This window comes from Podarcis tiliguerta (genome assembly GCF_965153285.1).
Source record: "Podarcis tiliguerta genome assembly, chromosome: 9".
Taxonomy (NCBI): domain Eukaryota; kingdom Metazoa; phylum Chordata; class Lepidosauria; order Squamata; family Lacertidae; genus Podarcis; species Podarcis tiliguerta.
The window spans coordinates 53,901,177-55,014,023 of NC_139542.1; the positions used below are offsets into that span (position 1 = coordinate 53,901,177).

Sequence of the window (1,112,847 nt, forward strand, 5' to 3'; positions counted from 1 at the left end):
CCCATATCCCCATCTCCCATCTATGCTATGAGTCACTGAAGATACGGTGGCTAAAGTGAATGGCCCACACCTGGATGGATACAAACCTTCCTTGAGAGAGGCTGTGTGCTCACCGTACAATTTAAAGCACCTGACTTCCCCTCAAAGAATCCTGGGAACTGTGGTTTGTTAAGGATGCTAGGAACTGTAGCTCTGTAAGGGTAAACTGCACTTCCAAGGATTCTTTGGAAGAATCATGTGCTTTAGATGTAGGGTATGTGGGCGACACTGTTTTGCCATGGTTCCTCTCATACATCAGCAGGAAAATTCCACAAGGTGAAGCTGGGGAGCTACTCTTCTTCCCTGTTAGACGGGGTAGCCGATGTGCTGCAATCTTGTTGGACTACAACTCCCATCAGCCACAGCCAGGCATGACTGATACCCTGAGCCATGCAGTGAGTCATGCAGCCATTAGGCTAGCCAGCTCATACCCTCCAGGTTTCCCGGTTTTCCAGGGACTGTCCCAGAATCACGAAAGCCATCCTGGCTTCTGATTTGACCCCGGAATGTCCTTATTTTCCCCGACAGTGCTGCTGCCATTGAGGAGGATGAGCTGACGTTTCTCCCAAGTGCTGGTGGCAGTGATGGAGCATCCCGTTGCCTCTTCATGGCCGCTGCCACCGGCCTCCTCCCTTGGGCAGCTCATAGTGGCTGCTGGAGAGCAGGCGAGTAGGAAGAGAGGCTTCAGGATTGAGGGTCCTCTCAGGATGTGCTGTGGCCTGTTGGTTTAGTGGTGGCAGCTCTCACCGCCTTCTGATAGGACATGCTGGGAGGGACACAAAAATGGGGAGTCGGGGAGGGTCAGTTGTGGGGAGTGAGAAATGTCCCTATTTTCATTTGAGGAATGTTGGAGGGTACTCCAGCTGTAAGAGTCAACTGTCAGTCTGGGAGAAGTCTGGGAGATTTCTGCTGCATGGAACAGGCAGGTACCATCTTAGGTGTAGATAGTAGAAAGTCTCAGCTCTAGTAAGCTTTTACTACCTAATAAACTCATTGGGCTCAGCATGAGAGGAAACAGAATACATGAAAGGCTTCATACTTCACTAGAGAAGCCAGGCCACTGGTGATTTTTCCTCCTCCAAGCCAGACTTACGATCATCAAGTATTGAGATGTCTCCTACAGCGTGTATGTTTATTCCAATGATGAATTGACGTATTGGCAGATCAGAATAATGGGCTATTTAAGCAGAGACAGTGTTTCACCTCTGCAAGAGACTGCAAAATATTTCAACATGGGAATGCATAAGAAGAAATTGCAAAGATCCTGCAGGTGTTTTTAATGGAGAGCAAAATCCTATTATGGGGATCAGTGGAGAATATTTATGGAAGCTCTTGAGTTTAAAATCGAATGCTAAAGTGTCTTGTAGACATATTGATCCTTGAAAAACAGATGCATTAGCTGTGGAGTTAATTTTTCATTTTCAAGAATGCAATTTGAATACGGCAGCTTTCAGGGTCACACAGTCCTCATTTGTCAAATACAAAAAGGCAGGCTATGTAAGAGGAAAAACAAACTAGGTGGGATGGGGAGGAGGGGAGGCATTCATAGATTTCCCCACACAAATAAGATTTATGCTCACTAATGACAATATGTTTTCTATATTGTCAGTAGTTGGGACAAGTAAATCTCCTTTGCCCTTCACTCTATAGGCTGCAGAACAGTGGGAGAGATGCAAAGCAGGGCTATTCAATAGCCCCTGCCTGAGGCACCAACTGCTTTTGACTCTCCCTCAAGTGTCACCTACTGGCAGCCATTTCAGTGAACAATCAGTGAAATCAGTGCCTGAACAATTGTGTGTGTGTGTGTGTGTGTGTGTGTGTGATCACTTAATATAATAAAAGTCTCTCGGCAGCTTATGGGAGTGGGGAATCCAATAATATTCCCTTAAAAGTAGATAAAAACCAGAAAACAAACAAAATGAAGGTGTTTCCATCCCTACTGGCCATGGTAAGAAATGGAACTTTAAGAAATGATTCTTGAGCTTTTGCTTCTTCTCCTCTCTCCTCTTTCTCATTTTCTTGTGTGTCATAACTTTTAGACTGCAAGTCTGATGGCAGGGAATGTTTTACTACAGTAAGCTGCTCTGGGAGACATTTTGGCTAAAGACTGGGGTAATAATGCTTCCGATTACTAACAAAATAAATTCTATACGGAACCCAAGGCCAACATGTCAAAGGGGTGAGAGATGTTCTTTTTACTTTAGCCCCACTGTAACCCCTGATACTTTCAGAAAAAATATCCTCTTAATATTATCATGTACCGTGGTACCTTGGGTTAAGTACTTAATTCGTTCTGGAGGTCCGTTCTTCACCTGAAACTGTTCTTAACCTGAGGTACCACTTTAGCTAATGGGGCCTCCTGCTGCTGCGTGATTTCTGTTCTCATCCTGAAGCAAAGTTCTTAACCCGAGGTACTATTTCTGGATTAGCGGAGTCTGTAACCTGAAGCGTCTGTAACCTGAGCATCTGTAACCCGAGGTAGCACTGTATAGCCTAAGGGGCACATGGAGTGATGTTCTTGGTAGCTGTTAATCAATAAGGAATTGTTGATTGTGGGTCTCCAAAGAGGCACAGACTTGTCCTAGTCCCTACATGGATTTGTGTGTGTGTGTTCCTTCTGCCTTCCAAAGAGGTTCTGTCTGCTTCTTATACAACCTGACACTCCTAAGTCTTGCTCGCCTGATCATTGTGTGGTCCTGGGTGTGGATGTTCATGGGACAACCACCTTTCTGTGGGACACTTTCTCATACCTAGTTCCCTGTTGTACCCACATGGGCACAGACTAGGGAGCCCTACCAGTCTAGTTCAGCAGCAACTACATGTGTGTGTGTGTGTTTTGGTGAGGGAGGGGGGAGGAGAGAACGGGACTCATAGCTGGTCTCATGTCCAGGAGCCAAAAAATCTGGAGCCTATTGAAACCTGCAGCTTGGTGAAATCATAATGCTTCATCTGATAACATACTACGTTTGCGGACCATTGAGAAGAATGAGCTATTTATTAATCACAGAAGTGCCTCCTTCTTGATAGGGAAACAAACGGCATAATTGTATGCCTTTGTCTGTATTTCATCTATGGCTGAGTAAGCCCATAGGCTGAATGAACGAGTGGTTAATAAAATAAAGACAAAATGCCTGGCTGGCAGAGTTCCCAAGAGATCAGAAGCAATTGCAGGTCTGATAGGAAAATGTATGAGTATGGGCAAGCTTCACAAACAATTTGTATTACCCAAGCAAGAACAGACTATCCAAACAATTGCACTGAAAGATTTGATATGAACCCACACTAAACAAAAGGCATCGCAGGTGAATTTTGCCAAATTCTCTGTAGGAGAGAAGTCCTTGCCAAGCCCAGCAGATTTGCCACTGACATTGTTTCTGTTTCTTTGTATGGGAAAAAGAAATAAGAAAAAAAAAGGATATTAAGACTCGCCTCATCAATATTTTCTCTCTCTGCTGTGATATGCAAGGTGTGTTCGAAATAGGCAAGATGTAATTGAAAACAAGTCCAGGGGCTGTTCATGGAGGGCAGAAAGTGTTGTAGACCCCTCACACCATACCACAACTTATTCATCTTGCTAGAATAAATAAATAAATAAATAAATAAATAAATTTTATTTATATCCCGCCCTCCCCAGCCGAAGCCGGGCTCAGGGCGGCTAACAACAATAAAACAGCACAAACAACACTTTAAAATCATTCATTATAAAATTAATTAATTCAAGCCACTGGCAACCATTGGGCCAGAGCTCTGCGAAGATTGCCAATGGAGGGAGTCAGGCTGTGCCCTGGCCAAAGGCCTGGTGGAACAGTTCTGTCTTGCAGGCCCTGCGGAAAGATGTTAAGTCCCGCAGGGCCCTGGTCTCTTGTGACAGAGTGTTCCACCAGATCGGAGCCACGGCCGAAAGAAAATACTTCTTTCATGTCAGGGACTGGACTAAGGAGGATGGGTGTGGGCTACTGCCCCCTCTTCCTGCACCTTCCCAAGAAGAGGAGGACAATATAGATTTAGAACAGTGGTTTGCAGAAGGTCATAGTTCAGAGGCTGCAGATGGGAGAAGCTGGGAAAGATTGGGAGAGGAACAGCAGGAAGAAGAAGCACCAGGGGAGAGACAGCTGACAGACTCAGTGTCTGTAGAAAGCATTCCTGACCCCCCCCCCCCCAGGACCAAGCGTGCATTGAGAGTAGTAGAACAGAAAGCTCAGAGGCAGAAAGCACAGATCAGCCAGGGCAGGGATGATGTAGAATAGGAGAGACGGAGGGGCTGGGACTTTACTTGGAGCAACTCCATTATCTAAGGGAGACCTTCTTCTCTCTCTGTGAATATTGAATAAACTGCTTGGTAAGATCTCCTCCTTGTTTATCTGCTTCTTGGCTGCCTGTGTGGAAGCGACAGGATTCCCTGAAGCCTGACCTTTCAAGACTCATTTCAGCTGGAGGGATGGGACCCTCTGGACACCTGGGAAGGCCTCTGTTGGGGGTAGCCATGGGTTAAGGGCCTGTGCATAGGGAATTATCTGGTAAACCACACAATCACTTTGGGCATTACTTCAATCACGTCTTTCAAGGAGAGGTGGTCAAAGGACTCTGTGTACAATTTGTAATGCTTTCAGAAGAAAAAAGTGATCAAACCTCCTGCAATACTTTTGAAAGAATGGAAATACAGAAAATTGGGGGGGGGGGATTCTAATTGACAAGGGTGGAAGACCATGGCAACAGGAAATGGCATTAGCAGAGACGGATATGCCTTTCTTGGTGTGATTTAATGCCTAAATAATTTGTAATCGATAATGGATATTGTCTTATTATAAATACAGTTAAGAAATTCATGGGGAACAAAGAATAAGGACTGGATAAGGTTGTCTTAAATCTGGAGGTAAAGTTATGAGGTTGGGCTGAGGAATATTATGGCTGGTTTTTATAGATAATAATTGCAGAAACCCCTTTGGACTTCTTGGATGGAAAGGAAAGGAAATGAACCTGTGATGCCTGGATTGATCATTGGGAAAAACATCAGCTAGCAGGGGGAGGAATAACTGGATACTACTCTTGATTGAAAATTGGACTATTATGAGGGACTCTTGCAAGCACAACTGACAGGTGGATAGTTGGAAGTCACTTTTATTTTTCTCTCTCTCAGTTGTTATTCTTATCTCTTTGCTTGTTTGCTTTTTCTGCATTTTCTTTCTTATTTCTTCTCTCATTTCTATGTTGAAAAGTTTTAATAAAACTATTTTATAAAAAAGTCACTGCACCTTTCCACAGAAAGGTGTACTAGGAATTGATTTAACAACGCATATGAGGCTCAGTGCAATCCTATGAAGGTTTATCACATAGTGAGCCCCACTGAGTTCAATGAGAATTACTCCCAGGGTAATACAAGCAAAGGGGGTGTTGCGCCACAAATAATGGTCTCTAGTTAGATCTCTGAGTCTCCCTTACACTTCACTGCTATATTGTTCAGAGTCTTATTTCTGATGTTTTTGGCCACCAAAGCAAAAAGGGTGACTTTATGAATCACTGAAGCGTAAAGTGGGACATGATTTTCTGAGTTAACAGGGTTTCCACCCCCTGGAAACAACACAGAAATGAGTGCTGGACTTCCACCAGATACCCAGAAATGGCTTTTACATTGTGCATAAGATAATTCCAAATGCAAAAAGGAACAGGGAACCAAACATGGTGAAGATTGAATAAAGTGCAATCTGAATGCAGCAATCCGAATGGATGGAAGTGGGGGAAAGTCCTTGGAGCTGGGAGATTTAGGTTAAAGGATCAGTTCTGCTGTGGAATCTTGATTCTGTGCCCTTGGACAAATCACAGCTTCTTTGCAACCATGGTTCAACTGCAAATTGGGAACAATAGCAATCTACCTTGCAAGGTTGTAATGAGGGCAAAACAGTTGTGATTGCAAAACTGAAAATTGAGGCGATGATACAGGCAAAGGGATGCACTTCTAAGCTCAGTTGATTTCTGTGACATAGTTAAGTACCGTGGTACCTTGGTTCTCAAATTTAATCCATTCCGGGAGTCCGTTCAACTCCCCAAATGGTTTGAAAACCAAGGTGTGGCTTCCAATTGGCTGCAGGTGCTTAATGCACTCATTCAGAAGCCGCAGAAGCCATGTCGGACGTTCGGCTTCCAAAAAATGTTCACAAATCAGAAGCCAATTTGTTCAGGACCAAAGCCGTTCGACTACCAAGGTACCACTGTATGTGCCTAAATTTCTTCATTGAAATCAATGAGAAGTACTTACGTTTGGGTGGATCCTGTCCTGAAAGCGTTGCATAAATTGTGAGTAGCAGGAATGCCAGTTTCAATGGAAATAGTGTTCATTGGGTCAAGGGCTTATATAAAAATGTATTTCTCCATACATTTCCTCAAAATTCATGGTTTAACACCATTTTTTAAATAAGAAAAACCACCCCTAATTTTCTGGCTCTTATTGTCAGTTTATTTATACTGAAAGGGTGATATTCTGTCACACAGTTTATGAGAAATAATGATGATCAAAGAGCTGTTTTTAAACAGCAGTTTCCCTGAACTGAATTTTCTGGTGCAAATAATCTAATGTTTGTTATTATTTCCAGGATAACAAAAATAGCTTCCAATTTCAGGGTACTTGAGAGCTGTAGATTATGGTGGATAAAATCTGTTTTACTTTGAGAAACAAGCAGATGCCAAAAGCTTCAAGCATACTGTGAAAGTTAATGATTTGAGAAAGAAAGTGCCTAGAAGGAAAAACAGGGAGATTAAAGACTGACATCAGGGCAACACATCTGTACTAAAGTCATCTAATTCACTGATAACTGGGATTGCTATTTTGCTATCGGACCCCAGACAATTGCACTTAAATATAGGTGCCTTGAAATCAAACAACAACAAAAAGGGACTATAACTGCCTGCCATAAAAACCCTATAAACATGCACACACATTTAAATCTATTAGTAGGATAACACTGTTAACATAATGATCTTCCATAAATTGTAGATGTGATTCAGTTACTGACAGGGCTGAAGCCAGGATTTTCTGATTCCATTATGCTGTTAGTATACAGGCCTTCCCCAGCATATCAATATGTACTGAATGCAGATTGTTAGACAACGAATTCCAAGAACTTAGTAGCCAAATCAGGAATAGTGTATGTGCAAGTCTGGGTATGGTACAAGGCGGGCAGTCAATGGTGTCTCCCCCATTTGACCGCCCTGAATAAATTATTCTGTTAGTGAACTTGCAAGAACCTTCACTTTCAGCCAATAGAAGACCTTTAGAGATATAAACTCGCAAGGACTAATCTATAATCCATTAAATGACTACCTATTGTTCAACTCTTTAACCTCAAAGGCAATGGGATTATTGTCCAGTCTACTGCTTTAAAGAACCGAAGACTAATTAGGCCGTGGTGTAAAAAAAAGGCCCAATAATAGATAAGCCAGGTGAGCACGCCGCAGTTGAAATGGACCCTTATATTGGGAATTGGGGTATAATTATCTTAGCTATCTATGTAACTTTTATAAAGTCTGCCAACATTAGGCCCGTTAAGAGTCCATTTCACAAAGTGGTGAATGGCAGTAGAAGATGAACATTCACAGTGTGAAAGAATCACAAAAAAGTTTGGATTAACCATCCAGTTTCATCTAAACAATTGATAGCTGATTGCGAGCAACATTCACATGCATAGAATGCATGCATATTTTAAGCTAGCGTTTTCAAGTTAACTCAAAGTATTTCCCAAAAGCTGTGTCTGAAGAAATAAACAAAAAATGGAGGTGTACATAAAACATTTTTAAGTGTTTAGTTTGTGACCGACTACATCATAGTGTCGCCATCTCTTTTCCGCGCGGTGAATTTTTTTGAGGTGCTGAAGATAGCAGAAAGAGACCATTTCCCATTTTTTGTTACAATCTACCCCCTGTTAGAATGTTTTTCCCCACCAGAGTTAACAATTGCTTCCAGAGAGCTCATGGGTGCAAAAAGACTAAAATGGTCATTGAGACTAAGTGACAATATCCAAAAGACACCAGCCTCTGAATATCTGATGCATCTACATAAATCCCCTGAAAACAACTAGTCCATCCCAGTGGAGATTTACCAACAAATAACAGCAGAAATCAAACTGAGCTGCATTTTCAAGCTATGCCCTCCATCTCCCTAGAGGGATGATATAACAGGATACCATACGAAGACAGACTTTGTATATGTGGGCAACCGCATGTGGAAGACATCTTTCATTATTTACTATATAGTCGACTATACATTGGACCTAGGAGGCGATTTCTCACCTTACCATCCATACAGGAAAGATGTCTCTCCCTGGCAGAGTAGATCCTGGATTCTTAGCAATTCTTAGGGTGATTCATAAAGTCACCCTTTTTGCTTTGGCAGCCAAAAAGTTCAGAAATAAGACTCTGAACAATATAGCAGCGAACTGCAAGGGAGACACAGAGATCTAAATAGAGGCAATTGTTTGTGGCGCAACACCCCTTTTGCTTGTATTTAGTTTTTATTCAGATTTGTCATGGCCAGTGGCTAGTACAATAAAGTTATTTGGATTGGTTTAGTTTGTAGCGTGCTTTTGAAAAGTAAAGGGTTTTTTCTTTTGTTGCACTGTCATTTTCTAACTGTGCTGGTAGTTTCGCAACCACATTCAGCTATTTTTCTTTCAGCACACTGAGGGTCTCCATCCTTTGTCTCATTCTTCCAAGACGGTCTTTGCAACAGGGATGGGGAACCTGTGCCCCTCTAAGATGTGGTTGGACTTCAACTCCCAGAAGTCCCAGCTAAGATAGACCATTGGCAAGAAGGATGGGAGTTGTATTCTAGCAACATCTGGAGGGCCACAGGTTCCCCACTCTGGCTCTACAATGCCTCAAACATCCTTCCACCTCTTTCATAGCACACTTTCCCCTTCAAGTCCCATCTTCCTTTGACATAATGTTCTCTCTTTTTTAAAAACATTTCCAGTAAACAGTATTTTCTTTCCAATTGGTAAATACATTGTGAAACCTTGAGACTGGCCATATAGATACCCTTGCCTGGTCAACAGACCAGAACTGCCTATTTGCCCTCATAGTCTTTTCTAATCCCTGTAGGTTTGCAGAGTGTAAATTTTTGGTCTGATACAGGCCTGAGGTAATAACTATATTCCACTGATTTGACAGTTACATGCTGACCAAGCCAGTGTTTTAATGTCCAGGCTCTATTTTTCTATATTTTTATTCCTTGTAGTCATTTGTAAACCTCCCCCCCCCCCAAAAAAAAACCCCTCCAAAACAAAAGGTGGCAACCTCAGTAGAAAAACATTTTTGGTATTTCTTTTTTATCTCTCTTTTTATATGGGATACATTACATTAAAGGAGGATTTTATTACCTATTGGATGGTCAGCCAGACATTAGTATACTCTGTAAGAGCCATAAAATGTGTCTGGGTTCTATAAAATGTAGCAGTGCCTCACCATTTAAACTGAATTACATTACTATGAAAATTTCCCATCCTCACAAAAATACATTTTTATGCTTCTAAAGAAGCAAATCAACCCAACGTTTTTTTTAAGAGTTACATCACTCTAAAATTTTTCTTAATAAAACGATCACCATTATTATTATTATTCTAATTATAGCCATCAGACGTTGTGCAGGTTTCTCAGCAATATGGTCATTACTATACTGTAGATAAAGTTTTCATCTGCTAATCTAAAATAAATGAGTAAAATATTCTATGCACCAAGTCCTCAAATGCCTTCTGGCTATTTGCAATGTTTTGGAAATTGAGCCCCTTTTAGCATTAAGGTACTTGCAGTCTAGGCAAGTATAAAGATGCCTGAAATTCGCAATGAATGTCAGTCTTCTGATTACTTTCTTAGACTATCTGCATTATAGAGCACACTTCTCTGATAGGGTAAGGAAAGAAGAGACCATCCTCTGTAACCCCCCCAGATGTCAGACAGGAAACAATTCTTAAAATTAAGGATCAACATAATGATGCATTTTTGTGAGAATATATATCTCACATTAATGGGAATGAACACTCCCTCCCTCTGGCTGACATAATGCTTTTTTTAGAAGTTATGAATAATATGTTAATGTTCATTTGGATTAAATTCACTTAGATGGGGTTAGGAACTTGTGGCGGTTCAGAAGTTGCTATTTTAGAACTCCCATCATCCTTGTCTATTGTCTGTGCTGGCTGGAGCTGATGGGACTTGGAGTTCAGTGGCATCCATAATGTCACAAGTTCCACACCACTGAGACAGACAACCCACAGTACAGCTTCCACTACTAGATCAGGCCTCCACAACTTGTGATGCATCAGGCCAAACTCAGCCACACAGTTTAATTCATAGTTGCTCCCCAGTAGTCATAGAATCATAGAATCATAGAGTCATAGAATCATAGAATCACAGAGTTGGAAGAGACCACAAGGGCCATCGAGTCCAACCCCCTGCCAAGCAGGAAACACCATCAGAGCACTCCTGACATATGGTTGTCAAGCCTCTGCTTAAAGACCTCCAAAGAAGGAGACTCCACCACACTCCTTGGCAGCAAATTCCACTGTTGAACAGCTCTTACTGTCAGGCAGTTCTTCCTAATGTTTAGGTGGAATCTTCTTTCTTGTAGTTCGGATCCATTGTTCCGTGTCCGCTTCTCTGGAGCAGCAGAAAACAACCTTTCTCCCTCCTCTATGTGACATCCTTTTATATATTTGAACATGGCTATCATATCATAGTCTCAGAAACCTCCAATTTTTTGCTTCCTGCTTGGAGGTACCGGAATCTGGGGTTGCAAAACACTCTAGTAAGGTAGAAAAAAAAAAAAGCAGAAAGGAATCTAGGAAACAATTAAGTAGATAGGCATGGAACAGTTCATTGGGGGATAACTCAATTAAAAAGAGTCTAAAATATAAATATCCTGCATTAGTTCCTTACCAAAACAAGGGAGAAGAACCTATGGCCCTCCAGTTGTTGTCAGATTCCAGATCCCATCAGCTCCAGGCACCATGGCCAGTGGTCAAGGATTATGAAAGCAACATCAGGAGGTCCACAGGTTCCCCGCTCCTAAAGTAAGGCCATTAAGTGATGATGCAAGGCATACTTTCAATAAGTATTGTGATTTGTACATGGAATAAATGAATGGTCCATCAAACTCACTAAAGGTTTATTAATTTTTGAGGATGCAAAAGCTTTTGTCCTACTTAGAATTTCTAACTGAATTAGTTTCATTCAAATTGTTTTGAACTGTCATGCTGATTTTGATTGGGGTTGAACAAAGAGAGTCTTACTTTTGGGGATACATTGCTGCAGTTCAGACTGTAAAAATTATCTTTTCAAAACAGAGCATTAGATAAGATTGCCACTTTGTGATAAGACTTCAAACACTGCAGATTGAATTTGTGACTTCCAATTCTGCTTCCTGATGAATTCAAATCATTTGGCACAAATGTTGTCGTATATTTGATCTTTCCAGTCTTCTGAAACTTATTTTAATTTAACTAATATATATTCAGAGAGAACTTGAAAATTTACTTTAAAAAAGAAACTCAACGAAAAAGTTGACTCTAAAAAAATAATAATGAAGGGCATTAGTGTTAAAGTGAATGAATGTATATGTAGATCAGTCAATAGTATCATGACTATCAAATAGGTAGGTGAGTTTTCCTCTAGCCTTATTTTTAACTATTTGCTAATCGTGGGGGCATAGTAGCTGCGTGTTCCATTAATGAGCATTGAAGGGTGATGGCTACTAACTCTGGCTTCTCCCTAGTCACTTGGAAGTAGGGCATGTAGCTGCATGTCAAGGTCCCCAAACACCCCCCAAATAACACACACATCACACAGAATTTTTGTTTAAGGTTTTTAGCATAATTTTGGCCACAACGTTATTAACATACATGGATGTGAATGGTTGCTTAGGCATTGGTTATGACTATCTGTCCCCCCGCCTGGGGACAGAACTGACTTCCGGATTCCAGCGAAAGTCAGTGAGGGGAAAAAATATTGGGTAGAAAGTGGAGCTGCACCACAGGCCCTCACCTTCTCCCCACATGCTCCCAGGGGCTTACGCGACCCAAACCCGATTCCAGGGGTTTGGACGAAAGCATGGCAAGCCCCTGAATTCCTTTAACGGACTTCCCTTGCAGCAGCACCATTGGAGGGGCAGGCCCAGCCAATCCTTACCCCTCCTCCAACAAATTATTTAACCAATGCCTAACCGCAACCTTACAAGTTGTGACAATTTGCTACGCAGTAGGCAAAAACCAAATGGCGCCAGCCAATCAGCCAAATGGACAAAATTCCTACCAGGCCCCTGCCCCAATGGCAGACGACCCCATGACAGGCATAGCAAGGTCAACCCAATAACCAAATAAGGGAGGGCAGGTGATCCGTTGCACGCAGCAAAAGTGAAGGCTCTCAGGCTGTGTTCATTGCTTAAAAAAACCTTTGTTCCCTCCCCCTAAATGGCAACATCAATTTTACCCCAGCAACACCAACAACCAATCCCTGCTAGAGGCCATCTATCCTAACCCGCCCGGCAACAGAGGGGGTGGCTTGGCTGGCCCCAACTGCAACAAGTGCTCTCTTTTAATGAGAACACGCTCATGCTCAAGCAAAGGAGACAGAAATCCGAGATTTGTAGCTAACCTGACCTTTAGAAGACATCTGAAGGCAGCCCTGTTTAGGGAAGTTTTTTATGTTTGAAGTTCCCTGTTTAATATTCTGTTGGGAGCCGCCCAGAGTGGCCGGGGAAACACAGCCAGATTGGCGGGGTTTATTTAATAATAATAATAATAATAATAATAATAATAATAATTTATTACTAACTGGAAGAAGCAGAACTTTATTTGTGTGCTTGGTAATGCATGCTGCTTTGTTTGGGTGGACATTCCTGTTGTCCTTCATTATTATCATTTTATTATTAATTAGATTTGTTTACCGCCCTTCATCAAATGATCTCAGGGTGGTTCACCCTTTGCCTAATTTATATCTCTGCAGATAAGCAGGTATTGAGAAGGCAACGCAAGAATCGACAGTAGCGTCAGCTCATAGAGAAACTGACTCTGGAAAAAGTGGGGGAACTTTCTACCCCCAAGGACCACTTTCAGAATAATAATTAACTTTCCATTCTAGGCAACCTTCTGAGGCCCAAATGCCACAGGGGAACCAAAACCAGGCAGAGCAACAAATACATTTCTTTAAACTTTTGTATGGTTCTTCATACCCATTTTTTATCCTCCATCTAAGCACACAAGAAGCAGAGTTCAAGGACATGTTCCAACCACACAAAAATATTCAAGGAGGGTGCAAACCAGGACTGATGAAGGAAGTGGCTCAGAAGAGTATTCTCCACCCATTCACTAGAATTTCCTCCCCCCCTCCATTTTATTTATTTATTAACATTCTTATATTACATTGGTAAACATTGTCATATTACATTACTCTAATTTCCAACATGTATACAAAAATTACCATATTTTTCACTCTATAAGACGCACCAGACCACAAGATGCACCTAGTTTTTGGAGGAGGAAAACAAGAAAAAAAATATTCTGAATCTCAGAAGCCAGCACAGCAAGAGGGATCGCTGTGCAGTGAAAGCAGCAATCCCTCTTGCTGTTCTGGCTTATGGGATAGCTGCGCAGCCTGCATTCACTCCATAAGACGCACACACATTTCCCCTTACTCTTTAGGAGGGAAAAAGTGAGTCTTATAGAGCAGAAAATACGGTATATACAAATTTTATATACCTAAAAAGAAAATGAAACAAAAAAAAGAACAAAGAAGAAAAACCAAAAACAACTTTTTCCAAAAATCATATACATACCAACACACTAGACTTCCTGTCTTTCCCATTGTATATTCCTTTTTTACAAATGAATGTACTCTTATTATTGTATATTTCTTTACATATTATCTAATACATTCCTATATCAATATGTGCTCTTGGTCTTATTTCTCAACACAGTCTCACTAGAATTTCCAAGAGTTCAGGAAGTGGGGAAGTGTGAACAGGCCCCATGTCAGTACAAGGTGCTGAAGCTGTAGATATTTGCTGTGAAAACTATCTGCTTTCCTCTTAATCAGATTGATGGGCATCTCACATCAATGTGCTGTTAAGTACCTTTCACATAATCAGTCTTATTCCAGGTTAATAAATACCAATCCCAGATTCATTCTTACTCTCCTTCTCACAATCGATTAGACAAGTCACAGAAACACTTCACACTTTAGAGCATATATTCAGGATTAGTTACTGCTAATTAATCCTTTAAACTCTTGTCTTGACTGCACAGAGTGGGAAAATAGGAGCAAAGAGACCTGAGCCTTGCTCTTCCACACTGGGTACACATTTTAATTGAGGTATATCTTATGACTCCAAGGTCTCACTCCTGCTCTGTTACTTCCAGCTCAGACCCTGTGTACGTGAAATTGAGATCCCCCCCCCCCCCCAAGGAGGCATCACTTTACACTTGCTTACATTGAATTGCATTTGCCATTTTAGGAACCAGATCAGTGCTATCTATATGCTTGTTGACACGCTTAAAGGGTTGTAATAGGTATGTGAGGCAGGACTTTGCCTTGCAGAAGCCATGCTGCCTTTGCTTCAGCAGGGCTTGTTCTTCTGTGTGCTTAGTTATTCATAAGCTGTCTGAAGCAACTAACACAGGGATCAGCAACCTTTTTCAGCCATGAGCCGGTCCACTGTCCCTCAGACCATGTGGTGGGCCGGACTATATTTTGAAAAAAAAAATATGAACAAATTCCCATGGCCCATGAATAACCCAGAGATGCATTTTAAATAAAAGCACACTTTTCTACTCATGCAAAAACACCTGGCAGGCCCCACAAATAACCCAGAGATGCATTTTAAGGACACATTCTACTCATGACACGCTGATTCCCGGACTCTCTGCGGGGTGGATTGAGAAGGTGATTGGGCTGGATCTGGCCCCCAGGCCTTAATTTGCCTACCCATGAACTAACAGATGTTGCTTCGTATATGGCGAAAGAAAGAGCATTCACAGTCATAGAATCATAGAATAGAATCATAGAATCATAGAGTTGGAAGAGACCACAAGGGCCATCGAGTCCAACCCCCTGCCAAGCAGGAAACACCATCAGAGCACTCCTGACATATGGTTGTCAAGCCTCTGCTTAAAGACCTCCAAAGAAGGAGACTCCACCACACTCCTTGGCAGCAAATTCCACTGTCGAACGGCTCTTACTGTCAGGAAGTTCTTCCTAATGTTTAGGTGGAATCTTCTTTCTTGTAGTTTGGATCCATTGTTCCGTGTCCGCTTCTCTGGAGCAGCAGAAAACAACCTTTCTCCCTCCTCTATGTGACATCCTTTTATATATTTGAACATGGCTATCATATCACCCCTTAACCTCCTCTTCTCCAGGCTAAACATGCCCAGCTCCCTTAGCCGTTCCTCATAAGGCATCGTTTCCAGGCCTTTGACCATTTTGGTTGCCCTCCTCTGGACACGTTCCAGTTTGTCAGTGTCCTTCTTGAACTGTGGTGCCCAGAACTGGACACAGTACTCCAGGTGAGGTCTGACCAGAGCAGACCTCTGGACTATAGTAGTCCAAGGACTATAGCACAAAATGCCAATTTTCAGGTAACTGCTCATGAGTAAATTTTCCCCAGATTATCCAGGTGATCTTACAGGTCTATATGGGGACAGGCGATCTTACAAGTAACCAGGCCCCAAGCACAAGTACAGGAAATGCCTGTATGACCCTCTTTTTCCTGCCACACTTTTCATGAGGAGACCGGCCAGAAATTGTGCAGCGCTTAGTACATTGATGCTGACACAAAAATACAGCACAAATGAGAAGCCATTTCTCATTTTCACATTTGCCACCAAGGGGTTAATGAGCCTTCTGCTGAGAAACAGCACACCAGCTAAAAGATGAGCATCTATCTGCGTAAGGATATTCCCTCCACCTTTCATTTACTGGTCTCTGTGGTACAACCTATTGTCTTTGATAGGGGATAAAGAATAGCATTTTTTCCTCTTTTGCTGGCTTTATCAGAAGGGAGAACTAGAAAAGAGCTTAGTGTGTCAGCAACTTTCTGACATTTGGCAGCTATTAAGGCCTTAACTAGGCCAGCTGTGGCTAATTTAAGGAGTCGCAGGTGCTACAACAGCAAGAACAAATGCAGCCGGTTGGAGGACCCACGTCACGGAGTTATAGTCTCTATATTTTCAGGAAATGGTGAAGCTCAGTAGACCTGTGGTGGATTACTTTAAAGAGGAATTTGCAGACTGGGTTTCTTTTGAGTTAGGGGAAAATACAACAGCAATGCTTGCTTTGTTATGCCAGTTTATTATTATTTTTTAAACAAAGTATTATGCATCTTTAAAAAAAAACCAAAACAAGAAGCAACCACTTGTCTCAAATCATCATCTTGCACCCTTGCCTGGGATGGTCAGCAGCACTTTGTGTAAGCATTCCCTGCATTTTTTTTTTCAGGGAACAGTAACAGGCAGGATTCCGCAAATGAGTTTTAAAAGGTATTGTCCATTCACCATTTAAGCTTGTGCAGTGCGGAGTTTCTCTGGCGCTTCTACAATTTAAGCAGCCCGGGGTTTATATAATAGAATTTTGCTTTGTGTTTATTGCAGTACAGCTTTGCGCTTTATTGCTCACCCCTCCCAACTTTTGCTTTCCTTACAACCTTTCATCTAGGGTAGCGCTTCAGCAGCTGACAAGCATCAGCCTTTTCTGTGTTTTGTACCTGTGTTGTCCGGTGCTGACTCTCTGTGGAACATAATTGTAAGCAGCATGAAACCTTTTTCTTTCCTTGTTACACTGAACATGGCTTGCTAAATTCTTTACCTTGTGAGAGGCTTTCAAGTCTGTCTGACACCTTATTCTAGTTCCTGACCGGCGATATATAGAAACCTTTCTTTTATCGCTCATGAGCCTGACATTTAATCCTTCCATTGTGTACCTTCTATTGACAACCTACTAAATGCACATCTAGCTATGACCAAATCAAGCTAGCACAGCCATATCAAAGCTGAAACCTACATTATTTGTATTTAGAAGCTGTGAAGTGACAGTGGTAAACTATTTGGAAAGAATAGATACATAGATGTACTTGGTTACAATGCATGCCTCCTCTGACATCTCTCTCAATAACAACCACTCACAAGCACCACACAAGGTTTATAGCAGGTGTGGGGAATGTTTGGCCCTCCAGATGTTTCTGAACTAAAACTCTCATCAGCCCCAGCCAGCTCCCGTAGATGATGGAACTTTTTGTTCAGCAACATCTGACCAGGTCCACGTAATACGGTAAATGAGTTCACATCTCCAAGGCCTGAGGAATTGCACCCAAGGGTATTTAAGGAGCTTGCAGGTGTAATCTCAGAGCTTCTGTCTATAATCCTTGAGAACAGGTGAGGTTCCTGTGGACTGGGGGTAAACAAATGCTACACCAAACTGGGAAGGTTAGCTAATGCCGCAGAAGATGACCTTAACACAATGTTTTGCAACCGGGGGCCATATGGCCCCCTAGGGGCACCAGGATAGGTGAAAACTGTGTAAATGGGGGACCACGGCATGCGGTTAGGGGGCCACAGAGGGAAGTGAGAAGTGAAGAAAAAAATCATTTTAAAAATGAAAATCCTGATTGGCTGTCTATCCACTTGGCCAGTGGTCAGCAAACTTTTTCAGCAGGGGGCAGGTCCACTGTCCATCAGACCTCGTGGGGGTCCGGACTATATTTTGGAAAAAATAATAATGAACGAATTCCTATGCCCCACAAATAACCCAGAGATGCATTTTAAATAAAAAGACATATTCTACTCATGTAAAATATGCTGATTCCTGGACTGTCCGTGGGCTGGATTGAGAAGGGTACTGGACCGGATCCGGCCCCTGGGCCTTAGTTTGCCTACCCATGTGCTTGGCCAATCACAAATGGGTAAGGGCCTAACGCTGCTTTTTGCCACATGTGTTTTCTTCTAGCAGCCCTGGTATGTTTCCAGTGGGAGAGGGTGATCACTGAGGGTACCATTTTGACCAGTAGAGCCTGTGATCTAGAACCCCCGGGTCAGGTAAGAGCAGTGGAGGGATGGCAATGGGTAGGGCTGGGCGAGATGGAGCTGCTTGCTGCCGCCGCCAGTGCTGGGCCAGGTGGCAAGATGAAGGGTGATCAGGTCTAGGGGATCAGGGCCTTCAGATGTTGCCAAGGGGCACAGGGTCTGTCGGCAGTGTTGGCCCGGCACTGCAAGGCGTGGGGTGAATTCCACCCCAGAGCCTAGCTGAGTGGGGTCATCTTGTGCTGCTGACTTGCATCTAGTAAATAACCAAGTGTCTACTCAGTTCAGTGAGCCTTACTCCCAGGTAAGGGTATGTGGGGCTATAGTGTTTTATCTAGGCAGCCAGGGCTCCTCCAGATGTCAAGATTTTTTTGCACCAAGTCAGTGAGGACTACTTGCCTTTAAAATTCTCCTATATATATACAGAACTCCCTGTGCACCTTTTGGACTGCGTCTGTAGGTTTCCCCCTCTGTGTCAAATAACTGGGGTCAAATAAGTGTTGTTTACTTTTTATAATACGTGGAAGATGGATCTCTCTTGGGAAGTTCTGGACTTTCCTTCCTTGGAGGTTTCTAAGCAGAGGTTGGATGGTCATTTGTCATGGATGCTTTAGCTGAGTCTCTTACATTGCACGGGGTTCCACTCGAATGATGACTGTTGGGGTCCCTTCCAGCTCTATGATTCTATGTTTTTCTGCTTCAACAATATTTCATCACGTTCCTATCATTTCATGTAATTGTATTTTGTATAAATTATAAAAAATATAAATAAAACATATTCTATTTGCAAAAAACACACACATTTAAATAGCCAGTAGGACAGGGTGTATGTGCATTGGCCTAGCCAGGATTTTTTTAGGGGTCAGGCTTTTTTGGGGGGGGCAGAACATCAGATTTGTATTGATTTGTATTGATTTTTTTCTTATTTGGGTTGCAGCTGCCCCCCTGCGGCTACATCGGTGGGGGCCGGGGGAAGCACAGGAAGGAAACAAGGTCAGAAGGGGTCTACACAGTCAGAAACAAGTTGGGAAACATTGCCTTAAGAGATTGGAAAATTGGGCCAAAACTAAAAGAATAAATAAATTTCAAGAGAGATAAATGTAAGGTTTTACACTTACGCAGGAATAACCAGCGGCAAACATAGAAGATGGGGGACACCTGGTTTTCCAGTAGTACATGTGAAAAGGATCTAGGGGTCTTAGTAAACCACAACTTTACCAGAATGAGTGGTGTGGGGGGGGGCAGGAAAACAGTGAAGGGTTGGCCTCACACATTTTGAAACAAGTCTACACAATAAACTTCATCAACAGACGAGTGAGGCTCCCATAAGACCATCAAGTTCAGACTCTAAAATTACCAGACTGCTTGAAAACCTTCAGAGCTCAGCTCTGGTTAACTGACATCATTTCTACTAAGCACTAAATTGCATTCAACTGCGCTTTACAGGGTTGGAAAAGAACATCTATGCAACGTGAACTAAAACAAAAGCTTTTCAGCTCAGAATAGTGGCATACCTGAAGTCAGTGTCTGAATGGCAAGAGGTTCTTTTATTGAACTACAGTAACATCATCTCTAGCAGATTGATGGGTCTCTGAATAAAGTAAAACTTCCATTAACAATAATTAAAGTTTTTAGCCTTTTGGGGATTCAAAGGAAATCTCTAACAATCTGACCTCAAGGGTTATGATGTCTAATGGTTTCTGAGAATGCAATGTGAAATAATAGCTTTGAGACAGTTCTGAGTGACCTTATCATTTCATCAGGGCATTAGTGAGAAAAAGACTAATTGGGAGTATTTACATGGTTCCATTAACTGCTTCACAGCTTCCCACATTGTTACTAAATCCAACCACAGTACGAGGAGATCATTTCAGTCTCCTTCTGAACTCTTAAACTATCATACCTAGTCCAGTTGACTTGGCTGGGTGACAAGATGCAGGAAAGGGCAGACTTCCTGTACATTTCATAGTTGTGTAGAAGGAGGAAATCCAGCAGCTTTTCTTACTCCTTCATGACAAGGTGCCCAAAACAGGTTTCTCCTACAGCTTCCACCATCTCTGATTGCTGGTCATCCTGGCTGGGGCTGATGGAAGCTGGAGTCCAGTATTATCTGGAGGATACCATGTTGACTTCTCTGTGGTCTCGAGCCAGTTCAGATCTACCCAGTAAAGACCTGGTTGCAGGGGCAGAGGAAGGGGTGTGTGGTGGGCTGCCCCGGGTTTCACCACTGAGGGGGTGACAAAATGCCGGGTGGCACTCACCAAGGGGCCTGTAGTGCGCGTGAGCCAAGTGTCTCTCCTGGGTGAGACACGGTGGCTTGGGCATTCGCAGGCTCCATGCTATCCAAACAGTCCACCTGCTGCCTCCCCCCAGCTGTAGGGCGGCTGAGTGGGAGGAGGCAGGCAGACTCCAGAGGCCTCGCCTATGTTTGCACCAATGGCACAGCTAGCTGCTCGGTGCCCTACATTGGCTCCCAGTATGTTTCCAAGCACAATTCAAAGTGCTTTTGTTGACCTTTAAAGCCCTAAATGTCCTTGGCGCAGTAAACCTGAAGGAGCGTCTCCACCCCCATCATCCACTAGAGAGCCAGTGTGGTGTAGTGGTTAAGAGCGGTAGTCTCGTAATCTGGGGAACCAGGTTCGCGTCTCCGCTCCTCCACATGCAGCTGCTGGGTGACCTTGGGCCAGTCACACTTCTTTGAAGTCTCTCAGCCCCACTCACCTCACAGAGTGTTTGTTGTGGGGGAGGAAGGGAAAGGAGAATGTTAGCCGCTTTGAGACTCCTTAAAGGGAGTGAAAGGCGGGATATCAAATCCAAACTCTTCTTCATTCTGGGGCCAAGGGCCTTCTGGCGGTTCCCTCACTGCAAGAAGCTAAGCTACACGGAACCAGGCAGAGGGCCTTCTCGGTAGTGGCTCCCGCCCTGTGGAACGCCCTCCCATCGGATGTCAGAGAGATAAACAACTACCTGACATTTAGAAGACATCTGAAGGCAGCCCTGTTCAGGGAAGTTTTTAATGTGTGACATTTTAATGTATTTTTAATCTTTGTTGGAAGCCGCCCAGAGTGGCTGGGGAATCCCAGCCAGATGAGCGGGGTACAAATAATAAATTGCTACAGTGGTGCCTCGCAAGACGAAAAGAATCCATTCCGCGAGTCTTTTCGTCTTGCGGTTTTTTCGTCTTGCGAAGCAACCCCATTAGCGGAGTAGCGCTATTAGCACTATTGGCAGTTTAAGGGCTAAAAACGGCTTTTTAAGGCTTAAGGGATTAGCGGTCTTGCTGCTAAAAGCATTTTAGCGCTTCAGGAAAAGGGGTTTTGGAGCAAAAAAAACCTCAAAAATTTTCGCCAATTTTCGTCTTGCAAAGCGCCTCTGCAAACGGAAAACCCTTTCGTCTTGCGGGTTTTCCGTCTTGCGAGGCATTCGTCTTGTGGGGCACCACTGTATTACTATTACCTGGGGGCAAAGTGAGCCGCTCCTGGGGGCGGGCCAGGGCAGGGCGCACTGTACAAAGCCTCTCTGCTGCCTCCCCCTCAGCTGTAGGGCAGCTGAGGGAGGGGCGGTGGGCAGACGCAAGCCCCATGCTGCCGTTTCTGGCAGTGCAGAGCCTGTAGGCGCCCAAGCCACCATGTTACTCCCAGGAGAGACCCGTGGCTTGGGTACGCTGTAGGCCCTGTGGTAAGTGCCAGCGCACGCGGTGTGGCGCCCAGTGCCAGCCGTGTTTTCTTGTGTTTGTAGACTGAACTAAAAAGTTTCATGGGCCCAATTTTTATTATTATTTTAAAACTCATATTTTTGACATTTTGACATCCCCTCAGTGATGACACCTGGAGCGGCCCGCACCCCCCTTCCTATACCACTGGTTTGAACAGTATGAGTAAAGAAAGGAGTGACCTTTCTCTCTCTCTTTCTGAGCAAGCTGGGTGCTTTCACCTATTCATATTGCCAGGCAGCAACTTTACTTGTTGGCTAATGGAGGGACATGGCTTTGATTCTTCCAGCCATGCTTCCCCCAGCAGGAGAATTGAGTCGTGCCAGCAGACTCCTAGCAGCTATCTCTTTGTTGGTATAGATTAGGGATAGCCAATGTGATGCCCTCCATATGTTATTGGACTCCAGCTCCCATCAGTCTCAGCCAGCATAACCAATGGTCAGAGATTGTGGGATGTGTAGTCCAGCAACCTCTGGAGGGCACCACACTGGCTACTTTTGCTGTAAGTAAATAACTAATTTTTTGCAGAACAGCACCTGCTTAGCTTTTGCCTAACATGCAGTTCTAAAAACCACAGGAACCCTTTAAAAACTGATACGCTCGGGTCAGGGTGCAAGACTTGGGGGAGATTAAAAATACTACATAGATTCATCCCCGAAGGAACTCTCTAAAGGCACAGTTAAGATTATGCACAGGTGAAACAGATTTCCATGCTCTGTCATTTTTACCTCTTGGAGGACACTTTGCTAACCCTCTGCAAAGGGCATGATATTTAGAGAGAACAGCAGATAATTAGGGACATTAAGCCCCTGCCCAACTAATTTTGTTCCGAACAGAGAATTAATTTAGTATGTGTGTCAGAGATTCAAGATCTATATAGCTCAAACAATTTGAGCAAATCGGAAACCAAACAGCAATGAATTCATCTTAAACCTATTTAAGATCTGTTTGTTCATTTCACCTTACAAAAACACAGTTTAGCAGGGATATCTGCTACCTCGCTAAATGAGAAAATATAGATAGGCATCAGGAACGGCACAGTATAGCGCTAGAAAGAGAATTCACAAACATGTGATCCCAAGGCCAATGAAAGATTTGAAACGAGGGCCCAATGTCACCAAAGAGCAAGAGAGTTAGATGCTTTCGGTGACCTCAATAAAGTGTGTTAATTAAAAAGCTTATTTGAACAGTGGCAGGAGTTTGTTAGCTATGAAAAACACCCAGCTGAGATGGTTTCTGTTGATTATATTTTGTTTCGTCTTCAAGAGTAATCACGGAGCTGCAACCCCCCAGCCACTTCTGAGGGAAATAAAAGGCCCAATTCTCCCCTTCGTCAGAATATTGTAAATCAGGAATAATGCAGCTTAAGGCAACAGGTGATAACAGGTGAAGAGTCTCATGAAAGAAACTTCAGGACTCTTTTCTAAACAGATTATTTACCTTTGCTTTGCTACAGCACACTTAGCATCTGTACATTCTTTTTAAAGATGTAGGTTCTCATGAGGTTATTATATTATATTACCATTTAAAGCAGAGGCAGGGAATCTTTTTGAATCTGAGGGCCACATTCCCTTTTGGGAGCCACATACTGGGGTGGGGTGGGCCTAGATGCAAAAGTAGACAGAGCAATGAAAGCGACATCCGAGCTATGCAGAAGTCAGGTTCCTACACACACACATCCCATTCTCCTCCCAGGCAAGCAAGAGGCAGTCACAGTTCAAGCACCTATTCCAGCCAGGTGAGCACACTCAAGGAAGATGTGACCTGGCCAAGGATGTGCCTGCTGACAGTCCAGAAGGCCAGAGAGGCTCCCCCCCCCACATTTCCCCCCTGGACATCTGAGTCAGAAGAGGCCATGCAGGTTCTTGATTGGTGCCTGGACACAGCTGTGGGCTTGGTGAGGGCCAATAAACCGAGGATAAGTTCTGTTAAATGAGAGGTTCTGTGGTTGGGTATTTCCCAGATCTCAGAACTGGGTAGGTTGCTCAGTCCAGATGGGGTTGCACTCCCTCTACAGAAATGAATGCATAGTTTGCGAGCTCCTGGATCCAGGACCTCCAACTGTTGTTGGAGGAGCACCTATTGCCCTTTTTGGTTGGTATGCCAACTATGGCCGTTCATGGACAGGAAGTGTCTGTGTAGTCAAGATTTGTTGTTGTTGTTTAGTTGTTTAGTCGTGTCCGACTCTTCATGACCTCATGGACCAGAGCATGCCAGGCACTCCTGTCTTCCACTGCCTCCCACAGTTTGGTCAAACTCATGTTGGTAGCTTTGAGAACACTGTCCAACCATCTTGTCCTCTGTTGTCCCCTTCTCCTTGTGCCCTCAATCTTTGCCAACATCAGGGCCTTTTCCAGGGAGGTGGCCAAAGTATTGGAGCCTCAGCTTCAGGATCTGTCCTTCCAGTGAGCACTCAGGGCTGATTTCCTTCAGAATGGATGCGTTTGATCTTCTTGCAGTCCATGGGACTCTCAAGAGTCTCCTCCAGCACCATAAGATTGGACTACCAGAATGTATTCTATTTTAGGCTGCTTTGGAGGCTGTTGTGGTATTTGTGTTTGGTGGGACAGCTGCTGGAATCATATTAGTCCTGTGTTGAAAGAACGGGACAGGTTGCCTATTTGCTACTATGCCAGATTTACATATTTATGTACAAATCCCAAAACATCTTGGGACCTACAGTAGAGACAGCACATCCCATACAGACCTGCCCATACTTTAGGATCTGCTGGATATGTTCTCTTCTGAAATTTGGTATGTTACTATGGGAAAGAGGGTATTCTAAGTTCAAATGCCCCAATAAATGGAATTCCCTCTCAATGAAAACAGGTATCAATGATTAAGTGTTTTCAGTAGTGGTTAAAGACCCACCTGTTCAGCCAGCCTTTGGATGAGTTGTGTTAGTGCTAATTTGTCCTGATGAGTTTTGGGGCTTTAACTGCTGTTTACTTTTAGGGTTTATTATGTTTATGCTTCAAAGAAGTAATGTTGTAACCTGATCTGGGATACCTTTTTGGTAGTAGTAGTAATAATGATGATGATGATGATGATGATGAATAGTATTATTATTAATAATAATAATAATAATAATAATAATAATAATAATATCATCATCATCATCATCATCATCATCATTATTATTATTTATACCCTGCCCATCTGGCTGGCTTGCTTTCCCACTCTGGGTGACTTACAGCACATAAAAAAATTGCAAAACATTAGGCATTTATGTTGCATGTAGATGTCTTTTAAAAGTCAAATAGTTGTTTATGGTAATGAAGAATGAGGTTGTCAATATTTTAAATACATAAATAAAAGTCTAAGTCTGTTATATTCTTTAATATTGAGGAGCATTGTACACTCCAAAGATGAAAGGATTTGCTGCCACTAAATAAATAACCTTGTCTGTCACCACTATCTTACTAAAATCTGATTAAATTCTATTCTCAGAGGATAAAAGACTTATAATGGCCCATTTAAAATCTGAAAGATTTTTATCACTCTGTGTGGCAAAAAAATAATATTTAAAGTAACTCTTTCTAAAATGCATGGAAGTGTATTTACATTTGTCTAACCAAGATTTATATGTTCTGCCTGGAAGCCTGGAAGGCGTATGTTCATAATCGCTCCTTCAGATTCTGCTGGAAGCAAGCCATATAAACATCCATATAGAATACACAAGTCAAGGCCATAGCTTAATACTGCCACACAACAATCTTAAGAGCAGCCTAGGGGTTTTATAAGAAATTCTGAAAAAGGTAATAAAAAAAAGAGAACCTAGTGTGGCTTTGATTCCCCCATGAAATGTATTTCTACTTCAGTTCCCCCAGAACCAAAGAACTTGTCCTCTAGATCTGTGCTGAAATGTGTCACATTCAGTTCTACACATGAATATTTTGAGCCTATGTGCAGCATGGAGTCTTTAGGGGATCAGAACTGAATCGCTGCAGCACATGCATAGAATCGAGAGGTGGACAGAACACTCAATTTAGCACGGATGGAGGAATTAGTCCAGTCTGGTCCCATTTCTGTTTTTAATCTGTGCATAAACATTTCCAATTAAATATTTTAAATATGTACATTAAGGTGGAGATCCTATATGCATTGACATGGGAGTAAGTCCAGCTGAGCTCAGTGGGACTAATGTCTAAGCCAGTGATGGCCAAACTTGGCCTTCCAGCTGTTTTTGGGACTACAATTCCCATCATCCCTGACCACTGGTCCTGCTAGCTAGGGATGATGGGAGTTGTAGTCCCAAAACAGCTGAAGGGCCAAGTTTGGCCATCACCGGTCTAAGCAAATATTCATAGGATTGCACTGTAAATGCATTTCTTCTTTAGAAAAAGCATTTCTGAACATAATTCTCTCCTAAAATATGTATTTTACACTGATTTTGCTACTTTTTGAGTAGCATCTTTGGAAGTTAAATGTTGGTGTAAACTACAGCAGAGAAGGACTGGGTTAAACCCCCTCCTTGCCCACCTGCTATCATTTTGATAATTATCATCCCTAACTTGCCCCACCCCCGGGTTTAAAAACACACAAAAATTAACTATGTAGATGCATTGAACATTGTGTCTAGTTTGGCCCTTTGACTAAAACAAAATATGAAGACAGGATTAACTGTTGTTTATAGAGCACAACTTTATATTCAACATGCTAAGGGTCTTGGCCAAACTGCTATCCAGTTGCTCCTGTCTAAGTCTCTTAAAATAAAATGCTGCGCTGCAGCAAAGCTGAGGAAGAGCCCATCAAGATATAAATGTAATAAATTAAGCTGATGGCAAGGCAAGCAATAATATATGTTTGTAAGATCTACTAGTAGGGCAGTTCAGGAGGGCTTGTTCCTGTTGACAGGGTGTTGCCAGTTTGAGTGGGAAAAGCTCTTTTCTTCAATTCCTGGCTCGCAATTGCTCTTCCATGAGCATGAAACTTTCATGTGACAACTACAATCCCTGTACAACAAACCCAATAGTGTGAATTGGCTTGGATTCTTCTCCGTGGGAAGGATCAACCCCTTGTTTGGAGTTGCAACCCTGACAGTCCTATTGTCTCACTGTGATGTTGTCACATGTCTGTAGGTAACAATATAGCCTACTTGAGGCAACACACCACAGGATCTCGAACCTGAAAGCCTACTTCCAACTTCTCTGTAGTTTCTACAAATGTGTTGCTTTTCTTATGCCTGCAGAGCTCTAGATAATTTTTTCCACCAGTTTTCATATTTTTATTTCTCTTTAACCTGACACTGGCTTGAACTGTCAAGAATTAGTTGTCTTTTGAGGTCTGGGGGGCTCCCACAGGACTATTCCTTGAAGAGTAGAAAGCAGTTTGAAGGTGACCTTTGGGCCCTGTCTTCATTTTTCTGCTTGTTAGCACGTAGTGCCAAGATTTTGATGTTAGAAGCCTCTGTTGTAGCAGATATATTTTTTGTGGCAGGTTTTTTCCCTTCCATTTTCTCTTCAGAATATTGCACTCTGTTTCACCCACCCTAAGAAGTGGAGAAGCATTCAGCACACAACCTGATTATTTATCTCAGCTGCGTTATAAAAAGGATGGGCCTAGTTCTTACAGGACTCAACTGTCAGCTAAAACCCTTCTGGTTTCAGCCTCTGTAAACCTGACCCCAAACTCCTCTGCACCTTTTTCTTGGCGGAGCTTAAGAAAAGGCTGAAAGCCAAACAGCAGGATAGCTGGATATGTACAGTCATATCCAGGCTGGACACAGCAATCCCTTTTGATTGGGGCTCTGATATGTATTTCCATATCCAAGGCCTCGTTCTCACTGAGGTGGCACATCTTTCATGGAGGTGACATATCTTTGCCCAGGCTTGCCCTACCTTTATAAATTCTTGTTTTCATCCTCCTGCATTTATTATGCTGTTCTGCTGTTTTTATTAAATCACTGTATTTTTAAAATTATTTTTGTACAACTTATTTTTGAATATTAAGCATTTTAAATATAAATAAAACTCTTAACTGGGGTATGCAAATATGGACTCGCACAGAGTGCACCCATCTCCATTAAAAATATATATACAGTGGTACCTCGGAAGTTGAACGGAATCCGTTCTGGAAATCCGTTCGACTTCCAAAACGTTCGGAAACCAAGGCATGGCTTCCAATTGGTTGCAGGAAGCTCCTGCAGCCAATCGGAAGCTGCGTAAGACGTTTGGCTTCGGGAGCCAAAATGTTTGAGTCGCAAGGTGTTCATCAACCAACAATGTAAGAGTCAAAGGCTCTGTTCTAACCTTCTTCCTGATGTACTAGGTTCTATGTGTACACCTTTCCCTTCAGGTTTACCACTTAAAAAAAAAAGAAAAAAAACTAGGCCCAATTTGGGACAAAGGTATGATCATCATATCTTTTAAAGATGGCAGTGGTCAAAGCCAACAGCATATAAATCACTTCACATGGTAGCTGACACCAGAGTCTTTCATGTACACAACATAATGTATCAAAATGTTGATTGGGAAGCTTTCTTTTCATTACCCCCCGACCTTTTCTCCCTTTGACTATTTGTGAAGGAAGGTGCTTGATATACGTAAAGGTACTTTGGCTTATAAACACTGTCTGATAATGAACCTACTACCCACAGACCAACAAGGTGGTTGAGATCATTTCAGCTGAGAAAAAAATCTAAGATTGCAATCAAGATACCATCTGAAAAGCTTCCCTGAAAGCTTCACCAGACACACAGTTCATCTCAATGAGGCCGAAATCATTTTAAGAGCGAAGTGTGGTGAAACGTGGGACATGGTGTTTCTTTAAAAATTAACAAACAATGCACATTTAAAAAGTCTGTATAAGGCAGGCAAGCACATCTTCAACAGGTATCAAACCTTCTTTTTTGGTTTTCTGCATGGCTTCCTTATAAAGCTCAAAGGAAACCATTGCTAGCTTTTTCTGTCAATTTGCTGTATGGAATCAACAGCAGGCAATGGAGCATAGATATTTTATGTCTCTGAACAAATTTGCACTGGAAGTATTGTAGCCTTCTCTGAAATAGTTTTGGATTATTAAATAACTGGAAATAAATTAAAAATTTCATGTTGTTTGCTTAGCAACCCCAATGTTGGACTACTGTACATCGAACAAACTGAACTATCTCAAGAAAAGAAATATGTCGTAATACACTGTTGTGTGTCTATTTCTCCCCCTTCGCACCATATATGTAAAAATAAAAATAAAAATGCTTTCCCATAGCAATACTGCATAAGTGATACAAGCTTCAACATGGTATTATGCATAGTACATATGCACCCAATATACACCTTTTGAATTTGAAATGCATATAGAGAGAGATGAGAAAGATTTTCTTTTATCTCGGCTTTACTGTATTTTACTCATTTATAGTTTTACCTCAGGCATATTTAAAAAAAATGCATGTGATATAACAAAATGAAACACCTTTAAATCCGACTGATTTCAGGGTTCTGAATGATTAAGGCTGTAATCCTATGCACACTTTCCTGGAAGGAAACCCTCATAGCATAATATAACTCATTGCATTGCATATGTCTCCTATTGAAATCAGCCGGGCTCAAAAGTGTTGCTTTTTGGCTAGATCATACCACAGCAAACATTAAGTATTAGGGGTGTCCATAATATTTTGTTCAGACCATGATTCAGGACTCTGGAAAACAGGCCACCTCCATCAAAAGAACTTAATAGGCCACTTTGACTTGGAATCCATCTGATCTGCTGTATTCCCTCCTCATAACTAACTAAAAACAAACAAACAAACTTGACTAGTACTTTTTTTTTTTTTGACAGAAGTGGATTAAATTTGTGGGCACAGTAGTCTCTTCAGGGCAGATAAAGTTTGCCAGGTTACAGGCAAATAGGTCCAGAGGTATTTGTTCTGAGCACTTTTGTTTTATTTTTTAAAGGAAATGTCTACTTATTACTATTATCATTATTTTTGAGCAAAAGTGGATGAAATTGTAGACAAGTGCATCCTTTCTCAGGGCATAGATCTTGTTAAATTTCAAGTTATCTGCACTGGTTTTCCTGCAAGTGCAACTTTATAGTTTTTGTGTGGGTGAAAATATAATAATCTCTCTCTCTCTCTTAAGGCAAATTGTTCTGAAAATTGCAGACAGGTGAGAAATGCCTGTGGACAGGAAACTTGCCAAATTGGAGACGAATAAATCTAGGGGCTTCTGAACCAGGTCCCATTAAAATTGATTTTAAGGAAAGGTAAAACAAGTAGGGTTCTGTTTTCAAAGTAAAACCATCCCCTCTGATTATCAGCTCAGCTTTCTTCCCACACTAGTGTTTCTTCTCTCTTCCCCTATCACCCCACCCTGATGTTCTCCATAAGAAATTTTATTTTGCTTTACCAGATTTTGTCTGCAACAGTGTGTGTGTGTGTGTGTGAGAGAGAGAGAGAGAGAGAGAGAGAGAGAGAGATCTGGATCACAAAGGCATAATGAAGCACTTCGGGTACATTTTTATCCATTTTGGCTCATGTCACTGTATACATTACTTTTTTAAGTCCAAGATCCCCTTGAGGCACCCCACTTCAGTGTGGGATTTATGTAAATTCAATATATACCCTTTTACATTAACACCCCCTAAAAAAGCCCTACCAACTCCAATTAAAACCAACATAGTAATACATAAATGAACATAGTTGTAAAAACCACACACACTTAATATGTTTTCTAATAAGTATTACTATCTTAGGCTACAGTCCTAGATTTGCTCCATTTGTCTCCTATGAGATTTTCTAATCAGTATCACAACTTCATTTATCACAGCTGCTGGGGTTGCAGTTTCATTCAGTGCTTCGTTTTGTGAGCTAGCAAACAGTTTTAATGACAAGGTGAAAATTCTATTGATCGGTAGGAAAGCTAATCCTGGGTCAGTGATACAGCCTGTTTGGGATGGAGTGGCGTTCTCTCTGAACGGCCAGGTAGTAATCTGGGAATGCTCTTGGACCCAGTTTTGATCCTGGATGGTTAGGTCCTGTGGTTAAGAACGTCTCTGCTGGTCTTCAGCTAGTGTTCTTTGACCATTGGTCAAAAAAGAAGGGTTTGGTCAACATCACACATGCCTTGATCACATCCCCTTTAGATGACTGCAAGACACCTTGTGCGCTGCTATCTGTGAAAAGTGCTTGGAGACTGAAGCTGATGGAACAAACTGCTCATGGGGACCTATTATAGCAGGGGTGTCCAACTTCCAAGAGAGACTGCAATCTACTCCCACTTGGGGGGGGGATCAATGGGACAGCCCGCGATTGACCGACAGATTATGATTGACCGGTTGGACAGGCCTGTATTATAGCATGTGCTTCTATTGTTATTCATTCTGCCTCAATCTGGGCTCAAATCAAAGACTCTCTCCTCCAAAGCCTTAAACAGTTTGGGCCTGGATACTTAAAGGACTGCCTACTGCCATATGTTCCCGCCTGCCGTGTCAGGTTTCCCAGGGGAGTCCTGTTCCACATTCCATCATCATCAACTGAAGTATGACTGGCATAGGATTTCTTCTTATTTTCAAGGTTTGGAATTATCTCCCATGGGACACCCACCTAGACTCTTCCCTTTTCTTTTCCAAAGACTTGTAATGAACATTTTATTCAGGCGAGGCTTCCATTTGGAGTCATTTGTATTTGTTTGCCAGTTAAAAATTTGTATCTGGCTCCCTTTGGTATCTTGCTCTGCTCTGCTGGTGTTCTTATTTTATATAATATGAGGAAATCCATATTTTTATGTCTTTTATTAGGCTAACCCAAATATCACAAAACAGGGTACAAGCTTTTGCATTTCAAAATCTTGCGTAGTATTTTGTGATATTTTGCTTGGCCTAATAAAGGTATTGTCCTACTTTGGTTTATCTTTTCTTCTTCTTCATGAGTGTGTGTGTGTGTGTATGTGTGTGTGTGTGTGTGTATAGATAGATAGATAGATAGATAGATAGATGATAGATATATTTTTCATTATATTTTGCTATTTTATCATGAACTGCTTCAGGGGCTTTCCTTAAATGATGCAAAAATAAATTAACTAGAACAACAACAAATATGAGAATGATCTGAATACAAAATACCCATGTCTTGGATCATTTGACAAGTAGAGATCTCTTAATTGAAAAGTAAGCAGAGAGGCCTCATAAATGTGATATAATTTCTGAGGTACATTACCTGAAGGCATGGAGAAGAACATGGCATTCTGAGGCTTTTTTGTTGTTGTTACACTCTGGGTGTATTGACCTGTGCTGTTTACCTCAAAGCTATAATATTTGATTTTGCATAAATTGTTATAGTATTACAGCTTTGGAATGCTCTTTATTTGAAATGAGCAAGTTACAGGGCTTTTCACATGCCACCTGGTTAAATTCTAGGTGTAGTGAAAGGTGATATCAAACAGGCTTTTAGTGGACAACAGAATTTAACATTATTTTTGCAGAGAAGAAAGGCTCCATCAATCTTTCAAAAATGCCTACAAGTTCATGTTACAACAAGATTATACAGTGGCCTTCCCCAGAAGTTATTGAACTACACCTCTTGTTAAGTCCAGACAGCATGCCCAATGGTCAAGGATGATGGGAGTTGTAGTCTAACAACATTTGGAGACCACAGGTTCCCTATTCCTAATATACAGTGGTGCCTCAAAGATGAAATTAATTTGTTCTGCGAGTTTTTTCATCTTGTGAATTTTTCGTCTTGCGAAGCAACTCCCATAGGAAATGCATTGACGGTTTCCCATAGGAATGCATTGAAAAAGGCGCAAGACGTTTTTGTCTTGCGAAGCAAGCCCATAGGGAAATTCGTCTTGCGAAGCAACTCAAAAAACAAAAAACTCTTTCGTCTTGCGAGTTTTTTGTCTTGCGAGGCTTTCGTCTTGCGAGGTACCACTGTACAGTCACACCTTGGGTTACAGATGCTTCAGGTTGCGTGTTTTCGGGTTGAGCACCGCGCCGAACCTGGAAGTACCGGAATGTACCGGAATGGGTTACTTCCAGGTTTCGGCGCTTGTGCATGCGCAGAAGCGCTAAATCACGCTTTGCGAAGAAGAAGAAAAAGAAGAAGAAGAAGAAGAGTTTGGATTTGATATCCCGCTTTATCACTACCTGAAGGAGTCTCAAAGCGGCTAACATTCTCCTTTCTCTTTCTCCCCCACAACAAATACTCTATGAGGTGAGTGGGGCTGAGAGACTTCAGAGAAGTGTGATTAGCCCAAGGTCACCCAGCAGCTGCGTGTGGAGGAGCGGAGACGTGAACCTGGTTCACCAGATTACATGTCTACCGCTCTTAACCACTACACCACACTGGCTGAATCGCGACCCGCGTGTGTGCAGACGCGGTGCTGCAGGTCACGAACGTGCCTCCTGCCCGGAACATGTTCGCAAACCTAGCGTCCACTGTAATATAATATCATACTGCATGCAGGAAGCATAGTTTCAAGTGGACACCAGAAAAGGAACCCATCTGAATTACATAATAATATATTGATCACAATTCCCCTTTCTAAAACTAAGCAGTCTGAACTAAAATGCAGAACAAGAACCAGCAAAAAGGCAAGTGCCTGAAATAGGTGATTTCTGTATAGAGGTTCTATACAGAGAGTTATATAGGTGGTGAGTGAACAAGAAATGAATTTCCACTCATTCCCCAAGCTTATAGGAGGGAGGTGCTGGCCAGTTAAGAAAAGTATAATGGAAAGTAGAAAAAAAGGTAATATTGGGAACAAGAAAATATATTCTTTGAAAGGAAAATATGATTTTTAAAAAAATGTTTTCTAATTTTCAGGATGCACAAGTTGTGTTTTTTCAATAGCTGCAATGCTTCTGACTGGGTCGCAACTTTACAGCTATGATCAATTTGATTGCCATTGCATTTTACAGACTGAAAGCCATATGTGCTCTGCTGAGAGGAACAAAAAAACAAAAACAAATCACAGTATTTTCAGGTTAACTATAATGTACTTTATGATGAAAAATTGGTTTTGTAGGCAGTAACTGTAACAAATTTCCATTCCGCCTTATTGATCTCAAAGCATAATGTTTAGCAGCTTCTGTAACAGAGAAGAAAAAAGGACAGGGATTCTCATTCTGTTATAATATGGAATTTGTCAGCATATTTTCCTGTAACTTCTTCAGTCTAAGGCTCGTATTCAGAACCCATCAGGCCAGGAGAAGCTATTTAAAAATCAAAGTGAGAGTGAATCAGTTAATGCAGAAAGTACAATTTTAAAGATGCTCTCAACTCCAGCAATCTACTCTTTTTCAAGGACTCTTTCAGCCACCATATGGCATATAAATTTCCACAAAACCCACAGCATAATTCTAGACACCACTGTAAGAGCCTGTGTGCCCAGTGTCGGATTTACATATAAGCTAAACAAGCTATAACTTAGGGCCTCACTCTCTTGGCATAGCTGTCAATGTTTCCCTTTTTTAAAGGGAAATTCCCTTATTCCTCACAAGAAAAGGGAAAAGTTGACAGCTATGTCTCTTGCCCCACCCCCCAAATTAAAGGAAATAAACTGGATGTACATTTCCAAATATAAGATAAAAAACAAATAAAATAAACTTACATACAGCAACAGTGTTTTGAGTTGTGTAGGCTCCTATGATGTAAGTAATGGGCCCCACCTGCTAGCCTGCCCCCTAAAATATCACTGGTTTGCTCATTTCTATATATAAGGTGCCTACATTCTGCATGGACTGGCTGCATGTCAACACGTGCAAATGGCTTTAGATACCTGTTAGGTGCATAAATTACCATATAGCATATATTCAACACAAAAAACAGTGACAATTTGTTGTTGACAAAGGACAGCTGAACATATGAAGGGCCCCATTACCTTTGGTAGCTTAGGGCCTCATCAAACCTAAATCCGGCCCTGTGTGTGGCATACCTTCATATAAACTGCTCATGTCTTTGACCTATCCTTGAAGAACAAAAAGCTGGGGAAATGAGTGTGATGGCTCGTTCGTTACATGGTGCCAGCAGCAAGAATGGATGATGTTCACATGTGTATGGCCCTTCGCTTATGGCACAATAGGAAGTCTGTTTCTAAGGCTTCTGTATGTTGACCACTGGCATGCGGTGAATTTTTTCACAGGGGAACAATTAGGGCCAGAGGCACCAGTTTGCGAGGGCGAGGGGTGCGGGGAAAATGACATTGCAATAGCCTGACGATGCACTCATGAGCATCGTGCCCCCTCCCTGAGCCGGGCAGAAGCTTCCCAGGCTTTGGGAAGGAGGCACCATGGGAACATTTAGGGGACTAGCCTAGTCTCCCTGATCCACTGACTACACACCACTGGTGTTGACTGTGGGTGGGACCAAAGCCAGAAGTGGGTGGGGCCACAGCTAGCTGTGTACAGGTCACCCCATCTCTCTCCTCTCCCTTTTCCCTCTTTCTGACACCTGGTTATCCCCTTCCCACCTCTGCCCTGCTTTTTCCCCTGCCCAGTGATGGATGGATAGATCATTCTTGCCTGAATGGATTACAGTCATACCCTGGGTTACAGGCGCTTCAGGTTGTGTTTTTTTGGGTTACGGACACACCAAAACATGGAAGTACCGGAACGAGTTACTTACGGGTTTTGGCATTTGCGCATGCGCAGAAGTGCTAAATCATGCTTTGTGCATGAGCGCTGAATCACAACCCACGTGTGCACAGACATGGCGCTGTGGGTTGCGAATGCTGCGGGTTGCGAACGTGGCTCCCGCACGGATCACGTTCGCAACCTGAGCATCCGCTGTACTTGTAGATAGCTTTTAAAAATTGGGACAAAGGTTGCCCATCCCTAAATAAAAACGTTCTGGTTCGACTTATAGCTAAATAGCTAGTCCCTGTTTGAGTGAATCCAGGCAAATAGTATATTTTTGCGATCAAATGTTAATCTCTCTGTGTGTGTGTTTTAAATACCAACATTTCATTTGACTTACTGGGTTTTGATTTGATTTGCCATGCAGTGGCTCAATATAGCCAGTTCACCCCACACTAATTTTATACTATTTATTCTTTCATCTGTTTTCAGTAGGACAGCAGCAGCCAATAGTGGGCTGTAAATTTAGATCATTCCGCACAACTCGGTCATCTGGCTATCGATATCATGCTTTGTCCGCTGGGGCAAATAAAGTGATCCTAATTTCCCATTATTCATATAAAAATGAAGTGTTGTCGCTGCCGTCCTTCAACTTTCTAGATATTTAGGGAGACGGTAGCAATGGACTGAAAATGTTTTAATTACTTCTGCTGTCACTTGACAAAACTGATTCTTATCGAGGGAAATTAAGGTCTCCAAAAAGCAATGCAGGAAAAGAGAAACTGGTGAGGTCACACGCACTCTGTATCGCGGAAGACGGAGCACTTGACTTATCCAGAAAAGTGAAATGGGTGGAGGAGGGAGGAAGTCATTACGATCCTTTAATAACGGATTGTGTATGCATATATCCGGCAGATTGCCTGCTTGATTGACGCCACACAAGTGAGACAATCCCATTTCAGTCTTTTTCTTACCTAATTATAGGATATCTGAGTATCAACCCACCAACTCAAATCAAATCATCATTACATCCTAGAATTCATTATGCCACTCAAGTCAGCAACAAAAGAAGCCACAGTGGAGCCGAGTTTCAAGTTCATTTTAAAAGCATTAGCCTGGGCTAAAGTAATTTAGATAGCTCCTTCAGGCTTAGGACCCAAATTCATGAAAATAAATCCCGCCACCGGAATTCGATAAAGAAGTATTTAGCAATTACAAAGGGAGTATGTATGAAGGAGGGAGGGAGGGAGGGAGAGAGAGTGAGGGAGAGAGAAACCAAATTTATTAAGACTAGTTCTTCTCTGAGTGCACAAGGGACACTCAAATTTGCCATGAAGCTGCTCTAAAGGATTCGCAACATCAGCAGCACACTCAGCATCTGAATGGAGATGGAGGACCTATGGAACTGCATAGATTATCGGCTCCACCTGCATGACCACTGGTCAGGAATGATGGGAGTTTTAGCCCAACAGCCTCTGGATTGCCACCATTTCAAAATACTGTAGGCTACAAATTAAAGAGAACAATTAAGCTAGAAACATACTGTAGTTATGTAATAAGATGAGAACACATCATGAACTATAGCCCAGTCCCTTTTAACTATAGGCATTGGGTTAACATTTGAATTCGAAGGGAAATGAGCAAAAATATGGATTCTATAATTATGTGTGTTTGTGGGAGGGGGAATTAGTTGGGGGGAGGACACCCCAAATCTGCTTCCTGAAGCAGCTGCTTCATTCTGCCTAATAGGTCCTGCTGATATGTGGCAGTGCTAGTGGCATATTCCACAAACAACAAGAACCATGCCACTTCCGATTCACGCTGGTGGTTCATTTCCCAGCAGCTCTGTGAGGTGAATTTGTTTTCCTTGAGCAATGTTTGTGTGTGGAATAAGAAGAGAAAGCATCAATGCAGCTTAGGAGCATAGGAAGCTGCCTCATAGTGAATGAGACCATTGATCCATCCAGTTTATCATTGTCTGCATTGATCAGCAGGGACTCTACAGGTTTTCAGCCCCACTGAGAGATGCCAAGGACTGAATCACAGAATTGTAGAGTTGGAAGGGACCCCCAAGAACCTGTGACCTTTTGCATGCAATGCTACCCCCCCCCCACACACACTGAGCTTGAACCATGCCTCTCTGCACACAAACATCAGCCAAGATCCTAGTTTTGATTACTTCAGAAATTTCAGTAGAAATGGTGGAATCTGTTCATCCCTTTGGAGGTGCGTTAGGGTTCACTCTGATTCTAACACCCCAGTTTTTACAAACTGTATTAATTTCTTGTGGTGTTGGTTTGGTGCAGGAAAAGAGAGATTGCAAAATTCTCTGGTGTTTGACTTTGAAGTGGAAGGAAGTAGCTGATAAGATAGTGTGTTAAAAATACACACACACACACACATCCTTGAATAAGTGTTTTGTTAAGAGAGAGCACACCTTCAGTAACACAGAAATGCTCTACTATAGAATAAAAATACTATACCATTTTCATATCACTGGAGTTGTGACAGATTACCTCTCATTTCAGGCTTCTAAAGGATATTTTCTTTGGCAAGCTTGTACTCAGTGACATCACCAACAATTGTAAAGCCAGCTTTTTTCCAAGCTCTTTGTCCCCCCCCCTCCACCACCATTATATTTGAGGACCTGTAGCTTTCTTAGTACAGTGGCACCTCGGGTTAAATATGCTTCAGGTTACAGACTCCACTAACTCAAAAATAGTACCTCGGGTTAAGAACTTTGCTTCAGGATGAGAACAGAAATTGTGCGGTGGCGGTGGGAGGCCCCATTAGCTAAAGTGTTACCTCAGGTTAAGAACAGTTTCACGTTCAGAACGGACCTCCAGAACAAATTAAGTTCTTAACCACAGGTACCACTGTAGTGGCATTTTGGAGTCATCTGCAGATTGGATGAACATCCCCTCAGTACCTTCATCCAAGTTTTTTATAAAGATGCTGAACCACAACGTGCATAGGACAGAACTCTGTGGCACCCCACTTTTTCCAGGATGACAAGGAACCCTTTCTGAGCACTCTTTAGGTTCAGTCAGTCAACCAGCTACAAATGCACCTAACAGTTATCTCCTCCAGCCCACATCTTACCAGCTTCTTCACAAAAGCCATACTTTCTTAAAAGCCATACTGATACACTGCATCCACTGCATTCCCCTGATCCACCAGACTTATAACTCTATGAAAAAATAAAGAAATGAGATTCCTCTGGCATGACTTGTTTTTGAGAAACCTATGCTGGGTTTTAGTGATCACAGCATCCTTTTCTACGTGTGCACATACCCACTGTTTAATTATCTGTTCTTGGACTTTTCCTGGTATTGATGCAAGCTCACCAGACAGTAGTTACTTGGGTCCCCTTTCCCCCCCTTACTGAAGATGGGGAGAACATTCTCCCACTTCCAGCCCACAGGAACCCATTCTTAAAGAATTCTCAAATATTATAGACAGAGGCTCTGACTCCTTTGTCAATGCATCTCTGGTCATCTAATGCAACATAAAGTTCTTCAGCCTACAGAGACACTTCTGTCACAACTGGCTTTGCTATTTTTCCCTTCAGCACACGTTTTAATATATGTTCTTTTTTTGGTTTGTCTCTCACAGAATTTTCATCTCCCTGTCATCTCTTATCACCTTCATTCCCTGACAAAGTCTTTCTCTGGTAGCTTTTTCCTCTGGAATAAGCAGCTATACAAATCCTATGATTTGGACAGCCCCATTTCCTCACAAAACCAACTTCTATTTACAGAACTCGCTCCTTCTTCTTGGTACAGAAATCTTTTCTCCCAAGTTTTCTTTATATATATATTTTCAGTGGTGGAGTATTTTTAGAGTTTGCAGTTCTTAGTTTGTGAATTTAGGTCACCTTATGATCTCAGTCTCTGCCAGAAGACAGACAAGTACCTCTTTTCCCCCCTAATGCTTTGGCATATTACTAATAAAATGTTACATTTGCTTTCTGCAATATTTGCACTGAAGGTGAGGGGGGACCCCCCTCACAACCTACCCAACTGCCCCCAATTTTGAATAAAGCAAAATGCGTTTTGCAAAAGCAGCATTGTGATTTGAAAGGGAACAAATACAACACGCCAGAATTATTTTAGGTCCCTCCCCTCTTAGGGCTCCAATACAAATAAAATTACTCGTGACTAGGGGTGCTGGAGGGCTGTGATGTTTGCAGATTTCCATACAAAACACCCTGATCCACACCCAAGGACTAATGCACAGAACATAGCTATCCAGTAGATTTCACACTGCTCTGAATGTTGTTCGACATAGTTTGCAGCTGCTTGAAGGTATCAAACCATGGATTAAAGTATGTAGTGCAGGATATTTATTTTCAGAGAAAATCTGCATCTATTAAATACATATGTTGTGAGCACTTAAAAATTGTAGATTAAACTGAAAATGGATTAGAATGGAATCCATGGACTGGAAATCCCTACTTAATTACTAACACCCCTACTTAATTACTAACTCTCACTATGGCGGGTGGGGAAAGGACTTAACTTGGGGCGTATCTACACTCAAGGTCTACAAAGTTAAGGAAGGATCAAAGAATGATTTTCATGATGTTATGGACATATTACGTTTTGCTTGTAACGTTAATAATGCGTTATTAAAATATGACACTAGAGGACGCTGCAGAGGAAACTGTGTTATTATGGAGGAAACAGGTAAGGAATGTTTTTATTTTACCAGTATGCCCTGTGACATTTTAGAACGATATATATATCTAAACATTCTAATAATGTTTAAAAGGTCAGTGTAGATCCAGCCTTGCTCTGTTTGTTCCAATGACTCTTAGGTTCAACTAATTTAAGCTATGGATGTCCAGATCTGTCTATTTCTAGTCCATGCCAGTTTCACATGTGATGATGATGATGATAATTTATTTGTACCCTTCCGAAGTTTCTCTTGAAACTCCTTATGTTTTACCTGAGCAAGAGCCTGCAAATTTTGCTTTGTTCAGCATTTCTTTTAGCTTTGTCACTTTTTCTTAGTGTTGGATGTATTATATATGTAACATTGTCTCATTTTACTGTATTGTACAGTTTTTATCTGTGTGCTATAAGTCACTCTTGAGTACAATCATGCAATGGTGGTGTATAAATAATAATTATTATGAATGCCACCATCTCAAATTTCCCAATTTCCCCTCAGAAACATCTTCTAACAACCATTTGTCTTATTACTTTCCCAACTATCTTTCCCACTGGTCATGGGCTGTTTATAAACCCAGACTATCAGAGTTCCACACAGAGGCTCATAATGGATATTGTTGGGCAATTAACTGTCCGTATTAGTAGCCAAATCATAACTCTGAGAAAAAGCTTAGTGACATTTATATCCCCCTTTTGAAGTCTGGAATTTCCCTTCATTTCAAATTATATCGCTTCCCCTCTTCAGAACACAGAGTGCTTCTTGCCCACTAATTAGTATATTTTTATATATAAAAATAATCATTGTGCCTGAATGTTCAGTACAAACTGCAGCCTGGCATTCTCTTCTGCCCTTTCCTTTAGAAACCTTTCCCTTAACTTCTTTGCATCTTAACTTTCAAAGGAGCTGTGGCAGCTGACAGGATTTTTGCCTCCACACAGGAGGGTTTTAAGTTACCATCAACTATTCATTAGAACCCACAGACTAGGGATCAATTAAGAAGCAGAAATGGCCAACGGATGCTTCCAAAAAGACACACACTTCTGGATTGCAGTTCATGGTGAAACTGGCTCAGGAGACGCAGGCAGCAATCTTCTGCCAAGTGGTAACAGCCAACCTAGGAGCTGTCAACCTGCTGTTTTGCCTTTAACAGCAGTCTATCATGCAGAAGATTAAGCATGAAGCTTTTTATAGCACAGCAAGACAGTGACTGGGGAAAAAAATGCATCATTATTATTATTTATTTCCATTTACATCCCAGCTTTCCTCCTGAAGGAACCCAGGGTGGCAAACACACCAATACTAATTTTTGTGTGTTTGTTTTTTTAGCAGTCCAAAAACAGTTAAAACATTCTTGGGTAACTGAGACTGTTTTGAAATTCCTGCTAAATGTCAGAACCAAAGCACAGTTCCGGCACCTCTTGGTTGGGCACCATTGCGGACCGGGGCTCTCCTCCTAATTCCTTCTTGCCTTTACCTACTTTTGAGAAGCCCAAAGTGAACATTTCAAGTCAAAATGGAAGCTGGCCAGCAGATGCAACTCTACACGTTGTTTTTAAAAAAATAGATCTATGACACTATCTAGCTTCTCCTAGCCACGATTGGTCAAGCAATGGGGCAGGGCCAATTCATATGTTCTTTTCTTCAATCTGTCTTTCATTTGTTGCGTCAGGCTTCAGATTTTCCAGCCAGGCCTCTACCATTGCACACACTTGCATTTGGCTGCCCTAGCCATCTGCTTGAATCTAAGAAAACAAGGGAGCCAGGGGCTCATTTATTTGGTCTGCACCAGAACACAGGGCAACCCCGAAACCAACTAGGAAGACAACTTGCCATAGTTTTTAGCACTTCCATGGGCAGTGAACATGGCTATTGTCAAACCAACATTTGTTCAGGGCTGCTGCTAGTCACCTGTAGGGCTGGGCGATATATGGTTTTCAAATCATGATATATCACCACCTGAATATCACAATGTCATGATGCTCGCAGACTGTCTTGCCAGAGTGCTGCATGCTCTAGTTATCTCTCACTTGGACTACTGCAAGGCACTCTATGTGGGGCTACCTTTGAAGGTGACCCAGAAACTACAACTAATCCAGAATGCGGCAGCTAAAATGGTGACTGGGAGCGGCGCCGAAACCACATAACACTGGTCTTAAAAGACCTACACTGGCTCCCAGTATGTTTCCGAGCACAATTCAACATGTTGGTGCTGACCTTTAAAGCCCTAAATGGCCTTGGTACCTGAAGGAGCGTCTCAACCCCCATCGTTCTGCCCGGACACTGAGGTCCAGCGCCGAGGGCCTTTTGGCGGTTCCCTCACTGTGAGAATCCAAGTTACAGGGAACCAGGCAGAGGGCCTTCTCGGTAGTGGCGCCCGCCCTGTGGAATGCCCTCCCACCGGATGTCAAAGAGAAAAACAACTACCAGACTTTTAGAAGACATCTGAAGGCAGCCCTGTTTAGGGAAGCTTTTAATGTTTAATATATTCTTGTATTTTAATATTCTGTTGGAAGCTGCCCAGAGTGGCTGGGGAAACCCAGCCAGATGGGTGGGGTAATAATAATAATAATAATAATAATAATAATAATCTGTTGCAGCAGAGGGTCTCTCTGGACCTCCCCACCGTGACAGAAGGTGCACCATTCTTCCCTGCAGCAGTAGAGGGTCTTGCCATGTCTCCCTGTGGTGGTGGAAGGTATGCCATGCTTCGCAACAGCAGAGGGCTTTCTCATGCCTCCCTGCAGCGACAGAGGGTCCTGTTGTACCTCCCCACAGTGGTGGAGGGTGTGCCGCGCTTCTCTGCAGCAGAGAGCCTTGCTGTGCCTCCCTCTGCTTACTCAATAGACCAAAGTACCCGAAGCCATGAGATGGTTGATGCTTGGTTGTAAATCATTGATTCAGCTTGGTCCTTCCTTATTCAGTGCAACATCTGGAATTAACACAGTAAATAGGCAGAGAAAAAAATAGACAGGTATGGAAGTCTTATGCTTGCTGCATTGATCTCAGAGAAAAATACTCCCCAAAGCTAACTAGTTATTCTATTTTTGTTTTAGCTTTTTAGTTTGCTTACAGTTGACACAGATATCATTAACATACAATCTGGGTAGTTAGACAGTCTGAAGGTTTGTGGGCATGAATGGAAAATAATTTCAAACAGTATTGGATGCACTAGTGATATATGAACTTATTATATTCTTGGTCTGGACATGGAAAAAAATATATTCACCAGTTTGAAGGGCAATCAGTTTACCCTGGAGAAATAGTACAAAAAGAAGACTTTAAAGAACAAAAGAGGTGGTTTGTTTGCCTCCAACTTCCTTGTTTTGGATGTATTATAGGACTTAATTGGAGCTCCTGGTCTTATTCGAAACTATTTTTGTCAACAGTTTGACAAAACAGTCAGCAAAGAGGTGTGTGAGCAAGAGATAAAAGTCTTCTGTGCCCAGTAAGTTTCTGTGTTAATCCAAAGGGAGCCAGCCAACAACCACTGTGCCGGCTTCAGCAAGGTTTGTTTTCCTGCAGCTTGTTGCCAGCCCTAAGTTGCCGTGCAAAAGGGGCCTGTCTGGTACAAAGGTTCCCTTCCAGGTTCCATTAGTTTTTTAAGCAGCTCCCTATGGGGTGCCTCACAGCAGTGCTCCTCCACAAACCAGAGATGTCATGCGGGGTGGAATCAGAACAAAGGAGAAGGAGGCCTGTAAAGGAGTCTGACAGAGAAGGCATCTGCAGTAAAACAGGAAAGATGTTGTCCCTTTTTTATTCTACTTGAACTCCCTCATCAGTTAACTGGGGATGGACTATTTTGTCAGTGCTAGTACCTCTTCAGCCTTCATTTTTCCAGACTTAAGTTTAGTTCACACCATTTCAGTATCGGTGTGCAATTAAAAAGAAGTCCACATGAAAACAGGTGCACATTTCTCTTGTTTGTATGCAGTTTTGCTTAATGTGCATGTTTTCACAGGCAACCCCCCCCCCCAAATATAATGCATTTTGTAACCAATATATGCATGTCTGTGTAAAATTTTACCTAATATACACTTTCTAAAAGATACTTTTCTGGGGTGTAGGGGGGAGTGGAAAAATAAACTACAAAATTCAGGGAAGTGTAGATTTCAAAGGTAAGCTGTATTTTGGTTTGGAATTAGATAGGTCCACGCTGAATGCAACCCAAATGAATTTTGCTCCATCTTTGCCATCAACACAGAGGAAATTCCTGTCATGGAGCCCCTATTTTCCCCTCATTTCTAAGGTGTTCCTTATCTTTACTCCAGGCCAGTTTACTCTGAAATCTGTTTTGCTGGCAAAGAGAGTATGCCATGTAATGATGAAGAGAGCTCCTTTAGCAAGTGTCTCTTAAGCTTGACTACTTTTGGTTAAAACTAGGGCTCTGACCTCTTAAGTATACTAAGGGGCATAGAAAAAAACAATTTCTTTCCCCCACCCACCCAAATTAACTTTTATTCATTGTAAAATTCTCTTCAGAGAACCATGCAAATGTAGATAGGTGCCCAAGGCAGAGTATAATTTTCCTAAAACAACCTCAATACCAACCAATATTTAAGAGTGAGGCTGCCTGGTGAGCTGATGCATGTTCTGGCTGTGTAGAGAGAAGAAGGAGCTCTGTGTAAAGCCTAAGTTCAAAGTTTTTCTAAATGTTGTTATGTTAGAACTGATGATGATGACAATTTGGGCAGAGTTATTAATATTCCATGTAACAACTGGGAAGCACACTTTCTAAAACAAAGCGGTCTAATCTAGCGATGGGTAAAGTAAAGGTAAAAGGACCCCTGACCATTAGGTCCAGTCGTGACCGACTCTGGGGTTGCGGTGCTCATCTCACTTTATTGGCCGAGGGAGCTGGCGTACAGCTTCCGGGTCATGTGGCCAGCATGACTAAGCCACTTCTGGCGAACCAGAACAGCGCATGGAAACGCTGTTTACCTTCCCGCTGGAGCAGTACCTATTATCTACTTGCACTTTGACATGCTTTCGAACTGCTAGGTTGACAGGAGCAGGGACCAAGCAATGGGAGCTCACCCTGTGGTGGGGATTCAAACCACCGACTTTCTGATCAGCAAGTCCTAGGCTCTGTGGTTTAACCCACAGCGCCACTCGTATCCCCTAGCAATGGGTACACACCATATATTTAAAACACATTCAAAGCATCCCTCCCAAAGAATGCCGGGAACTCCAGTTTGTTAAGGATGCTAGGAACTGATGCTCTATAAGTATTCTTTTTGGGTTGGATGTGTGTTTTAAACATATGTGTACACAGCCAAAGTTTCCATGAGAGCTTTCGCAAAAATCAAAGGTTGAGATGGAATGGATTGGTGAGGGAAATGTATTTTTACCCACATTTTTGTCATTGCCTGAATGACATCAGTGAAGACACTGCAATTATATAATTTTTTGTGCATGCTTTTCTTTGACCCATTGTTCAAATGTATACGAATCTCTGTTGTAATGTGGATTTGGCCAGTGCTCCCATGTGCACTGTTGTTCAGGATGCAAACGCCCAAATCTCACCAAATGTAGATGTTGGTGCTGCTGCAAGTAATGTGCAATATAGCAGCCACACACATCTAAGTCTGGATTTGGCCCGACATATTCAGCCGAGCCCTTGCGCTGAAGAGCATGCCCAGGGTTAATCCCTATATAGAACTTTTTCTGTCGGATTAGATACAAGTTTGCGTCGAAGAAAGTCACGATTGCATCAATGAGAGCCCTTCGAGAGTTTCTGAAGAATGTTTAATTACCCTGGGGCCTTACACACTGAAATGCCTTCAGGCATGTTCGGAAGAATCTAGGATGGTTAAGAATGATTCTCTGTGTACAGCCAGAAGTGTGTTTTTAAATTAGGAATAAGCCATAGATGCTGCTAGGGCTTTGGCGAGAGTATAAAGGACTGGAGTTCTTCTCAGTCCACATCATTGCTATAGGCTGCTGTTCCTGCTGACTACTCCCTGTTGAGAGTCCACAGGAGAGATTTTCCTACACAGAGGGCTCCATATTCTCAGGCAACCTTCAATCACTGTTTCCCAGGAGCTTCCCAGGGGGAACTCTCAACATTTCCCATGGACCTTCTTGAGCTTCTTGCCTAGGGAGAAGATATTAATTTGTAATGTATGGGAATTCACAGACGCAACTTTTCGAATAACAAATCATGTGTGCGCTGTATACAGTATATATTTATTCATCTTCACAAGTTACTGTAGAGCATCTAGCAATTGCTCATTGGTGGGAAAGAGAGAAAGTGATTAGAAAGATTTTTGCAATAAGAAGACTTTGAATGCAATGAATTTTGCAATGAGGGGGCTTTGGATTCAGAAAATGTGTTGGCCCTGAAATCAGTAGGATTGTTGATTGAGTATCCACAGGTTGAGCCTGGTATCGCTGTTAAGTCTGGGATTCACTAGTTTTATGACGTTGTTTACGATAAAACAAACTTAAAACCTTAAACATCTGACCCCTTATCTAGCTGAATGTAAAGGTAACAGCCTGTTCTTCACACACATGTCCCAGTCAAATCCCTGGCAACCACCAGGTTATCAGGGAGTGGACCATGATAAAGAAGACACCTCTGAGCATTCATAGAGTTCATGGTGCTCCCCATAAAGAAAGTACAATCAGCATATCCTGCACTAATTATGAGTTCAGTTTTTCCCCTCCCTTCTTAATTTATATCTACAGCTCAGCTTAGTGAGGCACTTCTATGATTAGGCCTCCTCATTAGTCTTTTCTCCACAAAGCAAGGAGCTGCTAACCACAAATAGGCAGGCATAGCTAAAACCTTCCACCTTATCATTATTTTGGACCTGGCATATTCTTCCCAATCCCTGTCTGAAGGTCATGTAAATAATTGGAATTCATATAAAGGAACTTCAGCCTTGAAAGCCAGAATATTACATGACTGCAGGGTGCCATGAAAGATGAAACAAAATCTTTGTATGAGATTCAGTGGAGTGTGTGACTTAATTAAGGTGGAATTTCTCACACACCTACATATCTAAAATGTTTGTGGATCACCTGCTTGCTTGTGTAACTAGAGGAAAAGTTTGGTTTATGATTCTTTAGGAACCTTTCTTTTATCTCTTGCAGGTGGGAGTCCTCATTGCGGGCAATGAGGAGCTCTGGAAGGTCCCAGTCTTGGTCAAACACACAACTTAAGGCCTCTCCTTTTGATTATACACCAATCTGTCCTTGATCCAGGGACAATCAGATTCCTAATGTCTCCAGTTCTAATGCCAACATTGTGCTTGTTGACTCCTTTACTTGTCAGGTGAGGCACTGACAGATGCTGAGGTTTGTACAGATCAGTATCTAACCGAACTCTCAGTACAAAGCAATAAAAAGAAATCTCATCTTTTTAAAATATAAAGATGCAACGTGCTGTTACAAGTAAATCAGCAGCTAGCTGACGGTAGGAACTGCTGAAAGCCTGGCTGTGATGTCAAAATACAACTGACAGACAGGGACGATAACAGCATATTTGTACATCTGATGTGGCATTTAACATCTGTCACAGCGTATTTTGGAGACCCTCAATTGGAAAGAGCTTGGGAGGTCAAAGGGAGGGCAAGCAGGGATCAAGTCAGGGAAATGTTGGTGGAATAACAACTTAATAAGGGGCTTAACCTTTTGGGATAAAAAGAAAGCATCAGAAAATAAGTTGTTTCCTAAACTGGTACTAATTCCTTCCTTCCTACCTACTTTTACGAACTTAAGAAGATCCCTGCTGCATCTGCCAAGGCTCATCTTGCCTAGCACTTTGTTCTCACAGTCAACAACCAGATGATTGTGGGAAAACCCACAAGCAGAACCTGCAGGCAAGAGCAGCCAACTTCCAGTTCACACTGAACATTGTATCTGAACACGTTCCAGATATTTTGTGCCAGATGTCCAACTTCAATAAGCTTACCACGAACACTTCATTTCAAGTATGCCCCACTCAGTTCCTCTGGTTATCTGCCACTATTCAATAGTCCCATTTTTTCATTTGCTTAGAGCTATCACTTGAATATAGGGGACGTGGGTGGCGCTGTGGATTAAACCACAGAGCCTAGGACTTGCTGATCAAAAGGTCGGCAGTTCGAATCCCCGTGACGGGGTGAGCTCCCGTTGCTCGGTCCCTGCTCCTGCCAACCTAGCAGTTCGAAAGCATGTGAAAGTGCAAGTAGATAAATAGGTACCACACCAGTGGGAAGGTAAATGGCATTTCCGTGCACTGCTCTGGTTCACCAGAAGCAGCTTAGTCATGCAGGCCACATGATGCGGAAGCTGTACGCCAGCTCCCTCGGCCAATAAAGCAAGATGAGCGCCGCAACCCCAGAGTCGGTCACGACTAGACCTAATGGTCAGGGGTCTCTTTACCTTTGCTATCGCTTGAATATGGGCCGTCGTTTTTGCTTTTCATATGCAGGCTGTCTGCTGCCACAAGGGATAGTCTCTTATTCATTTTTGCTTTCTTTGAGAATCCTTGAATTTTTGGCCCAAGAAGAAACCCACAGATTCACCTGAACATTTTACTCGGGTGGTGGTGGGGAGAGTGTTTTTTCAGCCAGAATGCCACATTCCCTTGTGGGAAGTCTTCCCGGGTCCAGATGTTGGTGGTGGGTGGAGCCAGAAGGAGTAGCTGAGTCCTTTGAACAGTAGTCTACTTTCCAACCATACAACACCAACACCCCCCCCTTCCAGGCACCCAAGAGGCATTACTACAACTTAAGGACATGTTTACAGAAGTGCTTGTTCAGGGCTGGTGAGGGGTGTGGCCTGAGGAGAGGCCTGAGGGCCACATAGAAATGCTATTTCTGGCCCTTGATTCCCCATCTCTGCTCTAGGCAAACTTCAGTGGCAGCTCTAATCCTCGGCATTACCAGTGTTGGCCACTGCATGCAGAGTTTCTGCACAGCCTTGGGTGCCAAATGACTTATTCATCAACAATAAGAACCTGATGATATCCCACCACATAAATTGCCCAACAATAAGTTTTCCTCTGCTTTCTGTGTTTTTGTGTGCTGGTAAACTTCTATGGATTTTTATAGGCATCTCTGGCTGTTGCTGTGTTGCTTTGGAGTCCCTCCCCTGACTTGGTTTTTTATTTTCTGTGCTTTGCATTGAGCTATTGATTTTTGTGTGTTGTTTTAATGACTTGTTGTTTAGCTCCCTTGGGTTATTGTATGACAAAGTCAGGATATAATTTTAAAGAAATAAAATAATCTCATAAGCAGACCCTTAAATTGGCTGTGTCTGCTTATCCAGCCCCTGTCATCTTCAAACCAGGGGCACAAAAGAGGTGGTTAATGCACTGGGTTTGGAGTACCCTGGGCAAAGTACCCTCTGCTCCCTCAAAGTGCCCAGCTCAGAGCCTCCTGGGCAGGCTTAGCAGGTGATGGCAGTGGATAGAGGCAGGGACATCCTGCTGTGGCCTTCCCCCAGCTCTGTGATATTCTGGGTGCACAACTGCTGCCCCAGCTGCCTCCAGTGCCCAGTAAGCTTGACAACTGGGCTCACAGAATGGCATAGGGTAGGAGACAGGGCAAGCTGTTGGTGCTGGTAGGCTGAGTTAATACACTTGGCATAACTCGCCTTCCCTTTTTCTTTTAAGGGCCTATGACTTTGAGAAGCATCGGACTGAGTCACTGCTGCGGCCACTGCCTTCTTTCCTCCAAACGCTTCTGAACCTGCAGAGAGATGTTTCATTACAGTTGAAACATCTCATGGGCATCATTCCAGGGGCAACATCCCAGTGGTGGTGGGGCCAGAGGCTAAAGAAGTGAGTGGAAAAACCGTGAGTCTTACCTTTGTTCAGTAGGCTACATCCATTTACACTAAAGTAAGAGGTTTCAACACCCACCAAAGAGATCCAGGCAAGCAAAGGGTCTTCTTAGAGTTCAAGGACACATTCCAACCAGGAAAGAGCACCCAAGGAGGCTGCAAAACAGGGCCATTGAGAGGTGTGGCTTAGGGAGAGCGTTGTGGCCTGAGGGTGATCCATGAAACCCAGAGGGCCAAGTCTACATTCAGCCCCTAGGCCTGTCCCCCATCCTTGCTACAAACAGATTAGTCAAAATGTTAGAAAGTGCAGCAGCTTGGAAAGGAAAACCATGTCTTTGGAAAGGGAAACCATGTCCTTTCATGTGACTTGAAAAGTCTCTGGCACAATTTCTTCACCACCTGATGTCATAATTAGATGCTTCTCTCAAAGGATTATCAGACACGAGCACCATAGTTCACAGGAAGGTTCACATTTAACAACCGTATATATTAAAGATTTTTATTTACATATATTTAAAAACTGATATAACATAGCTCTTCATACTTCACAACATGATAATACATTGATATACTTTTTCATCAATTCTAGTAATAAACAATTCTTTTGTTTTCCTAAAAGGGAATAATACACCATTTAGAAATTTTGCGTTGGAATGTAAATACTTTATCACAAGAGTCTAACCCAAGTAAAACTTGTTAGACAGACTGTACAGTATCAAATTTAGTTTATATTGGCTTGTATAGAGGCTTTTCTAGGAAGAATGAAATTATACTGTCCTGCAAAATGAGGCATCATGATTCCAATGTATTTTTCCCTTTCAGTTATCAGAAATATATGGCCACTAGTAAATTTCTGTTGTTTAGATATATAATTTTTAACCTTCTAAAAAGTATATAATGTACTAGACTGAAAAACTAATCTTTCCCCCTCCCTCAAAAATCTAACATGTTAAATCCATGCAAGGTTTTGGAAACTGGAGATAATGTAATGAATATGTTTTAGGAGAGACCCCAATACATTTTCTTACCATGTGATACTGAGCCTGTAAGAGGCTGCTATTGTGTGCAGGTGGTTTGCTGTATCACTAAAAATCGTAGGCACTGGAAAAGAAGCCATTCTGTTGGTTCATACCCAGCTGAAATATCTATGTGAAATACATTTAGATTTCTAAGTTTCTCCCGCAGGCTTTGCACCAGTGCATCAGTCATTTGTTTCATAATACTTGCTCCGTATTGAACGTAGTTGTCGCTTTAGATGCCGATTAAAAAAATTACTAGGATCAACTTCCATTAGTTGGCTTGATATACATGCATACAACAGGTAAGCTGTAAAATGAGCAACTGATTCTAGAAGAAAGTGTGATTAATTACTTAGACCAGGATCCAAAGACCACCACTATGCGGTGTCACAAATTGACTGCAAAAGTTGCTTCACGGTTAGTCATGTGTGATGTGAGGAAGTCTGCTGTTTAGGAAATGGAAGCAGAAAACTTCCTGGAGGGCAGCTGATTATTGGTGTGGTTGGTTAGATCCCAGTCAAAGTAATTTGACAGGGTTAAGATGGTAGGGTTTTGAACCAGAGGTGCAGGCCATGAAACCCAGGAAACTTGGCCCCAAACCCTGTTCACGTTTTCTGTATTGGGGATATGTGGGGGCACCAATTTCCCTCCATGAATTAGACAGCAAACTTATAAAGTGGGGAGCATATATATATATATATATATATATATATGCTTTCGTAGATTTTCACGGGTACAGGAATGCAGGTTTTGGTGTCCTCGGGTGTCTTCCCGTGTAAAAGTTGGGGTGTCTAGGCGACGTTTCGACGAGGTCTCACTCGTCATCTTCAGGCTGGTGCTTTCGGCTTCTTGTTACTGGAACAGAGCAGGATCTCAGTGTTTGAGTTCCTATAAATACTGTTGAGGAGGTGTGGTGTATAGCCTCCAATGTTCTGGGCAGAGAGGAGGTTCCCAGGCTAGTGTGCCTTTTCTTCTTTTGTTCCTTAATTACTTGAGGGATATCTTGGGTGATTTCTTGAGTGATTTCCTGAATCCCACTTAGGTGGGTCATTAGGTGTGGATTAGTTGCTAAAGCCTTCGTGTCTTGAACTCTTGAACTTTGTGAAGAGTTTTTCTGAGAAGATGGCTGTACTGCACTTGGTTGTGCTCTGGCTTGGCTTCGTGTATAGGGGCGAGCTGTGGTTTTGTGGCCTGTGCCAGCCAGATCTGTGTAGGGATTGCAGGGGGGTGCAGCATCCGGAGGTGCCACCCTGGTTTGGCTACTGGATGGTGTCTGTAATTTATCTGTGGAGAGGGTCTGGGTTTGGGTCTGGTGTGGTTGATTGGTGATGGCGTTCTGTGTGCCTCTGGATCTGGTGTCAGATTTTGTGGGGAGGGCTAATTTCCAGATGTCTGGCAAGCGGGATGTGTCGTCACGCTTGTTCATGTTGTGAGGGTGTTTCTCTATCTCGATGGCTTCCATGATTATTCTCTTGTGGTGATGTTCCATGTTAAAGAGCAATTTGGAATCTGCAAAATTAATTTCGTGTCCTGTTTCTTTCATGTGTTGGAAAAGGGAGGAAGTTTTTTCTTCTTTTTTGACGGCATTCTTGTGTTCTGCGATCCGTGCATTTATTCGTCTGTTTGTTTGTCCAATGTACGTGGCTGGGCAGACTTTGCAGGGTATTTCATAGACCCCTTGGTTTTCCAACTGAATTTTATCCTTGGGGTTTCTGAGGATATTGGCTATTTTTTGGTTGGTGCAAAAGGCTGTTTTGATATTGTGTTTATGGAGGATTTTGCTAATTTTATCTGTAGTGCCCTTGATATAAGGAAGGAGGGCTATGCCATTGTTTTCTTCTGTGTCTTGGTTTTTGGGGGGTGTTTCTTTTTGGATTAGCTTCGTAACCCTGTTTTGCTGGTATCCATTGGCAATTAACACATTTGAGAGATTCTGTAACTCAGTTGTCAAGTGGTCTTCGTCAGCCAGGCGTTTGGTTCTGGAGATGAGAGTCTTGGCTACGGAGTTTATTTGTGCAGGGTGGTGGTGTGATTGTGCATGTAAGTAGCGGTTGGTGTGTGTTTTTTTTTTCGGTAGATAGTGTGTCCTAGGGAGCCATCAGGTTTTTTGTAGATTAGGACGTCAAGGAAGGGAAGTTGGTTGTTGGCTTCTATTTCCATAGTGAATTGTATTTTGGGGTGTAGGCTGTTGAGATGTGTGAGGAAGCTATCCAGTTTTTCCTTCCCGTGTGGCCAAATTACAAAGGTGTCGTCAACATATCTGAGCCAAAGTTTGGGTTTGTGTTCTGACTTGTCTAAAGCATTGGTTTCAAAGTGTTCCATGTACAGGTTAGCGATGACCGGTGAGAGGGGTGATCCCATAGGTGCTCCTTCTATCTGTTTGTATCTTTGTCCATTGTGGATGAAGTACGTGTTGGTTAGGCAGTGGTTGGTCAGGTCCAAGATGTATTCGGGGGGATTGTATTTGTTTTGAATGGCTGTCAAGGCTTCATTAATGGGCACTTGTGTGAAGAGAGATACAACATCGAAGCTCACAAGTAGGTCATTGGGTTGTAGGTTTTGCTTCTTTATTGTTTCTATGAACTGGAAGGAGTTTGGAACGTGTGAAGAGATGGATTCTGCATAGGGCTGAAGTTGCTTGGCGAGAAATTTAGCGAGATTTTGTAGAGGTGAGCCTATGGAGCTGACTATTGGTCTGAGTGGTGTTCTTGACAGCCTTGACAGCCATTCAAAACAAATACAATCCCCCCGAATACATCTTGGACCTGACCAACCACTGCCTAACCAACACGTACTTCATCCACAATGGACAAAGATACAAACAGATAGAAGGAGCACCTATGGGATCACCCCTCTCACCGGTCATCGCTAACCTGTACATGGAACACTTTGAAACCAATGCTTTAGACAAGTCAGAACACAAACCCAAACTTTGGCTCAGATATGTTGACGACACCTTTGTAATTTGGCCACACGGGAAGGAAAAACTGGATAGCTTCCTCACACATCTCAACAGCCTACACCCCAAAATACAATTCACTATGGAAATAGAAGCCAACAACCAACTTCCCTTCCTTGACGTCCTAATCTACAAAAAACCTGATGGCTCCCTAGGACACACTATCTACCGAAAAAAAACACACACCAACCGCTACTTACATGCACAATCACACCACCACCCTGCACAAATAAACTCCGTAGCCAAGACTCTCATCTCCAGAACCAAACGCCTGGCTGACGAAGACCACTTGACAACTGAGTTACAGAATCTCTCAAATGTGTTAATTGCCAATGGATACCAGCAAAACAGGGTTACGAAGCTAATCCAAAAAGAAACACCCCCCAAAAACCAAGACACAGAAGAAAACAATGGCATAGCCCTCCTTCCTTATATCAAGGGCACTACAGATAAAATTAGCAAAATCCTCCATAAACACAATATCAAAACAGCCTTTTGCACCAACCAAAAAATAGCCAATATCCTCAGAAACCCCAAGGATAAAATTCAGTTGGAAAACCAAGGGGTCTATGAAATACCCTGCAAAGTCTGCCCAGCCACGTACATTGGACAAACAAACAGACGAATAAATGCACGGATCGCAGAACACAAGAATGCCGTCAAAAAAGAAGAAAAAACTTCCTCCCTTTTCCAACACATGAAAGAAACAGGACACGAAATTAATTTTGCAGATTCCAAATTGCTCTTTAACATGGAACATCACCACAAGAGAATAATCATGGAAGCCATCGAGATAGAGAAACACCCTCACAACATGAACAAGCGTGACGACACATCCCGCTTGCCAGACATCTGGAAATTAGCCCTCCCCACAAAATCTGACACCAGATCCAGAGGCACACAGAACGCCATCACCAATCAACCACACCAGACCCAAACCCAGACCCTCTCCACAGATAAATTACAGACACCATCCAGTAGCCAAACCAGGGTGGCACCTCCGGATGCTGCACCCCCCTGCAATCCCTACACAGATCTGGCTGGCACAGGCCACAAAACCACAGCTCGCCCCTATACACGAAGCCAAGCCAGAGCACAACCAAGTGCAGTACAGCCATCTTCTCAGAAAAACTCTTCACAAAGTTCAAGAGTTCAAGACACGAAGGCTTTAGCAACTAATCCACACCTAATGACCCACCTAAGTGGGATTCAGGAAATCACTCAAGAAATCACCCAAGATATCCCTCAAGTAATTAAGGAACAAAAGAAGAAAAGGCACACTAGCCTGGGAACCTCCTCTCTGCCCAGAACATTGGAGGCTATACACCACACCTCCTCAACAGTATTTATAGGAACTCAAACACTGAGATCCTGCTCTGTTCCAGTAACAAGAAGCCGAAAGCACCAGCCTGAAGATGACGAGTGAGACCTCGTCGAAACGTCGCCTAGACACCCCAACTTTTACACGGGAAGACACCCGAGGACACCAAAACCTGCATATATATATATATATATATACACACTTGTGGAGCTTCCCTGTGGTTTTCCATGATTCTAAAACATGAGGGGAGCCTCCACAAAGAACAGAAGCTCCCATCTTCATGTGTTTGCCTTCCAAATCCTAAAAAGGTGGTTGAAATGGCAACGAGGGGTTGAGCTTGTGCACTCTTCCTACTGCCCCCGCTTTGAGTGCCACCATCATTTACATACTGCTTTTTTCCAGGACTTAGCCCCAAGGAAGGTGGAAGAAGGCTTCTGTGCAATTACAGCAGCATTTTGTAAGATGTAGTTGTGGACCTGCTAACCTCATTGCATTTGGACAGTTCTGCACCTATTAGTTAAAGGGCTGCTAGGCGACACAAGAACCTAGCAGAGTTCCATCTTGTCTTTTAAAGCCTCATGCTGTGGCCAGGCTGTCCTTAATCTAAGCAAATTGTGTCCTGAAGTGAGCACCAGAGCACTCTCAGACTGTCTCTGCCTTCTTGCCTGCTCAGAGCACCAGCCCTGGCAGACAGTTAATTGTTTGTCATGGGTAGAATTTAGATGCTTATCTTTTTCTTTTCGGCACCATCTGGAAGATCTAATCCCAAATATAAAGTGAATGGAGAAAATACAAAAAAAAAAATAGTATCAAATGAGTTGAAAGTTCCTCTTTTCTGATAAGAACAGGTCCCCGTTTCCAAAACCTTGCTGTAATTTAGTTTAAAATAAACTACTACTGCAACAACAAAATCCAAGATATTCATATACTGCGTGTGAATTAATAGGTTATCTACAGTTTATAAGACAATCAATTCATTTAAATAGAAAAAAGTCTTGTTTCACATAAAGCAAGAGAGAGTACAAAAGCACAGCTTTTGTAATTTGGTAATATTGCAATTTTACAAACATATTGCATAGAGTGTGTAAGAAAATAGTTCCGTCTTTTTATATATTTATTTACAGAAGAACAACATTGACATGAAAGTAGCAAAAGGAGAAAAAGGGAAAGAAAAAGTTAGTACACCCTGTAAAACACAACAAAACCATTGGACATTTGAACTTGAGAGAGTATTTTGCAATTATGTCAGAGTGAATGAACTGGCACTTACAAACCAGGGTTGTCTATATGTTTGATTTATTTGATTGACATTTAAATGAATGATAAAGGAACTCCCAAAGAAACCAATCACTTGTCATTACAGCTGTTTGTTGGTCATTTTCTTTCATCCTCTACTTGTATAATCCAGTCAGATCAGTGGAGAAATAAATAAATATAGGCTTAGGGCCTGACAGTGCTATCCACAGTGGCGGAGGAAGGGGGGTGCAGTGGGTGTGGGCAGCCCCAGGTGTCATCACTGGGGGGGAGGTGACAAAATGACAAAAATATGAGTTAAATAAAATAAATTGGGCTCACAAAACTTTTTAGTTCAGTCAACAAACGCAATGAAACACGGCTGGCACTGGGCGCCACACCACAGGGGCCGACACTTACCACGGGGCCTGCAGTGTGCCCGAGCCACATGTCTCTCCTGGGAGTGACTTGGGGACTTGAGTGCCTGCAGGCTCAGCGCTGCCTGAAATGGCAGCGTGGAGCTTGCGTCTGCCCACTGCCTCTCCCTCAGCCACCCTACAGCTGAGGGGGAGGCTGCGGAGAGGCTCCCTCCACCCCCGGCTGCAGGATGCGCACGCTGTACCGGGCACCCGAATGGCTAGCTATGCCGCTGGCTATCCGAACTACGTTTATTCAGTAAGTCCTATTCAATTCATTGGGAGTTACTCCCAGGTAAGTGGGTAGGGACTGCAGCCTTAGTTTTCCCTCTCGAAACTGAAAGAGCTTCTGTTTGTGGACAGTAATTCATTCATTTTTTTCAGTATTAGCATTTCACTCATGGAGGGTTCATCCATGAAATCAACTTTCCTTCCAGGAGCAGAAGCTCATTCCATGCATGGAGGAGAAACTTAGAACCCGGACCTTACTCTGAAAATTCAACCGAGGAAGAAGAAAAACCCAACAAAACACCCCCCACCCCACTTTTTGGCACATTTTCAGTATACATTCCCTTTTTTTGATTAGTGAAATATAGATCTTATGCATGAAGAAGAAAATAATTCAACAACCCAAACTCACTTTCCCTTCGAAATGAATGAAAAGAAGAAGAAGAAGAAGAGTTTGGATTTGATATCCCGCCTTTCACTCCCTTTAAGGAGTCTCAAAGCGGCTAACATTCTCCTTTCCCTTCCTCCCCCGCAACAAACACTCTGTGAGGTGATTGGGGCTGAGAGACTTCAAAGAAGTGAGACTAGCCCAAGGTCACCCAGCAGCTGCATGTGGAGGAGCGGAGACGCGAACCCGGTTACCCAGATTACGTGACTACCGCTCTTAACCACTACACCACAAAGGCAAATATTGAAAGCACAGAATACTTCACAGATCTAAAGCATGTTACTGTCTTGTGTAGCAAGAACAATGCATCATTCTCTTCATTCCAACAGAGAGGAGCTGAAGGTGCAGAGTCGTGTTAGATATAACAGAAGTATCAGTCTTTGGTCTTTAATATTAAACCAATACATGAACTGCCGTTTAATAAAAGAACAGAACCAACCCAACATACAAGGAACAGTGTTCAAAGAGGTCATTGTATACTTTTATTTAAAAACAAATAAATAAACAAGAGACAGTATCCACTAACCTTGTAGCAGGGATCCCCCCATTTTTGTGGTATTTGCTACGTAATATATAGTCATACAAAGAGTGGAGAATTGTCTAGTTATATACTAGACTCCATTGTATATGATGCAGTAGGGATAATTCTGAGGAGACCGGAAAATCTGGAAAAGTGAGGTACCAATTTCCTTGGGATACAAACTGAGAGGGCAATATTTGAAAAAGTGGCCTGATTTGAGGGAGGGGGTCATAGCACCAGTCTTTTAAACTTACATTTCCTCCTCTTGAAAAAACTTTCCAGGTAAAAGGAAGAACATTATTATGTTATTGGTATTTGGCATGATCCAAGAAGAATCATATTGGAGAAGGAGGGTTGTACCTGGTTTAGCAGTTCACGTGGCTCCCCATTCAACTCTGCTGGAGGCCTGATCTTGCCTTCTCCTTGGACTACTGGTAAGTGGCTACTGAATGGCAGGCTGCCATACTTCAGGGATGCTCTTTAAGAATATGGACCTAGCTCAGGGGTACAGGACGTGCATGGAATATGGAAAGTCCCATGTTTAATTCCTGCCACCTACAGCTCTCATGTAGCAGGGTTGCGGAAGGACTATGCTTGAGCCCTTAAAAATTCCTTGCCAGTTAGGCGGAAGCAGCTGCTGAGGTGTGGCAGTGCCATGGAGTCACCCTCCCGACATGGGCATCAATGCTGCTCACTTGGGTGGTGCAGGTGTGGGGCAAAGGTGAGGCCAGGGCTTTGTGGGGACACTGTGGCAGGAGACCAGGATTGGCTCCACCAGTATATCGACACAGCCCCAGACCTTGATGTCATCTTGCCCTGCCTCGTCCAGGTAAGCAGCTCTGCAACACCACCTCAGTATGCCAACCACTCCAGCAACTTGGTTATAGACAGCTCTGGGATAGATGGGTCATTGACCTGAAGGAGCTTCCTACAGATTATTGCATGTAACAGCTTTATAAACTTATGAGTGCTGGACTTGCTGTAATTTGTGATGGGCTTTTGCAATCCTCTGGCCCATGAATTACCTATTAAATGAGGAGCTCATACCTTATCCTCCCCATCAGTCACTCTGAAATTTTCACATGTTCAGGTTCTTTGACCTGGACAGAATGCAACTAGGCCTGACAGAAAATATTTATCCAATATTTTCCTTAGTTTCAGTGTAAAGTTCCCAACTTGTGGCTCTACACTACTAGGCATGGGCCTTCCATGAATAGGATGGATATCCAGGCAATTGGAAGAGAAACCCATGAATAAAGTGGTACCAGTTTTTAAGCAAGCATGCAGTTCCAGGTCAAGGCTAATGTGTGGGCACCCAAGTGACATCGTCAGCTGTGATGCTGTTTATCAAAAGATTCAGGAATCTCTCCCTATTTCAAAAACATTAAAACATAAATACTACCACCTACTCTTGTGATCCAAGCTCTGAGATCCTAAATGGGCATCTATCTCATGCTATGTCAAAGGGTTTCTCTTGAATGCTGTGCCCACGATTATTCAACACTAACACAAGCAGAACTTGGAAGCAGTAAAAGAAGAATTCATTGCAACCTCCTGCCATTTCTAAACAAAATGCATGGGGACGCCATTTAGAAAGGATGGATTATGACAATCTCTCCTGTATTTCAGACCACAGATGCAGGAATGATACATCTGGTTATTGTGGGCTGTAAAAAGGGGAAACCAATACAAAATGTTTGCAAATTACACTGCTTTTCTTTTTAAGGCAGTCTGATATTTAATATTTTAAAGAGCAGACTTGAACCTAGCTGTCAACCTTCCCCAATCCTGATTTAACTTGTAACCTGAAGTTTGCTTCCAACTCCTGCGGTGTTTGAACTTGATAACCTGTTTTATCCATTCTTCATTTGCAGAACATAAATTCAGTCATACAGCCAAGCCACATCAAAATGAAGGCAGAATAAAAAAAGTGTTTGTTCAACCAAGCTGCATCAAAAGTTAAAATACTACATGTCTCAAGTGACCAGCTAGCCGGTCAAAAAGATCAAGAGAATTTCTAACAGCCCTGCTACTCCCACTTCTTCCTGTAATTTCTATTGTATTTCACTCGCACCCTACGAAGGTAAGGGTGGAATATATTACTATCCTTTACCAATAGGATGCTATTGTTATGTTATTCCATTATGGTGATGCTATGCTGGATGGAGGAATCCATGTAGTGAGCACTTAAAACAGGGGTGAGGAACCTGTGGCCTTGCAGATATTGATGGACTTCAACTGCCATCATTTCTGACCATTGGACCTGCTGGCTGGAGCTGATGAGAATTTGGGTTCAACAGCTGGAGGGATACAGGCTCCCTATTCCTTGTTAAAATATTACTATACCTGACTGTTGTAACCTCATGGAGAGGTGGGAACATACTGTGTTTACCGCATTTTTCACTCTATAAGACGCACCAGACCACAAGGCACACCTAGTTTTTGGAGGAGGAAAACAAGAAAAAAATATTCTGAATCTCAGAAGCCAGAACAGCAAGAGGGATCGCTGTGCAGTGAAAGCAGCAATCCCTCTTGCTGTTCTGGCTTCTGTGATAGCTGCGCAGCCTGCATTCGCTCCATAAGACGCACACACATTTCCCCTTACTTTTTAGGAGGGAAAAAGTGAGTCTTACAGAGCAAAAAATACGGTAATTATGCAGCTAACTTTACCTCCTTAGATGTTTGACTGATTGTGGGAACACAGACATTGAGATGGGTGTATCCAATGACAAGGAGGCTATGAATAATGCCCAGGCAGTTGGGAGGCTGCTTCCCTACCAGATTTAGTGAAATCCTTAGCTGCCTGTCATTCTTTGAATTTGGTGAATTGGTAACACTGCTGTGACGGGCATGTCTTATTCTGAAGGGTTTGATTGTTTGCTTTTGGGCTCATACAAAAGCAAGCTTTTTCCCAATTTCAACTGGCCCCTTTCAATTCTCCCTTGTTATTTGGACTCATCTGGTTTTGCCTGACACTCATTTGCACTGCCTCATTCAACAGGGAGAGACTTTCAAAGGGGGCAGGAGTTAACTAGGGAGTGCTGGTGGGCTGGCTGTACAACCCAGAAACCTTTGGGTAAGCCCCTAGAACTGGTCTCTTGGTCCAGTTGCCAAGCCAGATGTTTTCCTAAACATCTGGTTCATGTAGGGAGGTGCGGTTGCTCTGAGAGCAGAACAGAGAAAGGAGGCTCAGTTCTGGTTACGGCCACACTTGCTCTGATTGCCTGGGACAAGAGTCTTTTCACACTCATGCATTATCTTGAGGTGCCCATTTTCCAGCTTAAAATTAACAGTGTGGCATTTCAACTAACAAACAAACACATAAATGTCAAAAGAGAAATTCATCTAGTTGGAGATCATTTTAGAGCTCAGTTATAAAGCCTTCAAATCCTCTGTCCTCTCTTTCATTTTATATGGTTATAAATCTATGGCTACACATAATATAGGGGAGAGTCTTTACTTCCAGGGAACCAAACAGTCTCTGAAAGTTCATACTGTAATTCAACCATGAACTGAATGCTTCCAGTTTCACACTTTGCCTTCTTGTTCTGCTAACTAAATGACTACACCATCTTACTGTTCATTGTCTCCTATGACTTCATAGGATTTTTATTTATTTATTTATTTGGTTCATCTGGAAATTTTTTAGCCAGCCTGTTTCCCTCTAGCTGTTGTTAGGCTCTGGAAAACCTGCACCATCTAACATGGGTAATGGAGAGGGATGATGGGAAATAGCTAATATAACAAATATTACTTTAAAATACATTTGAATTTATATGGGTCCCAGTTGATATTTTGACAAAATATTCAACCCAGCTCAGATGCAAGAAGAAGCCACAGTTTCTGCTGTGGGAACAAAGCATAATGAGCCTCAAGTTGGTGCATTGCCTTCTCCTCTGACTTGCCTGTGAGAAGATTGAAAATTTTTGCTTTCCGTTTAAAACAAACCACAGTTTCCCATGGCATTTGAACTGTGATTTGTTGAAGCTATGGTTAAGAAGAACAAGCCAGGATCAGATGATGATTTCAAACCCTGGCTTGTTCTGAAACAATAGTTTAAACAAACCATGGTTCTTCCAGTTCAGAAGTCACAGAGAATGCTGATTGATTCAAAACTAGAGGTAGTTGCTTCTGATCTCCTTTAGGAGTGGGGGAGCATGGGATTTTCAGGCTTGCCATAGCTTGTTCATGTAATAGGAAACCATAGATTCCTACTGTGGCAGAATTGTGCTGCTATCCAGTCAGAGACCTGATTTACATGTTCCTCCAAGTAGCTTAGCTGCCACTGAAATTTATTTATTGCCTTTTATTTTATTTTTAAATGCTCAACGTGATTTACGATAATTAATTTGGATGATAAAACAATATCAATAACAGAAAATAACTTCGTAGTGGTTTCTCCCATTGTGATTCCAGTATTGTGCACAGCTGTGAAGTTTGGGAAGTTGTGCACATTGCTGGAGGAGTGAGGGAGAAACCTGAGAGGTGGCAGCAAGCACACTAAAGTAACAAGCAAACCAGCCTTGGCAATCAGTCAACTATTTGAAACACAGGCTGCTTCAAGAGGATAGATACTGATTTAGTGAGTCTTGCCTGAATTCTGCAAGCTGCAAGATACATTTCTGCGGTGGCTCCCTGTTTGTGAAATGCTCTACCCAGGGAAGTTTGCCCAACACCTTTTTTACATATATCTTTAGATGCCAGATGAAAACATTTTCTTAATCAGCCAAAAGCTCAAGTATAGAGATTCTATGTCATTTTAAACATGTTTGTAGGAAGGAGAGAGATTGGTTTGTTTTTATTATGTATTTTGTGTTCTCATCTTTTATTTTTATGTTGTAGGAAAGCGCTTCTGGTTTTTATGCCTTGCCAACTGTCCAGGCAGACATGCAGCCTATGGCTTTTCAGCCAGCAAGGTATGCCCCACCCCTGAGAAGGCCACTCATTGGACAATTTTGAACTGCAGCAGCTGATGGGAACTTGAGCCACCTACCTACGTGGCCAAGGGGAATTCCCTCAATGGCTGCCTGACCATGTGCGTTCTGTTTTACTGCCCTGGGATGGCGACCAAGCGTTAGGATCTGCAACAATCGCCCGTCCGATGGAAGGGGTGAGTGTCCATTTTGTGTTTTTATTTTGTGAACTGCCCTGTGATCTTCGGGTGAAGGGCTGTATACAAATTTAATAATGATGATGATAATAAAGGGACCCCTGACCATTAGGTCCAGTCGTGGCCGACTCTGGGGTTGCGGTGCTCATCTCGCTTTATTGGCCGAGAGGGCCAGTGTACAGCTTCCGGGTCATGTGGCCAGCATGACTAAGCCGCTTCTGGTGAACCAGAGCAGCACACCGAAACGCCATTTACCTTCTCTCCAGAGCTCTTTATCTACTTGCACTTTGACGTGCTTTTGAACTGCTAGGAACCGAGCAATGGGAGCTCACCCCGTCGCGGGGATTTGAACCGCCAACCTTCTGATTGGCAAGTCCTAGGCTCTGTGGTTTAACCCACAGTGCCACCCGCGTCCCTTAATAATGATAATTATCCTGAAAACAAGCTAAGCAAGTTCACAGAAAAAAGGTTGCCTGTCCCCTCCTCCATCCTTGAAGCCATATGCACATTCACTCAAAATACGGAACTGGAGCTCCTGGGGTGAGGGCAGATAACAAATTGCCCCAAATTGGTCCAACAGGCAGTACCCCAGTGCCCCATTTCCACATAGTTCAGGAGGGTTTCCCTATCCCTTTTAGGGGTGCATATGGCTGCCAGGGTGACCAAGGGCCAAACATTTCCCCCCATGAACTTTAATTTATTTCAGAATCCTAGTCATTATATTTTGAAATTGCACGGGAAGATCTGATAATAGCTGCTAACAAGAGAAAACGTCACTGCACTTCTTCACCATGATAGTAATTCCAATGCACTAAATTCAGATGGCTTTGTTTAGCTGCAGCTATTATGCTCCAAACCTGCCACTGTTTTGGGGTTGTATAGTGCTTTCCTCCAGTTCATTTCAATGGACGAAGCAGGTCTATGGGCATTTTCATGTGCGTGCATGCATTTGCTTTCTCCACTGTAATGGATGAGGAAACCCACACATGTGAGAACTCAATGTACACCTGTGGGGCTCCAGTTCAAGGCATGGCTCTTTTTTCCATTATAAACTTCTAAAACTTTAGAAAAATATTTATTTGGTCATCCATTTATCCATCACATCATCATGGGAATTTCTTCAGTGGTATATTCTCCCCCGACCCAGACCATTCGTTGACCCCAGAATGCTACTGTTTAAAGAAATTGCTTTGTATATAATCACTATGTAATCACCGAAGTGCTGAACAAAACTAAAATTGGGTCTTGTTTTCAACATGAATAGGTTATATTGCTAAGTGCGTCCAAAGAATTTTTCCTACAAAACCCCAGCTGTAGGAGATAAACAGTAACAACGGATTGGCAATCGGGGAGGGATTCTGTCTCTTGCTGCTTAAAATGTGAATTGAATTTTAATTGTTTAGCAAAGCAAGCATCATACAATGCTCCAAAAGTTTTAAAAATCAGGGATAAAAGTTTACATCCAAAAGTGATGGGCATATGAAAATTGTGCTTTCAGACAGTAGAATTATTTATTATACCAATTCATCTCGCCTTTTGATTCTGGGAAAATTTGTATAGCATTATATCTATATCTATCTATATATATTTATGTATTATATATATATATATATATTTATATATATGTGCAGATTCTCATTTACAGTTCCTGCAAAAATCTAAAACAATGTGCTTCACTTCATATATAGCAAAGGCACCTGTGTTAATCTCCCTTTTGGACAAAAGGTGATACTAAGATCCAGGTTTCCTGATGAAGACAACCGTTTTTGTTCCCCCTTCTTTCTTCCAGTCGTTTACGTCCACGAGCCAGACAAAAAGGCCACATTGTCTTCCTGCTTACACCGGAAGAGGATGCTCTGTGGGCTGTTTCGGAGCTTCATGATGGGACGAAGGAAACCGGGCAGAACTGTGAAGCAGAGGGACAGTAACAAAAAGGCTATTCTGGTGTGAGGAGGGGTCGGGAGTCTTTTCAGCTCCACAAGCAGATGTTGCTACTGGACTGACACGTGGAGCCTGCTCCTGCCGGGGAAAGGTACAGTTTACCATTGGGACAAACGCAGAGCTCATAGATAGTCTGTCGAGCTGCTGATGAGCTCGGCGGGGAGGAGGAAGAGGAAAAAGTACCCACTGGTAGATTTCCTAATCGGATTGAGTCCGCGTTCAAAAATATCTAGGAGGAAAAGAGAAGAGAAGAGAATGTAAAGCTCTTTTCATGGTGTGTATCAGGCAATGTCCAACCGGTCGATAGCAGTCGATTGTGTGATCCAGATCAATTGCTGCCCCCCCCCCCCGAAAGCTCAACAACTTTGGCTCCCCAGAAGAAGCTCAACAGCTTTGGTCAATCTAATGGGTAGGTCTCTGCCAGTTTTTTTTATAGTGGGTGTAGATTGCAGTCTTTTGGGAGCTGGACATGCCTGGTGTATATGATAGATGCCTCCCTATCATGTGTGGATGGTGCCATTTTGGCTGCAAAAGCAACCACACTCACCTACGGATATCAGGCATAGAGGGAATGATAAATACATGGGGCCTGGTTGAACATTCTCTGTCCGCTAGCACAGGAGTTGTTTAAAGGTTGTGCAACAAAGGAAACCCAGCGCAATACAGTGGACACTTGGTTTGCGAATGTGATCTGTGCGGGTTGCGATTTGGTGCGTCTGCACAAAGCACAATTTAGCGCTTCTGTGCGTGTGTGACTGCCGAAACCTGGAAGTAACCCGTTCCAGTACTTCCGGGTTTTGGCAGTCCGCAACCTGAAAAAACGTAAGCTGAAGCATCTGCAGCCTCAGGTATGACTGCAGTTGCACAACAGCTGACTCGTGTTGTGGAGGGAGACAAAGGAAAGGGAGCAGCTTCTTTCCTCTTGTGCCAGCATTGCTACGCCTATGACTGCCACCTGACAGGGAAGGGAAAGGGAAGAGTTTGGGAGGTGTCATTTGGGGACAGTGAAGCTTTGAAAATCAAACCAATGTCTTTTTGGTGAAAGCTGTATCAATTCCAAGGTAATTATTGGAAGCTGCCCAGAGTGGCTCAGGAAACCCCGCCAGATGGGCAGGGTATAATAATAATAATAATAATAATAATAATAATAATAATAATAAGTATTATTAGTATTAATTGGAGGACAGCATTGGGGGACTCGCCCATTTCCAGTAAGGATAAATTGGATGCAGTTTGCTATGGAGTATGGCAGGAATTCACTTCTTTTTATAACTTACCTCTAGGGTTACCACAGATATAAGCAAAAAGCTCACGTCCAGTTGGCATATGGAGCTGCCATTGGCCAGGCAAGCATCCTGAAATGGCTGGCTGCTCACTGGCAGAAACTCCAATGGAGGGCTGTAGACTGACAGCCCTCAGAACCAACAGAATGGGTTGTATTCTTACAACTGCTGTTAGCTTTTTACTGATGCCTTTTACGATCTTCAGAGTGGCAACAATGGTGTAAAAGCATGACGGCAGTATTTTAAAAGCTCTTGAGCTTAAATACTGATACAAGGCTGAGGCTTTAAGTATTTCCTGCATTATAGCAGCTGCCGAGGGACACATTAGTGTGACTCAAGCTCAAGCCTATGGAAAGCAATGGGGCTCCATGGCAGTGTAATGGCTACCTATAAATTACTTCTTGGAGCAATTCAAACCATCGTTATTTTCATGCCATGTGTGGTTTAGACCGATAGTTAAATATGAATATAAAACTGAAAGCTGGGATATAATAGCATGCAAGTCATGAAAGTTTTCAAAGCACCTTGAAAACATTTTAACACTTCTTCCTTTTGGTGATCTTGATTTAACTGTGGCCCGTTTATCAGTACCGCTAAGTGGAAGGAGCAGGTAAGCTATGCATTTTTCATCACTAATGTAGCAATTATATTTGTATGTTAGTGTATCAAAATAATGAAGTTTGAAAAGAGCAGTGAAAGTGAAAAATAACTGTATAATTCACAGCACACTGAAATATTTAGAATTTGCTGTTCATTTAAATATCCCCTAGTCATCAGTGCCACGTAGGAAAGGAAGCATGATGTTTGTGCAATTTTCAGTCATTTATTATGACAGCTGTGCATGACTTGTGACCTGCAAAGCTGAATGTGGACCATCAGGCATTTACTGCCTGTATTCTGCCAACGTCTGCCTCCTGCTTTCACAACAGTGCCTCCTTTGCAGACAACAAAATTGCTTCCCCTTGAAAAGTCACAAACATGGCCATCATGCCGTGTGACATGTGGGAATAGCTCTGAGACATGCCACACAAGACAGAAGCGACAGAAAAAGCAACATGGATTGGGTTATGATTAGGAAGGACTCCTCAGTAGGAATGCCTTGCCCAGTGTGGAATTTCTGAGGTGAGCTTGATGACTCCAATGCTGCTCACATCTGCTCTTAAGTCACTCTTATACCATTTTAACAAACCACCGCTTCACCTAAAGAATTCTGGGGTCTGTAGTTTGTTAAGGACGCTGAAAGGTCTTAGGACATCATAGAGTTACTTGGACCCTGCCCATCTGACTGGGATGCCTCAGCCCATTGGGAAAAGCCATGACTGTCAACGTGGCAGCAGAGTGTTTTAAATGTATGATGTGGATATGATCACTATCGATGCATACTGTACACATTGGGAATGGAGGTACGAATCTCATGTAATGTGTCATTGAGCTGTGTATATGCCCTTTAAAATCACATCTCTTTCCTGACTTAATACGGTATTTTTCGCCCTAATAGGACGCACCGTTTCCCCTCCAAAAATGAAGGGGAAATGTGTGTGCGTCCTATGGGGCAAATGCAGGCTTTCGCTGAAGCCCGGAGAGCGAGAGGGGTCGGTGCGCACTGACCCCTCTCGCTCTCCAGGCTGCAGGAAGCTATCCGCAAGTCTTGCAAGCCCGACGGGAGGTCCCATGGGCTCGCAAGGGTTGCGGGCAGCAGCCTGCAGCCCAAAAGCTCGGGGGACAGCGGGGAGGCGCAGCGCCACCACCCCGCTATTCCCCGACCTGATCTGGGGCTGGCGGGGGTTGGAGAAACAAGCTTGCTTCTCCCCCCTGCCAGCCCCACAAGCTCGGGGGATAGCGGAGAGGCGGAGGGCCGCCACCCCACTATTCCCCGACCTGATCTGGAGGCTGGTGGGGGTTGGAGAAGCAAGCTTGCTTCTCCCCCCTGCCAGCCCCACAAGCTCGGGGGATAGCGGGGAGGCGGAGCGCCGCCACCCCGCTATTCCGCGACCTGATCTGGAGGCTGGTGGGGGTTGGAGAAGCAAGCCTGCATCTCCCCCCTGCCAGCCCCACAAGCTCGGGGGATAGCGGGGAGGCGGAGCGCCGCCACCCCACTATTCCCCGACCTGATCTGGAGGCTGGTGGGGGTTGGAGAAGCAAGCTGGCTTCTCCCCCCTGCCAGCCCCCAAGCTTGGGGGATAGCGGGGAGGCAGAGCGCCGCCACCCGGCTATTCCCCGACCTGATCTGGAGGCTGGTGGGGGTTGGAGAAGCAAGCTTGCTTCTCCCCCCTGCCAGCCCCACAAGCTCGGGGGACAGCGGGGAAGCCGCTGCCCCACGGAGGCTAGAGAGGCTGTCCCTGAAGGCAGAAGAGGGAGACAGAGCACTCCGTCTCCCTCTTCTAGCTTGGGGATGGCTGCGCAAACCTGGGGGGGAAATAAATTTTTTCCCCTTGATTTCCCCCCCAAAAAACTAGGTGCGTCCTATAGGGCGAAAAATACGGTAATTTAATGCATTTCTAGACCACCTCTCCACCATAATGGCCCACAAGGTGGTTTGCAATTTGAAAATGAAAGCAATTCAATTCTGAAAAGGAAATCCAGAAACTAAACCATGACTGTTTAACTTTGGGTATCTTCTGATGGTAAAAGGATGGGTTGTCAGCCACCTGCAGTCTCTTCCAGAGTCAACTAGGAAAGCTTGCTTGTACTATCTGAAGCTTTTTGCGTTTGAGCCACACTTGCCATCAATTGTATTGACAACTTTGAGCTGCTCTGTTAAATGCTACGATTCCCGGTGTAATCTTTTCATGCTGACACAAGTATGTGGTAGGGACGATCTGGCTAACAGAGCACCATTTGAGTTGTGTTTCCCACGTGTCTGTTTTGTGTCATGGTGCTCCTATCAGACTTACCTCCCCTTCTGTGGACTGCAAGTGTAGTTCTTTTCTACAGGTAGCTTTCAAGTCCCCTGCAGCTGCACTCACTTGTATTCCCTTGGGAGCTTCCATTATCAAAGATCTAGTTGGCGATTCGAGCCTGAAAGTGTGTTTTTGAAAAAAGGAGAGAGAGGGGGAAAGGGGGGAAAGTCTTAAATGATTATGCTTTGCACATATCACCCAACAGCATAGGTAAAATATTTTCCCTAAGACAATGTAAAAATAAAACTTCCACTGACTCCCCTGCTTTTTGGAAAATTTCATTTTCAAGATGAAAGATGCCAGTTCTTACAATATTCATATTCCTTTAGATCTCAGTTCAGAGCTGTTTTTGGAACACACGGCATTTACTTCTGGAACCACATATTTCTATATGCACATAAATACACGTACATGCATACACATCTTAGTGTTATAGATAACAAATTATTACACTGAAAAGGGGTTATTGTCTCATGTAAGAGCCTGGTTTTATGACCACCATGTGGTGGGTTGCTTTCTGCTTGTGCCAAGGAGGCGAGGAGTGATAGCACACGACAAATCTACACTCAAATATTTGTACTGCATCTTTTCAAAGTTAATTCTACCACCCTACCCAGAAGTGCTAATGATTTATGCCTGCAGCCTATCATATGATTGTTTCACTGTCACCATGACTGGTGGCTGTCATGCTAGGAGGGTCTTAAATATGTGATTCTGTAAAAGAAGGCAAATGAAAACCATCAACAAACAATATGTACAGCCTGGAGTCTGACAATATGGCTTTAGCTTCCTACAGCCCGTGGTGGCCTGTCTATCAAGACTTTGTATGGATTCACATCTTGCATTATTTGCACGGTCATTACAATTCTTCCACCATGACTGGAAGCTCAGAATTTACAGTTTATTACTCTTTATTTTTTTCTGAGGAGTTCAGAGAGGCTCTGAAATGGTCTTCCATCCAGTTAGTTTACAAAGCTAGACTTGCACACCTTCTGCAAGGGATCATGAGATGCATGTGCTTTTGTTAACCGACAGCAGGACTCACCTGAAGACGTCAAGCTCAGAATTTGTAACTACTTTGATGTTTCGTCTGCTCTTTATGAACTTTCCCCTTAGCTTAAGGACATGAGCATTAGAACAACAAAAACCCCAGCCCTGCTGGATCAAGCCAAAGGCTTATCTAGTTCAGCATGCTGTTTTCACAGTGCACAACTGTGGGAAGGCTGCAAGCAGGCTTGGTTGAATCTATGTTGTGAGGTGCATAGCAAAAGCTCTCTCACCTTATGAAGTTGACACGTAAGAAGCTTCTCATATGTTCATCTCACAGGAAAATGTTTATATCTACATCTATGCGTAAGCAAATTTCAAGTAACTGGACTACATGTTTCTGCAAGGCCTTTGCACTTGGATAAAACCTATGGCCATTCCCCCCCCCCCTTCAAATTCAGCAATATGACCTTCTTAACTTCATTTTTATGCGTAATCAGCACAGTCAGAAAAATAATCCTTTTTCAGTGTCTTGTCCCCAGAACAAATTTTGCTGCCTCATTATCTACCGGTGGGACTCTCCCCCCGGCCCAGGTTTTATTTTATTAATTTTGTTTTAGATATTTCTATGCTGCCCTTCAGTAAGAATTCCCAGGGTGGTTTATAGAAAAAGAAAGTACCATCTCCCAGTTCTCAGACTACCAGTGAACATAACAAATAAATAAAACAAATGGTGGACAATAAGAGAATGCAAGAACTACAACAGCAGCGAGACCTTAAAAGCCAGATAAAAGCAAATAGCATGAGTTAAATTGTGTCTAAAAGGCCTAGGGAAATGGAAATGTTTTTTTTCCTGAAACCAAAAGAACAGCAAAGTATTCATCAGTTAGGCCACTCTGGTAAGAGCATTCTAAAATTTTGAGACAAACAAGAATTTCGCTGCTCATATTTTGTTTTGAAACAACCATTACAAGTCCCCAAAACTGGTTCCCAGGTCTTCATATGGAAAAACTAATAATCTCAAGCCAAAAGTGAAGTACTTTCAAATCTATTGGTTTCACATGTAACCCCTCTCATTAAAATCAGTGGAACTTCAGAAATATTTGCTATATGCTTTCTAAAAGTGCAGCATTTTCCATGGAGCTACTACAGCATTCTCTTTTAGATATCCTTGTCTCTAAAGAAAAGGGCATGGTTTAAATTCCAGGAAAGTTCTCTTTTGAACAGTCTGAGAACCTGCTTTCCTTTCAGAGAATAAATTCCTTGCCATAACGACACTTACTTCACTGCTACCAATGCAGCGTTTTATTCCCAGCCCTCCCTTTAGGCAACAGGAAGGTATGCAACTGTATGATAAAATGGGCTAAAATTTCTACATGCTGCTCTACTGTACAGGAAATTTAAAATAAGTGTGTTTTGACTTTTTTTTTAAAAAAAAATACTACTTGCCGTGGAGGCAAAATAGCTTCTCTGTAAAAAGATTTCATTTCAGACACCACCACTAAGTTAAAAGCATGGTTAAAAATAATGGGCACCATCTACCCAAAGTTAAGGACATTTAAGATCCTTTGGTTGCAGACAAAGAGATGTTAAAAGGTGCTTAACCTCACCCCTGAAATCACAGGGACTGGAAAGTACTTAAATTTGATGGGGACATGCCTGGAATATATACTACAATCCTAAACTTGCTATAAGAGACTAAGGTTTCTTATCGCCTATTGTGTCAACACAATGAACCAGTATAAATGTTTACCACTAGGAACTTTCATTGGTTGTGGATCAGGAGAAAAGACTTGCAGCTGCACCTACAAAGAAACCTCTCTGAGGTTTGCTAATCATATTCCGCTTGCCTTCCCAGGCCTACTTGAGAGAGGTGTGGGCGTGTGTGGGCGTGCATGCACAGAAGCACAAGTCAAACCACCCTAAGATCAAGGAAAATGTCTGTGGAAGAAGATTGGAAGAAATTTAAAGACGATTTACAGAACTATTATAAGATCAATGAATGTTAGAATGACATCGGATGGAGCATAAAAGGTTATTAGCGACAAAGTGGTGAAGGAGTATAGAAAACTCGAAGGTTAAAAGGTGTAAAATCAAAAGGCTTAACATATTAAGATATTAAGAAAAGACCAAGATATAGTAAGATATTAAGATTAAGATAAAAATTAAGTTAAGATAGAGGGAAGGGATTTGCTGACTAAATATATGAACTGGAATACAGTGAGGGGAGGTGTGGGGAAGTCTGGGAAATAAGTAAACGCAAGGAATACTATGAAAATGGAATTGGTTTTTTTGTGTTGTTGTTTTTGTCTTTTTGTATTTCTGTATTTTTGTATTTTTCTGTTGTTTCTTCTTTTTATGTAAAAATCTTAATAAAAATATTATTTTAAAAAAAAAAAAAGATCAAGGAAAATGTCACCAACAACCCGTGCTAAATTTCTAGAAAAAGAGGCACAGAACTCACCATGAACGTCTCCCTTGTTCTCTTATAATGGCAATGATGCCCACCTGAGAGCCAGAACTCAGTTCCAGCGAGTTCCAGCTGGGGAAAAAGCCCAGCTGTTGAGAAAAACTAAAACGGTACTTGGAACTGAGTGAGTTCAACTCAAGCCAGGACTCTCAAGAGGCAGAAGACAATTGATCTAAGATGGTTTACTCAGCATTCAAAAGCAAGTAAAGAAGGCTTGGCCATAATTATTCAGAAAGAGAATGAAGGTACTTTCAGGGTTTTTTTTTTTGTTCTTATAGCCTTAGAACTGAATTAAAAGGAGATAGATCACTAGCATGGTGTGATAAGGGTTTGGAAATTTAGGAAGTGGAGTTTTGCTTTGCTGGGCAATCTTGCTTTGCCTGAACCTACAAGGCAACTATACCCAGATTCTATGTTTCAGTATGGTGGGGTTCAAAGATTCTGCTAGCTTGCATGCAGGTGAGTTAGGGAATCTGCCCAGTTCAAAGAGTTCTGAGGTTTCAGGTGGTGGGACCAGCAGCCCTCCACAACTCACAAACCAGCAAAGGGGTCAGTGGGGTCAGTAAGATTCCTTAACAAAGAGGGGGAGATTGCTCTACCTCTGGCACTATAAAGAGATGGAGGTGGCGGTGAACACTTTCATATCTCTGGGTAAAGCATAAATGTGCCAAAACATTGTACACAGGAAAAGGGGTCTCAGTGGCAACTACATAGGATGTAGATTGGCCCTGGTTTGGGTTCATTACTGCAAAAAGAAAAAAGGTAGCATTAAAATGAACACTCAAAGGGAAAGACCAGGGCATGAGTAAGTCATTCATTTCTGAGCTTCGGGTATCTAATGAGTGGGGAAAGGTGTTTCGGTTTCCCTCATTTATTGCATTTCTCCTGCAACATCTGGTCCCCTCCCCTCCATGAAACTGGGTTTCTTGGATATGGATTTCTCAAATGCAGCTAGTGGAAAAGCAGCTATGGTCAAGGCATGCAGGGGAGAATCAATGGGGAGGAATCAGGGTAAAGCAAACATCCTGAACTGCTGTCTCTCCCCTCCAAATTGCACTGCCTCTCCCATGCATCTTTTCAACTGTTTGGCTCTTAAACCAGGAAAGATCATTACAGCCCCAGCTCCAATTCAGAAATACGGCAATATCGAATTTATGACTTAACTTCATATTATTTCATGCAGAGCATGTCAGTTACCTTATTATCAATCCTAAAGCTCTCATTAATTCCTAGACATCTCCTAGCTAGACTCTAATTGAACGGAACATTCCATTATTTTTGGCATAGCTAGTTTTCCTTATTCTACCAGGAATCATAGGAAATAATTGACTACTTTGATGTTAACAAGTCTAGAAAGACAGGTGAAGTGTGTGCGCATTAAGCAACAGTGTCTGGAGTTACAATGTAGTTTGTTGCCAAGGAGGGAGTGAAATCTAAAGATAAAATGACATCTCAAGAGCCTTTGAAAATGTCGTTGTTATGTATTGTAAGTTAAGGAGAGGTTTTGTAGTGATAACACTGGGGTGGGGAGAGATCAGAGGAGAAAGGTAGCAGAATTAAGTGAAGGGCAGTTTGAAAACTTGTGACACATAGAACAGATGTGTTATATATGAACAGAAGCGGAATCAATTGTTTGAGGAGGAACCAGGGGAGGAGAGGAAGAAGATCACGGTGACCTGCAACAAATCCTTCATGCACAGAGAACCTACATTGGACGTGGTTGAATAAGATACTCTCCTGGGAACAATGCAACCCAGAACAGGGATACTGCCACATCATTCTCCATTATCTATGTATGTTGGCGTTCTGAGTGACCCCTCTTGTTGTTTCAAAAGTGGAATGGATGTACTGGGAATTATCCACTGTGCTGATTTTTTATTTCAGAATTTTGAGCATAGCACTGGGCGTGTGCGCTTTGCTACAGCCTCCAGTTATTACACGTTTTTCCTCTCTTCTGCATCAGTGCATGATCCCCCCTGTTACTCTGCACATGGGGTACATGAGTGGGTGGCAGGGGTGAGATAGGGATGCAGGGACCAGCAACATCTGCATGCCATGGGTATGAGAGAAGGCTTCACTGAATGGAGGTCAAATAGATAGGAGACCCAGGAGTTTATTTTATTTTATTTTATAAAAAATAATCTGTAAACTTGATTGGCCTGGGGAAAGTATGGGGTTTTTTGCCTACACGATACTGTGATGATCCTAGATTGGCCTGACTGGTGTTAGTTTAAATAGATGGTTGTAAATGACAGTGTAGTATGCGGATGGATTTAACAGCAAACAGAGGTTAGGGTAACAGCGGCTTACTACTTTGGATCCTCAGAGCTATAGGGAAATGATCCCTTCCAAGGTTTGTTTTGATGAGACACTTAAAGCTATGATCACTGGCGGAGGAATGGTAGGGTGCGTAGGGTGCCATTGCAGTGGCCCCTCCACGCACCGGGCGTCATGCCCCCACAGGTGGCACACCACGCCCCCAGGATGCGCACTACACACCTGCAGGCGGTATGCCACACCCCTGGGATGCTCGTCACATCCCTGGGGGGTGCCAGCCATGCCCCCACCTGCTCTCCGCCCCCGGTAGTACAGCATGCAGCTTCGCCAGTGGCTGTGATCTGGAAGGAGTTTTCTCAGCTCTGGACTGGACAGGTGAGGTCTGCAGGGTTGGAAATAAATGATGCAGTACCTCTGGCCCAGAGTTAGGAACAAGTTGTCCAGATAATTTTGAGGGGAGGGGGATATGGGCAGACATCTCCTGCTCTCGCCTAATCTCACTCTGTTCAGTTTTCCACACATCTCTTGATTAATAAATTAAGCAAACTTTTAAAACATATGAAATAACAAAATAAACTGCATTCCTTTTTAATAAAGGACATTGCATTCAAAAGTTATACAAGGGCAGATAATTTTTCCTTGCAATTCTCATTTGTGGGTCCAGGGTTCTCCTGTGCCTGTCATGTTTCAAGATAGTCAAGCAGTGTTTGTGACCAAACTCCTATCTACAAATCTTCTCGATCCACCAGGTCCCATTTCCTATGGATAATGACTTAAAGGTTTGCACATGTCTATGCCTCAGAGACATCACCTTGCCAACAAAGGTCCGTATAGTTAAAGCCATGGTTTTCCCAGTAGTGATATATGGAAGTGAGAGCTGGACCATAAAGAAGGCTGATCGCCAAAGAATTGATGCTTTTGAATTATGGTGCTGGAGGAGACTCTTGAGAGTCCCATGGACTGCAAGAAGATCAAACCTATCCATTCTTAACGAAATCAGTCCTGAGTGCTCACTGGAAGGACAGATCGTGAAGCTGAGGCTCCAGTATTTTGGCCACCTCATGAGAAGAGAAGACTCCCTGGAAAAGACCCTGATGTTGGGAAAGATTGAGGGCACAAGGAGAAGGGGGCGACAGAGAATGAGATGGTTGGATAGTGTTCTCAAAGCTACCAGCATGAGTTTGACCAAACTGCGGGAGGCAGTGGAAGACAGGAGTGCCTGGCATGCTCTGGTCCATGGGGTCATGAAGAGTCAGACACGACTAAATGACTAAGCAACAACAACATGCCTCTCTAATGGGGATATTAGCTGTAGGACCCAAATGCCTTATTCTCTAGCAACCGTGAGAGTTTGGTTGACTTGCTTCCTGAGGACAGGGATTTCAGTTACCATTTCCACAGGAGTAAGGTGACTCCAAGGGCCACCAAAGCTCTGCAAAGTTTCTAATTATGGCCTGCCTCTATGGAACCTCAGGGATGTGAATACAGCCTTCCAGGCCTCCAGGCCTCTTCCAAGATCAACCCTCCTTCCCAGCCCCATGCTCCATTGGCTCTGAGTTGCATCCCCCTTGAGTGTTTTTGCCTGGTTACAGCATGTCATGGTCACAATGCGGTGAAATCAAAATTAGTTGGTCCCCTTACTTTTGCCTCCAGCCTCACTTACTGCTAAGCCTATGGTGCTCATGCTGAAAAAGGTTCCCTGCCCCTGCTCTATGGTTTTAGCTGATCTTAGGCCACCTGGCCATCACCTGGCCACTTACCTGCCTCTAAACCATCAGCCCCAACAGACACTTCCTGTTTGGTGCACTGTTCTTGGTGCTGCTGTTGCTGAGTATGTTGCCATTTAGAAGCTCCCTTATTCACATTAACATATAAAAGCACAAATGCACCAAGATCTACCCTATATAATTTATGTTGATGGCTGCTTTGTGAGGTTTCCTCCTGCCCTGAAAGTAGATCACATTAACATGTGCTTTCATAGCTTCAAATCAAATCTTTTAAAGTTCTGTATCTGTTTAAGGGCAGCGGGGGGAAATTGCGTTTGGCCTCTTTGTGGCTCAAGCTTTTAATGAAAGGATGTCCTGCTATGTTAGTGCTTTTCTCTTACTCCCTCTGTCTTTTCCGAGAACTGCTCCTGCTGATGCCATGCGGTTGCAGCTTTGTAGAAAACACAAAACTATTGTGCAGGATTTGTGGGTCTTCAATACAGATCAGAATTAAAAGGGGATCCTACTATCCTTGTCGGCTCCTTGTCGTTTGATCAATTTTCCATCTCATTATGCCCAGTGTTGGCTTTCAGGATTAGCTTATAGTCAATCTTACTGTAGCCTTGATGATAAAAGGGGGAAGGAAGCTATTAAATTTGATTTTCGAGTTCTCCCCAGAGGTGCAGGACAACAACAAAGCAATTTGCCCCCCTTATTAAGAAGTTGATTGAGGGCATAGATTTCTGCAGATAACCACAGTGGTCTTTTATTGTGTATAGAAGCTGTTTGTTTCTTAATGACTACCTGGACAAACTGCGTTGCTGTCATATTTAAAATAAATATTTTGGGGTTTATACTCTCCTTGGTTTAGCTGGGCTCTTTCTGACAAAACGTGGCAACTGGAGTCTGACAAATAAATTATACAGGTGTAATTCAGTTTTACAGATGTAATTCATTTTACTGTTTGTAAAATATGATCCTCTTATCCTGCTTGTTCCTGCTAATGAGTCTCAGGTTCAGCTAAGCTTTCTTGGGCCAGGGATCATGTAACAGGGTTTATAAACTCTCAAAAATGGCTACAGGCAGCAAAATCTTGCTAGCAAAAGATTAACTTGGGTAGATTTTATCTTGTCTGAGCTGAATGGTTGACTAGCAAGGGAATCTAAAGATGATTTAGAAGGAACAAAATGTAAACATCCCAAATTATGGGGGAATGTTCAGAGTATGAGAAGCATGTTCATAAATGTTTAGGATATGATTTTTATTTTCCAGATTAGATTTGGTCATTGATGCTGCTATCATTTATTGAGGCAGCTGAATTAATTTCCTAAATCTGAAAAATGCTTAAGAATAAGAATAAAGTTATTTATGTGGGTAATAAAAAATAGCATACCTGTTTAAATAAAATTTTACACATGGAAGTTGCAATCCAAACCTACTTATCTGGGAGTAAACACCAGTGAACTCCATGGGACACATACAGGACTGTACTGTAAACCTCTCAAAAATTTTAAATTTTATATTATTAAATGTACAAGATATAACTTTATGCAAGTAAAATAAGACAAACAGATTTGTTTGTTTAAAAAACCATTTCAAGATATGATGGAGAGGCTCAAAAGTGAGGTGCAAAAAGGGATGCAAAATTAATAGGGCTCAACTGAAATTGATCCAAAAATCAATCTTTCTTTCTTTCTTTCTTTCTTTCTTTCTTTCTTTCTTTCTTTCTTTCTTTCTCCTCCTGAACTGTTGGAGAATTTCAGACCTCCCCTATTTGGTGAAACATCCTACCCCATTTTGCCATTCATGAATTCTGGATGCAACTTATAATAATAAAAGAATAAAAATATTATTTTATTTAAAAATCATATTCAAAAACAGCCTTAGTTTATGATGACCAGACACTGGCACAGGCTCTGCCTACAGTGATGGACCTTGGTGTCTCAAATTTCAGCGGCACCTTGTGCAGTGCCAAAGTTCTGTACCACCTGCCTCTGACCTTCCATTCTACTTCATAGTTGAGGTGTCTCCTGCAGGGAGTGCAACCAAACTGGTCAAGCTCCCCCAAAGCCACCTCTGCTGCCTGTCCTCCTCTGAGAAAGTGGAGTAGATCTGGGTGCCATCAGTATGCTGGTGATGGCTGATTCCATACTTCCAGATGACCTCATGTAGTGGCTTCATACAGATGTTGACTAGAGGTCTAAGACTGACCCCTGTGGAATCCCACAGCTGAACTGCCATGGAGTCAAGCAAATGTTCCTCAGTGCAACCCTCTGAAACTTAGCCTCAGGTAGAGCAGGACCACCATAACACTGTGCCCTTTACTCCAACCAGCAAAGTTGGTCTAATAAGATTTCATGGCTGATGGTATTGAGGAGTGGCAAAATATCTGCCTTCCTCCTGTTACCACAACCAGTCTGCTACTGGTTGTTTTAGGTGCTTCTCTCCTTATATCTTTTCTAGGGTTTCCTCACACACACCCCTCTTGACTTCTGGACAGGAAGCAGGAAGTGGTGCTCCATCGGAGTCAGGAGATGTTGCCCCATCACAGCTAGAGTTATGCTTTAGGGCAAGTTTCCTCAACCTCAGCCCTCCAGATGTTTTGAGACTACAATTCCCATCACCCCTGTCCACTGGTCCTGCTAGCTTGGGATCAGCTTGGGAGTTGTAGGCCAAAAACATCTGGAGGGCAGAGGTTGAGGAAGCCTGCTTTAGGGCAACGTGTTCAACAAGTGATCTCATCTGATTTCTGCCCAAGTTAAAATGCTCATTTTACAATGGTTGACGACTGCACTCCCTTGTTGAAGTACTTGAGTCCATCTCTTGAGTCTAATGTGCATGAAACACCCAAATCTGCTTTGGAAAGAGAAGGGGACATCAGCCTTACCACAACCTCTGTGACACGTGCTGAGATGGAAACGATCCCAAAAAACAGAAGAAGAAAGAACCTTATACTGAACCACAACTGTTTGTTTTAGGCTTACATTTAATCTCTTTGCCTTTTCAGAAAAATATTGATCAGGGCTCAGCAGCACAGCCACATCTAAACATATCTAAGGCTTCAACAGGGAAGTCATTGTCATTAAAAAATAAATAAATCTTAGTTTGACTTACAGACTCCCTGGAAGTTTTAGGATTCAATCTTTTTTACAAAAAAATATCTCTCTGATATTTGGGGAAAAGACAAAAACCACAAGAGTGACTGGCCGGCAAATGCAGTATTGCTTCACTGACATCAGGAGTGAGTGGGTTTTTTTTGTTTGTTTGTTTGGATTGCAGCCTTTGAATAACCTTGGAAGGATAGATTCATAGGAAAGTGAAGGACAAATATGGCTCAAGAGAGAGAGAGAGAAAATGAGCAAAAGGCAAACATAGTTTTCAAGGTCAAACCACAGCATGCCAACCCTTCACTGACATTTGTGGCTTGCACATCCCAAAAGAGTTCATAATAAGAACAAAAACTCAGTTTTCAGAGGGACAGGAGTGCTCTACAAAACCCATTTAACAATGAATGAATCCTGACCCATCACAGCTTCAGACAACTTTGAGACAAGGCACAAATACATGTCAAAAGGAAAATGCTTTTGTGAAAAGGTCTATGATTAATTCTGATTCTTCATTTGTAGGCGAATTACTTGAAAGTTTTGTTTATGGGCGAGGAGTACACAAATGCTATAGTCATATGAATGAACAATATAACTTACTTTAAAAGCGTTTTAAAGCATAGCTGGTCTATTGATAACTTGCCAAATAAAACTGAAATCAATGCTTTCGAAACACCTACTTGAGGTCTTGGGAAGGATCTGCTCTGATATGGGGAGTCTCCACAGAGTGCTCAAATACAGCCCCTTCTGTGCCTAAAATAAATACATAAATAGGATACAGGATGGTTATATTCTATGTGAAGATCACAGTTTCAATGTATTACATTCCTCAAACAAAAGCATTTCATTGAACTGATTTGTTTAATGTTTCAGCACGTTACTGTTGGTGAGGTTTCTTCAAATTAGACAGGCTCCAGGAGAATGCTTCCAGTGCTATTTTCCCCCCCTAGAAAAAGAGGTGCCAGAATTCACCATGAACACCTTCCTCATTCTCCCACCTGGGAGGTGCCAGAAGTAAGTTTTGGTGAGCTGCGGCTGCAAAATTAAAGCCCTGCTGGACTCATCATCATCCCTGACCGTTGGTTAAGCTGGCTGGGTATGATGGGTAGTGCAACAATATCTCGGGGCCCATAGCTGAGGAGCACTGCTCTAGAAGGGTTTCATGTTTTAATGAAAATGTGATATATGAAAAAGATTTGATTGGTGGCACTGGAAGCAAAGGTCCTGATCTTCAGGCTGGGGTACTGCTGCTGCCTCATTTATATCTACAGTTTATATGCTTAAAGGAGTGTGCTTATGCATCTGCCTTGTCCAGAAAAGGAAATGGACCAGCACTTGTGTAAAGAGGAGTGCGTCTTCTGTCAAGCAGAGCTTCCATACAAAAATGCCAAATTTCCACTATTGACCGATTTATGTTTCCCCTCTCCAGATGCATATGAGTATAATATCCGAGATCTTAGACAGCCACCTCTAGTCTAGATCTCCAGTATCTTATGCAATGCTTCAGGATATAATGAACTATACAAGATGATAATATATTTTTTATAAATTATTTTATTCTATATGGTCAAAGTGGATCCCTCCAAAGGCTACTGGATTCCAGCTCCCATTCCCTCATTTCAAGGTAACGTTCAGATTTGTGTCTGGTTTCATGATTATTTTTATTGTTTTATTCTCTGTACAGTTTATTTTATTTTATTTTTGGTACATGGCTTAGAAATACTAACCATTAAATGATATACACATGCCTTAAATAAATAATAATTAGCTAAAAACTGGTCAACATTTGAAAACAAAGCTTTTTGGGGGTTTTTTTTGACAAAACAAGATCACAAGTCATAGAAGGGGAGTGACAACAGCTATTTATTAGTTCAAACTCTCAGCTTTCAATATTGGGCAGCAATGTGTTAACTAGAGGACCAGTGATGTACTCTCTTAAACAGCATAATCATGGACATGGAGGGATCATCCGTAAAGAAATTAGAGATTACAGCAGACCGAGCGTGGAAAATCTTCTAGGAGGTATCATTTAAATAAGGCAAGAAACCCACAAGATACATGGCCATTTTATAAATGACAAGATTCTCAGAAATATTTCTCTGACACAGAGCTCAGCATACATCATATCCATCCTAATTCAGTACAAGCCACAGCTAGTCATGCATTCGCAAATTGTACTCCCCTGAAACTATGGAAACTGAAAATTTAGTACTCTCAGAGACTGGCTGGTGTAAACTACTTATTTCTGCTCGATTTACCAGTTACTGATATTCGGCCTTTGGAAAATGACAATGAAGATGGTTTCAATAATACCACTGGAAGCATATATTACAAATTACAGAGCTGAAAGTTTGGCAATAGATCATGTTACCCTTGCATCCACAGAATGAGCACAATGAGTGGGTACTTGTTATATAAACAGCAAAACAAGGGTTTTCTCCATGCACTGTCTTGCTCTCAAAAAGAAAATGGCAGCACATTCAGCACAACACCAAATAAAGGCTAAATTGTGCCATTTTATTGGGAGTTCTCTAGATGCAAAACCGCCACCACCCTTTAATTCAATCATACATCTAGGGTCACAATAAAATGAAAGCAAACTCAATGTTGCATGTACTGTTCATTTCAACAAAGGGACCAAATGCCAAGGGGTTGCTTTAGTACATTGTTGGTGTGGCTGACCAAAGTTGCCATGGTTTCAAAAGCCTCGGTGCTTCTACAGCTGGGTAAGCAAATGAGAGGGATGTTATTCCTGTAGATACTTGGACCCTGACTTCTCAAATCACAGATGTGAGGAACCTCAGTTGTGCCTGTCTTTGTCAACAGGTGCCCGTCATTGTGGTGATGTAGGATTTACAGTTGGATACAGGATATCAGTTAAATGCTACTGGTAAAAGATTTGCAAGTCATTGTGTTAGAATGAGAAACAATGTGCAACATTTAACAGCTGTATCATAAAACAGAATCTCGGTGGGCATTTGGCTTGAAGTGTTACTTGGCAACATTGGAATATGTGCAGCCAACACCAGTTCTTGGACTAGTACAGCATTTGAATTAATAATATACAGTGGAACCTCGGTTTTCAAGTGTCTCAGAAGCTGAACACCGAAAACTTAAAAAGTAATTGCTTCCGTTTTCGAACGAGCCTCAAAGGTCGAGCGGCTTCCACTGCGTGTTTTTCTTTTTTACCAATGGATTTTGCCGACCATCCATTGCTCCTCAATTTTCGAACATTTCGGAAGTCGAACAGTCTTCCGGAACACATTATGTTAAAAAACTGAGGTTCCGCTGTATTTAAATTATGACAGATTGAAACTAGAGGCTTGACACTGCCATTTAGATTATGTGAATGTGTGTACACAAACAAGTACACCAATCCCAGCATAAGTCGCCTTAGCCACTCTTCCAGGTCATAAAAATCTAAGAAGAGTCATACTGGATGAGACCAAAATTTATCTAGTCCATCTTTTGCTATCCACAGTAGCCAACTGGACACCTTTTGGAAGCCTACAAGTAGTGTATGAGGACAATAACCGCTTTGCTGTTCCTTCCCAACAAATTCCCAGTAAGAGGACACAGCTATCACAAGGAATAAAAGTAACCATTTACACCATTTTTCTCCATGAAATCTATATAGGCTAGTGACTATCACATCTTGTGGCAATGAATCCCACAAGTTAACTCCCTCCTTGCTCCACCTCTCCTCCTTCCAATCTGCCCCAGCTTCACTTCCATGGCCACCTGCTTTCTCCTAAATCCCCTGCCCAATTCATCCATTCACTCATTCATTTCACCCCTTCTATGATGGTTGAGCAGCTCACTGACATTGGTCTAAGGTATCCCAGGCACAAACAAAAATGAGGTGGTGGGAAAATAATAATAATAATAATAATAATAATAATAATAATAATAATTTAATTTTTTATACACCACCCATCTGGCTGGGTTTTTCCAGCCACTCTGGGCGGCTTTCAAAGGTACTTTGAAGCCCTGTAGAGGAGTGAGCAGAAGATAAGGTGAAACTCGGAAAATTTGAATATCGTGGAAAAGTTCATTTATTTCAGTAATTCAACTTAAAAGGTGAAACTAAATCTCTTTTCTGATGAGAGCAGCTTTTGCATCTCATTTGAAAACCAAGGACCCAGAGTCTGGAGGAAGAATGGGGAGGCACACAATGCCAGACACTTGAAGTCCAGTGTGAAGTCTCCACAGTCTGTGTTGATTTGGGGAGCCATGTCATCAGCTGGTGTTGGTCCACTGTGCTTCATTAAGTCCAGGGTCAATGCAGCCGTCTACCAGGAGATTTTGGAGCACTTCCTGCTTCCTTCCACAAACGAGCTTTAAGGGGATGCTGACTTCATTTTCCAGCAGGACTTTGGCACCTGCCCACACAGCCAAAAGAACCAAAACCTGGTTCAATGCTCATGGGATTACTGTGCTTGATTGGCCAGCAAACTCGCCTGACCTGAACCCCATAGAGAATCTATGGGGCATTGCCAAGAGACAGAAAAGAGACATGAGACCGAGCAATGCAGAAGAGCTGAAGGCTGCTATTGAAGCATCCTGGTCTTCCATAACACCTCAGCAGTGCCACAGGCTGATAGCATCCATGCCACGCCGCACTGAGGTAGTAATTGATGCAAAAGGGGCCCAAACCAAGTACTGAGTACATATGCATGCTTCTACTTCTCAGAGGTCCAATATTGCTCTGTTTGCAGTCTTTGTTTTGCTTATTTCATTTAATATTCTAATTTTCTAAGGTTGTTAATTTGGGGTTTTCATCAGCTGCAAGCTATGATCATCACCATTATAACAAATAAAGGCTTGACATCTCTCACTTTGCATGTCATGAGTCTATCTCGTATATTAGTTTCACCTTTTAAGTTGAATTACTGAAATAAATGAGTTTCACCAGTTGAATTACTGAAATAAATGAGTTTCACCAGTAGATCAGGATCTACTGGGAGATTTCCCACGTGATCTTCAGTAGATGCTGCGTAGTATACTGCTTTGCATGAATGGCTTGCTACTTGATAACAGCCACCATGTGGAGTGCTTTATGGCTTCCTTCCATGCGTGAACAGAAAATAATAGTACTATAGATTGCTAAAAAGCACAGTGCATCATTCGTAAGATGGAACAGATTAAAGCCATAATATGCACTTTTTAAAAAGGTTATTCAGAAGGTTCTATTTTGATCTTGCCGTTAGTGTTCCTGATTATTACCTATATAATGACTTGCTGGCCATTTGGTCTCCAAAGCATCCTACCTTTTCTCTGTACCACGGAGCTGAATAACAGATGTAGAAGGCAAAAACCACCTGTCATTACCACAAAGCAAAAGAGAAATGATTTATTGAGATATGCCCTTCACCATGGTTCAAGTGGGAAATTCTACAGGCAATAAGAGAGGGAGAGGGACTTGGGCACTTATATGCCCTTCTTTAGATCAGCAGAGAGGCAAAGTACGGTTCTTAATTTAGCAGTATGGGGAAAGAGGTGTACTGCAAAGCAATTGACAAGAAGGCTTGGGAATCTGACACAACCATACCAATAGGAGGAGGGGGCATGTGGGGATACATATGACAGTCAATGAGCCATTCACTACAATAGCCTCAGACACACATTGTAGCACTGTTTTTCGCTGCAGGACATTGCAGTAAACAGTGAAAGTTGAAAGCAGCTAATACTTTAAGAGACATCATTGATCAGTGATAAAATTCTCCCTTTGTACTTTTCAACAGGGTTCCTGGGTTAGAGATTTGCTCTGCGTACACTAAAGGCAGGAGACAAACAGTAGTAGATTTTCCATGTATGAAGGCAAGGGGTATCGAACTTGCTATGGGACCCAGTGTCACAGAGCATGCCGGTCAGTAAATTACACCAGGCATAGGCAAACTCCGGCCCTCCAGATGTTTGGGACTTCAATTCCCATCATCCCTGACCACTGGTCCTGTTAGCTAGGGATGATGGGAGTTGTAGTCCCAAACATCTGGAGGGCCGGAGTTTGCCTATGCCTGAATTACACAGTCCAAAGTTGGAGTTTACTCTTTCTTAGCAAAAAGATGATCTCTACAGACTTAGCTGAGTGTCAGGCTCCATGAGATCAGTTCCCATGACTAAAGCTCCCTGTCTCCCCACAGCTGTCTAGGTCTCCTCCTCTCCAGGGCTTTCCCCAAGCAATCAGACTGTGCCCGCATGCCCCCTATCTCTTGATTCTGGGAGACAGGGGGTGGCGAGGACCTTACCTCAGCAAGAGGGGGAGACTGACTCATCTCTGCCTCTTTGCTTCCCTCCCAGTTGCCAAGCTTCAGCTTCTGATTCTTGACCTGCCACAGACTCTCCCATCTCACTAAGCTTTCAAATACAGGGAGGGCTCAGATTCAATTCCAAACACACGTACACGAATTTAAGTCCTGTTCATTTAATGCAACCAGACCCCTAGTGTTAAACAAAGCATGAGATGTTGAGAAACGGTGTCACACTAACAAAACTGAAAAGGCATCAAGTATTTCATGACAAGCTCTGAAGTTCATCCACGCAGGGCAGGAGTGGGGAACATTTGACCCTCCAGACATTGCTGAACTTCATCTTCCATCAGCCCTAGCAAGCATGGCCAATGGCCAGGAATGATGGGAGTATTAGTTCAGCAACACCTGGAGGGTCAAAGGTTCACCACACTTGATGTAAAGCATTTGACACACATTACAAAGGCTAAAATCTTCATGTTCTTAACTATGTGAAGGCTGTGTAATCCAGATATTGGAGAGCTGCTGCCTCTTAGAGAAGTCATTCAGCAGCTACAGTGGTGCCTCGCAAGACGAAAAGAATCCGTTCCGTGAGTCTCTTCGTCTAGCGGTTTTTTCGTCTTGTGAAGCAAGCGCATTAGCGGATTAGCGGATTAGCGCTATTAGCAGTTTAGCGGCTATTAGCGGCTATTAAAGGCTTAAGGGATTAGCGGATTAGCTGCTAAAAGGCTATTAGCAGCTTAGTGCCTTAGAAAAAGGGGGTGGGGAGCATAAAAAAACCCCCAGGAATCGCAAGACATTTTCGTCTTGCGAAGCAAGCCCATAGAGAAATTCGTCCTGCGAAGCACCTCCAAAACGGAAAACCCTTTCGTCTAGCGGGTTTTCCGTCTTGCGAGGCATTCGTCTTGCGGGGCACCACTGTATTGGGGGAAAAGGGAAGTTCCCTTAGATGGGATGTCATTCATGCTACAATTGGACAAACCAGGAGGAAGGAAAGTTAGGAAATAGGACACCACATGCACAGTGTTCATGGTAATATGGCCAGTATTTGTTTGTTTCTCTAGCAGAATAATTACTCTGTGCCAATATACCTCAAAGATTTTTGGGGCACCTTAAAGACAAATAAATTATATTATGGCATAAGCTTTCGTGGACTAGAGCCCACTAAACAGATGCATGGAGTGTAAGCATCAGTTGTTGGGCATATGCCATAGAAGAAATGTTACGCTTTAAGGTGCCACAATACACTTTGTTGCTGCAACAGACCAGCACAGCTCTCACTCCGGAATCTGTGGCCAAGTTCCAGGAGAAGGATTGCAGCATTTGTTTCCTTTGGTTGAGAGAGCACTGGAGACTTAATGGTGCATTTGGACTATTTGCTTTATTTAACAAATGCACAAGCAGAGCAAAGGTGGAGGCAAACAGGCACTCCTGCAGAAGGCAGACAGATTCCCAGATAACTATTTATGTGGACCTACAAAACTGTACTCCCCGCTCCAGCTAATTCCACATAGCTATTAGGACAGCAGCTATTAGGAAATATCTCTCTGTTCTATCATTGCCCATTCAAAGCTGCTAGCTACTATTTCACATACGCATCCTGCAAAGCACACGTCGGAGACCCTATACAAAGCACAGGTCTGCAAAGCACAGGTCTGAGACCTCTCTAGCACTGCAGGAGAGAATTACCCATTGAAGGGACCATCCCTGGTCATTAAGAGGCATTAACATGCCTCTGTCAGATCCCAGATTTACAGAGATTGAGCCAGCCAAACTCACAGCTGTATTTTCCCTTGATCCTAGTCTGTTCATACAGGCACTCAATTAGTCATATCCTTTGCTGTTTTATTTAATCTCCCTTCTCTGTTGTCACCATGTCCTGATTATCCCCTGTGCCTTTTGATGCCCTCTGTTTAATACTTCTAATGAGCTACAGTAGGCTTAAAATATTATATAACACCCTAAGAGAAACCAAGCTAAGTTAAAATAAAAACAATGGAATAAATTCTGGCTCCCTTGAAATTGGCGTCAGTGACTGCTAACCATCACCAAATGACTGTTAGAAAGCAACAATCTTCATGCTTTTTCTGTAGCTTGGATATCACTGCTAACTTCTGAAAAATTAGTGCAGACCTTTGGGATCAAGTGAAACTGAAACAACCTTCACCAAATCATCTTGAATCAAATTATGGTTCCACATTTAAAATTCCCACCAACTAAAATCAAAGCTCTTTCCCCAAACGTCCTTATTACTTATAATACACTATTAATGGATCCACAATTGTACTGTTTGGCAGGTGGATCAAGCTACATACCTGTTGCAATATCTGGTAAGCAAAGCTTACTATCAGTAGATAAAGGTGGCAGAGTTCTGTGTGATTTGGACGGGCTCTAAGAGGTTTCCTTCCCATTTGGTGTGCTCCCCACCATAGAGTGATGAGATTGTATGAAAAAGGCCACATCACACCAAAACACATTCATATGTTGTGTTAAGCCATGGCTAGCTGAGAATGTGTTAAGCCATGGTTTGTGAGAATGGGCCTCAGAGAAGACTGGGAAATGCTACTGGGTTACAAAGGGAAGGTGAACTACTCAATACCTTCTTTGCATCTGTCTTCACCCAAAAGGAAAGCAGTCTCCAACTTGGTGACAACAAGAATAAATGATGCAAGTGGGGAGCTGGGTCCCAAGATAAGAGAAGAGGTGGTAACTTAGCTACTTTAAAGGAATTCACATCTCCAGGACCTGAGGAGCTGCACTCAAGGGTATTAAAGGAGCTTGCAGATGCTGCAAATGTTGTCCCCATCTTCAAAAAGGGGGGAAAGAAGAAGAGCCAGGTAACTACTGACCAGTCAGCTTTACATTGATACCAGAAAAGATGCTTAAACAGATGCTTAACAGATACTTAAACGGTCGGTCTGTGAGCACTTAGAAGAGCCAGCATGGGCTTCTCAAAAGCAAGTCATGCCAGATGGATTCCATTTGGTGGATCAGGAGAATGCTGTGGACATAGCATAGCTTGGTTTCAGTAAGGCTTTTGACAAAGTCCCCTGTGGTATTCTTGTGAGGAAGCTGGCAAAATGTGGGTGAACCAGGTAACTGTTAGGTGGATTTGTAGCTGGTTGACTGACCGAACCCAAAGAGTCCTCACTAACAGTTCTTCAACATATCCACTTCCGAGCTAGGGAGGAGGTGGGGTTGCAGGCTTCACGCCCCTCCCCACACTCGCGGGGGCTGGCTCCAGCCCCACGTGATAGCAGGGAATCCTTGGACACGTCATACCCTGAGCCAGCCAATCAGCTGGCGCAGGGGGCGTGGCCTCACCTACTTCGGTCTGGTGCGGCCGAGGGTCTCCCTCTTTGCCGCGCCACAGCTGACCTGGTTTTGACCTGGGTTTTTGCTTCGCCGTCCGTCCATGGATCTCTCCTGTTCTGGACCCCTCTCAGCCTCGTGCGCCGGAGCAACCATCGACAATGGTCTTTGGGCTGCCCGAAGAGCTGCTGCATTGGGAGCCTTACTTTGAGAATAGAGCTGAAATCACTGGGGGGATTTTGAGTGGGGAAAAGTGACAAGTGGGGTGCCATAGTTTCTGAGCAGGACCTGTTGTTGTTCAACATCTTTACAAAGGACTTGGTTGCAGGTATTGAGGAGATGCTCATCCTATTTGCAAATGACACCAAACTGGTAGCCAGTGCCTCTGAAGACAGAATTGGGATACAATATGACCTTAACAGATTAGAGAACTGGACCAAAGCTAACAAAATGAATTTCAATAGGAACAAATGTACTACACTTAGGCAGGAAGAACCAGCTGCACAAATATAAGATGGGGGTCACCTGGCTTGCCAGTACAATGTGTGGAAAGGATCTAGGGGTCTTAGTAGATCACAAACTTAACACGAGTCAACAATAAATAATAATTGTGATGCTGATGCAAAAAAGGCTAATGCTACTTTAGGCTGCATTAACAGAAGTATAGTGTCCAGATCAAGGGAAGTAATAGTACTGCTCTATTCTGCCTTGGTTAGACCATACCTGGAGTACTGTGTCTACTTCCAGGCACCACAATTTAAGAATACTGAAAAGCTGGAATGCATGCAGAGAAGAGCAACCAAAATGATCATAGGTTTGCAAACCAAGCCTTATGAACTGGGTATGTTTAGCCCGGTAAAGAGGAGACTGAGAGGAGATATCATAGCCATCTTTAAATATCTAAAGGGCTGTTACATGGATTATGAAGCAGGTTTGTTTTCTCCCGATCTGGAGGCCAGGACCTGAACCAATGGCTTCAAGTTACAAGAAAGGAGATTCTGACTAAACATCAGGAAGAACTTTCTGACAGCAAGAGCTGTTGACAGTGGAGTAGACTCTCCCAGGCGGTTGTGGACTTTCCTTCCTTAGAGGTTTTTAAGCAGAGGTTGGATGGCTATCTGTTATGTATGATCCAGTTGAGATTCTTATATTGTGGGGTTTGGACTAGATGACCCACAGAGTCTCTTCCAACTATACAATTCTATGATTTATGAATCTTGTTTCTAAAAGTCTGCCAAGCTTATCTCAAGTGTCTGTTTATTTCAAATTGCTCACTACCCAATTATCTTTACAATGCTCTTTTACGATGTCATTATTTCTCAACCTTTTATTTAGAATATATATAGAGAGAGTGCCTTTGCTGCTTTCCAGAGTAACTGAGCAATCTGAAATTTTCCATTCATCAATCCCTTAATATAGCAGCATATAGTATTTCCAAATTAGTAGATGCCCCTTAAAGACAAATAGAGGATGCCTCTTCGGTTTAAATTTACTGAAAGCAGCATATGTCAATCCTGAGAATTCCTAATTGAAGCAAACCTGCTGAGTCCCAAATGAGGGAAGAGTTGCAGCTGAACTTTGGTGTGTGTGTGTGTGTGAGTGAGTGAGAGAGAGAGAGAGAGAGAGAGAGAGAGAAATGACATAAAATAGACTGCTGGGTGAGGTGTGAGCAGTTGCTAGAACTTAGCCAGAAGTTGTCAACTGAAAACATCCAACTCAACTCAAAGTAGCTTGAAATTAGGAGTGAAATTTAGAAGGCATGATCCTGATGCAGGAGGGCTTACTGTGTATTGGTGGTTGTAGTGGCTGTTTGTTTTCCCTCTCTTTCATTCTCCTCTCAACACGTCCATTTGCCCTCAACAATCTATGGTCTTTTCAGTGTGTTTGTGGGAGGTGGGATTATTGGCTTATCTCTTTGTTTGTCTTTGTCATGTTTTGTATTTTATATTTTTATGCTTGTATATTTTTATGCTGGGATCTTTGGATGAAGGGCGGTATATACATTTAATTGATTGATTGATTGATTGATTGATTGATAATAGGGATGTCAGAGAATTCTGATGACAATGGAAATGGGAGCAGAAATTGCTGGTGCTCACTTATTTGTCCCCTGTCTGGAATGGAAATCAATCCAGTGAACACAACAATATGCTGTTGTTGATTTTCGTCCACAAACATATGCTGTTGATTAAGTTTTTGTCTACACCGCCGCATCTGCATTGCATTTCCTTCATGTTGAAGTGAATAGGTTGGAATAGCATAATGCCAATGTGTTTTATATAATTAATTATGTAAATTGTGTCAAGTTGCTTGATTTTAGCACAGCGGACAGTGAGAAGAAGAACATAAGTTTTGGCAGAAGATGACCAATATATGGAATGCACAACAATGTCTTCTTACAACCCAATCAATGCCTCTTTGAATGACACTACATTATTATGCAATAGCCTGGCATTTCCAGCTTCCTCGATCCATCCCCCAAACACCGGATGTAACCTTTGAGTTAGTACCACATTATATCAAGAAACATATTCTCTTTGAAATGTGCTCCTAGCCTTTATTTTTCTCTCTTTTTTACTTAATTCAATCCAAGAGTTAGCTCTTTTCCCAGAAACTAATCCTTAAGTGGCCATATATTCTGCGGTGAGAGCCAAGGCTCCTGACAAGTCATGCCCACACCTTTACAGCCCTCATTTACAATCCAGACATGAAAAATAAAAACATATATATTATGTGCTTAAAAACAAAGCAAAAGAAGACCATTGTTATGCTCGAATACCTAGGTACTGAATTTACTGATGTCAGCCTGAAAAACAGGAACCCATCATTGTCCTCTATCAAGGGAGAAATTCAACTTCACAGTGCTGCAAAATAAATAAATAACCAATATACTGAGCCACATTTGGGTGTATGATTTCTACACTTCACTCCCTTTGGGCTAGGCTGTCTGTGGGTGAAAGCATTCTGAGTGAATAGCAGTTGCCTAAATAATATTCAGGTTGCATGATACAAGGGTGAGGTGTAATTATGTAACTTTAAAATTCTTTACTAGACCTATATCTGCTTGTGAGTGGAGAAGAAGGAAAGTTGCTGGTATAGACCTGGAAATGTCTTCTTGATGGATCTGTGAGTCTTCAAGTGATAATTGCCATGGATTTACATATTAATGTAAACAGTCACAAAAATTCCTGAGACAAAGTAAGGCAAACTAGGGTTTGCTACTTCCGTTTCTTAGTCATAGTGTCAGAAGTATCTGAGGACTACTTCTGATGTTATAGTTCTTGTGTGTGTTATGAAATAGAATTAGGAATAAGACTGAATAGATCAATTCCACTACCTCTGTGAAACTGGAATTTTAGCCCTGTTCACATGGTCAAAATTCAGGAATTCTGGGCAGCAAATCTTTTTGCATTCAAGGCTCCAAATCTTCATTTGTTTATGCATTTTGTTATATATGGAACAAACATGGGTACAAGTTACACACAGTGAGAGAGAGAGAGAGAGAAAGGAAGGAAGGAAGGAAGGAAGGAAGGAAGGAAGGAAGGAAGGAAGGATCTGTTTACAAAGGTCCCATGAACATGCGAAGTTCAGGAGTGCAAACACGAAGTGCGAAAGCTTGTATGTGTGAATGAAAAATCACAGGTGGTACACCATAGGTAGAACTTTCATACCAAAACACATTATCAGTCTGCACATTCAGCCGAAAGGTATCAAATGTTGAATAACTAAGGGATGGTAAATTATGCCGTTTAGAAGCTGGGTGAATGAAATACACAAATTGTGGTTTGAGGGCCCGACCCCCGCGCCGTAGAAAAGAATACACAAGGACACGTGATATATGGTTTATGGGCGTGAAAAGGCCACAACTTTATTGGTTACAGCAGTGAAAAGTTATTGGCTTAGGCATTGGATGTCCACCACAGGGGTTGAATCACCAGTGGGCGGAGCCTGTTGATGCTAATACAACTATAAGCTCTCCCCTGATGTCACCGAGGGTCGTGCCATGGCCTCCCGCCAAGCAGGCATCGGACAGAATACACGACCGCCAGATTCCTTTAACGGAATACCCAAAATTGAAGGCTTAGGCGATGGCCACACCTAGCCTTCCAACACACCACAACGCAATAATCCAATGCCTAACCTACCCACCAATACCACAAAGTTGTGACGATTGCTACGAGGTAGGCAAAAAAACCTCATGGCCTACTGCCATGCGGAAAAACTCCTACCAGGCCCCCCGACTAACCAGGGCGACCAACCTAAGGTCCATAGCAAGGCCAAGACCCTGAGCTAAAGGGAGTGGAGGGTGGGTGACTCTCGACGAGACGAAGAGGAAAGAGGCCGGGGGAAGGCTGGCGCTCTGAGTTAAGGTTAGAAGAACACGCCCCCCGGCGGCACCTGATTGGGTGCCGGCCGGTGGGCGGGGCGCCAGCCAGGTGAACTAGGAAGGCAGGGGTCGGTTGCCCCCTGCTAGGGGCGGTGCTCGGGCTCCCGCCCACAACCACTCCCCTCTCTTCCAGGGAGGAGAGTCCTTGTGGATATGGTACTGGCTTCTCTGGGCCAATTGGACCTTAGAATGGAAGCAGGATTGAAGATACCAACACTGATTGTGCTTCTAAACCCTAATGTTTGCAAGCATTTACAAAACTGCAAACATTCCTTGAAATAACTTAAGATATCTACCCAGACAAAACCTTATTGTCGCCCCAGAAATTCTGACACAGGTAAATTTGGTGGCTACTTGTCCTCATATACAGCTTGCATCTTGACTGCTATACTTGAGATTTTAGGTCTCCACCTGTTTGCTACACATGTCTACCCAACTGTCCTCAGAATTTTGACCATACCCATCCATATTCAGTAATGCCGTGATTGCAAACGCTGCTTAATTCAGTGAGTCAGCCAGGTGTATATTATTGCTTTTTCTTCCCACCTTTCTTCCATTGATTGTAACATATCAAGCTTGAATTATGACCTGTCTATAGAGCATGAAAAGTGTGAGAAAGACTTCGCCCATTGACAATCAAATGGCCAGTCAGCCACTGAAGGCAAATATATACCATATACTCTCATACAAACATGAATCGTATCATCATTTACTTTCTCTACATCACTGAGCTTTTTCTAAATGGTTTATTTATATTCTTCTAACCTAATTTGTAATTCACACATATCCCTCATTTCCTTGTTATTCTGTCATATTTCCTTTTTATGGCCCCAAACAATATTTCTACTTTATCATCCCATTTTAACTGTTATTGTGGTGCTCTGTATATTGCTTCCAATTACCTGCACATTTATCCAGTCTTAAAAGCAAATCTAGTATGTTTATGTTCTCCTATACATGTTAAAATCGTGTGGCTATTATAATACAATAATGGAGTGTCTCATTATTTCTTTCTACTGTGTGGCTGTGCTAGATTCTATTGAATTCATAATATTTTTCTCCACATCAAAAGAAGCATGGCTAGACCCAAGTCAGAAGAATATTAAATTTGTTTCAATACATTCATCAACTCTTAACACATTTTTCTTTCTTGTTTGTTTCACATGAAACTCAAGTGGAATGTCTTTTATTTTTGCAAATTCATTCAAGATATGTGCAGTTCTAGCAGCGTGTAACTGGTGATTTATCTGAACATTTGCATTAAAACTCTCCTTAATCTTCCTGATAAATGAGATTACAGTGGTACCTCGGGTTAAGTACTTAATTCGTTCCGGAGGTCTGTACTTAACCTGAAACTGTTCTTAACCTGAAGCACTACTTTAGCTAATGGGGCCTCCTGCTGCCGCCGTGCCGCCAGAGCACAATTTCTGTTCTCATCCTGAAGCAAAGTTCTTAACCTGAAGCACTATTTCTGGGTTAGCGGAGCCTGTAACCTGAAGCGTATGTAACCTGAAGGGTATGTAACCCGAGGTACCACTGTATATTTCTCATCTAACCTTTTGACATCTATTTCTCACACTGCTACTAGTTAAGGTACTTAATTAAGTCTGGTTTCATATCTTATAAAGTGGTACCTTGGATTAAGTACTTAAATCGTTCCAGAGGTCCTTTCTTAACCTGAAACTGTTCTTAACATGAAACACCACTTTAGCTAATGGGGCCTCCTCCTGCCGCCATGCCGCCAGAACCCGATTTCTGTTTTTATCCTGAAGCAAAGTTCTTAACCTGAAGCACTATTTCTGGTTAGCGGAGTGTGTAACCTGAAGTATATGTAACCTGAAGCGTATGTAACCCGAGGTCCCACTGTATCTGCTTTGTATGCCTGCATATTATTGGAGAAATAAATAAATGCAAAGCTGCAATTGTAGTTGAGATTCTTTGGTATTGGGTTAACCTAAGAATTTTGATTCAGTCTCAGAAGATATGAAAATGACCTGCCCTCCAAATGGGTGCTTGTGATTTCCTAGCTGTGCAAGGCCACACTGGGGCTTTGCTCATTTCTACACGGGAGTCCCCCACAAAGTGGGAGTCCAGGTGATGCAAGGACATGCAGCTTGGACCTCAGTTCTTACCAAAGAGTCATTTGTCATCTATTTCTGGTGGTTTCCCTCTCTTTTTCCTTTGGCGCACATGTGACACCCTTTCCTCCATGAATAACTTTGAAATTCATCCTGAGATATTCATTAACTGGCTTTGTATAGCCCTGTTAATTTTACAGCAACACATTGAGGATTTTCATCACTAATGGCTATGTGGAGTTACAGACCTCTCCCAAATCTTGAGGGGACTTTCTGCTTCTAAAAGTAAAAAAAAACAACCTACTGTAAATATAGCTTTCAAGGTCAATGGTGCCCTAATACATATGGGTTTGAATTATATAGGCAGTGACAAGCTAACTCAAAAGACACAGAGAAATGAAAGTTTATTACTTGCACTTGCTTATGAGGCCACTGATAGTTCTGGAGTCCGACAAGAATCAGTGTATCACATCTGAACTCTGCTTGTGAATATTGTTATCCCGGGTGCTATTTGCTTGAGATCATTATGCAATTCTGCTTGGCATGTGGCCTCAGTTTAGTTCAGGGGTCCTCTTGGATGGTGGCCAGAGTCAAGAGAGCAGAAATAAATAGCCCCTTTCAAATTTGGAAATCAGATGAGAATATTAGTTTAGTTTACATGATTGATAGAATCTGAAAGTTACGCCATCTAATTCTATGTCATTTGCTGAAACCAAATGTCCCTGGGGAAATGGTGTTTTGGTTCTAATAGCTGCTGCTAACATGTGCTGTCGACACACAAGCATAAAGCATTGAAGAGCGCAAGCCAGATGGTAGCAGTGCCAACTGCAAATGACTCAACTCTCTATCTTCTTTTCAAGGAAGGATAATACTCAGTTCTGAGACTGTCAACATTTTGGGCAAAGAGTATGTATACTTTGCTGAGCAACTTCAGTGCTTTACTTTAGAACCTGTGGCACTTTAGATGTTGCTGGAATACAATTGCCATCATGCCTAACCACTGACTGTGTTGATTGGGGCTGATGGGAGCTGGAGTCCAACAAAATCTAAGGGGCCACAAACTGCTCATTCTTGACATTTTTTATTTATTTATGTAGACCATATCTATCCCAAGAGACGCGGGTGGTGCTGTGGTCTAAACCACAGAGCCTAGGACTTGCCATTCAGAAGGTCGGCAGTTCGAATCCCCGCGACAGGGTGAGCTCCCGTTGCTCAGTCCCAGCTCCTGCCAACCTAGCAGTTCGAAAGCCTGAAGTGCAAGTAGATAAATAGGTACCGCTCCAGCGGGAAGCTAAATGGCATTTCCGTGCGCTGCTCTGGTTCGCCAGAAGCGGCTTAGTCATGCTGGCCACGTGACCCAGAAGCCGTACGCCAGCTCCCTTGGCCAATAAAGCGAGATGAGCGCCGCAACCCCAGAGCTTTTTGTGTCCATTCCAAAACAGGTTGCTGTATAATATACAGACAAAACCAAGACATAAATTATTCTGTCTTTAATATACAAAGCCCTGAACAACTCGGGTCCAGAATATATTACTGCTTCGCTGAGGCCTGAGATGATCTTAAGGAGCACGGCTAGCTGCCTCCCACTTTACAGGGCCCCTCCTGGCTTCAGGTCTTTAGCATTCTTGCTGCTAATTTCCAGGCACCTGTAGCAGACATTTTTTTATGCCAACAGCCCTATTCCAATGTTTAAACCTTTTCAAGGTGAAACGGTCATTGTTGCCATTTCTTTTATAGTGTTTTATGTTTTACTGTACTTGCATATTTTGCTGTATACCGCCTTGGTCTTTTATGTGAGCCCTAAGAATATTTCTCCTAAAACTGAAACTAAAACCAGCATAAAACAAAACCAGCATTAAAAAGAAAGGATAACCAAGGCAGATAAATGGCAAGCGAGGGGGACTCCAATCTGGCTTTGCACTCCAGCAAAGGATGAAGAAACAGGCCTTTATCTGGTTGCAAAAGCTCAGCAATGTTTGTATCTCAGAGGGGAGAAAGTTCCAAAGCTGAAAATGTATGAGCTTTGGAACTTTCTCCATTGAAAAGATTATTGTTTGTGCCACCACCATTCGAACCTCTGTGACAGATGGCATCACCAGGCGAGCAATATGCAAGCTGGTCTTAGGGGAGCAGGAATTCTCTCAAGTGAACTTAGCTGTTTAGGGCTCTGGGTACCAATACTAAAACTTTGACTCGTTCTTGGCAGCATATATAAAAGGTAAAGGTAAAAGGACCGCTGGACGGTTAAGCCCAGTCAAAGGTGACTATGGGGTGTGGTGCTCATCTCACTTCAGGCCGAGGGAGCTGGCGTTTGTCCACAGACAATGATGAAAATGCTTCTGGCACAATGGGACGCTGTGATTAGTGCCAGAGTGCATGTAAATGCACAGAAACATTGGCAGCATATTGGTAGCCAGTGCAGTCCTTTTAAAACTGCTGTTATGTGCTCATGGTAGGCTACCCCTGACAGGAGCTTAGTCACATCATTCTGTACCAGCTGAAGCTAAGTGCATTCTCAAGGGCATTCTCACATATGCCCTTGAGTAATCCAACCTTTAGGTTTCCAGTGTGTACATACCACAAACGTATACCACACATCATAAAAATAGATATTCTCTGCCTATTGAGCATATGGTTCCCCATATGCAATGCTCTTGTGTGGGTTTTTAAAAAGATTAGGTTGAGAATTGCTCAGTTGCTCAGGGAAACTCTGGATAAACAAAAAAGTTTAAGTTTACTCTTCCCTTCCCTGGAGACCATTCTTTGAAGCACCCCTCCTTTCTTTTATGAGTTAAGTTTTAAAATAAAAATTGAAGATGCAGAGCTTTAAAAATGTTTAAAGGACACAAGTTCTTGAATCTAAAAACCTTTTTGCCTTTGAGCACAGGGGGAAAAAATCATAATAACCTAATTCAAAGACAAGCATAGAGAAGCTTTAGAGACAGAACAATTTTCTAAATTATATCTGGGAAAGAACAATGCTAATACCATTAAGGTCAGAAGGAAAACTCTTGCAATCTTTAACAGTTGCCGTGAAGCTTGTACAGTTAAGACACTCAAGCTTTAAACTTTTGCATTTGTGCAACATTCGTGACTGAATTGGGTCCCCCGTATGGTGGTTTGTCAAGATCACACAGTTACTTTTCTTGGCTACAGAAGAGCCACAGTTCAAATGCCTACTCAGCTACAACACACACACACATTTTTTCATGTGCATGTTTTCTTTGTTAGATAATGAACATTTCCAATGAAACATTTATAGGCAAGCCTGTTCTGTATTTATGTTTTGCTAGTCTTGAATGCATGAACCCATTTATTCACATCATGCCTCAGGGACAAACTGCATTCTATGTTAAACATATAGCTTGGCATTCCATTTTGTTTTGTTTTTCAAAGTTTAAATAGCAGACACCTGGGATGCCCAGATAGGATAAAAAATGTGGTGAGGGCAGATGGCTATGCTCTTCAATCCTTTCCAGTGTACCATGATATCAATGAAAATACATATCCTTGCTCAGAAACTACTATTTCCATTGGGAGGGAAGCTGCCACTGGCTGTTACACAACCAGCAACTGGCCCAAGAAAAAAAAAATAAGCTGTTGTTTGTTTCTGATTGTCTGGCGACTCTAGCCGATAAAGGTTGTTCCCAGTGACAATCAATAATATTTGCCTTTTAGACTCATCTCTTTTTGTCTAGCAATAATGAAATTAAAAAGCTGAACATCAGAAGAAAATACTTTTTAAAGCGGATCATGGGATCTAGGGTCAGGTGCCGTTAGTGGAAGCCAGATGGAGACCTGTCAATCTAATAAATTGTATGCCTCCTTTATTCCATTGTATTTCTCATTTCCAAGATATCTGGTAGACTTGCCAAATCTCAAAATGAGGGTGGCCTTTACACAGGGAAGATTAAATGTTCTCCCACTAGCAGATTGGATGGGCCGGCATAAAGGAATTCCTAAGAAAGACAGAGTCTGTGGCTGCAACTCAGTATGAGTAGGAAATGCAACTCATGTGCTCCCTTTCTATAATGAACTTAGAAACAATTATATTCACCCACTGTTAAGAGCGCAGAAGGGAAGGCCACCCCTTGGTAAAGACCTGATTCTTGCTGTCTGATGCAGAGAAATACATATCTTTCAGAATATCTAAATTTCTTGTTAAGACTCTATAGATCTGTGCTACAAAATTCAAAGGGCATATGGGTAATGATGTATGCTTTAAAGGTTAAGGAGTAGAAATGCAAATTACTATTTTCGTTGTTTTCTGTTTAATATGTGTATATAGCAGTCACAAAATTAAAAGACGCCTGCTTCTTGGGATAAAAGCGATGACAAACCTAGACTGCATCTTAAAAAGCAGAGACATCACCTTGCCGACAAAGGTTTGTATAGTTAAAGCTATGGTTTTCCCAGTAGTGATGTATGGAAGTGAGAGCTGGACCATAGAGAAGGCTGATCGCTTTTGAATTATGGTGCTGAGGAGACTCTTGAGAGTTCCATGGACTGCAAGAAGATCAAACCTATCCATTCTGAAGGAAATCAGCCCTGAGTGCTCACTGGAAGGACAGATTGTGAAGCTGAGGCTCCAATATTTTGGCCACCTCATGAGAAGAGAAGAATCCCTGGAAGAGACCCTGATGTTGGGAAAGAAGGAGAGCACAAGAAGAAGGGGACAACAGAGGACGAGATGGTTGGACAGTGTTCTCGAAGCTACCAGCATGAGCTTGACCAAACTGGGGGAGGCAGGAGTGCCTGGCGTGCTCTGGTCCATGGGGTCACGAAGAGTCAGACACGACTAAACGACTAAACCACAACAAACATTTTATATGTGTATATATGTATAAAATGCAATAAACTGACTGACTGAAGCCAGTACAAAGACTGCTGCTAGCACTCATTCCAACACCTCTACCATAACTCTTTATATATTCTCTGTATACATAGTTTGAACAGTTCATCACTATTCCTTTTTTGTGATGGAGTAGTGTTGCTTCCTGTCTACAAAACAAAAATTATCAAAGGCCTCACAGCTGCGATCAAGCCTTATATGACAGAGACATGTGCATGAAGTTTAGTTCAATGCAACTTGATAAAAGAATGTCAAATGTATGTGTATGTGAGACAGTGTGTGTGTGTGTGTGTGTGTGAGAGAGAGAGAGAGAGAGAGAGAGAGAGAGAGAGAGAAAGAAACAGGAATGGACACATCAATTTAAATTTTTCTCACTTATTCCCCATCTTCTGACATTCAGAAGACATCTTAAGGCAGCCCTGTTCAGGGAAGTTTTTAATGTGTGACATTTTAGTGTATTTTTGGTCTCTGTGGAAGCCGCCCAGAGTGGCTGGGGAAACCCAGCCAGATGGGCAGGCTACAAATAATTAATTAATTTATTATTATTATTATTATTATTATTATTATTATTATTATTATTATTATTTCCAGATCGCCCCATTTGCATATCAGTTTGTGATTTTATATTTTTATATTTTTAAAAGTTCACATAAAAAAATTGTGCGCATTTCTGTACACATTTCCCCTCACCTTTTCGTATGCAACGTTGCCTAAAAGAGGAATGCTTGCAAGCAATTCCCCTTAATAAACATTTTTGTCTGTTATTTCTATATTATATTCATTAATACAAGTAGTTTTGTGCACAATTTCCTACTGTGGACTCCCCCCCCCCACCTTTCTCCCATTTTGGAGCATGCGTTATAGAGAGCTTAATTGCAAAATTCGTAGAAGTGTAAATTCTGAAAGATACCTGCGTAACAGTACGGGAACTGCGAATTAGGCAGGTTCATGTCAAAATGTCAACCAGATGACTTGCATCCCTATCTCTGGATCAACTTCAGAATTTCTTTTGGACCTTTGACCCATCGCAGTCTTTTAAGGAACTCGGGGCCAAGCACCTTAAGGGGGTACAAGTAACCAGAGCAACTGTGATGCTGTAGGGGACGGAAAGTAGGCTTGGAGTACTGGTGTGATCTCCCCTTTTCAGGGAGTGTACTGCCTTATTCTGCAACATCGGCAGCTTTCTAGTAGTCATCAAGGGCAGCCGCATGTCATCTAGCCTCGAGGTGACGAAGGAATGAATGATGGTTGCGAGGTACAACTAGAACACTGCCAAAAGGCATTATATTCCCCAAGCTAGGAACACAGAGATAACTTTCTCCTTGTAGTTGCCTTTGAGTTCTGACCCCCAAATTGTGTTGCTTTTAAATTTTTCAGCAAACATGTGCAAGTCCCCACGGTTTGCATCAGTCGGCTTATATTACGTCCTGTGACATGATATAACTGATGAAATATGGCAGGGCGCTGGAGTGCCAAGTGTCACAAAGAGATTTTCAAAGGCTTTTCCCACCTTCAGATACACATTCAATAAGTACCTTACCTTGAAGTGCTTGACACAGTAAAAGAAGACGTTAGGTACTTAGTTTAGACCAGGCATGGCTAACTGATGGCTTGTGGGCAGGACCCTGTGAAATGTGAGTCAAGATGTGGTAAGACAACAACAGAAATGTTGTCCCCCCCTTTTTTACTTGTAATGAAAAGTGAAACCTCCATGTTCCATTTCTACTTTAGATGCCATGAAAATGTATGGCCGAAATCAACCAACTGGTCCTGCTAGTGGTAACCTGTTAGTACAATTGTGATTTCCCCCCCTATTTGCACCCTGCGCCCCCCAAATTAGCTCAAGGGGAAACCCCAGAACAGTGTGCAGAGGGAGGTGATTCTGTTGGATAAGCAGAAATGCTTGCATTAACATAATGTTTGCAACAGTGTGGTGTTGAATTCCCTCGAAAGTAATTATATTTTATGTGCAATGCTGAACATACGGGTTCCATAATTGTGACGCCCTTACTACTAGATGGTGTCGTTATTATTACAGAAATATCTGTGTTGAATGTTTTGGTATTATGAAACATGGAGCAAGTACTACAACACAACTGCATTTCATTGGATAAAATACTTGGGTAGAAGTTTGCAGATATGGTCTCTCTCCCATCCCATACTGTCCACGTGGAGGATTCTGGGTTTGATTTCTAGCATTCAACAAAGCAGGAAAATCTCTCTCTACTTGAGGCCAAGAAAGCTAACTCAATACAAGTACTTTTCATATGTTTAAATATTCATTTGTACAGTTTTAAAAATAGTGAAGCAAGTTTGAACTATTTCTCCTAGTCTTTGTGGAGAAAGGTTTTAAAACAACAACCCACAATCCAAAAAGAGGTTTTGTGTGATAGTAAGCAAAGAGCCTAGGAATTGCCGATCAGAAGGTTGGCGGTTTGAATCCCCGTGACAGGGTGAGCTCCCGTTGCTCAGTCCCTACTCCTGCCAACCTAGCAGTTCGAAAGCACGTCAAAGTGCAAGTAGATAAATAGGTACCGCTCCAGCGGGAAGGTAAACGGCGTTTCTGTGCGCTGCTCTGGTTCGCCAGAAGCGGCTTAGTCATGCTGGCCACATGACCCGGAAGCTGTACACCGACTCCCTCGGCCAATAAAGCGAGATGAGCGCCACAACCCCAGAGTCAGTCATGACTGGACCTAATGGTCAGGGGTCCCTTTACCTTTACCTTTAAGCAAAGAGGATTGAATTCAACTAATGAGTCCTGTCAGTGGAGGTCTGCACAAGAATTTCCCTTTGTACAAGGGGTCTTTCCCCATGTGCCCCCCCCCAAAAAAAATGGCTGGGGAGGGGTCAGGAGAATTCCCAGAACAATGCCTGGAGGGAAGGGGTTGTTTTATATGGGAAGCTGAAAAGCTTGCCCTGACATATCAACATTGACTGATATGAGATAATTTGTTATAAGTATGGATAAAAATACAGGCCTCAGTGTAACTGGTCTCTAATGCCAACTGACACAATGGAAAATCCCACAAGCCATATGATCACCTCTCCAAAATCCCTAGAAACTGTATCAGCCTAGCTGTTCCCTGGCAAACTAATAATGTCTCCCAGGCCCCAGCTAGAAATAAACTGCCAGTCACTCCATACAATTAACTATTTAGGGGCTGAAAAGTTTATTGTAGCAGAACAACATTCACATATGTAACTTTACCTTTCTCCACACAGGCTATTATTTTTCATACCAGTTGCAACTTAGCTGTTTTATATTCATTTGAGGAAACTTTAAACATCTGTTTTGAAAGCTTGTGTCAATTATTTGCTTAAGACTGAGCTTCAGAACATTTAGCGATCTGAGATTTTTATCTGCCAGCAGGATTCTTTCAGTTTTTATATTTAGCTTTATTCTTGTATTTTTCAAGTTTCGTTTCCTTCCTTGCTAAGGCAAACATCTTGAAAATGACTGCCTCTCAAGATTTGCTTTAGATAAAAGAACCAGATATTTATTCTCCTTTGGCTTTTGAAGTCTAGCAAACAGACAAAATTAGCAGTAGTTCACTGGTCACAAGACAACTGCCAATTAGTCTGCTAAGACAAATGCTAGATTTTAAAGACTTATGCTAAAAGAGAAAGTTATAAAATATCAGCATCAATGGCCTTTTTGTGTGTGGGGGGGAAGTATTTTTAGAATACAAGAAATGTTCACTGTTCCCTTGAACAACTGACATAGGGAAAATATTTTATTCTCAAAAACCAGCCACACTGGTCGTTATCTTTGATAAATCAGGAATAGTAAAAAGTAAGGATGCTGTGATGATCAGCCAAGTTTGATTTCCAATATGTATATAGTAGTTCCACTGGTGCAGACAAGTATACCAGATTTTCCTGTTACCTGATTCTACTTTATTTCTGAGGTGGCGTAAATTATTGCGTGGCAATACCTGCCCCCTCCCACAGGTGAAGAAATAAAGACTCAGACACAAGAAATAAGGTTAATGGGCGTAAATGGCCACAACTTTATTGATTACAGGTAAGAGAGGTATTGGCTTTAGGCATTGGCCCTAACATTCAAACCGGTCTAACCGGGAAGGGTTAAGCACCAACAGGGGGAGCCCCCGAGATGCACATCCGTAGGCGCCCCCCCAGGGGTTACCGCTCGGGGGCGCGCTTTAGGCCCTAGCCTCCGTAGGTTTCGGACGAGGCGACGCCCCTCGGAGTCCTTTAACGAACTACCCTTCGTGATGTGGGGGAGGTGATGGCGCTCCTCCCCCCCGTCCTCATCTGCATAACAATACCCCTGCCAATGCCTAACCGCCAAAACCAGGGAGTTGTGACGTTTTGCTACGAGGTAGGCGAAAAAACCAAGAGGCTCCAAATCACAGCCAATTAGCCAAATGGAAAAATTGCTACCAGGCCCCTTGCGGCGACCAGCCGAAGCCCATAGCAAAGTCCAAGGCAAGCCTAAAGGGAGGGTGGGCGGGAAAAACAACCCGGAGCCGGTGAGAGGAGGAAAAGGGGCGAGCCAGGGCAGCCCTGACCTTAAATTGCCCTGGCAGGCCCGCCCCTCTCGCCAGCCGATTGGCTGGCTCAGGGGAGGTGCATGATAAAGAGCCTGGGGAATCCCTGACTCCCGCGGGGCTTCCAAGCCCCGCGAGACTGTAGTCGCGGGACGAGAGCCCGCAACCCCACCCCCTCTCGAGATCGGGAGTGGCTTTGCCAATGGAATGCACAAACTCCTGTGCATGGTTATTGGGGAGGGGGTATATATCTAGTTGGCTTTACAATGAAGAGGTGTTTTTTGCTCAAAACTTCTAAACTACTTACAAACTGAGTGTTCATTATTTACATTGCATACATACAGAATGTTTATTGGGGTGGGGTATATGGGAATTGTTTGTTGGTGCATTGTTATAAACTGGAAAATAAATATTAAAAAAATGTTTTTGTGCTAGCCTGGGAACTGTGTGTACAGATTTGTGTTCAGATGAAAGCCTCTGTGAACATACAAATAGGAGAATGTGCACGTAGGGAGGATAGGGAGACAAAAAAGGATGCAGCTGAAATCAACCATATGAGAGATTTTTGTTGCTGGCTGGCATTCTGCAGGCTTGGGGACCTGGCTCCGGCTTTGGAACATTCGTGATACTTTCAAAACTAGAACTTTTGGTCTGGAGGCCAGGGAACTCTTCCTTGCTCAACTTAAGGTAAAAGGTACCCCTGCCCGTACGGGCCAGTCTTGCCAGACTCTAGGGTTGTGCGCTCATCTCACTCTATAGGCCGGGAGCCAGCGCTGTCCGCAGACACTTCTGGGTCACGTGGCCAGCGTGACAAGCTGCATCAGGCGAGCCAGCGCAGCACACGGAACACCGTTTACCTTCCCGCTGGTAAGCGGTCCCTATTTATCTACTTGCACCCGGGGGTGCTTTCGAACTGCTAGGTTGGCAGGCGCTGGGACCGAATGACGGGAGCTCACCCCACCGCGGGGATTCGAACCGCCGACCATGCGATCGGCAAGTCCTAGGCGCTTAGGTTTTACCCACAGCGCCACCCGCGTCCCCTATACATACAAGTTGCTCAACTTGTATGTTTGCAAATAGAGACTCCACAAAAAATTCTGGTAGTCTCTCATCATAAGGAAACTGATTTGGTAATGATTGTCGCCGAAACTTCCTAACACTTGGGCATGTGGAGATCACTTCACATTATAGAGTTGTTCTATGCATTACTCTCGAATCAATTTGTAGATTTTGGGATGCAGCATTTCAAATTGCAGATGGGGTATCACATTTTTAATTGTTTTCAAAGTTAAAAAAAAGAGAGAGTTCCTGACATGTAGAAAACTAGAACAACAAAGGAGAAATAGCATAGCTCTTTCCCCCATTTTATAGTTTACCACACTAGGGGTTTATTTTTTGTTTATTTTTTTACATAGGGAAGCATTCAAAAAATGATACCCAAAATGTTAAGCGGTGGGTCAGCCTCTCATTCTGCATAATGTGTCAAATAAATCTTGGACAATCAATCTCATGATTTTAGTTGTATGATTCATCCTTTCCAAGTCAAATAATAATGCGGAACATTTTAAAGTGTGCTAAAGATTGCTATCTGCACCGATATAATTATACAATTTGCAGTAACAAGAGTCAGCTTGTAACGTTGGATTGAATCAGCAACCTCTTGCTTCTGGCACATTGCAATAGAACATGGGAATAAAGTATAAACCAAGGCAATGTTAAATGTAACCACCACTATCGGTTTGTCAGAGCACATGCCAATGCAGTCAAAATAGTCTCTGGAAATTTTGGTGAAATGTAGTCTTTCACTGGAGAATAACTGACACGCTGAGGGAAAGCCATTCCTCAGTATTCCTATCGATGGAGTTGTCCTATAGTAAGAAATAGGTTTCGACTCCCCCAGTTCAAGGTGAACTGTCTTGAAGCACTCTTTATAGAGTACTTTTAAGTACGTACCCTTAAGTCACAGAGAAATTAGAGCTGACATTTTGAGTACAGGCGACTATTAACACGCTGGGTAATGGCAGCTTTTATGACTATTGGGGGTGGGGGTGGCGTTACCTAAGTAAACCTCTCAAAATGGCAAAAGCGCAATAAATTAATGCCGCATTAATGATGGCATGTGAAACAGAACTGCAGGTAGAGAGTCTAATTCTACAGCAGGAGAATATCCATCTACGTTATTGCTGTGTCTGGACAGCAACAAAAGGGGAGGGGAGAACTCAGCATCACAGCGATCCAGATCTTCCACTTTGGTTTCCCAGATAACAGAGCCAGAAAGGTAGATGCAACTCAACAACTTGCATGTTTATTTTTATTTTTTAAAAAGCAGACATAAAAACAAACTCAAGGTGAGGTTAGACCAGGCGAATGCCCCCCCCCCCACTCTTTGCCAGCCTCACTTTCAAGGCCCTGAGTTGGACCTTCCATGGAAGTATAGTGGTACCTCGGGTTAAGTACTTAACCTGAAACTGTTCTTAACCTGAGCACCACTTTAGCTAACGGGGCCTTTTGCTGCTGCCATGCCGCCGGAGCACGATTTCTGTTCTCATCCTGAAGCAAAGTTCTTAACCTGAAGCACTATTTCTGGGTTAGCGGAGTCTGTAACCTGAAGCGTATGTAACCTGAGGTACCACTGTATGTTGCTACTCAGGACTTTATCTGTTGCCACTCATCTTGCTGCTCTCTCTTTCTCCTGGCTTCCCAGTCAGGATGAGGTTGCAGCAGCCTATGTCCACTCTGTCCCTGGCTCTGTTTTTGGCCCCAGCAGGCCACCATTTTGGTACTTTGGTGCCCACCATGCCACTCCCTAGCACGAGGCAGTGCCTCTCACTCCTCAGTTTCTTGGTTTCACCAAGCTTCTTCCTCCTCAAACATTCCTGACTCCTTCCTTTGCTCCTCCCTTTTTCCTTTATGCAGTATCCACCAAGTCTACCCACTTCCAGTTTACTCATCCTTCAGCCCTTTGTCTGGTCACAACCCCCTTCCTATCTACCTTAGGCTTTCCTTTCCTTTGCCTAAGATAAGGATATTTCTTGAGCGCTGGTCCTTGGGTAGCCAAAATTATCCACACATGAGAGGAAGGCATCCCTGTATAGGAAAGTTTTTAATGTTTGATGTTTTATTGTGGTTTTATATTTGTTGGAAGCTGCCCGGAGTGGCTGGGGCAACCCAGCCAGATGGGAGGGGTACAATTATTATTATTGTGGGGAACCACAAAATTTGTATAAGGGCAAAAAAGATTTAGCGAAAACCCTTAGAGAGGAACCCCCCAAAAACCCCAGATTGAGCATGCTCAGTGCACGCGGAATACTGACTGTTGAGCAGCAGGGGAGGTGAGAACAGAAAGCTGGGGTAGGGAGCGGAATGGACTAGGATTTCTGGAATGATGAACAGGAGCATTCCACACCACCATATTTGGTTGCAGGTTCTATTTCCGCACCCTTAATTCAGAACAACGTGTGGTATATCTGTTGGTAGAGTGCATGAACATGCATTAGAAAAATGTGCATAAATGATGGAGAGCAAGTCTTCTTCCTCATTTAAAATAAACTGTGATAGGCTTATGAAAACCTTATGGACGTATCACCATCAATACCATTAGCACTTTTAAATAAATAAAAAAAGGATGCCGCTGTTCTTCCCTACCTGTGACTTTCAGTCTGTCTGCTCCAATGACGATCTCTTCTTCGTCAGCCGAGAAGAGCACCCTTCCATCTTCACTGGAGCTCACTTCAAATCTCTTACACTGGGCTTCTACAGCGTCAGCACCTAAGGAGAGAAAACAAAGCTTTGAGGCAGAGGCCACCAATTACACGATGAGCTCCAGCATTTCACTCCCACCACTGCAACTTTCACCATTTCCAAAAGGTAGCTAGGGGTGGCCACCTAGTTTTCTTGGCAGGGGGGTTCCAGAACTGTCAAAATGGGCTGGGATGTAAGGTGGGTATTTTGATCGCCAATTAATGTCTCAGTGAAAGGCACAATTCTTTTAATCACACCCTGCGGATATTTTTGGAAGCATATATGCAAATTAAATGCCTAACTGATGTATCCCCGCAGCCCGTTAAAGGGGAAATCTGCAAAAAATTCAACCCCCCCCCCAGACACACTTCCCCTGATTACTTTGGAACTAGGCAAGACTAGGTAGTTGACTATTGTTTAAGTGCCCTTTATACTTGTTGACTTTGTTGCCCTAATCACAAACAATTTTTGTTGTGTGTGACATCAACACACATAGGTGGGATTCCCTTAAAAAAATATTTTACATGGGACAAGTTTCAGACATGGCCTTTACATTAGAAGGATTTTTAAGGATTGAGAAGGCCTACTTGTATGCATATGAATTGCATTTGCAGTAGCTCTTGAGTTCAGTTTAGAGCGCCACATGAAGCTAAAGACTAATTGAGACTACTCAGCCTGACTCTCATGTCAATGAAAAAGAATGCATGTTTTGATATATGCTTATGTATCACAGGCATTTTAATAAGAGAGCAAGGAATGGCTGCAGCCCCCGCCCCATCAAATTTGCTTGAGAATCCACATTTGCCACAATTCATTGTGTGGAATTTCTTTAGTGTGGACATCCCTGTGTGAAGATGGCTTATACCCCTTGAGTCTTGCTGCTGAAGGGGTCAGGATCATAATAATTTATTATTTATACCCTGCCCATCTGGCTGGGTTTCCCCAGCCACTCTGGGCGGCTTCCAACAAAAGAGTTAAAATACATTAAAACATTAGTCATTAAAAACTACCCTAAGCACTGGGCCTCAGTGTCCTGGCTGAACGATGAGGGTGGAGATGCTCCTTCAGGTATACTGGGCAGAGGCCATTTAGGGCTTTAAAGGTCAGCACCAACACTTTGAATTGTGCTCGGAAACGGACTGGGAGCCCATGTAGGTCTTTCAGAACCGGTGTTATATGGTCTCGGCGGCCACTCCCAGTCACCAGTCTAGCTGCCACATTCTGGATTAGTTGTAGTTTCTGGGTCACCTTCAAAGGTAGCCCCAAGTAGAGTGCATTGCAGCAGTTCAAGCAGGAGATAACCAGAGCAAGCGTTCATCATAACTTATCTGCACCCAGGATAGCTTTCATGCATTACTTATACAAATATCAGCTTACGTCCAATTGGTCCCATCGGTCCACCTTCCAACGAAGGCATATGTGGCAAGCCTCCAAGTCTTACAGATAGCTTTCCTCTCTAGGTCAGTTAACCAAGCACACCAAGCCCACAGATAAGTGTAGCATCAGAGCAAGCCAATTAGCATATATCAAAGCAAGTGAATAAACATATATGAGCTCATTCTTTCAGCAACTACCAATTAATCCTGGGGTTATCTTGATGATCAAGATAACCCTTTTACAGGCCTCCCGGAACATTGCCACCTTTTGGTTTTATATAGTTTAGTAGTGTGATTGCCGTAGACTTTAATTGTTAGTAACATACAAATACTGTACAATTTAAATAATACAGTTCTTGTTAAGTTTTGTGTTAACAGACAAATCTTTATTATGGTGTGAATGTTTTACAGAAAGCTTATGAATTTCCTGTGGTACAAAATAAAAAGCTTTCTTTTAATGGTGCTTTTGAGAATTAACCCCAAATATGAACAACTTGAAAAAGACCTGGGTTATATCCAGAATTCTCAGATAGATGAATGGGCATGATGTCTTTATTGTGTTTTTAATATTCTGTTGGGAGCCGCCCAGAGTGGCTGGGGAAACTCAGCCAGATGGGTGGGGTATAAATAAATATATTATTATTATTATTATTATTATTATTATTATTATTATTATTATTACTTTTAGATGACCAAAGCAAAATAGCTAGTTTATTCTCAGTAGGTTGTAGTCAGATTAATCATGCTTAGAGTACACCCACTGAAAGCAGACACTTCACTTTGTGACTATTTTGCATGTTCAGACCTTTAAACCTTCCCCTTAAATAAATTCAGACGAGACTCAAAATTTTGGTTTGGTTTTTGGCAGAATTTAGGCCACAACTTTATTGATTACAGCAAGTGAGTGGTTTAATGGGCTCTAATTTGACTAGCTCCCTGCACCGTTGCAGGTAGCGCTGGCCCAGGGCACCAGCATAGGTCAGCCTAGGGTGAACACCCGGATAGGTGGAAAGCCGGAAACAGGCTATGTCCACCACCCAGATGTCCCCCTGGACTTAGGCATGGGCACAACCCCCTCACAGGGTTGACCAAACCATTGAGTCCCTGGATTCCTTTAACAGAATACCCTTCACATAGGGATGGCGAGAGCGTTCCCCCATCCCTATCACCTGAACCAGAGCCTATCCACAACCTTACAAGTTGTGACGATTTGCTACGTGGCAGGCAAAACCCAAATGGCACCAGCCAATCAGCCAAGTGGGGAAAATTCCTGCCGTGCCCCTGTCCCAAGACAGACGACTGACGACAGCATAGCAAGGTCAAGCGTGCAAGCTCTAAATATAGGGAGAGGTGGGCGGGTGTGCACACACCGAAGCTCTGGGTCATGTGTATAGGTATATATAGGTCCCTTGATCTGTTTAGCTTGCATCCCATTGATCTGATTAAACCCTGCATCAAGGAATCTACCAACTGGGTGTTGTGGCTATCCAAACGTACCCACCCACAACACAGGGTTTGGTTGCCAGGTCTCACCGCAACACATGCTCTCTTTAAGGGAGGACCCGATTAAGCATGATGGGGGCGCCAGCATAATAGACTTAAGAGTTCACTCATCCAGCTGGGAGTAGAGCAATGGGTCAGCCACTCTGCCACCTGAAATTTTGCCAAATCACACCAGATGTGATGGAAGGCGGAGGCTGTGTCAGCTACAGGCTAGTGAGGCTTAGGATCGGGCACACTGACGTGACTCTGCTTTGCCCTTGCAACACCCTGTTTCAAAGCCCTGTGCTGGCTACCATCAGTGGAAACATCCCCAGTGGTAGAGCTTGACTCACAACCATAGGCGGAGGAAGCCACTCGGGCGCCTGGGGCGGGGCGAGCCGCTCATAGGGGCGGAGCAAAGGCAGGGCGAGTCGCCCATGGGGGCGGGGCATACCACGGGGCCTCCAGAGTCTGCCTGCCTCCTCCCACTCAGCTGCCATACACCTGGGGGTAGGGTGGCAGCAGGCGGATTGTTTGGGCAGCGCAGAGCCTGCGCATGCCCGAGCCACTGCGTCTCTCCCAGGTCCTGCGGTGAGTGCCGCCCAGCATTTTGTCATCCCCCTTCGTCCACCCCTGCTCACAACACAGCTGCAGTGGCAGCCTTCAAGGCAGCAGAGCCTCCCACATGGGCAGATAAACACCTTCACAAAATTTGCATGTATGTTTGTGGTCTGTATGTGTCAGTATGTTTCCAAGCACAATTCAAAGTGTTGGTGCTGACCTTTAAAGTCCTAAACGGTCTCGGCCCAGTATAAGTGAAGGAGCGTCTCCACCCCCATTGTTCTACCCGGACACTGAGGTCCAGCTCCGAGGGCCTTCTGGCGGTTCCCTCACTGCAAGAAGCTAAGCTACGGGGAACCAGGCAGAAGGCCTTCTCAGTAGTGGCGCCCACTCTGTGGAATGCCCTTCCATCAGATGTCAAAGAGATAAACAGCTATCTGACTTTTAGAAGATATCTGAAGGCAGCTCTGTTTAGGGAAGTTTTTAATGTTTGATGCTTTATTGCTTTTTTATTATTATATTCTGTTGGGAGCCGCCCAGAGTGGCTGGGGAAACCCAGCCAGATGGGTGGGGTATAAGACAATAACATATTTCATTCTGGATCAATGAGAACATAGTCAAGTCAATGAAAATGTATGATATACAGTACTCTGCATGCTACTGGAACCCACCCACAAATATGTTTTCGTGTTTACACCCTTTTGAACAATTCATATTACAAATTTCAAAGTCCTTTAATATTCTCAGGGTCCTAATAACCTCTGATGTGGATAACTGAAAGTTCTAGGGAAAGATCTGGGTAAATTACAGATACTAATCTTGTTTGGTGCATCCATCGACTATTTCAAGCAGCTAATTTAATAAAGACTAAAAAAGCAAGAAATGGGAGCAAGCACAGGGGTTTGAAGGCTGAATCATTTTTTGCTGAGACAAAATGCTAACTGAAAATATTTTCTGAACAGCTTGGTGCTTTAAAATGTTCTTAAACATAATGAGAAAATGGGGTGTCTGTGTGCCTGCAACAAAGGAGAGGCAATGATCAATATTAGAAGGTCTGGAGGGTGGAAAAGGGAAGGCCAGTAAATAAAGAAACCTGTTGACATGACAGAGGAGAAAAAGATTATTGTGAACAGTCTCAAGCAACATGCAATGTCTGGTTTAAGTCTGAATTCCTTCGAACATTTAGCAAACTAGCAGAAGAAACAGAAGAAATGAGCAGTTAGGTACTAAAATGCAAGAAATGAACCAGAATTAAAAGAAACAGAGTTAAACTTAGGAGGTGCATAAGGAAAAATAAGAGAGACAGGCTCACAGCACACAAGGTGCAATTTCTTTTCACAGCTTTATATATCAATACTGAGCTCTGGAGTGGATGCAGAGTGTGTCACCCTCAATCTCATTTTGAGCCATGCCAAGAACTCCTACAAAATACCTGGAGCATAAAAGGCCCATCCCCACTTGTCCCAGCACCAGTCTTTCCTTCTGCCAACACTCTTTCTTCCCCCTTTCCCTAAGATTATAACCAGGGGAATGAGTGGGGAGGAGAAGGAATTTTGACAAGCGAATGCTTAAGGAGAAAAATCTACCACTGACATGGATCCTGGGAACGAGAGCCCATTTTGAGCACAGAGTCACTGGAAACTCCATTTCCCCAGTTCCCTGGAAGCTGTAGAAATTCCTGGCCAAGCAAGCACCACCCAGGTCTTAAAAATGAGCCTTCCACCAATGCTGTAAACCGGGGGTCTGCAAACTTTTTCAGCAGGGGGCTGGTGAGATGAGCCAGGGGGAGCACACCCATCACTTTTTCTAAGGAACAGCAGAGAATCACAGAATCATAATGAGAATAATCTAGTACATGATCTGCATAACCTGAATATGCAGCTCTCCCATATGGGGATTGAACCTGCAACACTGGAATCATCAGCACCATGCTGTAACCAACTGAGCTATTCTGTGCTGTCCCCTTTGGAATGTAAAGACCAGTAGGTTGGTTCAAGACATCTTGCTCATCAGGATCCCTTGAATTGGGGGCAATTAAGCAACACTGCCAATTCTTCAAATAAAAGTCTCGTAGGCTGATCACCAGTATAAATTTCCTTTCATGCTCCACAAACTGGAGCAAGCTTAGGACATTTCCCTAAACTCTAGTTTTGTAATATTAAGCCTAAACCTTTTCATTATATCTTATGCTTAGAAACTAGTTCCAGCAGAACATTCATTTTCTCTATCAAGCCAAAGACTGACAGTTCTCAACCTCTCAACATAACCACTAATCCTCACAGTAATTGTTTCACAAGTGTTTTACAATGCTACTGAGCTTTCTTTTGAATTGATTCCTTAGCTCTTTCCCCATTTAGATTTGCTGACTGCAAACCATGGCTGAAAGCAAAGTAATGGATAAGGGCATTTAGAATAATTTATTTTATAGCTCAATATAATATGCTGCTCTCTATGTTAAGTCCACAACCTTCTTGATTCTGAAGTGGAAATCCATGACTGATGATAGGCTATTATCTGCATATTGAATCAGTTTAGGTTCTATAGATTCCACTGTGGTGTTGTTGTTGTTGTTGTTGTTGTTGTTGTCCATGCTAGTATTATCTCTTATTGATATCTCCAAGGAGCTAATGAGAAGATGAAAAGCAACACATTCTCACTTACAAAGTCCAGCAACTGGAGGAACGTGTAGCTACGCTCCAAAGAATTAGAGAGCTGGAGCTCTTCTTGGAAGCAACAGAGCACACCGTCTCCACCAAGGAGGAGACAGGGGACTCCCCTGAGAAGGAGGCTAGTTCACCAACACAGGAGCCCGATATGTGGAGAAACGTGACTCAAAGAAGTAGGAGGCCCAGGGTTCGCTCTGATTGTCTAGAAATACACAATCGCTTTGAGGTCCTCTCCCCTAGCATGGAAGACGAAGAGCAGACTCCATTTGAGGATCTCTCCCTCATTACAGTCGATCACGTATATGAAGATGAGCAGCAAAGTCAGTCCTCAGGGAATGTGCAGGCAACCTTGGAACGGACCGCTCACGGAAGAACCCTGACCAAACCTAAGAGAAGGCGTGTAGTGGTGATAGGGGATTCCTTACTGAGGGGAACAGAAGCAGTGATCTGTGGGCCTGACAAGATGTCTCGGGAAGTGTGCTGTCTCCCCGGGGCTAAGATCCAAGATGTAACTGATCGACTGCAAGGAATCATAAAACCCACTGACAAATACCCCTTCCTCTTGGTTCATGTGGGAACCAATGACACTGCAAGCAATAGCCTCCAGAAGATCAAAAGAGACTACGAGGCTCTGGGCAGGAAATTGAAGCAATTAAATGCACAAATCGTCATCTCATCTGTCCTCCCAGTTGAACGACGTGGCCCAGGGAGAGAGAGGAAAATAGTGGAAGTAAACAGCTGGCTTCGCAAATGGTGTAAACAGGAACGGTTTGGATTCTTAGATCACGGACTGCAGTTTCTTGAGGATGGACTTCTGGCAAGCGATGGGCTGCACCTCACAACGGTTGGGAGGAATGTTTTTTGCCAAAAAACTAAGAAACCTCATCAGGAGGGCTTTAAACTGACTAATGTGGGGGAGGGAGACAGTGCTCCTGAAGGTAGGAGCCTATTAATTGATGAAGATGATCATCCAAATGTCATAGACCAAATGGAGCAAACAGCAAGCAGACCTAGTGGTGGGAGGAAAAAATCCTTAAATAAGAGACACGGGGGAATGACTAATGGACTTCAATGTCTGTACACTAATGCACAAAGCATGGGAAATAAACAAGATGAGCTTGAGCTCTTGGTACAGCAAACTAAATATGACATAATAGGCATCACTGAAACCTGGTGGGATAAGTCCCACGATTGGAATGTAAAAATGGAGGGATACAATCTATTTCAGAGAAACAGACCAGACAAGAAAGGAGGAGGAGTGGCGTTATATGTCAGGGATGTGTATACCTGTGAAGAGATCCAAGATTTAGAACCTCAAAGCCAAAGTGAGAGCATTTGGGTCAAAATTAAGGGAGAGAAGAATAACAGTGACCTCATTGTGGGAGTTTACTATAGATCCCCAAGCCAAACGGAGGACATAGATGATGCCTTCCTGGAACAGATGGCCAAGCATGCAAAAGGAAGGGAGATAGTAGTAATGGGGGACTTCAATTACCCAGATATTTGTTGGATGTCAAACTCAGCCAAGAGCATAAGGTCAAACAGATTCCTCACTGGCCTTGCAGACAACTTCATTGTCCAGAAAGTGGGAGAAGCAACAAGAGGAACAGCCATTTTAGATCTGGTCCTAACCAATGTCGATGACCTGGTTAATGGGGTAGAAGTGGAAGGATCATTAGGCGCAAGTGATCATGCTCTTCTGAAGTTTACTATACAACGGAAAGGAGCAGCCAAGCATACTAGGACTCAATTTCTTGACTTTAAGAAAGCCGACTTCATAAAACTTAGGGAAGTGCTGGGTGAGATCCCATGGACAGTAATACTAAAAGGAAAGGGAGTTCATGATGGCTGGGAGTTTGTTAAGAGGGAGATAGTAAAAGCACAACTTCAGGCAATACCAATGAGACGGAAACATGGAAGGTGCCTAAAGAAGCCAGGGTGGCTATCTAAAGAACTTTTAACTGAGTTAAGATTAAAAAAGGATGTGTACAAAAAATGGAAAAGGGGCGAAACCACCAAAGAGGAATTCAAACAAATAGCCAGCACGTCTAGACACAAAGTCAGAAAAGCTAAAGCACAGAATGAACTCAGGCTTGCTAGAGAGGTTAAAAGCAACAAAAAAGGCTTCTATGGGTATGTTCGTAGCAAAAGGAAGAACAAAGAAACAGTGGGGTCACTCAGAGGAGAAGATGGTGAAATGCAAACAGGGGACACAGAAAGGGCTGAACTCCTCAATGCCTTCTTTGCCTCAGTCTTCTCCGATAAAGAAAACAATGCCCGACCTGAAGAATTTGGAGGAAATGATTCAGCAGAGGAAACACAGCCCAGAATAACTAAGGAGATAGTACAAGAATACTTGGCTAGTTTAGATGTATTCAAGTCTCCAGGGCCAGATGAACTGCATCCAAGAGTATTAAAAGAACTGGCAGATGTGATCTCAGAACCACTGGCAGTCATCTTTGAGAATTCCTGGAGAACAGGCGAAGTCCCGGCAGACTGGAGGAGGGCAAATGTTGTCCCTATTTTCAAAAAGGGGAAAAGAGAGGACCCAAATAATTACCGCCCAGTCAGTCTAACATCAATACCAGGGAAGATTCTGGAGCAGATCATTAAGCAAACAATCTGTGAGCACCTAGAAAGGAATGCTGTGATCACCAATAGTCAGCATGGATTTCTGAAAAATAAGTCATGTCAGACTAACCTGATCTCATTTTTTGACAGAATTACAAGCCTGGTAGATGAAGGGAACGCAGTGGATGTAGTCTACCTTGATTTCAGCAAGGCATTTGACAAGGTGCCCCATGATATTCTTGTAAAGAAGCTGGTAAAATGCGGTCTTGACTATGCTACCACTCAGTGGATTTGTAACTGGCTGACTGACCGGACCCAAAGGGTGATCATCAATGGTTCCTCTTCATCCTGGAGAAGAGTGACTAGTGGGGTGCCACAGGGTTCTGTCTTGGGCCCGGTCTTATTCAACATCTTTATCAATGACTTGGATGATGGACTCAAGGGCATCCTGATCAAATTTGCAGATGACACCAAACTGGGAGGGGTGGCTAACACCCCAGAAGACAGGATCACACTTCAAAACGACCTTGACAGATTAGAGAACTGGGCCAAAACAAACAAGATGAATTTTAACAGGGAGAAATGTAAAGTATTGCACTTGGGCAAAAAAAATGAGAGGCACAAATACAAGATGGGTGACACCTGGCTTGAGAGCAGTACATGTGAAAAGGATCTAGGAGTCTTGGTTGACCACAAACTTAACATGAGCCAACAGTGTGACGCGGCAGCTAAAAAAGCCAATGCAATTCTGGGCTGCATCAATAGGAGTATAGCATCTAGATCAAGGGAAGTTATAGTGCCACTGTATTCTGCTCTGGTCAGACCTCACCTGGAGTACTGTGTCCAGTTCTGGGCACCACAGTTCAAGAAGGACACTGACAAACTAGAACGTGTCCAGAGGAGGGCAACCAAAATGGTCAAAGGCCTGGAAACAATGCCTTATGAGGATCGGCTAAGGGAGCTGGGCATGTTTAGCCTGGAGAAGAGGAGGTTAAGGGGTGATATGATAGCCATGTTCAAATATATAAAAGGATGTCACATAGAGGAGGGAGAAAGGTTGTTTTCTGCTGCTCCAGAGAAGCGGACACGGAGCAATGGATACAAACTACAAGAAAGAAGATTCCACCTAAACATTAGGAAGAACTTCCTGACAGTAAGAGCTGTTCGACAGTGGAATTTGCTGCCAAGGAGTGTGGTGGAGTCTCCTTCTTTGGAGGTCTTTAAGCAGAGGCTTGACAACCATATGTCAGGAGTGCTCTGATGGTGTTTCCTGCTTGGCAGGGGGTTGGACTCGATGACCCTTGTGGTCTCTTCCAACTCTATGATTCTATGATTCTATGATTCTATTCTACACGAATACTGTGAATCTCTTAGTGCCACTTGATAGAACTTCAATAGAAAAAATATATATGGTATTGTGGATATTCATTTGATGCCAGATCTCTCACTTCACAATTTCTATAGTTACCATCTCTTAACACCAACAGCAAACTATGCAGTTATATGTGAGAATTCTTGCCAGTTTGAATGACTTGTTACTTATCCCACAGCCAACCACTTACCGGTTTCTGTACAGGATGCATAAGGTAAAGGTAAAGGTACCCCTGCCCGTACGGGCCAGTCTTGACAGACTCTAGGGTTGTGCGCTCATCTCACTTAAGAGGCCGGGGGCCAGCGCTGTCCGGAGACACTTCCGGGTCACGTGGCCAGCGTGACATCGCTGCTCTGGTGAGCCAGAGCTGCACACGGAAACACCGTTTACCTTCCCGCTAGTAAGCGGCCCCTATTTATCTACTTGCACCCGAGAGTGCTTTCAAACTGCTAGGTTGGCAGGCGCTGGGACCGAACAACGGGAGCACACCCCGCCGCGGGGATTCGAACCGCCGACCTTTCAATCGGCAAGCCCTAGGCGCTGAGGCTTTAACCCACAGCGCCACCCCCGTCCCTGTACAGGATGCATAGATCTTTCCAAATCAGTTCCCAAACATGGATATAGCTTTTTAAAGAAAACTTGCACAAACACACAAAAGGTGAAATGTGTGGATCAGTGCAGTCAGAGCATGGCACGTTCAAACAACAAATATTATTAATATCCCACTATAATATCAACCATAGTGACATAACAGATATGAAACATGGATGGAAATCCCTCTCCAATGTCTCAAACAGGCTTGCTGTCTGCTTTCTTTCAGTTAGAGGTGCTAAACTAAGACCTTATGTATTCAAAACCTGGGCTCTACTACTAGATGTGTTTAAGGCACTGTGGACATCCTTTCAACAGTGGCAAAAACAGACTATAGGAGCAAATCAGGCTCAGACAGTAGCAATAATAGGAAGACAATACTCTTAGTCTCATGATTATTATTATTATTATTAGTGGAAGTGAGGCTGAAAAGGGGCCTTTACCTGAAGAAAGTTGAAAAGCTTATCTGAAAGAATCAGGGAACAGCCATAGATCAGTGACAGAGCACATGCTTTGAATGCAAAAGATCCCAGCCTCATTTCTCACATCTTCAGGCCAGGCTGGAAAATATCCCTACACTGCCAGTCAATGTAGATGAAACTAATTTAGTTGGACCAGTGGTCTGATGTACAGGAATAGACCCATGGGTTGGGTGATAACTGTGAGTTACCTGTCTTCCAATCCATATCACTGGTGGGTACCAGCAAAGTGGTGGACCAAGGAAAGTCTTTTACGGTAAAGTTAACATATAGACCAGTTCTAAGAGTGTACACTGTGTACATCATCAGCTGCAACCGCCTATGGCTCACCAGCACATATGCAAGGAATGTGTTGGGTGTGTTGGAAATAAATTCATGCAGCTATATGAGCCAGCAAAACTGGTTAATCTGTAATTTATGAAACCACCAAGCCACATGTTGTGTTTTAAGGAATTTTGCCTGGAAATATTTGAAAACAGCTGACTTTGATGGGGTGGAATGCCTCTGATTACAAATGTCATGTGGGAAAACATCCATTTATCCAGAAAGCACTGCAAATATTTAGGTAGATAAGAAACTATACAACTTGTTATTGACACTGTAGATTACATTACAGTTGTGTATAAGTTTGTTAGAAGTTCTGCTTGCTGTCATACAAACATCTGCAAAATGCCTCTTCTTTGATGCTGGCATCTTTCAAGAGAATTGGTCTGATTGGTGTGAGAGACTGAAAGATGGGGCACCAACTGTTAAGTGTTGTGTAATGTACATTGAGATGGAAAATAACCCTGCATTGTTCTGTATGTATGCTGTGAAGCATGACATGGAAATTTCCAATGGAGCTGAAGAGAGAGACTAACAAATTAATGATTAAGTAGGACTGTATCTTTGTGGCTCAGCCACAAAAAGATATACTATTACAAGTCTCTGCATATGCTAATCTGTAGCCATCCTTTTTTGGATGTTGGGGTTCTTTGTTCTCAAGCTGCTGAACAGAATGAACATGCTAATCTCTCTCCAGGAAAACACCTTCAAGCTAATGGAGGCTGGCATGGAGGAGAGACAGCTTTGATTTTTAGCTTAGGGTATGCATAATACCTATATTGGGATCAGTATTAGAAATTATGTATCTAACCGAATGTAACTTTATTTGTTTTAAGTTGATTGGAGTTTGAATTCTGTAAGTAAAGCTTCTGAATCATCATTTTGAACTGGAGAATTTTTATTTCAAAGAAGAGTCAGTTTTTTATTCATCCAAATTGCTTCCATATGCACAATATTAATAACCTCAATACAAGAAGTGCTGCAACCCTCATAGGACTAGCACGTCATTGGAACCATTTAATTCTGGCACTATTTTAACTATGAGACCCATCTCATGGGGCACCCACATGTGTAAGTTTGGGGGTTTTGCTGACCTCCACCCAGCTACTGCTGTCACACTTAAATTGACCCTGACATTAAGGCATGGAAAACTGGTGATTCATGGGATGAATCACAAGAGATCTTGCCTATCCAGACAGACATATTTGACTATAAAACAGAAAGGAGTGCTAATAATTGAAGCCATCTTAAGAGACAGTGAGCAGCTTAGAAAGACGAAGAGCTGCCAGTCAGATTTAGAAGCAACATGTACTAGGTTGAGTGGAAACATTCTACATTCTCTACATCAGAAAATAGTTCTTTAAGAGCCATCAACTCACATGGTTAAAAAAAATGGGAGTTTACTATGAACCCGCAGTACGGAGCCAGTGTGGTGTAGTGGTTAAGAGTGGTAGTCTCGTAATCTGGTGAACCGGGTTTGCGTCCCCGCTCCTCCACCTGCAGCTGCTGGGTGACCTTGGGTCAGTCACACTTCTTGAAGTCTCTCAGCCTCACTCACCTCACAGGGTGTTTGTTGTGGGGGAGGAAGGGAAAGCAGAATGTTAGCTGCTTTGAGACTCCTTTGGGTAGTGATAAAGCAGGATATCAAATCCAAACTACTCTTCTTCTTCTTCTTCTTCTTCTTCTTCTTCTTCTTCTTCGGCCTCTTTGATACTTTGAATGTATCTCGACTGGAGTCTGAAGCAAGCAATGCCAGGAAAGATTTTATCCTGTGTACCATCATTCCATTCTGCAATGGAAGGAATGGCATGAACACCATCCTTTTAAGAGTGGCTCATGTGATATTCCCTGGTCAGGCTTGCTCATTGGTATGGGCAAGATAGTAATTCTGCTTCTGCATCCAGTGGTGTTATGAGGGCAAGACTTTGGGGCTGGAAGTTGGGGCCGCATTCAGCAGAATGAACCAGATAGCCAAATGGAGAAGGGCTGGTACTGCACATTTCGAAGTGAAGAAATACATGCCACCATCTAAAGAACCATTACTAAGTCCAGAATCATTACTAAGTCCAGAACCTAACTGGGCCACCATCTGTATTCTCTGTGAGAAACTAACTTTGCCCTCAACAATTCCAACTTGAGAGAACATGATTCTTGGGGGACTTGCAGCTGAGAGGAGCTTCAGAATCTGGATTTGCTGGTTTTCAGTAAATGTAAAGAATGTGCTGTCTCTTTGGATTTATATTACTGGGTAGATGCAAGCATTACCCATCCACCACTGGGATACTTACTACAATTCTATATTTATTTGCAGCTCCAGCATAGAAAGCTGTTCAAGCAGATGAGCTTTCCTCACCCAAGGAGGTAGCTGTAAGTAAATTACTGAGATTTGATAATGCCAAAACAAATGAGATTTGCATATGCCAAAGCGAATTACACACTAATTAAATAATCTTTTGGATTGCTTTTTGTTTGTTTGCTTAATTGTGTATGAAATAAGGAATAATTCCAATGATATTAGGAAAAAACTGTCTTTTGAAATGTATTGATTCTCAGGGACGGGAGGAATCACAGAGATAGCATGTGTTTTAATAATGAGGTAATCCTTGGCAGAACCTAAGCTCAATCTTTAAAATTATAATGTCAAATATATCTTCAAAGATGCAGGATTTGGGGTTAATATTGATGAAGCTTCAAGTATGATTGGCCACCAGTGGGCTTTGCCATTTTTTGAAATATGAAAGCATGAGACACACTGCGTTAACTGAATATAAGTGTGTGGAATTTTAAGTAATTTCACTGGCACATTAGAAACATCTACGTAAGCTACTGCTAAGGGCCTTCAGTTTAAGATGTAGATTGGGGACACCCTAGAATATTGAATCAAAATCATGTTAAGCCCCTATGATTGAATACAAATGTATAGGCACTAGAGGATTCAGATGTATTTGGAATTAGCTTTTGATCACAAGGGGAAACAAAGACTGCTTCTTAGAATAGCTACACTTTATTCTCAGCTGAAGTTCTAAGATTTATGTCACACTATTCAGCTATTTATAAATCATGGCCTTGTGGGTACCAGGCCCCAAACCAGCCCCATCCAAAAAATTCCCATCAAAACTATGACTGTGTATGTAAAAAAACACCAAAATCCTATCTGCAACAAGAATGCAAAATATGTACAAAACTGTATAAAACCTTCTGTGGCGATCACACAGGGTCCCCGGACGTTTCACTGTCTATGGATCCCTGTGCCACCACTTTATTTCTCGCTGCCACCACCCAGGCCCTACCTGGGACAATACTGAGTCCAGTCAGGGTTAAATTGAAACATAAACTTTTGTTTATGTATTGCAGTTTAACAAGCGTGTGGTTTTATATACAGTATCAGTCAATTACGTTGATGGGGTGCCTATCCAGTCCTATAACTTTCGCTACCTGCTCTCACTCACTAAACCACCTCTCCGATATTTACTTATCTGCCTAGCCCCTAACTGTTCCTGACTCAGCCTATTTCGTTACACTAACTGAACCTACCCACAACTCTAGCCCAATTCACTCCCACTCCAACCAACCACCCAACTCCCAATGAACTCCCTCTTTTGCCCCTCCCAGAGCTGGTTTTATAGCCCCACTGACTCCACCCCCCTGGGTCCTGACTGGGCAACCTGTTTAACTATTTCACCTCCAGCGCTTTCTTATATGTTAACGTCATACCTTAAGGCCAATATGTTGATTCATCAATGGGCACATCACTTACAGGGGAAAACAAGAACCTTAAAAGATATCTCGTCCACCTGCTGCTAATGCAGGAAACCCATCTACTGCAGCATCCTTGATAGACAGCTTAAAAACCTTAACAAAGGACATCCTACCATTTTTCAAGGCAATGTGTACCACTGGCAAACAGCTCACATTGGCAGGAACGTCTTCCTAGTGTTTAGTCTGAATCCCTTTTGTTTTCATTTGAACCTATTGAGTTCAGGTTCTGCCCTCTGGAACAGCGCCTATTAAGAAGGCTCTCTTTCATAGCACTTTCCATAGTCTTCCCCCCAGGCTACACGTACCAAACTCCTTCAACCTTCCTCACAGAACAATCTGTAGCCCCATGAACATCTTTTGCCCTCTGAAATGGTCTGTGGTGCTCAGAACAGGTCACATTACTGTAGGTGACGCCTGTCCAAAACAGAAAGAATGGTACCATTGCTTCTCACAATCTGGATACTATACATCTGTTGACAATACACAGAATTGCCTTAGCCTTTTTTGTTGCTGCAACACTCCACTGACTCAAGTTTAGTCAGTAGCACTAAATGGTGGCAAATACTCACTAGAACAGAGTTTGCAAGGTACCCCAAAACATGAAAACTGAAAACTAGTGGGATAAATAGGTACTGGTATATAATGCCTCTGCCCTATCAGTTTCAGCTCAGGATGGGGGTGGGGAGACTATTATCTGTACTGAACCATCACTTTTAAGAAAGAATAAACAGGAAACAGAGGAAAAATGTATCTCAGATTCATATCACCATCTGCAAACCATTAAAATGACCTTATGATTGATGCAACCCAATCTGTCCTTGAATGTCTGGTTCTCCTTTCTAACATTTATTTTGTAGATACATACTAAAATGAATTTCGAATGTGGCACTTATAATAACAGGGGCATGACTACGGAATGGGAAATTCAAACAAGATTTCTGAATGACTCAACTGGATTCCACTTGTACTTTGGCCCCATCTGCTCTCTCTCTCTCTTTATATATACATATAAAGCAGTATCAACGTCATGTGCCCCCTCCCCCCCAAAATCCTGGGAACTGTAGTTTGTTAAGGGTGCTGAGAGATGTTGGGACACCCTTATTCCCCTCAGAGAAATACGATTCCCACAATTACCTGGGAAGATGGATTGATTGCTATACCACATTGGAAATTGTGGTAGCCATGACTATGTAGAGTGGCATGATATTGCTTTAAATGTACACTGCAGACACCTTATTAAATTCCAAATACACAGCGTATGTGCTGCATTTCCTGTATACGTTCTTGATCTTGATCTGATTCTCATTCAGTGCAATTAGATTTTTCTCATAGGCTTCAATAGATGTTAGTCTCATTCCGCTGCTGGCTCAGCAACAGCACCACAGAAGCAAAGCTTGCTTCAGTGAAATTGCTTCAGATTAATAGATTAAGAACACACTCAGTAAAATAATCTAGTTATGCTAGGTTCGTAACTGATGTTTTATTCACCATTTTGGGGGAGATAAAAAGTTTATTTGCATGCCTTTAGAAAGGAAAGAAAGTGATGAGGAAAGAAGAATTATAAGATCAGCAACAAAGGTCCATACACTTAGGTTTATATAAGTTTGGAGAGGTGGATGGTGATAGATAGATAGAGAGATAGATAGATGATAGATAAATACATAGATATAGACACATAGGTATAAGCTTCTATAATTGTAAGAGAGGGGGGGGGGCGGTTATTAGCTAGGCCCAGAACGTCAGATCTGATTAAATTAATATATGCCTTAGTTACCGTACTTTTCTGTGTATAAGACTAGGTTTTTTCCCCTTAAAAATCATGCTAAAAAGTGGGGGTCGTCTTATATATGGGTAGTGCATAGGGTGGACATTTGATTGGTTTCTGCCGTGGCTGTCAGCAGCTATAGTGCGTGTTATTGGTTGCTGCGTCAATGGGTGGTGTTGATTGGCCGACGCTGCAGCAATTGTGCGGCGGTTGGCAGCTTCTGCCAGCAGGGGGACAGACAGGAGATGGATTTTGCGATGCGTGTGGGTGAGCAATTTTTGGCATTCCCCCCTTAAAAAAACTCAACAACCCTCGGTAATCCCCCCCCAAAAAGCTCAAGAACTCTGGGCAACCCCCCCAAAAAACCTCAACAGCTTTTTGCCAACTCCCCCCCTTTTCTGAAATTTCAGTCCCCCAAAATAGGGGCATCTTATAGACGAAAAAATACGGTACATTGAAATTGAAGCAATGCAATGCCCTCTACATGTGGCTTCTTTTGAGGTACCTTTGGAAGCTTGCAGATGGTCCATAATGCAATAAGAAGGATGCCAACTAGTACACACTCATGGAGCCATGTTACAACTATCCTGGCAATGGTTGCCATTTGGGCACAATTCGAAGTGTTGCTGGTTTGGTCCAGAGATCCCCTACTCCCAAACCACCCTGCCAGCTTCCTAACATAAGAAGGACACCCCTTCACGGTTTCTAGGAATGGTGGAGACATTTACTACAACCTGGCTGGGCACGAAACTTCCCCCAAGTTTGCTGGAAAGTGCGTTTCTGTGGATTTTCATGATATCAAATCATTATTACTTTAGAATTTTGTGAATATGATAATCTCTTTATTAAATATGATTAGTCAGCTGCCATCACCATCAGTCATATGCACCCCTTCACTTATCCCTGTTCTCTGTCTATCCCTCGCTCTTTCCACCCACTCTCTGATTATCTCCCATGGACTACCTTGATCTTGAGCAATTTGGAATGAAAATTAGATTGGCTGGAAAACTTAGAAAGAACAGAGCAAATGCCGCAGATCTCTGTGTAATGATTTGCCTCTGTGGGCCAGATCAATGTGCCCTTGGAGGCAGCTACTTCCTTAAAGGTACGAGCACAAAATAATCTTTAATTTAAAATCTTCGCAGTATTATACAAAGCCAGAGTCTCACCCATACCCAAATACTTGATTGGAAACACAGGAAATCTTTTCAGGATTCATTACAGCAGTCATTCTTCAACAGAGCCTAGTCACATTGTCTTACTGTTGTTCATCTTGTTTTCCTCTAGGTGCATTGCTTACTGATTGACTGCTCTATTAGTTACTCTCAAAATTTGCCAGGTGTTAAATTAAACTTACTTGAATGTAATCCCCGGATCCTTGTTTTTCGCCCCTTTCTTTCTTATTAAAAATAGGCATGGAGTTTGACCTGCTGCAGCCCTCAGAGACCTTACCTGTCATCCCTGAGTTCTCAAAAATAATTGCTAATAGTGGTGCCAATCCCTTCCCTGCTAGCTGCTCTAACACTGTAAGGTGAATTCCACTACAAGGCTCGAGGTTTTGAAATATGCTTGCATTAAGCATTCCTTAACCTTTTCTGTTCTGATTCCATCACTTGACTGCTCCAGTCTTGCAATCAACATCAAGCTTCAGAAAGCTTTCAATGGGTGTGTGTGTGTGTGTGTGTGTGTGTGTACACATATGGGTTTTTTTTTGAAACAAAACCTGATAAACTTAAAATTCAGCAACCAAGGAACCAGCTAGAAGAAGCTAGTAAAATGCAGCGAGCAGTCAGTATCATTCATTTCACAGCTGGTTGTGTCTCAAAGCCCCATGACCCTGCAGTTCCCTAGGTGATGAAGAAACAGGTAAGATAGCAGCATACAGTTTTGGGGTTCAAATAGGCCACAACTTTATTGGTTACAGATGTGAATGGTTTGGCATAGGCATTGCGTGAAGCCATTTGTTCCACTCCAGCCCAACTCCTGGGAGTGCATCTAAGGGTAAACCACATATGGGGGCAGGGACTATGACCTACATCAAATAGGGGTACCACTCTGATGGGTCCCTGTTGGAGGAGTGCTATGGTCCTAGCCCCTGCCTGGGCATTGGACAGAAGCCACTCCTCATGGATCTCTTTAATGGGACACCCTTAACTGGGGAGGCTACAACCTCTGCTCCAGCCAAGACTAAGGCTTATTCAATGCCTAGCCACACAAAGTTGTGATGATTGCTATGAGATTGGCAAAAACCGAATGGCCAGTGCCAATTTTTTGGGAGGAGTCGCTGTTGGTGCTTCCTCGTGGCTTGGATGCATAACACACAGGTGCTGTGCGTTCAGTATTGCGGGTCTGGGACGTGGGTGGCATTGTGGTCTAAACTACTGAGCCTCTTGGGCTTCCCGATCAGAAGGTCAGTGGTTCGAATCCCTGCGACAGGGCGAGCTCCAGTTGCTCTGTCCCAGCTTCTGCCAACCTAGCAGTTTGAAAGCACGCCAGTGCAAGTAGATAAATAGGTGGGAAGGTAAAAAGCGTTTCTGTGTGCTCTGGTTTCCGTCACGGTGTCCCGTTGCACCAGAAGCGGTTTAGTCATGCTGGCCACATGACCCGGAAAGCTGTCGGTGGACAAACGCTGACTCCCTTGGCCTGAAAGCGAGATGAGCGCCGCAACCCCATAGTCACCTTTGACTGGACTTAACTGTCATGGAGTCCTTTGCCTTTTAAAATTTATTGCGGGTCCAGCTTCCTTCCAGCTGAGGCCTGATAGATCCCTTCCCCATTGAACTTTTGGTGCCTGATGAAGACTATTGTCTTCCAGCAGGCATTTCACTGAATGATGATTTTAGAGTATTAACCCATTCTTCTCTCTTTGGTGTTGTATTTGTTCTACACTGTTTAGAGATGGTTTTAGTTGAGCAACATATCCACTGTTTAAATAAAACAAATTGATACATGTCCACTCAGAAGTAAGCCCTGTTGAGTTCAGTGGTACTTAAAGGTAAAGGTACCCCTGCCCGTACGGGCCAGTCTTGCCAGACTCTAGGGTTGTGCGTTCATCTCACTCTATAGGCCGGGAGCCAGCACGGTCCGCAGACACTTCCGGGTCACGTGGTCAGTGTGACAAGCTGCATCTGGTGAGCCAGCGCAGCACACGGAACGCTGTTTACCTTCCCGCTGGTAAGCGGTCCCTATTTATCTACTTGCACCCGGGGGTGCTTTCAAACTGCTAGGTTGGCAGGCGCTGGGACCGAACGACGGGAGAGCACCCCACCGTGGGGATTCGAACCGCCGACCATGCGATCGGCAAGTCCTAGGTGCTGAGGTTTTACCCACAGCGCCACCCGCGTCCCTCAGTGGTACTTACTCTGAGACAAACAGACATCGGGCTGTTGCATATATAGTATCTGACCGCTCTTATCTAGCCCCCCATGCATTAAACTTAGAATCATAGAATTACAGAGCTGGAAAGGAACACAAAGGTCATCTAGGCCAACCCCCTGCAATGCAAGGATCTTTTGAACGACATGGGGTCATGCTCTACCAACTGAGCTACCCCATTATATTTTTCCCTGTTGTGTGTTGCTGTAACTTCTGGGTGAATTGTAGGACATAAATCTTAAAGACAATCTGTCAATAAACCATTCCCTCCCTCCACCCACCGCAGCCCAATTCTATTTCTGTGGTAAAGTTTTGTTTTAAAGGTAGGTAAAATGGAATCCACATTATTGCATGTAAAGGATCAACTGTACACAAACTATCTTGATTTATATATAAGGTATCAACAGGAAGATCAGCAGGTGGCAGACTGGCTGTATAACTGCCATTTCACATGATCTTGAAACAAAGACAACACTGAGAGTGAGGTTGTGCTTTTATATCAGGGGTCAGCAAACTTTTTCAGCAGGGGGCCGGTCCACTGTCCCTCAGACCTTGGGGGGGGGGCAGACTACATTTTGAAAAAAGGAGAAGAACGAATTCCTATGCCCCACAAATAACCCAGAGATGCATTTTAAATAAAAGGACACATTCTACTCATGTAAAAACATGCTGATTCCCAGACCTCCCGCGGGCTGGATTAAGAAGGTGATTGGGCCTGATCCGGCCCCTGGGCCTTAGTTTGCCTACCCATCCTTTATATAAAGACAGAGGGAAGAACTGAATCTCTCAGAGCTACTTTCTTAAAGAAACATAGTGATGCAGCACAACTATTCTGAGTTATAGAAACAGAAACCAACATATATCAGCATCACCAGCTGCTTTATATTAGTAGCTGCTTAAAATAAAACACAATTCACATTGTTTTTCACTGCAAAGTGGAGACTGAGTTTTGCACCAAGCTCATCCATAGCTATTGGTGGATGAACTGAGCTATACAACTGAGTTTGCATTTAGATACAAGGTGACTGCAGTAAAAAGAAGTAGAAGATCTTAGACTAAAGTAGGGAAAACAAAACATGGTGTGAGATCAATGTCTCCGGAATAAGAAACTTGTGGCCTTGGATAATTTCTTTTGAGGAAGTGGATTCTATTTTTTAAAATAAATAAATGGTGTGGAGCATATTTGTTTCTCTGTATTCACCACACAGAGAAACAAATATGGAAGCACTGTCCTTTTGTGGCAGGAAAGCTAGATAGTGAAGGGTAGCCAATATGGTGCGCTCCCAATGGTGTTGGACTCCAACACAACTCCCATGATCTCCAGCGAGCATAGACATTGCTCAAGGATGATGACTGTTTTAGTACAGCTACTTCTGGAATGTCGCAAATTCCTCCCATCCCCTAACCAGAAAGATGCACGGACAGATTGAATAAATGCAATCCTTTTACAGCGATCCATATCCATTTGCTACCATCATAACATCCCACAGAGCTGTTTGCCAACGACAGTTTAAAGGTTAAGTCAGAGACATGTGGGAATGACAACATGTTCTCCAGATATAATGTTAAGTTATAGCGTGGCACTAAATGTACTTGCCCTCTTTAACGGCTTTCTCCAGTTTGCATGCAGGATATATAGTTTTGCCAAAATTAATGAGATGTCTGAATGTCAGAAGGGGCGGAGAGAGAGCAAAAATAAAAATTTAATATCCTGTCGGAGACTTGTTGTAGAGCCAGATGCTGGAAATAATTTAACTGTACTTAACGCCCGGCAGCAGCTTTCTGAATGTCATGACAGTCACATAGCATCTGTCCTAGTAGCTAAGCATTAGCAGTTAATATATAGGAAACAAGCCATTTAAATGGAAGATCTTTGGAAGAGGTGTATTAAATCACCCCAAACAGATTCAGTGCTACCTGAATAATATTTGTTTTCTCGTTTGGAGGGGGTCTCAGAAGTTAGAAAAATAAGTACTTATCCTCATTAAACCTTTTTCTGGCAGTGGCTTACTATCTGTGCTTAAGAGGACTCCAATAGTAGAGCAGATGCCGATTTTTTAACCGTCCAATATTGTTCTCAAACTCAACCAGGATTGACCCCCCTCCCCATGCTTTCAAGGTGGTTTTCCTAAACCCTAATTGATCTGCAACTCCTCTCTCCTAATGCACGAAGTGCAGGTTCCCCTATAAAAGTATCAGCTATGTTAAACAATATATATGAGTTCGTGAAGCAAGGAGCAGCAGTGCTGTAAAACAATGCTAATGTGGCTCGGACGAGGTTGTGAAATTTCAATGTAATGGGTGCGGAATACATGCCAGAGTGATCACAATATATAGAAGAGCTTTAGGTTTCCTTTACCACTCCCTTCTTTCTGATAGATCTCACCTGTAGATGTATGTCTTCTGGAGTGTCCAGAAATAGGATGTTCTGAACATCACTTTAAGCACCTCTTACGGAATGTCATAGTCTGCTGTGAGATAGGTCTTTTAATTTCGGTGGGCCAACTGAATAATGTAAAAGGAAAAGCATGCACAGCATTAGGATTCTCTCTCCCCCCCCCCTTCATTCTGAGCACAACGCCGCCGCCACCAAATGATCAATGCCTTGCTGGCATTGTTATGCTAAGCCAGTCCTCTGTGCCCATTCCGCTCAGTCACTGGAACTAATCTCTGCATTATTGTGACTTTTATAACAGACCTATAAACTAAAGCCAGGCTTTCATTACACAAAATGAAGGCTTCTTAACATACTTCTCAATGCGTTTATTGCTAACATCCACGCAAACATCACATATCCTTTTCCACATTATGCACCTGGGTGTTCCTCCCTCCACACACACACACACACACACACACACACCACCCCGGATTCAACATAGCCCAGCCAAAGGAACAAGCGCAGAGAGAAGCTACACCTGCATTTTCACGGTGATAACATCAGGACAACTCGTACTAGATAGTAATTGCCGGCAGAGCTTTGCTGTTATTAAGAAGAAGAAAAATACCCAAAGCCATCGATTCACATTGCGCCATTTACATAACAGGCAGCCTGTTCCTCAAAACAACACATCACCCCACCCTGAAATGAGTGAAGGAAGAACAGGGTATGAGAATAGTAATCAAATATTTAGTCCCATACATTTTAAATTCTTTTTCTGCTTTTCTGTTCTTATCTATTGAAACGAATTTGATTCCACATTTTCCAGTGCTCATGGTGGTCTACATTTAAGAATTAAAATGTAATTCTAAGATTAAAAAAAACTTTAACTTAAGAGAAGAGTTAAGTCATACAAGCACCAAAAAGCACAAAAGTTTTAAGTGAAGGCACTAGCTTTAATTTCTGTTCTGTGCCATGTAAACAGTAGCCTTTGGGAGTCTCACACAATGCGCCCACTTACAACTTAGCCTCCATGTATCTACACTTTTTTCACCTTGGTCTTTCAGCCCCAATCTTCTCCAGGTTCTGTTGCTTCTGTTGATACTACATCCATCTACCACATCCACGTTTGACAAAACATCGGTTTCTAAATTCTAAAAGCTTACTTCCAATCGCCAACCTCTTGGGCACCTTATCTTAAGCTGCAGAACACAGAACTGTGGACCACAACTTGGTCTGGTGTGGCTACCCATAATGATGGCTGTGTACTACTATCAGATCTCTCTCTGAATACCAATTGCTGGGTAAGCTCATGGCTTACTTGTGGGGTCCCCATAAGCATCTGGTTGGCCACTGGACTAATTACTAGACCATTGGTCTGATCCAGCAGGGCTCTTATTATGTTTTTATGTCTTATGTCTCACCTTATTATGACAGTCAACCAGCACCAATGCCCATCTGACCCTGTCTTGTATCAACATTTACGCAGCATCTTTCTACACACACTGTCAAACTGCTCTTACCATCAAGTTGCTTTCCTTATGATTGGCTGAAATCTACTGTTCTTCATTCATACGATTGCACTTATTTCATACAATGCACTCATAAGAAACAGAATTAACTCCTGATAGATGTAGTAAGGGCCACAGCCTTAGATGGCTTTCCAAGAGAATGAGGCAGACTCAAGGAGGATGATAGCACAATCTCACACATGTCCACTTAGAAGTTCTACTGAGTTCAATGGGAGTTACTCCCAGAGAGGTGAGTCTAGGGTTGCAGTGTATCAATGGCTTTTTGCATGGATAGCAAAACGGAATCTCCCATATTCAGAGAAAATATACTTCAGAAAATCAGTTCCTAGAAGCGAACAGTTTTTTTAATAATAATAATAATAATAATAGCTCTTCTTGTGAGCTTCCTAGATGCTACTACTGGAGAAAGAAGGCTGGACCAGAAAGGACTTTTGAAATCAGCTAGGGATTTTTGCAAAAATGTCCTTATGGATTTTTTCCTTCCAATTTCTGTTATCTTTATTTAGCAGCGAAATGTTATACAGAAGAAAAGAATAGTTCATCTATATTCATTGACGATAGCTACAGAGCCACAGATTATATAAAGCACCAGATATAGAAAGGATCTGCTATGCTATTAGTGAAGTTATTCTCTGAATGTGGATCCTTATGTATCGCAAACAGCATCATCCATGTGGGAGGCATGGGGGAACAAAAATATATTAAGAACACACCTCCTCCCCAAAACCCCCAGCCCAGTGATGACTGAAAATGTTCAGTGGGCACAGTAAGTTGACTGGCGGGAGGTGGGGCAGGACAACAGAAAATAGGGTGGGGAGAGAATGGAATGGGGCATCCATACAGAATACACGACTGGCTGGATCACATACTGAACAAGTGTATGTCTCACTGCACTGTTTTGGTGCAGGTCCTCTTGTGACTTAGTACATGCACTATACAAAGTGCTCTGAACATTCCCAACGTGCTGTGGAAATTGCAGGTGTTACTATGTGCAGGTATGTCCTCACTTAGCTGTGTTCAACTCGTGCACAACTGTGCATATGTGTGGCACCAGGGGAAAATTAAATAAATTGATTTAAACTGAAAAATAATGTGAAAAGTGCAAAACAACAGCAACAACAGTCCAGCACCCAAAAGAGCAGGAAAACTACAAAATGGTGCAAAACCAGCAAGAAATCCTAGGAGCCTTTGCAACTGCAATCTGATTGCACTGAGTTTTAGAGGGTGTCTACAGATGCCTGCATAAGGGACGCGGGTGGCGCTGTGGGTTAAACCACAGAGCCTAGGACTTGCCGATCAGAAGGTCAGCGGTTCGAATCCCCGCAACGGGGTGAGCTCCCGTTGCTCCTGCCAACCTAGCAGTTTGAAAGCACGTCAAGTGCAAGTAGATAAATAGGTACCACTCTGTTGGGAAGGTAAATGGCGTTTCCATGCGCTGCTCTGGTTCGCCAGAAGCGGCTTAGTCATGCTGGCCACATGACCCGGAAGCTGTACGACAGCTCCCTTGGCCAATAGAGCGAGATGAGCGCCGCAACCCCAGAGTCGGTCATGACTGGACCTAATGCTCAGGGATACCTTTACCTTTATCTTTACCTTTACAGATGCCTGCACACCTCTCCACAGCCAGATTGCACTGATGACTGAGATAACTTTGAGGGCTTGATACTATTGAAAAGTAAACTGACCCTGCAGAGATTTCACCAGAACCAGAAAGTGAAACATAACTATGATACATTTTAATCAGTAGACTCCTCCGACAATCTGCACCAACTGCGATGGCTAATTAAATAGTTCACAGGTGTTTGCAGTAATAACTAACAAGAGAACATGTGTTGCTTTAAAGCATCTGAACTATTTAGAGGATTAAGTGCAGACACTGTATTGTCAAGCTGACTGGACGGTGCTCTATTTAGTCACACCTAAAGGTTAAAACTCAACAAATTGCCATTCCTTTAATCTGAGTTTCAGATTGCTTCCCTACATTGAATTCAACGGAGTGTCAGAAGAAACCTAACTTTAAATACCGCTAGAGCTAAATGTTTAAATAATGTATTTACCAGAAGCAGCGAGTGCAAAATGGCTAGGAAAGGTGCTGGCTTAATTTGCATCCATTTGTATCTGCCACCATGCCTGGCTGCCTTTGACACAACCGTTTAGGGCAATCATCACAGATGCTGTGTCTTTGCATATTACACTGCCATGCCTCAGGTAGAATAACTATATGAACGAAACAACAATCCCTTCATCAAATGAAGGGGGGAAAGCTCAGCAATTCATTTCTAAAAAAGAGGTAGCAGGCTCCAGACCTCCTACCCGAGAAGGCCTTTCCCCCTTAATCTTAAATGTATATTATATGTACATTTTGTTGTTGTTGTTTATATGTACTCAAAAAGGCTTTTGCAGAAAACAAGATAATGAACAGTGAGAGACACACACCCCTCAATAAAAAACCCTCCTTGGAAAAGAAAGGGATAATCAAGAGAGTAGGATTAAGGTCTTGCTACAGTCCTATAGTATACTGGCATTTTTTCAAGGTAGGGTCTTAAGTCATTCTCTTAAGTGGCCATGGGAAGATCTGAAGGAAAAGAGGTTTATAAACACCCTCCCCTGGACCTCTTATGTCTGGCAGCAGGAGTCAAAAGCTAACAGAGATGATCAGAGAAACTAAGATGTTTACTTGTGTAGCCTTTCAAAAGTGGGCAGTGTCTTCTCTGCTCATTAATTGGCTAAGGTTTTTGGATTTAGGAGATCACTTATAGAACATGATTATATGTTGTAATTTTCAAAACTCACCAGTCAAAAACCATCAGTCTAGTGACGGATCTTTTGGTATCAATTAAATTTGCTGCTTTAGAAATGTTAGTTGATATAAGTTTCAATCAATTAACTCATCCATTAAATCTGCAGGTGTTTCCATACAAACAAAATAATAATTCTGAAGAACAGGGGGGAAAGGGCACTGTCGTTGCTTTTAAGGTGATGAACACAAATGTTGCACTTGGCTTCTAAGTTTATACCTACCACTTGAAGTTTTTTTACAAGTACTTGTATTAAAGAAGAGAAGAAGAAGAGTTTGGATTTGATATCCCACTTTATCACTACCCGAAGGAGTCTCAAAGCGGCTAACATTCTCCTTTCCCTTCCTCCCCCACAACAAACACTCTGTGAGGTGAGTGGGGCTGAGAGACTTCAGAGAAGTGTGACTGGCCCAAGGTCACCCAGCAGCTGCATGTGGAGGAGCGGGGAATCGAACTCGGTTCACCAGATTACGAGACTACCGCTCTTAACCACAAATAGTTGACATTATTTGAAACACACAGAAATGTATTGCCTCTTAAGAGATTTTAGTTGATTAATCTAACAGATTAATCAACTAAATATTGCAATCCTTTTAATATGTAAAGTGACCACTAAAAAATATTCGAGATGGCATTACAATAAAGCCACTGCAATGATAGCAACTGAATTGGGACAACTGGGGACGACAGAATTGTAAAGAAGAACAGTACCCTGACATCAGAGGATGATTTATGATAGAAATCATTCTGAACCATAGAAATTCTCCCTGAACATTAATAAAAACCTAACATACTGCATGGCATATGCTCACAAGAGACGTCATTATTTAAATATGCAGTAAAGGTTTTCTATGTGTTTTTCTGCAGAATTGAAAGATTCTTCTTACTAAAAAAAATCTGTATCTCTTTTTTCTTTTTCTTTTTTTGGGGGGGAGACCTGTTCAAGTACCATACTAACTCAGCATTATAAAATGTAACTGTAAATGAAGAAGAACAAAGAGCACTCCAAACCAACAGAGGATAATGAGGCATATTGACATAGGCACAAGCATCACCTGATATCTGATCATTTGATGATTTGTCGTCTTCAGCCACTAATATATCCCAAAAGTGACAGAACCACTGTTAGAGTGACACTGTGGCTCTCATCTCCAGTGCTGTGCTAATTATTTTGGCTATAATTAATAAAATTGGAGGGGGAAACAAGCTTTCTGATTTGGAAATCCTGTTATTACACACCCACATATATTTACATGCACACTCTGCAATACAACACATGATGTCTAAAAGTAAATGCTTAGATTTCTGAACAACATTCCCACTATATGTGGAAATACATTCCAAAGGCTTCCTATCCTCCCCTGTATCTTACTGAGACTGTGTTCAGAATGTTTTCCCTCTTTCTTGAAGAGGCCATGAGTTTGGTGTTCATAATCATAAAAGAAAATCCTCTGATATCAGCAAATAATTCCCACACATTTAGTACCATTGCTGTTGCATGAAAATTATAACTCGCTTTACTAAAAGGCTAGAAGAATTCTAGATTAATCTGCCTGCGAAAAGGTTGAAGTGCAATAAGATTTTCTAATAGGGTTAATCCTCATTTTATCCGATCAATTATTTGTTGGGATAGATTATCTTTTTTTTATCGAATTACCATTGCAGAGCTAAATTCTGCTAAAATTGCAGCTAAGGACATTTAGAGTGCACTGAACTTGGATAATCCTTTCCTGCATCCTTCCTGCTGCACACTATATTTAAAAGAAATGGTGTCTGCAATGTTAACATGATCCACAAAAGCTTCATTAGAGAATAAGACTTACCTACAGTCAGCTGTCCCGTTAACTGTCCCATGTGGTTTCTTGCATTCACTGTTACATTCCTGTCAGACTGTAAGACCAGAGGGCTATCCTGGGAAACATGTATAAGATAAGGAAATGAGAGGGAAAAATATAGCAGAGTCAAGCTACAACGACTGACACACAAGTATGCTGGTAAGGTCTAGTCAAAACAGCACAGTCTTGCTGATATCAGCTATAACCATGGAGTACCATTCAAATTCTGTTGGACTACAACCAGGTCTGGCCCAAGACATTTTAGCACCTGAGGCAGGCCGCAAAATGGGGCCTCCCCTCTCCTCCAGGGAAGAATGGGTGAGTGAAGATCTACATCGGGAACAAGGCGGGGAATAAAGATCTGCATTGGGATCGGATGTCCTTGTGCATCCTGCCGCCTGAGGTGGTTGCCTCAACTTGCCTCATAGGTGGGCCGGCCCTGACTGCAACACTCATTAGCTGTCTCCAAGATGGCTAATGCTTAGGGATTATAAGGAACTGTAGTCCAACCACTTCTGAAGGTCGCCAGGTTGGCTGCCCCCGAGCTAGAATCACATGAAATTGAAGACGCATAATTTGATTTCTGAGCTATTCCAAGGTTTTTAAAATTCTGAAATGGCTCCCTTACGTAACTGCATTCAGCATCAGAGACACAGGCCTACAAAGTGACTCATCGTTCAGTGCCAAGCATTTGATGCCATTGCGTTTATATGCCCACTTGAAAAGCTGCAATTTGGGTTTGTATCAGCAACCAAAGCCGCTATTTTCTGGTATATTTCTGACACTAAAGGCAATGCTACTGCTAAGAGAATGGTCATTAAGTGATCCTTAGTATGAAAAGGGGTGTGGCATTGGCTGCTGATGTCTGAAAACCTGGCATTCTGGTTGCATGGGATGGTATACTATTCAAAACAGCAGAACGTGGGCTGAATAAAGATCGTTTGGGGAGGCTACCTCCAGTTGATCCAGCTGGAAGCATAAGAAATTATGACACAGCTTGCTTTACTGGGGTGACCAAGTGAATGGCGAACATGGTGGCCTTTTTGCCAGGCTTTCAGAGAGGCTTGGGCTTCCTGCATTCTTTCTTATGCCGCTACTAGGTTTGAGTTGGAATCTGCTTCCACTTTACACAGCTGCTTTTGCAGTGGCTGAAACACTGCTCAGAGGCATTTGGGCAAGAAAAAAGACAAGTGGTAGCAAGCTGAATGGAGGCCATGTGAGTGCCTGTAAATATTTACCACAAAATGTTTACTCTGCCCCTAGAAAATACAAAAAAAAGTAATTATCACCTTCTCTGCCCCACCTCCTCTCAAAATCATTCAAAAATTCTAATACAACCAGTTTTGGGTTAGCTCTAACTTATATTGTTAGTAGATCTCATTTTGCTTTTGTGATCAAAGTAGTTTTTTCGTTTCATTTTTTAGAAATGCAGCATATCATTTTAAACATAATAAATAAATGGTAGAGATGTCTACACTTTTTCTTTTATCTTTTATTTCTTTTATTTATGTTCAAATTGCAAAGGTGTTCAATTTAGAAACCATATACCTTATTTTTTGGGGAAAGATCACATTTAGGGAGGACAGGTTAAACCATTTTCTCTACCCCTACCTAACAGAAAGAGCTGCCAGCCAGCCAGCCAGAAATAAATTAGCCTGGTTTGCCCCTGTGCCTTTAAGATAGGTTTGGTATATTGAAAAGAGCAGGCAATTTTTTTAATGACATGGAGCTATACATTATTACCTGTTTAATTGCTGCAGATCAACTTGCTGTTTAAGAGATAGCTACGGGCACTGGATGAAAGTTGGCTCCTCTAGATTCAGAACATGTGTGGCTATTCCTCAGCAAGCATGCATTGCTGTGCAAGCAATGCTTGGGTCTGATGATGGCTACATGGTTAACACACTGTACAAATCTCAGGAAAACCCATTACTGATTCTGTCTTCGATTGGGATATGGGATAAGTTGGAGATGGACAAAATTGTAGCTAATTTGCTTTAATGATTTCTGGAACTGTCCTAGCACCACACCATAATAGAAATTAGTTATGAGAAACATTAGGGAAGCGATTGGTTATGATACAGCATTCAATCCAGCCTCTGGTTGTATTTGGAGATCTAAAACACATAGCTGCTTCTGATGCTTTGGAGACGACTGTTCATCTTTTGACAGCAGCCAAAGGGCAACCACTCAAAGATGGTGGAAAAACGAGAACAGGCCTATCACGTTCAGTAGAAAGACTGTTTAGAGTGCAGGAGGCAAGTTTCTCTGACTGAATTGACGGACACTGTATAAGTTAGAGAAAGATGACAGGTGGACAACAAAGTTGTCTATACTCCAAATCTCTGGAAATGTCAAAATACAAGGCAATTGTTGAGGCTATCATGAACAGTTGCTTTAAAAAGCTTTAATCCATCTATTTAAATGATAACATAGTTTTAGAATAGAATAAAAATATTGCTGAGTCACTGGTTCCACATTGTGGAATCACTCAATGAAATGAAATAAGTCTCTGTATTAGGAATGTGTAGTAAAGACACACATATCTCTGCTTCAAGAAAAGGAGGAGAGGTGACAGAGCTGAGCTGATAGCACTGACATCATTATTATGAGGTAACAAGTAATCACAGCAAAAGTACAGTATGCTGGCTTTTGTTATTGTTTGTCATTTAAACTTGAATGCATCCATGCCCTGGCTCTCTCTTGGTAGATATGTAAGATTTACATGACTGGACCCATAACACCTCTGAGATATTTTACGTTGTAATTGTAACACCGGATAACACCATAGCTGTCAACATTTTCCCTTTTTTAAAAAAGGGAAATTCCCTTATTCCGAATAGGATTCCTCACAAGAAAAGGGAAGAGTTGACAGCTATGGATAAAACCAGTGCAGGAAGGATTCATTCAGCTTGGTGTGTCTATGTGAATTGGACCACACATAAACTCCATGCAGTCAAAAATCCCATGATATACACAGATGCACATCGGAGGTTTTAAAGTAGAGGTTGGATGGCCATCTGTCATGGATGCTTTAGTTGAGATCCCTGCATTGCAGGGGGTTGAACTAGATGACCTGCACGGTCCCTTTCAACTCTACAATTCTGTGATTAAAAAAATAGCAGAACCATGTGTAGGACCTCGCTTTTTGTCACAGCTTTGAGATTGCTCAAGTCATAGGAAGAGGCAGCCATGCACTTTCTCTCCGCTTCAACCAGAGAAGCAACTGTGATGCTTGTTAAATGGCCCTGTCTGTTTCTAGAGTCAAACAGCTGCCACAGAAATTGGGGGAAGGTGGGGAGAGCTTGGGGGAAAGGACTGCATGCTGATGAGAGTGTAGCCATAAGCCTGATTAGAACTTATTGATATGGAGAATAAGTTCTCCATAGTCCAGGCTTATGACTACCCTTGAATCAGCATGGAGCTGATTGATATGGAGCTCTTGGTAAATCAATTAGGCTTGTTAAATCTCTCACCTCCCAATACGCACAAACATTTTAAGCACCCTGCTGACAGCTAGCAAAAAATGAGACGGGAATATTTTGGCACCAGGCAGGAAATGAGTTAAGTTTAAAAGATACAGGGAAGGGGGTTTAGCAGTGGTGGGGCCGCAAGCAGCACCCCCTTTCAATGGTCATCAACTGATAACTGGTGGTGTATGTTTCAGAAGGGAGGATGGCACTGGTCCCCCAAAACCCACCTTGTGTAACTCCACATCGCTAGACAGAGCAATAGTGCCATTTTGCTACCCTCCACAAGGCAGCCAAATGCAAACATAATGAAGTAATTTCCCACTTCCCAAATGTGGCTGAAAGATCTCCTTGGGGAACGTTCAGCCTAGGACTCAAATGAATAAACATTCTTGCTAATGAGCATTTAGTAATCTAAGCTGCTGGGAGGAGCAGAGAGAGAAGAAACACCGTGGTGTACCTGTAACAGCAAAACCAGGTACCTTCACCTGCCCCAGCTGCAATAAAACATGTCTCTCCTGTATTGGTCTCTACTGCCACAGCAGGCGCTGTAACTCTCCAGCAGTTTGACTTTACCCCCTGGATAGCACACATGATGACCATTGTCTCTCAAGACAATGCCAGCATTAGTAATCTCTCCCCAACTGCTTTCCCACTGAATGAGGCACAGAACAGTGTGCAGTTGCTATGACAGCTTAGCAAATAAAAATATTTTCTAGGTCATGGACACACACATACTTATAATAATCTTTTAGAGGAAATAAAATATCAACTTCATAAAAGCTTTCAGAAATGAGTACATGGAAACAGTTTTTAACGAAGTACAGGTAAGGAAATTAGTAGCTGTTTTTAAGCCTGCAATGGAATCTATCAGCTTTGTTATTTACTGCAGTCTCATCAGTGGTTTGTTATTTTAGCATTAATCCTCAGAATGGATAGAAATCTGGTGTATTATAAAGAGCACAGAAGACCACCTGTCCTCGCTAACATCTGTTAGCTATATACAAATGCCTGGACAAATTTTAAATGTTATCAGTTAAGTTCAGATATTCTCCTGCTAATCAGGCTACCTCACAGCTTCTTTTTAATTTGGTAATACTTTCTTTAAAAAAACCCTAATTGTTTTATTTCTCTTCTAAAATCAGCTACAATGGCAATTCTTTAACAGGAGAAAAGAAATACAGATCATCAAGTCAAACCAATCTTTTACAACTTCTAAAGGAAAGAATAGGAAAAACTTCACATAAAAATAGTCACTAAAATTCAAATCTAACTACTTCATTTGGCTTATTTTTGTAATATCAGGAGAGATGAAAAGCTTCAAACTTATTTAACTACTTTGCTGTGTGTGTGTTGATTTCTGCAAAGGTAATAAACCATCCCCATGATAACATAAAAAGTTGATTTTTCCCTGTCCATTTGCTACCTTTGCTTGGTGTCATAGTTCTCATTCTTTATTTGGCAATTGAGATTGCTTTCTGGGGTCTTCTCTCACCTACTCCGTATCTATACCTGCTGAAACAATTAAAATCTCTTCCTCCATGGTGGTAAAAACAACACACCAAATTTTTCTTCCATATAATTTGTTTAAAAAGGAATCTTCTATAGCTCAACAACTGAAGGCATTTAAAGCATGTCTCACACACTGCAATTTAGACACAAGGGCTGAATTGTTGCATGTGTTATGTCTGAAACATCTTGTTGCAGAGGTTTGGATTCTGAAGCAGTCCTTCCAACCCCATGACTTTTAACTGCTTTTGGAAAATAGCTTAGTCCAAGTGAAGGACATATTTGGTTGGTGATTTAAAACAATTTAATGCCATCTGGCCTTTTCCATGGACACTTTCCATTTTTCTAATCTGAAAAAAGAGCAAAGCATTGCTCCTGATTTTCCTTTTGTCATGCTACTGAGGACTAATGAAGAAATAATTATGGACCTGTAAAAGGGTACAATCCATAATGACTGAAAAAATCATTTAAAAATGATTGGAAAAAACACCAGAGCCCTGAGGTCCAGCTCTGAGGACCTTCTGGTGGTTCCCTAACTGCGAAAAGTGAGAACACAGGGAACCAGGCAGAGGGCCTTCTCGGTAGTGGTGCCCGCCCTGTGGAACGCCCTCCCATCAGATGTCAAGGAAATAAACAACTATCCGACTTTTAGAAGACAGCTAAAGGCAGCCCTGTTTAGGGAAGTTTTTAATGTCTGATGCTTTATCATATTTTTAATATCCTGTTTAAAGCCGCCCAGAGTGGCTGGGGAGGCCCAGCAAGTTGGGTGGGGTAAAATGTATTATTATTATTATTATTATTATTATTATTATTATTATTATTTCAGATGGAAATACCCAGGTATTAAAAAAATGTTATTTCTGTATGCTACTACTGCAGCCTGTGTTTTGTTAGCCCCAAAATGGAAAATGAGTGAGATCCAAAAGAAAGAAGAGTGGCAACTTAAGCTGATAGAATGTGCACAGCTTGCAGACTTAGCATATAGAATAAGAGAACAAGAACATACATTTAGAGAAGATTGGAAAATGTTTATTGAATATATGGGGGGAGGTAATTGTATACACTTGAAAACACTGGCAGCATTAAGATAAATTCAACAGTGTAAATAAGTTTTGATGGATGTAATGGTTTAGTTTGTGTAAAATATGCAGGGATTTATGGTATGCACAATTAACAATGGAAAGAGAGGAAGGGAAGTCATTGATATTTTAATGTTTAAATGAGTATTCAAAATTGTAAAATGGTGTGTGTGTGTGTATGAAGAAATAATTTAGGTTACAATCCTATATGTGATTACCTGTTAAGTCCTGTTGAAACTAATGGGGTTTGTATCTGTGTAGGCATGTATAGGCCTGGCTTGGTATACTTAGGGATGGGGTAGAAATTTGATTCAGTTCACAGCTAAGTGTGAACCTCCCTAATTTGCACTTTTCAAACTAATGTGTGACCCAAAACTGTTGTTCTTTGAATTTTGCACTTCTCCGAATTTTGCAATGAAATTCTCCAGCCAAGTAAAGTGTTTCAAAAGCGTACATTCTAGGACAAAGTCTGCATACAAATTCATGATTATTCAAGAATACATTAAATTAGGGGACACTGCTTTGCAAAAATGTGTATTTTAGAGGAAAATGCATACAAAAATGTGCATTTTAGGAGAAATTGAGCTAAAATGCTGATGAATTTCCATGAGGACTTTTTTTTTTTAAAGACTGACTTGGAAATGTGGAGAACTGACTTAAATTTTGTAACAATGAAAAGCTGAAATTGACCATTTCACCTTTCCTCAAGAATGCTTACTGGAAGTAAGCCTCATATCTCCGTTCTGAGTAAACAAAGTAAGTTAAGTTCAACAAAATGTTGGATAATGGCTAGACGTTACTCTTGACTCACCAACATGGAGCCTTCTTCCCAGAGGAAAGGCTTCTAGGCTGTTTCCATCAGTTCATTAACTTGCAAATAGGAACGTGTGAAGTCATGGTGAGCTCCTTCCTAGGATGTCAAGTGCATTGTATGTTCTCCTCTTCCTCCCCTCTGCAGTTGATTTATTTAATAGTTTGTCAAACAGCTTACCCTCCTGCAGCTTAGCAGATGGAGGGGGCTTTTTGGCTTGTCCATCTTTCCAGCTGCACAGCCATGACTGTTTGGGAGCGTCCGTGCCCAAAGCAATCATTTGGGCTGAGAATATGAACATTGCCCAGGGACTTGATGGCAACCAAAGCAGCTGCTAGGGATATTTTTCCTAAGTAGTGATTATTATTTTTTTCATGCCCCTTATGGACTTTTTGAAGTCTGTTAGCCCCAGTGACTGCTGGTCTGGCAAAAGAGTATGCAGTAATAAATGACTTAATGGCTGAGGTATCAAAATACATTGTCAGAAAACCACTTTGTTGTTTATAGCACTTAGCTGTGGGGGGGGGGGGACCCTCCCACCCACTACCAAAGAACAACACGTGAGAGTCATATTTCCAGTTTCTATCTCTCCGTTATTTGATTGTTATTAATGCATTTTTCATTAAACTGCAGGGGTACGGATTCTCTTTGATTTCAACTTGACCTTGCCTGAATGAATCCATTGTTCCTAACTGGAATTTAGAAGCACATTAAAATAAACAGAGCTTATTTGAATACATTATATGCTCATTAATCTAATGAAAAAAAAAAGGGTGTCTCTTCCATTCCCCCTGGCTAAGAATGTGAGGTGCCTTTCCACAAGGCAGCTGAGAATTAGGTGTACTTAAGACCTTTGGTCCCAATGGGCTTAAGCGTTCTTTACCTTGTGCTGGACTGTGACATCTGTTCTTTAAGAAGTCTCCGTTTCATCTTTGTGAAAATAGAAATTAATTAGTATGGTGTATTATGTAGCCTAATATTTATTTTGGGATGGTCCTGCAGGCTCCTATCACTGACTTCCTTATATCCTCTAGGCTCTTTGCATTCACTTGATGAGAGGAATTCAAAATTAGTCACGCTACTTCTATGACAGTTTTATTTCAATGAAGTCATTATGAGTTAGATTTTGAGCACTAGGGTAAGTGCTCAGTTTTTAGATTACTTGGATATTAAGGGTGATGTCCAACTATGTCATACCCAGTGTAAACTCGTTGAAATCAATATATTTATGTTCCTGACAACAATGAATTTCAAGAGTTTACTGTGAACATGTCCAACATGTTCACCCTAAGTGAAGCGAATTCCTTGTAGGTCTTCAGTCTCTGGGTATTATGTATACTTATTTATATTGTAACCCTATAAACATTTACTCAACGGTACTTACGTCCAGGCTAATGCGTATAGGTTTACAGTCCTAGACAATTTATCTAGTTCAAAATGTATTTTTCTTATTTCTTTTGAAATGCTTGCTTAATTTATCATCCAGTATTAATGGATTTTCAGTTTCACTGCTTTCTTTTTCTTGTCTTCTCAATAAGTTTTTATAAGGTTAGAAAGATCATATCTATTAATCAAATCAGTTGTGTTTGGAAGATCAACAAAGCAGGTTAAATGCTAGATAGTGGAGATAAACTCGAAGAAATATCAGATAGCTCTGGATTTGTTGTGGGCTTGTTCTGTTCCCTTATCATGTCATCCAGATAGCTAAAGAAAATAATCTACTGAAACCCTATTTCACATCGAGATTCAATATCAAGGTCTAACTTTCTCCTGTTTAATTTACTATCCAATAAATTGTCAACTGAGAGCATTGTAATCTCCAGACCATTTTTAAAATAGCAAGTGCTGGTTATTTTTATATAGGCAAAGCATTTTTACACTGGCATTTAATGAAAGGACTGATTTATAAACATTATCTGGAATCTTGGAGCTAGGAAAGGTTTTCCTACAATTACGTTGCTGAGCAAGATCCAGGCAAGAAAGATAGAATGTTATAGCTTGGATGAAAATGTGCTTTTCACACACTGAACAGGACATGTGAAAACGGCATCTACACATGCAGGTAATCAACACAAACCACCACTCATTCGGGGGTCCCGATCTCCCTCTCTACCACTGTTGGCCTGTATCACTTAAGTTGCTCACCTTTGCTATGATTGCTTTGTTTTTTCTTCAGATTTACCATATTTTTCACTCTATAAGACGCACCAGAACATAAGATGCACCTAGTTTTTGGAGGAGGAAAAGAAGAAAAAAAAAATTCTGGATCTCAGAAGCCAGAACAGCAAGAGGGATTGCTGCACAGCGAAAGCAGTGATCCCTCTTCCTGTTCTGGCTTCTGGGATAGCTGTGCAGCCTGCATTCGCTCCATAAGACGCACACACATTTCCCCTTACTTTTTAGGAGGGAAAAAGTGAGTCTTACAAAGCAAAAAATACAGTATACGCTCACCTCTTCCATCAGGTTTCCTAAACTATATACTTAGCAATTCAACTCCAAATGAGCCAAATTAATAGATGAAACCAGAGTTTACTTTCATTGCAGGTTAGCCAATGTAATTAGCAAACAGAAGTTAATTAAGATAGGTGGGTTGTTGTTTTTTTGCAAACTATTAGAATGTACAAATGGAACAGAAAAAGAATAGGCTTTAATCTCCATCTGAGGGTTTGTGCAACGATAAGAAGTGTGAAAGGAACTTCCAGATAACAGTGACTTCTACTAAAGTGGGAGGAAGAGGAAGGTAGTTTAGCTGCAGGCATAACAACTAGGTTGCATTACAGTTGTTATTTCAACTTTGCCATTTGTGTTGGTGCCTCCCGCTAATCTGTTTGGATCAGCAAGGAATTGGCATGGCCCAACAGAGACCGTAGTTCACAGGCAAGTAGATACCAACCAGGACACAGGTGGTGCTGTTGGTTAAACCACAGAGCCTAGCACTTGCCGATCAGAAGGTCGGCGGTTCGAATCCCCATGATGGAGTGAGCTCCCATTGCTCGGTCCCTGCTCCTGCCAACCTAGCAATTCGAAAGCACATCAAAGTGCAAGTAGATAAGTAGGTACCGCTCTGGTGGGAAGGTAAACGGCGTTTCTGTGTGCTGCTGCTCTGGTTCACCAGAAGTGGCTTAGTCATGCTGGCCACATGACCCGGAAGCTGTGCGCTGGCTCCCTCGGCCAATAAAGCAAGATGAGAGCCGCAACCCCAGAGTTGGTAATGACTGGACCTAATGGTCAGGGGTCCCTTTACCTTTACCTTTAGATACCAACTAGGCAGGTATTGAGTTGAGCAGCTGAGCAGCTAGCAAATTAAGCCAATCAGCAGTAATATGCTATCTGAAAGCTGTACCTAGGAATGTAAGTTGCCTTATACTGGTCCATGCAGTTCAGTATTGTCCATACCAAGGGTGGGGAACAAGATGTCTCTGGGCCACAATTCCCATAATCCCTGACTGCTTGCTATGCTAGCTTGTCTGATGGGAGTTCAGCAACATCTGGAAGGCCATAGGTTTCCCACTCCTGGTCTACACCGTCTGAAAGAAGTCCTCCATAATTTCAGATGGGCAACGGGTCTCTCCCAGTGAACCCAGGACCTTCACGAGTGAAGTATGTGCTGTACCACTGAGCCATATCCCTTCCCAAGTAATTACTTGTTCAAACTGGCCACAGTCAAGAAGTTTTATATTACCAGGTCAGAACTGATTGGATGTGTGTAATGCCTGACCACTGCTCAATTGGTAGCAGCAACCATACCCACCACCTTCTAGCCATGCACAGAGATATTACTGAAACACAGTGGAGAGAAGACTCAACTGCTGTTCTGACAAACTAACAGTGGAAACAAAGAGAAAGGTGTATTGTTTTCACTGCCAAAGTCCTGGCTCTGACATCTCCAGAACAATGTCTAGACCCAGAGAAGGGGTCCCAAATGTCTGGAGCATCGCTGGATTTATCTGGACGGATTTCAACTAGTTAGTTTGCTCAAATTCAAAGGGATAGGGAGGCAAACTAGATGTGACAACACCCTTTATGTAAATGTTTCTTTAGAATGCAAATAGCAGGTGCAGGGGGGCCAATAAGGATTGAAACTCTGTTTGGAGGGTAGTTGGTTTTTTAATGTTTTGCCAGCCAGCATAGGAATAAAGCAGATTAATCTGGATTAATGCTATACTAGAACAACTGGTTAATATTTGGGCTGATAGCACAACCGCAAGGTCTACAGCCTCACGTATATTTCAGGGTGTTGGGAGATAACAAAAGCTGCATCCTTGAAAAACCGCTGTCCACACTCTCTACAGCTATAAAGATTTATGATTAAAATGCTGCAGACAGTGCAGTGTATAAGCTTTCATTTCAAATTGCCTACATTTATGAAGTATGGAAGCAGCAGCACAAAGCTTGTGAAACCCCTTTAAGTGGAACAAGTCATGACAACCACATGAAGATTTCATTTGTATTCCCTTTCTGCATGCCTAGGGCAGCCAATCACTTTAGCATGGTATGTTCTCCTCTCAGGTGAATCACCCACTTAACAGCTTTAAAAAGATTTAAGGAGTGGATTGCAGCAGGCGAAATTATCTGGGCTTTTATTTCCTCTTGAAAGTACTTCAGGATCCAAATAATTTAACAGGTAAAAGCTGTGAGGCTATGGAAATAAAACGCACAATCTACAGATTCTAGGCTCTGGAAAATTATTATTCTTAAATTAAATCTATGAGCCGGTCAAACTTGCAGAGACATAATTTAATATGGAAATGATTTATTCTACAAGATACAACTGGCAATGTCCCGCACTTTTCCCGATTCAAGAAAACCTTGAAGGATTCTGCTGTGTATATATCCAAGACCTCAAGAATGATCCAATTTTCACATGCTATGTGCGGGTCTAACCACCGCCAGCAACAAACATCAGAGCAAAGTCAAAATGTCACTTTCTCAAAATAAATATTGGTTGGGAAATAGGTTTTCCTATTTGTGCTTTACACAAACGTAAGATGTTCACCGAGGACATGTCAGTGGGTTTCAAACTTCACCCCAAATACACCATTTTGCAAATGATTTCCTATATCCTTCATGAGCTGATCTGTCACTCCTCTGCCCCCTCCTCCACATCCGTGTAAAATATTAAGTATGGGACCTCTACTTTCACATTTGTAACTCAAAGTAGGGCTGAACTGTATATGCCCATTCCCCATTTATAGGCTGGATGGTGGGGCATTTGGGCTCCCCCCACCCCCCAAAAAGCAGAAGAAAACGTATTTTCAGAAATGGGGGCGGGTTACTTTCCACCCCCACCCCGTTGCTTCTTCCATTTCTCCATTTTCATAGGAAAGGACTGCTGCCCATCTTCATTAATCACCACTAACATGGTCCAGTTGCCATTCCTTTGCTGGAATGCAGTCTGTGTTTCCCAGGAACCTGTGAGGAACCAATCTACACCTTCTACACCAATGGCGTTGCTGAGGGGCACCCATCTCCCAGTTTCTCACCAATCACAAGCCACAGTACTTCCTCAAATCAACAAATAACTAGCTAAGCCAACTGAGCAAGAACACACAGAACTTGGTAGTAAAGGTTGTTGTTGTTGTTGTTTAGTCGTTCAGTCGTGTCCGACTCTTCGTGACCCCATGGACCAGAGCACGCCAGGCACTCCTGTCTTCCACTGCCACCCGCAGTTTGGTCAGATTCATGTTTGTAGCTTCGAGAACACTGTCTAACCATCTCGTCCTCTGTCGTCCCCTTCTCCTTGTGCCCTCCATCTTTCCCAACATCAGGGTCTTTTCCAGGGAGCCTTCTCTTCTCATGAGGTGGCCAAAGTATTGGAGCCTCAGCTTCATGATCTGTCCTTCCAGTGAGCACTCAGGGCTGATTTCCTTAAGAATGGATGCATTTGATCTTCTTGCAGTCCATGGGACTCTCAAGAGTTTCCTCCAGCACCATAATTCAAAAGCGTCAATTCTTTGGCGATCAGCCTTCTTTATGGTCCAGCTCTCACTTCCATACATCACTACTGGGAAAACCATAGCTTTTACTATACGGACCTTTGTTGGCAAGTAAAGGTTATCCCCAGTTAACTAATGCATGGGGCAATTATCTCACCTGCCCAGTAGACGGGGACAAGTTTGGCCTCCCACCCCTATTGTGTCTATACTTCTTGCTCTACTTGAGGTGATACCTTTAGTATTCAGGCCAGAGAGTGGGGAGAAGAATCCTCCATCGCTCCTCATTTGTTGCACGCTTAGCTGCTGTGGTACATCACGCCCAGTGATGCTTTGAAGGTCAAGCCCCTCATTTGCTGCTGAGCAATTCAAACAGAGACTAGACTTTCAAACCTCTAATTATTATTAAAAAGTATATTTTAAAGTGTTGGTTTTATCTAACAATGGATTTCATTTCAGTGACATTTGCCTGTGGCTTTTCTTTGTCTATCTGTTGTAAGCAGCTGCTGCCAAAGCTGCACAGAAAATTCTGGCAGCCAGCAGGTCTCCAAAAGAGGTTTACTCTTTTGAGTGCGTGATTTGAAAACAGTTGAGATAATCGCCAATAATCCAGCTGCCTCGGAGGGTGAATTTGAAGTCTGGCAGTGCTTAGCGCTGGGTGGTGATGTACCACTTTGTCTCAACCCACCTACAGCCCCATATTCTCCTTTTGGCCCTTCAGTGTTTCCTCAATAATATCCATCACATAAAATAAAAAGGTCTGGAAAGAGAATTTTAAAAAGACTGCCCTTATTTTAACGGCAATTTTAACCTCCACCCTATTGCTGTTGTGGCTTATGCAAATTGAAGCAACACTGATAAAATACAGAAGGCTAAAAACATATGAAAGATCATATTTTAATTACTTTTTAACTATGATCTTTTATATGTTTTTAGCCTTCTATATTCTGTCGGTGTTGCTTTAATTTGCATAAGGCAATTATGCAAAACTATAATAGAATGAAAGTAATATAAAAACTGATCTATTAAATTACAGAGAGCAGAAACATCACTGCACTATTTGAAAGCCCTTCCATTTTTTTATTTTTTTATTTTTAAAGACAGTGGTGTCAGCAGGTGATACATGCCTTGGAGGCCAGATCTGCTGCCCTTGTGAATACTGCTGCCTGAGTTGTCTCACCTTGCCTCATAAGTGGGCCAGCCCGCATATTATTATAAAAAGGTTTCCTAGCTGGTGTAGCTGATCTCCTTACAGTTACAGTTGTACCTTGGTTGTCAAACACCCTGGAACTCAGACGTTTTGGCTCCTGAACGCTGCAAACCTGGAAGTCGTCGTTCCAGTTTGCGAACATTCTTTTGGAACCTGAATGTCCAACAGAGCTTCCTGCAGCCAATCGGAAGCTGTGATTTGGTTTTTGAACGTTTTGTAAGTCGAACAGACTTCCGGAACAGATTCCGTTCAGTTTCCAAGGTACGACTGTATTTTCTTGGTGCACAGAAATAGGTTGCAGTTAGGGATGAGTGAATCACCAGTTTCACTTTCTCACACTTTCTCCTTTCCCCCCCACTCCTAAATTCAATTCTTCACATTTCCACATCAGTTTGCAATTTTGGTTAAGAAAAAAAAAATCCTCATGAAAATTCATCAGCATTTTTGTGTGAACACGATTTACCTCAAAATAATGCATTCTTAATTGTTTGCATGCAATGCTTGGATGAAGAACTGCTCTGCAAAATGTGAAGTGCAAAGTTTGAAGGGTGACTCTGTTTCAGCCCCTATATGACTTTGGAAAGCTGCAAACTAGGTAGCTTCGCTTTTAAATGCATATTGAATCAAGTTTGTCCTCCACCCCGAGCTGTAATGCACTTGCTAAATCCCCCCTTGGCAACCTCAGTATCACTTGTTCACCTCATTATATTCTCCATTCTATTGTGATAAGAAATTCTTCTGTCGTCATAACATTGCTACCTTGATGTGTAGCACACGTAGCGGTTGATTCTGATGACAGTTCTAACCCCAGCCATGCCAGAGTTAAATTTCCCACAGTCACACCCCCTACCAGCACTGATTGGCCAGAGGGGCCCTGCCCAGCGCCAGTGACGTGGCCTGGATGGCACAAGGGGGGGGGCATCAACCTCCAGGTCACTGCAAGGGTCCGGGTGCCTGGCTGCAACACCGCTCACCAAAAAAAGTGAGCAGACTTCTAAAACAATATGATTCCAGAAAGCTGCGACTTGCCAAAACAGTTAATAATTAGTCTAATTCATTGTCTCGGAAGGAGGTAAGATGACAAGTATCATATCACAGACGCCTTTGAGCTGCCTTTGTGCCAATTGTCCTATATGCCTATGTGCACTTGGCTTTTGAAAGGTCAACACATAATCAGCTGGCATACTGACAGTTCATATTTATTCTAATTGCTATAATCTAGTAGAAAATTACCTTGGCCAATAAATCATTTGCAAGCATTCCTGCATAAAGTAAAGCTTGCTTTTATCCAAGTGCCAGCTGCCAAGGGTTGTGCTCTTTGTTTCTTTGTTTTTTACCCCTGTTTTTGACAACACAAAACTTTGGATACAAAACCTATAAATTTAACCATCAATACTGGCATTATTAAGGAAAATTAAACCAGCTATGCCTCTTTTCTATAACCCATTTCTACCTTTCATTAGGAAAAAGATGTATGAAAAGAAATCTTACTTAGCTACTCTTAGTATCAATTTCAAATTTGCTATTACAATACATTCTTCAGGCAATCTCCTGCCGTAGTTATTAGCATAAGAAAATAGTATTTCGATGTTCAATGGATGTATACATAAGGAAATATGGATCAGAATCATGTGGTGTGTTTGGGATCCAAATAACTGAACAACTAGGGACGCTTGAAGAAATTGATCTCTGTGAATTCCAAAATCAATTGATCTGATCTGCTTCTCCTGGACTGATGTGTGAATTGGAACAAACCCATTATTGGGATATTATACTTTTCAGAATTTTGCAATACAGATTTTTTAAAATAGAAAATGCATCAAAATGCCTATTTTGAGAGGAAATCCATTCTAGAAATGCCTATTTCTAGTGAAAGCATGCCTAATTTTCATATGCAAACACTTTTTAAAAAACCCAACAACCTGCAGTTTAACGTGGAAAGCAGGACAAAATGGGAAAACGTATGACACGTGAAGTGTCACATACAAAAATTACTGCTCCATATATCCTTATTCACAAAGTGTGTTCTCCCTAACAGAAAGCACATGTTGCGGTGGGGGCCAGCAGGCCACCCCACTGTTGCTGGGCAGATACGTTTGGATGTCCACAGGCAGTGAATGGGTAACTCAAGTCTCTGGGGAGATTTCGTTGTTGCCAATTTGGAGGAGGTTTTAAATACTGGACACGCAGCTTTGGGCGTCCTCTTGGGCTGTGTGCATTGGATCACCCGCCCACCCTCCCTGAATTGGGTTGTTTATTTCTTTGACCTTGCTATGCCTGTCATGGGGTCACCTGCTGTTGGGGCAGGGGCCTAGTAGGAATTTTGTCCATTTGGCTGATTTTTTGTTGTTGTTTAGTCATTTAGTCATGTCCGACTCTTCGTGTCCCCATGGACCAGAGCACGCCAGGCACTTCTGTCTTCCACTGCCTCCCGCAGTTTGGTCAGACTCATGTTTGTAGCTTCGAGAACACTGTCCAACCATCTTGTCCTCTGTCATCCCCTTCTCCTTGTGCCCTCCATCTTTCCCAACATCAGGGTCTTTTCCAGGGAGTTTTCTCTTCTCATGAGGTGGCCAAAGTATTGGAGCCTCAGCTTCACAATCTGTCCTTCCAGTGAGCACTCAGGGCTGATTTCCTTAAGAATGGAGAGATTTGATCTTCTTGCAGTCCATGGGACTCTCAAGAGTCTCCTCCAGCAACATAATTCAAAAGCATCAATTCTTCGGTAATCAGCCTTCTTTATGGTCCAGCTCTCACTTCCATACATCACTACTGGGAAAACCATAGCTTTAACTATTTGGCTGATTGGCTGGTGCCATTTGTTTTTTGCCTACTGCGTAGCAAATCATCACAACTTGTAAGGTTGGCAGTTAGGCATTGGTTAAAATTGGTAGGTGGAGGGGTAAGTGCCTACCCCTCCAGTGGTGGTGCGGAAAGGAAATTCTGTTAAAGGAATCCAGGGGCTTGCTATCCTTTCGTCCAAGTCCCTGGCATCGGGCTTGGGCCATGCAAGCCCCCGGGAGCATGTGGGTGAGAAGTGAGGACCTTATGCCCAGCCTCATTTTCCCCCAATATTGTTTTCCCTGACTGGCTTCCACTGGAATCTGGAAATCAGTTCTGTCCCTGGGGCAAGGACAGATAGTCGTAACCAATGCCTAAGCAACCACTCACATGTGTGTATTTAAATAAAGTTGTGGCCAAAATCATGGCAAAAACCTTAAACAAAAATTGATGCATGAAGTGTGAGTTTATTTCGGGTGGCTTGGGGACCTCGACACGCAACTAACTTCATGTGTTCAGGGGGTCTTGGTTTTCTCAGTACCACCCGTCAGCTGCATAGTAAAGAGCTTTTGAAAGTAAGTACACTTTTCAAAACAGATTGTGATATGGGATTGGAAGCCTGCTGTCCAAAGGAGAATACATTTTTGAAAATGCAGATTTTGGCATCCATAAAGTACATTTTGGAACCCTAGCCTATCTCCCAGCTATGCCCCAAACATACGTCTACTTTCAACGTATGGCATTTTTCAGTAGTATTTGTTCATTTATCATATTTCTTAAATCAGGACTGGATTTCCATTCATTCATTTTGTATACTATCCTTCATCCGAAGATCACAGGCCAGTTCACAACATAAAAATAGAAAATAGGATCACAAAATGCATGATAAAACAAACCAAAAAAACAAGCAAACCAATGACAGCCCCCCCCCCCCCCCATTTAAAAGGTCATAGAATTTCAATCAACCAAAATCCTGGTTATACAGAAATGTTGCTGTTTGGTGCCTAAAGATACGTAATGAAGGTGCCAGGCAAGTCTCCCTAGGGAGAACATTCCACGAAGCGGGAGACACTGCATAAAAGGCCCATTTTCGTGGGTTTCAGCTGAAAAAGGGGGGTTTCTTCTGGTGAGGATGGAGGAAGGCATGCGTCTTCCTGTTTCCTGAACCTCTCTGAAACTTTCTAACAGTGGCCCTGACCTCAGAATTGTACTTGTCAAGAGGGAGAAGGGGCCCATTTGCAAAGGTGAAAAGAGGTGACATTGCCCCCCCCTTTCTGCTCTCACCAGCATGTTGGTATATCTCACATCACCACCTGCTGGTTAATTCAGTAATGATTCAGTAATTCTCAGTAAGTTTATGAAGATGGTAACTGTGGTGTTTGCCCTCCTAGGTGGGTCATAAGGAAAGGGTTAAATGAGTGTGTATTGATTGGCCAGTGGAAACCCAAGGGGAGGAGTTAGAGTTAGAGTTGGAGTTGTTGGGAAGTCAGTTGGGAGTTGGAGAAGGAAGAGGGAGGATAAGTTTGTGGGTTGGTCGAGTTGTGTTGTGAGAGAGTGAGAGAAACTGTTAGGAGGAGTCAGATAGGCAGTTGGGATCATCAGTTAGAAGTCATTTGGAAGGTATAGGCCGGTAAAGAAACAAAGATTAAGAAACTGACAAGAAAAATTATCTGAAACCATAAACTTGTTAATGCTTATAAAATAAACTTGCTTATTTGATTTAATGTTAACAATTGTTTGGACTCTGTGTGTACCCGAGAGAAACGGGTTGGTGGCAGCGGGGAAGCAATCACAGTGGTGGCACAGGGATCAATAGACTGCCGAACGTCCGGGGACCCTGTGTGATCGCCACAGTAACATTTTAAGACTGATTTTTTTATATATATAATGAAACAGTTTGAGACATGAGTGGTTAACCCAGGCATAGGCAAACTCTGGCCCTCCAGATGTTTGCGACTACAATTCCCACCATCCCTAGCTAACATGGCCAGTGGTCAGGGATGGTGGGAATTGTAGTCCCAAACATCTGGAGGGCCGGAGTTTGCCTATGCTTGGGTTAACCCATAGCAGTTAAGTCATATTCAGTCCCCACTCAAGCAATTCCTGGTGCTTCCAGAAGCCCCTCAACCATCTGGCTTCTTCTTAAAATAAGAAAATAATAAATTTTAAAAGAAGTCAAATGAGTTAGCACCCATGTCTTAAACTGTTCTGATATTTTTAATATGACCATCCTTAAAATGTTACTATCTTTGTAAAATCGCTGTCAAAGCATGACCATAGTTCAATGGAAGAGTGGTGAAATCTAACTTTGCACCTTCAACGTATTTTAATAATTTGGTAATTGTGTTTGGCCACATATGGCCTCCTGGGATTTATAATTAGGAATTCACAGATGATTAAACACAGCTGGCTCACATGATTACATCATTCCAACTAATTATAAATAGGTCATTTCCTTCAAATATCCAATATATTTACTGTGGCAAAGGTTTTGGGGAGGGAGAGTTTAGCGGATAAAAAATATCCAGTGGAATTTCGATAAATGTTGGTTGGATGAAAGGCAAAATGAAAAGCATCTTTCAACTGTATGACATTTATAACATGAGAAAATAACCTCTTTGAAGAAGAAATCCAGTATGAAGTTATGCTAAATGGGGTACAAATATTATTTATGTAGTAGGTGTGCACGCTTTCTTAAGTCAATTGGCTTGACATTTTTCAAACACCCGTTTTTGATGCTGTCAGCCAATTCTGATTTCTACTTAAATCACGCAAAGTATAATAAGCATTAGCTTTCTTTAAAAAAGGTTTTAAAAAGCATTTCATTGGTTTTTAACAACAGACCAGCCGCAAGGAACTATTTTTAATATTTGACAGCGCCTATAATTCCTCTGCAGCATTCATCAGTCATATATGCTCATCAGGCATTCATAAACGAAACGGACAACATGCAGGAATTGAACTGAGATGGCTCTAAGCCAGAAATCGCCCTAGACATTTGGGTGCCTGAGGCAGAAAACCCAAATGGTCCCTGCAATTGTGGGTGTCTTTGAAATGTGAAAACTAGATAACCGGCCATTTGATAACCTTCCATTGTACCTCAAAATCTGCTGTCTGAAGGTGGCAGCCTCATTCTGCGTAAATGATAGGGCTGGCTTCAATTCTAATTTCATGGAGTCATAGAACTGTAGAGTTGGAAGGTACCCAGAGGGTCATCTCGTCCCACCCCTGCAATTTATAGGTTAGCAGTTCACCTTGGGTACCATTTCGCATCTTAGTGGTGCTTATTGTGTTGATGTTAAAGGCCACCCTTTATGAATCACTGCTCTCGAAACTGAAGACCAGTTCAAGAGGCTGCTGGACTAAGACTCTCATCAGCCCCAGACGGCATAGCTGGTGTCGGCTATCCCTGTTGTAGACCATCTGAGGCTTCTCTACAAAAGTATATGTGCTAAACCTGTACCTTACTGTTCTGATGTTACTACACTTGCTCTCTTCCATGCTTGCATCTTAAAAGCAAATGTGGGAGTCCTGTTAGAACTGGTCCACAGAAGTGTAATGTAAAAAGTGTTTCAATTCAGAAGGCAACTTGACCTTCTTGACCCTTGTTATCTATTTATTTACATCTATCCTCTAAACCAGGGTTTCCCAAACTTGGGTCTTCAGCTGCTTTTGGACTACAATTCCCATCATCCCTGACCACTGGTCTTTCTTAGCTGGGGATGATGGGAGTTGTAGTCTAAAAACAGCTGGAGACCAAGTTTGGGAAACCCTGCTCTAAACCTACTCCTTTAATAGTAATAGTAATTTATTATTTGTACCGCGCCCATCTTGCTGGGTTTCCCCAGCCACTCTGGGTGGCTTCCAACAAAGATTAAAAATACATTAAAATGTCACACATTAAAAACTTCCCTGAACAGGGCTGCCTTCAGTTGTCTTCTAAATGTCAGGTAGTTGTTTATCTCTTCCCACAATCACTTTGAATCTACCATGAGGGGATGTTTCCCCAGTTACCGTAATTTTCGCCCTATAGGATGCACTTTTCCCCCTCCAAAAATGAAGGGGAAATGTGTGTGCGTCCTATGGGGCGAATGCAGGCTTTCGCTGAAGCCTGGAGAGCGAGATGGGTCGGTGCACACCGACCCCTCTCGCTCTCCAGGCTTCAGGAAGCTCTCCGCTAGCCGTGGGAGAGCTGCGAGACTTCGCGCAGCTCTCCCACGGCTAGCGGAGAGCTTGCCTGCACCCAGAAGCTTGGGGTGCGCTGAGCTCAGCACGCCCCAGGCTTCCGGCTTCGTGCAGCTCTCCCACAGCTTGCCAATAGCAGCCTGTTCTGGGGGTGGTGGAAGCTCGGGCTTCCCCTGCCCCAGCCCCGCACCTGGGGGGGGGGATAATTTTCCCCCCTTTATTTCATCCCCAAAAAACTAGGTGCGTCCTATGGGCTGGTGCATCCTATGGGCGAAAAATACGGTACTTAATATAAATATATACAGTGGTGCCCCGCAAGACGAATGCCTCGCAAGACGGAAAACCCGCTAGACGAAAGGGTTTTCCGTTTTGGAGGTGCTTCGCAAAATGAATTTGCTATGGGCTTGCTTCACAAGACGAAAATGTCTTGCGAGTTCTGCGGGTTTTTTTCCCCTCCCCCCCTTTTTCCCCAGCCCCTAAGCCGCTTAACAGCTGTTCTCTAAGCCGCTTGACAGCTGATCTAAGCCGCTTATCAGCTGATCCACTAAGCCGCTAATAGCCTTTTAGCAGCTAATCCGCTAATCCCTTAATAGCTGTTAATCCCTTAATAGCCTCTAATCCCTTAATAGCCGCTAATCCCTTAATAGCCGCTAATCCCTTAATAGCCGCTAATAGCCACTAAACCGCTAATAGCGCTAATAGCGCTAATCCGCTAATGGGCTTGCTTCGCAAGACGAAAAAACCGCTAGACAAAGAGACTCGCGGAATGGATTCTTTTCGTCTTGCGAGGCACCACTGTACTGGCCAGGATCAAATGAGACCTATGTACAGAGGCAAAGTATGGATGGGTTGCTGATTTTCCCTCAGTGTTGTAGCCCTTCACACCCAATGCAATGCTGAGGTAAGTGGCCCCTTGATGGTTAGGGACAATTTGGGATTGGGGCATGTGACACACCATAAGGATGGGGTGACTGAAAAGGCCATACATGGTGCTTAGGATCTTGAGAACTATATATGTATATATATATATCCATGTTATTGGTAGCAATATGGATCTGTAGTCCACTGCAAGCTAAATGGTTGGTGCAATCTGGCTCTGAAAAGGAAAATGAATACTCACTGTTGAGTTTCCTTTCTGTGCTCTCCAGATGCAGACAGTCCAACAAGTGATTGGGTAGTGGGTAGTGCCCTCCCTCTTGGACTGAAGGCAGGATCCTGACTGGACAATGGCCTCTGGTCCTAGGGAGGAGTACACATATGCCTTACCCAGACCTAAGGTCTGAACAATTAACTAAACTAAGAACCCCTCACATAAAATAATGGTATACCATCAAACCATTTTTAAGTGATTGGGTCACAAGATTTTAAAAAGTAAATAGCTAATTATTACCTTAGATCCATAAGCGAGAATCTAAAATTGGAAGCACAGTATTTTTGCTTCAAGGACATAAAGGTGAAAAGCTCAAGTCTGATGCTTTCCTGTCCTTACTGTCCAGAGGAAAATGTGCTGCCATGTTACAGTGGACTCACCAAGCTAAAGAGAATCTTTCAGCCATGTATGATGGCGCATGGGGAATTGATAAAACTCCTGCCTGCCTGGGATTGCAAAGATGAGGGGGAAAGTGTTGTCAGCAAGCCATAATATGTGGCTGGTGGACAGCATTTGGCTCAGCCAACTGTCACACTGGCGTCAACTATGGCTTGGTTTGGCTTTGGTTTCTCTATATGAATGATCCTTGCAATATTGGCCAGCCCAAACAGTCACCTCAAAGTTTCCACCCCATTCTGGTAAATGTACAGAACCTCAAGTAGTTGCCTGATGGCTTAGAATCACTGATGAAACTATTACTCTTATCAAAGTGAATCACTGATGAAACTATTACTCTTATCAAAGTGACTTCCACAGGAGATACTTGCAGTGCTTCTTTGCAGTGCATTCTCATAACCCACCATTTTACAACAGACCTCTTTGCCTCATATCCCTCCCCTAGCCAGTTCACAAAAATGGCCCCACCGCTAAATTCCTTCCATGTGGCTCACAGAGCGACTAAAATGGGTCCTGGTAGGATTGTGGCAGCTTTACAGCCTGATCTGGATTGATATGAGTTTACCTGAGAGCAAGTATAATAGGATTATTGCAACTTTTCAGTTGGTTTATTCAGAAGTAAAATTGCAATCCTAATCCCACATTCCTGGGAGTAAGCCCCATTGAATTCAGCAGGACTTCCTTCTGAGTAGACATGGTTAGGGTTGCTCATTCTTGCAATTTACTCAGAAGTAAAGTCAATTTGTTTAAATGGGAATAGTTTAGGACAGCAGCAAACAACTACTGTCTAGATAAGGTTCTGAGGATACTGATACTTTTTCAGATTTATTTTCTGTACATTTGATTTCAGGCAAGTTGATACAAGGCGAGAGCAGATAGATGAGTCGTTGTGACAGAGGCAGAAAAAAGTTGACAAAAAAGGGTGGAATGCAGGAAAGGAAGAGGAGACTTGGGTCCCCAGGGAAGGAGATGCTTAGTTAAAGTTAATTAAATTAATATGCAAATCCTATGCATCTCTACTCAGAAGAAAGGTCCATTTATTTTAATGGGACTTACTCTCAAATAAGTATTCAACTTTAATATGGGTTGATTTGGAATGAAAATTAGTTTTATTTAGTTGCTTGTAAAAAAAATGAAATAGGAAATGGCAAGATTTTGCAAAGTAAAAGAAAAAACACATTTTGTTTGGGAAGTATAACTGGACATTGTTTTAGTGTGGGAGAAGCTATCATCCAACAGGGGCAACGAAGAACAACTGCCATCTATATTAGGTTCTGGGGGTGATGAACCTTCCCCAGAAATCCTGTTCCTTTTTATTTCAGGCAAGTTGACATTAGCAAGGAGCAAGGGCAACCAAAAGGTGAATTTAAAGATGGCAGAAAAGGTGACACAAGGTGGAAGAAAGTGAGCAAAAGGGAAAGGGAAATGAGAGAGGAAAGAAATATCAAGAAGGTGAAATGGAGTAGAAGAAAGAAAGTATAGAAGTTTGAGAAGGTAAAGAGAATGCAGAAGGTGACAAGAGCAGAGAGAAAGAGGAAACAGGCAGACTTGTGAAAGAAGAAGAGCCGAGGATATGTGGCAACTGAGAAAGAACTGAGAAAGTGCAGGGAAGAAGCAAAGGTGGAAGGTGAAAGAACAAAGGCAAGACCAGTGATGGAGGAAAAAGGCAGCAGAAAGAAAGAAAGCAGTGAAAAGTTATAGAAAGTGGTCCAAAAGCTTTTTTGGGTACCAAAACACAAGCATAAATGGTTGTGATTATGTATTTATTTCATAAATTTTCTCCGTGGCTTGATTGTTAAAAACTTCAAAACAGTTTACAGAAAGAAAAAACCGAGGAAAATTCACGACCATATTTTCAAACGTACAAAAGTTAAAATCTGAAACAGATTAAAACAAATTGCCCTCTTGCTCAGCATCAACCACAGGCTTAACTGAAGGGGGGATGGAAGCCAAAGGGAGGATACAACTACTAAGAGGGTTCAAAAGTTTCACGGCCAATACCTGAACTAATGGAAAAAATAGTATGCCAAAAGAAAAGCGAAAATGAGGAGGTAGTTCCCATGTTCCTGGCCGAGAGTCTAAAATGGATCTTTGGTCTGGATTAGACTAGAAGCGACTCTGAGATGTCAATCAGGGTTTTCTCCCAGCCTTACCTGGTGATGCCAGGAGTTGAATTTGGGACCTCTTCACATAAACCAGATGTTCAACCACCAAGTGATGGCATAATAGTTGCCAGTAAAAAATTGCTCCCCACTCACATGATTGCTGCAGCGTACGTAATCTGTTTCCCAAGCCTGGATTGCTCATAGTTTTCAGTTAACCTTTCAGTTCAGCCACAGTGTTCAAGTGCCAACTTGAACCAATGGGAAGTCGGTTACATATGTTGCAGCATGCATGGTCAGATGATTCCCCCGAACATGTAAGACTTCTCAGTGACAATAACATTGCCACCTTAATGTATGAAGCTGACCAAGCAATGAAAAGAAAAGACAGAGCAAGCTGTCCTTTTTTTTCTACGGGACCTTATAATCTTGAAATAATTACATTTATTATAAATGAACAAACTTCTAAAATTTAAAAATCGCATTACTCTTTATTGTTAGGAGGCACGCAAAGTTACTCCTAGGAGATACATTAACCAAACTGGTGGGATTTCTGAGAGATGTGTTAGTCGATATGCTTTAGCTGAACATTCTGCAGCCGTAACTCACATTCAACATTCCTAGTTGCTATCCCTTGCTTCTTGGTCATCAAAGTAAACTGACACTGCTATGAAGTGTCTAGGCAAATGAGTAATGATCAGAACTCTAGGGTGCTTCTCAAAGTCTCTTCAAACACAAGCAAAAAGGCCCTGAAAGGATAAGCACATTATCTGTCAAGAAAACAACAACAAAACCTCTTCCCCATGATCTTTAAAGGTATCGAAACATCAGCCAGGGTTGACTTGAAAATGCTCTCTGAAGTAGCTGTCTCATTATTTTTGTGGTGACGAATCAAAATATTGACAGTCTGAGGTGTTTTATATATTTTGGTATCAACTTTTAGGCCAATTTGGAGGTGGCTTTAAATGGGTCTTTGCATTGAACATGTAAGTTTTTTTTAATTATTTTTAATTATTTTTAAATGCAAGCAACGTCTGCTGCTGTGGGGTGCTGTGGGATTGGGGCCGATAATTGTTGGGATTCTCACCCTTTGGTGGTCCTGTATAAACCCCCACCTGCTATTTGTATTGGGAAGAAACTGCAATACAGTGGTACCTCGGTTTTCAAACGTAATCTGTTCCAGAAGTCTGAGTTCTGAAACATTCGAAAACTGAAAACTCAACAGCCAGCAGCTAGGCCTCAGGATCTTGCACTCAGCGGAAGCCACATGGCATGTTCAAATTCTGAGGCGTGTTTGAAAACAGAAGCATTTACTTCTTGGTTTATGGCGTTCGAAAACCGAAATGTTCGTCAACGGAGACATTTGAAAACCGAGGTACCACTATACAGAAAAACGCAAAATACTCTCACACGCAGTTTGGCCCTCTGACAAGGTAAGAGGAAGCAGGCATCTGCCCCTTGGCACTATGGACAAGAATGTGAAGTGGATTAAAAATAAATAAATTCTAAGAATCAATACAACTGTTTGCATTGAACATTCAGATAGCATCATCTTAATTGCCTTTCAGGTGGAGAGTTTCTACAACATATTTATTACAGTTAAAAATCAATAACCCTTGTATAAAACCACTACTTAAGAGCCGAAAAAATGTGTGTTCATAGCATAAATAAATGCATTCAGAATATTTCTGTTTTTCTAAAGGGCTTGGAGAAGCTGACGGGCAAGATCACCAATGATCTGACCGGTGTACTGCTGTCTTGACTACTGGATGGGATTTTGCAGCCTTGAGGCAGCTTGCACCACTGCATCATGCTGCCAAGGGGTGAAGGAGAAATGTTATCATTTCCCTTCTTCCTCAGAATTCTAACCAGGTGCAGAAGTATGATAAAGGACTCTGCGCCACACAGCAGAACGATACAGACAAATGGCTTATAAAGTACTTGCATGCACAGTTTGGTTAAGTTCCTACTTGTTCATGAAACTCCCTTTATTTGCAAGCATGCTGGCTGTGTCGGATTCGAGGATAGACATAAATGATGCATTAAGGATGTATGTGTTGCAACCGGTGGAGGGGGGTCCGTTATGGCAAACAGGGGCTGCCACACCAACCCCAATCTGCCCTCAGGCATCCCCCACTGTCCCAACCAGTCCAGGGGTCAGTATGGCTGTCAGCTGCTGCCTCCTCCTTAGTGCCAGTGTGCCCTGTGCAGAACTCAATGAGGAGGAGGATAGTGACAAAACTAGAATATGTTGGCTCTGCCAGTCATTGGCTCTGGCCCCTGCCTACTGTTGGTTTCTATGCTTTCTGACCCATCAATCTCAATGGGTACCAACCATCACCAGCTATAGCTTCAATGTAGATGGCATGCCTAAACCTACCATTAGGAAGAGTGAGGTGGCTGCCTCAGAAGGCAGGAGCTGGGCTGAGTTGAGTGTGGGTTTCATGCTCTTTATTCAGCTCATAGTTTTGAGGAATGCCAGTTCCCCCAAAGTGTCTGCTTTATATACATTATTTACAAAATGGGCCCCACGTGATTGGCTAATTCCGGGATTCTCCTGTAGGCCAATCAGGTTGCGGATTCACTTCCACCTGGAGCTGGATTGAGTGGCTCCTGCGGACCAATCAGACTGCTGCTTCTGGATCCTATTGTCCTATTGAGGTTTTACCCACAGCGCCACCCACGTCCCTTCCACTTCCAGGTTGTCGGCGTTCAAAACCCGAAACCTTCAACTTTCTAAGTGTGCGACAGTCAAGGTTCCACTGTATAGGAGTAGCCAAGGAAAGGCAGTGGTGGAGCTCCTTACAGAAGCTCCCACTCTTCTTTCCCATAATGCCTCTGGATCAATGCTACATCAAGTCCAACTGGGAGCCACCACTTTCCTCCCAGCAATCTTCCTTCAAGTGATGCTACAATTTGGCATTGCTTTGATTCCAGGGTCATCCAAGGAGAGACCTGGGGGGGGGGGGCGTTAGACAGAAGAAGAAGCCTCCATGTCACCCATCTGCCAATGCTAAGTATTGTCCTGAACAACTTTGGAAAGCTCTGTCTCCCTGAAACCTATCTCACTCCCCATTTTAGTTGCCTTTTTCAGTGCCACATCAATTTTAGTTCATCACTTATTATTCTTCAATCTAAACACACACATGCACCATACTGTATATATGGGTTTGTTTTATAGTCTATGGCTCAAATTCACTCTGAGTGCTGTTTATTTGTTCCCATTTTTGGTTTATGGCACAGTTTGGATGGTCTTGATCCCACATACCCTCCAACATTTCACCAATGAAAATAGGGACACCCTATTCCTCCATCATCATCACCACCATCATCATCATTTTACCATTTATACTCCACCCATTTGGCTGTGTTGCCCAGCCAATCTGAGTGGCTTTCAGCATATATAAAACATAATAGAACATGAAACATTAATAAACTTCCCCATACAAACTTCCGCCTTTAGATGGTTTGGAGGTTGGATAATGCCATACCCTCCAACATTTCTCCACTGAAAATAGGGATGTCCCCAGGAAAAGTGGGACATTCCAGGATCAAATCAGAAACCAGGATTGCTTCTGTAAATCCAGGAATGTCACTGGAAAATAGGGACATTTGGGGAGTCTGTAGGCATATTCCCTGAGCCGACTGACTCCCATCCCAGTCCATAAGTATGATGATAATTTTATTAGTGAAATTTTGTCATGGACATGATCTTAAAGAACTAATCAAATCTTCTACCTCCAGGTGATTGGTAACAGAGTGCAATGTGGACCAGCAGGGCAACTTTCTAATCTTATATCTTTCATTGTCCATTTATTTATATGAGGAGTAGTGCAGCAGCTTTCTGTGAAAAGTAAAAGCTGTTTCTTATTATAAGTGCCCTTTGACAAAATAAAAAAATAAAAAAGTTAATTAGATTAGGATTCAATTTAGTCTGAGGGAGTAATAGTGAGCAGGGTATTCAATATGCTGCCCCATAATATTATAACAAAAGAGGTCACATAGGGCTAATTAAATCCCCCTTTTCACAGTGAGAAGCAGACTTCCATTTAAAACATACATCTTAAACTAGGAACCCATTTCATTTTGTTTGCAAGCTTATCCACAAGATACATTTGTTACAAAATCACTACCACTTTGCAGCCCTTGAATAATGCTAGGACACTGGATAATTACAGATATCCTACTTCGACACTCATTTGGTAAGCTTAGGAATCATAGAATCATAGAGTTGGAAGAGACCCACAAGGGCCATCGAGTCCAACCCCCTGCCAAGCAGGAAACACCATCAGAGCACTCCTGACATATGGTTGTCAAGCCTCTGCTTAAAGACCTCCAAAGAAGGAGATTCCACCACACTCCTTCGCAGCAAATTCCACTGTCGAACAGCTCTTACTGTCAGGAAGTTCTTCCTAATGTTTAGGTGGAATCTTCTTTCTTGTAGTTTGGATCCATTGCTCCGTGTCCGCTTCTCTGGAGCAGCAGAAAACAACCTTTCTCCCTCCTCTATGTGACATCCTTTTATATATTTGAACATGGCTATCATATCACCCCTTAACCTCCTCTTCTCCAGGCTAAACATGCCCAGCTCCCTTAGCTGTTCCTCATAAGGCATCGTTTCCAGGCCTTTGACCATTTTGGTTGCCCTCCTCTGGACACGTTCCAGTTTGTCAGTGTCCTTGAACTGTGGTGCCCAGAACTGGACACAGTACTCCAGGTGAGGACAAAGATCTGTACCATCTGAGGTATATGCTTGCTGTTACTAACCCTCCACCACTTCCATTTTTTCCAGGAGTTTCCAGAATTTATCCATGGGCCAACTGAACCCAAGTCTCGAGTCTTACGCCTAGTTCACATGGCTGAATGTTTCTGTATGGCAAAGGTGGGAAAGCCTCCAGGCGTCTCTATGTGTCCTTTGGACTCCCCCCCTCTGACTTTTCCATAGTTGGATGTAGCCTACTGACATCTAGCTTTCAACATACAGATTCATTTTTATTTTTATATAGAGGAATACTTATTTACATGAGCTCCTGTCTACTGTCTGAAATGGTGAAGCCCAAAGACTGGTCTGCCACCTCCATGAGAAAAACTAGGCCTAAAAGTGTGAGAGAAATATTCTTGTATGCTACAGTAGCTGCAAGAATATTAATCGCCACAAATTGGAAAGGGGAGAGAACCCTGACAAAGCTAGAGTGGCAAAGTAAATTGCTGGAATACGCCAAATTGGCAAAAATTACAGAAAAACTGAGAGGCCATACTGATCAAACATTTATTAGGAAATGGGACATGTGCGAAAAATACCTTAAGGATTACTGTAATAACATGACGTCAGTGGCAGGGCTTTGAATGATTTCTGTGGTATGAAAAGCATAAGAGAATATAATATTGATGAAAATTAATAAAAGAAAATGAAAATACATAGTACGCTAGATAGATTAAGTGGTAGTTGTATGATGGGGTGACAGGACGTTGTTAGAAATTCAAGGAGAACGTACAGCGGTACCTCGGGTTAAGAACTTAATTCATTCTGGAGGTCCGTTCTTAACCCGAAACTGTTCTTAACCTGAAGCACCAATTTAGCTAATGGAGCCTCCCGCTGCTGCTGCGCTGCTGCCACACGATTTCTGTTCTCATCATGAAGCAAAGTTCTTAACCTGAGGTACTATTTCTGGATTAGCGGAGTCTGTAACCTGAAGCGTCTGTAATCCAAGGTACCACTGTATTGTGATATGATGTAACAAATTTCACTACATTCTTTCTTTTGGTTAACCTTCTTGTTTGTTACTTCTTTTTAATCTCAATAAAGCATATATAAAAAAGACGGAGAGGAGAACTAGGACTTATCTGAAGTGAATAATAAAGACCTACATTTTATCCCCGTGTGTGTATGCTCCCCCCCCCCCCAATCCCCATTCTTATTTTTGAGTCTCTTGATTGTAGAGGCTTTCATTCTAGGTCTACTTTTGCTCCACATGAACTCATCAACTAATTTCCGCTAGATTCTCAAAGACTCTGGAGGCATGTATATTTTCACGCTAATTAACAGGAAGCCCCAGAAACGAACATTCGTAACACCTATACCTTTATATTCAAATGAGAAACAGTATCAGCTGCGCATTTCAATAGGCACTTTGAGAGAAGCATTAATTCATATTAGTATAGTTCCGTAATATCAAATAAAGCAGAAGACAGAAAATATATCAGCACAATAACACCCCACCTAAACCTCAATATTAAAAGTGGCCTGTCCATAGGAGTTGCGTAACAAAGCCCACAAAGAGGGGAAAGGGCATCAGCCAACCTGTTTTACTTCCACCATAAGTCTTTAAACATATGTGGCCTCCAAATTTGCCCTAGATGACTTGCCCACAAATTCCTTTGAGATGCATTCATTTTGTACATTAGATGCACATATTCCTGACAGGAAATACTTGTGAGTAAGGAATGTGTTGGCAGAAATGCTAAGAGATGGCAGGTGCACACCACAGATTGAAAACCAAAATAAAATCCAAACAGTTTATTCACTTCTCTCTCTCCCGCCCATTTTATAATCTGCTAATTGCACTCTGTTGTCTTTGTCCATGGAGTTTTATTGGCAGGGATACTGGAGTGGCTTGCCGGTTCCTGCTCCAGGTGGATCATGTTTGGTCAAAACTCTCCACTATGACCTGTCTGTCTTGGGTGGCCCTGCACAGCATAGCTCATAGCTTCTCTGAGTTATTCAAGCCCCTTTGCCATGACAAGGCAGTGATTGGGAAAGATTGAGGGCACAAGGAGAAGGGGATGACAGAAGACAAGATGGTTGGACAGTGTTCTCGAAGCTGCCAACTTGAGTTTGACCAAGCTGCAGGAGGCAGTGGAAGACAGGAGTGCCTGGCGTGCTCTTGTCCATGGGGTCACGAAGAGTCGGACACGACTAAACAACTAAACAACAAATTGCACTCTAGTTGATCTTTTCTAGGGATTAAACAACGGATTCACTTGAGTATTTTTAACAAGCAGTCCATAAAGACAACCAACCCACCCTGATGGAATTTGCTCACCAAGGAGTAACTGGATCACATGAGTGGATAAGGGAAGCCATTATACCAAATGGTCTGCCATGTATTTTGCAACACATTAATGAGTGATGCATGGTAAAATTCTCCTTACTATCAGGCAAGATGATGCAGGGGATCAAGGGTCCCTCCAGACATCTGCATTTATCCAGTGCCAGGTCAATTCAGCATCTTTTCCCAATATACTTTTGATTATTGCCATTTTCTCCTTAATTCTGTATCCACAACAAGCAGATAAGGGTTGTCTCTGCCATTCAGATATGAGCTGCAATGCCAGAGTTGTTCTGAGGGGAGTTTGATTGGCATGGCATCCAATAAAGAAAACAAGGTTTTTCCTCTGTGTATTTTTATTTCTTTAATGCTGCCTGCCAGCAAGCAAAATGCTAAGACTTAAGTATTAAGTAGTTAATTATATGTACAAAATGGCTTACAATCCCAGAGCTTGCTTTTCAGGAACACCCAACTCATGGCACTGTAGCTGAAATGAGCAAATATTGTGGATAGCAACAGCAGCTCTGAATACAGTGGTACCTCAGGTTAAGAACTTAATTTGTTCTGGATGTCTGTTCTTACCCCGAAACTGTTCTTAACCTGAGGTACCACTTTAGCCACACAATTTCTGTTCTCATCCTGAAGCAAAATTCTTAACCTGAGGTACTATTTCTGGGTTAGTAGAGTCTGTAACCTGAAGTGTATGTAACCTGAAGTGTATGTAACCCGAGGTACCACTGTAGTTGGCAAGCTGTCTTTCTTTTCCTCGGTTATTCAAAGTGCTGCTAAGAGGCTACTTAAAATTGCTCAAACATCTAGCATGAATTCACTCACCAACATGAATGCAGACTTTAAAGACTCAAATTGCCTTAAGCTACACATATACATAAAACAAGTACAGTGGTGCCTCGCAAGACGAAAAGAATCCGTTCCGCCAGTCTCTTCGTCTTGCGGTTTTTTTCGTCTTGCGAAGCAAGCCCATTAGCGGATTAGCGCTATTAGCGCTATTAGCGGTTTAGCGGCTATTAGCGGCTATTAAAGGCTTAAGGGATTAGCGGATTAGCTGCTAAAAGGCTATTAGCGGCTATTAAAGGCTTAAGGGATTAGCGGATTAGCTGCTAAAAGGCTATTAGCGGCTATTAAAGGCTTAAGGGATTAGCAGATTAGCTGCTAAAAGGCTATTAGCGGCTTAGATCAGCTGATAAGCGGCTTAGATCAGCTGTTAGGCGGCTTAGCCATCAGCTGTCAAGTGGCTTAGCTAACAGCTGTTAAGCGGCTTAGGGGCTTGGGGAAAAGGGGGGGGGAGGGGAAAAAAACACCCAGGAATCGCAATACATTTTCGTCTTGCGAAGCAAGCCCATAGCAAATTCGTTTTGCGAAGCACCTCCAAAACGGAAAACCCTTTCGTCTAGCGGGTTTTCCGTCTTGCGAGGCATTCGTCTTGCGGGGCACTACTGTATCTCTGGTTTGTCTGAGTTACCTAAGCCTGTGGCTAAGATGGGTTGTTGTTGTTGTGGTTGTTGTTGTTGTTTTGGGGGGAATCCTGTCCATTAAGAACAGGCAGACCCTGCTCTTCCCTCATGTGCACCTATTATCTTCTGCTTTTGATTTTTAACATTTGAAAGTGTAACCAATCTGCATGTACGTCAAGGGAACAAGAAGCTTCTGCAGGCAGTTGATACGCTTGATTTGCCTGGAAGGAGATCTTGGGGGTGGGACAATGAATGGAGAATTATTGACTGGCAATCCAGACCAGTTTTAGACTGACTTTAGACTTACAATATTGAGCAGTAGACTGCATTCCAAGGCTGCTGCAAGCTACTCATTCTTAGCAAACCCCTCTCTTCCTGCTACAGATAATACTACTTAGTCTCCAGAGTCTGAGACTCATAATCTCAGCCTTGAGCCCCACGTTGGGTGAAGTATTCCTTAATTGCAGGGGGTTGGACATCATAATCCTCGTGGTCCCTTCCAACTCTGGAATTCTATACTTCACTGCAAAGCCATTGTATACAGTGGTACCTCGCAAGACGAATGCCTCACAAGGCGAAAAACTCGCAAGACGAAAGAGTTTTTTGTTTTTTGAGTTGCTTCGCAAGACGAATTTCCCTATGGGCTTGCTTCGCAAGACGAAGACGTCTTGCGCCTTTTTCTTAAAACTGTCAATGCATTTCCTATGGGAAACCGTGCTTCGCAAGACGAAAAATTCACAAGATGAAAAAACTCGCAGAACAAATTAATTTCGTCTTGCGAGGCACCACTCTCTCAAGTCAACCTGCAATGTGGAGATAAAAGCAATGGGCAACACTGCAAGGTTGTCATCATCTCTCAGCTTCAACCCAACCCTCAACTTCACAGCCTAGGACCCTCGTACCTACGGGACCGCCTCTCCTGGTATGCCCCACGGAGGACCTTAAGGTCCATAAATAGCAACACCTTAGAGGTCCCAGGCCCTAAGGAAGTTAGATTAGCCTCAACCAGAGCCAGGGCCTTTTCAACATTGGCTCTGGCCTGGAGGAACGCTCTGTCTCATGAGACCAGGGCCCTGCAGGATCTGATTTCTTTCCGCAGGGCCTGTAAGACAGAGTTGTTCCACCTGGCCTTTGGCTTGGAATCAATTTGATTCCCTCCCCCTCTTTCTTTTTTCCTTTCTCCTCCTGTGATGAGGCTGCATTTTAATGTTTTAATGTTGTATTTTAATCTTGTTTTTTTAAGTTGCATTTCAATCAATTTGTTTTTATTATTGGTTGTTAGCCACCCTGAGCTCGGTCTTGGCTGAGGAGGGCGGGGTATAAATAAAATTTATTATTATTTATTATTAATACTACTGGGTAGTGCCGGCTGGTTTCCATTAGATCTGGCTGCTAAGGATTCATGTGGGCATGGCCAATGAGGTCACAGGGGTGTTTTCTCCTTACCCTTCTCCCCCTACAAAATACCATGGACACTTAACACCTTGCCACAATTTCATTTGTGGGTTGGTGCCAAAGACACCATACATTAGGGCTTGCACCCTAATATGTATAGGATTGCGACCACATAAATTTCCAGGCCTACTGGAAAATATTATTCCCTTCCCTCAGCTTATTAACTGCTGTCTTCTTTCCCCAAATGTGGAATAAGGTGGAGATATATTAATTGGACTAGGACCCAGGAGATATGGGCTAAATCCTGGGTAATGAAGGTCACAGTGTAAACTGTGTGCCACTGTGCTGGACAGGCCTTGTAAGAACAGATAATTCAAAGGTACAGTGTGTACACAGCCTTAACAGTTTTTTTTTTTTTTAATGGCATATTAGTGCCCATAATTTAGGAAGCAGGGCAATAGCCCCAAATGTAAATTAAAGGAGAGACCATAACACCCAACTCAATTATCTATGTGGCAAGCCTTATGTAGCTAAAATAGCATTGCAGGAAAAATGAGGAGGCTTGAGGGAACCCAGGGGTGGCCAGAGGCATTTTGGAATGTTTCCCTTCTCACTGAATAGGCAGGAGGGGAAGTATTCAGCAGAGCTTTGCCACCAGTCCTTCTCTGCCCCTAAGGACTGGGGAGACCAGGAGGAAAGCTGGGTGGTGGAACTGGGGTGATGCGCCTTGGGGGGGATGTTGCCTGAGGTGGCTGCCTCACCCAGCCTAATGGGAGGGTGGGCTCTGAGGGAACCCCAAGAAAGAAAGAACGAAAGAAAGAAAAGAGGGAGTGAAGGAAGGAAGGGTTAAGTGTAGAAACCCACTCAAAAGCAGCCCAGCGAGGCCTAAACATACTCTGTTGCTGACTATAAAATCAGGGAGACAGAGAAATTGGATGGAAAGACTGGAAACAAATAGGACATGGTCTCAAATCACTCTTTACTTTTCATTACTTTTTAAAAGTATAGTTTTCAAAGCAGATTTATTTCTTTTGGAAAATGCTTAACTGCTCAGTAAAGCCATAGCTTCCAGGGATGCCAGCTCAATAGAGAAATGTTGATTAAGTGAGTGTCATTTTTTCCCCGTCTCAGTTCATCAGGTTAGCTAATTAACAGTCCAGAATGTCCATGCCTCTTTTTGTTTTGTTTTTTAAGGTGATGACACAAGTTCTAGGAACTCCTTTCTTCCCCCCCTTTAACGTTTGGTACTTAATTGGACTCTGCAGAAATCTGTACACCTAAATGGTATATCCTTGATGCTTAAGGAGAGATTTAACTCATTTGGCACCAGGAGCGGCGTCAAGAAAATAGATACAACCAATCTCAGTGGTATTGATTTAATGTTTGTTCCACATCTAGAAAAATTATTTGTTCCAGCTATACATCAAAAGCAGAGACGGCACTCTCCCCCCTGCCTTTGCAATTTAAAAGTAGGGATGCTTATGAAATTCTCCCAATATAAATTTATTGCAGGTATTTGGGGATTCCAAATGTGGAGCAGCACCAATGCACTAGCAAGCCGCCATTCTTCCATTTTTTATTTCTGAACTGAACTGTCTTCAGATGCTTACATGCACTAGTGTCAATTCGTGACCAGCAGGGAAGAAAGATGTGAACTGAAAACTGCTATAAATGAAGGGTGCATCAGTTCTGAAAGGAAATATAGAAAGTTAAAGCAGAATGCAGGGGAGAATGGAATGTGCAGTTGATCCAAGCCATGGGACAGCAATGAAATGGAACACTGGACATGAACACATTTCCTAATTCAAACACCAAGATGTTAAATGTTCCTGAAACTATGTAATGCTTTCGTCTAGTGATATATCATTTTTTGAATGGGCAAAAGGAATATAGAGTCAATAGCAGGGATTTCTGTGATTGTATTGAACGTTATAAGAACATGTTTTCTATTTTTTTTAGCTGTTCTTATTTTATCTGTAAGCCACCTTGAGTCCCTGTCAGGGAAAAAGGTGGCTAATAATAATAATAATAGAAAACAAACATATTGTGCAAATGATCCCCAAAATGGCTGCTGTTTTTTAAAAGTATTTAGCAATTGCAAGTTTAGCAATCTTTAATTCCTATGTCACCCTTTCTTCCCTTTCCTTCCTTATGTATATATTTAAAGTGCTGGTGAAATATCCTTTTATAAAATACACAGGATACAATAATGCTGTTTTCTTCAGGATTTTGGCATTATAGTGGTATCTTGGGTTAAGTACTTAATTTGTTCCGGAGGTCCGTACTTAGCCTGAAACTGTTCTGAACCTGAAGCACCACTTTAGCCGCTGCCGCCGCACCACTGGAGCATGATTTCTGTTCTCATCCTGAAGCAAAGTTCTTAACCCGAGGTACTATTTCTGGGTTAGCAGAGTCTGTAACCTGAAGTGTATGTAAGCTGAAGCGTGTGTAACCTGAAGCGTATGTAACCCGAGGTACCACTGTAGTTAAGTCTGGAGTACATCTAGTAAGTATGGATTAGTTGCAGCCTCATGTCAAAAGAAAATATGCCCTACATATTCCCAACGTGGCATGTCAAATCTTGGTTGCATTCTGAACCTGTCCTGTTAGGTTAGGGGTTGCTAATATTTTTGGACCATGTGCACATTTGCAAACAGGAGAAACTGTAGCGGGCACCACACACACAACACAAGCAATCATACACTTCAATCAATTAAAGTGATTGCAATAGAATGCACTTTTACATTTTTATGAAATATAGAACCGTTAGCATAATGGCTTAAATAAACATTAAGAAATGGTTTTATGTCACTTCACAACTTGGAAAAGGGGTTTTCACAACCCCTTGCTTCTACCTTAGTTATTCTGTTCTTCCATCCACTATAGAAAATGATAGCAGATCCCTGATAATTACCCTGGAGGTTTTTCAGTTCAAATGAACTTCTTGGGTAATAATATCCCATCATTTCCAGTAAAATACTCAGACATCTGTGCAAAGGACCAATGACTCTGAACTCATAAAATGAGTGACACCGTGACACACACAAAAAATGATGTGCTCAAAAGGTATAGTTTTGCAAATGGATGACCTCAGAAAAGCTGCAGTGAAGTACAGAAAATCAAGGGCAACGTCATGAATCATCAAGATCTGTGGAGCTCAGCCAACTTAATTTCATGGCAGATATGATACAGGCTCCAGTAAAAGTATGAATGAGTGGTCCCCACTGGCAGAGCCTGTGATTAAGACAACATTATATAGTGTTCATTGACAATGAACCAACTCATTACAGTGGTGCCCTATCAAGTTGAGAGATAGAATAGTATGGGATAGATGACTTTGTTTTTTACAGCATTAATAAAATCCTGAAGGCTAACCAGAAGGAAAAAAAAATAGGTTGACTGATATGGATTTTATGGACAAAGGTCCAATTTAATCACAGAACCAGAAAAGCACACCGAGGCATCATTAGGTGATATGATTTGATTCGCTTATTAGGAATTATGTTGAGGAACAGTAATTTAGAAAAGATGTGTGTGTATGGAACTACTCAGTGATACCTCCTAAAACTAAATAAAACCATACAATTCAAAGGGGGGGGGGGCTTACTTAGTAGCTATTGCTACTTTTTGTGGGAACAAGTTCTGTAATTTATGCACTGTGTGAAGCAATCATTTTGTTAATCTGTCCTGAGTCTTTCAACATTCAGCTTCATTGGATCTCCATGAGTTCTAGTGTTATGAGAGGAGAAAAACTTCTCTCTCTCTCAATGCGTTATTTTATAGAGATGCATGCCTAGACAATCTCCTTTTTTGTTTTCTTCCTTCAGCAGGACAGAGTGTTCTTTTCAGGCCTCAAGATGTTGGGAAGATCTAATCTTGCCGAGGCAACTCAAATACCAAAGTAATAAGGCAAACATTCTAAACTGATATTCAAAATATTTGAATTTTAAATATTTACCAGGACATGTAATAAATGAATTGACTATACATCATTGGCTCATGTATTGATCTTTCTAACTTTTGTGGTGAATATTTGTTTTAGGTCTAGATTTTTGCAGCACAGGAAGCCCTCTGAACACTCGAATGGAGATAATGGTCTTTGAACTTTATAGGTGAAGGGAATGCATTTTCTGAGGCCACCAGAGGAATCAATAAGTTCACTCCACCCTATTAAAAAAAAGAAGAAGTGCAGGAAAGCTAAATAAAAGTTCTTTTGTTATAGACTCTAACATGGATGGAAGGTGCTGTTGGTCTGTTTGAGATGTACTAGAAAAATAAGAGGCCTCATTTCCTCCACTCTTGTTATCCACAAAAGACCCATCCAAAGCCACTCTATCATTGATTTTACACTACACATGAATTATCCAACTATCTCACAAGATTGCCTGAAGTGCACATGATATTATTATGCCTCACTTTCTGTGCATAAAAGATGTAAGTACAGGATGAGAACGCAGAGAGTCTGCTAAATTGTTCAAGACCAATGATCTCAGGTACTGCCTGAGCATATGAGTGCTGCTGATAAGAGTGAGAATTTAGCAGGAAGTGCATTTCTAGTTTGCCTCTCAAGCTGAGGACTCCGACCATTTGAAGTACACCCAACAATATTACATTTATTTATTGGCAGCATTTGTACATCACCCTTCACCAGCGCAGAAATTCACAATGCAAATTGGTAACAGAGCTTCCATTTCCTCTCCTTCTCTCCCCCCCCCCCCGCCACCCAAGAAAACAAAACAAAACCCCAGTCCTCCAGAGCTGATTTTGAGGGTGGAAGGGTGCTGCTGGGGGAAAATTGGAGGGGAAGAGGAAGTTCCGTTGTATGCAAGGAAGTCTGTTGTGGCAGCAGAGCCTCCACATTTCCTCAGATCTAAAACATCCATTTCATTTAAGAAGAAGAAGAAGAAGAAGAAGAAGAAGAAGAAGAGGAGTTTGGATTTGATATCCCGCCTTTCACTCCCTTTTAAGGAGTCTCAAAGCGGCTAACATTCTCCTTTCCCTTCCTCCCCCACAACAAACACTCTGTGGGGTGAGTGGGGCTGAGAGACTTCAAAGAAGTGTGACTGGCCCAAGGTCACCCAGCAGCTGCATGTGGAGGAGCGGAGACGCGAACCCGGTTCCCCAGATTACGAGACTACCGCTCTTAACCACCACACCACACTGGCTTAAAAGACTTAAGAGAATTTAAAATTGGCTTTGAGGACAAGGATGCCAGATAAATACCCCCAAGCAACAAATTCGACAATTGGCACTGCCAATGAAAAAGTCTTTCTCTTGCTGCCACTTGCTAGACCTGCGCAAGAGCAGAATCTGTCTCCCAGAATATTGTATTGCCGTCTTACGGAAGACTTTTGTTCTATTAAGGAGGAGAAGAAGAAGAGTTTGGATTTGATATCCTGCTTTATCACTACCTCAAGGAGTCTCAAAGCGGCTAACATTCTTCTTTCCCTTTCTCCCCCACAACAAACACTCTGTGAGGTAAGTGGGGTTGAGAGACTTCAAAGAAGTGTGACTAGCCCAAGGTCACCCAGCAGCTGCATGTGGAGGAGCGGAGATGCGAACCTGGTTCCCCAGATTACGAGACTACCGCTCTTAACCACTACACCACACTGGCTCTCATTGAGAGAAGTGTGGGGCTCAGCAATTGCTCTTCTAAATGATAGAAATACCTTGGGCCTTGGTATTTAAGAGGCTAATTCTGTTTATTCCCTAGTTAGTTCTCACATCTAGTTTTGTTGAGATGTCACTGCGTGAGAATGGCTTTTGGAGTAAGGAGGGCTCCTTGGAAGTTATCTGTGCTGACTACCTGCCAAGTACTAGCTAGTCTTTCGTTCTGATGGGAAACTGATATGTCAAGCGAACACCAGCTGTGGCTTATGTAGCTGCAAGAGTCACTTTGATGGGAATAAGAACCAATAACACATCTGTTCATGAGAACCTCTGCACAGGCCGGACCGCAGAAAGTGGCGTGTGCAGATCACAGCTCCATCTCCATCTTCAGGGATCACAGCTGCTGTTGGCAGGATTCTCATCAACTTTAGACCATAAGGGAGTAAGATAAAGCCAATGCTTTCAAACTTTCTCTTGCTATTTAATAAAATCTTTAGCCTTCATCCCACTTGTGTGTTCTGAATCTTAAAAGCAGCACTGTCCCCTTGGCAACAACAAAACGTGCATTAAAAATGGGCACATGAACATAAAATCAAACAACACATTCAATCAAACAACCCTACTGATGTAACCCTAGGTATCAACAAAAAAACCCCACTAGGATCAGTGTGTGTGTGTGTGTGTGTATGTGTGTGTGTAGTTATGAGTTTGGTGTGTCTTAAACTGGATGCCAGACCCCTCTAACGCCTGGATCCAACAGGTGCTAAAAAATAAGCCAGGCTAGCTTCCTGATGAGGTGATCGCCTGGGTGATGGGCCATTAAGGGAAGCAAAGCAAAGCAAAGCAAAGCAAAGCAAAGGGAGGCTGTGTGTGAGATGGCAAATGGGTGGGGCCCTTCCTCCAACTCTCAGATCATTAGAAGGGCAAAGCCAGAGTCTAGAGTTGAGTTTGCAGTGGATGTGAGCTAGAAGCAAAGCAGCAAGCAGAGAGAGAGAGAGAGAGAGAGAGAGATGCCGGATTTCTGCTTGAAAGCTCATGGAACCCCTTGACTCTCAAACTGCTCAGAGATTGGGGTGGCATGTATAATATCTGCCTGCCCTTGCAAATACAGTGTACACAAAGCAAATACTTTGTCAGTATAGTGGAAGCACCCTGAATGATGAGATAAAGCTAATTAAGATGGATTTCCTGAGCATTAGAAGCATATTCTGGACACCTTCCAAACATCTTCTTTACAATCAGTGAACAAAGCAACTCCTCTCATTATACTATTACAATACAAATTGCTGTTGATAAGCCAGATTGGAAAGATTCCATTTTTCAGTTATATGTAATTTAAGTGATATATTTTCCCTACGCAAGCAATAAATCTTCGGGTGGGGGTGGGGAATCGGTTTCATCAATCATTGTACTATTGTATAATCAAAGGAACAAAGTAAACAGATGAATGCAAAAAAAGAGATAAGCAATAAAGTCTTATTTTTAGCACTGCTTTGGGATTTTTGCATTTGGATGTGTCAGAGAATAATTTTCTGATACATTACTTTCGCTAGTCAAACTCAAGTCACTACTAAAATTAGCAAGAGTTGTGCATATGCTAATTCATATAGGAGACACAACAGGATGCCATGCCAAAATTTCACAGCATCTTTCTTTTTTTTCCCTTTAGATTGGCTAGTTTTACTTGAGCCGACTGACTTTAAACAGGCCACTGAGCTTTGCAGGGTTTCAAATAGGGAGAATTCAGGTGCTTATAGCAAAACAGTGTCTAAGCCATGTTTTGTCAAATAGTATATATGCCACAATGAATATCCAAGTTGTAGAAAATGCTGAATGCTGACATTTACACATGGAGGATTATTGCCTAAGCCCCCACCCTCTGTGCCAAAACACAAAACAGCTTATGTAGTGCCCAGAGGGGTGCCAAGAAACTACTATGTGAAACACCTTTCCCCAGTTTGCTTCATGACCTCCTGTGTGTGTTTTAACTAGGTGGTTTCAAAACAGGATTTCTCAGGCGCATTTTTAGAAACAATGTTGGAAAATGAAAGTCACAATCATTTGCGTGTCGAGGTCCCCAAGACACCCCCCAATAAAACACAAGTGACACATTATTTTTGTTTAAGGTTTTTTGGCATAATTTTGGACACAACTTTATTAAATTACAAGCAATGTGAGTGGTTGCTTAGGCATTGGTTGCGACTATCTGACCCCGCATGGGGACAGTCTGACATTTGCACGCTTGCGAAGTCAGAAAAGGGTAAGACACCCGGGGAGAAAGACGGGACTCGGAACCATGCCTCACCTCTCCCCAAATGCTCCCAGGGGCTCTTGCATGGCCCTAACCCCTTGACAGGGTTCGGACAAAAGCATGGCGAGCCCCTGGGTTCCTTTAACAGAAAACCCTTGCAGCTGCAGCACTTTTGGAGGGGCAGGCACAGCCAAATCCATACCCCTCCATCAACCAATTCCCAAACCAATGCCTAACCGCAACCTTACAAGTTTTTTTTTTTTTTATAATATTTTTTATTGCGTTTCTTTCCAAATTTTGTACATTGCAAACAACATACCTACAAATTTACAAGAAACCATTTTTTTTTTTTTTTTTTAATATAACAAAACAATATAAATCAAAACAAAAAAGAGTCCTAACTTGGACTTCCCCACCCCTTCCGATTCTGCATTCTTTGTATTAACAATGTCAGCAATTTGTTACCTTATATCATACCTTATTGTAACTTTCACATGTTATGTATCCAAATTCAATATATTATGTCACCATTTTTATACCTTTGAAAATAAACGTAACATGTTCAATTCATATTGTCTCCTTTTCTCTTTGCTCACTTAATTTACTGTTTACTTAATCATAGTTGCTAAAGCATATCCTTTCCAAATCATGCACAATCTTAAGATTCATACAGCTTATAATACTTTTGCAAATAATCTTTAAATTTTTTCCAGTCCACCTCAATTGTTTCTACATCCACATCTCGGATTCTGCCGGTTAATTCAGCTATCTCCATGTAATCCATCAACTGCGTCTGCCATTCCTCCAGCGTGGGTAGATCTTGTGTCTTCCAGTTCTTAGCGATGAGTATTCTTGCTGCTGTACTAGCATACATAAACAAAATTCTGTCCTTCTTTAACACTCTCTGGTCCACCATGCCCAACAGGAAGGCCTCTGGTTTCTTGGGAAAGGTATACCTAAATACCTTTTTCAACTCATTATAAATCATTTCCCAAAAGGTCTTAACCCTTGGGCAAGTCCACCAGAGGTGAAAGAAAGTCCCCTCTGCTTCTTTACACTTCCAACATTTATTGTCAGACAGGTGATGTATCTTAGCTAACTTGACTGGGGTCATGTACCACCGGTATATCATTTTCATAATGTTTTCCTTCAAGGCAGTACTTGCCGTGAATTTCATTCCGGTGTTCCATAACCTTTCCCAGTCTTCAAACATAATGTTGTGTCCAACATCCTGTGCCCATTTAATCATAGCAGATTTAACTATCTCATCCTGTGTATTCCACATAAGCAGCAAGTTATACATTCTAGATAACAGCTTTGTCTTTGGTTCTAACAATTCTGTCTCTAGTTTCGACTTTTCCACCTGGAATCCAACTTTTTTATCCATTTTGAAAACCTCTTGAATTTGAGCATAATGTAACCAATCTCGCACCTTGTTTTTTAATTTCTCCTGGCTCTGCAGCTTCCAATTGTCTCCAATTTTTTCAATTAGTTCCCAATATTTCGGCCAGTAGGCCTCCATATTGGGTCTTTTTCGGGCCTTGGCCTCCATTGGTGATAACCACCTCGGAGTTTTACTCTCTAGTAGGTCTTTATATTTCATCCAGACTGCAAAAATTGCTTTTCTGACAATGTGGCTTTTAAACAATTTATGTACTTTAACCTTGTCGTACCATAGGTATGCGTGCCAACCAAAAGCATTATCAAATCCTTCCAGATCTAGGACATCGGTGTTTTCCAACAAAAACCAATCTTTCAGCCAGCAGAAGGCTGCAGCCTCATAATACAACCTCAAGTCCGGCAGGGCAAACCCCCCTCTTTCTTTTGAATCTGTTAATATTTTAAACTTTATTCGGGGCTTTTTGCCCTGCCAGATAAATCTAGATATGTCCTTCTGCCATTTTCCAAAACAGTCCACTCTGTCCACGATCTGCAAGGTTTGAAACAAAAATAACATTTTCGGCAACACATTCATTTTTATAGCTGCGATTCTTCCCAACAAGGAAAGTTTCAATCTTGACCAAATTTCTAAATCCCTTTTAACTTCCAACCAACATTTCTCATAATTGTCCTTAAATAAATTCAAATTTTTGGAGGACAAATAGATCCCTAGGTATTTCACTTTTTTTACCACATTCAATTCTGTTTCTCTCTGAAACCCCTCTGTTTCTGTAATTGTCAAATTCTTGGTCAACACCTTAGTTTTTTGTTTATTTAACTTAAATCCCGCCACCCGACCAAATTCAGATATAAGTTCAAGAACTCTTTTTGTACTGGGTTCTGGCTCCTGCAATGTCAAAACTAGGTCATCTGCAAATGCTTTCAGTTTATATTGTTTCACTCCGACCTCTATCCCTTGTACCAACCGGTCCTCTCTGATCATGTTCAATAGCACCTCCAGGACTGAAATAAATAACAGAGGGGATAGGGGGCACCCTTGTCGTGTCCCTTTCTCGATTCTAAATTCCTCCGTCACCACATTGTTCACTATTAATTTAGCCTTTTGTTCTGAATAGATTGCTTGTAATCCATTCTCAATCCCCCGTCCCACTCCCATCCCTTCCAAGTTCTTCTTCATAAACATCCAAGATATGTTGTCAAATGCTTTCTCCGCATCAATAAAGATTAACACCGCCCTTGTGTTCCTATTAGTCTGCAAAAGTTCCAAAATGTCAATGATGTTTCTGGTATTTTCATATAAGTGTCTACCAGGGAGAAAGCCTGCTTGGTCCTTATGAATTACTTCATTTAATACTTTTTTAAGTCTACTTGCCAAAATGTCTGCAAATATCTTGTAATCCACATTTAGGAGTGAGATGGGACGGTAGTTCTTGAGCTGAGTCTTTTCAGATTCTGACTTGGGTATCAATGTGATGAAGGCTTCTTTCCACGTTTCTGGTGCCCTCTTCCCCTCCATGATCTGATTGCATACCTCCAACAAGGGTTGTATCAAATAGTCCTTCAAAGTCTTGTAATATTTGGAGGTAAGCCCATCCGGGCCTGGAGATTTGCCTAGTTGCATATTCTGAATGGCACCTTCAATTTCCTGTGGAGTTATTGTAGAGTTCAAGATTAATTTTTTATCTTGAGTTATCTTTGATAATCCATTTGTCTTTAAAAATTGATCTATCTCTGATTCTTTCTGAGGCCCCTGTGCATACAGTTCTTTAAAATATCTGTGGAAGCACTTCCTGATTTCTTCTGGTTTCTGAATCATCCTTCCTTCAATCTCTAGATTTGTAACCGTGTTTAACTTTTGTCTTTTTTTCAGCTGCCATGCTAGCAGCTTTCCACATTTATTCGCTGATTCAAAGGATCTTTGCTTCATCTGTTTTATTTTCCATTCAATCTCCTGATTAATCAATTTTGAATATTCTGCTTGATGGAATTTAATTTCTCTCAGCACCTCCTTTGACTTTGGTTTAGTTCTCAATTTTTTCTCTCCTTGGTGTATTTTCTCCAATATTTTATCTTTCTTTCCATTCCAGAATTTTTTCTTGATTGTATTCTGCTGTATCAGAAACCCTCTCATAACGGCTTTGCTTGCATCCCAGATCGTTCTTTTTTCTACTGTAGTATTCAAATTTATCTCAAAGTAGTCCTTTAGTGTTTTTTGGGCCTTTTTCACAATCTCTTGATCTCTTAATAATGTGTCATTCATTCTCCATCTGAAGGAACCGGATTGAGTTAGTCTAAATTCTATTTTCAAGGCGTTGTGGTCGGAGCATGTTTTTGGGCAGATTTCCACCTTTTTAGTCTTTGGTGCCAGCCCCCTGGAGGTCCAAATTTGGTCGATCCTTGACCAGGACAGATGGGCCTCAGAGAAGAAAGTTCCTTCTTTACCTAGGGGGTTCTTTGTCCTCCATATGTCAATCAAATCCAGATTGTCAGTCAGTTCAAAAAAAGTTTTAGGCAGTCTGCCATCTGATGTTAAATTCTGATTATAAGACTTATCCATGTGTGTAGACACCACTCCATTCATGTCTCCCACCAATATGATGTTAGCATAATCCAGATAGTCCAGCAGCGTCTCATGCAGCTTCTTGAAAAATTCTGATTTCCCGTCGTTTGGAGCATAAATTCCTAATATCAATATTCTTTCTCCTTGAGCTTGAATTTCAATTGCCAAAATTCTACCTTGTTCATCCTTGAATAAAAATTTAGGTGTCAGGCTCTCTTTAGCATAAATCACCACTCCTCTCTTCTTTACTTTGTCCGACGATATAAATTCTTGGCCTAATCTTTTATTAACTAAAACCTTTCTATGGAGCCTGGTCACATGAGTTTCTTGTAGGCAAATAATGTCCAATTGTTCTTTCTTCAATATGTGAAATAACCTCCTTCTTTTCTCCGGGGAATTTCCGCCATTAATATTCCAACTAAGTAGCCGCAGAGACATCCTGAACTATTCTGTCACACCTAGAGCGGTGTGTCTTCTTTCTCCTCTGGTTCCGAAGGTGCAGGCGTTGGTCCACCTGGGTTGGGTAAAGGCCAATTAGCTGCTGCTTGTTTTTGGAGATCTTCTCCGTGGTCGTGCAGGAACTTTTGCAAGTCCTCTGGTGATCTTATTTTAGCCTTCTTCTGTTTGTAAGTAAATGATAGTCCTTGTGGGAACTCCCACCTGTAAGGAATTATGTTAAGTCTCAACAATTTAGCCAATTCTGAATAGGTGGCTCTCAAATCCAATAACTGTTTGGGAATGTCTCGGTAAATTTCCACCCTTTTCTCTTGTATCACAATTGAGTTTTTAAAGTGTAGGCCTAGTATTTTGTCTCTCTCTTCCCTTGATCTCAAAGCTATTAAGCAGTCTCTGGATCTATCTTTTCTTACCAATCTTCCCAACCGAAAAGCCGATACAATTTTAAAGTCACTTTCTTCTTTTAGATCCCAGAACTTTGTAAACTCTGTTGTCAAGAGTCCAATCAAATCTTCTTGCTCAATTTCTGGGACTGCCCTCAGCCTGAGGTTAGTCTCCCGATTTTTCAATTCCACCAATGAGAGATAGGTTTGTTGGTCACCTATCTGTTTGTGTAGAGGTTTGACTTCCGCTTTAACTTCCTCAACCTCTTTTTTAGCCGATATTGCAATTTGAGCGGCTTCCCCTGCCAGTTTACGATTCTCTTCTGATGCTCCTTGCAATTTTTCAATTGCTAGGTTATGTAGGGAAACTTGCTCTGTCAACTTCTGGATTGAGGATGTTGATTGATCAATTTTTATTGATTGATTATCAATTTTTTGATTTATCACTGCCAATTGTTCCAGAACTTGTTTCAGTACACCCTCAGCTCCTCCTGTTGCCATATCTCCCTCTTCTGATTTTTCAGGCTTTTCGGTTTCTACTTTTTGTGTCGCAAGCACAGCTGGAACTGATAATCTGCGTCCCTGAGTTAAAGTTGTTTGGACAAGCTGTGCCTGCTTTTTTGCTTTCTCTTTCTCCTTAGCTTCTTTAGCTTTGGCTGCTCTTGTCTTTCCTGCGCCACTCATCAGTCAATGTTCAAGGTCAAATGTTATAATCCCATGGGAAAGACAAGCTCAAATTTAAAAACAGTCCATTGAGAGAGGATAAACAGAAAACTTTTCCCTGGCCTCTATATTGCCAATATCCTCTAGGGGGAGTGCCACCAAAATTTTAGTGAGAAGAAGGTAACTTTCCGCCATTAAAGTCCCTTTGTTCCAACTTTGAAAGCACCTTTAAAGGCGAATTAGTTCCAACGCACTAAGAAAAGAGTCCTGCAGAGCACTTTTAAACATGTAACAAAGTTCCAGCAAGGTGCCTGCAAATGTATCCACTTCAGCTAAATAAGCTCAAAATTACACTTTCCAGTTACAAAAGTATCTGGAGGTTTGCAACAGTTCCGCAGTTTATACAACTTTGCCCGGCCACCCGGGAATATGGAGTTAGAGTCTTCCCTTGCCCCTTGGGGGACCACTTCAGGTCCAATTTATGCTGTATTTATTCTTAAAAGGAAAGTTTCCAATGTGCACGAAAGTCCCAATTTAAAGCTTGAAAGCTTCTCTACTCACAGCGCTTTCCGCTCTTTAGATCATCTGCTTTGATCTTGCAAGCAGTGCCGGAAGACGGACTTCCTCTTTCTCGTCTCCCGTTTTCAGCCAAATTTTCCGAATTAATTTGTAGGATCTTAGGTCCTTACTCACGGGTTTGATGTTTCAGCCCGATGTTTCTTGGAAGAAGGATCAGCGCTCATCCGTGACAGCCGCGCGGCTTCGCCTCCGCAGAAAGAGCGATGAACCCACAGCACCGCTCCCCCTCCTTCACTCCGGAGCCCCTTACGGGGTTCCTTTCGTGATTTCGGGGTCGCTCCAGGTGCCCGCCGGGTCCCACGGCCACGGACTCACTCTGCCCGTGGTTTCTCTTGATGGGTTGTCGCTGCGCCGTCGCGAGCAACCCTTTTCTGCGGTGCCCCTCTTCAGAACTCGAAGAGGTCCGCCATCACGGTTTCGCGCCGCCCCCGGAAGTCCTAACCGCAACCTTACAAGTTGTGACGATTTGCTACGCAGTAGGCAAAAATCAAATGGCACCAGCCAATCAGCCAATCAGCCAAATGGACAAAATTCCTACCGGGTAAAAGGTAAAGGTACCCCTGCCCATACGGGCCAGTCTTGACAGACTCTAGGGTTGTGCGCCCATCTCACTCAAGAGGCCAGGGGCCAGCGCTGTCCGCAGACACTTCCGGGTCACGGGGCCAGCGTGACATCGCTGCTCTGGCGAGCCAGAGCCACACACGGAAACGCCGTTTACCTTCCCGCTAGTAAGCGGTCCCTATTTATCTACTTGCACCTGGGAGTGCTTTCGAACTGCTAGGTTGGCAGGTGCTGGGACCGAACAACAGGAGCTCACCCCGTTGCGGGGATTCAAACCATGACCTTCTGAATGGCAAGCCCTAGGCGCTGAGGCTTTAGCCCACAGCGCCACCCTACCGGGTACCTGCCCCAAAAGCAGACGACCCCATGACAGGCATAGCAAGGTCAAGCAAACAGCCTAAAATAGGGAGGGAGGGTGGGTGATCAAAAAATTAAAAAATGGCAACATATAAGTCTCCCCAGCAACAGCCAGCCCTCTGCTAATGGTGGCCAAACTCTTTTCCACCCAGCAACAGCGGGGTGTCTTGCTAGCCCCCACTGCAACACATGCTCTCCATGAAGGAGAACACGCTTTGTGCCACATTAATTAAATGGAGTTTTGCTTTGGCTTCTTGGGCTAGTGTTTTTATTCCACGGCCTTAGCAGATAGGGACATGCAATATACCGCACTGCGAGCCCTTTGGTGATATAAATGGGACTTTCAGAATAACATCATTCTAATTCACGGCATGCAAGGAGACAAACACAAGCTTAACACAGACTGAAGCGCCTCCAAGTTCACAGGCTTCTAATAATAGGAAGCTCCTGTAGAAAAGACTCACAATAAATTTTCTTTCTACTAGATCATGTGTTGCGCTAGGAAAGCTTTGGGTATACTAGAAGGTACTGTATTTCATAAAGTCCCAGGTGTATGGAATTAGTTAAAGAAGCTGGAGGGGAGAGGAAATAGGTAAAAATAATAGCAGCAAGAATGACAGTAGGCCCCAAATGTCTTTAAAAAAAAAAAAAAAAAAAGGTTATGAAGCCATCGTAGACTAAGCCCAAGAGGATGAGGAACTACATTATTACCGACTGACACTTTTGTACTTTATAATCCATATATTTGTTTTCAGATTATAGAGAGAAAATTATGTGATCCATGGCCTTCAGAGAAATTTATTCCTGCGGTTTACCAAGGCCGGTGCATCCCATGAAAACCTATGAAAAGGCTATTGAGCAACTCATGAATCATTATCTCTTGAGCAACACCTTTCTATCAAAGGGGAGCTAAGTAGTCCATTATTGTGCAGAAGGGCAGTTATTTATAAAGAAACAAGGTACCACGTATTTTTCTTTCACTGAGTGATAGCTCCCACCCAAGAAAAAAAGTGAGTGGACCTATATCCTATTTTAAAATATGTCAGTGTCCATTTAAAAGGTAACTCCAGTTGCCTTCAGTAGGGCTGAAAGCCAGGAGTGCAGAACTTAGTTCACAGAAGTTGCTAAGCTACTTCCAATCCTCCCACCCCGCAAATAGCTTGCATACTAATTCATATATGGTTTAACAAAAAAATTACTCTAGCTTTAAGGTAAAAGTCAAGGGACCCCGACCATTAGGTCCAGTCGTGGCCGACTCTGGGGTTGTGGCGCTCATCTCGCTTTATTGGCCGAGGGAGCTGGCATACAGCTTCTGGGTCATGTGGCCAGCATGACTGGCAAACCAGAACAGCGCACAGAAACGCCATTCACCTTCCCGCCAGAGTGGTACCTATTTATCTACTTGCACTTTGACATGCTTTTGAACTAGTAGGTTGGCAGGAACTCTAGTTTAGAATCATGAAAATGCAACCTGAAAAACACTTTTCTGGGAATACAAAATCTAAGAAGGCAAAAATACGGTTATATGTGAGCATATTCTTTCTTTCCTTTTTTAGCTTGATGTGACTTCAAAGGAGTGCAGAAGATGACATAGAAAATGTATGACCACAGTTGCAAAATAGCATATTATATATATATATATATATATATATATATGCTCCCTTCACAGATTTTTAGCTGACCAAAGACAAATATATATATACCCTGGTAGCTTGCTTTAAGAACAGCTTAGTTTAGGAACAACTTGGATTAAGAATTCTGCAAACCCAGAAGTAGGTGTTTTGGTTTGTGAACTTTGCCTTGGAATAAGAACATGTTTTGCTTCCTGTTGAGTGTGTTCCATTTGTAAATTGAGTCCTCCATAGGTATGGTAAAACATACCTTGGTTTAAGAAAGCTGTGGTTTAACAACAGACTTCCGGAACGGATTAAGTTCGTAAACCAAGGTACCACTGTATGTTATTTTTACCTATAGTGGCACCTATTTATAATGAAGCGCTGGAGATAAACATAAATCACTTCTCTTTCCTGTTGCACCACAATCACCTTTATTTAAGTCTGGGTTTGGCTGAATTCAGGGCAGAACTTGTTTTTACTTCCAGGGCTCATGGGGGTGGGAAGAGTAAGGAATGTAGCTTGATGTTGGAGCACATGCTTTGCATGCAGAAGGTCCTAGATTCAATTCTTAACAAACCCCTGAGAACTGTCGACAACAAAGCAAACTGTTGTGTGACAACAGTCTTACTTTTTTCTTATATGCGATAGTTGTGACCCTATTGTTAAAAGTGAGACAAGTAAATCACATTCCGTCAAAGTAATGGTTCTACAGCTTATACTTTGAAAATGGCTAAACAGATTGATTTGAAAGCTGGCAGAGAAAGATTTGAGTGTGGTCCATGATGAATATGGGGTAGAAGGGGTTTTAAAAATGTTTCATTTTAAATTAGTTAAATCTCCAACAGGCATTGTACATTTGTATTACATTAATTTTGCTGGGGCGGTTTTTCCAGAAAGATTTCACTCTTTGTATTGTGTGTTCTGGAGAACACATTGCTGATCTAGGTCAAGGAGAATATCTGGTAGGTGTTTCTGCCCATGAGACATATTACATGTTTGTAGTATTTATTTTATTTTATTCTATTTTATTAAAAATGCATTTTTCTAACCAAGGTTTGTCAATGGACTTGCTTATCCAGGCAACACTTCTGGCCAATCTTTGCCAATATAGAAGCATTCTGTGGCTAGGCTAGATTCTCACCCACCAGGCCACAGACTTTACAGTTCAGGTAGACCAAGAGGCTAGAAGTTAAGATATGAATGGAGACAGCAGAAAAAAAACACAGGCAATGAGTATAAATAGTTTGAGAGGCGTGAAGGAGAGGGAAAAATATCTCTGAGGTGCACAGCAGATGGCTCTCTAATGGGCAGCTGTTGAAGGCACAAGAGAACCTTGGGGGAGGGGGGAAAGCAGGACATTAGGGAGCAACTCTGTGTGCTTTTTCTGTTTAATATCCTTTCCCCTTGCAACCTTTAAAGGTTAGGGTTGTCAATTGACCTGAAAAGTCCCAAACAGGCCTGCTCCCAAGAGACCACAATTCAAATCCCCATCCCCAGACATAACACTTGCCCGGTGATCTTGGGCCAATCACAATCTCTCAGCCTAAACTAACTCACAGGGTTGTTTGTGGGGATTAAATAAGGAGGGGGAGAACCAAGTATACCATCTTGAACTCCTAACTGTAAACCACTCTCTGATCCTCGAGTGGAGGGCAATAGAGAAATTTAATAAATCTGTTAAATAAATAGAACCTGAAGCCTCACACCAAACTTCAGCACTGGCAGAAGTCTGGCAGAAGACTGAGTTGAGCAGGCAAGCAAAGAAGATCTTACTCCTAGTATTTATGCCAGTCATAGTGAGCCCAGAATCACTATTTTTTTTTACTGTTGACCAAATGCAGTAGAAGCTGGAGAGACACTCATTCCAATCTCTCCTGGAAGAATTGAGCCCTCAGTGCATGTAGGAGCTTGCTTCAGCATCAGACCATGATTAAACACCCAGAGGCTCTGGCTAAAATACTGGAGCTATGCTGCTTAGGAGGAGATTACATGGAACAGGCATTTTCAGCTTCCAAATTGTAAATTAGAGTATACACATGCTAGCCTGTGGAAATTTCGTGACAGTTGTGTGGTTCTAAAATTCAGCCTCTTCACCCTTCTGCACACCTTTTGACCTACAGGGCACAACTCCTTTCAGTACTTCACCTCTGTTCCATCAAATAATATGTGAAGTTGTAGTCAAATTATTTAAAAGGTTGTATGCCTTATGATAGTGGCACACTTTTCTGAGCCGTAATTTAATTTCCACTTTGATTTACACTCATGGGGTTGCATTTCACATTAAAATGTATTTTCTCTTTTTATAAAAAAAGAAATCTAATTACACAGAGGTTCATTTATGTAACCATAATATGAAATAAATTATATAGAGGTCATTTATGCAACCATAAACTTTTGATTGTGCAAAGTACTACATCAGAGGTTAGGTATTTGCATTTTCTCTACACTGAAGCAACCTCATTACTGACGATTTACTTAAAAATTATGATTAGCTAGTCCCCCCCCCCCATTTTAATCATCTATGTCCTAATAGTTTCTTTTTTTCACCGTCAGAACTAATAGGAAACATCAACCTGTCTGCTGTTAATTGATGCTATCTTTTATGTTTCTTTCGTACATAAATAGTGTAAATATATATTGTACATAAATATTGTGCAAAATATTGTAAATAAAATATATTTTTTAGAAGTGTAAGAAAACATTATGCATCATTATCTATTTACTAAGGTCCTAATCCAATCATGCCAGCACATCAGCATGTACTGGTGTGTATGAGAGCATATAACAATTCCAGCCCCTAAGATGCAATTGGATTCTTAATGAGTATGATTAAAAAGTTTAACAAATTTATTGTAAGCATCTTTCCCCTGTCTGTCTCCTACACATATATTAGGTCCCATATCTACCAACCCTGCTACAACATACAATGTTGCCAGGTTGAATGAATGAAATTTTATTTGCGTCCGCCATAGCAACACAAGAACATTACGAGACACACAGAACAAAATAGGAAGCCGACTATATAAAACACGGTTCTGCATAGCAGTGGTCAAAATTCATCGGCTGATGACCTGCACCACAAACTAGTTTTAATGAACACCCATATCAGAGTGCTTTGTAAATTGATGCTCTTCCACATCCATTTAATGTTCTTTTATATTCTTATAGTCTTTTATATGTATACCTTCTGTTTTAATAATTGTAGCTTTCTAAAACGTTTTACAGATTTTAAATTATTGTACACCACCCTACTTATGCTGGTCTATGACCGTAATAAAGATTTGATTGATTGATAGGTCCCATATGCACTATACATTTAAAGCATTCTTACAGAACTTTTAGATATGGCTTCCTCCAAAGGGATTCGTTACGGGTGCTGAGAGATGTTGGGAGGCTCCTATTGTCCTCACAAATTTCCAGAGTTCCCTGGAAAGAGGGATTCACGGTTAAGCCGCTCAGAGAATTGTCAGTCATACTGTGAGGGAAGTCGTCTCCTAACAAATCTTATCACTCTTAACAAATTACAGTTCCCAGGATTCTTTGGGGACACCATGGATGTTAAAGTGAGAAGAGGGCTTTGACTGTATGGTGCAGTTGTGATCATATACAGATGTTCCATCAGACACTTTAGAATTTTGAATGGAAAGAGATTGCCACTCAGTCATTTTCCCCCCCATTGCTTTCTATCAGTGCCTTGAAATAAAGTAAAACCAAAACTTTCAAACAGATGCAGTGTCACATAAATACATTAAGAATCAATAATAAAACACTAAAGGAGATCATCGGCTAATAATAACTAATGTATAATGATACCCTTTCCACACATGACACAAGGTTAATCACCAACGATTCCAGCTAAAATAGCCACAATAACAACAACTGTATTATTCAAGTGCCATGTATGGTTCTGTGCCTGTGCAGACCAACTGGAACATTCTAGATCTCGGACCAGGAAGCTGGTATTTGTGCCTCCTCCCCTCAAGGTGAGGTATCTGACCAGTTGCTTATTCTTCAAAAGGTGGGGCAAGCCCTCTTCTGCCGAGTTCCTTTATAGCCACACCCCAAAACAAAATCTAGAGGGACATTAGAAACAGGGGAAGGCTGGGAGATTATACAGATGACCACTTGAAGAGCATACGTTACATGTAGCAAACATATTTTTTTTGTCTCTGTGCATGGTTCACCAACCCGCTTGCTTGGGAGGGCACTGATGTCCTCAAGAAAAATAAAGTTGAAAAGCAAATGAAAAGGGATGGATTTGGACTGGCAGAAAAAGTTGCTGAAGGTTGACATTGGAGCAGTCAGAATGAACAGCATGGGAGAGGGTGGAGTTGCTAATAGCCTATTAGGTTGGTAACAGATTTATTAGCGGTAGGTTTCTGTGAAGAAATCAGAAAGCTGATGCTTAAGAGTAGGCTTTTCCTAGTCTCCATCCCTGAGCCAGCACAAACGTCAGAGTGGAATTATCAGCTTGGGGAATAGCACAAACCGTTTAATTAGTGTCTACTACTCAAATCATTATGACGCTGGAAGATGAGCCCCTCAGGTCGGAAGGCGTCCAACATGCTACTGGGGAAGAGCGGAGGACAAGTACAAGTAGATCCAGAGCTGATGAAGCGGCTGGGCCAAAGCCGAAAGGACGCTCAGTTGCGGATATGCATGGAAGCAAAAGGAAAGTCCAATGCTGTAAAGAAAAATATTGCATAGGAACCTGGAATGTAAGAACCATGAACCTGGGTAAGTTGGATGTGGTCAAAAATGAGATGGCAAGAATAAATATTGACATCCTGGGCATCAGTGAACTAAAATGGATGGGAATGGGCGAATTCAGTTCGGGTGACCATCATATCTACTACTGTGGGCAAGAAACCCGCAAAAGAAATGGAGTGGCCCTCATAGTCAACAAAAGAGTGGCGAAAGCTGTACTGGGATGCAATCTCAAAAATGATAGAATGATCTCGATACGAATCCAAGGCAGACCTTTTAACATAACAATAATCCAAGTTTATGCACCAACTACTGGTGCTGAAGAAACTGAAATTGACCAATTCTATGAAGACTTACAACACCTTATAGAAGTGACACCAAAGAAGGATGTTCTTCTCATTATAGGGGATTGGAATGCTAAAGTAGGGAATCAAGAGATAAAAGGAACAACTGGCAAATTTGGTCTTGGAATTCAAAACGAAGCAGGGCATAGGCTAATAGAGTTCTGTCAAGAGAACAAGCTGGTCATCACAAACACACTTTTCCAACAACACAAGAGACGACTCTACACATGGACATCACCAGATGGGCAGCATCAAAATCAGATTGATTATATTCTCTGCAGCCAAAGATGGAGAAGCTCTATACAGTCAGCAAAAACAAGACCTGGAGCTGACTGTGACTCAGATCATCAGCTTCTTATAGCAAAATTCAAGCTTAAACTGAAGAAAGTAGGAAAAACCACTGGGCCGGTAAGATACAATCTAAACCAAATCCCGTATGAATACACAGTGGAAGTGAGGAACAGGTTTAAGGATTTAGATTTGGTGGACAGAGTGCCTGAAGAACTATGGATGGAGGCTCGAAACATTATACAGGAGGCAGCAACGAAAACCATCCCAATGAAAAGGAAATGCAAGAAAGCAAAGTGGCTGTCCAATGAGGCCTTACAAATAGCGGGGGAGAGAAGGCAAGCAAAATGCGAGGGAGATAGAGAAAGATACAGGAAATTGAATGCAGAATTCCAAAAAATAGCAAGGAGAGACAAGAAGGCCTTCTTAAATGAGCAATGCAAAGAAATAGAGGAAAACAACAGAATGGGAAGAACCAGAGATCTGTTCAAGAAAACTGGAGATATGAAAGGAACATTTCGTTCAAAGATTACCATAATAAAGGACAAAAGCGGTAAGGACCTAACAGAAGCAGAAGACATCAAGAAGAGGTGGCAAGAATACACAGAGGAATTATACCAGAAAGATATGGATGCCTCGTACACCCCAGGTAGTGTGGTTGCTGACCTTGAGCCAGACATCCTGGAGAGTGAAGTCAAATGGGCCTTAGAAAGCATTGCAAATAACAAGGCCAGTGGAAGTGATGATATTCCAGCTGAACTATTTAAAATTTTAAAATATGATGCTGTTAAGGTGCTACACTCAATATGCCAGCAAGTGTGGAAAACTCAGCAGTGGCCAGAGGATTGGAGAAGGTCAGTCTACATCCCAATCCCAAAGAAGGGCAGTGCTAAAGACTGTTCCAACTACCGCACAATTGCACTCATTTCACACGCTAGCAAGGTTATGCTTAAAATTCTTCAAGGAAGGCTCAAGCAGTATGTGGACCGAGAACTCCCAGAAGTGCAAGCTGGATTTAGAAGAGGCAGAGGAAGCAGAGACCAAATTGCAAACATGCGCTGGATTATGGAAAAAGCTAGAGAGTTCCAGAAAGACATCTACTTCTGTTTCATTGACTATGCAAAAGCCTTTGACTGTGTCGATCACAGCAAACTATGGCAAGTTCTTAAAGAAATGGGAGTGCCTGATCACCTCATCTGTCTCCTGAGAAATCTCTATGTGGGACAAGAAGCTACAGTTAGAACTGGATATGGAACAACTGATTGGTTCAAAATTGGGAAAGGAGTACGACAAGGCTGTATTTTGTCTCCCTGCTTATTTAACTTATATGCAGAATTCATCATGCGAAAGGCTGGGCTGGATGAATCCCTAGCCGGAATTAAGATTGCTGGAAGAAATATCAACAACCTCAGATATGCAGATGACACAACCTTGATGGCAGAAAGTGAGGAGGAATTAAAGAACCTTTTATTGAGGGTGAAAGAGGAGAGCGCAAAATATGGTCTGAAGCTCAACATCAAAAAAACGAAGATCATGGCCACTGGTCCCATCACCTCCTGGCAAATAGAAGGGGAAGAAATGGAGGCAGTGAGAGATTTTACTTTTTTGGGCTCCATGATCACTGCAGATGGTGACAGCAGCCACGAAATTAAGAGACGCCTGCTTCTTGGGAGGAAAGCGATGGCAAACCTAAACAGCATTTTAGAAAGTAGAGACATCACATTGCCAACAAAGGTCCGTATAGTAAAAGCTATGGTTTTCCCAGTAGTGATGTATGGAAGTGAGAGCTGGACCATAAAGAAGGCTGATCGCCAAAGAATTGACGCTTTTGAATTATGGTGCTGGAGGAGACTCTTGAGAGTCCCATGGACTGCAAGAAGATCAAACGCATCCATTCTTAAGGAAATCAGCCCTGAGTGCTCACTGGAGGGACAGATCGTGAAGCTGAGGTTCCAATACTTTGGCCACCTCATGAGAAGAGAAAACTCACTGGAAAAGACCCTGATGTTGGGAAAGATGGAGGGCACAAGGAGAAGGGGACGACAGAGGACGAGATGGTTAGACAGTGTTCTCGAAGCTACAAACATGAATCTGACCAAACTGCGGGAGGCAGTGGAAGACAGGAGTGCCTGGCGTACTCTGGTCCATGGGGTCACGAAGAGTCGGACACGACTGAACGACTAAACAACAACACTCAAATCATTTGGGACACAGGTGGCACTGCGGTCTAAACCACAGACTCTAGGGCTTGCTCATCAGAAGGTTGGCGGTTCGAATCCCCGTGATGGGGTGAGCTCCCGTTGCTCAGTCCCTGCTCCTGCCAACCTAGCAGTACGTCAAAGTACAAGTAGATAAATAGGTATCACTCCGGCGGGAAGGTAAACGGCGTTTCCGTGTGCTGCTCTGGTTTGCCAGAAGTGGCTTAGTCATGCTGGCCACATGACCCAGAAGCTGTACGCCAGCTCCCTCGGCCAATAAAGCGAGATGAGCGCCGCAACCCCGGAGTCGGCCATGACTGGACCTAATGGTCAGGGGTCCCTTTACCTTTACCTTTACTCAAATCATATTTATGATTTCAGTGACCCTGGTCTTAGCATCTTAGAGGAGTGGCAGTATGTGCCGAATTTAGTTGGCATAAGGTGCTTTGTTGATGGTGCAAACCAAAATGAAGCAGGGAGAACCTGCTATGATGAGAAAGTGGCAGCATCCTCAAATCCTTCCTTTCTGTGAATGACACACAACCACAAAGATGTCCGATGCCACACTGTGGACTTGGGGAGGAACTGCAGCCTGTCCAGTATAGGTTCAGGCATTGTCACTTCTGGAGAAACCTCCACCGAGACAGGAAGCTGTATTTCTGGGTATGGGAATCACTGTAGGTGGAATTGTTTGCATAGGTGCCAAAACACAATGAGCAACAGAAACAACCTCAGCAGCAGAAGGTTGTTGATGTCACTCCTTGGCCACTCATACATTGCCTTCTTTGAGGAAGGTTTAGAAATTAACACAGGTCCAGGGGCAAGGAGAAATAGGGGATGTAGAAATGGACACCTTAGGAGTTAAAGAATGGTGCTGGGCAACTATTTCTGTCTGCCCTCAAAATGAGGCTACAAAGATGGTTATTGTGATACCTGCTGCTCTTTGCCACAACAATGCCCTCCGATTACAAAAGTCTGCTGAGTAAATTTCAGGAAATGTCAAATTCGGTTCACGCTCTTCTCCCAAATTATCACGTCACAGGTGATTTCAGGTCAATGCCCAACTAAACATCAAGATATTTACATTCCTTAGTGAGCCTGTGGGCACCAGTTGCCAGCTAGATCTCTAGAATGTTCCCAGGGATGCTAGCACAGAGACCACAAAGAAGAATAAATTTGCCACACTGTCCCCCTTACATTCTCCTTGGCTAACGTGAATTGCTATAGAGAATAGTGAAGCTCTACACTGGTGAGGAGGGGGAAGGACAGAGAGCTAGAAAGATTGAGAGCGGGGAGGGGAGAAGCTTCTTAAATATTTGGACAGTCAGTGCCAGCGTGTGCAGAGGAAAGTAAGACAACATGAGAGTAGAGCCACTTAAGGAATTCAATTTCTGTACAATTCTGATGCCGATTTATCTGATCTAGACAAAATAGTTCAAATCTGAAAATAATTAGTCTTAGGATTTTGCACTTCTTCAAATTTTGCAATTTTTTTTTTTTGCTTCTGCACACACACACACACTCACTTAGATATGCATGAACTGAAACAAAAAAAATCTAAATTCATATTTTGTGCTAGAATATGTATCTAAATTTGGTATTTATTATAAACATATGCATCTAATAAGAGTTTTGTATAATTTTCAAAAATTGTTGATTAATATGTAAACCAGATGGGATGGATTTATTAATACGAATCCATGATTAAGTGAAATTGGCACAGGCCTGAAACAGATTGAGCTATCCATCCAAACGTGAGCAGGGAATGGGAGAGGGAAGGAAAGAAAGCAAGAGAAATGCTTTCAGAAGGGGGTATTAGTAGTAGTAGTAGTGAAGATTTGTGTTGTGAAGAGATAGAGTGGAAAGGAATGAGACAAGAGGATGGAGGCCCTCCTTCATCCCAGTCTCTAAGCCATGAAATTTCCATTTTATCTATTTCCTATGGGATTTCTATCCCATCTTTGAAACCAATTCCCCAAGTGGCTTACAAAAAATCCATAGCTGTCAAGTGTCCCTTATTTGAAGGGACAGTCCCTTATTCCAGCACCATGTCCCGCTGCCGTCCCTTATTGATGGATGTCCCTTAAATGATGTCCCTTAAATTTCAAAGGAAGCAGCTCCTCTCCCTCCCTCCCTGCCGGCCAGGGAGGAGGGAGGCTCCAACTGTGTTGCTTGGCTGTGTTGCTCACCCAATAAGAAGTCTAAGAACGACTGGGGGGGTGGAGTATGCATGCCTTGTGCTGATCAAATTGGCTGCATTGCCTGGGGACTCGCCTTTGCTCAGTGCTTCCCAATGGAGAGGTGATGGTGGTTTTCCTTGAGGCTTCGTTTGGCTGCTGGCTGGGCTTTCTGCCTTTGGCTCAGAGGGGCTCAGAATCGGACGGATACGTCATCGAAGGCCCACTCACCCTTGCCGGTGAAAAAGTCTGTCTGGAGCGGGGGTACATGGTGGGGGGAAAGGAAAGGAGATCTCGTGGGGGGGAGGCTGAGGGGGTTTTTGAATGCTGGACGCCATTTTGTTGCACGTGCTGCTGCAAACTTTGCCGTGCAAAGCCAGTGCCGGGGAGCCATCTTACGCTGAGGCTGCATAGGCCTTGTGGTACATGTGATTCAGATTCTATTCAGTTGAACCTCTGGTTACAAAGTTGGTTGGACAGTGTTCTCGAAGCTACCAGCATGAGTTTGACCAGACTGCAGGAGGACAGGAAGACTGGAGTGCTTGGAACAGGTGAGACTGCAGGTCCCTTATGTTGGCTGCTGGTCCCTTATTTTCATGGCTGCTGGTCCCTTATTTTCAAATCTAAGTTGACAGCTATGAAAATCCGACCTATATCAGTTCTCAATATTCCAGCCCACCCAATGGGGCATGGCAGTGAAATCTGAATCAGGATTGATTCAGAGCGGATGGGGCAGGCAGTGGACTGCTTATTACACTGGCGACACAATTCTAATAAACTGTTCCTGTTCAAGTCACACGTCAAGAAACATGGCCCCGAATGAGGAAACGGCAGACTTCCCAGCATACCGTTAGATGGGGGCAGATGTCAGGGTCTGGCAGGGCTCTGATGGGTACGTGACAGAGGCGGGAAGCCTGGGGATTGACTTTCGAGAGCAGGGCAGTGATTTATGGAATTTGGCACAGGCTGTGAGGTTCAGTGGAAGAGGAATGGCCAGAGCTGGGAGATGGGTGTGCAGGATGTGTCATAGGAAGAGGCTGTTCAGGCGAGGGACAGGCCGGTTGAATCCACACCACCCCCTGCCCTAGTGTCTACTGGAACCAGGAGGGGCTTGAAGAAAGAAGGGCAGTGATAGCTTCCATGTAGGAAAAGACAAGCTGGGTTTGTGTGGTCCCATTGTTGCTGCAAGCGCTCTGCAGGACGAAGACCTGGGAACAGCTGCTTGGGACCTAGAAGTAGGGGGGAGGGACTGTGGGAATTTCTGTGTACTTTTGTCAGTTAAAAAGGAACTTTCAGACATGTGCCTTCCCTGGCTGGTGCCTAGGACAGCAGCTTATAAAATGTACACAACTTCAGCGGGCGTTTAAATCAGTGCTTATTGTAGCCTTTCTTGGGACTGACAAGTTTTTAAATAGCTCTTCATTCCTGACAACTTTGGAGCAGCAATGTATATTAAATTTCCTTACACTTCATTGACTCAAAACATTTTTGCTTCACTCCTTGATTACTGGTTAGCATTGGCATGCTAGAAAGAACTCCTGAACCGAAGAAAGCAAAACACAAGATCTTCTAAAAATATATCTTTAAGAACTCCGTTGCCACATGACAGAATTGTAATAGCTGGCTTGCTTTGCAGAATTTATAATGTCTCTTGTTTTTCTGTAATGGCCTACTTTAAGCAGTAAAACAATTACATACTAAACAATAATGTGATGGGCTGCTTTAGCTAATGTACTTTTTGGATGAGATACTTCTCATATTAGAACATTCCCAGCCTCTGTTTTATTATAAAGCTGTTCACTAGTGGACACACACCAGTGCGTGCTTAGGCCTGTTGGTTTCAATAGGCTTAAGCATGTTTACATCTACGCTAAATTATGGCCTAAGGATGCAAGCATGAATACTTAATTGGAAATAAATTCTTTGGGAAAAGGCCAAGCATATGCTCCAAATGTACCAATCTGCTCATGATGTCTACTAGATAATTCTTAAAAGTTGAATGTTGAATGATACATTCCCAATATATATCTACCGGTAGTTCACTGCTATAGTATTAGCTTTCTTTCTTTTTTATTTTCTTTTTTTGAGTAAATACATAGTCATTTGACTTAGAGGAGTCCTGATGGGACAGGCCAGCCACAAGCAAGACATGAAGGCAATAGCTTCCCTCACATTGTAGGTTCCTAGCAGCTTGTATTGACTGGTGATGTGTCTCCGAACCTCTGGTTGCATTCAAGAGTAGAATCTGTATGAAATTTGTAAAATCCCCAATTTCTTTTTATAGCGGTGGCAGCAGAAAAACACAATTTGAAGTTAAGGTTTCTAAAATTCATTGGGCCATTTCACACATCAGCTACCTATGTCATAACTGTCTGTGTCACTCTGAGGAACTACGCTTTCACACAGAATAAGCAAGCACAACCAATATTCATCTTAGAAATGTTGCAAGGTATAGTCAAGTGAAAATTTATCATTGAGGTAGATTAGCCTTTAAGTTCCCTATGTGCCTCTACACTGAAGGCTCAGAAGGAAACGCATCTGGAATCCTCACCTAAATGTCAATTTAAAGGTATCTTAGAAATCCAATACTTTCAGTGAAAATAACGAAAGCAAAAAAAAGAGAAAAGCCTTAAACTTGTTATTTATTTAAGCAAAGCAACCTACCTTTCGAGAATGGATTTCTTTCACATACAATGGAAGTAGAAATTCAGATATACCTTCAAGTCGAATTCCTTTTTTGGTGACTCTCAGATTCCCCATTCCATCCTAGAAGCAATAATATACAAATGTGTGTATATGCCGTTGAGTTGGGCAGCTAATCACTATATACAATGCATTACTTACTCCCATCAAACCTCAGGTTTAGAAGGTTAATGCTAAAAGCAATGTAAGTGCAGGGGGAAGTGAGTATGCCTGTCTGATTATGAGATGATTCATGACATGAATGCACATCTGTCACTGCTTTTGATAGGCACATTGCCTACTGGCAACATACTTTAAAAACTTCAAGACATATTTCTTTGACATGTACCTTTCTATAGTTTGAGCTACCTAGTTCATAAAACTCTAGGTTGTCCTCCTTTATAAGAGTAATATGGATTGGGCCCATGTTTATCTGGAAATGTAGAGCTACCAGGAGGGAAGCCATCTGTAGCCTGAAGATTCGAACTTGAAAGTATGTGAAAAGCTTGTGATCAACAGGAATAGCATACTACTCCAGAGTTCGTATGAGATTTCAAATTTAACGTTTTACATAAAATCATAGAATTATAGAGTTGGAAGAAACCCCGAGGGTCATATAGTCAAAACACCCTGGAGTACAGTGGTACCTCGGGTTACAGACTCTGCTAACCCAGTAGTAGTACCTCGGGTTAAGAACTTTACCTCAGGATGAGAACGGAAATCATGCGCCGGTGGCGTGGTGGCGGCAGAAGGCCCCATTAGCTAAAGTGGTACCTCAGGTTAAGAACGGTTTCAGGTTAAGAATGGACGTCCGGAACGACTTAAGTTCGTAACCAGAGGTACCACTGTACAGGAATCTCGACTAATTCATATGTTGACAGGTGGCCATCCAACCTCTGCTTAAAAATCTCCAAGGAAGGAGAGTCCACCACCTCCCAAGAGAGACCATTCCACTGTCCAACAGCTCTATACAAATGTCAAAAGATTCTCTTAGATTCCCAATCAATAATGAGGTTCCTGGCCACTTCACTCAGAAAATGGATTTGCCACAATTACTTTGGAGCACACCAAGCATAGTAAATGCAGATAGACCCATGTTCATGGACATATACTGGAGAATTCCTGGTACATATTCTGAGGGGTTGTTTTTTAAAAAAACAACATGGAAATCTTTTTCACTATTTGTGTTTTCACTGTGGGAAAACTCAGTGTAACCACCATATAAACTGTGAAGTTGCAGAGTGTTCTTTGGGGGATAAAACAGCGTGATTCCATGCATGTTGTCTTGAGCTCCTTGGAGCATGCTAGATAAACATGCTAGATAAATAAGAGCCTATGGAAGGACAATGGTATTTTATACAGTGTGGCTCCCTCAACTTGCCTATACAAGGCAAGATTATAAGGCAGAGGAAATATGCATTTTTTTAATGGTGAATGTCTTGCTTTTGCCAGGCAGGGGGTTACAACACATAAGAAGTGTTGCTTTTAGACACCCCGACTTCGTCCTGTATGAAATGCTGGCAGATGTCAATCATTACATCTCCAACTGTTCATCAAATGTTCTCTTACTGTTAAATATTATTCCATAACTGGCACAAAATATTGTTAAATGTGACACAGCAGAATTTTCGAAACTGCTTTCCAGGAAGATATTGGGCATGCACTCTCAGTTCACAATGGATGATAGTGAGATGCAACACACCGCCATGTAATTTGAACGATGGAGATCCACTCATGGGAACTGGGAGACCAACATCTAGAGGGTCACGGGTTTTACATCCCTGCCCTACAACATGTTCTCCAAATTCCTATGCAATGCCCTGAAATTCTTTGTCAAACATGTAGAGGTTCCTTGGTAGATTTTGTAAGGTAAATGTTCCCAGAAGGTGAAGGTAGGAAGTCTGAAACAACATTGCAATTTACTACTGCATGTCAGCTATCTATACTGTTAAGTACTGAACACCATTGCATGCCTATATTAAATACTGTTGGATGCCAATATTCAGACAAGTGTAACATAGATATACTGAGCACACAAACAATATGTGGGAAATTGTCAACATCAAAACTGCTTTTTGTCGAGAATCACTGGTAAGTACATTGATTTCAACTTTAAAATATACAGCTTCTCAGCAATGATTCATCCTGCATTCTCCACTAACGCCTGCCTATTGAGACTGAAGAGTTACATTATGAGGGCAATTTCTCCAAAGCACATCACACCAACTGAAATAATGAAATGTTTTCTAGAATAAAATATTAGCGCAGAGCTTCAAATGCAAAATATTTAAAATTTAATAGGATGAATGAATTGGAGCTCGGTTTAAACATGAGAAGAAAAATGCAACTCTCTCCCTTTTGAAAATAACATTTTCCTGTGTTTGTGAACAGCAGAACTTTAGGTACATCTAATACAAGTAGAGCAGTAGCTAGTCACATTGAAATAATAAAGGTCCAGCGCCGAGAGCCTTCTGGCGGTTCCCTCACTGCAAGAAGCCAAGTTACAGGGAACCATGCACAGGGCCTTCTCGGTAGTGGTGCCCACCCTGTGGAACACCCTCCCACCAGATGTCAAAGCGAAGAACAACTACCAGACTTTTAGAAGACATCTGAAGGCAGCCCTCTTTAGGCAAGCTTTTAATGTTTAACAGACCACTGTATTTTAATACTTTGTTGGAAGTTGCCTAGGGTGGCTGGGGAGACCCAGCCAGATGGGCAGGGTATAAATAATAAATATTATTAATTATTATTATTATATGATTTTATACCAGACAGTGGCATAGCGTGGGGGGTGCAGGGGGGGCTGGCCGCACCAGGCGCAACATCGGTGGGGGGCGCGCTCGCACTCACAGCTCTCTGCCCCTACCTGGCTCACTCTCTCTCTCTCTCACTGCAGTGCTGGCTGTGCGAATCTGATACGAGCCGCTGGGTTGCCGCCCACTGTGGAGGGGGGGTGCCAGGCGTGCGGTGCAGTGCAGTGCGGAGAGAGAGCGAGGGACTATCTGGGGGAGGGACAGTGCAGCGGAGGGCCCTTGAATTACTTGCCTTGCCCCGGGTTAGGGGGCACAAATTACTTGCCTTGCCCCGGGTGCTGACAACCCACGCTATGCCACTGCTACCAGACATCATGCTGATCTTCCAACATGGGTAGGAGGCATGGAATAGCTGCCTTGCCTCTTACAATGGCTAACTGGGTTGTCAACTCTCTATGGCTACAGGTAAATCTTAAGCTTGAGGTGATCAGGCTGCTGATGAAGCCAAGGCTAATGACAAAAGGAGAAGTAGTGCAACTATAGAACCCATAAACTGATTACAGCACCTTGCATTCCATGCCCTGAGAGCTTAGATGTGGAGGGAGCCAAGACAAGCTAAACAGAGCCACAATGTTAGGAGAGAAAAAGACAGTCATCCACACCATACATTTAAAGCATGTTTAGCACCCATGAATTGACTCATAGAATTGTAGAGTTGGAAGGGGCCTCCAGGGTCATTAAGCCCAACTCCCTGCAATGCAGGAATCTCAGCTAACATATCCATGACAGAAGACTGTACCAACCTCTACTTAAAGGAAAGAGAGCCCACCACCTCCTGAGGAAGTCTATTCCACTGTCAAACAGCTCTTGGTGTCAGAAAGTTCTTCCTGATGTTTACGTTGGAATCTCCTTTCTTGTAACTTGAAGCCATTGGTTCAAGTCCTACCCTCCTGAGCAGGAGAAAACTAGCTTGTTCTCCCTTCCATGTGGCAACCCATGACTTCCCTCAGAATCTGGCTGCGAGGGCAGCGCTCAGTGGAGGGAGAAGCCAGCCAACCAGCCAAGTCTCAGGGGGGTACCTGCCTGGAGGCAGACTCCATATACAAGGTCCAGTCCAGTCCTAAGGTCAGGAGCATCTCAGTTCACATAGTCAGATGATCTGGGGCTCAAGAAAGCCGAGGGTCTAAGGTCACAAGAAACAAGAATCAGCAAGGTCTGGTTAGGAACAACCAGGGTTGTTTCCAGCAACTGACCGAGGCTGGAATCCCTGCTTAAGAAAGCTGGAGCCAGCTGGTTCTCATCAGGAACAAGAAGGCTGATCAGCAGCAGGTGGAGTCACTTTGCCTTCTACTCCTTCAGGCTGCTGCTCAGCAGGTGAAGCAGAGTGTGCTGGTCCTGGGGGGGGGGGTATCGTGCGGCGTGGTCCGTGTCTGGTCCGAGGCTGAAGCGGGGTCCAAGGCAGGGAGTCGGGCATGGTCAGGAACTCTGGCAAAAGCAGGACAGGGTGCCAGCAGGAACAGGTAACCAACAATGTTGCTCCCAAACCTGGGACTGGGCTGGCTGGCTTTTATCTGCCGTGAGGCATAGGGCAGCCCCTGTCCACAGGTGACTTGCCTCTTCTGGCCTGGAGGCGAGCACTCCTCCTGCGAGAACTTAGTTCCCTCTGCCTCTCTGCCCTGAGCCTCTGCAGCTCAGGAGAGGCTGGAGGGTTACTGGACCCGGAGGCAACCTCACCTTCCCCTGACGGGGCTGAGAGAGGTGCACCTGCAGGCAATGGGTCCTCGATCACCTCCGGAGCCAGAGCGGATTCAGCTGGTGTCTGCTCCTGAGGATCCGGCACAAGTGAGGCCCCTTCAGGTTCAAGCCCCTGCCCCGGGTCAGCTGGCCCTGGAGGCAGGGACTCCTGTGCAGGCTGGGATTCCTCAGGTCCAGCCTCTGAATCAGATTCCCAGGCCATCACACCGAGTCCTAACCCATGACAGAATCTTGGGGACCCATTTGAATGGGTGTTAGATGTGCTTTAAATATACAGTGCAGGTGTTATTCATAAACTGTGTCCTTTCGGTACAGTTGGGATCCCTTGTGAATTTCATTTTTAGTGTAATATTGTGTATATAGTGTAATAATCACCTTAAGCACCTACCCATGTTAAAAACACTTCCTGGGTCTTTGATCCCAAGTAACTAGTTCCTTAACCTACTGCCACCAGACTGTTAGAATTTCTGATCTATGATTGCAGTCATGGGATTTTTGTCTATCACACGACGGTGTATGTTTTGACTCCACAGAGTGGGAAGTGATGAAGACAGGATGTTTGTGTAACTGTGTTCCGTGAATTGGGACTATTGTCCTTTGTTTTGCCCCTCTTTGCTGTCTGATGCTAGAGAGAGAGGGAGCCATGTTGCAGTGCTCCATGTGTGTTTATATGTAAATAAAGTAGATTAGCCAAAATGCTGAGTTGCTGAGGTCTGTCACGCAAGGTGCGCATACTCTACAGATCTCTAAGTGTGCCGGTGTCGGTTGGCATCGGTCGCTGTGATGTTCGGGCTGAAGAAAGCTTATGAAGCTCCCAAACGATCGACCAGGAAGGAGGGAACATGCCAGTCGGGCATGTGTCTCTGCCAGGGTCCTACTCGAGTGTAGGCTGAACTCCTGACACAGACAAGTATGGAGGTCTCTTGCTTGGGCAGGGTGGAAGAGCATCTCTTTTGCTTTCACCATTCCCAAGGATAGCTTGATTGAATCTCCATCATTTGAGCCTGTGTGCTACTGGGGGAACAAGACAGTTTAATAAAGGAAAGGCTGAGGACAGGAGAACAGACACTGGGAAGGACTGTAGGTTTGCCCACAGAAGGCTTTATTCTAAAAAGGTGTTAAAAGGACAATGCTAATTGAATTGTTCTCCATTTGATGACTGTTCAAGTCAGAATAGCATCAGGTCCAAGGCTTTCATAATTATAAATGGTTAGAAAGGAAAGATACCCTGTTAGGGATTTAGTAAATGTATTAAATCCAGCAGGATTTAGAGTTATTTAATCTATAGGGATACACCAAGATCCTTAAGAAAGCTATTTCCTCTCTCGTGAGAAAGAGATCAATTATGGCATGAGAATGCAACAAAGTGAAAAATAATGAGGTTCATGGAATTCAATCATGCTACTCATGCTAACACCAGGGAACATTTAAGCTATTGGGTCTGGGGGAAAAGGGAAATGATAAGCACTTTAAGGACCCATCAGATGGATGTAATATATAAAACTGCAAATGTGAAATGAACATGGGATATTTTTAAAGAAGCAGAAGATTATTTTGGCGTGGGGCAGACAGGAGGAGGACAGGTTTAATTCTTTTTAGTCAGCACATTGAAAATCCCTTCAAGCAACAAAGGTATGTGGAATGCCTTAAAAATGTCACTTTTCTTTATCCTTTAAAACGTCACTTTTCTTTATCCAGTAACCCTATCTGAATGAAGTAGTATTTTATACACACCATTAGACAGAGCTGATAGACAATCTAGGGGCAGATGAGCCTTGATGGGAACTCTACGCAAGCCACACACTACATCCCTCTGTGTTTTCTGGGTTGGAACATGTCTTCAGACTATGATAATACCTCTTTTATTTTTTTGCCAAGATGGAGGATGGAGTGGAAAGAGCTGCATTAGTGGCTCCATGCACTCTTGCCTATGGCACAGTCCACCAATGACATCATGAAGCCCTTGGAAGTTGACCAATCAGGGAATATTGCCCTCAGGATGAAAATGTCCCTGTTCCCCACACCTGATTCTTTGTAATGTCTGGTTTGAGGATGGCCCTACTTAAGGCTACTGAACCCCAAATCATATGCTCTGCACACTCCACAATTTTGTCATGGTTGTTAAAGAAAACTAGAAAAATAGTATTTCTGAAAACAATTTTAACATGAAAACAACACAGAGGCGTTAACAGGGATGAAATGTTATAAAACGTAGAGCTGAGCTGCCACTTGGAAGATAACAGGAATCAGGGAATAAATGCACTATTATTACGGTAAAACAAAACTACTGGCCCGACACGCTCCAAGAAAATGCAAATAACAACAACTTGGGAAACAGCATCTATTTGTTTCTTAGGAAACCAAAAGTTTCAACAGGCAAATGCGAAGAGTATGGATTCTAATGTTAAACTGTGGACCTGATACGAATGGCTGAAGAACAAATAGCTTACACATGGTTAATAGGCACAAATCATGTACACTAGAGATAGCCAGCTGTTTTCCCATAGACTCAATGCTGTTCCCAAAGTGTGTGTGTGTGTGTGTGTGTGTGTGTGTGTGTGTATATACACACACACACCCACACACCCACACCCACTGTTTCTCTTGCAATGTTTTCCAGTGCTTTCCAGTTGTATTAAATAGCGACCTTCCACGCTGGAATATTCTGTGACCTACAAATAATGTAAAATAAATGATACTGTGTTTGTGTACACATGCTCCATAAGTGGGAAGCAGTTACTGTAGGATGGTGCCTGCAGTGTGAAAATACACTTCTGAAGAATACTGGAAGTGCCTATTCCTCATCAACACTGTTCTTTCTCTCCCCGCCCCCCATTTCTTGTGAAATCCTGGGCATCTCAGGAACTGCCTCAGGATCAGGCAGACTGGCAAAGAATTGCACAATTGCTTATTTGGTGTCTGACAGACCTTGATACCAGAATGCTAGCTTCCCCCTCCCCCCCCCCCCCAAAAAAAATCAATACTGCAAAATTATTTGATGCTGGGTAACATGAATTATTGCTTTTGTGTTTTTGTGTAATCACAATACCTTTGGAAATGAAATTATCTTTCACACACCGCCCATAGTTGGTAAGGTGCCAAAGCCAAGGCTTAAAGTTCTCATTATAACTTGAGAATTCATAAAGTAAAAAAGATAGATAAAAGCAAGCATGAGCCAAAAAGCGGGATGGGGGATTAACCACCTCTAGCATTATGAGACCCCTGGAGTTTTAACTAACAGAACCTTGAAGACTAGAAACCAGCTCTGGCCTAGTAGATTTTAATAGTTCCAGAGTGCCAGTTTTCAAAATGTACTCGTGTGATTTTGAACCTATACATGCTGAACCTACACATATCAGGGTTAGTGGAGACAGACAGGAAAGAACATTTGCAGAAGTAAAACACCACACTGTACTTGTCAGGAAATTGTACCTGTGTGTATTTCGGAACATTGTAAAATACAAGATATTAAAAAGGTTCTAATAATGCCTTCTGCCCTTAGATCACATCATCCTAGAAACAATATTCTAAGTGGGTACATGGCATTGATGCACATGAGAGACTTATGTACAGGCTCATAGATAGCAATAATCTTCTGCCATGTTGAGGGCATGTTAAAAGGAGGCCACTGGACAATGTTCTGAGTTTGTCCCCTCTTCCCCATTGAAATAATACCTCAGATTGTCGTTCTGAATCTTTGAAGGGCAGATGGCCCTTTCAAAATGCATGAATGCACCTAGGGTGATGATGGGCGAATACTTCATAAAAGTGCAGAAATATATTACAATTGTAGGTCTTAATTTATGGCCTTAGCTTTGCATTTCAGACAATTCAACTCTCTTCTTTGATATCCCAGACTACCATTGCATTGGGGCTAAGGACAGGGATGTGCCTGAATCTTGCATCTTCAAAACTAGACCCGGATTTTCTCCTCCCTTTTGAAGTGTCAGTCTGGAGATGCACAGTACACAAAATATTCCTAAAGTTAGGTGTCAAGGCATTCTTCCTTGGAAATTGATTCCATGGAATTAAAACAGAACCTACTTCCAAGCAAAGGTGTTTAGCCCTAAGCTACACAAAAACATACATCACCATCTAGTGAATTACTGGATGATGAATTGTTTGCAAGTTAAAAATAAGGCATTCTGGGTCTTCCAAAGAGTGAGAAACAAGTATAATAAAACACACCTGTTATCTCAATCTACTAAATACGAGCAAGTAAGTCCTTCCACTTTCTCCAGTATTGATAATTGCTAGGAGAGTATTATTTATTTTGGGGATTATCCAGGCACAGTTAAATACACTTAAGGGCCTAACAATAGCCCTATTTGGGTGCTCAAGCAACATGTGTGGAAGTGTATGGGCTCATGTGCTGGCCCCACCTTCTGTATCATGAAACCATGTGACCTCCCCAACCTTCTGCCACTGAGCAGGTAGACCCAAAGGGGACTTCTAATTGTGTTCAGATGAATGTGCTTATCAGCCTCTGTATATTTTATTTTTGTGCATTACATATGCAATGTTAATTCTGCCATAATTCCTACTGAGTCCAATGGAATTTAAGTAAGTGCTTACCATTCAAGTCCCATTCAAATCAATGGGACTTTGAAGGATCAACAACAATGCAAATTTACCTTACCTTACAGAATATGATAAAAGCTTCATACAACTCCCTTTACCAAAACAATCTTAGCTTAACTTTGAATATATCAGGGCTTTGGGTGAATGAGCAGACTGACTTTCAGTGGCTGCACTGGGGTTTTGAGGAATGCCAGTTAATTTAATGACACATTAAACTGATTAAACTCTTCTCGAGAAGTAAAAATTTGCATTTGTCAAGTTTGATATAACATTCTCTCCCAACTCAGAAGTAATCAGTTAAAATAATCACTTTCCATTGTGACATTATTAAGATTAAGCATTTGTTACTAATGTTTGTCTTGAAAGTTGATGACGCTAATGCTTTTTCACAAAAGTGTAGGTGATTTATTAAATCAAGGAAATGGCGTTGGATCTACCACACTATAACATTTGCATTTCATCCCGAAAGAAACAAAACTTGAGATCTATACAGTGGGCTCACTTACTGAAAGAAGAAGAATAAGCAGAGAATAAATTGAGGATTCTTGATGGGTGGAATCATATCCAGAATGAGTCCATGGATTTCAAGGGGTCTGCTCTGAGTATAGAATTGGGTATCACCCAATGGAGCCAACACAGGGAACATACATAGGCTCATAGAATTATAGAATTTGAATGGACCATAAGGAATCATCTAGTCCAGGCATAGGCAAACTCCGGCCCTGCAGATGTTTGGGACTACAATTCCCATCATCCCTGACCACTGGTCCTGTTAGCTAGGGATGATGGGAATTGTAGTCCCAAACAACTGGAGGGCCGGAGTTTGCCTATGCCTGATCTAGTCCTGCAATGCAGGAATCTTTCGCCTAGAGGCTTCGTAGTTTTCAGAATTCAAGAGGGACTGACGCAACCATACTGGATGTATTTATCACTTTATGCCCCTTGGGATGGGGAGAGAGATGGAGGCAACATTGATCCTCTCTCTTTCTGCCTGTATACAAGCAACAGGAGAGGACAAACTTGTTTGATATTAATTGAAAAGCAAGCTCGGCTGTTCTGAATAGTGAGGCTTGGTTTCATGTAACTTCTTATTCTGATGTAAAAAAATATATAAGTGACATCATTCATCTTCACAAGTCTTTCCTTGGCCATGCTAAATGAGGTGTTACATTATGTATGTTTGTTTGTTCATTGTGTTAATTGTATGAAAAATTCTTATCACAGCAGAGCTCCCTACAAAATGAAATGAGAATCTTTCCAAATATAACCTTGTATAAATCAAAGCTAGACATGTCTTTCTACCTTACCAATTCCCACCATGCTTCAAACAGATAAGGAAAAGTTAGAAGAGTGTCAATGAAGAAGGATTTTAGGAGGGTTTATAGATAAGTTCTCCCAAATCAATTTTTAGTCTCTGTCCTTTTCACTGCTGTAAGCATCACAGTTTGTCCTAACCGTCCTTGAATCCAAATATCTTATCATTGGGTTTAATTTATGATGTCAACTTTCCCGACATTTATTGCGCATTTTATTGATCAGCAAAAAGTATGTATACTTTGTCGGTTCATAACCACAAACAGATGTTTTGCTATAATTGTGTCATGAATATGACAAAATTTACGACATTCTATCAGCAGTGAAACAGAAGCAAAAACTTTATTGGAATGGAAGAACTCAAAGCCTTTATTCCTAGCTTTTATGGCTTGAATATAATCTATATTTTTATTGCTGGGTACACACACAGAGTGCTTTGAACGAACCTTATTTATTATTATAGGACATGAAAAGTGAAGGGCTTGGGGGACAACTGTTGAAAAAACAGCCTTAAGGCATTTGTATACCAGAGATACATGCTGTTTGCTGTTTTAAATTCCTCCTATAAATTATTCTAGGAGACTTTTAGCTGTTTGCGGGTGTAGCCCTCAACATACTTAATGGAAGCAAGAATAATGAAAATCAATGTTGTTACATATGAGTCAACTTGGTTAGGCTTGGGCTAACCAGCACCAGTGCTAAGAAGGCTGAGGTTCTGGCATGTAGAAGACCCAAGAATGATGAGATACTGACTTGCAAGTTTCAGTTATGGGAAAAGGCAATTTCCATTGCTTTAAAAGTAAAGTTTCTTTTATCAGAATCTGACAGAGAAGAACATATGATTAGGAACATTTTAGAATGAAGAAGGAATTTCCCTGTTACACTAGGAAAGAAATCAGAAATCAGAAATATAACCGTGCTCATCCCTCCAGTCACTTCCTTAACCGTTTGTAATACAGAGTTTGTATTTCACTGCCACAAAACACTGAAAGCTGACATTGTCAGTGAACTTTCCACTATGGTTTTAGTTCTGGGTAGCCCTTTGATCTCATCAACTTATCTTAAAAAGAGAGTTTCTCACATCTCCCATTTTGTTGTTTTTCACCTCGGTTAAAGAGAACCTTTTGGAGCCCTTTGCCCTATTGATTTGCAACATCAACCTTATGAATAACATGTTGCAAATTGCAGTGTTGTCTCTCTCATTTTGGAAGCAAACCAAAAGTTGTCTTTTGGTATGACTTTTGTTATGCATTCTGACAAAGTCTCAAAGCAACTTTCTTCCAACCCATTGTAAAACACACAAACACGTGTGTGTGTGTGTGTTTGTGTGTATCTAGGCCAGTCGTGGGGAACGTCTGGCCTGTGCGCCTAATGAGGCACACTAAAAACTCATTTAGCCCACAAGGTCATTTTGGCCATGTTCTCCTCGCCTCCCTTACACCTGACTTCACATATGGCGTTAGTTAGTGCTATTTTTCTAGAAAAAGAGGTGCCAGAACTCACCACGAACGCCTCCCTTGTTCTCACCTACCTGAGAGGTGACAGAACTGAGTTTCCACTGAAAAAGAGCCCTGTGGGGCAGATAAAGACACAGCTGTGCCACAAACAGGTTTTCAGGTGCTAGGAAACCCCTATACATAGCACCCTATGTAGCGCTTTGTAAGCCCTGATTGTTGGTGTTTCTAGAGGGCTGAGTTTGGTGCTTTGCAACCCCGATGATCATGACCACCCCTTCTCTCTTTTTCTGTTACCCCCTTATTTCTCTCTCTTCTCCCTTTTACTATTGCAATCAAACCCAGTTACATAGAATTCACAATGTGTGAGGGGAGAGCATTAATAAAAGTTTGTTGTTGGCTTTGCTTGAATTCCACCTTTCCTCCACACAACAATGATTTAGTAACAGCATATCTCCTCCCAGTTCTATGTGCATCTAGCTTACATATTACCTGCAGGTATCCTATCTAATGACAATCTGCCCAGCTTTTTTAAGACAACATGATAGAAAATATCATAGCTTGCCTGAGCAGTTGGGTAGCTGTTTGACCCTGACTTGTGGCTTCATCCCTCAACTCCTGGCTCACCTCAGACTGCTGTTTTCTCTTCTACAAATGACTATTTAAAGTGTGAGGAAGAGTCATCTTTGCTGAATTAGCTGTTTCAGGCAAAATACAAGTTGTTAGGTTTGGTATGTATATTTTATTGAAGGCTCTTTTTAAAAAAAACTGAAACAAAGGTGAAAGTATATGGGCTGAAATCTTGCAGTCACCTAGTATGGAGTGAGTGGTTTAAGGGTTGCAGACTTAAATAGTGTTATTTGTACTTCCAGCTTTATGCCATTGTACATTCTGAGAGTCACCCTATGGTGATGATTATATGACATGCAAGACTTTTCTCTTTCTAGCCATTTCCTCATCTGCAGGCTTTGCCTGATGGATTACTGCATTAAAGGTCTGTTTGATTATGTGCTTTTTAGCAAATGGCTTAAGCAAAGTCCTGCAGAGTGAAGAACTGGCTGATGGTGTGTTAGCAGTGCATCTACTCCAAAAATTAAGATAGCAGCTGTTGGAGAAAAACACAACAGACAGTGGGCATGTAGTGAGATTATTAAAGGGCATTATGATCATGTCATAGGGTGGGTTAATCCAACTGCCAACAAAGAAACAAGCTACATACAATTTGTAGTGTGTGTGTGTGTCACCATGTGACATAATTCACAATTGTAATACAAAACTTTATTAGGAAACGTAAAATACTTTTCAGAAAAAAAGAAGATATTTGGTTAAAAAGTGGTAATTGAGAGTTTAAGGGCTTAGCCCAAAAAATACTTTAAGGAGCATGTTATGGAAGCGTGAACTGGGACCTGCCAACCTGCAAGGGTTGTGGAAAAGATTACGGATGAAGCTAAATTATGTCTCCTTTGTGTATGAGTTCATGATCCAAAACACACCTCCCATTTTTGCCAGTTTGGGTGAACTTGTTGCAAGCACTTTCTGAAATTGATTTTAAATTTCAAGTAACAAAACCTGCTCATACAAGGAAAACAGAGCTTAGTAGTTATACAGAGAAACACCAGCTGATGGTTGTAGTTTTAGACATTCCAAGAAAGGCAATCAAATGAAAGCGTCTATCCATGAGTCAATGAAGGGTGAAAACCATGCTTGATTGTCTTAACTAAATAAATAAAAGGATAACATGTCATGTAGAAGATTTGAGTCTTTCCCTTTCCAGATCAATATTCATTTTGTGAAATGGTTAATTTGTCCAGAAGCAAAATGTTCCATACTTGTGAAGTTTTCCATTTATTTTATTATTTTATTTGCAATCACTGATCTAGCTGCAGTTAATAAATGGAGGATGAGGTCTTTATTGGTTATGTTCTTACACCGAGAATTAAAATAAAATAGTGGGGCTAATTTGGGGTCTGATTAATTGTTTCATAACCTTTTTGAGTTTTGGGGGGAATCACCACGTGTACTTGAGAGCCAGGAAAATTGCATTCCTGCCATCAAAGTTTGGATGTGTTAGGATTAATTCCGCATGATCTGGTTGGGCCCATGTACCAATGATGTGCTATGTTTAAAGCATCTTCTCATGTTCTAATTGAGATGGATGCAAATGGTAGATTATTCCAAATTATTCCCCAGAGTTGTTCCTCTAGTTCTTCTCCAAAATCTTTCCCCCATTTTAAGTCTTAATAAAGTGAGAGGAAGGATAGCTAATTGTGTGAGAATTTTAGATAGTTGGGAGATTATTCCTTTCCCCAGTGAGTTAGTTGAGTTGAGTAGTTGCCTAAAACTATTTACACTGCGTAGTGCTTGAGTCCTTATATTGGGCTTATTTAGAAAATGTAAAATCAGGTGTATCTCTAACCAGCCACATGGTATATCCCAATATAAAATTTATTTCTGGTGCTACAAGGGGCTTGTGTTTAGTTTAGAAGTAAAATCAAAATGATATTCTGTAAGTGAGCAGAGTCTTTATACCATTTTAGGTTTGGTATCACTCTACCTCATTGTTTCTTGGGTTTTATGAGATAGCCAAGGTCTCTTGTTGGCATGAATAAAATTTAGTAGCTTTTTGGTAATTATTAACTTGAGAGATGGGTATGCTTATTGGTAAGACTCTGAATAAGTAAAGAAGGTATGATAATAGCATCATTTTTGTTTTAGACACTCTGACTAACTATGAGTATGTTAGTTTTGACCAATTTTTGAATTTAGTTGTTAAATCTTTTATCAGGGGATTAAGGTTCAATTTTTCTAGTTTAGATAGATTCTAAGGTATATTCACTCTGTTATTTAAAGGAGGTATTACAGTGTTTTAGGCCAGTTGTTTTGTGTCAATGCAGTTGTAATTTTAGAGGGGTGAATCAACCCACATTTGCTGAAGTTAATGGTAAACCCAGATATCTTGCCAGATATAACAAGTTGATGCATAACAGCAGATAATGAGGTTTCAGGGTCAGGAAGGAATAGATCAACATCATATTGCTAAAATGTTTTTTCCCCAAATAATTCAGAACATTTTAAATCATGTTTTTAAAAATATCCAATAGAAAGGTTTAGGCGATAACAGGGGCATGGCCCAAGATATTAAGACGACCAACTTCTGAGTTGTGAATAATAATACAAACTGGCATAATTTTTGTACCTTGCTGACATATGTGTATGGTTTATTAGTTCTGTATTGGCTAAGCACCAAGCATGAAAGTAATTGTGTTAATGTAATATGTTGTATAGGGATGCTTTAAAAGTGGGTGGTTTGCGTGGGTTTTGCAACAGGTGAGATGTTCTGCTTCTATCAAAATAATCATTAAGCACAAGATTAAAGTTACCACTTATCACCACTTCGCCTTGTTTAAATGAGTGCAGTGATGTAAAAGCTTCATCTAGAAATTGTTCTTGTTGGGTATTAGGTACATAAACAGAGCATAATGTCAGCCAGGAGTTATCTAACAGTCCTTTGAGGAAGATAAATCTTTCATTAGGGTCACTCAGTGCATCTTTTAATTGAAAATCAAGTTTAGGAGAAATCCAGGTTGCTGACTCCCTACTTTTGCAAGTACCTTGTGAGGTCTACCAATCTCCACCTTGATTCAGGAGGAAGGGGTATGTATCAGTGCTGTGTTTCTTCTTCTTTTATTTAAAAAGTAAGGTCTGGGTTATCTGGGTAGACCGTACCCTTCGTATTTTAAGTTTGATATCAATTTTAATTGGAGTACTCATTTACGTTCCAAGTTAGTGCAGATAAGATTAATTTAAACATGCAGCATACACCAGGCAATAGATCTATTATGCACCATAGTAATTTCAGCATTATTATCATATTCCATCAGAATAAAGATGCTCGAAATTCGTAAAGGGATTAACTGTCCCTCCCGCACTACCTGGTCCTTTCAGCCTTCCCTACAGAATAATCCCTACACCTGCAGATGAGAGTGGAATAGTCCATCTCTTCATGAGCCAAATGCTCATGAGCTAAAGTGAAATTAGGAGGCTCACACATTAACCCCTCTTCCCCAGTGGCGTAGCGTGGGTTGTCAGCACCCGGGGCAAGGCAAGTAATTTGCGCCCCCCCCCCGCTGCACTGTCCCTCCCCCAGATAGTCCCTCGCTCTCTCTCCGCACCGCACCGCACACCTGGCACCCCTCCTCTCCACAGTGGGCGCGACCCGGCAGCTCGGATCGGATTCGCACAGCCAGCACTGCAGTGAGAGAGAGTGAGTGAGCCAGGTAGGGGCAGAGAGCTGTGAGTGCGAGCGCCCCCCCCCCCCAGATGTTGCGCCCGGTGTGGCCACCCCCCCTACACCCCCCATGCTACGCTACTGCTCCTCCCTCCTTCCATGCAGAAGCAGAAAATGTTTTACATGGTTATATTGCAAACAAAAATAAGGGAATAATAGTCCAATTCTTGCCTGTTTTGGTTATAGAGGTCATAGCTCTTGGCCAAACTTACTAGTTGGTAGCTTGATTTGGGAGGCAACAACATTATTTACTTTCAAGCCTTTACATTTAATTAACAGGGCTTGTTTTCCACAAAGGAAAAGAAATCAGTCAGATTCATTTTCTCTTGTTTTCCTATGTAGGTTTCACTGGTTCTATACATTTGTGTTGTGATTTTTATGTTCTGTTTTCATTGGGTTAAATTGTGTGTGTGCATGTGTGTTTGAAATGAGAATCAACTTTGCCTTTGCCTTGGGGGCAGAAAAAAATCTTTCAAAACAGATAAATAAATAAAAGTCCTCTGCTATAAGGATTGACAAATCAACTGAGGAAAGAGCTTTTGTAGATGGTAGACAATGGAGATGACACTTTAATGTTAGCATTCAATAGTTTTGCAATAAAAATCCAGACAGCTAAATAAAATACATACTTGGAAAATAAGAGTTCTCAAGCATCTTCTTTCTCAAAAATTCAACCCTGCAATACACTTTGGGAAGATTCACTAATGATGCATCACTCAAGAACTTCACTCAGATAAGAAGTGCTTTGGGAGGTGTTGTAACCCTTAATCAACAGGTTCAGTTATTGCTAAACTTGTATCAATGATGCTGTATTCGTACTGAGTGACAGAGGATTTCAGGGCAAACTTATTCCTCGCTTTCTGTCTCAGTAGCTCAGGGTACCATATCTGAAACTTATTTCTCCTGATTTATTCTTATTAGAATAATGTAAGTAAGTAAGTTGAGGTTGCTCACTATCAAACACCATTGTGAAATCTCTGTTCAAACACAGGTCTCCTTGTTCCAAGTCCAACACCAAGGCTATTGGTTCCCTGTATTGCTGGAGAGAGAAAAGGCAGTTCTAAGAGGGAAAAGAGAGCTAATGGTCTCGCGTAAAGGTAAAGGTACTCCTGACCGTTAGGTCCAGTCACAGATGACTCTGGGGTTGGGTGATTATCTTGCTATATAGGCCGAGGGAGTCGGCGTTTGTCTGCAGACAGCTTCTGGGTCATGTGGCCAGCATGACTAAGCCACTTCTGACAAACCAGAGCAGCTCACGGAAACACCGTTTACCTTCCTGCCAGAGCAGTACCTATTTATCTACTTGCACTGATGTGCTTTTGAACTGCTAGGTGGGCAGGAACAATGGGAGTTAACTTTGTCGCAGGGATTTGAACCGCTGACCTTCTGATCGGTAAGCCCTAGGCTCTGTGGTTTAGACCACAGCACCACCCGTGTCCCAATAATGGTCTCACATATGGTCCTCTTAAAATGTCCTTCCTGAAACATCTAAAACAGGATTTCTGTTTACTCCTAACAAAACCGGGTGTTTGAAAGCATATGAAAATACACCTATATTCTAAATCAAACTTCTCACTCAGCTCTTTATTGCCACTGTCATTTCCCTCTGCCTTCTCCCCTGAATTAAAACAGTTGGCTCTTCAATGTTGGAAGAAAATCTCCATTTGTAGATGGCTGTGGAAGGATGCAGTGCTTTGGCAGAGCAGAACTTTCCTTTCTGCTCACCTGAGAGAAGTGTTTCTTAAGGGGCTGGCTAGCTGCAGCATCACAGCTTGATGCTGTTGAGGAAATAGCTCTCTGAGCTTACAAGTAGTGCCTGGAAAGGAAGGGGGTCTATAAAAGAGCACAGCCATGTGGTGACAAAAAGAATGGGGAAAAGCCTAGGGGCAGGCAGGTGCCCTGTGGTTCGCAACAGTAATGGCCAGTGCGATGGAGGTGGAGCTGCTCTCCTGATACCAGGAATGCTGCAACCTACCTGGCTGGGGATGGGAAGGGGCTTGGCTCCCACTGCAGTGATCTGCTCTGACCTCAGCCAAATGCTCAGTTCAAGAAAGAGCCAAGCAGCGCTGTTTTTCTAGAAAAATAGGTGCCGGAACTCACCACGAATTGTTCTCTTATTATGGCAATGGCACCCACCTGAGAGGTGCTGGAACTAAGTTTCAGCAAGTTCCAGCTGGGAGGAAAAAGCCCTGAAGCCAAGGCATCTGTGTGATGGTAGCTTGTGGTTTGATTCTTCATCAGTCAATCAAATGATGCTTCTTCTCCTCTCTTTGACTAAAAGTATGCTTGGCTCCCAAAAAGCAATGCATTATTACTGCCAAGTGCCATTCATCATCTGGGTTCTTAAATGCTTTGTGGTATTAATTATTTATGGGGCAAAGCCAACTCAGCATTTGATATGTTAAAAAATGGATACAAAGCTGCTTTTGATTTATACATTTCAAAATGTAAAGTGTCACGAGTCTTCAAAGCCAGCTCGTTTCTGCAGCTTACAGCCTTCAAATCAAATAAAGCTTATCAGAAAGGGGTATGGACACTACCTTGTTTGGTTTTGTTGAAGTAATCTACTTAGAGAGCAGCTTCAAATGGAACAAAGATGCGTGGAGGGTAAAGGTGCAATGAAATTCCCCTTCTCTTTTCCTCGCTTCCGCTTTAGCGTCTAGAGTTGGCCTCAAGCTTTCCGGGGGCCCCTAGATTTCTGGAACTCAATGTGGGTAAGCTCTGCAAATCAATTTGGACTAGTGATGATCCAAATCTTCTTGTTGTTGTTAGTCCCTTTCTCCAAATTTGTTTTGGGTAAAGGTAAAGGTAAAGGGACCCCTGACCAAAACCTGGCAAAACCACAAGCCACCTTCAGGAGAGAATAACATGGACTCTTGGGAGTGGGAGAGAAGCCTAGTGTAAATGACATCGCTTTTTTCCAACCAGGTTCTGGCATGATGGTACATCACAATGTAGCATTGTTCCCTAAGTGGTTGGGGGAAACCAATGTTGCATCTTGTAAGCAGAGGCGGGAGAAAGTAAACTTCAAAACACAAGGGGGAAAAAGGCATTTTGGCTACTACTTTCAGTAAGCCTCCATCTTGTACAGTTAAGTAGCACTTACAGTGCCAGCCCTACAGATGTGTCTGCAAAATGGAGAGGGCTCTTCTCTATTTGCTGAGCTTTATTTTAGACTTTATACTATAAGTGGGCAAAGATGAAACATGAGACTGTTGTTCCTATGATTTCCCCTTGTTACATTGTAATGTTTTCATTGGGTGATTCATGACTGATTCTCACATCTGCCTCGACTGTAGCAGCCACTGGTTGGGCTGGTTTGTAATGCCTGAAGTCTAGAACAGTCACATGTGAGGCATCAACACATCCTGAACTTAGCACATGTTAACAGTCTTTGTCGACTGTCACAGCAAATGTATGCACAGTTCCATCCATGCCATTGGATAGCGTCCAACTGCCTCTGTGTGCAACGTTCATGGTGATAAAGTGAAAAGCTCCATGGGAAGTTATCAAATCTGACTTGCACTAGACTTATGGTGCTAGAGGCAGTGGTGAAAAATGATCCTCTCAGCAGGTAAATATGCATGCTTCTATTCCATGCATTTATATTGCTTCCAATGGATGTCTTAATCAAATGCATAATATTTTAAAATATTATCAAATCTGTCTTTCATTGTATTGATCTGAGGGCAAGTTGCGACGAAAGGAGGACCTAACCCAGCAGGCCAGCACTACATAACAACAACAACAACAACAAAAACAAGAGGAGGTGTTTGGACTTGATATCCCGCCTTTCATTCCCCTTAAGGAGTCTCAAAGCAGCTAACAATCTCCTTTCCCTTCCTCCCCCACAACAAACACTCTGTGAGGTGAGTGAGAATGAGAGACTTCAGAGAAGTGTGACTAGCCCAAGGTCACCCAGCAGCTGCATGTGGAGGAGCGGGGAAGCGAACCTGGTTCACCAGATTACGAGTCCACTGCTCTTAACCACTACACCACACTGGCGCTCAAGTAAAACATACCCATGAACTCTAAAAGTGATAATTTATTAAATAACAAGTGACATGGTAGCAGAAGCTAGCTACAACTAAAAGGTAAAGGTAAAGGACCCCTGACAGTTAAGTCCAGTTGCAAATGACTCTGGGGTGAATGACCTGAGACTCACAGGTGAAAGCTGAGTGCAGGGTGGGGACCAAAGGAGGATAAACTACCTCAGAAGGAGCATGACATGTCCCCCACCAGAGGTACCATCCCTTCCCTAACACCCCATCAGGGCTGGATTTAGGTTTGATGAGGCCCTAAGCTACTGAAGGTAATGGAGCCCCTTTTATGTTCAGTTGTCTTTTGTCAACAACAAATTGTCGCTGTTTTTTGTGTTGAATATATGCTATATATGGGGCCATAGCTGTCAACTTTTCTCTTTTCTTGCGAGGAATCCTATTTGGAATAAAGGAATTTCCCTTAAAAAAAGGGAAACATTGACAGCTATGTGTAGGGCCCATTACTTACATCATAGGAGCCTACACAACACAACACAACACAACACACTGTTGCTGTATGTAGGTTTCATTTTATTTTATTTGTTTTTTATCTTATATTTTGGAAATGTACAGCCAGGTTTTTTTCCTTTAATTTTTTTGGGGGCCCCCAAGAGAGTGGGGTCCTAAGCTAAAGCTTGTTTAGCTTATACGTAAATCCAGCACTGTACCCCATACACCCATAATAATATTATATGATTTATGCTGTACTTGTGTTTTTTTGTGTTAATGCTACTTGTTGTTTGTAACCTGCTTTGGGATTCTTCTGAATGGATACAGCAGCATAGAATACAATCAATCAAGGTACGAGGTAAGAGAATTCCTGAGATGCCATGAGATTCAAGTGGCCAGTTGTACCACACCATGCTCAGTTGTACTCTACCGCTCATCCTTGCCTTGGTTGTCACAGAGTCACTACATCCCTTTTGACTGCAGGTAGCAGTGAAGGATGCTGGAGGAGACTCTTGAGAGTCCCATGGACTGCAAGAAGATCAAACCGATCCATTCTGAAGGAAATCAGCCCTGAGTGCTCACTGGAAGGAAAGATCGTGAAGCTGAGGCTCCAATACTTTGGCCACCTCATGAGAAGAGAAGACTCCCTGGAAAAGACCCTGATGTTGGGGAAGATGAATGGTACAAGGAGAAGGGGACGACAGAGGACGAAATGGTTGGACAGTGTTCTCGAAGCTACCAGCATGAGTTTGACCAAACTGCGGGAGGCAGTGGAAGACAGAAGTGCCTGGCATGCTTTGGTCCATGAGGTCACGAAGAGTCGGACACGACTAAATGACTAAACAACAACAACAAGCAGTGAAGGAAGACAGAAAGGCATGCCAGTTGGAGAATATAGCGAAGAAGAGCCACACTGACCTAACTAGCTGAGACTCAGTTGCTCCACATCTAAATTTTCTTGCATCTGCAAATCGTGGATTCTGATTGTCCATGGTTACAGAATACCTGTAAGGTGTGCATTTTAAGTTCACGCTTTGTGATTTTGACCTAGCTGGAGTGTTATTAAATTAATTGAAGTTACTAAAACCATTTCACCTTTCAAGGGTTGGCAACCTAATTTGGTCAGATACAGCACACTAGAAAAGGTTCATGGAAAACCCTGGGCATGCAACTGGAAGCTCTGGGCCCCTCTAGTGTATGGCAGCAATGTACGGCTCCATATATAAGTAAGGATTTCCAGATGGCCTGTTTACTATAGTTCAAGGTTGCAGAGTAATGCAAACTAGCAAACAAGCAAATAAATGTCCTGCCTATACATGCATATCAAATCATGCTCCTGAATCTCTACTGCAATAAACCCTGAGTAGCTTGCAAAATTGAGTTCAAATTTATGGTTATATTTTCATCTCCTAACATCATATACTGCATCCTTGCTGTTGTATAAATCAACTGCACTAAGAACTGGGTCTCATCTAACAGGTGAGACTTACAGATTCCAATTTGTTTCCAATACCTTTAAGCATCTACAGGTACTCATTCATGGAATGGGTGCTCCAGTGTTCTGTCAGCTCCAAGAAGAAAATATACAACATCATCAATTCGCCCTCTTGCTGCTGAGTAGAATTCAAGATGCAGCAGCAGTAATGCCTATCTCTTAATTTGCCTATTATGTATTCAATAATTCAGTACATAAAGGAAAAGGTAACAACTCCCATGAAAAAGGAGAAAGAAAAAATGGTTGGAATCATTAAAAATACACAATTTGTCATAAAGTAGGTACAGTATTTAAATAACAATTTCCATGAGGACTTTTTAAACCTAAAATTCAGTGTGACATCTAAGAAAAATGTGCATACTATAATCAATTATATTTGATCCTGTAAGCATGTTGTGCCTTATAACTAGGGAAAGATCAATCAGTATATATCTTGCATGTGTCAATTTGCACACTCATAACTATGTTCTGTCATGTTTTTTGTATTATCTGCATTTTTTTTTAAATTGCACAATTCTTTTTACATAAAAACTTATCTTATTACACATTACGTATGTACATGTTTTATTTCGACGTACTCATTAACAAACATACTCCATCCTAAACTTGCCAAGAACTGCAAGACTAATTTTGGAGAAATGTGAAATCTGAAGTTTAATTACACTCCAATCTGTACATTGCCCTGGGAGGTGTGGATTAGGTCAGTATGCACTGGAATTCACAGGAATCAATTTCCTCAAGTATCCAAAATATGTCACAGTATTGTCTGCCACAACCCTTTCTCAGTAAATAAGGCAAAGGGCTGCAATTCATGCATCTTTCCAGTCACACATAAAGAGGTGGAGGAGCTCTTATTTCAACAGTAAAATAAATACCTGAGATGGATTCTGAACCTTCCCTCATTTCATGCCTCACCACCTCAGATTTGGTTCTTCCTGGGTTTCTAACACTTCCCAGCCCCATTATCAAAAGTGAGCCAGAAAGAGAAGGAAGTGCTTAGAACCTTGGACTGAGGGGAGGTAATATGGTGGGATGGGGACAGAGATACAGAAAGCGTGTTCTCCTTCATGGAGAGCATGGGTTGTGGTGGGGGCCGACAAGACACTCCAAAATTGTGGGGTGGGCTAATTGATCATTGGCCACTGTTGTGATTGGGCTTCCCTTGTTGTTGGGAAGAAGTTAACGTTGCCATTTTGTGATTGACAGCTTGAAACCTTAAAACTCCCTGCACGAGGCTAGGGCTTCCTCTTTTCGCTCTGGCCATCGGATTGCCTGTCCCCCTCCCTATATTTAGGGTTGTTCGCATTAACCTTGCTATGCCTGTCATGGGGTCATCTGCTTTTGGGGCAGGGGCCAGGTAGGAATTTTGTCCATCTGGCTGATTGGCTGGTGCCATTTGATTTTTGCCTACTGCGTAGCAAATTGTCACAACTTGTAAGGTTGTGGTTAGGCATTGGTTTTTGGTTTGGTTGGTTGAGGGGCATGGATTGGCTGTGTCTCCCCCTCTAATGCTGCTGTTGCAAGGGTATTCCGTTAAAGGAATACAGGGGCTCACCATTGCTTTTGTCTGAACTCTGTCAAGGGGCTAGGGCCAGGCAAGAGCCCCTGCTTGCTTTTGGGGAGGGCTGAGGGCAAGTTCCCTGCTCCATTGCTATCCCCAAAATGTATTCCCCTTTTCTGGCTTTCGCAGGTTTGCGGAATGTCAGTCTGTCCCCACCAAGGACAGATAGTGGCAACCAATGCCTAAGCAACCACTCACATTTTTTTGTATTTAAATAAAGTTGTGGCCAAAAATTATACCAAAAAAAACCTTAAACAAAAATTTCTGTGTGAGGTGTGAGTTATTTGGGGTGGCTTGGGGACCTCGACGCGCAACCTTCATTTTGCATGTTCCATTTTGTGTTAAAACAAGCTCTGCCCCACCATTCAAATTTTATATATGGACAGGTCAGGCACTAAAAGAAAGTCACATTTCTCACCATCACTTGTAGTTTTGGGCCTGTGTTAAGAAAGAGTGTGTCCGCAGAATATACAAAGTTTGAAAAATATTGACTTGAGTGAATATGTTACCAATCTAGCATGACTTAGCCAATGCAAGGATCTGGTTCTCTCCAGCCTCCTGGAAGCTAAGTAACACATGAGCTGACACACTTAACAAGCTACAGTGCACCAATGAGTCACCGAACACCACAGTAATTGGTGTCATAAAGGCTGCCCCTGAGCCACTCTACTTATTAGAAAATCATCACCTCTGCTGGCTGTGCTGCAGGGTTGTTGCAAGCGCTTTCCTAATCAATCCCTCAAGGAAGTTTTCACAGAACACAGCAAATGGTTCTGATTTTTATTTGGCTACAGGTGCACTTCCTGGCTGACCTAGTAATTTTTAACTATTACGGGCACTTGTTGCATAGTGCTTGGCTTCATTTTAAGGTGCCCCCCATGATATTAGTAGTATATTCGTGGGATGGAGACCTTCCCAGGCTGCTAGTTCAGCAAGTCAGGCAACATTCAGTCAAACACACAAGGCACACGATGTACATGCTGGTCCAAATAAAGCCTAAGGCGTGTGACAGACAAGGAAATGTTACCTGAGCAGTGCCATTATGAAAATGAATTCATTTACACCCAGTAAAGACCATCAAGAGTATTGTGGAAAGAGCAAGGCCTACCGCCTTAGACATTAGTTCTGTATGAGGCATAATTTATGAGAGGAATGTGTTTTTTGTACATTAATATATATCAGAACACACACCCAACCTTTTTTTGTGGGTGGATGACCTTGTATGGGTGCAATTAAGTGGAATGAGGCATATTTGACAGCCAACGTTCTGTAGTATAGCAAACTCTTAGGGACGCGTGTGATACAAACCAGCCAGGATATCCCCATCATCATCAATTTATTTAGGAATCACCTTCCATATATGTCACAAGGTGATTGCAAAATGGGATTTAAAACAGCTTAAAAAGTGAAGAAAAAACACAGAATATAACAGATTTTTTTTAAAAAAACCAGTAACAATTAGACACCCACGGCAGAGACCTCTTCGTTCAGCAGGGCAAGCCCTCCCCTGCTAACTTATGGTTATAAAACTGAACTGAAAATATGAAGCTATACCTAAATATATCCACAACTCAAATCTTCAAGTACACATGGCTGTGTGTCTTCCTTCGATTATGAGCCTGCAGACCAGGAATCTTCCTAATTGCTCTAGATCAGGCTTCCCACTTTCAGACAACAGTTGGAGTTTAAAACCGTACGATCGGGTGCCTTACTAGATGCATACCATGACATCAGAAAAGCAATCACACTTTAGAAAATGGCCTTGAAGATTTCTAACACAGAAAGACTGGAACTCTAAATATAAGCAATTGGGTGAACTTCTGTTGTTTTTTTATTAGATGCTCTTGTTATTTTTATTAGATGTTATTTCTGTGATTGTACTTTTTGCAAGTGCGAACTTTTTTTGGGGGGGGGGAGGAATGTTCTTAATATTGTAATTTAAATTGTTTTGACCAGCCCTGGGACCTTAGAGTGAAGGGCAGGTAATAAACTATAATTTATTACCCTGAGACCTCTGGGTATAGGGCGCTATATAAATTCAATAAATAATCATAATATCCCAGATGGGCAGGATATAAATAATAAATTATGTTGTTGTTGTTGTTGTTGTTGTTATGTCAGAACAAAAAAAGTCTTGCATTTTTTTCCAAATAGTACAGAAGGGTGGTGCCCATCATATCTCAACAGGAATGTTGTTTCACAGGGCAAAACCCTTCTCAGAGTCACTCTGAAGATCTTTGGAACTTGAAGGACAAAGTCTCCCACAGATCACAATGACCTACTGGGTATATATGGGTATATATGTATCCTTGATACATCATATAGCTGATTGTCCTTTGCACCCTCGAACCACCTAGCCATGGACTGACTCCTTGCCTAGAGAGTTGTGGCCAAATAATTCATTTGTGTGACCAAAAGGGTACAAGAGGATTCTAGACTTCAGTTTCATCAGTTGGAATAAGGAATGGCAGGGGGAGCTTAGAATAGAAATGTTAAAAACTACTGCTGTCAACAGAGATCTAGCTTAATAAAGGAAGAGAAATTTGCAGCTGGTTCAGGTAAATATTTAATATGCTTTCAATCAGTAAGATGTATTAGCGTGTACCCTCATAATTGCACTTTTATCGTTGTTTTGGAAAATGAAAAGTATATTTCTCTTCAATAACTTTAATAACGAAACAGTCATTTGTATTTCTGAAGTTTAAAAGGAGTAATAAATCTGTTTTATTGCGACATATTTAAACTCTGATGCCATGGAAGATGAAGATTGGCAGGTTTTTTCAGTTTATTCTGCAGGCTGAAACAAATGAGTTCTAGGAAATATTGAATGATGCTAATATTACTGTTTAAGACATCATCTTTAATCAGGCTAGTCTGATGAAGAGTAACGTTAAGCATAATAAGCAGGCACTGGATGCAAAACTTGAGGCGGCAGTCCACTACACACTGAATTGGAGGGAAGTTAACAGAACTTAGTAGAACCATACATAGGATCATTCTGAAATGGTATGGTGCTCTTGCTACAGAGATGTCATGGGTTTCACTGTTTATTTGTTTGTTTAAGATTGTGTGTTCTTCTCTTCTTCAGAATTTATCATTCTGAAAAATCCATACTTGTTGGGGGACTGTTTGGTACCCCATTTTGGCACCGCTGATTCATCTCCTCAGCAGACAATGGTCTTCATAAACAGGGTTGTGTGGGTTTATACAACCAATCCGGAAGCACATATGAGAGCAAGTCATTCAGTTCAAAACAGTTCAAAGACCTGCTAAACAAAACACTTCAAAAGGGAAACACAACAACAGCCAAAAGAAGTGGGTCAGCTTTTTTTTTGGGGGGGGGGGGGACCAAAGCTGAATATGAGAGGGCAGGTGCAGGCAGAGGTGGCAGGTTGCCCCCAAGACTGAGGGAGCCAAACTCGAATGGCACACGTTACACACGTTGTACATTGCGCGTGTGATGTCACACATGCGCAACACACAGGGTTGCCTCATTTTGGGGGGCAGCCCAGCCCCCTTAAAACAAATATTGAGGGGGCTGAGGTGCCTTCACCCCCCCAGAGTTGGCGCACCTGGCCGCAGGACAGCCATAATTGGAATCAAGGTCCTCAAATATGAAGTATGAGTTCATAAGGACCCCACCTCTGTGTTGCTGTACAGGAGTGCCTACTTGAATAAAATATGGGGCAGGTAAACTTCGCCGTGTATAATTGATCACATGACCTGGTACATGCACATCATTTGAATGGCAGTGCCCATCAACTGGGGGGGGGGGTTGTTGGGGGTATTGGTCATTTGTTTTCAGAAAACTGGAAGCCTGGTTGGAAGCGTCCCGGGCAAATCTGTTTCATGGCAGCCTTCACACCATTAACAGTCAGAGGGAGGTCCCCTCAAATATTTTACTGGGGCACCGAAGACCCCTTGGCCCCTAGGAGTTGGTTACTATGTTACTGTACCACGCTGGTCCCATTCTGCTCCCCACTTAGGGGCGGAGGAAGGGGCATGCAGTGGGGGGCGGGCCACACCTGGTGTCACCACTGGGGGGGATGACAAAATGTTGGGCGGCACTCACTGTGGGGCCTGCAGAGCACCCAAGCCACATGTCTCTCCTGGGAGTCACGAGGTGGCTTGGGCGCCCGCAGGTTCCATGCTGCCCCCAAACGGTCTGCCCACCTCCTCTCTCTCAGCTGTAGGGCAGCTGAGTGGGAGGAGGCAGGCAGACTCCTCAGAGGCCCTGCTGAGCATCCTGTCCTGGCTTGCCATGCCCCATGGGCGGCTGGTCCCACCCCTGGGCACAGGGCATGCAAACTCCCCAGGTGTCCAATCGGCTTGCTCCACTGCTGTCCCCACCAGCATAGCTGTTCAAAGGAGGTCTGACTTTTTACCATATGTGGTGGAATTGCAGTAAAATCAAAATATTCTGGGAAATGATATATAATGAGCTAAAGAAAATGTTCCATTTAACATTTATGAATAAGCCTGAAGCTTTGTTATTACGGATAGTGGGAAAAGACCTGCCAAAGAAATTTAAAAATATTTTTATGTATGTGACAACGGCGGCAAGAGTCTTAATAGCACAAGGATGGAAGAATGAGGAAATCCCGACGAAAGAACTGTGGCAAGAAAAACGGATGGACTATGCGGAATTGGCAAAACTGACACACAAACTATGTGATAAGGATAACTGTGACTTCAAAGACGAATGGGAACCTTTTATGAAATATTTGAAGAAGCAACAAAACGAACTGGACTCTATGGCAGGTTTTGAATAAACATTCACAAACCTTTTATTGTAATATATAGATAGACAACTTGAGGATCTTTACAATTTTATAACATGCAGATAGAAATATGTGTTGAGAAACCAGAGAAAGGAGCTGAGGGAAGTCCGGGGGTGGGTGGGAGGTTGGGATTTTTGTTTGGGGGGAGGGACGGGAAAAATGGATGGAAAAATAATAATAATGTGGATGATGTATTTTTGATAAAACCATTGTGTTGAAATTTCCAATAAAAATTTATTTTTAAAAAAGGAGGTCTGAAAAAAGACACCTACATGTGTACATCTATATACACACAGGCATTCTGTATGATCAGCAGCATAGATGGTGTTTGATGCCCTATGACTGGGATTCAAGAAGACATCAACAACTCGCTTCTTGCTCCATAGAGGTTTGCTTCACTACTAGAGAAGTAATGGACATTACAGAAATCATGCTGTATGGTGTAAGCATTAGTAGCTACTCAGTTTCCCATTTAGGTTGTGCAGCTAGTAATTGTACCACAGTGAGTACTAATCTAAACCTTGACATATCACTGAGGCAACTTCCTGCAAACAAGCATGTTGGGGTGTTAAGAAGTTGACCTGGTATTTTCAGTTTTATATTACACAGAGATGAAACGTATCCTCATTAATGACTGTGAATTTCATTAAGGTTAAAAGTGGAATGGCAAGTTGGCCAATTAAAAAGATATTAATATTCCTCTAATGCCCTGTGCATGGTTTTTTTTTTTTAAATTTTAAAAAGCAACCACAAAACACCAAATAGAAAATATTATAGCTAGAATCCAATTACTTCCAAAAGTTTGCTGCGTGTTGTCATCCTAACTTGCCCACAGAAATGAGCATTAATGCCTTAATTTGCCTTCTAAAGTTCCCTTTAAGGAAAATGTTAATTTTTAATAAAAATGCAAAAGATAAGATTCTAAAGTAGCAGTTAAGAAACCAAGATTATATCAGAAGTAAGTAAATATATATCCATAACGTTTGCTCAATATTTATATAACTGCAAGCCAAATATGCAAAATATATCTATTTCTTTTAAGTCAATCTGAAGTATACAGTACTTGGATGGCAGTAGTTCCTATTGAAACAAACAGGTCTTACTTCTGTGGCAATACCACCATGGGAATTGGTTACGTCGTGGGCAGCAAATATTGCTGTGCCCCTAGGCTTTTAATGGGATATAATTTTGACCTTGGTGCTGTTTTAAATTGCTGCTGTTTTTGTTTTATGTTGTTTTCACAGTTATTTTCATTTTGGGGATTACTTGGTTTTTATTGTGAATTTTTATTATGGATTATGAATTGGTGTTACCTTTTGGAAAACTGTGTGCAACTTGAGAAGGGTCATATCTTAATGTCGTGCCTGTGGGGTTCCCAGAGGTCTTTGGCTGGGCACTGTAGGAAACCAGATGGAGGAGTACACAGACCCTTGTTCTAACTGAGCATAACTCTCCATTCCCTCTTTAAAAGTTACTGGTATTCAGAGGTAGACTGCCTCTGAACATGCAGGTTCCATTGAATCATGCTTGGCCCATCTCTTTCTGGATATCCATATGGCGCTCAGAGGTGTGCCCCAGAAAATTCTGAACTGATTGGTGAAATTTATACGCTTTCAGAGCAGCTTGAAAGATGAGATAGCTGAGATTTGGTTTATTTATGTACGTATGCATTTATTTTTACACTAGTAAAATAATTAGGTCCAGTCGTGACCGACTCTGGGGTTGCGGCGCTCATCTCACTTTATTGGCTGAGGGAGATGGTGTACAGCTTCCGGGTCATGTGGCCAGCATGACTAAGCCGCTTCTAGCGAACCAGAGCAGCACATGGAAACGCCGTTTACCTTCCCGCTGGAGCGGTACCTATTTATCTACTTGCGCTTTGACGTGCTTTTGAACTGCTAGGTTGGCAGGAGCAGGGACCAAGCAATGGGAGCTCACCCCGTCGCGGGGATTCGAAACACTGACCTTCTGATCGGCAAATCCTAGGCTCTGTTTGAAAATAATTGGTTGATGCTGGCAAGACTCTCCCAAGGATTCCTACTTCATGTCACTTCCCTGTCTCAGCCACTTCCCCTTAAACAGAGCACCACATTACATATCATTGCTTCCATGAGGAATCATACCAGGAAAACTCAGGAGTGTATTACCAGTGTCTAGTGAGACAGTAAGTTAGCTGACACCCCTAAAATTCTAAAAGAAAGATATGATACCTTGCCTCCAAAGCCAACCCAAATGCCTCCAAATTTTGACTGTGGAGAACACACAACTTGTACCATGAAAACGGGGAGGGAATGACTCACCATCCAAGGACCTTCAATGTGTAGCTGAGGTCAAGGGTCAGACTAGTTCCTTGGCTGGGGTGGGGAGACCAAGCTATATCTTATTGGGGACGCCATCCTATCTACACCCTCTGGTTCAAAGAGCACATCCCCTACAGTGCCTGCTTCCCTAGTCTCTCAGAAACCAAAGGCTACAAAATAAGGTGAGAGCCATCAGCCAGCCAGATCCTCCAGGGATGCAGAGCCTGCCACACTTGAGGCCTGGTCAGTTGGCTCTAGCTTTCAACAGAGGCAACATCTTCGCTTGCTGCCTTAGCAGGGATGTGTGGAGCTGTCCATGGTACTGCACATTCACTGCTTACTACTTGAACTTGTAACACAAGCCTCAAGAGCCCACAAAAGTGGGTAACCATTATACAAGCACCCTCTAACCACTTTGTTTAAACCTTTTTAAAGCCAGCTAAGAAGGTTGCCATCACCCTATGCCACACTAGTGAATTCTGGTTAATTATACATATGTTTATAAACATATTATGATATGTTGTGGGGAGGGGCAACTCCAGCATTTTAAAATGAGCATTGTGCGTAGACATAAACAGATCTGCCAGAAGGTGTGGAAGTGCATAGTATTGCTGCTTCGGATTATAACTGCTCCATTCCATTTACTGTTAAGTTCCTGTCGGGCCTTTAGCTAGCCAATATTCTATGACTATTGAGCGTACTCCGTCCTCATCGGGCTGTTATCTCCATCCTGTGGTTTTCCCCTTAAAGTTTCTTCTTCTTCTGCAAACTGTTATGTTTCCCTCAGACCTGATGGTACTGCTCTCCTCTTGTGCATGGAGGCTGCACTTTTGGCTATCTACATAAGCAACAATATATCGTCGTCTCTTCTAGAAAAAGCTACGGGCCCCAAGATCTCAGTAGCTTTCTCGCTGAGGCTGTTAGCACAGTGAAGGGACTTACATGCTGTCTCCAGGGATATTCCAGCACTATGAAGAACTGCAAGAACAACTCCCTCTGTCTGCCTGCACCACACACACACACACACACACACACACACAACTCCCCTGTAATGATGGAGAATTATTTCTGAAGGTGAAATGACTGCCTAATTTAAACAGCACCATGTTCTAGGGAGGTTGATTCAGGGTATTTTCTGCTAGGAGCTTTCACTGATTTGGCTACTAATCCTGAAGCCTGTCAGGAAAAACAAAACTTCTCAGCTACATTTATGCTTGGTTAGTTCCCAAGGGCATTTTTAATACCTCCCCTAATTAAAGGGATGCTTTACTAGTGTTCCTGCAGTTGCAGGTAATTGGCAATCACCAACTGCAGGGGTTTGATGAGGGGGTTTGTTAAACAAAAAACCAAAAAAAAATGATGGAAAAGGAAAAAGGGGGAAACAGTTCTCATCTGCCCCCATTATGTAGTTTAAATCCTTTAAAACTGATCTCATGTCTGTAAGAAATTCTTACTTGGGAAAGATTCGAGCAGACGAAGCAATCCATGAATCACTTGCACTGAAAAATTCAAGGCTTTGATTTCCCAAAGGCTAGAAATTGTAAAGCTTAATCCCAGCAACATTACTCTAGGGAAAGTTAGTCTTAGGGTATTTAGTCTATTTGCTTTATAAATGCTGACAACACAGGCAGCAGAGAGACAGCAAAGCGGATTACAACGAGAAAGAAAACAACTTCATTTTGCTCCAAGCATGAAGGCCAAATTCAAGTTCTTACTGGCTTTTAATGCAAATTGGTTTTCATATATATATATATATATATGCTTTCGTAGATTTTCACGGGTACAGGAATGCAGGTTTTGGTGTCCTCGGGTGTCTTCCCGTGTAAAAGTTGGGGTGTCTAGGCGACGTTTCGACGAGGTCTCACTCGTCATCTTCAGGCTGGTGCTTTCGGCTTCTTGTTACTGGAACAGAGCAGGATCTCAGTGTTTGAGTTCCTATAAATACTGTTGAGGAGGTGTGGTGTATAGCCTCCAATGTTCTGGGCAGAGAGGAGGTTCCCAGGCTAGTGTGCCTTTTCTTCTTTTGTTCCTTAATTACTTGAGGGATATCTTGAGTGATTTCTTGAGTGATTTCCTGAATCCCACTTAGGTGGGTCATTAGGTGTGGATTAGTTGCTAAAGCCTTCGTGTCTTGAACTCTTGAACTTTGTGAAGAGTTTTTCTGAGAAGATGGCTGTACTGCACTTGGCTGTGCTCTGGCTTGGCTTCGTGTATAGGGGCGAGCTGTGGTTTTGTGGCCTGTGCCAGCCAGATCTGTGTAGGGATTGCAGGGGGGTGCAGCATCCGGAGGTGCCACCCTGGTTTGGCTACTGGATGGTGTCTGTAATTTATCTGTGGAGAGGGTCTGGGTTTGGGTCTGGTGTGGTTGATTGGTGATGGCGTTCTGTGTGCCTCTGGATCTGGTGTCAGATTTTGTGGGGAGGGCTAATTTCCAGATGTCTGGCAAGCGGGATGTGTCGTCACGCTTGTTCATGTTGTGGGGGTGTTTCTCTATCTCGATGACCTTTGTAATTTGGCCACACGGGAAGGAAAAACTGGATAGCTTCCTCACACATCTCAACAGCCTACACCCCAAAATACAATTCACTATGGAAATAGAAGCCAACAACCAACTTCCCTTCCTTGACGTCCTAATCTACAAAAAACCTGATGGCTCCCTAGGACACACTATCTACCGGAAAAAAACACACACCAACCGCTACTTACATGCACAATCACACCACCACCCTGCACAAATAAACTCCGTAGCCAAGACTCTCATCTCCAGAACCAAACGCCTGGCTGACGAAGACCACTTGACAACTGAGTTACAGAATCTCTCAAATGTGTTAATTGCCAATGGATACCAGCAAAACAGGGTTACGAAGCTAATCCAAAAAGAAACACCCCCCAAAAACCAAGACACAGAAGAAAACAATGGCATAGCCCTCCTTCCTTATATCAAGGGCACTACAGATAAAATTAGCAAAATCCTCCATAAACACAATATCAAAACAGCCTTTTGCACCAACCAAAAAATAGCCAATATCCTCAGAAACCCCAAGGATAAAATTCAGTTGGAAAACCAAGGGGTCTATGAAATACCCTGCAAAGTCTGCCCAGCCACGTACATTGGACAAACAAACAGACGAATAAATGCACGGATCGCAGAACACAAGAATGCCGTCAAAAAAGAAGAAAAAACTTCCTCTCTTTTCCAACACATGAAAGAAACAGGACACGAAATTAATTTTGCAGATTCCAAATTGCTCTTTAACATGGAACATCACCACAAGAGAATAATCATGGAAGCCATCGAGATAGAGAAACACCCCCACAACATGAACAAGCGTGACGACACATCCCGCTTGCCAGACATCTGGAAATTAGCCCTCCCCACAAAATCTGACACCAGATCCAGAGGCACACAGAACGCCATCACCAATCAACCACACCAGACCCAAACCCAGACCCTCTCCACAGATAAATTACAGACACCATCCAGTAGCCAAACCAGGGTGGCACCTCCGGATGCTGCACCCCCCTGCAATCCCTACACAGATCTGGCTGGCACAGGCCACAAAACCACAGCTCGCCCCTATACACGAAGCCAAGCCAGAGCACAGCCAAGTGCAGTACAGCCATCTTCTCAGAAAAACTCTTCACAAAGTTCAAGAGTTCAAGACACGAAGGCTTTAGCAACTAATCCACACCTAATGACCCACCTAAGTGGGATTCAGGAAATCACTCAAGAAATCACTCAAGATATCCCTCAAGTAATTAAGGAACAAAAGAAGAAAAGGCACACTAGCCTGGGAACCTCCTCTCTGCCCAGAACATTGGAGGCTATACACCACACCTCCTCAACAGTATTTATAGGAACTCAAACACTGAGATCCTGCTCTGTTCCAGTAACAAGAAGCCGAAAGCACCAGCCTGAAGATGACGAGTGAGACCTCGTCGAAACGTCGCCTAGACACCCCAACTTTTACACGGGAAGACACCCGAGGACACCAAAACCTGCATATATATATATATATATATATATATATATATATATGCATGCACACTATTATCCTATATCAAGATCTTTATTGGAAAGTCTGAGGTTAATTGTACTCTGAACTACAATACCAAGTGCTTTTACCACTTGGTAATTTCATTGCATCACCTTCCTGTGCTTTTTTTAGTGAACAGTCTAAAATACTAATTTACTCCCTTGTTTGGACCAGTATTTTGTTGTTGTTGTTGAAGTACTATGGAAAATAAAGGACGTGGGTGGCGCTGTGGTCTAAACCACTGAGCCTCTTTGTCTTGCTGATCAGAAGGTCAGCGGTTCAAATCCCTGCGACGGAGTGAGCTTCTGTTGGTCTGTCCCAGCTCCTGCCAACCTAGCTGGGAAAGCATGCCAGTTCAAGTAGATAAATAGGTACTGCTGCAGTGGGAAGGTAAATGGCATTTCTGTGTGCTCTGGCTTCTGTCACAGTATTCCATTGCACCAGAAGCTGTTTAGTCATGCTGGCCACATGAGCCGGAAAGCTGTCTGTGGACAAACACCGGCTCCCTTGGCCTGAAAGCGAGATGAGCACCACAGCCCCATAGTCGCCTTTGACTGGACTTAACCGCCCAGAGGTTCTTTACATTTTTGCGTGTTTTTTTACTATGGATAATACTTAGTTCTTTTTAGACACACCTTAACTGGAACAGAATATACATATCTATTGCATCTCTACTACACAGAGATTCAGAAATACTTGAATACATTTTATTTATTTATTCAAGCATTTATATATCACTTTTCAGGTATTGCCATCTCCAAATAAGGATGCTTGAAGAATTCAATCTTTGCAATTTAAATATGAAATGACCTGATCTATGCCTTCTAGATTAATGCAAAAATTGAATATTATAGTTATTCCACAGTATTCTTTCCTAGCCTTCCAATACTGCTCTTGGCTCAAGAAATGTATCAAAATACATTTAGAATGGCATGTTTTGAGAGAAAGGATTATTATGGGTTTTGTTTGGTTTTAAAGCACAGATTTATGTAGAAATAATACAGACTTATGGGAGAAAACCTGTGACTGTGGGATAGATTGCGAATCTCTGCTTCCAAAAAAAGAGAGGTGAAAGCCACATACACCACACACACATATTGGGAAAATATCAGGAGGTTGCTTGAATGTTGCCACTGAAGGAAATTTGAATTTTTGCAGCTGACTGAAAATAAGTCACCAAGAAGCAGAACAAATTGTCCTTGGTGTTCAACATATTTATGTAAACATACACTGCAAAAATATGTCTCTAGTGCTTGCTCCTTATCTTGTAAAAGGCTAGCCCTGGACCTTCCTCCTGGTTACAAGAAGTGGAGAATGCAAACTAATAGGGACTCTAATTACTCTGTGGTTGCTCCCATAAACCAAACAATAAAAAAAGGTATGGAAATTGAAGCAAACCCTTACACTGGCAATCCTAGCCTTATTTACTTGAGAGTAAGCCCCAGTGAGTGGGACACAGGTGGCGCTGTGGGTTAAACCACAGAGCCTAGGACTTGCCAATCAGAAGGTTGGCGGTTCGAATCCCTGCGACAGGGTGAGCTCCCGTTGCTCGGTCCCTGCTCCTGCCAACCTAGCAGTTCGAAAACATGTCAAAGTGCAAGTAGATTAATAGGTACCGCTCCAGCGAGAAGGTAAACGGCACTTCCGTGCGCTGCTCTGGTTCGCCAGAAGCAGCTTAGTCATGCTGGCCACATGACCCGGAAGCTGTATGCCGGCTCCCTCAGCCAATAAAGCGAGATGAGCGCTGCAACCCCAGAGTTGGTCATGACTGGACGTAATGGTCAGGGTTCCCTTTTTCCTTTACTAAGCCCCAGTGAATTCAATAGGACTTCTGAGAAGGCATGGTTAGGATTGCACTGTGTGTCAATAACTGCATAGATTCATGACAGCCCATCCACTTTCTCAAATCAAAAAGCACCACACAGAACCACATGCCCATATCTCCAGAAACTCAACAGTTTTGCCCAAGTCCGTCTTGTTCTAATGAAGCTCTTTGCTCTGTCTAGTTGCCAAATCTACCTCCCCCCCTCTAGTTAAAATGCAGGTGATTGAAATGAAAACAGAAGTGACATGGGATGATCAAAACCACCAATGACATGTCATAAAGTTTGGTGCCAACAAGTATCTAATTATGGTGGAATTTACTTCAGGCAATAGGCTGGAAGGTCTCACCTGCTAAACAGGAAGACATTTGGGAAACCATACTGTCCCATGTATATTGAAAGCTGCCATCAATCTGAAAGTGGGTCATTTATTATGAAGAACAGCATTTTAAATAATGCTGTCTTTACCACTTAGCAGCTACCGTACATTCATGCTTCTGTGGTTTAGGTAAGCATTTTAAATTAGCAGCCATCATTGACTACAGCTCTCCAAGGGCTTCTCCCCCCACCACCTAATTTTTATTTAATTTTATTCTGGTTTTCAGAGGACAGTGGAACACTTAATAGCATTGCAGTGTCAATTTATAAGAGCAAGGAACATTAGTTTGTAGTAATTTAAGTGACTCTCTAGTGCTTTGTGTAAGGGCCACGTAGAACGGAAAAATAAATGGGAAAATAAATGCTGACGGAAGAATTTCTTAACTCAGCTCAACCCACTGGAATCAATTAGAGCCTCAGGGGGAAAAATTACTGTGAAATCCAATATTAATGCGAACTCCTTTCCGGTTTTCTCATAGAATGCAGAATAATGCAAGCTTGCACTGCAACAAAGCACTTGATTAGAAGCAAAATAATTTGTCTTATGCGTTAATTGAAATGTGATACGGGACTTTCCCCCCACCAAAAAATAACACATTGAAGACCTAGCCTTTTAGATGGAAAACGAAGTTCAGTAAATCTACAAACCTAAGAAACTGCAATTTGCTTTAGGCTTCCATTTGCACCTGTTCATAATGTAAAATTACACATAGGCTCACAAAAGAGATTGCCCCGTGTATAAGAAATGGAGTGCATTATGTAAATATACAGAGCGAAAGTTTGGGCAATATTGTATTATATTTCAAGTGATATTTCTGGTGCTTGAAACAGCCCATTTTTTTCTTGAGTCACTCAGTGCATTGTGGGTACGTGCTTTGTATTTGTTTATATTTACATTTAGTTTTAGTGGGTGAAGTCTCACTTTCAATTTATATGAAATCCATGTGACCATTTTACAATTTGTGCAAGCCAATAATATTAGCTGGCTGTGCAAGTTAATTGAAAGAGATGTGTTTGAATTGAGCTTGGGAAGCAAATTCTTTATTCTGGCTCTGTACTGGGATACGCTAGCAGATTAGTTATGCATTTGCTGAAATCTCAATGATTTCTGAAATGTCAAGTTCCTTAACAAAATGCACTCCCCCCCCCCCCCGTTTAGAAATATGACTCAGTTTTTCTAGAATATTCTTGTTGTGGTAGAAAGCATTAATTGCAATTTTAAGTCCTCATCTGCTCTATACTTTTAAAGCAGTATCATACCATTTCAAAACAGTCATGGCTTCCTAGGAAGTGTGATTTGTGAAAGGCTCTGAGAGTTGCTAGGAGACCCCTATTCCCAGAGTGGTTTAAAAATTAATGCCACTTACTGGCGAACTCTGGGAAAATGCCCAATATTTAATTTCCAGGTTCCTCACAATTCCTGTTTTTGGTCTTGAGGCTGTGGGGATCTCAGAAACAGGGAACTGTTACATTTAAGCTTCCTTAAATGCATCTAGTCCAACCCCAGCATGAATCTGAGCTAAAGCATCCATGGCAGATGGCCATCCAACCTCTGCTTTAAAACCTCCAAAGAAAGAGAGTCCACAACCTCTCGTGGGAGTCTGTTCCACTGTCAAACAGCTCCTACTGCCAGAATGTTTTTCCAAATTCTTAGTGAGAATCCCCTTTCTTGTAACTTCTTGTAACATTGGTTTGAGTCTTACCCTCCAGAGAAGAGAAAACAAGCATGCTCCCTCTTCCATGTGGAAAGCCCCTAAGAAATTTGAAGATGGCTGTAATATCTCCTCTCAGTCTCCTCTTTTCCAGGCTAAATATACCCAGCTGCTTCAAGTGCTCCTCATAAGGCTTAGTTTCCAGACCCTTGATCATCTTGGTTGCCCTCCTCTGCACATGTTCCACATTGTCAACATCCTTCTTAACTTGTGGTGTCCAGAACTGGAAATGGTGTTCCAGGTGTAGTCTGACTAAGGCAGAATAGAGTGGTACTATTACTTCCCTTGATCTGGACACTATACTTCTGTTGATGCAGCCTAGAATAGCGTTAGCTTTTTTTTGCTGCTGCATCACACCGTTGACTCATGTTAAGCTTGTGGACCACCAAGACCCCTAGATCCTTTTCACATGTACTGCTAGTAAGCCAGATGTCCTCCATCCTATATCTGTGCACCTGGCTCTTCCTGCCTAAGTGCAGAACCTTAAATTTGTCAGTATTGGAAATATGATAAGCATCCCCTCAATTCCTCCAACCAAGTCATTTATAAAGACATTGAACAACAGGCCCAGGACAGAACCCTGCAGCACCCCACTTGTCACTTTTTTTCCAGCATAATGAGGAACCATTAATGAGTACTCTTTGGGTTCATTCAGTCAACCAGCTACAAATCCACAGAACAGTTACCTCATTCAATCCATATTTTACCAGCTTCCTCACAAGAATATGATGGGGTACTTAGTCAAAAGCCTTACAGAAATCAAGATATACTATGTCCACATTTCCCTCATCCACCAAGTTTGTAATTCCATCAAAAGAAGAAATCAGATTGGTCTGGCATGATTTATTTCTGAGAAACCCATGTTGGGTCTTAGTAATCACAGCATCCTTTTCTAAATGCTCACAGACCAACTGTTGAATTATCTGTTTTAGGACCTTCCCTGATATTGATGTCAAGCTCACTGGTTGGTAGTTACCTGGGTCTTCCTTTTCCCCTTTTTGAAGATGGGGACAATATTGGTCCACCTCCAGTCTGTAGGGACCTCATCTGTTCTCCAACAATTCTCAAAGATAATAGACAAAGGGTCTGAAATTACATCTACAAGTTCCTTCAGTATCCTTGGATGCAGCTCATCAGGCCTGGAGATTTGAATTCATTTAAAGTAGTTAGGTGTTTCCTTACTACCTTTTCCCTATCTTGGGCTACAGCTCCCTCCTTACCTCATTTATTCTGTTATCATCAGGTTGGGCATCAATTTACTTTTGGGTGAAGACAGAGGCAAAGTAAGTGTTGAGTAGTTCCACCTTTTCTCTGTCACCCAATAGTATTTCTCTATCTTCCCCACACAGAAAACCTACCACTTGCTTGTTCTTCCTCTTACTTTGGACATAGCCGAAGAAACCTTTATTATTTTTAACCTCTCTTGCAAGCCTGAGCTCATTCTGAGCTTTAGCCAGCCTGACTTTCTCCCTGCAAATGTAGGCTACTTGTGTATATTCCTCCTTTGTGGTTTACCCTTTCTTCCATTTCTTATATGTGTCCTTCTTTACTCTCAGCTCATCTGTAAGCTTCTTTATGCAGCCACACTGGTTTGCTCCAACTTTTCTTTCTTGTTGATATTGTCTGCATTAGGGTCTTCAATGTTTCTCCTTTTAGAAACTCCCAATCATTTTGGACTCCCTTCTCTTTGAGTATTTCTGACCATGGGATCACACCCAGTAGGTCTTTAAGCTTTTTTAAATTGGCCTTCTTAAAGTCCAGAGTGCATGTCTGACTACGCTCAGTTTTCCCTTGCCTCTTTATCCTGAAACCCAGGAGAACATGATCACTTCCTCCTCAGTTTCCAAGTACTTTCACTTCATCGATCAGATCCTCCCTATTGGTGAGGACCAGATCCGAGATCGATGACCCCCTTGTTAGTTCTTTTAACTTCTGGGAAATGAAATTGCCAGTGAGGCAATGGAGGAATTTGTCAGACCTTACACTCTTGGCAGAGTTTGAGTTCCAACAGATATCAAGGAAGTTGAAGTCCATGATTATTATCTCTCTCTCTTTTGAATGTATGAGCAAGGCAGATCCAAATATCCTTTAAAATAATAATGATGAAATAGAGAAAGGGTGGCTACATTCCAAAATAAAGATAAAAAGCAGTAACTGATTAGATAATCCATGCACTTAGATCCTAAAGTCATTTTTCAATACACTACAGGTAGTATTATCTTGCTTGCCCCTAAAATCCTGGGTGGAAAGGGGCAGAGGTCCCCTTGGCCAAAGAAAGGGAGTGCTAAATGTATATACATCTATAATCAATAATGTTGGCTACAGCTGTATGCCTCATCTCTGTTATGCATTGCTCTCACTTAGACCAGGAATAGGCAAACCCGGCTCTCCAGATAATAATAATAATAATAATAATAATAATAATAATAAATTATTTTATTTATATCCCGCCCTCCCCAGCCAAAGCCAGGCTCAGGGCGGCTAACAACAATCAAACAGTACAAAAGTACAGCGCACAAACAACACTCTAAAATCATTCATTATAAAATTAATTAATTCAAGCCACTGGCAACCATTGGGCCAGAGCTCTGCGAAGATAACTGAGGGAGGGAGTCAGGCTGTGCCCAGGCCAAAGGCCTGGTGGAACAGTTCTGTCTTGCAGGCCCTGCGGAAAGATGTCAAGTCCCGCAGGGCCCTGGTCTCTTGTGACAGAGTGTTCCACCAGATCGGAGCCACGGCCGAAAAAGCCCTGGCTCTAGTTGAGGCCAGCCTAACTTCTCTGTGGCCTGGGACCTTCAAGATGTTTTTATTTGAAGACCGTAAGTTTCTCTGTGGGGCATACCAGGAGAGGCGGTCCCGTAGGTACGAGGGTCCTAGGCCGTATAGGGCTTTAAAGGTTAAAACCAGCACCTTAAACCTGATCCTGTACTCCACCGGGAGCCAGTGCAGCTGGTATAGCACCGGGTGAATGTGATCTCGCAGCAAAGACCCCAGATGTTTTGGGATTATAACTCCCATCATCCCTAGCTAAGAGGACCAGTGGTTGAGTTTGCATATGCCTGACTTAGACCTTAGAAGTATTTCTTAACATAAATTTCATAGCTTAGCTATGTGGCTTATCTGAAATCTAGGGCAAGTGTTTCCAAAAGTCGGTAAGAACAGAAGTCAAGATGAGGCAAACATCTTACTAGGCGCCTTTGTGATTTGTACCAGACTGTTTATTATGGTAAGGCATCAGAGCAAACAATGCAAAAACATTCTGCTTTTGCTGGGCACAAAGATCTTCCTGATCTTGCAAGGTGCAAGAACAAGGACTTGAAAACAAATGGCACAGGCAAAATGCAGGCAGAGAACATGCCCTCGGTGACAAAAGCCTATCCTGAAGCCTACAGTATGTAAAGTATGTAACTCAAGGTGAAGACAGTCAGAATAATGACACATAATGTATACATGTTGAGGTCCTCTATCTCGAAGTACCTGTTGTGAACATCTTTTCTGTAGCATTTCTTTTCTGTGGCAAAGATATCTTGTTTTTCCCCAGCAAAGTTTCATAATCATCACTGTTGCACTGATTGATTCACTAGAAGATAACTACCAAGCTTAAAACTTCAGACATGGAGTGGAAGATAGAAGCAGATCCCTCTTGACTAGTGCTTAATTAACAGGCACAACATTTCAAGACACAACATTATATGCAAAATACCCTATTTTTTGTGGTGACGTGTGTGTGTATGGGGGAGAGAGGTTCTTACATTTTGCATAAATAGTAATATCCATTGATGCTATTTCTTTTCCTCTCAGACATTCTATGTAGGATCTGGCCACTTTGTGTAAAGATGGCCCACCTGAGCAGGGCTTTTTTTCAGGGGGAACTCACAGGAACTCAGTTCCGGCACCTCTCAGGCGGGTGCCATTTCCATTCTACTAGAAAGAGGGAGGCGTTCATAGTGGTTCTGGCACCTCTTTTTCTAGAAAAATGGCACTGCGCTTGGGGATTGTAGGTGGCGGCAGTGTTTTGGCAGAGATCTGGATTTCTGAAGGAAAAGGCAGGTTGGCTTTTCTGCTACCGAGAATAACTAGAAAGAGAAACCTGAATAAGTTCACAAATTTAGAATTCAAATCCCCAAACCCCAATATATATACTGTGGCAAAAAGGAAACTGTTGTATGTCCCTGTGCCTTGGTTTTCCTAAGTTACATATGTTTTACCACTGAGATATTCAACAGATTGAAAGAATCTTCTTACAGAGATTATTTTACTGCTTCATTTACATTTCTAACAGGATCTTTATCCTAAATTATGCTGATTGAGAACTGTAGAATCTAAAATGGAGATATATATATATCACAAGTACAGTGTCTTACATACTAAGATGCTAGTTTCCAGGCCCACAAATGAGATTTGTTTGTAGATGCTAATATAATAAGATTAATAAATTTAAAACCCACATATGTTTAATGATAGAAGAGGTTCTGACATATTTAAGAATGAGCTTTTCATCACATCCATGAATCTCTGACATCTTTATACTTTTTATTGTCTTTGAGTAAACAATTACCTACATCGTACTTAATCAGTTCAGTCCCACTATTGATAGAATTTAACCCTCTACCCCACAAGTTATAAACAAAGCCAAAAATCCCTTAACTACAATACATCTATCTGTTGACAAGGTGTAATGGGTATTAGAGAATAACAGATGGGCTTGGTGATCCAAGAAGTCTGTACACTACTGCTTAAGACAGGAATCCAGGCTCCCAATCTGTTGCACTAGAGCAGGCATCCCCAAACTCGGTCCTCCAGATGTTTTGGGACTACAACTCCCATCATCCCTAGCTAACAAGACCAGTGGTCAGGGATGATGGGAACTGTGGTCTCAAAATATTTGGAGGGCCAAGTTTCGGGATGCCTGCACTAGAGGGAGGTTTGATGAGGCAAAGGCATTGCTCCAGCCAGTTCTACCTGAGTATGTCTTGCTGTGACGGCAAGGAATCTCAGCTGGAATTGAGGTTCTTACTCTGACCCCCCAAAAGCAAGGGTTGGCAAAAGTTTCTGCTTGAGATAGTCCAGAACAAGGAGGGGCTGAGCTGATTCAATCCTGTGTAACACTGGGCAAGTCACCATTTCTGAAGTGCATTTGAGCAGGTCTACTGCAACAACTTGTTAAAAAAAAAACCCCACAATCCTCACATTATGTAGGATTGTGCAATAAATGTTCAAAATGCCCACTAAAACTTTGCCCTGAGAAAAGAGTAACCTGTCTTGGTTTTCTTGGTTCTTTTTATTTATTTATTTTTAAAAAATATGTCATGGAAAATATCAAAGCAGTTCAAAGTAATATCAACGTATAATAAAAACACATAAAAATTTAAAACCAGAAACCATCAGCTAACAAATACGGAAAGCTGTTTTCTTAATTGCCTGCAGAAGCCTGGCAGCACAAGACTGATTTTGCTCTGTTTTGTTTTTGAGCAACGAATGTTTCAGCAGAAGTACTCTGAATGTGAATGTTGAAGGTCACACTTGAAGCAACAGTGGGATGCAACAGTGGGAGATTCGTTTATTTGGTTTTAATGGCACAGAAGGGCGGGGCCTGACAGCAAAAGCAGCTCATAAGCAGAGGGTGCAAAAATCTTCCTACATAGCAACCGGGGAGGGATATTTGGATCGATGCCAGACCACAGAGAAAAAGGATTAGACACTTCTACTTTGCACAATGGCCTGAATGGAAACTGAGGGACTCTGAAGCATATAAAAGGAGATCCAAATGTTATCCTCCAACATTGCGTCTACTTAGGCCTTCGGACTTATATAATGAGCTATAAAGAAGATTATTGTTGTTGTTGACATCTCTCTTGGAAGGCAATGTAAGATAAAAGGCCAGATTTTATCCAATGAATGAGAGCCTTGACATAATTGCTAAAGAATGGCTTGAAATTGCTTTATAAACTCTTGTACTTCAGGAGTTCATCTACTGTTTCTATAGCAAATCCGCTCAGTAAATGTTTCAGTGTTTTTTCCCTTCAGATCTACCTTATAGGATACTTATGTTTTTCCAAATTACTAGCAAGGGGCGAAAAGTGCATGGTGTATTTGAACCAGCTACTGCTGTGACACAGAAAATGGAAGGAATTTGACAGTGACTCCCTTCTTTTTTCTTTTCCTCTGCAGAAACCATTTCATTTCTGCAAAGTTCTTACTTCCCTAGTCTTGATGTCAGGAGAAAAATAAAATAAAATAATGACTACTCTAGACATACTTGCACACAGTAGTCCAGGCAAGGATGAAAATGTCATCTGTGCCTTATATGCAAAATATTGGAGGCAAACAAAGATTGTAAGTATGAAAAAACGGTTTAGCAAAATGTGGCCCTGGTGCCTAAAATAATAAATTAGGGTTACAAGAAAAAGTAGCTACAGATTTATTAGCAACTGCAATTGGATGCAGATACAATACACTGATTTGCACCAAAACCTAAACACATGGGCTTTCTCTTGCTAGAATCACTGCAACATCTTTTTTGTCATGAGACTGAAATTAACAAAGATCCAGATTCTTGTTCAAGGCAATGTGCTGAAACAAAACTATGCAATTTCCTATACAAATGTACAATTATCCGGTGTTTTGAGCATTATGGAACTAATTTAAAGGGATTTAAATTCACAAGTCTTTTTTGTTAAATAGCAACTTATTGTTCTGGGACTTGCAACCACGCAGCGCTCTGAAGTACCTATAAACTAGAATTTAATTCACTAGAATTTTGACTTAGGGTAACAAGCCACACTGTTCCCCCTAAAGAATGGTACAAGATGTACAAATGAAGAATAATGGATCGATTTAAATAAAGGAGAGGGTGTTTGATTTGCCGGAAAATATATTCTGAATGCTGAAATCAGTTAGATTAAGGGAGAGTCTGCTGAGGAGGTGCCACCACCAAGACAATTTTTAGAGACAGTCTGTTTCAACTCATTTTAAAGCAGCCATTATCATTTCATGTGCTAATTATTTAGATGTCTACAAAGTCCCTTTGAAATATTTAAATCACAGTTTGAGAAAGAAAGAAAAAACCTTTTCAAACTGAATCTGTTAGTCTATGTTCCAGAGTGACCCTCCTAACTAGTGTGTGAATTTGAAGTCAAAATAACTTTGCAGGTTTTGCTAAACAAGGATATGAAGGGGTTAAGAATCACAGAGTTCCTGATTACTAGAGAGGGCACTGTGTGATGTCACTTCTCTTGAGTTCCCTGGCAGGGAAAAGACAAAAAGATTTAACCCTTTATACAACCCTACCTCAGAACTCAAGTCTCTTTTCCACCATGCTTCTCAGGCAGATGGACTTCAGGCAGAGAGACTTCAATTTGAACTCAAATATGTATTTGATAATCTAGAAATAAATGTTGCCAGCCTTCTTTTTGCTACTGTTACTGCCGGAATCAAGTGCAATACTTTATGTAAGTAAACACTATTTTTATGCTTAATCTACAGTCTGTCGCATGATTCTTTTAATTAAGAGGGAAGGGGGCGGGGAGAAATCCAGTCAATTACCGTAGTCTGGATAAATTGCAACAAGGCTACACAGCCTAGTCCCAAAGTTTCCACTTTAATGATGCAAGGGCTGGTGTTTTAAACTCTGCTATCTAATCGTTTTAAGTTTAAACATTCTGTTCACGCACATGAGTAATGGGGGAGATAAATTGTAAAGCATATCCTATTCTGCCTATAAAATCCATACAAGAACTTGAGTAGTCTGATCGTCCCAACATATCCCCATAATGAAACAGAGAGAAATCCTCATTCCAGACCACCTCAGTCATGCCCTGCCCCCAGGACAGTCATGTTTTGTGACATCAGTTGGAGAATGAAACCAGTGATTGATGTGGCAAGCTTTCAACCAGAAACTGCATCCACTCCATTTAATTCACTTGATACCAATTCAGCTCTCCTCTTGGAACTCACATGAAGATTCATGGGACTGTAACATTTGAGCCTTCGGTTATTTATTTATTTTAACCTTACTCCATGAATTGTCTTCAGTTCCATCACCACTGAACCTGTTGACCCATTGATATTAATTCTTTGTACTTATGGAAAGATGTTGTTGTCAGTGACCACAGCTATCTAAAATATATTTCACTTTCAGAATTAATCCAACATTGTGTCCCATATAGACATGCCACATTTCATGTCACTGCAAAATTCATACATCCCCCCCCCCCTTTATTCCATAAATATACCTGGACTGTATTTTAAATTGAAAGCACAGCTTAAATGACAAAGCTTGTACATGAAGTGAACCTGGAGTGAGACAGAACTTTTCATTTTTCAGTTCAAAGAAAGGCTAATGGCAATACAGTTAAAGTCCTGAATATTTCATTTCCCCTTTTATGACCTTTTTTCTTTTTTCTTTACAACAAATGATTTGATGATTTCCAACTTTAAAGAAGGAAAACATTTTACTGTGACTGGCTTAATTCACTAAAAGGTAAGATTTGTTCAAGCAGTTACAATTCAGAAAATGAGAAGCAAATATGCTTCTGCAAAACAGAAGCTGAACTTTCTTTTATTCTGGATTTAAGACATGGCTTCCTGGCAGGTAGGGCTCTTTTTAAACTTAATGCAAAGCTATGAACATTTAATTGGGAGTAAATCACACTGAATTCAAGGTGATATGTTTATGTACATATGTTTTGGGTTGTTCTGAAATTCCCCAAACAGTTACTCGTGGGCTTGGCTAGGAGCAATGAAGGAAGTGTTGTGTTGGAAATATCTTCTGCATTTTTTCAAACATCCTCCATCAATTAATGAGGGGAAAAATTAGGTTTGGAATTTATCAATTGAGAGCAAGAATTTTGGTGAAATTCTCATGGTTCAGAAGCAGAGGCTTTGATGCTCTTACTTTACTTTTGATGTGGCCAGGGTATTTTGAGATAGTCCTTTCTTTCCTTCTATAAATCATCTCACCCATAGTCTGCATTCTGCAGCTTATGCAGGTACCCATGGATCAGTCAAAGCCCAGGGAAAGACATAATGTAACATCTCCCATGCACCTTATTCCAGATCAGGATGTGTGGGTAACCAAGGATTTTGCAGAGTGCTGGAGAAAAAAAAATACACATTTTTCACTCTATAAGACCATAAGGCGCACCTAGTTTTTGGAGGAGGAAAACGAAAAAAAATATATTCTAAATCCTAGAAGCCAGAACAGCAAGAGGGATCACTGCACAGCGAAAGCAGCGATCCCTCTTGCTGTTCTGGCTTCTGGGATAGCTGCACAGCCTGCATTCGCTCCATAAGACGCACACACATTTCCCCTTACTTTTTAGGAGGGAAAAAGTGAGTCTTATAGAGCAAAAAATACTGTAATGGAAAATAAAAATGTAAACACACCTGGCCACTTCACAATAATACAGTAAACTCAAAGCTCCCACACCTACTGAAATTATAGTAAGTTCTAAAGTGCCCTGAGAATGAGACAGAAAAAAAGACGCTTCTGTTTTTGTAGGGGAAAGAGAATTTCTCAAGCAATTTGGGGAACTGGAGGGCAGATCTTGGCAAAGCACTTCAAGTGCTGCAACAATCTTAAGATACCACTGAAAGTTGACTTGGCCTTCTGACTCTTCTAGCCTGCTCTGCCCCCAGTCATAATCATCTGCACCAGTCTCACACCAACATCATTTGCAGGATCCCATAATGCAGAATCTTGCACTATGGTAGCTGATTATTCAGCCCAGTTTAGCAAATCTGAAAGTCGAATAAGGTGACTGTCAATACAGAGTTGGTAAGTTACCAGCGAAGCATGTGGCAAATGGCTTGTTGATATTCCTTCAAGTCTTACTACCCACGGCTAGAGATGCTTTCTCTTTCAGCAAGAGATGTCAAATATCTAGATAACTCAGAGTGAGTGATGGCTGAATCTTTCAGTGCTTCTTAATGAAACCGTAGAACATTCACAGATGACTAAATGCAATCTTATTTCTTTCAAAAAGTAGAAATGTGTAGAAGCTGTGAATTTTCATTTTCGGTTACCAATTTTCTGAGATAAGCCCCCCCCCCAAAGTCTGACTACCAGACTTTCAGCATATTTAATATTTCATAGTTCAGCATTAGTTGAACATATTTCATAGTTTCAGCATTCCCATTCATTTATTGATATCAGTTCTTTACTTTTAGGGGAGGTCCTCAAATGCTTGCTCATTTCTTCCCTTCCCCCATACAAGTTTTCAGCTGCAGTCACATACTATAAGGCTGTAGCTTTAAGGCTGAATAGTGTCTGGCTGTTCACACACAAAATGGTTAATATATTGCAAGACAAAACATGATTTGGCACAGAGTAAAAATACTTGCAAGAATACAGACGCAGCACCAACAGGAAAAAAGAGAGAGCTTCAAAATCAAAGAACATTGTGAATGTATACTGAAAGCTAATTCTCCCAAGCAGAACCCATAAATGGATTTGTAGAAAGCATAACAGAAGCCAGAATAGCTGCCAAAATTTTCAAATTGGAAGTTGAAAGTAGAAGAAGCAGCGTTCTTCTTTTTCTGCATATTTTCGCAGCCAGGCTAATAAAATGCTATAGGAAAGGCTCTGCTGCCATGCAGTTAACTTCTTAAAAACTATGTTGTTTTGTCAGATTTTACTATTTTATATAATGTGTGATTTTCTGTTGCTTTTATTCATTAAGGAACTGTCTTATGCTAACAGGTTCATCTGGCTCAGTGGTGTCAATACGGACTATGGCTCTCTGGGGTTTTAGAGATGGAAATGTCAAGAATTGAACCCAGAACCTTTTACAAGCACAGTATGCTGTTTACCACTGAGCTTCATACCTTCTCTTCATTAAATACGGCACCTTGGAAATTTTATATTGCAGAATGAAATGATTGTAAAATAGTTGTACTAGAAAATAGTCATAGTGGCAACTTCATCTTTACTTAAATAATACGTAGCAGGCTATATATAGCGTAGCTGATCTAGCATTCGGAAAAAGAGAAAAGCAAACTTCAATATTAATGCCATACATATTCATTAACTAATGATGTTCACTTAACAAGACTGACAGAGAATCAAACGTAGGAAAATACTATTTCGGAGTGCTTTAGCTCTGTGTAGGACCTGAAGAATAAGCTGAATTAGGATGATTCGGAGTACAGTGGTACCTTGGTTGCCGAACTTAATCTGTTCCAGGAGTCCGTTTGACTCCAGGAACCGTTCAAAAACCAAGGCGTGGCTTCTGATTAGCTGCAGGACCTTCCTGCACTCAGTCGGAAGCCGTAGAAACCGTGTTAGATGTCCGGCTTCCCTAAAAAAGTTCACAAACCGGAATGTTTACCTCCGGGTTTTTGGCGTTGATTTGTTTGGGATCCAAGCCATTGTGCACTCCACCAGCAGGGGTAGGTCTGCTACCAAGGTGCCGCTGTATTCCTTCCTGCTCACACACATCAGCAACACCCCAAATCAAACCAGGGCCACTCCCAAAGCTTCATGTAACTTTGCTTCTATGCCATATGCCAAGTTCCATGAGTTTTGCAAGAAGTGAGGCTGCCCAACCGTAAGACACAGAAGAACTCTGGTTTGTTTTTGTTAAAGCTACTGGAAAATAACGCCCATTGCAGTGTAATGGATTGGAGCCTGAGAAGAGGTAGTAGAACTTTGGGGAAGATCCATAGCTCAGTGGTAAAACATCTGCTTTGCTTACAGAAGGTCAAAGGTTCAATCCCTGGCATCTCCAGGTGAGGAGAGGCTGCTTTGTGAAACCCCTGAGAGTCATGTCCTGCTAGATGGACCAGTGGTCTGATTCACTATTTGTATGTTTCATATGTTACTATGGTCATGGAGGAAGGTTTTCCTGGCCTCTTCCCTTTCCACTGCAGACTCCGGTAATACATTCATACCTGTTTGCGCAAGACACCTTTGCATACCAGCAATGGCTATCAGTTTCACTAGTAATTTAGACTTAGGAAGGACAAGTTTATTTTATTTTTTGAGGGGAAACCCTGAATACTAGCAACTGCTTTGGGGCTTTTCTCTCTGACCCCAGGTTTAAAAGACTTCCCAATAGAGTTATGAAAATAGTGTGCAATAAATAACAGCTTGATGCTTCTCAATAGGAAAAATGAACAGAAAATGAAAGAATGAACAGCTTGTAGAAAACAAGTAAACAAACCATAGATACACGCAGCTTTGGTTTAAATTCCAAGGAGCTTTAAATATAAGGCATTGGCGACTGAGAATTCAGTGATTCGCTGTTGGCACTTTTTTTTCTTTTTTGAGAAAGCACATTTAACACAGTGTTGATACTGAAGAATGTGATAATTATGCTTCAAATGCAAATACTTTGTTGGCCTGCTTTTATAAAATCCACTTTGTCACACTCTCCCTCAGAGTTAATCTTCTTAACAGAAGCTACAAGCTTCTGTTTAGAACAAAAAAGAAAAAAAAGAGAAAAAATTACGCTTTCAGTTCTATTGTTTAGGAAGCAGTTCTTGGTTTTTTAAATTATCTCAGAAAATGGATGTTTTTTAAAAAATTAAATAAAAAATAGACCATGTACTGTGAGTTCAGTGACCTAACTGTATTTAAAATATTTTTTACAACTACTTCTTTACATTTTTATTTGCTTCAATTTATTTCTTTATCTGAATATGAATTATTTACCATTCATTCTCCACAATGAGGAAAGCAAGCTGCAGTAAATTGTTGCTTTAGGTGAAAACTTGTAAAAACTACAATGTAAATGCAAATAAATCCCACATAATAAAAAATGTGAAGCTTTTATAAACTTCAGGTAATTTCCAGCAAAACATCTTTGTTTGCTTGCTTCTATTTAGCAAACCAATAAATTAATGCAGCGTTGAGGTGGCTTCTTTCTTTTTTAAAAAGAACATTATTTTATCAAGATGCTTTCATCTAAAAACTGACGAAATTCAGCAGTTTAGATCTAAAGTGTTCCCTCTGTGAATGGAAATGATCTTTTCAGGTGAGGAAGGAACTGAAATCAAGGGGAAAAAATCAAGGAAAAGAGCATTGTCAGGATGGGATTGTCTTGGCAGAGCCCAATGGAGGTGGAGGAGGAACAGACGTGAGGGGCCTGATCAGGGCCGGATTTAGGTTTGATGAGGCCCTAAGCTACTGAAGGTAATGGGGCCCTTTATATGTCCAGCTGTCCTTTGTCAACAACAAATTGTCGCTGTTTTTTGTGTTAAATATATGCTATACGGTAATTTATAGACCAAAGAGATATCTAAAGGCATTTGCACATGCAGAATATAGGCACCCTATACATAGAAATGAGCAAACCAGTGATATTTTAGGGAGCAGGCTAGCAGGCGGGGCCCATTATTTACATCATAGGAGCCTACATAACACAAAACACTGTTGCTGCATGTAGGTTTTATTCTACAAGTGGTACCTCGGGTTAAGTACTTAATTTGTTCCGGAGGTCCGTTCTTAACCTGAAACTGTTCTTAACCTGAAGCACCACTTTAGCTAATGGGGCCTCCCGCTGCCGCCGCGCCGCCGGAGCACGATTTCTGTTCTCATCCTGGGGCAAAGTTCTCAACTCAAGGTAACTCTTCCAGATTAGCGGAGTTTGTAACCTGAAGCGTTTGTAACCTGAGGCGGGTGTAACTCGAGGTACCACTGTATTTTGGAAATGTACATCCAGCTCTTAACCTGAGGTACTATTTCTGAGTTAGCGGAGTCTGTAACCTGAAGCGTATGTAACCTGAAGCGTATGTAACCTGAGGTACCACTGTATTTGTTTTTTATCTTATACATTGGTACCTCTAGTTAGGAACTTAATTCGTTCCGGAGGGCCATTCTTAACCTGAAACTGTTCTTAACTAGAGAGGTGCTTTCGCTAATGGGTCCTCTTGCTGCTGCTGTACACAATTTCCGTTCTCATCCTGGGGCAAAGTTCTCAACTCAAGGTAACTCTTCCAGATTAGCGGAGTTTGTAACCTGAAGCGTTTGTAACCTGAGGCGGGTGTAACTCGAGGTACCACTGTATTTTGGAAATGTACATCCAGCTGTTTTTTCTCCTTGAATTTTTTTGGGGCCCCCCAAGAGAATGGGGCCCTAAGCTATATCTTGTTTATCTTATACGTAAATCCGGCACTGGGCCTGATTAGTGGGAACCGGGGTCAGAGGAGGAGGATTTCCCCCATCCTGCCCTGACTTCAGACACTTTGGAATGGGGAAGAAGGATGATGGCTCCTCCCCTCAACCCATCGGTAAAGGAGAAACATTCAGTGGAGGCTGTGAAGGGCTGTGGGCAGCTGAATGGGGAGGCAAGTCAGGAGGCGGCAGCAACTGATCAGGAGGGTGCTGTATGTTGCCTAGAACAAGAGGGTGCTGTATGTTGCCTAGAAACAGGTAGCATCTGCACAAATGGGAGCAGACCCTGTCGGAATCTCCGCTACGACCGAGCTACTCCTCCGGTTGAGCCTTCAGAATCTCCTCCGACGATGGTTAATGACCTGAGCCTTTGATAAGGCTCCAGGCACGTTCCCCATTCAGCAGAGTATCCAAAACAGCAGAAGGAGCCGAGAAATATGAGCTACATTGCTATGCTGTATTTTTCTAATGATGCAGACAGTAAGAATTTACATCCTTTCTCTGTGAAAAGCAGAGAGCAACTGAAACAAAGGAACAGGAAACCAGTAACGTCACATCCGTCTCCCATTTTCTGTGAAACTTCCAACAGTCTGGAATGTCTGGAATGCAAAACAGTCTTGTGGCTCCAAGTACTGCACAGTGGCAACACACAGAAACCTAACAGACCCACCCCTGCTAGAGGAGTGCACATTTGCAATGCTCACTTTCCCACAAAGGCAGTGAGTATCATGATTGAGCGCTTTACAGGCTTGGTGTGCAGGACTGGGCAACTGTTGGGACATCCCCATTGCTTCTGTTCATTTCCGAATGCCCTGCTTGATTCCCAAACTCCTGTTCTTAAGAGAAATTTGTAACAAAGTACAAAATGCCTAATTATCTGGTGGCTTAATTGGAGAAGGATGAACCCGATCTGTCCTCTGAGAGAGAAAAAAGGGAGGGCTGGTCTTGTGTGATTATTTTGCCAAACAAGCAGCAGCATTCCTGACAAGCAGATGAAGCAATGCTGGTTTAAAATACCGAAGATAACTATGTAAAGAATGTTACCGATAGGCAGCCATGCACACTTAAAGAAATAAATAATTGGTTCCAAAGAAAGACCAAGTTCCTATCACATTTCAGTTTAGGTTTCCATGTTTGAGAATTCATATTTTATTGGGTAGCTTGCAAATACGTGCTATCAGTGACATCTGCAAAATTAAGTTTCCGCTTTTAGTGATGGTTTTCAAAGCACTATAAATAAAACCACTGTGGCCTGATGGGATAGAATCTGAACTGTGTTGCTCTCATACCTGTTCTGAATAATTTCTTTTTTATGTTAGGAGTTTCTGTTCACCACGTATTTTGATTGAAAATCCTACCAGTAAACTTACAATGTTCAGCCATTAAGAATATAGCTGTACATCTTCATTAGTGTAATTAGAAACACAGTGGCATTGCAACGGCTAAAATGATAAGCTGTTTCTCTGTATTACTTCAAACGTCTGTATAAAAAAGTCTGTACATTCTGCAGACAGAGTGGAGTGCACGAGCTTCTCCTTTTCTAAATACCTTTAGAAATTTAGAAATACCTCCTTTTAAATATGGCAGTTCCAGATGGACTAGAAGGTTGCAGTACATTGGTACAGCAAAAATCTGCCAGCTTTTGGATTTTGATGAATAGTTTCCTCAAGGCTAGACCAGAAATATTTATTTTTTTCAATTGTTCACTATGCATGAATAATAAAATGAATAAAATTGGCTGACAGAGCCTATTAAGTAGGACACACTGTATTTGAAGTCCCAAACCCCAAACATTTATGAAAAAGGTAGGAATAGCTTGCTCCACCTCAATCTTTGGATTATCTAGTAAAGGTAAAGGGACCCCTGACAATTAAGTCCAGTTGTGAATAACTCTGGGGTTGCAGCACTCATCTCGCTTTAAAGGCCGAGGGAGCCGGCATTTGTCTTCTTCCACAGACAGTTTTTCCGGGTCATGTGGCCAGCATGACTAAGGCACTTCTGGTGAAACCAGAGCAGCACATAGAAACACCGTTTACCTTCCTGCTGGAGCAGTACCTATTTATCTACTTGCACTTTGACATGCTTTCAAATTGGAAGGTTAGCAGGAGCTGAGACCGAACAATGGGAGCTCACCCTGTCGCGGGGATTCGAACTGCCGACCTTTCGATTGGCAAGCCCAAGTGGAACAATGGTTTAACCCACAGCGCCACCCGTGTCTACCAATGCATTATTAGTGACAGTGTCACATCAAGAGTGTATTTACTCTACAAAGAATAAGTGTGTGTGATTTTGTCATTCCTAGAACAGGTGGGAATACTACCAGAAAATACTAGGGTTTGAAAAAATAATCATTCACCTGTTTTAAATTTAAATATAATATAATTATGGGAAAACATGTTCATCTGTTTATAGGAACATTTATTAATTACTTAGAATATCCTGTCCTTCCTTTAATAACAGAGACTGGCCCATGGTTCATCATCTTTGCTATTTCATTTCCAACTGTAGTTAGTCATGTTGGTTAGAGCATGGTGCTGACAACAGCAAGGTTCCAGGTTCAATCACTTTAAGGGACAGCTGCATATTCTTGCTGCATTGCAGCAGGCTGGACTAATAATAATAATAATAATAATAATAATAATAATAATAAATTATTTATACCCCACCCTCCCCAGCCAAGACCAGGCTCAGTGCGGCTAACACCAGGTATAAAAACAATTGCTTGAAATACAACTTAAAAACAAGATTAAAATACAACATTAAAATGCAGCCTTATTTCAGTAGGAACTCAAATCAAAAACTTTTTGGGGGATGAAAATGTCAAGTCTTCACCAAGGCCAACTATCCAGACTGGTCCTACGTGGGCCAGAAAAAGCCAAGGAAGTCCCCAAACAGGAGTTCCATCACAGAAGGAGAAAGGAAAAAGAAAAGAGGGGGAGGGGATCGAGTTGATTCCAAGCCAAAGGCCAGGCGGAACAACTCTGTCTTGCAGGCCTGCGGACTAGATGATCCTCAGGATCCCTTCCAACTCTATGATTCTATGTGCCTCTAGATGAGGGTGAGCACGGCCAACAAGGAAGATGGAATGACATTTGGAGGACTAATGGTTTCCTATGCCTGCTCCAGAAGTTCAAAAACAGGACCTGAATGTGACCACCAATCTCCAGCTTGTCCCAAGCATTTTGTACTCAGAGGTAAACTGCTCTTGAACACAGAGGTTGTATTAAGCTAGCATGGCTTAATATAAGCTAGCGTGGCTTAATAGGCATACCTAGCCTTTGTGGATTTGTCTACTTTAGTGCATCTATGCAAGTTTTAAAAGAGGATTAGACAAATCCACGGGGGATAAGATCAATGAGTAGTGGTCATGATGGCTATGTTCTAACTTCCTGTGTTTCAGGGGGTTGGACTAGATCAGGCTTCCTCAAACTCAGCCCTTCAGATATTTTGAGACTACATTTCCCATCATCCCTGACCACTGGTCCTGCTAGCTAGGGATCATGGGAGTTGTAGGCCAAAAACATCTGGAGGGCTGAGATTGAGGAAGCCCGGACTAGATATTCTCAGGGTCCTTTCCAACTCCACAATTCTATGCTTCTTTGTCACAGGCCGTATGCTAGTTTCTGGGAATCACAGCTATAGTGCTCAGGTTATGCTTATGGGCTTCCTATCTTGCCGGCCACTGTGAGAACAGAATGAAGAAGAAGATGATTTTGGATTTGATATCCTGCCTTTCACTCCCTTCAAGGAGTCTCAAAGTGGCTAACATTCTCCTTTCCCTTCCTCCCCCACAACAAACACTCTGTGAGGTGAGTGGGGCTGAGAGACTTCAGAGAAGTATGACTGGCCCAAGGTCACCCAGCAGCTGCATGTGGAGGAGCAGAGACGTGAACCCGGATCCCCAGATTACGCGACTACCACTCTTAACCACTACACCACACTGGCTCTCAATGCTGGTTCTCAATGCTGGACTAGATGGGCCTTTGTTCTGATCCAGCAGAACTGTTAGGATGACCATCACGTTTTGCGGTAGAGAACTCTGGTATGTATAAAATGGATCGTTTCAATTCTCCTATGAACAGTTATAGTCAATTTCACCGGCTGACATCCTAAATGCTACTCTTTATGGGAACAGGAGGAGAAATCTGCCCACTCTCTCCACACCATTTATAATTATTCTATCATCCTCTACCCTTTCCATATATCTCCAGCCTCCACAAACTGAAAAGCCCTGAACGCTTTTCCTCTTAAGCAAAGGTGCTCCAACTTCCAATATTTCAGCTGGCCTTTCCTGACTGGAGCAATGGAGCATCTGTCTTCATTTCATCAAACAAGCTAGCTTCAGAATCCTTCTAACAGCAGCAAGAAAGGGGCCCTGCTGTAATTCAGAAGTGAGAACACTGTATCAGGGAGACTATCAAAGAATGCCTTACAAAGAGCACTAGGCAGAACTGTAAAATGACCCCAACAGAGTTCTTCACTCTTGCCCCAATCCTTCTCATCTGCATTTATCAGAGCTGTAGGACCACAGTCTCCAATTTGTGTTCCTGCACTGTTCGAAATGAGATCACCCTGGATTTCAGGTAGACCATACAGTAGTGCCCAAGCAGTTCTTTGCTTGACCTAAGAATTGCCCTAGAGTACGCCCAGTGTCTCTGCAACATGCAGTCATTTCATTACAAATGTGCAGAAGTTTCCACAGCAGACAATTACATAAAGAAAGGATTAGCTGAGAGTTAAGTCTTCTTCCCCAGAAGACAGGAAAATGGTGATGAATCATACTTGCCTCAAACTTCTTATATTTTAAGAAAGAGGGTTGTAACAGAGTGCAGATGTCAAATTTGACAAATGTGTTCCATTACAGAAATCTATGTGGGAGTTTGGGGCCCCTTCACTACTGACACTCTCAACATGAAAGGAGAAAAATATGTGAGAAAGCTTCTCTTTCACTTCATGGGCTCAGAACCCCACTTTCCCACTGTATGGCTCAAAGGCATGTTTTACTGGAGGTGTTCAGTAGGTCAGAGACCAAAGATTTATTGACAGCAGGGAAGTTGCTGAAGTAAATCAGGGATAGCCAGTGTTGCTCCAGTATAAGCCCCATAATCTCTGGTCACCAGCCACACTGGAGCCCAACAACATCTGGAAGGAACATGGCTGTTCCTGAGCTATGGGATCAATGAGCTGTGAAAGGTGAGGTGTAGTAAAATCAACTGTAGCTGCTCCTGAGGCTCCACCCCTTTCTGAAGCCCCACCTCTCCCTGCGGTATCAGCAGAGGCCTGAGCCTGAACATGTGTTGAATCTGGTGTTTCTCCTCCAAAATAGGATTCGGGGACATGAGGACCTGTGTTGCCAGATGGGCACCATACCCTTGGGTCTTGGATTCTGTTCATTTACTGTGCTTAAGGGTCCAAGGAAGAGTTTTCATGCTTGGTGGGAATGCAAAACTGTTTCTGTATTTTGGTGTGCAATATTTTCTCCAAAACTGTTAAACAACCTCTCTCGCTGAACCCAGCCTTAGCTCTGCTTTCACTAAACCCAGATTCCAATCCTACTACTCAGCATAAAGATTTAATTCTTTTTTTTACCGCCACATGTCTAGTGGTATCACTGGCAATCCCAGGTTCAATAATATTTGGGATATAGCTAGTTCAGAATGATTAACTGGGGGTTATAAAGCAAAAGACCTTTGATGAAACCTGGTCTCCCTTCTTTTCATACATAAGGGGAAAAGAAAGCCAGTGTCTCCCACCAGCCTCACAAACCTGTTATGTGGAGAACCTGTATGGAATGACAATGTTTAAGACCATGTAAAATGATGCCATAAACTTAATGTTATGTTCTTTTCCCTGTGGAGACTGTATTGTTATATATATGCATCCCACAAATCAGATCTGATCCAGGAAATCTGAACCAATCAGGGTTCATTGCATCCCCTGAGTCTACAGCTTGTAAAAGCAGGGCACCTTCCCACCCAGGTAACAGTCTTGGGAGAAGGCACTTGATAGTTGACTCTCCTTGAATCCTATATATGAAGGGGCCCTCCTGATGCTGCTGAATAACAACACCCACAATCTCTTATTGCTAGCTATGCTGGCGGGGGGCGATGGGCTCTGGAGGTCAACCACATCTGGAGGGCACCATCACTGGAGAAGGAAGGAGGGTGCGGTGGGTGCGGCCCACCCTGGGTGTCATCCCTGAGGAGGGTGACATTGCCGCACCCCCCTGGGATGCTTGCTGCTCGCAAGCAATTCAGCTGAAATTAAGTGTGTTCGATTCCAAACAATTTCAGTGGAAGAAACTTAAACCCTGGTTTCCACTGATTAAATTTGCTTAAATTTAGCAGTACTGTTCTCCCACAGTCAAAACTTTCTCTGAGTATATATCAGGCTACTGTTATTGCTTTGCTTACAAAGCCACAATTGAGATAAAAGACAATACAATTAGGTGCTATTCAAAAAGAATTCAGACCACCTTTGGTGAACACAGCGTTCTCCAGCAAGGACTTTTATGTGCTGATTAGCTGCTGTAAGAGACAGGTTCTCTTGACATTTGTTCAAAATTTACTTCCTTTTAGCTCCACTGGGTAACTATTTGCCTGTATGTGAAAAGGGCTTAATTACTTTAAACTATGTCTAACATTTGTCATTTTCTCAATTATAAGCCATTCTAACTTCCCTTCCCTTCCATGATAAATGACTGCACCTTTCTCAGGCCCTCCTGAATCCTTCAGATCACTAACCTCTGTTTTGTCCTTTTGCAAATGTTTTAAGTCTGTGGTGTATTTTAAAGCTATGAAAGGTGACAAAGTTGATGCTGAGTTTTAGAAGTGTCATTATGCCTCCTCCTCCTCCTCCTCCCCCTTCTTCCTCAGAATAACGCCCACAAACAACAACGACTTCTTAAAAGTCTTTACCATGCTAAGTTGATCCTATGATTTACTTGTGAGTAAGCATGCAGTGAGTAAGAAGGCTGATCGCCGAAGAATTGATGCTTTTGAATTATGGTGCTGGAGGAGACTCTTGAGAGTCCCATGGACTGCAAGAAGATCAAACCTATCCATTCTTAAGGAAATCAGCCCTGAGTGCTCACTGGAAGGACAGATCCTGAAGCTGAGGCTCCAATACTTTGACCACCTCATGAGAAGAGAAGACTCCCTGGAAAAGACCCTGATGTTGGGAAAGATTGAGGGCACAAGAAGAAGGGGGCGACAGAGGACGAGATGGTTGGACAGTGTTCTCAAAGCTACAAACATGAGTCTGACCAAACTGCGGGAGACAGTGGAAGACAGGAGTGCCTGGTGTGCTCTGATCCATGGGGTCACGAAGAGTCGGACACGACTAAACGACTAAACAACAACAAAGCATGCAGACAATCAGGCCGCATGGGCAACAACAGAGATCTTGATAATGGCTGCTTACTCGATTCCAGGTGGGGCAAATGGCTAATCCACATGTCATTAAGCTAAACGTGGTACGTTCGCAGTGATCTGGTGTAACTTAAGCTGACATAAATAATCCTGGCTACCCATCTTTAGGATTGATCCTTTAGCCTGAGCTGTTGTGGAGTAATCCATTTGCTATGTTATCTGAGATCTAGACATTTCCCCAGCAGGCCCTAGTACGAATACTAGTTTATTAATTTCAGACCTTTCTTTGTTACAGACTGCAATGAACTCAGTTTAACCTACTCATTCCTTACAATTCTTCTCTCTCAACACCGCTTTTCAATGTATCATTATGCTGACTGGAGACAGTTTTATTGCAAGTAATAAATATTTCCTGCACTGTTTATGCATCCGGCAATTGTATTTATTTTCTGTCACCGTCACATCATGAACAATCATAACTGTTTGAGTCCAAAAGGAGTTCTATATTAATATAAAATTTATAGGCACTCATTAATTGGACAGGGTAATAAAGGATGAGCTAATGAATGGCTTTTGAGTATTCAAGTCATACATAGCACATTTAAATATTTAAAATTACACTTCAATCATAGGAGAAAAACAGTCATTATATCCTTCGGTTTCCCATCCATGAAATGTGACTAAGCCTGTATTGTTAAACGGAATGGAGGGGTTCTTGAGGAATTCAGTCTATACAAAATTCCTATCAAAATTGGTCTGATCCTCAGCCCTTGGATCAGAACTCATCTATCAGATTTCACACTTCTCCAAACTTCACTGATCAATAGGAAGCCTAAGATAACAAGAAACAAAAAGTAAGCAGCTCAGATATGAATTCAGTTGATGGTCTGTTGTAATACAACACAATTTTGCATGTGAAACCTGTAAATTCCTTGGAAGGAGATTCAGCTCAGAACAGGGTAATGCAGCATGATTTCTGTTAATTCCATACTTGACCCAAGATCATAGGAGTGCATGATGAAATTTGAAAGGGAAGGGGTTGGGGACAAGCTGTACAGGAATCAGACAAGATTCGTCTGCTACAAGGATTAGGGGTGGATAAGTTTAAAACTGATTTATACACTGATTTAATGGGGTAGTTCTGAGCTGATGGAGCTTTTCCTGCATTGGGCCACCTCTTGCATCAAGCACCTGCTTATGACTGAAGCACACATGCAATTTTTACAAAAGACCAGCTAATTATATGCAAAATTGCATGGAAAATATTATAACGTAGCTCTACAATTCTATGATCTCTTTCTCTTGCTATTCACTACGATCCCTTCCTCCAGAACATCCATGCATCCATGTCAATGCCAAAGCATCTGAGGTGCTGTGCTTCTCATTCCTAGAGTTCTACATGCATATAGTTCTCCCGGTATGCCCCACGGAGAGCCTCAAGGTCCATAAATAGCAACACCCTAGTGGTCCCAGGCCCTAAGGAAGTTAGATTGGCTTCAACCAGAGCCAGGGCCTTTTCAACTATGGCTCCGGCCTTGTGGAACGCTCTGCCTCATGAGACCAGGGCCCTGCAGGATCTGATTTCTTTCCGCAGGGCCTGTAAGACAGAGTTGTTCCGCCTGGCCTTTGGCTTGGAGCCAATTTGATTCCCTCCCTCTCTCTCTTTCTTTTTTCTTTTCCTTCTCCTCCTGCAATGAGGCTACATTTTAATATTTTAATGTTCCATTATTTTAATGTTGTGTTTTACTTTTGTTTTTAAGTTGTAATCATTCATCTTGTTTTTATTATTGCTTGTAAGCCGCTCTGAGCCCGGCCTTGGCTGGGGAGGGCAGGGTATAAATAAAAAATAATAATAATTATTATTATTATTATTATTATTATTATTATTATTATTATTATTATTATATTCTGCATTTGGAGATGAGGACCATTCCAGGTACTTCTACTACATGTGAAGCCTCTCATCAGTTTGAGAACAGATGTCTTGGACCCTTATCTACTTGTTTATGTATTACAGTCCCTGACCTATATTTGAGGAGTTCTTGTGTGAATCTGACCAAATATTACATTCTTGTTCTTAGTGTAATGGATACTCAATTCCTTACAATGGCAATGAAGTATGTATGAGTGCCACTAAATTTTGCGAAATAATGATGTTATTGTCTGAACATACTAAGAGATTTATCATATTGACAACCCATCCCCACCCCTAGCTAAAATCAGGTCTGAATAGGGATGGGATTATTTGTCTATGATGGAGAGAAATTGGCCACTCTTAAGATATGTGTGTGTGTGCTTAAAAAAAAAAAGATTTTCCCGATAAAAGTCCAGGTAATGGGGAAAGTAATGCATCCTCCATTAGTCTTGGATCAAATTCTAAACCATATTTAGTCTAATGGGCAGACTTCAAATTATAGAGTCCTTGAGTCAATGCCTTAAAATTCAAACTTCAGCCAAGATTTTTTCATGGTTTATAGGGTTGAACATCATTTTAAAAACAATTAGAGGAAGAGCAGAACATCTTAAATGACTGCATCTGAATCAAATATGGTTGGGTTTTTTCTTTTAATGAACCAGTTTTAGATCTATCTATTAGTATGTTTTTCTTCTTTTACTAATTTATTGCCATATGCCAATTTCCCAGTTTTAGCAACAGATGCTATCCAGCCCTGAGTTGGGTGGAACAGATATGCTAAGAATTCTAGAGCTGTGGTCATGGTTTGCTGTCAACGCCAACAAGAGAAATCAGTCCTTGATTCCATGATGGTAGATATTTCTCAGGCTCTGCCCCCTTCCTAAGGAGTGGAGAGTCTTAAAGTGGTAGTTCCCTGAATTTGAATTTAGTACCTCTGTCTGTTCTTATTGGTTTTGCTGACTTCACTGGCGTGCTGAGGTCAATGACTGAGATACACTTGATGTTGCGAGTGTAAAATCCATAGGGGATTTGGATCATGGTTCTCTTGGTTTATATATAAGCACTTACTTGACTCCTCCACCTCACCCACTTAGGATCACATGCTCCTAACTTTTAGGCAATTTACAGTTCTTTGTGTTTATGCACATTCCCCGTTAAACACACATTAATCACACTCTATAGAAATGCTTGTAGAGGTCAAAGACTTTTAAAGCAAAGTTAATAACAAAAACATTTAATACCCTATAATATATATAAAGTTTCTTTTTAACTTTCTTTCCACCGTCGCTATATGAAAACTAATAACTGTGTTTTTTTTATAATCTTAAATTCTGTGGACTACTTTAAACTTATTAAAAAGCACACACTTAAAAAAATAAATCATCATCATCATGTTCTCACCTTGACCCACAAAGAGTGTCCTTAAAGTATAAAGGGGTAAGTTAGCTACACTAATGGAAAGAGACATTAGAACATCCTTTTTGTTTTCATAGCTGTTAAAACTGCTGTGGGGGAAATTGTCAAACAAGTGGTACATTCCAGAATGATTGTAAGTCTTATGGAAAGCTCTTGTCAACTCCAGCACACTTTGTGCAAGCAACACATCAGCCCAATACCTGTACAATGGACAGTGATTGATTTCTTCAGCAACAAGGCCCTTCCAGAATATATTTTCCATCACTTTCTGTGACAGGGAATTGTTTCCATTTTGCCGGTAATGGTAACCGTTTTGAACATTTTATTGTTTTTGCACTTGATTACTGTCACTTTTGTCAGCCGAGTCAAAAAGTCAATAGAAGACAAGCAAGCAGTTTGTATTTATCCCCTCTGCTGCCCCAAACTCCCAATTTTGTGCCTCTCTGGTGCCACCGCCTTCCTTCTAACCAGTACAGCCTGTTGCAACATAATAGTCCTTTAACTCTATGGTAAACAAACACCAGACCAACAACCCATTTGACTTCCAGAGTCTTGTTCAGCCTTTCCGACCCATTTGAAGCTGTTTTTCAGCAAGTAATTAGTTAGTAGAAACATTAGCTTTAAATACAGTCCCCCATACTTAAACCTATTGAACAAAACAAAACTTCAAAACAGGTAAGCTATTATGCAATAGCTCCGATGGCTTTGGTGTTCGTTAAATCCGTCAGTTCTGCTTTTCAGAACTTATCACCAAGTCCTTTGGTGCATTTGTTTGCTAGCTTGGCAATAGTACACATGCTAGATTATTCTGATATTTTGAAGAGTTCCATCAACTGGAATCTAGTCCTACCCTCAGCTTGAGATTGCATTCTGATTAGCTCTGACAAGTTTCAGGAGGCAACTGATGTACTTCTTTTTCTTGAAACAAAAATAAAGGGATCATAAGGAGGGTCCACAACAAAATGTTGCAGGCCAAGGACCTACTCAGTAGTAGCGCCCACCCTGTGGAACACCCTCCCATCAGATGTCAAGGAAATAAACAGCTATCTGACTTTTAGAAGACATCTGAAGGCTGCCCTGTTTAGGGAAGTTCTTAATGTTTGATGTTTTATCGCTTTATTATTATTATTATTATTCTGTTGGAGCCGTCCAGAGTGTCTGGGGAAACCCAGCCAGATGGGCAGGGTATAAATAATAAAATTAATTTAATAATAATAATAATAATAATAATAATAATAATAATAAGCATATGGTATGATTTACACTCTAGCTACTATGGCTTGAGGTCCACAATTAAAACTGAAACAAAGTTATGGTGCCCTTTCGGCACTGAGTTTAAATATTTTTCAGGAATTAAAACTCCTTTCTTCTCAAGAATACAGCTGCTAACATCATCAAGCTACAGTATTTGGGTAAAAACAATGACTGGGACTGCAAAATGAAAGAGGAGGACACAGTTCAGCAGACATCATGACCTACAGTAGCTGGCCAGTTAAACAGTTATTTTCAGGGCTTTTTTCCAGCCAAAACTCACTGGAACTCAGTTCCGGCACCTCTCAGGTGGGCACCATTGCCATTAACAAAGGAGGTGCCCATGGTGAGTTCCAGCACCTCTTTTTCTATAAAAATAGCACGGGTTATTTTTCCTATGGTCATATCTAGCACCTGAAGATTAGCTTTGCCCTGCCAAGTTATAAGGTAAAGGACCACTGAATAGTTAAATCCAGTCAAAGGTAACTGGGGTTGTGGCGCTCATCTTGATTTCAGGCTGAGGGAGCCAGCGTTTGCCCACAGACAGCTTTCCAGGTCATGTGACCAGCATGACTAAACCACTTCTGGCACAACGTGACACCATGGCGGAATGACATGAAATTGTTCCATGGGGAATAAGCTCACAGATTTGTATCTAGGGAGGGGTGGACGGGCTTCCCTTAAGTGACATCTAACCCATTTCTGTCTGATTCTTTGCTTCTGAAACTTTTACCACAGACCCTGATCAGCTTTGCTAGCGCTTGTCTTCCTTGTCTCTTTGTCTTACTCTCATCCTGCCAAGATCACCATTGCCCTCGTAAGGTAAAGAGAGACAGCAGGATTCCTATGAAAAGCAATAAAATGTTCAGTTCCTTTATAATTCCTTTTCTATACTAATTTGTTCACTGTGCATACAGTGGTGCCTCGCAAGACGAAATTAATTCGTTCTGCGAGTTTTTTCGTCTTGTGAATTTTTCATCTTGCGAAGCACGGATATGCATTGACGGTTTTAAGAAAAAGGCGCAAGACGTTTTCGTCTTGCGAAGCAAGCCCATAGGGAAATTCGTCTTGCGAAGCAACTCAAAAAACAAAAGACTCTTTCGTCTTGCGAGGCATTCGTCTTGCAAGGTACCACTGTATATCTCTTCGTACAGCTGGTTTATTTTACTGACGCCCCTCTAACCACAACGGCACAGAACAAAAGTTCCCACAAAGCCAGACACTCCCTTACTTAAGATAGGATCATAGCACATGAGAACACTATTCTAATTGTTTTCAGAGGAATTCACAACAGGTTGATAAATAAAATCTGTTTCCCAATGCAATTATCAAGCCATCAATACAGAATTTACAAAAAGGTTCACTCTGCGTTGCTAATGGAATGCACTCCATGATGTAGCAATTAATATTTGAGGAAGTCTTTTCATTTTTGTTAATAACCAGCTGTATTTTATAGGCTTATTATCAACCTTTTGAAATACTACCCCAGCCAAAATGTTCAGATAAGTAGGGCACACTATTGTGAAATATTTATAGGCCTTGATTGCTTAAATTGCCTTTTGCCATCCCATTTACTCCTCTTTGCAATCCCGTTCCTAGACATACTAATAATGTGGTGGGCTATATCTGCTGAGATTAGCTTTTCATGAAACATTCTGTAATTCATGCTCACTTTCATTTTATGAAACGAAGCAATGAGTGAGGAAATGTCCTTAAACGCTTTCCCTTTTACAAACCCATTCCAATAAAATCATTTTCAGGGCATGTTCCTTTTGTACAGCTGATTTATTTAACGGACTCGCTTCTAAACTGAACTGTAGGCACCTGAAGTAATTATCACTCATACACACTATGAATCTGAAATCTCTCATTATTTCCCTTAGAAATGTTTTCACATTCTACCAACAAAATCTTTATCTGGTGCAGTTTTATTTCCTTGAAAAGCAAATGTTGTGTCAGAGGCAATAGTTAATTCTTTTTTAAAATTAAAGAAATCAATAAACGCTAGTTCGCACAAGTTTAAGAGGGAGTCCAAAACACCTCGAAAGACAATTTAATTACAGCATATTTCTCTACGGACCAAGCTAGTCACCAAAGTAATACTCTTTTTGAGACTACAGGGCAATGCCAGAGAGGATTTGATCCCAACGGAGCACATAGTTTTACAACCATTAGGCACTGCAGATACAGAAAACTCTCGCCCCTTGAATTGCTGAATTCCAGACTCACACTAACTCCTTGCCAGTTTCCATGAAAGAAATAGAAGAAGTGGAAAATCACAGAGCTACAGATGTTCATTTACCTAAAAATGTGAAATGCTGGCCCTGCTGTGCTTCGGGTGCCTGAGCTGATCTGCTCTTATGCCCTGGTGACAACATTGGGCACTAATGTATGGTTAAATGACTTGCACTTCTACTTATGCCTGTTTGACCTGAGATGGGTTTAACCGCCTGCCGATCACAAGAGATTAAAACCTGCTGCCAGTGATGCTGATGCTGTGAAGGAGGCAGATGAAGGGGTTCTGGGAGCTAACTCACCCAGCCCATGGAACCCCTAGTAAAAATGAATTGATGCTTCGCACTTCTCCACCTGATTTTTGTTTAGTCTGAGGGGTCATACTGAACAGTCACACGACAAAGTTTATTCAGAAGCGGGGAGAGGCAGCAGCGGTGCAGACTTTTGCCTCCATAGCAAAATTTGTAGATCCAGCACTGCCCTGAGCTGCTATTTATCTGTCCCAGAATATGCTACAAGAGTCAGGGGGATTTGGCAGGAAACCAGCACATGGGCCTTAAAGGTAAAGGGACCCCTGACCATTAGGTCCAGTCGTGGCCAACTCTGGGGTTGTGGCGCTCATCTCACTTTATTGGCCGAGGCGTACAGCTTCCGGGTCATGTGGCCAGCATGACTAAGCTGCTTCTGGCGAACGAGAGCAGCACACGGAAATGCCGTTTACCTTCCCACTGGAGTGGTACCTATTTATCTACTTGCACTTTGACGTGCTTTTGAACTGCTAGGTTGGCAGGAGCAGGGACCAAGCAACCGGAGCTCACCCCGTCGCGGGGATTCGAACCGCCAACCTTCTGATAGGCAAGTCCTAGGCTCTGTGGTTTAACCCACAGTGCCACCCGCGTCCCCCGTGTGCCTTAGTGCTTTAGAAGAATGGAAATAGGGCCCTACTATCATACCATTGTAAACAGCTATGGCTTCCTCCAGAGAAACTTGGGACGTGTAGTTTGTTTGCTCTGAGAGTTGTTAGAAAAACACTGTTTCCTTCACACAGCTACAGTTCCCTGGAAAGAGGGGCTGGCTGTTAAACCACTCTGAGGATTGTAGCTCCGGGAAAGGAACAGAGGTATCCTAACAACTCTCAACATCCTTAACAAACCACAGTTTCTAGTTAAACCACACCTGTTTAAAGTGTTATGGTGCTGTTTTCAATATACACTGCAGATGTGGCCTGGCTCAGGAAAACATTCTGGATCAGGGCCCCCTGTAGTCTCTCTCCCATCAAAATAAGAGCAGCTAGTTTAAGCATGCTTTTTAATATACAGTGGTACCTTGGGTTACAAACGGTTACAAACTCTGTTAACCTGGAAGAAGTACCTTGGGTTGAGAACTTTGCCCCAGGATGAGAATGGAAATCGCGTGTGGGCAGCACGGCAGCAGCAGGAGGCCCCATTAGCAAAAGCATGCCTGTAGTTAAGAACAGTTTCGGGTTAAGAACGGACCTCCGGAACGAATTAAGTTCGTAACCCGAGGTAGCACTGTACAGCAAATAACCTAATATGTTGTTTAGCCTGCAGAAAGCCAAAATGCTCACCTCCCATAATGTGTTCAGTGATGTAGATAAAAATATATGTCCCTTCCCCTTGTATTAGATCAGGACTCTGGTGTGGGGATGATCACTGATGCACACAGGTGGAGCAGGTGGCTATTACATCACCCCCATCCTTTCCTACTTGATCTCTCCGAGATCAGACTGCCTAAGCTTACCATTTAAGGTTTGCCACTTAAGACAGAAAACACCAGTTAGTAACATTAATTGAAACTGATCACAAACGAACACCAAACCAGGCACCCTGTCACCTCACAATTATTTAATTCATGGAGAACCTGTGCATATATAAAACCCGCGTTCTGCCTATCTCCTCCATCCCCCGACAACCGTATGAACCGGAATGCAAAACGGAGCTTCGCTAAATGGCACGGAATCAAAAGCTAAATTTTCAAATGCACATGAGTTAGTAGAACAGACCTCAGAATGACAAGGTGACAGATGCCCTTGGGGAAAGGATAGTGTTTCAAGAGCTCCTCTTTCCAGCAAACAACAGAGGTCTGGATGTAATAACATGTGTCAGCACAATGACTAGAGGAAAAACAAGACAAAAAGAGCTGAAGTTAGAGGTTAATTGTTCTTGCTACTCAAAGGATTAATAAATACATGAAGATGTGAGGAAAAGAGGCAGAATTTTATCTGGCAGATTCTTTCTGCAACGATGAATGTATAGACATTCCCACCCCCAAAAAACCCTGCAGAACCCTTATTTAGAAAGTCCCCCCCCCCAATAATACAATCCTGTTCTTGCCTACTTGGCTGGTAAATCTCATTGTTTTCACTGGAACTTATTCACTGGTTAGTGTGTATTGTATTGTATTGTATTGTATTGTATTGTATTGTATTGTATTGTATTGTATTGTAAGTGCATGATATAACCTTATAGTCACTCTCCATTTAAGAAAAAAAGGGACTACTACCTCACTCTGCAAAGTTCCTGATAAAAGTTCCTCCTTCAACACAAGAGGGAGGAGCTATTCAAAGAATTCTGTCGTTAGGGCATATGTCTTCTCCTATGCATTTTGGTAATATCCTGACAAGCCTGATCCAAGGCAAAGCCCAACCTACTAAATCTTAAAGCAGTCTCTCTCTTCTCTTCCAGAACCTGTTACCTAGCATCCCCTGCTGAACAGGCTTATCTTACTATATAATATAATTGTACATCTGTTGCCATGCTGCTGCAGTTCAGGTGGCTGCCAATAGCTGCAGTGGCAACAACAGAACAGTAGACAGGCAAGCGGGGGGGGGGGCAGGTGGCCCTGGTGAATATCGCTGGCATGGGTTTGGTCAGGTGTAAAAGGAAGTATGGGATGGCCATACTTGATGGATGGGGGGGGGGGGTTTGATGAGTGGAGTGAGCAGGAGCAGGAGCCCCTAGTAACATTATAATAATACAAGGCCTTGTGGCAATCACAGACATCAGAGAACGTATCTTCCTTTTAAACACAAAGCTAACCAAATTTATATAATGTCCCCACATTTTCCTTCCCTTAATATCTTTAAAACCCCTTTCCACCCCATGTGTATACTCAGAAAGCCATAATGACTAGACCAGGAGTGGGCAACCATTTTTCTGTCAAGAACCACATTCCCTTGAGGTTAACCTGTCAGTGGTCAAAAGCTGGTGGTGGGTAGAGACAGAGACAAAACTGTTCTGGATTAACTAATTCAGAATAAATACCACTCTTTTTAAATCTTCACCATGGCTACCTCAGATTAGAATTTCCTACCCTATGTAGCTCTAGTCAGAAGTAAGCATGACTGTGTCTGATTACTGTGGTACCTCGGGTTAAGTACTTAATTTGTTCTGGATGTCTGTTCTTAACCTGAAACTGTTCTTAACCTGAAGCACCACTTTAGCTAATGGGGCCTCCTGCTGCTGCCGCGCCACCACCGTGCGATTTCTGTTCTCATCCTGAAGCAAAGTTCTTAACCCGAGGTACTATTTCTGGGTTAGTGGAGTCTGTAACCTGAAGCGTATGTAACCCGAGGTACCACTGTACTCTCAAATAAGTATTCAGAGCTTCCACCTCCCAGTTCAACAAACCACAGCTACTGCTCTGGAAAGGAAGTGAGAGTAATTCCTTTCTGACTTCAGTCAAAGACCACATGTGGCTCCTGGGCCACAGGTTGCCCATCTGTGACCTAGAGTCGCTTCACACCCAAAGAAGTATAAGAGATATTACTGAACGGTGAGCTTTCCTTAGCTGGATTCAGGACTAGTTCATACTGACAAGCCCTCAGTGAGAATTCTGAAAAGCTCACCACCAGTTCCCTCACTTGGAGTGCTGATATGTGCACATTGATGGTGTCACGGAAATGCTCATTATCATACTGATCCCTGAGAAATGTAGTTTGGCTTCTCTTGCCCAGCAAGGAAGCAAAATAAATAAAATAAACAATGCATAATTTCATAAAATTCTATCGTGTCCCCCTTTAAATTCACCTTTAAAAAGTCCCAAATGCTGCAACCTTTCCTCATAGTGGTTGCCCTTTTCTGAACCTTTTCCAATTCTACAATATCCTTTCTGAGGTGAGGTGGCCAAAAATGTACACAGAGTTCCAGATGCAGCCACGCCACAGATTTGTGTAATACCATTGTGATATATACTGACCCAGGTAATTATAAACTTCAGCAACATTAGTAGCCGGTACACAGTTACACAATTGTGGTAAACATATAAGACAGGAAAGGGAGTCACACAAATGACTTCCACCCAATTTCAGTTGTTCTGTGTGTGTTCACTGTGAGTTCCAATTTGTTAATGTGTTTTCCTTTTGCACGTTATAGGCTTATATCCTGGTTAAATATTGCTTCAACCGCAGGACATCCATGGCGCCACATGCAGCATGAACTGGGTCCCTGCAGCTAAACTTCCTAACAAATTCTAGCATGTCGCTTGTTTCCTCAGTAATTTACCAGGCTGAATAACCATCCCTTCCTGAGCTGAATATTAAATTAAAGCAAATGAAAGCCAGGCAATGCAGCAAAGATAACAATGTAATAGTTGCAATACCTGCCACTTTACAAAAATAAATATTCTTAATCAAGTGGAAACACCTGCTAAGACAATACGAACACCAAGGCATTTGATAACAAAATAAACACAGTCCGATTTTGTCAGCGTGAGCCTAAGGGTGCTTTTGCAGAGAGGAGATGAAATCAGAAGCACAGATGAGTTGTGTTTCCAAGGCAATGTGCAGTGAGTTGAGCCTCTCCCTCTCTCCATCTGCCCCTCGTTCTCCATGGTGTCTACACATTTGGGATATATGCAATACCCTCATCACCCAGTCCCCCACAGCTTTGCCAGGCTGCTGCCCTCAGGGATGCAAAAGCAACAGCCCGCATGAATTATAATAACTGTAATAGAAACAGTGCTCATTCCAAAGTCAAACCTGCTTAGCCTGGCCTCCTGCACGGCATGCAGTGAGCAGCACTGCCTCTTGGTGTCTGCAAATCCAGTACAGACATCTGCACAAGGGAAGCCCTTGCTTACCCAGCTGATAAGTCATAGTCAACGTTTGACTGTTAGGACAGGCTTGGGCAGGACTGGAACTTAGAGGGGAGGGGTGTTATGTACTGAGTTGAATAGGATTCAGAATGCAGCAGTCTGATTGGTCCTAGAACAATAGGATTCAGAATGCAGCAGTCTGATTGGTCCTAGAACAATGGAGCAGTATGATTGGTCCGCAGGAGCCGCCCAATCCAGCTCCAGGTGAAAGTGATCCGCAACCTGATTGGCCTATAGGAGAATCCCAGAATTAGCCAATCACGTGCGGCCCACTTTGTAAATAATGTATATAGAGAGCATGAAATCCACACTCGACTCCGAGTATATTTCAGTATGTGTGAAGATTGAATTTTTAAAATCCATCTCTGCGAGGCTTCTACAGAATCTACAAACTCCTATCTGTAACAATGTCAACTTCAGAAAACAGAGAAAAGCACACAGAATATGGGAACCTGTGCTTTTAGTATCTCTCTTTAGTATCCTTCCTGGCATCCACACCTGAACAAATTTTCTATGTAAAGTTCATTGCATGGCTGTGTCCCCTGTTTTGAAACATTATTCATTACTGTCCTGTAATGAAAATCTAAGTGTGGGCTGATTGTGCCTTCCAGTGGCTGTGATTCTTCAGCCAAAATACTTGACTGGTTTTTTTAACATGTTTGCTGAAGTGCTGGAGCAGGAAGAGCCATGGGCACCTATAGTAGCAGGGGGAGGAGTAAAGAGTAAGCAGATTTACATTTTCAGAGAGGCTGCCCAGTCATTGGACTCTTGGCTGGATGGCAAGTAAACCTGAGGGAAAGTATCTAGTATGCATATTAATTGGCACCACTCTATCCAAAGAGATGACCATGAGTCCAAAATGCATGCTCACTATGAAAGTCTACAAATCCCAATCAGGAAAACCAAAACAGTTGCCAAGCCTCTGTTTACTTAGAGCAGGCATGGCCAAACTTGGCCCTCCAGATGTTTGGGGGCTACAACTCCCATCATTCCTAGCTAACAGAACCAGTCGTCAGGGATGATGGGAATTGTAGTCCCAAAACATCTGGAGGGCCAAGTTTGGCCATGCCTGACTTAGATCGAAGCTAATAACCAGTTAGAAAAGTGCTTTGAATACACACACAGGGAGAGCGTCTCTGAAGCAATGCAAAGTACTAAATGCCAATTAATATTTTTAAAGAGATTGCTTTGTGCCCAGTAATTTTTAATACCCTTGATCAACACTGGCTGAAGTATTGAGACCAATACTAGATACAATACAACTGGCAACATATGCCAAACATATTGGGAGCCAACTGATGGTATGATCCTCCCTCTATTGTGTGGGCAGGGTGGTCCCTCCCCCTACCTGGCCTGATCACCTTGGCAACGCCTCCCCAGGCGGCATTGGGCAACTGGCTGAGGTAGGCGGAGACCTCCAAGTATCCCACCTGGGGAGGGCGAAGCCAAGCCTGTGCTAATGGTGCCACATAGAGTCCAGGGGGCTGTGCCTGACCACGCAAAGGGCGCTCCCCATTTAATGTGGGGAGCGGTCATTGTTTATTCAAAAAGTCGATTAAAGAGACTTTGATGCAAAGGGAAAGTTGGCATTCTGGCAAACTTCCAAATCACAGGGTCAAGTTGGCATTTTCTTTTCAAGCATTGTTATTTAGAGTTTTTCAGCCTGAAATGTGGTGGAAGGTATTCTCCTTTTTCTAGCGCTTGTCCAATGACAATAAGTTTACATTTCCTTTGCGGTGAAGGATAACACCAAATGGAATAAGATCTGACGCTTTCTCTTTTCATCTAGATGGTGGCATTTCTGAGTCTTGCAGACTCTGGGAGAGCTACAGAAACACATTGTACTTGATTCATCTGTGAGGATTTGATGGACATGGACTGCAAATAACAACAATTGAGGCACAGCAGACACAATGCAATGATGTAATTCCATTAGCATTTTGAAAGGAAAATTCAGGTAATTCTATTAAAATATAATACAACAGCATACTACCATTAACGTATACACTGAAGAGGGAAACCATTAAGTGAATGTCATATACCAGAACAGATTAGTGTGTCCTCAATCCCACCATGTCCACGTACCCTTTATAAATTATACTCCTCCTGCACTGCACCATTAAGAGGAGCCACAATTTTTTTTGTACCTAATCCCCATTTTGAAACAAAGAAGTCTGGCAATACGACTATGAGCTCTGAAACAGAATGGGTAGCAAGGTCTATGCCAAAGGCAAATTTAAAGCATACTCACTGATATAAAATGATTTAAGTAAGTCATGTCTAAGTTTTCAGTTCATGGTTTCAATGGGCCTACTCTTGAGTATGGCTTAGCTGGATACACACCAATATATTTAGAATTACCCACAGATTTCAGGAAATAGGGGATTGGTCCACCTCACTGGCAATTGCGGGTATGGAAGAACCTAGCCACAATGGGAATGGGGAGAGTTGGTCCTTTTTTACACAAATGTTTTCTGCCAAAGGTAGATAGTCACTTTCATCAAAAAGACCCTGCCCAGATCATCACCATCGTTCATGGATATTCAAGAAAAACATATGACACTGTGATACCACACGTCTCTAAATTAGTGCTTAATGGATAGTTTCATTTGGTTAAAATTAAATTCTTGCTGCCTCAATAGCCTACCCAGTAATCTTTATTTCACAGTTGGGTTGTTGCCTATTGTGGAAATATTAAAAGAAAGGATGAAAATATGTATTATATTCACCCGCGTATTAAACTAGAGCTACCTTTGCTTTTTTCGCCTTTTTCCTTTTCAACCTGTGGATTCCTCTTAAGCTCAGTGTTTCCTAATCAGTATCTGCCAGGTATCTGTTCATCTGTGTTCTACTTGCTATCTCCAGAAGACCAAAGAAAAACCTCTAATGGACTTAGGAGGAAAGAACTTGGCTAAGCCAAGTATCTCTTGTTAACACGACAAGTGGAACAAGTAATTAATTATTATTATTTGAGCTTCAAAGCAGTTATACTTGAGGGTCGCAGGTAGAGAACTGAACCAGAAGTCAAGTATTTTCTTTTGAACATTTATGGAAGCTCATTGTTTAGGAAAATGCTGACATGTAGGTGGTAAAACTGGACTTCAAAGAGTTCATTATTTAAAAGTGATTATATATATATATATATATATATATAGTGCTTTTTTATTTAAAAATGTTTAGGGGTACTCTCATTTTGACTCAAGAAAATCACCATTTTATAATTTAAGTTGGGAAAAATAAATACAGTAAATAGACAAAAGTACAAAGATTCACAAAATGTTTAGGGGTATGTGTAGCCCTGTGTCCCCCCCCCCCGAAAAGCACTCTCTCTCTCTCTCTCTCTCTCTCTCTCTCTGAGTGTGTGTGTATAAAGATTATTGCTGATCTATATGCATTTATAAATCTCAGTCCCTCACATCATCACAGCCTCATGTCCTCTCCTCTATTTGGACAAGTTCAGATATATCATTTGGTTAACACTTTTTAATGAAAAGGTAGCCCTTCAGAATTCTTTTAAAAAACTTTTGAGAAGGAAGGAGGGAGGGAGGGGGGCAGAGCTGCTTGTGGCACCCCTGAACATCATTCAAGCCACCCCAGGTACCACGACACACTGGTTGAAAACCTAGGGTGCAGAGAGAGTTAAGAGGTAAACAGCAGTAAGCTGTGGGCTGGAGAGAAAGGGGTCAGAGAGCAATGTTAGAGAGCAATGTGGGTCTACTTAAATCCAAGGATGCTGGGGCTATGGAAGAAGCCTCTTGGAGTATGAAATGTGCCTGTTCATTGTAGGCTCAAGTTGTATATATGTGTAAATAAAGACACCACAGCCTCCACTGTGCCTCATTTCTTAAAAGGAAACACAGAACCTAAGTAGGCATCCGGTACCCCTGGAATCTCTCACTGCCGTGTAAAACTATTATGTATTCCTCTATATGAAGAACAAAAGTTACTCATCTCACATAAAGTATAAATTCTGGAAAGGACAATCTGATAGCTCCTGTATAGTAATAAACCGCCCCCCCCAAACCATCCTGTCAATCTTCCTGAGAACAGAACCATCTGAAAACAACACGTTCAGCTTGTTCAAACATAAAATGTTAACAAGTATGAATCCACACTTGAGGGATAGCAAAGAGCAATAATGAAAGTGAGATCTAATTGTGGCAGATCAATAAGGTTCCCCGAACAATTTACACTTTTCTTTTCTTGCTTTTTAATATCACTCTTAATTTATTTTCCTTCAGTGCTTTCTACAGCTCCTTTCTGAATAGGGACGGAAAGATGCTGGTTCATTCTCACAGAGTAACAAAGGAGGATTAAAGATTAATTTTCACTTGTCAACTGTGTACAATCTAATTGGATTTAGAACTGAAGGGGCAGTTAAAATCCACATTAGCTAAGTGATTTCTTGAAATTCCATAGCCAGTACAGTCATGAAAGACTGGATTTAGGTATAAAGTGCATTAGACTTCAAATGTTATCTTTGGAAATCGTTAAGCCTCCATTTGTATAATTACTGTAGCCACATGCATACAACTTAAACGAGTGAAGCAAAGACCTCAATCCTCTAGTCTGCAGGCAGGGAAGGAAGTCAACTCATCACCTTGTACGCTAAATATGAAATATGATTCTAAAATATGCTATAGGAAGCAAACTTTCCAGCAAGACTTCTGCACCCGGAGCTGTGTTTTGAAGTGCTGTTCCTAAATAGCCCTGTCTACAGTGCTTTCCATATTCAAATTGTTTGAATGCAAAGCCAAGTACCATCACCCCACCCAAATTATCCTCCATAGAATGCAATTCAAATGAGAAACATACTCTTTTAAGATTTGCAGTTTACAAGCTCCTTTCCCACATCAGAGGTGGTTGTGGGGTGATCTGAAGACACCTGAAGGTGGCCCTGTTCACGGACGTTTTTAATGGTTGATGTTTTATTGTGGTTTCGTTATATTTTGTTGAGAGCCTCCCAGAAACTTATTACCCCTAGAATGTCCTTGTAGTTTTGATTGACAGGCAGCCACCATTTTCACTTGCCAAGAATGTATGTTGCAAGGGATCATTCTGAGGAAAAGAAAGAATTGGCATCCTTCTCTTCTTGTCATCTTTCTGGGGGAATCTGATTGGCCATTGTCAGGAGACACAATAGATTCAATGAGAACCATCAATTTAACAAGAATTTTATTGTTCTTATGATGATACTAATGAAATATTTGAAGTCACCTGCATATGTTTGGGTTTTTGATATAAGTGTCTGCTTTATAGGGTTTGCGCCTATAGAGGTTTGTAAAGAAACCTTCAGAGACTGAGGATGAGGACATAGGATTTTGGGTGAAGGGGAACCTCACTGGAATGTTCTCACAGCTCTGATAGCCTGGCAGCTGCCATTTTCTTTTTAGCTGTCATATTTGAGCACTCCTCTCAATATCCAGCTGTAAAGGGATATTTACAGACCTCTCTTCTGTGGTCTCCTAAGCATTTTAAAACTTAAGCTAAAGACCTTCCCCACAAAAGAAAAATGAAAATTATACAGGCATGAAGTCAGACATTATATTTGTCTCCAGCCTATTGCCCACTAGCTTCACTGAATAAAGATGTAACTTTCTACTGTTGTGGAAATGTAAAGGATTCTTCAGCCCCACTTTTGAAAGGGAGACAGTATGTCACTGTGGTCAGTTTACAGAGTCCTCATTGCTTTGATACCTATCGTTGCAATACATTCCATTTGATACAACCAACTGTGCATCAAAATCCAGAAATGGCCAGATTAAGAAAATGTTTAAAATACAGGCAAGAAACATTTAAATGTATCATGACAAAGGACACGATTGCTTTCGCTGTATTTTTAGCTGGCTCTGAATTTGATCGTTTCTGTACTCTTGGTTTCCCCCCACCCCCCATACATAGGAATAATTCTTAACTGAGCAAGATCACTGAATCATCTTAGCACAGTCATTACACCCCTAATTTTAATACATAAACAAGACAATGTAGATCTATAGAGATGAGGAAGACACTACATTTCAAAATAAAAATTATTGTGCCCATAATATACCCTGATATACGTATGAATAATAAAACCAAGGGATTGTCAAAGTGTATATTCCATAGATTTGTATGATAAAAACATATAAAAAGAACACACCTCTCTAAGGCAAAATAATACTCTATCAAACAAAAACCAAGGGGAAGACAGTGCATCTCCTTTTTAAAATTACACAATAAATCTGCAGTGCTTTATGATTTGGTATCAATGTGCTATTCATTCCATAGTAGACATAATTTCTGAATAGCAGGGGAACTGAATTAGAACAGTGGGGAGGGGGCCAAGAATTAATCACCCACCCTCTGTTTCAGGACCTCATGATTATTCCTCAGGAACAGTCATGTTTCTGGCCAGCTTTATGGTTCTGCACACCCAGGGACTACTTGTCTATGCAAAATGATGATGGAATCATTCCACTGTAACAGAGAATCAGAGGAGAATGAAAAGCTGCCACAAATCATTGTAGGCATGGAAGGTAAAAAACACCAACACCTCACCAGACTGGAGACCTAAGTGATGTGAAGAGGACATGGAAGGGTCTAAGCATAGGGATGAGGAACCTCTCAGCTTCCAGATGTTGTTGGACTACAATTCCCATCATCCCTAGCCATTGGACAGGCATACTGGGGCAAGATGGGAGTTGGAGCCATTAAATTCTCCACTCCTGGATTAGAATAATGTTGTAAGAATGTAGGCACAACTGAATGCTCTTAAAACAAGACTAGTTTTGTTGGACTCCATCTTGAAGAGCTAATCGTTAAACTATGCTGTGGGTTTCCACCTCCCAGTCTCCCCCCCCCCCCGTATCCCTTTGTCCTCCCCACTGAAAACTGAAATGGTGCACCTGCTAAAAAAAGTAATTTGCCATCCAACTAATAAACAGAGGTCCCTGAAATCTAACACCAAAGGACCGCCATGTATATACACACACAAAAAAACAAATCTTAGTGTTACTTACCACTGTGAAATTCATTACTTTCAGTATCCATATCGTCATTGCTAAGTTAACAATCATGGTAACCAATAGCAAGAGGACAAAGAAGTATAGGCACCTCTTTCGCCAACCATAAATTCCTACTGGATAAAGCTGAGTGTTTTCTGTTCTGGGCAGATTGTTTTGCTGTGTTGCCAGTATATACTGTTCTCGTGTCATCTATTAAAATAAAATAAAAATAAAAATATCATTAAGTATTTATCTGAATATTCAATCAAATATACCATTTAAATAGGACTATGTCTACAACAATTGTCCCAGGTTTCAACTAATGAACTCCCAAAGGAGTTCTCTCTCTTGTTGGATGGGGTGATTAATTGATTTTCAAGTTTTCACAATCAAATCAAATACACTAGGAAAATAACACACCAGGTTTCCCCCCCTTTAACCATCAATGTTTGCCCCCCTCCCCCACTTTAGCTATATAACACAGGCATAAAGTTTCAGAGAGTTAACACGCATAATGAGAATTAAAGAAGAAACCACACAAAAGAGGATCAAAACTGCAGACATATCTGAATTAATATTTCACACACACACACAGACCCCGAAGCACTTTACAAGTGTTCTGCTTCCGGAAACACTTTCCACGTGGAACTGTCTGCAAAATATCCCTTCCCCAGTCTTCAGATTTATCATTTCATCAAATGATGGTGATAATCTGCACGGATCAGCTGAGAAGGGGGCCATGTGTCCTGTAGGTGGCATCCACAGCTACTCACTTTGACCACACCCACAACCTAGAGGGTTGGTCAAGGGTGAATGCAGCTGTCAGGCCATAAACTATATTAATGGACCTATCCAATGTATTTTAAGAGTTTCTTCAAAAAGCTCCTCTCTTAGAGTCCACATGCCAGGAGAACAAGTTTGCTTTTGTATAAGAAGTAGGGCCTTCTTGGTAGTTGTGCCAAACCTGTGGAATGCCCTCCCTTCAAATGTCAAAGAGATAAATAATGACATAACCTTCTGTAGACATCTGAAGGCAGCCCTGTATTAGGACACTTTTCATGTGTGATGTTCTGTTGTTGTTGTTGTTGTTGTTGTGTTTTTATATATTATGTTGGAAGCTGCCAAGAGTGGCTGCAGCAACCCAGCCATATGGGTGGAGTATAATCATCATCAACACCATCCTACAATTTTTTATCACCATGGTAAACAATACAATAGTGCAGGTATCCCCAAACTCAGCCCCCCAGCTGTTTTGGGACTACAACTCCCATGATCCCTAGCTAACAGGACTAGTGGTCAGGGATGATGGGAATTGTAGTCCCAAAACAGCTGGAGGGCCAAGTTTGGGGATGCCTGCAATAGTGCATTATGGCTGCAATCCTAGACACAGTTACTCAGGAGTAAGTCAATAGAACAGAATGGGATTTGCTTCTGATTAGATATGCATAGGATTTTGCTGCAAGGGCATCGTATTTGATTTGCATTAATTTCCACCCATTTGGCAAGCATTTTACAGTGTTGTACCGCTTCCCTGTTCCCACTAGGAGTATCTTTCTCCCTCCCATCATTGGTTGTAATTATACAATACAAATGTGTGTGTGTGTCGTATGTATATATCAGAGCCATATTACAAAGCTGAAAGGAGGGAAGCTAAATTAAAAAGACAAAATAAGATGAATAAATGAAATCTTGGATCCATTAAACTCAATAGGAATCTCAGTGCCTACTTCAGCTCAGACTTCGTTTTACCATATATAATGTTAATGAAAACTTCTGCGTTGCCTTCGAGTGCAAAATAAATGGTTTCCAAAACATCATTTTGCATGAAGAAGTGAAAAACAAGGGAAGAAGTATGTATGAATACGGATGAATTAAATACTCAAGTACTTGCTATACATTTGGCTGGTGTTCAAACACCGCGAAAAACCCTAGTCTGTGTAGATAATCAAGTTCACCTCAATGCACTCTTCTTTTCCCTCCTGCATTGCTCCCATGTGAAAGATTACAATACCACCAACACTCCCTTTTCCCAAGAGCATAATAAGAGCCCTGCCAGATCAGACCAAATCCCCTTTTAACTAACATCCTGTGCTCACTGTGGCCAACCTGATGTGCTGCTGATAAGCTCAGCAGCAGGACCTGAATGCAACACAGTGTTCCCCCAGCCGCAGAAACATAGGGCACTGCCTCACGCTGAGTCAGACCATTCGCTCCTCTGTCTGTTGCAGAGCTGGTTCTTTGCCTCACCTCACAGAAGACACGGCTATAAGCTTAAACAGGATCTTTTTCTTAACAACGTCAGTCATAGCTTGTTAAAGAAGAAGCAAGAAGGAAAGATGAAAGAGAAACCAAAACATGGGTGGTACCAGAGATGAGGCAAATGCTCCCCCAAACAAGCAGCTCATCCCCCTTTCCCCTCCATTGCTAGACTTCTGTCATTAACATATATTGCATACCCTGCAACATTTCTCTTATGAAAATAGGGATGTCCTATTTAATTAAATAATAATAATAATAATAATAATAATAATAATAATAATAATAATAATAATAATACACCACCCATAGGATCCACGGGCTACTTTGGGTCATCTCTCTAAGGTAGTCTATTTTAAAGTTTTTATGTGTTTATGTGTTTATATGCCTATCACACTTTTAAACTTAAAACTTGCTGTATATTGTTTTAAATGTTTGTTTTGCTATTGGGATTGTAGTTCCATTTGTGTTTCTCAAGCTGGTCTCTGACCGTAATAAATTTCATGTGCCCCACCCATTTGACTCGGTTGCCCCAGCCACTCTGGGCAGCTTCCAACATATAGAAACATAATAAAACATTAAACCTTTTTTTAAAAAAACCTTTCCTATACTGGGCTGCCTACAGGTGTCTTCTAAAGGCTGTATAGTTACTTATCTCCTTGGGTCAGGGGTCTCATAACTCCATAGCCTCCAATATTCCTCGGATGAAAACAGGTGTTATGTACTGAAGTTCTCACCCTGGGCCAGCAGGGGGATACTGTAGATAGTTTTCACTCAGGTCCACATATGCAAATAAGGAATTGAAAGTGACGTTCAGTGACTGGATAGTTATAGAAAGTTGTTACTGTTGCATTGTTGTGGTGCTCTATATAAGCAGGCTGGCTGAACCCTTCAGTTCAGTTCTGTTCTGGGCTGTGAATAAACAAGAGCTATCTGAAGAATTGCTGTGTCATCTGATATGTTCACCCACAACTTAACAACAGGGATGTCCTAAGGATTAGCAGGACATTACAGGATCAAGACAGAAGAAACCAGAACGGCTTCTGTAAATCCAGGACTGTCCCTGGAAAATAGGGACACTTGGAGGGTCTGATATTGCTATTTTTTTCTTTCAGACATATTAACAGCTGGGAGGGACGCAACTCACTGGACTTTAGCTTCCATCTTCGCCAACTACCACCTCCAGTTCCTGCAACTGATGGCAATGCCATTTCTTGCATAAAGGGGCATCCTGTGAATAAAATGGTTGTGGGGTTGCATCCTGGCCCCATCTCAGATGTCCAAGCTGCATTTCTTCCAGAATGGGGCCAGAGCCTTTCATTCCTCAATTAGCCTGGGATGCAAGGCCTTAGCTGGGCTCTCTAACATTTACATTGCTCAGAGCTGGCTCTGAATAAAGGTTAATAGTTGAAGCAACTGGGACCAGAAGCAAAGAAATGATGGACTCAGCTACTGGTCCTTTCACTCTCCTCCAGACTCAGGAGGGGGAAAGCAAATGACGCAGATTAAATCTCATGGGGAAAATAGTTCACTGTTCTCAATTAAAACAATTCTAGTCTTCATTTCAAGCTAGTCTCAATACATGGTAATTTAGAAAGTTAATAACTGAGAATGTCAGGGCACATGTATTCACTAGATTGCTAATCTTCTGGTATTTAGCAAAAATTGCTTTAATGATTTCTGGATTAACTTTTACGGTATCCCTTCATTTCCGCATCCTTTTATTCTAACAAAAATTTATGATCTGTTCAGTATGCACACCTGCATTTTTTCCTCGTACAAAAATGGTTCAATATTAATGACCGGCAAAAATGAAATGAAAGACTTCTGTTGTTTTAGAGCCATTTTCCTCATTAACAAGACACGATACAATTAATGTTTTCGACCTTTCAATGTAAGAAACGATGTCTCAAATTTAAGGAACAAACCAATAAGCATATGCTCTCTCTCTCCAAAGTGCTAACACATGCTGTTTATGTATCAAACATTTGCCGTATTTCCAAACAAGTCCACCCAAACAGGAAATGTTATCCTTTCTGCAACAAGCAAGATGTATTCAATTACTGTATCGGTTAAAAGGCAATTGGGGCAGAGAAAGGAGCCATGGTGGGAATGGAATTTTCTTTTAGCAATGATGCTTGGAGCCACTGAAGCTGGTAAGGCAGAAGTAGAGGGACCAAAAGTAGGCGGAGCCAATGTCCAGGGGAGCCACCACCTGACTGGCTGCGAGTTACGGTATACACCTGCAGGTGGGGTCTGGCTTGAGGAAAGGTTTGAGGGTGGTGGGGCAGTCAGTGCCCCATTCATCCCAATGGACCAGCTTCTACCTTTGAGAGATTGTCATAAAACAATTAGGAAAATGCAAGCTGCGATGAGGCCGGCACACAAAGCCCTTTCTCAAGAGAATATAAGGAAGGGCAGAGTGAATACTGCATTACTTCAGGGGAAATTGCTTTGCAATAATATTAATATTATGCGACTGCACACAAACTGGAAATTTTCAATTAAACAATGACAGATTTTCATGAGAGAAAGAGAGAGAGAGAGAGAGAGAGAGAGAGAGAGAGAGATTGTTGCAGAAAGCGTGTTCTCCCTGAGAGAGAGCACGTGTTGCGGTGGGGGCCAGCCAGTGGCGTAGCGTGGGTTGTCAGCACCCGGGGCAAGGCAAGTAATTTGCGCCCCCTAACCTGTGGATTTGCGGCCCCTAACCCGTGGATTTGCGCCCCCTAACCCTCAGATGTTGCGCCCGGTGCGGCCGGCACCCCCTGCACCCCCCACGCTACGCCACTGGGGCCAGCAGGCCACCCCACTGTTGCTGGGCAGATACGTTTGGATGGCCACAGGCAGTGATTGGGTAATTCGAGTCTCTGGGGAGATTTTGAAGTTACCAATTTGGAGGAGGGGTCAAAGGTTTTAAATACTGGACACGCAGCTTTGGGTGTCCTCTTGGGCTGCGTGCACCGGATCACCCGCCCACCCTCCCTGAATTGGGGGGGGTTCTTTGCTTGACCTTGCTATGCCTGTCATGGGGTCGCCTGCTGTTGGGGCAGGGGCCTGGTAGGAATTTTGTCCATTTGGCTGATGACATTTGGTTTTTGCCTACTGTGTAGCAAATCGTCACAACTTGTAAGGTTGGCGGTTAGGCATTGGTTAAAATTGGTTGGTGGAGGGGTAAGTGCCTACCCCTCCAATGGTGGTGCTGCAAGGGAATTCCGTTAAAGGAATCCAGGGACTTGCCATCCTTTTGTCCAAGTCCCTGGCATCGGGCTTGGGCCATGCAAGCCCCCAGGAGCATGCAGGTGAGAAGTGAGGGTCTGATGCCCTGCTTCATTTCTCCCCAATATTGTTTTCCCTGACTGGCTTCCGCTGGAATCTGGAAGTCAGTTCTGTCCCTGGGGCAAGGACAGATAGTCGTAACCAATGCCTAAGCAACCACTCACGTGTGTGTATTTAAATAAAGTTGTGGCCAAAGTCATGCTAAAAACCTTAAACAAAAATTTATGTGTGAAGTGTGAGTTTGTTTGGGGTGGCTTGGGGACCTCGACACGCAACTGTGGAGAACTAGATTTAAGATTGGAGAAATGAGAAACTTGAGGTACCAAAATTAATAGGTTTCTCTATCCTTGGCTGCCATGCTTCCACTGCCACTCCATCATTTTCCTCAGGTGCTATAATAATTTCTGCAGTGCTGTAAGTGACTTCTCAAACACAAGTTGGACCAGCTGAATTTTTGCTATGAGGTGAATTTCCAGTTGGGGAGAGTTCAGAACTGTGAACTTCCTCCCCACTCCTTCAAAAAAGCTCACCCCTTTTAAAGTTGGGCCCAATAACTTTTAGGTTTGGGTCCAGTCACTAGCCATCCCTTCCCTGCCAGTTAACTTGCTTCTTAAGCAAAAGTTTTTGCTTTTACTAACTAACAGGTATAACCACCAGCAGGTCATGCTTGTGAAATACAGAAGAGAGCTTATGGCCTGGAACAAGGGGCTGCAAACAATAGTTATGAGCATGCCTAAAAGGGGATCATGAGGGTTTCTCTTAATTGCACTAAGAGCTTATAAAGTCCTTTGAAGGGTCTACCACTAGTACCTATCATTTGTAATTTCAAAATCCAGATTTCAAATTTGGGGGAGCTGAAGAACAACTTGGAACCTGAAAATCTGAAATGGAGCTTGAGCACAACTTTCATTTAATTTAAAATATGCTCAGATTTGGTTGATGGTTTGACAGTGCTAAGCAGTGGTGCAGCTGTCTTTCAAGAAACCACATAGCATTCTTATATAATAAATTAATAATAATAATAATAATAATAATAATAATAATAATAATAATAATAATAATTTATACCCCGCCCATCTGGCTGGGTTTCCCCAGCCACTCTGGGCGGCTTCCAACAAAACACTAAAATGCAATAACCTATTAAACATTAAAAGCTTCCCTAAACAGGGCTGCCTTCAGATGTCTTCTAAAAGTCTGGTAGTTGTTGATCTCTTTGACATCTGGTGGGAGGGCGTTCCACAGGGCGGGTGCCACTACCGAGAAGGCCCTCTGCCTGGGTCCCTGTAACTTGGCTTCTCGCAGCGAGGGAACCACCAGAAGGCCCTTGGCACTGGATCTCAGTGTCCGGACAGAACAATGGGGGTGGAGACGCTCCTTCGGGTATACTGGACCCAGGCCGTGTGACATTCTATGGCTTCGTATGATTTATATTTCCACAAAACATCCGATAAAGACTTGCCGCCACTTGTGCTGCTTCTACCCATCTGTCTCAACTACCAGCTGTCAGCACCTGATGCGTGGCAAAAGCAGGGGAAAGTTCTCCTGACCACTTGGCAGGATGATACAGATCCCTGGTTATCCAAGCACACGGTGGCAAGTGCTCATCGATACCCAGGCAGAGATAAGCCAATAAACATTCCCTTGTATCTTCCTTTCCCGGATAATTTATTCTCAACAAAAATATGATGTTGGGACGAGGACACGTGACTCAACCTCCATCCGTATATAGATCAGATTATTATTTTGTGCTTGCGTGGAGACTCTGAGCCATGTGAGCTGTGAAAGTCGTCACAATAGCTTGGGGAGAAGCCTTTTAAAATAGACACTCTAAGCTAAAAGTGCGCGCATCAGCATTTAGAGTGAATAAGAAAAGAGAAAGGGAAAGGGGGGGGGAAATCCACAATCTGCTGCTAACCAGCCACAGAAGCTAGGGAGAACTCTTTCAAAACCTTAGACAGGTAATTTACCAGAACCAGCTGGCTTCCTTTACTCCCCCTGACAGTAACATGCCCTCTAGCTATGCAGTCCATGCTGTGGCCACCTCTCTTCTCTCTTCAACATGCCAGCAAGTCACTCACCCTGCTTCTGGTTTGTGCAGCATGGGGCGTTAATTAAACTTACAGATGAAGCATTATTTCACATTTCCTTCGTGCTGTTTGGCTGGCTGGCATCCTACCATATGTAGGGTAATATGTATCACACAGTGTAGCTGATGGCGCATAACAGCACTGGAGTCATCATTTCTCCGGCTGCAAACTCATAAATACATACATTATGTATTAAAAAATGGCACCGTATTTCAGGCGTGATAGATAAAAATTGGACTTTTACAATTTAACTATATATAATGGCCAGTTATTCTTCCCGCTATGGATTGATTTGTAAAAGAAAGACTCCACGAGTCAGACAAATAGATTTACCATGGAAGCTCTTTTCAAAGGCAAGCGGCTTAAATATACCTAGTCTAGTCATTTTTATTTTTTTTTATTTTTAAGAAACAGATAATGCTGCTCAAACTGATTTATTCTGACTTATCTCCTACAGCTAGGCCTTATTTCCTACAGCTAAGCTCTACAACTTTTTAAAAAGAGTAAATATAATTCTGTGTTCATAACCTATATCACTTTTCCTTCACAGGGTATCTATTGGATATTTAGGAGCTGGGCTATTGTTTAGGGGGTCTTGTTGGGACAGGCTGTTGATGTTATTGATATTTTTTGTATCTTCATTTTAGATCTTGTGATTTATGTAGAAATTGTTCCATTTGGCTGTGTATTTTGGATGTTTATTTTTGATTACTACTTTTCTTACATTGCAATTATGCATCTTTTTCATGTCGTAAGCCACCCTGAGCATGGTTTGAACTATGGAAAGGCAGCATACAAATATAATTATGTATGTATGTATGTATGTATGTATGTGTGAATTGTGCATGTAATGAGCACTAAATTACCTGGCTGGATTTGTTGTTAGACACACCAAAGCTTTTGCCCCAAAAGTCTATCCCAAGTCTAGCTTTGGTCTATCCCAAGCCCAACTAAAAACCAAATTATCCCCATCATGACCTCAAAATAACGTTATCTTGAGGGGTTCTGATCCATCATGGAATGTTCCCTCCTCAATCTCCCAACCACTCCCTCTCACACTTACACAACCCTCATGAGTCTCCAAGGCCCGTCAACCTCCAAACCCTTTCCCTCCCAATGGCAATGTGAGTAAAGAAGGAAGCCATTATCCCTTCCTCACCTCAGTAGCACTATAAAGCAAACTGAGATCAGTAGATGGATAACCACAGCCTTCGGTGTTTTATCTTTTATCTACCTGGAGGAAGTATTTTACTGCAATAGCACCAACACTTAACAGCCCTTCCCTCAACAAGACATAGGCAGGATACTCCATCTTTTTGCCACATGAATAAAATATATTTGTTCATACAGTCAGTTCCTGACAATGTTGCCTGCACACAAAGAGCCACCAGAATGGGATGTATATAAAATGCTGTGAAGGGCTACAGGAAAAGTTTATCAGGGACTGAAGGGAAGAGTGTCCAGAGAAAAAGCCCAAAGAGGCTGGGATTTGCACCGTTGAAGGACTGTCTTTCTCTCTGTGTGTGTACACCATGCTACTCCATATCTACAAGCTACATGAAGTTAGGCCTGGAACCAAAAGTCCTCCCACCACTGAGAATTATGTAACCCACCAGTCCATGTAATCCACCTTAATTGACTTGCATGTACAAATTAAGAATTTTGTTCTTTCAGAGAAATGTGGCGCTCCAAACAATGGTGGAGCCATTAGGGAGATGTTTCTTAATAAGCATAGGAGGTTTCTCACCACCCATTCTTCTGCAAACCCATGTTCAAAACCTAAAGACAGGAGATTTCACTCAACTCAGGAGCCACAGTCAATTCCTTCCACCCTTTATGCATACAGTGGTCATGCTCATCCAGCCTACCTACTTTCATGCCACTCAGACAGGGTTATTTGCTTTTCACACCAAGGCCACACAGGCATTTACTGCTAGATTGGATTGGCATATGTTGCCCTTCTCAGACTGCTCACGACTCAAAGACAATGGCTGCCCAGCAGCTTTCTGTTCAAGATGAAGGTAGTCTTCCCTTATCATTTATGACCTCATTGCTCTGCTAAGGCATAGCTTTACACTTAAGAGTTCACCATGGGAGTTTCTCTGTAGGCATCAATACTCAAATCCTTCCTTCTTTTCAAACCATGTTCCAGGGAATCCAAGAAAGATTTTGAGGGCTTCTTCAATAATGACCTAGCTTCCTTAAAACAAATCTTCCCTTGAAGTCCTGGATGTGTTCTAGGCACACTCAATGTTCACATGGATTAGTAGTGACACATTAAGGTCTTGATTCCTGCCCTTATGTGAATGGATTTGTTTCCTGCTTGGCAGGGGGTTGGACTCGATGACCCTTGTGGTCTCTTCCAACTCTATGATTCTACGTAGAATATGTTACAGAAGCCTCACCAATGCATATCTGGTTCTTCAGTAGACAGGTCATTGTGGAAACATGGTTAGTGTTCTCTGAACATTAGCGATGATTGGAGAGTCTACATGAAAAAGACTAGAAAGTCTATTTATTTTCAGATTATCTGTTTATTGAGCACTGCCATTTGTTTGCAGTAAGGTTAGACAAACTGATTTGGTTGGCTGTCTATTGAGCTTTCATTCTGACTTATTGCCTTATTCTTTCTGACATCTCCCACACTTTACAATAGATTTCCCCGTCGCTTTTCTTGTCAAAAAATGTCCAATCTTTTCAGGGAGTGAGTTGGCAAGAGCTCCAAACCAGCTTTAATTGTGCAACCGGAATTTGCCAGGATGTGACTGAATGCCACATGACCATGGAAGCGACCATCGAAAGCTTGGGCCAAAACGTCTGTCTAGACAGAAAAAAAAATCTATAGAATAAAGTCAAATTATTTGTTTAAAAAATTACTAAATTCAGAGGAACCTAATTGTTTCATACCCTCTCCTCTCTAGGAGGGGTCCAGGGAAGAACACTTTTACTTGACATCGGTGTCTATGGGGTTTATGTCAGCATGTGTCTTCTGATACTGCAATTTGCTTGCCTGTACACTGTCAATGAGAATTCCACTTTCCTGCTAAGTCAATACAATTAGATTACTACCGAGACTTCATTACAGCCACAAGCAGGACAGCCGCTGAGGTATACAATTTTCACCCTATGATCCCAGAACTACTAAACAGTTATTGGAACAATTGTCTATAAAAGGACAATAAATGCCTCTATCTTAAATATTGTTTTCCAATGCCATTTTCCCACTGAAAGGGAAAGGGAGTTAAATGGGGGGAACGATTGTAAGCTAGATACTGCTATTAGCATTACCGCTTAGTGAGAACATTTGCTGGTGCTCTGTATTTAACATATTTAATTATAATGCATGTCATGCAATCACATTCGCGGCATGCACTCAGGAAGAATAATCCTATGATGAACAGTTTCCATATTTTCAGAGATTTGGGAGGAGGATATGGATGCCTTCCAGCGCAAAAGGTTAAGAAGGCGGGGGGGGGGGGAGGTGCATTTATTTATGTAGGCAGAAAAGTGGTGCATATAACAACATTATCAATGAAACACAGGTAAAATTAGCAACACTGGTAAAAAGCAGGTATACTAAACATTATCAATAAAATGCAGAAATCACCAATAGTATACAGTGGTACCTCAGGTTACATACGCTTCAGGTTACATACACTTCAGGTTACAGACTCCGCTAACCCAGAAATAGTGCTTCAGGTTAAGAACTTTGCTTCAGAATAAGAACAGAAATTGTGCTCCGGTGGCACAGCAGCAGCAGGAGGCCCCATTAGCTAAAGTGGTGCTTCAGGTTAAGAACAGTTTCAGGTTAAGAACGGACCTCCGGAACGAACTAAGTACTTAACCTGAGGTACCACTGTGTGTGTGTGTGTGTGTGTGTGTGTGTGTGTGCGTGTGTGTGTGTGTGTGTGTGTGTCCCTAAGTAGCTTTGGTTGGGGGTGGGGCGGGGAGGAAGTAGCTCAGTTGGTTTAGAGTGTGGTGCTGATAACACAAAGGTTGCAGGTTTGAGCCCTGTTTGTGACAGCTGCATATTCCTGCTTTGCAGGGGGTTGGACGAGATAATTGTCAGGGTCCGTTCTAGCTCTAAAATTCTATGATTCTAAGTTTTCAGCAAGTGTTTAATCAATACAGAGAAGGCACCTGCCTAATGCCAATATGACATTTCAAAACCATAAGTGCGGCTAAAAGATTGTCTCCAACCAACATGATATAGCACCTGTAAACGTTTTAAGTTCTGCATACCAAAATGCTTGAATATATGCAAAGGGATTACTAAAGTAAACTGATTCCATGCTGTTAAGGGCATTATGTAGCCATAATAAAACCTTGAACTTAGTCCTGAAACAAACTTGGCAGCTAGTACAGATCTTTAAGCGCAGGTATAGGATGCTCATCGAATTTCACTCCTGTCAGCAGTTGTGCTGAAGCATTCTGCACTAATTCAGCCTCAAGGGAAGTCCCACATAGAGTGCATTGCAGTAACTCATAAAGACATTTTTTTAAAACAACAAAAAACACTGTTTTATATTAGTTGTGCTTATTGTATAACTTTTGGTTTTGGAAAAGCGGATGCAAAAGTTAAAATAAATAACCAACAAAGGAATGCACCCATATTTGTTCAGTGGCCTACCTTGCAGATTCAGAATTTGCTACTTTATTAAAAAAAAATTGCAGGGAGCTACACTAATAGCAACAGAAAACAAATATGGACCAAGGCACCACTGAGAATCTTGAGGCTGTAATTCTATCAAGCAATTCAGATACTATTATAAACCCACCGAGAAAGCACTTAGGCATGTTTCTGTTACCCCATCAAGTCTCCAAAAAGAAATTATTCAAAATCTGCATCCCTACCCCTCCATTTTATGAGACATGCAGCTTCAATTTCCCATTTTCCTCTCTTGTGTTGTTTTCTATCATTATACATATAGAGGTATTTAAAAACATGCTGCTTCACTTATCAGGAACGCTAGTGATTCTTCATTTAACATTTTTGGCCATACATTCGAGATGGGAACTTCTTTCCCAGATACCAAACTGCACAACAATCTTGATGAACCTCCCCATTCCGTAAGCCTTGAAACTTCCCAGTACAGTGGTACCTCGGGTTAAGTACTTAATTCGTTCTGGAGGTCTGTTCTTAACCTGAAACTGTTCTTTACCTGAAGCACCACTTTAGTTAATGGGGCCTCCTGCTGCTGCTGCTGCACCACCGCTGCAAGATTTCTGTTCTCATCCTGAAGCAAAGTTCTTAACCCGAGGTAATATTTCTGGGTTAGCAGAGTCTGTAGCCTGAAGCGTATGTAACCTGAAGCATATGTAACCCAAGATACCACTGTAATGTATAAAATCTGTAATTGCCTGGATAACTCTTTTATTCTGTCCTTCACTACTGAATTTCAAAACAGTGCTAGGAAGAGAATGGAATTCTCTTGCCGCTTGGACCCTTTAGATTTCTAAAAATATTTTGTATTTGTATTTTGTATGTTCTAGAATGATATGACACTATAAACCTAATGCATCTTTTCTTTTTAAGGGACATCACTGGTTTCCTTTTCTAATACAGTGGGTAAAATCTAAAGCCTGGGGGTTGCACCTAGTCCATTTCAGCCTCACCTCACTTTGCATCCCATCTACATTTATTACTTGGAAGACTGCAAACCATGGTACAAATTTGGGCAGTTTACATTCAGCTCATAGGCTGTATGTGACCAGCACCTGCTCAGTAGGGTCATTTTATTTCTTTTTCAAGTATTACGGAAAGCATAATTTATTGCCTTTCCATTACGGCCCCATCATCTGCTTTCTGAACTTTCTTGTCTGCCTGAAACCCATTATTCAATAGCACTAGTAGGCGGGAGACAATGTGCTGATTTCAAAATGTAATCCTGGCATTTCTAAAAGGTCCGAATCTGGGAGAAGGGAAGAGGATATCTGTGCTCACCTCAGGCATATTGGTAAGCTCAGGATGAAGCCTTATCAAGCAAGAGATGTTTAGGGGATGTTAGAGTCTGCTGAGCTGAGGCTCACTAAAAGATTAGACATGGACAGATCCTGAAGCTGAGGCTCCAATACTTTGGCCACCTCATGAGAAGAGAAGACTCCCTGGAAAAGACCCTGATGCTGGGAAAGATGGAGGGCACAAGGAGAAGGGGACGACAGAGGACGAGATGGTTGGACAGTGTTCTCGAAGCTACCAGCATGAGCTTGACCAAACTGAGGGAGGCAGTGGAAGACATGAGTGCCTGGCGTGCTCTGGTCCATGGGGTCACAAAGAGTCGGACACGACTAAAAGACTAAACAACATTTCATGGATTTTACATTGAGGGCTGACCAAATCACTTATTAAAAAATATTTCTTTAGCTTTTTAAAAAATAAGGATTGGTATTGAAAGTTTTCAACATAAAATACAAATCAAACTAATCTAAATAACAAAATTTATAAGAAACCAAGAAATGAAAAAAGGAGACAAAAGAAAAGAGAGAGAGAGACAAAAAGAGATAAAGGAGGGAGGAAGTAACTATAAGGGCCCTTTATCACATTTATATCATATCATATCATCTCTCCATAAAGGTAGACCCTCGCATCTCCCATCTGGGAGCCTACTTCTTCTCCCAGTCTCCTACTCTGAAAGAACATTTCTACCCTGCCTTTCTTGCAGGGATCATCTCCCTCCAACTATCCCCTTCCTATGTGTGCCCTCCTCAATCCAAAATAAAGGACTTCTAATAGAGAAAATAAAATAACACAACATAAGAGGTACTTCCACCTTTCTACCAATTACATAATTACCAATAATTCAAAGTATTTAATATACACACCCCAGAGTAATTCTTGCTGTACTTAATATCCAGCCTTCCTTTCCCATTCTGCAAGATAGCATTTTCCCCAAACTTCTTTCCCCAGGCCCAATATTTAATTAATCAGAAGTTCCAATATGAGTCTTCATATTTTTATGAGGCCCCGGCACCGGGGTTCCCTCACTGTGAGAAGTGAGGTTATAGGGAACCAGGCAGAGGGCCTTCTCGGTAGTGGCACCCGCCCTCTGGAACGCCCTCCCAGCAGATGTCAAGGCAATAAGCAACTCTTTTACTTTTAAAAGACAACTGAAGGCAGCCCTGTTTAGGGAAGTTTTTAATGTTTGATGCTGTATTGTTTTTAATATTTGGTTGGAAGCCACCCAGAGTGGCTGGGGAAACCCAGCCAGATGGGTGGGGTATAAATTTATCATCATCATCATCATCATCCCTTTTAATGGGTTTTTTTAAGTTTCTTCAAGTTTTTTTCTAAAACAACAGCAGCAGCTACTACTGTACAACATGTGATTAGTAATATATTTGTGTTTGACAGGGATGGTTGCAAATAATGTGCCTGTAAAGCACCCCCCCCCATCATCATCCAAACAGATTGTTCCATAGTATGCAATGTGTGATGAGAAGCGCTACAGTTTCATTAGGTCTTTTGACTAGTTAAGCTATGTTGTTCATCCACTCTTCACACAGCCAGTGCTACCATAACAAAAGCAAATGGGTATGTGGCTAACATCTCTGTGACACTTACTTTCCCTAACAAATGTTCATGATAATCTGGAGTATGAAGCAAATATACCATATGTTTTGCTTTATTGTGAAATTTTTACCCTCTAAATAGGAAGAAGAGTTTGGTTGGTAAATTTGCAGCATAGCCAACAACAACAACAACACACTTCAATTTAATGTACTACATTAGTTTCTTGGATGAACGACAGTGGCACCTAAACCTCAACAGATTGCCTGTTGAGAGAAATGAATCAACACATTTGGCTGAAATGATTTCCCCATTAACGAACTTTAACTGAGTTAGGAACAATCCCTCATCATGCTTCCGATTGCCAGTTGTGGTTACAAGGATATGTTGATTAAAATATTCGCCCAGCATATTTATTCCAAGATGCCCAATTTTCTGCACATTCAAACATTAAATATCGACGCCTCTGCTTGTAATCTTAAATAATGTATGAGGTCTGCCACAGCCTAGTTCATATCTGCATATTTAAAAGCATTTTCTGGGGATCACATTGGCATGCCTTGCATGCTTTCTATGGATTTTCAGGCTAATGGATTTTCTCGTGTGTCGGTGAAACTGATTTAATAACTTTTGTTTATTGAAGATCATGGGTAGCATGAATTACTAGAGGCGCGCCACAGTTATTCAAAACCCAGCGAACGATCACCGTGAATTTAACCTTTGTGCCTTTCTAAGCAGACTGTGATTAGCATCAGTAGGCTTGGAGAGTATGATTATTTACATATCAGCTGCAATGTGTTCAAATCATTATAGGTAAAATTAAAAGATAGGCCTTGCCTGGAGGAAATTGTGATGTGTTGCAGCCCCTTTTCATGGGTTCATTTATCCATCACATGGAGGAGGAAGTGAGAATGAGCACACTCACCCTGCCCTATCCAATGCCATCCCCATCATCCTCAACTAGTTGGGCGATGTTCATCTGCAATGAGGAGTCTGTTCTACTCAGGTAGGCTCCCCTTATGGTTTAGCATTGGGGAAAATCAGTTTTCTAAAATGTACAGGGAACCTTTCTGCGTGGGAAAAGCCCACACTGATGGCCACCCTCCAGTTTGTGGACTACAGTGGGGACGAACAAGGAGCAAGCATGCTCATTCCTGCTTCCTGCTCCATGGGATGCTAATTGCTTGGAGACATGAATACTTGAAAAGGACATGCTTGCATTCAAGTATATGGCAAATGTACCACCAGACATGTACAGCGAAGGAGGTATTCATTTTAAAGAGATTTATTACATTGGGGGGGGGTTGAGTTGCTCAAACTTATATTGAATGCCTTCTTCTTATTCATTTAATTTCCATACTGCCCTATACCCAAAGGTCTCAGGGTGGTTCACATAAAATATCAAATACATAAAATTAAAACAAAACTAACAACCCAATAAAAAAAAAAACCAACCCCAAAGATGTAGATTAAGTCAGGCAACAGTCTGGTTGAAAAGGAACGTTTTTGCCTGGCGCCTCTTTTGTCCAAACTGCTTGTTGTTGTTTATTTTTTAAAAAAGAAGTTTGACTAATTATATCCCAAATTATATGCAAAATATAGGTCCATTACATGTATCTATTATATATTTTTGGAAAGCTGTTGTTTCACTATGAGGTTTAATATATTGTAACCAGCACAATGGCTCCTGAGATCAAGCAAGGCCGCTCCTCTTCCCAGTGGGGAGGGGTTGCAAGCAGACTTCGCATTCCCACGCTTAGCAGGGGGTGTGACTAGGCCCTCTGTGTCACAGGGAGTCCCTGGCCAATCCGGCTGGTTGGGGGGGGGGCGTGGTTTACAGCATTTAAGCGGCCGCGGGACTGGGACTCTTTGTTTGCTTCCTGCTCGCTTCCCGCTCGCACGGATCTCACAGTTCTTTTACTCTGCTCGTGGCTCCCGAGATCAAGCAACAGGTTTTCGTCTCTGTTTCACTACAGTTGGACACTAATTTGGGCACAAAGTTGCACTGCCAACAAAATGTCACTGAGTGACTGTGTTAAAAATCCAGAAGCTTTTCTATTAGGAATCATAGGTACAGACATTTCAGAGGAGCAGAAAATACTTTTTATGTATGTGACAACAGCTGCGCGGATGCTACCAGCCCAGAGATGGAAAAAAGGAGGAGTCCCTGCCAGAGAGGAATGGCAAACTAAATTGTTGGACTACGGCAAAATGGCAAAGCTGACCAAAAAGCTCAGGAACCAAGAGGACAAAAACTTCAAGAAATAATGGGGGGAAATTATAATTTATCTAGGAGACCACTGTAAGCAGATGGAAAAAATGGCAGGTTTTTAATCTCACGGATATGGATAGATATAAAATATAAAATATGATTATGGTATCATATGCAGTTGAAAACGTTGACATTAGGACCCACAGAGGGAATGGGGGGAAGTCACGAAATTCTCTAATGTATTGGGTTTTGTTATAAATCTGTATTTCAAAAATCAAATAAAAATTATTACAAAAAAAAGAGACGGGATATAAGTAAGAAGGTCAGCACACAGAGGCTGGCTAAGGGCAAACGGAGTTTGGTGGAGCACTGCCCCATTTGTCCTAATCAACCAGCCTCCATTGCAGGGTGTTTAGAGTGTATTTATGCTGATTTATTTTCAGTAATACAAATAGCAATTTTCTTCTGCAGGTATGAATTCAAACCATTCATTTTGACTGGATGAAATGGAACCAACAGTGCCACTGCCTACACATTTGCTCAGAAGGAAGCACTACTGAACTCGGGCATATGGGACTGCTGCTTTAAAAAGGTCTTGTGGTGCTGCCTTCGGCTACTGTCATTGCAACTGCTACAACAATCTCTATCCCTGCTCTGATTCTCAGTTTGGGGTCCATGAACCAACAAGATGCAGTGGCAATTGCTTCCAATGAAACTGTATTTCCGAGGTTTGTTACAAGTGACAAAGCTGTCAAATAATATTGATCCTGTAGCATCAAAAGAAGATTTCTAGTTGGCTTGTTACACAGTGGAAGCAAAATCAAAGTCAGGTATATTTGGCTTATGGCAAGTGCTGCCAAGTGTTTTTACTCCATAGTCCTTTTCTAAAAAATCATATTTCGTAAGTATTTTCTGTATTTCCAAAAATAAGTTTTCAAAGTTGCAAAGAACATGAAGATAACATGACTTTGTGGCTCTCTGCTGACATTAAAAGACTTAAATCTCCCCTGATGTGGCTATTTTGTTTTTTAGGATTCTTTTATTGTTTTACTGGATTTGTGTTTTAAATTGTGTTTAAGCTGGGTTATCACCCAGAGAACTTGGGTTATAGTATGATTAATAAATGGTCTCAGACAGAGACAGAGTGGCGGGGAAAATCCAGTCAGATGTGTGGCGTATAATTATTTTATTATTTTCCAGCACTCTTACCAGATATCCTTTTAACTAGATTCCAAGGACTGAAGGACAATCTTACAAACAAAATGTATGCTCTCAGCCACTGAGCAATACACCCTTCCTTCAAAATCTAATCGGCGCTACAGAGCACATTGCGATTCCAAGGTTGCTCTTCAATAGAAAGGAATCATGCCACAGTAAGCATCACACTCCCTGTTTATCGGGGAGTGGAAATGCTTAGAGGATCTGTCTCTTTCCAAATACCAGTCATAGATGCTTTAGGAGTTGATCTCTTGCCTTAGTGTGGAGTCTGAGGTCTCCTTTGACGTTTCTTCCAATGATATAATTCTAAGAATCCCACCCTTCTGCTGAGCAATACTAGTAATGTTTGCAGCTTTTCATCATCTAAGCTGGCACAGCAATGGCACTGTCAGCCTGGTGCCAGCAGGCTCTTTGGGGGGGGGGGGTGTTTTCAATGGGCGGTGGTATCCTGAACCTGTAGGATCCTACAGCCAGCTCAGAAACAGGGACACAGCCTGGGATCCACAGGCTTCTAAGTGGGCCTATCTGTCATCATGTGATGTCATAGGGTATGATCTGAGTCCAATCAATGTACCACCTCCGGGCTGGCACAATCTGCCTGCCTGCCTTCTGCACCCATGTGGAGAAGAACTGTGGAGGTGGTGAACTCTAAAGTCTGCTAGACTGCATACATATGGGGAGTGGGGAGTTAGGATTTCTCCCTTAACTCCAGGAAGTGCAAATCAGACCAGTTCGCCTAAAAATGTGAACCACATGAAATCCCCAAGCACCCTTACAACTGGTTTTACTACTTGGAGGCAGAACGGCCAGAGTGTTCTCAACGACACATCAAAATATAAGTTCAGGGGACATAGATTTATCGCTGTCATCAGACACAAGAAATCATGATCTCCCTGGTCTGTTGGGCTATAGACCCTGCTGGCAAGCAACAACCTTTCAAACAGTACACTAATGGTTCCCCCGCCCCCCCCCAAAAGACAGGTTAAATTTGTCTGGCAGGATTCCTCATCTAAATTGGGCATGTCCCGAGCTTGCTTGAATGACAGTTCTCTTCAGGCAGTCAGCACCACTCATAACTGGCACTAGCTAAGTCGAAAAGGCTGGGTGTTTTGTCTTTTATCTCAAGTCTATTCACAGAGCCAAGTATAAAAAGCTTCAAAGAATAGAAAATTGGAGGCTGGAGTTACAGGAAATAAAAGAGTTCTTCTGAGGAGGTAGAAGCAGCAGTAAGGGACACTGAAACTTTTGAACATTGCAGTGGAAGTTATCAAGCGCCTGTTCGCATATTCAGGTGAACCCCTTGCGTTATAGGATTTAGCTGCAAGTTCCAACACATGGTTCCTTTACTAGGGACGGAGGAGGAACCTGCCTTAAATGGAATGAGACGCAGATTTTGGCAGTTCTGGACAGACAGAACCTGTTTGCATTGAGCTGCCTGTTGCATTGAGGCACTGGTCTTTTTTTTGTTTGCTTTACAAAAGCCCAACTAATTAGATGCTAATTTTTCCTATACAGGAAACCTCGGGTTACATACACTTCAGGTTACATACGCTTCAGGTTACAGACTCTCCTAACCCAGAAATAGTACCTTGGGTTAAGAACTTTGCTTCAGAATGAGAACAGAAATCGTGCGGGGCAGCGGCAGTGGGAGGCCCCATTAGCTAAAGTGGTGCTTCAGGTTAAGAACAGTTTCAGGTTAAGAACGGACCTCTGGAACGAATTAAGTACTGTCAGAGCTGGCTCCAGGTCCCAGCTCACAGAGGACCAACGCTAGCCGGTAGTAATGTACAAAGGTCTTTATTGAAGTACAGTTTCCATTTTCAAGCCGGAGCGCCCCAGCTCTACGTCTAGGGTTTAGATCGGCGAAGCTCCATCTGAATCTCCGCCCCCTGTACACCAGTTTAAGATTCTAGCCTTACTCCACCTCTTCCGTCTCTCCTTTCTCCTCTGGGTCCTGCTACCCCCCGGGGTCCCTTCCTTCCTGGATTCTTCTGATGCTGACGTTGACCCCCCTGACTCCTCCCGCTCTTTTCGGCGGGCTTTGGGACCTGGCTCCCTATCCGGGCTGCCAACTGTGCCGCCCTCCTGTATATTTGAACTTGGCGCGCGCGCCCAGCCTTCAACCTTCCTCTCGACCGTTTCCTCGCTCCCCGATGGAGGCGTGGCCAATCCTGACTCATGTCCTCCCGCTGGCAGTGCGCCGCCTGATCCCGATGCCTGGGACTCCTCCCCCCTACTGCACTCTGGTGTGGACGCTGGTCCTGATTTCCAACTGCTGCTCTCTGAGTCCCCTCTGGCCCCTTCTTCCTGGGGTGTCCCCCTAGGCACCCCCCTTGCCCTGACCATGGGAGCCCCTTTCTGTGAATCTTCCGATTCGCTGGAAAGACTCAGAGACCTCGGACCGCTGTCATCGCTAACATTTCCTTCGGACTCCTCCCCCTCGCTCTCTATTTCCTCCCTTTCCTGTGCCTCTGCTCCCGAACCCCTGACAAGTACGTAACCAGAGGTACCACTGTACCATGTGTATGCCTTGTATGTATATAATGTACCATACTATATTTCTGCTGTATAATTTTATAAGTATAGTAAAATATACATACCGGTAAATTATGACATTATATGCATTGGTATATTTGCTTATTTCTTTACACATGAATACTATGTGTATGATCTGTTGGGGATTCCATTCCACCCTTTGCTGCAGATATGTGGATTGTTGCATGTTCCGTGTCTGTTTACATAAATATTTATATATTTATTATGTGAACTTTCATAATAACTCAAGAATCAGGTATGGAGAACCATTGGCTTCTGAGTTGTTCTTGAACTGCAGCGCCCATCATCCCTGACCAACGTCCATACTGGCCAAGAGTGATGAGAGTTGGGAGTCCAAGAACATTTTGAAGCCCCTAAGCTCCCCCATCTCTGGTATAAATAATTTGTATAATATGTGTGAATTGCTTGTACATTTAACAGAACCAGGCTGGAGTCAGGGAAGAACTTAACTGAGATTAAGGAGCAAGATGGAGTTAGAAAAAACTGTGCAGATAAGCCTAGCATCAAGTTTTTCCAGTAACCCCAACTCTATCCTTCATCCAACCCTGGCCCCCCCAACTTCACTTTTACTTACAGAGCGGCTGAGGGAAATAAAAAAATTGCAAAGAGAAAGGTGTGTGTATGAGTGGATTAGAAACATGTGGAGTATGGATCTTGCTCTTATATTTCTTCACAGCGTACTCAGTGAAGTTGAGGGCTTCAGCTAAGGGAACTTGAGGTTATTATAATTTAGGAAGAAAGAGGCATTCTTTGTTTACTATCTGGGAATTGATGTTTCCACATTCCTTGCTCTACTCTCCAGGCTTAGGAGCCTTCATTGTCTGTGGGGACACTTATACCATAATTTTTTTTTGGGGGGGGGGGACGGCGACCTAAGGTTAAGTGACCTATTGTTAAACTTTATGCTCTCTTAAATTCCTGATATAATTTAAATGAACCCTTGTCGAACTTGTTAGCACTGTATTGCAGTAGCATTATATTTATGATTATGGTTTGTTGTACTATTGTATTTCGACCATTTATTTTCTGCACAGCACTTTGATCCCAAAGTTATCTGTGGGAAAATGTGGTGGATAGATAAAACCCGCTATGACTACTAATGTTGTAGAGTCCCCATGACGCGGTGTGAGGCTGCTAATTTTTGCAATGGATAAGTTAATACAAGAGTGTCAGCATGACACATTTCCCTTCTGTTCTTTGTCTGACAAGACATACGGTCTTATATTGAGGCAGGACATCGATCCACTCCTAGCCTAATATTGTGTACTCTAACTGACAGGGACTCTCCAGGGTCTGAAGCAGCAGTCTTCCCCAGCCCTGTAACTGAACCTGAGTCGTTCTGTATTCAAAACATGTGCTTTGCTATGGCAGTTGCTCAGCTACACTCCGATTATTGCAATAGACAGACTGAGCTGACTGTTGGTTGTGGTGTTTCCTGTTAGTTTCTCTGTCACCATCTCCCATTAGTGTCTTATGAAGCTACAGACACTTTGCCTTTGACCAGAAACTTTCCACAGTTTCTCTTTAAAAAATAAAACGTGTAGTCTAAAAGGGATCGCTAGGCATCTAGAAGGCTCGCAGACTGGATTGTGGACTTTAGTTTACCGTATCTTACTGTCCCCCCAAAGTTCATTCAAGGTGGTAGACATGGCTAATGCTTTTCAAACAACGTTTCGTGAAAGATCATGTCAAAAAAAATATGGCTTAGTTGTAGTGAGCAGTAAGAATGCTGAATTTTGGAAGGGGAGGGAGTCATAGTGGCCAACCCAAAGGTTTGCCTTCATGAGCTGAGCTCGCAGCTGCACACAAAAAATGCAAGCTAGGGCCATAACTGGCTCACCATCAGTCAATCTTGCTTCTTTGTCCCCCTGCCCCCAGCCAAGTTAACCTTCTGAGGAAAACGGAAGAACTATCCATGGAGAAGGAAAGCTAGTGGAATCACAGGGCCTTGTAGGTGTCATCCGTCTGAACATCCCTGAGCATGCTCAAGCTTTTTTAGCATCACTGGGATGAGTAGAAGTGGAGGGTTCCAATTCCTCCTGGAACAATTCATTGAATTGGGAGCACTGGAAACTACAATTGCCCTGCATCCTAGCAGGTTTGGGATTCAGACCTTAAGAATGGGACCTATTGGACCTCCACAATTACCCTACAGTTCTCCTCTCTGCTGGCTCCTCACACTCTGCTCAAGGCTAGTTTTTGATGGGCGAGATCTAGCAAGGAGCTCCCTCAGGTACACCAACAATCTGAGCATTCTCAGAGGCCTCTTGGTGAAAGGTTTTTTCTAATAAAGATTGGGAAAAGCTAATCTAATTATTTGAATAGCTGGAGTTCACCCATTACTCGAGGCAAATGCAACGAGGTCCTAATCCATTCTAATTCAGAATAATACAAATCCTTTAAAAAAAGGTTGGGAGAAAGCACAGATGAAGATGAAGGCAGCTACCAAGAAAGTTTTAGTAACCAGTTATCACTTTTAACTGTTAGAAAACTAATGATAAGCAAACTGCTTTTTACTGTGCATGTGGGTCCTCCAGTGATTTGCTGGGCTAAGGTTGATGTATACATTACTATGTTTACTTTTATTTATATTAGGTGTGTAAGAAAAACCATTTCTGTTCTGACCTTTACTTATCACAATCAGCACTGTTTCCATTCCACTGAAGTTCAGTTTCTGCCAGATACTACATTATTCCTCTCCCTGCCATCTATTTAATATTTGTTCTATAACTTACATCCATTCATTTCAATGTAAACATCAAAGCAATGTAAATAAAATATCATTAATTACCTGTCGTTTAGAAACTTAGTAGTAATTAACCCAGCGAATGAATACCAATCATATTCACTTGGGCTGAACCAATACCTGCCTTTATCAGGATTCTTGGAGATCTCTAATTTGATATTTAAATGTTTGAAATTGTAGACCAAACTAAAGTCGTAGATCATTAATTTGCCATTTTGAATTTCACTCCCTCTGATTTCACCCAGTTAAGTGACTCATTTTCAAACAGAGATGCTTTAGGGGGAAACGAAGTATCAGCAGTAGCAACAGAAGATTGCCACCCCAGAACAGTAGCCTGGGAAGTTCACCCCCCCCCTCCACAACATTTAAAACAACTTACACAAGATTGTAAGTTAATGCTACATTAATGTTGTACCCTCGAAGATCTAACAGCATGAAAGAATTTCCATTTTCAGTCTGATTAGCTATAGTAGCCTTTAACTTGAATAGCATCATCTGTGTTGCTAGAGTAGAAGCGTGCGCACACACAGTCAAATTTGATTAAAATCATATTTTTACAAAATAGTAGTTGAGCAGAATAGCCTGTGCCAAGATATATCTCAACATGAATGATTACCGATGGCTTTTAATTCCAGATGCTAATGTAGAAATGAAAATCTGATAGAACCCATCATTATAAAACCATCACCGTACTTAAAGGTAGGCATTAGGTGAAGAAGAAGAAAAAACCCAGAGAATTTAGGAAGCCAGCAATTTAATAGGAAATTGGTCCAAGGAACATTGTCTGTGCTTCATAGAAGCTGTCAGTTAAATGTCAGCTTTAACTTTGTCTGTTACATAATGGAATATCAGGAGGTAAGGAAGAGAAACTCAAGCTCAGAAAGCGCTACTTCAGCTACTGATTTGATCCAAATTAGAAATGTCTACTCCTAACAGTGTTATGTCTTAAGACAAAGAAGAAGAAGAAGAAGAAGAAGCCGCCGCCTACATTCAACAATTCAAGGAAATCTCTCTAATTGAAATGGCTAGTCTTTAAGACAAAAGCAGAAAGTAACCAACAAACAGGGGCAGATTCTTATAACTATCGAATGTAGCAATCTGTGTAAGCAATTTATTGGATATATTTTCCTGCACAAAACCTTTTTTTAAAAAAACGGGGCGGGGGGACTTTGCTGTTACTTCGACAGGTGTATTGTTTGGCATTTCACTCAGAAGCTTGTGAATTTGTGCAACACACAGCTTATGGGTCAAGGAAACAGTATCCCAGTGAGGACACCCCATATGGGGAAACAGAGGAATATGCGTGTGTCCCGGGCAGCTGGTGTCCATTGTGACTCATAGGGCAGAAGGCAAGGAGACAAACATTGTTGTTGTTGTTTAGTCGTTTAGTCGTGTCCGACTCTTTGTGACCCCATGGACCAGAGCACGCCAGGCACTCCTGTCTTCCACTGCCTCCCGCAGTTTGGTCAAACTCATGCTGATAGCTTCGAGAACACTGTCCAACCATCTTGCCCTCTGTTGTCCCCTTCTCCTTGTGCCCTCCATCTTTCCCAACATCAGGTTCTTTTCCAGGGAGTCTTCTCTTCTCATGAGATGGCCAAAGTATTGGAGCCTCAGCTTCAGGATCTGTCCTTCCAGTGAGCACTCAGGGCTGATTTCCTTCAGAATGGAGAGGTTTGATCTTCTTGCAGTCCATGGGACTCTCAAGAGTCTCCTCCAGCACCATAATTCAAAAGCATCAATTCTTCAGCGACCAGCCTTCTTTATGGTCCAGCTCTCACTTCCATACATCACTACTGGGACCCACCTAATTCAAGTTTTGCCTCCATCCTGAGCTCTATGAGGGCACTACCAAGACTAAGGAGGAAGATGCCAACAGGCAGTGCCACCCCTGGATTGGTTGTGAGTAAGCAGGTGGGCTTAGCTGAGTGCAGACTGAAATTGGTGAGGCAGGATGCCATTTGCTCTAATGGACCAGCCTCCTCCGGTATTCGTGGGTCCTCTACCTGGAATTATTAGCAAAATCGTTCATTAAGAGCACACAGCACAGTGAGACAGCTACAGAGGTTTATGCACATCTCCAAAAAGCCTTTTCCTCTGTTTGAGCCATGGAAAAAATATTCTGAGGTGAACCGCCTGTCATGAGCTAGAATCGCATAATAAACATTAAACCAGATAAAATATTATCCCAAAGCTTAAGCTGGTGCAGAATATTTGTAGCCCACCTATTAATGAGCCGTATGGAGCATGTTTCATCCACCTCCTCTGCTATTCATCCAAGGAGAGACTGCTGGCTGCCGAAAGCATCCAAAAGGAACTCACCTATTACCTTGTGATCTGGAAATCTCCAAAGGAGCAAAGCCCAGGGGGAAGGGGAGGCACCTCACAGAGAGATTATGAGGGAGATGAAAAGAGACTGAGGAGCCATGCACTTAAACTCAGAAGCAGACTTCCAGTGATTCAAAATCCGTGTGTGTGTGTTTTGGGGTGTGTGATTTTTGATGTAAGTAGAGAGGATGAGCTAGTCTTACCATCTCAGCCCTGAGGAAAGGTGTTGATGGTTTGCCAGCATAGAAGCTCAACGAAAAGTACTCTCAACTTGCTCAGACAGACACACTGCATTATTTCACAGTGTTTCTGAACAGCTACTGAGAAAGTACAGGCAAAAGGGGGGCGAGGAAGCAAATATTTATTCATCTTCCAATGCTAAAATGTACTCTGGAATAATGACTTGGGTGCCTTCTTTTTATGAAGAGAGGAGTTTCAGGATTCCAATTCAAGTACGTTGCACCAAAAATGTTATGAAACTGAACACAGAGTTACATTTCTTGACTCACATCCCTAGGAGATCACTGTGTGCTAATGAGACCTTCGTTACAAGTGAAAGATAGAGGACAGGACTGTTGCGAGACATTTTGCTGCCTAAAATAAAGGGCAGAATGGGAACTTTCCCCATCCCTTTTCCAACCAGATCAGCAACTGAATTTTACATCAGCCATGATAACAGGACTGTAGCCTAGAGTACATGTGTAAGTAAGCAGGCTGACGCACACAGCTCTGTCCTCTGGCTGCACTCCCAGTCCACCTCAGCATCTGCTGCCTGAAGCAGCTGTCTCACTCTGCCTAATGGCAGAGCCAGCACTCACCGCTCATTACATAGAAGCAAACCTGGTTTTGCCAATGAATATACACTTGACAGGCAGGCACAGCCAACCCCGGCTTTCTTATTCGTGCGCCTATAAAATGCATGTCTTTTCAAACCCTGTTTCAATGGGCATTTAAAATATCCAATAGAAAAATGAGGACTAACAAGTTACCAAAGGGAAAACAGGACTATTGCCTAACAACAAACCTGTGTCTGGGCTGAACCACTTCATATAGTGCTGTAGTTCAGCCCAAACACAGGTTCATTATTAGGAATGCTCTTTCATACAAACATATCCTCCGCAGAAAAATAGGAAACAAAATTAAACTGGAACCATTCTCCCCAACATGCAGATTTTGGGGTGTGCAGGTCTTGAGCCCCCTGAGCCCCTATATACAGCCTGAAGTGGTCCAATCCAGATAAAGAACTAAGCTTTGATCTCTATCCAAGAAAAGAGGATAACCGTCTTCCCACCCTCTTCAATGAAAGTGCACATCATTGTGTTATTAACCCAATATTTAATTTTACTTATTTAAGGCATCTGCATGCCACCCATTTTTGTATCATCTATGTCAGGGAATATACTGACACTGGAAATGGCTGCAGCCCAGGAAATCAGTTCTTGAATACAAGGGTATTCCCAGTCCTCTCAGCTGCTTTCCCCCCAGAAGCTCTCTCTCTGTCTCTCTCCATGCCTAAAATGGCTCTTGTTGATTTCATTAAAGGCCCCCTAGCTTTGCCCCCATAATCTGAGTACTACAAGAAATGGGAGATCTGGCGAATTTGGGTTGACCAGGTTAGCACCCCCCATGCAGAAATGGTAGGCTAGTGACTGGATCATTAATATTCCTTCAAAACACTACTGCTTGTAATGACTTTCAATGATGCATAAATGATAGAACAAGTTGCTGAAGAACTCCTCCCAACACCAGAAGGTTTTGTGATGATTTCTGTATAGAGGTAGTTAAAAGAGAGGATCGTATCCCCCTGCTTCCATCAATTCACTAGATAGACAGGTCTGTGAACCATGCATCAATCTTGCAGAATGGCAAATCCATTGTACATCTGCAGCTGTCATACCTGTTCCACAATTAGCATGCACAAGAGGCAAGCAAAAATACATGGCTCTTTCAAGGCAGTTCCTGGGATTTCATCCTAGCAATTTGCTATATGCGTACAACTAAAATCCCCTTCCCTGAGACTCTGTAGGAGGCTGTTTCTGTCGGTGTCATTTTTCAGCCTCTCAGAAAAATACTTTTAAAAAGGAACGCCATGTGCACAATAGCATTCATCTACAACTCACAACAGAATGGGCCTTGGGTGCTCTTGTGACATGGATGAATTGTTAAAATACCTTTGCATGCTCTTTGCTCAGTCTGGAGCTTCTGAGCTTTACAGCCTGTTGTCAGCCTTTCTTCCAAGCACTACGGCTGGGCAATTTAAATAAAAAACCCTATTCATTCTACCAGCTCAGACCCATCCTTCCACACAACTCAAGCATGAATGGATCACTCAGTCATTGCCACCCTACGGTTGACACCTCTGAATGAAACAGCAAAGAACCTGGTGGCATTTTAAAGAGTAACATAGATTATAATGTATATTTTGTGGATTGCAGTCCAATTGATCCGAGTTACATGTGAATACAAATACGTGCATCTAATGGGCTTTTGCTGGGTGGAGCCAATCCTGGTGCCAACTACCTCTGATGTATATCATTTTAGGGCATAGGATTCCACACTCACACATCTTAAACAGATTTCAAGTAATCAACAGGGAACAATGAGAATTGTTCCAACACCTCAAACACTGCAACTTCGCAAATTGCCTCTCACCACATAAGAAATGAACAATTGCTCCTTTGCAGTAGGATGCAGGTCTATACACAGAACCAGATGAAAATAAAGCATTCCCAGCCCCCAGCCCTAGATACAAGTAATTTCAAAATAAGGAGGAGCAAAAAGCCTGTTGTTTTTTAAGGTGCTACAAAAGCAAAAGCTTGTGTGGTGTACACCTTTGAATAGTTTACTGGGTAAAGGTAATTTTAAATCCTCTCCTAATGGCCTTGCTGTTGTTTTGAGTCCTGGGGCTGCTTAATGAGCTTTCAAAACTAAAGCTTTTGCTTCCCTCCCCTCCCCCTTCTTTCATAAAAAGCTTACAGTTCAAGCTTAACTGTAAATAGATCAGGAATTCATGAATGCAAAATGAACCAAGGCCAGGACTGAAAACATTTCCCACTACTTACAAACATTTGCAGCCTTCATTGACTGGGTGCCACATATCATTACAATGATGTTCTTCATTGGCTGGGTAATAATTATTCATTTGGTATCTTTTTCATGTGATTCCGAGCTCTGTCTGAAGTAACAGTTGGGGAGTCTTAAAGGCAGTGCTTTTCTCTTGGGGGGGGGGGATGCAGGGGTACGCATGCCCCTAAACATTTTATGAATCTTTGTACTTTTGTCCATTTACTGTATTTATTTCCCCCAATTTGAACTATAAAATGGTGATTTTCTTGCGTCAAAATGAGAGTCCCCCTAAACATTTTTTTTTAGAAAAATCACTACTTAAAGGCAAAGGACCCTTTGTACCCTAACTCTGAATTTTCTGCACTGATTTAAAAGAAGTATTTCTTGAGTATCCTGATCTTATGCTTCTTGTTTTCTGGAGGGTGTTTACTATGACCTCAAGCACAACAGAGCCCTATGTAACAGACCACTGTTCTTCAATCTTAATCCCTTGGACAATGTTTAAGAAGGAACTGTTGACAGTGGCGTAGCGTGGGGGGTGCAGGGGGGGCCGGCCGCACCGGGCGCAACATCTGGGGAGGGGGCGCGCTCGCACTCGCAGCTCTCTGCCCCTACCTGGCTCACTCACTCTCTCTCACTGCAGTGCTGGCTGTGCGAATCCGATCCGAGCCGCCAGGTTGCCGCCCACTGTGGAGGGGAGGGTGCCAGGCGTGCGGTACGGTGCGGTGCGGAGAGAGAGCGAGGGACTATCTGGGGGAGGGACAGTGCAGCGTGGGGGGCGCTGACAACCCACGCTACGCCACTGACTGTTGACTTGGAAGATGAGTTGCATAATTTGGGGGCTCAGGACCAAACTCCAGTGCTGCAGGGCATACTGCAGTTGAGACATTTCCTTGGGAGCCAATCGGTGGTGCCAGATGATTCTAGGGAGCTGGGCTTAGGCGTGGACTGGAAGGGCAACCTCTTCCTCCTGGTGCTCTGCTTCTTTTAAAATAAATTAGGAGAATGGCCCAGGCTTTTGTATCACTGGGGCATCAGTTTTTCTGGATTAGAGCCCACTTTGTCAGATGCAGTTTACTGAGTCCATATCTTGCTCTTTGACATGTCATTGTTATTTTCGGTCTTTCGATGGTCACAGAAACAGGCCATGGCAACAGAAGAAACTGCACTGTGCCAGATAATCTCTTAAAATAACTCTGAGTAATAGCTACTTCCAAGAATAAGCAGGTTGTTGCAAACAAACCTTGCTGGAAAGGGAGAGAGTGGCAGATCTAGGCAACTTATTTGCAAATCTCCTCTTGAACTTGCTTTTCAGAATTGCAAATATAGCCCCGCCCCAGAGACATTTGTCATTTGTATTTAGCCCCGCTCTGTTTCACACCCCCAAGGAACCAGGAAGTTATCCTAAAAAGAAAGTAAAGTTGATGCATACATGGACTGTTTTATTTTGCATTTCATATACAGCAACACTCTCATCCATCCCTATATAAGTCACCAGTAGGGATGGATGAGAGGAGGAGATTCAGGGGTGACTATGTCAACAGCCCAAGCCAAAGGTCAGTCAGGGCTGCTTCACTCGCACACCATATGTCCCCTTTCCTAGAACTGACTGTATTACCTCTGCTCTTCCCAGCTCCTATCTTCCCAGACACATCCTGCATCCCTTAATTGAAACACAACAAAACAATTTAAACCCAACAAAACCCTGAAATATTAAATTTTAGAACACACATGTTAAAAGCACTTTGCAATTTAAAACATTAACAAAACCATTTATAAACAGCAACAGGCTCCTTTCCATCAACAAAATCCCCTAAACAATATCAGGTGGAAAAGGCCTGCAAAGAAGCAAGCAACGTCCTCCAGGACTCGCGGCAAGATGGGCGGCAACCTGGACATGCATAATTCAGGGTTGGCGTCAAGACCTTGTAGGCAAAAGGAAAAACAAAACCACAATTTATGTAGCTTGGCATGACAAGAAGGGAATGAAATATTGAAGAGGTGTAATGTACTTTAGCACATGTCAATGAACCTGGCCAGCAAGAGAACTCCCTCTTTCCCAAGGCACCATGAGACTCTGAATGGATGCCTTTGATTTCATGCAAATATCACCCACTCAGAACCAAAGGGGTTTCTAATGGTTTCAGCTCCTGCTATTTATGATACTTAAAAACTTGCTGACTGTTGTTTTTTAAACCAGCATTCAACATGGTTGTCTTTACTTTGAGAAGGGAGTGCTCTACAGGTGCTGTCATCCCAGAACCACTGAAGAGGAAAATCCCTGGTGTCACCAGGTAGAAACTCTGCCAGTCCATGTAGACAACACTAAGCAAGATGGCTCAATGGTTTGACATGGCATGGTATAAGGCAGCTTTCTATGACGGAGGAATAGGTCATAAATGATGCTTGGGGGAGTTTGCCAGTTGAGGGCTTGATATCAATTTGAGGCAGAAAGGACTAGATGACTTCTGAGTCCTCCTAGATATCTACAAGGTTTTCTAGGAAAGTTCAGTATATAATGAAAACATCCCTAATTTCTTTCCCTGAGCTCCATGTAAGAGATGTATGTGGAATCACTCATACTTGTGAGCCTAGGCAGAAATTGGTGAGAATATAGTAGAAACCCAATTTTGCCCCAGGAATCGCAGTGGGTGACATTTTCCTGCAAATACGAAGTTTTTGAAGGACTATGAATTATTATTATTAATTCATTTGCACTACTTTTATTAGTTTTTCTTGTTTGACAGTGAAAATTGATAATAATAAAGTACTGAACTTGACTATTCCTGCACTAAACTTGGAATATGGAAGCAGTTAGGAGTCAGAAAGAAGACAAACCTGATTAATGATTGAGAGCGCAGATGCTAACAAGCCTTGACAATGTAGTAGTAGACAAGGGTTGCACAAAGGAAGAGCTAATTCAAGAATCAAGGCAATACTAAAGATGTTACAAGAGGACAGAATGTAACAGATAAAAACAGTGCACCAAGAGAAATGGACTCCAACAGAAAAGGTTGGTTGCTTGGATTGTTAGAAGCATTTGTGATGGATGATGAATGGGCCAAACTCATCGTGTTCCTGCTTGCAGATGCAAAACTTCTAAAACGTGGAGAAACATTGGGGAGTCCCTGACTCACACCAAGTCGATGCCGCATAACTCCATGTCCAGGGAGGAGTGCTGGAAGAGGGCCTTGGGGCACCGGAAGCACTTACTGCCAATGGTGATCACCTGCCTGTCAGGCAGCTCATAGCTTTTCTCCAGAGAGAACGACAAGGAGGCCGTGGCCGTAATCCGCTTGAAGTCCAGGGCCTTTTGATGACCTACCATCTCAGTTGTGGTAGTGAAGCAATAGCCCACTTGGTCAGGATATTCATGATGTGGCCAGTCAGGACACAAAAGGCCAGGTCAAGGCACAGGATGGCATGTGGCAGAGAGTACCTTTTATAGATGAGCACCATGTGGGACACCTACATGAGTGGTGGTGTAGCCAGAGGTGTATTGCAACCGCACAGCCTAGATGACCACTTACATGGCCAGCATGTTGAAGGTCTCAAAGAATGATCTGCATCATCTTTTCCCAGTTGGCCTTCAGGTTCAGGAGGGCTTCAGTTAGCAAGACTGGGTATTCCTTGGCAGCCGCCCACAACTCGTAGAAGGTGGGGTGATCTTCTCCCTGTCATCTCACTTGGTGATGATGCCATGTTCAATAGGGTACTTTAAGGTGAGGAAATCCCTCTTGTTCTGTGCTTTGTCCTTCTGGCTCATCCCCACCATGATCCTCTGGTGCCTGAGCCATCTCATAATGGTGAAGACTGCCTGGGAATTGTCATATTCCTCACATCTCACTTTGCACATTCCATAGCCATTGTCCATGACCAGAGTGGCAACTTTGCCACCGGCCATTTTGAATTGATCTTAAGTTCAACCTGCGGAGACCATGCCTTGAATGACCAGGGAACAGCTAAGCATGAATTGGGCCCGAATTGAATACTTTTGATATTTGAGAAGGAAAACGTGATTCAGGAATTATAACGTCAACAGAAGGGGTTGTAAATGTAGTTAAATGTAGAAGTAAATACAGCAGATTGGAAGAGTGGAACAATTAAAAGGGGAAAGCTCTATAAAGATAAATTATATGCGAAGAGCAGATGGGAGAGAAAGGACATTGGAACAGATGTAAACATTATTCTAAAGTAGGAAAGATTTATCAAGACAGCAAACAATACTGAAGAGTTTATTTTTGTCCATTGCTAACAGTGCTGAGCTTTGGCCCCAAGAGAGGTAACAGAGGAATATCCTTCCTTGATCACCAGCCTGGGGAGTAAGCGAGGGATGGTCACAAGCCAACTGCCGTGCCATCACAAACTTATGCATGCTGTTGCTTCATGCGGTTTCTTTCATATCAAGCGCTGGATTCCTGCTAGGCTTCTTAAAGGACTGAATAATACAGAAATAAAAGGCAGCTTAAAAATAAATCTGAATGGCGATGAATGAAAGGCACAGTCAATTTTTCCCCTCACAATTCTGAAATAGGTGTAAAAGTATTAGACTGGAAGAGGAAAATGCAGGAATTAAAACCAATGGATACCAAAGTGCTTATGCTAAGTTGTGACAAACTGTCCCAACATGTTTTAAACAGAGCAATATTTCCTCCAGGGGAAAAGATATGAAAGTAGCATTAGGAAGGCAGATCTGAGGGTTAAATGTATAACCTGCATGTGTGTTCTTTAACCATTTAAAAATACATGTACTAGGAGCTGTAACATGGCAGTGTTTGGGGGATGGAATAGGGTTGATCAACACAGATACACACACACACACACACACACACACACTGTATGAAGAATTCAGAACTCTCCATTTTCCTATCCTCATTTTCAACTTCAGTACAAAAGCTGTTAGCTACTGTTCTTTTTAAAAACAGCAACGAAGTTTTCTATTTCTATACATATAGCCATATTGTAATGGAAGAAGAACTGGAGAAGTGATAACGTAAGGAGAATGAAGATTCAAATTAAATTTGATGTGCTTTGGGCCATTACATACCCTAGTGAAGTAAATAAGATGCTTTATAAGGGTTTTGGAACACAACAGGAGAGATGGAAAATCAGCTTGGGGCAAGCTACCTTTCCCTGGCAAGATCCCATTGTACAAACCATCTCCAACATCTCACCCATTTCCCCCAATCCCAGAAGTGTAAACTGTGCTTTACAATCAGAATTCTGCACCATCAATGAACGCATTTGTTAAATCAGGTGTTATTCAGCTGATACCAAGGGGGAATGGCTAGTACGACTACTAAAACTAGTGCAGGGCATCATGGGGTGCTTGTGAGGATCGTTCAGTGTTCAACTCTCTGCAGCTCCCCTGGGTGACTATAAAGCCCAGGGTAGGTTATATTGAGGTAACTCCTCCCATGGGGGTTCTTTAGATTAGGAATTACAGAGAACATGCGAATCTGCAAAGCACTGGACAACTGTTTGCTAGGAAGAAAAATGCATGCAGATCATTCTGGGCCACCTTACAGTGATAAGGCAAGCTCAAAATCCTGCACCAACCAGAATCCTAAAGAAATTCTCAAGGCCCTGAGAATAAGGGAGAAAATTGAAATCCTTTTTTCAGAGGAAGATATTTTTGAGGAACTGAAGCACAAGTTTCAGCACAACACAACTAAGAAACAGAAGCACTAGGATGCTGGGGAAGTGAGAGCACAACGACAAAATGAGTTTGGTAATAAATTCACCAATTTAAACCCACTGAAGTGAAATCCCAAGGAGGAGGAAATTCCAGAGGTGCATCTGGAATTCTCCAAAGTCTGATAATATATAGCAAAGCAAAATATATGGGAAAATGTCATTTCCTTTGTTCTGAGTAAGGAAGGCATGTACACAAATGACAGAAATAGATTTTCAATTCTAAGCATACCGATTTCTAAATAATTAATCCACAGCGGTCTTTATTTGCATAATTAAAAGCTAGCAAGTCTTCATTCACTGCTCATTTCCTTTACCTTCTTGAGTTATCCACTTTTCTCAGTGTACATAATTAAAAAGAAAATTTAGAGTTTATAAATTAATGAGACTAATTAACAAGTACCCACAGATGTAATGAATCACTGTGCCTTTGGGAGTGCTTCTCAAAGTAGCCACACTAAGATAAGATGGATCTAGAGCTGGTTCACATATAATGCCAAACTATGGCTTTGTATTACTGCAGCAAGCCTCAGATGCACATGCTACTTCCTCCTTCTCCCACGCAGAAATCCACTGTCTTCCTGTCTAGTACAAACCATAGATTGCTGTTACACTGACATATGTTGGCTATTTGGACAGAATGGCTTATACTAAACAGCAGGATGCAAGCCAGAATATGAGGAAGTTACGAAGAGCATGCATGAGACTGAGAGTCATTTGTCACAGGATTGGTGTGAACTGTCAAATTCTGTTCTAGAATGAGTTTTATGAAGCTGTATTCCAGAGGTCAGCAAACTTTTTCAGCAGGGGGCTGGTCCACTGTCCCTCAGACCTTGTGGGGAGACTATATTTTGAGGAGGGGGAATGAAGCAAGCCCCTGCGGCTGTTTACCTGTGTCTTGCAAGCGGCAAGGGCTAGCGGCAGCAGTGGCGGTGGAGGGACGATGAGCAGTACGCGAAAGGGCTCTGGAGAAGGGGTTGCTTAAAATGGCGGCTGCTTGAGCACTGCTGTTGCTTCTGGCACCAACAGCCCCCTTCCTCCTCTAGGCAGGGTGGGGAGAAGCCAGGAGGAGGGAGGGAGGCGGCGCCGCAGCCGTGTGAGGGAGAGGGAAAAAATGTGTGTGCTGGCAATCCACACGGTGATTCCCAGACCGTCCACGGGCTAGATCCAGAAGGCAATTGGGCCTGATCCGACCCACGGACCTTAGTTTGCCTACCCATGCTCTATTCTGAATGCAAAAATCTCTATTTACTTAGTGCAAGCTACAATAATTTGTTCTGGGCACTAATTAATTTATATTAATCTGCAAAGAGCTTCCCAAACCATCATCTTGACAGTGTCACACACTGTCCTTTCATCACCAGCATCTTTCTCCATTCTCTCAACTATAACTTTCATCCTGAGGAAATTTTCTGTGAAATTCAAATGCTAGCTCTCTACATTTTGATTTTGGTTTAACTCAACAAAGCTATTATATTGTTGTCCAAATAAAGTTTCAGCTGATAAGAGTTTTAATTTATATATATATATCCATATAACAGTTGATTGGTAACATTGGTAACCCAAGAACTTTTGCTAGCTTTTCATCAAATTGCTCAGAATTGTCGCTATTTTTTTTAAAAAAAATTATTGATCTTTGAAAATACAGCTGTAAAAAGTCAATAGAATTCCCAGTTTCTTTTGGGCAAAACTTGGTGGCAAGTGATTATGGACTGACATAGACTCCTCTGAGAAAAGTCTATTTTGTATATGTCTTGACATTCTAGGTCACATATAGTTTGACCACAAGTCCTCTGTAGAAGTTATCTGTAGGCTAGACCTACCCTGATGTAACTGCAGCCTTCCAGACTTGGATCATGCCCATTTAATCAAAGCACTCATTTTCCAATGCATATAGGATATACCTAAAATATATACCTACTAACATATACTGCATATACCTAAAACAGAAGAAAGTCAGACTGTCACAATTCTTGAAGGAGATACGCCCGGACAAATGGAACAATCACCTGACTACCATAGGAGGATTGAGATGGGGTCACATCAGGATAAAGACAGAAAGAAGAATACAGCTCTTCAAAGAGGTACAAGGCTTAGGGAACACTTCAAAATTCCCAACCACCCTGATTCTGGTCACTGATTTCAATAGTGTCATTGAATCCTAAGTACACTTTGTATTGTAACCTAAATGTGTCATATACTGCAAAAAGATAGCAAGTGCACTACAATACTTACTCCCTCCTGCTCTGAAAGCATTCTTCAAGCAACATTTATTTTCTGTACAGCAGATAACAGCTTAATTGTTGAAGAGGTAACTCCAAATGTAAACTGATATCAAGACAGACCTGCAAGCATGCTAACTTTTGTCAAATTATATGTTTGTTCCTAGAAGTAGCACTAGCATATTTTAATAACTCATTTTAATTCACATTATATTCGGCTGAAAGGAATGAAGGCCCCTCAAACTCATTTTCAACTTTTAGCTGCTGCACATTTCTATGTAAATCAGAATAATTTTCCTCTATCCATCATGTCAGAATACCTCTCTAAATAAGCACATGCATTAGAATTTTATGTATACATGGTGCACAATTTATCAGTGCTGACGCACAATTTTTGTTGGAGTACTTCTGTCTACAGCAGTATCCCTGTAGTTATAATAATCGACTGCTCGTCCATTGTAATAAAAATCCGGTAAAAGTTTGTGATGCTCATGGCAATACCTATGGCGACTGCTTGTTCCATCTGTTTCTCATAAAGAGTGGAATGAGTTCATGCTAATGTCACAAACTTGAATAATAATTGTGCAGTACATGTCAACAAAGATTACGAAGAAATCATTTATCATTTAGGTCGTACTTTGGTCAACACAGCCATAACACAATTATCTACCATCATAAATCTGTGGCAAGATGCTAAACCCAGGAGACTGAAGAATTTGACCACCAATACAGAGCTACCTTCACAGCATTAATTTTAGTTAAAGTTGGAAAGATACAAACAACAATTATGGATAAAAAAATTAGAACACTTGTACCTAGCTGGCATCACACACCAAGTAGCCAGCACTAAGTGGTGTGTTGTTTGCTTCCCATTTTGAGCTTCTTCCACAATATTTGAGATGGAGTGCATGCTTCTCTCTCAAGGGAAGGCACACATTCACTGTGTCATTTTGGCATTGTCCAATACAGTGATACCTCTGGTTATGAACTTAATTCGTTCCAGAGGTCTGTTCTTAACCTGAAGCCCTTCTTAACCTGAGGTACCACTTTAGCTAATAGGGCCTCCCACTGCCGCTGTGCTGCCACTGCGCAATTTCTGTTCTGATCCTGAGGTAAAGTTCTTAGCCCAAGGTACTACAGTGATATCTCGGGTTACAAAGTTCTTAACACAAGGAAGTAGTACAGCGGTACCTCAGGTTAAGAACAGTTTCAGGTTAAGAACGGACCTCCAGAAAGAATTAAGTTCTTAATCAGAGGTACCACTGTACTTCCGGGTTAGCGGAGTCTGTAACCCGAAGTGTTTGTAACCTGAGGTACCACTGTATATAAAATAAGTTCCAAAGGGTGTGCCTCCTTTTAAAAATGCCACTACAGCAGTAATGCAATAGAAAGATACAAGATGTAATATATATCTATGTGATCCAATAGCCCTCCACTCCACTCCCCACTTCAAACTGCTTTTAGAGCATGCAGGTGTACGCCATGGATTAAGTCATTTAATAGTCATAAGATCTTGAAAAGAAAGAGTTAGCTATAAAAGAAACATACAATATTGAATGGAAAATGCATAGATCAACACACAGACACAAACAGATAATAAAAAAGTCTATAAAAGTGCCACACTGCCGCAGGATTTTGTCATTTCCTCTTCAATATTCCCAGACAACGATCTTTCTGGACTTCATGACTGACATTGAGAAAATACATTTCATACGCCAGCATTAAGGCCCAGAGGCCAGACTTTCAAATGCATACAGTCTGTGTTCATTATGAAAGTTAAGAGTTTGAGTTGAAGTTAGGTTCTGTAAATACATGCATCAATCCAAAATACCCAGTATTGCCTGAACCTTAATATTCTGGGTTATTAAAGACCTCAGATATCATTCCAATATAGTTTGCAGCCCTATACTGTAAACTAGGTAATGACTAACCTGTGACCCTCTGTTACTGTACTACAAATCCCATCACTCTAAGCCACATGCTCAATGGCCAATGGTGAAAGGAGGAGTAGGTTAGCATTATCAGGAGGACCAAGGATTAGGCACTCTTGATATGAACCATGAGAAATAATGTACTTTCAATTTTGTTACATTTAATTATGGTTCTTAAAAGTCACAATCTGTTCCCCTGCGTAGAAAATATCGCATGAGAAGCAGCTGACAGAACTGTGCATTTCATTGAGATATTTAGCTAAATTTGGTCTGTATGCTCAGATGTGCAACCATAATTCCACGTACTGACTGGAGTTGCACAGTGCTTCTTAGAAATCACTGACAAGAATGGCAAGACATTGTAATACTCATTGATTGACTGCACTTCAAAATGGCACAGGATTGCCCCATAAGCATTTTAAGCACATGCTGATTAACTCTTGAAAAGTCTATATCGCACACATAAAAGAGCTCCAACAACCATTATGGAGTTATCCATATTCCCTGTTAATTATCCTGATGTTGTTTTATAGGAAGTGATTCACATCCAGAAAAAGGGCTAGAAATACTGCACACTATAAATCCCATGTTTTATTTCACTTGGGTCACAAATCTCCATCACTCAGAATATGTAATTGTAAACTAGAAAACACAACAGGTTTTACTATCGTCAGCAATATGAATGCATATGTCCTATGGCCACTACTTTAATAAGCAACATGGGATTGGTTCACCAGTATCACCTGATTACCACTGGAGCTCAGAATCCTGATTTTATCAGTGGCACAGCTTGAACTGCTTATTGTTCCCTCCTCTAACTAGCAGCTCAGAGGGTGGCACAGGAAAAGGAAACCTCAATATGATTTTAAAGGCTCTCAGATTGACTGACCGCCACAACTCCTGACACACTTACCACACATGTGGGTGAAAGACAACTGATCCCAACACAGAAACGTCTTTTCAAAATGATCAAAACCCCAATAATTTTGACTCCACCATTCCCTTTTTGCATGTGTCAAAAGGTAAATAGTGATAGTACTGAACAAAGTGAGACCTGCAGTAAAATGTTGCAGCATAGCGTGCTGTGGTTCAGGGTTCTAGCCTTTGTATTCCTTTCCACCACTCAACTGTCAGATAGCATTTTGTAGCCACTGGGAATGCTCAGATCTCTCTCAGATGTTTCTACAGGTGCCCCTCCCTTAGTGTGTTTTTCATAAAGATGTTGTGTTTCCCCAAGACTGTTCATGTCTACCTTTTTTGCATGCATGTGTGTCCAATGTCATTGTTTAAACTACATTACCAGCGGCAGTCACAACTTAATCAAAAAACTGGTGTCCTGCCAGTTCATGACATTGAAACTTAACTCAGAGTACGCCGGGGTTTAGGACAGCAGACATCGTGTTTTGAATCAACTTCGTGTCACTCCAAAATTCTTAACTGCTATCTATTTTGTTGGTCAACCATATAACTAGTTCTGTCTTCACATAAAGCCACAGCAACAGTGAATTTATCATCTCCCCATTCTCACTGATCTGCCAATGTATGGAAGATGGAAGCTGAGCACCGTCTGCCCGCTGGATAAGTAAGCCCTGCCAACAGCATCTCAGATATAACTAAAGTATGTTTGGTCTGTTCTACAAAGCGTGTTCTCCCTAACAGAGAGCACGTGTTGCGGTTGGGAAGAAGCAAGCCACCCTGTTTTTTCTATTGGGCAGATTTTGGAGGAAACCCAAGCCATTAAGTGGTTAATGGTGTTGCTGGGGATTTTTGGTTGTTGCCAATTTTGGAGGAGGAGCCAGAGTTTTTAAATACAGGTCGCTCAGCACGAGGCGACCTCTTGGCTTTTGCATCGGATCAACTCACGGTTGTATTGAGCTTTTCAAACCTTGTTCGATTCCCCCTTTTCTTAAAACCTGATTCTACCTTATTTTCCTTTTCTCTCACTCTTACCCCTTCTGTTCTTGAGCTTTCCCTTTCAGCCTTTCTCTTTACTTTTGATATTCTACTTAATTTATTTAATTGGGGTGGGAAAAGGGGACGTTTGAGCCTTGAGGGTGGGATCCCCCCCCCCCAAAGGCTCGGGAGAGGCCCCTTCTGGGCTGAGGCCCAGGGGAGTTGCCGGCCGGCACTCCTAGCAGGCCGCGCGGCTGCCCTGCTCCCCGCGGGGCACCCGCTTCCTTAGGCGCCCCACCCCCACCCCTTGCTTTGAGTTCGGCCCTCTTTCGGGCCTAGGCCAGGGAACGGGGCCGGTGGAGCGCTTTCGGAAAGCCGCCGGCGCCACGTAGGCGCCGGCTGAGCTCTCGCGCTCCACTGCGGCATTCGTTGGGAGGCCCCCACCCCCCCCCACCTTACCGGTAGGCCGCGGCGTCACCCCGCAGTCGTTCGGCCCTTGAGGGCCTGAGAGGGCCTCGGCCCGGGGAACTAGGCCGCGGGGCGCTGTTGAAGGCCGCGGGCGCCGCGCAGGCGCCGGGCGAGCTCCCGCCCCCCCCCCCCAGCCGCGGCGTTTGGCGAAACCCCCCCCCCCCGCCCGCCGCCCTCCTACCGAGCTCCTGCGTGCTGCCGCAGCGTGCGGCGGGCGGCTACCACCCCCCACCACCTTACCTTCGGGCCGCGGAGCTCCTCCCCCCTCCGGTTCCGCGGTTGTTCGGCCCCGTTTCGGGCCTCGGCACGAGGACTAGGCCGCGGGGCGCTTTTTGAGGCCGCGGGCGCCGCGCAGGCGCCGGGCGAGCTCCCGCCCCCTGCCGCAGCGTTCGGCGGAACCCCCCCCCGCCCTCCCGCCCTACCAAGGCCGCGAGCCTTTTTCCGTCCGCATGGTCGATTCCGCCCAAGTTGGGCATTATTAGGTAGGGAGGGGTCACCTCCCAATACCTGCAGCCCAGGCGCCACTTTGGCCGCGCATTTGGGCGGCTATATTCGCTTCGGCCCTAGTCTGGCCATTACCCGGCCAGGCTTCGGGCCTCCCGGGAGCCCCGCGCGCCTCTAGGCTGCGGACGGGGCCTCCTGAATCCGGGCAGGGCCTGTGTGACGTTGCGCCCGCCATTTTGAGGCATTATCCTTGGGCGGTTTCTCTGTTGGCCCTCTAGTGGCCGCTTGTATTATTTCTCCTATTTTCTTAGGAGCCTGGGTTCTCCTCCCTCCCAGTGATTCAGCATTTTTGTAGCCCATTTAATCGCTGTGCCCCACGCCAGGTGACCCCTGCTGGCTGCCCGGGGGAGGGCAAGCAGGAATTTTCTTGTGTGCTTGGAGTCTGATGGTCAGATAGACAGTTAGATAGATAGAGAGCCTGCTTAATAAAACGGTCAGTCGCTATAAAACCTGCCCTTTCCTATCTTCAGGGCTAATTTTAAATCACGGTTGGTGAAGTTATTCATTTCTTGTATCTTAATTCCTTAGAAGGCGACGTTGGAGGAGGAAGTTTATTGGGTGCAGGGGCGGCTGACCCAGGCGGGGGCCATTTCTCAGTAGGACATTTGGGTAGCTTGTTATTCACAGCAACATCGGTGTGGCCCTTCCTTAATTGTGACCTAATTTAATTAGCCGTTATGGCTCCGAAGAAAGCTGCGCGTAGTGCGGCCCTTTCCACTGGCTCAAAGCGGCCTATTAGAGGCCCTTCGCAGGCTCTTCGCTCACCCACTCCAGGGCAACCAATGGGTAGGGTGCAATCTTTAGTGTCTAGTATGGCCGGTGATCCTGCAGCCTTGTCCCGTTTTGCAGCAGATATGGATGGCTTCCTTCAACACTGCTCATCCCAGCCCTCGACGTCGGGAGGGCATCCTCGCACAGCAAGGGCGATGTCTCCGGCTTCACCTTCTTCTAGCGAAGATGCAGGAGAAGGGCCGTCAACGAGAGGGTTGATCGTGAACCCCCAAGTACCTCAAACCCCCGCTTTACCCGCTGTGGCGGGCCGCTCACAGAGGGCTGGCCGTACCTCAAGGAGGGCCATGGGAAGGAGGGGCCCTTCAATGTCCTCAGGTCTCCGTGGTGCGCTTGCCCAGCCAACTGCCGACTTGTCGCCAGGTTTGGTTTTTTCACGTGTGGTCTCTCCGCAGCCAGTCCCGGGTGCATCACAGCTAAGCCAGGACTCCGAGTCTTCTATCGAAGATAGCCTCCCAGTTCCTGCCAGGAAGTCCTCAGGCGGAAAACGTCGCCGCAAGAGAGCTTCCAGGAAGCGCGCCAAGAAGAGGAGGGATGACTCTTCTTCCTCTTATTCCGGTACGTCCTCTTCAAGCTCTGATGAGGGGGGCTCTTCTAAGGAGCTTTATTGGGGTTTTGGCGAATCGGTGTCAGGACTCCCGCGGTGGGCTTGGGAGCGCAGGGCCAACTCGCACCGTGCACAATACGGGGCCGTCCAGGAATGTAGGGACGGAGTGCTGTTACCAGACACGAAAGTATCCACCAACTCCGCCAGAGATATTATTCCAGGCGCGCATTTGCCTAAGAAGCTGCGGGCCAGAATCTTGAATGGCCGCTATGTGGACATTTTTAAATTGGCCCCCCCTTCGGAAGACCGAGAGAAAGGGAACCCTTCACACAAAAAACGATATGGTGTGGCCTCTGCGGATAGGTCGTTTGAGCAGTGGCTCGACTGTTTCCAAGTCTTTGCTGGCGTGGTTGCAGCTGCTTATCCGCGGAGATCTCTCCATTTGATAGTTTATCTGTCTATTGTTCGCTCAGCCTTCACCAAAGCTGGTGGAAAAGCTGCGATCAAGTATGATGAGAACTTTAGGCGCCGTGCTGCTAGGATACCTTCGGCCCGCTGGGATCGGAAGGATCTTGATGTGTGGACCACCTATGTGGCCCCGCTTATTGAGAACAAAGTTCCGGAACAACAGAGGTTGAGGACTTCTGCCTTCAGAGCTGGCCGTCGCCTTCTTTGCTGGGATTTCAACAAGGGCTCTTGTCAACGCCTGCCGTGCAAATTCGCCCACATGTGCGAAAAATGTAGCGGCTTGCATCCAGCCACCTCGTGTTTTGGTGGCAGGCGGCCCTTTCGAGGTGGGAGAGGGGGTGCTCAGCAATCCCCCAAGACAGCCCCCACCCCCTCTTCCTCTGGAACAGGGAAGTAGCGTCTTGACCTCCTTAGCCTATACTCCTGTCCGTTTGCCAGCCCTTCAAGTTTGGTTGCAGTTATACCCCAATCGGGTGGCTGCTGGTTATTTGAGCGATGGTTTTGCTTTGGGTTTTCGGATTCCGGTAGCCATGCCTCCCGTGGCACGGAATCCTTCCAATCAAAAGTCTGTGCGTGACCTACCTGAGGTCGCCCGGAAAAAGATTAAGAAAGAGGTGGCCTTGCAACGCATGGCTGGTCCTTTTGATGCCCCTCCTTTTCCTAATTTACATATATCCCCTTTGGGTATAGTACCAAAAAAGGCCCCAGGTGAATTTCGTTTAATTCATAATTTATCACACCCCAAGGGCACCTCAGTCAATGATGTCATTCCTCCGGAGCTTTGCTCAGTAAGGTATGCCTCTCTGGATCATGCGATCAAGATGATTCGCAAGTTCGGCCCGGCTGCCTTGCTGGCAAAATGCGATATTGAATCGGCATTTCGTTTGCTGCCCATTCATCCGGAGGATTTTTGGCTGCTGGGTTTCCAGTTTGAAGAAAAATTTTATTTTGATAAGGCCATGCCTATGGGCTGCTCGATAGCATGCGCCGCTTTTGAATCCTTCAGCACGTTTTTGGAGTGGGCACTCCGTTTTCAAACGGGACTGGGCGGAGTCACCCATTATTTGGATGATTTTTTATTAGCATCGGCCTGCGACACCGGCAATTGCGCGGTGCTGCTGCGAGCCTTTGCCGCCCTTACGGAGGAACTGGGTGTTCCTTTGGCTGCGGATAAGACGGAGGGACCTTCAACTCGGCTTACTTACCTTGGCATTCTTTTGGATACGGTGTCTCAAACTTCCAGTTTGCCTAAAGATAAACTGGTTGCTTTGAAGAAGGTCATCGAGGAGTTGCTCCCTTTGAAGAAAGTGACGTTGAGGCAACTTCAATCGCTATTGGGGCACCTGAATTTCGCGTGCAGAGTGGTGGCTCCTGGGCGACCATTCTGTTCGCGACTGGCTCGTCTCACGGTGGGTTTGAGGGCTCCGCATCATAGAGTTCGCCTTTCTGCTGGGGTGAAGGCGGACCTTCGCATCTGGCTGGAATTCCTGGAGGAATTCAATGGAGTGTCATTATGGCAGGACACGCTGAACTTGCATAATGACTTCCAGGTTCAATCGGATGCTGCAGGCTCCCTGGGTTTTGGGTTATACTGGAAGGGAAGATGGTGTGCCATGCGCTGGCCGCCTGCTTGGCAGGGTGGAGCGATTACGCGGGACCTAACTTTTCTTGAGTTCTTTCCCATTGCAGTGGCAGTGCACTTGTGGGTCGAGGAGTTCAGGAACCGTCGTGTTTGCTTCTGGACCGATAACCAGGCGGTGGTGACGGTGCTGGCCAAGCTGTCGTCGCGATCCCCCAGGGTCGCTTCTCTTTTGCGGGCCTTTGTATTACACTGCTTACGTTATAATATCGTGTTTTCAGCTCGTTTTATTCCCGGGGTATCTAACGAAATTGCTGATGCTCTGTCCCGTTTTCAGATGGAGCGGTTCAGACTCCTGGTTCCAGAGGCTCGGAAGCGTCCGGAATATTTCCCGGATCATCTCTGGAACCTTGGCAGCAATTAGTTTTGCAGGGAGTAGCGGCTTCTATTTCTCCTTCCACCCTCCGTTCGTACACTAAGGCTTGGACTGATTTTTTGGCTTTTACACATCAGTCAGCCAGTGGGAATGGCGGGTCACCGCCCTCCACCTCCCAGGTGTTAAGGTACCTGGCGCACTTGTTCCAGTTGGGACGTGCGGCTAAGTCACTTAGGATTCAATCAGCGGGTATAGCATTCTTCTGTAAAGCATTTTTTGGAAAAGATCCCTGCGCGAAGTTTATCGTGCGCAAGGCGCTGGAAGGTTGGAGCAGACTTTGCCCTCCCCGTCCCGCGGCTCGACGTCCTATTTCATTTGACTTGCTAGGTAAAATGCGCAAAAAGTTGCGGAGCGTGTGCTGGTCAAGGTACGAGGCACGCCTGTTTTCGGCGGCATTTTCTATTGCATTTTTCGGAGCTCTGAGAGTCGGCGAGCTTGTTCTGGAGGTGCACAGGGGCGGTAGAACCAGGGGCCTGCTGCTTCAGGATGTGCAGTTGCTACCCACGGAGCTGAGGCTTTCAATTCGGAACTCAAAAACGGATCAGACGGGCAGGGGAGCTCTTATTCGTCTTCCCGCTACATGTGAGGCCGGCCCTTGCCCGGTAAAAGACGTAAGGAAGTACCTAGCGGTTCGCCCACCAGGGGATGGTCCCCTCTTGATTCATGAAAATGGGTTACCATTGGCTAGGCAACAATTTGCCAAGTTAATGCGTAAAGCGATTGTGGCGTGTGGAGACACGGCCTATGGTTTTGCCCCCCACTCGTTTAGGATTGGGGCAGCCACGACGGCAGCTCACTGGGGCCTTTCAGCCGCCAGAATACAGGAGTTGGGTCGCTGGAAATCAAAGGCGTTCAGAGGTTATGTTCGCTAATAATTGGTTCTTACATGTTTTGTCTGTTTGTTCTATTGTAGGAAAAGCAGCTGTCCGCATCTGGATGGTGGGGCACAGCATTATGCATTGGGCTGGCATCAGGGCACGGCAGTCCGGCTTGGGTCCAGGTCTCGGCCTTCCTCCACATGTACAGATATCTTGGTTATCCAGAAGGGGCATGCGTTGGGCTGAATTCCTGCCATTGATCCGGCGGCAGGTGGAACTGGAAGGGCCGCCCACGGCTGTTGTGGTTCAGCTGGGTGAGAACGACCTGATTTCCATGGACTGTTTTTCATTCACGTGCCGCAATTTTGAGTGACTTGGTGGAGCTGCGGTTTTTGGTGCCGTCAGCAAAAATATTTTGGTCAAAGCTTTTGCAACGACGTATTTGGAGAGGGAGTCGTTGCCCGGCCGCCACGGAGAGGGCGAGGAAACGTATTAATTCGGCTGTGGCAAAACGCATTTTTGGGCTGGGTGGAGATGTGATATCTCACCCTGAAATTCTTTTTAAGACGGAATCCTTTTTCAGAGACGATGGTGTGCACCTTTCTTTTTTAGGAAATGATGTTTGGCTGGGCGCAGTGGTGGCTAAGCTGAGGGCTTGGCTGGGTTTGTGAGTGGTTTGGCGGGGAGCTTAGGGCTCCATGGCGGTTAGGCATTGGTTAAATTGGTGGTGGAGGGGTAAGTGCCTACCCCTCCAATGGTCGTGCGAAAAGGGAATTCCGTTAAAGGAATCCAGGGGCTTGCCATTCTTTTCGTCCTGTCCCGGGCAGCGGATTTGGGCCGTGCAAGCCCCACAGGAACATGAGGGTGAGGAGTGAGGGACTGTTGCCCAGCTTCACTTCCTCACCCAATACTTGTTTCCCAAGCTGGCTTCCGTTGGAGTACGGAAGTCAGTTCTGTCCATGGGCAAGGACAGATAGTCATAACCAATGCCTAAGCAACCACTCACATTTTTTGTATTTTGAATAAAGTTGTGGCCAAAATCATGCCAAAAAACCTAAACAAAAATTTTGTGTGATGTGTGAATTTTTTGGGGGGTGGCCTTGTGGGACTCAACACGCAAAGCGTGTTCTCCCTAACAGAGAGCACGTGTTGCGGTTGGGAAGAAGCAAGCCACCCTGTTTTTTCTATTGGGCAGATTTTGGAGGAAACCCAAGCCATTAAGTGGTTAATGGTGTTGCTGGGGATTTTTGGTTGTTGCCAATTTTGGAGGAGGAGCCAGAGTTTTTAAATACAGGTCGCTCAGCACGAGGCGACCTCTTGGCTTTTGCATCGGATCACCCGCCCACCCTCCCTTTATTTAAGGGGGGGTTTTTTCTTTTCTTGACCTTGCTATTGCCTGTTATGGGAGTCGTCTGCTTTGTAGCAGGGGCTCAGTAGGAATTTTGCCATCTGGCTGATTGGCTGGTGCCATTTGGTTTTTGCCTACTGCGTAGCAAATCGTCACAACTTGTAAGGTTGGCGGTTAGGCATTGGTTAAATTGGTGGTGGAGGGGTAAGTGCCTACCCCTCCAATGGTCGTGCGAAAAGGGAATTCCGTTAAAGGAATCCAGGGGCTTGCCATTCTTTTCGTCCTGTCCCGGGCAGCGGATTTGGGCCGTGCAAGCCCCACAGGAACATGAGGGTGAGGAGTGAGGGACTGTTGCCCAGCTTCACTTCCTCACCCAATACTTGTTTCCCAAGCTGGCTTCCGTTGGAGTACGGAAGTCAGTTCTGTCCATGGGCAAGGACAGATAGTCATAACCAATGCCTAAGCAACCACTCACATTTTTTGTATTTTGAATAAAGTTGTGGCCAAAATCATGCCAAAAAACCTAAACAAAAATTTTGTGTGATGTGTGAATTTTTTGGGGGGTGGCCTTGTGGGACTCAACACGCAACATATGTCTTCCAAGTCTCTTTCCCTAATTGATTTGGGAAAGCCGAGTCAATGTGAGCGCAGCCTTGATTGCTCTGTCTTTTCTTTCACAAACCAACAGATGCTGGGATTTACGTTTGCCAACCTTGACAAAAGGCTTTCAATCTCAACAAAGTAAAGACAGATTCACCTGTCCTTTAGTCTATGTACTAAATCCTGTTTTCTTGGTGAAACAAATGGAGCTCACCACTACCAGACAGCCACAGTAAGGGATACTTCCTGTGCTGATGGGAGGGAAAGCCTACCAAGGCAATTTTCCACCAAATTTCAATGAGTCATTCTTGGAACCACCATTCTGTTCTCTGCTACCGAACATATCCAAGAGCGCATCAAAGAACAATGCTTTTGGTATGTTGCCCAGCGCTGCTTTAAAGAAAGAGGCTTTAAGCATGCCAGTTTTTAAAGCCATATCACTATTGGCTGCAGCTGTAGAGGAAGGATAACAAAAGTCTTCGGCGAGCTAGAAAGGGCAGTCAGTGCCATTTCCAGTCACAGTAAATAGTCAGACCAGGGCCAACACCCTCCCATATGCAACTAGCTTTCACGATCTAGCTAGTGTGGCAACAGCAATAACTTCTCTTTGGCAACAGATGGCATGCTTGGCTCTGGTCCGTCTTGCAAATGTAAAATAAATCAGAACCTCGTTACAGCAAGAAGGTTTCCGTCCCTCACAGCTTTCGTGCATTATCCTTATTAACTTTAATACAAGTGCGGTTATGTAAGGACATACGGTACCTTTCTGGTGCTAAACGACACGACCTGTGAAAATGCCAAGCTCTGCAATAAATGCTTGCCAAGGAATTCCATTGGCTTGGACCAATAGAGATGACTCGCAGAACAGAGAAAGTATGGAGATGTTTCTATTAAGATGCTAGTCTTTGTGGGGGTAGGATAGAGAGAGGATCAGGAAGGAGACTTCCACATATCCACTCCCTTGTATTGTGAGGCTAAAAGACTGAGTTAGAAATGTTTGCACCTGCCAAAATCAATAGGCTTAGCTACACCTAATGATCCATAGGATTTTGCGGCAGGAGCAGGTGGAGGTGGGCAGGAGAGAGAAAGATCGCATTGTAGTTGCTAAATTAGGCTGCCAGAAAAACCTGGATTTCTTCTAGCTTAGTGTTAAAATGTCCTTCTGTTACACTAGCATTTCCCAGCCATGATTGCTTTGGATGGTGGAAGTTGTAGTCCTAAGCATCTGGAGGGAACCAGGTTCGGAAGGGCTGTTCTGGCACAAGTGACAATCTCTATTGGTGGGCTGGATCCACAGAATCAAGGGTCTGCCTAGGGCAATACTTAGGGGTTGGGACGTTGGAGAATCCAGATAAACAACCCCTCCCCATCTAGGAGCTTTGGTGCTAATGGTTGTCTATGGACTTTATAAGCCCATCCTTCATCAAATGGTCCCAGAATAAAATCATTCACAAAAATATTTTCTTTAAAACTTATTAAAAAGGCAGGAAAACAGCAGGAAATAAAACCCATAACACATGACATGACGACCCCAAAAGCCTGGGCCCAAACATAAGCAACATCAGTGTCAGACATTCTTCAGAGGGGAGATGGCTCCAGAGATGGGGGTGTCACCACTTAGTAGACCCTTTCTTATGCCACTGCCCCACATACTTTTCCTGAAGATACGACAATCAGAAATGCTTCCACTACTGACCTTAATACATGGGCAAGCACATATAGGGAGAAATGTTCCTTCAGATATGTGAAGCTCAAGCCATTTTGTCCTTAAGGCTTCTATCTATGGGAGTGGGGCCCAGTCATGCTGAGGAAGAGATAAGCCAGCCATCTCCATCCCTATATGGATTGCCCACCTGTGTGCTTAGAATTCAAAAAGAAAAGGCAAGAAGGAAGCTACATGTGAATATCTAGCCGGGCCCCAAGAGGCTTGTTTCCTTTTCAGAAGCCCCTGTCTTCTAAATGTATGATATTTGCAGAGACCTCAAACATGCCTGGTAGCAAAAGGAAGCTAATTCCTATATGGCTCTTTAGCCCTTTTATTCTCCTTGCTAAAGGTCATTTCAAACATTATTCGTTTTGTTGCCTGAGGCAAAGGATAAGATGGTGCCACTCTCCATTCCATGTTAAAAAGCCAGGCAGACATGCAGCTGAACTTTACTTAAACGCTGTGAATGAGGCAGTGCATCTGAGGGCAGTAGGTTAGGGTAGGGCAGCCGGAATGGTATAAACAGCTCAGTCCAGCACACTGTGCGGAAGGTCCAGTTTTAAAAGGGAACAAGTTCCAATTCATTCTGTCAAAAGTGAAATTATTTTCAGTTCCACTTTATCCTCTTCTAAGGGAAACTAGTTCAGCTCAAATCAATCCAAATGAACATTTTAGTTCATAAAAAGTTCATCCTTGGCAAAAAATAAAATCCAGTTACAAGCTGCTGTGCACAAGAAAATCAGAGGCTACACACAAGTAAGATGTCTGACAGACAGAATGCCAACAGGTGAAGCTTTCCACACGATTAGGGATGGATGGATCTGCCAATTTCCATTCTCATTTTTCCAATCTTAAATTCAGTTATTTCTGCAGCAATTTGCATTTTTAAAAAATCATGAAAATTAATACCATTTTAGTGTAACTATCTACCCAGTTTTATATGCAGCTTTGACTAAAATAGACATTTTTGCAAGCAGTTTCCCCCTAATATAATGCACTTTTGTAAGTTATCTTCACTAATACAGTGGTACCTCTGGTTACGAACTTAATTCGTTCCGAAGGTCTGTTCTTAACCTGAAACCGTTCTTAACCTGAGGCGTGCTTTCACTAATAGGGCCTCCTGCTGCCACCGTGCCGCTAGCACACAATTTCTGTTCTCATCCTGAGGTAAAATTCTTAACCCAAGGTACTACTTCTGGGTTAGCGGAGTCTGTAGCCCGAAGTGTTTGTAACCTGAAGTGTTTGTAACCTGTATCTTCATTTTGTGCACACTTCCCCCCTAATATATGTACTTCTGTAAATCTTGTTTGCTTGGAAAAGTACCCTGCAAAATTATGATATGTGCAAATTTTGAAGGCTAGCTGTGTTTTGGTTAACATTGTTTCAGAAAGTGCAAATTTGATTGATTTGGCTTTACGTGTGTACTGAATTGAATTTCTCCTCCATCCCCACCCATAATGGCATCCCCATACTAGAAAAGGCTTACCCTGTTGTATTTGTGCAAGTCGCATACCTGTTAAAAGCAAATGCATCTTTTGCTTTGTTCTTGTCCTTCTTTATGCAAGCTGCTCCTCTTGGAAGAGAGCAAATCTCTTCAGTGGGGAAAAGCGACAGGAAATGCCTCACATTCCTTCCTTCCGACTGCTTAGCAACAGTGATTAAGCATCCTTAGCAACAGAAGTGCCTCCACACCTGCCCAACAATCCTTAGAATGTTGCCTTCATGTTGGCTGCCTCACACTGCTGAATGGTAGAGCTGTTTCTGGGAGTGGCATCAGATCAGTGCCAGATTTACGTATAAGCTAAACAAGCTGTAGCTTAGAGCCCCACTCTCTTGGGGGCCCCCAAAAAATGTAAAGGAAAAAACTTGATGTACATTTCCAAAATATAAGGAGGAAAAAACAAAACAAAACCTACATAAGCAACAGTGTTTTGAGTTGTGTAGGCTCCTATGATGTAAGTAATGGGTCCCACCTGCTAGCCTGCTCCCTAAAATATCACTGGTTGGCTCATATCTATATATAGGGTGCCTACATTCTGCATGTGGAAATGGCTTTAGATACCTTTTAGGTCCATAAATTACCATATATCATATATCCAACACAAACAGGGACAATTTGCTGTTGACAAAGGACAGCTGGACATATAAAGGGCCCCATTACCTTCAGTAGCTTAGGGCCTCATCACACCTAAATCCAGCCCTGCATCGGATGCAGCAGACACAAGCCATAATAAACTTGTTCATCTATGTGGTGACACAATATGCTTCATTGCTTTTGCTGCAGCTAATATTGTTTTCTCAGACTAGCACGGCTACCCCCGTGGAAGTAGCTCATGAATTAAGTCAAATATATCCTTTAAATGGTAATCTGCATTTTCATTATAAAACTAATATTACAATCATTAATGGCATCTGTTTATTTCGCTTTGGTGCCTCTTTGCAAAGCTCAAGGGCAGCACACAATAAAATAGATTAAAAAAACACACGTAAGACATAATAAAATATTAAAAGTAGCCATAGCAGGATAAAAAGTTATATACTTCAGCCACAGGCTTTGATAAATGAGAACGTTTTTTTGCCCTCACGAACTGCACTGAGGGAAAAGGCAGCTATGGTAAAGGTTCACTCTTCCTTTTTTTTTCACTATGCATACTGAATGAGCTCAAACCAGGGTCCAGCCTGCATAATACCAGTGGTCTGGTATTCAATGGCAGCTAAACAACAAAACCACCTCAATGAGATTGGAGTTAAATAGAAAGAAATGTGGTTACTCCGGAGCATGGGTATTGCTGAATTGAACTTGTGTTTCTACAACTCCAGTTCTTGGTTAATACCCATTCAAGCCAGGTTTTGAAGCGAGGAAGAAATCAGATATCACTTAGCAATTCACTAAGTGTGGAAGTTCTGATAATGGGTCCTGTTATTGCGCGTGTAGGTCCCCAGGCCACCCCTCAAATAACTTCACACATAACACGTAATTTAGTTTTGGTTTTTGGGCACTATTTTGGCCACAACTTTATTAAAATACAAAATCAGTGAGTGGTTGTTTAGACATTGGTTATGACTATCTGTCCCCCCGCCTGGGACAGAACTGGCATCCCGAGGTCCGATCGGTAGCCAGTAGAAGAGAAAGTCAAACTGGGGGGTCACCTGAGCTAAGCGTCGGACCCACGCCGCTCTCCCCAGCAGCTCCCCGAAAGCTTGCCATAATCCTATGACAAGGATTGCCCGGTCCTATGACAAGGATTCCCATGACAGGGATTGGGCGGCCCTGGTCCCATGACAGGGATTGGACGAAAACATGGCAAGCCCCAGGATTCCTTTAACAGAATTCCCTTCAGCGCAGTAGGAGGGGCAGGCACCGCCTGTTCAGACCCCTCCACCACCAGCATATTATAACCAATGCCTAACCGCAACCTTACAAGTTGTGACGAATTGCAGAGTAGTAGGCAAAAACCAAATGGCACAGCCAATCACCAAATGGCAAAATTCCTACTAGGCCCCTGCGCCAAGGCAGACGACCCCCATGACAGGCAAAGCAAGGTCAACTGGAAAAGAGGGCGGGTGGGCGGGTGATCCGATGCACTCTGCAAAGAGAAAGAGAAACCAGAGTGCACCAATATTTAAAGACTATGGTCCCACCCACCCAATTTGCAACATATAATTTGCCCCAGCAACCCGGGTTTCCAATCACAAATGCCAGGCAATAACTATTAACCAGCCTGGCAACAAGAGGCCTGGCCCGGTGGCCCACACCGCAACACGTGCTCTCATTTATTGGAGAACACGCTTTGCCCTCAGGCTCCTCCTCCACCTCAATTGGGCTTTAGAAATGGCTTTTATCTTTTGATCTTTTACATTTTGTTAGTGAGTTATTTAGAAGATGGGGGGGAACCACAGCAAAATACAAAAAGGATCAGTATGGCAAGCCACAACATGTGTACTTGAATAAAAAGAGAAGTTTGGAAAATTACCAATTATCCCATCACCAATTTATTGTAAACAAACTAGAATATGCAAATCTCATTTAAAAATTGAAGTTCTGAACACACCAACACAATGGATATGTACTTTGCAAGCCCTTTGAATAATACAAGAACCATTATTCAACACATACTTGTTAAAATGCCTCAATGTGTACATCTGTCATGCATATTTCATATTAATTACTATTGCAAACCCTTTTTAAATCTTCTGATGCAAGACAACTACTGTGTCACTTTCAGGGAGAAATGCAATGAAAAATAAATAGAGCTGCTTTTTTATCAAGATGGCTGCTATATTAAGAATACTGTTCGACTATGTTGATTTTGAATTCATTACACACTGGATGCCGTAATTCAATTAATTAATTATGAAACAAGGCCAACCAATTCTGCCCCATTCTGTTCTATTTTTATTTTAATCCCTACCACCCAACCAATTTGAGATGGTCCTTTCAATACCTTATATTTTTTGCACTCCTAAAAATACAAAGTAAATGTATGGGTTTTAAAAATAACCCTCAAACACCATTGATTCTGCCTTCAGATTGGCAAAATTTAGCCACTGATACAAAAATTCTTAAATACAGAGGCACAGTGAGCCAGACACAGAAGGTCATATTCACACCATACATTTAAAGTGGTATACCACTTTAAGTAGTCATAGTATCCTTTAAATAATTCTGGGATCTGTAGTTTGTCAAAGGTGCTGAGTTGTTAAGAGACCCTTGTTCTCCCAGTGGTGTCACGAGTGATTTAAATGTATGGTGTAAATGTGGCCCAAGTAATAAGTTCATAAATTACTAGTTTTATTTCTGTTTTCACCACCACAAAGCACCACATGATTATTTCATGTCTTTTTTTGCTTACCTCAGAATTCCAACTACCACAAAACAAAAACAAAGCAATTATTTGCATAGTGTCAATCATGTTACTTACGCTGAAGAGATATTTCCACCATCATAGGTGACCTAATTAAGGCAGGAAAATAGCTTTCCCCGCCAAGGATTTTTTGATAGAAAAGCTTCACCGTCAGTTTGCAGCCAGTGTTTTACAGTGGCTTGCCTATATTTGGGGAGACTAAAAATGAGCCTGTTTTGTGTGTGTGGTACAATTATAATTAACATATTCCTAAATAAATTGCTTGGAGGACTGAGTAAATTTAGAAAGACAAGACAGATCATAATAACAGATTTTTAAAAAGAATATAAATATAATTATTTTTGACAAAATAAAGTTGTACTACTACTTGTGGCATACATCAACTTCTTCTAATTTTGAAATATAATTCAAATTTATACAGTCCAGTAAAATACCATATATATACACACACATACTGTATACAGTGGTACCTTCGTTTATCAACCTAATTTGTTCTGGAAGTCCGTTCTTACACCAAAAATGTTCTTAAACCGAGGTGTGCTTTCCCCAATGAGGCTTCCCGCTGCCGGTGCCCTTCCACCCGTCAGCTTTCATTCGTTTTCCGGGGCAAAGTTCGCTAGCCGGTTTTGCAAAGTGCATTGCCCAAATTGTTCATTAACAGGACTGTTCTTATATGCATATTAGAACTATATGCATATACCTACACACTGACACAGTGAGGTTCTCTCCTTTGGATAAGTTGGTATCAAGTGACTTTTAGATCCTCCCTTTCAGTGGATGTCTACACTGTTAGAACCTAGCAGTTCTTCATACATGGGCTTCCTAATAATCATGCAGAATGCCATTCACACAATATTTGGAATGTGAAATTGCTTCCTTTCCTATTTCCTCCCTGATCATCTTTGCCTCATGTCTCTTAGATTAAAAGCCATTATAACAAACCAGCTTAACTTGTTTGGGAGAAATGCAATATAGAAACGAAGGGATGTATCCAACTAAGCTATACAAAGACCAGACCCACTGAAAGTAATGGACCCAAGTTAGTTGTGTCCACTTATTTCAATTGGTCTATGAGTAGGACTAATGTTGGATTCAATCTATAGCAAATAAATATTAAATTAATTGCATGTATTAATTAATTGCGTGTGACACTCCAGACTCTACCTGGAACCAAATAAAAGAGAATGCTGTGCTTCTAATCCTGACAAACCTACCAATGGGGAAGACCTATCAGTCCAAAACAACTTTGCTGCTAGAACGTCCTATGAAAATGGAGCTCTGGGATACAGCTATGCCTCCATTTTCTCTACCTGAACAGGTAACCATGCCCTGCCTCTAACCCTTTACCCCCAAGCCACCTGAAGCTCAGGAGAGTTCCTTCTCCCAACATGCCATGCCCATTGATGTTGTAGCTCTGTGCTGCCAACCACAGCAGAGCTCAATGGAGGAAGAAGCCAGCCAGCCAGCTGAGTCTCAGGGGGGTACTTGCCTGGAGGCAGAGTCTGTATACCAGGTCCAGTCCAGTCCTAAGGTCAGGAATATCTCAGTTCACAATCTGGGGGTCAAGAAAGCTGAGGGTCCAAGGGCATGAGAAGCAAGAAGCAGCAAGGTTTGGCCAGGAACAACAAATGTTGTTTCCAGCAACTGACTGAGGCTGGAATCCCTACTTAAGAAAGCTGGAGCCAGCTGGTTCTCATCAGGAGCAAGAAGGCTGATGAGCAGCAGGTGGAGTCACTTTGCCTTCTGCTCCTTCAGGCTGCTGCTCAGCAGGTGAAGCCCATGATATTAGGCAGTAGAATGCTTTCCAACCCAACCAGATCGGTTGGGTCATTATAGAGCATGATCTCTTTAGGTCCAAGCAGATTTTTCTCTAAAGTGGTAGAAGCTGAGAGCCATCTGTTAAGCCTGAAGTTGGCTCAGGACTATTGGTGAAGCAACACAGCTAAGCACATTGCTTGTTGTTCTCTTTGCAGAGAGCTTGATTTGTAACCAGCTGCCAGAGTGAGCTATCCAAGGTCCTGAAAGCCTGCATCAAATCCTGGACCAGGCATCCTCAAACTCAGCCCTCCCGATGTTTTGGGACTACAACTCCCATCATCCCTAGCTAACAGGACCAGTGGTCAGGGCCAAGCTTGGGGATGCCTGTCCTGGACTATTGCACTGCTTGGCTAAGACTTATTTTAAGATGTATCTTAATGCAGAGGGTTAGTTCACACATGCATTTTTATCCCTTGGTATCTGTGGCATCAAATGGTCACTTCCATATGTGAATGAGTCATTCTCGGTCTGACACTTTCCTACGACTTGATGACATCTTAAACAGAAAAAAAAACTGCTTATTTACTGTGTCAGTGCACACACTCAATTGTAAGTCATCAAGCGAGGCATGAGACTTTCACATTATGTTGAATCCACCTACTCTAGTTTGCAATAGTGCTGAAAATAGTGCTTTTGATGTGAAAAGCTGCCTATTTTCTGAAAGACTGTGTGTGCATGCACACTATTAGTAGCAACAACTTACCAGTTGTGATAGAGCCATTGTAGTTGCTGGGGACAGGGTATGACACCACCCCATTTAACAAACCCACCAGGAAGGAAATTAATGAATTGAAGACTAGTTCATTAAAGTAAGAAACAGAAAGGAACACATCGGTTGGCATCGATTGGCACAGAGAACCTTCAGATAATGGGATGATCCTCAGTCACCTCCAAGTCCTCATGCTCTCACCTATTCAGTTCAATACTTGCCACATGTGACACGAGGATGGCAATAACAATGAGGTTCGCCGTGCCTCTCTGCATGGCCCTTGAGACTTTCACTAGGTCAGGCTTCTCTCTGCACCCTCCTCAAGGGCTTTTTGTCAGGCTGCAATGTATCCTTGAGCTGTGATAATGTATCTTGCTTGCCTGAATGGAGGATGCTTGTGTGTGTAGAAACCTCTCACAGCCGTGCAGGTTGGAATGTAGGCGACAGTATAAAGGTAAGAGCCACATGAATTGCTCCATGCACTTTCCCCTTTGGGCACGTGCACCACTGCCATGCAGCAGCCCCCCCCACAAGATGAACATGAGACAGTGAAGCAGGAATGCACTTCCTCTTTCCAGCTATCTACCAGCTCTCTGGTAGCTATCTACCAGCTCCACCTGGTACGCAGGCTGAGACCCTACCTGCCTGCGGACTGTCTCGACAGAGTAGTGCATGCTCTAGTTATCTCCCGCTTGGACTAATGCAACGTGCTCTACATGGGGCTACCTTTGAAGGTGACCCGGAAACTGCAATTAATCCAGAATGCGGCAGCTAGACTGGTGACTGGGAGTGGCCGTCAGGACCACATAACACCAGTTCTGAGAGATCTGCATTGGCTCCCAGTACGTTTCCAAGCACAATTCAAAGTGTTGGTGCTGACCTTTAAAGCCCCAAATGGCCTCGGTCCTGTATACCTGAAGGAGTGCCTCCACCCCCATCGTTCAGCCCGGACACTGAGATCCAGCGCCGAGGGCCTTCTGGCAGTTCCCTCATTGCACGAAGTGAGGTTATAGGGAACCAGACAGAGGGCCTTCTTGGTAGTGGCACCTGCCCTGTGGAACACCCTCCCTTCAGATGTGAAGGAAATAAGCAGCTATCCTATCTTTAAAAGACATCTGAAGGCAGCCCTGTTCAGAGAAGTTTTAAATATTTAACGCTGTACTGTTTTTAACACTTGATTGGGAGCTGTCCAGAGTGGCTGGGGAAACTCAGCCAGATGGGCGGGGTATAAATTATTATTATTATTATTATTATTATTATTATTATTATTATTATTATTATTATTTCCTATTTAGAGGGAGGGCAATGATAGGGTTCTGATGTCCTCAGCCACATAGCACCCCTAAGTTCTTCATGGTATGGGTGGTAGTGCAGGGAGGAGAAATCATCAAAATTATCCTTTCCCGGCAACCTTCAGAAGCAAAAGTGGATGTCACAAAATAAAATAAAATTGTGCAGCACCTGTTTTCATTGCTTCAACATTCTCATGCCTTTGTTATTTGGATTCCGTTTTGCCACAACAAATACCAGCCCACCAAACTCAGTTCCATCTTCAGAACTGAATGTGCTCATGCGCCTAGTTCAGGGAAGTCACATCCCATCCCTTTTGCATCACCCATTTTCTCATGCAGTATAAGAAGACAAGACATCTCCCACAATCTGCTAGGAAAAAAAGGAGGCAAATGTCTCAGAACGGAAATGAGAATTACTAATTTGTCTAGAAATTCTGATCATTGATAGAAAACGGTTAGTGGATGCAATATGCCAGCATACATTTTGAAGGGGAAAGGAACCACAGATAGCAGATCTGCAAATATCTCTGGTGAATAACATTTTTGTGATCACGCAATCAAGTTCATTTATGGTCCGCAGGTCAGCATTTAATGGAAATGCACAGCATAGGCAAACAATATCAGGGTTCACTTTGGGGTATGTAGCGTAACAAATACACAAATTTGTAAACGACCTGTGGAGTGGGGAGTGTACACCTGCATAAAGAACAGGGAATGCTGGCAAATGACTGGGCCTAGAGATATCTATTTTAATATGTGGTGGCATTGTAAACATAATTAGAGGTTTAATTGCATACCTAAATATAATTGGTGCATTGACATGTGAAATTAATGAAGATTTATATTTGTTCAAATCCGTTTCATGCAGCTTCTTTTTCAACAATTAAAATTACTGTGCAAGATTACAAAATCACATCAATTCTTCCTTAACTTCTTTGAATACAGTAAAACCAATGTAATTTTGCCTTCAGGTAATATGAATGTAGAGTTCTATCCCCATCGGACATAGTTATCCTAAGACATAAGTGTATTAAAGACACATATAAACATATATACATACATACAAGTTATGCTGGGCGGGGGGGGGGGGGAGAGACCAGCAGAAATGAATAAGATCTAATTATCATTTTCAACTAGTCTCAAGTTAAATGTGACTTTAACCTACAGTTAATTTTATTTTAGCTACAGAGATCAAGGTTTCTGTGATTTATAGGAGAACTGCTTTAGAAGTTGCCTAATCAGTACTGATGAGCACGATGATAAGAAGGGACAATTATGTTGATGAATACAAGGGCACAAAAATGGCTCCCTTCATTTTTTTTAAAAAGATGATATTTTCAAAATGTTGTTGATCCAGTCATAAGTGGGGAGGCCTCAGTCCTGCAAAAACTTGTTTACCGTTTATGTTTCACCAAAAGCTGAGAACTTTAGGCTCAAGTCGCTCATGGGTTCTTCCGATATGAACTTCTTTTAAATCAAAGGAGAGCCCGGGTCTTAAAAATTGCAAGGGCCATATGCGGAAAAATACTGCACAGCCTCTAATGTGCCACAACCCCTATCATTTGAGAGAGGTGAACAATTTATTCCTCTGCCATCACAGTCATCCTCTGCAACGTGGAGCCGGTGATATTGCAGGATAGAAAAGTCCACTATTTTCAGCCAACGTTGAAAGAAGTTTTCAGTTGCCATTTTCTGGTGGAATGTTCCCAGACATAATTTTGTGCATTCCAGCCAGCTCTAGCAGGTGTCTCCTTTGTCCCATACTGTGACATGCTCAACCTCCTTCCATCTGGCCCTTCACCCCATTTTGGTGTAGCCAGAAGAAACCTCATCTGCCAAGTCCATTACTGCCTGCCTGCCCATCAGTGGTGAGTGCCTCCTTCATCCATTGGTAAAGGTAAAGGTAAAGGTAAAGGTACCCCTGCTCATACGGGCCAGTCCGACTCTAGGGTTGTGCGCCCATCTCACTTAAGAGGCCGGGGGCCAGCGCTGTCCGGAGACACTTCCGGGTCACGTGGCCAGCGTGACAAAGCTGCTCTGGCGAGCCAGCACCAGCGCAGCACACAGAAACACCGTTTACCTTCCCGCTATAAAGTGGTACCTATTTATCCACTTGCACTTAAGGGTGCTTTCGAACTGCTAGGTGGGCAGGAGCTGGGACCGAAAGACGGGAGCTCACCCGGCCGCAGGGATTCGAACCGCCGACCATGCGATCGGCAAGCCCTAGGCACTGAGGTTTTACCCACAGCGCCACCTGCGTCCCTCATCCATTGGTAGGGCTTGCTTAAAAACAAAAAGGTTGGGAAGCAAAGAGCAAGCATGGATATTCCAGCACACTCTGGTTAGCTTTTCTGTAGGTGCAAAGCTCTCTTCTGCTGGGGAGTTTTTAATTAATTCCTTCCCCCGCCAATAGTTGCTTCCCTCCAACATCAATTTGCATTCTGGGAGATTACTTAAGTCTGCCTCTGTCCTCTTCTCCCCATCGTCCAGTAAAAATGGATTCTGGCTTATGCCACATTGTCCCCATAACTCCTGAGTCTCCTCTTTTGCTCGTTAGTTGCCAGCTCTCTCCCACCCACCCATTTTGTGATTTCAGTAGAAGTTTGATCAGGTGAGACTTTTCCTGTCCACTCAGAAGCAAATTCCACTGAGTTCAATGAGGTTACTCCAGTCTCAGGTAATCTGCATAAGATTGTACCCTCTGTCTTTGCGGGAGGTGCCTTCTAAGATTCTGCTTGTTATGTATGTTAAGTTATTGCATAAAATAATTTTGCTAACAATGGGGAGCAAAAGAGCAGGAGTTCACACACGTTAGTCCCAACCAAGGTATGGGAGGGGAAAATCTGAACCTTCATGAAGGGATCAATAGGATCTGTTTCAAGGGGGGAATCAAATTTGTCTTAAAAATAATAATCAAGGATTTGAAAAAAAGTTCAGGTCTGTTATGGCCCTATTGGGTTATATGGGATTCATAGCTGTCAACTTTTCCCTTTTCTTGCAAGGAATCCTATTCAGAATAAGGGAATTTCCCTTTAAAAAAGGAAAACATTGACAGCTATGATAGGATTGTAAATTGTAGGATCATGGTATTACACTTATATGGTATTTCTTCTTTCCTTTCTTTCTCCTCTAAGCAAGTTTTTATTTTCTACCCCTATGAAATTATTACTGTTTGAAACAAAGCTTTTAAATCATGCCCCTTCCTCCTGCACAAACAATTTCTCTGCTCCTATGTAGGGTGGCGAAATTCAAGGGACCACCTTGTGCACAGCTCTACTTCTAACATCTTAATGGTCCTGTTATTTGATTTTCATCCACTCTGATATACGATTCTTCTGTCGCTTTCTGCCTTGTCCCATCCTTTAATGCCTTCCTGTCACTAACAGAATACTTTGCTGTTTGGAGCTAATGCATCATTCCTTTTACACAAATGCTATTTCCCCTTATAAAGGAAATCATCATCTCAGTAAAAAGGAAAAGCCCATTCGCAATCAGTTATGCTTTCGTATCATTTCTTTTTATTTGGCATAGAAGCACAGAGGTGTGTTGAAGATTTCTCAATGGAGAGAATTTGCCTGGGTTTACCAAACTATACCCCTTCATGGATCACTGCCTTGTCATGGCGAAGGGGCTTGAATAGCCCCAATAAGCCACCCAAGACAGATAGCTGAGAGTTTAGACTAAATGTGATCCACCTGGAGAAGGAACTGGCAACCACTCCAGTATTTTTGCCATGAAAACTCCATGCACATTAAAAAGGAGAAGCTTTGAGAAGAAATTTCCAAGGCATGCTCTGGTTCATGGGGTCACAGAGAGTCGGACACGATTAAGATGACTAAACGATGACCATACTATAGCTGTGAATGGCCTTTGGCTCCTGGGCCTAAAATATGTGGCATCAGGTGGAGGGCAGGACAGATGTGGCTGCCAAGGAACAGTCAGGAGCTTAAAGTGTGCAAGTGGAGTTCAATGCCAGTGCTGATCAGCTGACTGGCATGGACAGTGAGCCCCTTTGATGTTGTCACCTGGAATCATAATGAAGTCAGACAACTGACAGGTAGCCCCAACAAATACCAGCCCCAACCATGTGCCAAAAATGGCTCAGGGTAGGTGAGCCCAGTTCTTGATCTGGTCCTCAGATTGAAAAAGACATCCCACCCCTGCTGTGCTATGACCACTATGATATTATTATTATTATTGTTGTTGTTGTTGTTCTTAGGTTTATACCCCTCCCACCTGGCTGGGTTTCCCCAGCCATTCTGGGTGACTTACAGCATATATAAAAACATAATAAAAATAGCATACACCAGATAGACCATGAGCAGAAGGAACGTACTATTTCCCTACTTTCCACCATGATTAAGAGCCATTTCCTCCTTTTAACAAGAGATTTTTCAGGGCTGGGCTTTGAATCTACATAAGAAGGTATATTGCTTCCTTCCTGATCAGTGTGTTTCTTGAGCCTCAGGTTGGAGTCCTGTGCCCCATTACCTGGGAGTAAGCTCCATTGAACTCAGGGAGACTTACACTCATAGGAGCACTCTCATAGGTGTGAACAGTGAGGAAATATCCATGGTGTTTGTTTGCTGATCAACACATCCAAGTCACTATTTGCAGACATCAACGGAGGAACATGCACGTGTGTCTTTAGGTCTCTGTCTGTCCAGGAGTCTTTTCAAGTGATTTGCAGTTTGAAGTTTGGCTAAGCACAATGAGGGGAAGGCACTAACCTATAGGGTCTTTATGGTCCTTGACTGACTGAGGACATCCTTGTGGTATTGATCTATGAATTTCAAAGTTTCACTGTTGAATAGCATTTATCTATCTATGACTAGATATTTCTTCAAGGAGGGAAGCATACCATGAATACAAGTAATAGCTAGAATGACCCAATGGATAATTCTGGGCTAAATGCACCACTTGCACATGTGATTATAGATCACCTTTAGGACAAAAACAGCAGATTAAGAACAGGCCTATATTTTCAAATGGAAAGCCATATAAACACAATGCAATCTGGATTTAAACACACACACACACAGCCTGCACAAATATCTGAGAGTGGTTTGTGCCTTGAAGGCTTTATTTCCCCAAGTAATCACTACCAAGTTTATCATTCTCCCTTCAAATAAAATAATTGTTATAGTTTAATGGGCAGTTAACAAATGCACTGTTGTAATCCTCTCTAACAACATCTGAAGTCTGGGAATAATAGAGCTGGGAGGAGGAGATCATTCTTCCTCTCTGAACTCTGGTTCTGAGAGGTCAGTGGCGCACTCTTGACAGCATAGGCCAGTCAATTTAATTAGGCTAAAATAACACACACGATGTTGCTACAAATCTTTGGCATGAATTGCTAATCTGTCATATGCAAATTTAAGACATATTCTCACATCTCTGCACTTCCTCTTCAGTAGTATGGATTACTTTACAGAATCACATGAAAGCTCTGCATGGGAGTTAAGGGATCCTAGAGGTAGTGCAAACATTCCCTTACTGGAAATTCTGTTATTGTGAGAAGACACTGGAATTGTAGGTCAGCCCCTCTATGTAGTACATGAATTGAGACATATGAGCATACATCTGTACATATGTGTGCGTGTTCCTTCTCTGCGGTCCATTTTTGAGTGGAAATATATGTGTGGATTTAGGCATATGCAGACTTGTGCACATAAGTCTTAGAACATAGATCACATTCTTTTTATAGTCCTGCTGGCAAGACTATGTGTTTTTGTACAGCACCTACTATAGCAGCAGGCTCAGTATAAATAAAAATAAATTATAATGACAACAGTGATTCAACATCTGCATGGAGAGAACACAATCTCAGCATACCACAATGAATACAGAACCTCCAACTGGCAATTTTGTGAATGAGCCATCACAATTTGATCTTTTTTAAACAAACAAACAAATAAACAGGACTAGTATACAGGGATGAAACTACTTATTTGCGTTCAGCAACAAAACATTTCATCACATAATTCCACCCAACAGCAAACTTAACTGCAAATCAACTCTTTCAGCTTAATCTAGCACAATACCAAACTCAACCATCCCCTCCTCTGATTCTTGAGGGGGTTTCTATGGCAGTTACCATATTACTCTGTTCCAAAAGCTGGTATTTTTGGCTTAAAAAATTATTTCACTCCCACCCCCAATTACATTAACTTCTGCTCCTTGAACGTGTCGGGAAAGGGGTATGTGAAATTTCTACGGGTGGCCAACACATTCTCGATAGTTTTCATATTTAATAGCATTCCACTGCTTTGTCCTTACCCAATAGGATATAATCAACTACCATATTTATCTCCTCTCTAGTTTCTGTCATAACATGGAAAACAAATCCCACTTATTCTCATCATTACTGTATGGTGGTAGCATACCAAGTGAAGTTAAGAGTTTCTGTTTTCGACTAGTGCATAGGTCATAATTTTAGGCCCGTGTAATTTTGAGAAAGTACCATGGGTGCCAGTCACAAGATGGCTGCTGAGGAGGATTAGAATAACACAAAATCCCTGCCACAACTCAAAGAGCAGCCACCACATTTTGAAAGGCAGGAGTCTTTCTGGTGACAGCAGAAGGATTAGAATAACACAAAATCCCTGCCACAACTCAAAGAGCAGCCACCACATTTCGAAAGGCAGGCGTCTTTCTGGTGACAGCAGCAGGTGAAGGGGAGAACAACTTGGCCCTTCCATGACAGTAGTGGAGCTGGCAATGGAGGGGCATGTGAATGCCTGCCTGGGACACCCACCTGGCTGCCTGCTGTGCTGGATCATTTATCCATTCACTCACTCACTCACTTGCTCAGCCAGGCTGCCTATTCAGTCACTCAGACCCTGGGCTTTCCTGGCTCTGTTGTGCATCCACACACTCAAGCCAGCAGGTGGGTGGTGGCAGCAATGATGATGACATGGGAGACATGGGAAGGCCCACCTGGCCCACCCACCTGCCCATGTACTCACTCACTGCACTGGCCTGCTCACGAACACCATTGGCTGGCCTGCTTCCTTCACTCACTTTACCTGTTGTTGTCACCATACAAACTGCAGCAAAGGCCATACAAACTGCAGCATGATGACTTACTTTCTTACAAATACAGTGGTAACTCCATACCGGAGGACCATTTGCAACATGAGCAGAACGCTGCGCGTCTCGTCTGCAGGTTGTGATTGCCGCTTCTGCGCATGCGTGTGATGTCATTTTGTGCATCTGCGCATGCGCAAGCTGCAAAACCCGGAAGTAACCCTTCCGGTACTTCCAGATTGCCGCAGGACACAACCTGAATAATGTTTCATGAAGTAAATGCATCACAAGGTATGACTGTATATTATATAGTAAGGAAGCAAAAAACGATAGCAAGGAAATTGAAATGGAAGATTCAGACACAGCTAATAGAAAAATAACCTCTCTCTCTATATATGTATATACACACACACACACACACACACACACACACTCTCCCCCCCCCCTCTCTCTGTGTATTGATATGTTTTATGAATATACCATGGAACTATGTATGGAACTCATGTTTTCCAAGAAGCTTTTAGATCACACACCACATTGGTTAATTCTTATTGTAAATTAAAGTATTTGTAAGTGAAATAATAGAATATTCTTCCCTTGCCTAACTATGCATCCATTTCTCCCGCTTTCTCAGTTGTTTCCCTGGATCTGTTTTAGATTGTTAAAGGTAAAGGCAAAGTACCCCTGGATGGTTAAGTCCAGTCAAAGGCGACTATGGGGTTGTGGCACTCATCTTGCTCCAGGCTGAGGGAGCCGACATTTGTCCACAGACAGCCTTCTGGGTCATGTGGTGAGCATGACTAAACCATTCTGGCATAACGCGACACTGTGATGGAAACCAGAGCGCACAGAAACACCGTTTACCTTCCCGCCGCAGCGGTACCTATTTATCTACTACCACTGGCATGCTTTCAAACTGTTAGGTTGGTAGGAGCTGGGACAGAGCAATGGGTGCTCACCCCATCGCGGGGATTCGAACCACCAACCTTCTGATCAGCAGGCCCAAGAGGTTCTGTGGTTTGTAATATGTGGTTTGCCACATATATATATGGGGGGGGGGGGAGAGAGGGGGGAATTAAACATGTTGGAGTGTTCTCAAGAAGCATGTCTAAATCTACACAGTCTCTCATTTTATCAAGGTAATTAAATAGAGGCAAGGTGGTGCTAAATGTGTTACAGAAATCAAGCATCATCCCAATTAAAGGAGGATTCTAGCAGATGAATCTATGATTTATAAAGACCAAATGTCCTCCAAATCCCTCATTTAATGCAGTTCAGAGAACGTCTCTCTATGCCAGGATATCTCATTGTTCAGCCTGTGTTTTGGACTACCAACCACGGAATGGGTGCCATACAGCGAGGCCACTAACGTCTACACTGGGGGAAAACAGCATGCTTGCCAGGTTCTTCCATTGTTCTCCTTGCACTTTCCTTATCTTATATTGGTCCTGGCTATAAAATCCAGATTTGGCATCATTTTTTCACCAGTGTGTATAAAGGTTGGAAATACAAATGTAATGCGATTCTCATTCAGAAAAGGACATTAGATGACACCATTATGCAATGCCAATGGCAACGTTTTCCTCACGATGGCTTGGATCCATAGGAAACAGAGTGGCTATGAACATGACTGAATGCTGGAGAACAGCAAGCACCAGCGGCTTGTGTTTTCTATTTTCTGTGCTTCTTCGCAATGTCCAAGATGCTGAATGGAAGTTCAAGATGTGGAAGTAGCCTGTGAAACTCAGGCAATTTGTACTGTTGGAAATGAACCATGTCCATTCTGTGGCAGAAGTTACAAAGAAGAACCAATAAGGGCAAGTCTGAGCTACCTGCACTTCCCGTCTCCTTCTCAGTCTGATAACAGGCAAAGTATGTTATCACAAACACCATTTAGGCTAAGCCCCCTTTCCACATCTTTAACCATGTTGATACTGTGACTCCATGTGCCTTATGCCAGACTCTTTACATACACACACACACACACACACACACACACACACACGAGCTTTCTACAACCACAGAGTAATCTACACCAGCCTCTCCCAACCTCCTGCCCTCTGGGTTTTGTTAAATTATAACTCCCATAATCCCTGACCATTAGAATAGGCTTGGGTTGGTTAGTATGCATTACCTTGGTGACCTATAGTATGATGCTTCAGGGGATGGGAATCCATACGAACATCAAATGCATAGAAAAGCTTCCATTTTGCAAATAATTTAGCTCCATTCAGGACTTAATTAAAACATTAGTTTCTGAAGAGCTCATCGTTGGGTTTTCTTTATAAAAAATAGAATCAAGAGTCTGGCATAAATTTCCTCTGAGGAGAAAAATAAATAGTGACTCAAGTTCCCAATCTCACAAATGCACTTAAGGTTAAGATTGAGGAACTTTCTCTAAAATAGCAGTGTAAAATTCCAGCAGTATGAATATTCTCCTTAGAGGAAAGTTGTCTAATATTGTTAAATCAGATTCACAACCATGCAAATGTTCTAGTCTGGCACAACACGGTTTTACAGAATCTTCAGCTGCCGTTTCTAGTTTTCTTAATATTGGACCTTAAGCTTAAATTCAGATTCTGAACCGACTAGAGTGTGATCCCTAAAACAGGTCAAAGAGAAGTCAAATCGGTTCCTCCAAGGTAGAATACCAAGATGACCCTGGACTGTGCTGATGCTCCATCATATATGCTTTTTAAAAGGCTGTCTTCTGACATTAAATTTTCAGCTAGGAGTTAATAACCTAATCATCATCCCTGAGACTGGGCTTAGACCTACATTCAGTTTCAACTGCACAAATGGAAGACATTAGGAATTTAACATGCTTATCCCTGCATTCCCTCTACCGGTGCCACTCTTGTGGTGAAGTAAAATGCCCAAAGCAGGCTACTAAGTGCTACAAAACTAAGAAGCACTGCTGGGGGTATAAATAAAGGTCCTCACTGTCTGATCCAAACAAATCAGTGTTTCTAACCTTGACAGGTTGATACTTCTGGGTTCATGTTGCTGGAGGAACTGCTCTACACTATTTAAAGATGTAAAAACTGAGTGCCATGGGTGAAACTACTGCCTGAAAGTGTACTCTCTGAAAGATTTGTCCTTATTTAGTCAGCTTTGTTCAAGAGGAATTAAGATCAAGGTTAAGGCTCAAGACTCTGTTAAGCACTTTCAAAATACCATAAGGAGTGCTCAGTACCATAGAAGTACCAGCATCAGTATGAAATCTGTGTACAAGATTGCTTTTGAATAAGGTGGTGTATCATGCCCCCATATCTCAGTGCCATCTAGAAGCTTTTAGACTAGCCCTGCACATGAGTAGCGTTTTGTGGTAGAGAACAGGGCCAAGCATGAGCCTGTCCATTTTCACTACAGAGGGTGAACTGAAACAGAAAGAGGCTTCTTTACTCGTGGAGACACACTACACTAGGGTTACGAGATGTCCCCGTTTCCCGGGGACAGTCCCTGGATTTGCAAATAAGTCCCCGGACAAATTTCACACCTGGAATGTCACCAAATTTCGTCTAATGTCCCCGGAAAACACAGCAGCGCCAGTCTCAGCAGCCCAGAGCAGTTGGCTCTGGCTGGCTTCAGGAGCTGCTTGGAAGTCCCCATATGATGGTTGTGCAGGGGCTTTAAGATGCAGCTTCTGGGCTGCCTCCACCTTCCCTGACCCCAGCAACTAAGCTGTGAAGGCGCTGCCTATCAGAGCTTGTGTGCAAGCAGGAGGGGGCAGGGATCTCTGTTAGGCAACAGGAAGCCTCTCTTCCCAGCTGAGGGATCCCCACCCCCTCCTGCTTGCATGCAAGTAGTAATGGGATTGGGGCTGCTCCAATGGGGAGGGAGGCATTGTGCTGCCCAAGCCTCACCGCCGATCTCGGCCCTCCTTCTCCACCTTCCATGCCTGACCTATCGTGCACCGCTTCCCCACCACCACCACCAAAGAACCAACAACTCAAGGGCTGACCAGGCTCATGGAGAAAGGAGATAGAAGCCTCGGAGGAAGGGGAAACATGGCGGTTGAGGTCAAGGTGGCGGCCACCCCTCTGCCACCGCCATCGCTGCAGCATCAAGGTCCCGAAAATGTAGTAATTAATTAATTAATGTGTCCCCGGATTCGCGGGGGAAAATCTGGTAACCTTACACTACACCAAAGGTTACCAACATGGTGCTCTCCAGATATTGTTGGACTTCAGTTCCCATCAGCCCCAGCCAGAATGGGCAATGGTTGCTAGCAATGGGAGCTGTAGTCAAACAACATGTAGTCCACGTTGGTTACCCCTGCACTGCGCAATATAGAACCCTGCAAGATCAAGATTCCAAATTATATGGGGAGCCTCCACAAGTATAAAAGAGCTCTTTGCTTCAGACATTCACTCTCCAACTCATGGAGGATGACAGGGACAGTAACAGAGGAGCTTTGCATGTTCATCCCTGCTTTCCCTCACACCGTGCTATTCTTGTGGTGAAGTACAATGCCTGGAGAGGGCTACTAAATGCTACAAACCAAGCAGCACTGCTGGAGGTATAAATAAAGGTCCTCACTGTCTGATCCAAACAAATCAGTGCCTGTCTCCTTGACAGGCTGATACTTCTGGGTTCGTGTTGCTAGAGGAACTGCTCTACACTATTTAGAGATTAAAGAAGTGAGTGCCATAGGTGAAGCGCTGCCCGGAAGTGTACTCTCTGACAACCCTATTTAGTCAGCTATATTCAAGACGAATTAAGATCAAGGTAAAGGCTCAAGACTCTTTTAAGCACTTTAGAAGTCCCATAAAAATTCTTGCTGCTGCTTTTTTTTCTCCTTCAGAAAATGAATATTGACTCTTATCCTAAATGATTGGACAAGCTGATAAAAAAGCTTTGCAAGCTGTATTAAAAAAACCTCTACGCTGCAGATGCTGATGGCATTTTGAATGTGAGCAATAATTATTTATGGTGATATATTACTGATGGATAGTTGATGTACTGTCATTATAAATACTTTATTGAGTTTTTAAAGAAATAGATAGGTTCCAACTTCTAAGCCAGGCTTCTAAGCTAGGTTTCCCAAACCATGCTACCTCTAGATATTTTGGGCTCCAATTCTTGTCTCAACATGGAAATGAATGCTAAACTTCCACTAGATTTCCAGAAGTGTTTTTATACCATGTGAAAGATCACATAAAACACAGAAATTACCAGGTAAAGAAACACCAGGGAAACGTAATAAAGTTTGTCTGAATGCCACCTTGGTAGGCAGAAAGGAGTGGATTTAGGTCTGTTCATCCCTTTCCATTTAAGCTACCATAAATCTGGATTTCCTTATGCCCAGATTTAGGATACCTGGGCATGAGCTCATCTTGCCTGGGTGTTGGTGGCGAGTGGCCTTTTACAACAACACATGAGATCTAGGGGATGTGGCACATTGTAGCAGGAACAGGAAGGAGGAAGGCAAATCTGTGTGGACTTTGTAGTCCTCTCTCCAGCTTCAAATACAGCACAGCGCTCTTATCCTCAAATTGAGAAGAGCCCGCAAAAAACCTCTTCATGCAGACTTCTGAGATGGCTGCTTTTGTCTCCCCAAGATCAAAGGCAGGCTCACTCCAGAGCTGCCTGCCATTCCAGTGTGTTACTTTGATGAATCTGCAAAGTCTTCCTCTTGTTTCCAACTCTTTGCCCCCTCTGAAGCCATCAATAAATTCCTCCTCTGCTATAAACAAAGAGGCTGCCCTGCTAGATGTCTTTCAGCTACAATTGTTGGCTTTTTCCTCTGTCTTCCAGCTTTTGATATAAAACCTAGCATTAGAATCTCCACAACTTCACTAAGATTCAGCTTCTCTTTGCTCTCTAGACCATTATCCACTCCTCGAGAATATATCATATGTATTTTTTGTTAACTACTACACAAAACATCCCTCAGCATCTCTTGTTATTGCTGCAACTTGTTATTTCTGAAACAAGTTTCCACTGGAATTCACTTCAAATTTCAGTCATTTTAGGAAGAATCATGAGCATCAATACATTGATGAGCCATGTTTTTCTTTTAAAAATCTGTATTTTGTCTGTTTCTGTGTAACCACAGTAATGCCTTTACAACAACTCTTAAAGGAAGCAGATACCTTTGTTCCATCTTTGACAGCCCAGAAGATCCAGGCTGCTTTGAAGCCTGATACAGTAAAAACAAAATACTTCAAAGTTGCATCCTGGATTCTCCAACTTAGGTTGGAACCAAAATTGGGAACTAGGGGATTTCAAATCAAACTTTCCTAGTCTGGAAAACATTAGAAGGAAAAGAGGGTCCAACTACAGAGAAGCCTGTTGTGGAAGGCTTCTGGAGCTCCGTAAGTCTAACTGTAGATGCCTGGTTGTCCCTGGATAATTCTGTTTTTATTTAGAAGAGTCTATTGCATATATCCCCAGATGAAGTTTTCATGTTCTCTCCCTTTTGCCCCTCAGTTTGATTCATTAAGCAGAGGGGCACTGGGAACATCAATTTCCTAGGCTCCCTGGAAGCAATTGAATTTTTGAACATGCTCAAAAAGAACATGATCGAAAGACTGGATGATCTGCTGAAGCAATCCACAAAAGCCTGCTTTGTCTAGGGATGCTTAGGAATGCGTTCTTTCTTAATTCTACTAGGAACAGACCTCACTCATACTTCCCAAGCTGGTTTGTGGATTGGAATGTAGTTATACTTTGGATTTCATGCTTCTCCAAAATTTGTGGTGCTTTTTTTTGGGGGGGGGGTGTCAATAAACAAACCTAAATGTGTATTTAAATGCATGTTTTAGAATTAAAGAATACATTGAGAGAAAATATATATAGACAGGGCCGGATTTAGGTTTGGTGAGGCCCTAAGCTATTGAAGGCCCTTTATATGTCCAGCTCTCCTTTGTCAACAACAAATTGTTGCTGTTGTTTGTGTTGAATATATGCTATATGGTAATTTATGGACCTAATAGGTATCTAAAGCCATTTGCACCTAAGAAAATATTTATTTTATCAAAGTAATTGTTGAACTGAAATACAATTAAGAAGAAGTATATTAATAATGAAATACAATTAAGAAGAAGTATATTTTTGGGGGCCCCCAAGAGAGAGGGGCCCTAAGCTATAGCTTGTTTAGCTTATACGTAAATCCAGCACTATACGTAGATATAGAAAAATGCATTTTTAAATACAACAGGTTGTCTTTTTGTTTTTTGTTTTTTAAAAAAATGCAGGTTAATGTGGAAATGGCAAGTAAAGAATGAATGAACAAATGAATGAATGAATTTATGAATGTGGAACTAAAATGAAGTGGAAATCCATTAGTCCGACCATCCCTATTCCTGCTTACATCACCCTTGACAGAGTTGAGTTTTAGGAAAGTGGGGAATCACTGGGTAGAACTGAGAGCAATCTCACCCTTGTGTGTGCTTTCCAATAATTCACTGAAAAATCTCAGAAATTAACAGCCTTTTGGGACAAATTGTCTGAACAAGTGCTTGCATCTGGTGAACAAACACAACTGAACAGAATATTGATAAATGGTTTATGCTTATTTCTTATATAAACAACAATTATTCACTACAGCCTTTCTTAAGTCAACACAGATGGCTTGGGAAGGATGTGATTTCTGTGCAATTTTTGTATGGTTAGTGCTATGAAGAGGGACCTTTACTGATAACAAGGTTCAGTTATTTATAATGTGTGTAATGCATTTTTCTAGCCTTCTTTGGATTCATGTTTTCATTTTATTAAACCAGTAAAATGTTATTTAAAAGGAAAAGGAAACCAGAACTAATTGCAAGCTGCAGGGAGCTCACCCATCACTCCTTTCAAATAAGTGAATTTAGGAAGTTCCATTGATGTCAGTGTAGCTATTTTCAAGTACGTGTATTTAGAATCACACGTCTAATTTGACCCTTGACATGTTTATGTAGAAAAATAGCCCTTCTGATTTTCAAGAGATGATGGGAAGTTTTGCTTCTGCACATGAGTTTGGCACACCACTCTGAGCTGAAGCATTCCGTGCTCACCCACCCTAGAATGTTCAGTTATGAAACATTGTACCCTGACCTGTTCTTAATGCGTGGTTGACCACATCTATGAATACAATAGTTATGCCCTTTTAAGGTTTGCTATATCAATCACTAGTTTTCATACCTGTCCAACTGTGTTCCTTTCCCAACCTTTGTTGTATTGATGATTAATGCCTATATGCAACCCTTGCTTTGTCTTTGTGTTATCCAATCTGCAACAAGCACATACATGGCAATGCTGTAATATTCAATAAAAGGGACTCTCTGAGACATGCTCGAGAGATGCCTCCCGTATGACACTTGTCATTCGTCTGTCGTTTATTTCAACCCAACAAAGAACAGGTAAGGTTATTAGAGGAATGAAATTCAGTTGCAAGTCCAAAGCCAGGAGTGGGAAACCTGTTGAGATGTTCTTGGGCTCCAACTATTTGCCTTAGCTAGCATGTGCAGTTAGGGATGATGGGATTTGTAGTCTAGCAATATCTGGAAGATCACAGGTTCCCCACCCCGGTCCTAAATATTGAAGTCCAAATAGTCTGACAGAAATTATCTACCACTAGAATAAGAAAAATATCATCTGTATCAACTAAAATAGTGAATTACAATCACTATCCCATTTTCAGTCTTTCATCTCTGGTGCAGCTCAATATAACAGAACAGAGCATCAAAAGACACTATTCCCTTTTGAGATCCTTCAGAAACATTGTGAATAACAAATCATTCATTTTTGTTACACTCTTTTCCATGGTGGGGGCCAATGCATTTGGAAGTTTTTGGCACACCGAGGTTCTTTGTTATTGCTGGCATAATTAAATTATAGGTTTACTAAATTATATTACAAAAAAGTAGCTACACCTCTTTGCCAGTGGGAGTAATTTGCCCTACAGAAATCTGTTATAACATTTAAATGAAATTGTTAATCAGGGACTATTTACAACAGCACCTGCTCTCATTTGTTACATTAGACTATGTAATCACTGTCAGTTTCTTGCAGATTCAACCCACTTAATACAACAGAAGCATAGTTAAAATAGAATTCTCATCTGCAGAATTAACCTGGGTTTCCAATGGGAAATAGGGAACAGGGTTGCAAAGGGCAGGAAGAAAAGCACCAATGGTTTTCCCGCTTGAAATTTGTTTGGCAGTGTGAGATCTTCAGAAAGGGAAGATGGCTCCTTTCATTCTCTTTTGCTGGGATGCATTGCATGCAAAGCTATAGCAGATCAAACCTGCTGCAAAGGTAAAGCAAATAGACAATTGCTTCATTAAAGGAGAAAAACAGAAGGTACACATGCCAGCTCATTGTTTGAAAGTTGCAGAGCTAATCTTGGACATTCCATATGTGTATAAAGAGCATTGCAAACCCATTCATATGTCTTTTTAGGAGTGTGAAGAGCTGCACAGTTCCTGGAGCCATCTCACAATGTTCACCCAACACAGCTCTTTCACGTAAAGAAGAATTACTCTAAGATTTTTTTTAAATGAAGTGAGAGAGTTTGTTTGTTTGTTTTAATGACAGCTATAATTATTATTATTATTATTATTATTATTATTATTATTATTATTATTATTATTATTTATCCCATTCTGGGAGGCTTCGAGCAGAATATTAAAATGCAATATTCATCAAATATTAAAGGCTTCCCTAAACAGGGCTGCCTTCAGATGTCTTCTAAAAGTTACAGCTATGGACAATACTTTCTAGTTCTCTGTGTTCACTAGACAACACGTTATAGTTCACTGTATTTTAAACCATCTGATTAAGTAACCGGATAAATGTCTCTAGCTTCTGGGATTGCATACTTTAATTAGGATGTGTCATGTCCAGTCCCCATGCTCTATTCCATGGATAGATAATGTGATGCTTTCTGGATGTTGTCTGGAGACCAGCATGACCACTGGTCAGGGATAAATAAGTGCTAGCTATAGTTCAACAACATCTGGAGGACATTGCATTGGGTGCTCCTACAACTTTGAATTCCTCAGCCTCACAGACTTCAGAGATCTGCCCCAAAGGCATTTTCTTCAGCCTACAGGAAGCAATAACTACAGGTTTATGGAGCCCACAGGAAGTCACAACATATGCCTGGTGGACCATGTTTGCTTGCTTGCTGATTTACAAGTTTTGTAGACTTCTTCTCCTCAGTAGTCAAAGTCAGTGTAATACAGTTTAACCTTATATTTTGATGGGGTTTTCAAACCAGGTGCTTCTCTTAACCGTGCACTAAAATCTTTTCAAAAGTAAAATGGCAGGCATCCCTCAACTGAGATTAATATGAATAGCCATTATATATATATATATATATATATATATATATATATATATGCCTTCAAAGCATATCAAATTAATTTCAAAACACCCTGAGATTACTTGACTACAGTTGGATGTCAAAATCTGAGGAGTAAATTCTGTTGTTTGCTTCGACCAGCCATCAATCCCTTTATAGACGTCTGTGCAAGACACATCGAGTGGCTTTTATCATAAAAACATTATACTGCTGAGCCTTCCCCTCACCCTTATACAGAATACAATAGCACCGTTGTCCTTAAAATGGGAATGGTTTTACAGCTTATACATGCAAGAGTGTCAGGTATAAAACAGAGAATTTAGTTATCTGCCCATGTGAAAACAACAATGTATTCCATAATCAATAGGCTTTTATGAGCACTATCTATCTTACGTCTATTGACTACATGTCTCTGGTAGACAGTTGTACTGCATCACTAGTTTTGAAATCCCCAAATGAATGACACCAACCAGGTCCATAATATATAATTAATCCTAGTCAGCCTGCAATAGACATCGAGTGGCTTATTTTGTTATTTAATTTGATGGGGCTGAAAAAGCTGGACTTCAAAACTATAATGATGGATTTTAAATCTTTTTTTATTTTATTGATAGTGAACGATCAAGGGAAAACACATTCATAATGGCAGATAGGAGAGCAATACTGGTCTGGCTCCAGTACCTGCCAAACTAATTATCCTTCAGAAATGGCTGGACTGTACATGTCCCCCATATGTACACATATGGGGCATATGTACACACTAGTGATGCTTTCATGAGTGGATGGAAGTGGATGGAAAAATTGAGCATCTGCACACTCAAACATAAATGGGTATGTCCAGAATCCCACCAATGGATCTGTCCATATCACACACTGATAGAAAATTCAGAATTCAGAATTGGATGTTTATTATTTGTCCATTTATCTGCAACTTATAAACCAGCTCTCAATTCAGTTCATTAGTATGATTTAAACTATGTCTTTACAGTTCCTAAAATTATGACCAAATGTGTAAGCTACTCTGTAGCCTTGAGATCTTTGGATGAAGGGCAGTACATAAATTTAATATAACAACAACAACCTCAGATACTGAAGGCATTTCTTCCCAATCATACTTGAAAAGGCTGAAGCTTGGAGTATGACCCAAGAAGTTTCAGAGGAGTGTGAAAAACTCAATATCAGTCAGAAATCATGGGAGGAAGTTTGTGCTATGTCAAATCCATATATTCCCTTTACTATTAAAATAAATCAATTTCAAGATTTTGGTATGGTGTGGCTCTCAGCCAAGAAACCCCAGATACTGAAGTGCTGTAAACAGACCAGGGAGGACCCAGAGAATTCTCATCATTCTTTGAGAGAAGTCGTGACAGCTGAATCACTGCCCAACCAGATATGCAGTGCAATTGTATGCATGTCTACTCAAAAGTAAGCTTTAGTGATGTCAATGGGACTTACCTCATCATAAGCATGTATAGAATTATAGTCCAAATGTGTAGCATACGTGTGAGTTAAAACAATCCTAGCTATAGGAAATCAAACTCAAGTTTGATCTGGGAATCTGATTCCTTATACTGTTTTAGGGCATTGCAGATGCATGGTGCATTATGTATCAGTAACAGGGCATTCTTGTGCAGTTATATAAATGCATAACTGTGTGTCATTATCCATTTCCAGGTAGGGACTGATGGATCTGTCCATTTCAGTTCCCTCAGTTTCTGATTATTTGAATCTTAAATTCAGCTCTCCACATTTTGCAGCCATTTACAATTAAAAAAACAAAATCCTCATGAAAATTCATCAGCTCCCCCCCCCCAGTAAACAATTTTTATATAAAAGTTTGTCTAGTGTGTACATTTTTGCAAGCAATCTGAAACAATACATTTTTGTATTGATAGCTTATGTTTAAGGCATACTTCCCCCTACAATATGCATTTCCAGGGGCGGCGGCGGAGAGTTGGGTTGGAGAATTGCATTGCAAATTCAAATAAATATGAATTTCAAAGCACAGCTGTGTTTTCATTCGCATATTGTTTCAGATAGTGAAAACTTGGTAGATTTGGCTTTAAATGCATGCTGAGTTGAATTTCTCCTCCAGGTATATTTTATATCATTTCTCACAAATAATAGGAGTAGCAAATTTCCCAAAAAGGGAAATTGCATGCACTCAGTCAAAACAAACTATTATTTATCAATTGTGTCATGAGGATTTCGGGTTGTTGCCAACAAAATCATTCCATTCACAAAAAAGATTTCTGCTAGTGCAACAGAACTTTCTCTTTCTCTCCTTCCTCTGTGTGGCCCCCCAATTTGATCTTGATTCCCCCCCCCAACACCCTAGAACAAATTTGGTGGGGTCAGGATGGGCGACATATGGGCACAGGAGAGGGAAGGAAACTTGTTTTGCACACGTCCCTGAACAAACACGATGACTTCATGGAATACATTGCTTTGTTTTTCTGCCCAAATCTGCTCAGTTAAATACAGCCGCAATTACAAGTTAAAATCAGATGGATTGTGGTTTTCAGTGACAAGAGTAGTTAACAAAAAGTTTCAAGACAAAACCTACAATTAAAAAATAAACTACAAGTCAATAATAAATGTTACCACAATAAGCAACTTACCCTGCATTTTAGAGGTAACTTGAAATTTGATCTATTAATGATTGGTATGGAGTGGGGATAATGAACAGTCATGGGTCTATGAAAAGGTATAATTGTGATTTAGCATTTTGTCAGTGAATAGCCTCGAATTAAACATTTTGATCATGTATTCAGAAGTTTTAGAAGCTTTCAGTTCTGTAACTTATATGCACTTCAGATCAGAATAGCTACATTTTGTGGAAATAGAACCTTGCAGAGGTTTTTAAAGATTTAATGATAGGGCTTGGGAGGCATGCCAGAATGAGAGCTGATGAAATGAGTAGGAAGGCAGGTATGCTATAATTACTTTAATTGCTCATGAGGAGGACAGTAAAAAAAAGGGGGGGGGAATCCATTAGAAACTCACAAGCTTGAAAAGTCGCTTCCATTGGTAGAAGCAAAGGCACTTTAGAGACCAGAGTATTTTGGAAATATGATGTTTGTTGTTCTTATTGTTAAAAATCTAATATTTTTTTTTAAAAAAAAAGAGAAAAAAGAATCAAGAGCATTTATTGATAATATATCGACTTCTTAAGGGGGTGTCGCTATTATTGGGTGGTGTTCAATCATGTGCCATCAGATTCAGGTTGTACAATTAACACCAATTTGACTCTCGTATTCAACCTAAATTGAATGTTTTGCAGTAAAGAAAGTTACGAGAAAACGCACTGAAAGATGTGGGATAACTCTTGATTGAGACAATAGTCTAACCTCCCCAGAAACAAATTGGAATGAATGGTCAATAAATGGTGGACGTCATCCAGCCTCACTGCAAACATTGTGAAATCAAAATGAATGCTCATGTACAGGCCATATGGAAACAATCTGTGTCAGGTTCAGATATCTTAGAATCATATAGTTGGAAGGGACCATGAGGGTCATCTAGTCCAACCCCTTGCAGTGCTGGAATCTCTTGTCAATATGGGGCTCAAACCCATGAGCCTGAGACTAAGAGTCTCCTGCTCTTCTGGTTGAGCTATAGTGAGTCTGTTCTGTTCCATTTCTACATTAATCTGCATTTTTTATAATAAAAAAAATCTGCACAAAAAATTACATTCAGAAGGTCGGCGGTTCGAATCCCCGCGACGGTATATGAGCTCCTGTTGCTCGGTCCCTGCTCCTGCCAACCTAGCAGTTTGAAAGCACGTCAAAGTGCAAGTAGATAAATAGGTACCGCTTCGGCGGGAAGGTAAACAGTGTTTCCATGCACTGCTCTGGTTTGTCAGAAGCGACTTAGTCATGCTGGCCACATAACCCGGAAGCTGTACGCTGGCTCCCTCGGCCAATAAAGCGAGATGAGCGCTGCAACCCCAGAGTCGTCCGTGACTGGACCTAATGGTCAGGGTTCCCCTTACCTTTATGTATTTAAATACACATTTCTGAATGATTTTTTCTCTCAACATCCCCCCCCCCACCGCTGATGTATCTTGAGTCAAGAACTGCATCAGGACAGCCAGCGAGTCTGAAAACAAATGAGTCACTATGTTCCAATCACCACCACATTCATCTAAGAGGTGTCAATCAGGTTAGCTCAAGTTCTGGAATTTCCAAAGAGAAAATTCTGGAAGCACCTCTACTTTTGCAACCTGGAAACTAGTGACACGAAGAGGTGAAACTGATACAAAGAATGATCAGAGTGGGAGCAGGAAAGAGATAGAAATAAATTTGCATGGCATGGCTATCTAAAAATACAAAATCAAATGTATAGTTTTAACACTAACAGTGCAGTCCATGCACATTCACTTGGGAACAAGCCACACTAAATTCAGCAGGACTTACTTGTGAACAGGGGTACCAATCTGAATAAAATGTTGGTGGGGGAAGGTAAGTCCTGCTCCACAAGACACGGCACATGCACACCATTTGAATGGCAATGCCCATCAACTTTGGAGAGGCGTTGGCCCCTAGAAGCTGGCTCCTATGCTTCAGAGTATACATGCATAGGATTGTTCTGTGACAATCTGGATTGCTTCTTAAAACAGATTCAGCCATTAGCCTGAGGATAAAGCTATTCCTGAACCCCAAGCCAGTATCTATTTTCTACAGTCTACAGTTATTCAAAAGTCATCCAGACACAGCTTTGTGGGTGCTGATGCGCCATTAACTGCTAACTTTACTTCATATTGGACTCCAGGTGGAAACAAATTGGGATGTTAAATTAACTGGGAGATAGGGTCCACCAAAAAGAGAGAAGAAAAGTTTATTACAATGCCTTGAAGTGTACCCTACAGGCCCACAAAGATCAATTATGAACAGCCTACTTTCTTTAAAAGCTTGCAATAAATGGAATCGCTTTACAGAAATTCGCCAGTGGTTTTCAGATTTTCTCTCTTCAAAAGACCCTTTCTGCACCAACTTTTCTGTGGATAAACTTCTGGGTGCTCCAGAGGATACTGGGGTATGCGGTCCTCATGGGATGACTTGAAAGCCCTGCTGTCAATAACTGGTGGGATTTGTTAGTAGCTGCCCCATGTCACTGAAAAGCTTCTCAATAGGCCATGTACTGACTCTGCCTATTGAGGATGGTCATTGGATCATAGTGGACAATATGGAGTCTAAGAGGGCTTCCTGTTTCAGTTGAGTCTTGACTGAGAGACAAGGCCTTCCTGAGTTATGGTGTGTTCCTACCACTCTATTTGTCCTTCAGTCCTGACTTCTTACTTGATCTTTGCCCCTACATCCTGATGTCTTATTTAGTTCCAACTTACTCTTTGGCCTTGACTGCTGCATGTCTCATGGCTCGCGATGGACAACCCACCTCAGGCTGGGGCACGTGACCCAGGCTGCACCACTAGGCCTCTCCATGTCAACAAAATGCATAGCTCTCCCCCCATATATCTCTTAAGGCTGACAGTTAAGGGCAAGTTGGGTTCTTCTGAGGAAAGCAGGTGCACCATAATGGAACTCCAGAATGCAGTTTTAATAACACTCAGTCCTGATGCACTGAAAGAAGGAAAAATAAAACTGTACTTACTATCAAAATTCCAGTGAAAATGGAACTCCCGTCTCCCGTAGTGCCTTTTGATCAGATGAATTCTGCATGATTCTGTACTGCTAATTAGTTCCTTCCTCACTTGCAGTGCTCTCAGGCATGCTCACAAAATATTATTTTCTTGCTGTCTTGATGTGCCATTGGGCCACTCATTGTTATCACTGTTAGTGTAGCATACTATTGTGTATCTTCATACGCCTAGCACCTTCCATTCTCACATTGGGAGTGGTTTAATATTGGATCTTCTTTGACCCAGTTTGTGGGTTATGCAAGCACCTTTTCTTCTTCTTCTTTGAAATTGGGATTCCTTTTTAATCTAACAAATCTCTAAACTGTGTGATTTAATTAACAGATAATTAAGTGCTCAATGATGGAACACATCAGGGAATTGCATATTATTAAGGCAGCAGAAGAGGTGTTCGTACTTAAAGAAAGATAATCTTGACTGGCTGATGGGGACTAGAGACAGTAGAAAAGTTCCTAGATCTAAAAAAGGCGGCTGACTGCTGTAATTACTGTACTACACCCAATGTATTTATAGTCATCACCGTTATAGTGGCAATGAAATTACATTTTGTAATTGCAATGTATGGGGCAGTGGCTGTGTGTCAGGGAAGGTTAGATGGCAAGGAGTGGTGGGAGATCCCAGAGAAGGCAGGCTCAGAGCCTGGGGATTGGTGGCGGGACATTGAGGAGAGGTCATAGAAAGAAGATTGGGAGGAAGGGCTGGATACTGACGGGGCAACAGGGTTTAGTGAACAGGAGGAACCTGTGACAGGGAGCAGTTCAGATGCTGAGGCTGAAGCAGAGGAGGGTAAGGGGTCAAGAGATTGCTGGAGCATCCTGGGAGTCTCCCTCTCAGGCTGCAACCAGCTCCCCCATCTCCAAGAATGCACGGGATAATGAGGAGGGCAATGCAGAGACCAGAGGTGTGCAGGTGCAGTTTGAGACTGCTTGGGAAACATTGAGGAGAGGAGGAGTCTTTAAAAGGGTGGAAGGTGGAGGCCTTTATTCCTGGCAACTGCTCTATAGGGCCAAGACCTGTTGGGAAGTGTTGCTGAGTTGTATGCCATTTCATTGAATAGTTACCTTCACTGACAACTGGCTGTCTCTTTGTTCTGACCTGCGTCTGACTCCAGCCTTGGCAGTGTATCTTCTTTCTTAGAGTTCACTCTCATAGCATGTTTTATTCACTTTACTGGTATATAAACTGGGATATTAAGGATTTTTCCATTTTTTCGGACTCCATCAATATATGTGTGAAGTTAGTGTGTGCATCGCTCTGCAGTTATTTATGCTGCATTTCTGTTTGGATACCTTACCAGTCAGGTCAGAGAGGTCAATTTGAAGCTTTCCACTGCTCCGCAGGTTTTACACCACCATAAATAATTTGATGGCACCTGCAAGGCTGGCCTTCCCTGTTCACCCCTAATTTGAGTTCATTTATGAAGTAACTGGACAGCAGCAATACCAATACAGATATTGGGAGGACCCTACTTCTCCCCTTGCTAATTTCTTCCTGTCCTCTTTTTTCTGTTGCTAAAACAGTTGTTAATCCATAATAATATGTTCATTCTGTCCTCTTATCCCATAAATGCTTAAATTAGGAGTCGTTGGGAACACACTTTTTATGTGAGTCATACATGGAAATAATACGCTAGAAACGGTTATGCATAGCATAAATAAGTTGAAGGTGAATCCTGCAAAGACAAGGCTGTTATGTGTTCTGACTTCTTAAGTCTAGGAGGTGAGAAGACAGCCTGCTCTGAAACCTGCTCCATTGGAAGAAGCAAGTCTGTAGTTTGTGGTGCTCCTGGATCCAGCACTGTCATTGGGGGTTTAAGTGGCTAGGAGTGCCTGTGCCCAACTATGTCTGATTCATTATTGCTTACATGGTGGTAGACTGATATTTTCAAGCAAGCTGTTTTTCATTCCCAGGGTGGCAGCAGGAAAAAATATGTTCCCTCTCAAATTGGCATGAGGATAGGAGAATCCCCCCTTTTTTTTTTTTTTGAAAGGAGAGGTTACCTTAATAAGAAGGTTGCAAGGTTGACCAAGGAGGTGATCTTCCTTTAAAAATAAACTGGTTGGTCCTTCACCATCATGCTGCTTTCTGGTGCCTCCTTGCCAACATGTTTTCTGAAATACCCATGGGAAGGTGTTATCATCCTTCAGTGGGGATTTTAGCTGGTATGGGGCCTGCCTATGGAGACACTGGCACAAGGCCAGTGTATGTTTCCGAGCACAATTCAAAGTGTTGGTGCTGACCTTTAATGCCCTAAACGGCCTCAGCCCAGTATACCGAAAGGAGTGTCTTCACCCCCATCATTCAGCCCGGACACTGAGGTCCAGCTCCAAGGGCCTTCTGGTGGTTCCCTCACTGTGAGAAGTGAGGTTACAGGGAACCAGGCAGAGGGCCTTCTCGGTAGTGGCGCCCTGTGGAACGCCCTCCCGTCAGATGTCAAGGAAATAAACAACTATCTGCCTTTTAGAAGACATCTGAAGGCAGCCCTGTTTAGGGAAGTTTGTAATGTTTGATGTTTTATCGTGTTTTTAATATTCTGTTGGGAGCCCCCCAGAGTGGCTGGGGAAACCCATGGTGGGCATGGTGTAAATAAATATTGTTATTATTATTATTAAATAAATATTGTTATTATTATTATACACATTTTTAAGTGAAAAGAGCTTCTTGTGCCAGAAAAATCCTTGCAGCATCTTTGCAGAGTTAGCTGACTTTCAAAGCACCTCTGCTTTCCCAGCTGGGTTGAGGGTGGAGCTGCCTCTTTTGCTAAAACAGTGTCCTGTTAGTTGCTTAACATAGGAAGCTGTCGCAGATTCGCACTACAAAGAACTCATAAACCATCTGCTCTCAGCAGCCAGAAACATCATAACTAGACACCAGAGGGACCTGTCAAGAGTGAACATGGACCGCTGGTACCAAAGCATATGGGAAACAACCCTACTGGAAAAGCTAACTAACAAATTGAAACAAAATAAAAAAAAAAATCCTTCCAGTAGCACCTTAGAGACCAGCTAAACTAAGTTGGTCTCTAAGGTGCTACTGGAAGGAATTTTTTTTTATTTTGTGTCGACTACGGCAGACCAACACAGCTACCTACCTGTAACAAATTAAAACTAGCACGGGGACAAACAAAAGAGGACATCTTCACTGGTGTATGACTCCCCTTTATTACATATGCAGCCCAACAAGACAAAGACAAGAACCCACCGTCAGCATATGAACTGATATGGCTAACTTGACCTGACAGCCCCTCTCCCTCACACACGCAAATGAAACACACTCCAGTCAGCTGAAGGCAACCAACCATGCCCTGGGAGCCCCAACCTCTCTCATTGCCAAAGAAAACTAATAAATGAACAGAAAGAGAACCTAGCCATGTGACGCTGACGCAAAAACCTTGCACGTACACTATGTGAAAGAGCAAAAGTTTACTACACCCTTTCTCTCTCCCTCGGTCTTTCTTGAGAGCCAGTGTGGTGTAGTGGTTAAGAGCGGTAGTCTCGTAATCTGGGGAACCGGGTTCGCGTCTCCGCTCCTCCACATGCAGCTGCTGGGTGACCTTGGGCCAGTCACACTTCTTTGAAGTCTCTCAGCCCCACTCACCTCACAGAGTGTTTGTTGTGGGGGAAGAAGGGAAAGGAGAATGTTAGCCGCTTTGAGACTCCTGAAGGGGAGTGAAAGGCGGAATATCAAATCCAAACTCTTCTTCTTCTTCTTCTCCCCCAACCTTATACTGTCAGTGTCTCGCATTGAATAGAACTGATCTGTAGAAAGGACTCTATGAACTGAAAGCAGAGATGTTGCACTTTTGCAACACAATAAAATCTTAATATATTTTTTTAAAAGCATAGGAAGCTGTCACCTATTGAGTTGGAGCACTAGCCCATCTACCTCAGTGTTGCCCACAATGACTGGCTGAGGCTCTCAAGGGTTCCAGGCAGGTTTTTATTTGTTTTGGTGTGTGTTTTTCCTCATTTCCTACCTGAGGGAAACCAGGGATGGATTCCAGGATATTTTTTTCATGTAAGGCAGGTGTTGCCACCCTGACCCACAGTCCTTCTACCAAAGAATGCCTCTGAGAGCCATGTGATGTTTTGACATTTTATTATTCCCTGAGACATTCTGGGCCAGCTCTCAGGAAACACAGCCTCAGGTTATGGTGCTATGAGTAGCTGCAAGGCTTTTAAAAAAATAAATAAATTAAGAAGTATTGTGGGGAAGGAATCCTTGGCCATCCTATATAGTTCATCAACATAACCACAGGCAAACTTCCCTCCACCTTGAAAAATTCATGGAAAATTATTTCTCCACTCAAAAAATAGTAATAGCAAAAAACTGAACCCCTTTCCTGCAGGCGTAAATGAACCCATGAAAGTAGGGGGATAATTTGGATCAATCTCTGAAGGTCCCACCTGAACGAGACCATGTTAAAGAATATTTAAAGGCAGGTATATAGTAAATAGGCACAGAGCAAGACAAGAGGAAGCTTTGCTGAAAATGAAGTCTCGTCATTATATAGAAGAACTATAAACTACAACTCTGGTGATTCTGTTCAAATGTTTACTACCTCACTTACACAAATCACCACAGAGAGTGGGGGGAAGTAATTGGAAGAGTGTGTCCTGACCTTTCTTTGACTTCATTCATTAGATGATTTAGGGTCAGTCTAGGCAGGAACTCAATTCTGCTAGTCAGTGTGAACAGCAGCGATAGCATCTGTTCACCAGTCAATTTCCCTTGTCCTTGGTCCTTCCTCTCATTTAGAAACTATGTCAGTTGCAATCCAGCTGTGTCCAACCATATGCTGCTTAGACCACTGGCTTGGGGGACTTCAAAGAAACTTAAATCAGTTAGTGTCTTCATGATCTTTCCAGTAAGAAAGGCAAGCGCCGGGTTATTTTTTTCAGATAATCATTAATAAAATTCTCCTTTTGAAGTTGACTTGCAAAAATGTAAATACTGCTAATTCAACTGTTCTAATGACATTTGAGTCACTGGTCTTATACAGAAATGGAACCATTCAATTAAGCAAATTGCAAACCACTTTGGGGATTTTCCTTTTTTTATGGTCAAGCAGATTGGTGCAATAAGTGGCAAAAAAAAAAAAAGCCACTTCACTCTGTATCTGCCCAACTTAGGGAAAACACATTTAAAATCGTACATAGGTGGCATTTGAATTCACAAAAATATAACTGGGTCAATGCTCAAGGGTCGCCACTGTGATGGAGGGACTGTGGATGTTTGGGGATGATGTACCATATGTGGTTGACTTGTACTTTGGTTAATACATTTTGAACTGCAATCCTTCAGGAAAGAAGTTTCCTCAAAAAACAGTCAGTTCATTGGTTAGCAAGTGGCTTTATTAACCGTACTCTGGCTATCATGGATAGCCATGTTCAAATATATAAAAGGATGTCACATAGAGGAGGGAGAAAGGTTGTTTTCTGCTGCTCCAGAGAAGCGGACACGGAGCAATGGATCCAAACTACAAAAAAGAAGATTCCACCTAAACATTAGGAAGAACTTCCTGACAGTAAGAGCTGTTCGACAGTGGAATTTGCTGCCAAGGAGTGTGGTGGAGTCTCCTTCTTTGGAGGTCTTTAAGCAGAGGCTTGACAACCATATGTCAGGAGTGCTCTGATGGTGTTTCCTGCTTGGCAGGGGGTTGGACTCGATGGCCCTTGTGGTCTCTTCCAACTCTATGATTCTATGATTCATTGGGGGGGAAATGAACAGAAGGACGTTCTCCACAAAGAATTGAACACAGTCTTTTGATTGCTTCAAACTGGAAGGATTTGGATAATTTGCAGTTGTCTGCTTGGGACAAAAGGTTTGTACTCTGGCTATCATGGAAAAGCTGACCATTAAAAGTACTGAACGGACAACAAACAAAATGATTTTGTGGAAACAGGGCATGCCTCTATGACATATATATGACATGTATTTGGCTGATATCTACCTTGTTCTCATGATGGGAAGGGGTTTATGTTTTTAGTGTGTGTTGTTATATTAGAAAAAACTAAATGAAATCATTTATTTAATAAAGCAATATAAAATATTTAAATTTAAGAAATAATCTGCTGTGGGGGAAAACTTCTCTGCTTATTTATACCAATATCGGAGAAGTATACTTTTTGTTTAGTGTCCTGCTCCTCCAGAATTTATTTGGGGCATATGTGACAATTCAAAACAATTGCTCTTTTCCATTGGAACTCATGGGGAAACCATGAAAGGAGGAGAAGGCATCAACAAGCGCTGTTCTAAATCATCACTAGTTGAAGGAAGTGCACTCAGCTATATGTTTTCCTGCTGCTGAAACATGCAAAAATAGATTAAGCCCACCTTAAATTTTTGAACCTACACTTATGTCCCTTGAACGTAAAACTGATTTCAGTAACAATTCAAGCTGGATAATTGTCAGCAGCGAACATCTCCTTCAGCTTTGCTTCATTACATTTAGCTTGCCTTGAACGAGGAGTGGTGCAATTTTCTTCCTGGGAGGAAAAAAATGCCACTTCTGAGATTGTAGGATGTGCTCTGACTTTACAAGTGCTAAGAACTAATTAGCAGCTAGACCAGGAGTTCAGAGTCCACAGCTATCTACATTTAAGCAGCAGCATGTCGAAATGACAAATGTATTTTGTTGATGTGCCATTGTGCAGCTCTCAAGTTGCTCATTTTGACTAAGGAAAGGAAAGGAAAAAAGTAATCAACTATGCACAATAGTTTCTAACCTATTAAGCTATTTTCATGGGAATCTAAATAAACTTACTATAATTAGAACTAATGAAATCTCCGTGTGTGCTGGGTTCAATTAAAAAAAAAAACCACACAGATTCATGTGCCTTTGCTTTTAGTACACTGGAATGTCAGCACTCAAGAGTCATTACTGTTCCCAGGCAAATAAAATTCTACTGCAAATAAAATCTACAAGAAAGCAGAACTTTTTCTGCCACATTCTGTTCCAATGGGTGGTGAAAGCAAGAAGAACTATCCATTTTTCATGGGCTTTCAAAGCAGGTTCCATGATTTACATCCCTGAGCTCCAGAGGAAATCCAGCAGCAATCCTGATTTTGTTATCAAACTTGTTTGCTTGAGAAATACACATAAAACATGGCTGGAGAACACTGCCCCAGTGGAAAGTTAGTGGGGACATGTCACTTAGGCTTATTTATGCATCTTTTCTGCATTCTCTCCTAGCTCCTATTTCATATTCACGCAGAACTCTATAGAACAGTACAGTAGGTGCTTAGAGACAAGAGTTTGTCTTCATTTAGGAAGCGATACTAAAACAAAAACACTCATAGCTCTCTTCATGTGACCCAGGCCTGAACTATGTGGTCAAATATTTATGCAACTGTTCAGCTTCTTGGTTCCAAACTTTGGAAACCAGAGCTACCCACGATGACAACAATGGAGACTGCAATAGATGTACAAGGCTGTCACCTCATCCAATGTGTGAACCAGAGACAACATTTTTTTGATTAGGCAGTTCATACACAATAAGAGACTTCCTCCCTCTCTGTGTCTCTGTATCTCTCAATTTATCCTTGCTGATCCTGACATATGTTTTTTCAGTGTCTGCCAGCCTCACCTTGGGGTTCAGATCTCTTAAGGAGGAAATAAGTGGGAACTCTTACCTCAAAACTCAGCAAATAACTCACAAGTTGAAAGAACTTTTTTTAAAAGAAAGATAATGTCTATCAGGAGTCAATTGAGGGGTTTGGGGGTTTTTTTTTAAGGAGCACAGATGCTACAGGAAGTCACCTCTATCTACACTGTAACAGGAAAAAAATAATTGTCAGTAGGATTTCCCTTAAAAAGTCCTTTATTAAAGGAACCGGAAGATGCAGTGGTGAGGTATACCGTGTGCATCAACCCTCAAGCAGTATATGTGGCACAATTTAAGTAAAGCCAGTCCAAACAAAAGAATTTTTCTTTGGGTATGGCTATTGTTCAAGAAGAATGTCCAAAACGCCATTCAATAGTTGAGTGCATTGAGAAGGACATGGTTAAAGAAAAAGGAATGAGAGATTTTTAGGAGTCCATATTCATTCATAACTTGCAGAAGCATGGTGGCTACACATTCTGTTTTTTACATGGTCAGCCAGCTCAGGTAGTTCCCCCCATGAAAAAGAGAGGTAGCATTAGGAGCACATCAAGGATGTTTTTGTTTTCTGCCCTAGATGCAAGTGAGGCAGAAGCAGAAAAGTATTCAAAGTCTGTGTCCTAGAACTTTGACATGAGCTGTGGCATTGCCCATGAATATGAGGCACACTCTCTGCTTGCATGGGAAGTGAACATGCCAGAAGCAGATTCAACATTTCGTCCAACATAAGGGAAGTCCCTTGAATTGCACCATTCCCCTACATATATAAGAGCTGGGAGGAACTGTCCAGAGCCACATGCCAATAGAGGGTGGGCTGAAGACAATGGTGGGTGGGGCTGGATCTAAAAGTGGGTGGGATGCCTCTTCCTTTTTTGCCACCCCTTCTCTCATCCAACACCTGCTTCTTTCCCTGCCTCGCCTCCCTCTTCCTCCCTGCCCTTCATGGAAGGACGGATTGCTCTTGCCAGATATGTGAACTAACCACTTGCAGGAGATTTCACCTCTTCTTCTTCCATCACTGCATTCATTTTATCTCTGACCCCCAATTCCTGTCCTCAACCTCCTTTTCTCCCTTCTGGGTTCCCACCACTTGCCTGAAATTAGAAACGAGACTGGAAGCTGAGGGCCATTGTCTGGGCAATCTATCTGGAAGATAACTGTATTTCGAGGAGATAATGCTCTAACGTGGTTATCATTCTTGCTCCTGTTTGCTTCTCCCCTCTAAGCTCTTTGATGGCTGAAGAACAGCCTTTAATGCCCTAATCTGTTGAAAGGGAAGGAAGTGATATTGCTGGGTACCTTGTTTTGATGCCAGACATGGTTTGAAGAAAGTGAGGCATTGGGAGAGGTGGCTAATGAATCTGCATGTAGCTAGTAGCACATAGCCAGTCAGGCAAGTCACGCAGGCTAAAAGGTTAACTATCTATAAATCAGATATTTTGGGCTGAGTTCTGAGAAGCTTGTGCACAAACTGACGGCCACAGGGCTGGTGAAGTGACAGCTACAGGGCTGGTGAAGTGACCTGGGGAGTCACTTCACCACTTCTTGAGGGCTTTCCAAGTGGCAGATCGGAGTGCTTGCTTGGTAATGTACATAACGTTTGCTGTTTAGAATAAAATCTTTAATCTTCTCACTCACTTGTGTTTGTATTGCCTCTGAATCTCATTTCCAAAGAACCACCTTGCATTTGGCAAGACAGCCATATGCAGCCCAAAGGCTTTAGACTGCCCACCTCTAATTATATAGTCAGCTCAACCCCCAGCAGCATAATCCTCAACCAAGAATAAAATAATCTCAGAATGGTATGCATATGGACACAGGAAGCTGCCTTTGGTCCATCAGCTTTGGCCCATCAACTCAGCTGTTGTCTACATTGACAGGCATCTTACAGGAGTTGCTGGAGGCTGAAGGGGAGGCATTCTACAAAGCATGCATTCCATCACTGAGTAAAACCTTTAATTGGCTGTCTGTGTATAAGGAACCATACATCCAAACTGGTATAATCCATTTCAATGAATTCAGAGCAATTCCATGATTACTTCACATTAATTTTCCAGCACCACGATAAGAGGTAAAATAATGAGAACACCAGTATTGATTAGAGTTACTGAGGAAAAGCCTACTAGATAAACACTATATTATTAGAAGCTTCTCGCTTCGCTAAAAGATACATCAGGCTGTTGACACTTTAAGATGTGAGTTTTTCAAAACACTGAGAATTAAGTGCATTTTTGTCTCCTTGGAAGAAACAGTAACACGTAGAATGTGAGGGATGCAATTTCAAAGGCTGTTACTGTAGAGAAGAATAAGTTGCGTTCCCAAGTCAGCTATCTGAAAATAGGTACTTACATTGATAATGAGAATCGATGGATACAGAAGAAATATTTTAACGTACACAAAACTGTTAGCAGATATTTTCAGCATATTTTATAAATCTTTATCAAAAGGAACTGGTCAGGCTTTGTGTGGATTGTGTGTGTGTGTGTGTGAGTGAGAGAGAGAGAGAGATGTACACACACACACATACAAGCCCCTATATCAGTTGATTTCAGGGTAGTTTACAGGTGCTGTGGATAGTATTCAATGTTAGCCGTACACAGAGTAGACCCATTGACTAACTTAGGTTCATTGAGTCCAATGTGTCTACTCTGAAGGCTACTTAGTGGAATTTAATATGGTGCTATTAAGAATGCCCCATCTGCAGCTTGCCAGATGGAACTATTCCCCTCGCCTATTTCAGAGGGCATGAGGGGAGGACAGTGGGGAAAGCCCCATAGCACAAGTGGAAGTCCTTGAGTAGGGCTTCTGCAGGTAGGGCACCTTAGGAGAATTCCACCCACAGTGTTCGATCTTAAAGGAAATTAAGAGTTGCATCAGCAGCTAGAAATACCATAACTAGACACGCGAAGGACCTATCAGGAGTGAACATAGACCACTGGTACCAAAATGAATGGGAAGCCGCCCTCCTAGAAAAACGAACCAACAAACTTTAAGTAGCACAGGGACAAGCAAAGGAGGACAGGAAGGGAACCACATTAGCTGTCTTGCTTCTGAAAGATTTGAGATAAAGAGGTAGAGAAAGAAGACGACCTCACTGCACACATCATTGAACCCTGTTATTTATAATATAGCACTACTTTCATATACATCCCGTTGTTTCACTCAAAGTTCTTCACGAAGGAATAGCAAAAACAAAACAAAACACCCACAATGCAAATCTTCCTCCCAGGTAATGCACACACAGAAAATCAATATTTGGGAAGAAGCTGTAATAAATCCAGTTTTCAGTGTGCCGTCTCTGCCTATTTTAATATGTATGAAAACCTATAATGTAATTGTGAGCTAGGATACTAGTGTTTCCTTCCTTTCCCTTCCACTGTTTGAAAACGGATCACGCTTTATCTTGCTTCATGATTGACAAAAGTTTCCATTCAAATGTTAATGTCCTACATTGCAGGTGATAGCTGAGGAATGGGTGAGAAAGATAAATGATACATCTTAGTATTCTTTCCTCTAAAATTACATTAGCCTTCTGAGACGCTGCATAGGATGAAGCTGAAGAGCCTAAGATCATTACGCCACTTATTACCCTGCGTATTTATCTTCTTTGCCACAAAAAGCTTTACAGAAAATCTATTTTGTTTAAGGCTGCATTAGCATTGTATCCACCACTTTGGGGAAGCTAGGGTGCATTCCAGCCAAATGTGTCGAAGGATGAGCTGGGGGTAAGGGGGTGGGGTCTTGTAAAACTTGAAAGTTTGCACATTATATGTTGCGATCTTGTTGATGGGGGTGTTGCTTTTAATATTGGTACCCTGTATGGAGATGTATTGTGTTTTTATGTTGTAAACCACCCTGTGATACTTGGATGAAGGGCAGTATAGAAATGTTGTTGTTGTTTAGTCGTTTAGTCGTGTCCGACTTTTCGTGACCCCATGGACCAGAGCACGCCAGGCTTCTTATTATGTTATAGAAATATAATAAATAATAAAATAAGATAGATACTAGGGATGGGTCTTCCAGGAAAGACTCTCCTCCCTGGAAGAGAGGGGAGTGGTTGTGGGCGGGAGCCCGAGCACCGCCCCTAGCAGGGGGCGTTAGCCCCCTGCCTCCCCCACTCACCTGGCTGGCACCCACGCCCACCGGCAGGCAACCAGCCAGGTGCTGCCGAGGGGGGCGTGTACAGCAGCCTATATGCTGCAGCACCAGCCCCTTCTCGGCCTCACTCTCCGTCGTCCCGTCGCGAGTCACCCACCCTCCACTCCCTTTTAGCTCAGGGTCTAAGTTTTTTCCTTGGCTTTGCTATGGACCTTAGGTTGGTCGCCCTGGTTGTCCGGGGGCCTGGTAGGAATTTTTCCATTTGGCATTAGGCTTTTTGGTTTTTTCGCCTACCTAGTAGCAATCGTCACAACTTTCGTGGTATTGGTGGGTAGGTTAGGCATTGGAATAATGTGTTGTGGTGTGTCGAAGGGCTAGGTGTGGCCATCGCCTACGCCTTCAATTTTGGTTATTCAGTTAAAGGAATCCGGCGGTCGTGGATCCTGTCCGATGCCTGTGTGGCGGGGGGCCATGGCACGACCCTCGGTGACATCAGGGGAGAGCCTATAGTTGGATTAGCATCAACAGGCTGCACCTACTGGTGAATAAACCCCCCTTGTTTTGGACATCCAATGCCTAAGCCAATACCTTTTCACTGCTGTAATCAATAAAGTTGTGGCCTTTTCTTGCCCATTAACCTTATATCATGTGTCCTTGTGTATTCATTCCACATTGTGGGGGTGGGTCGGGTCCTCGAACCACAACATGGTCTTAACAGTGTGTCTGTAGGTGACCATGGAGGGCAATTGTAGATCCACACATCCTTCCACAGTGGGGACATAGGTTTCCGGGCAGGAGCTGATCATAGTGAGGGTTTGCCGAGCGTGCCTTCCTCTTAGCATGTTTCTCCCTTTTGCCCTGAGTTCGAGCATCTTCAAAGTCCATTACACCTTTGGTAAAGGCTGTTTTCTAACTGGAGCTTTCGTAGGACAGGGTTTCCCAGTTGTCGGTGTTTATACTACTTTTTTCCCCCAGATTTGTCTTGAGAGAGTCTTTAAACCTCTTTTGTTGATCACTAGCATTACGCTGGACTATGGACATGCCTGGCTTAATATGCCCGGCAAGAGAATTTTTTTATTTATCTTTTTTTCTCTCAGAAAGGAGAAATCCAGATTAAACAGGAGATGGGATATGAGCTGGCATTTTGATGTTAATAATATTATGTAGGTGCTTAAAAAATATGCATACATGAGAAACACTCTTCCCAAAGCAAGCACCCATCTGGAAGGCTCCTGTGTTTTGAAGCAGCACACCTATTACTCATGAAAACAATGTGATGCCTTGAGAAAGATTTTCCGTGAACTTTCCTTAAATGTCTATTGTTTTCCTCCCACCACCACCACCCCCGACTCAACAACTTAGCTGCTTAAAACCCAGAACATCACACAATTGCAACTGAAAATGTATCATGGGTCAAAAGTTGGTTCATGAAAAGCTACTATGCTAGCAAGACATTCCTTCATTAACAGCTTAGCTCTATGAATAAAGGTAGCAAAAGAGAATAATTTATAAAAAGGGAGTTCCTTTTTTGAAATAAAAGAATACCTTTAGAATATAGTTTGGTCTTAGAAGAATTAAAAATGAACCTCACAACTGCATTAGGAGGAAGTGCACGTGCACGTATCATTACAACACTTAGAAATGTTTTATAACGTTAAGTAGATTATCAGTTGCTGGCATCCGTCTGCCTTAAGAGACGATGGAGTGTGCCTCTGGGGGTGAAGTCAAACCCCTGCATTAGCAGACGCGGGTGGCGCTGTGGATTAAACCACAGAGCCTAGGGCTTGCCAATCAGAAGGTCATGGTTCGAATCCCTGCAACGGGGTGAGCTCCTGTTGCACGGTCCCTGCTCCTGCCAACCTAGCAGTTCCAAAGCACTTCGAAGTGCAAGTAGATAAATAGGTACTGCTCCAGCAGGAAGGTAAATGGCGTTTCCGTGCGTTATTCTGGTTCGCCAGAAGCGGCTTAGTCATGCTGGCCACATGACCCGGAAGCTGTATGCCAGCTTCCTGGGCCAATAAAGCGAGATGAGCGCCACAACCCCAGAGTCGTCCGCGACTGGACCTAATGGTCAGGGGTCCCTTTACCTTTACCTTTAGAAACCTACCCAGGGCAGAAGCTTGGTCAGTGTGTATGGAGGTTGTAGGCTGCCCAGACAACAAGACCCTACACTTAGCCTTGCTGATGTGGTCCAAAGGAAATCAGAGCAATACTGCCGAAGTTGCCAGAAGGAGGCGTACAAGGCACCATCCAACCATTTTAGAGACTTTACTCCAGATTTGTGTTGGGTTTACTGCTGAGCTTTTTCAGAAGATACTGAAGATATCCCACAAACAGTGGAGGTTTAGGATTAGAGTTTTCCTTCTCCTAGATGGGCTACTTTCCCAGGTTGATGAACCCTATCTGTCCCTCATTTCCCCCTACAGCATGTACAGAAACCGCCTTCTTGACCTTCGGACCCTCTATTGATCTTATCTGCTCAATCCTCCGGAGCCTGTTTCACAAGTCACCAAGGGTTTAGGATCCATTGACTACCCTCACCTGGTTTAGCCAGCCACTTGAAGCCGTTCCCAAGGTGTTTAAGATAAATAAATATTAACCAAATGCATGGAAATGCTGCCTGAAGGCTATACCAGGAACAATGAGAGGCAAATGGAACTAATTAATTGTGCTATATATTTGGTTTTCCATGTACAAATCACAAAACATACATAAAATAATTATAGAGGGACCCCTGACCATTAGGTCCAGTCGCGGACGACTCTGGGGTTGCGGCGCTCATCTCGCTTTATTGGCCGAGGGAGCTGGCGTACAGCTTCCGGGTCATGTGGCCAGCATGACTAAGCCGCTTCTGGCGAACCAGAGCAGTGCACGGAAACGCCGTTTACCTCCCCGCCAGAGCGGTACCTATTTATCTACTTGCACTTTGACGCGCTTTTGAACTGCTAGGTTGGCAGGAGCAGGGACCGAGCAACAGGAGCTCACCCCGTTGCGGGGATTCAAACCGCCAACCTTCTGATTAGCAAGTCCTAGGCTCTGTGGTTTAACCCTCAGCACCACCCTCCATGTCAAAACACACACATGGCCATATTAGTTCAACAGTTGAAAACAAAAAGAGAACTCAGTGGGTTGGTGCCATACTGCAGTTCTGCTCATATAACAAATCACTGCTTTTGCCGTGAAACTTGCCCCTTCTCTCCTCTCCCCTGCAGCCCTCGCAGCCCCCTCCAAAACTGCTCCAGACATTGGGTGACCCTCTGGAGCAGGTTTGGGAAGAAGAGAAAGAGGAGAGGAGAGGAAGGGCAAGTTCCACTGTGTGAGTAGAACACCATCCATGTAGCATTGAGTACAACCCAATGTCCACAAGCCAGGAAATACAGAAAGCGGTCTGCAAAAGCACCCCACGTCAGTGGTCACCTGGTGGGGCTCATTCCACAAAACAGAAAATGCCCTCTTTTTCACCCCAGTCAACCAAATGCCAGTCGATTGTGGCATAGTCAGGAAATTCAACAAAGAATTCTGATGAAGCAAATGCTAAGAAACAGCTTGTTATTTCAGAACTATTCCAGCAACATATTTAGGACATCGTGTTGACTACCTTCTAAAAATACCCCTGCTGCTGACCCTTCACAGCCACAGAGCATGGTGCCGATAATGCCAAGGTTGCGGGTTCGATCTCCATATAGGACAGCTGCATATTCCTGCCTTCAGGGGGCTGGAATTCTACAATTCTATGTTAGATGGACAAATGCTATCATTTTGTATAAGGCAGATCCCCACATTCTTTTGCAAAAGCTGTCTCAGCCCATTAACATGTATCTTGTAATATAAGATGCAGCAATTAGAGCTGAGAAAATTATCTGTGAAAAGCAGGTGCAAATAATGGTTTACTGGCATGTATAGGATTTTTAGTCCATTCTTCCTTACTTTTGGAAGGGACGGCCAAAGACTTCATCTAAACAGAACTACAGAATGAAACAGAAGAGAATATATTGTTGCCTGCCAATATGTGGGCAGGATTTCAATAGAAGTATACTTGAGAGTGAATTCAAAATGCAAGGACTGTAGAATTACATCTCGGGATTAAATAAAATGACAATGGCTGTCCTTGCACAATATGTTTTCTACCTGGTAATTCCATCTGCCTTGGATAGAAGCGTCCCACTTTGCAATTTTTCATTAGAAATCAACCTTGAGAATCTACTCCCACTGCTCAGAAATCCAACATGGTACAAGTTTTGTATAATCAGCTTCTAAAGTCATGAAAGAATCATCATTTCACCACAATGAAAATATATTTCACAGAGAGTCAAAATTAGGCAAACATACCGATTTCAGCACTGACTTAACCTGCCGTTTACTGGATGTGTTCTAATGCCAAGAGATCTTGGCAATATTTTTATATATAAATATCAATGATATTTTGCAATATGCTGTTCCCCTTAACCCCATCAAATATTAATATTTAAAAGATAGGGGACCAAGTAGTAAGGGAAGAAAACCTCTTTTAAATATATAATACAGACTGTGGTTCTTTTTAAGGATTGGAAAAGAAGGAAAATACCTCAACTGAAAGAATATTAAACTACGAGATATATAATCTTTGAGAAACTTATGTGGTTTCTTCGGGTGAAGCTAGGAAGTTATAAAACAAATCAATCTGAGCAAGAATAGTAATCTTTAAAAATAAATAAATACTAGAATGATAGGCAACGTATGTTAGGCAGTAATCCATTTCTGATACAGTAAAATTGAAAGGATGTATCCTTATCAAGTAGACCCATAGAAATTATTCAGCTCAATAACTGTATATTATTAGTCACATTCATTAACTCCTAGGGGCTGAGATCCCTTTGGTCCCCCAATAAAATATTTCAGGGGGCTGCCTCCCCAAAATTGATGGGGATTGCAATTCTAATGAGGTGTGTGCACCGTGGCTTGTGATCGCTTATGCAGAGAGGGGTTACTTGTCCCCCCCCCCCCCAGTATTTTATTTAAGTTGGCACCCCTGGCTTTGAGTATTACTAACCCTGGAGACCGTTTCCGGTTCTTCTAGCCTAAATATTGCTATTATAAGTGTGTGTGTGTGTGTGTGTGTGTGGCAGTGGGTTCTGTGATCATTTGTGTGTGTTTCCTTACATTAATGCTGGGGAGGAGAACCTTTGACCCTCCAAATGTTGCTGAACTACATGCACCATCTACATGCAGCATGGCCAATAGTCAAGGCTGATGGGAATTGCAGTCCAACATATGGAGGGCCAAAGATCCCCTATTCCAGTCTGGAGACGCTCCAAATCATATTCACAGTAAAAAGGTAAAGGGACCCTGACCATTAGGTCCAGTCGTGACCGACTCTGGGGTTGCAGCGCTCATCTCGCTTTATTGGCCGAGGGAGCCGGCGTACAGCTTCCAGGTCATGTGGCCAGCATGACTAAGCTACTTCTGGCGAACCAGAGCAGCGCACGGAAACGCTGTTTACCTTCCTGCCAGACTGGTACCTATTTATCTACTTGAACTTTGACATGCTTTCGAACTGCTAGGTTGGCAGGAGCAGGGACCTAGCAACGGGAGCTCACCCCGTTGTGGGGATTCGAACCGCCGACCTTCTGATTGGCAAGTCCTAGGCTCTGTGGTTTAACCCACAGCGCCACCCATGTCCCTACTATCTACTCACAGTAGATCTATTGAAATCAGTGGACTTGACTTAGTCATGCCTATTAATTTCAGTCAGTCTACTCAGTGAGCATGGGATGCAACACTGTGTGGGTTTCATTTCCATTTCTTGCATGGCCAATTTTGCAAACAGGAAAGTACACATAAAATATTTCTCTTCCATGCTACTTTCACCTTCCACTCTCTAACAAAGTTGTCAACACTTTCAGAATTAATTTCTATAAACCACACATTTTTCTTACATACTTCCTGCCGGTTTATCTCTATTACACACTAATTATAGGCTCGCTTTATAGCTCCCTTTTCATACAATGGTTCAGATATATTTTTCTTCTACCAAAGTCAAACTCAGCAGGCTGTGCTTCCCAGGATACGCTGAGCTGCTCTGAAAAAAGGTAAGCTTCTTTTTATAAATTCTCCTCTTGTGCCATCATTATTAATATTACAAAGCTGTTAATGAGGGATTGCCTCACCAGCATAGCAACTTGGCGCTTTTAACATATTATTTAGCACATTTTATTTTGTCACGTCTCTGCAGCGATACATCTTCAAACAGCTGAAGGTAATTTATCTAGCTGTTTAGGGGAGACTTGCAAAAAAACAAACAAACCTACAGTGCTCAGAATAATTAAAATCCAATACAAAAAAGATTTAGAAGACATACTGATGGAACTCAGCTCTGCTTCCCTACCACAAAACTTTTCCCTTCCAATTGAAATTGAAATACTTTATTGTCACTTGTAGAACTTGCATACAATGAGATTACACGAGCACCCCCCACTCAGCTCTCTTAGTCTTAATTCCCCTCATTTACTGACGCACACCCACCAAACCCCAAAGTCAGTTGCCCTGTTGTTATCTTTTCATTCAGCAGCCTAACAGCCCACGGATAGAAGCTGTTCTTTACCCTGTTGGTGCGACTAATCATGCTTCTATATCTTCTGCCTCAGGGCAGGAGATCAAGAAAGTGCCAGCCAGAGTGTGAATCATCCCTGAGAATTTTCCTCACTCTCCTGAGGCAACGTTCTTCCACTATTTCATCCAGCAGATTCACGGGACAGCCCATAATATCTTGTGCTGTATTCACCATCCTCTGTAGGCATTTCCTATCAGTTGATGTCAAACCAGCGTACCACACCGTGATGCAGTATGAAAGGACACTTTCAATTGTTGACCGGTAGAAGGAGATCATCAAATGTTGATTGACATCGTTCTTCCGCAATACTCTGAGGAGATGGAGTCTCTGTTGGGCTTTCTTAACCACCTGGGTTGTATTTATTTTCCAAGTAAGGTCTTCACTGAGATAAACTCCTAGGAATTTAAAGGAAGAGACTCTCTCCACACAAGCAAGAACAATAAACAGGGTGGAGCAATTCTGCTAAGAAGAGAGGTGGTGACACTTAGGGCTTTTTAGATGACCAAAAAGGTGAGTAAGTATATAGAGGTATATAAAACCAGGCAGGGTGTCGAGAAAGTTGGACCCAGAGAAATTTATCTCCCATAATACTAAAACCAGGGGTCCTCCAATGAAACTGAGACAGAAGACAGACAAAGGACCATCTTCACACACAGCAGATGGTTAAACTATTTATTTATATCCCACCTTTTTCTCCAGGGAGGCCAAGGTGGTCTACATGGCTCTTTCCCTCATGCATCTACTCTCCGCAACAACCTTGTAAGCAGTGCTTTTTTCTGAGGGGACGCAAGGGTACACATACCCCTAAACATTTCGTGAATCCTTGTACTTTTGTCCATTTACTGTATTGATTTCCCCCGGTTTGAACTATAAAATGTTGCTTTTCTTGAGTCAAAATGAGAGTACCCCTAAACATTTTTTTAAAAGGAAAAAAGAGACCTGCAATGTGAGCTAGGCTGGGCTGAGAAGCGTTGACTGGCCAAGTGGGGATTTGAACCATGTTCTGACAGGTCCGAGTCCAACACTCGAACCATTAAATCACAGAATTGTAGAACTGAAGAGTTTGAGGGTTATCTAGTTCAACCTCCTGCAATGCAGGAATCCCAGTTAAAGCATACATGATAAACCACCTAGCAAGATACAAAATTACAGCACAGCATCCTAAAGCACAAAGGGAAGAGGCCAGCTTTAGGAAGTAAAGTTAAGCAAAGAAAAACACAGGTCATGTCATTAACATGGTATGTCATTTGGCCCTTAGACTGTAAGCTCCTCAGGACAGTGACCTGTCCTCCTGTATAAAGTACCATGTATATGGTACTGTATAAAGTACCATGCACACTGAAATAATAATAAATCGCACTTCAGGTGGAATTTGGCAGCAACTCTGCTTAACGTCTTTGATTTACCTTACCCTTTTTTTATCATTCCTTGCTATTCATCAATTCTTCAGAAGACACAATAATCTCCTGGAACACTCGTCTTTTTGGGGGGAGGGGGAGTTTTCCTTTTCATTGCTTTTATGGTCATTCACTACAAAAATGCATTGAAGAGTACCATTCAGTCTCCTTCCTTACTACACCAGCTATGCTCAAATCCTCTTTTTCCCTCTCCTGTATTTATAATTCACAAAGGCCACCTATTCAAGTTCTCAGTGGTTGAGAGTTGACCTTCCACTATGACCTCTTGTGTGCTGACTTGCATTCAAGTATCTAAGCACACACGCCACTGAAAGCAATGTCATGTGGTTAGAGGTGAATTACAATCTGTTTGAATATAATTCGCTTCCAATTCACCTCTATCATTCTGTCGCATTTCAGTAATTTGCTTGGTGTCAAAAGTTCTTTTCCATTGCCAGGCTTTCGAGATCACTCTTAGCTTCTCGGAATGGATTATAGATATTTTTTAACTTTTCATTAGGGGTGCCATTTAGAAAGGGCATGGGGGGGGCAGCTCCCTCCACCACTGCCCCCCCCCCCCCCGCATTTCAGATCACATGTATTTATAGCTCAGAATATTTTAGCCAGCTCACTAGGTCTAAACACACCAAGGGCCAAGCTAAGCACAGCATTAATTACGTGAATGCAATTAATGTGCACATGTATTTTGAAAATAGCAACCACAGGGGGGCTTGAGCAATCGCAGCTTCCCTTCCAGAGCAAACAGCAGCTTAGGTGGGAGGGCTATTTTGGCAGAGACCACAGCAGGTTCTTGCCAACAAAGGTCCATATAATTAAAGTTATGGTTTTCCCAGTAGTGATGTATGGAAGTGAGAGCTGGACCATAAAGAAGGCTGATCGCCGAAGAATTGATGCTTTTGAATTATGGTGCTGGAGGAGACTCTTGAGAGTCCCATGGACTGCAAGAAGATCAGACCTCTCCATTCTTAAGGAAATCAGCCCTGAGTGCTCACTGGAAGGACAGATCGTGAAGCTGAGGCTCCAAGACTTTGGCCACCTCATGAGAAGAGAAGACTCCCTGGAAAAGACCCTGATGCTGGGAAAGATGGAGGGTACAAGGAGAAGGGGATGACAGAGGATGAGATGGTTGGATAGTGTTCTCGAAGCTACCAACATGAGTTTGGCCAAACTGCGGGAGGCAGTGGAAGACAGGAGTGCCTGGCATGCTCTGGTCCATGGGGTCACAAAGAGTCGGACACGACTAAACAACTAAACAACAACAACAGCAGGAAGTACAGGGTTAAGCTTCCCCTCCCCAGCGCTCGCGGGACCAATGCTGCTTTAGGCTCCCCTTGGGGCTGCTATTTGCATCAACAAAATCACGCATGTTGATTACATTCATGCAAGACACCCTGCATTCCAGCTGGTCCCGAATGAATGCTATGTAAGAATTAAACAGACCTGTTTAATTGCAAACCGAAAAGTGTGCAGACCAGAGATAAAACTTTAAGAGAGACATGTTTTTCTTTCACGCACATCTCACTTTCTGCTGCCCCTCCCATAATGCTTCATTGGCCCAGTACAACCAAGGAAATCTGTGTATTGAAGCAGCGTTCAAGATGCACGGCACATTCTGGATCAGAAACTGCATGAGCACGTCAGATCTACAATTCATTGCTTTCAATTCTTTCTGATAACATATTATTACAGTGGTACCATGGTTTGCATACATCTTGGTTTGCATACATTTTGGATTACTAACACGTCAAACCCGGAAGTGCGTTTCCCGGTTTGCAACCTTTTTTTGGGGGGGGGGGGATTTCATCCCATTTTGGGGGGATTACACACAATTTTTGGGGGGGAGACCCCATTGGCAAAAGCATGCCTTTGGTTACAACCTGCTTTGGTTTACAAACGGACCTCCGGAACGGATTATGGTTGTAAACCAAGCTACCACTGTATTATTAAAGCTTTTTTGTACAATAAAAAACAAATTAATCTCAATGAAAACAAAAAGAAATAAAGGAAAAGGAAAGGAAATGCAAAGCAGTGTCTCAAAGGTAGATCTTAACCCTTGTCTCATACAGAAAGGGGTGGACCCTCCCAGGTCTCACCTGGGAGCTTCCCTTTCTTTTCCCAGCATCCCACCCTGGGGACCATTCCTTTCCCTGCCTCTCATACAGCGTCCTTTGCCAACCATCTATCACCTTCATGTGTGTTTAATCCCCATATTGATCCAGTGTAGAGGATACCACCACCAACAGCAACACTGCCTTGCTTTCAAAAGGGACATGGATTCCCTTCTGTTTGAGACCAAGGCAGTGCAGACAGAAGTGGTTGATACTCAGGACGGGCATTCAGATCTACATCCAATTTATGCTTCTGATTCCTAATCCAGAATGTGATGTCTGAAATGCATTTTCTTGGTTGGGACAACTCCTCTTGGGTCAGCCAGCACCGCTGTTGCCCCTTTACGTGATTCTAGCTGGAAAGTCACCAGCTACAGCAGCAGATACCCAGAACTAGTGGTGGTTTTGTAAGTGAAAAGTTCTTAGAGAACTAGAGAAATGGGAGGGCTTCATAGGTGATCTGTCCAACTAGTGTTTGGAATGAACAAGCTCAGCTTAATGAGGTTCACTGAATTAGTCCCAAAATCTCCGAACTACAACTGGAAGTAGTTCCCATAACTGAACGTGAATTAAGTTGGTTTTGGAGGTAGAACTCTGAACGATTTCTAGTTCAAGTTCATTCACTTACATGTCTTGCTTGGGGCCTTTAAAGAACATGATTACTAGGCAAATAAATAAATTCAGAATCAAAGGTGTGTGTGTGTTCATGTTTGATTAAACTTCTTAGGTATATTTTACACTTCAGAGAAAGTGACCCTAACGGTGCATCTCTAAGCCCAGCACCACCACATCTAGGGTTTGGGCTGAAAATATCCACAGCTTAACTTTTAGCACTGATCAGCTAAGAGCAGGGTCACCTCTATAATTAGGCAGAGGGAGGCAGCCGCCTCAGGCAAGAGATGCCAGGAGTCTGGGAGAAGGCTGTGGTGGCCCCCTTGGGTATTCTTCACACAGTCAGAGCTGCATGTGCTGTGCAGCCTGCCCTGTCCCCTTTAAGCTGCCTTGATGGAGGATGATATTCTATTGCCAATGTTGAAGCCAGGTGTCTGTTTAACCAGCCAACGCTAGAAGACAGGATGGGTGATTGGGGGCACCACCTTGTCCTTTGACAATGATAATTGTCTTCCTCTACATTAGACACACAATGGTAGAAAATACTGTAATAGCTCAGCTGTCATGCTTTTTTTAGTTATGTCAGGCCTTCTCTCCAGTCTGGAGTTTTATTTGTTTATTGGTGGATCTGCTTAATAATAATAATAATAATAATAATAATAATAATAATAATATCATCCCACCCATCTGGCTGGGTTATCCCAGTCACTCTGGGCAGCTTGCAACACATATAACTGATCACAATTCTCAATAAAAGAATTTTTTAAAATACTCTTTTAAATACAGTGGTGCCTCGCAAGACGAAAAGAATCCGTTCCGTGAGTCTCTTCGTCTAGCGGTTTTTTCGTCTTGCGAAGCAACCGCATTAGCGGATTAGCGCTATTAGCAGTTTAGCGGCGATTAGCGGCTATTAAAGGCTTAAGGGATTAGCGGATTAGCTGCTAAAAGGCTATTAGCAGCTTAGTGCCTTAGAAAAAGGGGGTGGGGAGCGAAAAAAATTTGCAGGAACTTGAAAGACATTTTCGTCTTGCGAAGCAAGCCCATAGGAAATTCATTTTGCGAAGCACCTCCAAAACGGAAAACCCTTTCGTCTAGCGGGTTTTCCGTCTTGCGAGGCATTCGTCTTGCGGGGCACCACTGTAATTTGATTCTATATCTGCTTTAAAACTGTTGCTCCCCCATATGCCTTCCTTAGAATTCTGAAGTGATACTTTATTCTTTTTGTGCTATAGGCATCATTATTTGTCATCTATCAGGGAAACCATAATTGCATCAAGCACTGCAAATCCTGCATTGAGGAGGTGGGCTAAGTTTGGACCAAGTGACCTCTTAGATCCCTTCCAATTCCACAGTTCAGAATTGCACTATGCTCATTATCTAGCAGTATGCTTTAAACTCACCATCATTTTCTCCCTTGCATTTGCTACAGGAGAAACATTTTCATGGTTGTTGTTTTTTTTAAAAAAAAAATCTATGAAATATAAAGTTTCAACAGCTTTTTCACAGCTCTTGATTATAAACATTCCATCAAAACCCTCATCAGTTTTACGTGATTGCACTCGGTTTGCTAATTTCCATTTTTTTAAAAAAAAGGAATGAAGGATTTCAGCATTAACATTAGAAGCAGTAGTTCAAAACAAAATAAAAGAAATAAGTTCCCTCTGGTGTAAATTTTACATTGTAAAATGGATACAAGATCTGGACGGACTTTTTTTCAGATGTCTGCTGATGTCTTGCTGCAGACAGGGTACTTAAAAATGGTAAGCATAATGCTGGTGGTCAACAAAAGAGGCTTAAAGTCTCTCTCAAGGCAAATCTAAAAAAAAAGTAGTATAAACACCGACAACTGGGAAATACTGGCCTGCGAGTGCTCCAATTGGAGAACAAACTTTACCAAAGGTGTCGTGGGTATTGAAGACACTCAAACTCAGGACAAAAGGGAGAACTGCGTTAAGAGGAAGGCACGCTTGGCAAACCCTCACCATGATCAACCTGTGTCCCCACTGTGGAAGGACATGGGGATCCAGAATTGGCCTCCACAGTCACTTACAGAGTCACTTTTAAAACCGTGTTTATGGAAGACAATCTTACTTGGCTATGAGTGATCGCCAAAGAAGAAGCCTTCTGTGAAATGTGAGGACAGATTTTGGCATACTTTCTAGAAAAAGAGGTGCTGGAACTCACCATGAACTCCTGCCTCATTCTCTTAGAATGGCAACGGTGCTCACCTGAGAGGTGCTGGAACTGAGTTCCTGTGAGCTCCCCATAAAAAAAGCCCTGGAAACTACATAAGAGCATGCCTGATCAGGCCAATGGTCCAGCATCCTGTTATCACAGTGGCCAATGGGGTTCATGGGCAATCGAAGTCCCAGCAGGAGATGTCAGGACTGGGGGCAAGATGGCGGGGTGAAGCAGGAACGGGGGTCCAGAAGCCAGGAAGCCAAGAGTCCGAGGGTCAGAGAGCAAGAAGTCACGAAGTCAGGGGTCCGAGGATCAAGAAGCAGGGAGTCAAGAAGCCAAGGATCAGGAAGCCAAACGCAGGAAGAGCATTGATGTGGCAAAGAGCCGAAGGGAAATGCTGACCTTATATCCCTTCCCAGCTCTTGCCACCTGGTGCTGTGATTTACCAATCAACCTCACGTGTGAGGCCGCGCCTTGCCTCTTCAGGTCAAACTTAGGAAGGGCCCAGTTCTGCAAAGTCCTATTGGTCACAGGGCCTGGCTTCTGCATGCACACCTGACAATGGGAAACTCTCAGGCAGAACTCTCAAGCACACTCGGCTCCTGTGGTTTCCAGCACCTGCTATTCATATGCAATACTATCTCTGACTGTGGAGGCAGAGTACAGCTATCATGGCTAGTAGGCATTGATAGCCTTATCCTTCATTTATTTGCCCAAATCTCTTTCAAAGCTATCCAAGATGGTGGTCATCTCTTACCTCCTGTGCGAGAGAGTTTCATAGTTTAACTGTGTGAAGAAGTACAGTGGTGCCTCGCAAGACAAAAAGAATCCGTTCCGTGAGTCTCTTCATCTAGCGGTTTTTTCGTCTTGCGAAGCAAGCCCATTAGCGGATTAGCGCTATTAGCGGTTTAGCGGCTATTAGCGGCTATTAAAGGCTTAAGGGGTTAGCGGATTAGCTGCTAAAAGGCTATTAGCAACTTAGTGCCTTAGAAAAAGGGGGTGGGGAACGAAAAAAAACCCCCAGGAATCGCAAGACATTTTCGTCTTGGGAAGCAAGCCCATAGCAAATTCGTCCTGCGAAGCACCTCCAAAACGGAAAACCCTTTCGTCTAGCGGGTTTTCCGTCGTGCGAGGCATTCGTCTTGCGGGGCACCACTGTAGTTTATTTAATTTGCCTTGAATCTTCCAACATTCAGTTTCATTGAATGTCCATGGATTCTAGCGTTATGAGGGAGAATTTTTTTTATCTGCCCACTTTCTCCATGTCATACATAGTTTTATAAACTCCTCTAATATCACCTCTCACCTGCCTTTTCTTTAAGCTAAGTCCCAGGCGCTGCAACATTTCCTCCATTTTTGTTGCCGCATCACATACCTCTTTAGGATTAGGCATTCTGGAACTAAGTTAACACCTGAGCTCTAAAGCCCAGACATAGCAGAAGTAAATCTATTTTAAGCAACTGTGTTCCACTTGGTGTTCTGGAGAACTGTGGGGTTCCTCAGAAACTTACTCAGGGGTCCTAAATAAAAAAAATCAGTAATTACGACCTATAGTCCCTGGCTGGCAGCTTGCCCCTCACTCAGGGTCTTCCCTTATAATGTGCCTCTCCAAAAGTGTGATGGTCATTTCCCAGGAATCAAAAGGGGGGAAATTGCTGACTTTAGCTATGTTTCTTCTGATAATTCTTGCTTGCTAATGTCAATCTTTTTCCTCCCTTAAAGAGGGAGGAGTGAAGTTTGTACATACAAACTAAAGCATTTTTTGAGAAGAAAAATACAAAAGCAACCAAACATGATAACATGGTTATTCTAATTCATTTTAAGCAAAGCTTTTAGGGCTTCTCAGCTCTTCAAGCATTTGAAGAAACAGCTTATTACAGGATATATCCAGAGGGAACAAGTGCCTCTTTAGATAATATTAAAGTAAGAGAATAAAGCTTTCACAGCAATAAGTGAAAATAAATTACGGTTTAAAAACGAGGGAGTGACTCAATCCTGTATTTTCACACATTAAAAACACAATACCCTGCAATCTTAGGAAATCAATACAGAGCTTTGAAGCTTCATTGTACTGTCGACCTAAACTCATACCTTGTGCAATAAAGACTAAACTAAGATACAACACAAGCATGGCTGGTTCTCAGTAACGGTAGCCCATTCAACAATGGTTATGATGTATGGTTATGGGAGCTGGGAACTCATGCTCCAGCACTGGACTTCAAGCTGGCTCTCAGCCACTATGATATCCTAGCTCTTGATCAAGAAATACATGCCAATGAGCAATATAAAGAGCCATTTCTACCATACGAGCCAACTGATTAACCAAAGAATGACTTTTATCTAGGTAAGGGGAACCAACTAACCATGATAACAAGCTGTGATATTGCTTGATAAAGCAAACACATTTATTTAGGAAACAATAAAAATGACTAATTTAAAAAATCCCCAAGCCCCTCCACTTGAATATCAGAGTGCACTTTCAGATAACACTGCTTTAGCTGACACAGTTCTGTCATTAGATGAAACATTGCTATGATGGATCCAATATACTTTGTGCACTCTTCTCTAATAATACACAGATACACCATTCCAGATACTTTATTTCCTAAACGTCAGATATATTAAAAACAAAGCTGAGCTTGCCATTAGATAGTTTAAAGAAAAGAAGAAGAAAAAGACAGACAGAGCCATGGAGTTCTCTCTCTCTTCTGCATTATTTACAACATCCTACATGGTTTTGAAACTCAGCAACTTGACTTTTCAGCTAATACCAGCACTTCAAAGGGAAAATAATTTAACGACAAGCTGATATTCATTAGAAATAATTTGCATGCCCTTTATGTTGTTATTTCCCACTCCCCATAAGTTATGATGAATAAGCAGGCTGAAGTATTTTATTTGTGAATTGCATTTTCTTCTTTTCCTTAACACTTTACAATAACCACACCCTAGTGCAGATTCTAGATTGGGGCAGACAACCTGTAGCACAAGGCCTAATTACAAAAGTCCTCTGTAAGCCAGGGATGTGTTCAAAGATCTGGCAAGAGCAATCTGTCTCTTCCCCAAAAGCCTGATTGGAAGGGGAGAAAAAGACGGGGGCAGTAGAAGAGGGAAATGTGGTGGACAGAAAGAGAGTGACTCCATCAACTGTTGGCTTTGGTCTTTGATTTTTGGCTTTTGGTCTATGAATAGGACTCTTGGCCAGAGGTGAGGAGGTTCACGACCTCTGTTCTAGCCAAAGATGGTGAGTTTCTTTTTACAGTGGTACCTCTGATTGCAAACGGGCTCTGTTCCGGAGCACCATTCGCAACCTGAAAGGAACGCAACCCGCATCTGCGCGTCTGCGCACATGTGGATCACGATTCGCCGCTTCTGCACATGCGTGTGACGTCATTTTGTGTGTCTGTGCATGCGTGAGCAGCAAAACCCAGAAGTAACCCTTTCTGGTACTTCCGGGTCGCCGCAGGATGCAACCTGAAAAGACGTAACTTGAACCAAATGTAACAAGAGGTATAAGGAAAACATCTCCAGCACATAATACCAGTGCTCAAAAATGTGCATTTGATTTCTGTGCACTGCTGCCCATATGTTACTGGGCAAGGTTCAAGGTTCTTCCATTCAATTACAAAGCCCTTAACAATCTGAGACCGGGGTTCCTCAAAGACTACCTGATTTGCTATATCCCCACTCAATCACTGATAACCTGGGGGTTAGGAGCCCCTGTTAGTTGCCTCTTGTGACTCACATGTATGGCTTATACCCACCAGGAGCTGTCCAGTATTGTGGTTCCAATTTTATGGAACTCTCTACCAACTGAGATCAGAATGTCATGCTTCCTGTTGAACCTCTGGCACACTCCGAAGGACCTTTTGGGGAAAATATCCAGCAGGCATATTAACCAGGCATGGGGCTGGTGCGGGGGAAGCCCGAGCTTCCCCCGACCCCAGCCCCGAGAACAGCCTGCTATCCACAAGCCTAGGGAGCCCGGCAGGAAGTTGTGCCGGTCTCCCGAGGGTTGTGCAGAGCTTCCTGAAGCCTGGAGAGCGAGAGGGGTCAGTGCGCACCGACCCCTCTCATTCTCCAGGCTTCAGCGAAAGCCTGCATTCGCCCCATAGGACGCACACACATTTCCCCTTCATTTTTGGAGGGGGAAAAGTGCGTCCTATAAGGCAAAAAATACGGTATGTATTGTTCTAAGTAACGATTTCATTTTCTGAAAGTAATTTGCATTCTAATCTCCAGCACTGCTGGGGAGCTTAAAGGTAGATTTCAGTGAAGCTGACCAAATATACGCCCACAAATATACTTTGACATAATGGAAGCAGAAGCTATAACAATGAAAGTTCAACCCGATCAAAAAATAACGTGCCATTTGACAAAAGATATGTACACAGAATGGCGGGGGAAGCATCTAAATGCCTTAGAAGGCAATCAAACCAGTATACTTTATCCTTAATAATCACAATCTTTTAAAAGAGTATTTGAGAGGGGGAAACGCCCCACACATATGTGACAAATTGAAATGATCATACCCTTTTTCCTCTTATCTAAAAATAAAAATGAAATAGAGATGTAGAAGAAAGAGGCCTTTCAGGAACGAACACACACAAACGCACACACACATACGATTCCTAAGTAAGAAAGATAAGGAATGAAAAACCCTGTGGAATTCCATTCAGAGGTCACTAAATTGCTGTATTCAACTATTTGGGTTCAAGTGAAACTTCCATTCACACACAGAAAACAGATTAACCAGGAAAGAGGAAGTAGTATATTTATTTAAAATCATTTGTTAACCGCTTAATATTTAACATATTTAGCAGGTACAGAACTAATTTTAAAATAGCCTCTAGCATGGGGTAAATGTACAGTGAGGTGACCACTTCGGGAAACTAATTTTGTATATCATGGAAGAGCAGCCTTTTTTTAAAAAAAAGTTATTTAATGCATGAAAGTGCAACCTAAATCCAAGAGCTGCTGGGATGAGTGAATTCGGATCTGGTGAGGCCTGGGGTTTTTTCTGGCTCAACCTGCGCTCCACAAACTCCACAGAATCAACAGAAGAAGAGCACATGAAAAAGCCCTTATGTGCCCTTTAGATGTGGGCAAACGTGCTCATGCACAGCCTTGGATACTCCCATTGTTCCAGTCGCATTTTGCCACTGGCAAACCCGCCTTTTGCGACTGAATGGAGACGTCTGGAAGCCTCCGTTGCGCCTAGGTATCTCCACGCCTGCCGGGCTGCAGTCCGCTGGTGTGCAGGGCACAGCGGCAGCAAAAGAAGTGCGTCTTTTGCTAATGCTCTACTCCGCAAAACACCTGATTCGCCCAGCAGTAAAAGACGCGTCTTTTTCTTCTTCTGCCATGCTGCTGGGCGAATCAGGTGTTTGGGGTGGGGTGTGAAGACAGGCGCAGGGAGAACGGCTTGAAATCGGTGTGCATGCATGTGTGAAGGAAGGCGCAGGAGAATCGGGTTGGGATGGGTGTGTGTGTGTAAAGGAAGCATCTGCCCGCATTTTGGCACCAGTTCCAAAGATCCCTCCTTTCCCCCTCTCGCCCCACAAGGCAGCAGCAGGAGAGCTGCTGCCGCCTCCGCCTTTGCCTCCTCCTCTTCTCCCTCGCTCCGTCAAGCTAAGCTCCCTTCCTCCCTACCCATCTTCTCCTTCTCCTTTTCGGAGCAGCGAACTGGCCTCTGCATGGCCGGGCAGGGAAGCAGAGCCTCGCCTCTCTCGCTGCCGCTTTGTGTTCCATGAGGATTCCCTCTGCTCCGGGCTCAGCTTAGACTCTTTCTCTCTCCCTCTCCCTCTCTCTTTCTCTCCTTCATTTGCCTGTCCTCTCCCCGGCTGCGCCGGTCAGGTGATTCACAGGCAGCCCTCTTTTACAACTCCCAGAAGCTTCTGAGAAGTTTCTCTCCACTCTTGATCTTTAGTCAGACAGCAGCGCAAATCTACATAACCACTTTGTGCTTTCTGCGCAGGGAGAAGACTCATTCCTGTTACCTGTAATAACTGTGCCATGCAAAGAAACGCAAGCCTGCTCTGTAGATTTCAATTTGCTGAGCATACCAATTGTCTGCGTTGTGGAAACTTTAGGAGCAATTTATTGGATGAAGCATGTGCACTGACCATGTTGGTTAATAGGATCTGTCAGACAATACCTTCATTTAATTATTTTCAAAGCGGTATGAGGTCTAATAAACGCCTGGAAAGAATGGTAACTTTCATTGCCATTATTTAAATACAAGACCAAACTATGTCAGTTATTTCTTTTCAGGGTGAACCATGTTGATAAGTGTGTGAGTTCAGGGACAGAGGAAAATTACTACAAGTTAGTTTCTTTATAAAATTTGCTATTAACTTTGTGTCCCTCTATTTTAGATAAAGTAATAGCACACAAACGCATACACAAACAGTGCATATGTTTACCTTTTTAAAAAAATTCCTGCCCAAAGTTTGTGTGTATTTCCTTAGGCTTGGTGTTTCTGCTTTTGGAATAATTCAGAGATGTATAATTGTTACTAGAAATCAGTGGTTCTTTGCTTTGAGTGTGTTGTTTTTTGTTGTTGAAATGTTGTTGAAAAGGCAGCCCTGTTCAGGGAAGTTTTTAATATGTGACATTTTAGTGTATTTTTCATCTTTGTTGGAAGCCGCCCAGAGTGGCTGAGGAAACCCAGCCAGATGGGCAGGGTACAAATAATAAATTATTATTAAGATGATGATGATGATGATTACTATTACTAGATGTAAAGATAATATTTTTTTACAATGCACTTAGTATTTCAAAATATAACCAAATTACTACACAAGGTAATAATAGAAGCTCCCTTTTATGTTTATTTCTGTGCTAAGAGCTGCATATATTATATAGGATGTTGTTAGGAGAGAGATAGCTTATGCTTTTCAATGGAGGGGAATATTATTACTGATCATGAGTTTCAGAATTCCTGTGTTCATTGTAAGCTAGGGCATTTCCAAATGTTCAGCGTGATGGTGATGTCTATTGGTACTTCCATCCCTTTCTCCCTAATTTATACCAATTTGTATAAAATATTATTAGCTGATGATCTTAGAATGCTAAGTCATCACACTTGATTTTAAAAACAGGTTGTACTGGATTATTTTTTGTTCACTTTAAATAAAAAGATAAAGTTTAAATCACCCACCTTTCTTAAATGACCTGACTTGAACCCCTAGCTGTGCCTTCAAAATGTTTCCTCGAGGGTCTTACCTGCACCTACTTCCTTGTCCCTTTATAATGTGGCTGGGGATATCAGACTGCCTTCAAAGAGGACCTGCAAAAACACCAGGAAGCATCAGTGCTTTGTGCTTCCTGTTATATCATTTTCCCCACCTCACCTCATCACTGTTTGCAAGGAATCTTTTGCATCTCCCCTAGCAGTCTCTCTCCCACAAATATTCCTGTAGGGAAATTGGTGGATAGACTGTTTACTGTTGAAAATGACAGAGCTTTCATTATGGGATTCCCACCCCCGTTGCTCTTGCCAGGTAGCTATGACACTCACATAGTTGTATTAAAAATCCCTGCTAAACTCTTATTATTTTCATGCTATTAAACATGCCTGGATTAAATTTGTGCCAAAATCTGGTTTTCAAAATGGAAAACCTGTAGTGTCTTTAAAAAAAGAAATCCCTATATAAATTTTAAAAAGTGGTGACTATACATTCTGTTTTTGCACCTACAATCAAAGTCCCAGGAGCAATGAGGCTCCTAGGTTTTGTTATGCCAGTTTCTAACACTGCACATGCATATATCTCTGTCCGTGTCTGCATGTATGTGTGCACATGCTTGTTTATGTGTGAAAATACATATTTGCTTTCTGCTGTCCTGGCCTCTTGCATTTCTTTGATGCATTTCCTTGAAGCTCCCTCTTCCCAACAACATCACATCAAAAGGCCATTCACATAGCAGAAGGGACGGCTCTGGAAATGAATCTGACAGCTCAAAGTGCACCGAGGGCACCATCAGCGAGCATTAGTTCACATGCATGTTTCAGACCAAAAAAGAAGCTTTGGATGTGCTGCCGCAGCACAGCTTCTAACTCACCAAGTGAAAGAGCAGTTTTAGGTTTAATACCTTGCGCAAATTAAAAGTATAATACCAGGATTTATTGCTTTCACCTTTGCAACAGCCCAATTCTCTTGTGTAATTATTCCACTCCCCTCAGTGCATTAGATGCTCATTTGTATTAGGGCGAGCGTAAAGCTAACAAGGAAGAGCAAAACAATAACAGTTCCACAGCACAATGGCGTGCGCATAATGCTAGGCCAACGTTTTATTGTCCAAATGCAATATTCGTACCAATTTCCTTGCACCTGACTGCTTGAGGTGATGACAAGAAACCACATTAGTACTCAACTCGGTTTTACTCAGAGTAGAACCACTGTAATTAATGAGCATGGATAAGCAGCTTATGTGGTGGCTGAGTGATGTGTATTGTTGTTTGCACATTAAAAAACAACAACTCTGCAGCTTCACATCAAGCTTTCCATTTCAGTCTTGTTGGTTTCCTCTGGTGGGTCTTAAGGGGTCTCTGGGAAGCCTTATAGTGTGAGACTGTCCACAAAGTTGCCTTCAGTTTTGAAGAGTTTTGGGTTGTTTCCTGAAGGGGAAGATGGTTGTCACTGTCAAAGCAGAGTAACGTAGGATTTCAATAAAACTTAATGGAAGTGCTTAACTTCTTAAAATCAAATCCTCCACTGTTTTTTAAAAACAAAATCATTGGATGCTCAAAAGCTAGTGTGGTGTAGTGGTTAAGAGAGGTAGACTCGTAATCTGGTGAAGCGGGTTCACGTCTCCCCCTTTCCACATGCAGCTGCTGGGTGACCTTGGGCCAGTCACACTTCTTTGAAGTCTCTCAGCCCCACTCACCTCACAGAGTGCTTGTTGTGGGGGAGGAAGGGAAAGGAGAATGTTAGCCGCTTTGAGACTCCTTAGGGTAGTGATAAAGCGGGAAATCAAATCCAAACTACTCTTTAACCACCACCACAAAACCCGGAGCTCCTCAATGTTCTGTCGGCAACATTTCGGGCAGCTTCACTTCTTGCAAAGCCCAGGGAAAAACACAGAGCTAAAGGAAAACTCAGAGCTGTAAGTCACAGAAAGGAAAGAAACAACAGATGTGGCTTTGTGGAAACCCTGATTTGTGTCAGATGGGTTTAATGACATTGCCCTTTGATTCTGGATTGTAGGGTGGGGAAAACTGCCTGAATCACCACAATTCTCCCATTATCCAGCCCCCACACAGAGCTGATGCACTCCCCACTCAACACAGTCCCCCAGCCATGCATTTGGGCCTGCCAAGTGCTTAATAATAAAGGCCTAAGTGAAATGCACGTAAGTGGGAAACCCATTGCAGTAAATACAGTTTCCTATCCAATAGTGAGAGCTCTCGCACGCCATTTTGGAGCCCTTGGAGTCTTCTGGACTTTGGGCTCTGGGGAGGGTCTCCTCATGAGCCATGAAGACTTTCCACCTCTCTCCTGCCATTTCAGGTTAGTATTGAATTATTTTCCAGTGTCACACATATATGTACAGTGGTACCTCGGTTTTCAAACAGCTTAATTCATGAACAACTTGGAACCCGATTGCTGCAAAATCGGAAGTAGGTGTTCCAGTTTTCAAACTTTTTTCAGAAGCCAAACATGCTCCGTTTTGAGTCCCCCTGTGTTCCCTGTTGCCCTGCTAATTTGCGCCCCCCCCCAATTGTAATTCAAGCCTTCCATTTCTGATTGCAGTGTTCTGAGGTGATATTTGGAGCTTATATTTGGCGCTTTTGTTTTTGGGGGGACCTTTTTCAGTTAATTTGTTTTTGTGACACTGTGGATCCCAGTTCAGCTACTGATTGATTGATTGATTGATTAATTGATTGATTGTGTGACTGCGGAAATGGATAAAAGCCCCCCATCAAACAATGACTATCATCAGTGCAGGTAAGAAAAAACATTAATTTTATTTTTTATCATCTACAATACTGTTTTATTTATTTTATAGGACAGTACATTGATTATTGCTTTCATTTTATGGCTCAATGGTCTCATTAGATAGTAAATTTCATGTTAAATTGCTGTTTTAGAGGTTGCTTTTAAAAGTCTGGAACGGATTAATCCATTTTGCATTACTTTCTATGGGAAAGCTTGCCTTGGTTTTGGAATGTTTTGGTTTTGGAACAGACTTCCGGAATGGATTAAGTTTGAGAACCAAGGTACCACTGTAGTTACACACAAGTGAGCCTGTAAGCCCATTTTTTTGCATACCTGATAGGCAGCAAAACCAAGTTGTTTATTGAACACTTGGTTCCACTATACATGACTAGCAAGCTGTGCTTAGCTTGGTTGAGCACAAGCTGCAAAGAGGATGCAAAGTCCTTGTACACCATCAACAAATCAGTCCAGACATAGGAACAAGGGACATTGCTTTCAGGTCCAAGAGTGTGGCTTATTCAAGCCTGGTTTAGTCCAATGATGAATTGCTGGTTGCCAATGAAGCGGAGAAGAGCGTAAACATAATGTCGCAGTGGTAACATCAATGCAAAGAGCCCATGTTTTGGAATGTCAAAGGTGAGGATGCTAATGCTTTACAAAGCCTGCTCAAGCCATTTGCAAGCATTTTGTTGGGTAATCTGGGTGTCGTAAATGTAACGTCTTACAACCTGCTATAATTGAAATGGCTGACAGTTCAGGAGAAGCTGGACTTCAAAAATGTCAATTGTGAAGGGCAGGATGAGGCTGGTACAGGAGTTCAAGCCGACGTAATTGCTGGTATTGACCTCCACTTCATTTGCAAGAGAAACAAAAAGGAGCCTTTGTTTGTTTGCTTTTGTGATCATGGCAGCTCTTTGAAAGCTGGTCAGAGGCTTGGAGCTTACATTAACAACACATTCCCCTCTCAATAATTGCCTTCTCCTGTAACATCATTAATCATGTGATCACATGTGCCACATTGGAGTTAATAATGTGCACAGGATATATGCACAGTTGTCCTGCAAAGTTTTACTGTACTTGTACCAAGTACGTTTCCGAGCACAATTCAAAGTGTTGGTGCTGACCTTTAAAACCCTAAATGGCCTTGGCCCAGTATACCCAAAGGAGCGTCTCCACCTCTATCATTCTGCCTGGACACTGAGGTCCAGCGCAGAGGGCCTTCTGGCAGGTCCCTCACTGCGAGAAGCCAAGTTACAGGGAACCAGGCAGAGGGCCTTCTCGGTAGTGGCACCCGCCCTGTGGAACGCCCTCCCACCAGATGTCAAAGAGAAAAATAACTACCAGACCTATAGAAGACATCTGAAGGCAGCCCTGTTTAGGGAAGCTTTTAATGCTTAATAGGTTATTGTATTTTAGTGTTTTGTTGGAAGCTCCCCAGAGTGGCTGGGGAAACCCAGCCAGATAGGTGGGCTATAAATAATAAATTATTATTATTATTATTATTATTATTATTATTATTATTATGCATAGCAAAGTGTACAGGTGATCTATGTGAATTCCAATGCTAGCTGACTTGATCTATTCTAGACTAATGTTTGGCTTGGAAGTCAGCTGTCTGCTGGATTTCATACTTCTTTGGATTGTGGCAGGTTTTGTCTTAAATGTCATATCGAAAAACATCGAGAACTAAATATTTTAGGGGGGGATACATTCTGTAATTTACATGTCATTTCCTTGCTGATGGATAGAAAGTAAGTTAATGTGGAAATGGGATAGGATGGATCACATATGTGATGACCACCTGCCCTCTCCAGCCACCTTGGGTCCCTTCATTGGCTTCCAGTACCTTTCTGAGCACATTCAAAGGCCTAAACGGCCTTGGCCCAGTATACTTGAAGGAGCATCTCCAACCACATCATTCATCCTGGACACTGAGGTCCAGTTCCAAGGGCCTTCTGGTGGTTCCCTCACTGTGAGAAGTGTGGTTGCAGGGAACCAAGCAGAGGGCTTTCTTGGTAGTGGTGCCTGCCCTGTGGAATGCCCTCCCATCAGATGTCAAGGAAATAAGCAGCTATCTGACTTTTATAAGATATCTGAAGGCAGCCCTGTTCAGGGAAGTTTTTAATGTTTGATGTTTTATCGTGTTTTTAATATTCTGTTGGGAACAGCCCAGAGTGACTGGGGAGGCCCGGCCAGGTGGGGAGGGTTTAAGTATTATTATTATTATTATTATTATTATTATTATTATTATTATTATTACCATCTGAGGAAAGGGAGCTCATGGCTAACAGGGAGTAAACCATAACAGGATTTTGAAACAAAATGTTTACTATGATACATTTTAAGAAAAGAAAAATTATACTGCAAGGAAAAGTTACAGAAAACTAGCATAACCCCATAAAGCAAAACACAAAGAGTTAAACGCAATCCTCTAGCCCTAACGCTAAGTATATTCCCTGAATTTAGAATCATACATTGTCCAATGCACAGTCCCAGCCCATTCTTACTAGCACCCTTCTCTCCCAGGTGTACAAAAGCCTTTTATGTCACAGGCATTGCACTAAACACCTACAAGCTTGCAACCTGTAAATACAACCTTTGTCTACCTCATATTTTATATGGTTCAATACTATTTTGCTGTCGCCAGTGATCAAAAAACATCTCCATTATATTCTGAATGAGTTACCAAATGAAACAATTCACACCTATGTGTTCATCTCTTAGCATGCTGTAGTTCAATAATGTGCCATTGCAAATCAAGCACCACATTTGAACGTCACTCTACATCACCCCCAACACACACACACACACAAAGACTTTTCAGTGTGACGCCCATTCACACAATCAGCTGCATCTTGCCAATGGTTGGGTTCTTTCTTTCTTTCTTTCTTTCTTTCTTTCTTTCTTTCTTTCTTTCTTTCATCAAACATACAAAGCAGTATTACACATACAACCGCAAACAGAAAGACAAACAAAAAAGGTAAAGGAAAAAAAGAAAAAATACATAAAATAGGTACTACAGCCTCGTGACTTCCCTCCACCAGTGCTCGTCATCTTTTATTCATTAAATTTCTTTCTTACATTGCATTTTATATATCTCAACCTTACTTTTCTTGTTAAACTATTCGTTTTTTTCTAGATCAGCTTTGCAGACTTAATCTAAACATATCAAGGTATTATCTTTAGACCAGTGTTTGCTCATATACTTTTCAAACCATATCCATTGTGACCTTAATTTCTGATTTGTTTGATATCTTATTGCTGCGGGTATTTTCGCCAATTCTATAAATTCGGATAATGGTTGGGTTCTTATCATGGTGATTTCACAAAAAGCACATCAAGTGGTCCATACGCTCCCAATGCTCTGAGTATCTAACAGAAAATTGTGCAGCGGTGGAGCATTCAATAAGAGAATAAAAAAGCGAAAGTGCTTGTCCATCTCTATCTGGTACTGTAAAGTATTAACTTGGAAATAATGTCCAACAAGATGGCTATGGAAAGGAGTCACATAAAAGCAAGCCAAGCTGCAAGACGGCTTTGCTGGATGAACCGCATCACCTCATTAACCTGAGGCTATTTCTCTGACTTGTGATCTGTCAGAGATGGAATTTGCCTCCTGGGAAATAAAAGGAACAGGAGCAGAATAACCACCAGAAATACCTGGGCAACTGCCCAATGCATTCTCCTCACCATCCTTTTCTTCTTCCCTTCACACAGCAGTTGACCACAGTAAGAATGAATCAAAGCAGTACCTCCTCCCCCAGCTTGTTGGCCCTTAAAGGAGTAACGATATAGAGTGCTTCAAAGTACTTTTGGGCAGTTCAGTAAACATTCATGCACTTGGAAGGACTCCACAGGGACTGCTGAGTGTTGTATGAGCGAGATTAACACCTTCTGCAGAAGTTCATAATGGCCGCTGAAGGATCTAACATGCACTGTAACACAATGGATAAGAAAGCAGGGCACTGGGTTCATCCGGGCCTTAGAAATACAGACATAGGCTTTTCAAGCGAAAATTTGCTTTAATCAACTTCTATTCATTATCAGCATGAAGTCATGATCAACAATGGTCTGGCGCTGTTCCTGCCTGCTAAGGTTACATGTATTTTAAAAAATGTCTGGATTGTGGAAACGTAGTTACGGTTATTGAAAACAGTATCCCCCCTACCCATAGCAGAATAGTTTCTTGAAGGGGTTCCTTGGATTATAGCTACATTGGGTGTTGCAGTTGTCAACAATACTCCTAGGTGTTTCCATGCATATGAGTCTTCAAGCAACTGTGACTAACAGAAACATATTGACTCATCAATACTATCCTAAAGATGTCAATACTGCCTCAGTATCCTGGGCTGTCTCCATATGAATATTTCCGAGACTATGAAGCAAGGATCTAAATTTAAACATAGCAGCCTACTAGGAGGTATGCAGATATAATATGACATCTGCAGTCGAACTAATAGAGGATCCATCTGCTACATCTGCAGAGGTGTAATGCTCATCAGCTGTTCATTTTGAAAAGTTAAATGCCTATTACTTTCCACAAAATTGCAAATGGTTTAATTTCACTAATATAATGCCACTGCACACTTATGGCTTTAGAAATTTAATTTGGTATAGGATACATTTTGAGCTAGACAAAAATATTTTTCTTTTACCATTTCTGTATAGAAAAGCATGCACTCCTGTGATTAAATTGGAGTCTTTTAGACCTTGCTTCTTCCTCTTTTAACTTAGAATTCCCGGTGAAATAGATAAGAGTGGAGATGGTGACATATTATCTTATCCGCATGGAATGAGAATACTTTTGCCTGCCTCCTTCCTGCTTTGCTGCAGTCATGTATAAACTGGGCAAAAATCCCCTGTGTGGTGATGATGATTTATTGTTATATCCTGCTGTTCCTCCTGAAGGAACAATAACAACCACACAAATAAAATCAGCTGGGAGGAAAACCAACAATAAAAACCCTAACACTAAACAATAAGACTCAAAACAGTAGACAATTGGACTCTCCTTTAGCTATGTGGTCAAAAGCCCAGACAAACATATAGCTAAGTAATCACTTAATGGAAAGCAGTGTAGGGAGACCCACAGATCTCTAACAGGTGAGAGGTCCAAAACCAGACACTACCACTGAGAAGGTCCTATGCATCACCACTCTCCAGGCTATGGACATGAAGGGGGTGGGACCATGAGGAGCATTTGGCACAGAGACAAGACAAACAGTATTTTCCAAGCAAACACCACAAGCAGAACTAATTTGAAAAGAAAAAGGTGATACAGTACTTAAAGCACTGTGATTGGAGAGGCCTGCCAAAATATTATTTTCTGATTAGAGGCTATACCTGTCCATCACAAACGAGTTGTCCCTCTCCACCCTGGCATTTTTCTTATATGGCACAAAGCATAAGAGATTTTTTAAATTATTTTTTATTTGCAGATGCACTGCAATGCTTTTCAAACATCTGAATCTCTAGTGCTTCAGAGGTCGCCTCTTCAATTTGGGTCACATTGGAGAGATCTTACTTTGGCTCAGACAAATTTGTATGAAGTGGTCCCTTGCCAATTCTTCTGAATCTTTTGCACACTCCTAATTCGAAAACTTTTTTTTCTTTGGCTTTTTGTGTGGGGATGACAAAATGTAGGCGGCAAATATTAGAAGTCTGATGGCCTTCATCCCTCTTGCCCTCCCTGGTGGTCCCATGATGGAAGTTAGAAGACGTGAAGTGGCATTAAGACCACTGTTGTGGATTACGTATCGGGGAGAGCACCTCTAATCAAGTTAGATGCATTTCACTAACTCTAGAAAAATCAGTCTCATTGAAACCCAGAAGAGATTTACAAGATGTATTTTCTCTAAGTGCCTATTCAAGTCTATGATTTGCCAACAAAAATAGTCCACACCCCTTTCCTCTCTTCTCCTCTGCACATGAATAGGACACATTATGCTTAATTGAAAACTGCAGTCAGGAAAGCAATCAGGCTGACACGGCTAATAACAGGCGTGCCTATTAAAGTATCATTATAGGCTAAATTAAAATTGCATTCCTTTTCTAAATATGAAAGCTGCTATTGTTATAGGATGCGAGTTGTTTCTCAATGGGAATTTAGGCAGGGAGAAAGGAAAGAATCAGGGCTTTTGTAGACCGTTCTTGCTTGTGCCTTACACCTAATGGAAATGTTTCAGATTTATTATTGTTGTTATAGCTTTTATTTCCCTTTAAATCAGCAGCACAAAGTTAAGATGGAACCATAGCTAAAGCTTTTCCCCCTTCCTGCTTCCGGCAGTGTACTTGAGATCAGACAGTGATAAACTTTCCTTCACAAATCAGGTGCTGAGTTCTCCCAAATGCAGCTCCAGCATCTCTTTTGTTGACAACAGAGTGGTTTGCTCCTGTGCATTCTGGCCATAAGGAACAAGCCATCACTCAGTAGCAGAACAAGTGGTTTGTGTAGAAGGAGGTCCCTTAGTTCATAGGTGATTAGGTAGAAAGGTTGTCTTCTTGCATTTACTGTGTATTAGTGGCATTCTAAAGGCAAGGGATAGGGACGCTGGTGGTGCTGCGGGTTAAACCACAGAGACTAGGGCTTGCCAATTGGAAGGTTGGTGGTTCGAATCCCCACGACGGAGTGAGCTCCCATTGCTCAGTCCCAGCTCCTGTCCCCCTAGCAGTTTGAAATCACGTCAAAGTGCAAGTAGATAAATATGTATCGCTCCGGCGGGAAGGTAAACAGCATTTCCATGCACTGCTCTGGTTTCACCAGAAGTGGCTTAGTCATGCTGGCCACATGACCTGGAAGCTGTCTGAAGACAAACACCGGCTCCCTCGGCCTATTGAGCGAAATGAGCGCCGCAACCCCAGAGTCGTCCATGACCTGACCTAATGGTCAGGGGTACCTTTACCTTTAAAGGCAAGGGAGGTGCAGAGTGAACTCTGCAAGTATATCCATTCATTCAGTTTCTTCCAGTCAGTATAAGACCAGAAGCTCCAACCCTCCAATCATCTCCAATCCTCCTGAGCAATGCTCAGGAATCAATGACATAAACCAGTCCATTTTCACAAGGGTTATAGCTTGGAATGAGTCCAAATATATCTAACTCCCCTTTCCTCCTTGATCCACTTGTGCTCAGATGGAGGATGAAAAGGAACATGGAAGGTTTAGCTATATCTTTATATACTCGAAGGGTTGTTCTTATGGCAATGCTCAGGGTGAAGAAATAAGAACCAATATAGTTGAAATGCAATTATTGAAATGTGTCCACAGTACATCAATGACTGCTAAGGGTCATAGATGTCCACTATATCCAAGCAGCACCATCAACTAGAGTTGGAAGAGGAGTTTGTTCAGCATGCTTTTCCTAGTTGTTGTTGTTTAGTCGTGTCCGACTCTTCGTGAACCCATGGACCAGAGCACACCCGGCATAGTGGACCAACCCAAATCAAAACTGCAGATTGTACTTGCAGATTGGAATGAAATCCCAGTCAGATTATGTGGATTTTGTGGTGCACTTCCACCACACAAAAAGCTTTGTTATGTAAGAAATGAGTCCAAAGCACATATTTGATGGGGAAATGTATTAAAATGCAAATTTTATGTAGTAAGCAAGTACCAAAAAGTAGAAGAACGGAGATTCTGACTAAACATCAGAAAGAATTTTATGTTAGTAAGAATGGACTCCCTCAGGAGAAAATGGACTCTCCTTCCTAGGAGGTTTTTAAGCAACGGTTGGATGGCCATCTGTCATGGATGCTTTAGCTGAGATTCCTGTATTCCAGGGGGTTGGACCTTGGGGTACCTTCCAACTCTGCAATTCTGTAAATGTATGATTCTATGAAAATGTATAACAAATGTGGAGAATGCAAATGCCGAGTGTTCGTGTATTCTTTCAAAACATCTGCAGAAAATGGGAAGGAACAGACCTTCATTTTGAGTGCCAGCAAAACTGAAATAGCAAAGAATTAGGCTGCTCAGTCCGCCTTATTGTTAATAGGACACAGTGTTCGTAGGCAGCATTCAAGCACAAAGAGGGAAAGGTACCACAGGTTTAGAAGAAAGAAGCTATTAACAAAATGCAATTAAATCTGCACATGGAAAAAGGCATCTAAAACGCTACATAAAATCCCATAGCAACTGTGAAGAAATCTTGAAAAGACAGGAAATAAGGTCACAGTGTATGGTTCATTTTGGGAGAAGACGGTTGGCAGAATAGGATGGCCATAGTATATAACAAAGGGCATAGCTTACATAACAGTTGAAGTAAATCATAATATTCCTTCACAACATGCAGAAAACTGTATCCATCTCTTTTGAAGACTTCTGTGCAACCTACACTGGGGAAATAAGACAACAACCAGCACTGAACTGGATTAGCCAATCCCTGATTTGGCATTACTTGATGACCACAAGTGTCATTGTGCTATCAGGCACAGAATGTCCAGAGTGAAGAATTAACACTTTATTGTCAAAAGGGCACTTACAAGTTAGGGAAAGGCATGTCCCTCAGCCCTACGTCTCTCAGCTACTCCTAGGTGTGCACAAAATGAGGCAGTTGCCACAACAAAGAGACCCAACCCCCCAACCTCATCTTATGCATCTCCTTCACCTGAGTGGCACTCAAAAGCAAATGAAGATAAAGATATAAACATTTGAGCTAAAGTGTCACATCTCAGCAGCATATTTACAGTTTTACATACGGAATAAGGAATTATTCTGGAGTGCTGGCATTAATTCTAAACATTTGTAATGGCATATCTACCTGCAATGCCAGGTAATGACTGCACAATCCTGGCATGATGTATCACATGTTAACCAGCATTGTATCTTTGATGTTTCTGTGATACCAGAGAGGATTTATTATGGGCCTAATTTTGCCACAGCTATCTCATCTTACACAGACCACGTGGTTAAGCAGCCAGAACTTTTATTTTAAATAAAATATCCCTGCCTCTAAAGCTGATGCTATTGTTAAAACATTTAACAGCTTAAACTTGTCAAATGAAACATTTAAACACTCTTTTTCAAATAGTTAATTCAAACACACCCTCTTCAGTTACTAGCTATATTTGATTCTTTATTCACTTCCATTAATCGTATCCTTTTACAGAGGGGTGGGGAACCTCAGGCCCTGAGACTGAATGTGGATTCTCTATTGGGTCCTCAGGACTCTTCCCAGGCCAGATTCCCCATCTCAGACCTGTTCTGTGACCTCCTCAAATGCTTATCCCTGGAAGGGGAAGGGGTTGGTGGGTTGGGAGTACTGTGTGAGCAGCGGCAGTAAATCACCACCATCATCATCATCCATCAGGGTAACAGTTCTGTTTGCATAAAAAAATTATATGACTTTCCGAAGACATTTGAAGGCATCCCTGTATCAGGAAGCTGTCAATGTATCATGTATTCTTTATATTTTCTTGGAAGCCACCCAGAATGGCTGGGGCAACCCAGTCAGATGTGCAGGGGACAGGTAATATATCATCATCATCATCATCATCATCATCATGGCCAGAGACATACATAGGAAGAGCAATGAATGCAACTCTTACCATTTTACAGGAGGCCTCATCCTAGCTTTGCAAAATTCAGGGATTGCGATACTCATACCCACACATACATTTCCCTGTAGGGACGCGGGTGGTGATACTGTGCTCAAAACCACTGAGCCTCTTGGGCTTGCCAATTGGAAGGTCGCTGGTTTGAATCCCTGGGACGGAGCGCGCTCCTGTTGCTCTGTCCCAGTTCCTTCCTACCTAGCAGTTTGAAACCACGCCAGTGCGAGCAGATAAATAGGTGGCGGGGACATAAACAGTGTTTCAGTTCACTCTAGCTTCCATCACAGTGTCCCATTGCACCAGAAGTGGTTTAGTCATGCTGGCCACATGACCCGGAAAGCTGTCTGTGGACAAACACCGTCTACCTCAGCCTGAAAGCAAGATGAGAACTGCAACCCCATAGTTGCCTTTGACTGAACTTAACAGTCCAGGGGTCCTTTACCGTTTTAACTTATATTTCCCTATCCTCAAGCAAGCAAGAAGAATTGCCACAGTTCAAGGACACATTCCAGCCAGGCAAAAGCACTCAATGAGAGCTTGTAGTAGGTGAGGCTGTGGGCTAGGGAGAGGGGTGTGGCCTAAGGAGGAGAAATGAGCTAAGGAGAGTCTCTCAGGACAGATGCAGAGGCCGTTTTTTGTTCCCAAAGCCCGTGGTTCCCCAACCCTGATCTAAATACAGTGGTACCTCGGATTAAGAACTTAATTCGTTCTGGAGGTCTGTTCTTAACCTCAAACTGTTCTTAACCTGAAGCACCACTTTAGCTAATGGGGCCTCCCGCTGCCACTGCGCCGCCACTGCACAATTTCTGTTCTCATCCTGAAGCAAAGTTCTTAACCCGAGGTAATATAGCAGAGTCTGTAACCTGAAGCGTATGTAACCTGAAGCGTATGTTACCCAAGGTACCACTGTAGTTTAGAATACAAATATATCAATTTGTACCTTTTTCACCCCCCAAAAAAGTGAAAAGTGTGATCAGTGACATTTGCCAGTATACATGTTTACCACATGTTTTTGTCATTTCCTGCTTAGATTTTTTTCCAAGTTATTCGCATGCATGGAGAGTCTATTATGAGACTTGATTATCTTATGCATCAAAGTGACAGATCTACAGCCTTGGTGACAGCATTACAGCTCACCAGCACTAAGGGGCAATTAATCCCTTATGAATCAGAGGAGAGTTACCAGATCATGACAGGCCTTGGAAGTCTGTCAACTCCTCTTGAATGAGGCCACTAGACTGTTAAGAGAAGCACTGGTGTGCATTATAAGTGGCGGCAAACTGTAAATCAAGCAGAGGTTTGGGGGAGAAATGAAAATAAAATGGCCAAAAGGAATATGTCACAATGATTAACTTCACATTTGGAGACTACTCGAAGACAGCAGAAGAAGAGCCCGTCCATTCCATTAATGGAAACTTTCTTCATTCTGCAAAATTGCAATTCATAAATTAATGTGAAGTATTTGAGAGCCACTTCCCACCCGAATGAGTGACTTTGGGCCTATCAGTGTATCTAACCTTTGGGTCCCCAATTATAAAGTGAAAGTTATAATGCCCTTTGGCAAAGAAGGACTTTTAGCAGCCCTCTTAGCAGCCCTACCAAGTTTTAGGTTGCAATCCTAAAAGCACTTAGCTAGGAGTCAGTTCCATCGAAGGCAACAGGGTTGATATCTTTTGCTAATTTTACATTTCAAACTGCTTTTCTCAGTTGTGTTCAATTGGTTTTATTGTAGTACTGTTTTGTTGTTTACTGCCCTGGAATCATGATGAAAGGCAGACTAGAATTTGACTTATGCTTGCCAGCGCACACAAATGAACCCAAAATGCACAACTTGACGGTGGCAAGATCCATTTTACCCTGGTCGGTCTGACAATCCCAAGGACAACATGTAGGTTTCCCTAGTGTACATACATAAAAAAATGCACTTCCTCTGACACCAATAATTTTTGATCAGGATAATTTCCCCCCTGAATGTGTTCTGAGGGCAAACAGCTCAAGGAGAAATGAATCTGTCAGGTTTGATTTCTCGTTTCCCCCTTCCTTAAATTAAGTTCCTTCCATTTCTACAGCAGTTTGTAATTCTTTTTGAAAAAATTCTCATGAAAATTCATCAGCATTTATTTTAGTGCAAATTTCTCCTAATACACACATTTGTGCGCAGTTTTGACTAATCATAGAATCATAGAGTTGGAATAGACCACAAGGGCCATCGAGTCCAAGCAGGAAACACCAATGTACACAATTTTTGCAAGCAAATTTTCTAAACAGAACGCATTTTTGTATGTTATATAGATTCTTATGCATACACACACACCCATGCATTGTCTGTATTATTTGGTTTTAGAAATGTATTGCAAAATTCACAATGGGTACTTTCAGTTCGCTTATTGGTTTGAGTTGTGCCAATTGAGTAGTTACTCATTAAAATGAAAACAAAATACCCACCCCCATTCCCAGACAATTCTTATAAAGAAAGGAAATACAGTGGGGAGTGGGTGGAGAAGACCATTCACCTTAGCAACAATAGGAGGAACTTGGGTATGAATTCAGAAAGAAAATACATGGTTGCAGTGGTGTTCTTGTTTTCACCCATAAAATGTTAGAGACCAAGCAGGCATAAACCCCCCCAGCTTTTGGTATTCATAGGCATGCCACATTTTTCCAACATGGATGGTTCACTTCTCTAGAATGGTACATGGAACATAAACCCAAATCTACAGATGTTAGATTTCCTGAACGTCTGGATCAAATCAAAATAGAATGAACGCATGCTGCTTTTAGACTTCTAAATAAATTAAGGAAATAAACTAGAACTTCCAACAGGGTGTATGGCAGGAAAAGAACAAAGGAAGCACCCAAGTATTTTTAGGACCATGCTCAACCATCCATATACCTAGAAGCCAAAGATTTCTGTAAGATGGCAGTCCTATAGGCTCTTATCCAGGTGTAAGTCCCGTTGAACCCCCTGGAGTTTATATCTGTTTAGTCATGCATAAAGTAAAGGTAAAGGGACCCCTGACCATTAGGTCTAGTCGTGGCTGACCCTGGGGTTGCGGCGCTCATCTCACTTTATTGGCTGAGGGAGCCGGTGTACAGCTTCTGGGTCATGTGGCCAGCATGGCTAAGCTGCTTCTGGTGAACCAGAGCAGTGCACAGAAATGCCGTTTACCTTCCCGCTGGAGTGGTACCTATTTATCTACTTGCACTTTGACGTGCTTTCGAACTGCTAGGTTGGGTGGATTAGTCATGCACAGGATTACATTAATATGGCTGTGCTCCTACAAACACTTTCCTCTTAGTAAGCCCATTGAACACAATGGTTGCTCTGAGTAGATATGTATAGGATTGCAAGTGACGAATTTCTTCAACAATGATTTTAGGACTTTCCCGATTCACCTGCAGGTACCATTCACAATAACAGAAATCTTTCCCCATAAATTTTAAGTAAAATGTTCAGTCCTTAGGGGATATAATGACGTCTCTCGCTCTGTTTCCTTCTGGAGGGAAAATTCTTTGAATTCTTCTGTGGGGGACACTGAGACATCTGGCTAATCTTCTTGCAGATGTTGCTCAACTGTTTTAAGTTCCACTTGCCTTCTTTGCATATGGAATCTCTTGGAAACAGAGCGTGAACCTTTCAAGCTGTTGTCCATGATATCGGAATAAATTCACAACAGAGCAAACAAAGTTTGCCTGTCCTTGTGCGTGAGGTATTATCTTGTTAAAATTATTGTAATTTTTTTTCTCTCTTCAAATGACCGTTGTCCACTTTCAGGGAGTAATTATTGTCATTACATCTAATCACATAATCAGTGTGAATTCAAGTAACCACCAAATTAGAATGTGCAATTATGTGATTTTGTTTGGCTGGAAAGCATGAGAGACTAATCAAGCTGGTAGGAAATGAAGCTTCTCCAAAGCATTTGACAATGCCATGTTGAAACCAGCAGAATCCATATATATAACAGATGCTTAAGTGTGCTACTCAATAGCGGATGGCCTGATGGGCCAGTGGCACTTTCCTCCCAAGAATGGGAAGGAGAGGGAAGAGCAGTTAAGTGGCAGGGAGGTCAACGTGGCAGACAGCAGTGATTCGCTATCAGGAGGTGAAGTGGATGGCAACTCCCCAACACCCTTGTCTTCTGCTGGTGCTACTACAGTGGTACCTCGGGTTACATACGCTTCAGGTTACATACGCTTCAGGTTACAGACTCTGCTAACCAAGAAATAGTGCTTCAGGTTAAGAACTTTGCTTCAGGATGAGAACAGAAATCGTGCTCTGGTGGCGCGGCAGCAGCAGGATTAGCTAAAGTGGTGCTTCAGGTTAAGAACAGTTTCAGGTTAAGTACGGACTTCTGGAAAGAATTAAGTACTTAACCCGAGGTACCACTGTAATTGATTTTCCTCCATCGGGCTACACTTACAGAAATCCAACTGCTGTACAGTGGTACCTCAGGTTACAAATGCTTCAGGTTACAGATGCTTCAGGTTACAGATTCCGCTAACCTAGAAATAGTACCGCGAGTTAAAAACTTTGCTTCAGGATGAGAACAGAAATCGCGTGGGGGCGGCACGAGGCGCCATTAGCTAAAGTGGTACCTCAGGTTAAGAACAGTTTCAGGTTAAGTACGGACCTCTGGAACAAATTAAGTTTTTAACCTGAGGTACCACTGTATTTTTTAGAGGTTTTATTCCGGCAAGGTTCCCAAACTCCATTCCACGGGAGGAAACATTGTCAGATGAAAAACAGTGGCCACAATCCAGCATGACGCGAGTACACTGATGCTTAATGGAATCAATTTACAGTGGTACCTCGGGTTACAGATGCTTCAGGTTACAGACGCTTCAGGTTACAGATTCCTCAGGTACCTCAGTACCTCAGGTTAAGAACTTTGCTTCAGGATGAGAACAGAAATTGTGTGGCAGCAGCGGGAGGCCCCATCAGCTAAAGTGGCACCTCAGGTTAAGAACAGTTTCAAGTTAAGAAAGGACCTCCAGAATGAATTAAGTTCTTAACCCGAGATACCACTGTTTCTTTGTGGATTGTGCCCAAGTATGTTAAGAGGAAGAGCAAAGGGATTATAAGTAAGGTGGGTTTTCTACAAGGATTAAGGCTCATGGATTTATTTGATATTTAACCACAAAATAGGTGGTTTTAGTCACCATTCCTTGATTTAAACAGAGAACACAAGGGTGTCTGTTTCGTGCTGAAGCTTGTGGTATTCCCAGTCCTAGGTGGGAAAACATACAAACATACAGGCATACATATTTTTATTTGTATGTTGCCTTTCCAGTGTGGTGTAGTGGTTAAGTCACGTAATCTGGGGAACCGGGTTCACGTCTCTGCTCCTCCACATGCAGCTGCTGGGTGACCTTGGGCCAGTCACACTTCTCTGAAGTCTCTCAGCCCCACTCACCTCACAGAGTGTTTGTTGTGGGGGAGGAAGGGAAAGGAGAATGTTAGCTGCTTTGAGACTCCTTAAAAAGGGAGTGAAAGGCGGGATATCAAATCCAAACTCTTCTTCTTCTCCTTCTTCCATTGCTAAAATCATCAAAGGGTATTCCCTTTTTATTTGACTAACTGTTCTGCCTTGCATTGTCCTCCAGGCTGTTTCCAAGCTTATACCAGATTTGGTGGCAGCTTGTCAGGTAGTACAGGGCAGGGATGGAGCAGAAATTCAAATGTGTTATCACTGCCATGCAAAACTACCCAATTTGCACCTAGTGAAACCACACAAGAATTGAAATTCAACCATCTTTCAAAATCCACACCTCTCCAGATGATGGAACTCAGCTCTCTAACCAAAACATGAGGGAAATTACTGAAAAATGTGTATATTAGGCAAAAATGCATACAGAAATATTAGGAGCAACACATGAGGACTATGCTGTTGGCCTAACTACTGCCTATTTTTTCCACCCTGCAGACACCTAAACGCTAAAACCCAGTCCTACCTTTTCTTCTTTCTCCTTGTCATTGCCAAAAGAACTTCAGGACACATTTCTTCATTAGCTTTCCTCTTGTAAGGTGGTAGGAACTAGTGTAACACCCTCCCCAGGCACAGCTTCATTAACATGTCAATTACAGCCACACACTGTGAGTTCACTGATATTATGAAGGCTACTGTGCTGTGCGGAACATAGGGAGGCTGGTAGAGAATACCTAATTAAATCCATCGCATAAAGAAATAAAGGGGGCGAAATAAAGACAAAGAACACTGTAGGCAGCTTTCATTCACACCCACTCTGCGTGTCCAGTCTCCTACTCAGGTGTACACAGCTATCGCTACAGAAATTTGGATTCATAGCTAGCTGCCTCAAGTGACGATAAATCAAATTTACAGGGATGGAATGAGGGTCTGTAATTTTCCCCACCTACATTTAAAAAAACCCTGTCTTTTTGCTGTTGTGAATAACAGTAGACCTCTATATCTGTCTACTCAGAAGTAAGTACCATTAAGGGATATTGAACATACCCGAGATATGGGACTTCAGACCAATTGCCTTAAGCAAGCAAATTATTTCCAGATTTGTAGGAGAGAAAACCACAATTCCATATGCAACATATTTGAGTGGGGAACATGGCATCCATTCCTCATTAATGTTGTTGTTGTTGTATTTACCTGTAAATTGGAATCTCCCATATGCACCCCAGGTTAATGTGTCAGGTTTGTGAAAGATAAAAAGCAGGCTAGCAATAGAATGTAAAATAATAATAATAAAGTGTGGGTTTGCTCTTGATATCTAGGCATGATATATTTTGCCTGGAGTTGAGCTGAAATTTCTCGGAAGACATTTATTTAAGGAAATGCCTGATTTATTTATTTTGCCTATAGAAAAAGTGTGCTATATTGATCTACTGATTTGACATGATGGGTTTGGAATGGTATTGAACTGCTTTATTCAAGTTTAAATATCAATTATCATTTTGTATGGATTGTAATTTTGATTTCCCCTACCCCCCAATGTGCACATATGCAATATACTAACTGAGCAGTGACCAAGCTTCCATTTCTTGCATTGACCATGTCGTACTTATTGTCCGTGACTTTAGCCTTCCCTTTGGGTGGAAAAGCAGGGAGATGAATGCAGAAACTGCTTAGGATAGAACTTCTCTAACCAAAGTTGAAAATTAGACACTGCTGCTGAGGCTGCATGCTCAGCATTCAGACTAAGAAGTCTATTATATTTTTTAAAAATTAACCTTGGCGAGCAGCATGATGATATTTGATGCTTCATGCTCTTTGATGCTGTCGTGCTAATTTTTCCTCTCACTTCAAAAAGCTTGAGTTATTGCTACTCTTGCTCTGTCCCTGACCCCACATACTTAGAGACTAGGAATCCTCTGCAGTAGTTCAGTAATATCCTGCATTTTTCAAGATTTCCCACCTACCACAGGACATGAAATACTTAAATGATCTAGTCAAGTGGTAAGTGCCACAGCACTTCCAATTTCAAGCCAAGGGGTGTGTATGTCAAGTCCCTGCAGCAGCTGAGTTCACACCCAGTGTTGGGACCGATCGGCAGCTCAGGCAGCTGGCTGGCATTGTTAAATATGTTCCCCTTTGATTTAAGATATTAAACTGGAGGTCGGTGCCAAAAAGGCCATTACATTAGAACTCAAATGCCACTAGGGCTTCCTGGAAAGTTAAGCTGTATATTAAAGTCAATGTGTACATCGTTGCCTGGAAAACAACAACATCACAGATGTGTAGGAATGATTTGCTCCAGGCCCATTAAACTGAGTGTTCATTGGCTTCCTTCATTTTTCCATCATGCTACTGTTGGTGGAAAATTGCCTATAGGGTAATTGCCTATTAGGGTTATTCGATATTCATCAGAATTCTTACTTTGCGTTCCCCTCTGATTACAACACAGTACTATTTTCTTAAGGGACGCGGGTGGCGCTGTGGGTTAAACCACAGAGCCTAGGGCTTGCCGATCAGAAGGTCAGCGGTTCAAATCCCCGTGACGGGGTGAGCTCCCGTTGCTCGGTCCCTGCTCCTGCCAACCTTCAGTTCGAAAGCACGTCAAAGTGCAAGTAGATAAATAGGTACCGCTCCGGCAGAAAGGTAAACGGTGTTTCTGTGCTCTGCTCTGGTTTGCCAGAAGCAGCTTAGTCATGCTGGCCACATGACCCGGAAGCTGTACGCCGGCTCCCTCGGCCAATAAAGCGAGATGAGCGCCGCAACCCCAGAGTTGGCCATGACTGGACCTAATGGCCAGGGGTCCCTTTACCTTTACTTACTATTTTCTTAGGATGGAGGTGTGTACATGTGGCCATCCATATCTCTTTCTATCCCATTTTTCCTAACAAGGGTGGGTGTTGCTTGCCCTGCCTGACTGCCCCCTACCTGACTGTCCCTTCTTGTAACTAGCAGCAGACCCAGAGGGAGAGCAGCATATGGAGGGGCAGAGAAGGTCTAGCGCACAATCCACAGTCACCTTTCAGACAGCTTCTGCTTGGCATTAAGCTTGCTGGGGATTTACGGTTTGCCCATCTGACATATTGCATAGCTACTACCTACTCTGAAATCCTTTGGATTAGGCAAACCTTAATCTCGATAAATAAAAGTCAGCCTCATACCGTAGGAGCCATCTCCTGATCTTCTTTGCCTGGCTTGTCCCTCGTTGGAAGTCTAAGGACTCCGGGCTGCAAGCTGATCAGCACGAGATTGTAAACTCTTAGCATGAAAGGCTCATGCTCTCTTCCTTCAAATCCCACTTCAAAGCCCACACTTTCCCTGGCACTGAAAATATAACTACATCTGCTCATTTTCACCTTTACTATCACCTCTTTCACCTCTCCATTTCCTCTGTTCTCTGTCAAGAACCTGAGAGCCGTATAGTGTAGTCATTGGACTAAAGCTGGAGAGAATCCAGCCCCCTCTGCACTTTACAGTTAAAGCGGTATCATACCACTTTAAACAGTCATGGCTCCCATCAAAGAATCCTGGAAATTGTAGTTTCTTAAAGGTACTGAAAGTTGTTTGGAGGCCCCCTAGTCCACATGCAGAGCTACAATTCCCAGAGCGGTTTAACAATCAATCCCTCTTCCTAGGGAATTCTGGGAGTGGTAGCTCTGTGAGGAGAATAGGTGTCTCCTAACAACTTTCAACACTCTTAACGAATTACAGTGTTATGATATTTCTTTAAATGTGTGGGGTAGATGGGGCCTTGGGTTCAAATATCTTGTTATACTAATGAACTGAGTCGTGTCCATTAATGTCAATGGGTTTATTCCGAGTGGGACTAGTGTTGACTGCAACTAGCTAGGTGACATTGGGCCAGTCACTACTTTTTGGGTGGTTGTGAGGAGAAAATGGGAGAGTTGGGGGAAGAAACATGCATGCCATCTTAAGCTCCTTCAGTGAAAGGTAAAAAGGTAAAGGGACCCCTGACCATTAGGTCCAGTCGTGACCGACTCTGGGGTTGCGGTGCTCATCTCGCTTTATTGGCCGAGGGAGCCGGCGTACAGCTTCCGGGTTATGTGGCCAGCATGATTAAGCTGCTTCTGGCGAACCAGAGCAGCGCACGGAAATGCCGTTTACCTTCCCACCGGAGCAGTACCTATTTATCTACCTGCACTTTGACGTGCTTTCAAACTGCTAGGTTGGCAGGAGCAGGGACCGAGCAACGGGAGCTCACCCCGTCGTGGGGATTTGAACTGCCGAACTTCTGATCGGCAAGTCCTAGGCTCTGTGGTTTAACCCACAGTGCCACCCACGTCCCTTTTCCTTCAATGAAAACCAGGATATAAATCCAATAAATAAATAAATCAGATATTGGAATGGAAGATCCTTGGGGCAAAGCCCTGTCATTTTTAATGCTGTCATGTACATGCAGACATGGATGACTCCGAAAACAAGACTGTTATGTTAGAGCAGTGATACTGCAAGGAGACACTGATGCAGTTTGGCTCCCTGCCTGTGCTAGCTCTGGAAGTGAGCCCAGATGAACTGCAGGAGTGGGGAGGCAGGGATACAGAGGCGTGAGGCAAGCAAGAGGGGCCTTTTTCACGTTGGAAGAAGCAAAGAATCCTGAGGAGGAGGAGGGAGAGGAGGAGGAGGACTTATAGGACAGAGGGAGAGGGCGAGGGAGGAAAAACGGCAGCAAGAACACCAGATAAGGAGGAAGACTCTAGCAACTGTTAGCCAGTTTGCAACAGGGAGGGTTGACCCAAGATATTTTGCTGCCTGAGAAGAAGAGATTGTGGGGATGGCCCCTCAGATGAGAGAGCTTTCCCTATGATGAGCTGAGGTTCCTGGGTCCAAGAGCAGAGACCAGGACTGATTCCAAGCCCTGTCCTCTTATATAAGTGCGGGTTCAGAATTCTCCACATAGCTTCAGGAAAGACCAGAATATCCCCTAGTCAGGCCCAACTGCATTTTGAAAGGGGCGTTTACACATTACATTCAATCTGCTGGGATAGCTCTGTCGGTAAAGCATGGGTCTTGGGTTCGAGCCCCACATTGGGCAAAAGATTCCGGCATTGAGGGTCGTTGGACTAGATAACCCTTGTGGTCCCTTCCGACTCTACAATTCTATGATTCTGTGTAAGGTAAAAAGGTAAAAGACCCCTGGAAGGTTAAGTCCAGTCAAAGGCAACTATGGGGTTGCGGCGCTCATCTCTCTTTCAATCCAAGGGAATCGGCATTTGTCCACAGCTTTCCAGATCATGTGGTCAGCATTACTAAACCGCTTCTGGAGCAACAGAACACTGTGACGGAAACCAGAACACATGGAAATGCCGTTTACCTTCCCACCACAGCGGTAACTATTTATCTACTTGCACTGACATGCTTTCGAACTGCTAGGTTGGCAGGAGCCAGGACAGAGCAATGAGAGCTCACCCCATTATGGAGATTCGAACCACCGACCTTCTGATCGACAAGCCCAAGAGGCTCAGTGGTTTAGACCACAGCACCACCCACCCTGATATACCCATGTATACAAATGATTGACTTGTACACACGTACCGTTATTCACATGTAACATTCACTGAATGTACAGTCTGTGTATCTGTGTACACATAAGTTGAGCCGTACAAATCAACATGTGTACACTCTTTCACACAAACACTTGCACCTGTGTTTGTAACATATGAACAAGTCATAAGCTAATTGCCAGTCTCCATTTTCAAAAGAGGTTTTCCCTTACCTATCCCATAATTCTGACCCAGCCGCTTATTTCCCTTTCTCGGGGCCCTCTGGTAAGGACACCAAGCACACATTGCCTACCCAAGAAGCTTTGTAGCCAGATTCTTTACACAAGAAAACAAAAGAAGGGAGGTGAGATCGGCTGGCACAAACCAGGCCTTCTGCAGCTCATCCTTCTCAGCTGCAATCCAGGCACTCTGTAACCCGTAAAGAAAGAGCACAAAGCAAACTGACAGCACCAAACAATGTTTACTCTGATGCATCTGGGAAACCTTTTGCAATCTGCTACATCAATATGATTTAAAAGGTGCAAAGATGGACAGTTCACTTGTTCTTCACTCCCGGGGAGAAATATAAATGATTAAGGGGCTGCCCCTGCTGCACAGTCAGGAGGATTTTCTCTTTGGCTTTACTAAGTTATCCCTCACATTGTGAAGGCATCTTCCACATGAGGCTCCTTCATTCATAGCTGCTCTCCACGCTACCCCACAGACAAGGATGGAGATTTTTCCTTTTTTTAGCACCATTCCTCTTCAGCAGTAAGAAAGCCATGCTGCGGAAACTTCTCCAAATATCCTACGTATTTTGTGTGGGTCGTGACCTCCATACCTGTCCCACACACACACACACACACATGCTCCCAAACCATGCTAGATATGGGATGTTACAGAGCACCAGTAGAGGAATCTGTTCCCTCAACCCCGCCATATTTTGTTGGACTGTGGCACCCATCATCTTTGACAACTGGTCTCACTGGGGGTATGATAACTGTAGCTCAACTGCATATGAAGGCCCACAGATTCCTCAGCGCCCATCATCCGTAGCTAGCATGACCAGTGGTCAGGGATGATGGGAATTGTAGCCCAAAAACAGCTGGAGACCCAGGTTTGGGAAACACTGGCTTAGTGGTAAACTGCAAGCCGAATATCCAGATTTCAGTCCCTGGTATCTCAAAGTATGGGTGGGAGAGACGCCTGTCTAAACCCTGGAAACTGTTTCCAGTCATTTTAGCCAATGCCAAGCTAGATGGACCAATAGTATGACTCTGTGCAGGGTAGTTTCCTATGCTCCTAAGGGCATCTGTTTTCTTTCATGGCCAACCTTTCTAGGGCTAGTAAAAGCAACAACACACACATAACATCTTTCCACTCAAGCCATTTTCATCTCAGTTACATTGCACAACACTTACGCCTACATGAGGATCTTGAGAACTGTAATGACACATAATGGGCTATAACAGCACATTACCGGGATGCCAAGGATACAGAAATGGGCGCATCATGCAGGGCACATGCATCCCCGATGCAGCATGGCCCACAGCAAAGCACAGGTGCTTCACATTTTAACACTGTGGAATATTTCAGCTCTGCACTTTAATTGCGCAAAGGAATAAATGCATTTAAAGGTCATGGGATATCTTTAATCCTAGTTAAAAAGTCATCATATATTTAATGAAGGAGCCCAGCGTGGTAGCAAGGTAGACAGAAATGCCACAGGAATTAGCTGACAAGTCTCTAGTATTTGCTTGCTAGCTCCTACTGCAGTGGCAACAAGACTGACCATTTAATTCCTCCTCAAGACAAATGACTGGCTTGTTAAGCAGGATTTGGTAGCAGGGGGAAAGAGGATCAGACAAACAGTGAGATCTACAAAATATGGTCTTATTGGTGCTTTGGAGAATGTTATGTGTGACTTGTATAAGAGCTTTCAAAGCAGCATCCACAAAGATCCGAGATCTCATCTCCTACACCAGTATAGATGATGAAGAAGATGATGATGATAGTTTATTACTTACACCCCACCCATCTGGCCGGGCCTTCCCAGCCACTCTGGGCAGCTCCCAACAGAATATTAAAAACATGACAAAACATCAAACATTAAAAACTTCCCTAAACAGGGCTGCCTTCAGGTGACTTCTAAGAGTCAGGTAGTTGTTTTGTTTCCTTGACATCTGGTGGGAGAGCGTTCCACAGGGCGGGCGCCACTACCGGGAAGGCCCTCTGCCTGGTTCCCTGTAACCTTACTTCTCACAGTGAGGGAACCGCCAGAAGGCCCTCGGAGCTGGACCTAAGTGTGGACCTAAGATGGGGGTGGAGACACTCCTTCAGGTATACCGGGCAGAGGCTGTTTAGGGCTTTAAAGATCAGCACCAACACTTTGAATTGTGCTTGGAAATGTACTGGGAGCCAATGAAGGCCTTTCACGACCAGTCTTATGTGGTCACGGCGGTCACTCCCAGTCACCACTCTAGCTGCCGCATTCTGGATTAATTGTAGTTTCAGGTCACCTTCAAAGGTAGCCCCACGTAGAGATCTTTATGGTGGCACAAGCGACTGTGGTAAAGGATGGAATAGTGAAACAAAACAGGGGCTGGAATTGTGCAGAGCTATGTAAGTGAGGCAACCAGCATAATTTGCATGCTAAGGCAAGTCTGAATAGTAATGGTGCAGTACAAAAATCTGAAGCGCACAAGTGCATTGTGACAGACGCCATAGCTATGTCCCCAAGGAAAGACTAAAGGCAATTGTGTTTATCTATTCTCCTTCCACCACTCTCTTTCACACACAGGAACACCAATGCATAGCATAATACTCAGCTTATTAGAATCAGCAATCCTATGAAGTTTTCAGGAATTAAACTCTTCCATTTAACTCAGTGGTACCTACATCTGACTGCATAGGCTTGACTTGTAAAACACACCCTTTAGCTTTTAAATTAGAAATGCTAACCATCTTGCAAATAAGTGTTGGCATTTACCGTATTTTTCGCTCTATAGGACACACTTTTTCCCCTCCAAAAATTAAGGGGAAATGTGTGTGCGTCCTTTGGAGCGAATGGAGGCTCCTTGGCTTCAGTGATAGCAATGCGAAGCCTCCAAAGCACAGATGGAGAGCTCCCCCCGTGCTCTGGTGGCTTTGCGTTGCTTTCGCTGAAGCCGCCTGAAGCTCCCTCTCTGCGCAGCGCCCCTTCAGCAAAGCGGGAGGAGAAATGGAAGGGGCTCTGTTTCTCCTGCCGCTTCGCTGAAGGGGTGCTGAGCAGAGAGAGGGATCATTCCCCCCCCCCCCGTTCTCCCCCTCCTATGATCCGGTGCGTCCTATAGAGCGAACAATATGGTAAATTATTCGTGTGACCCCCACCAATGAAAATTCAAAATGGGTCCATTCTGTTACTTGACAATATTCATCATTCTTTGACTTCCTCTATGTTGACAAACAAACTTCAGAGCTTCATTAACACCATTACCTAAACAAGTAGGGTCTGTCAATTACTGGGTGGTCCAGCAGATTTCATTATTATTCTGAAGAACACCCTGGAGCTGTATCTCTCTGCATTATCGCTCCACTAAACCACTACTGAAGAGGCAATAACGTCGTTGTTTTTTTAAGGTGAAGCATTCCATAACATTAATTATCCATTCAACCTCCCAACATTTCATCATCAAAACAAGCTACGAGGATACAAGGCATATGCCATATTACTTATGAGAGCTGAAGAATCCAGAACAGCTGGTAATATTTGTATCGTTCCAAAAAGCCACCTGCAACCTGGTTTTAAGAGACGGATTGAGATGTGGAGCATGACATACTGAAAATTGCTAGAGTGGAAGATTAATATCATCACCAAACATAAGCAAAGAATTCGTTTTACGTGTATCAACAACAACTGGGAGGCAAATGCCACCACTGAAATCTGTACACTTAATATATGCAAACTGAAACAACAAAGTACAGAGAAAGGCATGATCACCTCTTGTACTAAACCATCTGTGGTACCCTTTTCACAAACTTGTTCCTTTACTTAAGCCAGCTTTCAGGAAGAGACTCTTATTCCTGGGAGAGAAGCAACTGACTGCAGAAGAAAAAGTGTTTACTACCAATGGAGTAAAGAGGGAAAATAATTTATAACCACTTTTTCCTATACCATATCTAACTTTATAAACTTCTACCATGTCCCCTGTCCCAGATGTGAAATGTTTTATTATGTTTTTATATATGTTAGAAGCCACCCAGAATGGCTGGAGCAACCCAGTCAGATGGGTGCAGTACAAATAATAAAATTATGTTATTGTTGCTGCTGCTGCTGCTGCTGCCCCCCTGCTATCAAAATCCATGTATCTATTAGTCTTCCGTCTTAGGAAAAGTGCTCCTACCCCCTGGATATTTTGGTTGCCCTTTTCTGTGCTCTCCTTAGTAAAGGTAAAGGGACCCCTGACTGTTAGGTCCAGTTGCAGACGACTCTGTGGTTGTGGCGCTCATCTCGCTTTATTGGCCAAGGGAGCCGGCGTACAGCTTCCGGGTCATGTGGCCAGCATGACTAAGCCGTTTCTGGTAAACCAGAGCAGCACACAGAAACGCTGTTTACCTTCCCGCCAGAGCGGTACCTATTTATCTACTTGCACTTCATGTTTTCAAACTGCTAGGTGGGCAGGAGCAGGGACCGAGCAATGGGAGCTCACCCCATTGTGGGGATTCGAACCGCTGACCTTCTGATCAGCAAGCCCTAGGCTCTGTGGTTTAACGCAGAGCGCCACCCGCATCCCATATGCTCTCCTTAAACCTAGCTAACAGGACCAGTGGTCAGGGACGATGGGAGTTGTAGTTCCAAAACATCTGGAGGGCTGAGTTTGCCTATGCCTGATAAAGACCAACTGTGCTGGGTGTCGATTCCCACATTCCTGGAGCCACAAGGAACAGTATCAGAGAATGGTGACCATACTGCTCCCATAACTGAAGACCCCTATGCGACGGATATTAAGGCTACTCCTCTTGAGCAAGATGCATCAAGGCTGAGGGCAATGTAAATTCCTGCCTTTACTAACACAAACGATACGGTGATGTCATTCATCTTATGTAAAAAGCAGCATCACTGGTGCACTATAAATGAACTGCACAATGGAGGGAAGTGGTAGAATTCTTTAAAGCAGAGGTGAGCGACCTTTGGTCCTCCTGGTGTGGTTGAACTACAATTTCCACCAGCCGAAGCAAGCATGGCGAATGGTTACGGATGATGGGAGTTGTAGTTTAAAGCACTCCTGCTTTAAATGTTCATCTAAACCAGTGGTTCTCAACCTGTGGGTCCCCAGATGTTGCTGGACTACAACTCCCATCATCCCTGAGCTCTCTGGCCTTGCTAGCTAGGGGTGATGGGAGTTGTAGTTCAACAACATCTGGGGACCCAGAGGTTGAGAAAGGTTGATCTAGACACTTTTGAGAGCCGAACTTAAAGAAAGTGTATATGCAGGTACCACACACACACACACACACACACACAGTAGTGCTGGTCCTGTAAATTAGTATTACTGAGGTAGAAAATCCAAATGCTTTCCTAACCACGGCAATCTGAATCCCTTTAATGGTATCCAAAATCTGCTGAATGAATTGATGGTTGGGACTGACAAGTTAATCCCCTTTAACGGTGTTCCAAATCTGCTGCCTGAGCCTGCCAACTATTTTGCTCTGCTTCATCACAGAGCCTGCCCTGGTAGACTTTTTCAATGCCACATTGTTACTATTCACTAAATAAGCCATTTTAAAAAGGCAAATCCATACTGCCAATTTGGGACAGCATTTGATATCTCCTTATGTCAGTTTCTTCTACACAGCCAATCATATTTACTGGCTGGCTGTGTGGGTTGTTGTTGTTTTTTAAAGGACTTCTACTACTTGCTGACCTTTACGGCTACATTTCAGAATTTAAATACACCTTGCAAATGCTTAGGACATATTTGAAGACATGGCTGTTAGGCAAGTATTCCCCTGAAAATGAACTTCCTGATCTATTTGGTTTAATTGCTCTTTTAACTCTTTTAAGTATTCTGTAAGTAAATTTACATTACAGATGTTTTAATGGTACTGTTTTATTTATGTATCTCTGTGTTCTATAACTGATTTAATACTTGTAAATTGCTTTGAACCCATTTTTGGCACACAAGCAGGACATAAATGAGATGCTGATGATTGCTGATCACTGCTTGATACCCCATTGTAGCTCTTCATATATGAGTTTGACAATGCTGATCACAGGGCACTGATTAAAAGCCAAAGATTGCCTACGTAGAACACCAAATGAGTTTGGAATGCCTCCCAAAACTCTTTTATCTGTTCTTGGCTGTCTGAGAACTACTATGATACGTACCAGTGGAATGAGAATTTACAGGGAGTCTGAGAAAAGAAGAAAACGGTGGTCTATAATTCACCTCCGGCATTAAAAACAATGAATAAAACTCATAAAGAAACTAATAAACTTTGTGACAGATTTACAAGACATTAATTGTTTTTGTTCTGACTACAGGCCTATTTCATAAAACATACATGAACATATAGTTTATTAATCTTAGCTCATCTGTTGCATGAGAAAGTGTTTAATGTATTCTGGCTGAGTTGCAATCTACATTCATATTTTTAGTTAAGGGGATTTTAGCCCAGTTCTTTTACCCATAAAAAATATACCCTGTAAAATGGAATCCATTACTTCAGTACAGCTAGAAAGTTAAATGTCAAGGATGGAGAGAGAAAGAGGAGGTGGGGGAAAGAGAGAACAGGTATTTAGGCTGAAATTTACAGCTCACTTACCCCCAGAGTTGTCCCAGAGCAGTTCTATTGACTCCAGTACTTCAAGGTAAGTAGGTTATGTGAATTGCATCTCGGGTCACAATATGCATTTAGAGTAACTAAATATCATGTCATCTTTTACGGCACAATAAAGAGAGAGATTTACCACACTTCAAATACTGAATAGAAATGGAGCATTTCTGCTGAAGCACTCTCATGATACAGCATCAATAAAGACTCCATTGTTAATGCAGTCACCAAGGATGGCACCTCTACATTGTACCACTCCTAGACTGTGGTGTTAGAACATCTCCTTATCAAAGAAACTTAGCTTGCAAAGCACGGGCAGTGGGTTGCAGTCTCTCTCATGACATGCTAGGATGCCAAGATTTCCAAGGGTTGTATCCAGGGCAGTCTTAAGTATATCCGGCACCGTGGAGCAAAGATCCTTCCGGTGCCCCACCCCCATTTCCCAGAGATGCTGACCTTTTTACGGTGTGGCAAGCAGCTTTGTGGGGCTGGAGGAGGTGGGCAGAGGCTGGAGGGCAGCTCCTCTGGCGGGGAAGAGGCAGAGGCTCCAGGCGTGGTGCTGCTTCAGCGAGGCAGGCGAGGGCGCAAGCTGATGCTGGGAGGTGCCACGCCCAGTCTCGGCCTCTTCCCTGGAGCCTGTGCCATGGTGGCCATGGCAGGCGGAGGCTCCTGGAGTGGCGCTGCATCAGCATGGCATGGTGGAGGCGGGTGAGGGCAGCAAGCTGATATCATAATAATAATTTATTATGTATATCTCACCCATCTGGCTGGGTTTCCCCAGCCACTCTGGGCAGCTTCCAAGAAAGTACTAAAATACAGTAGTCTATTAAACATTAAAAGCTTCCCTAAAGAGGGCTGCCTTCAGATGTCTTCTCAAAGTCTGGTAGTTGTTCTTTTCTTTGACATCTGGTGGGAGGGCGTTCCACAGGGTGGGTGCCACTACCAAGAAGGCCCTCTGCCTGGTTCTCTGTAACTTGGCTTCTCGCAGTGAGGGAACCGCCAGAAGGCCCTCGGCGCTGGACCTCAGTGTCCGGGCAGAACAATGGGGGTGGAGATGCTCCTTCAGGTATACTGGACCGAGGCCGTTTAGGGCTTTAAAGGTCAGCACCAACACTTTAAATTGTGCTCGGAAATGTACTGGGAGGCAATGTAGGTCTTTCAAGACCGGTGTTATGTGGTCTTGGCGGTCGCTCCCAGTGTCCAGCATCCGCCTCTTCCCTGACACCCTCCAGAACTTGGCGCCCTGGCACCCCACGCCACTTGCCTCTATGGGCAAGATGCCCCTGGTTGTAGCGTCTTATAAATTCACTGATAATACTTGTTACTGTAATGAAAAGAAAATCCCACCATTGAAGCATGCAGTGATTCAGTCCTTGGAAAAATGAATATTTTTAGGTCCTGTTGCTTAATGCAGCAGGAAACTCAGCACACAAACCCTACAACCATTCCTGGACTGGGGCAGTTTGATCTCAGTGGTTCAGACATCGGTAGCTTCAAGAATGGACTACTGCCATGAACTCTACTTGGGGCTTCCCTTGGTCCAGAAACTGTCATTAGTGTAGAATGCTGCAGCATGATTGCTTACAGAAGTGAAAGTCTGTTAGCATATTGCAGCTGGGCTCAAAGATCTGCACTGGCTTCCGGTTCGCCAGTGAGATGAGTTCAAGGTGCTACCAAGCCCTTAATGGCTTGGGACCAGTTTACTAACCCCATGTATGCTGATTCGGTCACTTTGATCTGCAGAACTTGCACTCTTTCATGTGCCATGCCATGCCCATTCTGCATTTGTCAGGAGTTGTACTTTCAGTGTGGTAGCATTTGCCAATGTCTTACCTGGCCCTATCCATAGCACATTTCAGAGTTTTAGAGCAAAGGAAAAGGCAGGTTTGCCATTGAACTTTTCATGAATGTTCACATCACAACTTGCAAAAATCTTGAGGCTCTGTGCTTCATCGGGAATGCTTACAAAGACTTGGCTCTTTTCTCCATGGGAAAACTGAGATGCTGACATCAATGTCGCCCACCCAGCCACAGAATCTGAATAGGCTTCCTGTTTGTGTGAGGGCTGGTATCACCTGGGCAAACAATCAAAGTGCCTCTTCCTATAGCCCAGTTCTGACATTCCAAAATACATCCCATGCACAGACATTGTCCTCACCCTATGAACATTCATTGATTACCAGAGCACAGTCTCATGCAGTGGCTTCGATGAATGAACGCAGGTTATGGGGTGGAGCATGATTCCTCCTCCAGTGAATGCACTTTTGAATGCTCAAACAGGACTCATGGTAGACTAAAGAACCATAATTAAAAATCACAGGACTCTGCCTGCAGGCTACAATTGCAGCAACAGAAACAGTGCTCAGACTGTTACCGTAATGTATGACCTGTCTCCAAGACTCTGATACTATATTAAAGTGACTAGTCCATTTGTATGGCAGCAGCTGTTTTGAAGGAAATCTGGGTTGTAATGCAATGTAACGGAGAGCATGCCATAACGAAGTAAACAAGCCCAATTAAAACAACCCCCCTAAAGTATAATACTTTTCAGAAACATGATCATCCATCTAATTTTTAATCAAATCTCTTGCTCATATGCTATCTATCTTCCTTGCCATTATTTCAACCCTGCTGCTAGAATTATTTTAGGAGTCTGATGCTGAAGCCCTATGCAAATCAATACACATCCCAAAAGAACAAACAGCTATCCATGAGAAAATGGTACTGCAGACAGCATGGAAACCAAAGACAAATAACCCAGCCAGATACATTTTTCAACCAGAACTCAGGATCTTAAGGCACACACACTCACAAACTTTAAAACAAACAGTCTTAATCTGTTGGAACTGATTACCCCAGAGATCAGAAATGTGAAGATGTTTTATTTTCATAGCCTCTCCAGGCTATGATGGGTGTACCAATGGATCATACATTTGAAATCTGTAAGATATACAGTGTTCCATTCAGAGACGTTCTTGGGAAGCCAAGATTTTGTTGACCTTTTGAGCTTTTCATCTAAAGTGGAATTTTAAACTAAGCGGGAGCGTTAGGTACTATACCTCCAGTTATTATAAGATATGTCGTTGAAATGAGTGTTTAAACAGCATGTGGCCAATAAAGAGTGAGAAAAGCGCCTCTCCAGTCACGAAATGTGTCAACAATATGGTTGATTAAAGCCATTCTAAAAAGAGATATCCTTATTAGTTTTCTCATTTATTATGTAATTATAGCTCCCCAACATTTGATCACACTCTAGCATGAACATGAAACAGGATCGCTGGGAACAAACTATGCAGTAGAGAGAATTGGGCTGTGCAACTGGAAGCAGGTTTCATTGACCAGGGTCACCAGAGGCAAGGAGCAGGATTAGCCCCCATCCTATGGTTCCCCAATGAAATGTACCTCCATAATTTCTCCCACAGGAGCAACTTTGTGCTGTTCACTTCAGTAGGAAAAGCAACGTACTGATTATGAGAACACCATTGTACTGAGAGCAAAACCTATCTGCTGTTTTTGACACTGGGTGGTTTCCTCACTGGCACGGTAGAGGGTACCTGTGTTTACAATATGCCCGGTTTTACAAAACGCAACTAGATGCACAGCACACCTCAGCGCAGGAGTGGGAAACCTTTCTGAACTCAAGAAGAAGAAGCAGAAGAGGAGGAGGAGGAGGAGTTTGAACTTGATATCCCTCTTTTCACTCCCCTTAAGGAGTCTCAAATCGGCTAACAATCTCCTTTCCCTTCCTCCCCCACAACAAACACTCTGTGAGGTGAGGCTGAGAGACTTCAGAGAAGTGTGACTAGCCCAAGGTCACCCAGCAGCTGCATGTGGAGGAGCGGGGAAGCGAACCCGGTTCACCAGATTACAAGTCCACCGCTCTTAACCACTACACCATGCTGGCTCTCAAGGGCCACATTCCCTTCTGGGCAATATTCTGGGGGCTACATCCCTACGGTCATTGGAGCAATAAGCAAAAGTGTGTGGAACAATGTACCTTTAAACTAGTTCACATTACAAACACCCCCTCTATAGCCTCCACAGTTTCTACACATGCAGCTCTCTGTCCTCCATACTGACAAGCAAGAGGTATTATCCGAGTCAAGGGACACATTTTAGCCAGGCGGAAACACTGAGAGAGGGTATGAAGAAGAGCCAGAGAGTGGTGTGGCCTAAGGACTGTTCTGATGGCCAGGCAGGGAGGCCTGCAGGCCATGCCAGAGGTTCCCAACCAGGGGTCTCTGCCTGCCCATCACAACCTTTAAGGTCCTACACCTGCTTTAGCCAATCACATTCATTTTGCAAGCCTAACCACCAAGAATAATGCTGCTGTCAAAGCAGAAATGGAAAACCATCTATTGTTTTGAACATTTATCATCACAACCTGTCAAACTGTGACAACAGAAGCAGTAGGAAAATACACTGGAGCTATGGTCCGCAAATATCACATTGTTGTATATGATGAGAATAAGCAGATAACTTCTTTTTTTTAATGCAGTGCACTGAAATGTCTATTGACTTCTTTTATATTAAAAAATAATAATGAATGAGTGTTTTCAAGACCTCTCTCCCTCCTAACCTGTTTGTCATTCCCAATAATGAATGACATCTCTGAGAGGGAGCAGTGATTACTACAACTATAACCGCTTTAGACTACATCTGTAACCATCAGAGCTGTGAGATATGTGGCCAGTTTTCATCTTCAGGCAGATCTACCCTCAGCTTATGGCATGGCTGTCACCTGTCCTTGCCCAGAGGCCAAGAACCAGGTCAACAGTCAGGAGCTGCTGGAATCGATGTGTGGCTGCCCCATGTGGTGAATCATTGAATTGCAGGAGCGACCTCCCCTGTGAAGAGCCTTCTGAACTGACTCTGCTTACCAAGGAACTTTCTAGGCAGGGAGTGGTATAATGTGCCAGCTGAGCTTTAATCAAGGAAGGTCTACTTGAGCTCTAAAATATCTTATGCTTCTGGTCTTGCTTGTTAGCTCTGACTCCTGACTTGTCTCCTGATTCCCAGTTCTGGCTCTCTGAAGACCACTGCTCATGGTCTAGCCCTGATGCCAGACTCTCCATGGTCCTATTGCTTTCCAGTGGTATTGTGTCTGGCTGCACTCAGACACAAGCATTGGTACTGACCCTTTAAGATATCTGCCATCTTGAGGTCCAATGAAGGACACTGTTCCCTCACCAGTTTTAAAGTAAGATTCAGCTGCTGGTCCAGCTGAGTTCTGCACATGGCTGCCATCTTGTCCTTCCCTTTAAGCCAGGGGTGGGGAATTGTTAAGGATAATTGTTTAATTTCCTGAAATGGGAATTATATTAAATTACTGCGTATTTTCTGCACAGGGTTTTTCCTTTGGTAGTAGCTCTCATGTGATTGGAGGACTGTGAGTCACATGAGAAAGGCATTCCATTGTGTTGTGACTGTTATTCAAGTAACTGTCGTTTTTAACTGCTTTCTGCTTCTTGCTCGGTGTGTGAGGAGAATGGCTGCTGAGAGAGACTTCTTAGGATACTGCTGTGGACACTGCATGTCAGTGTGATCTATCTGAATCACATCAAGAATCTCAGGCCCAGGGGCTGAATGGAGCCCTTCAGATCTCTCTACCTGGCCCCTGGAATTCTCCCCAAGCCACACCCTTTCTTCTCAGCCACACCCCTCTCTGGCCCTACTTTGCATGCCAAACATGTTTTTGTCTGGCTGGAATACACAATCAGCCTATCCATGAGGCAGACTAAGGCAGCTGTCAAGGGTGGTGGAATCCCAAGGGGTGGCACCCCCACAGGTACCCCTCCTGCTGCTGCCAGAGAAGCAAGAAGAAGAAACAGCTGCTTCCAGTGAGATATCATTAGATCTCATGAGGTCTCACAGAACTCTCACAAGATCTCACCGCCACTGCTTCCCCTCACCCTGCCATCACCACTGCTGCCAGAGAAGCGGCTGTGGCTTCCAGGTTCTGGAAAAATCTCACAGGCTTATCCCAAGGTCTTGCTGGAACACGGAAGCTGCAGACACAGCTGCACAACAGTGGTAAGAGAAGAAGAAGAGGAGTTTGGATTTGATATCCCGCTTTATCACTACCTCAAGGAGTCTCAAAGCGGCTAACATTCTCCTTTCCCTTTCTCCCCCACAACAAACACTCTGTGAGGTGAGTGGGGCTGAGAGACTTCAAAGAAGTGTGACTAGCCCAAGGTCACCCAGCAGCTGCATGTGGAGGAGCGGAGACGCGAACCTGGTTCCCCAGATTATGAGTCCACCGCTCTTAACCACTACACCACACTGGCTCCAGAAGAGAGGCTTCAGAAGAAGGGCACCTTCACATTTTGCCTCAGGTGGTGAAACGGGATGGGCTGCCTCTGCTGGAACATGTCCTTAGCCTCACCCACCACTGCATGTGGCCCTCAGAAGATTGGCAGGAATAGAGTGTGGCCCTCAGTTTGAAAAAGGTTCCCCACTGAGTGCTCCATGAAAAATCATCATCATTGAATTATGAATTTATTATTTTATATACCACTTAATTGCCAAAGTGGTTTCTAAGCAGTTTACAAGTGTAAAACCTATCTATCTATCTATCTATCCACACACACACACACAATTAAAATCCACAATAAAGCAATGACATAAAAATATTAAAATAAGCACCTGCAATTAAAATATGCAACAAATCCCATTAAAGTAGCACAACAAAATAACATTTAAAACAAGATGTTCAGGTCAAGAGATCAGAAAAATCTCATATTGTCTGATTGTGTTTACTTAACTTTCCCTCAGCTGCACATCCATATTTATATTTCTCATGTGCATAATGAGGAATTATCTTTTTCTGAGGTTACACATTTCCAGAAGTTGTCTTCTTCATTGTCATGCCTTGGTTTGAAATTTCCCTCTGATATTTCGCTATTTGAACTGCAAAGTCCCATTTGACACAATAGTTACTTGTGGAGGGGGGGGTAATCGCTTCAGTTTGATTGGGTCCTTATACATGAATGCTAAATGAAAGGCTCGGGAACAAATTGTGTTTCCCCTTGATGGTTGCTGCAAGAGATAAGCAGGATGCCGCATTTACTTCTGGGTAGCTGCAAGTCTATATCTAAACACTGAATACGGATAACTGACTAAGAAAGGGATAATTTGAAAGGGGATCCACAAGGACTATGACGTTTTCTATTTGCAATCCATATCAACGGTGCTTGCTGGCAGAGACATAGAAACTGACTATGTAGCAATGCACAGTGTTGCAAAAGCTTGTGATATGTAACTAAGTGAGGATTTTGCTGCAAAGATCTTCATCCCCATGGTGGCATTGCTTTGTGAGCAAGAGGAAGAGCCATGCACTTGGGTTGCTGTCTTGAGTAGGAATTCCAAGCACGTATGGATGCAGTTTGCTTGCAGTCAGGTACAGACATGCTCTTCTCAAAGTTCTGTAGAGGTTAATGGCAATCACTTAAGTTAACTACTCCATAAAGGTAAAGGTAAAGGGACCCCTGACCATTAGGTCCAGTCATGGCTGACTCTGGAGCGCTCATCTCGCTTTATTGGCCGAGGGAGCCGGCGTACAGCTTCCAGGTCATGTGGCCAGCATGACTAAGCTGCTTCTGGAGAACCAGGGCAGCGCACGGAAATGCAGTTTACCTTCCCGCCAGAGCAGTGCTTTCAAACTGCTAGGTCGGCAGGAGCAGGGACTGAGCAACGGGAGCTCACCCCGTCACGGGGATTCGAACCGCCGACCTTCTGATCGGCAAGTCCAAGGCTCTGTGGTTTAACCCACAGTGCCACCCGCGTCCCAACTAATCCATAGCTGGGGAGGAAAGCATAGCTACTTTTAGAAGAAGGAGATCATATGGGACTCCCACACAGCATCTTAGGCCTGGAACTTGCATTTCAGATTATACAAAAACTTCCTGACCCACTTTAGATCTTGTGGGACTCAGATTTGACAGAACACGCTCTACTCATAGGACCCATAGGAACTAGAGTGTGAAGGGGTTCAGTACATTTTTTATATAAGATTTGGGCATAATGAGGTTCTATGTGGCAGATCCATGTGAAGTTCTTCTTCTAGAAGTAGCTATGGGGAAAACTAACTCCTTTGTCTCTGGGAGGAATGGGATGTTATCATGTCCTATCATTCCCTGTGCATTCGCGCTTACTGAACCATCTGTTCAAAAGATTTCTTTTCCAAAGGCAAACCTTGGACCACTTTCCAAATTCATCACAGCACAGATTCTGAAGGAGAACTACATTCAGTTCCTCCCTTCCCACTAGTCCAGGAGGTGTGATAAGGTTAAATTTACTGTGGGATTTGGGCTCAGCAACTTCCTAGATCATCCTAGTTAAAGAGGCAATGCCATGGGGACCGTGGAGTGTCATGTGCGAGAGCAGAAGGGATTCTCATGCTGGCCCATGATGGAAGACAGTTTGTCTCCCTCTTTGCTGTTCTACCTCACCTGCTGTCATCCTCTCCTGTGCATCACCATGTGCAATCCTATATGCCCGAGAGCAGAGATGGGCAGACATGTCAACTTAATAATAATAATAATCATCATCATCATTTTTTATTTATATTCCACCTTCCCTGGCCAACACCGGGCTCAGAGCGGCTAACAACAGTAAAAATAGCACAATTTACATAAAATCACAGTCAATTAATTAAAATACATTCAAAAATCAATTCAGAATCAAATTAATGGCAACCATTGGGCTAGAGTTCTATGAGGATTACAGACGGAGAGAGGGGGTCAGACTGTGCCTTGGCCAAAGGCCTGGTGGAACAGCTCCATCTTGCAGGCCCTGCAGAAAGATGTCAAGTCCCGCAGGGCCCTAGTCTCTTGTGACAGAGCGTTCCACCAGATCGGGGCCACGGCCGAAAAAGCCCTGGCTCTGGTTGAGGCCAGCATAACCTCCCTGTGGCCCGGGATCTCCAAGATGTTTTTATTTGAAGACCGTAAGGTCCTCCGTGGGGCATACCAGGAGAGGCGGTCCCATAGGTACGAGGGTCCTAGGCCATATAGGGCTTTAAAGGTTAAAACCAGCACCTTAAACCTGATCCTGTACTTCACTGGGAGCCAGTGCAGCTGGTATAGCACCGGATGAGTGTGATCTCGCAGCGAGGACCCCATGAGAAGTCTCGCCGCAGCATTCTGCACCCGCTGGAATTTCTCAGTCAGTCTCAAGGACAGCCCCATGTAGAGTGGCTCATTCTAATTTTTCCAGTTTTTATATACAAGAGGGTTGGAATCTTTCTTCAGCCAGAGGGGCACATTCCCTTCTGGGCAACTTTCCAAGGGCAAGGCTGAAGGCAAAAGTGGGCATAACAACAAATGCAAACTTTACCTTCGTACAGTAGACTCAGTGTCAGATTTAGGGCAGTGCTAGTGGTTTTGCCACACATGGCACCGAGCAGAGGTTGCACTAAATTGAGAAGATCCATAATTGAGAAGATCCATTTGGGGTTGCCAAATTTTGGCCTCACTCAGAACACCATAATACCATAGATTACAAAGTCCACCCCGGTGGACCCATTTCTGTGCACAAAAATCCTCCACCCAGATAAGCAAGAGACATTATGAAACTTAAAGAGAACATTCCATCCAAGCAGACACAAGACCAGCGAGGAGTCTGGTCTGGGGGCTGGGGAGTTCTGGGAAGAGTTCTGAGGACCAGATAGAAGGACCCAAAGGATGGCATTTGACCCCCAGGCTTGAGATTCCTCATCCCTGATGCACAATGACACACCACACTTGTACACTAAGTTCAGTCCTCACTATTTCCATGTCAGTTTGTGATTTATAAAAAATTAAAAGTTTACATGAAAAATGTGTATGCATTCTGCCTAACCTACAACATTTTGCAGGTTACTTCCCTTAATATAATGTGCTTATTTTCACGGACAGAAAGATACTTGCGGGCATTTTTGATTGGAGAACTGCGCTGCAAAATTCAGAAAAGTTTTTTAAAATATCAATGTTTTTAAAGGAATTTAAAGCGTTAGATACGTTAAAAGGCCCAGAAAGATTTTTTTTTAAACAACAACAACGCCACCACATTTTCCTCACATCACTGTGAGCTGCAATCAGAGACTTCCCATATAGTCTGGCCCGATTCAATGCCTGGTTTCAGACCAAATTCTTTCTTCTGAAGGCCAAAACAAAGGAACTCTGACTCAGTTTAATTTATCTAAATTACATCTGCAAAGCAAACGCCATCTAAACGTTCTGCTTTCCCGAGTGTAATACATCACCAGTCTTCTGCTGTTGATAAATTGTTCTGGATTCTAAAGCCTGCTGGCACATTTCCTATTCCAAGACAGCACTATATGTGCAAGCTTGAAAATGGGGGCACTTATCCCTTTTTATTGCTACATGAAATCATCCTTTGCTATTCTTCTCCTTAAGAAATGACATAAATCTCAAGGCATTGTATTTTATTTATTGTGAGAACAACATTGGTTTGTTTTTTTAAAGAAGAAGTATAATTTCAATCTCAGCAGTCCAATATTGTTCCTCTTAGCTTTTTCACAATCAGCTATTTCACCAAGGGATTATTCTCTCTATTTATGGCATGTGTATGCCACCTCACTAAAATAAAGTACTCTGGAGTCCTTCATGAATTAGATCTAAATGCCTAGTTCATGCCTTATCATTGTACTAATACAGTGGTGCCTCGCAAGATGAAAAGAATCCGTTCCGCGAGTCTCTTCGTCTTGCAGTTTTTTCGTCTTGCGAAGCAAGCCCATTAGCGGATTAGCGCTATTAGCGCTATTAGTGGTTTAGCGGCTATTAGCGGCTATTAAAGCCTTAAGGGATTAGCGGATTAGCTGCTAAAAGGCTATTAGCAGCTTAGATCAGCTGATAAGCGGCTTAGTGAACAGCTGATAAGCGGCTTAGCGAACAGCTGTTAAGCGGCTTAGGGGCTTGGGGAAAAGGCTGGGAGGGGGGGAAAAAACCCAGGAATCGCAAGGCATTTTCGTCTAGTGGGTTTTCCGTCTTGCGAGGCATTCGTCTTGCGGGGCACCACTGTACTCTGGAGTCCTTCATGAATTAGATCTAAATGCCTAGTTCATGCAGGGATGCCTTTTCATTGTACTAATACAGGGTTCTGGTGAGGTACTTGGCAGGCACGTCCAAAGTTCATTTCGGGAGCCTAATCCGGCCCGTCGGTTGGTTTAATGCGGCCCCTGTAGCAGTTTCAGTTCTACCAAAAGCTCAACAACTTTGGTTGGCCCTTTGGTTGGCCCTCAAGGCCCTTCACTTCATCAAATTTGGCCCTCTTTGAAAAAAGTTTGGACACCACTGATATGGAGTAAGGAAAACCACCACAGTAGGGCTTTGCAAGTGGTGGCTCACAAACTAAATATGACCCATTGAGGGGCATGATCTCTCTACCCATTCCAAGATGTCTCCAGTGTCCACCACCACTTACTCCTTCCACATTCCCAGGTGGTGGCTGTTGGAACTGGTAGTTTTGAAGGCAAGGAGACCAACAGCGAGTGGTGTCAGAGTCAATGACAGGCAGAGTCACCCGCCAACTGGTTCTAAGAAAGTTTGCAGGTCGGGGCAAACTAAGGGAAGACCAAGGTTGGTGGGGCAGAGCCATAGCAGATCAGCTTCCACTGCTATTTGGGATAATTAAGGTCAAGGAATGTGACCCCCTCCTCCACAATTTTTAAGTTTTATGGGATTCTGCTCTCTTAACAGCAAAATTAATTCATCTGTGTATGTATGTAAGTTATTTGCCACCCTAATTCCCTCAAAGCTTTTTTTATATTCATCTTTTACTGAGAATATTTCAATTGAACCTAATAAAACAGAAGTGAAAAATGAAAAAAAAAAAGAAATACAATGGGGAAAATGAAATAAATGTATATTATATCTATATATGCTGACAACTACAATTCCACATATGCTCATATAGTATTATTATCCAGATACATATATTGCTATTTATAACCTACTATATATTTTTTTATAAATGCAACAAAGTTCGCAGCAACCTGCTTGTGCATTTTCTTGTGCAACAACATTCTCCTGTCACAAAATATTTGCCAAAAGACTAAGTATATCACTAGGTGACTTCAACTTGATGCTACATTAGATACAACCCTTACTCTTGATCCAAACAATGTTCCAATCAAATTCACTTAAGATATTTCGTTTCTGGGCCATTGTCCCATGGGAGCTGTACTGCCCTGAGATAAACTTCCAGAAATTCCAAACAAGTTTACTGTTCCTAAGAAAACTTTTTCAGAGAATTTGTGGCATTAAAGTGTTTATAAAACTGACATTCACTTGTGCTGTAGATGATGTGAAGCTAGAACAATAACGTATTGTACACATCACCAGGCTTCAAATCATCAGTGGTATTTGAATACAGAGAACAGAGTTACCAGATCAGGTAAGGAGATAGAGATAGAGAGATTCTGCAAAAAAATAAAAAAATGATATATTAGTGCTATTGTGAGCCACTGCATAATGAAATGCAACTCCCAGTCAACAGAAGATTAAATACTGCCCTGGGACATCTTCTTAAAGGTTGTGTCATGTTAACGTGATAATAGTATATAATCCTAGCCAGGCAGCGATAAAATGCCCTGGATCAACCCCACAAAACGACGAGTGCAATCTTCTAAACATAATAGTATAAAATGCATAAAACATTCCAAATGAGCCGCCAGATGAATCATAAATGAATCATATTTACACTGAAAACACTGGTTGATTCTAAAAAATGAAGCAAATAACCAGAGACATCAGAAGGGAGGCAGGGAAAAGATAGAAGTATTTACTTGTTTGTACTTACAAGTCAGTAGGTAGTTCAGTCAACATGTTAATGCCATGAAACTTAACTTTCTTTTTACCCCATTGCACAATCTGTACTAGAAAAATGGGAAGATTTACAGATCTTGCAAACTTTCAGGATCTATTTTGAAAAGCAATTGGGATTATTATTATCATTTCCCTTTTTTTTACAAAAGTGACTCAAAGCGACTGACAAAAGAAAATTTAAAAACAAGTATAAAAATAAGAGTAAAAACAACCTAAAAGGCTCCTCAAGAATAGGTATAAAAGAACAGATGTAACTCAACTCAACCCCAAAGGAAAAAAGCAAAAGATGAGGCCAGGGTGGCGCTGTGGTCTAAACCACTGAGCCTCTTGGGCTTGCCAATCAGAAGGTCGGCGGTTCGAATTCCCGCGATGGGGTGAGCTCCCGTTGCTCTGTCCCTGCTCCTGCCAACCTAGCAGTTCGAAAGCACGCCAAAAAGTGCAAGTAGATAAATAGGTACTGCTCCAGCGGGAATGTAAATGGCATTTCTGTGCGCTGCTCACCCCCAGGGAAAAAAGCACAAGATGAGGCCAGATAGCTAAGTACCTTCCAAATTAAGGGCCAAAACCTGGGTGGGGGAAAATATCGATAGTGATGGTGCCAGGTGTGCCTCCTTGGGGAAAGCATTTAGCAAATGGGGAGCCACTTCACAAATGCCCCGCCCACACCTCCCTCTGATAAAGGTCCCACAGATGGCAAGTGTGAGGTCCTCTAATTCTCAGGGAATCTATAACTCACACATAATCAGCAAATCATATGGCTCCCTCCTCTGCCCACAGACAGGTGACACCAATGTAGGATAAACGTTTGTCCAACCTATGCAATTTCTCTTTATGTACTTTACTAGAGGAAGACGTGGCCCAGTGGCTGAGCTCTCATTATATATATATTTCTCCTGGTGCTTTCATTATATATATTTTAGGCACCAAGCAAAAATGTTCCTCTTCAGCCAGGCCTTTAGCTGATTAATACCCTACAGCCTTTTAAATGTGTCTGGGGTGGGGCATTTTTTCCCTCTGTTTCGTTCAGATTATTTACTTGTTTTGATCTTGTTGTTTATTTTGCGAACCGCCCTGAGGTGGGCTGGGGGCGACCCCTGCCTCAAACCTGAGAGAGCTGCTGAAGGTCAGTTTGGACCACAATGAACTGGGTGGAGCAATGGTTTGATTCAGTGTGATGTCATTTCCTGTGTTCCTTTCTCACTCTCACTCATCCTTATTCCCCAGGTGTACCTAGGCTCAACATTTTGTTTTGACCTTCCACACCACAATGGGTGGCATAGTGTGTCAAGCCACTCCTAAGTTCCCTAAGTGGAACATCCATGGGAAAATATGCTGCCTCGCAGACATAGGCTGCATTCCCCAAAGTTTCCCTAACTACTAATTATATTTGAGCTTTTGCATGACATAAAAGCGGCCTCAAGAGTGGAAATTTCAAGAATGTACGTATTTCCAGATGTTGTGGACCTGTAAAATGGTAAAAAAGTATTGGGAAATAATTTATAATGAATTGAAGAAAATGTTTAAAAGCACCTTTCCAAAAAGGAGTCCATTTTGTTGGGGTTAATTCAGACGGAAATTCCCAGATGTCAAAAAATGTTATGTATTTTTGTGTATTTATGTATGCCACTACCACGGCCCACGTTTTGTTAGTCCCAAAATCGAAAATGAGCAAGGTCCCAACAAAAGAAGAATGGCAACTTAAACTGATGGAATATGCACAGCTTGCGGACCTAACATATAGAATAAGAGACAAGAAGAACATTCATTTAAAGAAGATTGGAAAATGTTTATTGAATATATGGGGGGAATTGTGAACACTTGAAAACGTTGGCAACATTAAGATAAATTCAACAGTGTAAATAAGTTTTGATGGATGCAATAATGGAATACTGAATGGGTTAGCTTATGTAAAATAAGCAGGGATTTAGGTTATGCAAAATGAACCATGGAAAGAGAAGAAGGGAAGTCATTGATATTTTAAGGTGGTTTCAATGAATATCCTAAACTGTAAAACAGAAAATTTAATAAAAAATTATTGGAGAGTGGAAAGTTCATTTCCATGCTAACTGTTTCCCGGGGGATAACTGTTTGCAATTTCATTAAACCAGAAAATCAGGGGGATAAACTGACCATATTTGGTATACCAGCAATCCATTATTTCCTGCCATTTTCTGGGATGAATCAAGCAAAAGCACCCATGTGCAGAAAGGCCCAGGAATAGCAATGCTGGGCCTTTGACTGCTCCCAGACTCTGAAACACCCTCCCCAAAGAGACAAAATCCCTCCTTGTTGACCTTCTGCTGGCAGGGGAAGACCTCCTTGTTCCAACAGACTTTGGGGAATTGACTAATTTTAATGAAAACACCATGCTGTTTTACTGTAATTATTTGTATGTTTTAAAGAGATTTTAGATATGTATATAGTTTTAATTCTATTAACGTTCAATTGTTTTTCTATGTTTTCAGCGATTCTTGTTTTTAATCTGTAAGTGTTGTCAGGGAAAAAGGTGGGGTATAAATGTATCAAAAACAACAACAACATATATAACAGCAACAACAATGTCGTGCAATGACATTTGTTGTTGTGTTACACCACACCCACTGGTGTGAATGAAATTGAGTGAGACATGCCAGCATATCAGTCAAAAAGACACAGTAGGCTCACTCTGAAACTCACCTACAGGTGGTACCTAACACCAAGAAAACTAGCGTTATTACACCCAGGAATCTCACCAAAATGCTGGAAAGGGTGCACCTCCACAGGCACATACCTCCACATGTGGTGGGAGTGCCCCAAAATCCAACTATTCTGGACAACAGCCATATGAGAAATATGTAAAATAACTAAGCAAGTATTAGACACCACCCCAGAATTGGCCCTACTAAACATCTTCCAAGACAACAATGCCCATTTACACCACAAAGAACTCATAACCCACCTACTTTCAGCAGCCAGAAACACCGTAACCAGACACTGGAGAGACCTGTCAGGAGTAAGTATGCACCAATGGTACCAAATAGTTTGGGAAACAGCCCTACTAGAAAAATTAACCAATAAACTGAAACTGACATGGGGACAAACAGAAGAAGACGCCTTTACCCCGGTATGGCTCCCCTTTATCACATACACAGCCCAACAAGACAATGACAATAATCCACCAACAGCATACAAATCAATATGGCTAACCTGATCCAAAACACACCCCCACCCCACTCACACACGAAAACAAAGACCACCACAGCCAACCACAAATGAACAGCCACACCCTAGGCCAACCCCAACGAAACACAACCAAAGAAACACAAATGAACAGCACGAGCAACGCTGACACCAAACCCTACATACATTAAGCAAAATAGAAACATCGCCACCCGACCCCACCCACACCCATCTTTCCCCCCCTTCCCCCCTAATGTCTCAACAAATGAAACTGATTTGTAAAAATGTTACATGGAAAAAAATATGAGAGACATTACACATACTTCTGTAAAACAAGAAAGTCTTGAAGAAGAAGAAGAAGAAGAAGAAGAAGAAGAAGAAGAAGAAGAAGAAGAAGAAGGAAAAAAAAAGAGAAGAAGACACAGCAGGCAACAAGTACCTCAGTGTGGTGTGAAAGGTATGTTAGAAAATGGAAGACACTAGCATTATATCATCATTAAAACTTACACAATATTTTTTCCACATCTTAGTGAGGCATTAGGAGGATAGGCAGCTTAGCTAGGCTGCAATAACCGGGTCTGCCCAATCTCACTGCGATATGAGTAGGTCACAGATATATTAAAGACAGTACACTTTTCCAAATCAGAGCCAAGCTTTGAAAAGCAAGTCCTGAGGAATCTTGTTAGGAGCTAAATGCCAAGGAAAAAAGAACCACAGAGCCTGAATGTTACTCATTCTGCAGATAAATACTACTTAGGACCCATGAGTGCCTTATAAGCATAAATAAATCAGAAAAGCATATTATTGTGCTAGGAAACTAATATGCTCATGACCCAGAAATAAAAGTTTATGTTTAGCTAGAACATGTAGGATATAGTTATGGAAATACTTTTCATATCTCTAAATTCACCTGTTCACATTAATTACCGATACCGTTACTGATACCAGATGCTGACTGCAAGGCAAGGGAGGTTGTATAAAAGTGTATATGTGTTTGCATGTATAATTATTTCTGACATTATACTAATGCAGCAAGTAACATCTCTATAAATATAATGGCATACTAATGAGCTTTGCCCACAATTTGCAAAAAAAAAAAAAAAAGTTTTGAAATAATCATTTAATTTTTAAAATGAAGCCATTCTGCTTTGTTTTGTAATGCTGATTGGGTTATTTAGCCAATTCAAGGAAGATGGGGAAGGGCAGAAATGTTCTCCTACATTCTCAAGAAAAATCAATGTGAGGGTAGGTGTGCCAGAAACCAAGCTTCAGAGCCAGTCAAGTTATGGATATTACGTGCAACATTTTCCATTGCCTTCTATCTTGCCTTGCTACCGACACAGTTGTTCTATTAACGCAATGAAACTTCAGAGTTTCATCACACAGGGACCCAAGCTCTCTCCCTCTCCTCTCCCTTTTTCTGTTCCCCTGTTCTATTATGGGAGTTCCCTAATCCTCAAGAACAGATCTGAGGAAAGTGCAGGGGTACATGAGGAGAGGAAGTGGGTGCTGGATGCTGCACAACAGGATCTGCAAAAAAAAAGTTGCAACAGCCATTTTACAGCTTTATGCCCACTTCTTGTTTTGTTATTTAGCATTTCAAATTTATAAGCCACCTTTAGGGCAGCTCACAATAAGAAAATGATATAAAAACAAATATTAAAGCAACACTATAACATACTGCAGGTAGCATTTAAAACCAACACAGCTGCTTATTAATTGATCATCACTTTTATCTATACAGAGCCACTACTATGCAAGACATTTTGCAGCATGAAGTTTGGGCAGAGTGCTACAAAATTTTGGGTTGGGGGCTCAAGACTCAAACAACAAATTATTCTAGTTCACCCCCAAGCTCACAGCCCAGCAAAGGGTAGAGATGGTCAAAGTGGGCAAAGTAATCCTCCACCATTAATCTCTTTCTCCTCAGCCCTCTTAACAGACACTTGGGCATGAGGTGAGAAGTAAGAAGTGGGCATGAGGTGAGAGCTTGAGGCAGCCTGGATCTCATGCACCCAATCCTCTTCAAGGAAGCATGGCCTTTACAAGGTGGCATTTTCCACCAGCAGATTTGGAAATACTTGTCTTAAAAATATTCTTTTTTTAAAAGCCACCCAACTCTTTGTGATCCTCTGACAACTAGACAAAGAGTGAGAAAAAGGCATTGGGGAAAAGTCTGATAGAATCAACATCCCCTCTTCCAAGCACTTTGACTGGAGAGTTTTGTGGGTGGTTCTAGCCCTTTATTGGAAGGGCTCTCAATGAACAAACTTTGGCTCCCTTACTCTCTCCCTCTCTCCACCCTGGCATTTCCCTTGTATGGTTTTGTTTTATGTATTTATAGCATTTTGGAGACGGGCCGTCTAACATCAACTCTGAATAACTCCAGATAGTTCCGAGTGGTGGGACTAAATACACTTTGGAGCAGTTGGAAAGAAGGCACACTTTGGAAGGGCAGCATTTCAGTCCAAATATACCTGCCTCAGTATTTGGAATTTAGACTAAGCACCACACAGAGCTGGCAGAAATTACCAGACATCTCAATTCCCCCATGCACAGGGAGAACCCAATTAAGTACAAACAGGCTTTTGCATGCAGATTTTCCCACTTTACTTGTGCATAGGATTGGAGAGAGGTTTCTGTACAGTGTCCAAAAGCAGTGTAAGCGACCCTCACCATTTTAACATGGCTCCAATACAGAGATGAAAACTTGCTTAGTCAAGGTGTTTGTATCACCATACAGACAAAGAGGAAGAGGAAAGAAGATTATTTCCTACCACCTGACTTTTGATATGCCATTCCAGTTCCACAGCAAGTCTGCAGAATTTCCTCCACGTTCTAAATACATTCACATGGTTTGCAAACTTGAAAGATTTCTTGTCCCATAAGATTTCTACTGCGAGAGAATTGATCACAGACTGACTCATTCTATAAGCGTTCACTGAAAGTGACTCTATTATGCGTTTGATTACTTAGCATGACTGACTGTTTCAAGGTGCTATACTTGCCGTAAGTTACTGGCCTGCTATAATCTACATATTGTTGCAGGGGGAAATCTTGCCCTCTATTAAAATCTGAACTGCAAAAGGAAATATAATGGAATGGATACAGAATAAACCGCAACTTTAGAGTCTGATGGGACCTTGAAGGATGTTATCTAGTCCAACCCCCTGCTAGTGACAGGAGAGATATCTGACTAAGTTTACATTTAAAGATGAACATACCAAATCTGCACTTTCTGAAACAATACATGGGCCAAAACACAATTATCCTTCAAAATTTGCACCTTGCCAATTATTATTATTATTATTATTATTATTATTATTATTATTATTATTTACATGCCCATCTGACTGGGTGGCACCAGCAATGCAAAAACTCTCCACCCAAGCAATGTGTACAAAATGGATCAGCCAGGACTCAAATACATATATTGGTGGGGGGGAAATACAAAAAAAATCATTCTGTCATGGATTTTGTGTGTGTGTGTAAAAATGTACTAATTGGGCAAAATTCACATTGAAATAATATTTTCCATTGCTGTGGGTATTTGTCCCTGTTCAAGGGGCCAGAATAAATGCAGGCATAAGGTTTGACTATAGGCACTGGATGGTGTGGCAAACTCAAAATAAATGCAATTGTGTAGCCGTGTTTAAATTTGAGCTGGTTTCTGGTATAAGGCAGTGGCAGTGTTTATATAGCTGTCGTGTCCAAAAAGTTGACCTGGCGCATGGATTGTGACAGGTTTAGGGTAATGGAGGAGGGAAATCACTGCAGTCCCAGAGGAACTTTCCAGCACACTCTTTGAATGTTGTAGCAACTTGCCTGCTATTGGGGAAAATGTTTTCATGGTTCAGTTCTTCACTGTAAATAAGATTCATCTGTATTCACTGACATTTCCCATGCTACAAGCGGGATGATAAATTAACATTACAAAATGCTGCATTGAAGGAAATGCAGGGCATCCTGTTGATTATTCTCAGAAGACAGAATCAACATAGCCGTATCCGACCATTCTGCTTCTCCATTTAATCAAACGCTTGGGGCGAGAAGGTTAGAATGGGCACAGTGGCTTCATGAGCTGAAGGAATCACTTCTGCACTGGGAGCCTTTTCTACTCTTTTAGGCTCCCTTTAAATCCTTCATTTTTTCCAGGGTTCTCAATCACATGTAGTAGTGCAGGCTCCCTGCATCAGGTGTTATCCAACTTGTCAAAGGCAGAGGGGCAGCAGAGTTAGCATGCTCATGTGCTCCCTGGCTGTGACACAAATGTCCCCACCACTACAATCAGGGTTCTTTGAGGTACAATATAAGACTTCTTTGAAGCCTGGTTACAAAGGAGCAGGGGTGGTTGGGGGGGGGGGAGTGAAGTTACTCCTTCCCTCTGCATTTTTGATCCCTGAAAACACTCCACACCACTGCAATTAGGCTTGAAATAAGCTTTCTGTTGGCTGTGATAGAAGGCTTTTCTCATGCCTAATTATTGTCAGGGAGCTGCAGTAATAATAATAATAATAATAATAATAATAATAATAATAATAATAATTTTTATTTATACCTCACCCTCCCCAGCCAAGACCGGGCTCAGGGCGGCTAACACCAAGTATAAAATAATTGATTAAAATACAACTGAAAAACAAGATTAAAAGACAACATTAAAATGCAGCCTCATTTCAGTAGAAACTCAAATCAAAAACATTTTGGGGATTAAAACGTCAAATCTTCACCAAGGCCAACTATCCAGACTGGTCCTACGTGGGCCAGAAAAAAGCCAGGGAAGTCCCCAAATAGGAGTTCCTTCACAGAAGGAAAAAGGAGGGGGGAGAGGGGGAGGGGATCAAGTTGAATCCAAGCCAAAGGCCAGGCGGAACAACTCTGTCTTACAGGCCTGCGGAAAGAACTCAGATCCTGCAGGGCAGGAAAGCTACATATAGACAGGAAAGCTACATATACTGTAACATTTGTTTCAGTCTTAGCTACCTTTGAAAGGGGATTAACGTTAGCTAAGTGTCGTTGTTTAGTCGTGTCCGACTCTTTGTGACTCCATGGACCTGAGCACGCCAGGCACTCCTGTCTTCCACTGCCTCCCGCAGTTTGGTCAAACTCATGCTGGTAGCTTTGAGAACACTATCCAACCATCTCTTCCTCTGTCGTCCCCTTCTCCTTGTGCCCTCAATCTTTCCCAACATCAGGGTCTTTTCCAGGGAGTCTTCTCTTCTCATGAGGTGGCCAAAGTATTGGAGCCTCAGCTTCATGATCTGTCCTTCCAGTGAGCACTCAGGGCTGATTTCCTTAAGAATGGAGAGGTCTGATCTTCTTGCAGTCCATGGGACTCTCAAGAGTCTCCTCCGGCACCATAATTCAAAAGCATCAATTCTTTGGCGATCAGCCTTCTTTATGGTCCAGCTCTCACTACCATACATCACTACTGGGAAAACCATAGCTTTAACTATATACAGAACTTTGTCGGCAAGGTGATGTCTCTGCTTTTTAAGATGCTGTCTAGGTTTGTCATTGCTTTTCTCCCAAGAAGCAGGTGTCTTTTAATTTCGTGACTGCTGTCACCATCTGCAGTGATCATGGAGCCCAAGTGTAATGCCTGTGTTTATCAGCAGTGGTCCTATGAATACTAGGTGGCAGTGGGCAAATGGTGAGGGAGGACTACTGTGTTTACATCCTTATGGGGGGGGGGGGCTGAACATTGTGGAAAACTGGATGCTGGAATAGGAAACAGGAAGCTTATACTGAAACAGACCATTTAGTTTGCAGACTTCAGTATTGTCGACACTGGCTGGCAGCAGCTCTCCAGTCAGAGGTTTCTTCCAGCTATACCCAGAAATGCTAGGAATTGAACCTGAGATGCTCTACTACTCAACTGCAACCCTTTCCCTGTGTGTAGCCTACAGCGGAAAGTCAAAACTCACAGATGCTTCATTTGTAGAGCCTTCCTGGTGGCGGGTTTATGAAGATGATACGTTGGTACTGTGAACTTTAGAGCAGGTTTGTGAGGTTTAGAGACAGGCACCTTTTGTTCTACTGTGTACTGTTTACTTTTTCAGTATTTTATTGTATACCTTTGATATTCAATATACCTTCAGCAACCTTTGTTTGTGAAGTTGTTTAGGACTCTGCCAATAAGAAATATAAGGAGAAATTGCACTGATAAGGAGCTAAATTTGAGAGGAGAGGAATCCGGACTGGGAATTGTTGTGGGCCACCTGCTGGACAGAAGAGGCAGATTTTGTTCAGCAGAGCAGCACTTCCGCTCGACAGCCTCCTGAGGAAACTGCCACACTGGCATTCTGAGACCATTTTGGAAAGAAGCCCAAATGCACCATCTGGGCTGCGTGAGACATCATCTCCCAGATGACATGCTTGTGGCTTCAGCCTGAAATATGCAGCCGGAAGTCTGGAATGACATATTTTGAAGCTACCTGTTGTTAAGCTTTTGCTCTAAGCTGCAAAACGACCATATAAAGCAAAGAAGCCACAACAATGTGTGCTTATACATTGGTGGGGCAGAAGGTTGCTCCATCTAGTGCAGCCATAGCTCACTCACTTCCTTTGCCTACTTGAAGAACCCTTCTCTTCCCAGACTTGTTGTTAGCTGAGGTGCCCAAGGTTAGCTCCAGTGGACCTTAAAGGTACATGCTATATGACAAGGGAATGATTTCCTTATACTCTAGGCATTTTGTCTATCCCTAGGGAATCAATGAGCAGATAATTCCAGCTTGCTTCAGTCACTGTTCCTTCCTACTGTATCCCATTGCATGCCATTGCATCCTATTCCATCCCATTGTACACATTTTGTGCACACTTCTGAAATGTAAAATATGCACATTGTGCATAAAATATACAACTCTCAGTGCTTTTCAATGACTTCACCAGTGAAATGTGCATTTCTGTGTGTGCACAATTTTGAGCATCAAAAATGCATTACTGATCTGCAAGTTTGGGGGCGTCGGATCAGGTCACTTGGGTGCAAAAGTTGGAAATATTCTGTGCGCATGATGCCTTAAAGAAATAGAAAGAGGAAATAAAACCCAGCTACATTACAATATAAATGAGTGACTAGAGGGGGGAAAGGGGATAATAAACTGTTTCTGCATATTCACACATCTCTTGTGATTTAAAGCTTCTCTTACAGGGATTTAATGATCAAACTTAGCCGCCTCTTTTATCATTAGAGTTTGGAGTCAATCACAGTCACTTAAATATAAGCTACAATTATCAGGCTTGCTTATTGAAGTCTGAGGGTAACATGGCACCTTACAAATCGGTAGATGCAAGAGCTGTTAAGGAAAGAACTCCTGCCAAAAGTGTTTTGCTATACAATCACCTACAAACCTTTCAAGATATACATGCCTTTTTCTCATTTCCGCACAAGAGCTCCTGATATTTGGGATGGCGCTACAAATGTCACAAGCTGAAGATTGTCAAGATTCACTGGAATAGCCACGGAAACTGTGTTGACAATGTCAGATATTAAATACCTGTGTTATGAAAACGGCAGGCTCGCCTCATTAACCTAACTACCATGACAAGTAGACGGTGTGTCACTGCTGTAAATGTGTAGGGCAGATGGAGCCTGAGGCAGGAACCAGGCACTAGGTGCAAAAATGGAACCCTCCCAGTCCAGTATTTGACAATGATGTACAAAAACAAGGATAATTAGCAAGGAGGAAGCTGTTGATCTCTACCCCTGAATAGCTTTCCCCTCAATCCTTCTCTGGCTGCTTCTTTTACTCTGCAAGCTCTTTCCTCAAATCACTTCCCCATCAGATTCTGGATTTACTGGTCAACTGGGGAAAGCAAACAAGGAAACACAGTGGCCAGGAAAAAGGATTAAAAACTTTTCCTGCAAATCCACCCCGCCCCCCTTTCTGGCTCCTGATTTCCATGTCAAATGCAAACATGGGGTTGGGAACCATTAAATTATGACCTGCATGTGTAGATGAGAAATCAGATAGTACGTTTCCGAGAACAATTCGAAGTGTTGGTGCTGACCTTTAAAGCCCTTAAAAGGCCTCGGCCCAGTATACCTGAAGAAGCGCCTCCAGCCCCATCATTCAGCCCAGACACCGAGGCCTAGGGCCTTCTGACGGTTCCCTCACTGTGAGAAGTGAGGTTACAGGAACCAGGCAGAGGGCCTTCTCGGTAGTGGCACCCGCCCTGTGGAATGCCCTCCAATCAGATGTCAAGGAAATCAACAACTACCTGACTTTTAGAAGACATCTGAAGGCAACCCTGTTTAGGGAAGTTTTTTAAAATATATATATATAATTTTTATTAACAGGCCAATCAAATCACATTAATTCCAAATCACATTAAATCCAAATTATACAGCCGGATTTTTAATTTTTTTGTTGGGGGTACCCATACTTCAAGTTCCGAAAGGGGTCAAAACATCACTCTTGCTGCTGCCTTGATCAAACAGTTCTATCCAGTTCTGTCCAGATGGGTGGAGTATCAATAAACAACAACAACAACGTTATCATAACACCAGTGCATAGCTGTCAACTTTCCCCCTTTTTTTAAGGGAAATTCCCTTATTCCGAATAGGATTCCTTGCGTGTCGAGGTCCCCAATCCACCCCCCAAATAACTCACAACAGACACGTAATTTTTGTTTACGATTTTTGGCATGATTTTGGCCACAACTTTATTCAAATCCAAACCGTGAGTGGTTGTTTAGGCATTGGTTAAGACTATCTGTCCCCCCCGCCTGGGGACAGAACTGACTTCCGGGCACCACCGAAAGACAGTGCGGGGGAAAGCAAGTCGGGGAGGAATTGGAGCTGAGACACAGACCCTCAACTCTCACCTGCCTGCTCCCCGAAGGCTTGCCGGCCCTAGTCCCATTCCAGGGATTGAACGAAAAGATGGCAAGCCCCAGGATTCCTTTAACGGAATTCCCTTTCCGTAGCAACCATGGAGGGGCAGGCACAGCCTATCCTAACCCCTCCTCCACCAATTTATAACCAATGCCTAACCACAACCTTACAAGTTGTGACGATTTGCTACGCAGTAGGCAAAAACCACCCAGCCAGCCAATTTGCCAGGTGGAAAAATTCCTACCAGGCCCCTGCTCAAAGGCAGACGACCCCATGACAGACATAGCAAGGTCAACGCAACAACCCCTTACTCCAGGGCGGGTGATCTGTTGCACGCAGCAAAAGAGAAAGTACAAGGCTGCGTGCAGAGTATTTAAACCTTTTACCCCTCCCACCAAAATTGCAACATAACTTTTACCCCAGCAACCCAGTGAACCAATCACTGCCCCAGGCCATCTTTAGAGACCCTGCCTGGTAACAGAGGGGTGGCTCAGTAGACCCCACCGCAACACTGCTCTCCCTGAAGGAGAACACGCTTTGTGAGAAAAGGGGAAAGTTGACAGCTATGCACCAGTGTGGTGTGGTGCTTAGATTGTTGAACTAGGGCCTGGAAGACCAGGGTTCAAATCCCTACTTGGACATGAAGCCCACTGCATACATGGACTGGTTGGACACAGAGGAATGGGGGGAGAAATCAGCTGGGGAACCCCAAAAGGGAAGCAGAGCCCAGGGAGTGTTGGTGGGATAATGATGAGTGGTCTGAGGGAGAAAACTGGGGGGAGAGGTGTCAGAAGCTGAAGGGGTAACAGAGTTAGTGAGCAGGGAGAGTGTGTGCCAGAGAGAAGTTCAGAATCAGAATCAGGGGAGGAGGAAGACCAAGAGGCAGAGATGAGCCCTGCTTCTGAAGAGTCACAGGTGTCTCCCCACCCCACCCCCGCTGCGACAAGCTTGCCTCCCCTGTTGCGAGTTGTCTGAGGATCCTCAAGCAGTGCACATGTGTGTGTGTGTGAATCAGCCCTGAGAGTGTTCAGGGAGAAACAACAAATATTATCCCCTCTTGATCGCTCACTTATGAAAGGAAGGTGTGTTCTCTGTTTTGGTACTTGTCATTTATTCTGGCTCTGTTTCCCCAATCTGTTCTCTCTTCCACATTCCCATTTTTAATTTAAAAGGGACACGTTTCCTTGCTGTTTCTCAGCGTGAGGCATCGTGTTTGGCAGCAGAACAATCGAAAATGAAGAAAAGTTCATTAAGGCCGGAAATTTACCCTCACTGAAATGAGCCTGGATAATGGGGCTTCATGCGGGGAACTCTATGGGGAATAGCATGATGGAATTCACCCTGAAAGCTACTGGGCCAGCCACAGTTTGGGTGCAGGGCTTTGTATTATAAAATGTGTTGGTTGAAAAACACCATACCATCAAGATTTCAGGATTTAAGGCAAAAGCTTGGTGATTAATGGATTTCTATAGGCACCCTCTTATGAAGGAGTTAGTTATTCTTTGGTACACACAAAAAGATTCTTCAGGAATACCTATACCTATGGGGTGGGGTGGGGGTGACACAGATATGATTTCTGCATAACCAGAAACTTGTGTGTTTTGCTTAAGGCACAAGACAGATCTGGGTATCAGCCAGGCTTTGTTTTTCTCCCCCCAAAATGGGGATCAGCTATTGCTGCTTCTTGTCAGAATATCAGGTGTAAACTGATACCTGCAAATACACTATGTGATCTCCATCTTCAGACTGAGTCTAAATGCAAACATCAAGGTGTCCAGCTTAATTTTCTTTTTAAATAAAACACCTGAGGATGTTTCTCCAATTCCTCTCAATTTCTGCTTTGAGTAACATCTTGCCTGTTGAATTGATCTGGAGAACGCAAAGCCTGCACTCTTTTCATCATTTTGTGTGGTCCTAATAAAGTTATTTACAACTGTGATGCACCACATACAGAAAGGGAGGGTTATTCAGAGGTACAAAAATAACCACAGCAAAGATTCTTAATATAACCTGGCTGTTTCCCTACAGGCACTGGAATCTTAAATAGCATCCCTGAGCTGAACACCAAAGTATTGGAAAATTGCATAGTTTGCTTACTGAAGATTTGAGGGTAGGAAATGATGTCAAAGAAACATAGAACTGGAGAGTTGGAAGAGACCATCTAGTCCAACCACCTGAAATGCAGGAATGTCAACACACCGTCTCCCACCCAGTTTGGAACCATACCGGACCCTGCTTAGCTTTGCAAATGTGTTAGCGGTTTTATTGCTGCTCCAAAAATCATTTAGTGACTATTGGAGGGACTTCACATGATCTAAACTTTTGTACATCAAAGCACTGGTGATTTCATTCAAATCTCATGAGCAGCTTCTACCCAAAATGGTGTCCTCCAGATCTTTTAGACTACAACCTCATTTTCTCTGACCATTGGCCATTGTTTGGGGTTAATGGGAGTTCAAAATATCTGCAGGACACCAAGTTAGGGAAAGTGCCCTAAACGGTGTCGACAGATTGCTGTTATTAACACAGCTATGACACAGAGAGAATCAAAAGGCATGAAGCCATTTTAGTCACAATGTTTATTGATCTTACTGTAGATGCTAGCTCTGCACAGGGGCGGAATGAGATTTTGGCTAACAACCACAGGAAGAGATTAAGGAAACCGTATAGAGGAACATTATTTATAACAGAATTTGCAAAAGTCACTAAACATTGATAAACATTTATTTCCAGGTTTCCACAAGCTGGCATTTACCAGACATCCAACCTCAAATCAATACAATTCTTATAAAACAGGCTGCATTAAGACTCCCTCCATGAAATTCCTGTAACAAAGCAATGCACAGCTACAACATGTGCAGAGATAGTATAAACGATAGATGTAAATATGGCAAGTCTCAGTCACTCTTATAAGCAGGGATCCAAAACTACTTTGCAAATGTTTAAAGGATCTGAATATAAGCAAATGGCATTTCTGACCCTTCTTTTTGAATGACAGTCTTGAGCTTTTTGAAACGCCCTTGACTTGCAAAGGCAATTTTGCACATGTTTTTTTTTGAGGGGGACACAAATTAAATCCAAAGCTTCCTTGGACTCATGGGAGTGGGCACGTGGTTCTTAGGAATGAAAGCAAGCACTTTGCAACAGTGCTTTGAATGTGCCAATCAAGTGCAGCCACTATATTATTTTTGAAATTCAAAGCCTGAAAAATAATATTGCCTGATTTGCTCCACTTTGTTGCTGATTTGAAAGGTCAGCTATAGCAAAACCTTGATTAGGGCTCAGGGTTAAGTACTCTGTTTTATTTGGTACTATACCATGTAAGAGTGCTGGCTGAATATTTGTTCAGTCATAGGATAATCCTATGCATATCAAAAGTAAGCCCTATTGAGTTCAATGTAGCTTAATCCTGTGTGTAAGATTGCAGTCTTAGTGTTCAGCAGAGTGCTCTCAACAATGAGACTGGTCAGGCTTATTATTCCTCATCAGTGATATAAATCTCTACTAATCAAGGCAGTGTGTGTCCCAAGGTCATTCATAAAGTTATTGGACAACAAACAAACACAATCAAATACTAAAATTGATTCATATATGGTATCCGATATCACAGAGGTAAAAAAGCAACACCTGCATAAAAATGCCTCTAGGCCATGGGTAGGCAAACTAAGGCCCGGGGGCCGGATCCGGCCCAATCACCTTCTAAATCCGGCCCATGGATGGTCCGGGAATCAGCGTCTTTTTACATGAGTAGAATGTGTGCTTTTATTTAAAATGCATCTCTGGGTTATTTGTGGGGCCTGCCTGGTGTTTTTACATGAGTAGAATGTATGCTTTTATTTAAATTGCATCTCTGGGTTATTCATTCATCATCATTTTTTTTTTTTAAAATATAGTCCAGCCCCCCACAAGGTCTGGGGGACAGTGGACCGGCCCCCTGCTGAAAAAGTTTGCTGACCCCTGCTCTAGGCATTAGGGATTGAAACAAACTGAATGAGTTTCAGCCAAGCCTTTCTCAGTGGGGGGAAAAGCAGGTACTATTATTTCTAGTCTTTAGCACTGGGAGCAGAGCAAGTGGGCATCTTCTTTGAATTTAATGACTCCACCAACCTATGCAGCATGGATGAGAAAGCTGTGACCCTCCAGGTGCTGCTAGATTATAGTTCCCATCAGCCCTGACCCTGCTGGCTTTCCTGCTTGGTCATCTGTGATGTAAGCAACTTCTACCCATCACAGGCAGGTGACTCTGTATAAGCTTGCATTGGGATTTGTGTCAGCAGTGCTCAGTACGGCATGTGTGGCAGGGAAGTCTGATGATTTCATTTGGACTTTTGCTTCAAATGAAGACAGCCTCAATTGTTCACAGAAAAGGAGTGAGATGGCATCACACCTCACTCTAATGCATTGTGCATTAGATATTGTATTCCGGCACTATTGATAAGCTAAGAGCATTAGGAAAAGCAAAATAAGCAGGATGCAGAATTATTTGCTGTTCTGTGCATGCACGGTGTAATTCACCCAGAGTTCTGCTACTGATAATAAAAAAAGACAAGACACCTCCTCCCGTATCCAACAAGGCTACATTACTTATTGTAATACTTTCTGCTCAACTATTAGGTGATGCAAACAACTAGGGAGACATTAAAGTCAATCTAGTTTTATTCATGGCAGATAAGCACACTGTCTTAACAAAACAAAGCAATGTGTTACCTTGGGGGATTTTCATTTGCGATGTGGTTTGAAAACTGCAAGTCAAGCCAATGCTTACCTGCCAACAACTCGAGCAATTGACTCCAGGATCCTCATGACCATTAATCGTTCCTTACATTTGGTTTTGCTTTTTTGATTCTCACACGGGGAGGTGACCACCAAAACCATTAGGTTGTAAGCTATGCTCCATGAGAACCAAGGTCTCAACGTGGCAAAAGGCTAGTACACTTGCTCTTTCTGACCAGGCAGTGCTGTGGCTGTTTAATATCAAACCAAAGCCACAATCACCTTCTGATCTGAGGAGCAGGTGACTTGAGCGTTCTCCTGGGTCCAGATACTTAGGTGCTGGTTCATTGGTAGACGAGGTGGAACACAAGGTATGGCATATTCCAGTCACCAAAGAATTCATTACCTTCATATATCAGCATACATCACAAAGTGTTTTGAACATGAATAAATGTATACACACACTTCTGTCACACCATTCATTTTGAGAGGACTTCCCCATGCATTGCTGCTGTAACTGCTTTTTAAGAAACCAAACAATTAATAATAGTAAATTTAGTGATTGATATTTGGTTGCAACCTGAAATGAAATATTGTCATCTAGACTGCTCCTGTTCGGTATTTCAGCCAGCATACAGCTCCATTTTGCCCATTCCCTACCCCACAAAGTAATCCAGCCCCCTCTCCAAACACTCAGCATTTGCTGGCCACTGAGCATGCTCTGTCATCATCACTGGGCTGTTCCTGTTCTTGTTGATTTTGGCTGCAACCCTGTCTGCACTCACCATCCAAGTCTGCTATTGTAGAGTTTGATGCTTTGTTGTTTATTTATTTTTTAATATTGCCGGGAAAATATCCCACTTTTTACCACATAGGTCTCAAAGCAGCTTACGGCGATAAAATATATAATATACCAATTTTGAAACGTTAGGTAAACCTACAAAATTTTAAAATTTCAAGAACTTTAAATCTCAAAAAAACAAAAACAAAAAAAAACCAGGAGAGGACAAATCAAATGTCGTTAAGAACAAAGGCACAAAAAGAATGAGAACTTCCTGCACGTTGGAAGGCACAGTAGCACAATTCAAGTACAATCTATTTAGGAAGCACTGTTCCAAAAGCTTGATGACTGGAACAAAGATTTTTCTGAATTCAGATGGGAGAAGCAACTCACTTATGTATCTCAGTCAGTTGCCAGTACTGTATAATGAACAAGTTTTCTCCTATCAGCTACAAGATAGTCGACCCTACCATCTCCAGTTCTTCAGAGCTCAGAGACAGCATAGCAGATTATTGCCAATGGTAATACTTCTACGGTTTGCATGCAAAGATCCCAGGTTCAATATCCACCATCTTCTTGTAAAGCTGGGAGGCAATTCTGCCTGAAATATCAAAGAGCAGGACATTGCAGACTAGTGGTGGTGAACCTGTGGACCTCCAGATGTTGGTAGAAACACAACTTCCATCATTCTTGACTATTGGCCACGCTGGTTGGGGCTGATTGAAGCTGGAACCCAACAGCATCCAGAGGGCTAATGGTTCCCCACTCCTGGAATAGACAGCTAGATGGACCAGTGGTCTGACTGAGTATAAAGCAACTTCCTATGTTCCATAGGATTTCCCCATGCTGTCAGCCAAAGGAAAGGAATCTCATAGTGAAATCTTCAATGCATCCTTGCACTTCTCCAAAGGATGGAGTCCCTGTCCATATAATGGCAGAAAGAGGTACCATCAGTGCTGATTTCTGAACTCCCTTGTTCTTTTGGTATTGAGTGATGGGTATTTTGAGTGATGTTGTTGTTGGCATCTGTCTTTCTTGAGAAACAATGGTGTGTGCTTCAAGGGGTGAGGTCAAACTGTTGCATTAGCAGCACTGAAGTTACCTTCCTTGGGTACAAGCTTGGGCAGTGCATATGGAGGTCCTGGGCTACCCAAACGACAGGATCCCCCCCTCAGCCTTGCTGAATTTTCAAGGTGTGGATTAATGCCACACATGTCCCCCAGTATGTGTCTAAGAATAATGGATTTAGGACTACAGCAGAAAAATGGAAAGGAACTAAAGTGTGGCCAATGCCTCACATTGTAACTAAAATAAATAAAAGGAAATACTTGGGAAGGGAGAGATTTCATCTGTGTCACACAGGTAGCCCTATAGGATCAAAAGATTTCTCAGATTTCAGGCTTGATCAAACTAGACAATGACCCAACTCCGCTGAAAGCTCAGAAATTGCTGTGGTTGGAAATGAACAAAGAAACGAGAATGATCAGGGCATGTTTTTCTTGCACCAAGACAGAACTTGGCATGCCAGGATGAGCTCTGCGATAGCTTAAAATAAACCCTGGTTGGAAAGTGAACTTATGGCCTTTCACTCTCAAGGTACTAGCTACTAGGCACAGAGCATTAAAAAAAAATCAGCCTAAACAAATGGAAGCCAACTTTAAGAAGTTATAAAAAAATGTTGGGGAGGAATACACGGCCGGGGTTATTGCAGGAGTCTACAGGGGCCTCAGCCTCAGGAATTCTTCTCTGATATATATTTCCCCTTCTGGTGTTGAAAGGTTTCAGACAGATTCTGCCAAGTGCTACAAAAGTCATGCAGAAATTCAAAAGGGACCTGATGAAAGAAGTTGTAACTCCTCATGTACATCCTCTGTATTGTAAGCGCTTCCATTAGCCCTTGAATATCTGAGGTTACCTCTTTGAGCATGGTAGCATAGCCTTCTGTTTAATTCAATAAGAAATTGTGCAATAGATAAGTCTGTGCAGCTACTACAGAGGGCTGGCTCAAGCTTTACTTTACTAACATTTTTTTTGCAGGACAGGAGAAAGGGCATAGTTGTTTGAGTGCATGCATCCAACATCACACAAATGAAGTTGCAAGAAGCAAAAAGATAGGCTGGCAGACAACCATCTCAGCACCTGCAAGCCTGTGGCCCAGCCACTCTCCTACAGGTGGAAAATCTTAATGTCATTAGCCCATTTGGGCTGCTCTTTCATTTTTTGTGAGTATTTATTTCAGTAGCTAATTCCCCGGAATTAGGTTGTTCTCAACAATTAACCCAAAATGAATTTCGTCTTGTTGCCAAATGTTGCTGATTTTATTATAGATTAAACTACTATTGATTTAGAGGAGCATCATGATCATTCACTGAAACACACTGAACAGATTTAAATGCAGCTTTTATAGAATAATATAATTGTAGAGTTGGAAGGTACCACAAGGGTCATCTAGTCCAACCCCCTGCAACAAATGAATCTTTTGCCCAACATGGGGCTCAAACCCACGGCGCTGAGATTAAGAGTCTCATACTCTACCGACTAAGCTATCAGAGGCTCCTTGCACAGCTGGGATCAAAAAGAGACTGTGCTGCAAAGAAAGCAAAGGAGCTGGCCTTATGGAGTCTGTGCTATTTCGAGCTGTAGCTTTGACATAAGTACTGTCAAATTGCAATAGAAATCACTGTGCAATAAAGATAATGGAAGTCAAACTGATCTTATTGGTTAAGGCTTTAGAGAGGAGATCAATGTGTGGAATAACTTGAAAAATCAGAACCTCCAATCAAAGTAGCAATTCAGCAATAAAGCAAAATTTCCCAATAAAATAATCTCTAAGGGCACATTCTCTATGCCCCAAAACCGAAGCCTCACTTATTAGAGTCCACCTTACTGTCAGGTTTTATTGTTTAATTGGGCATAATGATTTACTCAGACCTGCTAGCCAATTGTCCAGTAGCAACTATGCTGAACAGTGTGTGTATCCTAATTGATCTCTAGCCTTTTCTGCTAGCACATCCTTGTAGATCATTTTTAATTGCCATTTCTGTGAAGGAAATTTGTCATACAGTTGACTAAGTTCTTTTGAAAGTGTGGAGTTTTAGCAGACATAAATTCAGATTTAATCATCGGACTCCAAAAACTGAATTTGTACCAGCAGATTAAGTGTATCCATTAAAAAGTTAAAATTTCAGCGTGGCCATTGTAGTTTGTATCTCCTAGGACTGAACCAAACATTTTGTGTGTGTACCTGCACGGGGAGGGGGCATTGCAAACATTTTTGGAAGAACTGAAAAACACCTGCCTTTCAGTAACCTTTCAGTAATTGCATCAAAAGGAAGGACAAAACATTCACTGATACAGAATGAGGACAACTGGTTATCCAATTGGCTAAGATTTCCATGTTACTGATGCAGGAAAAATTGTCCCCACTCTCAGTTGGTTTTGTGTGCCCTCTGTGTAGCCATAGCTATCAGTTGCATAGCACGGGGGGGGGGGGGGTATCACATTTGTCATGCTTCATCCTTGAGTGGCTGAGATAACTCTAAGAAGACAAAAATAAACTTGTAAAAAACGGCAGTGAAGCAGCGGAGAAGAAGAAAAAACAATGGCAGTAGGAATGGGAGAACAAAGGGAATATAAATATCAAGGATTTATTTGTCAAGTCCCCACCTTCCTCAACAAATCTATTTTCATCTCTCCCCCCCCCCCATATAAATAGGCAAACTTTTGGCATAGCCGTAGTTACTTCACATATTCTAATACAACTCAAAAGCTACAGGTGTGGTGGACCTACATTTGGGGGACCCTGAAACTCGAACTGTTATGGGGGCCCCTTCACAACCAGCGACAGGGTCTGGGTAACAACTGTTATCTTCTCCAATGGGGTTTCCCCCCAACAGTGGCCAGTCTCCATTAGGCCACTAAGGCTGGTGTCATCCTCTGCCCTGTGGGGCAGTGTGAGGAGACAGTTCTCTTTGGAGAACAGCTTGGAGACCAGGGCCAGCAGCAGCGGCTGCCCAGAGCACTCCCAAGGAGAAGGGAGAGGAGAGGAGCCTGAAGGAACACTCCAAAAGGGAGAGTGTTCAAAAAGGGGTGAGAGGCTGCTAGCTTTGCAGGAAAGGCGTGATGTAATTGAGCTCCTGAGCCCCACAGGGGTGCCACAGAAAGAAGGTACTGTAGCTGGTCAAGGGAGCCGTGGACTCAGAAAGGTTGAAAACCTCTGCATTAAGCATTTAGAAGCTTTAATCATCTTTCTTTTCTTTTTTAAAGGAAGATTGTCCTCTGGGAGCCCCTTGCAAAGGGCAAAGCGTTAACATCGTATAGCCCCTGAAGAAAGTGTTCTTCAACACATACTCAGTTTAATCTGATCGATTCCTCTAGATAAGCCTCTCTGTAAAGTCATAATAAATCTTGAAGCTTCTGGCATTCTCACTCTCTGATAATCCTTTAAGCTGTTAAGCAAGTCAGTGTTGTGGTCTTCGGTTAGAGGTCAATCCTCTTCCACAAGATCCCACAGGATTCTCTTGCTGCTGTTCAAAATCCTGTTCTCTTGCTCGTTAAAAAGTGTCCTACATGCCTCAAATTCCATAGCCACCACCTCAAATCCACTTAATAGGTGTCTAGGCACCTTCCTTCTGCTCTGGACACACAAGATCTCCTTGGATTATCCTGAGATAACCCTCTAAAATACTTGCAAGTCTCGTGTTCTCAGCCTTAATCAGAGGGAGAAAGCAAAACAGAAAACAGTAAACAGACTCTGTGTCCTGATTCCCATCAGTTTTGCCGTGGCAAACTGAAAAGATGTGATCTTTGGAAGCGAGCCATGGATGGTGTTTTTCTTTCAAACAGCAAAGTTTGCTGATAGTTAAGGCTGCAATCCTCCCCCCATTTACCTGGGACAAGTCCCATTGAATTCAATAGGACTTACTTCAGGGTAAGCTTGTTTAGAATTGTGCAGTAAGCTACTGGTCTCTGAATCCGCACAACTTTGTGAACCCCTTAGTACTAAAGTCCAGTTTTTAAAAGACTTTTTAATCCACAAGCAGTTTTACTAGACTACGTATCCAGAGGAAGATATTTGTGACACTTTCGAGAGCCTTAGGAAAGAAAAATGGACTTCCTGATGGACAGGTGCTTTCTCTTTTTTACTTAACACATCTGACACTGACAGGTGAGTAGGTGAACAATTTTTATACATCTGACACCAACTTCAACAACGTCTATTGCTACCATCACCGTTACTTGTCACACATACAGATCTATGATCTCTTACTGGAATGTATAAACTTGCAGTTGACTTTCAGTCAGTAAAAACACGTATCTGATAGGGAGCTTGGCATTAGAAATTTGGTGCTTGGGTCACTGGATCTGCTACACCAAATGTTGCAAAGTTAACCCATATAGACCTGGACTTCTTAAGCTCCATTTTAAGTTTTGCCTGAATTTGAGGATGGGTGGAGAGCTTAAGAGAGTGTGAGGTGGCACGAAGCAATTTATACCATTTCAGGAGGGGCTTACCATGACAGAGGTGGTTTCCTCATTTTTCTGGCTCTTTAAAAGCTGTCTACTGTAAAGCATTTTTTCCCTTTTTTTAAAAAAAGCGTAAGCTGCTGTGGGAGACTTGGTAGTTAAAGGGTTCTGTCACAAAAGTCTATCAAACAATAATCATGAAGCTAAATCAGAGTGACAGCAGGAAGGATTGCCTTCACTCAGGTGACTTCTGGGCTGGGTGGGTAATATAAAATGATGTCCCGAAGCACCGGGGAACACTGTCCTGCTGTAACCAGGACCAGGAATGGATGACAGCAGAGGGGGGGGGGGCTTGTGTACTTAATCTTTTCACACACATAGCCCAGAACCATTACTCAGCCTGCTAAGTTTGTATGAGAACTTTCAAGTCAACATTTGCGGAGGCTCTCCTGTTCCGCTTGGGCTTGAGACTCACAGGGGAAGTGCAAGCAGTAAATAGGTCAAGCACATCAAGGCAAATCCAGGCAAAAAGTCAAGTTAAGTTTCTCTAAACAGATTCAGCACCCTGGACAACTCCCATTGGCCCCTGCTGGCTGAACTTTGAAAGCTGTTGTCTCAAGGCTTATCCAGACTTTCTCCGCTGTTTTCAGGCACAGTCCACATTTGAAAACTCCATGTCCGAGCGCTCTTTCTTTTCCTTTCTTTTTTTGATCTGGAGCTTTCCCTACAAAAGCTGAATTGGAAAAAAGGGACAATCCGTAGAAAACCTGAATTGCTGTTTGTTGTGCTTCAGCTTTAAAGAGCGGGTTTTCGCAGGGGAGACAAAAAAAGAGTGTTCAGACATATAGCTTTAAGGCCTAGACCTGTGCTTGCAAAGACCAGGGCAAAAGGTATGTGAGGATAAGCCCTCAGCCAAGAGCTGGGGTTATCTGAAGCCTTATGTAGGCAGACAAAGTCTGTACTGGCACCACCTCGTTTGAGGAAATATTCATTGGAGTCAAAACATTTTATTCAGTGCTTTGGGGTTCAACTTTTCTTGTTTGTCATAAGTAAGTGCCATAAAACATAGTGGGGCTTCCTTTTGAGAGAAGATGCATAGAACTGCAGTGTCAAAATAAACATACGAGTGCCTCCAAGTTAATCCAGAAAGAAAAGAGTCTCACAAATTTCAGAAGTTTGAGAAACACTGCTGTATTGAATCTGAACACAAGAAAATTCTATAAAAACTCAAGCAACTGCCACTGAGATCAATGAAGCCTTCATTATGTTACAGCAGAAATGACTCTGATCCAAACCTTCAATGGTTTGGTTTATTGCAGTACAGCCAACATGCGGCTAACCTAAATATTACCTCCAATTTTTAGTACTTCAGCAAATTGAACTGTAGATTTTGCCTGCACTGTTTTTGTAACAAGTACCAACGAAATGTTCAAATATATTTTGTTCCTTAAGGAACAATGTTTGCGGCTTTCTGTCATTCCTTAATAGGCCCAAAAGCACAGATTTTGCTTTCTCCTCGGATGTCAGATCATTAGTACTTCATGAAATCATAACAGTGTTTCAGTATTTGTTTGGGGGGGGGGGAATACACTTCACACATGACAGAAGGACAAAGTGAGAGAGAAGGTGAGGCTGCAGAAGGCAGTTTGGGATGATATGGCAGCAATATGTTCATGATTTGTACAGGAGGGTGAATCACCATTGCATAATACTATACAGATGACGAAGCGGGAAAACAATTTGTGCCTATTTTTTCCTATAGACCAGGCATGAGGAAGCTTTTCTTTATCTCAAGGACCACATTCCATTCTGTGAAATTGTCCAGAGTCCACACAGGGGCAGAGGAAGGGGGTGCGGTGGGGGCGGACTGCCCCAAGTGTCTTCACGGAGGGGGGTGACATTTGGTGCGCCGAATGTCTGCCATCAGTGGCTCACTGAGCCCCCACGGGCAGCTCACTCTGCCCCTGGCTGCAGGGCGCATGGGGCGTTCCATGCACCTGAGTGGCTATCCTGCACCTGGGAGGGTACCCTCTGCAGCCCAGCCCCCTCAGGAGCACGCTCCACCCCCCTGGGGAGTGTGCTTCGCCCCCCTCAGGAACGCGCCCGACCTGGCCAGCACGGGCATATTCTCTACTGCTGAGTCCACATACCATGTGAGGCCAGTGGCAAGAATGGGTGGAGCACTGCATGTAAATTTTACCTATATACAGTAGACTAGTTCATATTGCATCCCCTCTCTATGCTTCATGTAGGCAAGCAAGAAGCATGGACAGAGTTCAAGGACAGCCAGGTGGGTGCAAAAAGGGTGCAAAGCAGGATGAGTGGGGATGTGGCTGGGGAGCCTGGTGAAGGTCCGAAAGGCCTGGCAGAGAGATCTTGAGGGTCACATTTGCCCTCAAGGCCTGAGGCTCCCCACCACTGCTACATTCCCTTGCAGAGACAAATCAAACCCACCATTTTTGAAAATGGGGAAGACAAAACTGTTCCTAACTACAGGAGGAACAGTTGGAATTTCCAAGCACACAAGGCAAGATCACACATAATAATAATAATAATAATAATAATAATAATAATAATAATAATAATTTATTATTTATACCCTACCCATCTGGCTGGGTTTCCCCAGCCACTCTAGGCAGCTTCCAACAGAATATTAAAATACAATAATCTATTAACCATTAAAAGCTTTCCTAAACAGGTCTGCCTTCAGATGTCTTCTAAAAGTCAGATAGTTGTTTATTTCCTTGACATCTGAAGGGAGGGCATTCCACAAGGTAGGCGCCACTACCGAGAAGGCCCTCTGCCTGGTTCCTGTAACCTCTCACAGTGAGGGGACCACCAGAAGGCCCTCAGCACTGGACCTCCGTGTCCGGGCTGAACGATGGGGGTGGAGACTCTCTTTCAGGTATACTGGGAGGCCATTGAGGGCTTTAAAGGTCAGCACCAACACTTTGAATTGTGCTCGGAAACACACCCTAATTTCCCACGTGTCTGGGGAAAAGCAAACAGATAACTGAACGGTTGTTTTTTGTTGTTGTTGTTTTAAATATCCTATCCAGTTTGGGTTGTCATAATTAAAGTTAAACACAAATCTTAAATATGAATTCAAAGATAGCAGCTGTGTTGTCAATGCAGGTTCACATGCACACACAATGCATGTGATCTAGCTGAGTGTTCAGCACTTTTATATCATAATGGTTTAAAGGGGGAGCAATGCTTTAACCCTGCCCCATTAAACTCCATGAGACAATAGCTTTGCAAGATTACCTGGTGACGCACAGTGGCATCTGTTGCGTGGCAGAGCCATTTATTGAGCACTGAAAAATATGTCAAACGGTTTTGCCGTAACATTCAAAATACATTTCTGAAACCAGGAAGGGTAAGTGATAAGAGCATGGGTCTCGAAAGTTAAATTGCTTTTTATTCCTGATTCCAATGGCCAGTAAAGCACAGGGCCCACTGGTCTGTTATAATGATAAGCACCTAGAAAATGATTGTGAATGCAAGGTTTGGCGTCACTCTGGAATGCTTATTTTGACTATAAAAATTAACAAGTTGATTAAATGAGGGGCGTGGCAACAGACATTGAGGATGTGTGGTTTTTTGTTTTGTTTTTAAAATCAAGAAGTATATAAATTTTATGAAATAAATAAAATAAATGTAACTGGTACCCTTTGTCAAAAATCAGGCATTTTCTCTCTTCATGCCTAGGACCTCAGCTGTATTGCACAGAGCTAATTAGCTTATACAAACCCGAGATCTGTTGGCAAAGTATTTTCCGTTGATTTAGAAAGCTCAGCTCTTCGACAGCCTTAATTGCCAATAGCACTGCTTAGGAAATGTCAGTAAGAGTGAAGCTGACCTGAACAAAAGCAAAGGCAGTACAGTGGTACCTCGGGTTAAGAACTTACTGTATTTTTTGCTCCATAAGGCGCACCTGACCATAAGGTGCACCTACTTTTTTGGGGGGGGGAATTAAAGGAAAAAAAATATGCGGCCCTTGGGGGCTTTTGCGGGAGGTGGGGGAAGTGAGAGAGCCCCCCCCCAAGCCCCAGGGACCACACATTCGCTCCATAAGACGCACAGACATTTCCCCTCAGATTTTAAGAGGAAAAAAGTGTATCTTATGGGGCAAAAAATACGGTAATTCATTCCGGAGGTCCGTTCTTAACCTGAAACTGTTCTTAACCTGAAGCACCACTTTAGCTAACGAGACCTCCTGCTGCCACCGCGCCGCCGGACCACGATATCTGTTCTCATCCTGAAGCAAAGTTCTTATCCCAAGGTACTATTTCTGGGTTAGCGGAGTCTGTAACCTGAAGCGTCTGTAACCCGAGGTACCGGGGGGGATTCACCCTTAAGGGAGTCTCCTACTTAAATCCAGTTCTCTTGTCATGGACATCATGTGGGAGTCTTGAGATACATGCATCCACATGGCAGCCATAATATGAATCTCCATTCAACACGTGGAGTGCCCCAATAGCTTGGAATGTCTGCTACATGCCACAGCCACATACGGAGGTCACTGGTTTGGTGACTTTCTACTTAACCACACAGCTGACCCATGTGGTAAACATCTCTCACACATTATACTGGCTGCAGGTTGCTTAGGGAGGAGAATTGCAATGAAATTGGGAGAATAAACTGTCTATGTTCACTTATGCATCCCAGAATGGAAATCAATCCAGTGAATGCTATCAGTATGTGTTGTTGTTGCCTTGATTCCGCAAATGAAACATTATTTATTGCTCCCTGCCCACAATATACATTGCATTTCCTTTGCATTGAAATGAATGGAGTGGAATACAGTGGTACCTCGGGTTACAAACACCTTGGGTTACAAACACTTCGGGTTACAGACTCCGCTAACCCGGAAGTAGTACCTCGGGTTAAGAACTTTGCCCTAGGATAAGAACAGAAATCGTGCCGTGGCGGCAGTGGGAGGCCCCATTAGCTAAATTGGTACCTCAGGTTAAGAACGGTTTCAGGTTAAGAATGGACTACCAGAATGAATTAAGTTCGTAACCAAATGTACCACTGTACCTTAATGATAATGTAATTTACACAATCAATTACATAAATATTCTGAATTCATCACAACAGCCAGTCAAACAAATAATGTAATTCTGGGTGGAACACGAACTGCAGTGGAACGGAAGCAGTGCGGCATGTGATGAATGGGATGGAATGGGTGAAACAGAAAACTATGCCTTATTGCATCCCTAGTGGTGCTAAAGCTATGTAGAAGACTTTTCCACTAGCCTTCGATGTCATGGTTATAATGTAAGAGCTAGCCTAGATGTTACTTCCATTGCAATTACCTGCACTATGCATTCCCCTTGTCCTGAGGGCATATAATGAAACAAAAGCACAGTCCCAGTTGTATCCATCACACCGTGGGTTTCTTTGTCCCCAAATCACATCAAAGGCTGCACTTATAGGGTGGGGAAATTTGCAATGTGAGAATCCCCTACCAACATAGAAAATTCTGTTTCAATATACAGCTATGTGCACAAACAAACATTGCCACAAGGATGCCAATCTCAATGGTAAAAAGTTACAGCTGCACGTGTTCCAGTGATTTATCCTTGCGGTGTAAGAATTGACAGCTCTGTGGTTATAGATTTTCCCCTCTCTCATTCTCTTTTCCCACTTTTATTGGAGGTATATATGAGAGAAAGAGGGAAAAAGTCAATGTTTACGATCCAGCTAAGGTGAAGTTAACAAGGGGGATTTAGCAGAATGGGCCAGTTGCTTTGAAGCTCTGCACAGCAACTAAGAAAATCCATGCATAAACATAGGATGTGTACGAAATGTGTGCCATCGCTCACATCCGAGTTGCGTTTCTGTAAGAGCACCATATCCAGATGCATTGTGATTTCAAAGGGAAACACTGCGGGAGTTGTTTAATAAAACGTTGGCCACCTTTTAACGAAATCAATTTTCCTCTCATCACTTCTTTCAGTTGTCTTTTGAAGTGAATGCTTTTTAAGTCGATGCATTCAACTTTGGAAATTTAATTCCCGGGTTTGAAAAGATAATTGACTGTCAATAATATAGCCTCAAAGAAAAAGTCTCAGTTTCTCTCTGTGTACAACTGCTACTACTGCCACCATAACCATATGGGGATAGAAGAGCATTTTGACCGTTCTTTCCTGAGAGTTTCATAAATAAATGGGCTGTGATTTTTCCAGGTTTTTTCCCCACCAAGAATCTTTGCATCAGGTCATAGTCAACATGGTTGCATGGTGTCAGAAGCAATCTGGGTCTCTCGCATTAAGGCTTCTGTCCATTTTACATTCCCTCCGGGAGTGCTTATTGATCTTACCAGGGCACTCGTGCCTTAAAATTCCCTGATGAATTATAAACAAGCTTTTAAAGTGTATCAGAAGTGAGGATTTCAGTATCTTGCTCTGGGTTCGCCCCCCTCCTCATTCTTCTTCACCAGTCACTGAAGCTAAAACGCAACCGAGGGAGAATGCATTTCTTCCATCATAAATAAAATATTGTGTTTTTTCCTGCAACAACTGCTATCTTTGCTCCCCTGTGTTTAGTCTTAACTACACTGACTCGGTATCAGGAGAGCTTCTTGGAAGATGACGAAAGATGACAGCCCAGCACAGTGGGAACAATCTGAGTGAACCGGGATGGGAAAGACAGTTTAACCTTTGAATCATGAAGTAAACTGCATATTCTTAGCCTTGGGAATAGAATAAACTATAATTGCATTATGCCGTTGCCCCATCTCTCTCTTCTGGGGATGAATTTGGCCTACTCTGTGCAAGCAGGAAGTCGCAGGAAGTCTAGAGAGGATTTTTCCTGGAGGGAGACAAGAGAACCGGAGTTTTCAGCCCTAACAGACCAATCAGAAAAACGCTGGCACCAGCCTATAATGGCTGATGTTGCCCCAAGGCGCTTCTTCTTTGTCTGCTATGAACAGCAAAGTCAGTTATCCTCCTAGGGCTCAACTGGCAACTGAGCACCATTTTTTCACTTATTCCATCCTGCCCCTCTCACCCGCTAAGTGCCGGCAAACTCAAAAGCATTTGATTAAAACCTCCTCCTGGCTCTGCTTTCTTGCACAGCAACCAATGCAATCACAGTGGATGTGAAAGTTGGTCAGGTGGACAGAAGACCAGGTCTGAACACGCAATCAGCCGGTTCAAATTATTCAGCTATGAAGATCACTCACTGACCTTTGGGGAAAGGATTTTCAGGACTCTCTCTCTTTAAAAAAATAGGAATAATAATTCAAGGTGGGGAGGTGTCCAGCTGGGAGCAGCTGATGCTGTAGTATAGTTGGAGTGGGGAATCTGTGGTTCTCCCGTTGTTGCAACTCTCATCATCCCTGATTGCTGGTCATGATGGGGTTCCTGCAATATCTGGAGGGTCACTGACCCCTTAGCCTTGATTTAAGCTAAATAGAAGGTGTTTGGGATCCTCGCTTATCTTATCTCACTTATCAGTACAGGAACAAAATTTGTTCCTCAAAGGTATTATATTACTTCTGTGCCATTGCTGATGGGCTTGGGAAGTTGCTTCTTCTGGTGCTCTTGGAGCCTGGTGTATGTCCCTGCTGAATGCTAGTCCACAAGGTTGGTCCACTGCTTCCCTATATGAGAAACCAGAAATCATTTGCTCTCATCACTTGCTTAACAGTGCAAGGGCCAAAGTAGGTTGGTTTTGCCCAGGATACTGGAGATATAGGCTTTCCCCTTCTCTCTGTGCAGTTTCTATCTGCCTGGATTAACTTGGTTTTTGTTACAGATCCTCATAAGAACTCAAGAAGAACCAGCTGGATCAGGCCAATGACCCCTTTAGTCCAGCATCTTGTTGCCACAGATGCCTATGGGAAAATTCATAAGCAGAACCCAAGTACAATAGCACTTTCCCTTCCTGAGATTTCCAGCAATTGATATTTAGATGCATTACTGTTTCTGGCCATAGAGTATAGCCATCTTGTCAAGTAGCCACCAATAGCCTTAGTCTCCACGAGAATCCTCTTTTAAAAGTCATCCTCAAGTTAAACTGATTCAATTATAACTGTATTCCTTAACCTTGGCTCTCAAGTCTTTAGTACAAGTATGTGGGCAACCTACTCAATCAGATGAGTCTATGATTCGATTTCTCAGAAGAGTTCTAGGCAGGTTTTCTGGTCCATTTCCTTATTCCCAATGGCAAAGATGTCCTGGGAGGAGATGCTAATGAATTTTCACCACCCTGAGCACATATTTGTGGCATGTAGAATTCTACAGTAAAATGCAGTGACCTCAGAATGATCCAGATAATTAGCAAGAAAGTTAGGGTGATATGTATTATGTCAAGATAACAGCACTGAAAATAAACTGTGAATCTTGGACTGTGGACAGACCTACAGTGTGATGTAACCCAGGTTGACACTATGACCCAAGCAGACTTGGAGACTGTAGACCTAGAATCATAGAACTATTGAGTTCGAATGGACTCCAAGGGCCATCTAGACCAATGCCCTGCAATGAAGGAATCTCAACTAAAGCATCCAAGACAGATGGGGAAAAATATTTTAAAATGAGGCATGGTTGATAGGTTTTTACATAAGTTTCAGATTCTGTGGCCATCTTCCACAGAATATAAAAACATGAGCACAGAATACTCTGTCTAAAGATGTGGAAAAAAGTTTTCAGGCCAGATCTTCCTTAGTTAGGCACTATGTTACAGACCCAATCATTGTCACTATTGCCACAAAGCATTATGGTTCCTGATCTTTGTTTACTAGAAAAACTAGTACACTTTAATATTCACCCAGAGGAGATATTTTCAGTTACTTAATCCCCACCACAGCTGATGTCCAAACCAAAAATATATGCTACTCATACATATTCTGGACCGTGATATTCTTAAATAATACCTGCATTCTTTAAGCAACAAAACGAAAGGGGAAAAAGTACAGTGGTACCTCGGGTTACATACGCTTCAGGTTACATACGCTTCAGGTTACAGACTCCGCTAGCCCAGAAATAGTGCTTCAGGATGAGAACAGAAATTGTGCTCTGGCAGCGCAGCGGCAGCAGGAGGCCCCATTAGCTAAAGTGGTGCTTCAGGTTAAGAACAGTTTCAGGTTAAGTACGGACCTCCGGAATGAATTAAGTACTTAACTAGAGGTTCCACTGTTGTTACATTGAGATCAACCATATGGCTACTGAGAGTGAACTTACTCTTCTTCATGCATTCATTGATCACCTGTAAGTGCTTACCATATGATTCCACTCAAGCAGTTGATCCATTGCACTTCAGCAATGCAACACTGGGGAGGGGAATAACTACTACATGATGGAGCCAAACACATATAAACTAGCAAATAATACAGCAGAGATGGAAGACTTTGCCATGGATATGTTGTATTTGGGGGCACTCCTGCAGCCCTCCAAGTCTTTCTTTCCTCTCTGGAGTACTGACAGTTTTGACTTAATCCGACCTATAGTCCCATTCAATTGTCTGCTGTGTTCAGTTGTAGGCGGAAGTCCTTGCTTTTTTTTTATTGCAACACTGAGAAAAGTGGAATGGATGAGTAGGCACTTAAAACTACCAAGTTCAGCATAAATGGAACAAGCCTAAATGGCCAGTCATCTAACGTCTGTAGGATTACCTTTTGTCAAGTGATTTGATGGAGCAATTATATGACTACACTGAGACTGTCCCAGATCAGTCTCTGGAATGTGCTGATGTTTCAGAAACACCGAAAGACCTTTTATTGTCTTGAAAGAAGCTTTTAAGAATTAGCTCATTTAGAAAAAGAGAACTATCCGGGCTCCTTAAATCAAGAATGTGCCTTCAATAGCCATAAAGCTTTCCCTGGCTGTATACATGCACCTTGGTGATGAAGCTGCATACTCAAAGAGAAAGTGAATGAGATTGTGGAAGTTCTCAAGAAAATTGGGGTACAATAGCTCTATCTCTTCTCCTGGGAGGAGACAGGTAGTTAACTTTTCTTTCTGAAGTTCCTATCTAATTGAATCTATAAGACAGGGGTGGGGGGAACCTGTGGCTTTCCAGATATCATTAAATTGCATCAGTCCCAGTCGGCAAAGGCCAATGATCAGGGATGATAGGAGCTATAGTCTAGCAATATTCATCCATGCCACCTTTCTATGGTTAAAACCATGCTCAAGGCTGCTTACAAAGAGGAATGAGACATTCATTTCCACACACAATACGATACGATACGATATGATAATCTTTATTGTCATTGTCCCATACAGAACAACGGGATTGAAAAATCTACATAAAACATTAAAAACCTAACAAGCCTGCTATCCCAGCTATCCTAACCTGGTTAGGCCCCTAAAAACTCTGATACCCCATTTTTAAATACAATATACTCCCATAGAGACTCCTTACACTGTGTTTAAAACCAAAATCACATCTTGGTAGAAACTGTTTCTCAGGAGGCTAGTTCTGGTCTTTATAACCCTGTACCTTCTTCCAGAAGGCAGAAGCTGAAAGAGATCATTTCCGGGGTGCGCACTATCCTGTGCTATCTCTGCAGCTTTCTTATAGCACCTGGAAGCATAGATCCAAGGTGGGAAGAGTGCACCCAATTATTCTCTCTACAGTCTTTACAACCCTGGACAGGATTGTTTTTCCCCTGACTGTGCAGAATTTCCCCACTTGTATGATTGGTTGTTGCCATTTGGGTTTCGCCTGCCGCGTAGCAAATTGTCACAACTTGTAAGGTTGTGGATAGGCTCTGGTTCATGTGATAGGGATGGGAGAACGGTCTCGCCATTCCTATGTGAAGGAATGGTGTTAAAGGAATCCAGGGACTCAACTGGTTTGGTCAACCAGTGAGAGGGGGTTGTGCCCGTACCTGAGTCCAGGGGGGGGGGGGGCATCTGGGTGGTGAACAGAGTCTGTACCTGGCTTTTCACCTTCCTAGGTGTTCACCCTTGGCTGACTTATCCTGGTGCCCTGGGTTAGCGCTGCTTGCAAGAGTGCAGGGAGCTAGTTGAACCAGAGCCTATGCAACCACTCACCTTCTGCAATCAATAAAGTTGTGGCCTAAATTCTGTCAAAAACCAAAACTAAAATTTGAGTCATGTGTGAATTGATTTAGTGGGGAGGTCTCTGGGTCTGAACACGCAAATGGAACTCACACTCAAATACCTCTTTCCCTAACCAGGCACAGCAGAGCACTTGAAAGTTTGCAATCTGAACAAAAGCAGCTGGAGATCTGTTGCATTGCTGTGAGTAGATAAACGCCAACACTCTCATCTCATTCTATGTAATTCCAGTCCTTGCATTTCACATATGTATGGATGGATCTGACAAGCTGCAGGTTGCAACAGGCAGCAAGAAAGAAACCTCTCTAGTATTTCCTTTGACATCTCTGACATTTATCATGACCCAGGAGTCAGTTCTGATTATCATTTCCGCTCTCTTTGTTGTTCGTTGTAGCTTATTACCCAATAGAAACTTACATTTCCTTAAACCATTTTTGAATGACATGTCAGCTACGATTATTCATACCACCAATGGAGGAACGGAGAAGTTTGCCTGACTGCATTCATGTAGTCAGAGATAGTCCGGCTTCATATGTCACTCCAAGCAGGAAATGCTGAGATAGCATTCCAAGAGCAGGCCCTATTAATATAAGTCAAAACTGCAGACAAGCTAATGTATGTCAAGAATATTAAGTGTCATTTCTTTAAGAACAAATGACAGAATTTGATCTCTCCCTCATTCCCAACACTCACATTTGTTCTTTTTATTAAAGCTCTGTAAGATATTTCAGCTGCCAGGGAAAAACACACACGCACATATAGCTCATTTTAACTGGTGTGCAAACATAGGAAAGCATTTTTCATTTATTTTTTTTAGTTGGGGGAGGGAATCACAAAAACTCATTCCACCATGAAAAGAGAAACATTTCTCTGTGAAATTGGCAAATTCCCACCTGGGGCAATTTCCAATACATCAGCATTGCAAGACGGGCAACCTCAAGTGTTAATATCTTTTTAGAAAATCTTGCAACCAAGATTAAGGGGTTTGTGCTTGATAGGAAGGTTTTAGTGCCACAGAAACATCAGCCCATGTTACCTTATGATCTGCTTCTTTGCGATAACATTCCCATCAGATTGATTTATGCCAGGAAGTTGGAGGGTTGGTTAAAAAAGAAAAAAAAATCAACAACACAGTCTTAGAGACTAAGAAGGATTTCTGAAATGTGTCCCTAGGTAAGAATCGGAGAATTGAGCTGTACGGGAAATGTACCGTATCATCTTGCTGCCAAGCTGTAACTGACTCCAAACTTCAGGAGCAAACTTTTTGGTTCAATACACAGAGATTTAAAACACACAAACAGCTAACTTATGGCCAGAAATCGGACCCTTATCTTCTGCCTGACCACTCTGAAGCCTCTGAAGCCGGATATATAGCCGGAAAGGGATACTGAGGCAGGAGTTCTGGGCCTGCAAAGCACAGAGTAACCAGCCAATGTAATGAAGTACAAACCTATCTATCCAAAGTTTCTGGGAATCAGTCAAAATATTCAGGCTGTGCTCACACTAGGCTCAAACTCTTGCTCTCGCTTGAACCAGATTCATTGTTGCCTACAATCCTGCACATCTGAGGTAAAAATATATTGAGGCTTCAATTGAAACTCACTGCTGTTGGGTCTCTCTCCCACTTATTGGTGGTCATGGTGGAAGACGAGAATGGCAAGACTTGTGCCAGGTTCAGGCTGGTGAAGCACTGAAGCATGAATCAGGGCCAATACTGGCTGGTGATAGCTGTGGGAATGTCTCGGGATTCCAGGCCAGCTGTGCCCTGCCCCTTCCCGACCCTCAGAATGTCCCATTTCAAGGTGTTTTGATGGCACCTGCTGAGGAACTGCCAGCCAGCCTCCTGCCAACTTATTCACTGGCCAGCCAAGCTCCTCTGCTCAATCTACCTCTACCCATCCAAATATACTAATCTGTAAGTATACTCTATTGAACACAACACAGTTAACTTTTGAGCACACAGATACAGGATTGTACTGTAAGAAAATGCATGCAGGTGGCTTCCCTGTGGGATTCAGATGTTTCTGGGAACTCTTTTGCACACACACACTCCCATAAAAACCTCATGAGTGATGACAGGCTTAATAAAACTTCCAAGTACTTCAGCCTCCTACACAGGGCACAGTTTTGGCTCATATTAGTTTCAGAAGTCAATCTCTTTTGCATGACAAGATTTTACAGATGGTGAGCTATTTGCCATCAGAAAGACCCGAAATTTGGGCAAAAAAAATGTGAGGGAAACCTAGAATTCCCCTCAGGAAATTTCACCAGTTTTATCAATAAGCTCCCAATATTTCTAAGAAGTTTCACACACACACAAAAAATCACACACCATTTATTAATATTTTACAAAACCGAATATCTTTTTAAGCAGTATGTCAGTAGCAGCTCTTAGCTAGCCCCCTTTCACCACACACACTCCCCTAGCTAGCACATTGGCAGTGGGGAAATCTCATTTTCCAGGCACTCAAAGTGCTAATTTTGAGATGCTGGGGAAATGAAAGTTCACCCCTGGCAGCACAGCAATCCTATTTGCAAATGCTGCAGGGACAGAGCGAGCTTCGCAAGTGCCCATTGGGTAGTGCCTATCACATCCCTGAAATAAGCAGTAGATGTCCTTGCTTGACTCCCCACCTTTCTTCTAAATTGTTTAGGCATTGGGTGCTCTAGACTCTTCATTTCCACTACTTTTGCATAAATCCCAAGCCTCCCTCTCCACTATATATATAAATAAGAGGGGCTACAGCATCAGTGCCCTTTCACTTTAAAAAGTTTGGATTTATTTGCTTTTTCAAAAGGTTCCTTGAAGGACCTTGGTTCTCTCTTCTGAAGCCCCGAAGGGGCTCATCTTCATACAACCACTTGCTGGTAAGAAGACAGCCAACAGAGTAACCCATCTGAGGGTACTACTGGGTCAAGGTCATGTAAGGAAATGGAACCCTTTCAGCTCAGTGGAAAATTTATTCCTGCGCAACCCTCCAGGGGTGGACAGAGCCAGAGGAAAAAGTAGACGAAGCAACAGATGTGATGCTTACCTTTGTTCTGCAGGCTACATTCCAGCCACACAAAAGTTTGTGGTTTCTACACACACACATCACACCTTCCTCCACCTGACAAGCAAGAGACATTATCACCCCTCAAGCACCAGTTCTGACCAGAAAAAAGCAGTTAATGAGGTACAAAGCAGAGCAAGTGAGGACTATGGCCTGGAGAGAGTCCAGAAACCCAGTTAGAGAAGACTGGAGGGCCACATTTGTCCCCAAGGTCTGCAGTTGCCAACCCTGTATGATATGCAGAGAAGGAATCTAGCCACAGTTAATCACTTTAAAGTCCCACTGATAAACGTAATAGGAGGGGTCTAGCATGAAATCCAGTTCCTCCCATTGAAACTGACAGGATTTTAAAATGCTCCAGCTTGACTGGATCCACAGCCCGATTTTTCAAGCAGAATTCAAGGAACCTGTACCACCACTTTCCTTCAATTGTTCCCCGCTTGTTGAACCATTAAACAAAATGTCTAAGTAACAAGCCTTAAAGTGAACTCAATTTAAGGTTCTTTTTCTGCCTTCTTTGCATGCATTTTTTAAAAAACCACAAGCCATTATGTTTGATTTCTCTACAGAGCAAGCAAACATTGTCGATTGCAAAGGAAAACTTGAGAGGACTTCATGCCCCCCCCCCCCATGTTCATTGCGTCTCTGTGAATCCTACCCTTCCATTAGGAGCCAATTGCCAACCCTGGAAATTCGACCTGGGATTTGAGAACAAAGGCCATCAAGCCCAGTAACAAAGGGATGAGAGGCCAAATTGGGCCCTCAGCTTCAGCTGTACAATCCCATTGTCTCCAAGGGCATCATTTAAGACAACCACGCAGCTCTGATGCTATCAGCATCTTACTTAGAGCAACTTGGTAAATGAGTCCATTAGTACATGGAAAGAAACAGCGTCTCTTTCCCTCCCTCCCTACCCCCCCCCCGCACTTTTTATTTATAAATGCGATGTCTCAGCAGGGATAAGAAAACGTGAAAAGCAACAAAAGCTCGTTTTCATTATGCAAGTCAGCAGCTCAAAGTACATGCAAAAACAAAGACCACAGCAAGGATCATGGCTTTCTTCTCTTTTTTTTCAGGCAATCACTTTTGAATGATCACCGTTGCGCTAAAAACAAAAGGAACAAACAGTTGAGACGGATACAAAGCTTATTCTGAATTGAAAACTGTTGTGTGTGTGTTTTTTTTTCAAATCACTTTACTCTCTTCAACCCAACCCCTGAGATGTGCCTTGATTCATGGTGATGATGAGGCCAAGTTTGCAGGTTCAGTCCCTATATGGGCAGCTGCACATTCCTACACTGCAGTGGATTGGACTACATCAGTGTTTCTCAACATTGGGTCTTCTACTGTTTCTGGACTACAACTCCCATCATCCCTAGCTAGCAAGCCCAGTGGTCAGGGATGATGGGATTTGTAGTCTGAAAACAGCTGGAGCCCCAAGGTTGGGAAATGGCTGGACTAGATGATCCTCAGGGCTCCTTCCAACTCTACGATCCTATGATTCTGTGCTATGTTTTCCACCTCTGAATGTCCACTTGCTCTCACCCACTAAGTGCCGGCAAACTCAAAAGCATTTGATTAAAACCTCCTCCCGGCTCTGCTTTCTTGCACAGCAACCAATGCAAGCACAGTGGATGTGAAAGTTGGTCAGGTGAAGTGGACAGAAGACCAGGTCTGAACACGCGATCAGCCGGTTCAAATTATTCAGCTATGAAGATCACTCACTGACCTTTGGGGAAAGGATTTTCAGGACTCTCTCTCTTTAAAAAAATAGGAATAATAATTCAAGGTGAGGAGTTGTCCAGCTGGGAGCAGCTGATGCTGTAGTATAGTTGGAGTGGGGAATCTGGTTCTCCCGTTGTTGCAACTCTCATCATCCCTGATCGCTGGTCATGATGGGGTTCCTGCAATATCTGTAGGGTCACTGACCCCTTAGCCTTGACTTAAGCTAAATAGAAGGTGTTTGGGATCCTCGCTTATCTTATCTCACTTATCAGTACAGGAACAAATTTTGTTCCTTAAAGGTATTATATTACTTCTGTGCCATACAGACACCTTCTATATCCCCAACCCAAAAATTGGTGAACAGGAAATCTACCCACAATGCACTGTTGGCGAGACAGTGTAGGGATGGAGGAAAAATCAAGTTTGGAAGACACAAACTGAAATGCAGCCATCCTTTGAGATTCGTCCCTTTTCCAAATTTTGTGATGCATAAATGTACATTAGCAGGAAGTGTGTACACAACAGGCCCACATTAGGGGAAATGGTGGACTTAATTTATGGCGGGGAAATGAGAAGGTAAGAGAAACCAAAACTGACAGATTCATCTCTCCATCCTTAGGACAGAGTATAGTTGTGTTACTGATGCTAGTAAAATTCTAAAGAAATGCATGTGGGTTCCCTCTGCCATCCAGAAAGGCCTTTAAGACACAAATTGCCATTGAAAACAACATCAGAAAGAAAGGAATCCCAATGAGATAATAAAAAGAGCACAGAATAAATATGTCCTTTCCTGCCCTTCCAGGAAGACTGACTCTCACAGGATAATATCTGCACTCGCTGATGGAGTTAATATCAAGCAACCTTAACATATAAAGAGATGCTTATTGATACTATATCCACACATGCCTGCTGTGCGGGCCCATAAAATAAGTGTCTACTCTTTATTATTCTTTTAAGACCGCAAGCGACGTGGTCAAGGTTTCCCTGTCAACGTTGTAACAAGTGAGGCTCGTTTGAAATTCAGCACAACACCGAGAAGCTGTGAGGCTCGGCCAAGCATCAATATCACAATAAAGAAGCAGCCTTGACATGCGAGACATCCAAACAGATGAATTGAACAAACTTTATGAATATTTTTTATGACTGCCGGTTCCAAAGCAGTGGGCACCCAAGCAAAAATTCAAAACACGTGCAGCTGCTTTCATTTTTCCTGCTTGCAAGTTTGGAACGAAAGCATGGCTGAAAAGTAGAAAAGGATGGTGCCATATATATATATATATATACACACACACACACACGTGTGTGTATATATATATATATATATTTGCTTTCGTAGATTTTCACGGGTACAGGAATGCAGGTTTTGGTGTCCTCGGGTGTCTTCCCGTGTAAAAGTTGGGGTGTCTAGGCGACGTTTCGACGAGGTCTCACTCGTCATCTTCAGGCTGGTGCTTTCGGCTTCTTGTTACTGGAACAGAGCAGGATCTCAGTGTTTGAGTTCCTATAAATACCGTTGAGGAGGTGTGGTGTATAGCCTCCAATGTTCTGGGCAGAGAGGAGGTTCCCAGGCTAGTGTGCCTTTTCTTCTTTTGTTCCTTAATTACTTGAGGGATATCTTGAGTGATTTCTTGAGTGATTTCCTGAATCCCACTTAGGTGGGTCATTAGGTGTGGATTAGTTGCTAAAGCCTTCGTGTCTTGAACTCTTGAACTTTGTGAAGAGTTTTTCTGAGAAGATGGCTGTACTGCACTTGGTTGTGCTCTGGCTTGGCTTCGTGTATAGGGGCGAGCTGTGGTTTTGTGGTCTGTGCCAGCCAGATCTGTGTAGGGATTGCAGGGGGGTGCAGCATCCGGAGGTGCCACCCTGGTTTGGCTACTGGATGGTGTCTGTAATTTATCTGTGGAGAGGGTCTGGGTTTGGGTCTGGTGTGGTTGATTGGTGATGGCGTTCTGTGTGCCTCTGGATCTGGTGTCAGATTTTGTGGGGAGGGCTAATTTCCAGATGTCTGGCAAGCGGGATGTGTCGTCACGCTTGTTCATGTTGTGAGGGTGTTTCTCTATCTCGATGGCTTCCATGATTATTCTCTTGTGGTGATGTTCCATGTTAAAGAGCAATTTGGAATCTGCAAAATTAATTTCGTGTCCTGTTTCTTTCATGTGTTGGAAAAGAGAGGAAGTTTTTTCTTCTTTTTTGACGGCATTCTTGTGTTCTGCGATACGTGCATTTATTCGTCTGTTTGTTTGTCCAATGTACGTGGCTGGGCAGACTTTGCAGGGTATTTCATAGACCCCTTGGTTTTCCAACTGAATTTTATCCTTGGGGTTTCTGAGGATATTGGCTATTTTTTGGTTGGTGCAAAAGGCTGTTTTGATATTGTGTTTATGGAGGATTTTGCTAATTTTATCTGTAGTGCCCTTGATATAAGGAAGGAGGGCTATGCCATTGTTTTCTTCTGTGTCTTGGTTTTTGGGGGGTGTTTCTTTTTGGATTAGCTTCGTAACCCTGTTTTGCTGGTATCCATTGGCAATTAACACATTTGAGAGATTCTGTAACTCAGTTGTCAAGTGGTCTTCGTCAGCCAGGCGTTTGGTTCTGGAGATGAGAGTCTTGGCTACGGAGTTTATTTGTGCAGGGTGGTGGTGTGATTGTGCATGTAAGTAGCGGTTGGTGTGTGTTTTTTTCCGGTAGATAGTGTGTCCTAGGGAGCCATCAGGTTTTTTGTAGATTAGGACGTCAAGGAAGGGAAGTTGGTTGTTGGCTTCTATTTCCATAGTGAATTGTATTTTGGGGTGTAGGCTGTTGAGATGTGTGAGGAAGCTATCCAGTTTTTCCTTCCCGTGTGGCCAAATTACAAAGGTGTCGTCAACATATCTGAGCCAAAGTTTGGGTTTGTGTACTGACTTGTCTAAAGCATTGGTTTCAAAGTGTTCCATGTACAGGTTAGCGATGACCGGTGAGAGGGGTGATCCCATAGGTGCTCCTTCTATCTGTTTGTATCTTTGTCCATTGTGGATGAAGTACGTGTTGGTTAGGCAGTGGTTGGTCAGGTCCAAGATGTATTCGGGGGGATTGTATTTGTTTTGAATGGCTGTCAAGGCTTCATTAATGGGCACTTGTGTGAAGAGAGATACAACATCGAAGCTCACAAGTAGGTCATTGGGTTGTAGGTTTTGCTTCTTTATTGTTTCTATGAACTGGAAGGAGTTTGGAACGTGTGAAGATATGGATTCTGCATAGGGCTGAAGTTGCTTGGCGAGAAATTTAGCGAGATTTTGTAGAGGTGAGCCTATGGAGCTGACTATTGGTCTGAGTGGTGTTCCTTCTTTGTGTATCTTGGGGAGGCCGTAGAGTTTGGGGCATCTGGATGATTTTTCTCTGGGGATGATTCTTAGCTGGATTTCTTCACTGATAGGAGAGGCTTTTATTTTGGATTTGGTGGTTTTTTCCAGATAGGTGGTGGGATCTGTTTTTATAGGTTGGTAGGTAGGGTCTTGGAGTAGATTTGATAGTTTTGCTTGGTAGTCCGATGTGTTCATCACAACAGTGGCATAAAACAGTGGCATAAAAACAGATCCCACCACCTATCTGGAAAAAACCACCAAATCCAAAATAAAAGCCTCTCCTATCAGTGAAGAAATCCAGCTAAGAATCATCCCCAGAGAAAAATCATCCAGATGCCCCAAACTCTACGGCCTCCCCAAGATACACAAAGAAGGAACACCACTCAGACCAATAGTCAGCTCCATAGGCTCACCTCTACAAAATCTCGCTAAATTTCTCGCCAAGCAACTTCAGCCCTATGCAGAATCCATATCTTCACACGTTCCAAACTCCTTCCAGTTCATAGAAACAATAAAGAAGCAAAACCTACAACCCAATGACCTACTTGTGAGCTTCGATGTTGTATCTCTCTTCACACAAGTGCCCATTAATGAAGCCTTGACAGCCATTCAAAACAAATACAATCCCCCCGAATACATCTTGGACCTGACCAACCACTGCCTAACCAACACGTACTTCATCCACAATGGACAAAGATACAAACAGATAGAAGGAGCACCTATGGGATCACCCCTCTCACCGGTCATCGCTAACCTGTACATGGAACACTTTGAAACCAATGCTTTAGACAAGTCAGTACACAAACCCAAACTTTGGCTCAGATATGTTGACGACACCTTTGTAATTTGGCCACACGGGAAGGAAAAACTGGATAGCTTCCTCACACATCTCAACAGCCTACACCCCAAAATACAATTCACTATGGAAATAGAAGCCAACAACCAACTTCCCTTCCTTGACGTCCTAATCTACAAAAAACCTGATGGCTCCCTAGGACACACTATCTACCGGAAAAAAACACACACCAACCGCTACTTACATGCACAATCACACCACCACCCTGCACAAATAAACTCCGTAGCCAAGACTCTCATCTCCAGAACCAAACGCCTGGCTGACGAAGACCACTTGACAACTGAGTTACAGAATCTCTCAAATGTGTTAATTGCCAATGGATACCAGCAAAACAGGGTTACGAAGCTAATCCAAAAAGAAACACCCCCCAAAAACCAAGACACAGAAGAAAACAATGGCATAGCCCTCCTTCCTTATATCAAGGGCACTACAGATAAAATTAGCAAAATCCTCCATAAACACAATATCAAAACAGCCTTTTGCACCAACCAAAAAATAGCCAATATCCTCAGAAACCCCAAGGATAAAATTCAGTTGGAAAACCAAGGGGTCTATGAAATACCCTGCAAAGTCTGCCCAGCCACGTACATTGGACAAACAAACAGACGAATAAATGCACGTATCGCAGAACACAAGAATGCCGTCAAAAAAGAAGAAAAAACTTCCTCTCTTTTCCAACACATGAAAGAAACAGGACACGAAATTAATTTTGCAGATTCCAAATTGCTCTTTAACATGGAACATCACCACAAGAGAATAATCATGGAAGCCATCGAGATAGAGAAACACCCTCACAACATGAACAAGCGTGACGACACATCCCGCTTGCCAGACATCTGGAAATTAGCCCTCCCCACAAAATCTGACACCAGATCCAGAGGCACACAGAACGCCATCACCAATCAACCACACCAGACCCAAACCCAGACCCTCTCCACAGATAAATTACAGACACCATCCAGTAGCCAAACCAGGGTGGCACCTCCGGATGCTGCACCCCCCTGCAATCCCTACACAGATCTGGCTGGCACAGACCACAAAACCACAGCTCGCCCCTATACACGAAGCCAAGCCAGAGCACAACCAAGTGCAGTACAGCCATCTTCTCAGAAAAACTCTTCACAAAGTTCAAGAGTTCAAGACACGAAGGCTTTAGCAACTAATCCACACCTAATGACCCACCTAAGTGGGATTCAGGAAATCACTCAAGAAATCACTCAAGATATCCCTCAAGTAATTAAGGAACAAAAGAAGAAAAGGCACACTAGCCTGGGAACCTCCTCTCTGCCCAGAACATTGGAGGCTATACACCACACCTCCTCAACGGTATTTATAGGAACTCAAACACTGAGATCCTGCTCTGTTCCAGTAACAAGAAGCCGAAAGCACCAGCCTGAAGATGACGAGTGAGACCTCGTCGAAACGTCGCCTAGACACCCCAACTTTTACACGGGAAGACACCCGAGGACACCAAAACCTGCATATATATATATATATATACACACACACATACATATCTATCTATCTATCTATCTATCTATCTATCTATCTATCTATCATCACACTTTGCCCAATCCTGAAATAATAAGTTTCACTGTCGTTTTATTGTGGCAGCTTTTATTCTTATATTTTGTTACATGCTGGTATACCAATAATTTAATATAAATACACATTGGAGATATCTCCAATTCAGGAGATCTGCAGTTCTCAAGCCCAGAGGACAAATACTTCCCTACAGATATGTGCTCAGGACTCTCCTCAGATCACACCCACTTCTCCTCCAGATATGCGCTCAGGACTCTCCTCAGATCACACCCTCAGATCACAGGCCCACTTTCACACCCACCTTGAGTGCTCTGGCCTGGTTGGAATGTGTCTTTGAACTCCAATGATGCTTTGCCTTAATGGAGGCCAGAGAGGGATGTGTAAATGCATCTAGAAACCATCCACCTGAGCAAAGGTAGAATTCCCATTCATTGCTTTGTCCACTTTTCTTTCTGGTCCTACCAACCACCGTCATGTGGCCCCTGGAAGTTTGCCCAAAAATGAATGTGGCTCTCATGTTGAAAAACGGTTCCTGATTCCTGAGCTAATTCCTTGGACTATATGGGCAACACTCTGCACTTGAAGTCTAAATTCCATACCCCAATGGATTTTTATTATTATTATTATTTACCACCACTCTCCATCCTCTCCATTTTCCTTCTGTCAGGGCGTTTGCAGTGCAATCATAGGTTTGTGAGGTGCCTGAACTCCCCTTCAGGGGAGCTAGTGTGGTGTAGTGGTTAACAGTGATGGACTCGTAATCTGGTGAACTGGGTTTGATTCCCTGCTCCTCCACATGCAGCTGCTGGGTGACCTTGGGCTAGTCACACTTCTTTGAAGTCTCTCAGCCCCACTCACCTCACAGAGTGTTTGTTGTGGGGGAGGAAGGGAAAGGAGAATGTTAGCTGCTTTGAGACTCCTTCGGGTAGTGATAAAGCGGGATATCAAATCCAAACTCCTCCTCCTCCTCTTCTTCTTCTTCTTCTTCTTCTTCTTCTTCTTCTTCTTCTTCTTCTTCAAATTCCTGGGTGGAACGCACTGAATTTAACATGTTACAAATACAAGCCAGGAGCCAGCCTGGTGATGGCCACTAAAGAAGGGTCGTTCACTGGAACAAAGGGAGTGACTCTGTGCCAGAGGGCAAATGGGAGGGCTCCCTCTCTCAACTCAGAATTAGTTAGAAAGACAAGCGCCATGAAGTTTTAGAATTTTGCTGTGATGGGAGCTGGGGGGAAGAAAGGGCCAGTATGCAAAATACTCCCAGCTGCAGTGGGTCAGAGAACCATGGCATATTTATTTTTGAATCCAAGGCTGAGCTTATAGAGGAAGCAAGATCCCGCTTGCAGTGGAATGCTTTGAGCCCCTCCATTGTAGGTAGGTTCAGGTTGTATGTATATACAAATAAACCATACATCCGAAGGACACCACAGTCTATGGCGTGCCTCATTTCCAAAGGAAATAAACACAATGCAGTGCAAAGGAATACACAGAGATAAAGAAACACAGGTGTGTTTCATTTCCAAAGGAAACACAAACCCTGGGTGGGCACCTGGGCCTCTGGAATCATAGAGTTGTAGAATTAGAAGTGATCCCGGGGGTCATTAGGAATCTCAACTAGATCATACATGACATGACGGCTGTGAAAATTGGGGTGGGTGTAACCAGAGCTACTTTTCTACAGAAAGAGGTGCCGGAACTCACCACAAATGCTTCCCTTGTTCTCTTATAACGGCAATGGCGCCCACCTGAGAGGTGCCAGAACTGAGTTCCAGCGAGTTCCGACTGGAAAAAAAAGTGCTGCGTGTAACAATATGCATTTCTACTCAAGAGTAAGCCTCGGTGAATTCAATGTAACTTACTCCTAGGTTTGTGTGTAGACTCCATCATGTAGGTGTGCTTGTGTTTGTATTGTTTGTATTGTTCTAAAACAAAACAATGCTAATAAGCTGTAAGTATAAAGACACCCACACTCAGACATTAGTGCCAAGTCTCAAATTGTGGATACTTCAAATGCACTGTTAATTTTCCTCAATATTTTCCACTTTCAAATGGCTCTTCAGAGTCTGGCAGATTTATACAATGTTGGCTGAAAAAGAGAGGAACCTTGAGAACTGAAAGGCTGGATGCACATTTTCCAAGTCCCCAAGCAATGGGCAGATAAAAATAGTCTAACCATCCAAGTTCCCTGTTATTTGAGTCATGTTTTTCTCTATAACGAGTAGAAACAGTGCTAGACTTATGTCTGTGTTTTCCCCTGCTACAATATACATAGAGACACTCTAACCATGTTTCTGAACCTTCCGAAGCATGAAGGAACAGGTGGTTAAAAGTTGTTGCAACCCAGTCCTTATTTAGTGATATTGACTATGCTTTTTGAAGATGTTAGCCATTCCTTTCCAGTCCTCTGTGGTCTGAATTGGAAGGGACACTGAGGGACACCTAGTCCAACCCCTTGCAATGAAGGAATCTTTGCCCAAGCTGGGGTTCAAACCCATGATCCTGAAATTAAGAGTTTATGTCATTCGTTAGTATACTCCATCCTACTACCATTTCTGCATTAATCTGCATATTTTCATATTTTGGTTAATCCACATGAAAAGTTGTACTTAATCATATATTTGAATACAGTGGTACCTCAGGTTAAGTACTTAATTCGTTCCAGAGGTCCGTTCTTAACCTGAAACTGTTCTTAACCTGAAGCACCACTTTAGCTAATGGGGCCTCCTGCTGCTGTTGTGCCGCCAGGGCACAATTTCTGTTCTCATCCTGAAGCAAAGTTCTTAACCTGAAGCACTATTTCTGGGTTAGCAGAGTCTGTAACCTGAAATGTATGTAACCCGAGGTACCACTGTACATATTTTATCCTAAAGCATGTATATTACCCTTAAATATCAATTATATTTTATTTCTTTGAGCCAAGAACTGAATTTCAAATTTCATATGGTAGTGAAATCTGAAGGATAAGGACATTCCAACCTCCATAGATGTTTGGAAGGTTCTGATCAGGTTAGTTCACAGCAGAATTCACAGGAATCCCGATGCATCCCTATCACCTGGGAACAGAAATCAAGCTGAACTTGGAAGCATATAAGGATTCAACAAAATGACTGCAGTCACTATGTTTTCAGCCAACCTTCTTCGTCACTTCTCCCAGACAACATGCTACGAGTTCCAACAGTTGCTTTATCCAAGCCTCCTTTAATTGAATGGACTGAATCTGAGCTTCACACTGCTTGGTGGCGCTTCATTCCTCCATCAATATGAAAACATGCATTATTGGACAGGGACCATGGCTCCGGGCATTTGGTTTCAAATCAGTCTGCTGCCCTCCTGTAGATTGCTGCATTCCTTTGTTGATAATGTTAGACTTTCTGAATGGAAACTATATCAACCAAGCCAAGACTACTCTGTGAATAATATTAACACAGAGAGAAATATTTATCATGTATTAAGAGAATGCAGAACGACACTTCCCAGAACTGTACTCTCAATACGCATTGTCTTGGATAGAGCCTGCATCACTGAAATGGTACCCTTTCCTTATAAATTATGCCATTTGGGCTATCAAATGTTCCCTATTACTCACCATCAAACCACTTAACTGCCACAAGTTGCAGGAAGGAGCAGATCCCAGCACCGTGCAGCAACGCATTTTGTGCTGCCCTACTTCACATCTCAGGCACTGGTGCCATTTCCATTAAAGCCACATGCTGGGAAATCCCAACTGGCCACATAAAGTGGCGCAGATTGATTTGAGACTGGAGCATTTGTTTACCACCTAGAAAGCAAAACAATAGCTCTCTTCTCATTTCAAGCAGGAAAGGAAAAACAATGCAAGACCAGGATGGAGAAACGAAAGGAAAAGAGAGCCCTTTTACCAGCCCAAGAGCAAAATGCTTTCATTAATGATTTCCAGCGGTTTAATGTAGTCCCAAGATCTTCTGTAAATCCCCACATTTACCCAGGCAGATATGCGATCAGCGCTGCATTTTTGGTACCAATCTTGCTCAAAGCATCACTAACTGTTAAAATACAAGTGTCTCCCAGAATGCTACACAGTTCACAGCCCAGCTTGATCAGAAGATGATAGAAAGTGGGAAAGCATCCTTCTACTTCCCTTCCAAACCCAACCCTTGGGCTTCTAGAGCTAAGTACTGTCATATACCTTAGCAGCAGCGCTATTACATCTGTATCATTTGATAGTACATTCGTACCTTGGTTCTCAAATGGAAATCCATTCCAGAAGTCCGTTCGACTTCCAAAAACATTCGACAACCAAGGCGCGGCTTCCAATTGGCTGCAGGAGCTTCCTGCACTCAATTGGAAGCCACGGAAGCAGCGTCAGACATTTGGGTTCCAAAGAACGGTCACACACCGGAACACTCACTTCCAGGTTTGCGGTGTTCAGGAGCCAAAATGTTCGAGTCACAAGGCGTTTGACAACCAAGGCATGACTGTACTACAAAAGGCTGGGCAAAATCTTGCTGAAATGCACAGTTCAAAACAGTGCAAGATTAACCAACAAGCAGAGTAGGCACTGGCCTAGGGCCCTACACCTTTTAGGGGCCCCACGAGAACAGATAAAAATAATATTGTTTTGATCTTGAAAGAAAATTACCATCAAGCTTTCTTAATTCAATGTTATCCCACTAGTCTGCACACGAGAGAGACCCCAAGATTTCTAGGGGTGCCTCCACAGGGTTTAATCCGGCACTGGTTCAAAATGACCCCATGCACATTAAGTCAATCCATATGAATTCACTCAGACCCCAATCTTCCCTGGGAAGATCTGTAGCAGGCATAGGCCCTCCAGATGTTATGGGACTACAACTCCCATCATCCCTGACCACTGGTCCTGTTAGCTAGGGATGATGGGAGTTGTAGTCGTAAAACGTCTGGAGGGCCGAGTTTGCCTATGCCTGATCTGTAGGGTTGTTTTTGTTTTGTTTTTAACTTGCAATCATTCAAATGCAAGTAGATTGCCCCACATGACTAGAATCCCACCTTATGGGATGTCTTCTACTCACATTGACATGAAGATGAAATCTCCTCACACGCTCAACATGAAGAAAGCCAGCCAGCAGAGAGCCACAGGGCATGCACATGTGCTATGAACTACATGTGCTTAAATTTCAGAGTCCTCTTTAGGAAAAGAATGGGCACCCCAGGCTGGAAAACGCACCTTCTAGGACTATTTTCCCCAGGCTGGAAAATGCACCTTCTAGGACTATTTTTGGATACAGACTCCCATAGCCGTGGCCTGGCCTTGTCTGGAATCTACAGAAAAGCCCTAGTAATGTGTGTGGCCCTGTGCTTCCAGCTGCTTTCCCCAGTGCACAATTTAAGGGAAAGGATGATCAGACCAATAGCAAGAAGGAGTTGAAATGGAAACCAACTAAGGAAATGTTCTTCTCATAATTATTTCATTTAACGCCTGCTATAGTTTCATACCTGTCCCAAATAATCAAATTCCACTCTGTATCAAGGCAGAAATCCTAACGGGCTTCAGAAACCTTTCTAAACTCTCCCAGCACAATCTCAGAGAAGGCTGTAGGGAAAATGTCACTGCCAGTTAACAGCAGCTAAAAACAGGGAAAGAACTCCATGGATATTTATTCCTTTGTTGTAGTAATAGTGGTGGAGGTAGTGGTGGTGGTCGGGATGCTAAATTTGGTCCAAAAGATTATTTTCAGGTGGAGTGTAATTCAAGCCAACAAAGAACCGACACAGTACAAATTATCCTGCAATGGTAATCTACAGGCAGGGCAACTTTTTCCCACTCGCCTCTCCAGTGAGAATGTTGGCTGTACTTGAAAGCCCCTGAGAAAATCTATTACATGAGAAGATAATGCATGCACTTAAAGTGCTTTTCGACAAAAGATTACACAAAAGCATTGAATATCTGTTTCCTTATAGGATACAGTTTTGCATTCACAATTCTAGCCCCATGCCTTTCTCTTCAGAGTATCGTCCTTTAAAATGGGGTGGGGGAGGGGGGGAGAGAGCAGGAAGCAATTTTGTGGTGCAGAAAGCCATATTTTAAATAGATTCCTTAAAATTAAATCTGGTGGGAGGAAATGGGTCTCTGTGAACTTTTGGTCCCCATTTAAGCATCATATTTTGGATTATAATACTTGACATAAAACAAACTACAAATGCCTATTTGTCATTCTCTGTATGAAGACGATACAGGAAGAACTTTTGCATTCAAAGTAGCCTTAACCGTGGAGGGAAGTTCTTATAAGGAATACACAGGATGACTAGAATTTTCCCTGTCTTGGGGGTGGGGTAAGGTACTATACAGTGGTGCCCCGCAAGACGAATGCCTCGCAAGACTGAAAACCCGCTAGACGAAAGGGTTTTCCGTTTTGGAGGTGCTTCGCAAAACGAATTTGCTATGGGCTTGCTTCGCAAGACGAAAATGTCTTGCGAGTTCCTGCGGGGTTTTTTTCCCTCCCCCCCCTTTTCCCCAAGCCGCTAAGCCGCTTAACAGCTGATCCGCTAAGCCGCTTATGAGCTGATCCACTAAGCCGCTTATCAGCTGATCCGCTAAGCCCGCTAAGCCACTAATAGCGCTAAGCCGCTAATGGGCTTGCTTCGCAAGACGAAAAAAACCACAAGACGAAGAGACTCGCGGAACAGATTCTTTTCGTCTTGCGAGGCACCACTGTATATGGTTTTTGGACAGCCAAATGAAAAAGAAAGTCACTGGACTAGCTGCCCCTCGGATCATGAACTGGCTCAGAATTCTGGTCAAAAAACAGGTAAGTTGGGCTTTGAGGCATGGAATTTCAGGAGACATTTCTGAACACTGAAAATGTTCATCAGCAAATATTTGGTGCACTCCCTGGCGCACTCAAATATACAAATACAGAAAATCCTTAAAAGGCCCTTCTGACCTCTTTAGAGAATTTTTTTTTAAAAAAAAACTTATTCAAAAAATACATTGTTCTGCTTTTAAAAAACCAGTATAGAACTCTGTAGATTTTAAAACACATTTTAAAAGGTATCTGAGGATACAACTGAGCATCTAGGAAGTTGGTAAGAAGTTGTTGGGTTTTTTTAATTTAAAAAAAGAACAAAAACTGTTTAGCCAACTCATTTATTTTAAGTTAAGAGAGAGCAAGAAACAAACCCCTGGTCCCCATTTTCATAAGGGATTTCAGAGAAAATGGAATCCCTTTTATTTCCCTCACAAAAAGTCTGTTGACCTATTTGTCTGTCATTTGGCACATTTAATTCTCTCTGAAGGTTCTCCTGTGCCTGAATATTTCATCTGGCCTCAATTATAATTAACTTTAGATTCCCCATTATAGTGAATGGGGAACACAAGAGCTTCATTCTGTACAGAGCATTACACTTATAACATTTGTTCAATAACATCTGTACACCAGATGTTATTGAACAAATGACAATGATTTGTATAGAAATAACAAATAAAATTATGTATGTATGTATAAGCTTAAAATTATCATAACAGAACATTTATTGGGATCTGTTCCACTAAAGGAGATTTGTTGGCATCCGTCTATCTTGGGAGACAGTGGAAGAGTGCACCTTTAGGAGTGAAGTCAAATCACTGGAAAGTTACAGCTCCTGCCGTGGCTGTAGAGACAGATACGGATGAGACATGTTTTGTTGCAGAAGGATCAGATGAAGGCGTCTTCTTGTGTTGCTACAGATGCACCATGGCATTTCTTCTCTCAGTGCTCCTCCCAGGGTTCATTCCTCCTTTGGTCACTGTTATGAATGCCTTTATGGCAGAAATTATTCTTGGGCGCCTTGAGCAAATGGGATTAGCCACCGAGAATTTGTGTGATCAAGGTTATGATAGTGGGAGTTGAAAGGCAAAGAAAATGGCATACAAGAGAGAGTCCTGGACATAAACTCATCACCTTTTTTGTCCTGTGCAATAAACACTCTTTAAACTTGGTAGACAACTTGGTTCAACAGACCTATCACTATTTCTATGCATTGACTTGGCATCGACAAATTCTAACTAGCCATGCATCAGTCTTAGACATAACTGTTAAGCCTTTGAGCAAAACAAGATGGGAGAACCAGATTGATGCTTTGAAACCACTGGCAGTATGTATGATGCTTTAATAGAAACCTTTGATGAAACAAGCCTAAAAGGTTTATCTGGAAATACTTCCCGAATTGAAGCTAAGGCTCTTGCTGATGCAATTTGTAAGTTCAAGTTTGTGGTATTCCTTGTTACATGGTACAACATCCTTTTTGAAGTCAATCTTATAAACAAGCTATTACAAAGTAAGGGACCTGATTTAAATTCAGCTACAAGCCAATTGCAAGTGACCAAGAATTGCCTTGTGAGCTATAGAGGTGATGAGGGTTTTCAACAAGTTTTGATAGAGTCTACAGAGATTGCAAAGGAGCTAGAAATGCTACCAAACTTTGAGACAGAGTAAGTTAGAAAAAGGAGAAAGAAGAAAAGTAGAAGAGTTTGGATTTGATATCCCACTTTGACTTTGGCAAGCCCACCTGCCATTGCACCCAATGTGTTTTGACTATTTGCAATTTTGGCTTTACACACTATCTCAGTAACATAAATCCCATGTAAATAAGAAGTCACCTGTATACCAATTGAACAGGCCCAAGCATCAATATTTGACCTGAAGGAACTGGTGACATCATTTTCAAAGGAAAAAGCATGTAAAGTGAGATATTGTACCTGAAAGTGAAACTTTCAGGAGACCTGAACTTCAACACTGCAATTCACAGGATTATTCGAAATGATTTGTGTGCTAAAACATTTCCTTTTGTGTTTGCGAAAGATAATCCAAGATTGTTGCATTACTTATTTAGCAGTTTCAAGTTTTGTGCTTTTCATTTTCTATAAAACATCCATTTTTGAAAACTGAAGTTAGCAATTTTTTCGGTGGGGAGGGTGCAAGTAGTTAGCCTTGCTTAGGGCTCAAAATAGCCTGGCACAGGCACTGGGTAAAGATTTACCCATTCAGATATCCAGGCAAATGGAAAAGCTTCACCAGCTAAATTTCTCTGTCTAAGGCTGCTTTGAAAGACACAGAAGCAAGGCCAGTGAAAAAGACAAAATAAAAAGGTACCACAACTACACAACATGCTTTGATATTAAAGATGTACAACATGCATCATACATGTTTCACTTCAGAAGCTGAACTGTAGGACCCTGAGCTCATTCAACCTAATTCCACAGAGTTACAGTAAGCTTTGGGTTGTTTACTTAAAGATTATTAAACTGTTCTTTTATATTCAACAGCGGACTTGTATCCTCAGACATTTTTCACGAGCCAAGTTGTCAGTGGAACGCAGAACCAAGCCTTTAAAATAAAATAAAAAACCGTGTTTCAATCCCCATAATCTCTGTTTTTACAGCTTTAATCCAAATAGAATTTTGGTCCGCTCTACTCTTTTGGGGACTGGCTGAGCTACAGATAAGCAAACTCCACTAGGGAACACTGAAGGAATTAAAAAGAGGCTACTTCTTTAGGTAAGCTACGCTTCCTTGTGGCCGCATAAATTACAATCGTTCAACTTGCTCATGGTATTTGCAGGACGTACATTAGCCACAACTTTTAACTTCACAAACAGGTTTTTTTAAAAAATAAAAAATCTCTGAAGCATAAAAATGGACTGTGATTTAACACTAACACTAGATTGACAATGTCACCCAGCACAGAATAATGATTTCACAAGCAGATCTAAAACCAAGAGCTTTAAAATAGACCAATATATTGAACTGGAAACAGCAACAAGCTTTAATTTCTCTATAGTAGACAATCCATAAGCAAAACTCGATTTAGACCTATAAATTCCTATTGGGGAAAGTTTGATTAGCATCAGCGTAAATTTTTATGATAATCAGGCAAAGCATGTTACACACAAGATTGTTCTAATGACAGCTGCAGATCAATCTGCGCATAATTAATTTATACTGTGGAGAATAAAAAGTCTACCAAACAGCGTAACTGCACGGCACAGAAAAGAGTCAGTCAAAATGTGCAATCATTACCTACATTTCTGAAACAGAAAATTAACTTTGCCCCAATTATCCGATGGCTTCTCACCACAGTGTAATTATGTGAGTAGAACGGTAATCCTATTAAACCAAATCAAGTCTATGCCTTGTTAGACCAAAAAGCACATCGATGCTGAGGGCTCATGCACACTTCCGTTGGTCCCATTTACTGATGAAATGTCAATCGGGTTTTCCGCGAATTAATGTTTTGTTCTGATTCAGCAGTAAACAGTGGGTTTTTCCAGAGAAAGCTGTGGGGCAGGAGAACAATCTCTTGGCCCCGTGCCTACAAATGATGGGACAAACAGATGTGTTGCTGAACTCCCATCTGGACCTCATTCCCAACCTAGGTTCAGAAGTCTTTGGTGGTGCAGAGGAACTTCATTTCTGAGGCCTTTTTCACAGGAAACATTGTGTGGTGTCGTAAAACTCTTCCTGGGATATACCACTGTGGGTAGTAGGTAGATCGCCAGACTGAATACTTCTCAATGAAAATAAGTTCCTCACACATGCACTACCTGTTGGGAAACTGTGTACGTGCAGCTACTCACACAGAGTCAATTAAAGTTTGGCAGACAGCCAGAAGGCCATCTGAAGGAGTAGGTCTGCCTGGTGATAACAGAGACATGGAGACCTCTCCCTGATTGGTCAAGCTTTCTCAAGGGAGTGATAATTAATGACCTACTAAGTAGAATGTGTTAGTTCAGAGTTCAGAGGTTCAGAGTTCTGTGTCATTGTAGGAGTTGTGAGTCTTATCAGAGAGAGCTAGCAAAAGATCTGTATTCTCTTCCTGTAAATAGTCCACTGTATATAATAAACACCTAACTACAAGTTCCTAGTTCCTGCTCCGTCTATCCTGTCTGCAGCCAAGTCTCCAATTGCTTCCGTGGATTCTGCATGTACTCTGCTAGGTCTGGCTAAGGTCCTGCAACTGGTCAGAAAGTTGTGAAACACCAAATAGGTTTTGCCAATACTACCTTCAAGGAGAAGGTTGTTTGTTTATTATTCATTTCCTAAAATAAGTTAGCCAAGATCTTTTAATGTTTAATTTCTAGAAACATAGTGGTATAGTTTAGGTACCTCATAGTGGCACAGTCCAGAAATTATTATTTTTTAATACATCATCAGTTTGGGCAAGCTAGACTTCATCACAAGGGTTGCCAGGTTGACTACACAACCTTAGGTCTTGCACAGAGAGGATTCATAGTCAATGCTAGAGATTTCCAATTCTGTCTTTCAAGTCTTGCAAAAGATGCAATTTAAGTTTTCCGAGGGCAAGCAAAGCCACATCTCCATGAGGGGAAAAGCTAGATGTGGAATTTCTGTGTGTTTACCACTAATAAAGGTGCAGAGTCTCCTTTAAAAGCAAGCAAGGAATCTGTCGGTTGTAATCCCATTAAGACAGACTTAGAAAATCACATGTGCGTTTATAGTGCTATAATTAATCTTCCCCCACTTTAAACAATGAGCATTAACTCTGTTCACAAACAGTGAAATTTCCTCTTTAAAAATCAGTGCAATTGGTCTAGCTCGTGCAAGGCGCAATACTGAAGCACCTCTCTTTCTCAGAGGTTCTTCTATAATTCCCTGATGAAGTCCTAGTTCAAGAGAATGTGTGACACCTGTTGCCCTCTAGATATTGCTGGTCAGCAGCTCCCATCATCCCTAGCGACTGGCCATTCTAGGTGGGACCAATGGGAGTTGGAGTCCAATGACATCTGGAAGATCATTGTTTAGCCATCCTTCTTCTAAAGATATTCTCCTTGGCCTCACTGTTTCCTTCACTGCCCCTTCCTAGCTATTATCTCCAGTGAAGGAGGTCAGGGAGAACAGTTTCACCAATTGCTTCTATAATATAAATATATTCTGTGTGCACATTTACACACAAACCCTTTATTCCTTTTTCTGAACAGCAGCAGTTATAGGGGCAAAGAAAAGGAGCGGAAGCTGTGAAGTTTCCACAAAGAAACTGATTTTTTAAAAAAAAAAAAATTGTCAGCCTCAGAGTTAATTAATACAACACAGAGTTGGGAACAGTGAAGAAAATCAGCATCAGAGAAGGATAACAGTGAAAATGGGGAGGCTTTTTCTCTCTCTCCTTTCACATACACTTTCATAGAAGAATGAAGTTATTTTTATATATGTAGATAAAGGTAAAAGTAAAGGTCCCCCTGACCGTTAGGTCCAGTCGTGGATGACTCTGGGGTTGCAGCGCTCATCTCGCTTTATAGGCCAAGGGAGCCTGCGTTTGTCCGCAGACAGTTTTTCTGGGTCATGTGGCCAGCACGACTAAGCCGCTTCTGGCAAACCAGAGCAGCGCACGGAAACACCGTTTACCTTCCCACCACAGGGGTACCTATTTATCTGCTTGCACTTTGACGTGCTTCCAAACTGCTAGGTGGGCAGGAGCAGGGACCGAGCAACAGGAACTCACCCTGTTGCAGGGATTCAAACTGCCGATTGGCAAGCCCTAGGCTCTGTGGTTTACACCACAGCGCCACCCGCATCCTTGTATATATGTATATAAAAAAAATCTAATCCCAAAAATGTGCAACTCTCTGGAAAAGGTCCTGACTAGATGGCTCAGAATGCACATCAGACCAAATGGTTTGCAAGTGGCACAAAATCTACACAAAGGTTGACATGAGCATACAAATCCATCTTCCTGCATGTTTGTTCGCATTAGTTTGAAAACCTGGCACAAACACATTTAAGCTTGCATTTCTGTCTTGTATGCATGCACACCAGCAGTGGGAGAGATGCTGAAAAGCACTGGCATTTCTGTTACGTTTTCACTTCTTTAGCTAAGAGTAGCTGCAGGAGAAGGATATGAATAGAAGGCATGGTGTGTGTGTAAGCCCCTGTTTCCCCACCCCCGCCCCATTAATTCCCTGATCAAAACTGGGACCTCCGCGTCTGCTTCTAGCAGCAGAAACATCAACAACTACAAATGCCAGAGATCACACATTTCCCCGAGGACATATGGATTGTGTTTGATTGCATATACTAGAAAGAAAGAAAGAAAAAGCTAAGCCTCCAACAGAGGTTCTAGAACTAGCAAAGAGAACAGTATGTTTTATTACTGATTTCCACATTTGTTTGCTGGAGGTCAAATTCTCAGCATACCCACAGAGATCAGATCCATAATACAGTGCTAAAGCAAAAGCAGTATCTGAGGAGTTTACATATTATACTTCCACAGCAGACCATGCCTCTGGCCACTTGCAGACTGCCTCCAAAGAAAAAACCATTAACAACCACAATAACTCTGCAAAGTTTTGAAAGGAAGTAAAGCAGAGAAATTCCAAAGGGGGGGGGGTGTAACCAAGCCAAGGAGAAGAGTGTCTGTCTGTCTGTCTGTCTGCCTATATTGAGAAATTGTAGAAAGGTGGGAATCAAAGGGTCAAAGCCACAGGCAAGTAGGAAAAAACAAATAAAATTGAGAAGTCAAAGAACTAAGGGCCGGAAGGGCACAAAATAAGAGGTCAAGGTCCCGGTGTAAAAGAAAAACCAGCTGAATTACCAAAAGCCATTTATAGCCAATTATGAAGGATATTTCTATTGGGCATCGAGACATGTCACAAAGTGCATGCAGAGTGGACCACACAGATAGAAAGAGATGCAAAGATATATTTGCAAGGTTTAATAATAACTTCTTAAACATACATCTTACATAGTGTCTGTAATCATCACCCATCTAGAGACATCACCTTGCCAACAAAGGTCAGTATAGTTAAAGCTATTGTTTTCCCAGTAGTGATGTATGGAAGTGAGAGCTGGACCATAAAGAAGGCTGATCGCTGAAGAATTGATGCTTTTGAATTATGGTGCTGGAGGAGACTCTTGAGAGTCCCATGGACTGCAAGAAGATCAAACCTCTCCATTCTGAAGGAAATCAGCCCTGAGTGCTCACTGGAAGGACAGATCCTGAAGCTGAGGCTCCAATACTTTGGCCACCTCATGAGAAGAGAAGACTCCCTGGAAAAGACCCTGATGCTGGGAAAGATGGAGGGCCCAAGGAGAAGGGGACGACAGAGGATGAGATGGTTGGATAGTGTTCTTGAAGCTACCAGCATGAGTTTGACCAGACTGTGGGAGGCAGTGGAAGACAGGAGTGCCTGGCATGCTCTGATCCATGGGGTCACGAAGAGTCGGACACGACTAAACGACTAAACAACAACACCCATCCACCAGGGTGGCAGAGTACGGTGCATACTGTATATGATATATCATTCACAGTTGCTGGCACAGCTAATTACAGTGACTTATCAGCACCTGCTACACCGCTGTAAAAACTAGGGCAGGATATGCACCCTGGCTTTTAAAATGGTACACATCCTGTGAAACAATAACCCTAACATTTAAACAAACTATTCCACAATTTCTCCACATGTGGAGTTATCCTGCCACAACAAATAAAGCCGGGTTCCTTTTTGCTGGCTAACTCAACTGGGAGGCCAGAAGAAAATTCATAAGAAGGGGGACTGAGGGCTTTTACTCCTTTCCTCCATTCTGTGTTGCACTACCCAAAGCTTAATGTTTTATTTGTTGAATGTCCCCTCCACATACCTATCCATTCTCCTTTTTGCAACAGCAACAAAAATCTCTCCACGGTTATAAATGATTGAGAAATCGAGCCTTTATTGTCATCGGCCCAGTCCTGGGCAACACATTGCCAATAGAGATTCAGCTGGCAACTTCAGTGACCACTGAAAAATTTCCCATTTTGCCAAGTCTATGCAGCCACTTAAGAGTATATCCTACCTGATCCATACTCATGTTTACGCTGTGTAAAGCACACAGTCTTCAACTGGGCTTACTCCCTGGTAGGGATAGGAAAGAAATACAGTTCAGCTTTAAAGGCAAACTTACTCAACTCACGCTTTCTGAAACAACATGAGACATAGCCAGCCTTTGAGATTCGCACTTCTCCAAAATGTATTTCTCCAGCAAATAATATTTATAAAATTGCACACCCCAGGGTAAAATGTGCATTAAACAAATTTCTTCGTGTTAATCACATAACGCAAATGCTTTATATATGAGGGGAAAGTGATTTGCAAAAACATGAATATTTGTCACAGCTGTGTAGAAAAATGTGTTTCTCAAGAGAAAATTGTGTGGAGATGCTGATGAATTTTCATGAGCAATTTTTTAAATGGAGAAATGTGAACAACTGAATTTAAAATTCAAAAAATATGCAACTGAAAGAACCATAATTGGCATTATTCCCTCAGACAAACCTGGCCAAGCTCTGAGAACTTCAGTGGAAGCCCTTCGCTCAGTCCCACCACCTTTAAAGGCTCAGGACGTGAGGGGGGCCCTCCTGGCTCCCTCCCTTCTGCCAGCAGGTGAAGACTTTCTTATTTAAACAGGTTTTTGGAGCTTAGTGTTCTTAAGGAAAGAGCTGGTGCTGTTATGTTTTTATTGTAATGATCTATATGGCTGAGCTCATCATGCGAAAGGCTGGGCTGGATGAATCCGAAGCCGGAATTAAGATTGCTGGAAGAAATATCAACAACCTCAGATATGCAGATGACACAACCTTGATGGCAGAAAGTGAGGAGAAATTAAAAAACCTTTTATTGAGGGTGAAAGAGGAGAGCGCAAAATATGGTCTGAAGCTCAACATCAAAAAAACGAAGATCATGGCCACTGGTCCCATCACCTCCTGGCAAATAGAAGGGGAGGAAATGGAGGCAGTGAGAGATTTTACTTTCTTGGGCTCCATGATCACTGCAGATGGTGACAGCAGCCACGAAATTAAGAGACGCCTGCTTCTTGGGAGGAAAGCAATGACAAACCTAGACAGCATTTTAAAAAGTAGAGACATCACCTTGCCAACAAAGTCCGTATAGTAAAAGCTATGGTTTTCCCAGTAGTGATGTATGGAAGTGAGAGCTGGACCATAAAGAAGGCTGATCGCCGAAGAATTGACGCTTTTTGGAGGAAACTCTTGAGAGTCCCATGGACTGCAAGAAGATCAAATGCATCCATTCTTAAGGAAATCAGCCCTGAGTGCTCACTGGAAGGACAGATTGTGAAGCTGAGGCTCCAATACTTTGGCCACCTCATGAGAAGAGAAGACTCACTGGAAAAGACCCTGATGTTGGGAAAGATGGAGGGCACAAGGAGAAGGGGACGACAGAGGACAAGATGGTTAGACAGTGTTCTCGAAGCTACAAACATGAATCTGACCAAACTGCGGGTGGCAGTGGAAGACAGGAGTGCCTGGCGTGCTCTGGTCCATGGGGTCACGAAGAGTCGGACACGACTGAACGACTAAACAACAAAACATATGGCTGAGGCAACCCAGTTAGATTGGCGGGGTACAAATAATAAAATTAGTAGTAGTACTAGTACTACTACAGTGGTACCTCAGGTTAAGAACTTAATTCGTTCTGGAGGTCTGTTCTTAACCTGAAACTGTTCTTAACCTGAGGCACCACTTTAGCTAATGGGACCTCCTGCTGCTGCTGTGCCGCTGGAGCACGAATTCTGTTCTCATCCTGAAACAATGTTCTTATGCCGAGGTACTATTTCTGGGTTAGCGGAGTCTGTAACCTGAAATGTATGTAACCTGAAGCGTATGTAACCCAAGGTACCACTGTAGTAGTATGCAATACTAAATGCTTTTAATGTTGCACACCATCCTGAAATCTTTTGATGAAGAGTGGTTAATAATAATAATAATAATAATAATAATTTATTTGTTTTTTAACTATTTAACTACACCCCTGTGTTTTAGCTGTCTATTTTATTTGGAAGCCACTTTGAGTCCCTGAGGAAAAGATGGGACATAGATAAATGTAATATAATAATAAATGTAATACACCTGCTTGTCTTAGATTGCAATATTTTTACATAAAAAAAACCACAGGCGATACAGATACAAGATTGTGCACACTTACATGGAAGTAACCCCAGTTGGGCTTTGTATGAAGTGATTTGTATGAGAAAACATGCATGGATCTGGAACGAACAGGCCTTTGCTACCTGTTGTACACCTAAGAAAATAAACAATTAACAAATAGGCTCTCAACAATCCTGTCTTGTTTCTGTTGAAGACGCCCTTTGGCCCAAGTAACACTCATCAATTTCTATGGCATCTGTCCTTTGTGGCATGTGTCCAGTGTGGTGTAGTGGTTAAGAGCGGTAGTCACGTAATCTGGGTAACCGGGTTCGCGTCTCCGCTCCTCCACATGCAGCTGCTGGGTGACCTTGGGCCAGTCACACTTCCTTGAAGTCTCTCAGCCCCACTCACCTCACAGAGTGTTTGTTGTGGGGGAGGAAGGGAAAGGAGAATGTTAGCCGCTTTGAGACTCCTTAAAGGGAGTGAAAGGCGGGATATCAAATCCAAACTCTTCTTCTTCTTCTTCTTCCTTTCTTCAGACTTTTCCCTCCTCCTCCTCTTCTCTGCTCCACTTTAAAGCCATTTTGTCCACTGTCAATTCTTCAGGGAAGCAAGCATAGAAATGAGACATGCTTGGGGATGACAGGAAGAAAAAGTGTTTAACCTTCCTTGCTTGCCTAGGATAACTGTCGTAGCATAGAATGCAACAGATGCTGACATTAATATTTAAGCGAATGTGAAACATACAAACTCTGCAATAAACATTACCAAGCCAAACACACACACACACATTTTGCTTTTATTACCAGAAAAGATGAATAGTTTTCCATTATGCTATTTAAGCTACATTAAGCAACTGCTGAGGACAGACTCCTTAGGACTTAAAAGATCTTTAATTCTCCATTTTTAATTCAGTGCTGCGATTCAGCTCCTGTCACTTTGGCAAATGGACTCGCGGCAACTACAGCTTGCTGTTAAAGGATGCCGGGCTTCTCCTCTCCCTTTTGCCATCACAACCAGTGAAGCTTCCAGAATAGCAAAGCCAGGCCTACCAAAGGCATCTACAGCCCCAAATCTAGGAGACCACACTCTCCAATTCAGAGTTCCTAAATTCAGTGAAAAAACCAGAGGTTCCAGCGAGGAGCCCGGGGAGAACCGAATTCCCTCTGAAAATTGAGGGGGCCCACCCCCTCAAAAAATGCATGGGGGGGGGGCAAAACTGCCTCAGCCTCTAGGAGTCAACACCAAAGACTAGAACCTGAAGGGAGATGCATGTCTTGTGCTTTTAAGAAATGGGTCCCTGAATTGTATATAAAAAATAAAAGAAGTACTGTTCTGTAAGACTCACTTTTTCCCTCCTAAAAAGTAAGGGGAAATGTGTGTGCGTCTTATGGAGTGAATGCAGGCTGTGCAGCTATCCCAGAAGCCAGAACAGCAAGAGGGATTGCTGCTTTCACTGCGCAGCGATCCCTCTTGCTGTTCTGGCTTCTGAGATTCAGAATAATTTTTTTCTTGTTTTCCTCCTCCAAAAATTAGGTGCGTCTTGTGGTCTGGTGCGTCTTATAGAGCGAAAAATACGGTAACTGTGTGTGGCATGGTAATGGACTTCTGAGTTGGGGCCTGTATATCATATTCAAAGGCAGCATTGCATGAGCAAGGAGTCCTTACATTCAGAATCAAGAATATGTGGAGGTATCATACTTCATAAAGGGATTTTGCACAAGGTAATGACATGAGATGAAGCAGCTGACCATCAGGTACAATGAAGGTAGGGAGGCGGATGGTGCTGTGGTCTAAACCACTGAGCCTCTTGGGCTTGCTGAAAAGAAGGTTGGTGGTTCGAATACCAATAATGGGGCGAGCTCCCATTGCTCTGTCCCAGCTTCTGCCAACCTAGCAGTTTGAAAGCACGCCGGTGCAAGTAGATCTCTGTGAAGAGATCCAAGATTTAGAACCTCAAAGCCAAAGTGAGAGCATTTGGGTCAAAATTAAGGGAGAGAAGAATAATAGTGACCTCATTGTGGGAGTTTACTATAGATCCCCAAGCCAAACGGAGGACATAGATGATGCCTTCCTGGAACAGATGGCCAAGCATGCAAAAGGAAGGGAGATAGTAGTAATGGGGGACTTCAATTACCCAGATATTTGTTGGAGGTCAAACTCAGCCAAGAGCATAAGGTCAAACAGATTCCTCACTGGCCTTGCAGACAACTTCATTGTCCAGAAAGTGGGAGAAGCAACAAGAGGAACAGCCATTTTAGATCTGGTCCTAACCAATGTCGATGACCTGGTTAATGGGGTAGAAGTGGAAGGATCATTAGGCGCAAGTGATCATGCTCTTCTGAAGTTTACTATACAACGGAAAGGAGCAGCCAAGCATACTACGACTCAATTTCTTGACTTTAAGAAAGCCGACTTCATAAAACTTAGGGAAGTGCTGGGTGAGATCCCATGGACAGTAATACTAAAAGGAAAGGGAGTTCATGATGGCTGGGAGTTTGTTAAGAGGGAGATAGTAAAAGCACAACTTCAGGCAATACCAATGAGACGGAAACATGGAAGGTGCCTAAAGAAGCCAGGGTGGCTATCTAAAGAACTTTTAACTGAGTTAAGATTAAAAAAGGATGTGTACAAAAAATGGAAAAGGGGGGAAACCACCAAAGAGGAATTCAAACAAATAGCCAGCACGTGTAGACACAAAGTCAGAAAAGCTAAAGCACAGAATGAACTCAGGCTTGCTAGAGAGGTTAAAAGCAACAAAAAAGGCTTCTATGGGTATGTTCGTAGCAAAAGGAAGAACAAAGAAACAGTGGGGTCACTCAGAGGAGAAGATGGTGAAATGCAAACAGGGGACACAGAAAGGGCTGAACTCCTCAATGCCTTCTTTGCCTCAGTCTTCTCCGATAAAGAAAACAATGCCCGACCTGAAGAATTTGGAGGAAATGATTCAGCAGAGGAAACACAGCCCAGAATAACTAAGGAGATAGTACAAGAATACTTGGCTAGTTTAGATGTATTCAAGTCTCCAGGGCCAGATGAACTGCATCCAAGAGTATTAAAAGAACTGGCAGATGTGATCTCAGAACCACTGGCAGTCATCTTTGAGAATTCCTGGAGAACAGGCGAAGTCCCGGCAGACTGGAGGAGGGCAAATGTTGTCCCTATTTTCAAAAAGGGGAAAAGAGAGGACCCAAATAATTACCGCCCAGTCAGTCTAACATCAATACCAGGGAAGATTCTGGAGCAGATCATTAAGCAAACAATCTGTGAGCACCTAGAAAGGAATGCTGTGATCACCAATAGTCAGCATGGATTTCTGAAAAATAAGTCATGTCAGACTAACCTGATCTCATTTTTTGACAGAATTACAAGCCTGGTAGATGAAGGGAACGCAGTGGATGTAGTCTACCTTGATTTCAGCAAGGCATTTGACAAGGTGCCCCATGATATTCTTGTAAAGAAGCTGGTAAAATGCGGTCTTGACTATGCTACCACTCAGTGGATTTGTAACTGGCTGACTGACCGGACCCAAAGGGTGCTCATCAATGGTTCCTCTTCATCCTGGAGAAGAGTGACTAGTGGGGTGCCACAGGGTTCTGTCTTGGGCCCGGTCTTATTCAACATCTTTATCAACGACTTGGATGATGGACTCAAGGGCATCCTGATCAAATTTGCAGATGACACCAAACTGGGAGGGGTGGCTAACACCCCAGAAGACAGGATCACACTTCAAAACGACCTTGACAGATTAGAGAACTGGGCCAAAACAAACAAGATGAATTTTAACAGGGAGAAATGTAAAGTATTGCACTTGGGCAAAAAAAATGAGAGGCACAAATACAAGATGGGTGACACCTGGCTTGAGAGCAGTACATGTGAAAAGGATCTAGGAGTCTTGGTTGACCACAAACTTAACATGAGCCAACAGTGTGACGCGGCAGCTAAAAAAGCCAATGCAATTCTGGGCTGCATCAATAGGAGTATAGCATCTAGATCAAGGGAAGTTATAGTGCCACTGTATTCTGCTCTGGTCAGACCTCACCTGGAGTACTGTGTCCAGTTCTGGGCACCACAGTTCAAGAAGGACACTGACAAACTAGAACGTGTACAGAGGAGGGCAACCAAAATGGTCAAAGGCCTGGAAACAATGCCTTATGAGGATCGGCTAAGGGAGCTGGGCATGTTTAGCCTGGAGAAGAGGAGGTTAAGGGGTGATATGATAGCCATGTTCAAATATATAAAAGGATGTCACATAGAGGAGGGAGAAAGGTTGTTTTCTGCTGCTCCAGAGAAGCGGACACGGAGCAATGGATACAAACTACAAGAAAGAAGATTCCACCTAAACATTAGGAAGAACTTCCTGACAGTAAGAGCTGTTCGACAGTGGAATTTGCTGCCAAGGAGTGTGGTGGAGTCTCCTTCTTTGGAGGTCTTTAAGCAGAGGCTTGACAACCATATGTCAGGAGTGCTCTGATGGTGTTTCCTGCTTGGCAGGGGGTTGGACTCGATGGCCCTTGTGGTCTCTTCCAACTCTATGATTCTATGATTCTATGATTCTAAATAGGTATGGAAGGGAAACGGCGTTTCTGTGCGCTCTGGTTTCCGTCACGGTGTTCTGTTACACCAAAATTCATGTTGGCCACATGACCCGAAAAGGTGTCTGTGGACAAACGCTGGCTCCCTTGGCCTGAAAGCGAGATGAGCGCCACAACCTATTAGTCGCCTTTGACTGGACTTAACTGTCCAGGGATCCTTTACCTTTTTACCTTTTACAGTGAAGGCAACTACTGTACAGGGATGACATTCTGAAATGCAAGCTTGGTGTTGTGTTTTTTACAATCACGTGTCAATTCAGCATTAACTAAACTTGATAAGATGGAATCTTGCTTGTTTGTCAGGGTGTGAAATTACCAGATATCCTTATATCTCATTCCCAACTCGGGAAAATATTTTGTTATTTCCTCTAAGAATCTTCTGTCCCCTGTCCTGTTCCCTCAAAAAAATTATTTCTTTATTGAAATTCAGAGGAAAGATGAGTAAGAGGCATCTTAAGGCTGGAAAAGAACTCTCTATCCTGCTGAAGGAAGAAAAAAGGAGATTGACTAGGCATTTGCGTCTATAAAATTATGCATTGCATAGAGAAAGTGATAAGCGAAATGCTTTTCTCCTCTCATAACACTGGAATTCGTGGTCATCCCATGAAGCTGAATTGCTGGAATGTTCAGGGCAGACTAAAGAAAGAAGGCAGTGGAAGACAGGAGTGCCTGGTGTGCTCTGGTCCATGGGGTCACGAAGAGTGGGACACAACTAAACGACAACAAAAGAAAGGACTTCTTCACACAACATATACTGTATTTTTCCATGTATAAGACTAGGTTTTTTCCCTAAAAAATAATGTCAAAAATTAGGGGGGATCTTATACACAGATACATCTCCCCCCATTTTCTTAAATCTGAGTCTCCCAAAATAGGGGTCATCTTATACATGGGGGTGTCTTATGGGTGGAAAAATACGGTATTTGAACAATGGAACTTGCTTGCATAGGAGGCAGGAATGGCCACTGACTTCTATGGCTTTAAAAGTTGACTGGACAAATTCATGGAAGGTAAGGCTAGCAATGGCTTCTAAATGTACAGTGGTATCTCGGGTTACATATGCTTCAGGTTACAGACGCTTCAGGTTACAGACTCCGCTAACCCAGAAATATTACCTCGGGTTAAGAACTTTGCTTCAGGATGAGAACAGAAATCGTGCTCTGGTGGTGTGGCAGCAGCAGGAGGCCCCATTAGCTAAAGTGGTGCTTCAGGTTAAGAACAGTTTCAGGTTAAGAATGGACCTCCGGAACAAATTAAGTACTTAACCCGAGGTACCACTGTAATAGCTATGTTCTACCTCCACTGCCAGAGGTGCTACGCCTATGAATGCCAATTGCTGGGAATTGCAGGGCAAAGTGCTGTTGCACTCGGGTCCTGATTGCTTCTTATGGGCATTTGGTCGGCCACTGTGAAATTGGTGTGCTGGACTAGATGGGCCTGATCCAGCCTGATCCAGCAGGATCATCTCCTGTTCTTATGTTTTGAGCAATTTTCCGTTATAAAAAGGCACAAGGTGCTATGAATGTTCATTCAAGAGATAAAACAAATGCACGCTTGGGAATATTACAATGGCCATCCATTTTATCACCTACGTAATGCAATTTTATGTGTGTTGTAAAACAAAACATTTTGCGCAATTTTATATTATTGCGGCGCAGTAAATTTTAACTGAAATTATGGCATGCATCTAATGAGGCTTAAACACAGTGAGCCATGATTATGGGAGCGGCAATTCGAGGAAGTCCCATTCATGCAGTTGGTCATTGAAAGTGAGATTATTTGATTGGCATAATTGGGGCTATGCTGGTTTTTGCCAACATCTAAACAAATCCAATCAAACAATCTTCAAAATGGATCAAACTATTACTAATATATGTTATTAAAAGAAAGACCGTCAGTGGTCCAAGACCATCCCACAGACTAAACAGAAAGCACCTCAGCTGAAATTAATTTGAAATATTGGGGGGGGGGGGGTCCTGAAGTTGTCCCTGACTCACTGAGCTCCACTATGAACCCACCAAGAACTTCCGGCATTTTCCAGCCCCACCATTGGGCCTGCTCTTGGCTCTGTCTCCAGAGTGAACAGGGCCTACTGAAATACCAAAAATGTTTTGGTTCAAGAGTTGGCAACCCAATCTGCATTCATAGTCAGACAAGCCGGTTTAATCATAACAACGCATCACAATTAATTTAGCAAAGATTTAGCAGTCAGGGAAACCGGAGTAAATTCTGAGAGCAGAAGGGGAAAAGATGAAAAGGAGCTCTAATGATACAAATAGGACTCTTCAAACCTGAGTGGATCTATGGTGTTAAAGATGCCATATGGTTCTCTGAACTTAGGCCATCTAAAAATAAAAATAAACTAAAAAAATAGATTTTGGAATAATTTGATAGCCCATGTTTCTATACAGCTGGGAGGATAATTTATGATTTATTTATAGGCCTTGCTACATCATTCATTACCAGGTTGCCTGGATGTCTCAATTCTGAATATTTTTAAAACAGAATTTGAAAGGAGAGGGACATCAGTGAATGAATAATTAGTCTTTCTGCAGGAAGATATTAAAAGAAATAAAGCACCCTGGTGATTACAGAAACAGTAATCAGCAGAACTCCAAACAATTGACAAGTGTGAATTGCCTGCACTTGTTATGCAATGGCTCATAAATATGTACCCAAACAGCTAGCAGAACCCTGTTTAAATGCTGTTGTTCCGCATTAGAAGAACTCTAAAGCTGATAACATGTAAAAGCGAAAACAAATACAGAGCAAAGTGTTGACTATTGCTCAGAAATCAGATGGAATATAAAAGAGGGAACTTGCAGAATGGGTAACAGTTGCCAAACACACAACGGAAAGATGAATCGGGCTGAGGGTAATTGAAACAAATCACAAAATAATACCATTTATCAAAGATCTTTCTTGGAAAAGGGAGAGGAAAACACCAGCTACAAATGCGAAAAATTGATTGTGATACACTGACAAAAGGATCAATAACCAGAGGAGAAAACACTGCTATTGCTGAGAGAGGGACTTGCAGTCCTAGGCACGTGAACCTCAGAAAAAGTCCCACAGAACATGGTTCCAACTAAGTACACACAGAATTGGATTGCGAGGCTACAATCCTATGAACACCTTACTTATTGAACTCAGTTGGACTTAACTTCTGAGGAAGTATGGATGGTGCTGGGTCACACTGAAGCAGGTGCAGAAGAGTTGCTCGGGTGCCAGCTATGAGCATGAAACACCCAAGTTCAAATCTCTGCTTAGCCACGAAGCTTGTCACAAGGCTGTAAGGCTTCTTGGAGGAAAGGTGAGATGTAAATAAAATAGTATTATTATTATTAAAAACCTATCACTGATATCCTTGTAGTGGTTAGACTGCTGCACCAGGACCTGGGAGACCAAAGCTCAAATGAAGCTCACTTGGGTGACCTTGGGCCATCCACTATCTCTTAGCTTAACCTACCTCACAGGTTAAGCTGTGGGGATAAAGAGGAGGAGAGCTGGCTATGCTACTTGAACTCCTTTGGAGAAAAGCTGGGATATCGATGGACAGTCATACCTCTTGTTACATTTGGTTCAGGTTACGTTCTTTCAGCATATGTCCCGCGGTGACTCAGAAGTAATGGAATGGGTTACTTCCGGGTTTCACCACTCGCGCATGCGCAGATGCTCAAAATGACATCACGTGCATGCGCAGAAGTGGTAAATCGAGCCCCATGCACGCGCAGACGTGGGTTGCATTCTGCTCATGTTGCGAACGGGGCTCTGGAATGGATCCCGTTCGCAACCAGAGGTACCACTGTATTTAATAATAGGCAGAGGTGCCAACTTGAATAAAATATTGGGGGGGGGGGTCCAAGTTAGCACTGCCTTGCAGAATCAGTCAAAAGACTTGGAGCACATACACCATTTGAATGGCAAGGCCCATCAACTTTGGGGGGGGGGCAGACTGGCCCCTTAAAGTATTTTATTGGGGGGGGTGGCTCCTATGATAATAAGTTTGTGTGACTTGCCACTAGTGGTCTACAGCCTAGGCTAAATAGAAGCCTAGAGTTCCTCACAAAAGACCAGGAGTGTGGAAACACAGGGACTCAAAGTCCCTAGGACACCCCCCCCCCAAAAAAAAAAACCCCATTCCTAGTGCCAACATAATTTTCTGCTGACCTGAAGGAGTGTGGGCAGCAACAGCTTTTGCATATACTCTGGGAACATAACACGTTGGATATGGACATATGCTATGTCATAGTCTGTGTGGGGCTGGGCTTGGCAGAGCTATTCTAGAGAATTCAGGATGGCATCTCTCAGTAGCTGCACAGTTCTGGCATTTGGGAAAGGTATAGTGGGTGACCACCCACAATCCAGAGGCTAGGATGTAAATAGTCACCAGACAGTTCTAGATTTAGAAACAGGAAACGCTGACATCCCAGTGTTGCACATGTCTTGTTCAGTGAAGGGGCTTTAGCTCAGTGGTAGAGCATTAATGGATGGTCTCAGATTCAATCTCCAGCATCTCCAGGTGAGTCAACATACTGAGCTATGTGAACCAATGCCCTGCCTCAGTATAAAGCAACTTCATGTGTTTATATTGAATTCATAAATTGTGGCCATAGTGTATTCATACTCTTGTGCAGGCATAGGCAAACTCGGCCCTCCAGATGTTTTGGGACTACAACTCCCATCACCCCTAGCTAATAGGACCAGTGGTCAGGCATGATGGGAGTTGTAGTCCCAAAACATCTGGAGGGCCGAGTTTGCCTACGCCTGCTCTTGTGTATCATCTCAATCGGCTGCATAAGATATAACAGCATTGGAAAACATGTTGGCCTATGCATCATTTGTGGGTGTGTAACTCTCCACAGTCAACAGCTAAAAGATCCTGTTGTTTCTTTTCCTAATAGAAAACATCAAGAACAGGTGTCACATGAAAAGATGAGGAAGAGAGCTTGCAAGGTGGCTGCCGAAGTGACTAATTGGTTTCAATTGTCCTCTATCACCACCGTTCTGTCGAGGGAATGTCAGCTTTAATTGATTGGTTGGTTAGCCCAACCAATCATGAATCTCCCTCAAAGCCTTTCCGTTGCATGGTTGGCAATGTTATTTCAATAATGCTTCATTCTTCTGCCATGGCTGATGTAAAAACAGCCCCATAGCAACACATACACAATCGAGAAAAAGCAAGACTGGGAAAAGGAAGGATTGATTTGAAAATGAGAGATGAAGGGAAAGCCAAAATATTCCGTTCAAGTGAGATTTCTCCTTGCTTTTATTATTCTAGTGACATGATGTGGTTGGACCACAGCTCCCATCATCCCTGAACTTTTGCCATGCTGGCTGGATCTAATGGGCTTTGGAGTCCAGCTGAATCCCCATCCTTGTTCTGGCTCTATGAGGACATTAGCCCTCTGCACGGTGGGATAATATGAAGAGGGGGAAATATGATGTCTTATGCCAGGTCTTCCCAATGTCCCTGGTCCCACCCAATCTGTCAATTTGACCTCCATACATTCAATGATTGGGAGTCATGTACATGGAGGGAACTTGTCAACTTCTGTTCTAGGTAACTGCAAAGCGCAAGGACTTCCATGGTATGTAGGACTTGGCACCATCGTCTCAAGATACAAGGCCTCTGAATTATTACTGCAAGCCTTGATTCCTCTCACCAGAACCACACAGTGCTTCAAGCACTACATATACTACACAGTGGTACCTCGGGTTATATACGCTTCAGGTTACATACGCTTCAGGTTACAGACTCCGCTAACCAAGAAATATTACCTCGGGTTAAGAACTTTGCTTCAGGATGGGAACAGAAATCGTGCAGGAGCAGCAAGAGGTCCCATTAGCTGAAGTGGTGCTTCAGGTTAAGAACAGACCTCCAGAGCGAATTAAGTTCTTAACCAGAGGTACCATTGTACTCATAATGCCACCTGGGATTTTGAGGAGAAACAAGGGCAGGTGAAGGGCAAATCACCTTCCTGCTGTTTGTGCTTCTCCATCTTCCCTGAAATGCATTCATCACTGTGGAGATCTTGGATGGCTTAAAAAGTGGATTAGACAAATTCATGGAGGACAGGACTACCAATGGCTGCTACTCACAATGTACACATTCTACAGTACTCATGTCCAGCTTACAGGCTTCCCACAGGCATGTGGTTGGCCACAGAGAGAACAGGATGCTGGACTAGATAGGCCCTTGGCCTGGTCCAGTAGGCTTGCCTTATTTTCTTATGCTCTTATGAGACATCACATGCAAACATTCCTCACACCTCCTGTTCATTGCCTGTCCTCCTCCCTCCCTCTCCCTCTTTTTGGTCCCATCTGGAATCACTCCAAGCAGCCATATTGTTTCTAAGTACCTCTGAACTTCTGCACCTTGAGCAAGATTTCCCCTGTGAACACCACTGCCCTTCTTCCTTTTTTCCGCCTTCTGAGGTTCTGCATAGCTTAAAAGAAGAGCTTCATCCACAAGTGTTAACAGGCCATTAACCTTCATAACCACGGAAATTTGTTGAAATATAAATCAGACTAGGGCCATTACCTGTATATTTAGCTCTCTTTTTTATGAAGAATGCTTCATGCTACAATTAGGTAATTCCCTTCTTTGATAGCTTTGCAAAACCCCATAAAGGGCTTGCTCCTCATAATGCTAATTAAACAAGGAGAGGTATAGCCCAGCTTGATTTTTTCCCTTGACAGCGCCTCAAGGATTCTCTTCTTCAAATTACAGTGACCTATTTCTACACAACTGCTATGAGGCAGATGCTTTTCACGAGGTGAGGGTCTTATAAATATTTTCTAGACTTTCAAAAAAGAAGTACAGATTTCAGTTACAATAAAAGTCGAAATGCGTCTTAGGTCACACGCACACCATATATTTAAAGCACCATGATGCCAGCAGAGACAGTTTTAGGGCAGCACAACCAGTTTGGCTGCACTTGGGACCAGCACTATGGGGGGACAGCAACAATGATGTAGGATGGAGCACAAGAGGTGGGTGTTAGCGTTGCACACAGTGCCACTGAAAATTGGGAGCCCAAAGTGCTCCACAGATGCCCATTTCAACAGGTGTGGCTTCCCTCAAAGAATCCTGGGAGGAGTCTCCTATTCCCCTCCCAGAGTTCTCCCCTCTCAGCACTCTTTTAAAAAAGTATAAAAATAAAAATATTGTGTTGATTTTTTTCAAAATAACCTGAAACAGCAATCCCCTCTCCCAACCAATATTAGTCTCTTCTCACTCCAAATGTAGGTTCCTGATAGGAAACGATTGTTCCAAAGTGTCAGGGGCATGTCCAGTGGGTGCCATTGTGAGTGGTGTTGTTGTTGTTTAGTTGTTTAGTCGTGTCCGACTCTTTGTGACCCCATGGACCAGAGCACGCCAGGCACTCCTGTCTTCCACTGCCTCCCGCAGTTTGGTCAAACTCATGTTGGTAGCTTCAAGAACACTGTCCAACCATCTCATCCTCTGTTGTCCCCTTCTCCTTGTGCCCTCCATCTTTCCCAACATCAGGGTCTTTTCCAGGGAGTCTTCTCTTCTCATGAGGTAGCCAAAGTATTGGAGCCTCAGCTTCATGATCTGTCCTTCCAGTGAGCACTCAGGGCTGATTTCCTTCAGAATGGATAGGTTTGATCTTCTTACAGTCCATGGGACTCTCAAGAGTCTCCTCCAGCACCATAATCCAAAAGCATCAATTCTTCGGCGATCAGCCTTCTTTATGGTCCAGCTCTCACTTCCATACATCACTACTGGGAAAACTATAGCTTTAACTATACGGACCTTTGTTGGCAAGGTGATGTCTCTGCTTTTTAAGATGCTGTCTAGGTTTGCCATCACTAGCTTAAGCAAAATTGTATACGTCATGTGAATGAGAAGAAATGCACATGATGAATGAATATTTATCAGGGTTTTTGTTTTTTTAAAAAAATGCTAACTACTGCAAACGTGAGGCATAATGAACGGAAGACTGGAAAAATGAAAAACTGCGAGGAACTGAAACTGACAAATACATCCATCCCTAGGCATGAGAGGATGCAATCCAAAAAGCATTGGGGCTGCGCTACCCCCTCCCAATTGGGGCCGTCATATGTTTGTTTTACAGTTTTTGCCTTCTGTTTGCACATACCTTCAGTCCTAGGTACAGCACTGACATTTGTCTTTCTTCCTCTTCAGGAGACATAGGGAAACTTTTTAACGTTCTAACAAACTACCTTGCTGCTTATTAATCATTAGCAAAGGAAGTTTATAATTAGGTAGTCTGTTGCCATTTTTCTGATGAATGGCACCAATCTCTAAAAGCGACACATGGGAAGGGCACCGCAAATGCCCTGGTGCAAATGCATTGAAGGAGAAGCTTTCCAAACCGACATTCCTGAAGCGTCCTTGCTGCTGCTTTCACATATTACAGCATGCATGCGCAGTGTGTGTCGAGGGAAATGTGCAATCTTTTCCCCTGGGCGATTTTGCCATTCATGTTGGCAGCAAGTGGAATGCAAAACCAATTTCCAATATTCTACCAAGAGGAAAAGTTCTTTGAACACATCTGAATTAACACCTATTGCTAAAGCTCGTGAATGGGCCACAGAGGTCTTTATTTTAAAAGCAGTTTCCCTGCTTCTTCATTCATTGTTTACAGAGAGCTAAACGCCATAAAACCTTGAATCTAGTGAATTGTGAACAATCCTTTATTTCTTCCCAGGAAACTGACAATAATAATGAAGGGTTATTTTTAATAAAAAACCAAGACAACCCACGGTGACATGCACTTCATTACAATAAATGATAATAATGCCTATGTCTCCTCTTAAAAGATTCCATTACATTCCTCTTTGGCTCTCTTGTTACAATGACTCTAGCGATTATGCTATTGGAACAGCTTTTCTTTGATCTCTATAAATATGATAATGTAATTATGCATCCCTCTCTGGATTCCTTTTTCAGGGCACCAAGGCATTCTTTGGGCTTTCTATGTGGGGGGTTTTCAGCTACAAGTACTGAAGGAAAACATGCTCAGGCCAAGCATTTGGCTGAACTGGGACCAAATAAGTAGCCCACTCCGATGTGTGCCTACTCAGAAGTAAGTCACCCTGAATTCAATGACACTTGCTCCCAGTTAAAAGTGTGCAGAACTGAAGCCTCAACCATACATCTCAATGCAGCGCCAGGGACTTAAATAAGTAGAAAAACTGATAAACTACTTTTTGTGCTATAGAAGCCTTTACCTTCCAGATGTTTTGGACTACAAGTCCCAGCAGCCTCAGCAAGCATGGCTGTGTTTGCTGGTGTTAAGTGGACTTGTAATCCAAACGCCTGAGGGGCTTGGCTAGCAAAGACTATACTAGAGTATTCCCATATAAAGCTATCTTTTCTATGGAATCTATTGAGGAAGCCTGGCTGTGCTTGCCATTTAAACACAGCATGACTTACTAGGACACAGGGCAGGGCCTTCATGGTTGCAGCTCCTATTTTGGTCAGGGACAAACCTCCTAGCAAAGCCTGTCTTGCAATTATGATTTCCCCACATTCATTCACTTTTTATTGGGCAGGTGAAATTTTGTTGTCAGTATTTTGCTGCGATCGTGCATTCTTGTAAAACCATTCAAACCCACTGTCTTTATTGCAAGTTGGAAAAGTGGCCAAATGTTAAGTAGCCAAAAGCAAAATAGCTTTTAAAAAAAATCTTATTGAACATATGCATGCAGCTGTGTATTGCCCTGAACTAATGCCAGAAAGGCACCTTAAGAAACAGACACAGGATGCAGATGAAAGGGGTAAGAATGATAATTAGTTATTATTGTTACTATTTCAGATTTCAAATCATTATGGAACCACAGAGACAAGTAAACAATACCAAAAAGTCAGTAATATGTCCAACTTAAGGCAGGAAATACAAAACCTAAAGATATTAAGTCATTACACCCAATCTAAAATCATGGCAACCATATAGATGGTAACGGGAGAGATACCGGTAAATCTGAAACTAAATCATAGGAAATAAAATCCCACCATACTGTATATAAATGATCAGGATCTCCCTGTGCCTTAGAGCCCCCTAGTTATTATGATTCATGAATTATGACACAGAGTCCATGTTCATAACATTAGTATGCGGTATGAGCTTCTAAGCCCCCTTTTACACACAAGCTGATAGGGAGCTGATAGGCAGTTTGTGCAACACAATTGCTGCGTCTGTTTCATCTCATGGCAATCATGAATGCAACAGAGATGCTGCAGCAGGGCTTTGAAATGCTGCCCATATCAGTGCTTTAATAAATCCACAATTGTACAAATGCCTAGAGAGTAATTTGCCGGAGTAATCCGATTTCAGCGCATTTCCTATAGGGCTCTCTACATGTTAACTGATTTTACCTTCCCCATTATCAATCGCATCAGTGTTAGACTGATGGGAAAAGTAGCCCTTGATTAAAGAGAGAAAAGGTTGAATGACTACTTTGATTAGCACTCACTGTGCAGCAAAATAAATATTTTCCCATCGTATCAGCATAGCAGAGACCAAGGTGGAAGATTAAGAAATGGGACAGCTGGAGGTATAATGTAGATAGCACAGGAGTGGGGAGGGGGCATTCAAATTCCAAATATCCCCTCATATTCTTATTGCATTGCTCAATCATTGGGTAATTATATGCAACAACAGCTTTCACCTTTCACTCACTTTATTATATTAGGGTGTATCCAGACTGGATTACAATGGGTTTACTCTAAAAAGGTAAAGGTAAAGGACCCTTGATGGGACGCGGGTGTATCCAGACTGGATTACAATGGGTTTACTCTAAAAAGGTAGAGGTAAAGGACCCCTGATGGGACGCGGGTGGCGCTGTGGGTAAAAGCCTCAGCGCCTAGGGCTTGCCGATCGAAAGGTCGGCGGTTCGAATCCCCGCGGCGGGGTGCGCTCCCGTTGCTCGGTCCCAGCGCCTGCCAACCTAGCAGTTCGAAAGCACCCCTGGGGGCAAGTAGATAAATAGGGACCGCTTACTAGTGGGAAGGTAAACGGTGCTCCATGTGTGGCTCTGGCTCACCAGAACATTGATGTCACACTGGCCACGTGACCCGGAAGTGTCTCCGGACAGCGCTAGCCTCCGGCCTCTTGAGTGAGATGGGTGCACAACCCTAGAGTCTGTCAAGACTGGCCCGTACGGGCAGGGGTACCTTTACCTTTACCTTAAAGGACCCCTGACAGTTAAGTCCAGTCGCAGACGACTCTGGAGTTGTGGCGCTCAGCTCGCTTTACTGGCTGAGGGAGCCGACATTTGTCTGCAGACAGTTTTTCCAGGTCACGTGGCCAGCATAAGCTGCTTCTGGCGCAACGGAACACCGAGACCAGAGCAGCGCATGGAAACGCTGTTTACCTTCCCACGGCAGCGGTACCTATTTATCTACTTGCACTTTGGGGCAAGCTTTCAAACTGTTAGGTTGGCTGGAGCTGGGACCAAGCAACAGGAGCTCACCCGTCATGGGGATTCGAACCACCAGCCTTCTGATCAGCAAGCCCAAGAGGCTCAGTGGTTGAGACCACAGCACCAACCGCGTCCGGGTTTACTCTAGGTATGGCTAAATGAGCAATCCTAAATATGAAAAGGCAGTATAATTTAGATGACTTAAATCAAGCTTGTGTAGAATACACCAGATCCAAACCAGTTCAACTTAGACCACCCTTGAGAAGCAGCGATGGTAGAAGAAGAAGAAGAGTTTGGATTTGATATCCCGCCTTTCACTCCCTTTAAGGAGTCTCAAAGCGGCTAACATTCTCCTTTCCCTTCCTCCCCCACAACAAACACTCTGTGAGGTGAGTGGGGCTGAGAGACTGTGACTGGCCCAAGGTCACCCAGCAGCTGCATGTGGAGGAGCGGAGACGCGAACCCGGTTACCCAGATTACGTGACTACCGCTCTTAACCACTACACCACACTGGCTCTCTGACTGTACCATGCCGCTCCAACTGTACCATGCCGCCAAAAGACGATAAGAAGGGGAACACGGGCAAGTCGGCGAAGGACAAGGACACCATCAACACGTCCAGTGGAAAAGCCAAGAAGAAGAAGTGGCCCCAAAGGGAAAGTAAGAGACAAGTTGAATAACCTTGTTCTGTTTGACAAAGCTACTTATGACAAGCAGTGCAAGGAGGTGCCAAACTACAAACTCATCACACCTGCTGTGGTCTCTGAAAGACTGAAGATTTGAGGCTCCTTGGCTAGAATCGCACTCCAGGAGCTTCTCAGCAAAGGCCTAATCAAACTGGTATCCAAGCACAGAGCCCAGGTCATCTACACCCGAAACACCAAGGGGAGTGATGCACCAGCTGCTGGGGAGGACGTGTAAAAGGTTCTTGGGAGGTTTTTAGACTCTGTAAATCACAAAAATAACATAATTTGAACTCCTGGGGGAGGAAAAAAAACTTAGACCACCCTTTTCACCAGCATAAGTTGCCAAGTCATGTGACTGATCTGAACAGAGTTAGGATCCAGCATAAGTCCTCTCCCTGGTCCTGCTCTCAACACTTCCCTGCCACCTCCCCAGATTGCCAGTTTTTCAGAGCTTATGCCAGTATAAGATCTGCCAGTCTCAGGTCAGCTTTATGACCTGGCTGAGCCAGGATGAAGGTGTTATGATAGCATAGCCCTAGCTGAGCTGCAAATCAGTCAGCAGAGCCAGAGATCTGGCAGAACTTGCTCAGCTGGGAGGATCTTGGGCTTGGATTGCTTCCTTACTCTGGATCCAACCCACTGAAGTTAACATGGCTGAATAGGAATGGCAATGAGGTTCTGTATTCTTGTAAATGTTAACTTCCACGGTTAACAAATGTCAACTTTTCCTAAAATTCAAAAAAACACTGCAAGTAATTGCATTCATGGTAGGTTTTCTCAGAAACATTAAAAAAATAATCGTGTATGAAAATGTGTGCAGATGTGTGCATCATCTAGTTTGGTAAACATGTCACAGAAGAATGGCTTCCCCAGAATATTACATTGACATCTGCAAGTCAAACAAACCACAATCCAATAGTGGAATATTTGCTCTTGATATGGCATATTCATGAATTTATTCAGAGAAGCCTGTCATCTTGATATTTATAAACAAATGAAAACTTCAAAATCAGCTCTTCTACTTTTTAGATTGGGCAATGACTGACCCAAGGTCACCCAAGGGAGTTTAATGGCCTTGGTGTTCCAAGTCAAGATTTCTCTAACTTCATTGCATTCACTTTCATGTGTGTGTCCAAAAACCTCTTTGTGATAGCCAGGATTTGGGTCATCAAAAGATTTCCTTAAATCTACCATAAATGTCAACATAATCTCTATGTAAAATGGACAGTATAGTTAAGACCTGTGTAACAGAGTCGGCCTCTGTGTGGTCCCACAATAACATAACATCTACAACCAGAGGAAGGCATAAAATCTTTCTTGCATCAGTACAGAGGGTAACGCACTGTACCTAGCTAATGTGAAAGCACAACTATATTTAGAAAGGTTTAACACTTCTAAATATTTGGACACTTTAATCCCATAATGAGTATTCACACCCACAAATAGCGGGGAATGGCTTTTGTTTGTTAGAGAGCACATATTTTAGGTGTTTTAAATTCCCTATTCTCAGAGGCAGTAAATGTTTCTCAAAATCTCACCAGGAAAACCTATTGCATATACCTTACTTTAAAGAGGTCCCTAAATCCAGACTATGCAGAAGAGGTCTTGCACAGCAACTAGTTTCTTTAGAAGGCGATTCATATTTCCATCCACATCAATTTGAAATGCCACTCTTCTAACTCAATGTAGCCCAGAGTAGAGCCCTGATTCTGATGCACTTCCAGGAGTACATTCACATTAGATCGGCATTCAGAAGTCTTCTTATGCACACTGAGATCCCTTGCTAAATTACAGCAATCAGGTTGCCTGCAGCAACGTGAGTCATAATAATTCTGTTTATAATGCTGCATTTATTTATTTTCATTTATTTTCTGACTCAGCTGCAGAATCATGACAAGAGAGAGAGGTAGCTGGTAGGTCTTTGTCTTCCAGCCTTCATCCAGGTTGGCATGACTGTGATCCCTTTAAAGTTGTTCCACCATTCAAGTTTTGAAGATCTTGTGGGAGGGGAGTTAGCAAACGCATCTGGGGTTTAGAATTGTGCTCTCTGATGGTCTCTCTTAAAGGGGGGGGGATAATGAGGTCAATGTCAGTAGCGAACAAAAGCACGGACTCTTATGTACTTCCTTTTGCAAGCAGGACTTCCTCCTCTTCTGGTTTAGCACCTAAATGTCAAAGCAGCAACATGGAAGGCTCCTTTATTAGAATTGCACCAAGTGAACTTTCAAGGATATGATACTTAAAGCTAAATATGGGTATCTGGCTTCCTCTCTCCCCACTTCACTATAGTCAGATATACAGTGGTACCTCAGGTTAAGTACTTAATTCATTCCGGAGGTCTGTACTTAACCTGAAACTGTTCTTAACCTGAAGCACCACTTTAGCTAATGGGGCCTGCTGCTGCTGCCACACCGCCGGAGCACGATTTCTGTTCTCATTCTGAAGCAAAGTTCTTAACCTGAAGCACTATTTCTGGGTTAGCGGAGTCTGTAACCTGAAGCGTATGTAACCTGAGGTACCACTGTACTGGAGCAGTTTTTCCCACCCAACAGTTTTTCTGAGGAACACTTTGCTCAATGCAAATTGTAGGTGAGCTTCATGTTTATAGCCAAACAGGCTGCCTTCGTGCTCATGTAAGAATACCAACCCTTTGAAGGAGGTAAGCCCAGAGCAACAACTCGTACAGAGATTCAATGAGTATCCTCCACTGAAGGTGTTTCATTTAGCTGCATTCTGCATGAAGACGGACTGAATCATCCTATCTCACTCAATTTAACCTTGCAGCAGACTTATCGTATGCAACTATCCTCAGCAGAGGTTGGCTGGTGGCAGGAAACCTAAGGTTACCAGACGTCCCAGTTTCCCAGGACAGTCCTCGGATTTACAAATCAGTCTCCTAACTAAATCAATTGAAGTTGAAAAGTGTCCCCAGATTCATTGAAAAAAATCTGGTAACCTTAGCAGAACCCCATGCACAGATGTAGCAAGAAACCTTCCCTGTGGGTTGGGGACTTTGAGTTCATAGGCGCTTTTAATGAATGAATGAATGAATTTCTTGCAGAACAGTTCTCTCATAGCACACAGTTTGGCAACTAATACATTAGAGCTTTCTTGTCTAGCCAAGGAAGACCTGGAAGGTGCATCTTTTGAGCAGAGTACAGTATGATTGCTTTGAAATGTGTCCTAATGATATCACCTGATCTTAATTCTACAAATCCTTCTGAAGCAAATATAGATTGTATTTTGTTGTGACTGCTACAAGCAAGCACTGATCTTGATTAGAAAATAACATTTGTAGTAAAGCTTTTCTGCCTGCATTAGTTTTTCCCTGTTATACTTTTTTCTTTCCTTAACAAGAATAACCATGTTTTCCTAGCTGCCTACGGTAAAGAATAACAGAATCATAGAATTGCAGAGTTGGAAGGGGCCACGAGTTTCATGTAGTCCAGGAATGTAATCATGTGGGGCTCAAACCCACAACCCTGGGGCTCAACGTGGGGCTCAAACCCACAACCCTGAGATTCAGGGATCTTATGCTCTATCAGTTGAGCTATCTGAATGAGCCCCACTACTTTAGTCCTTTGCTGTGCTATATAGGTAGTTATATTTCACACCCCCATACACCCATAGATGATTATTTCTGGAATTATAATTTTTTATTACATGGTAATTGTAGACAAATACTTCTAGTTTAATTGTACATCTGTGCTCCATGTTGGATTTTGCTGCAAAAACAAGCTATGGCTATATCTATTTTTCCCCCTTTTAACTGTGAAGTCATTATCAGAAATCTACTACTAAAGCGGATTGTTCTTTCTTATCACATTCAAGCCTGCCTCTCCCTTGTTAGATGATGGGCGGATATGATAAGATAGAGCATTGCATGATAACTGATCTGTGATAATGGCTTCAAGCAACAAAACGATCTGATAAGAGCTGCAGTTTATCACATGGGAAGAAACCAATTCCTATCATATTCAGTGATCTTGTGAATTAGTCTCCTCCATAGCTATCCAATTCCTTCCCTCCAGAGATCAAGGGGTTTACTTGTACATCATGGCAAGGTCACCCATATGTAAACAAACAAGAAAATGTGGATTCCTTCTTTTCTTTTTCTTTTTTTACAGTGATGCTGGCTGGATTAGTGTCCAGGATTTGGTTTTTATCATTTGGGAGAACTATTTGGCTATGCACACATTAGTAGCTTGAAACACAACAAGGTTCTTTCCCCCTACTGAGTTTCTTAAAAGCAAATAAATAAAGAAATGCCCCAAAGAATAAAGCAATTGAATACATTTTCCAGCTCTACAAAAGAAATGCATGAACAGAACATATGTGCAAGCAGGCAAACATAGAATATATTAGGTATGCACATTAAGCAGACAGGGGCGAAAGTCCAGTGAAAGCAAGTTAACATAATAGTTTTGACCACTGGGCATTGCACTGTATAAACAGCTAGTTGTCCCAAACGCTTACTAATACATATAGATCATCAAACTCAGCATAAATATGTTCTGTTAAGAAAACTTTGTGTGGCAAAGTTACATCACAGGAGTCCTGTCTTCTCCTGTCTCAAATATAAAAAGCACAGCTCTTAAAATTTAAATTCCTGCTTTGCTCCTTTACAGAATTCCTTGGGTGAGCAAAACAAAGCAATTTATTGCCTGGTTAATTTTTTTATGCAATGTGGTTGATTATAGGCCTCGTTTGTTCATATATAGTGCTGCTCTTAGGCAGGGAGGCATGCAAGCCAAGCCTCAGCGCAGGCGGCCTCCCCTTGGCACCTCTCTCTCTGGCGCCCTTGCCACCGCCGCTTTTCCTTCCAAGATTCCGGCGGGAAATAATGGGTGTCGCACCTCCCCCTCCTCCTTCCAGTGGCCAAATCAGAGGCTCCCCCCAAATCAAGCCAGCAGCCACCCATCGCGCGGGCACCTCACAACACCTGCCATGAATGGGAGAAGGCAGGCAGGCGGCATGAGATCAGCCATGTCAAAGGTGCCGCTGACTTCGCTGCCACATACAATATGGTTAGGTGGCTTCAGCAGTAGCTGGCCCCCAGAATTTGGTGCCAGGGTGCCCTGCACCCCTTGCGCCCCAGGGTAAAGACGGCCCTGATGACAAGACCCACAAGTACTAAACCTTGCAACAAGGAGTGCAGTACGTACACAAGAGTGATCCTTTTTCTAACTGTGACAGATTGGGGGGTCTTTCATAGTTGATAATGCATTAACCCTTCAGTAAGATTCAAAGCAACATTCCCCTGATTTCTCATTGTCCCACAGGTTCATGAACCTACTAGATTGGAGATCCACTTCACTTGAAAGATCAGACTCTCCGATTCCACCATGCTCGGAATGTGGCACAATCGAGGTCCATATGTGCCAAGTCCCTTCTCAATTATTCTTGCACATTATTTTCCCTCCCCTTCTCAAAAGCAGCAAAAGAATATTACACAAACTGGGAGTGTGTACATACTAACGTCCAAGTGGAGCACTTCATTTGCACGTTAGGTTTAAGGTATGGTAATAGGGAATGTTTCTCCACTCTGTGAAGAGAAATGCCAGCTTGTTAATGAGCCACAGATTCCAGTTTAGCTTCATAATGAAAGCTGTGGGCCATATGCAGTGGCAAAATTCAGCTGTTGCAATGGATGTCTGTGTGATCAATGGAGATTCCTGCTTCCCTCTTGTCCCCTAAGGTCCCCCCCCCCTGGTGCAACCTTAAAATCAGTTCTGGGTGATTTTGGGACCTTCTGGAGCAAATTTGGGGGAGGAGAGGAAACAGAAGTTGTGCAGTTACCAGCAGAACTATGTATGCAGAGCACTGGAGACAAGCCCATGTGTAGTTATGATGCCCTTTGCAAATTATGGTTATGATGATCTACAACCACATAGATTGAGATATTTATTGGCATCTGTCACCAGCCATTGCAAACCACATCTTCATAATGCTCTTGGTCTCTCTCTCTCTCCCTCTCTCCCTCTCTCTCTCTTTCCCTCTCTCTCTGCATATGTATCTATACAGTGGTACCTCGGGTTAAGTACTTAATTCGTACCGGAGGTCCATTCTTAACCTGAAACTGTTCTTAACCTGAAGCACCACTTTAGCTAATGGGACCTCCTGCTGCTACCGCAACGCCGAAGCATGATTTCTGTTCTTATCCTGAAGCAAAGTTCTTAACCTGAGGTACTGTTTCTGGGTTAGCGGAGTCTGTAACCTGAAGCGTATGTAACCCGAGATACCACTGTATATTTTTATTCTTCAGACATTGGCACCAAGGTGAAGTGAATGAGAAAGTCCCCTACTTGCCTGCAGCTCCCAGTACACATGGAGAACTTTGGATTAGGGCAAAGATTATGATGGCGTGATGTTATGCAATGAAAATACAAAACCACGGTCTTAAAACTCGCCTGACTTTGAGTTGACATTTTGACAACACGGCTACAGCATCAATTAACTCATCTAATATTAATTAGTATTTCATAAGCATGGCAATCTCGATGCTTTAAGTTACTTTATCTGTTAAATCAATGCTTTAATAGCCCATTCGTGTTAATTAAGAAACAATTTAGTTTTCAGTGGAAGAGTTTAATCATTATCGTTATTAATTGTTTCAAGTGCTGGCGATGGGAAGGAATCCTTGGCTCTAGTGGACTTTTGCTTAACTATGCAAGAGATAGCCCGCAGGGAGGGCAATCTCAGCTCCAGAGTCTCTGTGCCATTTAAATGCAAATCATTGCAATCAGCATGCCACAGGTATACTTACACCACAGCAGAAAGGAGCAAGCAGGCATGGGGTGCTGTGTCAAGGCTTTCTGGGCTGTTTTCGCCAGAGTGGTTTTGATGGATGTTCGTACAAGCCATGGTTTTAAAAAGTGGCTTCATTCACTTTATGTTTGCTCGACGACAAAACTCCCGGCTGCATATGTGGATCCTTTTTTGTTGTATAAACAACAATAAAAAATACTTTCCCTATTAGATAGCATAATCTGAGCATTGTAGCCAATGTTAGTCTCACTCAGAGTAGACCCATTGAAAGTATTGGCTACGATATGGTTACCAGATTTTTTTCAATGAATCTGGTGGACATTTTTTTTCCTTTAAAGCTGAGTAGCAACAGGGAGTCAGTAGTGTAGATGGTGAGGCAAAAGACCCTGAGTCCAAGCACACATGCATATTGTATAAAGGTGCAAAGCCCTTTTTTCGCAGCAGCCCCTCTGTATTTGCTTTCCTTCTTTATGCCTGTAGAGGGCTAAAAATTTTGGGCTTCTATAAAGAGAATTACTGTTGCAATTTCCCTCCCTTTTTGAAATTGATTTACTCTTGCCTTGATGGAATTTAACATTCTGTTATGACAATCCATTGCATCATTGAGAGTCTAAGGTAATTTTTACACAAATCCATTTAGTGCCTTTCCGCTAAACACCAGATTCATATATTTTTTTGCGGGAGAGGGGGAGAATGCATTTTGGGAGCAACACCATCTACATCATGAGGTTTATGATACGTCAGGAGCTTCTGAGAATATGCAGATGCAATTGAGGCAGATGGAATTGCTCTTTTTTTTCTGCTGGAAAAGGACTCTCAGAAGAATCTCATTTACTTTTATTCTGACAGATGCAATTAGATGCCTGCACCTGGCATTGGTGGAGAATTAGTGACTCTTTAATTAAAGCATCTATGGATGGAGCTTTTCAAGTAGGAATCCATTTATCACAAACTAGTTTGTCATTCTTAATCTCTTTCACCTTGCTTTCTATGTTTTCCCTGTCAATGCCATTTATCTGCTTATTTCCATATTATGTGCTGTTGCTTTTGTTCCTTCTCTTATTATCCACTTACAGAGCAACCCTGAGACTGTTTACCTGGAAGTGAGCCTGCAGTCCCAAACACACTTAGTGGGACCTACTTCCTAGGAAACACAGTGGTCAAATAGCTCAGTTGATTGGAGCGCGGTGCTGATTATGCCAAGGTTGCAGGTTTGATCCCCATATGGGACAACTGTATATTCTTGAATTCCAGGGTGTTGGACAATGACTCTCAGGGTCTCTAATCCTATGATTCTATGAATTCTCTGCACAGGATTGCTCTGTATGACTGTTACTGTTCCAGGCAGAAGAAGAAACAGAAGAGGAGAGGACATAATAGAATCGTTTACCTATATAAGGACCTTTCTCTGAGTTAGTGGATATTCAGTGCTTCTTCACTCATTCCTACTAATGCTTCTCATTGCGATAATTATTCTCACTTTCTTTTCAAGTTGTCCTGGAAATAACTCAGATACTGGGCAAAATGTTCCTTATGTTTGCATTCCATGATGTATGACATCAATCATGCAGTCTTGGCACAAACACTCTTCAAGCCCAAGTTCACTCTGTGTCAAGTCAAGGATGAACTGCCCCAGTGTCTCCCTGAATTCATCTCAAATTAAATAGGGAAGCATGGCATTCTGTATTTGTTTGCAAACTGTATTCCAAGAAAAGCAAGTATGTGTTTGCACATGTTTTCACGGGTGTAATAAAGGCATTCAGTTGCACACTGCATCAAGAAACACAGATTTAGAAAGTGGTCGGAGTGTTCACTCTCCTAATATTTGCCAAATCCTTTACATCTGTTATCACTTTTGCCAGGGCGTCGCCCCCAATCTCCAATTGAAAATGAAAGCCTACCAGTTACCATTTCAGCAAACCTACTATTAACAGGCTTTAAAAATAGACGAGAAATGCTTCCAGGGGTATTATAAAAATCGGCAGCCCATTTCAGCAAACATGTTTATTGCTTCTAATGGGAAGAGAAAGATTAGCATGCAGGTCGTATTTTTATGGAGCAGACATTTGCACAAAGATCATGTAATCCAGCTGAAAAGCTTCAAATGAAAGTCAATTAGATGTTATTAATAAGGGACAGTGTCAAGCAGCAGTGTTATATTATCTTTTTGGATTCGCTGAATTGTTAGGTATCAATATTTTTCTAGGAAAGAGCCTGTTAAATACAAGGATTGATATGCCAAAACCAGTCAAAATAGTAGGAATGGAAAGAAACAAAATAATTTTATTTGATGAAAGAATTATTCTAGTTCAGAGTATATTATTATTATTATTATTATTATTATTATTATTATTATTATTATTATGCTGCCTGTCTGAATGGGTTGCCCCAGCCACTCTGGCCAGATTCCAGCAAAATATGAAAAACACTAAAATATCAAACATTAAAAACTTCCCTATACAGGGCTGCCTTCAGAAATCCTCTCAAGTCATACTGGTTTATTTATTTGACATCCAATGGGAGGGTGTTCCACAGGGTGGGCATGGCTACCCAGAAGACCCTCTGCTTTGTTCCCTGTAACTTCACTTCTCACAGTGAGGGAACCGCCAGAAGGCCCTCGGCACTGGATCTCAGTGTCCGGGCTGAACGATGAGGGTGGAGACACTCCTTCAGGGCTGAGGCCATTTAGACCATATGTGTGTGTTTGTGTGTCTCACATATTTGATTGAAATATGCAGCACAATAAAATTAATATTAGTTAACCAGGGATATGTGTCGCCCTACTAATAGGCCTCCAATTCAAGCCATGCTTAAGTTTCAGAGATGTAACAGTTGACCTTGCCTGAAGGAGCTGCTGGTGAGTCTGTCCCTCACATGTGACTGGATAATTTAATCACAGCAAAATCATTGGCCCTCATAGGAGTCTGGTTGTGGGGGGAAGGAGAGAAGCACACCCTGAAAGTTCACAGTATCCTTTGAGGATTGAATTTGTTAATTGCTTGTGGCACACGAGTGGCTCTTTTATATCCCACTGCTGTGCTCCAGCACACAGTTTGTGCATGACTGCCCTAGCCCATGATCCAATGGGACCATTGATCAGTCTAGCTCAGTATTCTCTGTGCTGACTGGAAGGAGCTCTCCAGGGTGCTGAACTGGAGCTTTTCCAGCTGTACCTAGAGCTGCTGGGAACTGAACATGGGACCTTCAGCATGCAAACCATATGCTCTACCACTGGACTACGGTTCTTCCCCATAAGTTAACAGCAGAGGACCAGCTTTTCCCATGTGCCTGTTTTTCTCCATAAGATGCAACTTTCGTTACAAAGAGAATATACATGTTCTTGGAAAGCCAATGAGTCTAAGAGCAATTAGGTCACAGCTGTTAGCTTTTCCATCAAATAAATGTTATAGTAGGCAATAAGAAATGCTACTTATGGAAGAAGGTTACACAATAAAGTTAATTACTGTCTGCTGTAGATTTCAAAATCTCTTCATCAGAATGAAAACTTATTCAATAGTGAAGGGGGGGGAATCACCCACAATAATGTTATGCACATATAAATTAGTGTCCGTTTAGATTAGGCATACAAAAATGAAGATACAGATCACTTTCTTATTTACAACTGTGTTGCCTGGGGGTCCTGCTGGTAAGGCTGAGGTCCTGTTGTGCTTGCCTATAATAAATTCTGCGGGAATTATCTATCTCTCCTTAGCCTGACGAGTGCTATTGTTTTTGTATAAACATAGCAGGGCACAGTTCACAAATGTTAGTTGCAACTTAGGGTTGACTGACAAGATACATGTTCAAATGATGGCTTGTATTTATGAATGAGCCATCGAGATCAAACCCCCACAGATACAATGCTTACAGTAATTTATTTTTTTAAAGTGTCAGCTCCTACATTCATCAGGTGCCTTTGCAAAATCATGAGCGTGGTTGTGCGGAACAAGTCTAGATTCCATTAGTTTCAAGGGGATTTGGGTACAGTTATCACGTGCAAACTACCTAATAATATTATTTGCAATATTTCCATATATCTTTCCCAATCAGTTCACTGTAAATACAATCAAAGGGCCAGCAAGGAAGAGAGGCTTTTAAACATTTTCTCTGCAAGCTGTTTGCTTCCGTTAGTCCTTTCCTACAAGCAGGAGTGGGGGTAGCTCTGAGGAAGCAGCAAGGAAAGGGTTAAGCAATCATGTGTTCCCCTGACACACACACACCCTACGAGTCCTACATTCAATCTGGAAGCAACTTACAGCTGCTTTGCATTTATTAAAAAGTGTCTAGAGAATCCTGGAACTAACACACACATACACACACAGAAAGAGAGAGGGGGGGGGGATTTCACTTAATAGTTTGGCTTTCACTGGGGTGATAAGCCTGTGTCTGGGCTGCTCCAGCCCAGATTGCAGGTGTGAGTGCTTGCATGGCTGAATAAAAATCCCCTGAAAATACAAAACTTAGCATCAAGAATATGAACCATGTCCAGTCTTCTCCCTCACCTGCTGGTAGTTTTTGTGCAGTGAACTATTATGTACAAAACCTGTTCAGTCATAAGAGTTTACACTTGCAGTGTGAAATGCTATGGCCCAAACCTCCCTGCGAGAACTAAGACTTAATAATCCCCCCTTGAGCCTCAGTGAGAATTTGGCCTTAACCCTCTTCCCTCAATTCTGCCTGCCCAGTGCATTTGGAGGAGAATCTACAGCTTCATTTGCAATGTGGTACGATATATAGGGCAGATGTAGAGCCAATTTACCTAACCCCAAATTGACCTTGAGCATGTGGCAAATTCAGATTGTGTTACTGCTGATTGCTCTGTTTGTGGCCTGATCAATTTTCAGTGCGTGATGAGTTGACTAGAAAATAAAAATAATGAGCCTCAACAGGTGCCGAAAACCTAGCTGGCCATAAAATGGAACAGCTGGGGAAGTGCTTCATCAGAAGTCTGGCTATGTCATGCTTTTAATACAACATTGTACTCGGGAGTGAATTTGGGATGATTTGAGTCAACCAGGAGAGAAACCTAAACAAGGACTATAGGGGGAAAAATTAGGTTCTGAGTGCATCACAAAGCAGTTACTCAGATGTGCCCTTGATTTCCCTACCCCCCCCCCCACAGTTTCCTTTTCAGAAGCTGCCTGCATGGAACTCTGCATTGCTCTTTAAACTCTATTCAGAAAGCACTGGAGAGGAGATTGGGCACCAGAGAAGGTTAATGGGAAGCGTTGGAAGGAATGCAACAACACACTGGCATTTCCCATTTATTCTGCTGGACTGGAGTTTGTATTGTACATTTGCTACCTATTTTTAACTTCTATTCCTGATGTCTCCCTGTGTGTCTGCTTTTTCGTTCCTTGTTTGTTCGTAATGGCCTATAGCTAGAACAAATAAAGAATTCCATCGTAGTTCTCTAACTTTATACAGCACTGGCACCAAACCAGTGTTTCATGTGCACTAGCCTGAGTTCAAAGGAAAGGCAAAGGAAAGCGAGTTACTTCCCCCCAAATATGGTGCAGAACAAAGGATAACAGGAGATCCTTAAGACTGAAGTCTTCCTTCCCAATGCAGTTTTTACTATCAAGATGGTTACAAACGTTACGCAGGCATGACCAAATGGATGTGACAATTATGACACCCAACTATCTTGACTCACTACATTTACTTCCTTTCTTGACTGTATTTAATGGCAACATATTTAAGGAAGATAGTAGGAGATGTAATGATATGGAATGGATGGCCTTGATGTTCAATATCAGGCATGATTAGCTAGTGTAGTTCCAAACAAGTGGGTGGAAATGAGAGCTTTCTTTTTTTAAAAAATGTCTGCCCCCACCTGTTGCAAAAAGTGGCCTGAAAACACAGGGCACATTCCAGACGAAGTTAAAGAGGGTCAAGCCTCATAGCACTAAACATGCTGAGACAATTACAAAGCAGATCAATGAACAAACTGGTGCTGTCTACTATTTTGCATGCCTGGAAGCTGAATGACACAGGAAGAGATCAACATTCTATTCAATTGCTAATTAAGCATCAGCACTGCTAAATTACTTCCATCTGGACAAATATATATATATATATATATATATATATATATATATATATATATAAAATAACATTGGAATATTCAATTATTCTTAAATTTTGTTTGCTTGAGACCACTATTCTCTTTTTCTTTTTCTTTAAGGGCCACCATATTTTAATCTGTGATTCTTTGAAAGGAAGTTTCGAAGTTAAATTCAAGAGGTGGGAGTTATCTAAGTATCCCTATCAGCAGAAGCCCAAAGAAAAGACCTCTGCTTGCACAAAGGGATTTCCCCCTTTTCTCTTCCCTCTGCAAAATTGGCTCAGCCATGTGGGAGTGCCCCAAGAACGGCTTTCAAGTGGTTTTTGAAGTCTGTTTTTATTGTAGTAGTCTAAGCAAAAACTGAATGTGAAGGGGGGAAAGGAATGGGAGGTAGCAACTGATATTGCCAGGCATATACATACTCTGTGTCACTGAACCATAGTAGCTGTAATGTGATAATCAGCTCCAAACAGTTATGTCTCGTCAACAAATAATTTCATTGGCATCTCACCATGCAAATACAATGCATTCAATTCAGCTGTACTGGAGTGCTGAAAGAGTCTCATCAGTTTGTTCTGAAGAAAGAAACCTTCAGCATTCATCCAATTGTTTTGGTCATGATCTGATGGACCACTTGAAAGCACAATGGAGATAATTGGTGGTGCATGAACCATAGTCTAAGAATCAGTGGTATGTCTATTGACTCACTGGATAAGTGAAATGGATGTGATAAGCTAACAGATGTAACAGCACAACTTTAGAAGACCCAGCATTTATGGTTGTAGCATTATATTGACAGGAGACATACATTTTGCATCACATTGCCCAAGCTATTTCATACTACATAGCCTATTTGAAGATAACTTAAATATGGAAACAAGTGTGTGTTTGTATATGGAGAGAGAGAGAGCGCAAGCAAGTGAAAATTAGTATGCTATTTCTTTTGTGTAGCATCGACCCTGTTTATATTATACTATATTATGTTGTCCACCATGTATGTTCCCTCTTCTTTGGCGATCACTCATAGCCAAGTAAGATTGTCTTCCATAAACATGGTTTTAACAATGAGTAAATGACTGTGGAGGCCAATTCTGAATCCACACATCCTTCCACTGTGGGGACATTGGTTTCTGGGGGGGGGGGGGAGTTGATCATCGTGTGGATTTGCCAAGCGTGACTTCATCATAGCACGTTTCTCCCTTGAGTCATGAGTTCGAGTGTATTCAAAGCCCACAACACCATTGGTAAAGGCTGGTTTCCAATTGGAGTGCTCTCAGGCTAGTATTTCTCAATTGTAGGTGTTTATACTACATTTTTTAAAATTGGCCTTGAGACAGTCTTTGAACCTCTTTTGTTGATCGCCAGCATTACGCTTTCTATTTTTAAGTTGGGAATAGAGTAGTTGCTTTGGAAGACGATGATCAGGCATCTGCACAACATGACCGGTCCAATGAAGTGATCAACATTTTCCAGTGAAGGCCTGGCTGGGATGGTCTTCCTGTTATATACTCTGGGCTTCACGAGTTTTTAGAAGGCTTTACGAGGCATCTGACCCTCACCTGAGCCTACTCCAGCTCAGGCACCACACACCTGCTTCTCAAGCCATCAAGCCCCACCTGGGCTATTTCACTTTTCAGGTCAACTTTACAAGGTTTCATTTCCATTCCTCTCATCAAACCATTTTTTGGCAAGTCTGCTATAATCCTGATAGGGGAGCAAAGCACCCCCCCCCCCCAAAGATCCAAAGCATGCTGCTTTCTATTTTGTTAGCCACCATGAATATAGTTTTTTAAAATAAAAAACAAACAAACAAAGTAACACTGAAAGAGTTGATCACAAATTCTTCGCAATAAAGCAGACTCCCTGTTCAGCTTCCTCCTCATGGCTCCAAATGCAGCAATCTGAAAAGTTCATCATGACAACCGCTTTCAAAAGTCCCCAATTCATTGCTCGTTTCTGAAATAGATTTCATTGTTCCAAATGCTTGGAGGTTAAAACGATAGGTTTGCAATGCTTCACAGAAGCCTGGGTCTACTCTAAATTCAAATAAATTATATATTAACGGAGGCTTTTTAACAACAGCAGCAATGGCAAGGAACACTGCTAAAGTGGTCTCTCATTAAAGAAACAAATAGTTGTTGCTTAGCAACAGAGGAAATGTTTGCCTTAGCACAGATAATGTTAAGAAAGAAATTGTCCTTGAAAACCCACACTGGGTTTTAGAAGGGGGTGGGGAGGCAAAAAAAGAGATAAACATTTTTTTTCTACAGGCAACATAAAAAAGGATATATTAGAAGGAAAGCCTCAGTGGCTAGAACTAATTTTCTTTCATTCTTCTCAGTTTCAATTTTTGTTATTTTTATCTATTAAGACTTTCTGTGATTGATGAGTCATAACATGAATTTTAATGGGTGCTATATGAGTGCTGTGTAATTTGCTGCTTCTTTGAACAGAAGCTGTAATAAAACCAGGCATTATTTCAATATGTTTTACCATCAAAGTTAGTTCTTTGCATAACTGCAGGGGGGGACGACCCCAAAATGGGTTATCTAGAAGGAGGACCTGCAGCAGAGATGAAAATTATGAACTTGATTATTTCCCACCACTGCCCCTTGCTGCTGAGATGGGTCAATATCAACGTGCCCATTTGGGTGAGGGGGAAATGTAGGGGAAAGGAGCCTTACTTCCTCGGTGTGTCTAATATAACGCCTGTAATATGTGGAGCTGTGCCCCAATGTCTCAGATGATATTTCTCTGAGAAAAACTGGTGAGATTTAGTTTTATCCCACCGCCACAGAAATTCTTTGCAGAATTTTCTCAGATATCCTCTACCACACATTTAAAGCCCTCTTATTCAACTTTAACAGTTGGAGCTTCCCTCAAAGTATCATGGGAACTGTAGTTTGTTAAGGGTTGTTGACGGTTGTTAGGAGAGCCATATTCCCCTCACGTATTCCCCATGCATATTCAGAACTGGATGCCTTCATTTGCCCTAAGCTAGCTGCGGGTGGCGCTGTGGGTAAAATATCAGCGCCTAGGACTTGCCGATCGCATGGTCGGCGGTTCGAATCCCCGCGGCGGGGTGCGCTCCCGTCGTTCGGTCCCAGCGTCTGCCAACCTAGCAGTTCGAAAGCACCCCTGGGTGCAAGTAGATAAATAGGGACCGCTTACCAGCGGGAAGGTAAACGGTGTTCCGTGTGCTGCGCTGGCTCGCCAGATGCAGCTTCGTCACGCTGGCCACGTGACCCGGAAGTGTCTGCGGACAGCGCTGGCTCCCGGCCTATAGAGTGAGATGAGCACACAACCCTAGAGTCTGGCAAGACTGGCCCGTACGGGCAGGGGTACCTTTACCTTTACTAGCTGCAATATAACATGTACAGTGGTACCTCAGGTTACAGACGCTTCAGGTTACAGAGGCTTCAGGTTACAGACTCTGCTAACACAGAAATAGTACCTCAGGTTAAGAATTTTGCTTCAGGATGAGAAATCGCGCGGTAGCAGCGGAAGGCCCCATTAGCTAAAGTGGTACCTCAGGTTAAGAACAGTTTCAGGTTAAGAATGGACCTCCAGAACGAATTACTTTTTTAACCTGAGGTACCACTGTACAGTTTTTCCCACACAGCCACAGCAGGCGTTGTAACTCTCCATCTATGAATTCACCACTGAAGGCACATCGTCTCCTGAGACAGACAGATGCCAACCATCTGATTCCCCTACAGTTCTTAAGAGTTCCCTGAGAAGAGGGAAAGATTGTTAAACCATTCTGGAAATTGTATCTCTGTGAGGGGCATATGTTTTCGCAGAGCAGATCTGAATCAGTATTGCACATAATGGTTGATTCATCTAACCATCCCTGCCAGATGATTTTCAAGGATTTCCACATTCACAACAGAGCTTTTTTGCATCTCTCCTTCCTCCAAGCCCCCTGCAATTGGCTCTGAGGGGGTGTCAGGAGATACCCCATGCTAAACAGTATACATGGGGAAAGAGATTAGAAATCATTCCATCTGGCAAGCTGCAATGCTTGCACAGACAGAACAACCGGAAGAACATGGTTTTGAATTCAACCAAATGCCCACATTTGTGTGCCATGTTCCCCATTCAAAAGCACAGATAATTGTATGGATCCAACAGTGCACTCCTGTTCAGTTTTACACAGATGTAACCTTCTAAATGCTCAGTGGGACTTACTTCCAGGAAAGTGTGCATGAAACTAAATCCTTGCAGGCACATTGCATGCATTATTGGATTAAATCTCATCACATTTTCCATTCAACAGTGCAGAGCATAGTTTAAATGAAGCCAGAGCTATATCATAGTTGTACAATCAAACTGCTGCTTTTTCCACAGGTCTAAAAGTATATTTGCAAACCAGCAGTCTCTACAGATCACTTACCCACAATAGCAAATATGCCTTTTTTAAGAATAGAAAATCGTGGATATTCATTGCATCAATGGCTGGGGAACCATCCAGTGGGAATCTGGAGGACCTCATGTTCCCATCCTTGGTCTACAGTATTCATCTTTTATCCTGTGGGATGGAGGGCCACACAGCAATTTGAGCCTCAGTAAGCAGTAGCACCACCTCCATTTTGTTTCATTTTTAAAGAGAAGCAACACAGAAAAAGGTAGAACTGACACAGAAATGAAAGAGAAGATGTAGAAAAGGCATTCTTACTGTGAATAGGCATATGAAAGAAGGGATTTCACAGTGTTCAGCTTTTTCATACTAAATTGCACATACCGGAAGTCCCTCTTGTATATAGCCATTCAAGGCAAGACTCCAAAATTATCTAATCTAAAGGTAAAGGACTCCTGGATGGTTAAGTCCAATAGAATTTGACTATGGGGTGCAGCACTCATCTCCACTTTCAGGCCAAGGGAGCCAACATTTGTCTGCAGACAGCCTTTTCTGGGTCATGTGGTCAGCATGGCTAAACTGCTTCTGGTGCACAGAACACTGTGACAAAGGCCAGAGTGCATGGAAATGCCATTTACCTTCCCGCTGCAGTGGCACCTATTTATCTACTTGTGCTGGTATACTTTTGAACTGCTAGATTGGCAGGAGCTGAGACGAAGCAACGGGAGCTCATACCTTATGATCGGCAAGCCCAAGAGGCTCAGTGGTTTACCTAATATTATCTACACTGAAATAACACTGAAAGCAGAAGAGTGTTATTCATTTCAGCTGCAATCCTAGAACATGGAAGGGGAAACAGCAGTCTTGCAGGTGCTAATAGACTCCAGCTCCCATCAGCCGCGGCCATTGTCCTTGCTGGCTGGGAGTTCGAATTGAAAATCTGGAGGGTCACAGTTTTCCCAACCTTGCTCTAGAGAGAAAAGTAAAAGAACAAAAACTTTTCTTTTTTTAGAAAAAAAAAGTAGGTCCAGTGATGCAGATTGGAATTAAAACTGGGCTTTGGGTCTGAAAAGGTTGGAGGTTACAGCTACCTAGGGTAAAATTAATGGGTTGTGGCTTGATATATACTTAAGGATGAGGACTTGCTTGCTGCAGAAAGCTTTGAGTGAGAAAACTTAAAAACAACATGTACTAGCAGGCAACCTTGCCAAAGTACATTTGGGATTGAGATAGCTTCAGATAAATGACACTGGGGACTAATTCAAACTTTTCTCATTGTGTTCCCAGTAATAGCAACCATTTACGATCTTTGTTCAGCCTTCTTAGTTTCTCCCACAAGGACTTCACACAAATTCAATCTGAGGCTGCTTTTACGCTGACAAAAGCCACAAATAGCCCCAGTTGGCTGGAAGGGGCATGAAATATTGGTGAACTGAATGTTTTAGGAAAAAATAATTATCCACTGTTGAGAGGCCCGCTCTAATTCCTGCTTGTTCTTCACCAAAGACTCCACTGGTTAATAGCTCGTGTATCCAATTTGTCTAGGGGATAGTTGGCACAGAATTTACTTCCCATATCTGAAATATAGATTGGTTGATAATTGTGGCCGCTCTCTAATATAGGAATTATTATTCCAGAGCAGGAGCTGGAGCAACCAACCCTGACTCATTAATAGAAGTAAACAGTCTCGCGAGGATGACTGACCACCAGTCAATAATATCGATATAAACTTCAGGAGGAATACAATCGTCAGCTGGTGCTTTATTGACCGCCCAAAGGATGGGAAGAGATTCTAGCTTTGCTGGGCAAATGTTCAGTGAGCACACTAAACATACCCAAAACGCATGCTGATCTATTAACAATGGGTATTGTGCTGAGATATTATAACAGCAGGATTGACTTTTCAGACCCAAGACATGATCAATACACAGAGAAGTTAGGAGCTGGTTCCCTACATACCTGCAGGGATGCTCTCACCAATTGTTATGCCTCTTGAGGCCTTTCCAAATCTGAGTGCTTGGAATCTCTTTCTCTCTCTCTCTCTCTCCTATTCATGCAAGTACACAGCTTAAGTATGTACAATATGCAGAACTCCAGGTCATCTACTTAGGTTGTGTTTTTTGGGGTCAAACTGCTTTCTTCAATTCCCCACGAACACATTGGTCAAGCAACTCTTAATTCTCTTCAAACTTTTGTGCTGCAGGTAGAACTCCATGACCGATTAGAGTCCAGCAAATGAGTCCTTTACCACAAAAGAAATTGTATCACTATTTTTGTTGCCCTTTCTGTTGCACATGTTTTGGTTACATAACTGAAACAAACAGGTTGCTGTAATGTATGAGCAGGTGCCATAGCTGGTGAACCATCCACAGTTGGAAGTAGGTGCTCCTGAGCCACCTGAGCTTTCTGAGACAATGTTGGATCCAGGAATACAAGGCCAAGCTACAGACCTACACCATTCAAAACATTTTTCTGGCATGCCAACTTTCCATGAGCAGGCAATGTTTTCCTCTGGAAGAACATTACTTCATGAAATTGCCCATCTCCACTATGACTTGTCCAACAGCCCCAGAAGAGTTATACCAAATGGTTTTTTTATTGTTGCCATCATATTATTATTATTATTATTATTATTATTATTATTATTTCTACCCCAGCCACTCTGAGTGGCTTTGAACAGAACATTAAAAACAGACATTAAAAACAAACAAAATTTCCCTAAACAGGGATGCCGGGATGCCTTCAGAAGTCTTCTAAAAGTCGGATAGTTGTTTATTCTCTTGACATCTGATGGGAGGGCGTTCCACAGGGTGGGTGCCACTACCAAGAAGGCCCTCTGCCTGGTTCCCTGTAACCTCACTTCTCGCAGTAAAGGAACCACCAGAAGGCCCTCGAAGCTGGACTTCAGTGCCTGAGCAGAACGATGGGGGTGGAGACACTCCTTCAATAGTCATTGCTATTGTTTTTGAGGATATGATGATGGTGATGGACTTATTAGTTGCCTTCTGCACCATTATGTCAAGGAGATGCACAGAAAAAAACCAGTTAAAAACTATGGCAGTGTAAAGTAATAAAAGCATTCTTGGAAATGATATATAATGAACTGGGGAGGGGGATGTTTAAAATAACATTTATTTTTTAAAAAACCCCGAAGCTTTTTTATTAGGAATTGTAGGTACTGATATTGCAAAGGAACAGAAAAGACTTTTTATGTACCGTATTTTTTGCTCTATGAGCCTCACTTTTTCCCTCCTAAAAAGTAAGGGGAAATGTGTGTGCGTCTTATGGAGTGAATACAGGCTGTGCAGCCATCCCAGAAGCCAGAACAGCAAGAGGGATCGCTGCTTTCACTGCGCAGCGATCTCTCTTGCTGTTCTGGCTTCTGAGATTCAGAATATTTTTTTTCTTGTTTTCCTCCTCCAAAAACTATGTGCGTCTTACAGTCTGCTGCGTCTTATAGAGCGAAAAATACGGTATGTGACAACAGCCGCACAGATGCTACTAGCCAAGAGACGGAAAGAAGACAAGGCCGTGACCAGAGAGGAATGGCAAACCAAGCTGATGGAATATGCCAAAATACCAAAACTGACTGGAAACCTCAGAAACCAAGAAGACAAAAACTTTAAGAAAGAATGGGGAAAATTTATAATTTATCTAGGCGACCACTGTAAGCAAGTGAAAATATTAGCAGGATTTTAATAACACTTGTAATGTAACCATCACTATAGATAATATGGACAGATACAAAATATGGACTATGAAATAATATGGAGTGGAAAATGTTGGCAATAAGACCCACGGAGGAGGAGGTGGTGGGAAGTTCTGGAGATTCTGCGAATTCTCTAAATGTGGATATTTTCTTGGTATTGTTAAAACACTACACTTGTAAAATCAAATGAAAATTATTATTATTATTATTATTATTTAAAAACCCACAAAAAGCAGATACATTTAAAACAATAGACACATATGGCAAAGACCCATTCATTCACTGGGAAGGCTGAGAAAGCCTGATGGATTTAAAAAAAACGTATTTTTTGCTCTATAAGACTCACTTTTTCCCTCCTAAAAGGTAAGGGGAAATGTGTGTGCATCTTATGGAGTAAATGCAGGCTGCGCAGCTATCCCAGAAGCCAGAACAGCGAGAGGGATCACTGTTTTTGCTGCGCAGCGATCCTTCTTGCTGTTCTGGCTTCTGGGATTCAGAATATTTTTTTCTTGTTTTCTTCCTCCAAAAACTAGGTGCGTCTTATAGTCTGGGGCGTCTTATAGAGCAAAAAATACGGTACATTCAGTGGTTTCCAGAAAATGCAGATAGTAGGCACATACCATACATTGACAGGAATGCTATTCCACAAAACAGGGGCAGCCATACTGAAAGTCCTGCTCCAAGTTACCGCAGTTCAGGCTTCAGAGATCATTGGCTTCTGATGCCTTTTCTGATGGTATAGCTTGGAGTTCTGAGGTAATAAGATACAAAGGCATTTCACCCAGACTTAGTGAACGCTGCCTTCTCTATTCAGCATACAACATCACTAAGGGAGAAAGGGAACAAACCTGCTAATACGTTTATTCACGTCAGAATTTGTGGGATGTTGAGCATTGCAGTGGCAATCAAAACAATTTTTACTACCTTAGGGTCCATGTAACCATATTCTTACATAGATCCCGGAATCATAGATATGAAGATTTGTAGCACTTCCCTCAAAATAATCAAAGAATGGGTCTCACTGTTGTAAGCCAGCAAAAAATGAATAATGTCCCTGAGAACTGTGTATTCAACCTGTTCAGTCAATAGGAACTCCAGAATATACTTGGCAACTTTTTCTACTGTCCGGTTACTTCTATAATCACAATCATTGCTCCTATTATTTTCTTTGCGGTAGGTTAAGCCTATTGATTTTTGTCCTGTCCCCAGTGGCAAAATGGAAGAATTACTTCTTCTCTAGGTTTACAGTTCAACTTCTGTCTTCTTAATATGTCGGGTTCTGTACTTTCCATCTTTCTTAGTAGGATTTGCTCTCTTAGACCTTAAATCATCTTAGCTGTCTTCATCTAAAACTTCTGTAATTTTCGACCTCTTTGATTATTTACATTTGAGCCTGAAGCATTTTTGGATGTTTCGGTTTAAGCTTGCAACAATTAAACCACTTACTCTAGGAAACGACTTTTTGAAATGGTAATGATCTTTGACAGTCATTTCCTCAAACTGAATATGCTACAAGGGCATTTTTGAGTCAGTGGGACTCTTTTGGTAGCAAATTGATTAGAGGTCCAAGAACCTTATTATCAGTGTGTGTGTGTGTGTGTGTGTGTGTGATCAACCATGAGATAAACCCTCAAACTTCAACAGGTATCTTTTGACAACATATGATTGGTATAATGTATTATAAAATAGTCAAATCATAATTGATGATTTTATATTTTTCAATGGTAACAGTGTTCCCCCTCTATTTGAGCCCTAGAGGGGCAAGGGGTTGCATGGGCAAGCACTGTATCCATTATTGGAAGCAGACTTGAATCCCCTAATGTAACTTGAAGGATAAATTCAATTCAGTAAAATTTAAAGGTAAACCTACGTATTTTACACTTTCTGAAACAATAAGTGAAGCGGCCTTTAAAATCTGCACTTCCCTGAATTTTGCAATGCAGATCTCCAGACAACTAATGTGTACAAAAATGCATGAAAACTCATTTATTTGTGAGAATAGCATATGCAAATGTGTGTTTTATGTGAAAATGCAGAGAAATTTCACACTAACGAGAAATTTCACATTAACATGCTAGTGAATTCTCATGAGGACTTAAAAAATAATCACAAACTGATTTGGAAATGTGGAGAGTTGAACATATGACTCAAGAAAAGACAAAATGAACAGATGCATACATTCCTAGTTTGATTGATCCTAGCTGGAGGGATTTTTCATATACGCTACACTGGGCTTGAGTGGGAATAAAGGAAGTTAGAATCATAGAATGGTAGAGTTGGAAAGGACCCCGAGAATCAATAAATGTCTGTGAAGCAGTATGAATATTCGTTCAAAGGGTTAGCCATTGTTGAGCACCCTGAGGTACCTTTAGAGTCCACGAGGATTCCCATGATGCGTCCTAAAGTTATTTATTTATTTATTACCTTTTCAGGAAGATTTAAGCAGGTTCAATGCTGTGGGGGAGTTCTTTTGGCTAGTCTTCTTTCTTTCAAGCACTAGCAAAAATTCCTCAAACTGTTGCAAGAACTTCAAGGAAATGCTCACCAAACCACAATCAGATTAGAGATAAGCACAGAGAGGTTTGTGCAATCCACCCCCAATGCTTTAGGTTGTAGATGGGTCCATTGCTTGTCCCCAAAATACAGAGGTCAGAAGTCTTTACAATGCGTCAGATGTATCACAGAGTCTAGGGTTGCCATATCTTGAAGAGCAAAAAAGAGGACAGCCCGAGCCACTGATAGCCTGAGCCCGAGCCCGAAAAAACCCAGACATTTCTTTTAAAATGTGAAAATCTGCCAGGATGGGCATGTTGTCCCCCAAAAGAGGACATGTCCAGGTTTTCGCGGACGTATGTCAACCCTACTATAGGAGGCAAGATATTGGTAGATGGGTATCAGAGCTAGTAAGAGGATTTCCCCCTCCCAAATAGGATTCGCCCCACTGATCAATAAGGCATCTGACTATTTGATCATTGTCACTTATCATTTTCTTTGGCCTGGTGTAACACATTGTAATGATTCTTGATAAATGCTGTAACCTGCTACTGTGATTGTAGCCATATTTGACAATGCCCTTGGGCCAGATTCTTAACTGGTATGAACAGATTTCAGTACAGGATTAAAATCGGCATTGCCAAGCCACCGTACACATACATCATGCAGTACCAGCGCAAGCTGGAATCAGATCAGGATGGGTGTGTGTAATGGAACATTGTGCTACATGCTATTTTTCAGAATTGATGGAATTGATGGATCCTGTCTAAAACAATGATTTCCGAGCTACTCAAGAATGACATTTACAATTACCTTCAAATGAGGGTTCGGTTTCTTGGCAAAGGATCATATTCTAAAAAGCCAGAGCAGCTAAAATGTTGCTTCCATATATTGATTTTCTCAATCTAGCAATGCTTCAGGGGACTGGCTGGATAGATAGATTACCACAAGATCTATTTCTAGGCTGCAGCTCCAAAAGCCATTATATCTGGACGATGCATTGATGAGTCCAAACCTTTAATGATATCAATAAAACAGTTAAATATGATTATCACCTTGCATTACTTGTGACTGCTCTTAATCTGCACCTCTTTACTGAGTACACTTGTAGGATTGAAGGAGAACCAGCTCTGTTTTCAATGATGCCAAGAAAATTGCTGGAAGAACAGAATGAGGGAGGGGGGAGTGTTTTTGCCTCAAATACGTCATACTTACTAGGGACATGTGCCTATACTGGACAGAAACTAGCAGGCATTTGCCATCAATGGCAATGGCCCCAGACTACTACTAGATTGAGAAAATCAGTATATGGAAGCAACATTTTAGAATAAGATTCTAAAATGCCAGAGCAGCTAAAATGTGCAATAAACCTAACCAAAACAGTACAATAAACTTAACCATTTTGAGTTGTCTCTTAACTTACAGGTGAATCTAATATAAATCAGCATCTTAGGTGGTGGCTGAATCTTTGCATTAGGTATGCAAGATGCCAGAAGAAACCTAGCCAAACTTCTGCTGAGCTTGCTGGATCCAGGCCCTTCTTTGATTCTGAACTAGGTCCCACATTCTTGTACAGTGGTACCTCAGGTTACATACGCTTCAGGTTACAGACTCCGCTAACCCAGAAATAGTACCTCGGGTTAAGAACTTTGCTTCAGGATGAGAACAGAAATTGGGCTCCGGCGGCGTGGCGGCAGCAGGAGGCCCCATTAGCTAAAGTGGTGCTTCAGGTTAAGAACAGTTTCAGGTTAAGAACAGACCTCCGGAATGAATTTAGTACATAAATTGTGCCTAGGTCTAGACTCTAGCCTGTACTCTGTCCTTTTCTGTACTTCCACTCCATCTTTCCCCAATTAAAGGGTCCTCAAGACACACATTTCTTGAAGAGTCTTAATTTAAAATAGTGCTTTCCCTACATCTGATAGTGTCATTGTATTACCTAATTAGAGTGTGAATTATCTGGAGCACACACTTAGGAACGCAGCAAGACACCATCCTCCTTTCGGCTTGGGGCATAACCACACCATAGGTATGATTACTGTTGGCAATAATGCAAATAGCATATTTGGGTTAAAGTGATGAATTGGAGCTAAATTAATAAGAATGAGAACTTAGATTTTTCTGCAAGTCTCTGATGCAGTGGTTTTCTTGGAAAAGATATTCTCTCTTATTTAATTGTGAAAGCATGCCTCAAAAAAAATCTAGGGCATCTCCTTCCCCCTCCCCACCCCAGAGCGAATGATTCCGACATAGCAGTTACTATGGAGAGTTTGGATGGGTTTGTGACATGCAATTCTCAGCCAGTAATGAATCTCACAACGTCCTCATCTGCTTCCTCTTTCCACATTACTGTATTGCTAGATTAATTATTGACAGCTTGTTCTTCTGCTTTTCAACTTAGTTGGAAGGGAATCACAAAACAGATTTTGTCCTGGCTAGAAAGCAAAAGCGATATTGCACATTCAAATGGTAAAGATAATGTTGCATAGGCCATTTTAAGTTGACTGCACTTTTTACTACCATGCAAATGGCTCTATTAGCATTTGTCGGCAAAACCTAAGCTGTGGAAATGAGCCTATTTGGGCCAGTTAAAACTACATGAAATATGTATCGGCAGATTCCGCGCTGGTTCGGCATGCAAGCGCTGTGTGCTATATAACGCACCCTCATTTGCACAACAAGCAAATTGCTCTCATCTCTGACATATTTTGCTTCTGTCCACAATGGCATCTCTTGGGTTATAGGCATAGCTGTCAACTTTCAGATTTGAAAATAAGGGATCAGCAGCCTCGAAAATAAGGGATCAGCAGCCTCACCTGTCCCGGGGACAGTCTACGGGATATCTAACAATCCAGGATAGCAACGGGAAACGGCACTGGAATAAGGGAACTTCCCGCAAAAAAAGGGAAGGTTGACAGCTATGGTTATAGGCAGCATAGCTCGGTTGCTTAGAGTGTGGTGTTGATAACCCCAAGGTTGCAGGTAAGGGACAGCTGCATATTCCTGAAACAGAGGTGTGAAGCAACAGGCTCTCAAGACCCGTTTATATGCATATACAGAGAATCATAGAAAGGACCACAGGAAAGGACCACAAAGATAATCTAATCCAACCCCCTGTAATGCAACTTCAGGGAGTTGGACTAGATGATCCTCAGGGTCCCTCTATGAGTTCTGTGGGTTTTATGAATGACTGGTGGGATGATGTAGGTGGGGCTGCATTGCTCTCCTGTTGCCTGCACTCAAACTGAATGGCAGTGGCATAGCATGGGGGGTGCAGGGGGGGCCGGCCGCACCGGGCACAACATCTGGGGGGGGCGCACTCGCACTCGCAGCTCTCTGCCCCTACCTGGCTCACTCACTCTCTCTCACTGCAGTGCTGGCTGTGCGAATCTGATCCGAGCCGCCGTGTCACCGCCCACTGTGGAGGGGAGGGTGCCAGGCGTGCGGTGCGTAGAGAGAGTGAGGGACTATCTGGGGGAGGGACAGTGCAGCGGGGGGGGGGCGCAAATTACTTGCCTTGCCCCGGGTGCTGACAACCCACGCTACGCCACTGCTGAATGGTGCAGCTTTGTTGCTAGATTGTGCACTCTTCAATCATTACCAAAAAAAAAAAAAAATGAAGTTATGTAATTTTTATCAACAACCAAGAGCAGAAGATTGCAGCCCAGTGTACAAAATGGAACCCTTTGATATGTTCGAGGGCAGAATGAAAACAAAAGCTTTTCTTCTTTTTATCATTAAAAGTGCTGCCAGAAATCCCTCTTATTTCAGGGAAAGTGGAAGCTTGGGATGGGGAGGGCCCCTGCGTCGAGAGTTAAAGATTAAAAGGGGTGGGGAAAAGAGAAGGCTCTGAGTTGTCTGCAGAGAGACCAAATGGACTTTATCAAGAACCCCATGCTGGCAGCCCTTTGCTGTCAGCGTCTGTTTTCAATCACATATTGCATTCTGTTGTTTTGATGTTCAAATCCATTCCATCCAGTGCTTGTCTGCAAACACCGCAGCTCGCATACTGATGAGGGTACATTCGAATCGCGTCTGCTGTCCAATTAGTTTGCCTCGGAAAAAAAGAGAGAGAGGAGCAAGATCTGAAGCTTTCTAACCAGTCATTCGTGCACCAGTTAGGTAACCGGGGGGTGTATATACTGTAATGGAAATTGTCCCCCTGCCTCAGCCATTTTAGACACATCCAGAAGAGCAAGAAGGCATGGCTCAGAAGCTAAGGGAGGAAAGAGCAAGTCCTTTCTGCAGTTGCTACAATTTTTTAAAGAAAGCACACAGGGCATTCAGCCTTGCTCAGGACACGGATTTAGAGCATTGCTGAATCTGGGATGTGATACAGAGCTGAAATTTTATCAGATCTGATGTGGTTAAGGAGTAGTTCCTCACAGAATCTTAGCACCACTTTCCACGGAGGCTATGGATCACAGAAGGCCAGGCCCTTAGGATATGCTACCATGAGTCAAATGCAGTTCACACACACCATTTTAATTGAAATGGCCATCAAATATTTTATTGTGGGGGCCAAAGCCCCCACAGTCACTAGGAGTTGGCTCCTTTGGGCTTCAAGGCAGTGGAATAGGATGGAGCTTGAGTACCACAGAAGATGATTCTGTTCTATTGACCAAGCAAGAGACAGAGGCTCTGGTTTTTAGCAAATGTGTAAGTACATGTGCAAGGGATGTGGGTGGCACTGTGGGTTAAACCACAGAGCCTAGGACATGCCGATCAGAAGGTCAGCGGTTCGAATCCCCGCGACGGGGTGAGCTCCTGTTGCTTGGGCCCTGCTCCTCCCAACCTAGCAGTTTGAAATCACGTCAAAGTGCAAGTAGATAAATACGTCCTCTGGCAGGAAGGTAAACGGCGTTTCCGTGCGCTGCTCTGGTTCACCAGAAGCGGCTTAGTCATGCTGGCCACATGACCCGGAAGCTGTATGCCAGCTCCCTCGGCCAGTAAAGCAAGATGAGCACCGTAACCCCAGAGTCGGTCACGACTGGACCTAATGGTCAGGGGTCCCTTTACCTTTTAAGTACATGTGCACAGAATGACTCAACTGTTAGAGCATGAGCCTCTTAATATCAGGGCCGTGGGTTTGAGTCCCACATTGGGCAAAAAGATTCCTGCATTCCAGGGGGTTGGATTAGATTATCTTTGTGGTCCTTTCCTGTTCTACAATTCTACAATTCTTTGTATATGTCTATAAACGGGTCTTGAGAGTCTGTTGCTTCACATCTCTGTTTCATTCTAGGCCTAGAGAAGCTCCTTGCCTGAACCCACAGAACCCTGGCCATTTTCTCTTGACCTTATCATTCACTGGAGAATATATTGCCATACAGTTCTTTAGGATTCCCATCAGAAACATCTACATCTTTTCATGCATGGCTAAGTTACTCCCTTCGAAACAACAACAAAAACATGATTGTATGAAACTAACCTAGAATTTCCCCATCATACAATTACTTACATAGCTACTCAAAAAAGTATTAGGGAAAACCAGTACTAAAATTTCAATAAAGCCTGCAACATTTTCAATTAAAAACCTCTATTTTAATGTCCTTCACCTTCCAGAAAGGGCCAAAGATAAAATTAAAAATTGAACATTTTTATATCACATCTGTTTATTGCAACGAGGAAGAGAGATTTAAGTGCATGCTTAACTCTCCAACTGAAACCAAAGACATAGTACTGGCTGGATTGCCCCCATTATTTTTATACCCCATTATACTGAGAACTTACAGTGCAAAGAGGAAACGTGCAAAGGAGCTTAATCTTAACAACTTGCTTAACCGTATGGAAAATAAATGAATATGCTGTAACTGCCTATTTTAACAACTATGAACACAGAGTTGTTAAAAAGCCGTGGCTTCCCCCAAATAAAGTGTAGTTTATTAAGGGTGCTGCAAGTTGTTACAAAAGTCCCTATTCTCCTCACAGTTCTCAGAGTAGTGTAACAATCAATCCCTCTTCCTAGGAAACTCCAGGAACTGTAGCTCTGTGTGGCGAATAGGGGCTTCTGAACAACTCTCAACACCTTTGGCAAACTACACTTCCCAGGGTTCTTTGGGGGAAGCCGAGACTCTTTAACATGGTATGATACTGCTTTAAACCTATAGTGCATTTGGAGCCACAGTCCATCGAATGCCAATGCAATATAAACATGATCGGCAATGGCATTAATTACCGTATTTTTCGCTCCATAAGACACACTTTTTCCCTCCTAAACAGTTAGGAGAAATGTCTGTGCATCTTATGGAGCGAATGTGTGGTCGATCGCTGGCTCCCTTTCTGGCCCCGCCCCCTTGCCCAGGCCTCCATTGTTGAATGTTCTGCAGAAGGAGGCCGTTTGTTTCCCCAGCGACATGGCTGATTAGATTATCTGTCTGGAAACTGTAGAAAGGCTTTCCCCCTTTCCTCCTCTAAAAACTAGGTGCGTCTTATGGCCAGGTGCGTTTTATGGAGCGAAAAATACAGCACCTAATATCCACAGCTCTGGAATACAGTGTCAACAAATGCTAGTTAAGGCTTAACCACACTTTCTTTTTCTCCACTCTTTAGAGCTCTGTGCCCAAGCACCCTTTTTTGACGTTTTCTCCGATTCAGCTTTAAAAAGCGGGTTTCGTGGGGAGAGGTCAGGGGTGGGGTGGGGAACACAGAGCATTAAAGTGTGGAACTCTGCCTGGAAAGAGCAGAGCAAAAGGTATGCATAAGCCCTTACATTCGCAGGAAGTAAACCTGGTCTTGACAATGAGTGAATATGTACCCAGCTGTAATTTCTGTAATTTTGCATCTTCTGCATTTTTTAAAAAATATTGAAATGAAAATTTGGGGGTGAAAATTCTCCGACATTCCTAGTCTGGATCCAATCCAAAGTTCTCCGTTAAAACTACGCCTTGCTTATATTTGTAAGAGAAGCAAAACACACACAAAGTTTTTATTCCCCTTCCCTCCTCAAAAAAAGAGAGGCTTTGCTGTTGTCAATTTACTAACACACCCTGTTTCAGAAGCCATTTAAGGACAGGCTTTTAATGAATAACGCAGACAGCCATGGTCCTTAATGTGAGAATAGGGGCGTTGCAAGAACACGAGAGAAGGTCCCTAAGAATATTGGAGGGTATGTGGCACATACTGAACATTCGCCAACTCATTTATTCCTTTCCCAAGTTGGTCAAAGCTTAATTGTGTTATGTGGAGCTAATGAGGAGGAAAAACATCCCAGGGACTCGGAGGTAGCAAATGAGCAATAAATGAGGTTCACACTAACATGGAAATGAACCTTATATTAACCTATTGAACAGCTTAAAATATGCCTAGATTGTAGGGGGAGGGAATGTCACCATTACTGATTTGCCCAAATATCCTAGACCACTCTGTACGACCTTCTCATCTGCTTTGGCTTGGGAGGGAAGGGAAGATATCCACAGATCGTTTAGACGAAGCAAATCACGCTGCTCTGTGGTACAGCTGTTGGAGATGATGAAATTCAGCTGCCTTCTGCGTGTAATAGATGGGATTGCAGTTTTGAAGACACACAACAAATCTGACCTACAGCACAGAGCAACTGAGCACTTTGTAAATCTACTCTGTCAAGGAATCACCACCACTGAGCATATGACATATCCAGGGAGGGCCTATATGTCAGAAAAGTGCAAAGGATTCACATTCCAGATGTTTAAAGGGCGAACTTTCCATTACGAAAGAAGAGATGCTTAAATAAATGACCTTCCTTGACTATAGGACCAGCCTATCCAGATATCTAGAATGCTAGTGTGTGTTTTAATCTGTTTCCAGTTTGTTGCTGATTTTAATTTTCTGAAAACTGCTGTTTTTACTGTTTTCTTTTTCTTTTTTTACAAGCAAGTGGTGCATAAATTTTATGAAATAAATAAAATACTGCCATGCAAATGTGTCCCAGTTATTTTCATGTGTATTCTCACATCGTTGAAAAGCTACATTGCAAAGTTAGAGTACTTACCTGCAAAAAAAACCACCTCAGGTATGCAACATAGACTTGAACAGTGCTTTCCCATTTGTTATTAAGCACATTATTTCAGGTTAGTGTTCCTGGATCCTCCCATTCATTTTTTTAAGGCACAAAGAGGCACAACTTTGTGTATACAACTTTGGCTGGAGAACCGAGTCACAAAACTCCAATGTCCATTTTTGGTCCACGGACTGTTTTGAGAGTTTTGCAAATTCAGTAGGTTCGTTTTTAAATGCATGCCAAACTGAATTTCTCCTTCATGGCTACTCCCAGCTTGCCATAAACTAAAAGAAGTGATGGAAAGAGGTGCAGCTCTCCGGATTTCTGCCGGAATAAAGCTGGGAATAAAGACCCAAAGCCCTAGCAAGACAAAAAGTAGCAAAATTCACATCATCTGCAATTGTTGGAAACATGATGGCCAAACATCTGATGCCAAAATGATTTCAGTAAGCCTACTGAAATTTCTGTACTTTCCTAAGCAGAGTGTACTAAAATGAAACTGTCTGGTCCACTTTATTCTGTCTGGTCCACAACAAGCCAGCTAAGCTGAAAGCCCCCAAATATTTATTTATAAAAGTCACTTATCACATAAGAGGAGCAGACCAACTGGCCCATCTCTAGCCCAGCATCTGGTTATCTCAGTGTTCAGCTAGATGCCCATGAGAAGCCCACAGACAGGACATGAGCACAGCATCGCCCTCACCACTTCAATTCCAAGCAACTGCCATTCAGAGGCATGCTACCTTTCTGCCCAAGATACTCGAGACAAGGGAAATACATAGAGCACACACAACAGTAATACAAAACCAAACAGTGTGAGGTATCAACTGCAGCAGAGAGATAAAATAATGGCAGACGAACTCTGGCTCCTGTATCAATAAACAAGTTTTATTGGTCTACCTAAAATTAAGTCCAGCAAGGGGGAAGCTCCCAAAATCAACATGGCACAAGAGCAAGCCGTAAGTGGCTGCAGAAACAGATGCATTCAAAGTGCAAATTAACCAGACTCCCCTATTTATTCACAGCTGACGTTTCCTTCAAATGCACACACACTTTTTTCCAGCGAAGGCCCGTGGCCTAAAACGAGCTTCATGAGCTGAAATTATCTGCTAACTTAATAAATTTTTGAGTGAATCACTTTCTGTGCCCATTCATGAAATGCTCTTGCACTGTGCCAAAAACTGACGACAAGCTTCCTTAAGGAGACTAATCTGAAATAGCAGTGCCACTGCATACATATCTGTGCGTAGGACCAGGAAATCTTGCTACTTGGAATGAGGCTAGCCAAAACTGGGTCCCCAGGAAATTCATTCTCTTGCAATCTGAGTATGTCATGTGGGCGATTTGCAACTGTAGTCACAGCCCATTGAAATCAGTGGATTTAAGTCTTGGATTTCAGATGCTCAAGTCTGAATATGACCACCACTGGACAGTACTCTGTAAATCTATCCCCCGCTGTCAGCCTTACTGAAAACACTTTCCCAAAAACTTTTACTGAACCTTAAGTGTTATTACACACACACACACACACACACACACACACACACACACACACCAGCATTTGAGTATGGAAAGAATATTGAAAGAATTGTGCATTTTCTTTCCTGTCCTTAAAAGAATATTTTAATCAGCTTTTCTGGCAACTGTTTCTCTTTATCCTTACTTAAAATAAAATAAAAAATACCCAGCACACACGCCATCCTTAAAAGAGTGTAAGATTTCACGGGTGGTTTTGTTCCATGCCTTTTCACATCTCGCTTGAAGTTGTCGAGCGTTTGTCCTTTCAAACCATCTCTATCTTGGAAACGTTTGAAAAAAAGATTACACTGTAATAGGACTATCATTTTTTACTTACCAATGGGCACCAGCAATCTTTAAGTTTATGCATCGTATACTCTGAAATCAGTCCAAACACAGCCATCGCTCTCTAGCTTCCAGTTATCTTTCCCATAAACACACATTCTCGCTTTTCTAAAAAGAAATAAACAGGTTCCTCCCACCCCTGCTATGAGTTATGGTGGCACGGAACGGTTTGATGTTTATGGCAAACAAACGTTACTGAGTAATATTCTGCATTGCAGAAGAGTTACTTACTTCGCAATGGGAGCTATAATCCACTGCTAGCAATTTCAAACGTAAAGAGAAAACTTCTAAGGAGAAAACTTAAAAGGTGTGGTTGCATTTGCATCTAATTGCTGTTGCTTTTTACTGAATCCCATTAGCACAACGGATGACAGAAGGCACCCATTGTTTTGTTTCTGATTTTCTCCAAACTGGAAGAGGCAGCGCTGATCCAGCTGTGGAAAATCAACCTAGGATGTAGCCTGGAGTGCCAACATTCATTCATTCATTCATTCATTCATTCATTCATTCATTCATTGCTTACATTTATATCTTGCTCTGGAGGCAGAACAATTCTGGACTTGGTAATGCCAACTCCATTTGAAAGCCAACGCTATCATCCTAATGCTGTAACTGTTTTTCCAGTGGGAAGATTTGCAACCCAAACTGGGCCTAAAGTGATACCTGTGGCACAGGGGGAAATGAGTTGAGCCAAGATGGCCATTTTACTTAAACCACATCAGGATCTGCGAGGGACAATGTGTCATGAGTTAGCCTACACTTGAGTAGGACCCTGGCAGGGACACATGCCCGATTCACATGTTTCCTCCCTCCTGGAAGTGTGTCCAGGAGCTTCAAAAGCTTTCTTCTGCCCAAACATCACAGCGCCCAATGCCAACCAACACAGGCACACTTAGGGATCACAGAATTTGTGCATCATGCTTGACAGACCTCAGCAACTCAGCATTTTGGCTAATCTACTTTATTTACATATAAACACACATGGAGCACTGCAACATGGCTCCCTCTATCTCTAGCATCAGACAGCAAAGAGAGAGAGGACAATAGTCCCACTTCACGGAATACAGCAATACAAACATCCTGTCTCTGTCACATCCCACTCTGTGGAGTCAAAACATATACCGTCATGTGAAAGACAAAAATCCCATGACTGCAGTCATGGAGCAGGAATTCTAACACAATGGCGGTGCAGGAAACTAATAACTTAGAAGTACCTGCCACCAGGTGAGTCAGCCCCTACCCAGGGAGTGTGGTGTGCAGAAGTGGCTCACCAAGTGGGGTAGAGTCACTATGCTAGCTTTTTGGCAGGTGGACCACTGTTCTTTACCAGCAGGGGTAGATAGAGGTGAGGCAGTGAGCAGGTCAGCAGCAGGAGCACAGGATTGTCTTCGCCAGTGCATTTCCACAGTGCCAGTCTCCCTGCCACCTCACCTGTCCCACTAAGCAGCAGTGGGAAGCCAGCTTAGCAGCCCCACCCAGTGTGCTGCTTCTAGTGACATGAGTTGCCATTTCTTATCCTTGCAAGCCACACCCATGAAGGTGAGTAGATAGGTATTCCTGATGCATCCCTTCCTAGGGCCTCACAGCAGACGCAGATTTAGGAGATTACGACTGGTTCAGTGGGACTGGGTCCTCGGGGACTCCGCAGGGGTTGTCACATCTGTTGGTGTAGAATGGAAGGCGAGAGGCAGGGTGGGTGCTGAATTTTGGTGCCGCTGAAATGTGAGACCCCAAGGTCCACCGCTGCTCACAGCTCCAGTCAGGTGTGATGGAATGTCCACTGGGTGTGAAGCACACTTCCGCCCACAGATAAGCCACAGCTGTCTGAACGCCATGCCCTCTATCTAACCTTTGGCTTTCTCAGTGGTCTGCCGTGCCCTGTCTGTGACCTTTGTCTCCTTGGTTTTAATATCCCTCTTTATCACTACCCGAAGGAGTCTCAAAGTGGCTAACATTCTCCTTTCCCTTCCTCCCCCACAACAAACACTCTGTGGGGTGAGTGGGGCTGAGAGACTTCAGAGAAGTGTGACTAGCCTAAGGTCACCCAGCAGCTGCATGTGGAGGAGCGGGGAATCGAACCCAGTTCACCAGATTACGAGTCCATCGCTCTTAACCACTACACCACACTGGCAGAACATCATGTGGCCATCTACATTATGAAAACCTTTCCTTAACCCTTCCTTAATGTTAATGTAGATCTGCCCCTAATTTCACCCCTATCCGATCAATTTCCTCACACCTTCCTGCTTCCAAAGTGACCAAATAACCCAATTAATGGCACACTCATATCACATGCATGCCCGCCCACCCCCAAAAATCAGGCATATGGTGCAGCGGAAGTGAAAAACTTGCCCACAGGGCCAAGACTCAGGCAGGCAACAAATTCCTTAGGTCTGCACAATAGCACAGAATGGGAGTAGGTGGATGGGTACCAGTCCTGTCTTTCCTCCATCCTGGCTGCAACACGCACTCCTTGCTACAAGCTGCAGGATCAGGCAGCAGAGCAGCATTCTGCACAGCCATGCCAACAAATGGCTGACTTATACAAAAGGGAAATTTAACAATGCTGGAATATAAAGAGAGTTAAGAGCAGATCAAAACAGGGCTGCCTGTATAGATATCCATAAGCCTTTCATTTCCTATTCTCTTTCACTCTTGGTTGCTGTCACTCTGGGAAACTCCCGGTCTGCAGGCAATGAAAAGGGCATGAAAGGTTATTTTCTGCAAATTGTGCAGGAAGTGATTTTGCCTATTTTTACTTAAAATGGAAGAAAAGGCCCTCTCCTCCCCCCCCCCCCGCCATCCCTGATTTTGTACCAAGGTGGCAAATGATCCGAATTATGAGCAAAGGCCAAAACTAACTATATGTTGGGCAGTGCAAGCAAATCTCTGCCTGCCGTTCTCTTCAATCCCAGAGGAGCATTAAGACTTATTTGATAAGACTACCTACAAATCGCTGGAAGGAAGTCAGGTTGCTACATGCTGGGCTTAACTAGACTACAACTTTATTTGAGCATAGAAATTGCAGAGTATAAATGGAAAGCCCAGCCCACACAGTGATCTCTATATTACCTCCAATGCTCCCATAGGCATTAGATATGGACTGTATCTGGGGTGGGGGTGGTCTCCTGTAGGTCATACAAACTGTTGGGCTTCTGTGTCCAGGATCCAAAGAACTACTCTGCATGTGCCATGGGGGCTGGGCAATATTCAGTGGGATTTTAACAAATTCTCCCTCCCCCTTTCCAACAGCAGACTCTGCCCCACCACAGGGACCATGTCAAAAATACGGTATACAGTGGTGCCTCGCAAGACGAAAAGAATCCATTCCGTGAGTCTCTTCGTCTAGAGGTTTTTTCGTCTTGCGAAGCAACCCCATTAGCGGATTAGCGGATTAGCGCTATTAGCGGTTTAGCGGCTATTAGCGGCTATTAAAGGCTTAAGGGATTTGCGGATTAGCTGCTAAAAGGCTATTAGCAGCTTAGTGCCTTAGAAAAAGGGGGTAGGGAGCAGGAAAAAATCGCAGCAACTCGCAAGACATTTTCGTCTTGCGAAGCAAGCCCATAGGAAATTCATTTTGCGAAGCACCTCCAAAACGGAAAACCCTTTCGTCTAGCGGATTTTCCATCTTGCGAGGCATTCGTCTTGCGGGGCACCACTGTATTTTGAAAGCCCCCTCGGTTTCATATCCAGTTTGTGATGTGAAAGGGATGGATATTTCAGCTGCTTTTCCTTGTATTTATCCTTTGTTACTTGCTGTTCCTAACATGTGGGATTCTCTTTCATGTGAGCTATGTTCTGCTCTCCCCTCCCTTCAGGAAGCTTCTCAAAACTCATCTTTACAACTTTCTCCTATTATTCCTACTTTTAAATGGCTTAGCGATTGAGAACCAGTTGTTTTCATTCCCTATTCTCAGGACCTACAACAGAAATTTGGAATATGCAGTTCTCCGGATGGTGGTGGTGCCAACTATTAGCTGAAAATGAAACACACCTCAAACTCTTTTTCCTTCATCATAGCTTCCTAACACCTGAACCTATGCTTCTGAAACATTGCAGGGAACTTACCATTGGGCATGTCTGCAAAGGATGAAATGTTCATTGGAATTGGCCTCAGCCAATATTATTATTATTATTATTATTATTATTATTACTAATAATATCAAAGATTTATGGCTCCCTTTGCAAAACAAAAACAGCTCTGCATTTACCTGTCTTAAATGTGGGAGAATTCATCTACTCAGAATGATGGACTGCCATAATTGCAGAGACCGCCCTGCTCTGCTAAGAAGTTAGGGGTACTCTCCTTTTAAAATCTACAAATGTTAAAGGCTCCACCTAGAAACCCTTGCATCTGTTTATCTGAAATCTGGCAGGCACTTCTCTATCTAAACAAGCAACTAGACCTGCAAATTCCATCCATTTCTGTAATACAGGAACAAATAGAGCAACTTCTTGAGCGCCTCATTATTGTAACTGAGAAAACATACGAAGGATTGGAAGGGAGGTTCTTTGTAGGATCTGAGGTGAAACAAGATACCCATGAAAAGTGCTGTATTGAGTCCCATAATGAAAGAAACATGGGATATAAATGAAAAAAATAAATGCAATATTGGACAGTAAGGGTGGAGCTGTGTGTGTGCTAGAAATAGGGTGGTATAATTGGAGTGGGGACAAAGGTTGGGGTCAGCTGTTAATGTTCAGCAAATGTCATTCTAAGGAAAACAAGAGGAATTTTGTTGTCTTTCATGACTGAAGAAAGCTTTTACTCTCTTGAATATACCTCTAAAATAACCCACAATCATGTCTCATCTTAAAAGTGTTTGAGGCTCCCACCAAAAGATCTAATAGTGTAATTAAAAAAAGATTGCCAGTAATAACATGCATTGTAACTGCTCTCCGCAGAAGGCATAAACCCTTGAAACTACCTTGAATGGGATGCTCAGAGCTATTCTACAATAATGTGTGTAGAATGGGAATAAATGCTAAATGACAGAATAAAGCTTTAAGTCTAAGTGTGCAAAATGTCATTTAGGAACGACTCAGAAATTGCTGGCTGTCATGTATGACAAACGCATGCTTTTAGCATTAGACTCCATGCCAAGAATTTTGCAGTATTGCTTTAATAAAGGGTGCATAAGAACCCAGAGGTTCAGAGCTGTAGCCTGGACTCTTGTTGGCAACGGAACAAAATAGATTTCAAATGAAGTTGGGGGTTCCCTTCACAGTGTTTAAAATTTCCATGAAATCTACCTAATGTCAGCCTATTTCCCCACTTTTAAGATGCAATTCCTAAGCATGACACGTTTACTTTGGGGGCAAAGTGCCATGAAATATACAAACTTAACCATGAAATTGGTAATTGCTTGGTATAAAGAAATATGAAGCTCCATAAATCTAATCCAAATTCAAATTACAGGCAATCAGTGAATCATCTTACCTGGGGGAAAGCCTAGTTCCCTATGAGCAGACCAATATACTTATGGTTAATAATCCATTTTCCTTGGTTTAGGCCAGTTCCTTCCCCTGCAAAGACCTCAAAAATCGAGAAGCCAAATGAACACCACTCATAATAGATCTAAAGGCTTCCATGGAAAAGAAAATTTCTTGTTCTATTGTGATCCATTAGAAATATATATAAAAAAAGACTTCTACAACTTATTATTAATAGGGTCGCTAACTGATCAATATTTTTTCAATTGGCTAAACCAACTTAGTTTAAACCAATTATGTTTAAATATAGCTGCATATCACACAAACCTCAATATATATGCCTTTTGAATTATTGAAGCATAGATAGGTATTTGGTGCTGGAGGAGACTCTTGGTACTGGAGGAGACTCTTGAGAGTCCCATGGACTGCAAGAAGAACAAACCTATCCATTCTTAAGGAAATCAGCCCTGAGTGCTCACTGGAAGGACAGATTGTGAAGCTGAGGCTCCAATACTTTGGCCACCTCATGAGAAGAGAAGACTCCCTGGAAAAGACCCTGATGTTGGGAAAGATGGAGGGCACAAGGAGAAGGGGACGACAGAGGACGAGATGGTTGGACAGTGTTCTCGAAGCTACCAGCATGAGTTTGACCAAACTGCGGGAGGCAGTGGAAGACAGGAGTGCCTGGCATGCTCTGGTCCATGGGGTCATGAAGAGTCGGACACGACTAAACGACTAAACAACAACAACAAGATAGGTATTTACAATGCTCATTATTTAGCTTCCGTTGCAAGAAAAGACTGCATTTCATGTTTTCTTTTTCAGTCTTCGTTACAATAGCACACGGAAACTGAAACAGGACACTTGTGCCCTTAACATGCACCTAAAGAGATTTAAATTGACTTGAATTCAAATAACCAACTGATGAATCTCTAGCTGATTGATCTATTGATTCAACTGTTTAAAGCTCGCAGCCCCAATTAACAGCTTCTATGGGTAGATGTGGATAGTGGGGAAGTCCCTTCCGAATCCAAGTGCTAACAATTCACTGTTGTGACCATTGGCAATGCAGCCCAGCACAAGCACCATCGCCATCATGTAATCGGTATTATAATCACTGATGTATTTTGGGCTGTCCACTTGGACAGAAATGCTTGTTAAACTGACTATGCACGAGGGCAAGCAGGGATGTAATCTTGTACTTTGCATGATGAACTCTCAATTTGGCATCTTCAAATGCCGAGGCTGGAATGAAGCATGCAAAAGAAGGCAATGATGCATAGCAATGCTTAATCTACATGCTTTGTCTTGTGTACCTTTTTTTTGGTCAAGCTGGACAAGGTGAGCTGGATTTGCAATAATGAACGAGACTGAGGGGAGGGAAGGAGGAGGAACTAGAGATGGTGATGGATGAAGCGGCTCTATCCTTACGATGAGAAGAAGCTGTCCATTTACCCCCAGGTTTTTCTCTATATCTGTTGGGCTTATAAGTCTTCTTTTTAAAAAAGAAATATTAAAATAAATATAGGCTAAAAGTCCAAGTAAGGTAAAAGAAAAGAAAATCCATCCTAGAGGCCATGTTCCAATATGATCAGGTTAAGCAAATTCCCAGTTCAGGTCTTCCTGTGCAAAGTCAGAATAATTGCTGAATAATTGCATTTTGGGTATCTTATATTTGGGTATCTTATATTGTAGGGTTGCCATATGTCTGTATTCTCCTGGACATATCTAGGATTCCAGTGATGGGGGGAATTTGGGGAAATCGTCAAAATTTCCAGGTCTTTGAAACTTTCCCCCAAAACAACTTCATTTGGGCAATTCCCCCCAAAAAAGCTCAACAACTTTCAACTTTGTGTTTTCGGATTTTTACTTCTTGAAATATGGCAACCTTATTATATGGACAGAAGCTGCTTTGAATAGAGATGGTATAGATCATTAAAGAAAGGCTAAAGAGTTAACCTTATAACTCTAGAGAGCCAGTGTGGTGTAGTGGTTCAGAGCAGTAGACTTGTAATCTGGTGAACCGGGTTTGCGTCTCCGCTCCTCCACATGCAGCTGCTGGGTGACCTTGGGCTAGTCACACTTCTCTGAAGTCTCTCAGCCCTACTCACCTCACAGAGTTTTTGTTGTGCTGGAGGAAGGGAAAAGAGAATGTTAGCCACTTTGAGACTCCTTTGGGTAGTGATAAAGCAGGATATCAAATCCAAACTCCTCCTCCTCCTCTTCTTCTTCTTCTTCTTCTTCTTCCTCTTCCTCTTCCTCTTCCTCTTCCTCTTCCCCTTCCCCTTCCTCTTCCTCTTCCTCTTCTTCTACAGATCCAGAGTGCAGTACCTAAGATGGTTGGGTGGTGCCTAGTGCACCTCCTTCCAGCAACTCCTGCAGCCAAGCTGGTGCCAAGCATACTGCTCTGCTTTCCTTTGGACCGCATGAGTGAGACTGAGAGAGGGGCAGGTCTTGTTGTCTGGGAGGCCCAAGACCTCCATGCACACTGCCACGGCTTGCGCCCTAGGGAGGTAACTTTGGTGCTCTTAACTCAGTGGTTTGAGTTCACCCCATTGTCTCTCAAGAAATACGGATGCAAACAAAATATTTATTGTCCAATAAGTACCATATATTCCTTTCACGAAGAAGTGCAGCAACCAAAATTAGCAGCAACCAAAATGCCACAAGATTATTTGAGGATGTAGCCAGTACCTGCTTACAGGTAACTCCGAATGCCCTGGATTCTAACATATATTTATGCAGTAATTGTAATTGTATCCATTCTATCATTCATTCAAGCCCCGGTGAGCTAGGAGGGGACTCAGAGTCTTCAAACATATGGACCAAAGTTGCAAAATCTGGTGAAAACCTTGGAAGCCTAAGTGCCACTGCTGACAATATTCACGATGTTCTAGTCTGCATATTCAATTTTCCCCTCCATATAAAGTACTTACTTGGCTACGGACCACAATTCTTACCCAAACAATTGTATTGCATGACACTGACCCCATGGTACTGGCAACTGAAAGCAGTAGGAAAGGCACAAGTGCCAGGAGACACTTTGCAAATGGAGAATACTCTCTCTTCCTGCACTTAGCCAAAATTGCTATTCTCTCCTGAAGAAAAATCCAGCAAGCCAAGGGCTCCCTTTGATGGGCAATTCAATCAAGCTTTTGTTTTCCTCCTCAAAGCAGCCATCAGCCTCAAAAGTATTAGCAAAAAAACGGTTTGGGGTCTAGGCATAACTCTGAGTGTCTTCACACAGAATGGCAATCAAGGAGCTCGCAACCGAAATGAAATGGAAACTTTTGTCGGTAAATTCAAAAGCCACCTTGAAATATGCTTTCAAAGGATGCTTAGCTTAGAAATACATTCCACTGGTACTTATTTCCGCATAAATGCATTGAGGGTTGATTTGGAAGTAAGCACTCTTGAAATTAAAGAGGCACAGCCTTATCTTAGACACTGCTAAATACTACAGTGGTTTTGGGGGGGGCAGCATAGGCCAGGGACGGGTTGCTCACCTGTCTTCCCAATGCTGAGTTCCGATCCCAGTTACTGAGAGGTAAAGCACAGGAAGCTCATTGCAGTGCATCTGTGGCAGCAGAGCCAATCCAATGTTCCCGCCACTGTGCACACACACCGCTGAACTTCCAGCACCTCATACCTCCCCCTCTCAAGAACTGACAGGGATGCTCAGCGCTTGGGGAAGCATGTGAGCAACCTGACCCTGCCTGCACCAACCTACTGACTGCTATTGTCTACAAATGAGAGCATCACCTGCTCCAGTGGTTGCCAGATGTGCTCACAGAGGCCTTTCCTAGATTGCGGGTAGGGAGTGTCTTGTTTTGATTGTGTGTAGGTCATTCTGGGAGCCTTTTTGGCTGAAGAGCAGGGTACAATTTCGCTATTCCACCTGGGCTTTAATTTGAATTCAGCCTGATCTTTTACTTCCCTTCTCTTCCCTCCCCCTCCCCTTTTATGAAGATCACCCATTCTGAGACCCCACAGCTAATTCTCCCCTGGCCTCCTCACTGGCCCAAGTAGGACCAGCTAGCCCTGGGGATTATCTAATGCTTATTTCCACTAAACTGATTTTTGATTTTTATTGTTATTCATGTTTTTATACTGTATTTTATGCTGCATTTATAATTAAGTGTTTTAAATTTGTTGCTAGCCACCCTGAGCCTGGTTTTTGAACCGGGAAGGGCGGGGTATAAATAAAAAAAATATTATTATTATTATTTAGTTATTATTACAAATGCTCAAAACAAACAAACAAATACATTTTCCCCTCCACTATCTTTCTAGGTATCCCCCTGTCCCCACTAACCCTAACCCCCAACAGCCACCATCCATTTCCCCTTCTGCAATGCCTCAAGAGTGATTCTGCATTACTGCACCCAACCATTTCCATTTGTGTGTGTGCCAATATTTTCCCACTTCTCTCATTTTTCTTTTCCTTCCTTAGCCGGTAGCTCTGTTTGTGGATTTCTTTTAATTATATGCCTTCTTTTAAGGCTTAGTCCTTTAATTTCCTTTGATGTAATTTCGCAGTGTGTTGGTGCTTTTTTACACGTCGTATTTTGGTGGAAGATGTAAATAAATAGCTAAAGTGCAAATTGACCACTATCTCCCTAAATACGCAGCCTGAACAATCAGTGCTATTCACAAAGTTGCCTATTACATTCTAAAGCCTGAATTTGGACCTGTGCCAGTTGACAGGCAGTTCCCAAAATGTTCTCCTCTCTGCAGAATTAGGTATTCATATTGGATCAGAAGGTAGGAAAGAGATTTTCTCATCACCTAAGAAACAGAGTAATCAAAGTGACTCTTCTTCCTGCCCACCTCCTTCTCCTCTTTCTCCTAAGTAGGCAGGCAGTGGTGGCTGGTGCCCCCTGGAACTGGTAGGATAAAAGGCAGGGACCCCAACCGTAGGTGGTACCAGAGCGAATGGCAGGCAGAACTGTCCCCATCTTCCTCCCTGCTGATTTCTGCAGGCAAGTGGAGACTGGCTGAGAACAGACTGAGAATGTTAGGGCTTTGCCCCCTTTTCCCAAATAGAACAGGCTCCACTCCAAGCTTTGGTAGCATCCATGAATGTTTATGCTATGGACAAATCCATGTCGATAAAGTTTATAATGACAACTTACCAGTTGGGCAGGAATGTAAAGTCCACTCTGGGTATATCTAGGCTGATTCTGAGATATTAATTTCCCAGCCATGGTGGCGCACAGAACCAAGTGACCTTCACTGAGGATCAAGGCTCTACTCAAACAAGGAGCAGGGCTGGACCAAGGCTTTTAGCTGCCTGAGACAAATGACAAGATGGCCGCCTCCATTCCATATACATACAAACACACCCTGTACTTATTCAGTTCAGCCTTGTCTACAATGACTCGCAGTGGCTTGCGTTGAGCTTCAGGTAAAATACATTTCCAGCTGGAAGTTGAACCTGGCACCGCCTGAGTGCAAAACAGATACTGTATTACCACTGAGCTGTGACCCTTCTCTCAGAAGATGATTGGACTGGCAGATGAATTTTACTTCGACCCTGGTGAGAGGACAATGTCCTCCACTGTACCTGAGTACCACTGTACTGCAGGTCAGGTAGCACAGCACACACAACTTACTGTCACCTCCTTCCCTCAAACACCTGCTGCCTAAGGCAGCTACCTCACTCTGACAATGACAGGGCTAGAATTTGGATCCGTTGAGAGGGGAAATGGTTCAGTTTGGTACAAATGTTTTGATCATACCTATCCATCAGTACGTGTATACATTACACACACACACACACACACAGAGAGAGAGAGAGAGAGAGAGAGAGCACTCTTAACTCTATTTTCCTTCCGCAATCCTGCAAAGTGTCATGAATAATGGAAGCTAATGGATATAACAACACTGCTCAACCTTCCATCGAGTTCATTTCGGGCATACGGCTGTATCGTGACATGGGCAATTCGGAGATGCTTAAGCCTCATTGGGCTCGACAGGGTGAAGGCAAAGGAGGCTGCTATGATTCCTACTTGCTGGAAACCACAGGAAGGGAGAATGCCACGTTAATATAAGAAAACCTGGATGTGTGCTCCAGAGAATGCCTTCACATTTTCTGCAGTGACCTAGGATTTCATAGGAGATGAACGGATGTGGAGTAAGGCACTAGAAAGTTTGAACTGCAGTAACTACTTAAAGCTAAGATAGACTGATATCCTACTAAACTGGGTGAAGCTACACAAGTGTAAATGTCTGATGTAGGCAATGTCTAAAGTACATACGATCATTTAAAAGAATAAACCTTTGGGGCTTTATTTCTATACGTGAGAGACTATCCTTCAAGAAAGTTCTGTCTCGCGGTTGTTTTTCTTACCTGTTGCTACACTGCTAGCTTTAAAGATTAGACAGTTTTGGGGGCAACACAGAAGATATTTGAATGAGATGGGAAACTGACATTGGGACTCTGATAAGTGAAAAAGCATGGGAATCCATATGGTGAAATCCGTCTCTGAAAACAATTTCGGCTTGCCTCCAGGAAATTTCCCTTCTTTCGATTATCTTTCGGTGGCACTGGAGCCCCACATGCCTTGCAAAAAAAAATTCTTCAAGCTCACCATTAGGTTGGAAAGGCTGTGAAGAATGAGGTTCCTATTTTCAAGTATGGTGGGAGTGTACTGTGGTCCATGCCTTTATGGAAAAGTATTTTATCTGACCTCTGAAATCACTAAACAATCTCTCTCTCCTAATTTGACACTTGCCTTACTATCACTAGATTTGACCCCAAATTTTACCCTTAAATCTAAAGAATTAATTTCCTTCCTGTTCTCAGCAGCTAGGCTAGTTACTGCCCAACTATGGAAGGAAACATCTAATAGAGGCATGGCTTAATAACATCTGGAGCATTGCTCTATCAGAACGCCTCACATACCATCAGTGACTAATCAAAGGCATCTCCCAAAAAGATACATATGACATGATTTGGTCTCCTTTTTTCTCTTTTATTGAAGAAGGGCAGGATATTTTAATGCCAGCATCATCACAGAGGTGTCTGTAGAAGGGATATATTAACTGAAAATCAGATCTGTAGTTGGGTCCCTTTTTAAGGTATTGGGTGAGCCAACATGACAATGGTGAGGGATTTAGGATTGGAGTGATCATTTTGTGATACTATGACGCGGGTGGCATGGTAGTCTAAACTACTGAACCTCTTGGGCTTGCCGATCTGAAGGTTGGTTGTTCAAATCCACACAATGGGGGGAGCTCCTGTTGCTCTGTCCCAGCTTCTGCCAACTTAGCAATTTGAAAGCATGCTAGTGCAAGTAGATAAATAGTTACCGCTGCAGTGGGAAGGTAAACAGTGTTTCTGTGCACTCTTGCTTCTGTCATAGTGCCCCATTGTGCCAGAAGCAGTTTCTCATGCTGGCCACATGACCTGGAAAGCTGTCTGTGGACAAACGCCGGCTCCCTCGGCCTGAAAAGTGAGATGAGCGCCACACACTATAGTTGCCTTTGACTGGACTTAACTGTCCAGGGGTCCTTTACCTTTTTACCTTATGATGGCAGTGGACACAGCTGTCTTGTAACTTTTGAATAAATGTGCTTTAATAATAAAAGAAGAAGAAGAAGAAGATTGCGGGGAAAGGAAGCTCTGAGCCCTGACTTGAGCAGTCCTGCTGTGAAAGTCTACAGCCTCTTCTCCTCTGCATAAAGATTTCTGCATTAGAAGAAGCAGCCTGCATTTTTCTCATTTCGCTGCTCTTTGACTGGGAAGCACCCTGTTGGAAAATTACACTGAAATAAATTATGCTCTGAAACCTTGGCCAGAAATGCATTTTCTCATTCACCTCCTCATTCACCAACAGACTTGCATAAAGTCAAAGGAAGCCATTTTTGTCTCTCAGTGAATGGGGAGGGGAAACCCTTCTTAATTCACAACTCACAAGCATTAGGCTTGGTAAACAGATTCAAATGTGCGTGGGTGATGGAGGGGGGACAATGTGCTCAGTTTGCATACTTAGAAGAAACCGCCCAAACTATATTGAAACACTTTGTTTTTGGTGGAATCTCCTTTTCTGCACCTTCATCTTCGAGCAGGGAATACTTTATTGCTTCCTTTTTGTGTGCCTGTCAGTTGCTGAGCGAAGGCAGATTCGTAAATAAATCATCACTGTATAATAGATAAGAGCTACTGACGCCAATGAGAAGCCACCACTGATACAGGGTGTGAGCAAGAACAAAAGCACACTTTGTGTTTGTTTGTCTTATTTTTAGCGTGGGGTGTCTGATGGAGAATTTGTGCAGTTATAACATCTGCTTTTTAGATGAAGAAAAAATATGTTTCCAGGTAACATTGCCACCAGGCATCCCAAGTCACATGGGAGTGATGCAATATACCACCAAAACTTCACAGAATCCATTCTAGACAACAAGGGGTGTTATTTCTCCAGAAGACAAATTGGTGCCCGATATGAATAGCATTATTTCTGTGAAAATGTTGCCACTTGCTATATTATTCCCATCAAAGTCCTTTGTATGTGGTGAATTCAGGGGTGAGGGGGTGGAATCTAGCTGCAAAGTTGGCAATACAGGCCTTTCCCCAGAATTTTGAAAGCTGTTCACTAGGCATTTGCACACTTCTTGCGATACAATCCAATTTTGCACAATGGTTCGTAAAAACAAGGATAAGATTTGAATACAGTTGGATGCCATTTTCAATCAAGTGTTAGAATTCCTGATCCATGATTGCAGCCATGGGATTGTTGTCTATCACATGACGGTGTATGTTTTGACTCCACAGAGTGGGAAGTGACAGAAACAGGATGTTTGTGTTACTTTTTTCCGTGAAGTGGGACTATTGTCCTTTGTCTTTTTCTCTTTGCTGTCTGATGCTAGAGAGAGAGAGGGAGCCATGTTGCAGTGCTCCGTGTGTGTTTATATGTAAATAAAGTAGATTAGCCAAAATGCTAATCTGTCCCCTCTTGCTGAGATCTGTTATGCAACTGCGCAAACTCTGCAGATCCCTAAGTGTGCTGGTGTTGGTTGGCATCGGCCGCTGTGATGTTTGGGCTGAAGAAAGCTTATGAAGCTCCCGAACGATCGAACAGGAGGGAGGGAACATGCCAGTCGGGCATGTGCCAGGGTCCTACTTGAGTGTAGGCCGAACTCCTGACATCAAGATGGTAGTCTGAAATTTCAGAACTGCGCTGATTTTTTTGGTTTCTTAGAATTCCCAAGAAATGTCAAGTGCAAGGCTGCTAGTACATCACATCGTGCCCTTGCCAGAGACCTTTCATCTCTACCCCACCTTCCTCTGTTTCTTATTCCTTTGTCCCTGTTCCAACATTCTGCTTTTTCTCTACTAACTTTAATGTACTCACATAGCAAATCTCTTCTCTTTCTTCCTACTTAGCCCTCCCGACAAAAGATTACCAAGGCAAGGAAAATAGTGGGAGCTCCGATTACAGAAGCTCCCACTGTTATATCTGTGATTATTACATTAAAGAAAATGCCCATGAAAGGAAATTCGTACATCACAGAGGACATTTATATGCAGAAACGAAGGCTACATACAACCTTGTGATGAGTTCTCAGTCTTGCTTGTGTCTAATTTAAAGCTTTGCATTTTCAAAGACTTAGTAGCCCAATGGTCACTTGATAGATTCCAAATGGATTTGCTGGGCTTTTAAAAGTTTGTTGATTTTGAAATGTAGGGAGGAATAACAAAATATTCTGATTATGCCATCCAGTACATTACTGGATTCTATCAGTAAGCAATCTGTCAGCCTCGTGTGATAATTTCCTGCATATCCTGTTAGAAAAATGCAGTATTTTTCCATGTATAATTGGGGGTTGACTTAAACGCGGATGTTCATTGCATGGGGGGTTTTTTGTATTTTTTAAAATGATAATTATCTTCCCATGGCTGCTGCAAAGAAGCTGCCGGAACCGCCAATCTCCCACAAAAAGTTCTTTGGCAATCTCCCTCAAAAAAGCTCAACACGCTTGGTGGGGCACACTCTGTTTAAAATATTGATTTCTTAATTTTTGGTTCAATAGGGGTCGTCTTATACATGGGGGTGTATTATACAGTGGTGCCTCGCAAGACGAAAAGAATCCGTTCCGTGAGTCTCTTCGTCTAGCGGTTTTTCCGTCTTGCGAAGCAAGCCCATTAGCGGATTAGCGCTATTAGCGGTTTAGCGGCTATTAGCGGCTATTAAAGGCTTAAGGGATTAGCGGATTAGCTGCTAAAAAGCTATTAGCAGCTTAGTGCCTTAGAAAAAGGGGGTGGGGAGCAGAAAAAAATTGCAGGAACTCACAAGACATTTTCGTCTTGCGAAGCAAGCCCATAGGAAATTCGTTTTGCGAAGCACCTCCAAAACGGAAAACCCTTTCGTCTAGCGGGTTTTCCGTCTTGCGAGGCATTCGTCTTGCGGGGCACCACTGTACACATAAAAATATGTCATTTTGTGTTTTTTAATGAGTAACAGTACATCACAATGACTCTGCATGTTTGTTAATTCTTTACTTCCTGTGAATCTGGTAGCAGCTGAGGATTCCAGAATATGCTAGGGGTATGCATTGAATTTGTACAAGGTGGCAAGAGTGGAAACAGGAACCCCCAAAATGCTTCATGGTTTCTCAGTGCTCAGACATTTAAAAAAATGCTGCGGACAAGCAAACGCTAAAAAGCAAAAGTAAGGACTCTAAGATTAACACACCATCTTACTCCGAGGGTGGGGGAGACGGAAATCAAAACCCCGAGTGGATAAAGGACAGAAAGAGAGAGATCCATTGTGTGACTAACAGGTCATGCTTGTAATCTGAGGGACGGATTTTACCCAGAAAGCAAATCCCTTTTCATTCTTTTAACATTTAATGGCATCTAGCACAAAAGCTCCTGATCTATTTGTCTGCAATTTAGCAAGCTTCATCCCAGGTCTGCAATTTTCAGACCAATCGCCCACAAGACATGAGGGGAGATTAAGAGATTCCTTTTCACTCACCCTAAAAAAACAAAAAGCAGCTGCTCTTATAGGAAAATTGCTGCAGCTATCCTTCTAGATTCATGCCCTCATAGGAGGTGACCTTGCCTGAAAGTTCCATTTAATTCCATCCCAAAATTTAAAAGGTTACAGGGTTTCCTAGCCAGCACCAGCTGCTGTGAGCTCCCCAGGACTCATAAGTCCAGTAATTGTTGTTGTTGTTGTTCAAAGCTGTCTGTCTCATGAGACAATGGAGTGTGCTTCTGGGGGTGAAGTCAAACTGCTGGAAAATCACAGCACCTACTGCGGCTGCAGAGACCGGTAACTTGTAACTGCTGCCTCCTGTGTTGGTTCTGCTGTGTTAGCAGCGCCAACATGGTCAGACCACACCTGGAATACTGTGTCCAATTCTGGGCACCACAATTTAAGAAGGATGTTGACAAGCTGGAATGTGCACAGAGGAAGGCAACCAAGATGATCAAGGGTCTGGAAACTCAGCCTTATGAGAAGCGCTTGAAGGAGCTGGCTATGTTTAGTCTGGAAAAGAGGAGACTGAGAGGAGATATAATATCCTAAGGACTGTCAAATGGAAGAGGGAGTGTGCTTGTTTTCTCCTGTCCTTGAGGGTAGGACTTCAGGCAATGGCGTCAAGTTACAAGAAAGGAGATTCCAGCTAAACATTTGGAAGAACTTTCTGACACTAAGAGCTGTTTGGCTGTGGAACAGACTCCCACAAGAGGTGGTAGACTCTCCTTCCTTGGAGTTTTTAAGCAGAGGTTGGATGGCCACCTGTCATGGATGCTTACGTGAGATTCCTGCATTGCGGGGGTGTGGGACTAGAGGATCCTTGGGTCCCTTCCAACTCTTAGATTTTATGATTCTGTGATCTCTTTGGGCCCAAGCCTGGGCAGTGTATATGAAGCTCTTGTGTTGCCAAGCTTACCAAATCACAAGCAAATGGGTTCAGTGGCTTTTGTGATGGGCACTTTAATTTTGTTTGGCTTGTTGTTTTTAAACAAGCATCCTCCAACAACCAGCAGAGATTAATGGGGTGTTAGTGGGGCACACAGGGCATTGCACAGGCCAAAGATCTTCACTAATGGAATTACATTATTGGATAGCATCCTGGGTAGGGCTTTGTTTTGCTTTTGTTCCTGTTCTTGCTATGTATTTTGTGTTTCTATTTTGCATCTTTATGCATCCTTGGGATCTTCAGATGAAGGGTGGTATACAAATTTCATAAATAAAATAATAATAATACTCTTTCTCAATGTGCCGGTCCCCTCTCCTTTCCTGCAAGTTAGCTGCTCTCTCTTTGATTACTTTGTTGTGTCCATTTCCGCTCATCACATTTTCAGTGCAGTACTATTGAGTCCAATGAGATTTACACCCACAGAGCTGCAAACAGCATTGTCGCCTTAGTTTCCTTTTGGAGATGTGTTCAATAAGAGTCCTCAGGTAACTTGGCTAGAGCTAACCATGCACTTGGTGAAATAAAGCAGGCTATCCCTTCCAGACCAAGTTAGCCTTCACCGTCCTGAGAATATGTGATGAGCAGTTTGTTGGTGGACACAGGACAATAAGAGGGGAAACTTTCTTGACACATTGAGGCCCAGCAGCTGGATATTTTTAAATTTGCAGATTTATTTTCAATTGCACTGGCCAAAATCAATATTTAGTCACTCTTCCAGAACTGCACACCAAATTTTAATAATAGTTTAGCTTTATAACTCCCACTCGCTAGGCATTTGGCAGGAGACAGCAAAGCAGCAGGAAGGGTGTCCCTCTGTATTTTGTTTTCACTCCATCTCACTGTTTTGGAGGCATTAGAATCCATTGCAAACATCCCTCCTAAAACAATCTAATTATTCAGTTGAGTCAAACAGCAGTCGTCGTCCCCAGCCCTAGCTATCCTTTAACTGGAGATGCAAGGGATTGAGTTTGGAGTCTTCAGCATGCAAAACATGAGCCCTCCGTTTGAAGGATCAGGTCTCTGCTATAGTTTCCAGCATGAACGAAAGTGGATGGCATCCAAGGTGCGCTGTGTCTAGGTTATTAAACAGTGTGATGAAATGAACCTAGCAGCAAATCCCCATAGCGATATTCAGTTGTATGAATAATCTAAATCTGCTTTCCCCATATGATGCCCTGCAGAAATTGTTGGGCTATAGCTCCCATTATCCCTGATCTCTGACTATGCTGGCTGATAGGAGTTGTTGTTCAAAACAGTATCAGTATCAAACTTGATTTCGGTCACAGACCAGCATAAGATAAAGCATATGGATAAACTGAACACATAAGATTTAAAACAGGTAAGGGATAAAAACTAGTACAGTGGTACCTCGGTTTAAGAACAGCCCTTTTTACGAACGATTCGGTTTACGAACTCCACAAAACAGGAAGTAGTGTCCCAGTTTGTGAACTTTACCTCGGTCTAAGAACGGAATCCAAATGGTGGAAGGGCACCAGCGGCGGGAGGCCTCATTAGGGAAAGTGCACCTCGGTTTAAGAACGGCTTCGGTTTAAGAACGGACGTCCGGAACAGATTAAGTTTGTAAACCGATATACCACTATAATTAAAAGGTGATTATATCATATGTACTTAAAAAGATAGAAACAAGGACAAACGGTTAAAAGTGACTATAAGGGAATGAGCACCAGATTGACCAATATTTACCCTTAGGGTAATTTTTTTTTCACAGGAAGCAACTGCTTTGCTTATGTAGAGCACAATCCTGTACTGAAGAAATACTGGCAGAAGGGAACTTGCACCAGAGCAATGTGCATCTTCTTGGCTATCCCAGTAAAAAATGTTGCTGGGTGTGAACAAGTTGGGGTACAGATACACATGAGAGGCAGGTGGCACAGGGGAGTAGCATTCTTACTACAAATCCTATACCCACTCAGACTCTGCCCATGCCCCCATCAACTGACCATGGAACTTGTGCAAGGAATTCTCTCTGAATTCAGTGGCAAGGAGAAAATAAACAAAACTTTGCACACATGCGCCCAATGACAACCTTCCTGTTCACATCACCATGATGGAGAGGACAAGAACCTAAAGAATATATAAAGACAACAACTCAGATGACAGGGTGCACATAATTGGGTTATATCTAGGGTTGCCGTATTTCAAACAGTGAAAATCCAAACAGAAAAGTTGTTGGCAAATTTCTGAGCTATTTTAAAGGAAAACTGCCGACATGGGTTGCCATATGTCCGGATTTTCCCAGACATTCTTAGCAATTTCTGCCGGGACACTGCTTCTGACTGCAGTATTCTGGATTTGTCCAGGAAATTCTGGGTGTATGGCAACCCTATTATATACCCATGGATCTCACAAGGGGGGAGTCTGGTGATAAGAAAAGGGGAGTCAGGGTTCTTTGCATAACACAGTTTCATCACATATGCACGTGCAAACTTTCCTTCCATTGATTTAGAAGGGAGGATGCTCCTGAATTTAATCTGCATTTCTCTTGCTCAGAGAAAACAATTTCAGTGGGGTGAAAGTAACGAAAATGTTCCAGTTTGTCATATTCAAACGCAAACGCAATGTATCTGTGCTCATTTTATGGCAAGCTGGTAGCCGATACCATGGCTGTAATCTCAAAGCGCCATCCTTCGTTGGAAGCCTACAGAAGTTAATCAATTATTCCTAAGTGAGTTGCACTTTGCAAGCCGTGGGGTGCTTTCAGATATCCACTTTTGAATATTTTAAAGATTGAACCATCTGGGCTTATGCATCCGAGATTTCAGCCTGAGATGTCATTGCTGAGGACTGGCTGGTGGGACTGAAGAGTGTTTGCTTCCTAGCAAATCAGATACGTTATAAAACTTGATGTCTACTAGTTTAAATGGCTCTTAAAGGGGATTAAGGAAAACACATGGAGGAAAAGGATATACCATATATCAGTGGTTATTAGCTATGATAACTAAATTAAATATCCATGTTAAGAGGCAGTATGTATCGCTAATGGATAGTTACGGTAGGAGAGGACCACATGCTCATTTCATGGGGCTTTCATGCTATCCTGATGGTCCTCCTGAAAGCATCTAATGGACCACTGTAGAAATGAGCTGAGCTAGATGGACTTTTGCCTTATCCAACAGGGCTCCCCATTGTACCTTTGTGAATGCCAGCTGGCTTCTCAAAACAGATGGCATCTTCTGTTCAGTCAGTCACTGGAACCAACGCTATCCTTGCGTGGTGGATGAGCAAGCTTACCCCTTCCCCTCTGCACACAAATAAAACCACATACTTTCAAATTGTTCAGCAGAAATGACAGATGATATGGAATCCTGGCTGTACAATCCACCACCCATACTATTTTGAGGGGCTGTGTGCAAATCAGAGGAGACATAGCCCAGAGGCAGAGTACCTGCACTCCATCCCTCACATTTCCAGGTAGGGCTAGGAAGGAAGCCTGTCAAAAATCCTGTGGAGTCACTATCAGTCAGTGTAGAGAATATCAGGAAGGCCAAACACCCACCATCCATTACTCAGTGACCTGAAGATTTTACTGGACTTTTCATGTTTGAATGCCTGGTTTATAATCATCAATCTTCTTTAGATACTTATGGACTGCATAGCATATGTTAATCTGTTTCTTTGTTATTTAACTTCATATTTATTTATTTATACTTTTCAAGTTTATACATTTCACTAATTTTATACATTTTACCAATTTTATACATTTCACTAATTTTACAATCATTTTGACATTTCGAAACTTCACTCCCTTCCCCCACTTTCTGCGGTTCCTTAAATTTATTTCCTTAAATTTCTTCTGCATATCCAAATTAACTTAATTTACTCATTTATTTATCTTCTTTAAATTTATACTCTTATAAAATTGCAGGTTGTTACCTTAATCCTGCCAATGTTTTTATCTGTTTATACTTTATCTGTAAATATTCAATAAACCATTTCCCTTCTTTTGTGTGTGTGTTTTTAAAAAGTTATCTTGATTTCTTATTCTTCCAGTAAGTTTCACTATTTCTGCGTACTCCATAAGTTTTTGTATCCATTCTTCCTTTGCTGGGACTTCTGCTTCTTTCCATTTTTGGGCAAGCAACATTCTTGCCACTGTAGTAGCATACATGAATAAGTTTCTATACATTTTAGGTAGTTCTGCCTCTATAATTCCCAAAAGAAAAGCTTCTGGTTTTGGTTTTGGTTTTACAAAGGTTATTCTAAACAACCTTTTCATTTCAATATATATCATTTCCTGGTAAGCTTTAACCTTACATATGTTAATCTGTATGTTTAAATTAGGATTGATGGAATATTCTTATTTTTAATGTCAGCTGGCAGTCCCCTTCCTTCCCTCGCTCCCTCCTTCGCTCCCTTCCTTTCTCTCTCTCTCTCTCTCTCTCTCTCTCTCTCTCTCTCTCTCTCTCTCTTTCTCTCTCTCTCCCCCCTTCTATTGAAGAAGAAGAGTTAACAGTACCAAGCTGGACCAATCAATGATTTGACTCAGTATATGGCAGCTTCCTGTGCTTCTATGTGACTGATATGTTTGTTGGATTCCAGCTCTCATAAGCCCCAGCCAACATGGCCAATAAACAGGGCTGGTGGCAGCTGCAGTTCAGCAACATCTGGTTGTCCACAGGTTGCCCATCCCTGCTCTACAAGGTCAGCTATTTATGTGGAGCTCCCAGCTCACTCAACATGACATCTACACCTTGGAGGGAAGGAGGGAGAATCCATCTTGTAATGATGGTGTCACTGCCAGTGAATGTATGAAATTAACAATCTTTGTTTATTTTTATTTTTTTGCAAGTCTTTTCCTACCATTTTCTTCTCTGCTCATCAGCCTTTGCTAACGAAAGGCAAATGAGGCTTATCTAGCAAATCAGTAAATATGTTGTCATGGCAATTAATTTGGGTTTTCTCCCTTTATGATCCACATGGCTTCCCGGGCTGAAAAGCAATTTGCTAGGCAAAGATATACTTCCAACCAACTGAAAAACAGCAAGAGTGATGGAATTCGCTAATCTGCACCAGCTCTGTTCATTATCCACATCACCGAGGGCCAGACACATGCTTGTGCCACAAAGACAGTCATGTAGCTGCCATTAGTGTGTGTCTAGGAGAACATCTTGTGAAGAATAAATGATGCTTTGGTAGTTTTGTACTTTCAGCGGAAAAAAGAGAGAGCTGCTGGTGCTTTTTGTTTTGCTATTTTTAATGACGGGAGATTAACTAATATCCTTCTATGAGTGGGGAGGGGGGGGACTTTGATGTTAAAAGATCACAGAGAAGCCTTTTTGCATTGTTGAGTTATAGAACACCTTCCAGACAACCACCAGGCTAAATGGGAATCAAATTCCGTCTGTGATGTGGAGCTGACACTTCTCAAAGGCTCGGTTCTGCGGTTACTGATGATATAAGCAGTTCAGAGGTTTTCTCTATCAGGGGAAACAAAGGCCAAAAGCTTGATTCTCAGATGTAAATTTTGTTGACTGTGGCCCATCCTCTTTTATACATGCAGATCACAAAGGAATGAGAGGGATGTGGAAGAGAGAGGCAATGCCCATTGATTTCAAAGTATCTATCCTTAGGATAGCGGGTAGCACTGTGGGTTAAACCACAGAGCCTAGGACTTGCCGATCAGAAGGTTGGCGGTTCGAATCTCCGCGATGGGGTGAGCTCTCGTTGCTCGGTCCCTGCTCCTGCCAACCTAGCAGTTCGAAAGCACGTCAAAGTGCAAGTAGATAAATAGGTACCGCTCCGGCGGGAAGGTAAACGGCGTTTCCGTGCGCTGCTCTGGTTCGCCAGAAGCATCTTAGTCATGCTGGCCACATGACCCAGAAGCTGTATGCCGGCTCTCTCAGCCAGTAAAGTGAGATGAGCACCGCAACCTCAGAGTCAGCCACGACTGGACCTAATGGCCAGGGGTCCCTTTACCTTTATCCTTAGGGTTACAGCCACTCCAACAGCCTAGGAATTACAAGTTCATTACCTGTTCTTCTTACAACATTCCCCACCCCCACCCCTTTACAAGGTGATCAAACTCAGCTTCCCTTGGTTAGCATAATAGTATCTTATCCCAGGAAATAATGTCCTTTGCTACAGACACAGCACAGTGGCACTGTCCAAAAGCAGATGCACATTAAGTCTTGGTCATGCCCCATGCAAGTCTATGAACCTTTAAACCAGGGTTGGGTCACATGGTGCCTTGCAGTTGCAGAGCCATCCTGTAATAGTCACACCTCTCCAAATCTTGCAATGCACTTCTCCAGCCGAGTGGCATGCACAAAAATGCATATATTATGGGACAGTGCTCATAAACATGCATATATTCATGAAAGTCACATAACCCCCTGTGGCGATCACACAGGGTCCCCAGACGTTTCACCATCTATTGATCCCTGTGCCACCACTTTATTTCTCACTGCCACCATCCAGGCCCTACCTGGTACAATACAGTGGTACCTCGGGTTAAGTACTTAATTCATTCCGGAGGTCGGAGGTCCGTTCTTAACCTGAAACTGTTTTTAACCTGAAGCACCACTTTAGCTAATGGGGCCTCCTGCTGCCGCCGCGCTGCCTCCACACGATTTCTGTTCACATCCTGAAGCAAAGTTCTTAACCCGAGGTACTATTTCTGGGTTAGCGGAGTCTGTAACCTGACACATATGTAACCTGAAGCGTATGTATCCTGAGGTACCACTGTACTGAGTCCAGGTTACTGAGTCCACTGTACTGAGTCGGGGTTAAATTGGAACATAAACTTCTGTTTATTTATTGCAGTTTAACAAGCATGTGGTTTCATAAACGATATCGGTCAATTACATTCATGGGGTGCCTATCCAGACCTATAACTTCCGCTACCTGCTCTCACTCACTAAACCACCTCTCAGATATTTGCTTGTCTTCCTAGCCCCTAATTGTTCCTGACTCAGCTTATTTTGCTACACTAACTCGACCTACCCACAGACTGTATCTCAATTCACTCCCACTCCAACCAACCACCCAATTCCCAACAAACTCCTCCCTTCGGCCCTCCCAGAGCTGGTTTTATAGTCCCTCTGACTCCACCCCCCTGGGTTCTGATTGGGTAACCTCTTTAACTATTTCACCTCCAGCACTCTCATTTGTTAATGTCACATCACACACACACCAACAAAAGCACATATGGGGACATGTGTATATATTGCGCAAAATTGCATAGGAGAATGTGTTTAACAGGAGAAATTTACACCACAATGCTGAAGAATTTTCACGAGGAGTTTTCTAAGAGGGGGGAGGGAGAAGTGATCTGATGCAGGTATGTACAAAAGCAAACCATAAACGGGAAGCAGAGAGAAACCAAATGACAAAAGTGCCCATTGCTGCACTCAAGAGTGAGAAGGGTGAGTTACCACCAGACACTTTATTACAGGAGAGTACATGGAGTATGAAAGTGCTAGAGTTACATGTTATTTTCCATTCCTTCAGAGTGACTTGTGACCCTCGCAAGCATTATGGGTTGTAGCATTCAAAGAGACCTATCACCTCAGAGGAATATAAAGAGAAAAGTGGTTCGTTAAAACGTCTCATTTTTCTTCCCCACATCAACTCAGAATGACAGACCCATCAGTCTTGGAAGCAGAAAGTGGTGGTGGTGGTGGAACAAAGGCTGGGGATTATTTCTGCCATCTTTTTGAGGACAACACCATTTTGCATTTTTTCATGAATTAGGCAAGGCAAGTTTGATATCGCCTTGTAGCTCATCTAGTTCTGTTTAATAGAAACTCGTTGGAGCATCGGTGGAAAACCGTATAAATGAATAGGAAAGCAAGAGAAGACCGGACTGTGCGATTGCAAGCTCTAGTTTCTTATCTGTTCTTAGTATATTAAAATGAGATATATATATGAATTTTTTTAAGAAATCGATTATAAAATTTCACATTTCCGTTACATGCATGTGATCTGTTACTGGTGGCGCAGAGGCCCCATACATTATGGATTAGCAAAGGGGCATCTTAAATACAACAGAATCCCATTGGGCAAACCCTCTGTTATCTGAGCCAGTGTGTATGACATTCTGCCACTTATGCGATGTAGTGAGATTAATGTAGCACAGCTGAAGGAACAAGCAAACCATCCCCCCCCCCCTACAAAATGTTCACAGGCCTTTCCAGTAAGAAAACAAAACAAAACCCAAATGTGGTAATTAATTAATGTAAACAGAAACAAGTCATGGTGTTCCTGGAAATTGATTTTGCTGCAGAGATTGTCAGTGCGGTGAACACTGTGATGTTTGAAGAGTGGAGAGTTCACTCATCAACACTGCATTGCATTTGCATCTGGGAGCAGTAGCTGTTGGCAGGGTACGCTTTTTACCTGCCTCTCCAGCACAGGTGGCGCTGTGGGTTAAACCACAGAGCCTAGGACTTGCCGATCAGAAGGTTGGCGGTTCGAATCCCTGCGACGGGATGAGCTCCTGTTGCTCGTTCCCTGCTCCTGCCCACCTAGCAGTTTGAAAGCACGTCAAGTGCAAGTAGATAAATAGGTACCGCTCCGGCGGGAAGGTAAACAGCGTTTGCGTGCGCTGCTCTGGTTTGCCAGAAACGGCTTAGTCATGCTGGCCACATGACCCGGAAGCTGTACGCCGGCTCCCTCGGCCAGTAAAGCGAGGTGAGCACCGCAACCACAGAGTCGGCCACGACTGGACATAATGGTCAGGGGTCCCTTTACCTTTACCAAGTGCTGTGTGTCGTTGCTGGTTCCTAAGAGAGAGAGTAAAGGTGTTTGGGGCAGGGGGCTAGGTGAGGTGTTGCTGCAGCAACGGAGCCAATCTGGCAATCCTGCCACCATGCCCACCCCACACTGAGCTCCCCAGGCCTCACCCACTCATGAATCATGAGCAATGCTAAGTTGGCAGATGAGCAACCCTGGCTGCCCCACCACCTATCTAGGAGAGAGAGAGGTCACTTCCAGACTGAGAGCTTTTAATACTTCCCACTCATTGTCCAACTTTAAACCACATCACCTTCCATGCTACAGCAGGTGAACCCCCCTGCCTTGTCTCTCACCATGCCAATTTTCAGTACCTTTCTATAGGACAGAGAGTGAGGGTTCCATATTCCATACCCGCCAACATTTCCATCCCCATAATCAGGGTGCCAGAAGGGGCACTTCGCCTGGTGCTCTGGTGATTGTCAGCAGGGTCATGCCAGAGTGCTGGGATAGAAAGCCCAGAGAGAATTTGTTTGGTCCAGTGCTCTGGACTCACGCCAGAGTGCTGGATGAAAGAAAATGGGACATCCCAGGATCCAAACAGAAGTCGGGATTTGCTTCTGCGATCCAGTATGTCCCACTTAAAATGGGACAGCTGTGGGCAATGATTTATTCATACATACATACATACATACATACATACATACATACATATCCCGCCCATCTGGCTGAGTTTCCCCAGCCACTCTGGGCGGCTCCCAATCGAGTGTTAAGAACAATACAGCATTAAATACTAAAAACTTCCCTAAACAGGGCTGCCTTCAGATGTCTTTTAAAAATAAGATAGCTGCTTAGTTCCTTGACATCTGATGCGAGGGCGTTCCACAGTGCAGGCGCCACTACCGAGAAGGCCCTCTGTCTGGTTCCCTGTAACCTCACTTCTCACAATGAGGGAACCGCCAGAAGGCCCTCGGCGCTGGATCTCAGTGTCCGGGCCGAACAATGGCGGTGGAGACGCTCCTTCAGGTATTGAGGTATAAAGCAGTTTAGGGCTTTAAAGGTCAGCACCAACACTTTGAATTAAAATACCTGGTGTGGAACAGGGGCATCATTTGGCAGGGGGTGTTGAGGGCAGCCCCCCTCAATATTCTGTGGCGACTGTGCACACGTTGTGTGGCATGCACACAGGATATCAGCACGCCGTGCGGTATGTGCGCACAGTGCAAGCATGTCGTTTGGCGCGCACTCATGACACCAGCTCATTCCGCGTCCCGCATGGATGATGTCAGCATGCACAGCGTCCACACGTCACATGGCGCCGCCCCCCTCAATTGCAGGGGCAAGCCAGCATGCTTCGTGTGGACGTACCCCAGTAGCGTAGCGTGGGTTGTCAGTACCCGGGGCAAGGCAAGTAATTTGCGCCCCCTAACCCGTGGATTTGCGCCCCCTAACCCTAACCCCCAGATGTTGCGCCCGGTGCGGCCGGCCCCCCCTGCACCCCCCACGCTACGCCACTGACGTACCCAGAGATGACCATGCCTCATATATTCCCCCTCTTCATGGATGCATGGTCGTGGCATACGTTCTCTTGTTTTTGCATCTCCAGTATCTTCCAAATTTCCATCCTTGTTTCTTTTTTGTGATTTACCCCTCCCTTCCTATGCCATCAGTTGTAGTAAACTCTTCAAACCACGGAATCTTTCTGCTTCCCCTCTGCACCCCTCCCCATATCATTTCAGGTAAATGTTATTACATAGTGCCGGTTCTGTGTGAAATATGAGAATAATGCTCCCCCCCCCCAACCACACGTCTCTCATAGACATTTCACAGATCACCTAACTAGCTTTTAAAATGTAAACACAGAATCAGGAAACCATTTCTCCAAATGATCCGCTTTCTACTCATTTCGCAGTGGATATTTCCTTTGCTTGTGGGATGATGAGTACACAGAAGGTCCCTACAGCCTCCGTGGTCCGAGCCACAGACAACCGCAGCCAACAGCTGTAGCTCCAGAAAGATGTTGCTTTCTGTGTTTAGAAAGCAGCTTGTGTGATAAATATGCCAATTAATTGCAGAAACCTGCAAGCTAATCTTGGTACTGATAACCAAGCATTGCCCATTATTGTTTAATAGTGCTTTGACTCAGATAAGGTGCTTGAAAATGTGTCCCGTCCCCCCTTAGAAATGAGTATATGGTATTAAGTGCTTCACTTGGAACAGGCTGACTGGAGTGCCACAAGCGCCCTCCTCTGGGTATTTGACGCTACTGCAGCATAGGCAGGGCGAAAGTATTCACATACAGGGTTATCTTGTTTGCAGTTTGGGGGGAGGAGGACTGCAGATGTCAGGAGTTAAATTGCCTTCTATCCAGAGGGGAAACGGAGAAGGCTTGCAGAATCCGATGTTTACAACGGCAGACTAGACAGACTAAAACCAATGGGCAATTAATGCACTGGTCACTTAGTTAGGCGTTACAGCTGCTTTCCTTAATCTCCAGTTTTGCTGATGCTACATAACACATTGATCTTGAAGCTGACTTTTGAGTATGGTTCTTATGCTTAAGGGTGTAGCCCCTTTTTTGTTTTCCTAAATTAGAGAAGCACACTTTCAGCTGCTTTGGCTTATAACATAGTAAATGCAGCCAACCTACAAAGGGAAAACGGAACTGAAGCAGGTGAATTTCTGAAGACAAATGCCCGGTTCTAGCTCAGGAGGTCCAAGCATGAAAGAAGCCTTTCTCTTGCGCAGTCACAAAAGCACATCTGGGTGTGCATCCCTATATACTCAGTAATGTCCATCAGAACCATTTCATTGGTTAGATTTATTTTATTTTATTTTATTTTATTTTATTTTTTATTTTTTATTTTATTTTATTTTATAGGAGGATGGACATCTGGGGAATAACAGTTGTATTTCCCACAGACAGAGCTGAACAGGGGCCAGAAATTGCATTAGGGGAAATGTTTGATCGATTGCAAATGGGATCTGACCTGGGAGTAAATTCCCCCATGGCCCATGGGGCTTATTTTCGGGAAAGTGTGCCTAGGCCTGAAGACTTTGTTTGTTTGTTTCTTTGTTTGTTTATGCAAATAATTATCTACCACTATGTCGTAAAAAAATATATCAAAGCGGATTAAAGCAATAAAACATAAAACCCTACAATAAGAACCGTAAAAAATTAAAAGCACATATCAGTTAGCCAGTGTGAAGGGATGGATTCTTAACTGCCAGCACAGGCCTGCCAGAATGGAAGAGTTTTCAGCAGTCATTTAAAAGGAACCTGTTGAATTACTTTCCACAGGACTGGGAAATGAGCCTCACTTAAAGGTAAAGGTAAAGGTACCCCTGACCATTAGGTCCAGTCACGGACAACTCTGGGGTTGCGCGCTCATCTTGGTCTATAGGCTGAGAGAGCTGGTGTTTGTCCGCAGACAGCTTCCGGGCCATGTAGCCAGCAGGACTAAGCCGCTTCTGGCAAACCAGAGCAGCGCACGGAAACGCTGTTTACCTTCCTGCCAGCGTGGTACATATTTATCTACTTGGACTTGACATGCTTTCAAACTACTAGGTGGGCAGGAGCTGGGACCAAACAACGGGAGCTCATCCCATTGCAGAGATTTGAACCGCTGACCTTCTGATCAGCAAGCCCTAGGCTCTGTGGTTTAGACCACAGTGCCACCCTCGTCCCCACTTATGGCCTTTTAAAAGAGGACTGGTTTTAAGATACACTAGCAGGTTAACTGGGCAATCCTACTAACATCTACTGAGAATTAAGCCCCACTGAGTCCCTACAGAAGGTTGTTGACTAGGGTTGCCATACATCCAGAATTTCCCGGACATAGCCGGAATACAACATTAGGAAACAGTGTCTGGGTTGGAAATTGCTTAAATATCTGGGAAAATCCAGGCGTATGGCAACCCATGTCAGAAGTCTATATTTTGGCAATTTTCCTTAAAAATATCTCAAAAACTTCATTTATTTATTTATTTGCAAAATTATAAAGCTCAACAACTTTGTCGGGGAAAAAAAATGCTCAACAACTTTTGTGTCCGGATTTTCACTTTTTGGAATAGGGCAACCCTATTGTTGACCCATGGGAAAAGTCAGTGGGGCAGATGGCAGCCAGAGGCAGAGCTGGGAGTAGGTGGAGCTAGTACCCAAAGTGGGTGGAGTTTGCAGTATTGTTCATCTCTTTCTCTCCTTCTCTGTAAAGGTAAAGGGTAAAGGGACCCCTAACCATTAGGTCCAGTCGTGGCCAACTCTGGGGTTGCGGTGCTCATCTCGCTTTATTGGCCGAGGGAGCCGGCGTACAGCTTCCGGGTCATGTGGCCAGCATGACTAAGCCACTTCTGGCGAACCAAAGCAGCGCACAGAAACGCCATTTACCTTCCCGCTGCAGTGGTACCTATTTATCTACTTGCACTTTGACGTGCTTTCGAACTGATAGGTTGGCAGGAGCAGGGACCGAGCAACGGGAGCTCACCCCGCCGCGGGGATTCGAACCGCCAACCTTCTGATCAGCAAGTCCCAGGCTCTGTGGTTTAACCCACAGCGCCACCCGCGTCCCTCTCCTTCTCTGTTGGCTACCTAAAATTAGAGCCGCTCGAGATTAAGCCTCAGGTTACCCATCCCAGGTATGCAGGACCACAACCTGAGACTTAAGTGAAAGAAAGAAGAGGATGTATTTATTTTATTTTTTTCCAGATCATGGCAGGTACCTATTGCTTTGAATATAGAATATAGAATGAAAGGTCTGGCCAGGATCTTAGACCTACAACTGACATATGGAATTAAACCCAGTTATGGAATTAATGCAGTAGGTTTGCAAGTTAATCTTATTGATCACAGTGGGATTTATCATCCTTTCTGTGGTCCTGACCTGGCACCCTCAGTCTGCGCCGGGGTGTTCTGAGGCACATGTAGGATTAATCATATGGTTTTGATTAATCAATTACATCTACATAAATCTGCATTTAAGTAACTGTGCTGCGGGAAGGGAGGGATCCTCATTTTAGATAAAATTATGCATGCATATGTTGCAGCAGGCACCATCATAGATGGCTGCAAGAGGTGGAGGACAGCCTCTGTTAAAATAGCTGCTGTCACACATATTGCACACAACACACACACACACAGAGCCGGATTTAATGTATAAGCTAAACAAGCTATAGCTTAGGGCCCCACTCTCTTGGGGCCCCCCAAAAAATCTATAGGGGGGGAAACTGGTTGTACATTTCCAAAATATAAGATATAAAAACAAATAAAATAAAACATACAGCAACAGTGTAGGCTCCTATGATGTAAGTAATGGGCCCCGCCTGCTAGTCTGCTTCCTAAAATATCACTGGTTTGCTCATTTTTATATATAGGGTGCCTACATTCCACATGTGTAAATGGCTTTAGATACCTATTAGGTCCATAAATTACAGTGGTACCTTGGGTTACAGACGCTTCAGGTTACAGACTCCGCTAACCCAGTAGTAGTACCTCGGGTTAAGAACTTTACTTCAGGATGAGAACAGAAATCACACGGCACTGGCAGCGGGAGGCCCCATTAGTTAAAGTGGTACCTCAGGTTAAGAACAGTTTCAGGTTAAGAACGGACCTCCAGAACGAATTAAGTTCTTAACCCGAGGTACCACTGTACCATATAGCATATATTCAACACACACAAAACAGCGACAATTTGTTGTTGACAAAGGACAGCTGGACATATAAAGGGCCCCATTACCTTCAGTAGCTTAGGGCCTCATCAAACCTAAATTTGGCCCTGCACACACACATGATGAAATGGTAGGGTACAGTCCTATTCTCGTCTACTCAGAAGTAAGCCTCATTTAGTTGAGTGGGACTCACTCCCTAGTACAGGATTGTAGCTTACTTGAAAGTAAGCATGTATATTATTGCTTTTGTAAGTGTTGTACCCTGGTGCTATATATATAATATAGTGCTGTTTATAATCTCTCTCTCTCTCTCTCTCTCTCTCTCTCTCTCTCACACACACACACACACACACACACACACACAGAGGACCAAGCAATAATTGGAAACCGAATGGGAGACAGTGGCAAATGTACAGTATACTGAGCATTAGTGCGATTGGTGTTGTATTAAATTTATTCCGAGCAGAGTGGCTGACTGAAAGGATGATAATGGATTTAACACTTGCCCATTTTACCAAAGCATGCCAGCAAGAATAGAATGATACAATGCATTCGGTTTGCTTGAGATCTTTTCTTCAATCTAGATAAAATGACAGGTAGAAAACAATAACTGAAGCATTCTTCATATAAAAGTCAGCAGCCCTCCATTGCTCAAATAAATCTAAGCCAGTTAGAATTCCCATTGGAGTGTGACACTGGTTAAGAGCATTCAGACATAATGAAGAAAAACAAGACTACTCTAATAGATATATTTTGTACCTCTAGTGTTTATCTTGTTTTGGTCTTTAATCTTGTTTACATTGCTTTCTTCCATGGCAGGCTTTGTGAAGCATTTTTCTACTCAAACGAGTTTTGTTGCTTTGAAAAAACACACAACACATTTCTAAACTGCGTTTCTTCCTCCAAGGTGGCACATAGGTCACTCACAGAAACCTGTGTGGTGGATTAGGCAGGAAGAAATGTAGATAGTGGCAGGGCTGGTGTCCTGTGTAGAAGGGAGCCTGGGAGAAGACCAATCAAAGAGCTCAGATAGAGCAGGCAGAACAGCAACAGCAGGTTTATGGGACAAGAAGGAAGCCTATTGGCCTCTTCTGTCACCTGACCCCTGTTGAGCCCCTAATATTGGCACTCAAGTGCAGCAAGAGCATGTCAAAAGCTCCTTTCTCTGACAGGACATCCCAATAGCACAGAATGTGTGATGTCTGCGTCTCAGTATTAGGTCTGTGGCATCTTAAAGATTGTCATCATACGGCTTGTATGTCTTGAGTGTGGATTTGAGCTCAAATGCAGAAGTTACCTACACTGGCTCACATGGTGCTGTCCACGTAAGGTAAAGGTAAAGGGACCCCTGACCGTTAGGTCCAGTCACAGACAACTCTGGGGTCGTGGCACTCATCTCGCTTTACTGGCCAAGGGAGCTGGCATACAGCTTCTGGGTCATGTGGCCAGCATGACTCAGCCACTTCTGGAGAACCAGAGCAGCGCATGGAAACGCCGTTTACCTTCCCGCCGCGGTGGTACCTATTTATCTACTTGCACTTTGTGCTTTTGAACTGCTAGGTGGGCAGGAGCAGGGACCGAGCAACGGAAGCTCACCCCATCGCAGGGATTCGAACTGCCAACCTTATGATCAGCAAGCCCTAGGCTCTGTGGATTAACCCACAGTGCCACCCGCTGTCCAAGTAGTTATATTTAAATGCAGAGATCAGCCCTTACTCTTATGTCTCACCAGTGGTGTATTGGGGGGGGCACAGGGGCAGTTACCCCAGGCCCAAAATTTGTTAGGGGCTCAAAATTTCAACACCCGGTGCCGACTCAATACAGTTGTGTGCTTCCTTCACTGGGCTCTGTTGAAAACAGCTTCTCTGTGTGAACCAGGAACTGACGGCTCCAGACAACAGAACGACTCTTCTCTTCTTATCTCTGTGGCTGTGATCTCCTGGGTGATGCAAAGACCTTAGGCAGTTGAATGCACGTGTGTACTCTGTCTGTTTCCCTTCCACACCCCAACCCTCCACACGGCCCCGGGTACAGGCAACCCACGCTACGTCACTGCGTCTCATTGCTCAGATTTAAAGGCATAGCAGATAAGATACCAACACAACTGATCTGCATCGTGCAAAGGAACTCCTCACCCTCTTTGCCAAAGTTGCATCTGGCTACTGTGTTACTCATTTCTCTAGAACTGAAGCATTGTCTGTTGGGTCAAGTGCGCCATTGCCACACTTTGCAAGGTAGCATCATCTGAATGTCGTTAACGGCTCATTTGCTGATCATTAATGAAGACGTTGAATAAGACCCGACATCAAATTGATTGCTGTGGCACCCAGCAATGCTTCTCCTTTGGCCCGTCTTACCGCAACTCAATAACCTGCTCTTTATCGTTACTGTTTGTTTTGCGCTCCTTCTGCCAGGTTTGAGATCGCACAGGAGCACTGACATCTAAGCCAATTTCAATTAATTTTTCAGCTCGGCCTTGTGGAATGCACTCTCTCGCTGTGTTTCTGCTGAGCTCCATTTTTCACACGGGCAGCAGCTTAACTGTGCTTACACAGAAGTAAGTCCCTTGGCACACCATAGCAGGTAAACGTGCAAAGGGCTGCAATCTTAGGGCAAGCTCTTTTACTACCCCCTCCAAGGTTTTCCAAAAGTACATCTGCCAACTGCTGTTTTTTTTTTAAAGAAAAGATTTCTGGATATTTGAGGGACGCGGGTGGCACTGTGGGTAAAAGCCTCAGCGCCTAGGGCTTGCTGATCGAAAGGTCGGCAGTTCGAATCCCTGTGGCAGGGTGCGCTCCCGTTGCTCGGTCCCAGCGCCTGCCAACCTAGCAGTTCGAAAGCACCCCCGGGTGCAAGTAGATAAACAGGGACCGCTTACTGGCGGGAAGGTAAACGGCGTTTCCGTGTGCGGCTCTGGCTCGCCAGAGCAGCGATGTCACGCTGGCCACGTGACCCGGAAGTGTCTTCGGACAGCGCTGGCCCTTGGCCTCTTTGAGTGAGATGGGCGCATAACCCTAGAGTCTGTCAAGACTGGCCCGTACGGGCAGGGGTACCTTTACCTTTTACCTTCTGGATATTTCTACCCAATATAAAGATACATTCCTTTTCTGATCATGATGACAGACAGGAATAATGATCAATGCAGTAATTGCTAGGATTTGATTTTCTGAAGAAGAAAAAGTCAGGAAAAGGCTTATTGCAATTTGCTGCACCCAAGAACTTCAACCCTCTTTAGAAAGTTTCATCACAGTCTTCTTTTTTAAGACCCATTTTGTTCATGTGGTTTTCTTTATTGCCGCTAAATTGTCATGTTATACAACCCAGTTGCTTCCTGCTTTATTAAACAAATAAGTTAACCACAAGTTCAATAGTTCCTCCATTGCCAGCAGCATCCTTTCTCGTTTGGCACCCTCACTTATTAATAAATACATTCATCAACAAATGCTATATTTTTCAGGGATGTGCTTATAGCAGTCCCTTCAACAAGCATGAAAAACCCTCTAATTTATATGAATAAAACCAATCAAAGGTGTATGTTGTGCTTTGAAATAGGCTACCACTACAAACATCTTAGTGAAAAGCCCAAACCTAGATATTTTCTTTTGGAAGTGTTATGGTCTTCATTGTAGCTGAATCCCAGGCCAGTCAAAGTCATAGGATTTTAGCAACCTCAATTATTACAGCATGGGCTTTTATAGACTGGAATCTATTTTGTCAGATGCATGAGTGAAAGACCCTCCCGTTATTATTGTCATGATGTGCTCTTGTTAAATACCTGCAATGTTTGAAACTGTGCATACTGAGAGAGCGACAAAGGTTCTACCAGTGGGGCCTATTACCTATTGGGACTGTAGGGGATTGGTCAGGAAGACCAACAGTAGGTGGCGCCAGTACGATTGACAGAGTCAGCTAATTCTACCTTGTCCCCATCCTTCTCCCTACAGGGACTAAGGAGGAAGAAGTGACAGCCAATGGCAACCCTGTACTGGTTGTAACAAAGAACATAAATGGTGGCAGGGTGGGGGGCTGTTTCAAGGCAGAGTGAGGTTGGTGTGGCAGTGCCTTACTCACCTTAATAGAGCAGATTCAGTTTGATCTTCTCCATGGACTAACAATCTTATAGCAGAGGCCCCTGCTCCAGGGGGCTGAGCCCCCTATATTTTTGGGTTGGGGCCAAGACCCCTCCCCAAGGTTCATAAAGCACAGAGGTGAAGGGTGGGGCTGACCATGATAATAATAATAATAATAATAATAATAATAATAATAATAATAATAATAATAATTTATTATACCCAGCCCATCTGGCTGGGTTTCCCCAACCACTCTGGGCAGCTCCCAACAGAATATTAAAAACATGATAAAACATCAAACTTTAAAAACTTCCCTAAACAGGGTTGCCTTCAGATGTCTTCTAAAAGTCAGATAGTTGTTTATTTCCTTGATATCTGATGGGAGGGCATTCCACAGGGTGCCACTACCAAGAAGGCCCTCTGCCTGGTTCCCTGTAACCTCACTTTTCACAGTGAGGGAACTGCCAGAAGGCCCTCGGCGCTGGACCTCAGTGTCTTGGTTGAACGATGGGGGTGGAGATGCTCCATCAGGTATACTGAGCCAAGGCCGTTTAGGGCTTTAAAGTTCAACACCAACCCTTTGGTGCTGGTTCCTCCTCCTCCTGTCACAGCAGAGAAGGAGGGTTGAAGCATCATCATTGTGATTTATAGCATCATTGTGGATTTTAAATGTTATAAATCTGCCTCGGTAATGTCACTGAACAAAAAGCTGGGAGGTATATGTTTTAATAAATAAATGTGGGAGAGACTCAGTCACCATTAAACCATCCTGAGGTTTTTCACCCATGTTATACTTAAGAACAAGCATTTTCTCCAAAACTCCCTAAATTAGACAACATGAATGCAGGGCAATCCTATGCATATTTATTCAGAAGCATGCTCCTCCTTTTCGTTATTAAAAAAAAAAAAAAAGGTTATTCCCAGAGAAATGTGCGTAGGATTGCAACCATAGTTACATAGCCAGAGTCTTACCTGATAGATTATTAGTGTGCTTTCCCTAAAGAAATGTCAGTGTCTCCAGTGATCTGTATCAGCGAGCGAATGGGTGGAGAAGGTTGCTGTTTTCAGCATTATGAAAGGGCTTGGTGTGAGTGGAAGTGAGAAACTTGCTGGGTGCCTTATTCTGGGATACTGAATAAAAAGGGTGCTAAATTAGGGCTGCCATACATCCAAATTTTCCCAGATATTACCGGGATTTCAAAGGCAGAATTGACATCGGAGGGGGATTTCCTAAAGGTGGTGCTTTGGATCTTAGGCAAGTCAATTGAAAAATTGTGTTTTTTGGTCATTTTTGCACCTGAGAATGATTATTTATTTTGCTTTTAGCAGGGCTAATTTGCAATCAGCTTTATGTGACCTTAGATGTTTTGATGGTATCAAGTTAATGGTCATCACTTAATAGTTGCCAATAGTCTGATCTGTGAGAGGTTAGGAAGGCAGGCTGCTCCTATCAGCTGGTGGGCAGTGTTTATTTTAGGGCCTGTGGCCCTCTAGATGCCAACAAAGGTCCGTATAGTAAAAGCTATGGTTTTCCCAGTAGTGATGTATGGAAGTGAGAGCTGGACCATAAAGAAGGCTGATCGCCGAAGAATTGACGCTTTTGAATTATGGTGCTGGAGGAGACTCTTGAGAGTCCCATGGACTGCAAGAAGATCAAATGCATCCATTCTTAAGGAAATCAGCCCTGAGTGCTCACTGGAAGGACAGATCGTGAAGCTGAGGCTCCAATACTTTGGCCACCTCATGAGAAGAGAAGACTCACTGGAAAAGACCCTGATGTTGGGAAAGATGGAGGGCACAAGGAGAAGGGGACGACAGAGGACAAGATGGTTAGACAGTGTTCTCGAAGCTACAAACATGAATCTGACCAAACTGCGGGTGGCAGTGGAAGACAGAAGTGCCTGGCGTGCTCTGGTCCATGGGGTCATGAAGAGTCGGACACGACTGAACGACTAAACAACAACAACGGCCCTCTAGATGTTGCTGGACTGCCCCAGATAATGTGGCTAGTGGCCAAGGATGATGGGAGTTGTAGTACTTTAGGTCCTCCACCAGCTTATTGAGAAAGAAATCCAGTCAACCACTTCACTGTGATGTTGACAACAAATCTGATCTCAGTCTAAAAGGCCTTTTGATAACGCTTACTCCTCATTTTAACTTTGGGAAGAAGAATGAGCAGATTCTGAATTCTCCCAGTCAATCTGATCAAGTAGGTGACAACTGAAACATGCACTATCAACATCCTCCACAAACAGTGGCATAGCATGGGAGCCCACAGGGGTGGTTGCCCCAGGTGCAAAATTCTTAGGGAGCCCAAAATGTCACCACCCGATGCTGCCTCAATACAGCTGCATACTTCCCTCCCTGGGCTCCACTGAAAACAGCTTCTCCATGCGAATCAGGAAGTGACCTCTCCAGACAACAAAATGACTCTTCTTTTCTTATCTCTGCAATCTTCTGAGTGAATGGGCATGCATGCTCCATCTGATTCCCTCCCTCCAAGTGGCCCTGGGTGCTGGCAACCCATGCTACACCACTGTCCACAAACACATGTGGATAGGTGGATCTGAACTGCAGGCAACACATGAGATTCATTTCACAAGTAGAATTTCTACATATACTCCACCATTCACAACAGAAGCATTACTTCCAGCAGGGGGGCTTGCTGACTTCCCTTCATAGCCTAGACCAGACATGCAATGTGGGCACTTGATTACTGAAGCATCGTGTGATGACTGGCATGTGGGAATATCCCAAAGAGCTAACATTGCAGCAGAATATTTCTATAACTTCAAGTACTATGTTGTTTGGCAGACGTGCTACACACATTTCTCAGTCAAGTAGATCTGTATATTTTAAACCATGATGCTACAATTTCAATCTCCCATGAAACTTCCAGACTGTATGTGCTTAAAACATAGCCACCTTAGTGCCAAAGACTGCTGGATTAAGCAGAGAGCGGCACTCACCCCCTGAAAAAAAATTCAAGAAAAATGTTGCAGCTGGATAGGCAGCCCAGAAGAAACAAGAGCAGTTTTGAAGCTCATCAGCTTTAGTCGGAAAAGCTGTTCCACTTTCAGGACTAAGAAGCTTGTTGCAGATTCTTTGTTCTGCGCAGCATCTTAGAGCCCTGCTGCAGTCCAGGATTTTAACTTTGCTCTGCATATTTTGTAATATGATTAAGAGCTCCTTTCAGATTCAGGAGTTTCAGCTGGCCAGGTGATTAATGGAGATGACCTATTATTTTTCAGCACACTGTTTTTTAATCAGAAGCCTTCTCCTCTACCTGTTGTCCAAAAGAATAGAAGTTTGTTCCTTAGGATGGTGCCATTCAAATTTGGCATGTCAGTCTTACATGGTCCTCTTTATTGATTGTGCAATTAGAATTCCATTCTCGCCCTATTTCCCAACTCTCTCCAGCGCTGCACTTATGAATTTAATACTTTTAGATCAGAGGCTGCAACTACAGCTTAGCAGACATTTGACAGCTGATTTTCTTTTGAACAGAACCGAGTGCATCCCTTCTCCTGGGCCACTATACAATGCTTTCTGTTTCCAGATTTAGCTATATCTGGAACATTGCCTTGGGCATCAGCATGTAAAGTGAAACCTATGATCGCAGGCAGAGACCTACCCAAGAGAAATGCTGCATTCAGGTGTCAGTGTTGCTTTGGAGTGCTAGAGGATGCAGGAGTGTACAATAATGGCCCCTGTGCTTGTTAGGTTCTGTGCAGTCTCTAGACTGGCTAAGTGTGGTAGAAGCACCAGGAACCTGGCCTCCTGGCTTTGTCTGCTCAAGAGAACAATACTTTTTACTTGCTTCACCTGCAAGGAACATAGGAAACTGCCCTATATTGAGTCAGACCATTGGTCCATCTCCCTCAGTATTGTCCGCACTGACTGGCAGTGGCTCTCCAGGAGTTCGGATGGGGGTCTCTTTTAGCCCACCCTGAAGCTGCCGGGGATTGAAAGCTGGGACCTTCTCCGTGCAGATCCAATGCTTCACCACTGAACACACCCTGTGAGTCCAGATTGTGAGCTGTCCGTCCCATGAATCAATGGCTGGATCTAGATGCACCAAATAAGCGTTTCAGGGAAACACGTTGTAAACCTCAAAGTGGGAAATCACAACGGAGAAAGACAGAACTCCCAGACAAATGGCCTGTTTGAAAATATAATCAAGCAGAACGTATAACATGGAAACATAGCTGTCAACGTTTCCCTTTTTTTAAGGGAAATCCCCTTATTCCGAATAGGATTCCTCGCAAGAAAAGGGAAAAGTTGACAGCTATGCATGGAAACACTGTTAATTTCTTTGTAATCCCATCTATAGAAAGGTTTTGAACGAAGGACTATGATTGCATCTTCCATGCACAGAAGATCTCTCCCCTAAGAACACTCTCTGGACAGTAGATAAATCGGTCAATAACATTGTGCCTATTGTTTAGGGATTAGAGCAGGAGTGGAAAGTCTATGGTGCTCCAGATGTTCTTGGACTCCAACTCCCATCAGCCCCAGCCCGTTGTCAACATGCAGAGGGGAGGCCAGCTGGAAAGCCCAGCTCAGACGTCTCCTTCCATCGGCCTGTGCTCCAACGTAAATCAGCGACCCAAACTTCAAAAGCCAGGGCACACAATTAGCAGAGTGTGGTATGCACACAGAAGTAGGCGTGAGGCATAAGCCATGCTACAGCTACAGATTTATTAAATATAAATCAGAACAAAGAAACATGTCGTCTCTCTTTCATGTCGTCTCGGAGAGAACAGTAAAAGCAAAAGCTATACACAAATGGAAGTTCCCAGCAAGCCCAGAAGCCTTTTTGTTAGGAATGGTTGGAAATGAAATAAATAGGAAGGATCATAAATTATTTTTATATGCAGTAACAGCGGCAAGGATACTACTGGCCCAAAAATGGAAGCAGGAAGAATTACCATCGATAGAAGAATGGAGAATGAAACTGATGGACTACGCAGAATTAGACAAATTAACAGGAAAGGTTCGAAACCGACGAGATCACAAGTTTACCGAGGACTGGAGTAAATTTGTAGACTATATGAAAAGCATATGTGATGTACAAATAACGTTTGAGGGTTTACAGGAAGCTTTGTGAAGAAATAAGTACTAGAAAGGTTGTAAAAAAGGGAACAAGGGAATAGGTTTATTTAAAATAAAAGGCAATGTTAAATTTAGAATTGCGGATAGAAGATTAGAAAACGGAAGATTCGCGGATGAGCTGAAGGAAGTCAAAAATATGTATCTGTGACAACATTGAAAATGTATGTTTAAATTTTATATTGGAACTTGAATAAAAATATTTTTTTTTTATTTTTTTTTAAAGGAAGTTCCCAGCAAGCTGTGCTGGAATGTAAACAGACATGTGACACGCAACAATCTCATGCCTGTTCCTTAAGGTGGAATGGAAAATGTCAACACCTGCATGTCCTGTGGTCCAAGAGGAGTCCAGCACCATTTGTGAGGCCATGGTTCTCCCATTCCTGGAACAGAGCCTGTAAGGCTCTTTGTGAGGATGCCACCTGTGATATTGTAGCTTCACTGATTTGTTCCAAACCAACAATTTGATGGGGTGGGGTGGGTATAGGAGGGAGCCCCCAAAATCTCAAGGTGTTCCCTCTTTGTTTCGGTGGAGACATCACATCCCTATTTGTATCTTCAAAGAGGAAATGCTCAGAAGTGCTCCATTCCTGGACTGAAGCAACAAGCATAAGCAAATATTGGCTTCAAAGGACCATTCAGAGATCAGCCTCTTCTGCTGGCATGTGAAACTAGCTGCAGGGCAATATTACTTCACGCGGCTCAATTTACAATAACTTTCGCAAGCTGATCAGGCCATTTCCTTTCAAACTGCTCTCAGCATTTGAAAGCTATTCCACCCAGCGTTTCACTGGATCTGGAAGGTGTCCTTTCAGGACAAATGCTCCCATTACTTAAACGAGTTAAAGCTACTGAGATGCCCCTTATAGGATGGGCATGCTGATCTACCAAAGAATTACTCAACCAGAATTGCAGACATGGCAATAGGGGGGAAGGGCAAGGAAGAGAATGAGTCTCCTAGCCACTGACTTGCTGAATTGGTTAGTTACCTCTGTATGGCAAAGGCAATGCAGCATTAGCAAAAGCTTCCTCTCAAGCAAAAGGTCACAGGTTCCCCATATAGCCTCCCCTCCCCACCTGCTTTATGTTTTATCTGACAGCCCCTTTCCTGCCTGCACCAAAGAAGGAGCTGAGTTGTAAGAGGTGGAGGGGATTGCTCCATTCACAGATCTCCTTGACATTGTTGCATTATAGCAAAAATACAGCAAAGAATCCTAGCAACAAACAAAGACATTACAATGCCACATTGAATACACAATCACCTTTAGCATCCCTTTTCTCAACCATCCCATGAGCAAATGCTATATGGGGAACTGAGGCAGAAAAGTTGGTGCCCTATACATTTTCCTGATGGAACTGGAATTGGAGTTCATGGTGCTACAAGACTGATTTAGGTCTACTACTGCATTATTTTAAATACATGGGCCAAAAAATCCCCCCCCCCCTTTCATTAAAGTGATAAAATATCACCACTCTATGTTGATTGGGGCTTCTCAGATCCTTAAAATCAGCACTTGCAATGTATGTAGATCTGGGCTCTTTCCATGTTATGAAGAATTCTTCAATGTGGAAAACCATCGATATTCCATCAGTATTCACCCTGTCTGATTCCAGGGCATTTGTGCTTAATGCATAACACCCACATATTGTGTCACTTTCTTTTTCAAATAATAGAATTCACCTCGTGTGACCTCTCCTGTGACGAAAGGATTTGTCTAACAATTATAATTTTATAAAAGGCATTAAGATGCACACATGTAATGCTATTTGTTTAGAAAGTGCATCATGTGATTTCATTCCCCCGCCAATGCTGATATGTAGAGCAAACAAAAACATTCATTTGATACTGGGGAGAATATGAGGCAGCGCTCATTTTTGCTCTTTCAAAACCTAGGGAAGCTGCATTTTATCTCTCCTCCTGCAGTGCCGATTCCCCCCGCTCCTTATCCCACATTTAAGCAGCAAATTCCAATTACATAGTCTATATCTTTTGTGGAAGCCTATTGTGTTCAAACTGCCTAATTCTCTCCAGTATATTAATGAGTAAATAGGAACTCTAATTATTATAGACTCAGTAGGTTCCATCCCACAGTCCCTTTTCTTGCAAAACTCCTGTTGGGGGATCGAGCCCTTTCCCAGTGTTCAATTTCAGCAGCTTGGGGAGAGGGGGAAACCAGAGATAAGGAGAACTCATTGCTCTGTATATCTTCACAGAGTATAGTCTGAAGTAGGGGTGCACAGAGGTTTTATATGACAGGATGAACTGGGGTGCCTTGGAGTGTTTGAGGTGCGTCTCACACAGTGGCGTAGCGTGGGTTGTCAGCACCCGGGGCAAGGCAAGTAATTTGCGCCCCCTAACCAGGTAGGGGCAGAGAGCTGCGAGTGCGAGCGCACCCCCCCCCCAGATGTTGCGCCCGGTGCGGCCGGGCCCCCCTGCACCCCCCACGCTACGCCACTGGTCTCACACAAAGAGAGAGAGAGAGAGAGAGAGAGAGAGAGAGAGAGAGAGAGAGAGACTGCAGAAAGTTTGTTGTTGGTGCTACACAAAATGAACACACTTGTAGGAAACCCATATCTCCCAAGTGCCCTGGAAAAACCCCAGGACATCCTGTTTTTTCACACAAGATCTCAGTGGGTGCTGCTCTCTTGTGCAACACTCTTGCGAGATCTTGCCCATTGCCCCAAGCAACTATCTGACCTAATTCCAACCCTTCTAATGAGCCTGGAATCTTTGAGGGAATATTCTAGTCAATTGAAACCAGGGAATTATGGGGAACATTTTTACTCTTTTCCCCAGCACCCATCATTGTATTCTGTGTGGTTTGAAAGAGCCCTTCCTTCACAGCTTCCGTTGCTTTTACAAAGAGAAAAAATAAGACCACATGCAGTGTATCTGTCAACAACCACCTCACGCCATGCCCATTCATTTTAATGGTCCTTGCATGGGGGGGGGCAACATTTAGTGGATTACTCCCCAAGGCTCTAATGCAGTTGATTGCACAATGTTCATTTGTCTGCAATTTTAAAGTCACACTGATAAACCACATGTTGTAGATATTCTTCAGACGTTTAAGGGGGAGCCCTGATTACTTTTCCACTACAATGCCTTAAAAATAAAGTCCATTATATTTCAAGTATTGAAGGCCTGCAAGTTCAATGAAATATTGTAATGAACTGCAGGATGGCATCCTTTGAATAAATCAACTAAGTCTTAGGTGTTGTTGTTGTTTGAAAATAAAATAACCAATTAGTGCCAATTGCCCCTATAGATAGCAATGTTTCCAAACAGCTCGTGGGTTGTTTCTTTTAATTAATTTTCTTTTATCTCCCTTGTAATTAACCAGCCTCATCCCCCAAATTCCATTTCCTTTTGTACCTTTCCAATATATGACCCAACCTCCTTGGTTTCGCCACCAACAGTTCAGCCACATTATTATCCTTTTAGAATAATCATACATCCAAGCATTGCCAACACAATTGGAGCCCGGCTTCAAATCAAATTTGTCTCTTTTGATGTGAACCTCTGCTACGTGCCGTGTATAGGAAGGAGTCCTTGGAGTTAGCGGGGATGTACTAGAATTTTAACAAGTTGTTTCCAAGCCAGGCAAAGTTTTAAATATATGTGCTATGACTCACAAGTGACAAGAGGCAGGCCCTCCCTTCTGTTGTAACCGTTACAGAAAATAACTCCAAGAGAAAGACGTTAACCGCCACAGGCGAAAGGTTAGGAGCACTTGACGTACTCTAGATGTTTTACAAAGGGGTTGGGGGCTCTGGAGCTTGAACTGGAAACCTCACAGCTGAGCAGAAGGCCCAGCCTAGTAAGCTGGCTAGGACTCAATGTCTTCAAACTTCAGAGCCCTAGGGCATGACACAGCACACACCCTTCCAGTGAAAATGTAGCAGGATGAATTCTCTGGATTTACTGGGTCATGAATAAATGCTGGCGGTCCCGGTCCTTGCCTAATCAACAAAGCAGTACAGTGGTACCTCGTGTTACAGATGCTTCAGGTTACAGACTCCGCTAACCCAGAAATAGTACCTCGGGTTAAGAACTTTGCTTCAGGATGAGAGCAGAAATCGCGTGGTGGCGGCGTGGCGGCAGCAGAAGGCCCTATTAGCTAAAGTGGTACCTCAGGTTAAGAACAGTTTCAGGTTAAGAACGGACCTCCAGAACGAATTAAGTTCTTAACCTGAGATACCACTGTATCTTCTAGGGGGCGTGAGAACATGGTATCCCCAAAGCTCCCAAATAAAACTCCCCTCCACCAAGGTGCCAATAAAAGAAACAAATAAAAATAAAATAAGGGATTTGTTAAGTGTTTAGATTTTGGAATAGCAAAAAAACAACAAACAAAAAAACAGTTCTCTAACCATTTTCCAGAAAATTACTGTGCTTTTCCATGAATAAGAAGAGCTTTTTTTACTCTAAAATAAGGTAAAACAATGGGAGTTGTCCTATACACGGATAGTGCATGGTGGGGACATGTGATTGGTTGCAGCCACAAGCAGGAGCTTGTCAGCGGTGATTTTGTGGGTGATTGGTGGCTGTGTCAAGTGCTGCTCTGGATTGGCTGCTGCTGCGGTAATTGTGTGGGTGATTGGTTGCTGCAGCAAGGGTTGCTTTGGATTGGCTGATGCTTCGGGAATTGGGCGTGCGATTGCCGTCTGCTGTTGGTGAGCGGTCAGACGCATGTTGGATGTGGTGTCCGAGTTTGTTAGTCGGGTTAGTGATTTTCTGAATCCAACCCCCCCCCCCCAAAAAAGGCTCACCAACTTTGGGCCATCTCCCCCCATTTTCTTAAATTTGAGTCCCCCAAAATAGAGTGCATCTTATATATGGGGGCGTGTTATACATGGAAAAATACGGTATCTTCTGATCCATTTTGGCTCCGTCAATAATGAATGAAGATGTATCATTCATTCAGTCTAGTGGATGGCAGGAAGCAATGGGCCAAGTTATGAGAACTGGAAGGAGTAGGGGACATAGCCATTGCTTGCTTTCAACAATGTCGCAATGATATAAAAACAAAAATCAAAACTGCAATGGGAGTTGCACCGCTTTATTGATGGGCAGAAAAGTTTGGAGGAGTGGTATTTCACATAATATTTGGAAGGGGGCTGGGAGAATTGGGGAGGGGGGGACAAAATCAAGAAAGATGTGAAAGAAATAAAAATCAGCCCAGTCCTATAGATTTCTACCCAACATGGGTTTCCAGCCTTTGCTACAACCCTATGTTCCATCTCGCTAGATTGCCCTCCACAGTCCTGCGTTGGAAAAGGTACTCCAGCTATTGATATCCACATGTCCAGCACCAATGTTCTATTTTTTTGTACCACGTTTAGAAATAACCCAGTATCAAAATTAGAATTCAGTCATAGCTTCCTTATTTTTCATCCCCATCACACTCCTCTTCAAAAGAGATATGTGAAACAACTTCACTGTCTTTCTATTTAGAGTCATCTGAATGACACGCCTTCTGAATAGTTTCTATCCAAGAGCTCTGATTGCACTAAATAATGATCTCAGGGCCAGTTGTAAGAAATAGCAAGCAGGGAGTAGGAAGGAATGAGATAGGGTTTAGGTTATGTTATGCTTTTAATAGGTCATGTTATATTCTGGATTATGTATGTTTTATAGATTATGTCTGAATGGGATGAGAGTGTTGGAGGTACGTGCAAATGTGTATGTGAAGCCGGTCTTTGGGTGGGTGTTTGATTTTCGTTGTTGTGTATACTGTGTATATACGGACAATGACAAATAAATAATCTATATCATGGGGCTGAACGATACTGACCTAACCAAAACCAACTAGTTAGTTCGTTGCCAAGTGGTGATTTAACCTTCTGTCTTCCAGGTCCAACATGGTATATACTAGGCTACATTTATCCCCAGAGTTTCCATTTTCAGCAACAATTTTGTATGCATCTCAGTGAAGAAGACACGCTTAGCGTAAGTGGAAACATTGTTTCACGCTGCATGGATGGTGGCAGTGCATTAATAATTGTAATGATATTTCTTTCTCCTACAAAATCATGGCATTTCACAATTGCCAGAATACAAAAATACCATCACCTTGTTGACAAAAAAGGAAAATCACAAAGGCAGCTATCTCAAATTTAGCACCAGACCTCCAATTAAATAAATTCATGAAATGCCGTTTATAGCACTTTCCGAAAAACTGGGAAACCCAGGTTTGGATGGGCCTCCTGAGGGAAGAAATTCACAGTACACCAGGAGCAAGCCCATCGCCATGAAGGAAGCCCCATTTCTATTCAGATCTATGTCATGTATCATCTGAAGGCACATGAAGCCACCACCTTGCTGAAGCTAAGCAGGTCTGGATCTGGTCAGTGCCTGGATGGGATAATGGCCTGGGAGCTATTTGGGGCTCCATGATGGAAGAAAGTCAACATATAAATATAAGAAAAATAAAAATAACCAGGAGTAGAGTTGTATCCTAACTCCTGATGATAACAACAATAGGCAAGAGGTCTGAAATAGGGAGCGATGCTGGATCCAGGTCTTTATAGCAAATATAACATCACAAATGGCATAACCAGCAAGCTGCAGTTTGAATGCAGCCGCTGCTCTCTAAGAAACAGGCTCTGTGTGACCTACTAGGAATTGTGATGGGTCCTTCTGTGCACTGTGTGTTGAAAAGGTCAACAGCTGTTCTGCTAATTCAAGTCACAGATGCCGCAGCGGCTTGAAAGGTCTAAAGAGGAAAGATTCGAGGCTGGTTTATGTAAGGGGGGGGAATGCTGTTTGAACTCATGGTTCTACATCTCAATTATATGCTTTTAAAAGAAATCACTCTTCAACACACACACACACATCTCTTGGGTAGAACTGCCAATTCTAGAACTACACTGAAATGATTATTTTGCCATTAAAACATGCATCAAAGGTGCTATTTTTTTCTTGTGGTGACAGCACTGTAATGGGCACAGAACATGGCATTTTATGATGTCATAGAATCATAGAATTGTAGAGTTGGAAGGGACCGGGGGGGTCATCTAGTACAACCCCCTGCAATGCAGGAATCTTTGGCCCAACATGGGGCTCAAACCCACGATTCTGAGATGAAGAGTCTCATGGGCTGGAACTAGACACATCCAAGACGTGATTCAGTTAAACACGTTGTAAACTCATACAGGGAAATCCGGTAGGGAAAGACGGGACTCTCCAGTGCCATCTGGTGTCACAGTGTTATACTGCATATACAACGCATATAAAACACCTTTTCTTTACCAATCTAGCTGAGTCCATGCTCTACCAACTGAGCTATAGCCAGCCCAGGAGCCAGTCCCTAGACACCTGAGCCTCGCAGTCTTACCTGTGGCTTTATGTGACTTTAGTACAAGTGGGGCTGCCAAAGTAGATTCTGCAATGCCTCTTTTCGATTCTAAAATGCACTGTGTACTTGATACTCCAGATATCTAGAGATTTTGAAGCCATTTACGAAGTACAACATAAGCATAAAACTTGCCCATTAGAAACACAATGCCCATCAGGATGTCTATAACACCTGCTTGAATGTTGAAAAAGTCTTTACAGTACTAAGGTAAAGGGACCCCTGACCATTAGGGCCAGTCGTGGCCGACTCTGGGGTTGCGGCACTCATCTTGCTTTATTGGCCGAGGGAGCCGGCGTACAGCTTCCGGGTCATATGGCCAGCATGACTAAGCCGCTTCTGGAGAACCAGAGCAGCGCACAGAAACGCCGTTTACCTTCCCACCAGAGCGGTACCTATTTATCTACTTGCACTTTGATGTGCTTTCGAACTGCTAGGTGGGCAGGAGCCTTTACAGTACTAGGTGCCTAAAAATAATGAAGCTGGGTGGGGGAGATTCTGAAATCAGAGTGTCATGGCCAAAAAAAATTCCTGTTTCATTAAAACATACCTCATCTCTGAAAGAGAGAAAAGATGACCAGCTGATGTGCATCTTAACATGCAGACAGATTGGTATGGGTGAAGCCATTATCTCAGACACTTGGCTCTTAACTCATTTAGAGCTTAAAAGCACCAGCACTTTGAATTGGCCCAGAAGCCAACAGGGAACCAGTGGATTTCTTCCAGATAAAACTCTGGCTTCCTCATTCTGCACCAAACAAAGCTTCCAAGCCATTGCCAAAGGCTATGGCTAAACTATCAGCGTGTGGATTAATAAAGAGATTAGTCCAGAGCATCCACACATTTAGAACTTATTTGATGAATGATGAGCAATCAAGGAAGAAGTTATAATGCAAAGACTGAGTGCAAGAATTAAAATCCATTATGCGGCATACAAGATTCATGTTTTCTCCCACAATTTACAAATGCAGTTAAAACCACCGACAGTGCTTTTTGACCTTGAGCTATTCTCTATCTATATCTGTGAGTGGGCTGCAATATTTATTTGCCTCTGAATGCTGACTTACCAAATGTACTCCAGGATTTCTTTCCAGGAGATGTCCAAATGTCAGCATCTCATCCATTCCAGTTTCATTCTCCGGTTTTATTTGTCCTATATTATGCTGTATCCCAAGGCTGTCTAACCTTTGGTTAGTATATAACCAGAGACTCCCCTACACCCAGAATGAAGACTTGACAAAGCATGAATTGGTAAAATATATCTCTTAAAATATAGCAAGGAGCAGGTTGTGTCGATCTCGTATAACAAGTGCAGGCAGGCATAATCTGCACAGGCAGGTAGAAAATTTCCTGCCTGCCGTTCAGGGCCAAAAGACCCCGGAAAAACTTCATCACCCAAGCTGGTGTGATGCGAGGGAAACATCAGCTTCCCATAAAGCAAAGCCGTGGGCAGGCGACCTGACTGGTGACCTGAGTGAGGAGCTGTACCATTTCTCAAATCTGCGCATGTATTGCAAAGCCAATGTTTTGTCTTCCCTTTGACCTCCCCCCCCCCCATACTTTAGAAATACAGTGAGGGGGGGGAGGTATTTGAGCACCTGCTAAATTTGCCGGTTTGCCCTCTGACCAGTCTATAATTTTAATGGTAGGTTTATTGTAGTTGTGAGAGACAGAATAACAACAGGAAAAACCCCAGAAACCCAGAAAAGTAAAGAGGATTGGGACAAAATACCTCCTGAGATGTGTGCAAACCCGGTGGCCACCTACAAGAAACGTCTGGCCTCTGTAATTGCCAACAAGGGTTTTGCCACCAGGTACTAAGTCATCTTTTGCAAAGGGGTCAAATACTTATTTCCCTCATTATAATGCACATCAATCTCTGACTTTTGACTTCTGGGTCTCTGGGGGCTTTCCTGTTGTCATTCTGTCTCTCACAGCTACAATAAAGCTACCATTAAAATTATGGACTGGTCATTTCTTTGTCAGAGGGCAAACGGGCAAATTTAGAAGGGGATCAAATACTCCCCCCCCCCTCACTGTATACCCAATGACACCTAAACAGCTACATTGTGAACCAGATTCCCTTATTGTTGACCAACTCCTCTACAGTTTAGTAGCTTTTCTAGTATTAAGCCTTTGTTGTCTCCCGCAAGATGTAGCCATGACCACAAACCTGAATTACAGGAAAAGACGTTATCAATGGCTAACCCACAAGAGCAATGCTGGAACTCCCCTCACAATTCTAGATGCTGGAAATAACCAATGGGGAGAGCACTGTTGCATTCAAGTCCTGTCAGGAGAGGCTGGTCCATTAGAGGCTGGAGGACTGTATTATTATTATTATTATTATTATTATTATTATTATTATTATTATTTGTATACCACTCTATAGCCATAGATCTTAGAGTGGTTCACAACATAAAATCACAATGTAGAAAACACAAAATAAAAACAAAAACAACCCAATAATCCACACTCCCACAAGGGCACTAGAGGTCCACCAGCCAAAGGCCTGGTTAAAGAGGAACATTTTCACCTGGCACCTGAAGGTGTGTAATGAAGGCACCAGCCAAACATCCCTGGGGAGAGCATTCCATAAATGGGAACCACTGGAGAAAAGACCTGTTCTTCTGTTGGCAGCCTCTGGACCTCTCGTGGAGGAGGCACGTGAAGAAGGGCCTCAGAAGATGATTGAAGGGTCTGGGTAGGTTCACATGGAGATAGGCAGTCCTTGAAGTATTGTGCTCCTGAGCCCTTTAAGGCTTTACAGGTCAAAACCAGCACTTTGAATTGGGCCCTGGCATAGAACTCACCAGGAAGGAGGATGGGGACAAAACTAGAATTAGTTTTGGATGTGGAACCACTTACTGCTGGCCTTCTGTCCCAAGGTGCACCAGCCACCACTGAGCCCTGCTTGTGGACTTCTGATAGGCACCTGGTTGGCCACTGCTGGAACAGGGTGCTAGACTAGAACCTGACCCAGAGGGGGTCTTCATGGGTTCTAATGTAGCAGCTTTTGAGAACGCAAGCAATGTCCTAGTTGAAGCACACCCTTTTGTATTCTGTTTCACACAGAAGCCCTCCAAGCGCAACTGTCACAGATATGAAGAATGAAAATCTGCAACACAGCTTTTTTTTGGTGTGTGATGCCCCAGATGGAGGAAACTCACAAATTATACTGCAGTGCTGGAAATAGTAATAACCGCCCAAGTCAATTGTCAGGTCCAAGAGTCTAATCTAATGTGTGCAATCAACTAAAAGCTTTTCAGTCTCTGGGCCAGGGCAATTAAAGTCTAAAATGCAGCCAGTGAACTAGAAGTATATGCATTTGTATAAACATCAGAAGGGTAGTGCCATGGTGGTCACTTTTAAATAGTAATGCCAAGTATCTATCTGCCAGTTCCCAACATTCTGTAGCACTCCCAACAACTCATCACGCTCAGCATGACCAAGAGACAGAACCCAGGATGGGGCTAAGCAAAGAGGCACAGGCTCAATAATTAATAGTCAGGTAACTAGGGGTAAGGAGCATGTTTAACCCCAATCATTTTCTTTCTGCACTCAGTACTACTGGGTGCCACACATTAATTCCAGGAAGGAAATAAAAAGCTGCTCTTTTGGAACGCAGTGCAGTGGTACCCAAACCTGACATTGCATCTTCTGTAGCATTTTGGGTAGGAATAAGTGATCTCAACCTCCATTTGTCCCCATGGGATGCTACAGAATAATACATTAGGAGCATTCTGGGAAAATAAAATGGTGCCATTTAGGAAATGGCAACACTGAGAAAAGTCACTGCTGTTGGAGAAAGGTAAGTCCCCCCTCTCATTTATCCCTCAAGAAAATTTAAGCTTTTCGGATCAGGTCAGTCAGAAAAGTGGACCAAATTCTTCCTCCATCCCTAGTCATGAAGCTTGATATATAATATCTGCAACCGGAGAGAGGAAAGAAACTGGCCTATTCCTGGAAAAAGAATTCAATTTACAGCAGCTGATCACACTTTAAACCACCTGGTGAATTACACGTCCACAGCCAAAGGAAGCACAAAGAGTGCATGAAAATTAGCTGGCAGATCAATCCATTTATCAAGAAAGCAGCGTTTCCATGGCTGAAGATGTCAGGCCTGGTACACAGTCATTCTCCAATCACCTGAGGTAGCCATTCCTAATGTGGTGAATGGTGTGCTGGACTGAACCTTTGAGTCTTACATAAAGAGTGAACCACTTTCAACCAAGACTACAATCAGAGGTTCTATGTGACAGACGCACAGGGGCCTTTTTCAGACAAGCTGCAGGTAGAAAATCTGAAAACCGCTGTTATGTAGAGAGGCACCTCCATGCCGCAGATTTTTTCTGTCCACACATCGCAATCCTTTTCTCCCATGGATATTCTGAATGAAAGCATCAAAACAGGCCAAACAACAACAACAAATGGTTGTTTTTCTTTTTAGCTCAAGGTCAGGTTCTGAGAGTAAAAACCCTTGTTGAAATTACAGCATTCACACTGTAATTTATAATCACATTTTAATCAGGAAGCAAGAAGACTCTTCCCGGCTTCAAGTTCAGGTTAGTCTTTTTAAGCAGCACACCTGACATGATGGATTAACTTTTTTTGTTGTTTATTGCTCTGGTTCAATTATGCCATCCCCCAGAATCCTCCTGAGGACGTTTACCCAAATAATCAACATTGCAGTCAATAATGAAAAGAATGCATAATTGTTTTAATTGCAGGATAAGTTAAAATCTTCAGCTTCCCCTCCCATTTTGTATCTCAGTGAAAGACAAGAACTCCAAAGCCCCAGATTTTGTTTCTAAAATAGACAAACACCGCCTCGATTTCTCCATTGTGACCTTTCCAAAAACTTGCCACAGCTTCATGAAGCTTTGACTTGATTCACCAGTGTGTTACTGAGGCGAGGAAGGCCTGAGTTGAGTTCAAATCTTCCTTCAGCCTTCTTATTAACTGGACTTGTGCAAGTCATTGTATCTCGCTTACATACCTCATAGAGTTGTCATAAGGAAACATCTGGTATTTGTACTGGATTTGAATTGATTCGATGTATATGCTGTTGTTTTACATTGTGTCTGTGTGTGCCTGTATGTAGTTCTTTTAAAAAAAGAATGTTCTCATATGTACTATTGGTTTCTGTTTTTATATATTTAAGTGTTTTATTTATGTTTTATTAAATTGTAAATTTGCTTTGGGATGCCTCATGGGAAGGAATTCACACATGAAAAAAGTAGATAAGAATAGCTAATAATAACCACATGCCATCCTCCACTCCCTTGACAAGATCAAAAGTGATACAATAAATAATACAAATATAGCTGCCCTACAGATGTTGAAGGACTGTGGCTTCCATCTTCCCTGAGCATTGTTCATCCTTGCTGGAGTTGGTGGGAATATTCCAACAACAGCTGTTCCTGAAATAAGTCTCTGGAACATATTGTTTTTCTGATGGGCGCATGATGTGACAGAAGACTGAGTTTTAGACCAATGGCTGCTGACCACAGTGACATTGCATTTCTATGTTCAGTCACCATTTCTTATTTATAAACAGCTTTAGGGTAGTTTTTTCTGGATTGGGGGTTGGGAGACATCGTGTTACTAAAGCTCTGATTCAGCAACGTTTTCCAGACAAGTGATTTCCATGATTATGACACATGATGGACATGTGCTGCGCTTAGTGCCTAGTGACCCATTGGATTTCAACTAAGATCTGGGGGGGAGGAGCACAGACCATTCGGCTGCCAGTGTGCAAATCCAATGTGCTCTAATTGTATAGCTTCAATAGTGGGGATCTCTCGTGAAAATTATCTCACTTCGGGGAAGTATATGTGCATTAGCACCAGTGCTCCCAAGAGGAAACATGACCTGGGAGCAGACTCAAACTCTGAGCAATATCAGCGTGATTTGCACCATGCTCCTTCCACCACAAGTTAGTCTCTTCTTGATCAGAGCTGGCCCAGCTATGTAATAAAGTGTGGTGGCCACCTTCCTTTACAGAGCACCATGGAGGTGGTATAGGTGAAAGTGGGGGTTGGTATCTGAATGGGGTAATAAGACTTAAACAGAGAAGTGAGGAACCAGAGGAACCAGCTCTTGAAATTCTTGGACTCCAACTCCCACAAACCCCAACTAGCCCAATGATGGGAGTTGCAGTTTAACACCAGCTGAAGGCTACAGGACCACTACCCTGATTTAAAGCTGTAGCATGGAGGTGTCCTTTGGGCACCATCAAAATATATTGGGCTGACACTGTTCCTGGTACAGAGCTGATCTGCAGGAAGTGAAGGATGCCTTTGGTAAAGCTCATGGAACTAATCTAAGTTCCAGAACTGATATCAGATCAATAAGAACCTGCTGGATGCATCTCTTGCTTCCTGTTGATCAGCCTCCGAGCTGACCAGGAAAGGAAAACAGTTGGCAGATATGAGGAGATAAGAGAAGTACTCTCTTCTGAACTGTTTCTTGACCTTTATTTTCTCTCACTCAAGTTGCTGGAACTCTCCGTTGGCAAAGTAACTACACAGGAAATGAGATCACTTTAGGTAGGTAGAGAAACAGGACTCTAATGTATGCAATTCACATCCTGACGCATATTTTAGATGTATACTGATTGACTTCTCTTGAGATTTAAAATTAAGTTCCTTCTAAGGCAGTCAAAGCTTTTTCGAAAACTACTGATGGCGATATTATTAACCTTAGCTATTGAAATTCTGTTAGTGCCACCTGATTTATCTGTGGTACATCGTATCAGCATCTCATTCTTATCCCCAGTCTCTGGAATTTACAACTTTAGGGTTTCTTCTGTTTGTTTTTCAGATGAAGGCATCAATAAAAGCAAACTGTGCTTTAAACTTCTTCTGATACAGATTGCACATAAGGGATGCATTGCCATTTTTATCTCTGCTTTCTTTTTTAAGAAGATGTATATTTTCTTTTTCTTTGCTTAAAAAAGGGGCAAGCACTCTCTCTCTCATCTCTCTCTCTCTTTCTCCATGCACAAATGTGATGTCACAATCTTCAAGAATGAACATAAAAGGCCCTTTAAATGGAATTGAGGAAACCATATCCCTGCAAGAACAAAACAAATGTTTCCATACGGACTGTATGATAAAATCCCACACCTACACAAAGAAAAGGAAACCGCACCTTATACCAGCCTCTCTCAACCTGGGGTACCCAGATGTTGTTGGACTACAACTCCCATTGATGACTGATCAAGAACTCACCATGAACTCCTCCCTTGTTCTCTTATAATGGCAATCGCGTCAACCTGAGAGGTGCTGGAACTGAGTTCTGGTGAGTTCCGGCTGGAAAAAAAAGTCCTGTTTACATGAATGTATGCGTTCGTTCGTTTGTTCATTCATTCAGACTTCTGGGTCACTTTTCTATGAATTAAACTACTCAAGCACAATAAGACAATATAAAAACTACAATCCACTGTAAAGCAACGTAAGATGAGCAGCAAGGCTTCGGGTACCAGAATCTGTGAGACAGAGCCAGTAGTCAGACCTCCAGCTCCAAAATGGGAGTCATTTCTGCTGGCCCATTAGAAACTATCAGTTTTGGCCCTACTGCACTCTAATGCTTCATTGTAACTCAGCCCAGGCCACTTGGTTTACAATGATACTGACCACTACCACCACCCCATTAATGGTCCTCTGTCCAGGGTGCTTTGGTGGGAGTAACCAAAGAGAATAACTTCCACTGTTTTTGTTTCAGAAATGACATCAGGAGAATACCGCAGCTTGATGTATGTCCACATTGTCTCTTGATAAATGTAACATCTGAAAGCAGCCTTCCAAAGTTATGCTGCCATTGACTTAGCAGCTCACACTGGATTTTACAAGAACACATTTGACTTTTTACAGTTTCCTGCAGTAGTAAACTTTATCCCTTCTGACAGCAGAAGTAATTGCTGTGTGCAGAATAAAATTGATTGTTTAAATAGTTGAACTCCGTTTTCTTGCTTTTTTTTTTACAGTTTAAGGCTGGGGTCCTTTTTCTGTTCCTTTCCCCATCAGTGGATGGATCCTGGCTAACTCTGAGGAAAAACAAATAATTGTGACATCCGGTGGCAACATATGGAGAAGGGCCAGACTCACCTGTCAAATTTGAAGACAGGACAAATTTAGGCAAGGGTGATACTGTGTGAAACCTGCCCTGCTTTCACCAGCAGAACTTTAACTTCTCCCCTTAAGAATGAAAGGAAGCTTGACAAAACAACCCTCTGAAACTGCTGGATCTTTCTGCATCTGTGATATTTTGCAGCCTCTGTCTTGGAACAGTGTGTTCCAAGACAGAGGCTTCCATCAGAAGCCTCTAGAGTATTTATGCAGCTCAGTAGGTGGACAGAGGAGGACATGTCTTCTTTCCAAGTTGTGCTTCAATTTAGCTTTGCAGCTCAGTCCAGATCCCACATGTGCCAAGATGTGTACACGGAGCTCTTGGGTATGCATGCTGTCCCACTCTTTTAATAATAATAATAATAATAATAATAATAATAATAATAATAATATCTTTATTGTCATTGCCCCCTTCGGCGACAACGAAATTACTTGACTGCTCCATAAAAACACTAATTAAACAATACAGTATACTACAGCAAGGGAGATTTGATGACTTTCAAAGTCCGGGCTTCCCATTCAGGGCCGAGATCGCTCTGGAGAAGAAGCTGTTCTTAAGACGGCTCGTTCTTGTCTTCATCGTCCTGTATCTCCGTCCCGACGGCAAGAGCCCGAAGAGACAGTGAACAGGATGTGATGGATCTTTTACTATGTCCAGTGCCTTCCTATGGCACCTTGTGGCATAAATCTGCTCTAAGGTGGGGAGTGGGCAGCCAACAATGCTCTCTGCTGCCTTAACAACCCTGCACAACCCCATCCGATCCTGGGTAGTACAGCTTCCGTACCACACACATAAGCCATAAGTGAGCACGCTCTCAATGGCACAGTGATAGAAGGCAAGCAGCAGTTTCTGCTGCTTTCCATAGAAGCAGTGGATCCTCACATCCAAAGACATATGTAGGGCACTTAGTGCTACTGCTAGAGATGATATTTACCTCCAAGTGTATATGCAGGAAAAAGTAAAGGCAAAGGACCCTCAGACGGTTAAGTCCAGTCAAAGGTAACTATGTGGCTGTGGTGTGCATCTCACTTTCAGGCCGAGGAAGCCAGCGTTTGTCTGCAGACAGCTTTCGGGGTCATGTGGCCAGCATGACTAAACTGATTATAGTGGAACGGAACACCATGATAGAAACCAGAGCACACAGAAATGCTGTTTACCTTCCTGCCACAGTGGTACCTATTTATCTACTTGCACTGGCATGCTTTCGAATTGCTAGGTTGGCAGAAACTGGGATAGAGCAACAGGAGCTCACCCCATCACGGGGTTTCAAACTGGTGACCTTCTGACTGGCAAGCCCAAGAGGCTCAGTAGTTTAGACTACAGTGCCACCTGCATCCCTAAGTGTATATGCAATGGACACAGTGCCCACCCCAAAAGAAATCACTGGATTAGGCTTTTAACTATTCACCAGTGGACTGGTCTGCACACGTATATTCATCATTTGGTGACTTCAGCCTTGAATGATGCTTTCATGTGAGCATGAACCATCAGTGTTCAAATGCCACAATGAAAGTTTAGAACTGGAACCGACTCACATAGTTCCTGCAGCATCAAGTGATAGCATCTTTACATGTGTGAGGAGACAGCCGGAGATCTAATAACATAGGCATAATTTTCATAATCTGTCCAGTACTTCTTACAGGCATCTGAGGACATGTTCAGCTGCCAGTCATCACAGGTAGAGTGAACAAGTGTACAAAAATCAACAGCGTGATGTACATGTGTTGGTGATCTGGCCATTAGGAATGGAGACATGTGGAGTCCACAACTGTCATGTTATATTATGCCCAGGCAGGTGAGGAGCCGCCCAGCTGTTCAGAGCTGTACAGGTTGCCTATAATTAGGATTGTGGGATGTGCTTCCTGCCTTGAGCCACAGCTTTTGACTGATGCTGCAGGTAGCTCTATAAACAGATGCTTGAACCAAATAGAGCATATAAACCTCCCAGCTTCTCAGTGCTTTGACTGTCTGATTTAAAAACCACCATGGATCAATTTTATCACCAGTCAGATCAAACCTCAAAAGCTAATCAATTTTTATATTTTCATTTGGGTGGCGGGGGGGGGGGGGGAAATTACATATTAAAACAATTAATCTGGAAGCGGTGGCAATTCCTGACTGAGAACAACTGTAGCCTGGTGACTTAAGGCAACTGAACTCTGAATCAGGAAAGCCCTTATTCAATTCTTACCTTTGCTATGATCGTATTAGGTGGCTATAAGGAAGCTCCTGTTCTTTTATAGGAAGTGTAACAGCAGAGACCATTCGACAAGTGACCCAAGGGTTAATGCTGTTTACAGCAAAAAGGGAGGTGTTGCCTAGAAACCAGTCAGATTGGCATGATCTTTGCTGAGTGTCAGGGACTGGACAGAGGGGGAATGATGGAGACCGCCTGTTCAGCCTGACCCTTCCAGAGAAGAATAACACAGTTCCAAATTACAACAGGGGTTTGAGGGAGGTCACAGCTCAGAGGAAGATGAGGGGGAAAGTTGGGAAATAATGGGAGAGGAGGAGGAGGCAGAGCTGCAGCAGCTGGCTGACATGTTATCACTAGAAAGCATTCCAGAATCACCATCTCCCAGAACCCAGCAAGCCTTAAAAGTAGGAGAGCAAAGGCTCAGAGACAGATGGCCCTAAGCTGAAACCATAAAGGGGGGGTGTTGTTGTTGACAAATGAGGAAGTGGGAGAGAAAGGGGTTGGAGATTTACTCGGAGCAACTCCATTTTCCCAAGAGGCTGCATTTCTAAGCCTCTCTGTGTGAACGTTGAATAAAAATCAGTTGGTAAGAACTGTCCTTGTCTTATCCGTTCCCGGCAACCTACGGTGGGGGTTGGATCCTCTGACACCTGACGCTGAGGTAACCCAGCCAACATGGCCAATGCTTAGAGATTGTAGGGAAAGATCTGCCAAAAAAGCTGAAAAACATCTTCATGTATGCGACAACGGCTGCGAGAGTTTTAATAGCACAAGGATGGAAGACTGAAGAAACCCCAACTAAAGAATCATGGCAAGAAAAATTGATGACTATGCAGAACTGGCAAAACTGACATACAAGCTACAGGACAAGGATAACTGTGACTTTAAAGATGAATGGGAACCCTTTGCAAAGTATTTGAAGACACAACAAAGCGAACTGGACTCCTTGGCTGGTTTTGAATAAACATTCACAAATTTTTTATTGATAATAATCAGCTAAATAGTTTGAGGATTTATACAACTGTGTAACATGCAGAAAACAGCATTTTTAGAGAAATCAAAGACTGGAACTGAGGGAAGTCGGGGGTGGGGATGGGTGGGTTTTGTAGGGGGAGGGAAGGGAGGGAGGGAAAATGGGGGGGAAAGAAGAATGATATGTTTCTGGATAATATGTTTTGTTTTAATTTTGAATAAAAAGTTATTTTTTTAAAAAAAGAGAGAGAGATTAGTGGGAGCTGAACAACATCTGGGGGGGGTCATAAGTTCCCCACCCATCAGCCGAGTCTGGACCACTAGGGTGTGTGGGGCACTGCCTCACCAACAGCAGTCTGCCCCCACCCAGCCTCCAGCTGCCTGCCGTCTTACTTATATGTAGCCCAGTGGGTAGCCCATTCTGTCAGCATCTTAGCATTGCCCTTGTAAAACTCAGCAGGGGAGAGGACGGGGTCTAACTCTGCCTTTCAATGGCATCTGTCTTCTACCCTACCTCCAAAGGGCACCTGCCACCATTGCTGTCCATGCTCAAAGGTACTATGCGATACTGATGATTTGCAGCCCTGGAGTTTACGATCGCTGTGAAAAGATACTCAGAAAGTTCCATTCTGTACTTAATGCACCATAATAACACCAAGTCAAACAATGTTTTCCTTTTCCTGTGAATTATTATTACAACATTTCTCCGATGAGAATAGGGATGCCCTACTCAATAATACTAATAGTGATAATAAGAATAGTAATAATAATAATTTTATTATTTACACCCCACCCATCTGACTGGGTTGCTTCAGCCACTCTGGGTGGCTTCCAGCTTATATAAAACATTAAACATCAAAACCTTCCCTGTGCAGGTCTGCCCTCAGATGTAATCTAAAGATTGTACAGTTACTTATCTCCTTGACTCATGTAACTCCATACCCTCCAACATTTCTCCGATGAAAATAGGGACATCCTAAGGAAAAGCCGGCTATTCCAGGATCAAATCAGAAACTGGGATGGCTTCTGTAAATCCAAGATTGTCTCTGGGAAATGAGGACATTTGGAGGGTCTGTTATTACTTCACTCAATTATTTCACTTAGGCCCAGCTTGTTTGAGAAGCTTGACAAATGGCTCCTATGTGGCTGTGTAGCTTAGAACTGTTTATTTCTGTTCTGCCTGTGCCTTTCTCCCTGCCCCACCCAGTCAGTCCTCAAATCCTTACAATTTACTTCTCTCCTTGGAAAATGGAGCTTGCTGGGTTGTGTATCACAAAGGAGCTCAACTTGAGTGCACCATGCACCCGCGTAAAGTAAATTTTGGCCAATATAATCTATAATCCCTGACATGCCAGGTGCTCAGCTTCAATCCGCCCAAACTCTGTCTTCTTGCTCTGTTTATCATTATGCTGCAGTTTTACTGCCTGGTAGATACTGTTCATTGATCAAGGCCTAGAAAAAGTCCCAAGTTCAATAGGACAGGCGGCACTTTGGCAGAGAGAAGCTTTTGTTTTATGACTGTCAGCACTATGATGGAAATTTTATCATGGGACGCGGCGACACCACTCATATCCCCATAATTTTATTAAGCAATAGTGCAAGTGGTCTCGGTAGACTGAGTAGATGACATATTTACATGAACAGCAAATATTATCCGCCTCATCTAAATTAATACGGAATGAAATAGGGAGCTTAACTAGGCAGGCCCGAGCTGGGCAAATAGATCATGCGTTTGCTGAGGAGGAAAGGAAGGAAGAGAACATTAAGAGGCTTGTACAGTTGTTGCCTGAGCAATTTTCACAACTCGGAGAGGGAGGACGCAAAGGGACATTCCACACATTACATTGTTTAAGCGTTTGCCTCATGCTCAGAGACACCAATTTCTGAGGAAGGTGGTGATTCAGGGATGAAGCAAGGGCAGAATTAGGAGGGTGTGGGTGAAGCCATTATGAAATCTCATAGATTATCAATAGAACCTGTAGAATTTGCTGATAGTGGAAGGATTACCAAGTCAACAAAGGTATGTCTTTAGTTGATGGAGGCTGGTCCATCAGGGTGAATGGACTACTGCCCCACCAACATCAACCAGTCCCTACTTCCTTATTTACAGCTAGTCCATGGGGTGACACTGGCTTTCAACTTCTTCCTACTTTACCTTTCTAAAACAGGCATAGGCAAACTGGGCCCTCCAGATGTTTTGGGACTACAACTCCCATGACCCCTAGCTAACAGGACCAGTGGTCAGGGATGATGGGAATTGTAGTCCCAAAACATCTGGAGGGCCGAGTTTGCCTATGCCTGTTCTAGAACTTAGAAGGGAGGAGAATGAAGCTCCACCTACTGCTGGCCTCCTACTTTGCACCACACCAGTCCCCAATGGAGCCAGCCACCATTGCCTTTAGTAGGGCTGTGCACCAGATTTTGGCCAAGTCCTCAGCAAAGTCTGGCATATCTGGAAGTACTTAGGCACTGGATGAGTTGGACAAAGACAGCCACAGATTGCAACACATCAGGTTGGATGGCCAAGAGTAAGGTTTCCCAAACTTGGGTCTCCAGCTGTTTTTGGATGGCAACTCCCATCATCCCTAGCTAGCAGGACCCCTGGTGGGATGATGGGAATTGTAGTCCAAAGTTGGAGACCCAAGTTTGGGAAACCCTGGCACAGAGCAATGTGGCGGTTGGGAAGGCCACTGGGAAGGAAGCAGAGACAGGCACAGAGCAGGAAAACCCTGCGAAAAGACCTAGACCTACCCTCACTGCCAGGAGGAGCTAGCAGGGTTGCCATATTTCAAAATGTAAAAACCAGGACACCCAAAAGTGGTTGAGCTTTTTTCAGACAAACCCCAAAGTTCTTGAGTTGTTGAAACACAAATTTTCTATTGACTTGATCCAGGAGTGCTGCCTTTCAGAAATCCCCACACACACACACACCAGACGTCAATTCCACCACTGAATCCTGGTAATGCCCAGGGTGGCAGCCCTAGGAGCTAGGAACTTGCCACCTGACTCTCCTTCCTGAAAGAAGCTGGACAGCTGAGAAGCAGTTTTCAAAGGGACACTATGGACCAGGCAGGACAGCTGTGTGTGAAATGGACATCAAAGGTCATGCAAGTTTGCTGCTGAAGCCATCTATAGAAATGGACAAGGGTTTGTCTCCACTGTCTTATATCAGCGGTTCTCAACCTGTGGGTCCCCAGATGTTGTTGGACAACAACTCCCATCATCCCTGAGCTCTGGCCTTGCTAGCTAGGGGTGATGGGAGTTGTAGTTCAACAACATCTGGGGACCCACAGGTTGAGAAAGGCTGCTCTATATGCTAGCATGGAACCTCCCGAAACCATAAACGCTCCCACATAATGATAACGTTTCTATATCAGATGATTATATCTCATGTAGAATATTCTCGACTAAGGTGGGCAACCCTCACCTCATTTACTTGGGACTGGGCCCCATTGAATAGGACTCAATTCTTAGTAGACATGGTAAGGCTCGTGCAGTAATTAGAGATTCCACCAAAAGGCTCATAGCACGGAAGTGTATGGGTTCTTGTGAAGACACCTTCAGTATAAGTCCTCTTTTGCTTTCAGACCATTATAGGTGAGGCAGCTTGTTGCCTGAAATATTAAACTGACTTTTGCCTTTTGTCACTGCCAGCGATCAACACAGAAGCTCCTATTGATTTTCGGCATCTTTAGTTTTTATTGCTGAATGTATGCCGGCAATTCATAAAATCCATGCTTTACAGTCTTTAAGATGAGTGAAAGTGACGCCATATCCAATTAGAGTTAATTTGTGTGGTGGGATGTGAGGTTCATGGAAGGGAAATTTTTGTGTGTGGCAAAGCAAGGATCATCTGCATATGGGCCTGCTATCTTTCCGGAACGCAACAAACACTATAAATCTGGGCTGTTTTACCTACAAATGGAAGGGAGTAATGTGTGCGTAGATCTCTGTGAAGTAAACTATATAGCATCACTTTGAAATGGTGCTGTGAATACTAAATCCCTCATATCAAGCTCTGCGTGCTTAAAATCAATTTCGCATTTACCGTCTTGATTGATTCATACTAAAAATGTCTCATAATAATTTTGTACACCGGAGAACTTTTGCACAAATATTTCTGAAATGCAATCAACATCAAAACTCTACTGCATGCAAAAAAAAATAAAAAATAAAAAATCATGGGCATACTAAAATATATGACGGCGCTTCGAAGATGCATATGGAATATCAGACGATGGGACCTCATGCAGAATATTTTATAGTAAATGGAGTTGCCATTAAATTATCCCTAAGGTGGGATTCAAGGTTGACAGCAGTGGTGGCCTTCCTTTTTAGCAGGTGTGCCCTGGGTCCAATTCAAAGTATATGGGATACACAGCCTGCCATGTTTGGCTTTAGGTTTATGATTCAGGAAAAAGATATCAGTACAACCCTGGAGAGGCAGGCAGGGACATACAGACCAGACTATATGCTGTACATGGGCACATCTGTCCTACTCAGTTGACATACCATGTAGCACAGGCTTCCTCAACCTCGGCCCTCCAGATGTTTTGGGACTACAATTCCCATCATCCCTGACCACTGGTCCTGCTAGCTAGGGATCATGGGAGTTGTAGGCCAAAAACATCTGGAGGGCCGAGGTTGTAGAAGCCTGATGTAGCACCTCTACTGTAGCATGGTCCACCATGGTTTAGATTGCTATAGAGAACATGTCAGTTTACAGATGTTGCTGGACTCCAAATCCCACCAAGCCCAGCCAGTATGGCCAATGGTCAGGGATGATGAGAGTTGTAGTACAGCAACATTTGAAGGTTCACAGGTCCTCCAACCCTGATTTAAAGGGTCTAGCTCAAAGCCATTCATCCAGCAGCATTCAGAAAACGTTTTGCGTGTTCCACCTCCTGTGATATCAGAGCACCCCTGCTGATCACTGGAGCCACTGACAACGTATCTATTCACACATTACAGTGCAGATCTACAGATGGAACAGAATGCATGATGTTTGCTGTCCAAATACTTCAAGAGCGACAAGATAAGCCCAAAGTGGAGAATGGCTAAAATCGCCCCATCTAACTTCTGGAGGACTGGAGACAGAGAAAACCAACTTGCTGTCCTCTAGGAAGCAGAGAATGAAAAAAAGATGTTCCCCACCAAAAGGGAAGCATGGGACTTTTTGAGTCCCATGGCACCCCTAATGATTCTACCTAGAATTGTCATGGAATTAAGGTAAATCCCATTGTGCCTGGCACCCCTGGGATCTCATTAAAAGTTTTCAGTGTCAAGGGCATTGTGGGTGCTTGGCACAATCCTTCTAATTCAACCTTTAGGATAATCTGGAGTAGGCTTTGCATTTGGTGTGTGTGTTTAGTACTGGTTGGGGAAATCAATGTAACGATCAATACTTTTTGCACAATGTGATAAGTTCTTGAGAGGACAGATATAGTGTATATAAAAAGCCACGAATAAGTACAAGTTAGAAGGATTTTCGTTTTAACCAAGTGTAGATATATTTTCATCTTGAAACGTAGTGAGCTTAGCAAACCTCTATATTAATACAAGACTGAAGTGTTCAGGCAGAGTAACTGCAAACTCTTAATAATGAAAGAAGGAAGAGAAGATTTATTTACTGAGGTCACCGACTGCAATTCGCTTCACCTGTTTTTATTTGGGGGCAACCCTGTTCTACACTTACCTAAGATGATCCAGCCTTGTTACTCACTCAGTGCTCACTTAAATGATGCATTTCCCATGCCTACATCTGTTTACCTGTAGGAAAATATTATGTGGCTGTCTTCTGTACATCCACGCCTTACTCCCTATCACATTAATACCTGAAGATAAAATATGCTACAAAATGTATATTTAGTGACGGAAAGCATTCCAAAATATGACAGACATTTTCAGGCAGATCAAAAATGCAGATTAATCTGGAAACTGTAGCAATCAGATCTATGAATGGACACGTGTAGAACTGACATGGTCTAGAAACAGATTGGTCCCTGGCTGAAAGCATTTCTGGTTCTGATCCAGCACCTGTTGCCAGAAATGAACCTGCATATTCATGTATCAGTCTGAAAGAGGCACCTGCTCTTGCATGACTGTGTGTCCATGTTTATAAAATTGTCACCTGGAAAATAGGCCTTCCTTAGGCATGCTTTGCTTGAGCTCATGATATTTCCAAGGGAAAGGTAATCAGTCTCCCCACTGATCTTTTGACTAAAACGTGTGTGATGAACGTGAACTGGCCCTTTTCAGAATGATGGCACCGCCTCATCCTGTCCTAAGCAAGAAGAGAATTTTGCCAAGTGTTACTTTGTTCCTGCTTGACCTTTAATTAGGTAGAGCTTGAAGACTGGATATTCTGAAGGTGAATTGCAAAGGTTAATTGTCTTTTATCTAATGTTGATGATGACAGGCTTTGTGAAAATGATGGGATTTGGGGTGGCAAATGAGGGAAGGGAGGACAAAAGAAAGAAGAGACGTTTGTTTATCAGGCACGTCAGATAACTCTAACCAGAGCTTGCTCTCTTGTCTCCAGCCTCAGCGATGAATATATAGCATGCATTGCACTAAAAATATGTCAGTTGCTACAGAGTAGTATTTTGCATTAGGGAATGACTAACGTGTAACAGAAATAAAGCCACCTACTTAGCTTTGCCCATCAAAAATCCTCCCACGCTGCACAAAGCCTGACTTAACTTGGGGAAACTGTGAAACTGGCTTCCAAGCTGGCTTGGTTTAGGACCACAGAACTGCTGAATCAACCTCTTGAGGGCTCCCTCATTTCACATTCCTTATGCCATATGCTGTAATTCTGAAACATCATCAATCTACCATGTGCTGGAGGACAGCATTGTTTAAAGCTCTCCATCTGCGGCTAGTTTTGTAATCGACTGGTCTGAATAATGTAGCCATATTTCATCTGGAAATGGAAACCGGACCAAGCGGTTCTCAAGTATGTTACAACCCCCCAGCACCTATTGATACATCAATGCAACACCAGGAATAAAGACCCCCTCCTCCTTCTCTTCCTCTTCCACACCCCTTGATCACCTTACAGCAGCCTCTTCTGGTTTTTTGAGTGAACTGCCTTACTTCTTCTTGCTCCGTGTTGCCCTGACACAAACTACCTGCCTAAAGTGACAGGCTTGATTTACCAGTTTGTCTTCACAGTGCCCTGAACAGGCTGCTACATGACCTAGATACATTTTAGTATATACAGTTGTACCTTGGTTCTCAAACGGAATCCGTTCCGGAAGTCCGTCCAACTTCCAAAAACGTTCGAAAACCAAGGCATGGCCTCTGATTGGCTGTAGGAGCTTCCTGCAGCCAACCAGAAACCATGGAAGTCCCGTGCGAACGTTCAGCTTCCAAAGAATGTTCGCAAACCAGAATACTCCCTTCTGGGTTTGGGAGCCAAAACGTTCGAATCACAGGCCATTCGACAACCAAGGTACAACTGTAAGAGTGAGATAAGAAGGACAAAAACTGATCAGCAGGGAGTGTACATCCACATGAAAGTAAGCCCTAGCAGACAGGAGGGTGGTCAGAGATAGGTCCAATGGAAGAGACAATTAGTTCTGGGTTCTGGGTGTTAAAGGAGTCCCTGTATCAGGAGTGAGGGACCTTTGCCCCTCCAGATGTTGTTATACGGCAATCCCCACCATCCTGGAGCATGTCTATGTTTTCAAAAGGCAGACATCTATCTCCATATTAATTTCACTGTGCCATGCTCTGTTAGCCTCTGTGCTAAACTGCTATAACCCATATATATGGGGCTGCCTCTGAAGAGCATTCGGAAACTGCTGTTGGTTAACCATGCAGCTGCTGGACAGCTAACTGGGACCGGGAGTGATGAAGATGTCATGCTAGCACTTCATCAGCTGCACTGCCTCTTGATCTGTTTCCAGGCCCAATTCACAGGGAACTTTAAAGCTCATCATGGCTAGAGGATGGGGTACTGGAATAATCCCTTGCCTCCACGTGTGGCTGCCCATACATGGAGATCACATCACTTCGTAGGAGTGCTTTCACCAATAGCTTCACCAGCAGTCAACCATTAACATGCTTGCAAGACCAAACCTACCACCAAAAACTAAAACTAGCATATTTGTAATCCTACATTCCATTTCCTTGAACTCAAAGGGATTGGCCTTTAAGTAAACGTGCATAGGATCGATCTGTTAGAACTTGCTGTTCCTTCTTAGAATTGTCACTTTCAGGTGGAAACGCTGCTTTTCACTGGTGTTGTTAATTACCTCAAGTTAATAATATCACCTGAAAGATTCTTTTTTTATAGGTTTGCATAGTCTATTCATCCAGAAAAAAATGTCAAGATGATGTTTTACACACCCTATAAAGCACAATCACCTGCCATCTGAGACCGATAGACATATTTCAATGATTGCAAATGGGAGAGGAATGGAAATAAAAGATGCTGCAAGAGTTGTGCCATAAAGAGTGGAAAATGCAAACGAGAGATTTATAGCAATAGAAGCAGGATCAGTGTGGGGCAAGGCAATTCAGTGCACACGCTTCACATGTGAAAGCTTCTCTTCCATTGCCTTCAGATCCCAAACTTGCTGCCTTTGTGTCAATATTTAAGGAGTGGTTCAAAGTCAGTTCATGCCTTTGCAGTGAGCCAAAGCACATAGGCGTACAAGCCTTCAAAAAGCAGCTCATCCAATTGTCAGCTAAATATCTCAAACTATACAGTGAACATTTGTGTAAGCATATTTCCATGGGCACATATGCACATATGCAAGATCACTTGGAGTTGTTCTCTTGGAGCAAGGTTAGCCAGTGGAGTCCTCTCCAGGTGGCATTGAACTACAACTCCCATCATCCGTGGCTATGCTGACTGAACTGAAGGGAGCTGGATCCCAGCAACATCTGCAGGGAACCATTTTGGGTCTCCCCGACTTGGTATGGCTACTCTGTTGCACTTCACAATCACGAGGTACGATCCAGTCAAAAGTTAAGTCCATTTAAATTGTGCTGATTTCAGCAGGGGAGTTACACTGCAACCCTAATCATGTCTACTCAAAAGTAAGCCTCATAAAATTCACATGAGTCTGCACTCTTACACACACTTTGACGCTTTTTGAGAGCTTGCTTAGGGGGGATATGTGAATTTTAACTTATGCTAGTGATTATGAACCAGAAAGTAGTAGGTAATATTTTAGTTTAATTAGGCAAGATTTTAAGGATGTGCTCCTGGGCATGTATGCAAAACATGCACCGTGCTTAGCTGTTCACAGAAGAAATGCCTGGGCATATAGGGACACACATTTAAAAATTGCAAAGTGGTTTTGCTAATGCAAAGGGCTGCACTGCAAAGGATTTGGCGGAGACACATTCAACATGCATCCCGGTGTTACGCATACTTACTCAGGAGGAAGTCCCACTGTGTTTCACTGGGGCTGTCTTCCAGGTAAGCGCAATACAGCCCTAGTTAATTTTTATGATGGTGCTCCTTTGAAACAAAACACCACGGATTTGTGAATTAAAAGTATGAAAGTTCACATATGCATTGGAGACGGAAGCTGGGAGATCAAAGCAAAAGCACATCAGTCCCCAGATCTCTGGATGAAAACTTGCTTTCCGTCTCTCTCATTTTTGTTCTGATCTGTTTCATCGCAAATTCGTGCAGAGACTAGCAAGGTGAAGCACCTCCCCTTGCTAGTTCTCAGTTTTGTATCAAGTGACCTTTCAAATGTGCCCAGCACCTTTGAAAATATCACAACACACATTCAAAGAGACACTCAGCAGTGAGCTTTATTACGGTTCCTCTGTAGCTAAGTGCTTAATGAAACTCTAACTTTTAAATGGACTCAGAAAAGGGGCTTAACATAAGCTTTATGCTTACAAATAAAAATCCATAATGCTCTTAGCAAATGAAAAGCTTATTGCCAAACTACCCAGAAAATTAGATGGCAGGTCCTGTTACAGTGTCTCCAATAACCTGGGATCAACAAACGGTTGCTAGAGGAGTGAGATTTTGCTCCAGGCCATAGATAACCAGGGATAACCAACTTCTCTATTCTTGGGGGCTAGTGTACGACACAAGTCCCAGATCAATCTGGCTTCTTCATGGATGATCAAGACTTTAGTAAGGCAGGTATTACTTTGCATTAAAGGCTTCAGGTATGGAGCACAATGCACTCAGATCGTAGCACGAGGTCATTGATTGTGGGGAATGAAGAATGAAAGTGCTACCTGAAAGATCTCCCCAAGAGGCAAATAGTTCTTTGCTTTTTTCTACTGTGGTTGCAGAGCAGCCTCTCCCCTAACAAGAGGACTCCTGTTCAGGATTTTAGCCAGCTATTCTTTTCAAAGAGGGCATTCTATCCATTCAGACCCGTTTTCAGTTCCTCCTTTCCAGCTGACTCAATATTTTGCATCTATTCAGTCCTTACTGCATGGTTCTGGTTTTGTCTGCCATTTCCTTGTGTTTATTTTTGGTACATATTATAGATATATACACTTTTGTAAACTGTGGTATTCCCCCTAAGAATGCTGGCACATCCTTCTTTCTCTGTTTCGTTTCCCTGCTTTCTGCATTTGTGGGAGTAAGACGTATAAAATTTGCAGCATCTTGTTGCTTCTTTAAAGTGAAATTTTAAGCAGCATTTTTTTTCGCCCTGCCTCGGTTTCATTTGGCAAGGCAACCAAACCACATCAGGAATCACTAGCTGATCTTTCCAAAGCCTGGCCGTACTGTGCTTTCGTAAACAAGAGAGATAGATTTCAGATGGAGAAGTATTTGTGCTGCTAGCGGGTTCGTTGCTGTTTTGATCCAAGTATTCTTTCTAAAGCCAGAAGCAATTTCTCATAATAAAATAGTAGGTCCCCCACACAAATAAGATTTTAGAAACCTTTTTTAAAAGATAGTGTTACACTGCTAGGCCGAGTCTGCTGCATTTCGGATAGATGTTTGGAGGAGACACTATTTTAATCAGGTTTCAGGCAGGCCTTTGTGAGAAGACATAAGCTCCATAAAAGGTTTCCATAAATGAGCTGAAGTCAGAAGGAAATGGCCAACTTTGCAAAGAGCAACACATTATCCAAGGAGGGATCTCTCCAAACTGAGGGGAACGGTGGGGGATAGGAATAGTACTAATATGGCAAATTAAGCTCAGTAGTATGACTGCAAAATTATGTGCGTTCCTCCCCTGCTTGCCCAATAATCTTAACTTCACAAATACAATGATGGGATCAGAGCCAACTAGGTCTAATCAGGAAAGAGATATCGGAGGCATGGCTGGTAACTTAATAAAAATGTCAACTCAGTGTATGGCAACTGGAGAGTCAGGAAGCAAAATCCTTGCAAGAGATTAAGAAGTGGAAACCAAGAGAACCTGTTTCAAAATGCCTTCATATAAAACTGCAGCAGCTGCATTTAGAATAGTCTGAACAGATCTTACCAGCTCATCTCAAGAAAGGTATCACAGAGCACTCTATGGCACTGCAAAGGGCAAACAAACAGAAAATTAGAGGTTGGGGACATTTTCCTCAAGAGTAAGTGAGGAGGTTTGGAGACTTTTTGGTTCAGAAAACCCAACAACAAAGAGAGTCGTGATACCAGTTTACAAAATTATGCACGTTCTGGAAAAAGTGGGTCAAATGGGCTTCCTCCCCCATCTTCCTCTTCTGTACAATGAGAACTTGGTCTAGGAATCATCCAGAGATGCGGGTTGCCAGGAGAATCAGGACAGACAACAGAAGGTCCTTCACATAGGATAGAATTAATTTGTGAGATGGGCCACTGGATGAGGTGAAGGCTTTCTAAGGAGATTAGGCAAAATCAAGGAGAATATGTCTATTAGACATGGTGGCTAACAGTGGTGCAGTTACGTAATTTCAGATCCTTGTAATCATATTGTCTATTGCCCTATTTGCTTCAAAATGTGGTACGCCAGCCCTGTTGCATTTGGAGGTCTTTCTGGCATCTGCCCCAAAGTTATGCCCTGGTGGCAAAAATGAGAGCTAACAGAATCTCCAGGTTTAGAGCCAGCAAAACTTCTGGATACCATATATATATGTGGTCAACAAAATATAGGTATTATGAACATTAAGGCCACAATCCTAACCATGTTGGCTCAGAATTAAGTCTCACTGAATTCAGCAGGGCTTACTCCCAGGTAAGTGAGTTTAGTGTTGAAGGTACATCAGGAAATGGCATGGTCCACTGGTGGAGCCACAGCAAATTTCTAGTTTCTGGGGTGCTTGCAAAGATTGCTGAGATAAGTCGGCTTTGGTTTGACCCAGCCAAAGCAGTTCTGCAATTGTAAAACACAGAAGCAGAGCACAGGCGGGTTCTAGGGTGAAAAATGTAGACTACGCAAAACCCATCGGGTCTGTCCTCACCTGAGCTAATCAGTAAATCAAGTGTTCATCTTTGAGACCTTGACATGACCACCTACTTCTGCTGCTGTTGTTAATATTATTTAACCATTAGCATTAGTTTTAGTCACACACACACGCACACCCCATGCTCTACAAATTAACAGAAGCAGCCCCTGCCCAAAAAGGAGCTTAGAACCTTAGACTTCAATCTTATGCCTGCATACCTGGAAGTAAGTCCCATCAAGCTTAGTAGGACTTACTTCTGAGTAGACACACCTCGATTTGTCCTGCAGATATGATCAGTGTAGGGGACAGATCAGTGACTACAGTTCATTTGCTTCTTTGCAACTTAAAGCAGCCTCTGAGCTTCTTCTTTTTTGCTGTGCTTTCCTGATTCTCGCAGCTGAAGCCCAAATGCATCATGCTCACAAGCCCTCTACACCCCAAAAATGCAATGCGTTCAGCCTCATGTGCAGAAGGAAGAGGGGTCTGATTCTAATAATACCAGCAACTTTAAGTTGGCATTGCATCACTAGCAGGGGTGCCAACAAAGCTTAGTAGTTAAGAGAAGGAAAGTGTTGGCTGTCCCTTATATTTATTTATTACACGTTTAATCCACCCTGGAGCAAATGCTTAAAAAATAGCTGATAATACGGAATATACTGTGTGTACAAACACCCACACGCACACCCCAAACTCATCACCTGCTTCTTTTTAGGCTTGTTCAATAAAATGGTATCTTGCATACACACCACCCCCTACTGGTGATTAATAGAATGCAGCAGACCAATTATCAAAAAGTATTAGCTGTCTATCCAAAAAGGCTGAGTTCTAACAGGCTCCTAAAAGCAGCCAGTTGAAGGCACAGGAGATATTGTGGCACATGAGAGCAAGCATGCATGGGAAACAGTGCTCTTGGAACAGCCCTGAGGACCATCTGACGGAAAAGTGCTACCTACCTAGATAGGTAGGTAGATAGCACAGGGCCTATAGTCATACATGTCCAGCATTTAGACAGGCAGGAGTCCAGCTAGGTCTGAAACCCAGGTGCATGTGCACCACATGAATCAGCGGCACCTGCATGAGCATATCGGATCTCACAGATCAGCACCACGGCGACATGTCCTGAACATGCAGATGTGCTCCACTCTAAGCCAACGACATGTGGGTTTCTATCGCTCCTCTGTCTCCTGTGCGAGGATAAAGTTCCCCTTGAGAAGCCCTGCTGCTTTCTCTCAGGTACCCAAGGCAAAGAATGGAGACAGGGGGCATTGGGAGTCCCCTTTCATCCTGGCTGCTCTCCTCAAGGTCGCCCACTGTCTCCCAGCCCCTGCAAGAGTGGCCTTAATTGCAGAGCTGCTCGAGGGAAGATTAATGGGAGCACATCTCCCTCTCCCTCAAACCATGGTCTGCAGAAAGACCACATGCAGCGGAGAAGTATCTGCCAGTCCCCAAGTGATGGAGAGACGTGTGAGACGTAGCCCAGTTTAGGATTTCCACAGAACTTTGAAAGCAGGGAGCCATTTCCCTGCGGGGAAGTGCCCTTATGCCGTCCTCAAAGAAAACTTTGTTCACAAGCCTACGTTACGTACCACAGCTCCCTGGGAAGAGGGAAAGGCGGCAAACTGCGAGGGGATCTCAGTTCATTGAGGGATGGCATTGCACCAGGTTGGAAACTCAGCTCAAAACAGTCTGGTCTTGGCTCTTGCATTGCGTTCAACACAATAACGATCACCAAAAATGATCATCTCAACAGAGCTGGCATTAAAATGCCATATTCTTTAAGCTCTTGAAATTCAGCAGCTGAAGTAGGGGGAGGGTTGCCATTTTTTCATGCATGCTTTCTTGGAGGTAACTCCCAGGGAATTCGGGAGGGGGGGTTCCTTCTGAGGCGACTGCGCATAGAAGCATCAAGCTGTAAAAGTTTATGTGGGGAAATGCCTCCTCAACAACAGGAAGCAATGAATCACAGTTTTGGGGCACGAAATGTCCACCACCGGCACCCCAATTTCAAAGTTCCCACACCACACATTTCAATATTTGAGGAAATGAAGCAACTCCTCCAAATGAATAAATAGCATGCCTGCCTGCCACATGTAAGGACATGATAATCCTTTCTGAAAGGTTTTATAAGGAAAGGGCTGTGAGACAACTATTCCTCTTTCACCCAAATTATCTGATTCACAGTGCAGTGATTTTTTTTAATTAAAAAAATACATAAATTGTTTTTTCTTTTTCTAACGACCTTCTTCTCATCCTCTTTTGATCCTCTGCTACCCTTATATTTGCATTATTTCACCTTAGCCCCCCCCCCCCATTTTTCATTTCCCCTTCAGTACTACACCTCTCCCCATGCATCCCACTCCCCCTTCTCTCGCCATTGCCTCCTTACTCTGCCTTTTCCCCGATTTCACCGCCTGCTTTGCTTCCTAGGAAGCCCTCTCCCCTTTTGCAGGGAACAGGTTCTAAACCAGCAAGACGGGGTGGGCAGCTTCATGGCGCATGCTCCCAGCAACCAAGCATGCTCCTTAAGAAGGAGGGAGCCTAAAAGAAGGCAAAATCGGATGGGGAAGTTTCCTTGTTTAAAAACCCTCCGCTCCGCGATTCCAATGCAAAGTTTCCTCAGCTCCCCTCCCCCCAGCAAAGTACGTGGCTGCGTCCGCATCCTTGGAAAATCCCGGATAGTTGCCTTGCGTGGCTTGTAGTCCTGAAATGTTGAGCCTTGGGCTTCTGGAGTGTGTGTGAAGCGGGCGGGAGAGACTTTAGACTAGAGTGAGGAGATCCGCAGAGGGCAGGGAACCCCATTGATCAAGAGCAGTGCAAGACAAGGAGGAAGATTCTCCCAACAGGCTATATAGGCTGGAAATCGGGAAGGAGGGAGCTCTGAGAGGGAAGTTTTGCTGAGGAAGGAACAGCGGCGGCGTGAGATGGGAAGCCACCTTTCAGCTCTTCCTCCGGCGGCCGATGATTAACAGACCCGGCGCGCCGCTGTCCGAAGTGCTGATGCAACTGACGCGAGGAAGCAGCGCTTTATCATTAGGATCATGATTAGGAAGGCGCAGCAGAGGGAGGGAGAGGGGGAGGGAAGAGGAGAAGCGCAGCCGGGCTTTTGCCATCTAATCTCCAGCGCCCGTCGTCGTCCTCCTCCTTCCCCCTCCCCTTCTCCCCACTACCAGAGCCTCCTCCTCCCCCCACCCCTTCTTCTTCTTTCCTTCTTCTTCTCCTCCTGTAGGGGCCGGCGGACGGGGCTGCGCTCCTCCATGCCCACCCTTCTCTTCCCATACCCCCACACCCGGCATCTCCGCGCACCGGCAACAGAAAGCGCCTCCAACTCCTTCGGGCTGAGCCTGAGCAAAAGACACCAACACTACGAGAGGCATTTATCTTTCTCCCCCTTTTCACAATCGCTCACACACGCTCTCCCATCTCTCTCAACATGGGGGGAGGAGGGGGAGAGACGATCACACGTACCTTGAGCTCTTCAATGTCCAGATCGGGTGCTCTTTCCATAGACCGAAAGTGAACGCCACGGAGGTGGGGAAAGAGGCGAGGTGGAGGGAGGAGGAGGAGGAGAAGAAGAAGAAGAAAAAGAGGTGGCGGAGGAAGAGGAAAACACCAGAGAAGTTGTGCCAATTTCTTCCTCTCTCTTCGGAGCGAGAGCGAGCCAGCCAGTCATCGGTTCTCGGCGCTCCGTTTCCAACGCGAAGTCAGCCTTGCCCTGGCAATCCGGGCGGCTCGAGTCAATGGCATCCTCCGCCAAGCGCGCCGCCTCCCAGGCTTCCCAAAAGCAACAAATAAATGTGGAAAGGGGAATCAGATGCCCCGGCCCTTCCTCTCAATCTTTCCTTTTGGGGTGGGGTGGGGAGGAGGGCGAAACCACACACACCTCCCTTAGCGATCGGGGTGGGGGGAGGAAGCGACAGGTGATCTTGGGAGCCCCCGGATCTTGTCCTGTGCCGAGGCGAAGGAATCGAGGGGGGCGGGGAGAAGAAGATGGGTTTCCCGTCGGGGTGGGACGCCGAGGAGAATCCTCTCCGCCAAAGCTTTCCTCCCCGGCCGCCGCCTCAGCAGCCGGCAGCGGCGCCTCGCTGGCAGCCGAGGCGAACAGCGGCGCCTGCCTTTCCCCCGGACGGCACCAATGCAGCAAAACGGCGAGCGAGCGTCTCCTGGTGCTGCGCCTCCTTCGCCCAGCCGGAGAAGGCAGCGAGCGCCCGGCAAGAGCAGCGGCGCAGCGCGGGGCTGCCCGGCATGCTTACCCCGGCCAGCTCCCCGCGGGCGCCCGGGAGAGCGAGCGAGCGCCGGGCATCCGCCGCCGTCCCTTCTCGAGCTTTCACCGCTTAGTCCTGCATATAGACGCCCCAATTGTTGTGCGGAGGCTCTGGCGGGAAGGGAGCTGGAGGAGGGAGGGAGGGAGGAAGGGAGGAAGGGGAGAAGGAGAAGAGAAAGTCTGCGGGGGAGATATAGAGACGCTCTCCCTCCCTCCCCCTCTCTCTCTCCTGAAGGTTAGGCTAAACAGAGTTAAAACCGGGTTGATTGGGGAAGGGGGGTGGGAAAAAGAGAGAAGGATCTCTCGCAGGGAGAGGAAGAGAAGAGTAGGGGAGGGGGGAGATTTCTCTCTCTCTCTCTCTCTCTCTCTCTCTCTCTCTCGCCCCCCTCTCTCCTGTTTTACTGTCCTTCACCGCCAGGTGACTGACTTCACTTCTCTCTTCTCACAGCCAGCACTGAGGGGATTTCTCTCCTCTGTCAAAAAGCAACATTTCCTTTCCCGGCCCAGGCTGCGGGCCCCGGGTCCTAGCGCACGCTTGGTCTTGGCACCACTGCTGCTTCGGAGCGAGCAGTCGCGGGCACGCACGGAAAGGCAGACGCTTCTGGTTGGAGATTGGGGGGGCTGAGGGGTGCTATGGCTGAGTGAAGCTCCGGCTGCAATCTTCGGAGTTTCCCTACATATCACATTCACCCCACCCTTGATTTCCTGCCTTATTGCACTCCCACGACGTGCTGCCCCAACAAATATTAGGGATGTTTTTGAAAGGCGTTTTTATGTCCTTCCTGTCGTAGCTGTCAGCATCAATCTACACACAAACACCTGATCAATTCAAAGGTTTGTGGTAATACAGAGAGATAATTCGGAGTGCCTCTTGATTTATAAAAATGTCCCCTTCTAATCTAAGTCGGCTAAAGTTCCCATTGATTTGCAGAGTTTCTTCCCCTCTCCATGCAGCTCAAACAACTTCCTAAGAGTCTCCCACCAGCATATATATTTTAAAAAGAAAAATACACTTTCCCAGTGTTTGTTATAAATTCATCTGCGCTACAGATCCTGTTCCACTGTCCTGTTGTCTACGACTCTTCACCCAAGCATCCATTCTGCATCTAAGCTTATATAACCTAAACATATTTACATCTAAGCATAAGGTATTTTCATAGACTCCTTAGGCAGTTTTTGCCACATTAATACAAGTGCTGTCTATCAGCATCCTGTCCCCAAGACTTCCCCCTCAACCCCTAGAACAAGAATGAAGCACGCATGGACCTCCAAATGTTGCTCTTCTGCATCTCTTATCAGCCCCAGGCAGCGTCAGGAATGGCCAGAGATGGTCTGTATAGTTTACAAACGTTCAACGTTCCTACAAGCCACAAAATCCAACTTTTATTTCCGAATTTCCTTAGCTTAGAATTGACTTGGGAGAATTACCTTGCCACCAGTGTTCGAAACTCTCATTGTTCCAGGCGCATTTTGCAACCGGGAATTTCATTAGCAGGAGCAGTTTCTGAGCTCCGGGCTCAGTACTGCGCCTAAGATTTCAGATTAAAACGGCAGAGTGGGAGGAAAGGAGGACCTTTTTCTGCCTCCCCACTTCCAGCTGCTCTCTGAAGACTGGAGAAGAGACCCTCTTAAGAATATTACGGGGATGGGCAGGGGAAGGACTAGCCCATGTGAAAAATGAACATAATATTTTAGCTGCAGCTCATTCATTTTCAGCTTTGTATTCTTGTTATAAAAAAGCACACCTAGACATTCCGTTGTTGCACCCATAACCCTTTGCCAACTGGCTCCTCACTTTCATACCTGTTCCTAACACTGCTTACCACTGAATGTTGATCTCTTGGAGCACGCAATACACCTGGCCCTGGCTTGAGAATAAAGTTCCTTTAAAGTTAATTAAGCACATTTATTTGGCAGAGCTGGGAAAAGGGCAGAATTCCCCAATGCAATGGAAGCTTGGAGCTTTCCTGCCCAAAATGGTTGGTTGCTCCATTGATTCTCGCTTGAGTTCCATTCTCTTTTCAGTCTATCTGCATGGTATTTGTTTAGGGCGTAAGAAGTCCAGGATTCGATCCTGATCACGCATTTTGGGGTGGGGGAAGGGATATGTTTCTATTTGATGGGAGAAGCTATAGATCAGTAGTAGAATATATACATCATGTTCCATCCCTGGTATCTCTTGGTAGGGCTGATAAAGACCGCAATCTGAAGCTCTGTTGCCAGTGAATGTGGACGAATGGGGGACAACCTGCATTAAGATCAGCTTCAGAGACTCTGCCTGTAAGCCTGCTGATAAGATCAATTAGGTTAGCAGGCACAAGTGACTGCTGCTACTTGGTGGAGACCCTCTGGCTATGAACTGCCTTCCAAGTGAATTGTGTATGGTCCCCACAATATAGGCTGTCAAGCAGACCTTGAAAACTCACCATGAGGCTTTGCACTGCAGACTTTGGAAATGATGAGCAATTTCAATGACAAGAATTTCCATGCACCCTTGTTTCCTTCATATTAAAGGAGAGGTTTTATCAAGAACTGAATTGACCCACCCTTTTCTTCTCATATTTAACAACTGGATGTAGCATTGCATATTAAGTAGTTTCCTGGTGTTTTACCCCCTTCTCTGTATCTGTGTCTTATTTTTCTACTTTTACATTTATTTTTATTTGCCATACCCATCTTTTTTATTTATTCTGTATGTGTTTATGCCAATAAACTTTTAATTAACCAAAAACAAAACAACAACAAAAAAACAACTGATGTAAGAATCGGATAAGAAGAGCCTGAATAGATCAGCCTGATTATAATAGTAATAATAGTAATATTTTTATTTATTTATACCATGCTCATCTGGCTGGATTTCCACACCCACTCTGGGCGGCTTTCAACAGAGCATTAAAAATACGGTAAAACATCAAGCATTAAAAACTTCCCTAAACAGGGTGGCCCTCAGGTGTCTTCTAAAAGTCAGATAGTTGTTTATTTCCTTGACATCTGATGGAAGGGTGTTCCACAGGGCAGGCGCCACTACCGAGAAGGCCTTCTGCGTGGTTCCCTGTAACCTCCCTTCTTGCAGGGAGGGAACGACCAGAAGGCCCTCGGTGCTGGACCTCAATGTCTAGGTTGGACGATGGAGTGGAAAAACTCCTTTGGGTATATTGGGCCAAGACTGTTTAGGGCTTTAAAGGTCAACGCCAACACTTTGAATTGTGCTCGGAAATGTACTGGGAGCTAATGTAGGTCTTTCAGGACTGGTGTTATATGGTCTTGGCGGCTGCTCCCAGTCACCAATCTAGCTGCCGCATTCTGGATTAATTGAAGCCTTTTGAGTGTTCTGAGCAACAACTCCTATCACCCCCAGCATCAACCCTAGTCAAGGATGATGGACATTTTAGTCCAAAGCTTCCAGGACCTTTAAGTCCAGGGTATCTGGTTGCAGAATGTGGCATTAAACCAAAGCTAAATCTAGTGCCAGAGTGGCAGACTAGCTGGCAAAAAGCTTCTAAGTACAGAGCTCACAAAGAGTGCGTTCTCAGAAATAAGCAGTTTGCATTTGCACATTATTATTATTTTAAGGACTTAACTTTTGGTCAGGCTCCTTCCTCAGTTTGGAGAAACCTTTGAGAAGCAAAAAAAATCACTGCAAGGATCTGGCAAATGCTTTGCCTTTTAGCAGAAGAAGGATCTCAGAGGAACAACAGTTCGTCATGGAAGCTGCTGCTAGCCCTTCACATGCATAAATTATTTCTCTGTTCGGTGCTACAGATATCTGAGGGCATAATCAAGTCTTAGTGCTGGAGGGAGATACTTTTGTTCTAAGAAACGGAGCCTGGAACGGAGCCATTTTGCTTAATCTCTGTGAGACAGTCTGCTGTAACTTTTATAAAAAGAGAGCTGCAATACAGCTTCTGAGTGCCTCTTCGATTCTTGCCCACACTGAGGATTTCTTTAAATACCTCGAGGCAGGCAAATGTTCACGCAGACACTTTCAGCTTTTGCTAATTTCCATTCAAACACATAGCGCCAGAGTGAACTAGATTGTTCGGGGAGGGGAGGGGTGGCGGAATTACCAGGACGTGGACTCAGTATGAATGCCACAGATTGTTCGCGGAGCTCATGGGAAATGTACAGCTAGGCTCGCTTAATTTCCTCTGGAGCACATGTCTTGGCTTCAGTTGCCAGACTGCCTACACCTGTACATGTGCGAAGGGAGCAGAAGAGGCTCAGCTGCCACACTTCCCCTGCTCTCATTTCTTTGCAGCCCTACGCCACCCACTTGTGTGGGGCAAAGCTAGAGCAGCCCCCCTCCATCTTTAAGCCCCTTGGTATGTTTGGGGTTTTGAGTGAGTGCCATGGGCTCCACCTTCTCTGGTCACTTCTCTCCCCCAACCCAAACTCCCAGAGACAGAAAGAGAGAAAATGCATGCGCTTTTTCCAAGGGATCTGGGTAGAAGAGTAATTCTTCTCTTCTCCAGGGATCTGACTCCAGAGTAATTCCTCTACCTCTTGCAAAAAGAAGCGGGGGAAAGCACCAGTCTTCCAGCTTCTTCCTTCAGAAATACAGTTCAACCTCGGAAGTCGAACAGAATCTGTTCTGGAAGTCCGTTCAACTTCGAAAACCTTCGGAAACCAAGGCGTGGCTCCCGATTGCTGCAGGAAGCTCCTGCAGCCAATTGGAAGCCGCAGAAGCCACGATGGACATTCCAAAGGATGTTCGCAAACTGGAACAATCACGTCCAGGTTTGCGGCGTTCGGGAGCCAAAACATTCGATTTGCAATCTGTTCGACTTTCAAGGTACGACTGTATGCAGTTTTCAGTGGAGCAGAATGTAACCACCATTGACTTCTTCAAGACAAATGAGGCATGGAGTGAGCAGGTGTGTCTGAGTTGGGAGGGAGGCTTAGAGGATTCCCGGGCATGAAGGGAAATCTCATCCTTTGGCATATCAGTGCTGCTGGAAATCTCCAAAATAACCAAACAGGTAATAGAAGCAACTCCAGAATTAGCCTTATCAAATACGGTATCTTCCAGGATAACAAAGCATACACACACATGACAAGGAACTCATAAATCACTTACTCTCAGCAGCTAGAAACATCACAACTAGACACTGGAAGGACCTATCAGGAGTGAACATAGACCACTAGGACCACAATGGATGGGAAACCACCCTACTGGAACTTAAGTTAGCACAGGGACAAGCAAGGAAGGATGCCTTCGCCTCAGTATAGTTCCCCTTATCACATACACATCACAACAGTACAAAGACCTATCCCCACCCCAAACAGCATACAAATCAATATGGCTAACCAGACCCAACAACCTACCCCCAACACATGCAAACAAGTCACATTGCAAACAACTAAATGCAATCAACCAAGCTCTGGACCCCCTAAACTCTTACAATGTCAGTAATACACACACACACACACACACACACGACCTATCCATGTGACACTGACACAAATCCCTACACTAGGAAACAGAATGAAAGAACACTCCCATTTTTCTGCTTCCCTCTCTCTCCTCTCTTGTACTTCCCCGATGCTTATTTGTCTGTTATGTAACACAGGGAAATCTTTAACAGAAACCAGTTAAAAAGGGGGAGGCACCATTACACTGATGGGGGCCAAAATGGCAGCTTGAGAGCTTGCTAGCTACAGCAGGTATAGGAAAAGGGATTGGCAAAGAGAAATGGGTGAAGATGGATGAGCAGGCAGGAAAAGCAACCGGCACAGTATCTAATACTGCATCAGTGCTTTGAAATATCCGCACGGTGATCAGGCAACCCTAATCTCAACACAGGGCATCACACTGACAGTATAACATCAGAATGGGATTTAGGAAGAGACCAAAAGAGCAGAAATGTACATTGCTCAGCAGAATGAACACATACAGCTCCCTTATTGGGTGGGTTCTTCCAGATGTTAATGACAAGCGTATTGGTGTCGCCTGTTTAGCATATTCACAGGCAATCACGTCAACTGCAACTAACTACAGCAGAAGATGCCTCAGCTTCCAGCATCAGTTTACAAATAAGGCATATGAATGACCCATTCTAATTAAGTCTGTACACACACACACACACACACACACACACAGGGAACTGCAGTAATTATTCCAGGAGCTATCATAGGGAGGGGTGAAACACAAGGTTTTGCGTTATGGGCATACAGTAGTGAGTCAAATATTCTGTGGTGGTGAAGAAGGCTAACTTCAGAACTGCAAATGATTTCTCCGTTCTCAAGGTGCTGGTAAGATTTCTTAGGGGTCCTGGTCCAGAAACAAATAAGCAAAGTGTTTGATTCAGCAAGAGTGCTGAGTGTCTGCAGCTCACAGAGTCACAAAAACAGAGATTTATTGCAAAAGCGTTGTTTTTATTCCACTACTTCAATTTTTTTTTGTTCTTTGATTTAAGTAGGGGATGAGGGAATAACTAATGAATATCAGTAATTAAGAGAACATTAAAAAAGGAGAGAATACGGAGAAAGCAAATGAGCTGACTTTTAGAGAAAGGACCCTTCTTTTTTAAAAAAAATATCACTTATTTGTGTATCTTCATGACCCATGCATGTGGTATTTAATATGAACAACCCAATCTAACCTGTTTGTCCAAAGTAAATTTATTTCAGCAGGACTTACCTCCAAGTTACTGTGTTTAGGGTTTCAGGAGAATTTAAGAGGAAGCAATGTTTTTTAAACTGTGTTCCAGGGAACGCTGGAGTGATTCGCCGCTGTTGTTTATGGAACTTATCAGGGGTTTGTCACTGAGAACATCAGCAATGGTGGACCTTCATCTCTTGAAGAGCGATTGCTAGGCCGGTACTCTTCTGCCACTGTAATAGGAAGCCACAAGAAAATGTTGGCTGTAATAGGGTGTACATGCTTTCTTTTTTTACATGGGCTAAAGGAGGAGTCCTTTCTAGCATGGCCACCACCTTGAATGAACTAAAAGTATGCATTTGAGAATTTTCCCCCATCCCTTGAATCCTTTGCAGGAGTACCATGGCAGATGTTCCTGGTATCCTTGGCAGACACATCAGTGAAGAATGGGTTCTCTGAAAGCACAGAGTTTGAAAACTACTAGACTGAAGGTGACCTACATACATTCTTGATAGATGTGGGCATTAATTTTAAGGGGAACCACACAGGCTCTACGAAGCAGGACAAACCCAGAGGCGATATGGACACTCATTCCCAGCTACTAAGGAGCATCCTGATCTGCAACAGCCTTCTGTCTGTAACCTTAGTTTCTCCCAGCAACCTTTTTCATGTAAAGGAGCCTTGAAACACACTGAATTCAACTGGATTGTGTGTGGGGGGTGGTGTGTGCTTATATGTACACACATCCTTTCCCTGCCAGCTGTTTCCCCAAGCAAAATCACCTTCCTCCAAGCAGCATTTCCCCCCCCCCCCGAGGAAAAAAGAAAGTGGTACCTAGGGATAGGTGAATGTGTCAATTTTTGTTTCTCGTTTTAAAAATCTTAAGTTTGGGTCTCCACATTTCTGCATCAGTTTGTGGTTTTGTCTAAAGTGCTCACAAAAAGATCATTGATTCATTTATCCTAAAATGTGCACTTTCCTATGCAGTTATGTTTCATATACACATTTTTGCAAGGCAATTTCCCCTAATATAATGCATTTTGATCTTATTTGCACTGACACGTGCATTTATAAGTACACTTTACCCCAGTATATGCATTTTTGTACACATCACCTGGCTGGAGAACTGTACTGAAAAATTCAGAGAAGCACAGGTTTTGAAGGATGGCTGAATTTTGATTTGTGTGTTGTTTTGGGAAGTGTGTATTAGGGAGGTTCTACTTTAAATACAAAATGAATTGAATTCCCCAACAACAGCAACAAACCTGGTTGTTTCCGTCACAGAGGGAAAAGTTGATGGAGTAGCCAGCAAGGAAAGGGTTTAGCACACCCACCCACTCATCATTCAGATCTTGTCATGTTCCTGATGGCATCATTGGTAGGTCTATGGACTCCAAATTCTGAATTGGCATGGGGGGGGGGGACATTTCCTGATTGTTTGTTGGAAAAGAGCTCAGTCTGCTGAGCCCAGTTCTGAACTGAGCCAAGGGGAGCTCACCTATCAATGTTGCAGAGTCTGACTGGGACAAACGAAGGAGGACCATGAAGCATATGCCACACGCCAGCATGCTTTTCAAGGTCCTAGAATGTCCTTAAAGATTTCGTTTATTCCTTTTCGTCAGTGTTGCCTTCTCACAGTTGCGCCGTCAGAGCACAGATGTAACCCCAGAATCTCATTTGTATTATACGCAGTTGAATTCCACAGAATGACAATTGCAAAGTTTCATAACTGTACTGAGTATGCAGACACCTACTAAAATTATTAATAGATTGCATATCACCAGCAGGGTGCTAGGGGAACAAAGTAAGCAATGCTGTTGTGTCTGTCTGCTGTATTCATTAAGCCAGTGCAGGTGTCACTTAATTTGTGAGAAATAGGACGGACTATGGCAGGGATAGCCAATGTGGTGCTGTCCCGGTGTTGTGAAGCAGAAGTTGTTGTTGTTGTTGTTGTTGTATTTATTTATACCCCACCCTTCCCCCTGATAGGACACAAGGCGGCTTCCACATAAAACCAGAATTGGTAAAAACGGGGGGGGGGGGTTAAAAAGCAATTAAAAAGTAATAGAATTGACACTATATATATACAATTTGTTGAAAACATACAAATAATTGCAACGAAAACAGCACAGCACCAGCCTTTTCATTATAAGCAGTCAGTTTCCCCAAAGCCTATTAGAACAAGGAGGTCTTCACCTGCCAGCAGAAGGACAACAAGGAGGGAGCCAGTCTTGCCTCCCCAAGGAGTGACCTTCTAGAGTCTGGGATCGTTGACCATGATGGCTTGGAATGGTGGGAGCTGCAGTCCACAATATCGGGAGGACACAATGTTGCCTGGTTCAGAAGGATGTTATCAGCCTAACTTATCTTGTAAGTGGAACATCTGGTCCACTGAGGATTTGGGTAGCTGGACAGTCTAAAGTCTAAAGAAGTTACAAACATGTAGGTGTAAGAAGCAGACCTCCGATTACAGAACAAAACCAACTATATAAATACAGTGGTACCTCGGGTTACATATGCTTCAGGTTACATACGCTTCAGGTTACAGACTCCGCTAACCCAGAAATAGTACCTCGGGTTAAGAACTTTGCTTCAGGATGAGAACAGAAATCGCGTGGCAGCAGTGGGAGGCCCCATTAGCTAAAGTGGTGCTTCAGGTTAAGAACAGTTTCAGGTTAAGAACGGACCTCCGGAATGAATTAAGTATGTAACCAGAGGTACTACTGTATATATATTTGAGGAAAGGCTGTAGCTTAGTGGAAGAGGACCTGCTTTGAACACGAAACTTCTGAGATTGAATCCCTGGCATCTCCAGGTAGAACTGGGGGTGTCCCCTCTGAAAACCTGGAGATCAATGGACCAGTGTGCTCTGAGAATTCTAAAGAATCTTCCTATGTCTCTGCCATACTTCCTCCAATCCCAAATAAACCCTGAGATCAGCTAATCTACAGCTGCTATTATGTCAGCAATTGAGGAATGAGTTCTTACAAACCACTCGAATCCTGCCTGGAGACTTCTACCATTGTGAATTTCTGGGTTGACCCCCCCAGCTTCTCTAAACCATCCATGCTCTTTAAAGCCTTTGTTGCCCTGATATTTTATGTTTAGCAGCCTAGTTTGAGGAGTCAGGGTTTGGAGTTTGGCAGCCTCGACAACTTTCTTTGACACTCAGCATGAAAGATAAGACTCTAAATAGATCATTTGCATTTCAGAAGGCCTCCTTGCCTTATCCGAAGACATGAGGAACATACATGTTTGCCACGTTAATGGCATTTCAGCAAGGGTTTTTCGGGATTAGATTTGAAAAATAGCAGCTCTCTTAAGTCGTGACTGACAATGAAAGCAAATTATGCTTTAAGATGATGGTGGCTGTGTGAAGTGAGCAGATGCCCGCTAGGGACTCGACTGAGTAGCTTCCTCTTAATCTTTGCATCCTAAAAAAAAAAAAAAAAAGCATGCCAAATGCATGTTGATTCGGGCAGAGACTTTGCCGATGCATTAATGAAATACCAGTCCATAACTTCATATTTCCAGATACGCTGCATCCTGTGATTCTTTATAAAATGAGCTCTGAGCACTGATTTGAAACGTTAGGTTACTTGAAGTAACAGGATTTTTCACAGCTGTCAATGGACTTGAACTCTTCCTGAGCCCATGCACTCCTTTTTCACTCACACACTTAGGCAATGTTTCCAAACTTTGGATAACTTCAGTACATACACACATCACCAGCATAATAATAATAATAATAATAATAATAATAATAATAATAATTTATTTATACCCCACCCACCTGGCTGTGTTTCCCTAGCCACTCTTGGCGGCTTCCAACAAAACACTAAAATACAATAACCTATTAAACATTAAAAGCTTCCCTAAACAGGGCTGCCTTCAGATGTCTTCTAAAAGTCTGGTAGTTGTTTTTCTCTTTGACATCTGGTGGGAGGATCTACCGAGAAGGCGCTCTGCCTGGTTCCCTGTAACTTGGCTTCTTGCAGTGAGGGAACCGCCAGAAGGCCCTCGGCACTGGACCTCAGTGTCCGGGCAGAACGATGGAGGTGGAGACGCTCCTTCAGGTATATTGGACTGAGACCGTTTAGGGCTTTAAATACATCTACAAAGCCAATGGTAAGGAGTCATTTCTCATGCTCTTTCTTACGAGGTCTGTGTGGTGCCCAGTAGCTTCTAATAAGAATGGTTTCTTCCGTTGCACAAACGAGATTTAAATTTATGATAGAAGACCTAATATTACATAGAGTGCTTCTGTTCTGACCTTTACAGGACAGGTTGTTTTAACTCTCTTTTCCACCTCTCAATATTTGTGTGTCAGGTTTGAAATGGCTGGATTACTGCTTATATTGAAGGGTGTAGCTGCAAGCATCATGAATAGATTGTTTAGGTCATTTAATTTCCCCTTCCTTGCCTTCCCCCACCCCCCTTGATAACAAATATCAAAATACCAAAAACAGGTGGCCACTTTTTACTCAATTAATACTGGAGACAAACTTCACTCTTAGGATCAAAATTAGTGCTTGACAAAGATACACTTATCAACATAAATGAAAATAGGAGCACTCTTTTGTGCTTTCTGTACCACTATGATCACACTCATTATCAGTGCCTGGGTGTACCCCAGTCAGTCTACAGTTCTGAAAGGATTTGCCCACCTACAGTTTCTTTATTTAGACCTCATTTGCACTACACACTGAGGTCCAGCTCCAAGGGCCTTCTGGCAGTTCCCTCACTGTGAGAAGTGAAGTTACAGGGAACCAGGCACAGGGCCTTCTTGGTAGTGGCACCCACCCTGTGGAACACCCTCCCATTAGATGTCAAGGAAATAAACAACTATCTGACTTTTAGAAGACATCTGAAGGCAGCCCTGTTTAGGGAAGTTTTTAATGTTTGATGTTTTATCATGTTTTTAATATTCTGTTGGGTGTAAATAAACTCTTGCTACTACTACCACTACTACTATTAGCTTTACACCACTATAAACAGTCATAGCTTTCCCCAAAGAATTTCCCTCATGGAGGTACAATTCCCAGAGTTCCCTGAGAAGAGGTATTGATTGTTAAACCACTCTGAGAACTGTGAGGGGAATTGTTCTCCTAAGAACCCTCAGCACTCTCAACAAACTGCACTTCCCATGATTCTTTGGGGGAAGCCATGACCATTTAAAGTGTTACGATACTGCTTAAAAAATATAATGCAGATGAGGCAATGTAAGAGCCACTTGCTACTTAAGGAAGTGTGTTACTGAGCTCACTATATATAACTGTGTCATTTGGGTTAGATTTAGATTTGACAGGTTGACACCGGTAGGACCTATATTAATAATAACCTGCTTAGGTTCCATTGGTTTACTCTGAGTATCACAAAGATTGGAACTAATCCTTTTCGATCCTCCCAGGGCAGGTATGGGGTACCTATAGCCCCCCCCCCCCCCAGATATTGCCAGCCCTCCAGATATTATCAACCTCCCACTGCAAATAAATTGGATCAGTTTATATTTGAATTTACAAAGACCAAATTCCTCAAGCAACAGCGAATTGCAGTTTAAACTTAGGTGTGTTGTGTGTGTATATCAGACCCATTTAAAGTGATCCTTGGGAATATCAGATTTGCATTCCTTTTTTTTATGAGGCATTCTTCTAGAAAGCTTGTTCAGTAAGTGGATTGAGCTAGAAATTGTCATTGTCACTCTCCCCTAGTAGAGGTTACGTGCTGATGGAGGAAGCATGGGAACTGGCAGGCCCTTGGCTCCAGCTGTCAGCTCTGAGCTACAGGCACTTTTCTTCATCTGTAGGGCAATCAGTCTAGGAATACCTGAAACTGGGCCATGACGGATTGTTTTCATACATTTTGCTAAGAAGTTTCTTTGAGAGCTACTTATTTTTGTTTTGTTTTTGTTGTTTTAAAAAGCAACCAAAAGGCAATACTGGGGAGGTTTGGAAGGAAAAGCTCCAGATTTCTCCAGCTTCTGACCTGCCTCCTGATATCCTCCTCTCCCCTCCCTTTTCTGGCCACATTCACAGTATTTAACATAGTATCATACTACTTTCAAGAGACATGCCAAGAATGGTTTGTTAAGGATGTTGATCATAAGCCTCAGCTCCAAAGGGCCAAGGCACTGTGGGCCTCCTCAATGTTTTGTTTTGTTTTGTTTAGCTCCCATCCCAATTGTTGGAGCCAGGAACTACAATTCTATGATTCGATGAAATCTAAATGGCCTCGGTCCTGTATACCTGAAGGAGCGTCTCCACCCCCATCGTTCAGCCTGGACACTGAGATCCAGCGCCGAGGGTCTTCTGGCAGTTCCCTCCCTGTGAGAAGTGAAGTTACAGGGAATCAGACAGAGGGCCTTCTCGGTAGTGGCGCCCGCCCTGTGGAACACCCTCCCTTCAGATGTGAAGGAAATAAGCAGCTATCCGATCTTTAAAAGACATCTGAAGGCAGCCCTGTTTAGGGAAGTTTTTAATATTTAATGCTGTATTGTTTTTAATACTCGATTGGGAGCTGCCTAGAGTGGCTGGGGAAACTCAGCCAGATGGGCGGGGTATAAATAATAAATTATTATTATTATTATTATTAACCTTTGCGTCCTCTCAACCTGGTGAGTTAACTGTTCTCCGAGAAGGCTTACTCCCTGCAGAGATGGATTTAGGGGAGCATGACTGGTTATGTTACACTGGGTGCAGAGCCTTGTGGGTGCTGCAGAGGGTTCTGCAACTATATATTTATTATTATGGATATCTACATTTTCATGCTTGTGCAATTGGGCTTTTATATTTGCAAACGACTTGGAAACTTATTTTAGCATTAAGCTGCATATAAATTAATAATACGATGGTAACATAAGCAATGACAATAATAATAATAATAATAATAATAATAATAATAATAATAATAATAATAATATGATGGTGATGAAGATGATGATGATGTGATGATGTTTGGCTTTGTTAGACATCTGGAGTTTCCTCTGAAAATTAGATACCAATGTTTTAAAATTAAAAAATGCCTATTTACATGTAAATATAAGTGCAACTGTTTAGTGAAATGGTAATTTTGAGAGTGTTTGGGAGGAGGATTCTCCTAATTTGCCACAACTATGGTCCAGTTCCTAACACAGATATTTCCCAAATAATTTATAGCTCATCTGAATAATTTATCACACAGCAACCTCTCCAGGGGGCTGAAAAAAGCAGAATTAACTGAATGCTCATATTCTTTTTCCTTTGTAAAATAAGTGGAAGTAAAACAAAACAAAACAATCTAAATCAAACACATCCTTTTCTTGAAGCTACTCGTGTATCTGCTGAACGCGGTAACAACTCATTATTGTTTGCATTTATTCCGAAGCCAAGAAATGACTGAAATAAAATATGCATGCTAGAAAACAGAAACGGCTGCAGATGCAGCACACTGTGCAGGGGCTTTCTGAACTGGAACAGAAGTTGCAGGTCTCAGAATAATAATAATTATCATGTACCTATTTTTTCTAGGAAGCCACAGTTAGAGTCTTTGCTTCTGTACTAGCCTCCATGTGGCACATAGGGTTCAGGTTTTGGTCTGGGGTAAGGATGGCCAACATAGTCACCTCCAGATGTTGGTGGACAGCAACAGCTGTAACCCCTGGCCACCAGCACTGTTGGCTGGGGCAGATGGGAGTTGAAGTCCATCATGTTGGCTCCCCAGTCTAATGGGAGTTTGGAGGTTGGGTTCAAGGAAGGTACACGTGATCTGCCTAAGGCCACCTAGTGAGCTCATGGCTAAGGTCAGATTGGAGCCATCAGCTTCCCTAGTTCCACTCATGCGACATCCCACTGAGTCCCTACTAAATGCGCTTAGGACTGATGTCTTACACTACTACACCATGCTAGGCCATCTGTTGCAGAGCAAAGCAGATGGTTGATAGGGCTGATCAACCACTTGTTTTACCGGGGACCACATTAGGCAGGGGGAGGGATGATAGTGGACACAGGTTTCCATATGTACTTCTGGTAGGCTGGATGAATATGCCAATTTCAGTTTCTCTGAGTTTCTAATTTTTCCCTTTAAAGCTAGTCAACATGATAATTGCTCAGCATTTTAGTGCACTTGCTTCCGATGAATATATTATTGTATGCCTAAAATTTTTTTTTTTGCAGAAGGTTAACAACAGAAAGAATTAGATGAACCATCAGAAGTGACTATGAAAAGCAGTAGAAGTATGAGATGATCAGAACCCTCCGAACTTGAAGCATGGGAAGTCCTATTAAAAAATTATAATTTGGCAGAAGATTCAGATTATTTTATATGTATAGGTATAATTTGGAATATTTAATGTGATTTGATTGGATTGTTAAAGTGGAAAATTTAATAAAAATGAATTTTTTTAAAAAAAAATTGCAAGCAATTTTCCTATTGTAAGGCAATTTTTGAATTTATTTTCATGGATACATCAATTTTATGCACACCATTCCAGAACACATGCATGATTAGAGAACTGCATTGCAGAATTCAGAGAAGTGGGAATTTTTATGGATTGTTGCGTTTTTATTTGTGCATGGTTTTGGAAAGAATGAATTCAGTAGGTTCACGTTAAAATGTGAACAACCCCAAATGCCTTGAAGTGAGGAGAGTTTTTTTTCTAAAAAAAAAAAAAAAAAGAACGAAAGAAAAAACACTCACATGCACACTTTTAGGGCAGCAAGTTTTGTAATTACTTTAAATAGGTTTAAAAGCATTTGTTTTGACAGATAATTTACTGATCTCATTATATAAGGACTAGCCCATCCCTCACAGAGCTTTCTTTTCAAAACAGTAGGAAATGAGGCTCTGAAACAGTGCACCCAGCATTTGTCCTCCTTAAACGTATTCAGAGATTAATGAAATAATTTACATTAAGCTAATGCAAGGTGATTTGCTTCCCACAATAATATCCTCTTTGAAGTCTGTAAAATAAGGATAATATGTTGAAAAGAGTAAGCATTTGTTTCTGCTTTATTCATCCCCTCAGCTCCTGCGGATTGTTAAACGGCTGCCACACACACTGACGTGGAGAAGACAGACCTTTAGATGTGATTTGGCAGCTCTTGAAAAATGTGAAATGCACATTTGGTCCAAACCATCTAAAGAGCTCAGGATGGGCAAGAATGCTTCAGAACAGGATTATTATTATTAAGAACAACTCATACAGAGTTGAAATTCATGTGATCAGACCACCCAATCACAGGTAAAGAAGGCAAGGTGAGACTACAGATTCCAGTTCACCTTGGAAGCTCTTAAGTGTTCTTTATATTCATTTATATACTCCCTGATATAATGCACAACTAAGGAAGGAATAGCGTGGGGCTGCTGGGTGTCTGAGCTTTGCTTTCGAGGAGACCAAATTAACCTTAAAAAGTGGCTGGGGGAGAAGAAGAGACTCCTGCCTGATAAGCAGTAAGGCAGAAATGAGCCAGGGTGGAGCCATGTGAAGAGAGGGAGAGGAGTTTTAGCCCTTTCCCTCTGCTGTGGTCCCAATCTCAGTCTTCCCCACCTTGCTTGCAATTTGAGAGGGAGAGAGAGAAAGAGAGAGAGAGAGAGAGAGAGAGAGAGAGAGAGAGAGAGAGAGATGTGCAATTGAACCAGCTAGGCTCTTCTTGGCAATGGAAATAGCAGGACCACAGCAAGATCAAAGGGTTAAATCCTACTCTACTAGGGTCTAATACCTGCAATTTCAATTGGAAAAAAGAGGACCCCCAAAGGCCCCCCCCCAATCAGGGAGCATACTTAGGAGGGCTGCACTGAGGAAGAATGGTGGGAGCCTGATCCTGATCCTGAATCTTCCCAGGAGCAGGACAACAGCATAGATTTGGAACAGTGGTTTGCAGAGGGGCATAGTTCAGAAGGCAGAAGCTGGGAAATTCTGGATGGGGAACAGCTAGCAGAAGAAACACTGGAAGAGAGAGGGTTAACAGATTCACAGTGTCTGGACAACATTCACCCCTCTTCACCAAAGTCTTGGAGAGCTCAGAAAGTGTCAGAACAGAAATCACAGAGGGTACGAGATCAGATTACAAAACGTAGGAGTGACGTAGATTAATAGGGACGGAGGGGGGAGTGTCCCTTACCTGAGAGCACCGCCATTTCTGAGAGATGTGTTCTTTGTTCTCTCGCTGTGATTATTAAAGATTCTAACTGCTAAGGCGTTCCATTCATTTGATCTCTTATCTACTGCCACGGGGGGAAGAAGCTGATTCCCCAAAGCCTGACACCCCCAAAGTTTTGCCATTGAAGAAAGACCTGGCTGGCTGGCTGTCTCGCCAGGAGCACTCCACACCACTTTTATTACAGGTCTACACCTAGTCACACCAAATAGCCCTTGGTAGAAAGAACTTTCATGAATGGATGCAGCAGATAGCCATTTTCATATTATGGAAGCTGCCAAAGGTGACACCATAATCACAAGAAGAGTTGGGGGTTTGCTGCGTTCCTAACCTAATTCACACTGAGCTTCCTCTGGGCAGTTCCCAACATGGGAGAGGATGTCTGGAGAAATAAAGGGCTGGTGCTGGTGAGGGCCTGGCCTGATTTACAGACTTAAACCAGCCCACCAAGATCTGACATCTTTTATCAATCCCCCATTCCAGCAAATACTGCAGAGGCGGATCTTTGGGTAAATTGCTTCCATGACCATAGGAATAATCTGCTTTGTGAATCCTACAGCTAGGGTTTAGTGACAGCTTCTGCAGCTTTCAGGAGAATCCTATTTTATGCCCATGTCTCACAGTTCTCCATTTTAAAACTTGGTGTGTGTGTGAGAGAGAGAAAATTTCAGTTTGAATATTCACTGTTTTAATATGCTTTAAAGTCAGGATTTGTGGGGTAGGGTGGGGAGATTAAACAGATCCCCCAGCAACATGAAACTTTCAGGTTTTCTTTAGGAAAAATGTAAAGAGCTTGACTAATTAAGGAGGTGAATCTGTGTGCATCAGCTTTTTGTTCAATTCTGCACTAATTCCTGAACTGCTTAGTCAAGCCCTGAGATTATTAAGGTTACTAGTAGTCGGTATTTGAAATAATGGCCATTTTAAGCTGAAATCTCTTTCAGCGCACCTATGAGGGCTTTGAAAGCTTCTCCATTTTGGAGCGATAAAACATTAAGTGCCAATCTTCGGATGTAATGCAAAATAGAAGGATGCATAGTCTTCTACAAAATAACTGTTGCTCTTGTACCCCAAAGTGGACATGCAATTGTCCTTTATACATTACTTGCAGACACATTCATTTAGAGCCTCAGACTATGTAGCTAGCAAGAAAATCCAGTTGCCCGCATGAGCATGCATTCACAAGACCACCCCATCATGCAGAAATGAGAAGCGGTGAGTATCTGCCTTAGAAATGGTCATGTGAATCAGCCCTCAGTCATGATGGGAAAAGCAGTGGGCCTGGGTCAGCCAGGATGTGGGGTGGGGAATACTCTCTCTTTTTCATTCAAAAATGAATCTGAGCTGGGAGAGGCCCAGAATCAGCATCTGGCTTATTGAGGAGAGCCAGACTTGTGCCATTGTGTTTCGCCATCTTCCTCCTGAACTGAGGTCTTCTCTCTAGTCAACATCCAGTTGCAATTAAAGTAGGGTGGATATGTTTTGTGGGTCACAACGCAGTGGGAAGAGTTACAACGTAAAGGCAATTGACTTTGGGTGTCTGTGGGAGTGCTTCCACCTATGGTCAACCTGTACATTTATACATCAACACAACTATTACCAAAGGCCAATGCATAGCCAGTGATTTCCTTTCAAAGGAAATGAAACCTGGGTATGCACTGATGAAACTTCTCTAAAGAGTGAGAAGTAGGTTGAGTGTATTGGGGGGACGGGCGGTGATGCTGAACCTTCCTAGAAATCTGACAGCCCATGTGCTCTGTTCTGCACCCCTGTAATACCGGCTCAGTCCAAGCTTCTGAAATGGAACATTATTATGAAGGTACCAGGTATGTTCAGTTTTCTCTTCTCTAAGACTATTTGGAATTGTTAAGGCTAAGGGGAGCAGGAACCTGTATTCTCCCTGAAAATATATACACACAATGGATGTTTGCCATGTTCTCCAATAGTTTCTCCAAGAGGATTATCACTGCTCCCTTTCTAGGGTTTAAATGCTGGTTGCGTATTAACATTACGAAGAGATAAAGGTAAAGGTAAAGGGACCCCTGACCATTAGCTCCAGTCGTGACCAACTCTGGGGTTGCAGCGCTCATCTCGCTTTACTGGACAAGGGAGCCAGCGTACAGCTTCTGGGTCATGTAGCCAGCATGACTTAAGCCACTTCTGGCGAACCAGAGCAGTGCACGGAAACGCCATTTACCTTTCTGCCAGAGCGGTACCTATTTATCTACTTGCACTTTGATGTGCTTTCGAACCGCTAGATTGGCAGGAGCAGGGACTGAGCAATGGGAGCTCACCCCGCCGACCTTATGATCAGCAAGTCCTAGGCTCTGTGGTTTAGACCACAGCGCCACCCGCGTCCCTTCCTTATGAAGAGGTACTGATTTATAAATAAAATCAAAACCCTGTCTTCTACATGCCTCTATTGCATTGCCTGGGTTAGTCTAATCTTCTAGTCCTAGACTTTAAAACTTGGGTGAGAGTTTCATTTCGTTCAGGTCTTCCTTTCCAAAGATCTCTTTTTTTATTTATAGTCAACAAAAGCTTCGCCTCAAGCACTTCAAAAGTTGCACTTACCAACACAGTTGTAGTTTTTGATGAAGCTACATGACAGATTCAGTGCATATCCCTTGTACAGCTTCACTGACCTAATTCTAACCTGCATTGCAACAGATTAAGACAACAGCACTTGAGTAGAAACAAATGTTCTCCTTTTCTTATTGCTAAGCATCTGTGCCTTCATGTCACTGGCTGCCTAACTACTTATTAAGCTATGGCCCAGAATAAGCTATGCGACCGCCAAGACCATATAACACCGGTTTTGAAAGACCTACATTGGCTCCCAGTACATTTCCAAGCACAATTCAAAGTGTTGGTGCTGACCTTTGATGCCCTAAACGGCCTCAGTCCAGTATATCTGAAGGAGCGTCTCCACCCCCATTGTTCTGCCTGGACACTGAGGTCCAGCGCCAAGGGCCTTCTGGCGGTTCCCTCACTGCAAGAAGCCAAGTTACAGGGAACCAGACAGAGGGCCTTCTCGGTAGTGGCACCCACCCTGCGAAACGCCTTCCCACCAGATGTCAAAGAGAAAAATAACTACCAAACTTTTAGAAGACATCTGAAGGCAGCCCTGTTTAGGGAAGCTTTTAATGTTTGATGCATTACTGTATTTTAATATTTTGTTGGAAGCTGCCCAGAGTGTCTGGGGAAGCCCAGCCAGATGGGCGGGATATAAATTTATTATTATTATTATTATTATTATTATTATTATTATTATTACCCTGATTTCAATCATGCACAGTGGTAAACTAGTTCCTTTGCTCCACTAAAAGGAAGCCGTGGCCCACCAGATAATTTTGGACTCCAATTCCCATCAGCCCCAGCATTGTCAGTGGCCATGGGTGATGGGCACTGAGGTCCAACAGCCTCTGAAGGGCCACAGATTTCCTAATGTAACTAATCATCAGTATGTGTAGCTGGAATAACAATGTATTCTTTCCTCATTTACCCTACATCTACTGCTGTCTTCTGCAGTGCCAATGTTAAACTGCAAGCCCCTCGGAACAGAGAACTGTCTTCTGTTCCTCTGTAAAGCACTATGCATATAGATGACACTATTTAAATAAATAAAAAACAAACCTTTCTTGGGTACAAAGACCATTTGGCTACCAACTGAAAAATAGCCACTGCATTTATTTATTCTTTTGGTAAATGAAAGAAAAGAAAAGAAAAGAGTAGTATTTATTTTAGGACTGCAACATTTTCCAGTTAATTGGTTGGATTATCAACTGCAAACCAGTTGGTAGCTGAAAAAGCTGTTTCCCAAATGTTGCTGGAGACACAAACTGCACAGGAGAGGGAAAGTCTCTTCTAAAATGATGCTCGCTATAATATAGGCGTGCATCATTTGAAAGCAAATAAAGTTTGCCTTTTGCTTCAGAACTATTTCCCCCCCCCATTCATCTGCATGTTTAATCAATAAATTAGTCAACTAAATGCCTACGGTCAAGTTAAGACTTCCGAAATTGCAATATTTCACTTCCAAGACATCACCATTCAGAAACAAAGAAGAATGGGTTACAATGTAGAAGAGAATCTTTTAGAAACTAATTGGTACCCTTCAGGCTGATTCCAGTATCTAACGAATGATTCACAGTTCTTCTGAATATCATTAATTTATTATTCTTCACTGGGTCAGGCATGTGAAACAGATTAACATTAGCCCAATTTGCACATCATGGTAAACTGCAGTTAATAGCCAATCTCACCTGCTTTGTTCCTTCCTACTAGCTTATGGGAGAAACAAAACCCAGTCCCTGGCTTAGCATTACATTTAAAACATGGATCATGGTTTGTTTTGCTGCAAACAAGCCATTATACATATCGAAACTTGGTTCTTGGCTTCCCTGGCATGCTTATTTTATGCAAAACAAACTCTGGACTCAGCAACATTGGTCAATTATAACGTTGAAAATGCGTTATAAAAACGTGACACCAGCGGGCACTGTAGAGCAACGATCCATCACTAATGGAAAATTGCTTTAGAACTATATTTTTATTGCGTTTTTAAATAGCGTTTTTCAGATCCGTGTAGATCCAGCCCGTGATGCCGGGTTGATATACAATACTAAGGCAGGAATCGTGGCGTGTTTCCCACCTCCAGTAGACTGGCAAACCACATGCAATCAAGGCCATCGTTATTTTAGGTACTAATCAATATGTTTTATAACCAACAACTGTGCTTTTCAAAAGTATTAGATATTCTTACAGTTCCTTGCCAGTTCTTACGGTGTTGCAGCGGCATTACAGCAGCATTGCAAGGAGATGACGTTGCACCACTTATGAACACAGGAAAGTGTTGTATACTGAGCCACATCATTGGTCCATCTGGTGCAGTACTGGAATTGCAGTGGATCTCCAGGGCAAGGGCCTTTCCTAACCCGACCTGTGTGTCTGGGGTATTGAATTCAGGACCTCTTGCATGTGAGGGAGATACTCTTATCACTGAGCTACAATCCCTAGTCAGGATCGAACTGTTATATTCACAGATATATGTAGAGATCTGCCCTGCTCAGACTACTTGGCATGAAGTAAGGGTAAAGGGACCCCTGGACGGTTAAGTCCAGTTAAAGGCAACTATGGGGTTGTGACGTTCATCTTGCTTCAGGCTGAGGGAGCTGGCGTTTGTCCACAGACAGCTTTCTGGGTCATGTGGCCAGCATGGCTAAACTGCTTCTGGCACAACAGAACACCGTGACAGGTGGCAAAGTGCACAGAAACACTGTTTACCTTCCCAACTCAGTGGTACCTATTTATCTACTCACACCAGTGTGCTTTTGAACTGCTAAGTTAGCAGGAGCTGGGACACAGCAACGGGAGCTCACCCCATCGTGGGGATTCAAACCGCTGACCTTCTGATCAGCAAACCCAAGAGGTTCAGTGGTTTAGACCACTATTCCACAGTTCACACATGGGTTTCCACTTCCATTTGATGTTTTGTTTTCTAGAGGTAAACATAGGCACCAGTATAATCTTCTAAATCTTGGAGGTAGAGTTTATGGCTGCCTACTCAGATAACTTCCATGCTCCAATCAAGATGACAGCCCAGAAGATTTCCTGGTGGGACTGCAGCCTTGACATGTGCAGAATCACGCTCAATACTTTGATCTCTAAGGGGAAAGCTTTTATTCTGTCAAAGACTTCAGTTATAGTCTTAAAATTAAACATGATGTGTCTGCATCTACCTATTACACAAGCTCATGTCTCACGTACGAGCATTCAAAGGAGATAAAATCAAAGGAAATGTATCCTTAAAGTAACAAAATTAAGATTAGGCTAATTTCTCTGTTGCACTATGTGCATTAAATGTTTAAATAATCAAAAAGCACATGACATTTCCCCCTTTTAATTAAAAGTAAGAAACTGTAGCAAAAACGAGCCTTACAATGAGAGTGCAGTTCTTCTCTTTCTAACTTTTGCGTTTTTAAAATGAAAAGATTGCATTTCATCTGCATTACAGATTCAACATAATAAGAGAATTTGAGAATGGGGTATATTCTCATTTTTCTTTTCTTTTTGAAAGAGTTACAAGCTTGGTGGAGAATTATGTGGACATAGTATATCTGGATTTCAGGAAATCTTTTGACAACCCCCCCCCCCCCATGATATTCTTGTCAAGAAGCTGGCAAAATGTGGTCTGGATGAGGTAATAGTTAGAGAGATTTGTAGCTGGTAGACTGGCTGAACCAAAAGAGTGTTCGCTAATGGTTTCTTGTCATCCTGGGAAAAAGTGAGAAGTCTGGTGCCACATGATTCTGTTTTGGGCTCATTGTTGTTCAATGTCTGTATAAATTACTTGGAAGAAGGAATTGGTGGGATGGGCATCAAATCTGAGATGATACCAAACTGGGAAGGGTAGCTAATATCGAAGAAGACAGAAGCAGGATAGCCTTAACAGATTGGAGAACAGAGCCAAAAAGGATATTGGCAAGTCGGAATGAGTGCAGAAAAGAGCAACCAAGATGACCAAGGGTCTGGAAACAAAGCCTTATAAGGGAAGGTTGAGAGAGTTGGTTATGTTTAACTTGGAAAAGAGGAGGGTGAGAAATGTGATAAAGGTAAAGGTAAAGGGACCCCTGACCGTTACGTCCAGTCGTGGACGACTCTGGAGTTGCGGCGCTCACCTCACTTTACTGGCCAAGGGAGCTGGTGTACGGCTTCCGGGTCATGTGGCCAGCATGACTAAGCCACTTCTGGCGAACCAGAGTAGTGCACGGAAACACAATTTACCTTCCCGCTGGAGCGGTACCTATTTATCTACTTGCACTGTTGTGCTTTCGAACTGCTAAGTTGGCAGGAGCTGGGACAGAGCAACAGGAGCTCACCCCGTAGCAGGGATTCGAACCATTGACATTCTGATTTGCAAGTCCTAGGCTCTGTGGTTTAGACCACAGAGCCACCCACGTCTGGCCGAGAGATTTGATAGCCATCTTCAAATATCTAAAGGGCTGTCGCATGGGAAATGGAGCAAGCTTGTTCTGTCCTGCTCCAGAAGCTAAGACCCAAACCAATGGCTTCAAGTTACAAGAAAGCAGATTCCGACTAAACAGCAGAAAGAACTTAGTGTGACTTACTTCTAACTAAACATGGATAGAGGATTGATGTGTAAGTTTGATTTCATGTGCAAAAATCCAAAAGGATGTGGTATTGTTTGTATAATATTCATTTAACGTAAAGAAACATATAAGTATGAACTTATATTATGAAAGTGTTTTTATTGGTTTAATTTTATCAGACTGCTTTGGATATAGCACTGTGTGGGTGTGGGTGTGGGTGTGTGGGTGTGTGGGTGTGTGGGTGTGGGTGTGTGTTTATAATTTTCATTTATAATAAATAAACATTTCCAGAGCAAAAATTTAAACAATTCTCATATCAAACCTCAACTTACCTCCCCCTCTTCCAGTGGTTCCATGAATTTACCCTCTTTTTTCTTCTTCTGCATATCCCGTTTAACTCTATTCTTTTCCTCATCTATTTCATATATGCTTTAGAAACTGCAAGTTTTTACAATAATCCTCCTAATGCTATAATTTGTTTGTAAATATTCAATAAACGATTCCTTAATAAAAGAGTTTGTTGTCTTGATTTCTTATTCTTCTGTTACGTTTCACCATTTCTGCACAGGCCATTAATTTCTGTAGCCATTAATCTTTCATCAGGACTTCTTTCCATTTTGGGGCAAATGTCAGTCTTCCTGCAGTAGTTGCATACATAAAAAAATTGCTATATTGTTTAGGTAATTCTGATCCCATAATTCTCAAAAGAAAAGCTTCTGGGTTTTTTTTGGGGGGGGGTTACAAATGTTTTGGATACAGTACTTCTGTACAACACTTTGACCTATGATGCAATGTTCATCCTATTAAATTTCTTGAAAATCTGCTGCCTTTTTAGATGGCTCTCTCACTGGTAACATGCAAGCATTATTTTTTTTTAAAAAAAGAGATGAATAATTATTTGCAGTAGACATCTGTCTATTATTTCTTTATTTTCAGGAGACAGAAGGCAGTAATGGCACATTCCTACATAATAATGAAACCAAATTAGCTGAAATTTAGGACAAGCAAGGATGTTGCTAGAATTACAATTGCTGTGGTGCTAACCTCATCCCCTAATAGGAATATGAAAAGTCAGTGAGATCTTCCTGTAAATCAGAGATATGGAATCTGTAGCCTTCCAGATGTTGATGAACTACAGCTCCCATCAGCCACAGACATCATAGCCCAAGATCAAGGATGCTGGGCATTGTGGTCTAACAACACCTTATCTGACTTCATGCTTCCCATGTTTGCTGCTTGTTTCCTCCTGAACTTAGTGGACTGCATGAGTGTGTGCAATTTTATACTATTTAAAAGTGTGTGAGATTTCTCCTAATATAATGCATTTTGTATTATATTTTCACCAACATAAGCATTTTTATGCAGACTTTACCCAAGGTTATGCATTTTTGCACACTTTAGTCGGTGGAAGACCCGCATTGCAAAATTCAGAGAAGTTCTCATTTCAAAGGCTGCCTTTATTTCACTTTGCATATTGTTCTGGAAAGTGTGAATTTGGGAGGTTTACTTTAAATGGGGATTGAATCAAATTGTTCTCCCATCCCTATCAGTGAGTTTAATTTCCTCTCAATTAGTTATCTCACTGTATTCTTATTCTTCCTTCTTCATTGCCTGTACAGTGGTACCTCAGGTTAAGTACTTAATTCGTTCCGGAGGTCCGTTCTTAACCTGAAACTGTTCTTAACCTGAAGCACCACTTTAGCTAATGGGGCCTCCTGCTGCTGCCGCGCCGCCGGAGCACAATTTCTGTTCTCATCCTGAAGTAAAGTTCTTAACCTGAAGCACTATTTCTGGGTTACCGGAGTCTGTAACCTGAAGCGTATGTAACCTGAGGTACCACTGTACTTTGAACTTTGTTTCAAAATAAATCTTCATGCAACTGTTCTATTGCCAGAATTTGGAGCAGAGTAGCCCAAGTGGGTCTGCTGGATGGATCGGTGATGGTGGCATGCCAGACAAATAAGAATTAGGAGGAGCATCAGTGGCAATTTGCAAGGAGCAAGAGTGGCTCGAAAACAGCAGGATAACCCTTGACCCTCTAAACCTAATCTAAAAGGTTCTGGATTCTCCTCACATTGGAAAGAGCCATTTCAAATAAGGAGTTCATATTCAGACTGCCCCCAATTCACATTTTGTCCCTGTTGCTGTCAACCTGTGGTATCACAATGTTTTTCCCAAATTGCCTAAAAACACAAACCCCAACCTGCTCCCCACTATGAGGTACTGTCTTCGCCAACATATTCCTCCATTCTAGTTATGCACAGCACTTCAACAATGAACAACCTGTATTGCGCCAAAGCAGGATATGGCTTTCACGTTTTCTCTTAACTGACCTGTCAATGTTTGTCACCAATGTTTCATTTAGGCCCTGAGGACCTGCAGCTGTACAGGAGTTCAGGTTCTTCCTGAAGAACATGTCTGGCTGTGGTGAAACGTTGGCAGTTTGATTGGCTTTCAGGCTTCATTTAGAAGCCCAGCGGGAAAACTGGAGTGGGGTGTTTATGTAAATACAAACACGGTTGCTTTCCCCAAATCATGCTTCTGAGAAAATTATAGCAGATTGAGCTAAATGATGAGCAGTACCGTAGGCTGAAATATTCGAGAAATGCCTTCTCAAAGATAAGATGCAAGAGTACCTGGTGACCATCTTCATGCATCTTGTCTGAACTACTGCACCACCTCCACCCAGATGTCAAATAAATGTAGCTTAATTGTAAAAGGAAACATCTTTAAAGTGCCCTCAGAAGAAATATCTGTGTACTAATATTCTTGTAGCAGGAAGGGGTGTGTATCCACCAGCTGTAGGATATACACAGCAATTAAAAAAACAAAAACAAACAAGCCAGAAACTGTGTTCACTGTTGTGGAGAGATATTTGAAAAGGGAGTGATCCTTTGTATATATTCTGAAGCAATTCCATCCATTCAGAATCCTTAATGGGGGGCACTCTGTGGTGTAGTGGTTAAGAGCGGTGGACTCGTAATCTGGTGAACCGGGTTCGATTCCCTGCTCCTCCACATGCAGCTGCTGGGTGACCTTGGGTTAGTCACACTTTTTTGAAGTCTCTCAGCCCCACTCACCTCACGGAGCGTTTGTTGTGGGGGAGGAAGGGAAAGGAGAATGTTAGCCACTTTGAGACTCCTGAAGGGGAGTGATAAAGCGGGATATCAAATCCAAACTTCTTCTTCTTCTTCTTCTGTACGTATAATCTGTGCAGGTGCTGAATTGATGCCTGCACCCCGTAGTGGTTCTAATGAGGGCCCCCCATAAATTGAAGCTGAACCCCAACAAGGCAGAAACTCTGTGGTTGGTTGTTATCATGGGTCTGGAACTGTGATTATCAACTTTGTTCCGGATGGGGTTGCACTTTTCCTGAAAATGCAGTTGATCAGTCTGTGGGTAATCATTGATCAAAGTGTTGTCATTTAAGCCCTTGGTCTTGCTAGCTTCAGCCAGTTTGCCAGCAGTGGCCATTGCTGGGTAGGATTAGGCTGGCATGTTCCATGCCTGGATAACTCACTGGTTGGCTTCCTGTAGGGTGCTATGTGTGGGGCTGCCCAGAAGTTTCAGTAGTGCAGAACTCAGCTTCCAGAATTTTGATTGGTAGAGCCAGAGTCCCTCTCACACCAGCCTGCCCATGTTTTAAGATCTTATGTAGTGGCCCTGCTCCAAGTAGTCTCTTTTGCAGAGATATACCTAGGAAAGGGACTTTTCTGTGGTGGTGCCCCCACTCTGGAATACTCTTCCTAAAGTAGCAAATCTGGCACTGAGATTAAAATAGTTTCTGCTCCAGGTGAATAAATCCTTATCTGGAATTTTGCCCTTTTGTTTTATGGCTTTTTAAACTGCCTCTATTATTGCTGTGTATCAGGGTTGAGGAACCTGCGGTTCTTCAAATGTTGTTGGACTACAGTGTCCATCATCTATTACCATTCGCCATGTTGGCTGCTGCTGATGGGAGTTGGAGTTCAACAATGGCTGGAGGGTCATAGGTTCTCCCCCCCCCTACTGTATATTAAGTTCATTTGCTGTTCTTATTGCATTTCTATATTGTGTGAATAGTTTTATTCACACCTTCGTACACAAGTTTGGAATCTTTTCCACGAAGGGCAGATAAGAAATATTTTAAAGAAATTCAAACATAACCCATGCCTTTAGTTACTTTCCAAACTGAATCCCACAGCTGGAACAGAGGGTCCCAGTGCAATCTTGAGAAATCCCATTGGCCTTATCAAAATGCTTTTGGTTTCCCTCAATATTGCTTAAATGCTTTTAGGCACCTGCCCTAATATTGGGCCCTAATATTGGGCCTCAGGCAATGGATAGGGGACCTGTGGCCTTCTTGATTTTGTTGGTTTTCCATCAGCCCCAGCCCATGATGGGGTTATATTCCAGGAATATTTGGAGGGCCACAAATTCACCATCCCTGTCTTTGATGAAATGTAGTGAGTAGTTGACTGACAAATAGAATGTATGAGGTAGGGAAAGGCTTTAGTGGTTGTGTGGAATAGATAGCGAGTGATACTGAGTGAGTAGTATTATGAATAATGTGTGCTGTGTTGATTGAAATTTTACATGACACTGCCTCATAATGCTCTTTGACTTGACATACAATGAGTGGAATTCAACGTTGCATTGTGATGAACATCCTGTCAATACACTGCAGTTTACCAGAGGGAAAGATTTCCAAAAAAAACCACCCCACTGTTCTGGAGATTCTCTAGGCCCGCCAGAACCAATTTCGGGGGGGGGGCTGGGGGTTCAGGGGGAGGAAATCAGGGCAGCCCTCTTGCAGAAACCTTTGCGCATGTCTTGCACTGATATTGGGTTTATGTATATTTATATTGCGGGATTAACTCGAGACGGGGTGAGCTCCCATTGTTCAGTTCCAGCTCCTGCCCACCTAGCAGTTCGAAAGCACGTCAAAGTGCAAGTAGATAAATAGGTACTGCTCCGGCGGGAAGGTAAACGGTGTTTCCGTGCGCTGCTCTGGTTCGCCAGAAGCGGCTTAGTCATGCTGGCCACATGACCCGGAAGCTGTACGCCAGCTCCCTTGGCCAATGAAGTGAGATGAGCGCCGCAACCCAAGAGTCAGTCATGACTGGACCTAATGATCAGGGGTCCCTTTACCTTTATTATATTTATATTGTATATGTATTTGCTTTTATGTACATCATTTGACATGGTTTTTAAAAAAATTATGCTTATATAAACCAGTTTGAGATATTCATATAGCAGGTTATCTATAAATGGAAATAATAATAGCAATATTATTGATAATAATAAGTCAGGTGTCAAAAGACGGGCTGAGGAGTGAAGAGGTTGCCTTCACTAAATGACAAAAGCTGTACAATAAAAGTACCAGGTGCACATCTCTGGGGAGGGGGTTCCATAGCTATGGGCTGCCACAGAGAATGCTCTCTCCAAGTCTCCATTATTATTATTATTATTATTATTATTATTATTATTATTATTATTATTCCTCTGGGTAGCTTCTAACAGAACACTAAAAACAGAACAAAACTTCAAACATTAAAAACCTAAACAGGGCTGCCTTCAGATTTCTTCTAAAAGTCAGATAGATGGGAGGGTGTTCCACTGGGCGGGTGCCACTACCGAGAAGGCCCTCTGCCTGGTTCCCTGCAACCTTACTTCTCACAGTGAGGGAACCGCCAGAAGGCCCTCAGAGCTGGACCTCAGTGTCTGGGCAGAATGATGGGGGTGGAGACGCTCCTTCAGGTATATTGGGCCTTTTAGGGCTTTAAAGGTCAGCACCAACACTTTGAATTGTGCTCAGAAATGTACTGGGAGCCAATGTAGGTCTTTAAGGACCGGTATAATATGACTGCCACATTCTGGATTAACGGTAGTTTCCAGGTCACCTTCAAAGGTAGCCCTGCATAGAGCGCATTGCAGTAATCCAAGCGGGAGAAAATCAGAGCAGCAAAGATCACCCCCAACGGATCTTAACACCTCCTATGGTCTGTAGGTAAGGACTTGGTCTTTCAGAAAGTGCCGCACCTTGTTCTTCATACATATCCCTCAGCAATATAAGTGCCGACTTACATTTGGTAATTTGATTTGGAGGGATGGGGAGAGATCTCTGGCACGCAAATTTTCAAAGGCGCCAGAGCATTAACGGGATAACAAAGGGGATCACACTGAACAACGTTTCCACAGAATTCCAAAGAACCTGAAAGCAACTGCGTGCGTTTAACAAGAAACTTTGCCTCTTTATCTGATATTTTGCTAATTAAATACAAATACCATCTTGACGCCATGATTCAGGTTATATCCTCCCAAAGTACTTGACAGGGAAAATATTTGCTGAGGAGTTCTGAGGACATGTTGTACAATTAAAAAAAAGAGAGATTGGATACACACTGCTACCCAGGGAAGAGGTTTGAAATAAGACTTAAAATGTGTACTGTTAATGGTTTAAAGCTCTAGTCAACAGCCACGCTATGTACAGAAGTACAAATACGACCAGCTGAGCCACTCGGGAGGCAGCTCAGCTGGTCTACTGGAACAGTAGTATTTGGCAATAAGCCACCTTAGCAATGCAGACTCCTTTTAAATAAGCATCTCCGATTGAGCAATTGGAAACGGTCTCATGCATAACCCAATTTTCTAAGGAAGCTACTTGAGACTACAAAGATGGGCGGAAAGAAATTAACTTTGGCTGGTAAATCTCCTTATGGTGTTGCTTTGTAATAACAAGGGAATCTCAGGACAACACTTGGGAGGGTGAAGTGAAGTGTGTCTTTCCTTAGCAGCTGCTGACATTGTGAGGGATGGAACAGGGGTCACCTGGAAGTACTTCCAGACTGATTGGAGCCGAAGACGTAGCCCCTGTATAGCGAATTTATTTATCACTTAGGGAGAGAGTGGAGTGGTCCGCACAAATCATGGGATTTCTTGTCACTTGATGACTCACATCTGAGGGCTGATGTGTTTGAGCTGAAAAAGTATTGTGTTGGAGGTTACGGTGGGTGGGTGCTATGAAAGTCCTGTCTGCATTGTTAGATGGCCTGATGTTGCCACTATCGAGCTGTGAACATGCATGTTTGACTCAAACCCAAAGTGCAAAATATTGGCATATCTGAACCCACCAAAACTACAGGAGTCTGAGTGGTAGGCATATGTATCAAAGTGATTAAGAAAGATTTAGTAGATTTTGATGACAGCCAGGATCACATCTGAAGTTGGGAGAAGTTTCCCAGAAGTGCCTCATGAGGCAGAGAGAGGAAGTCACATCTTCCTGGAAGTACTGCGCTTCTCAGGATGGGACGAGGATGGGGCAAAGAGGAGTTCCCCCAACCTCACTGTTGCCATTGCACTCCATCTCTGTCCTGATGAACACAGCACTGCTGCCACTAGGAGGACACCATTGTCTCCATCTCCACCAGAAGCCACCACTGAAGCTTCCTTCATGTTTCTGGTGACCCTAAGAGATTTATTCCCCCTGCTGTTTTGGCTTGGCTTAGATCAGGCATGGCCAAACTTGGCCCTCCAGCTGTTTTGGGATTACAATTCCCATCATCCCTGACCACTGGTCCTGTTAGCTAGGGATGATGGGAGTTGTAGTCCCAAAACAGCTGGAGGGCCAAGTCTGGCCATGCCTGGCTTAGAGGAACCATCTGAAATCATTACTCTTAAATGTGTTTTGTCTGTTTTTGAAAAAAATAATGCATATCTTAAATGTAAACAGTTGATTGTATATCTTCTGGTAACCCTCAATTAGTAATCACTTAGGGCTGGAAAGACACTTCATGCTATACCCTAGATAACTGGTTCAAGAAAGTTAAGTTTATTGCTGTTTCAGAGAAATTGACATGCAATATTTAAATGGCTAGGGATGATGCTAATCCTTCTGATTTCACTTCTATTTGGGGGTTATTTATTAAATATAGGACATCACAGGTGGCAAATTCCTTTGAAATATGGTTTTATTTTCAGTGTCTATGAACAGGCAATACTTTTTTCCTATCTCTTTCATTGTGCAATGTACGTTGTGCTTTTTTTTTTTTACCCCTTTTATAATTGTATCTATTTTATTCACTCCTGATATTTTTTTTCCTTTACTATCCAAAGCTCTTTGTATTATTTTGTTGCTACTGTTTATCTCATTTGTGTGTATTGTCTGTTTTTGGTTGATCAATAAAATAATAAAATACCCAATGCCACACACTTTTGCTGACCTCCTTTACTGATTCTGTGGTGTAATTTGCTGCCCAGATTTTTGTTTTATGCAATTTCATGCTATAGAACAACATCACCTTCACCATAAACTGCTCTGAATTCCCTGTAGGTTTTATATGCAGAGATGCCAGTATCCCATTGACTTTCATTGTTTTACCCAGGATCCTTATATGTGTACTATATCCGCATTACTTTTTAATGCTAGGCATTCTAATTGACCCGTATTGGCCATTAAACAACTCGCATTACATATGCATATTGCAAAACTATATTTTCTTTTTTATATATATATTAAAAAAAACTTCCTCTCGTGCTTCTCTTTTAAGAAGGTTATAGTTTAGCACTGCTGTAAAATAATACTTGAGAATGCTGAGTGATTCCAGATTGCTTTTTTTAAAAAAAGAAACATATTGCAAATAAGGTTACCTCCAGATGGGAATTAATTTGGAGGCTGACTGTTCACAATTGCTTAGGTGGAAACAATCACCTGCAGAAGGAAACAAGATTCCATTTCATTTTCTTTCATAATTAGGCTGCTGTTATTTTTATTTCTCTATAAAGGTATTGATGGCACATTTGCATCTATCTGGGCATCTTCGGGGCAAACACAATTCCAGCCCCTTCAACAAAAGGGTAGTTATATGTCAAACTAAAGTACCGTACTTCTGAAGTCTAATGGATTAATCAAGTGTGGATGGTTGTCATTGCTTTATAAGAGTGTTAAGTGACAGCTTTCACCGTTTAAAAACAGTGTTGGCTGCTCACATGTGTGTTACAGGGTCTGTCTTCATTAGGGGAATTCTGAGAATTGGGATGAGGGTAAAAAGGTAAAGGGACCCCTGACCATTTGGTCCAGTCGTGGCCGACTCTGGTGTTGCGGCGCTCATCTCGCTTTATTGGCCGAGGGAGCCAGCATACAGCTTCCGAGTCATGTGGCCAGCATGACTAAGCCGCTTCTGGCGAACGGAAGCAGCGCATTGAAATGCCGTTTACCTTCCCGCCAGAGTGGTACCTATTTATCTACTTGCACTTTGTCATGCTTTCGAACTGCTAGGTTGGCAGGAGCAGGGACCGAGCAAAGGGAGCTCACCCTGCCGTGGGGATTCAAACCACCAACCTTGTGATTGGCAAGTCCTACATGCCGCAGAGGGCAATTGCAACGCATGTCTGTGGTCCTGTGTGAGTCATGTCATTCACACGAGAGCGTGGCCCCCAAAACGTGTCTTTCAGGGCCGCAGCACTGCATGAGTCATGTGACTCACGTGAGAGCACAGCCACAAAAAGCGAGCATCTTTGGGGGCTATACTCTCACGGGAGCCAAAACAGTACATTCTGGAATCCCACCGGAAGCTGGGATGGCATCTGTAATTCCAGGATATCCCCCTTAAAGCAGGACAGTTGAGAATTTATGGGTGATGTACTCCAACAACATTTTGAGGGCAACAGTTCTCTATCTCTGCTTTTGAATATGCTCATGTGCAATCTCTTTATGCAGGCAATATTCACACCCTAAATTCAAAGCACTGTAATACCACTTTAACAGGCATGGATTCCTCCAAAGAAGTTAATGTATAAATCAACAGTTATGGGAAACAATGGCAGCTAGCATCCCTCCGTAACTTTACACTAAATACCTTGGATATTTTAGATGGTTTTGACCAATGAGGAACCTCTGAAATCACTTTAATTTTGCTTTAGGCAGATTCTGGTGGCAGTCTGTGGTTATGCAGATCCCTCCTTGAGAAATTTCATTAGCCTTATCAAAACTCCTTTCGGCTGCCCTTAAAACTCCTCAGGTGTTTTGCCTGAGGAAACCTGGAATTTCACTTTGAATTTTGCCTTGGGTGACATTTCCATGGCATCTCTAGGTGTGTAAAGCTCCTTTGCATATGTAAAACTGTGCCGTTTGTACTACGTGTGACCAGCATTTCATTATGTTCAGTGACTGTCTTATGTTTAAAACTTATAACAGATTCATGTTTTGCTATGGTTCTAGCTGACACAAGACTTGGACACAAGTCCATCACTGAGATCTGCAGGGGCCCCATTGGTCATGCTCCAATAAGAAGCTCAGCCTTTCATGTGATTGGCCCACTGCTGTGGAATGCTCTGCCAATAGAGATTCAGCAGGCACCTTTTGTGTCAACTTTTAAATGCCTGCTGAAACCTCTTCTATTCTGTCAGGCCAATAAAAGTACACCTTTCCACATGGCTTCCTTGATTCTGTTTTTAACTTCTCTGTGTTATGCACTGGTGCTGTAAACCGCTTTGATGTCTCTCTTTTTGTGATACCACAGCGTATCAATATTTCTTATGATCAATTAAATAAATAAAAGGACGGAGGATGAAGTGCTGTTTCAATGAAAGACATTTACTTGGTGGCAGCAGTGAGCACCACTGTCCCCTCCTTCCCACGATGTACACCCAAACATGAAAGAAAACCAGCCCAGAAACATCTTTGTTCTTCAGTTTAGGTCCTCTGCCATTTCAACAGGGGTGGCATGTTCAAGAGCAATTGCGGGTTTTCTATCTGGCCTGGACACTAGAGGAAAAATTGCAGGCACTGCTGGTGGCTTTCAGTATTGTTTGTTGACAGTGGAATAGGGCTCTGAATGTGGAGTTTAAATAGCTGCTCCAGGTACTTCTCCTTATCATTTCCCTCCCCGGTGCTGAAAATATAGACACTTGGGAAGATTTGCATGGCTCTGATGCACTTCAGTTAAGTGCAGTTTCACAGACTGTAGAGCATTTTAAAATGGAAGCATCGTGGCAAGTGTGAGAGAGGGTGCAATTTGCAAATGCACCCAGAGTGTCTTGCATTGCAGCAAAACCCAATTCCAGATACAGCAGTTCCTCCTCTTAGATGCTGACTGCTGCTGTGACACATGCATGCATCACAGCCAAGATGGTCTCAGAAGTGAGACAGAAAGAAATTTTGCACATGCTCAGAAGCATTCTTTTCTTAGTTCCACACTTAGGCCAGATCTGATTCCTAGGACTGGCGGGTAGTGGGGGTGGTGAGATTCTGGGAACAAATCTGCTTCTAACTAAACTCTTGCTGCTGGTTCTTTTAAGGTTTGATTTGGATTCAAAAAAAAACTAGGTCAAACTTCAAAAAATCATTTTTACAAAGTACGTAGTATCTACTTTAAAAGCTATTTTACTAATGTAATTCCAAGCATCTCTGCTAAGCAAACTTTTTATTTTTATGATATTACACCTGGCATACTCTGCTTCCTTTATGGCTTTTTGTTGCTTTGCAACAATGTATAAACTTTTTTTTTGTTAGAAAAATCAATAATTCTAGTATAGCGTACTGGGTCCCGATTCCTGATAAGTTGATTGTGTTTCTAAATAAGCATACATTTAACATTTTTATTGCAAAATCTATACAACTGTGTAGAATTCACATTTCTCCCAGGTTTTGCAAAATATGACCCTCACTCTGAACCTTTATTTCTGAGCAAAGATTCAGATGCATTTATTTCCTTTGGCCCAAAGCCAAAGCAACAGAGGCTCTCTTAGGGCCGAACTAAAGAGTATCTCAGCAAATGTGTTGATTCCTAATATTCTGGGGCTTTTGCAGCAGAGAACCATAGGGTAGGGGAAAGATTATGTACTTTTCTCCTTTTCAAAAGCTCTTCCGTCTCCCACATTGGCATCACAACAGAAGCATGGGCTTCAGTACTTGGCCTTTCATTTGTAACATCTAGTATGACCTTTATTGCATACAAGACCCCTCACCTTCTCCCGGTGGGCAGAATTGTGGCGGGGTATCTGGGTCTAGCAATTCGAAAGCACATCAAAGTGCAAGTAGATAAATAGGTACTGCTCCGGCGGGAAGGTAAACGGCGTTTCCGTGCGCTGCTCTGGTTCGCCAGAAGCGGCTTAGTCATGCTGGCCACATGACCTGGAAGCTGTACGCTGGCTCCCTTGGCCAATAAAGCGAGATGAGCGTCGCAACCCCAGAGTCGGTCACGACTGGACCTAATGGTCAGGGGTCCCTTTACCTCCCAGTGACCCTGTGAGAGGGAGGGGGGATGCTGCCCACATCACCAGGATTCCTGGCTGCATCATGCCCCCAGCTGACCAATCGAGAGAGCTGAGGGTGTGGCCAATGGCCGATTAAACTGTGGCATGGCCGGTGGAGGGTGCACCCTCCTTTTTGCTTCCTCAATGGATCTCCCAGGCAACTCGCCCTCTTTTTTCAAGCTCTGGTTTGACATGACCTTGCTATGGACATAGGTCAGCCGCCATATTGATGGGGCCAGATAGGAATTTTCCCACTTGGCAAATTGGGGCCAGCCATTTGGTTGTTGCCTACCTTGTAGCAATCGTTGCAACTTTGTGAGGTTAGGCATTGGGTAAGCCTTGTTTATGCGAGGGGAGGTTGTAGCCTCAGCCTGCCCCTCCTCGTTAAGGATGTCCCGTTAAAGGGCTCCAGGGGTGTGGATTCTGTTCGAAGCCTGGGCATGGGCTAGGGCCATGCCATGACTCCATCGGGGACCCTGGGGATGCCCTGATTTGATGTATATCATAGGGCTCCCCCTACTGGTGGCTTACCCTTAGGAGACGCCCTGCAGATGGATATAGTCTGGTTTCACCCAATGCCTAAGCCAAACCGCTCACATCTGTAACCAATAAAGTTGTGGCCTTTTTTATCCCATTAACCTAAATATTTGTGATGGTGCGTTTATTATCTAAGGGGGCTGTGGGGCCCCAGAACTCGGCATGCAATTTAATTCAATGGGCCATCTGTCTAGACACAATGGTGAAGCATGATCTCCTGGAAGCCACTGCATTCTTTTCTCAAATCCCACCAAAATGAATGAGAGTTGCACAACAGTGACCCATCCATTTAGTTAGATTGGATGGATGGATGGAAATGACATTCCTAGGGATTGGTGGACATGTACCAATACTGACCCAACGCTATGTGATCTGAAATTTACTTTTAGATGTTTACAGGATTTGTTAGATGAGGTATAGGCAAACTCGGCCCTCCAGATGTTTTGGGGCTACAACGCCCATTATCCCTAGCTAACAGGACCAGTGGTCAGGGATGATGGGAGTTGTAGTCCCCAAAAAATATGGAGGGCCAAGTTTGGAGGGCCTATGCCTGTGTTAGATCCTGACTAAATACACTTTGTGAAACCTTGCTGTTGATACGATGTTTGATTTTGGAAGCACCAAACTTTTATGATTAATTAGACAGCCTCAGTTCTACAGCCTACTGTGCTGATAGAAAATGTACAGGATAAATATTTCTGCCTACCACCATCAGAAAGCTATAATATCTGGTGTTGCGGTGACTGTAGGAGGCAGCCCCAGATGAGTGGGTGGCATGGAAGCAGAAATCATCTTAATGCACCAGTAACAGCAAGTGAATGAAATGATTGTGAGACTTTCAAGTTTCACGTAAAAGAAGTCAGAGAATGAGGGAAATAATGAAGAGAAGGCAGAACTTGTCTTTCCTTGCATAAGGTTCCTACTTCACGCAAGCAGTTTCTTTGCAAGGTGGTCTGCATTTCTGATTCAAGGATGAAGGTTGTATTTCAGCTGACTAAAGATTTGTGAAAACTCAATATGATTTACAAAACTATGCTGTCAGAAGAATTGGGACAACCAAATTCAGTGGCGCTCACTCCCAGGTAGCAATGACAATATTCTTGGCCTGACTACATGTCAGGGAACTGCCATCAGAGCCAGAAGGAGAGGGAGGGCTCCAGAGGGATTCCGGAGAGCGTCCCGGGAGGGAGAGAAGCAGCACATCTTCTGGGGAAGGAAATCAGCGTAGCACCAGTGGAGGAGGGGACCAGATGGGGGAATCGGCGAGGTGGCTCCAAGACTCCTCGCCGGGGACCAGCGGGGAGAGCACGGGTCCTCCGATGCCCACACCCTCCCTGCGCAGAAGGCTTCCACACAGGGAGAGTAGGCGGAGACTAGGCGTCAAAAAACTTTTATGCTGGAAGAAGTTCAAGAAACGCCCACTGACGGATTCTGCCAGCGATTGAGACAGCCACAGGTGAGTGGCTGTCCAGACAGAAAGGGTTCACTCAGGTGACCCACCCAGGTGTGGCGCCGATTTACGCACGAGCAACCCCTAGAACCATTACACTACACTTCTCTGCCAATTAGTTTCTGGGCCCAATTCAAAGTTTTGACCTCTAAAGCCTTAAATTGCCCAGGACCACAATACTTCAAGGAGCACCTCTCCCGTATGCACTGATCATTCTCTGAGGCCCTTCTTTGTGTGTTCCCTACACGAGAGGTATGGAGGGTGGCAACACAAGAATGAGCCTTTTCTGCAGTAGCTCCTCATTTGTGGAATGCTCTCCCCAGGAAGGTTCTCCTAGCACCATTGTTATATATTTTTAGGTGCCAGGCAAAACCTTTCCTCCGTAACCAGACCTTTGTCCTCTGTGGCCTTTTAGAAGTAGGCAGCATGTTTTTAAAGTATTTCATTTTCCTCTTGGTTTTAACATATCTACGTGTGGGTTTTTTGGTCTCTCTTTTTGGTTGGTTTTAAGTCACTTTGGCTTGCCCTTGACACAATAATGTAACTAACCAAGTGCATAAATAAAATAAACAAATAAATAAACAAACAAACATGTGCAGAACTTCATTCCATGCGCATTCCAATATGCTAACCACTGTGACAGCACCTTTTGCCCGCTCAGTATTCTGGGACTGCCACCTGAGCCTGATATATTGGGGTTTCTGCTGTGCAAAATTATTATATAATTGATTGATACAGCTGCTTGCATTTCCAGACTGTCCTAAGCGACATGGCTATGGCATACCCCCCATATGTCCCTATTTTCCAGGGGCAGCCCCATAATTATGAAAGCCATCCTGGCTTCTGAGTCGATCTGAGAATGTCCCTATTTCCCCCACCAGTGCAGCTGATGAGCCGACGCTTGGCCTGAGCAACTGCGACAGCAGCAGTGGCGGCTGCGAGGGAGCACCTGGGTTCATAATTAACCTCTGCACCACTGCTTACCTGCAATAGTGAATATGCAGGTGCCGTTTTTGCACTGAGACTGGGAAACCACAGATATTTGTGGCATTCTTAAAAATAACAAAGCACAGCTGTGTTGCAACATTCTGAATAAGCTGGGCCTGCTGTTTTCCTGCTGTGTCACCCCTCACAAAGCCTGCACCCTAAAGGTCCTTCCCGGGAGTTTGGTTGATTGATGTTGTTGTACATTTCTCGATCAGAGTCCAAGGAAGTCAACTTGAATCCCAGTGGCATTTGCAAGGGGGGGGGGGAATAAAGAAGCAGACTGGCTGATCTTTCAAACCAAAAGCTATTGCTGTTAATTTGTTTTCTGCCATCTGACTGCTGAATCCAGGCCTTTTCAAAACATTGGGCACAATAATGTTAAACTGCGTCAGTTTAACTGCAGCTACAAGTACAGTGGTACCTCAGGTTCCAGACGCTTCAGGTTACAGACTCTGCTAACCCATAAATAGTACCTCTGGTTAAGAACTTTGCTTCAGGATGAAAACAGAAATCTTGCAGTGGCAGCATGGCAGCAGCGGGAGGCCCCATTAGCTAAAGTGGTACCTCAGGTTAAGAACAGTTTCAGGTTAAGAACAGACCTCCGGAACGAATTAAGTTCTTAACCAGAGGTACCACTGTATAGAAGTTCTGCAGTGCTTGGATAAACATTAGAAGAAAGCTTCTCCTTAGTAATTCTGCCCTTGGATATAAATCTTAGCAGGAGAAGCTCCACCAATCCCAACATTAGGCTGACCCAAGGAGGCACACCTATTTCACTGTAATATTCCCCTTTTCATGTACTGTGACCCCCCACCCCACAATCAGACTTGGGGAGGAGAGGCTCCTATTGACTCCAGTATGAAGCTTTCTTCAGCTTAGTTATAGTGCAGAGACACCTTCAATTTTTTGGACAGATGGGGAGGGAAGGTTGTGTGCTGTATTTGTGACCTGTTGGCTGAGTCAGACGCCCAGGCTGGGCTGAATCTATCCTGCCTTGGTCCAATCACACCTGGAGTTGTGCGACCTGTTCTGGGCACCACAATTGAAGGATAATTGACAAGCTGGAACATATGCAGAGGAGGTGACCAAGATCATCAAGGAGACTGAGGGGAGATTTGATAGCCATCTTCAAATATCTCAAGGGCTGTCACTTGGATGGATCAAGCTTGTTTTCTCCTGCTCTGGAGACTGAACCAATTGCTTCAAGTTACAAGAAAGGAGATGCTGTTTGACAGTGGAACAGACTCCCACAGAAGGTGGACTTTCTTTCCTCGGAGGTTTTTAAGCAGAGGTTGGCTGGCCATCTGTCATGGATGCTCTAGTTGAGATTCCTGTATTGCAGGGCGTTGGACTAGGGGACCTTCCTAGTCCTTTCCAACTCTATAATTCTATGATTCTCAGATTCTGTTTCTCAACTCTTAACAGCACTGCCAAATCCTGGAAGACCTTCAATCTTAATAATTTGGATTGCTGGATTTGGCAAATTGCCCACCTTGGAAAGATAACTCATAAACTAAAAGTATCTAAAGGGCAGAGCTTAAATGGCCTTTTTTTTGTGGGGGTGGAGTGGGGGCTATGTGGCATGATTCTATTTCTTATACAAATATTGTGGCACACAGTTGCTCAGCATCACCACTGCATGCAAATGTCTTGCTCAGCTAAGACTTTATAGAACCTTTATTCTCAATAATGATGGAACTCACAGGTGGATAATACTTTCATCTTTACATATATTTGTTATTTGTAAAAGGAATCTTTGGATGAGTCAATACTCCATTATTCCTTTGGAGCTGTGCTTTTTTACTTTTATCCTTCCAGAATGATTTATGATTTGTGTTTTTTGATTCTTTGTTTTATTTCTTTTTGTTAACAAAATCAGTAAAATGTTATTATTAATAATTGGAAAAATAAGAAACCAGCAGCCCTACAACTACAGTAGAATCAATCACTAAACTGGGACATGGGCACACTGACCCTCTCTTGCAGACCCTTGATTCTATCTACCATGTCCCCCCCACCAAAAAAAGAAAGAAAGAAAGAAAAGAGTGCAGCCACTCTCTTGACAATCTCCAGGTACTTATTAATTGCCATAGGTGGAGATAAAGTCAGAGACAAATCAACGTCCCCAACCCTTATGGCTGCTTCATGCAGGTTAAGTTGCACATTCTCTTTTATATTTGGACCACATGCCAGTTTGAGCGCAGGAAAAAGTAGCCCATCAATACTTAAAATTTTGCTGAATTCTACTAAGCAGCCATGTATGGTGGCTCACCTGGAAATTTGGCAACCCTCCTCTCTTTTTTTGCTGTTTCTCTGGGATTACTAGGCTTGCCATACCTCAGGAAAATTCCTGACATGGCCTGGTTTTGGGGTGTAAAGTGTCAGGGGGGAAAATTGTCGAAACAGCAAAATGTCAGGGAAAACCTGTAAGTATGGCAACGCAACCAAAAAAGCAGAGGAAACAACTCCGAAAGCTTAAAATCACTTTTTTGGGGGGGGGGTGTATCCCCAGAAAGCTCAACAATTTTGTGAGTGTCAGGAATTTTACTTTTTGAAATAAGTTAACCCTAAGGATTACAAAAATATAGAGAAGTCAATTACACGGCTCGTGGCAATGATTCAGCTTGGTAGCTCACAGACTGGGCAGATCTTTCAAGCAGAAGTTGTTGTTTACATATTAAAACTTTACCAAATGTTGCTTAACAGTCAGGAATAGCCATCTTTGTTTTGAGATATCTTTTGAAGGTTTATATCATAGGTTTTTTTGCTTCCATTGCAATATTTTTATTTAGTTTTATTTTTTTCTGATTGTGAACTTCTTGCATCAGGTTCCAGGCAGAATAAGAATCTATTTTAACTTTTGTGTCTTGAATGGCATGTAATTTTGTTTCCAGGGAAACTGCAGATTTTTCCCGCAGTAAATACCGTGTTAGAGGAAGCATGGGGAGGGAAGAGGAAGAGTCCGTGTAGAAGACATACCAATTACTTAGGTACAAGAAGATGCCAGGCAAAAATTCAGATTAGCATCCTTATACATGCTCAGTATTACTGCTCAAGAGCTTACCCCATTAATTTATCAGACACCAAGGGTCAAACTAGACGTGAACTCAACCCTGCACTGGTTATTTATTTTTTGAAGATCTGGATTACAATAATAGTGTGGGAATACGATGATCTTTGCCCCCACCACATTATTGATCTAAATTTGGGTGGATGCATACTTGTTATTCACAATGGGAGGAAGAGTTCCCACTGGAACTATTGTGAATATCAGACACTGGCATCAGGACCATGGTGATGGCAAAACCTGCAAAAAATAGAAGGTTGCAGAGCTTATGTGTATATTGGTTCCTAGATAATGCAAACTAATCCTCATATCTACATTCCAACCCACACATAGGTCTGTGGGGTCAAAAGGGGGTAGGCTATCTCCCCAATGAGGATAGAACCAGAATAGTCCAACACCCTTAGCTGTGACATTTGCTAGAAGTTGTCTTGCTGGTTTGGACCAAATCTATATAGGATGTCATTTTGTAAATCCTCCCAATATTGGTGTCTGGGGCATTATTTTTGCTTTGGGGAGGTGCAAGATCAATTGACAGATGACAAGGAAGAAGATGAAGTGGGTTGGGACAGGATTAAAAAAAAGTAGAACTGTAGCAAAAATTCTGAATGTGTAAAGGGACCCCTGACCATTACCGTAGGTTCCGTTGTGACCAACTCTGGGGTTGCAGTGCTCATCTCGCTTTATTGGCCGAGGGAGCCAGTGTACAGCTTCCGGGTCATGTGGCCAGCATGACTAAGCCGCTTCTGGCGAACCAGAGCAGAGCACGGAAACGCCGTTTACCTTCCCGCCAGAGCGGTACCTATTTATCTACTTGCACTTTGACGTGTTTTCGAACTGCTAGGTTGGCAGGAGCAGGGACCGAGCAACGGGAGCTCACCCCGTCGCGAGGATACGAACCGCTGACCTTCTGATCATCATGTCCTAGGCTCTGTGTTTTAACCCACAGTGCCACTCGCATCCCAGTCTGAATCTGTAGAAGAGGCTTAATAAAAGAAATTCATTGCTAAAGAGATACTGCTAACTGCAATTGTTTTAGCTAGAAACAGAGTTGATTGAGACAAAATCAAATTTAGATGAATCCCAAATCCTTGCTAAAGATGCAGACCAAAGTTAGGAGGAGAGCATAAAATACAGAGCAAAGTGGGGGGAAAGAGAGCTAAATATACAATAAATGGATAGAAGAGAAGTAGGAACAGAACAAGAATGGTTACAGATACATGAGATGTCAGGCTGACCTGACCACATAACAGTTGAACTAAATAAGACAAATGTAGCAATAAAGATTTGTACTCATTATTTTATATCAGAGCTAGAAAGTGCTGTCTTTGGGGGGGTTTTGATCACAAGTCATCAGTGGCCAGCATTTTGTGGGAGAACTGATGAGCTTGACCTCTCCCAATAAAGATGTAGTGTTCCTTAGGGGATGCCGCATCAACAATATGTTGTCTTTTCCCCCAAAGTTCATCATGACATTCTTTTTCCCCCCTGGGCTCTGTATCTCTCTGTTCCCAACGGTCGATCTCTTTGTGACACTCTAGCCATGCCGTGCTAGAGTCAGACAGTAAAGCAGAAGGGGGTTTCTTGGGTTAATATCTGATTGCACGGAAGCCCAGCTGCATGATGCCTCCTCCTCTGTGATATCCTTGTACAATAAACAATTATGGGAATGAGTCCCCTGTGCATTCACAAGTCAGACTCGGTTCACACTAAATTATCCGGGGGATGGAGAGAGGCTCACAGCTCCTCCAAGCTATGCCAGTTCCAGTTCAGGTAGACATATGAGCCACAACAAGGACAGACTTATATAAGATTGAAACAACCTGTTTAGATCTAGATAGCAGAGAAAACATATGGGCTTTTCAGGGGTTGGGAACCTCAGGGGCAGAATGCAAACCTACAGAACTCTCTGGCTGGCCCATGGGTCTCCCTCCAGGCTATGTCCCTACCTAGACGTGCTTCATACCTCAAGCATTTTTGCATGGCAGGAGTCTGTCCTTGAATGCCTGTTTGCCTGGATGGAGGATAGAGAGGGAGGGAGGGGGCGTGTCTGTGTGTAGAAACTAGCCTACTGTGCAAAGGTGAAATTTGCATTTGTTTCTCCGCCCACTTCTGGCCCTATCTACCACTGGCCTGTGGACCTCAGAAGCAGGGACTGCAGCCTTCTGGCTGTAAAAGATTCCCTACCTCCGGACTATCTGATTGAAATGAATCTTCCAAAATAGCCTAAAATGTACAAAAAAATAAAAATCCCGAAGATTTTCTGCTAGGGATTATAGGGTCAGAAATTCCAAAAAGAGAGGATTAAAGGGTTATCTATGTAACTACAACAGCTAGGGTTCTTTTTGCTCAGAAATAGAAAGATGAAGAAGTTCCTGCTAAAGAAGAATGGCTAAGTAAAGTGATGGACTATGTTGAATCAGCAAAGTTAACAGCTAAAAATAAGAGAACTTAGCGATGATTGCTTTATTGAAGAATGGAAGCCCCTTTTGGATTACTTAAAGAAATATTATAATGCAATGAAATCATGAGGGGGATTTGAATTTTGAGCAACAGAGAGAATTAGAGATTACTGTATTAGGGATATGATATAAAAGAGGGAAGATACGGTGCGGCATTGGGGTTGAGAAGAAGAACACCACGGAAAATGGGATGGGAAGTCGATAGAAAAATTCATGATGTGTTGGAACTTCATATGTAATTTGTGGAAATTCAATAAAATATATTTCTTTTAAAAAAGAATCTTCCATTTATATTTTAACAAACATACAAGCAAGGCTTGACACCTCAAATGTAAGGTTAGACCAAGAGCAGGCAATCTGCACTGCTTTTGCTTGCCGCTAATACGAAAGCCCAGGTGTATTGTATACCAGAGAGTTGCATAGCACAGATGGCACAGAAAAGGTTTGGAGGTCCACTATCCCAACATTAGTACACTGCTTGACCCCATGATGAACAGGATATGTTTATCTGTTTTGCATTAGGATTTGGGAATCACATAACTACGAAGACACGGACAGTTTTGCCTCAGATAGGACATATGGTTCAACTGAGCATATGTTTTTATTCCTGCTGCCCATCAACCACTAGGGTGACGAATGACAATTCAGCTGAGTGCAAAAGGAACTTGCTTTGTCAAGTTTTGATGTCAAGACAGGGGACTTTGGCTACATCCATTGAATAAAAATCCTCTGATACATGCAGTGATAATAATGGATAAATGTCAGTAGAGGAGGCAAGCTTAGCCAAACAAAATAAAGAATATTCTAAACAAAATCAAAGCGGGGCTTCCTGTCATATGCGCCACTTGTTACAGTCTTTTGTACAAGGCGAAGAATATGACTGGGGAAAGATTGAAAAGCAAGGTGCGGCAGAGAATTGTCTCTCAACTACCCCTACACTTATCTCAGCCTGCCTCATATGGCCAGCTCTACCATTAGGTTGAATAAAGCAAGGGCAGCAAATTGTTGTTATCTGATATTTTTGCTGCCAGAGAGAGATTCTGACGCAGGTGTCAAAATAGCTTGATTGTCCTTCTGTATTTTTGCAGTGTGCCTTCACTTTGACGTAGGGGTGCCATTGTTTGCTCTGCTTCACATGGCAAAACATCTGGCCCCACTAGAGTTGAACAAATTTCAACTTCTCATTTTTCCAATCTGAAGTTCTCCACATTTCCACGTTGGTCTGCACCAGCATTTTAGCGTGAATTTCTCCCAATATACACAATTTCTAATGCAATTTTGCCTAAGGCACATGTTATTTTCAAAGCAGTTCCCCCATATATAATGCACTTTGTCTATAATTTCCCTAATATAAAATATAGTATAATAAAAGTGTGCCCTAGTATATGCAGGTTCGCAGGATATTCCTTGGCTGCAGAACTGCATGACAAAATTCAGGAATGTGTGATTTTTCAAACGAAATTTCAAAACAAAGTGTGAATTGTCTAACTTTCCATGTGAACGCAAACTGAATAAAATTTATCTTTCCCCCCAGCCTAGGCCTTGCTCCTATCACCCACTCACAGTTCCATCAGTTACAGGTCTGGTGTGAGTAAGGTCCTTTCTAGACCTGAGTAATGCAGGCTAATAATAATAATAATTTATTTATTTATACCCTGCTCATCCGGCTGGGTGTCCCCAGCTAATCTGGGCAGCTCCCAACGGAATATCAATATTAATATTAATAATGATGGTGGAGGTGGTGGTGGTGATGATAAAGCGATAAAACATCAAACATTAAAAACTCCCCTAAAGCAACAAATCCCTCTTTGTACACTTTGAAAAGTTTGATCCCTGGAGCAGAGGCAACTTTCCCAATCCAACTGCTTGGTGCTTCTATTTTTATTTTATTTTTTGCAACAGGTACCCATGAAACATGGTTGACAGATGCCGTCTCCAACAATGTATTGGCAGATGCCTCCATTCAGGGTTTCTGGCCCATCCTTTTTAGAAAGGCCTTCCATGTATTGGATGCACAGCAGAGGGAGAAGGAGAGAGAAGGAAGGTATTTATGGGCTGAAGTCACAGCAGGTGAGTACTTTGCTGAAGGCAAGCAGGTTTGGGTCTGGTCAGTGCTTGGATGGGAGACAGCCTGGGAATCACATGTATGCCATCTTGGGTTTCATGATGGAAGAAAGGTCGAATACAAAAGCAAGAAAATAATAAGAATAGAGGTGGTGGTTGTGGTGGTGGGGATGATATTGTCTTTCATTACACTAACATGTAAAGGGGGTTTCCCAAAATTTTATTTTTATTTTTAAATACCCTGAATTCAGAACCAGGGATTTGACAGGGATAGATTTTAAGCAATCAGGCTGCTTCTCCATCCCACCAACTCTCCACTTTAGCTGCTTGAGTACATAGAAGAAGGAGCGGTGCAAATTTAAAATCAACCAATTAGGGCCAAATCTAGGGCTAAAGAGAGACGAAGCAGATTTTGAGGGTGTGCAGCAAGTTGGAAGAGGCAGTTCCATTACGCAAGTGGAAGTTTGCTGCAGGAATGGGCACAACTCAGATCTATATCACAAATTCACATTTGTGGAGCAGAATTCAAAGTGCTGATGGAGCTTCCATGTGGACAAAGGAGTTTCTACAGAATTTGGGGGTCTTGTCTGGGTTCCTGGTTGATGAATTGTTAGAAGATATGCTTGTGACCCTACACATTTGGCCTGCTAGAATCACTCAGATTTATTTTCTTCTCCTCTCCTTAACACAATCTCATTTCAGCTACATTTGATCTCCTGACCAAAGAGAGGCAAAATAGAAATAACTACAGGTATTTGTTAAACTTACCCCTATTTTAATGCAGCCCTCTTGGAGCTGCTCATGATTACTGTAAATATACTCTTCATTAGTCAGCATTACTTCATAGTTTGCACATACCATTTTTAAACCTTTGAGGCATTGACAGAACAGTGGTGATTCAGAGCTTATATTTCTGTTCCTGTACTGTAGATGGCATAATCATTGCTCATCTATTTGTATCCAGTCTCATTTGCATCGCACTCCCTCCCCCTTTTATTTCTTGGTACATCATTGAGAACTAAATTTCTCCTAAAATTATTCCTTTCATCTCTGTGGGGCAGATTCTTCTAATGTTAAGTCCACACCATTTCGCCTTCTCTTGCGGCACATAAAAGTAAACCCTTCATGTGCTTTATAAATAGAAGCACAATAACCTGTCATAGAGATTCATGTTTCTAGCAGACATTACCAGATGTTAAAAACAACAGCAAGGGGACTCCAAGAAATGACCACGATTGGATGAGACCTGATAATGTGATGGAGAACGTGAAATGATTGGGAAAGTAGCAATGCTGGGAAGGAAGAGGGTTGACTTGATTCTTAGGGCATTAAAAGACTATCCATTCATCATTGATTTTACAAACTACTCTTACTGAAGAAAATGCTTGGATTCTGTAAGTAGGCGTGATGCAAGAAGCATGAAAGATGGACTAAAGTTGGACAGTGTCAGCCTCAGATGTCAATCTTATTCATGTCCCACCTACCTAAAATATGCACTGCACCCATTTCAACATTCTCCATACAAGTGATTTAATATACACTGTCATCTGTCCTTGAGTGGTGAGAAGTTCCAGAAAAACAGTGCTTACCCAGGTTAGGTTCTTGGGGATTTGTAATATATAGGTTTATTTGTAAATATACAGGTTGAGCGGAAGTTGTGCAGATGCCTGATGATCGTCTTCCAAAGCAACTACTCTATCCCGAACTTAATGGAAAGCGTAATGCTGGTGGTCAACAAAAGAGGTTCAAAGACTCTCTCAAGGCAAATCTAAAAAAAATGTAGCATAAACACCGACAACTGGGAAACACTGGCCTGCGAGCGCTGCAGTTGGAGAACAGCCTTTACCAAAGGTGTCATTGGCTTTGAAGGACAAAAGGGAAAAGCGTGCTAAGAGGAAGGCACGCTTGGCAAACCCTCACCATGATCAACTCCTGCCCAGAAACCTATGTACCCACCGTGGAAGGATGTGTGGATCCAGAATTGGCCTCCATAGTCACTTACGGACTCACTGTTAAGACCATGTTCATGGAAGACAATCTTACTCGGCTACAAGTGATCGCCAAAGAAGAAGACAGGTTGAGGATAGATGGAGATGTAGCTTCAGTGCTCCAACAAATTATCAACACCCATGATTCCCACATCAGATCTCTAGGGAGGCAGCCTAAGATGCCTACAGGACCTCCTCTCTATTGAGCATCTGGTGCTTGGTGCAGACCTTTTGGTTTAAGCAGGCATTTTAAGTAAGTTTTCTGATTTGTTTTAACTGTATGTTTTTTTATCTGTTTAATCTTACTGCACCATACGTAGAGACTATGGTGCTAAGTGGTATGTAAGTGTCAAAATACACAAAAATAAATATGAAGCTTATCATGCTGATACAGTTCCTCACTAGCTTATGAGCAAGAGAGAGAAGCTGGAAACAGCCTCTCTCTTTTTTCCCAGGGTTTTTAAAATAATAGCACTCCATCTCAAGATAAAGCAGCCAAGTCACCACTGCATGGAACACTAACGGGGACTTCAGCTACACTTCCTTAATGCCAGAAAAACATGGCACGGCTTGTCTCCTGACGACAATAAGTAAAGAGCTAATTTGGAATAGCCCAGCCTCTGGCCTTTCGTGAGAACAGCCTAATGAAAATGGCTTTGCCTTGATTATATTTCACTGAAGAGTGTAATGCCTTGAGACCCAGTGAAACAAGAGTGGCTAAGAGACTGCGATAGGTCCAGGCCTTCTCAGTGTCAAACTGCACCTCAGCCATTGAACTCAGTAGACTGCCTTGAGCAAGCCACTGTTTCTCAAGCTCAGGCCCACCCAACTCCAGACTGGCCTACTTTATAGGTTTGTTGGAGAGATTACTGAGATGCAGTGCAATCCTACTCAGGTGTAAGCCCCCTTGAGTAATACTGGAATTACTGCCAGGTAAGAGTGTATAGGGTTATAGTCTTAAACGTGATACAAATACAAAGTACTATTGGTCAGGTCCCAGTTTTTGTTTTCATTTTAACTTAACTTTGCAAGCTTGGGGGAAGGGTTTCTTGGGTGACCTTTTAGGTCCTTTCCAACTCAGGAATTTTCTAGATATAAGACTGGGGTCTGGACTAGAGGACTACTGCTAGAGTGGTCAAACAAGTTGTAGAGGAGAAAGTTAGCAGAACTGGAAACTGCCTTAACAGACTTGGCAAACTTGCCAAATACCTTTCCTTTGTTAGGGAGATTGACTGATTCTTCTCAATAGGTGGCCAATAATGAGGATGAAAAAGTTGGAGACTCCTCTGGAAGTCCAGAAGGGGGCCTGTCTGATCTTAGTTGGAAGGGAATGCCACAAGCTTGAGCCCATAATACTGAATGCGATCGAGCCATGGGGGACCATGAACAATGGCTATCCTGAAGACCTCAGTGGTTGGGCAGTGATAAAAGGAACCAGGAGATCCTGAAGATTTTCTGACACATTTCATGACATTTCTGTATTTAAATAAATGTGTCTTTCATTATTTAAAATTGAGAATAAAAATGTCATTTCATGTGATTTTTAAAGTGTCATTTTATGTTGTCCCATGAAAATTCCTTTTAAAAAAACCAAGGCATCTACAGTAAGAGGCAGCAAGGTAGAGCAGTTGCCCCCAGTGACTACTGGGGTGCAGTTTTCTTGCAGAATTTGCACAGAGGCAGATCTACAGTGTAGTATTCTTTATTTATTGGCATTTGTATAATAGTAAATAAGACCCCCAAATTTCAGCCACTGCCAGTTATAGTTTTTTTTTTGTACACAAAAAAACACCTGGGGCAAAGGGGGTGGGAAATCCCAAGAGAGCCAGCTGAATCTTACAGATGGGGTGGCTTTTATCTCATCCTGGCAAAGTTGTTGTGTTGGTGTAAAAAAGAAGAAGAAGAAAGAAATGCCCCATGGCGGTTATCAAGAAAAAACTGACCCAGAGAAGAAGATAAAGCATGTGAACAGCAGCAAGTAATTTGGGAAGTGCCCCATCTTCTACATGGGAGTAATTTAGGATGTTCAGTATCTATGTGTCTTCCCCAGCTGTTGCTCATAATTTCTGGAATGCTGCAAAAACTCTCTCAACAGTTACAATGTTCAATGTAGGTTGTAAACTACAACCCTGCTAAACTTTATAAAGGTTTTTAATTGTTTTAAGCTCTTGTAAGTTTTTGTTGAGTTTTATAGATTGTTTTCCTTCCTTTCCTTTGTAATCTTTGAGAGGATTTGATTTTTTTTGTAAGCCACCTTGAGAGTGCTGATTGGACATAAAAAACTATAGGGGGCTCCTGGTGCCTGAGCACCCACAAAATTTTGGGGGTGGATGCACCCACATTGCAGGGCCCCTGATGCAATGTTCGAGGTCTTGCAAGGCCTCGGAGATGCTGTCTGAGGCCTTGCGAGACCTCAGAACCTGATATCCGGTGGCACCGGAAGTCAGGTTCCAAGGTCTCGTGAGACCTCAGAAAGCATCTCTGAGGCTTCGCGGGACCTTGGAGATGCTTGCTGAGGTCTTGGAACCATGACATCACATTGCAATGTGACATCATGATGTCACACACATTGGGCACCCTTAAGCTGGGGTCCAAGTCAGCTCCCCTGGCGGAGGTGTAAATTTGAGGAACAAATAAGTTCCTCATTTCTGTACAAATAAGTTTTTCGTGTTTTCAAAACTTGAAAATGCCCCTTCTTTAAACAATAGTATAAAGGAAATGTTCCACTTGTTATTCATGTTTTACTTGAGTTACCCACATGTATGACTGGCAGAAAGCACAACCCTGAGTATATCTACTGGGCAAGATATCCCATGGACGTTATTGGAAATTACTTCCAGCTCAGTGTGTGTAGGATTGCAGACATAATTTGTGAATTACATTTAAGAAATGGAGGGGTCCTTGACAAGTCATTCACTATTGGTAGAAGAAAATGATTTAGTTAGTATGCATTTTAAGCCAACCTGACCTAGTTTATCAGGCTCTGAGATATATATTTATATATAAAACATTCAAAGCTGTGGGTTTTATGGGGAAATGCATTGAAAAGCATACAGAAATATGCTTTCTATGTGATGAACCCAAATAAAATTGACATCAGATATATAGAAGGAAAGAATTCCTGAGGCAGAGCCTCAGTGATGCCCTGAATTCAACGCTAACCGTCCCTTGGCATTGTCTTGGAGTCTCTCTGCTTCTCTGCCCACTACAGGGTCTCTTAGTGCAGACCCAGGTCACTGAACCCAAATTTCCACAGCTGTCGCCTGCCATAAACCACCATTGGCAGTGACAATGAGACAGACAGAAAGGCAGACAGGCAGATAGAATTGTTATATTTGTTAACTTGGTATGTTGAGATGATGGCGATATGTTCTCTGTTTAATATAATATTTTATCCTCTTGCTAATTATGCAGTTTTAAGCATGTATTCTATATTTGCCCTCTTTTAGTAATGTTATATTTTGAAATGTTTAACATAATATTTTTGTTTCCTGTTAATTATGTTGCTTTAAATGTATACTTTATATTTGATTTTCTCCTGTAATGCTTTGTTTCATTTTTTAATGTAGGTTGTAAATTACCTTGAGGGTTTTTTCTTAAAAATATAAAGCAGTGTAGAAATGAAATTAATAATAGTGTGTTTTTTTGGTGAATTTCAGTGTGTGGTTTTTCCCAATTAATGCACTAAAAATGAAGTGAAATGGACCTTTATTTGAGCAGATATGAAAATGACCCAGAATAGTAAATCCATGCTTAACTATTTGTAGTCTATCTGGGGTTATAAAGAGCTGGATTACCCAATAGACAGATTAAGCATGTGCTTAAAGCACAAGCGAAGCAGGGGCATTAAAAAAAATAAAAATTTAAAAAACAGGATTTGACATTTGATATTTCAAAAAAAGAAAAGAAAAAGCACCGATCATGGGAAAGATGAGAACTTTGTTAGGCTCCCTTACAATTTTATTTTAGTATTGTATTTATTTTGATTTACACATGAGGACACCATAATCTTTTCAGTGCTTAGGGCAGGCATCCCCAATCTGCGGCCCTCCAGATGTTTTGGCTTACAACTCCCATGATCCCTAGCTAACAGGACCAGTGGTCAGGGATGGTGGGAATTGTAGTCCAAAACATCTGGAGGGACGAAGGTTCGGGATGCCTGGTTTAGGGCCTCTAACTGTTTTAATCTGACCCTGTACATCTGGGTTGCTGATAGGTCAAATCATATGCTTTGCTCACTACACAACAGTTGCAAAAAGAGGGACACGATGAGCTGACCAATGTAGCAGGGGCCAGGTGACCTGAAGAACCAATGGGGATGCAGCTGGCCCTATAAAGCCCCACCTGTGCAATTTGTCTGTGGTGTAAACACCAAGCTGCCATCACACTGCCTCTCAGCTTGTCTCAGCCTGTCCATTTGCCAGCTTGCCACCTGCCTAGCTCATCTGTCTGTGTCACTTCCCTTCCTCCAGGCCACCAGCCCTGACACCATTTGGGAAGTGTATGATAATATTCTTTGAGGCTGAACTGTTCCTGTCTTGAAGCTAAGATTATCTATTAAGTGCTTTGGAAGTCCAGAAGATAGAAAATGAGTATGGTTGTCAATTATTAAAGAGGCATTAATCAATTTAAGTGTCTTTTAGATAAATTATTAGTCTGCAACGAGGGCACTCTTCTTGAGAAAACAAAAAGGAAGGGGAATCTCCTTCGGTCTGACCGTCCTCTCACTAAATTGTTGTTTGTAGCTTTGGTGCCACAAGCCTCCAGCCACCAAGGGGGGGAGCACAAAGCATGTTGCAATATCACTCAAATCTCCATGATACACTGTCTCCAAACTACCCACAACGCTGACCATCATTTTACTTACAAAACCTTGGCTTTGAGCATTTTCAAATGATGACAGAGACCCCTGCCCACCGCTTCTGGCGTAATAGTGCATATTAATTTGTACCAAATACTAACACTTGATAAGAAGCCTTAGAGCATCTCATATACTCTGCCATAAATGAATCAATTCTATTCTTGAACGTGGCGCAAAACTCGAAGCCAGTCGCGGCGAAGCAGTTGATTACTGCAGCATCTCCACTGTGTTTACAAGTTATTTATTCTTGGGCTAATAAATTATCCTTTAAATCTGCGGACCGTCATCAGTGAAATGCTACAGAGCTACAGGCGGTCTTTTAGCGGCCTCATGTTGAGTTATAGTGGAAGACATAATAGAATAGGTTTCCTGCTAATTAATCTCCACCATTAATAAGTCCATTTAATAACTTCGTGAATAGAACTGTGAAATTCTTGGGAATATGAGGGCGTTTTGTGCGTGCTTCTAAGTGGATGGGGATGATGACATTAAGGGAGGAATTGGAATTAAACTACTGACCCCTTCAGCTCTCTTTCCATTTTTTGCAGTTGAAGTTTTCAGTAAAGCCTGAGCATTTTGGCAGTTTTACCTCAGCATTCCAAAGGAGACAGAGGCATCTCCAGCCACAGTTTTTGGAGTGGGCCACACCGCCATGATAGAGAAGAAGAAGAAGAAGAAGAAGAAGAAGAAGAAGAGTTTGGATTTGATATCCCGCTTTATCACTACCTGAAGGAGTCTCAAAGTGGCTAACATTCTCCTTTCCCTTCCTCCCCCACAACAAACACTCTGTGAGGTGAGTGGGGCTGAGAGACTTCAGAGAAGTGTGACTGGCCCAAGGTCACCCAGCAGCTGCATGTGGAGGAGCAGAGACGCGAAAACGGTTCCCCAGATTATGAGACTACCGCTCTTAACCACTACACCACACTGGCTCCCACACTAGAGCATGTGAGGAGTTCAGCCTACACACGAATAGGACCCTGGCAGAGACACATGCCCGACTGGCATGTTCTCTCCCTCCTGGTCGATCGTTCGGGAGCTTCAAAAGCTTTCTTCAGCCCAAACATCACAGCGACTGATGCCAACCAAAACCGGCACACTTAGGGATCCGCAGAGTTTGCACACCTTGTGTGACAGACCTCAGCAATTCAGCATTTTGGCTAATCTACTTTATTTACATTTAAACACACATGGAGCACTGCAACATGGCTCCCTCTCTCTCTAGCATCAGACAGCAAAGAGGGGCAAAACAAAGGACAATAGTCCCACTTCACGGAACACAGTTACACAAACATCCTGTCTCCATCGCTTCCCACTCTGTGGAGTCAAAACATACACCGTCGTGTGATACACAAAAATTCCATGACTGCAATCACAGATCAGGAATTCTAACAGAGCATACACATGCCAAAGTTCCCATGTCCACTCTCCAGCACCAGGGGCAGAGGAAGGGAGATGCGGTGGGTACAGGCCGCCCTGGGTATCACCACTAAGGGGGTGACAAAATGCCGGGCAGCACTCACCGCGGGGCCTGCAGCATGCCCAAGCCACGCTTCTCTCCTGGGAGAGACGCAGCAGCTTGGGTGCACACAGGCTCCTCACTGCCCAAACAGTCTGCCCGCTGCCTCCCCCCAGCTGTGGGGCAGCTGAGTGGGAGGAGGCAGGCAGACTCCACAGGCCCTGCAGGGTGCCCCACTCCTATGGGTGGCTCTCCCTGCCCCTGGGCATGCCACCCCAGGCACCCGAGTGGCTTCCTCCACCGCTGTCCAGCACTTCCAGGTAGACCCAGGAAGACTTCTGTCTAAAACTCTGGGGTACCACCACCAATCTGATTATACAGTTCCGAGATAGATTGAGTCATGGTCTGACTTGGCAAACCTGAATACCACCAATAGTGAAAAGTCTGCATTTTTCTGGGTTGCTGGTGATGATTTTCGTTTCCAAAACAATGGCGGAACGAATGCTCATTTCTGCATGTGAACAAGGGACAAGATGCCCACTAACCTTTATCTGTAGCTTCCTGCTCGCAGTTGTTGAGCTGAGAGCATATTGCATTGCATTTGGTATTCAAGTGCTGTCAAGGTTGGTTGCCAGCATGCAGTCTCCAAGCCACATTTTAAAAAGCATTTATTTTAAAGACTCCAGAAGCAGTGCTTTATATGATTAAGCTATTCTGAAACACTGTGCAAGTGCTCATGAGGTGAATAACTGGCAGTTTCTATTCCAGAAATGGCACAGCTCCATGAACTGTTGAACTCATGTACAAAATGTTCTCCGCATGCTTCGTCGATATAGACCATTGGATTGCAAATGTGCTCTCTGGTTTTAATCAGGAGGTCATTAATCTTAACTGCATCAGTGTGGTGTTCGTGTGCATTGCTAGTGAAGGAACAATACATTGGCAAGGAGGGTTCGGCATACCCTGGGATGTCAACAAGTCTGTGTGTCCCTAATTACCTGGCAGCAGGATATCTCATATGCCATAGCATGGAAATCAAAGCAGAGTTTGAGGCTATGCCCAGCGCTCTTGATGCATCCTGTATTTCCAAGGTACATTGTATACAGGGTCATTGTTCCAAGTGCACTTTGTGGCTTTAGATCAGTTTTATTCCACTGCTGGGAAATATTGAGTAACTTGGCAGTAGCTCTTATGTTTGGACTGTAAATAGCTCCCAAGATGTTGCATTTGAGTTAGCAGGAGTGGGTTAATCTGCAGCTCCCCTGTCCATTGAGCCACTTGTATTAGCAGATTACAGAAATGAGAAAGCTCACAAGATCTCGTTTTCACACCAAAGCTTGTTGACTGCATGGCATTCAGCCTTGCTGTCATTCTCTGTGGTTTAAAGCTTTGATAGACGCTGTGTAGAGACTAGCAAGCAGCAACAGGAATGAAACGTTATGTTTCACCTGCCTCCTTTTTCTGTCTCCCCCCCCCCCCTTTGTTCATTTATTGTTTTATGGTATTTGATCATATTTTTGTTATTGCTGTCAACTTACCTTAAGCACCATTGGGTGGAAAGGCTGCATATAAATTTCACAAATAAACAAATCATGCATCTTTATGCCATCAAAAATCTAGGGGTGGAAATACAAAAATATAATAATTTGTGCTCTCTCTTTGGAGTTGAACCATGCAATGTTTTGTGGCTGCAAAGTAGATGCTTCTTTAAATCATATAGCTAGTGAGCATTTGTGTAATTGTGGATGGGCCAGTTTTATTCACACCTCCACAGACTGCCCTACAAAATGCTACTCTAGGCTGCATCAACAGTAGTGTCCACATCAAAGGAAGCAATAGTACCCCTCTATTCTGCCTTGGTCAGACCACACCTGGAGTACTCTGTCCACTTCTGGGTACCACAATCTAAGGATAATTGACAAGCTGGAATGTGTGTAGAGGAGGACAACCAAGATGATCATGGGTCTGGAAACCAAGCCTTATGAGCAATGATTGAGGGCAGTGCTTTTTCTGGGGTGACACGGGGGTACGCATACCCCTAAACATTTTGTTAATCTTAGTACTTTTGTCCATTTACTGTATTTATTTTTCTCGATTTGACCTATAAAATGGTGGTTTTCTTGAGTCAAAATGAAAGTACCCCTAAACATTTTTTTTAGGAAAAAAGCACTGGTTGAGGGAGTTGGGTATGTTTAACCTGGAAACGAGGAGAGTGAGAGGAGAGATGTCATCTTCAAATATTGAATGGGCTGTCACATGGAGGATGCAGCAAGCTGCTTTTCTCCTGCTGTAGAGGGTAGGACCGGAGTCAATGGCTTCAAGTTACAAAAAATGAGATTCCGACTAAACATCAGGAAGAACTTTCTGGTGGTAAGAGCTGTTTGACAGTGGAACGGATTCCCTTGGGAGGTTGTGGACTCTGCTCCCTTGGAGGTTTTTAAGCAGAGGTTGGATGACCATCTGTCATGGTTGCTTTATCTCAGAGACCTGCATTGCAGGGGGTTGGCCTAGATGGCCCTTCTAGCTCTATGATTCTATGTTCCATTTTCTGCAGTTTATAACACTATGTATCTTGCAGCTGCAGATCTAACCATTCAGATTTGAATCTCTTTCGTCAGGTTGATGTAACTGATGCTGCTTTATACTTTTATAGTATCAATTGGCCTGCACACTCTAGAACGCTTGTGCGTCTTGATTAAATGGGCAAGTTAATTTACTATGTGCCATTTGAAGTCATTACACTGCAGTTGTGCCCTCCAGCTGCTCTTTCAATGACGCAGCATTCCTGATTCTTCTATTTTTAATTGAAATTTGCAGCCGACTAAGATATTGTTGGCCTACAACGCCTATTACCCCCAATCATTGACTTTGCCAGCTGGGGCTGATGGTACTTGGAATCCAGAAATATCTGACTGGTCACAGGCTGCCCATCACTGCTGGGCTACATCTCTGATGTCTATGTAGGAGATAACTCAAGGCTACCAGGTGATGGGTTGCTCCTTGGGTTGTCTTCTGCTGACTTCTCTTTTGACACCTAGCCTCTCCTTCTCTGGGGACCAGAGAAGGGAAGACTGAGACTTACCCCAGAATACCACTATGTGGGCCACAATTTTTTCAGAGAGAGAGAGAGAGAGAGGAAATTTCATAAAGGGTGCTGGAGATATCTCCAACCTTTTAGATGGAGATATGAATCAACATAGCTAAATCAAAATATGCTTAGTGAAATTATAAGTAGAAGCACAAACAATATTCTAACTACTTCCCATACCTAATGAAAATAGTTATGAGTATAATTGACATTCCCAAACAATGCTTTTTCAGTATTCAATAGAGTTGAGCTTTCAGATAATACATGCGTAGTTTACATTCTACTACACTTATGCCCCATGTCAAGCAAACAAAATTAACCTCAATGGCATCTGTTCTGCAGCAATAGAGACGTATGTTTTTCCAGATACGAGATCATCTTTTATAATGATTGAACCTGTTAAAAATTCTACAGAAGTGTTCCCAGGGTGAATTTCTCCTATACTGCAATAAGGGAGAGAAAGCTAACTTCATGCTTAATGCATTCCGATACTTAGCATTTTGTCAGTATTTGCAAAAAAGGGCATTTTTCATATTATGCATTCTTCAGCTCAAGAACTTTTGGAAATAGTTTCTGCCAGGGCATGTTGCCAGTTTGATAATAATATCGCCAAACAGGGGAAATATGTTAACTGTTGAGTTTTCCAGTGAGTGAACTGTAACTCATTTTAAAATAAGTATCACTTTCGAAATATATCTTAGCAATGTTTCTCTCCATTTCACTTGCAAAAGGGAAAGGATGACTTACCACATCTGTCTTTCCAGTGGCTTATAAACAAAAGTGTTCTCCTTTCCTTTGTGTTCAGGTAGAGACAGGAGTCCTCCTTTTCTCTCTCTTCATCGTATGGGTTTTAACAAAAAACCTAACACATTCATGGGCAATAGCAGAGAATATGAGTCTGGAACTATGTTTTGCTTTTAATTTGAAGCTAAAATCAGTGATTGTGCATTTAGTTCTCTCTGCTCTTCCATAAATGACTAGGACAGGGATAATGAACATGGTGTCCTCCAGATATTGCTAGACTACAACTCCCATCATCTCTGACTGGTCAACAACATCTAGAGGACACCTGGTTGGCTACTCCTGGTCTAGGACAAATTATCCATATTATGACATCACGACATTGTGTCTCTCTCCTTCCCACCCAGGAGCCAAGGATATGTGTTGGGCTGGGTCAATGACCAATGCCATGACTGTGGGAATGAGTAGGTTGTCATAGGAAATGAATAGGTACTGCTTATGATGACAGCTATGTGTTTATGGCACCATTCTATAAATGTCTTTAATTAAGTTTAATGAAACATTCTCCCAAGGAAGTGCACATAGGGTTGCACCTTAAATATAGCATGAAATATGCATGGCCCAAAATCCAGAGGAATTTGAGGTTTTAAAGAAAATGACCAATTCATTTATGTTGTTCTGAAATCAATATAACAGTGTTTCAAGCATGTTGCAGTGTTTCTGTTGAATGCGTAGTTTGCTTTTAACCAAGCAACAGCCTGATTTAGGCTACATTCCGATGCCCAAACTCAACAGAGCTTACTTCTGAGTAGACATACACAAGATTACACTGTTTGCTTCTTACATGTCTGGAGAACTATAATAAACAGCCATTCTAAACAGGTGCCATTCCTCAATGGCCCTGAAAGAAGGACTTTTTGATTACAAATCCCTAGTATATATATTTCTCTAACCCTCATTCAAAATGAACCCATGAAAAAAGTGAGCAAAGAAGAAAAACTGGAATAAAGTTTAGACAAAATCATGAATATACATATCTGATGCAATCATAGAGGATGGATTCTTCTACTTCTTGGGAAAGCAATCATGTTCTATTCTATTGATCCCAGTTTGGGGTGATATAAACAATAATTTTAATTCTCAGCCCTTCCATCATGGTCCTCATCTACCTCAGAGAGGAGGAATCCTTCTTCAGCTGAAAGCCAGCATTCCCTCATGGACATCTTTCCGGGGGCTACATACCAGTGGTGTGGGGGGCAACAGATGTGACTCCAGTCCATAGACTCCAGCTCGTAAAAGCCTGAGCTTCCTACACTAGCACCTGTCCCTCCAGACATGCAAGAGACATTATTGCAGTTCAAGGACACTTTCAAACCAGGCATAAGAACACAGGATGAGAGCATGGAGCAGAACCAGTGAGGAGCATGGCCTGGGAAGGAGGTGTGGTCTGTGGAAAGTCCCACGGACCTGACAGAAATGCTTGGAGTGCCATATTTGGCTCCCAGGTCTGAATTTCCCCACCCCTAATCTACTTTTAAGAGAAATAGGAGCAGTGACGCCTTTGAGGCCAGTCTGAACTGTGTCGTCCCCCCCAACATGGAGTTACAAATAGCATTTCCTTACTGTGTAAGCTTTGGGATGATGCGGGTGGTGCTGTGGTCTAAACCACAGAGCCTAGGGCTTGCTGATCAGAAGGTCGGCAGTTCCAATCCCCGCGACGGGGTGAGCTCCCGTTGCTCAGTCCCTGTTCCTGCCAACCTAGCAGTTCGAAAGCACATCAAAGTGCAAGTAGATAAATAGGTACCGCTCTGGCAGGAAGGTAAATGGCGTTTCCGTGCGCTGCACAGGTTCGCCAGAAGTGGCTTAGTCATGCTGGCCACATGACCCGGAAGCTGTACGCCGGCTCCCTCAGCCAATAAAGCGAGATGAGCACTGCAATCCCAGAGTCATCCACGACTGGACCTAATGGTCAGGGGTCCCTTTACCTTTACTGTGTAAGCTTACATGTCACCAGCACCCAAGGTGGCCTTTTCATAGAGTCCATTGGAGAACAGTCCTCTCTTTGAAGGGCTGTCTGGTCTGAGTGTGATTTAAAGACAGAGAACCATCACAAGGGAGAGCAGAGGCCATGGGGTTGCCCATTAACAGCTCTTTCCACGTTCTTCCTGCTTAGCACTGGTAGAGCAGCAGGCAAACAGCTAATCTGATTACAGTTTTCCCCTGCTACAGTGAGAGGTATTGTATTTCTATTTAAATTATAGTAATTATTTCTAAATTTGAAACTAAAGTTATAAAATAGTACAGGTATGTTTCGTGCTGATCAGGGTTCTTTTCCAATGACGTATGTCCTCTTTTTCAACGATGCACGAGTCCATCACCTACCAGCAGTTGTCAATATAAAATTGACTTTAGCCAACTCACAGGCTACTTGGACCATTTACTCTACTGTCCAGATACCGTGTTTGCGTATTTGCACATATATGTGTACACATATTTGGGATCAAATCAGATTCAGATTGCTGTGGGCATTTTTATTATTATTATTAGTGAGTGATGAGCTGGAAATTTCTCTGACTTCTCCCACCCCCCGATCATTCTCTATCAATTAATGGGAAAAGAAATGGCATTCAAATGTTACCAAAGAAGAAAATAAAATCCAGTGGCGTTCTTGGGATGGGGGCAGGGTTTTAAGGAGAGTGGATTAGCTTTCTTCTGAGCTTATGCCTTTTGATACAAACCATCTTTCCAGTGTTCTGCAAACTGCAGTCTTCCTGAGGCCCCAAATTTCCTTAAAACCTCATGACAAATTCAGCTGAGCTTTCCTATCAGTGCAGAAGGCAGGGAAGCTGCCTATCACAGTGCAAAAAGTTTTGTTGTTGTTGTTTCGTTAGGTAAAAGAAAGACTTCCCTTAAAAACAAAATCAGTGAGTGCACTGATTTTGGGTGCTTGAAAGTCACCACCACTTGGCTTTCCACACTTCAAACTTAAGGAAAGATGTTGTAGGGCAGGCATAGGCAAACCCGGCCCTCCAGATGTTTTGGGACTACACCTCCCATCATCCCTGACAACTGGTCCTGTTAGCTAGGGATGATGGGAGTTGTAGTCCCAAAACATCTGAAGGGCCGAGTTGGCCTATGCCTGTCGTAGGGGTTTTTGAGACCAGGAAGTGTGGGCAGTTGGGGCAGAGCACTGGAGAAATGTTTGAAGGAGAGAAACAAGAAGGATGTTCACAAGCTGGAACGCATGTAGAGAAGGGCAACCGAGATGAAAAGGGACTGGAAATCAAGCCTTATGAGGAACGGTTGAAGGAGCTGGGCATGTTTAGCCTGGAAAAGAGGAGACTGAGAGGAGATATTACAGCCATCTTCAAATATCTCAAGGGCTGTCACATGCAAGAGGGAACTAGCTTCTTTTCTCCTGCTCTGGAGGGTAGCACTCAAACCAATGGTTTCAAGTTACAAGAAATGAGATTCCAACTAAACTTCAGGAAGAACATTCTGACAGTAAGAGCTGTTCAACAGTGGGACGGACTCCCTTGAGAGGTTGGGGACTCTCTTTCCTCGAAGGTTTTTAAGCAGAGCTTGGGTAGCCAACTGCTAGGGATGCTTTCACTGAGATTCCTGCATTTCAGTGTGTTGCACTAGATGACCCTTGCAGTCCCTTCCAACTCTACAATTCTATGATACACAACCACCCACAACCATTGGAACCCATTGGAAATGTCAATAAATTCTAAAAGGCCCTGAAGAAAAAGAAGAAGAAGAAGAAGAAGAAGAAGAAGAAGAAGAAGAAGAAGAAGAAGAAGAGGATGAGGAGGAGGAGGGGAATTCACTTTTGCAAGTAAGAAAACTTTTGAGAAATTGAAGGGCACATTTTGACACAGCACTTATTTTTATGGAGTGAGATCAAAAAGGTGACTTTCCTAACTCTGTGTCAATGCCCCATTGGGTATTTCTGTGTATAATCTTTCACCAAGCTGCTTTCTTTGTGACCAGCCTCACATTTAGGAATGATTCAGATGCTTAAGTACATGGATGCGCTGCTGATTTAAAAATTGAATTTGTGCTGTTGGAAGAAGGGGGGAGGTGTGGGTGGGTGAAACAAGTTAGAGAATCTAAAAAGGCGGGGGATCACAAACCAAGTTGGAGTGTTGGTTTCATCTAATGAATACTCAAATTTAATTCCCAGCCTTGGAGAACTTGGCATCTGATTCATAATACTTTAATTGGCTTTAAATCTATGTGCTCTGTTTTAATTTAATTTATGTAATTTGTCCTCGGGAAACAAAAGGGGAAAAGCCCAGGATTGCCACATATCCAATAAAGTAATATGCCCTACAGCATGAGATGCATTATTAACCTGCTTAAAGTTACATAATTTTATAGGATACTATAAAAATATATATATCAAAATTGTGTTTACTTTTCTGACATTTGGTTGATGGCCTTTCCCTCAGTATCATGCTGAGTGCCATCGCTTAAAAAAGAGAGAGAGAAGGAAGCCCATGAAGGAAGCTACAGAATCCTTCAAACCTTGAACAAGTTTCCTGTCAATGATGAATGGTAATAAGCTATTCCAATTTCCATTTTAAAGTGTTCAGATTTATACTGAGTCACAGTGTTCTTCCATCTAGCTGAGTTTTGTCTCAAACGACTGGCAGAGGCTCTCCAGGAATCCAGATGAAGTCCTCAATCAGCCCTACCTGAAGATGCCAGGAATTGAACTTATGACCTTCTGCATGCAAAGCAGATGTGTGTTTAGGGGGAATTGCATTATGACCAGATCACAGTGTGTGTGTGTGTGTGTGTGTGTGTGTGTGTGTTAAGGGCACAATCCAGATAAATTAAGTTAACCCAAAAAATGGCCCATAGCTCCATGGATGAGCTCAGGTGTGATCCGTAGATTCCAAGGTAGTTATTTCAGGAAGCATGGCTAGAAAATACCTCTGCAGAAACCACTGACTGAGAGAATATCCATCAGGGTGGACCATTCAGGGCTAGCTAGGCCTCACATCTGCCTCACACAAGGCAGTTTCATATGTTTACAAACCCCTTTAGCTTTCATTGATTTCACAGAAATCAATGGAAGAATGGATGCCTTTCTTGAACTATTTAAAGAAATATTATAGTGTGATGATATCGCAAGCAAGATTTGAGCTATGAGCAACAGGAGTAATTAGATTATAATATTGTGGTTATTATTTGATAGATGGAAGATAGGGTGCAGCAGAAGGGGAGAGACAACAATTCAATGGGGAAAGGGGTGGGGAGTCGACAAAAATAAGAGAAAAGATGAAATTGTGTCTTGACTGCATATGTTTAAGATGCTGAAATTTAATAAAATAAAGTTGATATAGGTGATATAGTGTATAAAGTTAATGTACTCTAGAATGGCTCATACCCAACCATGGATCTGCTTGGAAAGAGGCAGAGAAGAGACGTTCCAACTTCAAGTGGGGCCTATTAGTACAGTGGTACCTCGGGTTACAGACGCTTCAGGTTACAGACACTTCAGGTTACAGACTCCGCTAAACCATAAATAATACCTCAGGTTAAGAACTTTGCTTCAGGATGAGAACAGAAATCGCGCTCCAGACGCGGCAGCAGCGGGAGGCCCCATTAGCTAAAGTGATACCTCAGGTTAAGAACGGTTTCAGGATAAGAAGGGACCTACAGAACAAATTAAGTTCTTAACCCGAGGTACCACTGTACTGAAGGGACATGGGTGGCGCTGTGGGTTAAACCACAGAGCCTAGGACTTGCTGATCAGAAGGTCAGCGGTTCGAATCCCCGCGACGGGGTGAGCTCCCGTTGCTCAGTCCCGGCTCCTACCAACCTAGCAGTTCGAAACCACGTCAAAGTGCAAGTAGATAAATAGGTACCGCTCCGGCGGGAAGGTAAAAGGCGTTTCCGTGAGCTGCTCTGGTTCGCCAGAAGCGGCTTAGTCATGCTGGCCACATGACCCGGAAGCTGTACGCCGGCTCCCTCAGCCAATAAAGCGAGATGAGCGCTGCAACCCCAGAGCCGGTCACGACTGAACCTAATGGTCAGGGGTCCCTTTACCTTTACCTTTACCACTGTACTGTAAAGCAGGAGTGGGGAACCTGTGGCCCTCTAGATGCTGACAGGCTCCTCCTCCTATCACCTTGCACAATGGGTGTACATGCCAGCTAGGGCCAATTGGAGCTGGAGTCCATTGTCCCCTGGAGGGCCACAAGTTCCCCACCCCGGTGCAAAAATAAAATAAAATAAAAAGTTGAAACCATGCATCAGCGTAATGAATCACTGGCTCATTTTTTAACATCTCACAGTGTAAATAGCTCCAAGAGTCTTCTGGCATAGTCTTTTCCTTTGTAAAACAGGTGTCCTTAATCTCAAATCTCATAGAGAGCCGTAATCTCCTCCTGCCGCCCCGTGTGCTCACTGGATGTGTAGGCGGGTCCCTGCTGCCTTGTTTTTCTACTTGGAATTCGCTCACAGAACACCGTGCTTTTTAAAATCATGCCTGTCTTACTTCTACCTTTTTACTTTGAGAAAGATCTTTGTTGTTGTCGCTGCTGCTGCTGCTGCTGCTGCTGTTGGACTCTGCGTCCAGTTTTCTTCACTAAAGCATACAGGGCTTCCTTCTCTTTTCTCCCATAAGCAGGGCTGCATCTCTCAGCAGGTAGCCCTCAGGAGAGAGCTTTTGAGCAACTTCAGCGTAAAAGGAATTGCTAATGCTTAGAAACCAGGAGGCACAAGATACCATTCCACTGCCAAAGCTAAGCAGATGGAGACTGATGGAACAATATATAAGTGCTCTGAGTTCTTCAAAGGAAGAACATGGCAAAGGTTACAAACAAATAGCTTATATATTATTGTGGCCTTGGGGGTGTGGGAGATGGATTGAGGATTAAATCTGTACACTTAGATCTAAACCTCCTATCTCACATGTGAGGGAGAAATACAAAAGCTGTGAAGCCTTTTTAGCAGAGTAAAAACACTTATAAGTTTTGCAGCTTGTGAAAGACTAATAATTAAGCAATTGCACCTTTTTATACATTTCATTTGTGGTCTGTTGACCTTCCACCTCTTCATTCCCATTGTAGAGAATGAACCACACGTTTTAGTAAGATAAACGAAAAAATGGTTTACTTACATTTCAGTGCAGGCAGCAAATACTGAATAGTAGCGTGAAGAAAAATACTTCTAAGTTACAGTAAAATAAAAGTTGGTAGTCTTAGCTAACATGGTAGAAATAAGGAGCTTTAGCCATGCATGTCTGGTCAGCTTGGAGGCATGGTGGAAAGACAGAGTGTCCTCACAGGCAGAAGGAAATATAAAGGATTGCCACCTTTGTTAGAGTTCCCACCCAGAGGAGGCAAAGGAAGTGACCACACACAGGGGATCCTCTCTAGGAAGTTCAAGAATTCTCTGTGCTTGTCTAGCAAAACATGCATTTGTGATTTGGCTGCAAACTCCGCAAGGGGCTGCTAGGTTGAGAATGGCAGTTCAACCTTCTGATTGAGCCCAGGTAGAAAAAGCCACCCTATCTTTCCAATCCCCTAGACTGAAAGCAGCCCTGGTGGTCTAAGCCCGGAATTCCCAACCTATCACCAAAACCAACCAATGATACAGTCCTCTAAATATAGAGCGGAACAGGTAATGTGAAGTGACAATTTCGCATGAATCTCAGGATGGGGATAAAATGGAGATAGTAGACTGGTTTCTGCAACACCAAATGAGGATTCGTGAGCGTTATACAACACAAACTTGGGTGTTAGATGCAGGGTTTTTTATGATTGATTTTTTTTGTACTGAATCCTTCTGGAATCTTGTACATATATAACAATAAGAGTTCAGGAATCTAAGAATCTGAATGAGAAGCACATTTGAACATGGTGAGAGCATTTGTGGTTCGAGGACCTGACCCCCGCGGAGGAGGAATGAATACACGAGGACACGTGATATATGGTTTATGGGCATGAAAAGGCCACAACTTTATTGGTTACAGCAGTGAAAAGGTATTGGCTTAGGCATTGGATATCCACCGCAGGGGTTGAATCACCAGGAGGCGGAGCCTGTTGATGCTAATTCAACTATAGGCTCTCCCCTGATGCCACCGGGGGTCGTGCCATGGCCTCCCGCCAAGCAGGCATCGGACAGAATACACGACCGCCGGATTCCTTTAACGGAATACCCAAAATTGAAGGCGTAGGCGATGGCCACACCTAGCCTTCCAACACACCACAACACCATAATCCAATGCCTAACCTACCCACCAATACCACGAAAGTTGTGACGATTGCTACGAGGCAGGCGAAAAAACCAAATGGCCTAATGCCATGTGGAAAAACTCCTACCAGGCCCCCCGCCTAACCAGGGCGACCAACCTAAGGTCCATAGCAAGGTCAAGACCCTAAGCTGAAGGGAGTGGAGGGTGGGTGACTCTCGGCGGACGAAGAGAAAATGAGGCCGGGGAGAGGGCTGGCGCGGTAACTTGAAGTTACCTGGGCATGCCCCCCGCCGGCTCCCGATTGGGTGCCGGTCAGTGGGCGGGGCGCCAGCCAGGTAACAGGGAAAGCAGGGGGCGGCTGCCCCCTGCTAGGGGCGGTGCTCGGGCTCCCGGCCACAACCACTCCCCTCCCTTCCAGGGAGGAGAGTCTTTCCCAACCATATATAAATGGTAAAGGACGCAAGAGAAAGAAGAGAACATGTGGATATGGTAAGAATATATATATATATATAAGTGGATTCCTTCTCTTAGATTAAGGCTAAAAGTGGGCCTTGAGTCTGAGAAAGTAGAAAGCTATTGTTGTGACCTTTTCTTGTTCTGTGTTTTGTTTGCTTCCAAGCAATAAATCTATACTGAATAATTTCATTTCTTGCAAGAAGATCTTAAAACTCTCTTTCTCTTCTAGTATCTCCTGCAATATTTGCTTAAACAATGTATTTGGAACTGGTTGTACAAACCCCCATGCCAAATTATCCAAATTTTATTGAAATTTCCACTCTGAGAATTTCCATGGGGATTCTGGCTGAATGGGTTTTCCCGTGTCTGCCTAGTGTTTCACTTTCAGCAAAAATTCTGTTGCCGTTTATAGACATGTGTCAAACTGAAAATGAATGGTAATGGTGACATTTGAAGGACCAATATCCTGGGGAACTTTTCATCATCTTTAATGCAGGCCCATTGATCCAATAGTAAAACCTAGCACATCAAGATACTCAAGGTACTGGGGTCCTGAGTCATTCATCTGTAATGTGATTCAATATGGCAGTGGATTCTGCACCAGTCTTGACTGCAATATTCTAAATCTTTTTAGAACAGAAGATGAGAATTCACATATGTTATTTATTTTTATGGATTAGAGGTTAGCTGTTATGTAATTCAAGCTAATTTAAAATAGATTTCATAACTATTATGGTGGCACTTTAATTATGTTTGCGTTATCTTTTAGTGTGCTTTATTGTATATGGTGTCACTGTTTGATACTTTAATGTGTACCGATTTACAATTAATCTGAATAAAGGAAATGATGTTGAGTGACATATAGATGCCGTCAGGTTTTTCCATATAGAGTTGAATTCACAGTATAATATCAGTGCCTTCTGATTTAAGATATATGAATTAATTGAATTATTGTTCTCACTGATTGCATATATGGATGGAACATAAGCATAGTTACATCATACATGTATGTACAAAACTTACTTTTAAAAAAAAGAAGCAAAAAGAAAATTATTGAAGAAGACCTTTCTACTCAACTATGGTAGGTTTTCTATATCTAATTATCTTATACATCCTTGAAAAAAGACTCCTATACTAAGATTTTGAACATCATCATTATTCATTTTTATTAATTAAATTTAGTTATTTACTGAATTGAGGGTGATTGATCATAGGAATATAGAAAGCTGTCTTTGATTGAATCGGACAATTGGTCCCTCTAGTTTAGTATTTTCTGCACTGATGGACAACTCCTCTCCAGGGTTTCAGGTAGGCCACATCCCCAGCCCTCTGGAGAAGCCTGAGTTTGCATGGAAAGCAAACACTCTGTTTCTGAGCTACTGCCCACCCCTTAATGTTATCTTACAGTAACATTCTCTACCTGACTTGACAACTCTAACCATTCATTCTGATCTACAGATCCACATCCATTCAGATACTGTATTCATTTGTTCCATTTCTCGATGTCAAAGTGTATTGAATTTAATGGATGGAGGTGGTTTACATGCAGAAAGAAGTATATCGAGAGAGATGGATAAGTTTTCCCAACAAAATTGATGAATGTGTTTTTTCAGACTGGGTACCACTCTTTGGTAAATCAAAACGCATATTCAGAACAGGTTACCAAACTGAGGCACAAAGTTTTGGTTGAAAGCACAAACATGACTTCCAGGATCTTGACTCAAATACTTGATAAAGCCTAAGCATTTTTCCTTCCTTGTTTACTTTGCCTCTGTGGTACACGCAGAAGAGTACTAACTCTGATATAAATTGTGGAAATGTTATATGCTTGCAACGGAACAGTTACAGGGCATTTACTGTGCTATCTGAAAGCGGAGATTCCTCTGATGCTTTTGCTGATCTCGAAAAAGATCTATTATTACCAGTGTCTATATAACTTGAAAAATGGGAAATTTGTGTCTTAATGGGGGAAAAGCTTCAAAGGATATCAAGCTTGCCTGAGACAGGCTGTTCTGTGCAGCAATGCCTTCATTTCCTGCTAAGATCATGCCATTCCTCCATGATGCTTTACACAAACTGTGCAAAAAGTGGAAATTACCAAGATGTTATGATGAAACCCTGTTATCAAGATGAGTGTTGGTCACAGTTGGCCTTTAGATGTATTTGCCATCATCAGGATGGCTAGGGGGTGAGCATTTGCTAATATAGGCACTGCACTGAGCAGCCAACAAATCCTATTATTTTTACTATTATTAATTATTATTATTATTATTATTATTATTATTATTATTATTATCCTGCATACATTCACTTAAATGTGGGAAGTGTATGAGCACATACAATTCATCTCATCATTCTGAAGAAACCGCTGATACGTTCCTTAAAGCCTAATTACCAACGACAACATAGGAGCTCACGGTTTTTGCTTCAGATCACAGTTCTTTCCCCACTTCCCATGTTTTTCCCTGTTCCTATTTTACTTGAAATTAAAATAAATCCCCATTACGAAGTTGAAGTGTAACTAGTAAGCCTGTCACATTCACACCCTGGAATAAACAGGTGAAATACTTGTTGATAGCTGGAGATCAACAAAACTGGTCCCCTTCTCTCACAGAGCCCAGGTGAGGGAGTACAGTCAACCCCATTTACCAGAAAAAAGACTGCGATTTGTATTTGGACAAAATCCAAAGCAACCCCCTCATAAGGACATGTCAAGAGGTATAGGGAAGTGCAGGGCTCTCCAGCAGAGGCAGAGTCTTGGCCAGCCTCCCACCCTGTAACCCTCCTTCCTCTGGACTCTACAACCCTGTCTGACTGTGCAGAGCCACAAGGAGGCAGTCAGGCAGGTGCAAGAGCTTGGGAGCCCGGCCACACAGCTTGGTGTCCAGAGCATCTTCCTCAGGAACCCTGCGCTGGTCTGTGATGGCACTTCCTGAACTCCAAAGCAGCTTGCCTTAGCTCGTCGTGTCTGGACTGAGGCTGCCCTGAGCTGCCCCTTGGGTGGGATCTGCACAGTGGCGTAGCGTGGGGGGTGCAGGGGGGCCGGTCACACCGGGTGCAACATCGGGGGGGGGGGCGCTCGCACTCACAGCTCTCTGCCCCTACCTGGCTCACTCACTCTCTCTCACTGCAGTGCTGGCTGTGCGAATCCGATCCGAGCCGCCGGGTCGCCGCCCACTGTGGAGGGGAGGGTGCCAGGCGTGCGGTGCGGTGCGGAGAGAGAGCGAGGGACTATCTGGGGGAGGGACAGTGCAGCGGGGGGGGGCGCAAATTACTTGCCTTGCCCCGGGTTAAGGGGCGCAAATTACTTGCCTTGCCCCGGGTGCTGACAACCCACGCTATGCCACTGGATCTGCATGCTTTGTTTTTCCTTGGTGTGGGGAGAGAGAGACACCCCAGGATATGGGAAGCCATTTATTGCGTTTGGGCTCTTGTTCACATCAGATCATGAGGGTGGGGCTTTCTGCATGGCAGTGGTTTGGACCAGATGATTCAATGAACTTTTTGTTGACATTACTATTCCACCTTAAGGAACAGACATGGGATTGTTACGTCTCACATGTCTGTTTACATTCCAGCACAGTATGCTGGGAACTTCCGTTGTGTATAGCTTTTGCTTTTTAGCTGTTCTCTCTGAGACGACATGAGAGAGAGACAACATGCTTCTTTGTCCTGATTTATGCTTAATAAATCCGTAGTTGTAGTATGCTTCCACAAGCCTCACGCCTATTCTGTGTGCGCAGTTCAATCTGCTGATAGTGTGCCCTGGCTTTGAAGCCCAGGTCGCTGATTTGCATCGAAGCAGAAGTGATGGTTTTCGCAGCAGGACGGCTGGAAGGAAACGGCCCAGCCGCGGCTAGCCAGCTGGCCTCCCAGCCCTCTGCATGCCGACATTTTTATCCCAAGGTCGGTGGGTCCATTTGCTGAGTAAAAATATTGGGTAAAGTTAGCTCCCAGAGGGTGGGATGAGACAACACAATAATGGGCCTATAGTGACAATTTTGTATTATTTAAATACAGTTCACACTTGGAATGCTTAGTGTTGTCACCTGTTGACTGTAGTCACCTGTATGAACATCAAATAAATTGTCAGCCTTTTGCAAGTCTTCTCTGTTAATAGGGCCACCTGTTGTAACAGATGGGAGAGATGACAGTGCCTTTCCATCTCTATATATTTTGAGTGCACCAGTAATCTCTGGCAACTCCATCACCAGGTTTGAGGATTTCAGCTTAAGATATTAGCTGATACTGGAGGTGGAAACCTCAAAAGCCCTTTCCATTCTCCCTGTGACAATCTATAGTATAAAATGGAAGAATTCCTCGTTAAGAACGAGCGAAGACACCTAATTGTGAAAATGCTACAAGAAGAGAAGATGTTGTCGTTTTTCTTTAAGCAGTTATTTTATGCCAAACTCATGGCTGCCCTATATAAAATGTGGGCAGAATAACATAGGCTGATTTGTATATACATGCTTTCTCCACTTTGAATGCACAATGAAATGCATAATGGCCGCTTACCCGTCTTCCCAATGTAAAGGTTTCTGCCAGCAACTAATAGGGGGAAGAGCGAGGTGGCAGCAGGGAGGTCAGTGTGGTTCGGGCACTGTGGCGGGACCATCAGATGTGCTCCGCCATTTTGCTTGCATCACAACAACATTGCTATGCCCCTCTCAGTTACTAGCAGCAACCTCTAGATTGGAAAGCCTAGTAAGCAATGCTGCCTCACCCCCTCTGCCTGTCAACCACCACATTTCAGCCACATTCACACCCTACATTTAAAGCACTATAATGCCACTATAAACAGCCATGGCTTCACCCAAAGAATTATAGGAGCTGTTTTGTGATTTGTTAAGGATTCATTTATGGGTGAGCATGAGAGAGGGTATCTTTATTTTCCATATAGCCTGGGTAAACTTTCATTACCTATAATAATAGAGAAAAAAGTTGTAAGGGGGTACTAATAGCAGTTACAGATTCCTTTTACAGAAATGTAATTATGGAAACACTGTAGACCTCAGAAAACATAGCCTCTAACCCCTATATGAAGAAGTGAAGCAAGAGATTATGGAAGACATGCACACTCCCTGTTGAAATATGTAACTCAAATTCTCCAAGCAACTCCAAAATCATGGAGAGCAACCATGAGGGAATTTCCAGAGATGCTGTTTATTTGCACAAAATATGGTTGTTATCTTTCACTTTTCTACTTGGAAAAAAACCCCTGATAAGTATCATATAACATCCAGGCAAACGTATCAAGATGATATGTTTTGATAAATAGATGGCATTGTATAACTTCCACATACATTTCCTGTGGGCACATCTGCATGAATATTCAGTAAAAAGCCATCCCAGAAGCTTCCCCACTCAGTTTTGAAGCAGCCTGATTCAGTATAAGACTACTTCCTAGGTTTGTAATGTTTCTGTTGGCCTAGAATTCTCTTATGGGATTTTGGGGATTTTAGTCATCCGCTCTCTTTTTAAAAAATAGGAGCCAACTTCAGTGTCCGTCTTTCTGGTATAAAAAGGCAGATTACTGCCCCAATCCCACAAAGGAGATTCAGCTGCAGAAACAGATTTCAGCATGGGTTTCTCAAAAACAAGCCATGCCATGCCAAATGAACCCCATTTCTTTCTTTGATAGAGTAACAAGCTTGGTGGATCAGGGGGATGCTGTGGACATAGTGTATCTTGACTTCAGTAAGGTTTTGGGCAAAATATCCCCTGATATTATTGTGAAGAAGCTAGTAAAATGTGGACGGGATGAGTTTACTGTTAGATGGGTTAGCAACTGGTTGGTTGACCGAACACAGTGAAGTGCTCGCTAATGGTTCCTCCTCATCCTGGAAGAAAGTGGCAAATGAGGTTCAACAGGGTTCTTTCCCGGGCCGGTGTTCTTCAATGTCTATAAATTACTTGGATTAAAGAACTAAGAGGATGTTCATCCAATTTGCAGATGATACCAAACTGGGAGGGGTAGCTAATGCTGTAGAATACAGAATCAGGATTCAATTTGACCTTAACAGACTGGACAACTGGTCCCAAATGAACAAAATAAATTTCAATAGGGACACATGTCAGGTTCTACACTTAAACAGGAATAACCAGCAAGGAGAGGGTGAAAAACTTTCTGTATCCACTTTCTCCTGTCCCTCAAGCATAATTTTAACATTACTATCATGTCTCACCCTTACTAGTCATTTTTCTAGGCTATAAACACCCCCACCATCACCCCACAACATTGGAACCTTTTCTCGTGGAAGAATTGCTGCAGCGCCTTGGTCATTTTGTTTGCCTTTTTTCTGACCTTTTCATGCTATAAAAATGATGATTGATCATTTGAAATCTGATTGATCAAATGAAACAATTGATGATTGTTAACGAAATCAAAATGTTGCATGTACTAAAGTGCACAGTGTACAATTTTCATATGAGTTGGATTGTATGCGCATTCCTTCCTATTGCCTATTAATTTTTTTGTAGCTCTCTTATTACACCAGGCTGAAGGGTCTTTGGTGAATTCTGGCTCGTGGAATGTGAAGAGGTGTGCACAGATGTGGGAGCCCCAGAGGACTGTGGCACCAGGTGTCAGGTTCAGTTAACTACATGCAAATGAGTTTCCAAGGTAGCTCTAAGGCCTTTTGGAAGAAGGGGAGAAAACAAACAAACCCCAACCGGATAGCAAGATGATACGGCAAGGATATAAGAAGTGCTAACGTGCGTGGTTGTTTTTAACCAACATACAGGCCTGCAAATTCTGCTGAATGGAACGGGAAAGGAGATTTATTTCCTATTTTAAAAACTAACACTTGTTGATTGTCAAAGTAAGGCAAAACTCCAAAAATGTATCCATGACAAATAAAAAGGGGAGGGTGTGGATTAAATAGGTATCATAGTATTCAGAACCCACCTGCATGATTCACATTGTTATTAGTGACGGTGGAGGATTTCAGAAATAGACAGGGCTTTATGGGAATCATATTATGTTAATAATAATAATAATAATAATAACAATAATAATAATACTCTGCCCACTCTGGGCAGCTTCCAAAAAATATTAAAATACAATAATTAATCAGATATTAAAATCTTCCCTAAACAGGGCTGCTTTCAGATGTCTTCTAAAAGTCAGATGGTTGTTTATTTCTTTGATATCTGGTGGGAGGACATTCCACAGGGCAGGTGCCACTACCGAGAAGGCCCTCTGCCTGGTTCCCTGTAGCTTCACTTCTTGCAGCGAGGGAATCACCAGAAGGCCCTTGGCGCTGGACCTCAGCATCTGGGCAGAATGATGGGGGTGGAGACACTCCTTCAGGTATACTGGACCGAGGCTGTTTAGGGCTTTAAAGGTCAGCACCAACACTTTGAATTGTGCCTGGAAACATACTGGGAGCCAATGTAGGTCTTTCAGAACCAGTGTTATATGGTCTTGGTGGCCACTCCCAGTCACCAGTCTAGCTGCCACATTCTGGATTTGTTGTAGTTTCCAGGTCACCTTCAAAGGTAGCCCTACATAGAGTGCATTGCAGTAGTCCAAGCAGGAGATAACTAGAGCATGCACCACTCTGGTGAGACAGTCATGGGCTCAGCCTGCATACCAGCTGGAGCTGCCCTGGACACAGACTTGACCTGCGCCTCCATGGACAGCTGTGAGTCCAAAATAATGGGAACCAAGCTACACATTGTATTTTAGCTTAGTTCATAAATTAGGGTTGTCATATGTCCAGACATTGCTGTGATTTGGCTGTCAGAAACAGTGCCCTGGAGGAAATCACTTAAATGTCCAGGAAAAACTGGACATATGACAACCTATGCTGGAAGCTCAACAACTTTTGAGTCTGGATTTTCACTTTTTAAAACATGGGAACCCTATCATAAATGGAACAGTGCCAAGAATACATAATACTATTTTAATAATTTCAGATCACATCTTAAAGGAGAGTATTGTGTGTGCAGGTGTCTAGCAGGTTGCTAGTCCTACATACCCTCATTTGCATGTCTGCATTCAGAGAGAGAGAGATCAAAGAAGAAGAGGAGTGCTGCTCCCCTATTAGCTGACAATTATAGTTTGAGAGACCAATAAGCCGAAGAACGCCATGTTCTCCTTTAGGGAAAACAGTCATCTGTGTTGTTTACAGTGTTGGCCCAACAAAGAGAAGTGAAAGCAAAACTAGGAATCAAAGTCTACCATGACTTAATCATGATTGGCTGTAGGATTTATTCTCATGTGCAGCTGGATACATTTTGTGCACAGAAAATATGCCAAGTGAAATAAGTTTTTGTGCGGCTGGGCAAATGGAATTTAATAAGGAGCTAGGTGGTTTCTTTAAAGAGAGATGAGAAAATGAAGGTGAATACTGGTTCCTTTTAAATATTGATTTTAAGGGCATATTATGGGACTAATTACTGGACTGGCCAAAGGCATTTATTGACTCATATTGAACTCTACTTAAACAGTATATGTAGCTATACAATCATTACCTACCAGTACAAAGCAAAGAGAATATTGCACAGTGGCGCCATGGTGTGTTCTCTCACAATACGCTGAGCATGTTAAAATTTATTCTGCCGTAGTAAAGGCTGTGAATTCAGCTTTGTAGTTATGCTCTGTGTGGAAAAGGAGTCTCAGTACCAAATTATAGCTTAAGGAAAGGAGATAATATCTTCCCCCAAATAATTGGGAACATTCTCCTTACTCCCCCATTCTTTTCAAGACATCTCTATTTTTCTTGCTCCTTCTCTGTCTTTTTTTTTTTTTTTTGCCCAAATTTCCAATTTTTCCTTCTTTCTCCCCCTCCCCCTCCCCCTCCTCCTTCCTTTTTCTCTTTCTCTGTTAATTCTGATTTTGTCCTCCTTCTTTCAGGTTGTTTTGATTACAAAATGTTCAGGGGCAGGCATTGTGCTGGCTGCTTATGCAACTGGGGGGGGGGGAGCTTAGAGTGAACCCTGATTGGTTGGGCCTAATTTGGGATCAGCCTGAATCACTGATCTTACCATATTGTAGGGAAAAGAGGAGCCATGTCTTTAAGCAGTTTAACATAATTACATATTTATAGGTAATGTAGATCGTTTGAAAGAAACTTTGCTTTTTTCCTCCCCCAATTTTGCTGCGCTGCATGTTGTCTAAGAGAAACTCACCAATGCACCAGTCCAAATGCTGGTTAATTGTTCAGTCTAGGCCTGCAATACACTTTCCATAGCATGAGCACAGATTCATGGAGAGGCAGTGTGGTGCAGTGGTTAGAACGCTAGACGAGGACGTGGGTGGCTCAAATCCTCGTTCAGCCACAGAACACACTGAATGACTTTGGGTTAATCACCGTCTCTCAGCCTAATCTACCTCATAGGGTTGTTGTGAGATAAAACAGCGAGATGGAAAACCATTCATGCCACCTTGAGGTCTTTGGAAGAATGGTGGAGTATAAATGAAATGACAATGACAACAACACTAAATGCCCAGGTGAGGTGATGACCGAGGTTCAGTGGCACACCAGACTCATAAAACACCACATGGCAACATTTCCACATGTCAATTGAACCGCAAGCACTTGGAGTTTGTTCTAGATCCACCGTTTGGGAAACCAATCCATTCAAAAAACGGATTACGTAAGAAAGGAAAGACAAATTAGATACTGAATATTGTCATGGAGTGGTCCTGGCCCCTGTAGCCAGAGCCATTTCCATGCCTGGTTTGCTTGTCCGCTTTAATCAGTCTCTGCTGGCTGTGGATGAATAACACCGAGCCAGGAATGGCGGGAGGGAGACTGCTGAAAGAGCAGCCTTGTGGAGAAGTTTCCCAGAGTCTGACTAGCCCAGCCAGGTGATTGGCACAGCGCTCTCTTTAACAAGGGTAAAGCCAGTATGGGTCACTTGCTCCTTATGGAAGGCTACATTCAGTGCTCATTCAGAGCTGTGTAAATCCAGGTTAACATCCAAAGCCCATGGGTCAGCTACAGATTTTTATGGTTGCACAACAGAACAATATGCAGCCACAGGTGGGACCAGCAGCAAAGTCTTGCAGTGGGGAATGCTCCTGTTCAGGATTTCAGGCAGCCACACTTTCTTAAAGATACTCCATTCCATTCTCCCTGCTCCCCCCTGCCTCAACATTTAGCCAGCATTCTGTGGTCACTGAGTCTGACCAATCCCCAATGAATTTCTTTGGCTTCATCCCCCTTTAGTAAAGGTAAAGAGACCCCTGACCGTTAGGTCCAGTCGTGGCCGACTCTGGGGTTGCGGCGCTCATCTCACTTTACTGGCCGAGGGAGCCGGCGTACAGCTTCCGGGTCATGTGGCCAGCATGACTAAGCCACTTCTGGCGAACCAGAGCAGTGCACGGAAATGCCGTTTACCTTCCTGCCAGAGCGCTACCTATTTATCTACTTGCACTTTGACGTGCTTTCGAACTTCTAGGTTGGCAGGAGCAGGGACTGAACAACGGGAGCTCACCCCGTCACGGGGATTCGAACTGCCGACCTTCTGATCGGCAAGCCCTAAGCTCTGTGGTTTAACCCACAGCACCACCCACATCCATCATCCCCCTTTAGGTTTGTTCTAAACCATTTTAATTTTTTTGTACCTCAGGTTTCTGCCAATCCTGTTAACATCTCCCTCTTGTGCGTGACTGGAGATACATAAGGAGAACGTGTTTGCCGTTGGTTTGCTATTGCTCTTTTACGAGTGACATTGCTAAGACTAGAGGATGTCTGTGAAACATTCCATATCCCTCAACTGTCCTGTTTAAACTGGCACATCCCTTTTTGGGGCTCCCTGCTCTCAAAACACATGAGATCACGACACCCAAAAATGTGACTCTTGTACAGGTCGTATGACTGACAGCCTGGAAGATGTGTGGCCCGGTTTTTGATGCAACGTGTTGGAGCGTATGGCAATTTGGTCTATTTCATTCGTCCATTGACGTGTATCAGATTTCGGAAATTGATGGCAATTAGAAAAAACAAGCAATCTATCACTGTGGCAGGACCATTGTTCGCTACTTTTGTAAACTTTGCACTTGTAAACTTATTCACACACACCGTATGTATTTTGGAATTGAAGTTTTCTGAGTGGTGTTCATTCCAGGCATTGACTGGTTGAGGTAGAGGGAGCCCAACCCATATACAGTGGTACTTAGCCCTTCTGAATGGAACCAATTAACCTCATGTCTTGTTTTCTGAGAGGGGTTCTATGGAAGATCACCATACATGGCTTGAAAACTGTTGGTGGGCAATAGCTGGTACTCACCTCCCGATGCTGTTGCACTCAGTTTGCTACATACAAGACAGGCTAAGCGCTCCAATGTATGTATTCAAAGTGGTGAGACTTTAGGGAATAATTCATAAACAGTAATTTAATTAGAAGCAATCGTTTTACTTTTCAGCTTCAAAAGATTTTGACATTTGGCATGGCCTCGACTAAATAATTTAACTTCTGTAGTTATAGAACTGAACTCTCCTGAAAAGAGGATTATTTCTGCCTACTGTAGTACAATCCAGCATGACAAGACATTGGAGGGAGGCTATTTGTGTGCCATATGCTGTTACCTTAAAACGGATGCACCAGTCACAGCTTCTGGAAAGCAAAGAGCTTCAGGCATGGTATGAAAAATCATTTCAGTCAAAGGGTATTTCACTTCTAAAATTTAGCATATTTCTCCCCAAAGTAGTGACACCATGAAAGTTGGATCTGTTTCATTTGACAACGCCCTATCGTGCAACTATTGCCAGGAGCGTTTTCTGTAGCTTTTATAATAAAAGAATATCACTCTGGCATTTTCCAGTTATTCTTGATGCTAAAAAATTGGGAAGTAGAGAGAATGCTATGAGCCATGAAGGCCCTAGAATGAAAGGCAGAAACATTTGTTTTCTGTGAGCGAGGAATAATAAAATAATAAAATAAATAAATAAATTTTATTGTTTTATTTTATTTTAATTTTATTTTATTTTAATTTTATTTATTATATGCTGCCCATCTGTGCAGCTCTCAACAAAATATTAAAAACACAGTGAAACATCAACAATTAAAAGTTTCCCTGAATAGGACTGCCTTCAAATGTCTTCTAGAAGTCAAATAGTTGTTATCTGTTTGACATCTGATGGGAAGGCATTCCACAGGGTGGGTGCCACTACTGAGAAGGTCCTTTGCCTGGTTCCCTGTAGCTTCACATCTCTCAGTGAGGGAACCACCAGAAGGCCCAACCTTTCTAACCAATCTTTCTAGGCATCTAGACTTTAATGAAGTTAGCTTTCCCAATTGGGAGCTCTGCAGATGTTTTGGACAACAACCTTCATCAGTGCTAGCCAGCATTGCCAATGATCAGGGATGGTGGTCCAACAACATCTGGGTGGTCACAAATTCCCATGTCTTGTCCTAAAGCAGCTTCCCCCAATTTGGTGTCCTTCAGATATTGTTGGACTTCCATCATCCTTGACCAATGGCCATGCTGACTGGAGCTGATGGGGGTTCAAGTTCAACAATGTCTGGAGGACACCAGATTGGGGAAAGTTGCTGAGTTCTAGTATTATATGAAAGGGGGAATGCTCCCTTCTTATCCCCTTTCTCCACACCAGACTTAAGATGACAGACCAAAATGTGGCTTTGGTGAGACTTCACTCATTTGTTGGCGTGACAGATCAAAACTCTCAAACTATCCCTTCCATTTAAAAAATCACAAATATATTTGGTTTCTAAAAATTGCCACGCAGCACCAGGCAGTTTCCACCAGTACACTAAAATAGGAGAAACGGCTTGCAAAAATGTGTTTATTAGGCAAAATTGGACTAAAATGCTGAATAATTTTCACGAGGCTTAAAAAAACAACAACACATAAATTTCTGCAGAACTATGGAAAACTGCATTTAAGATTGTAAAAATGAGAAACTAAGAGACCTAAAATTGGCAGATCCTTCCATCTGTACTGGAGTTTCAGGTTCTCTATCCATGGGGGACAAAGACCTCACAAAGTTTTTTGGGGAGCAACTGAGAACTCTAATGTGTACATTAAACTTCTAATGAAGAAAAGGACTTTGTTATGTGAGAATTGCAAATTGCTTTTAGCTGTGAACTATTATAATACAGAACAGTACATTTATAGTCTAATTTCACAACTGAACTGTACAGCGAAACTCTTCTAGTTTCGAAGCACCTCTAGTCCTGTTTCTCCCTTAAACATACAAGTTTGCTATCTCAATGCAAGCATATAGCAGCCAATAAAAATGAGCAAAGAATACAGCTTACCATTGCCTCATGAAGTTTACTGCATTTTATTTTAGAAGTTTAGAACATCCCAAGGAAGGCCAAGTGTCATATTTTAAAACACTGCCTAGGTCTATGTATTCAAATTGTGTCAGATTCCCCTTCCAGATAGAGATTTATTCTCAAAATGCCAATCAACCTCCCTCCCCTCTAGTTCTTATCTTAATAACTTGAAATGGGATTAGTACAAACTGTATCACATTTATCTGTAGAATAGAAAAGGGGATGGGAAGGGAAGCATCCTGAGGTACCTTCTTCATTTTAATGGCTCTTCTTATGTTTCTGATCTCACATGAGAGCATTTCATTCTTACATCTTCATCCTATAAACCAATTCTCTAGCCTGGGAGCCAGGATCAGGTGCAAGAGTTCCTCCATTGGCATGAGGTTGCAACACATATGCTGCCAGTACCTGGCCCCAAACCCAAAACTGATGTTGGCAAGGGCAATTGCATCATGCCAGCTGGAGGCTGGGTGGAAGGCAATGGCCTGGTCCTCAGATTGCCAGCTTCACAGGAGAGCTGGAACAACACAGACAGTTCTGAGTCCTCAAGCAAGACCACTGCCGTCCTAGCCAGTCTGAAAGTGAAGATAATAACTATTCTGCGGCACGTTACTATTTATACCCTAGCCAAAGCATGAAGAGAGGATTTATAGGGTTAGACATCTCCTTCTAGGAAGTCACTGGCTCAGTTCCCCAATTCTACATCTTCTCCATTATTTGTCTGTGGAAGAAGACCATGCCAAAGGCTCATCTAATCCAGCATTCTGGACTCACAGTAGACAACCAAATGGGAAGTCTATAAGCATGACCTGAGTGCAGCAACACTCTCCCTACTTGCAATTCCCAGCCCTCTGGTATTCAGAAGCAGGGCCGGCCCGCCTATGAGGCAAGGTGAGGCGCGAAATCTCTTAGTCTGGCACTGTTCAGAGGCATGCAGCCTCGAGACAATGGCAAGCCACGCTGTCTGTCCATTTTTATTGACCGATGTATGCTCACATTGTTAGCCTTTCACTGATATTGTAGCCTTATTAGACTTTACTGATTGGTGGGGTCTGTGTTGCTCCCGGGTGGGAGGAAGCAAGTCAAATGACACTGAGGTTGATTCAGAGAAAGAGTTTATTCTGCTCTCCGGATAGCAGAAGGCACTTGCGTGGTCAGTTCACAGCAAGTCCAAAGAAATGAGAAATTTCATGCACTATATATATCCGCCAGGCACCCTCTCCCCCCTTCCCCAGGAATCTAACCATGTCAGCTTATACACGTAAGTTGACATCCATGACCATAAACAGATATTCCTGTTCCGGTACTCTTGACCATAAAAGGTTGTTCCTGTTCCTGTTCCTATACTCTTATCTTGGGGCAGGAAGGTCACCAACTCTAAGAGCACTCCTGGCGCCGTTCCCGGGTCTCTTGTCAGACCTGACAAGGTCTGTGCGTCAGTGTGTAAGATAAGACACAGATGTGCCATCCCTTCTCCACTCGGAACTGGCAAGGCCATCCATTGCCGTCACAGACTGATAAAGGAGCACTTGTTTATACAGCTGGGTTTCTGTTTATACACTGACTTAAGTGCTCAAGTTAATGCATTTTAGAAATGCTCCCTTGGAGTAGGAAAAATGAGGATTTTGGGTCCCGTTTCAGACTGACTGCACAGAAACCCATTCCTTCAAGATCACCTCCAGTTCATTCCTATTCGTTCTCACTTCCCTTATAGCCAACGAACTGCAGTAGTTCACTGCCCTGAAGTTCCACCGCCACCTGTAATTGCCTGTCTGTTCCTTTAGACTCCTGCGCACATTTATTTGAGATGAGCTTCAACCTCAGTGGAACTTACTTTAAAGTTGATATGCATGGGATCGGGCTGTCAATCCTCTCACTTACTTTCCCTAAAGCAACTCCTTGACAACCCACTTGGGATGGGTACATGAACGCGATGAGAAGAGATGTAACTGCTGTAACCATCACAACATAAATGGGAATGATTAAAGAGCAAGCCTTTCATATTGGAGAACATGATGGTCTTAATTACCTGCTTCTTGTTTAGTTCAGAGATTGGAGCAAGCCGTGTGAGTGCTACGGAAACTGCAGAGCTGGTGCAGTGAGGTGACAAAGGAACAAACTAAATGTAACAGGAGATCCATGCTTTTTGAAGACCGATAGCAGGGAAGTCTGAATCTAATCAGGATGGTAGAATTGAGGGAGTGGGAACTCTTCTCTGCATACCAACAGTTCTGGACTCAGTGGGGTCCTCTAACCTGGACAAGGCAGGATATGCAAACTGAGGATTCTCTTTAGGTTTCCCCTGATCTTGAATACTCTATGCAAAGTTGAAATGGTTATGGTAGTGTCCCTATCCTGGGCTTAGGGCCTTGGAAAATGCCTAACTTGCGACCCTCCGGAGACTGCAATATGCACTAGAGCCAGTACGGTGTAGTGGTTAAGAGCGACAGACTCGTAATCTGGGGAACCGGGTTCGTGTCTCCGCTCCTCCACATGCAGCTGCTGGGTGACCTTGGGCCAGTCACACTTCTTTGAAGTCTCTCAGCCCCACTCACCTCACAGAGTGTTTATTGTGGGGGAGGAAGGGAAAGGAGAATGTTAGCTGCTTTGGGACTCCCTAGGGTAGTGATAAAGCAGGATTTCAAACCCAAACTCTTATTTGAGCTGCTATTGGTTTATCCTGGTAGGCCAAATACCTAACAAGGGCAAACTGCATCTGGGGGAAGAGATTTTCAGTGAGAATATGGCATGTGGAGAAGGACTTAAACCTTACCCCCATGCAGAAACACACAAGCACACACACACTGCTGCAGCCCTGATTGTATTCCACACTTCCACTTTGACATGACTGCTGTTAAAAACTGACATCCAATGACAGCTTTCTCATTGTCATGTCTATCTGACTGCTAAGAGCATGAGCTGGGCAGATCTTGGTTCAAATTGCACCAAGAGCCATGAGTTCAGTAGCTGTCCATGAATCTATCTACAGTCATACCTTGGATCCCAAATGCCCTGGAACTCAGACATTTTGACTCCCAGACACTGCAAACCTGGAAATGATTGTTCTGGTTTGTGAACGTTCTTTTGGAAGCCGAATATCCAACGGGGCTTCTGCAGCTTCTGATTGGCTACAGGAGATTCCTGCAGAAGCTGTGATTTGGTTTTCGAACATTTTGGAAGTCGAACGGACTTCCGGAATGGATTCAGTTCGACTTCCAAGTTACGACTGTATATTCATTCAGAAATAAGCACCACTTTATCATTGTAAGAGTGCATAGAATTGCAACCACATGGTCCATGGTGCACATGAAAGTTTATACACAGAACAAACTTAGTTGGTCTCTAAGATGCTACTGGACAATTTTAATTTTTTTTTTGGAATAATCTTTTTCAAGATTTTTATTATTTATTTCGACTACGGCAGACCAACACGGCTACCTACCTGAATCTAGAAATGTGAAGTTTTGTTTCATTGGTGCATTGGAGTGGGGTGGGGAAGAACTGATTTTTCTCAGGTTCACACCACTGGTGGGTTTTTCCGAATTTCACTGATATCTAATTGCTAATCATGTAACTGATATGGCATGTAGTCAAGCCTTTTTTTAAAGCAAAGGCTGCATTCATGTGACAGTTTATTCCCAACATTTCCCTAACTGTTTATTTCTGCATTATATTTGAGCTGTCACATGACACACACAAAAAGTCACTTTTAGAACAGAGTGCAAATTGAGATTCCATCTCTATGTTATTTGGTTCCATTGGGGGGGGGGGGAGATCCTTAACCCAGAAAACTACAGGAGTAAAGTGATGAAATTTGTGGTGGTATACCACCATAGAATACTTTCCGGCTGTTTTCATGGGGGAATGAATTACGGGGGAGCAGAAACATGCATGTCTAGGAAGGGTGGGGCAGTTGCAACATTTTCCATTGGTTATTTGTTGTCGTGTTGCACCACACCCACTGTTGCGAATGAAATTGAGCACAACCTGCCAGTATGTCATTCAAAGCCACCGTTCCATAACAAACCAGGTACCGCAGTGCGAAAGGAACATTAAAAAGGGGGACAAAAGTGCTTGCATTGCAAGCAGGAAAACTTAACACAGCATTCCCCATGTCTGAATGTACCCAATATCTCAGCACTAGTTCCTTCGTCCCCTCAGATAATAACATTGGTCTACCGTACATGAATGCCAGATAATATTTGCAAAGTGTTCTGAAACCCTGAAATGCACTACCTAATTTATGTTGACAATGAGAAGGCTGCATTCCACCCATTAAGGAAAGCTAATATTTCCCTTCCATCTAAACTCTATTAAAGCCATTTAAATATACAAGCAACCCAGTGTGAGGCAAGCGTTAATTAATCCAAAATGTATTCAGGCTGCCGGTGTCTACCACCTTCGGTTCCTCCCCAAGCAAGTTAGCAGGCAGAATACGAATTCGTGTAGTAACCTGCCCAGTTGGGATTACCTACAGGCAGCTTTACCTATTTCAGGTGACATTTACATCCCTAGTTACAGGGGCACCTCTGTCAGTTATTATGTATGAAATGTTATGGTTTCAAAAATATATCCTCACATCTCCCATCCCGGCACATATGGATCAGTTGAGGGATTGAACAAAAGGCTACATTAGCATTTCGCTCAAGAGAACGCTACCTTGAGAAAATGCAGAATGGAGAGAGAGAAAGAGAGAGAGAGGGAATGAGAGCAAGAGAGTGCGAAGTGGGCCGGGATACCTTCAATGGCATAACATTATAGACTGCAAATAAATCATTTTGATTGGGGGAACAGTGATAGATAGTGGATTACTTGACTGGACACATTTCTCTAGGGTACACCCCTCCCCAACACCAAAAGAGCTGACCTAGTTGCTGGTACAGTCAGTTTCTACAGAAACTGGCAATTACTTCTTTCCACCCAGAGTTATTGCGCCACTCTGAATGTCAAAATTGTTTTAACCATTTTTACATGTGCGATTGTTTTACATATGCTGTTATTGTAACTGTGATGTTATTAATTAATTGAATTTATACACCGCCCTATATCTGCAGGTCCCGGGGCAGTTCACAAGATAAAATCGCAATATAAAAACACAAAATGCATATCAAAATGAAAACGAAAGCAATCTAATAGCCCCCGCCCCATAAAAAACAACCACATTTTAAAAGGGTTTGTTGTTGTTGTTTAGTCGTGTCCGACTCTTCGTGACCCCATGGACCAGAGCACGCCAGGCACTCCTGTCTTCCACTGCCTCCCGCAGTTTGGTCAAATTCATGCTGGTAGCTTCAAGAACACCGTCCAACCATCTCGTCCTCTGTCACCCCCTTCTCCTTGTGCCCTCCATCTTTCCCAACATCAGGGTCTTTTCCAGGGAGTCTTCTCTTCTCATGAGGTGCCCAAAGTATTGGAGCCTCAGCTTCAGGATCTGTCCTTCCAGTGAGCACTCAGGGCTGATTTCCTTAAGAACGGATGTGTTTGATCTTCTTGCCGTCCATGGGACTCTCAAGAGTCTCCTCCAGCACCATAATTCAAAAGCATCAATTCTTTGGCCATCAGCCTTCTTTATGGTCCAGCTCTCACTTCCATACATCACTACTGGGAAAACCATAGCTTTTACTATATGGACCTTTGTTGGCAAGGTGATGTCTCTACTTTTTAAAAGGGTATTGGATATTAACCAGCCAAAGGCCTGTTTAAAGAGGAACACTTTTGCCTGGCTCCTAAAGGTGTATAATGAAAGCACCAGCCAATCCTCACTGGCAAGAGCATTCCACAAATGCGGAGCCACTGCAGAAAAGTCCCCTTTCACATGAAAGTATTCAGAAGATGATCTCAGGGTCTGGATAGGTTCATATGGAAAGAGGTATTGCAATCCTGAGCTTCTGACTTCAAGATGTTTCATAGGAAGCAATTCATAAATTAAATTAGTAAGGTTAAGAATGATATCAACCAGCGGCATGATAATGATAATGCTTCATGCCTCTGGACTTACATGGCTATTGGCTTACAGTTGGAGAGTTAAGCCCCCCACATGGGCTGTGCCATCATTTAACCTCCATCCAGTCTTGAAGAGGGAAACCACCCTAATGGTTTTCAGGGTACATTTTATGCCCCCAATAAGATTTCCAATGCAAAGTGCAGTAGAAGGTAGACCTCGGGTAATATCTGTGTCTGTGGTGTAAGATGATGTATGCTGCCAATACCCAAACACTGAGAGCCAGAATACACCTTATTCAGAGGAAATAGATTTTTTTTCTGAGCAGTAAATGTTTTCCCCAGCCCCTACATATGAAAAAATAAAATCTGTTCCTTTAATAAGCTATTGTTTTTCTTTCCAATTACAAAAAAATACAAATTAAATTAAAAACTACCTTTTAAAGTAAGCATGTGCTGAAAATATTGCAAGCTGTCAAGAAAAACTGAGAACTAGCGTCAACTAACACAGCTTTGCAAGGGAGTTTCCCCAATGGGTTCCCCAGACCCATTAAGAGGCACAGAAACATCTCCGCAGCATTCCACCTCTCACCTGAAATTCAGGTTCACTTTCATTCCTCCCCTTCTAGCTGCTCCAGTCTCTCCCCTAGAAGCAAGCCCACCTACAACCAAACCCTCATGGGACGAGCCCTCTCCCTTGTCACACCCTGAAGTGTCACTGGTGTGACTCACCTTTCTGCAACCTAAAGGGATGACCTCAGAAGCTGTCCCACCAATGGCATCCTCCAAATCAATTGATCCCACACCCTGCACCCCAGAAACCAGCTTCAACTGTGGCAAGGTTCTTCAGGAACGAAGCTAGATGGCTGAACTTCCTGGCTCCTCCAACAAGAAGCTTTTCTCCAAGTGCAGAAGACAAGAGCTGAGGAGGCAAAGGGTAGCATCTACCTCCCAATCATAAATTCCTATTGCTACTTGCTTGTTGTCTGAGCCAAATAAGCAGGCTATTTATTTATGATTTTTTTAATTTAAAAAAACAAATAAAAAGTGGGTCTGTGAATCAGGCTGAAGTTGTAGGTTGGCCCCTGACTTGAACAAGCTGAAGACCACTGCACTATAATCACACGGGGACCACTTGGCACAGTTCTGAATCTTTACTGACCTTATTGGTGCACAGAGCTTTTCTGCCACTGAGCAAAGAATCCCCTTTAGGTAACATGGCTGATAAGGAGGGCAGGAAAGGGAAGCACAATGGATGACACAATGGACATGTTCCCACTGTGGGAGAAGCTTGAACATTAAGAGGTCCCACCAAGATGAGCGGTGATTGTAGTCAATGAAAATGTTGATTGAGGCATCTTTATTACTATTATTACTGCATATGCTCTTTCCTTTCAAATCCTCAGGTCTTAAGAAAAGGAGCTTATTGAATTCACAGTAAAGCTAAACTGCCTACCTGCCATGTGCTTCCACTGAATTTATAAACATGCAACAAGATTACTGAAATGCAATTTCCCTCCTATCATTATTTTTATTCCCGGCTTGACTTTCAGGTTATTGCTCTTTCTATTTCTTTGTCAAATGGGAATCATTTGCCTGCGTGTTCTGTTGAAACCAGGGTAAGGAAGATGTATTTCTTCCAAACAGCAAAAGCTCATCTTTTCTGTTGTGTAATGAACTCAAAACCATGCCTACAAAAATCGTCCATCCTGGGGGATCGCACAGATAACTCTGGGTTCGGGCTGCAAGTTATTTTCGTGCGATTGGAGCATGATTTATGCATTTCACCTCTTTAGTGCAAATGCCACAACACCCTAATTGAAAGCTGAAAAATGGATCCCATCCTCCTGCCAAGACAAGTAAATGCCCCTTTGTGTAGGAGGCAATTTCCATTGCGGGAAGATTGTCCTGGTAAGTTGCAGGTAAACATCTTTGGTAAGAAAAATACAAACTGTACTGCTGGTGAGCTGAGAGTTAATGGACATGTTCAGACATCATAATAAGATTATAGTTTACCATGCACAAACTCAGTATGCCTGCTTTGCTATTAGGGACGCGGGTGGCGCTGTGGGTAAAAGCCTCAGCACCTAGGGCTTGCCGATCGAAAGGTTGGCGGTTTGAATCCCTGCAGTGGGGTGCGCTCCCGTCGTTCGGTCCCAGCGCCTGCCAACCTAGCAGTTCGAAAGCACTCCCGGGTGCAAGTAGATAAATAGGGACCGCTTACTAGCGGGAAGGTAAACGGCGTTTCCGTGTGCGGCTCTGGCTCGCCAGAACAGCAATGTCACGCTGGCCACGTGACCCGGAAGTGTCTGCGGACAGCGCTAGCCCCTGGCCTCTTGAGTGACATGGGCGCACAACCCTAGAGTCTGTCAAGACTGGCCCATACGGACAGGGGTACCTTTACCTTTACCTTTACTAGCAGCAAGAGAAACAAACCACAATCCTTGTTCTTGGCCTACTCATTATGGTTTGAGAGAAACAACCCACAACACATGGTTTAGACATAATGTTAAGCCAGATTTTTGGAAGAAGCAAAGACCACCTGTGTCAAAGCAATGATTCTTCAACATCAACTTCGTTGGACTGGTCATGTTGTTCGAATGCCTGATTATCGTCTTCCAAAGCAACTACTCTATTCCAAACTTAACAATGGAAAGCGTAATGCTGGTGGTCAACAAAAGAGGTTTAAAGTCTCTCTCAAGGCAAATCTTTTAAAATGTAGTATAAACACTGACAACTGGGAAACACTGGCCTGCGAGGGCTCCAATTGGAGAACAGCCTTTACCAAAGGTGTCATGGGTTTTGAAGATGCTCGAACTCAGGACAAAAGGGAGAAACATGCTAAGAGGAAGACACACTTGGCAAACCCTCACCACAATCAACTCCTTCCCAGAAAAACTATGTCCCCACTGTGGAAGGACGTGTGGATCCAGAAATGGCCTCCACAGTCACTTACGGACTCACTGTTAAAACCGTGTTTATGGAAGACAATCTTACTCGGCTATGAGTGATTGCCAAAGAAGAAGTAGCAGCCAGATTTATTTCTCCCTAGCGCTAGTGAAGAGGACCAAAGTGGGTGCAAGCAGTTCACACACGGCAAACAACTGTGGTTTGCCCTGACATCTGAATACTGCCAATACTGTTGTACCTCTGGTTAAGAACTTATTTTGTTCTGGAGGTCCGTTCTTAACCTAAAACAGTTCTTAACCTGAGGTACCACTTCAGCTAATGGGGCCTCCCGCTGCTGCTGCGCCACTGCCACGAGATTTCTGTTCTCATCCTGAAGTAAAGTTCTTAACCTGAGGTACTGCTACTAGGTTAGTGGAGTCTGTAACCTTAAGTGATTGTAACCTGAAGCTTTGTAACCTGAGATACCACTTTATTTAAATGAGAGACTATCTGCCTCCTAGGTGTGCGAATAAGAAGCTGTTCCAATTGTTAAGATGGCTGCTGAAGTAATTGTAGTCAGAGGGAAAGCAATTTGGGGACAGAGGTGGTTATAGGGGATCATGAATGGTGCAGGCTCACTGGGCGCAGAGTTTCTGGGGTGCCTCAGCAGGCACCGCCACTATGACATCCAATGGAAGGTGAGAGGCAGAAGGAAGCTGGATTCTGACATCACACAGGATGTCACTGAAGTCTGAGACCCCAACATCCACCACAGCTGGGGGTGAGGCAGGTTGAAAAAATTAAACAAGCTTGTTGAGTTTCGAAAAGTCCCCTTACTGGGAGTCTTGATTATGCTTTTGCATGTTGGGATTTTTTAAAAAAATAAACTGAACTTTTTATAAAGTTGTTCTATGAATTAATGTTTACATTTTACTGAAATGTTGGTATTATTTGGAAATTGTTATGTTATTGATTTTTTTAAAATCAAAATATTCATTTAAATTTGTTTTTATGCACTTATTACCTTACTTCGTATCTTGTCAAGTTGCTATGAATATAGTACCCCCCTCCCTGCAGTTTTTATCTTACTTTGTATATTGTGAAGTGTTTTGGACAATTTTTGTGTGTGGAGAAGGGCATATCATTCAAAGTTTTATCTAATGTAATTCTACCCTGCTGGGGCTCAACTCCACATGAGACAGAGCTCGAAGGCAATCTTCTCCTCAGGCAAGGAATTTATACAAAATCACTTGTGTGTACGGTTGTGCGTTAGAGTCTGATAAATCCTGACCCAAAGCGGTCTGCTTTGGAAAGATTTGTGCATTGTCCAAATGGAATCATGATCCCTCCAAAGGGGTCTGAACCAAACCGCAGGCATCCAAAGTGATTTAAGGTACTTCGGAGATTCAGACTTTTTTAAAAAAAGAACCTACTACAGATAACATGACTGCAAAAACTAAAACATTTCTCCCCAAAATGTCATGTTGGGAAGGGAGAGTTTTTTGTGACTGACACGTCTATCTTATACTCAGAGAGAATTATTTCCCAAGAATCTCCAATCACAGTTACTTGAGGGAGGATTTTCTCGCACAACAGTGTTTCACTGCCACAAAATGTTTCACCAGAGGAACAAATATGCCACTAACTGACTTAGTGCAACAAATTAACTGACTAATTTAGTGCAACAATGGATACAACCCAAATATGCACCGGGTGACACCAGAAAAGTGCTCTCTGGAGTCAAAGGGTGTGATGTGGTGAGCAGGGAAAAATCCCACTCCATCCCTCATTCTATTGAGTAATGTGTCATTTCTGTCAACTGCTTAGAAGTTATTCTTTACTCCCTCAAGAAGTTATTCTTTACAACCCAGTGGTGTATGCATTTTGTTAAACGGATTAATCAACAAAGCTGGCTTGAGTTTCTTAACATTTTCCGTTCAAAATACTAACATTATATTTTCTTCCTCAGGACTAAAGGACCCATTATCCTCCTGCAATATCATTTACAAGAGACACGGTTATTTGACCTCCGTGGTTAAACTGCAAGGCTCCCTTTGCATGCACAGTATTTTGAAGTGCTGAGTTATTCCTGACATTAAAACCCCAGCTGGTTTATTTTACCATTGAGAAAATGCAGGTACTTGTTCAGCAAAAAAGAAAACACCATGAAATAAATTACTATTTTTTCCCCAAGGAAATTAAAGGCTTCTCGTACACAGTTTACTACAGTCAAGGTCCACCGCCAATGTGCAGCCTGCTACTTATCTCAAGAAAGGTCTAGTGTTGTAATTATCACTGTGCGGTTGTCAAGTCAGAAACATTATTTAAACTGAGGACCACTCCACCTTGGATTCACACAGATGTGGAGGTTCATCCCTGTGGGGGATGAACCAGTAAATCGTTTGTTTGACTCACCCAAAGACCTGTGAATCCTGTTATTCAAAAACTAACATATTGTAATGGAAAACATGGTTACACTCACCTCATTTTTCCACGTGGGTTGAAAAGTTCCAGCCGTGCTGCACTGAAAGCAAGTTTCCTCTCATTTTAGGAGAAGGTGACTTGTGCCATCATTTTATTTATCCAATTTTATTTGCAAATAAACAGGTTGAGCATAGGTGGTTGATGGAAACCATAGGAGGGCAGAGTGCCCTTGTTCTGCTCCCTGGTTTCCCACAGGCATCTAGGAACAGGATGCTGGACAAATGGGCCATTGGCCTAATCCTGCAGGCTATTCTTATGTTCTTATGTGGTGGTACAGTTCCAACAGATAGTCAAAGCCAGGGGCCCCATTCCAGATCTCTGGGCAGTGGTAGGCAGCAGCACAAAATGCTTTTAACTTACAGATCCTAGCACCTCACCTTCCTCTCTCTCTCTCTCTCTGTTTCTCACTTTTAAAACAGAGGTTTCCTACGCCACACAACTAGTTCACACCATCTTCACTTAGGAAAGCCTTTTGAATATTTCCTAGTGTCCTGAAGCCCTGGCCTTCCTGGCAGCAAGTCAGTATGCAAAGTCCACTGTCTGGGGGTCAAGCCACACAAGCCAAGTCCAACAGTCAGGAAACACAATCCAAATGCCAAGCCTGAGATCCAGCAGTCAGAATGCAGCCCAGAGTCAAATCTGAAGCACAGTCCCATAAAGGTCCAGGAGTATCCAGGCCGAGGCCCATCAACACGGGCAGTTGAACAGACACAGCTCCTCAGCTTAGCTTCCCTTTTGACTGCTGATTGCAGCATCTGGGCTTGACGAGGCATATGACCCTCACCTGTTCCCTTCAGTCTACTTCAGCTGAGGAATCAAACCTCTCCTCCCAGAGCTAGCGAGCCCCACCTGGCCAGCTAAGGAAATGGACAGTGGGCCCTTGCATTTCTCAGCCTCCTAGAGTGCCTTTCCCACTGCTCCTTATGGCACAGAGCCTGCCATGTTTGGGGGACAGGGGCCCTTTGGCTCTGGTGAGGGGGACCTGCTGCTCTGGTTCCTGTACAATGGTACCTCAGAAGTCGAAGGGACTCTATTCCAGAAGTCCGTTCGACTTCCAAAACGTTCAGAAACCAAGGTGCGGCTTCCCAATGGCTGCAGGAAGCTTCTGCAGCCAATCGGAAGCCGTGGAAGCCATGGAAGTTGTGTTGGATGTTTGGGTTCCAAAGAACGTTCACCAACTGGAACACTCACTTCCGGGTTTGCAGTGTTTGGTAGCCAAAACGTTTGACTCGCAAGGCATTCGGGATCCAAGGTACGACTGTAAATAAGGCTTAGTTCCTTTAATCATCTTGGCTGCCCTCCTCTGCACACCTTGTCAATGTCTTTCTTAAATTGTGGTGTCCAGAACTGGACACAGTACTCCAGGTGTGCTCTGACCAAGGTAGAACAGAGTGGGACTGGTACTTCCCTTGATCATGATCCTATGCAATCATGAATCCAACCACCCTCACTCAGTCCGACTACTGTTCCTAATGGTTAGAAACATGCTCTTTTCCCATCAGTCGTTTAACCCCGTTCCCAAAATGCATTCCTCATAGCTAGATTCTTTCATGCGCTCCTATTTCAACTGATCTTGCTTTCCCTGGGATAGAGATTAAAACTAAGCCTTAACACAAGCATGAAGGCTTTTAGTTTCTAAGACAAATATGGGCTTGGGAAATGCTTTGACAAAATGTGAAGGGGCTGCATTAGAGAGTTTTTTGTGTGGCTGTGGTGGGGATTGAATTCATTGCCATGGGAGAAAAGGGGAAATTTTAGATGGGAGATGAGCAGCAGGAACATCTCAATGCTTTTGTGCTCCTCACCAGCAGTGGCCCATGTGATAGGGGCACAGTGGGGGAGCCACCTTCCTGAGGTCACTGCAGCTTACCTGCATGGCACTGGGGTTTAGCGAGGTCAGGGCTCTGCACTGATGCAGCCAATACAGTGCTCCCAAACATGCACCTTGCCCCCAGACCTGTCCTGTTAAGGTGAAGCAATGAAAGGAATTTTGGCCTTACTCAGCCTGGGGTAAAATGTTCTATGGTGCTTATGCTCTCTTGGCTACTTGTCCAAATGTTTCATCCACCTCTTTGAAGGCTAGCTGCCTTGCCTGCAGCTCCTCCTTATGCCATGGAGCTATCCCAGGGGATTAGTTGAAGTTCCAGATTGCTCCAGCTGTCCGTCCTCCTAATGAGTGACCAAACAAATCAGAACTCCAGCAGGTGTCAAAAGCCAATATCATTACCTTCTTTCCTTTTTTTCGTTTGTTCCATTTCTTCCAGATCTTGGCCGAATAAAACGCAGAAACTCTGGAGTCTAACTTTTCATTTCTTTGATTTGTGTTTCTTCCATGACTCTGACCTGGCCTGACTCTGCTCTGGTGTTATTTTTTGAAATTGAACATCTTGTCTGGAAGTGTCCTTATGGTGGTTTTGCTCTTGTTGAAATGTGCCTGGCCAGAAATAAGGATGCTGTTAGAAATGGTTCATCCTGATGAAAATGGTGTTATGCTTCTTTTATATGCCGCCTGCCTGCTATATATTACTGTAGTTTTATTGATTGTGTGTTTTGTGTTCGTGTGCTGGAAGAACCACCCACCCACACCTACATACATATATAACGAACATAATGTTTATTATTATTACTATTATTATTATTATTATTAAATTTTCTTTCTCATTTTCATTTTTACACTTAAAACACTAACAATAGTCTAAATGTAAAACACACATTAAATGTTCACTCCCCTCCTCACCTTCCATGTTTAATTTTATTAATTTCCTTTCCACTGCAGATTCTAATTTATCTCCATATATTATTTTCCCCAATTTTATCTATCAATATTTATTGCTGCTGTATAATGAGCATTTTATTTTATTTTATTATTTTACTTCCTTCATCACAAGATCTCAGGGCAGTTCACAGAATATTTCAATGCAACAGTGCTTGGACTATAGGAAAATGACATCATAATCACTTAGTAAATCTTCTAGTTTACCACTTAAAAAGCAATCACTGTGAACATACTTTTCTTATGATACATAGTAGTTAAAGAATTTTGTATTTGTACATGAAATTGGGCAATATTATCCAAACATTATGGGACGCAGGTGGCGCTGTGGGTTAAAGCCTCAGTGCCTAGGGCTTGCCGATCGAAAGGTCGGCGGTTCGAATCCCCGCGGCGGGGTGCGCTCCCGCTGTTCGGTCCCAGCGCCTGCCAACCTAGCAGTTCGAAAGCACCCCTGGGTGCAAGTAGATAAATAGGGACCGCTTACTAGCGGGAAGGTAAACGGCGTTTCCGTGTGCGGCTCTGGCTCGCCAGAGCAGCGATGTCATGCTGGCCACGTGACCCGGAAGTGTCTTCGGACAGCGCTGGCCCTTGGCCTCTTTGAGTGAGATGGGCGCACAACCCTAGAGTCTGTCAAGACTGGCCCGTACGGGCAGGGGTACCTTTACCTTTATCCAAACATCACAAGGGTGTAATTTACACATTTTTCACAGAGCAGCACCATCAGTCATCTTCTCGCAGTAGACGGAATCATGATCTGCCATCTCTGTTGTGTCTGCCAGATAACCTGTGCCAAATGCAGATACATCCAGTTATAGGTATTCTGCATATTTGGGACTTAGGTGGCACAAAACCTATTGTGCAGAATATGGCATCCAACCTGTTTCCAGCTGGTGTGGTGCAGTGGTTAGAGCACTGGACGAGGACATGGGAGACCAGGATTCCAATCCTCACACAACCATGAACCTCAGTTGGGCCATTCACTGCCTCCCAGCCGAACCTATTTCACAGGGTTGTTGTGGGTATTAAATGAGGAGGGGGAGAACCAGGTGTGCCACCTTGAGTTCACTGGAGAAAAGGTGGGATATAAATGCAATAAATAAATGAAATCTTGAGAGCCTTTGTTTTTTTTATTTTCTTCTTCTTAAAAGTCATGGTCCCACTCCTCAAGCCAAATTTGAGAACATGGATGAAGAATCTGTTTAGATTTTAGAAAACAGCAGGATTTCAATTGCTACAGCGTGGGGGCACATTGTTCTGCACAGATACACCCTATGACCAGCATTATCAGACTAAACATGGTGTTACAAACTAACATGGGAGTCATTTTTAGCTAAGTGCTGCATTTCCTTCTGGGAAGCCATATGCCAGGGGTTCTGTCAGGAAAGAGTCAGCAGTAAATCACACCATGCAAGTTGGAGTTATCTCTTTATTAGCAAAAACATGATCGACACAGGAGTTTCGGGCCTAATGAGCACAGCAACTCATCTCTGGTAGGTCTTGGATCCGTGAAGGAGTTGCAGAGACTAAAGGTCCCTGCCTCCTCACAGCTGCCTCTTCTCCAGGGTCGTCATCCCCACAAGCAATTAGAGACTGCATCTGCATGTTGCCAATCTCTCCTCCACCCTTTTCACACCTCTTCTGGTTCTGGGGGAAGGGGAGTTTGTTGCAGCAGGAGGGGAAGACAACTGTGATTCTTCAGCAGCGTGATTCTTTTCTGTCTCTTGGCTTCCTTCCTTCCCTGCTTCAGCTTCTGCCTCCGATTCTGGACTTCTTTCTGCCACAGACTCTCCCAGCTCACTAAGCCCTGTTACCTCTTCAACTTCTGAAACCTCCTCCTCCCTGTCTTCTCCCCCTTCTCCCTGTAACCACTCACAATTGTCCCACCACCACTCCCCGGGCTCTGAGCCTCCTTCCCTCGCTGATTCTCCAGCTGGTTCCTCTTACCATTCCTCTGGGTCCAACTAGTCAAAGACAGGCACTCAAGGCCAGAGGCCTTAATCAGGTGCCAGAGTTCAGCTTTTCCTGATGTAGACAGAGAGTTATCATTAAATCCCTGCAGATTATACATAGTCCTCTGCAAACTTGTAGAACGTTGAGAAATGTTGAGAAAATGTCAATTTCCTTCTTTAAGGGAGAACATGAGTAGGCAGGTAATGAGCAATGCCCGTCTTGATAGGAGACACTTATGTAACCTGATGCAAATGAAGCATCCAAATGTCTAACTTTGTAAAACCACTTTTGGAAGGCTTGGTCCCTTTATAAATATGAAACTCATAGCCACCTGATCTTCAAGGTACAGTGGTCCAGAGTCATGGAGGTTTGAAGACCAATTACTGTTTCAGCAGCAGGGTCCTAGAGCTGGCCAATCAGAATGAAAGGGGAGTTTTTTTAGCCACTCAGAAGATGTTTTCTCACCCTTTGCGCTGATTGGAGCAAATCATGGTGAAAGCAGGTGAGTCAGCACCTGAGGATTGGCCCCGTGATCACTCTGGAGAAGGGGTGCACACCAGGAAGGAGTTATTCCATGTGCTCCAAAGCTAAGCATTTAGGAACATTGAATACACAAGGTGCTTCAATTTCCGGAGACTAGCATGCAAGCTTGGATGCAGATAAAGGCACACCAAGGAAAATGCAGCTTAAGTCACTCCGAAGGACGATATTGGAGCACTCCAAATCATTTGCCCATGCAGGTGCCCAGAATCTAGCTGAAAGGCCAAGCATGGAGATCTGCATTGATCATTGCAATGCATCCTTAAATATTATTATGATTGTATCATTACAAGATGATTGTCCTAGAAGCTTGGTTGCGTAATCTTAGAGGTACATTGCTGTGACTATCATGAAGGGACCTTTCATTTTGATTGCTGGCAACATGAACACTTCTACACCTTTGGCATGCACCCCATTTATGGCAGCCCCGGCGATTGCCCACAACCGAGGCATTATTATCGCTTTGCGTTCCATCAGCTTAGCTCCGGACTGTTGGAGCAAGCCATACATTTATGTATGTGAAAACAGCGGCAGTCGCTGTTAATGAAACTGCAGGGAGAAAGGAAAGACAAAGGGATTTGTTAAGTGCCAGAACCAACTCAACCCCAAACAAAGTGACAGGGTTTTTACAAGTTTGATGGAAGCTTGCTGTTTCGGTACGCAGAGGAGGGATTCAGAGGACTTGTGCTCCCCTCGGGACCGCCAGAGACTCAGTGAGCTCGAGCCATTTTTAAAATATATGTGTGCGCTTTCAGACAAGTCATTTCTGTTGTGGCCTGAGAGAGTTTTCCCAGTGTATCCTGGGTCCTCCATGTAGGCAAAATCATCAATCTTGGGGAGTTCAGAAATCTGGAGTTGGCAAGCAATGGTTGCTAGCAGTCTGTGGAATAAGAGGCAGCCCAGGGCAATTAAGAGAGCTTTGACTGTCCGCTGTTGCATTGTTTACATGTGCTTAGTGCTCATCAGGGAGTATCAGCCTATGATGCCCTCTAGAGGCATCAGGCCACACTGGCAGTCTCCATAATAAGGGATTCCCATGTTCCTAAGATAGCTGGGAAACTGTTTTTGGTTTGTTTTTTAATATCGCCTGGTACAAAAGAGACAACCGTGAAGAGTCCTCCTGGACTTATTCTGCCATTTAGGGATGGGGAGGAATTTGTTCAGTTCACATTTTAGTGTGAGCCCGCTTAATGGCATTTCTCAAACTAATGTGAAATTTGCACTGCAGTTCTCCAACCAAAGTAGAAATGCAGACCGAAGAAAGTGCAAAATGTGTGCATTAGTGAACATACAAAGATGTATTATGCTAAGGGAAATGGCTTAGTGATATGTACGTACATACTTAGCAAAAAAGTGCATTAAAATATTAGGAGACATAAGTGCGAAAAGGAGAATATCTCATGCAGCAGACTTTCTGTGAAAAAATGAAATACACAGTTGTTTTAAACTGCATTTGATATTATGCAATATTGTGTTTTAATATGAATACTGTATTTTAATTATTGCAATCTGGGACCTTAGGGTGAAGGATGGTAAAAAATTGTTGTAATGATGATGATGATGATGACGATGATGAAAGAAAGAAAGAAAGAAGGCAAACTGGACTTAAGGTTGGAAAAATAAGAAAAGATGAGAAACCAAAACTGAGAAGTTTGTCCATCCCTATTCTGCATAAAGGTGTGGAATTGTATTTTCATCCCCAAAATTCCTACTCTATTTATATGTTTATGTAGAAATTCCAGCCCCTGCTGTGATTTGTTCTTCTCGATCCCTAAAAGAGCAACAATTATAACATCCCATTACATGCTCTGCAGATATATCTGATTTAAATTCACAAAGCAGCGTGCTGCTCAAAAGTCAAGCATCTACCATGTTGCGAATTTGGGATAAAATCAGTAGTGCATTACGCTGTCCGTGGCTGATTTGAATTGCAGTATTTTGTGTACGCATGCTTTAATCTGGAGTGTGCTCATTCGCAGGCTCTGTGGTCTTTCTGCTGCATCAGCACTATATTGTTCTTCCTATGCATGCACACTGGGTTTTGTGGTTACATGCTGAACAAACCTTCTCGAGCTTCCATTGTGGCAGCTCATTTTTACACCCAGCAAAAGGACCTGTAGTGGTTCCAGTGAAGGGAACATTGATTTCACTAAAGCTGCAAGAAATCTTAGAAAGCTCGTTGTCGTTGTTAGAGCCACAAATACTGTACGGGAATATTTTTGGCAATACTCTTGGCATGTTACATTTGGACAAGGTGAACAGCTTAGATGGAGAGGATGTTGACAAAAACAGGAAGATGGGAACATCTGAGGCCACTTCTGGCCCAACCGCACTAGCTGTCAGTTTCTAGGTTCAGTTTTAATGGCTAGTTTTGATCTTTAAGCCCTATCAAAGCTCAGAAACCCAATATATAAAGGGGCATCTCTTCCCATATGAACTTGCATGGACACTGAATTTCTCATCTGAGACTCTTCTCCGTCCCCCACCTCCAAAAAAGGGAAGCATGCAGGGATGACAACCATAGAATGGGCTTCTTTTATAATAGTCCCCTTCACAGTTTTTGGAATGTCTCCTTGGGGAGGCACAATTGGCACCAACTTTATTAGCATTTGGGGTACAAGCAAAAATGTTTCTATTCTCCCTGGCAATTAATGGTATTTAGTAGCATTGTTGTTATTTGATCCAGGCTTTAGTGTGAGTTTTTTAAAAATTATTACTAGATTTATTACTGTATTGATATTGGGCATTGTTTAATACTTTTATTGGATTTTATCTTCCTATATACATAAAAATGCGGTGTGTTGTCACGCTCTGCAGTCCACATAGCGACCAACTGGTGGCCACACCAACTGCAGCAGAAGGAATGGCAGGCTGCCCCTTTAATGGAGATAGGTGCCATGGAGTACTTTCCCCCCACAGTTAAATGTACCCGCAGCAAGGTTTAATGGAGGCGGGAGGCCCTTCGCACAGTGGAGTGTCTTCCTCTCCTTTAAAATGGGGGTGGGGCTTGGGTAAAAAGGGGTGGGGCTTCAGGAGAGCCATGAGAGGGGTGAGCTGTGGGGAAATAGGTGTAAAGGGAGGGGTGTGTTCAGGTGTGGGTGAAGAGCAAGGGGGTAGGTGGGGTTGTTGCAGAGAGCATGCAGGGGCTGCAGCTCCTGAATTTTGTGTGTGTGTGTGTGTGTTTCCCAAACATGGGTCTCCAGTTGTTTATGGACTACAGTTCCCATCATCCCTAGCTAGCAAGACCAGTGTTCACGGATGATGGGAAATGTAATTCAAAAACAGATGTATACCTAAGTTTGGGAAACACACACACACACACACAGACACACAAACACATGCCCTAAGACACATACTGTCTGTCTGTCTGTCTCTCTCTCTCTCTCTCTCTCTCTCTTTCTCTCTCTCATAGAACAATATGCAAGTCCTATACAGTGGTACCTCTGGTTAAGAACTTAATTCGTTCTGGAGGTCTGTTCTTAACCTGAAACTGATCTTAACCTGAGGTACCACTTTAGCTAATGGGGCCTCCCACTGCTGCTGCGCCACTGCCACGAGATTTCTGTTCTCATCCTGAAGCAAAGTTCTTAACCCGAGGTACTATTTCTGGGTTAGTGGTATGTAACCCGAGGTACCACTGTATAGTAAATCCAATTAAAATCTAACAATACAAACAAGGCACCCCAACATGTGGATGAGGTATGGAAAACCTCTGGCCCTTCATATGTTGCTGACCTAAAACTCCCATCATCCCTAGCCATTGGCCATGCTTGCTGGGGTTGATGGGAGTTGTAGTTGAGCAAAACCCAAAGATCCAAATGTTCCCTCACACCTTGAACCACGGAGCAGGTGAAGTAATAATAAACAGCCCCTGATCACGTGCAATGTTTTCCCAAATTAGCACCAAATAGCTCCACATAACTATAGCCAAGAAGAACAACTTTCAGTTCAATAAGGGTGACTGCAGGGAGGTGCAAGTTCAGGGAGATGCTAAGCCCAGACAAACTGCATAACAGGAAATGTGTCAGAGCTATACTGCTTTGCTTTTCTGCTTATTGTTCAGTGGTTTTGGTGGGTACAATTCATTTCCATTTGTAAAAGATAATGCCAGACCATAAATTCCAAATATGTCTGCTGTCCTAGTTTTAAACTTAGTTGTTATGCTCCAGTAATTATGAACTGTATGTTTTGATGGATTGCCAGTGTGGTGTAGTGGTTAAGAGCGGTAGTCTTGTAATCTGGGGAACCGGGTTCGCTTCTCCGCTCCTCCACTTGCAGCTGCTGGGTGACCTTGGGCCAGTCACACTTCTCTGAAGTCTCTCAGCCCCACTTACCTCACAGAGTGTTTGTTGTGGGGGAGAAAGGGAAAGGAGAATGTTAGCCGCTTTGAGACTCCTGAAGGGGAGTGAAAGGCGGGATATCAAATCCAAACTCTTCTTCTTCTTCTTATGTAATATTTTAATATTTATGTGTTTCCTTATTATGATTTTTTGTTTTAACTATGGAGATATTGTAGGCTAATGGTTTGTGATTTGTGATTTTTTTTGTATTCTAATGCTTTTGTCAGTTTGATATAAACTTCACTGAGCATCTATAGAAAGGTGACATAAATTGTTTTGTATTATTATTTTTCATGGGTTATATATATTGTTTGTATGCCACCTAAGGAATATTTATTTATGGATGGCTGTATATATGCAGTAAATATATACATAAATAAAAAATTATTTTATATATAAATGATGATGATAATGCTGAAATATGCTGCTATTTGGAACTCTTAGTAACTTTTCAGCTTCAAGAGAAAATACCATAAGACCTCAAGGAAAGCATCCTCATATTTATTAACAAAGCAAATATTTTTTATATACAAACGACATGTTACTTCCCCGCAATATCAATAAATATTATTTTCTCCAAGAATTATGGATGCAAGGTTGAACACAGCCATTGTGGCTGACAGCCATTAATAGCCTTGTCTTCTGTGAATTTCTCAACCTTCTTTCAAAGCCATTGAATTTAATGGCCATCATTGCCATTTACATACATACATGCATACATACATACATACATACAGGGACGCGGGTGGTGCTGTGAGTTAAACTACAGAGCCCAGGACTTGCCGATCAGAAGGTAGGTGGCTCGAATCCCTGTGACGGGGTGAGCTCCTGTTGTTCAGTCCCTGCTCCTGCCAACCTAGCAGTTCGAAAGCATGCCAAAGTGCAAGTAGATAAATAGGTACCGCTTCGGCAGGAAGGTAAACGGCATTTCCGTGCGCTGCTCTGGTTCGCCAGAAGTGGCTTAGTCATGCTGGCCACATGACCCGGAAGCTCCCTCGGCCAATAAAGCGAGATGAGCACTGCAACCCCAGAGTCGGTCACGACTGGACCCAACGGTCAGGGGTCCCTTTACCTTTACATACATACATACATACATACATACATACATACACACTTTTCAGATATATACATTTCATTGATTTTACAGTCATTTTGACATTTTAAAACTTGACTTCTTTCCCCCTCTCTCTGAGGTTCCTAAAATTTATTTTTAATATCTTCTGCATATCCTAATTAACTTAACTTACTCATTTATTTATGTTATGTAGCTGCAGGTTATTACAATAATCTTGTCAGTGCTTCTGTCTGTGTACAATTTGTCTGTAAGTAGTCAATAAACCATTTCCATCCTTTTATAAAATTTTTATATTTTGATTTCTTATTCGTCCGGTAAGTTTCGCCATTTCTGCATATTCCGTAAGTTTTTGTATCCATTCTTCCTTTGCTGGGACGACTTCTTCTTTCTATTTTTGGGCACATTCTTGCTGCTGTCGTTGCATACATGAATAAATTTCTATACAGTTTAGGTAGTTCTATCCCTATAATTTCCAAGGGAACGACTTCTGGGTTGTTTATTTTTTAGAAACGTTATTTTAAACATCCTTTTCATTTCATTGTATATCATTTCCCAGTACGCCTTAACCTTACCACCACATATGATAAAAAGAACCTTCTTTCAGCCATCATTGCCTCCTATGCATTGCCTCCTATGCAATGAGAGCCAGTGTGGTGTAGTGGTTAAGAGCGGTAGTCTCGTAATCTGGGGAACCGGGTTCGCGTCCCTGCTCCTCCACATGCAGCTGCTGGGTGACCTTGGGCCAGTCACACTTCTCTGAAGTCTCTCAGGTAAGTGGCTCAGTGTGGCCCTGCTTTGCTCCAGTGAGGGTGGCATTGCTCCGGCAGTGAGGGCTGGGCTAGAGACCCCCCTGCCTGCCATGCATGCATATCCCTGGGTGCCAGCAACAGACGCTACGCCACTGACCTCTCCTCATAGGTGAATTGCTCCACCCCTTGATCATTTTGATTCCCATTTGCATGTCAAGACCCCGAGGCCACTACACTTGATCTTAGCCGAAAGGCCGAGAGGCTATAACATAAGTTGAAATACTTGCAAGTACCAAACTGGCCTAGGATTAAAATATGTTGAATTGTATAATGTTATGGATTGAGAAACTATGAAAAGGAAGGAAGATAGTAATTTGAATAAGTTAATTTTATTAGAAAGTGGATATTGGAAAATTGCTACAATGAGATTTAATGAAACTCAGTTAGGGAGGATTCGAGGAAGTCACTTATCAATGGAAATCAAAATGGATTTTTAATCGTAAGATGTTTTATATGTTTGTTTGTTATTTTTTTAATGTGCTTTCTATTTTGTGTGTGTTATATTTGTCATAAATTTGGAAAACTAATAAAAAAATTGGGGGGATTATTATTGAATAATAACACGTGGACACCATATATTAGGTTAATGGGCAAAATCTAACCAACATTATTGGTTACAGAATGTGAGCAGTATTGGCTTAGGCATTGAACAACAAGAGAGATCACGTAGCCGTGTAGCTGCTTTAAAGGGGGAAGCCACGCCCCCCCCCGGGTAACCGGGTTGGCTGGCCGGGGGCCAGGGGCCAGGGCACGGCCGGGGACTCCCTAATGATGAGGGGCTTAGCCCAGCCCCCGCTGGGTGCAGAGGGCACGTGGCCTGCTCGCAACACCATCCCACTCAGAAGTGGACCGGCCTTTCTAGACCTCTTCCAGCTCTGCAACAATTTTTAAAACAACAGCGATTTATAACAAAAAAAAGCATCAATTTGTGAATTCTTAATACTGGGTTTGCCTTTGTAGTGCTACAGGGTATCCCATATTTTGCTGGCTTCTATGACTTTTTCTTTTTCTTTCAATGAAAACCCCTTGGGGGAGGGACTTAGTCTGATCATAATCCCAACCATTCTGCTGGAACCTTGTCATAAAGAGAGTACAAAAATAGATGTGCAATAGGAGATTTTTTAATGATGAATTGCATGTCAGGACACTTTTTGATGGTTCCTTCTATCTTGGAAACCATGTGTGCTTGTTCCCTCTAAGGAAGCCAGCTTACTGTGTTTGCATGGATTGTTTTAGATTATACTAATATTTCCTACTTTCATATTCCATAAAAATGTGGTTCATTCCCCCCACCCCCCATGCAGTTATCTGAATCAATTCTTTGAGCTCCATGTAGCTAATATTGCAGCTGGAGACTTGTAGAAATGGGGTTCATGATTATCTGAATTTCTGATACAGATGTGCTGAGCTGTTCTCAGACTATTCAGATAAATCTTGTGCAACTGAGATGTATTTTGAGTACATAACACAGAGAAAAGCATGTAGGGTTTGGCAAGCTCCCTTCGTCAGCGTGGTGGCTCTTAGATAACATTAATTTAGACAAGGCTCATTACAGAGAAAAACTGACACAGAAGGTCAGCTCTTCAAGAAATATAGAAACTCAGTGGAGCAACACCAATTAATCCATTTTGAAGATGTGTTATTGCATAGTTGCCATCTGGAATTCAATTTCATTAAGATGCTAGGATCTGAGTGCTTGGAGTGTAAGTCTTGCCTGCTGGAATCACATATAACTTACTTCCCCCTTAGGGCCAAACTAAATGCTATGTTAAACATACTTCTGCCACCCAAAAATAGCAGCTGCCCATTTAGCTTCTGCGATCACACACAGGAATTTAATTGTAGGAGGCTTGTTGAATTGGGTACCAGAAGCTCCTGCAAAACTTCCCTATCGCTTTTCACTTATTACGTGGAGTTTCTGGTGACTCGCTGGACTAGGGGGGGAATCAGAGCAGATGAGGTTCAGGTTTAACAAGAGGGTTTTTTGTTTGTTTGTTTCTATCTTTACAGGCGCCCACAGCTCCATGAAAACAAAGGGGTCATTTCATTTGATAGTTTGTTTTTTCTTGCCCAGCCACCATCCCGACACAAATCACCTTTATGAAACTGCTGTTTGGACTTTGAGAGAAGCTTCCAAGGTCCAGGGCCTTTGCATCACTAGACATTATTGAACGGCTTGCAACAATCATCTGATTATGCTTCCTTTAGCATTGCTAAATAACTGTAATCATGACATATGGAGCAGTCCTGGCTTCGTACCACATCTCGCACACCTGTCTAATAATAATAATAATAATAATAATAATAATGTATTATTTATACCCCGCCCATCTGGCGGGGTTTCCCCAGCGACTCTGGGCAGCTTCCAACAGAACACTAAATTACAATAACCTATTAAACATTAAAAACTTCCCTAAACAGGGCTGCCTTCAGATGTCTTCTAAAAGTTTGGTAGTTATTTTTCTCTTTGACATCTGGTGGGAGGGCGTTCCACAGGGTGGGTGCCACTACTGAGAAGGCCCTCTGAGAAGGTTCCCTGTAACTTGGCTTCCTGTAGCGAGGGAACCGCCAGAAGGCCCTCAGTGCTGGACCTCAGTGTCCGGGCAGAACAATGGAGGTGGAGACACTCCTTCATACCACCTTGCTACATGTTTCAGTGCTTGCCACGTAGAAATCATATGCCTTTGTTGATCTTAAGGCAAGAAGAGGAGGCTCTTCTCAGAGTCCTGCTGCTGAGAGATGTGTATTATGCAGTGACATGGGGGAAAGGTCTCCTTACTGGTGACCCTCCATTTGTGTGGTGCCTTTCTGCAACAAGGTACATTTGGCACTGACTAGCTCTACATTTTGGTGCCAGTGCCAAATAAGACCTTACTTGTTCACCTTGGAATTAGTAGGATATTCAATATTCACTTGCCAGTTTTCTTTTTGTTTTTGCAGGCAATATAAAGTCCACACTGTGTTTTTAAAGATGTGTTTTAATTGTGGCGTTTGACTTGTTCGTTTTTTGTTCGTGTTTAGCTACAGTGTTTCAATCGGATTGTTTTGGTGGCATTGTACCCTACCTTGAAATCAGTAATGATGTTTAGGGTTGCCCTTTTCATAAAGTAAAAACCAGGACACCTTGAAAGTTGTTGGGAAGGCCTCAAAAATTTTGATGTATTTTCTTTTCCAACAAAAATGTCAAACAACCATGATTTTTCAGTTGACTTGCCTAAAATCCAGGACAAAGCGCCACATTTCAGAAATCCCCCCAGATGTCAATTCTGCCTGTGAAATCCTGGTAATGTCTGGGAAAATCCAGACAAATATGGCAGCCCTAATTAATGTTGGTGGGTTAAAAATATAATAACTTCATAGCTGCTGCTGCTGCTAGTTCCTTGACTGCTTTGCTGATAAATACTATGAATTGGGAGAGGACCTGTTGATTTATTTCCATAGATATTCTACCTTCCTAGCATAGAATGTACAGAACTGCAATCAGGAAAAACTGGATATGTGATTTCTGCAATCAGATCCAAAATTTTGTTAGAAATGTGTATGTGTTGAGTAAAAGATGCCTCAAGCATCTTCAGATGGAGAGGAGGGCTAGCAATTCACTTAAATTAATAAATATACCCCTGCATTTGCCTAATAGTGCATTGATTCCCCTATCCAAACACACTATCCAAGCATTGTAAAACAAATCATTGGTGCATATCATCCCTAGCTACCAAGACCAGTGGTCAGGGATGTTGGGAACTGTAGTTCAAAAACAGATGGAAACACACACACACACACAAAACACATGCCCTAAGACACATACTGTCTGTCTGTCTGTCTGTCTGTCATAGAGCAATATGCAAGATCTATACAGTGGTACCTCTGGTTAAGTACTTAATTGCTTCCAGAGGTCCGTTCTTAACCTGAAACTGTTCTTAACCTGAAGCACCACTTTACCTAATGTGAAACAGCATGGGCATTCAGTTGTTCCTTTTATATAAACAAATTTGCCATATTCTTCTTTTTCAGCAGATGTCCACTGTCCCTCAGACATTGTGGGGGGCAAGACTATATTTTGAAGAAAAAAATGAACAAATTCCTATGCCCCACAAATGACCCAGATATGCATTTTAAATAAAAGGACACATTCTACTCATGTAAAAACACACTGATTCCCAGACCGTCCACGGGCCGGATTTAGAAGGCGTTTGGGCCGGATCCAGCTCCCGGGCCTTAGTTTGCCTATCCATGAACTAAGTAGTCCCAGTAACTGAAGTCTCAAGTCTAATAGGGCTTTCCCTTGCTCCTCCTTGCACTAAAATTGTCCTGTGGTGGTTGAGGAGATCAGGAGAACACCTGGAACAGGATGCAGAGAGTTGAGCAATGCTCATACTGATGGCAGGGACACAGGTGGAGCTGCGGTCTAAACCACAGAGCCTCTTGGGCTTGCCAATCAGAAGATCGGCAGTTCAAATCCCCACGATGGGGTGAGCTCCAGTTGCTCTGTCCCAGCTCCTGCCAACCTAGGAGTTTGAAAGCATGCCAGTGCGAGTAGATAAATAGGTACCGCTGTGGCGGGAAGGTAAACGGCATTTCCGTGTGCTCTGGCTTCCATCACGGTGTTCCGTTGCGCCAGAAGTGGTTTATTCCTGCTGGCCACATGTCCCAGAAAACTGTCTGTGGACAAACGCCGGCTCCCTCAGCCTGAGAGATGAGCACTGCAACCCCATAGTTGCCTTTGACTGGACTTAACCGTCCAGGGGTCCTTTACCTCTACCTTTTACCTACTGATGGAGCAACCCGCTTAGCACAGTATTGAACTCCACCCAATATCATGTCCTTTGCCTCAGGAGGCAAAATGTCATAGATGAGCCTTTGGACTGACATTTTCAAAACAGGGGCAAGTAGAATGTGTCACGATCATTTCTAGGACACTCCATTAAATTTTTCTTCCACTGCCCCAATTTTCTATTTTTATTCTCCAACAGAAGTCAGTGTTCCATGCCCACTAAACATGCTCAGTATCATTGAGCTGTTTTGCTGTTTTCTTTCCCACTTGTGGTTCCAGATACAAATAGGTAGCTAGCTTGGGTTTCCCCTTAAGTCTGCTGGTGTCTCCTTCTTGTACAATGGATGGTGCCATTTTGACTACACGGAAACCCACACAAGGAGAACGAGTCTGCTATTCATTTATAGGATGTACATATCCACATCTGTTTACGGGGGCCTCTGGACTGGCAAAGTCAACCCCAACGTGGAAAGCAGTTTTGACACAGCCATCATTCTGACACTCTCATTCCAGGCTGCCGACAGCGTAAGCAATTTGTTTTCTAACAGTCTACTTGTTAGCCCATCAGAACCAGAAAGAGGCTATTTGAAGAGTTTCCCGAATCGCTTCTGAAAAAGAAATGCAAATGTAAAATAGCACCTTTTCCATTCAATATTTGCTCCCTTTCTGCATTCATCACCATGCCCGGGTTTTTCCAAAGACAAAATTATTTGTACTGCTTCCACTTTTTCTGCATTAGGGAGCCAGCAGCGGAGCTATGCCTGAATTAGACAATTGGACAGAACAGAACAGGTTATTTTTCTCTTTGATGTACCTGCAAACAAAAAATGTCAGCAGATGCCTAACTGCATTGCCAGATACGCCTGTGAAAGTCATGCAAGGAAACAGTAACTCAGGAAAGAAGTTGCCCTGGTAAATTATTATTGCTTTTGCTTATAGAAGCTCAGTACAATGGTGATCTCAGGATGAGATTGCAGAAACGTGGGTGGGTGGGTAGGAAATACTCGTAAAATGTAAGAGCATACAAACAGCCTGGTTGGATCAAGCCAAGGGTCCATCTAGTCCAGAGTCCTTTTCACACAGTGGCCAACCAGATAGATGCCCGAGGGAAGTTTGCAAGCTAGAGCTGAGCACAAACAGCTCTGCCCCATCTGCTAGTCCTAGCAACTCGCATTCAGAGGCTTACTACCTCCAGCAGTGAAAGTAAAACCATTTGTAAAACCAACAAATGAAAATAACAATACAGTGAACATAAAATCTCCTGTAGAACTGCACCAAAGACTTCAGGATCCAGATGCCCAGTCAACTGAAAAAAATCTTCACTCATTCTTTTATTTTATGTTATTTGCAATGAGAGAAGATTTTGATACTCTCACCGAGTCTCCTGTCTTGGTGGTTTGTGGCCCATAGCGTTGGGGGAGGTCTGCAAGGAAACTGTAGGATCTGTATGGACAGGCAGGCATGGGGTTAGTAAATGAAGCCTATATTGTGTACACCATATTGTGTACCTTTCAAAATTCATTGTGAGCCCTAAAGCTGGACTCACAGATAGAATGAATATAAACCTGCAGAAGGCTTTATTTCTTTGCATCAGGTGTTTGCTTATATTTTGGATTAAGACCGCCCTCGTTTCTCTAGCTCTGGAAAATATAACCCGGTACCCATCTACACTACTACTGGAATATATTGTCATAAATAGATGAAGTCATTGCTTTTTTTGTGACTGTACTCAACAGTATGGAGTGCTGTCAGCTCTTGGATGTAGCATTCCAAATGTCACTGCTCTGAATCCAACCAATGGGCTTTTCACTCTTGGATTTGCTTTGCTGTGACTCCCAAGCAAAGCTGAACTGAAATTACCAGGACTTACTTTGATAGAAATTGGTTTCCAACTCAGGTGCTGCAGGGCTGGGATTAGGGATTGTTCCCTGCTTCCTCCACCAGTAGGACTGCTGGCTGGAAAGCCATGAGACTATTGACACAACCCATAATCCTCCTGGCCCTATAGAGAGCCAATCCCATGAAAATGCCTGTTATAAAAACTCTGAGAGCTGCTGCAAGATGGGCAATTTGTCTCTGAGTCCAACAAACTACCTGCCTCTGCTTCCAGGCTAGCCAGCTGCCATCCTGTCTGCCCCAGGAGCTTATCAGCAGCCCGTACACCTAAGTGCTTGGCAGTACAATTGGGATGGAAGATGCTGGTTGTACTTCTCGGGTTGCCAAAGGAAGCAGATTCTTCAACAGGAACACTCCAAGTATTACTATTATTGTCTGAACTGGATTGTGAACAAAGCTGATGGCTGGGCTTTCTGTCTGTGTCCCTTTCTTCTTCCAAGGCCCTTTTTTCCTTGTTACGAACGAGCACTAAAACACCACAGCCATATTGTCATCTGTCATTGCAGAGCTTCCAGGAACCAGAAGCCAGAAAGCCCATTAGTGTCAAGCGAGCGAGTTTTATTTTGTCCCCGGATCCTATTCCCAATAAATTGGTATGGGAATTAAAAAGAAATAAATGTTCTGCTTACATTGGTGAACAGTCCGGCAAAGACTTGGGTGTTATACTCGAGCTAAAATTCCCATATGGACAGAGAATTGAAAGGATCAGTTGTCATTAAAGCAGCAGAAAGCAAGCTGAGCAAGCCACTGCGGTATTATCTTCCACTCACTCAGCTGAAACCAGAGCTACTGCTGTTGCTGACATTTCTTTTCATTCATTTGTGCCTCTGTTACTTTTCAGTAAGCCTCCCACTGTTTGCTCATCACCCATAATAATATTGCTGTATATGCACATCAGGGATTCTGAGCCATCATGCTCTATTTCACATTTTTATATTATTATTATTTAAAATGAGTGCCTCTCTCTGCCGCCCTCCTGCAAAGGGCTTCCGGATGTCTACCCTCCAGACCATATTGCGGGAGTGGGGGGAACCAAACTGACCAACCAACCCCCCACCCCTCCAAAAAAAACACCCTTCCTGGATTAATAACGCCTAGAAATGGATTGGTCTGCCGATTAAGGCTTTCATAAACATTTCCTAACCCACGTCGGTTGAGGTCACAAGATCATCACCAGCTTCTGGACTTTCATTAAGTCGTCCCAATAACAATCTGATCGCTCGCTTATCAGGAGGCACGCTAGGTATTAAAATACATATCTAAGATGCCTGGAACAATTTTATAAATACTGCTGACTAAATCATACCCTAGTCTTGCTATTTTAAGGTTTTATTTTATTCTGCTTTGCCGAGAACTGCTGGTGGTATGGCTATATATGAGACTGTGAAGTCTACAATGAGATTGTGAAGTCCTTTTCAGGAAGATAATCAGGGGCTGTATCTAGCTAAGTCACTATGCAAATGGAACGACTTCTGCACATGCAATGAAACTTCCCTCCTCTCTTCCCCTTGCATGCCCCCAGAGGCAGTGCAGGAGGGAAGCAAGCACCCCACAAAGCAAGAATCTTAACCCCCACTTGCTCCCCCATTTCTCCTGTCATTAGCATATCCTACCTAGAAATACGGGACGCGGGTGGCGCTGTGGGTAAAAGCCTCAGTGCCTAGGGCTTGCCGATCGAAAGGTTGGCGGTTCGAATCCCTGCGGCGGGGTGCGTTCCCGTTGTTCGGTCCCAGCGCCTGCCAACCTAGCAGTTCGAAAGCACTCCTGGGTGCAAGTAGATAAATAGGGACCGCTTACTAGCGGGAAGGTAAACGGCGTTTCCGTGTGCGGCTCTGGCTCACCAGAGCAGCGATGTCACGCTGGCCACGTGACCCGGAAGTGTCTCTGGACAGCGCTGGCCCCCGGCCTCTTGAGTGAGATGGGCGCACAACCCTAGAGTCTGTCAAGACTGGCCCGTATGGGCAGGGGTACCTTTACCTTTACCTTTACCTAGAAATACACTTTGCCTGGTCCCAGAGCAGTTTAACCACCAATCCCTCTTCATGGGGAACTCAGAGAACTGTAGCTCTGGGAGGGGACTAGAGGCCTCCTAATAACTCTCAGGACCCTTAATAAATTGCAGCTCCCATAATTATTTGGGTGGTGAGCATGATAATTTGAAGTGGCACCATAGCACTTTAAATGTAGGGTGTGAATTAGGCCTGAGATTCTCTCTTTCAACCTTCTTCCTCTACACGTTTAGCCTGCATGCATTCAGGTGAATGACTTAATAGGACTTCCATTTGAAGGCAGTAACCACAATTTTGTTTTTTAGGTGTGTGTTTTTTTTTTTTTTTTGTCTTGAAAAAGGTACCTGAATTATTAGAACACAAAGACGAAACCCTCTGTTGTTTTGATAGAACAAATTAACTTTGCAAATATGGGTGCTTTCACTCTTCCACCACCTTCTACATAAATACCTTGTCCTCATAGAAGAAGGTTATTTATTGCATTGTGTCCTTCGTTCCAGGCGTCTATTCCCTCTGGGATTTGGCACACAATTGCCCCGAACAATCAGGAGCTGAGTGTGCTGGCTGCAGGGGATTCATATGATAAATATTTTAGAGGCAGAACCAAAGAACTTTAGCCAAGTGAAGGTTGCAAGAAAACAGCTTTGAGAAATGTAAATGTACATTTGATGGCGGGGACGATGATGACACATTTCCCCTGCTCTATCGTATATAATCATTTTCTCTTTAGGCATGATTTGAACATTATGTGGGGCCTGAGTCAAACCATTTCATATGGCGGATTTTGGGGTCCAGTTAAGGACGCCATTAGGACTTTTTGTTTGAATCATTCAAACTTTTTCACTTCCTTGACACTGTTGGAAATATGGGGAGGCAAAACTCATTAAAGAGGGAGTGAGTTATTCTCTCATATTCTAGCATTCCATATTTTGAGACATGTGAAAAGAGAGGTAAGTATCTGAGATACGATATCCAAAGCACAATGACTGTCTGAGTGTTCAAGCTGAAACTAACTCACTCCATCATTATACTGTAATGGGATCAGAGGAGATTAGTGCAGGCAAGGAGAGCCACAATGCAACAAAGTTAAGGTCACCAACAGAACAATCCTATAGATGTCCATTTGGAATGAAGCACCGTTGACTTCAGTGGAAATTGCTCCCAAACAAGCATGTATAGGGTTGCAGTCCATGACTGTAGCCGAAAGAGGAGTTTGTGACTTTGACCAAAACATTCTGTTTTGAGCCAAGCTCAAGAGGCCTTATGAGAATGAAACCACTAAAGTGTTAACGACGAAACTTCAAAACACTCTTAGTACTATCGTATTAGGACACCTTGCAAAGTCCATGGGGAGTGACACTGCATGGTGCAGGCTACTCTCATCAAAGTATACCTTGAGGTAAGTCATGCTGTTCCTAACTCAGTTACAGAAAAGACAAGAACATCTTTTTAAGGATTACCTTGTCAGAAGCATGCTGAGTACTTTAGAATCCAAAAGGGATGTATGGATGTGTTTTGAACTTAACGTCATTGGCTTTATGCAATCCCCATGCCAGAAATGAAGAGTCCATTGTATTTGGGCACCAAAGTGTAATAATAGAAATCCTCAGCTAAATGACTGGATAATTATATATTGCATTGTTTCTATGAATGTATTTTGCATTTCAAGAACAGAAAGCTGATACAAAACTTTGCATCGGGGATGAGCTCTACCCATTTACCAAGTCGATAGAAAGCCACTTAATGTGTCTTCCTGGTTAGTAAAGATGGAATGAATCTGCACTTGACTGAAGCCCTACTAAGGCATTCAGGAATCACATAAAATCAGTGATGGAGAAACAGGATGGTGTCCATTTTCTACACTCCTGGCCTCTGTGAGTCAATCCAAAGATCCCAACAGAGTTTGTACACGTACAATGTGTACATACTGTGATTATTTTAAGTCTTTTGAATCAATGCAGGTAAGGTGGGAGTAAGGTAAAAAAAAGGTAAAGGACCCCTGGGCGCTTAAGTCCAGTCAAATGTGACTATGGGGTGCGTCACTCAGGCTGAGGGAGCTGGTGTTTGTCCAGGTCATGTGGCCAGCATGACTAAACCACTTCTGGCACAATGGAACACCAAGACAGAAGCCAGAGCACATGGAAATGCTGTTTACCTTCCTGCTGCCGTGGTACCTGTTTTATCTACTTGCACTGGTGTGCTTTTGAACTGCTAGGTTGGCAGAAGCTGGGACAGAGCAACGGGAGCTCAACACCATCACAAAGATTCAAACCGCCGACCTTCTGATCGGCAAGCCCAAGAGGCTCAGTGTTTTAGACCACAGCGCCACCCGCTGTGGAGCAGAGATGGTGGGCATGATCTCTCTCCCCCACCCCCACCCCCACCACACACTGATTATCCATGGTTCCCAAATGTCTTGCTTGTGTCTCTGAACTAAAAAAAGAGGAAACTGACAGCTGCAAAGACCAGGAAACCCTGGAACAGAATTCTCCTGGTAATAATATTCCCTCAGTCCCTCCATAATATTGCTATGGGCTGCTATAACAGATCCTAGCCTGTGGCTCCCATGCTAGCATATTCAACTGTGTAATGAAACAGCCCTTTTCCAAATTTGTTTCACCCCAGGGATGAATCCCTGAGTGTGACAAACCTCTCTGAAAATTTAAGTACCAAACAGATAGGCCTAGGAACCCATGATTGGTTGCTATTCCCTTTTGATCACACTTGCGCCCATCCAGACCTCTCTATCTGAACTTGGAGACTTTTCCTGGGCAGACCCCTCAGTGCTCTTAACTTACAATTACATGCTACAATGTTCTCTTTAAACTTTCTAGAATCCTTCCAAGAAGGCAGCCCTGATAATATGTAGTTTATACAAATGATGTTGGTTTCTTTCACTCATCTGACATATAATACTGCACTGATGGTTTTGTGCATAATCACATCTACAGTAGTTAATGTTGAGTGTTTCAACACACAGGCTCTCCTTGTGGTTCCTTGAGAAGGAAGCCTTCTCAAGACAAGGAGGCAAGCTGTTCCTTTAGCTTAGATGTAGGGCGGGGGAATCAAAGGAGAAAGTGTGACAGCAGAATTGCACAAAGTATTAAAGAGCATGTGCCTAACCTTTTGAAACCGTAACTCTGTAATATGCAATCTTAATATGATTGGCAAGAACGTGTAATAACTAAACTGTGAAATTGAGTTGCACAGTGCCCAGAGTCAAATGCTTCAAACAAAATGAACTCTTTGACTTCAAAGGAGGAGCACACTGAAAGGACACAAAAGCTTGCCGCAGTCAAAGACTACCTATTACTAGAGACATATGCCAGACCAAAGCAGTGGGAGGTTATAAACTGCTACAGCAAGAGATACTTCAGAGTGACCTACATTTACACACAGATATGCATGTACAGTTTATACACATGTACACACATACATAAACATACATACATACACACACACATATATATTGTATGTACACACACAGACAGAGAGCACACATTGACTCCTTTAAAAACAATTGTGTACTAACAAATTTGCATTTCTCAAATGGACCCTATGCCACGTAGGGTGAGCATAATCAAGGCTACAAGTGTCATTTGGTTACAGTGATTAAAAGCCATCATGTGCTACACTATGGTCCACTGAGAGGTCATAATTAACTCAAAGGTGTGATTTTAGCTCATGGAACTCATTTCATTTATTTTCTTATGTTTACATTCTGCCTCTCTTCCATCACAGAACTGAAGGTGCCATTCATGTATTTCTCAGGCAGCCGATGATCCAGGCAACTGACCAGTTCCAGATCTGCTTAGCTTCATCAAGGTGATGGTCACATGCTTTCAGACTAACTTAAGTCATGTTGATTTCAACTGCTCTCTTCTAAACATGACTAATGGTGCATTGACATGTGGGGATTTGTACATTAGTTTTCCTAATTATAATGCTAACACTTAATAAAACATTCCCTTTCTACTGTGTTACCTGTTGTGTTATGGAAATGTGGCTTTCTGATCAATTTCCAAAGGCAGGAAATAATTTTATGCCAAAATACTGTCCAGTATTTCATCATTACGATGCAATGATTAACATGTTTTTTGCGGGTTAACATGCTTGCCAAAAAATAAATAAATCTGGAAGCAAATTACAAAAACGAGCACCAAAACTTTCACTAGATTTTGCTTGGTTTTCCGCAAGTGGCTTTTATGCCATGTGAGAGATATGTAAAATGTGGAAAATATCAGGTAAGGAAATGGGCACATGGAATAAAGCATGGTCTGAATGAAGCCAAAGGATGCACTCCTAGCCCCACTTACCTGAGAGTAAGCCCCATTGAATTCTATAGGGCTAACGTCTGAGTAAACATGGTTTAGATTGCGTTGTATTCCCAGGTCCAACCCTCTATGTGTGGCAGATAACTCCCCACCCCCAGCCTTAGGATCACAGTTAGCATTGATTACTCACTGTAAGAGGATGGAAAGTGGGTCACTTTGCTAAAATAGCTACAAGCAATGTTCCCTCTAAAAATGATGCACATGCTTGCCACATTAGACTTCCTATTTATTTTAAACCTATGGCTTGGAAGAACTTTCTGGCCAGGGTTGGTGGTCTTGAGATGAGTCCATAAGCAGGTAATCATGGGCAGATGGAGAGCTTGCTCTATGCCTGAGTGACAAGTTTCTGTGACAGGACCAAATGAAGTCCTACTGGTCACTTACGCCACTTGGCCCCTGCTGAGCTTATAGCTGCAATGCCCCGTCACATTCCCACAATCTCCAGCGCTGGTGCCAGAGCATCACAGACTACAGGTTACTCCTTCCTCTGGGATGTTTCCATGGCAACACACAGAGTAAGTGCTTGGGTACCATTGCTAGAGTCTGTCAACCCTGACCTCCTGAGACTTTGCCATGAGAATAAAATGAGGCTGTAGAGAATGTTTCTTCAAAATATTTCTTACTCTCCATCACTGCATTGGGTGAAGAGGGAAAAGGTGGATAAATTAACATGCCCTACTGTGACTAAGCCAAGGCAAGTATTACTGAACTCCTCTCGCCCCACAGTCTCCCCATATTGAACTTTAGATTTTATTTAATTGATTTATATACCGCTTAATCACTAAAAACCTCTAAGAGGTTTACATATGCTTCTCAGAAACTTCCCTTTTGTTCTTCATGAAGCACCATGGACATGCATTTAATAATAACTGAAGAAGAAGAAGAATAGCTATACTTTTGAAATATGGTGGGGAGATACAAAATTCTCATTCCTAACTAATATTGAGGCATGCCATCTCTTCGGGGTTTGCTTATGAAGCTTTGATTCACACGGCTTTTGGTCCTTGTTTTTCACAGAACTAAAAAAAGCACCTGAAAAAGGAATTTGCCTTCCCCCTCGTGGCTCTGCTCAGATATTGTTCCCGCTGTTCATCTCTGACAGATGTTTTATGTTCTTTGGAACTCTGTTGGATCTTCAGGTAGTGCCAACCTTTTGTTCAGAGCATCTCAACCTCACAACTTTCACCATTTTCTTCCCAGGTATTCCACAATACTGAACCTCCAGATCTGTAACATAACAATACGTTTGAGTGTGTATCAATGTGGGGTTTTTTTGGAAACAGACAGGGTTTGAAATTGGCTGTGACTCCCTTACGATGACCTCTGCCTCATAGTACTCTGCTAGTATTTTATGCCTACCTTTAGGGATTCTTGCCAAGAATTGTTGAATGATTTTACAGCACTGTTTGTTTTTTGATCTCTCATGCTGTGGAAGATCTTTTCTATATACCCCTATTTTTGTGTAACAAGGCAAGAAGGAAGAAAAAGGGAAGGGAAAGGCCAGAGGTGATTCTAGAAGTGTTCTATCTAGGCAACTTTACTCAAGCTAAAGAGAGATGGTTGAGTATCTCTGGATTGTACATTGCTGAGTGCTCTCTGTGTGATAAATGCCTCTCATAAATTTAACAAAAAGTCACACAATCAAAATATATTTGGAACACTAAATACCACACTGTGTTCTTATCAGAGTCATACTAACAAATTCCATTTTTAAAAGGCCACAGTGAGATCCCTGTTTGTTCAGCTGCATGTTAAGCAAATCTAATACATTATCCATCTCAGGTTAATTTAATTCTAGATTTTGGCTTGTGCTGTACTTATTATAACGCACTCATCTTCATGATGTGTTATAATGCACCAGATATGCATCCAATGGACATCTGGCTGCCAGAGGCCAATGGTGAAAGCGAGGGAGACTCAGAACTGTATTCAGCTAAGTCGTGTTCACAGAAGACCCATTGAAACGAATATGGTGGACTACAGGAAGTTCTGTGAGGAGTAATTTAAGAAATATTGTAAAAATGGGAAGGGAGAAATGATTTGCTTGAAAATGTAAAGGCAATATTACCGTATTTTTTGCTCTATAAGAATCACTTTTTCCCTCCTAAAAAGTAAAGGGAAATGTGTGTGCGTCTTATGGAGCGAATGCAGGCTGCGCAGCTATCCCAGAAGCCAGAACAGCAAGAGGGATTGCTGCTTTCACTGCGCAGCGATCCCTCTTGCTGTTCTGGCTTCTGAGATTCAGAATATTTTTTCTTCTTGTTTTCCTCCTCCAAAAACTAGGTGCGTCTTGTGGTCTGGTGCGTCTTATGGAGCGAAAAATACAGTAAGTTAAGAATTGCAGGAGAAATAATCAAGACGGAAGACTATCAAAGATGCTGAAGGAAGTCCAAACAAGGACATATGTATAATAATTTGTGTGGTATGTCTTTAAAATTTTTGTATGCTAAAAATTAATAAAAAATATTATATAAAAAAATGAAACGAATATGGTAGTTGTGACCAACTTCAATGGATCTAATCTGAGTAGGAAATACTGTCCACAATTCAAATCCCGATCCAGCAATGAAGCTCTCAGTGGATGACGTTGGGTCACTTGCAACCTCTAACCCAGGCAAACCCATAGGCAAACTCCGGCTCTCCAGATGTTTGGGACGACAATTCCCATCATCCCTAGCTAACAGGACCGGTGGTCAGGGGTGATGGGAATTGTAGTCGCAAACATCTGGAGGGCCGGAGTTTGCCTATGCCTGAACTAACCTTAATGCACCTCACCGGATTGTTCTAAAATAGAGGGGTTGTGTGGTTATGTAGCCCACTCTCAGGTCTTTGGAGGAAGGTTGGGTTAAAAAGACGATAAACACATTTTTAAAGGAATGCATTTATTATCCCTTCTCACTCTGACCCTCTACTTGCAAAAACCCACCCAGACCGTTGGCTTTGAGCTCAAAGGGTAATCTGTGCTTCCAATTTGCCATATGTAGTCCTCTGAGAATACCAGGTTGCAAGAAAGGAGATTCCGACTAAACATTTGGAAAAACTTTCTGACAGTAAGAGCTTCTTCGGCAGCGGAACAGACTCCCACGAGAGGTGGTGGACTCTCCATCCTTGGAGGTTTTTAAGCAGACTTTGGATAGTCATCTGTCATGGATGCTTTAGCTGTGATTCCTGCATTTCAGGGGGTTGGACTAGATGACCCTTGTGGTCCCGTCCAACTATAAGATTCTATGGTTCTACTATCTTTTTGTTGTGAAATATACCTGTAGGTTTGCTAGACAGTCTATTTTTTTAAAAAAAACTTTTAAGCGTTCCTGGGTTGCATAGACATGGACCAATAAAATCTGCTTCTTCTTGGCAAAATAAAATTTTGTAAAGTCTCTGTGTGTACACATTCACCAATAAGACCCCTCAAAGGACTCGCCTATAAGAATGGAATGTAGCTGAACTTAATGGAATGATTGAATTTAAAAAAATTGTATATTGAGCATTGGAGGGAGAACAATATAAATAGAGACACATTTGCCAAGGCCGAGACATTTCTGCAATGTGGCAAAGCTGTGTTCCTGTAGTGCTTGAGGAGAAATGGCATCTTGAGCTGATAGTAAAGGACATAGTGATGGATCTCAAGTTCATAAAAAGTGCAAGCCTATGGGGTTTATTGTAGTTCCAAGGTCTGCAGTATTCCCTATACGCAGTTACATGCCATCTAAGATGAGTGCTACAAACTAACAATATGGCTCTTTGCCATACTCTTGATAATGTTCTTGAGAACTACCGTGTCTCGCATTGGACTCCTTATCATAAGGCTCCTGTCCTGCTCCAAAATAAAATAATATCTAGATATTACCGCTACTTCTACATCCAATTCTGGAAAATGAAAGTAAGTGCTCTAATTCATCAAAGGAAAATCTGCAAAATGCATTAGTATGAACGAAGAACCAGCTTACCTAAGAATATAAATACAAGAGTTGTTATCAACCCTTTCCCCACACATCCAATTAAAGTAACACCTTAAGCCTTGCTGAAGACCTTGTATGGCAAGAGACTTCAGATCAAACCTTCCGAGGACTCTAGATGAAAGATTCCCTCTGATAAAAATTAGACGATAACCATTACTTGCTTCCTTGCAGGATATCTTCAGGAGAAGAAAGGGCTAAGTAAACCCTACGCAAATACCATGTAGAATCCCTAAGGTGGTTGAATAGCACCTTGTATGCTTCTTTCCAGCAATTCCTGAAGCCAAGCTGGTGCCAAATGTATTGCTCTGCTTTCCTTAGGACCACATGAAGACCAAGAGTGGGGTCATAATGTCTGGGCAGTAGTGGTGTAGTGTGAGAGGCAGGGAGGCACAGAGGCAGTTGCCCTGAGTGCAAAATTGTTAGGGGCACAAAATTTAAACACCCTGTGTTGCCTCAATATTGCTGCATACTTCCGTCACATAGCTCCATTTAAAATGGCTTCCCCATGTGAACCAGAAAGTGACCTCTCCAGACAACTCTTCTTATCTCAGCAGCTGCGATCTCCTGGGTGATGCAGACGCCATTAGCCAACTGAACGTGTATGCATACTCTGTCCATTTCCCTCCCTCCCATCCACACCCTCCCTGCGGGCCTAGCAACCCATGCTACACCACTGCTGGGCAGTCCAGGCCCTCTCTACACACTGCCCAGGCTTGCACTCCAGAGAGATTACTTCCATGCTGTTAATGCAGCAAAGACAATGTGGGAGGCAGCAGTTAGGAGTTATTAAACTCAGCCTGATTGGCATAAGGTATGAACACTACAGGTTGCCTTTGTCGGTGGGAGAGATCATTGTGTCTCACTGGTCAGCTATTGCCCACCTTAAGCCAGGTAGTCCCAATCAACCCTGCCGATGAATGCAGTGCCTGGAGACAGGTGGTTATGTATTCACAGCAGTGACCAAAGGAGAAATGACTGCTGGGAGGGGTGCGGAAAGAAGAAACGCCATGATACACCAATGGGCGTTCTTGATTGCTATATCCATAAATGACTCTTTGTCAGGAGATAACTAGCATCTGGAGATAACTGCAGTCAGTTATTATTATGGGATACATTGAGGTGGACACACATGAAGCTCCTTTCAGACCTTTAGGTGGACACACAGAGGTGAGAGACACCTAGCATGTGCGAGAGATGGATTGAAATTTCTCAAAGGAGATTCTTCTGAGATAATTTCTGAGTTATTTCCCCTTTTGGGGGGGGGGGGGACAAAGACACTGCACTGGTTTACAACTGTTAATGGTGAACTCAATCCCCCTGGAATTAATTGGTGGAGAATTTCTCTTTCCCTAGATAAATTGACTGAAATGGTTCTCTCCCCTAATCAGTGCTGGATTTATGTACAGTGGTACCTCGGGTTACAGATACTTCAGGTTACAGACACTTCAGGTTACAGACTCCACTAACCCAGAAATAGTACCTCGGGTTAGGAACTTTGCTTCAGGATAAGAACAGAAATCGCGCAGCGGCAGCGGGAGGCCCCATTAGCTAAAGTGGTCGCTCAGGTTAAGAACAGTTTCAGGTTAAGAATGGACCTCCAGAACAAATTAAGTTCTTAACCTGAGGCACCACTGTATAGTCTAAGTAGGCTGAAGCCTAGGGCCTCGCCAGCCTGCCCGCTCCCCAGCGGGCAGACTCCCCTCTCCCAAAATTGTAAACCCAAGACTTCATGCAAGGGCAGGGCAACTCAGACCCAGCAACTATTAGACTCAGGGCTAGCCAGTGGGGCCCAATTTGAAGCAGTGGGGTGCAACTTGATTTTATTTTTTTTGTAGGGCCTCAGTTCACAGCCAAAGTCTGCAAAATCTTATAGATTTAAATAAAATCCATCCAGATTGCCCTGGTGCGGGGGGGGGGGGGGCTTAGGAGTGGCATGCGGAGCCCAATTTGGCCAAATAGCTCCAATTGCCCTAAGGTCAGCCCTGATGAGACTGTGCATGGGGTTGGACTGACAAGCCCTGCATACTCTAGGTCCCTGGTGTCACTATTCAGAGTACAGACTCAAGGACCTGTTATGAAAATAAAGGGAGGGCACTTATTGGAAATCAGTTTTGTTACCTCTCCCCCCCCAACCCTGAGACAATGAGCCCAGCCACCTTTTATTCACAGTCGCATAAGCACTACAATACAGCATGACCATAAACCTATACATTCAACCACTGAAATATACACCCAATATGTAGCAATGGAGATTGATGTCACTGCTTTATGAATGAACACTGTGTTTTATGAGTGGACTCTGTATTTTGTGACATACCTAAGAGCCACCAATAGGGAGCTCTAGAATCTGACAGCTAACCAACTGGGTACTACCAAACAGCGACCCCTATTGCTGAAAGCAGGTAATCAGCAGGGAATGCTTCAGCTCAGCCTTTGCACTGTTGACTGAACACCCCCTGCTGTGCAGATAATGGAGAAAGCTCATAAATTGTATCCGTTCTGGTATCCTGGCGAACTCTATTACGTTGGTGTAACCCTGGTGCACCAGAAGCCCAAAATAGCAGCAAATAAAATCTGCTCATATGTCAGCGTTAGTCTTCCTAAATTATAAAGCTCCAAAATACAGGCCAAAATATAGCAGGTCTGGGAAGAGCAAGGCATACAATGGGCACCACCAGTGAAAGGGCCCTGCTCTGTGTAGCTCCTGCCCTGTCATTTCCAGGTCCAGTACAAAGACCATGAGAAGGGAGAACAGGGACCTTGAAGTTCCCAACAGCTGTTAATCAAGCAAGCAAGCACACAGGTCACCTTTGTCACAGTCAGGACACCTATGTCCTGGCCAGGCCTGCACCCAATCTTGTTTTTGTACAATCTTGTTTGTCCTCAGTAACCAAAATTATATTATCAACGTATGCAAGCAGAAAAGTTGTTTTCCTTCATTTGCAAGGAATTGTACAAAACAAAGTGGGACTAATAAAGAAAAGTTCCATGGTGGCAACAGAAAGCAAACTAAAAATGCTTTTGCAGTTCATCAAAACTATCCAGCAATATAAAGTTCTAGGAAAACTGGTGCTATTAACAGTAATCCTTCTGGTTGGTTAATTGGTTCGGCAACTTCCATGCACATGACGTGTGATGCTAATTATTTCCCCCAAGAGTTAAATGATAACTAATCAGAGGCAGCTACAGTTCCAAACAGCAACAAAATATCTGTGAGAGGAAAAGGAGCAGGTTTGCTCAAGTGTGTTGCAGGTAGAAACACTGTTTGTAATGAAGTGAGAGCAGTGGTTATGTTGCTCAAATTAACAAATAAGAAAGTTTTGAGAATTTAAATTCTAGATTAAAATTGATTACTTAAGGGATAAGCGGAGTGTAACAAAAACACTGGGGCCTAATTTGAATAGTAGAGTGCATGGTATGTGGAGGGCAATCTCATCCTTTATTTCCACACTGTGGCTGCAGACCAAAGGACTCGCCAGGAGAGCTATGAGATTCAGGTGAGGGTCAGATGCCTTGTCAATCCCTTGTCAATCCCAGCAAGTCTATAACAGGAAGACTGGGCCTGCCCAGGGTTTACAAAGTTCAGTTATTGCAAAAGTTTTTCAGTGTTAATTTTATACATTTTTAAAAATCACCATGGTATTTAACAATAATATAGAATCATAGAATAGAATCATAGAATCATAGAGTTGGAAGAGACCACAAGGGCCATCGAGTCCAACCCCCTGCCAAGCAGGAAACACCATCAGAGCACTCCTGACATATGGTTGTCAAGCAGGAAACACCATCAGAGCACTCCTGACATATGGTTGTCAAGCCTCTGCTTAAAGACCTCCAAAGAAGGAGACTCCACCACACTCCTTGGCAGCAAATTCCACTGTCGAACAGCTCTAACTGTCAGGAAGTTGTTCCTAATGTTTAGGTGGAATCTTCTTTCTTGTAGTTTGGATCCATTGCTCCGTGTCCGCTTCTCTGGAGCAGCAGAAAACAACCTTTCTCCCTCCTCTATGTGACATCCTTTTATATATTTGAGCATGGCTATCATATCACCCCTTAACCTCCTCTTCTCCAGGCTAAACATGCCCAGCTCCCTTAGCCGTTCCTCATAAGGCATCGTTTCCAGGCCTTTGACCATTTTGGTTGCCCTCCTCTGGACACGTTCCAGTTTGTCAGTGTCCTTCTTGAACTGAGGTGCCCAGAACTGGACACAGTACTCCAGGTGAGGTCTGACCAGAGCAGAATACAGTGGCACTATTACTTCCCTTGATCTAGATGCTATACTCCTATTGATGCAGCCCAGAATTGCATTGTCTTTTTTAGCTGCCGCGTCACACTGTTGGCTCATGTCAAGTTTGTGGTCAACCAAGACTCCTAGATCCTTTTCACATGTACTGCTCTCAAGCCAGGTGTCACCCATCTTGTATTTGTGCCTCTCATTTTTTTTGCCCAAGTGCAATACTTTACATTTCTCCCTGTTAAAATTCATCTTGTTTGTTTTGGCCCAGTTCTCTAATCTGTCAAGGTCGTTTTGAAGTGTGATCCTGTCCTCTGGGGTGTTAGCCACCCCTCCCAGTTTGGTGTCATCTGCAAATTTGATCAGGATGCCCTTGAGTCCATCATCCAAGTCGTTGATAAAGATGTTGAATAAAACCGGGCCCAAGACAGAACCCTGTGGCACCCCACTAGTCACTCTTCTAAAGAATATCTTATATCCTTTAGAGGTGAAATTGTGAATTGCAGAATTTTAAATACCCATCATCATCCTTGGCTTCCCTCAATTTTGTTTATAACACACTTTCATTTTCTTCTAGTTGTGAGGGTGGGGGATTGGGAGGGGCTTCACAAGTAGAGTAGCCTAGGGTCTCTCTTCATCTAAATCCAGCCCTGCCCCTAATGCATTTTTTCTGCCCACAGTTAGGATGGAGAATTTTGGGAGACTATTTGTGCATAACTCTACTTTTTATTTCCCCCTCACATCTGTGTGTTCAGTCTATGAATGAGGAAAATATCCCAAAGCAGCTAGGATCAGAGCAGTAGCTTCTTATTCTGTAAACACTGGTGTTTTTCCTGATCACTATTATGCCTGCTTTCACATCTAACAAAGTGGCTTCTGACCCTAAAAAGCTTAAACCTGCAAGAAATCTATTAGTCTAAGATACCTCATGGCTTTCCGTTTGTTGCAGCTACCAGACTAAAGGGACTACCATTCTGGGACTGCATAAATTAGGGTTTAAGATACATTTTTTAAAAAATAAATAAATAAAACCAAACAAACCCAGACATGAAGTATTAAGTAACTTAGTACTTAAAAGTATTGAAACATTTCCATTAGCCTTCAACTGTATTGAGTTTCACCTTTCACTTCCATTCTGCTTCCAACTTTGAAGTTATTAATCCTCTCTCTAAATGAAGTGGCTTTACTGCATTTGTCAGTATCTTCATCTAGGGGATGAGCCCATGGAATGTGATTGCATTTTTTAAAAAGCAATTTTTTAAAAAAATGATACATTTAGACTGAATTGAGAGCCATCGTTTACAGGTCCAATCAACATGATACTGTTGCTGGTGATTAAAAGGGCAACATTTTATGCTGCGTTAATTAAACACAACTAATTTAATGTGTCACTTTATTTAATTTTCTTATAATATGAGGATTTGCCACTGCTCATTAGCAAGGATTTCTTTATTTTTGTTAAATCTATGGGCGAGATATATCTATTTTAAAAATACTTTTCACCCGTCTTTTGTGCCCAAGGTCCTTCAAGGCAGCTAACAAGACATTTAAAAAAAATTAAAAGCATCAAACTAAAAGGAATATCAAAAAAGTAGCTGAGCTAATAACAGCTGAGGGAAGAAAGGGACAGCCCAGCAACTAAATAAAAGAAAATCTGTCGGGGGGGGGGGCTCCAAATGACCCCAGAAATAAACAGCATGATCTTGACCTGTCACCAGAAGGTCCACAATAAAAGGATGGAATGAACCTCCTACAGGAAGGAATTTCAGAATTTCTGTAGCACTGTATAAAAGGCCCTACCCCAGGTAAGCTTCCTCTACACCTTGCATGGTGAAGGAGCCTACAGCAGGTGTCTGAGGAAGAGCTAAACAAACAGGTAGTCTTGGGCCTTGGGCAAACTCTGGTGCAATTGAACAAGCATCCACAAGGCCTGAGTCAATGAGATGCTCAAAAAGAGTGTTGTTGTCTATGCTGTCTATAAGAATAAAAGAAAATTATTATAAATTAATTTGGAGATGGCATTTAACACCAGTCAGATTAAATCAAATAAACAAGGAATATTCTTTGTTATGTTGGAGAGGATGCCAGGAAACCAAGAATTATGTTCACATGTGATGGGGATATAAATATGCACAAATTCTCTGGCAAAGGGGTTTAAAGAGATAACAGAAATCACTGAGTTAAAGCTGACCAAAATTCCAGAGGTAGCATTATTATCAATTTATGATGAGGTGGAAGACATGCAGGCAATGAAGGACTTGCTCACAAATTTATTGACAAGTCATTCTAGCTAGGAAGTGGAAGGGGCAAGCAGAATATAAAATGGAAGAATGGTATAAAGAGGTGTGGAATATAGCTATGAATGATAAATTAACATGTGCCATTAATGTAAGATGGGGAATATGCAGGAGAAATGATTTTGAGCAGATATGGAAGGCATTTGTAGAATTTGTACTGTTAAAATGGAAAGGGACCAAACCATCACAATAGGTGTTGAAATTTTGGGAGGTTGGATAGTTAAAATGGAATGGTCTCGGTGGTAGGCTGCACGTTGTTATATTTGTTTATGTATGATTATTACTTTGTCAAAATAAAATAATCTCTTTTTTTTAAAAAAAAAAGAGTGTTGGTAATAAGGGTCCACAACAGACAGACAAGGATTAAATAGGCCAGAGGCAGAGGAATTGATTGAAGATTAACTGGAGGTCACGTTCCAGATCAAGAAAACATGGCCAGAGAGTCTGCTTGACTACCCCTTGAGATGACCGAGGAATTGATTTTTACATCTTCATGATTTCTGTCCCTTTCACAAGCTGTGGGGGTACAAGCCTCACTCAGTAACTGACTAACGTATTATATATATTTTCTTGTGTGCAATCTTGCCTAATAGACCTGTATACATTTTACAATTTTACGATTCTGTTATTTCCCCACAATATAATGTGTTGTTGTTGTTGTTTAGTTGTTTAGTCATGTCCGACTCTTCGTGACCTTATGGACCAGAGCACGCCAGGCACTCCTGTCTTCCATTGCCTCCCGCAGTTGGTCAAACTCATGCTGGTAGCTTCAAGAACACTATCCAACCATCGCACCCTCTGTCGTCCCCTTCTCCTTGTGCCCTCCATCTTTCCCAACATCAGGGTCTTTTCCAGGGAGTCTTATCTCCTCATGAGGTGGCCAAAGTATTGGAGCCTCGGCTTCACGATCTGTCCTTCCAGTGAGCACTCAGGACTGATTTCCTTAAGAATGGAGCGGTTTGATCTTCTTGCAGTCCATGGGACTCTCAAGAGTCTCCTCCAACACCATAATTCAAAAGCATCAATTCTTCAGCGATCAGCCTTCTTTATGGTCCAGCTCTCACTTCCATACATCACTCCTGGGAAAACCATAGCTTTAACCTTTGTTGGCAAGCCACAATATAATGTAGTGTTATATTATTTTCACTAGAACCAGGGAAATAAGGATTCCAATCTGTACTCAGTCATGAAGCTCACTGGGTGGCCTTTCAGCTGAAACTACATCCCAGGGTTGTTGTGAGGATAACATGAGAGGAGGAAGAACCATGTATGCCACCTTGGGCCCCTGCTTTTAATGGCAGCCCCAAGTTGAGCACATTATGGTAATCTAATATGGAGGTTACATCCATCTTGTCTGGATTAAGTTTCATTTTGTTGGCCCTCCTCCAGCCCATTACAGTCTCCAGCCACACTCCATAGTTCTCAGAACACCCTGTGTGATTTGTGATTACGTATAGATTTGGGAGAATGAGGAACTTATTATTCTACTTTTGCTCTGAACACCCAGAGGCTGAAGTGATTGCAAGATTTTGAAAGCCAGAAACCCTTTTAAATGATTAGGCAACAATCCCTGGACTGCAGCTTCCCCCACTGAACTTTCAGAAACACTTTAAAGTGCCTTTTGAAAGCTGGTTGCAGGAGAAACGTTGCACATAGATTATTACTTGCACTTATACCGGCAAGCAGAACTACATGCTACGAAAAGATGCGTGACTGCCTCACATCTCCTAATGTCTTCCCGACAAAATGAGTTTCCCCACTCCAACTCTATCACATTGCTCCCACACAGGAAAAATCCTACTGACACCTCCTCGTGCATTTTGCTTCACTGAGGAAGAGAAGAGATGTTTTGGAGCTGGTTTCACATAAAACCCAACAAAGAGGAAATTGTGCCCCACTTCAACAGGTAGAAAACCAGCACGCAAGTTGAGATCTGAACATCAAAAAGCCACAAAATACAGTGGTGCCTCGCAAGACGAAATTAATTCGTTCTGCGAGTTTTTTCGTTCTACGAGTTTTTTCGTCTTGCGAAGCACCGCTGTGTATTGACGGTTTCCCATAGGAATGCATTGGCGACTTAAAAAAAAAAGGGCGCAAGACGTTCCGTCTTGCGAAGCAAGCCCATAGGGAAATCCGTCTTGCGAAGCAACTCAGAAACGGAAAACTCTTTCGTCTTGCGAGTTTTTCGTCTTCCGAGGCATTCGTCTTGCGAGGTACCACTGTAGTATAAACCAGTTAAATACAGCAACTTTATATCATAAATACAAATAAATTAAATGTGACATGGTGCACCAGGCCAACTCTACCTTTACAATGATCTCTGCAAGCATGCCATGAAGTCTGGCAACTTCAACCCTGCCATGTGGGAATCCCTTACAGACGACCACAGTGCCTGGAGACAGGCAGTCAAGTCATATATCCATAGCAGTGACCAGAGGAGAAACACCATGGTGTATCTGCAGCAGCACAATTGGATGCCTTCATCTGCCCTAGCTGCAACAAAACGTGTCTCTCCTGCATCAGTCCCTACAGCCATAGCAGGTGCTGAAACCATCCAACAGCTTGCCCTCTCCCCCAAAGGTGCAGTCCTCCATTGTCTCCCGAGATAGATGGATGCCAACTCAGCAACTCAGTTGTGACATAACCAATAAATATTCGGGGGGGGGGTGTGTCAAATAAAACAATACAATTAACCAAATGCATTTCAACCAACGGTCTTCTTCAGTGATCTCTGAATGTACACACACTATATAATAGAGACAAACAATACATCAGTTCGGATACTCCATGCAAAAATATAAAACTGAGTTACAATGCCTGCAAACATTTATGATTAAAAAATTGCTTTGTATGACTAGTTCATACTATTCAGCTTTCTGGTCTCATATCAGCCATTATTTGTAGCCACAAATGAATGAAATTTCATGCTGCCCTGGATATCAAAAATGACTTGAAAGGATTAATAAATCCTTTTAATAAATAAGTTCAGTAAAGGAAAATCTACGGTAAGCTCTACTTAAAATTGTCCAGGAATGGGAAAGAAATCGACTACCTTTTTCTGCCTTCCAAGACTAGTGTGGAATGGTGAGGAATAAAACGGCTAGGCTAGTCCTTTCTAAACATAGCAAACAGACTTGTTGTTGTTGTTGTTTTATCTGTTATTGGTAATTCCTTCTTTGCTTCCATCCCCACTATTCCACCATTACATTTCTTTGTCATACATTGTCTGTCTTTTAAAAATTATTTCAAAGTCCTTTCCCCTTATTTCATTTGCCAGCTTTGCTTTCATCTTGTGTAAACTCATCTTCTGTTGCTTCTCTGTGCATCATCTATACAATGCAGAGTTGTTACATACCATGCTTATATCAGGATACATTCAGTTTTATTTTATGTTTTTCAGCTCAGAAACTGCAAAGTCTGAGGAAACAATTTACAGCTCCATCACCTTCATAATCTATTTTGCGCGAATATGGAAGTTTAACCGTAGGCTACAAAAAGAAGTTGAGATTAACCAAGAAATGACAGTAGACGTGTCAAGATCTAAGCAGCCTAATATGAATGCCACAAGACTGGCTAGGCAAGACCTAGAATATTAATGATTACCTTCCTCTCCTTAAAACAGAAAGGAAAAAAATAACCACTTTATTCGGGGCTAAATCATGTTGCTGGTTGATTTTATGTTTAGCCTGCCCTACCTCAATTTTATTGATCCCAGAGTTACATGCTATTAAGAAAACAATAAAGCAGCTGTTTTAATTTTAATACAGTAAACAAACTATGCTTCCATCTGCCCATCAAAAAGACATGGACAAGAATGCTATCAGACAAGCCTATCTCTCAAAATGTTAGATATTGTGCCATGTGCCAGGTTGTATTCAAAATATATGAGACTACTTGAACGTTTACATTTTATTGCTATTGGTATTGCTCTAGTCATTGTTTTCCTTTGTTCGATTTTTTTCAAAAGACGAAGCTAGATACCATGCCCTACCTTATAAAGTTATGGGCAAACATCAGGTTTGTGTGGTCTACTTTGTTGTTTTACTAAAACCCTAAGGGCTACTGACTGAAGAAGGGTACAAAATAGTGAGTGGAACCAGATGCAAAAATAATTCAAGGGGTGGAGCAAATTACCTACTGCACTCCCATCAGCTTAAATGACCCAACACACAATACAAGTGCAAACCGACACCTGAGCTACTACATATCTAGGATTCTAAATCTAGAAGCATAGTTTAGAAGGAAAAAAGAGGGTTTTATTGTTACTGCTAAGCAACTGGGAGCCAATTGCTGATCTACTGCAAATCATTCAGCAGCGTACTAGTCAATTCAAAATGGTATGAGGCTGTTGAAAGTACTAGATGTTCTCCTAAATATACATCTGCTTTGAGATTAATACATTACTCCTCAACATCAGGGATGGGGGAGCTGCAATCCTCTAGATGTTGCTGGACTACAGTGTCCATCATCCTTGGCCTTTGGCCATTCTGGATGGGACTGATGGAAGTTGGAGTTCACCACCTGGATGGCTCACTGGTTCCCCATGCCTGCTTTAGGTTTTGATAGGTATAGATATAACCTGGCAAGCCACCACTAGCATATGCAACTGAACGTTACGGTACCACAGCTTTTAATTTAGCCTCTTTGTAGGTAGGAAGGTATATCAATCCTCATCACAACAGATCTGCAATTAAATTATTCATTTTAAGTTTATATATGACATAGCCATTCGGTTTAATTTATGCAGTAGATTTCACCAAAAGAAATGATACATTTGCAGTGCTGTCTTTATTTATGCAAGTGTTCAGCGGGATAATTTAAAGACTACAGAGTCAAGTAATAAATCCTACTGAGAATAAATGCAGAATGCCTAGCAATCCGATACCTGAAAGAGAACCAATGCCGTATGTGCTCAGCATCAACTTTGTCAGAGTTGAAGCACCACCTTTCAGATAAATAACTACTTAGAGGTTGTTGTTTTATCACTATGCACCTAATGATGGCATCTGAAGTGAAGGCTGTGGTGACCTATAAACCTGAAGGAGCGTCTCCACCCCCCTCGTTCAGACACTGAGGTCCAGCTCCAAGGGCCTTCTGGCGGTTCCCTCACTGTGAGAAGTGAGAGCACAGGGAACCAGCAGAGGGCCTTCTCGATAGTGGCACCTGCCCCATGGAACACCCTCTTATCAGATGTTAAGGAGATAAGTAACTCTACAACCTTTAGAAGATACCTGAGGGCAGCCCTGTATCGGGAAGTTTTTAAGGTGTAATGTTTTATTATGTTTTTATATATGCTGGAAGCTGACTAGAGTGGCTGGGGTAACCCAGTCAGATGGGCAGCATAATAATAATGTCAGGGATTGTACTGAAGAAGAGGAGGAATAGTGGAGGTCTCCCCGCCCTTCTCCTGTAGCTTACCGTGAGCAGGAAGGCAATCTCAAACGGTGGCGTAGCGTGGGTTGTCAGCACCCGGGGCAAGGCAAGTAATTTGCGCCCCCTAACCCGGGGCAAGGCAAGTAATTTGCGCCCCCCCCCGCTGCACTGTCCCTCCCCCAGATAGTCCCTCGCTCTCTCTCCGCACCGCACCGCACGCCTGGCACCCTCCCCTCCACAGTGGGCGGCGACCCGGCGGCTCGGATCGGATTCGCACAGCCAGCACTGCAGTGAGAGAGAGTGAGTGAGCCAGGTAGGGGCAGAGAGCTGCGAGTGCGAGCGCGCGCCCCCCCCAGATGTTGCGGCCGGTGCGGCCGGGCCCCCCCCCTGCACCCTCCATGCTACGCCACTGATCTCAAATCACAGCAGGGCTTTGAGGAAGATAGCAGCTCAGAGACAGGCGAACAGCTGAGTTATGCTGTTAGGAGGAGGGGAGATAGAGCAGCTAGCTGACACGTCATTGTGCAGCATACCTGACCCCCCCCCCTTCTCCCAAAACACGGTATTCATTAAGGTTGCTAGAACAAAAAGCAGAGACAATTGTCCGCAGACAGATACTATAGAACATGGGTAGGCAAACTAAAGCCCGGGGCCCGGATCCGGCCCAATCGCCTTCTAAATCCGGCCTGTGGATGGCCCGTGAATCAGCGTGTTTTTACATGAGTAGAATGTGTTTTTTTACTTAAAATGCATCTCTGGGTTATTTGTGGGACCTGCCTGGTGTTTTTACATGAGTAGAATGTGTGGTTTTATTTAAAATGCATCTCTGGGTTATTTGTGGAGCATAGGAATTCGTTCATATTTTTTCCCCCAAAATGTAGTCCGGCCCCCCACAAGGTCTGAGGGACAGTGGACTGGCCCCCTGCTGAAAAAGTTTGCTGACCCCTGGTATAGAAGCAGGTGTTGTTGCTAGAGAGGGAAGAGGGAGGAATTCAGTGCGCGCAACTCCATTATGGAGGAATGACCGGCATTCTTTGTATTTTACTGTGATAACGGAATAAATCATACGTAATAACTTTCTTGTTTCCTCCCTGCCTCTTGGTGCCATCAGGAGGAGAGAGAGGATTCCTCAAGCCTGACAGATAACAACAACAACAACCATATACCTTGAAGCCATTGCAGATAATTAAGAACATAACAAGTTGTCTTATACCGAATTACATCATATCTAGACCAAGGATGAAGAATCTAGGACAAAATATGGCTGCTAGGTTTCTCCATCAGGCCCTCAGCTTGCCAGGCTACCCTGCTCAATGGCCATGATTCACACCCCAAGTCTTTTGCCTGGCTGGAATAGTTCCTTGAACTCTGATTGCTTGCCTTCATGGGGTGTGTGAGTGCACACCTAGCCTACTGTGCAAAGTAGTTACTGTACATTTACACCTGTTGCTCTGCCCACTTTTTCTTTCACCTGCCCCAGTCCACCACTGACAGGTTGCCCAGAAATTAACATGGCCCTTGGGCCTGATCCATCTCAGTTTTGTCTACACTGACTGGTAGCAGCTCTCCAGCATTCCAGCAGGACATTTTTACTAGTCTTACCTGGAGTAACCAGAAATTCAACCTGAGACCTTCTGCATGCAAAGTAGCTCCTCTACCACTGAGTTGGGTTCTTCACCATATAATTGGAGATGTCCTATTAGTGAGATTGTAATTAAAAAAAAAATCATTCCCTTTGTTCGTGCAGTAGAAATTGTATCAACATACATCACAGGATTCTGGAATTAAGTTGTCTTTATGTTCTTCTTGCCTTTATAACAAAGGCTCTTTCTAGAAAACAAAAGGGGTTTTCATAGGAAAGGCTAATGCAAATTGGAGTTCACTCTAATGAAAAAAAGGTACAGGGATATGGCTTAGACAAGAAACGGAGACAATTCCTTTTCAGTGATCTTTGCAAGAAATATGCTCTTTTTGTTCCCCCTGAGCCAATTATGTGTTCCTTCCATAGTAACCATAAATGAAAGCAACTCTGTGAACATTTATTTAATTATACAGAGCCTTATTACTTCTTTGTTAGACTCAAGTTGCCAAGTTGTTGGTGAAATGTATGTAGAACAATTAGCCACTAGGGAAGTTTCTTCTAATGACAGAGAGAGAGTTGCCTATAGCTGCAAAGCAGAAGGAGCTGTCTCGTTTTGGAAAGTCAGAGCTGAATGACATCCTCACCTCCGTCGCTGCCCAAAATGGTCAGAGGGTTGATCCTTTAAGGGTCACAAGAGGGAAGAGCCTGGGAGAGGTAGCTTAGAGGCTTAAAAGGGATCAGTTTGGCTTCAACCTTTCTTGGAGTGAGATGCTCATGTGGAGCTATCCATGGTCCTGAAATTGCTAATGTGCCTTGTTCTGTGACACCCAGCATCAAACCTGCTCTCTAATACAGTTGAACTAGATGTTAGTCACTCTGTGTATATTCGGTGTATACCCTCCGCTATTTAGGGTAACTGGTAACAGCCTTAGCCTACATCTGACATGAGTCCATTTGCACATTTAAGGTCAGTCATGTAAGTGAACTATTCAATTAAGCTGCTGGTTCAGGCAAGGTGGTATCCAGGAGGCTGAAGACATGTCAGCCCTCTCAATATTTGTTGGAAGGGGGCTAGGCCCCCTCAATGTGGAGGGGCCTAGCGTGCACTGTGCATTGCAGGTTCAGTGGCCGGCTCCTCCAGAGGGCTCGGCCTCCCCCAATGAGATGCCGCGCGGGTGATGCAAGCCAGGCCCCCTGAATCTTAGGGGCAACTTGGCGCTTCTGGTGGTGTCTGCAAAGAGGTTGCATGCATAACTCTTACCACTTTTTAGATTTTGTAGTAAATACAGAGCTTTTTTCATCACCTTCATTGATTCTATGTTTTGTTGCAATTTATCCCCAGTATTTGGTGTGCTAAACTACAGAGCCTAGGACTTGCCGATCAGAAGGTTGCAGTTCGAATCCCCGTGATGGGGTGAGCTCCCGTTGCTCGGTCCCTGCTCCTGCCAACCTAGCAGTTCGAAAGCACGTCAAAGTGCAAGTAGTTAAATAGGTACCGCTCCGGCGGGAAGGTAAACGGCGTTTCTGTGTGCTGCTCTGGTTTGCCAGAAGAAGCTTAGTCATGCTATCCACATGACCCGGAAGCTGTACGCCGGCTCCATTGACCAATAAAGCGAGATGAGCGCCACAACCCCATAGTCAGCCATGACTGGACCTAATGATCAGGGGTCCCTTTACCTGTACCTAATTGGTGTGCTAGGTAACATGCCACCATGTGCTGTGACTCAGGGTCTGAGATCTTGGAAACTGCATCATATACAGTTGCAAAAATCACCAAGGTTGTGTGTCAACTATCCCTAAAGTATTACTGTACCTCAATACTCTAGTATTCCCAGTATTGGTTAATGCAGTGGTGGCAGACCTATGGTCTTCCCAAATGTTGTTGCATGCCAACTCTCATCAACCCCAGCCAGCATAGTCAATAGTCAGGGAGGGTAGAAAATGTAGACCAGCAACACCTAGAGAGCCACAGGTTCTCCACCCTTGGATGAATGCAACAAATTGTGTTTACAACCAATTGTTTTAGTTTATTTGCTTCTGTTTGTGTGTGCCCTTGCATTGCAACTGGCACATTCACATTTGTGTATAGAAAGAACAGGAAAGGGAAACAATTTCCATTTTATAAATGTAATTAGCATTAATAGGGAAACATACACCTTGAAATTTCAGATAATATGGCTGCTTTTATTCTCCTTCCCTAGTTGATTACAAACAATTCCAAAATAAGCTTTCGTCTAATTAGGTTGTTCTAACAGGGATAAGTCAGCAGGATGAGCCTACAAAGCTCAGTGGTGCTTGATGTTTGGAATAACCTTCCTCAAAAGAGGAGAATAAAAAGAAAGGAACTAGATTATTGTGGATTTTTCCCCTATCAAGTTGTGTTGTATGGAGATTTAGCTCCTTATCTCTGTGTGGTAACCTTTAAAGAATTATTTTTCATCGGTACCTTTGAACAACTTCAATTAAATCTGACAGTGTAAGTGCCATTGAAATCAATGTGTGATAGGATTGTAGCCTAAGTCAGACATAGAATCACAGAATCAAAGAGTTGTAAGGAACCCTTAGGATCATCTAGTCCAACCCCCTGCAATGCAGGAATATGCTACTGTGCCTTGTGGGGATTGAACCTGCAACCTTGGCATTATCAGCACTATGTTCTAACCAACTGAGCTATCTTGTCTTGGATAAGATGTTTTCACCATTTCATAAGAGTTTTGCTCCAAGTTTTTAGGTCTCCATTCTTTTTTTGTGTGTGCCAGTATTTGGGAGATATTGTTGGTTTGGGGGCAGGTAAAGATGTGTCTAGATCAAAGTCAGTTTTGGGGCACTGCTGTTCAGCTGACCAGAGTGGCAGGCTTGGGGATGATGCCCTTGCGGGGAAGGGGAGGTGGTTCCTTGTCATGGTCTATGACCATTCAGCTGTCAAAGTAACAATCAATGTGATTAACACAAACCTTACAACTTTACATGTAAAGCATAGCCAGCACTGTGTTAATATTGTTTCTTCTTGTAAATTTTCTCACATGTTTAAAAGAACAACACCATTCAATAAATTGTAGTGGTGTGGGTGGGAGAGATAGAGAGGAAGACTGTGACCAGACCCACATGTACAGATTTATCATATTGAGACTGTGATAAATCAAACCCATTAAATGGACTACAAATGAAATAAATACTATGGCATTCAAAAGTTGAAGAAATGGAGAGAATACCAAGGAAGTTCCTCACTTGGGTGCCATTTAGTCTATGACCAGTCTTAGAGGCAACTGCGGGCATATCAAATGAAGACACAAAGGCCACAATTCTTCTAGTGAGGGCCAATTCCATGCTGTTGTCTACTATAGAACCCCAGATCTGTCGGGCATTTTGTTTTTTAGGGTTGGTTGCACAACTATACTGCTTGCCTAGCCTGCCAGTCCTTGAACCAAGCACCTGACATTCTCTTATGTCCCCAAAGTGGCAGTAGTGCCACTGTGCCCATGACCACCACCTAGTGTGGCAGCTGAGCAAAGGACCTGTTGTTTCTATAAAAGCAATATGATAATCTAGGTCTTAGTTCACAACTGAATTCTCCCTGAAGCCTCCCTGAGTAGATCCTTCCTCCCCAAGAAAACCCTGGTGATAGACCCCTGGACATCAAATGAACACTCAAGGTCCAATTCTCCCATTGGGTTTGCTGTCCTGCTTGATCTTGAAATATGGGACAAAGGAGGAGAATCAGGGGTTGAGGAAGGATGTGGTTGAAGTGGCTGTTAGAGGGATCAGGCAACATGTCAATGAGACTAGGTATTTGGGGCTGTCTCAGGACTACAGTAAGTTCTTCCTGGTCCCCAGATGTGCTGGGTTTCTCTGAGGGTCCCACACCTTTTCCTTGAAGGAAGTCTCTCCAGGGTCCTGTTCTGATGGGATTGTGATACACTGGTACAACCTACATTATGTTGTGTTTTGAACACCAGTGGATTGGACAAAACAGTGCAAATCATCAATAGAACTGGCCACAATCAATGCAGAGTGGAGCAGACTTCAGAATATTGAAATGCAACATTTGCCTTGGACCAAATGGTTCAATGTTTGTAAGTTGAGAATCTATAACTGGATATGGACATGGAACATTCCCCACATAAGAATATGGAAAATCCCTACAACTTGGGTTATATATAATAGTTTTTAACTGGACAATCTAGCCCATAGCTAACCTTCCCATCAAAACGTGATTTCAGAATTGGAAGGAAAAAGAAACATTGAATTCACATATTGTAGTTCATTCTGAATGGCTCCAACCTATACCAAGAGCACCACTAGAAAATGATCTTGTGTCTGTTGTTAGGCACTGAAATAATGAGAGGAGATAACTGACTGTCACTTTGTCTGGATTTAAAACCAACCCTCCCTTTCCTGCCCTCCCTGCAAAAGGAAGGAGGAAAAATCCCTGTGCCATTTGGTTCATCAGGATTTATGGTACACAAGTTTCTTGCTTGATGGAAATGCTGTTTGTCTCTATACACAAAGAGGACAGATGTGCCACATTAATAAGTGATCTGTGGTGCTGTTAACATCACTTTGCCTAGTAACAGTTAGGCGCAGCATACTAATACTGCCGAAAGAAAAGATACATATGTTTGGATGGGCTTTTGAAGCAGCTGCATTGCCACCTGTCTTAGTTTGATGAGGACATTTCTAGGTTTTATGGCTGTCACCTCAAATCTTGCATCAGGTAGCTGTAAGGTTGAAACGAGAGCATTTTTCTTTTTTATTATCAGGGATGCCTATGGAATGAAGTCACATTGAAAATGCCCTAAAGTGCTTGTTTGTTTTTCCAGCGCATCGCCAGGGCAGTGCTGTTTGCTCTGGTCAGACAGGACTATTTCCATAAGCCTATAAATAGTCTTATCGCTCCACATGTGATCACTGGGACAACTTGGGGAGGGTCTGTAGCTCAGTAGCAGAGCACATGGCATGCATGCAAAAGCTCCTGTGTTAAATCCCTTACATCATCGGGTACAGGGCTGGGAAAGATTCCTTTCTGAAACTCTAGACAAATATTACCAGTCGGCCTAAACCATTGTCTGAAATGCCAGAGAGCCGCTGCTTTTCCAATGTAGACAATACTGAGCCCGATGAACCAATGGTCTGATTTGGTACAAGGCAGCTCCCAGTATCCCTAATGATATGTAAAGGAAGGAGAACATCTTCATGCCCTCTTTGTATGTTAACCCAACTCTTACAAACAAAACCTTCCGGCTGATTCGGGAGCAATGATGAAGTTGCCTTCAAGCTTGAATGCGCTGGCAGTGCTCTATTCAGAAGTGGAGAAATGCACAGACAGTGCCACTGATGTTATGTCAGCATAAATGAATGAAGGGAAGGCAATTAATCTAGCCTTCCAAACAATTTCAAATGCGGACATAATTCAAGAATAATGAGGCAGAAGGAGGAAGGGAAGAAAAGAAAAGAAAAGAAAAGAAAAGAAAAGAAAAGAAAAGGGATTGCTAGCCTGAGCAGGAAACGGCTTAAGTAATGCTTGGGTCCCAGGCAGGACCACACTGCTAAACTCTCTCCAGTCTAGGGTAGGAAACATGTTTGATAGCCCATTTCTCAAGTATTAATATCACTGAAATGCCACATACCCTGGCTCATTGCCAAACTATTGAAGCTGCACCATGGGCTCACATGCTCTGAGTTGTATCCAGCTAAGTTCTGCTCAAGTGTATAATCATTGTAATAAAGGAGCATAAGTTAGTCATCTACATTAATTTCAATGGATGTATTCTGAATAGGACTGTTGATTATAACCCGCAGCCTTAATCCTTCTTTGTTCTCTAACCACCTCTTTCGTCTCCCAAAAAAGGATTTTCTCCTCCATTTCCAGATTGCTCTAATCTTAGTTTACAGCGACATTCAAATCTGGCAACTATGGCAATTGCTAAGCTTCAAACCATGGTTAGCCAATGGACTTCAAAACCATGGTTTGAAAACATGGTCTGAAGCCAGTATTTACCAGAGTTTGGCTGAAATGGAAGGGAGAATGAGGAAGCATCATGTTCCTGAACTATGGTTTGGAGATCCAGAAGTGTGGCATCTAAGCTGGACCACACAGTACTCAGTTTCAAAGTCTGAGCAAGGCTTGGAGTGGTGAGTACAAATGATAGAAGTTCTTAGCAACACTCTGCACAGCAATATTTTTGAATGTATGGAGCAGGGGTGCATAGGCCAAGGGCAATTAGTCACAGGCCAAGCACCAGAAAACGTACTCTGGAAACTTCACCCTGTATGGCAAGGGGTAGTGAAACTTTTCTGGTTCAAGCACCCCATTTTCTGTTGCAAACCCTCCCACTTTGCAGGTTGGGTTGTCACGTGCCAAATGTGGGAGGGTTGAAGCCAAACCAAAATTCTTATCAATGCATATGATTAATTTTTTAAAAACATTTTTTAAAAGATTCTTTCATTGCCCTAGAATGCTTCTTACAAGCACCAACAATGACTTCAAATGCACTAATAATTGCTCCGTTATAATGATCCGTAATGATTATTACTTCCACACACACATTAACGAATTAATTGCCCTGGAATAATTTTACAAGTGCCAACACTGAATTCCAATGAATTAATAGTTTGTAGTAATAAGGATAACAACTATTCCGCCATCCCCAACTGAGACCTGCTGTTTCTTCCTTTGCGTGCGCACACACAGGGAGAGACTTCTTCTTTAGGAATGTCTTTCTCCCATTAAAAGCATTGCCCAATAGCCTTTTCTGGGCATTGCTCCTCTTTCTAGCTGGTTTCACTAGTCACCACAGAGTTGCAAGGAATTAGGACCCAATATGTTCCGTGGTAGAGAAGGTCAGGAAAAATCAAAGCTCTAGGGGTAAGGTGAGCTTTTTACAATGTTCAAGGCGAGCTGGCCTGAAAATGCAACACAGTAGATAAAATGACCAGTTTGTTGCAACCATGAGTTTTATATCTGACATGTTTTCTGAATGGAAGGAGACAGGCATGGAACCACATGGCAACGTTGTCCCCAGTCAGACCTGCCACAATGGTGTTCCAGACTGAAAACACAATGGATGAATTCAGCAATGAGATTTCTAGAGGGTTTAGTTTGAAGCAGAGCTCATAACGCCCATGTTTCTACCCAGAACCCGGGAGTTCAGCTCCAAAAACTCTTTGATTCTACTAGAGGTATGTCTAGAAATTATGCACTATGCCTCCTCCATTCTTTTTCCATCTGCCACTATGGGTACTTGAAAATGCTACACTTTTGTCAGGGATGCATGTGCAGGCCCCCGAAAGCTGTATCAATTATTTGCAATTGTTAAATTAATTAACAGAGATATGCAGCGTCAGCTAGCCCCCTTTGAAATGATCGTCAAGGTAAACGTATCAGATTTTTTTTGAACTCTTCTAAAGTTCAGGCAGAACAATTTTTTTTTAGTGCAACAGGAACCATAAAGATTCTCCTGTTAATAAAAGCTTTGTGAGAATGCCATCTATATTAATTGCTTTTTGGGTTCTTTCCTAGTTATTTTTGGTACTGGGGCAAAAAGTCAGCCCTTTTATCCTGAGGATCCCTCCCCCACCCCGAGCCATTATTCTAGGTATTATTCCAGCTCTTTTCAGCTTTTTCTGTTCATAATGATAAGCTGGCAAGCACTTCTGAAAAGTTAATCTTCTGTTAGTTTTGCTATTTGTACTACTATGGCAGTTGATTTGCTTTCCCTAATCCGGAGCAGAATCTCTTCCTTACGCACATCAGTGTATATTTTCATTTGATTAGTTCCGGGAGCCTGCCAATAAAACTTAAATTACATGGAGGCCATTTATGTACAAGTTAATTTGATGGCTGCAGTCTCTAAACTGCCTATTCTAGTGCAAGAGAGACCAAGGATGGCCACAGACCAAGCAGTGCCCCAGGCAAGGAGTGCATTTGAGGCTCCACTCATTTATTCCAATTTTTAATTCTACTGAGTTGTTATCTGTCTATCTATCTATCTATCTATCTATCTATCTATATATATCTATCTATCATCTACCTACCTACCTACCTACCTACCATCTATCATCTTTCTATCTATCATCTATCATCATCTATCTCTTTCTATCTTTCTATCTATCATTATACCGAATTTTTCGCTCTATAAGACGCACCAGACCACAAGACGCACCTAGTTTTTGGAGGAGGAAAACAAGAAAAAAAATATTCTGAATCTCAGAAGCCAGAACAGCAAGAGGGATCGCTACGCAGTGAAAGCAGCAATCCCTCTTGCTGTTCTGGCTTCTGGGATAGCTGCACAGCCTGCATTCGCTCCATAAGACGCACACACATTTCCCCTTACTTTTTAGGAGGGAAAAAGTGAGTCTTATAGAGCAAAAAATACGGTATTTATATCCCACCTTTCCTCCATGGAGCTCAAGGTGGTATCTATGATTCTTCCCTCTCCTGGAAATTTAAAATGATTTCTTTAAAAAATAATAATAATCATGCTGCGGTTATGGGTGGGCAAGTAGGCCTATTCCTCAGTCCTCACATATGCTTGGGAGGTCCCTGCGAGGCTCAGATCCTCCTCAGTTGACTGAGGATGCCGGGTGTTGCTACTGTTCCTGAATAGAAGCAAATAGGTCAATGGAAACCCTCAGGTGCCTCACCATAGCTGGGAGATTATCAGCATTACCTTCGCACCGTCCCAAAGCATTGGGAAATCATAAACCTGAGAGATTTCTATCTGGAAAAAGGGTTCACCTTCTGTTCTATTGACTAGGAATCCAATATAAGCTGTTTGTTTCTGATAGCTGCCAAACATATTCTTCTTGGCTCAGTGCTTTGAGGACAGTTTGCTGTCAAAGAAGATGAGCCTTCAGGATTGGTGGAAAATAAGGGTGGGGTGGAATCCTGATTTTGCTCTCAGGTACTTTGTTAAGCACTGTTCATTTGGATATGATGTGCCACGATTAATATTCCCATCACAAAAACTGGTGCTTAGGTAGGAACCCAGATGTAATTTTTCTTCCAACTTGGTCTCCATTTCACTTCTTTGTCATTCCAGCACACACGACATCATCAATCACGCAGAATGAAAAATTATGTCACCTGCAACTTTACTTTGCTTTCTTGCCAACTTCCTGATGTGCCTCTTTGGCTTGGTTGTTAGGAACTCCAGTGGTACCTGAATAATTAGGAGGCTTCCAGAACTTACTCTGTGCTGGACTCAGAGGTGTGAGGTGCAATTTTTCATAGAGGAAGAGTTAGGGCCAGAGGTGCCAGCTTGTGAGTGTGAATGCTGGTGGTGGTGGTGCAGGGAAAATCGTGACATCCTGATGTCATGAGTTTAAGCGTTGCACCTGCCTCCATAAGCTGGGCAGAAGCTTCCTGGGCTTTGGGAAGGAGTTACCAGGCCTCTGACAAGATGCTGGAGGCCTGCTGCCTCCTTTCCAAATCTGGGCAGGTTTTGGGAAGATGGCAGAAGGGCTCTTGGCCCTGTCAGAGCATTGTGCCTCCCTCCCTAGGCTGGGTAGAAGCTTCCCAGGCTTTGAGAAGGCGCTAGGCTTTAATACTCTAATTTACCAGAAGCATTTAGGCGACTAGCCTAGTCCCCCTAGTCCACTGACTGCATGCCTCTGGTGCTGGTTGTCTCAAGCATGTGAGAAGAGCCTGGCTGAATCAGATCAAAAATAATAATAATAATAATAATAATAATAATAATAATAAATAATAATTTTTTATTTATACCCTCCCCAGCCAAGGCCGGGCTAAGGGCGGCTATCATGTCTAGCATTCGCTTGCCCACAGTGGCCTATAGAAAGTTTGCAAGCAGCACATGCTAGCAATAGCCCTCTCTTGCTGCTGTCCCCCAGGGGGCATACTGTGTCTACTTATCTATTTACAGTGATACCTCTGGTTTTGTACTTAGTTCGTTCCGGAGGTCCCTTCTTAACCTGAAACTGTTCTTAACCTGAAGCACCACTTTAGCGAAAGGGGCCTCCTGCTGCTGCCGCACCTCCGCCGCGCGATTTCTGTTCTCATCCTGAAGCAAAGTTCTTAACCCGGGTACTATTTCTGGGTTAGTGGAGTCTGTAACCTGAAGCGCATGTAACCCAAGTACCACTGTATTATTAAATTTGTATACCACCCTATGCCCGCAGGTCTCAGGGCGGTTCACAGGATAATCTAATCCTGGAGTTAGGGAATGTGCACACAGACACACACATTCATCATGAGTTGTAACCATTACCAGACTTGTTCTGAAATAATTAGTCATGTTGAAGCCTTTTTTAAAAAAGAAAAGAAAAGAAATGAAAGCCAATATTTTCCAGCCATTTAAAATACCGTATTGGCCCGAAAATAAGACACACTCCCCCCCCCAAAAAAAATTCCGACCGTGAAAAAACTTCCCTAAACAGGGTTGCCTTCAGATGTCTTCTAAAAGTCAGGTAGTTGTTTATTTCCTTGACATCTGATGGGAGGGTGTTCCACAGGGCGGGCACCAATACCGAGAAGGCCCTCTGCCTGGTTCCCTGCAACCTCACTTCTCACAGGGAGGGAACCACTAGAAGGCCCTCAGAACTGGACCTCAGTGTCCGGGCTGAACGATGGGGATGTAAACGCTCCTTCAGGTATACTGGGCCGAGGCTGTTTAGGGCTTTAAAGGTCAGCATCAACACTTTGAGTTATGCTCGGAAACGTAACTGGAGAAACCACTTATAGAAACTAGCATTCAGAATATGCAATGCTACTCATAGATTTGTCTTAGAGTAACAGATCTGTTTGCAAAATATTTACAGATTGCCATGCATAGGCAAGACCATGAAACCATCCTAGCTGGTTGAGAGGCCCTTCAAATAGAACACCTGAGAATTACCTGGCCACTTCCAGGAGTTCCAGCTGTCCTCTGAGGCAACCTAGAAGACAAATGACTTATCTTGAGAGTGGCTAGAATTAAGGAGAAATCTTGCAATTCCCTGAACTCTATGGGTTGTGGATTATAAATGAATGCTATCTGCATTTCCCCCTAATTCTGACATCTGAATAGCTATTAGCGCTGGGCCAGATGGGCCATGCTCTTACTCAGCTATGGCAAATCAGGAAAAAAACATACAAATAAAATATTCTACACCGTTTATATTTTTAAGTTTCCACTCAGTTTTCGGTCATTGCTTGCACCCCTGCAATATTGCACTGCTTTGGCTGACTATAGTGCAAGCGAATTGTTCCTTTTGAGAAGAATTTTCTAGCACAGCTGTCAGATTGGTTCAGTCGATTGTCTAGTTTTAAACATCATGGCTACATATAGTTAAAGCACTGATGCACAGCTTGGCCAATTTACATGAAGCTGGGGATACTACCCACAGGGCCTGAAATGTTGTGAATGTGAGTGGATAAATGAAGGAAAGCTTTGCCTGTGAGCAATTTGCATTGCCATAAAAGCTCAGTTGATATTAACAAACAAAATGCTAAAATAAAATGAAATAACCCCATATTCCACTTGCACTAAAGGCATATAAAAGTGGGGGAAGTATTACTTTAGTTCCTTCCAGTTGTTTTTCATGGCTTAACAGTTTGACAATGAGAATTTTGTTTTTTAAAAGTCCTTGTGTATGTCTAGATTACCAGTCATACTGTAACCTCAACTTTAATTACAAATACGTAAGTACAGCATAGCTGAATCAAACGAGAACTCCTTCAATAAGTCTGAATTGGATCTAGAGAGAGTACATCTTCTACCAGACTTGACCCCTCCCTGTTAAACTCTCCACTTCTTTAATCAAACCGTAAAACTCCTGTTTCCTTGCACTGAGCAATGGTATCAGTCCCATCACCCTGCAGCTAGATTTCCTATTGAAGAGAACATAAAAACCATTAAAGGATCATTAAAGTTATTTTGACTCGACCTCAGTCATTCATGCCCTAGTCACCTCTATGTTGGGTTACTATAATCCATTCTATGCTGAGCTGCCTATGAAGACAATTCAGACAATTCACTTGTTTTGGAATGTGGATGCCAGGGGGTTGGCTGAAGCCCAAAGATCTGAATACATTACTTCAATCCTTTACCCGGTTCACTAGTAACAATTTGCTGTTGGTTTTGACCTTGAAAGACAAGGTATGGCACCAGCGCATGTTGGACACTGTCTCCACTCATGAGAAATTATTTGAGAACCCAATTTTGCATGAGGAGTGGCAAGTGGAGTCAAAAGAGAGGGCCTTTTCAGTTACAATATCCAGATTATGGAACACCCTACTCAGGGCAACATGCTTGGTCCAACCCAGATGCTTTATTCCAGTGTGCTTCTAGTTAAACATTACATATTTTTATATGTTTGCAATTTTATTATTTTACAGTTTATTTTATCTGTAGCTTTGTTGTTTCAATTTCAGGTATTGTAGGAAGGCAGGCTATTATTATTATTATATGTTTATTTTGCAGGGACCTGACACTCATTTTTTAAGTACTGCTGTCACAACCCCAAGTAAAACCATAATAGTAGACCCATTCAGAGTAACCAGACAGCTAATCTCACAACAATTTATTACAACTGGAGGAGGTCTTATGTCGAAACAGGGCCCTATCTCAGAAAAAGTTCTACAGCGGTGCGAAAGATGCAGAAAAGGTCAACCAAATTAATCAAAGAATTGGGGAGGGGGCAGTTTCCCTCAGAACAAAGAGTCAAGAGTTTGGAGCTTTTTAGATTAGGGCACAGAGAGAACCATTTACAGCCCTTGAGTCAGATTTGCACCTTTCCAAGCTTCTGAGGCAAAATGGATGTGGTCAGGGGCCAAGGGGGCATGGTCTGAGGGAAAGGGGGAAATGACTGGGGCTCACGGTAGGCATTTGAAAAACTATATATTGTATGATGCAGAAAAGTAGACAATATTAGTAATTCCGGGTAATTCATTTAAACTGATAAGCAGTAGATTCAGGAGAGGCAAAATCATAGAACAATTCTGTGACAAAAGGCAACCAGCCATTATGGAATTTATTGCCACAAGATGTAGTCATGGCTTTAAAAGGGGTTTAGATAAATTAGTGCAGGTTAGGTCTACCTGTAACTATTAGCCATGGTAGGTTAGTAGAACGTTCAAGCGTGGAGACAGTATTCCACAGAACATGGGATAATGGTTGATGTTTTATAATGTTTTTATATTTTGCTGGAAGCTGCCCAGGGTGGCTGGGTGTAAAATAACAACAACAACAATATTATTTTAGTATTTGGGGTGGGGTGAGGGTGGCGGATACACAGAATAGCGGCTTCTGGGAGCAGGTGGAAGAAAGTATGTTGTCTTTCTGCTCTCCTTTCTAGAGGCATTTGGCTGGTTATTGTGAGGAGAAGGCAGACAGAAGAAGAAGAAGGGTCCCTGGTGTAATATGCCAGTTCTCTCTTTATATATCAGACTGCCCTAGCAAGAACATAGTCCTGACAATAACAAAAAAATATATATGCTGCATTTCCTAAATAATTACATACTGAAGCTTGTGAAATTTTTGTTGGGTAAGACTCAAAGCCTGAAATCCTATACAGTGGTACCTCTGGTTACGAACTTAATTCGTTCCAGAGGTCCGTTCTTAACCCGAAACTGTTCTTAACCTGAGGCACGCTTTCGCTAATGGGGCCTCCTGCTGGTGCTGTGCCGCTGGTGCGCGACTTCTGCTCGCATCCCAGGGCATAAGGAGGGTGGTACGTAACCTGAGATTCCACTGTACACACTTATCTAAGAGAATGTCCCATTGAATTCAATAGCACTTACCTCTGAATAGACATGCACTGGATTGTGCTGCATAGGATATCCCAACCATCACATTTTTTATCGCTAGTTTCTGTTTCGAGTAAAGAGAATAATATTTTAATAGCACATCCATTGCTCATTTATCTTAATCATGACAAGCTTTAACCTTATTTAATTTAAACAAACAAACCAGCAATAAATTCCAGGATCCTTCTTTAATTTGGTTATGAGAATTGGCCGTGAACCTTCTTATGGCAAGATTTTTGTGCACTCAAAAACTATTTCATAGGCAGAAAATTAGCCTACAAAGCTTTATTTCGGAAAGGGGGGTGTCTAAATTTGCTATATTTCTGTCTGCTGGCCAGCTGTTAAAGGCATAGAAATCTGCAATCACCTCCAATAGTGTTGGTGACATTGTCATTATTCTTATCTCAGTCGGTAGAGTATGAGACTCTTAATCTCAAGGTCATGGGTTTGAGATACACATTGGGGACAGATTCCTGCATTGTAGGGGGTAGAACTAGATGTTCCTCATGATCCCTTCCCACCCTACATTTATATGATTCTAGGATACTAAATGTAATGTATGGGGGATAGATGAAGGTAGTCATATACTATATACGTAGCAGCCCAATATTCATTTACTTCAGATTAAGGACGCGGCTTAAGCCACAGAGCATGGGGCTTGCCGATCAGAAGGTCGGCGGTTCGAATCCCTGCAACAGGGTGAGCTCCCGTTGCTCAGTCCCTGCTCCTGCCAACCTAGCAGTTCGAAAGCACGTCAAAGTGCAAGTAGATAAATAGGTACCGTTCTGGTGGGAAGGTAAACGGTGTTTCCGTGTGCTGCTCTGGTTTGCCAGAAGCAGCTTAGTCATGCTGGTCACATGACCCGGAAGCTGTACGCCAGCTCCGTCGGCCAATAAAGCGAGATGAGCGCCACAACCCCAGAGTCATCCGTGACTGGACCTAATGGACAGGGGTCCCTTTACCTTTACCTTTAAGGACCTCTGAACTCAACTCGACTTACTTCTGAGTGGACACGTATCACAAATAGTGTGTTTTAAGTTGCACAGAATGCTAAAACACGCACACACTTCTCTCTACCCCACATTAAAGGCAAGCTACCAATATTTTCTCAGCTTCATATCACTGTGTACATTTGTTTTCCTATGTAGGGAAAGGGGGCTTAGGTCAAAACAACAAACCTCTTAATTAAGGCTGCTATCCAGGTTGCACTCTTGCTTGCAGGTGTTAAGTCCCATTGAATAAAGTGGGACTCACGTTAAAACAAGCAAGCAAAGAACCAGGTTTCACAGTGGCGATCGCTTTATGTTCAGGAATAGTATACATAAAATAATAAGGAAACCCTACGAAAGAGGAAGCGGGGGGGGGGGGGACTTAGAACAGTGATTCTCAGACTTCTTCCCTCTGAACCACACTTTCCCATCAGATGTCAAGGTGGTAAAGAACTACACAACTTTTAGAAGACATCTGAAGGCATCCCTGTATCAGGAAGTTTTTAATGTTTGACGTTTTATTAAGCTTTTATATGTGCTGGAAGCTGCCCAGAGTGGCTGGGGAAACCCAGCAAGGTGGGCCGGGTATAAATAATAAAATTATTAACAAAAACATATGTAATAATAATAATAGTAATATGCTCATGCTGCACTAAATTTTTTATCAATAAGAAATACATTGGGAAACAAAAAGCAACAACTCCTAGCAGTGCTCGATTTTGAAAAGATGCGTATTCCACATTCTGCGAATATTTATGTATGTGTGTGTGTGTATACAGAATGGTACCTCTGGTTGTGAACGAGATCCGTTCCAGAGGCTCGTTCACAACATGAAAAGAACGCAACCCACAGTGGCACGTCTGCGCACACACGGGTTGTGACTTGCCACTTCTGCGCATGCACGTGATGTCGTTTTGCGTGTCTGTGCATGCGCGAGCAGCGAAACCCGGAAGTAACCCTTTCCGGTACTTCCAGGTTGGCGTGGGACGCAACCTGAAAAAAGTAACATGAAGCAAACGTAGCATGAGGTATGACTGTATATATATATATATATATATATATATACACACACACACACACACACACACACACACATATATACACAAAGAGAGAGAGAGAGAGAAACACACATATACACACATATATACATACGCATGTATGGTATAGTACACAGAAATGTTTAAATGCTTCTTTGAGCGGGTCCCGCCACACCTGCCATCCTCTCCTGCCGCACCTGCGCGGCGCTCCGCACCCGCGCGGCGCTCCGCACCCTTTGAGAACCACCGCCACGGAACGGACTACATTTCCCAGAAGGCTTTGCCCAGTAGCAGGCTCGCTTCTGGATTGGTGCTCCTCGGGGCCCAATCAGCGCGGAGGAGAACGGCGTGGATAACGGCGTTTCCCAGGTGCTTGTGGCGGAGACTGACGCGCCGGCGCCCGTTGGAAGCCATGGCCCCGTCACGGCGCCTCGCGCCGCACCTGCCTGTGGGGAGCAGCCTCCTTCCCCCCCTCCTCCTCCTCTTCCTCCTTTGTGTCCAGTTCGGGGGAGGCCAGAAGAAGAAGGAGGTAGAGCCGTTCGCTTCTCTCCCGTTTCCACGCGCCCCACCCGCGCTACCCTTCTGCCTCCCTGTGTGTGTCAAAGGGGGGGGGGGGGGAGATAGCTTAGGGTTCAACACACCCCGCCAGCCCCCTTTGTTTATGAGTTTAATATATTCTCCACCTTTCCCCCTGCAGCTCCTGTGTGTTGGTATATGTATATATTTAATATCCTTTTCTATTTGTTTGTTTGTTTTCTATTTACAATTTTATTTATACAATATGGATGCCCACATTTAAGATTTCATTATTAGGTTTCGTTTATGGCAATCATTCCCACCCCCCTCCTTCTCGCTGCCTCTTCCCTCCACACAGTCATCCATCCCTCTGAGGGACAACCATAGGTTGGACATGTGGGAAAGATGGATCCTTAAGATTTCTAGAAATGCCTAGAAATGTTCGTTATTATGCTATGTGGGGTTTGTGTGTGTGTGTGTTGTAAGCTGCCCTTTGATCTTTGGATGAAGGGCGGTAAACATTAATAATCAGTGCTTTTTAAAAAAATAATAATAATGTTTAGGGGTCCTCTCATTTTGACTCAAGAAAATCACCATTTTATAGTTCAAATCGGGGGGGGGGGGGATAAACACAGCAAATGGAGAAAAGTAGAGCGATTCACAAAATGTTTAGGGGTATGCGTTCCCCTGCGTCCCCCCAGAAAAAAAAAGCACTGATAATAATAGGAATGTGGAGAAGGTTAGGTGGGTGTTTTCCTTGCTCAGGACTGCTGATCAAAAGCTGTGTGGCAGGTGAGAATTCTACCACTGAACCACCAATGCAAAAGCTGTATCAGATAAGAGACATAACTAGTGTTTAAACCCAGAACCTGTTTTCTATTGTTTAATATGTTTTTGAATTATTTACAAAAAAAACCCCACCCCTCAAAAATGTTGTTAGATCGTGTAAGCAAAATCAGTTCTACATCTCATATCCCACAGCTTGTTTTATCGATGGAACATGTGGTGTTACAGTGGAGAAAAAGAAAGTGCCTCTGAGCATGTGATGAAAGTCTCTTCTGACATAAACACAAGCACCTATTTGGAAATAAGCGGAAAGGAATTCCTGATCACACTGTGTGATTTTCGCATGGCAGGAACATCCTTTTAGTAATTAATGACTGCTTTGTTGTTGTTTTCCTTCCTTTCTCCCTTGTTCTTCTCCTCACTATGTTTTGATACCACCAGTGACATTTAAGCCCACCTTAATCACTTGTACAATTTCCTATTCGTTGGCCATTGTCCTTACATTTGTCCCATATATACACCCTCTCCTAACTGCTGCATAGTGCAGAATGTTATATATATTGAAATAGCTGTTGTGGTTAAATTAACATCAGCAATAATTCTGCCTCTTAAGTTTTCATAAATTAGTAGCACATCCAATGCTGCTTTTGGAGATTTCTGTAATATAGATCCTTCCCCAGTCTTTTTGCCATCAATACATGCTATTTTTTTCCTTCTCCATTCCCTTCTCCATTTAATGCCAGACATCCAGTATTATCCCCTGAAAAATGGGGGAACCTCCTGTCTTGCAGAGATAAAATAACACTGCTGCTCTTGGCTTGAATTAACTGTCTCTCTAGCTTACTTACTTGATTATGTTATTATTATTTTATTTTATTTGCATGTTTACCAAGAAAAAAAGAAAAAGTGAATTTAAGAGAAGAAAAAATAAAGATAAAATATAATATACAAATAATAGTAATAATACAGATAATAACAGTAAATCAAATCAGCATCAACTATGAATACCATGACCATCAGTACATGGGTCTTAAATTAAACATTTAAGTAAGTATAAATCCTTCAGATTTCCAAATAGGTATCCCCACAAGATTGATGCCTATGTTTTTGAATGTAGCCATGGCAATAAGGTCTTCAGACAACTGCATAATAGACAGTAGGTCTGCATCCTTCCACACTTATACTTTAAGTCTCTTAGCCACCATTGGCCACTGATTGGGATTAGACTCCTTGCTTTATCATTTAACATGCATAGAAGGGTTGGGGAAATACTTTATATCTATGAACCTGGATTAATTATTCTGAAAACATTTAACTTTCTGGCTTTGTAGCATGTATTCAGTGAGTAATGCCTTTTGTGACTGGACAACTTCTAACCAGTATATGAATAGCTGGTATACAACAACACTATGGAATTATTCATAATATATAAATATTGTGAGATGAAGTTTATAAACAAGAGATTTTGAAGTAGAATTCATCTAAGTGTTCTACTTTGTGAGCCTCGTAGTCAGTAAATGTCTTCTACCCTATCCTTTGTGATCACAATATGCTGGGCACATGATTTACACCCAAACAAACTATTGTAATTTGTTTGAGATAATGAGAAACACTGTAGCTGCTGATCTTAGCACTTATACAATAAAAATGTGACAATATGCAACCCTGATGCTTATCTGCAGCTTGTACTAATAATAAAAAATACATGTGGCTAGTTTTTATACTAAATGAACTTGTAAACAAATTTGCAACAGCTTGCAAGCCCTCACCATTGCTTCAGCAGCTGTCTGTTCCCCATCAGGCTACTGCTGCAAATAAAGGAATGCTGATGTATTTAGGATCAGGATCTTTAGGAAGTTTTAAAATTATTTTTCCATTGCTTTATGTATTGCAGGATGTGTGTCTCTTTCTGATTCATCCAGGGGTTTTTTATGAGCCAAGTGCTGTATTTCATGACTTCAGTTGTTAAGAGTTAACCAGTAGAAAGTGAGTCTCCTGAAATTGGTGATATTTCTGAGTAAAAATGGCCAGAATAGTAAAGTGTTGAATTATTTTAATTTGAATCTTTGCTCTAAACCAAGTGGGGTGCCATTTGCTTTTACCAAAGTGTGGTCTGTAAGCCTTAACCTGGGAATAGCCCCATTGAGCTTGGTGGGACATATTCCTGTGTAGGCATATCTACAGGTTTGTGTTGTTAGAATTAGATTGGAGGAAAAGTAGAAATGGAGACCTGAGTGCATCAGTGGAAAAAGGGATCCTGCCCTTGTTTGGTTTTATTATGGCTTCTGCTTCTCCTAATAATAATAATGCATTATTTATACCCCGCCCATCTGGCTGGGCTTCCCCAGCCACTCTGGGTGGCTTCCAACAAAATATTAAAATACTGTAAAACATCAAACATTAAAAGCTTCCCTAAACAGGGCTGCCTTCAGATGTCTTCTAAAAGTCTGGTAGTTGTTGTTCTCTTTGACATCTGGTGGGAGGGCGTTCCACAGGGAAGGCGCCTCTACTGAGAAGGCCCTCTGTCTGGTTCCCTGTAACTTGACTTCTTGCAGTGAGGGAACCGCCAGAAGGCCCTCAGTGCTGGATCTCAGTGTCGGGGTAGAACAGTGGGGGTGGAGACGCTCCTTCAGATATACTGGACCGAGGGGTGGGACCGATATCCCTAGCCCTTATCAGGCTGCCTTTTAGTTAGCACTTAATTCAGAGAGCCATGCTTCAAGACGATTACTTGGAAAGCAGAGCCCTTCCTCCTGCTTCATGTGGCTTGTGGTTGCCCTTTTCTCTCTACTGAGTAATTGCGGTCTGCCTATACCTTCATTCTTTCCTTCTTCTGCTACAAGGCCTTTCCATAAAAAGAGGTTCTGGAGCTGTGCTCTTAGGAACATAAAGAAGATCTTGGCTGGGTCAGGCCAAAGGGCATCTTCCTATGGGAAACCCGCAAGCAGGACTTGACTGTAACAGTACTCTCCCCATGTGTGATTCCCAGCAGCTGCTCTTCAGAGGCATACTTCCTGCATTGTAGCTAGTAATGATTGATAGGCTTATCCCCCATGAATTTTTCCATTCCTCTTTTAAAGCTGTCCAAGTGGTGGGCCATCACTACACCATGTGGAGGTAATATCCATAGTTTAACTAGGAAACCCCAACTCCGATTAAGACCTGCTTCTAAGTCCCAAAAAGTTAAAAAGACGAAAAGCAAAGGGTAAAGGACTAGAATTGAATGAGAGAAATGGGAGGGCATGATTGCGTTTTTAAAAGGCTGTGTAAAACTTGTGGAGAGGCTAAATAAGAAGATGTTGACATGGGGAAGAACTTTGTGGGAAAGGAAGAAACTAACAGAAAGAGATAGATATGCTGGGATGAGGATTGCATGGGAAAGAAAGGGAGCATGAACAAAAGCGCGGCAGGAAAGATAGAGAATAGAAGAAGCGGAGGAAAAGGGGGAAGCAGAATTAGCGAGGATAATAAATTTTGAATGGCATACATTGCATTGAATCTAGTCATTGTTCTATTGTAAGTCATGTTCATGTTTTAAAAGAAAATCAGTGTAGGCACAGAAACAATGGAAGAGAAAACTATTGATCTACCTATCTATCTATCAATTGGGGGGGGGGGACACATGAACCGTCTTAAGTAGATCTTTAGTCCTGCAGGAAAGGGAGGACATGTGCTCTGAATGTGCTGGAGGGGGTAAAAACAGTCTCAGTATTATTTTAGCATATAGTTTGATGGACTAAGGAAAATGAGACAGCAGCCAAATCTTGCTGCTGTACCACCAAAATGTAGATAAGTTGAGCTGATTGAGTTTGAAGGAACAAAGTTGGGGACAGAGGGTGTAAGGGAAGGCAACTGTCAGGTTGTATACAGAGTGCTGCTCGTTGGAGGAGGAGATACTTGCTTTGTGCTTAGCAATTCAGGTGGCCAGTCATCAAGTCATTTTTGTTGTTGTTCCTAAAGCTCACCCCAGCACTTTAAGTTTAATGTGAACTTCTTCACTCCTTACATGGATGGGGTGGGTGGGAAAGAGAGACTGTATCAAAACTTTCTATTTTACTGGACCTAGACGTGTACTTGAAAATCTATCCTCCTCTCCCCCTTCACTCATTAGCTATGGATACTTAATTGGCCTTCAAAAGCTTTGGAACCCTTCCTGGTTTTTCTGGTGGCTGAGCCAATTCTTTATTCAGTTCCTTAGAGATCATGGGGCGAATTGCATCTGGCCTTGGCGGTCTGATATGCCAGATTCTATTTTTAATGTGTTGATCTCACCTGTCTTAGTATTGAGAACAGAATTTGTTTGCAAATTGCAATAACACAGTTTGCATGATTTCACAAAGAATGTTACCACACTTGTCTTTTATGAACCCTATGTGTTTTGATTCTTTTTCTCACGAGGAATGGTGCGCTACACTTTCACTTTCTCTTCTTTGAATTAAAATGCATTGCTTGAAAGATGAAAACGATAACTGAGGAGGCTACCTTTATAGCATTGGCATGGAAAAGTTTGTGATCATCGGTTTCACGAACTTTCTCATGAGTGTTACTTGTGGAACAGATGTATTGATGACATGGATGTTGGAAACTTGTATTTCCATTTTAATTCAGCTGTTTTAATACGTAGTGGTGATATCTGACTGGTTGGAAAGGTAACCTGTTAATTCATATTATAGTTCGGTTGAAATAGCTAGGACAACTCGGTGGTGGGTACAGTGGTTATAGCCAAAGAGACAATAGGGTATGTTCGAGAAATGAAGTTTCAATGCATTTTGCATGAGGTTACATTTGTGGAGTCTGTATGCTTTCAGGCATGGATCTCGCACATTTTCTTCAAAAGCACAAATTATGTTCCTGTAAATCATTTGATCTATTGCACAAAGTGTGCTTTAAATCAGTGATGCTCAAACGACATGTTGGGGCATATTAGAGCCAAAGCATGTTTTGAAAAATTAAGCAGTTTTATTTTATGCAACCATTACTCTAGGGCTGGTGAAGAAGGGTGGCCTAGTTACATTAGGGAGAGGAAGTAAGGAAGCACTGAGGTTTCCTAATGGCAACCTTTTCAATCGACAGCTGAAGAGAATCTCTGAAGACTCTTCATTGCCTAGAAAGCGCTGGGTAAACAGGGTGGGTATGGTGCAAAAGGATGTCTGGCCTTTATTCTTGAAACTGACTGAGAAAGTAATATGTGGTTTTTGAGCGCTGAGGAGAGAATGCCTCCAATTTTAATCCAGAAAAAAATGTGCTCTCGGTATCAAGAAATGCGACCTTGAACATTGCCAAATAGAAGCACAAATTTCTCCTCTAAGGCCCTTTCTCTCTCAACTCTACTGCTGTATTTGGACTGTATATCCTATCAGGCTCAGCTAACATAGCCAGGGGCTGGGGATGAGAGGAGATGATGTAGTCCAAAACATGTGGAGGGCATCAGGTGGATGGAGGCTGGTCTAGACCTTTATTTTCTGCAATGCAGTTGATTCAGTGCAAAGAATTGCCTCATCTGCTTTCCTAGCCATGCTTTGGCCGTCTGCATGTGGAAAGTATAAACTCTGGAGACAAAACACTCCTTTGAAAAATGCAAAAGGCCTGTGATGCTACCTCCAGATCTTCCTTCCCTTTAGAAAAGAGAATCAAGCTGAAAATGCAGCATGTGCAGAAAAATATCAGGATCAGCCTTTAGATCAATTTTGTCTTAATTGTGCTAGATTTGACTCTTGGCCAGGGTGGTACTAATGGAGAGCAAATGAATGTAAAGTAAGAGCAGAAAGGTTAAGGTGTCCTCTTTTGCATTTTTGGACAACGTTCAGAAGATGCTTGCAGAGATTCTTGGTGAAAGTAGCCCTGGAAAACGAAATAAGTGATGTCTGTTCTCTTCTGGTAGAGGAATCCCTAATTTTAGATGTGGAACTATTTCTGTTGTTGTTAAAAAAAATTCTATACCACCCTTCATCCGAGGATCACAGGATGGTTTGCAATATAAAAACACAAAAATACAAACCATAATAAACAAAAGCAACACAGAGACAAATGTTCTCTGGAGGAAATTTGCCTCTCTACTTCACACCATATTGCCCTTTGTAAAGGCTATCTGACTTCTTACACATACCATTTTGAAATACTTCAGAATATATTTATGAACTAAGGTTAGGAGAGTCTGTTTCCTGGTGTACAAAAGCTTTTGAAAAAATCCTGCAAAGTAAATATTTTAAACTAGGGGGTGGATTGGGAAGGAGCAGAGAATGATAGCACTGAAGTAATCCATATAATATTTCAAACATACTATTGACCCTACTATAGAGATGGGTGAACAGAAAGTGTGTTCATATAATGGAACTTAAAAAACCCCAAAAACCTTTAGTTGAACTATACATGTAAGAGTGATGATGAGCGGGAGTTATCATTTTTCCGCAATACACTTAAGCTGCTGCTTGCACTTCTTCAGATGGCTAAATAAATTTGCCAATATATTGTGGATTTCTTTAATTTACCTTCTTGCTTAAAAAACTTTTAAAATTTGCCCTCCTTTTTATATGTGTGTTGTTTTATTTCTTCTGAATATATTTAGGGCTCAACTGAAAGGTAGATACATTTTGATGGAAACATTTATCTGTGGGAATGGTATTGTCCATGTTACAGGAATTTGTTACAGAAATTTTATAGGAAGTTGCCCTGAGAGGAGATGAAAGTATAGTTGTACCTTGGATCCTGAACGCCTTGCAAGTTGAACATTTTGGCTCCCGAATTCCACAAACCCAGAAGTGAGTGTTCCAGTTTGTGAACATTCTTTGGTACCCGAACGTCCGACGCAGCTTCCAATTGACTGCAGAAGTTTCCTGTAGCCAATCAGAAGCCACACCTTGGTTTCTGAACATTTTGGAACTTGAACGGACTTCCAGAATGGATTCTGTTTGACTTCCGAGGTACCACTGTATTCACCTGTTGAGAGGGCAGCGTCAGCAAACATTGATCTTAATTGGCTTTTTGACTTCATCATGTATCCAGTTCTTGCTATCTCTCATTCCAGTATTCTCCATGTGTCCCTGACTGGTTTGGATTGCCCATATGATTGTTCCCAAGAAAAATGTCCTCTCCAGCATTACCACATGCTCTGAGCTTTGAGCTCTGACATAATTACTGTGCCTGATACTAGAGTAAAACTTCTGAAATGATAATGTCGATTCAAGTAATTGATAAGGGGGTTTATAGGAAGTATTGAGGTGGAAAATTTTCTGATGCTTATTTAGCATCTACAGTGTGATCTGATGTAACATATTTAACTTATATTTAGTAAGCAAGTTTAAAAACACTTGCAATCTGATGTGCAGTAAGAATTTTCACTTTGATTAGAGCTGCAAATGCAATCAGGTGAATTCATAAGTTGATCTTTGGTTAGAGTTACTAAGTATTTTTGTGGTTTTTAATTTACCCTTTCTGGGTTAAAAATCAATAAAACATACATATCACCAGACTTTTCCTAAGTGTAACCACCAGAATAACATTAATTACAAGTTTGGAACTGCCAAACTTGCCTCATATTGCGTTGACCACCACCATTTTACTAATGACTTTTATGAAGCAATTAATTTTTAGACATTGAACGTTTCCCATACCTCAGACTTGAATAAAGTCATTATATATTACCTTATCATTGTTCCAACATCAGTTTCATCTCTTTTGTTCTCATGCTAGATCTAAATGTAACTTTTTTATAGCTGCCTCTGAAAATGTTGTTTGGCTGCAATCCAATGCAGAGCATGTTTAATATGGATGAAAATCTACAGGCTGTAAGCGTTCTTAACTCCGTGTTGGTGTGTGCTTCTTTTCCATATATACATATAAAAATAAATCTTTAAGATAATCAGTCATGAAGCTAAGGTTCTAATGGAGTTGGAAACTGTAAAATAGGATGTGCAAGGCTATGGAGTTACTATACATCTGTTAGTTTTAATTCTGGAAAAGGAACCACAATTGATTAAAGTCAGTCCTGAATTCTTCAAGGTTTAGATTTCTCCCCTTAAAACAATGCGTAAGCTGCAGTGATTCCCTGTCCTCCACCCACTCTTCATAATGGCTGACAGTTGAAATATAGCTGGCCTTTTGAACGTAGCTTCTTACTTGGAAGGTGGGAGGCTTTGCCCCTTAGAAAACGTTCATTTTTAGTTGAATTATGCCATCCTTGGATGGGCAAACTTTTTGGGCAACCCTACATGGAACATTTTGGACACCTATTGGACTTCCATTATCACCTCTTTTTGAACATGTCTATCATTTATCAGTCTGTTTTGAGGCCAAACACTGCATTGTTGTTTTTTGAAAAGTCCAGGCATAATGAAGCCTTTCTGCCTTTTTTGCTTTTTTGCCTCTGCTGATGCATCACTTCCACTTCTGTTCATGCCTCTTGAGGCAAACAGCAGCATCTGCAACACCTCTTCTACCATTGGCAAGTATTCCTGATAGCTCTGAGAAGAAAGTGAGGTGGCAATTTTGCTGATGGATCACTGGGGAAATAGATTTAAGAACAGGGAAGAGCTTAGTGAGGTGACACGGCAGATGGTTGATGGAATATGAACGTTTTAATGAAGGAGAACAGGTTCTAGCAGGTTTAGTATAGTAGATGTGTGACCTGTCAGCCAAGCTATCCCCAGGTAAAATCTCATCCACAGATTCATTAGGTAGCTTCAGACAAGCCGCAGTTACTCACTCTACCATCAGTCTGACCTCCCTTACAGGGCTGTTGTAGGGACCCTAGGGCAATATATGGGAAGTACTTTGAATGTTCAAAGTGCTTCATAAATTGTGGTTTTTGTAATTGTCAGGGAATGAAATAGTGATAATAGGTATCATGTAAATCTGCATAGGCTCCTGCTCTAAATGCCACACTGAATGCATGAATTTTGGGTGGAGTGATGGTGCACAATATTCTGCCTCCTCCATGCGTTGGATATGTGCATAGAGGGCTTCAAATGAACAGTCCTTTTGTGTATATTTCCCTTTCTCCAAGCAGCTCAAGGAGCAGCTATCTTTGAAACAAGATAACCCCACGAAGTAGGTAAGGCTGAGAAATTGTGTTTGCACATTTGAACTCCCTAGGTGGAGTGAAAATTTGAATTTGGGTTTCCCACATGAAAGCCCACACAGATCTTTTGTGAAAACTTGTGGCAAGATAGCAACCACCCATCGTGTGCTTTGTTGTCAGCCAGATACATCAAACTTTTATACCTATGGGAAGGAATTATTATACATGGATTTCTAAACATGCATACAACTTCCTGTGAAGTGTTTCAGTGATTTGGCTATTCTCTGGTAATCCAGTCAACGGGATTGAAGTATATTGCTCCTAAGCCAATCAAACAGGGTGTGATTGTGTGACAGGGGTGTTTGTGTGGGGACTTGGTAGAACACAATTGTTTAATATAATACCTTGTCACATTTTAGCCCAGAGGAGATCATGGTGGCAATGGCAAATGTTTTTCAGTGGTTGGTGATGCAGCTTGCTGTTGTTGTTGTTGTTGTCATCTACAATAAATAAAATATGGTGCTTATAGCAGCCCCAATGTACTCCTATAATTAGATTGCCTGAAACTTTGTCCCCATCCCAGATGTCTCTAGTTTGGCAGCGTAGCTTCTATAAGACAGATCAGCAGCTTAATTGATCTTTCCTATCAAACTGTTCTGCAAGTACTTATGCAGCACTGCCTGGGCAGCCACGTGGAAAATAGAGACTGTTTGCTCTGGTTTTGGATTGTGATGAGTAAAGTGAATTGGGCAATTCTGTCATAGCAAAATGGTGTGTGTGTGTTGCTTGTAAAACCTATTATAAAATTGGTTTGATGCATCAGTCTTGGTAATAAAATCAGGAGAAAATGTGTGGGTATTGCACTTTAATCTTATTCAAAATAAATAAAAAAAAACTTTGAAAAAATTAGTGGATCCACAGCAGAGTGTTAGGAAAGGGGGAGCTTTTTGTGTGAGTGTGAGGGCATTAAGATAAAAAGCACTACTGTGGTTATTATTATTTTATTTACTAATTATTAATCACCCTTCACCCTAAGGTCCGAGGGTGGGTTGCAACATTGAAACACAACACTGAAAATAGTTTAAAGCAACTTAGAGCTATGGCAGTGGCTAAGAGGCTGAAAAAAATGCTTTTAATGTCTAAGACAAGTGGCTGAAGCACAAGGTGCCAGGGAAAGGAAGGAATTGTGGTCCTGGGAGAAAGTGAATTATTCATGGATTTCAGTTGGTTCAGCAAATTAACAAGGTATATTTTTAGTTAAGACGTTGACCGGGAAGGCGCCTTGGATGCTTGTACAAGGAATGAAAATGGTTCACAGTTGCATATGATTCTTGGAGCAAGGAACTATCCAGGAGCAAAGGGCACTCTCTCCAAACTAGCATGTGAGAACTGAGTCTGCCTCTGCTCTTTCCAGTTTAAGAGATGCTGCTGCAAATTATCTTCCCAGGAACTGCCCCAACATGTAATCAGTGTTGAAATTCACTCTCTTTTTAAAGTAAGTTTTGGAGATGTGATTTGGCTTCCATCTTATTATTAAAACTCTGGTATACCTGTTGGGGAGATATCTATCTATCATCTATCTATCTATCTATCTATCATTATCATCATCATCTATCATAGCCAAAAAATTAATCTATAGCTCATACATTACCAAAAGATTATACATTATTCTTAAACAGCTTCCTTCAGAACATTTATTTTCCCCTTCCCTCCTCCAATACACCATCTTTATTTTTGAAGCTCACTTAATACCTGTACAGTGGTACCTCGGGTTACATATGCTTCAGGTTACATATGCTTCAGGCTACAGACTCCGCTAACCCAGAAATAGTGCTTCAGGTTAAGAACTTTGCTTCAGGATGAGAACAGAAATCGTGCTCCGGCGGCACAGCAGCAGCAGGAGGCCCCATTAGCTAAAGTGATGCTTCAGGTTAAGAACAGTTTCAGGTTAAGTACGGACCTCCAGAACGAATTAAGTACTTAACCTGAGGTACCACTGTACTAGATCTTTAACTACGATTAATCAAATGACTCCTCACGTAATGTCCCATGTATCACAGGTAGGAATCCCTTCCCTGCCTTTGATTGATGTGGATAATGAAACAATACCATTGAGCCATCTATACAGTTGAGATAAAACCTGAACCAAAATTTTATATATCTGTGGGGGAGGGGAATATGATGATGCAAGAAGGCTGTGCTTTTTACCTTTTGAGCCTGCCACACTTAAAATGGCCCTCAAGGTGGCATTTGAAGTGGATAAAGTCTTACTACCTCATACTATTAGTGTTCTGCTATGTGTCAACTCTTTTTACAGGCAGCAAAAGAGGTAATAAATGGGTAATTCTGCCATGCTGACTGAGGTGACTCTCTAATGGAGGAGCCACAGTCAAAATGAGTCGCATCAGTAAAATACAAAGCCCTTAATTGCCCTATACTTGCGGGCTTGCACTTTCCAGCTGAACCTCCTGAGTTCTTAAAAAAATAAAGGGAGAAGGAGAAAGCCAAAGTGACAGGAAGTTCGGCTAATATTTCAAACTGGACTGGAGTAGACAGAAAGTTATTAGGGTATAGTCTTGAGACTCCCAAGTACAGTCATGGGGAAAAGAAAACACATCCTCTTTGATTTCAGTGGTTTCACATAACAGGACAAGTATCAAGTTTATTTGTTGTTGTGACAATCCTGGTCATTTCAACCAAAAAGGAAATAGAAGTATTCTATGCATGTTGTGCAGAATATGCATAGATACACCATTAAAATATACAGATAATATTTATACATATATACCCTGAGATACAGACCTCGGGACATAATAACAACAACTATCTGTTCCTTAGCAGGTCTTAAAATTAGGTGAATGCAACCTCAGATGAGCAACAACACATGACATATTATACCATGTATTGATTTATTTAAAGGAATAATGACATTTCATCATTTACACTGTTCTGACCTGTTGCTGAGATGCCCCTTGTAACCATGTACTGCTTTTAGTACCCTTCTTCTCATAGTTTGAGGCTTTTGGCTTCAGTATGAACCTGTGCATTGCATCCGTCCATAAATGGTGTATGTGTGTGCATGCACACAGAATTTTTTTAAAAATCACTATTTAGCATTTTTAAACTGCTGTCATTTTTTTCTATGTTCTTTACCAAGTTTTATCTAAAATATCTAAGCCAGTGGTCCCCAACCATTATTTGGGCATGCCCCACCTAAGCATCTCTAAAATCCTGACACCCCCCCCCCCACTGTGACATATAATTCTTATTATTCAAAAAGTGAACTCCTATTCATGTGGAGGAACCCTAAAAGGCCATTAATTTGGTCTAACTCATTCTCGAATTGCCCCCCCTTAAAAATCAAAATCAAAAATCAAATTGCCCCTCTGTGGGGCGTGTGCCCCATGCTGGGAACAATGGATCTAAACCATAATCCCTGAGAGATGTATTAGAAGGACAGCATTGGTGGGGAACCAGCAGCCATCCAGATGTTGCTGGACTTCAACACACATTGGCCCCAGCCTGCATGGTCAGTGGTCAGGGATTATGGGAGTTGTAGTCCACCAACTTCTGCAAGGCCACAGGTTCCCCACCATTGCTGCATAAAAGATGTGCAGCCTGAAGCAGATGCTCTTGTCAGCTTTCTCCCAGATTCATTACAATTTTTGTGAAGAAAGAGGATTTTAGCATAATCCCAAATGTTATTAATGCCTAGGGCTTAATTTTAGCTAGATCTCACCCCATAGTGCTAGAGTTTGGTCCTCAGACCTATGAATCAAAATAAGATTGTATTTGCATTGGCAGCCATTCTAAATGAGACATTTCTGACCTTTGCTAACACAGCAACCAGATACTGTGGATTTTGTTATACAGGGTTATAGCAGAATACAAAAGAAAATCTATCTATCCTACAAGTATGTAGTTACCCAAGGAAATATCAATTTTCAGCTTGGCTTAGGGGCCATGGCAGTTCCACGGCAAGAATAAATGAAATTTTGATGTTTGGATTTATCCACGATTCGCCAGCTTCAAGCCCCAGAATATTATTTCAAAAGCTGACATAGCCCTTGTGCCTTCCATAGCAGGCACACAAGATGGAGTGGGGTAGGAGCTGGTTTTTCTCTCTTTCTCTGAATGCTAGTTGCATTCAAGTTTTCAGCTGCGGACAGACTTGAACTGAGGACTTCCTGTTTGAGCAGCTCATTGGACAATTAAATATCTTTGGGAAGTCACAGACTTCCTTGGGTCCCAATAGTTTTATTGGCTCTTTACCTTGCTCTGCCCTTTCCCATTGGGGCTTGGTCATTGCCCTCTTCTTCATTGTCCTATATAAGCATCTCTTTCCTGTTCCCTGCAAAACAAAATGCCTTTTGCGTGCAACTCAGATATTCCGTTTCTCCTCCTGCCGTTTTCTTTTTCTCCTTGTAAGTCTTTTTGTAGTTCTGGACTCCCACAGATAGCAATGCCTGTACCCCTGAGCTACAGCCTTTCCAATCTCTCTTAAAGTTTGCAGCGGCACTTGCTACATCATTGCTTGATATAAAAACCTGGGGCTGGGCAGCTTATCAGTTTCTCTAACTATACGGCCAAATGACTGGAATTCCCAATATTTTAATAGTCCATCTTTACTTACGAACATCCAGTTGGTTTGACTTGCTTCACTGCTCATTTTTTCCAGCTATTTGGAAAGATAGGAGTTCCTTTGGCTCTCTACTTCCCTGCCACTGCAAAATCCTAGAAGTGGTTCTTCTGGCTAAAGTTATGTGAACATTTTTCTGAGACTTTCCCCCATGCTTGCATCAAATATCTGGGATTGACATTGAGCAATGACCTCCCCACCTTTGTGATTGCCAAGCCATTGGAGTCATTGGCCAATCAGAATCTTAATATTGCCTAACTCTTTATATGTTCATGTCTCATGGATGCTTTCATTTGTGGCCTGAAGTATTCACAGATCGACCCTCCACAACTGTGTAGCATTGTTCAGCTTTGAGTGGCAGAGAGTATTCTGAATAAATTGTTTAAGCTATAACAGTTTTTGTTAGTACGTTCATCTTGTGGAACGTTATAATATGCTAGGTTTGGCACCCCGAGGCTTCCTCCCCTCTATTGTAGTGTATTATTCAAAATTCATTTCAACGAGCCATCCAATTTTCATTTCCAAGAGTTGGCTAGGATTATTTTAGGGGAGGAGAGGAGACTTAAATTAAGTGTCTGAGAGAAAAATGTGACCACATGCTGTTTAATGTAATTGCAGTGTACCTTCCTCTCTTCCTCTCCCACCTATGCTAGAGGCCCATGAGAACAAATATTAACAATGGGTAGCCAAAACACTGTTTTGCCTGCTGCTTATAAAGGTGTATGAAAATCACAGCTCAGGCTCCAGACTCATTGAATCATTCATACAACAGGATATATTGGGCTGAGCCAATTGTTTAAACAAAAGCACTTCTGCACAGAACACCTGCTTTTCATTTATTCTTATCTCTACCTAGGGTGGCCTTCCATTCCCTTCTTAGTTAGTCATTAAGTTAGTTAGGTTTCCTTGCCCTTCTTAGTTAGTTAGTTAGTTAGTTAGGCATTTTTTAAACCTCATTTAAGAGTATTACAAGGGGCATTCATTAAAGATTTCCCCAGACCCACTTTCAGTTATCATAGGAGGATGAAATTGCACATGTATAATGATACATCTCTCCATAGGTAACTTAGTAGTTTGTAGCTCTGAACTCCTAACAGTTTCTCTGTTATGGGTGCTAATGTGAAGTAATGTCTGATAATGGAACCAGTTGAATGCAGAGCGGTCATCAGGTTCTTGTACATGAAAGGGCGCACACCATGGGAGATGTTCAATGAGATGAAAGGGACTTATGGGAAGGATGGCCCATCATATGATATAGTCAAGCACTGGCATTGTCAGTTCAAGTGTGGTTGGACTTTGGTTGAATGGCTCCCATTCCTGGGTCACCACAGTCCTCCATTGATAAAGACACCATTCAGCAAGTGGAGGCTGCCATTTTGAGAATCACCGCATAACTGTTCGCCAACTAGCTGCAGATGTCAAGATCAGTGTGGGCTCTGTAGAAAAAATAATCCATGACCATTTGCACATGGGAACAGTGTCCGTATGGTGGGTTCCCTGGCTGCTGATGCCTTTCCAGAAGCAGGAACGAGTGACATGCTCACAGGCTCCTTTGGCCATGTGTCACAAAATCCATGATGGCTTCTTCACCAGACTAATTATTCAGGATGAAAAATTGGTTCATCATTATGACCCAGAGACTAAATCCCAAACAATGGAAGTAGTCTGCCTCACCACCTCCAAAGTAGATACGTGTCCAACTGTCATCGGGCAAGGTCATGCTTACGGTCTTTGGGGACCAGTGCGAAGTAGTGATGATGGATTTCCTGGCAAAGGGTACCACAATCACCAGGGCATACTATGCTTCACTGCTGCAGAAATTGCGGGAGGCCATCAAAATCGAGAGGCATGATATGCTGACCAAATGTGTCTGCCTCCTGCAGGATAATTCCCTGATTCACAATGTTGCTCAGATGGAAGCATGGTCCTGTGGCTATGAAATTCTTCCTCACCCCCCTTATTCTCCCGACCTCGCACCATCGGACTTCTACCTCTTTCCAACCATTCAGTTATTTTTGAAGGGCAAGCTTTTTCCACACGATGAAATGCTGATTTCTGAGGTCAAGTTGTGGCTTCTGACGCAACCTGCCAACTTCTACAGACGAGGTCTCCACAGCTGCATAAAGCGATGGGAGAAGTGTTTGACTCTTGCTGGTAGCTATGTAGAGAAGGACTAATAACTGTGCCCAGTTTCGTTTGTCTCAGTCCATGGGAAGTATGTCAGGGGAAATCTTTAATGAACGCCCCTCGTAAGCCTCTGAAGGCAGCTTACAAAGCAGTATGTGAACCAGCAATATAATACCACATGTAGGGATGGGTGAATCTGTCAGTTTTGGTTCTTCTCAGTTTTCCAGTCCAAAAGTTAGTTCTTCACTTTTCCATATCAGCTTGTGATTATTATTTTTTTAAGTCCTCATGAAAAGTCATCAGCATTCCTCATGAAAAGTTATCAGCATTTGGATTTTTCCACTATACACTCCGCCCGCCCCCCCCATTGTTGCCTAATATACACATTTTTTGCAAAACATTTCTCCCTAATGCATCATTGTATGTTATTTTCACTAATATATGCATTTTAGGAACACTCAGTGTTAATATACGCATTTCTATATACATTCCTTGGCTGGAAAACTGCGTTGAAAAATTCTGAGTGAATTTTGGAAGAATGGTTATGTTTCAGGTTTCATATTGCTTCAGGAAGCCCAAGGTAGCTAAACTCACCTTTAAATAGGAAGTAAATCAAATTTCTCTCCCATCTCTAATCACAAGCTAAATTAAACCCACATCAACATTAAGTAGTATTGAAACAATAGCAGTAGATAATACCACGATAAAACTTGGTGCCATCAAATCACCAAAAAGCAGATGGGAATAAAAAAAAAAAGAGTTTTAGGAATTGTGGTTCGCCAGAAGCGGCTTAGTCATGCTGGCCACATGACCCGGAAGCTGTACGCCGGCTCCCTCGGCCAGTAAAGCGAGATGAGCGCCGCCACCCCAGAGTTGGTCATGACTGGACCTAATGGTCAGAGGTCCCTTTACCTTTTTAAAGGCCACAAAAGTGATGGCAGATGTGCCTCCCTAAGGAGGTTGTTCCACTGATTGTGTGGCTGTCACGGAGAAGGACTCACTAACCTAATAGCACTCACTGTGTGGATCAGAGGGCAGAGCTTCCAGTGCTGATCTTGAAGTTTGGGCAGGTACATATAAATTCAGGAAGTCTTTCAGACAGTTTGCTCCCAGACTGTTTCTCATTCTGTTCTGGAAGGTGCCCTAACCCTCTAAAGTAAGTTTAAAGGAAGGCTGAAATGGGTAGAGAGGAATCAGCAATAAATAAATAAATAAATGGGGGCTCCACTTTGCTCAAGAAAAAGCCCTTTCTACAGAGGCAAAGACACTATTGAATACAACCCACTGTGGAGACGGTGAATTTACCAGCGACCAGCAGAAGGGAAGGATGAGCAACATTGCCATTTGCAAAATAGCAGTAGAGTTCCTGGAGTAATGTGTCCTTTCTCTGATGAGTCCATCAGATTTTCTAAATATGGGGGGATGGAGAGAGCACATGTGCACTAGCTCGACTATTTCTGAAGCCATCAGAATGCTGATGAATCCTCAGAAAGCTCTGAGCAATGGCAAGATGGTAGAGTGGGAAGAAAGAGCTGGGTTTATGTAAGAAACCTCTTCTCCTCATCTATATCTGGCCCTGACCTGCTGACAGCATCTATCCTACATATACCAATTGCTGCACGACTGCAGTGACAAATACCTTTATGCATTGACATAGCTGACAGATGTGACCATTGCAGATGTTTTCATTAGCAGAGTAAGGTTGCAATTAAATATGGAATTGGAAAGCTACATGGATTTGAACCCATTTCTTGAAATAACCATTTTTTGGGAACTAGAAGTGGCTTTATTGGGCTTATTAGCATGTAGCAATAAAAGGGCTCGGCTATTCTGGAAACAGATGGTAATAGGATGTTTCTATCAGCTCATGTATTCAGTCTCTATAAATAGACTGAGTTGCTGGTGCAGCCTGATGAATGCTTCATTGTATTATGTTCCAAAGTTGATTCCTTCTTTAAAAGGTGATAATTTCCTCATGGTTGATTTCTTCTGATATATTTATTTTTAAAAATAAGGTAAGCTGATTTTATTTATTTTGACATTTCCACTCTTTCACTACGGCATTCTGGCTAATTGTTTATGGGAGGAAGATGAGCTGGAGATACCTTTCCCAATCTCCCAGAGATCTACCTAGCTCCCTGCATTAATTGTATGGGTAAAGGTGAAGACAGTTTTTAAGAGGGTGATGGCTGGGACCCAAACCTTGTATGTAAGGCAAATGTACAAAGATTTGTATGGGACAGCAATGGAAAACTGAAATTAAATATGAGAAGGGGTGATGGGGCAAATGTGCATTGTGGATCCAGAGAACTCATGAGTGGAGTTGTACTTGTGGAAAGCTCACAGAAGGGGATGAGGCAATTTAGCCTGATTCCCCATGCACCCTTGAAAATCTGCTTTGGGTAGTTGAATGGGAGGGGGCTGTAGGACAGAGAAGCCTATGCCATTCCATATGTCATTAGACTCTGACTCCTATCAGCCTCAGCCAATGGCCAGGGATTGTGGAGGGCCACAGGTTCCTCATCCTTGCTATAGGGGGAAGTGGTGAACATCACCTTCCATCCCCTTCCTTTAGATGAGTTGCTTTGCTGGGTTGCTGTTGTTTTTCATGGAATAATCTGGTTCCAAGCAACTCTAAATTGTAAAACTGGACCATAATTCCAAAGGGCACACATGCGATGATATTTTGCTCTTGGCAACCGCCCTTACAGAACTCCTGAACTAACGCTTGAAATTTCCCTGTAAAGCATCCAGTGGTGTTGGAAAAATGGGGTAGTATTCAACCAAGTTTTCCTCAGACCCATTGAATTAGTCATATTCATTAATTTCAGTAGGTCTGTGAATAAAATTTGACAGAAGAGCTCAGAATATCTGGTGCATGTGCACTAAACAAAGTTTCCTTTTAGATATTTTGTGGATACCATTGTAACTAATGAGAACAAACTTCTTTTAGAAAAACAAACAAACTTACAGTACACTTGGATAGGAACATTAAAATTACCCTGCTTCATTGGAAGAATGATCCATCTAGTCTAAAATTGTTGCCAAAAACTTACTAAAAAGAATGACACAGAATGATCATTGAAATGCATTGATTCCTTATGATTGGCTGTAAAAATGCACTGTGTTTCCAAATATCCATTAATATATTCCCAGAACACGATGGTGATGTCCATCTTTGTTTAATGTCCAAAATGGGGTAATGTCAGGGTATCTTCCGACATTGGCACTGAGTCTTGGTTTCTGTCAATATAGTTTCTATATTGGTTGCTCTGTGTGTGTTTCTGTTAACGAAAGGGATTTTGATGGTGGCATAACAAAGAATAGTCAAACTGCCTGTTCATAATGCTTGTAGATCTTTAATATTCCCCAAGAGCTGCTTCTAAATATTACTTAAAGCTTTATGACCTGGACTAATAATTTGGATGCTGCCCAGCAACTTCTAAACACTAATTGGAAGAAAGAAGAAGTAATGTGACGAAGATAGCCTAGACTGTTTGTAAAGAAATTTAGGATGCAATTAGGACTGGATCTTTAATTGGTAGATTAATCATCTAAAGATTTAGATGATTAATCGGGGGGACAATTTTATTAGTGAGGGCAGAATTGGCGAGACTGTATTTGAGGTTACTTTTGTTTTAGCATGTTGCTGCAACAGGGATCAAAAGAAGTGAATATTAAACATGGCATTTCCTTCTAATGAGTGGTAGCTTTTGTTCATTGCAATGCATTTATATTTCACTTAATCTCAAAGGCAATACCGTTGAGGTTATAGCGACAGTTGTTTTTTTAAAAAAAATCAATTAATCCAGTAAAAGGCACATGATTGAATAGCTACAAATTTAATTAGTAAACAGCCCAAAATATGATTGTATATAATCTGAATGAGTGTGCTAGGGAAAAATCTAATTAGAGCTATGGGGTGGGGAGAATGAAAACGGAAAAAGTTTTGAGTAAAGTCCGAAGGGCATTTCCAGTGCTTTAACATTGTGTGGATGAACCTGAAAGAACCAGAGCAAAGTATTGGGTTTGTGTACTTTTTCCTTTCCTCCTGCATGGCCAAGACGAAGACTGGGCCATAGGTTCAATTTCTTTTAATGATTCTATGCTTAGTGTCACATTTGAATTAGGGGTTCTGGTTTAAAATAAGATCTAATCAGTTTCAAAAAGAAAAGAAAGAAACCGATTCCCTTGTTTCAACATAATGCTAAGCTGAGATTTCTTAAATGTGAAACTGAGCTTTGGCAAAGTCTTCCTCCCACCCATGGAGAAGAAGAAAGGGAAGCACCACATCTGATGCTTTGCTCAGGTTCATTCAACCTCATTAGTGTAGAGCTAAACTGTGGTATAAAAGGTTATGTGCAATCTGGGCCATTGTGAAGAGACCTCTACTTCAAATCTCTCTTGTTACCAACATAAAGATAATGATTCCAACCTACCTTACATCACTGTGGATAGGATTTTTCAGAGTAGGTGTATGAAGCACTTTTGAACTTTTAGATGCATTGCATGAAAGCTGCTTGTTATTGAATGGATCCCTTAGGATTCTGGAGACTGCATTGGAAAACGAAAAACCTATGAGCTTGTGCTTTTTAAGATGGCAGGTTCTCGGCTTATATTTAGGTTTTGCCTTTCTGTCAAATCAAACCTACACAGAGGAGGGGAAATTGTTTGCTTAAAATGAACAGTTAATGCAGTGTGCTTTCATGCAGAACTCATGCTTACTTTGCTATTGGAGAGTAAATTATAAGTTTGTTAGCTGAAACAGCAATTTGTTTTTTAAAGCAATTAAAGTTCTGTACTGTTGCTACATGAACACGTTCCTCCCCGCTTCCCCCCAAAATTAAAGGGCCCTTTATGCAATATTATCTTGAGAAACATTTCTTAAACTATGTGGTGCTAAACCTCATTCTATAGTGTGTTGTTGTATTTTGTAACTTATATGTAAATTCTGAAATTGCAGAGTGCTGACAAAAGGATGGTTTACAACTGAAATGTGAGTTCTAAGGTGTAATAGGAATGTAGACCAGCCCACTATTTTAACAAATAGTCAGTTCCATAGACTTCATTTATTAAAATACTTTTGTAGTAACTTTGTTCCCTGAGTCTGATGGTAAAATAGACTTATTTATTTTATTGTCCCATATAACATTTGCTTGTTCTCCTGGGATGAGCAGCTAAATGCACATGTGTAGCTTCACCGATCCCTGTGTTACCTTGCCTGATTCCTTCTGCTACACCTTCAACATTATGCCTGAGGCCTATGATAAACCTGGAGTGATCGCCTTGATGGCTTGATGATCCTGCTTCCTAATGAGGAAGTGTAACATGAGGATATAGTATATATTTGCACATCTAGCTATAAATATATATGACAGGAACAAGGACAGGTAGACAGGTAGAAAAAGCACCCTAGGGTGTTGCATCCTATTTTTCAAACCTGCTTTTGAAAATGTGTATTTAGACCTCTCAGGTATTAGGTAGAGGTTGGGCAGAGTTAGGCATGCAGGGTCTAGATCTCTTTTCCTCCTCTTGCCCACCAATGTAGGCAGGTGCAAAATGGTGGCTCATGAACCTCTTGCAGATCTCCTGTGACCCAGTAAATCCCCATGTACCTCCTATCTATCTAGTTGTGTGGTTGAAGGAACTGTTTAGCATGGGTGGAAGCAGTTTGACAATGCCGAAGTGCCTATTTAAAGTAGAAATATCAACTTTCTCGAATATATGGAGCTAATATGAGGGCTTTGGCATGCCTGGGTTTATTTTTGTGGTGGTCAGGATAAATGTCTAGCTTGGGAACAGACACACTTCATGTGTTCAAGGCAAATGATTTTCTTGAACTGTACCAATTGGGCTATAGGTAGGATTTACTTATAATTGGAAAGTATTTACCCTTTCTATACAAAGTACGTAAGACCATGCCCATCTACTCCAGCATAGAGGCCAACCAGAAATGCACAAGCCAAGACATGGCAGTACTATTCCTTTCCTGTTGTTGTTTCCCAATTTGTAGCTAGTGATAGCCTTCTTTTCCACGTGCTGGTGCCCTTTTAGAACCATGTAAGTTGGGGACCATCTCCAGTTTAACTACCTAAGGCCACTAACAATGAAAAAGAAAACTAAAGAACATTGCAACAATGCAGCAATGTTGTTGTTTTTAAGAAGCCAAACGAAACCCATAATCATTGAGACTGCAGCAAAAGGCGGGGGGAATGCAGCCACCATGGAGAAACAATTTAAAAAGCAGTAGCAGGAAGTCACCCATTGGGAGGGAGAAGCTATGTCTTCATGGCTCCTTGAAAAGTGAGCAGTGATGAGCCTAGTGGGCTTCTTTAGCAGGGCCTTCTGTTGCCTTGACCCTATCACAGAGAAAGCCCTGTTCCTCATGCCCATCTGTTGTGCTAGTGCCCATCTGCTGTAGGAAAACACAGAGCAAGGTTTGTGTACAGTTTCTCAAGGTCTGGGCAGACTCGTATTGGTGGAGGTGATTCTTAATATATTCTTGTTTTAGCCTGTTTAGAAGTGCCCATCTCTCCAGTTAAATTTCATTCATTCATTTTATTTATATACCACATTCCCACACAAAAAAATAATGCTCAAAGCAGCTTTCAGCAAAGAAAACAGGAAGACATTTCAAACAAACACTGCAAAAACAATTTCATAATACAGCAAAACAATGACATAGTAACAATGTTGTAATAACATAGCAATATTATAGCAAACATAACACACACAAAATCCCCACATTTCAAGACTATAAATAAAATAAGATTACTTAAACAACATGCAGCATCCAATAGCAAACATAACAAGGGAGCTTCACAATTTCACCTTAGTCCCAGAAACAGACTCCCATGGTGTTGCTCAGTGTCTCTCTCCTGCAGCCACTTGTAAGGCTTCCAAGAGCCAAGGCTGGAGTAGCTGGAAAAACTCCACCCATGATGTTGCTCAATGTACAGTGATACCTCGGGTTACATACGCTTCAGGTTACAGACTCCACTAACCCAGAAATAGCTCCTTGGGTTAAGAACTTTGTTTCAGGATGGGAACAGAAATTGCGCGGCGGCGGCGCGGCAGCAGCAGGAAGCTAAAGTGGTGCTTCAGGTTAAGAACAGTTTCAGGTTAAGAACGGACCTCTGGAATGAATTAAGTACGTAACCAGAGGTACCACTGTACATAAAAGGCACTAACACTTTTTAAAGGAAGAGTGAATACTCCTTAAAACATACTAAAGGTAAAGGTACCCCTGCCCGTACGGGCCAGTCTTGACAGACTCTAGGGTTGTGCGCTCATCTCACTCTAGAGGCTGGGAGGCAGCGCTGTCCGCAGACACTTCCGGGTCACGTGGCCAGCGTGATGAAGCTGCTCTGGCGAACCGGCACCAGAGCAGCACACGTAAACGCCGTTTACCTTCCCGCTATATAAAGTGGTACCTATTTATCTACTTGCACTTAAGGGTGCTTTCGAACTGCTAGGTGGGCAGGAGCTGGGACTGAACGACGGGAGCTCACCCCGCCGCGGGGATTCGAACTGCCGACCATGCGATCGGCAAGTCCTAGGCGCTGAGGTTTTACCCACAGCGCCACCCGCATCCCTATAAACATACTATTTCTCCCTTAATATTTTTCCATCAAGAGAGCCTGAATACACCTCTTGGGCGTGGCGAATTAAAAATGCATTGGAAGGCCACAGAGCCTAGCTTTAGAAAAAGCGCGGGAAGGCCGAACAAAGTAAATTAACCAAACCCCAGTTTAAATGAATTAGATTTGTGCACTGACTTGTAAAATATTCATGTTACAGGTATATTCTGTCTCCCCTTCTCCCGGCTCAATGTATCTGTTTCTCTTTCCTTTTCTCTTTGCTCAGATACATCAGAGTCAATTTGCCAAGTACGTGGCAACTATCCCTTTTCATAACGTGTTGTTCTCGCTGTAATGTTCTTCTCTTCCTCCTTTTTAATGTTCTTAAGTGTATTTTATGTTTATTTCTGTACAGTGAATCGTACCGTTGCATTAACAGCCAGTTTAGTTTGTTCTCAAATTGTCCAATGTGCAGAGAAGCCTATGTAGGATAGGGGAGACAGACTTGTATGGTGGTTCAAACTCTGGAGCCTGTTTTAAAATCCAATCTGTCTCTTAAAAGTTGAACACTCATAAAAAAAAATGTCTGGAGAGCAAATTGTTCAGCTCCTCCTTGGTGGGGCCCTGCATTTAAAATGTATTGCATTTTGTTATCAAAAAGCCATGCAGGGAGAAAATGCCACGTCAGTGTAAAATTCTATTGTGGGTGTTTGCCTTGCGCAAGACAGATAATTCAATACATAGAATTGTGTTTATTTTGAGTGTAATTCTTTCTAAAAATAGGGTTTTTTTGAATGAATAAATGGTTCACCAGTGAAGATCAGCGTCCACAAGCAAAAACTGTTTTCGTTTAAAATGGAGACCCTCAACTTTTATGAAAGCCAGATTGAGTGGTTAAAAGATGGGGTTTGCTATAGGTGCATCTGCAGTCCATATGCTCCACGTAAAACAGTTTTCTAGGGAATCTATTTTTATTTCCACACAGATTGTAGTCCTTTCCCTTTCCCCTTTCCACAACATAAAAATAATGTTAAATCTGTCGTGCTGATTAGTGGCAATGGTAGATTCAGTGTCTGAATGCTAACATTGGCAGTTGTTTCTTTAAAGCCTAATGTATTATACAATAAACATAACCATATCAGAGCATCTTCCTTTTCAGTGGTAACAAGCTATTAAAAAGTAAAACTTACTACTTAATTTACAAAGAAATTATACTAATAAAAATGTAGAGGGCAGATGCGATTTTTAAAATGCATCATTCTTGCCCTAAAGCTTGGCTTAAAAAAAAAAAATGGTTGGAATGAGAGCTGAATCATTCTTTGTAATTGTTGCAACACAGTCTCTATGGTATTATGGAAAATATATATGCAAAAACCAAAACACTTGTCAGCAATTCTTCCAAATGCAGAGAAAAGTTAGGATGTTCTCTAATGCTTTCTCATCTCTGTTGGTTTAATAGACTCAGGGCTTCATTTAAAGCTTTTGGATCCCACTAGCCACTGTCGTGAGCTGCCTAACCTTTTACCTTGAGTTTGGAAGTAGAGGTCACTGCAAAACTAGTCAAAGGGAAAACAGCCTGGCAGGATTAGAAGCATAGAATCATAGAATTGTAAAGTTGGAGGGGACCACGCAGGTCATCTAGTCCAATTCCCTGCAATGCAGGAATTTTTTGCCCAGTGTGGAGCTCGAAAAAATGACCCAGAGATTAAGAGTCTCACGCTCCATAGCCTGAGCTATCGACATTCTGTTATCTTCCTGTCCTAGACTTAGCATTTCCCCCACTGTGCATGGTACCCCCAAAAAGGCTCTCAGATGTTCACTCAAACTGCCACTTGATTTATCCTTGAGGCTAGTCCAGGATACCTGCTTAGTCCACTGTGCATGAGTGTACCTGGTGGTGCATTTAATTGGGATTGAGCAAACTGAAATGTGTTGTTAAATGTCATTCATTTGAGGACAGCTTCTTTCAGAATTTTTCAGAATACGGTGGTACCTCGGGTTACATACTCTTCAGGTTACAGACTCCGCTAACCCAGAAATAGTACCTCAGGTTAAGAACTTTGCTTCAGGATGAGAACAGAAATCGTGCTCTGGCGGCACAGCAGCAGCAGGAGGCCCCATTAGCTAAAGTGGTGCTTCAGGTTAAGAACAGTTTCAGGTTAAGAACGGACCTCCGGAACGAATTAAGTACTTAACCTGAGGTACCACTGTACTAGCAACTTCTGGTGCCCGCATGTAATGGTGATCTAATTTTTAGAAGCTCAAGGGCATTAACCTTATTTGCTGCATTTAGGAAGGTCTTGCTTGGTGTGTACATCAGTCCTCAGTATTGTTGGCACATTGGCTTTTCATTACCAAAACAGCCAGCCCAGCCTTCCTTTCTTAGAATTGGAGACCCATCATTGAATGAGTCCTGTATAACTGCAGGGAATATCCATCGCCCACAACTCTCTGTGTGAGAAGATCTGGGACCCCTCTCATCACGTTCATAAGAAAACAATGACAAACTTGCTGTGTGAAATCCTGTATAGAGGACAAGGCCAGCAGAAAGGTGAGCAAGATGTTGGGAACATTATTGAACCTCACTGGGAACGTACTATTTATCTGTCTTGTTTTTACTTAGGAGCATGGAGCATATCTCATGGACAAAATGATTTTTGATTTTGATTTTTTTAAAGAAGGGTCTCATGGCTTGACAGTGGAACTGGTCAAGCTGTTAAGCTGTTCACTCCCCTAAGAAAGTTAGGGGAGCTCTTTTGGCTATCTTTATACAGTGGACCCTTAGGTTATGTTACCTTCGGGTAGCGAATGTGGCAAACCCAGAAGTGTATACTTCTGGGTTTTACCGCGCGCGCATGCACAGAAGGGCGCCTCCGGTTAGAAAGATTTCGGGATATGGCCGGGCCTTCAGAACGGATCCCATTCGTAACTGGAGGTACCACTGTATAGTAGAGGCCCGTTCCAAGTCCCGACCGTGGCAAACCTGGAAGTAAACACTGGGTTTGCCGTGATTTGCACATGTGCAGAAGCTTCTGCAGCCATTTGCACATGCACAGAAGCACCTGCAGCTGTCTGCACATGCGCAGAAGTGGGCTGTTGCCAAATGCAGCTGCGCACAACACCGCTTCTATCAGTGACCTGTTTCGCCATAAGGACGGGCCTCCAGAATGGATTGTGGTCGTAAGTAGAGGTTCCACTGTACTTCTATGAGGAGAATTTTCTTATTTTAAGAAAATAATAAAAACTGTGCTGGATCAGACCAAAGTCCCTTGTAGTTCTTACAGTGGCTAGCCAGACACCTCTGGGAAGCGAAGAAGGTCATGAGCTCACCAGTTCTCACGCCTCTTGTGATTCCCAGAAACTGGTATTCAAAGGCACACTGTCTCTGGTACATAGTACCACAAGCCTTCATGACTCATAGCCACTGATAGCATCATCCTCCATGACTTTGTCTAAATTCCTTTTGCAACCATCCAGGTTGGTGGCCATTGCTACATCTTATATAATAATTTTCTATATCTTATAGAGAATATTTTTGAAATGTATAAATTGCCCTTTATTTAGAATGACTTTCAGTTTCAATTAAAATTACAAATACAGTGGTACCTCGGTTTTCGAACGCCTCCGTTGAGAAACATTTGGGTTTACGAACACCGTAAACCCAGAAGTGCTTCGGTTTTCGAACATGCCTTGGAAGTCAAACATGCCGCGCGGCTTCCGCTGAGTGCAAGATCCTGAGGCCTAGCTGTTGGCTGTTGAGTTTTTGGTTTTCGAACGTTTCAGAACTCGGAACAGTCTTCTGGAACAGATTACGTTCAAAAACCGAGGTACCATGGTACATTTTGAAACAAACCACCAGTACAATAAAATTAAATGAAACCATTGAACCATCTAAATACTATAATCTATGCCTTAAATGCTTGGAATGTTTACACGACCAGTAAAGACCAGTAATTTTCCTAATTCAAAGACTAGGAATATTTTTTTCTTCCTGCCATTCCATTTATCATATTACTTGGCACTAGTGGGCTGCCCCTTACATGTTGCATCTGTAAGCTTTGTGATGGCCACTACCAACAACCATTTTGGTATGTTTGGTTCGTACTGATTTTCTGGTTGCCGTTCTTTCCCCTAGTTTCCAGTACAATGGAAAGCATTCTGGAATTCCAGTTCAGGTAGAATCAGAAGATGACTTTTTAAATTTACTGTCGGTTTTCTGTGTTGTCTGTATGGCATTGCTGAAGTGATAGTCACAAATGATACTTATTAGAGGTAATTAGTAAAAGGAGGAGAGGAGTATGGAAATCCAGAATTATTTATAGAGCCTAGATGGGAAATGGAGTATGTAAAATTGCACATTTTTAATAATACACTGAAGCAACAGTTAAGAGACATTAGGTTGATGCCATAAAGACAGACATGTACAAACTAAGAAAAAATGAGTTTAATAATAATAAATCAGGTTTTAAAAGCTGGCATTCAGACTGTGGATTACAGTTGCATGTTGGAAAAGCACCAGGCTAGCACTTGGGATTTCAACTTAGAGGCTAATAACCAACACCCATATACAGTGGTGCCCCGCAAGACGAATGCTCGCAAGACGGAAAACCCGCTAGACGAAAGGGTTTTCCGTTTTTCAATGCGCTTCGCAGGACGAATTTCTCTATGGGCTTGCTTCGCAAGACGAAAATGTCTTGCGATTCTTGCGATTTATTTTCGCTCCTCACCCCCTTTTTCTAAAGCACTAAGCTGCTAATAGCCTTTTAGCAGCTAATCCGCTAATCCTTTAAGCCTTTAATAGCCGCTAATAGCCGCTAATAGCGCTAATCCGCTAATCCGCTAATAGGGTTGCTTCGCAAGACGAAAAAACCACTAGACGAAGAGACTCGCGGAATGGATTCTTTTCGTCTTGCGAGGCACCACTGTATTTGTAACCTAAGCATCGTATTCTGGTGCATCAGATTCCCCTCACCCCTTGCAGGTCATTGAGTTTTCCCCTAGTCTTTCCCCCTTGCTTTTTGGTTTGCAGAGATCTGGTATGGAAAGAAGAGACTCCCATGTTCCAACTCAGGGACTCTAAAAATGAGTGTGCTATCTCTGAGTACCCCGAGTATGATCTGGGGGCACATAAACAACTGTGGGTCTCAGGATGGTAGACTGTTTGAGAAAGCTCATGTAATCTGTATGCTCTCAGAAGTATGAAGGATGAGCGGACTGTAAGTGTACTTAATAAATGAATGAGACCATGAAGAAGAACTAACAAAGCATACAATAACTGGGATAGGATGGACCAGTGGTCTGGCTCTCTATGGCAGCTGCATTAACTGACTGGAAGAGAAGAAGGAACTACATTGCTTGGTACATTACTTGGCAGTTATGGCCTCTCTGGTATCCTCCTCGTCCACTTCTAGGTAGTATGTTGGTACCACGTTTCAGGGTCAGTTTTAGTATGGCATATGCAATGGCTTACATACAAGATATTGGTAAGCCTTATAGCAATCTGTTTACATGTATGCATATAATGAAAAAGAATTGATTCATGCTGAAGACAATATCTCTTGTCAAACTGTGTTAATGTCACACTGAGCCAATGGTTTGGAACTCCGGCAGTTAAGTGCTCTAATGCATTTTACATTAGCAGTAGTTATGGGAAATCGTAATATCTTTATGCTCTGATTCGGTTAACTGTGTCCATTTCTTATGCTATAATTTTGTATGCACGTCTCATAAGTGATTTACAAACCAGAGATTCTGCTTCTGTACATAGAACAGGTTTGCACCTGGATCCCTTTGTGTAACAACACAGGAGACTTTAATTCTAGACAATTCAGTAAAGTTTCCAGTATCTTTTTTCAGTTTTGCAAATATTTACCTTTCAGAGTCGTATGATTTCTATCTTATCTTTCAAATTACTTTGTCTTCCTTTGTTTTATGAACTGGTACATGGGCTTCCAAGACCTTTCTTTTCGTTGTCAGTGACCAAATACAATTTTTCTTGCTACACAACTACTTGCTTAGTTCGTCCCCCCCCCAAAAAAAATACATTCAGAAGACATGGCATCTGAACTTGGATCACTTGAAAATAGTGAATGTAACTATTTAGTTCATCTTTCACTTGTGTATGCCCTTTAGGTGTGAAGTGGTTATTTTCCAGCTTTTCCAAGAAGTGTAGCATGAAGATTGTAGCCTCTTTTTTTTTTCATTACAACAAGTGATGAAGGGAAAATGCTTGGGAAATTTTATTTCCGCTAATGAATAGATAGATAAATATAATTAATGGCTAAATTCGGGTTTCTTTAAAATAAAAAAATACACCTGCAGGTTTGAAACTACCTAATCAGAAAGTAATGGCACTTTTTTCCCTATAAAATGACATATGTAAGAGATGAATTTAAAGTTTCTTTTAGAGAAGGACAGACAGCTATGTGCCCCTACATTTGTACCCTTGATTATTGAGGTCAAAAGCCTTGAGAAGACTCTTCAGACATTTGAGCACGAAGCCAAAGGGTGGAAATCCTCTTCTTGGCTGCTAACCCATTCCGCCCCTAAGGACAAAAAAAAAACCCTATACTTTTGCTTCGGAGAAGTGTATGGGGTAGCAGATAATGGAGGTCTATGTGTGTGCCTGAAGAATTGAAGCAGGGGGACCTCTGCTTGCCTCAGATCTCTTTGCAACAGTTCAAGGATCTCACATAACAGAGCACTTCTGTTTGAATTGGCGACCCATATACCTAGTTTCCTTAAAAATAGGTTGCTATCTCTTTTTATAAGAACATAAGAAGAGTAATGCCGGATCAGAGCAAACCCAGTCCAGCATTCTCTTTCCTTCAGAGTGTTGGTCTAAATATCTCTGGAAAGCTCACATGAAGTGCATGAAAGTGATGACCGATTTCTGTGGTTGTGGTCTCTGGTATCCAGTATTCAAAGAGAGCTTCCCTCCCAGACTGTTACCAAAGCCAGCAATCTGTTGGTTCTTCTTTGTACACTGGCTCACTGTTTCTGCAGCTAAGTTGTTGCATCATCTTGCCCTTTCTCTTCTTTGGGCACAGAGTACAACACCTTGCCCTTGCTGCATTAATGTTATCCTGGACTGAACAGCATGTACTCTCAATTTACTTTTTTTCTCAGTATTGGCTAACACACTTCCATAGTAAAATTGTTAATGGGTCATGCAGCAAAAATCTTGGATTAATGAGTTCGACTTGTTCATGGAGCAGGTTGCGAAGGGTGGTGGCCAATAAAACAAGGAGAACATTTTGACCTTGCTGGAGTAGATTGTGGTTAGTTACTTACTGAAGCAATTTGAGTCTCTCTCTTTTTAGAGCAGTTGATAAAAACCACTGATGTAAAGTCCTTAAAACATGCTGCTCTTCATTTCTTGTGGTGGACGGTCTGTAGGGTAGTTCTGTAAATGGTGTTACAACTGAAATCATTTCTTTTTAATAAAGTCAGTTGCAGCTAGGATTGTAGCTAAAATGAGAGACAAAACTCAAAACTAAAACCAAAAATATTTTTTAAAAATAATAATAATTTGAAAACTGAATATACCACTCCAGCCCAAAACAATAGCACAATGAATACTGTGCATACTCAGTTGCCACAGAATGAACGGTAGCAATTGGAAAAGTAAAATGTAATGGGAAGTAGGAGGAGAAAAATGCATAACTAGCTGGTACCCTAAACAAGAACACTTGCATGTTATTAATGTTATTCATTAATAAGAGTGCAAAGAGTGCTTTTTGAGTACAAAACACTTAAAATGCCTTGCCTGAGGAACAATAATATTTCAAAAATCAAGAAGCTTTAATTGGAGCATTTGGTGTTAAAAGAGTCTGTGATTTGAGCAAGGGAATGTAGAAGATCTCATGTTCAGTGCTCAGCAGATCTAGTTACAAAGTGTCGCAGGTAGCAAGCCTCTTGGAGAACTTCCATCCTTCAGAATGGGCACTACTGGACTAGTTGAAACAATGGCAGTTGAGCCAAAGACAACTTCACATGTTGAACAACATATAGAGCCAGTTAAACTGGGGTCATATCATGACAAAAGCAAAGTGTATGCACCATGGTTCTGTGATATCAGCTTCAGCTCTTGCCTGCTTCCATCATAAGCATTTGAAATGACCAGCTGATACTAATTAACTTTGCAGAGCCAGAAAAGAAATTCTAAGATGGGTTGCACTAACTGGCACAATGTCACAAGCTGTTAATATTGTCCTAATATTGCAGGGATGTAACTTGTAGATAGGTATTCCTGCAAAGGCATGGAGCCCAAAACCTGTTACTATTTTTGCAGCAATTGGTAGCCAGCCATTAATCTAGAATGTTCTGTATGCAAATACTGATGTAGTCACTCTTCAGATGGCATTTTTAAAATAAAGACCTGGTAGGTAGCCATCTGGCTGACGAGCCTACTTTGACGACATATTTTATGGTATACTTAAATGCTTGGATTCCATAGTTTTATTGATCTTCTAAACCATATGTTCAGATGCTTTAGACAAATTAATATTTTGATGACAATTCTTAATGTACCTTTTCACCTTGTGTTGGTAATTGATTTTTTTATTTTTTGGAAGGGGGGTTGCTGCAGATCTACAATAAGGCCGAAACATCACAGGCATGGTCAAAAGAAAAAGTACTTTTCAAATTGTTACAGGTGTTAAATTGCAATGCCAGTGAGGTGCTATCTGTTAATATCATCTTCAGTGTGACACAATGAGAATCAGTTGTTCCCGGCTGCCATTGTTACAGATTGCATTTACCAGAGGAAAGCATGTGGTTTTTGCATATTCATTTATCTGCTGTGGATCCTGCTGCTAGATTTTCCAGGTCTATCCTTAAGTTAAACAAAAAGCCAGTGTGTATTTTGCCTGCATATTTTTTTTAGAACCATTCTCACATCCTCGTGTAACTATTTTTGATGAACAACTTGGATAAATACATTGAGGGGTTGTTTATCAGATTTGCGGATGACACTGGACTGGGAGAGGTGACTAATGCTGGAGAAGATAGAATCAGGATTCATGGTGACTTTAACTAATTGGAGAACTGGGTCCATACTAACAAAATGAATTTCAGTAGGGCCAGGTGTCAGGCAGGAAGAACCAGCAGCACAAATATGAAATGAGGGACACTTGGCTTGGCTTCATAGGAGCTTCAGCAGTAGAGTGCAGCAGGAGAAAAAAGCTAATTCTATTCTAGGCTGCATCAGCAGAAGTACAGTGCCCTCATCAAGAGAAGTAATACTACAGCTCTATTCTGCCTTGATCAGACCCCACCTCAAGCACTTTGTCCAGTTCCAGGCGCCACAATTTAAGAAGGATATTAACAAGCTGGAACATGTGCAGAGGAGGTGACCAAGATGATCAAGGGTCTGGAAATCAAGCCTTAGAACAGTTGTGAGAACTGGATACGTTTAGTCTGGTAAAGAGGAGACTGAGAGGAGATATGATCAGTGGTGAAGCTGCATGCTCCACTACTGGAGGTGGAGAGCAGGGAGGGGCGTGGCTGGTGCCCCCCTGGGGCGTGGCGTGCGTGGCGCGCCGCCTGTGGGGTATGACACCTGGTGCATACGCGGGTGCGTGACACGTGTCTGGGGGGCCCGCTGCGATGGCACCCTACCAGAATAGTGGTGCCGGGGGTGGTCCACTCCCTCCACACTCCCGTTCCTCCACCAGTGGATATTATAGCCATCTTCAAATATCTAAAATCACATGGAAGATGGAGCAAGCTTGCGTTCTCCTGCTACACTAGGCTTCACTGGTGGTCAAGGCACTTGGGTACACTTGAAATGGCAGTAAAGCAAAGCATCTTGATAACACCAGGGTAACAGCGCTTAATCTTGGTTTGGATTCCTTTGGAAGATTTTACTTGCATCTTACGGCCTTTTGTGTAATATTTGAGTTGATCTATAAATGTAGAAGTTGAGAGCAGGGCTCTTTTTTTCAACAGAAACTCATGGGAACACAGTTCTGGCACCTCCTAGGTGGGTGCCATTGCCATTATAAGAGAACAAAGGAGGCGTTCATGGGGAGTTCTGGCACCTATTATTCTAGAAAAATAGCACTGGTTGAGAGTATGTGGAGACATAGTGTTACACTCCAGCAGACAGCTAAAGCAACGGCCCTGTTTCAGATCTCCAGAGAAAAGCATCCCACCCCGCACTGATACTTTTTCAGAGCCTAGCTCTCTGCTTCATTTTCTGTTTTTCTCCTGAAAAATCCTTCTATTGGTTACTACTCAGCTAGTTTGTTTGTTCTCCCTGGCTACAGTGGGGAGCAAGGGTGAGTCATCTTTTCCAACTATCTCCTAGTCACCTTGGGTTATGTACCTATTTGCCTGTTGTGTCCCGAACAAAGGATGTAGCCAGCCTCATTGACAAGGGACTATTAAGTCACCAGGAGTACTCCTGGCTCTGTTAATCCTCTTCAGTCTAAACCTCAAGTTTTGCAGTGTATTAACATAGGACCACATTTACTGAGGCAAGGAAATTGGTGCCCCAGACCCATAAAGTACTTTAAACAATGGTTTTGGGGGGTGTTTTTCTTCTTTGACTTAAATCCCGAGTCTCCGAGTCAAACCAAGGGTATGGTTTGAAGGCTGCATCTCTGGATCAGCTTTTGTTTGAAAAATGACACAGGAGATACCATCTGCATTATTTCTTTATTAAATTTGTTTCCTGACCTTCCTCCCCAAGCAGCCCTCAAAACGTTATAACAGTATAATTTAAAATCAATTCAAAACATACTTAAAATATGCAGAAACTATGAAAAGCCATCTAAAAAAATTCAAGTACGTTTAGAACAGCCTAAAATGTATAAAAGCAAACACATACCCTGCCTATTCTATTATATGCTTTGTAATTCTATCTTTAACAAATACTTTCCACCAGTTTTCTCAGAAAAGGCATTAAACTAGCCAGTGTAATTTCATAGTTTCTCCCTGGATCCCTTTCCAGTCCTTCCTAAGTCGATCATAGTGACTAGTTAACATTTTTGTTAGGTTTTGATCAGCAACCTTTTTCAGTCGTGGGCTGGTCCACCATCCCTCAGACCATGTGGTGGGCCAGACTATATTTTTTGGGGGGGGATGAACGAATTCCTATGCCCCACAAATAACCCAGAGATGCATTTTAAATAAAAGGACACATTCTACTCATGTAAAAACACACTGATTCCCAGACTGTCCATGGGCCGGCTTGAGAAGGCGATTGGGCCGCATCCTGCCCACGGGCCTTAAGTTGCCTACCCCTGGCTTAGAACATCAACTCGTTGCTACTGTTGGCCTCTGACTCCCTTCCTGGAAAAGTTAGTAGAGGCACAGGGATTTGACTTGTATCTTCTGTAAAGATAGATGCAAAGAATTGATGCAGCTTCTCTACAATCTCCTTTTCCTCCTTTGGCACAAATTTGACTCTCTTGTCATCCCAAGGTTCTACTGCCTCCCTAGCTGGTCTCCTGCTACTAATGTCTTTACATAATCTTTTGTTGGTCTTTGTGGGTGGTTTTGTTTGTTTGTTTATTTAGCAATGTGCTCCTCAAATTATTTTTTTAGCATCCTTATTGCCAGCTTGCATTTCTTTTGCCAGAATTTGTGTTCCGTTTTGCTCCGCTCATTTGGACAAGACTTCCATTTTCTGAAGGAAGCTGTGTAACCCCTAATAATTTCTTAACTCTCATTAACCACATTGACATCATATTGGCACCGCTCGTCCTTTTTCTGATCTGCAGTATAGATTCTAGTTGAGCTTCTATTATTGTGATTTTGAATAACCCCCAACTGTCCTTGGGAGATTTGACCCTCTTTGCTTTGCCTTTCAATTTTCCTTTTCACCAGATCCAACATTTTTTTAGACATTTTCTCTTTTGAAGTCCAGTGTGACTGTTGGACCACTGTCCAGCAAACCATGTGGGTGCAACCTGACATTTGCAGCCTTTGTACAATGCAGGCAAGTTGCCATGCATTCAGCATACCCATCACAAACCTAACTATATCTCTAATGAACAAGTCACCCACTACCAGGAGATCCCCACTCCTTGGAGAAGTATCCCTGATGTGAGGGAATAGTTGTTTGCCTCCCAAGAAATGGGTTCCTTCTACAGCAGGGTTTCCCTTGGGTCTCCAGTTGTTTTTGGACTACAATTCCCATCATCCCTAACCACTGGTCCTGCTAGCTAGGGATGATGGGAGTTGTAGTCCAAAAACAACTGAAGACCCAAGTTTTCCTGAAGACCATTTTCCTGTTCCTCAGAGTTATACTCTCCTTCCCCAAGCAGAGGAACTGGCACCCTGGGAATAAGTTACCACTGTCCCATTGATCAAAGCTTCATTCACCAATCCCTCTAACTTTCTCAGCTGCCTTGAGGGGACAGAGTTGTTCCTTGAGGGTCAGGAGCTTATTGTACTGAGCACGCAGCCACAACCTCTGTCCAGGGGGCAGAGAGTCATTTGTGGGATATTGTGCACAATACAGAGCTCCCACCCCCTGCTGGCATTCTACCTGCATCCTTGTTGGTCTTGTTGAGTTTCTTGGATTTGGAGCTTGGAATTGGTTAGGCAAAAAAAGCGGGCAATGGAGAGTCGTCTGCATTAGGCTCCCAGCCCTGCGGCCAAACTAACACAGTTGCCTAACTGACATGGCTGGCCTAACTGACTTTGTCTTGGGCGCTTCCCTCTTCCTCATAGAATAGGCTCATTTGCTGAGAGTGCTCTCTCTCTAGCCTGGAGTACTTTGTATTCAAAAGCTTCCAGAAACGGGCCGTTTTATTGTCATCTGTGTATTGTCTCCCAACCTTACAGCAGAGAGAGGCATAGTGTGTGCAGTCACTATGTAATCCGACAGTGTTCTTTTCCCTGGTTCACAAGTATAATCCACTGGCAGATCGGAGCTTTGTCTGTTTAATAGAGGGCAATACCGATCTCATTTCATTTTGGAGGCTTGGTTGTGGTCTGGGAGGGGGGCATTTCAGTCGAATTACTGAAGTGAAACAAAAGGAGAGTGATGAAATGATTAGGAGAAGGGGCTTTTAAGTTTTTTAAAAAACCAGACCCTTTTGAAACTGCTGGTGGTTTTGGTCGCAACAACAGAGCTCTGCTCCCTGCCAGCTGTTCTTCCTTCCCATGGTCAGTCTAGGAAGGAAGAATGGAGGTAGTGCCTGTAATAGGTGCTTTAAAATAGGGGGGAGGGGGAGAAGGAAAAGTGCAAGGAAAAAACCATAAGGACTCCCTGATGCAATTGCAAGCCACCTGCTCCTGAAATATCTACCCTCAATTTGTCACCTGTGAATGGCAGAGGTCAATTGTTCCTCGCTCTGGATGGGAGAAAGATTGGGTAATGTGCCTTGTGTGTTACTATCAAACTCATCTTCTGCCTTCAGAAAATCTCTTCCTCTCAGCCTCTTACTAAAGCTTAATTGTGAATCTAAGTTTTAAGAAAAAATGGTGGTGCTATTACGTGGCTGTTACTGAAATTAGAATAATTCCCTATAAGAGTGTACTCAGATGGCTGAGTGCGGATCAGTTTGGAAGTGAAACTTGTTCCTTCAAAATTAGGGTAGTGGATTCTACATACAGCGGTACCTCGGGTTAAGTACTTAATTCGTTCCAGAGGTCCGTTCTTAACCTGAAACTGTTCTTAACCTGAAACACCACTTTAGCTAATGGGGCCTCCTGCTGCCATTGCACGATTTCTGTTCTCATCCTGAAGCAAAGTTCTTAACCTGAGGTACTGTTTCTGGGTTAGTGGAGTCTGTAACCTGAAGTGTATGTAACCTGAAGCGTATGTAACCTGAGATACCACTGTATTCGGGGGACATTGTAGGTATGCAGAAGGGCATATATTTGTGAATTAAAAGAATATAACTCTAACATTTAATTTAAAAAAAAAAAAAACAACCAGAACTGAATGGAAGGGAACTGTGAGCTTTCAGATTGTTTATGGCAGTTAAGCATATAAAGAGAAAGAGTTTAGTGAAATCAGAAGTCATGCAAACTGTGTATGTGTTACAATCAAATCTATGGCTGGGAACCGTGAGGCACAGTGTTAATATGTGAGTTGAAAACACACCCACAGGAAAATGGGAAGGGAATTAACCTGCTTAAGCCCCTAAAAACTTGTAGTAAGTATCCTGGAAGCAGAGAATTTGAGTTGGGGGGTGCCTTTTCTTCTCCAGAACTGCATTCTCTCAGCCCATCAAGTTTAGGGTCAGTAGCCCTCCAGTGCAGGAGGGAAAGTCCTGCAGCAGTCCTTTTTCTGCCCACTCCCCATTCACCCACAAGAAGCCTAGACCAGTGCTACGAGACTTGGGTTCGGGGCTATTTGAAGCCATAGAGAGGGGGAGCACTTCTTAGAGTCTGGTGGTAAGCAATAGCCTATCATTTCAGAGTCTAGTTTTGATAAGTAATGGTAAGGATCTAACATAATGCTTCTACTCAGCAGTTTCAATTATTATTGGACAGCTGAAGGGATAACTTCCTTAGTCCTGAAATTTGTGGAATCACAAGGTCATTATGGCATATCTGTTGTGACATTTCCCTTTTTTAATTTGACAGTTGCCAATCATGATTTGTGGTCTTGGTCCACAGTTCCAGTTCTGACGCTTGTCTCTTGTCTGCATTGCTGGCCTGGAAGCCTGTGAAGGGCTGAGCACGCAAAGTAGTGGGTAGTAGTTGGGCAGATGGCGAAGCAGCTCAGTCTGCTCCCAAGGGACAAGTTATGCATATTGTGGAGCTAGGCCAGCATTGTCGGCTTTACAGTCCCCATGGGACCTTATTGGTTCTTTCAGTCACCTGATTCCTCCTGGGATGTAATCTGCCACATTGCTGTCCACCCATCTGCAGTAGTGGCACTGCAGAGCTGTTAAAATTAGGCCAGTGATTCCTGCTGCTTGCAGGGAATAAGATGCCTTGGCCCTACTGCCAGAACCCCAGCTGCCTTATATCTAGTTTCGTCCTTGTTTATTTAATGAGAGATTTATTTACAGCATTCAAGTTGTGCCAGTAACTGTTGGGAAAGTGATGTGATACTTGACTGAAAGAGGGCAGAGTCTGACCCTGGTTGCGTAGTGGGGCTTCATGTCCCTGATTTTTCCTGTATTTGCATGTTACAAAATTGGCGCTGTAGGCACAGCATTCAAAATTCGCCAGGCACATTTTGCATGTGGTTGGCAGCCACTTGTGACCAAGTGAAGATGCCCGGGTGCTAGGATGGCACCTGTTATTTCCAACATCTGGAGGTGCATGCCTGGGGAACCTTGGGTCTTGCCTGTTTTCACACACTAACAACACATCCTGTAAAATTCTATCTGCGGTATTTTATCTGCACGATCAGAACAAATTTTAGGAACCGAAAGGTATTGAAAATATGACTTTTGAGCCATCTAACCCGAAAATGGCAAGTAGACATTCCATTTTGGTGACTGTAACCCTGGTTTAAGGAACCATTTGGTGCCTAGCTTATATATCTGAGTTTCTAACAGTGTATATGTACCATTTATGTAGCACATAAAGCAACCCTTAAGATATTATTATTATTTTTATGCACATTTGGTAGCCTTTTAATACACATTTTTGTGAATGGGAGCCTCTGTGTGCCTGAAAAGATTACTTGCTCAGAAAAGCTTTGTAGGCCTATGTTACTACAACATCCTTTTCCAACCCTGGCATTCCCACAACGATATTCCAGCAGCTTGCCAGTAAGATCTATAAGACGAGAAAGTTTCTATTAACTTGATAGTCCATTAAACAGAGACTATCTGAACTGGGGCTACCTCCTGGGACGTGCTGTGTTTTAAAATGCAGCAGCAACCGTTCTGCTTGTTCTTGATTTCAGAACCTTTTAGCTGAGAAGGTGGAACAACTTATGGAATGGAGTTCAAGGCGCTCAGTCATCCGCATGAATGGAGACAAATTCAGAAGATTTGTGAAGGCCCCGCCTCGCAACTATTCGGTGATTGTAATGTTTACAGCTCTCCAGCCGCAGAGGCAATGTTCTGTTTGCAGGTACGTTTATACCCTTGGAAGCAGAACTTTTTGGTCTCTTTTGATCATCTGCCTTAAGTCAATGTTTTCACATTTATCAGTTCTTTATCTGTTATGTAGTCAACTCACATGTTTGTGTTTATCTGTGAGATACAAGTTGAATGTTAATTCATTAGTTTCTATATTCAGAGGACATTTTATGCTCCATTTACAAATTGCAACAGTTGGGTGCTCTTTAATTTCAGGTTCTTTGGGTTACATATGTTTGTGTACACACACACACACACTTAAACACTTAAAAAAGGCATTCATTATTTCACAAGTTGACTGACTGGTTTCTTTAGAGATCTTTGCCACAACTTAATACAATTTCAGGGTTTCTCGTAATGTTCTTCAGCCTTCATTCTATTGTTTGCACTTTGTGATTGCTGTGGAAAACGTTGCTCAAGTCTATTTAACGAGATGCTCCTTAAAAGCTGCAAATTTTAAGCTGCAGTAGTGTAGACTGGATCTTGTTGTTTTGTAGGGGAGATACAGCTCCATGTAATAACCTGTTAATTAAGCAATCTAAATACGTGGGCACATAAAGCACTGTTTTTCACGTTGCAAATAGCTGAGTGAGAGCATACCTGTATTCCTTGTATATTTTCTGTTTCCCCTATAACATGTTGTTGTTGCTTTTAACTGCATATATTTTGTCTACACACTCAGATCCCCATGGCACATACAAAAGTTCAACTTTTTTTTGAAGAACACATATGTTTTTGGGGATGCCACAGGTATGCCCAATATACAAGTATGCATGCAACATCGGAAACAGCTCTTAAGACATCCACTAAGGAATCACAGTTGTTACAACATTTGTCAAACTGTCAATCATCTGTGGCTCTTCCATGAAGTTACACATTTCCTTTCCAGGACTCCTTGTTACTGTTTGGTTTCACAATCAGCTCCTTTTTTTCAGCATGTGAATTCTCAACAGGCCACTGCAGCTCTTTTTTAGAATGACAGGTTGGCATGATGGAATTGGCTTTGCAGTTGGAATGTGGCTTATTGTTGCTGAGAAACTGTATTATTCTCGGTGGGCTGAAGTTCAGGAACAATCGGAACAGCTTTAAATGGTTGTGGTTCTGATTATCATGCAAAATAGCCAGTAACACATTCCCTTATGTTGGTCTGTGCATAAATCTTTTGTTACTAGGATTTAATGCTGTACAAATATTGTCATTTAATAAGAGGATACCATTTACTGCAGTGGGGGAGAAAAGGACTTAAGGTTCATCCTGCTGTATGGCATGGCAAAGACCCTGAACACGTCCCATTAATTTCAGTGAAATTCATTTCCAAGTAAATATTAGGACCGCAGGCTTAGTCATTTCTGCATAATGCAGCTGGACATCTAAAATAAGAAACAATTAACTCATTGCTTCTAGTTCAAAACGTTTAAAACAAATGTGAAATTGAGATTTAGCTTTGCTGTAGGGTACAATATGAATTAAATGAAGCTGATGTCGCTGCACCTGAAAATAATAACATAAAACGGAAGTTACTCCAATCACCAAGTAATTAAAAGGCAGGAGCTGTACGTATAATAGAGAAGATGAATACAGAGTGCTGTGTTCAGTGCATTTTGGAGTTTTTGCTATGAACAACCTAATGGGCAGTATTCGACTAAACAGTTCTGCTAGTGCAAGCACTTTAGACAGTGCAACAGAACGTCCTCTCCCTGTGCTGCATCCCCTGAGTTCTGGGTTTCCCTCCAACCCTCCCTAGAAAATTTAGGGGTTGTATGGGAGTTCACCGCATGCCCCATAGTACCTGCACTAGCGGAAATGCTTAGTTAGATACTACTGAATGCATCACTGACTGAAGCTACTCTTTTGTATAGCTCTCTTAGACACGAAGTTGTTTTCAAAGTAATTGTACACCACATATTAATATAATATTTCTCATATGAATTTTTCCTCTTGGAATCTCTGTACTTTTTTAGCAAAACATATATATTTTTTAATAAGCATGCAATATTAACTTTCTGCACGGAACTGCTCTGAAACAGTCATATTTGATCAATGCATAGGAAATATCAGTGGCCGGTTGTTGTTGTTTTTCTGTGTAGTTCATCCTTGGGCTTTTAGGTATTTCAGATACTGAGGATGCATTAAGTTGTGAAAAGTTCATAATTCCCTTCAACACATGGAAATAGTTTTAAAAGTTTTCCTTCCAAGGGTGCCCAGAATACCTCTGCCAGCAAGACACAGGATATATTTGGGGCTGAAATATGTAGCAGTGTGTTATTGTTTTACTGGAAAGGATGTGATGTGCGGCTCTTTTGAGGAAATTGAGGCATGTGGTCATACCATTGGATGTGGAGTACAGTGTACTGAGATTCCCATTTTCATTTTTTTCCCTTCTGAGAGTTTTGAGGCAGTATGGCTGGGAAGACAAATCTTGCGTGTGGGTAGTGCATGTGGGAATCTTCAGAAGTCAAAATCTTTGCCATGTGTTCCAAAAAAGAAAAAAAACGTGTGTGATGGGAACAGGTGTGCATGCTTCCCCCATCCTCAATGTTCCTGCACACATCAGGTGTGCTCCATGTCTCTTCTCATTTTGAAACTGGAATGTCTGAAGGGGGGTTGTAAGCACATTCAGCTGAGCGTGCTTAGATTGTGATCAGCTACCCTGACAGCTCAAGGTTAGAAGTCTCCTTCAAACTGTCCAGATCAATGTGGATGGAGGTGAGAAGACTGAGATTGGGCCTGATTCTTGCGCCTCCACTCCTCCTACAGAGTTTATGCCCCTCCCACACATTCTTTTGAATGCATGAATACAGCTGGAGTGACATCACTGAAACCTGGTGGGATAAGTCCCACGATTGGAATGTAAAAATGGAGGGATACAATCTATTTCAGAGAAACAGACCAGACAAGAAAGGAGGAGGAGTGGCGTTATATGTCAGGGATGTGTATACCTGTGAAGAGATCCAAGATTTAGAACCTCAAAGCCAAAGTGAGAGCATTTGGGTCAAAATTAAGGGAGAGAAGAATAACAGAGACCTCATTGTGGGAGTTTACTATAGATCCCCAAGCCAAACGGAGGACATAGATGATGCCTTCCTGGAACAGATGGCCAAGCATGCAGAAGGAAGGGAGATAGTAGTAATGGGGGACTTCAATTACCCGGATATTTGTTGGATGTCAAACTCAGCCAAGAGCATAAGGTCAAACAGATTCCTCACTGGCCTTGCAGACAACTTCATTGTCCAGAAAGTGGGAGAAGCAACAAGAGGAACAGCCATTTTAGATCTGGTCCTAACCAATGTCGATGACCTGGTTAGTGGGGTAGAAGTGGAAGGATCATTAGGCGCAAGTGATCATGCTCTTCTGAAGTTTACTATACAACGGAAAGGAGCAGCCAAGCATACTAGGACTCAATTTCTTGACTTTAAGAAAGCCGACTTCATAAAACTTAGGGAAGTGCTGGGTGAGATCCCATGGACAGTAATACTAAAAGGAAAGGGAGTTCATGATGGCTGGGAGTTTGTTAAGAGGGAGATAGTAAAAGCACAACTTCAGGCAATACCAATGAGACGGAAACATGGAAGGTGCCTAAAGAAGCCAGGGTGGCTATCTAAAGAACTTTTAACTGAGTTAAGATTAAAAAAGGATGTGTACAAAAAATGGAAAAGGGGGGAAACCACCAAAGAGGAATTCAAACAAATAGCCAGCACGTGTAGACACAAAGTCAGAAAAGCTAAAGCACAGAATGAACTCAGGCTTGCTAGAGAGGTTAAAAGCAACAAAAAAGGCTTTTATGGGTATGTTCGTAGCAAAAGGAAGAACAAAGAAACAGTGGGGTCACTCAGAGGAGAAGATGGTGAAATGCAAACAGGGGACACAGAAAGGGCTGAACTCCTCAATGCCTTCTTTGCCTCAGTCTTCTCCGATAAAGAAAACAATGCCCGACCTGAAGAATTTGGAGCAAATGATTCAGTAGAGAAAACACAGCCCAGAATAACTAAGGAGATAGTACAAGAATACTTGGCTAGTTTAGATGTATTCAAGTCTCCAGGGCCAGATGAACTGCATCCAAGAGTATTAAAAGAACTGGCAGATGTGATCTCAGAACCACTGGCAATCATCTTTGAGAATTCCTGGAGAACAGGCGAAGTCCCAGCAGACTGGAGGAGGGCAAATGTTGTCCCTATTTTCAAAAAGGGGAAAAGAGAGGACCCAAATAATTACCGCCCAGTCAGTCTGACATCAATACCAGGGAAGATTCTGGAGCAGATCATCAAGCAAACAATCTGTGAGCACCTAGAAAGGAATGATGTGATCACCAATAGTCAGCATGGATTTCTGAAAAATAAGTCATGTCAGACTAACCTGATCTCGTTTTTTGACAGAATTACAAGCCTGGTAGATGAAGGGAACGCAGTGGATGTAGCCTACCTTGATTTCAGCAAGGCATTTGACAAGGTGCCCCATGATATTCTTGTAAAGAAGCTGGTAAAATGCGGTCTTGACTATGCTACCACTCAGTGGATTTGTAACTGGCTGACTGACCGGACCCAAAGGGTGCTCATCAATGGTTCCTCTTCATCCTGGAGAAGAGTGACTAGTGGGGTGCCACAGGGTTCTGTCTTGGGCCCGGTCTTATTCAACATCTTTATCAACGACTTGGATGATGGACTCAAGGGCATCCTGATCAAATTTGCAGATGACACCAAACTGGGAGGGGTGGCTAACACCCCAGAGGACAGGATCACACTTCAAAAAGACCTTGACAGATTAGAGAACTGGGCCAAAACAAACAAGATGAATTTTAACAGGGAGAAATGTAAAGTATTGCACTTGGGCAAAAAAAATGAGAGGCACAAATACAAGATGGGTGACACCTGGCTTGAGAGCAGTACATGTGAAAAGGATCTAGGAGTCTTGGTTGACCACAAACTTAACATGAGCCAACAGTGTGACGCGGCAGCTAAAAAAGCCAATGCAATTCTGGGCTGCATCAATAGGAGTATAGCATCTAGATCAAGGGAAGTTATAGTGCCACTGTATTCTGCTCTGGTCAGACCTCACCTGGAGTACTGTGTCCAGTTCTGGGCACCACAGTTCAAGAAGGACACTGACAAACTGGAACGTGTCCAGAGGAGGGCAACCAAAATGGTCAAAGGCCTGGAAACGATGCCTTATGAGGAACGGCTAAGGGAGCTGGGCATGTTTAGCCTGGAGAAGAGGAGGTTAAGGGGGGATATGATAGCCATGTTCAAATATATAAAAGGATGTCACATAGAGGAGGGAGAAAGGTTGTTTTCTGCTGCTCCAGAGAAGCGGACACGGAGCAATGGATGCAAACTACAAGAAAGAAGATTCCACCTAAACATTAGGAAGAACTTCCTGACAGTAAGAGCTGTTCGACAGTGGAATTTGCTGCCAAGGAGTGTGGTGGAGTCTCCTTCTTTGGAGGTCTTTAAGCAGAGGCTTGACAACCATATGTCAGGAGTGCTCTGATGGTGTTTCCTGCTTGGCAGGGGGTTGGACTCGATGGCCCTTGTGGTCTCTTCCAACTCTATGATTCTATGATTCTATGATTCTATGACAGCTGAATGGTTGGAGGTTCAAGGCTTCAATGCTTCTCATTGATGCATGTCCCTTCTTGGGATTAGCACAAGGAGAATAAATTATGCAAATTAAATTGGCCCAGCTAATTTGCTGAACATACTCCAGGTATGAAGCACTATTTTAGTGCATTTGTTTTTTGCGGAGATTTTTTAGTATACATCCATTCATGGCTGACTACAAAATGCTACAGGATACCATTTGAGTATTGCTTTTCTCATCACTTGTCAAGAAGTCAGGAAGTTGGTCATTGGGTCATGATTCTGCCTACCATGTTTTAGAAGTCTGCATTAATGGAGGAAGTCAGAGCATTTGTTAGGTCTGTCCCTTATCATTAAATCTCAGTTGATCATCTCGAAGCTAATGATTAGCTCCATGGAAATTACTTTTTCTGTAATGTAAGGAAACTAAGTGAAATTATCAGATTTGCTCAGTGAATTTAGTTGCTTCCTGTACAACCGTGTGGAGGTTTGATCATCAAAAAATGAGGTACCTCTCAAAAACATGTTAAATAAAGTGAGTGTAGTTTTTAGTCACTCTTTTATATGTTGTGTCTTCCGCACTTTATAGGATCTGAACAAGTTCTTCATTCTCTGACCCTTTTTGAGGGGCAATTCAGCTGCTTCCTTGGACTTCTTGGAGCTGATATTTTGCCAAATTCCTCCTATGCATCACTGTAAGAAGATTGTTAAGTCTTGCTTATGACAACACACTGATCTTGGCAGGCTTTCCAAATGCCCTGAAGCCCAACTCAGCCAAAGAAACAAGCCCTAGCTCTCCTCCCCTAGGTCTGAACTGATGGAGTGGGAAGCAGTGGCACATGCTCATTGCAAAATCTGAGAATTTGCCTACCCTTCATCTGAGATGGACAAGAGGGGGAGAATGTCTAATTTTCAAATGGTTCCAATGACAGCAAGTGATACGGCTTCTTTCAGAATCAGGATGATGTTGATGTTATTAGGGTGCCTGACTAGACCAAGTATTCAAATCTCCGCTCAGCCATGACTCTCAGCCAGTCACTGATTCTCAGTTGTTGTAGGGATGAAATGAGGAGGGGGAGAACCAGGTGCGCCACATTGAGCTTCTTGGAGAAAAAGGTGGGATATAAATGCAATAAAATAAATAAATGCATTAAAAAAAACTTTTTTAGGCTCACCACAAAGTCTGGAGGTTCCCATATTCTTCTCATAAGCCTGAAACAGCCTTCCTTCTTTCTGCATGTTAATGCAAGAACCTTTTCAATTTTCTCATTAGCATAAAAGAAAAGAAAAACACAGTTGCCAGTGGTGAGCTCATTCTAGTTCCCCTAGCTATAATCCATGACTAGATGTATCACTTGAGGCTATTGATCATGCAAAGCTATTGTAAGAGGAAGTGTGAAAAGGAATTAACATGTTGCATGCAAACTTGACCTTTATTCCAATGTACGCGAAGCACCGTTCATGCATGCAGTGGTTTTCCCATTCATTCACATATTTGGGAACAGGTTAAATGGCATTCCCGTTTGATGCATGGAACTGTTCCTGCCACAGTCCTGCAAGGAAGCCTGGGCTTGCCTGTTGCTCACCAGGAGCATTGCAGCACCTATATAAGGCTCAATGTATCAAGTAAGAGCACTAAGGTTGCAGGTTCGATCCCTGTATGGAACAGCTGCATATCCCTGCATTGCGGGGGTTTGGATTTGATGATCCTGAGGATCCCTTCCAACTATACAATTCTTTGATTCTGTGACCAATGATAAAGGTCGATGTTTCACTCTTGATAGCACTGGAAGTAAATTTAGAAGCTTGCAGGAGGATTGTGGTAATATTATTTCTTAGAATACTTAGTTGGGTGCACTGCAGCCTTCACCTAAAAGAAATAAAATATTGGCCGAACATTGTGAAAATAAATGGCAAGAGTGGAAAGAGGATACAAATTAGTGTGCCACTCCTACCGTTAAAAAACATTGCCTTGTTAAATTCCAGTTCTTCGTCTTTGTGCCATTTCTTCTATTGGAGCACCGCCAGACCGCAAGCAATCAAATTTCTTTCCATCATCTGTATGACTGCATTATGTCCACTGATTCCACTACTGTCAAATCCTGTAACCATGTGCTTCAGCACCAGAAGCAGGATCACATTCCCTTTGACTGTAAATCTTATGCCTAAAGCTTCCCACGGTGGACCTTTGTTTGGGGTTTGCAGGAAGCAGAATTTGCAAGGAACAGTCAGTGTGATTGTGGGAAGAATCCTATAATTATGTGTGTCATGAATACTATGGAAGCATGATGGGAAGCTACTAGACTGAAAGTGAGTTTGAGAAGCGAGCCTCCTTGGATTTTTCTAGTTCTGCTTGTAGTGTTTTGATCCAGTGTTTTGATACTGCCAGGAAGGGGGAAAATACACTTAAAATGCAATCCTATGCCTGTGTACTTTGAAGTAAGTCTCACTGTGTTCTGTTTGACTTACTCTGAGGTGTAGGCGTGCTTGGGATTTCAGCCTGATGATGCCACCCTCCCACTTTTGCTGGGATAAATTATTCCAAATTTTAAAAGTGCCTATGTAACCTTCCCCAACCTGGTGCTCTCAAGATGTTATGGGACTGCAACTTCCATCAACCCCAATCAACATAGCTGATGGGAGATGGAGTTCAAAGACATCTGGAGGGCACTACATTAGGGAGTTCTGACTTGGGGCCAAATGTGTATTGATGTTTGCTTCTGTGTTGGTGCTCATGCAACGGATGCTGATCCCCTGTCTGGGGAGAATATGGGTGATGAAAGAGCAGGGGACTTGATTCATCCCTTCTTGCTCTCCTTCTTACTACATTACTGATAACCTGCTTTGGTCAGCACGTCTTCCAGCTCTGCCTGAATTGAGGTTAGGCACTGTTTTATGTGGGACGTGGGTGGCGCTGTGGGTGGCACTGTTTTATGTGGGACATGGGTGGCGTGTGGGTAAAACCTCAGCGCCTAGGACTTGCCGATCGCATGGTCGGCGGTTCGAATCCCCGTGGCGGGGTGTGCTCCCGTCGTTCGGTCCCAGCACCTGCCAACCTAGCAGTTCGAAAGCACCTCCGGGTGCAAGTAGATAAATAGGGACCGCTTACCAGCGGGAAGGTAAACGGCGTTCCGTGTGCTGCACTGGCTCGCCAAATGCAGCTTGTCACGCTGGCCACGTGACCCGGAAGTGTCTGCGGACAGCGCTGGCTCCCGGCCTATAGAGTGAGATGAGCGCACAACCCTAGAGTCTGGCAAGACTGGCCCGTATGGGCAGGGGTACCTTTACCTTTTACTGTTTTATGTGCGCAGAATCCCATCACTGCACACACATACAGCTGTGTTGGGCCCAGATATTCAGATCTTATAAAAAGTTGAAGAAGGTACCTTTTTTTTGGGTCAGGTCCATCATCTGGCAATTTAAGCCTGTTCAACATCCTTAACAGAGCAAGTAAAGGAAATTTCATCACATCCACTGACAGAATGTATTTATTTATTTATCAATCTGTTGTTCTGATTGAAACATTATTACTTGCTTGATTTTATCATTGTAACTATTTTAAACGTTTTTCTGACTGTATATGAAATGGTCAGGATCTGCCCTGGAACCTTGTGGTGAAGGGTGGGTAACGGATCTTACAAATAAACTAAGAATGTTCCCGTCTCCTTCCTTTTATTGTTCAGATAGGGTCTTCCCTTTCACATTTGGGCTGGTTGGGAATATTATGAAATGAAGGAGAAATAAGAACAGGAGGAGAAGGTGGTGGCATCACCTATTAAGAAGCATATGGCAAGCTGGCATTTCCTCTTTATTTTCTGAACCAGAGCATCCTGCCTCTCGCCAGCACTGAAATGTCTGCTCTTCAGATCCAGGGTAATGGTGGGAGGAGGTCATGTGTCACTTGTTCAGATTTTACACTTGAAAAGGAAGTAGGGAACATGGTGGTTGACCCTAGCTTAATCTCTGTGTGTCTTCTGTATCAAGAGAGGCCACTTTTGTCTATACTTCCCCCTTCTTATTTTGATCCCAGTTCTCTATATACACACACACAAGCTCATCTCCAATTATATGACGTTTTCATTTTCACCTTCATGAAATTAGCACTTTACCATGCCGTGCAAGTGTGAGGAGCTGGAGTCAGTGCTGAGAACTGGACAGGCTCCATTTTACGCAAGAGCCTCCTCGAAAGCCAGTGCCCAGCGCAAGATGAAAAACAGCTTGTCTCGCTCGATGCCTGCTGGGCCTGCTGTCAGCCGACTGTATGTTCTTAATCACCATTCCAAAATGAGGGATGACTTGGCCTTTGCCAACTATTTTGCTCTTCACACTCATACTCTCACACACATGTACTTTTAATTCCTTCCTATTGAAATGTTTGCCTTTGCTATCTAAAGTTGGGTTTTGCAAAACACACACACCAACACCAACAACAACTAGGGGTGCCAGCTGTTGATTGAGGTGGTGCAGCTGTGGGCCTTTCTTGCAGTACTGCTCGCTTACATTATATATGTTTAGCTTCCTCTTCTTCTTAGCTGCTGGTTGGTTAATAGCGTTTTACGGATTGTAATTGTTTCACTGATTGGTTAATTATGTAATATGACTAATGCTGAACCTGTGATGTTCTATTACGTTGTTATTTATTGTTTGCAAGCTGATTGGGGATTCATTTGAATGGAAAGCAGCACAGAAATACAACGAATCAAATCAAAACAAAATATATGTATATTTCTGTTTGCTTAATCCCGAATTTTCTTTCTGTATATACATACATACATATATGTATTAATTCATCTATGGAAAGAAAATTGGGAATTAAGCAAATAGGAAATCAGTGGTATGAGGGACAGAAGTAGGTCTTGGCTGAGTCTAGAGGGTCTCATAACCTACAGTGTTCTGTCTCTCAGGGCAGCAGTGAGGAGCTGGTGAAAAACCCAGTTGGCATTTTGACTTAAAATAATAAAACTGTTGTTTCTCTTCAAAATCCTTTTCAGTTTTCTTTCGAGTTCAGGAAACAAATGCTGGACTAAACCTGTAGCTGTAGCTTACTTATTTTTGAAAAGGTTTATACTCTGCTTTCTGATCAAATCTTTCCTCAGGAGGACTTATAACTGATGATAATCGTATAATACAAGCATTGAATTCACCTCTTCCCCGCCCCCCTATTTTTTTGTAGGGCAGCCAAGAGGCTGTCCCTAGCAGTCTGATGTGCTTGTCACCACTAATGTCCTTCAGGGTCTTTTGCAAGCCCACCCAAGGGAAATAACACCCCCTCTGGGGAGTGTGCTGCTTTATAACACGATATTGCAGCTTTAAAAATGTTTAGACCCAGTATAGTTATTCCAGCTTTGCAAATAACAGAACTGGATTTATTGGCCCTTGCAAAAGATTTACTAGCCCATTTGCACACATGTTTCTAATATGACTGTTTGTGATCTTAAAAAGGGATGGGCAGGAGGAATGCTACCATTGCCTGGTCACCTGAGGACCAGTTCTACCTACATGCAATTAGGAGAAGAGGTTACTTAGAGGTCTGAATTACTATCCCTTCTTTATTAGCAAATTGTGAATCCCATAAACAAAAGACAAATATTTTTGTCTATTCTTTGTGAACAGCTTAGGGCAGAAATATATTCTGTGCTTTCTTCCTCCAAGGAGTTCAGGGCAGTGTGTGTAGGCTTAGTCCATTTTATTCTCCCAATCAAGTTAAGGCTGAGAGATGATAAATTGCCCAGGTGAGTGTCATAGCTGAGCATGCTCAGGGGGCACAAAATGCTGACTGACTGCTGCTAGGAGAGGGGGCAGTGGGATGGTGTATTCAGGAAGGGGACGTGGCTGGCTAGAACCCTGAACAGGAGCAGCCAATTCTTCAGCATTCTTCTTGCAGGCCCCGCTTGCAGGCCGTTACATTTCAATTTCCCCAAAATGTGAAATATTTTCCTACTGTTTATCTCCATGTCCCTCAGCCCCTAAAGAGGACATCATACAAAAACCTCTATGAATTTCATATAAAATTGGGTATACAGTTGTACCTCGGAATCCGCTCCGGAAGTCTGTTCGACTTCCGAAACGGTCGACTTCCAAAGCGTGGCTTCTGATTGGCTGCAGGAAGCTCCTGCAGCCAATCAGAAGCCGCAGAAGCCCCGTCAGACATTCAGCTTCCAAAAGAACGTTTGAAAACTGGAACAATCACTTCCGGTTTTTGATCGTTCAGGAGCCTGAGCCAAGGTACAACTGTACAGTGAAGGAGAAATGTAAATCTAATATGGAGAGCAGGGGAGTCATTCTTTTAAGAGAAATGAATATAGCTATTTTCCTCTTCTGGTATCTAGATATTATTTCTGAGTTACATGCTAGATTTCAGTTTAGCATACCAATCTTGTCTCTCTCTCTCTCTCCCCCCCCCCCCCAACATTGTTGCTTTTCTGGCTGACTTACATGTTCGTTGTTATTTTTACTGGATAAAAGCTGTCTTTGGCAATTTATTTCCCTCTTTCTTTGAGTGAACTGTATCTGACCCACTATCCCTTGCAGAAATGGTAAGATAATGAGCTTGAAATTCCAGAAAAGTTTGAAGCCTTTTGCAAAAGATAGTAAATATAAATTAATTAGCAGTAACTTTAAATTAGGCAGAGAGTTAATTAATAAAGCAACCTGAAAGACTGGCTAGGATATATTACCCAAGTGTAAGTATAGCTAAACAAGTTAAAGAAAATGATCAAGTTGGAGTGATGTGATGTGATGTGATCATTTTATTCATCTATTAAAACTTCAGAGTTTCTATTATAGTTGGTTTAACACAGACATGCCCTACAGTTATTACTTAAACCTTGGCAGGATTCATTTGATGTTGCTTGACTGCCCTCTACAGGCTGTGAATGAAGATGCAGCACCAGTTCATTAGGAAATGACAGATTCAGTGTAGCAGTGAGCTGCCTGGCTTTCAAACCTTGCCCCCTAAATGGGATTTTGAAAGAAGGGAATAATTCTCGGCTCTCCAGTTGACAGCAAAAGCAAACATTTCAGTTTGCTTCTAGTCCAAATGAGTGCCCCGTGTCTAGTCCAAATGAGTGCCCCGTGTTTTCTTGTGATCGCAGTTTAGAAATATTGGTTTTCTTTTCACCGGATGATTAGTACTGTGTTCTGATGGGAAAATGCACTTTTCTACCAAAATGGCATTCAGAATTCTATTTAGTTATGGTGTCTCTTACACTTTTATCTAGAGCTATTCCAGGTGACCTGATGATTCAACATCTATCATGATTTGCTTCTACAAAGCTTACCCAAGGAGGTTAGACTATGTTCGCTCTTTCTTGAACATTTGTTCTGGTTTGTCTATTGAGAGATTATATGATGATGAGCATCCATCCTGATTTTATTGTCTTTTGTTTATACATCTTCCCATTAAGCAGTAAGTCAACCTACACATTTAAATACATTTCCCTGTTACTTTCCTGATCTCAAAAAGTCAATAAAAAACAAGAAGTGGGTTTTTTGTGCTAGGCAATAAAGCTTTTTAATCCACTTTAGTTGCACAGACCTAAATTTCTAGCAAGTGCTTGAACCCATCCCACAAAATACTGACTGTCTGGAGGCAACCCTGACTGTTAGTGATGGTTACATATATTGTACTTGAATGCCAGTTCTGGGCCCGAATACACAGTTGCACTAAAGCAGACAGATAGTGGGTCTTTCTAAACCAAATAAACTGTAGCAGGAAAATACTCAGCACATAAACCCATCAATATTTTTAGTAATTAATCCCCCTGCCATACACACTTTCCTAATCAGTTGGCACATTGCAAGCTAGGCTAGTATTGTGCTTCAGATGGTGTTAGGTGATTAGATTTGTGATGGTGGCTCAGTCATCGAGTGATGCAACAGCCAAAGTATTTGTTTTTTGCTTTTTTTCAGAGATAATCATGAACCTGGGGAGATTATTAGAAAGATAGGGTTGGAGACCAAATTTAATTTGTGAGAACTTATTGGGTAGATTAGGATCAGGGGGAATTTTCTTTTTTTTCTTTTTTTGGCAGGTATAATTGGTTGCTGATACTGAGAATAATTTACCTTGGTCTTGAAAATCAATCCACAAAAATTACCAACCAATAAAAGTCATATCTAACAGAAGTGTTCTTTTTAAACAACAACAACTCTTATACCCTTAAAAGTAATGCTATAAAAACAGCTGTTTTCAGAGGTGGCAGACACAGAACATGGTGTGTTATATCACTCCCTCACACCCAAAGACAGGAAAAACAGCTTTTTTCTTTGTCCATTTATCATGCCTCCCCCCTCCCATCGTCGATTTCCTGCCTTTGCCTGGGACAGACGTGTGATATCCCTCCTGCCATTTGTCCTCAGTCTTGTACCTATGATGATGGTGATGATTAAATTTCCTATACTTCCATTCATCTGAGGATCATAAGGCAGTTTACAACATAAAAGCACATAACATAGTAACAAACAAAAACAATCCACCTTCCACTTTAAAAGGCCATAAATGGTTTAATTAGCCAAAGGCCTGGTTAAAAGGGAACATTTTTGCCTATCGCCTAAAGGTGTATAATGATGGTGCCAGGCGAGCCTCCCTGGGGAGAGCATTGCACAAATGGGAGCCATTGCAGAAAAGGCCTGTTCTTGTGTTGCCACCCTCCAGACCTCTTGTGGAGGAGGTACACAAAGAGGGGCCTCACGTGATGATCGCAGGATCATATGGGGAGTGGTGGTCCTGGAGGTATTGTGGTCCTGAATCACTTAAGGCTTTATAGGTCCAAACCAGCACTTTGAATTGGGCCTGGAAAATAATTGGCAGTCAGTACAGTTGGGCCAGGATTGGCATTATACGCTCAAACCCTCTTACCCTGGTGAGCAACCTGTCTTCTGAATTCTGCTCCAGCTAAAGTTTCCAAACCATCTTCAGAGGCAGCTCCACGTATAACACATTGCAGCAATCTTACCTACAACTTAGCAGAGCATAGACGACAGAAGTTAGGCTATCCCTGTCTAGATAGGAGTACAGCTTTGGAGGATGTAAGACACTCTGAGCCACCCAAGCTCAAGTGACAGCAATGGATCCAGAAGTACCATCAAGCTGTTTCCTCACTCCTTCAGTGGGAGTGTAACCCCATCAGTAGTAGGCAACCTCCCATCTATCTGGTCTAGGGAACTGCCCATTCCCAGTGCTTCTTGTCTTATCTGGATTGAGCTCCAGTTTACTGGCTCTCATCCAGTCCATTACCAAGGCAAGACAACAGTCCAGCCCATCCACTGCCTCACCTGCAGATGTAAAGGGGAAGTCCAGCTGGGTTTCATCAGCAATATTGCTGACAACGTACTCCAGATAGCTCCACTCAGTGGTTTCTTGTAGATGTTAAACAACATGGGTGATAAAATTGAACTCCAAGGAACCCCACATCGAAGGCTCCATGGGGCCAAAGAGCACTCTCCAATGTCTACTCTCCACCATGTGTACCCATTTCTGGACAATCTTCTCTTGAGGTCACACTACAATTGACAAGTGAGTCAGAGGTGCCAATGCAATCAAGGAATGTCTCTCAGCATGTGGTTTCATAATAAATTGAAAAGAAGAAAAAGTCATCTTCAGCCAGCACAGCATCTACAAGCTCTGTTGGATACACAGAATGGGTTGGTATCAGTCAGCCTAGATCGTGTGTTTAAAATAAAACATATCAGACCATTACAATGGGTATTACTACCTTTTTAGATACTTTTGACTGTGGGGCTATGATTATCTCTAAGAGGGTAGACTCCAGAATTCAGTTCATTTCTTAGATCTGTTGAGAATGGTAATGACTACAAGATGCCAGTCTGATGGGCATCTAGTCGAAGAACAAGGCTACTCATAGTGTGAATTTGTTGGGGTTTTGGGAGGCAAGTTTAACTCTTTGGCATTTTGCCCAAAGCTTCAACTTGGATCACATTAAAGGACAGATCTTGGTCTCAGAGTTTGCAGTGCTAGGCGGCAGTCCTCATGAATAAGAAGGAAGACTGCAGAGCGTATGGAAAGGGAGTCAAATGTGTGGGTCCACTGACTAAGTCGACAGCAAGTTCATTTGAGGAAATGACACTTAGCATCCATGTTTTGCAGTGTCTTGAGTCAAGTTTCAACCAGGGAACTCTGGCTCTGTTTGCTTCTCCAGTGAACATACAGACTTAACCTTTTTCCAGTAATCAAAGGCATAAGAGATTCCAGTGAACATACAGACTTAACCTGGTTCCAATGATCAAAGGCATAAGAGATTGATACACTGTCAGTGTTTGGACTAGAGGGTCTTCATTTTGCTTTCCTACAAATTTCACTTCTGCAAAGTGTTCTAAGAAAATTGAGATTGGAGAGGTCTTGAATAATTCTGATAGTGTCGGTTTGGCCATGGATCACAGAATGACCATGGTTTACAGAAATTTTGCAAACGGCAATAGCTCCACATGCATTGCAAATACTGCCTCATCTGGGTCTTTTGAACTATGGTTCACCCAGATTTGGAGAGGTTCCATCTCACTGCTTGAAAATTGAGCAGGAGAATATGAAAAGTTGTGGCTTCTTGGATATCGTGATGGACGTATTGGCTTCTTGGAGTCTTTCAGTGATCTGAATCTATCAACTGACATTGAGGAAGTTCCTTCAATAGTTAAGATCAAATGACATCAACTTGGAGTCAGAGAATTTACCCCCAACTATAAAATAAATCCAGTAAGTCTTTTTGTCCAATGGATGGGTTTTTGCTTTATTTGAATACTCTTTTAACCCTATGATATTATACCAGTGCTTTTTTCTGGGGGGTACTCAAGGGTTACGCAGTACTGGCACCTTTTTTCTAGAACAAAAGCACTGGTTATAAATGTAGCCCTTACTGTAACAACTTCATGGTGAGTGCCAGCACCATTTTTTCCCCCTGGAAGAAAAGCACTGATTATACCCTTAAAAGTACTGCTATAAAAACAGCTGTTCTGGATTTATAGGATTAGGAAAGGAAGAACAAACCAAAGGGGAGAGAGAAATATTTAGTATTCCCAACTTGAAGTAACTTCAAAGAAGCACTTATCCCTTTTCTTCCCCAGAAGGCCAAATATTCTGTTTAATATTTTGCCCAAACGGATACAGTGACATTCAGCTTGATCCTGTGCAAGATTATTTGGAAGTAAATCCCGCAGTGTTCAGTATGGCTTCCTTCCAGGTCAGTGAATGCACCAGCTTTTGCTAGCCTGATGCCTTCCATACGTTTTGCGATAAAACTTGTATCAGCTCCAACCTGTGTGGAAGGCACCCAAGTTGTCAAAGACTGGTGTATAGAGTTGGTGCCTGGCTGTAGTCCTTTTGCATTCTTGCCTGGGAGGTAAGTCTCACCAAACACTGGGGGATATAATTCCAAATAAACTTGCCTAGGACCTGGGAGCCTGTGAATAAGCTACTTCCCAAAGCCCGAGGGCAGTATCCTTCAAAATAGATGTGCTGCGGCAGTGACTTTTGGCTACACAATAGAACTTCCCTTCCCTCTCATCCTTTCCCAATAATTGTTCTGGAGTTTTCCCCAACTTTCCGGAGCAGATCCAGAGAAGGCGAGGAGAGAGGAGAGGGAGAAGTTCCACTGCATGCAGAAATCTTTGTGCTAGTGAAACTACTTCACTGGGTACCACGTAGATAACTGCAAATGCTTCCACATTTCAAATGACTTGTCCTTAGGGCGTACAAGTAAGGTTACCACACAGTCCCCGGACTTACAAATCAGCCCCCATACAAAATCCACTGAAGTTGAAAAGTGTCCCTGGATTCATTGAAAAAAATCCGATAACCTTACATACAAGATTAAAATAAACAAGAAAATTCAACTGGCGTGGTCTTCTTGGTTGGGTATGAAATGCAATGCCAAGACAGAGCCATTCTGTTTGTAAAAACAAAGCAGAAGGCATCAAATGCAAAAATGAAAGTCCTGTGTCAGTTGTTCAGGCATGTATAGCTAAACCAACTCATCCCTGAGTGGATGATCTGGCAAAGGGAAAGAGAGGACGGTCTCCGGCTGTGCCACAGTTTAAATTTCCCGCAGCCACGCTCCCTGCCCCTGCCAGCGCCAATTGGGCAGTGAGGGCCACTCCTAGGTGGGGCCCAATGCTGGCAATGCAGTTGAACAGTGCCAAGGAGGTGCTGATTTCCGGCCCTGGCCAGATCACTACAGGGCCTGATGCCTGCCCACAACGCCACCTACCAGGTAATGTAAGCAGACTTGCAATAGACAGATTAAAACAGAAACAAAAATGGGACAGTCCTAGGCTAGTGATAGGTAGCTGACACTACATCAGCCATGGCCTCATGGGGACAATTTGGGAATAGTAAAAAGCAATTTTGCAATCCAGTTTACCTAGGTGTTCAGCATAGTTTCTGTTCCTTGAGCAGTCCAGTTTTCTTGTGGTAACTTGTAAGGTCACCCAGTGAGTTTGGTGACCAAACAGGGCTTTAGGTCCAACACTAACCACTACACCACCACTGGCTCTTTATTTTGGATTTTGGAAGTTTTGAAGGTGGTAGCAGCCCCTTCCACACATTTTTCAGGTTATGGAGGGGTTTGTGTGAGCCCTGCTCTAGTGGTTAGGAGCAGTTAAAATCTCATCTCTTCCATCGACTCAACAGTTTACTGTCCCCCACATTTCACACTGGTGCAACAACAGAAAGGAGGTGATTTGCTCAAGGTCACTGTCTTTCAGCCTTGGGTCTCATCTGCAATGTGGGGATGATGATGATTACTGAGAGTGACCTATGCAAAGCCCTTGAAAGTGTTCTGAGTGTTGTAAATACTGTAAAGTTTTCTCCCTTTTCTCAGGTTTAGCTGCGAGTTTTTAAAAAGAAAAGACAGTGTAATTTTGTGGAAAAGAATGCACATTACAGTTTTATGTGAGGTTCATCTAATGCTGTAAGTAGGACGATGTTACTGCAGTTATTAATGGTGCACTTATTAGGTAGTTGAATGTGTTTTTCTCTGTCTTTACTCTTACAGGCAAGCTAATGAGGAATATCAAGTGCTGGCTAACTCATGGCGCTACTCTTCGGCATTTTCGAACAAACTTTTCTTCACTATAGTAGATTATGATGAAGGCGCTGATGTTTTTCAGCAGGTGAGAAGGTGCATTCCTGAATGCTAAGCTGCTCTGTGTCCATCTTTCTAATATATTCATACTCTTGGTTGCCTTAATTGTATGTTTCAGACATGTTTTACTTTTTTTTTAGAGGGGGTAAGCCCAAGCACAGATGATGGAGAGACTGCTGTTGTTATTGAGGTTATTGATGAGAAAATTCCACCATATTCCTTAAGCTGCCACTAAAAATGAAGAATGTTCCTGTTCTGAGAGATCCACAGCAGTTTGCTTCTGCTTCCCACAAAAATGTATACATTGTTCATTTTTTGTAGTCCAGATGATCATGAAACTATGGCTTAGATCAGGGATGAACAAACCTTCCCACCCCTGTTCCACTCAGGGCTAATCTTTTGGGGTCAGTGGGCAAAGCCAAAAGTGTTTTCAATTAACTAATCTGGAAGAAAGACCAATTTTCGCTATGCCTACCTCAGATCTGAATTCCCAACCTAGATAACTGTGCCCAAAAGTAACCCTCAGTGGGTTTTATGGGGCTACTGTCAAATAAATATACAGAGGTTGGGTGGGGGTTTTTTTTTAGTGCAACAGACAAAAGTAGCTAGTGTTCTGAAAAGCAAGTGAAATAAACTGCTTTCTTACTTTACTGTGCTATATATACATACACATACACACACAGGCACATGCACACACATATACACACACAGAAGCCTACCACTTCTCCCCAGGCTATACAAGAAAACAAGTTTAAAAGTTTTTTAAGAGATCAGTTTATTTTTATAAAACAAGATTGCTACTGCTTCCAGTTATCCTGAAACTTTGACACTAATAGTTTTATACTAAAATGTAGGTCATGGCCACCTGTAACCAACTTGCCATGTCATTTTCTCCCCCTTCTCTCCATAATGCATATCAGTTGTCAGAGATTTGATGCCATTACCTATGTTCTCCCATTCTTCAGCATCAGCTGCTGTTGGACGGAAAACGTGTACTGTGATGGCATCACATCAGATGTAATTGAATATATATGTTATGGGGGAAAGGGGAAGAAGAGTGTGGCACAGAGAGACTGTTTTTGATGGCCACCCTAACACAATGTGTAGCTTTTGTCCTTCCCTATTGCTGATAACTTTTTACCTTATTGCTGTTTGCTTTCTTTTTCCTCTTCCATCCTCTCTCGCGCACCCCATGGACCTGAGTAATCGAGTTCGCATAAAATGCATATCATTCAAATTGATTACTTCTTTAAAAAGACCTCACTTTTGCCAGTTCACAAAGCGAGTTGCAGTCTAGTTCAGCAAAGCTATGTGCTGTCTTCTGAAATATTACATTTGACCAAAAAAAACAACAACAAAAAACAACCCACAACCAACCACATTTCCTAGTGCCTCATATTTTGCAGTTTCACGACATATTGGGTTGTCAAAAAATATTCCGCGGAGGAAGAGAATATGTTGTACTTGGAATAAATCCAATTATTTAACATCCAGCTTGATTATTGTACATAATTTGAATTTGCAACATTTAAATAATGTATTTATGTAACATAATTTAGTTGTGTAGTGAGCATACAGCCCTGGTAATGAAAATGGCTGGGCTTGTGTATGTCATTAGAGGCAATCTTGTTCCATCCTCGTTGCTTTCACAGGTTTCTTCACTCAGATTTCAGGGTAACCTTATATGTCCACATCCCTGAGTTCTGAGAGAGAGAGAGTATAAATAAATACAATATTGCCTTTCGTTAGTGGAAAACAACAGCTTGGATCCCGACATAGCTTTAAGGGAGTCATTGGAAGGAAAGTTTCCTTTTCCATCCTTCCCTCTGTAGTTACCTATGATGACCAAGGAGGCTTGGAAGCTCTTGAAGAATGTGGGATGAGGCACAAGGGCTATTTGGAGAAAGATGAAGCAACAGCAACTTTTCTTATGAGAATTTCCTTAGCTTAGGATCCAAACCTGATTTAATGCAATTCCCCACTTCTCTTAGTGCCCTTCCCCATGTTTCATCCCACATTGTTCTGGGAGTACCCCCGAACACAAGATATTTTTAAGAGATACAGTGGCTGCAGAGAAAATGAGGGGTCAGGAAGCATTTCCTTTTGTCGACTTCTACAGGTCAGCTTATCATAAGGTCTAGGCTGGTGATGATACTTAGCTTTTATATTTCATCTTTTGAGTTCCAACCCCACCCCCCATAAGAACCAATGAGAGGTACTCAACTGACTGTTTAAAAGCTTAACTGTTCACATGGGGATTCCTACTACCCTGATCCTTAGTACTCGCTGTACTGAACTTTTGTACATCTGTTGAATATTGTATTGTATAATTTCTGCTTTGCAAATTGCCCTGTTTTTACAATAGAAGGTGATCTGTAAATGACTTTAAATACATAAATTACATCTGCGCAGCTGACCTGTAGTGTACTGACCTTATTGTTCCCATACAGTAGATGGGGACTTGATAGAAGCCTAGTGGCTTGATTTAATGGCACATTGCTAAGCATTATATGCAACATACTTCCATACTTTTAACAGTTTCCCAAAAGGCTGACAAAGGACAGATATGCTTTTTTTAATATTTGGTGGCATCTTTGTTGTCTCTCATAGCTCAATATGAACTCCGCTCCAACGTTCATGCATTTCCCTCCGAAAGGGAAGCCCAGGAGAGCTGACACATTTGACCTGCAGAGAATTGGATTCGCAGCAGAGCAGTTAGCTAAGTGGATAGCTGACAGAACTGATGTTCATGTAAGTCACTTGACAAAGTTAAGAGACTCATCCACACTTATCTTCATGTTCTGTGACAAACAGACCTTGGGAATTGGGGTTCCCTCTTCCCCACTACCTTCAAATGATATCCCCCCCATAAGAGTCCTCTACAAAATGTATTAAAATAATAAAAGTGCCAGCTGTGCTACTCTATCACTCTTTGGTAACTCCAGAGGGGAAAAAATTAACGATGTATTTCAATCTTGCTTTGGTAGCTAAAATATTAATCTGGCTGTCTCCTAGCAGAACATGAGGAATGATATTGTACCAATTAATTGATTAATGTGAGCACGTACTTGAAATATTTCTTATTGCTAGTAATAACTCCTAAGTCTAACACTGAGTAGTTGTTGTTTTTTAAAAAAATAATGCTGTAGATGTACAATTGGTAAATATACTGAACAACTTTATTTAACTGCATGCAAGCGTAGTGGGCAAGAACATTGTAGGGAAAGTCCCATATTTATCTAAAAGAAAAACTAGAAGTCTCTTTAGAAATAATGAAGAATTAAAATCTTGACCGCTTCTTAGGGTTGATGCAAAGGGGACTTTTCAAGAAACTGGGCGATGTTTTTAGGTTCACTGCTCAAATGGGGCACAGCTCACCAGCACATTCTCTTGTGCAAACATCGCTAAAATGAATTGACGACTACAAGTTCCCTTTCATTTCATCAGGTCTAGTGCAGGAGAACCTGCCAGTGGAAATTCTTTCAAGTTATCTCCTGAGTTTAGACCATCAGGCCCCTTTGCCAGGCTCTGCCACTTCTGTGTCCTGTTGCTGTGACTAGAGTAAACTTGCTGCCATCTGAATGTGGTTTTGTAGTTGCCATTGAAGGCTTAGAGGAGAGGTAGCCAATCTGGTGTCCTCCAGGTGATTTGGAATATAGTTCCCGTTGGATCCAGCCCAGTGCTATTTTTCTAGAAAAAGTGGTGCTGGAACTCACCATGAACACCTCCCTTGTTCTCTTATAATGGTAATGGTGCCCACCTGAGAGGTGCCGAAATTGAGTTCCTGTGAGTTCCTCCTTTAAAAAGCCCTGCCTCCAGCAAGCAGTTTTAATCTGTACTTGTGTCATTTTACAGTGGTACCTCGCAAGACGAATGCCTCGGAAGACGAAAAACTCGCAAGACGAAAGAGTTTTTCGTTTTCTGAGGTGCTTCGCAAGACGGATTTCCCTATGGGCTTGCTTCGCAAGACGAAACGTCTTGCGCCTTTTTTTTTTAAACCGCCAATGCATTCCTATGGGAAACCGTCAATACACATTGGTGCTTCGCAAGACGAAAAAACTCGTAGAATGAAAAAACTCGCAGAACGAATTAATTTCGTCTTGCGAGGCACCACTGTACTTGACTAGATGTGTACAAGTTTAATTGTGAATGGCTGGCTCTGTTTAGTATGTAAATTCTGTATGCCTACTTATACATCAGAAAGCAGAAAAACACATGTCATGCTTTTTCTTGTTTTACAGATCAGAGTGTTCAGGCCCCCAAACTATTCAGGTACCATTGCATTGGCTCTCCTGGTGTCGCTAGTCGGTGGCTTACTCTATTTGCGGCGAAACAACTTGGAGTTCATCTACAACAAGACTGGCTGGGCAATGGCAGCACTGGTAAGCCAACTTTTCATTTTTTTAAAAAAAAAACTTTCTGAAGCTCAATTAATTTAATTGTTTATATAACAAGATTTCAAGTCCCATTCGCACTGTTAATGAGAGAGCACTGCATTAATAAATAGGTTAGCGAGAGACAGCATTGATTGTGAAATCATAACAGCAACAGCTGGGCCAAACCTCAAGGGCAGTAAACAGTGCTAGCATGCAATTAAGAGGTTGCCGATACCCTGACTAATTGTAATTGGTTCCAGTGTTGGCAGAAGTTGGTTAAATTGACACCCCCCCCCCCCAAGTTCAAAGGCATGAAGGTTACAACTCACAAGTTAACTGTTGCTCAGAACTGGGTGTAGGGTGGGTATGCTTATGCAATTAAAGATACTGATAATCACTGTTTTATCAAATATATAACATTAGTTTTAGTGACTGAAACGTAAGATAGAGCTGGGCTCCTTGAAAGTTGGCATGGGAAAATATGAGCCACGTGGCTGCAGCTAATGTTAGTTTCTTGTACCAAACTTCTCTTCCATGACATCTTTGCTAGGTAAGAGCTTAGCTGCAGTGGGTGGGAATGCAGCTCCCTCATCTGAAATCTCAGTACTTGAATCCACTGTTGAAATACCTTCATTTATTGTTCAGCATCCGTTATAATGAATCTGTGTTGCGTAGTTGTTTTCAGTCTTTTACTTGTGCTGCTGCTTTGTTGTTGTTTAAAAAAATCTCTGCGCCCATGAGAACAAGGCAATTCTATTTTAAAACAAAGCTGTCACCACCACCACCCGCCACTGAAGTTTATGAACCTGACAGAATAATGGAGCTGGGAGAACTCCCAAGTCCGAGAGTATTACTTATACTCCCACCTCCACATTGAGCTCTTCCTTTTATTGTTACTTCCTTCACATGTAAGTAACAATTCTGCTAACAGTGCATGGTTCAGTTGCTGAACTGTCATGAACCAGATTCAGGTAGGTAGCCGTGTTGGTCTGACACAGTTGAAATAAATTTAAAAATTGTCCAGTAGCACCTTAGAGACCAAATAAGTTTGTTCTGGGCATAACCTTTTGTGTGCATGCAGTATCTGAAGAAGTGTGCATGCACACAAAAGCTTATACCCAAAACAAATTTGGTTGGTCTCTAAGGTGCTACTAAAGGGACGCGGGTGGCGCTGTGGGTTAAACCACAGAGCCTAGGACTTGCCGATCAGAAGGTCGGCAGTTTGAATCCCCGTGGCTGGGTGAGCTCCCGTTGCTCGGTCCCTGCTCCTGCCAACCTAGCAGTTCGAAAGCATGTCAAAGTGCAAGTAGATAACTAGGTACCGCTCCGGCGCAAAGGTAAACGGCGTTTCTGTGTGCTGCTCTGGTTCGCCAGAAGCGGCTTAGTCATGCTGGCCACGTGACCCGGAAGCTGTACACCAGCTCCCTTGGCCAATAAAGCAAGATGAGCGCCGCAACCCCAGAGTCGGCCACGACTGGACCTAATGGTCAGAGGTCTCTTTACCTAAGGTGCTACTGTACAGTTTTTAAATTATTTATTTATTTTGTCATGAACCAGTATGCTAAGTTGTCCCCATCTAGGCTTTGGTCCTTGATAGTCGTTAACACATGCATTGAACACAGGGACCCCACATATACATTTGCTTGTTACTCTCATTTTACCATATAACCTGCCCCACGTTTGTTCACTTTGGGGGCTTGTGTATACATGCATATATGTAAGCATGCATCATTAAAATATGTTGTAAGCTGCCTTGACAAACATTCAACATTTTTTTTGTCCACCTTCTACAGCTCATGAGGTTGGCTCTTGCTTGCAAAAGCCAGAACTTATTTTTTAATACTTAAGATGCCACAGGACTCTTTCCTATATAAGATGTAGCTAAAATCACACTGCACAATAGCTCCTGAAGTCCTGCTAAGTTTGTAGCTTTCCTACCCACAGGTACTCCTTTTGAATTCCCTGCAGAGCTGGGAAAATGGAAAGGAGCTGCTTAGTTATCTTTCTCCTCATCTTCCCCACCCCATATATATATGAGAGAAAATGCAGTTAAATTGTTTGACAAATTGTCTATTGAAGCAGATTTCCAATCTTGAACTCTTCCATGGTGGTATCTTCAAAGATAAGAGGTGGTGGTGATGATTTGTTGGTAGCTTTTAAAGATCTTTTATTCATGCAAAATCATATCTCTCTTTGGAAGGAACAGCTGTATTTAGCCATAAGAATATTAAGGTAGATATTTTCGCTTTAGAAACATTTCTGATTTCTTTTTCCCATTACATTCTTAAATGCCACCTGCTTCATTCGTTTCTCTGCCTTCTCAATCAAACGCCACCCACACCGTTTTACAGGTTACGGACTGCTAACATGTCTTGTGTCCTGCAGAAAATAGTTGTGAGATGCTTCCTTTGTTTTATCCCTTTATCCCTAGTCCATAAAGCTAAAACAAAATAATTATGAATCTGACGTGGGAGTTAGACCAGACAGTGGGCAGTACCTGTGTCACCTGAAATTGTTGCTGAATTCTTTTAAAGTGGAGAGGGGAAATAAAATTGCACTTTCCACAGGAAGGAATGCTGAAATTTCTCCGCTTGCTCCTGAGAGAAACTGCTTCCTCCCAGTTCGTTTTCTGGTGCCCAGAATGAGAAAAAAAAATGCTGATAAAAACAGATTTTCTGGGGTGTGAGGGAAGAGAAGGTGAGGGAAAGGTTCCCTGTCTACTCATCTGTGGCATTAATCTACATGACTCACATTCTGATATTCAGGTCATGCCACCATAATATATAGTTTGACCTATATATTTGGCTGCAAACTTGTCTGACTTGCAGGATGTAAATAACTACGAATCTCCATGCAGGGATATGGCAGTAGCCCAGCGGGATTTGTTACTTTTTGTCCTTGGCACAGAAGGCCAGCTGAACATTTTCCAACTTCTTTGGAATCACCTGAAAAATAAATAAATCTCAAAACCAGTTTGCCATGTGGTTTGGTAAAGAGTGGAGTTAGGAAAACAATTCCACAACCCCCTTGGGAACACAATACTGGTTTCATGGTCTTTTAGGAACAGAGTCCATCTAGCGCCATTGGGTCAATCTAGCTCATTACTTCTGAACCAAGTGACAATGTCTCTGCAGGGTTTCATGCAGGGATCCTTCCTAGCACTACCAGGATTGACTGTGACACTTTGTATGTGCTCTGCCATTGAGCTACAAAACTCCTAATTTGATGAGGATCTTGTACTGCCAGTGTACTTTTTCTTGGTGATATCAGCATTAGTCATACTCAGCATAGACCAAACTGAGATTAATGGAGATTATTTCAGTAGGTTTACTCCCAAGTACAATTTATCTGCTTATCACTTGCTTCCTCTCGCCTTCTTTTGCTGTTTTACTACTTTCTGGGAATTTCCTCACAGAGGTTTCTGGGAGGACCTTTTCCCCCCTGGATTTTTTGAATGGAGAAGGCAGCATCTCTTTTTAGATGTAGAACATGGTGCTGGATTGAGTAAGATTGCTCTCTGCTGCAAAACTTTGAAGATGTCTACAAATGTGTTAACCTGACCCTTTTGTCCCTTGCCTGGTACAGAAATGTTCAGGAAGAGGTGTTCCTGTCATCTTATGTATTGTACCTATATCCTGTTAGAATAAATTGGGTAATGTTATACATAGTTTTTGATTCCTTGGAGGAATCATAGGGTGGAATTATTATGCTTGGAACGAAAAGCCACGTAATGATTTTAAGCATATACAGAGATGTTAGTAGAAAATAACCAATTGGACAGCAGTACTTCATTGAGCCTCAGTCCTAGGGGGTTCAGAAAATTCAAGAGTTTAATAAAAAAAAGGAACAACAAAGAAAATCCAGTGCTCAATTCTATCTTGGTGTAGCAACTAAAACTCTGCTAAAATGGAGAGTGATTATATATTCCAAAACAGGAAGGAGGCGGATTATTAATTTGTGGAGCGAAGTACAAGATGCTATCCTTTTACCATATCCTTTTATTATGTCTTTATAATATGGAGTTGTGAGCCTGTAGATCCCATACTGTCATCTGAGACAGCTTAAATAATGACATGAATGGGGAGGTGGAGTTGAATACTTTAGAGGTAATATGAAAGAGATAACAATAAATTGAGCAGTAGTGGGTAAGCAAAGAGAACCTTGGGGAAAATGAGATAAAGAGCAGCTCCCTCTGTATGCCCGGATTTCTCTTACTTTCCACATACCCTGCTCCATGCATCGTCCATGCATGGATCTCAACGACTCGTCTAAAGGTGTGAGCTTGCTTTCCCTCCAGATTGTACGTAATGCAAATGACCCATTAATGTTGTCCATTAGCTCCTGCCTTAATCATGTGCCAGCTTATTCCTTATTAACAGATGATTCAGGTGGCGAAAAGAAGGCCCGGTCCAGTCTGTGAACTAGTTCAGGCAGGCAGACAGTAGGTGTGCGGTTGTCAAAACCATTCCTAACTTGATTCATGTCAATCAATAGTCAGCGCAGCTCGGAAGCTGCCGGCAGCCTCAAAAGGCTCTAAGCTGCATGTGGCTCCCCGCTGGACCTGGGATTAGCATATTTTTTGTATTTTAGGCTTGCTAAGCCTTAGGGAGAACAACACAATCATTAACTGGGCATTAAGATAGTTGAGAAGCCAAGTCCACTCCGTTTTCGTACCTATCGCTTGAGCAGTTGGTGCGCTTGCCCCCACATAGATAATTATAAGGAAGATAAAAGGAAGTTCCCCAGTGAGAGCTGGGTTTTTCCCCCGAAATCTGAGAGCATGGACGTCTGTCAAGCTGAGACTCTCCTCCCCTTCTTTCATCCTTGTATGTTCATTAATTTTCAAGTTAAACTGCTTCCATCAAGATTGCAGTAGTAAAGCTGTGATATGGAGAGAAACAGAAAAAATTGGGACTAGCTGTAGGTTTGAGGCAGTTGCCCTGCAAAGCGTTGGTCATTGTATAGTAAAGGTAAAGGGACCCCTGACCATTAGGTCCAGTCGTGACCGACTCTGGGGTTGCGGCACTCATCTTGCTTATTGGCCAAGGAAGCCGGCGTACAGCTTCCGGGTCATGTGGCCAGCATGACTAAGCCGCTTCTGGCAAACCAGAGCAGCGCACGGAAATGCCATTTACCTTCCCGCCGGAGCGGTATCTATTTATCTACTTGCACTTTGACGTGCTTTTGAACTGCTAGGTTGGCAGGATGGTCATTGTATAGTTTCCTTCTAACCCTACAGCTGCAGACTCACTGTCAGCAGCCCCTGAGTCTGGGAAGCCACCTGCAAGTTTAAATTTCCAATACTGACCAAAGCGCCTAATTCAGCTGTGGCTGCAAAGGAAGAATCGGAACCAGTGTGCCGCTGCTTGTTCCTTTGCAGTCCAAATGCTGCATTTTTTTTTGAACTTAGCATCCTTTTCTGTCCCCCTTCCTGGTTTTGCAGCCAAACCTTAATCACTTGACACTATATGATGGGAGGTGATTGACAGGTGGATGGCCACGCCCACCTATCAAATTGGCCTGTGAAGTGTTGGTTACTTTCAGATCTGGCTCTCCAACTGGATCATCTAAGGATGACACAACTACTCTAGCTGACAGCACCCCTCCTCAAATACTGGAGTTTGGTTTCCTCCCCCTCTCCCCATATGTGAATTCATTAGAGATAGGCTGAATTCTTCGTCCCACAAGCAAGGAATTCTATAAACTTAAAGCATTACCTCATTCCCCCCCCCTGAGGAACTAATCTTTGAAGGCCCATTTTATTATTATTATTCATTTTATTCCTATACCGCTTTATATTTTCTCTTTGCTTCCTGCCTTTACCTACCTTAAGTAATATCCTAACTTTAGTACAGTGTTGCCTCAGGTTACATACGCTTCAGTTTACAGACTCTGCTAACCCAGAAATAGTACCTCGGGTTAAGAACTTTGCTTCAGGATGAGAACAGAAATCGTGCTCTGGCGGCACAGCAGCAGCAGGAGGCTCCATTAGCTTAAGTGGTGCTTCAGGTTAAGAACAGTTTCAGGTTAAGAATGGACCTCCAGAACGAATTAAGTACTTAACCCGAGGTACCACTGTAATCTGTCTTGAAAATATATGCTGCTTGATTATTGGGATATATTTCCTGGACATGCAAACTTAAGAGCTCCCCCCTTTCTTTCTTTTGTTTGTTCTATTAATAGCATCTTTTTCTTTTTCTTTTTGCAGTGTGTCGTTTTCGCTATGACTTCTGGCCAAATGTGGAATCACATTCGTGGGCCCCCTTATGCTCATAAAAATCCTCAGAATGGGCAAGTGGTAAGTTCTCCTATTCTACCAATGTATAAAAAGAATGATGTCATCACAGGGGGCTATAAATTCAAGTTGCAGGGGAATAGGGTATGAAAATAAGTGACGATTATTTACCTTCGGGGGCAGTTTTTTCAAAAGACTTGTGTCTAGCACATGCTTTTGATAGCACATGAACTTAATGAAATTGTTTTTCAGGAATGTGCAGTGAACATAAGCAAATGCTTCGTCTGTAACCAAAGTTCATGTAAAATTGCTTCTACCAATTGTCTTCTAGCCATACCAGCAGATGGACAGACTGCATACTAATTATGGCTTTCCACTCTCCCTATAAATCTTTAGTGAGGTTTTAAACTTTTTTAGTATATGTCTGCACGCATGTTATACAAAGAGATGACAGGAGGCTTTATCTAAGGGTGAGCACCTTCTACAATGTCAAGATTTTGGGTAGAAAATTGGACTACCAGCTTCATTCTAATCGGCTCATGTCATGAAGTTTTTCCAGCAGTTCAGTTCTATACTTATTTATGCATAGAGTGTCTGGAGAGGCTTTTGACCTGATAAATATGTTTAGAAATGCAGCCTAGGTGTAGCAAATGTTACTTGCATGGATTATTTGTTTGCAATTTATTTATTTGCAAAAAGGGCTATTAAGGGGAAATAAATGGCAGCAAACAGAATAAAATAACCAAAAAATGTATTCATTTAAAAGTACAAAATATATTACAATTCAGTTGATCAGCTTCCTTCATAATAATAATAATAATAATAATAATAATAATAATTCATTTATACCCCACCCATCTGGCTTGGTTGCCCAAGCTACTCTGGGCGGCTTCCAAGACATAAAAACATAATAAAACATCAAACATTCATAGTAACAATCTGATCCAATATAAGAGTCACAATAACTTTAAAATAAACAACTTACATTAAACATAGCAACATTCAACAATCCATCAGAATCTAATAGTAAACATAGCTGCATCACCTTCTCAGGGAAAGCCATGGTGAATAGATGAGTTTTAAGCAGCTGCCTGTTTAACAATGCTGTAGCTGCCTGGCAGGTGTGTTTTGGAAGCGCATTCCAGATGGCAGGTGCTGTCACACTAAAAGCCTTGGTTTTAGTGGACATGAGACTAACATCAGGAGTGTATGGCCCTTCTAAGAGTGACTCTCCCAAGGCTTGGTGACCTGGAAAGTATAGATAAGGTAAGGCCTTCTCAGAGGTAGCCTGGTCTCAAGTCCTTTGAGACTTTGCATTTCAATATCAATACCTTAAGCATGTTGTAAACATTAGCATATGTGGTTATGGAAGATGGAAGTAGCTTGTTGTTTATGCTTCACATAGTCTGTGCTACTTTTACTTCTTTTAGAAATGTTCAGCCCCTTTTCAGAACATCACCTGTTTCATCAAACAGTGTGTGATAACTAGAAAACACAGAAAGCTGAATATACACAGAAAGCTGAATATACTGTCTCCCTCAGTGGTGAGAGCTAGTTTTGTTTCATCAAACATAGTAATTTAAAGGAAGACATACAAAAGCAATTGGTTTGCAGGCCCCTTCCTTTGCCTTGTCCTGCATTTTGGAACCTCTCTAAAAGTATCTCCTGAATCAAACTGAGCAGGAAGCTGTGATGAAGAAGGAGTAGGGTCTGGTTAAAGTGAAGTGAAGTGTCGCTAGGATGGAGGGTTTAAAAGATACTGGGAAACATTGTAAATAGATTTGCATAACTTAGTGGATGATCCCTTGGTTCAGCTGTTGTAAATTCTTCATCATTTGTAATGAATCAAGTCCCAGGAGGTGCGTTCCGACTGCATAATGATAATCATGCTTTTGACTTCAAAGGGTGATTTGAATCTCAGATGGCTCTTGGGAGTTTGTTTTTTGTGTTGGGTGTATATACATGGTTTTTAGAGTGTAATCCTCTTTGAACTTCCTGCTGGGATACAGAAGTGGAAGAAAAGAAGTAAGACTGATATGAAAGATAGTAAGAGAAACTGTCACAAGAAAACAAATGTCAGGGCTTTGACATAAAGACCTCCATTTCACCTTGTTTCCCACCAAACACAGAAGGTCTAAGATGGGCTGCATTCTTGAATTGTTCTTTGAAGAAAGCAGAATAAAAGTATTATATTTTTTAGGGGGGGAAATCCACAAGTCATTGAGTTGGTAGTTTACAAAAATTGGATCTGTCCCTCCCCCTTCCTGCGAGCTGAACTTCCCACCATTTTCATGCATTCTCATTACTGTTTAATGAAGAATAATTTGCTTAGTCTTGCAAGAGGAAAGCCATTCTTAATTTTCTTTGATACCTCATATCTTAATTAGAGTAAGAAAAAAAAGTGACGGACTGAATTTGATGACTGATCTACTTGGTGACGGGAGGATAGTTGCTGATGGATGGCATAAAATGACACATTTGGTCTGGCAGCTTTGTTATGCAGAACTTTGACTAAGGAAGTAATAAATAACTGTGTCACTAAAACACTGTGTTTAGAACAGCTCAGAATTTTTCATTACTCCATTTCAGGATTTAATTTATGATGCCTTTTATATGGAGTGACAGAAAGGTGAGAAATGGCAGAGAGCAGACAACTGATGCTAACAATTAAATTAGGGTTTGTGTGTGTGTGTGTTTAATAAAGTGTAAGTTTTTATAGATTCGGTTTGGAATCTCTGTCCCAGAGGAGGAATATAAGGAGACCTATTTTCATTACTTTCTGCCTTTTTCTCGACATCTTATGATGTGTTGTCAGTCCTCTAATAAAGGTAAAGGTAAAGGTACCCCTGCCCGTACGGGCCAGTCTTGCCAGACTCTAGGGTTGTGCGCTCATCTCACTCTATAGGCCAGGAGCCAGCGCTGTCCGCAGACACTTCCGGGTCACGTGGCCAGCGTGACAAGCTGCGTCTGGCGAGCCAGCGCAGCACACGGAACGCCGTTTACCTTCCCGCTGGTAAGCGGTCCCTATTTATCTACTTGCACCCGGAGGTGCTTTCGAACTGCTAGGTTGGCAGGCGCTGGGACCGAACAACGGGAGCGCACCCCACCGCGGGGATTCGAACCGCCGACCATGCGATCGGCAAGTCCTAGGCGCTGAGGTTTTACCCACAGCGCCACCCGCGTCCCCAGTCCTCTAATAGTGATAGTCTTTTGCTTAGGAGCTGTTCCTTCTGGGAGACATTGAAGGGTGGCTGGCACAGTTCATGTTCATATGCTAATTGTCATCACTGTCCAGAAGCAGCCCAGTGTATAAGAGCTATCCCTCTCATAGCATCTCCCAGAGAGGCAGCCATGCTCATCTGTTGCAGCAGAAGCGGCAAATGGCCCTGCAAGCTAGGTAGGGATGAAGTGAAACTCGTAGCAGTTCTAAAGCCATTTCTTTTTTTTCTTTTTTTGACATTTTAAAGGATTTCTTAACCTTCCGCTGGGGTTAAGGTGGGGCTTTTTTGATACTGTAAACAACGTGATTTTCCCAGGTTGCTCTAAGTGAAAAAAAGCAAACTTCTCAGAATAATTTTAAATAACAGATTTTATTTTCAAGCACCATAAAGTCTAGCACACACTATTGCCCTCCTGCATTCTCCTTACAAGCGCCAACATTTGTAGCACAGAAATTGCAGTTCAGCATCACTGAGTTTGAAATGCTTAGTAATTCAGCTAGAGCATAAAACAGTAAGTATGCCATCATTTTGGCGTTTGGGCTTAGAAACTGCCCCCTCCGTTCTGTTCTTTGTGTGTATGTGTTCTGGAGGGCAATGGAGATGAAGGCCGTGGCGATAAGGAGCAGTCACAATTCTGCCTTTGGGGTTCTTTTGCCTCTTCTGTAAGAACTGGGTTAAATTTGCCAGGGCACTCCAGAAAATAGCCATAAATTCTGGAATTAGAAAACATTCCATTTTAAAATGTCCAGAATTTATCAAGTACGTACAGAAAAAAAGAACTTAAGTCCTGCTTGCCTGCTGATTCACCGGAACATTCTACTGATTGACGCAAGCCAGAATGTTTTCATGAACGTTGGTGCACAAAGCAAGAATGGGAGAGCGAAGGAGGAGCCTCAGTGCTTGCCTGTGACTTCGCAAATCATTGTTTATGAACCCGTGGAGAGTCATCCAAATACGGAGATGTTGAGCCTTTACAGGGGTAATAACATTTCAAATTCAATTTGTTAACAATGGAAGAACAATAAGTGCCAAAATTCAAATATTTGCAATGCTCTGAATGTGGGGAAAGCTGGCATATGTGGGACAACGTGCTTCAGTTTTAATTACTGCCTAAGTTTAATATATTTCTGTAGGATTCACAGCATCCCCAGAAAGAAAGGCACGGTTGCATAAAATTATATATCCACTGTTAGGCCTACTCAGAGTAAACCCATTGAAATTAATGGACATGTGTGCGTTAAGTTCATTAATTTCAGTAGGTCTACTCTAACTTAGTTGGATACAGCCCATTCAGAGAAAGTGTGTAGCTCCAGATTAAAAAAAACAGGCTAGATAAATGTGCAAGGAAACAATTCTTCACGTGCATTAAATATCCAGTTAACTAATGAGGACATTCTGGACATTATCAACTATGACAAATGGTTGACAATCCAGCTCTGTTAGTAGAATGCTTTGAATGTTGGAAGAAAAACTTCTTCCATTCTCTGTCAAGGGCAATAAGAAAGCCATAATGATGTGTGGTTGAAGGTCATAAAGTTTAATGAAATAACATCTCGCTGGAACAAAGTCTGAGTATGCCTCTTCTAAGGGGACAAAATAAATTACGGTGACTTTTCCATTTACAAAATAAATAAATAAATAAATAAATAAATAAAAGTACATAAAACGGTCCATTCATTTGGAATACTTCAAAATGCACAATAGATCTTTTTATTTCTGCCCTTTCTATTTCCCTAGCTGCAATTATTTAACATTTATGAAATATAATTTTGTGTCTCATTTTAAAGTCAAAGTTCTTGAAGTCTTTTGTGCTGTGTGTGCAGAATATCAGGGGTGGTGGCAGGGCAGATCTAACACAGAGTGGCCTGTATTTCAAAGATATTGTTGCTTGAGAATTGCTCTAGGAAAAGAAAAGTAGAGACCACGTCTTTGTAAATTCTTGTATCAAAGAAAAAGAAGCATGTTTATCCATCTATTATTTATTTGGTGCTTGTTTATGCTCCTACTAGAAATGTCGCTTCTGGTATTGGATTCTGTAAAATACAGTAATGCTGTTCTCATTCATCTGATAAACTGGGAAGCTAGTATAAGGTGAAAATGGTTAAATTAGTTGCACCATTATAGTTAATGAGACTTCTCTTGCCAAGATAGTCTGTTATGCACTTGTTCCATTATAAATTCATGCATTACAAGTGAGCCTTGCTAAATTAGCTTGCACCTTGACTTTCAGCTTGTTAAAACAATGCTACAATATATGGAACATTTTGGGCTTTATTTTGCCAGAAAAGCTAGCAGTTGCAACACTTGCATTCCATAAAAATTGCTAGTTTGTAAGCGAAACATCCAATTTATCAAGCTTGACCTTGTTTTCATCTCTACCACTGATATATATCTGCTCCCTAAGCTGCAGTACCACCCCCCCTCCCAACTATCACTAAGTTCTTGTTGTATGGATCCCTTGACTGAGAAGGTTCAAAGCATGCTAGCTGTGAGAATGGAAAAATCTTGGTTATATTGTTATATCCTGTTTACAGGGAAAGAATTGGAATCTTAACTGGGCTAGTCCAGTCCTTCAGGAATGCATAAAGTAGATATATGTGCACTGACCTAAAGTTGCAGGGGGAGGAAACTGATTTATGTTGGAAGCAAAGTATAGTCCAGTGGATTGAGTTGGCCATTGTGTCAGGGGGCACTCTAGAATCAAGTCTATATAATTTCCTATTTCTATAACATTGTATTTTTGCAATACAAAAGATATAGGTCACTAGAGAAATTTTCTTTTGTATTCTTTCTGTTCTTTCGCTACTGCATAAAAGGTGGCATTTGCTCTTTATTTCCTTTAATGAAATATTAACATTCCAATTTAATTTTGTTAATGTGAAAGTTTATGTACCCTATAAATTCTGCAGCTGATGTCGTCTCTTCTAAATGAGAGAACGTTAATTTCTTGCTGAGGCATATCTGGTGGGCTTCAACGTTCTCCAAAGTAATAAAATGTGGTTTTCAGAATGAAATATCTCTCTGAGGTTGAGCTACTTTGAAGTCAATGAAGTGGTAGCTTGTGTTCAGTTAACTGGTAGAGGATACAGTGCTACCTCTGGTTGTGAAGGGGATCCGTTCCGGAACCCCGTTAGCAACATGATCAGAACGCACCCTGTGCATGTGCGGGTCATGATTTGCCGCTTCTGCGCACGCGCGTGACGTCATTTTGAACGTCTGCACACGTGCAAGTGGCAAAACCCGGAAGTAACCCTTTCCGGTACTTCCAGGTTGCCGCGGGACGCAACCTGAAAAGATTTAACCTGAAGCAAATGTAACAAGAGGTATGACTGTATTGTTCCCACAAGCAAGCATGATATATCCTCTTGGTGTCACATCATGTCATAAACAAAGGGTTGTCAACATAGTGTTCATCAGAACCAATGTGCCTCTCAGTCTCTGATGGTGCAATTTTGGAAAGTTCTTTTGAGAGAGGCCATTTTCCATCTGATGGCTACCTCCTTTTCATGAACAATGGGCATACTGTTGTGCCATGGTTACACAGATACCGTATTTTTTGCTCTATAAGACTCACTTTTTTCCTCCTAAAAAGTAAGGGGAAATGCGTGTGCGTCTTATGGAGCAAATGCAGGCTGCGCAGCTATCCCAGAAGCCAGAACAGCAAGAGGGATTGCTGCTTTCACTGCGCAGCGATCCCTCTTGCTGTTCTGGCTTCTGAGAGTCAGAATATTTTTTTCCTGTTTTCCTCCTCCAAAAACTAGGTGCGTCTTGTGGTCTGGTGTGTCTTATAGAGCAAAAAATACAGTATATGGTATGGTTTGGGGGGCTTTTAATGCTACTGTTTTGATAGTCTAATGGTTTTTTTTACTATTGCTTTGTGTTTTAACTTTGTAATCTAACTTGGGATTCTGTGTGATCTGAAAGAATAGAATTTTACTACTATAAATGTACAGATTTTCAGACTAAATGGTGATCAAGCAGTTTCCCGTTTTCTCAGCATCCATTCTGGGTGGCTCTCCTTTAGACAGGTTTTGAAATCTGCTGCACTCTGAAAGTCATGTGAGCAGTTCACAATATATTAATGTTAACTTAATATGTGTCTTTTCAGAATTGTTATAAAAATTAAGTATGGTTTAAGTCATTAAGAGGAAAAGAAAATGTTGACTTTGCAAGGTCATAGTCAGCATTACTGCATGGATTTCTTTTGCTTAATCCTATAGTGTGCCCCATGGCATTTGTCTAGCTATCTACTTTAGTGCAAGTGTAATAGAAAAAACCCCTCAAAACAGGCTTTAAAGGAGATAATCAGTTCTTACATTCCTTCAACATAATTGTTCCATGGTCACCAAGATTCTTGTTTTTTTGCACTTGGTGTATACATAGTATCGCAGGGTGAAAAGGAAATGCTCTCTTGAGTGCATTAAAACCTTAGTGTTCTGCACCAGCGTTTTAACAGACAATGTCTGAGTGTGATTTTTCTTTCTAGCATTCACATACTTGTTTTCTCTCGCGCACACTTGCACACTCTTGTATACGTATTTCATTTTTTGTGTGAACTGGATTGTACACTGAGAGCCGGAGGCCATTTCCACCATCGTAGCAACACATTCTACAGCTGCCGTGGTCATGGAAACTGTTGTAGGTAGTTTTCATATCCAAGCCCATTTGCAAAGAGTTTTCTCTATGCAAATCCACACAGGAGAGAGATTACATGAAGAAAAAAATGATTGGCCATTTCCCATGAGTGAATTGAACCTTGGGATATGTTGCTTTGTGGGGTCCAGGCCCGAAATGGACGAATCATCCTAATTATCTCAATGCTTTGGATGAAAATAATGTTGGCTATTTCTGTCACGTTTCTAAAAGTCTGAGACTTCTGTTATGGTTAAAACTGTCAGAGACTGGCGGTAACCCCAGAATTTAATCGAATCTGTGGCCAGTATTGATGATGCCCAGATGAAGTATAAATTGAGGCTACTTTGAGGCTACTTTGATCAAAAACTATACAGCATTTCTTTAAAGAGCATGAATCTTTTTAGATGCATAATGAAACATGGAATCAAATTGGGTTGCTTCGTCCTTAGATATTCTCTTTATAAAAATGCCATTTAAGTCAACTTTTGAAAAAGATATATTTCTCAGTTGTAATGTTTCCTCTGTTCATTTTGAAAATGCAGGTTTGGTTATTCTTGATGCTTTTGTTATCACTGGGTAAGGTCTGGCAAAAGAGATGAGAGCAGATTCAAGTGAATAGAGGTTGCATTTTAATTCCATCAAAACGAAGTGAATTTCTCCCCCAGAACATTCATGTCTGATAGGGTACATCACACAGTATTAAAAGTACTAGTTTTACACAAGACAATTAAAAGAATAACCTTCAAACTTTCTCTGCGACTTTCGGTCTCTTATCATTCATAGAAATGTCAGAATCATAATGCATGTACTCATGAAGATTTTGAACTGTGAATAGAGGAGGCTTCCTTTTGAGGTTATATTTGCTGGAATAGAAAAGATAACAGCATTATCAGTGTTTTTTTAGTGTAACCAATTTCTCATTGCATAAACTGAAATGGACTTAATGTGGTTCAAATATTAGTTGAGTGATAATATTGGACTTGTGATATAAAGTCAGGACATTGCTTTTAGATGAGGTGCAACTCAAATAGAATTGTAAGGTTTGGAGGAGTTAACTTTCATTGTTTGGGTATTTTAAGCCTTATTTGCGTATGCACGCTGCATAAACATTTGCCTCACTCAAAGAGCTAGTCCACTTATGTATGTTGATCTCTCATAAATTTCAGCATCAAGTGATAAGTTGCATGGGTTTAAAATCTGATCGTTTTATCTCTGTTTTATTCCTGAAATGTTTTTGTATGATGAGTTGGTCAGTTGATTGACTGCATGTCACTCAAAGAACAGTTACTGAGTGAGTACAAAATACACAAAATTATTAAATGTGTGACTGGCCCATCACTGATAGAATTTTAATACCTTCCCACATTATCTTATGTAGAGCTGACCCCAAATACCCTGGTTTTGGTACCTCATTTGCAGGCAGTGAAAAGGGAGGGTGTATTGTATTGTGTGTGTGTTTTTATATCTCCTTAGGAGCAGTTTATTTTTTAACATATTTTTATTAAAGATTTCTTCGTTTACAAAAGTATGTGCAATGTCTTTTTTTTTCAAGTTACATTTTCTACAGATCAGTTTCATTTGTTGAGACATTACAGTACAGTGGTACCTCGGGTTACATACGCTTCAGGTTACAGACGCTTCAGGTTACAGACTCCGCTAACCCAGAAATAGTACCTCGGTTTAAGAACTTTGCTTCAGGGTGAGAACAGAAATCGCGTGGCGGCGGCGCGGCAGCAGTGGGAAGCCCCATTAACTAAAGTGGTGTTTCAGTTTCAGGTTAAGAACGGACCTCCGGAACGAATTAAGTACATAACCAAAGGTACCACTGTAGTGTTACATTAGGAAGAAAAGGGGGAAAGAGGTGGAGGGGGCCATGGTGAGTAGGGGTGGGGTTGGGTGGCGATGCTTCCATTTTACTTAATGTAAGTGTGGGGTTTTGTGTCAGCATCGCTTCTGCAGGTTCTCTTTACTATTCGTTTGTGTTCCTTTGGTAGTAAGAGAGGTTGGGGTTGGCCTAGGGTGTGATTGTTTGTTTGTGATTGGCTGTGGTTGGTGACCTTATTGTATTGTTCTTTGGGGTATTGCAAAGGCTTGGATGGCTGCTGCCAGGACCGCCAAACCTGGTGACAGTGTTGAAAAAGAGGAAGGGGGCCAAAGTGCAAACTTCATCTCCTCCCTTCTTCTGCCCCACTCCTGCTTTGGGCAGAAAAAAGTGTCATTAAATATAGAGGAATCTAGAAATTAATGTGCACACATAAATGAGGCCCCAAAAGAAACTGTTAGGATAGAATTGGGCTATAGTCTCAGGGTGTTTTCAGCCTGAGAGCCACTTTCTCTTCTTGGCAAGTCATATCCTAGTGGTGAGTGGTTCCAGAGGCAAAAGTGGGCGGAACAACAACTGTAATTTTTACCTTTTTACAGTAGGCTAGTTTCTACACAGATTCACACACCCATCTTTTACTCTCCATCCAGATACAGTGGTACCTCGGGTTAGGTACTTAATTCGTTCCAGAGGTCCGTACTTAACCTGAAACTGTTCTTAACCTGAAGCACCACTTTAACTAATGGGGCCTCCTGCTGCTCCCGCACCGCCGGAGCACAATTTCTGTTCTCATCCTGAAGCAAAGTTCTTAACCCGAGGTACTATTTTTGGGTTAACGGAGTCTGTAACCTGAAACATCTGTAACCTGAAGCGTGTGTAACCCGAGGTACCACTGTAAGCAAGAGGCATTATCAGAGCTCAGTGGCACAAACAAGCCAGGGAAAGAGACGCTGAAGGAGGGTGCAAAGCAGGGGAAGTGAGGGGTGTGGCCTAAGGAGGAGGGGTGTGGCCTGCGAAAGTTCCAAGGTCCCAAATAGAGAGACCTAGAGGGGCTGCATTTGGCTCCTGGGCTGAAGGTTTCCCACCCTTGCTATCATCATTCTCTTTGTGTTGAGAATCGGGGTGATTCCTAGCTCCTTCCCTCATGGCTACAATATCACAGTTTTCAGGATTTTCTAGTGGCAGTTAAAACAGTACCAAGCCAGTATCCATTTGTCCCTACTAGATAGTATGAAGAGGTTGATGCGATCAATGTAGCATTCTGCATTCATACAGTCAATTTTGATACTTTTATTGATAAATTATTCAGACCTTATCATTTCTCAGTAACCTGTAAGGGTATATGGAAAGAGCACATTGAATGAAATGATGGTTTGTTCTTGTGTCCTTGGTTCAGCTAGTAGATATATATATTTTTAAAGGCCTCAAAGTATTCTCTGTGTGGCTAAATCTAAGAGCATTCAGTAATTTTAATTCACTTTAAGGCAGAAGCTTGATGGATACACACTTTCCCCCAGTTTTATTACACCAACTCCTGTACTGTTGCTAACCTTGGCCTAAGCATGATTAATTCAGAAAGGAGCAGAATGAAAATCTTTTTCATACTTCAGATTGCCATGTGCTTTGTGGGATAAAAATGTAGCCCCAACTTCAACTTCAAATTAAAAGCCTTAAAGGGAATACAACGTGAGAGGCTTCTCTAAAATGCTTAAATAAATGAAATGACCAAGGCCAGGACCTGCTTCCAGAAAGAGAAAAGTAAGGGGAATGTGTTGTGAGAGAGAGGATTATTGGTTTGTTTTTGTTCTTATTTTTAATTGTCTTTTGTGTCTTTTATATTGTAATTTTATGTTGAGATCTATGGATAAAGGGTGATGCACAAATACCGTATTTTTCTCTCTATAACACTCACATTTTTTCTCCTAAAAAGTAAGGGGAAATGTCTGTGCGCGTTATTGAGAGAATGTGTGGTCCCTGGAGCTGACTGGCCCGAGTGCAGGGGCAAAAATCAGATCGCGCATCACAAAGGAGGGAAGGCTGCAGAGAGGAGGCTGATGCTTTACTGCATTCTGCCTCAGGGTCTTACTGCCCACCCTCTCCTGTTTTTGGTTGCTGTGTTTGCTCAAACGCAACAAAGAGCAGGGAAACCCCCTGCTCTCCTGGCAGCATGAAGCACAAAAATGATACATCCACTGTTTCATTCATTCACTGTTTTTTTCTTGTTTTCCTCCTCTAAAAACTATGTGCGTGTTATGGTCAGGTGCGTGTTATAGAGCGAAAAATACGGTAGTAATAATAATAATAATAATAACAACAACAACAACAGCAAACAACAACAATAACCATAATAATAGAAGCATATTGGAATGGTCTGACATCTGCAATATTTAAGAAGTTAGCTTTGCATTTCTCTCCCTGAAATTTCTAATAGTTGATTTATCCTTGGCAGCCTTGCTACATTTTGAGTTTGGAAACTATATATTTTCAGAGTGAACAAACAGATATGATATTTCTCAGCATGGGAAACCATGCAAATCTAAAGTGAGTGGTGCTGTATATTCCTTTTTCTTCTTCTTCTTTTTTCTTTTTTGCTATACCAACCTTCACCTTAACTAGAGGCAATGGAAAAGGCAGGGGAGATCAGCCAGCAACACCTATAGCATAGTTGCAAGGCCTGATAGCTGCTATGAATTTCTGCTACATCTTGAAAGCTGAGAATCATGGGGAATTAAGGTATTACGGAGATGATATTATACTGCAGTGTTATCAGGACCTAGGGGTTTGATATGAACTGTAGATTAATCTCTTGGCTGTCTAAGGGATGACAGGGGAATTATTCCAGTTGTTCCATATGATTTCCAGAGTGGATAAAGGTGATGCTGACGCTCCCATCTTTAAGAGGTGTGTTGATGAATCTTGCCTGCAGGGATTGATAGCATTCTAAAAAAAGGTAAAGCGCCCCCTGACCATTACTGGCCGAGGGAGCCGTCGTACAGCTTCTGGGTCATGTGGCCAGCATGACTAAGCCGCTTCTGGCTAACCAGAGCAGCACACGGAAACACCGTTTACCTTCCCACCGGAATGGTTCCTATTTATCTACTAGCACTTTGACGTGCTTTCAAACTGCTAGGTGGGCAGGAGCAGAGACCGAGCAACAGGAGCTCACCCCGTTGCAGGGATTTGAACCGCCAACCTTCTGATTGGCAAGCCCTAGGCTCTGTGGTTTAGACCACAGTGCCACCTGCATCCCTGATAGCATTCTAGCTGGCCTCTAATCTACAAATTATTATCATTGCAAGATGGCTGGAAGATGGTGGGAGATTCATTGGCAGTGCTGGGGGAGAGCAGGTGTGACATAGGAGACTCTTAAAGGGAAAGTGAGGAGAATTTGAGAAGGCATTTACCCCTTGGAAGCTGAAAGGTTTGCATGCATCATATGCACACATGAACAGGATGACAATATAAACCCCATTCCTTCACATGGTTGTAAATATCAGCACTTGTGTATGCTGTCTCTCGGGAAATATTAATTTAGCTATTCTGGTCAACCATTTCTATAAGCCCTTTCTATAAAAAGCTGTGCTACATGATAATAAACCCTACGTATCAATATTTAGATGTTATGGAGTTTTAAATCATCAAAATAGGGGCTTATTGCAACAAAATGACCATATAATGAGTTGAGCATAAATTTGAACAGAATAGTAAAACTCACTTGTACTGCTAGAAAATCGGTCACATCCTTTATGATTTAAATTTTAATATGTTAAGTGTTTATGTAGTTATGTGCCTAAAATAATTGGCACAATAAAACGTCTCATCCTATAAAGCTTTTACCCTCATAAACCTTATTCACACTAGTAGTTCCATTAACTCTAATAAATATGTATATATATTTATAGTCACAGCAGTAGCACTCCGCTCACACTTAGAGTGTGTTCATTGTCTATTTTCAGATACCCATAATTGGCCTCAAATAGTTTGGATGGAAATAATCTGTGACACAAGCCTCTTTTCGGACTGAGAGTGGGGAGGATATTTTAATGGAAATGGCTGAGAAACTGCCGAGATTTGAGGCAGGGATGAAGTGTTACTGTCTGCAGCTGAAATGGAAGGGTTTCATTAGTTGCTAGAAGATGCCAGAACTCCTTCAAAGTAGAAGATGACAATTTCTCCTGGATACACTATGTTCACTATTTATTTACGGAAAATATTTGTAGGCTGCCTTTCAAGGGAAAGCCCTCTCAAGGAGATCCATAGATGCTACTTTGACATAGCAGATTTCTGTGAACTTTTCAGAGACAGGATTTCAGCACCATAGGCCTAAACAATGCCAGTCTGAAAGACTTAGATAAAGGAGCCAAGCTTAATTCATTGCAGGCTTCCATGGCTGTGGGGCCACCAAAAAAAGGCCCTGTCTCTCATGCCTGCCAGATTAATTGATCTGATCAGCAGGCACACAGGCATGACTTCATCTCCTGCATTGTTATTGGGGAAGCCTTGTTAGAATGTTACAGAACATTAAATAAACTCCCTGGGCCACCTAGTCAGCTCCCCTGCTCAAAGCTGTATCTTTAATTTGTGAGGCCCTTTCACAGATTAGCCAACATTGCTCAAGGGTGTCATAACCCAAAAACTAAAGCTTTGGGCAGAATGGCATAAGTGCCTTCAGCTGAATCATAGTTTATTGGAGGGGAAATCCAAAAGAGGTGCCTTAGTGAGCTTAAAACAGATACAGAGAGAGAGCCATAAAGTAAAGAGGAATATAACTGGTAAAGCAGGATAAATCCTGCTGCCTCTATTTATGCTATGTATATTTATATTCTACTTTATCCCACAGGCTCCGAATAAGCAAGAGTTGAGAATGTAATTAGCTTTATTTATATATAAGTGCTGTCAACAGAAACTGTCTAGATAAATAGACTAATTAGGAGGAAATCCAAAGTCGTGTGGGCTGGAGAGATGTGTGAAAGGAGCGGAAGTTTTCTCTTTTTATTAATAGCTTTTAAATACAATTTTAAATTGATTCTTGATAGTGTTAGTACAATTTGTGGGATTATTTTTTTTAACTAGGTGTTGCACAAATGCATATACAAAGGCCCTCCACAATCTTATTGATGGAAACTGCCGCCACACATGGACATAACATATAAATAATATACTGAAAACTGGAGGAGAATGCTAAAGAAATAATTGTATACGGAGTAGGTGAAATATGAGACTTGAGGAATTGTTTTAAAAAGTGAGGGGGAGAGAGATTCAATTAAACTAATGTCAGCTGGTAAAGAGTTCTATAAATAAGAAGCAATCAGAGAAAAAGCTCAGGATACAAAATAGCTGGAGAGATGTCAGCTCTAGCAAACAACAAAGAACTTGGAAGAATGCAAAAAGCAAGAAGGAGAATATAAAGTACTCAGAGATGAAAGATAAGCAGGAGCTGGCAAATGGATACATTTGAAGGGAGCTAACAGTCTTAAATTGAGTGCAAAAAAGGAAAGGTCACCAGTGAAAAGACATCAAAAGCTAATAAATATGAGCATGCTGGCCTGTAACTAAGGGTAGCGCCTTAATTTTGAGGGCTGTGTTGTGAGCTCTGAAGGGTCAGCGCGTCACATGGCCCCTTTCCGAAAGCACCTCATAACACATCGCCCAACAAACTGCCCCCCAAACACAGGGGCTTTAAAAATGTGCCTTTAAAACCACAGTGAACAGCCTCACAAGACTCAGTGCATTGCATTTGTGTGCTATTTAATTAATTAATAAGGGTATACCCTGCTTCTCAGGAGTGGGGGGAACCCAGCCACCACCACCTTAAACTCACCTTGCCAAATTTTTCAAAATCCGAAAGACAAATGACCAGAACATACAACACCTCAAAATGCAGAACAAAGCAGAAAAATTCTGCTTGAAGCGAGATGCAGACACAGCAATACATGCCTTTTTAGGAAGTGAATGCTAGTCATGTGGGGCTACCACTGAAAAGTCCCTGTCTCTGCTTCTCTACAGTCTGATGGACCTTGATGGCAGATCAGAGAGCAGGGGTCCAGTTGCTGATCTCACCGTCTGGGCTAGTTTGTATGGGTCCAAGTGATCTTCCAGTGAATGGTCCCAAACCATTCACATTTTTAAAGCAGGGATGGGAAACCTGTGGCCTTCCAGACAGCGTTGGACTACAGGTCCAATCATCCATGAGAAAAATTGATTCCCAGTCTTTCTGGACTACAAATCCCATCATCCCATGCCAGGAATAACTTCTAACCAATTAGTTTGCATAATTTCACAGATCATTGTTATTTTTAGCTATTTCAAATATATCAAGGGTTACCATAACACTCTTTGTGCATGAGGACTGGGTATCTAACAATTGGACGAGGAAGCATTCCAGTAATCTAGGTGTTTTCTTTCAAACCCAATAGTCTGATTTTGTGAGCACACCTCTGTGGTCTGCTCTGAATTTAGAAGCTCTGAGAAACTCATATCAACATCTGTCTTCATGCCAAGCGAGCCTTGCCAAGAGAGTAACAAGAATAATCCCATTTAGCCAGGGGGCTGGCTGGCAGCTTTTCCAGTGGTTTAGTTTGAAGCCGAGCAGTGTGAAGCAGAATGTGATATATGAAACGTCACAAGGGAAAATTCTGGATCAAAAGCATCACAAAAGAAAATAGGGGATAGGTGCAACTCATAGAACTTCAGTAATTAAATTCAAATAAACCATAGTGCTACAGAAATAATTCGAATCCCTTTGGAGTTTCTGAATGCTAAATAAATGTTATGCAAGTTTCAGTAATTCTGAGAGGAAAAACAAAATAACTTAGGACATTAAAACTTCCCCATTAATGATTCGAACTTTGGAAAATTATGGGACTTAAATATTTAGGGGCAATAGTGATGCCAGCCCTTTTTATAGAAAGGGCTTATAGAAATGGTTGACCAGAAGGACACTGAAGGGATATTGACTACTCTTTGCAGCCTTAGTCAAATGTACCTTTCAGTTACAACATGGGGGTTTGGAGACATTGTTGAGTATTATCCTGGGTTTTTTTGTTTTGTTTCAAAAATTAATGAGCATGGGCAATTTTTCTATAAATTTATTTTTTTGACATTTATATTGACCTCTTGAGCTATAGGTCACCTTTGTACGCAATATTATGTCCCTTATTATTTTTCAGGTCATTGTGCAATGCTAGATGGTTTTATTGCTGTCCAGTGTTGACTGATGCACATTGAAGCTGCAGTTAGAAGGTTTAGAATAGGCTGTAGATCTACTAATTAGATATCTTCTTTTTTAGATAACAGTTTGTTTTGCAATCCTGCCCAGTACACAAAAACACATGTATTTAAATCCCAACATTTGGTTAAAAATGTGAAGATGGAACTGTGACCCTGCTTACTCTGCTCAACAACTCCCTGCTATTCCCCACACATTAATTCCCCACATCTTCCCCATCCCCATCCTATGCTATTACTAAGCTAGTATTTCACCTTTCCAACTTCATTTCTGAACACTTCTCTTGTCTGTTCTGCAGCCCCACTTTGCATCCCTGTTTTTACCTTCCCCTCCTGATTCTGGGCAACCCCTTTGGCACACAGACCACCTTCATAATAAGCTCCTACATCTTCCTCCTTCACACATTGCAACTACTAATCACTACAAATTCTGAGGCCGAGCTCAGAGTTCATGCAAACCTGGAATTGTGATGTGGCACTACAAATCCTCCAGTTGCTGTGTGATGACAACCTTACATTTTAGTATATAGGGAGATATAACTTAAATATGTGTTACATAGAGTGTGCCAGGGCAGCGGGTGGCTGCTGTTTTCTCAAATGTTAAACCTCTGCCAATGTCTGCCTTTCTTCTTATTTTTCGAGGGATGTTGGAAATTTTATATAACTACATTATTACATCATGCTAAAATTAAAGTATCTGAACAAACAATCATTATCTGCCCAAACTGGGGAAAGGATCAATAAGAAACAGCTTCTTTGAACTGGATTTTTGTTAAACATCAAAGATGATTTAATAAGAAATTGTGCCAAAATTGTATCAGATGTAGCTTTTGTCATTTGGCGATTAGAGCTCTTTATGAAGACAAAACAAATCTCCCACTAACGTAATGAAATGGTATTGTTAGGTCTGCAGAAAGTGAAAACAGGCATTTCCTTCAAAGGAACTATGTAAACACTGTGCTCTCTAGCGGCCACTGAGATAGCCTGTGAGTCTATTGTGATGGTTTCATTTGCCTTTCCCTCTCTCTCTAGTCTGGCAAACGAGATGGTACGCCTTAGGGTCGTAAAATCGGTATTCAAAGTGCATCCATTAGTATTGCAGCTTTGGGTGTGATTGACTTTGTGCTGGTAGATGACAGTGAAAACATTGAAAAAGACTCCCGCAGGAAAGAGGCCTCAACTGGTGGGAGGGAATAAATGAGCCAGGTCTGCCAATGCCCTCCTCACATAATTGCATGAGGCTAACAGCCGCTGTGGTTCCCTCCTGCGTTTGGCACTAGGTTTTGCGAGGAATTAGCCACTGTTGATTTTTAGGGGCGGAAGACAATTTTGTAGCATGTTAACAATGATTTTCATTATGGCACGGGTTTTTACAGGCCAGTGGAAAGATTTGTAAAAATAACTTCCTGTCCTCTAGTATGTACTGCAATTACAGAGGTGGGGGAGGGGGGCATATAAATGACAATTTGCTCCTTGTCTGTTTTTGATGCAATGAGTTAAATATTTTATCTGTTTTAATTTTGCAAACAAGGTGGTAGCATTTTTAAAAAAATCTCATAGATTTAGGGAATTGGTGGTTTCATCCGAATAAGTCATTACATGATCAAAACAACTACCATGCATGCAATGGAACCAACCCCCCCATTGTGTGTTCCCCACACCACCTCAAAATTGCTCCAGATTTTTTGGGGGGATGGGGGAGGGACTCTCTGGAGCAAGTTTGGGATGTAAGGAAGTGCACAGGAAAAGAGAAGGAAGAAAAGCTCTGTTGCATGAGCAGAAATCATTCCGCTTGAGCAATGACTTAGTTAGATGCATCCCTGTGATCCTGAAAAAATAGCCTAGAAATTGCTGGAATAAACTTTCAATAGGCATTGGTTCATCAGAGGCAAAAACTGGGCAGAGATGTATATGGATGTATATAGCCTGCATTCTTAGATATAGCTGTTATGAGCCATTGTAAAAATGTTATCCAGAAATTTCCTTTTATATTGAAAACATTTTTTTTTTCATTTATTAACAATATTGGTACTACCCCAAAGTTCTGTGAGCACCGTGTGTGTGTGTGTGTGTGTGTATAAATAAATCCAGCTTCTCCTCTAGCTTGAAGTGGTTTCCAACAATAAGCAGCTTCCCACATAACTTGTTACGGCATAACAATGGCATAAAGTCATTAAACATCAAATATGACCCAGCAGCCACGAAATCCAAATGCCGTTAAAGGAGCCAGGGGGAAATTAGCAAGTTGGCAAAACTGCTCTCAAACACAAATGGTCTTGCAACGCTTCCTTAACCTCACCAGTTAGCCACACTGATGCGCTTTCTCTAGTAGCTGGTTCCAAAGCCTTCAAGCTATTGCAGGGAAGGCCCTTCTAGTCCCCTTGCTATCAGCAATCTAATTCTAGGCAAAAGTTGCCTAAGCAGAGATTTATCTATACATCTTAATTGAAAGAGGACAGGGAAATCTCCCAACCTTACAGCCAGATTCCCTTGCAGACACCATTTCAGTTGCCACATGCCAGCTGTGAGGCCTGATGTAAATGTTTGTAGAGCAAGAAGTATAAATTTTACTCTCTCTCTCTCTCTTTTACTTGTCTACACACATTTTGCTCTGGACTCCATCCGAGCAAGCAGTATACATCATCAGAGTTCAGGGACGCACTTCAGCCAGGCAAAAACACTCTAGGAAGGCACAGAGCAGAACTGGTGGGTCGTGTTGCTTGGGGAGAGTCCCACAAGTCATATACAAAGCTTGGAGGCTGCATTTGGATCCTGGGTTCAAGCTGCCTTCCCCACCCTCAATATACACACTATGATGTGTGCATCTGACGCAGTGTCACTGAGAAGCCACTAGGCCAGGCTTCCTCAAACTCTGTCCTCCAGATATTTTGAGACTACAATCCCCATCATCCCTGATCAATGGTCCTGCTAGCTAGGGATCATGGGAGTTGTAGGCCAAAAACATCTGGAGGGCCGAGTTTGAGGAAGCCTGCACTAGGCTGTCTGTGTTGGGTGGCTCATCCTGCCAGTCACTTCCTGTAGCCCAGTGGCTAGCAGGAGAGGTGGGAAGTCCCACTCAAACCTCTGACACCAGAGCATGAGTTCACATGGAGACTTTATGGAAACCAACATGTCTTGTCCTCCTTTTCCCCACCACAACATGTAATTTGACAATCATGAGAACATAAGAAGAAACTGCTGGATCAGGCCAATGGCCCATCTAATCCAGCATACTGTTTTCACAGGGGACCAACAGGGGCCTGTGGTAAGCTGGGGATGTGGGTGGCCCTGAGGTCTAAACCACTGAGCCTCTTGGGCTTGCCGGTTGGAAGGTTGGCGGTTCAAATCCCCATGATGGGGTTTGCTCCCATTCCTCTGTCCCAGCTCCTGCCAACCTAGCAGTTCTAAGCACATCAGTGCAAGTAGATAAATAGGTACCGCTGTGGCGGGAAGGTAAACAACGTTTCCATGCACTCTGGTTTCTGTCACGGTGTTCCATTGCACCAGAAGTGGTTTCGTCCTGCTGGCCACATGACCTGGAAAGCTGTGGACAAACGCCGGCTCCCTTGGCCTGAAAGCGAGATGAGTGCCGCAACCCCATAGTTGCCTTTGACTGGACTTAACCATCCAGAGGTCCTTTACCTTTACCTTTTACCAATGGTAAACCTGGCAAGAAGGACCCAGCCATATCTGAACTCTCCCTATTTGTGATTCCCAGCAGCTAGCATTCAGAGGCATCCTGCCTTCAACAGAATGGAGGTAGTATCAACTTGTATGAAGCACAAGTATTAACTTGTATGATGACGCTTGTAACTTTTAAAGCTTAGAAGTGCTGCTTAATTGCCACGTCTTCAGTTTTACTGCTTTGAAGATACAGCTGATCCTCTTGTTCCATTGAAGAGGACCGATGCTTAGCATTGGTTAAGGTATTTGCCAGTCCTTCCTCTCCTTCAGCCCACTCATGGCATGTGGGAGCAGTCACACTGAGCTGGAATGCCCCCCACACAAGCCTAAGCAAGCTGAAAGTCTGCCAGAGTAGGTCTAGCCAGCTGCAAGGCTTTTTTAATTGTCAAGAACTAGATAGTGAGCCTAAGGCTGCAGCAGTATAATCAAATTTGCATCTAGCTGTTCCAATGTCTGCGCTCTTAGCAGCCTTTTCATTTCACTGTGTCAGAAATGACCGTTTGGACAGCTGGGACAACAGTGCGTTCCTGTCTCTTTAAAAAGCAAAGTAAACTTTTTTTGGAACTTGACAGAAATGCTCTCCTCTGATGCCAGCTTATTAATTTAAATGGAGTTTAATTAATGCCCCCACGCAAACATCTCTAGATTATTTTTTCCCCATCACCTGTACCAACTCATTGAAGCACAAAACCCATGCTGCTTTATTCAGGTAACAGCACTGCAGACCGTTGTGGCATCTAAAATATGCAATCATGTTTAAATTTTAATGGGGGCTATTGCAGGAGCTAATTGAATTGCCTTGAGGACTAAAATGTAACTCACACAGGTCTTGTTTCCAATTACCGTTTTCTATTTTATTTACACAGTTTAACAGGGAGAAAGGAATGAGTGCAATCTACATTTAATGTAAGTGTCTTACTGAACCGTGACAGATATCACTCTGGAGATCACAAACATATGCAGCATTTAGAGAAATTTCAAAAAAAATATATAATCCATTATGGCTATCGTTGATTACTCTAGAGAGAGTGTGCAAAGTATATACCATCTCTGGTTCAGTAATGCCAAATAAGTCTAGGAGAGCAGATAAATAATTTGGTTCTCAAGAAATAGACATGTGTTTGATATTATTCATTTTGATACTTTGGGTTGGACATTCTTACTGCCTTCAGTGGGACCAAAATAATGTCTTAAGAGTTAAATTGCAAATCCATTCACAAGACTGGGTTCTTCTGGCATGAAGCGCTGATCTGCCAAGCATTATTTTGTGTAGGAGACCAGTCCATACTAGCCACTCTGCTACTACAGGACATGGGAAATCAATATTGATTAGGATAGTAAATTTCGAAGAACACTTTGCAGCAAAGTGTGAACTTCTTATTCCACCCCACTTTAAAGTGACCAAGAAACAGATGCAGATAGAAACAAGGCTGGTACTTCATAGCTGGCAAGCTGGTGGCACAACTGGGCAACTGCTGAAGGCCTGGCAATGTCTCTCTGCCTCTGCTTCTTGCTCTCTAACCACAATGCCCCTTCCTCTATCCACACCACTGGCATTGCTGCCTGCTCTCTGCTTATCATCTGTGTAGGGAGAGGTCTTACTGACCATAGCTGTCAATTTACAGATTTGAAAATAGGAATCAGCAGCCTCGAAAATAAGGGATTTTAGTCAACCAGCTCCCAAGCCAAAGGCAGAAAGCCCAGCCAGCAGCCAAATGGAGCCTCAAGCGGTGGTTCCCACACCGCAGCAACCCGGCAAAGGGGATGCAGCAAGGAAAACCACCGTCACCTCTCCGCTGGGAAGCGCTGATCAAAGACAAGTCCCCAGGCAACGCGGCCGATTTGATCGGCACAAGGCATGCAAGCTCCACCCCCCAGTCGTTCTTAGACTCCTTATTGGGTGAGCAACGCAGCTAAGCAACACAGTTGGAGCCTCCCTCCTCCCTGGCCGGCAGGGAGGGAGGGAGAGGGGCTGCTTCCTTTGAAACCCAGGAAATTTACGGGATATCAATTTGGGACAGCAGCGGGAAACGGCGCTGGGATAAGGGAGTTTCCCGCCAAATAAGGGACGGTTGACAGCTATGCGTACTGACTTATCTGTTGGCAGCCATCTGTCTCGAGAGACATTAGAAGAGTGTGCTACCAAGGGTAAAGTCAAGCTGTTGGAAAGTTACAGCGACTGCTGTGGCTGTAGAGATCAATACAGGAGAGACATGTTTTATTGCAATTGGGGCAGATGAAGGCATCCAGTTTTGCTGTTACAGGTGCACCATGGCTTACATGTTTCTTTACAGATATGTTAAAAACATATGTTGTCATCCCTGCAAAGCCAAACGCCTAAGGACTCATTAAAAAAGTACCAGAATATATGTGTTGGATAGAAAAAACAGGTGTCATTAGTTTAATAAAAAAAACTTCAGGGATCATCATTACATTTCTATCTTTTTAGCATTATTATTATTTATTTATCTCTCATATGGGTAGTATCCTGCTACTGATAGTAACACACAGTTGATTTTTATATACTGAAATGGATCTTATTTGCATTTTTCTGGCAAGGAAAATGAATTAGTCAGCTAGCACTTGTGACTGCATGAAAAACCTAAAATTCTTTACAGTGGATAAGAGTAAAGCCTTCTGAAGACAAGTGACTGTTACTAGAAAGAAAGTTGGCAATTCACTCTAAATGGCACCACTGTCGTATCAAGATTTAGGAGACAAAATCCTTGCAGTGTTGTAAGAAAAGATCTTTTGAAGCAAGTGACCTTTAGTATTAAGTTAATTCTTTGCTGAAGTCTGCCGGGCCCTTTGGCCATTGTGACTTGCTGTTGCAGTTACTTTGATCACAGAAATGGATTTGGAAAGTGGGTCTGTTAAAAGACCTTGAGTGAAGACTCTCTTGTAGCTGTACCTGAAGTTGAACTGATGTGATGGCAAGTGAGTATGCTAATTCAGCCGACCGCCTTGAACATAAGAGCTCTGCAGCATCAGGCTAAAAGCCCATCTTGTCCAGCATCCTTTGCTCACATCGGCCAACTAGATGCATATGGAAAGCTCCTGAGCAGTAACTTGAGTGCAACAGCCCTTTCCCCACCTGTGTTTCCCAACCAGCTTAATTGGATGACCCTGACTTCTAGAATTAGGAGAGACAGAAATGAATTCACTTTCCCTATACCATGCAAAATCTTACACACCTCTATCATGTTCTCCCCTGCTTGCCTTTTTTCCTAAGCAACAAAGCCCCAAATGTTGCCCCCTTTCCTCATAGGGGAGCTTCTCAAAGCCCTTGATCATTTTTGTTGTCCTTTTTGAACTTTTCCCAGCTCTGCAGTATTCTTTTTTTAGGGCCAGAACTAAACACAGTATTCCAAGTACCACCCCATCATAGATTTCTATAATAGCTTTAGTGGCATTGATAGTTTTGTTTTCAGTCCCTTTCATGCCATTCACCTTTTTCACAGCTGACACGCACTAGTTCAACATCTTCATAAAGCTATCGACTATGACCCTAAGCTCTTGTTCCTGGTCAGTTACTGCCAGTTCAGACCCCATCAGCAAATGTGTGAAATTATAATGTCTTTGAAATTTATGTGACATTTTGCCACAGTATGTATTATTTTACATTTGCTTCCATTTTACTGCCCATTCACCCATTTGGGATAGATTCTTTTGGAGCTCCTCACAATTCCTTCTTGTTTTATCTGCCTAAAAAATATTGGTATTATCAGCAAACAAGGCTATGTCAGTGCTCACCCATAATTCTACATCATTGATGAGCAACTGAAAAAACACAAGTCCTTGGCCGGGGGGGGGGGTGTCCCTCCACTTTTTACATCCTTCCATTGGGAGAAATGTCCCAGTTTTACACTCAGTTTCCTGTTTCTTAACCAGTTACTAATCCATAAGAGGATTTACCTTATCCCCATGAGTTGCTAAGCTTTACTCAGGGGACACTGATGAGGTGCTTTGTTGTTGTTGTTGTTGTTGTTGTTGTTATTATTTTGAAAGTCTTACATACACAATGACACATCTACCTGTAGGCTTGTTGACACATCAGAGAACTCTGAAAGGATACTGAGACAGAAGTTGCTCTTTTCTACGATTGGTAATTCTATATTTTGCACTGCTTTCCACCAGTTTTCCTAGAACAAACATTAAGCTAACCAGCCTGTGATTTCCCAGATTCTCCCAGATCTCTTTTTTCAAAAAAATATTAATACGTTGGCCACTTTCCAGTCGGGTAGAGAAGCTGACCTTAGGGACTCGTTACATACTTTGCTAGAAGATTGGCAGTTTCATATTTGAGTTCTTTAATAACTCTCAGGTAGATGCACCCAGACCCCGGTGATTTATTACTTTTTCATTTGTCAAATAAGGCTTAGCTTAGAACATTCCTCAGACTCCCTTCCAGTGAAAGTTAGTTCAGGCACAAGGATCTGCCCTACATTGACTTGATCTTTTTTCCCATGAATTGGCCTTGAAAACATCACATGCAGGTTTCATTGTGAACGTAATTCAGTTCCATGTAGGATGCAGTATATATGGGACTGTGGGTCCTTCAGACAGAGAAGCCTTCTGGACCCAGCCACTCAAAGAACATAATATGCAAGCTGCTCTGACTATGTTGGCAAGTGCTGCTCACACATGGTGGCACAATTTTTGGCTGTGTGACCTGTGCCTGTTGCTCTCGAGAGACAATGTGATTGTGCTATCTTCAACATGCGACCATTATCTACAAGGAGGGTTCCTAAGGATAAATTTTAGAGCATATGTATGCTCTTGCAAGACATTTTGAAATCACCACTGCTTCTGGATGCACTTCACCCTGGCTGCAAGCCCAGGAACAGTTGCACTAACTACTCCCAGCTCATCATTGCTTGAAACTGCCCCAAATGTATAGCCAATGCAGTACTAGGGATAGCATAAGAGTTTATCCAAACTTGGCTCAGATTCTAATCCAAGAGGTTTGCAAAGAAAAAAAAAGGGGGGGGGGAGAAAAGCAAGTCCAAACCAAACTTGAATCTTCCAACCTCTGAACATCCTTTTCTAAGTGTTCAAAGTCAAAGTGCTCAGGAAAGGAAATCCTATGTTACTCGTTTTTCCAGCCCCAGTTCATACTAACAGAGAGAGATTTTGGAAGCTGGCCCATCTCTATAAAGAATCATCAAAAGTATTGTCGCTTCATTCTTCAAATCCTGTTCCATGTATACTTTTGGGGGGATCATTATCTATGTTCACATTAATAAAAGCAGTAATTTGTGTGTCTTTTCATCTTAGGGAGTTGGTTATTTACATTTTGAGATATATAGTTTTCAACTCCTGACAGATACCTGTGTACTTTGGTGCTATATGTTAATGTGTATGTAGATGCCCTAATTATCTTTCTGTAGGGCACTTGATTTAATTTAGGCTTCATTAACTTTCATCCCTTAGGTTGATTTTCCTTCAGGTATCCTGAAATTTGATAGCATTGTAATAGGCTTTTATTTATCGCGGGGTGGGGATTCCACTTATCGAGGGACTTCATACACAGGAAGTTTAGTGTGGAGGTGTGGTGCTTAGAAGAGCCTGCCAAAACTGAGGTATAAATTACAAGTTTTGGTTCTGTACAATATAATTTTGTACTGGAAGTGACTCCTGGGTCCCTAAATTATCCTTACAAATAATTATTCACCAGCTGGTTTCCCAACCCCACATCCTTTTATCAGTGCTCCTACTTTACTTTAGTTTTCTGCCAGCTGTTCCCTGTCACATGCTGTGAGCCTGTTGTAACTCACTGTTAGAGCATCTGTTTTGCATTACACAGTTCCAGGTTCAATTCCCAGTATTTCAGGACTGGGAGATACCCCTGACTGAAATCCTGGGGAGCTGGTGCCAGTTTAGGAGGGTCCGAGCTACATGCACCCTCATCCATACCACAGTCTCTTAAATATAAGATTGCAACACTTCTTTTTCATTCAGCGTAGCATCATGTCACCCAAAGGCTCTTCTCTCCCCCCCCCCCCCTTCTGCCTTAAAGACAAAAGATCTAGAAGATCTGCACAGGCAGCTGTCAAAGCAGCAGTAGATTTTATTTCATATGTAATAAACGTATACCTCACAATTAATGTAATCTGCATGCTTTGGATGTACATCATCTATGAAAAGTGTAAAAATTAACTTTCTGGTAAATGGTCAGTTAGTGGTCCAGGAAACCAGCAGGTCACCGTAACTGGGAAATGAAAAAGTGGTGGAAGAGATTTGAAGTTTTAGCCTAAGAAGGCCACTGATCCCTCAGTACAGTGGATTACGTACTGGGTTACGTACTCCTTACAAACACTTTGTTTTACGAGCTCCGCTAATCCGGAAGTAGGTGTTCCAGGTAGTGAATTTTGCCCCGGGATGCAAGCGGAAGTCGCACGCCAGTGGCATGGCGGCAGCGAGAGGTCCAATTAGCGAAAGCGTGCCTCAGATTAAGAACGGTTTCGGGTTAAGAACAGACCTCCAGAACGAACTAAGTTCATAAATGGAGGTACCACTGTACATAGACTTGCCCTTGACATGAGTGGATCCCTTTGTCCTTTTGGATGAATGAAATAAAGTGCCCCCTCCCGCCTCACTGAATGACAAGTATTTCAACATATGTGAACTCACTTCTTCATCCTGCCATTTTCTAATTGGTCTTGTTCCTCTGCCTAGTCCCTCCTCGACCCTTACACAGTGTCTTATCTGGTAACATTTTGAAACATCATTCTGAGACTTTTGTGTGTTTTTAATGGTTTTGTGGCTTTTTAATGGAACCAAGTATGGAATCTCCCAGGGAGGGTAGCACACAAGGGCCAGGCAAAAAATTCAGCTTGCTGGATAATTCCCAGTACCTGCTGTTCAATATGTGGGTTTTGATCTGTGTTAGTGCTACAATTCTGATTAAAGCTCAGGAAATTGGCAGACAAACACTGCTTTAAGAATTGCCTTCTAGGATGAGGCCAAAGGCACATCTAGTCCAAGACTCAGTTGTGAACAATAGCCAGTCAAGTGCCTTTGGGAAGGCCACCAACGGTGTGATGGCAGTATGGGAGATAACTAAAAAGTGATGGCAGTAGCCGACCCCTTTTAGTTATCTCCCATGCTGGTTCTTTGGTTTTAAGCAAGAATTTAGAAAGGTGCAGCTCTGCAGCCGTGTTTATGCACCTCTGTCATCTCTCTGTATTACTTTGTACTTTGTACCTTGCTTTTGCCAGGCTGGTTTTTATTTGCTTTTAATTCTGTTGACACATATCTTTACTAATTGTATCCTTTTAAAAATCCTTTGTATGTGCTAATCTAATACTTACTCTCCCTTTCCCTCCATTTCTCAGAGTTACATTCATGGAAGCAGCCAAGCACAATTCGTTGCAGAGTCTCATATTATACTGCTCCTGAGTATCCTTCAAATGTTGATGGATGGAACAAGGCAAGCTAAGCAGAGTCTGCTATTACATGAAATTGCACTGACAGTGAATATCACTGAGGTTTTGAACAGGTATTGCGTTCCCTGCCTATTTGCTATGTGATTAAGATGATGCCCAATAGTTTGGGGGGTTTTATGTGTAGAGAAAGGTAGATGTTTTTGTTGTATACTTGCTAACTGGTTACCTGGTGCTGTGTTGCGTATTTTTTCCCCTTTGTAACAGAAACCAACTATGTTGTGTTAAACTATGAATCAGCTCAGGATGTCAGCAGTGATCATCAAGTGACAAGATCATCATTTTAATCTTTTGCTAAACTTGCTGTTATTGCAAGGGTAGGGAACCAGTTGCCCTCCAGATATTGTTGGATTGCAATTCTCATCATCCCCAACAATTTGGTGTCTGGTAACATCTGGAGAGCAAATAGGTCTTCCTTTATCACAACAAAAGATTGTATTCCTAGTTGAAATGTGGAAGCAAGTCTCATTGGAAGCATATTTCCCCCACCCAACACACACATGCCATTGTACATCTCTCAAGTACTCATACCTTCTCCACACAAATGAATGGGTGGATTTGTTGTTGTTGTTGTTGCTTAGTCGTTCAGTCGTGTCCGACTCTTCGTGACCCCATGGACCAGAGCACGCCAGGCACTCCTGTCTTCCACTGCCACCCACACTTTGGTCAGGTTCATGTTTGTAGCTTCGAGAACACTGTCTAACCATCTCATCCTCTGTCGTCCCCTTCTCCTTGTGCCCTCCATCTTTCCCAACATCAGGGTCTTTTCCAGTGAGTCTTCTCTTCTCATGAGATGGCCAAAGTATTGGAGCCTCAGCTTCACGATCTGTCCTTCCAATGAGCACTCAGGGCTGATTTCCTTAAGAATGGATGCGTTTGATCTTCTTGCAGTCCATGGGACTCTCAAGAGTCTTCTCCAGCACCATAATTCAAAAGCGTCAATTCTTCGGCGATCAGCCTTCTTTATGGTCCAGCTCTCACTTCCATACATCACCACTGGGAAAACCATAGCTTTTACTATACGGACCTTTGTTGGCAAGGTGATGTCTCTACTTTTTAAAATGCTGTCTAGGTTTGTCATTGCTTTCCTCCCAAGAAGCAGGCATCTCTTAATTTCGTGGCTGCTGTCACCATCTGCAGTGATCATGGAGCCCAAGAAAGTAAAATCTCTCACTGCCTCCATTTCCTCCCCTTCTATTTGCCAGGAGGTGATGGGACCAGTGGCCATGATCTTTGTTTTTTTGATGTTGAGCTTCAGACCATATTTTGCGCTCTCCTCTTTCACCCTCAATAAAAGGTTTTTTAATTCCTCCTCACTTTCTGCCATCAAGGTTGTGTCATCTGCATATCTGAGGTTGTTGATATTTCTTCCAGCAATCTTAATTCCGGCTAGGGATTCATCCAGTCCAGCCTTTCGCATGATGAATTCTGCATATAAGTTAAATATGCAGGGAGACAAAATACAGCCTTGTCGTACTCCTTTCCCAATTTTGAACCAATCAGTTGTTCCATATCCAGTTCTAACTGTAGCTTCTTGTCCCACATAGAGATTTCTCAGGAGACAGATGAGGTGATCAGGCACTCCCATTTCTTTAAGAACTTGCCATAGTTTGCTGTGGTCGACACAGTCAAAGGCTTTTGCATAGTCAATGAAGCAGAAGTAGATGTCTTTCTGGAATTCTCTAGCTTTCTCCATAATCCAGCGCATGTTTGCAATTTGGTCTCTGGTTCCTCTGGCTCTTCTAAATCCAGCTTGCACTTCTGGGAGTTCTCGGTTCACATACTGCTTGAGCCTTCCTTGTAGAATTTTAAGCATAACCTTGCTAGCGTGTGAAATGAGTGCAATTGTGCGGTAGTTGGAGCATTCTTTAGCATTGCCCTTCTTTGGGATTGGGATGTAGACTGACCTTCTCCAATCCTCTGGCCACTGCTGAGTTTTCCAAACTTGCTGGCATATTGAGTGTAGCACCTTAACAGCATCATCTTTTAAAATTTTAAATAGTTCAGCTGGAATACCATCACTTCCGCTGGCCTTGGTATTTGCAATGCTTTCTAAGGCCCATTTGACTTCACTCTCCAGGATGTCTGGCTCAAGGTCAGCAACCACACTACCTGGGGTGTACGAGACATCCATATCTTTCTGGTATAATTCCTCTGTGTACTCTTGCCACCTCTTCTTGATGTCTTCTGCTTCTGTTAGGTCCTTACCACTTTTGTCCTTTATTATGGTAATCTTTGAACGAAATGTTCCTTTCATATCTCCAATTTTCTTGAACAGATCTCTGGTTCTTCCCATTCTGTTGTTTTCCTCTATTTCTTTGCATTGCTCATTTAGGAAGGCCTTCTTGTCTCTCCTTGCTATTTTTTGGAATTCTGCATTCAATTTCCTGTATCTTTCTCTATCTCCCTCGCATTTTGCTTGCCTTCTCTCCCCCGCTATTTGTAAGGCCTCATTGGACAGCCACTTTGCTTTCTTGCATTTTCTTTTCATTGGGATGGTTTTCGTTGCTGCCTCCTGTATAATGTTTCGAGCCTCCTTCCATAGTTCTTCAGGTACTCTGTCCAGCAAATCTAAATCCTTAAACCTGTTCCTCACTTCCACTGTGTATTCATAAGGGATTTGATTTAGATTGTATCTTACCGGCCCAGTGGTTTTTCCTACTTTCTTCAGTTTAAGCTTGAATTTTGCTATAAGAAGCTGATGATCTGAGCCACAGTCAGCTCCAGGTCTTGTTTTTGCTGACTGTATAGAGCTTCTCCATCTTTGGCTGCAGAGAATATAATCAATCTGATTTCGATGCTGCCCATCTGGTGATGTCCATGTGTAGAGTCGTCTCTTGTGTTGTTGGAAAAGAGTGTTTGTGATGACCAGCTTGTTCTCTTGACAGAACTCTATTAGCCTTTGCCCTGCTTTGTTTTGAATTCCAAGACCAAATTTGCCAGTTGTTCCTTTTATCTCTTGATTCCCTACTTTAGCATTCCAATCCCCTATAATGAAAAGAACATCCTTCTTTGGTGTCACTTCTATAAGGTGTTGTAAGTCTTCATAGAATTGGTCAATTTCAGTTTCTTCAGCACCAGTAGTTGGTGCATAAACTTGGATTATTGTTATGTTAAAAGGTCTGCCTTGGATTCGTATCGAGATCATTCTATCATTTTTGAGATTGCATCCCAGTACAGCTTTCACCACTCTTTTGTTGACTATGAGGGCCACTCCATTTCTTTTGCGGGTTTCTTGCCCACAGTAGTAGATATGATAGTCATCCGAACTGAATTCGCCCATTCCCGTCCATTTTAGTTCACTGATGCCCAGGATGTCAATATTTATTCTTGCCATCTCATTTTTGACCACACCCAACTTACCCAGGTTCATGGTTCTTACATTCCAGGTTCCTATGCAATATTTTTCTTTACAGCATTGGACTTTCCTTTCGCTTCCATGCATATCCGCAACTGAGCGTCCTTTCGGCTTTGGCCCAGCCGCTTCATCAGCTCTGGATCTACTTGTACTTGTCCTCCACTCTTCCCCAGTAGCATGTTGGACGCCTTCTGACCTGAGGGGCTCATCTTCCAGCGTCATATCTTTTATATGCCTGTTGTCTTTGTCCATGGAGTTTTCTTGGCAGGGATACTGGAGTGGCTTGCCGGTTCCTGCTCCAGGTGGATCACGTTTGGTCCAAACTCTCCACTATGACCTGTTCATCTTGGGTGCCCTGCTCGGCATAGTTCATAGCTTCTCTGAGTTCTTCAAGCCCCTTCGCCACGGCAAGGCAGTGATCCATGAAGGGGAATGGGTGGATAATAATAATTAATAATAATTTATTATTTCTACCCCACCCATCTGGCTGGATCACAAGGATGGGGTATATATATCTAGAAGCAGTGACCATTATGTGCAGGGATTCTGTTTTTGTCCCCCACACATGTCGGTAGAGCATGCATAAGCGTGCTCTGCCCCTCCCCAGTTCTGCCCCCATTTCACCCCCATTTTGCCTTCTTCCAGGTCCGAAAGGACCCGCACATCAGCGATCATGTGTCAATTGGACGGGCCTAAAATTGTCATTCCCTGTATATACCTGATTAGAAAACAAAATCTATATAAAATGGGATGGATGCGCCTAAGCGCAACACCAACTCCAGGCTCTAAGGGCCTAGACCCCTTTGAATGAATCCTTCTCTTTTAATAGGTTCATCAGTCAGGTAATAATGTTGGCTGTATGGTTATGCTCCCTAGTAGCAACAAACGTAGGGCAATCCTTTTTTGATGCAGAGAAGTCACTGTGGTGTTGACATCCATCAGTCTCGTGACACAGTGGAGTGTGTCTCTGGGGGTGAAGTCAAACAGCTGTGTTAGCAGCACCGAAGTGACCTCCTCAGGGCAAAAGCCTGGGCAGTGTGTATGGAAGTCCTGGGTCATCATATTACATTTGCAGGAGATTTTAGAAGGAATTATCTTACTTGTATTACAGAGTAATTGTAACTGATTGTGTGTTCTGCCCAAGTTGCCATATTAACCTATATCTACCACAACGCTCCTAGTACCACTAGGAAAATCTGAGAGTTCCTAATGTTTTGCTGTTTGCTGTCAAAATTTCCCCATTTTCACCACTAGTAGTATACATCAGAAATGCTGCACAATTTAAGGATGGTATGGAAGATTGGGGGGGGGGGTTCCCAGTGGATTCTGGTCCTCATACTGGATTCTCTCTGAGAACTATTTGCGGTATTCACTACTGTATTGGGGACTGTGCATGGAATATTCTTTGACTCACCAAAATGTATGGGGAGTTCATGGTTCTGTGGAACTATGGATGTGTTAAAGACAACTGTTGTTTTATGAAACTCCCTTGTGCGCTGTTGTTTTCACCCCATAGATTGGGCAGTCAGGTGGTAATACTTCACAACTAGCAGTTCCGACTTCATACATTACCGTAAGTGGGAAATATTAGGGTGAGGGAATAGTTTCTGATCAGGAAGTGGTAGTCTCAAGGCTTCCTTGCAGGGAAGTTTTTAATGTATGACATATTAGTGTATTTTTTGTATTTGGGGAAGCCACCCAGAGTGGCTGGGGAAACCCAGCCAGATGGGTGGGGTACAAATAATTTACTACTACCATTATTATTATTATTATTATTATTATTATTATTATTATTATTATTATTATTATTTTCAATTAGCTTCCAACTTTTACCAGTGTTTCTAATTCAAATGCTTCTGTCTCTTTGGGTGGATAGAGGGTGGTCATCAAAGGACCCTTAAATTTTCTATAGAGGAGAGTCCCAAGGGGTTCAGTGAACCCTGACTTTCAATAAATTTCATCAGACTTACAGTAACATTCAAAGCCAAGTTGCCAAGGAACCTTTCTTTACTGGCCTGACACATCCTTCTCACGGCTTTCTAGTTTGAATAGAGGATTTAAACTAGCACATCCCACAAGAGTTTTGGAAGGTTTTATTTCATGGCTCAGTACTGTCAACTGAAATTTGTGATGCAAAGAGGTTATGCAAGCAGTGTGAAGTCTTACATATGGATTTTTAACAGTTACGCTTGGAAGAGTTTGTTTCCATTATCCTTTATGTACCAGCAATAATTATTAGCTGCGCTGTTGTTTCTGTTTGTCTATTCAAAAATGTTTGCGGTAAAGAAGAAAGTAACAAAATATCACTTTCCCCGATAATGCTGTTGAATTTCTCAGTGTTTTATGAAAAACATATTGTTGAATTTTAATATGCCTTTTGCCTTGTCTCCAGTGGGAGGAGTCATCCCTCTCGTACCAAACTGGCCCTGCCTATAATGGAAGGTAGTTGGGGTCCTTACTTTGTTCTTTTTCAGCCTTTCTAATCAGCTTGTGATTATTATAAATTTTTAATTTTAACTTTTGGTACTTGGTTGTGTTTTGTTTCACTTTGCTTTCTCTTTCTCTCTCTCTTTTTTTTTTTTAATGTAAACCACTTTGAAGGCCCTCATTTGGCCCAGAAGGGGTTAGAAAATGTTTAAGCCAGGCATAGGCAAACTCTGGCCCTCCAGATGTTTTGGAACTACAATTCCCATCATCCCTAGCTAACAGGACCAGTGGTCAGGGATGATGGGAATTGTAGTCTCAAAACATCTGGAGGGTCGGAGTTTGCCTGTGCCTGGTTTAAGCAATACTCCCTGTCCATAAATGGCTAGCACTGGGAGGGATTTTGGGGTGGCAGCCACAGGCAGGTGTGTACTGCTGAGCCAACAAATGTGAGCAGAAGCATTTCAGCTTTAGTTTTCTCTGCAACGTGTTTGTGCACAACACTTCTCAGGTAGTGCAAGCTTACTTGTACGGTGCTATCCAGGCATGGTGTCGTAAGCTTACGGGGATTGCCCTCCCGCTTCTCCTGCCTTTTCCATCTAGCAGGTTTCTGTACAGTATTGAGCATCATGCCTGTTTCATTTACATCAAAGTAAATCCAGGGTAATTCTGTCAAAGTGTATTCATTTAGGCCTGTCTAAAGCTTGCTTAAGGGATAACAAGGCTCAATAAGTCAGCTTCCTATTGCACAGCAACATTTTGAAAAGCAAACTTGCCAAAATGTGGATTCTGTTCCCAGGAAAGGAATAGATGGGTTTCCACCCCTTGGTTTCTTTTACATACAGTGCATCCAAGGACAGATATTTCCAGGGGAAGAAACATTAATGCTGAACGCAGTTTGAGAATTGTTTTTAGATTTGGATCGCTTCTAATCTGTCATTATAACCACAGTGTAGTGCCATTTTTCCTCAGCATCTGTTCTCATTTATCTTAAACTGGCAAAGCCCTGTTTTCCTTTCTAAGAGCAACAGTAGCTTGTTATCAGGTGCAATTGAGAATGAAGCTTTATGTACTGTAAACATATTTGTCACCCTCTCAGTTGGATGATCATTGCCTGAAGGTGCTGTATGTAATTTTCACAAATAATAGTTTGTGGTTTTAGGCAGACTTACATCAATATTTTGGCTGCCCTGAGTAGCTTCCTTTTGGAGGGGTGGTGCCATCAATAAATCATCCCAGGAGCTGAAATGCATTTGAGATAGACTGAACTATATGAAATAAAACAGAATGACTGCATAGAAACGACTGTCACATATTTGTTCCAGTACCAATGTTCTTAGAAACTCATCAAAGACCTTAGTTTGTGCAATCAACATATGTCATCATCTTTCCATCATTAAGTACCTGGATAAAGATGCATTGGTGGTTTGCTGACAGACATTATAGGAAAGAGGGGGAGGCATGTTGATATTCACGAAAGTAAGGACGAAAGCACCTTTTTTTCCTATCAGAATGCATTCAATTGTATTTCTAAACAATGCATTTCAAAAATGACTCTTTACTTCAGGCATTGATCTGAAAACAATCATAGACACACATCATGCATTACATTAATTATTCTTCAATTCTGAGAATAATTAGACCATAGAACACAGATTCTCTAACAGAAGCTTCTTAGGATAATTACTTCACATTTCAACGGTAAACATACATTCTTCATGTCAGGAATGGGATAAAGAGACTTGTTATGCTTCTGCCATTTAAAAGCTGAATACTAAAGCAAAAAGATTTCTTAAACTGCAAATTGCAAGTATTTTTTGCCTTTTGAGCTCTTGTTTAGATTGCCCATCCATATCTTGATATTACTCACTTCCTTATTCCAGAGCTTCTTGAGACAAAATGGGAATCTTTCTGAACTCCCCATACTTTAAAGACAGAAAAACCGAAGAACCAAATTGACTATACTAATCCATTGACAACTACTAGTTGAAATGACTCACTTATTCCATAGAAGAAAAGTTCTTCGGACTATAGGTAGAGAAATCTCATGTTGAAATATTCCCACTTGGAAGAGAGAATGTTTTTTATAAATAGAAAACTAGTACACCGAGAAAAGAGTTCACCAAAAACAACCAAGATGCACAACAAAACACATTTTTAGTTTTTTGAGAGGAGCGTTTCAATATGCCCCCCCCCCCAACAAATAACCTATAACCAGTGTTAGAAACTCAGATACACAATTTAATTCCCAAATGGCACCTTAAACCGAGGTTGCAAATGTCTAGGCACCTTTTTTCTTCTTCATCATCATCATCATTTCTATACCGCTTTATATTTTAAAGAAAACATCTCAAAGCAGTTTACAAACACATTAAAACATCAAATAAAACAATCCAGAATAAAACAAATTCAAGCTTCAAGGAGAACATTTCTGATCCTTCTCTAAGTGACATTTTGCTTTCCCTCTTTTTATCTACTTACTAAATTTTTATAGCTGCCCCATAGCAGAAATACTCTAGGATGCTGGGCAGTGTAGTGGTTAGACTGTCGGCCTGGGATCTGGGATATCAGGATTCAAATCCCCACTCAGTCGTGAAACCTTGGGCCAATCACAGTCTCTTAACCTACCTCACAGGGATGTTGTAGGGATTAACTGAGGGGAGGGATGAACCATGTACTCCTGGGAGGAAAATGTGGGCTATAAGTGCAATGAATAAGCTCTTCTGCTTACCTGGTTAAGGAAGTTGGAGGGGCCAGCCAAATGGAGATGTCAGTTGCCAGAGATCTCCACAGGGTCACAATTAAACCTGCGCCAGTTGCAAAATGTTCCTGGTAACAGTAAAAGGTAAAGGGACCCCTGACCATTAGGTCCAGTCGTGGCCGACTCTGGGGTTGCGGCACTCAGCTCGCTTTATTGGCTGAGGGAGCCGGCATACAGCTTCCGGGTCATGTGGCCAGCATGACCAAGCCGCTTCTGGTGAAACCAGAGCAGCACACGGAAACACCGTTTACCTTCCTGCCGGAGCGGTACCTATTTATCTACTTGCACTTTGACGTGCTTTCGAACTGCTAGGTTGGCAGGAGCAGGGACTGAGCAACAGGCGCTCACCTCGTCGCAGGGATTCGAACCGCCGACCTTCTGATCGGCAAGCCCTAAGCTCAGTGGTTTAGACCACAGCGCCACCCGCGTCCCTTCCGCCTGGTAACAGTACCATCTAGCAAAAACTGTAACTGTCATTCTCCTGTTCGTGATTCAAACTTTAATACTTGGTCCTAAGTACAATAAATGGGGAAAGTCTGTTTTAAAACAAACATACATTTGGAGTTCACATTCGGAACATAATTTCCTCCCCTACTTGTCCTTGATATTTCAGCCTTCTCATTATTTGAATGTCTTAGCAAATGAAGGAAGGGAATGTTATTTTTTAATCCTCTCCTCTCATTCCCCACAACACATGCTTCATGTGTCTCTCTCCCCCCCCCCCCCCACACACACACTAGAAGTTAGATAATTTCTTCCTACTGCCAAAAACCTGCATCTATTCTCCACACATTTTTTTACCCTAAGCTTTTCACAATGCTTGCTTAGGTTTTCTCGCACCAGAACGCTGAAGATTAGCAACTGTAATCTGTGCTGTTTTCATACTTGCGCTTGCAATAACATTCCACTTAATGCGGCTCAAGTAATAAATATTTTCTTTATCAAAAGACTTTTCCATTTAAGCAATGTATTTGCTTGTATAGCAAGTGATAAACCTGAAGGTCGTTACTGTGGGGATTTACAATAACCTGCAGGGTTCCTCCTCCCCACTCCCCAATAATTCTTTTCTAAAATAGAGTTAATGCAGATAAAATGTTGGTAACTAAGCTACGAAAACTATTTAGTTTACTAATGAGGTATTTTAAGGTCAGTTTTAACAAAGAACTGTCTTGCTGCATAGGCTGAACTTCAAGAGAGTCTGGGTATAAAAATTAGTAGCGTTGATAGCACTTAGCTAATATAAACTTTTTAAAAAAATAGTTCCCTGCCCTTGAGAAGCTTCCAATGGGAGAGGTAATGGATAAAAGGAATAAGGTAAGACTGATGAATGGAATATCAGCCAGCAAACATACTGGCATGTTTGGCTAACATAAGGCAACATAAGAAGCTGCCTTATAGCAAGTCAGTATTATCTAAACCAGTGTTTCTCAAACTTGGGTCTCCAGCTGTTTTTGGACTACAACTCCCATCATCCCTAGCTAGCAGGACCAATGGTCAGGGACGATGGGAATTGTAGTCCAAAACCAGCTGGAGACCCAAGTTTGGAAAACACTGAGACTGGCAGAAGATCTCCAAGTCCTCTAATCAGAGTCTTTCCCACCTCTACCTGGTGATTCCCCAAGATTAAACCTGGGAAATTTTTCACCCAAAGCATGAGCTGTATCACTGAGCCACAGGCCTTCTCCAACTGAAAATGAGCCTAAGGCTTCACAAAGCTTAGTTCTGAAAGGGACTTGAAGGAAAAGAGAGGAGTATAGCTGTTCAAATGTTTTGAGGTGACCTTCTGTATATAAGAGACAGGGAAAGTGGGAATTCATTTTTGGGTGTGGCAGGATTGGAGGAAAAAAGCAACCCCATAAAAATAGCCAAACCAAATAAGCAGCAGAATATGGAGAATAAATAAATAAAGGAAAAGATACTGGGGGGCGATATACTTTCTCCTTGGGTGACCATATACTTCCATTTCCACTTCTCTGAAGTGTTGACTACAAAATATTTCTTTCTTCAGAGAACAAATCAATGTTTTCTCTCCTCTACTTCACATACTTGGGGATTTTTTTTTACGTGTAATTGTAATCCGTGTCTCAACTTTTATTTTGGGTTCTCATTTTCAAGCTTTTCAAAACCTATTTTCTCCAACCAGTTTGATTGGCACCTTTCTAAGTAGCCCAGGTGTTATCTCACCGAAAGGGAAAGATCTGAAAATCAGTGGTCTATCATCCAGTCAGCTGTAGTTCCATCCTCTGCTTGTTGTAGCTGGACTGGGCTGAAATGGATTTTAAAATCTTTACCTTCACGGGTCTGATGGCTTTAGATAGAATATAAGTTCTCAGCTTCAGAGATCATCAGAAACAGTCAAGCTTCATAAGAGCTTATCTTGAGGGTGGTTCCTTTAGAAAAACAACAACATCCGTACGTTTACTGCTTAATATTTCAATTGGAATTATGTCTCCTGATTGGTGCTAAAGACAGGTGACAAAGGCCCTTGTTTTCAATAATTACACTTTTCTAAATGGTGTAGAAAATGACTGAATATCTGATTGTTCTACAAGTTGATGGTGCATCTGGTCCAACTACCTCTGGAGAGCCACAGTTTTCTCGGCCCTGTCCTAAGTGATCTAGGGGCCATGGTAGTTCAAGCACCTAAAAAGTAAGTTATATCATATACAGTGATAGATGGATCTCTACAATGTCCCTGGGAACGTGTAGTTCAAATGTGATCAATGTCAAAGCTGTTGAAGAAATCAACAATATACCGTATTTTTTGCTCTATAAGACTCACTTTTTCCCTCCTAAAAAGTAAGGGGAAATGTGTGTGCATCTTATGGAGCGAATGCAGGCTGCGCAGCTATCCCAGAAGCCAGAACAGCAAGAGGGATCGCTGCGCAGTGAAAGCTGTGCAGTGATCCCTCTTGCTGTTCTGGCTTCTGAGATTCAGAATATTTTTTTCTTGTTTTCCTCCTCTAAAAACTAGGTGCGTCTTATAGAGCGAAAAATACAGTATATGTTAAAAAAAAATTTTCTAAATCTGATGCTACACACACACACACACACACACACACACACACACTGTGCTGACTGCTCTTAAACTGAAACAATATGACAGTTCTGTGCAGTGTGTAGTTCATATGTAAACTACTGCCGTGCACAGCCTTTGACTTTTCAGCACTCTGCAGCAAACCTCCTAACAATTTGCAGATCTGTGGACTGAGTGCCTAGACAGGAATGGTGGGTTGAGACAGATTGAGCACTTGAGTCAAGCCTAAGCGTACTAGACTATCCGAGGTTCAGAATTTGAAAGAAGAGCTCTAAAGCTAAGCAAACATTGCACGGGAACAAATTCTAATGACTAGTCCTGCAATATTTTAAGCTGCAGCATTCAGGAAATTTAAAAGTGTGGTAGTCAAAAGTTGCAGAAAGTGCTCCAGTAGGTATTCAGACCTGATGCATCTGACTTATGACACAATACACCTCTTAACTGATGACCCGCAACTGTTTGTCTGAGTGCACTGGGAATAATTTTTTTCTGTATAAAAGGGTGCAGAAGAGGCCTCAATTATATCAGATCATTTCTAGGTGGCTGTTTCACAGTGGTGTCCCAATTCTGTTGAATTACTAGGCAGAATAGCTCTGTTGCAATTTCTGGCATTCAAGGACATTGCTACCCCCAACCCCCGAATTCTAGCAGAGCATCAGTTGGGATGTGAACCACTTCCTATCTTCTGCAGGAGGGAACATTCAGGTTGCATGTTGCTAGGGGATGATGTATCTCCCATCTCCACCATGCTTAAAGCATATCATGTTAAGGAGTCTCCGGCAGCATATAAAACCAGTTGTTTTATAGTTCGGGCTGTAAATATGCTCTCTACTCCCAGCTGGTCAGAGTGCCTTTTGTGCCTTTCTTGGCAGGTACTGGATGGTGCCAATCATGGTGAGAGAATAGACTGAGCAAACTGACAGCTGCCCTGTGGAGACCTAATTGACAGGTTCCTTCAGCCGCTGCTCTTAGCTTCCTTTTAGACATCAGAAAATGGCAGGAGCTTGAAGAGGCTTAGCCTGGAAGTTGCTACTGGCGCCTAACTCTTGACATGCTGCAGTGCCGCCACGGCACACTCCTCCCAAAGGATGCTGCTATCTCTTGAGCCAGTGCCAGCCACTGCTGAAAGGGGGGGATTATGCAACTATCAGGAGTCTCTGAGTGTAGGGAAACTGGCAGCGTTCTCCGCCTCGTTGGCCACGCTTCCAGCCGCTGACCTCTTCCATGGTGCCAGGGTTTGATAAATGTTGGTAATTATTACCCTATGAATAAATGGATTCAATAAATAATGACCTGGGTTAGATTCGAACCCATCGTGGAGCTTTAGATTTAGCCTAAAGCTCGTCTTCTACAAATTAAAATGGGTACTTGAAGTGGCCAACTCTTAGTGAGCCAATGGCCTTTTATTTATTTATACGTTCGTAATTTATTTGCTCGGGATATCTCGGCTCAGATGTAGCATCTGGTTTTTCAGTGAGATTTTACTTTTTCAATTTTCCAGCTGAGTTGCCTGAAGGACAAGGAGGCCAAGTGTCTGCCCGTTTACATACAATGAATGAGCAACTCTGCCAGTTTTATTTTCCTGCCTTTTTAACTACATGGCCAGAAGTGCCAATGCCCCTTGCATTGCTGAAGGTCATTTCCTTAAGTTTTGGATTTCAAATGAAACAGTGGCTGATAGCCAATGTGTGTCAGTCATACTCAGGGTAGGCCCATTGAAATCAATAGGCCTAAGTAAATCTCACCATCTATCTGATTTAAGTAAGTACCTCTAGAACATAGCCTACCTTTCAACCCAAACTGAAGTTTCAGAAAGAAAGCAGCTATCTTTTAAGGACTGGCCCTCCCATTGCCCTGCCCATTTCTGGAAGCAGATTTTGGAGGAGCAAAATCCTTCTGAAAATTCCTCCCCAGGTATTTACAGCTTCAAACAAAACATTGGTTCTGCGAGTGTTTTATTAATGGAAAAAACTTGTCTTCTGTTGCCTGCAAGAGGACCAAAGTTTCTAAACTTTAACAGTTGCATTAGAAATCTTCAGTGCATCAGTTCAGCTTCTTACAGGTTTTCAGACGTCCCCACCACTTCCCCAAACTCTTTGCTTTCATTTTTTAAAATGTCAATTAAGCATCTACAAAGCAAGCAAGCAAAATGTTGGGTAACACTTTAAGCCAAATTTGGCAGATACAAAGGTTCTTAGTCACTGTTGCTAAACAATCAGAAGGAAGGAATGTGAGACATTTCCTGTATCTTCCCTGCTGAAGAAATTTGTTCCCTTCCAACAGGAACAGCTTGCAGTGAGAAGTACAGGAACAAAGGGATCGGTGCCTTGTGTCTTTAATAGCTGAGTGGCTGGCATTTATTAAGCAGGGCTAGCCTTTCCTAGTATGGAAATACAGTTGTGGGGAAAGCTTCACCTGCTGACTTACTGCTTGCCTATATTACTCGTGTATGGCATCTTATTTATTTTTAGTCCCTGCGCAGCCACTTGTAACATTCTGAATGCTGGGGGGAAATTTCTGAGGATGAAGTTTCAATCCAAGCTCCATTTGAATGAACTTTAACTGAAATAGTTTGGTTTGTAAAAGCATAAACTGGGACTGGGACTAGTAAATTCCTTTTTGAACAGGATGAACTAGAACTAGTTCCTTTTCAAAACCAACTTTCCAAGCACTGCACCTGCCTAAGGTCAGTAGTCAGGAAGTTCCAAGTACTTCCAAAATTCCTTCCTAAGAGTCCTGTTTTTTTGTGATTGATTTAGTGCCGCAACAGATTATCGGGTGGGTGTTGGGGGTAGTTCTTCATCCCTCTTTAAAAAAACAAATAAAAGCCTGCGATGGTTAGTTGGTTGATTGATTTCAAAATGTTTTGAACTGACAAAAATGATCCCAATCATTAAAGTGGCAGGGTTTTTTTTAAAAAAAAAATAAAACTAAAGTAGCGCAACTTCTTACAAACATCGCAGATGGCATTGCTTCCCATGTGGGCGAGAAGGAAGTATGTTTCCTGACGATGATGCGTGCTGCCACAGCACATGTCTATCATCTAGAATGATTATTGTTTTTCATTAGAACCGTTGCATTTTTTTCTCGTAGCAAAATCATGTGCATTTATTCATTTTGAATGGACACAATCAGCTATGACTGCAGTCTGTGCATACCCCTGCCCAATCCAATACAGGGGCAATTCGGAGCCAACCCACTCCAGATGTGACCCCCCCCCAAAAAAAACCAAATCAGGGGCCTTACACAGTCTATAATTGGGATTTAAAACCCTGATTAAACATGCAGTCAGGAGGGAAGAAGAGGGAGAAGCATGCATACTTCCTTGCGTGTGTCTCTTTCTTCCTCCCTCTTCTTGCTGCCTGACTATCCTACCTTTTCAACAACTGCAGGTTGTCCTGGGTGTAGCTGATGCAATCTAGGCCTGCCTCAACTCACTCTGGCTGATTGTGACTCTACAAGTCACCCTGATTTGACTCAGAAGCTAAGATTTTGCTGGAGCCAGTTCATAGCTCTAATAAGTGTGTGTGTGTGTGTGTGTGTGTCTACACACATTTAACCTGGGAATAAATCCCACCGATCTTAATGCAATTAATTTCTGAGTAGACAAATGTAGGATTGCACTGTAAGTGTAGGGAGACAGACCAATCTCCATTCATGAAACCTGGAGGTTCCTGTGTGCCTTTCCAAATACTTAAGAGGATGTTGCCTGCTTGTATTTATATATATATTAAAAAAAATGAGTACCTTATGAATTTTGAGTTTCACACAGTTATCTTTTTTACTATTCCCTGTCGACCTGTCAAGGAGACTAAATAAAATAAATATAGAGAACAAGTAACCCTGTCAATTTCCTGATACAAACTGGGAAGATAAGTAAAGATGATCTGCCAAAATCACTTCATGTTTGGTGGGAAGATGGGGCAGAATGTGGACAGCACTGTGATTAGAGCCAAAGATACACACAGAGGAATTAGCATTGACAGCATTTGCTTTGTTATGAATAGCAGAATTCAGGTATTTTTAAAAGTTTTGATAATCTTCAGTGCTACAAGAACTCCTCTGTTTCATGCTTCCCCATGGCAGAAGCCCCAAGCTGGTCGATATATTGGGGTTAGCATGGTAGAGATGTTTTATTTTGAACTTTGTTCATGATCCAAACAGGCTTTGAACACTTTAAAACCATGCTTGTTTTAATCAAAGAGAGTTAAGCACATGCACGACTCTCTCCCATTGAAATTTTATCGGGCTTCTTTGGTCAACCTGCATATATTTCGGCTGCCTATCGTTCCACCTTTCACTTCAGCAGCTCCCCGGGCAATGAAACATCTTGGGCTGGTCTACAACTCCCACACAGAAAAGTGGCAAGAGATATTGAGAAGTGAGAGCATAACTCACTTCACCTTTCCATGCCACTCTCCCCCCTCCCCAGCTCTCAGTACTCTTAAGTTCACTAAACTAATTTTGACATGCTTTCTCCGGTGTCATTATTTGTGGATGTTGTGTTCTTAACAGCTACAGACTCGTAAAAAACTGCAGTACAAAACTCCTAAAGTCAAAAAGTGCACTTTAGTTAATATAAGGTGTTTACAGTGAGCGTGGTGCCCAGTGGATAATTTTCGTTTTGTTACTACAGATACTAACAAGGCTATTAAACAGAAAAAGAAAAGAGGCTAAATTCTAAAATGGTAGACCTTTTTTGGGGGGTGGGGAGCTAGAAATGGATACAGCTCCCATGATACATCAATTGTATGTCGACTGCTTAGAACAGATGTTAATTACAGTAGTAACAGTTGCTGTTCACGGATACGTTTTCAAACAATTATGTGAATGGCTTAGGATTCTGGCAAATTAGTTAAAATTATTTTATCATTATGTGCTTGTTTGCATTTGTAAAAGCTAGCAATTAAGAGTCTAAAAATGGCTAGTGAGTGAAAACACTTGCCGCTGCAGTGATTTTACTCTGTTCTTGTGGCACATTAGACAGATACTATCCATCTTGCAAACATTGGTTGGGAAACAGCATACTGTGTGCTATCTAAATGGCTTTAGTATGCATCAGTTAATCAGAGAATTAATGTAATTATTTTTATGCACCCTGTATCTGTCTCCTGGCGACATTCATTTTGTACTACCAGAATTGTTACATGGGTTTCCAGACATCTCATAGGTTTCCAGGCTTTACGATACTCACCTAATTTAACAAAGCACCATTAGTGTACTCAGATTCATTTAACGCTTTTGCTAGCCTAGTCCAACCAGTTACAGAAATCTAAAAGTAGGTAAGGGGAAAATAACTCTGAAAATGTGGAAGATACATAGAAATAATCACTAGTTAATGCATTTTCCTCTCTGAACAGCTCTGTGAACTTTTACAACCCATACACTGAATGTAATTAACCCTCTTTAAATCATAAAATTGATAACCCAGGTTTAAAGATGCACTGCTTAGCTTTGTAAGACTTCCGCATTTCCATTGTTTCCTTGACAACAACGATATAGATGCTGCTATCACCATGGGAATGGTTCTTTTGAATGAAGCTGCTACCTCCAAAGGAGATGTTGGGAAAAGGAGAAGTAAGATGTTTAATGTGGTTGGCCGATTTATTGTTGCTGTTCAGAGATTCTGATTCACGCTTGATTACCGCATTCCACGTGGAAGCTCACAGATTCTCATACATCTTTCACGAGCACTTGCAAATGCGTTTATTCATTTGTGAACACATTGGTGTGCTTTTGTGAATAGGCGTTTTTCTTTCCTAATATTATTTAATGACACAGGCAGGTATCCAAATAGCTGCTTGAGATATGTCTTTTCAACATCAACTTGCTATATAGCATGAAAAATAGAAGTCTAAAACTTTGTTGCACCCCATGAACTATCTGTGCAGTTCTTTGGATACTAGCCCTGTTTGTGTGTGCAAAAGTGATGATGTTACTAAATAGGAAAGATTGGGTAATACAAAAAAATAGCATGTTTTCCAGATCACTTTCTTCTGAGTTCCTTTTTAGGGCTGCAGTGAACATTCTTCTGTTGGGAATGTTCAGCTTGCAATAAATGGGAAGAGGCAAATTGGGAATTATTGTTATTATTATTTGTTCCTCGCCCATCTGACTGGATTGCCTTGCCTCAGGCACTCTGGGCAGCTGGGAAGTAGGGAATGTGTACATGTTGGGAAGAGGGGCTGTCGTGGGCATTCTGTAGAAGAAATTGTGGTTGTCAGAGGGTGGCCACCAGGAGCAGCAGTGCTGTCACTACTTGTAATAGTTCCAAAACAACGGTAAGAAAATGTTGCTCTCGCTACCAGCTAATCCTCCCCAGTTTGTGAATAATCTACACTCCTCTCTACCCTTAAAAGAAACAAAAACAAGTCCCTATGCATGCATTCACATTTAAGCAAGAGTCTTACAGTCATCAGTACTCATCAGTATATATGTAAAATATATATCTAACCAATGGGTGGTACAAAACCCTAGTGAAGGTTCTGTATGCAAAAAGTGATGCTTAGAGCACTGAGCCTGTATCCTAAATTTTCAATACCATACAAAGTAAACTGAGCTAGGTGGAAGAGAGCATGTTATGAAGAAAAAGTTCTGTTGCACTTCATTGTGCTCATGTCCTGCTTGTAGATATATGATGTCATGTGTAGGACATATGGGTGGGGCCAGAATTAGGTCCAGAAGCCCCCACTCCCCAGATAAAGCCTCTTACCACCCTTCCAGTCTGGACCAGCCCTCCATGCCTGCAGTTGACTTCTAACATCCCATTCATGCAGCTGCTAATTCAATGAATGACATTCTTCTAGTTTGGCCCTCAAGTGCATCTGAATTGGCTGAGTCAGCCAGCTCCTTTCAAGAAAAATTACATGGCATGTGGATGCTGTGAATTTGCCAACCTGTGGCAATAGATAATTAAGATGTACTATTTTTTCGCCTGCCAAAGGGTCTGACGTACATACCTGAAATGATGTTCCCTGAAATACATAATTCAAGTTTATTGCTTTATCTAGCAAGCTCTGGGTACCCTGAGACGTTTTGTAGGTTGCCACCTTTAGTTCCCTTTTTCTTTTTAAACAACAATTTTCTTGTCATTTGTGATAACGAGAAAAGATAATCTCTTGGAATTCTGTTTTTTGTAAAAGGGTTACAATGTTATCTCAGATGATATAAGGATGATGCCTAGAGACATCCTAACTAACCTTGTATATTTCAATATATAAGTGATTGTACCTAATATTGAATACATCAGCTTTTTTATTTCCCCCCAGTTATATGCCTGGTGGGATTGGGTCTCGTCGTTTTCTTCTTCAGTTTCCTGTTGTCAATATTCCGCTCCAAGTACCATGGTTACCCATACAGGTAAGTCACACAAAAAAAACCCTATCCATGCAGATCACCTTTTTTCAGCCATCAGCCTGCTCCCAGCTTTCTACTTTGGCATTAATGAATCCATGAACAGGTAAATTGTACTGGCATCTCTAGGGTTTATTTGGATTATCACTGCAGAAGAACACAAGAAGAGCCTGCTAGATGAGGCGAATGGCCCATCTAGTCCAAAATCCTGTTCTCACAGGGGCTGAACGACTGCCTGTTGGAAACCAGCGAGCAGGATTCGAATACAAGGGCACTTTCCCCTCCTGTGGTTTCCAGCAACTTCAAAACACACACTTACTGCATTTTGGTTTTGCAGGACAGCATTACAAGTCCCTGTACAAAGGTAAACACTAAATAAAAAGTGGCCTTCTTGCAATGCACTCTGGTGTATGAAACAAGGAAGTGCTTAATCTGCAAAGAGGGAGCTTGTGTAGTAGCTGATGCCAGCTTGTATGAGGCTAAACTGTGAAGAAAGCACTTTCATCTTGTTAGTCATACCACATGAAGAAGTCTTCCTGCTTGAAGATGCAACTGAAAAGGGGATTTCCAGGTAAACGTTATATTCAGGTACCAAGCCCTGGCTTACAACGTTGCAAGGACATAGGATTTATTTTAAATATATTTTTCTGCAAACTACACATTTTTTTAAGCATTTTGATAAGCTGAGAACTGCATTGCAGCATTCAGAGAAGTGTAAAATCTGATGGTATTGCCACAGTTCAATCTAAAAATTAGTCTGGGAGGTATGGACTATGTTTTGGAGTTTGCAAATTACTGATGCCTCAATTATCCAAGGCTCTGAACATGAAGCCATAGGTTTTCCAGGTGTGTTCTGGCCCTGTGGTCCTTAAAGTATGTCAACAGTGATCAGTTGATGAATTCAGAACTGTACACACTGGGTAAAAATAATGCACCATACTTAGCTGAAAAGTGTAACTTTGCAACATCCTTTCCCATATCTGGAAACCAGCTGTTTGCTTAGAATGCTGTCTCCATTCATAGAGGAAATTAGCTATAGCTTCTGAATAATAGAAAGCAGCACTGCACTATTACAGAAATGTGCTCCTGCAAGTTCCTGCAGAAATGTGCTCTCACCCAAGTTTTCCACAGCAGCAAACATGACCAGTATCAAAGAAAATGGAGCTGTCAGGTATTCCTTAGGAAATCAGAAAATTATAGTACAAAAAAGAGAGAAAATTATAGTACATAATAAAGAAATCCAGTTGCTCCTTAGTTTAATGCCACCTGAGGTATGGAGCATAGCACAGCTGAAAGAATAACAGGTTGGCTGTTTAAAAGTTTGCAAATACCACCAAATTCCATTAAGATTCTGTGCCTGCTACAACTGATGTTGGTGGCAAAATATAAATGCAGTATGAAAACTGTAGACAGTTGCCACACTGTAAGTTCAGAGGACTTAAGTATGCATGTGGCATTCTGATGAATTTAAGTTGCAGACCAGTGCTGCTGTGCTAGGGCCAACATTCTCATCCCATTCATACTGATTTAGGGCCTTTTCAGGACAAAGCAAACTGTTGTGTAGGTTTACTATCTTAAAGCGAGTACAGGGGGCTCTGAATTTGATCAGAGCAGTAGTTTGGGGGTAAACTAGTGTTTAATCTTCACAATTTTCCTGATCCAAATTGCACCTTGAAGCTTCTATTGGCCATGTAGGGTCTCTGTAGTTCTACGTTTCTCCTTTGGGGCAAATAGCAGCTTGGTGTAATGAGAAGGGGTACTGGGCAAAAGAGTTAGCCACAACTTCCTCTCCAGAATCACTGATGTCAAATCCCGTGATTGTTTTTAAAGCATTTTAGAAGATATGATAGATTTCTTCCATCACATGGTGATTTGACTCTCAGTCGATCAAAGTAGCAACACATGTCCATGGGATCCAAAGATCTTCCGTCAAGGAAAAGGTTGTTCTGAGGAGAGCATATTTTCCTAGTGTTCACTTCATAAAAGATTCTTATTTGGGGGAAAATGTGATTTCTCATGCAGATTAAAGATTACAATCACAGATTGAGTGTTGAAACAAGCCTGAATGCATTTATCCGTGAGCACATGTGAAAGATTGGAAATAGACTGATCTGTCCATCCCTAACAAAGCCTGACTCACAGCTGGGGGCCAGAGAAGGTTTCAGGCCCTCGTACTACTAGGCAGTCAGAGGTGGTGGCAGAAAAACACTTCTGTTTTCAATCTGCTTAAGTATTTCAATAGTATTTGAAAAGGGATGCTACAAAAGGTTCCAGGAGAAAAAAGAGGACCACACACCACAGATGGAAAAACAAGTATGGGAAGAAACAGGGCATCAAACACAGCTCCTGTCATCATTCTCTTAATCAAACATTAACCACCTCTGTTTCCTTAAAACTATGGAATCCATGAGCTGCTGTTCCCTGGTAATATGGTACAAATGCATTTCAAGTCTTGGATCTAGAAAGATGAGGGAACTACATAAAAGACAATGCAAAATGTTTATATCTCCTTCCTGTCTCTTACTAGCTCTTCCTTGAATGAATATTTTCAGCTTGTATCTCTTTTTATTTTTTAAAAAAAACAATCAATAAGCAGCATGAAATATTACTTATCTGTGTTTTCAGAAGAGCTTTTCATGTGTGTCAGAGTTCTGTACTAAAAGTATTGGAAAAACTCGGCAGGGTGGAAATATAATTTCTGCAACATCTTGATATGTTCTTTGGAGAGGACTCTGAGAAATGGTTCTGATACATTGGACCAGTTGACTGTGGCATGTATGAGTCTGAGAGTGGTTGAACCGTGCATTCAGATACTTTCCCCAGCCAAACCAGAAGCTGAAACCCCGTTAAAAACATATTCAGAATATAATAATTGCACGAAAGGGTTTATTCCCATCATAGCCTCCCCACCCAAGATGACCACCAAAGAGAGGCAAACAGCCAGTCGTTGTTGTTGTTTAGTCATTTAGTCGTGTCCGACTCTTCTTGACCCCATGGACCAGAGCACGCCAGGCACTCCTGTCTTCCACTGCCTCCTGCAGTTTGGTAGCTTCGAGAACACTGTCCAACCATCTCGTCCTCTGTCGTCCCCTTCTTCTTATGAGAAGAGAAGTCATTAGTGCTACCCAAATGCCTGGGAAAACAAAAATGCTGAATGAGTGACAAAGTTGGTGCCAGGTGAGCCTACTTAGGAGAAGCATTCAATTCTCTGTAAGAAGTGGTACAAAGAGCAGGGTGTCAGATCATACTCTCAGGATCCAAGCAGATTCATATGGGAAAGCTGTGAGCAGTGGAGAAGCTCCTGTAGGGGTCTTAATTTGGCCCATGTAAGGAGTGAGGCAGGTAAAGATGTGGCTGCAAAGGTACAATTGGGAGCTTTGCAATGTATTCTCGGTCGTTCTCTGGCAAGCAGGATTTGTTTTCAGTGCCTTTTATATTTGGTGCCAAATGCAAGCATTGCTGCTGGTTCTGCTCAGAAGCTCCCAATCAGATCTCCCAAGTGGTGCCAATCCCTGTTGAAAGCAGGGTTGCAGTTCGTGCTGATTGGCAGTGAGTTCCATCCTTTGGGATCCAGAGCTAATAATAATAATAATAATAATAATAATAATTTATTATTTATACCCCACCCATCTGGCTGGGTTTCCCCAGCCACTCTGGGTGGCTTCCAACAAAACACTAAAATACAATAGCCTATTAAACATTAAAAGATTCCCTGAACAGGGCTGCCTTCAGATGCCTTCTAAAAGTTTGGTAGTTATTTTTCACCTTGACATCTGGTGGGAGGGCATTCCACAGGGCGGATGCCACTACCGAGAAGGCCCTCTGCCTGGTTCCCTGTAACTTGGCTTCTCGCAGCGAGGGAACCACCAGAAGGCCCTCGGCGCTGGACCTCAGTGTCCGGGCAGAATGATGGAGGCGGAGACGCTTCTTCTGACTGGTGCTGACTCTAAGCACTAATTTGATTGGCTGGAATCTTCTGTCACAGCACAGCTGATACATGCACCACGCTGCAAAGAAGAAGTGGGCCCCCTGACATCATGGGGATATAAGGTGATTGGCAAGCAGCCCCCTAGAGGTGGGCTGTGTGTTCAGGATCCAAACCACCAAGCTGAAAAAGTTTTCAGTACAAGGCTCCTGAACCATATGAGGCTTTAAAGATCAAAAACAGCACTCTGAATTGGACCCAGGAACACCGAGCTATGGCCCTCCTTTCAAAGCAAGTCTTTCTGCCATTACTGATCTTCTAATGGAGGAACAAGGTTTAAAAACTTCTGGTTTGCACAACTTTCTGGCTCACAGGAGATATCCTGACCTCACTTATTTGATCATTCCTTTGCTCAGTTCACAACTGACTTTTGACCTGTGCCCCTGAAAATTTGTTGCATTTTTTAGACTTCTTCTTACTGTGGCAGGCACCGAACTTAAAACAAAGAGGCAGTTTCAGAATTGTTCTTTATCTTTTTTCTTACCTTTCCTTCTTTCCTGATCAGTTGGGTCCATTGAGAGGAAGGGGGAGAGAAATCCCCACTAATATTTTGAGGCTCATTTTGAACTTAATTCATATACTTTTTTAAAAAAAGAAAGAGAGATTATCCTACTCATTGTTTTACAAGTAATTTGAATAGCATATTCAACAGTTAGTCTTCAGGTGTGCTGTCTGGAGAATCTCTGGTGGCTAGCAACACAACAGCCTTTACAGCTAAATTTACTAGCTCCTGAGTCAATATTTTATAACTTTTCTGGCCTAGTTACCTGCTTCAGTGCTGTGTCAAAGTCATCTAATATCACACCCTTCTGCTTGGGGAGTTTTTACCCAACTCTCTGGGGGTATTATAGTCCCTGAGCAAAGCATTGCTGGATTCATTAGGCTCTTCATGAAATCAATTTTGTCTCCTGCAGTAATCATGAGTGGCTGTGCTACAGTCTTGCCCCTCTGCCTGTTTCCTTTAGGTTAAATCTCCTCCGGGCATGCATGTAACTTGCATTACTTTTAATGAAAAATAAATGTCTTGTGCACCAAACACAACAGACAGAACTGAAACACCCTGTGTTAAAAAGTATCTTGGGGGTTTTAACCATCTCCTTTTGATGTCATTAGCTGCTCAAGCATAACTTAAGTTGCATCTATTATTTACTGTTATTATTCCTTTATTCCATATTTTCTTACTCTACTACAGCTGTTGCCTTGGAGTAGGCTGACCTTTGTTCACCAACCACATCGCCAGGCTTCCATATCATTTAGGGTGGGGGACCTGTGGCCCTCCAGCTATTGTTGCACTCCAGTTCCCCTCATTTCCCCTTCCTTCCTCTCCCTCCCCTTTTTATGAAGATTGACTGCTCTCAGATCCCACAACTGGTTCTCCCTTGGTCTCCTCGCTGGCCCAAGTGGGACTAATTTAGCCAACCAGCCCTGGTGATCGTCTAATGTTTATTGGATGGATTTCCCCCCTAAATTGATTTTTGATTTTATTGTTATTTACGTTTTATACCATATTTTATTCTTCTTCTCTTTTTTGTAGCATCAATTAAGTGTTTTAAATTTGTTGTTAGCCACCCTGAGCCCTGAACCGGGAAGGGCGGAGTATAAATAAAAAAAATATTATTTTTATTTCTTATCAGTCCCAGCCAGCATGTCCAGTGCTTAGGGATTATTGGAGTTGGAGTCCAACAGCATCTGTAGGGACACAGATATGTCAACTAATTCCTCCCATTCCAAGCCTGACTGCAAAACTGGACTGCTAGACAGGATTTTTAAAATTATTATTTACCACCTACTTCTTCTGAACCCAAATTGTATTCCTGCATCTTTCAAAGGAAGAGAGAAGGTGGCCTGAGAACCCAAAGGATGAGAAATTTACAGCTGTAGGGCAATCACCAAGGAATCGCTTCCAGTGTGAAGTGGTTGGAACTTGTTCTGTGAACTGCCCTGAGAAGTCTGGGTGTAGGGCGGTATATAAATTCAATTTAAAAAATAGATCTGCTGCTACACTGTTCTACTAATGTTAGACACCCTGTTAAGGTTCATCCCCACCTAAGCATTGTCCCTTTGGGGAGCTTAGGGCACCACTGGCATGAGGAGGCAGCACTTTGTCGTCTCAAATGGCTTGAGGCTGCCAGGTGAGCCTTGGTATTAAGATAAAGTAGGTTACAAGGATGCTTCTCTACATACATGGGTTTTTTGGACTTGATGCATATGAATGGGGAAATGGACTCCAAGCTGTGTTGAGACCCACAGCAGTTAACATTTTAAGGCTTAAAAAATGCACAGCGAAGCATGCTTGACAGATGAAGCTCCATATGATGACCATGTTGCCTGCGGTCAAGAGAAAGCTCAGCCACTGGTGGTTTGCTCATCTGCCTCATCCTGCTAACTAGTAAGAATAGCATTAACATGCACCAGCTACAGATGAGTGGTGGAATGGTTCTAAATGTGGGCTCAGAGTGTCACAATGTGCTGTTAATTACTCAGCTCCAACAAGAGTTGAACTTCTATATTATTAGCCAGGACGGGGTCAGTCCTAAATTGCAATGTCTAACTGTGGAAATGAGGTGACAAGAACTCCATAAAAGACATGCACCAGATGATGCCTAGCTCTCATTCCAATGAATACTAAGGAATACTGAATCTTTCTATTTGCATGTGTTTAAAATAATTGCTTGTAAAGAGAAATTGGAGGCTGCATGCTGAAAGATGTAGACCCCAAAACAAAGTCCACCCTAAGGTGAACACCTAACACCTTATGTGTTGCATAACAGCAGACAGCCATATTAATCTTTCCTGAAGCAGGTGACGGTTGGTCCTGCATCAATAAAGGAAACAAAAAGCCACTTGTCTTAGGCCACACATCTCTATGAAGTGATATGCTTTGAAAATGAAATCAAATAAAAATAAATCAAGAGTGAAAGATTGTGGGGGAGGTTGTCTATCATCCCCAGCCCCTGCTTTTTATACATGGCCGTATACATAAAAATTGTAGGAGGATCCTTTACTATGTCTATGATAGTTTCTCTTGCTTTTGATCATCTAAAGAAAAATGGGCTAGAAATGGCAGTGTGAGAAAGTTGAGTCTGCAAATGAGGCTGGCTTTCTTACTTTTTTCTTTTTAAGTGCTATGTAAGATAACTTCACAAACTCAGTGGTGCAAAACGAATACCAAAATAAAGATAACATGTAAGTAAAATGTATTATAATACATTATATAGATATGCCCCATGTGTTCTCTTCAATAAAAAAAATTCACCTATTAAAACAAAGAGAGAGGCTTAAATGCTCATCAGGGCTTCTTTAATCTGAATTATATAGTCATAGTTTTGAACAGTAATTTTCAAAATTTAAGGCCACTCTGAGCAAAAGCAAGTCTTGAAAGGCACTGAGCTTCCTGTTCATCATTTCACTCTGACCTTATTCATTTGTTTTGGTCTCTGTTGCTTGGGTGTTGTCCCTCTGTTATGCTGCCTCTTTTCCCAGACATATTTTGTGTTCCCACAAATGTCCTCCATTGGTAACACTGCCTCACATCTAAAGCTCTATCAGACTTGGGCAAAATACAGAACTGAGGCAATCCTGATTGGGCAATTGTGAAAATACAGTTTACTTCCTCTACCTATCAGACACTGCTTCCATGCATTTAGATCAAGGATAGATCAACCTATAGCCTTCTGGGAGTTGTTTGGATTTGAATTCCCATCTTCCCTGACCATTGGTCATACTGGCTGGAGCTGATGGGAGTTGACAGTCCAACAACATTTGTAGGACCACAGGTTCATTGTTCCCAATTTTAGTCACACATTGAGAAGGGAGCAGGACCAACCATCCCCTGAGATAATGTGCCCCAGCTCTTCCCTGACATTCAGAACAATATTTCCAAATGGGACTCTGCAACAGCAGTAGGCTCTGTGAGCAACATTTTCCTTTACTAAAAATAATGATGCAGTGAGAATACTGAGATGCAAATCCAACCCTCAAATATTCTCAGGAATCTCTATATTTGAAGAGCTTCAGTCATACTAAATATGGTTGCTTACACAAGATTTTGTACCTGCCTGAGAGCTTGAGGCTACAGGAGAATTAGATGGTGTCCTATCAAATCTGAGAGCAGACAAATACAGTACCTTGGACAGTTCTAAGGGAGCCCTGCTGGCTAAAAGCAGTCTCCTACTAAGTTAGCTCCAGAAGTGTCAACAGGAAATGTATTTTACCATCTGCTTCCTAATTTGTATTGAGATTAAGGGGGGGGGGGTTCGCTACCTGTTCAGTAACATAAGTGGAATCACTTAAAACAGTAAGATCCTAGAATTTCAGTGGTCTTCTGGGTAGAATGCTTAATAAAGAATCAAGTTCTCTCTAGACTCCTTGTACCAATTACAACATAAAAGGATGTGGTTCACATATTCTGTTTCTCAAATAACAAGACACCCCTGAATCTTTCTTACTTAAGTAGTTAGCAAACAAAACAAAAAAAAGCAATACGTTGTGCTCTCCTAGTTTTGTAAATAGCTAACGTCTGCAACTATGGAGCTCTGGCAATTCCATAATTTGGAATATTATTTAAGAATAGTGGAAAGCATGGCTGCAGTTCTCAGATGGTATAAATATAGGCCTGTTAGCCTCTGGATAACAGAAAGTTGAATCTCCTTTATGTTATAATACCCAAAACCTCAGTGGAGAAGCCCAGCATAAGTATCTCCTTTTTCATGTCCAGCATTCCCAGGCTGAGGCCAATAAGTGCTATAACTAGAAGGGCAGAGGGAAAATGCAAGTGCAGACATTATTTCAGGGCATTTATTCAAGCTTTACATTCATATGCCCACTTCGTGATATAAAGTTGCATTCCCCACACAGAATCATATGTACAAAACCTTCCTTTAAAAGGATAGATTGAACCCTTCCCAGTTGAGGATTGAAGGCAGCAATCCATATGTAAACTGACCCTCCCCCCCCCCCAAAAAAAAAAACCACCTGTGGCTTTAAAACTTTGAATAGCTGGAGGAATAAAACAGTGACCCTGGGATGGGAGGGCTTCTTGGCTGAAGTTAGCAAAATCAGTCACTCTTGTTGCTCAGACCAAGAATATGGTCCCTTGAGGGAGCTAGAGTCAGCTGTAAGCTGTGGTGATGTCGCCTCACTGGAGGAACTGCCTGGGAGGCCAAAGGCTGTTTTGCATTTATGGTTGGGGAGATAGCAGTACTGCAGTACTTCAGCCAGGAGGGCCCTGAATAAACTACTAGCAGTTCTTCCTACAAGGAAGAAGCCAGAAGCTTATCTTCATCAGAATTGTCCACCACACACTGCATCGTCCTTGGGTCATGACAGTAATAGAATACTCAAAATATTCATTTCCTTATAAAAAAGAAGTTCTTCACCATTGTGGTGGTAGAGGAAGGCATCCAATCACATGAAGAAGTCAGCAACAGAAAACAGAGTTTAATCAATACCTTTGCTCTTTAAATTGGACCCCTCCTCTCCGCTTTCTGAGTAAGAATGTGGATTTTCCACTGCCATATGTAATCAGATCTTCAGTCCATATAATCAATTGGTGCAAGCTAAAATGGATGTTGGACTTAATTTTCCTGAGGGGGGGAAATCCAGCTTTTCTGAAATTGCATTTTCAGTTATGTGCTTCTAGGGTGCCAAAAATGGGGCACAGTACTTTGAAACTGACTAATCAAATATTTAAGATTTGTTCATTTCATGTATCCTTTGACTGCATCACTCTTGTTAGAATATTTGAGAATACCACAAACAGATTGCGGTATATGTTGACAGACCTTTGCTGTTCATAGACACAGAATTATATGTGGGGGAAGGGAGGAGAATGACATGATTATTGCTACTGGACTGATCAGAGATTGTGATGTGTGAACTTGATACCAGTTCATCCAGGTGCATGCGCAAGGAGGTTAGGCTGCTTGGGAAGGCAGAGGAATAGATAGACTGCCCATAAATAATCAGTAGAAATATGTAATCATTGCTGGACCAAAGTCGATGGTTGTGGTCAGATTCTTCTCAATGGAAAGGTGTGGGAGACTCATTGTTAAAGCCATAAAAACCAATCTGCATCTCCCTGCATGCAGCTGAGTGCTGGGCCCAAAGGTAGAGGAAAAGTGCCAGGTCAACCACAGATTAATAGAAAAGAGGAGCAAATATATTGTTCTGCATTAGAAATGTGAAAAATTCATAACCAGAAACGCACTTCAGATTTGTAATGTTTATATAATGACACCATAGCTCAAACATGAACTATTAAAATGATTACTCGGAAAATATCACGTCACACAACAAACCCAAAGCAAATGGCACATGCTCTTGAGATGCAAAACCCATGTGTGCGCATTGGATCACACTAGGATTAAGAGCTAGACCCTTTGCATACATTGCATGCCAGCCAATCTAGATTTGCCACTCTGGAAGCTGCAGCCAATCCTGACATTTTGGCAAACATGCTGTTTATAAGCAGTTAACTTGGAAATTGGACTGCAGCACCACTGCTTCACTGATGCTTCTTCATGTCTCTCCCTCTCTTTCACTCTGGATTTGAGGGGAAGCTGGGAAATCTTCTTTGGTTGTGGAATGGAGCCGGTGGATTAGTTTTTGTGACTTCCATTTTTGAATTCCCAATACTACAATTGTTATGCATGTGTCATTTGCTCTTCCTGCAGGTATCCATTACTGCCATTTATTTACACACACACACACACCTTGGAGGTAGCAGTCCATGCCCATTAGTACTTGTGCTCATTAAATCACTCCTTTTTTGGTTAATGGAAAACACAGCCATTAAATTTAACTGCCCGATCACATCAGCATTCCATTTAGTTAAAGCATTTGATAGATTAGCTGGAGGTTCTGTTTTACTGAAGTCTGTTTAAAGTGCTGCACAATGCCCACCTGTTAACTTCAGTTAAACAGAGCCTGCAGCTAATTTTCCCTATGCACAATCACATGATCGTATAAAGGGAAAGAAATTGCTTGGAAATTTTTATCTTTTATTCATCCCTCCCACATGCCTTGGGGCTGCCATTTCTTTTTACAAGTTTACAGATATGCAAATTGCATGGCATGGTCTTGTAAGTGTATCTCACTGGGGATGAATAGCCAGCTTTCCAGAGCCACTTTCTGATCTCTTCAGGGTGAAATTATGAAACTTGTCTGGCCTTTCCTGGCATTAATATTACACTGCTCTCAGGGGACCTCTTTTTCCCCATATGCATGTCTCAGCAGGGGATTTTCAAGGACAGAGAAGGAGCTTAAATGAAACTGCTGCACTTTACTTTTTGAAGGGGGGGAGAGAGAGACAGTTTTAAGATCTACAGTCAAGTCTATATGGAAGGAAATATGCACAAATGTAGATAACATTTATAGATGCTCTCAGAGTGGATCTGGGTGCAACACTGTCAAGACCTAACAATATTTTACCCTCAATAAAGGAATCAATCTGTGAATGGATGGATACGAATGGTGGGAGATTCAGAATAGACAAAAGGAAACAATTCACACAAAGCATGGTTAAACAGTGGGTTGTATCCAGTTGTGACTTTCTGCCAGTGGAAGCGCACCTGATTTTCACTAATTCCCAACCCCATGCAGCCACCCTGCGCCTCCCAAGAGCTCTGAGGGATTGGACCACCTCCTGAAAGGATGGGATAGGACACAGAAGGCTGCAGTGGATACAGCGGAGTGGTGAAAATCGGGTGCCTCACCCTATATAAGAAATGTTTTTGCCAGCAAAAGCTACCATAGGATACAACCCTATGGAATTTTCTCCCTGAGTGATAGCTGCTTTAAAGAGGGATTAGACATCTTCATGGAGGATAAGCTACAGTCAACTATTATATATTACCTCCAGTGCTGGACTCTGGGGATTGAGGTGCTAAAGAACAGGAGCATGAGAAGGTACTGTTGCAATTGTATCTTGTTTGCAAGCTTCCATAGGAATCTGGTTGACCACTGTGTGAAGAGAATGCTAGATCAGATATGACTGTGGTCTCATCAAGCAGGGCTCTTGTTATGGACTTGTGTGTTATTATGTATAACACACAAGTATACACCCCCCCAAAAAAAGTGTTAAATCTCATTTCCAAGAGCAAGAAGCCAAGCTACATGTGCACCCCCTCCCCCCTTGAATTTAATCATATTTTTTTTGTTCTTTACAGCTTCTTAATTAAATGAATTCAAGTGGGATTCACATAAGGCTAACGTTTGCTACGAAGATAAGCAGCTTCTGATAGTATCTGCTTACCAACATTACATTTCTTCAAGAGTCTTTGCTTGGTTCATCTGCTTCCTGTGATAAAATTGCAGCATTTGTGTGCAGAAGACAATTTTGTTTTTGTACCTTATTACCAAAATGCTTCATCTGATTTATAATGCATAGCAAACATTGAATATCTAAGTGGAAGATGTGATAAACAGAAATGAGTGGGATATGCTTGGTGGTCCCCAATTTAAATAAAGTTAACTTTAGTTGGAAAAGTCTTTTTGATGTTGTTGAATTGCAGCTGTATTGACTTCTGATGGAAAAAAAAGTCAACCCATTTTAGAGTATGAAACTGTACTCTTGTGGCAGAAAGCAATGTAAGATTTATTAGTACCAACCCAGGTTTGCATAATAAAGAAAATGAAAGCTGAATAAGTGCTGAAGACTGCAGAGTGATTTGTTAGCATGCATTCCGTGTCAAAACGATACTGATTTCAGCTAGTATTCTTCAAGACCCAAGAGGGCTGCATTTTTGGGAAATTGCAAAAAGAGGGAAAGTTTCATTTCTGAGCATTAAGAATCATAAAAATAAAAGATCAACAGATACCCAACCATTTTGGAGCATTACTGGTTGCTGTTTCTTCAGGAGACTGAAGACCCATACCAGCAACTCCTTGCTCATGGATCCTGGGATGTGTCAGTGCAAATTTGCTCCTGTACATCTGCAGGAAACTCCTTTGGGTTACACAATTCCTTCATATATTCCCCAATCAGTGCTGAGGATACAGGTCTTATGTGGCATGGAAATGCTGCCATGGCCTCCTATATTCTTCATAATGAAACCAGCTCCTCTGTCAACTTTAATTATGATGGGAGGGTTGTTTCTGAGTCTGTGGTGGCATCACATCCTGCATGGTCAAGATATGGCACATGAGAAGATCAGAAGACTCTTTTTTATGGAGGAGGGTGGTTGTCTTCTCCTCCACCAAATCTATCCATATCCATCTATCTGTAGTGACCTTGAGGGTTATTTCCACTATTTCTGTCTCTCTGAATACTTTCTGTATTGAGTGTCTTGCTTTGAACCAACTACCAAAAAGCTGAAATGAGATTATTTGTTCTTTACCATGCTTTACTAGGAGATTTGGTAAAGCCAAGAATGTATACTTGGAGTTACATATTAACTCTGAGTGGTGACAGTGAAAAAGTACAAGGTGGTATCTGGTAGGATAGAAGTTGATGAAGTTGCTTGGATCATCTCACTGGGCAAGATTGGCAGTAACTTAAGTGAAGTGCTGTCTATTTCACCACGGCCTCATACTGAAGATAAATTCATTAAATTTATCAGGTTTTAAAACTTTTGAACAATAAAGGTTCCCCTAATTGATTGGGGTGCAGATATGTATCAAGTAATAAAAACCTCAAAGGGCAACCACCATCTTAGAAATGGCAACCCCACTTTTTCACTTCAAAACCCATATGATGCCTGAGATGTAGTCTACACTGAAACACATGGTGTGGCCCTGTCCTAGGTGCTCAAAATTAGTGTTGGGGTAGAATGGGACAGTGTCTGGAAGGGCCCAGAAAGCAAGTAGCATCCGGTGGGCCACAAGTTCCCCTCCCTTAACAAGCAGGGAGAATGCTAGACCGGGTTCCATGTGAATCCTGACCTCTGGATGACAGCAACAACTGACTTTGAGGTAAGAAAACAATTTTCCAAGTCCATCTTCCATAACAGAGATGTTGAAGAGAGAGGAAGTGGGTTTTGACCCTTGAAAGGGCAGTCTGGTGGAAATAAATTGACCAGCGTTGCTGTGAAAGAGGCTCCAAATGTTTTGTGCACACCTTGGATATCAATAGGTACCTCATTTCAGGAATGCCTTCCAGAATTTGATATGAAGGAGAATGTGTATAATGACGCTCGCTCCTTAGAGACTTCTTGCATCCAGTGTTGTTTTGTATCCCGGCAGTCTTTTATATTCAGGGTTCTGAGTTATCTGTAGCCTGCAGTACAAAGCCCCCAAAGAGTCAATTGAAAAGGCTACTATGGAAGAATTAGGGAAGCCACCAGCTGGAAAGGCCACTGGTTTTTGTTGACAGAAGCCGCTAGTATTCATAAAGAATGTCGGGGTGGATTGTGCAGTCTTTGCTTCCATCTGCAATGAGAGCTGTGCACTATTTGGCCTAGAAGCTACTGTTTGTGCTATGCCAATTTCAGCAAGGGGACAACTGCAAAAAATGAAGGTCAAACCAAAGAAGATAGCCTTCTTAAGTACCAGGATTTTATTCATTTTTCCCCCTTTAACAAAACAAAGACCTAACAAAGCAAAAAGTGCTACAGAAAAGGTGCCCCCCGCCACAAAATAATGTGAATTTAGAGAGAGGGTGTGTTAAATACACCATAAATAATATAAAGAAGAAATAGTAATAATGATCATAAAGTACATTTCAAACACATTACACTTATTTAACTGATTTGCTCAATGTATCTGTATTTTTAAAATCAGCATAGTGAGAAGCATAGCTGTATTTGTTTTGTTGAGACAGACTCTTTTTACAGAAATCAATAAAACATCCAGTTAGCCATAACTTTTTCCCAGCCTTTGTCTTTTCCTCCCCCTCCTTATGTGGTGTGTTAATTTTTCCAATGAGGCGAAATCCCACTCTCTGTCTAATCAATGGCTCGTAATCTCTTACGCTTTTCATATAGAATTCTGGCGGTCGTATTTGAACTACAGCTCCCATCAACCCCGGCCAGCACAAGCTGATTGGGGCTGATGGGAGTTGTAGTCTAAAACATGGAGGAAACAAGGTTCGTGAAGGCTGATTTCACCTGTTAATTTCTTAAAATGTTGGCAAAAACAACAACCCATTTATATAGTTCAAAAGGGGAGGGGAGTAGAGTGTCCCATGGCATTCTGTAGCTAGTGGTCCACCAATAGTGGTGCATTACCTTCAGATATGATAGATATCTATGTTTCTGGCATTTCCAACAATTTGCAAGGTAGTTCTTTTTTATTATTATTGAGCACTGGAGTTCCATACCATCCTGTTTTGACATTGTGATAACATTGTGATATCTATGACCCTTGTTCCACAAGTTGCCTCCTGCAGGGATTTGAATTTCATAAGTATATTTGTCTTGTTAGTGTGACATTTCTTCTCATGGATTGGTTTATTCCCAGACCAAGGTTAAAAGACATCGGGCAGAGAACTGTCTTGAACCTAAATACACTTTGGGGCCTCACATTGTATTCACGCATTTTGTTTTCCAACAGCCCTGTTCCCAAAGACTTTGAGAATGATAACAGAATTGAAAAGAGCCATGTTATTTAGCCTTATGGAGCCTTAAAGACTGGCAGAGTTTCTGTGGTATAAGCTTTCACAGGCAAGAGCCCACTTTATCAGATACAGGTTTGGGGAAATGCATTCCCTGCCCATCCACCCACACTTCCTGCCCCCAACATGTTTAGGATGAATGCTTAGAAAACCCTTGGGTTCTCCCTTAAGGGCTGGTTCACATGTTATCCATGCTTTGTTGTTGTTTAGTCGTTTAGTCATGTCCAACTCTTCGTGACCCCATGGACCAAAGCATGCCAGGCACTTCTGTCTTCCACTGCCTCCCGCAGTTTGGTCAAACTCATGCTGGTAGCTTCGAAGACACTATCCATCCATCTCGTCCTCTGTCGTCCCCTTCTCCTTCTGCCCTCCATCTTTCCCAACATCAAAGTCTTTTCCAGGGAGTCTTCTCATGAGGTGGCCAAAGTATTGGAGCCTCAGCTTCACGATCTGTCCTTCTATCCATGCTTAGAACATAAGAATATAGCATAGGAAGAGCCCTGGATCAAGCCAAAGGCCTATCAAGTCCAGCATCCTCTTTTCACAATGGCCAAGTAGCCTATGAGAGGCCTGCAAGCAGGATCTGAGTGCAACGGCACCATCCACCCTTGTGATCCCCACAACTATATAGAAACTGTATAGAAACATAGGAAGGTGCCTTATACAGATCAGGCAAGTGGTCCATCCAGCTCAGTATGGTCTACACTGACTGACAATGGCTCTCCAAAGTTTCTAGCAGTCCTACCTGGAGATGCCAGGGATTGAACTTGTACCACTGAGCGATAACAATGGAAGCAGAACACAGCTATTGGGGCTAGATAGGCTTATCCTTTGTGAATTTGCCTAAGCCAGTGTGGTGTAGTGGTTAAGAGCGGTAGTCACGTAATCTGGGTAACCGGGTTCGCGTCTCCGCTCCTCCACATGCAGCTGCTGGGTGACCTTGGGCCAGTCACACTTCTTTGAAGTCTCTCAGCCCCACTCACCTCACAGAGTGTTTGTTGTGGGGGAGGAAGGGAAAGGAGAATGTTAGCCGCTTTGAGACTCCTTAAAGGGAGTGAAAGGCGGGATATCAAATCCAAACTCTTCTTCTTCTTCTCTTTTAAAGCCATCCAGGTTGGTGGCCATGCTTGTCCTTCTCCCTCACTTGTTACCCCTCAGAAGAGCAGCAGCTTCTCGTGCCCAAACAGTTTGGAGAAGGAAGGGAAGCCACTGCTGGAGTTAGCAGGAAAGGAAACAGCTGGACAGTGATTTGCTTGTTCTCTCTCGTAAGGAAGTGTAAAGGGAAGAAGGCATGCTTGGGGAAAATGCAATGTTTGAATCGGTTTTTAGATCTGACACCAACCTTCTACACTCTTTAACAAAGTGTCTCTTGTCAAATATGTTCCACTATAATGAATAATCCTGACTTATTAGTACAAAAATGACAGCTAACACCTAGTCTTTTCAAATGTAAAGCATTCTGCCTTCCCGATATAGACTGTTGGGATTAACTAGTAATTTACGCATTGCAGTTGATTTCACAGAGGCTCGTGCCTGCAGTCTTGTTTCTTGCTCTCCCTGTCTCCTTTCAGAAACAGGCTTTGCTTGGGGGCGGGGGGAGATGTTAACCAGCCCTTCTGTGGGTATGGCATATATTTTTTTGTCCTGGTTATCCGTTTTTGTTGGTAAAAGTTCCTCCGGTTTCATGTTATTATGGTAATAGTGTAATATAATTATGGAACACTCTGCTGAGCAAAACTAGTTGCATGTCTTTGTTACTAAATCAAAGGTACGGGACTCTGTGTTTTTGTTGTATTATGATAAAGCTTGGCGTATTCAAAAAAGGAGGGATGCGGGTGGCACTGTGGGTTAAACCACAGAGCCTAGGGCTTGCTGATCAGAAGGACGGCAGTTCAGGTCCCCATGACGGGGTGAGCTCCCGTTGTTCAGTCCCAGCTCCTGCCCACCTAGCAGTTCAAAAGCATGTCAAAGTGCAAGTAGATAAATAGGTACCAATCTGGCGGGAAGGTAAACGGCATTTCTGTGCGCTGTTCTGGTTTTCTAGAAGCGGCTTAGTCATGCTGGCCACATGACCCGGAAGCTGTACGCCGGCTCCCTCGGCCAATAAAGCGAGATGAGCGCCACAACCCCAGAGTCGGTCATGACTGGACCTAATGGTCAGGGGTCCCTTTACCTTTATTCAAAAAAGGACGACTTGAAAACTCAAGTTCTCTCCTCCTTGAAGAGAGGGATCCCAGTTTGAGTCAGATATAGCACCCACCCACAGACCCACACCAAATAGGGGTTTACATTGATTCTGCAGTTTATCACTGCTGTGTATCCTCTACACTTCCTCAAGGGGGGAAATTACATTTGAGGGAAAAGGAGGAAGAAGTAGATAATGGAAGGGCCCTATTGGCACAGCCCAGCACCAACAGCATGCAGAGTGCTCCCCCAGTGTTGATGAAACTTGGTGTGTTTTACTGCCTTCTACCCCCTCAAGGGAAAGGGACATAGCTTAATGGTAGAGCATCTGCTTTGCATGCAGAAGGTCCCAGGTTTAATCCCCAGCATCTCCAGGTAGAACAGAGAGAGACCCCACTCTGAAGCTTGGGGAGCTGTGGCCAATCAGGGTAGACCATGCTGAGGCCAATGGACAAATGGTCTGGGTTGGTAGAAGGCAGCTTCATCTATTCTTCTAGTCCTGTCATGATTTCTGCTCATATTGATCCAGAGCAGATCCCAACGTATAGTTTAGCAGAGTAAAACATAAACACGTTGCAGGATTCCCCCCCAAAATAGACCAGAGGCAATTAATTCCATCCAGCAGTGTTTGCTACTACTGAAGGCAAATGAGCATATCGGTCACAAATATCTTCAGGATTGGCACAGTCCGTAAGAAATCCACTTGCAGCTGACTTAAACTTACAATCAGACTAAAACCTTAACACTAAACATACTATGTAAAGAACACCACACCAGAAGGAAAGAGAGACAGAAAGTGAAACCCAGACCCCTTCTGGCACTATTATAGTCACCATGATCTTGGCAGAAAGAGATAACAGAACCAGTTTAAACCAGCAGTTCAGCTTCTCTGAAGGAATAACCCAAACTTTGGGAACCTTCTGCCTGTTTCTAGGCGGAATAGAAGCCTTAATTGTCAGCTAGAAACTTCCAGCTTGCCCTAGCTTGTGTCACACAGAGAAGCTTCCAGAACCCTCTTGAATCAATTAGAATAGGAAAGATCTCTGCACTTTGAGCCAATACTTTCTGTACCAAGAAATGCAAACCGATAAGTCCTGCCCCCTCCCACCTTACAAAGAAGTGGGAAAGAGGGGCTGATTATGCCCAAATAGCCTGGGAACTGATGAGGAAATAAATATATCTCCACTGCTTCTAGGAGGCACATTTTAAAGTTTTGCTGATTTATTATATATTTGTTCAATGCATGCCAGGTTCAAACTTCCAAAGCAAAAAATCTATCATGATTGGATTTTTTCCCCCTACTTCCAAATTACTATGAAACTTGGCTTCACCTCTGGCCCAGCTATCGGGATTTTTGGAAGGCGTTTGAGTAGATGATACCCTGTCTGCATTTTGACAGGAAAGAATAATTTGTGTTAGGCTTGGGTAGCTTATGGCACATCAAGCCTGGCCCATGCATTTTGTTTTGTGACCAGGCAGGCGCCTGACAACCCTTCACTGTTTGTATTCCCAGGATAGTGGGCTGGGAGAAGCAACAAGAGATCAACATACCCTAGTGGGCCCCCAAAATTGACTGGAAGGCTATGTTCAATTTGATGGGTCTCCAGTTGTACAAGCCTGGTATACACGATCTATTTTGTAACATAGGTACTTAGGGATCTTTTGATATTGTTGAGTGTTTCCTTGAGTCATTTCTTACCATTTATCCATCAAGCGTAATATTAAAGATCCCCCTTCTTTACTCCTTAATACATTTTCCACAATGCAGGGGAGATTACTCAGTGCTAATATTAATAACTTCCACTAATTTATGCACTGTGTTCTTAAAAACAAGGAGCGAGGAAGCAGTGATAGGTACTTGAAGACTAAAAGATAAATGCCTTTGAAGACTCTGCATTGAAATGCTTATCCCGTGGTTCCTCGGTGCCTCAATTTACATTTGCTTTATTCTGCACAGATATAGGAAACATGATTGAGGACTACCTTTTGTTTCCCTGTCAGGTTCCCTGGGATATGCAAGGCATATAAGAAACTTAATTGCATTGTCAGTATTCATTAAACTGAACCGCAGTTCCCTTTCCACCAGGAAGGCAAGCATAGAAAATCATCATAGCTTCTCCAGGACAGACCTCCCAAATTCCTCTTATCTAAGAGAACTGTTCTACTTACTACTTGGAAAGTCCTTGGAGTTCCAGGATTGGATCTTAGAACTACATAGGCATATGAATCAATAAACATACACATACCTGCACTGGCAGAATTGTATTCCAGGACAGCAACTTCTGTAAGTGGGTGGTGGGGAAAGTCATGGGAAGGAAACGGGTGGTGGTGATTTTCACATACAGTGGAACCTTGGTGAAACCTCCATTCTTGTACATTTCGGTTCCCAAACGCCGGAAACCCAGAAGTAAATGCTTCTGTTTTCAAACGTTTTTCAGAACCCAAACATGTGACACGACTTCTGTTGAGTGCAAGAAGCTCTTGCAACCAATGGGAAGCCGCACCTTGATATTCGAATATTTCAGAAGCCGAATAGGCTTCTGGAACAGATTTCGTTCGGGAACCGAGGTGCCACTGTAGTTGGGGAGTAGCACAGAGTCAGAGAAGAAGGACTGGGTAACAATAAGAAAATATAAAATTAGCCCCGTAATGTCCAGATTTTGTTTCTCTGGGCTGTGGTGGCTGTTGCCCATTGGGATGAATATGGCAGGAAGCCACAAAGCTGAGAGTTGATGGAGCCAGAGCCAATGAGAGGCAGAGCCCACAAATTCTAGTTTTGCCCCCATCCTCTTCCCTGCTGAGTTCTACAAAGGCAGCACTGAAACTGAGGAACAGGAAGCTGTCAGGCAGTACCACCCCCTAGTAAGTAGGAAGGCAGGCAGGTGGGGGCTGGCTGAGAGGGCAGAGTGAGATATCCCTTTTGCCCTGATGGACCAGCCTCCAACTGATTTTGTGATATGAATTGAGGGCTGTGGTTTACCATGAAAGGCACTCTTCATTTTTGCATAGTGAACTTAAGTCCTTGCCCATCACCTTGCACTGAGTGTATTGAGAAAACAGACATGAGGTTGAAGTCAGGTATTAGATTCCATTTGATTTCCTGATTGAGTGGTGTGATGAGTCTCAGACAACATGAGAACTCTGTCACACATTTTTCGTTCAGCATCGTTTTAACTCATGCAAACACATGCAATGAGTTCTCCAAGATCTCCCCACCTCCATGCATGACCTAGGGTCCCGTATACTGAGCAGCAGAGCAAGTGGCGACAATATTTTTCATCAAATAGCTTAGTGGCTGTTTTGCTCCTATGCAGCCATGCCACCCAGTTCTGCTGCCTTTACCACTTGTGACATCCATGCCACAGTTAACCCAGCCATGGTTTGCAGTATCGAATGAGTGCCGAACAAAATGCAACAGGCAACTAATTTAGGGGGGTGTTAAGAAGGTAAAGGGACCCCTGACCATTAGGTCCAGTCATGGCCGACTCTGGGGTTGCGGCGCTCATCTCGCTTTACTGGCCAAGGGAGCCAGCATACAGCTTCCGGGTCATGTGGCCAGCATGACTAAGCCGCTTCTGGCAAACCAGAGCAGCGCAAGGAAATGCCATTTACCTTCCCGCCGGAAGGCTATTTATCTACTTGCACTTTGACATGCTTTCGAACTGCTAGGTTGGCAGGAGCAGGGACTGAGCAACGGGAGCTCACCCCGTCGTGGGGATTCAAACCGCCGACCTTCTGATCGGCAAGCCCTGGGCTCTGTGGTTTAGCCCACAGCGACACCCACATCCCTTTAGGGGGATGTTAGAGGAGTTCAAAGTCTCTGAGGAATCCCAAGCTTCTCCAAAACAAAAATGGAAACCCACCCAGCTAGGAGATGTTTTGATTAATTTTTTAAGCCCATGATTCCATGTCTTCCTTGAAAACAGAAAATGAGGATGGAGGAACTAACATTTTAAAGGATCTGGTATTGGTTAATCTTTCTATGAAAACAGAGTTGCCCAGCTGGGTTTTCAGCACAAAGCTGACTCCATCTAGTGCCTTTTTATTACAAAACAATGCAGTCCTAACACAGTATGCAAATTCCGTGTACATAGCGTAGAGTAAATTATGTATCACAGTGAAGAGTATTTGCATAGTTTCTCATGCTAATACTCAGCGGTCAGTAACAATGCAGCACCCATTTGTCCCCATTGATAAAGCAATTGAGGTTTACTTTTGAAACTCTAAAATATATTAGTTATCGTTCTGATTTTCTTTCTAATGCAGGAAAGGGTAGACTAGCTAGTGAGATTTAAATGGATTTATATGCAGTATTGGGTGGTTCTGACTTGATCAAGATTTTCCTGCCTCTTCATTTGTCCACTTACTTAAGTCCAAGGTGCTTTTGCATTGCCTTAAAAAATAAAGCCTGACTAATTATATATACAATTAAATGCAAAAATACATGTGATGTATATTAAAAGCCCCATGTGGTACTGTATTTCTCCAGCCTAATTTTGTAAATATTAACAGATCAGTATTCATATATAGTAATAAGCATTGTTGTATATGAACAATGTTTCCAGATAGGAAACCAGGAGTGTATATTGTGTGAAATATTTTGCATTAAATAATGTGAAAGTATTAGTATCAGACTTTATTTCAGTCACAGACCAGCATAAGATAAAGCATACAGATAAACTGAACACATAAGACTTAAAACAGGTAAGGAATAAAAGTAGTAATAAAAAGGGTGATTGTATTATACATACTTTAAAAGATAGAAATAGGAACATGAATTAATGTGTAAGAATTGTTTTCATGTTTAGTAGAACCAGTTTAAAAAAAACAAAAAATACCCTTCCCATTGAGATCTAGGAGATGAGAATTAGAAAGAGATCTGTGCCGATAAGATCAACACTGAGTTGTTATTTTTTTTCATTTTCATTTTTAAAAAACTATCTCTGCTTAGCAGCGAAGTGAGCTGTGCTTAATGTGTTAATGAAACATGCCACCCACGATATCATCTACCCTAGAAGCCCTTCTCTCATATTCTCTAACGTGAAAGAACTGGAAGGAGAGATGCAGTGAGATCAGTGATTTTCATTTTTTAGTGTGAGAATTGCATGCTCACAGCTATAGCTAAGAGTCCCAAATGTAGCAACAGGTTTCCTAACAGTTACCATGGAACCGGGGGAGGAAACCCCACGATCCTGCTATGCAGGATGTCATGTCATTCCTCCCATTGCACAGAATGTGAAATAGCCTGCACTGCTGGAAAACAGCTTGGTTTCTGCAAGCAGACAGCAACGTAGGGAACCAGATGAACTGTAGCAAGCTCAATAGTGCTTTGCAGTAGTGTGCTGGTTACAAACTATAGGAGCTCCTAACTCATTTCCAAAATGGAAACGATGCACAATAAAGCCATATACCTGTGCCTTTAAATGGGAAACGATGGCAGGATCACAACTAATGTACAAAACAAGAATTTGGAAAACCCTACTGCCAAAATGTGCAAATCCATTTTTGCATCTCAATGTCTCAAATGTATTGTGCTAACTTCTTTTAATTTTTTATTGTTGTTGTTGAAGCAGGAATGGAAAAGTGGTCACTAATCTTTAGCTGTAGTTGTTAGAGTTAGTCATAAGGGAAACATACCTTACAGAAATGCAGAGAGCGTTTCTTTAGCACTGCTACACATTGGGATTCCTGGTCCATTATATTTCATAACAGATAGATAATGAAACTTACGTACGTAATATACGCATTTCAAAAAATGTGTGAAAAGGGGGGAGTCTTTAAAACTGTGTAGAGTTTTCTCCATTTTTATAGAAAACATTTTTTTCTCAAATTTTCAGTGAAAGGGGCTTTAGGAAAATTGTTTTTGAAAACATTTGTGAAATTCTTCCTCTTTAGACTGATCTGTGAAATACGTTTTAAGATAATGTGTTGTTTTTTAAAAAAGTGAACTTTACTCCCTTAGCATTCTTCTTGATGTATTTTCCTTTTTCTTACATACTGTTATATATTTTATCTGGGTATTTTTTCCTTTTGGGAATTGCCCTAGAAATGCCACTGGAGGGTAGTATATGAAAATGTTCACTAAAACAATCAGATAAATATTTGTATTCTAATGATAGTAAAACCAACAATTGTATCCAATGGTTATGGGAGCTGAAAGCTATCTCGGACATACATACCAACAGGCATGCAAAAGGCAGTGATTTTTGTTCCAAACTGTATTCATGACAAGCAGCGCTGTCTCCATTCTGCTGCAGCTTCAGTTGCAACAAATGATTTGTTTGGCTGCCTATTGTTTATGCAAGTTTCATACGTTATCTTTCATTGCAACATAAAAGTACACTAAAACAATATTAAAATGTCAGTAATCTCAGAGAAAGAGAGTATTAAAAACAATATTCATGATGTGGACAAATAGTGATGGCATTTGTGTGAAGAAGAAGAAGAAGAAGAAGAAGAAGAGGAGGAGGAGGAGGAGGAGGAGGAGGAGGAGGAGGAGTTTGGATTTGATATCCCGCTTTATCACTACCCGAAGGAGTCTCAAAGCGGCTAACATTCTCCTTTCCCTTCCTCCCCCACAACAAACACTCTGTGAGGTGAGTGAGGCTGAGAGACTTCAAAGAAGTGTGACTAGCCCAAGGTCACCCAGCAGCTGCATGTGGGGGAGCGGGGAAGCGAACCCGGTTCACCAGATTACAAGTCTACTGCTCTTAACCACTACACCACACTGGCATGACTGATTTCCATTCCTGATCACAGACCTGTATGTGAACAGCAGCAATTTCCATTTTCATCAGAATTTTTTGACATCCCTTTGTACCAGTCACAGTGGCTGTCACCCTCTGTGAGCAGGGGCAATTATAGGCAAAGGTCAAATCTGAGATCTTTTCTGTTCTACACTTGTGCCAATCCACTGAGTTTCAGTTCAATATGAGGCCCCTTCAGTACTGGCCATATGTAGTTGGGAGTGCTCCCATGCTGGAGGAGGAATGGAACATGACTCCTGGTAGACCCTAGAGGTCCATTGCCATAGGTCTTTCTTTTGTGTCTGTGGTTATGTGATAAGTGTAGCATTCTGTGGTGTGAGAGGTCTAGATCCTACTTTAATTACCTCTTCCCCTTTTTTTATCTGAATTTATTTTTGCCAGCAGAACCTCCCAAAATGTAAAATTCATCTTGTGGATTGCCACGTTCTTATCTCCCCAAGGTGGGATTTGAACTCCAGTCTTCTCTCACCGCCCCCCTTTGCATCGTCTTTTCCCCATCGAGCTATCAGTCAGCCCAATGGTGCTAATCTTTTGCTCGATTGAACCTGATACATTTCGAAGCAGGGGGGAAAAATTACGTTGTCAACCATGTCCTAAATATCAAATTTGCAAGAACCCCATTAGCATTTAAGTGACACTGGGAGAGAGTGTGGTCTTCAGCGAAAATTGATTGCTACGACTTTAATAGCTTTCTCTTTAACGTGTCAAAAAGTAGCTTACATTTTGTGTTACTGATGAAAATTAGAGAAGGTAGGCTATAGGATGTGTCCTCTGCAGGCAGAATGCCTCTGGCAACTGAAGCTCAGGCTGGGCGCTGCTTCGTCCTACACCTCCAGCACAGAGGTGGTTGCAAAGCCCTTGATATAGCCAGAAGGTTGTTTTTCATTCTACCAAATGCCTATAGGATATCACTTCGCTTTGTTCTCTCCAACTCGGTTTGAAATCTGAAAATATACCACTACCTTTTTTAAAAATTATGTATCATAAGGAATTTGTGTTTATGTCTTTGGGGTCCGATTCAAACATATTATTGTTGTAATGAGGCACACATCCACTTCCATCAGCCTCCTGTGCTATTGAACATTCGCATTCACTGCCCCTCTCCTTGTCTTGGCTGACAAAGAGCTTTTGAGCTGGTACTGCTGCCGTTCAGTCACCATGTTACATAGGAACTTCCCTTATGAAGAGTCAGGCTGTCAGTGGCTCTTCAGGGTTTGAAGAAGGGAATCTTCCCAGCCGTATCTGGAGATGCAAGAGTTTGAACCTGGGACCATGTAAGGCAGATTCCCCATCCCTTTTCCTTCTCCGATCCCAGCTCTTTCCCCATATACAGATGGCCAAGGTATCACTTTTTTGATCTGGTATATAGGGGTTTTTTTTCCCAGCTGGAACTCTGTTCTGGCACATCTCAGGTAGGTGCCATTGACATTATAAGAGAGCAAGGGAGGCGTTCATGGTGAGTTCTGGCACCTCTGTTTCTAGAAAAATAGCACTGGCTATATTTAGCATTAGGCTGCAATCCTAAGTCACAGTGACTAGGGAGTAAGTCCCATGGAATTAACTTTTGAACGTGGGTGGTGCTGTGGGTTAAACCACAGAGTCTAGGACTTCCCCATCAGAAGGTCGGCGGTTCGAATCCCCGTGACGGGATGAGCTCCCATTGCTCGGTCCCTGCTCCTGCCAACCTACCAGTTTGAAAGCACGTCAAAGTGCAAGTAGATAAACGGTACCGCTCCGGCGGGAAGGTAAACAGCATTTTCGTGCGCTGCTCTGGTTCACCAGAAGCGGCTTAGTCTTGCTGGCCACATGACCTGGAAGCTATACGCCGGCTCCCTCGGCCAATAAAGCGAGATGAGCGCCGCAACCCCAGTGTCGGTCACGACGGGACCTAATGGTCAGGGGTCCCTTTACCTTTACCTTTAACTTTTGAATATACAGTGGTACCTCGGTTTAAGAACAGCCCTGTTTACGAACTATTTTGGTTTACGAACTCCGCAAAACCGGAAGTAGTGTCCCGGTTTACGAACTTTACATCGGTCTAAGAGCAGAATCCAAATGGTGGAAGGGCACTGGCGGCGGGAGGCCTCATTAGGGAAAGTACACCTTGGTTTAAGAACAGTTTCAGTTTAATAACGGACTTCTGGAACGGATTAAGTTCGTAAAGTGAGGTACCACTGTACATGGTTAGGATGGCAGTTTCTTCTTTATGCATATGTGACTGCCCAAATCTCTGAGGGTCATGGGCCTACCATGAAACTATTCTGCCAAGCTTAACACCTAAGATGGTCAGTAGGGAAGGAAGCGGTCTCTAAGTTATGTGGGGCTTAAAAACTTTAAACCAAAATCTGGCAGCCAATTATCCCCAGGTTGCATACCTCTCAGGAGCAGTTTAACTCCATCCAGAAGAAAATACCCTATTCCCATCCATAATGAGACAACCTCCCACAAATAAATAAAAAAATAGTCCAGCCCAATGAGAGAACTGAGCATCAACAATGGCCACAGAATACTGGATATCTGCTGTGTGGTGGAGTCCTGGAAAACCAAGGAGGAAGGGGATGTCTATGGAGCATCATAGATGAGGGTGTGGTTGGCTGGCAGACTTAAAAACAAGCGTTCCTTGCTGTAATATTTTGTTGCAAGTCATTAAAATATGGCGCATAAAACTAGATCTAGATCTCTTTGCCTCAACTCAAATGCTCCGTTCGCCACACCAAGCTGATTATTAAGCAACCTGCAATTGTGGCAGTTATATGAGATAGCACTTATACTGGATAGGTACTTCTTCGGTCAAGCTACTTAGAGGCTGGATGTCACCTGGCCATGCAATCACGAGAGCAGCCCACCAGCTGTTTAGCCATGGAAACTCTGGCTGCTCGCTTGCATTTAAGTGGCGTATTGATTCTCCGCTGTGTTAAACTTGGTCTAGTGAGCGCTAGCTCAGAACCACACTGAAAGCAGCTTCCCTATAAAATATTTCTTGTCTCCTGTTTCTGAAAATGCCTAACGGGTGAAAAAAAAATTCTAAGAGGGCAGGTAGCCATACTGATCTGTTGCAACAAAAACAACATGGAGTCTTGAAGCATCTCAAACATGGAAAAAAATATTATTGCATAAGGTATATATGCATGAAATAAAAAGTAGAAAGTGCAGATAGTGTAAATTCACAAAACAATTCACAAGCAATAGAACCAAACCTTTGATGACTTGTATTTCGGGGGTTTCATAGCTGACGTTCCTTTGATCAAGTATGGGGACTTCTAAGGCCAGTTACCGAGTGTCCTGGGAGATTGAAATATTGTTTGTTTGCTTGTTTAACTTCTTTACCGCCCTTCGTCCAAGGATCACAGGGCAATTTACAATATAAAAAACCCATTCCTCCCCTTGCTTAGCATCTGCTGTCCCACCCCAAAGTGAACTATCAACACATGTATGTCAGTTCACATAATGCAAGCACGGTTCATGCCAGGCAGCAGCTTCCATGAACTTGAACCTTTCCCCCCCATGGCTATATGCAAAAGACTTTCGCCCCTATGCACCGTCCCCAAATCTTCTCTGGAGTTGGGAGAATCCCAGAACAGATTTAGGGGATGCTTGGACAATGACCGGGGGTGGGGTGGGGAGTCCCATTCCGCAAGTGAAAGTTGTTCCATTCGTGAAAAGCACTACCTAGTGCTACGTTCAACACAACCCTATGAATTTACAAAAACCATAAAGTAATAAAGATGCATTTTCTAATCTTCATAAAAGATTATTGAACAAATCATCCCAACGTCTTGCCTGTCTAAGAATTAATTTGCTTTGAGTGCCAATTGCCAATCTTGCTCATTTATTATCTTTCCTGTTTGTACCTAGTTCTCATGTTTTCACAGACCAGAGGTCCAGTAAACAAATAAAACATGGTCACAACTGATTTAGAATTTGATTACTTTTTCTTTCTTTCTTTTTGAAGTTCCTTCATATTTAAGGTGCAACATCAGTCTGTTATGTAAATACCCCCACTAGTTTTTGGAAATGCCAGATTTGAATCCCCCTTTTTTCTTTGGTGCAGAGACAAAGAAATGTGATCATTTTGCTTTTGTCCCCTGTCAAATGAATGAAGAGATCTCTTGAATTTATTACTGTTATGGAGACACATCAGCTATGCTAACAGCACATGAGCATCAGCACATTAGGACAGCAGCATTAGCAGCAGTTGTACTGAGCGACTGAGGACACTCAGTACTGCACAAAGATTAATGTCTAGAATGAGGAAGCTGCCCACTGACATGCCAGTGTGGTGTAGTGGTTAGAGTGTTGGACTAGGACCTGAGAGACCAAGGTTCAAATCCCCACTCTGCTGTGAAGCTCACTGGGTGACATTGGGCCAATCACTGCCTCTCTGCCTAGCCTGCTTCCCAGGCATGTTGTGGAGATTAAATGAGGAGGCGGAGAACCATGTGTGCCAACTTGGGCTCCTTGAAGAAAAAGAATATAAATGCTACAAATAAATCAAAGGATGAGCATAAAACAAGGGAAGGAGAGAATATAATGGGTCTGTGAAAAATGTTACAGACAGTGGGACTTAGAGGATTGGGGTGACTGCAAATCAGGTTATGTTGTTTCAAACATCATGATTATTTTTTTAAAAAAAATATAGAATGCTAGGCATTGGGAAATTAATTAAATTGTTGTGTTGGTTGCCTTCCTCCACTTAGTGTGTTTGGAATTGCAGAGGCTCAGAAGAAGAAGGAGGAGGAGGAGGAGGAAATAATTCTAATTAAAATTACATAGGGACATCTATGGACTCTGGCACATACCAAAGGATGCCCAGGGTAGCGGTGACAGTAATGTGAATGGAGTGATTACCGACTTCACCCGAACTTGCCGTTCTACAATGATCTCAGGCTTATTGCGCTCATCAGCGTCAGGAGGTTGTTTGTTGCACACATTCTCTACTGCATCTTTAATGACACTGGCAGTCCCCTTGGACCAATTAAATCTTCTGTTTACATTTCCATTAGGTGAAGTTGCTCCCCAGTTTGGCATTAGTTACCACAATCATGGAGCTGGTATTCTAATTTATTGTTCACTTGTTCTTTGGAGGTTATAAATCTAGACATTTCACGGTGCGGTTTATTAGCCAGCTAAGTTTACATCACAATTTTTAAACTTGTAAATGTTTGGGAGAGTTCGAAGCCAGACTTGTAGCATGGAAGTACTCGGTAACCCCAGCTGGCACTTGGATCTCACACAAGATATTTAAGAAACTTGGGAACAGTCGTGCTGTGATGGAAATCTTGCCTTCCGAAATATCAAAAGGCAGGTCAAGGCAAGAGAGTGCTTTTTATGGCGACTAGCATGGCTGGACAGAGAGACCAAGAAAGGGGACCTCACTTCCAAATTTCAGACTTTGGATGGAGCATCATGGGGCATTAGAAGCAACGTGATTCTTTCTTGCCACTATCTCTGACTTCCTGAGCTACCCAATCAGATTCCACTAAGACAAAGCATCCTCTATGATGTGCATTATGGGTAATTCCCAAAGGGTAGAGAAGAGCAGAATTGTAGAGTAAAGGTAAAGATAAAGAGACCCCTGACCATTAGGTCCAGCCTTGGCCGACTCTAGGGTTGCGGCGCTCATCTCGCTTTATTGGCCGAGGGAGCCGGAGTACAGCTTCTGGGTCATGTGGCCAGTATGACTGAGCCGCTTCTGGCGAACCAGAGCAGCGCACAGAAACACCGTTTACCTTCCCACCAGAGCGGTACCTATTTATCTACTTGCACTTTGACGTGCTTTCGAACTGCTAGGTTGGCAGGAGCAGGGACTGAGCAATGGGAGCTCACCCCATCATGGGGATTCGAACCACCGACCTTCTGATTGGCAAGTCCTAGGCTCTGTGGTTTAACCCACAGCGCCACCCGCGTCCCTCCTAGTGTAGAGTAGGGATGGTTAAATCTGTCAATTTTGGTTTATCATTTTCCCATCTTCAGTTCAGTTCTCTACATTTCCACATCAGTTTTTTTGGGGGGGATGGGGGGGATGCTCATGAAAATGCATCAGTGTTTTAGTGCAAAATTCTCCCAATACACAAATTACTGTATGCAGTTTTGCCTAACAGCTACATTTTTGCAAGCAAATTCCTTTAACACAATGCATTTCAATATTATTTTCACTAACGGACGCATTTTTATACATCCTTTATTCTAGTATATGCATCTTTGTACACATTACTTGGCTGGAGAAGTAGAGTGAAATTCAGATAAGTGAAGGATTGTGTTTCAGTTTGCATATTGTTTGAGGAAGTCAAAATTGGGTAGATTTGACGCTACATGCAAACTGATTTTCATTTTTTCTCCATCCCTAGTATTGTCCTCATATCCCTAGTTCCCAACCCTCGCTGAAGGGAAAGATATTTTTAGTTGCAAGTACTTTTAATCTTGTTGCTGTTCTTTTGCAAAGTATTAACTACCGTTTTATCTTTTAAGAAATCGTCTGCATATTTAGTTGTTTATCCGTTTTAAGAAGTCACATTTCTTTAAATAGATTGCACTCTTAAACATTTTAGAAAATAAATAAGATTGAGAACTTGAACATCGTGGCCTTGCCAGGAAATAATCTATGGAGCATCCCAGAGAAGAAATTGATCAAAAAATGGTTGAAAGGTTGACTACTTTAAACTGTTTTTTAAAAGCATTTAAGCAGGGCTTTGCCCAGACTTTTATAACAAAACACAATGGCATGTACAGTGTTCATGCTTCTTACCAGTGTTAATTTCTAAGTAAACTATGATATGTGGAAAATCATTGAAATGAGCAGGGAAATATATGTAAAATACCTTCTGAAAAACAATAAAAATAGCAAGTTGCGGGTTTTCTTAACTAACAGGGTATATTTGAAGGCATATGCACATTTCAATATCCATTAATAACACATTGCATTTGTGGATGAATGACATATGGTACCTGAGATGAACTCAGGGTTCTGTGTTATCATTAAATGCGTTAGATGCGTAAGTCGGGTCCAGAAGAAGGCTATCAATGGCCACTAGCCACAATGGATATGTTCTGTCTCTGTGGTTGGAGCTGTGCTTCTGAATACAAGTTGGTGGAAACTGCAGAAGGTGAGAGTGTTCTTGTACCTGGGTCCTTCTTGAGAGTTTCCCACAGGTATCTAGCTGGCCACTGTGAGAACAGGTTGCTGGACTAGGTGGGCCATTGGTCTAATCCATCAGGCTCTTATTATGTTCTTACGGATAATAAAATAGGGGGGGATTGAGCTTTTGGGGAGGATTATTATTTGGGTTTTCCCAGTAGTGATGTATGGAAGTGAGAGCTGAACCATAAAGAAAGCTGATTGCCGAAGAATTGATGCTTTTGAATTATGGTGTTGGAGGAGACTCTTGAGAGTTCCATGGACTGCAAGAAGATCAAACCTCTCCATTCTGAAGGAAATCAGCCCTGAGTGCTCACTGGAAGGACAGATCTGACGAGGCCTGCTCGTCTTTTTTGGGATGAGGCAGTTTTTCACCAAGTTAGCTTGAAAAGATCTCACACACCAAGATGGATTTTTAAAGGCTCTCTCACACAGCCTCCTAAGCTGCTGCCCGCCTTTATTGAAGTCTTCAGCAAAAGTGATACAACAATGTATCAGCTAGCAGACAAAGACAGTACAGTATCTCATGCCACCTCAGACCATGTTACGTGGACCAATCGCTACATTAGCATGAACTGTTCACGCGTTGTCCATGCTCCAAGCAGCATCTTGCTTTGCCCTGTAAGAAACTTCTGCCCATGCGCTTATGCATAAGCAACCATTTTCCCACACAGATCCTGAAGCTGAGGCTCCAATACTTTGGCCACCTCATGAGAAGAGAAGACTCCTTGGGAAAGACCCTGATGTTGGGAAAGATTGAGGGCACAAGGAGAAGGGGACAACAGAGGATGAGATGGTTGGGTAGTGTTCTCAAAGCTACCAGCATGAGTTTGACCAAACTGCGGGAGGCAGTGGAAGACAGAGGTGCCTGGCGTGCTCTGGTCCATTGGGTCACGAAAAGTCGGACACGACTAAACAACTAAACAACAACAACAATTTGGGGGGAATGCCGAAAATTGCTCACCCTCCAGAACGAAGCGTGAGCCCAAGATTGTAAATGGCAATTGTAAGTGACACAAGCGGTTGTGTGCTGCATTCTGGCAGGTGAACAATTTTCAGCATCCCCCCCCCCCCCAACAATCAAATGGCCAGTCGTTGTTTACAATCTTGGGCTCGAGTCAAAAAAAACCATTCATCCATCCCCCCCAGCACTACCCATGTATAAGACGACACTAAATTTTGAACCTCATTTTTGGGTCAAAAAAACTCATCTTACACGCAGAAAAATACAGTACTTGATGAATTATACCTGTCTGTAATGTAACCTGTGCTTCCACAGTGCCCAGAAATCTAGGAGTATCACCAGTTTCCAGCTAGCTAATGCACCCAGTGGCCTCCCCTATGTTCACCCTATGAAAAGTATGTTTCTACTTCTCTAACAGCTGTATCACACGTTTCATGGACTTCATTCTGTTTTTTTCCACGTGGCAATTAGATGAGTCCTTATTTGCAAAGAGGTACAAAAGTGGTCTAGATAGTGCCACTTCATACTGTAGGGAGTTAGTGAAAAGCACATGTTTGAACACTTCTCACTGTTACGGAGGGAATTTTATGAAGATCTCGGTATCGAGCTTATCTGCTCAGATATTGATTTATTGATTGATTGATTGTAATTTCCATCTCCTTCATATGGTAGAGAAGGGATTTTTACTTTTCTTTTTACGGATTCTGCTAAAAATAAAAAAACCTCTCTATATTACTTACCTATACAGGTTTCCAAAAGTAGATTCAGCACTAATGGATGTAAAGCACTTTGCTGCCTCCTAAACCCTTTGCCACATCTAACCCAGTTGAGATTGGAGAGATAAAGACTAGAGAACCTCTATCACTCTAAGCCAACCCACTCAGAATATTCCAGAATATTCTTGCCAGCTTGAGCAAGAAACAGAATGAGGAAACACAATCCCTATAGCACTTCCCTCCAGTTGGGATTTTGAGACATTTATTTGCTTCTCATTTCTAAAGCAAGCGACCATCTTGATCTGACAGAGGCTAGAGAGTCTTGCACTCACTTGCTGCAATGATCACTGAGGGCCTCACTAAAACTGTTATCCCCAAAGCAACAAAAAAGAACTAATTCATGGAAGTGGAACCACCAACAGCCCATGGCAAGCATCCATAAAATACATTTTCCCAGTACTGCAGATTGGCCGTTAAAATGTGTAGCTGTGGGGAAACATCAGGGTTGAGTTTTTTTCTAGAGTCTTCAGATACCCTACTTCCTCAGTTCCAGAAACTCCTGGGAGCGTGTGTGTTGGAGCCAAACACATGCACACTATCAGGGACTGGACTGAAGGGGATGAGATTGAGGAGGAATGGTGATCGCGCCCCCCCCCCCCGAAGCTTCCAGAGAAGAGGAAGTCAGTACTGAATTACAGCAGTGGTTTAAGGAAGTCATAGCTCAGAGACAGATGTGTTGGGAGAAGATAAGAAAGAGCCAGAGCAGCCAGCTGACACGTTATCACTGGAGAGTATTTCTGACCCCCCCCCCTCCCAGAACCCGGCATTCATTGAGAGTGCAAGAGCAAAGGACTCCAAGATAATTAGCCCCTGGTGGCCACCATAAGGGGAAGCGCTGTTGATAGGACGGGAGGGGGAGGAGTTCAGTTGGAGCAATGCCATTAACAGGAGACAGACTGTATTCTGTTGTCTCTCACTGTGATGTTTTCTTTGCTTCGTGTTGCCACAAATTTGGATAGAATTCCCTGAAGCCTGACAGCATAGAACTTGTGGCCCTCTAGATGTTTCTAGACCATCATCCCTGATCATTGAGCCTGCTGTTTGGGGCTGATGGGAGTGGCACTGCCACAGCAACTGGAAGACCACAGTCTCTTTGCGTCCACACGGAGCAGCAATGATTCCTAGTCAGCACACTATGAAAATTGTGTGGCCCTTAGAAAACTTCCCAGAATCCTCTTTAGCATGTAGCTAGGGTTTGATGGCAGGCAGCAAAGGTTCCTCAACAGAAATGGCTTTAGAGAAAGGGGTCCTTGAAACTGGAAAGGTTTTTTAAAAAACAAAACTCTATGGGATGAAAAACAATGCAGATGAATGTAATCCTGCTGCAATCCTCTCTTATGAATCTTATCAGAAAGTACTTAGTTTTCAGAGAGTTGTCACAGCACATTCAGTAGTCTATTCATCAGTTTTAAGAATTGTCACAAGCAATACAACCTCCTTTTTTATAATAAAAAAAACCAACATGGTGGTGAAAAGAAAGCATGGCTGCTTTGGGCATTTCTGTTCAAGTTGTTTTCCATTAAAGGTATTGCTTGATATCATTCATCTTCAACTCCATGTTTCCTTTGGGCTTCTCTGACTACACCTGCTATGTCAGCCCCATTGTATCGAGGACAGTGATTTATCAAAGACATTAATCTGCCATATATCTGGCTGGCACAGCTTGTTTTTCACATACTAAATCTTCTGAGTGTCCCCCTTAACCTGCCCTGACCTTACCGTTTCAGAGTTGTGTAGCTTTATAGAAACGACATTTGATTTTATTTGTGTAGTGGGGAGGGATAAAGCACCAGTTACAGGATATCATAAGAGTATAATGGATGACTGGGGTAAACCAAGCCAGATTGGCCCAAGATGTTTGTACCTTTTCAGTCCAACTCATATAATATGTCGCTGTCTCTCTCACTTTCGCCACTCCATACAAACGTCTACTTGGTTCTTAAGATGATTTCTGCTATTTGCTTCCAGGGCCCAAAAAGCATTTGGTTTTGAACATAATCCCCTGTTTTGATTAATCTCAAAAATGCTAATGAGAGTTTTTGGATGAGATACAATTCAGGGCTGAACGGAAACGTCTCTGCTCATTTTCTTTCCTTTTCTTCATCTGATTTGGAAAGCCTGTCCCACCGTCTGTCATTTTTGGCATGTGTTGTGAAATACCAATGCATTGTTTTGAGGGTGTTCTCGTTGCCATTTTAATTCTTCTTTCTTTCTTCTCGTGGCCTTTGGCCATATTTGCCCACACTGCTATTTAATCCACATGAATGGGATGATGCCTGCCATTTTGTCAATGTTACAGTGTCCTGTAGCTGACATGATATCATGGATGCTCATAAAGAAAATGTGTGTACCAGAGGAGAATGGCAGATGAAGTTAATGGACTATTCTGAAATGGCTAAAATGACCAGAAGAATCAGAAATCAGGAAGAACAAAGTTTTAACAAAGAATGGGGAAAATTCATAACTTACCTTAAAGACCATTGTAAACAGTTAAAATCGTTAGTCGGATTGGAATAGCACTTAGTTTAAGGTTGAATTCTGGACATAATGGAAGAGGTAAATGGTTTGAATTATCATAAAAGATGTGGGAGGAGAGGATTAATAATAGGACCCACAAAGGGGAGGATGAAAGCCCAGGAGATTCCTTGGAATCTTGTTTTTATGATTTATGTTTGACATATTTTAATTTGGGGGGAAAACAAATAAATTTTCCAATAGAAAATGTGTGCCTCACTACAGCCAGTCCAATTAAACGGAAGTGTGGAGAATTGATGCCGAGAGTAGCAAGTACCATTCAAACCCTTGTTTCCCTTATGCCTGTTAATGGCAACATCATGGTAGGAAGTTAGACCTGTTACGATATAGAAACAATGCTGCTGCGAGCTGCTTGTTTGAAAACAACATCACATGATGTTGGGACTGTCCGTGGGAAACAGAGGGCACCGGAATTAGCTCAGAGTGTAATATGAGCTGTACAGGAAGTGTTTGCTCTCTCGACTGCTGGAGTTTGAAGAGAGCAGTCATGTTTTTTGTAACGCTGCAAAGACAGAAATAAAGGCATGTAAATACGTTTCTGTCTATCTCTTTCCCTTGCCGGGGGGGCAGGAAAGAGGGGGTGTGTTCCTCTCACGCTGAGAAGTATCGCCTATCGCGACCTCTGCCTGGATCTTGCCGGGAAAGCAGACAGGGAGGTCAACAGGAGACCAAGCCGGGTGTCTGGGAGAGTTGCCAGTTTCTCTGGATAAAGGCTTGTTTTCCAACAAGACCATGTTTCACTTGCGCGAATATAAAACATGAAGGTGTCTCATAGTGTATTCAGACGAGGAGAAACTGGGGGACTTTTCAGGTTTGGTGACTCCTATCAGTGCTTTTATTCTAGAAAGGAAAGTGCTGGAACGATGTACCCTTGAGCACCCCCAGAAACTTCTTTAACTTCACATTATCACCACCCCCAGCTTCTACTCATTGCATCCATAGACCAGAACCAGGACTCAGATGTGAGGCAGCAGGATGCAGTATCAGGGGCTAGAGGAGCCCCGAGAAAGCCAGATTCCCATTGGAAAAGGAGCCAATAATAGATTCCCAAACACAAAAAGCATACTGGGACCCATATGCTAGTATCTCAGTGAACCCCTGCACCGTGCAAGGGACTCACCTTGCCAACTCACTAAGACCCCATGCTCCCCCAGCCTTTCTTACCTGAGACTCTGTCAGGTCTGCCAGAAGACTAGGCGATGCTGTGGAAGAGTGAGAAGCTTCAAACCAGAATGTGGCCTTTAAAGAAACTCACTCCATCCCAAAATGGCAGAGCTTGTGGTGTTTTCTAGGGCCGGAACCACTAAAAGGCTCAGTTCTGCTTCAGCAGTTATAGGAACAAGATTACTGCCTGAGAGCTGTCCAAGTTCTGCAATTCTTCCCGTGCCTCACTTTGTTGCTTGCTGGCATGTTAAAGTTTACCAGCCTGAGGTAGAGTAGACCTCTGCCTTCCGTCAACAGGGCCTGCTCCCTTCTGCTTGCTCCTGCACGATTCTAAATCCTGCTTAGGGGTGGGTGAATCGGTCTGTTTTAGTTGTTCCCCATTTCTCATTTTTCCAGTGTTAAGTTTAGCTCTCCAGCTTGTGATTTATTTATTTTTAAACCCTCATGAAAATTCACCAGCATTTGTGTGCATATTTGCCCTCGAGCTCATTTTTTTTATATGCAATTTTGTCTGACCGACATATTTTTGCAAGCGGTTTCCCCAGCAGAATGCATTTGGGAGGCATGCATTCATCTACACTTTCCCCGGTATATGCATTATTATTATTATTTGTACACATCATTTCATTGAAGAACATCACAAGAAAGGAAAGTTGTCATGGCCTTGGCCTCGTGCTGTCAGGGACTGGACTGAAGGGGCTGAGATTGAGGAGGAATGGTGGAAATCGTCCCCACTTCTCCTGAAGCTTCCAGAGAAGAGGAAGGCAGTATTGAATTAAAGCAGTGGTTTGAGGAAGGTCACAGCTCAGAGACAGGCGACCAGAAGAGTTGGGAGGTGTTGGAAGAAGATAAGGAAGGAGGCAGAGCCAGAGCAGCCAGCTGACACATTATCACTGGAGAGCATTTCTGACCCCCCTTCTCCCAGAACCCGACATTCGTTGAGAGTGCAAGAGCAAAGGACTCAGAGACAATTAGCCCCTGGCAGCCACTGTAAAGGGAAGTGGTATTTCTTGGAAGGGAAGGGGAAGGAGCTCAGTTGGAGCAACGCCATTAATGGGAGACTGACAGCATTCCTTTGTCTCTTGCTGTGATGACTGAATAGACTCATTAGTAAGAACTCTCTCTGTTTTTCTCTGCTTCTTGCTGCCACCGGGGGAGGGATAGAATTCCCCGAGCCCGACACTGCCAATGGCATTTCTGCCACATACAGGGATAACAAGGGAGCAGGCTAGGGTGGTGATCAGATTGGGGCAGCTTTAGTCCACCAGCAGACCCACTCTGATGCTTTCACCAGGGCTCACAAGCCATGCCACTAACATGCCCTTTCCCATACCATCCCACCATGACACCACTCCTGGGAGGCCGGGTTTGTGATAGTGCCCCTCCCTGGTGGCTGCTCCTGAATTTGCATTTTCACAGGAGTCCCTTTCCATGGTTATACAAAAACACAGATGAACATTGAACTCTGCAGTGGGGAGGGTAGACACATTGACACCCACCCCCCAAAGTTGTTTGGGTTTTTTTTTTTAAAGAAAATCTCTATTAATTTTCACATAAACAAATATACATAACATATAGTACAAAAAATGATACAAATGAATAAAAACAATAAAGTAAGAAAAATTAGAAAAACAAACATAAACAAATACAATATATTACACTTACATAACAAATTAAAATATGTAACTTCCAACAATTCTCATTATTCTACTTATGTTATCTGCATTCCTTGCACAGAGTCATATTATTTTATTTTGTATATAGATATATAATCCACTATTACATTTTGTATAATTCTTGGTATCACTCTATTTCTGCAAGTATCTTATTGTTCGTACAGGACATTTTCAAGTATTCTTTATATATTTTCCATCCCCTAAATACCTGTTGGTTTGACATTCCTCTAAGTTTTCCAGTCCACCCCCCACAGTTCTAGCAAGACCAGAAGCTCTGCTCATGAGCCATCACATGGGAGCTGAGAAGCATTTGAATCAGGCCAGTTATTTTTTCCCCTTGAAATGTGGCCCACAACTATTATTGCCACATCTAACATGCAGCCCCTGCCTTCATTTCTACTTACCTCTGTGGAATGAAAAGATATGCAGAAGGCTTTATATCTGATGTCATTTCTGGACCATTAGATGTTTTTCATCTTATCTGATCTTTTTTATTTTAGGAGGATGGGTTAGGTGGTAGTCGTTGTTGTTTTTGCAAATAGGCAATCATAAAACCGAGTTGTTTCTCCCCTTTTAAAGCTATTATTTGATTAGCTCCAAATCGCCCGCTATCACCTCAAATGCAGCAATTGCCCAGTTGCTGAATAGAAAACCACTGTGTGGCAAATCCAATGTAAATCTCATAGTTCAGACTATCGGCTCCTCCAGCTTTCAGCTTAAGTGGAAGCAGCAGCAGTAAGGGGTTGACAGCAGGAATATGCAAGCCACATAGGCTGCGTGTTATGAAATAAGAGATTATCCCGGGCGCAGTTAAGCATTTTCAAAAACTGTCCTGCCTGTTTGAGGATTAATGTTATAAGAGAGCCATCTGCCTCCTAGTGGTATCTGGGAAGTACAATCTGCTGGAGCTATTCAAAGATGGCTCTGTGTGGGTGTAGGCAGAGCTCGTCTGGGCTTAAATTGCGTATTAGATCACGGATCCTGCATTTACATACTTAGCTGATGTTTTTCATGAGAGGCTAGAGAACGTCTCTAAAACTGCCTGACAAGGTTATTCTGGGACTGCTGTGAAATGCTCCCATAGGGACATTCATTTTATTTTACTAAGGGTGGCGTTCTGCTTCTCTTTCACATTTCTCTTCTCAGGGATAGCAACAAAATCCCGCAGTGGCCTCATCCTTCCATACATCCTATCTGCACAGCAACTATCCTTCAAAGAAGGATTCACAACTTCTGGTTGACTCCAGATTCCAATTTGTATTCTCAGCCATCAGCTGACTAAATAGGAGAAGTGCAAGCTGAAAAATTATTGAAGGCAATTAACAGAAGCTTAAGGGTAAAAACTATCACTCCTCCTCTTCTTGAGAGTATAGATTTCGAATAAACTCTAGATTCAAGGAGATGGGAGTCAGAACAGGAGCCTGGGCTCAAACAATGTTTGGAAGGGATTCCTGATTCCTGATTCCAACTAGAGGGAAACTAGCATTGGGTCATATTGTACTGCCTGACCCCATAACAGCTTCCAGGTCAGGTTGGTCCAAGCTGCTTTCACTTAGGGTAGGAAGTATCAAGATAGATGGGCTACTATATGTTTCTATGATCCATCTCCCATTTATTTACTGTGTAGGTCTGTTTTAGGACACATGTTTCTCCCTCAATATGTTATGGAGCCTCAAAGATTTGTGTCACTTCTATCCACCCTTTTGCTTCTTGTCTTCTGTTGTACTTCCTCTTCTCTGAACTTGCACTTATATGTGATCTTCTACAAGTACCCAACTCTCTGAATTTGCCATTCTCTGTATGAAAATAGGTGCTGCCTGTTTACATATTATATGGAGAGGCATGGTTGCTACATGGCCTACCAATGCCGTCAAAGATGAAGATGTTACCCAGAATCAAAAAATAAAACGCCCAGGATGGCAGTCTATGAGGTGGACATATTTGGAATATTATGTAAGTTATGGTTGTCACGTCTTAAAAAGAACAGAGCTGGAAAAGGTAGGTGGAAAGGTCAACCAAAATGACCTCTACAAGGAAAGTTTACAATATTTGGGACTTTATGGTTTAGAAAAGAAAAGGCGAATAAGGGTGGATATAAAAGAAGTGTGTTACATTATGCATGCGGTGGGAAAATGGCTAGTTATATGTTTCTCTCCCTTTCTCATCATAACATTGGAAACTGGGGCCATCCAATGAAGCTGAATGGTGAGAGGTACAGGAAGTATTTCTTCAGGATTTGTTTAGTCGTTTAGTCGTGTCCGACTCTTCGTGGACCAGAGTACACCAGGCATTCCTGTCTTCCACTGCCTCCCACAGTTTGGTCAAACTTATGCTGGTAGCTTTGAGTACACTGTCCAGCCATCTCATCCTCTGTTGTCCCCTTCTCCTTGTGCCCTCCATCTTTCCCAACATCAGGGTCTTTTCCAGGGAGTCTTCTCTTCTCATGAGGTGGCCAAAGTATTGGAGCCTCAGCTTCAGGATCTGTCCTTCCAGTGAGCACTCAGGGCTGATTTCCTTAAGAATGGATAGGTTTGTTCTTCTTGCAGTCCATGGGACTCTCAAGAGTCTCCTCCAGTACCATAATTCAAAAGCATCAATTCTTCAGCGATCAGCCTTCTTTATGGTCCAGCTCTCACTTCCATACATCTTCTTCAGGCTACACATGGTTAAACTGTGCAATTTGCTGCCAAAAGATGTGGCAATGACCACCAGCTTGGCTGGGATTGGACAAATACATTGTGGATAAGTCTATCGACAGCTACTAGTCATGGTCCGCTATCTCCAGCATGAGAGTTAGCAAGCCTCCAAATATGCAGTTATTGGGGAACTACAGTGGGAGAGAGAACCTATCGCCTTAATGCCCTGCTTAGAGAATTCCCATTGAGATCTGGTTGACCAATGTGGAAAACAGAATGATTGGCTAGATAAGTCTGACAGTCTGGCTCATCTTACTTTCTTAAAGGTAAGAAGGTCAGGGTTTTTTTTTGGGGGGGGGGGTGTTCGAAATGCTCATGTCCCTAACTGATGTCAAAGCCCTCAAGTATTTTCAATGTCAGGTTTTTGTTTATACTCTAAAACAGAGTTTCTTAACTGCAGGAACAAGCAAATGTGGCATACTAATGAGCAGTAATAAATGTTTTCTGAATTTATGGGCAGGCGGTTTCTCTTGCTCTTCAATGGCACTCAGCTAATTTATAACTTTATTTTGAGTAATAAAACAAAATTAAGATGAGTAATATTTTCTGCGGCTGATTATTTTCCAAAACGTATTTTGTACTTTGTGTACAGGAAAGTCCTATAGGTGCAGAACGGCTTAGTCCTTTTTCATAACTCACCTTGTTCTTCAGGGTACAATACCCCTGTCTTGCTTATAAGTGACTCTGGAGTACTGTCCTTCTTTTCGGGTTGCTTGGAGGTAGAGTTATATTGTCATGAATCTTCCTTTCTGTTTCCAAGTACAGACCGTTAGATTCTTTTTCTTTCTTCCTTTTTTACAAATGTGAATGCTTGGAGGAGATGGCTTAATTAAAAGGCATTTCTGTGTTGATAACCAGTTGCTCAAAACTACTGTAAAATCAATTTAATCTTATTTTGTTTATTACATTCTAATCTCCCTCCAAGGAACTCCAAGGAGTACACATGCTTCTCTCGCTCCCTTCTTGCTCTGTCCCCATAACAGCCCCCCAAAGTCATTCGGGGAATTTTATGTCTGAACGAAGGCTTGAACGAAGGTTTGAACCCAACATTCAGAACGTCACATGTTATGTATACAGTGGTACCTCGGGTTAAGAACTTAATTCGTTCCGGAGGTCCGTTCTTAACCTGAAACTGTTCTTAACCTGAAGCACCACTTCAGCTAATGGGGCCTCCTACTGCTGCTGCTGCACTGCCAGAGCACGATTTCTGTTCTCATCCTGAAGCAAAGTTCTTAACCCGAGGTACTATTTCTGGGTTAGCGAAGTCTGTAACCTGAAGCGTATGTAACCTGAAGCGTATGTAACCTGAGGTACCACTGTACATGTTACGTCAAGCGTGGGGAATCTTTATTTCACCCTGGGGGCCCACATGCCAATGGTGGGAGGGACCAGAGGCAAACATGTGCAGAGAAATGAGTTACCTTTGTGCAGTAAGCAAGTTCTGACACATACACATACACCCCTCTCTAGCCTCCATCCAGGTATCATGGACTGGTTGGGCACAGGGAAATGGTGGGAGGAACCAGCTAGGAAATCACCAAGGGAAGAAGGCTCAGAGCCCAGGGAGTGGGTGGTGGGACAATGATGAGTAGTCAGAGGGAGAAGACTGGGAAGAGGAGGTGTTAGAAGCTGAAGAGGTGTCAGGGCTTAGTGAGGTGGAGGAGACTGTGGCAGAGAGGAGTCCAGAATCAGAGGCAGAAGCTGAAGTCAGAGTGTGAGAGCAGGGAGGCCAAGAGGCAGAGATGAGTCAGCCTGGTGAAGAGTCAAGGGTGTCTTCCCTTCCTGCTGCAACAAGGTCCCGTTCCCCCCTGGTCTCCCAGAAACAGAAGAGGCATGAAGCAGGAGGAGCAAAGTTGGGCATACAGGTGCAGTTTCTGATTCCATGGGGAAAACCCTGGAGAGGAGGGGACTGAGGCAGCTGTGGGGAAGTAGGGACCTTCAGTCTCAGCAACTGCTTCGTGGGGTCAAGACCAACAAGGACTGAGTTGCTGCGCTCATTAGGCCTGACCCTCTGCCAGGTCCTTGCAGATTGTGTTTTTGCTAATGAAGAGTTAACTCCAGTAATAATAATAATAATAATAATAATAATAATAATAATAATAATAATAATAATTTATTTATACCCCACCATCCCCGGCCAGAGCTGGGCTCAGGGCAGCTAACACCAGTAAAATTATAATAAAAACATAATAGAAGAAAAAAAACAATTTAAAATGCAGATTAAAAATACAATTTAAAATGCAGCCTCATTTTAATAATAGCCCATAGATCAAAACCATAAGGGGAAGGGAACATAAGCGTCAGACTGAGTCCAAACCAAAGGCCAGGTGGAACAGCTCTGTCTTGCAGGCCCTGCAGAAAGATGTCAAGTTCCGCAGGGCCGTGGTCTCTTGTGACACAGTGCAATTTACTGTGGACTCACTTCTGACACCAGGCAAGCAGAAGCAATGGTCAGAAATCAAGAGTGCAGCGCAGATAGGCAAAAAAAGTTCAAGGGGTGTTTAAAGCAAAGCCAGTGAGAGGTGTGACCTGGAAAGAGAAGGTGTGTTGTGGGGAGAGTCCCAAGGGCCCAGCAGGGAGACTGAAATGTCGTGTCCCGTCCCCCTGGTGTTACATGCAAATTTGTGTAACAAAGGCCTAGCACCATAAAAAACACAACCCTTTGCTATATACTAAGGCTATGCAAGGTACCTCCATTCAGTAGGCAGATTTGGTATCTTGATTCATGACCCTGAACTGAACCGGAGCCCTTGCACAATTCCTAGTTGCATTTTCAGTGTGACAATGTGGGTGGGGAAGTTGCCCTCCATTCAGCAAACCAAAACACCACAGGTAGGAATCGTTCTGTAGACAGCATGCAGTGGGCCTGCTTCTCTTTACAACTGGGAGTCACCCATATCAAAAACCCAAATTAAGCACACAGTCAGGCAGTGAAGCAGGAGGAGACAATGCAGGCAAGAGCCTCTGTCTCAGTCACCTCCTTCTTCCCCTCCCTCTCTACCTGACTGTACCGCCTTTTGAGAGGCTCAGATCACTCCAGGTGGACCTGATTCAAGCTGAGGCGCTCTGGGGCTGCCTCAGTCTGCTTCAGACAAATCTCATATTAAGCTGGGTCCAGTGGTAGTCTTTGGGCTGTCAAATTTCAGCGGTGCCCTGTGCCTTTCATGCTGTGTTCTACAGCATTGCTGTGGCGTTCCCTGCAGCATGGCACCTAGTGCGGCCAGACCAGTTGCACTACCCTAAAACTACCTCTGCTGGACTGATCCAGTTTGGTTCAGAATCTGGGATACAGCTAGAGTTGATGCACAAGCCTACCCTGTATTTCAGCATGGATTCACAACCTTATACTAAATGTATAAAACATGGTGCACACATCCCGAGCATGTCATACATGGTTAGTGTGTATGAATGCATGAATCGGCTTCTGCTGCCATCTTAGGACTGTAAAAACTGGAGGTTATGGTGAAGCAAATGGTCACTCACACAGTACAGTTAAGGGGCATATTTGGTTGGTAAATCACACAGGTTTAGGAACTGGCCATTGGGGTAACTTATGGCGAAACTGGTTCCATTCTGTTCAAGAGTAGCTAACGTGTGGAGTAGCACACAGAACTGTAGTTCTACCTTTTAGTTACACCCTAAGTACAGTCAGCTTCCAAATAAAGAAAAATGAATGTTGACATCTGAATGAAGGATGCCATGTTTTCACCCTCAAATAAATGGCAGAGTAGTTCTCAGATTTAGTTACATTTGCCATAATGGAAATGGGCTAAAATGAGTTTTTATGTAAATTAGAATTGCTACAGGAGGGCTGTTTTTCATTTTCCTCGGAGAAATTGAATGTTGTTCTGCCCAACTGTATTTACATATGCTTTAGTGGATGGATTATATGTCTAAATTATGAAAATTATTGCTTATTTTATTTTGTTTTATTCGACTGCGACAGTTCTAAGGGTAAAATATAAGCAAGGGCTAATAAACAAAGTGTACTCACAACACTTTCTTGTAGAGATAAGTATACTTTGTGGCCTCCTTCCTGATTTCTGTAATATTAACTCTCTCTTTTTTCCAAAAATCTTATTATATTAAATAATCACATTTTGTACAGAAATGAAATTCACGCCATGTGGTGCTGTGATACAATCTCTTAATACAATTGCATGACACCACATTAATAAATTTCACAGGGTTTTACAAACTGGTTTTTATTGCCCAAAGCTACATGGAGCTGCATCATTTTGATAGACAAGGCTGAGAAAGGACCATTTTCCCCCCTTCATTTTCGAGGGCACTCGTCTCTCGAGAATCTTTTATTTTCAGAACCAAAAGTCACTTCACAGACCATAAAGCAAATATCCCGTAATGTTTCATGTGGATCCCAGTGTATTAAAGGGGATCAAAGGGCTTGATTCTGTGAGAATGAGAATCACATAAAAGATACGGTCCTCAGCTTAGAGAAAGCACGACCATGATTAATGGTGCTGGCTGAAGCCCGGGCAGGGCCAGCGAATGTGCCTTTGGATCCGTTCCACCACCAGTTAATTTCCCATTAGTTCACTGTAATATCTGATTTGTTGACATGATTAAGGGGTTAATTAAAGGATGAAGTGCGTAGGGGAAGAGAGCCCCTTGTTAATTAGGACTCTTGACTTACCTTTTCTGTCTTTGGTTAAGTGAGCATATATAAACAATGGAGCTGTCATTTGTCTTGGAAACTAAAAGTGGGTAGAGTTGACAATTCAGCACAAACACACATGACCTAAGAATACCAAGGAAGAAGGAATATCACTCTCTGGGCACTTCCAGGCCATAGTGTTTTCGGGTGGGATTCAGTCAAATTCAGGTTGCGCAGTTGTTTGGGAGATTTTGTGTGACAAACCTGCTTCCCGAAAAAGATTAGACTGTCTGCAATAAGGGAAGTGATACGGAAATGCACTGGAAAATGTGGACTAACACTTCCTTTGATGCAATTTGATCTAACCTCCCTGCAAACAAATCAGAGTGAACGATCACAAAACAGCCCATGTCGTCTGATCCCCCTGCAAGCAAATTGGGAGAAATGCTCAATAAAAAGGCCACCTGGAAGCACTCTCTCTCCCAACCTCTTTTATAACAGAGTTATAAAATGGGATAATTCCCATAAATGTTACCCTGGGCTCATTGGAAGATATGTGGGATACAACTAGATGAGTAAGCATTGCCAGGGATGGCCAAATCCCTTAGTCTGGAGTTGAGGGCATGCTTTAGCACCTAACTACTTGATTCAGAGGATGGACAGCCCATAATTTCAGGTAGATTGACAGGGGTGAGACATAGTTAATCTTGCAGACAAGATACCTCCAAAGATAGATAAAATATAATAACATGTATATTTTCCTGTGGAATTACAGAGTTTCTTATTACTTCATCACACCTGAAAAACTGAAAGTTGAGCCAAAATTGTTGGGGATACTGATAGAAACTTGGGCTGTGCACCTGACTTCGCTGAGGCCTGGAGAGGTTTTTTCAAAACAAAACAAAGCAAAACTAGCCGTTGGGCACTGAGTACAGCAAGTTTGGTTTATGGATTTCATGTTAGAAAAGGAAAAGGAAAAAGATGGCCACCTCATCAAATAGTAAGCATTCCCTTCCCCAAAGATGTTGCAGTCTTTGTGGGAACTCAGCAAAGGCTGTATAAATTTACCTCACAACTTTGCCGGAGGATGAGCCTTATCAAAGTTGGTCCTTTTAAAAGCATACTTGCCACTGCTTTTGAAACCCTGAAGTGGTGCCAACTGATGTTTCTGTGAGAACTCTGTTCCCAGAAAATATGGACAAACTTCATTCTCGATAAGTTTTCCACTTGTTACAGAGAGCACTCCTGAAATATGAACAGCCCGTATAAATTTTGAACAGGCAGTAATTCTACTTGGCCCCAACACAGAAGCGAGTCCCTTGGTATCCAGTTACTGAAAATCCCATCAATAACATATCTTTATTCTTGCTTATTTATGACTTTCTTTACAGACACATATCTGAAAGCTTAAGGCATTCTTTCCCTGCACTGTGACTGGGAATGGGTGATTCTGTCAATGTTGGTTTCTCTCAATTTCACATTTTTCCAAACTGAAATTCAGGTCTCCACATTTCCACATCAGTTTGCGGGGGGGGGGGGGTGGATTTTAAAGTCCTCATGAATATTCACCAGCATTTCTGTGCAAATTTTTGGGAACTTCTTTTTGCAAAACAATTTATTTCAAGGCAATGCATTTTTGTATGTTGTTTTCAGTATGATATATGCATTTATATGCACACTTTACCCCAGTATATGCATTTGAGTACACATTACGGCTGGAGAATTGCATTGCATAATTCAAAGAGGTGTGGATTTCAATGGGTGGCTGTGTTTTGGCTCCTGTATTGCTTTGAAAAGTGTGAATTAGCTAAGTTCTCCCCTGTTGCAATCTGTGACCCTATGCCATAGGAGAGCACATATGAATACAGTAGTACCTCAGGTTAAGAAATTAATTCGTTCTGTAGGTCCGTTCTTAACCTGAAACTGTTCTTAACCTGAGGTAACACTTTAGCTAATGAGGCCTCCCGCTGCCACCACGCCGCCGGAACACGACTTCTGTTCTCATTCTGAAGCAAAGTTCTTAACCCGAGGTACTATTTCTGGGTTAGCAGAGTCTGTAACCTGAAGCATCTGTAACCTGAAGTGTCTGTAACATGAGGTACCACTGCACTGTGCTCTCCTTGATGGTGCGAGTCTTTCTTGCCTAAAAGATACCCTGGTGAAAGTGAGAGTGTTGATCAGCTGTCAAGGATCGCATGGCCAGCCCAGCTCCCAAGGTTTGAATATATTTATGCATGTTCCCTGGGGATGTGGAATTACCCTGTTGTTGTTTAGTCGTTCAGTCGTGTCCGACTCTTCGTGACCCCATGGACCAGAGCACGCCAGGCACTCCTGTCTTCCACTGCCACCCGCAGTTTGGTCAGGTTCATGTTTGTAGCTTCGAGAACACTGTCTAACCATCTCATCCTCTGTCGTCCCCTTCTCCTTGTGCCCTCCATCTTTCCCAACATCAGGGTCTTTTCCAGTGAGTCTTCTCTTCTCATGAGGTGGCCAAAGTATTGGAGCCTCAGCTTCATGATCTGTCCTTCCAGTGAGCACTCAGGGCTGATTTCCTTAAGAATGGATGCGTTTGATCTTCTTGCAGTCCATGGGACTCTCAAGAGTCTTCTCCAGCACCATAATTCAAAAGCGTCAATTCTTCGGCGATCAGCCTTCTTTATGGTCCAGCTCTCACTTCCATACATCACGACTGGGAAAACCATAGCTTTTACTATATGGACCTTTGTTGGCAAGGTGATGTCTCTACTTTTTAAAATGCTGTCTAGGTTTGTCATTGCTTTCCTCCCAAGAAGCAGGCGTCTCTTAATTTCATGGCTGCTGTCACCATCTGCAGTGATCATGGAGCCCAAGAAAGTAAAATCTCTCACTGCCTCCATTTCCTCCCCTTCTATTTGCCAGGAGGTGATGGGACCAGTGGCCATGATCTTCGTTTTTTTGATGTTGAGCTTTAGACCATATTTTGCGCTCTCCTCTTTCACCCTCAATAAAAGGTTTTTTAATTCCTCCTCACTTTCTGCCATCAAGGTTGTGTCATCTGCATATCTGAGGTTGTTGATATTTCTTCCAGCAATCTTAATTCCGGCTAGGGATTCATCCAGCCCAGCCTTTCGCATGATGAATTCTGCATATAAGTTAAATATGCAGGGAGACAAAATACAGCCTTGTCTTACTCCTTTCCCAATTTTGAACCAATCAGTTGTTCCATATCCAGTTCTAACTGTAGCTTCTTGTCCCACATAGAGATTTCTCAGGAGACAGATGAGGTGATCAGGCACTCCCATTTCTTTAAGAACTTGCCATAGTTTGCTGTGGTCGACACAGTCAAAGGCTTTTGCATAGTCAATGAAGCAGAAGTAGATGTCTTTCTGGAACTCTCTAGCTTTCTCCATAATCCAGCGCATGTTTGCAATTTGGTCTCTGGTTCCTCTGCCTCTTCTAAATCCAGCTTGCACTTCTGGGAGTTCTCGGTCCACATACTGCTTGAGCCTTCCTTGTAGAATTTTAAGCATAACCTTGCTAGTGTGTGAAATGAGTGCAATTGTGCGGTAGTTAGAGCATTCTTTAGCACTGCCCTTCTTTGGGATTGGGATGTAGACTGACCTTCTCCAATCCTCTGGCCACTGCTGAGTTTTCTAAACTTGCTGGCATATTGAGTGTAGCACCTTAACAGCATCATCTTTTAAAATTTTAAATAGTTCAGCTGGAATACCATCACTTCCACTGGCCTTGTTATTTGCAATGCTTTCTAAGGCCCATTTGACTTCACTCTCCAGGATGTCTGGCTCAAGGTCAGCAACCACACTACCTGGGGTGTACGAGACATCCATATCTTTCTGGTATAATTCCTCTGTGTACTCTTGCCACCTCTTCTTGATGTCTTCTGCTTCTGTTAGGTCCTTACCACTTTTGTCCTTTATTATGGTAATCTTTGAACGAAATGTTCCTTTCATATCTCCAATTTCCTTGAACAGATCTCTGGTTCTTCCCATTCTGTTGTTTTCCTCTATTTCTTTGCATTGCTCATTTAGGAAAGCCTTCTTGTCTCTCCTTGCTATTTTTTGGAATTCTGCATTCAATTTCCTGTATCTTTCTCTATCTCCCTCGCATTTTGCTTGCCTTCTCTCCCCCGCTATTTGTAAGGCCTCATTGGACAGCCACTTTGCTTTCTTGCATTTCCTTTTCATTGGGATGGTTTTCGTTGCTGCCTCCTGTATAATGTTTCGAGCCTCCATCCATAGTTCTTCAGGCACTCTGTCCAGCAAATCTAAATCCTTAAACCTGTTCCTCACTTCCACTGTGTATTCATAAGGGATTTGGTTTAGATTGTATCTTACCGGCCCAGTGGTTTTTCCTACTTTCTTCAGTTTAAGCTTGAATTTTGCTATAAGAAGCTGATGATCTGAGCCACAGTCAGCTCCAGGTCTTGTTTTTGCTGACTGTATAGAGCTTCTCCATCTTTGGCTGCAGAGAATATAATCAATCTGATTTCGATGCTGCCCATCTGGTGATGTCCATGTGTAGAGTCGTCTCTTGTGTTGTTGGAAAAGAGTGTTTGTGATGACCAGCTTGTTCTCTTGACAGAACTCTATTAGCCTTTGCCCTGCTTCGTTTTGAATTCCAAGACCAAATTTGCCAGTTGTTCCTTTTATCTCTTGATTCCCTACTTTAGCATTCCAATCCCCTATAATGAAAAGAACATCCTTCTTTGGTGTCACTTCTATAAGGTCTTGTAAGTCTTCATAGAATTGGTCAATTTCAGTTTCTTCAGCACCAGTAGTTGGTGCATAAACTTGGATTATTGTTATGTTAAAAGGTCTGCCTTGGATTCGTATCGAGATCATTCTATCATTTTTGAGATTGCATCCCAGTACAGCTTTCGCCACTCTTTTGTTGACTATGAGGGCCACTCCATTTCTTTTGCGGGTTTCTTGCCCACAGTAGTAGATATGATGGTCATCCGAACTGAATTCGCCCATTCCCGTCCATTTTAGTTCACTGATGCCCAGGATGTCAATATTTATTCTTGCCATCTCATTTTTGACCACATCCAACTTACCCAGGTTCATGGTTCTTACATTCCAGGTTCCTATGCAATATTCTTCTTTACAGCATTGGACTTTCCTTTCGCTTCCATGCATATCCGCAACTGAGCGTCCTTTCGGCTTTGGCCCAGCCGCTTCATCAGCTCTGGATCTACTTGTACTTGTCCTCCGCTCTTCCCCAGTAGCATGTTGGACGCCTTCCGACCTGAGGGGCTCATCTTCCAGCGTCATATCTTTTATATGCCTGTTGTCTTTGTCCATGGAGTTTTCTTGGCAAGGATACTGGAGTTCCTGCTCCAGGTGGATCACATTTGGTCAAAACTCTCCACTATGACCTGTTCATCTTGGGTGCCCTGCTCGGCATAGTTCATAGCTTCTCTGAGTTCTTCAAGCCCCTTCGCCACGGCAAGGCAGTGATCCATGAAGGGGCGGAATTACCCTACTGGGAAGCAATTCTCACTCTTTGCATGTATGAGTTGTTGCTGGCATCTGTCTGTCTTGGGAGACAATGGAAGTGTGTGCCTTGGGGGGGGGGGAAGCCAAACCATTGGAGAGTTACAGCACCTGCTGTGGCTGTAGAGACCAATATGGGAGAGACATGTTTTATTGCAGGTGGGGCAGATGAGGGCATCCAGTTTATCTGCTACAGGTGGACCATGGAACATATGAATGTATGTATGAAGGATGCCTGTTTCTCGCTATGGTTTCATTGCAGAACTCTAAACAGAAGAGTTAAATGTAAATGTGGAGTTCAAAAACATGATGCGCACGCGACAAAGCGAGATGTTAAATGTCTGGATTAGATGAAGTGAAAATTCAGTTCATGGAGAAATAGAAACTTATGCTAAGTAGATTGGTTGTACACACTGGGGGAATGGCGCCCAGCCAAACACAATTTACAGAACTTTGTTGCCATTTGAGACCTCTTAAACAGGTATCTGCAGAAACCCCTCTATGTACTTGGGCTGTGCTGAGTTTTCATGGAAGCAATAAAAAGCTCTGCTCTCTCATCTCACAAATCTGTGACAATTTATCATTTTTAGAGGGCCATCAATATGCATGGTGCTTCGCACAACCACAGAAGAGACAGATACCTACTTGGAAGAGCTTATAGTCTCCCGTTAGATCAGTCAGAGAAATGACAGAGAGGAGCAGGACAAGGATGTGGAATAAGGTGTTGAGAGAACAAAGTCAACACATGTTTGAATTAGTGGCTGGTTCTCTGAAGTTGAGGACAAGGCAATGTTGACATTTTGCAATTCACTGCCTCTCCATTCTCTTCCTTGGAACATGAACCATGCTGAGATTTTTTTTTGCCCTTGAATTAATAGTCAGATAACATTGACAAAAAACATTCGGTCAAATTATATAGAAATCCCATCATTTTGATTGCCTGGGGTGCAGGGGAAAGGAGGTCTGCTATGTTGAATGGGAAGACCACACACTCAAAAAGTTGTTGCAAAATATCATTTTCTGGGTTTCCTTTTCCTTTCCCCCTCTTTTTTTTTGTCATGCTGCACTGAGCCAACTAATAGTCATTCAAAATTCTTGGAGCGCTTTGCTCTGAGACGATTGGCTTCTCTGACCTCACAGGTATGAGAAGCACAGCTTAGGTAAAACCATCCAGTAGGAAAGATCATTTGGATTATAAATGAGTACATTAGGAAACATCCTGGGAGAAGGTTGAGCCGTGAAAACTGAAAATAGGAAACATTTGCCCTGTGGCTAAACTCTTCACAATATTTAGTCCTTCTCCTGGGAGAGTCTTCTTTTGAGTTTCAGAGCAATGTGTTTTTCCTTCACTAAGATTTCAAATTAGAATAACTTCCCTCCCCCTCCTGTCAGGTAAGGAATACAAATGCACATAGTCTATGTGGAAGGTCAAAGAGATGTACAAGTTTGTCTCAGTAACCTTTACTTATGTTTTGTTGCCTTATCTATTATCTCAGATTTATCACTCTACTTCTGCTACTATTGATACTAACATATTTACATCAGGAATAGTCTGGATGCTTTACAAATCTAGAAATGTGACTTAGCTTGCTCCCATGTGCTTATTTAGACCTGGTGACTGAGGGGATGGTTATATATTACTTCTTCTACATCTTTTGAATCATCCTTATCCACACCAGAAGCATTAGGGAAGCTTTTAATGTTTGACGGACTACAGTGGTATCTCGGGTTAAGTACTTAATTCGTTCCGGAGGTCCATTCTTAACCTGAAACTGTTCTTAACCTGAAGCACCACTTTAGCTAATGGGACCTCCTGCTGCTGCCGCAACGCCGAAGCACGATTTCTGTTCCCATCCTGAAGCAAAGTTCTTAACCCGAGGTACTGTTTCTGGGTTAGCGGAGTCTGTAACCTGAAGCGTATGTAACCGGAAGCGTATGTAGCCCGAGGTACCACTGTATTGTATTTTAATATTTTGTTGGAAGCTTCCCAGAGTGGCCAGGGAAACCCAGCCAGATGGGCAGGGTATAAATAATAAATTATTATTATTATTAACCTTCTGGTTTTCCTAACTGCATAACCACTTCACCCTATATTATCTCAGTAATCCCCACAGCAGATTAATCTACAAAGTAGATTAACAATGTTTGGGCAACACTTCCTTTTCAGAGTAAGGACAACGGGAAGGCTTCATTTGCCTTCAATGAGGAATCTGTGGGTATCACTGGTTCACTGGACTGCCACTGAACAAATCTGAACCCTGACAAAAGATCTCAGTTAGCACTGCTGCAATGGCCCAGGGATAGGCATAGAATGCACTACCGTCAATTGGATCCCTGGATAAATTTTTGGAGCTGAAATCCAGAATCAAACCAGGTTCCCTGCTACCTGTTTCTCAAAAATCATCCATACCACAATACAAAGCTCAAGTCTTGTTTGGCCCCGCAAGACTTTTCCTCCATGGAACTGTGCAATGCTTTAAAAATGACTCACCATCCCATCTTCTAGCAGAGAATTCTAATTATGCATTATGTTGCAAAAAGCTTCCGCTTGTTTTCCCTGCTTCCTGCTGGGGAGGCAGGGAGCCAAAAAAGAGAGAGAATATGCTCTTAAAATATGTGCTTCATTTCTTTGCTTACATCATCTCAGTCAGAGCTCCTGTGGCTCCAAAGTGGTTCTAAACTGACTCCTCCCCCTTAACTGAGAAGCCATTTTAATTAAAATGGTAATGCTGTCCATTGCCAAGGTTTCATTTCTATTTAAGCCAAATGCCATATATACACATGTCAAAGAAAAGAATGACCTGCTTGATATACTTTGTATTTGTATTGATCCTGCCAATAAACTTAAGCTTAATTGAGAACACAAAAAGGAGAAACGGTACGTGAGCTAAAAATAAATAATCTCTCCGTGTGAACTTGAACTTTTCTATGTGCAGGACAGACGTGCCTCAGGATCACAGGAAAGGGTGGTAGGGATTGTGGGAGCAGTAACAACGACTGATGGAAAATCAAAATGCCAGATTCAAGGTGAACAGAATCTTTCCTCCAATAGCATTTGCTCAAGAAATTACTAGGAGAGAAAGGTGGCGTGTATCAAAGTAAAAAAATTGAGAAAGTGAAATATAGGTGAAGGAGGCCCGAAGATCTTCACTCTGATTCAACAAGGGTGGTAAAAATAGAGAAATCACACCCCTTGCAGGATCAACAACTGTGTTATAGAAATATTTTAGAGCATTAAGTGTTAAATCCTTCCTTGGTTAGCCAAGAAGGAATGTTTAAGTATGGGTTTTTGCTTCTTCTAAGAACATTTAAATTTAATCATGGCAAGTCTAAGCCATATACTTTAGAGTACTGATGCTCAGAATCATGTTGTATGTGTCCATATCTTTTACTATTCTTCCTGGCTGATAGTTGTTTAAATCAGTTTTTCAAAGGACAGAAGTTCTACTTATTGAAACTCTGACACAATGTATGACAATGCTGAGATTCTCTGTTATGTTTGCCAAACCTAATACATTCTGGATAGAGTCGTCTTCTTTCTTTCTACTCTTTTTGTCCTTACAGTAAAGGAGAACTAAAAAAATCCTGTATATAATGTCCTAAGGTGGGAAAGTGTTAAGGAGTAAGTGAATTCACCGGTAAATATTTTCCCAGAGCTTCTTCTAAGATACATGGTTTTTACGAGATTCAAAGACAAGAATCAAATGGGAATGAGTGCCATGTTTGCTTACCTAGTGAGTATCTATGAGCTACAAAAGCAAATGGTGAGTAACACATCCATTTCATAATACTCAATGTTAACTTACAGATGGAGAGAATATATTGTTCATTTAGAAGCCTATTTTATGAAAACAACACTGCCAGATGTGTGCAATTAGGTTGTCAGTTTTTTTATTTCAAAAAGGGTAGCCTGCTGGATGGAACAGAGGACTCAGGGACATAGAACTAGAACAACTGAGCAAGGGCAGAAAATGGCAAATCATGGGTGGAGTCAGGCTGAAACCTGGCAAGTCAGGGTTGAAATCCTGGAGGAATTTGGCTGGTCAGGACTTGGTGCACAGACAGGGCTGAATTTGGCAGATTAGAGGGCAAAGTCAAGGCTAAACTGAGTGAGTTGGATTAGAGTTAGGACTAAACTTGATGGGTTGTGGCAGAATCTGACAGATCTCTCTCACACGCACACAAACATATATAACATGGCAGAATCTGGATTAGCTTCTCATAATTTCTTTGTGCTCCATAGCAATGGTTAGGTTAAAATGGTAAAACCAGCCAACAGGCAACCTTAGTTAGCAAGACTATGTTAAAATAAGTCAGTTGATTTCGCACTTCCAGCATGGAATATTAGCCTTGCAGGTAGTGCTCAACTTGGATATAAATATACAATGTGTTGTTGGAATGTGGAAATAACAAAGGCACAGGAATGAGATTTGGGTGGGTTTTCAGCTCTTTTTAGAAATAACCAGCCAAAGAACCCAACACAGGCCAAGTTTTACTTCTGGGACATCATATACAGTGGTACCTCGGGTTATAGACGCTTCAGGTTACAGACGCTTCAGGTTACAGACTCCACTAATGAAGAAATAGTACCTCGGGTTAAGAACTTTGCTTCAGGATGAGAACAGAAATTGCACAGCGGAGGCACAGCGGTAGCGGGAGGCCCCATTAGCTAAAGTGGTACCTCAGGTTAAGAACAGTTTCAGGTTAAGAACGGACCTCCAGAACGAATTAAATTCTTAACCCGAGGTACCACTGTATTTAGTAAGGCAAAACATCAACGATGATACATTGCTCTTGATTTTGCAGATTGAGACTAAAGGAACGCAAGCCAGGAGGTAAGGCGAAGAGATTCTGGACTGATGGAAATTTCAAACAGAATTCCTCGAGCTGATAAGAAAAAACCCCAAAGCCCTCAAGTTACTTATAGACAGTAGGAATACAGATGCATCTGTAAGCTTTCTCCTCTAAAATCTGGAAGCTCTGAGCTAGACATCTCTGCTTTAAAAAAATCTTCCCATGAAGATTTGTGTTTAATTGCTAGAGGCTACCTCTTTGATGGGTTTTCTGTTTGCTGGCTTTTGTTTGCAAAATGGTGCATGTTTTCCTGAACCATACTATAACCTGTAGTCAGAGGTCAGCCATTTGTTTGTCTGAGATGGAATTGCGCTGCCTGGTGTATAATTCATCCGGCTACATGCACACAGCCTATTGGGGGAAGGTACATAAACTAGTGGAGGGCGAGTGGTCCCCTGTTGCTGCAACTGCTCCAGAGAGCATCTATCTGGGAATAGCTGCCTAGATGTTAGATTGGTGTGCATAGGTATTCAGAGCTGTAGAATGACTAAAAGTGTTGTCTTTGACAATAAAGAGTTAGCAATAAAGAGTCTGTGCAAGGACTTATACTCTCACAGTGGGCCTTTCCTCCCCTCTACTCTTCCCACCAAGTTGGGTCAGGGGGTTGGGAGGACCCCCCAGAACAGTTCACAAGGGGAGGGGCAGGGATATTCCATCCACCAAGCAGAAAAGATCAGAAAGGTGTGGCTTTGAATTCCTCCCTGCATCAGATTCTTGAGGAGCCAGGAAAAGGTTCAGAGTCCCTCACCCACCCACCCAACTCCAGACGAAAACTGTTGATGAAACAGAGTTTCACAATAATAATAATCATCTTCCTTGCATATTAATACTGCTCTATCAATGAATGATAAAACACGAGAAGTGCTGTGTAGGAATGTCAATGTAAGTAAGAATGCAAGTTCTGTTTCCAATCATTTCCATTTAAGCCAGCCTGCCATCACTTCTGACAGTAGGTTCAGTCCAGTTACTGATCGTTACAAAGGGAAGCTCAAAACTCTCTGCGATTTTCCAGTGTGCGGAAGTGAGGCCACGCGGCAATGTCAGAGAAGCCATCGTTTTCAAAAGAAGCTTTAACCTTAGTGAAAGAGAAGAGCTATTTGTTGGTCAGTTTCAACCAAATTAAAATCATCAGTCCTACTGGGGCTCCCCCCACCCCGACTTGAAAGAGATATCATGTTCAATCCTCAATAATGCTAATCCTGACAGTTGCTCTTGGGCTTGTTCCTCAGATAATTCTGAAGGGTACAAAGACATGAAAAAGGAAGTCTTTTATATGAAACATACCTCATGGGTAATAAGATGACAGGGGGGTGAAGTGAAGAGTGTGAGCTTTGAAGAATGCAAGACATTTTTCAAAGCTACCTCTTTTTTCTTCTTTCCCTAGAATAATTCTGTCAGAGATACTTAGCCAGGCTGTCACTTCTTTCTTACTCATCTGATGAGTTTCCAGATTCTCCAATAATATTTGGCAATGAAGGCAGAAGGTGGTAACAAAGACAGTTAGAAAGGCTGCCCATGCTGTTCTTTTCTTCGCATGCAATTTCTGTTCACAATGTGTAAGATGCTTTCATGTCTGAAGGCATGAGCAGAACCTTTTGCTTTGGGTGTATGACAAGAAACACCTGAAATGCAAAATGGAGGCAGCTGTATCAGAGTTCCTTCATATGTGGCTAGAATTGCGACACACAATTCTACATGAAAAGCATTTGTGTTGGGGAATTGGCCTGGTGAAACAGCAGCATTAGCCAATATGGTATAGGGGTGAAAATATTGGACATGGATGGGGCAACCAAAGTTCAATTTCCCACCTATGATAGGATTGTCATATTTCAAACAGTAAAAATCCAGACAGAAAAGTTGTTCAGTGTTTTTCAGCAAAGTTGTTGAGCTTTTCCCCCCACAAAAAAACTATATATGAGCTATTTTTATGGATATTTGAATCGGTTCTGTGCTGCTTCACGTTACCAAAGGAACCTCTAACCAGAACATTACAAAATATCAAACACTACAAATGAGAATCAGATGCAAATGCAATAAGAATCAACATTTACGGCTGCATAATTGACAGGAAAACATATATTTCTCTGAGCCATTAAAAAGAAAATATTGCAAATAAAAATCAAACACAATGAAGTGAAGTGATTGCTATTGATGCTACCCCCCCCACACAAACTGATGTCTAAATAAAGAGGAAGCAGTGCTCCCCCCCCCTACAGTTCTTAGTGCAAAGGGGCAAATGTGGCCTCTCTCTCGGGTGAAGACAACAAGTTCCCCAAATCCTTTCACCTTCCTTTCAGCTTTCAGGTGCTTTGGTAGGCAAAGTGAGGCAGAAACAGGCAGTGGCTCTGACTTGCAAAAGTCCAAGAATGTGCTCCTCTTTCTCCTTCAATCCTCAACTTTGATTCAAATCAAAATAATTCATCCCCAGCCCCTGTAAGACACAAGAGGAGAGAACATTTTATTTTATTTTTACATCAGATTCATGCATTTGCACGACATTAGTTCGGGTGAGAGCAATTCATTTCAGCTTATCAGGCAGTGTGAGAGAAAATGTAAAAATACAGTTGATCACAAACGGCATCAGAAGGGGCAACAGACATGAAATAGAAAAATTAATGAGCAAGAAGATTATATACCCTGTGCAATCCCCACCCTTTCAAGTGAATTGACTTCCGCTTTCTGACTTGTAACTTTGGTACATTAGGCAAAACACACACAGAGAGAGGTGGGAGAGAGAGAGAGAGAGAGAGAGAGAGAAAGAGAGAGAGAGAGAGAGACCGCCACTTCACTGATGCTTTCTCAAGCTATCTTAAGCAGCTTCCAGGTGTATTCACAGCATAGCTTAGGTGGCATCTATCCTTCCTTCCTACACATTGCAGTCCACGCAACCAACCCTAACCACTGCCATTTTCCTCAGGACATGACAAACATCCACAGCAGGGTCAATAAGCTGCCTGGATTCAACTGTGGGGGGAAATATCTGAAGCCTGCTTATACCACTATCCAGTTTCCTCACCAAGTTACTCACTAGTTAACGTGATAATGCTTCAGCTGTAACCAAGTTCGGGCCTGTCGGAGAGGCTTTATTCTTTTCAAACTACAAAGAAACTGGGCAGTGGCATGAGACTATGGCCTGTTTTGCACTTAGCATATAACACCGGTCCTGAAAGACCTACGTTGGCTCCCAGTGCATTTCCAAGCACAATTCAAAGTGTTGGTGCTGACCTTTAAAGCCCTAAATGGCCTCGGCCCAGTATACCTGAAGGAGCATTCCCACCCCCATTATTCAGCCTAGACACCGAGGTCCAGCACTGAGGGCCTTCTGGCAGTTCCCTCACTGTGAGAAGTGAGGTTACAGGGAACCAGGCAGAGGGCCTTCTCAGTGGTGGGGCCCGCCCTATGTAACACCCTCCTGTCAGATGTCAAGGAAATAAACAACTATCTGACTTTTAGGAGACACCTGAAGGCAGCCCTGTTTAGGGACGCTGTTAATGTCTGATGTTTTATCTATTATTATTATTATTATTATTATTATTATTATTATTATTATTATTATCATTAATTCTGTTGGGAGCTGCCCAGAGTGGCTGGGGAAACCCAGCCAGATGGGCAAAGTATAAATAATAAATTATGATGATGATGGTGATGATTATAGAACTAAGTCATGGTTAACGGTTTTTTGTTTTTGTTTTCCTTTTATTTTTTTATTAAATTTTTCAAAAAATAGAAATTAAACAAAGAAAAACAAAGAACAATACATAACAGTGTAAACACACTTATATACATATTTTCCAAAATGAAAACTAATAAAAATAAAGAAAAGGAAAAATAAAAGATATAAAGAAAAAAGACAAAGGAAAAGAAAAAATACTTTTCATAACCTTGAATATTACCAAAGTCATGGTTAATGTTAGCCATAGTTAATAAATGCAGTTAAGACGGTCATTTAAACCATGGTTTATTACACCCCCCTTTCTTACATTAAAGGCGATACGAGCCAGGAAGAGCTGCTCTTCCTCCAAGGCTCTGTAGCTGTGGGGCTGTGTCAGCTCTTCAACCATAGTTGGAGAGGAGCTCCAGGTTTGGACATTATGCTTGGTTATGGTTAGTGTTAACTAAGGTTTGTAAACCAGCTACAAAACTTGGTCAACCTGTAACCATAGTTCATAAACCATAGTTAAGTTTCTGGGCTGGGATAACACATAATGCTGAGCTGTGTTTGATAAGCCATAGTTTAGCACTAGGTACAAACCAGGCCAATGTCTATATGTCATTCCTTCCTGGGTTTGGTGCCCCATTTCCTTCAATACTGACAACATAATATTTTTCTGTGCAACCATTCCATATGTCAGTGTTCCTGCTTTCCTTGCAAACTCATCACAGCCTGATGTGTTTTGCCTAGTTTCATTTCCCATTGTCAGATTCATGGGGCAATATTTAAGCTATCCACTTCTAACACATCTCGCCTGCCCAGAGCTTTCGTGCACTTCTCACCGTCTCAGAATCCATCGTGCTTTTTTCTCCTGCCCAATTTCCCCTTCCTACCGCCAAACACAGTCAATATAATAACATACATCCAAAATAATTGCTATTAAAGTATCAGTCATATTGGGAATTTATATTTATTTTACACTGGCCAAGCATTAGGCATACTAATGGCTTGGTTTACTACCTGGAGAGCCTTGGTGCAAATTGAATTTTTCCTGGGAAGATCAACGCACTGCATATGATTGGTAATGCTAAAGAGCTAAAATCGAGAGGCATGACATGGGGATCTTAAAAGATAACCTCGGCCATTACCGCTGGATAATGTTCAGAATGTGAGAGAATAAAGTCGTAACTTATAAAAAGCGGGGTTTAAAAGCTGAATTATGTTAATTGTTCCTATCAATATGCAAGCAGCACAGCTATTTAGCATAGGTGATATTATATCAGCTTCCCTCTGACGTGTGTGTGTGTGAGAAAGAAATACAGTTGGATAGAAATTATTGTTATGCAAATGCTGTGGTCCCATGAATTCCCGCCTTCCCAGTTGCTTCCAGGTTAAAAGATGCAGAGGGTGAGGACGGGAGTTAGAAAAAGCATACCTCTGGCATTGCAAATCTAGGAATGTCTAGTCGGAGGTAAGGCCTGCCTTACCCACAATTTGTGTTGTGCGCAAAGGGGAGCAGACCAATCCCTACAGGAGTATGTGTTGCTTCAGTCAAGGTTCTCGTCTGGAAGTCAAGTGGCAGCACTGGTGGAGTTTCTGGGGTAGAGCCGGGGAGCAGACCAGAAGGAAAACTTTCCTCTGGTCTGCTCCTGCCATATCGGTCGCAGCCATGGCTTTGATGTTGCCATTGCTAAGAGCGGCAATGGTCCCTTGGAAGGTGGTGGACTCACCTTCCTTGAAAGTTTTTAAGCAGATATTGGATGGCCATTGTCTTGGATGCTTTCGCTGAGATTCCTGCATTGCAGGGGGTTGGACTAGATGACTCTTAGGGTCTACAGTTCTATGATTCCATGACTTCACCTAGGGAAGATGGCTTGTTTGCTATGGGCAGGGGCTTGCTGGCAGTTGATGGGGCTGGAAAGATTTGTTATCCACCTTAATCAATGGGGTCTGTAAAGCAGAGGTGTTTTTCTCTCTTCCGCACAGCGAGGTTTTGAGTTTGGGGTTGTGGTTGTTGATTATCTTATCATTCATCTCAAGTAATAATTGAAGGCGGGGAAGGCATTAGACTGGATCCGCAATGGGGGACAAGCAAGGGTTGAGTTCAATGGGACTTATTCCCAAGTTAAGTATGCAGCTTGGATGGCAAATTCTTTATACCACAAGACTTCAGGGTGATTTGGATAGTATATGGAAGCTCATCTGGGTGTAGGTGCTGTCTGTCTGCAATGCTATCACTGGAATGTACACCCAAATGTGTATCCAAGCATGCAATCCTGCGCACATCTGCTCAGAAGTAAATCCCATTTATTACAGCAAGGCTTACTCCTAGGTTAAGGGAGATCAGATTGTGGCCCAAGTGAGCATTTCATTGAAAGCAAAGCCCTGCAAGAGTAACTCCACCCTGTGCATCTGATCCCCGCCGACACAACCTGCAAAAGCTTTTCACAGGCCTGCAATTGCTCGGTCTATAACTATACCCCCATATCTATATCCTCAGCCACCCACGTTTGTGGGGCTGGCACTCCTGATTATCAAGGTATCCTCACTGCAAGGAGGGGGAGAGAGTTCATTGGAATAGTGACAGAGGGGAGCTTCTTTTGGATAAATTGAGCATGAAACTGTGGTGAGAAATTCATTGTTTTTAAAATAGTACTTCTAGCAGTGTTGGGCTGGGCTGGATGAATCCCTAGCCGGAATTAAGATTGCTGGAAGAAATATCAACAACCTCAGATATGCAGATGACACAACCTTGATGGCAGAAAGTGAGGAGGAATTAAAAAACCTTTTATTGAGGGTGAAAGAGGAGAGCGCAAAATATGGTCTGAAGCTCAACATCAAAAAAAACGAAGATCATGGCCACTGGTCCCATCACCTCCTGGCAAATAGAAGGGGACGAAATGGAGGCAGTGAAAGATTTTACTTTCTTGGGCTCCATGATCACTGCAGATGGTGACAGCAGCCATGAAATTAAGAGACGCCTGCTTCTTGGGAGGAAAGCAATGACAAACCTAGACAGCATTTTAAAAAGTAGAGACATCACCTTGCCAACAAAGGTCCGTATAGTAAAAGCTATGGTTTTCCCAGTAGTTTTCCCAGTAGTGATGTATGGAAGTGAGAGCTGGACCATAAAGAAGGCTGATCGCTGAAGAATTGACGCTTTTGAATTATGGTGCTGGAGGAGACTCTTGAGAGTCCCATGGACTGCAAGAAGATCAAACGCATCCATTCTTAAGGAAATCAGCCCTGAGTGCTCACTGGAAGGACAGATCGTGAAGCTGAGGCTCCAATACTTTGGCCACCTCATGAGAAGAGAAGACTCACTGGAAAAGACCCTGATGTTGGGAAAGATGGAGGGCACAAGGAGAAGGGGACGACAGAGGACGAGATGGTTAGTCAGTATTCTCGAAGCTACAAACATGAATCTGACCAAACTGCGGGTGGCAGTGGAAGACAGGGGTGCCTGGCGTGCTCTGGTCCATGGGGTCACGAAGAGTCGGACACGACTGAACGACTAAACAACAGCAGCAGTGCTGTTGTTCTTTGTAAAATGCACACCACATAATAAGCAGACGTATTGAAGTTCTCCTGAGGAACCATTGCACGTAGCCTACAAACATTTAGGAGCAATGCAACAGACTCTCTTAATGGTGGCATTATGCTTTTCCTGGACATTGACTAGTTAACAGTCTAGGCAGCGCATGTTGACTGTATAAATGTTTACAAGATACACCCTTGAGCAGTTTTTCCAAGACAGACGGTAAAACTGCGAATGTTCCACAGTGGACAAGTAATAAGGCTGCACAGATCATCAAATAGAGCTAATGCCGGAAGGAAAAACCAACATTAACACACATTAGAACAAACTCTGGTTTCTTGAGGGCTTGATTATACATTTAGTGACATGACACGGATTCTGCTTCCCATCACTGTAATATCCCTGAACATGTGTCATTGGAGACCACCTTTTCTTGATATTAAGTGTTCCCTGCATCTGAGCAAATTGTGCTGCTGGAGGGTGGGGGGGAGCTACCATTAACCCCCAAGATGGCTCCATTATCATCTACAAAAGACTTGAGGGATTACAGTCAGAAAGGTTACAGTCAATGTCACTCCCCTCCCCCTCCGCACCGACAATAAAAGATGACACAGCATCGTGTGTCAGAGACTGGGAACAATCTCACGGTGAAATAATTTATGCATTAGAAGATTAAAAACATTTACATACAGAAGAATCATGTCAAACATCAAAGGAGTGAAGCAAAGGAGCTGGGTGGGCTGGGGTATTACTCATCATTTCACATTGGTGGGTCTCTCTCTCGATCTCTCTGAATGAAAACATATGTGCTATATTCTCTGCCAAAGTGGTGTGTTGTTTGTGTGTGCAATCATCCTTAAAATGCCAGCAAAAGCTATAGATTCATCTACTCGGCATACAATATCTGAAAGTTTATGAGAGTGTATACGTTTATCACATGTTGTGCCCTACGCTTCCCTCTAAAGTGGCATGAGGAAGTTCTAGCTCATAGGCTAAACCAGGCCTGGGCCAGGTCCGAATTTGGCCCATATGGCTATTTCCCCAAAGATATAGCCACGTGCCCCATATGACATCAGGTGTGGGACAGGTGAAGAGACAACTGCAAATGAGCAATCAGGAGCTTGAATCAGAGAATCATAGGATTGGAAGGGACCACAAGCGACATTTAGTCCAACCCTCTGCAGTGCAGGAATCTTTTACCCCAATGAAAATAGGGGTGTCCTATGGCAAATAGAAGGGGAAGAAATGGAGGCAGTGAGAGATTTTACTTTCTTGGGCTCCATGATCACTGCAGATGGTGACAGTAGCCACGAAATTAAAAGACGCCTGCTTCTTGGAAGAAAAGCAATGACAAACCTAGACAGCATCTTAAAAAGCAGAGACATCACCTTGCCAACAAAGGTCTGTATAGTTAAAGCTATGGTTTTCCCAGTAGTGATGTATGGAAGTGAGAGCTGGACCATAAAGAAGGCTGATCTCCGAAGAATTGATGCTTTTGAATTATGGTGCTGGAGGAGACTCTTGAGAGTCCCATGGACTGCACGAAGATCAAACCTATCCATTCTGAAGGAAATCAGCCCTGAGTGCTCACTGGAAGGACAAATCCTGAAGGTGAGGCTCCAATATTTTGGCCACCTCTTGAGAAGAGAAGAGAAGACTCCCTGGAAAAGACCCTGATGTGGGGAAAGATCACAAGGAGAAGGGGACGACAGAGGACGAGATGGTTGGACAGTGTTCTTGAAGCTACCAGCATGAGTTTGACCAAACTGCGGGAGGCAGTGGAAGACCGGAGTGCCTGGCGTGCTCTGGTCCATGGGGTCATGAAGTATACGACTAAATGACTAAACAACAACAATTAATACCACAATACAAATAATCACAATAATTTTATTATTTATACCCCACCCATTTGATCGGGTGCCCCAGCCACTCTGGGTGGCTTCCAACATATATAAAACGTAATAAAACATTTTTTAAAAAAACTTCCCTATACAGGGCTGTCTTAAGGTGTCTTCTAAAGGTTGCATAGTTATTTACCTCCTTGACTTGGGGGTCGCATAACTCCATACCCCCTACAAGATTTCTCTGATGAAAATAGGGACATCCTAAGGGAAAGCTGGATACTCTGGGATCAAATCAGAAACCAGGATGGCTTCTTTAAATCCGGGACTGTCCCTGGAAAATAAGGACACTTGGAGGGTCTGTATTCTTGGGCTACAAACCCCATTCATTGCATGTTAAGCCCTCTCTGGGCATTCTCTAAAATGATCCCATGGAGTGGGAGAGCAGGGCTGTGCCTGCTGGCCTTTCAGCCCTGCTGGGGGAAGCCTACATGCATAGAGTAGGATCCCCTCTAAAGGTCCCCACAAAAAAAGGCATGTGGACTGTCATGGCAGTGTAAGTCTGTGGGTCTGGCCCCACTTTCTCGCACCATTTGCTAATCCCATGGACAAAATGTCTAAATAGGGCTTTGATCACAGCTGCTATTGCTGAATTCTGCCCATGGTGCATATGGGAAAAAACCTGCCATGATAGGGGACGTTTTTAACCCCAGGAACGAAGCATTCTTAGGCATCTGTGCAATCTATATTAGAAGCACTATTCTACCATCATAGTCATATAACTTCTTATATTTCTTGCTAATATGCTGTATCCCATTTTCTGCCAGCTTTGGCAGTCACATCGCAATTACTTTAAGCAGGGAAAGTAAAAATGTTAAACTCTCCCCTAGAGGCGCAGGACAGAAGAGCTTATTCCACTTCCTCGTTCTCTTTCTCTCTATCTATCTTTTGGCTGAAATATTTACAGGTAAGGAAATATAGATCCCAGCTGCGAGCATTTTATGTGCGTGCTACAATATATAATAAAAATGCTGCCATTTGCCAAAATGATTTATTCGTACGTCTGATGAAAGTAGGAACTTCATTCCAAAGAAATGTTAATGTCAAGAGTAATTTCCCCTTTTGTCTAGTGCCTTTTTTAAAAGGAGATGTAGCATCCTGGAAGAATCCCGCTTGGAGATACGGATGTATTTATTTTGGCCAAAGGACAAATGGGAGTGGGAGTGGAGACACTTGGTAACTAGGACAGACAGTCGGGGTCAAGAAAAGCTAAAGTCAGGATCAAGTGAATATTGGCAATTTCTTCTACTGCTCACATCAGAAGTCTCTGATAGTCCTAGTGGTAAGGCAGGTAATACACCTGAGCCAAGCTGGGGTGGTTGTAGGCACTGACAACGAGTGGTATCTGCAAAGTGCTGTGCACTAGGCTTTGTAAGATCACCTTACCATCCATGACTACGAAGTACTGCACCTTTGCCCACAAGGTTTGATTTTAAAGTTCATGGGCAAAAATGGGTCACCTGGAATAATTGTGTGTCATGGAATGGTTGGGTGCAGAGGAATGCGGGAGGGGGGTCAGCTGGGGAACCACCAAGGGAAGAAGGCTCAGAGCCCAAGGATTGCTGAAGGGACGATGATGAGTAGTCAGAGGGAGAAGACTGGGAGGAGCTGAAACGGGCAACAGGGCTTAGTGAGCTAGGAGAGTCTGTGGCAGAGAGAAGTCCAAAATTAGAAGCAGAAGCAGATGCAGGAGAGGATGGAGGCCAAGGGGCAGGGATGAGTCTGGCTGGTGAAGAAGCCAGAGGGTCTCCCCCCCTCCCGATGTGGCAAACTCCTTCCCTCACACCTTGTCTCCCAGAACCAGAAGAGCCATGACAAAGGGGGGAGGAGAGGTTGACTGTACACAGGCAAAGCCTCCGATTGCTTAGAAAAAGCCCTGGTAAGAAGGCAGGGACTTTCAGCTTTGGCAACTGATTTTCTTGAAGGAAGCCCACTGAGAATGACCTGCTCTGCTCATTGGGCCTGATACTCAGCCAAGTCTGTGGAGGTTGTGTTTTTGCTAATAAGTTAACTCCATCTTTGACCGTGTGATTACTGACTGGCATGGTCCTCTGACACTGTGACAGGTGACCGACAGGTAAATGGCCCTGCCCAGTGGTCAAACTTGGTCACTGGGTTGTGGGGGAGATCCCTGGATCCTGGTGGGATCCAGTTCCCCACTCCTGAATTGGAAAGACAGGTGAACTAATGCCAATGTACTGGAAGAAGCAAAGATCACCAATGTCAAAGCAATGATTCTTCAACATCAACTTAGTTGGACTGGTCATGTTGTGCAGATGCCTGATTATCATCTTCCAAAACTTAAACTTAAAAATGGAAAGCATAATGCTGCGGTCAACAAAAGAGGTTTAAAGTCTATTTTAAGGCAAATCTTTAAAAATGTAGTATAAACACTGGCAACTGGGAAACAGTGGCCTGTGAGTCTCCAATTGGAGAACAGCCTTTATCAAAGGTGTCATGGACTTTGAAGATGCTTGAACTCAGGACGAAAGGGAGAAACATGCTAAGAGGAAGGCACGTTCGGCAAACCCTCACTGTGATCAACGCCTGCCTGGAAACCTATGTCCCCACTGTGGAAGGATGTGCAGATCTACAACTGGCCTCCACAGTTACCTACGGACACACTGTTAAGACTGTGTTCATGGAAGACAATCTTACTCGGCTATGAGTGATTGCCAAAGAAGAAGAGTTGCCTTTGATTGGACTTAAGTGTCCAGGGGGTCCTTTACCTTTACCTGTCGCCTCAGTGCTTAAATTGTAACCTTGGAAGTTTTGGGGAATGACAGCCACATTCAGTTCTGATATGAAGTACAAACTGATTCCTTCAAACATTTCATAAATGACCTACTCAGTATCTTGGAAGATGACCAGACAAAACGGGTCCTCCACATTTTCTGAACCATCAGTGAAAAGGCCAAGTATAGTAAATCAAAGGAAAGTTATAATGAGCCAAGGCCATCGAAAGCCTGCTTCTTATTAGAGTATATTCCTAACACTTTAATGCCTTACTTTTTTTCTGTAGCAAAAGGGGGTCAAGGCTCAACTACCTTTGCAGGGCATTTCTGAAAACACTGGGAAGAGACAAAGCCAGGTCTTGTGGTATTTAAATCAGAAACTTTTGAGTGATTTGCATATCCTCATCTCATTGAGCTTTGCCTATTTTCTCTTATTAACTAATTCAAAATTTTAATTAACTAGCTGATAGCTAAATGTGACTTGCATAGAATCAAGAAACCTCTTGGGAGTTACCAAAACTTTCCTTTTGAGCACACCCTCTGGGTTCACAAACTATATCCTGAAAGGCAAAGAGAGAAGAGAAGAGAAAGCAGCCTTGCAGGTTCTTTGCAGTGCAACAAAACACAGAACAAATTCTTCACCTTCTTTCTCAGAGCCCTTACTCACATTAATTATACAGCCACACATCTTGACTTTGTTGTTGTTTAGTCGTTTACTCATGTCTAACTCTTCGTGACCCCATGGGCCAGAGCATGCCAGGCACTCTTGTCTTCCACTCCGTCCCGCAGCTTGGTCAAACTCATGTAGGTAGCTTCGAGAACACTGTCCAACCATCTCATCCTCTGTCGTCCCCCGCCCTCAATCTTTCCCAATGTCAGGGTCTTTTCCAGGGAGTCTAGACTTACTACTGAGCAAAAGAGCTGCTGCCCTGTGGCTCCTCCCCTTCCTCATGCTAAACCTTGCTTGGACCCATATCTTAAATGGCTGCCAATAATTTATCCTTCAATCAACAACTGTGTGTACATCCATATGTTCCACTCAACAACATGGCCACAGCATTCTGCACCAGCTGCTGTTTCTGGACCATTTTCAAGAGAAGTCCCACCTAGGGCATGTTACAGTAGTCCGACATTGAGGTTGACAACACATGGCTCACAGGAGCCTAGCTATCCCTGCCCAGCTGAGGGCATAGCTGATGTACTAACCTTAGTTGACAATAGGCTCTCTTCACCACAAAGGATACATGGACCTCCAGTGTGGTGGTTCTAGGGGCCTCAGGCTACATACACCCAGAGAAAGTGCAGCCCTGCCCAGAACTTATAACCTCCTCAGCTTGCAGAACTGTGAACCACTTACCCACAATGCCTCTGTCTTACCAGAATTACAGTACGTCTCAAGATTGTTGGCCCTCATCCAGCCCACCACTGCATTGGTTCCCAGCCTCTCCCAATTCAGATGACAGAAATAGATATTGGTGTCATCAGCATACTGATGGCATTGAGCCCTAAATTTTCTAATGACCACACACAGCAGCTTCACAGAATAAATTAACTAGCATTCGGGACAAAATATAAGCTAGTCAATCTGTTGAAAGCTACTGTTTCACTTATTCTGTCTGTATGCTTCTTACTGTGTTCTTTTGTTTGGTTATCCTAGATTCCAAGAAACATACATTCACAACCAACTATTTGAAGTGGGGCAATACTGGCCTGGGGAAGACCTGCAGTGAGGACTCATCATATGTGGCCTGGGGCTACATAGATTACTTGAGTGGAATTGGAGAAGCCTGTGCCGCAGTGGTCCCACACCACAAAGGTAACATGAAAAGGAGTCCTCCCAGAAACAGCTGTTACTAAGGAATGAGCACGCCCAGGCTAGAAGCGGTGAATGCTGAAAGGAGTGGTGCTAAGCAGGTGACTGTTTGTGCATGTGAACCATCTGTGTCCTTCCTCTGGTCTCCTCATTCATCCCTTCTCTCTCTTTTTCCTGAGGGGGTCTGTCAGGGACTGAGACTGTTGAAACCAATATGCGTAATTTTAAATATGAATGTTTGACATTCAGTTTAGATTTGTAAATCACAGAACGGTCTGAAATGTATTAGATCGGCTACCTTTCAGGCTCACATATTAGAACAGGGTCAGCAAACGTTTTCAGCAGGGGGCCGGTCCACTGTCCCTCAGACCTTGTGGGGGGCCGGACTATGTTTTTGGAGGAAAATGAACGAATTCCTATGCCCCACAAATAACCCAGAGATGCATTTTAAATAAAAGGATACATTCTACTCATGTAAAAACATGCTGATTCCCGGACTGTCCACGGGCTGGATTTAGAAGGTGATTGGGCCGGATCCGGCCCCTGCGCCTTAGTTTGCCGACCCACGTATTAGAATATTCTGTTTATATTCTCTTTTAGGGATTTCCATCTGTGCTCATTTGGTAAAAACAAAAAGCAGTAGCACTGGTTTATGTTCTTTTTAAAGTAAATATAATAAACGTTTTCCTGAAATTCAGTCCATCCATATTTATATGATTAAATCTTGCAGCAGGATCTTTCAAGTCCAAACCTGCTCGCAGGAAATAAGAATAATCTGTGAAGGCCAAATTATTACGCTTTAAAAATGCACTGCATAAAACAGGAGCAGAGTTCTAGCCTGGGCATCTGAAATATGTTTGCAATTTTCCAATGCAAATAAAACAAAGTTTATCCATCTCCAAAAACTACCTCTAACAGCAGTTTCTACCTGAAATACTTGTTTTTGGAGCCGAGGTAATTAGGTCACTGAACACTGTATGGAATACGAGCAAGTGCAAGAGATGAACATACTGCATGCATGTTTGAAAAATTTACCTTGGAATTGTTCCAAAGCCTGCAGCATCGAAAATGCTCCATTGCTAGCTGAACACCCTAAGGCAAGAGAATGCAAGGTAACCTCGCCATTTGTTTTGTGTTTCCTAGTGTGTCTCTTCTTCCTCTATTTATTCTCCAGATTATACTTTTCTGTTGCTGTTACTTTCATTTGAAGGAGATGGTTTAGAAAGCTCTTTAAAAATGCAATATGTTTTTCAGCCATGGACCGTAGCACTTTTCCGTGCCGACAAAACTGTTGATCTTTGTGAAAGCAGCGCAATTATTCTTGACTGCTCATGAGTCAGCCCCTTCCAAGCCTTAAATATATTTGCATTGAAAACCATCATAACACTGGCATTGAAATAAGCGTATTATCATCCTTCACAACCCATGGAGGAGATCTAAACCAAAGAGCTAATCATAGGTCTGATGTTTGCATTGAGTTGCATCAACACAGCTTTGTAAATAAGTTCACAAAAGTTACTAGCCCACCAACAAACAAACCAAGCACCAAACCCCAACACTAGCCTCCTGAAGGCTGGAAGAAGATGAACAAAGTGTCCAATCCCTCCTTCGTTTTCACGCTGAGCAGAAGGAAAAGAGCTTGCCTCCTGTGGCAGCCCACCTGGTGCACAGAGGAGGGATGGGGTATTTGCCCACCAGAAATTCTTTATTGCCTCTGGCTACCAGTGCAATGCTTAAGCAGAAGGCTGCACGAACACGGTGCTTGTGAAAGGTAGGAGTCAGGCGTAGGTCAGCAGCGAAAACAAATTATTTATTATTATTATTATTATTATTATTATTATTATTATTATTATTATTATTACCCCGCCCATCTGGCTGGGCTTCCCCAGCCACTCTGGGTGGCTTCCAACCAAATATTAAAATACAGCAATACATCAAACATTAAAAGCTTCCCTAAACAGGGCTGCCTTCAGATGTCTTCTAAAAGTAGTTGTTTTTCTCTTTGACATCTAGTGGGAGGGCGTTCCACAGGGTGGGTGCCACTACTGACAAGGCCCTCTGCCTGGTTCCCTGTAACTTGGCTTCTCGCAGCGAGGAAACCGCCAGAAGGCCCTCGGCGCTGGACCTCAGTGTCCTGGTAGCACGATGCAGGTGGAGACGCTCCTTCAGATATACTGGACCGAGGCCATTTAGGGTTTTAAATGTCAGCACCAACACTTTGAATTGTGCTCGGAAACGTACTGAGACCAGTGCAGTTATCCAAGGAAACAAACCACAGCTCCTGCCTAGTGGTCTCAACAACTCTTTCTAGGAGGTCTTGCCCCCATGAAGAAGTTGCAAGACTGAAGGTCGCCGCTTTCCCAGTGCAAACTGGGACTTCTCCTCTCCAGGGTCTTTCCCCCATAGTCTCAGGCTCTGCACACAAGCACCCTCTGTTCTGCCTGTTTCATTTCTCTGTGAGTTCGAGGAGACATAGGGGAAGGGAGCTGGTTCTATTTCATATTTTTCCTAAGCTGTGGCATCAACCTAACAACCACATCATGTTAATTAGCAACTAAACATAAGGTTGTTTACGCTGTTTTAGTCTTTGCATCTCTTCTTCACACTGTAAACATTTTGCATGCTTTCATTCTTTACCAATACAGTGGTACCTCGGGTTAAGTACTTAATTCGTTCCGGAGGTCCGTTCTTAACCTGAAACTGTTCCTAACCTGAAGCACCACTTTAGATAATGGGGCCTCCTGCTGCTGCCGCGCCGCCAGAACACGATTTCTGTTCTCATCCTGAAGCAAAGTTCTTAACCTGAGATACTATTTCTGGGTTAGCGGAGTCTGTAACCTGAAGCGTATGTAACCCGAGGTACAACTGCAATGGGACTGTATTGTAACTACTCTCATATAGAGTCTTTCCTACAGTCATCATCCAAGACAGTTTGTGAAGCATGTGAATATAGAAACCTTTGACTAGATCCTGCTATCTTCTCTTCTTTCCCATGTTGCTCCTTTCTGTTTCAGTCTACGTTGGCTCATCCCCATCCTAGCAAAGATAAAGTAGGGGAGGGGGCATTCAATGTCCCTGACTGAAAGAGACAATGTCTCCTACGTAGTCTCTGCAGTTTTAACAAACTACAATTCCCAGGATTCCTTGGGGGAAGCCATGACTGTTTAAAGTTGTATAATACTACTTTAAATGTATTCTGCAGGTGGGGCTTTCATACTTACATTTAAAATATCTGAGGAAAATAAAAAAAATGTTTTTTATTTAAAAAATCCAATTCTATTTATTATTATGCTTTTTAAAATTGGTTTTTACCCAACCCTGTTTGTCAGCAGCTTGTTCTGACCGAAGAGGGTGGGGTTCTTCAGAAAACACTGTCCTTTTATGTTCTGAGTATACCCTGATTTCAAAACACAATATTTACCTTAGATTTGTTAACTAATTATTGTGATTGATTCAAGATCTTGCGCTCTGAAATTGCACTCCTTGAAGCTGAACTGCAGGGTTGCTGCTATGAAGATAAAAATATAAGATAGAAGTTTATTTAGCCCATTCACCTAATTAAGTTGTTGACTTTTGGAACATTGCCTTTAATTAAGCACAAGGAAAACGGCATTAACCTTTTAATATAAAGTTCAAATGAATATTCCTCAGGTGGGATTTGCCCCTTATTGGGCTCTTCTATCTTTAAGCACATACGTGGTAATATTTAACCAAGACGTTGTGTCTAATGGTGCAAAAGGTGATTAGTACCAACTGCTGATTACTGAACTCAAATTATGCATGAATTCATGTGTGGATTCTTAATGAAGTCTAATAAAGCATGTGTCGTGAAGCATTTTTAGTTCCCAGCCAGAACTCCTTGCATTCAGTATGGCTAATGAATTTTGTACTTCTTTTTGTTGTTGTACTTTTATTGAGGTTCAGCGAGTTTCTGGTTTATGAATCTGAGCATTATTATTTTATTATGCTTTATTTATATATGAGCTAGTCTGATTATAAATTATGCATTTGTGCTATTTCTGTTCCACTTCTTATCAGTGGGAATGCATTTATTGCAAATGGAATTTCCACATTTCTATTGTATCCTTCGGTCAAAACAGGCCCTTTAAATAAAACAGGCTAGCTCCCGCCGTAACTCTCCGCAGCGTGTTTTGATGTTGAATATTCTTCAGGTACTCTTCTGAATAATCGAATATTCGCAAAGTATTCACAAAGTATTTTGTGCCTGTATTTAACATTTTTTCTATTTATACCCTGCTTTGTAGTCAGTGAAATATCTGTAAGTCTGTAGCCTATGATATTTGGTTTCAGTATCTGACAGCAGATATTTGACTGGTTTTGATAGCTGACATGGAATGACATTAAGTACCTGGTAGCATAAGATCCATGAGATGTTGTAGTGTTTGACAGCTAGGACCTTTCATATGCAATGCAGAAAGCCTGGGTTAGAGTGCTGGACTAGGACCTGGTAAAACAGGGTTCCAATCCCTACCTCACAGTCTTGTTGTGGGGATTAAATGAAGACGTGGATAAGAATGTATGCCATCTTAAGGTTCCTGCAGAAAAAGATAGGAAATAAATGCAATGAATAATTGCATTTTAAAAATCCAAAGTCTAAAGAGTTGGACAGGTTGAATGAACTAAGCATGTTTAGCCAAAATCCAAAGAAGTTTAACAAGGAAATACATTGCGAAATTCCAAATATTTAAAATCCAGTCAAATTGGACATAGAAGATATGATAGAATAGGCTAGTGGAATGACAATATATTATACTGCATTCCTTGCAGTAATAATAATAATAATAATAATAATAATAATAATAATAATAATAATAATAATATTTGTACCCCACCCTTCTGACTGGGTTGCCCTAGCCACTCTGGGCAGCTTCCAACAAATATAAAAGCATAATAAAACATCAAACATTAAAAACTTCCCTCTACAGGCCTGCCTCCAGATGTCTTCTAAAAGTTGTATAGTTACTCATCTCCTTGACATCTGATGGGAGGGTGTTCCAATCATAGGGAAAATAGAATTTAAGAAATCAACAGTGGCTGCATTAAATGAGTAAGTGTATAATACAATTCCACCTTAAAACAGGCTTGTGTGCTGACAGAAATATACAATTTAGTTTAAGTTAAAAATCTCAATCATTAAAAGTCATTAAAGCAAGTTTTTCAAGATTCTGATAAATCAGGAATGAAAAAGAAGTTGAGTTTCTAATAAAACTATGAAATATTATTTTCCCCTAGGCATGCTGTGTACATGTTTTAACCAATGTGAAAATAACTGCTCCAATGTAATCTGCTAAAGAGTTGTTTTTCCAGGCAGCATCGTTTATGCAAATGCTGTGAAATTTTAACACAGAACTTGATAGAGTGAGTATGATATGCAGAACAAGACTAATGTTAATGTTTAAAAAGAACAATCTGATAAAGAAGTATCTGTGCAGAAGCTTGTAATGGATAACATGACAGGACACGGTTCTCCTCTGAGAAATCGCAAGCAAATGCCTAGAACAAAACGTTCCAAGCAATCCTGATCGAGACGGACATGACTGATAGCAAGTACAAAAACAACCATTTTGGACTGGTCCTCAAAATTAGTGAAACAAATAAGGTGGTACTTTATTCTTCCTTCAAAGCTAGCAATATGAGGTGGCGGGGGGGGGGGGAGAAGACAACATGTGGTGATGGAGTTAAAGAACTTCCTGTTATAAATCTTAGACAGGAACTGAAGATCTTGTGCTAATTGGGCCAATAAAAGTGCCTTGAAATACACATTACAGTGGTACCTCGGGTTACAGACGCTTCAGGTTACAGACTCTGCTAACCCAGAAATAGTACCTCGGGTTAAGAACTTTGCTTCAGGATGAGAACAGAAATCGTGCTCCAGCGGCACAGCAGCAGCAGGAGGCCCCATTAGCTAAAGTGGTGCTTCAGGTTAAGAACAGTTTCAGGTTAAGAAGGGACCTTCAGAATGAATTAAGTTCTTAACCCGAGGTACCACTGTACAAAGCTTTGAATCCAGGAATCTAAAACTCCATTTTACATGGTTCCCATTGGCAATATATGACCTAAAAAGTTATACCAGGCATGATTCACTGATCAGTTCTCATAAGCAGAAGAAATGTGCAAGGACATCTGCTTGTGTAATGGGGTTATCCCTCCCTCTACTCCCCACATCGCCAGAAATTGCTCAGAGTGGGTCAGGGGAACCTCCACTACAGAGCATGAGGGGAGAAGAGAGAAGATCTTTTCATTTGGCAAGCTGAAATTCTTTCACTAATGGAACATTCAACATTCAGTGCTGAATTCCTTCCATTAACTTTTATACAAAAATCCAGACGATTGTTTAAGTAACAGCTAACACACCATACATTTAGAGCACATTTGAAGCACATTTTTCTCCAAAATAATATTGGGAACCATTGTTTACCCCTCATGAAGAAGCAATTCCCAGCACCCTTAATCAACTATAGTTCCTAGGATTCCTGGCAGGGGTAGAGAATGTGCTTTAAAAGCGCGGTATGTGTGCAGCCAACTTCAACGTCAAATTTCAGCATATGCTACCTTCTCAGCTTAGACAGCTCAGGCTCTGCAGTACCTCAGAAGAATCCTGTGTTCCATTTGCTTCTGCGGTACAATTGCCAGGAGCTCAGTAAAAAAAAAAAAAAGTAAACAGCTTAATGAATCAAATCAATGGAGGAGAAATCCCTGACAAAGAGCATATTTTCTGTGTGTGTTTCTGGGCCCCATGGTGATCCTATATTCAAGACATGATGCGTCTAGGTGAGAATTTGTCACAGGATAATGGTCTCCCACTGCTACTGTACATACAGTACCCAGTGCGCAACACCATGTAGCTGAGATATTCTTGGAAAACTAACTACTTTCCGAGGTGGCTTTGCTAGATGGGGAGCAAGAGCACTGTGAGAAATTGCTCATACAGATGACAAGACGCACGCAGAATGTGACACGAGCCAAATAGACTTAGAGATGTACTTTGTATAATATTGGAAATCCATCAGCCACAGCCTTATAGATTGCCAGCATGAGGTGAGCTGAAGAGTCCCATACTTCAGAAATGTAGCCTTGACCCCCTCTAACTAGGTTCCCCCATTGCTGGCATCAGATATAACTCTAGATATGGCATTGAGTAGGCAATCAGTGTGCCATGTTTGAAATGTCAGCAGCTGCCATCTGCAACTTGGGTAAAAACAGTTTGATTGGCTCCATTGAAGAAAAGGGGTCACAGGGGCAGGACCTGGAGATGGTAGCAGGCTGTGGATGAAATAAGACTGCAGACTGGGGGACCCGGCAAACCAGGCAGAGGAATGTTTTGTTAAAACAGCATTTTGAGACCTCCCTGGTCTTTACGTGGCATCATCTAGCCAACAGGGGGTGAAAGCCTGAAAACTCAAATTACATGTGCCGGCGCTGTTTGTGGAAAGCCACCTCTGCCCCAATCATCTACAAAGCAGAGTGTACAGTCCAGTTTTTAAAGCAGAACAATATATGGATGGAGGGGCCAAATCCATACCCTTCAACATTTCTCTGATGAAAATAGGAACGTGTTCCCCGACACCATGAGCCTAAGCATGATTTTTTGAGACCCAGTAGGGATGTGGGTGGCACTGTGGGTTAAACCACAGAGCCTAGGACTTGCTGATCAGAAGGTCAGCAGTTCGAATCCCCGCAACGGGGTGAGCTCCCATTGCTCGGTCCCTGCTCCTGCCAACCTAGCAGTTAACAAGCACGTCAAAGTGCAAGTAGATAAATAGGTACTGCTCTGGTGGGAAGGTAAACGGCGTTTCTGTGCACTGCTCTGGTTCGCCAGAAGCAGCTTAGTCATGCTGGCCACATGACCCGGAAGCTGTACGCCGGCTCCCTCGGCCAATAAAGCGAGATGAGCGCCGCAACCCCAGAGTCAGCCACGACTGGCCCTAATGGTCAGGGGTCCCTTACTAACTTGTAACACAAACCTCTCTCAAACATGCACCACGATCCCATCCCATGCTTGCAATCTCATGAATCAGGGAAACAATGTTTCTAATTTAATTCTGACATTTCATTCATTACGTTTCTGAAATTGGCCCACATTGGGGTCCAATCCCTCCAGTCCTCTTTGGCTTTTTTGTCAAGTTTTACAAAGCTTGTTGACTACTTTGTAACTTTTTGGTTGGTCCCCCAAAAAGCCCATTGATGTTGTGATTCAAATGTACTGGCACTGTTGCAAAACATTTTAGGCCAGTCCATGTTATTGTTTTTCTGGCCTTTTTTAAAAAAAAAATATCATGAATTATTTCCCCAAAGTTAATTACAAAGTCCTCTGGAAGTTTACACTCAGTTGGTCCAAACAACTAAAGTAGCTTAACTATTATTGGCCCTAGTTAGAAATACTTACATTTGAGAGAGAAAATCCGGAAAATTATTCCCACCATCAACTTTGGGCATTGACTTTGCTGGCTTTTGCATTTCTGTTATGTTCTTAGGCCACTTAGTTTAGACCCAGGCTGGTGACTGGCCTAGTCTAGCTTCCACTTCACATCCTCCTATGTCCTTAGTTGCAAGCATTTAGCTTAGCATAAATTCTTAAGAGTAAGGAGTCATAAATCTTTGCTTGTTCATTAAATATATGGTCCTTTTTCTGACACTGTGGTATGATTAATCTCCTTGAGCTGAAGTATGATCATTCTCGTTATTTACAATACTCCCTGGATTTACTTCGAAGGTAAAGACGCTAACTTGCGCTTTGGAGATTAAATGTATTTACATGAAAGCCACATTGTAGAATTCTCTCCAAATGTTTCTCAGCTTAGGAAAGCTTTTCTACAAAAGTACAACTAAGTTGCCTGCTGTACTCTGAGGAGCTATAGCCAGGTGGAACATTATTGTGGAAATATATGCAAATAGCTAAATTTTCAGTATACCCTTTCCATCTGTTTCCTCTCTGGCCACTATATTGTTCTCAGCATCTTCACTCTTCTGTGCATTGAAGACAAACAACTGTGCCAAAAAGGTCACTAACAGACAGTAGGCAAGAGAAATGTTTAGCCTTTCAATGTTTAGCTTTTAAGAAAGCACTTCAACATATTAATCATCATCACCATTATTATTATATAAATTCATATCCCACCTTTCCTCCCAAAGAAGCCCAAGATGGCATGCAAGAAGTGATAAAACAATATATTTAAAACAATTCCAGATGCAGACTGGAAAAGGTCTCAAAACACTTGTTGGAAGAAGATGTTCTTCAGCAGAGGCACAAACAGGGCCGGATTTAGGTTTGATGAGGCCCTAAACAACTGAAGGTAATGGGGCCCTTTATATATCCAGCTGTCCCTTGTCAACAACAAATCCTCTCTGTTTTTTGTGTTGAATGTATTTTATATGGTAATTTATGGACCTAATAGGTATCTAAAGCCATTTGCACATAACAAAATATGTATTTTATCAAAGTTATTGTTCAACTGAAATACAATTGGAAATGTACATCCAGGTTTTTTTCCCCTTTAATTTTTTTTGGGGGGGTCCAAGAGAGGGGCCCCCACAGCTATAGCTTGTTTAGCTTATACATAAATCCAGCACTGGGCACAAAAGACAACGGAGATAGCTCCTTCTATTATTTAACATGCAGGAATTTCAAAGGGTTGGTTCCACAACACTAAAGGCCTGATTCCTATATTCCATAGAAAAGTTAATTGTTCACATATGTAGCACTGCCAGAATTTTTTTTTGGGGGGGGGGCACAGCCATGTATCTCAGAAGCTTTAGTTTCCTGACAACTTTACTATGAACGCGCATTCCTCCTAAGGGCTGTTCAGATGTCTCTGACTACCCACATGTATTCAATGCATGTGTGGAGAGGAAGCAAGATTGCAGCACTGCCACATTTGGTAGATGTGTGTGATGGATGAATGAATACTCCTCAAGATATTGAAAGATATTGGAGACTCATAGGTAACCAAAAATATCTGATTCCTCACAAAGCAAATTCACAAGGCAACACAGGACTTCCTAAAGGGATGAGATGAATATCTGCATCCCCACCCACTGAACAGATGAAGATGGGGCAATGGGTGAGTAACAGATTGTAATTATTCAGTTTAAGAATGGATAGTCTGCAGATAGTCCTGATGATCCTTAAAAAAGGGGAGACCAGGACTGTGTACCATCAAATTTAATTCAACCTGGTAAGCATATAACTAGTGACTTCGTTAACGAATTCACTGAATATGTATCCTGATCCCAAGCATGTTTTGTCAGAAGTAAATGAATATAATGGGCTCCCTGATATGAATGCTTAGGATCACGCAACCTAAAGACACAACCATCTACTATACTGCTGAGTTCAGGTCCTCTAGAGATTATGAAGCAGCTTCCTCTTGCTCTCTATATGCATGTAAGATTTGATACTTTTCAAAAAGATTCTTCTACAGAACTCTGACAGCAGGGAAGTCTCAAGTTCCCCAATAGTGGGAAAGGTTCCCTCATGTTTGGGAGAGTTTGCAAGACATCTCTAAGCCACAAATGCTCGTGAGTGATCCACTGCTGCAGTCCACAGGCTGTTAGAAACGCAAACAGGATACATGTCCCTGATTATAGGAGCCTCCATTAGTTCATAAGTGTTTGATGTCACTTTCTTGGAGATGTTCTGGGGAAAGTCTTGGAAGGTCGAGAACATCTGAAAGGGAGAGTCCAAAATATTTGGAAAACTCTGATGTGAGGAGGAAAAGGGTTGTTGTCAAAGTCATTTCCTACTTTATTATATTGGTCGCTGCAGGGCAGCTCTGCACCTCATTATGTTTCAGGGTAGAGACTCATCATTATGTTGATTATTCAAGAATGAGGTGTTGATTGCCTTAATGGGCTAATAGTCTGGTAATGAAGACTCAGTAATAGCATTGTCTTGGTGTCTTGGAATTCTTTACGCCACAGCATTATGATTTGTGGAGCTCTGAAGCCAGGCAAGGAGCATAGTGCGTCTTTCAGCACACCCCATGGATATTTTTCTTTGACTTGGACACAGGATTTCCTTTACGAACCTTCCTTTTGGATCAGACACTGGTCTAAACCTTGTTTCACTACCAAGCTATCCTGCTCAGATGGCATGTTTGTTTACCTGAATATGACCCAACAGATGTGAAGGATAAAATTATGCTTTATCAGGGACTTGGTGAAGTAGGAAGCTCATAAGTTGAGCATGGGACAAAGTCTAGTGACAGAAGCTTGGAAGGTCAAGATATACTCTGATCTAGATGTTTATTTTTATTTAGCTTGGGAAATTGGTGGCATATTGAGAGCAGGCAACACATCAAATCTTGTCTATGCGTGTTCTTCAGCTTGCCAAAGGGTAGCAATAGGTCTGTCACATCTCTATACAGAGTCTGATAAAACACAAGTTATAAACAAGAGTGACTCATTCAAAACAGTGGTCAGTGGTGTTAATAGCTCCCTTTTTTTGGGTTAATTTAGCAGTATAATTATTATTAACATATTAAAGAGAGAGAAACTTTATTTATTGGGGAAATTTCCTTAATCTCAAATGAGTTCAAATTGAGTAGAAAGGAATTTGCCAATAAATTCTAGTTTGGAAACTCCACTTTGCAGTCTTCTCTTGAAGCCTTCATATTAAAATATGATAACACTGAGGTCTGCCATAAAGTGTCCCATGAGACTGATATGTAATTTGTGGCCTGGCAAATATAATAGGTCAAATTGGATCATAATTTGATAATTAGTTAAGCATCTTTTCATTTCCCAATAAGTCACTCTGCTAAAAAGGTAAAGGTAAAGGTACCCCTGCCCGTACGGGCCAGTCTTGCCAGACTCTAGGGTTGTGCGCTCATCTCACTCTATAGGCCGGGAGCCAGCGCTGTCCGAAGACACTTCCAGGTCACGTGGCCAGCATGACAAGCTACATCTGGCGAGCCAGCGCAGCACACAGAACGCCGTTTACCTTCCCGCTGGTAAGCGGTCCCTATTTATCTACTTGCACCCGGGGGTGCTTTCGAACTGCTAGGTTGGCAGGCGCTGGGACCGAGCAACGGGAGCGCACCCCGCCACAGGGATTTGAACTGCCGACCATGCGATCAGCAAGTCCTAGGCGCTGAGGTTTTACCCACAGCGCCACCCGCGTCCCACTCTGCTAGTACTGCCTAATACCTAGAAATGAACCTAGGCGTATTGAAAGATATTGAATATCTCACAATATTTTTATCTGCTAGTGACTGAAATCCTCTTTTGTTAAAACAACATCTTTTCAGGTCTTCAGGGTATGTAAATGTAACATCTGACTGATGTGACGTCCTGTTTAAAGTCCTCAGGCACTATTATTAGAAGGAATGTAGGCTTTTGTTTTTTAGTGTGGTAGATTCAAGAGTTTTGCAAACCTTGCTTTTGCATTTTAGGAAGTTTATGATAAAACCTGAATGCATGGTGATAAGAACCCATGACAATCAGAATGTTATCTTCAGTGAGAATATTGAAGACATACCAGAATCAAACTGATAATGTGAGAGACGATTACAGCTTATAAAATATCCAGTGGGTTGGGCTTATAAAGAAGCTCTAAACATGAATGGAAGAATATTGTTAAAACCATTCCCTCAATGCAGCAACTTGAATATAAAAAAGTTTTGACTTAATAGTTTTTGGCATTTAACCACTTTTCCCTTTTGCGTAACCCAAGGTGACTTTTTATGGTGTGATCAGGGTTATGAGTTCTGCATGTCAGAAAGCTGCACGAGCACTTAGTCATTCTCATCCATATGCATCTTACTTCAGGTCATACTGTATTATACGAGGGAGAGGACAATCCAAGGAGTGTGCAGAAAGGAGGCTCTGGGATGGCTGGTATTGAGCAGAGCAGAAGGGGTCTGAGGGGGAGAGAAGTACCTGGCTGTGGTATATTATATGTTGCTATTGCCTTAAAGAGTTTTCAAAGCTTTCAAAAATATATTTAGTGTGTTTTAATTTTATTTTTAATAGTATTATTACATAGGTTGCTGGCCACCTCGGGCTCCTTTAGGAGGAAGAATGGGATAACAGTTTTATAAGTTTTATAAGTGACAGCAGTCACGAAATTAAAAGATCCCTGCTTCTTGGGAGAAAAGTGATGACAAACCTAGACACCATCTTAAAAAGCAGAGACATCACCTTGCCAACAAAGGTCCGTATGGTTAAAGCTATGGTTTTCCCAGTAGTGATGTATGGAAGTGAGAGCAGGACCATAAAGAAGGCTGGTCACCAAAGAATTGATGCTTTTGGATTATGGTGCTGGAGGAGACTCTTGAGAGTCCCATGGACGGCAAGAAGATCAAACTTATCCATTATTAAGGAAATCAGCCCTGAGTGCTCACTGGAAGGACAACTCCTGAAGCTGAGGCTCCAATACTTTGGCCACCTCATGAGAAGAGAAGACTCCCTGGAAAAGACCCTGACGTTGGGAAAGATGGAGGGCACAAGGAGAAGGGGACGACAGAGGACGAGATGGTTGGATTGCGTTCTCGAAGCTATCAGCATGAGTTTGACCAAACTGCGGGAGGCAGTGGAAGACAGGAATGCCTGGTGTGCTCTGGTCCATGGGGTCACAAAGAGTCGGACATGACTAAACAACTAAACAAGAAAGTAAATGAATAGTACGGAGGAAAGGAAAATAGTACCAGAGAAATCATTACAGGAAAGCACAGATTCTCCACGCATCTGCCATGTGAGGGTTTTAACACCATGAGCTTAAGGGTAAGATAACTGCACAAGACTAGAGGGAATATCATTTCCCTAGTCCTTTACTTACACTTGGCAGAAAGCTATTTTGAAAGGCACTTCCTGGAGCTGTTCCAAAATTTCTCATTTGGAAGGTGTGTTTTTTTTGGGGGGGGGGTTGATGTTGGTGGGTGTCAGGGAACTGCCATCGGAGCAGGAGGAGGTGAGAGGGCTCCCGGATGATGGTGGAGAGGGTCCTAGTAGGAGGAGGGATAGCCCATACGCTGGGGAAGGAAATCAGCGTAACACCAGTGGAGAAGGGGAGGAGATAGAGGAAGCGGAGAGGTGGCTCCAGGACTCTTCGCAGGAGACAAGCGGAGAGGGGACAAGTGCTCCGTTGCCCACACCCACCGTGCACAAAAAGCTTTCACGCAGGCAACGGGGGAGGAGACTGGGCGTCAAGCAGCTTTTATGTTGGAAGAGGTTTAAGAAACACCCACTGACGGATTCTGCCAGTGACTGAAGCAGCCACGAAATAGGGGCTGGTCTGTCAGAAAGGGTTCAACCATGCAAGCTAGCCAGGAGTAAAGGCAACTTATGCACAAGCAATCCCTAGAACCATTACAGTGGGGGAAGCAGGAGTGAAAACTACTTCATCTTTGGGGAGATGGTAGGCAGGAACAATAGCAGGGATTCTAGTAAAAGTAGATGTGGCAGCACCTAGTTTTCACTTTGTCTTTCTTTCACATAAATTTCCTTCTCCTCTTGATGCCAATGGGACTCACTCTCTTCCCCCACCCCAGCAATGCACCTGGAAGGATGCTACATATTGACAGTCCAAATATTACCCCAAATGTGGTACTGTGGGAAAACATGTTGACCTGACTGCCTGCTGACTGCAGCTGCTCCTGGCTGCTTGATCAGTGGCAATCTTAAAATTATTGGAGTCTAATTAAAGGCACTTACTGAAGGTCTCCCGCTAATGAGTGCCCAGGCCATGTTCATCTGTTTAGGGTATTTATAGAAGTGCTTCATATTTGATCATCTCTAAGCAGTGCCAAAAATGCAACATGGATAAAACTTATAACATCTATAAATGCAAGACAGCTAAAAAATACCATAAATGTCAACATTTTCTGCAGTAAACCGTGGTTGGCATAGCCAGTGTTAACAAAGAATGCCTGGGTAAATAAATGAAAATGGGGAAATAATATATAATCATGTGATGTCACCAGTATCTTGAGGTGAAGGGAATTGAACTAGATGACTCTTATGGTCTTTTCCAACTCTATAATTCTATGATCCTATGTGTATTGAAGGACATTGAAAACTATCAATTTCATGGTTTAATGGTAGTTAGTTGGTTTTGCCCCCACAATACAGAAACGAGCTTAACATCATCCAGAAAATCTACCTCTGTGACTTCAAAAGATGGAGATCTTTGTCAGGGTCCTTTCATACATTTTCCAACACATTTAAAGGGAACCTGTGCAAGTTTTACCCTTGCTGACATTGGTATTTAACTTTGCACATTTTTTCCTCCTGGACTTTGAATAGTCCTTGCATTCCACTGCAGAACTGCCTTACCCCAGGGAGAGGTTATGCACCACTGAAAGCCTGACAGTTCTGAAAGTGGCTTGGAATACAAGTTGGGTCGGCTCTGCTAACATGTTATTCTCTCATCCAATTGCTATTAATACCATTCCAGAAACAGAAGAAAAGGATAACATTATAAACCTAAAGATTTGCTCTGTGTTTAAAATACAGCATTTATATGTGTGTCCTTTTAAATGCCGTACAATTTTATATTCACAGATTCATCTCCAAAATATATTTGCATTTAAATATAATGCTGTGTTTTTATATCAAATACAAATGTTTCTTGCCAAACATGCACTGCGATACACAGCTATGCAAAATACTCAATGATATGAAACTTATGTAAAACTCTCGATATACAAAAAAGGCAGAGGATGGGTGATTTTATGCTACCTTGGAATGTGCAATTGGGTTTCATCCTCACCCAATCTCTGCACAATAGCATAAGAGTGCGATGGAAAAGTTAAGCAGCTGCAGAGAGCTTCCTTAAAGGTGTGGTCTTCATTGCCATGCAGCTCATGATTTCCCATTCCAGAAGGAATCAAAACCTGTATGATTTCCTGTGGTCATAATTTTTTCTTTTGCTGACAACAGGAGTAATTGCTTTGTGCAGCAGAAAAAAGGGGGGGTGCAAGGTTGTCTATGGAAGATAACAGCGTTTGCTCATTTTTAAGACTTTATATACCCACACTTCCAATAATCAACTCATAGAGATTCTCAGTGTCTGTGAAATTTTGAAAGTATCTTCCCGGCCAAGTACTATATGTAAAATGGTTCTGTGTAGTGAAAAGGAGCACAACAGCACACCTGTATGACATTAGCTCTTTTCTTCTTTTTAACATTATTTTCTTTATTAAACTTTTTGAAAAATAAAATTAAAAATAAATCAAACAAAACAGATGCAAAGTAAAGTTTTGATCATAAGAGGCTTAAAGCAGCCCAGCGGCGATACATACTGATAATTCTAATACTTTCTATATTTTCTTTACAGGGTTTTCTTTGCAATATTGTTTCTTTACAGGGCTTCAAGTTGAAGAGATAACTCAAAATAGTCTAGAGTATATTACGGAGGGGGCAGGCATAATCCATATTTTCTGAAACGAGTCCTTTATTTTTTGTCTCCTGGCTATCCTTAGTTTTTGCGTTCATTTCTCCAAGAGCACGTTCATTACTTCATTTATAAAAGTTCCTATGGAAATATACTATTTGTGATATTTATTAATTTTATGAAGCAACCATATGCATGCTTACTCACCCTGTTTCGTGGAGCTTCCCCTCAGTTTGAAAATAAAAATGGAAATTTTGGGAAACCTCCGGTGAAATGTTTTGTCTTCTGGAATGAGCAAAAAACATTTTAGGACAAGGTTTTACTTTAACTGGGCCAAAACAAACAAGATGAATTTTAACAGGGAGAAATGTAAAGTATTGCACTTGGGGGGGGGGGGAAATGAGAGGCACAAATACAAGATGGGTGACACCTGGCTTGAGAGCAGTACATGTGAAAAGGATCTAGGAGTCTTGGTTGACCACAAACTTGACATGAGCCAACAGTGTGACGTGGCAGCTAAAAAAGCCAATGCAATTCTGGGCTGCATCAATAGGAGTATAGCATCTAGATCAAGGGAAGTTATAGTGCCACTGTATTCTGCTCTGGTCAGACCTCACCTGGAGTACTGTGTCCAGTTCTGGGCACCACAGTTCAAGAAGGACACTGACAAACTGGAACGTGTCCAGAGGAGGGCAACCAAAATGGTCAAAGGCCTGGAAACGATGCCTTATGAGGAACGGCTAAGGGAGCTGGGCATGTTTAGCCTGGAGAAGAGGAGGTTAAGGGGTGATATGATAGCCATGTTCAAATATATAAAAGGATGTCACATAGAGGAGGGAGAAAGGTTGTTTTCTGCTGCTCCAGAGAAGCGGACACGGAGCAATGGATCCAAACTACAAGAAAGAAGATTCCACCTAAACATTAGGAAGAACTTCCTGACAGTAAGAGCTGTTTGACAGTGGAATTTGCTGCCAAGGAGTGTGGTGGAGTCTCCTTCTTTGGAGGTCTTTAAGCAGAGGCTTGACAACCATATGTCAGGAGTGCTCTGATGGTGTTTCCTGCTTGGCAGGGGGTTGGACTCGATGGCCCTTGTGGTCTCTTCCAACTCTATGATTCTATGATTTACTCACTTTTTGTATTACCAACAGAATCCCCCCGATGTTCACAAAGGTTTGTTCTCCCCCCCCTCCCCCCCATTGACCATAAAATGCTGAGGAATTGTCACTCTTTTCCCTCTTGAAAAGTACATGAATGAGCTAATAAGATTTAACCTTTTCAACACAGTGATTATCTTTAAGAACATATGATGAGCCTGGTTGGATCAGGCCAAAGGTCTATCTAGTTGACAATACTCTTCCCACCTGTGATTCCCAGCAATTGCCATTCAGAGGCATTCCACACTGCTTCCAGCTGTGGGGTTAGCCATCATGGATAGGTGCCACTGATTATGGGATGCCCTGTGGACTGTCCTTATGAAAATTGGCTGCCCAGATGAATTTGTGAATATCATTCGGCTCCTCCACGATAATATGACAGCAACAATCGCAGATAACAATGGCTGTTATCAATTTCGTTGGACTGGCCATATTGTGCGGATGCCTGATTATCGTCTTCCAAAGCAACTACTCTACTCCGAACTTAAAAATGGTAAGCGTAATGCTGGTGGTCAACAAAAGAGGTTCAAAGACTCTCTCAAGGCAAATATTTTTAAAAAGTAGTATAAACACCAACAACTGGGAAACACTGGCCTGTGAGTGCTCCAATTGGAGAACAGCCTTTACCAAACGTGTCGTGGGTTTTGAAGGCGCTCAAACTCAGGATGAAAGGGAGAAACACACTAAGAGGAAGACATGCTTGGCAAACCCTCACAATGATTAATTCCTTCCCAGAAACCTATGTCCCCACTGTGGAAGGACATGTGGATCCAGAATTGGCCTCCTCAATCACTTACGGACTCACTTTTAAAACCGTGTTTATGGAAGAGAATCTTACTCAGCTATGAGTGATCGCCAAAGAAGAAGACTCTTCTATGATTCCCAGCCAATGGCGTTCAGAGGCACCCTGCTTCCAACTGTGGGGTTAGGACATAGCCATTGTGTATTGGTGCCCTTGATTATGGGCTGGGTCTGCCCATTGAGAGATAGGTGGAGGCAGTCCATCACATTTTAGATAAGGCTTGGCAAGAGAGGGGCAGAAAGAGGTGCTGATAAGGGAAACCAGTTCTTCTCTCTCACTTACCTAGCCAACAAGTCCCTGTGCAATGAGCCCTGGGAATAATATGTCAGAGTCTCCAAGTGTTTACTATGGACCACCATTTCTAGTAAAGTACAGGTCCCAGGTATCTGTGTGCTAAGAGATTGCTGTTTGTAAGGCTTCCTGGCCTAATGGAAGCCCAAGGAGCAGACTTCCCCCAGTGTTGTGTACTTGCTCATTGTCACTACTTCTGAAAGATATGTTTGGGGGCACCAGAATGGAACAAGGGATGTTGCTATGGGTTGAACGTATTTTAAGGTAAAGCCAGGGTTCAAAGGGATTTGTGGCATGGGTCAGGCTAAGGAGAATTCCCCTCTTCTGCAATTCGGCAACATCATTAATTCATTTCTTCAGATGAATGACCAATATTCTGCATTCTGTGTATAGGCAGAGTATGTTTTCTCTGAGAATTCTGATTATTATTATTATTATTGAAATTCCTTCCACTTCTCTTGAAATTCCTCAGACATTTTCCCCAAGCAACAACCTCTGGATCTGCCTTGAATTTTGCTTTAGGCAGAATTCGGTGACAATGTAAGGATGTACGAACCCTCTGGAGAAGCCTTGCCAGTCTTAGTGAAACTCTTTTCGCCTCACTTGAAAATCCATCAGTGACTTTGCCTCAGTAGACACCTCCTCCCACTTTGCCACATATTTTGCTCTGAATATAATTCAGAGCAACTCTAGCACTGAGTTCTCTTTAAACAAAAAACAAAAATACCCCAAATATTTATATTAAGAGTGGCTGGAGCATTTGTTCAGAAAATGATGGCCCCCATGCAGCATTCTAAGTTAGCCCAAGTAACACTTATGCTTTTGTGTAGCAAGCAGACATGTAAGTTATGGAGTTCTTAAAAATCAGTCACATCAGAAGATTTTTTTAAAAAAAAACTGTGGAGAATTAAGCCAGGGGTAAGCAAACTTTTTCAGCAGGGGGCTGGTCCACTGTCCGTCAGACCTTGTGGGTGGCCAGACTATATTTTTTTGGGGGGGGGGGGATGAACGAATTCCTATGCCCCACAAATAACCCAGAGATGCATTTTAAATAAAAGCATACATTCTATTCATGTAAATCGTCCGCAGACCGAATTTAGAAGGCGATTGGGCCGGATCCGGCCCCCGGGCCTTAGTTTGCCTACCCATAAACTAAGGCTTCACTTCAATGACCTATGAAGAAAACATGCCAGAATAAAAGAAAGCCACAGTGATCATGTAGCAAGGGTGCCTTTTATGTACTTTGAAGAAAAACGCATTTAGTAGTGACAATGTGAAGGCATTTGTAGAGATGTGACAAAAGGGATTTGGGTTTTTGTTCCCTCTCTCTCCAAAGGGAAACATAGGTTTTCCTGTACAAAATGCTAGCCCTCATTGAATGATAGGTCAGAATACCCTCGAGCAAATAGCTTATGAATCTCCAATTGTTAATACTTCATAGTTCATCATCTGGATCTCTGTGGGCAGGGGGTGGGGGGTGGGGAATAGCAATAAACACTGAGATTAACCTGGCTGGCTGTAGGATGTCATTGTGTTTATACAGCCAATTGGGCATTGGTCTGTCAAACAAAATAGGAACTGTGTCAGGTTTGCTAGAGTGGTTAAAGCATTTTGAAACAAATGATTGATTAAATGGACTCTTTGTTCTCGAGATCTGTCATCTTGGCAGTCAGGGGCACTGAAATGGTTATGCTCAGTAATAGCTGCAGCCTTCTTCAGTGCCCAAACTAATATAGGTGATATTTGACTCGAACAAATTTACCTGCCTGCATGCATATGGATTTTTGAGGCTTGCTTTGGGGCCGCAATGCATAAGATGGCCAAAGTAATCAGCAATTCCCAGATAATGTTTCCATTTAGTAGAAATGTGGCATTTAGCAACATGCACTGTGAACTGGGGCCAGTGCCCAACGTAATTCTCCACCTTCTTCTTTACACCTCTGGCGTCCACTGGCAGAGAAAATTTAATATGTCACAGCCTTGATTCAGAAGGATCAATAAATGTTATGGTCCCTTTTCACACACCTTTCATTTCTATCAATGGCGCTGGGTTGAGAGTGCTTATTGGTCCATGGTGTTCATATATTGTCCTGTCTTCTGTGGATGTAATATCTTGAGGAAGCCATGATGATGCCATCACAAAACAACATACAAGCAAGAGTAAGACAAGATATAAACATTGCTTTTAAGAAGCTGATCTGTAACACCCAGATAATTGCATTATCAATTTAAAGTAGCATTGAAGAGGAAGGTCATCAGTGCTTGCCTAAATCACTTGTGACAAAGGACAAGGCACATTTCAAAAGGTTCACTCAATCAGTCCTTACCATAAGGGCAGGATGATATGGGTAAAGTTGGTCCTGCAATTAACCTGGTCCCAAGCAATTTAAGACCACTTTTCCAGTGACTCTCCCGCCCCTCTCGGGGGCGATGGGTGATTCCCCCCTGCTCACTACATTGTTTGTCTTTCATAAAAATGTCCTGATCACAGATATTTGTTTAAAGGAATGCATGTTTTCCTGTACATAGACTCATAGAATTGTAGAGTTGGAAGGGACCACAAGGATCATCGAGTCCAAGCAGAAATCTTTCACCCAATGTGGGGCTTGAACTCACAAACCTGAGATTAAGAGTTTCACACTCTACCAACTGAGCTATCTGATCATCCTCTATCTAATACATGAACCATCCAAGCACTTGCTCAATCAGTGGCGTAGCGTGGGTTGTCAGCACCCGGGGCAAGGCAAGTAATTTGCGCCCCCCCCCACTGCACTGTCCCTCCCCCAGATAGTCCCTCGCTCTCTCTCCGCACCGCACTGCACGCCTGGCACCCTCCCCTCCACAGTGGGCGGCGACCCGGCGGCTCGGATCGGATTCGCACAGCCAGCACTGCAGTGAGAGAGAGTGAGTGAGCCAGGTAGGGGCAGAGAGCTGCGAGTGCGAGCACGCCCCCCCCCCGATGTTGCGCCCAGTGCGGCCCCCCCTGCACCCCCCACGCTATGCCACTGTGCTCAATAAAGATTTGCATGCACAACAAATCCATTTCATCAATGGATTCCTGCATGGTTGGGATTGAGAGTTACTAGAAGTTCCCTTTTGGAGAGAAATGTCTGCCTCTTGAGCTCAAAAATGATTTCAGCACAGAAGTGCCAATACTGTGAGGTAGTAATGGCTGCAGGTGAGTTTGAGAAAGAATCACCTGAAAGAGAAGGACATGTACCATCATGAATGCATCTCTCTCACTTTCTTTCTTTTTTTATCATTCTCTAAACTGAGATGTCAGTGCTGAGTTGTGTATTGTTCTAACATGACCATCCATTACATTTAGGCAGGAACAGTCTATCCCATTAATCACAGGCAGAAGGTTAAGTAAAGATGTAAGCATATTGGAAACAAGGCTTAAAATGCACATAACCTTGATATATTAGGCAAATGTCTAAGAAAGGGCCACAGACCTAAAAAGATTAATGGAAACAGACCAAGCCAAGTTATATTAACTATGCTAAACAACATAATGTTCCAATCTATTATTCCTGCGCAGAAATAGATTGTGCATGAGATCTGCCAGACATATTTTGTGAGTGTATATGTATGCATATATAATCACATGAAAATCTACAAAATAGCCGATGAAATAAAATAAAATCTAATGAGAAAATGGGCTATAAATTGGTTGATATGTCTGAGGTGATAAATAGGCCTTTCAAGTTTCATTTTCTTTTGTTTGATATGAAACTGTTGTTTCTGTTCTGCAGCTGAAGTAAGTGCGGAGGACATTACAGTCTCAAATCAAGCCTGACTCTTGGTTTTCTCTGAATATTCAAATTCATGTGTGCAGCCGTCAAGAACCTCAAAAGTTCTGGACTGATGTTCACTTTAAGAAGATATATTTCTAAAGAATGCAACCAATTCATCAAGCACAGAGCATCTACTGTTTATTTCAATACGGTTGGCATGGAAGCAATACTTAAGAGAATGTGGCTTTGATTTAAAAGTTCAGTTCTCTTAAATCAGGGCATAAGTCAGCCCTGCACAACTTGTGATCCATCTAGCAAACACAACCCACCAGCCATACACGGTGGCTCTCAGGGGGTCAATGAATGTTGTGTTTTTCTGCACAAATACCTGAGTCATCTGGAGCTGTTGTTATTAAGGCATGGGACTTATTGCCTGCCTGGGATCTTCCTTGACTTTATGAAACTGCATGTGCAGATGTGTAGGGTTAAGTGTTTTGGGGGAATGGGGCTGCACTGGAATTGTTGCAGTGTTGACCCATCCTTTCCATGGGCTTCATGGTGTGGACACACACGAATGTAATCTACTTCCTATTCCATTACTTGGAGGCTAATTTAACTGTAGTTTGTCCCAGGGCGAAGCCTTGTGTCCAGTGTTTTTTGCACAGATTGAGAAATTATCTCCATGCCGTGGCAAACGTAGAAAGGCAGTGAAAAACGCTTGGGTAAAAACGCTTTGGTACATGGTGAGCAGCCCATGTGCGAGAGCAGTTGCTACTGGGTCCGTGATCTGACAGCTCTCACATGGAACCACCAGTGTAAACATCTCCATGTGGAGTCTGTCTCTCCAGCCACTAAAATTTGTGTGGCTGTGGCAGTGTTTCTTTGCGCTCCCACCACAGTATGAACTCCAGCCGCTTGCATGCACAGCCCCCACTGTGGCAGCACAAATGCTTCTCACCAATGGTGACTTAATGTGGGTGCTAATTGCTCATAAGAACATGAGAAGAGCCTGCTGGATCAGGCCAGTGATCCATCTAGTCCAGCATCCTGCTCTCACAGTGACCAAACAGATGCCTGTGAGGTCCAGTGCTGAGGTCCAGTGCCTAGGGCCTTCTGGCGGGTCCCTCGCTGCGAGAAGCCAAGTTAAGGGAACCGGGCAGAGGGCCTTCTTGGTAGTGGCACCCGCCCTGTGGAATGCCCTCCCATCAGATGTCAAAGAGAAAAACAACTACCAGACTTTTAGAAGACATCTGAAGGCAGCCCTGCTTAGGGAAGCTTTTAATGTTTAATAGGTTATTGTATTTTAATATTCTGTTGGAAGCCGGGGTATAAATAATAAATTATTATTATTATTATTATTAACCATCAAGCAGGACTTGAGCACCACATCAATCTCTCCTCCTTGGGTTCCTAGTAACTGGTATTCAGAAGTATTACTGCCTCTGACCATGGAGGTAGAACCTGCCTATCAAGGCCTGCAGACACTGAAAGCCTTCTGCTCCATGAATTTGTCCAATCCTCTTTTAAAGTCATCCAAGCTGGTGGTCATCACTGCCTTCTGGGGGAGTGTGTACCATAGTTTAGCTTTGCATGGCCTTGTCACAGGGTGAACCATTGTGTTTGGTGGGTTCATGCATGGCTTGGGAGATTATCTCCATGCCATGGCAAGCCATACAGAAAAAGAAGTGTCTGCAGTGAAGCAGAGAGCCTTAAGTCCAGCAGTGGTCTTGTGTACATCTGAGGAACTTGCATGCGAGCTGCTGTTAGGCATCGTATACCTGGGCTCACCACATGCCAACCGTCAATATGGGGCTTGATTTCAGGATTAAGGAGTCTTGCATAATGTGTGGAACCACAGCTCAGTGATATAGCATTCACACTGCATGCAGAAAGTCTTGGGTTAAATCCCCACTATCTCTAGTTAGAAGGCTCAGATAGCAGGTTTTTCAGATTCAGATACTTTATTCGACTATAAGCCCACAAGGTAAAACCAATCAATAAATAAAATAGCATTTTACATTCTAAAATATCAACTAAAATATTTCAACACGTAATCTCCTTCATGTTACGTATCATCTCTAGATATACCATATTGTGGCCTTGAGTATAGGGATGATGGATAAAGTTTACTAGATTTTTAATAGTCATGCAGCATTCCATGAAGTCTTTTATATGAAAGAACTGAATTCAGGAATCTGGCAACCTGTAATGTTCTATAAGAGTCAATGTCCTGGAGTAGATAGGCAAGATGTAATTCAGGTGGTTCAGATAGCAGGTGAAAGACCTCTTCCCGACACGAGTGATGCTACTGGTCAGGGAAGACCAGAGATATCCATTGTGGTGCCCTGCAGATGTTGTTAGTCTCCCATCAGCCCCAGCTAACATGGCCAGTGCTTGAGGAGCTGCCCAAGGAGTGAGCAATACTGAGCTGGATGGACAAATGGCTGTCATACACCAGATCAGACTACCTATGTTGTTAGCTATAGCCACATTTGCGTAGGTTCTCAAGCGCACAGCTTTAGAAAAAATCCCAGCCCAGCCCAATGACAATCCTTTCAGGGTAAAAATACTGTTTTTCGTGAATTCCCTTTCCCTTTTGAAAAAGAGGAACAGCACAGAGAGACCAGAAAACTTCTGTAATGAATGACAATGTGTATTGTGGAAGATGTACTGATTGCCTTCCAGGTCCTCTTGGAGAACCCTAAATGGATGTGTTAACAGCAAGATATGCGTTTCAAAGCCATTAAACCATAAACTTCACATCAGCACCTAAACAAGTTTTATTTAAAATGCTTACATCCTAAACTTGCAGCCAGCATGAACTTTCAGGATGTATATTAATCTCCTGGAGAGTTTCTGAATGCTTCAATAAAACCTAGTGTCGCTAGCATTTTAGCTTATTAATACTTTAACAAAAATGAAATATAGATGCTTTGCAGAGAAAATTTGTTGTTTCCCAGGAGCTAACTAAGGTAAATTCTCTAAATACTCATACCACTGTGCTGAGTGCTACAGAAGCTCTTGCATAAAAGAGAATGGAAATCCTGGGCATTTCAGTCTCTATAGACATCACTTGTCTTATTAAGGGGCAAAACACTCCAGGCATTTCCATTCATTTGAAAGACTTTCGTTCAAAATGCATTTTAACAGATGAACACCACCGTACGTGATATTTCAGAGTTCTTAAAAGGCAATTTGGAGAGGGAACACCATATGCAGGGAGAGCACTTAAAGGAATAGGCAGGAGCCCCGTGAGGCACAGTTAAGACCTCTGGTCTTGTAGAGGATGCCCACATTCAGATACCTCTTCTTGACGGCATCATTCTTCCAGAAAAAGAAACATTGCTGTTATACGAAGCAAACACAGTGCAACTCTCCCACATACTACTACTACTACTACTACTACTAATAATAATATTTATTTTTTCCCGCCCTCCCAAGCCAAAGCCGGGCTCAGAGCGGCTAACAACAATAAAATGATAAAACATTCTAAAATCATTTCATTATAAAATTAATTCCAATCAAATTCATGGCAACCATTGGGCTAGAAGTTCTGTGAGGATTGCCAGAGGAGAGAGTCAAGCTGTGCCCTGGCCAAAGGCCTGGTGGAACAGCTCTGTCTTGCAGGCCCTGCGAAAAGATGTCAAGTCCTGCAGGGCCCTAGTCTCTTGTGACAGAGCGTTCCACCAGATCGGAGCTACAGCCGGAAAAGCCCTGGCTCTGGTTGAGGCCAGCCTAATGTCTCTGTGGCCTGGGACCTTCAAGATGTTTTTGTTTGAAGACCGTAAGTTCCTCTGTGGGACATACCAGGAGAGGCGGTCCCGTAGGTACGAGGGTCCTAGGCCATATAGGGCTTTGAAGGTTAAAACCAGCACCTTAAACCTGATCCTATACTCCACTGGGACGCAGGTGGCGCTGTGGGTTAAACCACAGAGCCTAGGACTTGCAGATCAGAAGGTCGGTGGTTCGAATCCCTGCGACAGGGTGAGTTCCTGTTGCTCAGTCCCAGCTCCTGCCAACCTAACAGTTCGAAAGCAGGTCAAAGTGCAAGTAGATAAATAGGTACCGCTCCGGCGGGAAGGTAAACGGCGTTTCCGTGCGCTGCTCTGGTTCACCAGAAGCGGCTTAGTCATGCTGGCCACATGACCCGGAAGCTGTACGCCGGTTCCCTCGGCCCATAGAACGAGATGAGCACCGCAATCCCAGAGTCGGTCACGACTGAACCTAATGGTCAGGGGTACCTTTACCTTTATACTCCACTGGGAGTTAGTGCAGCTGGTATAGCACCGGGTGAATGTGATCTTGCAGCGCGGACCCTGTAAGGAGTCTCGCCGCGGTATTCTGCACCCGCTGGAGTTTCTGGGTCAGTCTTAAGGCCAGCCCCACGTAGAGCGAATTACAATAATCCAGTCTGGAGATGACCGTCGCGTGGATCACAGTGGCTAGGTCAGGGCGAGAGAGGTAAGGAGCTTTGCTCGCATTGCCTTTACAACTCGGGAAAGAGCCACACTGCAGGGACTCATGTCACCAGCATTATGTAAGGAAGAGGGGTGCCACTTTGGTGATGTCTGAGCACCTGCCAAGCCTTTGTGACCATTCATATAGCACACTTTCAACAGCTTGGGCTTTTGCGAATCTTCGATTCCAATATTCGGAAGACGTTTGGACGATATTAAAGTCAAATGTTCACAAAGTGGAGCCCAACTAACTTGCCCTTTCCTTGTCCCCAAAGCCCAGTAAGTTATCTTGGGGTAGGGCAGGGGAAGGCAATAGCAGAGCGCAATTTCTCCATACTGTAGGCCAGAGTAGAGTGTTAATTTCCGCCAGCTGTGGGAACAGGATTACCAGTCGCAGCAGGTAATTGCTGTTATACATATCATTTCCTCCTGGGAGAAAGTCCTAGCGTATCTCATTCCTAACTATAAAATCAAAGCTATTAGAACTTTTCAGGCATTCACTTCAGGAAGAATGAATGGAAATCATGGTGGGCAGATTCCACTACCAACCTACACATACCTGTTTAAAGGTTTGATGAGAACTTACATGCACACAATAGTATGTGTGGAGGGGCTTCACTGCATGGTAAGGGATTCTGGAACAGCAGTCTTGTGGATCAGTCAGAATACTCCCTATGTTTGTAGCACAGAAAACCTTTTCAGACTTTTGAATGATTGCTGGAGCCCACCCCATGGGCCTCATTCTACCTGAATGTTTTCCCAGGATTTGGGGTGGGCTACAGCATCAGTTGCATCTTAATGGTGTCCTGTATGTGACTGCGTCTAAGGCCAATATGCCTTCCTATCCTCCTATATTCTCTCAAGTGTACAGGCAACAGCTAGGCTTTAAAAGTTATCAGGTGTAATCCGGCAATTTCAATGTGATCTACATAGTCTCTCCCATTATATAAAGCCAATAAGCACTTTGTTCTCTTCTTAATATTAAGACATTGCTTTACTAATGAGCCATAGGAAAAAATATTTTAATACAGCCAGTGCAATTAAGTACAGAGATATGCTCCATCTCCTTTTAAACGGTATGAACATCCTGCATATTTTATTTACTGAGAAAGATGCGCAGTGGAGCCTTTATCCACCCTTTCCAGCTCATGATGTTCCCAGAACAATAGGAGATACGCCAAAGATTCAAAACAAAGATTCCCCCAAGTAAACATTGCTATCCTATTGTACAATGGCTACAGTGCGTGAGAAAGAGGATTAATAACACCGTATACAATATGCTGCAAACCAGATGCACTTTTTAAAGTATGGATTATTAATGATGGTTGACATTTTGGTTTCCCAAAGAACTCTTGCGTTATTTACCTCTTCCCGTCTCAGGATGATGCCTCTTCAGTGAGAGGAATAAAAAGATGACTAGCACACCTGCTCCATCATTTCTCATCCAAACTTTATTCAGAATTTTTTACGCCACGTTCAGAATCGTGAAGCACAGGTTATAGTTCTCCAACTGAAATCTGTTCTGGTAAGGAGCAAATTAGGGATGCTAATCTTAGTGATGCATCAAGTATAGAAAGAGAATAAGTTAATCAGGAGATTGGCTTGATGGAAACAATTATAAGAAATCAAAAGAAAATCTTATCAGCAAAGTTCAGCTGTTGCTAGCTTGTAAGCTTGCCAAGCACTTTGTTTGGGTTGTAGGGTTTTATTTTTTTAGTTTGGTTGCCAAAGAAGCAAAGGCCAACTTCCTTTCTCTCCCCACACCCCACCCTCAGCCTTTTCCTCAAAGCTGAACATTTTAGGTGAACAGGAAGTTTTTGCAGTGAGCTCTACTTAATGGAAGCAGCCCCATCCTCAATGCTGGGTCTCAGAGCCAGGCCTCCTACTGTGTTTTCCTCAGGCCCTGCCAAAAAAAACTGCTAGTCTCACCTCCAGCTCCACCAGTGGAACCACTGTAATGTGCTGTGCTAGATTCTATATGAGTTCTAATTGTATTGTTGTGAATTTGCAGGATTCAATTGTTGAAGTAGCCAGGCCAGCATCTTGGTAATGGGCATAAGCATGGTCGTTAGTCTGAAAGCTGCTCTGTGCCAGAGTGTAAATGACTCTCCCTCACCTGGCTGGTAGTGAGAAAGACACAGGCCAGAGCTGAGCATGGGTAAGCTAGGCTAGAAGTAAAAAGGAGGCAGAAGGAGCATCTCCACCCCCATCGTTCTGCCCGGACACTGAGGTCCAGCTCCGAGGGCCTTCTGGTGGTTCCCTCACTGCGAGAGGCCAAGTTACAGGGAACCAGGCAGAGGGCCTTCTCGGTAGTGGCGCCCGCCCTGTGGAACGCCCTCCCATCAGATATCAAAGCGATAAACAACTACCTGACATTCAGAAGACATCTGAAGGCAGCCCTGTTCAGGGAAGTTTTTAATATGTGACATTTTAGTGTATTTTTCATCTTTGTTGGAAGCCGCCCAGAGTGGCTTTACTAAGGGTCTAATCTTTAGTTCTTTGTATTATCATTTTTTAACTCTGTTCTTTATTTCTGTCCCTTTTTTCACAAGAATAGTCTTCAGCATGAAGTACACGAGGCATCTTTCTCTGAAGGGAGAGAGCAAGGTGCCCCTGTAGAAAATGGTTTGGTACTTCTCTTAGGAGATGGGAAACTAAATATTCCATTCCATACAGATCCATACACAGGTGGCACTGTGATCTAAACCACTGAGCCTCTTGGGCTTGCCAATCAGAAGGTTGGTGGTTCGAATCCCTGTGGCGGGGTGAGCTCTTGTTGCTTGGTCCCAGCTCCTGCCAACCTAGCAGTTCGAAAGCATGCCAGTCTGCGGACAAATCCCAGCTCTCTCGGCTTGAAAGTGAGATGAGTGCCGCAACCCCATAGTCACCTTTGACTGGACTTAACCGTCCAGGAGTCCCTTTACCTTTTACCTTATTGCTTTAGAGGACTATTGAAATGCCATGGCAGCTAGGGATACAGTGCGTTGGGAAGTGACATGCCATCATTGCCGCGTAAAGTGACCAGAGTGGACTGGGCATTAATGCCTTTACCAGTGGGTATCACAAGATGATGATAGATGCATAGGTGTTGCTAGAAGCATCCTCCAGATACATGTCGACTTTACAGCAGTGCCCTGTGTGCTGCAGGTCATCAACCACTTGCATTGGACAGTACTGACTGTTCTGCATCTACGCAGGTGTATGCCTGCTGACCAAGAGGTGCCCATGCATCCACCATCCACCACAACTGCATCCTTATTGGTAAAGATGTTGGGTGTCCCTTCTATTTGTCAGTGGGGGTGACGTCTTCATTCCCAGAGGTCACTCACTCCAGGCACTGCTGTCCTGTTGAAATGAATGGGAGTTCCCATCCCTTTCAGCAGGACTTGAGCAAGACAACCTTCACATGAGGGATTTGGACAACAGCTCTTTTTTCCTATTCTACGGAAGTAGGGGTAGGCATCAAGATCCAATGGTGCTTTTCTGAATCACAGGACAGGTATGCAGAATCTTTTGAAGCCAAGTCAGTTCAAATCTTACCAGATTTTTGGACATCCCATTCTTTTCAACAGTACTGGCTCAGGATAGGAAACATTTGCCTATGTACAGAGTTGCTACTTGGGACCAGTTTTTACTACATCAGCTTAACTGGGTTGTGGCAAGAGCTGTATATTAGCCACGGATATTTTTGTCGCAAGGGCAGAAGTAACCTAGTCAAAGCTTTTTCATTTTACGTAAATGTTTTGAAAATTTCTTTTCAACCAACTCCTAGGTGGCCTATGAAATTTTATAAGACCTCAAATACTTCATGGCCTCACAAGTAGCTTTTTATAACTCTAAAGGCAGAGCACTTATGGGAATTCTGAAACTCTAAATCCTGTGCCACTTTGGAAAGTTTAATAGCATCACCTTCCCAGCCATAATGAAAAGAAAATGTTATTAAGGAACTCTGGGAAATTCTGGCCTCTTCTTATGAAGCTCTGCAGGATGCTTTGATTTTGTAAATATGCAACATGAGCAGTAGATGAGACCAGTAAATCTAAAGCATGCAGTATTCCCAGAGAAGCACCCAGCTGCATAATGCTCAAAGTACATAAGCAGAGAATAAGAGCACCACATTTTCTTGGCTTGGAGCAAGACGTATGAAAACAGGATATGAGTTCAGCTGGTATATTAGGAACCCAGAGAAGGGATTGTAGGTGCAAGATGCTGAATCAAAGCAAAGGAAGTCTCCCCTCAGCCTAGTCAATGCCTGAATGGGCCCGGATTTGTATTTTTTTCCTGAAGATTTGAAATATGTTTAAAAAGAAAAAGTCCACTGAAGTGAGCCTTTGTTTGTAAAGATTAGGTGCTTCCACCTAGCACCCATAAACACAAGAAATGTTTGACTTCTCCCAGCCTGAAATTAAAGATTCTAAAGAAATTGCAGCATTATGTGTACAGCACATTTGCATATGTAGATCAGCATCTGATAAACACACCCTAATTTTTCTTGTCCAGGGAGAAACAGATTTATTTTATTAAGAGAGAAAGAGAAGAGTATATTCCAATTAGCCAGCTGCAGTTTTGTTTACACAAATACCTTGTTCTTCCCTTAAAGGAACTTAGAGCACTTACTGAACACACAGGAAACCTCCTGGTTATTTTCACAAAAATGCACATAAGACAGAAAGCATGTGTCAGTTCCGTGCAGTATGGGAATGACTAATGTGACTGGAGCCACGATACAGGCAGAGAGAGACTGGAGGAAAAGACAAGAATCAAGAGTATTACATCAGCATATAACTAGCAAGCTGGGTAATTGAAGCGCACAACACAGACATTCTAGTGATCTTCGTCTGCAAATTATTGTCATTGGTTAGAAAGCACCTAAAGTTTTCTAGGCACTGTACAAAGATTTACAAAGAAAACAGCCCCTGCTTGCACAGTCACAACACAATTTGCACAATACAAAAGGGGGAAAGGGGATCAGGAAGGAGGGAACTATTAATATTCAGGCACTAATTATTCAGAAGTGGAATGACCAAGTGGAATGACCATTGGGGAAGACAGTTTGAGGAGAGGAGGTGCCAAATGGCAGTGATCCCAGTCAAGTTGATTGGGTAGACCATACCATCTCACCAGGTGGAACGGCTGCTTACAGAATTTGGAGAATGCTATAAGACAGAGATGGGGAATTTGCCTGCCATCTGGTGTTATTGGACTGTATCTCTCATTATACTTGACCATTGGCCATGCTGGCTAGGGTTAATGGGAGTTGGGGTACAACCACATTATGGGGTAGCAGATACCCCACAATCCCAGTTGTGATGTTCCGCCAATTACAATGTGTCGTGCTAAATGTTTTGAAGAAATGTACACTATAACGTCAGACCTGCTCTGCTTCACCGAGTCTTCTGTGGTCCTGAACTTTGTTCCTAACACTGTATGTATAGCCTGATGCTCCAGAGAAGCTGATGAGCAGGACATGAAAGGAGCAGCCCTCCCCGATTGTTTCCCCCAGCTCTGGTGAACTGTCTTTGAACACAGATGCTCTGCATAGCCACTGAGAGACTCGTCATCCTTGAATTTGTCTAATCTTCCCTTTATAGCCCCTTAGTATCTTTTGGACAAAGAACGATGGAATCAGACCAGCTTTCCCATTCAAATCCTCCACTGTGACTCCAGGCACTTCATCATTTCTGATGGATCTATTATAGCTGCCATCCCAAGACACAGCAATGCAAATCTTTTCCATTACCTAATCATAGCAAAAAAAGTTAAGACAAAATATAATTCTAAAGTAATTCATAGAATCAGAGAATTTTAGAGTCGGAAAAGATCCCCGGGGCCATCTAGTCCAACCCCCTGCAATGAAGGTAACATTTCATCTTTTTGCTCACATCTACAATGCAACCATTTTCTGTGATCTTCTGTATGAACCCTCTTGTGCAGTTTTCATCTTAATCCTTTACATTTCCCTTCCCCCTCCCGGCACATGGGTTTTCTGATTCGATGGTGTGTCACTGTAAAATATAAACGTTTTATGTAAGCTTTAATTGCGTGCTTTTCATATTTCACCATGTTCTGCCTTTTGAAAGATTGTAAATTACTCCCAACCTGGACGAGGCTAGAGGTCTTAATCTTTTCTGCTTTTTTAAACTATTTTAAAATAGTCTTCAAGGCTAATCTAATAGGAACATAGGAAGCTGCCTTATCCAGTCAGACCACTGGCCCATCCTTTCTCAGTATTGTCTGCAGTAGCCAACCTTGTTTTTTCAGGGTTTCAGACAAGGATTTCTGACAGAGGCAACGACTGGCCCAAAGTGAGCTTTGTGCCCAAGTAGAGATTTGAACCCTGGCCTCCCATATCTTAGCCTGACAGTCTAACCACTATACCACACTGGTTCCAAAACTGTGGCTAATTTTTCACATCAGCTGACAATACAGCACATGTGTACGTTGTTTCCAATTCAAATAATTCGCTGGCTTGCTATTTCACTGGGAGCCAGGCTGTTACGATTGCTCTCCCTCCCTGTGGCTTTTCCTTGTTCCTCATCAAAGTGCCGACACACCTATTTATTGCTCATAACGTCGAGCCTTCCCAATTCTGTGCCATCGATTTAGTTGCACCATCTCCTGTACACTCCCACCAATGTCCACGCGTGTCCTTTATAACTGCTTGGAAACTTTTATTCCGGACATATATCCAGTCTTGCAAACATGCCATGTGGGTCGTGGCAATCAAAAACATAGATATTAGTCGCTTCCCTGCAGCAAAGTACTTCCTCAAGACCATTATTCCATCTCAGGATTGAAGGAAAAAGTCACCTCGCAGCAATTCATCTACTACACTACTGCTGGTTTGAATTTGCCCCCAACGTCTGAATTTTTCATTCGTCTTTCTTTTCTACCTCCTCCCCACCCTCCAGGTTTCATGAAATAGTTTCTTTGGAATCCTAGAAAAGGACTCTTGAGAGCCATTTTGCCATTTCACTGTTTTACTAGGAGGTATTGTGTTCTGCTCATCCATCATAATCTTCCTGCTTAGGAAGGTGCCGTGCAGCATGGCTCATCTCCTACTCTATTCCGCTCGTAAAAGATAGAAGTTTGAACTCTGTAAATTTGTATAGCTCATAAAAATGAAAGACTGATAATGCTGCTTAAGGACAGACATACTGTGAACAGTCTCCGAACAGGCTTCCTGCCATATATGCTGGAATTCATTCTGAAATGAATTATACACTCAAGGCTTTTCAAATACCAATGGCTTATTTAACTCCTAGGTATATAGCCAACTGTCTCTCTACATTAGCAACCAAGCTGGATTTTCTGTCTTCTGAAACCCACTTCAAATTGCACGCAGCAATTATGTGTTTTCTGCAACTGCGCCCCTCTTTCCAACAGGAAACACACACACAAGTGGAAATGCACAAAGGACAGATATAAACAGGTTGTTGTTAGGATCTGGGTGGTGTGTGCTGCTGGTTGCTGGTTGGAAATCAAACCAGTGTTGCACCAACAAGCACAAAAAACCACTGTGCAGTGCCACAAATCCATCTCAATGGTGCAATGTTGGAAAGTGCCAATCACTTCTCCTACCTGGGCAGTTATCTTTCCACAAGGGCGGACATTGATGCTGAAATGCAGCATCGCCTGAGCTCTGCAGGTGCAGCTTTCTCCCGATTGAAGTGCAGAGTGTTTGAGGACCCGGACATTCGCAGGGAAACCAAATTGCTTGTTTACAAAGCTATTGTACTACCAACCTTACTGTATGCTTCTGAAACATGGACCACTTACAAATGCCGTCTTCAATTTCTCAAAAGATTCCATCAACGGTGTCTCCGAAAAAATTTACACATCACTTGGGAAGACAGGCGAACTAATGCCAGTGCGCTGGAAGAAGCAAAGATCACCAGTGTCGAAGCAATGATTCTTCAACATCAACTTTGTCCTGTTGTTCAGATGGCTGATTATCATCTTCCAAGGCAACTACTCTATTCCGAACTTAAAAGTGGAAAGCATAATGCTGGTGGTCAATAAAAGAGATTTAAAGACAAATCTAAAAAATGTAGCATAAACACAGACAACTGGGAAACACTGGCCTGCGAGCATTCCAATTGGAGAATAGCCTTTGAAGATGCTGGAACTCAGGACGAAAGGGAGAAACGTGCTAAGAGGAAGGAACGTTTGGCAAACCCTCACAGTCATCAACTCCTGCCCAGAAACCTATGTCCCCACTGTGGAAGGATGTGTGGATCCAGAATTGGCCTCCACAGTTACTTACAAACTCACTGTTAAGACCGTGTTCATGGAAGACAATCTTACTTGTCTATGAGTGATCACCAAAGAAGAAGTAGTGTGTGTGTTGCTGTGTAGGATAGTGGATGGAAATCTGCAGCTCCCAGACTCATCCTGTGTGACTCACAGAAAAAGAAAAAAAGAGAAGGGGTGACAGAAATATAGAGAAGATGGGGTGGCAGGGAGAGGGAGGGGAGAGAAACGGAACAGCTTGTCTCAGATATACAGTGGTACCTCAGGTTACAGAATCCGCTAACCCAGAAATAGTACCTCAGGTTAAGAACTTTGCTTCAGGATGAGAACAGAAATCGTGCTCCCGTGGCATGGTGGCAGTGGGAGGCCCCATTAGCTAACGTGGTGCTTCAGGTTAAGAAGAGTTTCAGGTTAAGAACGGAGCTCCAGAACGAATTAAGTTCTTAACCCGAGGTACCACTGTATAGGATTGCACTGAGAGTCTCCATGGATTTCTTCTTCTCAAGGGGATGAAGCCCAAGAAGCTGCTGCTCCTGGAACTTGTCTATGCTCTGGGAAGTGGGGCGTGCATAACAATAGTTCTCGGTGTAGTTTAAGAGAGTTCCGTTTGAATAAGCTCCTGCGCCATGAAGCTGATTGATTCTGCAATGTAGGATGAGAGATTCTCCCTGAAGCCAGCGTACTCAGGTTCTCTGCTTGCATTACACTGTCGGGTTTGATCAGGAAATAACACTGTGTTGAAAGGCTCAGTTGGCCATGATTGCACTGTATTAATAGCTGCAGAGTAGAAGTCTACCCTGCTTCCTCTTATCACTACAGAGGGAAAGCAAGGGACATTTGTTTGCCCTTGTGCCATTCAAGGATAAATCCCTCTCCCTGGTTTCTCCTTGTTCACTTGCCAGAGTCCTCTGATGAACCAGAGTGACCATGGGGAGCTTAGAAGGGTCATTGGGTGATGATGTTCTTCAACCATTTGTTTATTATTATTTTGTCTCTTGCAGTGTAAGCAGACTACTTTGCCACTAAGCTACATTGAAAACTTTAAGGAGCCAAGTCAAATCTAGTTTGTGCACCCAGATCTTGCTCTTGCCGCAGCAATTCTGCAATTCTCAGGCGTTCTAAGGTGTGTAAGATTTTTGTTCTTTCTGCCTTCGTTTATTTTTTTGTCATTAAGGACTGCTTTTATTTTGTCATTTGTTCATTGAAATCACATTCATTTTGTTATTCATTTGTTCTTGTTACGTTTCTTTTCTTTTCATTTTGTTCTTCACCACCTTTGGAGACAGAGATGGCAGCCACCATTTTATTTCCCCCACAAAATATCCAAGGTATTTCCTGCTTCCACGCTATTCTAGAATTGCTATCCATTTCCTACCCCTTTTACAAGCTGTTCCTGCAATGTCATCATCAGAGAATTCCAGTCCAGTGTTTTCTGTTGTATTCTCCTGTGGATTTCATTTTAAAGACCTGTAGGAAGTCCAAACACTATCAAGTCTTTGATGGCTGGGATGTTAAATTACTAATTTCTTTCCAATATTTGTTTTATCTTTTCTTTGTGTTATAACAAAATAGTGTTGTTTTTTAAAACTGAAGACGGGAGACCAAACCGGGCTATATAAGGGGCAATAAAGGAGCAATTCAACATCATTCCAGCCAAGCTGAGCAGGTAAGAAATCAGCTTTTTCTTAGTATTAGGAAGGAGCTAGGACTTACTTGGATCTTGGTAAGGGGTTGAACTAGATAAGCCTTGTGGACTTATTGCTGTTTTTCAACAAATCTACGATTCTATGTGTTGCCGGACAGAATAGTGCTATTTTAAGTGCCTTTCTGGAACCTCCATTTTAATTCCATTTACAGTTGACTGTGGAAAAGCAGCAGTTCATCAGTGCTGAAGGTCCTGTTGTGGCCTAGGGATGTACGAAGACATTGATTTTCATTCTGGCTTGTATTTGTCATAATCAGGACTGTTTCCATTCCACTGCATTTCAGTTTCCGAACTGCAATTATTATGTTCTTTGTCTCACTGTGTGCTATTTAAAGTAACTTGCTCAACTATTTACATAGCTTACCTATTTTAGATACATTTCAATGTAAAGGAAATGTTAAAACAATGTAAAAAGAAGAGTCATTAATTGCATATTGTTTGTAGGCAGCGATGCAAGCCAATTGTATTTACTCGACTAGTTTCATTGCTGACCACAGAGGACTATGCAGAGAGCAGCAATGCCTACCTCCTTTCCCCCTTTCTTTGCAATTCTTCAGCAGAGCCCGTTTGTGATGTTTGCCCACCTTGTATTTCCTCATTTAACAGAGAACATAAGTCTTCAAAGAAAGCCAGAGGGAACCATTTTGTATCCAGTGATCAGTGAAACTTTTTTTTTAAGGGTTCCATTTCCAAGGATATGTTTTGAGAGACTATGCATTTGGTGGTAATACCTTGTAGCCTCTGTTGGAGACAGCATCACCTCAGTGACCTTGCTTGCAGACTGATTGGAACTGTGAAAAGGGAAATTAACTAATTAATTATAAATTGACTTTATCCATTGTTACTTACTTTTGACCTTTTTATCCACCCTGTTTTATTAATATACAAGAGGATATATTTTTGTAATAGAGAATAAAAAATAAAGAGAACAGTTCCTGTTCATATTTGTCAAAGCAATGCTCAGCTCACATGACCTCTTGTCCCTGGGAAATTTGAAATTAGTAGCACTGCTGGCCTCTCAGGTTCTAGAGAAAAGGCCATTATTCAGGTATTACAGTTTATCTTTGGTTTGTGACTGCTGTTTCCTAATTCTCTATAAATACATATTTTGTCTAGTATTTACTGAATGGGAAGGCAATGCATGAAGCCAGAGCTTCATAGCAACTTTCTCTATGTTAGAATGTTATTTTCCTTTTTTGTGGGGGGATAACTTTTTCCCCCTTTCTTTTCCTTTCTAAAGAGTTATTTTCATTACAAATAAAGATGTGAATTACACAACACTGATCAATGCAGTGACTATAATTAGATAGTTTGAGACTTTCTAATTACATGTTCCAGAGAGGTGACAGAAGTCAAATATTGAACTGCAGCATATTAATTAGACACTTTCTCCTGGAATAAATTCAGAAATAAGAGTGTACAATTATCATAAATTAAAAGATTTTTGTTAGAAAGGTTAATATTGTCTTGTAAACAGGAATGTAATTTGCATTTTTCATTATAACACATTTCATATTGCAAATAAGAGTAAGTGATTTGAAGGTCATGGCCATGATCCACAGAACTTGGTCCTGTGTGCAGAAATTGGCTTCCACACATGGAGGGGTGTGTGTGTGTGTGTGTGTGTGTGTGTGTGTGTTCAGGCAGTTTGTGCTAAAACAGTGTAAGAACTCAAATTGCATCTGTAAAATCTGTTCCATATTTGCAAGCTATTTCACAACTGAACCTAGAAAGTCACAGATCATGTATTAACTGTTGATCCTTACTGTGGTGTAGTTAAGAGTTTGAGCTCTGGGCTGGTCGGTTTCTGATTTTCACTCACAACTCTTGCAACTGCAGATTTTATATCCTACACATGCAGTATTCACATACACTATCACAGTAAATCTGTAAGGAAGGTCTGTATTTGTTGCGTAGTTTTGATGTCCCTTTTCCATGATGGGCCATGGCTCACAACTGAGCCTGGGACTTTGGAGCTGAATTCTTTTAAAAGGTGGTTCACAATTGCCTCCTTCATCTCTGCTCTCAGGAGAAAGAAGCAGCAAAGAAGAAATTATGAGCAAAGGTTGTGAGTTCTCTTCCCCAACTCCCCCAGGTGTCCTGGCTGCAAATAATGGTCTTCTTAGTCCTGTGCTGCAGAAGGAAAACTGAGGCTTAGTGTTAGCTCCTCTTCAACATGATGGCTGGGACTGCACTACCTGCTTCATCCAACATTGTGTGTCTGGGCAAGTCCTGCCATTGACCATGAGCAGCATGTAATGCATGAATGGGGCTGACCTAACATCACCTAGTAAGTTTATGGTAGAAAAAGTAAGATTTTAACCAGCCAGCCCCATCCTAGTTGCTTATCCGCTCTCACCAATGACACTGGTGATAATCATACCATCTTGTGCACACTGAAATATGGGCCATATTTAAAGACCTGTGCTTTACAAATCCTAAGAGAAGGCCCACTCCAGTTCCTTGTGGGACGGTGTTGTGGGCAGGCCATGTGGTCTCCCCATACACAGTGGGGGCGTGGCTAAGCCCCTGCGTCATGAGAGGAGTCCTGGCCGTGTCATGGCCCCCAGCAACCAATCTGGTTGGCCTGGGGGCATGGCTTAGTGTATTTAAACAGACACACAGCCAGGGGATCTCCCTTCCTGTCCCTGCTTCCGCAGATCTCCCACCCTCCCGCCCTTTTTTCATGCGTTCAACTTCCTGGCCTTGCTATGGACCTCAGCTGGTCGCCCGTTGAGGGGGCCTGGTAGGAATTTTCCCACTTGGCAAATTGGCACCAGCCATTTGGTTTTCACCTACCTCGTAGCAATCGTCACAACTTTTATAAGGTTTGGCGATTAGGCATTAGTAAAATCTGGTTCTTGGGAGGGAAGGTTGCGGCCATCACCTGCCCTTTCTCATTAAGGGCATTCCGTTGAAGGGATCTGGAGATGTGGATCTTGTCCAAAGTCCAGGTAGGGGCTAGGGCCATGCCACGACCCCATCAGGGATCCTGGGGGAGCTCTTAGTTGATGTACATCAACAGGGCTCCCCCTACTGGTGGTTGACCCTTATGAGATTACCTGCATGGCAGGCAAGAGTCAGATATAGTCGGTTCAATTCCAATGCTTAAGCAAATACCACTCCCATTCTGTAACCAATAATGTTGTGGCCTTTATTTGCCCATTAACCTAAAATACTGTGTCCATATGTTTTTATTCAACAAATGGGGAGGGTTCAGGGCCTTGACACACAATTGATGTGTCTCTGATCTTTAAAGCACTGTGTCATAATGCAACTTGCTTATAAGGACAGCAAAGGAAACCCTTCTGGCAAAACATGGGATGTGAGCTTTGAATAATTGCCCGACACCCTGAAAGAAGATGTATATGGTTTAAACCAGGGGTTGGGAACCTCAGGTCTGGATGGCCAAATACTGGCCTCCACGCTTCTTCATTTGGCCCTCAGGAATCTCCCCTTGCCAGGCCACATCCTTTCTCCCTAGGCCATGCCTCTAACTGGCTGTGGTCCTCATCTTACTCAAGGCTGGGGTTGTGTTCCTGAACTTTGATGCTGCCTCTGGCTTGCCCCAATAGAAATTTGAAGGGCTCTGAGTGTGAAGAAGAAGAAGAAGAAGAAGAAGAAGAAGAAGAAGAAGAAGAAGAAGAAGAGTAGTTTGGATTTGATATCCCGCTTTATCACTACCCGAAGGAGTCTCAAAGCGGCTAACATTCTCCTTTCCCTTCCTCCCCCACAACAAACACTCTGTGAGGTGAGTGAGGCTGAGAGACTTCAAAGAAGTGTGACTAGCCCAAGGTCACCCAGCTGCTGCATGTGGAGGAGCGGAGACACGAACCCGGTTCACCAGATTATGAGTCCACCGCTCTTAACCACTACACCACACTGGCTCTCACACTGTAGAGACACCTTACTTCTGTGCAACTGGAATGCCACCAAATCCACAAAGGTAAGGGTTGTGCATGTTGCTGCACCGAATTGTCCAGTTGATGGGCAGTTGGGGGTGTAGTTTGGGGGAAATGACATGGGCAGTGGGCAAAGTGGAACCCCTGGCAGACCAGAGTTTCCCCACCCCTAATCCAGTTAATCAATTTGACACACTGACTCACCACACTGGACTCGCAGATTCCTTTAATTTGCCACCTGTGCAATAAAGGAAGACCTAGCCATGGTTTGTTTTCAACTCAGACTCTTCCTGTTGTTTGCCAAGATTCTCAATGACCAAGTGTGTGACGTCTGATGATAAGCAACTCGGCTCGTTTGTCTAGTTATCTCAATTAAAAGTTAATTTGCTTCTGTAGAACAACAAAACATTTTTTTATGTTGCATTTCGTCCTTCATGTACAAGCATTTTGGTTTATTGGTCCAACCTCTTTTGTCCTGACCTCTCTTGATGGCTTCTGAAGTGCAAATTTAGTTTTTAATTTATAACGTCTGCTCTTGCAATCATACCCTGACAGTTTGATTTGTGATGTGCTACAACCTGTGTACACCTTTTGCTAATGTCCAAATTTGCCTAGCAGTCTTGGCTATGTTTTTCCATAGCAAAGGACCTCAGAGATGATCCAACTTGTGTTTAAGAACATGTTTTTTTAAAAAACTATTTAAACTGATGGTGTTTAAAAGTGCTTACCTTTGCCTCTCTTTCATTTCATTTTTTACATTTCTCTTTTAATTTGTATGCTGCCTCTCTATATTACTACATACAAAGTGGCTTACAGCAGCAAACTATACACAAAGCATGCCTTATAATAATGTGATCCAATACAGAAAGTCCTATTAAAATATAACTTTATAATGGGACGACTGCTATCAAATAAAGTAATATTCGATACTCTATTAGAATAGAATAGTACACAATAAAATTAACTCTCAAAACATTGGCAAAAAATAATTAAACAGAAATTCACCCTTAACAATTACAATAAATAATTTCTAAACAATGATCAATAAAAATAACTGCAAGTCACAATGCATAAAATACCACAATGCATACAAAACTATGTAAACAGATCAAATTGAGAAACAAAGACACACAACTTATAAAATATTTTTAAAAAAATATATTTATTCTTTTATTTTTTAAAAAAAGCTCTGGATTGTGTCCTTTGATTGCAATTATGCGTTTGATGTTCTCTTACTGGCTGTACTATCAGCCTTAATGTGAATTGCACATTAAAGAATCATTTATTAGTCTGACTCGTATGTTCAAGCAATCTGTCACACATAACCATGTGCACATAGCCAGAGTCAGTGGCTAGGGAAGATACACATTATCTATATTGTACACTTCCTTCCATCCTTTTGGAAAAAGCCATAGTTCAGTAGCAGTAAGGTAAAGGTAAAGGATCCCTGGACAGTTAAGTCCAGTCAAAGGTGACTATGGGGTTGCAGCACTCATTTCGCTTTCAGGCCGGGGGATCCAGTGTTTGTCCACAGACAGTTTTCTGGGTCATGTGGCCAGCATGACTAAACCGCTACTGGCTCATGGAGAACTGTGACAAGTGCCAGAGCGTGTGGAAACACTGTTTACCTTCTCGCCACAGCGGTACCTATTTATCTACTTGCACTGGTTTGCTTTCGAACTGCTAGGTTGGCAGGAGCTGGGACAAAGCAATGGGAGCTCACCCCATCGTGGGGATTCGATCCACCAACCTTCTGATCAGCAAGCCTAAGAGGCTCGGCGGTTTAGACCACAGTGCCACCCGCATCCCCTTTTTCAGCAGCAGCACATCTGCTCTGTATGCAAAAAGGTCTTGGGTTAAATCCCCAGGTAATTGCCAGGTAAGGACTGGGAAAAACTCCTGCATTGGACTTCATCGCGATTCTATAAAAATGGTCTATGCATAACAACATGTTGTTGGAGATTTAATAAGGAAAATGCTTCTTTGAGACATTATGTTTATGCTATGTTTGGTGTTAGCATTTTGGGGGTAATACTAGAATGTATAAATACTATTGTGGGAAAAGAATTAAACATTTCATAACATCGTCTTAAATTATATACCTAATATGTGGTACTTAACAATCAGTCAATGTAAATGGCTTCTCCGCGCCCTTCCATCTGCAAAAAGATCAATATTAATACATTGGAAGGTTAAAAATATGGCCCCCTTTGATCAATGGATAGATCTATACTTCAGGGAAATAATAAGCTCATCTGCTTACATATATCCTACATAGTTTTGTAACCTTAATCACATTTTATTCTCATTTAGATGTTGTTTTCCTATGCTTTCTTTTGTTTCTATGTATTTTTTCTTTCCTTCTTTCCCTTTCCTTTTCTCTTCACATCAATTCGCTGTGAAACTTTTAACAAGATATGTTTATTATTATTTATTTATTCGATTTATATACAGCCCTTCATCATAAGAGCTCTGAGCAGTTCACAGAACAAAATACAGTGGTGCCTCGCAAGACGAAATTAATTCGTTCCGTGAGTCTCTTCATCTAGCGGTTTTTTCGTCTTGCGAAGCAAGCCCATTAGTGGATTAGCGGATTAGCGCTATTAGCGGTTTAGCGGCTATTTTGTTGTTTAGTCGTTCAGTCGTGTCCGACTCTTCGTGACCCCATGGACCAGAGCACGCCAGGCACTCCTGTCTTCCACTGCCACCCGCAGTTTGGCCAGATTCATGTTTGTAGCTTCGAGAACACTGTCTAACCATCTCGTCCTCTGTCGTCCCCTTCTCCTTGTGCCCTCCATCTTTCCCAACATCAGGGTCTTTTCCAGGGAGTCTTCTCTTCTCATGAGGTGGCCAAAGTATTGGAGCCTCAACTTCACGATCTGTCCTTCCAGTGAGCACTCAGGGCTGATTTCCTTAAGAATGGATTGGTTTGATCTTCTTGCAGTCCATGGGACTCTCAAGAGTCTCCTCCAGCACCATAATTCAAAAGCATCAATTCTTCGGCGATCAGCCTTCTTTATGGTCCAGCTCTCACTTCCATACATCACTACTGGGAAAACCATAGCTTTTACTATACGGACCTTATAAGGCTTAAGGGATTAGCGGATTAGCTGCTAAAAGGCTATTAGCAGCTTAGTGCCTTAGAAAAAGGGGGTGGGGAGCGGGAAAAAACCCCCAGGAATCGCAAGACATTTTCGTCTTGCGAAGCAAGCCCATAGCAAATTCGTCCTGCGAAGCACCTCCAAAACGGAAAACCCTTTCATCTAGCGGGTTTTCCGTCTTGCGAGGCATTCGTCTTGCAGGGCACCACTGTACAGGATAAGAAACAAGTAAGTAATTAGAACAGCAAAACAACCCACCCACCCCTTCCCACAGACACATTTTTAAATGCTGCCGAATATTAATCGGCCAAAACATAAATAAATAAATACATACATACATACATACATACCCCATGATATTCAGGTAGGATTGGGAGAAACACTTGTATACAACTTTAAACAGTCACTGCCAGTCGGAACAGACAATACTGAACTGGATGGAGCAATGCCCTGAACCAGTGCATGCCAGCTTCTTATGTTGCCACGTTTAATGTGGCCTCCATTGAATGCCTCTTTTGCGAATGCTCATTGCGGTGCATTCCTGTGGATGCAGTTTCTGATGGAGAAAGCAGGGGACACAGGTATGCACAAGTTGCTTCCATGTGCAAATAGGGTGCATGTCTTGAATTTGTATTTGCAAATAATGTGTCTACAGCAGCGGTTCTCAACCTGTGGGTCTCCAGATGTTGTTGGACTACAACTCCCATCATCCCTGAGCTCTCTGGCCTTTCTAGCTAGGGGTTATGGGAGTTGTAGTTCAACAACATCTGGGGACCCACAGGTTAAGAAAGGCTGGTCTACAGGAACATTTGCACTTTTGTGCCATATAAAAGAATGAACGGACACACCTTTTCAATCATTAGGAAAAACAGAGGTGTTGTTCCAGGAATGAGATGAAGTGAATTGTACCATATTCTTTTCTTTCAACTTGCACTGAAACCACCTTGAATAATTATGAGTATCTTTTGTAAGCTACTTTGAAATTAATAATAATAATAATAATAATAATAATAATAATAATAATAATAATAATTTATTTATACCCCGCCCATCTGGCTGGGTCTCCCCAGCCACTCTGAGCAGCTCTCAACTGAATTACAGCCACTGGAAGCTGTAATGCAGGATATAAGTATTCTAAACAAATCACTTCATACACTACTAACTTTCTTGACAAAGCAATATATTAGATATTTACAATGTTATATTGCTAGATTTTGGGTCGGAGACACCTTGAGTTTAAAAAAGAATTACAAAAAAGCTAGAAAATAGAGGGATAGGCAAGTGGAGGGAACATTCAGCCCTAGGATGTGTATATAAGACAATGGTTTCTTGCTTCGAATCTATGACTCAAAATTTGCTCTTCAGAAAGCGTGACATTGCCATGAAATCAAATGCCTTCTGAATGAAATTTGTTTTGCAGGGAAGCTCAGACAGAGAGAAAAAGAGAGAGAGACTGTGTCTGGGTGTAAAGACTCACTTTGTTTTGTGGACTTTGCCTGGTGTGTTTAGTGTTGGACTTTGTCCTGAAGGTGTTTTTTTATATATAGCAATTGTTGACCTCCATTTTTGTTGGTGTTGATTCTATTTTAGTGATTTTGGGTGGCCTCCCTGTTTTACTTGTATTTTATTTTTATGCGTGTTTTTCGTTGTATTTCTGTGTCTTATTGTAAAGCACCTTGGAAGAGTTTACTTTCAAAGGCAGCAGATAAATATTTTGGAATAAATAAGCATGTCACAAAGCACCATGTTTCCAACTAGATTCACAGCACTTGGGAGCCAAGCTGCCACTGTCAGAGGCGGAATGCCCCTGAATGGCAGCTATTGGGAATCACAAGTGGGTGGAGTGCTGTTGAGCTCAGGTCCTGCTTCCAGGCTTCCCACAGTTGTCCACTGGGAAAACAGGATGTTTGTTGGCCTAGATGGGTCATTGGTCTGATCCAGCAGTCTCTTCTTATGTCTTTACAGCTGTGAGTATTTTTAATGGCTGTTATGTTTCACTTTGCAGCTTCTCTCACACTAACAAGGAGAACATCTTATCGTTGATCACGTAGAAGACAAATGGAAGGCAGACAATACTAATGTGGTGACGATTTTGAAAAATTCAGATTTTACATTTGCATGGCAAACCAACCACCTACTTTTCAGGATTGTTCTTTTGGCTGAAACATAGAATCATAGAATCATAGAGTTGGAAGAGACCACAAGGGCCATCGAGTCCAACCCCCTGCCAAGCAGGAAACACCATCAGAGCACTCCTGACATATGGTTGTCAAGCCTCTGCTTAAAGACCTCCAAAGAAGGAGACTCCACCACACTCCTTGGCAGCAAATTCCACTGTCGAACAGCTCTTACTGTCAGGAAGTTCTTCCTAATGTTTAGGTGGAATCTTCTTTCTTGTAGTTTGTATCCATTGCTCCGTGTCCGCTTCTCTGGAGCAGCAGAAAACAACCTTTCTCCCTCCTCTATGTGACATCCTTTTATATATTTGAACATGGCTATCATATCACCCCATAACCTCCTCTTCTCCAGGCTAAACATGCCCAGCTTCCTTAGCCGATCCTCATAAGGCATTGTTTCCAGGCCTTTGACCATTTTGGTTGCCCTCCTCTGTACACGTTCTAGTTTGTCAGTGTCCTTCTTGAACTGTGGTGCCCAGAACTGGACACAGTACTCCAGGTGAGGTCTGACCAGAGCAGAATACAGTGGCACTATAACTTCCCTTGATCTAGATGCTATACTCCTATTGATGCAGCCCAGAATTGCATTGGCTTTTTTAGCTGCCGCGTCACACTGTTGGCTCATGTTAAGTTTGTGGTCAACCAAGACTCCTAGATCCTTTTCACATGTACTGCTCTCAAGCCAGGTGTCACCCATCTTGTATTTGTGCCTCTCATTTTTTTTGCCCAAGTGCAATACTTTACATTTCTCCCTGTTAAAATTCATCTTGTTTAACATGCTACTTTCCCCCCCGAGATACTGATATGCCTTTATATTGACATGATGTTGAATTGAATTATATCTTTTCTGGCTTTGTCCAAATAACAGATTAACAGTTAAACTTTCAATGGGATCTTTTCCCAGATAAGTGGCTATAAAATTGCAGCTTAAATTATTAGCATTATCAAGTCTGAAATACTACTATAGAAAAGGCAATGTAAAGGCAGCTGAAATATCTGGACAAAAATGTCTTCTTAACCCCACTAAAATCCTAACATATGTATATGGAAAACCAGAAACAATTACCTTATGCTGTTCAGATACTTCAAGGGCTCAGTGAGGAATGAACATATTTCACCAACAAGTGTGGTTATATAAGCTGCCTGGCAGCATTGTTGGTCAAGCTTCATTGTGACCTCACAGAGAAGGAAGGCAGAGGGAAAAGCTGATTGGCTGGATTCATTGCAGTTCAGAGAGACTTTACAGAAGCAATTGAAATTGGCTCAGACTGTGATGAAGGCAAATCTTCCCTTGCTGGCAGCTGATTTACTCTCCCGGTTATCATTTAGGGGATTGCAGTGTAAGACAAAGAAGTGTGCACATGAAAAACATTTTCATAATGGATTCTCCCAAATCTCCCCAAGAACTGAAACAGAGACAATATAAGACCTGTGATTTATCAGTGCCAGGTCACAGAGAAAATGTGCCAAATTTTTTGGCATATGCAACTTCAGTGAAATATGGATTAAAGCTGAGGTCACAGGACTAAGAGGACCAGAGGGGATCATTCCATTAATAATGCTGTGAATTTGGGCACACCTACAGCATATTCAATTAAGGTCATTTCTGAATTCTAGGCAGCCCTTGGCAAAACATTTGTTCATCCAAACCGAACACTGCTCCGCAAAGGAAGAGCTGTGTGCATTCAGAAAATGAACCAGGGTTTTGACTGACTAATTGCTTGTACACCGGGTCAGCTTGATTATAAGTTGTAAGCATAATGAAGCATGTTTTGGACACAAGAATGTTTTAAATGGCAGCCGTTAAAGGTTTCAGGGCAAGAACTTTTTAAGAACAAATTAATCACCAGTATTCCGGATTTAGCTTAGTTTAAATGCCTTTAAAAATGTATCTGTGACTGATTCACAGCCTGTTTTAAAGCAGACAAGTTTTGACTCTTACTTTCTGATATACTGGACTTGATTAGTAAATGGGAATTGAAATGCGGGGGGGGGGGGGGGGAAATACAAGCTTCCTTCCTGTTACCCTGTCAGCCAGGCACAGTATAGATCTCACCTGAAGCAAATCTTGTTTTCTCCATGCTCTAGTCTCCAGAAATGTTAAAATCACGATTCAAGGTTGCTCAGAGACTTCTCAGTGTCTGAGGCATGAAAGCAAAATGGAGTACCGTTCTTCCACTTGCAAACATGAGACATAATCTACCAGGTAATTCCAATATATAAACCTTGTTCAAATGAGCTGCACAGCTCCTTGTTTACTTCAACGAGGTTCATGCTGGAGAATTTCCCAGTAGTTTACTATGCAGGGTTTACTTGGACATACATTCCATTTGGTTCAATGCGACTGGCTCCCAGTAAACTTGCTCAGCATGGCTGCCTAAATCTTGCCTGTCCGCCTCCCATTCCATCATCCTTAATGGCTCTCATAATCTGTCTCCTGGGACAGCTGTCTTGCTATATACCACATTGTAGCAGTGCCGCTGAATACAATAACAGATTCAATCTTGAAATCGAGGCAAAATGTGGAAAACTAGTTTCATATTTTTGTTCTGTTATTAATATGAACAACTCAATATAAATAAGGCTCTTTATAGATCTCCATGGCCCATAAATCCCAAAGCAGTGTTTAAAACAGGATAGATAGATAGATAGATAGATAGATAGATAGATAGATAGATAGATGATAGATGATAGATAGATAGATAGATAGATAGATAGATAGATAGATAGATAGATAGATGATAGATAGATAGATGATAGATAGATGATAGATAGATAGATAGATAGATAGATAGATAGAATTACTATGATTTGTTAGCTACATTGCAGATTTTGTAGCTGGTACTTGTGAAGAAAGACCCTTGACACATGGACACCGTATTTCCTTGTCTGCTTGCATAACCCTGCTTTCAACATGATCAGTCTATTGACCAGTCCAAAGTTGCATCAGGAATGAGAGAGAGAGAGAAAGAATCAAGTGCTTGGCTTCTGATTGACCTTTAGATCACTCTGTGTAAGGAACCACTGTATGGTTTTCAAATTAAAAATCTTATCTGGGCAGGTAGGGACCGGGATGCCTTGTCCTTGGATGATCTCTCAAGTGAAGAGTCTCATCTGACAAGAGCCTGTCTACTTGACTTCACATCTGAAGAGCTTGACAATAGTGCATTAATGTCATAAGCTGGGGAAAGCACAAGCATTCTATGAAAGTGTGCTGGCACTTTTAATAGAAAGAGCCTGTCAAAGTTTCCACTCTAAAAATACTATTGTCAGAGCTTCTGCCTTCAACCATAGAAGTTCATTCAGGGCTGTAATGGGCAAAAGCTTTCAATTCCGGAGAGACTCCCCCCCCCCCATCCTGTAGAGCATTTGTGGGGGGCATGGGGTTAATAGGAAAAGTGTCTGCTTTTGAAACAGTTAATAATAATAATAATAATAATAATAATAATAATAATAATAATAATTTTTAGTTTAGTTTTGTTTTTTGCCCAAAGAGTAATATGAATAATATCGATTAAAAATAAATAAATCTCAGCAATTCCATTTCACTTTATGTGTATTTATGTATCACGAGCATTAATTCCTAGAGGGCTACAGAATATTTCGGTCTTTCAAGCAAGATTTCCAGTAAAGTTTTTTTTTAAGGTGATATTGTTGTTTTATTCATTTGAAAGCTGACCTACTGAACCGCCTTTTTTAAAATAAATAAATGACCACATTGACTTGCTGCATGTCTAATTCCAGATTCAATGCTTGGGGCATAGCTGTCAACGTTTTCCCCTTTTTAAGGGAAATTACCTTATTCCAAATAGGATTCCTTGCAAGAAAAGGGAAAAGTCAAAAGCTATGGCTTGTGGGCTTCCCATTGGTAACAAACTGGCTGGTCGCAGTGGGGAAACAGGATGCTGACTAGAAAGACATTTGGTCTAATCAAAGGGGGTCTTATGTTCTTATGACTTAAATTACCAACAATATTTCCTCCATTTCTTGAACAGTAGCACTCCACACTGCAACAGTTTGTTATGGGTTCCCTTTGCATATGCTAAAGGAATCTAAGTACTGATTATTTTATTGCAAAAACACCACCCTCCATACATGAGAGGGATGTATCAGTTTGCTAGGGAACTCTGGAGTTTACAGAAGTTCTAGAAGTTTGGCCATGATATCACTCTGGACCACTGCTCTGGTCATTCTTTCGAACCCTTCCTTAGAGACATTTCTAGAAGGTTAAGCTGGAGGACTTTTGTCCTTTGGTCTGTGGGATTCCTCGAGATTCTCTTCTGTCCCCCATGATTGTTTTACATCTACATAAAACTGCTGGGAGAAGTCAATATACCAAACTCAGCTCTATCTTTCTCTTTTTAACAATCACAGAAGGCTGTAGATGTTCTAAACCAGGCCTTGATATCAGTAATAGGCTAGATGAAGGCTAACAAACTGAAGCAAGGCTAGGTCTTCTGGTCAGTAGGAAGGGTTTCAGTTTGGATGTTCAATCTGTGTTGGAAGTGGGTACATTTCCTCTGAAAACATAGCTTGGGGTCTATATTGGACCCATCCTTAAACCTGGAGCTTTAAGCCTCAGCTGAAGTTAGAAGCACCTTTGCACAATTAAGAATAGCATACAAATTATTTCCCTTTCCGGAACCTTTTGATCTTGCTATGGTGAGGTAGGACTCACGTTACCCCTCCCTTTTTGTATCAATTATATTGGCTGCCTATTCATTTCCAAGTGAAGTTTAAAGTGCTGGGTTTGACCAAAAAAAACCCCTTTAAATGACTTGGGACCAGATTAGCTGAAGAACCGTTTCCTTCCATTCATGAAAACCCTGCCTGAAAATCGAGATCTTCCACAAAGGCCCTCCTTGTAGTAACTTCAGCTACACATAAGGTAACAATGTTCAATAGAGACTTTTCTGCAGCAACCCCCAGCTCTGGAACCCCTCCTGCCTGGAGATTTGTATGGCTCTTTCGCTGCCCATATTCAGAAGGGCAGCTAAACATTTTCTTTTTAGCTTTTGAGTCCTCCTAGGTCAGAGGTTCCCAAACTGTGATATGCAAACCATTTAGGTGGTCTGTGGCATGACTGTGAAGAACACTTACAATTTGAATTCCATGGAATTCAAATGGCAACGGCAATAAAATACGGTCCAAGAAATAAAAGAAGCAATAAAATTACAATTAAAAATCACCTAACATCTAGTACAGCACATTATAGTTGCTACAATAGGCAGGAAAAAATGTGAATTGGTCCAGGTCCACCAAGCCCTTCAGCAATTTCCAAGTGGTCCACGGGGAAAAGAAGTTTGAGGACCACTGTCCTAGATAATTTGGCTGCTGTGTTGTGGTTTATATTGTTTGTTAAATTTTATTGTTGCCGTTTCATTGTATGCCACTCTGGTCTTCTTGAAATAAGAGGTATATAAATGAATTTTAGTATCTAAGCAAACATAACCCAAAATAGAGATATGATGCCATCACAAAATCTGGACGTATTTTTATGCCACTAAAAAGTTTACTTTTGGCCAAAAGCTGCTCTATAAAAATATGAAATCTGGCAACCTGATGACTTCAGAATTGTGAGGAAAGCTTCCAGTAAAGAAGGTCCAAAACAGGGAATGACAAGAACGGAGCATAATTTTTGTACTAATGTTGGATGAGGGAACAAAGCAAATTAAGCACATTTTAGCAGTCCTGTCAATACAATTCATTTTGATAGATTTAGCCATAATTGTGGAGGGAAAGCTAGTTTGTAATAAGGATCATATTGAGTTATTTTAAAGGCAAGGATTATCTTATTCAGCACATATAATGTCAGATAACTACTGGAGTTAAAATGAATGTAATTAAATTTGTAACTTTTTAAAGGAATAGATGATTCATGAAACATTGGGGAAAGAGTTTATTTTAAAACTTTCCTGATTAATTTCTCTAAGCTTTCCAGCTGTTAAAAGCAGTGAAAAAATTTCATGTAAAAGCATGAATTTCAATTATTCCCAATCATGAATATGAACAAATGAACCATTTGTTAAGAACAATCCTATTTTAGAAAATCAACACTGTTGTGTTAACTCTAGATTGATCTCTTTATAGAAGGAATAGCAAATGCCAAGGTTATGAATATTTATTTTTTATATAAACAATGTCCCTCAATAATACATTCAAGTGCTATTCCAACACAGTGCAAAAAAGGAACATAACTGAATATAATCACCAGTGGCCAGATTCAATGAAGCTGTGCTAATGGGAGTCTGCACAATGAATCCAACTAGCACAAAGGGGCTTTCTCACCTCCCACCTCACCCCAAAATCAGCTACTGGGGGTCAGGAGAACCCCAGAACCATGTATGGCAAAAGAGGGGAGGTCAGTCCATCAGGCAAGCAGCAATCTCCTTAGAGTTACTTGGAATTCCACCCATAGTTCCCTAAATGAATCTAAGTATAGTAAGAATCAGGCCAGTGGAAATTAAGTTGAACATCAAGTGACTTATTTTAGATATCTCAGAGCCCAATTTTATGTTTGGAGATGTCATCCTTCCACTGACTGAATGGAAGTGGGGGGTTGAATGTTTATAGGCTTCCCCATGTTGAAAAAAAGCCTTGCCCATGAAAAGTTACCATATTTGTGAGATGAGGTTAATTCAGCCTTCTACCTAATATGGTATGTTTTCGTAGGCAGGGAATGTTTGATGCTGGAGAGTATTTTTTTAAAATTCCTAATATTCTCCATCATTTGTTACCTCATAATGCCCTGGAATTATGATACATCTGTGGCATTCTAGAGGGACAAATAAAGCAAAGAAGCTGTTCTATCACTGCTAATGCTGAGCCTCACCTGCAAAAAAACCCCCCAAAACTGTTGGATTCTCTGGCCCCTGAATAAATTCAGTGGAGTGGTCCCCTCAGTTTCTCTCTCCAAAAAATAGGATAGAGAATCTTGAGAGATCATTTCTGAAGGGGTATAGTCAGAGGAAGAATAATATATTAAGGTTTTGTTTTATTCAGCTAATGGTTTTGTTTGCCAGCCATTCTAAAGAAAGGAGAAGGCCTGAAGGACTGTATATTTAAAAAAAAAAAAAAAAAGGTCTGTTGGTCTGCTTCTGAAAAAAATCTTACCTCAGGATAGGTGCAGTTTTATCCTGTGGATGTCTGTGAAATTGAACTACACCTGTTCCCCTTTCTTACACTCTCTCTTTTTTGCTAGGAAATATAGTATTTTATTACTAAGATTACTTTGGCTGCAGTCCCAGACCAATATCCCACTTATATGGAGTCTAAATAGCTCTTGTCAAATATGTGTTACTGGCAATTAGCAAAGCCTTGGGCTTTGCCAGAGCTTTGTTAGCGCAGAACACAGATCCGGGAGGAGAAGGGGCTATGAGGAAGGTTGCCAGTACCTTTGAGCAAACTGAAAGATTTACTAACCAATCAAAAGCTATGCTTCTAAATGTGCGGTTACTTTTCAGGAGAATTTCTGTCCCTTGAATGTGGGAAATGAGAACGTCTGTGAGAATAATAAAAAAGCAGCCTGGCTTTGGAACATGCAGTAGCTAGACCCCCTTGAATAGTAACCACATTCCCAATGGGGCAAGAAAACTCTGCCTCTTAGGAGCTTCAGAAAAACTCTACAGGGGGAGTTTCTCCCAGTGCAGTGACACAGTGATTTGGGGGGGGGGGGATATTATTAATAGGGCCACATCAGAAGCATACAGGAGCTATCTCAAGTCTGCTAGGGACCCTAGAAGAACCCAAGAATTACACCAAGATTTAGGTTTTATACAGCAAAATCAGCAAACCTTTGTAGAGGCCATGCCCAGCTTGGGTCATGTTACGTTGCCACTGCAAGGAGGCTGGTTTCTCAAACCATATGTGACCTACCTGTCAGGAGCTCGTCCTACACTCGAGTAGAACCCTGGCAGAGACACATGCCCGACTGGCATGTTCTCTCCCTCCTGGTTGATCGTTCAGGAGCTTCAAAAGCTTCCCTCAGCCTGAACATCACAGTGACCATTGCCAACAGACACCGACACACTTAGGGATCCGCAGAGTTTGCGCAGCTTGCGTAACAGACCTCAGCAACTCAGCATTTTGGCTAATCTACTTTATTTACATATAAACACACATGGAGCACTGCAACATGGCCCCCCCTCTCTCTAGCATCAGACAGCAAAGAGAAAGAAAGGACAATAGTCCCACTTCATGGAACACAGTAACACAAACATCCTGTCTCTGTCACTTCCCACTTTGTAGAGTCAAAGCATACACCGTCATGTGAAAGACAACAATCCCATGACTGCAATCACGGAGTAGGAATTCTAACACTACCTACTCCTGCCTTTAGAAAAATACAATTCATTCTTACTGTTTTTAGGTTTAAGTAGGGTTATGTGACACACACACCCTTAAGAAATTTTGCTAGTCTCAATGCCAGCTCCAAGTCCTTGTGGGTCCTCAGTCACCACCATCAACTCAGACCATGAGGGAAGGGCATACTACAACAACAACTTTTTTGTTCCCCTCCTCATTGTCAGAGAGGCCAGGGCCTCTCTATGCCCCTGTGGTGTGATATCTCCTCTTGGCAGCTCTTCATCTTCTCCCTATATTGCTGCTTCTGTCTCATAGGCCCTGAGAAAGGAAGCTTTATGTCCTGTGGAGACTTTTGTTACTTCTCCTCTTCCAATTGAGACAGTTGTGTTGTCTGAAACTTCTTTCACATTTTAACACACGTGTATGACATTAAACAATATGGTGGCCTCCAGCTACTGGTCCTGACTGATGGTGACCACTGCCTTTGACTAGTCTCATCAAAACTCAGTTACTTTCCCTCCAAATTCCTCAGATGTTTGAGCTGAGGAGAGGCGTCCAGACTTTCCGTTTTGCTTTTGGCGAAATCTGGCAACAACTTTGGGATGAGCAGAATTCCCGTGCTTGGTATAATTATTTTGGCTTCCTTTCAAATCCTACAGATGTTTTGCCTGATTACTTTGCCCAAATAAAATCTGCTTTCCATATCAGCCTTCAAACGACATTTCGTGGGCAACTCAAATTCAAAGGATGCTTTTGTCAGAGATACCTACTTTACACTTCTATGAGCTCCTTTGAATAATGGAAAGACATAAAGCAGAAGGGGTATAAAATGTGGTTAGGCAATTTATATCATGTACTGTACTCAAATGTACTGCACTTAAAGTGATTATCTACCAGCAACCTTCATTTGTGTCCCTAGTTCAATAGGAGAGTGAGAGACAATGCAAATGCTTCCATCATTCTTCAAACGAGTACAACAAATAGCTAACCTTTTCCTACCCACCCAATTGTTCCTGCAATATCTTTATTCTTGCTTGAGCACAAAGGTAATTTTAAGCAGTCCTTTGTTTACTCAGATTGATCATCTTTGTTAAAAAAAATTAAATACCTGTACCGTTGGTAACAAGAACTCCATAACAATTTCACACTGAATGATTTCCTGTATGGAGAAAAAATATCTGTCATGAGCCTCAAGCTCTTCTATTCACTAAGGAACCTTGCACAACAGGAGGCTGGAGTAAGTACTTTTGTTTATGGATCTTGCGTCTTTCATACAATCTCAACTTGTCTCTTCACCTACATACATTCCAACCTACTCCACCATAGTCGGTATTTTATTTTTGTATTTATTTTTGCAATGTGGAGAAGAAGAAAAACCCTTGTCCTGTTAAATCTGTTAAATATGTCAAAGCAGGCAATATTACACTGGGGACTTGCACATAATCAGAAAAGAGGAAATAATAGAATCATGTAATTGTAGAGTGGGAAGAATGTTGAGGGTCATACAGTCCAACCCCCTGCAATGCAGGAATGCATCACTCCAAAAAGTGAACAACAGAGGATACAGATTTTGAGAACTTTTGCATCACGTACTAATTTATATGTGTAGATGGACATCTAGAAACAATTACCATAGATTAGGTAGAAATACATCTCACCATTGTGGGAAAGACTTTGCCTAGGTGACCTCTGTTTCTGAGGGGAATGGAAATATCTATCAATTTCAGTTCTCCAAATACCTCATTTTTCCAATCTTAAATTCAGTTCCCCACATATCTGCAAATTTCAGCAGTGAAATTTCAGCAGCATTTCATTGCAAAATTCTCTGGATAAATGCATTTTGACTTAAATGCATTTTTTCCTGATGCAATGCATTTTTGTATGTTATTTTCACAAATATATGCATTATTTTATGCACACACTACTCTAGTATATGCATTTATGTACACATTACTTGGGCTGAATAATTCCATTGCAAAATTCATAGAAGTGTCGATTTCCAACAATGACTGTGTTTTAGTTCACATATTGTTTCAAAAAGTGTGAGTTTGATAGGTTTGTCTTTAAATGTGAACTGAACTGAAATTCCTCCCCCTTTCCCAGTGCCTTTTCAGTATACTATCCAGGCAGTAGCTGTTAATGGGCAACTTCAAGGTTCCTGATCTCCCTTCTTATGGTTCTTCATCCTTCAACCTGACTTGGACTAGACAACCCTTCAAATAAAGACTTCCTTCAAACAGAGCATTGACTTCTGGCAGCTCTTCATATAGATAACTATCCTCTGTAATATGGCTACCCTACATCATAGCTACATCATAGGTGCCAGCTCCCTGGGAATCTGGATGTCTGAGCACCCACAAATTTTAGTGCCAGGGCCATGCACACTGTATGGCACCCATGGCCCCAGGCACCCATGGTCGCAGGGCCAAGTTGGCACTCCTGAGCTACATGCCTAGGCTTTACCTTCTCTGCTTTGCAGTCTTACTTGTCTGATTTGATCTGAAGAAACTTACTTCAAGATGGGACTTCTGTGGACTTCATCTCTCACCTTCCACCACAGAGGTTGCAAAAGGTGGAGGGCAAAGGACATTGAAATGCATAGAGAACTGTTGTGGCTAGAATGTGGGGTCCAGGGACTTCATCATTATGCTGGCTGGGGCTGCCAGGAGTTGTAGTCTGAAACATCCAGAGGGCACCAGGCTGGCAGCGGCTAGAAATCTCTTATCATAGGTATGGGGAACCCATGGACTTTAAACTCCAACTAGTCCCAGCCAGCATGGCCAACAGCAAGGGACAATGAGAACTGTAGCTTGGCAACCTGTGGAGGATGCAAACCTGTTTTATCACAAAGTAACAGCCATAGAAGGTCCCACATGACAATCTACCACATATGTTTTGAGATATGTATCACAGCTCATTAAAACAACATTCTGGAACCTCAAAGAGTTCTGCATAATTTCTACCAGCCTTTCAGTGATTTGTGAGCTGACAAAGCAAAAGCATCATTGCGAGGAAGATCCTCCCATGGGCTGGATTTAGACATTATACTTTGAGTATAATAATTACCTCCTTTTATGGCACAGGCTAGTTTTATTTCTCAAACATCATAAATGGCTGGCTGTATAGTGTCGGAGAAAGAGGCAGTTGATTTGAAATTTCTTGTCTTCCTTTCCTGGAGATCTTCCCTCTGAAGCAGCATTGAATCTTTACCAATGTGGTTGGCAGTGTCATTCTTCAGATGTCCATCTATACTCATTGCAAATTTGGCCCCAAGAATTTGGAAACTGAATTCTTATTATTGCTAATTGCCTACTACTACTACCATACTAAGTAGAGGAGTTGGTGCTAGGGGGGTATTTGATATCAGGAGAAGAGGTCCTCTGTTGCTGCCCTCTGGGGCTAGGTGCCGGTTTTGAGAAGGCAACAAAGGTTCTTGGATCAAGGCCAGAAAATATTCACAGACAAATGTAGGCTCAAAACAGCAGCTGTGGGAGTTCCAAGCCTACCGTAATAACAGTGTTGGATGATACCTCACATGCCACAATAGTGGGACCGTGTTAGGAGGCAAGGATAGGAAGTTGTGTGGTGTTTTGAAGAAGTTGGGAGAGTTTTATTAAATATGTCAGGTGTTTTGTACACTGAAAAATGTCATAGAAATACTTAGCAACAGCTATGGTGAGTAGAAATAATTTGTGAATTGAACCTGTTAGTGCCTGTCACCAGTACTGGGCACCAAAGACTGTGTGCCCTTTCAGAATTTGGCTTTTTTAGCCTTGGGTGCTGCACATGTTTGAATAGCCCAGAGCGCTGTAGCACTAGAGGCTCTCAAAAGTGTGGGCTCTCGTTGACTCCCCCACCAAACCCTGGCTTCCACATTTCAAGTACTTCACATACATTGCCAAGTTATACACTGACAATTAGTCTTCTTAGCGAATGCAATTACTTCTAAAAGGAGTTGGATGGCTACAAAAATACCCATCTCTTGTTTATTCAGGGGACAGCTTGCAACTTTGGTATAGGGAGGAGAGTTGTTCTTCTTTGTAGGTTCAGTCACATTCCTGAGGGACGACCTCTAGCAGAGAGAGAACTGTGTAGCCTTGGTGCCCGTTTACTTGTGGGCCGACATTGCTAACAAGGGAGCCAATTAGTGACTGTTGTGACAGTTTGCGCAATATTGACAGCTGTTAGCTGCAGTAGAGTTCTGGGTTGTTCTGCTGCCATATTTACTAGGGAATATGATTATGATGAGGAGGAGACAGTGTATATACCTTCTGTGAGCCATTATTTAACATAACAAAAACACCTATGAATTTCCAATTGCTCGCTTTTTCATTCTTTTCACGACTCAATAAAATGGTAAAAGCATTCACCTGATTTCCAGCATCTATTTCTTTGTATACCAGCTCTACAAAGTAATTGAAGATGCAGCTAGAAGGATGACACATACCTATTAATCAGACTCGGCAGACACTGTAGGCTTTTGTATTGTTGATCAAATGGGTGCTAATGTGTGAAGATTTTATTTTATTTTTTTACTTTTGGAAAAAAGAAGATCTGAAAGCATTAATAGTTAGCTATTGAAGCTTATATGAAACGAGACATTGTCGGATCAATCAATGTCAGCATTAAGTCTAACCCATTTGGCACTGTTTGTTAGTGACACAGAGACTTTTGTCCTTAGATTGCTTTCAAAATCCTTTTTTGTTCTGTTTTTTTGCAACAGTGAAAGTGTAGCTTTCATTCACAAGGTGGAACAATGGAATGAATTTTTTAAAAGGTAGGTTTGGATCTAGCATGTGACACTTTAATTATCACCTGAGTCAACTCCAGAGCTGAAGCACAAGTTTTCATTATTTTGAGACTCATGAAACTTTCAGGTTCCGGGTTTTGGTGTCAGTTTTGACTTCAAAATTCAACATTAAGCTTTTCGTATTAAAATTGGACATCCAGATTCAACTGTCTAGATTGGTTAGATGGAGAAAGTGAATTCACTAAATTCTGTGGCAAGTCATCTATCAGATCTGGACAAATGAGACTGATCTCCTATATCAGCTGCCCCAGAACTAACACTACATACCATAAACTTTTATTGGGGGGGGGGGTTAGAAACAGTTTCAAAATTCACATTTTGTGGCACAACTCTCCAATCAAATAATGTGTACAAAAATGCTTATTTTAGTAAAAAGTGAATATAAATTGTGCATATTAGTCAAAATGCACTCCATTGGGGGAAATTATTTGCAAAAGTGGACTAGGCAGAAATACCGTAGTTTTTGGTCTTTTCCCTCCTAAAAAGTAAGGGGAAATGTGTGTGTGCCCTATGGAACAAATGCAGGCTGCGCAGCTATCCCAGAAGCCAGAACAGCAAGAGGGAGCACTCCTTTCGCTGCGCAGCGATCCCTCTTGCTGTTCTGGCTTCTGGGATTCACAATATTTTTTTTCTTGTTTTCCTCCTCCAAAAACTAGGTGCGTCTTGTGGTCTGGTGCGTATTATAGAGCGAAAAATACGGTATGTTTAAAAATGTGTACATTTGAAGAAATGTGCAGGAAATGCATACAACTTTTCATGCAGACTTTTCATGCAGAATTTTAAAAATGTTTGCTGAAATGGAGTGAACTGAAGATTGGAAAAATGAGAAACTGAAAAAAAACTTAGCTGTTCTTAAACATTCTCACTTCCCTGAAGCTTGTGGTGCAAATCTTCAGCTGAAGAAATATAAATGCATCTATGAAAAAGACATTATTATAATTTTATTATTTTATTTATGAATTATGCCAGGCGCTTTATCTTGCCCAGGGCAAACCAAAGTGACTTACAAACAAACAAATAGGCAACAGACACACACAAAAAATGCTTGCACAAATGTGTATATCAGAATTGAATATAGAAATGGGTACATTTGGAGAAAAGTGTACTAAAACGCTGGTTTATATTTTTATTTTCAAGCAAGCTAATTTCTTGTCTCACGTGATAACAGCTCAGGTAGTTGGGTGGAGATGAGCCAGAGAGGTTGAATAAAGTCACCTGGGGCTGTTTCTGAAGGCTGCATATTCCTTGTCTTGTTCTTAAAGGTATGGCTCTATTATCCCAAGTAGGTATTAGAAGATTACTCTCGAAATTTGGAACTAACTTTTCCCATCTGAAATAAGCTGCTGAAATGAAGAAAAGTAACCTGGAGTGGACTTTTGTGTGAAAGGACTGTGAGTTTAGCTCGATTCCAAGACTGAAAACCAGTTCCTAAGCTCAAATGGTGCTCAAAAGCACACTGTTCTTCAATTTTAACTGTATGTCTTGCACTCCTGGCTCTGGCTGGTAGAGCTTAGGGTCCTCGTAAAAAAGCAAGGAACTCAGATCTAAGACAAGCTTGCTGTGTGCTCAATCCTGTCTTAGTATTTGTTTCAGATAAACTCCCAGGAAGATTCTTGGATTGGTGGGTCTTCCTCCTTCGAGTTCATGCACAGTTCTGCTCTGAATGTTTGAGACGGCAGTTATTTTTATTACGCTGATAAAAACTACGTAGTAAAAATAAAATGGGGATCATAAAAGAGGACATTTTGAAAAGCGGGAAAATAGCATTGCAGAGTCCCCACCATCTTTGACATTTAATTAAAATTTATATCGTTATACGTTACTTAATATCTAAGCACAGAGGGGAAATGGATGCAACTTACATGTACAGCTTTCCCCCCACATGCATCATATAAGGAACAGCATTGTTCCCAAGCCTAAAAAACTGGAGCTGCTATCAGAATTCAAAACAAGAACGGTATGTTCTAGTTCATAGAATCATAGAGTTGGATGGAACTGTTGGGTTTTCTTGGTATTAATGTGGCCAATGGTGCTACTCAGAGGTGTGTGTTTGTAATTATAACTTGCATGGCAGCACATCTGTGAGCTCTTGACGATTCAGCACACCTGTGGTATCTTAACAATTTAACTAATTAGCAGGGGGAGTTTACCTGCTGCACCGAATGCAGCGATGTGATAGGGTAATTGATTATTTTGAAAACTGTATTTAAGTTGATCAAGTGGTGTAGTGTGTACTATTATAGGAATACTGTTAAGGAATGCTGGTGAGGAATGGTGGTGAGAAGGGGTGTTTTGCAGCTGTTTGATTATTATTTAAAAATAAAGATAAGCAACGATATTGCGGGCAAGCTTTTATTCCATTGCCCCAGTCGCTGCGCGAACTCAGTTGGCGCAGATGGCCAACAGGAACTCCAACGGTCATCTAGTCCAACCCCTGACAGATGGCCAACCAACTTCTGTTTAAAAATCTCAAATGAAGGAGAGTCCACCATCTTCCAAATTAGCCTGTTCCACCAGCATCAGAAAGTTCTTTTCTACTGTTTAGCCAGAATCTCCTTTCCTGTCATTTGAACCCAACGGTTTGGGTTCTATCCTCTGGAGCCAATGGATTCCATCTGAATGATATTTTTAAGGAAACATACATAACTTTAGTGAAAGCAGAACTGGATGAAATTTGTAAGCAACAATTCCTCTGATTCCTGCCAGATTTCAGAAGGATATCTGCATTAGTTTTCTTGCAGGGTAGTTGTTGTTGCAGTTTTTGGGTGAGTGAAACAGGAATAACTTAATCTCCCCATGTGTTTTGTGGGCAACTGACATGGGTGCAGACATGGGAGGAGCACCCCTGGGTTGGAAACCTGCTAAATTGCATAGAAATATTTTCAGTGGCTTTTGTGCTACGTACCTTTCAAGAAGATTTAGGAGAGAGAAGAGGACCACAGCTCAGTAACCCACCCCTCAAAAGCCTCCTGGGCAAGGGGCAGCAGTGTGTTGAATTCTGGGGAAAGAGGAGGAAATGATTTGCTGTCGCTGCTCTCTCCATCAAAGCACTGGCATTCAGAAGCCCATGTAAAATCATATTCTCTGCTTACAAACTGGACCTGTCAGTCATCCCCCCTAATGATCCTGGTGTTGTCCTTATGCTACAGATCTAAGTTTCAATTTCATCAACACTGAGGCATCATGAAGTACTTTAGGAGTCTCTGCTTTGACTTCTGCAGATCCTGCTTCACCTTTGGCAAGGGCCCCACTACCACCGGCAACCTCATTTCATCTTCAGATTTGGGATTTGTCCAAATACCATGCGTACTCCTTGAATAAACATTTCACCTATCTCTCCTGTGAAGAAAGTTGCCAAGTACACAGTTATCTCTCCAGGACGAGGTCTTTAATTTTGCTATATGCTAAAAGAACATCAGCTCTTACACAGTGCCTTGACCAACTGTGAATAGGATATGGTGGCCTGGCATTTTTACAGGATCAAGGTCATCAGCATACTAATGTAATGTCATCCAATTCATATTCATACTAGTGAACTGTCTATGTGGTCAAGGAAGTAATTTAATTTCTCAAATTGTAGTAGCAAAAGGTCGTAGGCTTGGCTTGTCCTCTGAAATAGATAAATATGTAAATAGTGACATGTGATGCAACCATATTGTATTTCTGCAGTGGAATATTCTAATCCTTTGATCTTTACAAAACGCTAAACAGAATGTGGTTGATGAGGAAAGTCGTAACACTGCATTAATCCTTTATGTAAAATAATTCCACTCCCATCTGCCTGTGTTCCAAATTGCTTGCCGCAGCATCCTCGCCAGCTGTTTAGGGGTTCTTTGTGTCTTCAGCTACTTAGCTTTCATTTCTTTCTTTCTTTTCAGTTGTGACCAGTAAACAACTTAAACCCAGTTCCCACACTCACTTTGACCACAGTTTGATGTTCCTTTTTCCCTCAAGGTGTCATGGCACATTCTACAAAGATGACCTTTATGAAGAAAAATCGCTGCCAGTGTGGCAATTCCTTTTCATAGATAACCCTAAATCTCTGGATTAGGAAGAAAACATCAGAACCTAAGAAGGTTATTGCTGAATCAGGCCAAAAGCCCAATAGTCCACCATCCTGTTCTGACAGTGGCTAGCCACACACAAGAGCACTTTGCCCACTTCGCTCCCCTAAATTCCACCTTAGGTCATTCTAGACCAGTGTTCTGCTACCCTTTTCTGTTTCATAGTTGCAGGAATGGGGAACCTTTTGTCTGTGGACGGCCAACTGCCCTCAAGGGTAATCTGTCAGGGACTGCATGTCAGTCATGGGCAAGGCCAGAACCCAAAATTGGCATAGGTTACAAAATTGCATAGTTCACTTGACTCTTCTTTCTTTGTGCCATTGCTTGAGGACCACATAAAATTAAGCCATGGGCTGCATGTGGCCTCTGGGCCTCATGTTCCCCAACACTGCTTTATGGATCCAGGGAGATGTTTTACAACCCACACCTTCTGAATTCAAGTTTAATTTGGGAGGCTTTCTCAACACAATTCTGGAACTGGAGCCCACACAGTTTGCTGTAACTTTCAGTTCATTTGCATATTTATTTCCTCTCAATATGGATGTGCTCATTGATAAAACATTGTGGACAAAAATCTTGATGCAGTTGTACAGCCAGTCCCATCAAGTTGTGTGTGTGTGTGTGTGTGTGTGTGTGTGTGTTTTATCAGAGTGCACGTGTATCAGGAGGTGGGGAGATACACACACACACAAAAATTCAGGAACGGGGAAAACAAACAAACAGAGTGATGGAGAATTGCTAATCCATCAGTTCCATTTTGGAAACAAAACAGATAATTCATCTAGGAAGAAGTTCAGCTGAGCAGAATTTCAGAAGTAGCCGTAGCAAGAAGCAGTGGGTTGTGCACAATCTGAACTTGGTAATGGGCCTTTGACAGTTCACTACAGGATGTGGTGATGACCACCATCTTGGACAGCTTCAAAAGGGATTAGACAAAGCCACAGAGAATAAGGCTGTTGATGGCTACGACCTCTAGGATCAGAGGTAACATGCCAGGGGATGACTATTGTCCTCATGTTCTTTTTGTGGGCTTCTCAGAGATATCTGGTTGGCCATTGTTGGGACACAGGAGGCTGGCATAGATAGGCCCTTCATCTTACCCAGCAGGGCCGCTCTTTTTATGTCCTATTAGATCTTGTTGCCAGATGTTGCCTAATAGTGTGCTGGTTCTGATGAAGCAACTTCTTTTCAGCTATACATCAAATAAGGTAGTTGTCAGGCTGCTGGCAGCAACTCCCGGCTGGTTGCCCAGGAACGTACAAAGACAAAGGAATGTTTCTTACCATGATTTTTTTATTCAATATTTACAGAGAGAGGCTATAGAACCCAACTTCCTGGATAATGGCATTGTCCCAAGTGAATCTCCACACACCTTGTCTCTCCCACTTCCTCATTCGTCATTCTCAGCGTCTCTCCTATGGGTTCTACTACGTGCCCTCTGTCTTTGAGTTCTTTTCTCTCCTACTTTCAAGGCTTGCTGGGTTCTGGAGAGGAGGGGTCTGGAATGCTTTCTAAAGACACTGTCACCCTCCCTGGTGCTTCCTTCTCCTCCTCTCCCATTATTTCCCAACGTTTCCTCTGAGCTGTGACCTTCCTCAAACTCCTGTTGTAATTCTAAACTGTCTTTCTCTTTCTCCTCCCTGGAAGGGTCAAGCTGGGGAGGCAGTCTACACCATTCCTCCTCTGCCCAGTCCCTGAGTGTAGTGGGCATACTGTCTATGAAGGACGTTTTCTGAGCAGCTATAGGCAATTATTTCAAGATCGAAAAAAGCCACGCTGTTCATTGAATATCTTGGTTTCTGTTGGACCTTTATTGAGGAATCTCAAAACTGCAGTGGATTATTATTAAGATGGCCACTGCTTGGACTGAAACAAGCCTAGGTGTATTAAAAAGGAGCAGCATCTGAAATTTACCTTCTTAGCTCCAGCAGTTATTCAATTGAATTCAAAGTGTAATCCTTAAATGATGTAATTGAATAGTACAAATGGCTACGAGACAGATCAACTTTTTGAAAAGGGGATGGGGGAAGCTTTCAACTCAGATGACTATCACGATTTCCACGGCAGCATACTAGGTGGGGGATTTCATGAAATCCGATGTCTGCTGAGCCTGCACAATCTATAAAAAAAACCACTCTCAGCAACATTAAGCTTATTGTAATCACAATTGGTTTATGAATTGGACTTTGGCGGTAAATGAGATGAAAAAGCTGCAGGGGCCACACCTTGACTTGTGCGAAAGTAACTCAATCATCGGAAATATGTTTCCATTTTCTTCTGAAAATGCTCATTTCGAGATGCATTTGCTGCAGTTTGAACATTGTACGTACGCAGAGCTACTGTGATAAGGAAAAGAAAGGAGAGGACAGCCTCTCCTTTTGCAAGCTCACATATGTGCCTTTCAGAGGTACTGGGCTAGAGAGAATATTGTACTGCTGTCTTATTAAGTCCTTATGACTTGGCTTTGAAAACTGCTTAGGAACAGAGGAAGCTGTCTTCTATAAAGTTAGACCATGGATCCATCTCACTCGGTAGTGTCTGAACTGACTGGCAGCAGCTCTCCAGGGTTTCAGACTGAAAATCTTAGCCAACCATACCTGGAGGTGCCAGAGACTGATTCCAGGACTTTCTGCATCCAAATCAGATGCTTTTGATTAGCCCAAAAAGGCTTTGTTGTTGTTGTTGTTTAGCCGTTTAGTCGTGTCCGACTCTTCGTGACCCCATGGACCAGAGCACGCCAGGCACTCCTGTCTTCCACTGCCTCCCGCAGTTTGGTCAAAATCATGTTGGTAGCTTCGAGAACACTGTCCAACCATCTCGTCCTCTGTCTCCCCCTTCTCCTTGTGCCCTCAATCTTTCCCAACATCAGGGTCTTTTCCAGGGAGTCTTCTCTTCTCATGAGGTGGCCAAAGTATTGGAGCCTCAGCTTCACGATCTGTCCTTCCAGTGAGCACTCAGGGCTGATTTCCTTCAGAATGGAGGGGTTTGATCTTCTTGCTGTCCATGGGACTCTCAAGAGTCTCCTCCAGCACCATAATTCAAAAGCATCAATTCTTTGGCCATCAGGCTTCTTTATGGTCCAGCTCTCACTTCCATAACATCACTACTGGGAAAACCATAGCTTTAACTATACGGACCTTTGTTGGCAGGGTGATGTCTCTGCTTTCTAAATCAGCACAAATAGTCAGCCTCTGTGGCTGAGTATTGCATCCCTTAAATACAGGGAACCCTATTGATAAGAGTTTAATCATGATAGCTAAATGGAACTTCCATGTTCAGAAGCAGTGTGTCTCTTAATAGCAGAAGCTGGGCATGGGAAGTGATTTGCCATGGAAGCCCCAATTTGTAGGCCTAAAGCCTGGATTGGGGTAGAGGTTTCCTACTTCCATTAAAACAAAACAAAACAAAAAAGCTAGCACCAAGCTCTCAAAAATTGCATGTGAAATGTTCATACTTCAAAGTCCAACTTCATCATAGGAACCACAGAAATTTCCTTCAGAAGCCAAAAAAGTGGCAATTTACATAGCATAACCCATTCATAGAACTTGACCCTCTTCTGCAGGACAGCTCTGTAATACGCAGTGCAATTCAAATGCTGGCATTTTACCCTAAATGCTTCCATTTCATCTTCTTAAAATATTGCTTCTGACACAAAGTTACATGCTGTTCAGGATGAATATGTTTCAATATAACTAATGGAGACTTGCAGGATTTATTAGAAGTGGGGGGAGGGAGTTTCCTCTTCTGTGCTTATTTCACTGGATAGTTAACTATCCCTTGGCCCTTGCATCATATTTTCTATTAGCTGCAAGTGAATCCATGCAGTAATTGAGTCACAGTTCCCCATGTAATCTGAGGGATACTTTCAGAGGATCTCAAAACCATCAGCAGTGTTGAAATTGGCCCTTTTGCAGTAGAAGATCTCAGAACAGGGCTTTCTAGAAAAATAAAATGGCAGTCACTCTGGTCCTCTTCCCCCTCAAAGAATTTCACTGCCTCCCTCAAATATTTCTGAAACCAAATGGCAGAACTGAACAATGGATGGGTGGTGGCTAACGGATTGAGGTTGAATCCTGACAAGACAGAAGTACTGTTTTGCGGGGACAGGGGGCAGGTGGGTGTGGAGGACTCCCTGGCCCTGAATGGGGTAGCTGTGACTCTGAATGACCAGGTGTGCAGCTTGGGAGTCATTTTGGACTCACAACTATCCAAGGAGGTGCAGGTCAATTCTGTGTCCAGGGCAGCTGTCTACCAGCTCCATCTGGTGCGCAGGCTGAGACCCTGCCTACCTGCAGACTGTCTCACCAGAGTGGTGCCATGCTCTGGTTATGTCCCGCTTGAACTACTGCGATGTGCTCTACATGGGGTAACTTGGACATTACAACTAATCCAGAATGCGGCAGCTAGAGTAGTGACCGTGAGTGGCAGCCACGACCACATAACACCGGTCCTGAAAGACCTACATTGTCTCCCAGTACATTTCTGAGCACGTTTCTGACCTTTAAAGCCCTAAATGGCCTTGTTCCAGTATATCTGGAGGAGAGTCTCCACCCCCATCATTCAGCCAAGACACTGAGGTCCAGCGCTGAGGGCCTTCTGGTGGTTCCCTCCTGCAAGAAGTGAGGTTACAAGGAACCAGGCAGAGGGTCTTCTTAGTAGTAGAAGGGGTTCACTGTGGAACGCCCTCCCATCAGATGTCAAGGAAATAAATGACTCTCTGATTTTTAGAAGACATCTGAAGTCAGCTCTGTATTGATAATTTTTTTATGTCTGATGTTTTACAATTTTTATATTTGCTGTGAGCTACCCAGAGTGGCTGGGGAAACCTAGCCAGATAGGTGGGGTATAAATAATAAAATTATTATTATTATTATTATTATTATTATTATTATTACCATTATTAATGTGGTGGGGCACCACCACTCACTGGATGTCCGGTCACTCACAGCACAGCTGCTTATGAGAACGCAGAAGGGGGCAAGGAGACAAAGAGGTCAGTGCAATGCAAACATGTTGGCAAGCATGCTGACTTGACTCTGCCAGTGCATCTACACCACTCTGCCTTCACCACCATCACGCCTCTTCCTCTCTCCTTCTCAGTAAGCTACAGCAACACAACCAACTAGAGTTCAGGAGACAGATGGTGCTACTGCCATTTTGGGTGTTGTTGTTTTTTTTAGGGGATGGAATTCTTTTAGAGGGAAGAGAATCAGAGCGGCTGCCATTTTGTTTCCCCCAGAAAACTCTTCTCTGAGTTCCTTTCTGGGGAGATGCAAAATGAGTGTTGCCAGGAAAAAAATCAGTGCTTCCTTTGCCACTCACTGGCAGGCCACCATTATAATGAACTGCAGTTGAGTATCTATAAAGAAACATATATTTTATAAAGAGTGGGTGGATCATTCTTCCAGTAGCTCATTTATTTGAGAAGTGCAGCATTAAATAGTCCTTGAAAGAAAACATAGTGGTTGAAGCAGCTTTGTTAAAAATAGAAAAATTGCAATGTGCTGTTCCATCCAACCCTATTTTTAATCCTGAACTGCAAGGGATTTTTTCCCCCCTGTTTCGTTTGTGTGTGTTTTTCAAAAAATCAAAACTGTGTTACAGGAACTAAAGATGTTTTATTCAAAGGTGTAAAGGCTTCTAAAGCCTACTAGCTCCCCTGTTTATACTGATAGCTCTTTCTTGCTTCCTGTTGCCCCATTTTGGGTCCTATACTGTTGCCACTCACCCCCTGAGTTCACTGTTATTATATATTACTAGTCTTGAGGGCCTTTGCCTGGCTAGAATGTGTCCTGGGACTATGATCATGCCTGGCGCTTGGCTGAAGAGAGGGTGGAGAGATGTGTGGTGTGGGTATATAAAAACCTCTGACTTTTGCAGGGTTAGAGAACGTAACCTACCACACAAAGCTGACTTTCACACCTAGTCCCACCCATTGCTGGCACACAGACCCTGGAAGATGGACCAAAAATGACTTCCTGCCTCTGTTCTAAACAGCTGCTCCTTAACCACTTTACATTCCAGAGCTTGTTATTCTCCCTCATCTCTGCTCCCATTGTAATGTTAACCACACATGGCTCTCTTGTGTGTTTCCATCTCCCTCTCAGTTCCTAGCACGCTGGGGCATTTAGCCTTAGCTATGATACAAACCGCATCTTCATAAGAAACGTGGCTAGATAAAAGAAACCAAGGCTGGGAGCCAATGCGCTCAGCGCCTCCATCGTATCTTGCAGCTTGCAGCTTATCTTCTTTGAGAGCAACTGAGAAGAGACATTTTGGAAGGTGCAAGGAATAAAAACAAGGTACTTCAGTGGATTGCCTTTGCTTTAAGGAGAAGCCAAGGGCAAACTTATTTACCTGAGCTGCACTGAAATTTGGTGATCTAGGGCTGAGCAACACCCTATAGCTTCTTTTCATTTCATTTTATTTTAAAAAGGACAACATTATCACAGCACAACATGGAACATACGGTTGGTTTGCAAGATAAGTGCATAAAGGTTTGTTGTTGTTGTTTCACAAAAACATTTTATTGGATTTTTACAGTTTTATATTCAATCAAACAACACAATATAACATTTGTCATATAAAAGAAAAAGAAATCCTCCCTGTGACTTCCTTAAACTTCCCCTTCTGGTTCTTTAAATATTTACTACTTCTGCTTAATCATTATCTTATTTTTATAATCTTACACCTTAATACTCTTATTTTCTTATCAGTTTTATACCAAATTTTCCTTCATGATTACATCTTACAGTCCATTTCATTCCATGTTGTCCTTACTTAACCTTTGATATTATTTTCTTACTTGTAAGTGTTTAATCAAGCCCTGCTTGTGAGTCCATATCTTTACAGTATTTCTATAAATACAACATAAAAGGTTCCCAGTCTTTTAAAAATTCTTCATTACCATTGCCTCTAATTCTTTCTGTCAGTTTCACCATTTCTGCATATTCCATAAGCTTGAGGCCATTCTTCTTTCGTTGGTATTTTGTCGTCCTTCCATTTTTGGGTTAGTAGAATCTGAGCCGCCGTTGGAACATACATAAACAACTTCTTCCACTCTCTTGGTAGTTCCTGTCCTGTTATACCCAACAGAAAAGCTTCTGGTTTTTTAACAAAGGCTATTTTAAACATCTTCGTCAGTTCATTATATATTATTTCCCAATAACTTTTAATTACTTTACAATTCTACCACATGTGGTAAAACGTACCTTCTTTCTCTTTACACTTCCAGCACTTATTAGCACCTGTTCTATACATTTTTGCCAGTTTGACAGGAGTTAAATACCATCGGTACATCATTTTCATATAATTCTCTTTCAAATTGTACATGTGGTGAATTTTAAGGTTTTGAAGCACTGAAATGCTACAGGCATGCATATCCTGGAGCAGCAGTATAATTAGCATGCATAATTAGCAAAATGGATAACAAAGTGAAGGTAATTTATTTACCAGTTGTGAAAATAAAGTTGCCTCATTTTGTTTGTTTGGAAAGACATGTTTTCAGAGTGGTAGATGAAAAATCAGTTGTATAAGCTCCCCAGGAAGTATATTGACAGCATCACTTTCCATTCTGCCCTGGTTTTGTCCCATGCGGCACTCTTTCCCTTCCACTGCAGTTCGCCTTCCACCGAGATTTTCAGCATTCATCTCACTGTCAGCTGTGGTGAAATTATGTAATACACTTAATTATGTAAATTAAGTATTAATTATGTCATCATTAAGTTATTTCACCTTGTTCATTTCATTGCAAAGGGAACACAGTGTAAACGGGGAGAATAGGAACAATTAGTTGTGTATTGTTTGCAGACTGAAAGCAACTACAGCAAATTCCGGTCATATTTCCTGGACTGATTACCATTCTGGACATAGGACAAAAAACAAACATTAGCAATTTCCTTTCCCATTTCTGTTTTCATCTGACTTCTCTGACTTCTCTACCTGCAGCCTATCACAGACCCTCCAGGTTTTCCTATTTTCCAGGGACATCCCAGATTTTGAGAAGCCGTCCTGGTTCCTGATTTGATCTCAGAATTTCCCCCTTTTCCTTAGAATATCCCTATTTTCATTGGAGAAATGTTGGAGGGTATGAAGTTATCCAACCCCCGAGCCATCTGAAAGCAATCCTGTATAGTGAAGTTTTTTATGTTTAATTATGTTATTATATATGTTAGAAGCTCTCCAGAGTGGCTGGGGCAACCTAGCTGTGGGGTATAAATGTCATGTGACAAAGACACATGAGAGCAGAAGCAGCAAAGCAGGCTGGGAAGTGCTGGGACTGCACAATCATTTGTGCCTACTAAAGTTATTCAGGCCTAACTGCTAACTGTTGATTCACTCTGACATGTGACGTAGCAGCCAGTTTCTCTTTTGTGCTCTCTGTAAGTTTTCAGTCCGAGTCAGTCTGCTTCAGCTGTGAGCAGAGCCAGTATGTAATCTCAGTCAAACTGTTTGGAAGCATGTTGTTTATGAAGAAGCTTATTTTAATTCAGTAAAGCTTTTATTCAATTAAAAACTCTGCATTATTAATTTATGCTGCGCATCAATAAATAGTAATATCATTATGGAATGGGACGTCCCTATTTTCATTGGAGAAATGTTGGAGGGTATGCTATCACTGGAAAGTACATTCAGCCACTGAATCCTGGTAACAGAGAAAGATGAACTCTGCCAGCCCCCCCCCTTTTTTTGCACGATAGGTGGTGTTGTAGATCAGCAGCCCAAGCTAGATGGACCAATGGTTTGACTCAGTCTAAGGCAGTTTACACTGTAATCTGTTGGGATTTTTTGCATGCAAATGCACGTATCCTATGACTGAATTATTGTTAAATGCAAAGTGAGATTCCCTTCCCATCTGGCAGAAGTTAGGGAGCAAGGAGAGGCATCAGAAATAGGACAGAAGGAACTGCAGATAAAAAGCAAAAGTGCTTAGTATAATGCAAACTAAAACCATACAACATGTAATGAGGAAATTCTGCAGTGCTGAAACTGCAGAAGTACATAAGATTGTCCTTAAGGAGCAGCTCAACTTACATTTAATAATAATAATAATAATAATAATAATAATAATAATAATAGCAGCAGCATAGCAACCATCAATATTTCAATCATAACATAAAAAGCACCATTTTCAAAACATAACTCAAAAGCATCACCAGCAGTTTGAAACCATCAACAGCATGTGAATTTATTTATCAAAATTCTTATAATGCTAAGTTATAGTAAAACATCCAAGCATCTAACGCTCTGCTCACCTTAGTCCATCAAATGCCTTGAGGAAAAGGAAGATCATGAGGAGGAGGGACCTGAAGAAGAGTCTCAAATAAGGACCTTAAGGTTTTTGTAAGTTCACGTCAGGTATTTGGGTCTTGACCATATTGTATAAGGATTTATAGGTTAAAAGCAGCACTTTGAATTGGGCTCAGAAACATATAGGCAGCTGGTACCAGGACTGGTGCTCTGGCAATCAAACTGCCAAATCCCATCAGTTGTCTGGCCAGTGGATCATGCAGTGGATCATCTGAAGTTTTTGAATCATCTTCAAAGGCAGCACTACTGAGAATAAATCACTGAAGACAAATGATCCCTGCCTATACAGTGGCATCGCTTGGGCACCAGTCAAAGCTGGTAGAAGACACTGCATAGTACAGAAGCCATCTGTGCCTCAAGTAATTGATCCAGGAGAAGACCCAAGCTTCAGACCTGTTCCTTCAGAGGGGAGTATGGCCTGATCTAGATCAGGCTGACGATAATTCCTTTGGTCATAGGGCTTACCAACAAGCAACATCTCAGCTTTGTTTGAAATGAGCTTCAGTTTATTGGTCCTCAGCCAGTTTATTGGCCTTCATCCCATACTGTGACCAGGCATTCGTTCAGCCCATCCACTGCCTTACCTGCAGAAGATGGGAAGGAGAAATAGAGTTGGGAGTTGGGTGTTATCAGTAGACTGATGACAAAGCACCTCAAAGCTCAGTTTCGTGTAGGTATTGAATAATCTGGGGGGCAAGACTGACCCCTGTAAAACTCCACAATGGAGAATCCAATGGGGTGAAAAGTATTCCCTAAGAACTACAAAGTGGTTTCCTGCAATCGTAGCTCAGATGGTCACATAAGAAACATATCATACCTGATGCATCAACATCTGCCAAGGGGGGAAACTGCTAAGAGTTCAAGGGGAATCAGCAAGGTTACACTCCCCCCATACTTTCCTGGACCCAGGTCATCATATAGGGTGACCAAGACAATTTCTGTGCCAAAGCCAAGCCTGAAACCTGGTGGAAATCTTTCCAGAAAATGTTTCACCCATGTGTGCCTGGATTTGATCAGAAACCACCCACTTGAGAACCTTGCCAAGGAAGGGGACATTTGCTACCAGTTTAAAATTATTAAGTCTTCAAGGTCTAGAGTACATTTCTTCAGGAATATTCTTGCTGCTGCCTCTTTTAGGGAGCCAAAAACTCACCCATCATTGGTCACTTCCCTCCTCCAACCAGCTTTCCTCTACCTGCCTGTAAGTCTTCATAAGCATATGGTATCAATAGAATGATGTAGTCTTCCAAGAGCACTTAAGGACCCAGATAGAATTTTATGGACATCATCACATATGGCATTGCTGATCCAAGGCAGGTAAATCTCGACTTTTTTTGTTGCATTTCAGAATAAACAGGTCTCTCTTTATCTTCAGGGGGCAACACTGAATGGTTGCTACATTAGCTTGTTTCAAATCATTCCGCAGAACCAGCCTTCATGTCTGAATATTACGCCACAGAAGGCATTCGTTTTATCTTCTAAACATAAGGCTGTAAAAATGATGAGAAGTAAGAAACCAGGAGAGAAAAGACAAATTATGCAAAGAAATATTTTATCTGGGTAACATTAATGCAAAATCAATGCTCGCCTCATATGCATAATGGTGAGAAATAAATTAAATGACAGATGGCTAGTCCCTTACTCCTCCCCACCCTTTCCATGTTGTAGCATGACTGTACAAACATCCTAAATCACCAGAAGTATGGAGGCAGCATACAGAGGCCGTTAATTACACCTGTCTAGGAACAGAAATGCAATTACATTATTTATATTGAAATTATCAACACCATGAACTGTGAAACAATAATTATTAATCGGAAAGCAATATCAAGATCCTGTGTAGGAGAATCCAGCCCAGCAACGGATGAAAAATATTTGACACCTTCCTAATGAGTTTTGTAGTTCACCGAGAAAATGTAAATAATTACTGAATCTATCGGGATTTAAATACAAGGTTGTATTAAATGTTATGCTAAATTATGATAGAGCATGGTATTCATAAGCTTTGAAATCATATACAGTCGTACCTTGGAAGTCGAACGGAATCTGTTCCGGAAGTCCATTCGACTTCCAAAACGTTTGGAAACCGAAATGCGGCTTCTGATTGGCTGAAGGAAGCTCCTGAAGCCAATCAAAGGCTGCAGAAGCCGTGTTGGACATTTGGCTTCCAAAATAGTTTGCAAACCTTGAACAATCACTTCCAGGTTTGCGGCATTCAGGAGCCAAAACGTTCAAGAACTAAGCTGTTTGAAAACCAAGGTACGACTGTATTCCCCTTTCCCTTCCTTCTTCATCAGTGTGACTGTGAGGGGGGAATTGAGAGTTTTCACTTTCATTTTCAATTAATCATGGTTTCTCCTTATGTCCAAAGTGGGAACTGTGGTTAGTGCTAACTACGGTTGATGAAACCAGCCACAATGGTTAACTGTGGTTTGAAGTTAACAGTAACTACAATATGGGTTTGAGCTTAACACTTCTCATCTTCTCCTGGTGGCTGTGCTGGAATAGGAGGAGGAAGCGGGGAGTGAAGAAGCCTGAGGCTTGTATAAACATAGCCCAAAAGTGCCTGCAGCAGTCTTAATCATTCATTAGAATGCTAAATTTGACCCTGAAGGCAGAAGTACATATTACGTTTTATTTGAGTAATGCTTTATACACATTATGACTTACACACCACCAAAAATTACCATTGCCATTACCACATAAATCTTGGTGATTCATCAGTTACAGAGTTCAGGAAAGAAAGAGGCCCCAGAATAAGGTCTAAAGGCACATGAGGCCACCATGTTGCTGAAGCCAAGTGACTGGATGTGACCATATGGGAACCACATCTATGCCATGTAGGCTCCTATGACTTTAAAAAAAGTGTATATAAATGGGGGGGGGGATAAAATGGAAAGATGACATTGAATGTGGTAATCAATGACATTGTGTGATGATGTCATGGAGCAAGTAAAAGTGCTTAAACATTACTAAAGAAACAGTCATTTTTCCATGACTGGGGAAAAAGTGGGATATAAATGGGGGGGGGGGATAAAATGGAAAGATGGCATTGAATGTGGCAATCAAAGACATTTTGTGATGATGTCATGGAGCAAGTAAAAGTGCTTAAACATTACTACAGAAACAGAGAGACCACTGTATCTCCCAACTTGAAACAGCCCACAGATCCTGGTAAGTTTAGTGTGTTTTCATATTTCAATGCCTTTGAAACTCTTGCACATATGATTACCATGAATGTTGAACCAGCAGCCCAAACGTTGCCCATCCAGCACTATATCTAGATTTTGGCTCTATGTTGCAGAGTATAAATGAGCCCAGAGAAATCTTGGTTGTCGTATCAAAACTCTTTAACTGCCCCTTGATGTTCTTTGAATGTTTTGCTTGAGAAGGCATATCAACATTTGCTTTGAATTCAGCTTTAGGCAAAGTCCAAGGGTGACCTAGGAATGTGTGGTACACACAAACACATGCATTTTCAATACCATTAACAAACTGTTGGCTTCCTCAAGATTTCTTAGACATTCCCCCTGAGGAGGATTTCCAAATTCCATTCAAATTTCTCTTTAGTTGGAATTGAGGGGCTAAATGCAGCCTCTGGGAAATAAACATGCATTATCCTGCAGTCGGCTGTGCTCTTTTGAAGTACTATAAATTTCCGAAGGAAACTTTATATATATATATACATATATATATATATATATATATATATATATGCTTTCGTAGATTTTCACGGGTACAGGAATGCAGGTTTTGGTGTCCTCGGGTGTCTTCCCGTGTAAAAGTTGGGGTGTCTAGGCGACGTTTCGACGAGGTCTCACTCGTCATCTTCAGGCTGGTGCTTTCGGCTTCTTGTTACTGGAACAGAGCAGGATCTCAGTGTTTGAGTTCCTATAAATACTGTTGAGGAGGTGTGGTGTATAGCCTCCAATGTTCTGGGCAGAGAGGAGGTTCCCAGGCTGGTGTGCCTTTTCTTCTTTTGTTCCTTAATTACTTGAGGGATATCTTGAGTGATTTCTTGAGTGATTTCCTGAATCCCACTTAGGTGGGTCATTAGGTGTGGATTAGTTGCTAAAGCCTTCGTGTCTTGAACTCTTGAACTTTGTGAAGAGTTTTTCTGAGAAGATGGCTGTACTGCACTTGGTTGTGCTCTGGCTTGGCTTCGTGTATAGGGGCGAGCTGTGGTTTTGTGGCCTGTGCCAGCCAGATCTGTGTAGGGATTGCAGGGGGGTGCAGCATCCGGAGGTGCCACCCTGGTTTGGCTACTGGATGGTGTCTGTAATTTATCTGTGGAGAGGGTCTGGGTTTGGGTCTGGTGTGGTTGATTGGTGATGGCGTTCTGTGTGCCTCTGGATCTGGTGTCAGATTTTGTGGGGAGGGCTAATTTCCAGATGTCTGGCAAGCGGGATGTGTCGTCACGCTTGTTCATGTTGTGAGGGTGTAAGACACAGAAGAAAACAATGGCATAGCCCTCCTTCCTTATATCAAGGGCACTACAGATAAAATTAGCAAAATCCTCCATAAACACAATATCAAAACAGCCTTTTGCACCAACCAAAAAATAGCCAATATCCTCAGAAACCCCAAGGATAAAATTCAGTTGGAAAACCAAGGGGTCTATGAAATACCCTGCAAAGTCTGCCCAGCCACGTACATTGGACAAACAAACAGACGAATAAATGCACGGATCGCAGAACACAAGAATGCCGTCAAAAAAGAAGAAAAAACTTCCTCTCTTTTCCAACACATGAAAGAAACAGGACACGAAATTAATTTTGCAGATTCCAAATTGCTCTTTAACATGGAACATCACCACAAGAGAATAATCATGGAAGCCATCGAGATAGAGAAACACCCTCACAACATGAACAAGCGTGACGACACATCCCGCTTGCCAGACATCTGGAAATTAGCCCTCCCCACAAAATCTGACACCAGATCCAGAGGCACACAGAACGCCATCACCAATCAACCACACCAGACCCAAACCCAGACCCTCTCCACAGATAAATTACAGACACCATCCAGTAGCCAAACCAGGGTGGCACCTCCGGATGCTGCACCCCCCTGCAATCCCTACACAGATCTGGCTGGCACAGGCCACAAAACCACAGCTCGCCCCTATACACGAAGCCAAGCCAGAGCACAACCAAGTGCAGTACAGCCATCTTCTCAGAAAAACTCTTCACAAAGTTCAAGAGTTCAAGACACGAAGGCTTTAGCAACTAATCCACACCTAATGACCCACCTAAGTGGGATTCAGGAAATCACTCAAGAAATCACTCAAGATATCCCTCAAGTAATTAAGGAACAAAAGAAGAAAAGGCACACCAGCCTGGGAACCTCCTCTCTGCCCAGAACATTGGAGGCTATACACCACACCTCCTCAACAGTATTTATAGGAACTCAAACACTGAGATCCTGCTCTGTTCCAGTAACAAGAAGCCGAAAGCACCAGCCTGAAGATGACGAGTGAGACCTCGTCGAAACGTCGCCTAGACACCCCAACTTTTACACGGGAAGACACCCGAGGACACCAAAACCTGCATATATATATATATATATATATATAAAATGAAACCTTTTGATGGAAATGTTTTTGTTTTTATTGCACAAGGCAACATTTTCCCACGGAAAAAGTCTGCACCCTTTGCTATTTATTTCTTTTGTTGTTTCTCCTTATAAAGAGAACATCTGATATGCAGACCACTGGCGACAGGTCATTTTTCTTTGGGAGAGCCCATTTATCATGGGATGCTCTGATCTTAAATAGAGATCCCTGTAGCTAATGGATTGTCCACACAAGCTCTTGGTCCTCATCAAGGTTGAGAAGAAGGGTATGATCAATGGCCAGTTCAAAGGAGGCTTGGGGTCCTTAGATGAACCATGTGCTATCCATCCAAGCAGCCCAATAGCAACTCTGTTGTAGGATTGGGCTCCAATCCACTGCTGAACCAGGATGAATTATTGCTGAGATGTTGGACATTTTCGTTCCACTGGTTTCAACAGGATAAAAATGGATGGAATTCACTTATGTTAGGTACCATGCGAGCACCCCAGTGTCATTTTCACATAAACACACACATACAAGGACCTGTATTCATCTATGTGTATCATGTGAACTTATTTTCTCTCATGATATTATAAACAGAGGTGCAAAACCATTACATTTTTGCTTAAAAAAATTCACAAATAACAAATGCCTCCCTTTTCTAGAGTTTTTCAGAATCCCTTGCAGAAATATCACTTTACTAATTCATATTGCTAATTCATATGACTTGGCTCAGTGCATCGTCAGAACACGGCCTGTGTGGGGGCGCAAGCAAGGACAGAGCAGATAGAAGAATGAAGATGACCAACATGGGATGCTTGTTGCCTTGATTTTCTCCCCCCAACCTAACCCAATCCAAACACACACACACATTTTCTATTCCTCGTGCGTCTCAGAAAACCTATTTTCCAGAAGAAACATTTAACTGGGTTTGTACAGATACGACCAGAAAGATTTCCTCTGACCTCAATTTGCCTTGGTTTAGGATAACAATTAATTAAACTGAACAGGATTGTACACCTGCATTTTCAACTTCATTTACTTGGAAAACGAATTAAGATTTTAACGCTGCATACAATGTGCTCAAAGTAAATTAAAGCCATTGTGTGTTACGGAGAAACATAAAGCCTTTTCTAGTGAAAAACATTGCCAGAATGTGCCCTTGAATCTGTTACTATGTGGGGGTTTGTTTGTTTGTTTGGTTGGTTGGTTGGTTGGTTGGTGTAGAGTATCCCTTATTCTATGTGACTAGAATGTGGCCTTCAGTACTCTCTTCTTAATGGTTTTTAATGGTGCTTTGATTAGATGGAGAAAATTCAAAAGTATTCTGTACTTTTGTATCTGTATTCTGTATCTTTCCATTGTAATGAAAGGATCTAGCTGGGCAGCCCCTTCACCCCATGTAGGAGAGCATTCAGAAGTTCCTGAATTACATGAGCTCCAGCCAGAATGGTCACTGGTCAGAGATGATGGGCCACAAAATCCATACCCCTGCAATAGAGGCTACCACAAGGCAGGGAGACTATTCCTGGAAAATGTCAACCTTACCTTAATATTTACTTATTGCAATGCAGGTGCAATAAGCTGGCCCCTTAAATTTTGCTTATGTTATATATTATAAGTTGTATAATATAATCTGTTATATAATTTAAAAAGTCCTCTGGAATCTTAAAGACCAGCACATGTTATTATAGCACAAGGTCAGTTGTCAGTTGTGCCATAAAGACATGTGTGTGAGCACACACACACAAAGATAGAAGAGGAAAAGTGGAAAGGATGGCATTTAATGTGAATGGAATGCGCAAGTATAGTCCGGCAATTCAGTTAGAACTTAGAATCAAAGAATCCAAGAACTGTAGGGCTGGAAGTGACCACAGGGGCTATCTAGTCTTGGTCCTCAATGCAGGAATCTTTCATCCAACATGGGGCTCAAACCCACAACAGATGCTCTACCAGCTGAGCTATCCTGATTAAATGATTGCAAAATACACTGCATACAGGGATTGATAACACAAGCATCACAATATCACTTCTATAATGTACATGAAGCACTGAGCACTTGAAATGTACCGTATACACACCAAGACGTGTTCAAGCATGCTTTCCTCCTAACTTTCACATGTTTCCAGTGCATCTATCTTCTTAGTTTGTCTTCTAAAATCTCTTGGATTTGTATCTTTGAACCAAGGTGGTCATTTGCAGTGAATAGGTATTACTCTCCCTGGTGCTTATTGAAATTGCTCTCCCTCTTCTTTGGAAGAACACTGGAAAAGTCTATTTTAACATTTCTTATTGCTAATTTTCTTTATGATTGATTTTCCTGTTAATGCTTTCTTCTTAGACTTATCCAAAGAAAATGGAGGTTTGGGGGGAAGGGATTATTTTGTGTAATTGCATTTCAGGTTTATACAAATGACAGTGTGCTTCAGGGTCTCAATTTTGGTACATCAGTCTTTTTAATGAGAAACATAAGCATTAGAAAATAAATATGTTGCTTCACAACAGCGAGCCAGCCTTGACATGTAGCCCATGCCTTATATTGTAGTATTACTTCCAGTAATAAAAGAAAAACACAGGAATTTGCCTCTTTATATTACTTCCTTTTGCTTTTGTTTTGTTTTGTTTTTTCAAAAAATGATATTTCTTTTGTTTGTGTGATGGAAAGAGATGTGTGGTACTGGATTTAATTAAATTATCTGAATGTAATCTATATAGGAAGTATCACATGTTTTGGCACATAAGATAGTTGAAATCAATGTTAGAAATCTGGAAAATCATGATAGAAAAAGCTTGTATTCAAAGAAGAAAACCTTTTGCGTTATATGAAGTCAATTGAAAGCAAATAATGTTCTATAAAATGTATATTTTATACAACCATTTAGAGGTTTTTACAATTAAGCAGCATGCAAATGATCTTAAATTGAAATTAAAAAATGCAACCATCATTACCTGCTTCTTGCAACCAACTTAGAGGCAGTACAGTGGCATGAAAGTTATGTTCATGAACGTGGCTTCTCATTCTGCACCTGTGTTTCAGATGTGCAAAACCAGCAGGTGGAATTCAATTTCCATCTATATCTTTTGAGCCCCAAGTAGCAGATTGCTACAGAAAATCTCAATGTTTATTTGAAATTCGGCTCAGTGTGTTTGCCCTGACATTACCCCAATGCACTGCTTAGTAAGAAAAAAGTAGACTCTTGACACTTAAGTACATGTGTGTTTATTTGTGGATACAGCACATCATGGGGTTTGTAGTCTTTGGTGGCAGGAACACAGCCCTGATGGCTACAGCACCAGAATCACATGGCAACTGCTTTCCTGACATCTGATCCCATGCTACTCTGTAGTGGATGTCATGGTGTGCAACAGTGGGAATTACCTGACCTCTCAACGGCTGAGTCAGTGATGCTTACCAGGAAGGAGAAAGTGAGGCAGTGCAAGATCAGTGCAGTGCAAATGTACCAGCAGCAACCTCGGACTGGTTCCACTGGTGCATTTGCATCGCGCTGACCTCCCCATCACTTTGCTCTGCCTCCCTTCCTTCTCAGGAAGCAGGAGCAACTGAACTGCTGCGAGGTCAGGTGAGCACCACCTGATCGTCCCCTACTACTGATAAGTATCTGTGAAGAGATGCCACAGGGCTTGATGGTTTTGTCAAACACTTGTGTCATGCCTCCTTGGTGCGCCAAACTTTACCAAAGGAAGGAACCCAAATGGTTCCGATTTGCATCCATTGCTGAAGTGGTGTAGGATTCACTATGAGGAAGTGGCTCTCAAATTGCTTGGGTAACTATGAATGAATCAAAATTTTATCTTGCACATCTATATTTTACTCTAGGTAGCGGTGCGCTGGAACTTGCAGATATAGCTTTCAGCTAGTGCTAGCGCTGTTTTTAGGCATACATATCTTCTTGTGAGATCGAGTTTAACAGGAAATTGTTTATCACAAAATATCAGAGTAATGTAAGTTTAAATAACTCCACAACAATGCAGCAATAGCAAAAAAATAAATAAATATAACTGAATGTTTGTGATAAAGAGTAAAAGTGCACAGATATGCCACAAATCTGGCAGATTTCAATATCCCAACAGTGTGTCCAACAATTAATAGGGCATTAACTGAAGGTGAGCATGAACAATTCTAGACTGATAAAAACTGTATTTTTGTGGAACAAATAGGTTAGTGCATGGGTAGGCAAACTAAGGCCCGGGGGCTGGATCTGGCCCAATCGCCTTCTAAATCCAGCCTCCGGACGGTCCGGGAATCATTGTGTTTTTACATGAGTAGAATGTGTCCTTTTATTTAAAATGTACCTTTGGGTTATTTGTGGGGCATAGGAATTCATTCATTTTTCCCCCCTTCCAAAATACTCCTGCCCCCCACAATGCCTGAGGGACAATGGATCAGCCCCCTGCTGAAATAGTTTGCTTACCCCTGGGTTAGTGTATATGCAGCCTGAATATTCTTTTTTCCACCCAATTTCTTGTTCATTCTTGCTTTTCAGATGAAAAGGCACCCTTTCCATTCATCTTTGGTATGTAAAAATAGGAAGGTAATAAAGAGTGGAGAGTGGAATCAATTTCCAAGTATAATAATTCATATAATTTTATACATTTATTGCCACTTACAAATATGTGCAACAAATCATTGGTTCTTATCCTATTTTTGAAACATAGAGCCTGCTATCGCTGCACAAGTGGAGAGAGGGTGTGTGCCTGTGTGTCAAAACACCCCTGCTATTAAAGCCTGCTAACATGCACTGAAACACTTTCCAGTAAAACTAAACTAAGCGCCCTTTCTACAAGTCCTTATATCAAACATATTCGTCCATGTACATTTGACTAATTCCTCACTTTGTGCAGCTGCATTTTTATGTTTCGCAGCTGTCATGGAAATCCTAAAACTAGCAGAGCCACAGCACAGAGTTTAAATACAAAGCTAATTGTTATTCAGTGCTGCGTGCATCTTTCCCTGCTTGTCAAGGTAGGAAACCTTGATAAAATCTAGAAATGCAGTCATCTTCCATTAACTTTCACGATGAAACAATTAACGAAACAAACACCCACCAATGTAGTCCCAATCCACTTGTGAATTAGCCAGCATCGCTGGTCACAGCCTTTGGGTTTTTAAAAACGTAAAAGTATATTACCTGGCTTTGTTCTATTGCTATTGCTCCCATAGATTTCTATTATTATTAGGTTGTCTGTTTCTATTATATGAAGCTACTGGGATTGCTTTTTAGGGGAACTGGAGTGTTGTGCCACCGATATGCTGTTATATCTTAGTCAGGTGTGCTTGTGCATCTTTAGAATGACTGCCTGGGCTAATAAGCTAAAGGGCTAATAAACTGCAGCTGAGAAGACAGAACCCTGTGGGGATGTGGTTCCAAGGTCCAGGAAATGAGCAATATGCCTGATCTGGATGGGATTGCATGCCTCCCAAAGGAGCAGGTACAGAACTTGGTGATACTTCTGGCTTCACCTGTATCACTGGAAGCAGACGTGCCAGCAGTGACTATGAGCGGCTTTTACCGTCTTTTGCCTTGGCTGCAGCTATTCCTGGACAGAGATAGATAGTATGGCCACTGCAACTCATGCATTAGTAACCTCGAGGTTGGACTACCGTAATGCATTCTACCTGGGGCTGTCCTTGATGTTGGTCTGGAAACTGCAGCTGGGATGCGAGGAGGCACTGGCCATCGATTTATACCTGCAGAGCTTCCCTAGATTATGGGTGTTGTAGTTCAACAACACCTGAAGCATGCCATATTGGCTACTAACGCCTAGATTAAGCAATGTTTAGGGTTGGCCTAGTTTAGGTGGTGTTTGTAAGACGAAGATTGAGAAGCAGGTTACACTGTACCTTGTACAGATCCAAAAAGAAAATAAGCACAAGGTAGAATCAGGCATCAAGCAACAAGACAGCCACACTGAAGGTAACCAGAAACAACTTGAGTAAGAAAATGATATCTTTGGCCAGTTTGCACAATTCATTTTAGAGGAGTTATACAATGCATTAATTTGAGTATTCTCTTGGCCCCCTAAAATACTTTGCTCTTACCCCATCCATGAGGTGCTTCCTACAGTGGCCAGATTTTGGTAGCAGCTGCAGAGTTTCTGACCTATGAGGAGGCGGAAAAGAATTTTGGTTAGATTGGTACCATTTCTCAGGAAGATTCTGCACATCCATCCCTACCTGTAATATAGAAAAGGAGATCTACAGATCTGAAACACTTCTGGCTTTTATATTTTCAACAGCTGGGTACCTACTGCTTCTTTGCTTCCATAGGCTTTGATGGAACCTGAGATCTTAACCTCCAGTCTTAAGGAAAGTTGGTGAATTTGAAAATGAACACAAGAAGAGCCCTGCTGTAGATCAGACCAAAGGACTCTCTAGTCCAGGAACATGTTCTCACAATAGCCAAACCAATGCCTATGGGATGCCCACAAGCAAGAGATGAACCGGCTCATGGCTTTGTGATCCATTCATTTATTTTATCTTTTAAATTTGGCCCTAATAAAAGTATAATGTTACAGCTGGTTTTGGATTTTTCTTTTTCCAATAGACCAATCTGCAATTGTCCTTTTCTTGCTATCTCTTCTTTCATGTCAGCATTGCGTGTCCAACTGGGAGCCTGGAGCTGGTAAAGAAAGTCTCCCCACGGAGTTCAATATTTGCCATACCAAGAGGAAGACGTACAGCCAAATTTTGCCTGAAGCAACATTTCAAGGTGAGTTGAAAGCTTTGGGAGGAACATACGAGAAATTCTGAGAAGAGTGAATTTTGATAAGTGGACGTTTCTCTGAGGAATTCCATACATCTTAAGGCTGCCTCCCGCCCCCTCCAAAAAACTTTTCACAGCAGTGGCAGGAGCACTCCTTGTATATGCCATTGTCACACACAAAAACACTTCAAGATATCTGCATCCAAAACCGGGACAGTTCTTTGATCAAAGACGCCGAAATGTTTTATCATTCTGGAGGTGTCTCATTGTTAGTCTTTAATCAACAAATAATTTACTCTGTTGTAATCTGATGTCAATACATTAAACGTGGCTAATACAACTTTGATAAAAGGCTCCAATATGAGATCCTGCCGGTAAGTGAATTTTCATAATTCAACAAGATAGGAAAGCAATTGCATTAAAAAGCCTAGATAACGGTAGGAACAGATAAAGTGACATGGGCTGAAACAAAACGAGAAGCAGGGAGGACAGCTTTGCTTTCCCCCAAGTTAACAGCCTCTGTCAGATTGCCCTAGGGGCTTTTATTCGTGTACTGTTTTTTTATGCAGGAGTGCAATCTCTTACAGGAGGGGATGGACTCTCATGCAGGAATGTTAGGAAGAAAAATGGAAGCAAAACAAGTCAGGCTACCCATCAGTCACAAAGTGTTCCTGATTCATTTACCACTTGGTGACTCTAATTTTATCCTCATCGCTTATCCTTTTTGTATCAAAAACAGCTGATAAACCTGAGAAAGGTGACGTGTGTCTATATATCCGGTTGTTGGTGACCCTAAAGTCGTACTAACTTTGGACACTAAAGTTGTGAAACTGTGCACAATGAAGAGTATGTTTTACTTGTTATTTATCAGGGCTGGTGTGAGTGTTTTGCTGTAAATATCAGGACTATCAAGCCAGGGCAGGGGTTTTCTTCTGGCTTTGCACATGTTATTTTTCATCTGTGGATGTTGCTACATATTTGATCTTCCTTTTCCCAGCAGAAGCTCAAGGTTGTGCACATTATCCTCCTCTCCCTGTTTTCAGTCTCAGCTAAGCTAATATATGCACATAAGCAGGAGTTCTTGCCAATAGATTGTTTTGGGAGGGAGGATAAATGGGGCAGTCCACATACAGGGTACCAGACCCAGGAAATCCTGTGGCCATCCTTAACTATACCAGACCTGCACAACTCATGGTCCAACAAGTCATCCGACCAACCAAATATTATCTCCTGACAAGTGCTGGACAATGCCCCAAATTAGTTCCCAAGTCACAACAAGAGTGTTTTATTTCATCTCTGGCTAGTGCAAAACATGGATAGTGGGTAGTATTCAGACACAGATCACAAAAATCACAGACCTTCACAATGTACACACAACACACACTCATTGACAACATACTTGCATGCACATCTTCATATAACTCAAATGAGAGGTGTGCCACCTACTCACCCACTAGACGGGCAGGTCAACCACTGGGTTGAGAGAGGTGCCCCCTCATTTAGCAGTTGGGGTAGTGGCTGCAGCTCCTCACCATTCCTCCTGAGCACCTATCAGCTATTCTCTATGAGTGTTTCTGTCCCCCCCCCCACACACACAATCATTCCCATCTTCTTGAGTCAGCACCTTTCCTTTTCGTTGCTGGGGTGGACTGACTGGTCATCTCACAGGATGAGCTGATTTTATGGGATGTTTGTCTACCATTGCTTCTAAGGAGCCTCATTATTTATGGAGGGAAAGAGAGATGGCGTTAACGAAATCTAGATGCCACATTCCCCTGTTCTAAGAAGAAGTGATCACAAAATGTAAGGGAAGTCGGACATTGATTTATACCTGCTGCCGTAGTTTTACTAAAGAAATTGCTGTGGATCATGACTTATGGAATGTAATATTTTGTTGCATGACTTTCTTGAGACTGTTAACAGTTGCAACGCGGAGAACGTATTTTGGTGTTCTAATAGTTTGGGAATGTAAGAAGAAGAACTGGGCAAAACCTAAGGCTTATGATAATATCGGGTGACTCAAAATGGCAGTAATGATCAGTGGGGCAGCGCAAGGTTGTGTTGCTCAACTGGCTTCCCAACATGGAGGTGGCTGCAAGTAACCAAGAGAGAGAGGAGGAGAAGCAAGGGGGCAAGGAGGTTCGCATGGTGTGGACACAGTGGCAGAGCCAATCTGACACGCCTAATTCTGCGCCTGCACCGCAGCGACCTCTCTGCCATCTTGCTCCTTCCCCATTTTGGTTACCAGTAGCGACCTCAGTGTTGGGAAGCCAAATGAACGACGGCACTCTACCCCACTGCAATGTGGGTATGAACAATTTAACACATTTTGGTAATCCAAAGGGAAAGGCTAATTACACACACATATACATCAGGATCCCAGTCTGGATTGGGCCCCATACACCTGCTTTTCAAAAAAACAAACCCATATTTGCCATTGCTGATGCCACACTGTGGCGTCATGTGTACTTTGGCCTTTAGCATCCCAAACTGACCGCAGGCTTGTGGATACCATCATCTGATCTATAAAAATAGTGGTGCGTAGGATGAGCTCACTGTGGCATAACAAAATTAATTTTGTGTGTAATGCACAAACAATGATTCAGGTCTGCATTACATAACTGCTCTTTCTGCTTCTGAATATAGAACCTGATGTGCAGTTAATTAATAATACGCAAGGTATGTTCAAGAGTGATTTGGAGCCCCAGTGGAACAAATGTGTATACGCTTTGTAGATAAGTGTCCTGATGAAGCAATGCCAGTGTTGAAAGGTGGAAATAGCAGCAGGAGTGGGGACAGATTTTTCACACCTGGTATTTCTATAATTTCTTATGACACATCAAGCGTCTCTCATTTTAGGCTAGTCAGCTTTTTTTATCCTTTTGCCAAAACACATAGAGATACATAATTTCATCCAAGGGCCATGGATGGTTAACGTTAAATAAAAAAACTAAAAGGTAAAATCTAATTAAAACAACTAAAATTTGATGAGTGAGAAAACTCCCTGCCAGGAAAGCATTGTCCTGTGTGCTCTATGTGACTTGTTTAGAGGGCAATTTCATCAATCTTAAAGAGTGAAATATAACAGAGCGCAACACTGGTGGGGGCGGGAATCAGGTCTACTGGTCTACTGAAAACATTTTTGATGCTCCCATTTGGTATTTAAGTTGGCTGGGTAAAAAAGAAGACTGAGCTCATGATGACATCTTATTGTGCTATAGAGATTAGTGTGTTGGACTAGTGGTCGGCATGTTGGACTGTGACCAGGAAGATTAGGAATTCCACTCAGTCATAAAGCCCACCAGGGGACCTTGAGCCAATCACTGCCTCTCAGTGTAGCCCTACCTCACAGGATTGTTGTGAGGGTAAAGTTGGAGATGGGGAGAACCATGTTTGGCACCTTGAGCTCCTTGGAGGAAAGGTGGGATTTAAATGTAAATAATAATAATATGTGGGACGCGGGTGGTGCTGTGGGTTAAACCACAGAGCCTAGGACTTGCTGATCAGAAGGTTGGCGGTTCGAATCCCCATGACGGGGTGAGCTCCCGTTGCTCGGTCCCTGCTCCTGCCAACCTAGCAGTTCGAAAGCACGAAGTACAAGTAGATAAATAGGTACCGCTCTGGCGGGAAGGTAAACGGCATTTCCGTGTGCTCCTCTGGTTTGCCAGAAGTGGCTTAGTCATGCTGGCCACATGACCCGGAAGCTGTACGCCGGCTCCCTCGGCCAATAAAGCGAGATGAGCGCCGCAACCCCAGAGTCGGTCACGACTGGGCCTTATGGTCAGGGGTCCCTTTACCTTTTAATAATAATATGTATATATTATGTACCATATTATGTACTACATCAAGTGTAGGCAATGTTGTGCCCTCCTGAAGTTATTGATCTACAGGTCCCAAGACACCAGAATAGCATGGGTCCTGAAACTATGGTTATACTAAATTTGGTACTGTGATTATAGTATCTTGTGATCGAATTATATCATGATTGAATATAGATTTTGTAGGGTACACATGAAAAAGATCGGTTCCAAAGCATTTGTATCATCATGACTATTGCAGGAGTGGAGTCCTCCTGGTCCTGATTTTGCATCTTTGTCCAAAGGTTGTTCTATGTATGGTAAAGGGAGTTCACAGAGAGAAACTCTATTTTTGCTTATGTCATAGGGACTAAGGAAACTGAGAACCAAATGCATGAGAGACATTGAATTGTAGATGTACTGCATTTTTTCCTCTTTTTGCAACTGTTTAAAGTTTGAATGCACACTTTGCCTGGTTTGAGCAACCTGCCAGCATTGCGGTATGACTAACAAGATCAGAAGCATCTTTATTACCATTTTACTGGCCCCATGTGCCATTTTCCCTCTTTATTTTATTGCTATTCCACTTCTGCCCGAGACAGTAAAAAAAAAAAAAAAAGGGAGACCTACGTTCACTTTTATCCCACTATTCAGCAGATGCTAAAAGGATACTAAAAGAATGATTTACCATTACCATCCATTTGTATAATCCATCAAAATGGGCTTTAGACGCTGCTCTTCCTAATAAGCTGGAGAACATGATATAAATCCAAATTTACCTTCTGTCGAAGTAATGGGAACAGGGACATTATTGCCAGTTACTGACAACTTAGGTCAACTTTGTATCAAAACTTTCCAAAGCTGCACAAGAGACCCTTTCCTTAACTGCAACTTGGATGTTGGTCAACATGCTGAATGATGGAAGATTCAGGGCAGGTGAAAGAAAGTACTTTGTCATGCAGTTCATGGTTAAACTACGGAACTTGTTTCCATAGCAGGCAATGATGGTCACCAACTTGGATGGTTTTAAAAGAGGATTGGACAAATTGATGGAGGATGAAGCTACTAGTGGCTACAAGGCACGCTGGCTACGCTCAGTCTTCACAGCTGAAGGAAGTGATGCTTTTGAGAACCATTTGCTGGAAGCCACAGGAGGGAAGAGAGCTTGTGTACCTGGATCCTCCTTGCCGGTTTTCCATAGGCATCTGATTGGCCACTGTGAGAACAGGATGCTGAACTAGTTGGGCCATTGGCCTGATCCAGTAGACTCTTATTATGTACACAACTCAGGTTAAAGCTTCCTGACGGGATGGGTGGAGCAATGAAAAGGTTGCTCTATTGTTGTTGCTGCTGCTGCTTTGTTATTTATTTATTTATTTTGTTTTATTAGATATGTATACCGTCATATACCCGTAGGTCTCAAGGCACTTACAACATAAAATCTCAATATAAAAACACAAAATACGTAATAAAAACAACCACAACAATCACCCCTTCCTCCCCAACGCATTTCAAAAGGCCATTGGAAATCAACAGGAATGCCCATTCAAATGTGGATCACAGTATATTAAATGGAATGAAAGGTCGGCCACAGTCACTTAAACCATCTCTGTATTTATTGGTCTGTCAACAATCCCCCTACAAAGCTGTAAAGGAAGCTAATGAGTGTTCTAGGGCTCCCTCTCAATTTGCTCACAGCACTAGCCAGACTTAGCGGCCCTCATCATTGCTTTGTGCAAACTGCTTGTGTACTTTACAGTTACTAGTGTCCCTTCCTCACAGAGAAGGTCCACAGAGGTAGACAACCTGCCCTTCAGTGAAGCTTCTCCTCCGTTACTAAGGTGAGTCCACTGTAAGATTCTAGAAAAGTTCAGTGAATCCCAGAATTCACTTCAGAAATAAGTTTTCTTTAGCAACGGTAGCCAATTGGTGCCCTCCAGATGTTGCTGGACTACAACTTCCATCAGCCCTGCAGCCTGAGGCTGATGGGACTTGTAGTCCAATCCTATCCAGAGGGCACGTCATTGGCTAACCCTGTTTTAGATTATAAGGCCCAATCACGCTGGGAAGACCTTAGAAATTGGAGCAGGCCTGGACTTTGGTAATCTTTTGCAATATGGCGCCCTGTGCTACCCCAAAATGGATCTTCTCAACTATGGGTCTTCTCAATTTGAGAGGCCCTTCCGCTCAGCACTCTGTGCAGGGGAACCATCTACATTGCCCTAAGTCCAGTGCTGATTGGAGGCAGTCAGGGAGTTGAGAAGCCTATCAAGTTTCCCCTATCCGTTTCTGAACATATGGATTCAGCCCAGTGATAGGATTGTGCTGCATCATTAATGTGCTGGCTATCTTACATCTTCATGATTTCTTGGTATATGCATTCTCAATTATTCAGCAGAAGGGAGGAGAAATGCAAAGTCTGGGGTCATTAACATTAGCAAGGCAAAGGGGAACAAGAGGGCAATAACAATCTGTCTCCTCTCTGGCTATTCAAAAGTCTTTCAAAAGCCTCTTTGAAAAAGATGTCGGTGGCATAATCCTCCAGAAGGCATTGATATGTTTCATTATGACAGTCGCTGGCAGCTCATCAGTTCTGCTCAGGATGTGAGCTTCTCCTTCCAGCAAGCGAACTAATTTGTTTCCTTCTATAGCTTTTAGATTCTCCAGCCTCTGGCCTTGTTCTTTTCAGTCTCACTTCTGAAAAAGACAACAAGGCAAACAAAACTTTACATTTTCCGAACTGTCTTTCTGAACTGAGTCGGAGATGGCGACGGGAGGGAGGTTGTGATTGATGCCCAAGAATAAGGATGCTGGAGACAATCATTCAGACTCGAAATCTCAAAACACTGAATTATTCTGGAATACTTCCCCAGATATCACTGGGAGCTCTGCAGAGTAAATGATCCAAAGAACAACATGGATGTGACCCAACCCTTTCCACACCTGGAGAGTAAAATGCAAAGTTCTACCAGACTGCAATCATGGTGTGTAGGTTTCAATTTTCCCTGAAGAAAATCATTGGGGATTCTGATTTTTTTTCCCCCTCCCTATAACTGCTATCAGTAAATCATGTTCTCGTTTGATTGGCTTTTGCCTTTCTTAATTTTTCTTCCAGTTTTATGGCATCCCTGTTGCCCTCTTTCCTTTGGCTTACACCACATGGCTCCCACCTGCTCAATACAACTAGCATGACTGGAAGGGAGCAATTTCCCTCTTTGTTGCAGATCAGAGGTGCCAACCTCTTTGCGCCTAACATTACCATTAAATCACTGCCTTCCAAAAAGTACGCACACAACTTAGTAGGTTATAACATCCTATTAAAACAGCCCACAATTAGCAAATCCATTCACATAGCTATAATTAGCAAGATCAAAGCTGCAGTTGCCGTTGACAACTTAGTCTTCTATATTACAGTGCCAACATAATTTTACTATGATTTTTTCCTACTTAATTAAATGTGAAAAGTTGCAATCAGCATTTCCTCTTGTGCTAGCATAAGCTTCCCTAATTTGTGTCATTGTAACTGAACCGGCAGGGAGAAGAAAAGGAAAAGCAGACACCAATTGCTGAGAGTGAGCAGGCCCCAACTTTAAAGGCAGACCATTCTAGTTATTAAGACTAATGTGAAGGGAGTAGATTCCATTCTAACATCTGGGGAAGCAAGCATTAGCAGCAAGATGAGGTTAGAGTTGCCTTTTCCAAAATTATCTAGTCCTCTTTCCAAAGCAGAACCAAAACATTAAGAATCTTCCATTGTTCCATTTGTTATTTCTGGAATTTTGATCAATCAAATGTTATTATATTATATTATATTATATTATATTATATTATATTAATTATATTATATTATATTATATTATATTATTATAATAATTTATTATTGCATTTATATACCACCTTATTCTTCCAAGGATCTCAAGATGGTGTACATGGTTCCCCTCTTCCCATTTCATCCTCGCAACAAGCCTGTGAGGTAGGTTAGGCTGAGGGTAAGTAAAGGGCTAGGTGTTCCATATTTCAAACAGTCTAAATCCAGACAGAAAAGTTGTTGAGATGTTTGTTTGTTTGTTTTGGGGCCAAAGATTGGAAAAAATGACACTGCCAACATGGGCTGCTATATGTCCAGATTTTCCAGGTATTTTCCTGATTTCCACGTGGACACTGCTGCTGACTGCAGCATTTTGGATGTGTCTGGGAAATTCCAGATGTACGGAAACTGGCCCAAGGTCACCCAGTGAGCTTCATGGCTGAGTGGGGATTTGAACTCTTCTCCCTCAGCTCATAGCCAACACTCTAACCATGAAGACAAACTATTGGTCACAGACCCATTAGAAAACAAAATAAAGCATCAAAATCTTAGCTTTTCTAACATAAAAATTAGTAAAAATATGTACCAATGTCTACAGATGTCTGTGGATGCACAGTTACTATGTTTATAAGTGCATAAAACACAGCAAAAAAGCAATACAGAAACATGCACATATACTGGTGTGTGTGTGTGTGTGTGTGTGTGTAAAACATCATGATGCAGTCACAGGCAATTTAACCAAAAAAAAATCTGCACTTTTTCATCCTTACATAAAGTAGAGGAGGAGAAAGAGACAAATGAACTGAAGAAACTGCAAGCTGCAGCCATCTTCAAATGTCGCAATTCTGGAACCAATTTTAGAAATCCCCGTACTTAATTCTCATTGCACAAATTCATTCATTGCAAGGCAGAATGAAGGCACAGGACAACCACAGACATGGAACAGAACGGAAAACATTTCTGTAACATGCTTTTCGCTGGGCTGTCTTTGAAGACAGTATGGAGATTGCAACCAGGGCAGAATGCTTCCTCCAGAGAACTGAGTGGTTATTTGCTGAGTGGTCTAGGAATGGGCTGAGCAGCTAATTCCATTCTGTTCTGGCCTCACTTGGGATGAAAGAGCAAGTAATTAGCCAAGCAGCCAAAGTCAACTCTTTGATGCATCACAATCAAAACCTACCCAGGAGAAAGAAGACACTAGGAAAGGGAAAAGTGGGGAGGGATCTAACCTAGGGCCAATCAGGCTGATTTATCTTTTTGATGCTCTTCAGCCTCTGTAAAGACCAAGAGGAGTCCAGTTTGATCATCTCCGAGTGATGGTTAGATAGACAAGAGATATGATCGCTCAGGTCGCAGCGATGGTTGCACGTCTTCTGACCTACCAGGTCAAATTGCTTCTGGGGCAGTGCAGGCCTGAATCTTCAGAATGAAGTGCCCAGTCAACATAGACTCATTTCTGCTCCTCCGTAACCTACCTTGCAGGCTTAATTGCAGCAGGCAGGGAAACTTTCTTCATCTGAACAGGAATTATTTCAATGATGGATGCAAAACAAGTAGTTCACAGACACATTATAGGATTTCTCTTCTAGCCCAATATGCTTGGTCTTCCATCACCTTGAGCCTCATTTTTCCATTTTCATCCATCACTCAACACCACTTTCTGAGTACAGCTGGTGGCTCTATTCCAGTCTTTCTGAAACCTTGTCTGCATGAGAACCTGTCTCTCCCTGTGAAAGCTAGTTGGGTTTGTTTTCTGGCTCCAGCAATAAGGAAACCTAGATTCCTGTTCCCCTTGGTCCTGGCTGTGTCTAGCCTTCTGTTGTGTATTCTGCCTTGCCTTGTCTGATCCCTGGATAGTTTAGTTTAGCAACTTATATTAGGAGGGGGTTGTGAAGTAAGATATCCCCAGTGATGACCCCTTACTTTTAACCATATTGACCAGTTTTGCCTAGAGAGCAAGGAGAGTCCTGCTCATGTATAAGATGTCATTTTAGTTCCTGTGGTCTGCTCAGTTTATATCAGGGAGCAGATGATTCCACTGACTGGGATTGTATATCCAGTTACAAGTAAAGTCAATTAGTGAGAAGAGTGTTCCACTTAGCTTAAGAAGACCTGGGTTCAGGTCTCTGTGTGGTCATGAAGTCCACTGTGTAAACTTGGGTCAGTCACCACCTCCCAGGGCTGTTGTAAGGATAAAATCTGGCCTCAACCTCCTGGAGGAAGGCAGTAAATTGATGCAATTAATTAAAAATATAAACAGACATCCCAAAATCATGTAATCCAAGTAGATGATGGGCATGTACAATCATCTGTATTCATCACTTAATATAGCACTTTTCATCACACACATTCTCTCAGTAATCACATTCATTCCCTCAAAATTCCTCATAACAGCCATGTAAAGGAGGCCAGTATCAGTTCCAAACTATAATTGGATAAATGATGTTGAGAAAATTGTTTACTTCATTCAATGAGTTCATATTTAGGCCAAGATTCAGCCAGCAGCACCTTGTGGAAAACTCTCTCCAGGGAGACCCGCCTGGCATATCCTTTGTTACATATTCTTAGGCACCAGGCAAAAACATTTCCCTTCTCCCAGGCCTTTGGCTAATTAAACAACCTATGGCCTTTTAATGATGACAAACCTAGACAGCATCTTAAAAAGTAGAGACATCACCTTTTCAACAAAGGTCCGTATAGTAAAAGCTATGGTTTTCCCAGTAGTGATGTATGGAAATGAGAGCTGGACCATAAGGAAGGCTGATCGCCGAAGAATTGATGCTTTTGAATTATGGTGCTGGAGGAGACTCTTGAGAGTCCCATGGACTGCAAGAAGAACAAACCTATCCATTCTTAAGGAAATCAGCCCTGAGTGCTCACTGGAAGGACAGATCATGAAGCTGAGGCTCCAATACTTTGGCCACCTCATGAGAAGAGAAGACTCCCTGGAAAAGACCCTGATGTTGGGAAAGATGGAGGGCCCAAGGAGAAGGGGACGACAGAGGATGAGATGGTTGGACAGTGTCCTCGAAGCTACCAGCATGAGTCTGACCAAACTGCGGGAGGCAGTGGAATACAGAAGTGCCTGGCGTGCTCTGGTCCATGGGGTCACGAAGAGTCGGACACGACTAAACGACTAAACAACAATGGCCTTTTAAATGGCAGGTTTGTGTTTATTACTATGGGATGTAGTTTATTGGGATGTAGTTTATTGGGATGAGGATGCAATGGGCTGAGGAGGAGGTGAAGTCGGGGAGCTCTGGGTTGGTGGTAGCAACATCTTAGAGGTACGCCTGCAGCTGTGGGGCCACTGCCACCAACTGGTAGCTCCCCTGACCTTGCCGCTGCCTTGCCCTGTTTCACCCCTGCCCTGCTGAGTGGCAGTGCTCATGCTGGAAGGGCACTGCTTCCACCAAGACCCTTTCCACACGCCATTGATATTCTTGGTTCATTCTAGCTCCCTGCATCACTTTATTTGTTTTAGTGGGCCTGCTCCACTGCTTGTTTTGCCTTATGCTTTATCCAGGTATGACAATGTAATGTAGTTATATGACGGAGTCAGCGAAAACTGCAAAAAAATATGCAGTAGGGGCAGTTACAATAAGATCTATTACAGTGGTACCTTGGGTTACAAACACCTCGGGCTACAAACACTTTGGGTTGCAGACTCCGCTAACCCAGAAGTAGTACCTCGGGTTAAGAACTTTGCCCCCGAATGAGAACAGAAATTCTGCACTAGTGGTGTGGCGGCAGCAGGAGGCCCCATTAGGTAAAGTGGTACCTCAGGTTAAGAACGGTTTCAGGTTAAGAACAGACCTCCAGAACAAATTAAGTTCATAACCAGAGGTACCACTGTATTTGATTATTGATGTAAACCTCCAGAATGTATTTTGTGTAGTTAAGTTTTTACTTTTCTCTTCAGTAGATTGTATTTTATTTTATTGCTATGGCTAGTGGCTTATGCAAATAAAGATTTTTCTGATTCTGATTCTGTATGATGGAGCTTAGTCTGGGGAACAAGTGCTATCAGACCACATGCTGGACTATGTTGACTCTGATGTTGTGCATGTGAAATTTGCCACTGAAATGGCAGGCCTATGTCAAGTTCCTCTTCCTGTCTCCCATAACATTTAGGTATAGATACTTGCAGGAGTGTCACAGGGTGCATTTTTCTGCCCTGCTCCCATTGGCTCCCATGGATGGGTTGCAGAAACATTCACTGTGCAGGGCAACTTGAGATTGGTAAGAAAGGGGAAATTAAAACAAGGCTGTCATGTTTGGAGCCCAACTCATCTTGACCTTAACATCTGGTCATACCCTTAGTGAAACCAGTAAGTCATTTTGGACAAAGCAAAAAGAAACAAAATAGCGCTTTGATACAACTCAGTAAACAACTTGTTTTGCCTTTTCCCATCTATTCTCTTAAAATAAAGCTTTTCCTAGCAAACTTTTTAATTAGTTTCTGGGCAACCAAATGCATGCTTGGCTTGAAAGAAAGTTTGCATTATCTCCTTTTCAGGTTATGAACTCTTTATCCAATATGGTGTTGTTGCCGTTGATTAATTAATTCTCTAGAACTATATGCGGATTTGCACTCGTTATTTTTACCGATTCAAAACCAAAATAGGTTATAAGGGTCAAAAGCTCCTTTTATTTCTGAATATGTCTCTTAAAAACAAACAGCCCATGAGATAAGGCTGAACACAACAGCTTTTGATGTATTACATCTCAGTGGTATCTGACAACCCTTACTCCCTGGTGATGCAATTCTTTTCTAATAATTTAGTCTCAGTCTATTAAAAGACAATTACAGATAATGCATCCAGGCAAGTGGTGAAGGATGTCCAGAACACCACTTGTTGAAAGGTTATCAAAACACCATTCTCAAAAAAAGGAGTGTGTTATTGATTTTTTAATCATTTCAGACACAGGCTGTTATATGGATTTTTTTAAAAAAGGGCTGAACATAACTAGAAAGAGATGGAAATGGATTTCCCCTTTGCTACTTCATATGTCATAATAGAATTTTTAAAATTCATTTACAGTTAGTAAAGAGGGCAGTCAACCATTCAGAGGTGAGGCTTGCTTATCTTAGCTAAAGACTTAATATGCTATTGATCTTTCCCCCCGATTTTGAATTTATTATTATATTTGACAGCATTGCATTTGATAGCACCTGGTGACATTTTATGCTTCTCTTGATTCACTGTTGGATTAGCATTGTTTACAGATTAATGCAAAAGATGCGGGGGTGCTAATTATTATTTATGGAGTTAAGCACTGTTGGGATTCCAGTTTTGAATCTATTGCAAGGCAACAGCAAGGAATTGGGTTGCTACTACTGAAGGGTAAAGTTCTACACATTCTGAGTGTCAGGATGAGGGCAGGCATAGAGGCAGCCCAACTAATGGTGTCTTCATGGAACCACTAATCCTTGTTGTCAAAATGGGTGGGGGTTTCATGGGAGGCGGGAATCTTTCCAAAAATGTGTGGAAGAGTTGGACTTACCTTCCTTTGCAGTAGAGATGGAGAACCAGGGGGCACCAAGATTTTGTTGCACTCCAACGTCCACCAACCCCAGCCATCGTGACCTATAGTCAGGATGATGGGAGTTATAGTGCAACAACATCTGGAGTGCAACAACATCTGTTGCTTTACAGGTAAGGCAGCTGAGAGCATTTTTGTGCATGGGGAGCTCTATTCTACCCTTTCCAAAAGCCTCATCAGCTAGCAAGACTCTCTACTACTGGTTCCCGAGTTCCTCTTCCTATGCCATATCTACACGAAAACAATGTTATTGTCCCCCACTTGCTCCATGGAAATGTCTTTCTTTTTTTTAATCAAATATTTTATTATTAAAATAATTCGACATTAATACATACATATTACGAATATACAAACATACATTTCATACAGTCCTTAAAAATATTCATACATACCCACACTCAATCCCACAGATACTTCCTTTTCCCACCACCATCCCTCACCCCACCCTTGTGTTAGACTTCCAATCTACTCAATTGCAATTTCTTTCCACTTCTATTACTTTCTTTCACACACTTTTGAACCAATTTTCTACTTCTATTGTGTGGGCAGGTAGTCCCTCCCCTACCTTGCCTGGGCTCCTTGGCAACGCTTCCCCCAGGCGGGATTGGACAACTGACTGAGATAGGCGGAGACCTCCAAGTATCCCACCTGAGGGAAGGCGAAGCCAAGCCTATGCTGATGGAGCCGCTCCAGATCCAGGGGCTGCGCGCGTCCACGCAAAGGGCGCCCCCCGTTTTATGTGGGGAGTGGTCATTCCACTTCTATTACTTTCTTTCACACACTTTTAAACCAATTTCCTACTTCTTTTCCTGTTACACATCTTATTTAGTATTTCATTATTTATAACGGAACTTGTTTATTCTAATAGGAGTTCTGATTTTTCAATATGATTTTGCAAGTATCCTTTAAACACCTTCTAGTCCGTGTCTATCTTCTCTTTTGAGATCCTTCCAATTTCTCCCATTGTTTTGGATATATTGTAATACTCCAATAATTTGGCAAGCCACTCTGTTTTTGTCGGTATAATACCACTTTTCCAATTTTTCGCAATCAGTAGCTGCTCCATGGAAATGTCTAAGCCCTACACAAATCCAGATCTTCCTGGCCATTGTTGGTAGGGGATGCTGGAGGTTCAGTAGGCAGAAGGTGCCCCTATATGCTTTTGTGCCCAGAGAGAGTGCTGAACAATATTAGATTTCACTTCTGACTATGAAGGAGGGCTGAAGCAGATAAAATTCAACCTGACGTCACGCATGGAGGGGAATGTGGGTATGCAGTTCACCCATGCCTACTCAGTGTGCCAACTTGAATAAAATATTGGGAGGGGCCCAAGTAAGCCATGCCCTGCATAATCGACCACATGACTCATGACACCATTTGAATGGCACTGCCCATCAACTTGGGGGAGGGGGGCAAAGACCCCTTGGCCCCTAGGAGTTGGTGACTATGTTGGTGTGCCAGCTATGGATGCCACCTACCTTTAATGTATATAGGCGAAATTAGTGTGTTTGATTTGCTCAGTTATAATAGCAAATCACCTTTGACCACTGTCAGGCAGCAGAGAAACCAACCTCCATGGCAGGCTGCCAAGAATGGAAAAGAACAAGAAGAAGAGTTTGGATTTGATATCCTGCTTTATCACTACCCGAAGGAGCCTCGAAGCAGCCAACATTCTCCTTTCCCTTCCTCCCCCACAACAAGCACTCTGTGAGGTGAGTGGGGCTGAGAGACTTCAGAGAAGTGTGACTAGCCCATGGTCACCCAGCAGCTGCATGTGGAGGAGCGGAGACGTGAACCCAGTTCACCAGATTACGAGTCTACCGCTCTTAACCACTACACCACACTGGCCATCTGTGGCCAATTCACTATTCACAGAGAGAGGCTTGGGAATGCAGCCTCTTGGAATAATGGCGTTGCTCCAAGTGAATCTCCACTCCTCCATCTCTCCCACTTCCTAATGAGTCATCGCTACGGGTACTGAAGAGAGCCCTTCTGTCTTTGAGCTCTCCTACTTTCAAGGCCCGTGGGGTTCTGGGAAAGAGAGGTCTGGAATACTTTCTAAAGACACTGAGTTTGTCAGCTGTCGCTCCCCTGGTGCTTCTTCTTCCTCCTCCTCTCCCATTATTTCCCAGCTTTTCCTCTCTCTTTTTTAAAAATAGTTTTTATTAAGAATTTCAACATAACAAATTATCAAAAACAAATCATCTTCACACACCCGATTTTTTCCTTCCCTCCCTCCCCCCAAATACTTCCCTCCTCCGCCCAAATACTTCCCCCCTCCCTCCCTCCCCCAAATACTTCCCCCTCCCTCCCTCCCCCCCCAAATACTTCCCCCAGCTCCTCTCTCTAATTTTTCCACACATGTTAGTCTCTGCATATTATAAAACTGTAAAGATCCTTAAATTATCTATCTATTATGTTAACAATGATAAATTTGTGTATGTTTATTCAAAACCTGCCAAGGAGTCCAGTTCATTTTGTTGTTTTTTTAAGTAATTTGTAAAAAGTTCCCATTCTTCTTTAAGCCACAGTTGTCCTTGTCTCACAGTTTGTATGTAAATTTCACCAGTTCCGCCCAGCTTTGCTCCTCATCTGCCTCTGAGCTGTGATCTCCCTCAAACCCCTGTTGCAATTCTGAACTGCCTTCTTCTTCTCTGGAAGGACCATTCCTCCTCTGCCCAGTCCCTGACACCCACTGAACTGTACATCTGTAGGTAGTAGGTGGTCATGCCATACCTTGCTTACACAGGTGGGGGTGGCTGGAATGGCATACTGGGCGGGCAGCTATGAGCTGCAAGGACGCACTCCTCTCCAGACATTGGAGAAGATAGGTTGTCTGATCTGCCTCCAAGTTTCTGCCAAAGATGATTCAAGAGGTCTTTAAGCAGAGGCTTGACAACCATATGTCAGGAGTGCTCTGATGGTGTTTCCTGCTTGGCAGGGGTTTGGACTCGATGGCCCTTGTGGTCTCTTCCAACTCTATGATTCTGTGATTCTAAGAATCAAGGCAGTCCTAAGCAGATCTGGGTCTTTCTGAGAATCCAGCACACACTGCTTGATGAAGACTAGCTGTGGTTTTTCTGGGTGTCCTTTAATACAAATGGCATGCATAGATTGCATCCATCATATTAACTGCTTGCAATGTTTTGGTTAATAATTCAACTACAGACTGAGCCTATCTGTTTTCTGCTGTTTTGCAACTCAAGCAGTTAATACGTTTTTCCATGAATCTTTGATATTTCTTCTTCAAGAGAGCCTAGCAGAATCCCATAGCATTTCCCTATGATTATTTACAAAAATAATAATAATTAAAAAACCAAGCCATGCTGTATTGGGGGTGGGGGGTGGGGAAAGGAGTAGCACCAACTAATTTAGAAAGTAACTAAGTAGATTTATTAACTTTTCAAGGACCATTGTGCATCCTTAGAGTGAAAATGTAATAAAATACAAAACTGTGAAGGGGTAATTTAATAGGGAAATAACCTGTCTTTTTAGAAAAGCAGAAAATGAAATGAGAATTTCCATATACGAGACATCAAAATATTACACGATGATGGATAAAGATGACATTTACAAGGCTTGGTAATGTAGAATAGTGAAGTTTACAGGAAATTAATTTAATATTGTGGATGTATCTTTTTCAGAGAAACCAAATCAAATGTCTTTGCCTGACAAGGTCAGAATTTACCACAGCGTTCATGAAATGGTTGCAAGCTGATGGGGTTTCATCCCTTTTTTCAATCTGTCTCAAAAATCATTTCAGGTATGAAAAAATATATGTAATTCTGTGGTGAGTCAGCCTCCCACGATATTAAAAAAAAAGCAGCAACACTGAAAAACATTAGAAAATTGGAGAGAGGGAAGAGTTGCGGCCTCTCCTACATTAGTGGCATGACCAATTCCTTCCCATGGACAGTTATTGCTCTCATTGGTTTATGACCCTCTAGACAAATGCATCCTGCCAGACATCTACCATCTGAATGTGGCTCTCCAGTCCATTCTATCAGGCCCTCAGAAGTCTCCTCAGGCCACACCCCTCACTGGATCTGCATTGCACCCAGTGAAGAAGAGCCAGTGTAGTGTAGTGGTTAAGAGCAGTAGACTCGTAATCTGGTGAACCAGGTTCGATTCCCTGCTCCTCCACATACAGCTGCTGGGTGACCTTGAGCTATTCACACTTCTTGAAGTCTCTCAGTCCCACTCACCTCACAGAGTGTTTGTTGTGGGGGAGGAAGAGAAAGGAGAATGTTAGCCGCTTTGAGACTCCTTCGGGTAATGATAAAGCGGGATATCAGATCCAAGCTCTTCTTCTTCTTCTCAGTGTTTTGACCTGACTGGACATGTGTCTTTAACTGTGATGATGCCTCTTGCTTCTCTGGATAAATGACAGAGGTGGGGGTGCCTGTGTAGAAACAAGCTTATTATAAAAGGGGTTGGGGAACCCTACAGGGCAGATTTTTGGGGGTGAGGGGGTGAGGAGAGGAAATGGAAGTCCCATTGCACAAGTGAAACTGCCCCTTTACAGCACTGGATACGACCCAAAGCTTTGAGATTTCTGTTCCAAGCATTCTCCATATATTTGGAAAGATTTAAATATTTGCAGTTTTTGTGAGGTATTTTAGATTATAGTATTCACTTAGGTTTGGATAGGTTCTGAACACCTTTCAATATAGGAATAGTCATACTCGTTTTATTGCATGCTATGAAAACTGGACGTTTTGTTGCTGGAATGCCCTGGGCAGATTGATTAGTATGTGAGGAACAGCAGTCATATCTCTGAAGTTATGGCTCTGTGTGCATTGCGTGATGAGTGGGGAGGGTGGGGGTGTATATATGCGATTAATCTTGATGGTAGGGTGTAAAATTACATACAGTAGATGGCTTCACAGGCTTAAAAGCAATGCAATCATTTTTAAAACTCTGTTTCCCCCCCACCTAAGACAAAGTGAATAACTCCAAAGAGAGGGGGAAGTGTTTCACTGACTTCCTTAAAACACCAACATTATTGGTATGAATAGACTTTTAAGACAATGAGAACCTAGTAGCTATCTACTTTCCTAAACATCCATCGTGGATGGAGAGATGCCTTCAATCTACAACAATGAATATCTAGGGGTGGTTTAGCAACAACCACCAAATTCTGCAATATCTGTCATGACTGTGCTGCCGCACTTCAGCACACTTTAACTTAACATCTGTGAAATGGGCACAGTTTCTTGCGTTCCCCACCTGACGCATCAGTTGTCATCCAATGCTCAATGGGTTAAGTCAGTGGACAGACTGACTGGGCTGCTTTGGAAGCCCATGCCCCAAACGCACTTCAGTATTAGCCCCTTGTTCTCCATGAAATTCTTGTTGGTCTTTGAGAACTGCAGCGCCAGCAGTTTTATAGGCAGAAACAGGCTATTGTTAACACCCTACTGGTGATGAAGTTATTGTTAACTGCTCTAGATGCTACACTGCCCAACCAGATAACATTTTTGGTTTGGTATTTTATCATTTCTCTGAATCCTTTAACCGGTCCCCTTGGGAGGAAGGGCAGGATAGAAATTTAATGAACGACTACAGGTATGAATGATGTAGATGCTGTTTCCATCCAGTACATTTCCGAGCAGAATTCAGAGAGTTGGTGCTGACCTTTAAAGCCCTAAACGGCCTTGGCCCAGTATACCTAAAGGACAGTCTCCATCCCCATTGTTCAACCTGGACACTGAGGTCCAGCTCCAAGGGCCTTCTGGTGGTTCCCTCACTGCAAGAAGTTACAGGAACCAGGCAGAGGGCCTTCTCGGTAGTAGCACCTGCCTTGTGGAATGCCCTCCCATTAGATGTTAAGGAAATAAACAACTATCTGACTTTTAGAAGACATCTGAAGGCAGCCCTGTTTAGGGAAGTTTTCAATGTTTGATGTTTTGTTTCATTTTCAGTATTCTGTTCGGAGCCGCCCAGAGTGGCTGGGAAAACCCAGCCAGACGGGCAGGGTATAAATAAATAAATTATTATTATTATTACCTCAAACCCTGCCCTTTCACTTTTTATCTGGATGGCGTGAATACATTTCCAATGAACTCTCTCCTATGGGTGGTGCTGGCAACTATACTTCTCAGGAGTAATGCAAAATGTTTTGCCCATGGGATAGCTCAGTTGGTAGAGCATGAGACTCTTAACCTTAGGGTTGTGGGTTCAAACCCCACACTGCAGGATTTTGGACTGGATTAGCCTTGTGGTCCCTTCCAACTCTATAATTCTATGATTCTATGAAATAATCTATGATAATCCAGGAAAGAACTCTCAGGAAAAAAGATGAGGGTTTTTTCCAAGAAAGCACGTAAATGCCAAACTGACTCCAAATTGAGACAAGGCAAGATTGCTCATGACTATCAGGAACCATTTGTAAGCTCTTCCAAGGAGTAAATATGACATATACATATAACTGCAAAAAGAAAGAAAGAAATACAAAAATTCCTAATCTATTCAGCATTGATGTTTTATCCAGGTGGTTAACCAAACCTTTATAGAACTTCTCTGTGAAATAATACTCTTTTTTTTTTATTGAGCTGGGTATTTGAGGCACCTGACTTAGATGTGTATATTAAACCCATTTAAAATCAGTTTATTTCCAACCAATTGACTCTGAACATCAGTGTATAATGAGCTGATTCTCCTTATTGTAGGTGTATGAACACAAGTGTACACACTCCAGCAAATTGTTAACCCGGTCTTTGATCTTGCATATCTTCAGAGCTAGAGTCTCTCAATAAATGTAAAGATAATTTCTTTTTCTTGGCTGTTCTCAACAATTCAAATGGGGCATGATTGTGAAATTTAGAAGCTAATTCCTAAATCTATGCACCTATAAAACCCAGACTTCAACCTGTACTGCCACATGTGTGAAATTTTATTTTAAAAGGGCGGGGGGGGGGAGTTAAGAGTTCCCCAACACTCAGAAAAGAATCAAGTCAACCAGAAAGCTAAAAAGGAATGAAAGAGCAGAATACTTCAAGTAAGTATTTTGAGCATTATATCTCTTCCTGGTGGGTGGGGAGAGGTGTGGAATCCAGTGGTAGCTCAGCAAATGTGACTGATCTGCACATTAGTCCAAAATGTGTAGATTACCAGGTCGATGAGCTGGAGAGTTGGTGCCTCTGGAACTAGGTAAGGTGTGCACTTGCTCAGAGGGCAGCATCATTACTGGAGGGAGTGGGATGGATTTGTTGGAACAGTCAATGTATACAGTGGTACCTCGCAAGACAAATGCCTCGCAAGACGAAAAACTCGCAAGACGAAAGAGTTTTTTGTTTTTTGAGTTGCTTCGCAAGACGAATTTCCCTATGGGCTTGCTTCGCAAGACGAAAACGTCTTGCGCCTTTTTCTTAAAACCGTCAATGCATTCCTATGGGAAACCGTCAATGCATTTCCTATGGGAAACCATGCTTCGCAAGACAAAAAATTCACAAGACGAAAAAACTCGCGGAACGAATTAATTTTGTCTTGCGAGGCACCACTGTACATACATACGTTTCCGAGCACAATTCAAAGTGTTGGTGCCGACCTTTAAAGCCCTAAACGGCCTCGGCCCAGTATACCTGGAGGAGCATCTCCACCCCCATCGTTCAGCCAGGACACTGAAGTCCAACTCCGAGGGCCTTCTGGTGGTTTCCTCACTGAGAGAAGTGAGGTTACAGGGAACCACGCAGAGGGCCTTCTCAGTAGTGGCACCCGCCCTGTGGAATGATCTCCCATCAGATGTCAAGGAAATAAACAACTATCTGACAGAAGACATCTGAAGGCAATCCTGTTTAGGGAAGTTTTTTTATGTTTGATAGTGTTTTTAATATTGTTGGGAGCCGCCCAGTGTGGCTGGGGAAACCCAGCCAGATGGGTGGGGTATAAACAATAAATTTTATTATTATTATTATATCATATCATATTATTATTATTATTATTATTATTATTATTATTATTATACATAATGTTATTTTTATGCCACCTTTCCACAAATCAAACCATGCTCAAGGCGGGGGGGGGGGCACTTAACTGCAGCATAATAAAAGTAGTCATAAACAACATATAAAACATCTGAATATGCACAAGCATACTGAACAATTTCCACATAAATCACAAGATGTAAAATAAAGATACAAAAAAAAAAAAAAGCCCAGCGACAAAACTGCTTACCAACAAACACCCCCAGACAGCAGTCCAGCCCAAGAGTCTGCATGCAGTTGAAGCATACTCTATTTGATAGTTGTTTTTCATGTGTTGGGAGGGGCAAACAGAGAACGGTATCAAAACCTATCAGGAAGCATAGCATCCGTTCTGTTTTTCATCGCTGTTTGTCAGCTGCAAATTAATCTCACACACATACACCACGCACGCGGAAGATCATTTGAGCCCTTCCTATGCAGCCTTCACCTATGCAATTCCCAGATTGCCTTGGGATGTTGCAGCAGCACCAACTACAAGGACGCTTGCAGCTGCTTTGATCATTCTTGGCCAGCACAATGCTTCAGGAATGCTTGCTTGCAAATAAACTCCACGGACTATGATGGAATTGACCTGCTAGCGAGCAAGTTTATAGCGGCAGCCGTGAACATACAAAAGCTACTTCTGTATGCCTCGCATCATCTGTACACTTGTTATTGTCCAGATCGCAGCCAGGCCCGACTCTAACCAGTGGTGCAGCTGGCGTGCTGAATCAGGGCACTCCCCACTGCCGAGGGCACCACGGGGAGTCCGGAGTTGATCCCTATAGTCTGAACAAAATGCTTGTTTAAACTGGAGGTAGGCTGTATGAATTGTGTATTGCTTTGTAATGATTTGTTGGGTCTCTGGACCGTAATAAAGATTGATGATGATGATAGGTGCATTGTTAATAAATGAGCAACTAAAAAAACTTTGTTTATGTTTCCTGTTTTCTTTTGCCAAGTAGAGATAATGTGTAACCGGGTGTCAGCTCCCTAAAAAAAGGTCAGCAATTCTAGGGAACCTTTCCTTAAAAAGATCAACAACTGGGGGGGGGGGGCGCGATGGAGGGATCTTTGCACCGCAGCACAGGATATGCTTAAGACGGCCCTGATCACAGCCATTGTCATCAGGGTGTTTCCTAGGTGACAAAGACAACAACAATGGCACTTTTTAAAGAAGTAGTAGATCTGATCAGATAATGTGCAATCACTACTGAACAGGGTGAATAGTTTCTAATCCCTAGACAACTGGCACTATCTATTCCCTGTGCAAAGAGGAAGGCAAACCCACTTCTGATACTCCATCACCTGCCTGTGTCCAGGCTGACACCATTTAGAAAGCAGCTGCAAAGCAGCGTTGTCAGTTTTGCTAGACTTCTCTGGAATGGCTTTTTAAGGTGGGGGGAAAGCGTGTGTTTTTCTAAGGGTGACAGTAGGGAACAGGCAAGTGCCATTGGGGCAAGGAAGGGCTGCAGAGATGAGATTACAGCCAGACACTGTGACCTGCTCACCAGGTGAGATGATAGTGCTACAGTCAATTCACACCTGCAAGGACTGCGCTGCAATATTACCATTGCAAACTATTGTGATATGCCATCACTTGAAGAAGGGAAAGGAACAGAAAGACAACAAGAAAAGCACAAAAATGCAAGAGCTTGGGGTGAACGTCCTGAGGATTTTCCGGAAGAAATGAATGAGTGGATTATATCAGTATCGGAAGAAACAGCTAGTGGGGAAGAGGGATGTTTAAGGTTTTTGTTTGGTTCTCTTTTTTAAGTTAGCCAGTCTGATTTTCCCTTCCTGGACTAATACATGGATCAAAACACAGTTATCCTTCAGTTTTTGCACTTCTGATTTTGAGATGCAGTTCTCAGCTCAAAGATATGTACCCAAATATACAACATATATACAAACAGATGAATTTTATTTTAAAATGCATTCAAACGTTTGAGAGTAAATGCATACCAAAAAGCTCAGTTTGTGAACAATACGTGCAAAAAAGAATGCACATTTTGTGTGTGCTGGGGTAGTTAAATTGCAGAATGATGTGGAAATGGAACAAAACAGACTTAAAATGAAGGTTTTGAAAACTGACGTAGGCTGGGAATAGACAGATCTCTCAGTGTCTAGTGTGGAATGCCTCTATCTGTTGCTTCATTCATTCATACATTATGCCATTTAATTTTAAAGGCAATGCTAATAACTAGGGTATATTTACTTATTTATATCACTTGTGTACTGCTTACCAGCCATAACGGTTCTTAAAGTGTTTCACACTAATAATTACAGAACTAGCACTGTTGCCAGATTACAGAAATCTAAGCCGATTAGTTGTATTACTTTTGGTAAATTAAGTGATTGGTTAAAATTTGCATATGGGAAAAAACCCAGAATTTCTAAGCGAGAAGCATTATTTGGTTTTTATTTGATGCTTGCATGTGTCAAAGGAGGGGCCAATTTAGATTTAATTTTGCCCTGCTATGCAAGAGAAAACAAGGCATATCTCTTTTAAGGTTGTGCTTGCTGTCACCAGATTAATGCTAATACTAATGTAATAATAATTTGGGAGGGGGCTTATTACTTATTCTTTTGAGCTGTGTGCACACCATACATTTAAAGCAACCCCCAAAGAATTCTGGGAACTGCAGTTAACCCTTCGCAGAGCTATAATCACCTGGAATCGCCGCTGCAGGGAAGGGCTTAGGAACAGTGGAAGCAATTTTATACCACGTCAAAACATTGGTCCATCTAGATTAGTATTGTATATACTGAGTGGCATTTCTCTTGAATATCAGACAGGAGTTTCTCACAGGCGTACCTGGAGATGCTGGGGATTGAACCTACAACATTTTGCAGACAAAGCAAACGCTCTACCATTAAGCTACAGCTTATGGAATTGCACAGGAAATGGAGCTGGGGGCAGGGAGGTGAAGCCCAGATCCTGCTAATCCCTTCTTCCCTGAAAATTTCGATCTCTGGAGCCGCTGCTTTGCAGAGGAAGAGAAGAGGCAGCTTGGTTTCAGGATATGAGGTGAAAGTGGAACATGTTGTTCTGGCCTTTAATGAAAAGGGGAAGATGGAGCTTTCATAAAATCCTAGAGAGTCTTAGATGTATTATTGTCCCCAGGCTCCACAAACAACTTCCTTTCACCTAGCTTGGTGGGATCAAAAGACAGCATAACCAAGTAAATACCCAATACCTAATAAAAAAGGCTCTCTTGCTGAAATATTGAAATGGAATGTATCACCAACCCCAAAAAGCATGCCTCCACAGGAGCCACTTCAGTCTTCCAGAAAACTTGTATATTAAAATATCTTATTGATCAAGTTGATCTGTGTTGTTGATTCCTGTTTTATAAAGGGCAATGAGGTAAAATGGAGGTAATATGTACATCTTAATAAATGAAGCATTACATTTCAAGTCTCTAAAATGAAGAGGGGGAAGACAGACAAAGGCAGCAATTGAACTACTTGTCACTGACACAAAGCAGCCTCTGGTTATTCGTTAAAAATGTCTCTTTAAGGTTCCTCGTGAACAAATATCTTACCCCTCCCCTCAAAACAAAATCTATTAAAGTTTATTTACTGTTGTTGTTGTTTTTTAAAAAAACTGATCTCTACCGTATCATCTCAGCAATGGTAGAACCAAACTGAAATACCCTTGAACTTATGAGAAAATAATATCTGGGATATAGCAATGTCTGAGCATCTTACCAGACACAGGAGGGCAACTAAAGACATAACAAATAGAGGCACCTTCCAAGAAACGTGGACCCCTTTCTTTAACTATGTTAAATGACCAAAATCAAGACTTTCTTATACCAACCGCTTGACCTTCTCAGTGGAGGGGTTACACCAAGTACAGTGGTACCTCCGGTTGCGGATGGGATCCGTTCCGGAGGTCCGGCCAGATCCTGAGGTTTTTGCAACCAAAGGGACCGCTTCTGCACGCACATGATGGTAGAGCACTTCTGCGCATGCGCACCTGGCAAAAACCTGGAATTATACTTCCAGGTTTGCCGCTTAAGTATCCTGAAGTTTACATAACCGGAGAGATATGTAAGCGGAGTTATGATTGTAATGTGTTTGAATGTTGAATGTGTAAGTGCAGTGATTTTTTCTGAGGGGGGGAACCAGGGGTACGCGTACCCCTAAACATTTTGTGAATCTAATGGGAGAAGAAAATAAAAAAATTAAAATTTTTAGTTTCTTTTCTAGCATGATGAATTATCAGTTCCGTTGCTACCCCCGATGGCGGCCTCATTTCCTGTCATGGTGTTTCCTGAGTCTCGGATGGAAGCGGACGTTTAATGTGTGAAGTAGTGTGGAATGTGGATGTGTGGTGTTTTACTAATGAAAGTTTGCATGTTCTTTGTACTTTGGTCCATTTATTTTCCCCAATTTGAACTATAAAGTGATGGTTTATTTGAGTCAAAATGAGATTACCCTGAAACATTTTTTAGAAAAAAAGCACTGTGTCTAGAGACAATGGATAAAACATAACCCATTAGATGTACTGCTGGACTCATATTTAATGGTTATTGTATTTGTATTTGTTTAAAAAGCATTTTTAAAAATTATTTTTAAAAAGTGACCTTAGTGTTTATATATGGCAATGTTGGGGTGACTAAATTAAAAGCCACGGAATAGTGAACAAGTTTTTGAGCTTTGCTATGGACCAAAATGATGAGGGTGAGTGGGTGTCTAGGATGGCTGTGTAATGCTTGCCACTGCAGTGCATAGCGTACTTTTCTTGGTTGAAAAGATTAATTCATTTTGGCACCTGAGAATAAATGAGTGTGTTGCCCATATCCTTCAAACAGGAGTGTCAAGAACTGTGCTCTTCTTGGGGGTGGTTCGTACAACATCACAGTACATAACAGCACTAGCGGAATGTACCGTACTCCATCATTTTTCAAAGAATGGGCATTTAGCATTTTTAGAGCTCTACCCGTTTCATTTTTGCACCTTCCATTATTATCATTAAGACAGCAAGCACTTGCACTTGAAAGGGAGTGAAATATCTAATAAAGAATGGAAACCAGATGATAATTCCTACCAGTGGGTGGCATTTGCTCAAAGCCTTTCCCTACACATCCAATTTGGTGGTCTGTCATCAGAGAACACGGTCAAGCCTTGTTTTCCCCTCAAGTCAATTTTAATTTAGAAATAGCTAAATTTACCTTGTCTGTTGAAGTCACCTGGGCTAATACAATTGGATCCCATGCTGTTCTGCAAACGAAAACATCTCATGTGTGTGTCTAGAGAGGAAGCACCTCTAATTATTTACTGTAGGCCTTCTGAAACAGCGGTTCCTCATCTTGCAGGCTGCGTACAACCCATGACACCTCTCCTCCTGGCTTGCAGCTGCTGCTCCTTACCCCAAACTTTACCCACAGTGCCATATTTAGGTTTTTGGGGGACAGGGGGTGGGCTGGTGTGGCAGGTGCACAGCCTGGGAGTCATTTTGGACTCACAGCTGTCCATGGAGGCGCAGGTCAATTCTGTATCCAGGGCAGCTGTTTACTAGCTCCACCTGGTACGCAGGCTGAGACCCTACCTGCCCGCAGACTGTCTCGCCAGAGTGGTGCATGCTTTAGTTATCTCCCGCTTGGACTATTGCAATGCGCTCTACGTGGGGCTACCTTTGAAGGTGACCCGGAAACTACAACTAATCCAGAATGCAGCAGCTAGACTGGTGACTGGGGGCGGCTGCTGAGACCACATAACACTGGTCTTGAAAGACCTACATTGGCTCCCAGTATGTTTCCGAGCACAATTCAAAGTGTTGGTGTTGACCGTTAAAGCCCTAAATGGCCTTGGCCCAGTATACCTGAAGGAGCGTCTCCACCCCCATCGTTCTGCCGGGACGCTGAGGTCCTGCGCCGAGGGCCTTCTGGCGGTTCCCTCATTGCGAGAAGCAAAACTACAGGGAACCAGACAGAGGGCCTTCTCGGTAGTGGCGCCCACCCTGTGGAATGCCCTCCCATCAGATGTCAAAGAGATAAACAACTACCTGCCATTCAGAAGACATCTTAAGGCAGTCCTGTTCAGGGAAATTTTTAATGTATGACTTATTAGTGTATTTTTGGTCTTTGTGGAAGCCACCCAGAGTGGCTGGGGAAACCCAGCCAGATGGGCGGGGGTACAAATAATAAATTATTATTATTATTATTATTATTATTATTATTATTATTATTATTCAACAGGATGCTTTTTTGAAGCCTACATATGGCAAGGGTATGTTAGCTACAATTTGGATGGCAGTTACTTTGTAAGAAGGTATATGAGTATGTGAGTGAGACAGAAAATGAGTGTGTTTGTGTGTGTGTGTGTGTAAAGGTTGCATGGGGCTTGATTCGTGCAGATGCAGATGCACATCAGTGTTTGTATGCAGTATTCACCTGCAAAGTGCTGTCTCCAACCACTCCTGCTAGAGCATTTGTACCCCACCAGCCTTCCCACCCTCTCCCTCCGTATAAGCAGCAGTGGCTCACCGCCTGGGAAGCCAGCATAACTGTTATTCCCCACCTGCTGAGATGGGGAACCAACCTCTGGTGAGATATTATTCAGCATCTTTACAGGTGAAATAATGAGCAACCCATTTCTTTTCAGGAGGTCAAAATGGAGTCTGGACTAACCATCCCACTTCCTTTCTTCCTCCCTCTTTGAAACTGTTCTATTTCCTTCAAAACCTTCCCATTTCAACCGCTGTCTGGCCCTGGGGTTCACCAGCCACAGCCAGTCAGAAAATGTGGGCCGGTGGACCCTGAGATGTACAGTGTGGATTTTGTAGTTGAAGACTGCCAGGCTCTAATTGGATTTTTTGCAACGAAGCCTGCATTGTGTTCGGGATGAAGGAAAGCTTGTTAAACAGAACACTTGTTGCTATACAGCAGGTAATGATCTTGATATCTAAATTATTTGAAGTGGATACTATTCATTATAAAGAAATCTTTGGTCTTGTGTTGTTTGAATCTGGGGGTGACACGATTACAAAAAAAAAGACGGAAGACAGAAGAAGTACCAACAAAAGAACAATGGCAAGAGAAACTTATGGAATATGCAGAACTGGCAAAATGAACAGAAAAATTACATGAAATTACATGAAAAGGACAACAAAGACTTTAAAAGAGAGTGGGAACTATTTACAACATATATGAAGAGGAAACATAAAGAAATGGACTCATTGGCAGGGTTTGAATAAACAATCACAACTATATTTAAAAAAAAGAAGACTGTCAGGGGTTCAGGAGCAGAGTCACAGGAGAGGGAGGAAATGGAGAGCGAGGGGGAGGAGTCTGAAGGAAATGTCAGCGAAGACAGCAGTCCGAGGTCTCTGAGTCTCTCCAGTGACTCGGAAGATTCACAGAAAGGGGCCCCCATAGTCAGGGCAAGGGGAGTGCCCAGGGGGGCACCTCAGGAAGAAGGGGCCAGAGGGGACTCAGAGAGTAGCAGCTGGAAATCCGGACCAGCGTCCCCCCCAGAGGGCAGTAGGGGGGAGGAGTCCCAAGCATCGGGATCAGGTGGCGCGCGGGCAGCGGGAGAACGTGAGGCAGGAGCGACCACACCCTCGTCAGGGAGCGAGGAAACGGTCATCAGGAAAGTTAAACGCGCGCGCGCGCCAAGTTCAAATGTACAGGAAGGCGGCAAGGTGGGCAGCCCGGGTAGGGAGCCAGGTCCTAAAGCCCGCCGAAGAGAGGGGGAAGAGTCAGAGGGGTCAACGTCGGCATCAGAAGAGTCCAGGAGGGAGGAGACACCGGGGGGTAGTAGGACCCAGAGGAAGAGAGAGAGAAGGAAGAGGTGGAGTAAGATTAGAGTGTTAAACTGGTGCGCAGGGGGCGAAGACTCAGATGGAGCTTCGCCGGTCTAGAGTTCAGACGTAGAGCGGGGACGCTGAGGCTTTGAAATGCAAACTATTCTTCAATAAAGACTTTGATACTATACTATCGGCTAGCGTTGGTCCTTGGTGAGCTGGGACCCGGAGCCAGCTCTGACAAAGACGATATGTATTGAGAAAAATTTTAGGAAACAATATGCAGGGTGAACAAAATGGAAAACAAAACAGAAGTATGAGGGAAGTCCAGGAGATGGATGTCTCTGTAATATAGGCACTGGAGAAGCACATGCTCTATTGTTTCTATTTATCCAGAATCACAGGCGAATTGTCTCTCTGAGTAAGCAATCTTCCTATATTGACCTTCAATAACAGCCGAGGGGAGGGCGAGACATCGTGCCAGGGTAAAGGCCCTCCGATGCTTAGGGACTTCAAGTTTAGTTAGATATGCCATGGGGGAGGCAGAGTACCTGATGGATTCATTGGCAAGAAAAGTTGGGCTCCTGGCTAGATCTAATTGGCGCTCTGTGTCTGCTACACGTTGTTTAATGAGTGCTTTGGCCTGATCATATCACATGCTGAGTAGAAGACCTGGAGAGAAGCCCAGGGACACGGGTATCAAGGATGGGAGAAATGAGGGAGGAGAGTGTGAAGGAGCGACAGAAAGGCAGAGGAAAGCAAATGGACGACACACTTTTGGATCTGCCTTCCACCTTCTACTGGCGTGTGGTTCCTGACAGATTACCCAAATGGAATGTGCCCCTCAACAGAAAAAAAAGGTAGCAGAAACTGACCTATACTGAGAGAGTCAGTTCATTGCAACAGAGAAATGCCTCTGATTAGTTTCCTGACTAATAATAATAATAATAATAACAAATTTTATTTGTATCCCACCCTCCCCAGCCAAAGTCAGGCTCAGAGTGGCTAACATCATATAAATTAGACGATACGCATAATACAAGCGATCAATCAATTAAGATACATCCCACAATTAATTCTTAAAATTAAAATTAAAACTGGACAAGTGGCAATCTTCAGGTTAAAATTGGAAGCGGCTAATACTCACCAAGACCAACTGTTTCCACTGATATTATAAGGACCTATGAGCGGGCTGGGAACCTTCTTCGTGCTTGTTCTTCTACAAAGAGAAAATGAGTCAGGCTGAACCCTGACCAAAGGCCTGGCGGAACAACTGTGGAAGGATGTCAAATTTCCATGGATTTCTATGGGGGAGGGGACAGTTAACCCATTAGTGTGTAAAAAGGGTAAGGACTCATTTGGGAAGCTCAAAAGAAAATGTCTAATCAGTTTTATTGCTTCAAAATAGCCCTTTCTGGTGCCTTAGCTGATATTCACCTTGAATCCTACTTTTAGAAAGAAAGAAAAGCAGAAATATGTCTTGTTTGCTTTCAATCTCCCTTGCCATGCTCAATTAACTCCACCTTTTTCCGTTCCCCACAAGGAGCTGTCAGTTCCTTCTGGCAATGACTGTTCAAGTGTACCCCAGACCAGTATTTTAGCTCTCCTGCATAGCAGCCCTTCAAAGCTGAAGCTTCAGGCTCAGTTGACTTCAGGCTAGGATTTTCTTCTCCCCGTGGAAGAATAAGTTTGGGGCATAAAAGGCAGAAGAAAGGCACTGAGGAATGCTCGAAACAACGAGAATGCTATCTGCATGGCTGGAGGCTTGTCCTTTAAAAACAGAGTCAATGAAGCCTCAGCAATGTTTGTTGATATCCGTGCAGGATTGTGAGGAACAATTCTACAAATGAAGTTAGATAAAAGAGTTGGGGGGTGGAATTATGCCAGAAGCTGCAATATGCACGAATGTGGAATACGTCAGAAATCCTTAGAAACTGGATCTTTCAAGGCAGGTGCTAACACTCCTGTCTTGTTTGGTAGAAGCTGAAGACTCCAGATAAGGCTGAATGTGGCAAGTTCTCAGTGCCACTCCAAATACATACCCCACGTAAAAATAATGAAAGATGATGAAAGGAAATGTGTTTTTCAGGGTCACATGGTGCTGCAAGGCCAGCCAAAGTTTTAACGACTAAACACAGATCCTTAAGATCAACGGTTAACAAGCAAATTACTTGTAAACGATTAGCTGGGCTTCCAAAGTGTTTGACACAAGTTCCATTATATTCAGTAGAAAATCTATAAGAGCCAGTGGCAACAGCAGAACATCAATAAAAAGGCTCTGCGAGGTTTCCCTGCAAATAACCAAACCTTTCCCACTGTATGCAATGAAAGTCTGCATGTCAAATATTGTCACACATAAGACATGTATGGGCACTTTTCCAAAACATGAACTGCATTGACTCCTAAAGTGATGGCCTTGTTAACAGAGTGTTTATAAACTGGAGGTGATGGTCTGGGTGATGGGCCATTAAGGGGAACAAAAGGAAGGGGCACTGTGTGAGACAGCAAGGTGGTGGGTCCCCTCACTCAATTAGATAGAATGAATTGCAGTAATATGAAGTAAGAATGATAAGAAGTGAAGCAGCAAGTTGGAGAGAGAGAGTCAGAGAAATGTTTGAGAGCAACACCTAATCTTTGCTTGAATCCAAGGTTGTGGCTACAGGAGAAACAAGACTCTTTGAGGTGCTAATGCTGTGACCCCCCCTTCATCGCAGGCTCAGGTTGTATATACAGTGGTACCTCAGGTTAAGTACTTAATTCGTTCCAGAGGTCCGTTCTTAACCTGAAACGTTCTTAACCTGAAGCACCATTTTAGCTAATGGGGCCTCCCGCTGCTGCCGTGCCACCGGAGCACGATTTCTGTTCTCATCCTGAAGCAAAGTTCTTAACCTGAAGCACTATTTCTGGGTTAGCGGAGTCTGTAATCTGAAGCGTATGTAACCTGAAGCGTATGTAACCCGAGGTACCACTGTATGTGTAAATAAACCATATATCATAAAGACACCACAGTCTCCATCGTGCCTCATTCCCAAAGGAAACACATACCCTGAACCCCTGGAATTCCACGTTGCTCAGAGATTGGGATGGTGTACAAAAGTATAAAGGAAGGCCAGGTTTGGAAGGCACACATTCTCCCCCTAAAACAGCCTCTTCTTTCTCTGTTGAGAAGCAATTTTGAAGTGACAGGAGAGTGTAAATTCCTCCCCTTTCTGTTTGATGACTTTGAATGCCTGTGAAAATTAAAGAGTCAGCCAAGCAGGCCTTGATGCCGGATGTTATCAGTCTTAAGTTAGTTCCCTGTTAGCAAGTTCACTCCTCTTCACAACACCATCAATTTTACCCACTCCCTTCTCCCATATTGTTAAACACCATTTGACTGAGCATGCCCCCCTGCATGCCCCCCTTCCATTCCTCCCAAAGTGAATCTTTAGTCTGAAGAATCTTTGCATCTTGGCCTGTTGCTGTGCCCTTGAGGGCTTCCCTGTCACATCACAAGAGGAAGAAAAAAGGAAACGCATATCACACAAAAAGGACATCAAGCTGAATAAATTTTTCAAATGCTAACGTGTGCATATAAGTGCAAATTACAAAAGAATTATTATAATTTAAGCACAAATATCACACACACCATACATCTCACCATGGTGGCATGTTCTGTGACAAGGTGCCCTAATATGCCTAGCCTGTTTTCCATATAGTTTCTTACTATTTCGAGGCCCCTACTCTGCTTTCATGTGGTTCCATATCTGTAAACCAGCCCTGGACTCTACTGGAGGACTTTTTTCAAATAGAGGGCTGCCCTCTGTAAGCAGGACACCTGACCGCCCTTAATATCACATCTAAATAGATCTTCATATTAGTGTAATATGCTGACAAAAGATAATAACTACATATTTCCCCCCAACAAAATTATTTTGGGAGACGTTAGAATGATGCTGTCATAATCCTGTTCCCCAAATAGTCTATTTACTCATTGTAAAAGGAGGTAGCATACAATGTCTGTGTACACTGAGCTTTGTGATCCAGTACTTGGAAAATGCAAATTATGATGTGCCAAGATGGATCAACTGAACTATACATCTATCAGTTTGCCTCCCTAATTCTTTTTTGGGTTGTTGCTTACGTTTGTTGTTTACTTTTGCCGTGACACGAGATCGGCCCATACAGGCTGCTTTCCCATCTATTTACATCTTTTCAACACTCATAGATTATAATTAAGTTGCACCTCTAGAATTTCAGCCAGGGCTGAAACAAGCACTGCTTATTCAATTTGAAAATGTGAAGTTTGGGAATGAGCACTCAGGTTTGCTTTCGCTCCTATAAAAATGTGGCTTTGAGGCACAGTGGTTTAAATCATCGCACTGCTAATTCATTTTGCAAGCATGTTGTTTTGTTATTTTATTATATTTTCTTCTTTTGGTTTTGTTTACATCATTTTGTCTTCATAAATAAAGCTTGCCACCGGTTTCAGGCTGATTACACAAAAATGCAGCCTGACTTTCCCTGAGCTGGTGACTTTGAGGTTACTAAGAACAGGATCAGTGCAAGAGGTTTTGATTCTTGAGGTGGATGGCAGGAACAAAGACCGGGGGCCATTTCCCCACCCCACCCCCCGGCTCACTTTTGAACTTAGGTGAACCATAGCTGACTAGCTCCATAGGTTTTAGTAGGACTTAATCGTGAGAATTAGTGGGACGCGGGTGGTGCTGTGGGTAAAAGCCTCAGCGCCTAGGGCTTGCCGATCGAAAGGTCGGCGGTTCGAATCCCCGTGGCGGGGTGCGCTCCCGCTGTTCGGTCCCAGCGCCTGCCAACCTAGCAGTTCGAAAGCACTCTCGGGTGCAAGTAGATAAATAGGGACCGCTTACTAGCGGGAAGGTAAACGGCGTTTCCGTGTGCGGCTCTGGCTCACTAGAGCAGCGATGTCACGCTGGCCACGTGACCCGGAAGTGTCTTCGGACAGCGCTGGCCCCTGGCCTCTTTGAGTGAGATGGGCGCACAACCCTAGAGTCTGTCAAGACTGGCCCGTACGGGCAGGGGTACCTTTACCTTTACCTAATCGTGAGAATCCTAGGCACACTTCACTGAGAGTAAGCCCCAATGTCTTCAGTGGGGCTTACCTTTGAGTACACATGTATAGGATCATACTGGAACTTTAGCTAGAACTGGGCCCTTCAATTTTCAAATGTTCACGAGTCTTTCAGTTGTCTTTTTAAAACATTACTCTCTGAATTAAGCAGTCTTGAATATTACAGACCCAAAAGCTCAAAAAGAGCACAGAAGGATGATGATGAGAGATGTAAAAGGTGCTAGCATGTAATGCAAATAATCATGCAGGAATTCCATGAAGATTAGAGTCATTTCTGTGCAATGTTAATGACACTGCAAATTCCAAGCAATTATTTCCATTTAGCAAGCGGGAGCAGCAACATGTACATCCAGGCTGAACTGAATAGCAATAGGCGTGAGGCCTTCTCAAAGGTAAAGCAATTGCATTGCCTGTTGCATTTTAATCGGCCGTAATTTAATTTTGCCCCCTTTCCAATGGTTTAATAGCTTTCCTCCATGCTCATGCATAAGCAGGAGTCTAGGTGATTTGTCTGATAAGCGGGGGGGGGGGGGGAGCCAGCAACACTTTGAGAATGAACATATTTGCTAAGTAATAGAGTGGTCTAGAATTTGTGGAAAGTGATAAAACCCAGAAACACCATCAATTCAATGACAAACATAGCTTTGGCCAACCAGTTGTGTTTGCTGTTATGATGAGTAGTAGCCTGAGGGAGAGTCTGTTGCATTGAAGCTTCTTCTTCCGAAAGGATCTCTTCAAACTAAGTGAATAGGCAACAAAATGGCAAATGTGGTTCAATGGATTTTATGCATCAAGAAGATTGTGCTCATAAGCCTCTGAGACCTCATGGCAATACGCTGAAATAATTTTTGGGAGGAACTGTAAGAATATGATTTGATATTTTTAAGCAAAGCGTTTGGTGTGTTGTGAGTTATGTTGTTTTATGTGTGGTGTGAAGAATGATTTTTTTTAAAAAAATGGAAAAGATAGAAAAGAAAATGGAGTTGAAGAGACTTAAAATGCAAAGCAGCAAATGTACTGATCCAACCATCTCTAGCCACTACTCATCTAAAGCTTTAGAAGTGCCTTGAAACAGGTTCAGGGAACAAGCAAACCATGTCACAAATATATAATATGCAATGATTTTTTCATGTAATATTGAGACCATTTTGCTTTGCAGCTCTTTCTCATTCAGAATTATTTTGCTCTTTCAACCCTGCACACTTCACCTGTGTGGAGTAAGTATTTTTGAAAATTTCAATATGTTCTTTGTAACATGAATTCTGGCCACATAACCGCATTTTGGTTTATGCCATTTTGCTACAGACATAGAATATACGTGTATGGGGAAAGGAGATTACTTATGTAAAGTGAAGCTAACGTAGCAGGATTTATTATTAATTTTTAAGAAAAATGCTTTTTAAAAAAATGAAAATAATATGGCTTAGGAAAGTGTCGGCCAAAGACATTTTGGCATCTGAGGTGAACCAAAAAATGGTTTTCTCCACCCCACCAGGGCAAAAGGGGTGAGTAAAGATCTACTTCAGGGACATGGAGGAGAAAAAAGATCTACATCAGGATCTTCTGCCCCTCTGGACCCCCCCCCCCACCTGAGATGGTTTCCTTACCTTGTGGGCTGGCAGGCCTTCATCTAGGGCATCGTAACCCTACAAATGCTCATGCAACCTCACTCAAGGTGGGCTTGTTTTGATGAGGGCATTCAATATCATATCATATTACATGCTATTTCATAAGCAGGTTTTGAAAACACAAACTTGCTAGCCACCAGATGATCCAAAAAGATCTGCAGTGCTGTGCTTCTAAGGAGAAGTCATCTCCAGGTTGTTTCTATATTTTTGCTCAGTATTGTTCTTTCCATCTCTTTTTGGCTGGGTCTTGTGATTCGCTTGTAATTAGTCACCCACACTTCGTGTAAATGCTCAGACTCTCCCAGCTTGCTAATATATGCCCTAACAAATAAATATTCATGAAATTCACCATGAAATTCTAAAAAAAATTCCTTAGTTAGGATACTGACCTCTGCCCTGCAAGGAAAAAATAATTTTATTATCATGCAAAACTGACCTCTAGTGTTCCACAGACTTCTTTCAACTTTGGTATTAAAATGCATGACCTAGCCCCCTCTGCATAATACCTAATTAAAACTGCTGCATTATCGACGTGTTACAGATATGAAACAGGAACTCTTGGGTGGCCTACTTATGAGGGGAAAGTCTAGAGGAAAATTACTCTTTTATTTAAAGGGCCCGTGCTGTATTTCTGCAAAACAACCGAACCTAATTCTATGCGTCCACCTCACACAAATAAACTGTAGAGCTCTTGGAAATAAATGAGGGACTAGAGAAATTTAACTACAAAAGCCACTCATTTGGTGAGTTAGGATATCAGCATAAATCTTCAGGGTTATACGGGGAAACCAACCCAAAAGACACATTCCCTCATGGAGACCCTTCCAAGAGTCACTTGACAGTGATTGCAAAAGGCGAAAGGACACTAGATGCAACTTTTACTGTTGCATTATTATATTCCAACCACATACAAGTCGGAGGTTTCTACATGCACACATATCTCTCCAAGCTCTATCCAGACATCACATAATCTTGAGGTGGGCAGAGAGCAGGTGCAGCGGCGATTGCGTCTTGTGGAGAAAGGCTGTGGCCAGGAAGGGGTGTGGTCCCTGGGGTGACGTAGGGAGGTCTAGGGGGCTACATTTGGCTCCTAGGGCTGTAGTTCCCACCCCTGAGATGAAGCATTGAGGGCAGTGCCATTTTTATAGAAAAATAGGTGCCAGAACTCACCATGAAGGCCTCCCTTGTTCTCTTAGAATGGCAATGGTGCCCACCTGAGAGGTTCCAGCTGAAAAAAAAGCCCAGAATGGGGAACCTTTTAGTTTAGGTGTGTGTGTGTGTGTGTGTGTGTGTGTGTGTATTAATGGGGGACATGGCAGAGATTTATAAAACTACACACAGTGTAGAGAAAGTGGACAGAGACGAGTTTTATCTCATAACACTCAGGGTCATCCTGTGATTCTTGCACATAATGATTTTATGGAATTCCTAACCACCAGATATGGCAGGGGGCATTTGCTTAGATACCTGCAAAATGGAATTAGATTAATTCACAAATGATTAGATTACCATTGCTTATTAATTAGGATGGCTATATACTACCTTCAGGTTCAGAGAAATAGTGACCTCTAAGGAGCAATAGCTGAGAGGGCTGCTGCCTTCAGGCCCTCTTTTTGAGGTTCCCAGAAGCATCTGGTTGGCCGCTGTGACCAGGGATGGATCTACACACAGAAAGAAAAAATGCTATAAACAAGTTATAAATTAAATTGTTATAACAAAGGCGGGGGGACTGTGTGTTTTTTACTAAGATCAACCTTTGATCTGATCCCGCTTAGCTCTTCTGATGTTCATGCTACTGTGATGACTTGTAAAGTACAAACTCCCTTCACACATTATTCATGGATCACAACCATTTTATCATCATATACAGTATGTCTTAAAGAAAAGACATTTCATGATAATGGGTGTGGCTGATCTATATTTAGTGCAAGTGAAAATGTTTACTCTGGGTTCCTGCCCTCCAGTAATCTGGTACTCAAAATGTGAAAACAGATGGAATCCAGCCTTAAGGATTTGTCATGTCAAACAAGAATATTCATTCATTCATTTGTGTGTCACGTTTACACACACACACACACACACACACACCAGACTCAAAGCAGCTTACAACAAAATACATTTCAAAACCAAGCAGTACAAAAAGAATGTCCTATTCACATAACAAAACAACACAATAGCAAATACAATATTATCCAAAAACAACATTCCAGAACTATAAATACATGATTACATCCAGCATCCAATAACAAAAATAGCAAGGGAGCTTTACAGTTTCACCTTGGTCCTATAAACACTCTTTGCATGATGTTCCTTGCAGTCCTTCACTTTCACCAGCTTCTCATAAGGTTTCCAAAGTTTTCTCCTCCCATAATGTTGCTCACCTCCTGTGATGTTGATGTTAGTTGCATTAACCTGAAGTTCATCAGTCAGCTCATAAAATGAAACAAGGACATTCTGTTTGGCAAAAATGAATAGGCTACCAAACAAAGCCACAACCCATTGGAACCTTCCTTTGTGTACCACTAACACTAAGCAAACACCTCTGGTACAATATTATGAACTGTTCTTTTGTTCAACTGTGTAAAACCATAAGGGGTTATGAAAAATTCAGTTGCTTGGCTGGTAGCGCATTAAAAAGCTCCACAGTCTCACTTTTCTCCATCACCATAGAGGCCTATGATTCATGACAGCAAAGAAAAAAAAAAGTACCCTCATGATATTCATTGTGTCTTGCTCTCTGTCAAAAAGCAATTTTCACACATTCCTTGTCCAATCCGTTTGAGTTGCCCACAAATGAAAACAAGGCTCATTGAATACAGTTCTGTTCCACCAAGCACAAGCCTTCGTAACTACAAGGCTCTGATGGCACTGACCTTATTAAGGTGCCTTGTCCCCGTGCCATGAGAATGTTTATGGGAGCCCAAGACACATGATTACCAATGGCACAAAACACTAAATCAGAGAGGTCACGGTAGATAAATCCTTCATAGCTGGAAGCATGAACTGATGGGAAGAAGGAACATCCATTTAGAGGGTTGTTGATGTTGTTTTTTAAAAAAACCAATATAGGTCTTTTATAAAAGGAAGATTTCCAAGTTCTAAGGTACAAACGGGAGGCATTGACATGTCCCAAATAGGCAAATTTTAGTCTTGCAGTAACTAAATTTCCAAACACTTCCAAAACAGCCCAAGGAATGTGGCCAAGCGCACAAGCCATTATTCCCCCCACAGGCCTTGTTTTTCATTGTTTGCTGCTAGCGTTTCCACTGCCTTGTCAGATTTAAAAGAGTCATGCATCATGTGCAGAGGTTAAAATGGCAAAAATAGCAGGCTCTGGGACAGGGCAAATAAGTAAGTTTTGCTGCCTAAGGCAAAGGACAAGGTGGTTACCTCCTAGCATCCCACTGCTATCGACTCACCACTCAACCTGTTGAGGAAGATCGGAGAGCCAGGAAGTCTCAAGGGGAACAGCTGGGGCCTGCTGCACCTGCTCCAACTGCTGAAGCAATATATCTGCTAGATGAGGGAGTGAATTGGTGGTAGCAGTTGCTCATCTTCCTTTTCATTGAATTTGTCCACTGACTTGTCTCCTCTAACCCAGAAGGAAAAGGTAAGGTAAAGGTAAAGGACCCCTGGACGATTAAGTCCAGTCAAAGGAGACTATGTGGTGCAGCACTCATCTCGCTTCAGGCCAGGTCATGTGGCCAGCATGACTAAACCGCTTCTGGCACAATGGGACACTGTGACACAAGCCAGAGCACATGGAAACACCATTTACCTTCCCACTGCAGTGGTACCTATTTATCTACTTGCACCAACATGCTTTCAAACTGCTAGGTTGGCAGGAGCTGGGACAGAGCAATGGGAGCTCACACCGTCACAGGGATTCGAACTGCCAATTTTCTGATCAGCAAGTCCAAGAGGCTCAATGGTTTAAACCACTGCGCAACCCGTGTCCCAATAGAGGGGAAAGGTAGGCAATGACATACCCTCCAACATTTTTCCAATTAAAATAGGGACACCTTATTCCGCAATAGTAGTAGTAGCAGCAGCAGCAGCAGTAGTAATATTTTAGCCCTTCCATCTGACTGGGTTGCCCCAGCCACTCTGGGTGGCTTCCAACATATATAAATGCACAATTAAACATTAAATGTTTTAAATATTAAAAAAACCTTTCAGATGTCTTCTAAAGGTTGGATAGTTACTTATCTCCTTGGCTCAGGGATCACATAACACCATATTTTCTGACGAAAATAGGGACGTCCTGCCATACCCTCCAACATTTCTCCGATGAAAATAGGGTCATCCTAAGGAAAAGTGGGATATTCCAGGATCAAATCAGAAACTGGGGCTGTCCCTGGAAAATAGGGACACAAAATAGGGTCTACAATGATGAGCAGCAGTGGCCAGAGGTTTCTTGGCAGAGGGTCTGCTCCAGGGGCATCGGTCAAACCAAGTTGGGGCAACGGTGACAAAAATAAATCTCAGTTGATCAAGGGAGAAATGGAAGGCAGCAACAGGCAATGATCTTGCCCCAACTGCTTTAAAGGTGGCAGCCCACGTTACTATGTGCTTCATGATATGCTGTGCCCACCTTGACTTTCTTAGCAAGTTCTATGTTTGGCCCTAATGTTTGGATACAAAGGAGCTGCAGCAAAATGTGAATGGGTTTTATAGGGCATATTTGGAGCAGGGGAGGATTCTCTATAATTCAACAACCACTACCTTTGGAATGCAAAGGGACTATCTCTTTGATTTGCTTGGATTGGGGGCATTTTCTAAAAATGTCTGCGGTTACAGGAGTCCTAGCTCCAAAAGGCAACACCCAAACAGGGATATATCAGCAACACATCATAACTCTCTCAGGTAAACATAAGATCTTCTAGATAAAAAGAGTTGGGCATCAAATAGTGGAAGCTTTTCTACAGTTACTTTGAAGTTGCTCTGAAGTCCATTGGAAGCAATTTTGAAATGAGAGTGAATTCCAGCTTTGTAGCTAGAGCAATTAGCTGCTACCTGATAGAATTCTGAAGGCTGGATGATTATTTGCCATTTAGTCTTTATTATCCAACAAAACATCTATTAAGTTGTGGGCATTGCACATGGACTCATTGCACTAGAAGTTCCTCACCTTTGCCTGCCTGCACAGCCATTACTGAGCCTTTGCTTCCAAGCCTGTTTCCTCAGTGTGAGGTATTTTATTCACACAGAAATGTCTGCCCTGCCCTTCAAAGTGCCTTTATACCGCACCACGCTCTTGCAACAAGTTAAAATCACAATACCATATACCACACTGTAATAAAATAAAGCAATAAAATGTATTCAGCTACAACAAAGCCAGAGTCTACAAACAAATGTGACCTTTACAACAGGCACATGGCAGGCAAAAAGACAACCAAAAGACAGCCAAAGGGGGGGGGCAAGGTGTTCCACACTATTCCAGATATTAATATTGCACAGCCTGAAACAGCAAGATGAATAAAAACTGACTTCTCTTGGAATAAAAATTGTCCAGACCCATAATTATGATTCAAACTCTTTGCTCACAGAACTTGTTCCTAAAAACAGATACAAAAACAAATGATACATCCAAATAGTTGTACGGCATCATGTGCGTGTTCAACACAGATTCACTGTCTTATTAATCTGAAACAACTCCAAAAAAAACTAAAATCAGAGGTCTCTCTCTCTCTCTCCCAACATAGCCTCCATTAGCCTGGAGCTGTTTTCTCTTCAGGAGAGACCTCATTATCACATCCTTTGTTCTCTGTGGCTTTCAGAGAAAGCTGCAAAGACAACTCACTATCAAAGACAGTGATTTGCAACTGAATAGCCAGCCCTCTCACATGACTTAAAGTTAAACACCACATGAGAGAGAAGAGAATATCCTAGGTTAATTATCAACCCATCAGGTACCCAAAGAGCTCTTCGCAGCTTCAATTGAATTTTCCATGTTAACTCTTCGGCAATACACACTCAAACACATACAGAGTTATTTTCCATTTCAATCTCAATTAAACAGTGATACTTAACAAACACTGTTGGGGCAGCCACTGAGAAGGCCCTGTATCTTGTTGCATCCACACTAAGTTTGACATAGAGAAAGGCCCTTCCTTCTGATGTAAGGGAGCAGGCACAATGGTACGGGAGGAATTGGTCCCACAGGTACATTATGTCTTGTTATGGTTTATTTATCCTGCAACCAAGCCATGTATGACTTTAAAGGTAATCACTAACACTATAAGGTATGTTCAGAAGCAAACTGGCACCTACTGCAGATGTTGCAGAACAGGTTTAACATGGGCTCATGGGTGCATGCCCACTAACTAACATTGCTTCTGCTTCATTTTGAACCAACTTCAGCTATGAAAGACTTGCTAATGTGGAGTCACTCACAGTAACCAAATCTAGATGTAACTAAAGCATGTGGTACCCTGGTCAGTCCAACATCCTCAAGAAAAGCTGCAGCTGGCATGCCAGTTTAAGCCAAGTCAAAGCACTCATGGCCAGTGTTTCCACTGGGTCAGCCAGATGTAAAGCTGAGACCAGTAGCTATCCCAAACCCTGCACCAGATTCTTCAAGGTGAGTACAACTGGTTGTGAGGCACGCAAATAGGTCTGAGACAAGAGTGGGAATTGGTTTGATGGTTGGTGATGTCACAAAAGCACAGGGGAGAGAGGATAACTACACCACCGCCCTCTGCAGTTCTGAAAGGAAAATGGCATTTTTTTGGACTCTCATACAGACAAAAGACTGCATAAGATAATGTAGACAGCTAGGGAAAAACTAATAGAAATGTGGAGAACATTAATAATGTTTTCTATAACAAGATAAGCAGAATTCGTCTAAGGGCCAGGGAATCTGCATACATGTTTTTCAGTCCCTGACTGCAACATCAAGTGATTATTTGCATGTGTAAAACAGCTGCTACAAATCAAGTACCACTGAGTGAAGTTTCACAACCGCCTCATAGGACATCAATCACAATGCTTCCCAGAAGAGGCAGTTCACACATTTCATTTGTGGCTAATCATGTGATAAGTCACTGAGTGATGTACTATATTACTGAGAAATGCATATACATGTGTGAATCAGCCCCAGGTAGTTTTAGGCCTCATCCTTTCCCAGTGTAAATAGAGAGACTTTTTTTCCCAAGCAACAAGGACAGAAAACACACTTCAAACAGCTTCATAGGGCAGCCTACAACCCACAACCCAATATAATTGGCAAAATAAATTACTAGACCTCTCCTCTTCATCATTTTCCACAGCAATTTATAATGAGTTTCCTCATTATGTACAGAATAGGCAGCAATGAATATAACAAGAACACTAACCAAACAAGCCTGCTATATTGCCTGTTAAAATACTTGTTTAGCAATGTCAGGGGCGGGAGAAAGAAACTTTACATCTGAAATTGTATGCAGACTTACCTGGGAGTAATCAAGACCAGTGAACTCAATGGGCCTTGCTTCTGAATAAGGTCATGCTATAATGAGGCAACTATTGCATTAACTCCCTAACAATCTCCAAGCCACTTAAACTCATCAGAGTGATTAGATATATGTGCATTGCTATAGTACTATATAGGACCTTAGGGAGAAGAGTTGGTAATAAATGCATTGACAGTAATGATAATAAGAGTTGTCCTTTAAATAGGACTGAGCTGGAAAAGATGGTGATTTTTCCTGAACATTTTCAACACAACATTTGGCAATCTGAGCAGTGGGACAGCGAATGCTACAAAAGGCGGACAGGTTGCAAGAATTTTCTGGGGGATATTTTAAGAGGGGAAATGGTGACCACCAGAGAGAGGTGCTTTGTAATGGTGACAACCTTCCTCACAAATGCTCCACTGCAATGTGGCTTTATGAGAAATCTAAAACAACAGTTGATAGAGCTTTGAAGAGGGTCAGTAAGTTTTCTCTGCCCTCCAAACCCCTCTCCCTCTTATTTTTGTGTTGAATGTAGCCATGAAATGGGAAACATTTTATCCAGCCTCAAGTGATGTGACAGCCCGTTCACACATGCAAGTTGTGACAGCCCGTTCACACATGCAAGTTTTCACATGATATTGCAGCTATCCAGTGATGAACATTGTATGAGCCAGCCCATTGCTTTGCATGTTGGCAACAGAGCCAAAGGAATGATACATCAAAGGGAAGTTGTACAGTAATGCCATTTTTTAAAAAAACACGTCAGATTGTTTTTATTTTATTTTTAAGGAGGGGTTTTTTTTTACATAAGCCTAAAGGGAAGATCAAAAATTATTCCAGATGATGTGTGTTTATTTACAGTGACTGAAGAGGAATGAACAGATATTTGTTCAAGTAACTTTGGGAGCTGACCATTCGGACTGAAACACTGCTGCAAGCTGACAGGTCATATATCCAGACAGCTCCTGGGAGCAATTCCACCCCCCATTCTGTGTTCAGGTGGCTTTTCTACCCAAGCTCCTCTCTAGGGGCTGCTGTAGTTTATCATGATTCCACAGCAATACCTAAATGCAATTTCAGCACATCTCACTTCCACAGTGTTTGAGTAGTTAAAGTGACTTCTTTGGACCAGCAAGCATAAAAGGTTGCTATTTTGTCTTTGAATACACTCAGAAATTCCGCACAGGCACACTCCAGCAAATCTGTTCCTTTTTATGGAACGAGAAGCAGTAGCAGAATAAATGACATAGGACTTTAAGTTCACAACAATTTTTGGTAAATCAAGTTTGTGCTTTTTCACTTTCAGAAATCATATACTATACTTCAAATTGTTATAAAACAATCTCTTCTCTGTCCTTGTCTGGCTTCCAAAGACAAAAGTATGATTATCTTTGTCTGAAATATATCGGTGCATGAATTTAATTCAGCATTTACTAGAAATACGGTGACCTTGTGCGTTATACACTTTTATATATTGCTTAGACGTTTGTCTTGCTGTACATAACATTTTCCCCATCTGATATCGCTCATGTGGGATTTGGATTTTAGTGTTCGGTTCCCAACGATACTGCCTGGTATTGTTTTTGCTAAAATAAAAATTAACCCTCTAAGGTTATGATAGAAAGAGCCCCAGCTATTGCAAATGCCTGAGAAGTGGCACCAGTTTAAGGCAGCTTCCTATGTTCCTCTCGTATATATATTTATATTACCCACTGTGATACAGTGAACTGGAAAGTTCTCCCATGCAAGCCTTGCTATAATGAATAAATAGCCAACCTTCCAGGCAGGGGCGGAGGAAGAGGTGTGTGGTGGAGGTGGGCCATCCCGGGTGTCACCACTGAGGGGGGTGACAAAATGCCGGGTGGCACTCACCGCAGTGCCTGCAGTGCGCCTGAGCCACGCATCTCTCCTGGAAGTGACATGGTGGCTTGGGTGACCACAGGTCCGCGCTGCCCCAAATGGTCTGCCCGCCACCTCCCCCTCAGCTGTAGGGCGGCTGAATGGGAGGAGGCAGGCAGACTCCTTGGAGACCCCACAAAGCGTCCTGCCTCAGCTGGCCCCGCCCTGTGTGTGGCTGGCCACGCCCCTGGGCGCAGGGCACACACACTGCCCCAGACGCCCGATTGGCTTGCTCCACCACTGCTTCCAGGTATCCCCGTCCAACAACGTCTGCGGGACAACACAGGTTCCCTACCCCTGGCTTACCCAGCCCTAAGTGAGAGCTGGACCATAAAGAAAGGCTGATCACCAAAGAATTGATGCTTTTGAATTATGGTGTTGGAGGAGATTCTTGAGAGTCCCATGGACAGCAAGAAGATCAAACCTATCCATTATTAAGGAAATCAGCCCTGAGTACTCACTGGAAGGATAGATCGTGAAGCTGAGGCTCCAATACTTTGGCCACCTCATGAGAAGAGAAGACTCCCTGGAAAAGACCCTGATGTTGGGAAAGATTGAGGGCACAAGGAGAAGGGGACAACAGAGGACGAGATGGTTGGACAGTGTTCTCGAAGGTACTAACATGAGTTTGACCAAACTGCGGGAGGCAGTGGAAGACAGGAGTGCCTGGCATGCTCTGGTCCATGGGGTCATGAAGAGTCGGACACAACTAAACGACTAAACAACAACAACATGAAGTTTCTTCGGCAAACCCTGCCAACTCCTTCGTTGCCATGTCTTTGGGCATCTTTCTGCTTCACCAACCCTTCCTTCAGGTTTGTGTTCCTTAGCCCACTGCCAACTCTTCTGACAACGTTCTCCTGTCAACATTTTTTTTAAAAAAAAAATTGTCCATACATATACCTGTCTAAAAGGGTGGCAGTTTCTACAACATCCACATAGGAGCAATTGCTGATATAGATTATACAGCCTAGAATTAGTGTTAGCTTTTCTTTTCTTTCTTTTTTCTGCTGCTGGTGCATCACACTGTTGACTCATGTTAAGCTTGTGGTCTTCTCAGACCCCTAGATCCTTTTCACATGTACAGTGGTACCTCGGGTTACAGACGCTTCAGGTTACAGACTCCGCTAACCCAGAAATAGTACCTCGGGTTAAGAACTTTGCTTCAGAATGAGAACAGAAATCGCATGGCGGCGGCGGCGGGAAGTCCCATGAGCTAAAGTGGTACCTCAGGTTCAGAACAGTTTCAGGTTAAGAACAGACCTCCGGAACGAATTAAGTTCTTAACCAGAGGTACCACTGTACTGCTGGAAAGCCAGGTGTCCCCTATCTTGTACTCCCATCACCTTTGTCCCTTAGCCATGCTGCCTGAGATTGGTGGGAACAACACCTTGAGGGCCACATGCTGCCCCCCCTTGCCGTAGTGGCAGATCACTCCACACAGATGGCTGCCTTTCAAGTGGTAGTTGCAGCTTCAACAGAAGCCATCTGTAGCATGATCCCCAATGTGACACTTCCTTCTTCTCTTGGCAAAGCTCTTGTTGACTGAAGAGGATGGAGTCTGGCACAAAGGAAGGATATTGTTCGTCAGGGCGGTTCACCATTTGGCAGCAGCTTTGCAATCCGTCCACAATGCACCAACTCAAATGCCAAGAATGAAATCCCATGATGATAGGGCATAGCACTGCTTTAAAAAGTGCTTGACTGAGATGCCCACCCCTGCCTCTGCCTTGTCCTATCGGTGCTTTTTTCGTAGCGAGAATATCCTAAGTATGTACGAGGTAGCAGAAGGCAAGAGATTTCCTCGTGGTGAACTCTATAATATAATTAGTATTGGAACAAGGAATGAAGCCACAGAGTATTTGTTAAACAGAGCAATCATCCGGTGTATGGATCAGAAAAATGCTTTGGGAGTTGTTACAGAAAATCATTTAAGCCAGCAGAACTCTGCATTGCAGCAGCCACGCAGGCAAACAAATTGCCATGCTAAGTACACACAAGCAGGAACATTAATATTTAGATATAAAAAATAATATTGTTTTCGTTTGTATCTGAAATATGGATTTCTAAGCAGTTCAGAATGTTGCAGGAAGAAGGGAAATTGGTGGGCTATTAAAAAAGGAGATATGGGGAAATCAAAACTTTTATTAGAGTGGTCATAGGCTGTGTACACTCATCAGTTTGAAGTGGATTCAAGGCATCCTGTGTGTATGTGTGTGTGTGTGTGTGTGTGTGTGTGTGTTTCGCATTGTCCACATGATGATGACCTCATCCAAGTGGCGGCTTGCACTTTTCCCATACAGTGGTACCTCAGTTTATGAACTTAATCCGTTCCTGAAGTCTGTTCTTAAACCGAAACCGTTCTTAAACCGAGGTGCACTTTCCTTAATGAGGCCTCCCACCGCTGGTGTCCTTCCACCGTTCGGATTCTGTTCTTAGACCGAGGTAAAGTTCTCAAACCAAGACACTATTTCCAGGTTTGCGGAGTTTGTAAACCAAATCATTCTTCAACTTCTAAAAACATCTGAAGGCAGCCCTGTTTAGGGAAGCTTTTAATGTTTGATGCATTACTGTATTTTAATATTTTGTTGGAAGTCGCCCATAGTGGCTGGGGAAGCCCAGCCAGATGGGCGGGGTATAAACAAATTATTATTATTATTATTATTATTATTATTATTATTAACCAGACTGTTCTTAAACTGAGGTACCACTCTATTTATTCCAATTTTCCTCATCTACAGATTATTTCTTATTTAACAAAATGCATATACTGCTAGATTGTAATAAATGCCTCCAACGGGTTTACCAAAAGCACACACCTTAAAGTGATCAATAAAAACATTTAAAAATAGGTACTGAAAAACATTCAAAAGACGACTAAAGAGATTAAAACACATGTCAACATTCTACATGTCTAAACAAAAATGTTCTACACAGGCCACACACAGGACTGCTTTACTAAAAATGGCATGATGTACTCAGCTGCCTCCTGCACACCTGGATGCTGTTCTTCTTATTGTTTTTCCACTTTAAAATATCTCTACAGAATCGTTTTTGGGTGTGTGTGTTTTTGTAAGTAAAATGAGTTTCTATAAAAATAAAATTTGTGAACATACTGATCTCAGGTACTCAAAAGTCAGCCTCCTTGGCTTCCGTGGCTTTGGTTAAAGCTCAAAGGAAGATGCCATGAGATAACAAAAACTTCTTGTGGAGTTTTTTTCAGATCAGGAAGTTCAGGCAGCTGGGGAGGCTGCAGAGTGCTGGAGACATGTTTAATTTGAAGGCGGAGGGAACACTCACCATCCGCAACCAGCTTGCAGCAGTAAGGTAAGCTCAACCTCTCACTCACTGGAATGATAATGAAATTCTAAACTGCTCATAGGAAGAGAGAGACAAAATGGAAGCCTTCTTTATGGGAGAAGAAAAGAAATGAAAACCTGACGGATGCCACCCGATGGAGACTCTGGAAAGTAGGGCAAGAATTGGCTGCTCTGCTCTGCTTCCCATGAACAGCCCTGAGCTTTAGCCACAACTAAGCATAAGTCTTAATTGTGGCACCTCAGCTGATCTATAGGGTTACGGAGTGTATATAGAGTCCAGAATTCAGGAAATGTAAGGTTTTTTATTTTAAAAAACCAACATCCATATGTCATGCAAACCTGAGAAATGTGCAGACCACTAATGAGAGAATGAGAGAACTAGTTTTTTTTTAAAAGCCAGACAAAATGTACTGGTTTAGTCTTTTTCTTTCTTCTTCAAATTTACTAAGTTCTCATGCATAAGTTAAAAGAACTGTCGCAAAGAAGATTAATGTTACGCACATCAATGCCAGCATCAAAATAGCAACTTTGGTCCAGTGTTAATAAAGACAGTGAATAATATTAGTCAGAGACTATGTTTAAATGAAATTCACTAAATCATATTCATTAACTCCAAAAAAAGATAAAGCGAGCAAATGAAAATTCATACAAGTTCAAGTCTAAAGGCAAAAAATAATTCTTTACAGAGATGATTTGTCTGCTCTGCTATCATAATTTTCCCTCACGAAGAGGAGACATCTTATTCTAATTGCTTTTTCAGCCTGCTTGAAACAAAGAATTCTGTTGCATTTGAAAACTAAATTTTGCTTATGCCAGCTGGTTTCAAAAGCATATTAAATTTTCAACATCAAAGGCTTTACTTAACAGTTTTTAAAATCCTTAAAATAACGTTTGTTAACCATTTGCTTTGCAACAAGCAAAAGAATTAATCTATCCAGCAAATTGCTTGTGTTCAGAGAGGCTAGTTTAATAAAAACAGCTTATTTCTTAGAAATATCAAAGGTGCCTCTTATTTTCACCTGTTTTGTGTGTTTTTTGAGGGAGGGATCCTATTACCACCAACAAGAAAATTTCAAGCAAATTTGGAGATTCCCAAGCAAAGCACCCTTATTCTCTGACTTTTGCTCATACTTGCTCACTGTTCATAACAAATAGTTCACCTGAAACATTTTTCTTGGTTACCCGTGAAAATCTTCTCAAAGAAAAAATCTTTTCTCAAAGAAAAGAAACATGCAAAACTTCAGTTTCTGTTCTAATAACATCTTGTTTTAATATCCCCCAGTACTGATCTGTTTTTCTGGATATTGCAGGCAGGGAATAGAGACTGTTACCACAATAACAGAAATCTATATGGTTGCAAGAACCTATGTCTAGTAGTGACAGTGGCAAATTTTAGAACTGAGGGACTTCAGAACGATTCAATATATTGGGCTAGGAAACACAGGATGCTGCAGATCCATGTAGCACAATCATAAAATATGGTGCTGAGCATGCTTAGAAGCATCAAGACCTTAAGGATTAGGCCTCAATGGCCTATATTGCCTTTGCCATCCCCCTCTCTACAGGTAAATTTGCATGACAAAAGGCAGAAGAGTGTCAGGGAGGTCTGGGGATGCTGAGTTCCTCTGGGTGTATCTTTCATGCTTTTCTTAGAAAATAAAGTAAAGAGAGAGAGAGAGAGAGAGAGAGAGAGAGAGAGAGAGCTGGATGGTGCCTAAACCACTGAGCCCCTTGGGCTTGCCGATCAGAAGGTCGGCAGTTTGAATCCCCGCGACGGAGTAAGCTCCCATCGCTCTGTCCCAGCTGCTGCCAACCTAGCAGTTCAAAAGCACACCAGTGCAAGTAGATAAACAGGTACCACTGCGGTGGGAAGGTAAATTGCATTTCCGTGCGCTCTGACACTCGTCACATTCCTCCATGCACTAGTAGTGGTTTAGTCATGCTGGCCACATGACCTGGAAAACTGTCTGTGGACAAACGCCAGCTCCCTCGGCCTGAAAGTGAGATGAGCGCTGCAACCCCTTTGACTGGACCTGACCATCCAGAGGTCCTTTACCTTTTTAACAATAATTAAATACAAGAGAACCCCAGGATGTGGATGGCAGCAAAAGAGAGCTCATCCATCACTCATTTCCAGTGGCATCCCTCATATGATTTACCACACGGAGTATTCTATGGCTTTATCTGCTGCTACAGTAATCCCAAGAGTCCTTTCATCCATGATGTTTCTTCTACGGAGACTTTTTCCTGGGAAAGCAGGGCTGTAGCTCCATGGTAGAGCACCTGCTTTGCATGCAGAAGGTCACAGGTTCAATTCCTGGTAACTCTGGGAGGTCCCCACGTCTGCAACTCTGGAGAGCCATTACCAGTCAGTGCAGACAATACTATGCTAAATGGACCAATAGTTTGATGATGGATGTTCAAATATGTCAATTTCAGTTTCTCATTTTTCCAGTCTTCAGCTCGGTCCTCCACCTCACATCAGTTTGGGATATATATATATTTAAGCCCTCATGAAAATTCATTGGCATTTTGGAGTTTATTTCTCCTTATATAAACACATTTTTGCATGCAATGGTGCTTAATTTTTGCAAAGAGATATCCTGTAATATAATACAATTTGTACATTATTTTGATTAATATGCACATTTATATGCACACTTTACCTTTCTATGTGCATTTTCGTACACATTACTTGTCTGGAGATTGGCGTTGCAAAATTCAAATAACGATGGCTGTGTTTCAGTTCCCATATTGTTTGGGAAAGTGCAAATTATGTAAGTTCATCTTTAAATGTAAACCAAATCAAATCCCTCCATCTCTGTGTCTTACTCAGTATAAGACTTCTCCCTGTGTTCCTAAACTTTACATTAATGCATAGCTTTTTGTCAACACTGCCAATATGTCTGATTAGCCGCATATCTGGAGCCAGTGTGGTGTAGTGGTTAAGAGTGGTAGACTCGTAATCTGGGGAACCAGGTTCACGTCTCTGCTCCTCCACATGCAGTTGCTGGGTGACCTTGGGCTAGTCACACTTCTTTGAAATCTCTCAGCCCCACTCACCTCACAGTTTGTTGTGAGGGAGGAAGGGAAAGGAAAATGTTAGCCGCTTTGAGACTCCTTAGGGTAGTGATAAAGCGGGATATCAAATCCAAACTCCTCCTCCTCTTCTTCTTCTTCTTCTTCAGCAAGCACCAATTGTGGCTTCCAAATGTGTGAATTCATTGCAGAGTAAATGCTGGCACAAATGTTTGTTTGTCCGCCCCCCACCCCCCACCCCCGTACGTCAATGCATGTCCCTTGTAGGGGAAATGAAATAATCCTCAGGACTGGGCTGTTACTGTTTGGCATCCATGGAAAATATTTCTTCCTTGCACAAAATGTCACACAGAATAAATCAGGAATGAACAAAACCAGTTTCAGTTGTCCTTACCGAGATGTTAGTATTCACATTGTCTTCCCGTAATTGGATTTTGCTTAACCAATCCTATTAACACACAGGTTAAAAACCTAACAAAGCAGAAGAGTTTAAAAGCAAGTCCTCAAAATCTCCTAATGACTGTTACTTAGGCATCATTTAATCCATACCATTTTGGGGAGGAGTTTGACTCATCAGCTCAACTAATCTTTGCTTCTCATGATGCTCTATCCCATAGCTCAATAAAATTAATGCATTGCATAAAAACTGCAGCAAGAACTTCATGCGTGAACTGACCTTGATCTCCACTCATCTTTGAAGTTTTCCTTGAAAGGGATATGGGACTGGACAAAGCTGAGGTCCTGCCTATCATCAGCCTTCTATGCTTCCGGGTTTTCCCTGACATTTTGCAAATTAGGCAAAATTTACCCTGATGCCAATTTTGTACCCTAAAACCAGGACATATCAGGAATTTTCCTGACATATGGCAGTACATGTGAAAGGATCTAGGAGTCTTGGTTGACCACAAACTTCACATGAGCCAACAGTGTGACGCGGCAGCTAAAAAAGCCAATGCAATTCTGGGCTGCATCAATAGGAGTATAGCATCTAGATCAAGGGAAGTAATAGTGCCACTGTATTCTGCTCTGGTCAGACCTCACCTGGAGTACTGTGTCCAGTTCTGGGCACCACAGTTCAAGAAGGACACTGATAAACTGGAACGTGTCCAGAGGAGGGCAACCAAAATGGTCAAAGGCCTGGAAACGATGCCTTATGAGGAACGGCTAAGGGAGCTGGGCATGTTTAGCCTAGAGAAGAGGAGGTTAAGGGGTGATATGATAGCCATGTTCAAATATATAAAAGGATGTCACATAGAGGAGGGAGAAAGGTTGTTTCATGCTGCTCCAGAGAAGCGGACACGGAGCAATGGATCCAAACTACAAGAAAGAAGATTCCACCTAAACATTAGGAAGAACTTCCTGACAGTAAGAGCTGTTCGACAGTGGAATTTGCTGCCAAGGAGTGTGGTGGAGTCGCCTTCTTTGGAGGTCTTTAAGCAGAGGCTTGACAACCATATGTCGGGAGTGCTCTGATGGTGTTTCCTGCTTGGCAGGGGGTTGGACTCGATGGCCCTTGTGGTCCCTTCCAACTCTATGATTCTATGGCAAGCCCCACTGGCTCAGCTGAAAGTCCAACAACTTTTGCCTGCTCCTCTACTTGAATTCTTTCCATTCCAAGTGTTTGCTACCAGAACTTCGTAACTAAATGAGTTTGTTTTATCCTTATCCCTTCCAATGCCTTTTCCTTTCGTGACATGTCTTTTAGGTTGTATACCTGAAACAGGGACTGTCTTATTGCTGATATTTTAAAGATACTTCGGGAGTCTTTGAGGGGATAAAGAGCAGAGTAAAAATGCTTTAAATAAATAAATGACTATTTTTCTCTACACTTGTTAGTGATGTGGAGACGGAAGATTTTGTAGGCTACCCACAATTTGTCTTCCGCACCAGTTTCCATAGTTGGTAATTTTATGACATCTGAAAGACTCTCACATTTCTGAGTACCTTCTTTGATAATCATTAATTAAATAGGGAACCATTTTTCTGCTTTTACGTGTTCTCCCTATTAGGAGTATTAAGCATAAGAACAACTATACCTGTCAAACTCTAATTAAGTCTGAAGTAATTTTGTAAATAGCAGAATTCTCTGAAATCCATTTCCATGAGTGCAACTGCCCTTTTTATGTTCTCTGGGGGAAAGTCATTATGTATTTGATGGAATAACATAGACTGCATGCCCATTTTTTCTTACTAATTTTATTTCCATCAAAAGAAATTTAGAAATTAAAGATGAATGTGTAGGCAGAGAGCTTTGAAACTTGCCAGAAGTTTTTTGAACTACTGATTACAATGAGCGGAAGAATTGTGTGTGCATGCATAGTGTGGGCCAGACAATATTGGATAACTTTTTAATTTTTGGAGTCCTGTTCCTTTAAAAGTTAGAAGGAATACTTCAATGGTGCAAACTGTCACGTTGCACTCATTTACAGATATATATATATATATATATATGCAGGTTTTGGTGTCCTCGGGTGTCTTCCCGTGTAAAAGTTGGGGTGTCTAGGCGACGTTTCGACGAGGTCTCACTCGTCATCTTCAGGCTGGTGCTTTCGGCTTCTTGTTACTGGAACAGAGCAGGATCTCAGTGTTTGAGTTCCTATAAATACTGTTGAGGGGGTGTGGTGTATAGCCTCCAATGTTCTGGGCAGAGAGGAGGTTCCCAGGCTAGTGTGCCTTTTCTTCTTTTGTTCCTTAATTACTTGAGGGATATCTTGAGTGATTTCTTGAGTGATTTCCTGAATCCCACTTAGGTGGGTCATTAGGTGTGGATTAGTTGCTAAATAAACTCCGTAGCCAAGACTCTCATCTCCAGAACCAAACGCCTGGCTGACGAAGACCACTTGACAACTGAGTTACAGAATCTCTCAAATGTGTTAATTGCCAATGGATACCAGCAAAACAGGGTTACGAAGCTAATCCAAAAAGAAACACCCCCCAAAAACCAAGACACAGAAGAAAACAATGGCATAGCCCTCCTTCCTTATATCAAGGGCACTACAGATAAAATTAGCAAAATCCTCCATAAACACAATATCAAAACAGCCTTTTGCACCAACCAAAAAATAGCCAATATCCTCAGAAACCCCAAGGATAAAATTCAGTTGGAAAACCAAGGGGTCTATGAAATACCCTGCAAAGTCTGCCCAGCCACGTACATTGGACAAACAAACAGACGAATAAATGCACGGATCGCAGAACACAAGAATGCCGTCAAAAAAGAAGAAAAAACTTCCTCTCTTTTCCAACACATGAAAGAAACAGGACACGAAATTAATTTTGCAGATTCCAAATTGCTCTTTAACATGGAACATCACCACAAGAGAATAATCATGGAAGCCATCGAGATAGAGAAACACCCTCACAACATGAACAAGCGTGACGACACATCCCGCTTGCCAGACATCTGGAAATTAGCCCTCCCCACAAAATCTGACACCAGATCCAGAGGCACACAGAACGCCATCACCAATCAACCACACCAGACCCAAACCCAGACCCTCTCCACAGATAAATTACAGACACCATCCAGTAGCCAAACCAGGGTGGCACCTCCGGATGCTGCACCCCCCTGCAATCCCTACACAGATCTGGCTGGCACAGGCCACAAAACCACAGCTCGCCCCTATACACGAAGCCAAGCCAGAGCACAACCAAGTGCAGTACAGCCATCTTCTCAGAAAAACTCTTCACAAAGTTCAAGAGTTCAAGACACGAAGGCTTTAGCAACTAATCCACACCTAATGACCCACCTAAGTGGGATTCAGGAAATCACTCAAGAAATCACTCAAGATATCCCTCAAGTAATTAAGGAACAAAAGAAGAAAAGGCACACTAGCCTGGGAACCTCCTCTCTGCCCAGAACATTGGAGGCTATACACCACACCCCCTCAACAGTATTTATAGGAACTCAAACACTGAGATCCTGCTCTGTTCCAGTAACAAGAAGCCGAAAGCACCAGCCTGAAGATGACGAGTGAGACCTCGTCGAAACGTCGCCTAGACACCCCAACTTTTACACGGGAAGACACCCGAGGACACCAAAACCTGCATTCCTGTACCCGTGAAAATCTACGAAAGCATATATATATATATATATATATATATATATATATATATATATTTTGGGGGGGAGATGCCCTTTCCGAAATTGTCTCTTCCACCCATAGGTACAGGAACTCCAATATTTAAAAAAATGACTCAACCCCAGTTTGCAACGTTTTCTCTTTGGATATTTGTTATGCATTTCATCAAGTCATGGAATTAATGGGAGTTGGGAGGAATACCAAGGGATACCAATGCAAGAATCACAACAGGGCTAATGTACACATGATGCCATATGCTGGAATAAAAGACGAGGGTATGATGTATTTTGATGAATTATCATGCACTGCTGTCAGGCTAAATGGCAGGTTATGAGTACAGTGGTACCTCGGGTTACAGACGCTTCAGGTTACAGACGCTTCAGGTTACAGACTCCGCTAACCCAGAAATAGTACCCCGGGTTAAGAACTTCAGGATGAGAACAGAAATCGTGCTCCAGCGGCAGTGGGAGGCCCCATTAGCTAAAGTGGTACCTCAGGTGAAGAACAGTTTCAGGTTAAGAATGGAGCTCTGGACCTCTTAACCAGAGGTACCACTGTATAAGGAATGAAAAAACAACTCTCCTTAAAAGAACAGATGTCCCTGGAACTCGTTGTTTTTGTTGTTGTTGATTGAATTCATAGGGAGTCTCAGGGCAGTTCACAAAATAAAATCAAGATATAAAAACTACGAAATACATAATAATAATAAAAGCAACAACCCAATAGGCCACCCCACCCCAAAAAAACACATTTTATAGGGGCTTAGGCTATAAATCAGATCAAGCAAAGGCCTGGTTTAAAAGAAACGTTTTTGCCTGGCGTCTAAAGTTGTACAATGAAGATGCCAGGTGAACTTCCCTGGGGAGAGCATTCCACAGACGGGGAGCCACTGCAGAGAAGGCCCGTTCTCGTGTTGCCACCCTCTGGGCCTCTTGAGGAGGAGACACATGAAGGAGGGCCTCAGAAGATGATCTCAGGGTCCGGGTAGGTTCATATGGAAAGAGGCGGTCCTTGAGGTATTGCGGTCCTGAGTCATTTAAGGCTCTCGATCAAAACCAGCACTTTGAATTGGGCCCGGAAACTTAACTGGTAGCCAGTGCAGTTGGACCAAGATCGGTGTAATATGTTCAAACCGTCTTGCTCTGGTGAGCAACCTGGCTGCCGAATTCTGCACCAGCTGACGTTTCCGAACCATCTTCAGAGTCAGCCCTACATATACAGTGGTGCCCCGCAAGACGAATGCCTCGCAAGACGGAAAACCCGCTAGACGAAAGGGTTTTCCGTTTTTCAATGCGCTTCGCAGGACGAATTTCCCTATGGGCTTGCTTCGCAAGACGAAAATGTCTTGCGAGTCTTGAGATTTTTTTTCGCTCCCCACCCCCTTTTTCTAAGCCGCTAAACCGCTAATAGCCTTTTAGCAGCTAATCCACTAATCGCTAAGCCTTTAATAGCCGCTAATAGCCGCTAAACCGCTAATAGCACTAATCCACTAAGCCGCTAATAGGGTTGCTTCGCAAGACGAAAAAACCACTAGACGAAGAGACTCGCAGAACGAATTAATTTCGTCTTGCGAGGCACCACTGTAATGCATTGCAGTAATCTAACCTTGAGATTAGATTCATAGCATAAGAAGATAACAACACATTTAAATGTTGAATCTTTATAGCGAGTTTCCCACAGGCATCCGGCTGCTGTGACAACAGGATGCTAGACTAGATGGACCAGTGGCCTGATCCAGGAGCATAGCTGTCAACTTTTCCCTTTTCTTGCGAGGAATCCTATTCGGAATAAGGGAATTCCCCTTAAAAGGGGGAAAACATTGACAGCTATGTCCAGGAGGCCCTTCTTATGTCCCCTTTTCTTTGAATTTCCCTCAAGAAAGGCCGGTAGGATCTGAGACATGCTGGAATAATAAACACCTCTTTTATCCACGCTATTACTTTCTGCTTCCACTCCCATTCCGTTAGAACTCCCCGCTACTTTCTTGAAAGCAGTAGTCAAAGCAAAGGAAATCATTTCCATAAAATGTTTATGTGATTGGGATGTGTTTTTCTTCATTATTTTCAGAGGGAATATACACAGATAACCACACTGAAAATAGCTCAGGAACCTGATGCAGAATTAACAGCTACGTAGCCTGATTCTTGGGAGTCTGATTACTTCCAATATGCTCTGTCTGCATATTTTTAAATAAATATATCGCATGGACGCTGTAACTCTGCAGTTCTCTCTCATCCAAAGGTAACTAGGAAGTTCTAGCCCTGCTCTGGGAAGTGAGAAGCACTTGAGACTATCAATTTTCTAAAAAATAAAACCAACTGGCTTTTAAAAGTCATAGATATTGATGCATTTTGCCATTTCCATTAAAATTGTCATTTCTCAAACATATCATTTCTGGGGAAACATGGTCTTCAGTTTAACATGCATTCATTGGCCTATTTAACTGTTGTCAGTATTGATGTTGCCCTTCAGAGCTGGAGAAATTTGAATCATAGAATCATGAAGTTGAATCAGCCAAATTCTAGAATTGAGACATGAAGGATTCAGTGTGCTGTAGACGTAGATGGTGGGGAACCTATGAGCCATTGAGCTAACTAGAGCCACCAGGTTTCCCCATTTGGTCTACGATACCATTTTGGTCAAGCCACACCCACCTGCTCTACACCTGACATCATATATAACATCAGGGTGGGGCAGGTAGAAACTCAGCTAAGCCAAAAGGACACCAGGGATTAGCTGATCTGCAAAACTCCATGCAAAGCACTTTGCAAAATAGCCCTTTGTAAAGGGCTTCTCAGGACCCAACAAAGCGGTCTGCAAGACCATGATGTGATGTCAGGTGATGGACAGGTGGTCAGCTCCACCCAGCTGTCAATCCTAGCCCACGAGGGGTGGGGGAATATAATGAGAGAGATGATTTGCAGGATGAAAGAAAGGGCACTCACACAACCCCTCAGCCGCTTTCAAAGAGAGGTGAGTGGAATAACAACAAGGTCCCATATCCCACCCATGGAAGTTTTACCAAAGTCTCCTCTCCCCTTTGATAATTTCCAAACGCACTTTCCTTTCTCATTAACTGGTGGCTAAAAGTTGGAGAACTCTTTGGCACAGCAGCAGTCTTTTTTTTTTTTAGAGTTCGATGAAAAAAATTCCCCCTCCTAAATCTGTGCGGGTCAGGTTCTTGTTCAAAGAACAGGAGCATAGCCAGTTTTAAAGACGACAACTACCAAACATTTCCACAGATTAATCTCACTCTTAGGGCAACTGTAGGACTAGACGACCTCCTTGGAGGAAGCAGAGGATACAATGTAGGATAAACTGGCACCTTGGAAACAGAATTTGAATTTTTTCTACCAGTATTTCAGAAGCAAACTAGACATGAAATCAAAGTTTACTTTGATTTCTCCCAATCGTTCTGCCCAGACACTGAGGTCCAGTGCCGAGGGCCTTCTGGCGGTTCCCTCGCTGCGAGAAGCCAAGTTACAGGGAACCAGGCAGAGGGCCTTCTCGGTAGTGGCACCCACCTTGTGGAACACCCTCCCACCAGATGTCAAAGAGAAAAACAACTACCAGACTTTTAGAAGACATCTGAAGGCAGCCCTGTTTAGGGAAGTTTTTACTGTTTAATAGGTTATTGTATTTTAATATTCTGTTGGAAGCCACCTAGAGTGGCTGGGGAAACCCAGCCAGATGTGTGGGGTATAAATTATTATTATTATTATTATTATTATTATTATTATTATTATTATTATTTTGGTTTGGGGCTTTGGAATCTCTGGGAGACTTGGATGCGTAGTGTCTTTCTCCTCCTGTCACACTTTGGACAAGCAGATTTCCTGAAGCTGCTATTTGCATTTCAAGGGAAGTTGCCATTGGTACCTTTGAAATGAACACAGCAGCTTCAGAGAGGAGATTTTTGTGAGAACCATGGCAGAGCCATAAATATGTAACCTTTTCTCCCTCAAACCCATATTCCTAAAGCTGCTCAGGCTGAAATACAATTGCTGTTTACATAACAAAAACACATACTGATTTTATTAACATCTCATCTGCTTTAGACCTCATAATACCATTGGGCCGGTGGAAAAAAGAACTAAATAAAGGCTCCGGTTTAAATATAAACTCAGATCTAACCTCATTGCATAGCTTTGGGGAAAACATTTTTCTTTTAGCATTGGTGCTTCATGTGTCAATTGGAAATAAGAGCCTACACTTGAGGGCGATTCTAATATAGATTTTTGTAAGAATTGCTACCAACTGTACACAATACATCTACCACAACAATGGCAGCAATTTATTTATTTTTTATTTCTGCTACCCAAAAAAGTAATAATAAGTAAATTGTGGTTATCTCCTGCTACTTAGCAACAATCTGGAGCACTACCGAACAAACAAACAAACAAACAACTCTAATCATTTTATTGGGTCATCAACACTCAGTAATTTTTAATTAGTGGGAAAAGGTACCATGTGTGCCTTTTAACAAAAATGTTTAATGCGATGCTAGCGGGGAGAATCTACTTATTGTAAATTTATTGTTATGTTTACAGAGGTCGGCGCGGAACAAATGTTAGTGACTGTTGGCTTATGACAGACAGGGGAAAAGGGAGAAGGATTAGATGAGGAGGAGAAACTTTTTCATCATTAAATTTAGCAAAGACTGCTCACCCTTAAGAGCATACTACAGGGTTTTTACTTTTAATTAAGTTTTAACTGCTGTTTATGGAAATTCTCCTCTAAATCAGTATCAAACATGTCCTAAAGCCATTCATACATAACCACTAATTCATTCTGTGCTTGACAATCCGTCTGCCGGAGCTCTGTCAGCAAAATAGCTGATTATACTAGATTTGGTTGAGACTCATTTGCAATTTCTGATTAAACTGCTTTTATTGTACTGGATTGTAATGCTAATCAGAATTAAGCTAGGTGCTGAAACATGACCAACATTTATCAGAGAATGAGTTTGTTTCTTTTTCTTTCTCTCTTTTTTTTTTTAAAGAACATCAGACCAAAAGTCTAAATGGAACTAACCTGTGGTCTGTTTATTAAGATTAGCACTAGAGCAAAACAAATTTGCAGTTCAAGGAATTTCCTAATTCTGAGATTTCATTTTGGGAGACTCTGGGGTGGGGGGGGCTGCAACCAGAGGCTTCAAAGGCATGAGTTGATGATTAAATTAAAATGCTGCAAGGCTCTAAGGTAAACATTTGTACATCCTGTACTATTTATGCTTAAACAATAAGGACTTTGTTCTGCATATTCCAGACTAAATCAGTATCAGGATCTAATATAACCAAAACCCTCAGTTCCAAGACAAGCCTCAATGAGATTAATACCAGCCGTTAATTACTCTAGGCTTCTAATTGCAATATGCCATGGAATGCCAGTCTGAGCATTCTGCGCTGTCCTTCAGTTTACGATATGAAAGGTAATGCAAGATTGGTAAGCTTTGCTACTCTGAATGTAAAATAACCTTGAGATGCAGTTCAATCCAAAGACCTAGTTATTCCACTGTTCGTAAAGCTACAACCCTATGCAACACTTCCTTTGGAGCAAGTGCCCCTGAACACAGTTAGACATACAGTGGTACCTCAAGTTACATACGCTTCAGGTTACATACGTTTCAGATTACAGACTCCGCTAACCCAGAAATAGTGCTTCAGGTTAAGAACTTTGCTTCAGGATGAGAACAGAAATCGTGCTCCGGCGGCAGAAGGAGGCCCCATTAACTAAAGTGGTGCTTCAGGTTAAGAACAGTTTCAGGTTAAGTACGGACCTCCGGAACGAATTAAGTACTTAACCCGAGGTACCACTGTACTTTATTTTATTTTATTTTCTAAGAGATGCACTTCTGAAGAAAAATCTATAGGATAGAAGTGGTTCTGTACCTACTTAACTGGGCATAAACTCCATTGAATTTAGTGGGACTCACTTCTGAACAGACTTTTATAGAATGGCACAGAGTTATTAATAAATTTAGTACTATTCAAAGTCCAACAATAAACTCAAAAGTACATCTCACTGAGTTCAATTGCATAAGAACGTAAGAAGAGTGTGCTGGATCAGGCCACTGGCTTGCAGTGGCCATACAACAGAGCGGCACATACTCCTTAAGTCCTTAGGGTTGCAGCCTTGCTTCCCGGTACTTATTTTTAGGGACTGCTTAATTCAGTGCTTCTCAAGGAAGAGTATGGTGCAGGGATTATAGTGTTGTACTAAGAGTTTGGCGATCTGGATTAAAACACCCTCTCAGCCATGAAACGCATGGGTTGCCCTTGGGCAAGTCACCAACTCTCAGCCTAACCTTCCTCACAGGGTTGTTCTGAGGATAAAAATGTAGGAGAGGACCAGGTATGCTGTCTTGTGCATATATTATGCGCATAGGGCCATGAATGCAACCTGGGTCCCTCCCCCACAATACCACAAGAGCTGTTCAACTCCTTCCCTGTTTCATCCTGTTCGTTCCAGAAATGTCATCTACTCCTGTTCCACTCTCCTACCTCCCTGTCTCACTGATTGTATTTTGGATGCTATGGATTGTTTTCAGAAGTTCAGGCTCGGTCGCAGAGCAGAGAGGGTGAGCCTTAATTAAAAACTCATATACAGTGGTACCTCGGGTTAAGTACTTAATTCGTTCCGGAGGTCCGTTCTTAACCTGAAAGTGTTCTTAACCTGAAGCACCACTTTAGCTAATGGGGCCTCCTGCTGCCGCCGCGCTGCCGCAGCACGATTTCTGTTCTCATCCTGAAGCAAAGTTCTTAATCAAAGGTACTATTTCTGGGTTAGCGGAGTCTGTAACCTGAAGCCTCTGTAACCTGAAGTGTATGTAACCCAAGGTACTACCATATATTGATGGAATATGTGGGGGATAATAACATTTTCAGCTTGGAACAGCAAGAAGACCCTACCAGCAAAATGCACCACCACAACTGTGCTGCCTCTTTAAAAGTGTAGATATTTTATGGATATTGCTTAATAGGATACGTTGCTCAGAGACAAGTTTGAGGGGTTACTGGTGAACTAATCACAGTGGAAGACCAAACTGAGGTGATCACTTAAGCAGTGGAATCTTCCATGCATTATCCCCAGAGGAATTTTACGCATAAATTACAAAACATGTCTGCACATATGCATTATTTACCACTTTTTAGTGTACGATTCCTGGACTTTCTAGGGAAAAAATGTAAAAAAGATGCTAAATGAGCAGCTCGAACAGAAGCAGGCAATCGATGCAAGAAGTGATCTGATACAGCAAAGTTTGAGTGCGCTGGAATCCACAAATCCATATCAAGATTGGTTTCCAATGGATTCCTCAAGTATCCTTAAAAATTATGCAGGGTGTAGAGAAAGTGGATAGGGGGTTGGGGAGAGAGTTTTTCTTCCTCTCTCATAATGTCAGAACTCAGGATCATGCAATCAGATGGGCTGGAAGCATGTTGTGGAAATAATTGGCAGAGGAGAGGAGAGGAGAGAAAAGAAAGGAAAAGAAAAGAAAAGAAAAGAAAAGAAAAGAAAAGAAAAGAAAAGAAAGCACTTCTTCACGCTACATATAATTCACAACCGGTTTCCACTGCCACAAGATGTAGCGATGGACGCTGGCTCAGATGGATTTAAAGGGGCTTTAAACCAATTTGTGGAGGAAGAGTCTATACATGGTTTATACAGAAGAGTACATTCAGAGGGAGTATGAATGCAAGTTGCTGAAGAGCAGCAATGGGAATCAGACGGTTACTGCCTTCAAGTTCTGCTTGTGGTCTCTTGGAAGCATCCAACTGGGGCCTATGAAAATGCTGGCTTAATCTAGCAGGGCTTTTTTTTTTTTTTTTTTTTTTTTGCATTCTTAGCAGTGTACACGGACCTTTACAGAGGAGTGTAAGCAACAGACAGATCTCAGCCCTCAATAGCTTTCAGCCTAGATCTGGACACTGAGAGTTGAAGGACACAATAAAGCCAGGGGAGGCTACAGGAGATGAGTATTTGTAAATGCGCACACACACACACGCACACACACCAGGTAGATCAAGCAATGCCTCACTCAGTCTGAGGAGCAATAGTACCAGCTGCCCTCTCTAGCTACTTGGCAAATGGACCACATCTCTGACATCCATGTTGAGCTGTAACATTCAAATGCACATTTGAAATCTAACACGCATTGGTTGATTTCTTGTGGTTTGGTGTCCTGGATGAAATCTGCTAATCACCAGTGTATGCTGGGCCTACTTGGGTCATAATGAAGCATGACTGTCCCACATGCAAGTCCTGTGATGTCAGAGATGGGACTGGTGCTCTGGCTAGGTGAGGGCAGCAGGCACAATCATGGTCCCCGCCACATATATGGGTCACATTGAAGAGGTTTCATCTGATCCAGACATTAGTTGTCTCATCATTAAGTTAGTCTTCCACTCTAACTGAAGTAAGTTAGAGTGGAAAACTAACTTAGCGAGACAACTTAGTTTGGGGTGGGGAATGGCTCTGCCAATAAAACTGGTTTGACTAGTATTCTGGGCTTGAGCTCCCATTAATTAAAAATAATGAAAACCATCTGTGAGCAATCTACGAACCCAAGTAGTACATAAAGGCAATACTTCCTGAAGAAACTAGCTAAGAATCACATGTGTGAAAATGTGTCCATTGTTGTGGTCCAAGCTATGAAACTGGATTCTGCAGTTGGGGGTGTTACTATTTCACTATTCTTTGTGAATAAAGCCAGAATAGAAGAATAGAAGATTATAGAATGTGAGATTTTACATTAGATTATAGGATGTGAGATTTTACATTAGATTGGCATCTTTTAGGGAAAACTCGAAATAAGCTGAGGCCTCTTTCTGATCAAATTTCTCACTGATATCTGGTGTTTCTGCTCGTCACTGTAATACATTTATCTTACGATGTGAGAGGGATGAAAAGAAATTTGTGATTCAGCAAAAAAAAAAAAAGTACACAGTAAAACGGTAAAATCTGTTCTCAATGCTCAGGCTAATTAGTCTGTTTAATTAGACTGTCTAATTGGAGACTGTCTTGCTGTGAACAAGAATGAAGGTGTCAGAGGCACTGGATTAAAATGCTTTGCTGATTAGACTTTTTTTTTCCTTTTAGAAAATTAGAAATGTTATACATGTTCACATCGCTCTGAAATGGAAAGAAAGAAAGAAAGAAAGAAAGAAAGAAAGAAAGAAAGAAAGAAAGACACTCTTGCTCGCCCACTCCCAGTTACATTTATTACAGTTTTGTGGGACTCCGTATTATTTCTTTTTCTACTGATGTCAAAAATAACAGCCTCAAATCCCTATGGGCAATTTTCATGCTTTCATGTCTTTTTATAGACAGTGTAATCAGTGGATGCTGGTCCATTATGGCAACTGGGGCACTGCCCCTTGCCTTAGTCTCCCCTAAGCCAGTCCCCACCTCCATGCCTTATGACCCTGCCTTTTGGAAATGAGGCACAGCAGAAACTGTGGTGTTTTTATGTACACATATATACAATCTGAGCTTGCAATGGAAGAGTTCCCAGAATTACCACCCCAAAAGGGGCTTCTTTCTCCCTTAGCTGCAGCCTTGATTTAAACAGACATGAAACGTTGACTTTCTTCCCAGTTTGTTGCTTTTCCCTTTGGTCCTTGCAAATGCTAAGCTGTGGCTTCATCTTTCTAACTATCTCAGAGTTGAAGGATTTGGCCCACCAATTTGCCATCTGACACAGAGCTTTCCTTTCCTTTCCTTTTTCCTTTCCTTTCCTTTTCATTTCCTTAATGGACCATCACCCAGGCGATCACCTCACCAGGAAGCTAGGACCCCTGACCATTAGGTCCATTTGTGGCTGACTCTGGGGTAGTGGCGCTCATCTCGCTTTATTGGCCGAGGGAACCGGCGTACAGCTTCCGGGTCATGTGGCCAGCATGACTGAGCCACTTCTGGCGAACCAGAGCAGCGCACGGAAATGCTGCTTACCTTCCCGCCGGAGCGGTACCTATTTATCTACTTGCACTTTGACGTCCTTTCAAACTGCTAGGTTGGCAGGAGCAGGGAACGAGCAACAGGAGCTCACCCCATCGCGGGAATTCGAACCGCCGACCTTCTGATCGGCAAGTCCTAGGCTCTGGGGTTTAACCCGCAGCGCCATCAGGAAGCTAGTCTGGCTTATATTTTAGCACTTTCTGGGTCCAGGGGTTAGAAGGCTTTTCCCATGCATCCAACTACCTCTCCCCCTGCCCCCATTGTGCATGGTGGAGAAGCGGAGATGGACGTGCGCAGTGCTCTTTCAGGCCCTCTCTGCCACCAGCAAAGCCACTGCCGTTGTCATGGTGGTGTGAGGTGAGGCACAGGCAGGGGAAGAAAAGGAGAAGGGAAGAGAGCAAGTAGCTGCCAGGTAGGGGCTGCAGCAGGGGAGGTGGCCAGCTGACTCACATGGCAGTGAGGCACCAAAAGACCCACGTCCCAATTTTCAGCTGAAGAATGTTGGAGCGTATGCTTTAAAGAAGTGCTTTCTGCCATACGGTACAAAACACTTGATTCATGGCTCTCCTCCTGTCTGTGCTGGTCCACACCAATAAGTGGGATTGTCTTCTTCAGTGAAATGGAGCAGAGGTAGCTTAAGTCTGCTCCCATCACAGCTTTTTGCTACGTCTCTCCAGTGCGGTGTAGTGGTTAAGAGCGGTAGTCTCATAATCTGGGGAACCGGGTTCGCGTCTCCGCTCCTCCACACACAGCTGCTGGGTGACCTTGGGCTAGTCACACTTCTCTGAAGTCTCTCAGCCCCACTCCCCTCACAGAGTGTTTGTTGTAGGGGAGGAAGGGAAGGAGAATGTTAGCCGCTTTGAGACTCCTTCAGGTAGTGATAAAGCGGGATATGAAATCCAAACTCTTCTTCTCTTTGATCAGCTCTTCACTCTGATTCTATACAGACTGCCAGAAGCCCATCTGGAAGCACCTTCACCTCCCCTAAATTGCCACATCCCTAGTTGCATCAGAGGGGATGAATTTAATACCTGGCCAGGCATTAAGTAATACCTGGCTGTACCAATCCCACACTCAAAATTAAAGCCTTCACAAGCACAAAGTGCAAGGTATAATGCTGGTGCACACAAATGAAAGGGAATTTTTACACTGAGTTGAGTGGGGTGTGGACTGAATCCACAGTCTGGATATGAGTAACCTTCTTTAATTAATAAAGAGAACTTTTAAAGGGCAAAACACATATCCATAAATTGCTTATGAAGTACCTGTGAGTCCCATAAACTTTACTTTCCCCCGCTTTTCAATTATATCAGTCCCACCAGTCATTGTTAGCTAAATACAGTCTGTCTTTTGGCTTACCCTATCACTCTTGGTAACATTAAAGCGTGTAGGCTGATACTTAATTCTCACGCTGACTTTCTGTCAGAGAATATAAGGGATTTTTAAAAAACAAAACAAAAAATATGTTGCATTTGCCTGAAAGGTACCATTTAAAGCAAGTAGAAAATTCATAGCTCTTATTTATAGTCCCATGATGGATTGTTAACCTAATTGCATTAGACAAACCAGAGATCAGTAAAATTCTATGAGTTGAAGTGCCGTCTGGAGTAAATTGCCACTGGTTCATCGGCTGTGCATAAGAGCTATGCTGTTCTACACCAGTCAGTAACCAGCTTACTCGACATTTTCAGGTTTCAGAGGCTTGCCTTTTGCTTGTCAGTTGCTTATTTTTTACAACGTGCCTCCAGCAATCCCATGAAGATCACCCTCTCACGATGCGTCTGCAATGCAAGAGCTCATGTGCTGTGAAATGTCCATGTGTTCCAGCTGCCCATGCGGATGGGGGGCAGGCAGAAACGGCTGTGTAAAATCTTAAACTATATTAGTGGGG

The 1,112,847-nt window shown here is 42.5% G+C and overlaps 2 protein-coding genes, 7 long non-coding RNA genes and 1 pseudogene across 12 annotated transcripts; 6 read left to right on the forward strand and 4 right to left on the reverse strand.

The window, feature by feature from the left end:
* Positions 1-63,361: 63,361 nt before the first annotated feature.
* Positions 63,362-624,596, reverse strand: SGCZ (sarcoglycan zeta). 2 transcript variants are annotated; one of them, XM_083458436.1, is made up of 8 exons: positions 623,463-624,596; positions 280,189-280,383; positions 201,033-201,134; positions 137,664-137,751; positions 108,717-108,839; positions 80,364-80,436; positions 69,134-69,257; positions 63,362-65,185 (listed from the first exon to the last, which is right to left on the reverse strand). In XM_083458436.1, the coding sequence occupies exons 1-8, from the start codon at positions 623,499-623,501 to the stop codon at positions 64,985-64,987; spliced, it is 945 nt and encodes a 314-aa protein (XP_083314562.1). In that variant the 5' UTR covers positions 623,502-624,596; the 3' UTR covers positions 63,362-64,984. The 2 variants fall into 2 exon arrangements, with proteins under 2 accessions (XP_083314562.1, XP_083314563.1); XM_083458437.1 differs by lacking the exon at positions 201,033-201,134.
* On the forward strand, positions 514,698-515,127 carry LOC310685144 (small ribosomal subunit protein eS25-like; annotated as a pseudogene). The gene has a single exon. The product of its transcript is annotated as a small ribosomal subunit protein eS25-like (transcript).
* A 114,068-nt stretch (positions 624,597-738,664) lies between the features above and the next one.
* LOC310685722 lies at positions 738,665-741,924 on the forward strand. The gene is made up of 3 exons (XR_014515431.1): positions 738,665-738,931; positions 740,179-740,262; positions 741,789-741,924. It is a non-coding gene; the product is annotated as an uncharacterized lncRNA (long non-coding RNA).
* On the reverse strand, positions 741,383-774,248 carry LOC310685712. Its single transcript, XR_014515416.1, has 3 exons — positions 774,162-774,248; positions 771,955-772,024; positions 741,383-741,998 (listed from the first exon to the last, which is right to left on the reverse strand). It is a non-coding gene; the product is annotated as an uncharacterized lncRNA (long non-coding RNA).
* A 73-nt stretch (positions 774,249-774,321) lies between these two features.
* TUSC3 (tumor suppressor candidate 3) lies at positions 774,322-903,537 on the forward strand. Its single transcript, XM_083458434.1, has 10 exons — positions 774,322-774,515; positions 814,480-814,649; positions 833,238-833,355; positions 835,938-836,078; positions 837,569-837,709; positions 843,912-844,001; positions 871,865-871,928; positions 889,055-889,129; positions 890,821-890,911; positions 903,059-903,537. The coding sequence occupies exons 1-10, from the start codon at positions 774,399-774,401 to the stop codon at positions 903,072-903,074; spliced, it is 1,023 nt and encodes a 340-aa protein (XP_083314560.1). The 5' UTR covers positions 774,322-774,398; the 3' UTR covers positions 903,075-903,537.
* Positions 894,710-899,844, forward strand: LOC310657432. Its single transcript, XR_014501779.1, has 2 exons — positions 894,710-898,633; positions 898,710-899,844. It is a non-coding gene; the product is annotated as an uncharacterized lncRNA (long non-coding RNA).
* A 98,268-nt stretch (positions 903,538-1,001,805) lies between the features above and the next one.
* On the reverse strand, positions 1,001,806-1,007,960 carry LOC310685714. Its single transcript, XR_014515418.1, has 3 exons — positions 1,007,941-1,007,960; positions 1,003,699-1,003,755; positions 1,001,806-1,001,986 (listed from the first exon to the last, which is right to left on the reverse strand). It is a non-coding gene; the product is annotated as an uncharacterized lncRNA (long non-coding RNA).
* Positions 1,007,961-1,008,126: 166 nt separating this feature from the next.
* Positions 1,008,127-1,010,083, forward strand: LOC310657411. Its single transcript, XR_014501758.1, has 3 exons — positions 1,008,127-1,008,214; positions 1,008,963-1,009,080; positions 1,009,704-1,010,083. It is a non-coding gene; the product is annotated as an uncharacterized lncRNA (long non-coding RNA).
* Positions 1,010,084-1,011,665: 1,582 nt separating this feature from the next.
* On the forward strand, positions 1,011,666-1,018,114 carry LOC310657420. The gene is made up of 2 exons (XR_014501767.1): positions 1,011,666-1,011,762; positions 1,017,282-1,018,114. It is a non-coding gene; the product is annotated as an uncharacterized lncRNA (long non-coding RNA).
* A 56,644-nt stretch (positions 1,018,115-1,074,758) lies between these two features.
* On the reverse strand, positions 1,074,759-1,084,940 carry LOC310685733. Of its 2 annotated transcripts, XR_014515449.1 has the most exons (4): positions 1,084,643-1,084,940; positions 1,083,501-1,083,653; positions 1,082,766-1,082,884; positions 1,074,759-1,075,181 (listed from the first exon to the last, which is right to left on the reverse strand). It is a non-coding gene; the product is annotated as an uncharacterized lncRNA (long non-coding RNA). The 2 variants fall into 2 exon arrangements; XR_014515450.1 differs by having other exon boundaries at positions 1,083,501-1,084,940.
* Between the last annotated feature and the right edge of the window lie 27,907 nt (positions 1,084,941-1,112,847).

Coding starts and splice junctions, on each gene's coding strand:
- SGCZ (XM_083458436.1), bottom strand. CDS start 623,501: ATGGAAAGAGCACCCGATCTGGACATTGAAGAGCTCAAG. Junction 280,384..623,462: donor TGGACATTGAAGAGCTCAAG/GTACGTGTGATC, acceptor TTATTTTAATAG/ATGACACGAGAACAGTATAT. Junction 69,258..80,363: donor GATCCTTCCCAAGACCTCAA/GTAGGTGTTTCG, acceptor ACACACTTTCAG/GCTCGAATCGCCAACTAGAT.
- TUSC3 (XM_083458434.1), top strand. CDS start 774,399: ATGGCCCCGTCACGGCGCCTCGCGCCGCACCTGCCTGTGGGGAGCAGC. Junction 837,710..843,911: donor GCTGGGCAATGGCAGCACTG/GTAAGCCAACTT, acceptor TTCTTTTTGCAG/TGTGTCGTTTTCGCTATGAC. Junction 844,002..871,864: donor ATCCTCAGAATGGGCAAGTG/GTAAGTTCTCCT, acceptor TCCATTTCTCAG/AGTTACATTCATGGAAGCAG.